At 44.5% G+C, this 908,759-nt stretch overlaps 22 protein-coding genes across 63 annotated transcripts; 10 read left to right on the top strand and 12 right to left on the bottom strand.

Annotated features, from left to right (window-relative positions):
- Positions 1–1,726: 1,726 nt before the first annotated feature.
- Positions 1,727–7,398, bottom strand: LOC143218664 (uncharacterized). The gene is made up of 7 exons (XM_076443995.1): positions 7,251–7,398; positions 6,613–7,034; positions 6,368–6,525; positions 3,424–3,554; positions 3,332–3,379; positions 2,653–2,918; positions 1,727–2,549 (listed from the first exon to the last, which is right to left on the bottom strand). The coding sequence occupies exons 1-7, from the start codon at positions 7,260–7,262 to the stop codon at positions 2,348–2,350; spliced, it is 1,239 nt and encodes a 412-aa protein (XP_076300110.1). The 5' UTR covers positions 7,263–7,398; the 3' UTR covers positions 1,727–2,347.
- Positions 7,399–12,621: 5,223 nt separating this feature from the next.
- LOC143218933 (uncharacterized) lies at positions 12,622–15,054 on the top strand. The gene is made up of 3 exons (XM_076444585.1): positions 12,622–12,771; positions 13,814–14,140; positions 14,641–15,054. Exons 1-3 carry the CDS (start codon positions 12,760–12,762, stop codon positions 14,833–14,835), a joined length of 534 nt encoding a protein of 177 aa, XP_076300700.1. The 5' UTR covers positions 12,622–12,759; the 3' UTR covers positions 14,836–15,054.
- On the bottom strand, positions 14,704–59,452 carry LOC143218907 (uncharacterized). Of its 2 annotated transcripts, none has more exons than XM_076444475.1 (7): positions 58,055–58,190; positions 43,318–43,378; positions 26,612–26,673; positions 26,376–26,499; positions 23,034–23,202; positions 21,262–21,925; positions 14,704–21,197 (listed from the first exon to the last, which is right to left on the bottom strand). In XM_076444475.1, the coding sequence occupies exons 2-7, from the start codon at positions 43,349–43,351 to the stop codon at positions 17,202–17,204; spliced, it is 5,049 nt and encodes a 1,682-aa protein (XP_076300590.1). In that variant the 5' UTR covers positions 43,352–43,378; positions 58,055–58,190; the 3' UTR covers positions 14,704–17,201. The 2 variants fall into 2 exon arrangements, with proteins under 2 accessions (XP_076300590.1, XP_076300589.1); XM_076444474.1 differs by having other exon boundaries at positions 14,714–21,197; positions 23,034–23,190; positions 58,055–59,452.
- A 6,016-nt stretch (positions 59,453–65,468) lies between these two features.
- Positions 65,469–68,796, bottom strand: LOC143218920 (quinone oxidoreductase-like protein 2). Its single transcript, XM_076444567.1, has 10 exons — positions 68,539–68,796; positions 68,133–68,236; positions 67,468–67,798; positions 67,119–67,352; positions 66,862–67,053; positions 66,350–66,534; positions 66,147–66,238; positions 65,965–66,079; positions 65,766–65,895; positions 65,469–65,706 (listed from the first exon to the last, which is right to left on the bottom strand). The coding sequence occupies exons 3-10, from the start codon at positions 67,702–67,704 to the stop codon at positions 65,650–65,652; spliced, it is 1,242 nt and encodes a 413-aa protein (XP_076300682.1). The 5' UTR covers positions 67,705–67,798; positions 68,133–68,236; positions 68,539–68,796; the 3' UTR covers positions 65,469–65,649.
- Positions 68,797–68,935: 139 nt separating this feature from the next.
- LOC143218923 (uncharacterized) lies at positions 68,936–74,673 on the bottom strand. Its single transcript, XM_076444570.1, has 5 exons — positions 74,575–74,673; positions 73,703–73,800; positions 73,433–73,637; positions 72,558–73,037; positions 68,936–72,319 (listed from the first exon to the last, which is right to left on the bottom strand). Exons 1-5 carry the CDS (start codon positions 74,648–74,650, stop codon positions 72,195–72,197), a joined length of 984 nt encoding a protein of 327 aa, XP_076300685.1. The 5' UTR covers positions 74,651–74,673; the 3' UTR covers positions 68,936–72,194.
- A 180-nt stretch (positions 74,674–74,853) lies between these two features.
- On the top strand, positions 74,854–76,547 carry LOC143218922 (putative rRNA-processing protein EBP2 homolog). Its single transcript, XM_076444569.1, has 3 exons — positions 74,854–75,293; positions 75,377–75,463; positions 75,536–76,547. Exons 1-3 carry the CDS (start codon positions 75,207–75,209, stop codon positions 76,442–76,444), a joined length of 1,083 nt encoding a protein of 360 aa, XP_076300684.1. The 5' UTR covers positions 74,854–75,206; the 3' UTR covers positions 76,445–76,547.
- LOC143218934 (uncharacterized) lies at positions 76,286–140,356 on the bottom strand. The gene is made up of 2 exons (XM_076444586.1): positions 99,769–140,356; positions 76,286–76,609 (listed from the first exon to the last, which is right to left on the bottom strand). The coding sequence occupies exon 1, from the start codon at positions 104,112–104,114 to the stop codon at positions 103,785–103,787; it is 330 nt and encodes a 109-aa protein (XP_076300701.1). The 5' UTR covers positions 104,115–140,356; the 3' UTR covers positions 76,286–76,609; positions 99,769–103,784.
- On the top strand, positions 116,394–422,856 carry LOC143218918 (uncharacterized). 5 transcript variants are annotated; one of them, XM_076444540.1, is made up of 14 exons: positions 116,394–116,877; positions 163,738–163,806; positions 227,948–228,030; positions 234,535–234,696; positions 265,775–265,852; positions 331,676–331,814; positions 376,540–376,607; positions 376,697–376,957; positions 378,154–378,372; positions 383,259–383,493; positions 402,621–402,766; positions 404,980–405,252; positions 410,916–411,119; positions 412,404–422,856. In XM_076444540.1, exons 4-14 carry the CDS (start codon positions 234,618–234,620, stop codon positions 412,511–412,513), a joined length of 1,812 nt encoding a protein of 603 aa, XP_076300655.1. In that variant the 5' UTR covers positions 116,394–116,877; positions 163,738–163,806; positions 227,948–228,030; positions 234,535–234,617; the 3' UTR covers positions 412,514–422,856. The 5 variants fall into 5 exon arrangements, 4 of the variants coding, with proteins under 4 accessions (XP_076300655.1, XP_076300656.1, XP_076300657.1 ...); XM_076444541.1 differs by lacking the exon at positions 234,535–234,696 and adding an exon at positions 203,499–203,575 and having other exon boundaries at positions 116,395–116,877; XM_076444542.1 differs by lacking the exon at positions 234,535–234,696 and having other exon boundaries at positions 116,395–116,877.
- LOC143218663 (uncharacterized) lies at positions 140,350–147,747 on the bottom strand. The gene is made up of 3 exons (XM_076443994.1): positions 147,685–147,747; positions 146,673–147,079; positions 140,350–146,173 (listed from the first exon to the last, which is right to left on the bottom strand). Exons 1-3 carry the CDS (start codon positions 147,745–147,747, stop codon positions 145,963–145,965), a joined length of 681 nt encoding a protein of 226 aa, XP_076300109.1. The 3' UTR covers positions 140,350–145,962.
- Dnc (phosphodiesterase dunce) lies at positions 422,480–816,237 on the bottom strand. 26 transcript variants are annotated; one of them, XM_076444517.1, is made up of 16 exons: positions 801,129–801,264; positions 800,192–800,303; positions 672,763–672,816; positions 527,423–527,475; positions 501,035–501,223; positions 499,128–499,160; positions 497,086–497,106; positions 473,768–473,869; positions 472,877–472,941; positions 471,102–471,214; positions 433,560–433,653; positions 430,488–430,717; positions 427,702–427,965; positions 427,359–427,458; positions 426,622–427,274; positions 422,480–425,810 (listed from the first exon to the last, which is right to left on the bottom strand). In XM_076444517.1, the coding sequence occupies exons 2-16, from the start codon at positions 800,204–800,206 to the stop codon at positions 425,688–425,690; spliced, it is 2,109 nt and encodes a 702-aa protein (XP_076300632.1). In that variant the 5' UTR covers positions 800,207–800,303; positions 801,129–801,264; the 3' UTR covers positions 422,480–425,687. The 26 variants fall into 26 exon arrangements, with proteins under 26 accessions (XP_076300632.1, XP_076300633.1, XP_076300626.1 ...); XM_076444518.1 differs by lacking the exons at positions 527,423–527,475; positions 672,763–672,816; positions 800,192–800,303; positions 801,129–801,264 and adding exons at positions 597,988–617,110; positions 705,721–705,951; positions 718,903–721,278; positions 731,672–734,442; XM_076444511.1 differs by lacking the exons at positions 527,423–527,475; positions 672,763–672,816 and adding an exon at positions 815,015–816,237 and having other exon boundaries at positions 801,129–801,333.
- Positions 685,721–703,306, top strand: LOC143218905 (uncharacterized). Its single transcript, XM_076444473.1, has 6 exons — positions 685,721–696,075; positions 696,729–698,413; positions 698,555–698,626; positions 698,725–700,938; positions 701,021–701,080; positions 701,145–703,306. The coding sequence occupies exons 1-6, from the start codon at positions 695,199–695,201 to the stop codon at positions 702,042–702,044; spliced, it is 5,808 nt and encodes a 1,935-aa protein (XP_076300588.1). The 5' UTR covers positions 685,721–695,198; the 3' UTR covers positions 702,045–703,306.
- A 1,838-nt stretch (positions 816,238–818,075) lies between the features above and the next one.
- Positions 818,076–821,038, top strand: LOC143218924 (uncharacterized protein F13E9.13, mitochondrial). The gene is made up of 6 exons (XM_076444571.1): positions 818,076–818,423; positions 818,766–818,848; positions 818,914–819,054; positions 819,118–819,317; positions 819,398–819,525; positions 819,584–821,038. The coding sequence occupies exons 1-6, from the start codon at positions 818,273–818,275 to the stop codon at positions 819,766–819,768; spliced, it is 888 nt and encodes a 295-aa protein (XP_076300686.1). The 5' UTR covers positions 818,076–818,272; the 3' UTR covers positions 819,769–821,038.
- Positions 821,039–822,946: 1,908 nt separating this feature from the next.
- On the top strand, positions 822,947–835,554 carry Tp53inp (Tumor protein p53 inducible nuclear protein). 5 transcript variants are annotated; one of them, XM_076444577.1, is made up of 4 exons: positions 822,947–823,104; positions 833,467–833,657; positions 834,440–834,837; positions 835,227–835,554. In XM_076444577.1, the coding sequence occupies exons 2-4, from the start codon at positions 833,495–833,497 to the stop codon at positions 835,371–835,373; spliced, it is 708 nt and encodes a 235-aa protein (XP_076300692.1). In that variant the 5' UTR covers positions 822,947–823,104; positions 833,467–833,494; the 3' UTR covers positions 835,374–835,554. The 5 variants fall into 5 exon arrangements, with proteins under 5 accessions (XP_076300692.1, XP_076300688.1, XP_076300687.1 ...); XM_076444573.1 differs by lacking the exon at positions 822,947–823,104 and adding an exon at positions 823,460–823,740; XM_076444572.1 differs by lacking the exon at positions 822,947–823,104 and adding an exon at positions 823,460–823,763.
- A 2,979-nt stretch (positions 835,555–838,533) lies between these two features.
- Positions 838,534–840,495, bottom strand: LOC143218931 (uncharacterized). The gene is made up of 3 exons (XM_076444584.1): positions 839,649–840,495; positions 839,295–839,459; positions 838,534–838,975 (listed from the first exon to the last, which is right to left on the bottom strand). The coding sequence occupies exons 1-3, from the start codon at positions 839,758–839,760 to the stop codon at positions 838,662–838,664; spliced, it is 591 nt and encodes a 196-aa protein (XP_076300699.1). The 5' UTR covers positions 839,761–840,495; the 3' UTR covers positions 838,534–838,661.
- Positions 838,913–841,816, top strand: LOC143218929 (uncharacterized). The gene is made up of 5 exons (XM_076444581.1): positions 838,913–840,792; positions 840,872–841,127; positions 841,193–841,347; positions 841,423–841,487; positions 841,672–841,816. Exons 1-5 carry the CDS (start codon positions 840,724–840,726, stop codon positions 841,814–841,816), a joined length of 690 nt encoding a protein of 229 aa, XP_076300696.1. The 5' UTR covers positions 838,913–840,723.
- Positions 841,817–841,865: 49 nt separating this feature from the next.
- LOC143218928 (uncharacterized) lies at positions 841,866–849,120 on the bottom strand. Its single transcript, XM_076444580.1, has 6 exons — positions 848,695–849,120; positions 848,079–848,471; positions 845,005–845,174; positions 842,467–842,551; positions 842,330–842,379; positions 841,866–842,239 (listed from the first exon to the last, which is right to left on the bottom strand). The coding sequence occupies exons 2-6, from the start codon at positions 848,330–848,332 to the stop codon at positions 842,097–842,099; spliced, it is 702 nt and encodes a 233-aa protein (XP_076300695.1). The 5' UTR covers positions 848,333–848,471; positions 848,695–849,120; the 3' UTR covers positions 841,866–842,096.
- A 3,671-nt stretch (positions 849,121–852,791) lies between these two features.
- Positions 852,792–860,479, bottom strand: Ack (activated Cdc42 kinase). The gene is made up of 4 exons (XM_076444500.1): positions 859,791–860,479; positions 858,783–859,325; positions 855,347–858,589; positions 852,792–855,118 (listed from the first exon to the last, which is right to left on the bottom strand). The coding sequence occupies exons 2-4, from the start codon at positions 859,304–859,306 to the stop codon at positions 855,019–855,021; spliced, it is 3,867 nt and encodes a 1,288-aa protein (XP_076300615.1). The 5' UTR covers positions 859,307–859,325; positions 859,791–860,479; the 3' UTR covers positions 852,792–855,018.
- Positions 860,480–861,180: 701 nt separating this feature from the next.
- Positions 861,181–876,805, top strand: LOC143218916 (neprilysin-1). 5 transcript variants are annotated; one of them, XM_076444537.1, is made up of 16 exons: positions 861,181–861,352; positions 861,928–862,119; positions 864,701–864,909; positions 865,260–865,617; positions 865,687–865,990; positions 866,696–866,918; positions 870,271–870,309; positions 872,843–873,088; positions 873,513–873,721; positions 873,883–874,062; positions 874,410–874,838; positions 874,899–875,081; positions 875,294–875,456; positions 875,540–875,856; positions 875,946–876,214; positions 876,275–876,805. In XM_076444537.1, exons 5-16 carry the CDS (start codon positions 865,883–865,885, stop codon positions 876,276–876,278), a joined length of 2,370 nt encoding a protein of 789 aa, XP_076300652.1. In that variant the 5' UTR covers positions 861,181–861,352; positions 861,928–862,119; positions 864,701–864,909; positions 865,260–865,617; positions 865,687–865,882; the 3' UTR covers positions 876,279–876,805. The 5 variants fall into 5 exon arrangements, with proteins under 5 accessions (XP_076300652.1, XP_076300649.1, XP_076300648.1 ...); XM_076444534.1 differs by having other exon boundaries at positions 864,701–864,887; positions 865,260–865,990; XM_076444533.1 differs by having other exon boundaries at positions 864,701–864,905; positions 865,260–865,990.
- Positions 876,806–877,656: 851 nt separating this feature from the next.
- On the top strand, positions 877,657–878,380 carry Cox7c (Cytochrome c oxidase subunit 7C). 2 transcript variants are annotated; one of them, XM_076444589.1, is made up of 3 exons: positions 877,657–877,846; positions 878,086–878,204; positions 878,268–878,380. In XM_076444589.1, the coding sequence occupies exons 1-2, from the start codon at positions 877,766–877,768 to the stop codon at positions 878,197–878,199; spliced, it is 195 nt and encodes a 64-aa protein (XP_076300704.1). In that variant the 5' UTR covers positions 877,657–877,765; the 3' UTR covers positions 878,200–878,204; positions 878,268–878,380. The 2 variants fall into 2 exon arrangements, with proteins under 2 accessions (XP_076300704.1, XP_076300703.1); XM_076444588.1 differs by having other exon boundaries at positions 877,666–877,846; positions 878,282–878,380.
- Positions 878,381–880,782: 2,402 nt separating this feature from the next.
- LOC143218921 (ethanolaminephosphotransferase 1) lies at positions 880,783–891,086 on the top strand. The gene is made up of 8 exons (XM_076444568.1): positions 880,783–881,513; positions 882,296–882,364; positions 882,435–882,627; positions 883,077–883,339; positions 883,405–883,562; positions 883,644–883,824; positions 883,902–884,078; positions 884,573–891,086. The coding sequence occupies exons 1-8, from the start codon at positions 881,442–881,444 to the stop codon at positions 884,633–884,635; spliced, it is 1,176 nt and encodes a 391-aa protein (XP_076300683.1). The 5' UTR covers positions 880,783–881,441; the 3' UTR covers positions 884,636–891,086.
- LOC143218935 (coiled-coil-helix-coiled-coil-helix domain-containing protein 7) lies at positions 887,614–888,435 on the bottom strand. Its single transcript, XM_076444587.1, has 4 exons — positions 888,316–888,435; positions 888,024–888,162; positions 887,822–887,920; positions 887,614–887,755 (listed from the first exon to the last, which is right to left on the bottom strand). Exons 2-4 carry the CDS (start codon positions 888,120–888,122, stop codon positions 887,645–887,647), a joined length of 309 nt encoding a protein of 102 aa, XP_076300702.1. The 5' UTR covers positions 888,123–888,162; positions 888,316–888,435; the 3' UTR covers positions 887,614–887,644.
- On the bottom strand, positions 888,393–896,923 carry LOC143218911 (uncharacterized). 3 transcript variants are annotated; one of them, XM_076444503.1, is made up of 14 exons: positions 895,299–896,923; positions 895,029–895,153; positions 894,792–894,946; positions 894,616–894,721; positions 894,367–894,549; positions 893,984–894,146; positions 893,182–893,924; positions 892,768–893,123; positions 892,534–892,667; positions 890,784–890,929; positions 890,316–890,546; positions 889,918–890,243; positions 889,529–889,846; positions 888,393–889,185 (listed from the first exon to the last, which is right to left on the bottom strand). In XM_076444503.1, the coding sequence occupies exons 2-14, from the start codon at positions 895,102–895,104 to the stop codon at positions 889,096–889,098; spliced, it is 3,027 nt and encodes a 1,008-aa protein (XP_076300618.1). In that variant the 5' UTR covers positions 895,105–895,153; positions 895,299–896,923; the 3' UTR covers positions 888,393–889,095. The 3 variants fall into 3 exon arrangements, with proteins under 3 accessions (XP_076300618.1, XP_076300616.1, XP_076300617.1); XM_076444501.1 differs by having other exon boundaries at positions 890,316–890,549; positions 895,299–896,922; XM_076444502.1 differs by having other exon boundaries at positions 890,316–890,549; positions 895,306–896,922.
- Positions 896,924–908,759: the final 11,836 nt, after the last annotated feature.

The following is a 908,759-nucleotide window of genomic DNA, read 5'->3' as shown; positions in this document are numbered from 1 at the left end:
CGGTGGGCCCAAGTCCGGAGCCTTGCACTTACCCAGGCCAAGCAGACACTGTCAGACAGAACCGGTTTCGTACAGCGAGCTGGACAAACGTAAACGCGGCACGCCTGTCCGGGGCACGCTAGACGGTAATTCGTGTTGCCAGCAAGGACGTGATTGACCGTGCTTGACGAGCAATGCAAAGGACCTAGAGTTCAAAAGCTCACGGGTTCCCAACGGTGTCTATTCTGAACACTCAGTCTTTCAAGTGAATAACGAAATTACTGTGCACTGCCTCTTTCAATTAGAAAATCGCCTTGACGTCTCCACGACAGGCTGGACCTCAAAAATATTTTTAAATATTCTAGAACCTCACCAAAAATTGCAAAAAGTTTCAATGCGAAGGACCTAGAGTTCAAAAGCTCACGGGCTCCCAACGGTGTCTATTCTGAACACTCAGTCTTTCAAGTGAATAACGAAATTACTGTGCACTGTCGCTTTCAATTAGAAAATCGCCTTGACGTCTCCACGACAGGCTGGACCTCAAAAATATTTTTAAATATTCTAGAACCTCACCAAAAATTGCAAAAAAGTTTCAATGCGAAGGAGCTGGAGTTCAAAAGCTCACGGGCTCCCAACGGTGTCTATTCTGAACACTCAGTCTTTCAAGTGAATAACGAAATTACTGTGCACTGTCTCTTTCAATTAGAAAATCGCCTTGACGTCTCCACGACAGGCTGGACCTCAAAAATATTTTTAAATATTCTAGAACCTCACCAAAAATTGCAAAAAAATTTCAATGCGAAGGACCTGAATTTCAAAAGCTCACGGGCTCCCAACACACGGTATCTATTCTGAATACCCAAAGTCTTTCAAGTGAATAACGAAATTACTGTGCACTGCCTCTTTCAATTAGAAAATCGTCTTGACGTCTCCACGACAGGCTAGACCTCAAAAATATTTTTAAATATTCTAGAACCTCACCAAAAATTGCAAAAAAATTTCAATGCGAAGGACCTGAATTTCAAAAGCTCACGGGCTCCCAACACACGGTATCTATTCTGAACACCCAAAGTCTTTCAAGTGAATAACGAAATTACTGTGCACTGCCTCTTTCAATTAGAAAATCGCCTTGACGTCTCCACGACAGGCTAGACCTCAAAAATATTTTTAAATATTCTAGAACCTCACTAAAAATTGCAAAATTGTCGTGAAGTCAACCTGCAAGCCCGAAAAATGTTTAAAAATTGTTTTTCAGTGGCTCCAATTGTGGATTGAAGCTACAGTGGCGAGGAAAGTTGTCACAGCGGTCCAAGGCCGCGTCCCCCACTTCAGCTCGCGCCGCAGCGCGGATTGTGATTGGTGGGGGACGGACCATGGTGGGAGTAACGCGCAACGGCCTTCGACAATCGCCCAATTCTGTCGCAACTATAATTCACGCGGTGTTCACGCCTATGTACACGTGTCCCGACCACGCACGCGGCCGGATTCCTCGGCGTAATCAGATTTATGCTCACTACCGTAAACCCCGCGCTGTTTTCACTGCCGTGTTTTCCGCGGCGAACACGAATCAATCTGATCTATGTCACGGGCATGTTGGTCGAGCTTGATCGCGGGATCGATGGAGGCAGTGGTGCTCAACACTTTCGAAATACTACAATACAATTCTCATTCGAGTCATTCGAGAAGCTTCAGACTTGACTGTTTCGATCGGGCGAAGAGATTGTGTCAGGGATGGATTTATAAATAATTGCAGTGACTTCGGAATTTTATTCTCGGCTTCGTCCTCTTGCAATTTTATGTACATAGCATTTCACACTTATATATAGTCGCACAAGGGGGGGGGGGGGAATAGACAAAGGTGAACGTAGACTTTCCCCGGCCGTCGAAAGCAAGAGCGATAAGGAGATCACCTTGAAAAGGAATGTGATAACGATTTCCTTCGCGAAGTGACTCGATGCTATCGGGAGCATTCGCCAACAAACGACGCACGCTCTGCCATTTCGCTTGGAAATTCACTTTTCATAAAAATCCGCGACACTTCTGATAACAAGCAGGCTGTTCCGAAGCGGCGAAACAGTGGGTAACCAGCGTGTGGTGTTTTCCCGACAGCGTACGAGTCGACAGAGAGGTAGCTGAGACGCGACTGTCGATCGCGAAAGACAGTCGCGGTGATAAGAAAGAGTATGGCAAAGGGAAGCAAAAGGTTCGTTGTGAGAGAAAAAGGAAGACCGGCGATTTTGTAAAAGATTAAATAAATTGTTCGGTAAGACTTGGTGTTCAGAGGTAGATGGAGCATGAGAGGATGATGCCTGACCCTCTGGAAGCATCGATTCCAGTGGGAGTATGAGTTTTAGGTTGGCATCAGCGTCTAGTAGTGGTTCCAGCTGTTAGGCTGGCCCCAGGGATTAGGATTGGGGTTCCATGAAGGACTGGGAGGAGCTGGTGGGCCTGCTGGCCCTGGGCCCCGCTGTGCCTCAGCGTTGTAGAGGGAGAAATGCACGGCCTTGGCTTGCTGCACTTCCGCCGTGTCCACCACTCGACCATCGGGCCCCAGGGGAGCCGGAGGACCGCTGAAAACAATTTATTAATTGTTAATAGAAAGGCGAAGCAGTTGGTGCGACGTAAAACAAATAAGTAAAATATGAATACAGTAGAGACACTAGAATAACGAACCTGTAGTGAGCGTAGTTTCCAGGGGCGTAGGGTCCAGCTGGGCCAGGGTAGGGCCCACCAGGCCCAAGTTTCGGTGCTCTAGCATTGGCGTCAGCCAGCGCGGCTAAATGGGCAGCCTTCAGTTGCGCCACCTCTGGTGTGTCTACGACTCTGCCGTCCGGTCCCAGTGGCGCTGGTGCTGCATGGCCACCATAGCCCCCTGCGTGACCACCTCCATACCATTGTGGAGCGCAGAACACCGCGTTCAGGGTGACTGAAAGAATTACCTGCGCATTCCGCTAATTTTAGCACCGCGATCGAACTCGATTTTACAATCGTTTTACAATTGTTTTTGCCTGGACGGGCCAGAAACAAACGGGAACCGATTTTACATTTAATACGAACGTGGAACGATGGCGTAAAATTTTCAATATACACGTGGCATTTTATATTTCAACGGAAGATGTGCCACAAATTTTAAATAAACATTTTTGGCGCGCCACCTTCATTTCAGAACACTCCGATTTATTAAATTGACAAGATATCATGGAGAATTGTTCACGATCACTACATTGATGCTTTGATGAACATTTTTATAAATTCTAAAGCAGTGGTTTATAATAAATATGACACTCGTAGAGCACGAAGGGTTAGATTGTTTAAACAAACGCAAATAGATTGGCAAATAGACAGTACTCACGAGATAGCGCAACATCTTGTCGAACCTCGGGGTACGTCGATCCAGCGACTATTCTGATAGAGGTTTAGATTCGCATTATGACTTCCACTAACGTGGATCGTCCAATTTATAGGGGTACGGTCGAGCTCTGTCGCCAGCCTGCGTGCCCCACCCCTTTCTATGGCAGCCACAACAACGGGGTATAACCACACCCAGGAAAATGCTCTCCTTAAGGCTACCTGCCCTGCCCCGTAACATTTACCAAGCATTAACAATGACACCGTGTCCCGTAACCTCGTCAGGAATAAAATTCACCTCCCAGCAGAGCTATGCGACACAAGGAGCGTGGACGCACGTCATCGCGGATGCAATTCCGACGTCCTCGGTATTTATCGGGGCTAGAGCTCTCTGCTATGGGCGGGACTGCCATAGCTGGCCCGTCGCTAGATCACTATGCCGCTTTAAAAAAAATATTCCTCGATCATGGCTTCAGACAAATTTTTGGGGTTCGCTGAATTTACAAACAACAACATTATTTCCAACATATTAGACTTGATATTAATGAGTAGACTGCGGATTTTATGCGTTTATAACAATAATGGACACGTACAGCTTAAAACAGTGGATATGTTAAAAATATTTAAGAACATCGATGTATTAGTTTCAGCTTGATGGGATAATATAATTAAAAGGAGAATACAATTTTTATTTGGCTCCTGTGTCCTGCAAGCGATACGAACATTTTTTATTTTGCAAGAAGATCCGCAGTTTATTAATGAGTGAAGTGAATTTTTACTTAACTTCTGCATCTACAACATCTATTTTTGTATAAAAAGCTTTTTTGTGAAAATAGTAGAGGAAAAATAAGGTTGAACAGATTTGATTACTGAAGTTGAAGATGCAGAAATAATTAAAATCTATTAAATAATTGCATAAGTCCGTGCCCGATTTGAAAATAAAATTCAATGGTTAAATTTTAAAGAATACAACTTTATTAATCAATTATACATATAGTCACCATTCTTTTCTAATTGTAGAAAATTTAATCATTTTTTAATTTTAATTTGACCAATCTTTAACCAGATCTTTAACCAATCTTTAAAATTTAACCATTGAATTTTATTTTCAAATCGGGCACGAACTTATGCAATCATCTGATACAAATTGTTGGATTTGAAACAGTTTGACTGAGTGCAGCATTAAGATAAATATTGTTTCAAGTAATGCTGTCCCACCGTTTCTCTTAACAAACGCACGATCTTCTAAATGGCATTCCAAAATCGTAGAACGATACTAATAATGGACGAGGTAGTCGTGACACCGACCTTGCAGTATAATAACGCTGGAATAGTCTTGATCAATCAAGCGATAAATCGGCGTTCCACTGCTATAAGGAAACAGGTGATGCAAGGCAATTCGAGTGAAATACCTCATGATTATTTACACTAGCTTCTCTCTGACAGCGTAATATTAATTAAACGAGCAAGGGCAGTAATTTCCATTCACAAAAAGGACATTGAAAAAATTAATCCTCACCTTCCATTGACGATAAAATAAATTACAGTGAGGCTTTGCTATTTCATTCAGCGTAATTTAAACATGTTTGTAAGCGCAGAGGAATCAGGAGGAACGTCACAAATACAAGATATTGTTACTGATTTATTTATTGATAGAGCTAGAAAATGTTTCATCGTCGTTCCCGGCGCCGATAACTCAATCAAGCTCGACTGAGTTTCTTCGAATGCCAGGCGAGTCGATCGAGCGCCGTTTTCGCCTAAGCGACATGTTGCAGCGGCGACACAAGTGGTGCACTCAGCCTTTTCTCATTGAAATAAGGATCGTTGCGACAGTTATCCTGGTTCAAAGACCAGCGCCTCGTGCATTGTGCGCGTGCTGACCTGAACGGGACAGCGAGCTTGTCGCCAACGCTTCGATAACGACTCGGAAGTCGCCGTGACAGACACTCGCAGCACACGTGACATTTCAGGAATTCGATCTGAACACTTTGGAGTGTCGTAGCGTAGCGAAACCGGCAATTGTCGAAAATGTATCTGCTTTATCACCGAAAGAACAATGCAAAATGGATAGAGAGGTGACAGAAAGAGCCAGAGGGTTCGTTAAATAACGTCATCACGTTATTATCAAATCACAACAAAACCAACAACTTTTGAAAATATATCTGCCCGTCGTAAAATGAAATATCTGTCGTACGTTCTCACAGATCTTCATTAAAATGTCAATAGAAAAGATATTCACATTATCACCGAAAGAACAATGCAAAAAGGATAGAGGGGTGACACAAAGTGACAGTAACATTATTATCAAATCGCAACAAAACCAACAATTTTGAAAGATATATCTGTTCGTTGTAAAATTAAAAATCTCTGTCGTACGTTCTCAAAGATCTTCATTAAAATGTCAATAGAACAGATATTCAAATTATCACCGAAAGAACAATGCAGAAAGGATAGAGGGGTGACACAAAGTGACAGAAACATTATTATCAAATCGCAACAAAACCAACAATTTTGAAAGATATATCTGTTCGTTGTAAAATTAAAAATCTCTGTCGTACGTTCTCAAAGATCTTCATTAAAATGTCAATAGAACAGATATTCACATTATCACCGAACGAACAATGCAAAAAGGATAGAGGGGTGACGCGAAGTGACAGAAACATTATTATCAAATCGCAACAAATCCAACAACTTCTGAAGATACGTCTGCCCGTCGTAAAATTAAAAATCTGTCGTACGTTCTCACAGAGCTTCATTAAAATGTCAATAAAACAGATATCCACATTACCACCGAAAGAACAATGCAAAAAGAACCAAGGAGTGAAACAGAAAGTCAGGAGGTTCGTTAAATAATGCCATCACTTTATTATCAAATCGCAACAAACACAGTCCCATCGAATCCAACATCTAAGTACCTCTATCTACAAACTGAGCCGGTCGCTTACATAAATACAAATACTGGTTAACCCTAGAACCAACGGATGCAGCCATCGAAACAAAAGTACTGAGAAAAAGAACGAAATTTCTACTATGACTCTACACAATTCCACAGTGAGCGCTGCAGTGCAGTCGGATGCTTCAAGGCCAGCGCTAGGCCACGCCCATACGCCCCGGGCTACTCCCACCGCGTCACAGTGGCCACTAGCATCGCTGTAGTCGCTTGTAGTAGTGGAACGACCTCGAATGCACCCGACTCCACTGCACTTCACGTTCCACGAAATTGTATCATGTAATCATAGTGCTGTCTTGTGGTTGCTAGAGTCAACGATCAATCCCTGTGTTCACCAAAGGGGCTGGGGATAAGGCTCCGCGTAAGACAGATGAGCGATCTTCGAAATTTGTTCAGCATGTGCTGCGAGATGGGCAGCTTTGGCGTGGGCCACTTCCGGTGTGTCGAGCACTCGACCATCGTGGGCCAGAGGAGCAGGAGGTCCGTGATAGGCTGCCTGCAACGGTGCGGGAGCGTACGATCCGCTATAGTCCTCGTATCTGCCGTCATAGTCAGCGTAGCCGAGTGGAGAAGCTTTGGCAGCTTCGGCTGCGTGCGCTGCGAGGTGCGCTGCCTTCGCGTGCGCTACCTCTGGGGTGTCAACCACCCTGCCGTCGTGTGCTAGTGGGGCTGGGGGACCGTGGTAACCCGCGTAGGCGGGGAAAGGGGCGTAGCCCGGGAGCGCTGTTGCCGAGAGCACGAGGCACGAGAAGAGGAGCTGGAAAAATTCGAAATAAAAATTACTGGCGACGTATTCTACTTTCTATGGAACACTGGGTGCTGAAGTAAAGTGTGAAACAAGAAAAGGCAACAAGAGAAATAGAAAAAGTCGAAAACACAGTGCCCACCATCGTAGTCAGGGCGCAGAGTGCCCGTGGCTTACGATGAAGAGTGAGGTTAGGTGTCGGGAGCTGTCTGAACAATGGTTACTCACGATGGACCTCATGTTTGCTTAGAGGATCGACGAGCTGATGGTTCTCTGCTGGCCGAATGGGCCGAGTACACCTTATATAGTCGTGGAACAATACAAGCGCCCACTGTGCCGGTGGTAAACAACGGTGCACACACCGGCACGCACACGCACGCGTCCCATGCCTTGATTTTCACATAATGAGCGGTCGGGTAGTTGGCCGGCCTGGTGGGGCGAGACATTTCTATTTGGCAATATAGAAAACATCTAGCAGGGCGAACGGGGTGGGGTGCCGACCTAGAAGGGAGGGAAAATGGTAGCAGGGGAACACGGCGAAAGAAATGGGACGAGGCGAAATGGTTGCGTTGCGTCAATGATGGAAACCCGGGCGCTGCGATCGCGATTGCCTGGATCAAGCAAAAAGAATTCGATCTTTGGCAAGAACGCGGCTCGATTTCGCATTGGACTCTCAAGTTGACCAATCAGTCTGGGAAATTTTCTACGAGCCTCGAGAAGTCTATCGGGCTGCAGGAAGACGGTCCTACGAATTTATTATTTTTGGATCTTGTCTCTTATAGTCTCTTGCACAATGAAACATTGATCAATGGGTTTGCTCAATTCAGAAAAATGGTTCCAGCCGTCATTTCACACGCTTCACATATGGCAATATGCTCAAAGATCCTCGATCCCTATTTTCAATGCAAATTCACCGGGATTCCGTCACGTAGCGCTACGCCCGAGTTCTTAATAAGCCCCGGGGCAATTACATTTTGCGAAACACCGCGAACAATGACACCCAACGTCCAAACAATCATTTCTAACGAGCACCGACCACCTAATTGGGACAAGTTCATTACGGTGTAATAATTCCGCGGCGTAATTCGCGATCCTGCGATCACCCGGCTGGTTCAATAAACATATGTTCCAGAAAACGTAATTTTGTCGAATCGTTCCTTTTGTTTTCTCTCTTGTCTGTAATACATTTAATTTATTTCTCGTGTCCCCACGAGAATGGCGGATAAAGGTACAATGTACAACTTAATTGTTCCGTGGAAAGGAGATTAGATAACCCCGGTGAAAAAATGTTCTTTGTCGAGAAACGTTCCTATCGGGAAAAAATCGATCTGTCGCAAACGGTGGCGAACCTTTGTCGAAACGTGTGGCGAACCACGTTGGGTAATTGTAACCCGCACAGACTATGCTAATCGAGAGTTTCACGCACGAATGGCGGAAAACGACAGAATTCGGGGAACCATGACGACGGGATTTCTAGCGTCGCTTTTTCGCCAGAAAATATGTCCCGGACGTAACCGTGGCGAATGTAACAGAACGAGAGACAAGCATGTGAAATATTTCTCAAGAAGAGGCACAATAGACTAATTAATTATTACAGATCTTCTGATAAATCGCTGTCCGGTTTCAGTTTTTGAATTATTCGGATCAGATCGTCGCGAGTTGATCTCGGTGGTAACAAGCTGTGGAATCGTTGCACCTTGCATTCCCAGGATCGGTAGCGTGAAAAATCGTTGACTCGGTGTCCCGCAAATGTCAGTCAAGGGAAATCTTGTCCGTCCTTTATGACATCCGCTACTGGCGAATAACACCGTAAATAATCGGGTAAATGTCGATGCCCGATACACACAATAGGCATTCCCTCTCGACAACCGTCCCTGGCCTCGTGCGGGCCAATCTGTACCGGGTTAGTGACACACCTAATCGTCCCGTAACGTTCGAGAACGATCCTGGATCAGGAAGGAAGAAGTCGACGTGCCTGACGCTCCGATCTCGACAAATAATCATCGCCTAAAAAATTATTCTGTGGAAGTGTCTATTTCTGAAGCTGAAACATCTTCAGAGACCTGTCCAATTAATAGCAGTCGCGTTTTTGAATATTTCAAGCAAAGGGTGTGGTCCGATTAAAATTCCACTGAATTTTGGAACCTCTCTGGGGTCTTGAATATCTTGCGACTAGAATTTTCAATTAAAAAATCTGAAAGAACAACCTTTTTACGAATGGACCAAACGACTTCAATTTCTCTGCAAGGCTAGAAGAACTAGTTTAGTAAATGACGTGTAAAAAAATATGTTAAAAAATGCACTTGGACGGAATAGTAAAAATTGATTTTTACAACTTTTTCTGGTCAACTGGTATAAATTATATACGCTCTGAAGATTTCATTGAAATTAGTTAATTGGTTTCCGAGTTATGAACGATCAAAAGTGGTAATTTGTAGTGTACCATAAAGTGGCAGGTTTTACCATTTTTGATCGTTTATAACTCGTGAACCAGGTAACCAATTTCAATGAAATTTTCAGAGCGTATATAATTTATACCGGTTGACAAAATACATCCTTTAAATTTTCGTTATTGGTCCAGCTAAAAAAGTTATAAAAATCAATTTTTAGTATTGTTTTTCACAATTCCGACCAAATGCATTACTAAACTAATTCTTCTAGCCTTACAGAGAAATTGAAGTTGTTTGGTCCATTCATATAAACATTATTCTGATTTAAAGTGTGTGGAATCAGTTATGCTCCTCACTATAAATGTTGGTAGTAGCAATGTTTCAGATCTTTTGCAGTCGTTGAGAATTCATATTTTGTTAGCATTCTTCCCCTGAAATGGACGCTTTCACCAGGCGATCCGAAGCCAGCTGGAAAAGGAGTGTTGAAAAATCGTTCTAACGACCTTTCATTGTTAACGCTTCCTTGCCCGTCGACGGTGGGCCAAGAACGGCGCCGCCGCCCACGCAACAAAGGAGCACAGCGCCAATTAATACCGCGGCACGATGATCGTTTAGCGCGGTCCTTAACCGTACGACGAAAAGATAAGCAAGCCGAGTTAAAGACAATGCTCCGCCGGGCGTGTCGAGATTACTTGGAATTCCGTGGAAAGGGCTTTTGTTCGGCGTGGTATCGCACGATCTGAGCATTATTAAGCCGCCCACGTGGCGGAGGCGACGCGGGACACGCGACACGATTTTCTGGCCATTCCTGAGACACCTGGCATGCCTCGCGTGACGATTGCACAGATGTTTCCTTAACAGGCCTCCTCACCTTCACGACGCCAGAAAAACACGATTTTTTAATATTCATTCTAGAAACAGCAATGATCTATGAACGCAAATTTTCTTCTATGATACCCAGATATATTCACGAAGTTCGAAATTGACATGTTTATTAGTTTCGTTTTAAAAAATTCATCTGACAGTAATCTTTCATTCATTCGTTACGGAATGACTTAATCACGGGACTACATAACTGGCAGCTAGACGATTTGGCAAATTCTGACAGCAAGAAACAGTGTGCATGTGTGGTCAGAGGCATACATGCGTGACGCCTATTCTTGCGCTGGGGTTTTGCTAAATCCTGAGAGATTATTTGCGAATGAATTTCACGGCATCAACGCAATCATACTTTTTTCCGCTCAGAAATTCGTCGACTGCGTACTTTCGTTGCTTTCGCGCGGCTTATGCGACCCTTTTTTATTGTTTCGGTGGACGAACAATTTTTTTGTAGACGAAACAGTTTCTTGTACACACCGATGGAAGTGTGTTGGACCCTTCCGGTTCAAGATTTATTTAATTATTAATAATAACGTCACAACTTTTGACAATATGAAAGAAAATTGTACACACATAGCTTAATTCGTCGATAATGTAAATTCATAAATTGGAATAGAGATAAACTGACTGGCGGATGTTGATAATGTCGATAATGCAAACAGTCACGTCGATAATGTAAATTCTTATTCAAATATTGATTAAAAGCTGCGACGTTCGTTTTTTTTTTGTTGTATTGAAATATGATTCAAAAAGTACTCTTTTAGTTTCTCCCAAATTTTCCAATTTTTCTTTCCCTAAAACCTTACTCGGACTATTGCGAACATTAAAAAAAAATTAGCCAAATCGGTCCAGCCGTTCTCAATTGATGCGCTCACCAACGAACAGCATTTGACTTTTATTTATACAGATATAATTTACACTACGATTGTTTAAATAAAAATCTGAGATAGCAGAGTCGTTCTACATGAAAAAATACATCGAAAACGTGCAACAACATTTTTCCATGGAAGCCTTTGGTTAAATGATAATCGCCTTCGAAGTGAAGTCCGCGCGCGTAAGCATATAAGGTAAGTAGAAACGGCCAGCCATGATCAGACAATAGCTCGCGCGCGCGACTCATCTTCAAAGGCGTATATCTCGGAAACGGAGCCGAGTATTAGAAAACTGCATTGTACGTTTCCGACTGATTGTTTCCTACTCTTCATCATCCCATTGTTCTTTTAATGAATACACCCCCAGAAAATGAGAAAAATATTAATTACTTAATTCCATTTGGTAAATTGTAGTTTCACTGGTGACCACTTCTTCCTGTTGATTTTACTTGACAAGGGACATTCATTGTAATGCATTGTAATGCAAATGTAGAACCTTTTCCAGAGATTTATAGGAAAGCATCGGTGCAACGTTAAAACAACTTTGCCAGGTCCAGTTCCGCAGGTTTTGTATTCGTGCGAGCTGCTTCCAGTGGCATCCGCGGTTAACTGCGGGACAAACGATTCGCCACAGTCAATCACCGAGGACTGATCATTCCAAGGAGACGCGACAACCTTCGCTCGGGTACTTTTTCCCCGGCGGAACTCATTCACTTTAATTGCAATTCGTTTGGTCGCGTCCCTTTCTTCGCGGAAACCTGTCGAGGCCGTTTTGACTCCCTGAATAATGAAGAAATTATTCCGCGATAAAATTATAACGTCATTTAATAAGCGTTTTATCAGACCGTTCTCTTTTTCTTACATCAGAGTGGCTAAACGCGCGATTAACGGTTGTCGAGGTTTTAATTCCACTCGCCCGGAGGCGTTGATTGTATTGAAAAATGTCATAAACAATGCAGCATGAATGATTCAGTATGCCGATGCATAGCTGTCGTTTCCTTTCTGACGGAGAACTCTTTCTGGAAACTTTGTTGCGATGGTTTTCACTGCTGCAGAACAGCAAAGATTATGAGACGTCTTTATCACTGTGCAAACATAACACTAAGCCTGTGTGCAGTCGGTATAACTAGCAATATCCTTATCTAAACACAGAAGTATAAATAGGATAGCCCACGTCTGACAGTAAGGTTTACTGACCAAGCCAGCGACCTTCCTCAAATTAGAGCGACTACGACATGTCTCAAGGAGATGGACAATGGTTTTCCCTCCCATCCCGCAATCATTCCGTCGTCAAGTTTTTCGTTCGGTTTGTGAGAGGATCGACGGCCATGCACCTGACCTCGGAGTGTGGAACCCTATGAGTGACAGGTCCCGCGAGGAGAAGCGTCAGGGCCCCGCGAACATAATGTCAATGTCAGCACCTCAGGTGCAGCGGCTTCAGGGTGTGGTCCCCTCCTACGGGTCGACGACTCCCTACCAGTTTCACATATATAAAAGGAGATGCGTGCTTGGTAAGGGTACAGCATATAACAGTCGGTACCCCTTAGGGCGAGTCCTGGTTCACCACCCAGCAGCGCTCTGATAGCATCACAAACCATGAAAGCGATCGTGAGTATTCGTCTGCATCCTTTGCTCTTCATAGTACTATTCAATTTGCCTACGACCGCTCACGATTTCCCCTAACCTAACACGACTCAATATAGGCCTAACATGACTCGATATAGGCCTAACACGACTCGATATAGAGCTAACATGACTCGATATGTTAGCAGTAGCTAACATGACTAGATAAGGAGCTAACATGACTCGATATACAGCTAACATGACTCAATATACAGGGTGAGGCGCCAGGAACAGGCCACCTGAACAACTCGGCTGCTATTGGTGTTAGGAAGAAATGCATCCGATGGAACTTGCTTGGTTTCGAGGGGGCATTAATCAGATGTTAGCAGCTTTTTTGTAGGTGGACGCGTAAAGGACATATGAAGGTCAACCTCATTTTTTTAAATGGAAGGAGCTATTTTTTATTACATCAATCGATGCAGCTGGACATTCGTTATACAAAAGTACTACCCTATGTATGTCGAGAAATTAGTATAGTTCAGGAGATATTTCAATTTAAATAAGTCTAAAATACAATTACAGCAATGGTATTTTAGAGTTATTTAAATTGAAATATCTCCTGAACTACTAACTTTTCGACATACATAGGTTAGTACTTTTTTATAATGAATGTCCAGCTGCATCGATTGATGTAGTTTTTAAGAATGCTCGGTATAGTATAAAGGTCAGTATAAAGTTATTTAAAAATACCTCATTCCATTTAAAAAAATGAAGTTGACCTTCATATGTCCTTTACGCGTCCACCTACAAAAAAGCTACTAACATCAGATTAATGCCCCCTCGGAACCAAGCAAGTTCCATGTGATGCATTTCTTCCTAACACCAATATCAGCCGAGTTATTCAGGTGGCCTGTTTCTGGCGCCTCACCCTGTAGACCTAACATGACTCAATATAGACCTAACATGACTCAATATAGACCTAGCGCGACTTAACACGACTCACACATTGGCCAGATCTATGACTAACACGACTTAACATGCACCCAGCATGATTTAATCTACGTAGAATTTTTCTCCTCATTTACAGATCGCCTTCTCCGCACTCTGCAGCTTGGCAGCAGCTCAGCCAGGATACCTGGCTCCATTGGTGTCCTATGGCTACCTTGGTATCCCCTTGGCATATGATGGCAGAGTTTTGGACTCTCCAGAGGTGGCACAAGCGAAAGCAGCCCACCTAGCCACACAGGCATACGAGGCTGCCAGGAACACGTTGGGTTATGCACACGTGCCTATCTTGACCCGTGTTTTCACACCTGCAATTACCTACGGCGCGCCCATCGGCGTCGATGGTCGGGTCGTCGATACACCTGAGGTCGCGGAAGCGAAGGCTGCTCATCTTGCAGCTCACGCACTGGTAATAGCCCGGGGAAAAATGCGAAGCCATTGGAACTTTGACTAATGAACCGTTTGTCTACGGTTGTGCGACTGTAGACTGGCTAAGCATCCAGACTAGGCGACTTGTGTTCGCATACTCAGTCAATAGTGTATGGCAGAAATATCTTTGCCAAATGAGAAGCAATCTCCTGGAGATTAGGCAATAGAAATTCGTCTTTTTTTTAAAGAATTGTGTCATGGAAATTAATTTTGGATATTAGTGAATCTGCTGGAAATTTATTTGTTTCGTTAAAGATGGGAGTCGACTGAGGTTATCATGTTTTATTTTGAGTTGAACTAATTCTGTTTTATTTTGAGTTGAACTAATTCTGTTTCATTTTGAGTTGAACTAATTCTGTTTCATTTTGAGTTGAACTAATTCTGTTTCATTTTGAGTTGAACTAATTCTGTTTCATTTTGAGTTGAACTAATTCTGTTTTATTTTGTGTTGAACTAATTCTGTTTTATTTTTAATTGCAGGAGGCTGCCAAGAAGCAAGGAATGTATCCGTATGGTGCTTTGGCATTTTCTGGTATACCATACGCTTATAGATACGGTTATGGTGCCCCTCTCGGTCCTGATGGCAGAGTGATCGACACCCCGGAAGTGGCAGAAGCGAAGGCTGCGCATTTCGCAGCGCATGCACTGGCTACTAAAGATGTTGGGAAAGTCTGATCAGTTTTACCTGCCAGATATTTGACAAACCACGTCAATTATTCGAACCAGAGATTAACGAAAAATTCATTGAAAATATATTGACAGGGTTGAGAAACGAAATTCTATTTTTTGTATAAAAGCAATTATTCACTGTTCCTTTAATGTTAACATTTCCAACGATGCCAGTATATGTGTGTATTTAACAGCTGTTTGATAATAAAGCTTAATAGTCACTGATATGGACAATATTTTTGTTATCCGAACTCCATAAACTTTTAGAATATACTACTTGTGGCTAGATGTCACCACCGTTCAGATTTATATCGTGTAATTAATTATCTGTTATGCTGAGGTGTGTTAATCAGCGTTCAATTTATAATTTTAATCGAGAAACGTTTTTATTTCGAATAAATAGAGTGTGCCAGGTAGGGGGTTGAAGACGGAGAAAAATCGAGGAGACTTGCACGTGGTATACAAGTATTATTTAACACAGTACAGACCCTTACAATACACGACCTCTGTCGAGACGTGAACATGCGTGCGAACGTCGGGATGTACGTAGATATTTACAGGGACGACCGAGGTACACGCAAGCGATCAATAATATCTAATCACTTATCACATTATCTACGTAAGAATCACTAAATGCAGCGGAATAAATTCACATGTAAAAATATATCCAAGAGTGTCGATACATTTATCCTCCGCCTGGGAAACAAACCCCGTGACAACAACGACGGCTCATCGTTGGCTTCTATCACCCTCCACAACATCAAGAAAAGAAGACACGCGAAGCTTTTTCGGGGGTAGAAAAATTTTCGAACACCTCCCACAACATGAGCACACACGCTAGAATTAAATAAAATTTATCACACGAAGCTGCTGCGGTTCTCAATCTATTTTTCACGTATACGATATATTTATTAATTTTAACCCTTTGCACTCGAATGGCTAGTCTGAGGCGCCACTAAAAATTACCATACCATTATTCAAAACAGATATAACATTATTAAATTTGTCTGTATTCTGTAAATCGTAAAAAGCTCTACTGTTATATAAGAAAACAGGTTCAATTTAATGTGCACAATGTAAAAAAAATTACATAGAACAAAAATGATCTGGGTTGAAACAAAAATCTTGATCTTGGAGTTCAAATTGCTTCGAGTGCAAAGGGTTAAACTAAACTCCAAATTGCGCAACTAAAATAATCTCTTACAAGTTCGTTTTATTACGGTACACGAGTTGAGAACCACTGCTGCGACGTCACACAAAGATCACGTGGCCAGCTCCAACCCTCCGCTAGCGATGGCCGGGTCCACTGTTACCCGAACCAGAAATTGAGTAGCGTGGGTCGGTTTGCACCCAGGCACGGACACGACCGCGAAGAAGGTGTTCGACGCATCAACGACACACACATTTACAGGATCCTCGAGCTAAGGTCGCGCGAATTCTCCGCCGAACGATTAGGGATCTATCATCTAGAAGGTAGGAATGATTTAGAGCGGCCGCCAGGGAATCGTGAAGATCGATCGATAGCTAAAACGACGCTCGTTGCTACGGGCAACAACGATTGAGTATTTAGTGAGTCCGTTCCGTATAATCGCCTAATCCTGTGCTACTTAATAACTGTCTCTCTCTCTCTCACTCTCTCTCTCTCTCTTCATATAATCTGTTCACTCATCACTGTACACTCTCGCGACTCAACAAAACCGACGTAAACCTAAATGTACATTTGTGCAAGTTGCATCAAGCCCCGTATCGGAACGCACACGTTGAGCAATGCGGGATCTATGCGATCTACCGATCCGGCCCGTGATCCGAACAATATTATTGTTCGACGACTGTTGCTAATTAGTAACGCATAAATACGAGATTCGAACGTCGATCTTCCACGCCAGGAGGAATCGACGTGGTTCACTCTTTATCCTAAAATTCGCTGCGAGTCTCGGGAGCTGTCCGGCCATCTTGTTTTTCCACAAACAATTAAATACAGACTGTCGGTAAAGTGCAGGCAACTGAAAGATTCTGTAGAGATTTAAGTAGATACAGTCAGCCAGCGTCAGACAGAAAGTTACGTTACACACTTCTTGATCTTTTGATCGATTAGGATCATTGTTTACCTGATCGATCTACTACGTAGCCAGGACAGGCCCCTGAGACCTCGAATCTCGCTCACGCCAGCTCTTCGTGGTCCGTGATCAATCAGCCCGGTCATTAATTTTAATAAGTGTGAATCCATGATCATGTACAAGGTTATGGCAATACTCAGGAAAGGAGGGGGGCCTGCGGGCCCAGCCTACATATAAATATACACTAGGGAGTCCGCGGATTCACCAGTTACCAAAATCAACGTCGCCACGAAGAGCCAGGCGAGTGTCTCGCCGTTACCACTTCCTGTGGGGGCACAATCCTTTGCGGACGTTGTGTTTGCAGCTCTGACTCTGCTCGTCGAAGGCCGTGCCTTCTTCGCAGACGAACCGGAAATCGAGGACCTGCCTCGAAGTGAACCCGGGGGAGCAATAGTGGAATAGTCTGCAGTCCCTGGTGTCGCCGTAGAAACGGTACATCTCCTTCTCCAGACAATTGAAACTGTCCGGCCTCTTCAGCATCACTGGTCTGCGATATCTCGAAGTCGTCGAGACTACCTCTTCAGGTTCTTTGGACGAGCTCAGGACAGTCTCGGTGGTGGAGGTCTGAGTGGAAGTCTCGGGAGAAGGCTCAGGAGTCAAGGACGTCTCCGTGGAGTCCTGGTGAGCCTTCGTCGTCGTCTCGGTGGACACTTCCTGCTGCATGACCGTCACAGTGGTCGCCTCCTCCTTGTCAGGTTCGCTGGAGATGGTAGCAAGTGGAGGAACCGTCGTGCTGATGATCTCCAGCTCGATCAACGTGTAGTTCTTGGTCGTCGTTGTCTGCTCAGTGGTGGACTCGATCTCCTTCAATGTTTCTCGGATGGTGGAAGCTAGGTTCGAGAGTCTGGTTACAGGGTAGGGTGTGAAGGTCTCGGTGCTGCTGGGACTCTCCTCCTTCTGCGCGTTCGTTGGAGACTTCTGCTCCGAAGGACTGGAGTCCTGGTCCCCTTCGTTCTTCACCGGAGGCTGGTCCTTCTGCATCAGATCCTTTGCTGGATCTCTCTTCTCCTGCTCCAACTTCACCTCCAGGATGTTCTCCTCGCTTCTAGCCTCTGTCGTGGTCACAGGAGCCTCTGTCAGCGCCACTGGGACCTCTGTCAGCATCACTGGGATTTCTGTCGTCTCTGTCGAATCCTCGTCCGTGACAGTACTCGTTGGAAGTGTCGTGGTCGCCTTTCGTGTCAATAAGGTGAACTTTCTGATCACAGGCTTAGGGGCTAGCTCATTGTAAGACTTGGGAGGCTTCGCTGGCTTTGGATTCAGCAAACTGATCCTGGGTTTGATGACGACAGGGTTGGGAGTCGTCGTGGGAGGGGTGTAGGTGTAGCTCTTCCTGAGTGAGATGGGCTTGAACAGCTTTGGAGGCGTCGGCTTCGCTGTGGTCGTAGTTGTAGTTGTGGTTGTTGTCGTCGTCGTAGAGGTTGTCTGCTGCAAGTTCTCCCCACTCGAATCATTAGACTTCTTTTCACCCTCTTTCTCTGCTTTAGCGTCCGCAGACTTAGTAGTAACTTCAACTCGATCTTCAGGACTCTCTTCACTCTTGCCAACGTCGTCCTTAATCTTCTTCCTCTTCTCTTCCTTAGCTACCTCCGTCTCCTTGTAATTATCAGGCTCGTAATTATCATCGACATAGTCGTGAGCACTGTTCTCCACAGACTCGGAAGACTTCTTGCTGTCCGACAACTCCTCCTTCTTCTCCTTAGGCAGCTCATCGGTATACTTCAACACACCTTCTGTACTATCCTCGTGATCGTCTTCCGACTTGTCTTCGTCGTTATCTTCGACAGTGTCTTCTCTGGAGGTAGAATCTTCTTCAGCCTCAGTGGTCGAGTCCTTGTAGTCGTTCTCTGTTCCGATCTCATGACTGCTGTCGTAGAACGACTCTGTAGAGTCGTGGTACTCCAAAGACTCCTCCTGAGAGGTGACTTCCTCGCCCTTTATCGTCGAATACTCCTGGTACTCCTTCCCTTCGTCTTCGCCAGAGAATTTCCTGCTCTTGTCCTGTCTGTGCGTGACGACTTCCTTAGATGTCTCAAACTTCATGCTCTTACCTCTTCTAGATCCTAGTTTTGTTAAAGGAGCCTCTTCGGAATCCTTGTACTCTTCAGAGTCTTTGGTCTCTTCAGAGTTCTTCGTCTCTTCATCGCTAGTATCGGTGAGAGACTCATCCTCTATGCTTTCTATCGAAGACTCCTCTCTGTAATAATGCTTCTCCTTCTTCGACAGCTTCTCCTTTACCTTGGCATCCTGCTTCTCATCTTCTTTCTCGACGTCATCCTTCAAAACGGAAACTGTAGTCTTCTCTTCATCTTTCTCTTCGTGCTCCTCTTCGTCTTTCACCAAGCTCTCCACCTGCTTGTTCGAAGTCCCATATTCATTGGCATCTCCCTTTCTACTATCTTTGTCCACATCCTGATCCTTCCCACCCTGAAGACTCTTTCCATAGCCCTGATGCCCCACAGCCCTAGTGTCCACCTCCTTCGAAGTCTGAGACTCTGGCTCGTCAAAGATATGCTTATCAATTTGTTCAATCTCAAACTCCACAACTGGAGTCGTCGCCACGATCTTCTCCTCATCAGTTGGCTCTGTGGAGTTCTCAATTTGTGCTTCGGCTTCGACACTCTTCGGGTCCTTCATCGAAGCTATCTTCCCTGAGAAGGACCTTATCCTAGAACTTTTCCTCTTAGCATTCGACTTGGTTTCAGCTCGTTCTACGGATTTGTGAGTAGTGCTTTCCTCATTCGATTCTTCCTTTTTCTTATCCTCAAGTTTCTTAGACGGTTTGCTTGTGTTGACTTCTTCGTTGGAGTACTTCGAAGAGTGCTTAGTACCTGTAGCTTCGTCACTAGGTTCCTCCTTCTTCTTGGTCAGTTCAATGTCTGGTGGCGTGGATTGAGTGGTCTGCTCTGTTGTAGAAAGGATTGAGGCATCGGTTGTAGTAGGATCCTCGTCAGTGGAGCTGTCGAGACTCCCTTGAGTCGAGGATTTCATCTTCATGTACTCGTTTGGATCCAGGATGACGATGTCAATGACCCTTTTGCCTTCCACGTGCTTCACACCATCAGCATCGACTTCCTTCTTTTCTTCATCCTTAGCATCCTCTTCTTTCGAAGTCTCTTGTTTCGAATCCTCTTGTTTCGAATCCTCTTCTTTCGAGTCCTCTTCTTTCGAGTCCTCTTCTTTCGAGTCCTCTTCTTTCGAGTCCTCTTCCTTATAATCCGACTCTGCCTCCTCTCTGTTACCCTTCACATCAACGTACTCTTCATCATCAGACTCCTTCGTGTCCACTTTCAACGGACTTCCAGAGTACTCAGCATCATCGCCCTTGCTATCCTTACTATCAGCATCATACTCGCTATCTTCATACTCCCTAGCCTTGAAGTTCTTCGAGGCCTTGGTCTCCAGGTCCTCCAAAGACGCTTTGCCTCCCACCTTACCAGCCTCGGCAGCCTGAAGACTGCTTCCCTCAAAAACATTGCGGATAGTGTCCTCGTTAAACTCTCCACCAAAGAGGATATCCCTGAACTTCATCAGACTCTCCTTGATAGCCTGGAAGTCCGAAGGCTCATCCTCAGTCTTCTTCTTGTTTCTACCCTTATCATGAATGTCTACCACCTGGACTTCTTGTCTTTTGGGTCTATCACCCCCGTAGACGAAGGACACCATAGAGTTCTTGGTCTGACCAACTGATCTTCTGACTCTCAACGATGTCTTGCTGACTGCTACTCGTCTAGCGTTGCGAATCTTAGGGACATCTCTGTAGAAGGGGTCAAACGATTCGTCCCCTTCCTTATAGTCATCATAGCTAGCTGGTATGGTTGGTAGTGGCAAGGTTACCAACTGGGTAGTGTTCAGAGGTCTACCGGACTCATCGCTGACGCTGGCTTTAGCAGTGACTATCACCCTGGACTGGGAAGGTAGCAAAGGCGAAGGATTCTGCACGATTCTCTGGATGTCTGGTGGCGGCAGGTTGATGGTAATCTGATGGGGTTTCAGATGGGGTATTGGCACAGGTGGCAGCACGTGTATGTGCTGGGTAACCTGCTCGCTAGTCGACTGGGAGGACTGTGTGGGTTTCGAAACGCTCCTCAGGGTAGGATAAAATGATCTAACAGTAGTCTCATCGGTTGCTGGAGTGGGCAAGAAGTTCCCAGAGATTCTTTGCTGCTGAGAAGTCTGGCTGGTTTTGGTCTGCACCGATCGTTGAGGTTCCGATGGCGTTGGCACTGGGGAGATCGTCAGCTTCGATATCTAGATCGAAGAAAAATAAAAATTACAGACTCTCTACTATCTAGTCAATCGTTTCGATAGCTACCTTTCCTTTGCTGATCGGGTGGACAGCTTCTAGAGGCCTGATGTTGTGCTCCCCAGTCTCACGGTACTCCGAAGTCTCTCTGGGGTTGTTGTTGTGCAGGATGAACTGCTCCGTGGTGCTGGCTATCCCGTGGTTATGGAATATGGGGTTGATCAACGCAGGACTGTTCCCATTGTTGCTCAGAAGCGTTTGGATTGTGGAGGAGGTCGCATGGAACAAGGGTGACACCGTTGAAGGTTCATTGTGGATGATCTGAGGACTGGAAGTGGAGCTGATTCTGATCTGGTGCACCTGGGGAGGCTGGACTGTTGTGGAACTGACGCCCTGGTTGCTGAAAAGCTGATAGGAAGTTGCCTGCTGGTTGTTACTCCTCTCCCCGTTGTGGAAGATGTACTGATGATGGTAGCCGCCGTTCTTGTCGTCGTAGAGGGACTTTGACTGACTTGTGTGTACTTGGGGGAAGGGTGGCTGGGGCTGGAAGTGCTGAGGGTAGCCTGTAGGGTGCGAGAAGGTGCTGGAGGCTGGCGTTGTCGATGGCTTGTTGGGCTTGGAGGTAGTGGTGGTCGTCGTCGTTGTGGTCGAGGGTCTCGCCGACGTGGTGCGCTGCGGGTGGTCGTCTATGGAGTCCAAGGGGTCGATGTCGTCCTCGCTGTTCTCGTGGAGGCTGCAAACGGGAGCTACAGTTAGCATCGTCAATGTGGTGAAGGTCATTTATCGCTACTGTAGATCGGTACTCCAATAAACTTGTGTCTTTTGAACTGGCGTAAAGTAATTAATAGACTGCAGATGTCCATGCAATTTTTGCAGGCAAATTTTAAGAGAAAGTGGAATTAAATAAAACCTTATTTTCAGTGGAAGTAGCCTTTATAGATCTGGAATAAATAAAAATCCAGCATTTTTTGAAAATTTCTGGATGCCATGAATGCATAAAGGTCCGCAGTCTAGTGAATAATTTAGTTGTGTGATCGAGTTATCACTGTTCCTCCCCTATGCGAAGCAGACCTACCCCTATTCCTATTTTCCAGCACCAACAATGAACGTGAGAAGGTAGAAGAGGTGCTAGAATTGACGGACGCTATGTAAAAGGTTAGCCACCCCCGCGTTAGGGTATCCACAGCCGATTAGACTTGGCAATTTCAGAGCTGAACGCCGAGAGATTGTAAGAGACTGCCAGTGTGTATTTTTAATTAATTTCTTGCGGGATTAAAGAAGGCTACCGAAGCCGGCTTGTGCCATGACCAGGCAACATTTAGCCAACATATTGCCAACAAAGTAAGACCGGTGAGCCATGTAATTCGGTCGACAGGCGTGACGCTAACAAGTGAAAACTGCTATGAGAGCGATCGATCAAAAAATCGGCGTGGCACGCAATCGCGAGCCGTCCACGCCTCTCTCGATCCCGTATCACGCGAGCTGACACGAAAGTGGCGCTGGTATGTGGATCGGTGCTCTGGTCCTTACGAAACCCCTGGGGTGAACGTCCAGACGGTCGCAGATAAACAGTCCGCGCGACAGGTGGAGTAGCCAATCTACAGGTCGTAATGATCATTTCACTCGTATACATATACATAAATTCCCGGTCGCCGGGTAACTAGAGTTACGTGCGGCGGGGACTGACGCCGGGAAACGTCAACGGGGTCGAGTGTGAACCCGTTTTCGATAGACTGATACATTGGCCTGGCGAAGGGTGGGTCGATATACGAATCAGAATATTGCAAGAAACCACCAGAAATTAATTTAATCGGAAGTTTTCGGGGGAAGTGTTGGCTTACCTGAGAGTGACAGCGTTGTTCCCGTAAAGCTCCAAGTTCAAGTTGTAGAATCGCTCGCTCTTGCTGCAATCGACCTCGTCGACTCTTTCGCAGACCCGGGTTTCCTGATCGAAGACGGTCCCGTTCAGACAGAGGAACTTTATGTCCATAATCTCGTCTGAAACCAAGTCTCGTGGTGAAGGACGGGCTCATTATTCGGGGATGCTCTTCAGGGTCATCGTTCACGAAACGTCTATACACTTCGCTACTACATTTGTTAATTTACGAACCTCTTTCACGCGACAAACTATCTCTGCTAGCATAAAGGTAGGCAAAATATGTATCGGATAGTAAATGACAATTTTAAACATTTCTTTCTAATTTTTTGTACCACTACTTCATTTAACCCCTACAATATCGTGTCAGACTCGTGTTGAAGATTTTGAACACAGTCTAATAAATGTGTATGTTATTAATCTTCTTTAAACCGAGATTAAATTCTATTTTGGTTTCGTTAATATACAGGGTGTCCCAGCTAACTTGACCACCTTAAATATCTTTGTTGTTTTTAAAGATACGTCAAATGTCTGCAGGACAAAGTTGAATGGTAAAATGGGGCTCATACGATACCATAAAAATTTTTGTTTTTATGTAATTGTTTTTGGAGATATGAAGGTCACCTTCATCTTTTTTAATGGAATGAGGTATTTTTTATACCATAGATCGATAGAGTATCAAATTCTGAGTATAAAAGTGTTGACCTTCATATGTCCTAAACCTAATAGTTAATGAGATATTATCGAAACAATTTTCTTTTTTCTTTGGATATTATCTCATTAACTATTAGGTTTAGGACATATGAAGGTCAACACTTTTATACTCAGAATTTGATACTCTATCGATTTATGGTATAAAAACTAGGACTTTCCATTTAAAAAAGTGAAGGTGTCCTTCATATCCCTAAAAAAATTACATAAAAATAAAAATTCTTTTGGTATCGTATGAGCCCCATTTTACCATTCAACTTTGTCCTGCAGACAAAGATATTTAAGGTGGTCAAGTTAGGTGAAACACCCGGTATAGTTATTGAAGAACATGTGGGCATTCAATAGATGTCAATTCTCTCCTTTTTTAGGAAATTACGAACTACAAAGAAAGTTCTAATCATTGAAACCGTAAAATAAATCGTAGGGCAAACGGTTAAGCGAATCAAGGCAATGTTAATGACCTGCATTTATGCATAGCACTTCAAATCATACCACAAAGAACACTAAAATCGAAACGTTAAGCTGTCCTACTCATTAGCCACTAATTAATTAATTCCAGCCCATTCCAAAACTAAAAAATGCCGTTTGACACACTACTATGAAGTCATACATCTGACTCGTTACGGATAAAAATAAATAACCTTCGCACGTAATAAAAAATTGAAATGTCACAGTCACTTAGTGACTTCGATTTATATTAATGGTCCCGTGGACGATTGAAAAGATTTTTTGCGAAGACATCTACCAACGCAAAACGTTCGATTGTGGTCGATAAAAGATCCGGACAGATCACAGAGTCCCGGCGGCGATCTATCGATCGGATCTCGCCGGTGTCGTGACAATTAGAATCGATAATTAAGCGCGCGCCGGGCGTCGCGTCTCGACAAATCGGTAGATCGACCCGATCGAATGATCGAGAGGTCCGCCGGGGGGCCCGGCGAGCGCCGATCCAAGTTTTGTAATCGATCGAGAGATCACTCCGCTCCGAGAATGTCACGGTCGTTGAGGAACGTTTACTGACCTAAGCCGAGAGTGTCTGGCTGAGGCCCGTCACGAGAAACCGATCCTGACTTTGGTGGCTTTTCAGTCGAACCCGACGTCAATTTATGGTTCTGCCCAGCTCGGCCAATTGGGAAACAGTTTTTTTCCTCGTTTCTACACTGTTCGCTTGCTTAACACACCTGTGCCACCGGTGGCTGGGTCGTTGGAGACCCGAGGCACCAACAAACGCGAAGTTTGTTGTTCGAAGGTTTCAATGTTTTCATTTCTCTCGGAAATAGACGAATCTACAGAGAACGATGTTATTTGGTTCGGGACGATGCACACTGGTTCACACGCTCTCATTCTAGCTGTCATTTGGTAGAAAAGCAACTTGCCAAAATCGATATTTATTGAATGTATGTTGTTCCCTATATGTCCATGACATTCGATGAAATTAATGAGATTTATCAAACATTGTGATTAGAACAAGCATTTAAAAATCAACATTTTATGAATCCTATTTGCCACCGAAAAAATTACCTCTTTTCTTATTGATACCCTGGAGAATCTATTTAATATTGTGGGTCCATTTTTGTTGCAAATGAATAGTATTTGTCCATATTTTTAGAGTATATCTTTTGTACTAAGATTTAATATTTATAATTTATTGAGATAACAATGCTCAATAAACTAAAGAGAATCTTCGTCCCTCATTGTATCAAAGTGCATTATTATCAGCGTTCTTTCCTCTGTGAAATCATGCAACAATCACATCCCATTCGGCCCTGGTACACAAGTTATTATTGTTTAAAGAGTATGTGTCGCCTGAATTGCGGCTGAACCTCTGGCATTTTGATGATGCAAACAATTAATATTGAAAGATGTTGAAGAAGAAAGTGATGACAATAATGATTTGTCAATATAATATAATATAATGTCAATCGTTATTGTTGTTTATACAATGAAAATTATATTTTTGTTTTTTATAATTAATATTATGTTTTTCGCACAGTTTTTTATAATTAATATTATGTTTTTCGCACAGTTCCAAATAAAATATTTTTAATTATGTTTATAAAATCCATTACTTCAAAAATGATTGATTATTGTGTTTATTTAAAACCTGAACCTGATTTATCAGACACTTTCGATAATCTGAGAAAAAAATGTTTTAAACAAAATTTAATTAACATTCAGCAGTCTACAAATTCCAATCCAAAAAATTAAAAAAGAAACTTTTAATGCATAAATAATTAAAGTCACCTCGAATTCTTAAAAGCCAATATGTATTTTTGACTTGATCATACTGTAGCTGATATCAAAACGAATCCAACGACCTAAATTACTATACCTTTAAACTTTCAAATAGTGCTAAAATATTAATGAACAGCTAGATCGAGCGCGTGGACCACTGTGCGATTTTCCGCCTTCACTGTTGATTTTTTTTCTCTCAAGGTCATTTGTTGGGCCTTCGAGGTCATCCATTATTTTTGAAAGAGAGAATGCAGTACTTCAATCTAATTTTTATAGATTTTTAACATTTTGGTAGTTGCTAGTTCAGCATGAGAAGTTTTCTGATTAGCTGAAGCGACTGTAGCCATGAGCACTGAATTACCTTTCTGACCAATGGTGCAAACGTGAAACATCTGACATCCAGCTTCAACGTCAGCGTAGTATCCGCCAATCACCTTCCCCTGACACGAGAAGTTCGTATCCGGCAGGTTGTCGAAGTCCAAATACTTGTCAGACAATGAACAACGGCACATTAAACATACGGTCGCATTAATGAATAATTTTAAAAATTAAAAATTGAAAAAAGATGGATGCAGTGTTAAAAATTACAGTACTCACGCCAGGTTCCCCCGCGCTGCATAACACGGAGCCATGCTGGAGGTTGAGGATGGACAAGAAAACTGCAACAGAAGACAACCATTGTCATAATCATGGAACACTCTGGACAGTGAAAGCGTCATGGACGAGAAAATCATTTTCACGTCATGGGGGAAACCGTAAGAAAAGGCTGCGTGTTCGCCACGGGGGTAATTTGCTTGTCTAATTTATGCGTTTGCGCAACGTTTGCACCCAGGGAACCCTGTTACACCAGTTACTGTTATAATTACAGGCAACTATCGACACGCACCGAGCTGCTCCACCAGAAAACACCTAAACGAAAAATTCCTGCCAGTCTTATCTCATTCGAAAGTTCATGAATTACCAAATAATGACCATACTTCGCCATACTGCTTAATAATCAAATAATCTCCAGGAGCTCCACAGTAATTATCATATTTTATTGTTAGATTCATCTAACAGCATTTTTTAAGCACTTTAGCCCTTTGCACTCGAATGACGAATCTAAGGCGCCACTAAAAATTACCATACCATTATTCAAAACCGATATAACATTATTAAATTTGTCTGTATTCTGTAAATTGTAAAAAGCTCTACTGTTATATATATATATAAGAAAACAGGTTCAATTTGATGTGCACAATGTAAAAAAGATTACATAGAAGAAAAATGATCTGGGTTGAAACAAATGTCTTGATTTTGGAATTCAAATTGCTTCGAGTGCAAAGGGTTAATCACAGCGTTCATTTCAGTTGACGGTCAGTGAAATGATTATTAATAAAATAGAATGTCACACGGTACAGAAACGATTGGCGATCGAGTGGCAAGTTGTGGACCGAGGCCATCAGGTGTGAATACGAGCTGTCCAATCAGATTCATTGCCGGATCCTGTCGATCTCGCGAATCTAATATTTGCGATCGAGGTCTCTCGCTTCGATTTCCATAATTACCAGTCTATCGACCGTTCCAGGCTTCGATCCCGGAATCGACATCGTTCGATCTGAACTCCATAGTTTCTCTGCGTCCGATAGAACAATCAAGCATTTTTCTATACATCACCGGATTAATCCAAAATATTCTTGCAATATTTTCTACGTAAAAATTGTATTTTACAGATATACAGCTGTTTATCGATCGATAGAATTTTGAGCCGAAATTTTATGGTGAAAAAAATTCACGGTCAACAGGCTGGCAGTTTCTAAAAGACAAAAAAGGCCCACGGAGTTTCTAGGATCCTGGTCGAGGACGATTAAACTCACTAAACCGAAAGATTGATGTGTAAAATTTCGATTTCTACGGTGGAATCCCGACGCCTGGGGTCCACGCTTTCCATTTCTCTCTCTCTCCTTTCCTTTTCTAGTCACCTCCACACTATGTATCATCGACACCCACTTTTGACACCATTTTTTAACTGTTCGCCGTTCGCTGTCAAAGTGTGCCGCTGCCTCAATTTACACTGAACCTCGGTGCTACGAAAAATTGTGCAACGATTCCTCGAGTCAAAAAGCAAAAACCACGATTCGTGTATGAAATACGTATTATTTAACTCTACAATGAAACTCGCAAAATTCTTCAAAAAATGTCTAGGCCTCTAAGAAAGTAAAAAAAAAAATATGAAAAACATATTTTGTGGCTCGCAAAAATTAGTATTATCATTCGAAAAAATTCTGTCGCGATTCTGACGCAAGGGGGGCAATTAGGGGCACGCAGTTGGGTGCAACGCCATCTGCGACGCGTCTCCGAGCGCCTGCATGCTGCAACCATCGCGCTGCGCGTTTCCCATTCCCATTTTTCCGCGCATCCTCACGCAGTGGCGCTGCACCGGCAGTGATATAATCCCTTCAGCGCGTAATACCTGTGTGAATCCCGTGACATTTAGGTCTGCGAAACGATCCGCCGACCCGGTGCTCGTCTTCGCGAGAAGACAACTCCTGACAGTCCCCGATAAATCTATCATCCGCGATCATGTAAATGGACGTCGCGGAACTGATTCACACCGATACGAATCCGTTCGATCGATGATCGAGCTGTGGATCCCCCTGGTACACAGCACCCCTCAGGGAGAGAGATCGTTAAAAAGCCATAATCCTGAATTAAGGCCGTAGCGAGATCCTAGAACGCGCAGTCTATCTAAATCCAGCGTATGGCAAATAAAAATGTCTAACGACGGTGCATAAAACCGGTGCATCGAATGGCTGCATAAAATCCGGATCGTTTAACGAGCACGGCTTTATGAAGAGCTCAAATGTCATCCGGATATATGTATTGCAAATTCAAGTGCCCCATTACTGGAAGATTATTTACATTTGCTGTCCGAGGCGTTGGAAAATTTCTTCTGGCAATTTCTTTCTTCGAGCGGTGTACTTGAGCAATATATTTAATGAAACTTATTACGTGCAACACCGACGATGTTCGATTAACGACTGACTAATTTTCCAAAGGAAATGTTCCCTCGTGCACACTCACCACAGAGCTGGGGAAAACAGTATTTTAAATAGTGAATAGTAAATAATCCTATTTATTTTAAAGTATGTGTACAACTTTGAAAATAAAATATTTTATTTTTTTCAGTAATTTTTTTCGAAACAGTACTTTATTTGAAGAATATTGGAAATATTTGTATTTTGTCTTTATTTTCAATTTCAATTTTAAGCATTATTATATCGTTTCTTAACGATAAGATAAACTGTATGGTTATGTTTATCTCAGAGTATTATAACAATACAAAAAGTAAGATATTTTATTTCGTGTTTCTGTGACTGTTAAAATAGAAATATTTTATTTCGTGGATAAAATTGTTGAAATAGAAATATTTTATTTTCGAAATCCTATATATCTTACTTAAAATACTATTTTCTTGAAGCAAAATGAAATCTAAAATATTAAATAGTATTTGAAATATTTGTTTCGCCAAATAATGCCCACCTCTGACACTCACCATACATATCCACACATTTTCCAGGCGTTTTAAAAAGATTTTGTCGGCGGTGTAAAAATTAGTTGGACATTTTCGCGACTCGGGTTTCTCCCGGGAGTTTCAGCGCTCGTTTAGAACCTGGTCGAGAGGTAAAAACAAAGTGGGTTCCAGACTCGATAATTGGATCAGAGTGGAGTATAATTAACCCAATTGCAGGGATCGTAATTCCGCAAATAATTACGACGATAAATAATGTCCGATATCAATTAGGAGAACGGGAGAAGCGTTTCTGGTTTTCGTCCGGGAATAATTATACTGGAACTAAGGAGGGAAAAACTGCAGCTTCGATGGCCGCATCTGGGCCTCATCTGGGCTCCGAGATGAGCCAGGATTGTGCAACCGGGATGTAGCAACGTCTCAGCGACGCTACCGTAACGATAATATCGCGGTAATGGTCGTAACTGTTGCGATAATCGAGCCACGAGATTTCTTCTCGTTTCTCCTCCGGTCCTCTTCAAATATTTCCTTAGTGGCCGGTGTTTGCGCTATCTAATTGCAAGTGTCAAAATCAATCGACGGGAAACACGAGACGGCAAGTGCATCGCGCTATTATCTCCTCGCAGTGCGCGTCGCTCTTCGACAAGGAAAAATCCATTCAATCAGTATTGTGTGATTGTACAATTTTTTATGTATGATCTCGCACTTGCGGTCATTAATTAATATATATATAATTTATGCGCAACATTTTTGTTTGTACGGTTGAGTAATTCTTCGAAATGTGTTCGTTTTTCGTGTTTTTTTTCTAGCGAATTCCAAGCAGAAATCACTAATTATTGATTCTGATTGCGGTAGACCTTTGCCTGGCCGGTTTTACGTTGGCCCCTATAGTTTACCGGCACCGTTTCTCAAGATTTAATTGTCCCATTGTTGATCCCGGTTAAGATCCGCGAGGTGTGCTGCCGCTGCTAATTGTTCTGTTCGTTTGATAATTTGCAACGTGGGAAGTCCGATTGTTGCCGGGGGTCACCGAATCTTTTCGATATTATCCGGCGATCACGGGCATAAATAAATTACCCGCGCACGTCCGAGCCCGTTCCTCTCACGACTGAAATGGGAATGACTATTGCCATTTGCGATTCCCCTCCCTAACAAATTGGTACCTTGCAAATTATTTGCTCAATTCAATCGAATCGCTTCTTTACACGAACAGACTGGTACCAAGATTTATACTATTGTTTATGTTTAATCAACACAAAATGTCATAGTTTGACATGTTAACACTTTCGAGTCGCGTTCACCGCGACAGCGTCTGGCGTTATTGCGCGGAGTCAGAATTCCTGGCGTCCTTATCATCATTCTAATTAGGTAATTGCAGCTGTCTAGGACGCCTCCGCACTGATTTTCAGATGTAATTACTTCCGGGTCTATGAAAGCCTCTTCGCGTTCGCTACACGTAACTCTACTCGTCTCTTCTCCAGTCTCTGACAGGTTTAAAATTCGTGGATCACATAGAACATATTTCTCCAAACCTCGTTCAACGTCTCGAAGACAACTCAAGTCGAGAATAATTATATTGAACGGGGTCCGATTAATTTTTCGAAAAGACGCGGACACGAATGACAAATGATTTCGCAATGCCAGCTGACGATTAGAAGAGTGTAGTAACGGTGGATCGTGTCGCAACAGAAGGATTCTACCGAGCAGGATGTCATAAATTGTTGCGCCGCGGAAACCTGACCGAACAATTAATGCACGGCTGCATGTCGAACAAGATGGTAACGTGTAAGCAGAGCCACGGCAAATAAACGTTCATGTTTGGTAAATTGCAGGGCGTCACCTTGCTCCGCAACAATGCCAACATCTCACTGTGCAATCGCCGCTCTCCGAGAAAGTTAACTGACTCTGGGGAATTCTAACACACCCAGCAGGCTCATCAAATAATCCGCTAACAGATTTCGTTGCAGAAATATCGTTAACGTTCGGACTTTCTACAAGCGCGAATATAATAAAGCCTGCACATTAACATAAATTATTCGTCGAGAAGTCGTGTTTCCTTATAATTAAAATACGAGAGACAATCTTTCCGTGGTTCACTGGTCCTGGGTCACGATTCTGTTTCGTTGGAGTCACGTGGCGGCCCCCACTCCGCGCAACACACCTCGCTGCCACTGGTGGACTGCGTCGAGTAGTGGGGATGACCTTGTGCTTATAACGAGGCGGATGAAGCTGGTACAGGAGCGGAGGAGACAAGAACTACAGGCATGTGACTCGATGCAGGTCTGAATAGGTTGTCTGAAAGATGAAAAGGTGTATCTGCCGATCGTGGCCATTGAATCGAATCGTACACGTGTTCGATTCGATCCTCGGCGAATGCCTCCGACAAAGGGGGGCGTCGAGCCATAGGTTAGGAGCCGCGGCGAGCATAATCGACATTCGACGCACGAAAATCGTGTAGCCGGTGAGTAACGGCGGCAGATCGCGCCCGCGAGAGGTGTCCCATCAGCCGTGAATCTTTTCGGAGTACTTTCTCGCGCGGAATTACACGAGCAGGCCCTCCTCCGCCGTGGATAATGGCGTTTCCATGTGTTGGCGACGATATTTCCTGCATCGATATATCGCCCACGCCGCTCGACGGCCGTGCATTATCGACGTAACCGCGGATATTCGGTGTAACGTGCGCGCCAAGAAGGTGAAAGGTGCTCTTCTTACGTGACTTTACAATACACCCGTATGCCCTTTCGACGCTAATCGAATCACCATGGCTAGCTTCCTCCTGCGACGTGGTCCCGTGACTTGGTAAAACATTTAATTGTGGCTTAATGAAGTTTTTAGTAGCAATAACAATTTAATGTACGCGCGCGGGGGTTAATCCTTAGTGCTGGAAAAAATTTTCAGATTTTTAGGAACATTGCTTGACCTTCTAGAATTTTTTGAATATTCATGACTTTGGTAAAATGAAGAAATCTCGCTTCGCCTCGAGCCCGGTCCGACGAAATATTAAAACCGGGGACAAACGGAATTGTTAATGGCAATAACGGTTTAATGTACGCATTCGGGGGTTAATTCCGAGTGTCAGCAAAAGTTTGTAGATTTTCAAAAAAATTGTTAAGCCTGCTGGAATTATTTAATTTATTTAATTTAATTCCGTGAAACGAAGAGGAATTTCTGCACGGCGCTCGAATTAAGCGTTCAAGAATCGCAGCGGCGAGTATTACGTGCGCCGCGATAGACGTGGAACGATGTTAAATAGGCGACCCGAGCATCTGCAATTTCTGGCATGCAAAAAGACGTTCGCGGCACGATCAGGAAAGGACAAGACACGCGCGCGCGGGAAGAAAAACAAGATCTGCTGAGAATGAAAGTGAAGGTGAGCAAAGAAACTGACGACCGAACGGACCGTTGCAAAATCACGTCGGCGGCGGCGGTAAAAGGACAAGAAGGTCGTAATTTGGCCGATACGTCATCGCTTTCTAACGATTATGCTATCGTGACGCGTCCGTTTCGCGTAAATGGAGCGGCGACTCGAAGCGAGACCCGCGTATAATTACCGTGCTGATTAATATCTTAATGGCACCGTTTATGCAATAATTGCTTCGCCCAAAACTGAAAGTGTTGGACCTCTGGGACTCTGATCGTGACCCGGACCCACCCCTAACTTAAAATGGAGAGTCAAATCCCCGATACAAATTCTACTAATTATTTCTGTAGACTAATATAGAGATCGTTTTGATTCCTAATAAAATGTAGGTAAAATCTGGACACTAGTATGAAGATTGTTCCGATTCCTAAGGCTGCACTGGACCTTTCTCTCATTCGCCTGCCAACCAGGTTAGCAGAACCCATCCTCTGTCCATAATTGCAGGAGAGTCAAGATCGAGATGGAAGAGCCATCATCAGAGCCCCTTAAATATTTATGAGGACGTTCGCCATCCGAATTCTGATCCTTTGTAAACTTTCACCGGACCGGGCCATGCTCCCGCGTCTTTTCCCTTCGGCGTTCCCGCGCAAACGCCGAGGAACATTGACGTATTAGAAACTCGTCGCGTCGGCATCAGGTCATCTTAGCGGGCTGCATGAGGGAACTTTCTACCGGGATGCGAAGTCATCCTCGACTGGCGTCAAATATTTACCCAGGGATGCACTTCGATTCGGAACAATGGATTCGTTAAAGCGGAGTACAAAGCGACCTCTCTGCTGTCTGAACTCTTCCCCACCGGTGTTAAAATACTCGAATGTTTGCAAACCTGCTCGAACAAATCGAGCTCGGAACACTTTAGAGAAATGTACCGCATTTCACTTGAAAATACTTCGTTTCCTTAGACGGTGCTCATTAGACTGTCGCCGTCGAAGGAAGGATATTCCTCGGCGTCATTAGCATAATTCTGAGCAATCGGCAGTAAAAAGCAACGTCACCGTGAGATGAAAATTTTCCAAATTTTCCTGTTTCTAATCAATTTATTCAATCTGATTCAATCTATCGATTTCGAGCCGTATCATTTTTATTTGGACCGGAGCGGGACGCTGCAGGAGCGATCGGATCAGCGTGTTTCATCGGTGAAACAGCGAGGAGTGCATGTGCAGGTATTCGGTACGATCAATCGATCCGTGTACGTGTTCCGCACGGATACGTGAAAATCGCTCGGGCTGCCAGCAGAACGCCGCCGGTTTCGTAACGCATTTCATGCGATCGCCGCGAGTTAGCCGTGCTCGGTATTTTTGCGAACCGCGGCTTTCCTGTTCGATTTGCATATACGTTCAAAAGGGGAATAGTTGCCACGTGGACGGCGGAGCGCGACATTTTCATATTCGCCGGAGAGACGCGGTCCACTCATGCGAATTCCACGCAAAATCCGAACCTTGGATTACCACAGTTGACCGGTAGCACTTAACGCTTCGATTGCCGGAGCTATGTCCATAAAAATTCCTATCACCTGCCACTGGATCAATTAAGAATTCTTTCACCCCATTTTATGCCTCTCGTATCGGACGTACTGCTCTGTATGTACTCCTTTTACTCTTCCAGTAGTACACACATGATACACCATTGAACTAATAAACCATTTTTATGGTGTGGCTTTACGTGGTTATTTGTGGATTAATTTGATTTTTTGGGTTGGCAGAATTACCTCCACTATGGACGACAATATGGAGCAATGGGCGTGGTCTAGACTGCGGTGGGCGTCAACTTGAAGTCCCTAGGGCGGTTTCTACCACAATCAGGCACTAGGGGAGTCTAAGTCAGACCCTGTTCACATTTCGAAGTCTCACAATTTGCGTAAAATTTGTGTATAACCATTTCCACGGGCTGTCAGGTTTGTGAAGCGAGTCTAAGAGAGATCTAACGATTAGAACTCCCGGGAACGGCGTCCATAATTCGCGGGCGAGTGGCACGCTCGAGGGACATTTTCATCGATCATGAGACGATTGAAAAATGTTGAAAGACAGATCGAGTCCGGCCGTTCGGCGTACGTTGCTCCGTGTCCATTCTTATCGACGGTCGGGGATCGGTTATCCAACAGCAGCGGACCCGGTGGATTAATTATAGGAAATTATGCGAAAACCGGCGACGGTGGCAGGCGGTTTTCCTCGGCGCAGGAAAAACACTGTCGCCGGCAGGTCGATTCGGCTCGGTGCGCTCGGCATGCAAAAATGCGCCGGTTCGGTTGCGTGAAAGGCCTGCTCTGTGTCTCGGAGCCACGTGGGCGTTTTCGTCGGCTTTTATTTTCACTTAATGGCCGTCGGGGTCTTTAACTCAGTCGCACGTTCCCCCGGTTGTTATACAGGCTGTACCACCGGCACAATTGCACGGTGAAAAGTGTGGCATTTCGCTCGAATTATTTCCTACGATAAACAAAATAATAGCTTGTCGTCGAACGCTTCGACAGCCGGTGTCACGTTCCCATAACTTCGCCGCAACCGTGGCCAACTACCATTGTCACGCGGTAATGCAACTGCACCTAAAAAGCTTTCCTTCCAGTAATTTCATTTTCTGTTATTTAGTAGTTTTTCGTTTTATTTTTTAAAAAGTGAGGAATGTTTGCTTTCCTGTTTCACGTGCAAGCATCGGTCAGATCCACCGGAGACATTATTGTGAATGACGCCTGCTTCCTTGACTCATTCATCTCGCAGCTCCTCAATGAAACTCCCTCGTGCTTCATACACGCTCGCGTAGACACGTGTCCATGCACGCTGCGAACGGCCACGACGCACAATTCACTTAAGCATTCAATATTCCCTAATTAAACCATACGCTGAGAAGATGAGTCACAATTTCGTCTTGACAAATCCCGCGCGTGCGGTCATTCCTAATAATATTCTAACACACACCTGCGTTTGTCATTCTATTTTCTGCGAAGCTGTTACTCAACATATTAAAATTCCTTTCCCGAGCACGTTTAACAGGAAATACCGTGCACAAAAAACTATAATTATTATACAAAAATGTACGTAAAACCGGTTTAAACTGTAATTTATATTTTGATTGATGTCTCGATATTGGCATCTAGCAGAAGTTATTTCAGAAGTTGTCGGTATTCGACGGCGGCTGGACTTTCCACATCAAGTGACGTTTTATGATTAGTTTTAATTGTGATTCGAGGCGATCGACGTCGAACTGCAACTTGTTCGAAGGCAACAGGAAGTGAAATCCGATCGTTGTTAATACATAATCATCGAAATCCGATACTGTCGTCTACTTTTACGACAGTTCATCGTTCCGAGCGGCGCGGCGTTCTCATAGCGCGCCGCGCCGGCCGTGTTCCGTCGGCGCAACAGAAAATGCGCCACGATCCGAGAATACTTCTCGTGTCTCGCGGATAATCGAGAACTTCCGTTTCCTGCGGCGGCCCTCGAATAGCAATGACTTCGTTCTCGCCTCTTTCCAACTTTCTTGTGCATAATAAGCCCGGCACGCACCGCGCCGCGCCGGCACGTAATCCAGAAATCCAGGGAAACGCCGCTGCGAGAATTCCTTGGCTGAAACGGAGCCGGAAGTAACGGCCAGAACAGTTCCTCGGATGCGACAGGTGTTTATTAATCATGCCACTGCCGCATAATCTGTCTAGGAACTGAACCGGTCCGCGTAATGTTTCTTACAAGTGAACTCATTCAATTATTTTACAATTGTGGATGTGGGCGGGGCCTAGACCGGCGGTGGGTGTGGCCTGGACCTCTGGTGGGCGTGGATTCTAACGTCCTTCAGGAATATTCCAGATTTTGTATGCAAACAGCATCAAACTAATAAAAAGTTTGACCCAATTTAACTTTCTTCCACACTGGCGGCTACTCCTGTTATAGCACAGGATGTGGAGCAGTGGGCGTGGCCTGACTGCGAGGTGGGGACAGGCCTGAACGTCCTTGAGCAGCCTCGCATTTCCAGCACGACTATATCACTCTCCCGATCGGCCATTCAAGTCGCAATGCACACGCTTCGCACGCGAAATATTCCATTATTATGGATATTTCTGCACCGTGGTATTAATTACCCGGGCTCGGTTTTATGCTAATTGAAGATCCACGCTCGATTTTCTTGTCGAAGACAATGCAGGCAAGGTGAAACTCGATGGCAGAACGGATGAAAGGTCGTCGTGCGAAGTTCAGAGCATTCGGGTGAAAGAGACCATTGTTCCCCGCGGCCGGCCGGGCGGTTATTAATTAGAATTAATTAGGAAGACGAAACGAGCGACGCGTCGCGGCGTCACGCTTCCGTTCGTGTATATACCCGGCGTGTTCTCAGCGTCGCCGGTTTTAAACTGCCAGCTATGCAGTAGCTCCGGCAGCAACCGATACAACCTGGCCGCGGTGCGGTGCGTAACCCGTAAAAGTGACCGTAAATAGACGACAAATTATGCGAAAGATGCGCCGCGCGACGGAAAATTGACCCAGATTCGAAGAAGGAAAGCCAATTCGCCACGGAGAGATCTGGTTTCGTCATGATTGCCGCAATTAAATCTACGGGGAGCTTTCGCGTTCCGAGTTTTACGCGCAATTACGCGCGCGTATACGGCGCGCGCGCGCTTTTTTACGCGTCTAAATGGCCGGCGTGTAATTTTATAAAAATACGGAAAAATAGTTTTCTAAATGCCGGGGCTCGGGGCAGGGAAAGAACGCTCAAGATCGACCCGTGAGAAAATATTTTTCGTCGCTGCAGAAAGACGTCTCTCGAATACCAGGCCTGGGTCAGGCACTCTGCAAAGGAGCGTAACATGATTAGGTCTGTGTTAGGCCTATCAATCAGTTCCATTTTCTGTACTTCTTCCCGTCTCCATTTTTCAATCGACAACCTATCAGATTTTCTCCAGACGCCGTTTAAAATCGCGAGTTCCGCGAGCTGGATTGAAATCAAGGCGACAAAAATCAGCTCTCCTCTCTTTTTAGAAACCATTTATGCAACTCCAGTGAACCTACACGCTCGACTAGTCCGGGCTAAGTCGCGCGCATATCGACGGAAGAAATGTTAATTCGCAAAAATCCGACAAATCGCGATCGGGCAATACGTTGCCCCGGTATCCTGAGGAACAGGATTTCGAGCAAATGTCCTTTCGCAACGACGAGAGCAAAAGGCTAAGCCGACGCAACGAGTTCCCCAGCGCGATAACAGAAACGCTCGCGCGAGAGCGCACACGCCCCTATTTACAGCCCACTTAAGACGACACGCGGATAATAAACTACGAAATTATTATGTAATATTTCACGGGTAACGCGACGCCGAAGATCGGCCGAGAAATTTACGCCGCTACTATTTATTCCGCGAGGGTCTGCCGGCGCGACGCGTCCGATATTTTGCGTTTTGCATATTTCACGGGGGGGGGGGGGGGGACTTTATTGAGTTGTTTTATCGATTTCTCAGTGTCACTTGAAAATAGCACTTCGTCATTTATTTGTGGAACCGTGCGAGCCGTGAAGCGTTTATTGATCTCTCGTGGTGGGCGAGTTTATGACAATTTAGAAAACTGGAAATAAATGCGTACAATAAATTTGAATAGAACTCTAGCTGCGGATTGTTTGAATAGACTGACGAAGGCGTTTATGAATTTATACAGTGTTCACTGGGATTTTCAAATGAACACGTTCGTACAGGTCAGCGTTTGATTCGGTTGAGTTAGCCTAACTTGGGTTAGAGTGTAAGGTGCCAGACCCTGTGTTAGGTGTTGCAACGGTTCATTTTAATCGGCCGGGAAAAATTCTTTTCACTTGTATCGCGCTGCCGATATATTTTTCCAAGTGATTTCTCGGTGCAGATTATAGCGTTCCAATGAATCTGCTCGCGCTAACGGAACCAACAGTGTTCCGGCAAGTGGCACGATCTCGCCGGAATCATTTTCCCCGAGCAATTCCTTTCGTTTCTTTTTTCCGGCATTCCTCGCCACGGTCGGTTCACTTTATTAGCGCGCAGTGATAACAACTTCGCTTTCAACGGTTTCCATGCTCTCGACGGCGCACGAACGCGCTCGCCGGAGTCTATAATTGCGCACGACCATTCGCGAGCCAGCCGGAAGTGGGCAGCATAAAGAAACGCCAAAAAATTAATTAATTTCCGCCGTGTATCCGCAGAATTAATTATACTTCAACAGTGGGGAGAATTGTCTCAAATATTTCACTTCACCGTCTCCATACGTTTCACCTGTGCCACATTTACTATTGACAGGAAGCCGTACTATCGCTCTTGACTGGTTTGGAAATTTGCAATATATCCACACACTCTGCCATTGGAAGTCCTAAGAAGTTAGGCTCCCATAGCGATCGAGAAAGCGTCGATCGGGAGCGAACTGGTCCGATGAAAAATCGTTCCCAGTGGATGGGAAGTGCGTGAGGCGTTATTCCTGCCAATTATTCGGCAACGTGAGAGAGTGAAATTAAGATCGTGACTAGCACGCGTCTTACGTGACATCGGGAACGGGTAGGAACACGCTTCGAAAGGTCTAACCGCATCCTTGCGCCGCAGTTACGCGGTTACGTAAGGAGAAAAGTCAGACAGCCGAGCAAATGGGAGGCGGACGGACATTAGTGGGAGGGAAAAACCGGCGATTTGAAAATATTTCTGGCCTGGTCGCTGCTAAATATAACCCACAGACTCTCTGGATCAAGATTCTTTCTGTATCCCTCGTTACTGCAGACTTATTGTGCAGGTCTGATCCTTCAAAGCGGATTATCTCTCAGCATTCGTTTAAAATTGAGGCTTGAAAGATGGTGGGCCATAAAGTCGACTTCAAAATGACGAGAATGTGTGGCCAGACTTCCTCCTTATAATCATCCCAACAATAAGAACCAAGTGCACAACAAGGAAAAATTTTAATGAGGACTTAAGATACAAGTTTTGCCTTCCAGAAAGGTTTATCTGGACACTCGGTTCAAATTGGAGCTCAGTAAAATAAAAGATTTGCCCATCCAGCAAAGTTGCCCGTTTCGCCGAACGGCATTTCGACTAGTGATTTCGTTCCCTTCGTTTTAATTGAAACGCGGAAACGGTCCCGGTATCTTTTCGATCGTTCCAAAATATTCTTCCGCATATTTCACGCTTCGGGGCGAGCCACGCAACCTCGTTCGCCAAGAACTTTCTTCGGTTCTGCGCTTGCGACAAGGCTGCGGGGCAACGGTGTTCCTTTCCATGCGAGGCAACGCGACAGGACGGGACGGGACGCGGCGCGGCGATGCACGCCCTCGCATCATAAACGCATTTACCGATGATTCATTTGCGACACTGTTCGCCAACCTGTTAGCCGATTTGCGATTCCGTACGCATGAACTTGTCCGGCCCGGCCACCTTGCCACTGTGTTCGCAATCCACGAATTCGTCACCGTAGACGTGGCATTCGACTCCTTGGACGTAACTTCTGGAGTCACGATTATAAAGTCTGGATTAGGGTGTATACCTATAATTATGAGGTTTGGTCAGGTCTGGTTACAATGGTTACGTTTGGTCAGGTCTGGGAATAACGTCTAGGGCTGATCAGATTGATCCTAGCTGGTCATATATATGTTAGGTCTGATCAGAATTATCATACCTGATCATATATGTTAGGTCTAATCAGAATGGTCATATATATTAGGTTTAATCAGAATGATCATCTATGTTAGGTCTAATCAGAATTATAATTCCTGGTCATATATGTTAGATCTCATCAGAATGATCATTCCTGGTCATAAATGTTATGTCTGATCAGAATGATCATACCTGGCCACAAATGTTAAGTCTGATCAGAATGGTCATGCCTGGTCATAAAGATTGGGTCTGATCGCAACGCTCAATTCCTGTAAACCCCGTCCAAAGCCATGAGATCCATATCGCGACATTTAAATCTAAATTAAGCCAATTAAACACAGCCTGAAATAAATCGGTGTCAGATCTGTGTCAGGTGCGATTATTCCCGGGTTAGGTCCGCCACACCTGCAGCTGTACGCTGTCCATAAAAATCAAGATGACTGATTTGATTGTCTGAAGCAACACCGCATAGAAAGCGAACGGCCACTGTATCTGGCTGCTAATTTCGAATCGATCATATTTAACAAACCATAAAGGAAATCAATAAATGACACGATATCACACCAGCCAATCGATTACCGTGATCATTGTTATTCAACGTGAATAGAAAAGAATCAAGCGGTCGATATAAATTCTTCGATTCCGGTGTATCTGATCCGATTTTTTTTTTCACTTTCTCCGAGTCGTTACGGCTTGATTGCATTACATGCAGCTGCAGAAAATCGAGCGAGCTCACTCGCGGTGCATTATGCAGCCCGTGACTTTCGTCTATCTGTTCGGTCGACGTCTGTGTTCTGGCTTAATTAGCCGGGCCCTGGTATTATGCATTTGAATCCGTCGTTTCCGCGCCGTGGCAACCGGAGACACGTACTCTTAATAAATCCGTACCGAAATCGGAGCTGTTCCGATGAAAATTTAATGGCGGCCGTGGAGGAGAGCAAAAATACCGAAGACAGACGAGCCTTGGGGCATTCAGAAACGAGCGAATAACGAATAATTTATCCGTTCGACTCGGTTTTCATCCGAGTTAATATCATGTATTTTCCATTGGAGCACCGGGACGGTACGCGGCGGATTTATTTTCCGTGCAGTCATAGCAAAATAAAAAATCGCTTTCGACCACCGCGGGCATCGATAAAGAAACGATTCACGGAGGTTTACGAACGCGGACCCGGCTCGAACGAAGACATTTGTATTCATTACCGTGGCTGTACACGCTCGAACAGCCGTGTCTCTGGACCACCGGCAGCGATTACCGCGCGAAACGCGCTAAACCACCTTTGTACGACCGTCGTTCGCATATATTTATGTTTACGTAGGAGCTAAATGGAAGTTGCATCGGCTCCGGCTGACCAATGGAATGCAGCCCCGTGGGACATCCGTCCGTGAAACTTATGCATCGCGGTCGAAACACGTGGGATGACCAGCGCATCCACTTGTTTGGAATTTTATTGTAACTAGCGCTGGTACAGAACCCCATTTTAGCATAATCCTCGGCTGCACAGGCCCTTTTAAACATATCAATATGCACGCTCTTTTATTTGCATCCTGCCATAAAGTTGCCAAGGGGTTCTCAGTATTAGAATATACCGAGGGTTTGTTATTTTCATCGGGCAAAAGAGGTGCAGAAGCCTTGGAGAACTTCAAACTCGACATTCCAGGGTGCTACCGTCCACAGATCCCGGAGTCCAGCGTTTTTATATAGTACTTCCAAAACCGTCAACGCCATCATTCAAGCAAATTGGCGGAAATGGGGTCCGCCAACGAGGACTAACGCGCGCACCACGCGCAAAACGAGCTTAAGACCGCTGAATCACCGCTGCATGAAAGTAACTGCCCAGATCCTGGAAATAAACCGCCTCGTCCGACCCGGCTTATAATATTCTGTAGATTTAATCGAGCCCGTCGCCGAGAGGCGAAACATCTATATAATTGCGACATCTATTTATGCCTAACGTCTCCTTATTGCACAATAAAATAAACGCGAGCGTAAGTTTGACAATACATCATCTTAGCTGTGTACTAATCCGAATGGAGCTTTTATGTTTCAGTGTAATTGCCGAAACGTTTCACCGAGTCTTTGTTAATAGCAGACTCGGCGGATTTCTCGACGAAATCCACGTGCCTGCAACCTGATAACAATTACACTCGCGATTCTCCTTCTGTCTTTGGAGTCCCCTCGCTCCTCCAGACGGCTTGATTCATTCGCGATGCTCGTATCGTGCTCGCCGTACGGTCCCCTGTGTTTACGTTCACGTAGGAAACACCTTGACTCGACACGAAAACCCAGTTAACACTACCATGGGCGTCTGCTGCGCAGCCACAATCATTTCAATCAGACTTCAGCACATGCGAACGCACGCAAACCTCTTGAAAATATTCTTCAACATTATATATTCTTCACTGCACACTAATCTCGAAGCCTCAGGTGGCAGTAAATTATTTTTTACCAGGCGAAACTTCCCAACTAGTTCACCGTGACGTAAATACTATACGATATCGATTTTTAAAACGTCAGCTCCACATGTCACGCGCTAAGAAGCAGCATACTACTCGCCGCAGGCTTCATGCACTTCTTCTTCCGCGCATTGTTCCCCCGTTCCCTCTTTCGAGGACCTTGTATGCAACGAGCGAAGTTGAGTTAGGTCAACCCCCGATTCCCGAGTGCAAGTTCCTCCACGGTGCATTGTTCCCGCGATGCACCATATTGCATCGCTTTATTCCGCGAGAAGGAGCATATGCGTGCGAAACGTGCGTCCACCGAAGGAGGGTTCAAAACTAGCTCAAAATCTCATTCCAACTACTCACCCTGCAACAAAAATCCATGCAGCGCGAGGTTCATGGCTACCAGGTGAGCAATTCCTTCAGCCTGCAACAGAGAATGCACTCATTATACACACAATTACGATAACAATTTATGAAAATGACGTGACGATGAGTTCGAATATACGAGATCCCACAAATTGGGTCATAACTTCTGAACGAGAAATCTGATCGAGCTGAAACTTTTTACACAATTGCTCTATGGTATAGTACAGATACTGTAAAAAGTTCAGATTTTTCTACCGATCCATTTCGCTGCAGGAAAATCGAGAAGATCGTATTCTTCTTCCAAATGCAATCTTCCTTGGAGAGAACGTAATCGATAAAAATCGAGAAGAATGTAATCGATTGCAAGAAAATTAGAACTACATGTTTGTCATGACTCGTACCACGAGTGTAAGGGCTGAAGATTCAAATTTCCCGCGAAATCGGTTCTGCACGAACGTGAAAATTTTGTTCAGCCGACAAAACCGTGCCAGCGGTTGTCGACAATGGTTCCCGCTTTTTCGTCTCCGCGATCAATGATCGATGAAAACCGACCATGTGCAGGCGGTCCATGGCGGCGTACTCGAAACTACTCGTCGTCGGTCGAGGGCACAATGGCCGCGTTGCAGCGGAAATAATTCAGGTCGAGCGTGCACGTATGCCCGCGCGTAACGGTGTTCTCGGTGCGAGCACAGACCGGCGAACGCGTTTCACGGCCGGAATTATTTCTGGCACGACGGGCGACTTTTCCCGTTTTTGTCCGCGTCCTGGGGCCTTCCACTGGCCCATTAATTTCAGCGATGCTCGCCCCGGCCGTCGCTTTCTTTCGCCAGGGGCCCGCGATACCCCACATCCAACAATTCGATGACACGTTGCCAAAGTGAAATTACAATTCCAAAAAATAAAAATGAAATAATTACCATTCTTTCTAATGAAAATGACTGCTATGAAGAACAAATTGTTTGACCCACAAGTGGTCCCAGAATTTTAAAACTTCGATATTTTTAATAGTACTTGCGTGGATTTAAGTATGTCAAATGTGAAGTGCAGCGAGAGGCTGGATGCACTGGCAGGTGTGGTGCATCGTACTCGTTGCAGAGAGAGAATTTCTTGTGGACTTCATTTCCTACGTCGATGGCAAAAATTACATTCGAAATGGAATACCCAAGGCATAGAGCACATAAAATTAGGGGTAGTTTAAATCATCAGTTCTCCAACATCAAATTTGTTTATAAAATATCGTCCCTTATAAATTTCCTCACCCTCGAAATATACGTAAGAATTTTTATTTCGAAAACTGTGGGTCCCATCGAATTGAACTTTTTTTATCTGAAACTAGAAGGTTCAGGCTATGGCTCCATATTTTTTTCACATCGAAAAATTAATTTTGTAATATGTCAGATTTTAACGAAAGTTTCACTTAGCGAGGTTGCATCGAGGAGTTCGTTGCTCACGTAGATGTTTTCACGCCAACTCCGAATGTTGACAACGTGACCGGCTGGTATAATTGTTCGCCAGGTGAGCAGTTTAATTGGTTATCGAACAGGTAGGGCGTCGTGACGAGTCAGTGCTGTGCTGCAACCTTGTTGCAGCAATTACAGCAATCGCATACGAAGGGAACAATGGGAGCTACGACAAGTAGCTACGTAAAATGGTTTCGTCGACGATGTCGTGGTATAGTGTTGTCGCACGCCATCAGCCACCCAGTGATACTCTTTCGCGTGGCACATCACGAAACCCGTGGACGTGCCCCCCTCTCCTCTCCTACGATCCGAGGAACCCCGAGGTGAATACGAAATCGGGGAACACGGTCGCCATTAACGTGCGTGCAATTTGTAATCAGCTTCTCCTCTTTTGTATTATTCCTAACACCTGACCAGGCAATTTCCAGAAAAATATCATTTCCTTTTCAATTGTTTCTTCAAGAAATAGAAAATGCTCCAATTTTCCGAATGGTCCAGTGAATTTTAGGAGATTTTGTTTCTAAGCTTTTTATCAAAAAATATAAAATGGTCTTTGATGGACCAGTAAATTCCAGTAAATTTTCATTTAACTGCAGCTGGGAATAACGTACGGTTTGCTCCAGTTGCAGGGACCACGTTTGGCACGAAAGTGGGTGTACGGTTTTTGCGTGACCGGTTGCCAGGTTTGGCTTTGTGGCTTTGGGGCCTGGAGATTTAAGGCTCGAGCTGCATCAGGTGTTTGATTCGGAAAGAGGAGAAGGTCGTACGCACCGGCGGCGCGGCGTGGCGTTTCTGTTTCCTTCTCGCTTTTGCATCGGCGACTGTGTTCCCCCTCGCCTTAAAGACGATTTTCACCTTACGTAAAACCGGCACATCGGCCGTGACTCGTTTCCATGGCGAACGACTTTCCCCGATTCCGTATCGCGAACGTTATACACTTTAGAAACGATCGACGCCATGTCTCTTGCAACGTTGTGCGATTTTTCACGATGTGTCTACACGAAAATATCCCATCCTCTTTTGCATATAATATACAAAAAATAGATTTCAGAACTTTCATGAATCTATAATGACCAGGTCATAAAAATCAACAACAGGTCATGAATGTTTAAAAAAGTCAGTAAATAGTAGACCTAAGGTTGAAGTTTGATATTCAAGGTTATTCCAAGGTCATTCCAAGGACACAACCAAAAATGGACGATCGAAAAACCAAAATCTGAAAATGTATTACCTAAATTTAATATCAAAAATAAAGGACACTCTTCTGCAGTTGAACAAAACTTAGGAATATTAATTAGGGGCGCTCGTTACGGTAGTTCGGTCCACGAGCAGGGTCCAGACACAGAAGAAACAGTTTAAGGTAGTGTACAGTTACCATAGCGTGTCCACCTTTTTTTTCCACACGAAAAACAATAGCCTGCGAACCCCCTAATTTCGCAACGGCCGTTTCGCTAAACAGCGAACGAGATACGGCCGATTTGCTCGATTCTACAGAGCCGATTTCCACGCGGCTAGTTCTAATTCCACGGCTCTCGAAGGAAAGTGAATTCCAAATCGAGCACGCTCGGCGCCGGGGAGGCTCGTTTAGCATACGTTCAACTTTTGGCATTCTTCGTTTTTTCGAAAGTGGAGGACTCAAGGACGTCTGCGTGTGTGGATTGTGGATGTCGTGGGGCAACGAGTTGACGACTATAAATTCGTTCAAGTCTTCGGTTACCTGCCGACGGTCGAGTTCATCGCATTCCATCGAGCCGTCATCAGCTTCCAAAAAAATCGCTCGTCAACAATTTTGCTACTTGCCAACAAAAACATTCAAAAACCTTAAAATAATCTAACATCCAGCGATGACGAAACAATTTTTTAATGAACGTATAAATTACTCCAACCTCGCTCGATTCTAATCCGACTCCATCCATGTTCTAAAATTGCGGAGATTTTTTAGTTGCCAGTATAATTTATCGACAACCAGGTATCGCTTGCTATCGTTTCTCAGCAGGTGTCAAGGTAATACAGGTAAGAATTGGTTGTTGGATGTTGAAGCCCGGCATCGAAGGAGACACGGCGCATCCCGGACTTTCTAAACCGATCCGATCGAACGATACGATCGCCGCGAGTTTATTCCCTTTCATGGCGAGTCACGATCTGGCGGCCTAGCTCGCTTCTTCGTTTCGAAGAAAACCGTTTTCCCGATCAACCCGCGGCAGAACGTGTTACGTTACGTTGACTAACAATCGCGCTCGTCTGGAGAGAACGGCTCTCTCGTTTCCGGCTTTAGATCGATCGGCCGGATATTGCCTGCGGCCTCGCGTGTCGGTCCCCGGTCGCCGATGATCTAGATCTATTCTAGATCTTCGTTGTGTTCTTCGTCTCGTTCTCAGTGTCTGATAGTTACGAGTAGTCGTCGTCGAGTTCCTTCGGTTCCGCTTTCGATCGAAATTTTAAACAACGTTGTTCTCGCGTGTAGGGGATGTTTTTATGCGATAGGAATCGTTAAGTGTGAAGTTACTTTGTGTACAATTTTTGCGGGGAGCATAAATCACGTCACCGGCTAAACAGTGTCATAAATTCATTACGTGAGGTTACGCTTTCAGCAGTGAAAGTCGACCCTAGAATAATGTACACTACCGTATTAGAATAGTCTATTGCGGTCCGCTAGCTTTGGTACTGGAGGAGAAATACTGGTAAAGGTGGTAAGGGTACAAAATCTCACAAATTTCTGGGGGTCCCGATCTAGGGTTCCCAAATTGTTAGGGTCTCAAAGACCTTTTGTTTGATTGTTTTACGTCGCTTCTTCAACTGCTATGGTTATTGAGCGACGGGACCTACAGTTTAAGGGTCTCAAAGACCTAGAGTTCTAAATTCCTAGGGTCCCAAAGTCCTAGAGTCCTAAATTCCTAGGGGTCCAGAGTCCTACGCCCTCCCACAGTCCGAGCGCTGCCAGAATCCCTGAGATCCAGAGTCCTATGATCTCACAGTGCCAAAACCACGATCCCATCGTCCCCTAGAACTATCATCGCGAAAGCCTATAGCCGATATTTGTACCTACACGTCTGCCACCGTTTCGTAGCAAGAGGCATTTACATAGCGCCGATACAATACGCAAACCGAGAGCGGATTTCTCACGAAAATCGACAGTCGTTCGTTCACGACCGTTGGATACATACAATTTCATCCACACGATCCATCCGGCTTTCTTGCGATCTTACATAACCGGTTAATTATCGGTTCAGCGATCAGCTCTTCACTGTGGCAATAATAAACGCGCTCTTACCTAATCGATGAGCATCACGATAAAAGCGATTCGCCAAAAAGAAGAACGAAGCCAGAGTAATAGAAAAACCAGACCAGCATATACCGACAGAAACAAAAAAAAATGGAACGGTCCGAACTTTCTTTCTCGGAGGAACACCTGTTTCGTCTAATAGTCAGTCTCGGACAGCATTGGCCCGCTATCGATCGAGAAGATCTTCGGGGTGCCGCGCACGGAACGAAGGTAAACGGCGAGTCGTGATCCAGTCCCGGGATCCATAAATCACGGCGAAGCGCACCTCTCGATCCGCGGATCGAGGCTATACGGAGAACGGAGGATTCTAGATCGTTGGATGAATGGAGCACCGGATCGTTAAGTTCATCCCCGCGAAGATCCCGAGATCGAGATCTGAACCGGAGCATTCCTGCCGGGCCGTTTCATTAGGTTTTATTATTACTGTCGGGAATGTTGCTACGGCTCGAATATTTAATAATTACACCGTATTTATCCCGGGCTTGAATCACGAGAAACCCGTTCAGTTCCAATGATCGTCGGACGAATGAACGAGATCGATCTTGCGGAGCGCCGCGAAGCATCGTGGGAATTGGACGATTTAGACAAAGATTAATTGATCGTACAAAGCGATGCTACGTCGGCTTTCACTTTCCATAAAATCGTCTCGAATCGAAGCGTAACGCTGATCGAAGACGATCCGCGAAAGGGAACGTTAGATTCCCGTTGATACGAAGCTCTGGTATCTTCGAAACTGGCCCGCGGGATTGCGTGTCGAATAAAACGAGAGTAAGTGGGTCTTGCGCATCCCGATGCCATTTGTGTCGCAAATATTTGCAATCGTTCCCCCATTCACTTTGCCGTAGCAGTAAAGACCGGCCGATATGTAGAATGTGTCGTGGCGAACAGATATCAAAAGAGTTTTCGTCGTTTTGTAACGTTGTAAATCATGATTGTATCAATGGCTCGGCGAACCTGTCAACAAATGGTCGAGCATTGTGCGATTCTCATTTCATTATGCTCGAGCTGGGTACAGCTAATGCTACAAGCAAACGCCGTTTCGGTTATGTAAATTGTAACACACACAAAACAAATCTCCGGCGAGCCGGCCGATTGCGCCTAAATGGCCGATTTGTTGATCGCTGCGCGATATCCGCTTATGGCGGGCCACTGTCCCTCATTACACTTTCAAAATACACGAAACCAGGCATTCGGGTGATGTCGATTACGGAAAAAATTCCGTGGAACTTTTTTATTCATCGCTGTTCGCTCTTCGGCTTCCAGAGGTCTACACAAATTATTATTGGGAATACATACTCAAGACATGGATTACCAGAGCCGAATCTCACGAGCGCAGATTGCCTCCAACTACAAAAGATCAAGCAGGATTCCATCGTCAGAAAGAGTGTGCAAAACGGAAAGTGGAAAGCCATCCATCATATTTAAAACACGTCTTAAATCAATCAAATCCGATATTGCGCGAACATTGCGCAATTCGCGACTTGTATTAATCTCCGCAAAACAGCAATTTTCTGGCGGTGCCGTGATGAATGCGTTTATTTACACTTTCAACCTGCCCGAGTATATACGGTCGTTTTTAAACAACATTTCCTCGGTCGATATTCTCGAACCGGTGCCAATTGGCTGAACACCGATCGCCGCGCGCCCGATCCTTTAAGGTATTACATGGCAGTACAAATTTATTTGGCAACGTGATTCAAAACACCGTAATTTATTCCGTATGGTGGCCGCGTGAAAATCAAATGGGCGATAAATCTCGTTGCTCCGGTGTGTCCCTCCACCGCGAGGCACTTTCAAGGAATTCATTAGAATTCGTTAGAAGTGTCGCCACACGTTGCGACTACATTTGGGATGCATTTCGCTGTTTGTGAAACAAAGCGGTATTTTATTCTGCCATTAAACAATCCATACCCCTGCGGAAAAATGAAAATTCTTCAAACATCCAATTAAGGGGGTATTCTGGTTCTGAAATGAATAACTCGTGAAATCTTCTTTATTGTTCCTTTAAAAAAATCACGCATGTTCTTCAAATACCAATGGATATATGTGCAAAATTATAATTCGAAAGGTTCAGGAGTTTTGTGAAAAATATTGTTGAAAATCGATACGAAGGTGTCCGTTTCTAAATTGTCCGTGAATCCGCTCGCTGGCGATTTTATCGTGTTTAGACGATCATCGAGAGTCCGAACTCTAAAAACACGTTTACACAGCCGTTACAGCAACGCCTTCACTTTCTCCTTTTCGAAAAACGTTCTCCGACGTTCCCGGGCTCGTAAAAGCGGCCGGGGCCCCATGAAACTCTGAACTTCCATTACACGAACCTGTAAATTTCACTTCACGGGCGCGACTGACACGTTCGATCGTTTTATTACGTTTGCGAACGGCGTTACAGAATAATGCACGCCCACACGGCCCCTATATCTAATCCGGCTCGTCCGCAGCGGACTTTATGGAATTAGACTTTTCCCTGTCAGCCTCCATTAGCATCTTTATGATTTATCGCCGTCAGAAACCGGAGAACAGCGTGCGATTAACTAGAGAATTTCCAACCGTGTTCTGGACATTCAGAAAATATTATTTAATTATCGAAGTACAGTGTTATACTTTGCAACTTTCGTTTCTGTGTTACGCACTCTTCCCCGGTATTCGTGTCAAGGAAAATCGATACGTCCCCGCGAGTAATCGATACTCGAGTGATTTCCGGATTGCATACGGTAATCGAATGACGCTCGAGCGATTTTTCGCGAGTGTTACCTAATCCTCAAAACCACAGGGGCGAGGAAAATCGTCGAGATTTTCGTCGAAAGGCATTAGCATGCCGCGGAACCAGTTATGCTACCGCAATGCACCGGCTTCTTGTATCATTCGTCGCCCAGGAAATGCAGTTCGCGCGTGTTGCGCAATCTTTATGAAAACTGGAGTGCGGCGGAAACATATGGAAGCATTGCCCGGTTGCAAAATACTGCATCCCCGCTAATTAAACATTAGCGTGTCCGCGTACAGTTACGCTGTTTTTCTATATTTTGCTGGAACACGTTTTGCTCGCGTGGCGTGTAACGAGGCTCCATGAACTTTGCGATGGCACTTCATTCCCGGAATACTTCTGCGAACAGAATCCCATTCGATGTTAATAGATCCCAGCTGTTCGATCCGTCGAAGATAGCTGCCGTCAACGCTTGTTCCACCGGCGCACTCGATCCTTTCCCAGTGCAGGAGAACTTCATTTTCCTTGTCGTCGATTTCGAAAGGTCTCTCGATTACTCTCGCTGATCGATTGATGCCGATCGGCCACCCCGATAAAAGAGACATTGATAGAACCGAGTCGCCCATTAAACGCGGGACTTCTTTCTTCGCCCACTCCTCGCGGAATTAAGAGGTTTCCACCTCTCGTATAAAACCATCTTCAGCGAACTCACAAATTAAACCTCGATCACGTCCCGTGATAAAAATTCATTTCGCGACTCGTCAGAATTTCAGTGTCGTCGACACTACCCTTGAAGGAAACGGGAAACTTTTATTCAGTGTTCTCTCAAATCGTGGACTCCCAACTTCCTGCATTTTTTTTGCAAAATTCTAATGCCTTCGGTCCTCGAGTTCTAAACTTCTTCAGTAAATTGTCGCAGTGTCTCTCAGATTGTTCGAGCGATTACATAAAAGAGAGCTGACTTTAAATAGTCTATTTCGATCAACTTTCCACAGGTTCTCGGCAGGTCTAACACGAAATCTGTGTTTCTTGCTCATCTTTTTCTCACTTCATCGTCACTCCTCGATCGATTGCTGCTTGACGATAATCGATACCGAGTTACATAAGACCGTTCTTATACCCTCGAAATGCTTTTGTGGGACTTTCCCGAACGCGACGTATTGCGGAAAGAGCGTTTGCCATGGGCTATGATTCACAACGTTTAGCCTTTTTAGTTGTGCTAAAACCACCGTCGGGAATTTCCTTCGATTAATAAAATTTATCTATCAGAATTATATAAATGCCGGGGTTCGAGGATTATACGTGCGCATAACTGACGTGAGAAACATTCTTGCGGTTTCGCTTTCCTTTACCCGAACGGATCACGTTTTAGCAGAATTTGGTTCAAGCTCCTGTGTGTCTCTCTGCATGAACACGAGAAGTAGAAGTAGACACTTTGCCCGCTGACCTGAAGCTAACATCATCTCAAATTACCGCAACATAGTTTACAAGGTTTAAATGAGGCTGTCGTCATCAAGGACGGCTTGAATGAGATGTACAAGCTAGGTGGATGATCGCCAGTTATGCAATTTACTGGAAATGCCTAAACTGCCTATAGGTAAGCTGGGGCTATCAATAAACTTATCGATGGAAACCTGTTAGAGAAAATGACAGATGTAATAAATCAAATCTGCATTTCAGTGGGCCAAGATCTCTGCAGGGGAATTGGCCTGGAGATCTGGAGACATGGAGACCTACTTTCTGAGGCTGTTATCACAAAGTCCAAGGGACTTGGGGGTTCCAGAGATCCTGAAGTACATGGGACTTGGGGATCTAGGCATCTGAGAACCTAGGGACATGGGGACTTAGAGGTACTAAAGTCCAAAGGACCTTGGGGCCTAGGGGTCCTAAAGCCAAGGGACTTGGGGGTTCCAGAGATGCTAAAGTTCAAGAGACTTGTGAATCTAGAGATCTGGGGGCATAGGGATCTGAAAACCTAAGGACCTGGGGACTTAGAGGTCCTAAAATCCAAAGGACGTTGAGGCCGAGGAATCTCGGAGCCTAGAGGTCCTAAAGCCCAGAGACTTTGGAACCTAGGCACTTGGTATCTGGGGGCCTAAGGAGTTGGAAGCCTAACGACTCAGGGCATTAGAGACCCAAAGTCGAGTCGACCTAGCCTAGAGTCCTAGAGTCGCACCACTCCAGGATTTCCAAGTCCCTGTAGTCCAAGTCCTTTTAATTCCCATCGAATCGTAACGCGGCGGAGTAGGTGTCACAATGGACCATGACCACGCAGAACAATTATCTCATACAACCGTCACAGTCGTAGAAAATCCTTCGAATGGACCCGGGAGAACAAATGGTTGACATTTCACGGTGGGTTACATAAAAGCTGTTTCCGAATCGAAACAGAGAAACTTCGACTATCGCCGGTAGGATATATATACCGGCCGCCGCTGTGCGCCGCGGCGTGCCAATAAGACGAGAACCGCCAGCAGCGATAGTTGCCGGACAACTGGGTAACCAGTCAGCTTTCATTTTCGATAACTACCCGTTCAAATGTCTGCATTCTTTTTAAAGGTCGGTAATCGCGCGTAAGACCGTTAATCGTCAACGAAAAAAATTGTCAAACTGGTTGATAAATCTTATCGGGGATCGGGGAGAGGGATGGAGGAAGGGGGGTCCGGTTATAATTAGGCTCCCTGCTCCGGCTGGACTTATTTTTTCGTTCGGTTACGTAAGAACGTTACGAGGGCAACGCCACCAAGTGAAAGACAATGATACTTGCTAATTTCCATTTCAATTTCTCTAAACGCCACTCACGATCGCCCGGCTGCCGGTGCCCGGGTCAACGCAGACCCAGACGTTCCTTCCACGCGATAACTTACGACAAAAATTTCATTCGATTAACATGTGAAATAGGATCAGAGAGTTTCTGCTTTCTAGTCTCTAGATCTAGCAGTTCATCGAGGCGGACTTATCACAGCGCGAGGATCAAGTCGAGCCGTTTCCGCGATTTTCCTATCGATTCCAGTTCCTGGATCGCGAGACCGACTTTTCCGTCAGGTGTTCCGGTGATCGCTAATAAGCAACGGGCAGAGCGTGAGGCGGAGGCGTGCAGAAACGCGAGAGAAACACACCGGTAAAAACGGTTTCCCCGCACGGATTCGATTAATCTTGTTTACCGGAGCCCGGATCAGATCCACAACGATTTCCTGATAGCTCCCGATCGTTCTACCGCTTTCGTTCGGAATACCAGCCGCGAATTCAGCTCGTCGAGCATGTAGAACTTCGCTTCTCGATATTCTGATAAATCGAAAACGAACTGGTAGGAACGGTGGCAAGTTTTTGATCGGTACTAGAGTGTTGGGCGATTCTGCGAGCAAAGGCGAATCGAAGAGAAGAAATGCCTTTTTGTTGTACGAGCCCCCGTTTCCGAGAAAATCGATCTGGAACACGTGTAAGACACGCGCGGCGTTTGAAGCGCGCGCGCGCCCCGTCGCGAACTGCTCTGGAGCGTTCTTACTCGAAAAGGAGTTCTCTTAAACAGACGATAACTGTTTATTAATGGACTACACAACTGAACATTGAAAACTGGTACTTAAACATTGTCCGAAAATGGATTGGCTACGGTGAAACCCACTTTAAAAATTCTAGAATATTTATCGAGGAAGAGCGAAACCAGTCTGCAAACATCTGAAATGTTTTTGAGCCAAGTATAAGGACCTAGAGTATTTTTTCACGGAGTGAAACCTGCCTGGTTTCACTTCGTCAAATTAATATTCGGAAAGTGATGTCGCTGTTCTCGTGTTCATTGGATTATTTATTAATTCCAGAGACGCTGTACGACAGTGTTTGGACCGGGCGGATGTTGTTGCCGAAACCAACGGTATCGATAATTTCCTCGTTTCCATGAATCACTTGTGCTGCGTTGGTAATTGATGTCTCGTCAGTGCTATCGAGAAATAGTTGCTCATTAATGGAAATCGTTTCCCCGGCGAGCCGTTCGATAATTCAATAGACGATTCACAGCGCAAACCGGTTCGACGAGTGTGGTCCCCGGGCCGTCCGGAGAAAGGGGCTCATTCACCGGGCCGGACAATAAATTATTGTATCGAATTTAACGCATAAATTGAAACAGCCGAACAATGGTATTTACGGTATCTCGTCTATTACGTGTGGGCTTCATTGTGCTCCACGTGGCGCGAAAGAAAACGCACACGGCCGGTCGCGGCGACTATGAGTTGCACGAACCCCTGATAAATGCTCGGTCCCCGGAAGTCTGCGCGGCTCTGAGGATAGATAATATTTATGATCCTTCGCGCAATCATTTGCTCCATAAAACAGGACACGTCCGCGGTATAAACCACTGCGAATTAATGGAGTAGCCGACTGTGACAGCTGATCTTTAGGCAACTTCGCGATCTTTTTATCAAAGTTCCGACAGAAAATTTGTGCCGGTATATTCGCTCATTTTCGAAGAGTGGCCACAAATTTTTTGGTGGAGAAATAATCGCTGCATTTTTATTTGTAACTAGACAACGGACTTGATGCATTTATGACAAAAATGAAAATACTATTCTACTCCACTTTGTTGTAATTCTGGTAGAAAAGGTTTACTTTGAGCCTGTTTCTAAAATGCTAATTCTGAAAAAAGATTGTCGGAGCTACCGGGAAGAGATATTTGATACATAATTCAGAGTATGAAGGATCGAAGCGGACAAGGACTCGGCCGGCCGAAAAACGTTTCAAGGCGACCAGCGGGCCGGCAGAAAAATTGCAACATCGTTTTCCTCGTGCAGAGTTGTGATCGAGACGTCTGGCATTTAAATAGACATTTCACGATGCGGGCTGAGAGAAAAAAAAAAGATCGTCCGCCCGAGGATACGGGATCGTTCCTCGGCAATCGGTCGACTCGCTGATTTCTAATTGGTAGAAAGCAACGCGATGATGCCTCCTTTTTCCCGTTTCGCTCCGGCGAGCATCGGAACAGATTTTCCACCAAGGACAAATAGTTACAAGACCGAGCGCGATAATGCGACCGTTCAACCGGTGAAAACGGTGATCGCTTTCATTTACCGGCGGCTAATTAGCTGCGCCTATTTTTAGAAATTAATAACACACCTGCGATCCCGGACGACCGTACCCCCTATTTCAAAATGATTTACAGCGCTGGGGACTAATTGTAAATATTTTTTTGAATAAGTGAAACGTTTTGAAGACAATTGAGAATGATTAATTTTGTGATTTTCTGTCTCGGAATTGTCAGGGTTTGCGTGGTGGATTTCAGGATCAATGCACAGGATGGCAGAGTTTGTAAATAGGGTTGCTTTCAGCTGGGATATTTATTGTCCCGATTAGATAACAATTGCAGTGTGAGATTCGCCAGATGCATTGCGCTCGATTTGCAATCGGTGTTGCGTTCCTCGCAGCGTAAATAAGAAAGCATTCTCGTGACGTTATCTAACTGCGAGAAATCTAAGAGTTCCGTTTCACTTCGTGGCGAGTCACCATAAATCAAAGCAATACTTGCGTATTATTGTCCCTATCACAACCACGTCAAAGAATGCGTCAGTAAATCAATGCAGAGAACGCGAGCGAAAGAGAAGGAAAGAAAGAGAGAGAGAAAGAGAGGGACGCTGGACAGGCCAGAGTCATTTAATTGTAATTAAAATCGGATCCTTCGTGCACGAGCATGTCACATAAATGTAGCGGCTTGCTCGACGATAAATTCAATTTTAATGATTATAACGCGGATCGAGCTGCGGCAATTAATGCCATAACGGCATGACTTAATGAGTATTCCAATATCACGAATCTATCTAAACCGTATCATTTTTCAAAATGTTTAACAGCGTGTCATTACATCTGTCTTTCCGTGAAAGTACAAGTTGCAATTAATTTCTGGACTTTTTGCAGTCCCAGAAATTTGGAGAACAGTATTCGACTCACGGACTCCGAGAATTTGGGAATACCCAAGTCATGAACTCTTGGAATTTCGTAACAGCCAGGTCATCGAACCGCAGAATTTGGGAATACCGAAGTCACGGGGAACCGCCAGTTCAAGAATACTCTGTCATTAGCCATGACGAATGCAGTCATCCCTGCCGCCGGTGCTTGAAAACGATCAAGACGTATATGTTAGCCTGCAGACATCTTTGAATTACAGCATTCTGCGTACAGAGGCGCGCAGACCTCCACGAAACCCGCTATTAACCAGACACAGGTTTCCCTGTTCGAACGCGTTCAGAAATTGGCGCAACTCGGAGCAATCAATTACCCCGTGTTGCTCCAGAAATGATCTCCGACCAACAGAGCGACTGTGTTTGCATAAATCCCGGTCGAACGACGAAAAAACCAATGTGGTAAATTAACGCGGAACTGGCTCGATACCCTGTGTACGTTTCCCGGTTGTCCCCCTCCCCATACACACACGCGTATCCCAGTCTCCAATCAAGTAGAAAAAGAATCATCGATAGGACACGGTACGTACAGTCGAAGTAAATTTATCGCTCCGATCAAGAGTACGTGCGCGAGGATCGCCGCCTCTTTTTCGTGGGATCGCGATCTCCATATGTGAATCCGCGTGGCCGACACTTAGGCGAACCACCTGTTGCGCAAGGAATCGCTGATTGGCGGCGTGGAATCTTTATTTTTGTTTAGCGAGCTGCAACGGGCCGCGGTGTGGCATTAAGAAAGCGTGCCTCGACAGTGTCACTGATTGATGACTGTATGAAGACAATCTAACCTGGGGGGATCCGCTCGGCTCGCCTGTGGGATCTGCGAACGATCGGGACCCGTGGATGCCTTCGAAAAATTACGAAACCCCGAAATTCTCATTGCGATTAGTCCCGAGGGCCCATCCGTTCAATGGGGCACTTAAAAATTTTGAGAGACCATGGATTAAGTACTTCAGAGTTTTGGGAATCCGCGAGTTGAGTATCGAGTTCTTTGGGAGTCGATGAATGTAGTAATGTACTCCAAATTTTTAGGAGTTCACGAGTTAAGTAGGCCCCACGCAATAATTTTGCAAGCCGAAGGACCCGGATAAGAAGCAGCTGGGAAATGACTGTTGCAATGAAGTAGGGCACTTGAAAGTTTTGGGAGACCATGGATTAAGTACTTCAGAGTTTTGGGAATCCACGAGTTGAGTATCGAGTTCTTTGGGAGTCGATGAATCGAGTAACGTACTCCAAATTCTTGGGAGTTCATGAGTTAAGTAGGCCCCACGCAATAATTTAGCAAGTCGAAGGACCCGGATAAGAAGCGGCTGGGAAATGACTGTTGAAATGACGGAGCGAACGTTACCCGAGGAATCCTGGAAGCGTCGATGTCCGGTCGCCGGTTGATCGATCTTCGTTCGACGACCCCTGCGCGATCAGCGGAGCGGCTACAACAATGTCCACAGGACAGCGGCAGGCTATCGGTCCCTAGACGCACGCAGGATCACGCGCATGTTAACGCACAGTGCTTCCTCACAGTCGGCACAACTCATTCTATCCGGACACGTGAGTCTCGCACGAGCATCCTCGGGCCGAGCGTCGCGTCGGGATCCGACACCACCGACAAACACAAAACCCCCGATTTATCCTTGCCCCGCAAGCCGTGGACCGTCTCGACGATTCCCGATCGTGTTATCCACCTGAGATATCCGTCGCCGGTAAACACTTTCTCCCTCCTCCCTTTCCCTTTCTCTCTTCGGGCGGCCTCCCTCCCCCGCGCGCTGCTCGCAGGCACGAAAATAACCGTGATTGCACAGAGAACACGTCGACGATTTCTTCGAGTCACGAATTCCTAGGCCGAGCGTAGAAACCGGCACGTGCCGCGACGATCGGACGACCGGCTCGAGAACCTAACCGGCTCTAACTGTGTCCACGAGCCTCGCTGTGATGGATCCTCTTCCCTGCGGACCTTCCTTGAACCCTGCAGATGATCTAGAGGTCCCTCAAATGTCGCCAGAAAAATCAAGGAAAAATCCGCTCGACGAATTAACTCGCTTCAAAGGGAGGAGACCGTCGGTGTACCCTGAAATCGGTTTGCACTCGGCGAACACTTCCGATAAAAAAAGGAGTAGATCGGGAAACGAGACCCTCGTCTCCGGAGGGGAAACCACGAGATCACCGTCCGCCAGGATCCACGTCCGGATTCGTCAACCTCGCTCCGTGGAAGCGGTCGTCAGACTAAAGTCATCGTTCCACTGGAAACCGAGTACGTGCATGGGTTTCTTATCCCTCCTGTTAGCTCGAAATCCGTTCCTTCTCTCTCCTTCTCGCGAGCGCTGTGCCTCCCTGTCGCCTGGAACTCTTACTACCTCTCTCTCTCTCTCTCAGTCTAGCTCTTTCTCTCTCTCTCTCTCGCTCCGGTGGACATACTCTCTCCTTCTCCCTCTTGCCGATTCTGTCATCGACGACCTATGGTAGGGGCACCAATTCCAAGGATACCGGGCGCCGATTGGACAAAAAATTTTGTGGACACTTTGGAAATTTGTTGACAGCTTCTGTTATTCACCGGATCGGTCACATTGATGGTGGAACGGAGAAAATGGCTGCTAGAGGCTTCTTCAATTTTCGGGTACCACAGAGTCTGGCGAGGATAGGCTTCCGGAATTTTTTTTACGGAAACCGATCGAGATATCTTTTCGAAACTTTACATACTTGTGTAGATATGTTTGAACCACGTTCGTGAATTTTTTTACGTCCCTACGACCAAAATTGAAGAGTCGGTTAATGTAATTGTAAATTGTACATGATTTGATATTTTTCTCTGTGTTTCGCGGTACCAGATTATTTTCTCAGCGCGCGAGGAACGGAGTATCTGGCTCGGTTAGGGGATGAAGGAGAGAGCGGCTCTCGAGCGGCCGTGCTCGGAGCGATTTTATTTTCGCTGAATGTGATCTACGGGCGACTGGTTTCCAGGCAGGAGGGCGGAATTGACGGAAAGTCGATTGGTCTTTGCTCGCGGAGCTGAATTCGAACGGCGAAACAAGAGGCAACGAGTGAATTGTCGCGAAGGCCACCCAGCTCACTTTTCCCGTCGCACTTTTCTCAGCTGATTCCTGGCCTCTTGTTGGCGGCACTCTCTTTCTCTCCACCTTCCTGTCTGTTCTATTTTCGTTTCGCTCTCGTGTCCAGTCTCGAAGGAAAAGTACGAATTCCATCGCCGTTATCTCAATGCCGTCTAATCAATTCTTTTCCCTATTTTAACGCAACGATTCTATTGATGTATTGTTCTCGAATCAATCATCATACTCGCCAACTGCACTCGGAAATTCCTAGGATTCCTCTCGCGTAGAAATAGAATCGATTAGACGAGCTTAAAACGGTCGCAGACACGACGGAAAAAGTCAATTAAGTCGGATCAATTGTTCAATTTTTTTATATGCGGCTGTTTCATGAATCGTTGCATAATGCAGCGGTATTAAGTTGGCCTCGGCAACTTTAGGAAAGTATCGGTTATCGATTCTTTCACTGGCCTGCATTTCTTCTCTCTACAGTTGTACGTTTCAGGTAATTGTTGACCAGTGAGGAAGGAACGTGTAATTTCGGCGATGTCTGTTATTGGTATCAAATGTTCCACTTGTAAGCATGTAGTTCGTTCTCCAAACATGGTTTATGGGAAAGTACATACGAGGCACGAAACCTCTGTATAATTATCTTGATAGTCGAACAAGGGAATATTTGTTCCTGGCTGTGTGAAATATTGACACACTGTCTCAAATAATTCATCAATCCTAATAATGTCCATCCTGAAGCAGATCCAGTTGTCGATAAAATCCAGAGGTTTTGCATTGGTTTGGATCCTCATTAGATTTAATGTATTCTCTCCATGACTCTCAGCTGCCTCGTACATAATCTTGCCTACAGCACGATGAAGTATCGACAGCAAATTGAGATTGTGTCACCACGCAGGACTCCGACCAGTCGAACTACTGTTGTACATTGTAGCAAACGTTTTTTAAGAGGAGCAGGTAGGAAGCAGTGGATTACAGGGCCGTGTACAGCAACGATTTCGCACGTTGTACATTCTCGATGGTTTCCTAAGCGTGTTGAACAGTCCCCGGTGCCCCAAGATGAATGACAATCCTGTCGCGCCACGGTTCGTCAGGTCGGCCGACCCGCAAAAGAGTATACACTAATAACTGGAGCAAAGCTTGTTGTGTAAGCCGGTGGGTGGCCGCCTTTCTCTGCCTTCGTCGGCCAGGTTTAATACGGTTCGTTGTATGCGAGAACACCGATTCCCGTGGCCACGGGGATCGGATTCTTTTTACGCGCGGCGACATTAGAGCCCCGGGATCGGCTTTTGTGTAATAATTAGAACGGCGTCGGCCGCCGCGAGATATTTTAATTATACCAGGCTGTCTTAATTGTGCCTAATTGCGGTGTCAGGATACAGACCGAACCGAGTCCTCGACGAAAGTCGATATCGCGCGAGAAATATTAGCATCGTGTACACGCGAACCAGAATCTGCGTAACTACGTTTATATCTTCATTTCCATTGCATATTTTTTCAAGAAAAAATTATTACGTGCTCCTTAAACGTAGGGCTAATTATAATAAAAATTTCAAAAATATCCACTTCGTAGTTTCTTCACAAAAAAATCGTACCTCTTCAGGGACATTAACCAGGCGAGGAAATATTTAAATCTCTGGTAGAATTGTTCATTACGCTATTCCCCTGGTATTTTTTTGTGCGTAAAATTAAATCATTCTTTTTTACTTTGAAGAATTGGTCCCCGGGGACGCTAATGATGTAAAAATTCCTGCGAGTAATGGGCCCGCTTTTCCCGTAAATTACAAAATTAGAAAATCACCGGCGCCATTATCTCAGCCATAAAACGGGCGAAATTAATTCTCGGCCGTTCGGCGAGCGTAGGGTTAGAACTCCGAATGGCGCTGGCAATTACGATCGCTTTTCAATGCCTCGCCGCAGTTGCAGTCAACAACGATAATAAAGTTACGACAGACCGGTGTTAATGTTATGCAGGGACCGCGGGCTGGCCTCGTATTGTTGTGCCAATCGGTCCTGCTAGCGCATAGATCGACCCTCGGACAGTATCACCCTCGGAGAGCGTTGCCAGATGATAACACTTTCACTCGGCAACGTTCACGATCATTAATCAATCGTCGACGAGATCGACGTCGTCGGCATGCCACTTTTGACGATTCAATCGCACCTTGATCCTTTCGAATTTTTTTTTTTGGACATCACTATACAGATCCTTTCGAAATTTCTCGAGCACGTTACCATGATATTTAAGTAACCAACTGTAATTTTTCACTCAAATTGTGCAAAATTATAAACGTTGTTTTTTGAGATAAAATGCCTGTAACTTTGTCAATCATAAGAATTTTTCAATGAAATTTTCAGAGGATGTACTTGGAGGATGGTACAATCCACCTGCAGGATGGCAGCTGATTGGCTTAATTAGGTTAATTACGCGAAGCGGTTGAACTTTCGCACAGTTTTGATCGAGCAAAAAGAATCTAAATGTCACCGACAACTCCGCAGTCATGTTATGACACCGATTTCTAGGCGACATTTTCTCGGCCGGGTTAATGCGAAAGATCTAATTAGAAGGATGTCTTGATAGAACTGAGAAATATAGCTTGTAGGACAGACGGTTAATGCGAGAGAGATTCGGACATCTGTTGGACACAGTATCTCCCTGTCGCCGAGCTCGAGGTGTTACGTTACTGTTGCAGGAGAATGGTAACGAACACGATTGACCCAACTGCCATTTCTGGCCCGAAAATCAATTTTATCATTTCTATTTGCGAACGTTCAATAATCTCTGGTAGAAACACTCTAAAGCCCAACAAAATTGGAAAAAGATGCAAGCTTGTCCCTCCTTAAAAAATGAAGATAAAAATTAATTGGATAAGTGGTGGAAATGAAGGTTGAATAGTTTAGTGTAGAGCTGCGTTGTGAGTTAAAAATTGAATTTTTAAGAATTGTACACTTGTGTGGCCCGTGATCGGCGATCAATTTACCGGTCGACCAGAAAGAAAAGCTTTGTAAATGTCCCTTGCTCTTTTCTAATCATATTAGCATATCTGGGTGAACCGCGGTCTCGGGAGTGATTGTACAGATACGCAGCACCAGAGGCCATTTCCTTTTATCGTTGTTGCGGACAGAGCGACAAATGCCGTGTAAGTGCCACGCGGATATGTGACTGTCGTAAGCTCTCCCACTCGTTAACCGCCACGTACTTACTCGCCTCTGTTTCTCCGATCTCCAGCAGATCTCGTTCCTGTTTGAATCTACATGTCGATCCTCCATTATCTTCTCTCGATATCATACCGAATCAAAATTATTCCTGACGGCACACATAAGTGTCACAGAAGATCCCGACATGTGGTAGATATTTTATATAAAAAAAAATTAATATCAACAAGAAACATTTATTTTTTGCTGACCTTGCGTGACCTCCAAGGTCTGTATAAAGTATAAAACACATGTCTGCCTTCGTCACAAGACAATAAAATCTTCCGCTGGCACCATGGTCACAGTGTACTTACTTCTGGAATAGTCGAAGTCCCCGGCAGAAATTTATCGCAAAAGTAACATTGACCGTCCCCCACCCGGAGTTGGAGAAAAAAAGAAGTGGAGTTATCGATTTCGCCGGACCGACTTAATTCTTCTGTGCCAATCGCGAACCAGAATTACGTCAGGAATCGCACTCGCGGTGCCATTTTCGGGCGCGATTTCGCCATTCGCCGATCCTTCGAGGATAACGGAATCGGGTAGGGGAGCAACGGGTTGTAATCACCCGGCGATACGTGTCGCCGGGACACGTTTCTTTTCGGGCAGAAAGCCGAACTCAACACAAAGAATGAAGACCGTTCCGGAGTCCGACAAGAAAGTCTCCCCCCGTGACTTTTTGCCATCGTCCGATGGATATTATGTAACCTGTCCTTTCGATCCGCGCCGGGGAACCTTTATTTCCCTCCACCTCCCGACATCTGGCAAGCAGATCGTCCGCAATTCCTCTTTCCACCGGCACGGTTAATTGAAAGATCGCGTATCTATCTGTACACGGCTAATGTGCTGCGGCCGAGCGTAATATCGGGGACATTTTTCACCGATTAGATCCCCAGTCCTGGCTCCCGTTTGTTATAAACACTCACGGAAAAAATATAAGAATTATCAGGACCTGATTAGAGTATATCTGGCTAGGTCTAAATTATGGAAGCCTAATGAGTGGACAGCGGATTGTATGCATCTATGAAGTTATTCAGAATATTAACAAAGAAAATAAATTTCTATTTCACACGAGTTCGTTGCAATTCCGATAGAAAATGTTTACTTCGCATAAAGATCCGCTATCTGCTAACGAGATCCTGAATCGTACAAATGAATAAGTCAAGGAAATTATAATTTCACGAAAAGAAAAAAAATAGTAATGAAGTATTTTAACGACTAAAAAGTGTGCCTGGACACAGTACACGAACGTGTTTCTGCGAGGCATGCCGAATCAATTTCAATCGGTTAAGTCTGTCAGCCATACGTTCGATAAAAATGGAAATGTAAAGGGTCAATCAATTCCGCGATTCGCGGAAGGACCCCCCGAAGGCAGTGGTCAGCCTAATGCAATTAGAATCACTGGTACCACGGAATGCAGTTTAACGGAATCGTTGATCGGGTGCGCGCAACGGCTTGGCATGGCGGTGCGAAAAGATCTCATATTGAGCGTCGATCTAGCCGCGGCAGGAAAAGCAAGAAACGTTGCGAAAGAAATCGACACAATACCTAAATCGATGACGAAGTGACCGGCCTGCCGGCCACGGCCGGTCGAAAGAAACCGGCGGACTATGCGGGACATAAATCACCGTTAAAATGCAGGCAAACGCAGTGTTCGTAATTTTTCCGTCTCCCCTCGACCGCCGGTGTGTGTGACACCGTCAGTCGCAAGGTTTTCTAGAGAAAGCAACATTTACATAAGGACTCCGAGAGACCGATACATATACCGTAGCCGGACTGGACAATTGAATTTTGAAATCGCGCGCTCTACCACACCCACGATTACCCCAGGGGGTGCTACCTTGAACCCCGGGCCCGGCCATATGATTAACGATACGAAGGCGTTCTAATTGGCCTTCGTCTCGCAACGAACCGCGAAACGCGGCTACGGAATGCGCCCCGCATTCCGGAGCCGATATACATTTTCAAGGTGACCTTCGCGCGATGAAATAACGAGGTCAAAAAGTGGACTGAATAAAAATTTTTTTACCGATTTAGCCTTCGGCGGAGTTAGCTAAGGTACCGGACAACACCCACGCTGTTCGTATCCATTTATAGATTATGTTTCAGCCGAATATTCTATATTCTTTGTTCCTTTCAAAAATCAGCCGGAACCACTTGTAGAATTTTGTCACTGTTGCGGCAACCACAGTTTTATTGGCCAGCGCTGAAATCGGTGTATGCTAATGCAAAATTCTTTGCTACCATTCGAGGAACATATTTATAATCGACGAGCGACCGTTCTCAAGACTTTTACTTCGGGCTTCGATCGCCATTCGGTAGCGCCGCAACAAAACGCTCTAGTTTCGATAAAAGGACATTGAGCAACCGATAATGACCGCGGCCCAGTTGGTACGCCGCTACCAGGCACAATCGTATGCGTGCAATTTTCTGTTGTCTCGTTGAGCACCACGTGGACCCTTGGACATGAGCACTGGTCATGGGAAAAAAACGGATAGTCTAAATAAACATAGAGACGAATTAGAAACCCTATCCTTTATTGTAGATGCGTAAAAAATAGTTTACTGTACAGTGCATTAACGTGGTCTAATCACTTAATAAACAGCCTCGATAAAGCGCTTTTCTATTCGCTTTGTTAGCAGAATTTCTGTAACACTATTAGCAATATTATGCATTTGATTTATGGAATAAGTCTTTCGCATTATTCTTTGTCCGCTAATTTCGCTTCAGCCTCCTTGTTCCTTACATCGATTATGACCTGTGAATCGAACAATTAATTTTTATTCTATCCGAGGTCTGTCTCTACAAGTCACTCACTTTTCCAGGTGATTTGCTCTTTTGTATGAACCCTACTGCCTCGTTTACATTGCACAGACCGACAGTCAGGGCGCAGGTTGGTTTAATCAGACCCTCCTCGAAAAATTGTAAAACGTCCTCGCCAGCTTGGCTGATTAAACAAAGACGGTCAAAATAAAGTAATACTCCCTTGATTTACAATATTAAAAAATGCGTGTACCGATATTCCTCGGGTTTCTTTTCCTTGTACTCTCTCAAATTGAACCCAGACACACTGAAACGATCCGAATCGTTCTCCGTTATGGTCGCAGTTGATCCGGCAATTATTACCCGGCCTTGAAGACAGTCATTAATAAACAAAAAGTTATCCTATACTTTAAAAATTGATTTATCGATTTATACCTTCGCGAGATAGATGATGTACAACTACAGCGAAGTTGTCGTCTCGCAACAAGTCTTTCATTGTCGCGCCTTTTTTGTAGATACTGGTGAAGCTAAAAACACGATACACCTGCTGCCACTATTCATTACCTGATTAAAGCCGCCGCGTGAGAATCTTTATGATTTTTGAATTGCCGATTCTCCGGAGACGCTTATCAACTTACCAGCTGATCACTTTTTTCAAGTGCTCCCCGTCGGCATCGGCAAAGATTTCCTTAATGTCTTTCTCAGCTGCTACCTCCTCTAATTGTTTCATTACCTTGCCGTCCTTGAATTTCAAGGTCGCGAGGACTGAACCCTTGCCTCTGGCTATGCTTGCCCCTTCTTCGGTGGCACAGACCCCGATCACCTGCATCAATTATTGTTCTAACACTCCTCTATCTCTTTTGTCTTCTCAGGGGGTAGACTCAAATTTTTTCTCATTACTCTTTACTAAGATTTTTCCATTTACGAGGAGTAATTTTCTAATTACGCCTCGTAAATGTAAAAATAGGATTTTACAGACTATAGCCTAGCGCTTTTGACTATTGAAAAACCCCATCTTTGCATTATCAAGAAATGAGAAACTGCATCCCGCACCCTTGCAATCCTGGAAACGAGAGACTACCCCCTTAAACTTCATCAGAATTAGTGTATCTGGGTTCGTTATGCCTCTTGCTAGTGCTTAGGGTCCAACCTGAGCTTTGTAAACATTAGTAGCAAGGTCAACAGCAGCCAGACCAATGCTGCTCATCCCCACATTGATGATAATGATATCATCCTCCTGGAGATTCACTTTGCTCTCTAACGCAAGCAATGCGGAGACATAGTCATCGATCAGACTGATTGCTTCGATGGTCTTAACTTCAGCTGGTATCTTCCAAATATCCTGCAAGGGATGCTTGTATTTCATTGTACAGAAAAAGAGATGATCGGTTGAACAAAGTTGCTTACTTCAACGTTAGCTATGCATTGTTCACTGAGACCTCCGAAGCAGTCTTTGTTGAGTGCGATCACCTTGTCCCCTATGTTGTATCCATTTTTCTGTGCCTCCTCTCCAACCTGGACCAAATTGCCGACAAACTCCTGACCAAGTATCTTCGGCAAATTCGGTTGAAAGGTGTACGAATTTTCGGCTAGCAACACGTCCGATGCACTCAGAGCGCAATACTGCACGTCTACGATGACCTGACAGTGTAAATCATTTTTTGATTTGGTGCTTAGGACCGGGAGAATGATTTTCTATGTTCTCTTTCGGTGCACGGGGTTTTCCACGTGATTTAGTTTTATTTTGCGAACTTACTTCGTTCGGTTGCGATATTTTAGGAGGCTCAAAATTATCTACAACCAGAGGACCGCCGAAGTGTTTCAGCACTGCGGCAGAAATTGTTTCAGGAACCGGAGCGCTCTTGCTATCTAGGTTAGGTTTGCTGTACCTCGCTGTGGTGCTGAATCTGATCAATCTCGTTCGTATTGGAAACTTTCCGAGATGATTTTTACAAAAATTTGTTAAAATTCTCCTGCTTAGTGTGGCCGACATTTTTCAATTCTACACTTTTGTATTTCTCAAACACTGGGGATACCATTGGATACCATCACCGGCGTACTGTCCCAGACAAACTTGTCATAGAGTGCTGCGGATGCGCGGCAAAATTCAAATGTCGATTCAGGTAAAATCGATATTTTTGTATATCGATAATGTGGATATTTGAAAAATATATTCGACTATAGGTCATCTAACGTTTTCGTTGCACTAAATATAACGTGAATAGCAGTAAGTCCTCGACTTTCGCGGATTTTTATAAGCGGATTGGAAAACCAATTCCGAACTGTGAAATTCGTTTTTTAAAGTTTAAAGTGCTTAGATAAAAATGAAATCTTTCAGATTCGACCGGAAAGCGCTGGAACGAATCAACCGCGTGAGTCGAGGACTTATTTAATGCAAATTAAGCTGGTGCGAGTACTTACCGATCACGAAATCTGTTGCATATCCAAGGCACAATGCATTTTCCATTAAAGAGGACGCAGAATGTTTCGGTGAGAGTGCCATAGAGACCACAGACAGAAATGAACTATGACATAAAAAAGAATAACATGAACACCTTGAAAATAGAACACGAAAAACAAGAATTACATTGAAACAATATTTAACAAAAATTTCATTTTTTAATTTCTTAATTCGTGACACGAAAAAATTTGTTTTTAACGTTTTTGTAATCTAGAATCTAACGCACGTGTACGGAAAAGTTTCGCAACATGGTGCAATCGTCACGCGCAAAATATTTACAAGATTGTAACCAACAAGTGACACCAGCTTCGCAAACATGTAGCACGCTTAGGTGACAATCGAATTATGCTATCTGTTTCACCGTACCTTCTAAACAAAAGAAAATACAAGTGTTAAATCACTGTTTTCTTGGGGTTGAACGATTAAGAAAATAAAAAATAAGAGCACTATGAACAGTCAGCCCGGAAGGGGTGGAAAATTTCAACCGGAAGTGATTCGGACACGAGGATGAATCATGCTTCCCCGACACTGTTTAAAAGGCTACTGATACGCTCGAGTTTTGTTTCTACTGACAAAGTCGTGCCACCCCACCAAGCTGTTTTCTTTTTGCATGTTACCCCCACCACCATGCTGAGTGATTTTTCATTTTTTGCTTTTTCAATGTATATGTTTATTAATCAACTAAACGTAGAATGTACATACAACACTAATGAAATGTTTATGCGAAGACTTGCGGGGGTTGGTTGCATGAATGATAATAGCGTAATTAGTTGGAAGTTTATTTCAAATTAATTCTTCCTCGCAGAACTGTAACATTGGTCTGTTAACATTAGTTTATTATTATTGCATGTGTTATTTTACATAAACTGATAAAGGAATACATTCGTAAAGTACAAAGCATCTGAATTATATACTCGTTATGTTAATATCATTTTGCAATTGATTCGCCCTTTTCTTCCTGCTATTTTAATGATCGGTACATGATTATATCTAATAACAGAGAAATATGTTAATAATTCGATACGCTTCTAAAGAATCGGTGAAAAAGATTAAGTACAATCCGTAATACACTCGTATAATACAACGAATGAGAGAATGATCGAGCAATCCGCCCTCGCATTGTTCGTCCCCATTTCTTTTTTTTTTGTTATTTATTTATATATTTTTCTTTATTTCATAAATGATTAAAAAATACAAACGGTGAATAATCGTTAACGAAATCAATCGATCACACTGAACGAAGCGATGACGTCGAAGAATCCGGATGAAATCTATATTCATTGACAATTATATCATTCCATGCGTGTCAAACAGTATGGCCAGCCGTACCCATCAGCACTATCACGAAACAGTCATGGCGCCACGAAGGGAAATTGTTAATTAATTATTTAATCCCCTCTTAAAAACGAACGCGGATCATAGAAACTAAATTTCATGACCAGATTAATGTTTAAAAGTATAAGACGGCGACGAGTATGACTAGTACGTTATTAGAATCATTCGTTAGAAAAGTATCAACCCTCGGACGGCGCGGCGTGGGTCCATTTTGACCCAGGGCCACAAATATCCCAATTTCAGAAATTCCAATTTTCCAGCAGTTCAATTCGTCATTCATTACAACAAGATTAATGTGAATTAGAGCTGACCGTGGGTCAGTTGTCTATTCTGGGTCTATTCTGACCGAGATCTCAACGAATTAAATTCCGAAAATTATAAAAAAATTTTGAATGTAAGGATTAGAGTGGATTAAACCCTAGCTGGTATAAAATTTTCGAAATCATCCACCTCACGAGGGTTATACTTGTTCGAAACTCCTTCTTGTTAGTTCGAATAAAACTAAACACTATTACGCTTAGAATACTTCGATCACACTTTACAGTGACGAAGCAACGGAAAAGCGTCTACGTCAACGAAATACCTTATCGGTTTTAGCTACATTTAACGTTTCGACTGTTTTCGAATTTTCTGTTTGGAAAACATACTGGGGGAATGAGAACTATACTGCAATTTCATGATTATCACGGTCTGATGAAAACTCTAGCTACGTTACATAGAATGAACAATACGAACACTTTTGTTCCCACTCTCGGTGACTTTGCACTGTCCAATAGCAATTTTGCACTTCGACAACCGGTGCGAATCCTAAAATCATTTTTTGATCGTGCCTCATTTTTCTGAGAAATTTGATTTTGATATTTAACCGTTACAGTTATCTCCGAAAAAATTGCCAAAGTTGCAAAAGTGATTTTCCTTGAATATCGAAGAATCGTCGTACTGGTTTTCGAGAAGATAAAAGTGAAAATTGGTTGGACAGTGGTTATCAAGAGAAAATGCTAGGTTCTAAGCATTTTTCGTTGGTAGCATAGCTGGGTTACAAGAACACATACGTCGACAAGAGTTCGTCTATGAAATTTTCTCGTTACAACATATCAAAACAGTATACTGTGTGCATTCACGTTCGATAATACTGTGAATGTTGTCTCTCGTGTTTATAATCCTACGCAGAATATCAGGATATTACTGCCCACTGTAGTGTCGACTCGTACAATTAATGGTTGATCAGAAAGAAGCGTACGAGTCCTTGCGTTTGTCTTTTCGTGTGTGTTTACGTGTCTCTCTCTCTCTCTTGGTTTAGTATACAAAAGTCTCGATTACAAACGTTAGTACAAAAGTCTTCGATCACAAACGTTAGTACAAAAGTTCGATTATGCGAAAAACTATTGTTACCTTTCCCGTCGCTTAGAATTCAAAAACGTTACGTTTAATTACGTTTAAATCTATGTGTCTGGAATGCTGCGTTAATATAATACTTCTAATTCAACGTCGATGTTGTTACATCAAAAAGTCATTTGTATCTCGTTCGAATGTATACTCTCTTTCTCTCTTTCTTTCTCTCTCTCTCTCTCTCTCTCTCGTACAGTTGGCGACAAAAATCATCATTATCATTATCATTGCTATTTTCCTCGGCTCTTTTCCGTTGTGCAACAAGCTTCAGTTCTATAGGTAAACACAAAAAAAGGAAGATGTAGCGTGACGTGAACCAAAAGCAATTCGAAGATCGTTTCGTCGAACACATCGTATCTTTTCTTTTCTCTCTGTATTTTCGATGAAATTTTACAATAAATCAGATCGAACTCCAACAAGCTCGCAATCTATTAAATCATTCCCAACGAAGTTTTTCGGCCTGACGGCGATGACTCTGATCCAATGATTATCTACCCTACACCACTGTTATAGTCATCGAACACGCGATCAAAATTTTCGTGGAATACTTTCATTACCGATACACAATACTGGGCCAGTACAATTAAAAAAAAAAGAAACAAACAAATACAACCAAGAAATAAATTAAATTGAACCCTTCACTTTTACAATAACTATATCTTATACACTCTGGTACATTACACAACAAAAAAAATAGTATCGCTAAAATTAGAAGCAATAACAAAAGGTATAAAACACGAGTACGCCAACGCAAATACTCACGGAAAATATTTTTGTTACCACTTTTATAGAATTCAATTTACATTACCATCGTTTTGCTACACAATGTACTAAAATGTACAAAGACCATTTTATTCTGACAACGAAACGTTTGGTAAAATTTTCGTTTGCAATTACGGGTGTTCACAGCGTAAAAATTGTACCGCGCGAACAATTACGTCCAGCATTGTATAATATTCACCCCGATAGCTACAAAATGGATCCTACGAGCGTCCCGCGGACGCCGTTAACGTTGAAACGTATCAGATCGATTTAATTAAACATTTCCCAAAACGACAACCAATCCGAATTTCATAACAAAACCCGCATCCTCCCCCACTACCTGGCAGTTCTCTGAACGTATCTCTGCAAGCTTTTACGTATACGAAAAAAACTGCACCATTCACTAGAAAAATCTGCGAAGAATCGACCGAATACAAGAAAACCACAAAAGAAAGCTTCAACCCCAATCGTGTTCAATTCAATCAATTCCAACGTCGTTTTTTCTCATTTTTTTAAAATTACAATCTAGGTTAAACTTAAATTCTGTCTAGGGACTCGATCGCCTCGCCGTTGGTGGCTATTTTACACTTTTTTTGTGGTTGATTGTACAGGGTCTGCAGGGGTACATGAAGCAGTTCCACGATTTGTATAAAATTAGGCTCTGCAACAGAAATACAGTTCACAATCCATTAGTCTCGTCACCTTCAAGATACAGACTGAAAGTCTGTAGGGACTTGAATCCTGAAATGATATCCTGTTTCCTCAACGTAGTCTCACGCTGGGATTTCTCGAAAAATTGTCTAAAATCGTCTTTGAATGCGTTAGGAGGGACCCCAGGACGCCATAACAGGATTGCGTCTGTTTCATGAGCTTGTACATGCGTAGAGGGCGTTACTCACCATTCTCGGCGGTAATGTGTCCATGTCTAATTAAAAAGTCGAGAGCAACTGGTACTGATGTCGTCTTGAAGTGCGAGGACAATATCCTTTCTAGGCATTCGTTGACTGGAAGCAACTCGAAAGTCTCCACCTCGCCGTCGTTGTTGCTGGGCACGAAATCGGGTGGTAGCTCAAGGTCGTAGACAAATTCAGTGTTTGGGAACAGGCCCCTTTCGCTCTCGAAGAACAGCGATACGCAGCCGGCGCTCTTCAGCTTTGCGACAAGGTTATTGGGGATGCTGGCTTCTTCCCCGGCTTCTTTGATAGCGGTCTCGTTGATGCCATAGCCTACACTCAATCCGCCGCTGACCATGTTATCCCAATAGCCTGGCCAGGTCTGCTTGTTTGGGCTACGTTTTTGCAACCATATTGACAGACCCTTCACCGGGTCGTTGACGTACCCGTTAATGTCCACGCCGTACTTACGGATCCCGAATAGACCTAGACAAGTGACCTTGTTTAATCTTACTCGTATCAGGACTAGGTAAATAACTGTTGTTGGTGTGAAAGGACATCCACTCAGGGTATCCCAGACCTAACCCCCAGATCTACTCTCGCGGTTAAATCACTCTATTCCGGCCGAAATTTAATTTAAAAAATTGTGTTAAGTAGCATCTGGGTTAGTTCTAGGCTTATTCAAAGTGTGTATCAGAATCGTTGGAATTTTATTTTAAATGTAACACGATTTATTGATTTAGACCTTAAAGTGAAGTGTGCTACTAACCTACATGTATAGATACTTTCTGTGAACCAATTTCTGAGGGAAGAGTGAGTGTTAGTCTTTATAAAGGAATATACGAGGATAAAAATGGATGAAGAAGGAGATTTGGGCTTACATGTAGCAGATCGGTCCATTTTGAACAGAGGAGGTGTGTTGAACTGTGCACGCACTTCGTAGCACTCCTCTCTCCAGCCCCGTAGGGTCACAAACTTTCCACCGGCCTGCCATTCCCTCAGAACCTCGTCGACACGGGCACTCCTCTCGGCGTAGTCCCGATATGCCGGATTCAGTTGCACATACTCCGGATGTACTTGGAACACCTTGAAAACAACAGACAACCATTAAGACTTGGTCGAAGACCCTGTGATTAAGGTTGTCGAGTTACCTGAGGGTAATTTAACAATTCCTTTATCACATCTGGACGCACAAGCCCCACTTGCTGTCCATCGACAACGAATGCCCTGCATTCACCTGTATGGAAACCTAAAACATCAAATCGACTATAGGAACCTAATCCCTGCAGTATGTATCCCAAGTTAGGAAAACATAACTATATACTTTTCCTTTTTTTTTCTCACACACACAGCGTATTCCGCGTCCATTGCACTAACATTGCAAAACATAAAAATAAATATAATACACAAAAAACGTAATCGGGGCTTCAATGCAAAAAAAATTAAACAAGATCTTTTTATTAACGGATCGAATAATACGGATTTACACGAGTAACGCGTATATTTGTAGAAAAAAAAGAATATATATATATCTAATATATATATTTGATATATACACATATATATGTATATATATACATAATATATATGTACAATTACTTCGAAAATATAATGTTTTCCGCGTTCGTCTGTGTATCGCGTGAAATTTCGGTTATTCTATACATTATACAATTATATTACACAAGATATATTTTCGGCATCTAGTTTGACAAATATATGTATACAACCTCAGCCACTCAAAATATTTATTAAGGGAAAAAAGTGGGCGATCGGACCTAGGACGGGGACGAATCGTTGCTGATAACGAATTTTTACGAATAAAATATCGTTTCTCGGGGGGGAATCGGGGGAACTGTGATTATTTCGTTAATAATACCAGAAAGAATACACAACAGACTCGAAATCAATATCTCAGTAGACAGGTCGCAAAGCAACCCGTGTTCTACGTTCTATTCATCCTAGTTTTGGATAGGCGGGAACAACGGCTAGTTAACGCGCGCTCGAGGCAAACAGTTCCACTTACCAGACAGGTAAAAGCAGTTGAACTTGTTGGCGAGCTTTAGTACGCGTGACATCGGTTTCTTATCACTATCCGTCATGATGTTTCGCTGTCGTTAGCCAGCTGTGACAAAAAATGCTGGCATAGAGCACAAGAATACGACAGAGGTCGAGCTACAACAGCTTTCCGCGTAACGATCTGCCGCACAGCCTGAACTGAGCGTGCTCGATGATTGGTTATGTACTTTCTGATCATACTATTCGCGTTCCTAGCAGATAAACGATACTCAAGCCAGTTCTTTGTACCGTAGACAAGTTGTTAATAAAAAATATTAGTGAAAACCATGATAACTCGACGTAATCGTGAATTTATACTCTAAATGTCAGAAAACGATTTATTAAGTTACTGATAAGAAACACAGCTTATTTCAGCGATATTTATCAAGAAAAGACCAATAATAGTAAAAAACGAGGTTAGAGCGGAGGTGTAATTAATAAGTTGGCGTCCCGGTCATTAGGTTATCTTAGTTTCAGTTAGTACCTACCCGGTAGGTGGAGCTTAGCGTGCAGTCGTGCAGGCTAAATACACGCTACACAGCTACAGTGTATTTAGATATACACCTGGTTATTCGAATAGGTCGCTAAGTTTTTGAGAAAATGAAGGTGAAAAAGTCGGTGAGAAAGGCTAAGAAGGTGGCAGAGTCTTCAGAATCAGATTCCGAGTACAACAGTTCCGACGAAGAAGTACGTAAACCCAATATTCCCATACACCAAATCCCGCCGTAAACATCAAGTCCACTCTAACCTCATTCGTTTCACGTGTACAGCTGCGCGAAGCCTTTGCCAGTGGTTTACTGAAGCCTGGACTGAACACGGTCACCGAGGAAACGAATAAACCGCACAAAAATTCCGTGGTAAGTACGATAAGATAAGAATCGAGTTGTTTTATCAAAGCAGACTTGGTAACGGTTGAAATCGTTTTTCAGAATCTTATGAAACAGAAACTGGACGTGCTTAAGTGCACTCTGCCATGGCTAGAAAGGTTGGACATGATAAACAGACTAGCACCGCTGGCTCCAGAGTTAGCGATGGAGATGCAACAGCAGGAGTTGAGGCGTTCGAACGAGCTCAAGGGGAACAAGAAGTTACCGCAATACGATCCCGGTGACGATCCTGTCTTGAACGACTTCAGGAGAGAAACAATGTTCCACAGACAGGCTCAGGATGCTGTATTAGATGGTATCCAAAGGCTGAAGAATCTTGGCGTGCCGACGACCAGGCCAGATGACTATTTTGCTGAAATGGCCAAGTCGGACACACACATGCAGAAGGTCAGGGAAGATCTGACAAGGAAACAGACTATAGCGCAGAGATCAGAGAAGGTTAGGCAGATGAGACAGCAGAGGAAGGTTGCTAAACAGATGCAAGTTGAAGCTACGCTAAAGAAGCATGCAGAGAAGAGGAAAATGTTGGAGGAGGTGAAGAAGTATCGTAAAGGTGTGAGACAAGACCTAGATTTCCTAGATGATAAAAAGAAACCCCAACGTAAGGGAATGGACCCGAAAGCTCTAGCCAAGAAGAGAATGAAAGATTCGAAGTATGGTTTCGGTGGGAAAAAACGGGGTAATAAGCAAAACACGAGGTCCAGTTCCGCGGACGTTTCGGAATACAAGAGGCCGTCGAAACCGGGTGATTCAAGGAACAGAGGGGGAAAGAGGAAGGATTTCAAGAGTCAAGGGGGGAGGGCAAAGGATTTCAAGAGTCAAGGGGGGAGGACAAAGGATTTCAAGAGTAGAGGGGGGAGAACGAAGGATTTCAAAAGTAAAGGGGGGAAAATGAATCAGAGAGTAGGGAAAAATCGTAGGGTTCAAATGAAGGCAAAGAATAGACGATAATAGTTCAAACCGTTTCAAAGTTGTACAGATCAATTTCTTTTACTGACCGAGACGCCTGAGCGTTTGGAAGAAAGTCATTTGTGTAATAAATTCGTTGTCATTACTCACTTTCACAGAAATATTTCCCGATCCCGTTTCCGTGACGTTACGAACAACTGCGAACTGCTGCAACAAAAGAATTTTATCGCACGCGTGACTGTGTTCAAGGATGTCCAAGGAGAGTGTGGTGTGTGTTTGTGTATGAATGGCTATCGTGCGATGTATTGACGACGCCGCGCCGGGCCTCCTAGGATCTGATTCGCGAGGTACGTATTCTACGTTGTATGACTGCTTAGAAAAAATTTTTATCAAATGGCTAAATTTAATTTTTATGTCAATACGAGTTTTGTTGGAGTTCAGATATAAATTTTGCTTCTCTCTCTCTCTCGTTAAAAACAAAATTAGGTAATGTTCTAGAAATATCGAAGAGTAAGAATTTTTTGGAATTTTTTGAATCCTCGAATAAAAATCGCATGGACTTGCGAGTGGGTATAAGGGACTCCCTTGGGGAGCCACACATCATAGTAAGTCCTTCATACCGGCGCTACAGCAGGGTTACTCAACATGTGTCGCCTATTAGATAATCCTCTGCGCCTACACGGCCCGTTACATGCATAGAAATGCGATTACACCGTACATTACACGCATAATCGCGTTGGTAGTCGCGTTCAGATCCCCGTCACCATTTTCCATTTTCTTAAACGGTGGATAGGACAAATACCTTAATCTTAACTATTTCTTTTTATAACAAAAGAGTTTTCCTTACAGTGAGGCAAGAGATTAACTACTTGACATACAGATTTCTTATCCAGGGAATTAACCACTATGCAATCCGATAGATTTTGTAAATAAAAGAAGTCTCAAGAGTGGCCTTGCGTAAAAATGAAGAGATATGATTAGATAAATTGATATGTACAGGGTGTATAAAAAGTAATGGTCATCCGTCGTAGGGGTGAATCTACACTTCTGGATCGGTGGACATTTGTAAAGGGAACTTGTCGCAAAATTGTTGTTAAGTTTGTTTTTACATCAATACCTTCTGCTCATCGAGAAAAGAAAAAGTTAGAATTGAGCCACATGTCGCAAACAAATAGTTATTGAAATATAAGCTGTTGAGGTGCTTGCAAAATTTGATTGTGTATAATTATACGTATAGACAGAAGCCTACTGCTACAGTTCACACGACCGTGTCGATGAGGCAGACCATGATCGTGTGCGTGCTTCAAGCCAAACAAAATTTAAAAGGAAAAAGTTACTCCGACCACGGTCAAAATAGTAATAGCAATAGCAACATGTCCTAAAAAGTTATTTCCATTTTTCTAACTTGCTTTACAATTAACAATTAAAAAATTGGCGAAACACGCCCATCGCGAAACATTTATTCATAAAAGAACCAATTAAATTATTGGTACTTTTATTCACATAAAACGACATTGAGTACCATTTATCAATATTCAATATCAGTGTAGCGTGTGCCGAAGCAATCATTTTATTTTAATAACAGGATATTTTATTTCTTTTTTTCTTCGTTAAAATTGTCGGTGATCAATTAATGGTCGACACCCTTGCAGACCGAATGACTGTGTTGTAAAAAAATATTTGTACGTTTGAAAGTCTGTAAAATGTTTTCGGTTCAAGCTGGAACAATTTCTGAAGATGAGAATTTGTCTTAAAAATGGAATTTCACAAAAATCGAGAGTGGCGGATAAAAACGACTTACGCGTTTGCATTCAGGGTTAAAAAGCATACGGAAAAATCGGTGTAAATATTTTTGGTAGAAAAATTCACGTTGCCCGGTGCAATAGCTGTCGGTGCAGTAGTTTTCTTGGTGACGGAAAAATCGAGGAGGATTTTCGAAATAATCGTGCACGGTGTGCATAGTTGTCGAAGCGATAGACGGTCGTAGACATCTAGAATGGATGGTCATCAGAATATGGTATAACACGCGTGATTGGGTTTCGAATGTATACCTGTTATTTGGCGAGTGGAAATACCACTGATCGAATTGCATGTATGGCGGCCGGAGCCCCCTATTCGTGTGCGCATGTGGCCGTGTATATTTTTTACAATAGCCCCGGGTTATTGTATTTAAATCCAGGAGTGCTCTCGCATTGTCCTCCGTTCTGTCTGACGCGGACACGAGAGCCCTGGGAATCTGCTCTCCAGGTAACAGCTGTTTTAGAGGGAACTCGTGGACGCGTTTTCCACATTTTTATCCGGCACCGCTCCACCAATTACGTGACCGACAGGTATCGGTGTTGGTCCGTGTACGTGTCCGTCGTTGAACCCTCTTCCAACTCACTTCCACCCCCTCCCCCACCTCGCCATCGCCACTCCAAGCAATTTTGATTTTCGCTTGTAGCCAAACAAACTTTGAGGCCCTCCGAAGTTCACCGGTTCCACGGGAAAAGTGTCTGCTTACCATTAAAAAAATTACGCGTCCGGAAGTTGCCGCTCCTAACAAGCCCCGTGCCCCGTAAACGGTCGTTAAAAACTTTCGATCCTGACGGAAAACGTCGCCGACTGTTTCTCGTTATTCGAGTATGGAAAGTGGCGCCGTTCCGATCGAACGTCTCGCACAATCAAAAAAGATCAATCGGCTGGCCAAGTGTCTTAGTTTTCGAATTTGCATCCCCTTAAAAAAATCCTCGATGACCCTGATATTCTTAATACGGTAACCTAGAGAACATATTCTTGATTACCTTTTCCATTGTAAAAAGTAAAGGAGACACGCGAGACGTGGGTAGAGAATTTTAGGCGGGTCACGACAGACCCGCGAGTATCTCTGGGAGTGTCAACGACTCGTCGCAGTATATCCCTGGGGACTTTATTGGAGGCTTCCTCGGTTCTCATTGTATAAAGTTTATCGTCGGGCGTTGAATATTTGAAAAATGCCTGGAATCCTTCAACGTGCAAATACATCGGCGCCCGTCAAACCATTATCATGCTAAAATCCGCAGATTTCGGTTTCGCCGTACCGTGCATGACTGATCGACATTTTGCCTGTACGCGAATCTACGCTTTTCAAACATTAAACGGCGTGAAATGTTTATCATCTTTTTTCCCAGCTTCCCCCCACCTCCGTCAAACGAGACTTTTTCCGTTGTGTATACGAGGGAGAGTTTCGTTTACCGAAAAACAATACTTTTTCCGCGAAAGAAAACATGCGCGTATCCTCTCGGGCTCGCGGAGTGGTTGTTATTCAACAAATGCTGCGAAATAACAACAATTTATTATCGATCGAAGTATGTATCGAGTTGGAAGTTTGTTTCGCCGTGGATTTCTATCGAACTTTTCAAAGTTTGTTTTACGGTACGCGCGCGCATAATGTTCAGGTTAGGTCCTAATTAGTGTTATCACTCGTTTTCCCCTGCAGTTTAAATTGAAATTCTTGGACCAAGTTCTCCCTTAGTCTCTGTAATTGAGACGAAACGGTACGTTGTCGTCGTGTCAGCGCTGCGATGGAGGTATAGGGTCCCCGAGTATAGGGGACAGGGTAGTTTTGTGAAACTGGAAATCGGCGGATCGCCTGTAGGCAATAGCGAAACAAATTTCACCCATTAGCAGCCAGCGAAAGATACATGTCACGCCGCGGTTGTCATCAATACAGATATCTGCGCGCGATATCTGTCCATGCTTCTGCCGGTTGCATTCACTATACCGACCCCCTTCTCCACCCTCCACGTCCCTGAACCCATCCAGCCACCTCCACATGGAAAAAGCTCCAATTTGCTCGACGGGGGATGCAGGCTCGACTACGCGTACCCTAACTATAATACAAACACGACGTTTCAGGTGGCGCTAACGTTCGAAACCTGGTGACAAAGGTCGCCGCATTGTCAAACTTCGTCGTGTCCGGCAGCTCCAATTCCGGTTGATCAATAATCGTGACAACGCCGACCCTCGCCGATGTCTTTCCATTACGGTTGTTAGGCGATCTGTCCACTTTGGTGATTTGCAAAAATCCAATTCCCAGCAATGAAACCTGTCACTTTTTATTTTGAGTATCAACTTGACGACTGTCGTTTTTGTTCCAAATTCATTTGAGAATATATTTAACAAAATTTCTTCGACTTTTTGGAGATGTGGGGTGCAGACCGGGTAGACAATTTAGGACATGTCCAACCCCGTTCAACCTCCAGCCCCTAACCGTCTAACCACCAGCGTATCTTTCCTGCAGGTTGGCAACCCTCGGCGTCGAAGGGGTTGGCCCTGTAACGACTTTTCCGGGAAACATAAAATCGTGCGCTTAGCCGGCAGTCGGCACGTGGCTGTGTTAGGCCGCCGGCGAATAATACAGTCGTCCACGGGCGGGATAGTTAGCCGTTGGTTACTTCTGCGTACACGCCGGGGTTCGGTGTGTTCCATAAAGCTCACGGGTAAATCGACTGTGAGCCGTGGAGCAACGTCGGACTCTCATGTTGCACGTACGTGGAAAGTAGGGTCGGAGGAGGGTGGAACGAGCTCTCTCCCCGGGACGCACACGGGACTGGTGAGAGAGTGTAAGGGGGTAGAGCGAGAGGGGAGCGGGGAGGGGTAGCACAGGTCAGAGGAATGGGAAACCATTATTGAAATGCAGTAAATGGCCGTGAGTTTCAATTGCCCCTGGGTGCTTCCACCATGCCGTAGGAAAGAGGCACCCCTTCGCCCCTCCCGGACCACCCCACCACAGGTACGAACACCGTGAAACCACCCTTCTGCAGATGGGGAGGGAATTACGAGAATTTGCAATGATTCGCTCTCTCTCTCTCTCTCTCTCTCTCTCTCTCTCTCTCTCTGTGCCGGCGCACGAAAACACCGACGGGGCATCGACTGATCGGCCTACGGGCTGTTCACCTTCGCCGGAGCGGCTATTATCTGGGAACGGGACTTAAGTGCTCGTTCTGGTCTCGCACTTCCCCAAAATTCGATTTTTTTCTTGAATTTTTAAAATTTTTGTGTAAAATTTAGAACATATTAGAATTATTATTAGAAATATTCTTCATGTCCAGTTTAATCACCACGAAATAGGCAACCCCACCGACTCTGCCCGCTTTTCATTAAACAAAAAATTCCGGCAACATCTTACAAGGGAAGGACTCCAAGTGTTCGACTTCGATAATTTTTTGTGAGATGATGGTACATGGATCCCTAATTATGTATGTAAAATATTAGGTGTAGTTACTCAATAGTTTTAAAGATATAAACAATTAAAGTTTCATACAGATTGCAGATTGCGCGATTCACAGGTATGAAACTTTAATTGTTTATATCTTTGAAACTATTCAGTAACTGCACCTAATATTTTGCATGCATAATTAGGGATCCATATACCATCATCTCACAAAAAATTATCAAAGTCGGAGACTTGGGTCCTTCCCTTGTTGGAGACGTATGGCTCCACGGAGCGCGGCACTGTCAAATATTTACGGTGGCCGAAATTCGGTGGGAATTCCCATTGTTACGTGCGAACAGGATACTCGCGCGGGCTGGGTGTTATTCAGATTCAATACCGTGATTATCCCGGGGCTAGGAACATCGCTAATCTTGATATTATTCGAGTGTTTGCTCTGTTCGAGCGTCGCTGGGCACAATGCGACGCATACCAATTGCGAATCGCGAGTCCGCCGCAATTACCGACAGCATTATCTCGACTAGTAAGCGTTTTAATTCTCCCCCGGTAATCAACGTGGAGAGAAAGAAAAAAAAGTGAGAGAGAGAGAGAGAGATAGGAAGAGAGAGACTGTCGACAGGGTTGGTCTCGCCAGGCTGCGGATCATTTGTAACGTCCGGGACGAGGGACTGAATAATGATGAATTTCCGACGAAAAAGCCGCGGCGATAGGGTACGTCCGCGCGTGTAACAGGCCTGTTATCAATTATCGAGGCCGACAAAGGACCAGGGACGATGGGATTTCGGGGCGAAAAACACGGCGGCAGTGTCATCGATACGCAGTCACGTTCACGCGGCGCAGCGCGCCCGGAACAAGGGCCCCGGCAAAACGCGATCGTTTAGGTAACGCAGTCAGGGAGACAAATGCGATATCGCGTCTCATAGCTATTCCAGAATTTCAATGGACCAGATGATATTCAGCGATTCGCAGACGTCGGTAACGAAATTGGCCTCGCGTGTCACTGGCATACCAATAGGCGATACGGTCGCGCGCGCGCGAGCGCTCGCACAGGGGCCGACAGAGGGAAAGAGATACCCGGACACGTGCTTTATTTTCTCGGGAATACGTCGTGATCTATTTGCGGGCACGTATTTGTCAGCGAGCCGGGAACAGACAATCTATCCGAAGAAACGACGAGCGCGACGTTTTTATCAGTGTCGTTCGCCCGTAACTTGAAAAATGACGGTAACCAATTAAGTCTACGCACAGCCTTCCGCAGGGGTTGAATTAAAACAAGAATTCCTATTCTTGGCTGCTGATAAAGAGAAGGGAAAATTGAGCAAGACCCCGCGGGCAATATCCTACGGGCCGGTGTTCGTATGAGACTCATCGATTCCGAGGCTCGCTGCTCGTCCAGACAACGCTGATAAAGTTTCACGTCTGCTCCGTTCCGGCGCGGAATTATCAAACGTAATATCGCCCCGCGTTTTATTCTTGCGGCGGTAATCAAGTCGCGAGCACCGAGTCAAAGGATGCGCAATAAAAGAAGTCAAATATCAATACGCGGGGGATGATGTCTCGAAAGAAATGAACGGTGAGAATGGGGTACGCTGCACCTCTCTCTCCTCTTTTCTCTCTCTCTCTCTCTCTCTCTCTCTCTCTCTCTTGGGTCTGGGAAAAATTGTACAGTCGCTAAACGGTCTCGTAGTCACGTCCGGGGAAACCGGCTCTTTGTTAGAGAGGAGTCCTTCCATTAATAAACTCGATATTAATCGTTGCCGGTTCCCGCGCCCTCCGCCCCTGCCACTTTTTTTCCTTTGGCCCTTCTTATTAGCGCGGTCGGTAAATACTTGAAACGTATCCCAACGGCGCGGAGGGAAAAAGAGACGTTTTCCTAGTTATTAACCGGTCGCAACCCTCCTCCCCTCGCCACCGGACTGTTATACGTGTTTGCTGCGAAATCTCATTACACCGGATCCCGGAAACATGATTTTTCTTCATAAATACTCGACGAGCTGAAAAACGCCCGGAAATGAGCGCCGCGGCTCGAGCAGGATCTCAATTAGTTGACTGAATATCAACAATTTCGACGACCTGCCCAAGGAAAATGCTCGACGTTCGATATTCCTTTTTTTTCGCACGGTCAGATGCCTCTCCCGTTCTAAATAATAATAATGATGAAAAATCGGGGGCTGATAAATGTCTCGCGCAAACGAATCGCGCCCGGGCACATTGTCCGCCCCCCGAGTTGAAAGTTTTAATGTCCCGTGAAACATTAAAAGTCAACTTGCATTTTCCGAGCGGGACTTTTCGATATTTGTAGAATATTGATGTGTCCCACTCTCTCTCTCGTCTCGAATTCACTTTTCGACGCTTTTCATTCGGCCAGCTCGAAAGCGGCACCAAGTTCTCGTTTCGTCGACTATTGAAAGAATAATCTGTCGCTCACGTATTTATTTCGCCGCGGACATTCTTTCGGATTTTTAAGAATCGAAACGTTTCGACTTCCCGAGTCTCTTTGAAAGATTTCGCGCCGAAATCCGGGCTTTGCCGATGGAATTTGAATATCCGGATTTGAAGAGCGCGCCGTTTTAATTTCAGATAGTCGAGTGCGGGCAAGAATAACTTAGGGCTGCACGTGTAGGCGATAGTATTTCGCATGAATATTTAAAGCTTATCGAAACGCTCTGCCATATAAAAATCAACGGGTGAACGAGCAATTGGGATTATTTCGGGCATCAGAGTGTATTTTATTCCGCAAAATCTCCTCGACGTTAATGCTCTTTGACGACCGTCGCGTATCCGAGAAAACGTGTGTCGAAAATGGGCTGAAATCATCCTCAAACCATTTTCAAAATCTAGGCAAAATAATGACCACATCGAGTGATAAGGGCTGCGGAAGTAGTATAGGTCTGCCATAGTCAGGCAAGTAGTGCAGGTCATCTGTTGGTCAAACTCGTCATTTTGATATAAAATGCATTCTATACGAATTAGTATCACCTTTTTATTTATTTACATGGTGGACGACGCACAATGTTCCGGATCGAAGAAGTTGTTGTCATTTTGTTATAACTTTTGAACTATTCGAGTCATCGCAATGAAATTTTCACCAAAAATATTTAAAAAATAGTATTTCTTACCTAGAGATAATTAAATATTTTTTGCATCTGTTAAACAATAATTTTTACTAACTTCCATTAACAAGTCACCCTTCATAACGTCATCTAATAGTTTCATTTAAGATTGCAATGTAAAAGAAAATTTCTATGCTTTCTTTTGGTACAGCACAGTTGTTGAAAATCCTATTAATAGGGTTCCGGTGGGTAAAGTGTAAATTTTTAACATATCATGAACAATAACTTTTAGTGTCGATGTTAATTTTCTAACACAAAAGAGTGCACTTCATCGTAAACAAAAAAAAAAAAAGAAATATTAATTGGTGTGATCAGGGCAGCTCGAAGAAGAGAAGCAATTTTCTTGGTGAAAAGTAGTATCTCTAAATGTCTACCTTTAAGTATTCGTCCTAATTACAATTCTTGGTAAACTGCATTAATTTTTTCAATTTTCGAGGTTGATTGACATTTAGGAAACAATACAAATTTGTTAGAAATCTATACGAGAAACTTGATATTTCAGCTAAATGTAAACTTCTTCGATCCGGACCACTGTGCGACGTGATCGATCTAAATGCGATCGAATTTGATAAGACAAAATAGCGCCCTGACATTTTCGATAGCCTCTGCGTTTCAATTAATAAAATAACAGACATTTCCGTTCCCCTGGTCTACTCGCAGACGTTCTAATCCTCTGATCTCGCGTTCAGCCACACGGAAGCGTCACATGCACACGTGCAGCGCGCGGAGTTCAGCCACAGCAGCATTGATTTTTCTTCAAGCCGTTCGGGATGCATAAAGACAATACCAGATATTTGGTAATTCTAGGCCGGAAACACGAGATTGTCGGCAGTTAAAGCACACGTTCCCCGGTTGCTATCCGGCCCGATGCTCGTCGTATTATCGATATCGTTGTCTGGATGACCGATCTCCACGCAAGAGCATCGTCCCGTAATCATATTCCGTGTTCCAATTTTTCTCTCGAGTTTTCGATCGATCGAATTAGCCGTACGTCTGATATAATTTGTTCGTCTGCGCGAAAGGACAAAAGTGAACAGATTTAAGCGGGTAGTCTGGTAATTTTTATACGAATTTATATATTTTTGATAGAGTATTGATTTTCCGAGAACGAGAAACCAGAATACCCGTTTAACTTCAGTTTCATGACGCTAGTCTGACGTCTTTCGGGTCAATATTATTTTCAGTGTGAACGGAGAGTGCAGCGGGAGGCACGTTTTAATGGCTAATTGCCGACCTGGTTAGTTTCGCCGTCCACGGCTCCGTTTCCGCGTGCAGGGCCATCGAGACCTCCACTTATTTCTTATTTGTCTCCAATTCCTGTCCGTTTCACTTTTCACCGCACGTACCAAAAAAATTCACCCTCGCACCTTCGGGGCTATGGTCCTTCGGGGACCGTGGCGAGACATTAAGGGGGTTCGAGAGGGGTTCGAAGTGGACCGCGCGCGAGCCGAAGAGATAAGGGTTCCCGAAGTTCCCACGAACGGGCTCGTGGTAGCCGGGGGTTGATTTACGAAATTGTCCTTTTAAGGTCGCGCATGGAAACGCTTCGGAATTCCGGCATGTTGTATAAACTTGAGAGGGGGCACACGGTACTCCTAGCAAACGTGAATTCGCACGAAGTACAGTTTTATTTTACGCTCTTATCGAGGGACGGCCCTTCATGCAGAATTAAGATCAAACTTTTAGACGGTTCTGTTCCCGGAGTGTCTTCGAGCCAGTCGCATTGCACGCTGGGGCCATTCGTGACTTAGGAATCCCGTGAAATATTTAGAACGCCCTTATGCCTTCGGAAAAAAATTTCTACCGCCTACATTTGAATAATCCCCATTCCCCCCAAGAAACTGTAAAACACTTCCACGATATTTTCCGACCATCCAGTAAATTCACAATTTCCCATCGAGCAATTTCAAAATGTATATCTTTTTATGGAATGTCGATGTTGTATATTTACTTTCGATTATGCTGCATGGAATATCTAACCCAGATGACCAGCGAGGATAGTTTCGTTATTGTACGGCGTTCGGTAAAGTACACAAGCTTTCGTGACGCCTCGATAATGCGATACAGTTCCCCACTTTTTCGCCTAACTTCGTGCAGGATCGACGGGGAGTGTGTTGTGATTGCGGCTTATCAGATAATTTGTGTACGGTGAAATTTTCTATTATTACCGAGCGTGCCCCGCCGTGCCGCGCCGGTGAGATTGCCTTTGGAAACGAACCGGACATCACTTTTTCCTTGGAAAAAATATTCCAGCCTTCCAGGACGCTGCGTCGTTCCAGGTTCCTTGAACCTATCGAACCTCGAATGCATTTCCCTGCGAACACCGCGATCGTTCCGGCTTTTATGCGAACCATCCTTCCTGGCAGACGAGGCTCCCTCAGGCTACAGTCATTTAAACAAAGCTTTCCGTAATGGGCACCGTACACCAAAATGTTCGACAAACTCGCGTTCAAATGTTCTCAGTAGTATCTGTCAGTCACAGGTGAAACAAGTAGTATAGATCAGCAATAGCGGTTGACTATTTGGTCGAGCAGAGGTTCACTTGCACTACCTGTGTGACTAGTGATTGACCTGCACTACTTGTTAAGCTAGTGGTTGACCTATCCTACTTGGCCGATCAATAAACGACTCATACTACTTTCTTCGAGGAGTTTCGCGGCTCGTCGAGCAGGAGTCGGATTGATTTTCATGTTTAAAAAAGCGTCCGGCAATACGCCGGCCCTTCCGGGTATGAATTTTGAATAGTGTGCGTTTCAAATTCATGCATGCATAATAAATTCGTGTACGCCCATCGTCGAACGGGATGTGTACATGCGGGCCCCGTGTACGGTACCGTGTATTTGGTTTTTCCAGGCGCCCACGGTGTCTATCTCTATTCAACGGGTGTGTAATTAAAACTGAACACTTTGTTCCGCGATAGTTACTCTCGCTCGCGCGCCGGTCGATGTTACGTAGTTGAGGAAGTTAATGAAAGCAACTTCGTGTGCTACTGATTTTCAATCCGGCTGTTCCTTTCAATGGAAACATTTCCGCTGTAAATTAAGCACCCGGATATTCGTTCTTCTCCCTTACCTCTCTCCCTCCACTCCCACCTCCCCCCCCCTCTCTCTGCCCCTCTTCTCCGACGCTGCTCCCCTCACTCGAATGGTTTAGTTGGGTTTATGAGGCACGTAAACTTTGCGTTTGGCATTTTCGAACGTTCCTCCGGGCGAACTGAACAACAAATTATCGCGTATCAACGTTGATATTCGAACCTTCGGACTTTCGATGCATCCCCGTTCCCTTCGGAACCGTTTTGCGTCTGTTTTTGCATTCTCGCGCTTGGAAATAATTCATTTATCACTGAAAATTAAGTTTCACGCGTGAGTAGAATTTTTCGATCGCCCGCGTCTACGGTTGTCCAATAAATTGCAGGAAGCTTCGGATCGTGTTTCGATAAGTGCTACTAATTTTTACCGTTACTAACGGCTATACCTTTTATTTTCATTATCGATATCATGAAATTGTGGACAAGCGAATGCGTTTCATGTTACCGCGCCCTTCGGGCTACGCGCGCTGTACTTTTTTATATTCGCTTCCGCAATAAACAACCTTTCGATTCAGAAAACATTTCGGTACACGCGACACCAATTGAAAATTGCTGATGGGCCAAATGAAAAATAAAAATCTGTCATTTCCACCCTTTCCCGCGTCCAAGATTTTCAATGAAACATTTCCACGGTGACTACGAAAATAATGAAAAAATATTATTCGCCCACGCGCGCGGCGTTCACCGTTATATTACTTGTTTAAATTATTCGTCGAGCGAGCAGGGGCGATGAAAATGGTAATTAATGTACAATGGTGTCTAATTAGCAGGCGTGGGCGACGAATTTAGAAAAAGGTGGGGACAGCGCGGTGCTGACATCTGTTCACGCATGGTGGCTCGCCATCTGTTCTCTTCGGTGAAGAAAAAAACTATGCTATAGTCCAACCCAGCTTCGAGTGAATGATGGACCAGTATCAAATTACTCACGGCCGCATTCCGAGCTAAGATTCATCTTCTCTCCGTCACGTTTCGAGACCTAAATAAATAAAAACTCTCCTCAAACGGTCCAACCGAAAGAAATTTAAATAACTCTCGTAATGAGCGTTCTAGGCTTGATGAATTTTTTCTCTACGCCAAATCATGTCAACAACTTCACTATTTATACCTCCACGGGAAAAAGCAGGTTACGATGTGGACAGTCTTTTTTATTTATTTGATCTCATTCGCGCAGATTGTTCTTCATCGCTGTATTATTCGGAATAAAACAGTCCACCGTGTTCTAAGGGCTCTCCCGTGTATCCATGAATACGTATATTTTCCCCCGTGTATGCAACTTGTAGTCATAGTCGGTCCTTAGCTAGTTCATATATTCAAGGTTCCGCAGAAGTAGAAGTTTTGATGTTCCCTAGTTTTACGCAGCAGTTCGTTGGGCAAAGCTTCGCTGGTTTACGCGCAACATTTCTAACTGTTTTTGCGCGTTCGCGTTAAATTTCCAGCCGGAATAAAGTTGTTCAACGCTGGAAATACCAGACGGGTCAAACCGACACTCGGTAGAATTTCTGTTCTACAATTAGCGACAACACAACTGCAAATTATCGCAGGGTCGTTTTTCTCCTACACTCTCGGTGTTGAAAAATTTCATATTAAGAAGGACGACTTTGTCCTTGGGTGTCCTGAGACTGAAGTTTGGGGGATGAAGCAGCGGATGTACTATTAATTGATCCGATTAAGTGGTAGTGAATTAGCTTGTGTGCTGTTTGATTAGCCGAAATGGAATCGCGCTGTTATTAGGTGAACGAGACAGGTGTCCCCAACGTGCTGCGTCGCGGCGGGACTGGGAAAGATGAAAGATCGTAACGAGGAGATGGAAAAAGCGGCAAAGGACCCGCGTAAACTTTACATCTGACGGTGACTTTAAAATCGGCTGATATAAAACCACCTGGATAGGCGAAACCCCCGTGGGACCGGTGTGTGGGGATCCCGAAGCTATATACCTCGTGGGTCATCCCAGGTGAGTTCACTTCCCTTCTGATACGAGCAGCCATGTTAGAAGTACCGGGTATCGTTCCAGACGTTTTCGATCGTGTAGAAAATCAAGCTCTCGCGAATCGATTGCCTATCGGGCTGTTCAAACGCCGCAGAAAACTTTCTGGTCTACACACGAACGAAATGTAATCATATGGTTATCTAAAGTCGTTCAAGGTCGTGCACATAAAAATGGATGAATATTATTATTTGGCATTTCAGATTATACTTTAAAGCGTTACTCAGTTCCTTACTCAATGCTGTTTATATATTTTAATTATTTTTTGTGTCTATGTGACCACAAGCATGAAAGTGGTCTGTAAGTGAAAATTTTAAACTAAATTCAATGTAATTTTTACGACACTGTCAAAAATTATATGAAATTCATTTAGCAAGAAATATATGACTCTGGTGATATGAATATGGTGGGGTATCGATTAGGAAAAACGGTTTCGCGGCCGGCAAGTTCGGCGAGCAGTATGTCGGCTGATGTGCAAGCAACACTCGGTTTCCAACTCGGCGCCGGGATAATGACACTGCAACGGGGAGGCGTGCAAGGAAATCCAGAGAGTTAATTAGGAAGTACTACCGGTATCAACCGGCGTGGTCGACCTTACCTCTCAGAGGAGAACTGATGCAAGATGCACGAGTCGAGATCGAGACCGTGCCTGGGTTAGGTCTTACGTACAAAGACCTTAATGTACACACTCGCGCAGACTTTAAAGACGAAAGTTAGTTACATGGACAGTATGGGGGGAATAGTGGGAGAGAGAGAGAGAGTTGCCGAGAGACTCTGGAAATTTAGATACTCCCCATTGCGTGATCCGAGAAATTTGCGCGATAGCTACCCTCTAAGAGGATTCCCTTCATTTCCGGCTGCTGTCTTTAGCTTAATGAATCGGGTTTAATTGATGAGGTGACGTGTGCAATTATTGATACAGCCCCGAATTTGCGTTCGGGAATTACGGCCGGCGATAACTTAGTCTGCTGCGCGTTCCTTTCGAGGCTCCAGGAAGGAACCGTTTCTTCCGATGATTATGCTCGTGCTCTAAGCCCGCTCGTACGTAAACCTCGTGCTCCTATAATTATCCCTAGTCGTGGAAAATTGCTGTTAGAAATTCTCTTTGGTAGTTCAAAGGAATAGACAATAACAGTTAGCAATTTTGATCGTCATTTTTGCAAAAACGATACTCGTGCAGGATTAACCCTATATTTAGATATTGGAGGATAAACTGGAAAAGATGATACAGAATGAAATCATTCTAGATGGTAACCGCAAAGGGTTGAGCAATAATTTCGTGGGCCATCTCGGAGCAGTGGGTAAACGGAACAGTTTCCGAAAATATTTTGACGCTGCCTGGAAACAAAAAGCGAAAAATAAAAGGATAGCGAGAGAGGGCGAAAGGTAGAAAGAGAGATGATCCGTTATACACACGGTCAACAGTTTCGAGGCTGAACAAAATCGTAGACCGTATAAAGCCTTCGTGTACCGTCGGTTCGCGGCAATAATCCCCGAATATGGCCGTGCGCGCTCGTTCGAGCGTACGTATGCATATATCCGTGCATGAATATTTACCTGCACGGAGAGCGCGCGTACGCGCGGGGAAATCGGCTATTTAACATTCGTTAAAATTATAACGTTCAACCTGGTCGCGGATCCGAGCGGTCGTGTAATCGCAATGCCTCCTGTATAAATATATAATCGGCAACCGTTGCGTTGCGGAAGGGCGGGGGGAGGGGGGGCGTGCGTGGGCACGTGCACGCAATTCATGCGTCAACCCGATATTTCCGTATCGACGGCAATTTACTGACGTACGCGTGTCTGAAATTCAGTGATTGCACGTCGAACTGAATTTTCATTCCCCGCGGAAGGTTTAAACCCCCTGGCCCCCCTCACCACCGTTTTACCATCATACCGTAACCCCCCACCGCCCGTTCGTGACCGTATGTCTCGCCCCTCCCCTTTCCTCCCCCACTCCTCGCCGCCTAGGCAGTCTCATCACGCGACGCGCACACGTATGCAGGTGCAATAATGAAGTGGGCATGTAATTATGTAACGCAATACCTGGGAATTCTACCTAATTCGTGTCTGCAATACCCCGGGCGGCGTGTTCGCTGAATATCAAATAATTTCGATAAATACCCGACGAACTGAAGTGCCCCCTCCGTTCGATAAGGAGGCAGGGCGGGGGCTTTCTCTCTCTATCTATCTCTCTGTGCGTACGCCTGGGCGTGGACGCGTGTGTGTGTGTGTGTGTGTGTGTTTGCGTGTGTTTTCCAGCAAGAATTCAATTGTTTCCCGAGCACGAGAGGAAGGGGAGGGAGGAGGAACGGCCGTGTAACGAGGCATGCGGATGAAATGTGTGGCTGAGTGGTCGAGAGCAAACATTCGGCGAGCACCGCGGGGAGTCTGCTTCTGTGACTGCGAGCGGAATCGATGAACTTTCATCGTCGGGGGCTGCTCGTCAACAAATTCTCTTATTTCCTTCCCTTGAACCGTTTCGTACCTCCACACCGACCGGTTTCAAAGGGGGACTGATTGTCGATGGGAACTGCTCGCGGGAAGCATACCCATGATCATTTTTGTCGGAGCGAGAATCTTCATGATGGCCCGATCGATTAACAGGTTGCGGGAATAGCTGAGGATTTAGCGGCGAGCAGGTGTACCAACGTTTCGCGTACAATTCCTGTGAGATGTTGCGCGTGGTTAGACGCACACGTTTCTTCGTCTCTCTCTGAGGACTTATACACGTATCTGTGGTTCTCAGGAAGAACGCCGCATGTCACACACTTTCACTTTCGCGACATAGCCGTTTAAAGTCTTGATCACTAATGCTTCGACGTAGGAAATCGGTTAGATTGTACTATTTTCTCGAGCCTCTCGAATTTGTTTCCATGACTTTTTTCTGGTAAGTTAGCGGCGGGTCTCTTGCTTTTCTGACCAGCTGCTTTGACTACTACTTGCAAAGTCGTTTTACGAACACGTAGTGCACCATAGCTGGCGTAGTCGATTCGGTATTCAACGCCCGCTCTAGCGGTTACGTCGCCCCGGACAAAAAGACAAATTGCCGCCCCTTAAGAATATATTTTTTGAATAAAGGTACATACTTTTTATTTTCAACAAAGATCAAATCATTTTATTTAAATTTTAATGACAGCATGTATTTAGAAAGAAACGTGTAACATAACATTGATATAATCAAACAGTACGAAACAGAAAAAAAGTACAAAAAAGCATGTATTTAGAAAGAAACATGTAACATAACATTGATATAATCAAACAGTACAAAACAGTAGAAATTAATTAAGAAATATCTGTCCTACCTAGCCACAAATTGTTAACCATATAATTATTTACTTACTGTATTATTGCACAAACAATTAAAATGCCATTATTTTGAAAATAAAACAAGGTAACATCAACTACGCTGAAATCAGAAAAAATTTCTTTTCTTACTTTCAGTTCTGTAAACTTTTGTTATTACATCTTTTAAATACTTGATCAGCAATTTCATGGTCAATTGCCAAACTGGCTAAACAATTAAGACGATTTTGTGTAGTAGTCGAACGGAAAAAGTTCTTAATTAATTTTACGCTACGCACTGTAAATTTTTAGCGAACGAAAGAATCGATATGTGAAATTTTCTATTAATCGGGTATTTAAACACATTAATATTTTTCCCACAGTTATATATATATACAGCCAGAATGGCGCCCCCAAATTTTGCCCGCCCCTAGAGCGGGCCCTGCGGTATTATCCCGTTGCCGAAGATCTCGCGTTGGTCTGAATCCCGTTCGCATTAATACCCATACAAGTGTATTAATAAATCGTCGCACGCAGTAGAACGAACGTGGGAGTAGACAATCCAACCCCTTCAGGATATTCGAGTTCTCGGGAGGCCATATTATGCAGTTAAAATAGATAAATGAACGGCCGCATTGATATATCGTCCGCAGCGATCGATCACCACTTCTTCTCCATCTCCCATCCCGTATTCACAAACTGGTGGAACACGGGAACGAAAAGGGGCGGGGGTAAACACGCCACCACACACGTTTCCCCGGGCTTCCTCCCTCCTCCTCCTCCTGGTGCTCGTGGTGCACGCGTCGAAAGGCCGCCGAAAATTGCAGCCGCTTGCTTAATTTGAAAGCTCTTCGTCGAGTTCTTAACGCGTAATTACGCCCTTGTCCTGATTTTCAAATGCGCTGACATTAAGCGTATGCGGGACTCGAAAATGTGGCCGTGGTAGTGGTAGTCGTCCGCTCCACCCACTTAACACTCCCCTTGGGTTAACACCCCGCCCATTCTAACACCCACCGCCCACTTTAACACCTCCCGACGTCCTCCAGCCCTCGGTTTTTGTTTATCGCGGTAGGCTGTGCTGGCAAGTGCGAGTCCGCGGTTACTTATTTAAGCCGGGGGAGGAGGTGCGGGTGGGGGGTGGGGGGTCTCGAGCTGCACCGGTGCATCCCGGTAACCACTTTATCAAAGAGTTCGAGAAGTTGGATCGCACCGGCACGGCGGCACCCGCCCACGGCCGCCCCGCTTGGAAAGAGACAAAAGCCCCCGGCAGCTGCCGCCGGAGAATATGGCTTAAGGACGATCTATCTGACGGCGGATAAATGGGGTCCATTCATTTAATAAAAATGTAAATTGCTCGGAATAATTTTTATGAGACAGTGGGCCATCGGGCGATCGATTACCGCGATTCCTACGAATTAGATTTACGCCGACCGAGGAACATCCCTCTTCTTGTCCTATTCCTGTTTGCCCCGCGCTCACCCTGTAATTAATCCTGCGCTCGAATCGCTTTTTTCCTTCCTGGCCCTATTGAAATTCCCGGTTCGAACACTCGATCCTGGCCGAAAACATTTAAGCCTTCTAATCTGTTTACAGAGAATACTTCTTCCTCTCGGGAGCACCGTCTCTCGTTTATTCTGTTACGAGGACCCGCGGTCCTTTTCGGTGATTTACTGCGGGAAAGCGGGCGGGTTAAAAATGAAGAAAAGACAGGTGGAAACAGGGCAGATTTATTATTCCCGTGTGTGCAGGTGACAAAACGGGGCCGGCGCGTTTAGCGGGCCGATTTGCCACCGTTATCTCTGGCCACTCGACACGCGGCGCGGCGCGGCACGGCCGCGGTGACGAACTATTTTCTCGGGGGCTTGTGTATACGGTCGGCAAGATTTTCACGGGGCTGAATTTTGACCGGCCTGAAGGGGGATATATTCCTTGCATCGTTTATGACGGGTCTCTGATTCCGAGATGAGTGTACGTGGGACGCATAAGATAGGGTCTCACCTCGGCAAATCTGCACGTGACCCTAATACGGGTTACCGCGTCCTCCGGATTCGCACGTTCCCATGTGCATCCTAAAGTCTAAACACTTCTGTATGAGCCCCGGCTTTGGTTCACCACAGTCCTCTCTCGCTCTCCGCCTCCGCCCACCCCTTACCGTCCCCATCCCCACACCCACGTCTCCTATTGTACACACACGAGCGCGCGCGCAAGCGGTCGCCTAACTCCGCGGCAGAGAGCCGTGGACACGTGCACGTGTTTAGCTGTCTGCGTCATCTGTGTAACTGGCGTTTACAGAAACAACTTGATCCACTTTTCTGAACGGAACGACCAGCTGCCGACCAATCTGGGATTTAGACCTCTCTTTCGACGCGACCTCTTGATTTTACTGGTCACTTTTAACCCCCTTTCACGGGTGCCACGGCGCACCGCTTGTCTCCCGTCACAATGCACGCCCGGCGAGTGGATTTAGACTGGTTTACCGATGCTGTAGACCACTTCACGGCGAATCTAAAACAGATTAGTGCAGTCCGATGGACCCGTCATTACGATAAGAGGCACTCGACAAACGCAAAATCATTTCCAGCATCTGGTAAAAACAGGGAGTCAGTGTATCATTGTAGGACGAAGATCCTTGCTCTGATATTCCTCGAAAATTACAGAGCAATGAAATACCGCGAATTTAAAGGTCACCCGGCCCGGTGTCGCGAACTCATCCCCCATTCCCTAATAATCATTGGAACGAGACAGAGAGAGAGAGAGAGAGAGAGGGAGAGAGTGGTTATTGGGTCGATCGATAGCGGTGTGGCCGAGTCACATTAAACATTATCAAGACGGGGGACCGCCTACTTCGAACGACATTAATATCTCATCAAACAACATCTACATGGCGGGCCGGGGCAGGTATATATCAGCTCGTGAATCAATATTGAAAGGAATTTCCAGGACGACAAACTAATGTGCCCGTTCGTGGAACCGGTCGGCTAACAAACATCCTCGGAACAAACCCCGTTCGGAGTGTGTTTCAGACGAGCGTTTCGACGGGGGCGACGTAATTTCCAACGATAACGTCGTCGCTCTCTCGTCGGCCATTAGACGGCACCGGGGGTGACGCTTGCGTCGACGACGACGACGCCGTCGTCGTTCGTCCGTGGTAGTCGCGAACGATAGACGCCCGATCAATTAGATAGCCGAGTAATTTGCCTCTCTCCTACCTCCGGCGCTTGTTTGCCACGCGAAACGATCGACGACGAACGACGGACGGCCCAGTGCTCGGTGGGGATGGCGGCTGGTGGACGATGGTTGGAGGTTCGTCGATGCGCCCATCCGTCCAGACGTTCTCCCGGATATATTCTGCTTGTATTCATATAAGCAATGGGATATCGACGCATCCGTTCCACGCCTGAAAGCGGCCGACCGATATTGACTTTCGTTTCAATATTCAGTTTCTTGAATAAAACAACAGTCGCCGGCCAACAGACTCGGCCTGCTCTATATACGTCGGATGCCGCGTCGCCGGCTATATGCCTCTAATCATCTTGTTATAACAGCTTTTGTGACGGATCGCGCCGCGTCGCAAAGCTACCAGCCAACGTTGTCCACGTCTTGATGAGGATAGACGACCGACAGGCGGCGGCGGCGGCGCTACTAGTTATGAAAGTGGATTGAATTCGTTCCCGTACCCTACTCCTCCTCCCTTTATAGAATCGTGCAAAAAAATTCTGTATCAAAGGGGATGACCGATCCGGTTGCCAGTCGATTCTCATATCCACGAACAGATCGAATCACGCGGTCTCCCGGATCGAGGCGGACCAGCGACTAATTTTCCTGCGGCCAGCACCATGCTAACCAGATTATCAGTCCTTATTGTCTCCTAACGCTAACTGACGCCTGATCCGGTTACCTGGAACCTAGCGGACCTGCCGTTTTCCGAGGTCCCGTGGCCGACATCCTCGAAATCAGCCCCGATGCGTTAGCACGCTGTAAGGGCGCGTCCAGGTCCGTGTAATTCCTTCTCCCGGTCGCAGGGGAACAAAAATCACTAAAATTATTGGTCTAGCTTGTGCTCCATTGCCCTATTAGATTAAACCAGACTCGCGCCGATCTCTGTTCCCACATTCAATGAAGCCCGCTATCGGCTCGAGGCAAAAATAACCGTTCTTCCGGAACTTCTCGGAGCTCTTTTTCCCGTATCGGCGCGAAACATCACGAGGCAAGTTCGGAAGTTGCCGGTTGCTCGGGGGGTCGTTATCGCGGCCGCTTTTTGCGATCAATGAGGATCGGGCAACGGTGTCTCGCAGCCTCATCAAATTAGGAAGACTGTGGCCACGTCTCGCGCGCTTATTCCATCGCGAAACGAAGCAGGTGCGCTTCTCCGAGTACACTTGCCAGGGTCTCGTGACACCGAATCTTCGGAACTTCCAAGTTTTTCAGTATATACTCGAGCGAGCGGGACACTTGAACAGCCAACCCACCGCGGCATTATCTTTCCGCCTTTATTACCCGGCGTCCCTGGCCACCTGCACGCACAGTTCATTCGTATGTACAGGATGCTCCACTGTTTCCTTCGCGGACGTTTAACGCTCTCTTCGGTAGAGCACCGATAAAATTCTCACGTTATCCTTACGGTTAGCGGCCGTCCGGTATCATCAAATTTCACGTAGCCTGGACCTGGTGTACGCGCTCGCGTACCCTTCGTCTGGCCACTAACTCTGACCCAACACACATCCCCATTAGGATCTAGCTCAGATCTAGCCAGACTCGGTTCATGCTCAATTAGAACATGCCTCGGGTCTAGCTAGTTTCAGCGCATTCCAATTAGGACTTAATTCCGATGGTTAGACCTAGCATGCACTCCATTAGGCGTTAACCTAGACCCAAATCACGTGTTACGCGAATCACTCGCCAGGTGTTTAAACACCTCTTGAAACTACCGATCTTTAAGGTCCTGTCCGTTCACGCGTGGGAGAAGGTCCTCGGCTAGGACCAGGTCTAAAAAGGTTGAGTTTGATTGAATTGCGCTTGAGACTCCAAGTGGTCGTCCAGCTTGATTAATATTACTCCGGACTATGCTAAGTAGACGATCTTTATGCAAAATAAAGAATGTTTGCATTGATTGCAGGACACAGGAGCCAAATGAAAATTGTACTCTTCTTTTAATTATCCTATTAAGCTAAAACTAATACGTTGATGTCCTTAAATATCTTTGGAATATCCATTACTTTAATCTACAAATATCCGTTCTTGTCGTAAATGCATAAAATCCGCAGTCTAATGATAAGATTAATTAGAAACCGTGTTAAGGTTAGATCTAGACCATGGACCAATGTAATATTCCCACTTCCAAGAATTTAAATGAATAATCGTCAGTGCAACTGCTGGTTTCCGGTGCCAGAGGAAAAAATTCGGAACTATTCGGCGAAGTCATCCAGCAGAACGGGCGGACGACTTAATATTTCGGAACGAGTTCGTGTTAAGAGATTGGCCCCAGTCTTTTGCGCGGTACTGTATATTCTTCCGCGTGTAGAACGTTGTACTTGTATCTATGGCTCCGTGTGCAGGAACTGTTGCGAAACGTTCCGCGTCTGAGCACGGTAATGTAAGTTTGAGCGCGGGAACTGTGTACAACCTCCACGCACACCCTTCCTTTCCTCCGCGCCGCCCGTTTTCGTAGAGCGTCGCGACGCTCGCTGCTCACTGGGACCGTAGTTCGCGAAAGGATCTGTTTTGCCCGTGCGACGCCGGCGCAATAAGAACAATTATGATAATAATTGAATGGTTAACGGTGGCGCGTAGCAAGAAATTCCGACGAACTTCGCCGACTGTCGCTAATACTTTGGTTATTAGATTGTAGTCAGCGCCGAAGACGACAATGATGTAACTTGTCGCGAGCGCGAAGGGCTCCCGGCTAATGGAAAATATCGAATCGAGTTGTTTCGACTTTATTCCGCCCCTCGCTTTCCTGCCCCGGCGCCGTTCTATTTAATTAAACACTCCCGGGGAAAATTTTAATACGATCTAGTCGGCCGTTATTGTTCCACCATTTTTATCTTGCGATTCTTCTCGATTCTCCAACAGTCTTTCGGTGAAGAAATTTGTGCTCCTAGATTAAAATATATTAGCATTTTAGTTATGCGTTTAGTGGACCTGTTACGATCTTTATTTACTATTTTTGTCAATTTTGTCTGGAGGAAAATTGAGAAAATTGTGCTCCTGGGTTAAAATATATTAGCATTTTATTTTTGCGTTTACAGGATCTGTTAAATCTTTATTCATTGTTTCTCTCAATTTTGTGACAGTCTGAATAAAAATGGAAAAAATTGTGCTCCCGGTGTGAAACCGATAAACGTTTTAATTATGCGTGAAACCAGCACGTAGCTGCAATTAGCATTTTCGTGTGTACATGCGAAAGCGTGTAAATTACGATCGTCACGTAAGAGATTTGTCAAGGTGGCGTTATCGGGCGCAGTCGCCGCGACGGAATTCCTCGGGCGCAATAAAGGGGACTCGCGATTAGCAATGGAAAGTCAAACGGTGAAAAGTGACAGGCTCCTTTGTGCTCTCGAGCCCCGAATGCGTGGATTACACAGGCGTATTGGCGCGACCGTGGCATGCGATTGAATGCTGTGCACAATTCGATATGTGATCCGCTACCTATCGCTCTGGATAATCACAGTAGCAACGTGTAATTGATGGAGGCGCGCTTACCATTCGCATACACGTGATCCTTGCCGATGATCTTCAAGGGTCTCCACTTTCAACGGTAATTGGAAACTCCGGCTCTCGATCTTGGGATTCTCTCTCGAGCAGTATTATTTAAACATTGATAATCTGGAAATAACGCTTGAAGACACATGATTATTCGAAATCGCGGGAATACGGTAATTAATTATACAGAACAATCACTTTAAAGTTCCCTCGCTGATGAGTAGACACTAAGTAATGGAGGTGTAACCCAAAAACGCGACGTATAGACGTCTACTGTGTTAAAGTCCTCGCTGTATAATTTTCTTGAATAATTGAGATGAGAATTTAGATGGCGCAGTCGCGAGGTTTGATCGGACAACCTGGAGAAATCATAGATTCAATCGGAACACCGAAAAACTTTCCAATAAAATGTCACCGTCAGTGCCTAAGTGCATATTAATTTGTAAACATCGTCAACCTAATAATAATTCCGACCCAGATTGATCCGCAGTCCGGCTAGACAGAGCTCCTAATGAAATTACACTGTTATCGATGGTTGCACGATTTTCCAGACGTCGATGTCCCCATTAAGAATTTAACTGGATCAGGATAGTGAATACGCATTTAGCCGCTACTGTTTCAGTAAACGTCGAAAGTGGGTTGCGTCCCTGCCTCCGCCCCTTTACAACCCTGATCCCTGTTGCGCCGTATCGAAATCGTCATCTGTTAACTTTTAACGAATCGAGTTTTTGCCAATCGCCTTCAGCTAGGGGACTAACTGTAATCTCTGCCTTTGACGGACGATCTCGAGTCGCCCGAGAGCCAATTTACATACACGTTTATCGCAAAACAACTTACTTCGCCGTCTAACAACTTCGGCTAACTACGGTCGCAAGTTCCGCGCCGGCTCTTCGGTAAACCCGAAGAAAAAAGCACCGCCTTCCTCCCCCGATTTTCCCGGATTTGACGAACCGATGTGAAACAGGAATTGTTTTAAATGAAACACAAGGAATGAGACGATGAAAGAGGTATTCGGAATCGGCGACAGTGTGTTGATCGCAGACGTAATTAATGTGGCTGACCTTGCCGGAACGTCTCCGCTAGACTGTAGAAGAGGGCCGGGAGTCCATTATCGTCGCGCGAACTTAAATGAATTATCTCCGGAGCCGCGGGTTACCTTTATAGGCTGTTGAAGGGTTGGGGAGGAGGAGGTGGTTGGGGGGCAGCAGCGTTCTAACTGCGGGGGAGGCACGGAATAATTCCGAAAGATGCAAAACCCGGAAAAGTTCGTAAAACTGACGTTCCGGTAATTAGATTCAACGGGCGCAAAAGGGCAACCGCGAGGCTTGACAGCGGCGAACTTGCTCCGATCCATTTCAATGAGCGATTATAAAATCCGTCTACGCCGTGTACAGAAAGTTCCGCGCGAGCGCTCCTCGCTACCCGTATTTTGCAATTACTATTTTCATTTACATAGCGCCCCGCCTACCCCAATCCGCCGCCGGCCCCTCCCTCCGAACCGTCGTTCAATTGCTAATCAAAATTTAAGAACCTCGCTCAATTTGTTACCAACAAAATGTTTAACGTAACAATACCACGCGCACTCAATTTAATCAGTCCCTACCAGTATCCGTCGCATATTTTTCAACAATTCAAAGAGTAAATTAAGCGAACAATACCCGATTCGATAGTTTACTAGAACAATATACATTGTGCCAACTTCCAGCTCGTTATCTTACCCGGAACGTAACCCCGTCAGTTCGTATAATGGAGGGTTTGTTCTAAATTCCCTGTTCAACGATGTGAAATCGTTTCATTTCGACGGAACAGTGGAGTCAACTTCATTGAAACAGCGAAATGAATCGAATCCGACCGATTTAATTCGAACATTCTACAATCTGGATTACCGGGTCTCCATTTTCCCCCGAGTTGAATCGAGAAGAACAATTTCATCGACTCGTCTCGAAACAATAATTCGTCGCGCAGTTTTGCGTCGTGATAATCGAAGATTACAGAGGGCAACTTTTTGGCCAATTGATTCGCTTTGTTTTCGAGGAGTGTGGGGGGTGGGGTGGGGGACGGAATCGTAGTCGTCAGGGATTCGAGAGAGGAAGCGCGAGCAGGCTTCCCTCACTTGTTCCCACGGTGTTCGACAAACTATCACCAAAGAAGTTTTAAAGCTGACCGAAAGTACCGACATCGGCAGATGAATGACTAGCGACTTTTCTCTGCCGCCGGCTGCCCGAACTTCTGCGCTGCTATGCATGAGAGCCAACCCCCTTTCTGCATTCCCCTCCACCCACGACTCCTTCCAATAAAACGAAAAAGCCGGGGCACCGTGTTTTATCGGGATATCACCGATGATCGAATTCTTCGGTTTACCTTTGATACGACCGGAATATTTATGCGCGAAAGTTAGCGGCACGGCTGGCCCTGGAATCCTAAGCGATCGTCGGCGAAAGCCCCGGAACAATCGGTAATGACTCGATATAATTTTCTGCGACTCTTCTGGCGTATTTGCATACAAGCATTTTTAAGATATTTCGAAAATTGTAAAAGTTACAGAAGTGTGCAGATTAGTTCGCTAGTTGAAAGACGAATTAATTGATGACAAACTGTTAATCGGTGACGCAGGATTTTTGAATAGATCGCGTGCTTTCAGAAGCGAGAAATTGATGAAACATCTATTCAAGAGCGCGACGGAAATTGATGTCTCGGTGCATAAATAGGAAGTCCATAAATTGAAATATAATCATCGGAGACTAACTTCCAATAGTATGTCAAAGCTGGCGCTCGAGTAAGATCAGATGGAAATAAGTGCCGGAAAATCATATGGAATTAATAAAGAGGGATTCGTGACGTGGTAAATCGATTCACGGATGGCGAATGTCAAGCGAAATTCAAAAAGTCGCCGGGCTGACCCCGATGCGAGAAATGCTCTTTGCTGTGGACAAATCGCCCGTGGAATAGAGAAATTCGCGGGGACGACGCGCGAAAATCCGCGTTTCCTCTCTGGAATATCTTATGGCCTGACTTTGTTGCCATCTTGGACGCGGACGAATGCCCCCGGACGATACCTAAAGTCTTCTAAATTTATAAGACTTTATTCCCAAGATCTGTGTCCGTGTGTCTGAAAAATACAAATAAATGCAATTTAGACAAATGTCTTGGGCGTTCGCAGAAGATTTACAAATAAATAAAATCTTTTCTTTTTATCCTGGCACACAGGCTGTTGCAACTTCTGCAATTTTTGAGATATCCCAACAATGTTTGTGCGTAAATATGTCGGAAGGCTCATAGAAAATTAACAAGTAGAACAAATTCGAGGTTCCCGAATGGCAAGAAAATGCACACACCCTAAAGTAGCTTGTGACATTTTACGTTTCAACTAGTGCTAATCGGCAAACTGTTCTAAATTTAGAGATATTAGAAAAATTGTTGTACGTAAATATGCCGGAAGGCTCACAGAAAATTAACAAGTAGAACAAATTCGAGGTTCCCGAATGGCAAGAAAACGCACACACCCTGAAGTCGCTTGTGACATTTTACGTTTCAACTAGTGCTAATCGGCAAACTGTTCTAAATTTGGAGATATCGGAAAAATTGTTGTACGTGAATATGCCAGAAGGCTCACAGAAAATTGGTGGATAAAAAGAGTTGGGGTCTGCGAATTGGTAAAAAAATGCACACCGACCGAAGTTGTATCGTGTTCGGGGGCCGGGATCATCGAACAAGAAATAAGGTGCGCCCGAAGGAACGTAATCCCGTGGCGAAATAAGAAAGGAGATTCAATAGCAAGGCGGAGATTCAGCGTTGAACGACAAAATGCAGGGAATTCAATTAAAAAGCCCGTAAACGGTCTGGAAGATCTCGTTGCGGAGCCCCTTACGAGCGGCCGCGCGCGCCACGGCGGCCTGCATACGTTCAAAGAAAACTGTACGCACGCGGGAACAAATTGCTTTTTGCGAGGCGACGTCGTCGACGTCGTCGTCGGGCGGGCGGGCGGCAGCGACGGCGCACACTTTGCGTGTGCCCGTTCATAAAACATGTATAATAAATACGGTTCCCGCGTCGCTGCGCTTGCGTGTGTTCAGGGCACCGCGGCGGGCGGCGGTGGGAGCTTTTGGATCGATCCCTTCAGCTTTATCTGTACTCCGCTGCCGCTCGCTCTGCTGTTGCTGCCGGCCCGAGAGCCAAGGGTCCTTCATTTGTACAGGCTGGTCATCCTTTGTAAATGAATGCCGGCGCATCCACAGACGGATGGCTTTTCTTACTTCGCCTAGCTTTGTTACGGTATCCAAAGCTTGCGGAAGCTTGATACGAATCTGCAACTCTTCGATAGCCGAGCACTGTGCTTTTGCGACCATTGCCAACCAGATCACCGTTACCCTAGCCTCGGAAAATTGTTTTTACGATTCACTTGGAAAAGTCCGACCCATTTTCATGAAAGCCGATTGTAAATAAATTATTAGAATTCGAACATTTCGACCACCTGGTCGATACTTCGAGGCAGAAACAAAATTTGTAACGAAGGGGACACAGTCCAACCGCGCTCGCCGATTTTGATGAAATTTACATGGGAGATAGCTCTCGGGAAAATGTTCGACACGTATTTTTTTTTCGTCGACAGTCGTCCGGCGTTGAAGGGGTGAAAACAGCCCTCAAAATCGGGGTTTGAAAATATACAATTTTTTCGGATATTTCCGGCACTAGATGGTCCGGCAGGAAAACTGTATTCTATTGTTTCGAATCAGAAACCCGAGCACGCGAACGATTCGAAAAGAAAACTCTCTGCGTTCGAATAACACATTAAAATTCCCTAGAAATAATACGGACCATAAAATTGAATTCATATGCAACATTGACATCATATATATCCTGAAAAAATATTTGACTCGTATACTTTTATCAGCCGTCGTTCACATTCGAGGGGTGAAAGCAACCCCTGAAATTAGGGATGGAAAACATTCACTGAAATATCTCGGGAACCGATACAGATAGACGAACGCTGTAAACATCAAAATTGTATATTTTCTCGTGAGCAATCCAGCCGTGTAAAAAGATTTCGTGAAGAATTCTATTAGTTTAAACAATATCGTGAAAATTCTCGAAACGTCAGTTACGGACCTGGGAAAGTAATTTGCGGAGAAGGCATTGGGTGAAATGAACATAACGAATCACAGAAACGTTGTTCGGGGCAACGTCGACGACCAGTTCCGAGTTATAGGAACGAGAGGGAGCTGCTATTATTACGGTTTTTATTAGTCACGTCTCGAAGACCGGGCCCGCTAATTTACAGAGACGTTCAACGGAGGCGGAACTTCCAAAGAAGTTTCCCTTAACAAGCTCGCCTAGTGTTTCCTGATTTCTTGTTTCCGCGCGCATTTACAAAGCTACCTGCCGGAAGAATATTACTATATAGCGGCGTAGACAGTCCGGAGGGCACGTATGCAACGTCAGCGTGTCGCTGCGAGAAAAATGTGTGCGGGATCGAACGAAGAAAAAAATCCCGGCGACACATTCGCGACAATAACATTCCCCGTGCCCGGCACTGTAATTCATAATGAAGCGAACAACCGAGCGGCGGGGTTAATGAATGTTATTCAATTTCGTTCGCGATGCAGATTTCTCGAAATGTAAATTTATTATTCGCCGCTGCAGGGGGAAGAATGTTACCCGACGCTAATGAAAAATGTACTCCCCCCACCTCTCGGGCCCGAGTAAACTTGCAAAATTCTGCAAAACTTCCCGGTTTCGTGTTTCCTGATCTAACAGAAATGGATATTTAAATTACGGCAAGATAAACGGCTCGGTAAATTCGAAGGTAACGTTGAAAATTTTTAAAGCAAACCCCCCACTCCTCGAACCAGCACTGTAATGGCCAACGGGGAGAGGAATTTTCGAATTTTCGAAGTTCGTTGTTCGCGGGTAAAATCAATCTGTTTCTTTCGAGTTCGGTTGATTCGACACGGCTCGATGCACACGGGAATACTTTTCACTGAGACTTCTGCATATATCTTCCAGTCATTTAACAAAGACGTTGCCGGGCTTTAATTTCTGAATATGTATCTTTTATTCGTTCGCGATTGATATTATTTTGAAAAATTTAAGAGGTTAGGTCTAAGAGCATGATGCATTTCCCCGTTGGGCAACGCCGATGCTTTAATTGGCCCGTTCATTAATAACCTGTTAAGTCCGTCGCGTCAATTTATTTATTCTTATAGTTTTTTGTTTGTGCGCCGGTTTCTTTTTGTCAGAGGGTGCTAGGTTCCATAAATCCCTGCACCCCCGAGCACTCCCTCGCAAATGACTCTCTTCCCATGGCAATTCGAAAACCCATTAAATTTCAAGTTAATCCCGCAGTCTCCCGGGACGATATTAGACTGTCAGTGTAACGTGTATAATGGACGACGGGCAGGAACGACGAATCCTTGTATCCTTGATCCTGAACGAAGCCAAAGCTGCATCTGCACGCGTCCACCCTCCACCTCCTCGTTTGGATGTAAGCACTGTGCCCGGTGAGCACAGACACAATTAACAATTATTCGAAAGACACACGTGAACTCGACTCGAAATCCCGGTCAAACGTGGTAGAGATATTAATAGCTGCAGGAATTAGTAATCTATCATCTTCTTAATGAGATGGCAATATCGTTTAAATTCTTCCCCGTTTCCCGTCACTCTCTCCTACTCCATAAAATTATTCTCCTCCTTCCACCTGCTCAATGGAACTGATGTAATTAATAATTTTAAGTGTGTCGATGTATACTTCACTGTTTTCACATGAAATACACTTTGAAAGGTATTTTTTGCCCATAATTATGACAGTGGTCTAATTATTTTAATTAATTCAATGTAATTTATCATTATCATTATTTGAAACAGTTTTTCAATTATTACATTTCAAATGTACGAGAAATTTAAAAAAAGGATTAAATAATTGAAAGATAAGTCACAAACCCACAATTTCTTCGGTGCCAAACTATAAGAAGTCTTTCCGAATCTAAATCGAGTCATGTAAACGAATATTGAACGGGGTTTGTTCATTTACTAAAGAAGCCCCGTGTGGAACGTAATGTCGATTAATTTTATTCGTTATTTATCGAAACGATTTATAGGAGATCGAGCTTGATGTAATTTTACTTTTGCATAAATTTAAATTTACCGAAGTCCATTAAACATTGTGAATTATTGAAATCCTCACCTCCTTTCAGATATATTTTCAGTTGGCAGCAATACCGGAAATTGTTTTAATTAAACGCTGCACAATTATTTCGCAGATGAAATTAGTTTTTCAATCAACGGGACTCGTCGCGAAAATCACAAAATTAAGAGATCATTTCAAGAAGGTAATATCGACTAACGTTTAGGGAATCCGGATAAACAATTTTATGCAGATATGGTAATTCGATTCGAAGTTACGACGCGCGAAAGTTCAATTAGAAGGATTTAGTGGGGACATATTTGAAGGGTGGTGTTACCCCTTAGCCCCAAGCCGGTCATAAAAGAAGGGCACAACGTGTCCCGTACATTAGACTCTCCTCTCGCACTAACCCGCGAAGTTTCATAAAAATTGTGATGAGCTCATCGCCGGTGAGATAACCGGAAGTAAAAGCGCGGGTGGCGGAGGTTGGAAGGCGGCACGAACGGAACGCGATTATTAAAAGCGGCCGGGCAGACCCGACGGCCTGTCCCTTTTGTTCTCATCGTGTAGAATCGCGCGGGCCAGTTAAAATAACGGCTTATAGGATCGTTAATGTTTCGAATCCCTCGGCTAAGGGATTTCTCGCATTTCCGCGGGGCCGCAAAACTGCGAAACTCTTTCGCGTCTTACGAGCCGCGCCGGAAATCGTTATACGGGGCCGCATTATACCCATAACGAAGATTTACGACTCGCAGGACGTCCACGGCAATATTTGCGGCGAATTTGTCATTTCGCCGCGCGCGGTTATTACTTTCTCGTTGTTGCCGTTCGCGGTGCGCGGCGCCCGACCGCCGGACTGCTATGCTAAACAAAGACAAACCGATGCATCGCCTCGTTCCGGTTAGGCGAACGGCCTCGCGCGCTGCGCTTTTTCCGATTTATCCTCCGCTGGATCCTCTACTTAACCCATTAGTCGCTTGAGCTCTCGAAAATCCGTTCTATCTCATTTTTATATTTCGGGAAAATGTTTACGTATTTCAAAGCTACCCCCATTTATGATTTTTCAGAGTCCAAGTTGAGTCAGCAGGATCCGAGTTGGATCTAAAAGATCAAAAAGAAAATTCTTTTCTAATTTTCTGGATGTTGGATTATCAATAAGTTTTAATTACGGGCACAGAGTTTAAAAATTTTGCGCGTGTTAGAATCATCCCGAAGGCTTCTCCGAGCCATATTTTGCCGCGCAAAGAAGTCTCGGAGTAAAATTTCGTCGGGCAAGTAATGAAATACATAGTTTGAAGCGATGGCGTACGTTTTCATGAATATTTTTTTCTATGTACTTACGTGTCCTGGATCCGGCAGCGAATATTACTGTATTATGGAGCGTTTTATACAGAGTACAGGACACGTTTTCTAAAAATATGAGGCAGACCGAGAGTCCTACGTAAGAATACAATTCCCAGGCTTGATCGTTGACGTCACGTTAAGGCCAGCCAATGGCTGCGACCGTCGGAACTGTCACGGGCGTAACACGTGGACAGTTTGTTGATCTGTGCGGGCCAGGCTCGCTGAATAAACTATTGGTGTCCTCATTGTGGCCAAAAGTGGAAAATCTCTCTCTCTCTCCGGTGGGTCAACAATGATTCAGCTGACGTGGATCACCGGGGCAACGATATTGATCCTCGGTGGATGGGTCTATTCCGACCCGGGGGTTTCAAAGGCTCTCCACGCCCTTCTCGTCTTCCACCAGATAAGCCCTTCGCATCCTCGGGGCACTTTAAACCGTTAGTTTCATCGAAATTCTATTCCGAATCATCCTCCGATTATTTTTCTCTTTATAAAATTTCGTAGAAAAGAGAAGTCACGAAAGACTTTCAGGGGTTAATTTTCAAGGGAGTCGAAACTTTCGCGGGTATCGTCTTACAGCCGAGCGAGTGTATGGCATCGTTTGATTTCGCCGAATCCCGGAAATATCATTATACACTGAATCCCACGTGAAACGTTTGATCCCGCGCGGGTAGGATAGCGCGCGGGCAAAATGAAGGAAGCACCTTTGACTGGATCGTCCCTGTCCCTACCCCCGCGGCCGAGCCAATCCAGCTGCGGGGGCTGGTAAACCATAAAGCATTAAAAGTAATACATAATTATTCACGGTTCATTTCGTTTTCCCATTTCCTACTCGCACAGCCGGTCTGTCAGCGGCGGCTTGTCTCGGGTGGAGGCTTGTCTCTGCGCTTTGACGGTGCATCTCGTTCCGCTCGCGAACTATCGCGAAAATAACGTGACGGAAATCCGCTCGAGCGGAAACGGCTCGTCATCCCATCGATCCAATCTACTTTGCCCCCTTCTGACCCTTTTTTGCGGCTCGAACCACTCCTGATGCAAAATCAGAATGGCCAATTTGCCGTAGCCACACCCCTGGCCGCTGTTTGCATTTGTAATTTTTTTTTTGGAATTAATTCTCTGATCTCGATCTAGGTATGTGTATTGGGATCTGACATTTTGAGTGTAAGGCTCTAAGCTTGGCGTATAGAAGTGTTAATTAAAAATATCGTTATTGAAGCTGTAATTTTTCTTACTCCGTTTCCACACTTTTCAGAAGCCGATGAGCACCTCCGTCGCCATATTAGTTAGCTATATGTATTGTCCACGCCCCATGTCAGATACCAATAGCGTGGATCACTTTTTTTTCGAATGCATCCAACGTTGCCCAACAGCTAATAAACTGCCACAAAGTGTTCGACCATTTGCCTCTCTGTGTTGAAACGTTCGAAATCTGTCAAATGTATCAAATGCGTATATTACTGCGACTGACAATGTGTCACGCACAAGGCGGGCCGCGTGTGGGATCACTTAAACTTTTCCGATATTTATGAGCACGCGAAAAAACAGTCAGCCGTGTGTGTGCTGGACAATTTTTGTCGTTTTATTATTTACTTAATACCCCACGTCATTTTTACACAGCCATGAAAATCCGAATCGCCACAATTCTTTTTCGAAGGGACGAACAATATTTGATCTGTACGGAGGGAGCGAGATAGCAAACTTATCCACACGGATTGCGAGCGTTGATAGATAAGTACTGATAGCAAACAAGCTCCGACATTGTATCGCGTACAGTGACAGCGGCGGTTTGTAGTGAAATCCATCACGCCCGGTATCAGTCAAACGCACGTGTGCTCGATGGATTTTTAAATTCATTTGTCCGGAAAATGAAGCCTCGCATGGCAAAAAGTTATTCCATCATTTCGACTTTCAACAACTTTACTGCTGAACGATTTATGTACGTCGACCCAATTACGCTACGATATACACGACACTCTGTATATTTTTCGAAATTCTCGACGCATAGTCGAACGGAAGCGTATATCCACAACGCTATAATGTTAATAACGTTTCGCTTTGAGAAATGAATTATGGAGAAATTTCTGAAGGTCATTCTAAGGTCGTTAATATGTTAGTGAAAGAAATAAACAATATAATTTATAAGTTATAAACATAAATATTCCGAAGATCATATATGTTATGACAAAAGATATTTCCTTGAAGAATTTTGTTTATAACTTTGAAGAAAATGAACAGTACAGATTTTTCTCTTGTTAGGGACATGTTAACAACGAAAGCAACGGCGCGGCGGCAGGCAAACGGTGAATGCATCGACGCATCGATGACCCAAATCGAAATTTATAAGAGTACGAGATATAAAGGTTATCAGAGAAAAATGGGGGAGCGTCGGAAGATCGTGTCTAGCCATAAGTAGCGATCCTAGATAGTGGGCGGACCACAGCCAGGCTGCATAAGATATATCCCGTCGTCCACCCCCGTACCGCCCCGCCCCCATCCCTGTACACGTATACAACCCCTGTGTATATTCCGAAGCTTTTCCTTCCCCGCGTGTTTGTACGTAGGAGCGAGCTATGATGTAGATAGTGAAATGTAGTGCGCCGAGTGCTACACACCCACGCCGACACCGGCGTCGAATTATTCGTGTGCAGATAACTCGACTTAACGACATCTAGAAGCGATACTTCAACGCACCAGCCACGGAAAATTGTGCTGATAATGCCTGCATACGTTCCTATTATTTCCCCGCCCGATTTACCACCGGATATTGTATCGAGCACCTTATGTGGAGGACGCGGATCATCGATGGCTGATCGAACTCGAATTTTGCGAATTTTTTTTCGAAAATGAGGTGATAGATTTTGATAAAAATTGGGAGGTAGTTGGGAGGGTCTTTCAGTAGTCGTCACGAATTTTTGTGACCCCAAACTCCGCCTGTGTTGATAATAGCACGTCCTTGACTGGGACTTGGAGCCCCTATCACTTAGATAAAATTTTGGGAATTTTTTTTTCGAAAATGGCATGCTGGATTTTGATAAAAATTGGGAGGTAGATGGGAGGGTCTTTCAGTAGTCGTCACGAATTTTTGTGACCCCCAATTCTGCCTGTGTATCTAAAAATTCACAAAATGCAGAAAGTATCAAAATGGCTTTCGGACGATGGATCTTTTCGAATTTTTTCCGTGGAATTTGTGTCGCACTGTCCAGGTATGCAACGCTTTCATGAAATTTGACGATTTCAGTTCCTGCCGGTTGGTAGGGTCTTCCAGGAAGTTTATTATGGCGGGCTCATGACGTTCATGGGAATTCCGATGATGTTCTAAAATATTCCGCGGCTTGAATGTTCTCGCGGAGCATTCACGGTATTATTGTAACGCATGAAATTTGAGCGGGACATTCATCATATCGCGGAGTTTCCATATTAATTCGTGAACGCCGATGAAGCATGTTAAGCGCCCCTAGTACAATAAATTCCTAATACAATCGTCGGCGTGTTACATGAACCAGTGAACCGATTAAAGTTCGTTGTACATGCGCAATATTCGCGAATTAGAACGGTTAAATGAGTGCCTCGTCAGCCTTTGCTTGATTATTAACTCGTCCAGAACGAACGCACCAGCTGGAATGTGTATAATAACACTCTAATGTCGATCCGTACGGCTGTATTTCCCGGTAATGGTAACCAAATTCTTCTTGACCCTCATCTCAATACATTCGTGCAACTTTACCTTTATTAATCCTTGATGGAGATTTGGACCATTATACTATTAGGGCAGGTGTAAGTTAGCGATCATTAAAAATTCATCGGCATCGTCAAACATGAACCTTGATCCCTGGTAATGCAATCCTAGTCTAGACAGAGGTACTAACGATAAAATCCTCATCTCAATACATTCGTGCAACTTTACCTTTATTTAGCATCTTTATGAATCCTTCATGGAGATTTGGACCATTATACTATTAGGGCAGGTGTAAGTTAGCGATCATTAAGAATTGATCGGCATCGCCAAACATGATCCTTGATCCCTGGTAAAGCAATCCTGGTCTAGACAGAGGTACTAACGATAAAACCGAATTGCCACACTTCGAAAAGTTCCCATTATTTATAACTTGTTTTTCGATGGCGTAGACCTTGGTACAGCGAGGGTCATAATAGTTATCCACCCCACTCTAATCACTCTAGGATCGTAATATGTGGCCGCTTGGGGTGGGGCGAACAGCTATCTCCTAACCGCAGCAGACCTAACCCAGACTGTGCACGTCAAGCTATAATAACCGACAAATCACTCGCATTCATAAGTAAATTTTTTAGTCTATGCCATAAATCACATCAGAAAAGCGAGAAATATTTAACAAATTAAATCTAATTTGTTTCACCGATGATATTCGGGTCGAATGTGACCCGCGGCATCGAAGTCTAGGATGTGCTCAATCATTTTAGCGACCTCCGGGGCAATAATCAATAATTTCGATAAAATTTCGCGGTGCTGTGCGTTCCGCGCGAAAAATGTGAATAGCGGACGGCGTATTGATGAACTAGCATGCATTAAAAGTCGTCGATGACGCATTGTCTCTCGTTCCGGTGAACAGACTCGTCGCACCGTAACTCCTGCCGCACCGTGTCGCCTCGTAAAGGATGTTATCAAATTCGCGGAGGAAGTTATATGCGTGTGTGTCTAAAAAGCGTTATTAGGTCGACTTTTATGACGGCGAGTGGCCCGTCGCGTCGAAGTAGAAGCAACTTCCCGGCGCGTTTTCTTTAAACTTACTTTCGGCGTGCTGGCTTGTGCAAACGTGTTCGCAAACTCGATCGGGAATTCTCAATGCACAGTAGACACATTTAAGAGGAAATTGCCGCGGCGTTCGAACCTCTTAGCGGGTCTACGTGCTCCGATGAAGCGAGCTTTTTCGAAATTATTATCGTCGGGGAGGCAACGGGTCGATGATTATCTCCGAATCGAATATTCTAGTTCGCCCCGGAACTCTTGATTAAGACTCGCGAAGAAAAAAGTGAAAACTCCACGGCCACGGAAAATCAAAATTCTCTCGCGATGTTTTCCTCATTTTCGAATTACTTACGCCAGCCGCTTTAACGTACGGAAATATTGACCGAGCGAAAAGTGGCGAGTTGTTTCGTTTACAGGAGAATTAATTCGCTGGAGGCTTCTCTGTAAATTGAAATATTTTCTACGCTGATTGCACATTGACGGTAATTTCTTTACAGAATCGAATAAAAATATGCCAGCGTTTTTATTTGACAGTTAGTTACGCCGGGCTTTAAACACACGCGTGTCCACGGTCCATGCATAAACGGATAAAAATTACACAAATTTTCGTAAACAGAGTAAAGCCAGATTTATACGGAAATGGTAATTACATTTGTTTTATTCGCGTACAATACGCGAGAGGGACTTTGTTAAAAATGCTTGTATATTCCGCACTAATTTGCGCAATGCATCTTTTTGAAAATTTCTGGTTAATTTCTATACACGAGGCTGTGTACTACAAACGATTCGTTCTCTCAGTTTCTTCGATGGATTAGGATTTTTGAGGAACGTTTGAGCTGCGGCAGACGGTGTAATTTTTGGCGAGAAACGGTCGAAATTCGCAGGCTATTTGCGGAGTCGATTCGAGTCGTTGTTTCCGGTGTTAACGAGTGGAACAGGGCTCCCGCGTTGGAGGGCACCAAAGTGTTAATTGCTTTCTCGTCACGGAACGAGGGCGGCCCTTGGGGGAAGGCGAGAGTCGTCGGAGACGCGACGAAAATTTTTTCGCCGGCAATTCGTGTGCCAGGAACAATATACTTTTCTTTCGATCCTCGTACGTTCTCACGTTCGACACGTACAACGCTGTCGTACGTACAAGCAATGACATATGTCATTGACGCGCGTTACTACACGGGGCCGGCCTAAAGTGGTTCCCACCACTCTCTCTCTCTCTCTTTCTCCCATTCTCTCCGACTCGCTCGCGCTCCATTTCGCTCTCTTTCTCACTCCCGCCGAGTCAGCCATCGGGGAAATGTTTAAACGTGTTCTCGCGCACCCTCGCAAAACCGCTCGCGAAATTGCGCCCGGGCTTCCTACGGAGAGTCGTGAAAACCCGGCCACCGTCGCCGCCGCCAACCGAGTCGTGCGAAACTTAAAAAGACAATTGCCGCCGGAGCAATATAAATGTTAAAACAACATGTCGACCGACCGTAATTTTCTTTTTAGTGCCTTCATCAACGCCCGGCGATAAAGGCCGCGAAAGATATTGTGATACTGTCCGGGGGCATGATAATATCGTCGCCTCGGCGCGCGGCGCAGACACGCCGCTTTCTGACAGATGAAAAATGGCGCGGGTCAGGCATTCGGTGACAAACGACTGGTCTAATAGGCGAATAATAATAAACGCCACGGACCTGAACCTCGTTGTTGTCTGATCATTCTCTGGAATTGGTTTCAGTTCCTTTGAAATTATAATGGTGTACCTTCAACGAACACATTTTTGTTCGAACTCGAAAACTAAGTTTTAGGCAGTGGAAAATACATGTACACCCTGCTTCTACCTTTGAAAGAGCCATCAGATTTTCACTTAGTTCGAAAACAAATTTATAATCGGTTTAGAAATGTGTTTCCACTCTACCTGGACCCCGTCGTTGCTTGATCATTCACTGGAATAGATTTTAATTCCTTTGAAAAACGGAACACATTTTTATTCGAACTCGAAAACTAAGTTTTAAGCAGTGGAAAATATATCTACACCCTGCTTTTACCTTTGAAAGAGCCATCAGATTTTCAGTTAGTTCGGAACCAATTTATAACCGGTTGAAAGAATGTGTCCACTGTACCTCTATCTTCGAACGAACAGTATCACCTAATTGTAAAATATTTGAACCCCGTTTTTGAATCCCTGAAAGAACCAATAAATTTTTGTTCGATCTGGAAAAAATATTGGACTCTATTCGCGCTGTTAAAATGGCAGTTACGGAAAAACGCACTCACGCATATTCCTTGAGATGAGTTTTTCGACCGGTCAGTAAATGTAGGTAATATTTTGGGGATGTAAAAAATTCCTCGTGAAATTTTTGGAGCGCTTCCAAAGGTCCGTAAAAAGCTAAATATATTTACGAATTCACGGATTGCGCAAACATCGTAAAAGCTTGTGTGTACTATGTTTGCTCGATTGTTCAGTATTTCGTAATTTAATAATGCTGTCCTCGTTTTATTTGCGGTGCACATGAAAAAATCGTCTGCATGGCAAATTTACGATGCGAATCGTCAAGCGAAAACAAAAATGTGTTTGATAACGTACACGTAAAGTTGTTTTCTCTTCGACACGGGAACGAACAGTTCATATCGTGATTTCAAAAGGATATTAAAAAATTGCTGGTACATAAACCATTGTGAGAAAAGCATCACCTATCTATGAGATAATTAAAACGTCAGTGCATAAAAGTTTCACAATTATTCGCGGTACGGGGAACGGTGAACACAGAAATAACACACGCATAAATAAAAATAAAACAGATGGCGCAAAAGGGTCAATAAAGGCATAAAAAATTCTATTAAATAAATGCTGTACACGGATTCTCATGCAAATTCAAATTTTCATGCACAAAACATAACACGAAAATTGGATTAAACCGCAATTCCCACTTCTGCACGATAGGAGAAAAATCGAGTTTATACCGGAACCACTGAACAATAAAAACCACTCAATTTCTATATTAATAAATAACTAACCACCACAGCGTAGAATTAGAAACCAATCGCATCGACATTTAAAAGAATTTCTAAACAAAATTTTAAATGTCGGTTGCCGCGGCCAGCGCCGGAAAACGCATGACGTGCCCACGATTTTTCTCTCGGTCGGTCACAAAGGGGCGCATCGCAACTTATTATTAACATTAAATCTCTCGACCCCGTCTCGCCCGTTCCGCCAGCCCAGGGGGTGAGAGTTGCGGGGTGCGGGGCGCGCTTTCACGTGGATACATCCTCGAGTGCGTTCCTTTTCGAAAAACTGCGCCCGCCGGAAAAGGCACTCCGGCCTTTGTTGGGATACGCTACCTTTCCCTGAAGCATTGTGCCGGCGTGATTGGGGTGGGGGGTTGGCCTGTCTGGGGGGTTGTACGCGTGCGCTCTCCTAGGGGTTGGTCGCCGCGTTGCCTGCCGGCTCTCTCTGGCCCGGCGTCATCGGCAGTTATCGGCGGACCGCGAATCTATCCTCGTCGCTTGGAACACCGCGTGGTCGACAGTGTCGCCGGCGAGATGTAACGCGCTTCTCCTCTGATCATCCTAAACGTTGAACATCCTAATAGTCGAACAGATATACATATATCTCTCTCCATCCCCCGGTCCGGTACGCTAACCTTTTTTTCGTCGAACGTGATTCAGAGAGGACAAAGCGTCCTCCGTGTGACGGATAGACCTTGGTAGCCTCGCCGTGAATCCTTGGATAGTTGGATAGTAGATCCTTGGATAGAGCTCTCGGGCCAGACCAGTGCTGTGTGTGTCCCTGTTGTACCAGGATCTTGTATTTCTTTCGACTCATCTGCTCCAAGGTGGTGACAAAGTCTCCTTGCAGTCCGTGGAGGAACTACCTTGTACAACTAGAGTTTCGGTCGCTATGCAACGACACCGGGTGATGGGCTCCTCTGGAATCAAGGTAGGAGCGGTTTTTTTTCGGGTGGTAAATTGTGGGTTTGTGGGTAGTTTTGGGGTGGGACTGTCGCGGAGGATTGTGTGACAGGCGTGCTGCGCTTTGTTTGAAATTTGGCGCAATTAGAATCGTGGGGCCGAGTGCGTCGTAGTGATGGGATGATCAGGTAGCTAACAATCCGATAGTCCATTGTGTTTTCAGTTTTGTTCGGAGAGTGGGTAGACGTAGTCGGTATCAGTATCAGCGATGGACACAACTATGTTCATTTTGATATTGCGTTGGCAGGCGATCGTTCATTGTCTATTGTCATGAACAGAGTAGCTAGGCTGGATAGTAAACGGTGGTTATATCTAGGGTCCTTCAACCACATAGGATTCGATTGTTAGCTTCTCTCTTGCAATCTAGTAGTCCTTTTTTTCTTTTTCCTTCCCTATGGGATTTTCTTCCTCTCTATCGCAATTCGGGATGTCGACAAGGCCCGGTTTCATCAATTCGCTTGTCAACACATCTTGCTCGAGGTAGGCCACAACGTGTTCTTCGCTTAATGCAATCTAGTAGTCCTAGGATCTACATAAAATGATCATAAAAATATTGATACCTGGAGTACCTGAGCTATAGTAAACAGGGTAGCTAGATGACAGGTGGAAATTCTTTGAAATTGGACCCAATCCAGGATACGTGGTCTCCGGGTTGTGACAGGTGTGGATTCCTTAAAATTTGAACTTCCGAGGATAATGAGCTGGCTAGCAATCGGCTAATAGCCTAGCAAAAGGTAGATAAATCTAGAGTCCTTCATCATTGTCTTCCTGGTAACTTGGTGGACGTGGTACGACAATCGACAGTACAATTAGTCTCCTTCAATTTCCACAAAGAAGTTGCAGCCATTCAACAAAGTTGCAGCAAGTAGCGTCTTCCTCACAGTTTGTGTGACACACGTAGAATCTAATTGTCGCTACGATAAGATATCAATAGCAACTCGGGGACCACTCATTGTCCAAGTTAGCAACTCGCTACAATTAGGGTACCGCGATGCCAGACGATTCGCCTGTCAAGAATGAAAGAGGCAGTTGTACCGGGTAGTAGCTTAATTGTCTCTTTTTATTTTCAAGAGGGTCTCGGTTGCTAGGCTGTGTAGCAGATGGAGGCTAGATCCTCGAGCATTCTTAATCACGACGGTTAATCTCAGCGGCGGAATGACTTTAACCTTCGCGGCGACCCTTGAACCCGCCTCTGCCGCGCGCTATTGTTTACGCGGCCAATCTAAGCAAATTGAATGTCCAATTGCGACCCGTTCTCTCTCTCTCGCTCTCCTAGTCTCTCTCTCTCTCTCTCTCTCTCTCTCTATTCCGCTTTCTCTCTTTCTCTCGCACAGCTAGCTGTGGAGAAACTTTTTCTCTCTCGAGGGTTCCGCGCCACGCGGCTTCCCTTTCGACGGGAGCCTATTCGCGGAACGGCTCGGTGTAATCTCGCGGAAAAGGCCTTCCCATTGTGCGTTTATTATCGCGGGAGCGCCTTTCATGAGATTGCATCGGGCTCCGTTTTTGCCCGCAAACACTCGCGCTCGGAACACACCGTACCAGCAAACTCGACCTTGTTTTCGAGCTGTTCCGCAGATTCTGAGCTCGTTTGCGATCCCCGCGTACCTGCGGATGTATCCCCTCCCGCCGAGACGCCATTCCGTGTTTTCGCAAATCTGTTTGTTCTTTGTCGTCTGATCGGACGTGTCCTGTCCCGCGTGCTTCTGGGTTAGCTCTGTCCCCCGCAATGGACTGTCAGCGTTTCTAAAGATGAACTACAAAGAACTTTCTCAGCGTTTAGTTTGAAATAGTGAGTAGATTAGTCCTAGGTACTCGTGACGTGGTGGAGGTGAACGCAAGGTGCTATGTAGGTCGTCTATAGTGTCGGAGGCTCTTCTAAACATGCACTAGCCTGGGTGCAATGACCTAGGATCGAGTCTACCGTAGATTCCGCAAACATGTCCGAGGCCCTAGTATCGAGACATTTGTATCAAATTACCTAATCGACTAGCTCGTAATCACTGACGAGGTAAATCAAGTCTTTGCAAATAAAGGAGCAGGTCTCGGCAAGGTTGGAATCTGAGCAAAGTGTATGATTCGAGCAAAGTTCAATAAATTTTCAATGAGTTTCGCGAGTTGTAAATTTTCTGTTACCTGGCAGCACGGTTGTAGACAATGATAAGCCTCGATTACATTCGTAGCGTGCGGTTTGGGGAACATTGGGGGCGCCTATTTCGTCGGTATCTTTCGCAGAGTAAAGTCTGCGCGCACGAGCCCGCGCGAATCTATTAAGGGAATTTCGGGTGACAGCATACTCGCAGCACACACGGTCGTCGTCGGTCTCTCGTCAAACGAGTCGCCTCGAAGACCGGCTTGTAAACGTGAAACAGCATTGTTCTCGGCGAAGCGCTAATTATGAAGGTTAATATTTGCGAGCGTTCTAGCGGACTACCCGGTAAACGCTAATGTTTCGACCATGTTTCTGGTTTACACGGGTGCCGCGTGTGCAGTCGAACGAAGCATAGTTTGCGAAATATAGCCGAGTTTGTGGCATCGGTATGGCTGATATTACAGTCGGTAATGTACTGGCCATCCCGTACCGGCGCGCCGGTATTTCTCAAAACTTTGAAGCGGTTCGCGGTTATAGTTGAATTGCTTCATTAGATCTTACTTGTACGAAACTAACGCGATGCGTTTCCGATTCCTTACGGCCTCTTTAATAACGCGACGCGCGATAGATCGTACCACCCACCAACAAAAGACTTCCCAACGAATGAGAATAAATTATTTTTAATTGCTTGACTTTTCTGTGCTGGCTCTTTTTCTATACGTTCCTCGTAATATTTTCTAAATTTGTGGCAAATGTCAGCAAGTGGATATTTCGAGTTGAATTTATTTCTATATATTCCTCGAGGCCCTGTCTAAATCTGTACCAAATTTGAAAAATGCATGTCAAGCCGTTCACCAATTAAAAATTCCCAAGCAGCGCATCCTCTCGAAGAGGTCGACCCCCAACTTTTTTTCGAAGCGTCAGAAAAAATTGATTTTCGGTTGACGAATGTGGTTTTCTTCGCCCAGTAGTGGATCCGGACGTGGCTTGTCTCGGTTTCGTCGAGCAGACGTCGACCCACGTGTTCCTCGGCTCGTTCTTCGTTTTTTCCCTCGGGGCTTCTAAAATCGTGCGCGGGAGAGACACGAGTGAGACGTTAATTAGAAACGAAATAGAGGGGAACGGGTCCCGTCGGTGGGAAGGAACCGGGATCGCGGCGAGGGGAGCGTTTCCGGTCGGTGGAATGAACTTTCGTTGCGAATTCAAGTTTTCAAGTAATTTTCGTCGTTGAAAAGAGCGCTCGAGTCGGTTCGTTGGTCGGCGCTCGATGTAGCGTGAACGGTGATCGTAGCCTGGTGAAATTAGTCCTTGAAAAACATTAGCATTTATTAATATTCATCGCGGATTGCTCATTAAGCGCCCTTCTTAAACACCCCGCGCCAGGGCAACGTGTATGTCCGGACGTTATTACGAAGTTCTATATAATTTCCTGTTACTTGTTGCGTGTCGAGTGAATTTTCCGGAATAAAATGAAAAAACAGGAATCGAGCCGATCGATGATTAAACTGGATGAGTATTTACGTTTCGCTGGCGTCGCTTCGAGTCGAAGGGTACGGATAAATAATTCTCGTAATTATTTCGCGATTTCACCATTGCGCTGTGAAATCGTTTGACGTTTCCCTCGCCCTCAATTAAAATTTTAGGGAAGACGAGAAACTGTTTAATTTATTTGTCAAAAAAGAAAAGAGCGACAGGAGGTTCCCATCGTTTAGCGACTTTTATTCGACATTAATCGCGAGTTGGCTCGGTCCGCGCATTAATGAAAAAGTATTTAGTTCGGAGTTCGCCTGTTTTAAACGGGGTCCGATATTTCAATTGAAACCGAAAAACTTGCCTATATTCCGCGGCCCGGCCATTAATTGGCTGGCTTTACTTCATTCGTTTCGATCGTAGCCCTGCTACATTTTCCGACAGAGATTTATCTACGTTGAATAAATGCGCATTAATACAAAGCGGTCCCTACATAATGAAGTTATTTCATTCTGATGCCGAAGAATAGAATCGTACTTTCCTGTACAGTATCATGAAGTCTCGGCGTATAGAAAAAGTACCGCGCACTCGATAGTGAACATTTTTTAGCTCGCCAGTTCGTTCTGTACAATTTGCCGACGTTTTAATAAACATTCAAATGTGATAATATTGGATTAAGTCTCCATCAGCTGCAACAATGGGCCGACTAAAAATTGGCTCATTCAAACCCTTAATTGAAATTTTATGAAAATGTTGTCATTTTCATTTTTAAACAAGAGGCCCACAGGATTGAAAAATGATGTTATCGTTTAATTACGAAAACTAATCGGTGTAAAAATGCTCAAAGAGGACACACCTTGAAACTGGTGTGGTGAATTTCCAGAAAATCAAGTCTCTCGTGGGGAATCGTTCGCGCGTCTCGGGCGAGGTCTGTCGAAAATCTCGAGTTGCCTGCGAACGACGGGGAGAGCAAATCCCGGCTCGACAACAGCAATCAAGCAAGAACGCAAATAGTTCACCGAGGGTATCCGGTTCAAAGTCCGCAAATTTAAGGGCACGGGACCGCGGCGTCGAATAAAGCTAGCCATCCAGTGGCTATTGGCGTAGCACGCGCAGGATTGCGATTGCTGGGACGCCGCGCCGGCATCGAGCAACCAGGCAGGCAGGCAGGCAAGCAAGGAAGGAAGGAAGGAAGCAAGGTTGCCGCGCCGGCAGACATTGACCCCCGAGACTCGAGAGAGGGTGTTTTGGAGGAAGGTTGTCGAAGAGAAAGGTGGCAGGGACGCAGTCGGAGGGCCGGGGCAAGGGGTTAGAAAGGAAAGAAGAGAGTTCAGAAGCATCCAACCCTTTCCCTTCCTCGCGAAATTTCCCTCTTCTTTTCTTTGCCCTTGCAAGCCTCTTTTCTGCTGCTGCACTAGACCACTCCAGGTCCTATCCTCTCTTTCTCTTCCTTCGTCTTCTTTCTCAGCCCAGGACCGTCTCTAACCCCCACGTATCCATATTTAGCGATCCACACCCCCTCTTTCATTAAGGACGTTAATGATGGTTACCGGCGTCGTTACGTGTCCGCCTAGTCGCGAGAGAAACCGCTCGCCGGTTAATTTAGCCGTGGCTCCACTGTGTACGCCGCCGCCCCGGCATGTTGTTGATGTTATTAAAGTTACGGGGGCAAAGGTGTGTTCAATTAGCAGTCGATATGTTGGATCAACACGTGTCGGGACGGTTTGTTCGCGCGGAATTTAATGGAGACTGTCGGCGCAACGGAGATAAATTTCGAACGTGTCTGTCGGCTCCGCTAGAAACTGCTCCGCGCTTTGGCGGTTCCTTGGAAATTCATCTTCGGTAGATTTCAGAGACCGTACCGCGCACAAGCTCGGCCTTCGGCCAGACACGTTCCGAAATTCGACTCGACTTTCTCGTCGTCTACCGGGAAACGGTTCCGTTCTTTTTACGTCGAGAAAAATACAACGAAAGTGGAGGCTATAGGCGATAGATCCCGGTAAATCGCGTGTCAAAATACCTCGCCGTTCTCTTAGGAAAAAATCTGAAAAAGTGTGGTCAAATTTTGAAATTTTATTTCGTGTTTCCGGGATATTCAACCAAAAATTTTTGTAGTGGCTAAAGGTCGGAATTTTTGATAACTTTTTTGAAAAATACCGGGTGAAGATCGAAAATTCGATTTTCCGGTGTGGCTACCCTACCCACCGGGGTAGAGGGTTGAAACTTGGCACAGATAATACCACGGCGATAGGCTATCGAATGCCTCATCGGTGGTTTAATTAAAAAGCCCGAAGCCGTAAGTGTATGCCGCAGTTTATAACAAAAGCGGGGCGGGCGGGGGTTGTATTGTTTCGTGTTTTCGATAAAATTCCCCGTAAGTGGCACCTTTCCCGTCGTATTTCAGCGACCCTCTGATATTCCGCGGCACCTGCGCGTTCAACATACATATATCGGGGACAGGATTTGACTACATTATTTCGGTATCCGTATCTCGATCCCCCTTCAATCCCTGGCCTCATCTCTCGCCGCAGATTTCTTTCGCCGGCAATTTTCTGCATAAATATCCCTTTCGCCGGCAGTCGCAGGGTCAATGTCTGGCTGGGTGTGTGCGTCGGTCTTGGTTTTTCCCTGGCAGATACACACAGATGCGAGAGAGAGACACGCCGTGTCGGGTCGGGCTAGCGCAGAGTTGGCTGGATCTCTCGCGGAGCCGGGCGCAAGGTGTTGGATTTCTCACAACGTGTTCCGGCGAGAGACACGGCGATACGTGTGCTCGCAGCATCGCGGAAACCAGAAAAACGACGGGCCAGGTTTATCCAGGGGGGATAGTGTGACGGTGGAATAAAGCCATCGCTGTGAAACGAGTTCCGGCAGTGTGTTCACGATGAACAGACCCCCGAAAATTTAATAACTGGATCAGATGATCGAGAATACCCTCGGACAAAATTAAACCATCAGCCCACGGGTGTGTATCGACGGGGAACCTTACGGGGGCGATGAATCGTTGTTCGGGGAAAATTTAATAAGCAGAGTATCGCGGTTGCCTCTTACGTTGTCTGCAACGATACACCACGCATCCGGCCAAATCGAATTTTACGCGGCTGCCTCGAGAGGTCAGACGGTAACATAACTGTGTACGTTGCTCCGCAGCAAGGAGATGCGCCATCGGATCGGGCACTTTCCGCAAATGTAATACCGATCGCGGCGTATAAATCGTGATTACACGTCTCGGCGTGTTTACAGACACGTACGACCGGTGGGAGGGCCATCGAACAAAATGGCACCGCGAGAACCTGCATATAAATTACGGGACACCGCTGCCGTAAATATCCGATATCGTTTCCGTTTTACGCGATCCGAGAATCATTGACCATTATCGTAATCCAGACGACGACGATGGACCGCGAAGTGCGAATGGTTCGCCATTATAATTTACACATGGCTGATAACAAGTTAGAGACTCGCGAGAAGGGTAGATCGTTTGTGGGCTATTTTTCCGGCGAACGGAAATACCTTGTCTCGTCGCTAGCTTCCTCCCTGAATAACTCCGACTGTCTGTCACGGATTTCATGGGTAGATCTGTTCGGGGATGCAAATAGCTGCCAGGTAGAATCGAGTAGAATTTGCCTGGGAATTATTTTTGATGGTGGATTTATTTTCTCGTGGCTCGTGTCACAGGCCATTTGCCCATTTTAATTTCCTCGATGGGGATCTATCGGAGGAATACGCCATTGTCACCGGTAGAATCTTTTACAACCCCCCGGCCAGGGAGAGGCAACGGGTGTCGCAGAAAATTCTTGACAGGATCTTTGGTTCGCTACAAAGTGAGAACGACGCGCGCGCCCTCACACACACACACACACACTGTCCCCTCCCAGTGCGAATCTAAGGAAAGCTAAAAGTAGCTGCGATGAGAGGGCTCCCGAGCCGCGAGATTCTTCTGTCGATCAGTCAACCGGAATTCGAGAGCAAGAACATTTTTCGTCCCCGTTCTTTGTGCGCAGTATTTTCAAGCGAGGTAGAACAGCACACGGGGACTCGCGATTCGCGCGGCAACGTCTTTCTCCCCGGAACGAACGAACGAACGAACGAACGAACCACCCCCTACTCTTCTAGAACGCATTCCTCGCGAGCTGAAATCCTCAACTGTTGCTCTCGCTCGTGTCCCCTGTTCGATCGGCTTCCGTTCACGTGGAAAACGCACGCTCACTGCGAAAAACCCCATTACCCGAGGCCCGGCGCAGGAAAAACCGGTCTTTCGAATCGGCATCGATCGACCATCGATTAATTCCTCTTTCTAATGGCCGATCGATTACCGATGCTCCACCGGGAAGAGGTATTTTGACTGTGCTCGCCGACTCCGAGCGTTTTTTCAAAACCGGAGCACCGCTACGCTGCTAAATGAACAGCTTTCATTTCTCGAAAAAATATTTTTCCACCGGCGCGGCTTAAAATGGATTTCTACGAACCAAAATGGCCGGCACACTAGCGAATCGATGAATTTGCGTTGATGGTGGAATCGCGAGACTCGAATAAAAAATAGCAGAATCAGGAATACATCAGAGCTAACTCGGAATTCACCGAACTAACGATTATATAATTTGTCTCAAAGGCTTCCGAATTTTATATTTTCGCAGGAATTATCGTCTAACGCACAAGTATGGTCTTTTTTAATACCGTCCTAAAACTATCCGCCGAGAAACGACGGAATAATCTAGCGACCCGACAGGGGCGCTCTGTCGTTGTCCAATTAGATCACTTAGAATCCGTAACGATCATTTTTCCCACGAATCTCCGCCTTGCATTATAAGCGGTCTGATCCTAGATTAGAGTTAATTTTGAAACGACGGCAGACCGATCGACCGGTCGTAAGTGGATTCTTCTTGGGCGTCGGCGACGAGTGCGATTACGTATTAGCCGGCCGGATGGGATTTAACCGTGTAACGAGCAGCCTAAATGCAGCGACGTATGGATCCATCGATCGCGTGGCAAATGTCAGCTCGACTCATCTAAGGACGAAACGATACATCGTTATTTACCGCTTCAATTTCCAATCAAATATTCCAGGAACGAGTGGCTGCGCCAGACGTTCTTGCGAATATAGATTCTCGGGGACCAGTTTATGGGAATCAAATGCAATTTGACGATGGGTCGATCGGATCGCTAACACAGTCAACCGTCCTATAACATAGTCAATTCGTTCAATATGTGTTACATCTTAGCACTTTACCTATCGGAAGCCTATAGGTAGACTGTTTAACCCCTTGCCGTACGATTTTCTTCATGGTTACGATAATTAATTACTGGAGACTGCATTTCAAGTGTTCGTGGCGAGTCTGACTTATTATACGGTTATTATTAGACTGCGGATCTTTATGCAAAATAAAAAATGTTTGCATTGATTGCAAGACACAGGAGCCAAATAAAAATTTCATTCTTCTTTTTATTTATCTTATTATGGTGAAACTGATACACTGGTGGCCTTAAATCTTTTTAATACCTTCACTGTTTTAAATTGTACGTACCCATTTTTGTCATAAATGCATCAAATCCGCAGTCTAGTTATTATACAGCAAGGGGCTCACGACTGAACTGTATTTGAAAGAAGCTCCAAAGAGAATTTCCGGAGGAAATAGTTGATTCGATAAATTCGTTGAATTCGGGTTGAAATTGCTGTCGCTTTTAATCAATTTACATCTAGATATTCTCAACTGCTGATTTTCAATTTTAAAGAGACTATTATAAATGTCCTCGCAGCTCAATTTTAGAGGAGCCGATCCGTTATAAATGCGGCAGGGGCTGACGACTCGAGGTATCGACAGTTTTGAATGTCGCGGGGACACTGGGTCGAGTCACCGTCGGTTATTTCCATCGGTTCTTTTCGTTCTCATCGATGCGGGCATAATGACGGCCATAATGCATATCCCCCTGCATATTTCATGTGCCCCGATCGGCCGGCGGGAATGAGAATCAGCAGCCTGATTACTCGTATCCTCGAGGTCCTAGTCGAAATAGGCGTATCCATCAAACGCCATAAATTCGCCCTCGATCCACTGCCTAATCTGTAAATTCGAAATGAATTATTAGCCGTCGTTTGTATGCGTTTGTACATACAAGCGCGGCGGTGAGTTCGGTCGCGTGAATCACCGGGAGCGTACACGCGGTTTGTTCACCCGTGAACCTGGCCGATTCCGGGGTTGACCTTTCGACCTACAATTGGTCATCGAAATGCCACTGTAATCGGTCATTGTTAGCAAACAATCGGTCCACCCCCACCCTCGCCCCCTCATCGAATCAACCGAACGCGCTGCCTCTATATCGGCATGGGTGTAGGAGGACATCTCGAAAATTGAATTGGAAGTCGCGATTATCGATTCGGTCACACGGCATGCTCGTTCCCTTCACCCAAACCCCTCCACTGACACCGGCTCTCTCGCACGTGTCTCTTTGAGGCTCCTTTCCGGATACGTTTGATTAATTTTCTACGCGGCACCGGAGAACAGTAGGATTGTGTAATTAATTTTCATCGTGTACCGGACTACACACTTGATTAACCTGTTTCCGCTTTTCCTACGGTTATTGAGGGATCGGTGACGCGGCCACCGATATCCACTACACGCGGACACGCTGTTGTTCGCCCTCGACGCTCGACGTTCGTCGTAATCCCTCTCACTTTGCGGCACGGTCTCTTTCGAGATCATTTGCGAACCGGTGCGTGTGCATTGTTACTTTATTCGTCTCCATTCGCAGTCGTAAATATCACGAAACACCATACGCTTAGAGATAGAAGCAAACAAGGCTAGGTCTGATGTGTTACGCTACTTAACCCAGGATAATTGAGCATTTCTTCCGACCTAGAATAATTCTATATGATTTCTTTCATCTGATGGATACAATGGGTGTATAAAGTATTCGTACACCTTTTAAAAACTAACAACTTTTTTATCATTGCACCAAACGACCTAATGTTTTACAATCAATTAGAAGTATTGGTTTACGAAATGATACGCAGAAAAGATTTTCCAAAAATTATAACTTGCAAGGTTACATACATTTCAGACAATCCACAGAATCGTACATCTTTCGATGCGTGTCGTTTTTACCTGCGTCAATCGATTTCCATGAAATTTTCAGTACGTGTACAACTAACATAGATCTACATACCATATATTTCAAATTTTCCTTAAGGACCCAAATAAAAAATCTTTTATTTTTACATGTAACCTTGTAAATTAAAAAATCAGGTGAAACTGTATGTAACTGGTACAATGTATGTGATTGGTAAAATACCTCGTGTCATACTTAAATGTTTAGTAATTGGTTAGATGCCAACAAATTTTGAATAACGGAGCAGCAATTCCCGAGTGCTGAGGTCTAAATGTGCGCTGTGTTTTTGTAAAATTCGACAGAGTCGGTTCGCAATCTTCGCCAGATTTGGAACGACCCGTGTCAAAAGTAGGCGACGTGTTCATCCGAATTCAATAATCCCCGTACTCTGTCTAATGCACGAGCGACTACCCCAGACGCCATTTCCTCCCAGCCTGGAGTTCGTCTGTCCAAAATTCCTCTCGCTTTTAAACGCGACCTGAATATTCCTCTCCGGTCGGTTCCGATGGAATTGGATCACCGAAACCAGGAAAATCTGTGACAAAGACCGCCGGCAGTCGAATCGAATATCGGTATACATAGGAGATTCGGGTGTAGCCTTGCGGGTACGGTCTCTCGCGGTCAGTAATGAATGCAAGCAATAACGTCGCTTTAAGCTGAGCCTAATGACTGTAACTATGACCGGGATTAGTCGTTAACTTAGCCGTAAACGTTTCCTTCGGGAACCGGTGGTGCCTCGGTCCGGCGTGCGGGTAAACGCGCGAGGGATGGACCCACGGAATATCGCACGCGAAAATGTCGCCGGGGCTCGTTGCCCAAAGTGTAAAATACGGTCGCGAACGGAATACCTTGCTCACGGTCTAGCCCGGTTCTATCTCTCGTCCTCGAAACCCCCCGCCCCCCGGATACGCGTTCCCCGGAATGGGATTTATATGTACGCAAGCCTCGTATGAATTCGATATAAACAAATCACGGGCGCGGGTCCGGGAATTTCACTTCTACGAATCAGTTTCTACTGAATTCCGTCGACTTTACGACGGACCATAAAACGTGCTCTCCCGCGTGCCGTTGAATGGATCCGCCCCGCGCCCGCGCTGATATCTAAATGAAAAACGTCTCCGGCCGAAGAGTGCCTCCTCCTAGATTTTCTCTCTCATCATCGGTGATCCAACTCCGCAGCCATTTAATCACAGAGCGCAATTTCGCGGGGCTGCGATTTCTCCTTGGTGCACTTTCGAAATTTTTTCCCGGCGAACTACGCGATGGATGTTTCCGAAACTTCACAGACTCGTTTATACGGACTCCAGCCGTGTTCATGAATTTTTATAAATCGCTGCCACCCAAAACTGCGGTAATTATTCACGAAAAAAGCATTTCCAGAGGGATTTCTTTAATCAGCAGGGCTCCTCGATGAATAATTATCGCAGCTTTGACGATAACAACGTATAAAAATTCATGGATATGGTCCGGATGTGTGGAAATGTGTCTGGAAAATTTCATGCGGCTAGGTTGTTTAAGTCGGTGGTAAAAAATTCTGAAAGTCGATCCTAATTTTAGCCTATCCTTACTGGTATCAAAAAATCGTTCGATACAAGAGATTGATTGTTTTCTCGCGTACCGGGTTTGGGTTTCGGTCAGGAGGACTCGGCGAGAGCAGATGGCCTCTCTCGAGTCGTCGTCGGCTGAAAATTGCAGGCGTTCCGGCCGCGGCCTCGTAAAGAGTCGCGGAAACACGGGATCGCGGGAACAACTGAGCCCCGGAAGTCTGGCGGAATAATATCACCGGCGAAAATTATTATCCCCGGGCCAGGGATGAGCGTGTACGTTTTCCAACGAGTCGTGTATTATCCGTCTCGTCTCGTCTCGGCCACCGTTGGCGAGTTTGTTAAATTTTTTAATTCCATCGACGGGGCTCGACTGGAAACCGTGCGCGGGACGTCCCGCCCCCATTAATCATTCACGTGTCCGCCGTGCGTGGAGATCATGCCTCGCGATTGGCGTATACGGGGTGGGACAGAATTCGTGCTAAGGAAACGGCTGCCACACGGAAAAAGTCAATCAAAACCGTCGACCACTGTTTTCACTAAGGCATTCATTTAACGGTCGCTGTGCCCCGGCAAATTAAATTTACTCGGCATCAAAAGCCTCTTTCTATCAACACACAAGTTCTACAAATTATTATTTGTTGTAGTAATCGTAGGAAAACAAATTGGTTTACAAATAGGATTCTATTTCGCCTTTTATGCATTTTTCAGGAACTCCCTGCGATTTTGGTTTCAATTTACCTTTTACACGGCCGGAATGCGTATAAATCAAATATCGCAAAGTGAAAAGGTGTAAACAGGTTAAAAAACAGGGGTCACACAGCACGGTGTACATTTTAAGCGGATGAATTTTTTAAAAAGCTGTTTACGCGGGCGAATGCGCCATTAAAACATTCATGAGCCGCGCATTCAAACTTCTCGCTACAATTAATAGTTCCAGAGATAAATGGCCGCGTACGGAACCGCAACTCTGAATGCTGTTTTTCACCGGCTGAGTTTGAATGATGGTCGCTGAATAACGCACAAACGGATTATTTTTTCACGTTTTGAAAAATATGATTGAATTAGTTCAAATGTCGTGGTAATGAAATCACCCACCCGAGAAATGAGCTGTGTATTTCGGATGATTCGGTGTCAGGCTATTTCTCTGGAATATAAGACGGTGTAACATTGAATATCGTCGCGGGGAGGACGGTTCTTCGGAAAAATCGAGCGTAGAATTCCGCGCGACGTCTGCCAATATTTCGTCGGGGCTCACAAGTGTCAGCGGTATTGCGGAGCACATTTTGCAGTGTGTCTAGAGTTATGTCTGTATCTGCCAGTGGCGTGCGCGATGCCATAAATTCTGCGGATCTGTAACCGTTGTTTGATACACTTTCGGTTCGATGGAGCTCCACTAGAAACGAACAGCAAAAAAAAAACAAAAAATAGGGAAAAAGGAAAAAAAGCACAAAAATTGTCGCGACGCATTAAATCCAACGATCGAGCACGGAAGCGGCTGGCAGTTCACATGAATTTCCGCGGAAAAGTAATTTCACCCTCGAAACCGTTTTATTATTTTCATTCGGGCGATACCTAAACGTCGCATCATCGAGCCACGCGATACGGCGAATAAAAAGCATGGCAAATTTCTAATCCCCTCGTCGGATACGGTAATTTTGCAGTGGACTCGTATTTTTAATTAACGCGGCGTCCCATAACCCGAGCCCTATCAGAAAGCTACAAAAGACACGGGCAAAAACAATCCCCCAGTCACTATCGGATTCCAATATATTCATTATACCAATATCCACGAAACTGCCATTTTTGCAATGCGCGGTCCGTTTTACGTCAGTGTTCTTTGCGGTTTGTTTAACCGAAAGTGAATCGTCAAAGCCGATTTACACGATCCTCTGTATTCAAACTTCAGCGTATTTCAAACCAATCTCGATTTTTTTTTCGCTTTTTCAGAATGCGTACCAAATGTCCCGAAACTTTTTGTTTGACGAGGTTTGACCAAGTTTGACAACTTAATTTTGCGTCGACCCGAACCTAGTCGAAACAGACGTAAGACTTAAAACTCGACTCAAATCAAGATCAAACTCGGTCGAGAAGTCGCCCGCAATCAACAGAATTTCGAGAACGTCAAAATTGCACTAAATTGAAAAGTACTAAGAGTTTGAACGTAGAATTGTGTCGTATATTTTAGTATATCTTTCAGCTCATTTGATGCGAACGTAACCGCAGTATCGATTTCCGGGGTCGAGCCGGCGTGCACAGCCCCGCCTCAAGAAACGGAATACAAAAATATGTGCTTAAGTCCTCAATCGGTTCGTCTACGTCGCGATTTACATGAGAAGACAAAAACTTGCTTTCGAGGCAACGTTCCTAACCGCCTCTCCTTGTTTCGCACACACTCCGCGCGAGGCTGTAGAGTGCGAACGCGGCGGGAGGAAAAGCTGGCTCAGCGGGACTCTACCCCGCGCTACTTTGCATTTTACAATGGCAAAGATATTATGTAAAGCGTCTGCGAACACGCGCGCGCTCGCGCGACCCTCACAAGTGCAACAGCACACACAGAGACCACTGCCTCGTCACAAAATTTCATTGCCTTTCTCTGCACGCGCCAAAGAATCGTTTGAAACAATAGCCTGATTGTCTTCTTGTCAGCCGGGCTTAGGTCTTGATCTTCTTTTTCGCGTTTCTGCCACGCCGATCATTTCCACCGTCGCTTTTTAGCTGATCCCGAGAGCCCGCTATGATGCGGCGGGGAATACAGAATAAATGTTCGAAATCGGAAAAGGTGTCGAGGCTGTTTTCAAAAAAAATCCTTCTTCCCAATTGGTGATTTAGAAAATACTCTAATTGTTTTTGTGTCTTCTAGACTGAGGTCCCGATCTTGATCCTCCCTTTTTATTGGACCTGAGAGTCAACCGTGAACAGAAAAAATATTTCCAAACGTGTACGTTCCCACGATTTCGTCAACTGTTATTTGATCGCGCTGGCGCACGGTTTAGGGGATCCTTGAAGGCGGTGGGAATCCGAGCTCGATCTAAACTGTCCGCCATAGAAACAAATGAACGCTTCAGTCGTAGCGGTCTTCAGCAGGGGAAATGCGCACGGAGATAAGGTTAAAAATTGTAATAGTTGCCAATTACCCGAGCCCGTAGTTGTTTTTAACACATTCCCGGGGTTGAACTGCAGCCGGCGTATGCACCGGAGCGGACGGCGCGGCGGCCCTGTCGTCCTCGTGTAGTTGTGCATTTAGAATGGTCTCTTTCGCCGTTTTTCCCCGGTATCACTTATCTGCTGTAACGCTTTTAGCTCCGGTCGTGGTGCTCGCGCGCGCGCGCGCGCGCGTGTGTGTGACTCTGTGTACAAAGTGTCTGCAGGCTTGTATTCTCTAACCTGCCGTGTACATTGTTGCATATGGAAATGTACACATGACGCCGGGGATGCGCTTCTTACGTGCCACACGAGAGCGCCCGCTCGTCCACACGGACACTCTCGAGCGTTTAAATTTACTTTTTCCTGGTTGTTTCGTTGCCGAGTGTCTCTCGCACAATGTTTTCCCCAGTTTTAGGTGAACGTCGGGCGGGGAGGTATAACGAATGGCTACGGCGCACACCGGGAGCAGCCCGGTTCTCTCTCTCTCTTTTATTTCTCCGACTCCCGGTTGCCATAGCGTTTTAGAAATTAGTAAATTACTACCGTTTTATTTCCCTTTCGCGCTCCAGATCGCCCTTTGTCCGCCGCAAAAACAGCCGCCGCATCAAAAAACGACACCGCGACCCACCCCTAATCACCCAGTTTCTCAACCGTGGCGCACTATAATCGGCCCCCCGGTGCTATCGCGGCTCCGTGCACCGGCAGAAAATACCGTGGTCGCGAAATCATAGTCAGATTCCAGGGTTTTAAGACCCCAAAAATTTCTTAACACGAAAATGCCAATACAGTAGATGTTCTATATAGATTCGAAAAAAATATCCCCTCCAACTTAGTAATCTAACGCGACCCGAAGAGTCGCAGTCGTCGGCACAGTTCAAACGCCCGTGCGTCATCACAATGTAACACCAATATTTAATCTTCTTTATTTTTCGTTATTTTTTTATGGGACTTTCAGCAACATATTCCTGGCATTTTTCTAATGCAAAATGAGACCAAACACGATATAATTTCAACTGTATTTAGTGGTTTAATCGATGATGAGAGTTTCGAACGCAAGAAAGGACAGCGCATCAGAAAGAAAGAGACGAGGACAGTTGCCGTGGTCTCTCTTTACACGCGCTGTCCTTCTCTACGTTCGCCTCGGCCTTTGGATCCTTCTCCATGTTCTGCTCGACCTTTGAAGCCTAAAAAATAGGTACCCATACGCGATAGATGCGAAGAAATCCTCCCGAGGCCATCGCGTCCATAGAAAATCTACTGTGGCAACATTTTCGACCGGACAATATTTTCCAGGGGTAGCGGAGGGACTATAGTAATTTTTGGCGTAGCTGTGGGACGGGTGAGTGCATGGGAAAAATTGCCGCGTTAATTTGAGAGCATCTTGTTCGCGGACTGGTGACAATCCCGCGGCAGAGGCAACAGCGCGGAGTTTTTGATGCGAAGTCTCGCAGTCGCTTTAATTGCTTGTGTCCCGCCGCGAGCTGCAGCCTCGAAATGAAGGGCTAATGACAGGATGCGGTCGGGGCCAATTACTTAACCTGTTATTTACCCCGGGTCTAAACCAATTTTATCAGCAGTCGTCTCGTCCGCTCGGCCGCGATTCGCAATCGCAAACAACCCCAGCGATAGCCGAGCGGAGCGAGCGAGAGTCCCGGTGCGGTGTCTCGAGCATGCACTCTTCCCAGCCTTGTATATCGATTCCACTCCCGTCGTCGTTACGCTCTCTCTCTGCTCCTTGTGTGCATCATGGTCGTACGCGTGTACCGCGTTATGTCCAACCAGGCCACCGGGTTATCTATACGGGCCCGTTTTAACGCGGAACATTGTCTTTGGTGAATTGCATTCCGTAGATACTGTCGGTGTGTCGCTGTCGTTGCTCGTGTCGCGGACTATCGCCGGTTATATCGAGAACATTATGCCGTACACAGAGGCTCGTGCAAAACCGCGACGGTATCGTCGCGACCGCTAACATGTTTCTCCACCCCCGCTGATGAATCTCGATGAAAAATCCGATCGGCCGACGACAACTTCCTGGACTTCTTCGTGGTGCACATTTTTCAGATAGCAGAACGGTCCTCATTTTATTCGAATGCTAGTTTTATCTGATTGCCACGGCCTATTCGATACACACGACGGGAGACCTAACCTAGTTATGCACACCAACCACAGGCCTCGGCTGGTATCGGCTCCAGGAATAACCTACTGGCGGATAAGAACGCTGGCAATTGGAAAACGTACTCTAGAATTGAATCGCAAAGACATAATTCAAATTCAGGTTCGACCAAGCTTGACACCGTAGCTATCTCGATCAGAGTCCAGCACATCTGACCCAGTCCTTGTTCTACGAGAATGAGACTCGACTCAAGATCGAAACCTCCGCTAGTTTACTGCTTTACCTACACTGTAAATTTCAAATTGTCCTCCTAGCGAGCCCAGGCTGTCTCCCACCGCGATCAAAAGTCTCTCCAGGCCTGGCCCAGACCAGCGACTCCTGCTCCACATCCTGAACTCGAACTAGGCGGTCCGGTACACCTTTCCGAGCGTTTAACAGAACTAGGTGACAGCTGGACAGTGGGTATCAAAAGCTCTACGACCGTTCCGTCGCGACTCCGTCCCGTTCACCTTAAAACCCGGTTTCACTCGAGCAGAACAACTTGCTGTCGCCCGCCATCAGCGAGAGGGAACGACTCGGCTCGCACACTCGCTCAAACATGCATAGAATTTTTCCCGGCGCCGGGGCCGGATGATTCAATGCATCCGTGAATACATCCTCCGCCGCTGAAGATATGTGTGTCACTCGGTTGTTTGGTGGAGAGGGAGGGTAGCGAGGAAGAGGGGAAGGATGAAGAAGAGGAGGAAGATGGTCTGATGCGGGGGTGTGTCGGGGACGAAACAGTCCTGCTCGCAGATTTGTCATCGTAAATCGTCGCTCGAGATAATCCCGCGGGACTGGTAGGGCGAGAAAAACAGGTGGTGGGGGGACGAAAGGTGGATGAAGGGTGGGGGGAGAGAGACACGGCCAGCCTTTTTCCTCTCTTCGTCTCTTGGCGGGACACATTTCACAATTAGCCGGTATTACGCCGACAGGATTAAAGGCGGACGCGAAAAGTTCGAGCTGCCCGGATTAACCGTGTATATATCTCGTATTCTTGACGCCGGGAAGAGGCGACGGTTATTTATGTGGCAGGCCCTAATTAAGTCTGGCCTGTAATCGCTGTAATCCACTTTGGCCCCCGGAGGGAAGGGCTGAAACGTTCCGATTCTTAAGTACGGTTCGGCTGACCCAGTGCTCTCTTCGCAATAACAATACGTGCCTGTGGACGTGTTACAGGCTGCCTTCTACTGCTCATGATGCTTCTCTCTCTCTCTCTCTCTCTCTGTCTCTCTGGGCTCGGCTGTGTGTGCCGAGCAGAGATATCGGGGTGGGCTTTGTATTCATTGCAATATTCAGCAGCGGGGAGTTTGTAATGATATTAGGAACTTGGATAATCCGTTAGTTCGTTATCATCCTCCTCTCTTTGCCCTCTATCTGTCCCAGTCTCTTCCTATTTTGGATTTCGTTGCGACCGAGCTCTCGCCTCCACCCTCCAATCCTGATTTTCCAGCTCGCGTTACCCGGTTTTGTTCTTCGTATCGTTTCATACGGTGTGCTCGCAATTCCGGATTCTGTTTTGAGCCTCCGCTACCCTCTGTATGGGCACAAAGAGACTGGCAATGATTTTCTAGTGATTCGAAATTCAGTAGTTATTGGTGGCTGCCACCTACAACTGTCCTTACCACAAAGGGCCATTCCTCATCTGTAATTCGAGTCCTCGATTGTTCGAAAATTCGTACGGGAACACATTCGAAACTACATCCAAAGCTACCCCTCAAAATTGTAACGTTTCCCTGTGTACCGTCCGACGCGAGATTTTCTAATTTTCTGACGTGGACCGAACTTTCTTTGAAATCTAAATTATCCTGACAGGAAGTGCGCTCTTTCACCTTTAATTTAAGCTCTCGAACGTTTAAAAATTCCTACGGTAACGCATTCCAATGTCGACTTGACGTTAAAATTGAAATTAAAATTGATGTTAAAATCTTAAAATTGAGACATTTTCCTCTGATGCATCCGTCGAGATTTTTATCATAAAGTCTATCATAAAGTCCAATCCATAAGCTTTAATTTAATTAAGCTCTTAAACGTTTAAAAATTCCTCCGGAAACACATGCCAAAATTGACTCAAAAGGTACCTTGTAAATCACGTCCAATTTCTTCGAGTCAGTTGTCGGTTTTATCAATTTTTCTTTAAGTTTTCATATCTATTTCTGAACCCAACTCTTCCTATCGTAAAGTACCACATCTTCCAGCTTTAATTTAAGCCCCGAAAAATTCTCGAAAAATGTGTGAAGGTATTTCTGTGCGAATATTCGAGTCGTATAGAATTTTTGAGAATTCTTGGGAATTCTTCTATTTTGTTCAGGTGTTCCGGGCTTGGTCCTACGATTCCAGCTCGGTTTTGCATAAACGCTACCTCGCGCGAAACGTTTCAATATCGCAGCAAGTTGTAGAACTAATATTCTCCGGGTGTGTGAACAGAGTTGGACCGGGCGGGAGCGGAGCTCACATATTTACTGTGACACAATTTTGGTAAATAGAAACGATGGAATACGTAATCGGAGGATCACGAATTTCCTCATACCTGGGATCGATTCTGGTCCCCTCAAATTGCGCGGAAGTATTTCGGTCACTTCGAGATTACGTCGCCGTTCATTTTCGTCTGTGCACAATCTTTTTTAATCTCCTCATTTCCTCCTGGCAATCTTCATGCTAAATAGCTTCGTGGGCGTTCTAACCTAAATATCCTAAAATTTATTTTTCTCAGCTGTTCAAACTTGTGAAATATGAAAATTATAAATGATAATAATTGACTATTGACAAAACGAGGTCGTGAACAATCTGCACACAAGAGGTTCGTACTGACAGGACCGATTCCCCTGTTTGGTCTCCGTCATTTTGTTCAACTCGCGATCTTTCCCTGTAACGACATTCTTCGTGCACATTCCTGATATCCCCCTTTATGCTCACGTTTTGGAATGCGGGTTTTGCTCGAAAAGGAAGGGTTCACCATTCCCACCAAAGAATGTGGCTTATAACTAGCAGTGGCACGCGCTTAGCTGGGATTGAAGACGCGTTTGCATGAAAGCTGCCATTTACTCGGCTGTGCATCTCAGAAAGCGTGCGTCGAACTCTCGGGGGCTAGCAAAATATCGCTCGTTTAAAGTTGGCTGCCTAAAGGGGTCACGTTCTATTTTTTCATATTTCCCCTTCCGGGTCGAGGGACTCTCGAAAATTCGAAATTCGAGCGGCAGAAAGGAAATTAAATTAATGGGGAATGTTCCTCAACATTTTCCTGCTTGGTCACAGAAAATATTATCAGATACTAATGATGTTATTACAACGTGACCACTCTCTCTACTGCAAAAAAATATAAAATTATTCCCAAATATTGCGCAGCGTTCCCTGCAGCCGGTAGAATTTTCACAGATTTTTCCGTTGTTTATATTTATTTGATTTAAAACAGAAAGTCTCTATGTATTCCAGGCAGAAATGATTCCATGGCAGTCGACGTTCCCATTAGTTAATTAGCTTCCCATGGCAACCGGATGCTCGTTAAGACGAAAGGAAGCTGTTCTCCGCGATGAAAATAAGTCGGGTAGCTGTCGGGTAATACTTTGCGGGGCTTTGTTGGCTCGCGCGTTGTTCTACAACTCTATCAATTTTGTTTTCCCCGGGCTGGGGAAGCGGAATTTTATCACTCTCCGTCTCCCGTCGGATTCCGATTAGGTGCACGGTGACTATCGATCCTGCGCGAAAGTCACTCTTCGAAAGCACGAGCGGCTGGAGTGGCGGTGCGCGGGGGGAGGGATCGCGAATTTTCATTCCGCGCCACGTCAGAAGTCGACGCTCGGAATTTACGTGGCACGCTTTCGCGAACTTGCGCGCAGGTGACCGACGCGCGACGCACGCGTGTGCACCGACAACATAAACTAGTTAAAGTACTATTTCCGTGGACCGATGACATTAAAACTCGAGGAACAGTCGGCGGGAGGGACGCGAGAGAGGACTTTCCTCGATCCTGCGTGCGTCACGCGAACATACACGAGCCTGGTTACTACCGGTTTTTACACCGTATGCAAATAACCGTACTTAATGCTACACAAAATTAGGTGGAAATTGATGTAACATATGATGTGGAACACTTTTGCCACCGCAATTTGTGCTTCGGCTGGTTTGCGTCGGTTTGGATCGCTGTTCGTCCTTGTATGTTGATTGGACGCGTGATTGTGTTGCTTCGGTTCTAGGATGTTGTGTTGCAATTGGTCGTTTCGTGTTCACGTTAGGTGAGGTGTGAGGATGTTGGACTAGGTTTGCGAAGGAACATCTTCAGGTATACAAACTTCTAGGCGGTTTAATGCTACACAAAATTAGGTGGAAATTGATGTAACATATGATTTTGAACACTTTTGCCACCGCAATTTGTGCTTCGGCTGGTTTGTATCGCTGTTCGGTATCGCTGTTGCAATTGGTCGTTTCGTGTTCACGTTAGGTGAGGTGTGAGGATGTTGGACTAGGTTTGCGAAGGAACATCTTTACGTATACAAACTTCTAGGCGGTTTGACCACATTTGAGGTGATTTGACCACCTATTTGGAAAGATGTGTGATACTCGCAATAAATTGGATCCAGCGTCAAACACTTTCGTGTTTGCGCGTGTTTGAAAAGGTCGGAAGGACTTCCCTTGATCCTTCGTGCGTCACGCGAACACACACGAGCCGCGTTAGAACCGGTTTTTACACCATATGCAAATAACCAGGCTGAGCCTCAACTTTTAATTGTACGCGGACTGTTTTCCCCGTCCGAGCGTCGTTTAACGGGACACGGTGCCGCTCTAATGAAATGCAAATTGTCGTGAATACTAACTTCGCAAGAATGAGATAAAATAAATAGCATCGAGACTCGCTAGCCACGCCACGATATCGACGAACGCGTGTGTTCCCGGTTGTTCGATACGCAAGCCAACGGAATCGTTCTCTTTTAATGCGATTCGTTCAATGAATCTCACGGCTTACCTATTTTTCTAAACAGCTCCCGGGCTCTGTAATTGGATGCCCGCCCCACCGGGCTAATCCTTTTGCAAGCACCGGGACGAGCTCTTTGTTTCCGAGCATGAGCCAGTGTGGAACTAGCTCGGAAAAATTTGCATTGTGCTCCGCTTGGCTTGTTTGAACAGTTAAAAAATAAGTTTCTGCTAGTTATAGAGCTAAGTTTAACATTCAGGTTATAATTAGAAACTGTACCATACAGCGAGCATAATAGAATAAAATTTCATCCCCCAGCTTTATCAGGGGGGTAGCTATGGAGAAAAATGTTTTAATTTTTGGATTTTCCGGGATTTTATCGAATGTACTGCAGGGAAAATTTTAGAAAAAAATAGGAGACGTTGCTGTGACGTTCGTGGAAATGAAAAGCATGACATGAGCTTTACACAACATGGGTTGCGAATGGGATTCTCGTAGTCTAGGCGGTGGTTAACGAAACAGGTATCAAAAATCGAAGTGGAGACCGCAGGGGCGGCTCCGCCGCGCCGGTTTGAACGACGAAACTTGGAGTCGCTAGAAGGTTGCCCCGAAATGTCTTCTGCTGCGGGGGTAATCGATGTGCATACTTTCGAGGCGAGTATTTCCGCGTATTTCCGCTTAATTTCCAAGCACTCTCGGCAACCCCCGATCGCCCGCTTCCGGAATCTCGAAAACCGTCGGCCAGGAATGTCGTACATATATACATATATACACAAGGCGAGCCTTAAGGTTGAGAGAGAGAGAGTGCCTGAAGGTAGGTGGTATTCGTAGGCATCAACGCTTCCTACCCGCTACCCTAACCTTTCCCTGCCATTCCGGTGTTCCGCGAAACTTCCCTCATAAAATCACTACGAAGATTTCATTAAGCGAACGTTTACTCGTCATCTGTTCCGAGATAATGAACCTTTCTTGGTGACAAGTTAACGCGCAAGAGGCAAACGAAAGAAGAGAGAGAGAGAGAGAGAGAGAGAGAGAGAGAGAGGGAGGTGGTAGAGGAGCAGAGAGATATGCAACGAAAAGAGACTGAAGGGATAACAAGAAACCCCCGACAAAATGAGAGAATTTATCGTCGGTGTTGCGAGGCAAGGAATCACTGCGGGCTCCACGGTAACCACAGACTTCCCTCGCGCCAGGAAATTCATAAAACTTCCGGCGAGATCCGCCGAGTCGAGACGTCGCGTTGTCAACTGCTGTCAGACTGCTTGACGAAAAATAGGAAGTGTAACTAGCACAATAAGCTCGCCGAGACGGCGAATTCGCGGCAGCGGCTGGCTGGCTGGCTGGCTGGCCTTGGGAAGGTTACCTTCAACAATAGAATCTTCCGTTCACCCATCCCTAAAGCTATTTTTTAAATAGTCCATGAAGAAATGAAAAATAGATGGTATAGATCAGGCTTGGCCAACCCAAATGGTTTCACGGGCCACTGCGATGACGCGTAACGTTGCAGCGGGCCGCACTTTAGGTAAACATGCTTTTAAAAACTGTGATACATATACAAAATGAATAAAACTTTATTGTTATACGTCGCATTATAACAATGACACATGCAAATTTGCATTTACTTAATATTTTTGTATACATACAACGGGAAACAAAGGCTTCAATACAAATGAATAACGTTGCGGGCCGCGTGTTGGCCAGGCCTGGTGCAGATAGTCTATAGAGGGTAGAAAAAAGAAATGATTTTGGCCTTGGGATTTTGAAAAGAAGCCACACTACCTCGCCCAGCAGCGTAGTTACAGGGAACAGTCGAATTTTCAGTTTCTACTCCACTTTTGCTACCGAATGGAATGCTAAAGTTTTGGAAAAACTCTAGCAAATATCTACCACGAGTATACATACTGTGTAATTTTTTCAGACTTTTAGATTGAAAATCCTGGCCGGAGAAAATTAAAAGGGATAAGAGAGATCGACGAAATCCGATTTTAAAAATTTTTGAAAGATCGAGTTTCTTGGGTAGAATAAAGCCAGCTCGGAGCGTTTCCAGAGCGACATTTTTCCTGCAGGCAGGGGCGAAGGAGTCGTCGGCATTTAACTGCGTTGTAACCGGTGGATTTAATCTCCGCTGACGGGGTGCGGCTCATTAGATGCGATTAGTCTGCGAGCAGACACGGTCCTTTATGTCCACACGTACATGCTTACGCAAGTACACCTAGACACACGCGCGAATAACCTGCGCAAACTGCGATCGTATCCCCATCAGGATTCAAGCGTCGCGTCCCATGGTGTACACGTGCACGTATTTGGCCGCCTGTAAATCTGTATCGTCCGTCTCCTAAATGGCGATCCTCGTCTGCGCCTGTGCTCGTTTGTGTGCGATCAGCTCAAACAGAGGAAGCTCGTCTTGCGGGCGCAGTCAGCAACCCTGGGCGACAATGAGGATGCGCTTTTAATAAATCGCCACCTTCCACGCTCGATTTCCACTCGGATCCTCATTTTTCGACGACGATCTCCTGCTGCGTGCCCAGACCGAGTTTAATGTCCCGGGATTAATGGGGTGCAAGTGCGTGGCTCGTTCGACACCGGGGGGAACCATTTCTTCGCGTCGATGACGCCATTGTCTGATCACAATGCCTGGAACTACTGAAATGAAACTTTCAACAAATTAAACCTCCCTTGACTCGCATAGTAAAATAATAAAAACGTTATTCGTTTGTCCGATACGAAGATATACATATACGGGGGTTCTTTAATAGAACAAATAGAAAAAAGAATGACGGAGGAACAAATCGTATGTCATAATACGTCCTAACTTCCTGTGATCTTGTTTTTTATGCGGATGCACCGATGCACCCCAGCCAGATGCAGAAGAACAGAACATTTCTCTTAATAAATTCACAAAAATAAGTTATAAACATTAACATAAGGATTATCGCATTGTTCGTAATTATTTAGCAACATTAGAGGAACACATTCCGCCAGAAACTTTTGGGACAACCTAATAAAAAATTGACTGATTGGTACGTCAGGATCCCAAGCCCACGTTTGAGTTAGGGTGCTGACGTCACAGGCCCCTCTGTTATCGTCGTGAATGGAATATCCTCCACCTGGCAGGTGCTCCTTGGAAATTGTAGTCGGATAGGATCGCCCGGATCCAAATCCGTAGGAGAATATTGAAATAATTTATGTCGGTCAATTTCTTTCGCTACGACCCTGGCCTGAATCTTTCATGCGGTCGTTCCACCCGAGAATGCAATCGCTGCACCAGCTGAATTTTAAATAATGAAGTTCAGATTACATCCGCAAAGGGAGTTAAGTCCTTTAATAAACCGGAAGGAAAGTCCCCGGCATAATTCATTCCGTACACTCTGATGCTTTCAAACTTCATATCGCGTTACCGACTCTCTTGACGAGGACACTCGATCCGCTGGCTTCGTTTCTCCGCCCCTGTTGTTGCGATTCCTTTTTTCAACGACAATATTGTTAATTAAAGTCTCGTGGAGAACACTAGTCCCATCCTTAACACAGATATCAGCATCAAGAACAGCGAAACATTTTTTTTAAAAAACAAACCCTACTCGAAACAATATAAAACAGCATACTGAAAAACTGGAAAATGTTTCTGAATTAAATACGGTGTATATTTTCGAACTTCAATGGGCCAAAACATGTTTTACCAGTTGTTAAGTATTGTACAAAAGTTAATTGGACTAATTAGATACAGTCTCCTTAATTTTCCAGGAAGAAATCTAGCTTGTAGTACTCATCCTATTCCTCCTCCACCTAATCAGACCGAGTTCCGACCACCTTAAGCCTCGTTTCCGGGCCGCTAATGACAAACGTCTGCCTGATTTCCGTGGGTTCGCCTTCCCAGCCTGTTAATCGGTGGATACGTGATTTAATCCGACAGGGAGTGGAGGCTGGCAAAGGAACGAACGATATCGAAATCGCTTAAAACGCAATTCGAACTTCTCGGCCGACCTGGGTAAATTCTTGAATAATTCGGAAGTTGTTTCAATAGCTGCCGATTCCACGGCGCGTCGAACTTCTCCCGGCAGCTAATGGTCGATCTTAATTCTCCATCTGCTTTAAGGGGGTGCTAAATGCCCCGAAACTTGCTACACACACTCTATCACCTGCTTTAATTAGGGTTAGTTACGACCTCCTGCTTCGAAAAAGTAGTTCGGGACCCGGAGTCCTTGCATTTTCTTCCTGAACTTCATAAGCAATTAAAGGAGACCAGCAAGAGGATCGATTTTACTGGATAACAAATTTTTGTGCACCCCGACCAATGTTTGAATAAAATAATTGATCAATCCAGCACTGGTGTTTGAGACGGTTCGACCACGTCTCCAGTGGTTTGTTGAAATTCTCATCTGGCCGCACAGTTTCACCCATATACCTAAATTTTCATTAAAAATTGACATCGAAGAGGGGGGTTGATTATACGGGATAACAAATTTTCGTTAACTCCGAACCGTGTTTGAATACAATAATTGAACATGCGAGCACTGGTGTTTGAGACGGTTCGACCACGTCTCCAGTGGTTTGTCGATATTCTCATCTGGCCGCACAGTTTCACCCATATACCTAAATTTTCATTAAAAATTGACATTGGAGAAGAGAGTTGATTTTACTGGATAACAAATTTTCGTGCACCCCGACCAATGTTTGAATAAAATAATTGATCAATCCAGCACTGGTGTTTGAGACGGTTCGACCACGTCTCCAGTGGTTTGTCGAAATTCTCATCTGGCCGCGCAGTTTCACCCATATACCTAAATTTTCATTAAAAATTGACATCGTAGAAGTTCTTAAGGTGGCTTTACTTTCGAACTACTCTAAGTTCGTGGAAGTTGAACGGTATGGTTTCCTGTTATCCAACCAGAATGGACCATCACGGGAATAACTTTTTCCATTGTCGAAGGTGCGACGGGGTAGGTACAATGAAGGGTCACCGTGCAGCCCCCGTCGATCGTCAAGATCGTAGAACGGCGTCGATGGAACAATGGAGCCAGGGCCGAAGAATCAGTGCGGATTAGCCCGGGCCGGTTCTCTCGGTCGTGGAAGTTCGAGGGGTCGGTCGGGCACGAAGGAAAGACTTAATCGACACTTCATTGATTCGCGTAAACGTGCCCGGGGGTTCTGAATAGAAATCGCGCGTCGACCGCGGCGCGTTTGTACCAAGGGCACTCGTGAAGGTAATTACTCGCTATTAATGAGCAGCGTTACCGGGCGCAATCGATAGCACGTCAAACAAGTCGGAAGTTCGGGGCCGGCATAAGCGGAAGTTAAGTCGGTAGCACGGAGGGGCTTGGGTGAAAGAGGTGGACTGGGGTTTTAGGTGGGGGATCCAGGAGCGTAGCCGAGTACCAAATGAACCGAGACTTACCCCGGCCCGTTGTCCTTTCATCCTCGCTGATTCCGGCTGGCATTGAATCGCTCGAGGAAATCTGATCCCCCGGAGGAGAGCGAGATTTAGATTGTCGCACTGGTCTACCACTCCCCCCCCCCTTCTCTATCTCGTATATACGAGACGGCAGCTAGGTATTAGACAACTTGTTTGATGATCCGGTAAATTCGGACGCCAATATCTCCCTTGTAATTTGACCTCTCGCTACCGGACGACCCCTCCTTAGATCCTCAATTGAATCTGCGATCCTCCAAGTTCACCGAAAGTGTGTCTAATTCCAAATTTTCTGGACAGACAATTTTCTACGGCTGATAATAATAATTCTAAAAATACGCACATGCGAGATTTCCTGTCAGAATTTTAGGATCTAGTTAAAAACTCTAAATTCGATTTATGACTTTAATTATCCTCTTAGTGGAGACACAGAGCTGAAATTTTCTGCATCATGTCTCTAAAATATTTTGGATGGAGAAACAGGGCTGAGGAGGGCAAGTGAATTATTCAACGCTTTGCGCGAGTCCCTTTGCGAGATCAGGGGAACCAGACGAATAATCTACGTCGCGATCAGAAAGAAGTTTTCCTGGGAGATTTCTATCAGCGGGAGAGTAGCCTAAAAATCCTGAGCAGCATCGGTCGATCGTTCCTCGCAAAGACAAAGTGGATAATTCTCTTCCACATCTAGCAACTGGATCTCTTCAATCTGTATTCAAGCCAATATACTTAGTGTCACGTCCGACGGATCTTCGGGGTGGTTGGTTCGTTCGTTCCGTTCCCAGGCAAGGGAATTTCTTTCTTTTCGACGACGGATCCCGGTTCCAATGAAGAATCCTCTCTCGTCCCACGGAAAATCGCCTTTAGAAAACCGACGGTGTTTCATTGTCGAATTTTCCCGAGGCTCATAAAAAATTCCAATATTTGCTTTCACTCCCCCTCCGGCTCCTCTTCACCCCGCTCAGCTTCCCCGCGCGCCGCGCCGCCGTGATATAAAATGACGCGAACGATCTCTCACTCTCCTCACTCTCGATAACTTTTTCCGATCTGAAATTATATCTTCATTCCCGGGTTCCGTCAGCTACGATTAATTCTTCGCGACAGGTACGCGCCGATCCGACCCCGATGAATTTATGCGATAAAAGAAATACTGGAATGACCGGTGATACGTTATCGACCGTTTTAATTCCGGCTCTTTAACCCGGTGAAATATTGTCTTTTAAATCCCAGTTTAGACACGAGCTTCTAGACGATCTATAAAGGCACCTGTGTACGTTACTGCGTACCTTGTAACGCGTAAAAGCCTTCCGTAGAATCGACGCAATTTTTTTGAGATTTCGTTAAATAACGGCCGGCCAGCTTTCTCAGCCTCTGCATTGCGCTTACCCGCTTGAATGATCGCTCCGCGCGATGCCAGACTGTGCCGTAAGCGTTCGCAAGAACTGCTTAAACATATAATAGTTACGTATGAAATTACAGAAAAGGTCGGTCCACAGGGAAGATCCGACGACAGTAGCGCCGCACAAAATCTGTGTCAAAATCAAATTTTCTTGAAATTGTGCAAGTTTAATTAATTCTTTCAAGGTTAAAAAACGTTCGTACCACAATCTCCATAATTATCCCATATTCTGCAAAGTTTCAGCTTTCATTTGAAAAAAATTTCATCGCTCTATCTCATTTCTATCGAAAGTTCTTTGATTTTGACACAGATGTTATTACTAGACTGCGGATCTTTGTGCATTTCTGAAGAAATTGGTTGAGCGAAATATAAGATACATAGTAAACGATTAAAAAAATTCAAGAATGTCGTAATGTTGCTTTTAATGTAATCAACAATCAACTGAAAACCTTTTCCATTTTGCATAAAGATCCGCAGTCTAGTTATTACTATGCATTTATGCAAAGATTGGCTTTCACTTTCGCTTGAGAAAACGATCTTACATTTTAAGAAAATCTGTTGCTTCTTTGTGGACCTGGAAAATAATGGACGGGGTATAGTGCGCCGGGCCGTTCAGTAAACTAAAAAAATATTTGCTGGCTCTCAGCGGTTCGTGGACATCGATTTTTCGTAGTTTGATAAACTCCGTGAAATCCGCTCGGTGTCTAGTTATAGCGTTTGATAAATAGGCGTCGTAGTGAGCGTCGTAAACCGGTGAATGACGCCTGGAGACGCCATCATCCGGGATTTGAACCGGTGATTCAAGCCTGTTGTGCCCGTCTCGACAGCATCGAGTACTTTCACCGTGGAACAGGCAACTGACGTTCGTGCTGCTTACGATGTGGAGAGGGTTTGCCTTCAATACGGTCGCTTTCAATTTTCTCCATATAGGTCCTAATGAAGAGATGACCTACGGTGGCGTGGGCCAGCATAAAGGAAGTCCTTGACACAGACATACCTTTCTTCTCCACTCTGTCAACCCCTGAAGGGCGAGGCAATTTCCAACGTGCGCGGATTTATTGGATCGTTCGATGAATGGGGGGGGGGAGGGGGAAACGATTTTTCGAGCTAATTGAATCTCTCCCGCCAACGGGACGAGTTAATTTTCGTATAAATTCACCTGGCATTCTTCTTTTTAAAGGGACAAGAGGGAAAGAGAGAGGGAGGGAGAGCAAGGAAAAAAAATGAGAGGCCCCCGTCGATCTGCTTTGGAATTCCTCGCGGAATTCCCATATAATATTCACTGGGGACGCGAGTTATTTTATATTCGCCGCGACTCCTCTCTTTGTGGCCCTGTCTTCTTAGCGAGAACGAACTTTGGCAAAGTGCGGCTGCGTGGTGTAAAGGGAGAGAGCAGGAATCCTCTGCTAGGGGCTGGTTTGACGGTGACGCCGAGGGTGGAGGGGACCAGGTATATTAGATAAGTTCTGTCGCGTGAAGTAGTGCGGTGGAAACTGCCTACACCCCCTGCCACCCCACTCCCACAGCCTGGAGGGGTGCTCCGAAACTGGCTACCCTTGCCGGAGAGCTTTCTTCGCTCGTCACCCTGCCACGAGATCGCCTGCCCCGGTCCTTCATTAGGGGCTAAATGGGGAAAATTGAAAGCTCTGTCCGTTCCTGCCTCGTCGACGGATTCGATATTGCGGCCCGTTCAAACGGCAGCTCTCGATTCGAGCCGAAAAATCAATTTCTCCCCGTTTTAATCGATAGCTGCACACGCTGACACTGTACCCTTCAGATTTCGGGGTGGGTGGTCAAGACACGGCGTGCCTGGAACACAGGGTGTGCACTAAATTAACCGTGTTATTTTCGCTTTTGTTGTTAAAGGCCAGGGACAAAAGGGACGGGGCAAAGAGTTCGGTCGATGAGGTGAAAAATCATTTTTCAGTGGAAACAGCATCGTATATTCAACGTTCAAAGGACAGTGTCAACAAGTACACAGGCGACAACACAATAAATCGCTTTTGCCCGGCAATACCACCTCCGTTAATTTCGCCCGCAACTTTATGGGCTCAATTAACTATCCGATTTCAACTGGCCGGGCTCGCATGAACAAATCGCCGGCCGAATAAAAACGGAATTTAGAATGCACCCCGTTGTTTTTCCTATATGTACGTGTGAGTGAGCGTGTGTGTGTGTGTGTCTGTGCAACGTGAACCCGCGGATTTCAGCCGAGCCCCAATAGTCATTTAATCGGCCGATGCCGATATAACAGTCCATTGCTTACAGAATTTTCGTTCTTCCGTTCCAGACAGCAGCGGGCATCGAAAATTGCGGAAACGTTCGGAAACGACCGGTAATGGGTCGTAAGGGGGGAGCCTGCGATTATCGGGATTTATGTGGTCGGGTGCGTTTTGTCCTTCGGAAATCTCAGACTCCGGCTACGGCCCCATCTGGGCTACATTTTATACCGTTCGCTCTCCGATATGTTACCACGCCCTTCCTCCGAGTTACGTGGAGACTAATCCGAAAACACTGTTCTTCTTTAACCTAACTAGTTCTGACTTAACTTTTCTGATGGATCGTAGTTGAGTGGTTTTTACTTGGAGAGCCAATTTTCTAGTAGATTAAGCACCCGAATATACACTGCTGCTCATGTCAGTGTGGACACTTCGTTAACAAGTTAACAGTTTACCTGCCGAAAGCCTTTCGATAGGATTTTTATTAGATTAGAAAGTATTAGATAACGTCATTGAGGGTGACTTGTTAGTTCACAATGAAAATTGCTGTTGCTATTGAAGGTTCTATTTAAAAAGTATTCATTCATGTACCAGAGATTTTTCAAAATTATGCAATAATCACCGGTCGGTAATGTGTTAAAATAATCATTCATGACTTGTATACATAAAATATCTTTATATTGTCATCCTTCATGTGTATTACTTTCCTTTTGGTACTAAGAAATTGCTAAAGACAAAGAAGTTGTAAATAGACCGCGGATCTTATGCATTTATGACAAAAATGAGTATATGTCATTTGAAACAGTAAAAAATCATATGAAGAATTTAAAAAATACTGTTATATTATTTTCAATTTACTGAACATATTAAGAAGTGAAATAAATCTTTATTTCGCTCACAAGATTGTTGCAATTTAGGTAGACAATTTTTATTTTGCATCGAGATCCGCTGTCTAGTAATCGTGAGAGCGGTGACAAGAATAATGTAGAAAGAGGTTAACATTCAATAGAAACAACGAACTATGACTAAAACATTCTGAAGGTCATTCAGGAGAGTGCTGAAGGTCATTGGCAGCATATGTCAAGATTATGGGTCGAAAAAAGCAGTTTTATCAATAATGATTTACTTTCTTAAGTAATACAGATAAATTTTTGTAAACGTTAGAAAATAGTGCTTCATTTGTAAAACCCAGGCCTGGACACTGCTACAAGGGGTCCCATGAAAATCACCGACACAGGTTTCACCGATACAGTTTTCATCGACTCCAGATTTGACCTACAATAACTTTGTCTTTAACCAACAACGATATTGACCGAAATGGCTTTAGTCGACGACAGTATTATCCTAACATCGTTTGACAACAACGTTAACCGACTGCATCTAATTTCTTATAGTGTGATAATTATATTTTTACACAAAAGTAAAGGTGTCAGCGCAGAATAGTTAAAGAAACAAATGCTACCATAATGTTACCATAATTACCGTATTTTTTCTCTTGATTTTCGAGTGTCCATACTTCCATGAGCAGTGCTGCAAGTCGAAAACCCGGAAGTAATACTCCGGTCGATCCAAAAAGGTGTAAAGACGAAAGTTGGCAAAGGATTGCGGTGTCGTCGCGCTGTTAGGTGGATTGTTTCGTTAGGTGGGAAACGTCGGTCGGCTGAAGGGGTAGCCAAGAAGTCCCGTTGACAGCAGCGCCCAGCATTTGCGCCGCTTTAACGGCGAGATAATAAAAAGCAGACGTTGCTCAGGCGGAGTAGCTCGGGCCAGAAACTTCTTACGAGTGCTTCGGCTCGACGAGCACGTTAACCAGCGTGCTCGAAAGTAGCGCTCAGCCAACTCGGTCGGTCTGTCGCAACGACAGCCTATGGAGAATTAACAAGGCGCGCTCGAGAGTGCAAGTGGTTGCACTTTGCGCCTTCGGAGACTCACGGGCCGCCCTTCACCTTAGTCCCCGAGCTTTTACCGACCAGCATGACCGAGCACACACGATCTTCCGATCGGTACCTCGCCGTTAAAACACCAGATGTGCGATTAACTAATTGCGTTCTTGCTCTGAAGCTGTTCTCTCAACGACAGGGGCTGTTCTTTAAAAATCTTGTTCTTTCTTCTTGAAAAAAAATCAATTTTCACAATTATTAAAAAATGAACAATTCAATGTGGTAAAATTGTTATACACCCACAAGATTGTAAATATATGCCCCATGAAAAATGTACGATTTCGGTGAAAAAATGTTTGCAATTAAAAGATCAAGGTCAGTTTGATTTTTCAAACATTGATATTCATTGTTTGTCTCGGGATGTTGCAGCCGACGTTGAGACAAATCCAACGAGCTACGATATCACCACGTTGACCCTAAAAATAACGCCAGGACAGTTTTTCCGGGTTTTCAAGCCAAATGCTCGAGCTCGCGGCGCTCACTATCAAAAACTCTCATTCCGTTCAGAGCCGCGGCTCACTTTGGCAGAATTGCCCGGTCGTGGCGCGGCGAGGAAGGAACATTAAATATCGCGGAAAGTCGCTGGGAACGTTCTTCCCGGGAAGCGGCAAAAAACCCGGGAGAAAGGAAAATACCGTTTTGCCAACCTAAACGTTTCCCGTCCGCGAGACGAGCACTCGAACGCGGGAACAAAGAGAGATTTCAGACAATTTCCGTGGTAGGCGAAGTGGTCCTCGTCGAAAGGACAGTCGGAAACGGCGAATCCTGAAGAGTTTGTCCCGCCGGCGTTTAGAATATTTCAGGGCCCGATGAGAAACGGGGGAGTGGATTACATACACGTCGCCGCACAGTGAAATTATCTCAGTAAAAAGTATGAAGCGGTTTGCTCTTTCCGGTTTGAGGGGATATCGATGTGCCCAAAAATGTGTGAAAAAAATGGAATTTCGGCCAGGAAGAACGGGTTTTCCAGCGCAGTGTGCGTCGGAGTCGCCACGCGGTCCACGAAGGGAGGAATTAAATGCGGTGAGCGGTTCGCGGCCGCCCTCGTTTTTCAACCTCTCTCTCTCTCTCTCTCTCCGTGTTCCTTTTCCGCGTCGCCCTTTTCCCTCCAGCAGCGAGCGGCTCGTATTTAGAAAATTGCTGGCTCGGCTGCTCGAGTAATCGAGTGTTATTTTAAGAGTGAGAGCAATTAACGCTCTCGCTAGTTACCCGTGCTCCGACGAGGGCCGGTAACTCTCCCCCGGGGATGGCGAATATTTTTAACTGGCCGCCCCGGCCGCGTAGAATGAGATACTAGAATTCCTAGAGAATCTTGTTGCAAGCCTGCGGAGAGGAAAGAGGATTCTTCTTTTTACCAGGACGAGAGAGAGAGGGAGAGAGCGAACTGAACAATTTCCAACGGCGTTCCTTCCCTTTTGTCCGGGGATTTACGGCGTGTTTCGGGATGGACCAGGCTCTCTGTCCGGAGGCTGGAAATTTATGTCACCTGCGTACCATACCTACCCCGGCTATTGCTTCTGGACCCAGCGATTCCATTTTTACCCCCACCGACGGACACGGCCCGGGCGTTATCTCGCGAGCTGGAGACGCGCTCTCGCGGGTTAAACGCGGCAAACGAAACTCGTCATGAATATTTACGCCGACCGTCTCACTCGCGTGCTGCCGCCCTGTTCCGCCGCGGAATATTTCTCAAGTGCAATTTAGATGCCGTCCTTTGCCAGCTTTCCGGCCGGTTTTAATGAAACACCCGAGACCTAACGTCGCTGGGCCTCACTGGGTCAAATCTAACCATCCCATTGTATTTAATTTTTTTATCTTTAGATCAAGTCAGCTTAGGTCCAAGACATTAGGTCCAAGGTTTTGATCATTTGTTGATGCTAGGCTGCTCAGGTCAGGTTTCCGCAACGTTAGTCGACTGTAGCCGAGCAGGAAGCAGCTTCGGGTGATTCGTTTTGCATAATTATTCTGGTAACGCAATGGATTGCGCGTTTACAAGTATTAAAAGTCCCCGAAGAAGTTTCTTTCTGGAACCATCGGGTCTATTAAAAGTTCCCTGGGAAACTTGTCCGGGCAATTCGCATTGAATTTTCCCTCGTACGTATAATTCGTTCACGCTAATTGCCCTCGCGCAGCAGTAGCGCCGCGTTGCCGCGCGTCAGAAATAATATTCGGGTAATCTAAATTCTAATTTCGAGGTAATTAGTGTGTAGCTCGCAGGGAGCCCCATCATCGCCGTCTTCTCTGCCAGACGCATTATTACATTACTCGTATATCTTGCGAATGTCATATCGTTTAACTACGCGACGTACAGCCTGATACTAAGAGCGAGAACGGGTCGTAGCAGCTATGGCGATGCGCTGGTTCGAGGAACACTCGGAAAACGATAACAAATGAACGACTCTCGCGTTTCCGGCCATCCCGACTGTTCGATATATCGATTATTCGCGGGAAAGCGAATATTTGCCCGTTTATAAAGGCCTCGCGAATATTTTCCGAGACTGAATTAATTAAATCCCCTGGCCCCCGAGATCGCGTCTTCCTCGTTCCGGTTTCAATCGACTGACATCCGACTAATTTTCGATAAATTCCTGATCGCGTTGCGTTCCTCTCTCCCACCCCCTTCCCGCATCGATGTTAATGACGCGCGCCTCTCTGCATTCTCCGCTAGAGTGTATAATGATAATCGTCCCGACCCGTTGGAAAATAGTCGCGCGACAGGTAGAACCATTTAGAATAATGAAGCCCGCGAAACTCCGACTAAATAAAATCCTCTGGATGTCGATTCTTCGACAGCTGCACCACGATGTCCCGTTTCCAAGTCGGAACATATTCGGAAATATACATAGTCGGAACTTAGAACAAGGTGACTACAAATCAAGATAGGTCCCAGCGTGAAATAGATTTCTGTCACGCCCCGTGCAATTACTCTGGCAAACAAATGCCGGTGTCAGTTTCAAGCATAGACATATAGAGATAGACTGCGCGGCCTGTACGAAGCGCTGAAGCCCACAATGGCGGCAAAAAACAAAAATAAAACATCAATAAATACATCAATTGGAAAGAGAGCGCTATGGACCCCGGCTAATGCTCTCTCTCTCACTCTTTGTACCGCGCGCCGCCATTGTGGGCTTCAACTCGCCCATAAGACGGCGCAGTCTATCTCTATATGTCTATGGTTTCAAGAAAGGCGACGTTAAAAAGACTGCGAACCTCGATAACAATCATTTGCCAAAACAAACACAAGACCCAACCGAGCGTACGGCTGGTTGCATTAAAATCTGTTTCGGCGTGGTCTATCGCGGATCTACGCGCATAAAAATCGCGTGCAGATCCCGGGGAGTCGTAGAGCCACGAATCCGCAGCCTCTAACGATCCGTTATTACTTTGATAAAGTGCATAAATACGGCCGGAGGAATGGCTATAATTTTTGTGCCGGCACGAATCCCCAGTTCCGTGGAAGAAGTATACATATAGTCGTCACTCGGAGGGGAAGGAGATCTCGGATGCGCCGAAAAATTCAAACAAACATATTACGGCGGTAAATCTCCGGCTGTTCGATCAGCAAACAACCCACTTCTGCGTATCCCTTTGTCGCCGAACAATAAATTATCGGGTCGTCTTAGCGGGCACGAGGCCGAACACACAAACGTTCGCAGTAACACGCGCCATCATCATAAATCTACGGCTTCGGCGATTCTCGCTTTTCTCCCCTCGGTGTGCAGTCGGCTGGTAACTATAGGGGTCAAGCATTTTTTCAGATTTTTGTTCGACTCCTAAATTGTGGGATTTGGTGAGAGAACGACGTGGTGAAATTTGGAAGGAGAAATCAGAAAATATCGAAGGGTGTAAGAACAATCCTGCTTGGCATTCGCGCGGAAGTAGCCCGCCGATTATGACCCCCAAGCTATCTCGCTCATTCTCTCTCTCTCTCCCTCTCCCTCTTTTACCACCTCTTTTTTACGCATCGCCGTGTTGGACATCCCTACGAGGGAGCTAATAAAAAAGTTCCGCTCGCCGGGAAAGTTCGACGTGGGCTGAATGAATCGGGAATGGAAACGGATCCGGAAATGGTCCGAAGTATTCATCCGTGATGCGCGCGGGATTGAACCGACGACTACCGGCGCGCTGTGCTCACTGTTTGCTCCTAAGAGAATCGACTTGGCCAACAGACTGTGTCTGAAGAACTGTTTGCTCGCCTGTTATCGAACATATTACAACAAAAACCGATCTCGCCCCATCATCCCTTTACAGCCCTGTTATCAGCCGAGTAAGAATTCGATAGATTTCTTTCTTCGCTTTGCTCCCCTTTCTATAAATGAACAATAAAATATATTCGGATTGGTGGAATTTCAAGGACGAGCATTTGACTGGTATGTAGCAGCTTTGGCGAGCTGGCTTTTTCTAGAATTAAGCGAGGACCCTGGCTCCGCCGTCACGTTCTTGCCGCCGCTTGGCCAACAGGGACAGAAATGAAATTGTTTGCAAACTAATCTGTCCTGGTGTCCGAGCGACAACTAAACGGCACACAAGTCTGCACGAATACGTGTACGTGTAGATGCGTGCGCGTCGGTGTATGTGTAGATATACGGCGCGACAATATGGGTCTGCCAACAGCAGAGAATTGGGATACCGAGATCATAGCCCGACAACTGAACACGCCATCGTGCCGGAGTTGGAGGCGTACAATTAAAATTTACTGTCGCATAACCGCGTCTATCCGTTTCACCAGCGCTCGCAATTGCGTTCCACGCACGGCACACGGAGAATCCGGGTTTGCGAGGCGCCCTTTAATGAAAAGGTATCCCGGCCTTTTTCGAACCAGGGCTCGCAGCGGATAAAGGGCTCGCTGAATGAAGATCCCAGTTCTATTAATTCCATTTCCATTCGCTTTATAAATACCAGCTAGCGTAAACACCACTGCGGGGCGGTTTAGCTTTTGGACATCGCGGGCTCAATTTTAGCTATCCTGTGCCAGCTGATGAGATTTCGTTTGACTAAAAATCTTGCTGGAATTATATTGCAAGATTCTTTTAGATCGATCAACAGACTCTACAACTTCGGTGCGCCAACTTTTAGCTACCCGTAGCAGTGATGCCAGAATGAGGTTGAAATCAACCTCGTTTCCCCCTCCAGGCTCTCCACCTTTATCCCCTTCCACTATCGTATTCTACCGTTCAGTCCCTATCGCACACGCGCAACGTGTCTCCCGTTCGCCTCACTCTATTCTTCTGGTATATTACTCTGGTCGTCAGAGAAGGGGTACTTGTATTCTCCACGATTCCTTTTCGATTACCTCTGTCTGGTAACACTGACCCGGAGCCACCAGTCGGATAAATAACGCCACCGAGGATCCGCAAACGAGAGCAACGGGCGAGTCTACGTGCGAACAGCCACACGACCAGCCCGCCGTTTACATTTCAGATAACAGCGAATAGCACCGAATTTGTAACTCGGACCAAGAATTTTCCAGACTCGAATCGACCGAACCGGGTTCGAAATTAGAATCTCAGGCCCCATAACGTGTCCGATTAAATCCCCGCGATTCCGAGGGAATCGTTCCGGGCTCTAGTGGTACACGTTGCCGAAAGTTCCGCGGCTTGCATTTAATTTCGCTAATCCAAAGAACGAGTGGCCGTGATAACGTCTATCGGACGTTTCCAGCCGACAGAGCAAACCTCCGCACAGCCAGCCTTAATTAAGCAAACGGTTCGCAAATAGGAACGGCGAACGCATGCATTCCTGTCTAATGTCGCGTGGCCGACATCCAGCCGCCCCCCCTCCCGTGTCCACGCGTTTTCCGAACGTTCAACACCGCAACCCCCGCCGGAAAATGATCGCGCTTCCCGCTTTTCCGCCGCGTTTCACCGCACGCGGCACAATGAAACGGGGGAACCAGATCACATTATTTCCAGCGACGCACGTCGCGCCGGAACCTGTTTCTAGATCCGGGGAATCGTACCTTTTGTTTTTTAAATGGAACCTCCCCTTCGCTTCCTCTTCCTAGACCCTGTCCATATAATTTCGCGGACCCTTCTCGCACTCTTATTTCGATACTCGCCTCCAAAGTTGACTAGTACTACGGGGCACGTAGAAGGTCCCCTCTTTTTCGGGTTTCCGCTTATATCTCGGAAACTATGGTTCCTAGCGATAAGAACATTCTATACAAAATTAAAGCTGACAAAATGTGCCATAAGATTGATTCCATTCAGTTTTTCGCTATTTCGCATAGTTTCCGAGATATCCGCGCTTAAAGTTCACTAATTGTGCTGAAGAGATCTTTTTCACAATTAGTGAACTTTGAGCGCGGGTGTCTCGGAAACTATGCGAGATAGCGAAAAACTGAATGGAATCAATCTTATGGCACATTTTGTCAGCTTTAATTTTGTATAGAATGGTTTTATCGGTTAGGACGCATAGTTTCCGAGATATCCGCGCTCATTCACTAATTGTGAAAAAGAACTCTTCAGCGCAATTAGTGAACTTTGAGCGCGGGTGTCTCGGAAATTATGCGGGATAGCGAAAAACTGAATGGAATCAATCTTGTGGCACATTTCGTCAGCTTTAATTTGGTATGGAATGGTCTTATCGCTAGGACGCATAGTTTTCGAAATATAAGCGGAAAACCGAAAAAGGGGACCTTCTGTGTGCCCCCTGCACTCCGCTCACCTCCTAGGAGTGGGGCCTTTAGTATGTTTACCTCCTAACTAGTCCAAAGAAAGACCCAAAGTTAAAAATTGTGTTCCTTCCATTCCCCTCTACAACTTTTCGTTGACTGGACTACATCTATGTAGGTCACTATTTATTTTAAAGATTGATAAAGTATCTCCTATTGTTAAAGAAAGATTTTTGTTATATCGACTTTTAGCTCATATGCCAAACAGGACTCGACCTGTACAGCTTCGCCAACAGTTTCAGGAGAATTGATCTGTTCCCTTGAAGCATCGAAAGGGATTACCTGTCCAATATAAAATATATTGAAGGATCTCCTCCCCTGGATTCATACTTTCCCATTGCACACACATACAATACATCAAGCAGATTCTTGATGTCATCCTGGTAACCGATACGAGACAACCGTGACATTTTTCCCAGGATCCTCTGACCGCGGTCGTATTCAAATTACACGCGGGGGATACAAAGTGAATCTTGCTGTATACGTTCGACAACTGTCACCGCCGCGTGAGCTTTTCAATGTTCTCGATTAAACTGAACTCGGGTCGGGCTCGCCCTCCCGGTGCAACAGTTGTATCGGTAGACAACCGTTGCGTACAGTCCGTAGCCACGTCAAAGTTTCACAACGGGTTGAAGTTTCCTCGGACTTTCGGCGCGAGGGTCGAAGTTGAGGGAAAAGCTTCCTCACGTTCGACCGATCCTGAAAACGTTGTCGACGTTCCGCTTACCCAGGTGCGCTGCCAGGTAACTCTCACAGGACCGGACTTTGTTCGAGAGTGTCACGTGCTCGGACCGGGATCAATGCATTATTTTAGATGTGTCTTCGGAACGTGGTTATCGCCGGCACCGATCGACTTGCTGACGCGTTCCTCGCGATATTTATTTCGTACTCGATTTCTGCTGAAAATACACACTCGATTCTGTTCCAACACGGAGAATTCCGAAGAAAGTTCCTTGTTATAGAAAATCGGAGTATACTTTGGGTCCATCTTGGCCGGTGCGACGCTTCCTCCGACGCAACTACCCTAGATATATCATGAACCTTACTCCAAAGGAAGAACAATGCAACGATAACGGAAAGGAACAATTCCGGCGCGTCGTCGTCAATGATCACGGGATTCCTGTTAAATTTCCCGACCGCCCTATCCCCGGCAGCGATACGCCAAACTAGAAATCCTTCTGGCTTCCCCTCGCGCTTCGCTCGCCACACACAAACATTCGCGGTAATGCAAATCGGCTGCAGGGTTCGCTTCCCCTTTGGGAAAGGACGCGAACCCTTTATTCCCCGGCGGAAAATCGGAGAAAGGAGTTTTACTTAAAGGCAGACACACACACACACACATACGCGTAAAGAGGTCGCTGTGTGTATACACGGGTACAGACACACACGCGTCGTACACAACGAAGCAGAATATTTCTCCGAGGCTCACGTACCAGCCTGTTATCTCGTCCCTCCGCTGAATATTACTGGTATCGTCCCAGCGAGTCGCCTTTTTCCTTCTCTGCCCCCCCCCCCCCCGCCATGCTGCTCCAATTACCTTCACTCGGCCGACCTTCTCTCTTTCCTTCTCTGAATGGCGTCGGTTTCTCGTCTCTCCTCTCTCCTTCTTCTTCAGCCACGGGCAAATCCGACGTTGTCCGGACGAAATTCATCAAGTCTCGAGCGTCGGCCGAGCCGGGCCTCGTCTCTAACCCCCCGAGGAGGGTTTGCATTCCTCAGCTTTTACAGGAAACACGCACACGTACCATGCATAAAAGCAGCCGTCGCCCCGTCCGAAGCGAGAAACACGCGTTCACGTACCGCAAGGGGTTGAACGGCGAAGGGGCACGGGACGAAGGGACAGGAATACAGGGGGCGCGAGGGCTGAAAGTAGTGCGGTTTCGTGTCTGTCGTGTTGAACGGCTTCCGTCGTGCACGCCACGCACGAGATTCCGAGACTACGGGTCAGCTGGCGTTTCACGTGACAGCGAAGCGCGATGTTTCTCTTGCCACCCAAACCCCCTCGTCTTTTTACGCGCCACCCTCGATTGTGCGCCGCATTGCCAAGTGTTTCGGAATTAGGGGCGCGCCGACACTTGGTCAGCAAATATCTTTTTTGTCACCTGCGACCCCGGTCAGCGAGGGGTCTGGATTTTGCCGGAGAATGTTGAACGATGTCTCAGCGACAAAAAATCGGAGAATAATTGACGACACTGCCTGTTATAGCACTTTATCACGGAACCAAACAGTAGAATGGCATGTTTTTATATTTTCGAGAAATCTGCATTATTCCGATTTTTTACCGCCGCAGTTTGCAACAAAAAAATCTGAAAAAATTCTCTGAAATTCGGCTTTAAGACCCAAAATATGTCACATTTTTCAGAATTTTAGATCGCATGAGAGACCGCAAAATGACTCATTACCCTGTAACTATCCTCATGGGCAAGTTAGAGGGCTGAAATTTTACTCGGAGGGGTTTATATTATTTATATGTAGAAATTTTACATATAGAATTTAGAAGTATCATTAAATTAATATAAAAATTTATGTATCTAATATTATTTGAGGGGTTGATATTATTTATAGAAATTTTACATAGAATTTAGAAATATCATTTAATTAATATGAAAATTTATATATGGTTTTTCTTGGTCAGCTTTCGAATGGTGCAATAGCCATTGAAAAACTTCTAAGGGCAGTTTTGACCATCTTAATCGGCTAGGTTCTATTATAATTATCTAGTGGCAGGGCTGCGTTGTATTTTGCGAACCCGTGAATCAGGATATTTCCAGAAAATTTCTGCGGTTTGTGGAAACTAGGTTTGCGCAAAGGTTTCAGGCGGTTTGTAGCCACCAGGCAGATCGAAAGAGAGAGAGAGAGAGAGAGTGCGATAGCGATGGTTTGGTAGGGTTTTGTGATAGGTGCAGCGCCTGCCCCATTATCCGGTGAATTATTAGACCGATTGAATCGAACTAGGCTTCGCAGAGTGCAGAGTGCAAGCGTTCTGTACGTGTTGCGCGTGCACGCAACCATTCGCTCGTGCATCACGCAGCCCGCTCGCGTATTCGCTTCCGCGGCTTTTGAAAGGCTCTGGCTGGAGGGATGGAAAAAGAGCGGAAGGGGCCATTTAAGCTGAGCGCTCCTCGGTACCCGACTGTATAACACAAAGGCGACGTTTCATTTCCCTGACTCCCGGGGACTGTGGTCTCAGACTTAATGGCGCAAATAGTCGTTGTGTTCGACCGAACCCCTCCTCTCTCTTGAATCTCGGACTTTCCGAGCAAAAGAATTCGACGATCGTGTGGAAATATATATATTTCTACACGTTCTCGCATTTTTCTATCGATGAGGTTGAACAAATCGTGTGGATTTAGTGGGAACTAAAATTGAGGAATGATCTATCTCGACTTCATTAACACTGGCTATCGAGAGACTGTTTCGGATAGTAATGAGTGTGGATGGACTCTGCGCGACTCATCTATTAGTAGAGTTCGCTCGTGTGCAGGTAGCGTATTAGCGACGTAGTCGATTGCAACAGTCGCACAAATCAAGTCCGGCGAATTGCAACGTTGCAGGCGACGTGCATTGGCTGGAGTATAGTCCGCGATGAAATAAATGGACCTATCTTTACGTTATGGTCATCTATTCTTCGTGGAACTACGGACTTAGCAGTTGAGAATCCAACACCTAACCTCTTCGAACACAATTTCAGTATTTCAGCTAGCGTCTGAATCTCAAACAAAATCCCCACACAATCACCAGCAAAGGTCTACCCACCAAGGACCCAGTCTCCGGCTAATTATGTCACGGTGTGACTATAAACGTCCTAACCGCCATACACCTAACATAGTCACTCCCATCACAGCCCAAGGGGGAGTCCTAAAGTGTCCATCTCCTTCGAGCCATACAAGTGCCACGCTATTGGTCAACCATCCGCGGAAGACCCAACCTAATTAGCAGAATTATGCCCAGGAGAGTGCGGTAACAGGTCCAGTCCTCCATAATAGTGGACTATCACGGGCGACAGTTCCAGCTCCTCATTTTCCTCCACCGCTGCTCATCTTCTTTTTCAGGTGGACCTGGTCTGACTGCTCTCTTGCGCCAGCGGGGAAGTGCTTACTTTTCTCCACCCTCGTTCTCCCTCTCACCTCCCGTTTCTCGTCCCGTATTTTTCTTCCTTTCTTCTTCGACGCACCGGCGCATTTTTGCTACCCGCTTTTCATAGTTACAGCCTGAATTTTTTACTCGGCCACCCCTCCACTATCGCGTTCCCTTCGTCTCCTTTTTTTTTCTTCTCTCTCTCTCTCTTCCTATTCGTGTCTCGTCCCGTTCTTCTCGCTGTATTTTTGATGCGTTGTTTTTTTCGCACGCCAGGTGTTTAGCTTTCCGTTCTCCTTTTTTCGCAAGCCGTATTCCGTTCCCCGAGACAAACCGTAGCCGGGCTTCGTCAATAATTTTCGATGCTCCTTTCCCTCCTCGCAGCTTCACCCTCCATGCTTCTTCGATCCACTATTCTTGTTCTCGGAGCCGGTCAATTCTAGCCCCAGGCCTTTTACATATTCACAGTTCGCGAGGAACTTTTGTAGAAACAGCCACACCCAGCGATCATTAAAGCAATTAACACCTTCATCTAGCACAAGAATTAGCAAAAGCTAAGACTATCTGGTCAGCTAAGTGGTGGACTCGCAGTAGCTTGTATAGTTAGCTGTCTAGCTATCTAGGTAGCTACTTCTGGAGAACTTATCAGCAAGACACTACTCACCTAGTCCTCGAAGCTCGCCAATTCCACGCCCTTTTACATCTTCACTGTCCTCTTTCTCACGCAGCTACTCTCAGTCACGCCTTCGCCGGCCACCGTCACAAAGAAATTTTATAGAACCAGCCGCGCCCACTGCTCATTAAAGCAATTAGCACCTGTACCTGGTACAGTGGCCTGGCTCATCTCTCTCGTCCATTTCTGCCGTCCCTTTTCTCTTTCGCTCTCGCTGGACACGTGTTAGCCTCCATGCACAGTCCAGTCCAACGTAAGGTATTAAGGGAGTTAGTTACCTTTGATAGCTCTGGACCAACCCCTTCTCTGAAATCCAGATTGTGTGGTGATTCGGGACCAAACTATGCGTATAGGAGACGGATCATTTTAATTCTGTGTTTCGTAATCAATAGACGATCGTTGTAGGCGGATCTTTATGCAAGATAAAAAATGTTTCATTTGATTGCAAGAAACAGGAGCCTGTAGAAATTTCTTTCTTCTTTCAATCGTTTATTAAGCTGAAATTAATACAGTGATGTCCTTAAATCTACGCGATTCGTCCGCTGCTTTAAATTGCTCGTGCCCATTTTTGCCATAAATGCATAAAATCCGCAGTCTAGTAATCAAATGGTAAGGGCTGTAGACTATGACTAGACTGCGGATCTTTATGCATTTATGAAGAAATTGGTCGGGTGAAATATAAAACAGTAAAGGATTAGAAAAATTTAAGAACATCGTAATGTTGTTTTTAATGCAACAAAGTCATCAAGGGATGAAATCAATTTTTATTTTATCCCTGCTTCCCCCACAATTAGTGTATAACATTTTCATTTTGCATAAAGATCAGCAGTCTAACTATGACTTACATTCGGTTCTGTCTTTTTTTTTTTTTTGAAATGTTTACAAAGAAGGGGACTTTCGACGCCAGCGATAAAAATTCCGAATTTTCACGTTTCCACGTTGCTGCGCCCCCTTAAGTCACACGGGGAATGCGAATTCCAAGAGAAAACACGCAAAACAGTAAAATTCGCAAGCGCCGTCTAGCTCCCTTAAGGGGACTTTTTAACCCCATAAAGAGCACAGACTCTCCCCAGATTATCGTGTCACGATGCGCCATCTGGTGACATCAGGCCAGCAGCATGTAACAGCGTCATGTCTGCGCCGAGCACCGTATACGCGGTCGTAGAAGTCTTTCGTCGTAAACAGCCTCACAATGTTGAACTTGCCAGAAACTTGTAACATTAGACGCGACCCAGTACGCAGATTATTGCATGCAGCAGGTTGCAAAATGTCCTGCGACGTCGGCCCCCGGCAGAGGACCATCTCTTTAAATAAAAACGAACTCGCTTACGAACAAAACTCGGGTCTTTTAAATAGTGCCGTCGCGTGTCATGTTTACTCTAATTACCGTAGTCGAGATACTTTCGTGACCCACTCTTTCTCCGGCTGTGGAACTCGGATAATTAATTTCTTCCCCCGTTGCGGCGCGGCGAGGCGTCCCGGAAGTTCGCGAAACGGTAAAGTGTGTACAAGAGAGGAAAATATAAAGAACTCTCTCTCTCTCTCGTCGATTATCGATCCCGCTCTTCCGGTTAATCGGATTGTTTCTGTAACGCGAATCCCCGGGAACCCGCTCGGCGCCGCGCGCCTCTTTAAGTAGATATTTTTACAGGATTGTTCGCCGCAATTCGATCAGCTTAAATGGCATAATCGTCTCGGAATCGCGCGGTTGATAGGGTTAAACCGAGCCTCCCCTTCTCCCCGAGCGTAATAAAATTCCGTGATCGATGGAAAATAGAATACCGACTCGCGTCAATCGATTCTCCCTCACTCTCGCTCTCTCTCTCTCTTCTACTCACAGCTTCGATATCATCGCGGTGACGAGTCGATCGAGTCGTAAAGTCGCAAAGCGGATCAGCAGACACGCCGTATCGCCAGCTTGCCTCGACTCGAAACCCTTTACGAATATATTTCTACGAAAATTTACCGACGCTCATCGCCGTGTTCACCTGGTGTTTTAAAACAACCTTTCTGTTCTCTTTACAGAACTGCTATGGGTCCCTGTGCACTCGGGCTTTGTACTAGGACAGTTAAATGCGGCGCGGGAGCAACCAGGTATGTCATTCCTTGTATTCATAGTTGTCGGCTATCTACTTTGCTCAGCAGGGAAACTTTGAGGGGCGAAGGAAGCGGAAAGCAGAGTGGCGAGAGGGTGGGAGAGCATCTCTCTGGCGAGGACTTAGGAAGACTATCTAGTCAGCCAGCTATTTAGCTGCCAAGCTTTCCGATGGGCCAGCAGGAAGTCTATCTTGCTCGATGGCTACCTAGCAATTTAGTTTTCCACCCACTGACTTATTGATGCATTCATTGGTGAGCCCAGCTACCTGGCCATCTACCGTGCTACATAATTTTGCTGGTGGAGTGATGACGATTTAGATGGCTACTTACCTAGCTGTTTAGATAGCTATCTACTTAGCCACCTACTCTGCTATCTTGTTAGTTAGCTACCCAGTTAATTAGCCTCCCATCTTGATGGTGGCCTGGTTAGATAGCTACTTTGATAAAAAGTTGGCTCGATAAGTCAGCATTGTTGGCTACCTACTAAGCAGCATAGATTGTCACCCTGTTAGCATCTGTAGCTACTTACCCAGCTACATTGCAATCCAGTCAGCTTATTGATGGGTTCATTAGTAAGCCTACCTAGCTAGCTACCGAGTCACCTACGCTGCAACCCAGTTACTTAGCTACCTTTCTGGTACAGTCATCAGAAGCCCCTCCCAGCCAGCCAATTATCTAGTTTCCTATCCGAATTTCAAGCTGTTCATTTAATCACTTAGCTAGCTACACATCTGTTCGACACGTTACCCAGTTATTTACGCAGCCATCTATCCACGCTGCCACCTAGTTAGCCACCCGGTTAACCACCTAGCAAACTGAGAGCTTCCACACTTTTAAGAATCGCTATCGGGAAAGGAGGGTAGCAATGAATAGGAGGGCCAGAGTCCATTCACCGAGCAGTCTCGAAAAAGTTCCATCCAATTTCCCAGGGTTTTACAGTTCCCATCGACTCTTTAAGCCGGAGGTTCCCGGAGAAGAACGATCAGACCGTCCTGCCAAATATCGGTCGGTCGCCGGGTAATAAAAACGTCCGGAAGAACCGGTCGAGTCCCTGACTGGTGGTGCTGGTGGTGGTGGTGGTTGCTGGGAAGGGTTCGAAATTCGTAAGCGTGTAGTTATTACCAACGGACCGTGTCCCAACGGGGGCGGGTCGAAAGAACGTGCTTTGTGTCGGCTGTCTCCTCTTGTCAGTTTCAACGCTGGCGTCGCGCGTCACACAGAGAGATATACATATAATGGATTCGCCTTTGTGTCTGCGCCGTGGCCGTGGTCATTTTTGCCGTGTCTCGGCGACACAGCAGTCTCGAGAGCGGTGTCAGGGGCTGTTTTATCCGACGGTTGCGCGTTTCGCGACCCCGGAGCCGCCCGAGCACAGTCCGACTAGTCGCGACGCGCGCGATCGCAAAAAGGCGCGATTGATTTGCCAATCGCGCGCGCCCCCTTACGCTCCCTATCGCGGTACATTCGTGTCCCGAGCTATTGTCAGCCAATTGTAAGAGAATCGTTCCCGGGGCCAGCGCTTGCCAGCACCGAAGAATCTGCTTCCTTTTGCATTCGTTGAATGGGGGAGAAGCACCAGGCTTCACCGAGGTTTCTTTTGCACCCTGCCGGGCGTCTTTTTCATTCCTCCGCTGAATGTTGCTTGCTTCTCCGTCTAACCATCACCCCAAACGTTCCTTTCGCTTCATCGTTTCCTCTCCTTCCTCGCTTTTGTCGTAGCTCGTATTTTTTCTTCCCTCCGTCGCGTTCCGTCGACGCGTCGACGACCCTTCGATATCGGGACCTGATACGATCCACCGCGGTAATGGCGAATTATCAAGCGTTCGCGCGCCATTCTCGTTTGTCGCCGCGCCGTCAATGGATATTTTTAACGCCTGCTTGAACGCGCCGTTACCACCGAGCAAACAAATTTCCGCTTCCGAGCATTCCGTTTCGAAATTTTTATTAGCACCGCGAACGATCGTACTCGAAGGGATGTAACGCCGTCCTTTGTGAATATTTAAAAAAAAAAAGAGAAATCGTGCTAGATATTTGTCTGAATTATTCGCAGCCGATCTTGTTCCAGGTATCTAGTTCATGTTAATCCCGCGACAGGTCTCGAAAAATGGATTTCGATGGTGAAACCGGATCTCGATTGCATATTTAACTACCCTGACGACTCGAATTGTCGCGTCCGTGGTATCGATTCTCCCGGTATTTCTCATGTTCGCTTGTGTTTGATATATAATCCGTAGAAGGACCTGGCGTGTGTGTGTGTGTGTGTGTGCGGCGTACAGGTTGAGCAGCTTTTAAGGACCAATTGTATGGGTGTCCAGCTGCGCGTTCTAACGTTTGCTTAGATGTTAGCTTCGCGGATCGGCCAATAAGCTCCGCGATGGATCCGTCGTTTCCCGAGATCCGCCGCTTCCAGGCGGTCTTTTCTTCGCCGTAAATCTCGGCGCTCCGGATTGCCTCGGCTCCGGGGGAGCCGTCTAATTAGATTTCTCTCCAATTACCCGTTTCGGTGTCCCAGAAACAGGAACGATCGTCGAAAGTGGGGAAATTAGCGTGTCGCCGGAGCGTGTGGCAGGCCTCGTCGACTGGAAAACCGGTGGCTGGTGATTATCGGTAGTCTGACACGAGCTAACAGGATTATCGCGGAGTCCGACGCGGCGAATCGAGCCCCCGTAAGATACCTCGTGGATTCGGGGATTTTATGGGGGTCTGGTTTGGATCGCCACGCCCCCGTGGAAACTTAATTCACGGACAGGTTTAATGGAATACTTTGAATTTATGACCGCTGAATAAAATATGAACGGAACGCTGCCGTAGTATCATACATCGTGAATAATTCCGCGGTATTCGTACCGCGCTCGAGAGAGCAACCTAGTCGTTCGCTCGCCTTGCTATTCGATTTATTTTTACGCGGCCGCGAAAGAAAGCGAGACCGGTTTCTCGGCGATTTTACACGGATCCGTGGCCACTAAATTGAAAAAGATGCTCGCACCATTGGTTTACCCGCGTGTGGCTAGAGCTACTTCTCGCTCTCCGAAAAAATTCGTTTCTAATTCCCATGAATAATTCACCGGACGCGCACGGTTCTATATAATTTCGGGAATCAGAAGAAAGACGAATTGGAGAGCGCGTTTCACGCGGCATTGATAACCCGGAGAGAGGGAGAGAGAGACGGAAGGGACGAGAGAGAGAGAACCAGGATATTCGGGGGGTCGCCGGTCGGGAGTACTCCGAACCGTATTCCAATTTCCTGACAGCCAGCGTTAGGGGTATCTCATCCGCGGAACGGGCACGTAAAACAAAATGAAAAATCGAATCTCGATTAAACCGTCCTCGACGAGACCGGCGCGGCGCGGTGTCTCGCGCGAGGATGGTACATCCCTGCCGCGCCGCTTCACTCATCGTTCACATTTCCTCCCCGAATCCTTCTTATTCGCGGCATTATCATAATGCCATCGGCCGCTACGTGACAGGAAAGACGTATTATCGTGGCTCGCTTTAGATTTCCGATCCCTCTACCGGGCTTATCTTCCCTGCTTTAAAACGGATGCGAATTAGCGTTCTACGCCCCCCCCCTACCCTTGTCTCGTTCTTTCTCGGATGACAATGCTGGCGACCTCCACATAAGCAGACAGGTGTATTGTGACTAGGAGTCGTGAAAGCAATCGCTCGAGGAATGCTCGATGATGAGAATCTAGTCGAATCTGTCTTTTCAGGCATCGTAATCCGATTGCGTTGTAATCCTATTGCCACGGAAATTTGCAGGATGTCTGTACAATGTCCACCACGTTCCCGAAATTGCTCGTATCTGCGGTATTTTCGCGGCACGTACGGGTTCCAGGGTCGGCGTTGCTCAGATCGAGGCAAAGCGAGGCAGGTTCGTTAGCCCACATAAAACAGGCCGCATCAATAAGCCCACCGTATGACCCAGAACCGCGGAAAGCAGCCCGTCCATTCATCCGACTCCCGGCGGGTCCTTAGGTGCGTCTCTGCAAAAATAACTTCTCCTATCGCGGCATACATTCCGTTCGAGCGTACACGTTACGCGCGTTACATTAAAGTACCGCTGGGAGAGGGTAAGGCGGGGGGAGAAGGGAGAGGGATGGCAGTGCGGCGGTGTGGCGGGCTTACATCGGTACTTGCAAGAATTTTCAAAGAGTTTCCTCTCGGTAACGTCTAAACGTGTTGAATTCCTGTCGGCGGCTCCCACAGGAACGGGAACGGAAGCGGATAGTTGGCGGGATGCCAGACGACACCCTCCCACAGCGCAGCCGACTTCTTTCTCGCTCAGTCATTCGCGCACGTGAGCGTCGAACGCATACAAATGAACGGGAACACAGAGGAGATAGTGGCAGAAGGGAGGGACGACGCGACGCGACGGACTCCCTCTCTCTCTCTCTCTCTCTCGTCCTATCCGCCAGGGCCAAGTAATAATCCTAACTCGCGGGTTAGCCGGGCTTAATTAGAACAGGGGCCGGTGGCTCGCCGGTTATAGTCGCGTCTACACTATTCGATACCGGGCCTGGGCCACCTCGCTTCATTTTCCAGCCTTCCAGCCGAGGACCAACGGAAGAACAAACGAGCCTGATAACGAACGACCCGACCCGACCGCGCACCGCTCCGCTCTGCTCGCCCTCGCGACTGATATCCGGACACCGCGCCGGTATTATTACGCTGGTTACTCTACCGAAGCGTTGATGATGGACATCATTAAGGACGTCATGGAAACTATCGCCCGGTCACGCCGAACCTCCACCCGAATCTATGGCTTCTTCCGACTCGCGTTGCTCGGATTCGCTTCAACGAATTTACCCACCGTTTTCATGGGATAGTGTGGACACTTTGGGGGACGGTTCTGAAAAAGTAATTGTCGGTACGTGACCCATTAGTGTTAGGCCGTTCAAAGTAATTTTGTTTCTCTCGTAGAGACGACGCACTATTCGAAAATTTGATAAGTGAAAAACGGCTGTAATTTTAGCAGATCCTGGTAAGAACCGCTCTTCAATAAAATCGATCGCCGGCTATAATTGAAGAGACTGGCGCAAAGTTAAGTCGAATCTCCCGACGAGGAGGGTCAGACACCCAGGTCGTTTAACGGTTGAAAATAGCCAAGGAATGAAGCCACCCCGCAGCTGCAGGAATGTGTTGCCGGGTCTCGGGAAGATGCTTTCTTAAAAAGGTTGCCTTGCTGCTTGAAGTATTAAATATTTCCCCGTCTTACCTCACGACAGAGCTCGTTAAATGAGTGATCTCTCGCGTCCCGTCCGGCGGACGCACGCGTGCAGACGCAGCGGGAACTTGTTCGGGCTTATTGAATAAAAAGAAGGCGCGTCACGTTGAATTTCCAGTGCCGGCGGGTCTCCCTCTCATTTTTGCGAAGTGTTTTTCTCGCGACGTCCGCCGACGTAGCCGCGCGCGCGCGCGCTCCTCCCGTGAAATATTAATCTGCCGGCGGAAGAGTGGCGGAGTAGGACTAACAGGGATTCATGTAATATTTAATTATGTCAGAAGCCGAGCCGGGAGAGCGCTGACGGTCTCGAGATTTTTCCCGGTGTCCGATTACTCCGACCAACGCATACAGCTTCAAACGTAAGAACACAGCTTTATTCAAGCTACCGTAACTTTGTGAAAACAAATCGGAGGGGGGTCTACCTAGGCTCAATCTAAAGCACAATATCTGCGCTTTCAATACATCCAAGGCTTTTCTTCATTACCCTAATGAATCCGAAGTTACAGCCGGAAATGTGGAAGGGGATGTCTTTCGCACATTTTTCAACTTCAGAGGTTTGCAGAGAGATTAAAAAATTTTTCTTGGCGCTAAAACTGATGGGAATTTGAAGATTGAAGTCTCCGCTTTCCAACGAGTCCAAAACAGTTGATTTACGATTTTTTGTTGACATTTTATCAGGCGTTGAGTGAGAAGTGTCACGATAAAGGGGATACTTTCCTTGGTAAGATCACATTAAAACGAAAGTGACACAAAATTGTTCGTCCTCGACAATTTCTCCGGGGAAGCGGATATTTCCTAAGCGGGCATCGTGATCCGGCACTTGGCGACGCGTCTTTTTTCCCCAATTGGTGGCGCCGGAACTACAGCATATTCATGAAGATTAACAGAAAGCTTTAGCTGCGGTTTCAGTGAAATCGGAAGCAGATTGGGCTTTCGGCAAACGTTTGACTATCCTGGGTCACGCGCTCGGCTTCCACCCATTTCTCCCACCCCCTCCCAATGCTCCTCGTTCGTACCTTCTCTCATAGTAATTGCAGATAGGTACGGGTTAAGTACCATACCCATGGACCGGTGCGCTTGAAACCGGGGACCTCCATTAGCCGCGATAGAGAGCCCGTGTTAAGAGTGTTAATGCGACTCCCGGGGCTCGTCGGTTCGCTGCTCCTAGTTAGGGTCGATTTCGGACGCAAACTGTTCTTCCGATTAGCGAGCGCAAATTTCTGCCTCGCCTTAACGACGTGTCTTCTTCACAGATTTCCTGCTCGTACATTCCGGCCGCACTTGTTGACGACAGACTTTGCCCTAATTCCTGCCCCATTTTGTCGACTCCACGATGTTTTAGTTGGATCTCGGTTAGATCTGCACTGGTACTATTCGTTGCTGAACGGATACCGGGTCTTAATAGTCACGAGTTTGGTCACTGACCACATGTTAGGTCTCGAGAGGTCACTGACCACAGGTTAGGTCTCGAGCGGTCATTGGTTAAGTCTTTAGCGGTCACTGATCGAGCCACAGATGAACTATTGATTATTTACTAGCATTGTACCCTCCAGTCTGATCATTTACGGACTCACCCCCTTCGAAATCAGCTCTCGAGACACCCGGCCACTTTGTATCAGCCGCGTCCTAAGGGACCGTGCTTCCGACTGGCCGCTCCAGTGTTATCGCGGAGAGGATACGTCAAAAATCTAAAGCACCGGCAGACAAAAGAAAAGTCCCACTAGAAAGGATCGAATGAAATCCCCCTTGAAAGAGGTCGCCAACAAAAAAGAAGAAGCGAGCCTCGATGACATTAAGTTCCCCCGGACCGGAAAGATTAAACACTCCATGTCAAACACACAATTCCATCGATCGCTGGGTGGCGGGGGCAAGGAAATTCCTGTAGGAAAACAGGCGTGTAGTTTCAAGGAGGGATCGTTTTCGTCGGATGGATCGAGCCCGGCGATGTGTCCTGGAGAGAGTCTACAGGATCCTGGATAACCGGAACAGTGGCTACCTCGTCGTAGAAGCCCAGGAGATAAACCGATCTCGCAGGTTGGCTGCTCTCTCGCTCCTGTCCCAGGGATCGGTTCCCCGGTCAAAGAATTCCTTCAGGCTGAAAGATAGACTGGTTAATCGATATTCAAGTGATCGGGGCTAGGTGTACACGCGCTTGTCGGCCGATTATTTGGATTAGCCGAGCGTGTTCCGCGAGTGGTTTCATCTTGAACTTCGTTCAGCCCCCCTCCCCGACGTGGAAAAGTTCGCGAACCGTTTGCCGCCATGGCGCGCGCGCGCACCACGGTGGCCGCGAGCACCGTCCGAGAGTATCAAAAGAGAAAGTTAGTCTATACTTACGGAATATTGCTTTTAACGCTGCCAGCCCCTTGTAAATGTCGGGGCGGAGTTTAGCAAGTTGTACGACCGAATGCAGTTCATACCGGCAAATTATTCAGCCTTTTCAGCGGACTTCCACCTCCTTCCCGCATTGTTTCAACCTTTTTCGAAAACTCCTGCTGGGTAGCTAAGTGTCTCGCCAGCTCCGGACTTCCTGGCGTCCTCGAATTTTTGGCACGAGGATTTTCGAATGACTATTTTATTTGCAACTAATGCTAGTCGGACATCGTGAGAGAGGTAGACAGGCGGTACCATTAGAGGTAGAAATTAATTAGGGACGTCTGCGGGGAAGTAGAAGACGTTTCATCGAGAACAATTTGTCCTCCATTTCCTAGGGTGCTCTCGGCCACTCTGGCCACGTCGCTTTAGCCTCTCCCGGTGGCCGTGTCGTCTCTCCTCTATTTCTGGCTTTCGGTCAGCGTCAGATCCCGCGGGATTCCCGCCGCCATCGGCCGTGGTCCTCCGGTCAGACGCTTTACCTTTCCTTCTTTGCTCGCTATCTTCATTTCCATCATGGTATTTCCTAGCGCTATCTCCGGACTCTATCGTGGCTCCTCGCCGACTCCTTTCTGCCTTTTATCCCCCGGTTTGCTTTCTTTCTTCTCGCGGGATGGCGGCGACGGCGCGGCACGGCGGCGACGGTGGCCGTTGGTTGAATCAAACGACGCTCTCGGATTCCTTTTTCCGACGAGATTTGCATTTGACGCTAACGATGTTTCCTTCCCCTCCCCGCCGACGCCGCGCCGCGCCGCATCGGGCGCCCGCTCGGAAGCCGAAGTAATTCTGCCAGTGAATTATTCCCGGTCTACTTTGAGTGCACGTGACGCCTGGGTGCGGTCCGTGTCACCTGAGCGAATCAAAAGTTCCCTCCGAGCCTATGAATATTAAGTCCGCGAAGAGGATATTAAAACAAACGCCTTCCGCGTGTTGTCCAACTCCTAACACCCCGTTCGCGTCTCGCGGCGGCGAAGCTCTCGCGGAAACTGTGACTCCGGTAAAAAAAATCGTAGTCACTCGAGGTACCTTCAAATTACAATTTTTCTAGAATCGTTCGGAAGAGAAGACTTCAACCTGGAAATCCATGGTGATCAGAATTGCGAAAAAACATTTTTGTCACCATTTTCCAGCCACTTAACTTTTGTAACTTTGTGTAAAAAAAATCGTAGCATATTCTCTGCGGGCTCATTTTAAACAGTGATGTTTGTAGTTTTATACCTCCATATGAAATTGTTGTTTGTTTAAAAAGTTTGCATGCCGCGATATATGCAGAAACATGGAAATAGTCGTGTTTTGGACATTTGAAGGATTCAAATGTTTGTATAGAGATGAAAAAGTTTTTTCCGGGACTGCAACTAGCATGGATTTGAAGACCGAACTTTCGGCTTTGTAACGAGAGGTAACATATTGGTTTACGATTTTTCGTTACCGTTTTATCGCATTTTCAATAGTGAATGCGCTGTCGGCACTAGAATAACCCAGGGTGTACCACATGTCGACACGGTTCCCATTTAGAATTCGATGAAACGGTGTCGAAAAGTGGTAGATCAATTTTAGAAGTGTCATTTTGAAGGGGACAGTTCCCGTTATAAGCTCCCATTTAAATAAACCAGAAAAAGATGTTTTTCAACTTTGCACAGTAGTTTGAATCGACTAATTTTGTATTGGCTGTACCAGCAATTCGTCCGACAGCGGCACCGCGTCGATGCAGCACTCGTACGAGCGTGCGGCCGCGATCTTTTGATTACCTCAGCCAGACTATTTGTTTGCGGTTCAACGGCCCGGGAAATGGGTTCAAGATACAAAACGAGAACCGCCGCTGCGGGAGCCCTTCGGAGGCCCTTATCAAGATTAAAATCGCTGAAATATCTTTCCGCAAATCGAGCCACTCCTTTTTATTTCGAGTCTCTCAGTGTTTCCTGCGGCTTTAGATTTTCGGCCAGCATCCGATCCCTCGAGGACGAGCCACCACGAGCTGTACGCTCCACCCCCTGCCCGGTATCCTCTATTTTTCACCTTGCAGCTTCATTTCGATACACATTTCCAGGAGGGAGCGAGCAAGAGAGAAAGAACGTCCAACCGATGGCCGAGTTTTGCTCTTCGACATTCTCTCGCTTAGATAAATTCCCGGGGAAAGAAAGCTCGCCGAAAATATATACGTAGAGAGCGAGAGAGGAAACGAGAGAGAGAGATCGAGAGCATCGTCGAAACTGGCGGCGAAGAAAGACTGACGTTTTCGGGCGCTCATTCCCATTCCGTTTCCCGCTTCAGCCTCTGGCCGGCTACTCGGTATCGCTTTAGCCCGGGCTCGTCTTTTCTCTTCCATTTCTAGCTTTCGGTCAGCGTCAGATCCCGCGGGAGACCAGGTACTCGTGGTCCGTCGAAGGATCCCCCAGCCCCTCCTGTTACCTTTTTCTTCGTCTCGATGTCTCCGACTTCGGGTTCTTTCGATTCCCACCTATCCTTTCCTCCTGCTCTCTTTTTCCTTCTCCTCCTCCACCTCCTCCTCCTCTTCTTCTACTTCGTTCCCCATACTTCAGAGGATAACGTGAGACGACGACGATGGCATTCCCAGGTCCAAGACCCGTTCGTTCGAGTTCGTCGAAATCCTTAAGGACGTCGTTGACCTCCTTTCCGCGACGCTTCTGCAGCTCTCCCGTTTTCAGTCTACAACCCTCCTACAAGCCCTCTCTTCTACACCGCCCCTTCTCTACCAAACCACCCCCCTCCCTTCAACCCTCTCCGACACTTACCCCCGGGCTTGCTGCTCTTAACCGGACTGTGCAGATTCAATCTCGGGTATAGCGGATCCTGTCGTCGTGGCTCCTGCTGCTGCGTTCTTCTTCCTCTTCTTCTGCTTCTTCGTCGTCGTACAGCCCTGGACTTCGTTTTCCGTCGGGCCGAGGGCCCTATCAACATACCCCCAATGTTATCTCCTGATTCGTCGCCGGAACGAGTGCACCGGCAAGCGCGATTTACGCGATAGCGCTCCTCTAGCCGGACCGGCGACGTTTCCTTTAGGTCTGGGCTAGTTAGGTTTGCGCGGAGATTAAAAAATTTTTCTCGCGATTAAAACTGACGCCGATTTCCAGACTGCAGGCTTTTCTTTCCAACGGTACCGAACAAATTCATCTGCAATTTTTTCTTGCCGTTTTATGTGTATTGCACAGAAAAATCGTAGATCAATTTTAGAGGTGTCATTGTAGGAGATTGCATCAAAACGATGCTGGAAAAAATTTTTCTCGCGATTAAAACTGACGCCGATTTCCAGACTGCAGGCTTTTCTTTCCAACGATACCGAACAAATTCATCTGCAATTTTTTCTTGCCGTTTTATTGCACAGAAAAACCGTAGATCAATTTTAGAGGTGTCATTTTAGGAGATTGCGTTAAAACGAGGCTGGAAAAGATTTTTTGGATTCGTTTGAACGGGCTTGCTTCTCTCAACCAGACGGTACAGATTCAATCTCGGGTACAGCGGATCGTAGCTGCTGCGTTCTGCGTCGTACAGCCCTGGTGTTCGTTTCCCGTCTCGACCGAGGGCCCTATCAACATACTTCCTATGTTATCTTCTGATTCGGTAGTGATAGCGTTCCTCGAGCCGGACCGACGAGGTTCAACCCTTTTCGGACTGGTTCTTTCCGGCACGGTGACGGAAACACACCTGAATCCATGGGAAATGAGCTGGGAGCCGGAAATGGGTGGTGGGCTACACTCCGCGACAAAACTATAGGACACCTGTGATTTTAGTTAATATTTTATTAATACTAATTTCTTCGTAAAAGTTTTCGTTATCCATCCAAAGAATCAACTAAAGTACATACATTTCCACAGCGGCATTGTTGTTGAATTAGATTGAAAAAAGTTTCATTAATATTTGTAATTTTTGACAAAATAAGGTGCGACAAAACTATAAGACAATGTATATTTTACGTAAGAAAAAGTCGGTGGAAGTTAATGAAAAATATTTTGTTCTATTTAGTAGTACTGTGTTGTGCCACCTTTATTCTTTACAGTTTCAATTAATCGTCGTGGTAGCGATTTATATAAATTTTTTATTTGATCTTTTGACTTTATTTGGCCGATTTTCTTCAATACGAGCTTTCAACTCTTTCACCGACAAAAACTGTTTCCGATTCACATATACAGCACTTGCTAAAATTCCTCAGATGTTTTCTATTATATTGAAATCTTGAGACCTCGCGCGCCACGGTAAAATTTGTATATTACGGTCTTCAAAATATTTATTTACACGTTTCGCTGTATGCACAGCGGCATTATCGTGTTGAAAAATATAATTTTCACATGCAATTGTGCTTGCATGTAGCGTTAATTGTTCTTATAATATTTCTATATATTTAATTGCATTCATGCTGGTGTTAATAAATTTTTCCCACGCGGCATTGTAGTTATATTATGCAAGAACAAAATTACAAATGTTTAATTTTAAGTACACAGTTACTTCTAACACTGTGACTGCGATTAGAGTATAAGATCGACTGACGACAAGCTACTGTCTTATAGTTCTGTCGCGACGAGAATAGCATGTTTACATACATTTCCCAAATTCTTGGAATTGTAGCCTTCGATATTTTGTAGAACTGTAGAATATACTTCTATATAATGTAAACGATAACATTATGAATGAAGGAAGACAAAACTCAAGACTTACATAGAATTTTCATCGAATTTCGCACATGTCTTACAGTTTGTAGGCGCGAACTATGTAACTATGAGTAATGCGGTGTGTTATTCGCGACTGGTGGCCGCTGCCCCCTGTAGGCTAACGCGGAAGACGCGAATTGTGTAAGATGTTTATATAGACAGGTATTCGAGAGTAGCGAGGAGATAGAGTTGAGGCTTTGAACTGGATAGATAATTGTTGTCACGACGAAGGACTGTTCGTGTGTGTGTGCGATAGTGAGAGAGATAGAAGCTACAAAGGACCGTAGGCGATATCTTGTTAAACATTCGATATATATATACATATATTCTTTTCTCCTAGAATCTAACTGCTGTAAATTCGTGTGCAAATAAATGTATATTGTCCTGACGACTCGAACTGTTATTTACTACAAGTTTTATAAGCACTTTATAGTTTGTACCTGGAATATGTTTATGAATGAAGTAAAAGAGTTGTGATTATTGCAAGAAACGAGTGGACGCCGAGGGCTATGGATTTAGCTGATATTTTATGGGAAATGTTTGGCCACAGAACGGCAATAAAAACGTCGGATTCAATTAAGGTGTCAATTCGAAATAGGCAATGTCGCAGCCATGACGCACGAGCCATGAACGTTTATTTGCTTGAGGTGGACGAGCCCGTGTCGAACGGTAATGGCCGTAACGAATGATTTCAGTGCGCGTCGTGGCGAGATGACTTATGGGACTTATTCATTAAATAGATTTCATTGGTGTCGAATCGAATCCCTGTTTACGACGTTTACAGCGGAATCGGTTTGTTTAGTTAAATTACCCGTCGCCGATAACGTTCTCGATGACGGAGTGGTTGCGGAAGATAAATGCGCGCCGCAATCCTCGAATTCGATAAGATAATTGTAACGGTCTAGCTCCCCGGGCGGCAATCGCTACCAGCAACCTTTCTGCTAGCGTAGAATTGCTGTGTATTAGTCATAAATGCCCGCAAAACTCGAAACGGTATCGGCACAACGCTCATGCATCACCGTATATCGGCAAACGATGGGTAAAACTGTCACGGCTAACCGCGATCACGCTAATTCTATTCATAGTTCTCTAAATCTCCGCTACAGTGCCAACGCGACAACCTTTATCTCTGTGGTGTTAACCTGAAGTCGAAACCATTTGAACTTGCGGATCTTTATTAGAAAAAAAAAAAAAATGAGAGAATTGCAATTTATTTGCTATCATCTTTATATAAAGTCTGATCCAGGCGCCACAGTTATTTTCGCAGACATCCCCGTCGAGTTTGGAACACGTGCACTTGATTCTTCCATCGAATTTTGATGAAAACCGGTCCCAGCCTCGCTGCGCAGTTTCATAAATCCTTATCACTGCACCCCGAGGCGCCAACCCTTTGACCCGAAGAGTATGCAATACATGTTGATCCCCGAATTTCAGCCCGATGAGACTGAAGATACAAAATCCCCGCCGAAGAATGCAGTTCGCCTAACGTAACTGCATAGGAGGCTGCCCTCTAGGAATTCGCAATTTGTTAGTCCCGATAACATCTTCATTGTCGAATCCTTTTCGCCGATACGTAGTGCATACAAATCTTCGCCGGTTCTGCTTCGATACAGCTCGAAGGGACAGCTGTGGCTGTTGCAGTTTCATCGCAATTTCAAGATAAAAACTCATTTTTTTCTTTCGAGAAATTGTTGAACGTTCGATTTCGTTGGATTCAGAACGCTTCGAATGCGCTTTACATTAAATTTGTGATAAAGATATTGAGAGTAGATAAAATATTTTCACGAAGCGGAGTATTTTATATCAGAGTACGAGCTGTGCTGTTTGAGAGCGAGCAGAGAGAGCATTCCCGTTTCCCGGGCGATTCTTTCGCGGCGATACAGAGCAACGCTTGTCATTAATTAGTTAATTTCCTGATATTGATTCCGGCATTCCCGACAGACGGAATTCCTTTGTTCCCCGTACGTAGACCCGTGGAAACGGGGGAGTAGATGCGTTCGTGAATGGATTCTATAGAGGCTGAACGTGTATTTTCCTGCCATTTAGTGTGGAAATAGTTAGGATAGCGGAGCCGATAAAGAGACCGCCATGTTGGAAAGCATTAATTAACATATCCGAACAAGACGTCAAGTCAGGTGTACGCGAAACTCCGAATTCCGGGTAGCTTTAAGCGCATTTCGGGAATAAAGGTCATTAATCCTGATTTGCGTTTCCAAACCGAGAAACGCGTCTGGCCCGCAAAACACAAGAGCAATAACCGTTGGAACCCGCGGAACGGTGTTCAACCGCGGATCTCCTTCCTAAAGGTAGAGGAGAGGACGAATAAAAAATATTTTATAAAAAACGGGATGGAAGAACGAAATCAGAACAGACAGAGAAAATTCGAACGGTGGCGCATCGGCTACGGTAATATAAAATAAAAAAAGAGAAGAGAAACATCTCTCTCTCTCCGTGGTGCGGCGCGGCGCCGCTCCGAAAAGAGAATACTCTCCTGCAACAGCAAAAACTGAATGAAATTTTTCTCCCTTTGAAGTCGCCCGATTGCATTGTTTCTATTTCTGGCGATTGCGCTCCGCGAATAAAGGAAACAGCGCTCACGAATTCTTTTCAAAAATTTCCTATTCCCCTCGTCGAATGCTAACGCACAAAACGCTCTCCAATTATCTCGTAATTCCTAGAGAGCCACTGTTTGTCTAGGAGACTTCAAAGGAATTTCCGTGCCGTGGGAAATTCGTCCACCGGTTGAGAACCATCTGGTCTGACGGTTCGGAAGGGTGGCGTGAATGGCAAACGGTTTACTAGGTTGTTGGTTTTTGTCCTGAAAAAATGTACTGTACAGTTTCGGAAGATGAAGATCGAGAACCGCTGAACCGACGCACAGTGGGCCAGAAACCGATCTTTCTGGACAAAAATCTGCCGACAACTCAGTTTTTCATCGATTCAATTGAAAATTTTCCAAAAATGTTCGTGAAGGACTATACTTTGATGACGAGCTGCGCGAAAATCGTCAAGTTAAAGTGTAAAATTCTTTGAAAGAGCTATCAATCAGTTGATGTTGTCAAATAGGGAGCTGGCACATCAAATACTGGGAACGTGGCCCGAACTTTTTTTTAGAAAAGCCGAATCAATTAACCCTTTGCACTCGAATGGCGACTTTGAGGCGCCAGTAAAAATTTCCACACCATTATTCAACACAGTTGCAATATTATTAAATTCGCCTGTTTTCTATAAATTGTGAAAAGCCCAACTGTTACATGAGAAAACTGGTTAACTTTCATGTGCACAATGTAAAAAGGATTACATAGAATAAAAACGTTCTGGGTCGAAAGAAATGATTTTGATTTTCGAATTAACAATGCTTCGAGTGCAAAGGGTTAAATGCCGTTATTATCACAAGATTGCATAACATTCTTCAGGTAATTAAATGTGACAAGAAAGCTGATTCTGTGAAATTCAAAGAATATTGTTCGGGGACGACTAAATTGTGCATTAACATTTATCCATGGTATAAACTGCCTCCATCAGAGTTCATAAGGTACTGCAACGTGGAAGTGAAGTACTTGAACTGCCAGTTGGTTTGTATTCAGAAGAGCCACAAGAGGCAAATAATAAAGTCTTCAGGAAATCACGAGCTGAAAACTCCCGAATGTGTTGCCGCGAAAAGACAAATATAGATATTATACGGCATATGTTATTAATAATAACGTATAAGGTCGTAACATCATAACTTGTTGAGGCTTCTTCAGTATTATATCGGCGTATCACTATTATCGACGCTATTCGGTTATAATACGAGTGCTTATTAATAGATTAAATAAATTTAACACAAGACAAATTGATATGAGCATGAGATATGCATATACACGGTAAATAATATGTTTTGCAAAAAGTGCAAAATAAAAAGCATATTTTTGGAATCCTCTAATCGCAAAACATATTTCTGTTCAAGTCCCATTGCTTTATCAGATTTCTATATAAATATGCATTTGCATAAACATCCGCAGTATAGTTATTATCATCCGATCCACTTATAAGCTCTCTAAGAATAAAGAATGGCAAGCATAAGGAAGTTCTTTCTCAAGAAGCGAAAACGCTGCTGTTCGATCAATAAACTAATGGTGAGTCTCATAAGTGCCGAATGTAATTCTATTCAATTGGCAATGCTCAGGGCCAGATTTACAGTTTAAAATTTTGCGGTTTAGGGTTTAGGGTTAAGAAGTGCCGGCAACTAAGCTGGGACATGCAAATTTATGGTATGGGCGGATGAAGTATCGGAGTTATTGGGTTTTGTAGATAAGGATTCTTGATCTCTTGTGACAGTTAACGATTTTCGCGCAGCACGTCATAAAAAAAAAGAATTCCAATTGAATCGATGAAAAACTGAGTTGTCGGCAGATTTTTGTCCAAAAAGATCGGTTTCTGGCCCACTGTGCGACGTCACAAGACTCATCCATTAAACAGTCTCCCACTATTATCTAAGAGGACCTGTTTCCGATTAATTTTCGCCGACAAGAAGCTTAAACATCGACCAGTTGGGAACCACGAGAGCGTAGGGGCTTTGAGAGCCGCTGGCGTGATGTATCACAAATCGTTCCCACCGGCAGCCATTCGCGCTGTCATTACACCGAATCCACGGCACAATCGTCCCCTTTAACGACCGGAATTTCTTCGGGAGTAATTAAACGAATTATCAGTCTAGAACGTCGCCACCAGCCGCCATTAGACGTTCCACGAAATTCCTAGCCGGCGTGAAAAGTGGGGTGCTAGGAATTCTTGTCGCGGCGGGCTGCCGCGCCGGCACCGCCGCCGCCATCACCAACTCCGACAAAGCCCTGACCATTTCTTCGTGGTTCTTTCCGCCTCATCGAGGACGCCCGTGACACTGTGCGCCGTCGTCGCCGCGCGAAAATACGGTTCGTTACGTTCTGCCCGTGGCCCGGGGTAAAAAAAAAACGGGCGAAACTATTGTCGCAATTGTCACCGAATCGCGCGCGGGGGGTAGAAATTGAGAAATAGCGGAGAGGGGGAGATGGGGCGGCCTACCAGCAAGAGGAGACGCTGACAAATTGGAGTGACATTGTTGACGAGTGGAGGACGGCGGCGGGTGCACACGATTCCGAACGAAACCGAGACAAAATCGGGTGCCCTCTTCTATTCTCACGATGAAAGACGAGCAGATCCGGTTTCACGTTTGTTCGTCTTCGTTTCTTTCGGCGACGCTGCATTTGCATTGTTACCACACGCGCAAAAACGACACACGGATTTTGTCGCAGCTCCACCGATTTCTTCTGCACACATGTCCGCTAGCGTTTCACCTCGGAGCGTGACGGATCAGACTGACTCACTTTCCAACAATCGTGTACGCGCGAAGTTTTCACTCGGAAGAAAATCAGAGCGCAGGATTTCGAAGAAGATTGAAGCTCTGAATTGATGGCGGCGGGGACAGGTTAATCCCGATCGTTGAAGCGATCGCCTAATCACGAGACGGTCGTCTGTTCATTCATCGTCATTAGCGGGAAAGTGGCACGGAAATCCCGGCTCGATCGAGGCAACGTTAATTAACTGGTCTGGGGAAAAGTGTCTTAATTACGACGTCGTTGTCGCGCACTATTCATCCGGTCGCCGATAGGCTCGATGATGCATAATCGGTGGGAAAGTGTACCTGCGCGGACCCACGGTCTAGTTCGCATAACTCGAGAACGATGGCGTGGCAGTGCTCGCTCGACCAACATAAATATCGCGCTAATTCCGCGAAATAAATCCTGCTTGTAACGTGGGCACACGTTGGCCCACATTCGCGCGCCGCCCACTGTGCACGCCTCTGAGAGTGAGCGCGGACATTTGTCTTGCAGCCTCGGCGCTCTGGCCCCGTGTCTACGTGCACACGTTAATACTGGCCTCGCGTTTGTTATCGCCGGTTGCTTTTTCTGCGGATGAAGGATACACGAAATGATTCTTCAATCTCGCTGCGATCCTCTTTTCGAGTTAGCACTGATGGATCAACTGCACGAGGACGCGAAAGACACACATCAGACAGGGTGTTGTATTCCGGATACTCAATATAAGTATATTTATTAAGTAAAAAATTCTAAACGAAATACAAACTACGGACGTAATACAAAAGATCTTAGTAGTCTAGACAAGACTCGGTAAGAGACTGATCGGAAGCGAATGGAGACTGAGAAAAGAATGCTCGCGAGAAGAAGAAATCAGCAGGAGATATAGGTTTTGGGCTCTGCAAAGCGGGGGTTGTTTTAGGTCTAATGGTCAGTAAGGGATGAATCGTAGGGATGAGGTTCAAAGGTGAGTAATGGTAGATGGAATGTCGAACTGAAACGTTTAGATTACATGAGTGATTACTAATGCCAGAGAGAATTTTATCGTTGGTATACAACAAGGGTTGGGGTCTATCAAGACCAAAATAAGATTAGGTACGTCCGAATTAGGTTTGACTAAGCCACTTTACAGACCAACCTGACACTTCAGGACCACTTGAAGGTTGACTCACGCCTTCCCGTTCTACCGTACGTGGATCCCCATTCATCCGATGAGAAATAGACAAGCGTGATTTGTAACAACGGATGGGCCAGTCGCAAATTGTTATCGGGGCGAAAATCCATTCTTCCCCCCCCCCGGAATTTCGAGCGGCGGCCTGTGCACGTGTCGCGGCACAATTCTTGCGAAATGACATTTCGGAATGAATGCTTGTAAACGAGTGCAACGCTGGCCCGTAATTCGTGCGTGGGATAAAATTTCTCGCCGCTTGTCCCTCGGTTTTGTTAATGCGAGTCCCACCTCCTGCACGCGCGCGCGCGCGAACGCCCGTGCCCCCCTCGCGTTCGTGTTGGTTATCGATAGTGTCGGATTTCCTCGTGGATGGCCGACTACGTGCCGGCACGCATGCAGATTAACGGAGAAACCTTTCCGCGCTGCAAGGCACAATAATTGATACCATGTTTATGGAGCTTTTTTTTTCTGTTTGCTAATTCGCCGGACTGTGCGCGACACGGGGAAATTTCACGCCGTTTTGCGTACGATCTGGGTCACGAGTGCGCCCCCGCTCGATGCTGAATATCTTTGTAATTATTCCCTTGGGAAAATCGTGTTTGGGTACTCTGAAATTGTGCGATGTTTCATCGAGATCGTTTGGAACCTCGGAAAAATTGTTTCGGGCCATTGGCTGTCTCAGTCTTAAAAATCGCTGTGGAACATTGTTTACAATATACACTGCTCAAAAGAATTATCATAATTCTGGCCAAAATTGCTGCATCGATATCGTTAAACAATGGTTAGAAAGCGTGAATGAAACTTTCAATAGCAACAGCAATTTTCATTGTGAACTAATAACTCGCCCGCAACAATGTCATCTAATAGTTTCATCGAAGATTGCAATGTAAAAGAAAACTTCTATGCTTTCTTTTGGTACAGCGCGATCATTGAAAATCCTATTACATAATAGGCGTCCGGTAGGTAAAGCGTTAAAAAGCCAACATATACTTCGATGTTGAATAACTCGAATAAAAAAAAATCGCACAATATTCAACAACCACACATTTTACACAGGAAAGATAGCCCTTCCAAATGATATTAACGCGATTTATCAAAAAAATTTGTTTCTCCCCGCTTGACGTTACAAAGTTGCACAACATTTTTGTTAACCGTCAATGTTGTCTTTGTCTCGCTATAACTTTGTAAAAAACCGACATAACGAAAATTTGAAGCAGAGCATCTGAAACTAGAGGTTTCACGCTTTCTAACCGTTGTTTAACGATATCGATTAAGCAATTTTGGCCGGAGTTATGATCGTGTAAACTGGTAGCAATTTTTCGGGTTCGCAGGGGTGATCCCTTAATTCTTTTGAGCAGTGTAGTGTCTAATCAATTACTACATATTTAAGTATTGCATAAGATGAAAACAATCATGTACAATGGAATTATTCTTGGTCGGAAGAAATGTTTAATTAACAAGTTAAAATTTGCTCCTGCAAAAGTCCAACTGCAAAAGGTTAAATTAGAATTAAATTTAGGTTGGATCTAGTCGGATCCACGTCCGATTTCGATGATCACAGAGTCAGCTCTGGGATAGGGTATCAGTGGAGCAGTCTCTCCGATCATTAGAGGCAGCGACTGATTCATGAAGTCTGCGAGGCCGTTACGGCAGTAACAGCGAACAGTTTCGCGTAATGAAAATAAAGTGTACGATGCAGCAAAGTGTCTCGTATATCCTTGGACGCGGAACGATCGACGGAAGCGTGCATATCGAGGTCTGCAACCGGCGCGGCGTAGCAGAGCGTCACGGGGCTGCATATCGGGGAAAATGAAATTGTTGGCAGTTATCGAGGCGAGCTAGTAGCCATAATAATCGATCTCTGTGCAGCCAGTCCTAGTAGAATCGAATTCGAGCTAGTAGCTCGAACGTTCCCGATTCAGAGGGGCAAAAACAATGACACACGCGGCATTGTGCCAGTACCGTCTGCTCATATGTGTGTAACAACTTCTGTACGAAAAAAATTCTCTTGTTCGCCGCCGATCGATCGACGAGACACAGACAACGCTGTTACATTAGCTACCGATGAAATGCGGGTAAAACCATTTTTACCGAATCCTCGCGTTGCGATTCACCTGGGCTAGGTCTAAGTTAGTGTCGGAGCAGAATGTTACAGTTAGATCAAAGTTAGACTTAGATAGAGTGAAGTCGACCGATGCAACGGGTGTAAAAAAATTATTGCTCGTCAAACACGGTAATCCTCGCGTTGCGATTCACCTGGGCTAGGTCTAAGTTAGTGTCGGAGTGGAATGTTACAGTTAGATCAAAGTTAGACTTAGATAGAGTGAAGTCGACCGATGCAACGGGTGTAAAAAAATGATTGCTCGTCAAACACGGTAATCGTCGTGTGAACATGCACCTGGGCTAGGTCTAAGTTAGGCTCGAAGTAGGATGTTACACCTAGATGGAAGTTAGACCTGGATAGACCGAGGGCAGACCGAAGTTAGTGGCAGATAGACGCAGACAGATCGAAGTTAGACCGGGCCGGAGCAAATTAAACGGAGCCAGAGCGAAGCAAAGATTCAGGAGCGGCAATTTCCAGGAGCAATTCGTCGAGTGGACTGGAATTCCCGAAAAACACGTCCTCGGTTGAAGCTCGGGGGATCGATCGCGCGCCGCGCAAGAGGCACAAAAGAAGCAAGAGCAAAGACGGAAGGACAGAACTGAGGGAAAAGCGAATCTCCGTGCTCGGCCAGGCGTCGACAAAACCCAAGCTTTCGAGTAGATCCGCGTCGACGAGGAAACTAAGATCAACCTCTCACCTGGCGAAACGACAAAGAAGCCACACGACGACGCCTTCGTCGTCGAGTGGTCTTTCACGTGGCTGGGGAAAAATGGAGAACGCAACGGACGATCCCTGGTCCAGCAGGAAAGAGACGGCCTGAGAGTAGAACTGTCAAAAGAGGCTGACCCACATGAAGGGACCCCACGTTGCGTGTGAGGGATGCATCGACACACACACACACACACGCACACACCGGTGTAGATCACGATGATCATCAAGGGCTCTTACGTTCACTGCGGGATCGTTCTCCAGGGCTGATAGGCTTACAAAAAGCTATTGTTACGTCGACTTTAAGTTTTCACGCCGCGACGGCGACGCCCACACCGGCAGCGAGTGAGCGAGCGAGCGCGACACGCTCTTTTTTCGAGCTGCGACGTGACGTGAATGCAGCCCTTTGTGCCGAACTTTGACGGATCAATCCGGAGCCCGCCGCGGTCGTCGACGTTTAGCCATGGTTCCGGCCACGAGCCTGTCCCTACCCACTTGCGATAAGGAGAACAAATTGCCAGAGACTCGCTCCGCTCCGCGATAGAGACTCCGGCGAGCATCAGCTTCTCGGAGCCGTGCAGATACCGACTCCTTTCGTCGTCTACCGTGAGCCTGGATTTTTTAAACTGACGTCCTATGCTGTTATTATAATTCAAAGACACCATATATCTTACAAATTTTTCTAATCTGTTCATCTGGCAGTGAACGCCATTGAAGAGGGATGGAGAGCTACACGAAGCGAATAACGCGCAACAATGGCGAAATGGATTCCCGCCACGATGGATTTACCTCCATCCCACTAATTTTTAATTTCTCTCCGACCCTGGCACTCGTGACTTTTAATACCCTTTTATTTCCTTGTTAAACACAATTCGGATCAGCCGTTCGCCGAAATATTCGGTAATCCTTGAGGGTGGAGGGGGGGGGGGCAGTAGACGGGGCGCGTGGATCGCATAAGTACATTTTTAATTCACGATAAGCCGTAAACAGAATGCGCGTTTTGCGCCCATTAATGAGGCTCTCCGGCCGGATAATAATAAACGAAGAATATGAGAGGAGGTTCGATTAATTTTTAATCGGCCCGACGAATTCGTAATCATTTCGCGTCTGCTAGTAATGATACTGGGAATTATTGAGTGGTTCGGATAACATATAACAAAGTTCCAAGTATTTTGACGGTTATTACCGAAGCCATGATTATTCGAACGCGGCGATCCATTCGCCGTTTCATCCCCCAGGTGAACCCTCCCGCCAACCAGGCCCTCCGTCAGGCCGGTAACTAATTAATTAGTCGTTTCGATTGCCGACGCGTGACGAGCGTGTGCCGGATCTAATTTTTCGTCGCGCCAAACTCGAAGTGACGCTCTCCGTCCCATAACCCGTCGACTCGGTTTTAATTTTCGATCTGTCCCGCTGAACGAAGATCAACGAGACGCGTCCGCGTGTCTATTTTAGGCGAGCCTAGCTCGCTCTCTCGGAGAGCAGACGCGAAATAACGGAGCAAAAGTATAATGGGTTTTTTTCTGTCCTGACGGTGCCGCTCTCGTGTTTGAAATACGCTCCTCGGCGGCTGTATCTCCGGCAGAACGATCGGCCGGCGACGCCACACACCTCCCCGACTCCTTTCTGCCGCCGTCGAGTGACAAGAAATTTGGATATTTCCGTTTCAATTTCGTCCGAGACCCTCGATCAATCTCCTCGCTCGCGATACTCCACTCCCCGGCCAAAGGAACCAGACGCAAAAAGGCGACCACCTCTGGGAACGCGATCCTCGATACATCACCGACACGTATTCCGACGCCGTGAAGTCGGGAAACTAATTAACACCAACAACGAAACCGACTTGCGAACTCTTTCGCTTTACATTTTCCGTTTTTCCGAAAATCGGATACTACTGGCTGAAATGCTCCACCCGCCATCGCGGGAACATTTTCTGGGTGAAAGCCATCGATAGGGGTTTAAAGTAGAGACCTCCGAGCTTTAATATGAATGTGAGAACCTTAAAATGAATTTAAAATGAATGAATGAATACGCTGTATGATTAAAAATTTTTTTGTAAAAAATGAATCGATGAATGATTGGACTAATCAATTTTTCGAAAGTAGAGGGTTGAGGCTTCGAAATGAGAAGATTAATTAACACCAACAACGAAACCGACTTGCGAACTCTTTCGCTTTACATTTCCCGATTTTCCGAAAATCGGATACAGCTACCTGCCATCCTCCATCCGCCGCACTGTGGGCCAAACCGACGAAATCTGTGTCAAAATCAAAGAACTTTCGATAGAAATGAGGTAGAGCGATGAAATTTTTTTCAAATGAAAGCTGAAACTTTGCAGAATATGGGATAATTATGGAGATTGTGGTACGAACGTTTTTTAACCTTGAAAGAATTCGTTAAACTTGCACAATTTCAAGAAAATTGTGGTTTTTCCAATACCACGCGCGGAAAAATTTTTTTTTAACATGCGACACATCATTTCCCGTCGATTCTTTCACGCTGATTTCAAATCTGATTTCAAAATTTGTCTACGACCTCAGGATTTTGCAAGAAATCGATTTTTGTGAACACAACTTACGAAATCATTTTTTCGTTGAAATGATTTGGTAACCCACTAGTTTGAAAAGGAATATTGTATTCTCATATATAAAACACATTCAAAATAATCGTAATTAAGTATTTGAACGTTTACTTAAAATTAGCGTGAAAAAATCTACGGGAAATGATGTGTCGGGAAACAAAGCAAAAGTTGTTCAGGAAGATATACAGAGCACTATTCAAAAAATGAATAAATTAATGAATTTTCCAATCAATTTTTCGAAAGTAGAGGCCTGAGGCTTCGAAACGAGAACACCAGGCTAATGTCCGTGCCAGTAAATGTAAACGTAGACGCTGGGAGAGCACATATTGCAATAATTTTCGGGGAACACGTGTATCAGCGGGCCAGGTTCGGCCCCCTATCTCGGCGAGGCTCTATCGAGATTCACCCCCGATAGTGACAACGCTCGTTGCCCTCTCATCTCCCGGCGTTCCGCCTACGATCGATTATATCACGCACGTTATACCGTGTATATAAAACCGCAAGGAGCCCTCGTGCTCCCTAACCGCGCAGCCTGGCGGAGACTTCGTGACGAGGAGCTATTCCTGGAGTATTTTAGGGTTACAAGTTCCGCCGTAGATTGTGGAGATAGGCCCCCGCGGGCTTATTTATGGATCGAATTCGCGAGATTTCCGGGAAAGCTCGTTTTCCTCCCCACAGCTATGTGTGCAGTCCCCTCATCCAGCCGGGCCAGGCTCATCGACTTTGATATCGCTGCTTTGATGAAATATTATCGGTAATCTGCCGGATGTGTTCTTTCCCGCTCCGATTCCAACTGGCGAGACCTCTATCAGCCTCCTTTTCACTCTCGCTGCTTCTGTTTGTCACTGTCCGAACACCGTTTCTGCCTGATCTGTTTACCCCCGGCTCTGTTTGCCTTCTAATATGCTGGATCAAAAGATGCGCGAGGTCCGAGCTAGGTGGCTGGCTTCAAACGAAAAGAGAATCGGCGAGAACACAGTGTCTTCGTCTGAGACTTGGCTATTTTTAATGATCAGTATCGAATTTCTCTCTAAAAGGACACCTGTTCAATTAATTAGACTATTTTTCAGTTTCTAATGAAACAGTGATATTTTTGGTTTTGGCCTATCTAGATCCTGGACCAGTATCCACGTTAATCAATGGAGCCCAGGAACATCTGTACCCATTTGGAGTCAGTCAACCCAGTCGGTTGTCCTAATCGATCTCGTTAGTGCAGTCCACCTGTCCCACGTCTGGCAATCCTGTCGTCCGACGTTGTGGATTAAGTATTTTTTCTACGGGTGGTTTTATTAGGCTTGAGGATTTGAGGTCGAAGACGGTGGCTTTGAGTAAAGAAAGAGGTTTATGGTTATGTATGTGCCCGACAAGGAAAGCTGGCCTTTCTGGTTCAGGGGTTAACTACAACGCACGTCCGGCCACGGCAACCCTCGTAACATCGACCTTTTACCCATTCGCGGTCACGATGCGTCGTTTCTGCCTACTGTATCGTATCAACCGACAAACCAATCAGCTTCCCACAATGGGGACGACGCTATAGCAACCGGGACGTTTCCTTTTGGTTTCACCGACATCGGGCTTTCTGGTCTGAGTTTTATACGGGCGCGATTGCTCCCGTCGATGGGATTGTCGAGTCAGTATGGCGGAGCATCGATAAGCCAACTTGGCTCGGAATGGTATTCGAACAGTTTTAATTTTAGCTGAGCGTTGCTAGGGCTCGCACCTAACTTGGATCACCCTGAATTTGCCCCCCTTGACTTTGATCACCCTCAACTTGAATCTCCCTAACTTGGATCCCCCAAATTTGAACCACCCCTAACTTGGCCCACTTGACTTTGATCACCCTCAACTTGAATCTCCCTAACTTGGAGTCTCCAAACTTGAACCACCCCTAACTTGGCCTCCCTACTCCGAATTCCCCCAACTTGTCCCTTGCATGACCCTAACTTGTACCCCCCAACTTGGATCACCCTTAACTTGGCCCCCCTACACTTTGATCACCCTCAACTTGAATCTCCCTAACTTGGATTCTCCAAACTTGAACCACCCCTAACTTGGCCTCCCTACTCCGAATTCCCCCAACTTGTCCCTTGCATGACCCTAACTTGTACCCCCCCCAACTTGGATCACCCTTAACTTGGCCCCCCTACACTTTGATCACCCTCAACTTGAAGCTCCCTAACTTGGATTCCCCAAACTTGGACCACCCCTAACTTGGCCTCCCTACTCCGAATTCCCCCAACTTGTCTCTCCCTTGCATGACCCTAACTTGGACCTAATGCGTTAAAATTTGACGTAACATTGTCTAACCTCACTGACCTAATCCCAGTCAGAATTACCGTAACTCTCCCCCTACGAAAGCCAATGGGGTTCAGCAAAAACCATGGTTTCTTCATAAGAAGCTTACACGAAGAAGATCAGCTGCAATAGAAAATACTAAATTTTGGCGAGCTTAAACTACATTTCAACAACGCCGGTCATTAATCCTAATTTGTTCCGAGAAACTTCCGAACACAAAATACAGAACAATAATCCCACCAACCGCAACGATGCTTCATCCAAGCCGAAATCCCAGTTTCCCGAACGTGTAAATCAAGAACAGAACCAAAAATTGCGTTCCAGGAAATTGATATAAAAATATCTGTACCCTGATGAGCTTCCCAGGTGATATACCTTATAAAATAAGTCTGACCCAGATACTTTGGCCGGGCTGAACGCTGTAGAATGCAATAATGTTCCAGAAATCCCAACCCCATATACCGCGAATTTTAGACCCTTCATATGTTCCTTGCAAAAAGAATACTAACCCCTTGCCGACCAAAAACGATTCACGGTTTCAATATTCTCCAGTGACCTCCGCTAAACTGGTCGATATCCCCGAGGGATACCACCGTTCCAAAAAATAAATTAAAAACGTTACAAAATGGGGTTGAAAGCCAACATAGTTCTGCCATTGGACTTGCATCTTTATTTTTACCATTACACTTTCCTTTTTCTTCGGACTGAAATTGCGGTTCAGATTTTCCAGCCCTCGTTTAAGTGTCTCGAGAAAGTCCCACAACCGAAGTTCAAGATTATAAAAAAAAAAGATGTTGCTGGCGCAGGAAACTTTCCCAGATTTCCCGTGTCTCGCGTAGATAGGAAGTAATCACGGCAAGCAGTCGTCGGCTTGAAACAATAAGTGCCATTAGGGTGTCGGGCGAGAGGGGTGCTCATTGATACGAAGACTCCCACCATTGGCCCAGGTTTCCCCCGGTCTTTTTGAATGGCTCGGTTCGCGGTAAATGACGTCGGCATCGATTTGCCATTTGTCTCGGTCTCGTCGGGCAACATTATTTCCTGGGGGGGCCGGCTCTCTGTCTTACGTCGACGCCATTTGCCCGGGAATTTGGCGCACGTCGGGACGCGTGCTGGTATGCAACTGCTGGACGTTTCTCTAGCACAAAGGTGACCGTCCCAGGGGCTGTATAAGTACGGCTCAAGGAAACGTCCGCATTCCTGACACCTGACGGCGCGTTCAATGGAAGTCGTGTGCCGACCCCTCCCTATCGTCCCCTCCTGCGATACGTTACACCTGGCCGCGCCGTAAGGGGGGAACCGGCGTCCCTCGCATTAGCTTGAATGGACACGCTCTGATTCTTGCCGCTGCCCTCGTGCGGCGGCTGCTGCTGCTTCGATTTCTGATTGTTCCCCCTTTTTTTTTGCGATCGGAGGAATTCTAGCTCGCGTATTCATGCCTGGCGTTGTTTGCTCGTGTTCAATGCCGGTTCGCAGCGCCTGGATCGCTCCGTTTAAGAGAACAACGGTAGTTAAACAACCAGTCCACCCCGCCAGTTTATTGTCGGGACACTTCCCTTCCGTCAGCTCAGAGCTTATTCGACGATTCGATCGTCCTTGGTCGGATGACAGGTGTTGGATTTTAGGGTGACTAGGAACTTCTTTCAGAAGTTGAAGAAATTGCAACTTTGGTAATTTTTCGCAGTGAAACCGGGCTACCAATTTTCTTGAAATTTTTGGGGTACCTTACCACAGCGCAGAAGTAACGAAATAAATTTTTGCTTAACCGAGAAAAAATTCGGAGGAACCATCAAGAGCATTTTGCGGAAATGAAAATAATAATTGGACTCGGCCACTTGAAAACGGTAATTTGATTAACGATCGCGAAGAAGGCCGGTTCCGCGACAGTGGAATTGATCAATCGTATTGCCAGACGAGCACTCGGCAGAGGGTTATCAATATGCAAAAGGGTCTTGGTTGAAGTTTCCTGAAAAAGGGAGCGGGGCAGATCGTTGATGCGATGTCGGAGGCGAAGGCGCGCGGGGTTGTACATGGGGGAAAAACTTGAGCAAAGGCCTTGTTATCATGGTCGTTACCGCGATAATATCGCTGTTCCGCGTACGGTAACACAGCGGGACGATATTTGCCAAGTAAGCTGCATGCAACATAGTCGCCGGTTACGTGGTTACACAATGGTGACCTGGCTGTAAACCCACTAACGAGAATGCACCCCGTCACCTGGCTGAAGTTTACTTTACTGCTGCGCCCTTGGTCTGTGTAAGCAGCGAATAATGAAGGATAACTGTTATTTGATTCAGTTTCGCGATTCAGGTCTCGAAAATCCGCCGTTCCTCGATCCCGGGGAAATCTCGGATTGGCAACGCTGCCGCTGGTACCATAATACAGAAACTGTACTGCCTGCCGCAATTTCCTTTGTTTGCGGAGGCCGCAAATCGTTTCACGAACTGGAACTAACTCGATTTAAATCGTCAATGGGACGATGAATAATTTTAATGATATCATTTGCACAGACATAGATAAACACCATTGATCTGTAATAAAGAATTTCTTCTTCAAACGTTGCGCAAACCTAGTGAAACTATAGCAAACAGGCTCAAACCTGGTACAAACTTTCAACCAGTGCAATAAATGGACTGTTGTGTGTACGTTTCTAACTGAAATGTCGAGGATATTGACCTTGGCCCGTTCCAAATCCGCCGTTCCTCGATCCCGGGGAAATCTCGGATTGGCAACGCTACCGCTGGAACCACAATACAGAAACTGTACTACATGCCGCCATTTCCTTTGTTTGCGGAGGTCTCAAATCGTTTTACGAACTGGAACTAACTCGATTTAAATCGTCAATGGGACGATGAATAATTTTAATGATATCTTTTGCACAGACTTAGATAAACACCATTGATCTGTAATAAAACTTCTTCTTCAAACGTTGCGCAAACCTAGTGCACCTATAGCAAACAGGATCAAACCTAGTACAAACTTTCAACCAGTGCAATAAATGGACTGTTGTGTGTACGTTTCTAACTAAAATGTCGAGGACATTGACCTTGGCCGGCTGCGCGAAGACGATCGGAATGGGGTGGCCCCCGCGCAGCCTAATTACCATATCGGTTTCAGATGTCCGTGGTCGCGAATGATAATCACGGTTCGGATGAACCTACGCGTGACCCGGGTCCCACGGTCGGTGGATGCGTGGCTTGATGGAGATCGTGTATTAATCTGAGAACTTCGTGGCTGGTCACACTTTCCGGTAACGTAAACAGAAGGTGAATTCCAGTCCGCGGCTTATCGTGTATCCACAGGGCGGGACAAATATAAACAGCTTGCAATAATATCCCGTTCCCGCCAGGGGAGGTTTAATGAATTCGTCGATAGCATTATACGCCTAGACGCCGAGGTGAACGAGATGAGATACCCTATTGTTGGCCTAAGTCTGGCAATTAATCGTAGACGCGCCATCTACAAACATTTGCAAAAAATCCTGCTGCTGTCGGTGCGTTAGAATCCTTCGAAGACAATGCTGCGCATCCTCAATGATTCGCGTACGTGAACCATCAAGCGTCAGATTCCGAATGCTAACATAGCACATGGCTGCCACATACTGATTCCGAGTGCCTACAGTCGCAACACGCCACTGGTTGACCTGTTGGATCAATGTCCCAACTTGTCCCTTCAATTTTATTAGAACCTGGCGATGATAAATCCTGCAATTAACTCGCTATTCATAATCCAATGATCCAAGTGTGCTGACGTCTAACAGTGGGTGAGAAACCGATCTTTTTGGACAAAAATCTGCCGACAACTCAGTTTTTCATCGATTCAATTGGAATTTTTTTTTAAAATGTTCGTTAAGGACTATTCTTAACCCTAAACCCTAAACCGAAAAATTTTAAACTGTATATCTGGCCCTGAGAATTACCAATTGAATAGGTGTAGGGTTAAGAAGTGTCGGCAACTCAGCTGGGACATGCAAATTTATGGTATAGGCGGATGAAGTATCGGAGTTATTGGGTTTTGTAGATAAGGATTCTTGATTTCTTGTGACAGTTAACGATTTTCGCGCAGCACGTCATCAAAGTATAGTCCTTCGCGAACATTTAAAAAAAATTCCAATTGAATCGATGAAAAACTGAGTTGTCGGCAGATTTTTGTAGCCCGGGCAAAAAGACAAATTTCCGCCCCTTAAGAATATATATATATATATATATACATATATATATGCATATATATATATTTTTTAAATAAAGGTACATACTTTCTATCCTCAATAAAAATCAAGTAATTTTATTTAAATGTCAATAAAAGCATTTATTTCAATAAAAGCTAATTTTCTATTAATTGGGTATTTAACACAACAATATCTTTCGCACAGTTACAGCCAAAATGGCGCCACTAAATTTTCGCGCCCCGTACAAATGTCCTGGTTGCCCCATCCCCCTAGAGTGGGCCCTGGTCCTGATGAGTCCACTTTTTCAAATATGAAGACAAGGACATCTCCAGTGTCGCCAGAATTCCGCTCCTCGACTTCAGCACCCTACCATCATCCCCCAGTCATCTCCACGTGGATGCACCCTGAGGCAAGCTCGCCGACTGCACCGAAAAATCGCGTCCCGGGGCGAGCGTGCCATAAATGGTTCGCGTTCAATCAATATCTCTGGATGTTTGCTTACGGTATTTCCACCCTGCTGCAACGTTGCAGAAGACAACCCCGAGGGATCCACCGGTTGAGCATAGAGCGCCGCCTATTACTTATGTAGCCGTGATCGCGCGCCGATCATTAATTTCCATTGTCCGGCTGCTGGAGGGGCGTCGTTTTTCAAAGTCCCGTGTAATCCGTGCCGCGGTATTTACAATACAACTCACCTCCGAGCAGAGAGAGAGAATCAGTCATTGATGAACCGCACAATTCACAGGTGGTCTCGATTGCCCGTTTCATAATCCCCCTGCTGATTCGACCATAACCAGCCGCTTACACCGCGGGGGGAGGATCGCGTCGCGCCACGTGTCAAAGCGAAAAAATCGAGACCCGAGCGGAATCCGCGATGAGGAAAAGATAAAGAGTGAATCGGGGTGGTGGGGGATAAACCGAGCGGCGTGTACAATTGCGGTTAATTACCGGCATATTCACGGGGATACCCGTGCGCTCCTTAGTGGAGGGGTGACAGGTGGAGAGAGAGGGATGACGCCGAGTGTAGCGTCGCGTCGCGCCTACTAATCCGCCGCGCGGATTCTGTGCCAGGTAATTCGTTCGTTGCTCGCGGGACACGTCCATTGAATTAGCCGTGGGCCGGAGCTTAATTAAATCGTCCAGATAAACAACTTCCCTTCAGGACAGTGGCCGGCCACGTACGCACGCCTGCCGCTGTCTTTATCTTCTCTGTGGTACCGCACCCCACCTCCCACCGTGCGATATTCACCGGCGTTTTTTCTATCGGCCCCTGGAAAACTGAATGGAGGACAGGCCGACCGCTCTTTCAGCGTTTTCCGGCGTTCGCCCCCCCCGGGTTCACAAAGGTGAAGAGTGAAAGGGCCCCCGAGAGTGGTCTCTCTGTGACCCGGTGAATGCCGGCGCACCGGTTTTGATTTCGTTTCGACCCGGCCGCCTGCCGGCGAATAAATATTGGACTGAAGGAGGATTGAAGGTAGCCCTGATGACACCGGACCTGTCACCGAACCATCCCTCTTCTCTACTCACCCCTACGTGCAGTAACTTATTCATCCGACCGGTCCGGACACGGTCTCCAATTAAATCCCTCAATCTCCTAATCACTCTTTTCCACCGGTTAATCAAACCTACCACGTTCCCGTTGTCGGTATGCCGCCGCCTCGCTAGAGATCATTGTTGTTCAGGTGCCTCGGGAATAAAACTCATTTGCATACCGGTGCACAATCGGACGCACGCCGCGCGCAGCCGCCATTCCTTTATGACGAGTGGTCCTGCGCCCTTCGCTTCCCTGTCGAGACCTAGCCCTTCCCCTATCTAGGGAACTTCAATTTTCGATCCGGGAAGAGCGAACAGTTGCTTCACGGGGCTCCGATTAGGGGAATTTTGACTTCACGGGGACCTTGGACCCAGTCAATCTATACTTGATCCCAATCTAGTTAGTCTATCACCTAATCTAGACTTCGTTTAGATCAGCAATGGACAAGTCCAGCGATACAAGATGTTATGTATAATATTCTTTTATTCGGATAGAATATGCTGACAAGGTCTGGCACCTTAAGCCAGGTGCACCGGGAGATCAAAGAAACGCCGCCGGCCCGGTCGTTGTCAAAATAATTACGGGAACGTTACAGCTTTGAAGTCGGGTCGGACGCATCGCGACAATTTTCCAGTTAGCTCGTGGCCCAGTCGATTCCCCGTCGATGACAAGAGTTATTTTCTGTCTGACAGGTGTCGGTAAAACGTCGATCGTTTTTTAAAGCTCGCAACACGAGTAGGGCCAATTGAACAGGCGCACGCGTGTAACATGCACCCGGCCCGACTGCCATCGCGCAGGATGAACGACGGCCGGCGTTATTTAGCATATAAAAAAAAAATCTGCTGGCCGATACGGGGGAACAATCAAACCGATAGACGCAAATATTTTTCGTGACGCTCGATTTTCCACCGGTGCGTGCGAACAATATTTTCCAACGATAGTATTTGATACTGACGTTCGAGAACGGAAACGTTGGTGTGTGGTATTCCCGTTTTTTAAATATTCCATTCGACGCTGATACCATGCGTGTGGATTATCTGTTGAAGTAGAATAGACCATCGGTCGGACGTAAGAACAGTTTCGCTTAGCTATCGAAGCGAACTATCTGATTACACGGTTAATTAGCAGCGTTCATTGTTCTTCATTGCTCTCGTCGAACCCTGCGAACGGTATATCGAGTTACGGTACTGAAGATGATGTTTCTGTCGCAAGGAGGATTCACTTGAGGGCACTCGCAGCCACATCGTTCCCGGGGATCGAGATTTATGGCTGGCGTAAAGGGAGGGGAGACTGCCGCTGCGTTTGCACTACACGTGTATTATGTTTCACGGTCAAGCGTCATTGTTGCCTCTGCATTGGGGAAGTAACTACTGCGCCATTCACTCGTGACGCTATAGAAAAGGGGCCTGCATCTGGGTCAGGTATTGGGTTCGGTTTGAGCCAGGAGAATGTTACCTCACACGACCCTATCTGGATCGAATCTAGCTGCACGGTAGTGCACCAGCCAAGTTCTCGCACTACCTCCTTTTACACGAAACAACTTAGTCGTTTTTTAGAGGCTTATAACCAGACAGCGGATTTTTATGCAAAATAAAAATTGTCTGCATCGATTGCAAGGAATAGAAACCAAATAGATTGTTATTTCCTCCCTTAACAATTTTAATAGATAAGAAATCATATATTGGCATCTTCAATTTTCAAAATTTTCCTACAATTCTGGTTTTCATCTAGTGAATTTTCGAATAAATGCATAAAGATCCGCAGTCTACTTATAACTCGGCACTGGAGGCAGATGGAGAGATGTAATTTCGTACACTTGTTAAATGCTATCGTATCTCAATATTGACAAAACATTAATCTTCCGACATTTGTTGGTTCCGAGATATAGGACCTGAAAAATCGGTTTTTTTCACTGACTGACTGACACTGACAGATCATCAAAACCTTTTGGGTACTTCCCATTGACCTACAAGCTTGAAATTTGGTACATAGGTCCACCATAACAAACACTCAAAGGAATAATTATCAAAGTTTGAAATTTTACACCTTAAAGGGGTTGTATTGAAAAAAAACATTATTAAACATTAATTTAAAAACATTTATTAATTTACTTAATGTCCACCTTAAAGATAAAAAATGTTTTGGATTTAATGAATCAGGGATAAGAGTAATACCCACTTGATAATTGATGAAATTTCAACAAAAATTGATGAATCCCAACAAAAACATCCTGTAAACAGGATAAAATACGGCCAAGTTCGTTAGCTTAGAAATACCTCTGGCAATACTGAAAAAAGCGTTTGTAAAAATTAGTTTAAAAGATCGCTATTTAATTTTTAAAGAGTTACATGGAGGGCTAAACTATTCAAACTTGGCCGCTATCTAACACTTTTTATGGCCATTGGTTTAAAAAGTAACGGCCAAGTTTGAATAATTTAGCCCTCCATGTAACTCCTTAAAAATTAAATAGTGTTCTTTTAAACTAATTTTTACAAACGCTTTCTTCAGTATTGGAAGAGGTATTTCTAAGCTAACGAACTTGGCCGTATTCTGTTTGATCTCACAACTTTTTACGGCCATTGGAACTTGGCCCCTGTTTCTAGGATGTTTTTGTTCGGATCTACTTTTCTAGATCCGTTCGATTTAATCGGAATTAATAAAAGAGCGGTGTTCGCGATCCGTTAATCGCGAAACGGAACTGTTGGGAAACCGCAATGGTACAGCGGTTAGAAAAATAAGCGCGAGCAAGTCTGCCATTGGTGTGTGGCGGATTTTCCGCCGGCAACTGGTGTAAATCAGCATCGTAAAGCCGTCCGCGCAGAAATTCTGTATCTGGTCGTTATTCAATTATCTGTTCTCCCTTTTAGACACCTATGGCGCGACTCGTTCGCAGCTTAACGGCTTACGATACCGATTCCATCCCCTTTGCCCGTTGCTTGCTCATCGCCGCCCGCGGAACCGTAAACCCAGTCATATCGGCCGTCGTAAAAGCCATGACCGAGCATCGAGCCTTCCCTCTGAAGGGGGCAATTACTGTTGCTGCAGAAAATGAAAGTAGCAGGGCGAAACGACCCGACGAAAATTCTTTTCTTTACTGCTCCATCTTACCCACCCCTCTTCCCCAAACAGGCTATTCTGGACTTTGAAAAATTAATTTCTTTTACGAGCATAAGTGTTCTCTCACGCATGTCTGCAAAATCCTAATACCAAAAGTTTAATAAAAAGAACTCGGAAAGAGTGGCATGCAAAACCAGAGTGGCCGCTCGAGGATAAAGTTATTCAAGGTAGCCCCAACGCGAAAAGACGCGCCCTTGTTTTCTATCGATCTCCCCTGCATTAATATCAACGTTCCAACGAAAATATGGCGAATGTTACGGCGTACTCGATGATCCCTTCCGCCATATAATGCATACATGTTCCGCGCACACACACAAAACAACCGAGCACGCCCATAGACACGCCACTCGAGGGATGTGAAGGGCGTCCAGCCTCCCGTTTCGTTCAAGGCTCCGGCTTGAATGAATCCGCCCTTCTGTTGTGCTTATATCGCGATTTTCTGACATACGCCGGCATATAAGCGTCATCGGGACCGACCCCTACGATAGGGGATATGCACGGCGGATGAATTTTTAGGAACAAGCCTCTGGATCCCCGCTGTCTATCCGACATGTATTTTCATGGCTGTCGGGGGGGTGACTCGGATGAGGGAGACTCCTCTTTCTGATTCACAGAATCCGTGCTGTGTCTACCTACAAAATCGGCACAATCGTCCGAGATTCAACAAATCGAACTGAACGTGCCGTTCCGATAGTTGAGGTTCCACTATATCGTGGATCAAACGAACAAATCCGGTCCGAATTGCGCCGTGTGGGGTATCGTTCTAGCCGCGAAAGAACGGCGGACGTTTTCCGGGCAAGTTTCGTGAAAAAATCATTACAAACAAGAAAGTTACATTTTCATGTAACAAAGAACATTTTCATAAAAATCGTCGCGTTTAGGCAGCCGGCGCGGTGTTGTCAGCAGCGCTGCCACCCACACCGCGCGCGGTCACTTTTTCCGCGGCGTGCTCGAGAGCGTTCCGGTTTGCTGTCGATGACAGAGCGATTACACACGGAATAACAATGCTCGTCGAGAGATCCGGCTTCGTTCGACGTAATGTAATCAGCAAAGCACACCGAGGAACCCCGGGGTATATACGATATAATGTTATCGATCATTACGGAACGAGCGGGCAGCGCGCCGGTCGACGTAAATCCGTCGGGCAGATTACCCAGTGTGTGACGTCGAGCCGTGTGTGCGCCCGTACACGTATTCGCTGGCACGTGTACGCGTGTGCAATATTTAAGCCTCGTTAAACGCATAATTTCAAATCGGCCGTGGAATCCGCGTCATATGTTATTGATAACCGCGCTGCGCTCGTGCGGCCGCCTGAATAATGCGCGGATTACGCGGTCTAAACTAAAGCAAACGTCGAATAATTAACAAGACAGTGCTTTGAAAGCCCCCGCCTGCGAGCGGTGAGCTCCTCGTGGGCCCCGCGAGCGTTACGCTTCGACCTCATTAACTATACAACTTCCAGTCTCTTTGACGCGGCGCGAAGAGATTGATGAAGCGAGCTCCGGCCGATTAGAGACGGTGATTAAGAAAGGTAGACGTACCTGTGTGTATTTCTACTTCCCCGGATCTCTCTCCAGCCACCACCCCTTCGCCTCACCCCCCGACGACTCATCCCCCTCGTACTCTCCGAAACTTCCTCCCGCCCCCCCAGCCCTTCGGTTTCCCGATTAAGCGTGACGATTAAAGAGTATTTAGACCCGAACACTCCATGCCCAAACCCCCCCACTCATGTATTTTCATGGGGATAGTGCGACTGAGTGGAGGATGTTTATTCATAACGAGCCACTATCTACCTAGAGACCCGAATCGTCTGTTTGCCTGATCAATTGGCAACGCTGCGCTCGCACAAAGCTGTTAGATTGAGCCAGCTAGATAATCAGGGGTTCTACCGATCGGATAATTGAGCTGGAAGATCAGGCTATTTGAGAGAACACATTTTTACAGGAGCACTACTATTGGTTTAGCTAAGCGTACACTCAGACTGTCTATCTGATCTGCTAATTAAGCACGAGCACCAGATAATTCGGCGCAATAAATTCATACGCTGACTATGTATTACGATTCAAATCTTTATGAATATACTCCTGACATTCTTCTGATTAAAATGATACCGAACACGACCCCATTCGGATCATATTTGCCTGTGCAAATCCACGATGTAGAATATTTTAGATTTTAAATGTTTCCTTATGTCGATCGTAGATTGTTGCTAAGAACGTTTTCTTTTTATGATTTCAGCGCACTGGTTCGATCAATTATACATAACACTATCTGCAAATTTTCACAATATCTTTATTTCAACGTTTCGATCTTCTTCTAGATCATTCTCAAGAAAATTTTTAAGAATTGCGTCTGTAAATTAGTAATGAATGCTATATTTCAAATTGTGTGAATTTAAAACAAGAGGAACAAATGTTACTTACTTGCTTAGTGAAATAGAGAATAATTTTTCATAACATAAACTTTAATGAAACACGTATTGATGCTAAGGCAGTATTGTATATGGTAATGGTGTAACGTGAAGACATATGGAAACGTAGCTAACCTATTATCGATCGCTCAGTTGATGATCGATATTTGGCGCTAAAAATTCAAAACAAACAAAGTCAATATAACCTTCTTTTCACTGCTCTTGTACCATATTGAAATATTTTTTTTTCTCCAATTAACATTCAAGTTTACTTTATTTACACAACAGTTGTGTGTATATGGAAATTGATGCAAATTATGATGCTGTATAAGGGATTGTTTAGAAAAATTCGTCATATAGCATTACTGGTTCAGTAATGTTGCGTATTTTAGATTTTAATCGGAAAAATACCTAGAATACATTGGCCGTAGTCCCATAATAGAATGATCGAAGACAAGAAATTATTCCAATGCTTCGAAAGCACCTTTTAGACAGACTTAGGTTGCTGCTAGCCCAGATGACCAACACGGGAAAAATCGATCCAGGTGTACCTCCCGTTGCAATTTAAAATCCAGCGTGCGCTCGCGAACGAGTCTCGCTGCATCTTCGAATTTTCATGCGCGCCTCGCAATCTATAGGGAAGTTCCGAGACAGTAGCAGAATAGTCTAACCAATTTCTGGGACGAGAAAGACGTCGCCCTCGGCGCTCGATTAACGAGCCTCTGCGGAGTACAAAGATATTGTTAATTAAAAGATCAACCTCGGTAACCGAAGGTACACACTGAATAATTATTACGTGCGCGGGAGTCATCGAAGATCGGCGGCTTTCGCGGCGCGCGAGGCTTGATGAAACTGTTCGATCAACAAGAGCTTTCTAACGAGGGTATAAGCGTACTCCGACGAATATTGTCAACGTTCTGTCGCGCAATTTGCCGCGGCCCTGTTCACGCTGCGATGTCTCGATGACGAGGGCGACGATTATCTAGTGTTGCGAGCTTGTATCGATGCGATTCACGTTCAGAGGAGCGAAGGCCATCAAACTGGAGGTGTCTGCGCGAAGAAACAATTTTCGCAGAGCCTTTCGCGTCTCGAAGACCGATTTTCGCGTTCCATTTTGGGACTACACCCGCCGCCTCGTAAAGTTTCGATGACTCGCGCAACCAGCTGTCATTCACCGAGGATATTGTCCCGCGGACCAGAAGTCCGTCACGGCACATGACCGACACGTTCGACGCTGAATTTTATTAGTTGCCGTTAAAATCTTCCGGTCGTTTCGTTCAACGGCGACGAGAGAGAACACTCCCGACGAGTTAATAGCGGTCCGACGAATTCCGGCACGACGAAACGCGTTATTTGTGAAACGTTAATGACGACAGGTCCTCCGACAGTGCACCTCTCCCCGGAATCGTATCCTCGAATTATTAAAACACTGAGCGGATCGCTCCGGCTCCAAATTCGTTCTTGCCACTCTGATTATGTCGAGTCCCGCTCAGCTATTCTCTCAGTTGGCGACCTCTGAGACGATCAGAGACCTTCTCAGAATTTTATTTCGTTAATTTTTCATTCGCAGGGTCCTGAATCTGTTCAAAGGTACAGCGGTGCCTCGATGTTACTTTATATCTAGACAAACCTCTTTTTTTAATTATTTTTTCATGAAACTTGTGTGTTAGCACGTTCGTGACATTCTTATGATTAGAACGAGCCCAAACACGATACAATTCGGTGGATATTTGCCTGAGCAAATCACAATTTTGTGGAACCTTAATTACCCGAACGATTATTTTCAAATTGTATGTCCAGGATTTAAACAGGCAAATGTGGTCCGAATGGGGTCGTGTGGCGTATCATTTTAATCAGCAGACCATCGCGAATGTATTGGTGAATGTTTCATTCATAATTAACAACGAAACCGTTGTTGGTTAATTATATTTTGCAACATTGCAAGACGTCTGACGGATCCGGGAATGATGCGAATAAAAAGGTGCATCAATTCTTCTGTTCCAGGTGGAGCCAATGATCGCCACCCACCCTTGAAGGATAAACACGTACACCAGATGATGCAGTAAATATTCGGCAAAACGGTGAGCGCTACATTTATACATCGCCGCGCGAACACGCTAATTAGCCCTCGGTACAGAGAGATTTTGCGAAGAAACTATTTCTTTGAAAAATTGCTACTTAACCGCGTGTGGAACGTTAATCCTTCCACGAGGCGTACTGGCTCCGCGGAGAAAATTTCAGGAATGACCGTGGTAAGATATGAATTTTCATCGGGAAGTCGGACGATAAATTTCCTCGGCGCGCGAGAGTCGCCCGGCCATTATGTAGATAATCGCGCGACAGAATTTACGTCCCGTGATGCCGACTCCGTAGACACAGCACCGAAAACGAAATCGCGACGCCGGAATATATTTGCGACACCGGCGGCCAGAACCTCGCTCGTTTTTAAACTTGTAATGTCTCCAGCACCGGAGCTGAGCCTCGCTCTTGTACGTGTGTCTGCGTTGTATACACGTATGCACACTATTGCACACATTTCGCACACACACAGAGAGGAAGCCTAAAGGAAATGTCTGCCAGACGCCGGCGAACGTGATATCCGAAGTCACTCACGAATTCATAGGATCCCTTTCTTCTTTGTTTTCCCCCGCTGCACGCCTCTGTGTAAGACGCACACGGGCACGCGTACCGATTCGGTAATGTTCCCGAGGATTTCCCGGCAATCTCGGCCCGCTTTCCTCCAAATCTCCCGGCAATGAGCCGCGTGATGCAACTCCTCTTTTTCTTATCCTTCGTCTTCACAGTGACGTTCGCGAGTTGAATTTTGGATAGACGAACTTACAGCCCCGCCGCGCCGCGCCGCGGGGCCTGGAGGGGTGGGATCGTCTCTGGATGCAGTCCGCACTCCATTCCGAGCGATATCCTCCTTGATATGAGAACTACGGAACACGTAAACCGTCCCGGATAGATCGGCGTTTCGATCCCGAATAAATACATCTTTGTCTCGCTGATCATTTGAATCAACCATTTTGTTAGAATCGAAAAGTACGTGTCACGCCGCTCAGTGCGTAAATTTGACCTAACACGATTCAAAATTAAAGAACTTTCTATAGAAATGAGGTAGTGCGATGAATTTTTTTTAAACTTAAAGCAGAAACTTTGCACAATATGGGGAAAATAGGGAGATTACGGTACGAACGGTTTTTAACCTTGAGAAAATTCGTTAAACTTGCACAATTTCAAGAAAATGTGGTTTCTCCGTTACCACGGGCGGAAAAATTTTTAAAATTTTTGCTATATATCATTTCCCGTAGATGTTTTCACGCTGATTTCAAATCTGGTCTCAAAATTTGTCCATGATTCAAAATTTGTCGCCGTTAATCTAGTTTGTGATACGACCTCCAATTCCGGGATCGACACGACACCACAAATTTCTTGTCACAAAAATCGATTTCTTGAAAAAACCAGAGGTCCTAGACAAATTTTGAGACCAGATTTGAAATCAGCGTGAAAAAATCTACGGGAAATGATATATAGCATGTTAAAAAAAAAATTTCCGCCCGTGGTAACGGAGAAACTACATTTTTAAAAAATTGTGCAAGTTTAACGAATTTTTTCAAGGTTAAAAACCGTTCGTACCGTAATCTCCCTATTTTCCCCATATTCGGCAAAGTTTCAGCTTTAATTTAAAAAAAAATTAATCGCTCTACCTCATTTCTATCGAAAGTTCTTTGATTTTGAATTGAGTTAGGTCAAATTTACCCACTGTGCGCCGTCTCCGCGTCGCTCAAACGTTGTCAAACTTCAATCGAATGGGAAAATTGATTTTTATTGCAATTTTTAATTTTAATTTTCAATCATTTCGATCCGGAATAAGTACATTTTTGTCTCGCTAATAATTCGAATCAACCATTACGTTAGAATCGAAGAGTAGAATTTAATGAACAACGAGAGAGTTTTGTTAATCATTATTTTCCGACGTAACAGTGCCATGAAAAGGTCCCGGTGTCTTTCGAATAGAATACAGTGGGAAATTATGGAAATACAGAGCGCGAAAGGGTTGGCTTAGTGAAATTGCAACCCGGTATGGAATTAATTCGAGGCGGAGCGAAATTAATCGGGAGCATTGTGCCGTTGGCACGGGATGTGCCTCCGCCCCATGGATAAAGTGTTGTTCCCGATATTTTAGCGTGGTTCCGCCCCTCAATCAGAACAAAGAGATTCCGGTTGTCCGAAAGTTGCGTACGTACGAGGTAATCCGCATAAATTCCTGGTAACAGTCGCGTTCCCGTCCGGAAACACGGGAGAGGAGTCGGCACGGAAACGAAGAAATTGGTAAGAAGAGAAGAAGAAGAAGAAGAAGAGGAAGAAGAAACGCATGGGGTTCGTCGGGGTTGGTCCCAGCGCACGTATACCGACGGGGGATTTAGGTCAACAATGTGGAGCCTCGTAGATATAGCTCCGGCGAATAGACTGCCGTAACCGATTGAAAGTATTCTACTCGATTTGGCCGCGATTGCGCGGAATCTCCCGAGTGTGGTAATGCATCCACCTTCTTTACCGCCGGTTACGTGTAACAGGATAATCGTCATGGCGACCTAGATCCGGCAGTGCGAGCACCACTATGTATTTTCTTTACACGAAGCCCCGTCGGCTAGAACCTCGCCCTGCCTTCTGTAAACAGCCGTGTCTCTCGCACTAGCTTTATTACAATGCACCAGAATTTCAAATTACTCCCTTCAGCTTAGGTGTTGCGGTAATAGCCCCTTCAGGGGGTATAGATCCGGGGCCGATTCCTAACCAGACCTAGCGCTACCTGCGCGGAGTCAGCCCCGAGACCTAACACAGAGCAAGCAGACTTGCATTCCACAAACAGGACCTTGATTGATTACTCTGGAGCAGACTGAGAAATGATTAACACGTTCCCTGGGTGCTCTACCGTAAGCCCTGCTGCCCGAAGATGGACTCGAGAACTGCTCTAGCTCGATCCTAACCTGGACCTGACAATTCTGAGGGGACCGTAGCGTTTTTAATGCAAGTCTAACAAGCAGAGTGCAAGGTTGATGAGTCCCAGATTTTTAATTTAATGATGCTTTCGGCGCTACCGTTTCGATCACTTGGCAAATCTAGCAATTTTGCAATAATCTTTTAGTTTTTGGGCTCTGTTCAAACGGTCACTTTGACCACAGTACGTTCTAAACCAGCAGCGTGTACAAATCAGTTTTTCAATGCCCAATTTACATAACTAAAGGTATTATAGCAAGTACGTATTAATATCCTTTTTGCTCAATTTCAATTCACGTGGACGCAAATTTTTCCTTCGAAGAAGGTTGAAAACTGAACCGAAACGTTAGGAAAGAAGAAAAGTTTATTGCAAAATTGCTAGATTTACTAAGTGATCGAAACGGTAGCGCCGAAAGCATCTCATTAAATTAAATATTTAACATTTACGATCGATAATCGGGGGTTATAGTCTCAGATTCAATCAAATCTGGCACTCATCGACCTTGCACTCTCCTTGTAAGGTTTATTCTTCCGCTTCCAAAGCGACAAAGACATCGCCGAGGGCACAAATCGCATCTTCAGAGTTCCATAGTCGTCTCCCGATTCCAGTTTAATATGTCCGGACCCAGACAGACCGTTTCCCCAGGATTTCATCAAGGCTGCGACACAATCTCTAAGAAGATTGCGAAAACCCATATATTTCGCTAGAATATACCCAATTAACTTAGAGCATGTTCAAACAGCCAAATAGCGGTGTTAGCTAACTTCGCGACTGTACACAGCTGCGCGGATTTCGACACGTGCAAGCACGGGTCGCGCGCCCCGTCCTTTGAAGTAGTCGTAAAAGCTCCAACTACTCTGCTCCTAGTTTGGAACGTTTTAGTGGGCGAATTGTAAAGTGAAGACTGTTACGTGTACTTAATCTGTGCTCGGACAGTAAAACGTATCCGGGCTGCGGTCACCGCGTGTCTGAAAGTATAGAGTACCCTTCCCCCCGCCGCCGCCCCACCTCTCGAGCACGTCAAACTGTCCTAAAATAGCTGTACGAGCTTCTTACTGCCGTGACTGCTTTTTTTCAATTTGCCTCGGACTTTTATCGCCTCGTTCGCATAACCCGGGACTTTTTACCTCGATTAGCACGACATAATGAACGACTTCTTGCCGCGGAAAGCGGGACAACACACTTCAGACAAGAGTGTTCTATTTTTCTTATTGCATTTTTTCAGAAACACCCGGATTGATCGAATGATCGGGCTTAGGGTATACATATAGTTGCGAAGAGCGCGGGGCTAGGTGAAAGCTGAAGAGACGCAGAAGTATTTTGACAGGGCGCGCGGGGAGTCGAAAACGCGATTCGTCGAGATTACCGGGCACTCGAGAAGCCGCGGCGGAGTGCGGTGACCCAGTTAAAATAAAAATACGCGCGCTCGCAGGCATCCACCGGCAATTCACTCGAATGCTCTCACACGTGCTCGCGCCTATTTTTCCCCCGCAATACCTCAGAAGTAGTTAGTTATGTCCGGGGGGTGGAGACGGCCCGGCCGGTTGGCATGGTAAAGAAGCAACGACAGAACTGCCGGCTAACGACGCGTACATCCTCAAATAGAAACCTCCAACTCCGCGAGGAGGATTCCGGACCGTGGAATGAGCAGAGACGGTGGCGGCGGCAGAGTGGGCGGCGCGGCGTCTAAATGAGAACGGACGAGAGCCAGGGTCCTCTCTCGATGCTGTTCGAAAATTTTTCTTCGTCGCCCAAGGAATTTACTTTACACAGGCGCCGCGCCGCGTCGATGGAAATTCTCCCATCGATTTGTTCTTCGATTACACCGGGGAAATTGTTCGATTTTTATCCTCGACGTTGTATCGGAATAGCTCGCGGCCGAAGTTGTTCAAATTTATTGAGATATTCAATAACCGGAATCCGTTTCCCGCTGGTTAATTTTGATGTCTGAAGTTTTTATTGGGAAAGTTGCTGCGCTCGAGAATTTTGTTACGAACTAATATCTGAGAGGCATTCGTGTAAGCCCCGAGTGAACCGGAGCTATGGGAACTTCCTCTGCCGGAAATGATTTAGTTTTCGGCGGTTTTGAGGGGAGTTCACTGATTGTAATTATGCGACTGTGGTTTTCTATTTCAGTTCGAAATTAGTTTCCAATCGGATCAGTAGTTTAAGATGCGTCGGAATTGAAACACGCCGACAGAGTCCGCGACAATGCTGGTGTAAACGACACTACAATTACGAACGTATTAACTTCGCTGCCGGAGAGTAGCTCATTGAAAGCCTGCTCGAGTCTCGGTGTCAGCCGAGTGGATCTCACAGAGAGCAGTGCGTCAAAATTAGCCGTGGGGGCGTCGAAATTCATAAAGAAAGCAGCGATATCCTGGTGTGTGCCACGCACATGCGAGACCCGTCTGTGGATTATCCTGAAACGTCTGCGAGAGCCTGGCTCTCGCATTACGTACCCCTTTCTTCTCCTATTATGAGGAACATTAATGCTGCCGGCGGTTGTAGCAGCCCGGGAAAAACAATAGGTATTCTCAGAACACTTGTCCGCCTCTGCCATACCTGTCCATTGTTTCCCGGCCGGTGTCTGACGGCCCGGTTTCACGGGGAGAGAGAGAGAGAGAGAGAGACTAAGGACCCGTCGTCGCCGGCTGAAGTAAAGGGGACCAATTTCATAAAACTTCCTCCTTCTTTCTACGTTAACGTCAACAATCACGTGTCACGCCGTCTCGCCCGACGAGCCGACGCATGAAAATTATCTTCCTCCGCGTCGCTCGCTCTCAAACGTTGTCAAACTTCGATCAGATACGAAAATGGTTTTTCATTACAATTTTTAATCAGACCAAATTCTTTGTTGGGTGTACAATTTAATTCTTGTAGCTCTTCGACAATTTTTCAAGCAGAGGCTGACCGCGTTTTTCCATTTGTCGTTTTCGAGTCCATTAGATTTTGTCCCGAAGGAAATGACTTGTATCGCCCAAGGGTTTGCGGGCGAGTGGATTCCCGGGGGGCTAATCAAGCCGAGATAATGCACGGGTAATTCAAGACTGTGGTAATTAATTATCCCGACGGTGAGCAGAGTTCAATTCCACCGGTAATGCCAGCGTGGCGGATAGAAAACGCGACGGGGCTACGATCGTTTGATGGGAAATCGTTGTTCGAAAATAAACACTGGCGCCAGTTAAATCGAGCAGTCGGTCGGTTTGGACTTCATTGTTTTCTTTCTTTCCGTAGCACGGTGGACAGCGTTTGATTAACCCCTTGCTGCGGCCTGCGCGCTCGCCCCGGTGAAGTGACACTACCAACGCCGGCTGCGTTTAGCTATTTTATCGCTGTTTCTGCGAGGAACCGGGACACGGTGAAACTGGTAATTCAGTTTGGCAGCGGCACGGAATTCTTCCGTCGAAATTCTCCCGTTTCCTTCCGTTTCTCGCGATTGGAAATATTATTTGTACGTCGATTGCCGTCACGTTGGGATATTAGATGATTTTAACTTTTCTTTCCGTAGCGGATTGTTTAATTAAACAAATTTAACGCGGCTTAATCGTTGCCATTGATATACTCGGTAACAGGACGCTGCACGTCCCTGCTGATTAGCTCTTTAATCAATGTTTCGTTATTAGAGAACGCGTCGAGCATTTATCACGTTACATAATTAGATCCCGACGTCATAATTAGATATCCATTCCGGCGCCCGAGAGTCCATTCTCGGAGACGAATCGATCATTCGACAGCCTCGAACTTGTTCGCAAAAAGTTTCAAGTGCTGCAGCATTTTCTTCAGAATTTCTATTTCGGGAACTGCAGCACCTCGGATTGGATTGAACTCTCTTTTATTTTAATCCAGAATGTTCGACCCGGAATAATTTTTGTTCCCCCACGTGCTTTCGTTCTCACGGTCTCCACGTGATTGGATCTCCACCTTTTTATCCGGCGTTTATTTTGAAAAGCAGTGGGTAGGCTAAGAAATGGCTGATCTTAAGAAAACGGGGACGCGTTGTGCTCGAAATTCTCGGGATCCATTCACCGTCTAGGAGCGGCTCGAATGCTATTGCACCGGTGCGGCGTCATCGTAACGCGAAAATTCGCTGCCGCGGCGGCTGAAGCTCTCGTCGGGTTTTATTTCTCGTCTGCTAATAGGGTGTAATCATGCACGCGAATGCCAGCCATCTATAATTAGCATAGAAAAAGAATTGCACGCAGCTCTCCTGTTCAAGGGCTCCGGCGCGCGCGCTCGATCGCGCCAGAATTCTTCCATAATTCAGCTTTCATCGTGCTCAACCTACCCCTGATAAAGGATTAAGCGTGCCGGTTCCGTGCTATTAAATTACGGTATCGCGTTAACGCGGTATTAATTCTTGTATCGTTCCGAACATTGTTCCTTGGGGCCATGGTATGTCCGACACGCCCACACACGTTACACCGTGCCTCGCATAACTCCCCGGGCGCACGGCCATTTTTCGTCGAATTTTCCCTGGGGACGAGACACTAAAGACACTGATTAATTGCAAATAGAAAACAAAGGAGACATGGGAAGAACGAGAATGAAGTTAGGAACATCTACATCTAGAATGATCTAGAAACAACGTTGTAAAAATCTGTAATTTAAGACGAAGGATTTGCATCACTCTAACTATTTTGATCTGGACTGTCCGGAGCGTGGTGAAATGTCTAATTCTAGCTGGACAACAATAATCGTTCTCAATTATTGAAAAATATGTTTAATTGAGGAAATATATTATTAGACATACTGAACCAAATATAAAAAAATTCTAACAATTATATCTTATTATTTCCATTTTTTATTCGTTAATGACTAGTAGTTGAATGTTCCGAAACTGCGGTGAAAAATGGAAAGTAAGTACCAGTGTCGGGCATTAATCGATTAAAATTTTAATCATGATTGATTGATTAATGTATACGATTAAAAAAAGAAATCGTCGAATAATCGGCGATTGATTCAATCGATTGATGAAGTTAATCGTCAATCGTTGATTAAATGAAGAAATCGTCGATAAATCTGCGATTGATTCAATCGTCAATCGTTGATTAAAAAAAGGAATCATCGAAAAAAAATATAAAAGCACGTAAACAGAATTTGTATTATGGACCATATGACAGTACACCTAAACTCAGTTTACATTTTTTTCAGTATTCATACAGTTCTGATTACGTATTTCATTTCGAAATTTCAGCAATAATCATTAATCAATTATCTGATTGACGATTAATAATAGTTAATCGCAATTAACGACTAAAGTAGAAATTTAATCGTTAACCGCGATTAACGATTAATAAGTATTTAATTTTTTGCCCAACACACTGGTAAGTATTTTTATGAATGAGTTAATAAAGTAAAGTTATACTTTGACTCAAGCATACTCAAGCTGCAACATTTTTGTATATTTTAACTATATGAATTACTTAACAATATCGAAGAAAAATTAGCTGCTACAACCTGCTACTTAGTGAGATTTCCGATCCGATTAGATCGCTTAATTATAGTTTGTAATACGAATATTATATGTAGTTAAGTTACTGTAATTATAATTTTAAAAAATAGTAATCATATTAAAGTAATTTTCTTATATTCATAGACGTTATACCTTCTATAAGTCAGGATATCCGTTTGTTATCATTTTTACGTTCAATTCCATTATAACAAAAAAATAAATATCATAATAGTAATTATCAGGTATCAAAAGGATATAAACTATTCAAAAATAATTTTGTCCAGCTAAAATCGAAACATTCACCACTGTCCGGAGCGTGGTCCAGATGAAAAAGTGTGAGAGGACAATGGGCGGCCTACCGAGCGAGAAATCGTCGGAAATGGCGGTGATTGGCGCATCGTAGACAATAGCTGCCATATTCGCGGGTAAACTTTGCCCAGTTTAGTGCCCCCCAGCGGATCGGAAGTTCCCCGGTTGGCGGGGTACTCGTCAATCTCGTTGAAAGGCATCACCCGATACAGAGGCCCGGTGTGACGGGTGCCCATCAGGCTAATTATTAACATTACAGGAACCCGGGGAACGTCGTTCAATCCCATCGAGCACCGGCTATTATCTCGAGTCGCCCGACCGTATAATTGCCGCCTAATGATCTCTTCCGAATTATTGACTAACCACTGTTAAGTAACACCGTTGCGCGGTCCCGTTTAATAACGTTATGACGCACAAATGGATATCGGTTGGCGCACGGTGTGTTTATTGTTCGGCTGATCGTAATTCTCGCGTAACGCCAATTATCGGTTCGATTCCGCACGCTATACCCGGGGTTTGAAACGCGTGTGCAGAAGCAGGCAGCGTGTTCACCCTGTACCGTCGACCATCGACGCGACGGTGTGACGGAGCGCAGCGCGAACAGATCCAATATGGAACCGGCTAGGAGAATAACACCGGGTTGGTTTTCCCGAGGAGACATCGCGCGAAATTCCATTGCTCGGAAGATAATCGTGGCCCATTTACCGGTCTAATGAGATTTCGAGCGTCGCGTCCGCCGGCCCCGTATTATTCTTCCCATTTCGTCGCAGTTAACCCACTATCGGCTAATGTCGCGGTTTCGTTTCATTTCGCCCGAGCTAATTTGCTGCCGGCTGCTTCGCCGATTAATTCGTCCGTTGAGGTCGTTCAGAGCGATACCGCCTCCGCCCCGGTGTCCCTTCGTAAATTCATATATATATATTCGGCGAATCTCCCAACATACAAAATTTCACCGGTGATCTATTTTCGACACTGGTGGAACGGGGAGGGGCGACCGAACTTTTCCAATCGATTGCACTTCCTGATTCAGCGTTCGCAGCAGTTGGTGTGCAAACTGAATTCTAATATTGCCAGCCTATCAGCCATCTAAAGTCAATTTCTATCCCGCTGCGTTCACGCGTTATCCCCATCGAACAAAATGGCCCTCGCGTCGATACAAGGGAAACTGCGTTCCCCGCTAAATTCCCCACTCGATCGGGTCGTCGGCTCGTGAAATTCTTCGGCTAGAGGCCCGGGCCGACACACGGTGACCAAACGCGAGAACAGTCGCGGCGTAAAACGGCGCGGCTCGCGTGTCTTCTCACCGGAAAGTAATCGATTAGCGGACGTTTCGTCGGATGAAAAGAAGGACGCGGATGACGTAAATCGACACGATCCCTGCGTATCGTAAGTATCGTATCCGGCAATTTCCTGCTGGCCAATATTTAGGGGACACGGTAACCGAACCGCCGGATCGACAGGGCTTAATTAGTGAATTAATTAAACGCTAATGAAACACTGGAGTAATATCTTTCGACCGGCCAGCCCCGGTGTTCTGAAAGCCGCATAATACTCGACCCACTGTCTGCCGTTGACGTGACAAACTAGAGCACGAATAATCGGTGACAATTAAATGGTACAGCGGTTCCCGATCAATTTTCCGGCCTGCGAGTCCGCGGGGCCACCGCCGGGCCGCGCCCCACCGCCACCGCCGCCGCCTGAGATACCAATTCGCGATGAAACGCATCCCAGGTAACGCACAGGCTCGTATTCACCTCAGGTGGATGCTGTAGTAATTGCTGTAATCAGCTCTGTTGCTCATTGATATAGGGCTCGTTTCTAGGAATGCGAGGGTGCGGGATGCGCCTTCTCATTTCTCGATAGTGTTTCAGTAATCGAAAGTCCTATTTTACTTCGTTTTTATTAGCTTGCCTTCTTGTCTGTCTGTCTGTTCGGTACAAGTTTTGCAATTGATTTTAAACTAACTTCCCGATGAGCTAGAGACTTGAAATTTTATACACAGCTCAGAACTGGATGACATTGCAATATATTACAAAGAATTTTAAAAAAGCCTATGCGTTTAGGAGATATAAACTATTAAATTTAACCGTTACACCTCCCAGCGCGACGCTCGGTACTACGTGATCGTGTTCAGCGATCCCCACTCCGCGCGACAGTGCTCCCTACTCCACTACGCGTTCCCACTCTGACTCATACTATACCTTTTAGTCCGTTTTAAAAACGTGGTATTTTTTAAAAATTTATTTTATCTTCGCGAGGCGTAATTTGCATTATTCGACAGCATGTAGCTATCGCAGCTTTATGAAAATAGCTACATGCACAGCTTTATGCTTCCGAGTAATGCAAATTACGCCTCGTATTCATAAAAATAGGACTTTCATCTATAATCTTTTACCTAGCGCTTTTGACTATTGAAGAGCCCCATCTTTGAATTATCGAGAAATGAGAAGGCGCATCACGTGCCCTTGCAATCCCGCAAACGAGAATCTAGTCCCTTAAGGAGGTAGACTCGTTTTATTTCTCACCTTTTCTTCTCTATCCTAATGACACCCCCCAGAAACACCGACTGCCTTTGATCAACGCTCAGCCGCATGTTTCTCAGCGGTAGCATCACGCGTTAGCGTTCCGATAAAGCCCGAAAATCGTGCGAACGCATCGATCGTGCTCCACTTTCGCAGTGGCTGGGACGACGGAACCCGTGAAGAGCCATGTGCGCCTGCACGGCGCGGCGCGGCGTCTCGAAGGCGATTGATGGCATCGCAGCTGTCGCGTGACACACGGATACACACAGGTCCGGTTGCCCGAAGAGATTTATCGGCCTTTAAGGGTGGTCGATTCAATTACGCTCTCGCGACTGACCCCTCCTCGCACACCCTGGCCCCGGTGTTTGGTCCACCGAGCCACGAAAACAAAGATTTAAGCGGGCAACGTGGGGAATCCCCAGTCCAAAGCCGGATGGTATAATGCCATTACCAGGGAATTACAAGATAAACAGAGATTATCTGTTTTCATGGGCACGCGGTGGCTTCTTTTCCGGGCGCCTTCCCGTGCCAACTATCGCGGCCCCGTGCTAATGGCGACCGAAGTAGAAAAGTAGCGTCGTCCGAGGAACCGTTCGAAAGAAATTTACTGTTATTGTGCCTTTAAACTAGCCCCCCCCCCGTGACAGATAGGACTTCACGTCCTCCTCTCAGGTGCCTCCGAGAAATTTCATTTCGGAGACGTTCCGTCTACAGACGCGGTGCTTGTTTGTTGCTCTAATTGCACGGGCATTTAACACTGTCCTCACCGATGCCTTCATCTCCTCCCCATCGGGATCAATGCAAATTTAGTGGCCCTATTATGAAGCGCAAGATTTTTTAAAATAATTCGAAACATTTTTTTACACTTCTTCTAAATGAAACTGGCATTTTTTGTTATTAAAATGAGTCCGAACACAGGACAGTTCGGTGCTTATTTGCCCAAGTAAATCACGATTTTGTAAAACCTCGATTATTTCCAAATTATATGTTCGTGCTTGAAACAGGCAAATATAAACCGAATGGTGTCGTGTTTGGTATCATTTTAATAGGAAAAGCGTCACGAATTTACTAATAAAGGTTTCACAAATAAAATAATTAAATGAAAAAAAACTTTGAAATTTTGTCACTGGATCGACAATTTCCGGTCTACTTTCGGTCCTACGTTTCTCGAGGTGAAGTTTTTAAATACCACAGAAGGTCCAGCCCATTCCATGTCCTCCCCGTTCATTAAAGTCGATGGCGTGATCCGCGAAAGCGACCGGTACGCGAAGAAACGTTCCCCGGAACGAGTTACACCACAGTGTACACCAATTAACATCAATTTCTCGTTTGGAAAGTTTCCGCCCATGCCTCTCCTCCCGCGGCCCCTACACGCCTCGCGAAAAGTTGCCCGAGGAACGCACCGAACGGAAAAAGATTTAACAATTAAACGCTTGTGAAAATATTGCCGGCGAAGTTTCATTAAAAATTTCTTTCCCTCGGCTCTTCGAGACGCTCGAACATTTTTAAAAGTTTCCGGTTTGCCTTGCGCTCGAAGACAAACCTCCGAAATTTTTTAATGAAATTTCCACGAACGAGTATCCGGCCCGGATATGCCCGAAATTAATAGCTCGAATTTCGTGCGAAGTTATGCGAGGTGAGCTATGACTTATTATATTAAAATGGCTCTAGCTGGCTAGAGAAATAATCCCGTTCATAGAGGACTCTTTGTTTCGGAAATTATTGCTCCGAATTCCGTATAGCGAGCAATTAATTTTATTATTAAAATAATCATTAACTCTCCGCTCGAATATCTTGGAAATCTTGGATTTCGACACTTTTGCCCAGAATTTACCTAATTTCTGCAGACATGTATCGCCGCGGTGCTCCATAAATATTTTAATCACTTGGCGAAAGTTTGCCGAGTAATCTGCGCCGGTGGTCGTTTATCTGCGCGGGATTTTTCTCCTGCCGGGGGCGGTCTCGGCGGACGAATCAATCGATAAGAAACATTAATCGCATTATAATCAAAATATTTCCCCTCATAATCAGTCGGGCGTATTCACGTCGCGTCCCTAAGTCATGAATAATGTAGGGCAGGCCGGCCGGTATAATTTTTATTAACTACGGCGTCGGCGATGTGTCGTGCGTAGCCCGCCTTCGGCTTCGAATCACGATGAACGACGGCGCACGGCTCGTTTGTCCGCCGGTTTCTCGCGTCGGGGGATAATTATTTGCGACACGAGTACCAATTAAACAGAGTTCGAGGGAACTTTTCTTCGAGTCGGGAGAGGAGGGGAGCACGCTCGTAAATATTCCAGTGAATCAGCCCACATCCATAAATTTCGCGACAACCTTTTAGAACGTTTCCATCCCTTCCCCTACTCTCTTCCCGCATTTCTCTTACATCGTATCTGTCTTTGCGCCACTTATTCCCTCCGCCCTCTTCGTCCACTTTCCCTTTCTCCGCCTAGCCGAGTCTCTTCCACCCCCAATTTATCTCTTCCTCTCCTATGTTGCGGCAGCGTGGCCCCGACAGCCGACAGCCACAACGTGCGTCGCCAAGCAAACTGTTCATCAAGCCCTCCCCCCATACTGTCCTCCCTTCTGTGCGTCTCCTCCGCCGCGAAACTCGCTCGCCACTCATCCTAACTCCTCCTACGAGCCACGGCGCTGAGCAACGAGCCAGCGACAGTATCACTGCAATTGCATTCAACTTTCTCCCTTTCCATTCGCCGTCGAGTTCGAGTTGGATCGCGGTTGACGGTTCCCCCCCGCTCCGAAAGCACGGGAAAACTGGGTACCGTGTACCCGCGACAACTCTCTGTCTTAGATTCGAGCTATTCTTTGGCTTACCGGGACCTGGGCTAATGTGGCAGGTCGCTGTGTTCGGTTATCACTCTAGACGCCTAGCCAGGCGTAATCCAGACTTGAACCAAGCCTCGATCTAGGTCTAGCTAACAGCCAATCCAAGCTAAAATGAATCCTTGGCCTAGATAAAACCCGAGGACCTAACTCGAACCTCGATCCCTGTCGTTCCGGGTTTTATTGCTTCGAATTCATGGAGGAGCAATACACGATTGATCGAGTGCAATATGCACAGCCAGCTATCGTTTTAATCCGATCCCAAACGACGCCTTTGAGAGCACGATTTTATGAAACGTCGTCTGATTTTACAATCGGCCTGCCGCTGCGTGGATCTAATGGTGGGGAAAGCACCGAGATTGATTGACAATTACCGGGACGCTTTAGCATCGCTTTAGCGCCGTAAAATTCTCGAAGAAATTAGAAGAAATTGGATTTGCCAGCGGGGTGTCGTGGGACAACCCCACAACGCCGGTTAACGCAGGATGGTGACGTGACCTCATCGCCGTAGGTTTTCGTCGCGACGGCATGTGCGTACGCGTGCATAATTTCGCCTGTTCAGTCGTCGGGACGAAAACGTCATTTGACACTAATACAGCAGCCCCCGACGTGGCATCGACTCTTGACGAAATTATGGCGTGCGCGGAGGGCGGCGCTGGTTAAGGGAGACCTGTCACGAATGATTTTGTCGCGTCACCCTCCGCCATGTTATTGTTCCCTCATTGCTGTTTCTCCGTCCCAGTATTAACTTGGATGAACTATTCCTCTGCCCGTATCTCCGCCCATTTGAATTCCTAATTTCCACTGGAAAATACTCGATTTGCCACGCTGTCTCTCCCACCTTCGCAACCGCGAACATCAGCTACCATAGTCTTTACACGAAATTAATTCAATACTTCTTGCTATCAAGGTACGCATTACAGAATTTTTCCAAATTTTCTCGTCGGAAACTCCGCTTATGAAAGATTCAATTACGGAGACAATTACAGAGGTTCGTATTTTTGTAACGCGACGTGACAAGAATAAAATTTTCATTTTCACGCACTTTCCGACCCTCACGATTCATCAAAATTCTAATAAGCGGAGCAATGGAACAGCAATCGGAAAAACAAGATCGGAAAGCTCTTGTTAGGCTAGTGAGCGAATATATCTGGTTCGACAATCCTGATAATTTATAGTTACTCCAGAAGACAGCATTATTCGTGTTCCAATGAATCGCGCGAACTCTCCCGGCGACTATGCGTCTTCCGCGAAGTGGAAACTCGAAATTATGAAGCCAGCCAGCCAGCCAGCCAGCCAGCGTTGGCAGCGTGTTTCGGTGAATAATGCTAATCTTCCATCGAACCGTTCGAGCGGTGTCGCAGACACGGAAATCCTTTAAAATCATGGCAACACGCTCGGCCGCGCGCTCTCGCGTGCACGCCGGGTTATATAGAAATCGATAATGATCGTAAATGGCCACATCGTCCGGCTCAGGCGTCAGCGTCGCGATTAATACGCATTTCGCCGGCTGCAAATGCATCAGAGCCCGATCATTAATTAATGCACGGCCAAGTTTAGGTCACTCTTTCGCGGACCGCGCCGCGCTTAAAAACCGATCAGCTTCGACAGCACGCGTTATTTCGATTCGAATGCAATCCTGGACACTCACGTTCCATATTAATTCCTATATGCCAATCAACTGTAATCAAAAAAATATATTCACTCGATTTATTATCGTAATGGTTATCATTCTGGCCACGAAGAGTGCAGAAAAATTTTATATATTAGGTATGGGAATAAGTTTCCGCCCCTTTTTGTCGAAAAGAAGCCTATAAACAATTCCCATAGCGTGAAAATGTTTTCCAACAGTAGATCGATCGACGTTTAATTCAATTGACGGTTCTGCAAGCGTTTGACGAGGATTTCCATCAAGTAATGCTGGCCATCGCAATCTTCGTCCCTTACTTCGAAATCTTGTATTTGACGGAGCATCGTCCCCGAAAATATGTAGTAAATATAATATAGTAAATATATATAACACCTCTCTTTAAATCAAAATAATGCAACATGACTTCCCGCAAATGCTGCTTGCTTGCAACAAAAGTCGACATTTTTCACGCGAAAAATTGACTGCCGTTCACTCTCGAAACAATTGCCACTAACTGCGTTTTGAAGGTTGGACCTAGACCTTACAAAAACATCTACTACGTTCCATCAAATACGCGATCGGTACTTAAGTACAACGACACATCTGTCAAAAAGGGCGGAAACTTATTCCCATACCCGATATAATTTTGAAGTGTTTCTTCCGACGAAGTGGAGGGCGCGGGGAGAAGCAAATCCGTGGATCGCCGAGGAAAATAAATATCGCGCGATGATAATTCACAATCACTTGGTGTGACGTCGCCGAGTACTAACGTCGTTCGCTGCATCAATTAAGTTATCGTTCTCTCGGGGCGGTAAGTAATATTGGCGTGACCGGGGCTGGCTGGATTCTACCCCAGTCCGGAACGTCATCCCCTTTTCTATGCCAGGACGCCACGACCGCTATTAAGACGCGGGTACTCTACCACCTCTAACATCTACCCCCGGTGCTCCGCCCCCCCTTTCTGCTTCTTCGCATCCAAACCGGTCTCGAACCCCCTGGCCCCTCTTGCCACCCCCCCAGGTTGGTTCCTCCGCCGTCTCTCGATCGATCTTCATCCACCGTTGCTCTACAAGTCGACAAGCTGCCGGTGCTCACGCTTCGACACCTCTCCAGCCAACTTTCCCCAGGCTTGAACAGGGTGTCTCCACTCGAATCGGAGCTATTGAATTTTCATACGCCCGGTTTCCGAGTGTTTTCGTTTTTCCCTTTTTTTTTCGTTTTCTCGCACAGCTACACCCCTCCCGACCCTCCTCTCCGACGCCCTCTGTTCGTCGACTTAACTGGCAACGTTGCGCCGAAACCCACCTTGGACGGCACCGCGTTCCAGAGGGAGAGAGAGAGAGAGAGAGAGAGAGACGCCGACGAACCAGGTGAATCGATAATTGGAGGCGACCTGGCGATTTTTATTCCTGCCGTATTTGCGTTCACGAGTGCCGCGTTTATTTTGTTAGCTAATGACATCGACGGAGTCGTTTTTTCCCTCCCTGACCTGCGCCTTCTTTCGGGGCGGATTTAGCGCGGAGCAGAGGAGCTGTAGCTCGAGTGTCCTTGAACTGAATTAAACCACAGATGGGTTGGTTCTAGAGCGTGCGAGGGCAGCGAGTTCTTTGCGAAGTTTCAACGCACTAGCTCGATCGAGGGGGTAGTTACGCCGAAAAATTGGATCTTTTTCTGGAACAGTGTGCGAATTTGTTGTAAAAAATCTGGGACGTAGACACCGGCGAGATACATGTCGCTAAATTTTCTCAGATTTTTCGGTCGAAGATCCTGCCTGTGAAAAATAAAATGGCAGAGTAGAAAATGTTGTAGGTTTCTTGTAGGGGTGCAAACATGTTTCTATCTTTGTAATGCGACATATGACCGTGTTTATATTTTTACTGTGACAAGATATTGCCGTGACTGATGTCTGCAATTTTTTTCAGATCTTTTTGACGAAGTGTAATCTTGTTAAAAAATATAGAATCTGGAGTATTGATAAATGCTCTATCTTCTCCGGAAGGGTTTAGTACTCGCCTAAAGGGCTCGATTGCAAAAATGACACGGTATAAGAAGCGACGCCTGGCTCCAGAGGGTACTTCCCTGGTCAATGCATTAGGGTCGTCGTCTACGGCTGCACACGAGTAGATAGTGTGAGGCGAGCACCAGCAAATATTCCGTGGTGCGGTCCGTTCCGGATCTCCTTAGGTTCCATGTGCTCGTAAATCCTTCTTCCACGGCCCAGACCGGTACACGGCCACCCTAGGCGTCATGTACGTCGACACGTACCCTTCGAGGAGGAGGTACAACCTCCACCCACGGCGCGACGGTCTCCAGCGTCTGGTTTATCTTGGAAATGTCCGCCAAAGGACGACGGAAAGAGTCGTAACGTCCGCGTTACGTTATGTCGAAGAAGATAAAAGGTCCTCGACGATAAGTCGAGATAGAGCGTGCTACTAGCTACCGTCGAACGTGATGCTGTAAAGGGGATGGTTTTATGGGGCCAGGACGTTACCCTTTAATTCATTTCGAAGCTGATCCACCCGACTGAGGATTCCACGCAATTGCTCCAACTGTCTATCGAATCATTTTTCCCCTCATCATTCACTTTAGGAGCTTCTAGATTACGTCTAGTCATATTAGGAGCTTCTAGATTAGGTCATGGTCTTAACCAGCGGTGGGCATTATTTGGCGAAACAAATATTTCAAGTACTATTTAATTTTTTCGATTTTATTTTGCTTAAAGAAACTAGTATTTTAAATATGATATACAATTTCGAAAATAGAATATTTCTGTTTTAACAATCTGTGAACCTCAAAATAAAATATTTTACTTTTTGCACATTATTATAAAACTTTTAGAAACCTTTTATAAACATACAGTCTATGTTATCGTTAAGAAATGATTCACACTCATAAATGTATTGAATTCGAACCATTATTTTCAGCAATAATATTTAAAATTAAAATTGAAAATAGAAACAAAATATAAATATTTTCAATATTCTTCAAATAAAATACTATTTAAAAAAAAATTACTGCCTAATAAAATAAATCATTTTATTTTCAAAAATTACTGCATCGAATAAAATATTTTATTTTCAAAGTTGTACACATTCTTTAAGATAAATAGGATTATATATATATAATATATTTACTATTTACTATATTTAAAATACTATTTTCCCCAGCGCTGGTCTTAACATAATATATTGTTAGGAATATTTCTATAAATATTTGACCCGCGCATACCTGCATTCTGAATCATTCATTATCGAAATTTTTCCGAGCAAGCTCTCCGAATCGGATTCACCGGGGTGTATTCATAATTCTATAAAATCTAAATTCGGTAGCAGCTGCAGCAGGAGATGACCTGCATTCCTCGTGCGCGGATCAAACGTTGCGTTGCGCTGTGCAGGTAACCCTGGATGGACAGCACAATAAGCCTGCAGGTATGAATGCTCGAGACCCGTTGATTCCTTTCCCTCGGCCTGGGAAGGTTAATTGCAGGTAGCCTTCCAGATGTTCCGAAAATACGGTTAGTCTGTGACTGGCATCCGTGCTTCTCGGTTCGCTGTGAAACACTTACTGCATTTTTTCAATAAATCTTTCGATTAACCCGTCGCGATTGATCTAATTTTGCGTACCTGCGCGTCGAGTTAATCTCTCGCGATTCTGTGTATTTTATACAGGAACAATTATGATTGCCTGACAGTGTACTGATGTTTAATATTTTGTTATCGACAACTCCCCCGGCATTAATTCAGTGCGCGTACAGGGTGTAGCAGTGTGATTTTTCCTACCTGGAACCGATTCGTTTGTTTTCTTGTGAAACCGGTACGTCGCGATCATTCGCAAAGGATCGTATAAACGCATTAACCGGTTGCGCACGGGCAGAAAGGCACATTTTTCATTGAGCGACGTGTCCCGGGTGTGTATCAAATGTACCGAATTTGTTTTATGTTAAACAAATATTTCGCCTCATTAAGTACCGCGGTATATTTTACACAACGTCATTATCTGTCACGTCGGTGTGAAACATCCACCGGTGTTCACCGGTCCCCCCCGGTTTATTTTCGTTGCAAACAAGTCATCGCTAATTTTCCTGCTGACCGTACAGCTCGATTTCCCATAAGAATTCTCCATAAAATGTATTAATGCGTTCCGCCACACACGGCCGACTGGTAATGAATACGTATTGTCTGCGCTTTGTAAACAGAGTAAATTCGTTGCGCGCGTGAAATACAGATTAATCAGCGTTTACTCTTTCGTTTCTTTTGTTTCTTGTTCCGAACCACCGCTGCCTCGAAAGCGCGTTGGGAATCTGAAATAACAATTATACCTATTTCCTTGATACTGTATTACATATTATAGAATTCGTAACACGATCTTCGAAGCGTCGTACCACTGTCTTGAATTATCCTCTGCCATCGATACTGCAGAAAGACACTGCTGCATAATGTAGCATCTGATCAGCTTCAATTCCAAACCCGGGTCTAACCTGGATTCGAATACAGTCCACATTCAAATAATAATCCGCGGAGTCTCAATTGGACCATTAAGCATTTAGCTGCCAGCAACGGTCTGAAAATATTTTCATCCCCTTCCGTCGAGGTCTAGGTTAGGTCTGTCTTGTACTTGTCAAGTTCCAGAATAAGACAACTGTCGACAGTATAAATAATTGTCCGACCAACTCTGTGAATATTCACGTACCCACACGTACACATCGAAACGCCCACAAACTCGTCCTCCAAATACTCCAGTCCAGGAGGATATTAGCAGCGGTAGCGTCGCGCAGACCGAACGTATTGAATAACATTCAGGTTCATCGGATCCGCGGTTGGTACGAGACGTCTACAAAGAATTACGAATGTATATTCACCGGGTAGCCTGATCCTCGGAAACCGTCTGTCCACATCGGGATCGGTTCTTGAGATGGCGAGTGCTTTCAAGGACGATTTCATGCGACGACGATTTAAGATCTCCGGCCCTTCCACGGAGTAGCCGATTCCGCGTTCCTCTTTTTGCGCACACGGACGCGAACACCCATAGACATTCGGGATTACCGCGAACAGAGGCAGCCAGATCGAGGAAAAGAGAGAGAGAGAGAGAGAGAGGGAGAGAGTCTCGGAGAGTGAAATAGCAGAGGGAGGAGTGAGAGAGAGAGAGGGAGAGAGGGGCAGGAGTTTTTCTCGATGACCGAGCATCGACCACGACTTTCCTCCCCATTTCGCTCGGGTCCCTTTTCCCTCCTCATCCTCCGAGGCCCTCCCACTATTCCCTGTAGCTTCTCCTCTACCTCTTCCGTCGGTTCCCCCTTGTCCATCGAACGATCCTGCAGCCACGGTGGCTCGGTTACCAACGTTACAAGCCTCCAGACTTGAGGGAGAGCGCACAACCTCTTCTGGTGCCTGCTGCTCCTCCGGCGTGTTCCCCTATTTCCACCCTTTTTCTCCTACCTACGGTGTGGTGGCACCGGCACTGGCACACTGGCTCCTTCCGCGAGGATATATAGGCGGCCACTAAACTTCTGTCCTTGCCATCAATTTCAACGTCCGAGGATCGTAGGAGCAGTACCCAACGACCAGACACACGATTCCTGCGCCGCCTCGTTCTCTACGGCCTCTCGTTTGCCAAACGCCTCCAGGCTCTGCAGCCTTTTTGCCCGCGCACGAGGATACCCTGCCGGTCCTAGCGCGCACACGCCATCTTTCGCGTTTAAAGGATTGTCCCCTGCGACGGTCATCCCTCAGACACGGCTCCGGGGACACCGTACTTGCTACCGGATACCTTGACACCGCGATCGGGATATAAAGTTCAGCGATCCAGCTGGACGTCGCGTCGTTGCGGATCGATAACGCTGGTCCAGCAAATTAAAGATTCTTTCAGAATTTTCTAGCCACTAGGTTGAGTGAACTTGAGGATGTCCCAACTTGCGGGGGTCCCATCTTGAAGGGAATCCCAATTCGAAGGGGTACCAACTCGTGGGGATCCAAACTTGAGGGGTCCCAACTTGAGGGAATCCCAACTTGAGGGTGTCCTAACTTGAGGGGGTCCCAACTTGAGAGAATCCAAACTTGAAGGGGTCCCAACTTGAGGGAATCCCCACTCAAGAGGGTTTCAACTCGAGGGTGTCCCAACTCGTGGGGATCCAAACTCGAGAGGGTTTCAACTCGAGGGTGTCCCAAATTGAGGGCCTCCGAAACTTCAGGAAATCTCAACTTGAGGGAGTCCTAACTTGAGGGAATCCCAATTCGAGAGGATTACAACTCGAGAGAGTCCCAACTTGAGAGGTTCCCAACTTGAGGGCGTCCCAACTTGAGGGGGTCCCAACTTGAGGGAATCCCAATTCGAGAGGCTTACAACTCGAGAGAGTCCCAACTGGAGAGGGTCCCAACTTGAGGGACCCACAGTCAATCCTCCTACTTGGGAGTCCTAACTGCAGAGCTCCCAATCCGGGGAGTCAACTGCAGAGCTCCCAACTTCAGGGGGTCCTAACTTGAGGGGGCCACAGTCAATCCTCCCAACTTGGGAGTCCTAACTGCAGAGCTCCCAACTTGACGGGTCCCAACTCGCGTCGAAACGGTGCAGGAACTCGGCTCGAGCGAGTCAGGATAGAAGCTTGACAGCACCGGGAGGGGTTATTCATTTCGATTCAGTTGAACGGGAACAGTTCGCGATTTGTTGAGTGAAATATTCAGAGTTTCCGAGCGCTATCGCTTTTATGTGATCCGAGCAACATCTTCGGGTGCACATTTTATGAGATGGTTTGTTTTACACTCGTTCCACCAGTGCGTTTTGCGTTTAAAAGATCGCCTCCTGCGAGGGCGGTTTTTCTGCCTCTACGGGTTCCTTGGGACCGATCGTGTTCGCTCCGTGAATCTTTTACGGACAGACATTACGCGTAGTTTTATCTGCCGCTCCACGCGAACGATAGTCAAACAATAATTCCGCAGTATGAGACTTTCATGCAAACGGTGCGCCCTAAATAACATAACCGTATTTGCGCTGCTTGTGTGTTCAATTCCGAGCGAAGGATTCCTTCTCTTCCTCCCTCCACGTGTAGTTTGTTCCGACAAGCAGAGAGAGAGAGAGAGAGAGAGAGACTGTTCTCATTTGTTTCGATTTCTCCGTGAATCATAAATCTAACACAGTCATAATATTTCATAACAATATTTTTATTTTAATTCTACTGGTCGTATCGTAAATTCTGCAGCTGTCGAAAATTAATTTCACCGTATGTTTCATTCTCCCGTGCACTCGGTGAAAGAATTATTATCATACATATACACAGGGCGGTCTAGGAACCGACTTCCATTTGTTTAAAATTCACATTTAATATCGTATAGTAGATAATGCGAGGGGCAAGTCGAATGATTAAGTAATTGAATGGTTCTTATTTCTGCGAGAATCTGATCGAATATTTCGAACGTAACGGAGAAGGTAAATGCTGAATGTAGTATCAGAGCCCGACAATCCCGCGCGAGAAAGCATAGACAAGTTTGTTTGCCGACCAGACTGCAGATATTACACCGAAGAATCAACTTCGAGGTTTCCGTTCCTCGAATGCACAGTTTCTCACGGGCATGTGTCGATTCCGAGCCGGCTTGTGTACGGATGTCCACAAAATCTTTCCGTCTCCCCGAGAATATCGTATCCTCGAGCTAGGATTTGTCGCGGGACTGCACATATATCGCAATCCTGCTGTTTCGTCCGATACCTATTCGATTCAGACAGCTGTACCTGCTGGTTCCGTAAGGGTGGAGCGTCGATACCTAACTGTTCTAATTTATTTAGCCTGCACCGTTGCTCGACCAACAAAATAATCAAATTGTTGCTCGGTTCCTATTCCTGTTCATTGACTCACAAAAATGAAATTCAATCATTGCGAAAATCTTTTGCATGCTGACTAACTTGCTAATGAAACAGGTAAATTTTTAATTGAGTTCTCTTGTATCGATTTGCATAAATGCATTTTACTATAAATGCCTAGAATTAATTTTTAATCATTGCTGTGCATCAATGGTTCAATTAATTTTTTGCAGGACTCCGATTGAATTATTAACAAAGTCATTGTATTTTTAATCCATTGCAATTCTTGCAGGTTAATATACAAACATTGCTTTTCAATTTGCACGTGCTTGAACGAACACAATATTTCGAGTTTGTCGACACAGCTGCCCGAAAAATGATTTCGTAATCATGCAAGCTCTACAGGGAGCAATGTATTCGGAATCAGCATAACTTGCCATTTTGCGAAGTGCTGGCAGGCATATTTATTCCCATGGTCCCTTAACGGAAATTGAAAGTGCTTAAACATAGATACACGTCCGAGCGTTGACCGTATACACTGTGACTACCGTCGAGGTTCCTTCCGGACCCAAACGCGGGAAATGCGATTCGTATTCGATTTTCCCCTGGCTCGAGCTGATCATCAAATATCGGAACGAATGCGGGCTGATGCTATCAGCTTTTTAGCACTGTGCTGCAAATAGTGAAAACTATTTCGCGCACCGTTCAATGTAATTCTACCAATTGCTAGGAGACTGTACTCACTTTTTCAAAAAAGATTTACATCTTGTCGAAAATATCGTTGACTATTTCAGCGTGTTATGTGCAATTAAAATGCGTTTGTGAAACAAAATACGTCCTACATATTTTGTAAAAAAGAGACTACATATATAATTACGTGTTCATTATTATTTGTTACAGAATTTGCCACCTGGTGTATACAATGCGGTGATTCCCGGAAGGAGAGGATACCTCGACAGAATTCTAGTGCAGTGTTACAAGTGGTGAGTAAAACTATGCTTTACCCACTGGGTTTGATTTTTCCAAAAATGTTTTAAATCTTTATTAAAAAAGTTAAAAAAGTCACATGTCGATCTCCGATCTTCTTTGAAAATCGTTCGAGATTATTCAAGGTCATTTCAAGGACACTTTGAAGAGGGTAGTTACGCCGGCTGAAAAATGGCAGGAAAATAAAAATCTGCACCGGGGTACCGTGAACGGCCCAGTAGAAAACAATCGGCGGGTCGCAGGTCGTATCAAGGCGAGCGTGTACAGTGTCCTTTGGGGGCAAGAGGCGGCTTCCGAGGGCGTAACGATTAATAGTTCGCCCCCGCGATCAGTGAAACGTGTTCCGTGGCGCGGCTCAACGCTCCCCGGACCCGGCATTTATTTTTCCGGCCAATTTTCGTCCGTTTTTCGCGGTTTTATCTGGCCGCAGCGCGGAATTGTTTCAACTTTTCCAGCAGAGCCGGGGGAAACTCGAGGGAGAGAGAGAGAGAGAGAGAGAAAGATAGAGAGGGTGGGGTTTGTAGAGGGGGTGAACTTCGTGAGAGCAACTGCTGAAACCTCGTAACGAGCGAAACAATGGTTAAAACTTCAGCAGAACGCGGGGGTGGCGCGCTAGACAGAGAAAGAGCGAGGGTTGCGCGCCCGCGCGCATTCCCGAGCTTATATAATAGCTTTCAAACTCATATCTGTCGAGATATCGTGTTAATAAAACGGCCGCGCCACCCGTTGACTTTTGTTGCGAGTTTTCGGCCACGCTGTTTAATCGCCGGGACCTCTAAATCAATTTCGCCGAGGAACCCTAAGCCAGCCGACACGCTTCGACCGATTCCTCGCCGCGCGTTAAAACCGGCCACGATTTTCGAGGTTTTATAAGGGCGCGGCCCCCGCGATCATTTCCGGCTACCATTCACGGCCGCGCATCCACGCCGCGGTTTATGAGAATCGCGTTTAAAATTCATTTCCTCTTCGACCGACGTTTAATCAGCCTGTCTCTTTTGCCCGCTTTGAGACCGCCCACTGTCTACACAACCTCGGGATCCACGGGATGCAGTCCGATGCTGATTCTTATTCATTCCATTCATTTTGGGAGAGGCACGCCCTCGCGAATCCTCGGTGATTTTTTCCGAACGGAATCGCGGGGCTGCGTTTGCTGAACACGCGATTCTTCCGGGACTTTTAGCTTCTGAACGGTACGATGGAAGTTTATAAAATTGTGGGCGTGGTTACAGGAGTTTGCGGACAAATTTTCAGCTTAACACACTACCGACCGGTGATTACTGCATAATCTTGAAAAATCTGTGGGACACGGCTAAACACTTTTTAATGGAACCTTCACTAGCAACAGCAATTTTCATTGTGAACTAACAGGTCACCCTCAATAACGTCATCTAATAGTTTCATTTAAGATTGCAATGTAAAAGAAAATTTCTATGCTTTCTTTTGGTACAGCACAATTATTGAAAATCCTATTACATAGGCTTCCGATAGGTAAAGTGTTAAAATATCGATTTTTTCGGAAGACACAATTTTTGTAGATTTTACAGATTTTTAATATCGAAACGGCTCGAGGGAAATTTATGAGATTTTTTCTAGACTTGCATCATGTTTTCCAGAATGAATAGAAACGTTTTCTAGAAATTTCTTATTTAAGGTTGTGACCTACAATTCTTATAAACCACCGGTTCTTGGGAAAATAGTGTTTTTTTCAAAGTACTCAGTAAGGTGCAGTACACGATACTCCGAAAAGCAAGTACACGAACGAGGTGTGTCCATGCAGCATGGGTCTGTTCAATGTAGATTGCGTGTCTACATGATGGATACGCAACACTGTTATGGTGTTAGACGTACAGTCCGCCAGGTGGGATACCAATAATTAGGGTACTCGTTAACTGTCTATGCGGACACGTTTAACAATGCAGCAATCCTGGTGATAGCAATTATGCGAGTTGCACAACCGTGTAACTTGATCCTGATCGTGCACTAGTTCACTGAACGTTTCTGCTGATGGTAATTAACCTTCAGTCCTTTTTTTCCCGGCTGCGATTGTGCCCGCCACTGCCGATTCTTCCCGCAGTGACTATTCGATCCGCCGGACTGTCAATTCCAATCTTTTTTCTTTTAAAACACAGTTCCATCAATGTTTTTGATTAGATAAAAAATAATTGACTTTTGAAATAAAGAAATAGTGGACCAGTCATTGAGCATAATCGATCAAACTCAAGAGTTTTAGCGAGTTTGCGGCGTACACGCGTGGAATTGCACGTTTGCATAAAATGAGCTCACACGCGTTCCTTTGGTCTCGCGTAGAAATCCTGTTTGAAATTCATTTCCCTTTAACGGCCGTTTAATCAGTCTCCCATCCTCGCCGGTTCTGAAATTATATTCTTTCCCATCCACGTAAACGTGGAACGCGCACGGAAGAAGTCGAAGGGTGGTGGGGGGGGGGGGGGGGTAGGTAGGTGAAAAAGCAGGAGGAAGAACCCGTAGGCGTGTGCGAGTCTGTGTTTCTTTGGAGGAAGTAAATAAAGCGGCGATGAATTCAGAAAGGTTTCCATTTTACGGGCCACGGATAATTAACCCTCTCTGTCTAAATCACTTTCATCTCTAATTTCGAAATAATTTCGCCCAGACCGGTCCCGGTACCGACCGCGCTGCTTGTCTGCGCGCGCGGGTCGCGTTTGAGATCCGCGTAATAAAGATTTTAATTTGGAGAATTATTTTAATTCGCGAGCGTTGGCTTGCACCGGGAATCCATTCATTTAGACGATTCACTGGAAGCTACGTTAACTTCCTTTCTTTCGCGGGCTTTGCTACACGCTGCAAGGGACCCGCGAAGATAATTATGCGCTCTCCCTGCGGTAAACGTTTATTACAGTGCAATACTCTGTCTGGAGAGATTGGCTATCGGAAATAGAGCATTCAAGATACGCGTTTCAAACTTTCTCCATTCGTGGATGATATTCCCGCGACTCCATTAAAAATGTTTTCAGCTTAAGATATTGACTTTCACAATTTTTAACTGTGTCTAACTGCACATTAAAAATCATTTGCACCCTCCTGGACACAGAAATGATACAATTGTTAAGCTTCAGCGTGAAAGAAAGATTTTCCAATTTTCTGGAACCAGAATTTTCAACTAAAAAATTGGAAAAAATTCCCTGACGCGTACGATGATAACGAGTACGTATAATGGTGTTTTTTTTTGTTTTAATTTTAGTCCCAATTAAATGGGGAACGTCGACTAAAAACTGAAAATCTGATTTTTCGCTGCACCTACCCCCCGTTAGCCAAGGTAGAGGGTTGAAACTTCGTTTAAACTATTCTCCACCGATAAATGATCAAATCGCCGGTTTAATTTAGTTCACCGGATTGTTACTGGGATAATCGAGGATCTCTTAAAACACGCGAAGAATCCAGCGTTCATTTACGCGACAATGTAACATGATTCCCGCCGACAGAATTTCTATCAAAGTCGCTTTTATCACTCGTCAAGCGCCGGCACATCGTGTATAATGCACATCGCACGCTCCCGTGACGCGGACCAGTCCTGTATTCCCGCTCGTTTACACGACAACATTATCATGTGATCCATTTATTGAAATGGAATTGTGTATCTTGATTACATCGAATTCGCCGCGCCAGCTCATGACAAATTCCCCGTGAACGTAGCGACGCGGCTTATGCGAAATAATTTAAATTGCCGCTTTAAACTCCGCGCGCCGAGTGCCTGTCCAATATGGAAATCGAAGTTTACGCTTGCCGCTCGGTATCGACTTTCAATTAGGAGCCCTCCAACTTTTTTGTATATATCCCGCGATTCGAACTACTTCTTTCCCAGGTTCTGGTATAAATCGAAAACTCGATCGACCATCTTCAGCGTGTCGCCGAGACCTAACCTTGAACGGTGTACCATCTCGAATGTTGACTAATAAATAACCGAGTATTTCACCTAACTTGACCACCTTAAATATCTTTGTTGTTTTTAGAGATACGTCAAATGTCTGAAGGACAAAGTTGAATGGTAAAATGTACTTTTATATAGTAGTACTTTTTTTTATAGCGAATGTCCAGCTGTATGGATTGACGTATCAAAAAATACCTCGTTCAATTAAAAAAAATTAAGGTGACCTTCATGTCTCTAAAAAAATTACATTAAAACAAAAACTCTTTTGGTATTGTATCAGCTCCGTTTTACCATTCAACTTCGTCCTTCAGATATTTGACGTGTCTTTAAAAACAACAAAGATATTTAAGGTGGTCAAGTTAGGTGAAATATCCGGTATATATTAACCCTTTGCACTCGAAGCAATTTGATCTCCAAAATCAAGATATTTCTTTCAACCCAGATCATTTTTGTTCCATGTAATCTTTCTTACGTTGTGCACATGAAATTGAACCTGTTTTCTTATATATACAACATTTGAGCTTTTTACAATTTATAGAATACATACAAATTGAAGAATGTTAAAACTGTTTTGAATAATGGTATGGACAATTTTTAGTGGCGCCTCAGACTCGCCATTCGAGTGCAAGAGGTTAAACTCTCGACAAATAAAGAGGCTATCCGGTTTCTTGGCCAGCTTTCGAATGGTTCGATGGTCATCGAAAAACCTTTAGGGGCAGTTTTGACCACCTAAACTTGCGAACCACTGTCCCCGTGAGTTGGTCCCGTTGCTTTCAGTTGGCGGGCGACTCTCGCCGCAAGTGTGCAATTACATTCCGTTATCGGGCCCTCGAATCGACCCTAAAATTTCCCTAGAATGACCGCCGAAACGGTTGCAGAGGGGACGCCGCCGCCGCCGTCGCCCCGACCCCGTGACTCGTCGACGACCGGCGAAGATACAACGCGTTATTTTTACTCCCGCGTCGCAATAACAACGCGAACGTCTGCTGGCTCACGCAGACGATCCTCGGGTTTAGGGCAGGGGTGACATCGTAACGAGAGTTGTTGCGAAACTCCGGCCCCGGGGATGATTCAGGGGAACATTTTTTACGGTCCCTCCACTCGTGACTCCGTTTCGCGGAGCAGCAGCTTCCACAACGTGTTTCTCCATCTCCCCCCTCCCACACCACTGTTTTCATTCCGTTTTCTTCTCTACTTATGAATCAACCACGCGTCGTTACCGTTATTCGCGACAGACCGTCAGCCGTTCTTAACGGCACACCTTTTTCCAACCACGGGAATAAGTATGATGGATATCTGCGGCTTTTTCCATTTATTACCGGCCATTAAGCGCCGGCGACATTGAAAGACTGAACGATCTCCAGCCGTAAATTGGTAACTATTCTTGATCACTTGATAGGCCGCAATTTTGTTGATCTTCTCCGGTTGCCATGGAGTCGCGAGACGTTTAAAAACGACCTGGCAACCTGCCATGAAAATTGCGATAAACTCTTCAGGGTATACGGGGTTCTATGACATTCTTGTTAGATCCAGCTTAAACTAGAGATTCCCATGAAATAATAATTGACGATATAATAAATGACAATCATTGGAGAAGGGGTTGGCCCCAAAGTACCTCCAATATTAAGACTCCCTTAACGTCTCCTGTTCAACGAAGCATGGTGATCTAGGAACAAGGACCTTCTTCCCTTTTTCGTGGACCCTCCGACAAGGCTCGAATTCCAGAAGAATGATTAAAGCAGGAAAACCTCCACGTCTCGTTCTTTCCGGCGGGCGTTCTTTGGCTCGTCTATTGCTTCCACAGCGAAATTTCCTACGTGCTTGATCACGTCGCGGATATTATTGCGTGGGTTATCATTTTTTTCCTATTTCGCCCGGTTCGACCCTTTGAAGTGTTCGAGGGACACAGAATGTCAACAATGTTCGATGGCAGCTAAGTACGTGGATACCGTTCTAAGGCTGGGAACGTTGCAGAATAAATTCGTTAAAATTCTTGACTCCTTTGACTCTCCAGATTCATCCAGAGGTTGGTCGTGGTCAAGGGACCCGGAAAATCAATCCTGCGTCTACAGACAGGTTGTGTCCCACCAATTTTTAGCCCTTTGGCAGTCGGAGCTAGTTTCAATCGAAAATTAAACATTTCTTCCGCGCTAGAATAATTCCATTGTACACTATCCTTTTGATTTCGTGCCTAGGAAATTGATATTGTACCTCAAACAGTACTTAACCCTTTGCACTCGAATGGCGAGTCTGAGGCGCCAGTAAAAATTGCTACACCATTATTCAAAACAGTTTGAATATTATTAAATTCGTCTGTTCTCTATAAATTGTGAAAAGCTCAACTGTTACATGAGAAAACTGGTTAAATTTGATGTGCACAATCTAAGAAAGATTACATAGAATAAAAATGATCTGGGTTGAAAGAAATGTCTTGATTTTTTCGAATTAAAATTGCTTCGAGTGCAAAGGGTTAAATGTGTAGTAACTGTTTAGATACCAAAATATTTAATAATCTAAAGAATATTTTGAATGATGGTACGCAATGTTTTGACTCTGAGTGCCAACGGTTAAGATTGATATTCCGAATTTCCCACAGACCGGGTGCACAGTCATTTTTCTCAAGGATTCTGGCCCCCTGAAGTCCTCTCTGACCAAGGTAGAGCCGAGTTGCAAGGATGAATGCAGAAAGGACGTGAAGTTCACCTACACGGACAGGCCCCCTTTATCGTAGTTGCAGAACAGTTTCCAGAATCCCGAGGTAATCGTCGAAAACGTCAATTAAGAAGTCGGGGTGGAGTCCCATCGGATTATTCCGTCGTATTTCTTGCAAAATATCAGCAAAGTGACAAAACGGCGGACGGGTCGCTGACCCAAATCATAGTAAAGAACTACTTAGCCTCGTTCATCTGGTCGGAAAGGCATCCTTCGTCTCCTCGGAGACGTTTTTCTCTTTGTCATTTAGTCATTAGAGCTTTTAGGCTACTTGGACTAATCTAACTTTTAACAGACCGTTACTCAGCAAGCAAGAAATGTTTTCGAGTCGGACGGGGGTTGGAGGTGGGGCGGCGACCTTAGACACCCTCGCGAGTCTTACCGGCGAAAAGCACCCTTGGCTCGACGAGTACCCTCATTGCATAATGTACCCGTCGAAAGCCGGGTAAGGCGTGGAGGGATGGGCGATACTGAGTTGCGTAGCCACCGAGGCGCATCCCGATTCGAGGGCTCGTCGTTGATGAGAGTGACTATCCCTCTCTCTCTCTCTCTCTCTCCCACCTGACGAGTTAGGGTTGAGGACGATGAAGAATCGAGGGACAGGAATCACGGCAGTGTGTCTCCGAGACGTGACCCGGCATACGGCGAATTTTCTTGGGAAATGCGCATTCACCATGCAGAGACCCTGAGATTCACCTGGTAGCTGCCTGACTGACTTGCGCAGATCCAGAATTAATGGTTAATGGTTAATGGTTTATTCTTTTCCCCGTGTAGGATACAGAGATGGCGTTGGAGAGCCGCAGCTCTATTTGCCCAAAGCAAGCTTGTCAATAGATCCAGGATTGATTTTCTTTAACAATTTGTAAGGTTGGTAGCAGCGTGCGGTAAAGAACGACCACGCTGTTGGCAACGGAGACCGATCGTCGCTTGTCTAAAACGACGGCGAAGGCGCGATCGGCACTTTTTGTCGGACGTTTAAAACCAATACACGTGTTACCTATTTTATTTCTGGACTCTTATTTTATTCCCTTATTCCGAAAGAGCCCTTATAAATTAACGTTTTCATGATTACCTGTTTCTGAAACGTGTCCTCAATTGGCGCAGTGCTGCCGCGCCACCTCTTCATTTAGTCATTCCCCATATTTCCTGCCGGAACGATCAATCTCCTGTCGGATGATTTCTTTCGCAATTAAATTCCCGGCGACGACGTTCGCGCGAAGATAAACGTATCCGGATCGACTGGGTGGCTCGATTCCGAAGTCGTAGACACTTCGAGTTCTCTCTGTCCGACCGGGTACCGATTAATCGATAAGCCCCATCGTCTTCCGTGAAAGCGAGAGTACTCCTTCGAGACGAAGCAATCGCTGAAAGGGAACGAGAGACGTATCGACGTTTCTCCTTCCGGTGCTTGCTCCTGCATTCCTGTATCGCGTTTTCCGAGCGTCTCCGCATTCCGTGACGTCGTGTTGCTCCATTCGCAGCTGGTTCTGCCCTGATCGATACCCTGTGGCCATGGTTTTAGGCGAATGCAAAATTCACAGTCATCCAAACCCGCCACTGTTGACCCTTTGCAGTCGTCGACCACTTTTTCTAGTGAAAACTATGCAAAATCAATCTAGAATGTGTCTAGCCACATCGTGACTCAATAAAGCATAAGTTAGTATTTTTATTTGAGTCCTAGTATTTCTGAAATATCTCTTCAAATGCAAATCTATGAAATGTGTAAAAATTGATGGGCCATCAGGGGGAATAATAACTCGCTTAATGGTGAAGGAGCAAAGTTCCCCGTTTCACTTGCTTAACATCCGTCCAACAAGCCAGACCCAAAGCTAGCAATCTCTTGACCGAAGTCCTCCACTGTCGAATCCTCGAGTTTTACATAAATATACATTCGCCGGAGCAGCCGAGCAGCAGGGGGATGAAAGCTGGCCTGAGAACCTCTGAGATCCTTCCTTTTAGGTCCTCCATTCTCGCTTCGATGAGAAGAGGATGTCCGGGGAACCGGGGGACCATTGTCTTAATTGAGAGAGGTTAATTCGAGACGGACCAGTTCTCAGAGTTATAGACATTCGGCTGTGTTTAGCCGGGACTTAGGGTTCTCCGTAGTTGCGCTATACCGTGTTCTCCAGACCTGTACTCTCTGTCTCTGCGAACGTTTTTATTCGCATAGATTAACGAGCGCGTCTATGATTGTCTTGGAGGTGCTTCAATTAGGTCTTTGATCTAACGACATTGACATTCACTTTGTTAATGTTTCAATGATCTTGCAACTTTTAATTGGATCGCGTTGGTCGAACTGGGTCGCATCATTCGGTAAATGGAATACCACTCGGACTAATGATATCGGCACACTGTCGTCTTCTGCGATTGTAGAGCCCGGGTCGGCGCAGCCTTCTGAAGACCCTGTCATCAAGTTGAACGCAATCCTGAATCCTTGATCAGGCTATGAAATTCGAGCGATCGCAGGGGACATCGAACCGGGTCCTCCACGTCGAGCGCACCTGAGGACCGATCGGGCAATCGATACGGAGCAGACGAGAGGGGACCGGCGCTTTTGATTCAACTATATCAACCACAAAGGATTACAAGAAATTCTATTCCGCGTTACATGCACGCGTGTTTAGTCTCACAAATTATCGTGATTCCGCGAACACTTGCATGAAACTTCTCTGAAAATCCTCACGAAGGACGGGACTATCCTGTCTCGGAAAAAATCGATGCTCGGCGGTTTCAATAGGGCTGTACCCGGTTAATCCGGAGTCAGCTGCCGGTAAGGAATGGCAGCCATTCCCGTAGGCCGTGGTTGATATCCGCCACCTGGCAATATTTCAACGATCCGCCCGGACAGGATAACGGATCCACTCTTTGTCCGTGGTAATGGCGTTTCCCGAGGATTCCGCCACCGGGCAATTAGGAACGGTCTCTGGATGTCTGGAAGACCTGGCCGGAAACGGTGTTGCGTGGGATCATCGGGACTGCGTCCGGGACCCTGTTGGATTACATCGAACCACCGAGAACCTCCGAAATGGGGGAAAGAAACTTTCGCCGGGGTTCGCTGTGGGGGTGGGAGGAAAAGCATAAAACCCGACCAGCTGTACTCGCTCCCTCGTACTATCCTAGATCAAGACAATTCGAGGAAAAACAGTGCTACAGTCGGTACTCGAGTGACGTCACCAAGCTACAGTCTGACTGCGATCGTAACGTCACCGGTGGAGCAGTATTCAAAGCATCGTGTAAAGACAAGACCCGACCAACACGAATCAAAGGAAACTGTTAATTTTGCAAGTTGCTCTTGCTCTCGGGAAGCATGATCGAGTTAAAAAAACCACGGCGGCGACGTTTCCGCTTTGTTCTTTCGCTCGCCGAATAGTTCCGGGATCGCGTAAAGCGAACATGCTTAATGAAACCGCGTGCGCGCGCGCGGACCACGCGATTTTTGAAAAGACTGGCAACTTGTTTGTCGCCGGCAGAAGTTGCTCATTACGACCGGCCCGTTGCCTTGTTAGCCGGCGACGTTTAATTTTAACGAGACGCTTCAAAAGCTGCGGCCTTGATTATTTCAAAACGCGGCAGCGTCTCGCTCGGCCCCCCCCAGAAATGGTCGAACTGTCCTGACCATCGAATCGCGGGACCTCTGCCCGATGTCGTTAAGGTCTCTCTCAATTAATCGTCCGCCTGGTAACGTTTCATTCGGGACGCTGTTCATCGAGATGCGCCGAAAAAACTTGGCAGGTGCATTACGCATAAATCTAGCGGGGACGTCGCGAACATTCATTAACAACGGGAACAACGAGTCGGCAAAGTCTCGTTCTCCGTAAATCATGCTTCCCATCGGACGGCCTCGCCGCCGGGGACCTTGTTCTTTCGGTAATCTGACAAAACAGCTCGTAACGAGGGGACTAGGTTTATTTGTGAGCTAGAGACTGCGAGGATAATGGAGAAAGATGCTATGCGGCTTCAATCGCGAGCTTGTCGCCGGTCTTTGAGCTTTTGCTGGGACTAGATCAAGGTAAAACACGAGTTTGGACTGTAATATGGATCAAATTTGCTGGTTTGAGGCGGTCTAATTACACCCGTGTTGACAATGATACCCTAACAATATCACACCTAATGATTCCCACACCAAACATAGCTGCAGTCAGATCTAACTAGGTCTAGGTTAACAGCGATACCCTGACAATAGCGTGGCTCTAGGTACAGAGACCTTCGGTCACCTAGCATTGTCCAGGAGATGGATCAGGACTTGGCAGTAGCACGCGAAACATAGGGTATCGGTATCAAAAGGACAGCATATAGATTTCAAACAATTATGGGCGTATTGATCTGTGTGGCGGAGCGTGGGGAGAACGGCACTCGAAATATCATTCGAGGCTGCGTGTGCTCCGGATCGGGGCGAGGCTTTCGCCTGTCTCTGTGTGTGCGTGTCCGTGGCTCTGTGTGTTGACGCATCAAAAACGCAGACAGCGGGTGGTCCTAAATGCCTGGAACGAAGATTTGCTTTTAAGCCTGACGCGCGTCCGGGGTCACGTTAGACATTAGTCGGCCGCGGGAAACTTGTTTACGTTGTTGCGACGTTGACGACAGCCGACCCGGACAACCGACGACTGTAACGCGCGCGCCGCCACCACCTACTACCCCTCTCAAAATTAGATTCAGCCTCTACAATGGACCCCGTCCCCAATGAAACGTGTCTGTCAGTAGAAAACAACCGGCTCCAATAGGATTCCGAGTGGCGATATACTTGACATTGAAAGAGTGCCGCCGGGGGCTCTTTTCATAATGGATGACGTTGAACCGGTTAAAGGGCGATATGGAAAGTGCCGCGGACATCGGGACTGACGTCTCCCCCGGTAGACAGCATTTATTTCCATGGATTATTATTAGTTCAACGCGTCGACGCTCGCAGATTGCACAGTCCTCCGTTTTTCAAATATCAACGCTTTTGCTCTTCGCATTTGCATAAAATAGCACGATAAGACGCTGAAATTGATTAAAACCAAATTCATTTTTGGAAGGACTGTTCGAAGAAACGCCTTTGTGATAAGTTTCAAGGCGATACCCCTACCGCAAGGGTAGCTACAGGGTGAGCACTGTTTAATAAATTTTGCTGTATTTTATTCTGTTCTGCTCACGAAAAAATTACGGAAAAATTCATGAACATTCTACCTAGTAGCCAGCGCCCGCTCTAGCGGTTGCATCGCCCCGGACAAAAAGACAAATTGCCGTCCCTTAAGAATATATGTATGTATATTTTTAAAATAAAGGTACATATTTTTTATTTCCAATAAAAATCAAATCATTCTATTTAAATTTTAATAAAAGCATATATTCAGAAAGAAACATATAACATAACATTGATAATTAAGCAATACAAAATAGTAGAAATTAATTAAGAAATATATGTACCTAGCCACAAATTGTTAACCATATAATTTAAAAAATTTTTAAATGCTTTTAAAAATGTGTATTATTGCACAAACAGCTACGCTAAAATCACAAAGAACTTTGTTTTCTTACTTTCAGTTCTGCAAACTTTTTTATTACAGGTTTATTACAAAAGTTTACTCGATCAGCAATTTCATTCTCAATTGCCAAAATGGCCAAACCATTAAGACGATTTTGTGTAGTAGTCGAACGTAGAAAGTTCTTAATTAATTTTAATAGAGAAACTCCTTTCGCCCCTTGCTACAGTTATTGGTATCGTTAAGAATATTCTTAAAGCAATAGTAAGGTTCTGAAGCAAAATTTAACTTTGTAATTAAGCTTAGTACATTGCTTAGGCTTCCTTTTTTGCCCAAAAGCGAAGATACTGTTGAAATTTCCTCTGCTAATTCTACCCCATTTATGTCAACAGAATCACCATCAATTAAAATACATTCTAAATTCTTAAAGTGTTTTAATAGCACTTCTTTGGACATGGTATTTAAATCGTATATATTATATAAGAATTGAAAATAGTTACTATGATTACTAAGTTGTTCAAATCTAGCATCTAGTGCATTTAGTGCTTGACCGATTGTAAAATAATTAACGAACGAAAAAATTGATATATGAGAAATTTTCTATTAATTGGGTATGTAACACATCAATATTTTTCTCACACTTATACAGCCAAAATGGCGCCCCTAAATTTTGGCGACCCGGACAAATGTGAATTATTTCAGAATTTTTCATTGCGAAATCGATCATCAAAAAGATCCAGTAATTAAAATTTCATCTAAAGCCAATTCCCGGAATTTTCATAGAATTTCAACGACAACAATATCATCGCGTGATCGACGCGGTTCTTTCGGCTAATTGATTAAACCACGATCCGTTGTATAGTACCAGCCGAAGCTTTTGTCATCCGCAGATTACCGGAGACGCTGCTGCATTATTCATTCGGCCAGCCGATGTTCGGTTAACAACGTTTCCATGTGTTTTGGCCCACAAAGACGCCGGGCCGGGCCGGGCCGGATATTTTAGCGGAATATCGAGCGTGTCGAAAGTTTCGGCAGGCCGAGTCGGGTCGGGCCGTACGACACGAAATTCGTCACGCCATCAAGGCAGAGAAGGCTAAAGGCTAGAGGCGACCGTGTAAAATCTTCGTGGTCCCGTGAAATTCCTGTGACGTACCCGGGGAATCGATCGCCTATTGTTTCACGACGAACTTGAGCACAGCTTATTGTTCTACGTACTAGATTTAGCCGAGCCTGCGCCTCTGCACGTGCGAGTTGACCGAGTCTGAAAGGGGTTGTTGCTTTTAAGGGATCCCGAACGCTTTTTAAAAGTCTTCAAAATATCTTCCTCGGGGCTAGTCCTTTTTGGATAATGGATAATTTTTAGGGTGCTCGACATGTAGAGCCTAGACTGTAGGGCCTAACCCAGCCCTGGATCTAAAAACTAACTTCGGTTCAAGCTTATCAAATTCTAGACCAGATATAGAAGCTGATAGGCAGCTGGCCCTAGGCCTAATTCTGTACCAAGCATGCTAAGCAATTCGCTAAACCCGGGACCAGCAAATTGAACCGTCGAAAAGCGTTCAGCGGGGCTGAGTAGCTATCACACAGTGTGCTCGGAGTTCGCATTCCATTCATCGTCGATTCAATCGCAACGTAACCATACTTAATTGTCCTAGGTTCCCGTCGGCTTCCGGCGGAGATCTCAATCTTTTCGAACTTTCGTCGATGTCGCGGAAATCCTCCCGCCGTTCTCGGCTCTGCTCTCTCTCTCTCTCTCTCGACTTTCCCCGTAGCTCGAACCGTTGCTCGTGATTCAAGGGCCTGCCGGGATCGATTGTGCTCGAAATTCGAAGCGGTAGGAACGGGGGTTGGTTAAAGGCTCGAAAAGCCAGCAGTGGTGGGGAGGCGAAGGGGTTGCCGAGGGAGAAGGGCGCGGTAGTGCTGTGATTTTGCGCCTTTAATATCCAGTTTAAATATTCATGAGAGCGAGGAAGGGCGCGAGATATCGTATCTTTGCGCGGCAAAGTCCCCGGGCCGCGCGGCGCACGTATTTTCGGTCCTGGACACCATCCCTGGCGTTGTGCTTGTTCAGTGCATAACGAATGAAAGGTGTTGTTTAAATTTCATAAGGCCTTTGGGTTGTTCGCCGGGCAAAAAATGAGACATTCCCCCCTCCTCCCGGCCGCAATATTCGAGGTAAATGCTCCTCTTCCTTCTGTGAATATATTCGCCGTTAGATTCTCGCTGGCTGCGAGAAATGCGCCGGGGAAACGGACCGGTACATGTACAGCACAGTGAATGATGGGAGGTTAAGTCAGACATGCGCGGCTCGGATTCCTCGCACTAGAATTTAAAGTGTTATCAGTTTTTGGTCCCCCGACTGAAGGTTTAACCCGTTCGGCCTGATCTATCATCGCTTGTCGGTCATGCTGCGGGTTCAAACATTGCCCGAGTGCGAGTCCCACGTAAAAAGTGTTCGCGCGCGTGTGCGTGGTATGAGTTCCCGTGCAGATAGTATACATAGACACAATCAAAGTAATTATGGTTAGTACGAGGAGGGAATTTCACGTACGGTTACAAGTAGTGCGGGTATAACGGGCACGAGTAAGGATTCCACGGTTACGGTTAATACGGGTGCGGTTATGGGTTCGGTTGTGGTTCGATTTTGGTTCAGAAATGACCAATCGTTAAGCAGACTTACGACAATCGCGGTCGGATTCCTTCGTGGCCGTTATACCACGGTGGAATAAAATTGGTACTGCCATCAAGGCTGCCCGGCTAGGGCACAAATAAAATTTAAGTGCACAGCGAACTCTGCTACGATGCGGTTCATTCGGCCAGTGTTGTATCGGGAGCATATTAACCGAGTGACGTGTCTAGAATTTGGCGGATTTAATTCGGCGACGGATTCTAGGGAGGTTGATCGTTCATTATTTACGAGGGCTGGCTTGTCCTCGTCATAAAATTCAGTCCAAGGTTTTATTTCCGTTCGGCCCACTTAACGACGCGGCGAACTCATTTTCGAAAGTGACTAATCCATAAAAATGCATTTCGCCCGCCTCAAAAGATGGACGCCTCTGTATTCATACTTGCATCACCGACGTCAAAAAGATTAATGCCTCGCTCGCTTCGAGGATAGCAGCGTTCTCCTCTCTCTCTCTCTCTCTCTCTCTCTCTCTCTCTCTCTCTCTCTCTCTCCTTTTTTCTCTGAGCGGGTAGGTAGAAAAAAAGAGAAAGGTAAGGAAAACGTAAGGGAGAGGGAGGAAGAACCGGTATATCCGGAAAAAGCACTTTCCGCTGCAAAAGAAATTACATTCCCGTCCCCTTTCCTCCGTGGGTTTCTTCGTTTGCATAAAAATCTTGATAACAAAATATTGTAACTCGTATTTCCTGGTGTGCGTGCTCGCGCGCGCGCGCGCTCGCTCGCTCGCCTCCTTCCCCGTTGGCCGGTGTTTTCAGAAAGCGCGAAAGAAAAACGCCATGCAGAAGAGAGAGGAATTCTGCTACGAGCCCTTGATGGATATTTCACCGGATATTTCTGTGGCCACGTTTAAATTTTCCCTGTCCCCCTCCGGCGACTAATGTCTGGCCACATGTGGGGCGGAGCGGAAAACCTTCCGGGAAATATCGTTAAACAAAAAGTACCGACCCGGACCGCTCGCCTCGCTTTCCCGACGCTGTCCATCAAGCATTTCTTCATTTTCAAGACCAAGAAGACGTCAAGAAACCGATTTTTCTATCGTTTATCTGAATAGTCCCGTTCTCTTTCCGAAGATTTTTAACATTTGAACAGTTACTTCTTTTTATATTACTTGTAAGAACGTTCAGGATTAACCGCAGAAAATATTCATATTTTCATCAAGTCAGAATAGTATTCGATATCGCAGACAATCGGCAGAAGAATGATAAACCAGCCGGCTAAGAGAGAATGATCTCGAGCCGACAAATTCAGCTTCCCACAGTGATTAGGAGGCTCGTGGCTGGGTCCGGAGAGCGTGAGAAGAAGACGGAAAAGAGAACGGGGACCAGCGGGAAAGACAGCAGGGCGCTCATAAATCACTATTAAATCTTGAAAGGACCGAGTCCGCGGTTTGTCGAGTAATCTATCAGGGCACAGTCAACCTAATATAACGGCGGAGTAATTGCGGCCGGTATACATGGCGAGTGGCTCTATCGATCCGCACTCGTTATGCGCCTAATGACCACGCAAACGGCACGTAACGTATGTTCTCGGGCTGCTGCTAAATTAATAATCGCATTATTTCTGTTTACGCGGCAGCCAAAACCGGCCTGCTTTCAGACCGCCATCAGGCTCATCTCGTCCCCAAAAATTGATCCATTTGCCCGCCGCACTGCAAATGCGAAAATGCTTGCGTCAACATGAAAGACCTTTTTTACAAACTTGGACAAACTTCGACTGTGTACAGTATATTATCCATAAATGTCCCAAATTTCTGGCCGGTAAGTAGGGTTGCTAGATCTTCTATATTTGACATGAGTCTTCTATATTTGTTAAAGTTTATTCGGTACCAAGCAATTGAAGAGAGCAATTTTACCAACCGGAAGCCTATTAATAAGATTTTGAATAATTGTACTGTACCAAAAGAAAGTATAGAAATTTTCTTTCATATTGCAATCTTCAATGAAACTATTAGATGACGTTCTTGAGAGTTACTTGTTAGTGCATAATGAACATTGCTGTTGCTATTGAAGGTTCCATTAAAAACTGTTTAGCCATGTACCATGGATTTTCAAAATTATGCAATAATCATCGGTCGGTAATGTATTAAGAGACCGAATCATAGATGCAGTGCACCAAATATCACCCGAACAATGTTTAGCTGCAATTTATCAAGTTAGTGCTGGATGTAATGCTTGCATTGCTGCAAGAGGGCAACATTTTGAACAATATCTACACTAAATAGATGATAACGTAAATAAAATGTAAATCAATAAGTACAAACATGAAAACTTGTTTTGTTTCTTTTTTTTGCGATGTTCTCCAAAACGAAGCAAAAACGAGCAAATCTCTAAAAGACTTTTTGTGTTGGTTTTTCGGTCCCCTACACGCTCCTGAAGTTTTGCCATTTAAATTCGGGACGCCTGTATATGACATAGGCTCAAAATATAGGAGTTCAAGTAAAAGAGGTACACAGCACACTTTAAGCTTTTTTATTCAAACAAAGATTTTCGAAAATTCCTATAGGTAGGTAAAGATCAAGTTCAAATATAGAAGACTCGTATCAAATATACAGGGTGTCCCAAAATTCCTTCAACAGCCGGAAATGGGAGGTTCCTGAGATCATTTGAAGCGACATTTTCCTTTGCAAAAATGTTATCCGCGGCTTTGTTTAGGAGTTATTAACGAAAAATACGGACCAATCAGAGCGCGACCTGGACTCTACGTGAGCGACCTAACTCACGTCTAGGTCGCGCTCTGATTGGCCCGTATTTCTCGTTAATAACTCCTAAACAAAGCCGCGGATAACATTTTTGCAAAGGGAAATGTTGCTTCAAATGATCTCAGGAAGCTTTCCGGCTGTTGAAGGAATTTTGGGACACCCTGTAGAAGATCTGGCAACCCTACGTATAAGTGTCCCTGAGCAGGCCCGTGTTGGGGACTCGTATCGATAAAATACTGTATTGTGAACACGAATAGAGAGAACGTGGCGCGGGAATTATCGTGACAGACGGGTAGAGGAGGTGGTCGAGTGTATCGAATCTGTTTTCGAGGATCACGGGCGCGCGGATCTAATTAAATTAATTCGGTACGTGCCGCGGCAAAGAAACGTCTTCAGACATCGGAGGCAGGCCGAACTTTCAATTTGAAGTCGGCGAGTACGGCTGCGCGAGGAAGATTAAGATCTCCCTTTGCCGGTAACGCTTATTATGTTGAGCGTAAGACCTCGAAAAACAGGGAGACAGTAATTGCTGCCAAACTGAGAGAGGGAAACGGGGACCTGTGTGTGTGTGTGCGCGCGTCCGTGTATGTGTGTCGTGGTTATGCAAAAGCAGCCGACGGGCACCGTAGCAGAGGGTGTAGAGGGGGTGGGACACCCCAGGCTTTTAGCGGAATTGCTTTTACTAACTGATTACATAACGTAATAAAGGTTATTTTTACGTGCTCGCCTCCGAAAACGTTGCTCGGTGATACGTCACCGAAGAAGCCGCGCCCCCCTCGCCCCCGTCAAGCGAACGGGTTTCGGGCCGGGCCGACGAGTCGCTTTATTTAAACGACGTCAATTTGCATTTCCTTCGCGGGCTGTTGCTCCGGGAAACGGCCCCGTGTTCGACTTTCCTTTCGCTGGTGTCCGACCGATCCCGGGTCAGTGAAATACTTTCCTGGTATGCAGATGCGATAGGTCAGGTCCCGCGGAGATTCTAATGGAAATCGGACCGGCGACGGCTGAAAGGGGGCTGATGAGGTCGCGGAACCTGTCGAGGTACGGTTGTTTGAAAATGTCCCTTTTCCTGGCGAACCTCGCGCGTTCAGGAACTGAACATATTTCATCTATTCTTTACCTCGAACTGCAGCTCGGAATGTGGAACAACAGCATGACAAAAGTACGTAATATTAACTGGAATCGTTCTCGGGAATAAAATACTAGGTGTCCAAACAAATTGACACAGGTGTACAGGATGAAGATCGATGGCACTTTCTAGCCCGGCAAAATTAGGATCGCGTCCAAGGTCAGGCACAAAATATCCTCGGCCTGATCCCCGAGGGAAGAGTGACAAAAAGGCTCGAAATGAGGGCAGTGGATACAAGGACCGGGTAAGTGTCGTCTGGTCGAACCGCGATCGCTTCTGTCCCGTCCTTTTGACGGAGCCCTGCCAGTTGCCAGGCAACCGTCACCCTCAAAACATTACCTCCACGGCGGACGGGTGTGAGGAGATCCTTAATGGATACATATTGATATCATTTGTAAACCCTCGGAGGCACTGTATCATTCTGCTGCTTCTTCTTTCGACGGAGGACACGATTGTTCCGCAGCTTCGGCTTATTCCCCTGCGGAGTTTAATACCAATTTCAAAGCACGGCGGGGGACGCGAGCATCCTTCTTCTAGATTCAAGCTGGGTCCAACTTCCAATGAAAAGTGTCCAGTTATTCGAATCACACCTTATTCGAATCCCACCCCTAACCCAAGACTACCAACATCATCATAATCCACCAGCAACCTGGTTCCCCAGACTTACATAATTGAAACCGAGTGCAGTCGCTGCCAATACTCGCCGCAATAACCTGCAAGCATCCTCGCTAGTGTTACGAGCCGGGGCCGCGAGCAGCACGAGTGGCCGGCGAATGGTTATTACCCTAGGAATATGATATAAATTTGTTAGTCAAGGAACGCGGACGAACCCAATGCGAAATTGGGGAGCCGCTAGGATTATTGACAGCGAGGACGAACCTGACGCGAAGTCAGGGAGCCTCTAGGAATGGAGTCAAACGCAGACGAACCCGATGCAAAACCGGGGAGCTGCTAGGAGGTTGTATAATAGCACAGACGAACCTGATGCGAAATCAGGGAGCTGTTAGGATGCGGACGAACCCAATGCGAAACTGGGGAGCCGCTAGGTTGAATAAATCTCTGTTTGGACAATTGGAATGTCGCGAAAGAACCTGGTGGTTAATCAGGGAATCGCTAGGATAATTAGTAAGCCTCGTAACTAGTATAATTTAATTGATACAATCCGAGCGGTAAGATTGTATCGTGTGGGGACGTTCAATTACTTGGTTAGGATATTGGACGATAATTATGGGTTTAATTAATTTGAGTTAATTATCAAAGAAGACAAATATATTCTTACTATAAAATTTCGTATTACAAGTGTGTTTGTGTCGCGAATGGACTGAATTTTGGCCCTAAAGTAACCTAAACAGTTATGTAGATTTATCTAGGGTAGCTCTGTTCGTTTATCTAGGACGGTTCCTGCCAGAGATGATATTGAACACCTGTTCGTCATCCGTAACACTAGAGTCTCTATCCCAGAATCACCGAAATTTTTCCAGCTCCCCAGCTAAAGCATAGAAGACAGTCGAGCAGCCCCGGCAACTTTAAACTAACAAACTAAGCCGGTACCCTTCTCGAGGTGCTCACCCCGGGAACTTGAACAATTAAGTAACCCCATTCATGGTGCTGCTTCAACGCAGAACTTTTCCGTCGGAATTTCTGGCGGTGGTGTGCGCGAGGGTGTATCGGCGTCGCGTGGCAGGGTTGCGCGCGAGCGGGGGGTTGTTCTGTCTCGGCATTAGTGTTAGGTGTTGTCGCGTGTAGGTACGCACAGTGTACACCGTGTCGGAGAGAGTGAAATTGGATCAAGCGATACGGGGTCGCGTTATGAACACGAGCCTGCACCCCAACCACCCTCTTTCCACCCTGTAGCCACCCTCTGGGCCCCTCTGTTCTCTCGCAGTCAGCCCCGGCTTTCGTTCCTCCCTTTATTCGCGTCTCCTCCGGCCTGGCCAGGGTTCTCTTCGTCGCTTGAACACGTGACGGACGCGTATCGGCACGAAGTCAACGTACAATCGAGGCGCGAACGCCCTCCAGTCCCGTGCGTGTGTGCACGTTTGCGTATGCTTGCGAACATACTTACACATGTGTCTCGGGGTGCGAATGTTCTCCCGTGTATGAGTTTGTACGTGTTTCCATGCATTTGTGTACGCATGGTCATGGGGGCGCGAACATTCTAGAGCGTGCCTACGTGTGTATGAACGTGTGTGCATCAGCGTCAGCCGACGCCACTCCACTTTCACTCTCTCTCTCCCTCCCGGCGCAACATCCACTCGAAGCCGGTGTGCGTGAATAGGATCCTACCGGTGATCGCGGGACTCGAATTACCCGCTGTGTCTCATCCCGCGGCAATAAATACCTCGATCAATTATTCTCGCGTGGCAGCCCAGCCGTGGCGTGCGCCGCGGCGGTTTGTGCAGGTGTTCGCCCGGCCAGAAACCACCCCCCCCCCCACGCGCTCTCCCGATGATGTATCGTACGTGGGTGTGCGCGCCGCCCTTTTTTCCCGACGCCCAGGCCGCAAACCCCCGGGAGGAAACGTCCAAAGGAGTTCCTGTAAGTGAGATTGTTCGGATTAATGCCCTGGCCTCGCACTGATCGCTGGGGTTGCCTCCTAACGCCGCCGATGAGCATCAAAAGAGACCGAGGGAGAAGCGATCCTAAAGGGTGGCTATTCGAAATGGGTTCTTGCGGGATAGATTGCTCGGATTAATGCCTCGTGTATGCGATCGCTCGGCGAGAACTCTCAGGTGAAGAACTGAGGCGGATTAGAAGAGTTAGGGACTGCATTGTGCCTTGGGTGATCAGAGATTTTTGCCTTTCTTCTATGCAGCCCTGCAGATTTGACTGAGAGAATTATAAAAGTCCAAGTGTTTCAATCGATTTGACCGACAATAACCGGCCCACAACGCTTTTAACCGAAAATGATTTTGGCCGACAACGATTTTGACCATCAAGGAATTTGACCGACAATGAATTTGATCCACAACGACTTGAGACGACCACAGTATGTGTGTGATATAATACTGTATAATAATACATACTGTGGTCGTCTCAAGTCATTGTGATCAAATTCGTTGTCGGTCAAAACCGTTGTCGGCCAAAGTTGTTGTCGGTCAAATCTGGAGTCGGAGAAATCTGTGTCGGAGATTTCCATGGGACCCATTTTAAACACAATGCCAATGTCTGCTTATATTTCTTTATTTTAAGTGGAACAGTACATGAAAAAACATCATTTTGGATTAAATAAAATTTTTAAAAAGTCGAGTTACCCATTTATAACGTAAATAGAAATCTGTATTTATTTTTTATGTAGTTTTTATATAGTTTTATATATGTTTTATATATTATATATATATATATATATATATATATTTTATATAGTTTTTAACACTGCTCACTAGATGTCGTACATTACTTTGATAGGTGTTACCCAGTTTGTACATTAAATTCTACTTGATTTCTTCTTTAATACGAAGTAGATAACTCAAAATGTCCAAATTTCAAGTTACCTAGTTCTTAGATTCAGATGTGTAGATTCACCACTAGAACGGATCACCATTACTTTTTATACACCCTGTACAGCTTAACAGAGTTAGGTACGAGCGTCTTCGGCAACGTGTACCCGGAAAAATGTGGATCTTGATGTTTTTACGTCCGCTAGATATTTGCGGGATGTCGACCCAATCCGACCCGATCACTGGCTCTCCGAGATTTAGTGATTGCCGCACCCTCCTAAAAAATGGCATCGAAGGCAGGGTGGGAAGGTGGTTCGCGCTTGCGAAGGGCTGGAACCGGGGTAACGCAGGGAGGATTTTGGCAGCTGCGGTAGTTTTCGCCTGGAATTTCGCAGGAACGTGATAATAATGATTTGGAGCCGGAGTGGATATAATATTGCAGAGGAACAATGATCGTAATAATGGACGTGACAGTGATGCTAACAATGCAGGGGCGGTATAATGTAGTATTTCCTGAACTGCTCGCTGCGCATTGTCGGGAATATTATTATGTCAACTGCGTAAACTTTGCACAATTGGATGTTGCAAACAGTAGTGGGCGCACGCGAAATATATATATATTTTCCATATTCGCTAAACGAATAAATTCGGAACGGCGGAAAGTGGCTTTTCAGTTCGCTAATGCATTCTATCATTTTTGTCGATTGTCACGAAATTTGAGTTTAGATAGAATATGGGGGTCAAGATGGTCCCAGGTATCGGCAAGGAGAGTCAGTAGTTAATTCCACTAGGATCTGGTGAAAGTTTCAATGGGAATCTGTTCTCGGGATCCTGTCTACAGAATATTTTCTTGAATCGGTATCGTATAATGGACGTTAGGCTGGCCACGAAGATTCCATTGCACTTGAACCAAAGTTACTTATCCTTAATCCCGGTATTACTTGAAGACGGAATGGAGCCAGACTCTCGGATCTGTCACGTTGCGGCGCGGCAGGTGGGGTGAGGGGAAAGAGAAACGGCAAATTAGTTCGCATCGATCAGACTCGCTCTTCTCGAGGCAATGAAGACGCATCGCGTACTACACTTATCAGCCCGGGATTCAGTCGCTTCATTTCTCTGATATATTTCCATCACGAGCCCACTAATTGCTGCTCAACGGTAATTAACATTCCGCGATCTTTTCCAAGCTGCACGTGCGCTCTTCGTCCCAATAGTTCGCCCACTTTCCTGATTGAAATACTGCGCTTTCAGTTAAAATGCAACGATAATGCAATTCAACAATAATTTTAATCTACGGCTGCTGCCAAGACTTTAAACAACTTTTATAAAATAACTGAAAACACGCAGATTCTTATTTTTCCGTTTGCAGAAATAAAAATTGCTGCTGAACGCAAGGAAAAATAAATAGCTCCGGAGCCGGCGTAGAATCCTTTTATCTGATGCAGCGCAAGGTGGCATCGCGCAGCATATAATCGCGTTACGGTGCAGCGTGTACGCACGTGTAATTCAAAACGAGAAAAACAGCTGGTTTAATTTTCTCAGGCTCTAGCCGGTCCATTATCGTGCGCATTTGAATTAATTTAATTTAATTACCCGAGACTTGTGGGTACGACACGGTATATACGTTTCGCAAGGAGAACTTTATCGTCGGAACTTTTTTACTCGGGGGCCGGGTGGAATAAGAAAAAATTATATCGTGAGGAATAGCGAGAGAGAGCCTAGGCATGTTAGAGGGGCCAGTTTTAATTTCGAGCGGTACAATTGAGCACGAGAGGGTTAAACGCGCATCTCCGCCGCGCCGGACGGTTGCAGCAGTTGTCTTTAAAGTGGCTTAAGTAAGTCACGTTTAGAAGAAAATTGAGCTCGCAAACGTAATGAATTCCCGGGGTTACGTTTACTGCGTCTTAAATGTCCGCCGCCCGCGCTTTGCCACTCGGAATGGTAATTAGGAAAATCAGGCAGACATTTCTTGCGAAAAATTCCGGAAAATCTGATTTGCCAGACCGTTCGTCCTATACTCTCGATCGAAATTAAGAGATCGGTAAATCTGGGGTGCAAAGTTTCGTGGAAAGTCGATATTCGATCTGTCATAACTTCGCGATAAAAATTGTAGAACGATCTAATTAGACTCGTTTTAAAGAGCGACTCCTGCGCTTTCGCATCCCGGAGCTCGTTTTCAGGGAAAAAATTTTGACAGCATTCACCAGTCGGGAAACTGAAAAGACACGTTTTTCGAAATTATCCAAATTCAAGTGTCGCTGTGGGGATGAAAAAATTTTTCTCGAGGCTAAATTTATAATGGATATGTAGATTGAAGCCTGCCCTTTAAAATAAGCCCTTAAAAATTGTCGTACGATTTTTTTTGTCCATCTGGTCGGACTTTATAGTGGACCTCGTTCATTTCTACCCAGGTTTACACTCGAAACAGCTTTGTGGATATTACAATTGGAATTCTGTAAGCAACAGAAAATTTTTCTCGACTATAATTTATAATGGATGTGTAGATTGAAGCCTCCCCTTTAAAACAAGCTCTTAAAAATTGTCGTACGATTTTTTTTGTCCATCTGGTCGGACTTTATAGTGGACCTCGTTCATTTCTACCCAGGTTTACACTCGAAACAGCTTTGTGGATATTACAATTGGAATTCTGTAAGCAACAGAAAATTTTTCTCGACTATAATTTATAATGGATGTGTAGATTGAAGCCTGCCCTTTAAAATAAGCCCTTAAAAATTGTCGTACGATTTTTTTTGTCCATCTGGTCGGACTTTATAGTGGACCTCGTTCATTTCTACCCAGGTTTACACTCGAAACAGCTTTGTGGATGTTACAATTGGAATTCTGTAAGCAACAGAAAATTTTGCTCGAGACTAAATTTATAATGGATGTGTAGATTGAAGCCTGCCCTTTAAAACAAGCCTATACAAATTGTCGTACGATCTTTTTTGTCCATCTGGTCGGACTTTATAGTGGACCTCGTTCATTTCCACCCAGGATTACACTTGAAACAGCTTTGTAGATATTACAATTGGAAGTTCGTAAGCAACAGCATTCCATTATCGTGATTGATAATGCCCATCTGCGACTGTGTAATTCGATCTGCGAATTTGTTCGAAACGGAAAGACTATCATTAGCCATTGTGTCGTCGCGCTGGCACTGGTTCTTGAATGTTTGAGTCGCATTAGTCCCATTGAATGACGAGAGCACGGTGCGCGCCTCTTACAAGCCCTCGATTTCTCGCGCACTCTCTGTCACTCCCTGTAATCCGATCGGCCTGGCTCGAGCCGACGCGAGCGAGCGGCGCGGCGTGCTCGCGTCACACACTCCTAAACATTTATCAGAACTGTCCGACGCAATCGCGATGGAGTTCGTGTCAAGAGACACGGAATAAGCGTCAATTTCCTATCGTCGCATTATCTAAACAAAACCCGACCGACATCGGCCCTCCTCCCTGCCGTCGCTCCCGCCTAAATAATTTCTGGTGAACCGTGAACGTGTGCACGCGGTGTGCAGAGGGGAGGGGGAAGGGAAGGGATGGCCTGCATTGTCAGGTAACAACGCAGTGACAAGCGGGCGATGCATCGGCGCGCAGATACGGTTTTCACGTGAGCCAGAGAGGAGAGCGATCCGTTATCGGCGTCACCGGCGCAATAAACCAGGCCCCCGTTGACGTACAATCGTCGAGATGCGCGCCGATTACTTCGCCGACTTTGTGCACCCGCGCAACGCGGAAACTAGTTTCAAAGAGGAACGATAAGACATGTCGCGAAACTTTCAGTTTATTCAGACGAGATGCTCCGCCGTGCTTCCCGGTAACACCGACGACGGTCTTTCGCTCGCGAGATCTCTCCTAAAAGTGCTCTCACCTCCTTCGTACCATTCTGGTTCGCCTAATCCTCTCGGTAGTGTATTCAAATCAATTTGCAAATTATCTTACACTTCCCCACACGGAGCGTGCAATTTTTTTCAAGGCTGGCTTTTTGAAGCTGGCGCATCGTTCTTCTCGATTGCGCTGCTACACCGCGAAGAGCCAGGACAATTAAGTCTTTCATTAATCTCTAATAAAGTCGCCGGGGCAAACAAAAGCCGTAGCGCAGAGCTGCCGGTTAGCCGGGGGAAAAAAGATGCACTGGGGAACGCAAGAATTCCCGTAACAATCGCATAAAAGATTAAAGTATGCTGCATATATGTTCGCGCTGACCCAGTTGCGGTTTAAAGTTGTACAATACACTCGAAGTTTCTGCTATCTCGCAGCGGAGGCTGCGCAACACCGGTTCGCATGGACGAAAGTGGAACTTAACGAAAATTCCTGTTGGAGGCGTACCAACCAGCCAGCCGACGTTCTTACGTGCGTCCTGTTTTTTTATGCGACGGGCTCGGTCGAATGCACTTTGGACGGAGTTTTCATTACGACTGGTTGGGCTGGCTGAGGAAATAATTAATATTTTGGTGGTTTGATAGTTGGCTGAAGCCGCAGTTAGTGGTTTATCGATCTCTGCAACACGTTAAGTCATGTAATGGTACAAGGAAAGGGACTAGGAATTGTGGGAGGAGTCTGGGACTTGGGGCGGGGCCAGGAACTGTACGAGGGGCCAAAATGTCTTATATTGCTTCGAGACAACACCGCAGAATGTCGAGGGATGCAGAAAACTATTGTTATGCGTGTTTATTGGACAGCCAGTTCGAGGACTGCGGTCGTACGCACTTTGGACGGAGTTTTCATTACGACCGGTTGGACTGGCTGAGGAAATAATTAATATTTTGGTGGTTTGATAGTTGGATGAAGCCGCAGTTAGTGGTTTATCGATCTCTGCAACACGTTAAGTCATGTAATGGTACGAGGAAAGGGACTAGGGCGGAGCTAGGAATTGTGGGAGGAGTCTGGGACTTGGGGCGGGGCCAGAGACTGTACGAGGGGCCAAAATGTCTTGTAGTGCTTGAAGACAGCACCGCAGGATGTCGAGAGATGCAGAAAACTGTTGTTGTACGTGTTTATTGGACAGACAGTTCGATGAGTATCGCTTCATCAAACGATTGGCCAGGTAGACGGCTGGCAGCGTCCTGGAGCCGCTTTGTCGCGCGATATATATTCAAGTCCTCTTTGTTCTATTTGCTCGGGCGACCTATGTCAATTTAGAACAGAGTCCGCTTGTCCGGAAAGCCTCACTCGTGTCCCGCGGAAAGGTTTAATATCTCTCGTGCAACGCTCGTTGGATCGCGTCAATATTTTCTGTCCGTTTGTATCGGCGACGCGCAGATGAGGATTATCGATTATAAGTTAACGAGTCTGCACGCTTTTCCTCGTTCTCCCCGGGCTACGGTACGCGCGGCCGGGTCTTTATTCCACGCCCGAGGGATTACACCTGTACGCTCTATTATGGGTATTCGATTTAATCAGGAAACGGCCGTTTGTTCATAATAAATAAGGCTCCGAGCGTGAGAAGAGTTGCGGCTACGGTGCTCGGCCGCCTCTTTAGGGACTAGGAGGATTATGGTGAATTATAATCAACTATAATGCTGTTTAATGCCGAGACAAGGTAGAAAACGTATAAAGACTTGCTCCGAGCATATCCGCACGATCTTTGCGAAACTTTAATCAGAGGATCTTCCGGTTCCCCTGCAAATGAATTAACAACTATCGCTAAATTCCACATATATCGCCGACGAAACGAGAAGTAGACAATGTTCCCCAGCTAGACCGAGGGGATCAGAGTAATGGGATCAAATGATATCTTGATGTTATATCGAATTCTTCCAACTTAGCTTAATCTCGGCTTAAGCTCCGCGAATTCTTGCTGGAACCGTCCGGAATCCAGGTTCCTTTTCATTTACATAAGAGCACCGTTCCCCAATTACCTCCCGGAAAGAGGAACACCGTTTTCAATCGACTTTCTCGCGAATTGAAAATTAATCTCCGCGGAGCATGTCTTCTCCGCGAGGACGAGCACATTTTTCTGGCTAACCAAACCAGTTCATTCGATTCCAGCCGAGGTGCGACACGCGACAGCCAGCGTCGCCGTTTCTGCCGACCATTATTGTCGCGCCACTGCGAAACGCAAAACTGTCGTTCCCTGTTTGTCGACTATTGTTTATCCGCGCGGTTATGTGGCCCGTTGTTATCGTTTCCGGATACCTTCAGCCCGGGCACAATGAAAACTCGCGTTTTCGGAAATTTCCGGGACCGTCACGGATAAACCGCGGCTTAAAAAAAAAAAAAAACTCCACATCCTCCGCCTCGTCGACGTCGGCTGCTCTGTCGTGTGTTAATTTATGGCATCGTCGGATGTTGTTCAGCCGAGCCTCCCACCTGGAGAGGCCTTTTCACGTGGAACGGTTCACCATTCAACGCCTCGCGAACGTTTGCATCCCCTTTCTTCCAGCGAAAACATTGCGTCACATCGAGGAGCACGTACAGTCGGCCCAAAAAACGTTTCCGCATGCTAACTGAAACGGTTCGCTCATTAATAGACTCCGGACTTTTATGCAAAATCAAAAATTTCTGCATCAATTGACAGGTACAGGAGCTGTATATCAATTTGTATTTTTCATTATTATTTTTAACGTAGTGAAAATAATATATTAATACTGTTAAAGCATTTTAATCTGTTCACCGTTTTAAATTGCATCTACTCATTTTTGTCACAAATGCATAAAATCCGGAGTCTACTCAAACATTCATGGAAAATAAACGTAGCTGTACTATGTTTTTGAATTTTTCTCTGAATATTCGCACCGCGTTCTAAGATTTTCCCGCCGGATTGTACCTTCTTCTTGAAAGGAGTCTAATTTCGACAAACAAGCAGACAGAAGCGCACAGAAGGTCTGCAGCTCCTTTCTGTTTGGAATGCTCGAAATTAGCGTGTTGTGTGCCCGGCCTTTTGTGCGAGGCTGTACGCCTTGGAATCGATTTTTGAAACCGCGTTTGCCCACGTCACCGTTTCCTTTTTCTGACGGGAAAGATTCTAAAGGGAGAACAGTAAAGAAAACCAGGGACTTGTAAGCCGATCGTTCAGAGTGGCGCGAAGGGTCGATGTAACCCTTGGCTGTGTTGAATAGGAAGTTCGACAAGGACGACAATTGCCCAGGTAGCGAACGTAACATCCATATTGCTAGCGTTTTCCTGCCGCGTGTTTCTCTCTTTATACGATCCACGTGCACGTACACACGCGTACACATAGACGCGCGCGCACGCAGTTAGGACGTTTCGCTGCAACGTTTATTGAGAAGTGACAAATTCGAAATTCGGGTATACACTGGCTGCCAAACTACGGCTTAGTCAAATATTATTCAATAGGCTTCGGGAGAGAGCTAATGGTACACGCCTGGACACCTTCCGGTCATGGACAACGGTTCGAATAATATTTGGGATTGTAATCACATCATCAACGCGAATCGGCCAAGCAGAATTCCATTTGGTTTGTAATTTGTTGGATGATATTCCGTGCGGTCGCTTTGTGACGTATAGAAAGAAGGTTAATTTTTCGTTTGACAGAATGTTCGATCGAAACGGCGCGATCGATTGAATTCACAGGATTCCTCGTCTACGACTCGTCCATCGACGAAGCACCTCGTACAAATTTACAAAAAAAAGTCCATCCAGCTGTATCCGTTGCAACGAACAACAATTTTTAGTATAAACTTCTCGGAAAAATGTAATTATTTCTCGGATCACTCTAACCAACAGCGTAACAAATTTTACATTCAACGGATCCGACCACTGTGATCCCGGACACGGCACAAACGTTTCAGGATCACGGACTCTTGAATCATTTTTCAAACTAGCCGCATGAAAGGTCTCGCGAAATGACAGGGGATGCATGCGACGGAATGGGGGGGAAATGCGCGACGACGGTCTACGATGTCGGGGCGTAATGGCCGGTTGTAGGTCGGCATTTTTGTCCTATTAATTTGCCGGTTATTTTGAAAAGTGGCTATTTGTAAGCCGGCGGTGTACGGGCGGTATCGCGGCGATTCTTTGATCGAGCGTTAAGGGTTTGAAATATTGGCCCCCGGTGGTCGGTTCTCGCGGGCATTACACGCGATAAAAATGCCCTCGGAAGGAGCCCCGAGAAACGTGTGTGTCGGGGATGTAGGGGTGGGAGTGGGGGATACGGCATATCGCTGGGAATCGATTCCCGAGCGAAGATTAATTGAATATCTAGCCGGTCATGCCGGCCGCCGGCCGCCGGGCGGGATCGCTATGCTCCATATCGGACGAGAAAAAATGCGGGATTCCCGTGACACTCCGGTATTTCTGCTCGCAGGAGCCAGCCCAGGCTTTTCCGTGTATGCCATCGGCCTCTCGGTATCGTGGAATTCGTCGTGTCTCGATCGATGGTCGGATTTCAATCTGTACATCCCCTGTATGACGTCCTATGACGCATGCGGACGTGCACCTCGAGGAAAATAAGCCGCGTTGTTGTCCCTCGAACAACGCTGCACCCATCTCTCTCTCTCTCTCCCCCTCTCTTCTCTCTCCGCCTCTCTCTCTCTCTCTCTCTCTCTCTCTCTCTCTCTCTCTCGTACACACTCCTCGCTCCGTGTCCTCTAAATCTGTCCGCAATTCTGAAGCTGAACGAAATTGGACAGTATTTTAGCCGATCTCTCTCTCCGTGGAAAATCTGTTCGTCGCGAAAAATCTGGAGGACGATCACTAATAGTCAGAGACCGCTCATTCTACTGCAGGGATCCGGCGGAGGCTTCCGAGCCAATTAAATCCCCGACAGAATTTATTTTTGTCGAATCCTGTGTCTACATTATTTTTCTGATCAATCCTTCGTATTCTGAAAATTGATTTAGCGTCGTTGCAGGAAATAAATTGCTGATTCTGGATGAAAAACATCGACGTTTCTGACAATAGTGTCGCGCAATTGGGTTAGGTTCCAAGGTCCTGCGCGTCGCGAAAAATCTGGAGGACGATCACTAATAGTCAGACCGCTCATTCTACTGCAGGGATTCGGCGGAGGCTTCCGAGCCAATTAAATCCCCGGCAGAATTTATTTTTGTCGAATTCTGTGTCTACATTATTTTTCTGATCAATCCTTCGTATTCTGAAAATTGATTTAGCGTCGTTGCAGGAAATAAATTGCTGATTCTGGACGAAAAACATCGACGTTTCTGACAATAGTGTCGCGCAATTGGGTTGGGTTCCAAGGTCCTGTGCGTCGCGAGCATCAAATCTGTCGGCAGGCCCGTCCGACGAAAGTCGGTTATGACATTCTACGGTTCTTCGCGAGACCGTAAATGCGGCGCGACGGCTCATGAAAATGTTTGATTACAATAATTTGTACAAGTCACGGTTAATGCCGTCGGCCGGCGTTGAAATGAAAAAGATAAAAACCACGCCGGGCTGTAACTGCGGGTCGATCGGTACCCTTTTTCGTAAATGAATTGCAGAAATAATTTGTTTTGCATATAGAGCGAAAATTTCTGCGTGAAGACACGGCGGCGGTGCGCTAGTCGAACGGTGACGTCACCGTGAAATCATTACAGCTCGTCATCGTTAAAATTAATGGACGTTTCTATCGAGTCGCGCTCGGAACGGTGTATTCCGATCGTTAATGAGACGTAGCCGTGACGGCGAATAGACGATCGAATAAATACCGTTCGAATGTTATTAATCGGCGGTGTCCGCCTCGATTTTTCGCCAAGACGATCTTTCCGGAATTTTCGTATGGTTTCGATATTAAATTACACTCGTCGATATTTCCTATCGTATTAAACAACCATCTCGTACTGGAGTATCCTCTGTCAATAATTTCGGCTCGTTTAAGCCGGAAATTCGATTAGACCGTCGCGAAGCTCAATTAATAAAGTACACGTATCGGATCCGGCACACAAATAATGACATCGAGCGATCATTTCCGCGGACGGTCTGCGCGAAATCCGTAGGAATGTCTGCCACTGGACTGTTCGAGTTCGCTTCGTTCGATCCGGAGTACTATTTTATTTCTTCCAAGCTTGATTATTCGGTAAGCAATTTCGACTCGTTTAGGAGACGAGTTATCCCTGACTGCTGTAATTACACAGAAATTAAGCACACCCCGTCTCCGGTTCTGCTTCTCCGGGTACTCGTTCTACACCCCGCAACCCTCGGGGTTGTAGCTCGTATTTATCTGTTAAAGCGGCATTAGCGCGAATTACCGGTTGAACGTTGCACGAAAATTGCATGTAAACAGTGCACTTCGTTCGATTGCGAGCCACCAGATGAGAGCCTCCCAGGTAAATCGAATAGCCCCGGTACCAGGTATGATCCAATCAATCTATTACAGGCCCTTCGCGAACGTACTACACCGAAAATGCAACAGTGAGTCTCCTGGCACTGATACAAAAAATATGTTCATCCGTCTAGTGTCCTTTTATAATGATCGCCGAGTATTCCGAACGAGGAGTCATTACGACAATCGTTTCTGTCACTGGAGACGCTAAGCGGCATGCATAATCCGACTGGTGTCATAATGCAGACTGCTGCGTGCCGGATGCACGATGTATCATTGGATTATGGGGGTTGGCGACACGGGAGACCACGTTATTTGATATCGCGTCCCCGAGGATGCCGCACAAATAGAATCGTATACCGCCGCACTTGTTCCCGCGCGTATGCATATAAATGGATCGCGCGTCGCATCGGTACGAACAGAGACTTGTACGCACGGCGAGAAGGAGAGCTCAAGCTTTTGTAGAAAATTCTACAACGGAGCTAACTGGGCCTGGGGCCCCAACTAACCTAACCTAACCTTTTTTTCTTCTTTTTTTTTTGCCGTGTAAAAATGCATTACGCATACCCCGGCACCCTGGGGGGAAACCGGTGTTATGTGGGGCTCCCTCAGGGAGGGGGTGCTGACGACTAGGGCTGTGCGAACATCTGCAGAATGCGAGCCGAACTAAGTTCGACTGAGTCGAGCCGAGTCGAGTCGAGTTCTCGCACGAAGCGAACGGTTCGCACGGGACGGATAGTTCGCATCGATGCGAAGTACTCGCATCGATACGAACTACTCGCACCGATGCGAACTATCCGACCCGTGCGAACCGTTCGCTTCGTGCGAGAACTCGCCTAGGTTCGCTCAATCCAATCGAACTTTTCTGGGCATGCTCGGTGCGAGCCCAGAAAAGTTCGATTGGATTGAGCGAACCTAGGCGAGTTCTCGCACGAAGCGAACGGTTCGCACGGGTCGGATAGTTCGCATCGGTGCGAGTAGTTCGTATCGATGCGAGTACTTCGCATCGATGCGAACTATCCGTCCCGTGCGAACCGTTCGCTTCGTGCGAGAACTCGACTCGACTCGCACAAGCGAGTCTCGACTCGACTCGACTCGAACTCGGCTCGCATTTTGTGAGCCCGCTTGCAGCTCTAGTGCTGACAAAGCTCGCCGATCCCCTCCCCCAGAGTACCCACTAAAAACACACGCCCACCTAAGCTAAATAGGAGGTGCCCGGATCTCGCGAAAACTCAACGGGTCACCTCCTAGCTTTAAAAAGCACCCCAAGGGTATTGGTTAGCTCCCCCCATACCTAATCACTAACCGGACCCCGAACGGAGGGACCCGCTCGGTGTGCCCTATCCCTGGAGCCTTCAACCTAACCTAACTGGGCCTGGGGTCCGAACTAGTTCTACAAAGATTGCGTACCTGTCCCGGCAAAGCAGAAGGAGCATCGTAATTTTGTGAGGCGTTGTCCACACCGGGGGCTACCAACTGCAGCAGTAACACGTGTAGTTCGAGCGCGATCGCCGGTGGGTGTAGCGCGAAACCGTAAATACTCGGAGCGGTCTGGGAGCACGTTATCAGGATCAGAAGCCCTCCTTCTTCTCGGGTCGGCCTTGCTCGCGAATGAACGGAACGCTGGTAGGCGTGTGCGCGTTATGCGCCGTAGGTGTGTGCAACGCCTTGTCGGTGTCTATGGAATGTAATACGGTGGCTGGCAGCGTCACGTGGCTATTTAGAGGAGGCAGAGTGCGAGCGAGAGGAAGTACGAACAGGGGCGAGAGGTGGGAGAGAGAAAGACTGGGAAGAGAGTTCTGGAAAGGCAGAGCTGGTAGATAGGGGTGATGTCCCCCAGCTGAAAGGGACGGGGAGGGACGAGGGGCGAATCTGCACGAAGAGGCGCTCGAGGCGATGTTCTCTCCTTTCCTTGGTCTGTTTCTGTTCTAACCAGCATCGTCCGCCTTCCTTTCCTCCTTGTCCCCGTTGCCCGACTCTCCCCCTTTTCTCTCTCTCTCTCTCCCTTTCTTTTTTCACCTTTTTTTCGTAGTACCGTACATTCGACGACTCCCGTTCCTCGTTTTTCTTCGAACTCTTCCCTTTTTCCGCGCTTTATTTTCTGCGCTGGCTGCGTTTTCGTCTCCGTCCCGCCCGGAGATCCTTCTCCGTTCCACCCTACCTTTTTCTCTCTGCTCTCTCCTCTTCCCCCGTGTATCTTAGTACACGTTTGCTTTTTCCGTGCTACCCGGAGCTCATAAGACGACACTTCGGGGCATACATTGTTGCTCACGTATCACACCCGCCACGGCACCGATTACAAGCCTCCGTGTCTCGCATCGCGACGTACTAAGCCCCGACTGATAGATCCTACCCGAGGCTAATGATCCGTTTAGCTGGCTCAGGTCCCTCTACACTGTCCACTTTTTAATCTCGTTGGCCCCGAAGCTAAGTCGAACTTGGCCTGGTGTCAGCGGCAATGCCAGCCGAGATTCGTCCCGAGTCTCCTAAATGTGACCTCAGCTTCAAGGTGGATAGTACAATATTTCACCTGGGCCTCGCATGCATAAGCAGTGTAGCTCGTGGTGTCTTATTAGAGTGCACAAGCCGTTAGAAACACCTGTAGACACTGAGGTACGACACAGCCCTAGAGTGCTACTTAGACACAACAGCCTCGGTAGAATTACGCAAGGGCCCTGATACGCCGTTTCACGGAGACCTGGTGTTTGGCGATGGATGACGAAGTTTGACGAGATTTGTTCAAGTTTAAAACGTAGAAATGGGATCCTGGACCTATTAATCTTTCCAGCTGATGGATCTCGGTTGTAATCATTCATCTACATATTCTGTCGGCCATGTTTGACGAGGTATGAGCGCATATTTGTATCCTTCACAGAATGGGACACAATTTTTGCGATTCTCCCCTCGTGGGTAGGCTATGATGAAGTTGGACGAGGTTTGTTCAAGTTTAAGAAGTAGAAATGGGATCCTGGAGCTATCAATCTTTCTAGCTGATGGACCTCGGTCGTTATCATTCATCTATATATTCTGTTGGCGATGTTTGACGAGGTTTTAGCGCAATTTTCTACGCTTCACAGAATGGGAGACAATTTTTGCGATTCAGGCGAAGAGACGCTTTGAAAATAATCGCCAGAAGGTCTTCTCCCCTCGTGGCTAGGCTATTTCTGACTGTGGAGGATTCAGTTGCGATACAACAAGTCCGTCTTCCGCGTAATCCCAGTCTGCCCCCCTCCCGTGATAATTCTTCCGAACGCATAGCCACAAGCGTACTCGCGGCTCCCTCGCTCCAGACAACGTCGAACCTGGTCTGGGGGGCCTCTCTCGGCAGATGCGGTCCGTCTCATCCGCTCGGCTGGCTCTCCGGATAGCACGAGCTTGCGAAAAGCCAGACCATTGACACCGGCGCGTGCTCCGCCATTGTTGCCAGGCTAATAAAGAAAAATAAAGGCTCCTCTTCCTGTAGGATATTAGCTCTTCCCTAGCCCCAGCCCGAGCCTGTCCTTTCTTACCGTGGCGGGGCCACGGGGATAAGGAAACGCGGCCGACATCCGGTTTCCGCATTGCTGCTTCGCCCCACGAAAATCTGCGCGTTCTTTAATCCGTCCACGATCACGGAACCCCTTTCCCTTTTTCTTCTCCTTTCCTTTCTTTTGCTACCACCGGCGTGCGGTGAAAGCAAATTACCGGCCCCCTCTCTCTCTCTCTCTCTCTCTCTCTCTCTCACTCACTCTCTCGAGCTCGACCGTGTTTCCCTGTAAACGTTCCCTTCTGTATCTTGTCCCGAGTTAGCCCAGAGTCCACAGACATCCGTGAGAGCGATGCTAAGAACGTCTCGCGTTCGCCGCGTGTTCGACGTTAATCGCGAAATTGGAACCAGACTTCCAGCATAATTTCACTTCCTTCGGCTCGTCGTGTAAGGAAATTACGGAATGCGTCTTCGAGCTGCCAGACGATTCTCGACCCTGAGAATTTTATTTGTAATTGTTTGGATCTTAATATTATTGTTGTAGTGTTGTTCTTAAACCATTATAAATCATTATAAACCATTATAAATAAAGTTGTTTTACCATTATAAATCGACCGTAACCGCTTCCCTGATAAACGCGTAAAATCCATTGACAGCATTACAACTTTTTCAACGGTGAAATATAAAAAAGTTTTAACGAAGTATGCTGACGTTTGACGTGACATGTGATGAACGAGTCCCGGTTCCGTCCGGTTTCTATAAAACAGGTCATAAAACTGTTTGACGGCATTTCACAGCAAATTGGCATCGCGTTACGATTACAAAGGAATTAAAAGCGGCGATTGTGAGGATATAAATGTCAAGCGCGTGGCAGAACGGTCTGCTGCCAGGCATGGAACTAACCATATCCAGCAGCACATCCGTTCAGGATTCGGTAGCTTCTAGGCAAAAGCGGGATTAGCGGAATACGTTTGCCAATAATACACGTCGCACAAAAGGGCCATCCCCTAATTGTAGACCCTCGTCTGTTTGGAAACGAGTACAGGCCGCATTAATTCGTGACGAGTGTGTTGTTTCTCAGTGTTTCGTGAGGGGTCCGCAGGATAAACCATACAAGCCGGATAAGTACAGGGGCTGCGGCTGATATTAGCTCAACGTTTGCCGGGGCCACTCTACTTTTCTGGCATTTAGAGTCAATTAAGCCAGTTCCATTGGCCCCTTTACGTCCGCAGAAGTAATTAGAACCGTGTCCGCAGGCTTTCTATACGTGACGTCAATGTTACAGTCGTGTGGCACGACATCCGGACGCATAATAAGAAACAGCACAGTCAATTCTTAGTCCTATCGATTCCCAAACTGTGTCCCTCACTAGAAACACGATTCAGCGAAGTTTCAGGGTAATACAAGGGTGGAAGCCTCTGACTGAATCATTTTTTTTTCTCGGTTACTGCTCGAGATATTCAAGCGAAACAAAATGGAAGACACAGCTACATCTCAGTTGTATATCGTGTATTTTTGTTAAGATTGTAAATTAATGAGTAAATGTGGGAAAAATTGTTTTCTCGAGAATGGTTATCAATTAATGAATATCTTTTTCGATTTCCAGATCCGAAGATGAAGTCGAAGCCTCTAACTTAATCATTTTTTTTCTCGGTTACTGCTCGAGATATTCAAGCGAAACAAAATGGAAGATACAGCTACATCTTAGTTGTATATCGTGTATTTTTGTTAAGATTGTAAATTAATGAGTAAATGTGGGAAAAATTGTTTTCTCGAGAATGGTTATCAATTAATGAATATCTTTTTCGATTTCCAGATCCGAAGATGAAGTCGAAGCCTCTAACTTAATCATTTTTTTTCTCGGTTACTGCTCGAGATATTGAAGCGAAACAAAATGGAAAAAATATAGCTACATCTTAGTTGTACATCGTGTATTTTTGTCAGGATTGTAAATTAATGATTAAATGTGAGAAAAATTGTTTTCTTGGAGATGGTTATCAATTAATGAATATCTTTTTCGATTTCCAGATCCGAAGATGAAGTGGCCATTGGTGCTGACTAGCCTTCTGCTGTCGCTCTCGTGCATCCTGGATGCATCGCATGCCGGTAAGTGCTCGCCCCATATCCTATAATTCACTGAATAAATAATATCTAGCTCGATCGTCCCGTTGTTCCGCGTATCGACCATCGCGCGGCTTTCTGACAGTGACCTGGTCTGCCAGTCAGTCTCTCGGAGAAAACCGTGCGCGCGACCATAAATCTTCGGCGACCCTCGAACAATAAAAAAAAAAAAAAATGGAACGAGACGTTCAGGAGCGAACGGCGACTTGTTAATAAATGTTTCGAGACAGCGACACCGGTCGTCAAACGGGTCGGGCCCGCCGATAAAACCGCCGCGACGATTTCCGGCCACGGACCGGCGCTATTATCGCGTCATAAATCATTCCCTCGATCGACAGTCCGAGAAGGGTGAGGACCGACAGGGGTGCAACTGGTTGCGGCACCCTTGGCCTCGCGCAACGAGCTGTGAAAACGAGTATCTAAACCAGAAAAACAGTCGTATACGATCCGTTTTCCTCTTTCTATCGTCGGGCTCGCCGAATAGGGGCTGTTCCAGTCTTAAGCCACCCCTGCCGCGAGGAATCTGCAGGCAACAACCCCCATGGCGCACAATGGGCTTCGAACAACCCAAATAAAATATTTTACTATCTACACTGCTCCACGAAATTAGAAAATCACTGAATTTTTCGATGAAATTGAAATTGGAACCAAAAATTAGGGATTTTTCATCTTCTGCAACTTTCTGTGATCTGAAGACCCTACTTTCACACCTGTGATTTTGCTCAAAGACGGAGATTGAAGTTGGAAATCTCGCAAATTTAAAAGACTCGTCAGGGGCTGAAAAATTTTCTCCCGAAACTATTTGGAAATTTGCTTTTGAAGCAAAGTCTCCTTGCAAAAGGGTGCTGTCTGCCACGTTTTGGGTGTCTCGCCGCCACTGTGCGGCGCTCTGATTATGATGGTCCCGGAAAGAACGTCAGCAGGGTCGGTTAGATGATTCCTTGGACGTAATGCACAGCCAACCGTGGACCATAACCGCAGACATTTGGGTCTCTGTCCTCCTCTGGACACGCCGGGCTCCTAGATAAATTACCTTCGCGTCCCTTTTCTGCTCCAAGCACACGTGACTCCGACATATTGTTCTTGTTGTTCCCATTTCTGCTACGATTAATCACTAGGACCCCATAACTCGCCCCCCCCCCATTTGCAATTAATTCAGGATGGGATTGGTAATTAAATATCACGCTGGTCCGTGCGTGCAGTCGTTTACGTGATTACGTGAAAAATTCGATTATTGCTAATTCGATGTCGACAATGGGGGTGAAATTTCTATTTGTGCGAGGTCCGTATGAATTAGTTCGAACTCGATATATATATAGGAGAGAGAAAGAAATTCTCAAATTATTCACGCCTATGATGCGAACACTCGCAGGTACAAGAAGCTGAGCACTATCATCGAGCCACTTGAATGCGAATTGGGGCACGGTTCTAAGTCACCGGCTGATCAAGTAGATTAGTATCGAAACGAGGCTAACAGGGAGGCGTCGGAACGGCCGAATGCAGCGGGGTAGATTAGCGGCCGTGAATGAGCAACGGGTATAGGGAGAGCAGTTACAGTTTCCGGTGCCAAATAAACGGGTCAGTCACCTTTCTGGCACACGGTTCCGGTCCATGTACCGAAAACCCCTAACACTCGATACGGTCCTTGTCCAGCGGTATGCAACTTGTTTGATGCCATCGAAGCAAATCTCCCGACCTCGTCCCATGTCGCAGCCACGAACAATCCTGTGTTCAACCGGGTTTCGTAGGCGAACTCGAACTTCGATCTTGCAGCTGAGGAGGGGGAGACGGAGGGTGGATGGGTGGTTGGTCCCCACGTGGGACGAAGGAAGGTTGTTCAGGGCCAAAGTGCACTCACCACCGCCCCCATCTCCTCTCCTCCCAACCTCCTCCAACCAACTCCCCTCGCTTCTTCCTTTCCCCGACGGAGCAAAGGAACCGCATCGCTACGAAGGATCCCGAGAACTCCGCGAGACTTTCCCCCTTTTGACTTAATTGGCGGCTTCGAGACTAACGACGCCAGGCGTCTACGTCGATTGAAGTGCCGCTTTGGCCGGACGCGAACTAAGAAGCTGGAAATTCGTTAATGGTTCTCGCGAAACAATCGATCCCCTCCCAACCACCTCTCCAGAATCTCGAACGCGATCACGATTCTTTCAACTCTCTCCGAAAGGACAGACACCAACCACCCTCCTCCGTTGTGAGAAAGTACATGTGCCGGGAAATTAATTCGCTGTCTCCTTAAACGGAATTCAAATTCGAATTTTATTCATGGACTCTCTGCAACACAGAACCTGGCGGACTCGCAGCGTTTGATCGAACGGCGATCATGCTCTCGAAACTCTTTTCCAGCTTGTCGCACCAGGAATTCGTTATTCCCTTTTCCAACAAACGTGTATAAATTGACATTTTCATGCTGCTCGATCTCGCAAATGCCGGTTGATAAAGGTCCGGAAAAATCGTGGGAGGTGGAACAGAGTTTGAAAATTATAGTAGAAAAATTTTGTTATCAGTGAGATTTATGTTTGACCAATATTCTTTGGAATTTCGCTGTCTGACCATGCCTGACTCATTCTACTGATAAATAATTATTTCTCGAATAATGAACTCGTGGATTCCAAAATTATCGGAATTTTTAAATTTCAATATTCTTGGGGGATTTCGTTGTCTGACCATCGCTGACTTATTCTACTTAAACAGAACTATTGCTCGAATAATGGACTCGTTAATTCCACAATGTTCCGAATTTTCAATATTTCATTATTCTTTGGGGATTTCACTGTCTGACCATCGTTGACTCATTCTACTGAAAATGATATTCTCGTATAATCAACTCGTGGATTCCAAAATGATGAGAATTTTCAAGTTTACAATATTCTTTAGGGATTTCACTGTCTGACCATCGTTGACTCATTCTACTGAAAAATAACAGTTTCTGGAATAATGAACTCGTGGATTCCAAAATTATCAGAATTTTCAAATTTCAATATTCTTGGGTGATTTCACTGTCTGACCATGTCCGACTTATTCTACTTAAAAATAACTATTTGCTCGAATAATGGACTCGTGGATTCCAAAATGATTAGAATTTTCAATATTTCATTATTCTTTGGGGATTTCACTGTCTGACCATCGTTGACTCATTCTACTGAAAATAATATTCTCTTATAATTAACTCGTGGATTCCAAAATGTTCAGAATTTTCAATATTTCATTATTCTTTGGGGATTTCACTGTCTGACCATCGTTGACTCATTCTACTGAAAATGATATTCTCGTATAATCAACTCGTGGATTCCAAAATGATCAGAATTTTCAAGTTTACAATATTCTTTGGGGATTTCACTGTCTGACCATCGTTGACTCATTCTACTGAAAAATAACAGTTTCTGGAATAATGAACTCGTGGATTCCAAAATTATCAGAATTTTCAAATTTCAATATTCTTGGGTGATTTCACTGTCTGACCATGTCCGACTTATTCTACTTAAAAATAACTATTTGCTCGAATAATGGACTCGTTAATTCCACAATGTTCAGAATTTTCAATATTTCATTATTCTTTGGGGATTTCACTGTCTGACCATCGTTGACTCATTCTACTGAAAATAATATTCTCTTATAATTAACTGGTGGATTCCAAAATGTTCAGAATTTTCAATATTTCATTATTCTTTGGGGATTTCACTGTCTGACCATCGTTGACTCATTCTACTGAAAATAATATTCTCTTATAATTAACTCGTGGATTCCAAAATGATCAGAATTTTCAAGTTTTCAATATCCTTTGGTGATTTCACTACCTGACCATCGTTGACTCATTCTACTGATAAATCACTATTTCTCGAATAATGAACTCGTGGATTCCAAAATGATTAGAATTTTCCAGTTTTCAATATTCTTTGGGGATTTCACTGTCTGACCATGTCTGACTTATTCTACTTAAAAAGAACTAAAACTCGAATAATGGTCTCGTTGATTCCAAAATGATCAGAATTTTCAAGTTTTCAATTATTCTTTGGGGATTTCTCTGTCTGACCATCGTTGACTCATTCTACTGAAAAATAACAATTTCTCGAATAATTAACTCGTGGATTCAAAATTATCAGAATTTTCAAGTTTTCAATATTCTTTGGTGATTTCGCTGTCTGACCATGTCTGACTTCATCTACTTAAGAAGAAGTATTTTTCTGATGAACTCGTGGATCCTAAAATATTTAAATGTCCAATTAAGGCCGGATGCGACAGCTTCGTATGCAGCTCGGGGATCACGCAAAGCATGCGGCGATAAAGTCATCAGAGCCGTCGTCGTCGAGTCGACAAAGAGCAAGAAGGGTCAAGACAGTTCCAGCGTCTGGCTCCCTGTGGCAACCACGTCGTCGTCGACGTCAACAGTCTTTACGTCATTGTCCCACGAGATCCATGCCATTAACGAGTTTCGAGCTTCTTACTTTTCATCGAAAACTCTCTGAAGTGTTGCTGCTTCGGCCCACTTCAATCGACAAAGACGGCTTTCGCGAGTACCAAAGCTGCCAATTAAGGTAGTTATCAAATTCGCCGGCTCAAAGGGAATCACTGATCGCGACCCTGAATTCAACGTTGTCGACGACAGCTTTCCGGCTCGCTCGTGCTTTTTTCACCGTGACAACAGAATTTGTCGGGGATCTATTGTAAGAGGCTCTGGAATTCAACGTAGGAATTCGTTTGTTGCCATTAGGATGCTCGCGATGTGGAAATTGCGAGGAGTGATCGGATATATTCGCATTAAGCTGCAAACAAAATTGCAGAGGAAAATCTGTCTGAGAAATGATCTTAATCACTGAACCGAGCTTGATAAATTTATAAAATAATGTATATACATATCTTAATTATAGCTGTAAGATTTAACTTGACGGACGTGTACACGAAGTAGAACAGGACACAGCCATGATCAGACACGTTTCCAGTCAAAATAGACAGACTGAAATAATTTTAATGGGAATGAGAATTCACATTTTCATAAATAAATGCAGACAGCCTGAAATTCGTTGGAATTAATAGCCTCTGCAGGTGAAGAATAATTGATGAAGAGCAATTAACGCGACTAATTAAAGCAAAATGTAAAGCCATCTTGAGTTCAATTAAATGGTACGACGATTTCCGTCGGACTTGAAATAATAAAACTACATTTAATTATGAACAAGTGCTATAAATGCAACAAAATGTTTCTTCCGAGGATTTCCGAAGAAAAATACGTGCTCGCGGGAAAATACTGTTTAAAGGTTTCCGGGATGAAGTCGATGTGGCTGCAGATGAAGTTACTTACAGTCGAGTGGAACGAGGTCGTGCATTTTTCCTGTCACGACGACGCGACGGTAGGCTCGCTCGATGTTGAGCAGCAGTCGATCAGGAATTATTCAAGATACGTAATTCCCGATCGACACGTTGAAAAATGTATCGCGACGTTTTAAGTGCCCCCGAGCGATGGCCGTCGAGCCGAGCCAAGAAGTCTTCACGTCATTGTTCCCCGGCAGCCATTAACAAGTTCCCAGCTTCTCAGCCAACGACGTCCATGAGTTTGCGAAGTGATGGCACTTCAATCGACGGGAACGTCTGACTTCTCGATGTCGCCAATTAACTCGAAAGTCACCGGTCGGGCTGAGGAGTGGGGGGAGAGAGTGTGGGTGGCTGGGGCGGGCTGAGGAGAAGGGAGACATCAAAAAGTAAATCATTAACGATGCGGCGTTCCCGTTACACTGCTCTCTCCGGTTCGTCCTTGCCCGAGCGACGACGTGACGCTATCTCGATATCGAACACATTTTTTTCGCCGCTCCTTTCCAACCGTTCGCGCAATTGCGAACAATAATTTCCGTCGCCCTCTGTTGCAAATAGATTACATTACGCTTGGAAAATTAAAGACGTTCTCCGTCTTCGCGAACTGCACTCAGGCTTGTCTTCGGGATTTCTTTTTCAACGAGAGAACGGACAGCCATTTTCAAACGAGATCTCACGGATTTTATTGGTTAATATTCCGGCTAGCTTTTGATATTTTTTATCTGGTGAAAATTGCAATTCTTTTTTAATACAACTGGTGTTGAATTTGACGCATGTGTGCTAGGTGGTATAAATGGTGCGAAAAGTAATATCGTGAAACTGAGTAATTGGAAAATGTGCTATCCAAATATTAGCAGCCACGATGATATTTTAAATGGTATTGTTTTATTTTTTTAAATTGCTATGGGGTATGTGTATCCTCAGTGAATAAAAATTTGCGAAAATGATTACCAGATGGTGCCAGACTATTTCCGAAATGTTCTCCACCGCGTAAGAGGTCGGAATGCACGCTGAGCCAGACAGGCAACTGTCGATCACCGTGTAAAATTCACTTTGCTCCGATGCTGTCTTCGTCTGCATCTAGCAGCGTTCTGCCGCGCCGTGCGTAACGGCGTCTGGTAGCTAACTGCAAACAATAAATCTAACTGCTCGCACGGAGCCGTGTTGCAGCTGGTGTTATGATATCCAGCTTGCTATTATTTCGAATATCAACGGGACATTAAGCTCGTGTAAACTGAAGGCAAACACGAGGTGCGCGTCTCTCCGGAACGAACGCCCCTGCTAAATGTGTATACGCGGCGCATGTAGGTCCACGACTCTATCGAACAATCGGGCGGAGCAGTTCCCCGCGATTTACGCTGTACCGTATTTTTGCAATTCCGCCGGATGTGGCCCACTTCGCAATCCCCCTCCTCCCACCTCGTACCTCAACCGATCTCCCCCCCCCCGGCCACCACCCCCCTCAACCGTAAACTATTCGTATAAAGCGAAAAATTTTCCCCCGAAAGTTACGAAAACGATTGTTGCCCGGCGACTGGAGCTGTTAGCGCGTTATCGAGAGTTACGGCGCTCGTACTTCTCCCGAACGGCGCTTCTTGTTCGAAATAATGATTGCAAAAAACGTTTGCTCTCGTTGCCGTGAGCTACAACGCTGCTACGAATCGCCCGATCATGGTCTGGTCCTGCTACGTCAAATATTGAAATATTGCATTGGAGGGTTCCTCTTTTTTCAATGGAGGTACAGGATGTGCTGGAAATGTTTATGAAGTGCGACGGATTTGGAAGGATCGACAATGTCACGGCCAAGGTCGGTTTAGATCAGGCCTGGCCAACACGCGGCCCGCCGGACGATCTTATATTTCTATTGAAACTTTTGTTTCTCGTTGTATGGATACAAAAGGGTCATTCCATGCCGAATCGTCCGAATGGCCATGTCCCCACCTAACCTGTTCAGGATGATTCAAATCTGAAATTCAGCTTAATTCAAACCCACTGGAAACGTAAATCTAACCTAAATCCTCGACGCGCACGCACACAGGCGCCACCTAGGTACCCAGAACTTGGTCACCAGCCTCCATCCGCAACTATTCAGACGCTCTGCGACGCCCCGCAGTCTTTTACGAGCTTTTGATACCAGGAATCCACTTATCCACGAAGATTCCAGGGCGTGTCTTAATGCCAGCTTCATGGTTGTTTAATACAGCCGTGGTTAATGATCAGTATAGCGACGCTCCGCGACGTTGCCAGACCCCGTGCACAAAACAGTGCGCTGTGCATAAAATATACATAACGACATTTTAATGTTTATTCCCGGTAAACAATTATCTGATTCGAGACATATTCAAGTGTACGATTCCACGGGGAATTAAACGGTCGTCGGACAGTCAAATTATTCTTCTTCCAAAGTCCAAGGCAGGACCTCATTAACTGCCTTCCCCGGTATAATTTGCATTCATCGACTTCAGACAAGAGCCGAGAGAGAGAGAGATCCTTTGTTTGACAACTGAAGAGCAAGGGTCAGTTTAGAGGCGATAGCTGTCTAGCTGCTTCAGGTTACAATGGAAATTCGTTACATGCACTCCGGTACCCGGTGATTTGCTCGCGGAGGGAGGCGGCAGAGGAATATTTGCCTGAAAGCAATCTGCACGAGCGGAAAAAAGATGCGCGAGCGCTACGCTGATAGAAGTAAGCTTTTTCATCGGAAGGGAACTAATTTTGCGACGATGAAAATGCACGTTTACAGACCGTGGCACCGCCGCGGCAAAAAGGGAAGAACGGCCCGTAGGAAATGGGGGTTGAACGGAGCTTCGTGGGGGATGGTTGGAGAAAAAAACCATGGCCCGGAGCGGAACGCTGAATTCGTTCGTTCCTTGTCCCTGGGCGAGCGGTTTTGTAACTTTGTAACTGAAGTACATTTCCATTGGCCTGGCCGGGCCGTCGCGTTGAAATTAACGTTACGCGCGGAGCAAGCAATACATGAAGTTGCCCGGTTAATGGACCGTAAGGTAACGGGATATCCGTGTGATATGGCGCATTGTTGTCGTTGTTGGCTTTTATTGAGCTGTCCTCGAAGGCGTCCTCGGACCGCGTCCACCTCGTTCGTTGATCGATTGCATCACTTTGTTGATGAGCGAGTAGTAGTCGTTGTCGTCGTCGTGCTGGAAGAGGGGTGGGAGAGGCAGGACCACCGTCGATAATTCACCGACACCCTCCGGAGGAAGACACTCGAACCAAATTGCCAAAGTTCCGCAGAGCGAGATCCGTGAGCCACGGCCGCTAAAAGTGTGCGACATGAACAGCTTCGTCGAAAATTAACACGTCCAGCCACCGTGCAATTACCCACTTCCACGGAAAGTTCATCGACTGCCGCCCAACCACCCACGACCCGTTGCTCCCACGAAAGAATCGACCAAGAGATATCCCGGCTCGTACTTTTATTTTATTGCCGGCACTACGCCCCCGCCACATGCCCTTAACTCTTCTCCCTCCCCTCCCCAAGCTCGCACGACCTCACGAACCCGGTGAATGGACTACCGGAATCGTAAAACAATAATGAGCAATCACATAATAGGTCGTCCGCGGGGCCTTCCTAGCTGTTAGCTCTATTCATTCCCGTTACCCGAGCCCCATTCTATTCGACGACTTCATTAACGTTATAGATCGACGGCGACAAAGCCGACTGTCATCCGGACATATTTCGGCGCTCGAACTTTTGATCGCCAACTCTGTCATAATTACCGCGTTCTCGTTGATCGGTACTAACGTTAGCACAAACTTGCCGTGGAAAGAAGTTCTTTCTGCGAAGCCTTCGGGGGATTTGGTCAATAGAGTACGGCATCAAATACTAACGCGAGCCACGACGATGTCGTTTAAGAGCTCCTGATATTAGGAAGCCGCTTATCCGCAAGCATTCCTCTGTTATCTTAATGCAGCGCTCATGCTCCTGCGATATAGCTAACGATCGCTATAGCGGATCTTCAGCGAAGTTTTTTAACGCTAGTGAGAACTGTCATGTGGAATGAGAAGGTAACATATTCCTTTGTCGACGGAACATAAAATACTGTTTTCCCGTGTGTTTGTTATGTATGTGCCGTTTATAAAGGATTCGCGTCGCAAGAACCGGAGATAAAAATGTTGTTTCGTATTTTGTATGTTAGTATTTTAATCACGCAACACAAGCCGGAGCGGAAAAAGAAATTAATTGCGACGTTGGAGTAGTGGATATTCTTGGATTATCTTAACTGGTTTCGTGACCGTGTAACATTGTTAGACTTAACGATTAGTGTACCAAAGAGGCTGCTAGATGGGAACGGAAATACGTGGGAAGATATTGTTACTGCTAAAAGCTGCGCGGAATGCACAAGCTAATGATGGTACTGAGTGTACTAATAGTGTTTTATCAAAACCCTGTGACTATACTGCGCCGGATCGATAGCAAAACATGCCCTGGATTAAAGGAACACGACAGAAAAATTCACGATGCCGTCCCTTAAACACTAAAAATGTTTTGCCTTACAAAAATGACGAGGCTGAATTTACTTGGATTGTGTGCTTTTGTTATTATTAGACTGCGAATGTTTATGCATTTTCCAATTTATGTCAAGCAAGTTTAAGAAAGGCGAATTAAATTAAATCATTCTTTTAATGGAAACAGCCTTTGTAAATTTATAAAATTTATATTCTAGCCTTGTTTGAACATTTTTATAAGCCGCAAACAGAGCTGAGGAAAATAGTATTTCAAATAATAAATAGTAAATAATCCTATTTATTTTTTTTTAAAGTATGTGTACAACTTTGAAAATAAAATATTGTATTTAACTTTTTTGAAAATAGTATTTTCTCTTTGAAGAATATTAAAAATATTTGTATTTTGTCTTTATTTTCAATTTCAATTTTAAATATTATTGCTGAAAGTAATGGTTCTAGTTCAATAAATTTATGAGTGTAAATCGTTTCTTAACAATAAGATAGACTGTATGTTTATGCGGTTTTTCAGAGTATTGTAACAATGCGAAAAGTATTATAAAATATTTTATTTCGTCTTTCTGGTTGTTAAAATAGGAATATTTTATTTCGTGGATCAAATTGTTGAAATAGAAATATTTTATTTTCGAAATTGTATATCTTACTTAAAATACTGTTTTCTTCAAGCAAAATAAAATCTAGAATATTAAATAGTATTTCTTTATCTGACCGCAAATGCATAAAGCTCCGCAGTCTAGTTATTCTGAATGTGTGTGCTGGAATAAAGAAACTTATCGAAACGACTCGAAGAAGATTTTCTTCTCCGCGTAATTACTAACTGTTTAACCGGAACAAAACACAGCAGAGAGCGTATTGTGTGCGCAACACACAATGGTCCGCGCGTAGTCTCTTCTTTCCAGCAATATTCCTTGCAAAGCTATTAACGTTTACTTACAAACATTCGTTACTTTTTCCCCGGCGGTTTTTTCGTTTGTTATTCCTTTTCTGAAAATCAAGGGATGCGCGAGGAAGGTGGGTGCGGGGAGCGGTGGGAGGGGTTGGCGGAGGAAAGAAGCGGAAGAGAGAATCAGTGAAAAACAGAAGGCCAGGTGTGGTGTGTGCGGTGAAACGTTTGATGAGGTGCATCGGTGCATCCCGCGAGCGCGCGCGCGCGCGCCACGCTCGGCGAGTACCCTAAAAACGTGCATACACGTTCCGCAGCAAATCCAGCATGAAGTATAAATCGGTAATGCCGATGAAAAAACTCGGTCGACGGTCCATCCACCGACAGCACGGTATTTCGCCTCGTTGAAGCCGGATCTTTTTTCCTCTGTTATCATTATTATTCATTTTCCGGGAGGATAGCGCCGCCGCTGTGCGCGAGAAAACCCGGAGCTCCGGCTGCATTCTGAGCCCGGTTTTCGGAAAAGTTACATCGGAAAATTAATAATACGTGCCCGCGTGAAACGAGGGATTCCGCCGGCAGTTTCTGCGTGTCTAATCCTCGGAGTGCTTCGTATAATAGCCAATCGCAGAATTTCAATTTACCACCGAGAATTTCATAAATTTTCCTCCGAACGTTTCCCCTGCGCGACCACTATACTCGTCCAATCTTGACAAACGATTAAGCACGCGGACCCCCGGCCTCTTGAATATTAAATAAAACGCACAAAGGTTTAACAGTTCTTTCTATAAAATTTCGCAATGCCGCGATATTCCACTGTCTGATCAAAGGGTTTTTGCGCGGGTTGGTTTGGCAGGTGAAATTGCAAGGGAAAATGAGAAATAGCACTGGGGGGGTCAGGCAAGATGGCGGCCAGATGAATCCTAGCCGGGGCTTTGTGCGAACTAGAGTAATTTTACTTGAACTTAACTCTGTTAAAAAGCTGCGGGGTGGAATGGAGAGAGGGGTGAGAGAGGAGGGAGAACGGAGAAGGTAAAAAGAGGGAAGGAAAGCCAGTGACACGGCTACGTGAAGAGATGAAGGACGGAAAAAAGAGGGCACGGAATCGAGCCCGGCTTTTAATCGTCGTCGCGGCGCTCGTTTTTTGTGGCGCCGTGTGCCAGTGTCGGAATCCACTTTAACGGACCTTACTAATCACCAAGCAAGGTGGTCCTCCGCTTGTTTACCTCGACTCTGATTAACCTTCCACGTGCCTCTCTCCTCTCGCCACTGGAATAGGAAGTCCCGGGAAGTGTGGACGTGCGAGCAACGGGCTCGCAAAAAATTTCGTGGGCCGCTTGAAACGCTCGAACCGGATCCCGCTGCTCGCCAGATTCGATTAATTTTATTTTCTTCGTCCCCCCTTTACGACCTGGGTCACGTTCGACCCGTGCTGGTTTCGTGCCCCTACCCGAGAAATAATTTTCTCAGTCACCAATAATAATTGACGTACCATTATTCATAACTAGACTGCGGATTTTATGCATTTATGACAAAAATGGACATGTACCATTTTTAAAGCAGAGGATATATTAAAAAGATTTAAAGAGACATCAGCGTATCGGTTTCAGTTCAATTATATAATTAAACGAAGAAATAAATGTTTCTTTCGCTCTTGTGCCTTGCAATCGATGCAAACAATGTTTATTTTGCACTAGCTTTCCCTCGCCACGCGTTGCTGTGGCTCAGTATTTTTTGAAAGCATGTTTTTACCTGTCGCAGATGTAAAATTGTTCACATTGCTTGAAGTAAGCAGTTAGCGTTGTAGCCGGTGGAAAAAATCGTCGAAACTTTTGAACGAATGGACTTTTTCGCACGCTGATTTCCCATAAACCTTCCCGAAGAAACGCTGCGTCTAACGGCTCAAACGCCAGCTTTCTGCGTTCAGCCGTTACGGAGATGTTCGATTACAAACAAACGGACATTTACATTTTTATTTGTATAGATAAAGATCCGCAGTCTATTCATAACACATTTAACGGTTGTGGCTGTTTGATTTCCAGCAGACGATCATCGTTACGCGTCGCTGTGTGTATCATTGGACGCAGAGGGTGTCGAAATCGCGAGCATAGAATTACGAAGGGGGAAAGGGTGCGAGCGAAAACGGTATTGTGTCAGAATCGCAACAACTTGTTCGCGTACGCTTAATCCTGCCCGCTGATTCCCTTCGAAGTATCCTGGCTCGATGAGCAAAAGAAATCCGATTAGCAGGCTACCGCGGTGGACCTAAAGACCGTGAATCATAAAAATACACCGGATTACAAAGGGGACCGATGATTATCGTGGTCGCAGCGCCGGCGAAATCTTCTCGATTAGAGCGAGCTGGCGGATCGACGGAGACACGAACTGGAGGAAAGAGAAAAAGAGAGAGGGAGAATGAAAGAGTGAGGAAGAACCGTGGAGATAAAACGCTGCTTCGGGGATCCTCGAAAATTTCACCTCGCTGCACCTTATCTCCGGGTCTCGCGTATCTGCGAACAGTCAGATAAAGTTGATCTAGTGAAACGTCGGCGGACGAGGGAAATTATGTGAGCCTGCCCCCATCATGATCGCGAGCGTGCCCGCGCTCGCGCAAGCGTGTCCCCTCCGTCCACAAACACGACCCCGAACGACATGTAGAGGAAGGTCGTGGTTAGATCTCGGCAAGCCTTCCTCCCTCTCTGATTCTTGGCTTTACACTCGGCCAAGCGAAAAAAGAAGACGGAAAGAGACGGCTGCCCGTAGAATGAGGTTAGCCGTGCGTGTGCACTTTGTCTCGTAACTACAGGATTCCCCTCTATACCGTCGCGACACTCGCGACCCTTCCTTGCTTCCCTCTCGTCCGGCCACGTCGGGAAAGAAAACATTAATCGCTTGACCAATGTCACGGGTGGACGATACGTTTTCACGCTCTCGGATCGCCACAAAGCCGAGCTCTGTGTTCAAAGAGTAAATTGTAAGCGTAACCCCCGGCAAGCTTCTGTTAGATCTGGGCCAACTTAGTGTAAATTTCATTAGCATGTTTGTCCATGTTTGTGCAGACCAAACTGAACACCGGTTAGTTGATCAACCTGAGACAGGAGATACGATTCTTTTAAAGTGCACGCAGCGGGAACGAACGGACTTTAGGAGATTCTTAACGAATCTCGCGTGCAGTTTGCACGATGCCTGTCCGCGTAAACCAAGCGTGTTTTTGCGCCACTAGTAAGCATGCACGCGTACAAACTTCCGCGAGTAAACTGTAGTAGAGTAGTGTCTCAGTGCCGGCTGATAGGCGAGGTGTAGAGCTTGAGAGGGAGGGAAGGGGTGAGAGATAGAGATAGGAGGAGTGAGAAAGGAGAGGGTGAGCAGGCGTCCCAGATAGTCGACGCTTTGTATTTGCCCATTAATAGTGAACTACCATCCTAGCCGGGTTGCCTAGTCGGCGCTGAGAAATTAGCGGAGGCGCTAATTGTGTTACGTAACCTAGTTAGCGATGTGTGCACTTGGAAATTTGAAGCGAAGATCCAGCTTCCTGTTCGTCGCTACCCGACCGACGCACCATCTCCGTCGAATGAGGTTTTTCGTCCTAATTACCTGATCGTCGACGGTTCCGACTGTTCTTCTCCCGCGCTTGGACCCTGTTCTCGCTCTCTCTCTCTCGCACTCTCCTAGATGAACAGGGCTCCGGATTCCGAGGCGTCTTTTATCGGCGGAGTTTTAATAGTTCGCTTTTCGGGGAGAAGTTCCCGCAGTCGGGATTTTCCGCGACAATTTTGTAAATCAAGTTTTTCCCTGACTACGCGGATAGCCCTTAAGCCCGTTCCCCAGAATTGGGTCACTCGAAATTTCCTTCGGGAGACGTGGTTTACCAAATTCGCGGAAATGCCGCGACCCTTTCCAGATTATTCACACTTTCAGGGGGTGCGCTGGCCAGACTGCTACTCCTTGGGTCCTTCACGGTTTTTCACTACTGACTTTCTGCACATATACAGGGTGTCCCAGCTAACTTGACCACGTTCAACATCTTCGTTGTTTTCAAAAATACGCCAAATGTCTGAAGGACAAAGTTGAATGGTAAAATGGGGCTTTTTATGTAATTGAAACGTTATGTACATGAAGACAACAATTTTTTTGGTATCGTATGAGCTCTATTTTACCATTTGACGTTTGACATTTGACGTGTCTTTAAAAACAACAACGATATTCAACGTGGTCAAGTTAGCTGGGACACCCTGTATATTTACTACCACTCGGAGCATGCATAGTAATTTTATCAAGCGGAAATATTAAAAATTGTACGAGCAGAAAAACTTTATCCCTGCAAAAGCGCTAGAGGCGTGCCTCTAGGTGCGACTTAGGGGATGACACGTGACACGTGCCCGCCAGAATTCCCGAGTACACCTCTAGTTTCCCTTAGTAGAAAAATCAGGATTCCGCCGTGGGACACATCCGGAGCCCGTGGACAGGGTCAAGCGTGAGCCGAGACGATTAGGTCAGTCCTTATCAATGGCGCTGTAGCTCGCGATGCTAATTTCGCTTCTATCTCGCGCGGAGCCTGCATGTAGCCGTTGATCCTTGCCGCGAGTGTACTCGCTATCACAGATTAGGAAAAAAGAGTGAGAGAGGGGGGGGGCGTCGTGTGTAATGCAGCGAGAGAATGAGGTTTCTCGCGTCGTCTTTCGAAAACACGAGAGGGCTCTAGTGTTCATTTCGTGAAACGTGTCTTCGCGCGAGACATTTTCATCCGTGGGTGAGTGGGAACTGACTGCGACTGCGTCACGCCTCGAGTTTATTATCGGGGCCGTTTCTTCTTCGTCGCCGGGTACACGCCGAGGACTCGAATGAGCCATCATAAACGCCAGGGTGGCGAAAACGTAGCGGAGAGCCACTCCGAGCCTCGAGTGGTCGGTAACCTCGTAAAAAACGCTTCCATTCCCGCGCCATTTAGCGCGATCCCCGTCGATCCCACCGGGTTCCCTTTCCTTCAACCCTGGATTTCTCACCACCACCATCACCACCACCACCACGCTTGCACTGTCGCTGTGTGCGCGCTGTTCGCACTCGTTCGTTCTAGCTCGAACCGAGTGCCACGGCATTAAAACAAGAGTTTCGTGGGCCGCTTTGTCCGCAAGGTGATGAATGGGATTTTCGCGGAATGCCGGAGGGGAAATTTGTTTCCGATACCGTTCGATTAGATAAATCGTCGGCAGATTTTTTACACGCCCCGCAATGCCCGTGAGTTATTACCTTCCTGCGGTATTTTTGATCCTGGAGATACCGAGGGTCGGAGCTGGGTTGATCGAGGACTTCATTTTCTGGGGCTAGGTCAGGGTAGCTGGATTTCGAAGTAGGTCTGCGTGGAGAGCCATTTTTAAGGGATGATTCAGCGGTAGTTTGGCTAATTAATTTAATTCCGAGATGATTTCTATTCTATTTACCTAAATAAATAATGTACAGCCTTGTCAGTATGCGCCCCATGGAAATTACCGACACAAATTTCCCCGACACGGTTTTCACCGACTCCAGATTTGACCGATAACGACTTGAGACCACCACAGTATGGTAATACAGTATACTATACGAAATATTATTATTTATTTTTCGATGTAGAATAAGAATATGGAATAAAAAATATGGGTTTCCATTTGAAAAAATGAAGTTGCCCTTCATTTGACCCTTAAAGGGCCATTATGGAAAAATGTGCATAGCGCCATTAAATGTGCCCCTTCATATGAAGAGAATATTTTATACATATAAAACATTTTTTCATATTACTGCTGGTTTCCGTAATAGATGACTGTCTTAAGATAAATGGACCCCCCTGTATAATACATATTATATGATAATACTGTATGATAATATGTACATACTGTGGTCGTCTCAAGTCGTTGTGGATCAAATTCGTTGTCGATCAAAATCGTTTTCGGTTAAAGGCGTTGTCGGTCAAATCTGGAGTCGGTGAAATGTTGTCTCGGTGAAAACCGTGTCGGGGAAATTTGTGTCGATGATTTCCACTGGACCGCTCAGTATTCTCTCAATTTTTTGCAAGCCCCGACCAGCACCGAACTGTATCAAATATTGCATATTTGATGAGACGTCAGACAAGTAGATTAGACACCCGCGGGAACGTTTTGCGACAGTGCGGGCAGCTAAGACTGTTCCGAAACAGCGATTATAGCGCCGCCGGTGTCGCGTCGGCTCATAAAGAATTAAAATCCCTGTCGGTCGAAGCGGCGACATCAAACGACGGGGAATCATAGGCTGACCGCGCCGCGGCGCCCAGTTTTGCCGTACGTCGAAACGCTTTCACGGCTAAGCTTGTTGACGATGTCGCCGCTTTCAGCGCCGCGCCGGTCGCCTTTCCCGTGCGGCCGTGCTTTTTAAACATTCAGGCTAATACTTTTCTTCATTCCGAACCCACCTCGCTCCCCCCGTTTCGTCAATTGCTCCCAGGCAAGAAAATCCCGCCGCAGGAATAAGTTCCGCAGAGAGAGAGAGAGAGAGAGTTCCAGCCGATCGAAGGTAGTCGTAGCGGGAAGTCGTTCGCCGATCGGAGGATTTCGTTCTAACAAGAAAACTTGCCGCCGGAAAAGATACTCCTTGTCCCGGTTAAATACGATATTCCACGGGAATTGCTTTCACACGACCGAATTTCGTGTTTCCCCTGCGCGGCAAGTCGAACCTCGGAAAACAACTTGAACGAACTCGCGGAGGGCCACTTTAGATTCCTCGCTCGTCGACGGAAACAATACACCGGCGCGGCGCGCGGCAAAAATATATTCCGGGAGTTCTTAAGAAATTGACCGGGAACCGAACGCCGCGCGCGATTTGGCTTGCAGATTCGTCGGAACGTCGAAGCTAATTACGCCGGCCGAACGGAAAACCGTGAGTCCAATTTTCCCGCGCGTGACGTATACCCGCCTCCGGGGGAGAACAGGGAATACGTCACATCGGGCATATTAACATATTCCGCTGACGTGTGGATCAGAATAGAAATTTTTACGCCGGCTTCCTCGGAATGTTACCGACGGGATAGACATCGCGATCGAATATATCCAGGGATTTTTACTTTAACCTTCCGCGTCGGGCGCAATATGGCGGGCACACATTCAAAAAACATGATAAACACCTAATTAAGTTAATTTATACAACTGCTGTTAGGGAAATACTCCGCTTGGTGCCGTCTATACTTGTAGGGCCGCCCTTTTGGGCCCTCCCCAAGGGTGGGGGTGACTGAGTCTCTTGTGTCTTCCAGATACTTACTTGCTACCCGAACCTTCGGCACTGCGACTTTACGATACGATCTGTTGGACCTGGGAGGCTAAGTTGAATGCATTGGTTGAGAAATTTTCTAATTGTGCTAAAATGTGCCACATGTTGGCTGCAGACCGGTCTATTAAAGAAATGGCAATGGGTCGATGCTAAGAAATATACAGCTTATCTGAACAAAACTTGAATAACTTCCCTTATTGACGGTCAAAGACAGAATCTAAGTGGGAAGGATCTTTAGAGCACGTCAAAACAGGTAGCTACTGGGAGAGCCAAGTGCCAACGTCGCCTGGGGGGGAGTACCTAAATGTTCGCGTTGTGCCTCTCAGATCGTTTGCGCCCGACGGAAGGTAAAATTTCATTTCGAAATTTTAAAACATATTTAACCACCGTCTGCACCTCATGTCCTCGGGATTATTCCTTGGTCGATGGGGACGGTAACACGGGGACGCGAAGATGATCTCCCGGCGGACCAATAAATCCAGGCGCGAGGACATGCCCTAGGCTGAAACGCAATGGCTACCTCCTCCCCTTTGCCATCGATACACCCGCGAACGAATAAATATTCGGATTGCGACTTTTATAAGCGGATAAAGATCTCGATAACCCTCCTCACGGATATACGGGCCGATGAGGGCGCGCACTACATCCCGATACAATGGCAAACGCGAATCCTCTTTGGCCTCCTTCGGTATCTTCCGATGCGGCTCGAGATCACTCGATACTACCTTTTGTGCTTGTTTCCTAGACCAGACGTGCGGAATGATTCGCTACACTAGCACGGCTGATGAAAAGTCATGATTGGTTTGCCCGTCGGTTTCTTTCGGCCCCTGCCTCAGGAATGATCGATTGCTGAACGGCGCCGCCGAGGAAAAAAACGGGGCTGGATTTGTTCGCGAGAGACCAGTTTCGGCTCGTAGTTTACCTGATCATTGAAATGATCGGTATGGAACAAGTCAGGGATACCTGGACGTGTCAGGGTCAGGTGAAATGGATCTAAGCAAGTTTCCCGGGTTCTTCGGTTCAATTATGTTTTTCACGATCAATGTCACAGTGGCGCGTCCCCTGCCATCACGAATAATTACTAGGCACAATAGTAGCGTCACCAGCTGTCTCGCAATGTTAGTAAACAGAATACCTCGCTGCCTGAGACATTTCCAAGTGCAGGCTGGAATTATAAACAGCATTGTCTAGCGGGCCGGGCTCGGGCCATCGTCGGTAACGTTTCCTAGCGGATGGGCAGGCCCGAAGAAAGGCGGATATAATCAACGCTTCATTATTGGTGCGGGCGTCTATTCGATATGAAGGCTCGGTCTCGTCGTCGTCGAACGCAAATGTACAATGCAAACAGCCGTACAATGGTAAGTGGAATTCTCTTTGATGTCGACGTCGTCTCTCGATATTCTCCAGGTCTACTCTCTCCCTCGCTCTCTCTCTCTCTCTCTCTCTCTCTCTCTCTCTCTCTCTGTGTGTTCTCCCGTGACCATGTACAGGATTGCCCACTCGTCTTCCGATTTCGATGGACGCCTCTTCAGAGCGTCCCATTCATCCAACCCGCGTCTCTGGACGCCAATCGAACCTCCACCTCTAACCTCGCCGCACACCCCTAACCCGGCCGAACAGCGGCGCCCCTTTTATCTTCATTGGTCGCACGTTTTATTGTGCCTACAAACAAATCGTTCTCGAGAAATTATTTCATTTAGCTCTTCGGTCCTCGGCGCCGCACGTCGTCGTCGTCGGCGGCGGAAATTGAATTCCCGGCGTCGCACAGTGATGCCGAACGCGAGTCTAGCTGGACAAAACTAAAAAATCACATTTTTCAATGTGATTCACGTTCATCAATGTCGATGATCATTTGTAAAATGCTTTTGACGCAGGTAGAAAATGAGCTTTTGCGGGTGTCAAACCATTGCACGCACCAGTCGTGTTTCAAGCGTTCCGGACGAACGTTGCCTTCGATGTTTTACGTGCCCATGTTACTTTGTTGGATATGGATAATTCTAAGAAACGTATGTACTCATACAGGGTGTTCCGAATTTAAATGGCAAAACTTCAGGAGCGTGTAGGGAACCGAAAAACTGAGACAAAAAGTCTTTTAGAGGTTTACTCGTTTTTTTGCTTCGTTTTGGAGAAAATCGCAAAAACAGAAACAAAACACGTTTTCATTTTTGTACTTGCTTATTTACATTTTATTTACGTTTTCATCTATGTATCTTCGTATGAGAAACCTTGAAGCAGAAAGTTTATTCGGTGCCAATCGATTCAAGACAGCAATTAAGAGGCCGAATCGTAGATGCAGTGCACCAAATATCACCAGAACAATGTTTAGCTGCAATTTATCAAGTCAGTGCTAGATTGCATTGCTGCAAGAGGGCAACATTTTGAACAATATCTACATTAAACAGATGACAACGTAAATAAAATGTAAATAAATAAGTACAAAAATGAAAACTTGTTTTGTTTCAATGATCTACTTAACTACGGCTTCAAGCCTTAAAATAATGCTACAATAATTCTGTCCAGCTAGATTCGCGATCGGCACCACTGTGCGTCGTCCTCGTCGTCGCACGTTGCCTTTCCTCCCTTCGAACCATTTTATTGAGCATCCCTTTACTCGATTCGAATCTCATCTTTGTGTTGCGAAAGATGCGGATTGAAATCAATAATCGATAATTCATTAATTGGGGAAAAATGTGGTTGCGATTGGTGTGTTGATTAAAATCGTCGCGCTGTCATTTTTCCGGGGGCGCGCGGGAGAGGTGGAGCACTGTTCGTTTGCATGGGAATTTTATTAACGCCATTCGTATGACATTAATTCGGCTTCATACGGCCGTCCAGGAAATTCGTTAAATTTCGACACGATCGTTTAATTCGGGGAATTTCAAGGAAAAATGTTTGTGTACCTGATATTATATTTCGTATCTGATTATTTGTGGCCCACACCATTAGGTAAATTACTCGCCGATCGTAATTCCCCGCGCGTAATGGTATTCGTATCGCGTATTTAAATGCGTATTATTTAAATTTTCTACATCGTGTCTCTTTATAGTCACATTACACCCCCCCACGGCGCTCGCGCGCGCGCGGAATTATGCTACCGCAGGCTTCCGTTCGTTTATAAATAAATTCCGTTGTAATTGGAACACACCTCCCGGCGAACTACTACTCGCCGCTACCGGTTACGGTATAAATTTAAATATTAATTTATGGCTTCTTTTCGAGAAAATGAATAAAACACGAATCCTCCATAAATATTCCCGGGCGATCTCATTCGCCGAAGAAAAAGGGAAACGAACTAATAATTATTTAGTCCTCTGGCCTTTCCACCGCCACCAGAAAGGGCGATGGTTTTTCGTACCCTTTCAACGCTGACAGCGCGCGCACACTACTCGAATTAACTTTCGCAAAATTCGCTTTCGCCTCCCCTCTTTTATCATCTGTTACACACGTTAACTTTGATTTCATGATTTTATTGCGCATTGCTGCGATTAAATATGTTCCTCCGACTGTTTAATTTCATAACTTCGTTTATCTCTCTGTCGAGGCACAGAGGAAAACTTGTTTCACGAAAATCCCAGTTAGATAAGTTGAAAATAATTTACAAAAACGGAAATGACCATTGCGAAGATAAAGTCGCAACATAAAGTGAACATTAGCACAGTCTGCGTCTTTTGACATATAAATAGAACGGTGTTTCAATAAAATCTTTCCAATGAACGTGCACGCAGTCCATATTGCGTAACAGAAATAACATGCAACGTTCAGAGTGGCACAAAGAAAAGTGCAATTACCAAGTCCGTATGGAAATAAATTTTCCACACGGTGGAACGGTTCGTTTCAAGCGTCTCCCTTTTATTTTGTCGCGCCGTGAGTCTCGAAACGTTCGCAGCATTCATTTTTAATTGAGTCCTTTGAATCTTTACGAAGAGAGAAAGAAAAATCGTAGCCTAATCAAATGTACTGCGATATTGTATAAAATCAAACGTCATTCCACTGATATCTGCGTGATGCCTGGCAATTACGGTGAGTTAATATCTTTCTGAGATGTTCAAAGGGGAACACAGTAGACCGAGGCTGTGGGATGGGGTTGGAATGGCGGGCACAGTGCGCCGCCATAAACCATATCTGTCCGGGGGCCTGGAAAATAAAGAAACATGAAATGGAAGAATGGAGGAAACGAAGTTCCACGTGAAGAGGAAACTGAACCGGGACCGGCCAAAGGAAAAGTCGCCGGAGAGTTCGGAAGGAGCTGCAGGATGTCCACGAGGAGGAAGGAGGAGGAGCGGCCTGAGGGTTAGGAAGCCGAGAATCTGCGCCCACGCGAGATCCGGTGGTTTGAGCACAAATTGGATGTTATCTGCCGGCAGCTGAGGACAGGGATCCCACGGAAAGCCGTCGAAGTGCAGCCGCGTAACACACGGTTGGCACACGAGCGCGATCACATATTCGAAAGGTTTGGGGAACGCAAGACGGGGCAAAGCCACGCCAATTCTGGCACCGAGGTCCGCAACGAGATCCGAGCCGGTCCATTTGCTTGCGTACCGTTAACTGTCCGGCCTCCGCCGGATTGAATATTTATCAGTCCCTATCCTCTGCGCGCAGACTGGCCAAACAATTATTTCGGTTCATTGTGCCGCGGGATTTTCATCTGGGAAAATTGGACGTTAAACAGGCGTATTCGTATTTCTGCATACGACCGAGTGAAACGATCATCAAGTCGTAAGAACGTATTGACACATCACTCATAAAGTCTCCGGTCTAACTAAGAAAAACAAATTTTTTTTTAGAAATTCCACTTTATTCATCAACATACTCTCCTTCAAGAGTGATGCATTCATTCCAACTCTCCTCGAACTTTTCGATGCCCTTTATGTAAAACGATTTGTCATTGCTCTCAAAATAAGCCTCAGTTTCGGCAATCACTTCTTTGTTTGAGCCAAATTTCTTTCCCTGGAGCATCTTTTTCATGTCTGCAAAAAGCCAGTGGTCGCTGGGGGCCAAATCTGCAGCGTACGATGGTTGGGGAAACAATTCAAAGCGTAATTCGTCCAATTTAACCATTGTTTTCATCGCGCTCTGAATCGTCGACGCGTCGTTGTTTCTGGTCCGGTGTGAGCAAACGCGGCACCCGCTTCGAAAGCAACTTGCGCATGCCCAAATTTTCATGTAAAATTGTAAAGACACTGCCTTCTGATATCTTCAAGGCGTCAGCTATCTCACGGAACTTCATTTCACGGTCTTTTAAAACTATTTTGTAGACATTTTTTATGTTTTCCGGGACAACTGCCGATTTTGTGCGACCAGAGCGTTCAGCATCATCGGTGCTTGTACGACTGCGTTTAAATTCAGCATACCAGTCAATCATAGTTGATTTCCCTGGTGCAGAGTCCCCATAATGCTTATCAAGCCACCGTTTCGCTACAACAGTATTTTTCCCCATCGAAAAACAGTGTTTAATCAACACACGGAATTCCTTTCTATCTGTTGTCTTGAAAATTAGAAAACTGGGGTCACTAAAACGACTGTAACCTCTAAACTAACGGTCAGAATGCCATGAAATTTTGACACGTACTGTTTGAAGGTTAGTACTATCTGGGAATCACGTGGGTCAGTCAACAATGTTGCCGTATATGTGTCAGACCGGGGACTTATTGAGTGATGTGTTAATTCGTAGGACGCAACGAATTTTCCAAAGAAATTCGCGGCAGCGCGTTTCGCGAACGACGTGGAACAGAGTCGTAAGTCGACCGTGGACGAAACGCATTGTTATCCGTCCGCGAGACTTCCGGCCAATAGAGAAACGTTCCTTTACTCCGCGTGAGGGGCGGGGAGACCACGGCACAATAAACATAAATTCGAGCCCCCGCGATCACCGACAGGTTTAATAATCCCTCGTCGAGGCACGTTCGAACGTGAAATTAGGCGGAGATAAAAACTGCGCCGTTCCCGGGGCATTATAGAACGCAGAAATTCGCGCCTCGTCGATCCGAATTACAGCTTACGGTCGATTTTAACGATCCGCCGAAGCAGCTGCACCGAATCGAGCTTCCTCGTGCCACGGATTCTCTCTCCACGGGCTCGGTATGTCCGAGGGGAACGAGAGAGTGTTTGAGAAGGAGGGAAAAACGGAAGGGTTCGACGGGCTGCGGGTGGACGGGGGTTGAAACCAGGGGATGGGGCAGCAGCCGGAAGCTTAAAGCTCACCCCATGAACCGTGCCTCTGAGAGATGGCCGATGTTGTCGTGAGTTTCAATGCAAAAAATCCGCTCCAGCATTTCTCTGTTTCCCCCTCCACCCGGTTTCTTTTTTTGCTTTTAATTCTCTCGACGACGTTTATTAAAAATACTGTTGGAGACGCGAATACATTGTCTAAAATAAAGCGCAGAATTATTAAGAGATTCGATCATTCGTGGAAATGACAGCAGTCTGAATCGAACTGTTCATTGATAAATAATAAAACCCGTAATTAAATTTAAACATGAATTAACAAGCGATGGAGTCTCCTTAATTTCGTGCAATTTTCTTTTGTTGTGCTCCACCCCCGTCAATTTCCGGGGTGAAATTACTGTTCATAAATTCTCAATTTCGAAATAATTCGGCCGGCGTCATTACGAACACATGAAATATCGATAATTGAATTAAGCGGGCAAATATTTTTCTGATTGGCGTACACGCATAGTTTTGATTAAACGATCTAATAAAATTGCGCCGGATGAATTTAATTATCGCGACGCGGATCGAGAGTCGAATGAAAATTAAATATTCCATTCGTTCGCGGTACGATATTTTTGTAGAATTTCGCTTTACTCCACGGCGGGGGTGGGGGGGGGGCTGTTTTTTTTAAAAGGACTCCCGAGGAAAAGTCAGTGTTCCCCGGGCAAAAAGTTTTTCTCCCGGTAGCACAAATGGCGGCCAGTACTCGGTCGTTCTATAAAGGGCAAATATTATTCGAGTGCGTCGTAACCCGCGACACGACGGCAGCGCCGCCGTTTGACCTCCATTAATAACGAACAGTTTATTCTCCGCAGATTGTAAACATAATTAAGGGTCTCGTTAACATGAGCAAACGATAGCGAACCCTAGCCTCGGCCCGTATTTCGCCTGGAGACGCGCAACCTGACAGCCGCCACCCCTGTCCCACCCCCCAAAAATAGAAAGAGACCGGCTTCCTGATCAAATGCTGTTCCCTGTTTGTTTACCGGGCTCCCAATCTTCCGTAGGAATATTAATTATGAATATCTAATTTCAGCTTCATGTAGTTTTCCCGCTCTCCGCCCCTGCGGAATTCTTTATCAGGGGTGGAATAAAATGTTTTCGTCTGCTGCGCCCTCAGGACCTTCAGATGGTCGAGCAAAAATATTGAAATTAATTATTTGCTGCTAATCAAATCTGTAGCAGGTCGTTTGGAAGGCACAGCGACTGAAACGGTCGCAAGGGCGTTTCAAGCTCATTAAATTAACATTACCGTTCTCGACTGGAATAGACCTCCGATTTCGCAGAGACTGACATTTATCCTTTAAATCAGGGCCGAAAATATCCCTGCTTGAAATGGTCCAGTGACATTTGGGTCACCCTGTACGTACGAAAATGATGTAGATTGTGCTTGGTAATGCCAGCTGAAACGGCGGTGCTGATGGAAAACAAGTCCGTCACGCCATATTAGACGATAGTAATTTCGTTGATGCTGTGTGCTGAGTCGCAGTAGGCGAGTTAGGTTCTAGGCTATGTCCGGGTTAGGTCGATATTGCACTCGGAACGGATTCGAGACCGGAGATTTAGAGGGTCGTCGCGCGGTTGTTTTTGACGATTGGGAGAGAGACCCTTCATTGAAGCCCCCGGTAGCACCAGCTGAAAATTTATATTCGCGGCGGTTTGGCGCTCGTTGAAAATACGACGTGGCTGCTAGAATATCCAGCCTCTGAATTATGAGGTGAATCCGGCGCGGGGCGAACTTCTCGAGAACTTTTCAGCGACTCCGGGGCCACACTTTCCTCCTGTTTTCAAATTGGCCGTGCCACTTCCGTCTTATAAATAGCCCGCTTCCTTCGGGGAACTTTTGTGCCCCAGCTCTCTGGATCGCTTTGGACGTTATTCCTACGATTTCCTCCTCGTACTCTCCGCGCTCTGCTTGTTTATTCGCTCGCGCGACAGATTGCCCTGGCCGGCTAAACATCGATCCGTTCCCTCTGTCGATTCGTTAATTATTTCTTTCGTTCATCGGCTCGCCCCTATTCATCTTCATGCCGACATGAAAATCGATGAAGCGACTTCGACTTACAATTAAATTGAAGTTCCTCCCCTCTTCTGACAGTTGTTGCGCTGGGACGGTGTAAAACCACGAACGCGTTAGTGCGGGAATATTTTCTTTTCTATTAAGTTGGAGTAATGTAGCTTGTAAATCAAAAACACGTGTTCTTCACTCCACTATGTCTGCACCCTTACCGTTTGATTTATAGTGGGTCACGAGTAGAATGGAAATTGTTGGATTTGTGGCTGTTGAAACATTCTATAGAAGTAGGCTAGCCTCAGGCGTTGAAGCTGCAGCGCACCACAATAAGAATTTCTAAGTGTTTCCAGGACCTAGACTATCAATAATAATTTAACGTCCGGACTATAGACTAGCATTCCATCAAAGCAGAGAATTCTACAGTCAGGGCAATCAAGTGAAACTTTAAAGTACTCCAGCTTTTAAATAATACCCCAAGTCAGGCTAGCACAGAGGACAATGTTGCCTAGCTTCTCGCCTCTGCATTCCATCAAAGCAGAGAATTCTACAGTCAGGGCAATCAAGTGAAACTTTAAAGTACTCCAGCTTTTAAATAATACCCCAAGTCAGGCCAGCACAGAGGACAATGTTGCCTAGCTTCTCGCCTTGAACGATTATCACAGAGCCAAGACTATCAAGGCCCAGGATTACATATTCCAGCAGGATAGAGAATTAGCGTGACAAGCTTGTCGGCCAGGGTTCGGTCAAGAGTGGTCAAAGGGCTAATGAAGAACGTTCGCGCAATAATTCCGTGCCCGTCGGCGTTGCGCTGTGTTATAGACCTTTGCGGCCGTGCATACATTATTCTACGTGGCGGCGTGCACGATGTAAGATGGATGACGTGACACGGCGAACAGAGCCGTGCATTATCCCTCGGACTTGTGAATTTTGGATGCGACCGCCGCGCGCCGGCCACGTCTAAATAGAATGCGATATTTTACTGCATGAAACAATAACGAGCCGCGCAGCAGCGATGTGCACACCTTTGTTCCGTGATATCGTATCCGCCTGGGCGAAAAATATCCGACCAGCGTGCGCAGCTTTAAGCCCTTTTATTTATTTTTTTGGTTTTTCAAACGAGCCACACAGTGCGTCCGTTAAATTTCCCCGTCATGAAAATCCGGACGCCTTGGAAACACCCATTTGGCTGGGGGTCGCGCGTGCTATACTGAAACACGATAGCCTTATGGGGACGGGAATTACAAGACTGTCGATTTAAATAATATCAAGTGTCCCGGCCGGATCATTAACCTCTCGGATCAGTTATTTAGTTTTTTTAACTATAACGAACCCTGAATAAAAATGTGAAAATATTTGGAGATAGTGTTGACAAGAATATCTTATTATTCAATGAATTTCCAGAATGGTCTGCGTTAGACTTTGATGTAGAATCCGTTTTTCAATTTTTTTCAACGAGAATTTGCAACAGAAAAATCGGAAAGAATTATCGAATGTGTGAATTTTTAGATGCATTACGTTATGTGTTCTATAAATGACTACTTGGGAGCCCCTAGGGTTAAACAAATATGTTTCTTGGTCACCCCAGTCTTCATGTCTAGAATTGACTGATGGCGAGACAGACCTATACAAATATGTCTCTTGGTGTCCTCGATAATTGATCGATAGAGGGCCTGACTAATGGAAATACGTCTCTTGACCACCATAGTCCTGTCCTCCTCAACAACTGACTGATGACAAGCTAGAAGAATACAAACATGTCTCCTGATGTCCTACATGATCGTCTGAAGTTAAGTTCAATATAGAGGACTCTCTTGACCTACTATAACATCATTCCAGCCCTGACGTCCTTAACAATTGACTAATGGTGGGACACACCCAAGAAAATGCCATTCACTCACTTCTAGCTCGATGTCCTAAGCAATTGATTGTATTTGAGCTAAATATAAAGGACTCTGGTGATCAGTCTCGATGTCATCCGAATCCTAACTTCCTCAACAATTGACGTGGAGACTCGTGTCATACATTTAACTCGATGTCCTGAACAATTGATTGAAGTTGAGCCAAATCTAAAGGACTCTAGTGATCAGTCTCGATGTCATCCGAATCCTGTCTTCCTCAACAATTGACTTGGAGACTCGTGTCATACATTTAGCTCGATGTCCTGAACAATTGTTCGAAGTTCACCTAACCCTAAAGGACTCTACTGTTCAGTCTCGATGTCATCCGAATCCTAACTTCCTCAACAATTGACGTGGAGACTCGTGTCATACATTTAGCTCGATGTCCTGAACAATTGATTGAAGTTGAGGCAAATCTAAAGGACTCTAGTGTTCAGTCTCGATGTCGTTTGAATCCTAACTTCCTCAGCAATTGACTTGGAGACTCGTGTCATACATTTAGCTCGATGTCCTGAACAATTGTTCGAAGTTCACCTAACCCTAAAGGACTCTACTGTTCAGTCTCGATGTCATCCGAATCCTAACTTCCTCAACAATTGACGTGGAGACTCGTGTCATACATTTAGCTCGATGTCCTGAACAATTGATTGAAGTTGAGGCAAATCTAAAGGACTCTAGTGTTCAGTCTCGATGTCATTTGAATCCTAACTTCCTCAGCAATTGACTTGGAGACTCGTGTCATACATTTAGCTCGATGTCCTGAACAATTGTTCGAAGTTCACCTAACCCTAAAGGACTCTACTGTTCAGTCTCGATGTCATTTGAATCCTAACTTCCTCAGCAATTGACTTGGAGACTAATGTCATACATTTAGCTCGATGTCCTGAACAATTGATTAAATTTGAGCTAAATCTACAGGACTCTACTGATCAATTGTGACGTTATCTTACTCCTGGCTTGCTCAACAACTGGTTAACCATCAGCTAAATCTTGTGCATTGTCCTGTGAACCTGAATGTCCCTATAAATGTCCTCAAGCATAAATTGACGTTGTACGTCTTCACTCATTCGTGACGTCTCGAGCAATCGACTGATGTCGTGTGCCTCCCGTTGGCCTCCATGTCCCGGGCTGACTGACATCGAGTCATACCCTCAGTTTTAGAAGTTTTATAGTTCTGTAGAGACTGTCTTCGCGAGCCAGTTTTCCATTCCCCGTTCGAATCAGTTGCAGAATAGAGCACTGGAATGGAAAGCTTTCCGTCCACCGGCTGCCGAATATGCGTGTAACAAGCCGTACCTGCCTCGATGTCCGTTTGAACGTTTACATGACACGAAAGCCGGGATTACAAATGGAAGCCGAGAGCTATTCCCGGTGAGCACGAATCCTCGAAAGCTTCCCTAAAATACAACACCGGGGCCCTGCTAATAATTGAATGCCCGTTTTATCTCGTGCCACAGGCAGTGCGAGAGTTGCCTGCCGATTCTCCTCGTGTTTTTTAATCAGCAGCATGAGCTGTTAGACGCGTTGATCTCCGATCCATAGGAGCCTTTCACTATGTGCTTTTCAAAACTATTCGATATACGAATGTAATAAAATCTTTGTGCTCCTCGTAAATGAAGAAATCCCAGAAACTTTCTATCAGAATAGCATTTCTAACAAAAATGTGAAAATCTCTTGGCCGACTTCTCGACCGGAAAAAACAGGAAGGAAATAAGAAAAATCCATGCAACATCTCTGCTCGACGATACGAACAGCACGAAGAAGTTGCCCCGTCGACTTTTTATTAACAGACGGGAACGGGAACCTCCTCAAAAAGCAGCGGAACACTCAAAGGTATTAAGCAGAGAAATTCGAGGTCGCAAAGGGCCCGGGCACCATTTAATTACAAACAATTTCTTAATTAAATTTATCGGCTCATACGTGCAACATGAAACGTTCCGCTGCGCGCGTGGTTCTCGTAGTTTTCGAAGCCGCGCACGTAGCGCGTGTTCGTTCAACAGAACGCACAGCCGGGAGAGAGAGAGGGAGAGAGAACGAAGGAAAAAAAGGATCGTTCCAAACGAACGCTCGAAATTCGCCAATAATTGCGAGTCTCGTTCGCCGCAACTGCCTTTTTCTCGCAGCAGGCCGGGAACCATTAGAATTACCATCGGACGCCGACGTTCCGCTATTTTTCCGGGGGCCGCGCTGGACCAAACAGCGATTCCGGATAATTAAAAAATCATACTCATTAGCGGCGGGCTCCTATTGTAACGTTTGTGGGGTTATTACGGAGGGGAGTTCCGAATTCGCGGTGATTCGAATCGCGGAAAATTTTTTACCACATTCGCTCCAATCTGACCGCATAAAGGGAAGTCTCCCCTTCGCAATGACCCCTCAAAAATGGGGCTGCGATTTTTTGTTGCGTACTGGCATTCGAATTGGTGAAATTTCTAAAAAATGATTGTTTCTACTTTTTTTTACCGGTGTATCTTAACATTATTAGTTGCGTGAGAATTGTGTTTTGTAACTAGAATAACCCCCGCCCGCGTTGATCTAATTTCCCCGGTACAAATCATTAAAAATTACAAGTTTAATCAGGATTTTAACGAACCTCTTACGGGAAACTGCATCGGGCTGACGCGGGACCGCGACTTTCGCTCGCGTAATTGGACCGGTGAACAAGCCCCATGGCCAGCCATGGCACCCGCCATGCTTTCCACGGCTCGCCGCGTTATCCAGGAAGCTGGAGGACAAAACCGGATATGCCCGAGGAGGAGTCACGAAGCCTCGAGCTCCAGACTCCTAAATTATTTTCCCCGGGGCGAAAATTATTCATGGGACCATCCCTGGCCGGGCAGAAATCTTGGTCGTCGTGATTTCGTTCCCGTCCTTCAACCCCTCTCCTTTCACCCCTCCTTCTCACCGTCCTCTCTCACCCTCCGAACCCCTCTACCAGCCACTTCTTTGCATTCGCTCGTTCTTGTTCTTCAGCTCGTTAACCGCTGCCATAAGTTACGTTCTTTCTTTGTATCGTCGTTACCAACCGGGGCCAACGGAACGTCCCCGTGAATTATTAACCGCGAAAAACGCTGCAAACCAGCGCGTCCTGCATCGCTCTGTTTGAGGGGCTCTGCCCAATGCGAGGACGTAAAGCTCACTCCGACCCGGCCGCGTCAGCGATTAGGGGTGCGGACCCCCCGGGCTATTAGCAATTTATAGTGTTTGATAGACCCATCCGGCATTCATTAGTTTCTTTGACAGCTGCGGATCTGGGTTAAGCTAAAGTATTTTTCGATTACTCTGACTGGCAGCCACAGAGTCGTACAAATAACCCAGACCATTAACCGTCCTCCTATAATGATGGGAAATTATCGTTTATTGGACCTAAAATTTGTGGATCTAATATTTCCAGGACACAGCCGAAGTCTTTTCTCAGCCGTGGTTCATCGATACACGATTCCGCATCTCCTTTCTCCACGACCACTTTCGACCCTGTACCACTTGATTCCACTTCACGCTCGGCGCTTTCACGCGCCACGTGTGCCGGGTAAATCTATTCACCTGTATCCATCGATCGACCCTGCCGCAAACCCTCTGATCCGTGATCCGTGTGCGCTTTATCGTCAAGCGTCGCGTGTCCTGTTTTGCGGAGCACACGTGCCGGACACGCGTCCACGAGTCGGTAAACGTCTTTGTCAGAGAGTTTCGAGCACTTCCCCGTGTCCCGTCCCCAAGCTGTTTCTCTCATTCCATTGTCCTTGTATCCTCCAGGCAAAAAGAAATCTCCTGTCATATATGTAATTGATTCTCTTCCCCTGCTGAATCGGACCTGGTCGCTTTTAATCAGAATTAATCGAGTCTAACCTAACCTTGTACAAGGTCTTTTGTTGTGTCTTTCTTAAAAAACCATCCTATTGCGATGGGGGTTGATACATATTAACGATCAAAGCTGAATGCGTCAACCTTTCAATGTGTAACCATCTTTTCGCGTTTTCCAACATTTCTATGCGGTGCAAGCTCCGTTCGAAATCGTAAAAAGTCTAATAGCCCAATTTTTTACTATGTTTTTATTAGCTTGCTTTCTTGTCGGTCTGTCACAAGTGTTTTCATAGCTATTCAAAATTCACAATCACAAATTTTCAGGACTATCTGTACGGGCTTAGGAATCTGTATGGGGCTAGGAAAAATTATTTTATGCTTTTTAGTCCGTTTTAAAAACGTAGTATTTAAAAAAAATTTATTTTTTGCTAATAGAACACAGAAATTCTCCAAGCACGGGATATTTAAGTTGTCTGAAAAATCGCGAAGGATCATAGAGCAAAATGTGATAAAGCTTCTGCGAAATGGTGAAAAAATTAGCTTTCCGACACACATGACTGACTGACCTAATACAGAAAAATTCCCGGCACGGGTGAAAAAGCAGTGAAACGCTGGATAAATCGTGTACTCATCGAACGAAAACATTTTCGCGAGATCGCGGCTCGTCCGGCGCTTTAATTATTACGGTTCCGTGGTAATTAACCGCGGCGCGGAAGCCACCCCTAATAAACTGGAATTCCAGGTGGCCGACTAAGCCGCAACGTTATGAGAGAGAGAGAGAGAGAGGGGCGGAGGGCCCGCGGTGAGAGGAAGGGTGGGGAGAAAAAAAGGAGGGGAATCAATCTAGCCGCGAGCGCGCCCGGCAGTAAACATTTAAATCCAGCTGCGAAGGTGCCAGTGTAAATTGTCAGTCTCAAACGCAGCCGGCCATAAACGACCGGCGGGGTTGCGGGCGGGGAGTGAGTGAGGGGTGTGGGAGGTAAAAGTGGGCGGGAAGGGTGGAATAATATAACGCACTACCCCGAAAGACTTTGCGGTACCGCGGCCGAACAATAGACAGCACGAGGGAGAGAGAGCGCGCAGTGTGGCAGGGAGTGGTTGATGGAGGACGGTGGGAGGGGGGCAATGGAAAACAGCGAAGCCCAAGGTATTCGCGGATGCCACCCGGCGAGCAGCGAAAACAATACATCAAAAGTTCCGCATTAATTGTTCTTAAGTTACCAGCGTTAAATACATTACGGTGCAGCGGGGCTGGTGGGGAGTAATGGTGTTATCGTGTTTCCACCCCCCGGAGCCCCGGTAATGCCACGGCCTTTCGGCCGATTCCGTGGTCGTCCGCCCGAGCGGCCCGATTTTTCTTCTCCTTTTCAACGACGGCTGGGGGGAGCCCCATTCACCGTGTATTCACGGCAGACGTCACTGCAACCTGGCTATCTCTGGCCCGGGTACCCTGGTGAATGTGCGCTTTAAGAGGGAAATTAAATTCATTCTATTTATTCATTCGACGGGGCTCGCAACCCTCCGCGCCCCTCCCCATCCCCGCTTCACCCGGTTCTCCCTTTTACTATCTCTCACCCCTTTACCTTCTGCCTCATCGTAGACCGGCAGCAACGGCGGTGTCGTCGGCGCGGCGCGGCGGCTGCGGAATGAAACCCGTCTCGCTGGAGAAGAAGTTGTCGGGACCCGGGGGAAGACGTCTGTCGAGAGACGGGGCTCCTGGATGAGACCTGTCCCCGACCATTCGTCAGGAGGACCTTTTAAACTATTAGCGAAGATGACACGAGCGAAATGAACTTTCGAATCGGCCCCGGAGTTTCAGCCACCACCCCGGACCCTCCCCCGTTCGATCACTCCCATCCCGCGGACGAACCGGCCGGCTTCCAGCCGGATTTACTCGAGAGCCTCCCATATCCGTATTAATAGGCAGCCGAAAGTGGATAAGAGAATGTTCGGATAATGGAACACTCATTCCTTTTTTTTTTCACGTGTCAAATTTTATTCGGCCGAACGGAAACGCTTCCACCGGGACAAAATCGAAATTGTCAAGGATCCATGTAGAGTTTCGACGATAATAAATATTCAAGACTCTCGGTGGATTTTGGATGAAATAATAATTTTTCTTTCGCCAATTCTGTGGTACGGCGACGTAGTTCGAAGATTTCGACGAAAATCGGCTGCACAGTTTTCGCTGGAAATAAAATTCGATATTGTCAAAGAGCCATGTATACTTTTGAGGAATATAAATATTCGAGACTTTTAGTCACAGTTCCGCTGCGGAAAAAATCGTTTTGTTACTTCAATGCACAGAGCTGGGGAAAATAGTATTTTAAATAGTAAACAGTAAATAATCCTATTTATTTTAAAGAATGCGCACAACTTTGAAAATAAAACAGTTTATTTGATGCAGTAATTTTTGAAAATAAAATAATTTATTTGATGCAGTAATTTTTTTGAGAATAGTATTTTATATGAAGAATATATTGGAAATATTTCTATTTTGTCTTTATTTTCAATTACAATTTTAAATATTATTGCTGAAAGTAATGGTTCGAATTCAATTCATGTATGAGTGTAAATCATTTCTTAACGACAAGATAGACTGTATGGTTATGCGGTTTCTCAGAGTATTATCATATAACAATGCAAAAAGGAAGATATTTTATTTTGGGGATCAAATTGTTGAAATAGAAATATTTTATTTTGATGTTCAGATTGTTAAAATAGAAGTATATTTTATTTTCAAAATTGTATATCTTATTTAAAACACTATTTTCTTTAAGCAAAATAAAATCTAAAATATGAAATAGTATTTGAAATATTTGTTTCGCCAAATAATGCCCACCTCTGCTTCAATGGTACGGTAGCATGCCTTGGAGAGTTCGAAACAATCGGCTGTGTAGGTTTCGCCGGAAAAAATTCGGAATAGTCAAGGATCTATGTATACTTTTCACAAAAATAAATATTCAAGGTTTCCAGTCGCTTTTATCTCGAAAACAGACATATTTTCTGTGGAATGTCACGGTCTGAAAATTTGGGAAGGGTCGTGTGTACGTTTTCCGCTGAGAGAAAAATTCTAAACGGTCTGGAGCCGATGTTTACTTTTGTTCATGATAAATATTCAAGACCGAGTCGCTTCGGAAGACACGGTTTTGGCAACTCGGTGAAGTGTTAGCGAAGAATCCTAATGGCAGTATGTGCTCGCGCATCCCAGCTGAGTCAGCGATGCTCGTACATCAGCGTGACCCAACACATCGATATCGTATTTAACGCTGTTCTATTATTAGTGGGCAGAACTTCCGGGCTGAGTTTAATACGCCAACGTGTACACTGGAACTCCATTTATTAGTGAACGGTTATGTTTAGTAACAACGCTGTAGTTAGGACTGCGCGCCGAATTACAATGAATAATAAAACAGCGAATTAATTGAATTTCGATCAACCGTGTTACAATCTTTCAACTGCGACCGATTCAGAAACTCCCGGGGCCCCTGTTGAATTCTCGCGTAAATCGTTCATTAGGTCGCGAACGTTAATTTATTAGTCTTGTCAATTACGCCCCATTCACGGCTAGCTGTAATTGGCCGCGATTAATCGCGACGAGACTCTTCCTAAGTAAACTCCTCCGTTTTTAATCAGATTCTTGTGAAAAGTTTACGAGTATATTTGTGACATTTTCATGATTACAATGAGTCCAAACACGATACGATTCGGTTCATGATTACTCGCTTAAAACACGACACAACAGAACCTCGATTATCCGAATCTACATTTCTAGTATTTTGATTCGCGATTTACTGAAGTAAATACGATCCGAATTGTGTCGTGTTTGGGCTCGTTTCAATCGGGAAAGTGTCACAAATATGTTGTGAACAATTTTATAATTTTCATAAATTTTTTCAAATATGTAATACGTATTTGTACGGTAACGAAGAGCTCTTAATGAAGTTCTACGGAGTGTTGAAACAGTATGGTACGTGTCTGAGGAGAGGTGTATCGATCACAGTCGGACGGAATTATGGGAAATGAAACGGGTGGTTCTTTGACAGACCTCTTTTTTTCCCTCGTACTCTGAAAAGGTGCTCGGGTTTCGTTACGATTATCGCGGAAATCGCGTTTATGTGGGCGGGTTTTACGTCGCGAGGACAGGCCGGGAGTCCGCTTATGCGCTTCCGCTTTCAGTTCAGAACGATATTATCATTTGAGTGCTTCCCCGGGCTATTTCATGGCTGATTTTAATGGAAACATTTCGCATGGATAGAATTTCTGGAAGTAGGGCAAACCGCTCCTTTTCACCGGGGCTCGATGAAGCTTATAATTCGGGGCTAAGTACGCGTCCGTACTTATGTGCCGCTGAGGTTCTTTAATATTTGAAAAGCTGACTTACCGACATGTAACGAGGTAATTGGCTGCCGGACGTGAACGGTGCCTGACGCGTTCGCCAATTAAAATGACTCTCCTCCGATTAAGGGAGCTCCCGACGAAAAACGATGCAAATCTTTTGGCACCTTTCATGGTGGAACCAAAGCACAAAATGAGGGGATGAAATGAAATTTTTTTTCGGCGAAGATGCGTGCACGGTTTCGTGAAATTTGGAAAGTATATTGAAATATCGACTTGTGGAGAAATCACTTTTGCCGATGTGATTTCTCGGGCAACAATGGGAATCGGTATTCGATCATGTTTTTCCTTAGGATCGGCGTGTACGCGAATTGTATTCGCTGACCGTCGACGCGTAGCTTGCCGAAATATGATTTATCCGAGCCATCTGACTTCTATTGTTAGTCGGATACACGATGACAATGTTATTTTCTCCTGGTAACGGTGTTCGAATCGAATGGACACGGTAGGTGAAATTGGTAGAAAGGAGTGTAATTTCCTGAGGGGCACGGCGAAATATGAGCTCACCGGAGTTCCTCTTTCCGTCGTTTATCGACAGACGTTGCATGCGCCGGCAACCTCTCAGATAATACTTTATCCAGAAAATATCGCCGCGCGTTAAACGTGTTTATCCGTTATTGATGCGCGCGTACAAATTTCTCCACGGCCCGTTCTACCGTCGTTCAATACTTTTAATTCTAAAGGGATCTCCACTTTACTTATCGAATGCATGCTGTACGAACAATTTAACCCTTTGCACTCGAATGGCGAGTCTGAGGCGCCACTAAAAACTGCCATGCCATTATTCAAAACAGTTTTAACATTATTAAATTTGCCTGTATTCTAGAAATTGTAAAAAGCTCAACTGTTATAGTATATAAAAAACAGGTTCAATTTGATGTGCACAGTGTAAAAAAGACTACATAGAACAAAACTGATCTGGGCTGAAACAAGTATCTCGATATTGGAATTGAAATTGCTTCGAGTGTGCAAAGGGTTAACAAACGGGAAGAATTTCGGTTCACTTTGATGTCGACAAAAATCAATGTCAGAGGTGTCAATTTTCTGAATATAATTTTTAGTTTTTCGTGACTGGCCTTTTTCCGAAAGAGATAAGTGCGTTGAGAGTATGATTACAGGCAAGGAAAAGCCTGTTAAGACATTGTTTATGGTCACCAGGTAAATTTAATACTATCGAGCTCGCTGACTATTATTGAAGCCTGTAATACGATGTAATTGTGGTGCGTACAAGAACCTGAATGTCGTGGAACGCGTCGATGGACGTTCACGAAGACAGCCGGGTGGAGAGGGTAGAACGAGAGACGGGGACGCGTGCAGGGGCGTGTGCGTACGGGGAAATTGCGTACGAGCTGTCATTGGCACGCTACTGCGCCAGCGATATCCAATTAATTTGCTGCCATTATTAAAATTAAAAGCGCACGTATCATGTCGATGCACTTTGGAGCGTGTGCCGCGCCGTACCGCTTCTACTCGCGTGAGGCTGCCTCGCCTTTCGCTAGGCATTCATTATTCTCTAATCACGAGAAAAACTCCATTGTCTGCTCGAGCAGCCGATATATTCTCCTGGAAGATACACTCCGCGACAAAACTATAAGACATGTGCGAAACGTCTTCCTTCGTTCATAGTCTTATTGTTTACATTATATAGAAGTATATCCTACAGTTCTATGAAACATTTCTCCCGACCTAGAATCATTCCGTTCTATGTATACTATTCCATTCATTTCGTGCATATGAAATTGATATAGTACACTCCGCGACAAAACTATAAGACATGTGCGAAATTCGATGAAAATTCTATGTAAGTCTTGAGTTTTGTCTTCCTTCATTCATAGTGTTATTGTTTGCATTATATAGAAGTATATTCTACAGTTCTACGAAATATCGAAGGCTACAATTCCAAGAATTTGGGAAATGTATGTAAACATGCTATTCTCGTCGCGACAAAACTATAAGACAGTAGCTTTTCGTCAGTCGATCTTATACTCTAATCGCAGTCACGGTGTTAGAAGTAATTGTGTACTTAAAATTAAACGTTTGTAATTTTGTTCTTACATAATATAACTACAATGCCGCGTAAGGAGAAAAGCTGACAGACAGTGATGTAAGAGTGATCGTAAATTTAAAAGAAAAGAGTACTTCTATTTCAGAAATTTCAAGAGTGGCTGGGCGAAGTCGATGTGCCGTGCTCAATTATTTAAAAAGTAGAGAGAATTATGGAAAAAAACATCCTGGTGGACGTCCAAAAGCGACAACCGAGCGACAACGACGAGCCATTGTGAGGGTAGCGTCGAATTCTAGCTTGACAGCACGGTAAATTGCAGCGCAAGCCGGCGTTCACACCAATATTCGTAATGTGCAACGGATAATTAAACGGGCCAAGCATTTAAAAAGACGAAAATTGCAGAAAAAACCGCCACTTACGAATCGACATAAAGCAGCCGGGGAAGATTTTGCGGAGAGACATCTCCAGTGGAGAAAAGTTATTTTTTCAGATGAAAAACGTTTCAATTTAGGTGGACCGTATGGTTTTTCATATTATTTTCATGAATTGCGGAAGGAAGAATTGCATTTGTCGAGGAGGCAAATGGGAGGAGGCGGCATCACGGTATGGGCCGCAATAGGGTACCACGGGAGAACCGATGTAAAATTGATTAACACCAGCATGATTGCAATTAAATATATAGAAATATTAGAAGAACAATTAACGTTATATGCAAGCACTATTGCATGTGAAAATTGTATTTTTCAACACGATAATGCCGGTGTGCATACAGCGAAACGTGTAATAAACTATTTTGAAGACCGTAATACATATACAAATTTTACCGTGGCCTGCGAGGTCTCCAGATTTAAATATAATAAAAAACATCTGAGAAATTTTAGCACGTGCTGTATATGGAAATCGGAAACAGTATTTGTCGGTGAAAGAGTTGAAAGCTCGTATTGAAGAAAATCGCTAGCACGACGATTAATTGAAACTGTAAAAAATAAAGGTGGCACAACACATTACTACTAAATAGAAAAAAATATTTTTCATTAACTTCCACCGACTTTTTCTTACGTAACATATACATTGTCTTACAGTTTTGTCGCACCTTATTTGATCAAAAATTAGAAATTTTAATGAAACTTTTTCCAATCTAATTCAACAACAATGCCGCTATGGAAATGTATGTACTTTGGTTGATTCTTTGGATTAATGACAAAAACCTTTACGAAAAAATTAGTGTTAATAAAATATTAGCTAAAATCGCAGGTGTCTTATAGTTTTGTCGCGGAGTGTATATCTAATATATCTTAATTCGGACCTGATTGTCCTAACCAGGACCTGATATATCTACCCAGGATCTAATAGATCCGATCAGGGTCTTACAGTCCCGTACCAAACTTTCAATTTGTGGTCGGATAAAATTTGTAATGGCTTTACAGAACATAGATACGCGCTTTCAACAATGGTCAGGCATTGTCGAATTGAACCTTGAGTAGAACAGGCAACATTGACTTATCAGCTTTACAGACCGACTCCTCACGTACAGGGATCCAGGTTAGGCGATTCTCCGTTAGGTCAGCTGTGGTCAGGTCACGGTTCTACAAAGTTCTCGCGATAATGCCACACTTGCCCTAGGTGGAATGAATAATACTCGCCTATCTGCCACAGGGATGAATTTCGGCATCGCTGAGGAATTAAGTCGAGTTAGGTCGTTCTAGGTACAGGGATCGGAGGGTTATGTCGTGTTTGAACAAAGTTCCCTCGTGAACCCGCGCAGGAAAAACAGCAGCCGTCTGAGAGAGTGAGAGGGAGAGAGAGAGAGAGAGAAAGAGGAAGAAGCGGGGGGGAGAGGGTGATAATTTGCATGCATTTATATTTCACAAGGTCGGAATACCACCGCCATCCGGAAATCTTTTGAAACGTCAACCGCCTAGGATCCGGAAATCTTGACGCAGAACCGTTTGCGAAATAGAGACGTCAGGTTTCATAAATGGTCGCATTTACATTTGACCCGGATAGCAGCGAGGCTCTCGCATGCGCCGAGCAACGTCCCGGCGAGCTAGGAAAAAAGAGCGCGCAAATAACGTTGGGAGTTATGCGAAAAAAGACACCGGCGAGATCAGAGTCGCGAAACCCGCGCGCCGCATCAGTTCGGGCCCTCGGCGTTAACAGCAATGCAACATTTATTCCAAGAGAGTGCCATTGAAAATTCAGGAAATCTATTTTTCATTATCGATTCTGAGAATTTTTAAAAATCAAATTACTCACCACTATGTCCAAAATTGAATGTAAAAATTCATGGAATCCAATAATAGCGTTAGCAGGACGTTCAAGAGAACGCCAGCGGGCAGCTTTTCCTCGAATTTTCTTAAAAAATAGTTCTCCTGCAGTTTTCATCTTGCCAGACCCCCTCCACAGTCCGTCAACGTCGGGCACTGCAGGGGCTGAAACTTGTATCATCCTTGCGCGAATTGTTGGCTGAGGGAAATTGGAAATTAAATTCTGAATATTTCAAGAAAAAAATTTCCTCCTCAGACGATTACGCGGTGCCCGGGAAATTCCGTGGAACTGATAGTGTACAAGCAGAGAGAGAGAGAGAGCTAGGGAGAAAAAGAGAAAGACAGAAGTGCGGGAGTCAAGAATTCTGTGCAAAGAGAGTGAAAAAAAGGGAAAGAACGAAGACACACCGACCGGGAAGTTAACGAAAAGGATACTAAAGGGAGCAAACTTTGTTAAACATCATCAAACTTGGAAAGTTCGAGGGAGGTGAACTTTCGTTGGCCGCTAATTTTATTTTTGACCCGTTATGGAAATATCAGAACTGTTTTCCCAAGCAGAATTAATATTAAAAGGCGGCGGGCTGCCGGTGGTGGGGGGAGCGGTTCGGGAATGATGAACATCAGAAAAGCAAATGGCACGTCAAACGCATGGATTTTACGTATCGCGAGAGAGAAAGAAAGAGAGCGAGAGAGAACCGGGAAAACGTTCAACCCCCGTCAAATCGGTCGGTTGCATGTCACGCGTTCATTTTCGTCTAATAATAACTGCACGCGCCTCTCTCCCGCGCTCGTATCAAATTAAATCAAAGCGAATCGAGCTCAAATAAATGAAATTAAATGCGCCCGGCGGACACGTGTACCTTTTCCGCAGTGTGGTCACCGATTCGCGGCGGTTAGTTACTTTGTGTCGAGCGCGCATTTCAAAATTACCTTTTGCCAAGCGCATTCGAACACACGAGTCACCGAGCCATAAACAGGCTGACGGCCGAGCGAGAAACTCACCGTGCCGCGCGCGCCGCTCGAATAATTTGTAACCTCGAATTTTGAGGCCGTAAGATATCTCGTCGCACGCGAATCGTAAATAAAAATCGCACAAACGCCGCTCGCCAAAGTGCTGCGCTGCTCGGCGAAATTAAAGTCATTTTACACCCTCCAGATAAACCTTATAAAGTCTGCGAAATTTTTCTTCGGCTGTTGTGAATCAAGGGAATGCAAGTCCCTAATCTATTTCATTTTTCACGTTTAGAGGTTGCAACCTAAAAATCTGAAACAATTCCCTAATATATAGTCCGATGCCTTAAACGTGACAGATTTTTTTGGAAATTTTCAGTTGCGTTAATCGGGCAAAATGGAGTCACGACTGATTCTTAGACACGGGGTTTGAAACCTGACAGAGAAAATCGTTTCTCTTCGTTTCCGGAGCTAGGTATAGGTGCTACCCCCTCCCTCGAGTTATGAGGGGTTGAATAATCTAATTTGGGGGAAAAATGTTTCATATCATTCCCGAGATCCGAAGTGACACGGTTTCCAAGCTTGAGCTAAATCAAATAAAGCGTGGGGGTTGATCGTTGTTCCAGTGAAACTGTTCCTTGTAATCCCGAAGGAGGGCACGGATATCGTGGCGGCACCCTTCTGTGACCGCGGAGCTCTCGCTGCACATACATCATCATTAAGAGCTCGGCCCCCGCTCGGTGCACGCAAATCGCATGAAAGCGGAATAAAAATTTAATGACCACCCTTGGCCTTTTTCGGTCACGTGAACGCGCTTACGTCCGACGAGAATATATTGCTTGCGTACCCGGATCGTTTGTCACACGCCACCCTGTATATGGAACCCGGTCGCATCGTGAACCACCCACACCGTGCCGAAGAAGCCTCGAAATCGCACGGTGCGGGAACGAGGTGATATCGTCCCATTGTCTTTCCCCTTGCCGGAGCAGAGAGCCTGGGAAAAACTCCGAGGGGTGACGGTAAACGGTTGTCCCGGCATCGGTCCGACAGGATAAGCCTGGATAGAGGGTAGTTACGTGAAGTAGCCGGGAAGAATGTCGGAAGGGATGCTCCGTGGAAGTCGTAGCCGTGGACATTCAATTACGGTGCCTGGCTCTGTTTGAAAACTGACACAGTTCAGTAAATTGCAGCGATTGTTTCGACTCCCGCGTGGATTCCGTAATTGATAGAGCGGATGGGGGAACGCGGGAGGTTGGATTTGGGGATTTCTGGATCTTCGTTTGGGACTTTGTACACCTTCCAGTACAGTAACAGGATCTTTACGATGAAGGAGACATTTGCTTCTGAGGTAGAATCTCCATGCGGCATCCCTCAACAAAACTAAACGTCTTGGATGTACCTAACCTACTCGAATCTAGCTCAGCTCCAAGATGGATCCGAGTCGAGCCCGTAGCAAGCAAGGTCTGCCAGAGTCTTTCCCGTCGAGCGAGCCCCCGTTGGCAAACAAAAAGCAAGCTGGCGATGGCATGTAACGGTCTGGGATTAGTTTCTGCCAGTTTTTCTGCGTAGTTTTCGTCGGTTGGTGGAGCCGGCCGACCGCAAATCGAACGAACCATCGATCGATCTAGCCGCAATAACGAGCACAACTCGCACGGTTTGCGAGTAGGCTACTGTCGAGCCCGCAGCATCGGAGTCACGCAAATCGTTCGATCCTGGTAACGAACTCGGGTTGGCAATCGCCTTAATCAAGTTTACAGGATAACGGGTAAACGCACGGTTAATCCCCGGCAGTCCCCATAAAACCCTCGTCCATGACGATGCACGTGTGCGCGCCGATGTACGTGGTCTAGCTGCGGACGCGGCCGATCTCTCCGGGCTTCATTCGCAACGGCCGCCGCGCTGCGCCGCGCCGATGCCACGCCACCCCCCCCCCCCCGCTTATGAAAAACCGTATTACTCGGATAGACAAAAGTGAACGTCGATGTACGTCGATGGCCCGTTCCGAACTCGAACAAGGTACCAGCCCCTCCCCCCCTGCTCCCTCACACCCCTTCTCGACCCCCACACGTTCGATCGATATCCATTTCCGCGGCTTCCGATTGAAATTCAACTGGACTCTGGTTTTTACTGGTGCAACGTGGTTCAACAGCAAACAATACGATCCGAACGAAAACTACTGGAGTGCACACACTCCGTGCCGCCTCCAAGAAACAAAAAAACCTCGGGTCACTTCTCCGACACTTATCTGGCTCGCTGATCTGCTTGCGATATGCGCGCGGACACTAATCTGACGGCAGACAAGATGAGGAGAGTCCCCGCGTTCGGGTTTTGCTCGTACCTGTTGTAGTGCTGCCCCCTAGTCTAGTGCGTAGCCTGGATCAGATTCTACATCATCTTCAGCCTGGATCATCTAAACGAGAGAGACATCTTGTCGGTGCCAGAGAGAATATGAGATCGAGAACGATAGAGAAAAATTAATCAAGTGGCAATTACCACTACCTGTTGATGTTATTCGGACAATTTTTATTTTGCACAGAGATCTGCAGTCTACTGATTATCAATACAGCGTCTCGAGCATTTGCGGCAAGTCTTACATTCCAAAACCCCTTTTCACCCCCTTAAAGGGTTCAATTTTTTAAAATGCCGAAATAGGTGTTTGATTACTTATATCGAAGAGCATTAAGACCAAGTTTCAAGCAAATCCGACCATAAATAAAATATTCTTCATGCAAACGTCGCAATCACTTTTCACCCCCTCGGGGGTTGAATTTTTTTAAATGCCGAAATAGGTGTTTGATTACTTATATCAAAGAGCATTAAGACCAAGTTTCAAGCAAATCCGACGACAAATAAAATATTCCTCATAGAAACCTTGCAACCGCTTTTCACCCCCTTGGCAGTTGAGTTTCTAAATATCCTTTCTTATCCCTTGTATAGTCCAAGGGTTTAGCCTGGGCGTTGATCAGTGAGTGAGTGAATCAGGACTGTCTTTTTATATATATGTATAGATTGTACAATTTGAATTTGTGCATATTGTGCAACCGCAGTGCCTGCGAGACCGCCAGGTCACTTTCTATAATAGTTACACTTACGTATAGCCAAAGGTAATTATTGCGGGATCCATTTTAATTATCGCACAGGGGCCGGCCAGGGCAATGTATCAGCGACGGTGATGGTTCAATCAGAAGGCAGAACTAGTTGAAATTCCACGGTGCGCGTAAACCGCGATGAAACGAAATGCAACCGGGAGGATTCAGCGGCGTGAACTGCACCGTTTCAGTCAATCTAAGAGACAAGCGTGGCTGCCGTGGAACAGAGGGAACCGCTAATGTTGTCCGCCACGCTACCAGCCCCGGCGTTAATATACCGACCGTTTTCGTTTTCATTCAGCCGCACGAGCAGCTTTATTGGGCCGTAAAGGTAACGCGAAGCGCGATCACCAATTATATTGAACGGAGTTCCTTGGTATAGCCCTGTTAGCAGCGCATGAGGTACGCGCGTATGGCCGACGCTCCTCACATTCGTGAGATTAGAGCAGATTTAACTACCTCGTTAATCTATTAGCAACGCCACCGCTATGGCCACGCAGAAACTGGCGAAACAGACCACGGGCAAACCCATTCTCCTTCTTCCACCATCTATAAAAACTTCGAATTCATTAACACCTTCGCTGCCACCAGCATCCTGAAAAATACCATAACATTAAGGCTGATTAATGCGAAAGTGCACACTTAATTATTTCTTCAAGACCTCCTGGCTTTAGTCTCTAAAGGCGAAAAATTGTTGCCCACCTTAAACAACGAGGAACTGAATGGCCATTAAAAATTCAATAACTTCTTATTGAACCTCCAAACTGTGTCTATGCCGAATACACTCGTCTCATTGCAACTAAAACGCACTCCTCGTTATTTATATGGAAGTTTTAATGAAAACAAAAACATTTCCATAAATTACAGACATTTCATAGTATTTTAAAACCTGGTACAGAATAAAACAGAATCAGACGAGGGATTATAAAATTGAATTAAAAAGAGCTGCAGAGACACCGGGTAAAAATGCGTACCGTTTTTCACGACGCAAAGTACACATTTTTAAAAATTGGCTAACTTTTAACTGGAAGTTCGAGCAACGTTATTACAGCAGCAGTTTTTCGAGTTTAGGTAATATTTGTTGACCCAGTTGGTCGAAATCAGTGCTCCAGCGTTCAATCAAAATGTCAGGCCGGCAATTCCCCGTAAAACGTCGAACATGATGCACGTGTGTGTCGCTCGCAGTTTATTATACACCGGGAAACAAAGCTTAGGCAACTTATGCTCATATAAAATCCCCTCGATATTTTATGCCGCAGCCTCACCTGCTGAAACACTGACACGCAGTAAAGAATCACTGGGTGTAATACTGCAGGGGCACTGGAGAAATGGGGTTTTCGTTGAACGAGGGGTAACATGTGCCACCTTTTTCTTTTCCTAGTAGTTTTTATTCTTGCGCCGTCGAACTTTTCGAAACGATCCGAGCAATTGGTTCAAACAATGCTCTATTTCTCCGTTCAATATATTTTTCTACGAAATACTGAACATTTAAGAGTATTGTACAAGGTATTATAGCAAAAGAAAAAAATCATATAGAATATGGAATGATTCAAAGTCGGAAGAAACGTTTCGATTTTCATTTTTTAAGTTATATTCGGTACTGAAACAAGCCGAGCAGTTTTCCCCGAATAACATCCTATGTTTCCGCAACAAAAAAGGATTGCAAACATTCAATATGTTTTCCCACGGAATAAAATCCATTGCGGGAACGTTCGCAGTGTTTCCTTTGGCGGCGCGTTGCCTCGAGGTGCGTAAGAAAAATGGGATAACATCAGTCGCGGCGGTTCGAATAAATTAATTGCCGGTACGTTTATCTATTAACGATCATTCCTCCAATAGCCGGCGGATTTTAGTATCGTCGGCCAACCGGGGTCACTCGGAACACGCGTTTTTCCGCAGACATTAATTAATTTATTTGTCGGCCGGTGGCCAGGCGAAATTTTCCATGCGTTTCAATTACCACCGGGGCCGCTGTTTTAGACGCATTAATTTACAATCAGTGGCCAAACGTACACACAGGCAGCAGCAGCAGCAGAAAAAAAAACACACGAGCCAACCCCGACTCTCGCGGTCGTACAAATGTTTCGCCGGTTGAATAACAAGCCTCATTCCGTTTTAATTACCGCGCGTGCTCTCCCTTGCAGTCAAGAATATTTCCAACGATCTTCGTCGTTCGAATATATCGTTATCGATGCTTCGATATTTATTTATTCAAACCCCCCGGTTGATATCGCTTCCACCGTACTTTCATGTTTCCCGAGGACACGGAGAGAGGGAGAGAGAGAGAGAGAGAGGAGGGGTGGGAGGATCGAGAGCATTTACTTCGTTAATTCGGTTAAGCCAAGTTCACTGTTCGTACGCGGTCGACATTTATAATATTCACTTTATGTCGGCCGCGCACGTGTGCATTCGGGGAAGTTCTTGCGCGCGTTATCGCGACAGGAATACCGAACGATCTCGCGAGAGTGCCACTCCGCAGTCGAAAACGTAATTTACCGACGCCGCCGCCGCCTGCCAACGTGGAAAGTTCGAACGAGCAAAAATTATGATTCGAAAAAAATCATTCAACTTCAGTTTAACCAACCCGTACTCGAGATTGTCTTTCGTGTCGAGTTAATGTTGGTTGTGATTCGCTGTTGGATCGTTTCTGGTGTGATAAAACAGATAGGGTAGACGTACACTCCGCGACTAAATGATAAAACACCTCTAGATTTCTAATGTTTCTCAATACCAATGGTGTGTACAAAGATTTTGTATATAGATCTGTATAGAGTATCCTCTGTTTAGCAACATACGAAGTGACTGCTATTATTTACGTTGTGTCTTAGGAGTTACATCAGTTTACATGAAAACCCGGCGCATCAAAACGATAAGACATTGTTGAAATATGTCAAAATGAATCTATTGTTTCACTCGAGGAACGATCGATTTAATATTTGTGTGTAATTCAGTTTATTTATAAACCCGTTAGTTATTTGTTCGATGTATCGTTCAATGCTTTCTAGCCTGAATGATTCTCAATTGACGTTGTGATATTTAAATCAAATAGACGTATTTTCTGTGTGTGCTCATAGGTGTGTTAATAAAACTTCAATCAGTTAATTTGTTTGATTAAATACATAATCTAATAGACATGGCGAAAAAGAATAGTGATTTAATTACACTGTCCAACGTCAAATTTGGTTCACAATTACTGTCGGGTGGTTCTTATAGAGTTTTCTGCGCTGATTCCGAATCTGGCCTTAGTTTTTCTCCTAGATGCACAGTTTTCGAGAAACATGACTTTAAAGAAAAGAAACGTATTTTTCAACTTTAAACGAATATTGTGATGTTATTATAAAAGATATTGAATTGTTCTTTGCAGCAACAGATTCTGTAGACTTTCCCGAATACAGTGGTATGCAATATTAATACATTATGAATGTTTAAACAAACGTTAAAGACGGAGAGACACCACTTTGCACCAATTTTTGAGGATATTTTTGAATTTATCTCAAAAAATAAGGGTCCAGCGGAAAATTTGAAGTTGGCACGAATTCGCGAGCCTATGCATACAGGGAGATATTTGGGTGGCTACATTTAGATGAGCCACCCTGTATAGATTCATCAATCATTTTTTAAGCTGTATTTCCGATTACGTCCATGCTCAGAATTGGATGAAATTTTGGAAACAGGTTCCTTTTCGACTAAAATGATGATTTTTAGATGGATTTTTGAAATAGGATTGTGGAAGGGGATAGAGTGGAAGGGGAAAGGGAGGAGAGAGTCTGAATCTGGAGTGGTGACTCTGATTACAAAGTCGAAGTTAGGCATAAAGGTCCAACTCAAGCTTGAATTAGGCATGCTGCGAGGTTAAGTATCTCTACAGGGTGTCCCAAAAAATCGGCCTCCCTCTTGCCTATCCCGGTTAACGCCACGCTGAGCATTTCCCACGGACAATCATCACAATTTCATAAGATTCATTTCATCAGAAGTTGCTCCCCATAAAATCCAGCCGCCGTTAGGGACTGCCACTTAGCTCGCCATTGGAGCAGCAGGAGAGGTTAACCCAGATCTGAGCTAGGGCGTTCGCGTCCCTTTAAAATTATTAAAATCGCGGGGATAGACAAGGGAAGACCTAACGCAACGGCAATAAACCGTGCGGCAAGCGAACGCAATACCTTGGGCCAGGGTCGGGCTAGTGTTCCAGGTTTTTACGAGTATCCAGGATTATCAGGCGTCAAGGCTGAACCCACGGGCTGTTCCGGCCACCTTTTACGATTTACCGGTTTCATCAGACCGCGAAGATAACTATGTTGCCCTCTTTATCGTGTATGCGCCGGTGCGCGCCGCTCGTAAAGAGTATCGACTATTCTGGTAATTTATGTTGTGCGGCCGGTATGCACATACATGCATACGCGGCGAACAAACACACGCACGGTCTGTTTACCGTGGTTCGCGCGACCGGCGAATAGAAACCGGAAACACCGTCGGGATTATCGATTAGATAGCAGTAAATATGAGCGACGTGGGGGCCCGAATCACCCGGAGACAATCGAATGATTGTCGTACGCTGAGAATCGCCAAAAGGACGCCGCGGGAACTCTACACGCTGCCGGTTTACGCCACGGTTCAGCTAGACTAGGTAAATACTCTTGATTGCCTGTTTCTGTCTCGCGAGATTTTTAAAGTGTTTCTGATACAGCAGGACCTCGATTAACCGGCTTGATCGGGAGACAAACGGCCCGGATAAATTAGGGCCCGACGGATAATCGAGACGCGAGGAAATAAAATGCATATTATTAGACTGCGGAATCTTTACGCAAAATAAAACATGTTTACATTGATTGCAAGACACAGGTAGCCAAGTAGAAATTTCTTTCTTCTTTTAATTGTCTTTTCAAGCTCAAATGAATACACCGATGTCGTTGAATTTTCTCTACTCGTCCACTGCTTTCAATTTTACGTGTCCATTTTAAAATCCGCAGTCTAAATGATATTTCAAAATAAATTCTTTACCTTCGAAAATTTATTTCCCTTCGTAATATAATCATTAGACCGCAGATCTTTATGCAAAATAAAAAATATTTGCACTGATGTCCTTAAATCTTCGTAATTCGTCCACTGCTTTACATTGCACGTGGTCATTTTTGTCATAAATGCATAAAATCCGCAGTCTAATAATCATATTTAATCGCGTATTTGTTTATAATCGGGATCCGGTTAATCGAGGTCCTACTGCACTGACGATTCCCCACCAAAATTAAGCTTGAGATTACACTCGACCTCCAAAAGAGAAGAACATAATTAAAACGAAATTCTCGTGTGACGAGTAACACCTTATTTCGTCGAATTACCGAATGATATCAGTTTGGGAACGAGGCAGGTGTTAGAGCAGAAAGATCGTGTCCGGCTGAACGCTCCCCGTCAGGAATCGATTAGGCAGTGGCGCAAGAATTAGTTCGAAGTTGGAGTAATTTAAAGATCAACGAAACTGTCGGGGAGTACGCACGGGGAATTAATTACAGACACTTTCGGAGGGAAAAATCGCTAAGACCACCGGAAGCGGTAACACCTTCGACAAGTTCCCCGGGAACTGCATCTAATCCTCTGCAGCTGCACGCACGCAACTCCTCTCTTGTACTTTATCGCAACACGGAATCAGATAATTTCGCAACTGTTCCCAGCACACACAGACACGCGCGAAACTGTTCGGCGAAGTACTCTCCGTTTGAAAATCAATCGAGTCATACTACTTGTTATCGATCGACAACACAGTTTCCTTCATACGAACCTGAATCAATCGATTGATCTCAAAAAATCACCTTAAAAATTAAATAACGAATACTAAGTATTAGACATGATCATGAATGTGAACCGAGTGGGACCTAAGACCGTCTAATCTCCAAATCCTTTCCACTCTTTGCTTTCCCAGTCTCGCTGGTCTGAATCATTCAATCTCGCTATTAATCTTCTGGCCAAGTGCCCAAACTCTCGGGGAAATCCTTCTTCGCAGGTAGCAAACGAAAGGAAACGAAACGAACCGGACGGACACTATACACTATATCGATTCGAAAAAGAAAAAACAGCAGGACGATCACGATCTTCTGTTTTATCTCAAACAAAGCACGGGGCGCGGTGGTGTGTACCCTGCAGGCCGGTCTCAGACCCGATAACCGAACGTTCAAACACCGAGAACGTGATTTCCCGACATAATACGTCCCGTCGGCTCTCTCTCTCTTGGCAATCCATCCGCAACTTTCATTAAGCCGAACGTATTAGCGCCTCGCCACGGGGCACGGCCGTGGTTATAAATAACAATAAGGGCCCGCGCGGACGGCAAACATCGTAAAACCTTTCGTAAACATCGCAAAGGGTGGTTGTGGGGTAGGGATGAGAGTGGGTGGCTGGATGAGAACAGAAACCGGTCGAGGACGCGGCGAAACCCTGGACCTACGAGAGAAAGGCGAGTCTGGGGACTGATAGAGAGAGAGAGAGAGAGAGAGAGAGAGAGAGAGAGCACAGGGGAGGTGGGGGAAGCGAGAGAATATCGCTGCGTGGGTGGAATATACCGGAGGATGGCGAGAAAAGCCGTGAACATGGTGAAATACGAATTGGGAAGCGTGCTCCGTCGCGACTCGTCGGCATATTCCGATTTAGGGGACCTCGTCGGAGCCCTCCGCGATCAAATATACTCCGACAGGGGTGCGAATGTATCGATGCCCCGGCTACCGGGTCTCGCAGTCTGCAAACCTGGTTAATGGCACGAAACTGGACGTCAATAAACAACGCCTGATGCCGCCGTACGTGCGAACACCCGGGAGACCGGCCGAGAAGAGAAGCGATAGTTTTAAGTCTGTTCGAGGACAGACTCGATCGAACCTCTTAAGAGACGATTGACGAACGCTGGCCGTTTCGTTCTCGTCTCGCTGAAATTTCTCGCTGAAATTTAGTTTGGCCGAGTTCTCGATCCAGGCTCGACATCATTGTGGAGCTAGGTTGGACCCTATTGAAAATAACACGCGACTATATTTTAACCTTTAACTACCCCCGCGCTGGTGTGTAAAAAGTACACCAATACAATAATATATGTACTGTTCAGAGCACGACAGAAAACTAGCGGGAGGGGAACGGGGCAATCGGAACGCAAAGGCAATCTTTTTAACCCCTTCCCTGCCCGCTAGTTTTCTCTCGTGCTCCGCACAGTAATCAGTCACACAGTGATACGTGTGGTGTACTGAATACACCGGGCGGGTAGTTACGTGAAAATTCAGGGCGCGGGTAGTTAAAGTAGTTAATAATAAAAGAGATATAGTTTATTTTCCGCTTTGCAAAAAGAGCACTGGGCATAGAGTATGAAAAGCTTATATTCCAACAGACCCCTTTGGGACTCTACCTTGGACCTTTCTGCGGACCAATATCTGGGCCCCGTTGTATCCGCCACGCAGCTTCGCAATAAAACCCGTCCAGTTTAAGGAGGAATGTATCAGACTCGAATAAATCGCAGAGGATCCGCTGGAACCTGTGCCGACCAAGCCCCTCGGATCCGTTTGAGGTGTTCATAAGCGGCTGTCCATTGGAAAAATTCACCGGGGTATTCGGAATGCTCGGGTTCTCCCCGGGGATGGCCGAACGAAAGCGCAATGCGATATTACTATCGCCTAACCGCCAAGGCACGCGTTCTCGCGTACCGGTCCGACGAAGATTCGCGTGGAATTCGCCGGAAATCTCGGTTCGAAGCATCACACGAGGCGCGTATAATTCACGTTTCAACGCACAATTCGAGAAACCGGTGGGTGGTGCTCTGGCCGGAGAAGTGGGAAGAGGAGAGAAGCAACACGAGCGCAGGAGTAGCGAGCAGGAGTGGTGAGGAGGAGGAGGAGGCATTTGAATACGCCGGCAGGATTCTCTGGCCGCGTTAGTCGGTGAATCCGTGAAATATACAGTTATGGGGGTAGGGGTGCATTATAAACTCGAGGGTGCGTGGGTGTCGGGATACGCCGAGAGCAGAGGAGCCCTATCTCTCTCTCTTTCTCTTTCTCTCTCTCTGCTATCCGTCCTTTCCCTTTCCGAATTTCTCTCCCACGCCTTTACCTGGAACTTTATAACGACCGCCGCCAGTGTAACTCAAACTCCGCGAGCACCGGGGATTCTTTGCCGATAAATCTGACGGATCGGAGACGCCGGGTTAATTATAAACTCCGGGGGCTAGATACCGGGGAACTTTCTTTCGCGGACAATTTCCGCGGGCGTTCCTCCGCTTCCACCCGGGTACTTTGTTGTTTAATTAATTCGGGATTAGCGTTGATTTGATGCGTCTATCCCGGCCCTCGATCCTCTGTCTCCTCGCCACCCTCTGCACCGCCCGCTGAATTTTTGCGTCGATCGATCCAATCGACGCCGGATCATTCTGCTCCTAAAGCGACTGATAATCACTGTTATTTCACCCGCGTCGCACTGCGCTCATTTTAATCAAAGCTCCTCGAAGGGTCGCTTTATAATAATCGAACGAAATTTCGTTTTCTGCCCTTGCGCTGCTATTATATCGTTTTAATTAGCCCGCATTATGTTAATGACGGATAGCACACACTTTTAATGGACCCCGCCGGCTGCTGCGAAATAAATACAGATTGCCGAGAGCACTCATTTTCCATACTTTATAACGTTAATAATTACATTGAGAAAAAAATTGCACGTATACTCGTCGCTCCGTATGTGTTTTATTAAAAGGCATTGATGTTTCCGTTCCTTTGGTCTGGATTCTCGATTATTCGGTTTCGGAATGTAAAATCGTATAGATGAATGCGTTCAGTTTCGGAAGTCTTTTTTCCCTAGCACCCTTTGGCAACCGGAAACACCGGCAACGCCGCAGCCAATTTGCACAGATCATTAATTTCAACTTTCCCGAGTTCGTTTCGAACGAGGCTCCATCGACGTGTAAAGTATTAATTTCGGATCGGGCAACTTCGGACCATCCCGGTGACCCAGAAAATTGAAATTCTGATAACGCGTGCTCGATCGGGTTAAGTGGTCTGCCCCCGGTTTGATGGTTTGTAAAAATCGGCTTCTACGGTTTCGCATTTTCTTGAAGCTTAGCGTCCTAATATTGGCCCATCATGATAAAACTGGTTTCAATTAAAAGAAAAAGAATATGACGTAGACCTAGACTTAGATATGTTTCCTAAAAATGCTGTCGCCAATACCGCTGTGACTTTCAAGATAATTATCACTGTTGCTTAAAAAAATTTGAGCATATTCCTCGAATGTTGGTTAACAAACGTGCCGAGTTTGGTTCTGTAATCTCTGATACTTTTTGTGAAAAAAATTCCGAAAGATTACCTCAACCGTGTCATAGGAGGACCAACTGTAAAAAAGGAAATTTTGACTTTGTAACATGAGGGATCTATGATGAGCACTTCCTTCCGGCAGTTGGTAAAACCATGGGGCCATGTAGGAGACGGAATTACGTAATTTCCTGCGATGGCGTGGCAACTATGAAGCTCGGAGGCAACATTGTAGCCGAACGGTAATCGCATTGGTCGTTAATTCGTCGACGGTTTTGGAAATTCCGCTGTCCCCCGTTTCGACGTGAACGGTTGCGATACGAATCACAATGGATCCTATCAAAGGGAATTATCAAAGCGGTGGAACGCGCCGCGTGGCCGGCAAGGCGAAATTAATTCCCCCGGCTCGCCTTTATTTACAGAAAGAGGAAGATCATTGGCTGCGCTTCCAATTTGTTATTGGTCTCACGGGTGCTATAACAACACTACGGAATCATTTCACCTCCCAGCTAGGTCTGCGATAGTATTTCTCTATCACTGCACGGCGCAGAATCACTGCCATCAAGAAATAAACACACCCAAACTGTTGCTAGGCTAGGTATCTTCCTCGAAGTTCAGTGAAATAAGAGGTTGAATTTTCGGTCCGTATTTCAGGGCAAAAATTTTTTACAGAAATATATCTCCGAGATATTTAAAGCGGAGACTTCAAGCTTTAAAATAAGCTACAAAACAGATCTCTGCGATTTTTTTCAACAAAGTTACGATGGTTTGAACATTGACAAAGTTTTATCCAGGATACAGTGACCCCACGAGTGAGGTACCCCAGGACTAGGGGCACACTTTTCAATCAAAGTGACGTAAAATGGCAACAAAAAATCGTAGATCAATGTTTTCGGTCTCGTTGGAAAGCTAAAACTTGGATCTTTAGATTCACTGTGGTCCGAGTTACGAGAAAAATTTTTTGAAACCGGTAGAGATGTTTGAGTTCAAAACATTTCTGTAAAATGAATATTTTTACTGTATTTCGTCTGTGGGGGTGACTTAGCCCAAATCAATACGAAGCACATTAAACCAAGCTGAGCCTCGTTCATACCCCAAAGCAGGCCTATGTCGTGGCTAGTTAGACCCATGTCCATCTCGAGCTTATGGCCTATCTCGGATCTAACCGAAACCTAATTCAGATCTAGTGGGCCACACAGCAAACCTCGATTCCACGTCACGACTCTCAGAGCTCTATCCTCATATCCCAATAGCCTTCGGAAGCGGCTCCCATTAGAGAGCCCAATTAATCTCATTAAAATGCACGGGAATCGGATTCGCGAGTAGCCGCCGATCGGTTACGGGTTGAGCACATCTGCGTTGGTGGTGGAGGGTGGTTTGAAGGGATTGGAGAGGTGGGGGTATCATCGAATCCTGAAATATTAAAATGTAGTGACGGGGTGCGTACAATGTTACCCCTGCTAGATATCCAGAGGGGTGGAAACGACGGTAGCGGAAATACAGCAGATATTGAAAATGCCCCACCCTTCTTCTTTACAATTCACCGTATCTTTTCGGGGATGGGGTTAGGCTACCGATAGGAGGAGCAGTTGTGGAGGAGGACGGAAAAAAACATTTCGGCCGCACAATATGGCGGAGGATGAAACGAAAATCGCCTAAAGCCTTATTAATACTCGCCGACTCGGCACGCACGTTCAGGGGGTGGTTTCGGGGTGGTTCGTTGTGGTTTGGGGGGTTCTGTTTAGAGCCGCGGCACAATCGACAGAGAGAACGGAAAATAATGAACCATTCTCATTTTTCGCAGACCGGCTGACCATGTTATTTGATTTAAGTTTAATAAACTTTCGCATATTGATATTAAGTGACGGCGGTTTTAATGAACCGGCCGCATGCCCCGGTCGTGCTCTCCCGCCGAGCTCAAATATTATTTGTCAAAGGGCGGCATTCTGGTTTTCTACGCGGAACGCATTTTAATTAATAGCGGAACGCGAGCGTGCGGCTATTTTGCGAGCCGGTCCCCGTGTGTCTGCGCAGAAATTTGCTCCATTTGTTGCGCTATTTGTTTGTGATAGCCTGCTAATTGCTCGGGGTTTCATTCTGATCCTTTTATGCGACCGACGCACGTCGGGAGCGGCGCTCGGTGACGGCGCGGCGGCAGCTCCGATCGGCGCCGGAATTCGTTTTAATTTTTCAGCACTTCGGACACGTTACACGGACACACTTCGCGCTACGCCGTTGTTTTCTGGATTCCTATTTGCGCTGATTCGATTCCCATGGAAATTCGAAGCGACCGAGGGTTAATTGAAAAGTGTTTTTACTTTTCCCAAAGTTTTGCAATCCGACCGAGGCACACCCGGCTTGGACAGGTGTTGCACCAGTGGTAATCCACTGGTCTGTAGAATGGAATATTTTAACACGGCCGAAGTGGAAGGCGAAAATTTGTCCGAACCTGGCTGGCCGTTTCTACTTGCTGGTAATTGGACACGTTCCCAGTCGATTATCTCGGACACGAACTGTTCTACAAAAAAAGTTTCTCTACATTTTCGATCCGTTGTTTAATGTAGAATCAACTCCTGTTTCGTTATATACCTTGCTCTAGTCCAATCTGCATAATTTTTGACGGAGTTCGCTTTTAATACTTCATTAAATTAGTGGGCCCACTCGAAGTGCAATAAAACAGTGAAAAAAAATCGTAGATTACTTTTTTCAGTCTTCCTGGAGAAATGAAGCTTCAAATGCGGTAAGAAACATCTCTCTGCGATTTCTTTTAACAAAGTTTCGATCGTTTGAAGATTGACAAAGTTTTATCCAGGATACAGTGGACCCACGAGTGAGGCATTCCAGGACTAGGGGCACACTTTTCACTCAAAGTGACGTAAAATGGCAACAAAAAATCGTGGATCAATGTTTTCGGTCTCGTTGGAAAGCTAAAAGATCAAGCTTTCGAGCCACTGTGGTCCAGGTCGCGAGGAAAATTTTTTGAGACCGGTAAAGATGTTCGAGTCTGACAAATTTCCGAAAAATTCATCAAATTCATACTCGTTCGAGTCACAAGAAAATTTATTCGACCCTGTACACTTCGGTTTGTTTTCACGAGAGTAAGGGCGTCCCAGTAACGAAAACTGTTCTAATTGATTACCATATATCGATCGAACGTAATCCAGCACGGATAAAGGGCTCAACCGAGTTCGAACATTGTCACGAGCATCTCCGAGAAGTGATTGGCAGGCACGTACATCTTTGGTACGTCTGATCGCTGATCGGATTCCGAGATGGCCCCTAATTCCTATATATCTGTATCAGACGCTGTCACTCATATTATACCCCGTTCTCCCCGTTCTCCCCGAGATCCGCGTGCTCCGATATTGGCACTGGCTCCGCGCGGAATCCGCGTTACGAGAACTTGCGATTAGCTAATGATCTAGCTCGTCATTCATCATTCTCCCAACCATTTTGAGATTCCAACAGACTTTTTGCTCCGCAGATAAAACGTCCTTTCCTCCCTTTTCATTCTACACCAGAGTAGAACCACGGGTCTTTGTGCAACCGAGGTGGAACACTCGGTGATGCACCGTATCGCGCTACGGTTTTATCTCCAGACATCTCTGGGTTCGCTGAAAAAAAACCATTTTTTCAACTGTGCACCTCATTTCGAATTCTTTTGACAATATTCCTTCTGTGTTCAGCAAGAAGGTTAATGCGTAGAACAGGGTTGGATGTCGACGGAATAATCGTTATTAATGTTGCAAGTAATGTGCAACATTTCTAAATATTTTTAATACTGAACTTGCCGAGCACTAAAAGCGATTAAACCGTTTGGGCTTGTAAAAATGACGAGGCTCTACTTCTTTAGATTTGGTGTAATTTTGATCCCAATATATGGTCGGATAAAAGAATCTATTGTTAAATGAAAAATATAAAACCGGTCGATTGACCGACAGTGGTAGGTTTAGTGTTGAAATTAAAATTGAAATTGAATGGAGGATTATCATTTGCAACAATGGAAGGGCTGATTGCTGAAGCGGTTGGGCGCGTGTTTATAATCTGTTCGCCGGTTTCATTTGCCAGGTGAATGTCGTCGGTGGGAGGAGCGAGAAGAAGCGGCCGTCAACCGAGCGTTCGAATAAAACGCATCTCGCGAAGGAATACAAATTTCATCGCAACCGCGCCGATCGATTCGTCAAAACGAGTGCGAGTCTACACCGCGTCTCGGGCTCTCTCCTCGGGAAAAACCATTTTCCGCTCGCGGAGATCCCGTCCGAATCGCGAGTGCACGCTCGCCGCATTATAAATTGAGATAGAGAAACGTATACACGTGAATAACCAATGCTGAAAGCTGTTGCGAGAGAGGGTGGATTCGAAGCTCTCGAAAGCGATTGTGCAACTTTTTCTTCCGCTCTCTCCCTCGTCTCTTCTTCCACCCTACCACCCACGCTCTCGTCCCTCGCCTCTCCTCTCCCTCTCTTTCTTCCCGATCCACTCCCGCCGGCTACCGATCCGATTCGTTTCGTCGGAAATTAAATACACAAGCGAAACCACCTACCCGATTCTGCTAGTCACTCGTACGTACAGCCCGGAAACCACGCCCACCTACTTGTTGAGGAAGAGTTAAGGTGGAAACACTTATTTCGTGTTGCTTGTTACGGCGAAGAATTTAACGCCGACGCGAGAATAAATTCCACTTCGGACAACCAGACGCGAGATAATGCTCGCCGAATGATCGCAGCAATTAAACAGCTCGCTCGTGCACACTCTGCTCCCCGGAATTAAAGTATCCCGCGATTCAACAGATTGTCCATTTTTCTACTTCTACAACTTCCGGGAAACATATCGCACAGTGGTCTATCTAGGCTCGTCTTAAAGGGCGAAGCTTCCGCTTTCGAACCCCGTTGAGGACATTTTTATAGCTCTTTCGTACTCCAAGATATAGACGAAATGATAAAAATGGCCATTTTTCGGAAATTTGTCAGACACAAACATCTCTACTGGTCTCAAAAAATTTTCCTCGCGACCTGGACCACAGTGAGTCCAAAGCTTGATCTTTTAGCTTTCCAACGAGACCAAAAATATTGATCTATGATTTTTTCTTGCCATATTGCATCACTTTGAGTGAAAAGTGTGCCCCTAGTCCTGGAATACCTCACTCGTGGGTTCACTATATCGTCGATTAAACTTTGTTAATGTTCAAACCATCGTAACTTTGTTTAAAAAAATCGCAGAAAGATGTTTTTTAGCTTATTTTAAAGCTTGAAGTCTCCGCTTTCAAACCATCGAAGGTGATTTTCCATATAATTTTTTTACCCCGAGATACCAACGAAAACGTAAAAATGGCCATTCTTCGACAGTCTTCCAAATTAAAATATCCCTAGAGTATTCAAAAAGTGTTTCCTGGGACTGAGACTACATGGAGTTGGAAGACTAAAGTTTCCGCTTTCGAATGAGAGCAGGAACATTGACCCACGACCTCCCGTTCCCGTTTTAGGGCGGTTTGAATGAAAAATGTCCCACGGGAATGTGACGATGCTTTAATTTCATGCAGCAGGGTAATTATCCAAAATGTTATCTGTCTTGCGCATCGTTAGAGGCTGCTGTGCGAGTGGTAGGAAGACGTGAAGGATCCCCGTTGCATTCATCATTGGTCGGCGAACGGCGTGTGGAAGAAGAAGCGGGATCGCTCGCGGGACGTCGCATAGATCGCGAGGCCGCGATCCGAATCTCATACGACACATTTGCCGAGGCACGTATTAGGCTGGGGATCGACCCAACCTTGTTGACTTCCACTCGCGTCCATGCAACCCCTGTGACTGTAATATTACCTGATCCTGGTGCCCGGTTACGGTACCTACCGGTGTAATATTCATTTCCTCCAGTAAAAGCCCTTTCAACGGCTCTTTCGGGCTCGGATATCGGAAAAACGAGGCATTTCCGTTGGTAAATGTCACGGAGATAGGCGGACGGCCAGTGACCACATATTACCAATCAATTTGCCTCTGTCGATACTGGGAGACGCGCGACAGAGAGCGAGAGGGCGCATGAAATCGACTGTGAGCCGCCGGGGCTAGGAAAAGGGGTTGACAGAGACGCGCGGACATAGGCGTGGCTAGGTGTGTGCGTATGGAAAAGTGGCCGCTCCATCATATTTAACTCGGATAGCCAATCATCCTTGTCACTGTTCGGGTGATAGATTATTTTAATCAAGTTATACTACCCCACCACCGCCGCTCCCCCTGCCAACCTCTGAAACCCAATCATTCTCAGCAAGGTGGAGGAGACGCTATTGGAACGTGTAAGGCTCAGGGTATACATAAAAATCAAATTAACCGTCGCTAGGGAGAGAGAGAGAGAGACAGGGGGGTGGACTAGGCTAAATGGAGCCTTAACCAGGAAACCATCGATGCGTGGTCCGAGCTTTTTCAATAATTCCCGGGGCTAAGTGGAAATTGGTAATTTCGCTCTTCGATAATCCATTTTTTAATGGCTCTGACGAGCGATTGATTCGTCTGGCGGCCGAAATCTTCGTCGGGGGCCGGCTTTGTTGCTCCTCGCGCAGACCGACGGGAACGTGATTTACGGGGAGCTGCGGACTTGACGTGTTTTAATATTCGACAGGATGAAGGGTAGATTGAAAAAGTTCGGAAAATCGACTGGTCCGCTGCGCCACGCCGCTCTATGCCGGCGATACCTACCCCGCCGCGCTATCCGTTAGGCAAAAGTCGGATCTGCGATGCCCGAATCCTGTGCCCCCGCGTTTATACTCCGCCATTCTGCCGTGCCTAAATCTCGTCTGGATGAGAGCACACTAATCTTGAACTGGGAGTGTCAGCGCTGTCTGCTTTTGATTTAGTTTGAACCTCTGTGACCTGGTGTCGAAGAAAAAAGTCGTACGGGGTTGCATTTTTAATGGAAAGCGTGTGGGAGAAATAATATAACGACGTCGGAAAAGAACAATGTCAGCTCTCGAATCTGTCAGAGACATTGTCGGGAGCCGCTGAACTGGTTGGTCGAAGGTGGCATCATCTTCGAGGAGCTGTCTCTCCCTATATCTTCCTCCCTAATCCGCTTTTATTTTCTGGGAAATGGTCTCCCTGCGGCGCGATCTCTCCAGCCGGGCTCGCGACACGTGCAAGACCATTAATGTTTGCTCGGCAGTTTTTAGGAAACACGTCCCCTCGGCTCGTTCCGGATACACCGGGCTCCGTTCCGTAATTGCTGATCCCCGAGGTCTCGTAAAATCGTAGGCAAACCGTGTGATTCATTCAGCCTCACCGACGCGATGGGGCTCTCGAAATGGCTGAGGTAGACCCCGAAAGATATTGGGACGAAGTCGGTAATTTTCGTCACGTGATACGGTCATTCGTTCCCGGAAATTGGAGTCGTTAATGGACGGTGGGGGTTGACAGCTGTTTCATTCGCTGGCCCGGATGTAATTGCCCGGTAATCATTTATTTATGGCCTATTGATTTTTTGTTTGCCCGGCCCGGCACCGACGACGGCATGAATGCATGAAACCGGGAAGGCTACTTTGCGGCAACATTCGCTCTAGCATTGATCAATTACGCGCGGCCACTTCAATTCGAACAATACAGCTCGAATTGAATGCGTTCTACCTGTGGGAAAGCGGTCTATTGTCTGCGGTACAATTAATTTGGATTTTTTACTAACGTGAACACGATGCGGACCCTGCCTGATCCTGGCTGAACGTTGCTCGCGCCTAAGTTGAACTTGTGGGTTGCGCTAACGCGAGCCTAATCTACGCTCGGTATACTGGCGGAAGCAGTTACTGATTTAGATCTAACGCAGACCTAACGAACACGGCTCCAGCAAATGTTAATGGGTGTTTAGGATGCTCGGAAACTTTGTGCATTACGCGTTCTAAGACGATTAAGGCGCGACTACAAAATTGATTTTCCAAATTACTTCTGGTGTGTTTTTAATCATTTTTATGTGAAAAGTTTACTAACGTGTTGGCGACGCTTTCCCGATTAAAACGAGTCCCAACATGACACAGTTCGGATCCCAATTATTTGCGTAAATCACGATTCAAGGAAACCTTAATTTTCCAAATTATATTGGTCTATCCAAATATAATCCAAACTGCGTCGTGTTTGGGCTCATTTTAATCAGGAAAACATCACGAACACGACGGTAACGATTTCAAATAATTCTTTAAAGCAAGATATCTTCATATGTTAAATAAATGAAAATTTTTAAGTGTCGAGAGATCTCTGTGTTTCCTTTCGTGGACTGCGCGAGCTATTTCACAGTGAAAGGAGTCTTCAGTTATTTTTTAGCCAGCGTGTCGCATCCGCCTCGAGGGGTAAGCGAGACAATTACGAGCGAGCATCGAACGCAGGTGCATCGCGGGGTCGCGCGAGTGAAAAGTTGTTCCCATTGGCTCGGGTTCTCGGCGGCCACGTACGAGCAACGTTATTAAAACGAAAGGCATTACTTTTCCCCCGGATGGTGGGAGGAATTATCCTTAGCTCGGTGGCCCGGCCTGTTCGCGCAGTGTCCTTTTAAGCTACCGCGCCGAAAGCGGTGAGAGGTTGACTCAGGGCTGGTTTGGGGAACAGTAATTAATTAGTAATTATATTAGCGGCAGCGGAGGAAAAAGCAAAGCTATAGCAGCTAGCAGCGCGAAATGCTGGTCCAACCCCCGTGCACCGTCGTAACTACCCCACCCCGTTCTCTCGCCCGCCTCCCGCCCCCATAACTTTGCTTTTTGACTTGACTCCAATTTCTGCTAATTATATCGTGGCTACCTTCTTCGCGGCCTCCGTTCCCTGCTCTCTTTTCGCCACGAGGGTCGTGCACATATATGTACAGGGTGTAACACAATCTAGTGTCATGGTTTTGGCAGATGGTTGTACTCCTTCGGATCGGTGGAAAATTTACTTTCAACTTGAAAGTTCAACTTGAACTTCAAGGTCAAATTTTTTTATGCTTGTATCGCATTCTACTCACCATGGGGACCAAACTTGTCCAATTTGGAAATCATAGGCCTGAAACCTCTAGTTTCAGATGGTCTGTCTCAAATTCTTGCTATGTTGGTTTTTTACAAAGTTATAGCGAGATGAAGACAACAGTGACGGTTAACAAAAATTTCGTGCAACTTTGGAACATCACACGGGGAGCAACAAATTTTTTGGATAAATCGCGTTAATATCATTTGGAAGGGCTATCTTTCCTGTGTAATTTGCGTGGTTGTTGAATACCGTGCGATTTTTTTTATTCGAGTTATTCAACATTAAAGTAAATATGGGCTTTTCAACTCTAACTGGCTCCAGAAAGCGGAAAAATTTCTCAAAATTTGTCTACGACCTCAGGATTTTGCAAGAAATCGATTTTCTAATTAACTCAAACTAAATTTTGTTACACCCTGTATGCGCGACCACAATGTTGTGCTCGCGAAGGGGGTAGGAATCACGGATTACTTCGTGAGACGATGATTTCCTTCTTTTTTTTTCCAATATCGCAGAACCCAAGAGCCGAGCGCGGTCCGTTTATCTCGGGCCGAAGGAGAAAATAATTAGGGTCGAAGGGAAGAAAGGGGCGGGGCCTAGGAGCCCCGCATTTTCCCGGATTTCCTCGCGGATTAATTCGAACGGACCATTGTTCTTTCATTTGGAAATGAATACCGTTTGCGGCTCGGCCGAGCGGAATGATCGTCTGCCGAAATAAATGGAAAATAATCATCGGCAGAAACTGATACGTACTTGCAAGATTACGTTATTCGTTTCTCGAAGGTGTACCGAATACCTTGTACACTCATTGTACGTAAAATTGAAGGTATTCCCCGGTGCTGTTCTCTCCGAGAGTAAATGAAAAATAACAAAGTGCCCCCGAGGGGACTGACCACAGTCGGCCGTTTCTCCTGAAAAGCTAATTCGGCGCTATCTTTCCCGTTTCCACGAGCTGGCTTTGCTTCCGCCTCGCTGTCAATGGTGGCGCGCGACCACGGCTAGAAGTAATCCGTTCCCGTGGCGCATTGAAAGTGAAACGAGGGGAGAAACAGTTCTCCGTAAATGCGGAAAGAAATTTTTCAGAACCGCGTCCCGGGGATCCGAGGTACGAGGAACGCGCTCGATCCCTGGGCCACGGAGAGATGCTCTCAAGAAAATATATGCTGTGTGCGGAGAGCGGCGACGGGGGGGGGGGGGGTGGAGACCGCGACGTTATAAAGTAATGACGATAATGGTCGACGGAAACGCGACACGGTTCGCTGAGCTCGGGAACAACCGTCCTCGGGAGGCGAGCAGAAGCTCTCCTTGTCGACCCGTTTCCGTACTTTTAAACAATTGGAACGAATTTGCGAAAGGGGCTCCGGGGTTCGCGCTACGTCCCTGGACCGGGGGGCTCTTGTTAAACCATGTTTTCTCTTAGCCGTGCAACCCCGCGACTCGGGAAATCCCGAGTGAATATTTCGAATGCCCTCAACGGCGAGCCGAGACGAGCTTGTAAAAATGGGGAATCTCCTCAGAAAGATCGGATTATCAACCGTGGCGGGGGAGAAGAAGGGGGTGGAACGTCAATTTCACCCCTCCGAGATATCCCGGGGTTCTACGTTGTAGCAGCCAGGATTACGAGGGTGGGACGGTCGCGATTAAGCATTGTTTGTTGGAAGCATTTTACATTTAATAAATCCGGAACGTTTCGGAATCCCGCACCGTCCCGGAATCCTATCCCCGGCGACGATTACTTGGCGACGACGAACCCTCCGAGATATGCTCGGCCAGGTACGTAATCCCCGGGTACCTGACCCCCTCCTCGATACCATATTTTTGTTTCCGCGATTACTTCTGGGTTATTGCGAGAGGAGCTAGCAGATGGGGAATATTATTACTCTCGGGCCATCTCGGCCCGGCCCGCGAAGCCGAGAGCTGAGGTTCGCGTACATTAAGATGATTTGCGGCCGAAACGAAAGGACGACTCTCAACCCGTGCCCCCTAACAGCGAAGAGAGAGATCCTCGTTTGATGAATGGACGAACGCGTGCCTCGTTCCCGCACGATTTACACGTGGAGGTCGCGAGGTTTCCTGACGGACCGCGATTAGGTCAGTAATTGGTAGAATGCGGATCTTTATGCATTTATAGGAAAATCGAGTAGAAGAAATTCAAAATTGTTGGAAAATTGTTAAAATTGAAGATGTCAGTACATGATTTCTCCTCTATTAAAATGATTAAGGGAAGAAACAACATTCAATATAGTTTCTATTCCTTGTAATCGATGGAGACAATTTTTATTTTGCATAAGGATGCTCAGTCTAGTAATTAGTGTACTGCGGATCTTCATGCGAAGTAAAAACGTTCCGTATTTACCGTGGGGGAAGCAGGAGTAAAATAAAAATTCATTTCACCCTGTGACAAAACACAATTCGTCCGTTCACGAACACACTCAGTCGCTAAACCCGTTCTCCACCGCCACGGTCGCCACACGTTATTAAATCGTTTCGGAGGTATCGGCGTGGCGGCCGTATTATAGTTACAACAACTTATTACCACAGGTCTTCGTTAAAAGAAAAAAAAGAAAAAGAAAACCGAGTAAAACAGACGTAAAAGAGTAGTAAACACAAAGAACGCGGTGGCGGGGAGAGGGGGGGGGGTGGTGGAGCATCGATGCGGGCCAGTCACCGTGAACAAAAAACGACGAATATCAGAGCAGAGAACTGTCGTCGAAACTTTGCGCTCGGCCGACAAAAGAGCCGATCGAGCGGTCTTTACACGGGCCGAGTGACCCCGCCAGACCGTTTCCCACTCGCCGACGCGCTTTGAATATTCTCCGTCGGACGGATTATATACCGCACTTTTATTTATCGATCCGCTGGCCGGCAGATTAAAAAAATGTAAAAATTCCCCCACCTATTTCCAACGAACCACCACCACCACCACCACGATCGTCACTACCACCGTCAACCAACGGAACTTGTACATGCGTGTGTGTGTCTCTTGTGTGTTTCAGGCTGCGGGTTCCCGGCGGAGTGGAACGGCCGGTGGTTTCAATCGGGGAACGTGGGTCTGGTGACGGTGAACGGGTCCAACATGACCAGCAAGGGCGTCTGCATCGACTCCAAGGGCGACAAGTACCTCATACGGGACAGGTGAGTCTCGTTTGAATTGCAAGTGAAATATCGGTTTCCTCCGGTATGAAACGATGCATGGATCGTATTTCATCCCTTTATCCAGCGACAGCCACACACACACACATACACACACGTTCGCGCGCGAGCACGCACACCCCCCACTCTTATCGGTCGTTTCGTTCGAGCTTTTATTAATTAACTTCACCCTTCCTTTCTTGCGCCCCCCCGCTCCGCCGCCCCTTCCACCGTGCTGCCACCCTCTCTCCTACCATTGACAAAGTGCCCCGGGGCGACGTGCCAACCAGAGAGTAGCGTATAAAACGTTTCCACTGAAATTCAAGGGCGGCGGGAGGGGGTGAGGGCCAGCAAAGGCAAGCTTTCAGTACCAACGACGATTTTCCGCGAAACGAGAGCACAAACTCTCGCGGATACCTGAAGCAGCTTGTATATCGCGCACCCCCGTGTAATATTATAATGGAAGTTAATGCCACCCCCCAATCCCCGCGTCCCAGTTGAAACTGAGATTCGTTTTGGATGAAGGAGGGAAAAATAATCGGCCGCGTTACTTTGAAGCTTTCAATTCCGCGAGTTTCTATTTCTGCTGTTGCCGAGAGGGGATCCCGGATAATTGCACACGGGGTTCCGAGCATGGTTGACCCAGTGAACCTTGGCTTCTGTCGACATCGCTCGTCACGGCACCGTTCGACACCGTCGTTAAAAGGAAATCGATCGAGCAACGCACTTTGCCGTCTTTCTTCTACCTGCCGGGTCCTTAATCTAAATACCGGGAGCGCTTGCCTCGTCTTGATCGCTTTATCTCTGCGACCGGTCGCCGCTGGATGATTTTTTCACTGGCACGTTGGAATAACCCGTTAGAGAGAATATCGTGGCTCCGAGAAGTGGATGAACTTTCGAGAAATTGTCGGCGATGTTTACATGGTCGTAATTCCGTGAAAAAAAAGCGCGCGGGAATGAGCTGACGCACGTTTCTAGCTCGCACGTACTCAAAGATACGGACAAAATTGTAAAAATGGTCAGTTTTCGGAAATTTATCAGACTCAAACATCTCTACCGGTCTCCAAAAATTTTTCTCGTAACTTGGACCACAGTGAGTCTAAAGATTGAAGTTTTAGCTTTCCAACGAGACCGAAATCATTGTTCTACGATTTTTTCTTGCCATTATACGTCACTTCGATTGAAAAGTGTGACCCTAGTCCTGGAATACCTCACTCGTGGGTTCACTGTATTTTGGATAAAACTTTGTCAATGTTCAAACCATCGTAACTTTGTTAAGAAAAATCGCAGAGAGCTGTTTTTTACCTTATTTTAAAGATTGAAGTCTCCGCTTTCACCCTGTATGAGATAATTTCTCGTGGGGTTTCCTTAGGCTGAGATATGGACTGAATAGTGGAGATAAAAAAAAAGATGTTAGCTGAGGAAATGTATTCCTCTTTATGGTTAAAGGAAATGAATGCTATAATTGAAGGGTATTTCTGTATCGTTATATTTTCACGAGCTAATAAGAGTGGAGGGCAGGACGTTATTTATCGAAATGCCGTCTATTTGTTCCTTTGACGCGTGAAACATTCCGAGAGGAATGAAATTCGAGGAAAGTAGTACAATCAACGATAAGACGCGACCGGGATGAGCGAGCCTTTATTCCGTTTCGTTTTATCTTTCGTTCGTGAGATTCTTATATTCCGGAGTGACCTTAATATCCAAGTAAAGAAGAATGAGAAGACGTTAGGAGATCATCTTATGCACTTTACGAAAATTCTATTCCGCTGGCATCGTTGCTTCCTGCCATGAAATAGATAACGTCTAACGACCGAAGGATGGCTCTGCAGATAAAGAGATAAGGCCGAGCCAAAATGGATATATTGTGTGCCGATGATTCCTTTTGTTTCGCTCAGCTTCCCGTTTCAGAATCACCCTCGATGATAATCCGTCGCCGCGATGAATCGACCCAGCGTTCACTGCAATATTTCGTTTCGTTTTTTTTTTTTTTTGTTATTTAACGTGACTTGTCACGCGATCTGTTAATACGTCAGGAATGCAGCTAAACGTCAGTCGACTGCGCCAGAGTGGAAACGCTTTTGCGTACAGTCCACTCTCGAGACCGATTTCACGGTAGTCTCTGTCGATATACTTTTTGCAGACGGGCCGAATGAACGTCACCCGAATTCCTGTCTAATTCGATCACTAACTTTTATCGTGTGGGCAAAATTGAAATCGTGTCCGGAATTTCCGCGAACGGTCCCCTATATTTGCCACCCCCGAAATACACCAGCTCCCCTATACTACCGTGACGTCTATAAAAAAAAAGTTTAAACACGTCTCGCGTGGTCCTACGATTTTTTTAAACGAAATTACAACGGCTCGGACATCGACAAATTCGACAAAGTGAAGTATTCCAGCACTAGGTGCACACGTTTCACTCGAAGTGACATAAAATGGCAAAACAAAAAATCGTAGATCAATGATTTTGGTCTCGTCGAAAAGCTAAAAGATCAAGCTTTAGACCCACTGTGGTCCAGGTGGCGAGGAAAATTGTTTGAGACCGGTAGAGATGTTTGAGTCTAACAAATTTTCGAGAAATTACCATTTTCACGTTTTCGTTGGTACCTCGGGGTAAAAAAATTGTATGGAAAATCACCTTCGATGGTTTGAAAGCGGAGACTTCAATCTTTCAAATAAGCTAAAAAACAGCTCTCTGCGATTTTTCTTAACAAAATTACGATGGTTTGAACATTGACAAAGTTTTATCCACGATACAGTGACCCCACGAATGAGGTATTCCAGCACTAGGTGCACACTTTTCACTCGAAGTGATATAAAATGCCAAAAAAAAATCGCAGATCGATGTTTCTGGTCTCGTTGGAAAGCGAAGACTTCGTTCTGCAACTCTGTGTTGCTTTCAGTCACGAAAAAAATTTTTCGAATTCCTCAGAGGTATCTAAATTTGAAAAATGCTCGAAAATCGAGTATGTTCAGTTTTCGGTCCGTGATTTAAGAACAAATTTTTTTAGAAAATGTAGCTTAGGGATATGGAAAGTAGAAGCTTCGAGCTTCAAAACGAGCCCAAGTTCGTTGTCGTACGCCTATTTTTCAGGAAATTCCAATATGTTAAATACGACCGACAATTGTTCGAAAATGTCGTGAGCTACTTTTCGAAGATTGTATTTCCTCCAGACGGAGTAGGACGACTCCGAATTCTCGTCCACGAGCTTCGGAAACTCGTTGCACACAGGTTCACAGTTCAATCTTAGTTCCTGTAAAAGGCACACAGTGCGATGCTTCGAATGGAGCAGGGCCGGTCGGCGGTATGGGGGGTGGGGGGGCCCACCGAGCTAAATTGGAAAAAGCGCCGTTCAAACAAAATTAATTGGGTTTCGAGAATTGAGTTACAACAAAACGTCCGTGGCAGAGAAACGGAGCCGATTTTTTTTTTGTAGGAGCGCGCTTTTAATCGAGTAATAATTCTATCGATAGAGCGTGTGCGCCGGGGGATTTTTTTCCAAAAGCCTCGCGTTTCAATTCTCATTGTTTGAAAATGTCCGTTTGCACTCGCCCGAAGGATACAGCCCCTATTCGTACCCCATCCTCTCCCTCCATCGTGAACCCGCGGAAACTGTGTACTAATTTTTCATACAAATTTCGTGCGCAATTAGGACGAATGAAATTGTACTCCGGACCGTTTAATTTTCGTGTACGGGGTGAAACGCGATGGGAACGTAATGTTCGGAACCAGTCGGAGATGTCCAAACACCGTTGATCAAACAATACAGAATTTTCTTTCGCTTTGTCGTTCGCGGGGGGCGGTTGCTTGCGTTGCCGCCCGTTTATTTACAAATCCTTCCGCTAAATTCGACGTTCGGAGCTCGGTGATTTCCAGGTTCGCGAAAACGGCCCGGCCCGACGCGGTGGCGGCGGCGGTGGCGGCGCGCGGCAAACATTACGCGCAAAGCAGGAAATGAATTCTTCCCAGGAGGTCCTGGCGCAGGGAATACATTTCGGCGGGTATCGATTCCGCTTCCTACACGCCCGCCTTCTTCCTCCCCCACCCTTCTCCTCCCTCGACCCGCAACGAAATCTCTAAATCGGAGCACTCGTTATCCACAACTTACGCGGCCCGGATCCAATTTCGCGGAAGGAGCACTCGTTCCCGTACCAGGAGACAGTATCTACGCACATCGCTACTTTTCGTCCGAACCACCTCTATCGTGACGAAGCTTAAAGCGTTCGCTGTTCACGAATCGCCCTAAGCTGCCGCGATCAGTGATAAGCTGCGACCGACTATGAGAACACCAACCGCAGAGAAATTTCTTCTTCTTCTTCCGGCGATACCGCCCCCGGCACCTCGATCGCAGACACGCTGGACCAACCGAGATCATCGGTGATATCGACTGCCGGACGTTTCGCGACAACGAACATCCGACTCTCGCTCGACCAGTTGCCCAGGCCGGAGTTAAAGCACTAAATACCAATTTTTACATATTTTTCTCGCGAATGGAACTATTAGTACAAATAAGTTCGATGCCTTTACACATACAGTTGGGACTAACACTGATCACGCACACTTTAAATCAGAATAACTCTTTTATTAATGGACCAAATGACTTGAACTTCTCTGTAAGGCTAGAAGAATTAGTTTAGTAAATGACGTCTGAAAAATACGTTGGAAAAATGCATTTGGTCGGAATTGTGAAAAACAATAATAAAAATTGATTTTTATTAAAATTTTGAAAATTTCAAAGATGTGTTCGGTCAACTTGTACAAATTGTATACGCTCCGAAAATGTCATTGAAATTGGTTCATTGGTTTACGAGTTATAATGTATTTGGTCGAAAGTATGATAAACAATAGTAAAAATTGATTTTTACTAAACTAATTGATTTACTAAACTAACTCTTCTAGCCTTACAGAGAAATTCAAGTAGTTATTCTGATTGAAAGTGTGTGTGATTAGTTTCGCTCCTAACTGTGTATTCAATTGTGATTGCTGGACAGCGGATCTTTATGCATTTATAACTTTTGGAATATTTTACAAATTGAAAATGTCAATACATATGATTTTTCCTCTATTAAAATCATTGAGGGAAGAAATAACATACAATTTATGTTCTATTTCTTGCAAACGATCTAGACAATTACTTCAAAACGTAACGTGTATTCCATATTTTACAAATAAAGATCAAAGTCCGCTCAAAAGGCACCGAACTTATTTGTACACCTAATAGTACAGATTTGAATGATTGGAGTTGTAGCTTTCCAACGATCCATAAAATTTAGCCCCGTGCGTTTTTTTCCGGTCCTCCCAAGTCCTCTAAAAGTGTCTCGAGACCTCGAAGAACGTCCACGGGACTGGATAGCGTGATGAAACCCGAATGCCTGTAGTCGTAGTGAAATTAGGAGGCTGCGAAGTAAACCAAATTGCAGACGTACGACAACGGTATTGCTAACAGCATTACAGTGGGACGAGGTCGGGCGAGAAATCTCAATATCAAACGGCTGTAGAATCGAACAACACTCGTAACTCGATACAAAGACACCACGGTGTCGCCTGACGTTCTCGTTGATATGCAAATGGTAGGAACGCGGGGATAGGAAGGGGGTGGAGGAAGAAAAATTGACATTCGCCGATGTACGGGGGCACAGAGGGCAAAACGAGCAAAGTCGGGGCTAGGAAGTGACGGGAAAGTTGGAGGAGGACAAGGCTGCCGATGGTAGCCCGGCAAAGTTGAGAGTTAAGTTTTAATTAATGTAATGGAGAGTAGCGCGTGATTAGCCTTCCAATCAGTACGGCTCCCTCTCTCTTTTCGAGGATGCGGCACGTCGAGGAGGCAGAAAAAAAAGAGATGAAGAAGGAGAAGAGGAGAGTCGACGGAGAGAGAGAGAGAGCGTCGGTTGTCCTTTCGCGAGGCAAAATTGGAGGACCGTGAACCTGGTAAATGGTCCAATCGACAGCATTACCATTAAGATTCTTTGATTCAACGACGAAAAGTGATGAGAAGAGGTCAGGCGAGAACGGCTCGAGGGACGAGTGGGATTACACGGACACGAACGGATCCTCTGTTTGATAAATCCGACGGATTTACCTCCGCTCGTTCATCCAATTTATCTCAACACCCCTCCCCTCACTACCTCCACCGCCCCCTAAATCCTACAAGGTAATTGTTTTTCAATTATTATTTTAGGAAGTGGGAATTTCGTTTGGGCGTAGGAAAGGAAAAGGTACATGTGAGACAGAGTTGGGCATTGATCGAATAAAATCTTAATCATGATTGATTGATTAATGTGTACGATTAAAAACAGAAATCATCGAAAAATCGACGATTGGATCAATCGATTGATGAAGTTAATCGTCGATCGTTGATTAACACATTACCGACCGGTGATTATTGCATAATTTTGAAAAATCTACGGTACACGGCTAAACACTTTTTAATGGAATAGTAAGCACACCGCCACTTTCCAACTTATTTCTTTCAGGCTCCGCGGTGTACCGCACGCCAAAAAAAACCATGATCCGAAGGTCATACAAAAAAAGTTTATTTAATAAAAAAGATGCCCCTACTTATTTTAAACTAAACAAAGGAAAAACCATCAAGATTCATAGTTGGAGTCCTGAGATATTTAATTTTATGTAAACTCAAAAAATAATGGTTTTTTGCAATTATCTGGAAATCAAGGCCGAAACAAAAAAAGTGATAGGGGTAAAAGTTGTTCCATTTGTGGAGTCCTCTACAGCTGGTTAACGTTTGGCCGTTTAAAAACGGATGACCCTGTATAATAGATCGAAGCCCGAAGTCGAAGAACTGTTTTGACGACGGCGGCGACGAATGTTTCATCACAGCGCGGAACAATATTAATTGGCCGATATCGAAAACATTTTATAGGACGTTTCGACGTTCGAGCTCCGTCGTCCGTGGAGTTCGAACGGCTATTATTATACCTCGTTTTCCATCTCCATTACGTTTTAGATACCTTTATTGTTCCTCATCGTGACATCCGCCGGCCATTTGGCAGCACGGTCAGAAGCAGGATGCGTAGTGCAGCGCGCGTACGCCAAGCGTCAATTAACGGTAACCGATAATCCAAAGTAATGACGACCGATTGGAGCTTACGCCTCGTAATAATTGTTTATCGATTAAAAAGGGACCGGGGTGTGCGGTGCCGCCCCATAGTCCGGTGCTTGCGTGACAGTGGGATCCAATTTGTTTTTAGGTCTTCATTTGCCCGGCACGGAATTCATTTTCATCGGTTAAACGGGACAATTGTTTACTGCTAGAGCCGTTTCACTTTTTCCAACCGGCTCGCTAATTAATTGCACGATTTATTACAAAGACCGCCGCGGCGCATCCGCCTGTTTTGTTTTCGTCCCGGGGATTTTTTTCCGTTAATCAACTGAATTATTTTTCGTTCGAATTTTCTTCTTTTTTTTGTTGTTTGTTTATTTCGTTCGATTTTATCAACAGTATAACGACGCCTCTGCACATATTCGACCAATTCGTTGATTGAACGGGCTAAATATTCGAACGAACATCGAGCATCGACTTCGAGTGGCCGCCATTAATCCAATCAGACCCGTTAATGATAATAATCTCGTTATTTCTAATGCAACGCGGAATTAGCCCGACTGGTACGGTCTAATTGGAAAATGAGGGACTATTTTCCAATTATCCCGATGGCCCTACCGGAAAAATTCTTATTTCAATGACTTGATGACGGTACACGGCACAGCACCGTAAAAAGTAACTGCCGCTCGGGCGCGCGCGCTCGCCGCGGGAGTCTATTTTGCTTTGCGACGTCTTTAACAACTTAAAACGACCCCTAACGAGCGCATTGCCTTTTTGCATGCTGGCTCCTGGCAAAAACCGCGCATAATGGCCGACTCCGAGGCAACGCTGACGGATCCTTTACTCGCTCCAAATATTTATTTTTCTCCTCTCGTGCTTCGATACGCTGCGAAATGTTAACAAATATACAAATATCTCGATTCAGACGTTATTCAATTTCTCGAATTTTATCGAATTACTTTTACGCTTAATTAAAACGGAATTTTCAATATGCAAACCCTCGTGCTGTAATTCTGCGCTTTTTCGGAAACATATTTTATTTTATTACTCTGAAGAGACTCGAGTATTTATTCCGTACAAATAACGCGGCACGATGCTTCTCGACGCGTGTAACGTTGCGTTTAAAAAAATCCTGTAATACCTAATAGAGAAGCTAAAGAATGAAAAATGTCCCGACGGGATAAAAAATATTTTTTCTGGAAATTTCGAGGCACGGTCGTAAATTCACCGGCAATAAATTCCCGCGGCAATCGATTCAAAAGATTTCCGATCGTCGTACGCCTCGAATTCTTGGACGCGTTTTAATCGCTTCCGATTTCCTGTGCGCGAGCCACACTTCGATTCTAATTAACTCGCGGCCCGAGCACAATTAATTACCAGCAGGCTAACAAATCCCCGAGTCTCGAACTTTCGCTACATTATAATTTGATATCGGAATCGATATTGCCAAACATACCGCCCTCCCCCTCATCCGCCCGCCAGCTCGCGAAATGTTAAAATCAATTCTTAGCCGGAGGTGGATGTGTCTTGAGCGCGGCCCTTGGATGTTAGCGGCACGATCCGATGGGCTTTCTCTATGCAGCTAGATATCGATTATCTCATAGCGTCGTTAACGAGGCGTCGCATCGCTAAGGTACCGAGATTACGTTACACTTAGCCGTGTCCCTCCACGGAGCCACTGTTGTCTAATAGAATAGACGTGATTCTAGACGCGCCAGATTTCTTCTCCCCTTGGCAGATAGGTGAACCTCGAATGTGCTCTCTCGAAGCTCAGCTCTAAAAATGTCGGGAAAGATGAGGAAAAATTATAGATTTTGAAATTAGGATGTTAGAAAATTGAGAATCTGAGGAATTGGGGGCGTGAAAAATTAGGGGTTTGCAAAATTCTGAGCCTAGGGAATTGAGGGGGTTGAAAATTGGGAGCCTAAGGAATTGGGGCCTTGGAGAATTGGGCCCTAGGAAGTTGGGAGCGTTGAAAATTGGGGGCGTTTAAGATGGGGAAATTAGGGAATTGGGACCTTGGAAAATTAGGACCCTTTTATAGGGAGCTTTATTCAAACGGATCTTTATCGATCGCAGTATATTTCAATCTGATTCCAAATATAAATTTCAAACGAACGTCGCGTCGATCGTTAATAACAAATCGATCGTCAGCTCATAACGACGACCAGCGAGATGAGCAGACGATCGCCAGATCGACCCGATTGGTCGCCGACGATCGATCGGCATCAAAACACCAACGTATCTAACATCTAATTCTTATACGTTCCAACACTTTGGAATTGGGGGCGTTGGAAATTGTGATCCCAGCGAAGGCACCAAATTAGGATATCGGAAACTGGGAAAAATTACGATCATTGTCGAACTAAATTAACATTTGTATTCGCGAAGGTACATTTTACATATTTGTTAAAATTGTATGCTGTCACAAACGGCAAATTAGTTTTTATTTATTCGGTATACATTGCTACCAATATTAATCCCGGCTGTATGTCGAATATCATTGCGTGCAATTTCACGGTAAGACCCGATCGCTTTTCCAGCAGTACGTCATTGAGATTATTCGCAGGCTTAATTACGCGTTTCAGTGGAGAAAATAGGACGACCGATGCCAAGAAATTAAAATTTGTGAACTACAATTCCACGTCATTGTCGTTTTCATTACTGTGCAACCGGTTCTCATGGAAAAGTTTAGTTACCCCGTTGTCGCCGACAGAAAATCAATAATACGTTCCGTAACAATCGTCAGAATTATTGCAGATTTAATTATCAACCAATACACCGAGCGTATGACGCGTAATTTCGAAACGTTGGGGAGAATAGTCGTTTTATTACGTCTGGCACCGTTTGATTTTTTATTTTGTAATTTCTTGTGAAAATTCATTATGAAAAATATATTTCAGCCGGACGCGACGCTGTGAATTATTCCGATTTAATAATCGAAACATTCCATCGAAATTATAATGAATGTACTCTTTCCGATTGTCGCACGTCCAATATATTTTAGACATTTTAATGTAAAGACCCGCGGGTACAGAGTGCGCCATTCTGTTTTGAATGTAGATCTCACAATTTTCTTTTTTCATTGTCCACGTAGTCGGTTCCAGAACATTGGAAACTGATGTGAAACCTCCCACAAAGGCGGCATGGGAAAAAATATTTCACGGTGCCGCGCGATACGCGTTCTGCCATTATACTTATCATACATAATCCTTTCTAGCACTTGCTTCCCGTGAAGTAAGGCAGATTTTCTAGAGTTCCGGGAGCATATTTCACGAACGCCGGGCAAAAGTTTCCCGAAGAATGGACAGTCTTTCATTGCGAAGTTTCTGTCGAAATTCAGACTGCAAACAAGTGCCAGAATCTCGAGCCGGATACCACGTTTAAACTTAGCTAGCGTTGCATTCGAGGATAATAGGTGCTGCCAAATTTGCCACGGTGTTTAGATGTGTAACATACAATTTTAACACCGCCTTTTATTCAACTGCCATGCAACTTCATCTCTCGGTGCAACTAAACTCTCAGGCAAAATACTCCGAACGAAATTTTAACAACTCTGGTGGACTGCCGTGCTAGAATTAGGACCTGGAAAGTTAGGGTCGTGAAAAATAGAACCTGGGAGAAATTACAAAGTTACATTTTGGGAGATTGGTTTCTTGAAAAATGGTGTCGCACAATTGAGACCTTTCAGAATTAGTATCTCTGACCTAGGTCCTTCCAGGACTACTAACCCAAAAATTAGGGACTCTGTGATTACTACCCTGTCACGTTCATATCCCATTAATTAGAATCGTGATTATTATGGACCTGTGTAATCGGGCCACAGGGAAATGTGGATCCTGGGAAATCAGAGGCTTGGAAAATTGAGTTCTACCAAAGCAGGTGTGTTCGGAGAATGATGAGTTCTCAACGTAAACCAAACTCGTCGAGAAAATTAAGGATCCTGGTAAATTAACATTTCAACTATATGATCGAAATTATGGACACAAGGGCAATTTAAAAGAACTAGAAATGTGATTGACTGAGCGTCTGAAAATTAGTTGAGAGACAGATCGATCCAGTGGCGAGGAAAAAGGATGATAATAATAAGTTTCCACTTTCTAATAACGGATCAGTCACCAGAGACGAGCGGATTTCCAAGAGGAATAGTTGGTAGGCTCGAATGATGCGTGGAATATAGAGTTCGTCATGGGAGAGGGAAAAAAAGACATATTGCCTTTGCGTCCAGGGTGACGAGCACACACGTCGCCGGCATATGAATAATATCCTGTCGGCGAACAAGGATTTCCGCGTTGCTTTCCCCCAACACGGACAGCCTAGCCGACCCGAGATATGTGTGCACGCGATCACGCATACATTTTCAAGTTCGGTCTGGCAGACCGGCTCGGACCGCTCGCGGCTCCTCCGCGATGCTCTCGGTAGAGGGTCCGCTGATTGAATTCGAATTGGAGGGAAAGTTTATCTCTCTGTCGACGCGCGTTACTTCCGGGAATTATTTCGGCTTCGACGCTCGCTGAAACCGGCCGGAAAGGGTAATGATATTCGACTGCTGGGATCGCGGATGGATATACTTTATTGCGGAATTGTCAGAACTCCGATGGATGCCATGTGCTTTCCCGGAGGTTGTCGATCGTTCATCCTAGTCGTTTTAATCCGCCACAGGATTGCGGCTCAACAAGTACCTCCCTGGAAATAGTCTTCAGTGTGGACAGTATAGATTTGGAAAATTGGGAGTGGGAATTCGGGGGCTGGGAAAATTAGGGACTTAAAATTTAGGGGTTTGAGGAATTGGAACCTCAACAATTAGGGGCTTGGCGAGAATTTGGACTCTGGAAATTGGGAGCTGTGAAATTAGTTTGAGAAATTGGGACATCGAAAATTAGGGGCTTGTGAAATTGGGATTCTGGAAATTGGGAGTTGTGAAATTAGGGCCTTGAAAATTAGGGGCTTGAGAAATTGGGACCTCGAAAATTAGGAACTTGTGAAATTGGGACTAGCAAAATTGGCAGCTGTGAAATTAGGACCTTGACATTTAGGGGCTTGAGAAATTGGGACCCCGAAAATTAGGGGCTCGGAAGATCGAAACCCGGGAAATGGGACTGCGGAAAATCGACTCGACGATTTCGGCCCACATTTTGTCCGCTCCGCGGTACAAATTGGGACAACTGAGTTTCCGTCGTGGGCTCGCATAATTGGAAACGTATCTTGTTCCCGAGCCAGCGGAGCCGGTCGATCCGTTTACCTGCCGGTAGCGGGAAGTTGCGCAAGTCGAGCGGGACAATAAACAATGAGCGGCGCGAGAAGAGATTCGAATAGCTGAACGCTTCTGCGAGGGATCCGTGAAAGATGGAATTTGAGGCGTTCGCAGGGAACCACAAAAGAGGAACGGAAGAACAGACGGAGAACTATTTACCAGGGAGCGTCGCGAGGCATCTCTTTGGCAAGAAACTATGAAGTTGTACGCGTTCGAAGGACTACGAGGGGATCGTTGCGTTGGTAGGGAGTAGAGATAGAAGAAGAAGAAGAAGAACAAGACAGAAACGTTAGCGGTAGAGCGTAACGGCAGAGCGGCCAGATAAGAAGCGAACAGAGAAATATAGAGTAACGACCGAGACGTTTCGACGGAACGTCTGGAAATCCCTTTCTGGCTGTTGGTGCCGGCTCCCTGTCATTTTTACGCGGCGCTCTTGTTTCCATGGCGCCTTTAATGACACGGTTTCACGTTGCGCGATAGCTCGAGCCATCCTGATTGGTGTTATCGATTGTAGCTCGCCCCGAGGACGTTTTCGAGACTCTTTCCGCGAATAGAGGCTGTTTTCAATTCCGACCCGGATCGTGAGAAGCTGTCTTCGTCGTTGTCGAATAGAACGAGGAGGAGGAGGAGGATGAAGGACTGAAACGTTGCCATTAAATAGGAACGTTAGACCGGCCTCGCGGAAAGAAAGGGATAACTGGTTCGTCGGCTGATTAAAATAAATTGTCGGCACCGGTCCCGCGACGTGAATAGCGGGGTGAGATTAAAGAGAGCACGTGGAAAATCGCGAGAGCCAGCTGAAACTTTGAACCACGGGTCACGACCTTAATTTCTTCTCTCGCGTTGGCGCGCGTGCACGCCACTGCCGCGCTGTGCCGTGACGGTTCTGGTTCCCTCGTCTTTGTCCGCTTTTGACCCACGAAAATGGCCGGCATGTGGTACCGCCGTGCCGCGGCGTTGGAGAGGGAACGAGAACCATGAATAAATAAAAGGGAGAGCCAACCAGCCTACGAAGAGAGAGAGAGAGAGAGAGAGAGAGACCACCGGGGACGAGGAAAGAGAACATAACCAGCGATCGTCGAGGCTCATGTGCGATCGTCGGCCCGGCCGACGCGCGACGGAATTACGCTACGGGAACTTATCCAATCAATCAGCCGGTTGATCAGCCTTTCATTGATCGGTGTAATCCATCAAGATATCGAGCCGATACAAAGTATATCCGAGCCCCGAACAAGGCTAACCTGCCGCTAGACGGCGTTAATTATTTTTGGTACCACGGTCTGGAGGAATATCGAGCAACTTCCACCGATTTATCATTATTATTCCACTGGACCTTCATCGGGATAGATGATCTTGCCCGCGAGGTTCAGCAACACTCCATTTTTCAAGGTCTTCTTCGGTAACTACTTGAGGGTTTCTAGACTACTGGGTTGTGCTAGATCTGGCTAAGGTGGCTAACCACCAGTTAGATTGTTGAATCTAGCTCTCTGATTGGACGGTTAGATCTAGTTCGACGGTTAGATCTCAAAGAGGAGACATATTAAAATTTAGGACTCCATAACCGTAGCTACTATGCCGAGCAGCAGGGTTATCATCTGCCCATCAAGGGTTTAGCAAATGAACACGACGATGCGTTAACACTCGCTGGTTCCATCCAGGTTAATGTTTGCAGTTGATGGAACCCGTGCAGATTAACAGGACAGTAAAGTATAACATCTGACGTCTTAAGACCTGCTGCAGCGAAGAGCTAGCTTTCTACTTAGGGTAGGGAATGAGTATGACAGTCCTATCAGGTTAATATTTGCCCTTTGACGGTCCCCCATGTAGATCCCCATAGAACAGACAGCCTGAAATACGAGACGCGAAGCTATTATTCCTGTTCCAGAGGTAAGATTTACTTTCCGTCCACTGAAGAGGCTCCTTGCTTTGTAGTTTGAAGACCTCGTGCGGAAACGGTTCGATTAATTTCTCTTTCTATCGTCTTGAATGCGCTTTGTGAAGATAACGTTCATCTCGAGGTCATTACGAGGGGGAAAAGTACCGTCATCAAACAATTTTTGCAACGACCAAGCAATTGCTGGCGTCGGGACCGCCCTCCTCGCGTCCCAGCCCCCCGTATCCTCTCTCTATCTCCTATAGAAACTAATTTTAATCTTTTCCCGGGCGAGCGACCTCTTTCGCTCAACTTGATTAATTCAAAATTCATAGTTTCCGACCGAACGGGACGGGGCTCTAAGGTCTGCGACGCCTCTCAGGGACATTAAGCAAGTCAATTGCCGGCATTCTCGATCGAAAACACCGGACTGTTCGAGCTCTCTCTCTCTCTCTCTCTCTCGGCTCCTCCAAACGATCCAATCTACGTTTTAATCGTCCTCAGCCGGTACAAAGACGTTGGCCGAAGACGGGCGCGGACTGTCTATCGCTGGCGCGAGAGAATAGTTGCGTGACGCTCTTGCCGCGAAGATTATTTTCCTCGGAGAGAGCCGTGCCGAGCGCCACGAGGCGACGCGGCATTCAGTTTGCGAAACACGCCCATGGGCTAAATGAAATGCAGTTAAGGCGGCTGCTTTGAAGTTCCCGGACTTTTTCCACGGGGCAACGGCGATACGCCGTGAAAGGTGCAACCGGCTCTGGTTGACTCCTCAGACTTTGGTCCTGCTGCCTTCGATGTACCGCGCCGGCTAATTTACTCGCAGGTTAGAAAACACTTTGGTCTCCGAGTCGCTGGATCGGTTCCTCACTGCGACCGATCAGATTTTCTTCGAATCGTGGCTGCTGCGGCCACCTAACTCACCTGAAGAGTCCTCAAGAGCTTCCTCACCTGACAGATCAACCTAGTGTCTATTCCAAAGTCCAGTGATTAGTTGGATAATTTGCTACGGAGATGAATTGTGATCCATTTTGCATGGCTATTGGATAATCGATGCAGCTATCAGCGATACTTGAAGTGACACACCGACTTAATGCTACTGGGTAGACGTCGCCAGTTGCGATTAGCATAACTGGAGGGGTTGCGGCCCCGCGGAATCTGTAGGAACGGTTTTATTTGATTATACTAAGCGAGACGTATCATTCCCGCCTAATTAAAGGAACTTTCCGTGTACGCGACGATGATGCCTCTACACGTCGTGCCATTTCCTGTTATCAGCGATGCGAAGTGGGGAGGAGGTGTGCAAGTTTCGGGCACGAGGGGCGCAATTACGAGGCGCGGCAGTTCCAGGGTCGGGCGGCAGTTATTCACCGGTTAGCTCGTTAAATATTCCTGCGGGCACCGGATGCTCTAATTTCAATGTTAATCGTGTCGCGCGGGCATCATCGTCGAGGAAATTGTGGCATCGGAAATGCAAACTCTCCCCGGGGCTGATAGAAACCGTTCCGCGGATTAAGATTTCTCATTTATTATACACTGTGCGTTGGGCGGCGCCATTCTAACTAGCATACGGCAGGGGCGATGTCAAAGCAAACCTACAGCCTCTTTAGGATCGCGGATCCCGACCAATTTATGCGAAAAAGCGCTGCGCCAAAGGACACTCAAAACGAGGAATTAGCGAAAGCCCCGTAAGTAGATATTCCCGTGTTTCTCGCACAAAAACCGATTGCTTTTTCATCGTGTTATTAAAATGTAATCTCCGCTGAATCACTGCGCGTCAGTGCGCTCTGGAGCTGGCGGAAAACTGGAACGCGTCCGACAAATTTTGGAGAATTGGGACCTAAAAATTGGGGGTCTGGAAAATTAGGGGGTGAGGACTTGGGAGCTGGAATATTGGAGGCTTGAGAAATTGAGACCTTGAAATTTAATGGCATAGAAAATAGGAAACTGGAGCATTAGTGCTTGGGAAATTGGGAACTGGAAAAATAGTGCTTGGGAAATTGGGACCTGAAAGATTGGGGGCTTGAGAAATTGAGACCTCGAAATTTAGTAGCTCGGAAAATAAGAAACTGGAAAATTAGTGCTTGGAAAATTGGGACCTGTAAATTAGGGGTCTGGAAACTTAGGACAGGGAAAATTAAGAGGGTCAGGACATGGGAGCTGAAAGATTGGAAATCTTCGAGAAATTGAGACCTTGATATTTAGTGGTTTGGAAAATAGGAAACTGGAAAATTAGTGCTTAGGAAATTGGGACCTGGAAAATTAGTGCTTCGGAAATTTGGACCTGGAAACTTAGAAGCTTGGAAATTGGGATGCAATCACCCTAGGAAGCTAGCACTCCATCGGCCTAACCATCTAAATGCAAGGTCACCCAACCTAGCAGCCCCACCAACAACTAGAAATCCGAAATTGTCGAGTGTCCTTCGAACGCAGGGGCGGGTCCGTGATGCGCGGAGGTAACGACAGAAAGAAAGATGCTTGATATCAATCAAGGGAGGGTCCGGGCGGTATCCGAGCTTAAGGGAGCCCGGGGCTAGCTTCTCGCCCCGAGGCCTCTTTACAGTGACGGCCAGCGAGAACGGTATGGTCGTCGCGTCCTCAATGGTGAATTGTCGGATGGTGGGCCTCGACAAATAGAGACAATTAAGCGGCTAATATGAGATGCCCCCGCCGTGTGCGTCGCTCCCACGAGTATACAGGGACGTGTGTGGATGAAAGCGGGGCCGAGGTAGCCAGGGGGATGGGGTGTGCACAACAATGCTATGGCACTGCAAACACCACCGGGGAAAACCAACAATGCACGGATCCACTGTCTCTATCCCTGCTCGTGCTATCTCTTTCCTCCCCCACGCCCTTTCCGGCCCTACCCCCAAACCACCCCTCTCATATACCTACTTTTCTTTCCCTTGGTCTCTCTGCGGCTCTCTATCCGTCTGCCTTGACCTTTGTGTTCCCGTCTACCCTTAATCTCTCGCTTTCTCTCTGTCCCTCTTGATTTCATTTCAGAGTTATACTTCACATTTTTTTCCTCTCTCTCTCTCTTTCGACCGTTCCATGTGATTTCACGACCCGCTTTCAGCCCCGGAGATCTCCTTAACATCCCCTGCGATTTTTGTTTACCCACAGCTTCTATCTCCGACCCTCTAATTCGACTCTGTCGGCTACCCTCTGTCCACCTTTTTGTCTTATATCCCTGGAAGACGTCTTACCTTCCTTGTAATCTGTGTTTCTTCATCCATCCCTCTTTCGGGGTGCATCGGGGCAGAAAATGGTGAAATGTCCTCTCTGAAAATTCACCAATAATTTTTACCACGTTTTTTGTAACATGATTTCAGTGAACTAGGTATGTGTTCAAATTGTACGAAATTTAACTTCGATATGTACCCTTAATTAAATGTTCACCAATTTCAAAATTCTACCCAACCCCGAATTCAAAATACATTGTTCATTGTTCAGCTTGCTGGCGGGAAGGGAGTATTGTTTCTGGCGTATTCCGGGGTCAATTCATCGGCAAATTGCCACCCGAGCTAATTTCAAGGGAGTATCGAGGCACGAGGCAACAATGAATTTTCCTTTGTGCCTATGACGCATGAAATTTATACTGATGGAAATTTAAAGTTTGAAGCTGTGCCTAGGCGTTCTCTCTCACCTCTCCCTGGTCGAACTAAAAATTTCATAATTTTCATGCTAAGACTGAGACAGTCGCTCGCCCGGGGGTGGAAAGAGTGCAGAGAGAGAAAGAGGGTGGGTGGAATCGTTGATGCGCGAAACTGAAACAACGAGTTTTTCGCGAGCTACGCGGGAATATAAAGGTATTAATAATTCAATAATTTACTACGGTGAAATATTCGACGCGGCTGATATGCCGTATTTACCTTGCATCGATTTCAACAGTAATTCGAACGCACTGTTTACCTTTTAAAATAATAAACGAGCCGAAACAGAGGTAAACGCGCGCGATCATAATAGCTCGCTCGTACTGGCGCAGTCACGCGTGTATACGCGATTTTTGGCAAGCTTCGGATCGCTTTTTAACCGGCAAATTAAGGGGACCGCTCGCGAACCACCTTGAAAATATGATAATTTTCAGAATTTTTTTCTGGGAAAACTGTGGGGCCTGCGGGGATGAAAATCTTTTAGTACTTTGTTCAGTATTCGACAAATATAGCCACAACAATTTCGGTCCTTAATGTTCAAAATAGAAAAATGTTTTAAGGGAATTAGAAAACAAATTTTGTTCCACAATTACTGTTGCGTGAATCTGCCCTTAATATTTTAAACATGACTTTGAAAGAAAATATTGTGGAGTTATTATAAAAGATATTGAATTGTTCTTTACTATTTATTTAATAGTGATATCCAATATTAATACATTATGATTGTTTAAACATGTTTAAATAATCACTAAAGGCGAAGAGACACCACTTTTGCACCAATTTTTGAGGATATTTTTCAATTTATCTCAAAAAAAGGGTCCAGCGGAAAATCGAACTATACCACGCGAGAGAGCAGACTTTTATCTTGAGAAACCACCATTTCAAGTTTGCATGGTCCACGTTCTTTTCGAACCAGAAAGCAAAATATCTTTGCCCGAAATAAGTTACCACCAGTGGCGCTCACCATTAGAATGTCGGGGGAAGATATTTTGCTTTCTGGTTCGAGAAAACATCGACCATGCAAACTTGAAATAGTGGTTTCTTAAGATAAAAGTCTGCTCTATCGCGTGGTATATTTCGATTTTCCGCTGGACCCTTATTTTTTGAGATAAATTGAAAGATATCCTCAAAAATTGGTGCAAAAGTGGTGTCTTTCCGTCTTTAATGCTTGTTTAAAAAACATGTTCAACGAATCATAATGTATTATTATTGGGTATCACTGTATTCGGGAAAGTCTGTAGAATCTTTTGCTGTAAAGAACAATTCAATATCTTTTATAATAACATCACAGTATTTGTTTAAAGTTGAAAAGTATGTTTTTTTTTTCAAAGCCATGTTTTTCAAAAACTGTGCGTATAGGAGAAAAATTAAGGACAGATTCGGAATCAGCGCAAAAAACTCTACAAGATCCACCCAACAGTATATTGGAAACATTATAAAAACAGTTGAAATTTGTTGGACAGCGTAATTCTTCAATTCCTGGTGTCTCGCGACAGAAATGCCAGCGAGTCCGGGGTCGCAGATGTCTCGATTCGCTGATTATTAAATCGCGGCAGTGGAATATCGCTGGCTAAACACATTTTCGATCTTGTTGGGAGGGAGGTGAGGGGTTGGGTCCCGTATCATGCGACCACGAACGAGAAAACTGTCATCATTTCATTACGGACCAACCCAGTTATTGGGTGACCAACGATACGATTGAACTTGGCGTCGACCAATCCCCGTGCTACCCCTGTTTCGCTCCGGCAGAGCCCCCCGTACAGCCGCGCGACCCCCCGCGGTGGCGCAGTTACCTATTCGGAAATCGTCATAAGCGATTACCCCGGGCGCAAAAATGCATTTAATATCGTGGCTTTGAGTCTTCGATGGATATCTATTTGCGATCTGCGTACGGGCGCGCCGCGCAGCGGGGAGAGAGAGAATCGGGGAGTACAATAATCGCGAGGTTATTTCATGCTCTTGTTCGTCCGTTTAACACAATTTCAGGAGCGTATGCGCGGTCACGATTCGCCCCCTGCGCTCCACCCTACTCCGGGCACCGCCGACGGGATCATTTCGTTTCGCGGGTCACGTATGGACACTGAGGTTGTCGAGGGACGGTCAGGGGGCCCCATAGAACCGCGTACACTGTCATCCATAAGTTTGCGGTCAGTACCTTCCACTCGATTTCACCGCGAACCCTCTTTCGCCGTTTTAAAGAGACACGTACCACCTCGTAACGTACGCGTTACGGTCGCTCGATTATTTAAAATCTTCGCTGACCTAGCCCCGGCACACGTCTCCCCCGTTTCCATAATTTCTGCACAATCAACTAAATTTCAATTATGCCGCATTGCATCAACCCCTTCTTCGCTTTGATCCCTTTGTCGAGTGTGGTCAAAAGTGCTCTTCGAGTACAAGCTTCCGTTTTAAGCGTTTTATTTTAATACAATTGAAGATATCATAATTAAAACACAGGGTCGGTCATCTAAATATTTCCTCGATTTGTGTGACGACGTAACAACAAGACTTTCAAACTGCCAACGCCAGTAACGAGAACCCAATTAAGAACATTAATTTTTCAAAACCCCGTTTGATGTAAATTCGAGGGGGCTGAAAAAATGTTCCGAGTCCACTGATCGTGAGATTAAATTAATTTTGTTCCCCCCCGCAGGGCAATTCGGTGATTTATGTGGTCCTGACAGGATCCACGAGGTAAAGAGAAGCAGCGTAGGACGAGGGGTGGAAAATTTGGAATTTTTTCGCCGCAGGATGTTGATTTAGCCGACTCTTCCTCTTCCCCGTGTCTTTTCTGTTCGTTGTCTGTTTCGGTCGGGACCGGAGCGCACGATCAGCGTCGATGATATTGTCGCCTCGGGGAGCCGGGCACATGCAGTGGGAATTTGTTATACGTCGCTGTGCTTCGGCAAACCCTACGCAATCCCGTTGCCAGTCGATTGTTTAATTAGTCGGGTCCCGGCGGTGAAGTCTTTCGACGCACGTTTCGCCGTTGGCCGTCAGCGTTCGACGAAGACAGCTTTCGACGTCTGTGCAAAGTAATCTGGGAAGATCAGCTGTGCACAAAATGGTTTAACAATTTCAAATAGCTCCGACGAAAAATTCGAACGGACCTCTTTCTCGGTACTTTGGATTGAAGCCGAACCGAGTGTTCCCCAAGTTGAAGTAAACATAAAACCGCGCTTTCCCGACAAATACATAAAAATTGATTTCCCGAGGAGTGGTTTCATCGGGTCGATTTTGTTTGCTGTATCCGCGGGGAAAGTCGGTTTTCCACGGACGCGAAGACACCGAGGCATTTTCTACTCAGCGGAATTACGCGGGTGTAGCCGGTCTGGCGAGCTGTTCAAAATTCCTGGAATTGAATCGCCGTTCCGTATTGTGGCGCTGAGTCTGCCGCAATTCAGCGGGTCGCGTTAAAAATTCTCGACGGAACGCGCTCATAAAAGCAGCTCCGCATTTACAACAAATTTTTCTTTCGAGCATTCGGAACGTGAGTCGGCGGGGCGCGGCGCGGCGCTGCTCGGGCCGGGGGCCGGGTAACGTCGTTATCGGTGAATACTTCTGGCCAGTATGCACTCTGGGATTCAATTATCGACTTTTTTTTAAGTGACGCACACGTTCGATCGTAATTCGTTTACGAAGGGACAGCCGCCGACGAGTGTTTCGAGAAAATCGGACCGGGGACATCGGAGCTGTTGGCGCACGCACGCACGCACGCACGCACGCACGTTGCTCTCGCAGTGCACGCCGGGAAAACATAGTCCCCGGGAATTTCCCTCGGTTTTCTTCGGAACGTTCGACGGCTATTTTCCGCCGTGAAAAAGAGAGCGGAACGAAGAAACGTTCGAGACTAATGGAGAAACGTTCGAACGTACCCGGGGAAAATAAGCAGCGAGAGGAGATCCTTGCGGCAGGATGCTTTTGCATTGAAATGTCGGCGGATAGGTCGATGTGCTCCTTTTTCCTCCGTTCCCCGCCTCGCGGAAAACCTCCGCAAGATCGACACTGAGGGATGTGAAAGCTTCGACAGAGCTCGGCGAGCGCGCGCGCGGCAAAGGTGAACGCTCCCGACCGGGAGTTTGTCTATTTCGAAATTTCCACTGCTACCCGGCCCCGAAACACATTCCCGGCAAGCCATTCGATGGTCAATCTTCGCTACCAGCTGTTCGAGATTGTGCGCCACTACTATTTCTACACATTTAGAGCGGTATTCCGCTCGGGGATCTTCAAAAAATCACCCTTCGGAAATGGTACCTCCGATCTCGCGCAGTTCCATGAAATATCTCCGCATCTACTCGGCCGATTGATTCCAAATTTTCTGTCTACCCGCAGTACTCCTTTCGCCGTAGATCACTGCAAGAATCATGCAAAGTGTATCTATGTACTGTGTACTCCATTTTGATTGCGCGTGTTACGAGCCAGGGCCGCGCGAGCAGCACGAGTGGCCGGCGAAGGGTTGTTAACCCCCAGGGGAATATGGTGTCTATTTGTTAGTTAACACTTTACCTACCGGAAGCCTATTAATAGGATTTTCAATAATTGTGCTGTACCGAAAGAAAGCATAGAAGTTTTCTTCTACATTGCAATCTTGAATGAAACTATTAGATGACTTTATTGAGGGTGACTTTGTAGTTCACAATGAAAATTACTGTTGCTATTGAACGTTCCAGTAAAATGTGTTCAGCCATGTACCATGGATTTTTCAAAATTATGCAATAATCACCGGTCGGCAATGTGTTAAGGTGCGCGGACGAACCCAATGCGAAATTGGGGAGCCGCTAGTATTAAAGACGGCGAGGACGAACCTGATGCGAATTCAGGGAGCTGTTAAGATGCGGACGAACCCAATGCGTAACTGGGGAGCCGCTAGGATGGTATAGGTTTCGTGGACGAATCCAACGCGAAATTGGGGAGCCACTAGGTTGGATAAATCTCTATTTGGACAATTGGAAAGTCGCGAACGAACCTGATGCGTAATCAGGGAGTCGCTAGAAGTATAATGACGCAACTGTAAAATTTTGTGAAATGCTTTATTTGTGTTGGCGGGCTCAAAAATGCATTTACTAGATGTTTGTAAATCGACATAATTGTACTTACGAAATTTCTTTCTTTAACACCTGCTCACAGCAGGAAGATTTCCCTTCCAGAAAACAAGTTAATATGATTCCCTCCTTCTACAAACCCGTTTAATCACAGTCTTAAATAATTTTGGTACAGGTTTTTCTATAATTTTTGTTAAATAATTTTCTATGATTTTTTGTTAAATCGATTTACACTTTTCATACTATTTTGATCATTTTTGTTGAAATAAACTTTTTCTTAACGTTTTCTTCATATTTTTACATGTTTTCCTTACTCCAATGACGACAGAAGTGTAAAATTTGGGGTCCGCCAAAAAAACCATGATCCGGAGGTCATACAAAAAAGTTCATTCAATAAAAAAGATGCCCCCACTTATTTTAAACTAAACAAAGGAAAAACCATCAAGATTCATAATTGGAGTGCTGAGATATTTAATTTTACGTAAACTCAAAAAATGATGGTTTCTTGCAATTATCTGGAAATCAAGGCCGAAACAAAAAAAGTGATACCGGTAAAAGTTGTTCCATTTGGGTTCCTCTACAGCTGGTTAACGTTTGGCCGTTTAAACACGGATGACCCTGTATATGGTTAACTTCGATACGAAAGGTACTCTAGGCCGAACTCGCTAAAAGTTGACTTTCCGAAATACAGCACGACGTGGCGCGATACGTGTCTACCGAAGTACTAGCCCGCGAGAGCAAGAACCTAACTCCTACAATGAATGGAATGCTCTGTTCATAATCTAATCGCGCTTAGGGCTTAGGGCCAGACTCATTTTCGTCACTTCTAATGAAATCGGAGCCAGAGTTCGGTCCTAATTAAAGGCTTCACCTATGATATGAAAGATGATCTAGGACGCTTCCTGCCAGAGACGATCTACAAGAGATTCTCGTGAGAAAACGAACGGAATATATATTCTCTATCCGTGACACACGAATAAAAAGACGCGCAAAGTCTTACCTGGTAAGGTTTAATAGTTTAACGAGGAAAAAAAGATGGGGAAGTTAGGGCAGGGAAGAAAGGCAAACTAATTTTCGCTGTCCATCATGCCAAGATTAATTTCCCCCGGTTTTTATTGGCAGAACAGTGGAGGGGGCATAGTTTGTCGGGGCAATCCGGGACGCTGTGCGTATCCCGGCACGGAAACTCCATCGGGCAACTTTAATTCCCAATGAAGAATAATTCGATCTGAGGCAGGGGAACCAATGGATTAAAGTTCCAGTCGCAATTCTCAACGAGCGTCCGCGCCGGCGTCCGTCATTATTTTCCTGGTCTTTGTCGGAAGTTCGCCTCGGTTTCGTTTCGCCCGTATTAATCAACTTTAATTCCTTTGTCCCGGGGGTCTGAGTGAACGGGCGCGGAGACATTAGGGTGGCATCCGCGAGGAGAGAGGAGGCCCGTCCTCCTCGAGAGGAAATCTCGTAACACGCCGTGGAAATCGGTGTGGGAAAAGAAAATCGGATATCGTCTGTCCGCGCGGAAGGAGCTTTTCAAAATGGACGGGCAAAGGGGCTGAAAGCCTCGAAGGACACCTTTTAATTCAGAAACACTCGTGATACTCGATTACAGCGGTACCGGGAGGCTGGGGCCCGGGGCTCCTTTAATCCGCGTTTGTCCCGCCACCGACAGAACGAAAAGGAAAGTCGTGTAGCGAGCGATGAGACAAGCAAACGGAAAATCGGATACACATTCGTCTCTACTTTTGCGGAGGGAAGCTCTCCTTCTACTTTCGCGTGAACACGAGAGCGCTATGACGAGACACATTAGCCTCCGCCAAGGATGTAATTAAAGAGGACCTCGAACCAGGACGCGGATGCCTCGCCGGGATGAAAGAAGAATCTTTAAAGGACTCTCTGGGTACGTCTCTGACGCGAGAAAATAGATTTTCCTCAATTTCTTGCAGTCTCGAGTCGCGCGAATATAATCCTAACGGAATACCGCGTACAATGATGTCCAATTTATTTCGGAAAATGTTTTTCGTAAATGTGATAATATGATTCCAATTCTAACTAAGACATGATGTAAATTTTCGCCCTCCGGCCTGTTGATTCGGTTCTCGCTGCTCCCCGAGTCTTTTCTCGTGGTTGCCAACGGCCAGAGATGCAGCGGTTGATCAGAGTCGATGATATTGTCGCCCGAGGCTGGACCACATGCACCGAGAATTTGTTATATGTCGCGGTGCTTCAGTCAACTCCAGTCAGCCTGGCTCCCAGTCGATTGTTTAATTAGTTGGTCCACGACCGTGAATCCTTTCCGCGCGTGTTCCTGCCGGGGGCTAAGCATTCGGTGAAAACAATTTCCGGCGACGGGCTAAACTAATTGAAAACACGGAACCTCGACAACGAAATCAATGATACAATCACTCGAATAAAACGTACCGAGAAAAAAAAAGAAGAAAAAACGTAAATGTTCGATCCAGAAGAGGAGGAACGAGAGACGTGGAAGAAGCGCGTTCGCGTCGGTGCGCTCGAGGAGGTTAAGTGGCAGCATTCAGAGCACAGAGAAGGCTGCCATACTTTTGAAAAGAATGTATCCGGCGAACAATTTGGCCGGGGCTGAATTATTAAAGGCAAAGAGAATTGTTCGTCCCAGATCCTCGGGTACCGACTGCGCTGAAAGGCGACCCTAAACGTTTAGCATTCCGCCGGCGCGGGGGATCCATATGCAGAGAACGTATGGCAGCGCCACGATAGACAAGAAGAAAAGGTCCGCTCGTTGATACAGCCGTGTTCTAAATGATTACGAATCTCGAGGAATTCGAGGAACGCTGCGCGATTCGTGCCACGGCGATGTAGCTCCCCGAGGAGGACCGGTCCCAACCCTTTCAAACGCCTTCTCCAGCCCTTCAGACGCTGCATGGATGGCTGCCGGAGTGTCTTGAATCCCATAAAGCCCCTCTGGGAGATACTGCTACGTAGCAGCCTGCATTCTGCTCGACGTGCAGCTGCATGTACATCTTCGGCGTCGCTCGTGTTAGCCTAAATGATACATCAATGGATCCCGGGATCAACAGACCCAGAGGCATCATGACTTCTACCGAGGAAAGACCCTGCCACCGCTCTGTCGAGTTTTATGGAACGCCTGATTCAAGTCTGACCGTGTTCTCGCATTTCTATCACCATTTTATCAGAATGTTCGTTTCTTAAAGGACTTAACCACGTCGTTAAAATTTTTGGAGGCTCCTAGAGCTGATGAAACCGCTGGAATGACACAGCGAGAATGCTTGAACTGATCTAGACATACATACCTAACATATACTTAGCAGCTAGTCCAAAGCCAGATTGAATATTGGAGCAGTCGAAAACTTTTTCAACTGTAATAAGAAGACGCCCAAGAGGTGGGAGAGAGAGAGGACCCAGACATTATCATTTAAAGCGACGTCTAAATTGGAGCCAGAGGGAGAACGGTTCCTTGGATGGCAAAGCGGAATAAGTGGGCAAGTTAACACATTCTGTTTGACCCCGATGTCTGAATTAGGTCTTGGGATATTAGATTCGAAAGTTCCAGTGTTTCACACGTAGCGTTTCCAGGCGCACGCGAATGGATCGCGACACCACTCTTCGCCGGAGCACGTGTTGGTCCTTAATTCTAATCGAGTTTTAAAAAGGCATGTCTCCGTTAACGAGACCCGGATCGACGCGAAAATTGGATGATGGTTGTCGCAACGCGACGGAACACCATCATCGGTGAAATTAACAACGCGGCCTGTCGAAGTTTTGTTTTTTTTTTTTGGTCCGCGCGTTTTGTTTTAAATCTTTGTTACACGAAACGACAAACCAAAATGGTTTTTCGGCGAACGGGGAACGCGCCGCGCGCCATGGAAAATCTGCCCGGATAAATGCTGGAGAGCTCCCGGTCGAAATGACGTGTTGTTCAATTTGTTAACACTTTGAAAAGCACGGGCAAAAAACTGTGAGCGATTCCCCTCGCTATCCATCGACTTACAAACGCGTCAAATAATGGCACGAGCGCGCTCGGCCCGACTCGTGCAGAGGCGCTGTGTAACGATATAGTAGATCCCCGGCCGAAAAATCGGACGCAATCCCACTCGAAAAACCTTTAATCTTTAACGTTAAATCTTGTTTGGCTCGGCATTTAGTTTCACTTGCTTCAATGTTTAATCCTGTTTCCTGCAGGACGCTCCGGCTACCCCCGGCATTATCGAACGCAAGCGCGCCCGCGCGCGAGCGCCACGTTCAACCTGTTTCCGCGCGGCCTGAAATATTTGATCGCGCGCACGCGAGGATTAAAATTTGCACCGTTACATCCGCGCGAGAGATCCGCTTTTTTTCATGGAAAAATGTTGCAGACTTCCAGCTGCGCCGGCCGACCAAATAAACGAGAGCAATTCGTTCGCGAAAATCTGTAAGTGGAGTCTCCCATGCGTCTCCTGCAAACCTGGGGTTTTTCAATTCGTTCCTCATTAAGGCCTAACACAAGACGTCTAAACATGACCTAACCCTATCCGATGATATCCGAATATACCTTGCACCTAACCTAACAAGTCTGCGCGGTTTCCAGACGATTCCTATGGTAGCTCTGAAGGGAAGGTTTATATTGTAGATTGAAATACAACGCGCGGTATAGCGATCGGCGGTTTCCAGAAGGGTTTGTTTGCGGGCATGATATACAAATTCCAGTCAGTGAGAACGGGGGAAACGGCACAATCATTTTTCGATAGGAAAACAGACGAAGAAAATTCAGACTCGGCCCGATATGGGGGTCGAATCGGCAGTATTGCATATTTGTGCGTTCCCCGCGCGCGGAACTATCTGAATTATTTCGATTTCGCGTACGAGCGGCCCTTTGTAACGCGATAGGTTTTCGATGTTACACCGGTGCCTGCGGCCTGAAGCGTCGAGTTTCCGAATTCTCTGCGCGCGTATCCGCTGTTTTCCTCCGCGCGATTTCCCGTTCCGATCGCGAAATAAAATCACGCCGACTACGCGAACCTCCCCTTCTCCGTCCCTCTACTCCTCTGGTCTCTGTACAGGCGGCTACAAAAGTTCCTGATCTCGTTTCATCGGGGATTTTCGCTGTGGCGCGGTCAAGGTGAGAACGCTTGAAACGCGATCCGCAAAGAGCGTTCGTTTAGGTCACTACCAATATACCCGGCCGCGAGTATCCGTGCATCGTCTGGAACCGACGATTTAAACCTGGAAAAATATTTTATGGAAAAAATTAAACGGACTTCGAAAAAACGCACTAACAGGCATGAAATAATTTCCATTTAATTTATGTGAATACACACGAACTTTCTCGCAGTCGGTTAAAAAAGGAGCAATTTGTCGCTGCATTTGATAGAAAATCGGATCCTTGGAAAAAGATTGAGTTCAGTCATGAGAAAGTAGAGATTTCACCCTTTAAAACAAGCCCAAGTGGAACGTTGTTTGATTTTTCTGACCGAAATTACACGATTTCAGAGATAGGCGATTTTCCGGTCATAATTTATAGCGACCCCCAATTCTATTGGGAGCGAATAAATCTTTCAACAACCCCGAATTAATAATATCCCATTTCATCTGCTCCTCGTTGCCGTGATAAATTCATAAAAACCGCCGTCTAAAAATAATAACTTTATGATTATTTCGATCGCGGAGTGGAAACGGTGAGAGGGAAACCCGAGCACCGGCAGTTTTCGCGGGGCGTCGAAGAAAAAGTGGAATACTTGCGAAGGATTAAACGGCCGGTTCATTAAGAGAAACTCGTTAGTAGTTTCGGCAGAAGTTGTTTAGAACTATGATAAATCCCGTGGAACAGCAGTTCTTGCTACAAAACACGGAAAGTCTTCTCGCGAGAAGTGAAATTTCAGAAATTGAATAATCGCCGGGGAACAGTTCGTGCGTTCCATTGCGCTTTACTCTAAATCATTTCGGCAACAATTTCCTGTAGGAGGGTATAATCGCCCGATGCATTTCACCGACACGGTCGAGGCGCGCCGTGGCGTGGGTGAAACGGGGTTCGATTGGAGCCGCACTCACACACACACGCACACATCCACGTGGAAATTATTGTTCACGGTATTAAGCGCGTCACAAACGTCTCTATGAATTAAAACGCTCGCAGTTCTTCTTAAATTCCCTCGAAGTGCCTTTCACCGGCCTGTGGCGCGCGAGGAGAAAATCCCTAACCTCTCTCTCTCTAACCCAGGACCTAGCATAGTGAAAAGATTCACCTCTCAACCTTTACAAGAATTTACTAATCAAACCAAATATCAAAGTTCAACCGCTGAGATCGGACGCTAACAAATTGATTACCTTGTCCGCTAAACGGACACGGTACAAAATAATTCATTTAACGTGTGGACGACTTCGCTGACAACTTCTGAACATTGTACAGGAATAGCAGAACGTCGCTGCGAGCGAATAATTCAATAATTATTCTACATATCATCGATGTTCCATTTGCAGAACTAGGTGAAAAGGTCGCGTTGGGAAAAGGATCAGATATATTTAACCAATCGTAGACTCGGCTCCTGAAATTTTTAGTTAAGTCCAATGTGACCTCCAACCTTTTTCTGGTCCCATTAAATCTAAACAGAAAAATATTGATCTGTAGCCGAGCGACATACGAGCCGCGGAGTCGGTGATTGTCAGCTTAGCGAGCAGAGGCGACGAAGATGGGTTTACGAACGTCGCTCGGTTGTCGTCGTGGCTTGCGGTGAGATATTTTCAATCGGAACACTGAAAATCGTGGAACGATAAAAAAGAAAGAGAACGTCCCACGTTCCGAGAGAAATTTAATTAATAGCTAGACGTGCACTCATTTTAATTTCATATCATGAAAATCAATTTTTCCAGGTCAGTGATTTATGATGAAATTTACTGCACCTTCCAGGAAAGTATCTCTACAGTAAACCATGCCGCAGGAGGGCCAATGCATAAGCAGTATCGATACAATATCGAGATAGAGTCTGGTCATCGGAATGCTGCTCCAGGCGAGCATCGTTGCGAATTATGCATCGAACGTGCGAGATCTCGCAAACAGAATCTACGACAATCACTTTTCCACCGGTGCTATCCCACGAAACAACTGAAATTTCATTGGGTCGTTCTCGAGATTGAATAACTCTGGAAATCGGAAAATTATTAATAGTTGAATTGTTTATAGAAACTATATAAAAAATCATTTACACCCCGGAGGTAGTGTAATTTTTTGGCAAGAGCCAGACAGACCTAATCTACTTAAATTTGGCTCCTCACTTAAAATGCAATAGAATCCTGGAAAAAAATCGTAGATCAATATTTGAGATGTCATTTTAAAGAGGAGACTTCCCTCTATGATATCGCATTAGAATAATTGCGAGAGAAAATTTGTCAAGCTCCGTGGAACCGTTCGAACAAGCAGCTACGATTGACCACTCGAATTGAAAAAGTTTCGTTAACGATTTTCTTCGTAAATAATTCGTGGGTCCGTGTCGACTTATAAGGAGAAAGGTCCTACATGCATTTGCATCTTATTTGAATCTCGTTCCGTCCCGGAGAAAAAAAGCTAGACGTATCACTCTTTGATCCCGGCGCGGCGCGGAAAGGTACATAACGGTTCGCGACTCGCCACGGGCTTCCCGAAAGCAAAATGTCTGGTCCGCACGTTCGTCGCTGATCGACGTGGTTCACATTCTGTTCCCAAACTCGTAGTGGATCCCGAAACTTTCGATAACATCGTAAACTCCCGGGCCAAAAGTTTGCCGCTCCCCTCTCTCTCCCTATCACGGTACGAAAACGGCACGACGGAGTCGCCGTCGAAGTCAGAGATTCACGATTTTGTTAGTGGATTATTTCTTCCCGCGAGTTTTTCCGATAATGCCTCCGCGAGGACTCGCACTCGATATTCCTTAGCCTACCCGGCCTGCATCTGTATCCGGGAGCTTGCGGTTTCGGTCAGATGGGTTTCACGAATTTTTTTTAAAAACTAGTCCACTTCTTCTAATCCTGCCAATTAATTTCTCGCGGATGGTGGACATATTTCATCTGACAATTATTGAAATTATGAAGTTGCTTCCGTGGAAATTGATTCGATTTTCTTTAGCCAAGCACGTGTTGTAATAAAAATTGCGCAAGATTTAGATAAATCGGGTCTTGTCAGTTTTGTAAGCAAAAACGATCGAATCGCTTAGTTTCAGTGTTAAAATAAATATGTCTTTGTAATTGTTTATATAGATTGTGTGAATTCCAACCTTCCTGAAAATTCTTCTGATGTCATTGGAAATATTTTCCACATCTGGAATGATTACTGTGTTTTTCCAATTAATTGGACCTGTTATTCTGAACTGTTCCTCTTTTCGTTGTTCGACGAAAAGGGGGTGATATATTTCAAATATTCTTTCTTTGATAATATTGGAAATAAGATTAACACATTACCAACCGGTGATTATCGCATAATTTTAAAAAATCTGCTGCATGTGGCTAAACACTTTTTAATGGAACCTTCAATAGCAACAGCAATTTTCATTGTGATCTAACAAGTCACCCTCAATAATGTCATTTAATAATTTCATTTAAGATTGCAATGTAAAAGAAAATTTCTATGCCTTCTTTTGGGGTACAGCGCAACTATTAAAAATCCTATTAATAGGCTTCCGGTATTCTAACGAGCAACAAATTATCAGATCTAAATTCTGGATTTTTTTCTGCATTGTTTTCTGATAATTCGAGATATGCCCACATTCCACCAACCCACAATTCATTTTCACGCAACACTGTTTGGAGTGCGGACGATACATAGGATAGCGCGTTCGAGATTGAAATATTCGGTGTTCCAGGGAGCCTAATCTCCGTCAGTGGCAGGCATCCACGGCGACGCCTTCCAAGAGTCGTCTGGCGAGATTTATCGCGGGCCACATTTTTTTCAATCACCAGGCACGTTTACATTCATTCCCCGCTGGCACGGCTCGTCGGCTTCGTAGCCCGAGATCGCCCCGATACCGGATGCGCCGGGATTTGCGCTCTCGCTTAAAATTTAATTCGAGCACAATCCTTGGCTTTGTGGTGGTTCGCCGGTCGTGATTGGTTGGCACCTAAGTTTAAGCTAGCCGGCTTTAGTTTCGCGCCGAAGAGCGTGCGTACCCCTGCGTGCGACAAACCGGGATTTGCTCGACACTCGTAATCCGACTTGAACGATAACTCTGTAGCTACCACGCCTGTTCGACCGGTGATCAGACCTGCCGCGCAGCTCGACAATGACGAGTTTTCTCGTCACAAAGAAAAATCAGCTGTTACACCTCGCCCATATATAGTGGCCGAAATTTCTATAAAGTCACTGTGTTTTGTGCCCGTGCGAAATCAATACGGGCCGGTTTATGTACTTCTTTAAGGCCTGGTTCACGTTGTATTTCTGTCCAGAAGAATTTAAAAGTTGTTGCACACGTCTTGTTGTTACTGGGAGCTCCAATTCAGCTCGAAATTGTGCTGCATTTTTCCTTTCATTAACTGCAGACCTCATTAATATTGAATGTGGTCTGAAAATGGTGATTTTTTAAAAAAATATCTATCAAAAAGAAGATGACTTTATAGAAATTTCGGCCACTGTACAATCCTGCAGAATAGCTGCACGAAGAATCCGGGTTACCATGGGTTCGTCGACAACGTAGCATTCGTTCTGTTCATTCAAATTATGTATATGTATTTACACAATTATGTTTGAAATTAAATGAAATATTATGATTTTTGTTCATTCGTGTGTGTACCTATTAACAAAGTTTGTTTATTTGAAGAAATGCTTTGTACTTCTCTTTATTTTTCATTATACGCCAATTTGACTGTGTCTATGAAAACATAGTGTCGGTCAAAAATTATTTGTCAACGATTTTACAATGTCGACGATAGTTACTGTCGGTCAAATCGTGTCTATCAAAACAGTGTCGGTCAAATGAGTTGTCGACGAACCCATGGTAACCCGAAAAATCCTACCGTGACGCGCTTCGCAGTTTAAATCGACACATTTGCAATGCCACATATTCAAAGAATACATTTCGCAATTTTTTCCCGAGTGTTCTAAATTCAAGCGGTGGAAGAATAGTGTATTGTTGATGTTAAAATTTGCTTCACGTCGATATCTCAACTGGATCTCGCGTAATCAAGGATTTGGTAGAAAAAATGAATTTCGGAGGCGTAAGGATTAGACCCCGCTCAAGGCCACAGCTTCGGCCCCCATTTCCACTTCCCTTGCCCCACCACTGTGCCCACTCGCAGCGCCCTCTGCCGGAAAATTGTAAAATGTCGTGTTATCACTAACAAGGGAAGGACCCTGAGTGTGCAACTTCGATTTTGATAATTTTTTGTGTGATTATGGTACATGGATCCCTAATTATCTATGCAAAATATTAGGTCTACTTACTCAATAGTTCCAAAGATATGAACAATTAAAGTTTCATACCTGCTTACACGATTAATGGAACTTCGAAAACTATTAAGAGTATGAAACTTTAATTGTTTGTATCTTTAAAACTATTGAGTAATTACGCACAATATTTTGCATACATAATTAGGGATCCATGTAGCATCGTCTCACAAAAAATTATCAAAATCGAAGTCGTACACTTGGGGTCATTCTCTTGTAAGTCGATGCCTGGTTTCGTGAATGTAAAATACAAAAATAAGATAATTTTTTTATTGCGTGATGGTTTGAAAAATTGGTCGATAGAAATAAGAATTATTGGAAACCACTGGGCGTCCGGGAGAGACCGATCGGACGATAATTCGTCGCTTTTAGCAGCAGTCCGGTGCGTGTACGCGTCGCGACGTCCTCGTGGGCGTCGTTAGCAGGGGCGGAGTGGCGTGCGTATTTACGCACTAGAGGAATCAATAAACCATGTCCGAGAACCGGTTCAGCCGAGCGAGATGGTGCCAGCCGCCATTCGAGAGGGCGCGGAAGGGTGAAACTCACCCTTACACGCCATTCGGCTATTAGACAATACAAACAGGGGCACAGCCGCCGGTCGTGTCTAGCCGACAACATGTTCAACATTTTTCTCGTCCCTTGTCAGCCATTTATCGCCGGCGCTAGTTTCTTACACGACATCAATCAGGCGCGGGTAACAAAAATTACAAGAAAATTCGGATCCATTAATTTTCGGCTTTGAAGTTAGGCTACGTCCGACTGTTATCGATTTACAATACACGTTAACAACAATGTAAAACTCGTCAAAAGCTTGCAAATCGTTTCTGCACTAATGACGCACTTACAACAAAATATTAGTAGCTTTGTGGTTTCAGTTTCAGCTTAATGAGGCCCTTAATCAGCGGAATGAAATTCTCTGCCTCGCTTTAAAAATTTGTCAAGTGAACTATATAAAAATGTCAGCCTTTGTAATGATCTGCTGCCTACTAACCCAGTGATGGTTCTCTTGAACAGAAAAAAGAGAATTTATACTGCATAGTATTTTTAGCTGCCTCGACATTTGTCTGACCATTTCTTGACTATTCTACTTGAAAATCGGTAGCCCACGGAAACAGATTTAACTGTGCATTTCCGGACTGCTTTTCCCCGTGGATGAATAAAATAACGTTACTCGAAATGTTTCGAGGCACTCGAATAAAAATTTCTAATTGCATATATTTATGCAAAGTTTCTGCGCGAGCGCGTTCCAGCACATTTCCCTCGGCGCGGCGAGACCCGTCGTTAATAAGTTGCGTGGCAGCGTAGCTCGCGAAGGAAAAAGGACGGCCAGGAAGTCGAGCTCGACAATGACGCCAGGAACGAGCCTCTTCCAATTTCTCGCCCCATCCCGGCCGTTCCGCCTCGTACCGCGTTATTAATCCACGTGCTTCGACGAGGCATCGGAATTATCGAGTGGTTCGGACGAGTTGACTTTAACGGGGGCCTCTCGTTAAAATGCGAATACTCGACTTAACGTAAACGGTCTGTCTTGACGATGAAATAAATACGCTCCGTCTGGTGATTCGTGGAAGAGTCGGAGAGGCGGGAAGGGGGCTGGTATAACGACATCCGCCATTAATATTTTGAGGTATTGTTCATTTCCTCGATCGCGTCGACGCTCGATCAAAATCTCATAATTTTATTCACCCCCGTTTAAACCTGTGCAGCATGTATTCTCTGAAATGATTTCATATTTTTCCCGCGGGGCGGCGCACACTGGGCTAAACCGACGAAATCTATCTCAAAATCAAAGAACTTTCGATAGAATTGAGGTAGGGCGATGAAATATTTTTTAAATGAAAGCTGAAACTTTGCAGAATATGGGATAATTATGGAGATTGTGGTACGAACATTTTTTAACCTTGAAAGAATTCGTTAAACTTGCACAATTTCAAGAAAATTGTGGTTTTTCCAATACCACGCGCGGAAAATTTTTTTTTTAACATGCGACACATCATTTCCTGTAGATTTTTATTATTATTCCATATTCTGCAGAGTTTCAGCTTTCATATACAAAAAATTTCATCGCTCTATCTCATTTCTATCGAAAGTTCTTCGATTTTGACACAGATTTTCGGTTTGGCCCATAGTGCGGCGCACAGTCGGAACTTTGGACCAAACTCGATTCAAAATCAAACAACTTTCGATAGAGATGAGGTAGAGCGATGAAATATTTTTTAAATTAAAGCTGAAACTTTGCAAAATTCGTTAAGCACGTAGAATTTCAAGAAAATTGTGGTTTTTCCAATACCACGCGCGGAAATTTTTTTTTTGAACATGCTGTACATCATTTCCCGTAGTTTTTTTCACGCTGATTTCAAATCTGGTTTCAAAATTTGTCTACGACCTCAGGATTTTGCGAGAAATCGATTTTTGTGAATAAAACTAATGTAATCATTTTTTCGTTGAAATTGACAATGAAGGTACATATTGTATTCTCATATATAAAACATAATGAACTAATTGAACGTTTACTTGACGTATAAAATCCTGTGGTCGCAGACAAATTTTGAGACCAGACTTGAAATCAGCGTGTGAGAAAATGTGATTTTTGATTTTTGTCCAGCTAGATTCGCGTTCGGCACCGCCGTGGCGGCGCAGCGTGCGGTTACAAATATCTCTTTCGGGCAGCGGGAGTCTGTTATTTAAGAAATTCACAGCGCACAGCTGCTCCCAGCGAGAGAATAAAAGCGGCCAGGAGGATTTCCCGGAAGTTTAAAGGCAATTGAAGGGAGAAATTGTTTTCACAAGCTGTAAAGCATTTTATTTCCGAGGTGGCCGCCCGCACCGTCGCCGCTATGGACACTTTTTAAAGCGTTTTTTATACAGGGCCGGCGTTACCATGGCGAGGCCAGTTAATGAAACGCCACCATGGGATGGAATATTAGACGTATGAATTATTCAGCGACTCCGGTTGAATTTCGTCCACACGAATTATTGGAGCCGGCAATAATTTGTTACTACTATTCTGTCCCTTTATATCGAGCCCCATCTGCGGCTGTTTATGCAAATTCTCGTAAGAATCGTCAGCAACGTACACCGACGAATGCCAACGACATTCATTTCCCCGTATAGGATTTCCAATTTCGTAGGGGGTGCACACGGTATACTAACTGTAAATACCCTAAATGAATGCGGAGACACTTCTAACTCGAGCACGCCCTCCCATCTTCGTCGAACGTAACCCTGAAGCGTTTAATTGTACTGCAGTTTTAACTCGTGTAACTGTACCTCGAACGAGCTTATCGGGCGGAAATTTTTCGCAGAAAGTTCTCCGGCTCGTACGGATGTTTTGCGATTCCTCTCGCATTCGTTTCTGTCCTTATTAATTTACACAGACGCGAGGATGCGCGATTAATGGCGGTTCCGTGCGGGAACGTACCGCGGGAATCTGAAGCACGCGGATGTCTCGCTGTGACGTCGCGTGTATATCTTTTTTTTCTCTCCCCGTCGTTTTTTCCCCCGAACAGACGTCCCGTCGTTTACGAATGCAGCGGGCTCCGAGGCTGTAACCGCCGAGACCGAGAGCGCGAGAACGTCGGGACGCGCCAGCGCGAAATGAATCATTTTTTAAACGCATTACCAGACGCTGCCGGGAGATTTATATTCTCCGTGAGTGTTTTGCGAAACACAAGCCCCCGGAAATGGTTCCAACCCGTACGACAAGGTGGTAGAGGAGGAGCGAGGGATTGATAGCCGGTTTTGACGAGTAAATAGTTTGCTAGCGTTATTGTTATTATTATCGTTGCCACACCCGAACGGGCGTGGCTGTTAGTAATATTACGCGAGGCCGGCGTATCACCGTCGACAGTAATTAATTAATGAATACAACGAATTCCTTCAATTTGAATAAAATTCACCGCGAACAGTGCATTATGACTAATGAGGATCGTGATGGCGAATAGAAATACGACTAATCGATCGATCATTAAAATAATTTCGCATGCAGAAAGGTATTTCATGAATATCGTTTTACCGGATTTATAGAATTATGCGCATCGGCTGGATAGAGAGAGGGAGAGAGAGAGAGAGAGAGATATGATGATAAAGATGGGATAGTGCTCGTCTTCGAACGACGAGAGGAAAAAAAAATTCGCTGCTCTCCAGCAGCGAGAGCGTTTTTGGGTTTTATTCATGACTACCAATCCACCGATAACGCTATCGTCATTACTCGTAGATTGCAGTGCCCGGGCGCCCGGGATGAGCTGTCTCGGCGCGTTCCCAGTGATTTATTTATGCGATCCCGTCGAAACGAAAAAAATCGCGACAACCGCGTTCCGTTCGTTGATCCGACGGGCGAGAACAGGCACCGGTAATTTATCGACAATTATCTCTCGCGAAATACAGTATAAGCTTGCCGGGCACAGTTCGCAAAATAATATTCCTTCATAATTAATCGGAACGATCCGATTAATCATGCTAAATTACGCGAACGCTCAAAAGTCACCAATTTTATTGCACCGCTCTCTGTAAATAATGGATTAGCCGGTAATTATGTATGTTTATAAGCCGCTCGGTAGAACGAGCAGGTCCGGGCCATCGCAAAAATGATGTGACAGTTTCGATGATCGAAAGGAATTTATGTGTAAAAGACAATGTTATAATTCAGTTTCGATTTACATCGGAGAGCCCGGATGAAATTTCTGCGAAATTGAAACGGTTTCCGGTAAAAAATCTCCGATGGAACGTTTAATTAACATTCTCGACCACCCGTTCTGCCCGAGGAAATCGCGTTCGTATAATAATCGCGTGGATAAAAGATCTACCATCTCTCCCCTACCCGAACAGCGCCCCTCTCACCCCTTCTTTTTATTTCTAATTTCTCTCTCGTCGAACTCTCGCCCGAAGCCCTTGCTCCGTTCATTTAACATCTAGATCGACCCTTTACGATCTTCAACACTGTATCCTCTCGGTCTTCGGAACTCGAACCCCGGTCTTGGTGGTTCGACTCCTCGTCGCTCGACTTTATAACTGCTCCATATTCTCGCGGAACATATATCAGAGTGTTAAGCAGTTGGGGAAGTGCTGTCGTAAAAAGGGGCATTCAGCGGCTGAATATGAGGCTGAATTAATTTGGATCCAGTTAAGGTCGACCCAGATAGGCTTCAACTCCTACAACATTTTCCTATATTTATAGACCTCCTCGTGGAAACGTTTCAGGCAACTTTATTTCGGCCGTAAATCCCGGAATCGTGTCAAATGCTCTTTATACGCGCGCAGACACTGGCCACTAGTTACAGACGTGGTAGTTACAGCCCACTAATTAGATCACTTCCCATAACAATTATCCAATTGAGTCGCTCAACGATCGGATACTGTGCTAAATTTCTGACGGCATTGGGAAAGGTCCTGTTCTAACGGAAGGATTCTTATCGATCGTAAATTGTTTGAATAAACTTGGAATAATGTTTTCGGCGCAACGGTTCGATCAAATTCTACATTATATAGCTATGTTGTAGGAAATTTAAACGTTTCGATTCGGATGTGAATCTGTTAACGTCCTAAGACCACGTTTGCGACAGAATTGTATTCTATTAGAGGAAAAGAAAGGTGTTACGTCCTAGACCCGCTAGAGGATTCATCAGTAAGGCTATCTAGCGGGCCCTGCCTTGGACACGAGTGTCAGAAGACTTTTTGAGGAAAGTTATTAATATACTAATTGGTGACTCCGAATCGAAACGTTTTCCAACAACATAGCTATATAATGTAGAATTTGATCGAACCGTTGCGTTGCGCCGAAAACATTATTCCAAGTCCTGTTCTAACTTCGATAAACATAACCAGTCGTCGATCGTGCTACTTTTTAATTACCGTTGTTAATTATTGCGTGCTCGAAACAGTCAGTGTTTGTCTTGTTTCTCCCGAGAGTTTCGGGAAATAGTTTTCGGGGGCCAGTTCAAATAGCGGCGCTCGGACGTGAAACAATTATCGTTCCGACCGAGGAAAATTAAAATTCCCAGTAAAAATTTATCGCGGCCGGCGGAATACTCTCCCCCATGGAACTGTGGAAAAATTGCGCGGCGTTTGTTGTGCGTTAAAGTCGAACTAGGGAAACGCGCGGGGCACGTGGACCGTGACGTTGACCAACTCGGAGATGATGTTTAAAACAGGACCATTAGGTGAAAATTGCTTCGGAGCGGTGTGTGTTTTCAGTGGGAATTGTTAATAACGCCCGGAGGAATTGAGAGTGCCGGTTGGTCGGCGAAACAGTTAAATTGGAAACACGATTCTTCATTGCGCGAATAACACCTGGTTCGTTTCACCGATCTGTCGAGTGAATCGATAAATTTTCGAAGATGAAAAAGCAGAGGACCTCTCGGAGCAAAACAATTCTTACGAGAGCGAAAGGGTAGAAGAGAGGAGACTGCGCCCCCGCGTTTAACTTCGAATCGTTTGCGGTCCGCGACCGGAAGGATGGAAAAGGGCGAAGCCGCCCCTCGGTCTCGATGATAGTTACAGCGAATGCGGTCACAAAGGTCGAAACCGTTTCCCGGATATCGTGCACCCGTGTTCGCGGCTTCGTTGACATGCATACAAACTTCGACAACTTTCGAATTGCAGATCAGGGAGTGGCAGGGAACGCGAGGCGAGGAGAGGCGCGGCGAGGGCTGGCTCGCGCGTCGCTTCTGTGATCGAGCCGGCGAAAGTTGGAAGGGAAGAAGGCTAGTGCCTGGACTCCTCGAGTGTCGGAGTTGTAACACAGTTCTCCTGTATCGTTGCACGTTTTTAGAGCCCCGGAGTCCGCTCAAGGAGAAAGTTCCGAGGGAACCAATCGCCATCAATTTATAGGAAAACTGCGGCCAACACTTAGGTTTAACAGTCCTCGCTGCACCCGCGCGACGTCATCTTGCGATCCTGGCTTTTATCGACACGGGACATGCGGAACACAATATTCCGCTAAGACTTTAAGGGTAGGCGCACACTAGACCGCACCGCGGCCGCACGCCGCACAAGTGGGACCTTTCGTCCAAATCGGAGACAAAATCAAAGAACTTTCGATAGAAATGAGGTAGAGCGTTGAAATTTTTTTTAAAGTAAAGCTGAAATGTTTGCAGAATATTGGAAAAATAGGGAGATTATGGTACGAACGTTTTATAACCTTGAGAAAATTCGTTAAACATGTAAAATTTCAAGAAATCGATTTTGCAATATCCTGAGGTCGTAGAAAAATTTTGAGACCAGATTTGAAATCAGCGTAAAAAAATCTACAGGAAATGAGATGTAGCATGTTAAAAAAAAAATTTTTCCGCACGTGGTATTGAAAAAAACTGCAATTTTCTTGAAATTGTGAAAGTTTAACGAATTTTCTCAAGATTATAAAACGTTCGTACAATAATCTCCCTATTTTTCCCATATTCTGCCAAGTTTCAGCTTTAATTTTTTTTAAATTTCATTGCTCTATCTCACTTCTATCGAAAGTTCTTTGATTTTGTCGCCGATTTGGACGAAAGGTCCCACACTATGCGGCGCGGCGCGGCGCGGAGCGGTGCGGTCTAGTGTGCGCACATTTTCACGTAGCGGTACGGAGGCGTGCTGGCGCTGTGAAGTTGCTGTTAGGTGTGCGCACTCCCATTGAAGCTAATAGAAGAAAGTCAAAAAACAGCGGAAGCGGGCGGTCGGCGTGCAGTCGCGGTGCGGTCTAGTGTGCGCCAACCTTTAAACTGTCGTGACAAAGACGAAGTTTGACACCCATCGAAACCGGTCCCATGGAAATCACCGACACAGATTTCTCCGACACGGTTTTCGCCGACAACATTTCTCCGACTCCAGATTTGTCCGACAATAGCTTTGGCCGACAACGCATTTAACCGACAACGAATTTGATCCACAACAACTTAAGACGACCACAGTATGTATTATCGTACAGTATTAAAACATATGTATTATCATAAAATATTGTCATACTGTGTTTCAAGTCGTAGTTGATCAAATTCGTTGTCGGTCAAAATCGTCGTCGGCCAAAGCTATTGTCGGACAAATCTGGAGTCGGAGAAATGTTGTCGGCGAAAGCCGTGTCGGAGAAATCTGTGTCGATGATTTCCATGAGACCCCATCGAAACACACGCATCGCTGCGAAATCCACTGCTAGGTCCACCCACGCAGATTCAAATTGACCCGAGAGAGAGAGAGAGAGAGAGATTCGGCTCGATGCAGCTGTAAATCGACTGCAGCGGCGTCGGGGATAACGAGAAAAATCGTGTCAGCGGTTCGGTGACGAAGTTTTTCGGTCCTCGAGAGAGATCACGGCGCAATAAGTTCACCATCAGGCGTGCTTCACTCGCTATTCCGTCGCGCGCTACCTACCCACCACTTTGAGACGCCCCAGCAGGGTGCAGGCGTGTACGAGTAACTTCCGGTTACCCCCTGGGGGAACATTCGCGTCGCCGGGACTTTTCCTTCGGTAATTAAGTTTGCATCGACGTTTGGCCGAACCGTCTCGAGAACCGATGAATTTATTTGGCGCTCGCTCGTTCGCTCGCGCGCGTGCGCTCACCGGGTCAACCCGGGGGCGCCACGATTTTCTGCCCGGCGAAAGGCATTTTGATTAAAAATTGGGCGCGTGCTTTTTTCTCGCCTACCACCCCTACACCGCCTCTCTTCGTCCTCCCCCTTGCCCCACTTCGCCCCGCCCGCCAAATTTATTCCGGAGTAACGAGTTTCTCTGTTACGCGAAAATTGTTTTCTCTCTACCCGGGCGAAATTTGAAATATGGAAAACAGAAACATTTCGAGAGCCCTGGGCGGTGTGTATTTTTTTTCCGGACAACGAAGTATCGGCGCATTCTTTTTGCTATTAACTTTCCAAAATGTTACTTACCCGTGTGCATCGAATATTCCGATGCGACGGGAATATATTTTTGCCAGTCGCCGGTCCAATGATTGCTCCAAAGCCCCGGCTGAAACCTACATTTTTAGGAGGAATACGTATTCAAACAATTGCGGTAGCACTGACCAGACAATCGAATTCTGAAATTTTTACCGAGAAGAACATTTCGCCAGACCTTCGTTAAATCGTGACGACCGGTAAGACTAGTTTCTCGCTTCTGAATCACCGTGTACTCGCGCAATAAGCAACTAGCACGTTGTATAATGATCACGGTAAGATCGCTACGTTGTGCAGCAATTATGCGCGGCACGTAAGCGTGTCCCGGTGAAATGTCTCCCGTAAGATGTGCACAATCGTAAGGGATCCCCCGACCAGACAAACGTTATTACAGTTTCTCACGGTAAAAGGTGGAAGAGCGGCGGCAGTCGTGCCACCGACGATTCTCGCACTTCCGGGCGAGAGGTAATTAGCTCTAATTGACTCGAAGAAATTAACGATCCCGATGAAAGCTAAACCGTGGCTCGTTCCTCGCCGTTCACAGCGCCGACTACTGTTTAATGTTTTTTGTAATTACCGATGATGCGGACGCACGGCTGATTCGACGCGTCACGTCCGCTAATTATCTCGCTATGAATTCATCCGCGAAAAAGCGAGCTCGCGTCGTACGGCACCCGGACAATTAAACTCTCAAGAAGATATCCCCCGCTATACTTCCAATGGAAAATATCAAAAATACGGGGGTTTCGGTTCTTATATATTATTTTCGCTGAAAAAGACAGCCGTGCGTGTGCAATTTGAAACCGTGAACTGCACCGACAGAATATTTGCGAGACCGACCTATTTGTAAACGTCACAGATTGCCAAATACGTCTCTCTGCATTCTTTTTACGATGCATGAACGATCGGTCGTATACGGGTATTTGTGTTCCGAAACGTTTCAAACCGTCGATTCCTGTATCGATGCTCGCCCACCCCCACATATATTTCACACATGCGCTTGTCTTTCGAGTCTACTTTTATGCTCCTCGCATTGATCTTACGCTTTGGAACCAATTCAGCGTACGGTGCATTTAAATGATGAGTGACTCCCGATAAACGCACGGAAAAACGACCTGCGTCCCACACGGTAAAACTACGCCCGTAAAAGATTTATTGGGATCCCCAGTGTTGCATCATTTGATATTATACTCGTACACGATCTACGTAAAATTCTTCCCCGAGAAAAATATCACCGTACCCGACTCGCTATCACAGCCTCCTCCGGCAGTCTCAAAAATAACTCATTAATTCGTTGCCGCAGTGTTTACCAATATATAACGGTGCAAAATGATTGCAAGAGTGCGGGACTCGCCTTCTCATTTCTCGATAATACAAACACGGGGGTTTTCAGTAGTCAAGAACGCTAGATAAAAGATCGATCTAGGCCGCTTCCTCCCACAAAAGTCCTATTTTTACCACGTTTTTATTAACTCGTTTTCTTGTCTGTTTTGTCGGTAAAGTTTCATGTCCATAGCTCATCGGGAAGTTAGTTTAAAATCAAATGAAAAATTTGTATCGAACGAACAAACAGACAGACAAGAAAGCGAGTTAATAAAAACGTGGTAAAAAATAGGACTTTTGAGGGAGAAAGCGCCCTAGATCGTTCTTTTATTTACCGTTTTTGACTACTGAAAACCCCCGTGTTTGTATTCTCGAGAAACGAGAAGGCGAATCCCGCACCCCTGCAATCCTGGAAACGAGTCTACCGCCTTAAGTGTCAAAAATAGTCCCCATAAGCAAAACATAATTTGTTGATCCATCCGCTGTGAAGCGGCGAGCGTATATGGGACAAAGTGCAGTAGGTGTCTCGAGTTCGAAGACGTCCCGGCGGCAGCGTCCAAAAATAAGGACGCGCAAATAGCGTTGACGGTGTAGCGTGGGCGTGCACACATCCCGCCGGTATTTGTACATGTTGAAAAGACAAACTGCGAGGCGCAATAGAGACAGCCGCCGCGGTTACGGGGTGGGAATGGGAAGGGGGACAGTGAGGTGGGGATGAATGGACCGGGGGCTGGGTCCAAGTAGTATCGCGTAGCTACTTAAAACTTTTGGAGCTTGTCTTGTGTCCCTACTAGTTGGCACCTTGCTTACTTAGCTCCGGTTTGCAACTCCTACCATCTCCCATAGTCTCCTTCTCTTCCTGGCTCTGCTCCTTCGCACAACCCCCCGTCTTGCTCAACCATCCCCTCGCCCGCCCCGTTGGCCCACGGATGCTCTTCGCTCTCGGTACCTCCTTTCCTGCCGGCGCGGCGCGGCGTCCGACGAAGTTTACCTTTGTTTCTGTCCGTCAGCGCGATATACTTGATGGCTACCCGTGCGATTACCCTGGAAAATGGCTTTGCTGCGCTGCTTCAATAATTCCGGGATGAAAAGTGCTAATCCCGGCGTATTTTCGGGCCGCGGTCGCTGGGGACTGGATGCTCGCTGATAGCCACCAGGGACACACTAACATCCCCGTAGCTCGCCCCGATCCCACCAGAAATTTTTCAAAAATCTGCCAAGCATAGCTTCAACGTAACAAAGATTAATTAATGATGAAAAATTTCCGTCTCTGTTCCAGCCCGTTCAACTGCTACCGCTGCATCGTGATGCACATGAAGCACGCAAACGTTCTCCAATACAAAGAATGTGAGTATTCGAGTTCATTTGTTCGGATTCTCGGCAGGTATCGCAAGATCTTCGGGCAATGTCAGAGATTGATCGCGTTCCTTTTTCAGCATACTGTACGGATTCGCCGAAACCACCTAGTCTGTCCCAGCTGTGCAGCACGCTGACCAGCGACACCAATCTGATCTCGTTGTTCCGCAGCGGAGCGACACCCATGCCCTGTCCTTTTAAAGGACCCCTGGAGTTCTCCTACAGCCGCGGGGAAAAGGAGTGCAGCTCGCCGTTGTCCACCGCTGAGACCTGCACCCAAGACTCGCGACTGTTCCTGCGGTATCAAGCCTGCGCCAGTCTCCCGTCGTCCGAGAGCTTCGGTTCGTACCGTTTCTCTCCGCGAACATCTTATTTTCTAGACTCTAAAGGCGGTGGAGCTTGGCTGAGACTGAACACATCACTCATAAAGTCTCCGGTCTAACAAAGAGAAACAAATTTTTTTTTAGAAATTCCACTTTATTCATCAACATACTCTCTTTGTGTGAGCAAACGCGGCACCCGCTTCGAAAGCAACTTGCGCATGCCCAATTTTTCATGTAAAATTGTAAAGACACTGCCTCCTGATATCTTCAAGGTATCGGCTATCTCACGCAACTTCATTTTACGGTCTTTTAAAACTATTTTGTGGACATTTCTTATGTTTCCCGGAACAACTGCCGATTTTCGGCGACCAGAGCGTTCAGCATCATCGGAGCTTGTACGACCGCGTCTAAATTCAGCATACCAGTCAATAATAGTTGATTTCCCTGGTGCAGAATCCCCATAATGCTTATCAAGCCGCTGTTTGGCTTCAACAGTATTTTTCCCCATCAAAAAACAGTGTTTAATCAACACACGAAATTCCTTTCTATCCATCGTCTTGAAAATTATAAAACTGGGGTCACTAAAACGACAGTAACCTCTAAACTAACAGTCGGGATGCCATGAAATTTTGACACGTAATGTTTGAAGGTTAGTATTACCCGGAAATCACGTGGGTCTGTCAACAATGTTGCCATATATGTGTCAGACCGGGGACTTATTGAGTGATGTGTTAACTAAATCTTGCCCGAGACCCTATCTAAAGCTAGCTCGAACCTATAACAAGTCAGTAATATTACAACGGCTATGGCACGTTCGAGTCAGCTAATTAAGATGATCATTCGACTCGCTTAAGTGGCGCTGTCCGATTTTTGCCTCGTTAATAATACTCGGTCGCGACGTAGATTAACACGACACGGGAGACCTGTAACGGTCAATAAAGCTTTCGGCGTCGCGGTGAATGATTAATGGTCTTGTCAATTACCATTTGTTGCGCGGCTCCTCGAAACGATTTTCCGCGAGTGCTACGGCCGCGGGGTCGCCAGGAGAACGCGTGTATAATTCATCCTCGATGGCGATGCATGCTTTATCGGCGTGTAAAACGCTGCTGACCGTTAACCTTCGGTGGTGATCGCGGCTAATTTATTTTCCCCGTCGTCTGTTCTGCCATATAGCCGCGCCGGAATAATAGTAACGAATCAATTTCGGTTCGCAGACATTGAGCTCGAGTGTTTCGCCACGTGGAAGGATGGCAGCACGCACAATTTGGTGGCTCGGCTGCACGGGCCCCGGAAGATCAACGACGAGCAGAGCTACAGATGCTTCATTTATCAGCAGACGTCGAACGGTTCCTGGACCGTCGCGCAGAGCGCCGATGCGAGCTGCACCGGATACAGTGTCAACGATGCTGCCATGACCTATAAGATGACGCAGAGTGAGTCGAAATCATTTTCTGTTAGACCAATCAATGGTGCACACTTTCAGTCGAGTTTTGAGCGAGATCAAAAAATTTTTGGACCAAGGGAAAATCGAAATCCACCCTCCTGTACAAAATCAAATAGGTTCCCTTGGAAAGAAAGTTTAATTCTATAATAGGTTGTCCGAAAAATACGTATATGTATACAGGGTGGAAATTTTATAAGCCGTTACACAGACGAATATCTCCAAAAATATTTATTGTACGCAAAAATGTTTCACATGAAAGTTGTTCAGTACCGAAGGGGACATCATGTGGTGGGACTTTTATTTTTCCCGGTGGACACTCCAAGATGAGGTGAAGGTCAACTTTCTTTTTTTAAATAGAAAGACCTATTTTTTTATACCATAGATCGATAGAGTATCAAATTCTGAGTATAAAAGTGTTGACCTTCATATGTCCTAAATCTAATAGTTAACGAGATATTATCTAAACAATTTTCTTTCTTCTTTCGATAATATCTCGTTAACTATTAGGTTTAGGACATATGTAGGTCAACACTTTGATACTCAGAATTTGATACTCTATCGATCTATGATAAAAAAAATAGGACATTCCATTTAAAAAAATGAAGGTGACCTTCATATCTCTCAAAAAAATTACATAGAAACAAAAATTGTTTTGGTGTATCGTATGAGCTCCATTTTACCATTCAACTTTTTCCTTCAGACGTTTGACGTATCTTTAAAAACAACAAAGATATTTGAGGTGGCAACGTTAGGTGACTCACCCTGTATAATATAGAAGAAGATAGAAGATACATAGATTAACTTTTCATTATTTGGTAATAAAACGGACCTGGTTTAACTTAACTCGATACTTGTGTGATGTAACAATATTAAATATTGTTTGAATTATCGATCGTATGATTGTACAATGAATAATATGTTAGTGTTCTCGGCGCAACGGTTCGATCAACTAATTACGAAAAAGCAAATTTTGCACGTTTACTTAAACTTTCGACGTTTCGATCCACGTGTGGATCCTTTTCAAGAAAGTAGAAAACCTGCGTCTGCAAAAGATTTTTATAATGTAATAAACCTAAAGTTTTTGTGCAATCGGATTGCAATGTCACGACATGAGAACAACATGTGTTAATACATATCAATTCCGTTTTTAAGATTTCCATAAAGCAAGTAAGTAATTTAATACAGTATCTTGATACAGAAGTGCAATCCGATTTCACAGAAATTCTAAAGTCTTTGTTTATTACATTATAAAATCTTTTTCAGACGCAGTTTTTCTACTCTCTTCAAAAGGATCCACACATGGATCGAAACGTCGAAAGTTTAAGTAAACGTGCAAAATTTGCTTTTTCGTAATTAGTTGATCGAACCGTTGCGCCGAGAACACTAACATATTATTCATTTAACAATATTCAACGTACACATTGCGAATGGAACTTTTGGGACAACCTAATACACATGGACGATAAAATAGTATTATAAATTGCAAAACTATGATCGGACCGACACTCGAGCATCGCGGGGATCAAGCCAGCGCCAGATCGTTAACTGATAAGCATCGTGGCATGACAGCGACCGCGGCCGGCGATAGGAACAGGCTCGAAGAACAAGAGCATGTGAACTATGAGGGTGTTCGTGGACACCAGATCAGATTCTTGTTCCGCATGCTATCGGGGGCCGTGCGGTGGTCGATGTCAGGTACTTGGAGTATTCCATGGTATCGCATAGCTGCACGTAACCTTACCAGATTGCGATGATTCTGGCGCTGCAGCCACGGTTAACCAAATTGAGGTGATAGCTCGAACCGTCGGGACCGGCGCCCGGGCATTCTTGGAATTGAATTCGTTGAACGTTAAACGCCGGATGAATCTTTGTCCGTCGTTCGGTCGGCTTACGATGGAATTTCTGCTGCGCGTCCGTTTCCATGGTTCGCGGTTTTTATCGTCCTAGCGTTCCCTCTTCGTCGTATCGAAATCTAATTTTTTGTTTTTAATTTATAAAAAACTGTTCCGATTGATCCGGATTGTATCGTCAGCGATTTTCAAAATTTCAGGGAGAATCGATAGCTGATTATAAAACCGTATTATCGCTTTCGTAATTTGAACATTTCCCACGTGTCGAATGCAATCTACTAAGCAGATTAAACAATTTTTAACCGTGGCTTGTAACAGTCGACTGTTTCGTTAACCTCGTTCTCCTGCGTCGGTTCTGCGTTTCCATTTAAACTTTCCAGGAGGTAGATTAACCCCAGAATCTCGGAACTGCTGCTCCTTTCTATCCCGGTTCAGAGAGGGAAACATTTCTCACGTTGGTGGCGGGTCGTTCCCTCTGATTTTGTCCTGTTCGACAGTGGCAAAGTAACGCATTAGTGTTAGCAATTGAAAACTCGTTGTTCTCATTGGTTGGTTTCCATTCAGATCAGCAGAATTTCCGGAAAAAAATCAATCACATTGCTGGTCAAACGTTAGTCAAAAAACCTGCTCCTACAGGGTGACAAGAAATAACGGAGTTAAACATTTCTTATTATAATTCTGCCAAATCGATGAATTTTGAAAAACCAAATGTGATAACAACCATAACATATAGACCTTTAGTATTCATATATTTAAGAAGTTTCGAAGTGGCCACCCTTTGAGCCGATTCAGAGGCTCAAACGTGTTTTGAAATTTTCGGCTATGGGCCGCAGCTCTTCTGGCGTCATTCGGTCCCACACCCGGCGCAGAGTTTTTTTCAGCGACTCGAAACTTTTATGGGGCTGAGCACAGGCCCTGGCCTTCAAAATCGACCAAACGCTGGAGTTCATAGAGTTGAGATCCGGTGAGTACGGCGGCCATTCCGCAGATGTGATGAAACCTGGAAAATGGGATTTGCTACGGTTTTCGTGGATCGAGGGGTCAAAATCAACCAAGAAGTGTATCGACGGGACATTCTCGAAGCCGTCGTACTTCTGTGGGCCCAACAGCACCTCGGCGATCCGGAATGGACGTTATAGCAGGATTCCACGCCGGCCCACAGGACGAAAACGACTCAGGAGTGGTGCAAAGCCCATTTTCCAGGTTTCATCACATCTGTGGAATGGCCGCCGTACTCACCGAATCTCAACCCGATGGACTACAGCGTGTGGTCGATTTTGGAGGCCAGGGCCTGTGCTCGGCCCCATAAAAATTTGGAGTCATTGAAAAAATCTCTGTACCAGGAGTGGGACCGAATGACGCCAGAAGAGCTGCGGCCCATTGCCGAAAATTTCAAGACACGTTTGAGCCTCTGTATCGGCGCAAGGGGTGGCCATTTCGAAACTTCTTAAATATATGAATACTAAAGGTCCATGTTATGGTTGTTATTATTTGGTTTTTCAAAAATTCGTCAATTTGACAGAATTATAATAAGAAACGATTAACTCCGTTATTTCTTGTCACCCTGTATTTCGAAGGCAACAAACATGAATGAACTTCGGAGACCGCGCGTAACCGAACACAGTGAAACCTAAAAAATGAATTCAGACAATGCACTCAGGAGCGAGTATCAAATTGCGCAGCACTGTGCACGCAGCGAAATATTAAAATGAGTTAGCATTGCGCCGGATAATGGCCGGTGTAGAATTTCAGTGTTGTTTCCCGTGTACGTTGTCCTGCATCGTGGTGGAATTTGATATTCTCATTGCGATTTTTAATGCAACACAGAGTAACAGTGTTGTAAATCAAGCCGCGCGCTATCTGATGTGGTAGGAAAATTGTGTCACCGAAAAAAATAGCTTAGTGTTTACAATGGTCCAGGAAAAACGCGAAGCTCGTCCATAAACGGGCGTCAGCTTTGTCGTCTGCAAACAGTTATCGTGTCGATGGTCGACTGCTCGCAGCTATCAATCACCGTGCACGAATTAATGGACCGTTAAAAATGCAAGGGCGCCGATGTATGTGCACTGCGCTAGAGGTGATCGATATATCGATCGGCCAAGCGATATCGTTGATCCGCAAATGCACCTTTGAATTATGTTTAGAACGGAGACCACTACAGTAATATCGCCGCGTTTTCGATTCGCACGGTAATCTCCTTCAAAAATCGCCATGACTCGGTGTTCATTGCTTTCGGATTTTGTTACTCGTTTCACGGGATTATACAATTATTATCGACGATGGCGAATCGACGGCGAAACGCGTGAAAGAATGAAAAAGAACGAAGTTTGCATGCCAGTTTGGTTATCAGCACGAGAACCTGGCGAACTTGAAGAGTCCGGAATGAGTTTCTAGTTGTATTATGCATTTCGAGGTTGGAATAACTGTGTTAGCGACGGAGTTGTATTATTTCGAGGACAGAATAAATCCTGCTGCCACGACGCGACGCCCTATTCTTGGACGTCTAATCGTATTTAACTTCCGGCAGGAATTAAACTTATTCGATCGAATGTTATAGCTCATTTTTGGAATACAAATCGCTACTGATCACACCGATACCAAATCAATACTATCGATACCAATCCGCAAGTTTTGATGCCGTACCGAATAGGTATCAAAAGTAAAGAGTATCAAAAACATTGATACCGATTTGATACTTCTACGGTAGTATCAAACAGGTATCAAAACTTTCATAAAGTATCAAACGGGTATCAATACTTTCGTAAAGTATCAAACAGGTATCGAAACATTTACGAAGTATCAAACTGGTATCGATACTTTCGTAGAAGTATCAAACGGGTAACAATTCATGAAGTATCAGTATCGAAAATTAATACCAAATACCTTACACTTCAATACGTATCGATACTTCCCATTGAGTACTTTGGTATCGAATTGATTGAATATCATCAATAGTATCGGTATCGGTCCGATCACTACAAATCGCTAGAAAATCGTGTTAACGAATGTTTATGTATTGTTTTAGAATATCAGACAAAACGATGCGAGTACCCGTCTTGGGTGGTGGCCAATAAACTGTGGCTAGCCTTGGATCGGATATCGTCCCGACTGCTAGCATCGCCTTATAACCTGACAATAATTAATAAAAACGAGACTCGTCTCGTCTGTCACTCCATCGTTCCCATCACCGATCGCCATTACCATCATCCAATGAACTCTCACGATCAAGTGATGTACGTCGCGAAGGCCACCGTCGACTGGTAAGCTGCCATTTATATATATATATATATATATATATATATATATATATAATATATCTTATTTATTCATTAAATAATTAACTTTTCAGAAAAATTCATCTTTGCAACGTGACAGACGCTACGTTTCGATTTAATATTCTTTCTAGTTGCGGATGTGCTGAGAAACATTTATCCAAGCGATAAATATTCTCTGCTGCTCTGCCGTTGGTTAATGAAAAATTTGCCAACTGTGAACTGCGACACTGTACCCCGTGAATAATAAATAGCGCGACTCTGCCGGCACACGCTCCGGTAAGACACCGCGCGCAATTATGACGGTATGCAGCGATAATCTCTTCATTACATACCGAAGACACTCGAGCTCGCATAAATAAACAGCGTGTGCCGGATTAAGCACGAAGATACTCGACTTTGGCTGCTCGTAGCCGGCGGAATGTCAATGAACATTCCTACATTGTCTTCCTAAGACTGCGAGGAGGACTCGCTCGAGTTCCTCCTTAAACTTCTGAGTTATCAAAACGCGTCGAAGATCTCACAGCTTCTTTCCAAAATGATACCGTCTTTCCAGTTAATCAAACTTCTGAAACGAGTCAAACCTTTCCGAACGGATTCGTAAAAATGTAATGAAATTTAATTGACAGGCAGATAAAAGTTATATCAAAATCATTTCTATGCTTTATTGTTTGTAGCTGTTTGTATCGTTGAATTTTTCTCTGCCTGGTTTCACGCGTGTTTTCAAATGTTCGTTCAATTACTGGCTGTTACGAGGCATTTACAAAAAAAAAATCGTACTCGGTCTGGCTGCCTAGTGTCCTCGAATGGTCTCCGATAAAATTGATTGGATACGTTTCATGAAAATTACGTTTGCAAATCATCAATTACAGTTACAGCGAAATGTAATTCCGACGTTTTACTCGCAAACCGGTTCCAGGTTTTTAAACGCGGCATAAATTCGCACCGCCGCGCCGAAGGCCTTTTTTTCCTTTATTCTCTCTCTCTCTCTCTCTCTCTCTCTCTCTCTCTCTTTCTTTCTCTATGCGCCGGCTCTTGAGCACCGCGGTACTAAACCTAATTTTCGAGGTTGAATGTGTTTCGAAGTTTAAAATTAAGAGGAACAATCAAGCTGAAACAAGGCGAAAGTAATAAAATGTTAGAGAGAGAGTGGCTCGTGAAAATGGCAACCGGAGCTTGCGCCGCACGACCTTAACCGGGCGTCAGTAGAGGAAGAGTGTATTTGGTCAGACCGTGCTAGGTTAGGTCTCTGCGTTTGGTCACGCCGGGCTAGATTGCAGGTTATTGGCTCGATTCTAGATTAAATTGTGTTAAGCTGCAGTAGATTAAACCTGGACTAGTCAGGCTACGATTTAACTATTGTTAGGGGTGTCTTTCGGTTAGGCTCAATTTCATAGTTTCAATCTCGTTAGGTGCTGGACGTTTCGTAGATCGTTAAGATTAAGTCGCGTTCTCTTAATTCTGGATTAACTTCGTTCATTCTAGACGACTTTGTCCCGCATTAGCTCTGGCTAGAGTTAGTAAAGATTAAATTAGATGTAGGTTAGCCGGGTTCGTCTTGGTACTCGTTAGGGTACATTACAGGTTAGGATTCGGGGTTCCAGGGTCCATCAGGCTAGGTCTACAAATTCTAGGGTCCAATATGGCTCTAGGGACTCTAGGATTCCGGTCGCTTCTGGGAGCGTTCGTCGACCGAGCGATCTTCTTCAACTCTCCGGTGTCATTTTCTTGGCGGGTTCGCTCCCAACCGTCGCGAGAGCATGAATTCGTGAAACCTGCTGCGGAAGATATAAAAGAATACCTCTACTACTACCTGCTGGTCCGCGTTACGTAGAACTCCTTGAGAGAGAGACAGAGAGAGAGAGAGAGAGAGAGCGGCGGGAAGGGCGTTGTCGGAGCGTGGAGGGTTCTCTTGCATGGCGGTTCTCATAAAGTCGCGAGCTGGCGCGTAATCGTGGGTATATTAAAGCGCGAGGAGATCAGGCTGGAAGATTTCCGCGAAATAAGAAGAGAGAGAAGGGTTTCCCGGGGCGGGAAGAGTACGATAAAAAATGGGAAGCGAGGTGGACAAGCGCAGGTGAGAGGAGGCCAGGACGTCTGGCTTTATGTCAAGCTTATTAAATGAGACAAAGTGGTCGTATTAGGTGACTACGTCTCTTCTGTTCCCGCCGGCATTAATTTCGATTCGCAGCGTTGCTCGGGCGGTAACTGGAAACCTCAGAAACGGTATAATTTCCACGGGAAAATTGATAGGGGGCCGAGAGATGGTCCAGATAATAGTGGCGGTCTAGAAAAGTTTCGATCGAAACGGGAACGGAAACAGCAGGCTCGAGAAAAAGTTTCACGCCAACGGCGCGGCGCGGCGGGGCTGTTTTCGCGGAACCTCTGGGGGTACCGTGGCTCGTGTGCTCGTTAATACCTCGACGTAATTATTATTACAATGTCCATAGTTAAAACAAGGCCGCCTACGCTCGGGAGAACCTGTGGCGAACGGCGAGCGTCGGTCTACCAGCTATTTACAGATCGATTAAAATGTCAGCCGGCCCGTAAGTATTCTTCGTGGCCGTCGTGAAAAATGGCTTCCCGTCACGGAAGCTGCTTCGTGTATATAATAACCGGAGGGGACGATATCCTCGCGGTAAATCATTGTAAATTCATTTTTCTCTTCCGTCTTGTTATTCCCGCTTCATCCTCATCTTCGGGAAAAGGGACGTCGTTCCCGGTCGACGAAACGAAGCTCCTCAAGATTTATCGCGCGAGATCAGTTCGTCCCTCCGCTGTTCGAGAGTTCGATCGAAATCCTCTCGCGATCGATCCCGCGCCGACACCGCGCCGCCCCGCCGCCCGCCGTTCTGCCCGGATAATTTATGCAAAACGTTCGACGATAATGGAGCACGTCCCGCTTCATCATTCACGGCGGCTCGGTGTATTTAGCTGTCGTTCCTGCGACAACCTGGACGTAGCCTGTTGGCTTTTAATCCCCTCTCCCCTCACGATTCTTGTAATATCACTAATGCACCCGCCCGCGCACCAATTACGCGGAATCTCAAGAAGTTCGATCAGTATGTTCACATTTACATGGTGTGTATTCACAATTTTGGAAATTCCCGATCTTGAAATTGATGCTACCTCGCGAGAAATGATCGGATCGCGATCTAGCTAGACTCGTTCGAAACCGTGAAATCTCCTCTTTCAATACCTCCCAGTTACTTTTACTGAAAAAATTTTTACCTCAACATATTGTAGGATCTCGTCAACGCGGATAGATTTGCGTCGACTTCGGACGAGACAAATTAACTCGACAACACGAACAATAAACGCACTATTTATTACGATTAACAATAAGGAACGTTGACAATTTTACAACTCTGTATAATAGACTGGTTTCGGTTTCCGAATTGTCGTCGGCTGCGCGTCGCGGGGCGTTTTTGCCTCCTTCGGGCAAACGGTCGGCGACGCGACGACTCCTTCGCGACGCCCGTTGACGAGCTTGTCGTTTGTTGTCGCTCGTACATACACGCGCACACACTCTTACGTCACGCAACGCACAACATACAGTTTGGGGGTCGTCGACCCTGCGCTCCACATCCTAAATACGGATTGAAAAGCAAAAAATAGTCATTTCTCGAGGATTTCTCGAATTCAATCGTCTCTACGGAAGCGAAAAAATTTTTTCCGCGACTGCGACCACAGTGGAGGCCAAGATTGAAGTCTTCGCTTTCCAACGAGACCTCGAAAGTTAATGCACGATTTTTCGTCCGTGCTTTATCAGGCTCCGAATGGAAAGTGTGCCACCCTCCTGGTGGCTGTCATTAGCTGTAACGCTGACACGGGGAATCCCAAGTTATTTTCGATCTACGTAGAACAATCTAAGTGTACCGGCAGTCAACTCCCAATCATCCCGAACCGTATCCAAGTCTGATTATTCTAATCTACTTCGGATCTACTCGAGGGCACGAATCTAATCCGTTGCACACCAGCTCCGAGCTGATTCAGTATCTCCGTAGAACGCTATCTATCATCAGGATGATATCTTCAGTAGATTCGACGAGGCTGCAGAGAGAGAGAGAGAGAGAGAGAGAAAGAGAGAGAGCGGTGGAAGTCGGCAGCGTTTTCCTGCACGCGATGGACGAGGATTTTTAATTTATTTGCCGTTGGTTGCTCACGGTAAAATCGCGCGGGCCACTTATACTGTTTTCCCGGTGATTATAGCCGCAACCATTGCTCAAGTTTTTATCCACATCGGATCAAATAATTGCTCTCCGGGAGCGTTCTACATCGGGAGAAGAAAAACCAGTTCGCGCGGCGCTGAAATCGAGAATTCTTGAAAATTCCGCGCGACGCTCTGTCGATACCTGAGAGAAATTCTATCACATGCTGAGACTTTATTTTATCACCGATAAGGATTCCGTGGTCCACCTGTATAATCATTCAGGCTGGAGTTGACAAGGGGACACCGAGACCAGCGAGAGGAGCAAAAAGTAAGCCGGTGCCGACCAATCGATACGCGCCCCAGCATTTTTCCACGTGTTTCGCGGCAGTTTTGCAAACCGTAGCCTCTCGTAACACGCTGCGAACACGCGTCACCATGTAAACGATTAACCTGGCTGCCTAGCCACATCGTCGTCCAGCTGTAATTGTTATTAGCGATACACAGGCCCCGGAATCTCCTGGGCTGGGCACCGCGGCTCTGGCACAACATAATGTAGAGCGGCTACAATACATTGATAAATATTCGTGCAGCCATTGTGCGTCCGGCGATCGATATTCGACCGTGCTCTCCTTCCTCCGCTGTATTTATGATCGTTCTACCTGTTCCTGTTCCTGTTCCCGGTCCCGGACGAGCTGAATTCCTTCGCTAACCCCATAGGGAAACTTCGCCCACCGAAATCCGTAACGCGATGACGGAATTTATAAACGGGACGCTCAGCCTTTCCCCGTAAAGCCGAAACAAACGACTATAACATCTCCAAGAGTATAGTTCGTGTCGGCGGCGGTAGGTGGCTGAGATTAGAGTCTTTTTCTCGATAGAGAAAAAATCTACCCCTTTTATCCCTGGATTTGGAGCTAGAAAAATGTGTTGGGCCTCGATCGACCCGGCTACGGTACTGGCCGGTGTGAAAGATCGTTCCATTCTGTTCGAGATGCGAATGTTGACGATATGCAGAACCGTGGAAAATTTGCCGAGACGACAGCTCGAAGTTACGATCTGTAAATATTCGAGGGTGGGAGATGACTCGTCTTCCGGTCAGTGTTCAGGTCGCGTATAACGATCTTCCGGTTTTATATCGTCCGGCGGAATTACGGTGGCTCGCTCAGCATGCAAGACGGCCAGGGAAATAAAAATCGAGAAGGGTCTGTCGGTGGTTTAATCCGCGGGGTTGGTACGTGGCCGTCGTAAAACGCTAGGGGCGAGCTGTGACAATCAACCGGAACCGGAAGTTGCGGCGCGTAAAAGCATGCCCGGACGATTACGAATCACTGCGATTCACTGAACGTCTTTGGACCCGCCGAACCAAGCCAATTAAATGTCTTTTTTGTCTTACGTTGGGTGGAAGCTTCGCCACCGTCACAAAAGAGCTGGTCTGCCACGGTTGGATACACGTTTCGCTTCCAGTAAAATGAAAAATTATTTCCAAACGTTGTTCCACGTGATATTAAATCCTTAAAAAAAAATAAAAACCGATTTTTCGACGTTTTTTTTCGCGGACAACTAAGCTAATCTTAAAATTATTACGTTATATTTATTCTGAAAGTCTTGTTATTTTTCATAATACCGTACACATTAGTCACTTCTGATGGTCGGTGGGTTTAGTGTTCATATAATTCAGTTTAACACAGGAAATCTGAGGACATGTGCGCTATCTCGCAGCACCGGAAGTGAATGTAACACGCGTAACAATGTCAGAGGTACGCTCGGTGCAAGGGAATACATTGACGGGGTCGTTTCGGGGCCGCGGCGCGGCGGCGTTGAATCGAACGAAAGTTTTATGTAGTACACGCCAGTATTCGGGCCGATATATAGTCACGATAAGAGTATTTCTCCCCGATAAGAACGCGAGCCTCCCTCCTGTTGCACTGGGCGAGGGTAATAGTCACGTTTCCGATCGAACCCGGCCATATCGATATCTCGCCGCGCCGCGCCGGAATATTTATGCTAGTTCTTTCTAATTCAATAATTCTGCCCCGGCGAACCAGTTCCTTAATTCTTAACGACTCGCCGACGAGGTCGTAGAAATATGCTTCTCCACGGTCGTTTAATCTTTTCGGTGCTTTCAACCGGAAACTTACGATCCCCCTCCCTTCGACCATCAACTGTCCGATCGATTTTAAATGGAAAGCACCGTAATCATGATGAACATTACCTTTCTTACGATATTTCACATCGAAAAGACTGTACGGAGATTATTAAACATTTTTCAGAATTTTAGGAACTCTCAGATATTTTTTCTAACAATTGAGACATTAAGGCTACTTCACTATTTGTCCGCTGGCGTTCATAGCCATTCCCAAATATTTTAATCTCGACATTTCTGACCGATTAATATTCTGCAAATTAACCGGGAACACATATTCAATTGTTATTACGGCTAATACGATTTATAGCTGGTAAAATTACATGCACACAAACCATTCCGTCTGCAAACATACCAATCAACATTTATTTCAAAATAATATCTCGCCAAATAGGGCAATCTATTATTCAAATCTCTCTTCGTTGGTTAAATAGCGAATATCCTATAATACAAATTTTACCCAAGAAATCAATATTTGAACTCGCGTAACTTCGCAAATAAAATTCGCACAACATTCCGGCTGTGCTTATTTTAAAGGGTGGAGTCTCTATCGTTACGCCCTTGAACTCATTTTTTTAAACAATCATTCTCTTTTTGCCAAATTGAGTCGGAAGCCGAGGTTGATTTTTCGAACCTTCACACACTCGAACGATGTTATTCGGTTTAAACATTTTTTTCCCAAATTCGTTCGAATATGACGCTATAGAGGCAAGTTTCCCCTTCACAATGGCGTCTAAAAAATTGCTCCGCGATTTTATCGTACCCTGAATAAAAAGTATACTTTGAAGATTTGCAAAAAAGGATCCGTTCTCGAGATATCGAGAAGCAGCTTCGGCCGGTCCGCGGGGACGCTCTGAAAGTTTCGTTGCGGTCGTAGCAGGGGACTGCGCGCACACGATCGCCGCGGAAAACTTGCAATTTAACGGTCCGTTACTTTTTTATGGGAATATGTCAAAGACAAGATCTTTGTACCTCGTCCGGCCACGGAGTGCTAAGATTTGAAGCGGCGTGTTATGGCTGCTGTTGCGGGCGATGAAGGACGCATTGAATAATGTAGCTCGCCGTGAAGAAACTTCAAGAGCCTCCGAACAACTCTGTTCGAGTCTCTATATCCCTTACAGTTTCCTTTTTACGCAACGCGGTAGTACATTTGATCCTGCACAGAAACTGACGAAACTGGAACGAAATTTCATTCGAATTCCGGTCGGTATTTTTGAAACCCTCCGCAAACTATAATTCGTTAGCTTTCCAGGCGACGACGAGAGGAAGGCGCGGCGTATACACTCTCGAATAAAATCGATATCGTATTCCGATACGTGTTTGAATCTTTAGCTGGAAGACAGAAAGCAACGGAGCGCCTGGTGTTGCCGTTGATTTTTCTCCTTCTGAAATTTTCACGATTTTTTCCTTTCTTTTATTTTATCCGTTCGTTTGTCGACGCTTATGGGCTCCGCGCGCGTATCGGTTTCGGATAAAATTTTCGAAAGAGCCTTTGTGACGCCGGACTTTATATTTTATTTCTTCGGATATTTTGACGACTCTCTCCCACCGCCGCTTGAAAAATGATTAACGCGCCGCCGCGAACTGCGAACGTGCGCTACGGCCCTGAATCATTTATACCAAGAATTAACGCATTGTGCTTGGCTGTTTGTATTTTTGCTTTATTTTTTATTCCTTTGCCGAGGCGGCCGCCGCTGTGGGGCTCCCATTTCCCCGATACTCTACCATCCCCAGCTTTTGCTATCGTATTTTCCACTTTACAATGTGCGCTATCTCCCACACTTTGTTTTGCAACTCCCAGCTGTATAGCGCTCTTTGTCTGTCGTTCATTTTTGCCTCTCTCGCGCGCGCTCTCATGAATCCTATATTTATTTTAGTGCGCCCTACTTTTTAATATCTCCCTTTATATGTTCCCCGATATTTTCAATTTCGTCATTTTCATTCGGCCTGCTTTCTCTCTCTCTCTCTCCCCTCGTGTCACGCCACGACCATCTATTTACAAATGTGTATCGTTTTTCAATATTTATCCTACTTCCGTTGGCCCGCCGGTGCTCCGCCGGCTCTTCTCGCAGACATAGTTGTCCCAACTTGTTAATGCCTGCTCTCATCGGTGCACCAGAATAACAATTATTTGTACTTTCCCGAAAAAACATGATTTTACTGCGTTTTACTTTCATCGATCTGCTTCAAACTTGGTGTATATCTGAAATGAACCCTTCGCTGTAGTTTGGGACAAGTTTTGTTGAAAAATTAGGTTTTGTTCCGATTTTACAGCGTTTTCTGAAAAAGATCCACACTTTCCACTAATTTTTTAATTTTGCTACTACTTATGTCGAAAGGTATATACTGAAGATCCGCACCAAGTTTCAGGTCAATCGGTTGACTGTATCTCGATATGGAAAATCAGATTTTTGACGTCCAATAAACCATCTAAACCGCCCGGTTTTTCCTCGTTCTGCATTCGCATGGAGAATCGACGAGTCGCGCCGCGCCGGCACGTCAAACAACGCTGACAAAGAGGATTATAAGTTGAACGTGTACAGATCCAGAATCCGACCACTTGAAATTTCCCTCGAAAATTGCACGGGAAGTAGAAAACAACGTAACTCGTTATTATCGGATTATCGAATCGTATCGAGTGTGGGTTCAATTTAATGACCACGTCCCTGCCCCGCCACTAGTTCAAGCCGATCACCATTCCGTTCGAATTCGGCTTCGCAATGTTGTCGGTCGATCTGCCGAAATAACGGTGGAATTTCGACGTCGCGTCGGTCTGGTCTGCGGACCGAGGATGCCCGGAGTCCGGTCCGTGAAATTCGAGGAGAATTTTTACATCCACTACCGGCTACGAATATAATTTGGTTAACCAGTGGAAAATTAGTTGGATCGTGACGCGAACGAGACGACACAAAAGGCAGCCTCGTAATTATCAGGATAGCTACCGAAGCAGGGGCGGCGGGCGGGGATGGAGGGGGGCAGGGGGAGCGGTAACTTGTATCCGGTAAATTATTTGACCGTGGAAAATGCGGCTCGGAGAGATTGGGCTCCGAGCAGTCCCCGTTACCCCCGTCTGCGAATTGATTTTGTGGTTCCCGACGTTTTCCGGAATTGGGAAGGATTCTTTTAAGGGAATTGAAAAATCGGGAACGTATACGCGCGCTCTCGATACTACAGAACCAAACCGACTCCTCTGCAATAACCCGCGAACACCGAGAGACTCCCGGAGACTCGAGGAATTATGGAATCGTTTCCGTAGAATCCCATGCACGATTTATAGCTTCCGGTTCGCCGGCCGTTCTACTGTAGAACGCGATATTTTAAGCTTCCTTCAGGATTTTTTAATCGTAAACCCCCGCGAAAGCTATCGCGACCATTGTGCACGCCCCTCTTCTTGTTTCAGCGAAGTTTACAAGTTTTTAGACAAACGAGGAAATTAGATGCGTTCTGGAAGGGGTCGTACACCTGCCTCGATATCTCGACATCCACTGAACCGATCGACTTGAAACTTTGCGTACACCTTCGGTACACCTTCTGACCGATACGATATCAATTTCAAGTCGGCCAGATTTTTTCCAATTTTTTACAATGTAAAACGTAAAAAATGCTGTGGAAAATCGATACCCACACAATCAAAGTGCCGCCATTTCCTTAAAAAAAATTCTGCCGGCTTAAAATTCGTTCTGTATGTACAGGGTGAGTCTCGTAACGTGACGATCTCAAATAACTAGTGTTATTTGTTGTAAAAAAGAAATGTTCAAAGAAATGCTACATGGGTTCTAGGGGGACGTACAGTGTTGCAATATGATTTTTGTTACTACAGAGTTGTCATGGCGCGCCAACTGTCTATTGGCCGACTGTGCCAACTCGCGTCTAGGTCGCGCTGTGATTGGTCCGTGTTTTTCGTTAATAACTCCTAAACAAAGCCGCGTATAACATTTTTTCAAAGGAAACTGTTGCTTCAAATGATCTCAGGAACCTCCCATTTCCGGCTGTTGAAGGAATTTTGGGACACCCTGTATACGCTGTCCGAAATTAGCCATCCGATTTTTTGGTGAAATGAATAATAGAAGAAACTATTTACACGATTACATTCATAGATATATTATTTACTTACAGAAAAACGTAAAGTGTTATGTAGTTCAACAAAAAAACGAACTGCGAAATTTCCATAAAGCCCCACACGTTTTTCAACACCATTCGAATTCCAGCTTTGAAGAAGGTACGCTTCGATGGCCAGCCCTTTGGCACCGTAGGCGAACCGTGTCCCTTCTAAAAGATGAATTCAATACAGTTTCTGACATTTGATTTTATTCCGCGAACCGTGAAAGGGCCAATATTGGATCCGTTGATTCGACGAGGTTGTAAATATTTAATACAGTCCCGGATAGTTCCAGGTCGCGGAAACTAGACCACCGGATTGATCAGCGTGTTTCAAGAGCAGTCGAGTTTCCAAGCGGTGGATAAAATTTCATGTGTGAGAGAGAGAAAGTTGCTTTTTATTTCGTAGGGCGGGGTGGTGGGGGAATGTCAATTAAGGGGAACATGCCGGTACACGGGGAAGTATCGAAGCCACGAATCGACGGTATACACACTGGATAATTTCACCGGGCGGCCGGCGCACCGGCCCGGATACGAGCGGTGCACTTCCGGTCGCTAGATCTCCGGTCAACGAGCAATTTTCCGGCCGATTGGCCGGTGAAACGTCCAACTTCCAGCCAAGTCGATCTTCGACGACAGGAAGAGACACGCTTGTTTACTTCGGGCCGGTTCGGGCCGGAGCTAGACACCAACCCGTTTTCACCGCCCCCCCCCCCATTCTAGCCGCTACATACGCTCCTTAACTCCGTTGAGGAGGAGGCGCGAGGTGTGCGAAGGGGATGGATCATGTCCTCCGTATATTACCGGCGAACTACGTGACGGGAATCCCACGAATCTTCAAGGTGCAACCACCTATGCAGGTCTAGCCAACATGGTCCGCTCAAGTGAAACCTGGAATTCGTCTTTGCCAGCTATGATCGGTCACTTCGAGACCGTGTTCATTCAGGATTCTCATTATATTCGGGACCGTAATCCCCAGAATAACATTATCCATGCAACTAGCATCGCAAACACTCGCAAGACACTATTTGCTAGCGGGTCCCATGGAAATCATCGACACAGATTTCTCCGACACGGTTTTCACCGACACCATTTCATTAATTTTTTATTTATTTATTAATCTTATGCAAAATAAAGAATGTTTGCATTGATTGCAAGACGCAGGAGTCAAATAACAATTTCAGTCTTCTCTTAATGATCTTATTAAGGTGAAACTAATACACCGGTGGTCTTAAATCTTTTTAATACCTCCACTGTCGTAAATTGTACGTACCCATTTTTGCCATAAATGCATAAAATCCGCAGTCTAGTGATCAATCAAGTGGATCTCGAGATATGATATGAAATATCATACCCCAATACGTTAGGCCAGGTCAAGGTAGGGTAAGATTCGGGCCCCTATCTTCAGACTACCCTTCCCAGTAAGAAGTAAACGTCCAGCCATCTGAAAGTCGCTTATCGAGCAGCGATGGTTCGTCCCTGAAGAGGATAGCTCAGCTCCCTGGGTCCCTTTCGCTCGCTAGATCTCTGTCGCTAGGACAAATAACGAAAGCTCGATCAAGAAAGCCGGTGGCAGCAACAAAAGCCTTCAGGCCTGGTGGCCATCCAGCCAGCCAGCCAGCTCCCCCGTCGATTCCCACTTATCGCAGCCCCGTAGCCTCGCTCTCATTCGATTCAATGTTCCCCGCATCAGAAGCGGCGATCAGTGGCGGCTCCGTGGCCGCAGTTACAGCCGTGCAACATCCGGCGGATATCGCGCGCGGCACGCTCCAGAGAGCACGCTGTCTGATGTACTTTCATCACGAAGATAGTTAACCGGGGATAGGAGAGGAAGAAAAGGAGCCGAACGCGGCAGAGGAGAGTGGGCACCGCGGGGAATCGAAGGGACGAAAGAAAAGGATGTCGGTTCTCGGGGGTGGGGTTTGGAAAGGGGTCCAGGTTAGGGGATGAGTGGAGAGAGAGAGAGAGAAAGAGGAGGATTGTGGGGAGTTGCTCGTAAATGGCCCCCGTAGATACGTAGAGGACTGTAGCTCTTCTCCTCTCTGCTCGGTCGTTCGTTCGATCGAACATTTTCGATTCGACGACGGCGAACGACGATCAATTTCGCCGTGCCCGCGGTATTATTTCAAATGCAAGAAAGACCGACAGCGAGGATGACTGTCGGAACTCGATGGGAAATGCTCCGGGAGATTTAGGGAAGGTGAGGGAAGAGGCAAATTGCTTAGTAATTTCGCGAAACTGTCGCCGGCCGCTGCATCCCCGGCTGCCTCGGCAAGAAGTCGAAGATATTGCCGTGTCGTGGGGAGCAGCGCTGCACCTGGGATAACTGAGACCCTAAAAATTCTTCCATGATGGCTGCAGTACTTTGCGAAATGACATCTGCGACATTCTGTACGCAGACGACTGTCTTGAAGGCGAGGTGAGCCGTTCTGGTAAATTGCGTCAGTCCCATTGCGTTAGGCCCAGGTTTGATCAGGTCGTCCGTGGTTTAGGTGGAAGTTGGACTTGCGTTTCCCTTGTTCCAAGTCCCATGGCGCACAGTGGGCCCGATCGAAGAAACACGCGACATGTTTGAATAACTCTTAAACCGCTGAAGATATTGCAATGAAATTTGAACTGAATATATAAAAAGATAATTCCTTCTCAATGATTTGTAACTTAACTCTTTACCTACCGTAAGCCTATTAATAGGATTTTCAACAATTTTGCTGCCTCCAAAAGAAAGCATTGAAATTTTCTTTTACATTGCAATCTTAAATGAAACTATTTGATGACGTTATTGAGGGTGACTTGTCAGTTCATAATGAAAATTGCTGTTGGTACTGAAGGTTCCATTAAAAAGCGTTTAGCCATGTAGCATAGATTTTTGAAAATTATGCAATAATCACCGGTCGGTAATGTGTTAATATATTTCACATTTGTTTAACCGTTTTTATTAATTTCTTTAATTGAATTGTTCTGAAAACAGTTTTATAAATTAATTATTCTATAATGTATTTAATATTTTCGCTGTTTAAAATGCAAACAGATAAAATGTTTAAGCTTTACATTATTGAGAAAAATTTGTTACTGTTGGAAATTGTCTCGGAATTGAAATATAAACAGAAGTAAAAAGTAGAATATTCAGTTAAGTTATTATATATAAGAAAATAAAGTATATATATATATATATATATATATATATGAGATCGATGCGCGTAAACAGTTACAATGTAACTTATGCACTGTCGAAAAGAATTCGTCAAACTCAGCGCAGTCAAAATATCAGAGATGAAAGACTGACTTATTTACTGCAAAATATAAACACATTTCGAGTACCGAAGATCTATTCAACACAGTTCTGTCAGACCTTCAGAGGCTGCGTATTTGACGGATTCAGCGCGTAGTCTTCAGACAATAATATCTTGAAAAATGACTCGAACTAGGAAATAATTTTTGTCACATTACACAGAGGAAGGTTCACTGAAAAGATCCTTGCTTGTTAAAAAGTGGGCCCTTCTGAGACCTGAAAGATAGCGCATGTGAAAGATACAAATTGTTAACGATTATTTTCATTTTTCTCAATATTTTTAAAAAATATGTTTTATATCATAATTGTCAATGAAAGGTATGATTTCTTATCAATAAAGTGTGCATTTTGATGTAGAAGAAAATTCAGGGCAAGAAGTTGATCACAGTTATCAGGACACTTTAAGAATGAACAGCCAAATTATGTAGGGAAAATCTATTGTATTCGATTAATTTCATCATTTTCGTAGTCGGGGGACATTTAGGAATCGATATCAATTGAAACCGGTGAATTCTTCTCGTTCGAAAATTGAATATATAATAATTTTGATGATTTCGGCGCAGGGTTCGAACATTTATAGATGTCTCTTTCAGAATGATCAACACAAGGATCGAAACGTCGAAAAGCATGTTTAATTAATTGCACAGATTTGCTGGTTTTCTAGAAATGATCGAACCCTTCGTCGAAATCATAAAAATTATTATATAATCAATTGAAACCGTATCAAAATTAGAAAGATGATTCTTTCGGAAAATGTCGCGTGCTTCTTCAATCGAAACCCACTCTGCGGAGGGCTGAATCCGCCATCTCCGCTTTATCAAATTTGTGGATATTACCCTCGAAGGTCTGCCCCATTAGGAAACCGACGCGTCCCTACAACAAAGTAGCAGAGCAGTGGGGAAAATGTGCTGGGGTAGTCCCGATAACGCAATAAGTATCTTCCGGGAGGAGCTGCGAGTGGATGGTGGGTGGGCAAAGGGTTGAGTTCGTTACCGTAGATAAACCAAATCACAGGGGGTCGATAAATAGTAGACAAGACGGGGTAAGGGGAACGAGAGGAGGAGGCTAGACGGATGAGTGCCGCGAGGGAAGAATAACCCGTGGAAGAGGCAGGTAAAAAAGGATTAGAGGAGTATGGCATGATTGAAAAGGGGGACACAGTCTATCCGGTGTAAGTACCGCGAAGGGGGGAAGTTGGAAGAAACGGGGGGGGGATAAAGGAGGCTAGTCTCCGTGCTCAGGTGGATAAGGCACCTGTCAAATTGACCGCATATAAGCATGGCTCTTTCATTGAATCGTCTAACGACCGGACATAAATTAGATTGGAGACTCGGCTCGGCTCGCCTTCGTGGAAAAATCACGATCGGTTTCCCTGCATCTCTCGTGTTTTGTAGTGAACGGGCTCGTGAAATGGGCACGACGACGCGACGCAGCCTCTCGTGGCTTCATTGAACACCGAGTCCTTCTGCTTCGTTAAATCCTTGAGCTGACCCGCGTCAGCTACGTTGATAGCATCGAAACGGTCATTAATCATCCCCGGCTCGGCGTTTCCTGAAATCTCATATTTCAAGATTAGGCGGATGTATCAATCGGTAAATCATTCTATTAATTAATTCCGAATTTAAGCCTTCGCGCTATCAAATTATTTATCAGAATACTTTCGGACGCGAGGAAGTGCTGGAACACTGTTGCGAGACCTGGGAAGAAAATGTTTCCAGTTGGAATTTTTGCAACGACCGGTGTTTGCTCTTTAAATCGATAGGGTCTTCGCAGCAGGTATCCCTTCAGGGCTGCAGCGGAATAGCGAAAAGGTGGCGAGAATGGGATTATACCGGTTACATTTGTGCTACCTCAAGAGAGAGAGAGAGAGGGGGGGGAGGAGAGGGTTGGAAATGTACACAAACCCGTAAGAAGCCAGCATCGCGCCCCCGGGAGTGCTAACTCCGTTCGAGCCTTCGCTGGGTACACTCCAGAAAGCCAAATGTAAATGACTACTGCAGCAACTCAATTAATTAAATTGGCTTTTCTTCCGTCATCGCGCCCTGTTTCGTCCGCACCCCCTCCGCTCTGCCAAAGCAATCCAAAATCGAGGCGGCTTAGACGAGTTTTTAGGTCATCTGCACCCCAACTAAACCTTCAAATGGAGAGCGCCGGAAGTGTGCATCGTTAGGCCTCAGCTTTGATCACGTTGGACCTCGTTTGATCCAGGTGACGTCACCGAGTACATAGTCTTTTTCTTTCACTTACAACAAACGGCGTCGAAACAACTCAAATTCATTTTAAGTTTGATCGACAGCAAGATTTGAATAGCCGTGGGACACCGATTACGTTTCCGCCAGCTTATTTTATTCAAGCTTCCGTCAACTGTGCACAGTTTGTTGCCGGGAACGGCGCGCGGTTTTGCGAGCAACTGTATTTTTCTTACGATCTCCTGCGCCATGAAAGCCGACATAAAGTCCCGTGTATTACTTCCCGGTGGCTCGTGAAACAGGGGTCTCGCGATCGGAGAAACGCGGCCGGATTTTCGGGGGTTTATAACTCGACATTCTCATGGACGCGTTCCGCGGATCATCGATACGGCGACGGATCATCGATCGACCGTTTCGCGGAATATTTTCGCGATCGCGCGCCAACGGGCCACGAGTTTCCGAAAAATTCTTACGGTCGATTGATTTTTTATTAACGGCCGACTTTTACCGACCGCCGCATTGTCGGAGCACTGAAATATCGGGAATTCGCGACATCCCCGCGAATCTGTTTCACGAATCTGTGTTTCGGCTCGCTCCTACGGTTTTACGATTCGCCGGGAATCCTCTCGCGTTTTACGATCTAGACGGACGTTCCCGCGAAGCTTGGTGCGGCCCAACTTTTCGACCAGTGCCGCCGCCGATGGTTGATTCACTCTTCACCATTTAGAATATTTCTCTCTCTCTCTCTGTCGAAGATCCCATACAACTTGACTTCTGATCAATTTACCCGATTTCACACCCTTGCACCGAGCCGTCGGACAAGCGAAATAAAATTTCTCTCGGGCGTTTTACCAAAATTACAACCTGAGTGATTGTACTTGTTTGTTCGGCTCGGAGACAGTCGCGGTACGAATTTTTTAGAAACGAACGGAAGGACGTTAATTTTTAGAAATTTCACTGTGTTTCAATGATGTATAGAGAAAGCTGTATAAAAATTTTCGACACGAAATATTCATTTTTCAATCATGGTAATTATCGTGAAGCCTCGGATTTTGGATAGACGAACTTGGGTTCACTCAGGGATTTTTAATAATTAAACGGGCGAATGTAGATTTATACAAATTTTACCACACTTGGACAACACTTTCAGGAACGTGTACAAAAATTTTCGACTTGACAAAATCATTTTTCAACAAACTGTAATTTTTTCTCTGGAACCTCTTTTTGGTAGACTGACTGGATTGATCTACTTTTTTGTCTATTTACGGCGAAGTTGATGTGCCGATTAAAAATTGATGTGGTCAACTTAATGGAGACCCGCGCGTCTCTCCTCTCAGGAAAAGATCGATAATCGACCGGATATAACCTCTCGATAGACCTCTGAAAGATCGTCAAGTGCGGTGAATGTTATGGGTTGGGGGAAGTGAGTTTTTATGAAAACGAGACACGTCTAATAATCGAGCCGGTAAGCCGTAAAAGCTGGCGGCGGCCAACAAAGAGGGAAAGAAAGGAACGGAAAGGGGAAAGGGTCGATGTTGGCCAGACCGGGGGGAAGAAAACAAGGGTAAAGGACCTTAAATCTCCCGGTCGCTTCCGTGGCCGGGGTAGGATTAAGATTTTATTTTATCAGGACGTTTCTTAACGGCTGCGCGTTAACTTTAACGTAATCCTTTTACGACTCGGTCGCTTTTACGACGAATCCGGGCACTCCGAGGCCGCACGTGTACGCGAGTTCATAACGCTCGTTGAAATGTGTGCGAGCGACGTGTGTTTACGTTCGTCTAGGGGCTGGTGGCTCCGCTGATCCCTTCCTCTTTGTATCGGTTGACTAGCCGATCTATGAACCGAAGCGATTTCCTCTCTTATTTCGCCCACCCGAAATCTTCATTTTTATCTACATTTTACTGATAACTCTACTGACGCTGTATTTATTTATTTTTTAACAATTTCCGGTCGAATTTAAGCCACCAAATTCCATTTTTCTGCAACAAACAATATCAGATCAAGTGGTCGGTTCATGCCAGCTAAAAAAGTTGTAAAAAGCAATTTTTTAGTATTGTTTCTCACAATTCCGACCGAATGCATTTCTTCAACTTATTTATTAGACGTCATTTACTAAACAAATTCTTCTAGCGTTACAGAGAAATTGAAGTCGTTTGGTCTATTTATATAAAAGTTATTCTGATTTAAAGTGTGTGGAATCAGTTATGCTCCTTACTGCATGTTTCCTTGTAAAATGATTAAAACAAATGGTGGAATAATATTTTAGCAATGTAGCGGCGCAAGTGTATTATTTTAATACGCATAGGGATTTCGAGTGACTAGAGAAATTTGTATCTTTGTCGTTTATCGCGACGGAGATGAGCAATTTGGACGAACGAGAGAATAATGGAGCCCTTAAGCCGCGAGAGAGAGAGAGGGCATATTACGCGTCACGGTATAATAAATACTCCTGTAATAAAGGCGTAAGTCCAGCAGCCATTTTGAAAAAAGTTGGCTCGTTATGAGGGGATCGTCGGAAATAGAATAGATGCCGGTTTTATTCGTATCGATGGATTAATTTTCTGCGACGTCTTAATGAGTGTTTCACTCCCCTCCTACCCTCTAAATCATCCCTAATAGCCGGAGCGTGCGTTATTTGCCTCGCCAAACACGGGATTCTACGGCCGTTTGACCGTCTCGTAAAACACCATAAAAACTCCAGGTACGAAACAATTAAAAAGATAAAATTCAACTGGCAAAGACAGGGTGATGGCTCTTTTATATTTAATTCATATTTATTCTTGAATATCAATTTTAGAAAGAATCAAGAAATCATTGTATATCATTCTGGCAACATTAAGATTCTTTGGCATCCACAGGGAATTTTTGTAACAATTATAAATCGACCGCGGATTTTTATGCATTTATAGCAAAATTGAGAAGATGAAGTTCAAAATTGTTGAAAAATTTAAAAAATTGAGGATGTCAATATACGATTTCTCCTCCTCAATTTAGTTTCTATATCTTGCAATCGAAGCAGGCCATTCTTATTTTGCATAGGGATACGCAGTTTAATAAATTTCGAATAAAAATGTTCGAAATTGAGCTTCCCAGTACGAAAGGATAGCTTTTAACCTGATTCCGTGCGGGGGATCAGGCAGAGTGTCAGTCACTGTGCAAAGATGTTTCCCGTCGAAGGTTCATTTCGCCGCTGATGTAATTATGGCCGTCGTGTAACGAGAGCCGCCGCTTCTTTTTCAGCAATAATGGCTACGTGTGCCTGATGCTGCACCGAAGGGACGAGCACGTAATAGAGATGCAGCTGTCGGAATGGAGCCAACAACCTGACTACGTGTGCAACTCGAGTACGTTCAACTCCCACTCGAGGCCGTACACGACGTACATTAGTAAGTCAATTACGATCATTTATAAACACTTCGCCGGGCGTGAGTCGTCCGACCTGTTTACACGGCACCTTCCCCTACCCTTACCGCGTCGGTTCAGCAGCGAACGGTGTTTTAAACGCCCTCCCATGAATCGTTCGTTCGACGGCGAACCTAAACGTGTAGGCATGTGAACGAGAGAACGGTGGCTCCCTCATTTTGGAACTGGAAATAATTTAAGGGGCCGTAAGATTCCCGCGGAACACGCCGAGCCGAGTTTGCCGAGCAATGCAAACCCCGCGACAGCTAATGAAATTCCACGGTGTGTACTGGATCTGTCTGAAACGGGGGACCGTGCCCCATAAGTAGACAGCGGATCCTTATGCGAAATAAAATGTTTACAAATCGTTTGCATGGGAATTAAGCTAAATGAAGATTTATTTCTTGTGGAAATATAATTTTAATCGATTGGCAAATGACGTCTCGATATTTTTACATTTTTTGAGTGTTTTTACTGCTTCAAGTTTCACCTACCTAAAATGTAATTCGAACGGAAGGAATCGTCGCTAAAATGTTTATACATCGCTTACATGGAAATTAAGCTAAATGGAGATTTATTTCTTGTGGAAATATAATTTTTTCAACCCTTTGCACTCGAAGCAATTTGAATTCCAAAATCGAGATATTTGTTTAAACTCGGATAATTTTTGTTCTGTGTAATCTTTTTTACATTGTGCACATCAAATTAAACCTGTTTTCTTATATAAAAGTTGAGCTTTTTACAATTTATAGAATACAGACAAACTTAATAATGTTAAAACTGTTTTGAATAATGAAATGGCAATTTTTAGTGGCGCCTTAGACACGCCATTCGAGTGCAAAGGGTTAATCGATTGGTAAATGACGTCTCAATATTGTTACATTTTTAAAATGTTTTTACTGCTTCAAGTTTCACCTACCTAAAATGTAATTCGAACGGAAGGAATCGTCGCGCGACTTTGATCATTTCACGGGATCCTTATCGACCCTTAAGCGAAACGTGTGTAAAATTTTGCGGCGAAAGGACGAACAGTTTCCTCGATTTGGACGTGTTTGAGAGTGTTTGAATGCGCCCGGATAATCTCGTCGACAAATCCCCTCGATTGACCAACGTAAGTGAAACGGATTCGATTTTTTTGGACCGGGGCTACTGCGTCTTGGGTGCAATTTGATTCTCGGGAAACATCAATGTGCCTCCGGAATCGCGTTCCCGAAACCAATTGTGCCGGTCCGACGGCTGTCTCTTGTTTCGATTCCGTCCGTTCGCCCTGGGATTACTGGCAGCGTTCCATTTGGCGGACGTCGACTTTTTCGCTCGTTAAATATTGCATCCGGTTATTGATTATACTAATGGCCATGAAATGCTTTTTAACAATTTATACGTGAAATCATTTAATCGCTTCCGATCCGATAGCCGGGCTCCCATAAGTTATTCATTATTTGAACTGTTGCGACCGGGACAATAAGTTCGTTTCGTTTTCGGGCGCATGGTGAATGGAGAGGAGGCAGGATCTGCGCGAGTTGCCTGTGGGGGTGTTTGCTCCGCCATCAGTTAAGAAAATCCGTGTTCCAGGAACTCGCTGCGCGCGCGAGTGAGAGAGACAGAGAAAGAGAGAGAGAGAGTTTGCTGGAAGCGCCGTCTGGCTAGAAACGGAAACGTCGAGGGGGGGAGGGGTGGTGGAAGGGTGGGGCAACATCGGCGAAACACAGTGAAACGGGAAACGGCGCGGAGCACAAAGAGGAAGTTGCAAATGTCAGAATTTAACAATCGATTCGCGTGGAGCTCCTTTACGATCGCGTAAAGGATCATATGCCGAATCTGTCGTAAACTCTCGGCTCTATAGACCCCGGCAACCGTCCCAACAGTTTCTGTTTAAGCCGATTACATCGATTCCATAACAGCGACGAAGACAGAGCGTCGTTCCGACCGGCTTGGAATTTATCACGACGCCATTCAAATCGCGCTTCCGACGTCTCTGCTGCGCGACCGTCTTCCCTGCCCGAGATTGTCTGCCGGTGTTTGCCGATGTTTGCAAGCCGGCGGGAGCACTTCTTCAAATTCTCAATCAAATATTCCCCGTTCTTCGCGCTGCATCCGAGATTTCGTGAACACTGTTACATCCGCGGCGTTTTCTTTATTTGCAGCGGAAAAGGTTGGCCGCGCGGTGTAGGTGACTAATTGCATCTGCTCTTTCCAGCGTCAGAGCCGACGACCAGGCAGTGTCCGAACCTGGGTCGCTACGAGATAGTGTCGGTGCTGCATTCGCACACGAGCGACAACTCGGAGGACTTATTGGGCGTGGACGGCGATCCGAACATGGCGAACGCGGCCGAGGTTCAGGACGGCACGGTGACATCGACACCTTACCCGGCTCGATGTCGTTACGGCAGTGTTCGCCGATTGGAAATCGGTTGCAAGACACCGGACCGTATGGAGTTCGCCACGTCGTGCAGCGACGAGGCGCCCTCAGGTGAGTGTCTCTCCGTTTCTTGTACACGGTTGGGTCATTCCATGCCAAATCGATCACTTCTTGCAGGCACCATCGTCGATTTTGTTCTAAATGAAATATGTTGTAGTCCATGCGAAATTAGGGGGAGTTTAAGTCATCATTCTGACATTAGAACAAAATCGACGATGGTGCCGGCAAAAAGTGATCGATTTGGCATGGAATGACCCGGTTGCAAATGGTTTCGAAGTCGTCGAGGAGAACGTTGCTCGAATAACCCATTCGAACTTCGATCAGCTCTGTCCATATTAAGAGATTGATCACCCGCAGATGAGCCAGGTGTTGATTACGGGCGAACTAGAAATATTACAATGTAGCGAACGATTAATCTCTTTCCTCGCTTCCTTTCTGGTAAATCGCGAGCATAAAAAATGCCGGACGTTGAACGAGCTGACGAGGGGCCGCCCAAGAACGCTGATAAACTTCGAAACGTGGGTTCCGACGTATGACGGATGTGCGAACCGTCGTCAAGTTCATCCGCCTCACTGTCATGCCCAAACGGATATGCCCTCCCTGTTTAGTTTCAGACAATGGGAGCCTGTCACTGACACCGCCGGTGTCAACGGCAGTTCTTCAAACCTCGTCGAACTTTCTCAAACATGCTCAAATTATCGAATCAGCCCGATAAATCTTTGAATGGTCGACTCGGACGTGATTCTGACCACTAGTAAACCTGGCAGATGGTCCTCTGATGCCAGTTCTTCGACGCGTTACCCGTTCGAAACTAGGAAAAGACGGTTCACGTGTCGCGAACAAATTTTTCGCACTATCCTCGTCGCACCGGTTGGATCGGCCGCGTGCAGACGGAATCAGACAGGGTGCCGAGTGAATCCTTGGAGGGTGGAGCACCTCCGGCAGGAACATCTTATCGGATTACCCGCACCAGGTCGAGTTATCCTCCCATCGAGGGACGCGTCTCTCGCTCCCCATTTACCTTCACCCTCTCTCTCTCCTCTTGCCAGGAAAGTTATCGCAAGTGGCGATAGTTAGTTTGCGGGGAGTCAGCGGCGTGACGGTTGTCGTGGTTCCCTGCTTGCTTATGTGCAAAGTTTGTAGCTTTATTCGGTTGTACGTGTTTATGGCGCGTGCAAAGGCCTTCGCGAATATGCTCGCAGCCGGATAACTGCAAAGTCCTCTTGTTCCGCTTTCTTCGGAAACTACCGAGTCGGCCGACGACTGGATCAGTCCTTCCGCCGTCCAGGTGTGATCTCACTTCCGGAATACCTGCTCTCCGACTATTCGAGCACCTCGGATCTGCTATTCGTTCGATGCGACAACAGAAAATAAGACGTTTCACTAGAAATTGAGCTTCATTAGAATTTCATTTCAAGGACGGATCAGTCCTCCTGCCGTCCAGGTGTGATCTCACTTCCGGAATACCTGCCCTCCGACTATTCGAGCACCGCGGATCTGCTCTATTTGTTCGATGCGACAACAGAAATTTTTATGAGACATTTTATTAGAAATTGTGCTTCATTGGAGTTTCATTTCGCTAAAACATTTGCGAGTGTGGCAGACCTTCGCGGCACATTCGTACAATGAAAGGGAAATTTTCATCGGCAACCGTGGAATGGCGGAATTAATCGAGAGCACTTAGGGCGGCCGGGTTGCGAGCCATGGGCAAAAAATCAATCTATCTAAGGGAAAGGAAATTTCACTGGAGTTGGATTCGCAAGGCGGGTCGAGAGATCAGGGATGCCGGAGATCGGGGATGTACACCAGTCGGAGAGAACGATGCCGGGGCATCAGCCGTATCGCGCGACTCGTAATCCACAAAAACACGAGTGGATCTCCCCGGCTGGGTTAGGCGTTTCGTATCCGGAATTATTTTAGCGGAGAGGAGCGTTGACATAACCGAGGATTTAGGTGCTCGAGCCTCGTGTCTTACGGCTGTCGACAAGGGGATTGCGTTCCGGGCAAGGCTTCTCCCTTCTGTCGGCGAGGAGAACGCGAATTGGTCATTAAGACTTCGTACAAACAGCGATCTTAGCTCCGGCTGCTAGACCGAGAACATCTCGAAACGTCTCGAGCCGGCTTCCCAGCCGTGATCGTTAATCACATCCAGTTCCCGGCCCGGTGTTTGTCTACGCCCGGATTAGAATCCTGCCGAATGTAGCCTCGCCGGCTCTTCTTTCCGAGCTGACGTAATTATTTGATAAGATCTGCCCGATTCGAATTTTCCACCTCGTATCGCGACACACGCCGTGGACCCGTCACGACGGAATCTACACCGTGAGGATCATCTGGCTCAAGGCACTAATTAGTTCGTAGCTCCCACAATTGTTCATCGAGTGGCCTATAAAAATTTGTGATGCTGCATCAAACATGTGTAAATACATATGTAAAATTTCAAATCGCTAGGTTGAATCGTTCTCTTCAAATTAATTCTCAAGTATAGCACCGACAATGTGCGATTTGACTACGGCAACCACCTTCAGTGCATCATCGAAGTTCAAGTTAGTGTAACTTCGTAAAAACTAATCGTACGGCAATGAATCTTGGCTCGTTTCAAAGCTTGAAATCTACGCTTTCGATGCCATCAAGTTAATTTTACGCGAGGACATTTTCCCACTTCACAGCGGGGTGGAAAGTGAAAGTAGCAATTTTCAAAATTTTCGGAACCGAAACGACTCTGAGCAGATAAAAAAATTTTTCTCGCGACTGTACCCACGCTGCGCGTAAAGAGCAAAGTCTGCGCTCTCAAACGACCCCTAAAAAATTGCTGTACGATTTTTCCCCGGCATTTTACGGTACAAAAAAGTGCCACCAGGATCGAAAAACCCGAAAACTCGTCAGCGTGTCAACAATCGCGATTTGTTTTTGATGAAAAGAGACCGGAGGCGCAGGGACGGTCTCGATAGGGGTTGGTCTGGTCCCCGCGCACCCCTATATGCCAAGGGTCAGAAGTAACCGGAGCAGGGTGGCAGCTTTTATGACCATCAGTGCACTCCAATTCTGTTCCTTGGAGGAACAGGCTGCGGAATACGATATTTACGAGGCAGGAACTCGAACGACATCTCCGGAAGCGAGTGAATAAAAGGCAAGCGCATTTCAATTGCGCTATTGCTTTCATTATGTCAGATTTATCGAGCAAGCTTTCCAAGCCGTGGGTCGCTGCGCTGGTCGCCCCGCTTTTCCACGTGCGAAACATATTTCGCTGAAACTATACTCGCCTGCCGCTCCGACCAATTTTTGTTGTTTATTTCCGTTCTGATAGAGCGGAAGAGCCAGAGAGAGAGAGAGAGAGAGAGAAAGTGGGAGGCAGGTCTGTCGCGTTGTAAATTCTCATCTTTCTATCTTGCAGCCTCGATAGGGTATCGAGCCGAGACAACACGCCAGATATCGACGTGTCGAAGCGATTTACGGCTTTCGTTTATTTCGTTCCCGTTCGCGCCTTACTCGAAACGTAGTCGGAGCTTTTTCACTCCGCTTCCTCTCTCCCGCCGTAAGAACCGAGAGAGAGTGTGTGTGTCTACGGGGGTGGGCCGTTTTTCAAGGATTATTTCGAGTGGATCCGAGCGACGAAGAAGTTAATCGCCAGGGGAGATTCTTATCGAGAGAAAGCGCGATTTCTTATGGAATAATTAAAATACTTTTTAAGAGTCCGGACGAGACGAAAAACACCGGTCCCGATGTAATCTCAACGATGTAACCATTCGTCAAATGTAAAAAGGAGAGGGAGCCGCGCTCGTAATTACGCTTCGCAATTAAAAATTGTTAACTTACGGGGGACAATAACTTAATTCCCTTTCATAAACGTTATGCAATTTCTTCTTTACGGCACTCGCTCCAATTGCTCCCGACCGTCGTCGTCGTCGTCCTCGTCGTCCTCCTCGTTCTACTCCTTTTTTCCCCGCTTTGTTCCTCCCCGGGCGCGCTGTAACTCGGTCGTGAAACGACTCTCAAGGCGAAATCGAACACTTAAAATCGTTGCATAGATGATTACCCATTCACCGCTTTCGTTAGCACGATAAACGTCCTCCCGGAATTTTTTCCCCGGGTCCGATAAACTACTCGGAAATTGTACTTTTGCCCTTCGATTCTCGATAATCGGGTCACGTTATCCCGTGACGTAATCCTAGCCTAGATTTCCGTAATTCGTCGGGATACTTGAATCCGAAAGAAAATCGAAAAATACCACGCGATGCTGCAAACATTTTTCACAAAGAAACCGTAACGAACAGTTTAAATACGAACTTCGTCTTCCATGGAAAAAATGAAATTTGATGCTCGACTCCGAGCACTGTCAGGTACCTCGTAAAACAATTTAAACTCGTTCTAATGGAGATTATGTTATACAAAAATATATTCTCTTTCAGGAGAGTTTAAAAAATCATTTTCAGTCAAAAACATTTCCGTAGCTGCCGCAATTTCCTCGCGAAAAAAGGTTAAAGTTGAAAATATGATTTTCTCTTGAAAACTAAATTGATCGAAAACAAAACTTGTATTTCTGGGAGCATGGATTTTGATTCTTACGTTTGCCCGCGAAAGATGTTCGCACAGGTTTCTCGAAATAAAGCGCAGAAACCGGGTAAAGTTGAAAACATGAATTACATATCTCGTGGAGCTGAACGTGCCGGGTGGAAAGCGGTTTTTAAATTCGCGTTCGCCGCGCGAAACTCGAAAACACTCGGCCGCTGGCCGGACTGGAGCACATTAAAAAATTAGCATCAGTCGGGAATAAATGTTTCAGCGACTGGAGAGCAACGGTCGAGCCGGTTGAACGTATTTAAATGAAAAATTGCGACTGTTGAAATTCGTGTCTGGTGTTTAAATATTACGGGAACAGTCTCTCTCCGGTGTGGCGCGTTAGCGTATTTTAATAAGCACTGCTCAGATGACTTGATAAATGTAAACCGAAAAGTTCGTCCCGCGGACTCGTATCTCGGTGCTTCGCGCTTATCATCCGAACTTTCTTTCGACGAGTTATCAAGAAACATAGTTAGCTAAAACTTTAATACCGGCTACACCGAAAAGAAAATATCGCGACCTCGGGCGCAGATTTTTTTACAGGAATTCGCTGGTTTCATGGTTGCACAGTGCACAGCCGATCGCGAATCTAGCTGGACAAAATTGTTCCAGCATTATTTTAAGACTTAAGCCGTAGTTAAGTAGGTCATTGGATTCGTCTTAACAATAGCTACAACAATATGTAATAAAAAATGCTTAGTGACATTTAAAAAATTAATATGATCATTAGACTGCGGATCTTTATGCAAAATAAAGATTGTCTGGATCGATTGCAAGAAATAGAACATAAATTGAATGTTGTTTCTTCCCTTAATGATTTTAATAGAGGAGAAATCATTATAACACCTCTTCGAGTAAATGATCATTGACTCTTACCAACCGTTTCATTACAAAGAAGTTCCATGTTTCGCACTCTTCCGCGAAAATGTGATTTTTGATTTTTGTCCAGCTAGATTCCACTGTGCGCCGGTCTGAATCCCCCAAACTAGTACATCCAAATAATCTGGCGGCGTAACCCCGTTGATTTATCGCCGGCCAGTCGCGTTTCGGACAGCTTTACAACCGGAGACGGCAAACAAAATAATAAAATGCTTCGTCTCGTTTCGCGAAAGTGTCCGCGACTGGGTGTGTAAACTGAACGTTCGCATAATTTCCAGAGTACTGGTGCCACGGAACCTGGATCGAGAACGACACAGCTTACTTGGTCGCGAGCACAGACGTCGGTCGTTACTGTCTCGTTTACAGTGCATCAGCCGCGGCGACAGGAAGTCGTGAACTCTCTGTGACGGGTCATCTTGCTTCCTGTCCGAGACCTTCCCACCGTCATCTAGTATCGTGGCAGGTCAACCTCACATCGTACGGTAAGCATTGTTGACACCCCCACCGATCATCGGGGACTTCTAACGCCCCTGCATGCCTCTCGTACCCTAACTAGCTCCTCTAATTAATTCCCTGACCAAAGCACAAACTTATTCGACTCTCGGTATAGCAAGAATTCTGCTTTGAAGACCAAGCTCTCGCCGATCTGACATCGAAACTGGTAATTTGATTAACTGAGAGGTAAATTGGCCGGCAACTTCATTCCGGGGACACACCTGGATTCCTGGAAGACTGCGCTTGGCTAATTAGTCGCGCGAACTTATCCTTCAGAATGTGACCTGATCGTTCACGTCCGCTGAAAGGAAACTCTACTGTGTACTGTTTGCTTGGAAACGCTGATCCCTGCACGCGAGTTTGGTCAAAAGAGACATCGGTTCTGTTTCAAGAATTCGTATCTCCACTTCTACTGCGTACTGGTCAATGAAAAAATTAGTACACGTTCCTCGAATGTGTTCCCAAATTAACCTAAAAATTTCGAGAAGATCCCCCGCGTAGTTCTTTCTGAAAAAAATTCGTAAATATCAAAATCGTGACTAGCGCATTTTATTAGGCTGTCCCAAAAGTTTCTTTCGTTTTCGATTCGTGCACACGATGCAAATTCATGTTAGGAAGTACTAGAACATTAACGTAAAGGTTATCGCATTGTTTGTATCTGTTTAGCAACATTAAAGGAACACATTCCGAAAGAAACTTTTGCGACAACCTAATAATGACTTAAGAGGGTCTTTTCCAACAGACGACGCACGCTCGTGAACTCTCACACACCGCTATACCACGTATACGTACGCGAGGATTGCAAGTGTCCGAGATTCCACTTCTGATTTCTCGATAATGCAAAGACGGGGTTTTTTAGTAGTCAAAATCGCTGGATGAAAGATCAATCTAGGGCGCTGTTTGCCTCAGAAGTCCTTCTTTTACGTTTCCGAGCAATAGTTTTGCAATATTCGGCTGCATGTTGCCTGTCGGAGAGTAAAAGAAGGACTTTTGAGGCAAACAGCGGCCAAGATTGATCTTTCGTCTAGCGATTTTGACTACTAAAAAACCCCGTCTTTGCGTTATCGAGAAATCAGAAGTGGAATCCCGGACCCTTGCAATCCTCGCGTACGTATACGTGGTCTGGCGGTGTGTGAGCGCACCCTAGCGGTGTGTGAGAGTTCACGCGCGAGCGTCGTCTGTTGGAAAAGATCCCCTTAATAGATGTAAACCGAAAAGTTCTTTCCGCGGACCTTGTGAGCAACGTTTTAACTGAATGTTTTGGTTTTCAGCGCAATGCAGCGAGATCTCAGCGGCGACGTCGTGGACGTACCGCGTTTCCGCCTCCGTGTACATCTGCATGGTCCTGGGGATCCTGTTCGGCAGGTATATCGTGAGGTGATGCTGCTGAGTGCAGGGACCTGGCCACGCAGAGACCGCCGTGTAGTCAGCGAGCAGCCACGGGAACACCGATCGACAACGGCAGACTGCAGAATCTATACATATATACATACACACACAACCACATATATACGCCCACGTGTATATCTATAGATTTCTTAAGCGGAACATTTTGGACGGCCGCCGAGGCCGACCGGGAGAAAGTAAATCTAATAATCAAGCTTAGTGGATAAGTGACCGTAGCAGCGAGTTGTGTGTCGGTGCGAAAGAAGAACAGTGGACCCATCGCAACAACAAAAATAAAAACCTGCTAGTTCCTTCGTCGGCGAACGTGGCGGAATCCCCGGGACGAACAGTTGTACATAAAGTAGCAATACGTTCGCGGAACACTTTCCCTCCAACGCGACAGGATCTTCCCGATTGTGCTCATTCGTCAGTGAATAAGTCGAACACTGCCAGCCGATCCACCGGGACTGCTAAACCCCTATCCTCCAACCCCCAACCCTTCTACGAAGCCTACACTCGTCGTGTGTCCAACTTCACGTACCTCGTCTCGAGCGGTTTGCCCGTTTGAACATGGAAATTACGAATTGATCGTTATGGGTTGCGTTCTCAGCGAATGTGGAGACTGAGAGGTTCGAATTTGTTCAGTTTTTGTAAGTGCGTTCGTTAGATAGGATTCTCCTGTCAGTATTGTATTCTTTTCGCGCAGCGTTGCCACTCTGTAAGTCCTCGCAGTTCGGCAGATTTTTGAGAATTTTTTCAAAGAAAAGTATTGGAGATTAGAATTTCAAACTTTGTACACTGATTAAGTAACATTTGAGCAGTACGACCAATTTTTTTCAAGCAATAATTGTAATTTTTTTGGAAACTAAGTCTGACCTAGATAGTCCCAATCTACTGAAATTTAGCTTTCCACCGAAAATACGATAGAACCGCGAGAAAAAATCGTAGATCAACTTTTGAAGCGTCATTTTAAAGGGGAGACTTCCCTTTATAAGCTCACATTAAAATAATTATAAGAAAAAAGTTTTTGAAAACTGAGTCTGACTTCGACAGTCCTGATCTACTGAAATTTGGCTTTTCATTGAAAATGCGATAAAACCGCGAGAAGAAATCGTAGATCAACTTTCGAAGCGTCATTTTAAAGGGGAGACTTCCCTCTGTAAGCTCCCATTAAAATAATTACAGGAAAAAAATTTTCAACCTTGCACAGTCGTTTGAATTTGCAAAACGTCAAAATACAAAAGTAATCAATTTGCTCGCTGTTTCTCACTGTTTTATCAAAAACAGAGGTAGTTTAAAAAAAAATAAGTTGAGGATTGTGAAAGTTGAGTCTTCAAGCATCAACATGAGTACAGGCAGAATGTCGTGCGGTGTTTCTTCACGAAGTTACAGCAGTTCTAAAATTGTGATTTTCTGGTTGTAGCTGAGGAACCGCTTAATCATTTGAAGAAGTGTGCTCCGTTAATTTCCTCGGGGGTGGAGTGTCGATGCTGCGCGGATAATTTGCGAGTACATCAGGCTCGTTCGGCTACTTATCATTGTGTAATTAGTGCGCAAGGATGCGAACGCGATCGAAGGGTGTTCACCGAAACCGAATCCGCTGTCGAGGGGGATGCATGAGCCCGGGGCTGATGGAGCCGGTCGAGGAGAGGACTCGACGTGGCGAATAGCGAAAATGCTGGCTGGTCCCTCGAGTTTGCCAATATTTACGTGTCTCCCGTCGTTGATCAGCGTGTCCGCCCCGGGGGCGTGGACTTTTTCACTTGATCGGGCGGAGATGAAAGGGGGAAATGAGATCGGAGGCCGAGGAATTGGGGATGGCATCGAGAAGGGAGGGGCTGGGGACGCGCAAGGTGTTCGAACTGGTTAAGAAACAAACACACGAGAGATAGAGAGCCGGACCAGCTTCTCCCTTTGCTGATGTTTCTAAATATTTGAAAATTGCTGGACGGTCTGGTGCGAAACACCTTCGAGAGAATCACCTCGCTTGTTTGTTCAGCCTCGTGCTTTCTGCTCGATCATGCCGGTTAGAATAATTGTTTGACGGATAGCGAGTGTGTCACCGATGTATAATAAGATGACATGGGAGAGAAGCAAATGCGTCAATTGTTTACAGTGTTTCCTCCCTCGTTGACTACGACCTCGAGATGTATCGGCAAGGTCATCGTTGAAAACAATTCTCAAAACATCTCAACGACGAAGGAAGAATTGTGAACAATTGCAAAAAAATCTGGGGACCATAACAGTTGCAACCAAAATGAAAAATCTTCAGCGTTACTTACGGCTGTTTCATTTTCTTCGCGAATATTTTGGACGTGGTTGTGTGGTCCCCGCAGAAAAAAAGCTGCAGAAAACGCAAAAATAAGGGTGCTGGGGCCAATACTGTGTGCGTCGAGTGGTGACTGTAGCCCAAGTGTATAAGAGATTGACAGATTGAGGGAGAAGAGAGAGAGAGAGAGAGAGAGGAGAGGACGAGAGAGACAAACTAGTACTTATTTATGGGGGTGCACGCGACCCCGCCTGTTCAGGTGCGAAAGCGTGGCCCCGCAGGAACAAGAAGAAAAAGAAAGGTTGCTGCGTTTCAGCCGCAATTAGACGCGTTTTAATTAAACTTCCGCGACGGAGACCGAGAAAGATCATGGAGAGGAAACTGTGTGTGTGTGTGTGTGTGTGTGAATGTACATGCGTGTATGGATGTGTAAAAATGGAAGGGGATAGGTGTGGGGACAGGTAGCAGGGGGTGGATGGTTGAAGTGCACCCCGAGTCTCGCTGGGCCACGAGTACCATGGCGAACGAACGATTCTAATTATAACTATTATTGTACCGTGCAGGAACGAGCGTGTAAATGGACTTCTCCCTTCTTCCGTGTCTTCTTTTTTCACTGTGTTTTTCTTACCTGAACCCCCACCCTCCGGCTCTCATTCGCGCTCGCCCCACGGGGGATGATCGAGCCAATGGTGGCTTCCCTCGGTCGCCTTTAAAGGCTGCTCTGTTAACACTGCCTTTGACGATGAAAGAGAACTGTGGTTTGATCTTGCTTGTATGATCTTCTAAAGATATACCGACGAACAAAAGCTGGCTGCGTGGATTCCACCCTCCGATCGAATTACCAGACCGACATTTCATTGGCCTAACTAGGGTCTAGCCTGTGATTCGGGTGGACCTTGACCCAGACACTTATCAGATACACATTTCACCCACACTGCCTGGACACTGCCCTACTCACTCGTGACACTGACCTGTGGCAGCTACGAATTTATTTGAGTTTCCTAACCCCTAGCGAAATCTAGCTTGGACATCAGATGTCCCAAGCCAGCCTAATCGATGTAGTCCCAGCCGAGACCCTAGGATTGATCAATTTCCTGAAAGTAGACTATCAGTAGCTAGAAAATATAAAGACTATATGGGGATGGAAGCTTGATCGAAGGGTTGATTCCACGAATCCCTAGTGCGAAAACGAAGACGAGGAAATTTTCTCCACGACCGCATGTTGCTGTTATCGTAATGGATGATCATTGGGGTCCTCCCTTGTTTTTCATTGAAGCGTACTCGATGATCGAAATACCTTCCTCGTAACACTTTACCTACCAGAAGTCTATTAACCTTCCGTCGGGCGCAATGTGCTTGACGAGCCCACATTCAAAAAACATGATAAACACCTAATTAAATTCATTTATATAACTGCTGTTAAGGAAATAGTGCACTTGGTGAGGTCTATACTCGTAGGGCCGCCCTTTTGGGCCCTCCCCAAGGGTAGGGTTTTCGAGGTACCTAGAAGGTACCTAAATGGGGTCCCCATATGGAAATCACCGACACAGATTTCTCCGACACGGTTTTAATCGACAACATTTCATTAATTTTTTATTTATTAATGAATTAATGTGGATTGAATGAAAATCAGTGGAAAAACGAAATATGAAACCGAGTGTTCGTGAATTAATTAATTAATAAATAAAAAATTAATAAAATGTTGTCGGAGAAATCTGTGTCGATGATTTCCATGGGACCCCCTAAATGATCGCGCTGTGCCTCTCAGATCGGTTGCGTCCGAAGGAAGGTTATTAGGATTTGTAATAATTCTGCTTGTACCAAAAGAAAGCATACAAATGTTCTTTTACATCGCAATCTTAAATGTGAAACTATTAGATGACGTTATTAAGGATGTTCTGGAGGTACGATGGGAGACAAAAGTACAAGAAATTCGAAACCCATCAATATATCAGCAATGAAAGCCATTCATGAGTATATTTTGCATTAAGAAAATAGATTAATTTAAAAAGCTTTCGTTTAATTAGTGAATTTCATGGTATGTATATTTATTTTCTAATCAAATTGTCTTCGTATTATAAAAAATTGTAAGTGACTTTTGCGAATAATTGTACCCTCTGATTGCAGCTATATTCAGTGGTCTACGCAGTTGTCGCGTTTCCATGCTAGTGAGAGGACAACACGATAAATTTGACATTTTGTAACTGTTTTTATAATTTTTTGCTCTGTAACTGTTTAGTGAATCCTAATAAATTTTGAACATAATTAATTACATAATTTTTACTATATATAAAAAAAACTGGAGTTTCTAGTTGCGTTTTTTCAAGGTTTAAATAGGGTTTGAAGTTTGAAGTGTAATTTTATGAATTCTCCATAAGAAGACGTGTTAAAATTCTTAAACGGCGCAGTGAATCGAACTGCATTGAAATTGAAATTGACATTGCATTAATTTAGTAAGAATTATATCTTGTCAAATTTTCAAAAATTTTGTTGTGTTTTTATAGACCTCCAGAACATCTTTAAGGGTGACTTGTTAGTTCACAATAAAAATTGCTGTTGCTATCGAAGGTTCCATTAAAAAGCGTTTAACCACGTATCATAGATTTTTCAAAAATTATGCAATAATCACCGGTCGGTAATGTGTTAATTGCGTATTTCCTCTGAAGTTATCCCCCCCTTACAACAGCCAGAACGATAAAGTAACTATATCGGTTGAAAATTTTGATTTGTCCGGAGGCCTGAGGGCAAGGAAAGACTCTAATGCAGGCCTGGCCAACCCAAATGGTTTCACGAGCCACTTCGATGACGTGTAACGTTACAGAGGACCGCACTTTATGCAAACATGCTTTTAAAAAATGTAATACAAATACAAAATGAATAAAACTTTATTGTTACACGTCGAACTTTCGCATTATAACAATGACTCATGCAATTGTTCATTTATTTAATATCTTTCGTATACATACAACGAGAAACAAAAGTTTCAATAGAAATATAAAATCGCCCGGCGGGCCGCGTGTTGGCCAGGCCTGCTCTAATGGTTCGGTGACGATGGGACAGAGGACTCTCGATCGAGGAACACGACATATCGATATCAGATGAAATCGAGTGAAGGAAAAACCCATAGACATATAGAGATAGACTGCGCCGTCTTATGGGCGAGTTGAAGCCCACAATGGCGGCGCGCGGTACAAAGAGTGAGAGAGAGAGCATTAGCCGGGGTCCATAGCGCTCTCTTTCCAATTGATGTATTTATTGATGTTTTATTTTTGTTTTTTGCCGCCATTGTGGGCTTCAGCGCTTCGTACAGGCCGCGCAGTCTATCTCTATATGTCTATGGAAAAACCAAACACGCTGCTAGGGCGAATGTTACACTGTTCAGTAGCGATTAGATAATTAATCAAGCACTTCGAACCGTGTTAAGAGACTTCAAATTATAATGAGAAAGAGAGAGAGAGAGAGAGAGGCTGTAGACCACGGGCGGAGACGAAACGGGAAAGAGAAAAATCCTTTTAGCGAGAGAGAGAATCTTGAGAACCGAGAACCTCGACAAAGTACAGATATTTTTCACTCGAATGTATTTTAATTAAGGACGTCGATTGCGAGGACGAGGAGAGGGGGAGGACTATACTTGGTCGCCGTGCTAGTCGATTACCATGCATACTTGGTTAGTTGGGTATACATAATATAAATATTGAATATAACATGAAAATAAAAGTGAATATATATAAATATATAAATAAATCTATGCAAATATACAGAATTATATAAATACACAAAGACAAGTCGATGTTGGCTATAAACTGTACACTATTAGATAAACGAAAAGGGAGAGGGGCGGTTCGGAAGATGATGGTTCACGTAGGTTGTCGATAACGAAGATGTCTTGAATTTCTCATTAAAATTGCACGGTTGAATTAACGAATAACTCGACAGAAAATTCGGTGACTATTTTCCAGTTATTTTCCAGTGGCGGTAGAATAACAAATTCAATGTTCGACAACCAAAATGAAAAACCACTTTGCTCTTTTCCGCGAAGAGACAGCTCTACCTATCTGTAAATAGTAGGCTTAACGATTTCGGTAATGAGGACAAAAGAAAGGACGGATTAAGAGAGAGAGAGAGAGAGAAAGAGAGAGAGAGAGAGAGAAAATATCTTCGATCGATTCACAGTGTCGCGATCTACGAGTCGCTGAAACTATCCTGTAAAAAGAGTCAGTATAGGGTCCTATGGAAATCACCGACACAGATTTCTCCGACACGGTTTTCACCGACAAGATTTCATTAATTTTAACTAATTAATTAATTAATGTGGATTGAATGAAAATCAGTGGAAAAATGAAATATGAAACCGAGTGTTCTTGAATTAATTAATTAATAAATAAAAAATTAATGCAATGTTGTCGGTGAAAATCGTGTCGGAGAAATCTGTGTCGATGATTTCCATGGGACCCGTCAGTATATGGTGGACTAGCGGTGACGCGAGACGGCGAGAGAGAATTCGGTTTTATATAGATCGCGAGAGTGTAGATTTCAGGGTATTTATATCGAGGGTTGAATAGTTATACACAGAATATACAAAATATTTAAATATAAATTATATTATAAATACAAATATGGAGGAGTATATTATCTATAAATATATTATATATACTATGTTTTTATTGTTGTGAAGTTACTCGAGAATGGCCGTAGGCGATGCTGTCGTCGGTGGGGATACACTCGTGTTTCATCGAACAACCGAACTCTGTCGTGTTTATTTATTGTTGTTGTTTTTCCATTACTGAAACGTCGCTGTCGATCGAAACATTCACATTCTCGCCGCTACACGTGTCTGTCAAATGTGATAAATAGACTGCGGATCTTTATGCAAAATAAAAATTATCTGCATCGCTTACAAGCCACAGGAACCAAATAAAAAGTTCTTTCTTCTTTTAATCATCTTATTAAGCTGAAACTAATAGACCGATGTCGTTAAATCGTTTTCATATGTACACTGCTTCAAATTGTACGTCCCTATCTTTCTCATAAATGCATAAAATCCGCAGTCTAGTGATAAACGTATTTGTTCATATTGTTTTCTTTTCAATTATGAGACATTAACAATTTTTTCAAAAATTGTGTCTCGCTGTACAAGAATTTTACGAGGATACAATTTAGTGAATGGTCGTTTAATTTTTGGAAACAACGTGGGGGCACAGTGTCGGTGTTTGAATCGACAGACTCTCAGACCGCAGAGACGCAGACTCGTAATCGCGCGAATTCACGGTAAACGACAGTCGAGCACGCGAAGGAAAGCGAACGTTCTATTTCCCGGTGACGATGACAGAAATGTATCCGCATTCCTGCGACGATGTAAAATACTGTTTATATTGTAACTGAGAATTCGAAATGGACAGGTATCTGCGAGGCTGCGTGGGTGGGGATGCGAACCTCGACCATAATCGTCGAGCTGTGAAAGCTCAACCACATTGAAACGGCGTCTAAAAACGAAAGCTCTGTAGATATTGTCTCGCCCCTCTATTGTATGTTCTTGAAAAGCCCTTCAAACGGTCTCGAACAGCGTCAAACGCCGATCGTTCTCACGGGATTAATCCTCTCCTATCGCCGGATAGGCGACATCAGCACAGAGATTCAACGATTTCAAAAAAGAAACAAGAAAAAGAAGAAAGAAATCAAATTTACCACAAAAAAAACACCTCCCCTCGTTGCGCACGCACGTCACTGCCTGTAGAACGAAACACAACGACTACTACCGTCTCTAGTCTTAGCGATTTACACGATAATTCCGATTTTGTAAACGAGAGAAACTAGCCGGCGATTTTCGTCCGAGATTCGGGCACGCGGCTTCGAAATATTTTTTCCGAAAATGTTCCCGGCGTCGTTTCGTCTTAGCAGACACTCGAAACATGGTGAAACGTGGTTTCTTTCATTCTTTTAAACCTCGGCAGTTAAAGTAGGATAGAGAATCAGTGGAAATTCATGTGAAATTTTACCAGGACCGTCTAAATTGATTTGTACGCGGAAAATAATGAGAAAGAATCGTGCTGCGAATCTCGGATGACAATCGCGCCCGCCATAACCACGCTAGACGAAGTATAGTCGCATGCAAAGGAAGCCTGACAGATTTTTTTACCGAGCGAAGGCAGGCGATGCGAAGCTTCGTTTCGCGGGCCACCAGAATGAGACGCGGCGGTGGACGACGAACAAAAATTGTCTCTCCTCGTTCGAATTTCCGCGAAACCCGTTTAGAGAAGAGGAAACGACGACGACACGACCGCGCGTGGCACACACGTTTTCCGCACTCCGAGAACACCGATCCGACGGTACTCTCTATCCCTAGAATTGGATCCACGCTTGAAACGCTACGAACTCTTATACATAACTGAGTGTTTTACTATCGGATTAAAAAATATTACGGCGATACTTATTAATGTAAATGGTTTTTCATTACTATATTATAGATGTTACTTAATAATATATTTACAAATAATTAAGCCAGAGCTGTCGTTTCATTCGCACCTACCCTGCGTCCTGAAATATTGTTGGTTAATCATTTTCTGTTGCGAAGTGAAGTTTTTCAAAGGACGCGCTGCGCAGTGATGCCAGAATCAAGTTGGTTTCAACTTCATTTTCCCCTCCAGGCTCTCCACCTTTATCCCCTTCCACTATCCTATTCCACCGTACAGTCCCTATCGCGCAAGCGCGTGTCTCCCATTCGCCTCACGCTGCCTCGCTCTATTCTCGTCGCGCAACGAGTCACATATTACTCTGGTCATCAGAGAAGGGGTACTTGTATTCCCCCCGATTCCTTTTCGATTACCCCTGTCTGGTAACACTGGCGCTGCGTCCGTCGTAAGCAGTGACCACCGAGAGGAAGCTTGGTGGGGGAAGCAGGCGTTTGAGGGGCCCCAACCGTGCCCAGCACTGCCTTATGGCAGTTACGGCAAGAATCATTTGCACGAAGATCAAGAAATGAGCAACAGTTTAAAAAATCATCTCTAATCAATTCATTAACGCAAACTCTATTGAACAGTGTGTAACTAACAAATCTTTACTGCGATTTATTATTCAAGAGAGAGCTTGTACAATTTTAATAAATAATAAATATCTATCTATTGTATACCAATATCATGGACTATTTATTTAAACCCCCACCCTACTAATAAATCGGCGAAATTTCAGAAATGTAAAGATTGCGGCCGAGTTGTCTTTGAGTTGTACTACTGATATGGTGTTGTGAAAATAGTGAGAATTCTAAAAATTCTAAAATTATCGGCCGTCATACTTTTCGTTGAGTTGCACTACTAAATTTCGAATACCTCCTTCGACATCCTGTTCTCCTGATACAAAGTTCAATTTTCGAGATTTCTGAAAATTTTCGGCCGTCTGACTTGTCGTTGAGTTGTACTACTGAATTTCGTATACTTCCTTCGATATCATGTTCTCCTAATACAAAACTTAATTTTCGAGGTTTTTAAAATTTTTTCGAAAAATGTGCAACTTGTACAGTTTTTTTTTTTAAAATTTGTTTTTTAATATTGCATTGTCACCCATTTCTGAGCTATGTTTAAAGTTTCAAGTCTCTAGCTCATCGGGAACTGGTTTAAAATTCGATTTCAAGATTTGACGCATACAACAACGACAACTCGGCTAGCTAATATAAGCGTGGTAATAAATGGAGAATGTGGATTCCGACAATAAATATGTTTTTATTACACATACATCTCGTACGAGGGTTACACGATATTAATACATGTTCATTTAACTGTCCAGCAATCAAACACGTTGTATTTTGTTTTATTCTCTATTTGTCTCTCGCAACCATCAGCGTCTCTCATCAACGTTAATGACCAGTCGTCATCGTCATCGTCGCCACCATTGCCATATCGTGGTCAAATATACAACAAGCACACATCATGTAGAATTCATTGGCATCGTCATACATTGTAAAACATTGTGTTAGATTAGGCATGAGACTACTCCTCGCTACGGGAGTCGAACATCGAGGAAAGAAAAAACGAAACAATGTGGATGGTGGTTGGGTGTGAGTGGAGAGAAAAATGGAGTCATCGAAAATCTATATAAAGGCTGACAGGGTGTGTGTAGGAGAAAAATGATTTCGTCGTTCGATCGGTCGTTCTCGCTCGATCAGAACTTCCCTACCACTTCGTTTCACTCTTCGATTATTTATTAATTTCGCATCTGTGATCTGTTTTCAATTCGAATACTTCTTTCTCCTGATTAATTTTTCGCCGGAATTAACCCCAGGGCAGAGAAAAACAAGTCCTCCCCTTCGAAAGAGCGTCCCCGCACGCCTGCGTCACGTCACTGTCACTTCTTCTGTCTCGGTTAAACGTTTAATTATCATTTTACCTCGTTGCTTACGCTCTAAGAAGTTCGTTAAGTTAATCATCTGCTTAATATCTAATCTCGGTAGCCTTATGTAATACTCTTATAGTCTAGGCTTGGTGGCCAGCACCAAAAACATTCACTAGATTCACTGCCTACGACACAGATACAGATTTTCGCATTGTCCCTCGAGTGGGCCTCGATCCCGCGTCCCTCGATCCCCTCCTCTCGAATCAACAACCCCTCTCGACGCAACACACAAAGAAAAGTCTCCTCTCGATGACAGCGCTGTTTCTTTTTTCTATTTCGTATAAAAAGAAAACGATAGAAAACAAGAGGAAACGTGCCTCGACTGTTCACAAAAATCAGAGAACTCGCAAGAAAAACCGCTTTTCAAATTATTCGTCGCCAATTTTCCCCCGCAACGCTTCGAACACATGTTGTTTTCTTTCTTTTTTGTTTTTGTATAATCGACAGAGCGGCCAGGCCCACCGGAAAGACAGCGTAAACGCGTTCCCGACGTTAATTGGCGGCCGACGAGCGGGACCCGACGAATACTGTGCACAATGATCTCTCCCCCTCGCGATCACCACCGGAATCATCCAACTGTCGGCGGTCCCGGTCGTCGTCGTCGCAATTTGAGCGATTCACAGACATCCAAGCGAGAGAGTACTTCTTAGTTTTTCCTCGGGTATTTTTTCGTCGCTTATCTTCACATCGTAATGCATGTTTTTTTTTCTTATTTCTCTTTAAACACATCGAGCTGCAAGGTTTCTACCTAATTAATTTTCCACTTTGTCACGGATTATGATTCTCTAAATACTACCATCGCTAGAAGCCAGAAACGTGCGATGATTCCTCACGGGAGAAATGTGTTTGTTTTCGTTTGTTGTTGTTATTGTTTCTCGGATGGTAACAAAGAAATTTTTTTCGCCGAGTGCGGTGTGACTAACATTACTCTTTGGTTAAAAACGATCGCGTGTGTGTGTGTGTGTGTATTGTGTGTGTGTGTGTATGTGTATGTGTATGTTGCGATGCGCGTGTGTGATCGAGTGTGTTTACACATGTGTTTTGTGTGTGTGTTGAACGGCGGCTACGTTAATTTTAATATGAACAACTGAAAGAGAAAGGCCAGCCTTTAGCGCGGTTCTATATTAAAATTAATCGTTCAACTCGTTCCGCGGTCCCCGGCATAGCAATCTCGTTTATCCGAACGATCCGCGACGCTCGTGTCACCGTAACGGACGCGCGAGATCACTTCCGGCACGCCCTCCTTGCCTTCTCTACGACTAATCAGCGAGCATGACGAAATCTTACGATTAGGGATAGGCTTAGTTCCTCTAACGATTAGGTTGATCATCGGAGAACCAAGGATGAGCATGAAGCGCGATACTAACGATCCTCCATTATCCGATATAACGGTCTCGCCCTCTTCGAGTGACCAGCATCTTCGTGTTCCTATTCTTCATGTTCTTCTTCGTGTTCTTCTTCGTTTTCATCATCCTCTTGATCTTCTGCCATCTCTCTCTCTCTCTCTCTCTCTCTATTCTTGAATCGTTTCTGAACTGTTCTGACTAGTTTGCCACGGTGTTCGGTGAACCGTGTTCACCGAGAGCCTTCGAACATCGTCAAGGGTTCGACGAGGGTCCAGCTGGTTTGTCGGAAGATGAGGAGACACCGACTGGCCGGCAGCACGTGCCACGAAATTGATATGTCTGTACGGATCCAATGATAGGATCAGATCCCCTGCATCCTCGTCTGGAACGTGCCGGACCCTCTTTTCTTCATGGTCAAACCCATGGTCTCTCGCGCAGGTACATCTTGAAGAGATTCGTCACCTCCTTTCAGGCTCGGGACATCCACTGGCGGCCCGTCTGATCGAACGACAAAACAACGGGGAAAGAAAAGCGACAATGGTAACAACGACGATGCTCCCTTATCTTCTCATCTCTTCTTCTTCTTCTTCTTCTTCTTCTTCTTCTTCCGCATATTTTATTCAGGTTTACCTCTCCGAGAAGTCACACGCTCGACGCTCTCTCGGCACGCTTCGAGCCAGCCGAAGCGCGACGAAGCCAGGACCGTTCCTCGTTCCTGAGGACCCGCGTCAGTGAAGAGAAATCGATCACCAAAAAACGTACGAGGGTGTCCTCCTCGACTTCTACCCCTTTCAATTGTTTTTCTTCGTCATTCATGCTTTCGATCTTCTTTTCTCTCTTGATCTCGATCGCGCGCGCTCTTTTTCTCTTTCTTTCTTTCGCTCTGTCTCTCCTTTCGACGCAACAGAAAAAGATCCTTCTTCAATCTCACTTCGTCGAGGCCTCTGAGCTAGCAGCGACTCTCAGACGTCGTGCCCCTTCGTTCCCATGCCATTCCCACAAAAGGCTCGCGCTCTTCCACCGTCCCAGGGAGTGGAGCTTGGCCAAAAGGTCAGTAGGTCGACACAAAGAGACCCGGCCGGGCGGCAGCGAGCTAAGTGTCACTGACGCACACGCCACCAGGTCTGCTGCACCTTCTCGTGGAGCTTTCTGCAAATCCCCACGAGCCTCCGTCACATCCCAGCCTCCGCGGCGTTTTCATCCAGATCACCGCCCCCGCCCGGCTGTTCGGCTGCTTCACCGGTGTCCCCGGTCTCCGTCATGTCGCCGGACTCGTCACCTTCTTCCAATGTGACCTGGAGAACATGAAATACGCGAGGTCAGTTCGTTCCTGCCGCAGGAAAATTCTAGATAGTGCTACCAATATGGGTCCACCTAGGCAGGGCCAACAATATGGATCCACCTAGGTAGGGCTTTCAGCAGAGTTGGGCAAAATGTAATTTCAATTACAATTACAATTACTTACCAATTATTGTAATTTGAAATTGTGCAGAAATACAAATTACGATTACACGTAAATGTTGATTACAAGTAATTGCAATTACCAATTACTGATTACATATAATTGTAATTTTATTTCGGACTTTATTTTATTGCGGACCACAATTACGATTACAGTAATTGTTAAAGGAGTAATTCCAATTGCTTAACGATTACAGTAATTGTAATCGAGTCGAAAAATTACTTCAGTGTAATTGTTCTTTTAAACCACTAATTTTTATGTTTTGGACCATTTAACCATTTCAACCATTTCTTATTGTAATTATTAGACTGCGGACTTTATGCATTTATGACAAAAATGAGTAGGTGTAATTTAAAATACCAAAAATATTAGGAAAATTTGAACACATACTATTATATTATTTCCAACTCACTAAACAAAATAGGGAAGAAAATAAATTCCTATTTCACTCCAGTCACTCAAGAAATTTTTATTTTGCATAAAGATCCGCAGTCTAGTAATTATAGTCCACTTTTGCGCACGTAATTGAAGATGTAATTAATTACTGCCCAACTCTGGTTTCCAGTTTGGACCAGATTTAGAAAAGAGTGGAGGAGATAGCGCACTCGATATGTAACTTGAACAGCTTGAGGCAAAAGTCTCACCTGGAAGTGTATCCTGTCCGCCTGTTGTTCGTTGCCCTGTTGTTGGTCATCGGACGGCGGTGACGGAGGGATCATGGACTGGTACCAATCGCGGTTCTCCTCGAGCGTGTCCAGAATATCCTGTGCGTCAGGGTGCACTAGGTCTGCCCAAGTCTCCCACAGCGGATGGACGATGTAATCGATGAAGCCGACCTGCGATTTCTCGATCGTCGCGCTGAGCCGGTCGCACATCGGGCTGATGTCCATGTTTTGTTCGCGTTCGCGATCTCCTTGCAGGAAGAACTCCTCCATCAGCAGACTGACCCATCGTCGGTAGAGGGGCAATGGTTTCGTGGGGTTGGACAGGTCAGCGCAGTGCACCAGGTTCTCCAAAACTTGGATACGGTCCGTGTAGTTGTCTAACAGGAGGACACCGGACCCGGCCACCTTCTTTGTCTCCACCATGGTCTTCAGGTCTGCCAACAGGGACATGTGTTTCGACATGTCCGTCGACAGGACCATGTCGATCACCATCTTGCGGACAGTCTGGCGTTGCTTCTTCGTCATGTTGACGAATATGTCGCAGCCCTCGTTCTGGAGGAGCTTGAACGCTACCGCCAGGTGGTGATTCTCCAGAACAGATTCGTCATTGTACATCAAGGCGAGCTCGGAACCTGAGGAGATTGAAGCGAAGACAAGTTAGCAACGATTTCTAATAAAATTTGATTTAAAAATATTTAATTAATTTAGACACTCACTCGAATTGATGAGGAACTGATTGGTGAGTCCAGGATGGTCCACGTCGTGAATGGTGGCAGCGAATAGAGCTGCGGTGATTTCCACTGGCGTGAACACGGACTGTAAGAAACGCGAAGGCTCTAATTAGCTAAAAACACTCGAATCGTTCGCAAAAGGGGACATTAATTACCGACGCGCAGCGTGCTAACTCGAGAATGCTAAGCGGTTCTAACGAGACGCTAACAGTCTTCACCCGATAAGTAATTGGCGCCGAGTTTATTGTGCTACGCCGGTTGTTTTCGACATGCTCGGGTTGCGAAAGTGGCCGGTGTACGAGCGATCAGCCAATGAATACATATTAACCTCAAGTGCGGGCGTGTTGAGCAGAGCGTGGGTGGATTGGGTCACGTCGGCCGCGTGGAGGCTATTGTGGAAGGGATTGTCCTTGACGTAATGATCCTCTAGGGTCATCATGAAGGTCACAAAGGTCTTCGGCGGTATAGCCAGGGATTTGAGCAGGTCTCGCCTCTGGAAGACTGTGTACGCGACGCAGGTCAGCGGTCTGTTGCTGCTCAGCTCGCCTATCCTGAAGATGTCGATGCCCCACTTGTCGATGTCCCGCAGAAGCTGCAAAAATTCAAATTTCGTCAGTAATCAATGCACAACCTAGAATAGCCGGACAGTGCACCCAATTCTCATTATCTCTACAAGTCTAAACTTCGTGTTTCCTATAACTATCCTTCTCGCAAAGACTAGAATTTTCATCCGAAAAATTTGAAAAAATTCTCACCTATGCGTCTATATAGTTACTATATGCCAGAATATTTTCAGAATTTTCGGTCGAAGTTAAATAGGGAAAGTGGACTGAAAATCGAAAATCGGATTTCTCGCTGTACCTATCCCCCTCGCCAAGACAAAAATTTGAAAAAATTCTCAAATGTCCGTCGTTGAAGCTAGCATATGCCAGAATATTTTCAGAATTTTCGTTCGAAGTTAAATAGAAAAAGTGGACTGAAAATCGAATAGCATGTTGAAGATTTCATTATCCTATCCACCGATCTCCAAAATTTTAGTTTTCCCAGCTAGCCAATGGCTGCATCGAAACCGTTTAGCATCCAAGGAAGAAAGAATTCGCCGAGGTCGCGAGCTGAACTTGCTCGAAGTGTTTGCTAGCACTTAAGGGTACTTAGCACTGCTCGGCTACGCGTTGGAGCCGACAGGTGAACGGCATGGTGACGAACGGAAAGTTTCCCGGGGACTCTGTTCATCAAATTAGAGCCTGCCGGTTGAAAGAAACACATGGATCGCGTCCTCGAGCGCGTGTGTGTATGTTCTGGTTAGTGTCGCGTGCAGGTTTTCGCGCGGTGCCCGTAAAGTAAGGTGAAACGATAATGCCTCCGATAAGGGATTCGGGAATTTGGGTTATCTGCGGCTCACGACCTCGTCCCGAATTGTTCCCCTAATCACGCGTGTGACCTGGGCAGATCGCAGACGTCAACAACAATATTTTGTGACGCGTCGCGCGCGAACAATTCCTGCGTGGAAATCTTAATCTGAAGCCCTTCGAATCTGCGCGGCGTTATTTGCCGAATGCCTTGGTTAAACAGCGGTCTGGATTATAACACGAAGTACAACGAGATTCCCGTCGTTCGTTGATGGGTCACGTACATCCGAGTGGTTTTCCCCTCGGACGGCCATCCTTTCTCTATTCTTTCTCCCCCACCATTGTTGGCATAACCGAGAGAAGTAGGAGCAAATATTTAAACGGTGGCATCTCGCGTACCAACTGGAAATTTCCTAGCCTAGAATCGCGAGAGTCTGCTCTTCAGACAAAGAGCACATACGCGAAATAAAAATGATAACACCAGAATTTCTATCTTCGCGAGACAAATGGACAACGCTGGCAAATCCCTGTGCAGCTGAATGCGGACCCGGACACTCTGAACATCTTCGATCCCTTGTCTGAGAGATTACACGTGTTCCGGGTCCTGCGCACACCCGATTGATAACCGGACAACACCGCGGAATTAACAGCGGATTAAATCCCGAGTATCGAAACGCTGCTGATCCGATTTGCGGATTTGCAAAAGCAGCGGAAACGCCGGACCGACCCCGGACAACCGGCGAATATATTTCTGAATGCTGTTGGTGTGCTCGATCGGGATCATCGTCATCGGCGATTCAACGAGCGATTGTGCAAGCGACACACCTGTTAAAACGTACGATTCTCGACGAACTACCTCCTCCCAGGCTCGGTAGAAAGTGTCGGTACCGTTAATCAATTTCGCTTTCACGATTGTTGGCCTCTGGAAGCGTTTATGTAAGTATCGCGCGAGGAACGAGGAAGATTGGTCATTCGGATCATGCCTAACCTTTCGCATGACCGACTGTTTTCCTGGCATTAGCATTTTCTACAATCGGAAACGAAAAATTCGATTTTCACCTAATGTTTTCTACGTCTTTAATAGCAACACTAGGTACTTCGTATTATTTTTATTAATTTCTAAAAAGCTTGTTTCGTAACTAGCACCTTTAGCCTATCTGTCAATCTAGCGCGTTCATTTTTTGTTCGTGAATTCTCTCGACTGTAACTGGATCCCGGCTATGCCTAACCTTTCGTATGACTGACTGTTTTTCTAGCATTAGCATTTTCTACGACCGGAAACGAAAAATTCGGTTTTCACCTAATGTTTTCTACATCTTTAATAGCAACACTAGGTACTTCGTATTATTTTTATTAATTTCTAAAAAGCTTGTTTCGTAACTGGCACCTTTAGCCTATCTGTCAATCTAGCGCGTTCATTTTTTGTTCGTGAATTCTCTCGACTGTAACTGGATCCCTGCTATGCCTAACCTTTCGTATGACTGACTGTTTTTCTAGCATTAGCATTTTCTACGACCGGAAACGAAAAATTCGGTTTTCACCTAATGTTTTCTACGTCTTTAATAGCAACACTAGGTACTTCGTATTATTTTTATTAATTTCTAAAAAGCTTGTTTCGTAACTGGCACCTTTAGCCTATCTGTCAATCTAGCGCGTTCATTTTTTGTTCGTGAATTCTCTCGACTGTAACTGGATCCCTGCTATGCCTAACTGTTCTCAGGTGACTGACCGAGGTGGTCCCCGTCGGGCCCAGTTGGTTACTTACCAAGCCGAGCTCCTCCTCCGTGGGTGTCTCAACACCGTACAGTGGTACACGTTCTCCCGTGAAGCTGTTCGTGTGCGTGAGCGGCCGTTTCACGCCGCTGATGTGGGACATGGCAGCCGGGCCCCTCTGGACCCGGTCCTTCTTCTTAGCTGCCCTCGCATCTGCGCTGCCTGCAGCCGCGACCGCATCTTCGATTCTCAAGGAGGGCAGATCCAATTCCTGTTGCTTGTCTGCGGACAGAAACCCGAGCCGGGAAATTAAACGAGGGCCTCCACGATGAAATATCGCCGGAGAGTGACCGCCTCGAACCTAATTAAACGCCGACGCTACCGTGCGGCGACGATTCCAACGCGATTTCACGGATCACCGCACCACCCGCCTCAGACTCTGGTGTAATTTGTTTATGTAACGCCTAGTATTTCTCGTGCGAGCCGACCTCGGCCCACGCGTACACCCACTTATTCGATTTATCGATTTATCGCCGATCAAGGATGACCCAGCATTTTTTTAGACTTTCAGCACAAAATATTCGATGAAGATCGAAGCTGAAAAAATTTATCTACGATTTCTTGTTGCCGTTTTATCGCGTTTCGAACGAAGTTGCAGTTCTTGAAGAAATTAGCGAACTGTCGGGACCGATGCAGGAGCCATTTACAGTGACTCCCATTAATATTCGGACGCTCTAAAAATAAAAAACGATAACTTTGTTAATATTGGACTATGCGATTTGAACTTTTTTGCGAAGCTACAGAACAATTAGTTTACTACAGGATGTGAGAAGAAAATTTTTTAAAAATTACATTTTGGTCGGAATTGTAGAGAAAATACTAAAAGTTGCATTTTACAACAGTTGAAAAATACAACTTTCAGTATTTCCTCTGTAATTCCGACAACTTGCAGTTTATTTTCAAAAATTTTTGTCGCGTTCTGTAGCAAATCAATTGTTCTAACTTCTCCAAAAATTTCAAGTCCTATATTCCAATATTAAAAAGGTTGTGGTCTTTTTAAGAGTGTCCGAATATTAGTGGGAGTCACTGTATGTATTTTGTGGACTGTTGTTTATAATTTTAATGGTGTCAGCATTATCCCTCCATTCTCGTGATGATCCAATAGAGAAGTTCAGTTCTCGAATATTTGTTAACAGGGACTGGCTCAGCTCGTTAGGAACATAACGTTAACGAACACGCACGCGAAGTTCCAATTAAATTGTGCCCGGATATTTCCCCTGAACTCCGTTGAAAGTTGAACTCGGTGTTCCGCGATGTTTAATTAAAAATGAACCGTGACATCCACTGTGTTCTCCAGCTTGATGCGAGAACTTATATAGGATAGCATAAAAATGAGAAGGGGATTTCGCTAATTCCTCGCCGAAACAAGTGGAACTCTCTCTCTCTCTCTCTTTCTCTGCCGCTTTCTGAAGCTAGAACTCCGTAGCGACGAGTTCCGTGAGAAATTTTAATATGTATTACGACGTGTTACAGAACTTCCTGAACACAGTGTTACGCCGCGAATAAGAGGAGATTAACTTCGGATGTAATCCGTGATCTCTTTATCCGGCTTGAATCGATCAATCGGTGCTAACTTGTCCGGCAACTGTTCAAGGCCACGTGTCACGACGGAACCTGACGCGTAACGTTAAAATATGCCGCCGGCTCATTATCCATTCCAATTTAAATACACGCTTAATCTGCCTTTTAAGCAACCGACATCTTCCATTCTTTTTCTTCTTGAAAAAAAAAGAAATAAAATTCTCTTAGCAACACAATAAAATCTTTATCTAATCGCTAGAACACGTTACATCCCAGACGATCGTTTTTTTTTTCACGTGACTAATTGTATCTCGAAAACCAATCGTCCGATTTGCTTGAAACTCTACAGACATCTTCTGCAAACCTTTCTTTATTATCTTAACGAAAGACTGAATCAATATTTGGAAAATTCGATTTGTATAAATAAAGATTCGCTGTCTAATTGCGACCATTACAATGCTAATATATAGATTTTTGCTTCGAGGCTCTATAACTTTGGATCAAACCGGTATTTTTTAACGAACTGAATGTCAATTCACTCCCCGGGGATTCATTAACATACGCGGAAAGCTGTAAACCGATATGTTTATTTGTTCCGTTGGAGAAGAAACTCTTAAGTGATCCGTAAATTTCCTTTTAAGTATGAAATTGATTACGAAAGTGTTCGCGACGCGGAAGCGTTCTGAATTCCTCGTGAGTCAGGATAAAAGTACTATTTCAGAGCGCGCCTATGGATGGACAAGAATGGAGGGTTTGCGCAAACGGTCTGTCATTTCCTGATTCCACGAGCAAAAACGAGTTGCACAAAGCGAGCGTCGGACGGGATGAATGCTCGAGAAATTATCATGCGTCTACCTACATGGTCTCAAGGGCCTTTAATGCGTAAAAGAACGGTGCCCATTTCGTTGCCCCTGATAAATGGGCTCCCGGCGACCTCGATCATCCATTATTTTTCTCGCTCTTTCTTTTCGGCGCCGCGTCATGTCGGAAACGAACGAGCTCGAACGCGGTTTGAAATTAAAATCAACTGAAACGCATTCCGCCTCCACTCGAAAAACAAAATTCGAATTCTCTGGAATACGGTGGCCGAGTTTTGTTCAAAATTCAAATCAATCTAAATTGATTCCTCCTCCAAGTCTATCCACAACATAAAATTCATTTTTTACGATAAAAAAACCCAGCGAACGATTCATTTGAAATTAAAAACACTTTGAAAGTACTGAAAAATATATTGTTTCGATTTTTACAATTCCACAACTCGGTAAAATGTAAAATCAGAATAAATTCTTTAACGAAATTTTTATTTTTGGTGTCAAGCGATGGTAAAATTGTGAGTTTACGTGGAAATATGTTATATTCTTAAGGACAGTCGAAATTAACGATTTAAAGATTCAGCAGCAATTATTATCGATTCCCCGTAGAGTATAATTGCGCCGGCCATGAACTTTCAACAAAAGCAGACTAATTTTCGAGTGGCACACGGCCACCGGAGAGCTCCAGTTTCGAAGAGACGGTCGCGGAAGCAAATATTTCTTCAACTCACCGAGGAAAGTGCTGCAGATGTACTCTGAAATCTGGTTGCCAGACTTCGAGGACTCGGAGAAGTGGGAGAGTTCCTTGTTCAGCATTCGCTTGAACTGTAATGAAAGAAATGGAGCAGTTAGTTTCATTGTCTGGCGCATTTGATCGCAATAATCGTCGCAATTCCTCGGAGCTAACAGTGGACCACCGAAACAAAACAATTCTGTTTATCACCTGTCTTCGAAATTCAGAAAAGTACTAAACTTATATTTCGCCAGAACCAGTGGCGAATAATAAATTTTCAAAAATGTACAGTCCACCAGGGGCGAGTAATAGACTTTAAAAAATTCAGGGATCCACTGATTGCTCATTAATACAGTTTCATATTTAAAGAAACATTAATTTTCACACAGACGATCATTTTTCCACAGAGATTTATTTTCTTAAACATTCTATCAAATTCGAAAATCAAGACCCACCGAAAATATGGCAAAAACATTTGTTCGGTGTCGGAATAATAGCGAATCTCTCGGATAATTTCCATTCTGACGTAGCATGGGACCAAAGCAGGTTTTATGGGGCGGAAGCTCGTCAAACACGAGCGAGACTCTCGTTTCCGATTCGTCGAGGGACTCTTATCTCCAGTGATTTACGATATTTACAGCCGGTGTGTGTCGTGTATGAAATTTCGACGCAGATAAACACAGCCGCGGACACGCACCACCACAGAGGACAGTCTGTGGACACAGAAAGCCAAGAGAGATCGGCAAACAGATTGCTAGTACCGTTGTGTCTGGGCCCTGGTAACGGCGTTATCAGTAACGTAGCAGCCGGCGAAAGGATTCCTCTTTATCCCGAATGATTACGCGGATATCGATGCAGATGCACTCGAGAAACAACCACAAAGAGGACTGACCTGTTATCGAATAGATTGTTTCCCGAACCAGATAAAACGCATCCGAGTCAGTGCCTCGATTACCCTTCAGAACACTCACATTTTATTCGCTTCGAACTTCCCTTTCGACCTTCGGAAATCTTTATTTTAATTCAATATTAGATTGGCTAGACTTGACCTGGCCTTGAGAAGACTTTCTCCGACCTGACCCATAAAATTGACTACGTTCAATCGAACATTGACCCCCAGAAGTTTCTTTCCCGAGGTTCCTTGTAATTTGCAAAACAAAGTCTGACACTCCGGACGAAATGTAGAAATTCTGTTGAACAATTACTACAGTATTTTACAGACGCAAAATTTCTCTTGAAAATGGTCCACATTTCGATCGAAACGTCGAGAACAATTTAAATTGCAAAATTGCTTAGCGAGTAACATTTGATCGAACCTGTGGCGCCGAAATCATGAAATTGTTTATTTGAAATGTGAGAATATTCGATATCTAATCGCGTCGAGCTGGAATGTTTCGTCTCCGCGAAATTGCCATTGAATTTTTCGCGGATAAACCAGCGGTTATAGACATTGGCAGAAGATACAATTGGGTCAGCAGAGAAAGAGAAAGAGAGAGAGAGAGAGAGAGAGAGAGAGAGAGAGAGAGAGAGAGGCAATCGCTCTTCATTCTGCGCGCCTAACATTCCCGACATGATCGTCTCTGAAAGACAGTCGGTTAATGATCCAAAGAATCTGGCCAATGGTTTCTCGATAATTAGCCCCGGGAAATTACTGTAGAAAGTGGTGCGCGACGAGGCATGGCACAAACAGATCAATGTATCACAGTGAATCATCACACTCGTGTCATGACTAATAGAATTTTCTGCCGACGAACGCAAATAATTGTAGAAGTAATCGAAATTACATAACGATAGATACAATCGTACAGATTGTGATCGGTGTCGGTTAAATAATCGATAAAATGCGGGGTGATCTTGTTCGAGATATCTTTTGGATCACCGATTCGATGATAAAACGAAAATAAATATATATTTCTATCGACGCGACCCCACCTTATCAGCTCGGACGTCTTTGACAAAGTGTTCCGCGATTATTCAATCGTGGGCAGATACCACAACGCGCCTTTCCTTCCCACGTAAACAATTCCGCTCGGTTCCCAAATGTCACGTAATGTTGCGCTGGTCAGGGGCAAACTTTAATCACGGACTTCGGCGCTGAGGACGCGCTGGCATTTCGATCAGCGAAACTCGCTAAATTATAAACAGCTTCTCGTCAATTGAATTCTCGTAGATGTCATTCCATTTGGGAATGTCGAAGATGCTATCTTGTAAACTACCAAGGGAAGAATAATTATTCGCAGGGAATTTTATCGTGAGCCTTCTGACGTTAAACAATTATTTTTATCAGAAAAAGACAAATATAATGGCGAAGGGTGTAGATACATATATATTTTTATAGTCATCGAAGAAGCTCCCCTTGATCGCGTCACGTGACGAGAGATGAGAAACTCGCGTCAGTCACCGATCTACTCTCACGCGACTGAATCGAGAGTAGAAAGCTACGTGTTCGAGGAAAGGATGACTAAGACCATAATTTCATTATCGGGTCCGCGCAGTAAACGTAATTGTTCAGGTAATTAGAGTGATGCGCTAATGTGTCAGCGGCGGTGACGTGTCCGAACTATAAAACGAATTATGTCATCATCGATGACAAAGCTTGGGAATCTTCAAAACTTGATAAATTTCGGATCTTACGCAGAGCCGGCACGTGGTCTGTTATCGCCACGAGGTCTCCAATTGTACGCTGGTCTTTCATTATCGCAGATCTGGCTTTGGGCAAGTTTAGCTAGAGCCGAGACCGTGTTAGACAACATCTCGTGATCGTGGCAAAGTACTTTACGTTTATGAATTTTATTGAGGGATCTAAATTGCTCCTGAGGGCTCTGAATTGCTCCTGAGAGCTCTGAATTGCTCCTGAGGGCTCTAAATTGCTCTTGAGGGCTCTGAATTGCTCCTGAGGGCTCTGAATTGCTCCTGAGGGCTCTAAAATTGCTCCTGAGGACTCTGAAATGGCTAGGCTACTCCCGAGGACTCCGGAGGACCTCCGAGAATTTCTTGAAAATTTCGAATATTTCTTGGATTTCTTCTTGACCTCTTCGACAACGCGTTGCTTCGCTGCCATGCACACGCGAATCGGGTTGGAAGCATCGAATAACAATGATAAGCCGGAGAACAAGCTGTTATGCGAGAGCCTCGACTCTCGCGAGATCTCCGACCAATTATGCTCTCTTGAACCTGCTACGTAAGAAAAACGTCATTAATTAAGCACCACGATTACACCGACCCCATGACACTTCTTATCGGCGACATCCTGGATCCCGTGCCCATTGATAACGCTTATCGTCCCCGTATCCAAAGTCTCGGTATCTTTCTTTCTCGGAAGATACGACCGTTCAGAATATTTGTACAAGCCTTAGACACATATATTTCGCGTCGTTTTGGGGCAAAGCCAAACGGATTCGCGCAGTCTGAATGGGAATATAAATCGCTCGGTCTACCGTTAGTCTGTCGGATCCGACGCTGAACGCCGATGGTTTATTGTTACAATAAACAAGCATCTACGTAAACGAACACGACAACATTCGCGCCCCGCGATATTTCCCTCCGATTTACATAAATAATTATCGGGAAAACTCCTGTGAAATTCGATCAATGCGACCGCAATTTCGACATTAATTTCACCCCGGATATTGCGAAATCATCGTCGCGCAAATCTATATTTCTGCAAACAGACGAGAAATACGGAGAGCGATGGTTTCAGCGTGTTAAATAAATAATAATAAATCAGCCCAGTGGATTTCTGTGGAATTCTCAGCGAGATTGTCATCTTATTTTTACATCAATCAAAACATCGACTTCGAGTGATACGATTTAATCTGGTGAAAGGGTGCTTGGTCAGTCTCGGACAAAAATGGCGCGAAATCGCTGATAACCAGCCGATAATGATATCTTTCCAAATTGGATGCTACGATACACTAATCCATCTTAATTTATTTTTAGTAAACAATGGAGATAAGTGTCCTTGCGGATCGGAAAATTTTAATGAATTTTTTCGGCGATCTCGGCGCTTCAAAATGTTATAAAGTAATTAATGTTCGATGTTAAAACGTTGCGTAAGGGAATAAAGGGCTCCACCAGCGAACAATTTCGAAATCGCCATACAGTTTGCCATTCTAACTGCAACATATGGCTCGGAGATCGAGATTTACACGTAAATCGTGCGATCCAGGCTAAATCCACAGGCACATGTTCCGAGGGCTTAATGCCGCTGCTTTTTATCTTAGACTATGATACTGTGCAATCGCAAGGCAAATATTTTTTCATGCTAATTCAAAAGTCACCCGTGTCTTTTTGCTCCTTTTGTTGGAAGAATTAATGAAAATTCATTCGAACTCTTTGTACCGCTTCGAACAATTTAATTCAATTTTCTACAATATTTTAACAAATTCCTCTCCCTAATGGCTCCGTCAATTGATTGATAAATTAATAAAATTCGTATATTAAACCTTTGTGACGTTGCAAAACATTCGAATTAATTTTCTGAAATATTTTAACAAATTCATTCAATCATATTGGCAAAGTTGATCTCCCCAATGGCTTTGTTAATTAATTAATAGACGTCTTTGTTGCTCCCTCAGAGTCTCAGTAAATTTTGCATTTGGATCTGTGCTGTCGTGCGAATTGTCACGCAGCGAGCTCGTGCGACGAATATTTATTTGTCGATGTCAGTGCACCCAGCCACGTTCCAAACAAACATGTTTATAAACTTACTACGAACCGGAACTCGCCGCACGTTTATTATTTCCTACACGAAAAATTCAAAATTGGTGGAAAGAATGAGAATGGTGGAAAGGTGAAACTCTTTTTCCACTGATTCAAAGGTGACAAACATCGTTATTGGAGTCCCAGATTGACCTAACTCTCTTTTTTCTCGGTTCGCACAGAAAAAATCTCTAATGAATAAGCTGCGCGAGTTTTTATGTATTTATGGCAGATGAATATATCGAATAATTATGCAAACGTCTTCGCGAGACAGTGTTCCACTTCGATTGTGGTATTAGTGAATCAATTTATGAACTGGAAGCGAGAGAGACGCTTGTAAAACTGTATTGTATTCAAAATAACGTGTTGGCTTAGTTCTCAAGCCTAGATTAATTATTGCAATAATAAATTTCCTGAGGATTGTGAACTTTTCAATTAAAAACGATGACAATGGAGAAAAAAAAACGTAAGAACGAGTCAGTACATATGAATAAATTTGTTATAAATGATCTCTAGTCCCAAGCGAGTTCACAATAATTGCAAAAATAAATGTTCGCCAAAATGTTGAATAAAAGTGAAATAAAGGCAATAAAGACCAGAAACCGAAGGGTTGCCTAGAAAGACAACAAAATTGCTCCAATTTTTCCAGCATCTAGAACGCAGTCCTTGGACTATACCGGTGCTTGCCAAACCAAATGAATTCGCCGTGAAAAACAAGAGGCGATCAAGCCTGGTCGAGAGTCAAAGGTTCCCCGCGATAAGAGCTCTCAAAATCGATTACCTGCACGACCACGATGCTGGCCATGGCCGTAAGATCTGCCAGGGTCCTCAAGTAGTTAAAGTACCTAGCGGCCTCTCCCAGGTTTCCGGCTCCGAACTCGGTGTCCATCTGCTGGACCATGTCGTCGCCGATCAACAAATTCCCAATTCGAAAATAACAAAGAACCGCTAACAGTCCTCAAGCGCACAACAGCGAACACTCGAATCGACGTGTGTGTCTCCACGTGAAAATCGCTCCACTTTCACCGAACCTGTCCCCAGGAACTTGCAGCACACTTTCTACTTGGCGGTAATCACGTCTTTCTTCTTTTATCGCGAGACGATTTCGAAATATCGAGAAGCTCCACACCGAGATTGAGAATTCGATAGAAAACGAAAGAAGTAAAGTCCACTTCAATTCTAGACTTCTAGATACGTGAGAAGTGTACAAAGATTTATAGTCCACTAGTTCACTATAGCAATAGTTGCTCTTAGCCTCGGAGGACGTCTGTGGTACGCGTCACTCGACTGCTAAACGTGGTCTACGTGCCGGAATCGCGTCCCCCTGCTTTTTATCGCTGCCAAACGCGCTGTCTCGCTTTCGCGCTAGCGCTCTCCGCTTCGCGCGAGTTCAGAGTGGGGATAGAGAGATGCCTGACGACGCACAAGGGAGCCAGGGTTTCCAGAATCGGCGGGAATCCGCCGACTGCAGCTTTTCGGAAAGTCTACTGCGAAGAAGAGCCGTGTTCCTGTTCGAAATAGCTCGCCGATGGCTCTAACTTGGGCTATGCTAGGTCTTGGAAGGGGCCAAGGTGGGACATGTTAGGGTATTTGATGCAGACCAGATGGAGTGTGATAAGGTCCAGTGTGTAGGTCAATGTCAGGGTTAAGACTGTGCGATTGTGGTAGAGAGCAGAGTCCGAGCTAGGTGTAGATAATGTAAGCTAAGTATAGGGGTTCAATCTATATATAGGGAGTTCAAGCTAGGCGTAGAGAGTCCAAAGTTAGGGATAAAGAGGCCAAGCTAGGCGTAGAAAATCTAAGATATTTTGTAGAGTGTCCGAGCTGGGTGTAAAGAGTGAAAGCTAAGTATGGGGGTCCAATATATGTATAGGGAGTCCATGCTTCCTATAGCAGTTTTATAGGGAGTTCAAGCTAGGTGTAGGGAGTCCAAGCTAGGTGTAGAGCAGGCGTGGGCAATTTTGTCTCAATTGAGGCAAAACTGTCCCCACCGTAGCGCCCACTGTCCCCCACCAGCATCCGTCGTTACTATGTAGAAAGGACGCGTTTCGCTTGTCGCCTGCAGTGCGCAGGCCTCGCGCATCGAAGCCACGAGGAGCGCCACCGAAAGAAAGCTTGGTGGGGGAAGCAGGCGTTTGAGGGGCTCCACCCGTGCCCACGCCTGGCGTAGAGAGTCCAAAGCTAGGGGTAACGAGGCCAAGTTAGGCGTAGAAAATCTAAGATATGTTGTAGAGAGTCCAAGCTAGGTGTAGGGAGTCCAAAGCTAGGGGTAGAGAGTCCAAGCTAATAAAATCTAAGATATTTTGTAGAGAGTCCGAGGTATCCAACCTAAGGTGCCCAACCCTGTCCTAAAATCCAATGCAGACTTAGTTTTGGAGATCCCAGGGATGCAAACGAAAATGCCGCAGTCCCTACGCGTCCCTAAGATAAATCTGTGCATGGACCAACGTCAGCAGCGTTGCATCCTAGATTCTGTCGCATAATTGACGCTCTTGGCCTCTGTCGCCCGTGCCAAGTGGGACTGCGGGAAGTGTAATGATCACGCTCTGCAGTTTTAAGCGTTCGAATATTTTACCAGACGGCACTAGGATCAATCAATCAAGACATCGTATTACTTCGTCTCTGGAAATGTTCCTGGATCTTTGAAAATTACAGCATGCCAGTTCAACGAACTGTGGTTCGTTCGGGAATCCCGAATCTTTCCTAGTCAGACGGGTGATTCCCGGGAAACGCAATTTTTACGAGTACTTTTCATTTTCGTTGAAATTAAACGGTCCGGATTTCCCCGTAAGAAAACAATGCCGGATAATAATAGTCGAGAGGAGAACCGGCTCTTTCTGTGATATTTTCGGATTATTATTCTTAGCTAGGTTTCCCTCAGACTGGATACGTTTCGATTTAAAAGGAATCTCTATGAGATTCCCACCCGCGTGATGCCTGATCTCTGTTAGGGTTCCGAGAGGAACGGTACCCCGAATGCAATCTCATTGTTGAACATTCCGGCTGAATAAACAATTCGCCTGACAACGAGCCCATGGTGGAAAAGTAACTTTATTTTTATTGTGGATCAGCATTTTTTATCGAAAGTGTTTCTCTCGCTGCGTTTCACTGTGTTTTTAGTTGCCAGTTTCAAATTAAATTAGACACCCGAAAGTCCCATGATTCAGTTTTAGAAGAAACGTTGTTACCGTGCATCAATTGCTCGAGAAAGTGGAAACAAACGGAATAGGATCCAATGTGCAGCTTCTGTGAATTCTGGAATCTCCTCGGGGCTTTAAATTCTCTCGTTTAAACAAACTGTTTACATAGTTTTCGTAACCGATCTAAATAAATATTCAATACAGTCCAATTTTTCTGTTCGATACGATTTTCCTTGGGCTGCAAGCTTCCAAGATAACTTGATGGCAAATGATCTCAGTGGAGTTTCGAGTGTCTGAGTCAAGATTTTTGGCGCCAAACAAGGCGACAGTCGCCCTCACTTTTCTTGGCCCCTGATATCATCGACCACGAGTCTTCCTGTTGTCGCGAGGATTCAAATTGACTCACTTTCGGAGTCACTAGCTCCTCATGTGACTCAACCGGTGAGGTTCGACGAAGATGCTATTTTCGGGAATTAAGAACCGAAGAACTGGTGACAATTTGCCAAAAGGACCATTTCCCGAAATTCGCATCACCGAAGCCTGCCTCGATAATTTTTCTAACAATGTTGCACTGTCTCGATCATTTTCTAGCAAACCTATTTCAATGGTATACAAGATCAATTTAACACTGCAGGTTTGACGAAGAAATTGGTATTGTGCATCATAATTTCATATTAATTCGAAAAGGAAACGATCGGGGATTATATTACGCAATAGAAAATGTAACCACTGGTTGTGATAACGACGTGACGTAGTCGAGCCTTAGATGGTAACCACAACGGAAGCTTATCTTTTACAGTGCATTTCCAGCACTCCTGAAAAGTCTTAGTCTCGGCTAAATCACTATAAGCATCGTATGAAAATGAAATGTCTCACCTTTTTCAGCCGGCTGTGTTTTCGATGACGAATAATTACAGACTGAATAAATTATTGCATAATTTCGACGTTGCACGATTCTCATTTTCATTTCAGATAAAAAGATGTGAGTGAAACAAAATGACTTTTGTTAAATATATCGACTGCAATTTCAGTGGACCAACTTCGAAATTTGTTGAATAAGTTATTGAATAGGTTGTTGAATAATACTAACGACGCGAGGCAATTATAGTTGCCGTTTGATTTTTCGTGAAGTCATGATTTGGCATTTCATAAATATCTGAATATGTATGCAATTGTAAAGGGCGCTTACTCACTGTTTGAATTATTAATGTTCCCAAGAATTTCGCGACGAAGATAACGCATGCAACCAGCACTCAAAGTGGCCTAATGCACCGCACCATAATGACACATCGTGAATCAAATTGACACCGTCAGAGGGCGATGTACAGCTATCGGAATCGTTTGATGAATTTTCATGGTGCCGGTCATTTTCAACAATCTTTTTGTCCTTCTCCCCAGCCGCCACCACTCGGTTTGAAAACGAAAGCAACAGAGCAATAAAAGACTCAAAACACTTTTAATGCCGATCGCAAAGTCCAATACTGCCCAAGGCTGCAGAATTTACACATTCGGATGATTGGCCGGTAATGACGTACAACTTTGATGAGAATTTGCACTGGATTCTGCTCAGGTTTTAATTCGTCGACTGCAGTATTCAGAAGCATGATGGCTACGAGATTTCTCTCCAATTATTTCGGCATAGGATTAACATCGGTAATGCCGTGCGTATTTGAAATTCAAAAAGAATTTTGTGAATAATAACTGGTACTTTCGTAAACATAATTGTGGTAAATAATAAATATGTAAGCAGTCTTTGTTTTTTAGCATTTGTTCACCTTCAAATATCGCATGCAGTAGCAGTAAAAGTCGTTTTCATTTCAGACTAGACTTTAAACAATTCTGTAGACTATTTCGGATTCCATGAATTATTGATTGAATTAAACTATGTCTGAAACGAACCGTTATGAAAAATCAAAAATACAAATGTTAGTCACACGATTGAACGAATCGTGACAATGCTTCTATCCGCGTGACCCGATCGACAGCTGACAAATTGACAGCGAACGTGACGACGGGCACGTAGAATCTGCGGTTCACGTATCTCGAAATATGAAATGCGACACGGTTGTGAGCCAGATAATTTTCCCTCCAATTATCCGCTGTCTAATTTCGCGCGTAGTTTCCACTCGGAAATTACACATCACGTGGTACGCGTATCCGCGAAACGCGAACCACCAAGGCCAAAGGATTCCCCGATGTACATTTCCAAAATTTTCCACTCGAACAATCTCGGCGTTCTATTTTTCTCATCAAACGTACACTTTTAACAATTTGGTACAAAATGTAAATATCTGCATTCCGGTAAACACATATCTGCAACATGAGTATTTTTAAACATAGTCCGGAACTGCGACTAACCTGCCGCAGGAATTCCGTCGATTCTCAGTGCATTTAGAATAATAATCGCCAGTTATATCGACAATGCATCATTTCCCACACTCGCGCTATCACGAGAGCGTGGGGAGAATCAAGGAGAGAGAGAGAGAGAGAAAGCAAACGTTTCCGTAGATATCGAATGCGGAACCGGCCGTTTATTTTACAAACTCGGAAGCGCAAGAAAGCTATGACGCTTACGTGAAAGAGTGGGTGCACACCAATTTTGGTAGTCCGCGAGACTGTTTTCGCCGAGGAGAGTCGCCTAACCAAATAATAAGTAGACTGCGAATCTTTATGAAAAATAAAAATTGTCTTCGTCATTTGCAAGATGCGGAACCATATAAAAATTTCTTCATATCTTTAACAAATCTGACAAATTAAATATAACATATGGATGTTCTCAAATGCATAAAATCGACAATCTACTAATAAGTAACAACAGTAATAATTAGACTGCGGATCTTTATGCGTTCATGGCTTCAAAAAATGTTCAGAAAAAATGCTAGAAAATAAAATTCCACTGAATTTAGTACGATTTTCATTTATTTCAGATCTACAAAAACTACTACCACTGAAAATAACATTTTATATGATTCGACTTTCTTAAAATGTATACTAACGAGCATAACGGATTCAACACACTTTAAATCAGAATAACTTTTTTACGAATGGACCAAACGACTTGAATTTCTCTGTAAGGCTAGAAGAATTAGCTTAGTAAATGACGTCTCAAAAATGCATTTTCAAACAATAGTAAAAATTGATTTTCACGACTTTTTTTAGCTGGGCCAATAACGAAAATTTTAAAGATGCATTTGGTCAACTTGTATGAATAATATACGCTCCAAAAATTTCGTTTGAATTGGTTAATTGGTTTAGGAGTTATAAACGATCAAAAGTGGTAATTTGTAGTGTACCATGAAGTGGCAAGTTTTACCAGTTTTGATCGTTTATAAGTCGTAAATCAATGAACCAATTTCAATGAAATTTTCGGAGCGCATATAATTTATACAAGTTGACCAAACACGTCTTCGGACCAGCTAAAAAAGTCGTAAAAATAAATGTTTACTAAACTAATTCTTCTAGCCTTATAAAGAAATTCAAGTCGTTTGGTCCATTCATTAAAAAGTTATTCTGATTTAAAGTGTGTTGAAAATTGAAAATTGAAAAATTGAAAATTCCATAAACATCCGCAGCCTAGTACTAATTAATCCAATAGTATCCTCGATGATACGAAATGAAAATTAAGCCCCCGTCCTCGTAAGAAGCGCAGCAGGAAGGTCTAACCAGCAAATAGAAACAGACAGTAGTATCAGCCCTCGAGAATTTATGGGTCAGACCAGAGAACAGCTCCGAGGTCTTCATTCCAGGATGGAATTACAGCTTATTGTTAGTGGCTGCTTGCTCCACTGTTCCCAACTCTGTTCCGCCATCGGACACGGAGACAAAGTTCTCGATGCACATCCAAAAGGTGTGCGAGCCGATACCCTTGTGGGTCCCAGACCGCAGAACATGATCTCACTTAGAGTACTACCCGGGATCGCCAACTCGATTGACTTCCAAAGGCTGCTTCCGTAAGAGGATTCAAGACTGTTCCGATCTGGACGGCTCGTTGCTTCGTCGTAGACCGCATCGAAATTGATTATCCGCTTGGAATCACTTCCGCGAATGTGTCAGTGTCGCCGTGGCTCGCTGTCGCAGGTGTGAATCTCACCTGACCGTTTTGCCTCCGAAACAAAAAGTTCGTACGCACACGGTGATTACAGCAACATTGAGTAATCGCTTCTTCTGATTGGCAATCATTATAAAAGAACGTTTAACTGCGTTCTCCGGCAGATATACCCAGCGTGTTCTAGGTTATGTTTGTTGTCGGTTGGACAATGTGGCTTTAACAATTAATCTTTGACGCGCAGCCTATTAGAACTGAGTCAGTCGATCATTAATTCTGCAGATGTTATACGGTCAGGGAATTTATAGCTTTGGGTATTTGCGGAGGTCTGTTTTGCAGTGACCTTGAACAATCGATAACATCCATCATCGTTTTACACAGTGTACTGTGTCGTACACTGTCAAATGACGAAACTAAAAGTTCTCGTGTGGTTGACCTTGAACGACGACCTTGGAACAATTAATAAACCCCACCACTCGTTCGCAAATATTGCCGTACACACACACACAATTGAAAATTGTAATACCCCTGACTCGCAATCTACACATTCAGGTCCATACAGAGGGGCAAACTGATATGGTTGGACAATCTGGAGGGGATGGCCCAGATCAGTGACCTTGGGAACTCAGTGAAGCCATTCACGCGTCTTTTTACAGAGCACACTGCACAATTATCAACTGTAATCTTCGCGTTCATTCCCACATCCATCAATCGCGGAATTTATATCTCCAGAGACATCTAGAGAGGCGAGCTGGTGGGGATGGCCCAGTTCAGTGACCTTGGCCAGTCAACTAACTCTATCGTCTTTTTATAGAACAGATTGGAATCGAGAACCGCAATACCACCGTATTCTCACGTTTATCAGAGTCGCATAATCTATATAGATCCGTATAGAGAAATTCTGAGAACGAGGGGAGGGGGTGGCCTAACTAATAAAACTTGATCGATCAATTAACTATCGTACACTTGTTGAACACAGACCAGTACCAGATTGGTTATGCTATTTTTACGTTCATGCGAACAGGCTAAATCGAGGACCAAGACAGTCTGGTGGGGATAGCCCCGCCCCCACTGACCTTGAACAGTCAATTTCCTTATACAATCCACTTCGATGGACGATTCCCAGTATACCGTTGCTCCTCGATTATAAAAGACCCCGAATCCAAGTTCGTAGGTCCTTGTAAAGACACAAAGCGGTGGGAGGAGAGAATGTAGAGGGGGCGGGGTCCAGTTCCCTGACCTTGAACGGCCAGTTAACTCGGTTCCCGGGGATCGGCGAAAACAAACGACGAATTTGGCGGGTTTTCTGGCCACAGTTCGAGGCGTCTGCCCACGCTAATTTCGACCACAGTGACCGTACCCTGCTTTCCATAAGCAGTTTGTTCGCCGAGACGCGCGGAACGTGGCCCAGACTGGCCAAGCCGTACGTGATCGATGCACTTGAACGTCACCGGCGAGGAAACGAGGGAATGACAGATAAAAAATGAACGCCCCGCGGCCGCCGCCGCCGCCACCGCGCCGTGACAAATTATCGATCCGGCGCATGTGGGCCGCCGCCGGAAATAGCTTTTGTTCCGTCTTCCAACGGATAAAGGTGTGCGCCTTTGTCGCGCGGGCGGCCCGCCAATTGATTATTTTCCGTGTCTTCTTCTATACCTGTGGGCGAGACCACCTCTCGCGAATTTTCCGCCGGAAAGTCCAGCAGTCTGCCGGCAATCATAATACACAAAGTGTCGTCTTGGGTTTTCCCAACAGTATATCATTCTCTGCGATTATCATGGGGAAAAAGTGGTTATGCAAATCAGCTGCGGAAAACGGTTCGTTATCTTTAACGGAACCGGATGGTTACGTTAATCTGCAAAATTTGTTGGAGATTCTGATTGAAAAGTGAGACAAATAGTTTGGCTACGTTCAAGCTTATTTTTACTTGGAGAGTGTGCCGACACGATTGATGGAAAATCTAGCACACCTTGTATATTTTACCTAATGCATTCCGCTCGAGGTGGTTTTCTTTCTTCGCGGATCGATAGACTTCCGTCTCCGTCTCCTCTGCCCTGTTGCATTCGTGTCCGCCATCTGAGAAATATTCTTTCCACGCGAATCGTCGCGATATTCGTTATGCATTCCGTCAATTAATTTTTCAGTCCGGAATAAATTCTTTAGCATGTGTACCAACCCGTCCAGATCGCAGCAAAAAGAAATTGGGATCAGATCGGATGATTACTTTTTTCGAAATGAAAATTGATAGGTACACGCGAAATTCGAAGTGTCGTATTCTATGAAGAAATTCGAGTCCGGCAAAGTGATCACTTAAACCCCCCCTAATTTCACGTGAAATGTATCACAGCAAATTTTCAGGAGAATCCCCAAATAATTTTGATATCCGCTGTCAACGAAATTGAATTCGTTCGATCGAACGGTTCGGCTTTAATTAGAAAAAAAAAAGAATTCAATCGTAAAGATAAGCTTCACCGACATCGAGGAACGAGACACGCAGTTCGGCGTGTATCGTAGTACGAAACTGGACAAATTGATAAAGCATAGTCGACGAGAGAGAGAGCACGCGTGTCGCTTTGTTGTGGTTCTAATTGCTCACGAGGCGAGCTCGTGCTAGCTGGCGGGTTGCTGTTGACACCGATTACGCGGTGAATTGGAGAGATGCATCTGTCGCGGACGATAGAAAAGTGTATGTCTGCACAGCGCATCGGAGGCATCGAGGAATAACCGTTGATACTTGCGTCGCACGATCTCTGTGACCGGTTGATGCAATGATTTATTACGTTGGAAAGATCAACTGATAATGGTTTCGCCCATTGAGAACTGCCTTTGATCACGCGTATCGATAGGCCCCGTGCCTTCAATCTTCGGCGCCGGCCGCATCTCGATGCATAATTGATTGGTCACCAATCGCTTCGCAGCTGGCACGTTACAGAAATATCAGTGAACCACATTTGGAAAAATTAATAGACATTTTTACGTCGTGCAGTTAGCTCGAACAACTAGTCTAACCGAGTCAGCTCTCGAGGGTGACATCGCAAAAATGTTTCCGGCAATGGCAGCTATTTATTTGCCTGTCAACCGTTTTTTGTTTTTTGCCATGTCCCATCGACGTGATTTATTGTCTAGTCGGTCCTGGGAACCGGTCTAGCGGATTCGTCAGTTGTCATGAAAGGTTGCTTATCGTTTTGCGGCAAACAAACGGCAGCGCACAACACACGTGGATGCTCGCGGAGCCAGGTGAAACGTGCGGAACAGCACGGATATGGAAAAATCGATGTCACGCCATTCACCTCTGCGAACGTCGAGAGAAAGAGTAGGTAGAGGGAACGATAGAGAGAGGTACGGTTCTATAGGCGTCGCTCTGCATTTTTAAAGGATAATTCCCCGGTTCGTTTTCGTCTATTTTTCCGCTCCGTCTGACCGGGACAGCGTGAAATAAATTTCCCGGAAAACGTTGTGGTCGGTTAATAAGAGGAGACGTTAATGCTGCAGAGGATCGTCGAGAAGAATTTGTCACAACCCGGGAACATAACAGTCGGATATGCGTTCTAAATCCTCGTTAAAGAGTTCGCGAGCAATACCATAAATAGCTAATTGGCCCCCGCAGCGGGGCTAATTACGGCTGTATACATTTTATTCGACGTAATCCGAGCAGAAAAACGTGGAACTAATTAACCGTTTCTTCCGGCTGATTAAATTTCAATCGGCCGATACCGATAATAACGGGCATTAACGATGTGTCGACGGTGACACCGGTGTCGACGTTACATAATAATGCTTCTTCGTCCGAACGCGAACATAGAAATCGTACAACTCGCCGTATATTTAGGGAACAATCGAACTCGCTTCGGAATTAGTTTTCCATTCCGACGATTGGGTTCTATTTTTACTGTTCGGACTTTACCTAGGTGTATAATGTTTTGCTCGTACCTACAATAAGGTGCAAAACTGAACCAATAACCACAAGTTTTGTATAAATCATTATTTATTGCTAGGAATATAGAAGAATAACGAAAAATCAACCTTATAATTATTTTTATCATAGTTAGAAGTAACTTAAGAAATTTTTTTCAATAATTGATGTCTTCTCGTTTAGCAATGACAATAAAAATAGATTGACTCGGTTGACTGCTACGGCGCACAGTGGTCCAAACCGACGAAATCTGTGTCAAAATCAAAGAACTTTCGATAGAAATGAGATAGACCGATTAAAATTTTTTTAAATAAAAGCTGGAACTTTGCAGAATATGGTATAATTATGAAGATTGTGGTGCGAACGTTTTTTAACCTTGAAAGAATTCGTTAAACTTGTACAATGTTACGAGCCAGGGCCGCGAGCAGCACGAGTGGCCGGCGAAGGGTTATTACCCTAGGAATATGATATAAATTTGTTAGTTAAGGAACGCGGACGAACCCAATGCGAAATTGGGGAGCCGCTAGGATTATTGACAGCGAGGACGAACCTGACGCGAAGTCAGGGAGCCTCTAGGAATGGAGTCAAACGCAGACGAACCCGATGCAAAACCGGGGAGCTGCTAGGAGGTTGTATAATAGCACAGACGAACCTGATGCGAAATCAGGGAGCTGTTAGGATGCGGACGAACCCAATGCAAAACTGGGGAGCCGCTAGGTTGGATAAATCTCTGTTCGGACAATTGGAATGTCGCGAAAGAACCTGATGGTTAATCAGGGAATTGCTAGGATAATTAGTAAGCCTCGTAACTAGTATAATTTAATTGATACAATCCGAGCGGTAAGATTGTATCATGTGGGGACGTTCAATTACTTGGTTAGGATATTGGACGATAATTATGGGTTTAATGAATTTGAGTTAATTATTAAAGAAGACAAATATATTCTTACTATAGAGTTTCGTTCTACAAGTGTACTTGTGTCGCGAATGAACTGAATTTAGAATAGAAAAGAAATTGAAAGGTGATATTACCTAAGCTAAGACGCACGGTGTTGACGCACTGGCAATGCGGGGGACTCGGAGCAACCTTGTCACTGCCTAACAGATTTTAGACCGAACTCGCGGAATCTGTACGGTTAAACTTTGATTCAAAAGGAACGAACGTCCGATCTCACTGGTAGTTGACTTCCGAGATGCAGCACGACGCGACACTATTCGTGATTACGACAGTACTAGCCCACGAGAGTAGAAATGTAAGGGCTTATATAGCCCTGCAATGACGGGTGGTACTTGTCAGTACCCTTCAAGTGAACATTCGTATTTTGTCAACGACCAGTTGGTCGTGCGTACGTTTGTGGCCCTAAACTAACCTAAACAATTATGTAGATTTATCTAGGGAAAAACTCTGTTCGTTTATCTAGGACGGTTCCTGCCAGAGATGATATTGAACACCTGTTCGTCATCCGTAACATCTCCCCACCAAGAAGAAACATCGCGGTTCCCGTGATGCTTTCTCATCAGGAAGGAAACGTCCTAGATACAATAGACTTTAAGAAAAAAAAGAAAAAAGTGGAGAGAAAAAAAAAATAAACTGAAGAGAAAAAATTTTTAACGAGTGTAGTGTAGGTGTAAGTGTACTTATTGCTAGGTGGTGCTCAGGTAGAGACTGCTGTCGGTGGAGGTAGTCCTGCTCCTTAGAAGATCGTTATGCATGGTTTCCATTTGCTGCTATATTACGGATTCGGACTATATTTGTTATTAGTTCCGATAAATAGTCTCCATATTTCTTCAAAATTGTACCGGTTGGAAATGAGGTTGGCTCTCGAGCCTGTTTACCAAAAATTAATTCATATGGTGTGAAGTTGGTAGCTTCATGAACAGACGTGTTATAAGAAAACATTGCAAACGGAATTAATAAATCCCAATCCTCGTAGTTCTCCATATAGTGTTTGAGGTATTCTGTAAGAACAATATGGCTTCGCTCCAATGATCCATTAGTTTGTGGTCGGTATCCGGAGGTGGTGATTTGTTTAATCTTGAATATTTCTGACAGATTTGTCATAAGAGTTCCAATAAAGCTGGTTCCCTTATCCGTGAGTATGGCTCGAGGTGTCCCATATATTGCAATAAAATGCCGTGCAAAAGCATCTGCGATGGTAGTGGCTCGGATATTAGGTATCGCTACTGCAATACAATATTTGGTTAGATTGTCCTGCATGGTGAGAATGTATCGGTTCCCTCCAGGTGTAATTGGTAATGGTCCAACGGTATCTAATGAAATTTTTTCAAATGCGTCCAACGGTGTGTCGGTGATCAACATAGGTTGTCGAGTTTTCGTTCTGACTAATTTTTGCTCCTGACAACTTTTACATTTTCGGATGTAATCCTGAATTTCGTTGCGCATGTGCGGCCAATGAAATCTTGATCGAATGCGATTGTAGGTTTTTGTAACTCCTTTATGCCCTCCTATTAGGCTATCATGTGCTTCATGGATGATTTCTTGCCTGTCTTCTACGGAAGGTGTAGTAATAACACAGTTACATATTGTAATTTGATAAGTTGAATCTGTAAAGACTTCTTTTAATGCTTTGAAAAGTTCATCAGGCGATGATCTATGATGATCTCCGGTGGCGGATATTCGAAAAGATTTGCTCCTATTTTGTTCTAAAGCAGATTGAAGAGTTTTCAATCCATTAATTATATCCAATCCTTTTGGTTTATCATAGAAGTTATCGGAAATTACAATGCTGAAGGTTTTAAATAACCCATTGTTTGAAATTATGACCTGTCCCTTTTTCGGTCGTGCAGCTAAAAGTTCTTGCTTATTTATCAATCCCGTGTCCAGTAACAGTTTTCCTACGGGGGTTATTAGGTTGCGATCAGCTGATATAAAATGTACATAATGGTCTTCCTTTGCGGTAAGGGTGTTTGAAGAAATGCTAATCCTCTGTTTCGGTTCCGGCGGCGCTTCCAGGTCAGTTTCGGTAGAAGAACCATCGGTATCGGCGTCAAAGAATGGGTAAGGGTCGGCTGTGCGATCAGGCAGTTGCCGTGCCCTTGCTTCGCGTATTATATTGTTTGGAAATCGAATCACGTTGCGTTGCAAAATTCCACCTATTTCAGGAAATGGTACCTGCGGTATGTAGGGTACATCCTGCTGTAAATTGTTCCTATTCTCTATAACGGTGTTTTCCAGTGGCTCCTCAAACGAAATTAAATCACCAGATAAGGTCGTATTCTTATCCGTAGAAAAAATTTCTGTGGAGTTTGCTGCGGGCAAAAAATGGTGTGCGTTGTCCTGATCTTCGTCTGGCATCACTATCTCTTTAGATAAACTCGGAAGAGTTCTATTTATGTTAATAATTGGTGAGCGTTGAACCTTCCCCAGGGCGGGTTGTTCCGTCTCATCTGAACTGCTGCTTGTTTGTTGATATTTCGGCCGTTTTTCTCGGTCTCGATGTAGTTGTCTGACGCGTTGTCCTATTGAAACAGCGTCGACAGCTGTTTTCGGTATTTGGATTTTAAAATCGGGGTCTTTGACTTCCCTCGGGATGAGTGGTAAACAGGTGGAAGTAGGATTACGTGATAATGCATCAGCATTCTTATTTGTTTTTCCAGATTTATGGACAACCTGATAATCATATTCTAATAGTCGGAGCTTCCATTTCATGAGTCTTGATGTCGGATCTTTCACAGAATGCAGCCAAACTAATGGTCGATGATCTGTAACCAATGTGAATTTTGTTCCGTACACATACGGTCGGAAATATTTGACGGCGTATACCATTGCTAAACATTCTTTTTCCGTGGCTGAATAATTTCTCTCTGCTTTGTTGAGGCTGCGCGATGCATAAGCGATCGGCAGATCATTTCCTATTTCGCCTTGACTAAGCACGGCTCCAACGGCATATTCGGAGGCGTCTGTTGTAACGACGAATGGTTTGCTAAAATCTGGATATTGTAAAATAGGCTCTCGACAGAGTTCTTCACGTAACTGCTTAAAACTGTTTTCCTGTTCTTCAGTCCATTTGAATTTTTTGCCCTTTCCTAGAAGGTCAATTAAAGATTTTGCTTTTGTAGTGAAATCTGGTACGAATCTTCGGTAATATCCTACTAAACCCAAAAACTGTTGTATATTTTTCTGTGAGGTAGGCGTTGGGAAATCCTTGACAGCCTTTAATTTTCGGGGATCAGGTTTTACTCCCTGTCTTGAAATAATATGTCCAAGGTATGCAACTTCTTTTCGTAAGAATTCGCATTTATTGGTTTGAAGAGTTAAACCATGTTCTCGCAAACGGTTTAATAATTTCCTGACTTTAATGTTGTGTTCGTGTAATGACGCAGCGTAAACCACGATATCATCCAGGTAAATGAAAACGTCCGTTTCCTGGAGTCCAGTTAATACCTGATCCATGAGGCGTTGAAAAGTAGGTGGTGCATTTTTCAAACCAAACGGCATTCGTGAAAATTCATAATGTCCATTAGGGGTGGTGAAAGCTGTCTTCTGTCTGTCTTTCGGATCCATTTCTATTTGGTGAAACCCACTGGCGAGATCGAAAACGGAGAAGTATTTGGCTCCTCCGAGACGATCCAATATTTCCGTAATTTGAGGCAGTGGATATTTATCGGAAATGGTCTTCTCGTTAAGCGCACGAAAATCTATTACCATGCGCCAACGTTTGTTTCCTTGCGCATCTGGTTTTTTGGGTACAATCCACAAGGGTGAATTGTACGGAGATTTCGACGGAGTAATAATACCATCGGATAATAAGCCATTGATTTGCTTTTTTATTTCCTCTTGGTGTACAGGAGGGTAGCGATACTGTCTCGTGTTAATCGGAATCTCATCAGTTGTATGTAAGGAGTGCTTGAAATCAGATGCCTTCCCTAATTTATCTCCGGGGAGATAAAATCGATCGGGAAATTCCTTTATCAATGCGGTGATGCTACACCGTTCTTCTTTGTTCAGGTGACTCAAATTTAGCGTTTCGGAGATTCCCTGTATCCTATCTTCTCTAGTTTTGAAATTACAATGTTGACGTACCTCTGAATAAATATCTTCATCTGATGTGCTCAAAATGTCGTAAGGTTCCACGATTTGTGGCTCTATTTCTACGTCTATGGCTTCCTCGCTAGTGTTGGTTGCCATAACATGACATTTTCCTCCGTCGTTCAGGACGGCGGCTTCTCCTATGTAGAGTTGTTTGTGTGTTTTTATGCGTGGTAAATAGCCTTCTTTTATCCTTGGATTAGCTATTCTTATGGCAATCTGTTGAGATGTTCGGGCATCGATGCGATGTTTGGTCCGTACATCTGAGTCCTGCTGGTAATTTGAAAATCGAATAGGCCTGATGGGCTTATTTTTTAATACCAGTGTCCCATGGTAATAAGAAATTTCTGCTTCTTCCTGTTTTAAAAATGGGCTTCCTATAAGTCCATCTGCTTCTATTGCAAGGCGCTTCACTACGTAGAAAAACGCAGGAGCTTCGTGTATGTGAAGTATCGTAGTTCCTAGAGTGCGAATTGGATTTGTAGTAAGACCAGTTATTTGAATTTCTTCGCGTGAAACAATTTCTGCTCCTTCTCCTAAAACGTCAAGAACTACTAAATTTACGGATGCTCCACCATCAATTAGAAATTCTCCCGTGCCTGATTCCAGTTCTGGGATTTTGATTTTGATTCGTGGTGCTGGAGCTTCCTTGATGAGGGTTTTTCCTCGAAGCGGACAGTTCTTTGGCGAACTTCTTTGTTTTCGCTCATCGTGTCGCCTGTACGGTGAGCGCGATCGAAGTTTAAAGATTTGTTCGATTCCACGGACGAATCTCGCGAATCTCTTTGGAATCGCGGACTACGCGGTCGATTCTTGCAGAATTTTCCATCGTGTCCGGATGTTCCGCAATGCCAACAATACGATTTTGACATGCGATTCCTATCGAAATTTTTAAAAATTGTATACCGTTTCTCTCCGTCTCTCACAATTGACGAATCCGAACGGTTGGAGGGGGAACCGGAGGGGCTCCTGTGACGCAAGGTCCAGGCAGACGCTCGTCCTTCTCTTTCCTCCTCAAAACCAGATGGTCTCGTGCGTTGATCCCTGTGTCGGTCATATTTGCTTGGAGATAAGGGATATGACACTTCACGATCGCGGTAGCGAGAGTCCTGGTCATATGAATCTCGGCGGGACCACCTGGATGGTGATTCACTCCGAGGCGACTGTCGTCGATTCCTTAATCTTTTATCTATCTGTAGCACGGCGTCGTAAGCATCCTCCAGATTTTTTATATCCTTCAAGATAGCCGACACCTTCAGGGAAATCCGATCCGGTAATCCATCGATGAAGTTTTCAATGACGTCCTTTTCCATCAATTTGATAAATTCTTCAGCATGTGCCTCGTATTTTTCCCTCATGGCTCCGCGCGTACAGTAGACCAAGTGGCTTGTCCTATCGATGTATTGTCGTAGGCTTTCTCCTTCGCGAATATGTAGTTTCGCGATTTCCACTTGATAATATGATAGGCTCTTGCCGGGAGCGAACCGTTTCTTCAAATGTTGAATTAACGCTTTTACGGTAGTAAACTTGTGCTCTAATGTGCATCTACGTGCTGGCCCGACGAGCTTAGTAAGAACAATTGCCAGATACTCGGTTTCCGTACCCTCCGGAATCAAAGTTAACCCGTCCTCTAAAGTTTGCGCGAAACGAATCAAAGAGGGGTCTTCCCCGTTAAAGGTCGGAATTGTCGAAGTAATATTCTGTAAGCATGTCTTTTGCGTCAACAGCGACATAGAATTTGCAAGTGAAACCGTCAAGTTCATTATGTCAACGGAAGAAGTATTTGCAGCTGAATTCGGCATTTTTTTTTTTTTTTTTTTTAAATGTAACTAGAGAAAACTAGTATATTACCGAAACCTTTCAACTAGGAAAACTAGTATATAGAAACCTTTCAACTAGGAAAACTAGTATATTATTGGTATAAAAGCGTGACTAGCGAAAACTAGTATATTGCTAATAATATTGAGACGTAACTAGGAAAACTAGTATATTGTCAATACTCAGCTACGAGTAATTTAACGTAGTAAACCCAAAATTAAAGTGATCCTAAAATAATTGAACTATCCCACCGCTGTCACCAGTTCTGTTACGAGCCAGGGCCGCGAGCAGCACGAGTGGCCGGCGAAGGGTTATTACCCTAGGAATATGATATAAATTTGTTAGTTAAGGAACGCGGACGAACCCAATGCGAAATTGGGGAGCCGCTAGGATTATTGACAGCGAGGACGAACCTGACGCGAAGTCAGGGAGCCTCTAGGAATGGAGTCAAACGCAGACGAACCCGATGCAAAACCGGGGAGCTGCTAGGAGGTTGTATAATAGCACAGACGAACCTGATGCGAAATCAGGGAGCTGTTAGGATGCGGACGAACCCAATGCAAAACTGGGGAGCCGCTAGGTTGGATAAATCTCTGTTCGGACAATTGGAATGTCGCGAAAGAACCTGATGGTTAATCAGGGAATTGCTAGGATAATTAGTAAGCCTCGTAACTAGTATAATTTAATTGATACAATCCGAGCGGTAAGATTGTATCATGTGGGGACGTTCAATTACTTGGTTAGGATATTGGACGATAATTATGGGTTTAATGAATTTGAGTTAATTATTAAAGAAGACAAATATATTCTTACTATAGAGTTTCGTTCTACAAGTGTACTTGTGTCGCGAATGAACTGAATTTAGAATAGAAAAGAAATTGAAAGGTGATATTACCTAAGCTAAGACGCACGGTGTTGACGCACTGGCAATGCGGGGGACTCGGAGCAACCTTGTCACTGCCTAACAGATTTTAGACCGAACTCGCGGAATCTGTACGGTTAAACTTTGATTCAAAAGGAACGAACGTCCGATCTCACTGGTAGTTGACTTCCGAGATGCAGCACGACGCGACACTATTCGTGATTACGACAGTACTAGCCCACGAGAGTAGAAATGTAAGGGCTTATATAGCCCTGCAATGACGGGTGGTACTTGTCAGTACCCTTCAAGTGAACATTCGTATTTTGTCAACGACCAGTTGGTCGTGCGTACGTTTGTGGCCCTAAACTAACCTAAACAATTATGTAGATTTATCTAGGGAAAAACTCTGTTCGTTTATCTAGGACGGTTCCTGCCAGAGATGATATTGAACACCTGTTCGTCATCCGTAACAACAACTTCAAGAAAATTGTGGTTTTTCCAATACCAAGCGCCAAACAAATTTTTTTTTTTGACATGCTATGCATCATTTCCATGGAAATCTCCATGTTGTTCTGAAAGGGGTAAAGAGTGGTTGCAAGGTCTGCTCTGACCGAAGTATGCCTGGCGGTATAGACTTGAAACCTCAAATTATTGTGATACGTGCCCAGACAAACCGAGGATGCATCTTGGAGATTGTTTTGTGAACTATCAAACAAAAACCAATTACAGAGAGTAATATTTAGCAGATTTTGTTTTGTATAAAACGTAGAAATAAATAAATTATTGAAATTTTATTATTTGTATACATTTGGTCGAGTATAAAATCATTTTAAAGTATGTACCTGTAAAACACTCTGCCTAATATAGCCAAAATCGTCTCGAGTTGCTGGTTCGCCCGAGCGAAAAAGTCCTCGAGTGCAAAGGGTTAAACAATTGAGCACTGAATTCCATCAGCATTGGCCCCCCACACCATCGACCCAACTTTTAAACCACCTAACACCACCCAACAAGGAGTCGTCTAAAGGACTACGAAGATCCGGTTCAGAGACTTTCCAGACCTAACCAGACCTGTATATCCAGCCTTGAACCGTCGATTTCTTTCCCCCGGTAGATTGTATACTCGTACCGCCACCGGTCAATGAATAATGGCGATCCAATCGCGCCTCGGAATAAATTCAGACGGTATCGTTCACCCGATACAGTATTTACACGCCCTGGAATCCTTACATTTCACAGTTGCCCCCCTCACGGTGTCGTTTACACGGCCGGAAGACACGTGGTAAATCGCGCTGTCAATATAGGTAATCGCCGGCAATTTGTCCCACCGACCATACCTACATCGCGAAAGTAAACCCCTTCGCCCCGCCACGTCAAGCCACATTTACGTCATCGCGTGTATGTACTTATTGCGCTATAGTATCCACTCTTATCTTCCGCCTTGTGAACGCCAGCCACAACACGCGTCGCCGTCGCTTTGTTACCAACGCGAACCGCGCGCTATTTGCCACGGGATCTCGACACCGAGTACAATTTGAATCGATGCTTCAGCGGCGTCGCGTCGGTTGATCCGCGATTTTTTCCGAATTTTTTCCAATTTCATTTTTTCGTCGAACTCCCACGCGGTGTTCGGTGCGCGTTTTGAGTAATCCGATCTCGTGCCCAGAACAGTTTCCTACACGCTGAAAATGCCCCGGTTACAACCAAGAAAATGAATTTTTTATTCTCTTTCCAGGCCGTTTTTGAAAACAATTTTACGTTCATTCTTTCATTCATTTTAAAGATCATTTTTTTCCATATGTACCCGAGAACTTCTATGCTTACGTAGTTTTTCATTCGTTCATTTTTTAATTTAGCAATATCAACGTCAAGCGTCACATTTTTATTCGCAGGAATGTATATTAACGAATGCCACGCGCGTGTACCGCTCTCAACGTACAAGTTTCCATTTATGTCGAACGACGACGCTCCGTTCCGTCGAGAGTTCTTGTACCACAGAAAATTGCGAGCCTTCTTTAGCGACGCGTTATTAACAATTCAAATTGCATCGGTTGCTCGCAATTATCCCGACGATGGATTTCATTATGTTCGGGTAAAGCATCATTCATTGATACCGGAGAGAACCAGTTACGCCGTGTCCCCGGTTGAAAACAATTTCTTCAACTCGTTTACGCGCTAAAATTGTTGCGAACAATCGCTAAATATCATCAGCACGTTTTATAGATAGACTTCGGCATAAAAAATCCACTGTATTACCATGACATGAATATTAAAGCCGAATTCACTCGAAGCAACTCTGTAGCTAATTTACGGTTGCTAATCACACATAGGGAGGCTGATGTAATCCACAATGATCGAATTAAATGATCAGTGATAATTCTGATTATTAAAAAATTCATATTCGAGTCGCATCGATGCCCAAAATTAATTTTACAATTATTTTCTGCTGACCAATGGAGTTAGATTGAAAAATTGAGCAAAGCAAGTTGGGCGCGTGGAAAAAATCCGAAAAATTTCTGGCAGCATTTATGGACTTCGATTAGCCGGCAGAAAATTCCCAGTCGAGAGGTATTCGCGCCGGGAGTCTGCTTCCAATCGGAATTATCAAAAGGCAACATCCGGTGGGGCCCGTGAAAATATTTCCTTCGGCGAACCTGGCCGTTCGCCGAATGTTTCCGTGGAATCCCCTTTATTCTTCCGGCGCTCGTCGACGGACACCGGCCATTTACGCGCGAAAACGAGTGTCGACAGCCCTCCGACCGAGACATTTAAACATTCCGCTCTCGAGCCCGCCTTCTGTTCTCCATTAAATAAAAAAATAACGCACCGGAACCTCCCTTCAAACAAATACCACGTGGAAATAACTTTCGAAAGGAATCTCGAGGAAGAAAAACAATTGGCCAATTTGTTGTAGACGCACGGGGAATATCTGTCGCGTATGTCCCGGCAATTTTACAATTAAAAATAGAATGTTATTATTAGGAGAAAGCTGTCGAAGCGAGTGGGAAGTATAGTTCAAGGGTGAGAGAACGCGCCAGACGCGCTCGAAAGCCGCTAGTCGCACGATCGACCTCGCTCATTCACTTTGGAGCAGCCACTTGTTAGTGTCTCTACCTTGGAATCGCAGTCGCACCATTTCTATTTATATGTTTCCAATTATAAAATTCCTGTCCTGTTCCACTTTCGTCCAGTGCGATGCAAAGAATTCGCAAATACTGAATAGCCGTGCGAAAAAATTCGCGAAGTGCGTGGAACGTGAACTGACGTGACAGATAAATGTCAGAGTAACACGTATGAGCTTCAAGTAGAGCCGATGCACATTAAATGCACCGTAGTTGCGTATAATTAGCGCGCTCATACTCATTTTTATTCCTACCCTTCGTCGATTCTCTGGAGAGGAACGGAAAGATTCCGCCGTTGTGACGTCAAATTCGACAAAATTATGCGAAGCCACGCGACGATAACAGTCTGATATTGTAACAGGAGCGCATGATGTTGCAGAAGAGCTGACCAGGACGCCCGGGGACATGCCAGAAACTTTTCTAAGACACCTAGTCATTGCAGCAGGAGACTATGTCAGCGAAAGGGGTGGCATGATCGGGAGAGTATGCCAGGGAGGAGTCTAATTCACGAGAACCGTTCAATACTGTGTGTGACATTTTTCTAAGGAACCTAGGTATTATACTAGGAGACTATGACGCCAATGGAGGTATCTGGATCGTGCACGAGGCCTCTAGTCTCTATTCATATTCATAAGCAGCTCTCGATAGTCTCGATACTGGGAAATGTTTCTAAGAAGCCCAGGTATCGTGCCAGGAGATTATGCCAGCCAAGGAAGTGGCATCGTGGCAACGAAGAAAGTGAGGCGATCTTAGAAGTAGGCCTCTAACAATCCGTTTCTCTCCGAAATTAGATTTCAGCATCCGGAGAACAGAATGATACAGAGGGTGGCACGTATAGGGCCCATTTTTAGGCTCCGCGAGTTCAGCGATGCTCACCGTCTACCTCGGAGCTTTTTCTTTGGAAAGTCTAGACCTTCTGCCAGGCTCGTATGTCGCGAGAGTAGGTGGCACGAGGTTCCGGCAGCTAGTATTGATTTCAGCAGCTGTGTGGCTCGGTGTTTGGAGACACAAGCCTGCCATTTTCGACAGGAGAGTACGCTCGCCAAGGAGGTAGCTGAAATTGTGCCACCTGGTATTGCGCCGGGAGCCACATTGAATTCTTTTGGCGATGTTTGTAGCTGAAGAGGTACCTTCCACCAGGGAACTATGAGAACCGAGGTAGTAGATCTGGTACTTGATTAGGCATTCCCGGAGTTACTCTAAGCAGATCGTCTCACTAATATTTGTAACCAATTGTGCAGGGTTGTGTCAGGGACGTATGAAAGCCGAGGAGGTGGCACGGAATTGATAAATCTGTGATTGTAGTAAGAATTTCAGCAGTCGCTATAGCCAAGCTTTAGCTTCGTCGGGGTCGTTTATAAGCGAAGAGGGCACGTTGTATCAGAGAAGCATGACAGTCAAGGAGGTGGCAGTAATTACGCAGAGCTGAAACAGCAGCATGTTAGCATATGCAAATTGTCATAGTAACGTTTGTTACTAAAGGGACAAATTGTATCAGGGAATCACGAGTACCGGATAGATAGACATTTCGTCGGATACAGTCTCCATGTTCTTCCTTACAGTGTACAACGTCTGAGTGTGACATAGTGTAACAGGAGACCATGGTAAAGCAGTAGGCGGCGCGTACCGACGTACAGTGGTCCCTTTCAGCGATTTAGCTGGCCAAAGGTCGATTTCAAAATATTTACCTAGTGTGAAATTTTTGGTGCTTGCTATAGTTTAATATATGGGGGACAATGTATTAATATTTTGTTTATCATTCAGGCACCCATGAAGTGCTGTACTTCATCTAAAGTACGTGTCTTGCTGCTAAAATTCGATGAGACAGTTTTTATATGTATGTTTCAAGTAAGTTGTGTGCACATTTCCTTCGAGTATGAAAGTTTTGCAAGTAAGTATGGACTATACTTTCAACAATTTTGTATCTTTTTATTGCATATCTTTTGGTAATTATTTACATTTCAACACGATTAGTATGTAAATAAGATTTGTTACGATTGCAACACTTCACGAGTAATTATGTTGTACATCAGGGTACGTCCGGGAATTTTTTTAAGCGCGGTTGTAATTGTCAAAAAGGTTTGGGCTTACAGCAAAACAAAAATTAGCAGCCCGAGTCTGCCCGCGTTCTTTTTACAGCATTTTCTTTATCGCGCCAAGCGGCCCTTGCTTTCCAGACGTAAACACTTGAGATGAAATGATGTTTTTAAAATGCTTAAACAAATACAAAATGATACTATATGTGATTTGAAAACGTTGCGGGATTATTAAACATTATAAATAATTTTGGCCAGCTAAATTCAATGAAAAGGTTCGCTTCGAAAGCTTTTGAACAATTCGGATAATCTGGCAAGAAAATGTTTCGAACGAAAGTTAATCGATACTCGGTCATCTATAAATTCTAATAAAAAAATTTGACAAAAATTTCTTGTTTTAAATAAAAAATATGATCATGTTAATTTTTTAAATGCTACTAAGTATTTTTTATTTCATATTGTTGTAGCTGATGTCAAGACAAATCCAATTACCTACTTAACTACGGCTTTAAGTCTTAAAATAATGCTAGAATAATTTTGTCCAGCTAAATGGCCCGTTTAGACCACTGTGCGACGAGAAGCTCATTCAGCACCGTGTGGGAAGATGAAAATGCTTGTTATGAACACGTGACTCTCTCAGGAACTAGTTTTACAAAGATGGAAATGACTGCGGGGGTGGCCGGAGAAAGGGGTGGAGAGCCTGTTTTTTCCATGAACCCCGGTGTATTTTTATTAGCGCTGCATCCCGCGCAGCGACGCGTATAATAAACCGTGGATGAGCCGACTATGCTATAGGGTTTAAGGGCACGATGTACGTAACAGAAGCCGAGGAGAAAGAACGCGGCTCCATGAGAGATGGCGATGTCGCCAGCAATGAAAGGTTCTGTCACTGCCATGGGCATTCTTCATCGCAATTTCACCTCCGCTGCATTTTTTACTGGAACTCTTGTGTACCGCGGACAAAAGCAAGCTACTGCTGAAACTCTCGGTAAATGTAAAACAGCAACATCGAAAAGACAGGGACATAATAAATTTTTGAAACATAAAAAGATGTATGAAAAAATTGACACAAGTGCATGTGAAGCAGCAACCGCTTTAAAAAATTGCATAAGAGAATCGATGTTTCCGGTGACAAAGTGGTACTGCACAATAGTTAAAAATATGTCGCGTGCACGTGGGCAGCATCGGTCGTTAACGAGATTGATGCTGGTCGAGTAATTTTGTATTGTTTAATAGAGGGATTAATAGGAATGTCAAATGCAAGGGTGGGCGATTGAATTCCGGTAATTGCACAATTGATCGCGTCCACGGGCGTTGCATAATAATTTCACGGATTCGTCGCAAGATTGCGTCGTGATCAAAGACTGAAAGTTCGCAATTGCATTGTACAATCCATTTCAGCGCGTGTCAGCCTGGTATTTCATCATTCTGTCAACATTGCTCGAGCGACAACAATTCGGAAAAGACAAACTATGTATTTTAAATGAACTATTTAGCTCCGCATCGACCACTCGCGTGGGGATTATTAATTATAATAATTAGACTAAAAATTGTCTGCATCGATTGCGAGAAACAGAAACTAAATCGAATGTTATTTCTTCCCTTGATGATTTTAATAGAGGACACAAATCATATATATTGACATCTTCAAGTTTAAAAATTTTACAACAATTTTGAATTTCGTCTTCTCAATTTTGCTGTAAATGCATGAAGATCCGCAGTGTAATAATAATTTATCGTTAACTTCCTTCTTCATAATTTCTCGTACAATTCTGTAGAATTCAGTAGACTTTATGACTGCGTGCTCGAATTGATTTTTTCGATGGACAGTTACATATCAGGATACCGTTTTGCGTCGAAATTCATGGAAGTGTTTAAAATGATGGTGGGGGAGCGTCGCGACGCCAGGCGCCTCTTGGCCAGCTGCCAGTGTTATGGATTTTGCAGGCGGATTCGACGAACATGCTCGTTCGTCTCATTTAGGTCGCCGAAAGAATAGATTGCGACTAATCATCCGGATTCGATTGTTTTCCGTGAATGGCTGACTAACTGGGAACAGGGCAATTTGACACCGATCCCGAATTTTCGATGTTTACTCGAGTCGAGTGCCGCTGAGTGGTTCATGGAAGCTACTGTCAATCACCGACACTGCCTAATAGCCAGTGAATCAGACAAAGTGGTACTCAATTCATCAGAAAATCAATTTAAAAAATTTTTTTAAATAATCTTACAATTTCCACGAATTTCGCTGGTTTATTAATAAACATTTGTACGATTTTTTTTCTACGCGCAATAAAAATCAGAGCCTCACGCTCATGCAAATTTCGTGAACGTGAACATTGTGTGACTTTAATTACAGTCTGATTTATGGCGCGGCTTACGGGAAGTCGTTTACATGATAATCGTGTTGGCCGAGAAGAAAGCTTGATTCGTTGTTTACTTTTAATTTGATAGCGAGTTTGACCCCGTGCGGGATAAAAACTCTTACGTTAGTCCTGGTTATAAAACCGAGAACAACAAGTAGACCGTGACAATAGCAAAATAGCAAATCCACTAGATTCGTCGCGGGTTTGCTCGGAGCCAGTGTCAGTAACCACCGAGGCCGATGGATTTTCGAATTCAGCGAAGCGGAAAGAATTCGACAAGCCTGGCTCCCGGCCATAATTTTAGCACAACAATCCAACGAAAAGGCGTGCTTCCGCTGGATGCCATCCTGTCGGATGTCGGATCTCCGCTTCAAGAGGAAGCCCAGACGTTATCGATCCAATCCCGACATCCGGGAGCGGCGCGAGAGCCAAAGCCAGGGAAAATTCGATTGCCACTCGTCACGTGGAAACTTTCGAAAGGTCGTAGCAGAAATGATTCGCGGGTCGAGAGGGTGTTCACGGATATCCAGGGGACGTCAGGGATCTCGATGGAGATATCCATCCACTGGGAATAAAATGACATCTCAACGATATATAAAAAAATTTCTACATTTAGCGTGGTTTAACTATGTTTCCCGGCTGGAAAAAATTGTTTAACCTTTAACTACCCGCGCTGGTGTAAAAACTACACCAATACAATAATATATGTACTGTTTACAGCACGAGAGAAAACTAGCGGGAGGGGAACGGGGCAAGAGGAACGCAAAGGCAATCTTCTTAACCCCTTCCCTGCCCGCTAGTTTTCTCTCGTGCTCCGCACAGTAATCAGTCACACAGTGATACATGCGGTGTACTGAATACACCGCGCGGGTAGTTACGTGAAAATTCAGGACGCGGGTAGTTAAAGGTTAAAAATGGCCGCTTAAATTTTGATAAGGAGTCTTGCTTTGGCATTTTCAGGGGGCGGCAAGTTCAAATGTTCTCGAGATCGCGGAGTTTGGCTCCTCCGAACGAAAACGAACGAGACCCTCGCGTGACTCAAGGGCCGCCCTTGTCTGTTCCGGCTTTTTCGCCGGGAGAATCGATAGTTTGAATTAATTGACCTACATCGGCGCCGAGGACTCGCGCGACCTCATCATTAGGTACGTTGCGAACGAACCGATATGCAGGTCGCTGTACACGTGGACGAACTATGAATACCGTAGCGACGAGCAGGTGGCTCAGCGTCGCGAATTTATTTATAACGCTCGGCTAGCCGTTCAACTATACTATTCTTTCGCACGTGTCCTGTACAGGACGACTCAAAACACGGGCCACAATGGCAGACAAAAAACGCGCACGGATCTGCTCCGAACAGGCCGATTGTTTACAATCACCGCGCTCTGACAAGTTTGATCGATGGGATCATTACTGATTCCACACACTTTAAATCAGAACAACTTTTTTTATGAATGGACCAAACGACTTCAATTTCTCTGTAAGGCTAGAAAAATTAGTTTAGCAAATGATGTGTAAAAAATATGTTGAAAGAATGCATTTGGACGGAATTGTGAGAAACAATAGTAAAAAATTGATTATTGCAACTTTTTTAGCTGGACCAATAACGAAAATTCGAAAGATGTGTCTGGTCGATTGGTATAAATGATATACGCTCTGAAAATTTCATTGAAATTGTTTAATTGGTTTACGAATTATAAACGATCAAAAGTGGTAAAACTTGCCACTTTATGGTACACTAGAAACTACCACTTCTGATCGTTTATAATTCGTAAACCAATTAACCAATTTCAATGAAATTTTCAGAGCGTACATAATTTGTAGCAGTTGACAAAACACATTTTTGAAATTTTCGTTATTGGACCAGCTAAAAAAGTTGTAAAAATCAATTTTTAGTATCGTTTTTTACAGTTCCGACCAAATGCATTTTACAACTTATTTATTAGACGTCATTTACTAAACTAATTCTTCCAGCCTTACAGAGAAATTGAAGTCGTTTGGTCCATTCATATAAAAGTTATTCTGATTTAAAGCGTGTGGAATCAGTTGTGCTCCTTACTGTATATATTTCTACAATCCATTATCATTGGAGAGAGCTTAAAATCTCAAAGTCAAAATGATGATGTTTTAAAATTGCAATGTTCCTGGAATATTAATATCTTTGGAAAATAGTACTAGAGACATTTTTCCACGAATTCGTTTCCATCGCAAAAATGAAATTCTCATTTTTCCCCGTCTATTTCGCAAAATGTTTTTCCGCCAGGTGAAACGTAAACGCGCAAAATGGATTTATGAATATTAAATTATGATATTAATTGATCGCTGACGCAAACGGAAGAACGTCGGGGGATTCTTTCAGAAGCCCGTCCGGATTTTCAATTCCCCACAGTGATGACATTACTAATTAGCAAATCAGCAATCAACGGATTCATACCGCCCGCGCGTTTCCCTCGAATTAAGCCAACGAAATGCAGGATTAGCGTCTACATTTCTGGCGTATCACGTGGGCACAATCGATATTCCCTTGAATCTCTGCCAATTCGATGGCAGGCTCGCATCCGCCCGTGTACTCTCATCTCGCGGAACAACCGATGCGCATGAAACGACTCGCGAAATTACAGGAAATATTTTACGACAACGATTTTACGCGCGCGTACTCCCGTAATGATATCCCCTCTCACACCTGCGCTTTGCTTTTTCATTGTGGCTTGGGCACAATAACGCTTCCGGTGTTCTTCGGAGCCATTGAGCATCCGGTTTAATTCGCGATAGAAGTTTCATCTAAGTATTCTCGAGAAGGAAAAGATGCATTCCTTTCCGTTTATCTGCAAACTTGTTCTTCCGTGGAGTTCCCACTAAGCTACCATTAAGAAACGGTACAGAATTTGTAAATGAAACGGGTTGTTAGTCCGCGTCGATATCGTAATAATGAAATTTGTTGAGTAATGACGATGTCTTAGTAAAACTTGCCGGCGATACACCCTGCAGTTTCCAAGTTAATACTCTACCGGCGGTGGTTTCAAGGGAAACTTTTCAATGTTCGGAAGATAAATATAAGCAGAAAGTATCGGGACCGCCTCCGGTATTTCCCCGTTTCGCTTCGGAAAACAATTTCACCGAGACCTTTGATATTTTGATCGACTCCTATGAATTGTTTTTCAAATCCGCGGGGGTGTACAGTGAATTCACGAATTGTAGCAGTTTCAAAGTCCGCTGGAGAATTTCGCGAACGGCCTCGGACGAAGATTTATCAGTTACAGTCGAAGGCTTTATCAATCGCCTTGACCGTGAAGTCTCGCGGCGGCCGGTTGCGCAACGAAATTCCCACGAAATATCGTTCGGGGGTCAAAGTCGAGGAGATTGTTGGCAACAGTGCGAGCTTGCGAACGCGCTCGCGCGCAGGGCTAACGAAAGTTTCTATTTTCTGGTTAAACATCGCACGCCGCCGGCCCGTAATACTTCGCGGAACGAAAACAGCCCGGTAAACATTCCGCCGCCGCGTCCATATAAATAAACCGAGGCAAACACCGCCGCTAGCACATTTAACCAATGCGAAGTCACCCCACAAATCAACCCCCAACGCGATTATAAATTCCAACGTGGCCCTATACATCGTTCCCGTTGGTTCCTGCGGTTCTGCGAACTCCGCTCTCTACCCCGAGTCTACCCCGAAAGGAACGAGAATTTTCAATTCAAATCTTCCGCCCTTCTGTTAGCATTGTGGCGGGAAGATGGGTTTAATTTCAATTGGTTCGGTGCTGCATTGCTAAATGTTTCAAAATTTCAATTTCAATTGCACGACGCTTGTTCGAATTCAAATGTTAATTCTTTAAAATTAATATCCTATTAATAGGCTTTTCAATAATTGTGATGTGCCAAATGGAAGCTTGTGGAAATCTTCTTTTACACGTTCGGAGAGAAACATTGGAGAAAACAGATCCCGAGTCCCCTAATTGGCCACGTGCCCCGGAACCCTTCGGCAACGGACTGCCTTGACCCGCGTACGTGACTCGTCGCGAAAACCGCGCGAATTTCAAACGGCCGAGGAGCTTCGCCGGCGAAATATTTCCTAGAAGAGGATGTCGAGGCTGCCCGGTCAAAAATCTGCGGGGTTTTCCAAGAATTCGCGAGGCTGCCGGCCCGCAGCTATAAATCGTATTCATCAGTCGATTCCGTCGAGGTCGATTTCACCTCGTGCCGCAAAAAAAACCGTTCGAACTCGATTCGCAATCGGCTGCACAACGTCGGAAAAAGTTCGATCAATTTCGCTGGGAACGCTCGGGATCGCGATTTCGTTTACAAGACAAAATTAGTTGCTTCGGTCAGTTTCATTTACGCAGACTCTTCGCGTTGCAGCAAATTTAAACCGGCCACCGGAAAACATCGATATACTCGGCGTGTGAAACAGCGAGGTACATCAACAATAGAAATAGATTGTTTCCACATTTTGTTAAATTGTAATTGATGAGAACGAGTTCTGAAGCTTGCTTCCTGCAGATATATTCGATGTTTTGACAATCTACGATTTGTTGCAGCAATCTATCCGAGGCGCCAACGTGATTCCAGGAGCCTCTTCATAAATCAGTCTGGACTAAGTATTTCATTTTATCGTGCTTCTCGCTAATTTAATACTTAACACTAAACCTACAGACCACTAAAAGCGATTACAATGTTTTACGTTAGAAAAATGACGAGGCTCTGTTTGTTTCGATTGGGTGCAATTTATTTGGCAATATCTGCTTGGATAAAGAAATTTATCGAATCAATTTTCATGTAAGCAACTTTATAATTTCAATAACTGTGAAATGAAAAATATAAAACCGGTCATTTAACCGGCAGTGGTAGGTTTAGTGTTGGAGAACTAATAATTCCGAGTAAAATATTCCCTACGATTATCGTAAAGACTTTATTTCGATTTTTCCGCGAACATTTGCAAACATATTTTAACAGGTCTATAAACGTCAACTATGGAAAACGAGTGATTTCACAGACAGGCAGCCGACTCGCGTTAAAAATAAACTAATTGACAAATGTGAGCGTTCCGATGTGCATAAATTTGCAAATGTGCCACGAATGCATATTAACCCAGTGACGAGTGTATGCACCAAGAATAGCGAATCTCTGAATCACCAGAATCGCTGACAAATCTATTACGACTGTATATTTCGTCACTTTCGGTTGCCCCACCGATGGAACTGATACTGACGTACGTGGATGATAATGATTCGGCTACGTGCGCGAAAATGTTAATTCGATTTATGACGTTGCTTCCGGTGGGATTAAAGACGATGACGTGGTGCGAACCGACACCGACAATCAAATTTTCATCGTGGGAACCGAGCGACAAATTAATCAGGCGATTCACGCTGATAAATATTCATAAATTCCGGGGAAAAAGCTCGCCGAGGGATCGATTGAAACTGGCCCGACGATTCTACGAATGGAAAATGCCAAACTGTTGAATCAACTTCGCCAACGACTGACATTTTAAACAAAATATTACGTCAAGAATTCGAAATACAGTCAGCGGCAATAATAAGTGGGCACCCTTAAAAATCGCATAACTTTTAAGAAATTGGTCCAAAGGACTCGAAATGTTTCAAGATGTTAGACCGGCTAGTTCGCCAGAGAATAAGTAAACAAAAATTTATTACGATTGCAATTGGTAGGAATTATACAAAATTTTTAAAAATGATGTTTTGTCAACTTTTTTATCTAGGCTTTGTAACGGTAATTTAAAAAATGCGTTTTAAAGATTTCGGTAACTTGTATGCATACTGAAAATTTCATCGAAATCGGTCAACATTGCAATCAGCTACATACATTTAAAGATAAGAGCTTAAGGGTGAAAGTCGCAGATTTTTAGCCTTGCCAGGGCATTTCGCCCTTACGTGATCATCTTTAAACGTTTGTAGCTCATTGCAATGTTGACCGATTTCGATGAAATTTTCAGTATGCATATAAGTTACCGAAATCTATAAAACGCATTTTTTAAATTATCGTTACAGGCCCAGATAAAAAAGTTGACGAAACATCATTTTTAAAAATTTTGTATAATTCCTACCAATTGCAATCGTAATAAATTTTTGTTTACTTATTCTCTGGCGAACTATCCGGTCTAACATCTTAAAAAATTTCGAGTCCTTTGGACCAATTTCTTAAAAGTTACGCGATTTTTAAGGGTGCCCACTTATTATTACCGCTGACTGTAGGTCACTGTGGCATTATATTTGCACTATTTATACTTTTTAAAATATTTTTAGGCCACAACGCTTCGGTGCTGTCGTTCAAAGGCCGAGCTAGGTGTACCAGCTTCCCGAAAACTGCCGGCATCAATCTTCCCTAAACACTTCATCCTGAAGAGTCATCAGCCGTACCCACCGCTGGGGCAAGATTGCCCAGAAACGTTGAACTGGGCGCGCGACTATTCACTCGGAAACGAGAGCGGTCGCGAAAAAGAAGGAGAAAATGAGTATCCACATAGAAAACCTACCTTGAGGGAGGCCATGTCGGACACGGATCGATGCGTCTGAATGGTTTCCAACTGGTCTAAACACCAGTCCAGCTCCTCCATCGTCTCCACGGCTAGCTTCTGGTAGTTGTCCTCTGAAAAGCGAAAGGAAACGGAGCCGTTAGAGACGACGTTTGCCCCAGAAAGAAAATCCCACAGATCTCCGTCGAACGAGATTAGAAGATTTTTTTGCGATGGGGTTTCGACAGGTTTGGAAAAGTTTCAACCACTTTGAACCAGTTTGAAATGGTTGGGAAACGGGAGAGGCAATCTTCAGTGGTCGTACAGTGGGGATTTCAGAGCATGTGTCGCAACAGGCTCCTAAGAATAAGAGGATCGTCGTGCAGTGAGATACACGCGGATGGTATTACATTAGTGCTCGCTAATTGAACTACTGGCGCCGCAGAGTGGGGGGAGAAGCTCTAGGTAATCTTTACAGAATGCAGGGAACGGATGATGGCACTGCTAGAACGTTTCCCAGCCCCGGGCAACCGCGGTTGGATAGTTTAACTGAAAACCGTGCGTGCAGGCGGTGCGGAATATGCTGGCACGAGATACAAGCAACCTATCTCCTGGTCTAGAATTGTTCTCCTGTGTGATTTTTATTTTACCAAGCCAGTGCAGTATTTTTCGCCGAGAAAGTTTCTCTTAAAAATTCTAGCCTGGGAAGTATGTTTAGAAGAAGTCCAAAGCGAAATATTATATTTTAACCCGGCGTTGGTAAGGTGGGAAAATGTATCGTAAGTGGTAAAGGTGGGGTCTCACAGACCCACCGAAATAATATAATGTGTTATAGAAATAAATACCTCTTTCATAAATATAAGATTAGGTATTGCTTAAGAGGCTTGCAATTTATCAGAGTAAAATACTTAACTAATGAAACATCTTTACAATGTTACTTATAATCAATCTAAAATCTCTGGGGTCTCTGTGAGACCCCACCTAACTAACGCCTGGTTAAAAAATTTGTTATGGCGAATCAAGGATTACCGATTTATATAGAAAAAAGTTTTAAGTCGATCGGACACATAGTTCTCGAGATAAAAATTTTTAATCATGGCATGTTCCTCGCCGGAAGAAAGTTATGGGTTTTATAAACAAATTCGAAACCAGCACAGAGGGATGACTTAGAACACCTACAATTTTTAATAAAAATCGCTGGAGGTTTTTCTGCGAGAGAACGACCATTCCATTTCACAGGAACGGCGAATTTAATTTGTAAGATAGATGGCGAGGAATAAGTTCGCATTGATATCACGACTTCCCGCGTTTGAAAAGCCGTTCTTTGAAGTACTGATACAGGATCAGCAGAGATTACCGAGCCTGGGAGACTGCCACGAGGATTCAAATTTTTAATGAACACTCTCGAAAATGATCTCGTACCGGTGAAAGGTCAAAAGATACCACCTCAATGGAAGAACTTATTAGAGCGTCAAGGAGATTATCAGGAGTGGGCGGAAGTAAAAGGAAATATGAAACCCTGCGGAAGATGGAAGGTTGCATAAACATGGCCAAACAGAAACGGAAAACAAGAACGCGAGAGGCAGATTGACGTCAGAATATTGGCAGACACGTGACTCGAAGATCCAACAGGAAAACCGAATTAAAAGCAGAAGTTACCTTTTCACTGGAAAATTCAATTTTATGAAAATTCAAACGTTCCATGAATAGACAAACCTTGGGATAGCAAATTATTCCCTGAAATTTTGCAGGCCTCAGTTTTATTCTAACGGGAATTAATGGAATCCAAAATTTACCTCCGGGCGCCAAAATCCGGGGCTGCGGTGTGCTGCTGCCCTGCGCGCTGTTGCTCCTTCGTGATCTGCAAATAAACATTCAAGTGATTCACAGTCAGAAAATAAATTAGAGAGACCAAAAATTTTAAACAGTCTTTCAACCCTATGCACTCGAAGCAATTTCAATTCCAAAATCAAGACATTTCGTTCAACCCAGGTAATTTTCATTCTATGTGATCTTTTTTACATGATGCACATCAAATTGAACCTGTTTTCGGACCAGTTGTTGCATTTGGTCGGAATTGCGAAAAACAATAGTAAAAATTGACTGTTACAACTTTTTTAACTGGGCCAATAACGAAAATTCAAAAGATGTGTCTGGTCAAATGGTATAAATTATATACGCTCTGAAAATTTCATTGAAATTAGTCAATTGGTTTAACCATGGATTAAACCAATTAACCAATTTCAATGAAATTTTCAGAGCGTATATTATTTATACCAATTGACAAAACACATTTTTTAAATTCTCGTTGTTGGGCCAGCTAAAAAAGTTGTAGAAATCAATGTTTACTATTGTTCCTCATAATTCCGTCGAAATGCATTTTTTTCAACATATTCTTTACACATGATTTACTAAACTAATTCTTCTAGCCTTACAGAGAAATTGAAGTCGCGTTTCGTCCATTCATAAAAAAGTTATTCCGATTTAAAGAGTGTTGAATCAGTTATGCTCCTTACTGTAACAGTTGAGCTTTTTCTAATTTATAAAATACACACAAATTTAATAATGTTAAAGCAGTTTTTGAATAATAGATTGCAATTTTTACTGGCGCCTCAGACTCGCCATTCGAGTGCATCGAGTTAAATGATTAAAAACTCCTTGAAAAACGATATCGTGACAATACTCACTTGTTCGTGGGCACATTAGTGAGCGACACGAAGTTGTTCCTGACCGAGCGCAAGGACGCAAGGATTTGCGCGAAAGGCGTGACGATGAGGTCCTCGCCATGGCTGTAAATAGAGGAGACATAGTTAGCGCCTCGTGTCCCGTCGTCGTCACAGATGAACAGGCGTAGAGGGTGGATAAACTGTCGGAGAGGGGCGTGGAAATGGGAAGAGGGCGTGGCGGAGTGGAGGATAGTCAGATTGCAACAAACTCTTTTCTCTACTTGATATTTCGAAAGCTGCCCTCTACCAACATGCAAGCGTGGCGTTACAAAGTTGCGAACTGTACGCCGTCTCAGTTTCTCCGGCAACGGGATACTCTGTTGTGCAACATTATGCAGTTATCGTGACTGCCGGAGCGGAACTCGTGTCGCGTCCGTGACTGGAAAGGAATTTCCAATGGCAGGTGTCATAGGTTCTTTGCTAAACGGCAAATGGAATAGTTCCGCGAATATCTTGTAGCATATGTATTCAGTCATACCCGGGTCGTACGAGTTCACCGAGTCAGGTGGATCGAGGTGGCGCGCGTGGCTGGGGATGGGGAGGGGAGCGGACACGCCCACCGGGTAGTAGCTGTCAATTGGGGGTCCCTTGTTGTATGTCTACGGCAATTTAAATGGGGTCCCGTGGAAATCACCGACACAGATTTCTCCGACACGGTTTTCACCGACAACATTTCATTAATTTTTTATTTATTAATTAATTAATGTGGATTGAATGAAAATCAGTGGAAAACAAAATATGAAACCGAGTGTTCTTGAATGAATGAATTAATAAATAAAAAATTAATGAAATGTTGTCGGTGAAAACCGTGTCGATGATTTCCATGGGACCCATTTAAATGTGTGAGGATTTTTTTGAGAGCGCAGTGGTTGTCCAACAGGACAGTGCTTGGCAATGGCAGTGGTTCAGGAGAACAGCAGTTGTTCGAGAAAATAATGAATGAGGCAAGGAATAGCGATTGTAAAGGACAGTGGTTCGAAAATAGTTGGTCGTCAAGCAAGACAATAATTATCGCAGAAGCCAGTGAATGCCAAGAGGAACAGTAGTTACGCAAGAACACAGTGACCAGGAAAAAGAATGACGGTTGTCAAGAAGGACAGTGGCTCTCAAAGCAAACAGTAGGTCTCCAGAAGGCCGATGGTGTCGGGATGAACAGTGATAAAGGAAACAGTCGTTGTCAAAACAATCAATGATCGTCAAAACGTAGACAAAATTAGAGTTCACATTGACATCTGGGTGCCTGCTGCCCTCTTTCCCAAACTAGTTTCCTATTAATACCCAGTTCTTAATCTGTCCGAAATAGTTGGAACGGTCGTGGATCTCTAATTCGAGCCGACTTGGATCCGAAAAAAACATTTCTGTTTTTAATCTCGGCGAATTTATTAATCGGCTACGTGTTCGATCAAGTATTTTTCATGATAATCAGGATTCTGAGATTTTCTTTATGAAATTTACTCCTGAACGAATTCTTCGGATTCAAGAAAACTTTTCCAGTCTGTTTCCATCAGCCTACGGAATTTTCTGCATTATTCAAGAATCGATATTCATTCTCAGCAACAAGGTAGCCGGGTAATTTCTTCGACAAGCTGGGAAATACGTCCGGATAGAAGGTGTTCGAGGAAAGAGTAATTTTCATATGCAAATTCCGGGGCTCTGGTATTTATCAATAATTCAATCATCCGCGGGATTCAGAAATTCGGCTGCTGATGGAACGTAAATTGGAAAACTTGTTAAATAATTTATCATTCACCCGAGAGTAGAATTATCCGGGACGAGCCCGGCGAATCGATTATCGAAATTTATTCAAGCTTTCATATCCGGATTACGAATTGTATGCTTCTCGCGGATTTAATAAGGGCCGCGAAATATGCTGGACCGGGGCCGAAAGAATTTCCACGCGACAAGCGACACGTGACTCCTAATTAACTAAATAAATTACGACTCAGCACGCACCGTTCTAATTAACAAAATGTAATTAGAGAAACTCGTCAGCCGAATGAATTTGCTCTTGGAGAAACAATCTCGACGTCGGAAATCTTTGGTCACCGACAATCTTCGAGTCGGTATGCGCGGAGCTCGATATACAATTGTATACAGTGCGGAAGCCACATAGTGATTTCTATAGAATTTTAAAAATTAATAAGAAGCGAATGAAAGCGTGAAAGGCAACATTGCAGACCCACGAGCAGCGAAATGAAAATATAAAAATTTATACAGCGAGGAAAAGATAAATATGCAATACACTCAAGTGATTTAAAAATACTTTGATCAAAGGAGTGATAAAATACCGAGGTGCCAAGTGCATTGTGGATTCAATTTGCTATTTCATATTAACAAATTGATAGTACAGTCAGTAGCATAACTGATTCCACACGCTTTAAATTAGAATCTTCTTTATTTTAATTAATACAAAGAATCTTTTAAATTTTCGTTATTGGGCCAGCTAAAAAAGTTGTGAAAATCAATTTTTAGTATTGTTGTTCACAATTCCGACCAGATGCATTTTTTCAAAATACTTTTTAGACGTCATTTACTGAACTAATTCGTCTAGCCTCACAGAGAAATTGAAGTCGTTCGGTCCATTCATATAAAAGTTATTCCGACTTAAAGTGTGTGGAATCAGTTATGCTCCTTATTGTATATTTAATAATTTGGAATTACCGAGGTAGTGAATTATTTATTGACATACGTATGATATCGATTGTGGAGTATGAAAATGTATTGCAAATTGAATTATACGTTCTGCAGGTAAGGAAAGGTATGGAGGCAAGCATTTTTCCTCGAATTCATCTTCATTTATGTTTCCACTTTCAACGTTATAATATCAAGAGATCGTTCGCGGAATCCAGTCTAATCGGATCACATGCTCCCGCAGCGTGTAATAAATGATTCTGCGAGGTTCCAGTAAAATTGCCATAAGGTCATAGGTCGTATGGGCGTTTACGGGTCACCTGAGCGTCGCTAAACGACGTATTATCCTAACGCAGTAATTGATATTCACGGATTAATGAACCTAGCCTCGTTACTTAACGATTCGCGCGTACGCTAATGATCAACGTGCACTGCACCCGAAAATTCCCTCCAATCATCGCCCGATGACCGCGGACGACCAAGCAATCTGGCTCAATATCCGAGCAATCAATTTCAGACATTAATTAATATTTCGTAAACCATTGCGATCTCTCCGCTCAACATTTTTCTGCATAGTCCTTAAACATTGGCAAATAAATCTAGAAAATTTCAAATTTTTATGCTTACTGATTCTGTTTTAAAAAATGGATACGACTCAATGGATCGTAGTTATTTCGAGAACGAAAATTTATTCTGCGTGTGTGTTGATTCAGCGCTAACTGTCCGGTTTTTGTTCGACTGCATTTCCATTTCCATCGCAAACCGTTTCATTTCGAGTACCGAGATGCATCGTTTTGTATTTTCGTTGAACTATAAATCCCGGGAATTATTCAACTGTAATTCCGCGCCGTGAATTAGGGGTGAATCGCGTGGCAAAAATCGCTCGGAAATCGAGCTGTCCGCTGGACTCGAATGCGCGATTGCTTTCGTCGAAACAGAGACACGTCCGTCCCATTAAAACCGCCAATGGAGAATTCCGATTCGCCCGACGGGAAAACGAATAGAACACAGGACGCGGAACGTTTCAGAGAACGTCGAACGAATTCCTCGTTATTCATAATTTAAACGCTGGCATTCATAAATTCCGCTTGCTCCGAAAAATCACATCTACAACTCCGCCGTTCGCTAAAAAATTCCATTCAGACAATTAAGAATATTTCGCTGTTGTAATTTTTCACGGAACAATTTTTCGAGGAGAAGAGTGCGTTGCGAGAATAAATCTCGAAGAATTCTGGCTCTGAAGACTCTTTGAGGGTAAATTCTCATTGAAACCGCGATCTTTTTGTTGCTGGAACAGAGGCGGACGGAGAAAGGGAGAATGAACGACAGTCTACTATTACAAATTAGAGGAAAACCCGAATATCGTTGACGCGCAAGAGCCACGTCGCGCAAAAACGGGAATTTCATATTCACCTTGCGGATTTCGTCAGGCAAAAACCGGGATGCTGTTCGCCCGTGACGAGAATTTCAATACCGCCCGGTCACCGTCTCGTGGACAGTGAATTAACATTCTTATTAAACGTTTTCAAAGCGTGTGGAAATTCGATATACATCAATGGAAATATTCAAAGGAATTTAAAAGAGCCATTGAAATTTTTAATCCTTCTGAACGCCGATCTCGTTATTAGGGAAGAAATTGTTTAACCATTTCGAATGATGGAATAAAATTGGAAGCTCACGTACGCAAATTATTTATACAAATCAAGATTATAATTCTTATAATCTGCAGCCGCGGCGCTATCGAAATCACAAACAGCCGTCACAGCAGCTGCAATCCCGTCGGAAATTGCGTTTCAAGGCTGCACGCCGCTGTTGCCACCGAAAAACAAAAATTAAGCGTCCGCTGAATCCCCACCTAACGAAAGCGTAATCAGCAAATTGACTGCAATTTCCCATCTATTCAGACGGGATTGGATATCAAATTTTCTTTTCCTCCTACGATATTCCCGGACATAGTATCGACCATATCCACTCTCCTGAACAAACACAATTTATTAACCGTTGAAAGCTGTTCCTCTCTTTTTTCCCCGGAATCTTTAATGCTATTCGTTGACAAACAATTCCGAAATGAAGTTTAATTAAATGCCACTGCCACTTTCCGTAGGAACACCGACTGGCTCACGCTCGTCACGCGTTTAATTGTATTTGTTACCACGTTTTCATTATTTTTCAACAAGTGAAAACTCCCGGTGTCGTAAATAACGTCCCTGGAAAACTGTAAACGAGCTGCTGGCCCCGCTCCAAAACGCGCACTTATTTCCCCCGGACTATTCATTATGCAGATGCATCAAACCGATAAACACTAATAAATGTTACCCGTGAATGGGTTCCTTGAACGTCCGCCAATTATTGCTATTGCGGAACACTCCGCGTTCTACGATTAACCATTCCCCCCGAAAATGCATCCATCGTGTGTGAAAACCGAAAAGTATTGACCGATCGACTTCAAACTTTCATAGATATAATGTCATTTCTGTTTCACTATAAGTCCGTCGCAAAATCCATTCCGAGAAGCTTGTTTTTCAGGAAAACAACCGATCCCCTAACACAATCGCCCGGATCGCCAATTAATTGATCAACAGCTGTATCGCCGATACCGATCAACCGTTCAAGAACCGTCGATCAAGCTTTATCATTCGACCTCAGTGATCAACACTCGACACCTCATCAGTCAGTAGTTATCTGAATCACACTCGAATCCGTTCCCAGAAGCGTATCGCGTTCGTGGATCTGGATCGATAGAAATCCAGAAAAAACGATTGACCGGTGTCTAAAAACGGAACAAGGTGATTCTGGGAAGCGTCTCTCGTGATCGATCGAGAAAAGATCAACGGAAATCTGTGAAGCAGCAAACAAACCCTCGTCAGACGCAATTTACCGTTCGGTCGGGGGTCTGAAGAGGATCCTTGACAATTGCTTAAACTCGACGACTGATCGTCGACCTCGATTCTACAGCCCTCGACAATCATCATCCACTTACAAGTCTCTCTTCGGCGGCGACTCGAAGCACTGCTCCCAGAAGAGTGGCTTCCTGGATGTGCGTAGTCGGAGCGCTGACGCGGACAGGGTGCGGGGCAGCCCGCCGGAGGTTCCGACGACACCCCCGGCCCCCAAAGATGGTGAACTCATCCCGCCCCCGCACCTCTTTAGCCCCACGGACGTCTCTGGGAACTCCATCAGCCCCCCACTGGAGCCAGACATCATTACACTGGCCTGGTCCTCACTTTACCGCACATTTCACCCGGATCTCCCCTCGGTCCTTCATTTTCCAGCACGTTCGGGATCGAGGACGATGTCCTCTCTAGAGCCAGGACTTCACCGAATTCACCGGAACACTGATTTCTTGATACTCAACTACAAGGGGGGCCTCATCGAGCTCTGATTGAAGCGCTGCTCCTCTTCCCAGCTTCCAGCCACTCTGAGTCTAGGTCCAGGATTCTGGTCCTCCGCTGGTGTCCGAGTTTCTTATTCAGTCCTTGAAAGTTTCAAGTCCCTTATCCCAGGTCTAGGTGTTCAGAATTCCCTTATAGTGTCCCATGAAGTACCCCTTTATGTGATCAAAGTGTTCACGAGGGAAGATGGTAGTTTTCGGAGGCTGCAGAAGTGTCCGAGAAGGGTAAATTGGCTAGTCCATCAAACTTCGAGTAACAAGGCAAGTTAGAGGACTTTGGACGAGTTCCTGATGATGGAAGAGACTTCATGGAACACACCTTGGACCCATGTGTGTGTGCTGATACTACCTAAATGATCCCCGAGAGCTTCTGGTCCCGATTCTCCAGACTGATTAGCAGAATTACTGAACACTCATTATCACTGATGATCCCAGCTGGACACTCAACACACTGGCACCATCTCGGAACTGATACTCCTGCGTTCACTGTGTTCGATGCACTGGTCACGAACAGTCACTGAGATTTTAATTGTGTCTTAATTTAGATGAACCAGCAGCAGTCGAAAGGTAGAAACGACTAATCCAATAAGCCTAACAGCCCACTCAGGCCAGCTGAAACATCCGGCATACTTGAATCCCCTTGTCACACGAGTACTAAGAGCGAATCAATGCCACGTAGATTTTTGTTTACACGCCCGCCTCCCATTAGAACGATCGAATTTCAAAGGGACTGGCTTCCCGGCTGTAATGCACGCGCCCAGGAGACGCGTAGGCGTCGCGGCGCTCCCATGAATCGCGTATAGTCAAAGCGACCGACCCGCCTTCGTCGATTCGAATCTGAGACCGACGCGCCGCGAAAATTACCGTCGAATAACGCCTGCTAGTCCAATCGGCATCCAGGCCGCCGGAAACGAGGCAATCTCGCCTCCATTTGAACTAACATCGACGCTTCTCCGAATTCGCGAAAAGTCCCACGCCGAACTACCCACCGCTATCCGGACAACGGCAAATTTATAGAGAAATTCAAGCTACATATGCAAATTTCAACGTGACATTTCCAGAACCACCTGACCGATTCAATTCAAACCTTTTGTACACCTTCGTCGCGTGTTTCGCTACAGTTGGTGTCGCTTCCAAAAAATAGAATGAAGAATTTTTAGAATGACGGCGTGACGTGTAGAAAATGTAACATACTTCCGCCCTATTCTTACAAAAAGGTCTGTAACACGGAAAGGAAAAATTGCTTTGAAAGAACTGAGGTGCCAAATTAAAACGATTGCTTTACTGAACGTGCACGCAAAGTTTGAAGTCGATCGGTCTAGCAGGTTTCGAGTAGCACTATCCCCAACTGGAAGTTTTAGGTGAACTTCGAAATCGAGACGAAACTGGACTGTGGAGAGTCTGATTGATTGAATCGAGAGGACTCGACGTATTGTTTACGCTGAATGATTAATATGGCTGCCGGCTTTTCGCAAGAGTGTAGCGACATTAGAATAGGACGATGGGGCATCAATTTCGCTGTTGCCCATTAGACGAACTGGGGCAAGTACCAACTTAACCGAATGAAACTAATTAGGCTAGACCGGCGTACTTGTTGGCATCGTGTCTCTTTATCTTGGAAGTTAAACGGCGTTAAGCTGACACTAAAGTGGAACGTAAGTTTTGGCCGCACCTCAACAATCGGAGTCTACGAAATTTATCGACGGAATCTCGTTAATCGGGAATCGTCTCGGAAAATACTCGAGCACATTTTCAAGCTAAAAGTGCTTGGAGATCTAAGCCAACGATAGACGAATACTAGGAACATTTTTCTAATCACCAATGCTCTTATTCATTTTAGATTATTAGATTTATTATATACAGAGGTGGGTATTATTTGGCGAAAAAAATATTTCAGATACTATTTAATATTTTAGATATTATTTCGCTTAAAGAAAATAGTATTTTATTTGAACAATCTGAACCTCGAAATAAAATATTTCTATTTGAACAATCCGAACCTCGAAATAAAATACTTCCATTTGAACAATCTGAACCTCGAAATAAAATATTTCTATTTTAACAATTTCATCCACAAAATAAAATTTTTTCCTTTATGGAAAGAGAAACAAATGATATCAGTCATACAAACATTGCAGAATTAGAAATATTTTATTTTCATCTACTACTTTGTTTTTTGAAAGTAATTGAGGTCGTGACTCTGAATCTGGATTTGCTATCTGTTTCAAAGTATTTGATACGCGGTTTCTTTGATAAAAGTACGTTTTTCTTAATTCAAGTCTTTCGGAATCAATCGTAATTTCCATTTTGGATGGCTAACAGTAGGAATTATACATATAGTCGCTTGCGTGTTCAGAAAAATCGAATAACTCACGAAATCGAGATTTTAAACTCGTTGGTAAATGAAGTTTCCAAGGTTCGGAATACCTATTGAATGCGAACCGTTATTTTGAGCAATAATAATTAAAATTGAAATTGAAAATAAAGACAAAGTCCAAATATTTTCAATATTCTTAAAATAAAATACTATTTTCAAAAATTACTGCATCAAATAAAATATTTTATTTTGAAAGTTGTACAGATACTGTAAAATAAATAGGATTATTTACTATCTACTATTTAAAATACTATTTTCCCCAGCTCTGATTATATAGAATTATTGGACAATTTAATGGAGATTTTGAGAAGGTCTTGCGTGAGTCGTTCGATTAGTGAACTTTTATTCATTATTCTGGCGATGGTACTTATTCCGCTGGCCATGCTAATGAATTATCCCGGCAGGATTAACGAGCTCGAGGATCCCCGTGGAAAATGGGATGCGTTAACGCGTTATTTCGAAAGAACCGACCTGACTGCTGCTACTGGAATCCGAGAGGGAATCAAGCAAGGAAGAAACGTTCGCGGTTCATTGTCTCAGAACGAATGATCTCGAATTCCTTCGCAGAGTTTCACCGTGCACGAGACGCGCCACTCCGTCCTATGAAACAGCTATCAGGCGACGTAACATTAACAAGAACTGAATTATTCACCGAGAGAAATCATTTCACAATCATTCGACCGTGCCATCATAATCCAACGCTTCCTCCATTCCTCCCAGGAACATTCTCCTACTTTCAATAATTTGTAGAAACGTTAATAAAAATGGTAAAATACATATGAGAGTGTGTTTTATGAGATTGAGGAAAACAGAACGATATTTTCAAAGGTTCAATAGAAAATAGTGACTTAATTATTGCGTATACCGGGGCGGGTGTAATCGAGATTCGCGAAAGCAATTCCCCGGACAGTAGTACGTTTGAAACGTAGCTGATTACAAAATCATCTCGTAATACGTCTCTTTATGCACCGAAGGAGAACCGGAGAGAGAAGGCTGACCTTTCCAGCCATCGAGAACTGACGCAATCCGAGTGGAATCCTCCTCCGAATCTTTTTACAAACGTTTCCAGCTAGCCTATAAATACATTCAAATCGTTTCCGGTCACTGAAAAGGTACACGACACTTCCGATTGTGCACCGCCGTAATTCCTTTATTCCACTGAATCATCCTCGAATCAATTTTCCAGCGGCCGCGGCGCTGATGAATTTTAAATTAGTTCTAGATTGTGGTGTGCGAAAAAAAAATCCAGGAAATAGAATATCCCGCGTTCCCATCGCGGAACTCATGGTGCTCCGGAGTGCCTCGATATTCAGGTCAGTCGAAATTCATATTCGAGATTATCACATTTTTTGACCTTTCAAATTTCCTTCTGTCCAGGGATCTATCGTAAATTTTTTAAATTTGTTTCCTCGGATCAATTTTTTTCATTTTCGGAGTTTTCAATGTTTTACACAATTTTTAGTACCGTCACAGAGTTCACTGAATTGTTTAATGGTCCGATATACGAGCCTTTAAAATTTTTCATTGCTTTATGTAACAATAAACGCCGGTTCCCGGTTGATATATGTCGCCTAGCTAGCCGAACGAAACTGCACGAGTGTTTACATAATAAGGATCTATTAGCGTTTTCGGGTCAACGGGAGATTTACGCATTCGTTTCTCGTGTTGCCCGTGAATCACATCTTCCAGGAAGTTATCTAGTATCTTTCACCGGGTGTTACGTAAATTAACGTTAACTACGATACGTTCGTTCGCGATCGTCCCGTCCGCCTGCGACCACATTTAAAATGCAGATTCTTTTGTCTGTTCAACAGCGAGACAGGTTCGAAGATACCAATCGCAGAACGACGGACGTTATAGACAGCATGTTTTTATGGAACGTGCCAACAATAGATCCGATCCTAAACTCTTGGACTCGGCATCCGGCAAAAAAGCCTTGTACAAACTATTATGATAATATTAAGATAATTTTTGTGAAAATAAAGTGTTTTTAGATGGATATCGATTGTAAATGTTTCTTTTACGCAATATGATGACGATATGATATGAAGATCAGCCGAGGATTATTTCTGCAATTAACATTTTCGAATAAATGTAATAAATATTCTCGTTCACATTTTAGAAACGAATAAATTTTTCAAAATTGAACTCAGCAGCTTGAGTTTTTTTGAGACTTTAGAAGGGTTAGTTTACTAGCTAATGTGTAAATAATTTCTTTTTGTAATTGTTATTAGTCGCCATTACGAAGGGAACAGTATAGACCAAGATTTTTTAATTTGTAATGAGTAATGAGAATTTAAAACATGTATCTTGTAAATCTAAGTGAGTTTTATATATATATGTACAAAGTTTCATTGAAATTGGTTGACGGATGAAAAAGCTATCGGCATTGTAAGATGTAAAAATCTTTGAATTTACGGTTTGCGATTTATTTAAATCGCAGATTCTTACGATTTTTGCTATTTTCAATAAATTACATTTCGTAACATCCTTGATCGATTTCGATGAAACTTTGTACAAGTATATAACTTGCTTAGACCTACCAAAGGCGCCTTCAAAATTTTCATTACAGGTACAGATGAACAATTTAAAAATCGTGACCTATTTCCTTTGCAATTGCGACCAATAACAATTTAGAGAAGAAATGATTTACACATTAGCTAGTAAACTAATCCTTCTAACGTCCGAAAAGAAACTCAAGCTGTTGGGTCCAATTTTGAGAAAGTAATTCGTTATCTTAATGTGTACGAATACTTTGTACACCGACTGTAGATAATTCGTATGGCTGGTAATTCCAAGAAAAATAGAAGATCATTGAACTATCGATTACTCGATACACGGCCTCTCGAGATTTAATTTCACACTATAATGAAGTACCGGGCTATCTGGCCGAGCTTCTTCAGCAACTCTTTCCCATGGGAAGCGGGCTGCGTTGTCAGATAACAGGAAAAATCACTTTCCTATCAGTTACACCGTCGCGATAACACTGTATCACCAATGTATTATGACAAACATTACCCTCGAAAGGCTATCGCGCTTACGAAATACAGATCCTGACGTAAACTGGTGCAAAGTGACATAGTCTATCTGCAGAAGACAGACTGTCTGATGATTCGCTCCGACTTCGAATTGCAATTCAGTACCAAAGGAATTAAATTTGAATGCACCTCGAGCGATTAAATGCATCAAGTGCATCTGTGCAAGAAGTATTCAGATAGTGATCGCGATATCTCAAGAACTACTCGACCGATTCACTTTCAAACTTTCCGTGCAGTTGAAGTACACCTTTCGCTGTAGCTAGTACCACTACCAAAAAAATAAAAAATCTCAAATCTTCTCAAATTTGATAATAGCAACTTTAAGTCGCCATAAATTTGTCAATTTTCCAAATTAAGGGATGAAATTGCAGGAGCACAGTTTCGAAAGTTTGTTCTTTAAGAAAACGGACAAAAAGAATTTATTCCGAACTTTTCAACTAGAATATCCCTTTAAGATCCCCGCTACTCTAATCACCAAAGTTTCGCAATTTTTAATGGCTAAACACGAGACTCGACTTCGACGAGAAAAGTATGAGGGATTGAGAGAGCTTATCAGCCCGGATCGGCGAACTTTGATAATGTCTACGTGCGATTGCTTAATTCGGTGCTTCGCGAAGCCTGCTGAACCACGAGTTAATCGATCCGCTCATTCGAGGAACGACTGCGACTCGTACAACACGAGGAAAACATTTTCCGAAGATTACTAAACATTTTCTGTCGTTAAAAATTGTGAAAATATTCCACGTTAACTTTAATCAACTAATTATTCCAATTATTAATAGCAAAAGGAATTTCTGGACATCAAATGCCAAGACTGATTAACGCGGAAACCAACTTCCAAGCAGAGAAGCATGTTCGAATTCGATTAAATGCCAACTCCAGCCAATTAGCCTGCCGGTGATAGTTATCGGACTGTTGTTTCGTGCTAATTGTTATTAATACGAATATTCCATTCCACAAATGACCGACTAGTAATCCGCACTGGCCGGCATTGGTTCCTCTGTCTCGCACAAATGCACGTACACAAAGCAATCGTGTTTCAATTATGTCCAGATCAAGAACCTACTGCGAGGCACACTGGGAATTTCTCCGGGCACAGTTACATGTAAACCGAATTTAATTCGACTTGAAATTAGCTCTCCACCGGCTGTTATTTTCCGCTCTAATAATCGCCACTTAGGACTGAATTATTTCAACGTCCACCGCGGCGGATACTTGCACGCATAAGCTGCACGCATCAATTTTCATTCCAACCTGAGGGACCTTACACGGTCAATTTACTATAAATAAAACATTCGGACAGTTGGATGGGAAAATATATCGCGAGAAGCGAATTAACACGAGGTCATCAAATCAGTTATCCGGGGCACCATAAAATAGAAAATGTTTCGAATGTGTCGGTCAATTTCCGAGACTCGACAAAATGCACTGTAATGTTTCCGTTGCACTGCATTGCACCATGCAGTCGCGAACGATTGCTCGTCGACGTCACAGAGTTTCCCAATTAGATTGAAAAATCACGTCGAATTATCTTGTAGCATGGATACGTTACGAGGAAGCACTTAAATCTCGATTATCCGTTAATCGGTGGAATCGAGTTCGCTGAACACACCGAATCCATCGATCAATTTATTCTTTGCCGGGAACGTAACAGGCGAGGAGCGTGTACGCGAGAGAGAGAGAGAGAGAGAGAGAGAGAGAGAACAGGAGAGACAGAGAGAAGCGTACACGGTCGGAGAATCGATTTCAGCGAGGAATAGTCGGATTTCGTCACTGACGACCGAGAGAAGCGCGACGTTACGTCTACACCGACGAAACGAAACGTCTTGATCGAGTTCCACGTCAACTTTGAACGATAAGCCCCGTTCGTTTCACCGATACAATGCACGACACGCATGATAGGGGACCAAGGAGATTAGGGGAATTCGAGTACCGAAACCGGCACCCTTCCATGTACGATGATAACGAGAAGATAGCGACCATAATACCACTCGACAACTCCTACACACGGGTCTCCATAAAATTACATATTCCGACGAAACTAACATTCCTATCGCGATGAAACAAAGTGGGGATTAGTCTGCATGAATAAATGCATCGAAAACGTACTATAAATTATTTTCGTAACTAGCTCCGTTTGCGAGGAAATCGGCTTTGAATATTCAGTTGGCCGTAAGTAGAATTAGTTGACCATAGACAGACACAGAGTTCGTTTCTCGGAAACGAAACCATCTACGAAAATGCTTCATTGCGTATTATCCATGCAGGCTTTCATGCAGAATAATCTCGACTTTGTCTCGTCAAGGTAGGATCGATGGTTTGTTCGGAATATGTTATTTTATGCGTGCAATTTCCTTGGAAAAATTGTTATTTTGCTTTCAGGTGGAAATGGACCATAAAGATGTACCATATTTTATTTCCGGGAGATGTAAATGCTGAAAGTGTTTATATGTACACCCGGTATGCAGGTATAGTAGATGACTCGGTGCATAAACGTGCAATTTATGCTGTGGCTCATAAAGTCACGAGTATGAAGCGCTCACCGACTCCATCGAATTATTGCGTCAGTATCGAGGAGCCTAAGGGCTTATGGTTTTATAAATCTACGGGATCTCTATACAGTCGCGACACGATTTACAGGGTGATCGCGTATAATTCCCGAGAACGAAGGTTCCAAGGAATAAAATTTCATTTTTTATTTGTTTAAAACGCGTCACCCGTTGTGCATCGAGGTATTCGTGAATTTTCCGATACGGACGCGAACATGTGCAGGGATACGCATTCGCGGAGTTGGACGTGGATGAATTTACAGCATGTGAGATCTATCTAAATGCTCGATGATGACGGTCCCGAAGGCGCGGACGAAAATGGCCGCGGCCGATACTCGTTAGGAATGATTCCGTGATTTTCAATCTCTGGTTTCTGGCACGCACCTGAACCGACGAAATTATCCGGCGATCTAGTCGCTCGAAATCGCGGAACGGGCGTGTGTGTCATCAGTCGTCCTGATTGCAATTTCCGTCCGGTCGCGTCAATCCCGACGTCATTATACCAACGATGTCGTGACAATGACGAAATCTCCGATCCGGCCGGTGATTTTCATCATTTTTTTTCCCCCGACTGAATGTCGCCTCGTTACGTGAGTCGACGATGAATCTATTCAGAATTACATGAGTCAAGCATTATTTCGCCACGGCGAGACATGCTAGCATCACTTCGATCATTTCAGTCGACGGGCAATATTTTCTTTCTTCTTCGCTAGGTCTCACTATGCATTGAATATGAAACACAAGCAAGTACAGTGATTACTAGACTGCGGATCTTTATGCAAAATAAAATATGTTCGCATTGATTTGCAAGACACAGGAGCCAAATAGAAATTGATTTTGTCCTTAAATCTTCTTGACTCGTCGACTGCTTTAAATTATATGTGTCAATTTTCGTCATAAATTGCATAAAATCCGCAGACTACTGTAATAAGAGAAAGAAATCTCCGATCACGAATAAAATATAATGACGCTCAAGGTTTGGCAAATCGCAGCGAATTAATCAGAGTAAGTGCAAGCAATTCTGATTAGATTCTGCGGTTCCCATTCATGATTTAGTCTACGGTGAAACGATTCCCTCGATGGGTTTCTGATAAAAGGGGTGTGGCAATTGTTAAGTGCTCGAAAATATAGATAGGAAAGGTTCGTCTAGCTCGTCACGTGAATTCTGTCACGTACCTTCGTCGGATTTTATACAATCAATACGTCACTATCCTCCGCGTACGTCAGAGCTGTAACGCAAACTCTCATCGTACAGGCTCGCCAATTAATATTCGTTCTACTCCACGCTAATCACAGCTTCGCAACCAAATTGCCTCATAATCTTTCGTTAACCACCTGCCACCATCGCTAAAATTATTATTCAGCTTCGAAAATGTGTGCATTAGCTATTCCGGTTATTGGCAATAAATGTTGATGAAGATACTCTTGAAAACATAATAATCAGAGACCAGAACCCACTTTTCGACAGAAATCACTTTACTCACGACCCAGTAACGTTGGCCAAGAGGAACGCGACCCTTTGAGAATCAATTCTGGATCCCACTGGGAAGACGCGTTCGCGAACAAGACCTAAAGCGCAATTATCGAGATTGGTTAGCAAAGTTCTCCAAAATCAAACCAATTCCCCGATAGCTCGGGTCTACTCGCTTAATTCCGCGATCCTCCTCTCGTTCAAACGGGAGTTAACGCCGACAGACTGCGGCGCTGCAGTTTCCGACTAATTTCGACGCGCTGCAAACTAACCAGAATTCCAGACCATTTTTTTCCCTCGGAAGAAACTATGCAGTCTAATAATTGAGTTTCACCGGAATCCACGAGAGCACTCCATTGTCTATATCACTTCATTGTTGAACAAATTGGACGCGAGGAGAAATTGAAAAGTTTTCCGAGAGGATCGCTTCGCGCTCCGTTATCAAAACATTCATTAATTCTTCCAATGGATTCGGACACAGATGTTCGAATTTGATTCTTCGTTTGCAGCTGAGAAATGACGTGGGCACGGCCAGAAAAAGTCTCAGCGTTTTAAAGAATATTAATAAGGGTGCTTCGGAGTTTTCGGGCAATCGGATAAGAATGATGCAGGGGGTCGATTAAAAAATGTTTTGGCGTTTTGATGAATATTCAGAAAGTGGGTCGCGATTTTGTGCAAGTGCATGTAAAAACGAGGCGGACTGACACACGGACAAACTCCATAAATATTCAATGTTACCCGCGACACGTACGCTGCATATTTATGAAGCGTGTTTGGTCTCGCGGAAAATAGTACAAACTCCAGAGCGCCGATTCGAATTCAGACCGCGACACCGTGTCCAGATCAAAAATACAAGGGGACGAGACATTCGAAATAGGCACGTGCATATAACGGGCCCGTTAATTGTCCTAATTGGTCGGTGGTTCTGTCACACGGTGACACTTACACGGTGCTCGTGTCAATAAACTCTCGGCAGTCTGTCTCTCGGGGAGGATTTGCATTCGTCCTTCGAGCAACACCTCTCCGGATACGTCGAGTGACAAAAAGTCTAGGCGCCTGGATGTTTGTCTCGTTATGCGAACGGAGACTACAATCGATCATAAAATTACCGAAGGAGCTGGTCGAACGTCTCGCTTTTTGTTCGTCGTAAATAATATTGATTTATCGACTTGCCGGGTAAATGACGAACGAGTTCGACTTTATACAGAGGGACCGCGACAGAAAGCGCTCGAGAGAACAGCTCTTTGATCACCGTGTGTCCAGAAGTCGGTAAGCTAGTTTTTTCAATATGGAAATGTTAATAAAAATCGCATGGAAAAATGCGATTCGAGTTCTATCGAAACCGGTTTATACGGGACCGTAATTATCGATTTGATTCTTCACGGACAGCGAGGCACTATTTTCGACGTCAGCCCCCGAAGCATCCTCTCCAATATTTCATGGTGAATGATCAAAGCAGTTCCCTGCTGACCAGCGTGTCAATTCTTTGACACGCGATACTCTTGCTGTCCCTAACTCCATCTGCCTAGAATGATTCCCGGAGAGAGAGGAATATCGCCGCAGCATCCCCCGAGCATCATCTTTGCTTGCTGTCGCGAGCCCAAACATCAATTTCTCATCCCGAAACTCTCGTTCTCGTGGACCCATCAATATCTACCGTGGGAAACAGCCATGATCGTAAAAATTCTTGAAAGTCTGCCCCCTCAACAGCGCACCCTAACTTTCGCTTTCGTCAAACGAATTCTTAGCCCGTATCATAAGTGTCCCCTATGTTCTACGACGAGCCAGGAGGATTCCCACTCGTTAAGAACACGATACCGTAGACGAAGAACATCCAGAGTACCCTAAGCGCGATCCCAGTCCGATCCCCTACGAACATCCTCACAAATCCCGAAAAATCAACACGATCTCCACAGACAGCTAGCAGACACATCAACTCCCACTTAGGCGAACTGATCGTATCCATACGGTCACGGAACTCCCCACTCCGCGGCGTTGCCAAAGTTCGTCCAGCCAGTCCCATTGAGCGATCCAATCGGCCGTGCGGCTGATCACCCTACCCCCATCACTATAATCCCCGGCGGCCGGACGAGCCCGCCAGCCGATTTTCGGTGTCACAGGATCGTACGTCACTCGCCGCGCCGGTGGCCATAGAATGGTCACGCGAGTCGGGAACGCGTCATTGTTATGGTCACGCGACAGACCATTGGTTATCGACGTGCCATCATCGATCGTGACCGTGTTACAAGAACGCGTGCACGTCTGTCTCTCGAAAAGAATGGGACACTGTCAACCGACAAAAAGAAACGGACGCCTACGGATAAAAGTGTCGGCGGGCTGGCGTCGTCAGACACCTCGTGTTCAACGCGACGTCCAACTGGCCAGGGTGGTCTGGTTTTGCCGAGATTTCGCTGTGTGCTCGCCGGAACCGTGGGGGAAGGGGCAGAGCCACGATTTGCGCGGGAAACTTGCGCGTCGTCCAGTCTATTCTCTCACTTCTCCTCGAATATACAAGGTGTCCCTGTCGAACAAGGCTGCGAGAACATTTATTCATTCTCTGCACCAGTGCATTTACTTATTTTATAAGTAGAATGCGGATCTTTATGCATTTATGGGGAAATTAGCTAAGGGAAATGTGAAACAATCGAATATACCAGAAAAATCTAACAATAATGTTACGTTGCTTTCAATGTAAACACGCCGTTTCAGATTTTCAAGATTTCAGATTTTAATTTGCTTAAAGAAAATAGTATTTTAAATAAGATATAGAACTTCGAAAATAAAATATTTGTATTTTTTAACAATCTGGACCTCAAAATAAAATATTTCTATTTCAACAATCTGATCCACGAAATAAAATATTTTACTTTTTGCATTGTTATAATTAGAGTGCGGATTTTATGCATTTATGGCAAAAATGGGCACGTACAATTTAAAGCAGTGAACGAATTAAGAAGATTTAAGGGCATCTGTGTATTAATTTCATCTTCGTAAGAGACGATTAAAAGAAGAAAGAAATTTCTATTTGGTTGCTGTGTTTTCCAATCAATGCAAACATCTTTTATTTTGCATAAAGATCCGCAGTCTAGTTATAATGCTCTGAGAAACCGTATAAACATACGGTCTATCTTATGTATTGAACCATTATTCTCAGCAATAATATTTAAAATTGAAATTGAAAATAAAGACAAAAAATACAAATACTTTCAATATTCTTCAAATAAAACCAAATAAATTATTCTATTTTCAAAACTTACTGCATCAAATAAAATATTTTATATTCAAAGTTGTACACATGCTTTAAAACAAATAGGACTATTTGTTATTTACTATTTAAAATACTATTTTCCCCAGCTCTGGATGAAATGAATTTTTATTTAACTCCTGTTTCTCACAAGTGATGCAGAACATCTTTATTTTGCATAAAGATCCCCAGTCTACTTACAAGTGAAATTAATGAATCAGTCTCGGCATTTCTGCTGTCCGAACGAGGCTACACCGTCTTCTGTATCTTTAGAAATTGTCGCTCACCCGGTATACGATCCAGACACCGTCTTCTTCGTTCTATGCGTCGCTAACACCGTCTACCTCCGTGCCTACACACAGCTGACTGCGTACGTGTTCCTCTTTATCCCCCACTTCTCTCAGACTCATCTTTTTCTGCCTCCAAGACTAGTTTCAGATTCCCTCGCATCCGAGCCAGGTAACCTAGGACTCCTTTTAGCATCAACCACGAGATTTCCGATCTTTTGGCTATACCTGATCTTGTTTACCTTGGTGGGGGATCTATATTCTTGAACTATCCGGTTCATTGTATTCCGAACACGTAGCGACACATTCTTTGTGCAACCTCGGGCTGGCTTGAATTTGTGGTTTGGGGAGTTTTTGGCTGACAGCCGATTGCTTTGGGAATACTCGAGTAGGTTTCGGCAGGCAATTGAATTCTTTCTTGTTTGTGGACATTCAAGTGGACGGGTCAAAAATCAGCCACATTATTTTTAGAAATGCTTTCTGTAAATGATTTGAGAGAAAAATCGAATGAGACTCCAGTGAATGGTACAGCAATTTCCGATGATTCCGCGAGAGTCAATTCCCGGTGTCAACCGAATGGTTTTGTACACGGGCGAGAAGTATCGAAGTTCCGTGCTTTCAAGAATTCTCTGTTCCCTCTGTGTCTGTCGCGGCATGTCGCGCGCGTTGCTTTTTATTATCTTCGTGCTCACAGGCTCTTTTTACACGTCGAGCTTCTGCCAGATCACCGCTCCTTTCAAACAACTTCTTCCCACTTTTATCCCCGGCCATCCGGTCCTTTGAACACTGTCACTTTTTAACTTAATGTTTCGATACTTCTCGGCTTCCGCTGCCTTTTCTTTCGCTCCGCTCTGTCCAACTCCATCTGCGTCCCGTTCAACCTAGATTCCAACCTATCCCACGTTCCCGAAATATTTAAAACCCTGCTCGAATCTTTTCCCAGAAAACCATTTCCCAAGCGGTCGCATTAAACATTTAAATATCATTCGCGTTCGCGTTACATCACTGCGCCGAGGATTACGTTTATGCAGGTACAGCCCGTCTCAGAAGTTAGCGTTTGTGAATTCAAACATTTTAAAAATTTTATGAAGACTTGATTCGACATATTTTTAATTTCACGAAGCCCCACTGGTGTCTATTAAGCGTTTCAAATGCATCAAAAACTTTCAGAGTCGAAGTATCGAACATCGAAGAGAGGTTCAATATTTTTTGATGCGACAAGAACCGTGTAAATAAATGATTGGTGAAAGGGAATATTATATCTGGCCAATCGCAATATCAGTACAGGATTGAAAATCGCCAGGGAAAGCGTCGATCGCTGTAAAATCCGATTCGTAGAAATCCATGGAGGCACGCACGAAATTTTATTGCAGCTGTCATTCAGTCATTGTACCGTTCGACGAATAAATTCATTGAATGGAAAATGTCGGAGAGCCACGCTGTGAACGGCGCGGCACGGCGTTCATCGAAAATCCAATGAATTTTAATAATGTACACCCTCGTCCTCTCTGTCTTTCCGCTGCGTGCCACGGCCGTCTTTGGTTAACGCGAATTGCTTGAAATGTTTAATAAACAGGTCTGCTGGACGTGTTTGATCGGACGCTTCAAATTGCGTTCACTGTTTTATTGGAACCCGTACGGACCTCTCAAATTTTTATTGGAACCCATCCGGACTTTTCAAATCAAATTCAAAGACATCTACGAAAAAGTAAATTGGAATTTTTTACGGGACTCTTCAAAACCTTACGCTAGGCCACCGACAGACAATTTTATTAATACTCAATCCCATTCTTGATAATTCAAAAGAATACTCACTAGCATCCAATACGAAATAAAATATTTTTTAATAATTTCTCGAAACATTTCCGAATATTCTGAAACCCCGATGAACAATCTCATCTTCCACATTTGCATCTGTAAATTCAATCACTCAGGACACAATCAATACCAGCACGAATTGCTCCACAGTTAATTAATTAATTCTGGTTTACCATATTACTTATTTCGCGTGTTATTTGTGTATAGCGCGTGCTACACACCACTGACAGATTTAATTTTCACTGGATTTTGTTTAGAAGAGCATCGGAGGGAACTCGTGTACTTTTTTTGCAAAGGGGAAAGAATAATCGAGACGACTCGCCGGTTCGACGGGAACAAGTATACTACATTGACGAACAACGATTCGCATGACGGTAATTGCCACGTACACAATGAAAACACGGTGGACACCTATAGACATCGAAGCTATTCATAACCGACTGTCTTGACGTCGAACAGCAGTAGTTATTTTAACGAATGCACCAATCCCTCTTAATTCCCTGGATATCTTCGAGTGTAACCTATGTCGGCCGATCGGAAATTGGCGAGCCGAGGAATTCGAGGCGATTATGAGTCAGTATCGCCGTCAAGGTCTCAAGACACTTACAACTTAATGCTCCGTAATGATGGGTCACGATAAAAACGATTGTGATAATTTCTGACTACCACTAACCTCGTGACGATTTCTTTAGCAACTGCATGACAAATTTCCTCCACACTGAATTCTGCCCACTTCCAATGATTTTATTTCTTGTAATGTTCGGCTGCTCTTTACTTTACCGGACTCGAAATTTGCCTTTCTCCTACAAATTATGATGTATTTGTATGTAAGCCAGTAGGTTTGTACCCGGGGCGGCTGCAGATCGAAGTTTCGATCCTGTAGCATCAATAGTTCAGTAGTTATGCTTGTTTAAAGTTGAGCAATCTGCAGTGTTTTTGACAGGTAAGGTTTCCGCCATATTGGTTTGTAGTGATGGTCGCGCGCCGCTTACCGAGTTAGTTGGGGATTGGTTGGCGGTTCTGCTCGGTAAGCGGCTCGCGGTCGTCACTACAAACCAATATGACGGAAACCTTACCTGTCAAAAACACTGCAGATTGCTCAACTTTAAACAAGCATAACTCCTGAACCATTGATTCTACAGGATCGAAACTTCGATCTGCAGCCGCCCCAGGCACGAATCTACTGTTACATACCAAATACATCATAATTTATAGGAGAAAGGCACAAATTTTGAGTCCGGTAAAGTAAAGTTTACCCTAATATTTAGTTGATTTAATTAATTCGCCAAAAATTGAGCGAAGGGGTTAATCTAGGTTCCGATTCTGTGAATAATTTAATTCTTCACAACTTAGGTCTGATGATACATTTAAAAATAAGATGATCGAGTTGAAGACTCGATCTTCTAATTGAGAAAATGATTAGAGGTTTTCGAGGGCACCTTGTGTATAAAGATACCATGCAATCAAGACTTTCTATTGCTGTCAACAATTCCATTAAACTGTCACAAGGCTCTGCGGAACGTAGTAATTAACTAGACTCGTCCCATTTGATTGGTCTCATTATACGGGGTCAAGAGCTGCAAAAAGCTCTCGTAAATAAATAAATTGCCGAGTCAAAGGAGAAAGAGGCACTATCGGAATTCGTTCCGCTCGACTGATTTGTCAACTCCATCTTAACGAGTGTACTAACAAGCACATTCTGATCGCATTACAATCGTATTATAAACCGTTCGATGTCGTGGAAGTATTTTCACGAACAGGTCGATGTTATTCGGAAGAATGATGAGAATACGTGGAGAATCGCTTGCGTCAGGTGTGGTCTGCATCGAGTCTGTTCAGATCCTGTCAAGTCTGAATGAGGCATCGAGTCTGGTCAGGTTTGCACTGTGCATCTGTGAATTATGTTTGAAATGTTCTATACGGTGCGAGCTTGAAAGCCAGTGTGCATTACAGAATATTGCGAACGTACAATACGGAATTCGCTTAATTTACTCAGGGGATCGCAATTAATGTTTGTATAACATCCGGGACGATCCATATTATTTTCAATCATGCGCGCATCGGTAGGAACAGCGGAGTGCAAGGTCCGGTTCCGTGCATCCCAGCTCGTCCGCATAATCTCGTCACAACAGATGGAGTAAAGTGAATACGCCTCTACCCACGGTATCGACTATGTTTGCACTACTCGAGATAAAAATATTTGCACGCGGTGCGCTTCCACTCGCGTGCACTCACGTTGCATCCGTTGCACCCAGCGAAAATATTTACCAGTCCAGCTATGTATAATAGTAATCTTGCTGTCCGAAAAAAACCTGGCCGGCGTCTCGTAACAGTACGCATAACTTTGCACATTATCGAAAATCCATCTGCCGTCTGTCACGACGAATCGATAACCGTCTCGGGCGTACAGTTTGCAACGCAGTAATATATAACTACAGCAGCGTACCAGAATTACGTGATCAATGTGACTTACCTATACTGATCGGTAAATATCCTGAAAATAACAATTCGGTTTTATTCGAAAACAATCCACTATGGTCGAGCATGCTGTTAATAGATTTTACGTAAAGGTCTCGCAGTTTCTGCTGCATAGCGAAAAGAGAAGAAAAAAATATAAGAAAGAGAAAAAGAAACGGAAACATTCTATCGTGTCAGTGTTTTGTACCATGGTAGAGAATATCAACGTTCTCTAGATTTTGCCATATAGGTGTCTCTCGCGCAAAAGCTTGAGCTCGGTTGATGAAGCTCTCGTTTGTTTGCTCGTCTAATAATCACGATAAAAAAAAAAGACAAATGAACACCGCGCGATGGAGTGGGGGGAAGAGAATCATCCGATTGGCCAATCAGCAGGATTTACGCACGTGTGACTTCTCGATTACGTTCACGGGTTTCCTGTACAAATGTTTTTTGCGCCGGTGTTTGTTGTTCCGTGTTGGACAAAATCGCAAAGTGTTGAAACTCCAAGAGAGGGAGAGGGAGAGAGAGAGAGAGAGAGAGAGAGAGAGAGAGAGAACAGAGTGCGTCCGTGTTTGCGTGGGCAGAGTGTGTCTGTGTTCGACCGTGTGTGCGCGCACGAAACCCGGGACAGAGGCACGTGTGCGTTCAATCTTCGATCTGATCGGCCCAATTTTCCCGCGTCCCTGCGATTATTCCGAGAAAATTTGCGAAACGTCGCCTCCCGGATATTATAATTGACTTGCTACCGTTTCCAACCGACGCGCTTTTTCGATTCAATTTTCCCTCGACATGGTTTCAATTAAGGGGCTATTCTGGTGTAACAGGTCCGGCGAATCGATTTTGTTAACGCGCACACATCGACGGCACAGCGCTCCAACAATGCGCTACGACAATTTTATCACCGTAGTCGAGACAGTAACGAAGTTACGGTTTGATGCGTCGAGGCTCCCGGACAGAGTAGCCCGCATCGCGAAAACTACTCAATTACCGTGAAAGTTTGCACACGATAATTTTCTTTATTCGGACAATTCTTTATTTTCGAGCTTGCAGTGTTCCACTGCGGTCAAATTTGATTATTTTCCAACAAAAACGTTTTTAATCACTCATCAATAGACTGCGGATCTTCATGCAAAATAAACAATGTCTACGTCGATTCCAAGACACAGAGGTTACATAAAAGTTTCTTTTTTGTTTTAATTATTTTATTGAACTGAAACTGATACGTTGATGTTGTTAAATTTTTTAAATATATGTCCACTGCTTTAAATTGTACGTGCCAATTTTTGTTATAAATGCATAAAATCCGCAGTCTACTCATCAAAGACTATTAACTATGTTAATAACTGAATTATTATAAAATGTTCGCAAAGAAGTCTTAGAAAGCACCTGTCACACTGGGGTGCCCCTTAATTTCGATGTTCGTGCAAACCGAGCTCAACGAACTCCGCTAACTATCGCAAAGCTTCGACCAATCGACGCACAGTGGGTCGGTCCAAAAAGTTGTAAAAAATCGTTGCCAAAATTAGTGTATCTTTCACATTTTTGGAGTTACGCATAATTAAATATTTTGTTAAATATTTTGTAGGAAAATTTAAAAAAGGATCTTCCGATCCCGAGTTCCCCACCCTGCGTCGACTCGCGGCAAGCAAAGTTTCGCCAAACGCGTGCCAATTCGCTAAAAACGCGCAAACAGCTCCGAGAGTTGGAAAGCGTTCAAACTACTGGTTGTTTCTGATCGATCAGTGAAACGAAAAAGAAACGGAAGCGCACTAGATCGTCAATCCAAAATATGGTCAGTCATGGAAGAAGTAGCGAATATGTCGGGTCTCTCTGCGCATCGGGGAGCGTCATGCACGCCGGGACCCGGACGCAGAGATGTTAACAGGTAGCAGCAACTCGAATCGATTCCACAGCAACTAATTATCGTGGCTAGGGGTGTCGATTAGTCGATCTATATCAGGGATGTGAGTAGAAGTGTGCGTGTGCGTGTGTGTCGTGGTGGTCGTTTGCGAGGGTAAAACGAGGTTGATAAATAGATAAAATAGATCGAGTACATACGCTCGTTCAACAGGAAGCTCGGTATCTTTGAACCTGCAACCCAAGGATCACATACATGATATGGTCACACCACACACTCGTCGGTCACGTCGAAAAAAATAAGGAGACCCGATTACGTGCAGTAAAACTCGACGAAACAAGATAGGATTCGATTAGAATAATTAATCAACAAGAGGGACACAACAATTTTATGCTTCCTCTGGAGTCATTTTCGAAATAATAAAAGTGTGTAGATTACGAGAATAATAGTGCAGCATCATAACCATCGAAAGAAGCCAAATTCTAGGATTTCTCAAGCTACACATACAAAGTCGAGAGATCAGAAGCTGATTTTGTACAGTTGTGGACTAACAGCGTGTGTAGTCCTGTGTGAACGTCTTGCGGACAAGGCAATATCGATTGGAAACTATTCTCAATCTATAGCTCGTCCAATTTTCTATATACATATATTCACCGAAGTTCAAGTGTGCAACCGTCAGTAGTAGTGGACAGAACAAGTAGTGTATGGTCAGACTTCCTATCGACATGTCGTCAACGAGTGATACAAATTTACAGATTTCTCCTTTGCATGTGTCGGTAACACTGCGAAATATTACTAGATTTACTTTACCCACCGAGCAGGTCAATCTTTCTACCGTCGGTAACACGGTGAAATGTCACTAGATCTAATCCACTCACCGAGTACATATATCCGACTTGTTATAGACAAAATAAACACTCTTCACCAGGCAAGTAAGAATCTACAGGTTTCTGCATTACCCCCGTCGATAATGTGATAATATCTCACTAGATCTACCTTATCTCTGCTTTACCAACACTGGCAGTAATTTTACGCCATTAATGTTGCCAGTTAGTTGGTAAAGCAGGTCTTGACGACCTGATAATGCAGTCGATCCAGTGAGGCCTTCAACTCAATGGGCGGCACGTTACGGTAATTGAAAGGTTCGATGTGATTACGACCGACGATTACGCGTTTCAGTGTGCCATCGCCGAGCAGTTGATGCGTCAAAATTGTGGTGTACCTGGTACGCTTCCCATAATGGTTGCCTTTAATTATTCATGGGCATGAGCACGTCGCGTTACGACATGCCAATTATCATCGGCCTGTATAAACAGCTTCATCATCAACGGCACCGCCACAAGAGGAATCTGTAATTCTCACCTACGTACGTTACTGCGAGTGTTTTCCTAATTGCGACCATAGTTCGGTCTTGAATAACCGGTAATTGCTTCACGCCGCGCCGGCCTGTTCACCAAAGTGTTAGGTCTGTCGGAAAGTCATTTCGTTCTCTCAAAGGAAGATGAAAGCCAATTTTTTAGCATTTGGAATAAGTTTTATGACATTAGAGCTCGTTGAATTTCTGCTTTTTATTAGCACAAAATTGAGTTATACGACTTTTTCTTTCGTTCACTGCATTTTCACCCTTAAAATAGGGCCGAGTAATAACAAATTGAAGCAATGCCATCTCCACACGAGAAACAGAATTACTTTCCGAACGACCTAATAATTCGTCGGAAAAATGTTCCGTTGAAATTCCATGGTGATTCGCTTCGATATTGATCGAGCGTCTGACCATAACCGACCACTTCTACTGAAAGTTTACGCGCGCGAAACAACTTGCACACTTGTAAACTCGTTTTCCCGAGTAAATACTCCCTCTACTTGGTCCGCGCGAAGCTGGACAAACAATACCGGTTGGCCGACGACGTTCTACTTTCCCGAGACGACTATTTACAGGTTGATTTCGAGGCGAAAGAAAACGATTGTTTTCTCTAACTGCTGCAAGTACTTGGCAAAAGTACAGATAACGAAATAGAAAAAAGGGGGGCTTGGGGCGAGACACGACAGTGTTTCAAAAGACCTTCACGGGATTATCGAGCAAACGGAAATGGTCGTCAGGACTCACCTTTCGCTGGCGATCGAACTGTTTCGTGACGTCGATTTCGGCGGCGTCTCGAAATCGCTGTCACTGCGGTAAATGAAGCTATCTCTACGGGGTGGCATGTTCTGGAGATTGAGGCCTGCACTCGGCGAGGCGCCACCTCCGCCTCCGGCGCCTCCGTCCAGCGTTGAAGCGCCATTTTCCACCTCGAAACTGCAACAAACAAAATCTTCAATCAACCATTGTTCCCTCGTCCATTCACGAAGAGACGCGGAAGTTCATCACGTCGAGTAAAAATTTCATTCCCTGAAACCACACCATCGATGATTTTCAAATTTTCCGGCCATGTTACTACAGCACCGAGGCAACAGAAAAAAATTATTTTGACCAAAAATATTTGCAGGAACAATCGCGATGTTTTTCTGAATTTTTCAACACCCTCGAAATCCAGTCAACATTCGAGAATTTTTTCCGGAGAAACCACAGCACCGGTTCTTTTGTAATTTTCAGGGTGCATTGTTGTAACATTGAGGTAACAGAAATAAATGATTTTGACCAAAAATATTTGCAAGAACAATCGCGATGTTTTTCTGAATTTTTCAACACCCTCGAAATTCAGTCAACATTCGAGAATTTTTTCCGGAGAAACCACAGCACCGGTTCGTTTGTCATTTTCAGGGTGCATTGTTGTAACATTGAGGTAACAGAAATAAATTATTTTGACCAGAAATATTTGCAGGAACAATGGCGATGTTTTTCTGAATTTTTCAACACCCTCGAAATTCAGTCAACATTCGAGAATTTTTTCCGGAGAAACCACAGCACCGGTTCTTTTGTAATTTTCAGGGTGCATTGTTGTAACATTGAGGTAACAGAAATAAATTATTTTGAGAATAAAATATTTGCAAGAACAATCGCGATGTTTTTCTGAATTTTTCAACACCCTCGAAATTCAGTCAACATTCGAGAATTTTTTCCGGAGAAACCACAGCACCGGTTCTTTTGTCATTTTCAGGGTGCATTGTTGTAACATTGAGGTAACAGAAATAAATTATTTTGAGAATAAAATATTTGCAAGAACAATCGCGATGTTTTTCTGAATTTTTCAACACCCTCGAAATTCAGTCAACATTCGAGAATTTTTTCCGGAGAAACCACAGCACCGGTTCTTTTGTCATTTTCAGGGTGCATTGTTGTAACATTGAGGTAACAGAAATAAATTATTTTGAGAATAAAATTAGTCTTTGGAAGAGAAGATAGACCATATTACGGGGCTGCAACTACTCCGCGGAGAGCAGTTAGTCTCACTTCTTCGTTACACTAACAACGGTGTCGTATTACACCGCTAAACATCTTCTCGCCCCCATCTGTCTATTCCACGGTGTCCCATAAATATATCTAATTAGAGCTCGGAGGGAGCCAGATGTTCTGCCAGAAAAAATGTTGCTCGTATCACAGTAATTTTAGGCAAGATTGAAAGGACGTGATTTTACACTGTACGAATTTTTCGCAACTGAAATGTTCATTTGTCTGCACAACGCTGTAAGGTACATGTTGAAAAATTGTTATTCCCTGCAGAAATGTCCTCGAACTCGTATTCTAATAACAGATTCATATTTTGGTAAAGATACGACCAGTGTTACCGTGGGCCATTGTGCGAGCTAGGACGCGATCGAAGGGATTTTTAAATAAATATTTGTGTCGGTGGAGCGGGCCCGATATTCCGGAGCCGGTGAAATGAAAATTAAAGCGAATCGGTCGGGGCGACAGGTGAAGCGTCGCGGATCTCTCGTACGTTCGAAAAACTCGCCAAATATAAACGGTATCGGAAACGTGAATAATGAATGAAAAACGGTCGACGGTGTTTTCCGAGGTAAGTGGGCCGCGGGCTTTCTGCGAGCAATTTTAAAACTGGAACGAAATTAATGTGCAACACAAAATTTGCTCGAGACGTGTTCCGCTCGCGATAATTAAAATTTCACCGGGACTCGATCCAACACGAGGGGCGACAATTTATTTACCGAAAACCGAATCGTAAAGCGGAAAGTGATGACGCGCGGGGGTTTCGTTAATTGAACTTGTAATTACACGGAATCATTAGAATATAACGAGCACATCAGTCATTAGTAGAGTATTGATTATCCCTAGGGTTCGTCTATGCCGCACCATAATTATTACCATTGCCGGGCATTGTCTTGCACGTCGGTCACGTGACCACGCCACTGCCATAATTTTCCGTGACGCGTGATCGATGTGTCCGATTGAATAGTAAATAATTAGATCTCTTTTGTGATCGAACTACCAGCCTCGTGTCGTGCTCGAACTAATTACGCGCGCGATAATCGCGACAATTTATTCGCTCGTAAACCATTCTCCTAATTACCCGGGGCTTAATTAACATTCTTTCGTGTTTCCCGCGATCGTGAACGTTGACCAGAAAACACGTTCCATCTTCCTGCCCGCGGTAGTAATCATTACAACGCCATTATGTAAGGCCGATTAATGCCTCGACCTTGCCATTCAATGATTAAATAGATCGCCATTGTGACAGTGCATAGGCCACGGATGCCAACAAACGTCGAATCGACGAACAGCTAAATATTTCGCTGTTTCACAGAGACCCTATTCGAATTTCTAATATTTCTCTGCTCGGTTCTATCGAATATTTCCACGAAGAGAAAGCAGCTAAGATATCGACAACTTAATAACAAGTTTACTATTCATCCTCTCTAATGCCAAAGACATCTGTTGCACTTTGTGAAACAATTTTACAAATTACTCCACCATGTTGTACAACCCTCGCCGATCGATCCGGTAACTTCCAACCATTACTCAATGCCCAACAACGTGTTTCTCTCGTTGTTGTTTTTTTACGTAACAGCGTAACAGGCGCGGCGGCTTGCAAACGGAAGCGCCTTTTAATCACTTCTTTGTTATTGGTTCTGCTCGACAACTAATATTAGCCGATCGGGGCTCGGCCGTGTCGGGTAAACGCCACGTTCGCACCTTATCTTCTCCCACGGGTTCGCGAAATTAAACACACTTGTTGATCTCCAATACCATTCGCACGCCATACAGCGACTCCCATTAATATTCGCGGACGCTCTAAAAAACGCGATAATCTTTTTAATATTGGTCTATACGATTCAAACCTTTTTCGGAAGATAGAGCACTTAGTTTCTCTCACTACAGGCTGTGAAAAGAAATTTTTTCGAAAATTGCAATCGTTCGGAATTGTAGAGAAAATACTAAAAAGATCCATTTTACAACTTTTTTATGTGGGCCCATATTGAAAATTTAAAAAATACGTTTTATAGATCCGTTTCAATTAAACATATCCTGAAAATTTCGTCAAAATCGGTCGACGTTGCAATGAGCTACAAGCGTTTAAAGATGGTAGAAATTGCAGATTTTCACGATTTTCTCGGCCTATAACAGCAGTAAATCTAAGAATTCTTTCCTCTTTCAATGACCGTCATTTTTCCCCGCATCAACCGATTTCGAGGAAACTTTCGCAATGCATATAACCCACACAGATCTACAAAACATATTTTTCAAAATTTCAATATAGGCCCGCATAAAAAGGTAGTAAAATTCAACATTTAGTATTTCCTCTACAATTCCGGTCAAATGCAATTTTTAAAAAAATTTCTTTTCACATCGTGTAGTAAACTAATCGCTCTAGCTTTCCAAAAAAAAGTTCAAATCGCATAGTCCAATATTTGAAAAGTTACGGTGTTTTAAAGAGTGTCCGAATATTAGTGGGAGTCACTGTACGTCACCCGGAACGAATGATCCCTCGCGAAAAGCGAAACGTTCCTTCGGTGTTACGCGTCGGGCGATCCGCTGTCGTTGGAATATACGAACGGGTCGCAATTGACCCATCCACTTTGCTCGGGAGAGAAGCACTTTTGCGTGTCCGTGGATCAATTTCTGATCGACTAGAAACAATCATTCATCTGCAAAAACGAAACATCCTATCGGTTTTATACGACAGATGATTCCCTGTCGTTAGAGTATAAGGACGGGTCAAACCTGACCCAGCCACCGGCCGGGTCTCAGAAATCGTAGCGAGCGAACGCACGACTGCAGCCAATTCGTGCCAGGGGATCCCCAAGGCGAATTGTAAATATCCGGCGATCATGAATCGTCATTGCGCCGTGATTAGGGTAATTGCGCGTGGCTCCAGCTGCGAGTTCCTTTCTTTCTTATTTCTCCTCTAATGTTCTTCGTTCTTTCTCTGTTCCTCGTTCTCCCCGTCGTCTACCTCTCCCAGACTAATTAAAAGGAATCATCGTTCGAGCCATTATTTCGAGCTCAATTTCCTAATGGATTCTTTCTCGAGCAGAAACGGTAAAGGCGCGTTTGACCGTCGAGCCGAGGCGTAGGCGGAGAGGGAAAGGCTAACTGGTTGGGGAAACGCGACACGAACAGAATTTGCATTAATTCCCAGCCGTGCGTTTGATCTGGTACCGAGCGATTCTACTTCGGCCGGGGTCTTTGATACGGTTCGGTATATCGAGTATAAAAGTATCAGTGAATGGTCCAATCTGCGCGCACGCGCAACGTCTTCTCGATACGCTTTCAGAGTGCCACTTGCACTGGCAATTTACTTCGACAAATTTCGAAATCGATTCACCGCTTCTTCAGTTGAGAGGCACTGCTATGTTCTCCCATCACGGGTCAGCTGATGGTGGGGAATGACCTTGAGAATATTCACTCAACGGCCATAGAAGCAGTATAGCTGGCATCAAAATTTTATAAATACAGAGTGGTCCATTTATTTTGAGACAGTCGATTATCACGGAAACCAGCAGGAATATGAAAAAATGTTTTATATAAAATATTCTCAGGGGCACATTTAATGGCGGTGTGCACATTTCTCCATAATGACTCTTTAAGGGTCAGATGAAGGGCAAACTTCATTTTTTCCAATGGAAATCCACATGTTTTATTTTACATTCTTATTCTACACCGACAAATAATATTTCGTATAAAACATTTTAAATAAATAATATGGGTTTCCGTTTGAAAAAATGAAGTTGCCCTTCATCTGACCCTTAAAGAGTCATTATGGAAAAATGTGCACAGCGCCATTAAATGTGCGCCTTCATATGAAGAATATTTTATATAAAACATTGATTCATATTCCTGCTGGTTTCCCTAATAATTGACTGTCTCAAGATAAATGGACCACCCTGTATATGTGTATAATTAACACATTAACGACCGGTGATTATTGCATAATTTTGAAAAATCTATGGTACATGGCTAAACACTTTTTAATGGAGCCTTCAATAGCAACAGCAATTTTCATTGTGTACTACCAAGTCACCCTGAATAACGTCATCTAATAGTTTCATTTAAGATTGCAGTGTAAAAGAAAGTTTCTATGCTTTCTTTTGGTACAGCACAATTATTGAAAATCCTATTAATAGGCTTCCGGTGGGTAAAGTGTTAATAGCAATTATATCAGTAAGTAGCTCTATAAGCAAAATAAAAATTCTCTTCCTGGATTGCAACAAACCGTAGTGAAATAGAAATTGATTTTCTGTCCCAACATGTTTAAAAGATTAAAACTAACATGACAGTGTTTTTAAATCCTTCTAATGTTTCCACTGTTTTGAATTCCACCTACACGTTGTCGTCATAAACGCATAAAATCCGCTGGAATAAATCAGTAATGAAAATATAGAAATTGCAATTGTCTGTGCTAAAAATTTTCTGCCAGAACCATGCTAATATTTTATAATAAATAACGACAGTACACGATTGAGATCCAGACGAAGTGAAACACTTTTTTGGAATGAAACTCGAGTGTTTCATCAACGAAAAAAAAAATGTTTCCACGTCATGAGAACTTACGGAACGGCTACGTAGACTAGTTTAGGGTGCGGCTTGGTCTTCGACAGCGTCGACACACAGCCGCTGTGCCTTCTGAACGAAGTCAACGGAAGTGTCACTCTCATCGTCCCCGAATCCCTGCGCGCCAATCTTGAAGAGACTTCGTGCGGCACGAGAATAGCGTAGTCGTTCATGTCTGCTTCAGAACATTTCTCCCCCGTAGTCGATCTTTCACCAATAATATTTCCAACGGACGCACTCTTTCACATTTCGCGTCGAACCTCCAGAAGCACCCTTCTCATTCGAGTGAGATTTTTATCGAAAAATTTCAAAAAGTTCCATGCCCTTTCGAAGTTGACGGAAAATTCGTTAGCTTTTTTGGCAACCGCACGGGTCGCTTCGATTTGCCCTTTCGACGACGCTTTTCCTAATTATTTTCCGGCAGAAGATTTTCTAAATATTTATATTTTGGTAATGTCATGCCGGGACAATTAACAATAAGTTAATTTGTTAATTCTAAACATTCGGGAACGCGTAAAAAATATTCTTTCAAACGTCGAAACTGCGGTCTTAGTCGAGATTAGCAGCAAACCATAGAGCATTTTAATGGCGAATTCATAGCAGCGAGTTTCGTCGTAAAAATTGTTTATCGATCCTCGTAAACGTTGCATCGCGATAACGTTATCAATGGTACGCGTTATCTGGCGGGAACTTATTTTGCCTCGACGACCGCCACTTTGGGAACTAACCGAAAGGAGCCTCTATAGCCAGTTTCGCAGAGAAGAAAATGAAAAGAGAATTTTCCAAGATGGAACGAGATGGTCGACGAGGAGATTGAGCGCGACGCGGGAGGAATGAGCGGGGTCCAGAGAGAAATAGTTCTTCATTTTAAATTCAAATCCGGCAATACTTCCAAGTGAACGAATCTGCCCAACAAGTTGCCGGGATTCATCGCCTTGAACTTCGCTCGACGTCACTACTTCATTCTGTTAAAGATTCGACATTTCCTTCAGTTTTGGTATGTAACTTAGTTTATAATAATCGTATGTAAAACAACTGATAAACTCATGCTTCTTAAATTTCAAATTAGACCACTTTCAGAATTATGGATACATTTAGCTGAAGTGTCACTAAAAATCTGCATAAACTGCTGATAAAAAATCTATGACGATTCCCGAACTAAAAAGCTCAAAGGCGACCGGGAATATTCAGAGTGGAATAGCACCTTAAGCGAACCGTTTCACGAATTTCCAAATGCAAATCCCCAAATGCATTTTCGTCGCACGCAGACCAGCCGGCAGAAGAAAAATAAAGTGGATGGAACGACGACCACGCGTGGAAAACGGTTATCCTGGTTTGTGCGCGACGTCGTTTTCATCGGAGGGCTACTGCTTTCAGGAGAAAAACTCGGGGATTTCCTCTTTTGCTTCCCGGATCAATAAGCAAGCCAGATTACTTTACAATTGCCTTGCTTTAACAGTGCGCGGGGATGGGAGAGCATACTACGTTCTTTTTCTTGCATCGACTGTCGATATACTTCACGGAGGAAAATTTATCGTGTCTTTGGGACCGCAAGAAAAAGAGAGGTGGAACGCTGGTAACAAATTAGATTTTTTCCTCGTCGCTGGTCTATCAATCATGCTTAGAGTTATTAGGAAATGCTCGGGACTTCCGATCTCCCACGTGAATCTCGAGCTCGATGAATTGTAATTAGGCTAATGATGTTACGCGTTTACGAACGAGCCCGTGAAAAAAGGAGAACAATTTGTAGTGAAATCTAGCCGTTCAATTTTCGCTCGATAACGGATTTGCCGATGGCTAATACAAATTAAGGAAAATATATACTTCCTGCAAATATTAATAGAAACATTTTGCAATTGCAGACTTTTATGGAATCCTCGTGGACATTGCAGAAATGTCGTTTTCGACGGACGTGACATTTTATTTATTTGATTTACCGAAATTTGTCCATACCTGTCAATACGGCAAATCAGGTATAAATTACTTAATTATGGTAATCAGTTGTTTCATTTCATCAGACTTTCTGCCACACCGTTTCGCGGAACGATACTTGAATTTTGAGCACCCGGCCAGGTTTTGCATTAGGCAACCGTTTCCGAAGATGTCTCCGAGAAATCTGCATTCTTCTTCTACAATTATATAACGATGAATCGTCAATTATCAAGTAGCCCCGGTATTATCAGATGCTATATGTATTCTTGTCGTATGATTGCCGGTTATTCATCGCGGCTTTAATAAGGATAAATCTGTTTGTGCCTGGTCTTGCAATATCTTCGACCGTTTTGGAGTTCTATTGAAAATAATCTTCCCGAGGCAAGCACACACCTGGACGTAATATTACCTAGAAAGCAATGAAACATCATTGCGCAATATAAAAGTCTCGGTATTTTTAATTCATCGTTTTATGAATATTTCTCATCTCCTCGCAGTCAATTTATCAAATGAACATATTGATTGCCAGAAGATTATGAAATCGTATATATTAATATTTTTCACGGTCCAATAAGTACGACACTTTTATTTTCATTCTTTGCGGTTTAATGGCAGAATTGAATTTATTTTTAAATGGAATGTGTCTCTCGATTGGATTCACAGAGCGAATTGTGACCAACTGTTCATTTCATTAAAAGATAGAACATGCAATCCGATTATTGTAATTCAATTTTGCGAAAGGTGTACAGGTATTTCAGACTCGAGACTCCCACGAAGTTTCGAATTAATCAGCATCCCGCGGAGAAGAAGCAGTGATTGGTTGATAATTTCATTAGAATTTTCACGAAAGTTCCACTTGTACAGTTGTTGTTGTTGGACAGGTAGAAGTTACATCGAAATTAAATACATTAAAAACTAGCTAGAATAAAAATTGTAAAACGAGGGGACGAAGCAGGTGTAACCTAACTCGATCTACACCCGGTGAAAAGAGTCTGTGAATAACAGGGAATAACATAGAAAAGTAGCATTAATTGCAGAGAATTGCAGAGGGTCCGGGAAGAGGATCAACTATCATCAAGACCAAGCCTGTTAGGACGCGTGTATTTATTTTTAATGGGGTAATTTTCTTTCCGAGGAGTCCCCTAAAGGAGGATCGAGGAAGAAGCCCTCGTTTCTTCGGAAAACCGTCGACAGGTGGAAGGGTGGGTGGTATGTATTTCCATGGAAATGGAAAAAGTTTCAGGTGGCCAGGCCAGAAACTTCGGCTTCGGTTAAAGAGCATCTGTGCGGGAGGAGACGGTCCGTAAGAGGGAGGAGTAAATTTGGAACGGCGTCATGGGGGACCGTGAAAGATTAACAGCTCGACCCCTTGACGGACAAATGGTGGCATACGGGCCACGTTGTAGTAAAATTAGAAGCTGCGTTCCGGCCAGCCAGGCCGGATTACAAGCCGAAGAGACAGACTATAATGGATGAAAACGAGAACTGCCTTGTTCAACAACGATCAATTACGCCTGCCCAAAGAGTGGGGGGGAATCCTTAGATCGTGGATTTTATTTTAATATTTTGGATATTTATTTTAACACATTACAGACCGGTGATTATTGCATAATTTTGAAAAATCTGTGGTACATGGCTAAACACTTTTTAATGGAGCCTTCGATTGCAATGTAAAAGAAAACTTCTAGACTTTCTTTTGGTACAGTGCAATCATTGAAAATCCTATCAATAGGCTTCCGGTAGGTAAAGTGTTAACAGACAACAAAATTTTTTACCTTGGTAAAGATGCCCACAAAATTTACAATCAGTTTGTTAGTTTTGCTCAAAAAAGTTGAGTGTGTGATGAACATCGGAGTACTCTGCTTTAGATAATGATTCGCAATCGGCTGAATGCGTCACGGAACGTTTACCGGAATCGCACGGTTGCCTGCTAATTTCCATGCAATGTTTCGATGCGAACATTAACGCCTAATTAACTTGTAAATTAACCTGCACTATAAGCGTTTTTCACATAACAATATTGCAGGTTGGAGCGGAAATGCCGTGGAATCGTGAATCTCGCACGCAATCGTGCTAATGTATTGAATGCAACTCTTCTATTCAGTTTGTGTAATTCATTGTAAATATCAAAGTACCCAGAAACTAATTATTTCTTCTGTTGAAGAACTGTTCTTCGTTGAGAATCAAATACAAATTGTGACTAATAAATTTCAAATTTGAATGTTACCGATTTCTATCGATACTAAAAATTGTGTAACTATTTGTTCAGCAACTTTTGTAAGCGCGTTCTGAATTTTCACGTTTGTCAGTTCTTTTTGTCGTCAGCAGCGAGCTCCAGGTAAAAATGGTCGTTGCAAAAGGAAAAAATATTTATCTATGAGAAACGGCGCTGTAACAGTTCGATAAATCGAACAGATGTCCGCGTGTTCGATTCCCTCGAAAATATTTCGTTCGTTCCCGAGGAATTTGCTTCCCCGTACGACGGGCGAAAATTGTTTTTCTGTCGGCGGGCCACCGAAATAATGGCAGTGACAAGTTGTTTCGTCCGTTGACGCGTCTTCCGATCGGAAATTGTGACAGTAACATTGATCGATAATTGCGCCGCTGATACGTCCTAGCACGATACACGTCGATCAACCGAGCAATGTTTGCATAGATACGGGAATCCACGGGAGTCGCTATCGACACGCGTTAAATTCTGATAATACGAACATCTTTGTCCGCCGAAATTGTCAACGGAACTCATTATTCTCGTTATTACCCCCCGTCATTGCACACAAACCATTCGCACAACTTCGAATAATTGTCCAATTTCTTACTCGAATAGTTCGCTTCGCGAAATAATGCCAAAATTACGTAACTATTTTTTCCTGGCATTATCAGCCAAGCGTAAATTTGTTATCGGAAGAACGAACGTAAAATTGACCATTGTATTTTATTTTTGACTTCTCAGGGACGAGTGATCGAATCTCTTGGAAAACTGAACTTAAATGAACAGATTTTATTTTTGCCTTACATAAAAACAAGACGAAACTAATGCAGTTGTCCAGGAACCACTCAATAACCACAGCTCAATGTTGATAGAGCGATCCAATACGGTTCTCCCTAGTAGAGACCTCCAGGAAAATTTTAATCAAAGCTCCACCGTGGTAAAAATCACTCTGGGAAGTCTAATCAAACTCTGACCCAAGTAAATAGAGATACTCTCGAAATGGGGTACGTCGTCGAAAGGCCAAGCAGAAGCTCTTAATTACCCACGAAACTCTGAAATCGAAGCCTGGAATGAAACACGTTTTGTACCCGCTCCAGCAAGCCAGCCTCTAAGACTCTCTCCGAAAACAATCTCAAAAACCGCACCAAAACATCGCGCACCGAAATAAACAAAAAAGATATCACCAGAACACAGAATCCTAAAAAGTCAGCGATGAAAGATCACTTATCGAGACACTTGTATAAAGCCCCAGGTGTACCAGGAGCAAAAAGGTGAACGGTATGAGGATCTAAACTATGATGGGAGTATTACGAGTCCATTTCTTTTTGGAGGGGGTTCAGAAGAATTCAAGTTGGTTATTTTCGATTTTTCGAAATGGGGATTGTGGGGAACGGCGGATGTGTTTATAGGGGAGACACCAAAGGACACTCTGGCACGGTGTCCGACGCGGAACTAAGGCCGAGGTGTAAACAGAGGCCCGGGGAACGAGTCCTGTCGCGAGTCCTGTTCCAAGGACACCGCCAGACCGCTGGGAGCGCAGCGGAGAACGATCCTCGTCGGTCGCGTGCCGGCTTACAACTGGCGCCGACTGTGCCCGAGGCTGTTGCTTATACTACGGGCCACAGGTGTGCGTACCTGCGTGCCACGCCACGTTACGATGTACACAGATTAGTATTTCACCGCCTTGCGCACGATTTAGACCCCCAGGCTCCGCAAAAAAATTGTTATCCTCACTTTAGTCCCCTGTCTTCTTGCATGGCCGAGTGAAATGCATACATTATTTTTTATTTCTGCTTGCTGTTCTTGGGGAATTAAAGATCGGCCACCAATTAAACATTGACTTCGGGAATTTTTTAAGGGAATTCTATAAAAGCTTCCGATATGCGGTTTCGATGTGTATTTCGGGTTATGTTCCAGCGATGTCTACGAATTTTTATACGAAGCTGCGATCAAAATTGTGCTCATCACAACCGATTAGGTAAATTGATAATGGAAACAGGAAATATCCAAATAGCTGCTATGATAGCTCAAGGTCTGGTTGACCGATTAACTCGAAACTTCGTGTGTACCTCCATTAAAGTAATCGCTATTTAATAGTAGCTCGTTAAAAAAATAAAATTACCTCCACTCGGGTCTACATCTTCCTGAACAACCGAAAATCTTTTCTATACTATTTTTTTAGCGACCAGCCGCTCCATCAGCGAAACAGAGATTTATGTTCAAGAACCGAGAAGCAAGTTCTCAGCAACGTGAATGAAAACACAAAAGCTGAAAACTGGTGCCCATTACGGAGACACAGCAGGGAGACATTTTTATGGTGGAAGTTTTCTTAACGAGACCATTCGTTACTTTCTTCATGACGAAGGGCGCAATACAGAAAAAGGGCTGCGACTTTCCCGCTGTATTCCACAGTCGAGAGAGTTCATCGCGAACCCGGAAGAACGCTCAAAGCAGAATTCACGATTTTTTACCATCGCTAGAGATTTACAACAAGTTACAATTTGGAGGTGTTGCGGTTCTGGTTTCTCTGGCACTGTCTGCGCGAAAATTCACGCAGAACAATGAATGCTCTGACGTCAACAACTTTTCCGCGGGGAGGTGTAGAACGTGCAATTTACGTCCCACACATCGGAACAGTTGACACAAATTGACTGGAGCCATAAACTTAAACGCACCAATGAAGATTGTAGCAATTCACGTTGATTGCCAGCGACATCTGTCGACGTGTTATTCAGGAATATTTAGGCGCGTTTAGCTAACCCCACCACTCCCACAATTTATTGGAAATATTATGCAACAGAATTCTCATTTATGTCTCAAACCTGTTTTCTGTATAACTCGGATTTATTATTTAAATTTTTATTTACTCTTGAATTGCTTGAACGTGATTTGTTTAACTGATTTGTTTTCCTTCTCCGAAGTTCCAGAAAATATAATTAATTTCGAATCGTTTCAATTGCGAAACCTGTCAGACCAAGAGGAAGAAATGTTAAATTCTGTAATTAACATTTCTCCGGCGAAAGTCGAACGTTTGTGAAAATGGGGGAATCGCAAAATAATTCTCCTTCTATTATTCATTGCTATGTTTATCAATAGAGGATCATCCCAATCGTGATAACTAGACTGCGGATTTTAAGCATTTATAACAAAAATGTGCACGTGCAATTTAAAGCAGCGCGGACATGTTAAAAAAAAATATTTAAGGACATCAATGTATTAATTTCAGCTTGATAGGAGAATTAAAAGAAGACTGCAATACCTTAAAGATCCGCAGTCTAGTGATAATAGTAGATAATGTTCAGTGTTCGATGGAGCAGACTGAAGTTGTCGTTTGTGGAAATTTGTTTAGATACCGCTCTCTTAATTGAAGGCGTGGTTTATCGTTAAAGGAGACCATAAAGTCATTATTCCCGGGGAATTCAATTTTCCGCAGCCGCTCTCGCAACAATTTTATTGTTGTTTAGCAGCAGACCGAGCTTCGGCAACAATAAGTTTAATTCAATTCTCCGTGCTCCAATTTCATTCGCGGCGAGGAAGATCGAATCATCATCGGTGACGTTTCCTGAGAAACAATAAGCGCTCGCTATCACCGCACTGCCAATTAAGAAACTGTTAATTAATTACGAAATCAATCACCACGCTATCGACTGAAATATTGCAAAAAGTATTACACATTTTTGGCCGGCTATTATTTCATTTCTCATTTCCACCATTGCATATGGGAAAACAATTTTAAATCAATCATTAATTCTCTAGTTAACAATCATTAATTGCTCAGCAATTACGGAAATGTATGCTAACATTCGTCCATTTAACTCTTCAATTGGAGCAGAATTTAAAATTTCAGGAGTTGACGGTCATGGTTCAATTAGGTTCAATTAAAATAAACTTAATTCCAGGTGCTCAGGTAGCCAATTACCGACTTTAGCGTCTCTTCAATGTCCCTCTGCACTAGTTTCTCTCTTCGTATGTGTGTTCAAATAAAAATTTCTAAAACTTTGTAAAATGTTAGAACTTGGCCATCCACAATTATTTTATTTTTAATCGATATTTGTGAGCTCCGAGAATTTAATTTAATTTTAATAGTGTTTGCAACAAAAAATCGCTATTTAGTCGCAGTCATACCAGCACATAGAACCGGTAAAATGGCTGCGGTCACGTGACCGGCCAATTAGACGGCGGTGCCAGTCGAGTGGCTGCAAATTACCCAGAAAATGATTTTCAAATTACGAGATTTGACGATCGAGAGCAAGAATGGACGACGCGGACGACTCCAGTCAATCATCGGGGATCGAATGTCAACGACTGCGGGCACCGGGGGCCATTTCCGCGGCCATGCTAGCTGGAAATCGATAGTCAGCGCCGTTTACAACAGGCTCGCATAACTACCCGAAATAACGAGACGTTACGGTCCTCGTAAATCCTGAACAAACGCTTTAAATTCAAACTTTCCCGTATATCTTGCGCACCACTAGTTCTGCGAACCGTCAAAGTCAGTTCACGAGTGACGAATGCCAACCCTAAATGCCACACTTCGTCTCCGCGACACCCCCGCCCCTCGCCATAAATTCTCATTCGCTAAAATTAGGGGAGACTCTGAAAATCCTTCGAAATATACTCCGTCTATTTTATATTTAATTGACTTGACCTATTTCCAAATGTTTTATTTCGTGATTTTCATGTTTTAGAACTTGCAATTTGCATAGCGATTGTAAAAAATTCATTCCGATAGTTTGAAAAATTGAGAATGTTTTTGAACAGTGGAAAGAATTTTGCAAGTGTTTTTGAAGTATAGTAAATGAAATCTAGCACTCGTGACCGCAATAAGAACGCAGTAGGCAATTGTTGCTATCTTTTGTTTACACAGTACTCGGAATAGATTTGTTTTACAATCCCGATAATACCTCGAACTTAGTATTATGTTTACAACGTGGCTCAATAACGATTTGCACTCTTTCGTATCTTTTCTTTTTGAAGTCGTAATCTCGACGCGGAACTCCGATAAAACCGTATCCACAGTGTGAAAACCAAACAGAAAAATGAAAATCGTCCCTGCGTGAAATTGATACCAGCGCGAAGAATGAGATTGCATCGCCCGTTGCGAATTGGCAAACTCGCGAGAATATAATTTTTATTGTGGTCCAAAACAGCGTAACTTTACCAAAAAATTTATAAACTCGCGACGAAATAGTTTTGCAAATTAATTGTAGATTGTATAATATGCATCCTGCTCACCGAGTGCACAATATTCATAATTTCGTTTCTGTTAACAAAATTGCACTTTACACCATTTTCGCAACGAACGTCGAAAATGTGAATTTGCATGTAAATCCGCGGTTTAATTGCAGAATTACGGCCGCGGTAAATTGATGTGCAAGCTTCAAATTATTTAGAAAATAACGTGCCGATGATTTCTGAGCACCGATGTATTTTGGGTGAAAAAGTATCGTGTACATTGTAATTAGTTCATGCCTGACAAAGCGTAATTACCACTCTCCACACGAAATTCGCATTGGCGACGTTAATACCGTTACGGGCAGCTTACGGCCGCTCGCGGAAATGCAACAGGCTATGTGATAGTGTGTTAACGTTGCAATTACACGTTGCCGGTAATACTGAAATAAATTCGTGTTCACGGATTCACCATTCTGTTCCAATGATCTAACAATCGTTTGTACAGGGTGTATAAGAAATAAGGTCATCCGTTCTACGGGTGAATCTACACCTCTGGATCGGTGGACATTTGTAAGAGGAACTCGCCGAAAAATTGTTTGTGGCAAAGAAAATTGATGTTGAAGTTTGTTTTTATAAATCAATACCTTCTGCTCATCGAGAAGAGAAAGAGTTTGAAAGGAGCCACATGTCGCAAACAAATAGTTATTGAGATGTAAGCTGTTAAAAAGTTGTTAAAATTTGACTGTGTATTTTATATACATTTTATGTATATGTATATCATACATTTTATAATACAAAATTAATATCCTTATAACAATGGATACAAGGTACTCTTCCATATTTTGCAACTTCAAATTTTTTATGATCCGAATGGGCAGGGAGACGATGACGTCGTACGGGCCTAGCGACGAATGTCCCTTTAAATTTCGTTTGTCGAGGCACGCACACGATTATGTTCCGTCTCATCGACATGGTCGGGTGGACTGTAGTCGTAAGCTTTTCACTCTCCACACAATCAAATTTTGCAAGGGACATGTGGCTTCTTTCAAAGTTTTTCTCCTCTCGATGAGTAGAAGGTATAAAGACAAGGTGTAAAAACAAACTTTAACAACAATTTTTTTCGTTGTGAACAATTTTGCGGCAAGTTTCCTTTACAAATGTCCTCTTTACACCCTGTACACACCGAAATATTTACTGTAAGGAGCATCACTGATTCCACACACTTTAAATCAGAACAACTTTTTTATGAATGGACCAAACGACTTCAATGTCTCTGTAAGGCTAGAAGAATTAGTTTAGTAAATGATGTGTAAAAAATATATTTAAAAAATGCATTTGGACGGAATTGTGAAAAAAAAATAGTAAAAATTGACTTTTACTACTTTTTTAGCTGGGCCAATAACGAAAATTCAAAAGATGTGTCTGGTCAACTGGTATAAAATATATACGCTCTGAAAATTTCATTGAAATTAGTTAATTGGTTTGCGAATTATAAACGATCAAAAATGGTAATTTGTAGTGTACCATAAAGTGGCAAGTTTTACCATTGTTGATCGTTTATAATTCGTAAACCAATTAACTAATTTCAATGAAATTTTCAGAGCGTATATATTTTATACCAGTTGACAAAACACATCTTTTAAATTTTCGTTATTAGCCCAGCTAAAAAAAGTAGTAAAAATCAATTTTTAGTATTATTCTCCTCAATTCCGACCAAATGCATTTTTCCACAATTATTTATTAGACATCATTTACTAAACTAATTCTCTCTTCTAGCCTTACAGAGAAATCGAAGTCGTTTGGTCCATTCACATAAAACTTATTCTGATTTAAAGTGTGTGGAATCAGTTGTGCTCCTTACTGTACATCAAATACAGATATTATTCGTGACATTCTTGCGAACAATTGAAAAAACATTTCGCGTGATAACCTAGATATCCGGGACACCCGGTAGATCAGTGCAAACAAACAGACGGCGAGGAAAATGGAAACAGAAATAAAATCTATCGTTGTACACACAACAGAAATAGAAACGGTGCGCGCCGGCACCGTGGAGCAAACACAAGGATAAACGATGGATATGAGCGTAGAAATTGGAATTAGAACGAGTCTCTCTCTCCGTCGTGATTGTTCGAAATAATGACAATCTTATCGAGTGTTCAGATGGGGACTTACGCGCCGCGAACATTTAGGCGTGGCGGACGTGTGTCCATACACGCTGCCGATATAATTTTCCATTAGCCGGACTGAATGCAGGCTTCGATTATGCTCGAAAATTAGGTCGTGAACGCAACGCTACCAGAAGAAGGATTTACTACGATGCACTCGGTGTGTCCAATCGCTGCCGCACTAACTGGGAATTGTGGGGACCATTATCTCCTCCGATTTTCTGATATCCCATTGTTAGTCACGGGTTAGCGGTCGAATTTCGCTTCGAATTTTTCAGAAACTGTCTCGCTTCCCCTGAAAGGTCGGAGTGAAAGCTCGGTATCGATCACGAAAGAGTTGGCGTGCCACGCGGTTGTTAAGGGTGTTTATCACCTACGTGCTCTTCAGGGTCGTCAGATTTGTGTCAAGAACTCCCTTCTTGCAGTGGGCGCGATATGCATGTATCGCGAGCCCGTAAAAGAAACTCATCGAACGTACGCGGAAGAATTTACGGCGGGCTGCGGACACGGATATTCTCGGCCCCGAAAATCACTGCGTTCGGTTCGCAGTCTGGTTTCTTCAAGGATGCACGGCGGCGAGGGTATCGTGACCTCGACTTTTCACCACGCAACCTTTCCCGAGGATCATTTCGCTCTCGCGATGGGTTCGTTTAATGGTTATGGTCGTACTCTTTCTAGGAGAAACTGCTTCGAAATGGAAAACAAATTAGAGAAACATGGTAGCTGGTAATTGCATAGCCGCGAAGTGAAACGGCAAGTCTTTGTACAGGGTATTCCAGAACAAAAAAGCAACCCCGTAGGACGCTGTCAAAACGTTTGAGGATGTTAGAATTGGTTTTGCGGTCGGGGTGGAACTTTTGTCCGGCGAGAGTTTCTCGTTAGTGAAGGTTCCAGGATTGATAGAGAGGAGAAAGTTCGCAGCCGTTACTCCCAAGAATAACCCGGCGGCCAGATGGTAACGACTTTTCGTCAGACGGTTGGTAAGCTGCACCGCAAGCGCGAGCTGCACATCGATTACATTAGCATTAAGGGTTGTAAGTGGATCGGATTTAATAAACCCTGCTGGGGGATATAATCTGAAACGGGTATTACGCGCTGCAGCTTACTTCCACGAGGTTACCACGTAAGGGTGCAGAGCATCGACGGGATTACTGCAGACCTGTTTATTAGGACCATTTACTGCCGAGCCCGTCAGTGTAATTCAACGCAAAGGGTGCGTTCAAATTGGACCGGTCTGGCCCGTATCGATTTCATCTCGATGCATTTTGCCCCTCATAATTGTGTATAATTTAATGAACAATTTCTGGACGTTATAAAATCTTTTTCTATAAATTTACCCCGAGAACTTCACTGAGAATAAAAAGAAACATTTATATACAGCCCTTTTTCACTTTCCTAATTACTCTAATTACTATCGTTCAGGCCGCAGAATTTCTTTTAATTGACTGACCAATTAAGAGAGAAAACCAGCCCCGAATTTGCAAGTTCTCAACCCCTCAAGACAAGTTTCGAGTTCAAGTGAGAAGCCGAGCGCTCCAGACGATACAAACTGTTTCCCACAGAGCCACTTAAAAAACTAATTAACGTAGCCCGGACTCACCTCTTGGTACGATCGACGTAATAACGACGCGAGTGGCGTCTAAGACGATGCCGACGTCTGTCGATGTACGGCAGACTAATCGCGTCTCTCGAATTCCGCCTCGAATCGCTCCGATCTCGATTATCCCGCGCGAGAGAGTTCCTCCTCGAGTCCGGCTTCAGATTTTGCTGCTCCTTCGACCTGACTATCATCCAGATGAAGAACAACAGGGCGATCATCGTCGTGTCTTCGATCATCGCCTCCCACCCACTCGGCCATCGATCGGGACATCGATCGCGCTCAACACTTCCGAACTCGAATTCTTTAATTGCACCCTCGGTCTCTCACTGAGCGATCTTTGCCATAGTTAACAATTACACTCACTCCGACAACGATTCCCCACATATTTTCTTCCAGAAATCAATGTTCCATCGCTAAAAACATTGTAGAACTTTTGTATAAGGTTGTGTATTGTGCTCAAGCAACAACGATGCTAAACCTCTCGCGTTACATCCGGATCACGATGCGCGAAGGCAGTAGTTTCAGTTACATAATTGCTACTCGATGGACGAGCATGAATAAAGGATCACATTGCATCAAACAATGGACAACCAGAGGTAAACAACAGCGCAACTTCACTCGACCAAATATGAAACAGCGTTGCATTCAATTCTGCACGGATAATCTAATAATTATGTGCATCAAGGGGATATTCGAAACTTATTCGGAACAACGATTCATGTTACAGAATTCCAAAGCGGAAACATTATCTGAGCAAACACGGTCAAACACGCGAAGAATTGTCCGCTGAATGATGGACACGTGTCCTCCGCAGTTTCCGCCGGTGTTCAATAAAAATGGAAGAATCTCTGCACACGGATACGCGTTTCCGGCTGTCGTCGTGTTCGAGAATAATAATGTTCGTGAGCACCGTTCAAAAGACTCTTGTCCTAAATCTCGCGGATAATGGATCGCCGTTCACGAGTTATCAAGCTCTGCTTCTTCTTCTCTGATAATACTCGGCATTAACCTAACATTTAAGTCCGTTCAGAGTACATTCAGATTCATCATAAAGTTGTCCAGGATATATTGCGACCAGGTTAGGTCACTAACCTTGAACATCTCGAGGATTTTGTTAGGACGAGTGCTAAGTGAAAGAACAATGGCTACGCCGCACAGTGGGCGAGAAACCGATCTTTTTGGACAAAAATCTGCCGACAACTAGGTTTTTCATCGATTCAATTGGAATTTTGTTTAAAATGTTCGTGAAGGACTATACTTTGATGACGTGCTGCGCGAAAATCGTTAACTGTCACAAGAAATCGAGAATCCTTATCTACAAAACTCAATAATTCCGATACTTCATCCGCCCATACCATAAATTTGCATGTCCCAGCTGAGTTGCCGAAACTACTCAACACTAAACCGTAAACCGCAAAATTTTAAACTGTAAATCTGGCCCTGAGAATTACCGATTGAATAGGTTTAGGGTTAAGAAGTGTCGGCAACTCAGCTGGGACATGTAAATTTATGGTATGGGCGGATGAAGATCGGAGAGTTATCGAGTTTTGTAGATAAGGATTCTTGATTTCTTGTGACAGTTAACGATTTTCGCGCAGCACGTCATCAAAGTATAGTCCTTAACGAACATTTAAAAAAAAATTCCAATTGAATCGATGAAAAACTGAGTTGTCGGTAGATTTTTGTCCAAAAAGATCGGTTTCTCGCCCACTGTGCGCCGGTCGCCAAAACGAGGAAGCTAATGACGTCAGTGGTGCACTCCCATTAGAGCAGAATATTCTCTGATAATACTGGGACTCTCTGGCATAAACCTAACCTTTAAGCAAGTTCAGAGTACATTCAGATTCATCATAAAGTTGTCCAGGATATATTGCGACCAGGTTAGGTCACTAACCTTGAACATCTCGAGGATTTTGTTAGGACGAGTGCTAAGTGAAAGAACAATGGCTACGCCGGTCGCCAAAACGAGGAAGCTAATGACGTCAGTGGTACACTCCCATTCGAACAGAATCTCGAATCTGGTAACAAGCCATCGGAGTCAGGTTCCTTGATAATGTCCGACACTCGAGATCGGGCTCCTCTCTCCTTTGAGAGGAGCGAGGTTCCGGTCGACGAGTCTCTTTTTATATTTCGAGAATTCCGCGGGCTTTGTCGCGAGCAGCCAGGAGAAAAATTAATCCCGGCGAGCGGAGTGCTTCACAAATATTAATACTCTCCCACGATCCCCGGGTCCCATCCCCAGGCTTCTTCGTGGTGTTCAACGATGGAATGACGTCAGGACAAGCCGCTCTACCGCTGCCGCCGCCTGCGATACTTCCAGTCAATATTTAGCGATCGAGTCACGGCTGTGCGGAATCGAACAAAGAGTACCCCGTCGGTGACGAGGTTAATTGCGCCTCGTCCCGCAAACAACGCAATTTAATCGAACGATCGTGACTGGGATTTCGCCGGGAGACAAAAGCCGAAGATCCCAGTCCAGAGAACCAACGGACGCTAATCGGCCTCCCGTTCCGATACGAAAGTCCACGCTTGATGGGAGAATTCGACTCTTGACTCTCGTCGCTACAGGACGCTCCGAAATGGGTGCTCCAAAAAATTTAATATTCAACCTCGACGAAATTCTAAAGAAATATTTGTCATCTGATCCCCGGATTGAGAGAACGTTTTCGTAAATTAGATAAGATGAAATTTTAAAAAACAACGGCCACATCCAATTGATAAAAGAACCGATAGAATGAAATTCTTTTTGACTAAGACTGTTCCGAAATATAGGGCCACAATTCCAAAAAAGTAAACAAATTGCGTTTTATTGAGATTAAACTAGCCAGTCGAGAATTAAATTCTGTTTTGATTATGCTATACAGAACGTTTCAGAACCGGTAAACAGTTTTTGTTTACAAGCGTTTGATTCGAATCGTGAGTGGGCGAGATGAAATGCCAGGTACGAGTGTATAAATCTACGATGAAGGTTGTCGGATCCGGAAACGCCCAATTTTATCAGGGACGCGGATCGATAACGAGTCAGTGAGCCGAGAAATCGCGTGGCCTCCCGATAACACGCCGCGCCGGGATCTTTTAGGCCAGAGACATTGTTCGACGTAGCGGCGGGATCCAGGTACTTGTTGAGTCGGCCGCGAGCCGGGAATTTCAATTTTCGTAATGGATTCCATCGATTCTGTCCGCCGTAACAGGTTCCATTGCGATTCCATTGAAAAATCCCGACGCTCTTCGCAGTTGCGCCACATCCCGGCACGGAAAATTAAAGCAGTTCACCCGCGTCTGCCAACCCCCCAATCATTAGACACAATACGGGACACGAAGGGGTTGTAAAATGTCACTGAAATACCATCGTGCATTATACAGGCCGTCTCACAACTCGCGGCTCTCGTATCGATCGATAAATAAATTTTTATCGCGCTTCCAGGAAAGTTATCGCGACGCTCGGAATTATTGGCGATTCTTGTAAAACTGTTTTTGTGAAACGTGGAAACGAACGACGACAATTCCATTAACACGGTGTGGAAGAACAGGAATTCATTTGCAAATGAACAAAGTAAATAAAAGATCGCGCAGTTGTTTAAAAAATTCAGACTGGTTCATTACTCGGCTCGCGTGCCGCTGGGTTTCCTAACGTGTCTGTTCAATGCATTCCGTTTCTACTTACTCGGCGCGCGAACGCGTACATGCGCGTTTGACAAAGAGATTAAAAATTGTGCTGCAGTCTTCTTTTACGGTTTCCGTGGGAAAAACATATGTTCCTTCACGTGACGGCTATCAGGATCGGAACAACGTACGTTATCCGGAAAATGGTAAAAATAACGTCGCGATTTAAGAGGCTCGAGAGTTTTTTGTTGTCCGACGACGGCCCATCACTCCCGGGCGAAATGAAAATTTCAGCTTCCGTTTCGCGCGGCGCGGCGGTCGCGTGGCCGTTTATCCCGGCGCATTAGCAATGCAAAGTGACGCAGCCGCGAATGTTGAATCAGTTTCACTGCGCGCGGCGGGCGACGCGTGAATTTCTAATTAAGTCGTCGGCGGAAAAAATGCCTCCGGCTGAAACGCAATTAACGCAACGCGGGGGCTGCGGCGAACATTTCGACACGAGAACCCTGATCCACGTTTCCAACCCTTGGGACCGTTACGGTGTCGCAACCCTCGTCGTCTGACACGCACAGGCCTTGTCTGCCTTCGACGGCAGATCCTCGCGAAGACTAAAATTGAAAAATATTCAACTTGGAAAAGATTTTGCGTGTATGTATAAAAATGTTTAAAAATTATTTTACGCGATCGAGTGCGCGGGAGAATTTTTGAAAAAATATTTCCAGCTGGAACAGGCGTTTCCGGACATTCGGCGAGCATGGAAAATGCGCGAGTCCGCCGATGCACGCGATAAGAAACTAATTCTCACGATTAGGTAGTCTGAAATTAATATTCAGCAGGCCCCGTCGAGTTTCAAGATAGTCAGCGGTGTGTTGTATTCGAATCGTTGTTTCAGATGTTCTAGGCTGGCCGATTGTTCGAAGTTTAATCTGTGAATCTGCGTTGGAGCGTGTCTGTTGCAAAAAGTGTATCTTGTCGGCCTCATCGGCGTCGGCGGCGGCGCGACGCAAATTCGTTCGCGCGAACAGAACAATGATATAACCGGCTTCATAACAACGTTGAGTTTTCAACGAACTTAACAAGCGTTTGATAAAACGCGCGAGCCGTGACGCCGAGGATCGTCGAGCGGCGTGGCCTTCCTCTCGTTCACACGAAGCCACGGCGCGCGAATTAACACCAGCGCAATAAATATTCAATAAAACGTCGGCCGGCCGGGAATCGTCAATAAGGAGCATGATTCCGCCGGCTGCGAGCTGCCGTAGGATTCGCCTGGCAACGATTCGTCAAGGTTGCTCGGCAGGATCGAGAAAATCATCGTGGAACACCACCCACTGCGGAAAATCTTCGATCGATTGCTAGAAAATTAACTGACCGAATATACAACGTGTAAACACGAGCCAAAACATTTTTGGAAGAAAGATTTCAAGGTCATCAGTATTTTCTCTTTAATATTCTTGTGGAGCATGAAAAGACGAATCCAACGACCCCTATAAACATACCATTACGATCATTTTTCTCGAGATAGCTGTGTCTGAAGTTATTAACGAAGTTTCGTGTATACCTGTTTCACACGCTTACGCAATTTTCAACATTTTCGTGGTAAATAATAAAAACTACGAGGCCGATTGTTCTGGAATTTGACAGAGACGTTCGTCGAACATCCTCCGACAGCCAGATGTAACGTTGCAGTGCTATGAAAATTGTTTATGTGTTCTAGAGCGATGAAATAACGAGAGTCGCGCGTCGGCACTTGTCAAAACATTCGAGTTTTCGTGTCATTGGAAACCTCGTTTCCGGCTAATTAAAAACTATAACGGACAGCAGAGAAGGCACAATCAATCACCTGTTTGCACGGCTAAGTGAACGACGCAGTGTCAAAGCAATCAACGTCGCAGTTTCGTTCTCTAAATCACGAAACTTCACTTGTACCAGCCGCGAGACTAACCTCCGTGCAAAACTGTGAAACTCGGTTAAACATTTCGCGATTCGGCGAGAGTGATAACATTAAGAACATGTAAATTCACAACCTTCACAAATCACAGACAAGCACGATAAATATCAAAAATTCAGCACCGATATAAATTATAAAAATTACAAATTGACAGTTTGTGGGATCGTGTTTTTGAAAATGTTGGTTGGTTCGCTGGCGAGAAAATATGCGGTATCGAAAATAGGTGAACCATACGGCGGAGCAAAAACACGGGAAAAGTGATTCACGACCGCACCACCACGTGAATCGAGACGAACTAAGCTCACGGCACGCGTTTACGGTCACGCGACGCCGCGAAGCTCGGCGTCGGGACGCAATCTCGAGCGCAAGTGCACGCTTCTTGTTGCACACTCACGCGGAACGAGCGACACGCCTGCCATTGTTTTTTTTTCGTTTGTTATGTAATCGACCTAATTGTGTTTTATGCGTCCTCTATAATTAGACTGCGGACCTTTATGCTAATTCCACTCCCCCATTTGTCGTTCGAAACCCTAGCGTAATCACTCGACGGGAACACTAAACAGGAATTTATTTTCTTTCTTAATATGTTCAACTTTTAATTACACTCGTATACAGGATTTACGATCTCGGAACTTTAAATTTAGCGTTTCAATGAGAATTTATTTATATTGGAGTGACATGAAGTTCCACACACGTAACCAGTTATTATTACGTATTTGTATATTCCTCTAATGTTTTCACTGTTTTAAATTGCAATTAAACATCGGCCACCCAGCCCCACGGACCAGCCCCACAGAAGCAGCGGCGGCCACAATGCAGCTGCTATCACTGCGAAACTTGCGCGGCAACTGAGGCCGAACATTTCAAACAACAGTCTCGTGAATCACAACGATAATAGTCACGAGCACAATCGCGGTAGGCTCGCGTCACAATCGATCACAATCGAGTATATTAGGGTGGACGGGTTGATAAAAAAAAAGAGAGAGAGAGAGAGAGAATAGATAAAGCCAATGGACTGGCATCTGTTGCCGATGGAAAAAATCAAAGAGATTCTTTCAGGGAACCTCGCTGTGGAAAAATGTCAACCAGCTCCGACATTCAAACCGTTCCGATGCGATCACAATAGCGGGTGGCTTCGATCCCGGAACGAAAGTGGATCAATCTGCGTTTCGAGCTGCTCTCGTTGCGAGGACAAACTAAGAGAACCAACCGAAGATCCGGTAGAGGGAAAGAGAACGAAAGCAATCGATTGTCTTGCGATATCTTCGCGCGCTTTAAATGCGAGCCGGCCATGGCCGTAGCCGTTGCCCGGGGAGCCCGGTATCATCCGTCCCTCGTGTCAATTTCACACAAATTTCCTGAAATAACCTGTACTGTTCGTGACTTTTATTTTTTTAACGCGAAACACGTAAATGTCAATTTGACACCGAGGAACGGATTCAGTTCGTGAACTGAGGGACGGACGAGGGCTAGAATTTAGTTTCTAATCTGCTATAAGTTCGCACAGAGAGTTGTTTTCGCACGAAAAAAATTCTGCGCGTTTACCGATTACTCAGAATCAGCTGCGCGAAGTTTCAAATTAGTAGCTTGACCACTTTCGTTGAAAAATATCGTCGAGTGACGAGGATCGCAAACAGCAGAGGCCACATGTGATCCTCTTTGCGCAGCCAGTCACGTGAGCCGTATGTTTACGTGGCAGATTTGATCTTGGTCGACGATAGTTTGGCAAACATAATCCCGTTTCGGCGTATTTGTTACCGTGTAGCCAGTTCTATCGCAGAAACAATTGGAATATAGCTTTTGAAATATTCGATAGCCAGGGAGATAAAGTAAAATATTCCTAGTACTAAAAACGATAGTACAATCTGAAAATATCGGTAATTATACAATGCAAAAGTTTGTCGCTTACGTGAGCTGGACAGTTCCGTAACTAGGAAACGAACAAATTCGCCAGCAACTTACCTGTAACAAACAAAACGAGAAACTTCATTAATCACCCAGTAAACGAAGCGAATATTTAAAAAAAGGAAAATTGGTTGTGCTGTCCAGTGATAAAATAATTTCGTGTGGGATTAAAAGCGTGCTGACAAAGCCATCAAATTACACAGGTAATATTTTGCAACAAGCACAGCCTTCGAAATGGTAACGAGAGCTGCCTGGAGTTAATTAGAGGCAGTACTAATTACGCGGAATGGAAAGTTCGTTCTCTTTGAATAAAAATAGACACTTCCCGATGAAAGAGAAATATAATATTTATACTAATACCTGTCGCGGTATATAGGGTGATCCGAAAGTCAGCCAAAATATTTTCAAAAAATTCGAACAATCGTAATCGTTTAACGCGGAACGAACATTCCACTCGATGTGCACTAATTTCCGAAATCCCGTCGATTAGGGTTGCCTTTGGCAAGAAGCAAGACGACAGAGTGGATCGGTATAACAGCGCGACACGTTCAGAATGCAGATTGCGCTCTCGGCGAGCAGTTACTGTTGTTATGAAATATTCATGCATGAACATAAATAATTAATCGAAGGATTGATCGTCTGCGTTGGAGTGCCGCGCTCATTATACAAGCCGGCACGTCACGAATTATCATCGCGCGTTGCCAATTTTATTTTCGCGTGTCGGCGTGCTATCTTGGTATCGTTATCTGGAAATATTTCCCGGCGAGCGAATAATAATATTTTAATGAGGGGAAACTGCGTCGCCCGCCTGGGAAAACGCTCGCGAAAAGCTGATCCCGCCGCGAAGATAAATTCACGCCGCTTTGCCGTCTCTTGATCGAGCGTTCGCTCGGTTTAACGAAACACTATCCACCAGAAAAAAATAAACTCTCCCCTTCCCTTCCCACCCTCCATCCTTTCTTTCCTCGTCGTGGTCCTGCAGAACTCGTTGCGAAAAACAATCGCAGAATAATTACTAACAACCGACCGCCGTTTAATAAAAGGAAGATTTAATGAGAATCGCACGCCTCGTTAGACAATTATGTCAACGTGAATAACGCAACTCATCATCTCTGGCGATTCATTATTCCGGCGTTAATGCCGCGATGTTAATTAAAATTAATTACGCGAAACCAAGCCCGTTCCGTTTCTCGTTGAACACGCTGTTCGAATGTAATTGTTTTTAGATATTTCTCTCATTATTTTTTAGGGTTAAGAAATTATATTGAACTCTTTTAGTGGCATGATCTGTTGTTCAACAAATTCGATGAAATGCTGTGCCTGTTTCTGCCGTTTTTCCTGCAAAAACACGCTGGAATATCTTTCGAAAATCGTTCGCAGATCGATAGTCTCTCAGCTCGACGTGCACCCCGTCCCTTAAATTCAATTCTTCAACCCCAATAATTTTAATTCCGACCCAGAGAGACCTCGAGGAGAAGTTTCCAGTCGCCCTTCGTTCACCACTAAACGAATTCTTCGTTCGCCTGAATTTTCCCCGACATTATTTCACTTCGATCTTCAACCTACGAGACGTTATTCTTTCCAACTTCCACGACATTACCGATCCCTTTTACAGCTTGGAAGATATGCATAAGGATTTCTGGACGCATCGAGTAATGGAACTTAATAATTTCAGTAGAAGAACGCCCCGCTCGGAGTTCGTATAGTTCCTCAGAATCTATAGTAGGTATTTTCTATTCGCAATGTTCTCGTCGTACGGTCTCTAGCAATTTTCCGCCCGTCTACCTGCAGGTGAAGGAAGTGTCCATGGATCTGACATCGCACCGTTCGAGCGAAATTCCAGGAAGCTCGCCTCCCTTGATCTTTGCTGGTTATCGGGAGACTCGGTAAACAGGAGATCACAATGGTGACCCATACCCCATGGAAAATCAATTGCACCAAGATGCACCGACCTAGATTCTCACCGACTTCGTTGCAGTTCCTCTGAAGTAGCTGGCAAACGAAAGACAGAATGTTTGACAAAGAGAGACGCGCGAAGTTTTGTCATTTCTGCGGAACTGTCACTATTTAACCCTTAGCGCTCGAGTGGCGCCTCAGAGTCGCCACTAAAAATTATTTCATATTAATTTATCCAATCAATCGTTGTATCTAATCAATTACTAAACATTCAAGTATTGTACGAGGTATTGTATCAATTTTATATTCATATTGCGGTCATCCAAGAATATGAAATCTGCAATAATTTTGCTATTTATCAACAAATATATTAAAAAGCAGGGCGAAGTTTCCGATAACGTCCATGCTCAGAATTGTTACAGAAATGAATTGAAAATTGTTACCCAGATACCCGGTTATTGACGTAAGGGGTTAAGTGAAATAAAATTTGATTAATTTGCAATGAATATTCATGTATCGAAAAAATATAAATTTTCTTTTCTCTTCTTCGACATTTTTGGTATAAAGACGTTTGAAGCATCGTATAATACATTAATGTATAAGACATAAGGGTTAAATTAAATAAAATTTGATTAATTTGCAATGAATATTCATGTATCGAGAAAATATAAATTTTCTTTTCTCTTCTTCGACATTTTTGGTACAAAGACGTTTGATTCAATGTATAATGTTACGGCCAGGGGTTAAATGTGTCTGACAGACAATGAGGTAATTTGTATTCGGAGACACATATTAAAAAGCAAACAGTGTGTATAATAGTGTGTTTCACCGTTCGATGTAGTACTTGAGATATCCGGCCAGTGGGAGGAGAAGTATTTCCTCTGTGGACACTAAAAATTCCGGAATTACCTTCCCGTTCAGCGAGATCAAATATAAAACGAGTCTTGCGGATGGACGAAACATAAATTATTCATGTGAGCACCGAGAGAAGCGACGATGGGGTCTTTTATGAAACCGCTCACGAATTTAATACTCCCCTGATAAGGGAAGCATTTTCAATATTACAGGGACGATAAGGCAGAGAAAGGCGCGTTGATAAAGCAGATTCCTGCGGGGTACACCTATCGACTGGGTCCTGGGATTCTTCGCGAATTCTCCACCCTGGTTGTGGTCGAAAATATTCGCTATACGAAACATCGTGACGCTGCGAGTCGCAAACATATTTCTCTCTCTCAATCTAGTAAATATTTTGTACAATTTTAATAAATCTAGTAGAGAACTAATTCCTGAGAAAAATAATTTTCCTTATCATGGGACCACTGATTAGAACACGAGGGAAAATTAGTTTCTCCAGCAAGACCAAGAAAATCCAGAATAAAAATAGAAAAATCAAAGAAGCTGCTAAAGCAGTCCTAAATGAAGAACGGAGCGATTCTAAGGATCTGGTCCACAGCCGTCCAAGAAAGACTCGCGAGATTAAGGGTAGTTAAGCAGATCATCGGTGTAGTGGAGATCCTTTCTCCAATTTCCGAGTTCAATTTCCCGCTTTCAGTGCGGTCGCGCGATAATGCCGGCCCCGAGTTAACCGGATTATTTCTCGCGGCACGGAAAAAAAGAGAAACCACCCCCTCGGTGAATTATGCTGCCGCCAATAATCGTCGCCGGCTGCGACGACCCCGTCCGGCGTTAACGTGCCGCCGCTCCATTTTTCTAATCGTGTACAGTGTACGATGTCAGTGGCGAGAGCGAGAGAGCGAGGAAAAGAGAAACACACGGAGAGAGAAAGAGAGGGGTTGGAGTCGGGGGTGCAAGGCTGACGGAAGGAGGAAAAAAAACGAGTAAGCTAGGAGTTGGGGTGGGTCGTCACGCAGCGGTGGTGGGGAGTGTTGAGTAAATGGACAGGAGGGTGAGAGGTGGTTGTGGAGCGAAAGGGGTGGGGAGTAAGTACAGGCGAGAAACACGGGGGGTGCGGGGACGCTGCAGAGATTCTCTGATACGCACCTGGCCACGCGCATTTGAGGGCATCAGTGACGTCAAACCTCGGGGGTGGAGGTTCTTGATTACGTCACTGGCCCAGGCAGCCTCCACCGCCACAACATCGATCAGTTCGGATCGCGGCAACGCCGGAGGAGACCGGGAGGCAAGTGGGGGTGGGTGTCGGGGAGGTTTGATCCGAGGAAATATCACTAATAACCGGCTCGCGGTCTATTAATTAAATTTTTGATTAGTCAACGATACTTGAGCCCGCCCCATCGATCCGACCGACCCCCCTCCCGCTCGTCAAATCCTCCGGGCAACGTTATTTCAGTAATGGGGGTGGCGTTAATGCGTTTTGCACGGGACCGTTACGGGGAAACGATACGAACGCGCGTTTAATAATTACCTGTGTTACCATGGAAGGTAAACAAATATTTCTGACCCGAGAGTCGCACCGGTTCCAAGGAAAACAGAAAAATTGAATGATTCTTCAAATTGCCTGCTGCTTTCCAAGATTGTTATTCTTTTGGGGAAAGTGTCCCGAGTCCTGAGGCTACCGGCAGGATTAGTTTAACGACCTAGTTTACTGTATCTTGGCGTGACCTTGAGATGAAGGTCAGAACCATCTTTCTTTGCTTGAGGAAACGCGTGATAAGCATTTCAATGTCGTCGTGTGCTTGATAAATTTATCTTGAGAACAGCGCTGCAACGTTGTGAAGTTAAAAATACATCCTTCCTCTTAAAGATACATTAATGACCTTGGAATGACTTTGATATGGAACTTCGCATAGATAATTCTTACGACAATATTAACGATTCCGTGTCGGACATTCCTTGATAAATAAATTTCCACCGGAAAACAGTCGCAGCGAGGGAACCGTCCACGAAGACGTGGGTTTAATTGAAAATTTCGGAACCGTTTGAAATTCTCGAGACGCCGTGGGAGAGCGTGGAAGATAGATCATTATTGATCCATTCGAGACCCAGATGCACATAACTGTAAATTTCACGTCCGACGAAACCACTACACTCCCGCAGACGTCGTGCACACACATACACATACAGAGAGAGAGAGAGAGAGAGAGAGAGAGAGAGAGAGAGAGAGAGAGAGAGAGAGAGAGAGAGAAGGGGGTTAGGTACGTGTTCCCGTGTTCGTCGTCAAACTTCAGAATTTCCTAGCACGACCGTTCGAAACGTAAACGGTGTCCCAGCCTCGGCCGTTAATTATTAGAAGTTCTGCAAGTTTCACACGCTCGTCCTGCCACGGTGACGTGCCCCTTCAGCCGAGGGAATTTTTCCGCGGGTGAAATACCGCCGTTCTGACAATAATGACACCTCGGAGAACCGAAAAGCGGGGAAACGCCGCGCTGGAAACGTACCGGGAAAATAACGCGGCTTCCGACACCGGGAATTTATCCGTGTCAAGAAGACGTAACTCTCGCAGCCGTTTTATAGCAACGAAACCCGAGCAGAATTATTTACATCTCGCCGCGAGACGCGAGCGTCTGATCCTTCACGGTCGACTCCGCTTTGAAAAATTATTCCCTCGTTCCACGGAATTAATAAGCAATTTGTTCGACGTGAAGTATTAATTCGGTGCGAGTCGGGAAGCCTTTAAGTAGATTAAACCTGGCCGTAGCCAGACGTTCAGCGACGAACGAAATTAATCTTCGCCTTAAAGAACGGTTCCCCCGTCCTGGGGAATTGATGATAAATCTTTCACCATTTTTGTTGTTTGTATAATCTGCAACGGGAGCTCTAAGTAGATCAAGTCGGCGTATAATCAGACGTTTTCAGTCGGAGGATGATGAAGACGTATACAAAGTAGACAAACCTCGGAGATAGTCAGACCATTACTGCTTAATTGTCTTCGCAGAGGGAAACGTACCTTGCTCCTCTGTGACCAGAAACACTGCGGATCTACTTAAAGAGCCTCTCTTAGCATGAATTAATAATGTCTATTCTTCTCCATCTTCTGCCACGGTGATTAATTTATTAGATGGAAAGATTTCCGAGTAGAAAAGGTCTGCCTTCAATCAGGCATTTATAAAGAAACCGAGCAGAATTAAGAAATTCCGTTCTGCTGGTCTGACTAGGTACAGTACGAATCTACTTGCATTGTCTTCCCGCAGCGTGGCGAGTTTGTATTTTCTGTGAAAAGAGATTTGGAACATCTGTGAGAGGTATTTGCTATTCGAGTAGATTGTGCCAGTACGTGGTCAGACAAGCAATGTACTTTCCAGTGGCTGTGCGACGGCAGCGCACGATATTTTTCGTTTTCAGTGCACAAGGGCTAGGCATTTGACAACAATGGACGACTGTTCCCAATTTCTTTCAATTCTCCTGTCCCGGTATCTCCGGACCACGCCACTCTCCTACTCTAAAGAGAAATTCAAGAACGTCCTCGCCTTCGTTAATCCCGTTGCTTAATTAATTTCACCGCAAGCATGTCAAGAGACGGACTCAACGCCCCGCAAAAATTTGCCGGACGGATGAATAACGATTTAACACGTTCTGTCTTTTAACTATCGATCCATTTTTCTCATCAACATTTCGCACATCGACGTCGAAGATATCGTTCCGAAGTAGCCTGGGAGAGATAAGTTGACCAGGGAGGGGCGTTGACCTAAGCTGTCCCCACCCGAACAAGTGTGCCACTACCACCATCCTCCGACGTTCAGACAGTCTAAGTTTACTAGACGACTTCATAGATTACCAGGGTTTAAGTTCCTCGTCTTCTAAACGAGAATCCAGAGCTCCAGAGTTACAGAACTGCTGAAGTTGGACCGCTCTGCCGCGGGGAGAAAAATTCCACCGGTACCTAGCTGTGTTGTAAATTTTTCTGTTTCGAATATCCTCTTCCGTAATCGCACCGTCATCCCCACCACGTGGTATCTCGATTATACAGGGTGTCCCAAAGAGGGTGGTTCCTGAGACCATTTCCAGCAACATTTTCCTTTGCAAAAATGTTATCCGCGGCTTTGTTTAAGAGTTATTAAAGAAAAACACGGACCAATCAGAGCGCGACCTAGACGCGAGTTGCCACAGTCGGCCAATAGACAGTTGGCGCTCTGATTGGTCCGTGTTTTTCGTTAATAACTCCTAAACAAAGCCGCGGATAACATTTTTGCAAAGGAAAATGTCCCTTGAAATGGTCTCAGGAACCACCCCCTTTCGGGAAGTTCACGAATTTTGGGACACCCTGTATATTTGAAGGAGTCTTCAAATATTCGAACAATATTTCATAGACTCCTTTAAGTATTTAATCGAAATACGACGTGGTGGGGATGACGGTGTGATTGCAACGAGAGAGAGGATCACTTCCCTCGAAAGGTGCGGCTAGATTGGACTAGCTTATGGTCACCTCACACGGCATTTCGACTGACCCTGAGCCCGTGAACTTCTTCGAAAGCGATCAGAGGCGAAAGACGAGCGCAGTCACGTTCCCTGGGGCGAATCTGCCGTGCGTCTCGAATCGGCCGGATCCGCAAGGATCGCGTGTCTGTTGCGGAACGTCGATTTCTCGCAACGTGACGAGCGTAATATCGAGAAGCTTGAACGGCCGTCATGCGAGGCGCTGACACAGCCCGGCCGACCGTGGCCAAATGCGTCTCGCGTGCATGCAGCATACCCCATCGTGGGCCGGCGTCACGTGTTACCTGCCTCGGGTGTCGGAAGGTAAACGCTTTCGCCCCCTCAGCCTTTCAAGCCGGCGAACGAGCGTCTATCCCGGCCGCGTGTCAACAGCCGAAGCGGAAATTGAGGAAGATGTCGGCGGAGAGTCCGGCCGTGAAATAAACGATAAATGCACTTTTCCAGGCCAGAGCCGAGGAAACGTGTCGCAGACGCTCTCGGAACCTCGGCAGAGCAAGATGAAACCGTTCACTCGCCATAATATTTTACGTTTGAATCACTTTTTCCAACTCTTGCGCAGTTGATGATGGAATCTTCCGCTTTTCAACGAACCCTAACAAATTCATCTACGCTTTCTCCTTGCCACTTTACAGCACTTTGAATGAAAAGTATTGGCTGAGAAATTGCACTCTTCTCGTTCAAATTGGGATAACTAGGCATTAAAACATCGTACAGCAATGTTCTTGAGCTCGTTTTAAATTCTCTAAATCGGAGGTGATTAGAGTCGTCGGAAAAATTTTCCAAACTCTCCAGAGACAATCAAATTTTAAAAATTTTGGCAATTTACCATTTTTACTTTTTCGTTCATTTTTAAATGAAAAAGTGTAATGCGTTAGAAGAAACCTAGTGCGTTTTAAAGCACAGACTTCGCTCTTTAAAATGAGCCAAGATAGGTCAACCTGCTATTTTTTCTCGCAAAGTGACAACACTTTAAAGACCGCAAAGTCAGACCTAAATGAGATGGAATTTTAGAGAATGAAAATTGAGTCGCAATTTGAGTTTGTATCCAGCAGAAAGCGGTTTATCTTCGAAAGGAACTTCCGCAGTTGGGTGAATGAAGTTCTCGTGACAACGATTGATTTTTCCGGTGGGCAGCACGGGGCTGACGCGTAATTTTTGCTGAAAGGAAGTAAACTTTAAAGAGTAGAACACGCGGGGCCGGGTGTTACGTGAATGGGCTGCGGGTGAATTCGATTACAGCAAGTTCGTCAGCGTTCGCGAAAAAGTTTCCCCGAGCGATTTCTTTCATGGGGAAGATTAATTGGACCCGGCGCGGCGCGATGGGGGCTGCGTCGTCTAAAGACGCACCGCTGTGTTCCCTTTCCATCGTTCGCGGGCTTCGGATGATTGATGAATAGCGACAAAACTGTTTAACAGCTATGAATAATAATGATACTCTGCGAAACACCATTTACGGTTTTTCCTCGCAGTGAAACCATTTTGCAACCGCTATGCAGCTCTGTTAGAACGTTGAAAAAATTCAGAAGAGAAGAGACGTGTTACATTGTTTCATATTTAGTTGAACAGTGTAGATTATTTTTCTGCTTGTCTGAAAGTTCTCCTCAATTCACTACTCACAGCTCCTACATCACGCGCATGCATTTCGTGCTTTGACGAGTCACGAACCTCGTAATTTATAGCGTGATAGTCGAAAAATGAGCTTCAATCTCTGCTACAGATTCCCAAACATCGAGAAGCTGATTAAACTACCAGCAACTAGGAGAACAGATAGCAATCAGTGCCATTTATAAACTCTTCGGAGGAACGCGCTTGCCTCGTTACGTCAAGGAACTTTTTCACAAACTTCCAAACATGTTCAAACCGTCACCAACAAAGGGAGACAACAATTAACATTATAAAAGTGAGCTAGTTAAAAGTGATCCCAAATATTCCAGGTTAACTCTCAAACACTGTCAAGTTCCAACAAATTTTCTCTCGGAACTGTCTCCTTAAACAAACTTTCTGCTCACAAACTAAAGCTGAGATTGAGACAGATTCCCAACAGAGAAAATTGCCAAACGTCTTCGAACCGCCACCAACAAAATCAAACACATCCAACTGGGTCAGTGTTCTCCGAGCAAACTTCTTCACCCAGGGTAAAAATTAAAACAGATTCGCAACACGGTAGTCCATAAAATGCATTGAAAACCCCCGCCAGCAAACCGAGCCCGACGTCCTCCCCAAATTCCGCTGGTGAAATTCTCCCGCAAGCGAAATTCTCTTCTGTAGCACGCAGGATTAAACCTGGTTCGGCATATTCCATCGGCCGTCGTCCCGGAATTCAATAACTCGTTCGCTCCCCCCGAATTCCCTCGAAACAGCAGTGCAAAAGCGATTCCGCTCGGTCCATTCGCAGGATTAAAATCTATCCCATCGTCTCACTAACCTACTTGAGGGATGAACACGTGGTCCGCAGGGGCAGCAACCGCTGCTCGATCGTTTCCTCCTACGTGCACACCAATCCTGACCCATCCTCCGTCCCCGATCGCTTCGATCGGACCGGCTCTCTCACGGTTGATCTAGTCAACGATCACTGGATCCCCTTCTCCACTACTCGTCAACCGACTGCCCACCATCGTAAACACGTTTACCATCCCTGTGCCATCCCTTCGATCCTGTGAACGTCATCGAGCACACTTCAACCCCCCACCCCCCGGGTAAAACTTCACCACCCCCTGTTGTCACATCTCTGCACCGGAAGCCGGAATGTACAAACCGGCTGACACAGACCGAGGAGTAAAAACACCATTGATAAATATTTTCCTCCTGGAAAGAAATTTTCTTCGAAGGATCACAAGTCTACGTCCTCCACCGGACACTCGCGATCAATTTTTCCCGAAACGTGACCACGTCCCTCGATCTCTCCTCCCTCTGGGCGCCGGAGTCTTCGATCCCGGAGGAAAACTGCTACAGCGAGCCTTTCACCAACCCCTCCCGACAGGGGTTGGCTGGCAGCTCCGCTGGTCTTCCGGCGGAAAAGGGGGCGGGGATGATGGAATCACTGACTCGTATCACTGAATCAATTTTGTCGAGAAGGTTAAGAAGATCTCTGTGTGTGTGTGTGTTTTTGCGTCACTTCACCGATACAGAAGAACACTTCACTGAGAGCACACCAGGATCGTCAGAACTCACCCCCGAACCACCCCCGGTGCGAGGGAAACCGTCGGGAAAAGTGTTCCGTCGCCGGAGACAGCAGGCCGAACTGCGTCCGGTGGTCGCAGAGAAGCCACCCTCACCCTCACCCTCGCCAATCCACCCCCACCAGCCACCGACACGTGGATCCCGTCGAATTAGCCAGGATTTGCGAGACTCGAAAACAAACAAAATGGTGGGCTCGCAGAGCCTAAGGAGCGAGACAGAGAGAGAAATAGGGGTGGTTTAGGGTAGATTTCTGGCCTCAGGGTGGATGAAGGTCCACGGGGCTGGTTCTGTTCAGGGCTAAGGGTGGTTTCCAGGTGAGAAAACCATTGGATTCGAGAGAGAATAAGGGTCGAGGGTGGAGGATACGTGACGAGCTCCAACGTGGCCGAGGAAAATGTAAACTTCTTCGTGGGATGTGCTCTCCTGAGGGTGGAGGCAGGGGATGGGAGAGGATACGAGAGCCACGTTGGAGCAAGACGAAGCGAGAGCCAGTCCTCTCGTGGCTCTATCGACGCGAGCGCCTCCTTCGTCGAGGCTTCGGCGCCGAAAACGACGACGCCGGCCACCCCTGGAAGGGGTGGTGGATGCTCGGGAGGGGTGGGGAGACAGGAGACGCTCTCCGCGCGCTCTCCCTCTCTCTCTCCGTGGAATGGAATTGTTTTCGAGGGGCGGTTGTTGGTCTAAGTCCTCTTTTTTACGCCCTTGGAACTTGACGCCTAGTTTTCGAATGTTTTTCTAATCTCTTCGGGGTTGAGAGGAGTGACATGGCGGGGTCGGCGTGAGATTGGATGTAGCATGGGTGGCAGGGGTTATGGATCCCAGAGTGCACCTAGAGAGAATCTGCATCTCGTGTGGCTAAGGATTTTCGAGGTTCTGTGATTTTTGATTGGGGAGAGGGTGGGAGTTGCATTAGGCGGTAATTGAATTGAACGGAAGGCGCACTGGGACGCTTTACTATGCATGGAGAATATTAGAATTTGATATAAAATTTTGATTGAGCGGGGAGGAGAGATTTAAGTGCCATTACGTACTAATTGGACTAACCTGCAAGTGAATCGCAGCCGGTGTCACATCATTAACATTATATTAGAATTAATTTGTCCAGGGCTTGGACAACGACCTGCACCACACTGGAAGTGAAGTATGAATAAATGATCCCGTTTTACTTTGGTTAAATATTTAATCTTGCTTATCTGTTGCACTCTATTTAACATTCAAGGTTCTCGTCTCAGTTTCTCAGTTAAGTCTTCGCAAACAGGGATCACGATAATTTGAAGCAACGTGTAACATATCTCTATTTAATAAGAACGTTATAATAATCGCTGTTACTAATATTCCGGACTAATTCGAGTTGCGAAACTCGCCGTGCGACGAAGTTACGAGTATTTAACGCGAAATGGAGTTAGATGCGCGGGCTAGAGAAGTTTAGGTACCACGGAGCGAACAACGGAATGGCTAAAAGGGGTAGCGATTCAATTTCCCCTTATTTGTCCCCATTGTATTAGCAATTTTCAGGGACCGTGATGTTTCATAAAATCCTGTTAGGGGTGGAACGCCTATTTCGCATTACGCATCCAACCAACCACGTCGTTGTTCACTAATTTCGCCGTGGCTGCACTCGGCTATAAATAATTCAGTTACTAAACAATCAACCTTTTTCAAAACTGTCGCAGTTGTTCGCGTAAAAATATTCAAAAAGACTAATATACCAAAAAGTTGATCTACAAATTTTAGTTTAAGAGTTCCGATTGAGCTTTTCAATTCAAAAGCCTTTCGAGAATGGAATAATAAAAAGAATGGCGAAGCTATCCATGAGTAAAGGCGAATGCAATTTTTACTATTCAACGGTTGAATGCAGAAATATTGCAACAGCTGGGATATTATTTATTATGCGAATCCAGCTTTTGGCATCGAAGCGAAATACGCTTCTAGCAACGATGATTCCCGCTATAACGTAACTAGAAACGCATTAGCCGATGGTTTCAATATCGCGAGCTTTATGCGCGCTTTTATTCACGTGCTGAAATTTTCAGTTTCACTGCCAGGGAAGCACGTGCTCTCGGCGACACACCCACGGTGCTCAAAATCAATGGAAAGTTGGGGAGAGGGTGCAATGGCAGTGCCGTGACCCTACTCGGTTCAAATGGAATTCTCTGACTTTTTGCAGTCCGAAAAAAATTCCGAAAAATTTGTTATTCCGAGTCAATAAACATCGAATCCGACGACCCTCGTCGAACAGTTCGACTGACCCTCGTGCGAGAAAATTTTCATCGGGAAGCGACAACGTGTGCTCTCGAAGCTTTCGAGCTTTTTTCATCGAACGGATATTATTGCGATCCTTCGCGAACAATCGCGGAAACTGATTTTTCAACGGGTCGAATTTCCGGTAATAACCGGCCGAATTTTTACCATTCGTTTGCATTGTTTTTATGTGAGCGCGAAATACAGTGTATTCTTTCATGTTGTTCATATCGTTATTCGTTTTTAGTCCGTGGAACAGTTTTATAATGGTCAAATAAACAAAGAAAAACTTTCATCTCGCGTGGCACGCACGCAATTACGTACAGCTTCACACAATGAGACTTTGCAAAAATTCTGACAGCTGTATCTCGGTAACTATTTGTTACCTTTGTTAACAGCGAACAATGTAAAACAGTTTATTCGGTGATTATTGCATAATTTTGAAAAATCTATGGTTCGTTGCTAAACGCTTTTTAATGGAACCAAGTCAACCTCAATAACGTCATCTAATTTTATTTAAGGATGTTCTGGAGGTATATAAAAACGCAACAAAATTTTGGAAAATTTGACAAGATATAATTCTTACTAAATCAATGCAATTACCAAAGTTTGGGTTCGATTCACTGCACCGTTTAAGAATTATAGCAACTTCAAATTGGAACATTTTAACACGTCTTCTTATGAAGAATGTATAAAATTCCACTTCAAATCCTATTTGAACCTTGAAAAAACGCAACTAGAAACTCCAGTTTTTTTATATATAGTAAAAATTATGTAATTACTGAACATAGCTACAATCAGAGGGTACAATTATTCGCAAAAGTCACTTTAAATTTTTTATAATACGAAGACACACACACAATTTGATTAAAAAATAAATATAGCACGAAATTCACTAATTAAACGAAAGCTTTTCAAATTAATCTATTTTTTAATGCAAAATATACTCATGAATGTCTTTCATTGCCAATATATTGATGGACTTCGAATTTCTTGTACTTTTGTCTCCCATTGTACCTGCAGAACATCCTTAAGATTGTAATGTCAAAGAAAATGTCTATGTTTTCCTTTGGTGCAGCACAATTATTGAAAATCCTATTAATGGGCTTTCGGTAGGTAAAGTGTTAGCAATATGAACACATTCTATTTATCGCACGTCATAATTATGGGCAGAAATATGAACAAGGAAAGAGAGGGCCGAGGTGCACCTACGCGAAAAGCGTACAGATTTCATGATCGCGATAGGGAACGGAACCATGACCCGCGTAACGAACACACAGTCATGGTTATAAACACCGTAGACAGCGAAGGCAACGGCGATGGCGGGCTACCAACGGCTTACGTCAACGATTTCCATGCAATATTGACCCTACGCACGCCACTATTACCATCACGGAAGAAACGGGCCGGGTGTGCCCGGAGAAAAAGCTAAAGGTTAACAATTCTGGTAGAACAATGAAGCGATGCGAACGCGATCCCATTGTGCCCTCAGCCTTTTTGCGTTCCATTCTCCGCGTCTGATCAACGCCAGAGCCACGGAACTTTCATTCCAACGAATTTAATCAGACTTTTCTATTGTTCGGACACAGAATTTGCGAGTTAGTTTACTCCTAGTCGGAACAAGGTTGTACATTTTTCGAGTTTAATGTGTTTCGTTGGATGTAAGTAGGTCAAGAGTGGCTTTCAGTGAGGGGTTAGGTCTGTTAGGTCTCCGTTATGAGTTATACTTGTTATGAGTAAACTCCGAATGTTTATGCAGAATAAAAAGTTTGTGCATCAATTGCAGCACGCACATGCTAAATATAAATTTATATTCTTCATTAATCATTTTAATATGTGGCGAAAATAATATATTAATACTCTTAGACTTTTAATATCTTCACTGTTTTATATTGCACTTGCTCATTTTTGTTATAAATGCATGAAGCAGAAACAAAATTATTGTTTTTGTGCTCATTTCAAGGAGGAAACTTCGTTCTTTGAATCCGTGGTGACGTGGTGGTGAAAAAATTTTGCAAAATTTTTCGAAATTACCGAGAAACTGTTTGTGTGTTAGCCACGTGAGAACGTCCAACTGAAATCAATACTCTTTTCGCAATCTCTGTTTAGATTTAGCTTAGACGTCGAAACTAGGGCCATATTTAGGTAGCGCCGGATCTCTGTTAGGAATGGTAATTATATTGTACAGCCAACAGTTATTTTAATCGACCATAATAACGGTTTCCCTGTGCGCGATCGTTTCCTTAAAGTGGAAATACCTAGACAGCGTGTGTAGGGTGCACAATGTAGTCGGCTCTATCGATTTTCCTTATTAAAATGCTCGGTGTACTTTCCGTTTCTTACATCTCGGATATATTTCCTGCCTCTTTATTTATTCCGATCTTAAACCGCGGTACACCCATTAAGCACTTTTCACGTGTTTAGAATATTGCGCCTCACGTCTCGAGCCTAGTGTTTCTCCAATCTGTGGAATATCGTTGTTCAAATGGATTTCCGGTTACAAGGAAAATTTTAATTCATTCTCCAACCTGTAAATTAATACTAACGACCCGCTCCTGGTGCTTGAATATCTTTTCGTTTTAAACAATTTATTACCAGTTACACCAATCTGATAAATATTCGACTGACTCAATTTTTATTCAGCGAATAAGAGATATATAAATGAATGAATTTGTTACGATATTCATTTAGTGTTAATATCATTTTAATTGTTATGGGCACAATTGTCAGGGATATTTTATGAAAACGGGAGGATTTGAAGGAGGGAAAAGTGTGAAATCGTCCGGTGTCCTTTAATGCACCATTTGTTATCTCGTCGGACAGTTCGATCGAGTCCGTTCTCCGAGTTCTGTCCCGGATCAACGTCACAGACGAGCTGAGACACTCGAGCGGAGCTTTTTAACCTCGAGAAACTTCTTAGCTGCCGCGAAAGCATCCGAGATGTCCCTGAAACTTCTCTCGACCGCGGCGAACGAGCCACGACGCGTCGCGTAGCTCTGAACAACGCTGCGCGACAACAAAACCGAGCCATCCTTAATCGCGATCCAATAAATATCGGGACTGGAATTCCTGGGCGACAAATTAACGGCGTCGCGTCGACCGCAGAACAGATCTGAATAAAACACAACCAGAAACAGTTGAACGGAGGGAGCACAGGGTTCATGAATTATTTAGAACGAAGTTCAATCAACTGGATTCTGTGGCAACCGGGAGGAATTAAATTGGTACAGCATTGTATAAAGTGCGAATAACAATGCCCAACTGTCGGCTCGAACCAAATTCGCCCTGATTTTGAAAGGATTATTTTAGGCAATATTAGGATGTGTTCCCGTAGGAATTTTTGCATGTTAGAGGCTTTAAATTACAGAGGAAGGATCATACTTTGCGATAGGCTCAATTATATTTAAAAGAAAATTCGCTAACGCATAGTAAAATGGAAATATCCGGTCTGACACATCGGAGGAAATTCGAGTGACTTTAAGGGGTCAGTTCGAACCAATTTTAATAATATTATGTGTTTCCGTAGGAATTTTTGGATGTTAGAGGCTTTAAATTACAGAGGAAAGATCGTACTTTACGACAGGGTCAATTGGATCTAAAAGAAAATTCGACATCGCATAATAAAATTGAAAAATCTAGCTCAATCGGTCCGTGGAAAATCGAGCGTTTGTATAGGGTAATGTCGAATCGAGTTTAATATGCATTGACGTAGGAGTTATCAAACGTTTGAGGTCTTAAATTAAAGATGAAATGAAAAATGTCCCTTTGAAATAGGGTTAGTAAGGTTTCAAAGAAGTACGGAACCGTGTCGAAAATTCAATGAAATCTGATCGCGTGCGTGGGGCAAAATTCACGTCACTTTGAGGGGATTCTACGAGTGGATTTTGGAATATATTCCCGTAGGAATTTATGAACGTTTGAGGGTTTTACTTAAAGGTGGAAGGTCGTACATCGTGATAAGAGTGATCAATTTAAATAGAAAAATTTATTTCCTGCTGTCAGAGAGGGCATATATGACAGTGCTCACGTCCGGGGGATTGGCCATGCCACTTTTGTCTGCGCATCATGTTTAGCCTGAAACAGCTCCTACATAATCTTTAGCATGGAACAGAACCAACATTATCTTTAGCAGGAAACAGAACCCACTTTACTGTTATTAAATGTGTGATATGGACACCGACGAGAAGACAGCCAGCCTTATGGGAGATTGTGTCACTCGAATAATTCAGAAGGCCACTAAGGAGATTCTCGTTTGGTGAGAAGGCAAATCGTCGCGGAATCATATTCATTATCATGAATTGTTACATTCTGTACCGAGCAGACATTTCAGACGACGTTTTTTTCAATGTTAAAAGCAAAACTCAAGGACAAAAAATTCCTAGAAATATATTATTGAAGCATAATTTTAGGAAAATCAACAATTCCTATTTCAAATTTTATACGAGACACCTCAGTTTGTAATTTCAAAACATTTCATAAACGAGAATTATTACCTTTCACTTTTTTATACATAAATGTTCCAAGAATCGATCTGGACAGAAATATTTTGAAAAGACTTTACTTTTTTTAATAAATTAATGCGTGCGAATGTTCATGGTTTAAAAGTTATTCTATATTTCGAGTTTTATTGTCTATTTTTACGAAAAATTTAGATGGCAAGGTGGTCAAGGGAGTGCTCGTTAACATCGTTAGAAAAAGGAATTGTTATAAACATTAAACAGCCAGATATAATAAATTTATCTGTGAATTGTATCGAATAAATTAATGCGTGCGAATGTTATGGTTTAAAAGTTATTACGTATCACGAAAACTATTAGCCACTTTGACTAAAAAATTAGGTGGTCAGATAGCCAAGGGATTGCTTGTGGACATCGCTGTCAAATAGAATTGTTATAAACATTAACCAGCTGGAAATAATAAATTGTTCAATAATTGTCACGGCGATCGACATCGATCGATATTCGGCGGAGTGGGGGGCGCCGCTCGAGCTCGGCAGATCGGCGAGAGCTCACCGGTGGTCAGTCAGTCGGGGCGGGGGCAGCGGGGTGAGCGGACGTGCTGCGTGACCAGGAGCGCCAGGAGAACCGGAGGGACCAGAGGTGGACCAGAGGTGGACCAGAGGTGGACCAGAGGTGGACCAGAGGTCATCTACAGTTACCCTGGCCTACCTTCAACTGTCAATTCAAGGAACAACGGTAAGTTTGATTACTAATATTTTTCAAAGCTTCCTTTGTCTTTTCAAACTTGTCCTTCATACTTTTGAAATTTTCATCGAGACTTTTGATGAAGACTATTGAGTCTTCTTCAAATTTATCAATTTTATTCTTTATAAAAATTACATTTTGAGAGCCCCACTCGTATGCAGGATTATAATTGCTCTTGTGAGCTGTTTCGTTAGTTGTTTTCGCACTCGTGTGCGGGGTTATAGTTATTCTCACGAGCTGCTTCGCTGGTTGTATTCGCTCTCATGTGCAGGTTTATAATTGCTCTTGTGAGCTACTTCGTTGGTTGTTTCCGCACCCGTGTGCGGAGTTATAGTTATTCTCACGAGCTGTTTCGCTGGTTGTATTCGCACTTCCGTGCGGGGTTGTAATTGCTCTTGTGAGCTGCTTCGTTGGTTGTATTCGCACTCATGTGCACGATTACAATTGTTCTTGTGAATTGGTTCGCTGATTGTATTCGCACTTCTGTGCGGGGTTACAATTGCTCTCATGAGCTGGTTCTCTTATTTCAATCATTGATCTCGACAATTTTTATTTCTGAATTTCCAATTGTTTGCATGGGAACTTTCACGAATCTCACTTCTAAACATTTTCTCATCTTGTTTGAAATTGGCATTCCTCCGATCGGAGGTCCCCCAGGGGCTCACTCACGGATGGTGCCGTGAGTGAGTACGGGGTGTCGCGTCCCCGGGGCACCCGAATCGCCTATAGGCCGCACCCGTGTGCGGGATTAGTTTGGTTCTCGTGAACTGGTTCTAGGTTTGCTCTCGTGAGCGGGTATTAGGTTTGCACTCGTGTGCAGGGTTATGTATTGTTATGTTTAACTATATTATTAGTCTGTTTCAGCTAGAATACACCAAGAAGAAGACATACCAAGAAGAGGACAAACCAAGAAGAAGACAAACCAAGAAAACTGCAGCGTATTCTTAAGTTAGTTTTATTTGCCGAGCAATTATTGTCTTAGCGTCACCCCCGAACCTGAGCCTTCTGCTCAGGCTCATGTTTCTTATTTGCGAATCAAAGCCTTCTGCTTTGATTCTTCCCCTTTTGCGATTTAGTTGTTTGGTTCCCAATAATTGCTCGGCTTGCGTGCGTTAATTTTTAAGAGCTTGTACTATGCCCATCTGTATATACCCATAATATTGTAGTAATTATTGGCATTGGTATTATTTGCTCGATTTAACGTTTTTGGTTTAATCTCTAAATCTGTAATACCATATACATATGCATATCTAGTTATCAGGATATCGGTATACAAAGGTATCAGCATATCAGTTTAGCAGTATATCGCATATCACTATATCTGTATATCAGTATAGAATTATCATAACAATGAATCAGTATAATACCAATGCCAATAATTAATTGCGTGCGTGCGTGCGTGCGGTAATTTTTAAGCTCGTATATCCTTGTTGTAAATATGTCGAGTAATTATTGCAATAACGTCACTTTACTCGGCTCGTATTTTTGACTCCGACACAGCCTTCTGCTGTGTCGGACCTTGCTTGTATGTACCAGACCGGTTGGAGACGGTATTCGGCGTCGATACATTGAGAGGGGTGGTTCATTGAGACCTGTTCACTCGTATTGCCATTCTCTCTGTTCGTAATCCTACCCGAGTCACCTCAACGCTTTGCGTTGCCTGGTGGCAGGTAGTTGGCAGAGAAATTCTCTGTTCGTCATCCTACCCACGTTACCTCAATGCATTGCGTTGCCTGGTGGCAGGTAGTTGGCAGAGAGATGGTGTTACGTTTGAACACTTCTCACTGTCCATTCCTGTTGGTGAGGATACGTCAGGTATCGGTTCTGACCGGAGCTGCACTGCAAGCATTGTACGCGCCGCGTCACCTTCGAACCAGAGCCTTCTGCTCTGGTTCGCTCTTATTTTTTACTTTGAAAGAATCAGAGCCTTCTGCCTGATTCGCCTTTGAACCCCCGTGGATCGGAGACTTCTTCTCCGATTCACACCTTTCGCTCCGCGATAATTGCTCGACTTGCGTGCGTAATTTAGTATAATTCCATCGACTTGCGTGCGTTAGTTATTAAGATTGTATATCGTCGTTCTAAATATGTCGAGTAATTATTGCCGTAACGTCACTTTACTCGACTCGTATTTTTGACTCCGACACAGCCCTCTGCTGTGTCGGACCTTGCTTGTATGTACTAGACCGGTTGAAGCCGGTATTCGGCGTCGATACATTGAGAGGGGTGGTTCATTGAGACCTGTTCACTCGTATTGCCATTCTCTCTGTTCGTAATCCTACCCGAGTCACCTCAACGCTTTGCGTTGCCTGGTGGCAGGTAGTTGGCAGAGAAATTCTCTGTTCGTCATCCTACCCACGTCATCTCAATGCATTGCGTTGCCTGGTGGCAGGTAGTTGGCAGAGAGATGGTTCTACGTTTGAACACTTCTCACTGTCCATTCCTCTTGGTGAGGACACGTCGGGTATCGGCTCTGACCGGAGCTGCACTGCAAGCATTGTACGCGCCGCGTCACCTTCGAACTAGAGCCTTCTGCTCTGGTTCGCTCTTTTTTCTTACTTTGAAAGAATCAGAGCCTTCTGCCTAATTTGCCTTTAATCCCCCGTGGATCGGATACTTCTTCTCCGGTTCACACCTCTTGCCCCGCGATAATTACTCGACATACTTGCGTAATTTAGTATTAAGTCTGTCGTTGTAAGAAAGGAAGCCAGAAGGAATATTGCATTCGTTCTGACTCCCTTTCGGGTCTCTTGTGCAGCAACCTCCTCGTGGTGAGACCTGGGCAATCGGTATTATCCTTTATTTGTAAAACCTTCTAGTCTCTTATGAATAAAGGACAATATCGAGCTAATAGCTGCACATTTAATGAATATGTTGATTTTCAATAAATTCTATTCCTATACCTATTGTCTTCCGTAACATTTTTCACATTCACCCTCCTTCATAACAAAATATATGTATCATTCAAGCTGGTTCGCCCGGGCGTGAACAATGTCATATATCGTCTGGTTCTATTTAGGTAAAGAGACGGGATAGTATTTCGTCGGTGATAGTATTATAAGGCCATTACAGAATGGGTAATGTGAGCATTCTATACTATATCATTCTTCTTCTACTTGACGAGTTTCTCGTCGGTGGTAGAACTTTTAGCGATGTGGTATTTCAGATCACTGTAAATTCCACGTTATCCTCGCGCTTGGTCGCGCACGCTTACTAGTCCCGCTGAATAGCACAGGGGCTGGGCAGTCTTTAATAGTATCTCGTCGGTGACCTGACACCCAATGTATTCTGGTGTCCGTCGGTATTGGTGCACAACTAATTGATAGAAAAATTAATACCGAAGATTTAATTTTTGAAATTGAGAAGTATTTAGTGATGATGTCACTTTTACCCTTTCTTTTTTAGCGGGTATGAACGCTTGGTGGTACCACCTGATACCGATTCATAAAAGCTCTTCAATTCGGTGGAGTCACCAAGTTGCGCCACCAGTGGCCTAGTCTAATAGGGGTCTAACGCCTCGAAGTGACTCCCATCGAGTCCTATTATCATTTAGTGTCAACACCTCTATAGAATTAAGAAGATATATTATTATTATTTCTAGGGGCACAAAATTATAGCAAGGTTTAATAGAAAATTATGGATATAATGTAAAGAAAATTATTGCTATCAGTGGCATTTTAAGGTATCGGTACTACAGATTCCTGTGGACACCAAGTCCCATAAGATGTCAGGTCTATTCCTACATCTCGTCTGTGGCAGGGTAGTTTATTGATCGCGGGAGTTCCTGGTGTCGCCATCCCAAGATCCCGCTAGGAAACTGATTCACCTCTAGCTTAGCCGTTTCTCCGTGGATGGCGCCACGTGTACTTTCTCTAAAATCATTTTCGAAATTATCACTATACTGCCGGATGTTAAAAATCCCCAAAAAGTACGAAATTCCCTAAATTCAATATAATTTCATAATTCGATTAAATAGCCTCAAGCTGTTTTCCGGTTTCCAATCGCCAACAAAGGGACAAAAACCGACGCCAAACAATTCCATGGAAAAAGAATCGTATAAATTTATCAGCTCCGAAACGAACTAGTCCGGAACAAATCGAATCACTTGAATCGAAGTGAAGCTGACCGAGGTCGGCTGTAGCGAGCGGAAACGTGTTGAAGCCAGCAACGCCGGTTTGCAACTGACAGAAATGGATTCGGGCCGTTTAGTTTACATCGAAGAGAACTGAAGCAGATGGTCGAGTCAGAATTGCACGTTCCGACTGACAGCTCGCGAATGGAAACGACTGTGCATCGGTGAAATTATTGATCCCACACGCGGACGGTCCTGCCACAACAGTAAACAGTTTCCCCGGGATCTAGTGATATTCCTAGACGGTAAAGAAATTCTCCCAGCACAAACTTATCCACTGTCGATCAAGCGACATAAAATCATCAATATTCTAGTGCGAGTCTCGACCAAAGCTGGCGCCACTCGAATAATTCTCAAGTCCGTATAAAACGGTAATTTTAAAAACATTTGTATACTTGGTCCATACACATCAATTAAGTGATAATTAGACTGCGGATCTTTATGCAAAATAAAAATTGTTTGCAGGAAATTGAATGTTATTTCTTCCCTTAATGATTTTAATAGAGCGGAAATCATATATTGACATCTGCAATTTTTAAAATATTTCAACAAGTTTGAATTTCATCTTCTCAATTTTATTTGTAAATGCATAACGATCCGCAGTCCAGTGATAATACTGAGATGGTTTCAGAAATCTGATTTCTGCCAGGGTAGCGAACAATTTGAAAAGAAAGTTTTATCAGACTTTCGATAGAATCCGCTTTGTAGCAGCGAGTGTCTTGGACAGAAGTTCATTCGTTCCGGTGGGCAGGTTCTCGAATGGGTGTAATTAGTCCGGCAAACAGGTCTGTAACGTGTAATCGACGCGATGCAGGCGAAATACAGCCGGGGCCGTTTCGGATAATTTGATTAGACAGCGCTGTTTGTTGAGCATGTTCGCTCGAGTATCGTAACTGCACGATGATCGACTGGCGATATCGGTTTCCGACGGTCTACATGGATTTTGGCCCATTTCCTGTTGAAACTCGAGGTCCTGACTCACCCCAAAAACATCCAACAATACTAACGGAAGCCCCGGTAATCCCGTACTTAGCGCTGCGTGCTCATACCCTCCAGCCATTCCGCATACAATCGTTAAACGAATACTATACGACACGGTCGAACCCTGTAGCAAGTTTAATTATTCATTGGATAGGTACAACGAGGTTCCTCAAATTTCTTATTCCAGCGGTGAGAACATTTCTATAGTCTAATGTTTAGGTCTAGTATTGTTTCACTTGTCAAATCATTTTTGTAATGGTTTTTATCCATATAACAACTTCGCGTTCATTCTCCTGAGCCAATTAGCAGTAACTCGTTCAAGGGGCACCAGAATTCATTAAACCTGGTTTGCGGAAGCGAACGCACCCCGTGGAAAGTTTAATTATTCATTGAAAAGTGAAACTAGGTCTCTCGCACTTGTTTATTGAAACCTGGAGAATATTTCTAGATTAATTTCCGTTCATCTATATCTATATAAATAAAAATCAAATGCTGTTCGTTGGTAAGCGCATCACTTGAGAATGGCTGGACCGATTTGGCTAATTCTTTTTTTTTTAAATGTTCGTATGAGTCCGAACTAGGTTATAGGATAAGAGAAATTGGAAAAGTATCACGGAAAATTCGGGAAAAACTAAAAGTGCTTTTAGAATCATATTTCAATGCAACAAGAAAACGAATGTCGTAGCTTTTAATCAATATTTCAATAGAACGTCGCAGCTTTTAATCAATATTTCAATAGAAATTTGCATTATCGACGTCTGTTTGCATTATCGACATTAACTAACCGTCTCGTATGTATATACAATAAAAAAGTCTGTATGTATGTATGTAAGATTCCATCGATCTGAGTCGGTGGGTCTGTCGCACGTGTTGTCCATCTGTCGGGGTTGAAGTTGTCGGAACGCGGTGGTTGTAAATAATCGGCTAGTTCGGAGCTGATCCGTGCGCGTTTTCTGTCTGCTATAACAACCTAGCTGCGGAAAGCCGCGAGCATCTAGTAAACAATATTTAACGCTCAGAATCATATAAGCAATGCCGTGATTTAGTTTGTAATATGTCAAATTGATTTGCCAAATGAGCTTATTTTACGGATCGGAAGTGCCCTTTGGCGAAAATGTTTCTCCGGCTTCGAATCACAGACGTGAGAGGTCGGAATGATCGGCAAACGCGGCGTGTACCAATTAAAAGTGAATTATCCGGCCCCGTAAGCGATACCGACTGCAGCGGAGTCGTGTGAACGGGAATCCCACGAAAGGCAAACACGTTGTTGAATGGAACGGTTCCGAATCGATCGGAGAAACGTCTCGATCGAGAGTTTCAAGTGGCCGGAAGCTTGCACGCGAACGGATTCGTCGGTTTTGGCAAACGGTCAGGAATGGACTGCGTGTTACACGAGGCGTGTGAAAGACTGCGCGAGTCCGGAGCGTATTTTCGAACCGAACTCCGTTCGCGCAAACACGAGATATGTGTATTATGAAATATAATTGTGTTTGAAAATTGTAAGCAAAAATTGTAAGCATCCTAGCGAAGCCTAAACTCAAAGATTCTTACATCTTACTTCGCAATTGCGACCAATAACAATTTTTTTAAAAATTATTTACACAGTAGCTAGAAAACCAATGCTTCTGTCGTCTAAAAAACAACTGAAGTTGTGTCCCATTTTGAAAAAGTTATTCGTTTGTGAAAGGTGTACGAATACTTTAGACATCACTGTGTCTCGAAACGAAAGGTCGGGAGCCGCGCGAGATCGACGCGAATTTTCCGGGTCTTTTGATCCCTGACCTTTGATCGCGAGAACTTCCGAATATATACATTGTGTGATCGCGACAGAAAAATAGATCAAAGGATTCCCGGCGGAGAGACTACGAGAATAGTTGATCATTCAGCCAATTCCTGAATGTCAAAGCGAGTGTTCCGTCTCCTCGGAGAGACGGGTTTATAATTAACGATACGCTACAATGTATTTTCTACCGATATTGATCAGCCTCCGAGTATAATGTACGTACAAGTGAAAATGAGCGGGAAAAAATTCGTCGAAACATCTATTTTCGTGTGAAGCGCGGACTACGCCTTTTGTTTGCCGGGGAATCGAACGCGTTAATTAACAATCGCACCGGGCGGGGAGAGAGTTTCCCACCCGAAGGATATTAATTCTACTGGCAGGTTCGCGAACGAACGCGACGAAAGCTCATTACCGACTGGAACGTAGGTGCACGTCGAATCGATCGCCAGGGAAAACCGACGGCCATGGGAACGCGGTTTGTTCAGGCCACTCTCTGCTCGGCGTTTCGTGTTGCTGGAAATTAACGGTACCCGAGGAAATCGCGTCGCGATAACGGAACGTCGCGTTCAATTTCATAATTACCCTCAGGACTCCTCGCGATTCCGAAATTTTATTAGAAAGTACCGCGAGAGAGAGGTACACGCTCCATTTCCCCCTTCGATTAACGCGATTTAAAAGCTTCGTAATTATTCGCCGGTGGCACGAACTCCGAAGTATCAGGGGCAAGATATTTTTGCCTTGGTGAAAGAGAACTAAAAAAAAATACATACATGAGATTTTAATGACGCGCTTGTTTTGCGCTACGTGCTCGTTGTGTGGGGAAATTATTCGAAACAGGCACACGCTGGAAATGCGTCGCTGAAAACTGCGTGCGTGTTGGTCATGCTTCTCGTGTAATCGAATTGTTCGTCGGGTCGTTGGATAGAGTGAAATCTCCTCTTTGAAATGCGCTTTGATTAATTTCCATACGACGTCGCATTGCCGAGTAACCGACCGCTGAATAGAACCCTAACGTTCACTGCTCCGATATCTCCGTTTCACTCGTGTGCTCGATTCTCACGCTCTCACCTATTGACCCATCGGACGGTGAATGAGTCAGCGACTTTTTACTACTTTCTGTTTCACTATTACTATCATTACTACTTATGCGCACTTTCAGGTCAGACTGGGGTCGCGACGTTTCCGCGTTCCCAGCCTCGACTTCGAGACCTCGAATCTCGAGAACGGTTTGTCCTAACCGCGCCGAACGAAACACATTTCCCTTATCTCCGCAGCGTACAACCATAATACACCGTACGTGAATATGCAATAGCGTTTTATCGGTGCCCCTTTGTCCTGCACGTCCTTTCGAAAATGTCATCGGATAACACGCAGAGATCTCTGCAAAACGAGCCGATCAATGGGATATGCTTAACAAACCCGTGACGCAGATTTCGAGGATGGAATTCGCGAGGAATCAGCGCGAATTAATTGCATCCGGAGTCGTGCAGGATTTACGACAATGCTCGGACTTAATTACTTTCCTCGATTCTTCCGTGCAACATTATTCGTGCAGCGAATGCTCGGATAATCACGTTCACTCCCCGGTGTCCCGTAATTAAAATTTTCATCGACCGCGCTCCGGCAAATAATAATTCATTTAATTGTTGCACGCCCTCTCCTGTATCGAATTACGTGGTCGACGCATGTAGAATAAATCTGTGTCGAGACAGATGCAACCGTCCTGTCTAGTTTCGTGTTGTAATAGATCTGTTGTGATCGAACTAGTACTATAGTCGTGTACTTGCTCGGAAACTACCTGTGAACATCCCTGCCGCCCTGCGCATGGTACTTTAAGTGACATTATTCATGCAGGGAAACGACACTGCCATGGATCCGGCAAGTGGAACTACCATGGAAATTGTCAGACAAGTGGAACGGCGCACAGTGGGTAAAACCGGTGAATTCTGTGTCAAAATCAAAGAACTTTCGATAGAAATGAGATAGAGCGATGAAATTTTTTTCAAATGAAAGCTGAAACTTTGCAGAATATGAGATAATTATGGAGATTGTGGTACGAACGTTTTTTAACCTTGAAAGAATTCGTTAAACTTGCACAATTTCAAGAAAATTGTGATTTTCCCAATACTACGCGCGGAAAAAAATTTTTTTCAACATGCGACACATCATTTCCCGTAGATTTTTTCACGCTGATTTTAAGTAAACGTTCAAATACTTCATTATGATTATTTCTAATGTGTTTTATATATGAGAATACAATATTCCTTCAAACTAGCGGGTTACCAAATCATTTCAACGAAAAAATGATTTCATATAAGTTGTGTTCACAAAAATCGATTTCTTGCAAAATCCTGAGGTCGTAGATAACTTTTGAAACGAGATTTGAAATCAGCGTGAGAAAATATACTAGGAATGATGTGTCGCACGTTAAAAAAAAAATTTTCTGCGCGTGGTATTGGAAAAACCACAATTTTCTTGAAATTGTGCAAGTTTAACGAATTCTCTCAAGGTTAAAAAACGTTCGTACCACAATCTCCATATTTATCCCATATTCTGCAAAGTTTCAGCTTTCATTTGAAAAAATTTCATCGCTCTATCTCATTTCTATCGAAAGTTCTTTGATTTTGACACAGATTTCGTCGGTTTGGCCCATAGTGCGGCGGCCCCACAAATAGTCAGATGAGAGTAATTACTAGACTGCGAATCTTTATGCAAAATAAAAATATTCTGCATTGATTGTGGGCAGCAGGAATAAAATAAAAATTGACTTCATCCCTTAATGACTTTGTTACGTTACGATATTCTTGAATTTTTCGAATCTATTACTATTTTACATTTCACCCAACTAATTTCTTCATAAATGCATAAAGATCCGCAGTCTAGTAATTACCCTAGCTCTAATTAGAAAAGGAGATTTCACCAGGCAAGTAGAATTATATCTGCCTGGCCAGACAAGTAGAACTGCAATACACTCGATCAGACTAGTGGTATCGCTCTATCATTGGTCGAGCAAATTAAATTGGTGTCACTCACATAATGACAATAGCAGAAAAATCAAATAGATCAGACTCTGTCTGATTAACGAGTGAAGTAATCTATGCTTTTCCAGTCCAGTGGAAGTATCCTTGACGGAGCAGACAAATGGAATGACCTCATCCTTGGGCAGACTGAGTTTGGTCAGTGATAAGAATAATGGAACTGGCAGACACACACACACACACATACCCTCTGGTCCAAGAGGAATTATCTGTTTCTGCTCTGACAAGTGGAATTATCTCATGCTGGTCGGACAAGTGGAAAAATCTATATGTAATCTGACGACAGGCGTGAAATTGTGTTCAGAGCTCGAGTACGATATCGTCGATATCATACTGTGACACTGAGAATCCTCGTTCCGAAAAGATGCAGGCTCACCCGCACCGGTCGATAAATGTTCTAACTAGAATGCACATGATTGATTAACAGGACGAGATTTTCTCCACCGCGTCGTAACGGACGAGACACGTCAATAATGCAGATCCCGGATTTATGAATTATTTAAAAAGCAGACTGTGAACTCTTGAATAAATCATCGAGCTTCAAAGAAAGTACACTAACTTTACGTGGTCGTCGCGAAATTTCCATTTCGAAAGTGCGATTATTACCGGTTCAAGAGGATCCACTCGTTAAAACAATAAACAGCTGAATCCTTTTGACAGAGGTACAAAAGAGTTTCAACTACACGAGAGAGCCTTTGTGTCGGTAAATTGAGGAAACTGTTCTTTCGCTAGTACCGGTTCATTTGTAGCCTCATTCACGCTTGGCTCGAGTATATACACAATAAAGGCCGGGGTTTCAATATATTTTATTAAAACCCCGGATCCTCCGTTATTTACCCACGAGAAATCGTGCAGCAAAATCAACGGGCTCGCGAGCACGTACCGCGTTCGATTTAACTTCTCGACTCGACCAACATTTCAAAAATTATTGCAGTACTGTGTAGGATTTCCGTTCCGGCTGACTCCGCGAGCGAGTGGAAGTTACCCTGACCAGTACATGGTGACAAGAAATAACGGAGTTAATCATTTCTTATTATAATTCTGTCAAATCGACGAATTTTGAAAAACCAAATAATAACAACCATAACATGGACCTAGACAGAATTGTAATAAGAAATGTTTAACTCCGTTATTTCTTGTCACCTTGTAGAATTGCAGATGATTTCTCGGACAAGTAGAATATCCTATGACTGTTCAGACAAGTCGAACAAATCAGAAAAAGCTTCCCTGCCTCTGATAAAACAATGGGACGATCGTACCTTCTGTTAGAATGGCCAGGTGATCAGCACGCGATGTTTCCTAAAATGGACATGGAAGAACATGGCGATCGGGGAAGAGCTAAATTCCAGGGAGCACCGGAGAGTTCGGACACCAACACCAATTATTCTGGATAACTCTATCAGTTAACTACTCACTCATAGAACACCTCGGAATCGCTTCTGTTCAACACCAACCTCGGCAGAACGTACGCCTTCTTGCGTCTGGTCCGGAGCATCGTTACCCCGAACTGGAACTCGGAAGACTGTACCGGCGAGTGGGGGCTCAGTATAGTGATCTTCCTGTCGCTGCCACCTGGACTGGTCAGTGAGAACACGTTGGACGGTGGTGGCAGGCTCAGGTGTTGGGGTAGCTTTCTGTCGAGGCCCATGTTGGCGAACAATCCTCTTCGGACTTCGGCGTTTAGGCTCTCTTCTCTGTGAAGATTGTCGCTGCTCTTCGACTCCGTAGTGATGATCTTCCTAACGTCCTTGGACGAGGACGTGAGGAAGCTTCTGTATTGACTTTTGGAGGTGGTCATGTGGGTTTCGGAACTCGTGGACAAGGACTCTAGAGATTTCGAGTCCTCGCTGTAGCGTTCGTCGGCGCTGAGGAAGTTCTTGGAGGTCCTCAGGCTCTCCATTGACCTGGCAGTCATCTGACCACCTGTGGTAGCTGTCAGCAGCTGAGGCCTACCGGGTTTCTGAAGTTTGATCAGGCTTTTCACTTCAGGCTCGTACTCCTCCTGACTAGAAGACGATTGAGGACTCCTGTTGAATAGGCCGATGCGGGTGCCAGAGAACCTGGTCACTTCTTCCCTGACACTCAAGTTGGTCCTCATCAAATGACGATTCATCAGCAATGATTCCGCTTCCTCAGGAACGTCCAGCGAATGACGGTCGTGTCCTGATATCCTGATACCCTTCTCGTCAGTAACTATGGGCTCAGGAGTCTCTTCGTCCTTAGGGATGTTCTCCATCTCGTTCTCGGAAGCGTACTCCATGGTGTCGGACTCCTCGGAGTTTTTCTTACGACCCTCCAACCTGGAGAACCTAGACGACGCCATCAGAGTTCTCGATTGCTGATGGGACACCTTGCTCACCAACGTCACTGACTCCCTCTTCTCGTCAGTCTCGTCATCGTCCATCTTCTGCTAGCTGGATAGTCCTGGGAATTCCTTCGCGGATCTCCTTCGCCGGGAGATATAGGCTTTCGAGGATTTTGAAAGAGGATTGTGGCTTACGCCAGCCCCTTCTTACCCGGGTCTTGCCACACCGTCTGCCGAGGATAATCGAATCCTGATTCCTCCCGGATTGCCGGAATCATCCGAGTGAGGATCAGATCTCCTCGTACACTCCGACCCTCTCCCGGCCCTGCAGAAACTGTTATGCTAGCCGGCGTACTCGAGGGGACGTGTCCTAGCTGAAAGAGTTAACGCTAGGTTCGGTTCGTGGGCTTCGGGGCATTGTGCGAACGCTTTGGAGTACCTTTGATCACCGTTGATTGAGTGGAAGGACGCGCGGAGATATACGACTTAAACGGATTTCCTCGGGTTCAACCGAGTTTCGTGTAGCCTATCTTCAGGAACTGACTGGGAATAACTTCCTCAGAATAAACCTATAAATTTATTTATGCAACATAAAAATGTTTTGCAATGATTGTGGGAAGCAGGAATAATATCGAAATTGATTTCTTCCCTCAATGACTTTGTTACATTAAAAGCAACATTACAACATTCTTGAATTTCTAAAATCTTTTACTGTTTTATATTTCGTCCAACCAATTTCCGATTTCCTCAGGGTTCAACCGAGTTTCGTGTGGCCTATCTTCAGGAACTGACTGGGAATAACTATTCGTTCCTCAGAATATAAACCTATGAATTTATTTATGCAACATACAAATGTTTTGCAATGATTGTGGGAAGCAGGAATAATATCAAAATTGATTTCATCCCTCAATTACTTTGTTACATTAAAAGCAACAATACAACATTCTTGAATTTCTAAAATCTTTTACTGTTTTATATTTCGTCCAACCAATTTTTTCATAAATGCATGAACATCTGTATTCTACTTATAGCTTTTGAAGCATTGATCTCCTAGGATCGAAACTTGGATTTTTCATATATGCTCGCTCAAATCTACTGGATTGCATAGGAAAAAGGTAAACATTTCTGGTTACTGTTGAATCCAACAAATTCGCACAGACCTAAAAATTCTTCTCGAAGGGTACGAAGAGATAAAAGTACACCGGTGACTCAGGCGCGGGCAGTGAAACCGTGTAAGACGATTAGGACAGCAGACTCGTTAGAGTAACAGGATCACCGGCTAGATTTGTTGCAATTTTAAACACGAAATCAATTCCCCGGACTATTAGACGCTCCGGGTCGGACCGTTCCGAGGGAGATTCGATTGTCGGCGTAGGACTGTCGTAATCGCGTTAACTGGTCTGCGAGAATATCCGCCGGGATCGATACTAACGACGATTGGATCGACGACTGATGCGAAAACGATCGGATCCCCGGTCGAAGATCCACGTCCGGCAATTTTTCACGGTTTAAATGGAACTGGAACGTTTCCAACGCCTCGACGCAACTCGGACGCCGGAATTAATTTATTCCCGAGACTATATTGTTATAAAATATTTAATCCGGTTCGGTGATCCGTTTCCTCCTCGAGAATCTGTTACGCAGATACGACCACAGTCATTAATTAATGGCCTCGGGCAACGTGATTAATTAATCCGTCTCGATGCGTGTGCCATTTGCATATTTTTACCGCGCCGTTTCTGCCCCGCGAAATTATAAGCGTCCCCTCGACGCGGCTGGTAATTGAGGTTCCACGGGGAACAAAACGTTTCCGCGCCCCGGGGCTCGGAAGCATCGCGAGAAAAGGGCAATTTTCAGCAAACCCAGCCGGCTCGGAGTTTTCGAATTTGCGGGATTAAATTTTAAACTAGCAGCTTGTCGGACACGGTCGCTAGTTGCAGCTCGCCGACTCTTGATGGACCGTGTCCCGCCTGGATTTATTCGATTCCCAGCACTCCTCGGGAGGAATCAGCGGAATTGAATTTTCGCGGTAACAAATTTCGCAATTTCGCGAATTTCGACAATCGGAAATATTGTAAATCATGAATCAGTTCATGACGCGGAATAAAAATTGTCTGTATTAATTGCAAGACTTCGATTCAATGGTTGTAATTGCATGACATTTTTGAAATCTTTTTCTCATTTTTATCGCGATCGCATAAAAACCGCAGTCGGGCGATTACTAATAGAATTATGTTGTTTCATGAATAAATTTCGCTCTGATAGCGTTGCATTGTTGTCTGGTAAATTCACGAAGCAAACACAACCCTTTAAAATTTCCTTCGGCGGAACACAAGCAATTTGCGAGCGCTGTGGCCACGAGGGACGCTCGCAAGTTGCATCGTTTCATTTCATTCGTAATTGACGAGCGTCCAGCGTTATGCTAAATACGAAAGTCGGCGAGCGGAACGTGTTGTCCGGAGCGAAAGTATGCCTGAGGGGCTCGGCGGAAAACATTTTCCTTTCATTTAAAGCTGTCGATTACCAGTGGGGCCCGTTACGCGTTCGATCGATCGCGCCGTTCGAAAAGCTAACAATCGGTTTGTTAATCGGGTCGTTTCGAATCTATAGCGAGTTTGACGTGGCTGCACCGCCCCGTTTGCAAAATTGATCGAAATTCATTGAGAAAATGAAACTCGGGACAGAGGGAAATGATTTCGCTATCGATCTGGACCTAGCAAAATTGCGTTTGCCATCGCTGTGTTTATTTATGTATGGAACCTGCGTGCTCGACAATGCCGATACCCAGTTCGATTAAAGCCTAATGAATCCACATTGGTCCCATGATTGGAATAGAACTGAAAATTTAATCATGTTTGGAGGAGCAAAGAGTAAGCGCGTTTTGTTCTCGGTATCGCTTCTGGCGTCGAGAAGAACATCTCTGGCCGAGTACAAACAAAAACGTGCACGCCAGCTTGTAAATCGTGCAACCGGAGCGATTTACGCCGGCCGTCCCGCGGAGATTTATATTCCAGCCAGCTCCAAAATACTTTTGACACTTTGCCGGTACCCCACGAGTTTATGACGCGACCGGTTGCTTACATTGTAATTGGATTTGTAGCCAACCGCCGAGTGAATTACCCCCGACAGCCTGTAAACTGCACGGCCCGCTCGTAATCGTCACGCGAAACGTAGAAAAACCACAGCAAGACTCTCCCTGCCTTTTCTCATTGCACCCCCGCGGCTTCCAGATGAAATTTACGACTGCCGTTTTCCTGCTCAAGCCAGTCCACGGAGCTTTTGATGGCCCCGGGAATTAGCATGGACACTTAAGAGGCCTATTTTGACTGTTGGAAAATAGTGCGACGGGTCGGAATTTTTTCCAGGAGAAATGTTACAGGGATTGATTTAAAACTTTGCCACGTTGTTTATGGATCTTTCAGATGTACCGTGCAATTTTTTTAGCCAGAATGAGTGATTTCTTCCGATGTTATGGCACTTTATCAGTCGTTCACGTTTATGGTCGCATCAGACGTTGTAGTCACGCGGAATGAAAAAATCGAAAAGGTTGTGAAATCGTATGAATATAGCTAGCTTCTCTCACCAGAAATCATAAAAATATTATTAGATACATAAATTTTCATATTAATTTAATGATATTTCTAAATTCTATGTAAAATTTCTATAAATAATATCACCCCCCAAATAATATTAGATATATAAATTCTCATATTATAATTTAATAATATTTCTAAATTCTATGTAAAAAATTTCTATAAATAATATTACCCCCTCAAATAATATTAGATACATAAATTTTCATATTAATATTTAAATAATATTAAATTTTATATCAAATTAATTAATTACCCCCAACTTTTTATTCACTTTTATGAAAATTGTCATATTAATTTAATTTTTCATAATTTTTTAACCTCAAAAAAGCTCCGTAATGTTATTATTATTTACTGTTTTTGATGTGCGGACAGTGACAGGTGCGGAATTTTGAAAAATCAAATTTTGCGATGTAATTCTTTGTTCGGGCGATAAATAGATGTCTATTAATAGTATCTGGCAAGTTTTGTTCGAATCGAACGATCGGTTTACGAGATATCGCGGCAATTCGAAAAAAAAATCGGTTTCCAGAGTTAGGGGCGGTTCGCAGTAATTGATCGCTGTCATAAATTGCTCGAACGAGGTCGTGTTTGGTCTCGATAGTATCCGGATTTAGAAGAGGAGACCCGGGGTGCCGGTCTCCCGCCTCGACTGAGACAAATCTAGACTGAATGTCCGTGTCTCATAATAACGAATACATTTCCATGGTCCGCGGGGCCCGCGCTATAATTGGACGGCACGGCGGAGCTCAAAGCGGGAAAACTGGCATTCCTGCCGGCAGACGTCGACGCCTCCATTGTCGACGTTCTTCTCAAAGGGACCATTGTCGAGCCTTCGAATCGCATCCCGTCGAATTAGCCGATCTAATTCGGCGCCAGACAATTTCCTCTTTTACGTTTACCAAGGCGCCATTCATTCTCCGCTATACTTAGCTCCTGAGTGCGCGAGTGTTTAATTGGCACCTCAATTTATTAGCAGAACTCTCAGCCGGCATTTCGATAAACGGAGCTGTTAATATGAAATTCAATGAGTGCTCTTCGCGAAGAGGAGGTTCGCTAGAAATTATTTTCATCTCCGCAAGTAATAAGTAAGCTGTAATTATTATTAATATTATTATTATAATATTATATACGGACCGAGGTCCTTTTATACAAATGTTCACAGTCGTTTACAGTAGAACTGATAAAAACAAAAAGAAACATAACAAAAAAAAGAAGTCTTAATCTAAGATTTACATAAAAAGGGACAAGCGCGAAACTAAACAAATGCAGGTACATTATTAACAAATAATCTTGCGTAATTTTCTTTTGAATTCATGTAACGTGCCATTAAAAAAATCGATATTATTATACAGTATGTTCGATCTCGCAATAATGCGATTTAAAGGATTTATTACTGAATATGTGGATTGAATTTCATTGTTTGAAATCCTGCTCTGGTTGTCAAAACACGTTCAGATACGTGGAAATTGATTTGCCTCAGGAGTGCGGGACAATCTATATTATTATTTATCAAATTAAAAACAAAGCTCCAGTCGGATACTATTCTTCGATCAGATAATGTTTCCAGGCTGACTATGTTTAATATTTTAGAGTAATCATGATCAAAGATTGACATTGGATTGTTTGTCTTATATGCACAAAACCTTAGAATGTAACCGTTAAGAAATTGAGGATCATTCTGGAATTCGCTGTGTGTATTTTTTAAAATTGTGTCCACGTGACAGGGAATATTTTGATCGTGATCATCCTGGCGAAACTCCGCGGGAACATTGATTTAGGATAACCTGAGGTGATTTAACACGGGTTAGGCATAACCCAGGAAGTAGCACTATTCAGCTTGCCTTGGCCTAACATGAAAGACTAGCATGACCCTGACCCAACCACAATGTAAAGTTGCCTTACTGTCATCACGTATGTAGCAGTATTACAACGTCAATCATCGTGTTTTCGTTATGCTCGAAGGTGTATACAGTCCTCAACGTCCATCAACTTCCTAATTGCGATTGTGTTTGGACAAATGTCCAAGGGCCGCGTCGCATTACGTTCGAATGGAAATTACACGAGGAAACGATTCTTAACGAACGTCATACTAATAGCAGCGCCAGTTCAAAAGAGCGATAAATTTCTGGTCGGTGCCAGAAGATCGTGCCAGAAATCCGCGGAAATTCTTTCGTTCGAGCGTAAACGGACTCGACCTCTACCGATTGAACGCTTTAAGAAGCAAGAAGACGCCTATCCACCGCCATTTAACCGCGGTCCGAGATTTATCGCTGTCTCGCGGGCACAGAAATGGCAGCGCGGTCGCATTCGGTCGGCTTTTGCGTGTGTCGCGTGATGTTACCGCTCTACTCCGCCTACAATGATCATTAACGACCTGGAAACTCTAATTTTCAATTTCAACTTCGATTAAATCAGAAAAGTTAAATTCGACAGAAAATGTCCGTGAGAAATGGTCGAACGTTCGCTGTTTATTATCATTGATTGGTCCCCGCTTATCGCAACAGTTTTTCCAGCAACAGAGTCGCCGGCAGGAAAAATGTGGGATGGTGAAAAGTTTGTCGAGTACTGCTCCGTCTCCACTCGAGCAAATCGCACGGCCATTAGCAGAAGTTGTTTCAGCGATAATAACAATCCAACTTTCCGAATAAAGTTCGCGGCAGCCACTTATCAGATCCAACGTCACGACGCTCGCGTATTGGAAACCGTGAGAACGCGATAAAGCCTCGAGATCGCATGCTCCATTGCATTCAAATGTACGTTCGCTCGGAGTTTACTGGTCGATTCGCTCTCGAGAAGGGCGAGCTTTTACGAAAATTGCTGCGAGGGCACCTCTCCGATCTCAAACATGATCGAAACAGGACAAGGACCGGATTCTTCTTGCTGTTCTCCTTGCAACCGAGTCGAATTAGTATGCGGAAAATTCTCGGCGATCAGAGAGGAATGTCGCCTCTGAAACCTTCGTGAATTAGGGCCGAGGTTAGGCGATAGGTCAAGGGTTAATTCTAAATTTGTACTTGCACCCAGCAGTACCTTCATCGGATCACTAGGAATTCTCTATTAAACTTTTCTGGATTTTTTTTCAAGCAGTTTGAATAATTTTCTTCGGAGTTAGAGCAACATTAGCGAGAAGTCGGGAAACGTGGGACCTGCGAGAAGGTTCAACGAAAGAATTTCTGAGTTCTGTTATCGTATAGTTCGGGGGTTCTTCATCATAACAATTCCGTTTCCACGCGAGACGCTCGTTCGACGCCCGTTTCCAGATGATGTAGAGGTCCCGTAGAGCCAGGACACCAGCTGGCTCGTCGGTATTGCCAAAGTTCTAGGTCAACCAGTAGCTCCGCGAACTGGAATCGTCGTGATAATATGTATCTCCGTGACTGCAGCCGGCTGCATGCATCGATCAAACCTTCGGAAATTTGTTTGCACGCACGGCTTAATCATTGATGTTCGATAGTTTACAGTGGCCTGCACAGGCCACTTCGAAACTTATCCCAAACAGTTCACTGAACAGCTAATCTCGAACGCTACTTGTGCTTCAACCCGGACAATATCGTCTTCGAACGGCAAATGCATTTTTTCCAACTCTAAATAAAAGTTACCACCTTATTCCCAATCAGGATTAAAGGATTCTACAAATTTGTAAAGGTCCCATCGCAGTCAAAATGGTGAAGTTGACGGACACTGAGGAATATCCCATTACGTTAATAACCTGGGACAGGAGAAAACACTCGATGGTTTATTTGCGGTGGCAACATTGTCGGAAAGGACGAGAGAGAGGACTGCAACCCAGCCATTAGTTAATCAGGAACTCCATGAAATTTAAAGCACCTGAGTTTTATTCTGTGGGAGGGCAGTTGGAATATGTGCATCCCTCTTTCAAATTCAGATTTATTCTATAATTAGCACACCTCAGTGTCAAATAGAAATAATTAGCTAAAAGCATCCACAAGGACTCTATTTTATATATGCTGATCAATCTTTTTCAAACCTCGTTGAACCCAACACAGTCCCTCCACTCAATTCCATTCCAAACAGTCGTAAAGTAACTTTCATTCTTCAACTTTCATCGATTCAATCTCCAGCAACAGTCTGAAATTTTCATAGCAGCGAGAACCGAGCTGTAACGACTTACGCAACCAGAAAATTACATCACACAGTGGCTGCCCTTTCTCAACAATATTTGCCACCGTCTGCAAGACGTTCTCCAAGTATCAAAATTCGAGGGGAGGAGACCTGGCGTGGATAATCACCGGAAGGTGTCGAAACGTTTCCGCGTTTAATCGATTCACCGGAGCCACCGAGGCGGGAAGCTTTTGATGGCGGTGCGATGCGATATTCGCGAACAATACGTTAATTATGAAAATCACAGGACCTCCAACCGATCGCCGCCCCAGAGAAATTGCCGCGATCCCGTTTCTGCTCGGATTTCGGCTGTACAATACCAAGTCCTTGCCACTGGTTTCCCGTTTCACCCCGTACTTTCGTCGTTTCGTTTCGACACAACGCGAAATTCAAGCGAATTCAATCGGGAAAGGTGAATCGTCTCGCGTTTCAGGCGCCACTGATATTTTGTGACAATCATCGATTTTTCCCCGAAAATCCTTCTCGAAATCCTCGGGGAACCATTCGACTCAAAAACGCATTAAACAATTGTTTCTTTTATTTTGTACTCATGATACTTTCCCCACAGTTTATAAAAGAACAAATACGAAGATCTACAAAATAGAAGGGCTACCTTAAAATGCTCCAGTTATTTTTCAGGCAGCCTGTAAGGTTTGAGAGGAAAACATTGAAAATTTATTTCCCGTCGTAGAAAGATAAATGCCCTCCCTTCTGCGGCATGTATGTTAAATGTTTTCTTGGGATGCTTCCGACGCGGGGATCTTTCTGCAAACGGAATTTTTCTGGTCACGAATAAGCGTGTTTCACGGAGGAACCGTTACGAGCTTCGGGACAGCAGTTGCAGGATTTAAGCCGGGTTCACCATCGCGGTCGTTTGTTAGAGTTACCAGGGGATTCCACGGTGACAGTCTCCCTAAAATCCTGGGAAACCATCGCGCGAGGTTCGGGGTCCGAAATTCCCGCGAGACATCCTCGCTACATCCTCAATTTTTACAACTTTATCTCTCGCCACCCCTTGTTACATCGACTCAGGAAAAATAGAATTCCATAAATAACAAACACCCTCCTGCAAGATAATTTTCTAACTTCAATTCGTGTCGATAACACTGTTCAACAAATTTCAACTTCTTCTTTGTTTTCGATATACTGTTGGGTGGATCTTATAGAGTTTTTCACGCTCATTCCGAATCTTCCCTTAATTTTTTGAGAAACATGACTTTGAAGAAGAAACGTATTTTTCAACTTCAAACAAATATTGTGATGTTATTATAACAGATATTGAATTGTTCTTTACAGCAAAAGATTCTACAGACTTTCCCGAATCCAGTGATATCCAATATTAATACATTAGGATTGTTTAAACATGTTTAAACAATGATTAAAGACGGAGAGACACCACTTTTGCACCAATTTTTGAGGATATTTTTCAATTTATCTCAAAAAATAAGGGTCCAGCGGAAAATCGAACTATACCACGCGATAGAGCAGACTTTTATCTTGAGCAACTAGCCGTTCAAGTTTGGAACATCGACGTTTTTTTTCGTTCGCCCGACATGAGTTGCCGGCAGTGGCGCTTACCGCTAGAACAGGCGTTAAACATGTTTAAACAATCATGATGTATTAATATTGGATATCACTGCAGTCGGGATGGTCTATAGAATCTTTTGCTGTAAAGAACAATTCAACATCTTTCATAATAACACCACAATATTTGTTTAAAGTTGAAAAATATGTTTTCTTTTCAAAGTCATGTTTCTCAAAAACTGTGCGTCTAGAATCAGCGCGAAAAACTCTATAAGAACCACCGAACAGTAATTGTGGAACAAATTTGGTGTTGGACAGTGTAATCAAACAGAAAGATTTCGCTCCAGTGTAGACTTTCAGATACGATTCCATTTTCCAGTTGTTTGCACTGTTCTTCGAGCTGCGAATAAGATGAATAAAAATGGTTGAAACGAGAGAGAAATCTTTCGGATCCTTTGGAGATACAGGTGTCCTTATTGATTTCTATTTTTTTCATTTCCTGTATCCCTTTCATCCAGCAGTAATCCTGACGGATTTACGTTTCGAATTCCGCCCTGAGAAGGAATACGGGAAGTGGGAGCTTCAGCGAAAAGTTCGCTCAAAGAGGAATCGGTATTGTAAGGTGTTCAGTCACTGCGTCGACTCCCCTTCTCCAAAAGGTCGTGCAGAAAGATCCCCGTATCCGAGATTATTTTCTATCTTGAACAGGTTCGTTAAAACTTTCCGTTTCACGGCGCAGTGAAAATAATGCCCACCAAATCATATCATCTCGTCCGGAAAGTAATTTCGTTTTTTATTGTGTCCCTCGAGAAATAAAATTCATGAGGGCCACAAACCGGAATCCAATTGAGCCGGACTACAAACGAAACCGTTCGATCGCCCTGGCAATTTCTAAAAACTCCGAAACGGATTCGAAGAGAAAACGGGGACACGGTTGAAACGAGCGTGGCATAGTGAGCGCGGCGACTTAAGGAAAACTTTTCTTTCATCGCAATCGTGAACGCTACGAATTCCCGGGAGTCTCGTTCGAATACAGATGCCGTCGACCCGACAGAAGTTATATTTCCTTTAACTACGTGTCCCGCCAACTTTCCAGGACCGACTGGAATCCCATTAGCGCACTTTGTCGACATTCAATGAAGAATAAATTCACACGATTCTATTCATTGATCGCCTATTCAAGAAAACCCCGAGACCTTTCTGTATTTTTGCCAAGCTTTCGATTTCTTGCTGAACATTTACTATTGCAGCCACGGAGGATGATAAACGGGGACCTAGAAAACATCTTCCAATCAGCTCCGCCCCTTGTTCGCGTCAACTCGAGTCCCTTCAATTGTAAAAGGAGGGCGTGTGCATGTGTAAGTGCAGCGGCAACTGATAAAACGGTGGGCGTGGCTAGTTAATCAAGTGGGAGTAGTGACCTGTGACGAATGGGGGAGGCAACGCAGGATCTTGAAATTTATGCTGCCAGACGGTAAGGAATGTGGTCAGTTTAGATTTCAGTGTGGGGTGAGGTTACGTGTGGAATTTGTTAGGGGTGGTTTGTGGCCAAAGGTCGGGTCTTATCGGAGTTCTGAGGTTGACTGTGGCCATGGTCAAGCCAAACATAAGTTCAACTAGACTAGGCCGAAGCTAATTTCAAGCTGGGTCCAGGCGAGACCCAATTTAGATACAAGCAAGGCCTTGAGAGATCTTTGCTGGAGCCAGGTCAGCTCTAACTCCCTAAGAAGCTAACTTCTACTTCAGACTGCACCTTAAGGCGGTAGTATACCCTCTGATTGTAACTAGAAAGGGACTAGAATCTTACTAGATTTTGGGTCGAAACATGGGTTTGCGCGCTTCGGTCGTTTGACCTTATTTGAGCAGATTTTGGGCTGGGTGAGGGCTCATTCTAAAGAGGAAGGTTCATCACAGTGCGCTCTGGTCATGATTTTAACGAGATTATGTTTGTATCTAATAATATGAGAGCCCAAAGTAGAGAAAAAATCTAGAGAAATTCCCGCAGATTTCAATGCATTTTTCTGTCTCCAAAAGACTTTTTTGACTTATATGATGACCAGAGCGCACTGTGATGAACTTTTAGACACAGAAAAATGCATTGAAATCTGCGGGTTTTTTCCAGATTATTTCTCTACTTTGGGCCCTCATATTATTAGATATAAACATAATCTCGTTAAAATCATGACCAGAGCGCACTGCGTCTAACCTTCCTCTTTAGAATGAGCCCTCACCCAGCCCAAAATTTGCTCAAATAAGGTCAAACAACTTCTGGGCGCAAACCCATGTTTCGAGCCATTTTTCTAGTAAGATTCTAGTTATTTGCTGGTTACAATCCGAGGGTATACTACCGCCTTAAACGTCATCTAGCACACAGGTAGGTCGAGCACCCTAGAATGTTTGCTAAGCGCAGTCCTCGTGCAATCAGTCAGCAATTGTAGAAGATTCTATAAACCTTGAGCAGCTGGATTTTATGGACCCCGCTGGTATAAGGCGAATTGCCATAAATCCCTCTAGGGCAGCGCCATTCCCGGATCGATCTGCGACGATCCTGCATCGTGGCGAAGTTCAAGGTCCCAAACGTAACTGGGACTATATAGTCAGATCTATGGAGGCCGTAATTACACGGTTCAAACTGCATCCGAGTCCCGAATATTCATCGTCAGCTGGAGCGCAGGGATGTTCTCGCGAAAATTAGTTTGCGGAACCATTCGCAGACGGGGGAATCACGCGAATGGAAGACAGAGGGATGTTCCGAGGGTATGGTAGCGGAAGCGACGCCGGATGAAGCGGCATAGAGGAACGCGGCCGCGGTTGGCGCAGCGTCAGCAACGGTGGAGGACGGGAAATGAGGCCAGAAAGCTCGAAGGACTGGACGAATGATGCGGCCTCGGGGTTGCAATTTGAAATTCATACTGCCTTGCGCCCCGGAGGAAGTCGGCCGGCCGACGTGGATATGTTTGTCGCGCCGCCATTTACCATTTCGAGGAAGCCGGCAAAGGTCGGCCGCTCGAATATTCGAGGCTTCGCTCATTCTCAGCTTCCTGACCAAATCCTCGCCGAACTTCGTTTTTCATCCCCTTGGCCGCCGTTCAAACGAGTCAATCTCCAGACATTTATCATCCTCGGCTAATTCTACTCCCGAATTGGGGTTACATAACTGTGGTTGCAAGGTAAAACGTCACAATTTCAACAAATTTGAGTTTATGCATTCATTCAGCTCTATAGTATAGGATTGATGTATTTACCAGAAAAAAGTCGTGAAAACAAATTCGAAAGACTCGGAAAATAATGTCAGGGCCCGCCCTAGGGGCGGGCAACCCCCATTTAGGCTGTAAGTGTGAGAAAAATATTGATGTGTTAAATGCCCAATTAATAGAAAATTTATATACCGTAAAATTAATCAAGAACTTTTTATGTTCGACTGCTACACAAAATCGTCTTAATGGTTTGGCCATTTTGGCAATTGAGCATGAAATTGCTGATCGAGTAAATTTAAAAGAAGCGATAAAGAACTGAAAGTAAGAAAAGAAAGTTTTTAATCGCTAGAGCGGGCGCTGGCAGCGTTTTTCCTGATATAATAAACAACTTTTATAAAAAGCCCTACATAAGTTAGTGCTACCTCCCAAATGTTTTAATTAATCGAACCGACTGTGTACAAATAATACCCAGTTCAACCCCGACATAGTTTAATCCTGAGATTGAACGGTGGTGGAATAGCTTCCAGGGGTAGTAAAGAAGATCGAAGTTCGCGCGGTGGCAGAGATCTCCAGATCTCCTCAGGAATCCCATCACCACTCTGACCCTCGAGCTAACAAGCTCCCTGTTTGAACGACATTATCACGGTCAACATCAAAGGGTTCTGAAAAAATTCGAAATCCATCCGGAACGGATCCACCACGCCGCGGCGTCCACAAACTCCTAGATCGTTCCTTTCGAAAAAAGATCACCACCCTCGCAGGAATTGATCGCTCAGATTACACTCAAACAACCCGTGTAATTTATTTAAGAGCTGTTCAGACGACGTCGTTCCACCCTCGGGAATGCTTGCCCAGTAATAACAATGTAAATTATGCACACCTGTCTCTGTAATAACAATCTACACTAACCTCGTGATCGCTTCCTGTATCAACATTCCGGTAAGGAGCTGTTTCATCCCCCTGGAACTGGGTCGAAGTTAATCATTTCTCCGGGGCGTAAAATTGCATTTTCGTAGAAAACAAGATGGGCGCTTTCTAGAGTGATCTTTTGAGAGTGTGTTCCAAAAATTTCAACAAGGTCGCACAAAAATTGAGTTCCTGGCAGCCATTTCGAGTAAATTCCAAGACGAGTAATGTTTTTCGTGGTTGTGAAGCAATGTTTGGAGAACGTGTGGGTGAATTTCGAAGAAGATCGGTCCTTTTCGCAGCAATTTTGGTAAACCCCTCATCAGGGAGGCAGTAGAGACCGCGGGGATTAAGTCTGAAAGAAAAATCTTGAGAATAGAGTAGGTGGGGAACTTCCCGAGCCGGAGCTTGCAGTTTCGTTGAAAAAATCGCTGGCCAGGACAAGTTGTCCGAGAGCCGACAGCATTTATCGAGTTAGCGGCAAGTTTAATCCGCCCTATCAGCCGTATCACCCGGACCAGACTTGGACTTTCGCCGAGTTCGCTCTCGGAATACAGCATTTCGAGTGGATAATTAACGTGGAACTTAAACGGGAATTCATTTAGTGTTTAACGAGTACCCTCCGTTGACATCGTTAACGAATTCAGCCGCTCCGCGTCACTTGCGTCATCTCTCGAAGACTCGGCCGAGGCAGAGATTTTGCTAATAAACTAGCGAAGCAGCAAAACTCGAGCCTTCGGTGAAGAAGCCGGGGTGCGCGTTCTTGCCCCCGCTGTTTCTCGAGAAACATTAATCAAAGTGAATATTAAATGCTCCGCACGGAAGCTGCCGCGGATTTGCATTTTCGTAAAAAAAAAAAGAAATCGTAAGACGTTCCATTAAAGAATTAATTCTCCAGAGTAAGAGACGAAAGAAGTCTTCGAGAAACATTCACTCGACGGCTAAAATGATAAACTAATTTTTAACCAGACACACAGTGTATGTCGTAAGATTTATTGGTTCCGTCACTTTGTCACACGTGTGCGCGCGTTAATGGATTCTTTGAAGCGAGAATGCACCATGTGCTCTCTGTCGATCCTCCGGACTCATTACGCGAGCTAATTCTGGGTTTCTGCACGCCTCGAAAATTCTGCGGAAAAATTCCTCACTTCAGAGAAGCCGTGCCACGCGTAACAGGTTCGTCTTGAAGCTTGCGACTATTTTTCTTTCATCTTCTCACTTGAACTCCGAATATCCATTTCGATATCGTCAAATGTAACTTTCTGCCACTTCGAACGTGATCACTAGACTGCGGATGTTTATTTTTCGCAGGAAGATTTCAAGACTGTACTATTATAAATATGATGAATAAATTGCACCAGCCTTTGAATTTTTACGGATACAATTCAATTCAACTTCGGGCAATTCAATGTGCTTATCAATTTTCCACCCTGTTCCACAAGTCCACATCGCCGGAAAATTAGTACCGTACACAAAGTGGAAAGTTTTCAGCCCCGCATGTTTTTTAATAAAATCGTAATTACCTCGGGCAAGTTGCGTGGACGGTAACACAGGATCGTCTGTCCACGAAGTGTGTATACCGCGATGAAGGGAAACTCGCGGGTATAGTGTTTTACATAATTGAAACGCCAGCTTTCCAGTTCCTTGACTCAACCTTCTAGGCGGTTCTTGCGTTTGTGGGTTTCCGCCGTTCGTTACAAAGAGTTTCTTCTTTAAGAGAGAGAATTTTAACATTATTTCTGCGTTGCACTTACATTTCTGCGTTACGTAAATGGCAAGAGAAATGTATGAAATATTCATTTTTGAGAAACTGTTATTTATGGGGGATGCATTCTTCTGAAAATGTTATTTATGGGATGTTACATTTACATTTTGTTATATTTAGTAAAAAGCAGGAGAAATTAATGAAATATTCATTCCTGAGAAATTGTTTTACGGGATATTAATTTTTGGGGAAATGCTAAGATCTCGTTTAGTGCTTTAATGTGGTTTTCGGGTGGAATGAGCTCGAAGCAATTCGGATAGGCGCCTAATTCATTCAAATGAAGCTATTACGGGGATAACAGAGTAATATAGATAAATCCGGAGGCATTACGCGCTGTAAATTCGTCGAGGACGGGACATTTCCTCGCAGCAACATCTTAGCCTAAATTGAATGCCACATAAACGACAGCATAATAGAATTCCATCGGAAGATCTTGAAATCCAAGGAATTCCCCAATGTCATAGTTTCCTCTCCACCGGTGTTTCCTTTACTATCGTATTTTCCATTTTGTATGAATCATTCACATCGTTGAAATACATATCTGAATTGTAAAATATCAGGAAAATCGCAAGAGGATTTATTTAATTCGCAAAGGAACATTGAAAAAGATTTATCGTTTATATATTACAATATTATTTAATTGAACGTGCAACACATATTAAGGGAGTAGAATTTCCAGACGTTGAATAACGATTGTTCCCGCTGGGAAGTATTTTTAATTAATGAATATGATTATTACGATCATCAATAACATTTAACAAACGTCAACTTCTGGAATCAAATATCGCGATATTCAGCATCGAAACATTGGGCGTACAGTCTGGAACGGTGCAACGCCGTTAATCATTTCATGCAGATTCGCGCAGCAGAACTATAATTTCAGCTACGTAAATTGTTTACGTCGCAGCGGTACTGTTTGCTGCAATAAAATTAATTGGTACTCTGAATTGTCCACCGCACGGAAGTGTCAGTTATTGCAGACGTGGCTTATTACCAATCACGAGAATTTGGGAAGCCATTGCTGGATCCATAATTTAGGACTTTAGCATAGTGATTGCCATCGATGTTTAACAAATAATTACAATAGTTGCACAGTACCATTAACGAATTTTCCTTCGTCGTATTTGTTGCTGTTGTCCCAAATGTTTCTTTCGGAATGTGTTCCTTTAATGTTGCTAAATAAATATAAACACTGCGACAATCTTTATGTTAATGTTTAGATCATGATTTTAAATCATGAATCGAAAACCAACATTCGGGACAAGGTAATATTTATTCGGCAATATCAAAGGAACACTTTTCGAAAGAAACTTTTGGGAAAAGCTAATAGTTTCAGAGTCCAAGTGAAATTTGGATCTAATGTAAGATGGAACTGGCATTGGATCCTGCAGCCAAATATAATTCCTGTTGATCCCTGTACCAAGTCCACGTCAATTTCCATCAACACGTTTCGAACACAAGTCAATCTTTAATTTCGCCATCATCGACGGGACCGTATTTATTCTGCGAATGTCTCTCAACGAGAACAATGTATCCACGCATTGATCGACCAGCCGAATGAAATATGAGAAATCCTCGCGTCACCCCTCTCATTTGCCTGTTCCAATCTACCCTCCGATAACAGCTTGTAAAATCGGGAAAACATTTATTCGACGGATAAAGTATTCATAATAGGGCAGGACTCTAGCTGCTCGTGTAGCCCCGATTAATTTGCCCTCGATGCTAAATCGCCGATTACAGAAAAAGGGCTCGCTCGAACAGGCCTGGGAAATCGAGGTTGGACTTCGTACGTCCACGCGATCAATATATCACGCTCGTTTCCTCCACATAACCTATCGATCCTGGGAATGCGGTCCCGTTTCCTTCTGATTAAGACGTAGCCACCGAGAATCCGCGGGACCCTAACGAGCCACCATGTTCCGTTTTTACCTGTAACGCTGTAGTGTGTACCCGTAATACGTGCCTCTGAAATTGCGTTTCCTTCTCGACCCCATTGTTCGACTTTAACGAGACTTGGAGGATACCCGAGACTTCGCAAGGTTAATGAGAATTTTATCATGCCCGCTGCTCGTTTAGCAACTTTTTCGTTTAACCGTACTCGCCGTCCATTTATATCCATTCTGGATTTCCGCCCTAATGTTTCCATGCTTTCGGAATATTCCTTTCGATTGTCACAGTGATGGACTGGACTATATTTGAAAAGTACTTTCGGTTCACGAATGATTTAACATTTTTCGAGAGATGGACATGCACCGTCGCTGATCAATGGCGAATGTTATTAGGATTATTCTCGGTCGATTTCGTGTCAAAATGGCGGCCGGTGATTCCTGACAAAGGACGAGAACGCGGTTCAAATTGTTCCGTCGCCTCATACATTATTCTATCCGGGGTCGAACGCGAATTAAACAGCATTGGTCAACCGACGAGGAAGTTTGCGGAGGTTGAATTTGCTCTTCCAATTAGGACTGGGGAGCGTTCGGGTTACCCTTCCACGGATTCGAACGAGCACCACGCAGACACAGGTTTGTTTAAAACGAGGATCGATAGAACCGGCAATTAGCGTGTCTGAATGGGTCGCTGACACGCTTTTTTCATACTGGGACGCTGTTGCGTCCTATTAAAATATGTTTCAGACATGCCAGGTTCCATTATGAATATATTTCTGACAAGTTAGACCCTTTTAAAATATTTCAGCATGTTAGGCTTCATCGCCAATATATTTCAGACAAGTTAGGTCCTATTAAAAGATGATTCAAACATGCTAGGTTCCATCATAAATATATTTCGGACATGTTACACCCTGTTAAAATATTTCAGTATCTTAGGCTTCATCGCCGATATATTTCAGACAAGTTGGGTACTATTAAAATATGTTTCAGACAAGTTACGTCCTATTAAAATATGTTTCAGACATGCTAGGTTCCATTATGAATATATTTCGGACTTGTTAGACCCTTTTAAAATATTTCAGTATGTTAGGCTTCATCGCCGATATATTTCAGACAAGTTGGGTACTGTTAAAATATGTTTCAGACATGCTAGGATCCATTATAAATATATTTCGGACATGTTATACCCTGTTAAAATATTTCAGTATCTTAGGCTTCATCGCCGATATATTTCAGACAAGTTGGGTACTGTTAAAATATGTTTCAGACATGCTAGGATCCATTATAAATATATTTCGGACAAGTTAGACCCTGTTAAAATATTTTAGCATGTTAGGCTTCATCGCCAATATATTTCAGACAAGTTCCTATTAAAATATGTTTCAAACATGCTAGGTTCCATTATAAATATATTTCGGACATGTTAGACCCTGTTAAAATGTTTCAGTATGTTAGGCTCCATCACCAACATATTTCACACATGTAAGACATGCTAAACTTCCCTTTGAATACATTCCAGATCCAGCGTAGGCGTCATTCAGATAAATTCGAAATGTAGGCTAGATTTGAAGTATGTTTCAGATCAAGGTTAGGTTCTACAGAGATCAGGTTTGAGTTAGTAGGTATGGAAAGCCCGTCTCCGTCAAACTTTATCTCTCCCAGCCGTGGCCTAAATCTAATGCAGATTAAAGTACCCGGGTCGAATCGCGCGTCGGCGTAACATCAAGTACGCACTACCGGATCTCAATTTATAATGATACTTCTTTGAGCGGGCGGATCATTATCCCGCTACACAAGGCAACAGAGTAATAAATTCATAACGAGATCGGTTATCGCGGATTCGATTCGTACTTGGTTATGCGCGCATCAGTCGACGTTCCACCGAGAGATAGGCTGATAAAGATCTAAGGCAATGGAAACACGTGACGCGTGTGTGTGCACGTAGACGTATACAAAGTGGAACATCTTACGATTAACGGTGATTGATTGTTCCGAGTATTATTGTACACGTACACACCGGGCCAGGCAGATGTGGCGTTCGATTAACGTGCTTTTCCGGGTTGAACGATCGATTTTATCGTGTTTCGTGGACAGAAGAAAAATTTCTGTACTCCAGTTTGAACTACAAAATTTTTATTCGTTTCACGGGTGGTCTAGCTTTGACCTGAAGTGTAACTGACGAAAATTTAAAATTTTCAGAATAGGACCTTACCAAGAATTTAAAATTTTCAGAATAGTACCTTGCCAAGAGTTTAAAATTTTCTGAATAGGACCTGACCTAGAATTTAAAATTTTCTGAATAGGACCTTACTAAGAATTTAAAATTTTCAGAATAGGACCTTGCCAAGAGTTTAAAATTTTCCGAATAGGACCTGACCTAGAATTTAAAATTTTCTGAATAGGACCTGACCTAGAATTTAAAATTTTCTGAATAGGACCTGACCTAGAATTTAAAATTTTCTGAATAGGACCTAACCTAGAATTTAAAATTTTCTGAAGAGGACCTGACCTAGGATTTAAATATATCCGTATAGATTTGTGATCTGAATGAATTGAATCATTAATTCGTTCACTGTCAAGATCAAATGTTTCTTATAAAATTCCGAAGAAGTGCCAAAGAAGAGAACGAAAGGAGAAGCATACTTGAAGCAATTGTCCATTGAATTTCTCTATCGCCAGGTGCGTTTGTCCTTAGAATGGCGTGACGCAGAACGCACAGTAAACATCGTGGTGTGAAATATTCAACTATGCGAGAGAGGCGGAAGTGATGCTCGCCCTGAGGGGACCTATAGAGACGTCCGGCGAACTTCCACCACCTCCAAGAGGAAGGAAGAATGAATTTACCACACACGTGAGAGTCGCATAAAATTTACATTTATTCTGCTTCAGAGAGAAAAGCGTCGTGAATAAGCTAGACGCAGTATTACGCACTGTGCGAGGAAGTGTGGAAAAAAATTTTTCGAGGAATTTAAGAAGCTTTTCCGGGAGATCCGGCGGTATTCAGGGCGAGAGTAATTGAAGCGCACAGACGTGAAAAATGCCGTCAAAGGGAGTAAAGTCCGCCATGCGGCAATCACTGCCACGCGAAGATGGAACGGATTAAAACTCAATATAATGGGCCCAGTGTAGCGGAAAGGAATCGCATTTTCCCTTGTAGAGGTTTATTCGAAGGGGACAAAAAACCTCCTCTTCGAGTGCCAGCGGAAATACAATGCCCGATGGATAAATTATTTAATAATATCTTCAAGATACGATCGACGGGATAATCACAATTGTACAATTGTCCTTTGACAGTTTATTCCGAAATGGAAATTGATGGACGGTGCAGCCGGTTGAAAAGCAATTTCGTCCACAAGATCGAGCTAAAGGGAAATAGCTCTGAGTTGTAAAGTCGCTGTTACGGGTCTCTGAACAAATCCTCTGTTCGCTCTCAAAAATGTATACACCACCTAAGCCGGGTTTCAACTATTCAAGCAACGGCCTGGCGCGGCATCGGAGCCGTTGGGACACGTGCTCCATTATTAAATCGGATTTTAAAGGCACACATTCCGTGAGCCCTCTGACCACAAGACGCTTCCAAGCTGTGCCCTACGTGGAAAGACTTCGCGTGCGAGTTTTATCTATCTGTGCATCTGCGCGGGCATAAATGGACACCAGTTTGTAGTCGCGTGGTCGCTGGATGGAATCAGGAGATAACATTGGAACTTGGTCAAACACGGAATATTATACGGTTTGAAAAATATTGTTCCGCGGTAATTGAGCGTGTCAGTTCGAATCATTCGGTAAAAATAGAAATTCAATTGGATGTACATCGCGGATGCATCCGAGGGTCCAATTTATACGTGGATATAATCAGTTCTGTCGCAGATTTCATTCCAGTTAAATTTGAATCAGGTCCGTCCTGATATGGACGTGAATTCAAAGCAGATTCCCTTATCCCGTCCGATCCGATGAACTTCAATCTAGGTTATCTGATCGATAATTCAAAAAATGCTCGTGCTGTAATAATCTCGAAGATGCCAAAAACATTATTTGCCACGTCGCAACGTTTGCCCAAGGTTTTTTACCAATGCTCGTAGCAGGGCTGCCAATCTGAACGGCCAGTTTCAAGATTTTGTGGCCGCTGATACGAATTGATGGCTGTTCAGAAGCATGCATTAATGGGTCTTCGAAACTAGCGCTACCTTATTACACGGCCAAGATAATTAACTTCTCGGGTTGCAAACTTGGTTTCCAGGTCTCTAGGGTCACGAGGGCGGATTCGATGCGCCGAGTGGCGGGTTCATCGAGCGGGAACCGATGCACACTGATCAGGTGAACGCAATCCGACGCCCCAGCAGCCAATGATCGAACGCCTATTTGCCAACTGGCGGTCCCGAATTGTTTCGAAAATACGAGCGAACGCCAGACCGCTGTCAAGCATTCCGCTATGTCACCGTCGGCGAGTAATTACTCCGGTTGCCTTGAGGGATTCGAGGATGCAATTTTCGGCTCGTGTGCCCCCGAGCACTACGGAAATATCGCTAGATCATCGTTCCTCTTTAATCCCACGCAAATCCACTGTCGATTCCCCGGGAAATCTCTCGCACAGTCTCTCGAACCCTGTCCCAAGAGACCTTTCACATTTTTTAACCTTTCCAGCTTTTTGTATGCTTAAGCAAGAGAGCCTCCCTTGTATAACTAAGCGAAATGAACGAGGTAATATTATTTTGTACAGGCTTGAATTTCACAAAAGTGCTCCCGAAGTTGTGACATTTCGATCAATCGTTTTCAATCAACTAGTTTGTCTACATCTTACTCTAACTTCGTTAAAGCAAGTCGGATTGCAATGTACTTAGGCTCGTTTTAAAGCTTGAAATCTGCGCTTTCCATTCCACTAAGTTACTTTCTTCTTGGGTGGCTTTTCAATTTTTTACCGGGCTAGAAAGGGAAAATGACGATTTTTCAGAATTTTTCAAACTTAAACGACCCTGAGCTGATCAAAAAATTTTTCTCGCGGTTGAAACGCATTTACACGGAAAGTGTAAAGTCCGCGCTTTCCAAAGAGCCCTGTAAAGTTGTTCTACGATTTTTGTTCACCATTTTATGCTATTTTGAATGAAAACTGTGCCGCCAGAATCGAAAGAACCCAAAATTGTGTACCCCTCAAGTGACTTGTCGACCTTCAACTTGTCGTAACTTCGTAAAGAAACATCGTATAGTAATGAACTCAGACTCATTTTAAAGGGCGGAAGCTGCGCTTTTAAAGCCATTAAGTTACTTTTTTCTGAATTGATTTATTCCATAGTAACCGGGAATTTTTCGTTATTAACGAAACCCAAACGGTCCTGTGAAGTTACACAAAATTTTTCCCCGCGTTGGAAATTAACGTAGACGTAACGTTACACAACGTTCCGTTGCCGCTTTATTGCAGTTTGTACGAAGAGCGCGCCCCCGAGCGTTGAAATAACCTAAAGCGCGCCCGTTAAGTGGTTCAGCAGAATTTCTTCCTTCTTCGCCGGGGAATATTTCTTTCAGTGATTTAAAAATTCAATTCGCGTCCCGATACCGCGCTAATTATGTATTCAAATGAATTTGTTGTCCTGGCAATCCACTCTGCGTGACCTGTCGCGGATCGGCTCATCGATATTCCATAAACATTCCAATTAATGCAAATTTTTCCATAACGCTAATGGCTAATTGGAAATCGCCTTGGCGCGGATTCTGTGCCGCGTTCGGCATGGAAATTTCTCGTATGCCCTCTTCGCCGGAAAACAACAAACTATCCCGACCGAAAATAAGCAGTTATTTTTCAAATAAACATGCTCGTCGAGCACGGATCCCGGTGCCAGAGGAAACATTTGTTTATTTCCGTCGTGGAGCAGATGAAATATACTATACGCTGCGTTTCCACGCGTACGCGAACCACGCTGTTTTTAACAGTAATTAGCACGTGAACGCTAGTATGTACTCGAGACGATAGTAAACTCCAGCCCATAAAACGAACATCCCCCCGCAAATTGTGAATTAGATCCCGCGCTTTTGCATTATGCGCCTCGGTTTCCCGCAAATTCGCTGAGATAACGCGGTGACATGTTGTAAATGTCAAACGCACCTGTGGCAAGTTATAGTCTCCGCTACAATGGTAGCGAAGTACAATGGCGAAGGTTGACAATGCTCCGAGAGTAAACTTGTTAGTGGAATTACACAGACGCCAAAGTGATTAAATTGTAGAAATAAATTGATTCGATTGCGTTATTGTTATTGAAAAAAGAAATTGAAATGCGCATGGCACAGCAGATGTCTTTGAATGTTACCATGAAGCCCTTACTTTCTTTTATCTTATTTTCTCTCCCCCCCCCTCTCTCTCTCTCTCTCTCTCTCTCTCTCTCTTTGTTGGCAAAACTGAAACCAGGTCAGTGTATACTCAGCTGATCACATACACTCTGGTGGGGATAGACGTACGATTGCAACGAAACCTACCAAAGAATACTACGTTACGTAGCAGCAACGTGTCTCTCTGTGCACAGCATACGAAATTACAAACTCTAAACTAATCACTCGTGTTTTACGTAACGTCACTAGCGACGGTGGTATTTCACGTTTTGTTCTAGCTGGTCTCTCATATCTTCTCATCACTCAGTCGACTCTTTTATCCCGGCCAAAAATCTTCCGCGCTTTCAGAGCCCTAACAATGCCACGAGAAACAATTTCGAATTCACTCTCTCGGAACTTGGCAACCGCTACGAAACTCTCCATACACGGGTCCTGAAAATTGACTGAAATGCTGTCCCGACCAATGACCAGAAACTGTTCTGGTGGGGGGCCGCTTCAGGTTGTTTCTAGATTGAAATTAGTTATACGACGAGAGTTCCGAAGTTGAATCGCTTTCCGGGGTACAATATTGCCAGTTTGCGAAGCCAATTGAGATTTTGCTGGGTCCAATCAGGTTTTAAATCCTGTTAGGTTAGAATCCAATCAGGTTTTCAATCCTGTTAGGTCAGGATCCAACCAGGTTTTGAATCCTGTTAGATCAGGGTCCAATCAGATTTTAAATCCTGTTAAGTCAGGATCCAATCAGGTTTAGAATCCTGTTAGGTCAGGATCTCTAATCAAATTTTGGACTGTTGTCCCATTGGCTGTTGGACCCTGTTAGGTCAGGATCCACAATCAGGTTTTAAAACCTGTTAAATCAGGAAGGAATCAGGTTTAAAATCCTGTTACATCAGGATCCAATCAGGTTTTAAATCCTGTTAGGTCAGGATCGAATCAAATTTTGGACTGTCGTCTAATTGGCTGTTTGGACCCTGTTAGGTCAGGATCCAATCAGGTTTTGAATCCTGATAAGTCGGCATCCAATCAAATTTTGGATTGTTGTCTAATTGGCTGTTGGACCCTGTTAGGTAAGGGTCCACTTTGTTAGTGAACCCTTTCACAACCTCATACAAAGTCGGAATAACAACTTGTAGAAATATTTGTTCGTTTCTCAGTAACAATTGATAATCTCTCAAGTGTTTGTCACGGCAAATTAATCCAACAAATTCCTGCAGGTCATTTTCGCTCGGCCCAGCAATAGATCAGTCCAGAGCGCTAACAAATTCCCCCGCAGCTATATAGAGTTCACTGTCTCGGTTCTTGGCAGCCTCCCTCGTGCTACCCCAGCCCCGTTCCCCGAAAATTCGCCAAAATTCTGACCCGGCGAGCAAAACGCGAACAAGAGCGAGAGCAGGGAAAAGCTGCTCGGACGAATCGAGCGTGAGCCAACGCGTGCCAAGAGTACCGTTTTCTTCCGCAGTTTCGCGCACCCCGATAGTCGGCCCGTTTTTTCCCGCGCAGCTGTTGCTCTTCACATTGTCGACGGCACATTTCACACGTCACACCGTTCCCATGCGATACGGCCAGCTGACTGTCATCGGTGGCCGGCAATTCGATCGTAGAAAGCGGAGCTGGCGGCGCCTGGTTTCTCTCGCGACCGGTGACCGATTTTATGCGTGAACTTTTGTCGCGATGATTAACGTGCTGTCAGTAGACCCGGAGAACAGGCCGCGATAGAAATAGAACGGTTTTCGGTTAGGCACGATCCTCTACGAATTCTTCGGATCCGGATTATCCGGTTACAACCGATTCCATCTCATTTCAGTGCTACCACCGGATGGTAGCTTGCTGAACAACGTATAACATCTTTTATGCACTCGTGTAAATCGTATTTGACTGCCCCGTAATGTTTCGAAAATATTGGACAAACTGCGGACGTTTATGCAACTTTCAATTTTTGTAGACGAATTATAAGAAAGTGGAATAAAATGGAATCTCTTATTTTCCGTGGCAGTGGCCTTCTTAGACCTGAAATAAATTCAAATCGTACTAAATCCTGTCATATTTTATATCCTAGCGTTTTCTGAAGATTTTTAGAAGCCATCAGGCACATAAAGATCCGCAGTCTGCTTATGACCAGCGTCAATAAATACAAATTATGTAAAGTGATGTTTCCATGGTGATATTACTCTCTGTAGTTGACAAAAGACTGACTTTGAAGATTTGGCTTTAACAAAGCGGATTTCAGATTAACGCGATTTGTGGAATCGGTCGCAGTTTGGTCGGTTGTCGAAACGAAAGCGTGTGTTGTAATGCTGCGGTCCGACACGGCGAATTTATAGATGTCACTCGTCTAGTGTGTTCGTAACAGGTCGATTAAAGTCGAAGAGATTGCCACAGAGAACGGTCCTGTTAAAGCTGTCGAGGGGGTATGCGGAGAATTACGTGAACGAACTGCCAGACCCTATCCTGTGTTTCACACTTTCCCGAGAGTTTTTCTAGGTCACTTCTTTCAGCTTGGTCTGTTCGGACGAGAGGCAGCCGGAAACCCGTCGTCCCTTTCAGTCGGATGAAATTCAGAACAGGAAGCGCGTCTCGGTGGCATCCCAATGCACTTAACGATGTGAAGCGTGGGCGAGTATAAATAGAATCGCAAGAAATTGTACAATTATTTTGAGCGGGATCCAAGTTCCCGCTAAGAGGCCAATTTCAGTGGATGGATGGCTTAATCGGTCGGATTGTCCGATGCCATTGAATCGCGAAGAAAAGTGAGGCATTTGTCGTATTAGAAATGATCGTTTACGTCAGCGTTTACGGTTGGGGATTTGAAGAACACTGAGGACGTTCATTTTGGCCCTGTTAGGTCGGGATCCATTTTTATTTGGGCCTTGTTAGACCCGGATCCAATTAGTCAAGTCAGGATTGAAAGATCCGATTGGTTTTTGGGCCCCGTTAGAAGCAGATTCCATTTTTTGGTTAATTTTAAGTTAAAATTTAAATGGAGCGCGAATTTGGACTGAATTTGGAATCGAACCATGGTCACGTGGAGATTAGATTTCGATCGGGTCAGGGTTAGTTCTAGATTTGGTCTGGACTCGACTCTTATCGGGTCTAGGTCAGGCCTAATTTCGATTTCTATCGCGCGCCACGGTCAGATCTAGGCTAACTATTAAATCTGCAACCATGCTCTCCAACTTGAACTCAATTATGCTTTTGCCGTGATACAGTTTCCATATTATTCAGAATTTCATATTAATTATGCTGAGTGTTCACAAGTTAATATTCCTCGAGGATAACCAGCCTCGGAATAAATGGTTATAAACATAAACCCCCATTAGCGTACTGTTAACATGAACTGCGCAATTCAACAGAGGAACCGTGTTCAAGAAGATACCAAATCCTCCGATAGATATTGAAGTCTGAAAATGATTTCAACATACCGCTGTATGCATACGTATACCTCAGTAAACGTCCAAGGTCCTTTAGAATCGCTAACATGTTTCATAAACTATGTTTCCGGACCGTATATCGTTTATCATGTTTGCACAATTGTCATGTTCCTGGAAAACAGCTGTTTCATCGTGCCCGTGTCATCATCGACACTTCTTTGTGACGGAACGTATCGGTGGGGGATGGAAAAGAATGGGTATTTCTGGCGCGCAGCTCCGCAACAATAAAAACTCATCTTCCTCGGTGTTTCCCACTCCCTATTCTCTAGCAGAAAAATGTTTGCGAATTGCAAACGCCCGGGGCTACCGAATCCTTATACAATTATCGATATGTCAGCGTCTGAACGATACACATATTAGTTTCGAGTTGTCCAACGTACTGTCGCACGCAGTCTTCACAGAAACATATTTTATATCGTTCAAAACTGTACGCTTCAAAAAATCTCTCCGAGTAAATTGATATTCTTTCGTTCTCCGTTCAATTTTGACAATCAGAAGCCACAAAAATGTCTGTACGATTTGATTGAACTTTTTTATTGTGTGTCTGTTCGTTCCTAAAAATTCTCAGTAATTCGAACTGCGCAAAAAAATTCTGTTTGTCTACGAGATAGATTTCCTTGAATTTATTTAATTGGAAAGCTGGAAACTGGCAAATACAGATTATTGTTTATCTAATCTTTAATCAAATTTAAAATTGTAAAATTGCACTCAATTTTCAGACTTTCAGATTTCCTTGAAAATTTCTTTCATTAAAAATGAAGATTCCGAAAGTTTGCTATCATTAGGGATTTCGTGAGGTTCAGTTGTCGGGGAATGTGATCCCTTGGGATCCGAAAATATTTTCCGCAGTCAGTGGGCTATAGAGCCCTTGCGACACTCTCGGTCGATATCGAGGAAGCCTAATGTCCACGGAGCTGATGATTCGTCATAATCGTTTAACACTAGCACCCTAGCAAAATAACGCGCTTGCTGTCCCCTTCCGGAGAATCGATTCTCTGTCAACGTTTATGACCATCGATCGGACGGACGACTTTATCGTGTTATACGAGGCTCTGGAGAAGCTCTTAGTCTTCCCACGCGAAAGGAGATACGGTGATCGTTGGTACTCCAAAACAAAATCGTTCACACTCAAGTCACAATCGAGAGGAGTCCTTTCACCATCAGCTTGCATCGTTTCCTGGATCATCACACCCACACACAAGAATCGTCTTTCTTTAACAGCGTTCTAAAATCATAATAGCCAAACACAAGATTGATTTTTTTAAACTATCGTCAAGAGCTAAAGAGAATTTCTAGAAATTCCTACATTATTCAACTAAAAAGTGCTAATTTATCACCTGCATCCTTCTAAAATCACAATAATTAAACACTGAATTGATTCTGCGATACAGCAATCTAATCGGATTTCACCAATTCCTAAATCTTCTGAAATTGCTACATTCAATTGCTAGATTTGTTATCTGCATTCTTCTAAAATCGCAATAATTAGACACTCAATCAACAGATTTGTTATCTGCATTATTCTAAAATCGCAATAATTAAACACTGAATTCATTCTGCGAAACAGGGATCTACTCCGATTTCACCAATTTCTACATCTTCTGAAATTGCTACATTCAATTGCTAGATTTGTTATCTGCATTCTTCTAGAATCGCAATAATTAAACACTGAATTCATTCTGCGAAACAGGGATCTACTCCGATTTCACCAATTTCTACATCTTCTGAAATTGCTACATTCAATTGCTAGATTTGTTATCTGCATTCTTCTAGAATCGCAATAATTAAACACTAAATTGATTCTGCGAAACAGCAATCTAATCAGATTTCACCAAATTCTACATCTTCTTTAAATTTCTTCATTGTGGAACTGGGGGAGTGGTAATGTATCATTTACATCGTTCTACAATCACAATACCGAAACATCAACCTAAACTTCGTCGTGAATTTCTAAAATTTTAGAAATTGCTACATTGTTGGCCTGGAAGTAGCAGATTCGTACCAGCATCGGTCCGCAACTACAATACCGAAGCACAAAGTTCTTCAAAGCAGCAACGTGAGTAGCTGTCAGAAACTTCTAAAACTCTAGAGACTGCATTATTTGGTGATGCTGCGATGTGCACCAAGTTTGGTGTTTGCGGCAGCTCGGCAAGTGGCATTGGAGTCGAAATTCTTTTGAGAGCCACTCAGGATCAATCTCCTAGACTCCGTAGAGACCCGAAGTTTAGCACTGCGGTCGCAGTAGCATTGCAGAAGCGAGGATGATTGATTCATGATCTTAATAGAGTTCAGTGGTTTCCACCGGGGTTCAAAGACTTCGTCATGTTGGGCAACGTTGACATCGTGGGTCGTTAGAGCTCTCTGAACGTGTTTTAGAAACCTTGACGATAATTCTGATGATCGAGAGGCCAGATTAAGGTCTCAGACGATTCGGAAACTCCGTTATCTACAATATTCCAACAGGTATTATCGTATCAAACTGTTATCGACGTGTTTCACAACTATACACGGCCATAATTTTCCACGAAATCACACAGTTTAGCATTGGAGTACTTAGGCGATTGAGAGAGTCTCATGGTTGACGCAAAGATTTCGTCATGCTTCGTCAGAACTGATCAGATTTAATGTGGCCAGTCAGCTCCGAGTACGGTACAATCTGATTACACTAATTGGTCTATTATGTCCACGGTTAATATAGTTGCCAGGTCTAGTTCCAAAGAAAATAGGAAGTGCTCGTAGCCAGGAATATTGTATTTCAAATTGTTTCAAATGGAGGGCGACGTTAGCCAAGATCAACAATTGTTAACATTGCAAATTTAACTAGCAGATTATACAATAAAGACAGATGATCTTGCACCTGCCAATGATTTAAAATACAATCTGAGAAGGTGAACCCCGGTGAACAGGATTTGGGTAGGATACCTCATAACTGGCCGAAGACCAACAGTCCTCAATATAGGAAATTAGCTTATTCAGGATTAGCTGAAGACATCAGATCAGTTTACAGTAGGTCAAGGATCTAATGCAGGACTGAATCCTTTAGCAAGGGAGCTGTCCTTCTGAAGGGTCTGAGGACTGTGGACAAGCTTATGGTCGAACATGGTTTCCAGCATGGCTAACGATAAGATTGACTATCCTCAACAGAGCAGAGGATAGCTCTTCTTGATCATCCATAGACATCAGGTCCAGGATTAGATAGTGAAAAGATTGAATTGTACATTTAGCACTCCCCAGATCAATCAAAGCCACTGGATCACCTTTTGCACCAGGTCAAATCTGCGTCAGTCCTCGGAAAGTAAAGATACTATCAAGTTTCCTTATCCTTATCCTGAATTGTTTGCAACATAACAAACTCAACAATGCTCAACTCAGCAAGTGAACTCCTCGATCGACATCAGCTAACTCTTACTCAAGGCCGAGGATTTAATCGAATCCTTCAGAAGAGGAGCTATCACTGTGTTCATCAGCAAAGTCTAGGTACGCCAGGACACCTACTATTCCTAATCACTATCCGACCAATACCTAGATGATCGGCAATAAACGAAATCCTGAATAAACCATCCGGTCAAACAAAATTTACAAACCCAGCAGCTCCTCCAGACACCGAATGAAATCCTGTCGGCGCTAATGCGTCAATTCGAGTTCCAGGTTCGAATGCAATTATCCTAACGATGCAAGCAACTGTCCGAGAGGACTCCCCCGCACAACACGAACACTTTCTCACCTCCACTATCCTGCGAGTCCTGGCTGCAGGCTGACGAGGGTGCACACGTATAGGTGGAACTGCGTCAGGAGTTTTTGCCTGCGCACCAGTGAAAAGGACACCTGGGCTCTGGCATCCTCGCGCCCGGCGCCGCGATCGAGGACTACGGGGGCCAGAGACTCGCGAGATCGACGGCGATCCACACGATCCACGCGCGTCACGGGTAAACGATCGCGATCCGCTCGAGGTCGCGCGTACTGTCGGACTGAGAGCGGCGTCGAGCTGCCCTCCTGCGAACCCAGACACCAGCGTCGCGAGCATGCTCGCTCTGTCTCGCTCCTGCCCGCTTCGTTCCGCTCCGATCGGCCTCAGCGCGCTAGAGCCACGCTCTCTGTGTCGAGAATGCGGATTTTTCTCGTGACGCACGCTGCTGCCGATCCACGATTTTTTGTCGCTGTGTTTTTATTTTTTTTTCAGGAGACCTAGCCACTTTTTGGGTATGCGGAATACAACGCGTGTTCGGGCTTCTTCGTGATTTTATTTCTCGGAAACCACTGCAGCTGTCGACTTGAAGCTTTTTGAGCGTCTGCTGGGATACTAGAGGCGTGTTTGTGCCAAAGGGATTTTTGGGGTAACGAGGAGAAAAGATTTTAACAGCCTATCTATGCGCGAACCGGGCTGTATTCTTAATCTTCGATATATTCTCCGTACAAATTAATGTCTAGAACTAATAGAATGACGTTGCGGACCACTTTCTCCCTTTGTCTTCGAGGAGATCCACTCGCGGAGGCGGAATACGTTTATAGCAACTGGCGAGTTTCGCTGACTTCGAGGATGGAGGGCGTGCTTGATAATGGAGCAACACTGCTCTCGGCAAGAACGTGACGCGAGTGTGCTAACTCGTTACAAAGCTGTTCCTGTTTCTCCGAGTGTTTCCAGAATTTCTGACAAATTTCTGCAGGCCCTAAACATTTCGTAGAGTAAAAAAATTAAACCGACTTGGAAGAAACGCACTAAAAAGTATGAAATAATTTCCATTTCTTTTCGCAGGCGGCGCAGAATTGAAAATTTTCGACACTGGAAATTACGAAAATCCTGAAATTCTTCTACATGCTTTCACATGTTAATGTATCTTCTCTTCCCACACCTACTGATTGCCAAGTCCACCATATTCCAATGAAATCATAATCTGCAACATCTGTCATTTGGAAAATTTTCAATTTTGCGCCGCCTCCGAAAAGATTGTATTGTATTTAAGTTCGTGTGTATTCACATCAACTAAATGGAAATTATTTCATACTTTTTAGTGCATTTTTTTATAAAATTTTTTTATTTCATAGTTTTTAGTTAAACGAGCAGAATTTGTAGAACATCGTAGGATGGTTTTTCGGTCGTATTGGTTATTTGCAATAAAAGCCGCAAAATGCAGAAGGTTTCGTCCTGATTGGTCTATTCACCTCGGAGTAATCGGCGAGCATACATGAAATAATTCGTTTTTCGCAAATAAAATCGTAAGGAATAAAAACGACATACTCTACAAGAAAAAAGCGAAAAAAGGCACATACAGATCGAATTGAGTAACCTCCTCCTTTTTCGAAGTCGGTTAAAAATTACCCATGAACGAATTCTGTACTGCAGTCGATTCCTGCGACGTGTTTGTTATCTTTCTGCATAATTACTGCACTTTCTGCGATAACGCCTTGAAACAATTCATGAACGTAGCCCAAGGATACCTCGATAACTAAAGTAGAGTTGGATAAACATATCTTGTTTATTCTATCAGCAGAAAATTCCCAAAAAGTTCCATACAGCCGAGCTTCGCATTACCCAATAAATTAATTCATATTCGTGGAAACATAGTTAATCATGCAGTATATTATTCATGATAATTAATACCGTGGCAAATTCGTAAATACACCGGATCAATACTGGCACAGCAATATGAACAAACACGATGCGGAAAAATTTACTCTCGAACAGTTCAATCTAGAGTTGTGGTTTGCACAACCTTTTCGCAATGAGCTCGCATGTCGTAAGTTTAAGCTTTGTCTGTTTGTTCAGTATTAAGTCTGAAACTGTACGCGAATTCAACAGCGGCTGGAACCCGAGGAGAGTCTGTTCTCTCGCTGCGATTCGCGTGAGAAGGGTAAATATTGAGTTCGGGAGAAATGGCTACTGGAATATTGAAGAAGGTGCGGAGACAAAGGAAATAATTGATAGCGATTCGCGGAAGAGATACTCCGGGGGCCGAGGCAGAGGTAAGAAAGACGGTAGAAATGACTTTTCTCGTGGTCGTGACTTTTATGAAAATTTTGCGGGGTACGCAGCGATAACCGTTTCGTAACGAGAAACAAACCATCAAGGAAATATCGCGATCTACGCAAATATTTGCTCGCGGGCCGAATCGATTTACACGCGTGTAGAAGTGCATGTTTTTGGACCGTGGCCATCCGCTCCAATTTCGATCACGCCATTCACGTGGTCTCACTGGACACCTTTGAGTCACCCCTGCTCGCGCGGATTTGTCACATTAATTATAGAACGGTGAATCGTAACGGCAAATAGTTTTGGAAACGTAATTCTTGTTGGAAAATTTTCGGAACAATTTTGATTGTATTTAATTGGTCGAGGTTTGCGAAACAGAGCTTGTGAACTCATAGTTCAACCAAGCTGAAACGTCAGTGTACAGTCTCGTCATTCATCGAAAAAGGTTTTTCTGTCCATCGTTAAAACGTTACTGCAATTGTAGACTAAGTCCGTAGCTAACCGACAGATCAAAACTGCGTTTTCTAAGCGGATTGCTCGATTTTTTAAACATTTTTATTTCCGATATTTCAGCGCCAGAAACTGAAGTAAAAACATGAAAAGCACGGTGCAGGTTCAATTATAACGGAATCAATACCCCGGTGTTCTTCAATGGAAGCTGGAGGCAATACAGGTTTTGTTCGAACTCGTACGAGAGAGAAAACATTTCATCATCAACATGTTCAAACGAAAATCAATCGGCCGTAGTATGGTCAAATTGAATTTTGAAATTCACGCCGGCGCTTGTGTGCTTGGGTCCGCTGCTCTAGAAACGAGACTAACAGCGACAGGAGTCGTGATGTGAACAAACATGTGTTCGAACATATTCAAACATGCCCGGAGAAAATTGACTAAAATCGATGAAACGATTGTAACGAATAATTCGAGCCGACAACCATCTTCAAACATGTTCGTGTCACTTCGTACAAGTTCAAACGTGATCAAACATGTTCAAACGAAAATCTATCGGAAATTCACATCGGTGCTCCTGTGTTTGGGTCCGCTGCTCTAGAAACGAGACTAACAGCGACAGGAGTCGTGATGTGAACAAACATGTGTTCGAACATATTCAAACACGCCCGGAGAAAATTGACTAAAATCGATGAAACGATTGTAACGAATAATTCGAGCCGACAACCATCTTCAAACGTGTTCGTATCACCTCGTACAAGTTCAAACGCGTTTATAGAAACGATTGATTTCGTATTTCTCGGCAGAAATCGAGTCGCGACGTGATTCTGAACGCAAATAGGCCAGCCGACAATAAGTGAGTCACGTCCGGCGGCTAAATTTGCGTCATCAAAGTGATTATTCAGATCCCGGGAAGTCAAGAAAGCCGTCTGAGATTCCGTGGCGAGTTTGCCGGGGTTTTTAGCGAGCAGGCTTTCAGATGAACGGCGCGGATGGGGTGCGTTCAAGGCTGAGCAAGTCCTTTCAGAGGCAATGCCAGCCGCGCAAGGGGCAAGCACCTGTACTATATTAAGCGAAAAGAGACGGAGCATGCTCGTCGTCGGGTGAGGAGACTTCCTCGGGTGAGGGAAGGTCAAGCCACCCGGTACCCTAGCGCTTTTGTCCGCATTCACGAGTGGAACGCCAGCGCACGGTGTCGTTACCGATACGGGCAATTGCATTGATCATTAAAGAATAGTATCACGCCCCGGCGCATCGCGGGGGGAATCCGGCTAATTCTTGTCGGGAAGCAGCGCCCAGATGCTTCAGCTTCCGCAGTTCGAATCGACCGCTATTGACCAGAGCCTGGCTGGAGGACTGCGAGAGGGTCAGCGTCGGTATCATGATTACGTTTGCTTAGGGATCAATCGAACGGTTTGCTTGGAAAGAGCAAAGGGAATGGCGTATCGGGTTTCGAAGTTCGGTAGAATCTGTGTCAAGTTGACGGATGATTCTCTTGCCGCTGGTAAACAGGCGTCCCCCCGTTTTTGCGATGATCGATGTAACCGAAATTCATTCCCGAAGCCCGGATTTGACTGAAGAAAAATTCGGTACTTGAAACGCGATTTCCTAGACGTCGTTGGACCCTTCTAGACCTCTATAGGACCACTCTGGATCTCTGTGAGACACTATTTAATTTTCTAGACCTCGTGGGACCCAGAGGTGGGCATTATTTGGCGAAAAAAATATTTGAAATACTATTTAATATTTTAGATTTTATTTTGCTTTAAAGAAAATAGTATTTTAAGTAAGATATATAGAATTTCGAAAATAAAATATTTCTATTTCAACAATTTTATCCACGAAATAAAATATTTCTATTTTAATAATCTCTGAAACACGAAATAAACTAGTTTACTTTTTGCATTGTTATAATACTCTGAGAAACCGCATAAACATACAGTCTACCTTATCTTTAAGAAACGATTTATACTCATAAATGTATTGAATTCGAACCATTATCTTCAGCAATAATATTTAAAATTGAAATTGAAAATAAAGACAAAATACAAATATTTTCAATATGTTCTTCAAATAAAATACTATTCTCAAAAAAATGACTGCCTCAAATAAATTATTTTATTTTCACAAATTACAGCATCAAATGAAATATTTTATTTTCAAAGTTGTACACATGCTTTAAAATAAATAGGACTATTTAGTATTTACTATTTGAAATACTATTTTTCCCAGCTCTGGTGGGACCTCTGTGAGACAGTATTTAATTTTCTGGACCCCATGGGACCTCTGTGAGAAACCCTATTTAATTTTCTGGAAGAATTGGAGAATACTGAACTGCGCTATACCATCGATTGAACAATCAAGCGAACGTAATCGATTTTGGTAGAATGACGAGCGCTTCGGAACGTTTCAGAAAGGCTGTCAAAATTAATATATTTTGCGAGAGATTCATGTTGCCAGAAGCACACTCCGGCATCGTATGAAAATAAAGGAGCTGGCATTTAACAACGTTAAAAGTTTATCCCTTCGGTAAACCGGGAAGCTTGTGCAAACGAGAGTTTTAATTACGATACAGCTAAATCCAACCGACAGCTACTTTTTGCCTCCTTGCGAGACCGAAGTTACAGGATATCGTCGAACGCGAATTTGCCTGCGACTTATAGACGGTCGAGCAAAGCTGAAATTTCTTTGAATCTGCGTTGTTATCTTATCAATGACCCCGAAAATAAAACGACGAGAATACAGCTTTCACGGGAAAGAAAAAACACGCTGTATCCATTACGTTGAAACATGGTACGGTTAATGGAACAATTTGCCAGCTGAAAGCTCGACGCGGAAACACGGTAACGTCGAGCCACACAGAAACGGGGAGCATCAAAAAGCCGGAAGATCAACAAATTAAACAACCAGGTAATCGACACTGAAGCTCGGAAAGCAAACAATCGAATTTCGACGTGTCCTCGCATTTAAACAGAGGAAATGTTTCAGAGAATTCCCCGGACCTCCACTTTTGTCATATGAACAACGAAATAAAAGTTCTGCGATATTTTATCACTGGATCTCGGGTGGACCTCGGTGGACTTCGTTGAAATTCACTGATACGATAGTTCGGTCCTTTTACGACCTCGGGGACTTGGCGAGTCTCATTAACGACAGAACAGAAAAAACTCTCCGATATTATGTTCATCATGCTTTCCATGGTAATTGACCCTATTCCGCGATATCGCCGCACGAAACTGAAAATGGTGTCTCTCCGAGTTGAAAATATTTCTCTCTCGAGATCGAAGGACTCGCAGCCCGAGGGCTGAACTTGCAGAGGATTCTTCGTTCCCTTGAATAATCGCGAACCTCTGCGACAGATATCGCCCGAGGATAACACACAGAGGCTCTCGATCCTTCTCCGAGGAAATTTCAAAGGACGACCGCCGCTACATGACGCGAATCATTAAGTAGAGTAAATACAGGGGACAGAGACATGGAAACCGTGTTTCTCCCCGCTGCGGGGAACACGTAATGTTGTTTTAAGCTGGAGGACGTGCCGGGAAAATTAAGACGCCCTTCGTAAACTAATAATTATTTTACCCCGTGTCACGCAACCTGCTGTGCCGCCCACAAAGATTGGAGACGCGAAAGTTGGTGGAAAATGTAAATGTGAATGCTTCGTTTCAACTTCTGCTATGACCAAGCGAGGCGGATCATTTTCTGTTCTATAGTAATTTCGTGTGCGAAATTTCCTGGGCGGGTGTGTGTAAATTATGTTCGACTAGGTCTGGCTTAGGTTTTTAAGTAGTGTATCCGAGTAGGTCTGGCCGGCGTTGATAAAAACTTAAACTGGCGATTAATTCTTCCGAGATTATAGCCGCCCATTCTCGACTTAAACCATTAGCATCGTAATCGGATTAACGGTGTCCGCTGATCGATAAATCGATTACGCAAGGGATATGTAATTAAGGTTAAAAGTCGATCGAAATTTTACGTCGCTGCCGCGAGAAAGGTTCGTTGTTAAATTCTACGTGGGTGGTCACATGTAGGTGGCGTTCGGGTGCCTCTAGAAATTGGAATTCGGATTATCGAAATCACAAACTCGAATGAAATTTCTGGCTCGTTAGTCGGAGTTCACGTCCGTGTAGAATCCAACAAATTTCGAGGGAAATGTCCAAAATTCATCATCCGATAATAATTCATAAATCTGCCGAGTGTGGAGCTGGGTTAAGCTATCATTTTCCTTTCAGGAGGCGGTGAAAGGTATTACACGGGGAAAAGAATAGTTAAAAGCTTAATGCGAGGAAAGAATTGGTCCATTGCTTTTTTGCATCGCCGTTTAATCCCTGTGTCGTAAATTTTTCGCGCCACGTTGCTCCGGACGGTAAAATAAATTAAGATAAATGGAGTTAATTCTGTAAAATGTTCACAACGATGAAATATTTATCAAGAACAATATAAAAAGCTACAAAATATCGATTCCACGAAAGTAATTCTTAACTGTTTCTTCGTTCATTTCGCAGTCACTTTATTTTCCGACATATCCGCACGCACGGCTGACCATGCATGTGCGCGTTCTACTTAATCGATAAAAATATGCCTTTAATGTCCTGATGCAGGATTTCTCGCAGGTACAAAATTAGGAGATAACGTACAGGTGACTGCAGGAATAGAAACACTACATTTGTCCACGCAAACTTGACGCAATTACCAATTCCTCATGTCTGGCCTTTGCTGTCTGAATCTACTGACCTACTTCCCGATGCAACGTTTCACATTTAAAGGCAAGACTTCCAACTATGAAATTTTTCGAACTAGTGAACAGGAACATCTGATGTTGCAGAGAAAGCACTGACTAAAAAAAAACGACTCCTTCTCAATACATTTTCCCCTTCTACATAAACGTTGACCTCAGTCAAAAGTTTCTATAACTCATCTCTGCCATATAGAAAATATTCTCAGCGCATTAATAGCAATTATAAAAGATTATTTATTAACTCGATAAGAAATCATTTAATCGATCAACCACTGGTGTTCCATTTTTTTTCTTTTTTTTAACAGCTCACTGACTAATTTTGATTACAGATTCCCTCGGGTAACAAACTAACGCAGATTGATCGAGACCACAGACCTTCCAATTCCCTTCCGGTTATTGATCAAGAATTTAAAACTCGGCGGGAATGAGCACCGCAAATATTGAACACGTTCCTGAGTGTTTGGTTTGATGGTTTGGTGTTTCTCGTTCGAATGCAAATATTGGCTGAGTGAAATGCGTAACGCGAGAGGCGCGCGGGTTGATTCTACGGGGACGCGCATATACGTTGTTTTTCCTCTTGTTTCCTCAAATAAATAACGGGCGAGCCTGTTGTCAAAGAGATAATAAATAAAATTAGAGCGCGTGTACGCGAGCACGCGCGACTTCCACTTACTATTCCAAGAAAATTATAAAGTAATTTCCGAGCGCAGCGCAACACGCCGTGACCCGGGATATTTATAGCAACAAATATTTATAACCAACCTACTAATAATCTTCGTCAAGATTCTATAAAATGTCCTCCCATCCCCTACGGTATTGTGCATGATTTCAAGTAAAATTGAAACTGAGAGTTTAACCGGGGCAACTCGTTTTATATTTCATTCAGAATTCATATCGAGCTTTCGAGTGTCCTTTTCATAAAACGTCTGACCATACACTGTCTCGTTCTACTTGCGAGAATATTTTTCCTGCTGATGGAACTAATCAGCAATTTATTGTATCATCTCTCCCGATGTTTTATAATATACTCTTTCGACGTATTTTGTAAAATATAAAGTTCCGCAGAGTAGCACCGAGATCCGAGGAAAAGCGAGCAATGTTGTTTCAAGAATTTCAGTCCGTAGCAAAAAGTTCCTCTTGTTCTCCGCAGCAAGTAGGTCAATTCACATTTTATTGCCACTCGCCGTCGGCGCATGTAAAAAGATATGGCGGATCGTAACTCGCGATATCGTTCAGAGCTTTACTGTGCGAGATCGTGGAAGCTCGACGAGCTTTCGGGAAGCTCGCGAAGGTGGCAGCGCTGTCCGACTCGAAAATTTACCAACAGCAGTTGCCGTCGATTTACCGACGCTTCGGAATCACTATGCAGATATCTCGACGGTTCGACCAACCACGAGAGACATCTTCATGCCAAATGTTTCGAATTACAATAATAGAACGGGAACACCTAGAAGTGAATAAATCAAAATGAAAAATCGTCTTGACGCTACCAGTCAAAATGGAAAGCTTGTATCCATTAACTATTCTGTCGAAGATATTTTTAACAACTCTCTCTAACTGTACAACACAAATTTAATCCGTCACGCATCTCTTATAATCCTAATTTTTTCCTTGAAAAATTAAAATTCATAAATATTTGGATATATTGGTATAATGTTATAGATCATTGTTTTACGCATATTCGTGGACGCTGTAAATACGTCGACACTTGTAATCCATTCATTAGGCTCGCTTGCCCTAACTCGTGAATAGCATCAGAAGACAATTAAGAGATTCTCAGAAAGAGCCCATTGGACAGGCGATTAACCTCGAAAGCAAACTAGAAACACAATGACATCGTACTAAACTGCCCGTTTGAATGAATTATATCGCTAGATGCCATAAATGCATCAGGATGCACAAGCCAGCTATCACTGCTAACTACCCTTAGTTTGGCTAGAGTCTCAAAGGCTAATTAAGCGATTCGAGGAAGGCATGATGAAGAGGACTTGATGAATTTCGGGAACAGAGTTTTAAAACTAACCCCAAGCCCCATCAACTTCTCCATTAAATGGCTGAGGGTAACAATAGTTGTACTAGTCATCTTCGTTACCCGTTATTTCGGTGTACACTTCAGCCACAATTAAGAGCTTGTCACTAGGGAAAGAAGGGTGCATTGACAACTCATCAAAGGCCCCTTTAACGCCACAGACACGTCGAAATCCCCAAAATTATCTTAGCGCCCCTAGCTACAGTCCTAAAAGCTCCCCGAGAACTTTCAGCATAATACACTCAACAAAGCACAACAATTCTGAACAAAGGAACCCCAGAACCAACTGCCAAGACTATTTCACTGCACCGCAAGGCACAGTCTCGACTGGTCGTTAACACAGGGGTGAACAATCGCAACAAAGACATCAGGCAGTCGCAGATTAATCTACGAAATTTATGCGACACTCCATCATCTCTCCAACGACCACCGGGCAACGCAGCCTCTCCGCAGAGACACACCGGCTACCCCTTTCCAGATAAGGGTGCACGCCTCAACCATCCTGGAGCACGCCAGTGATTTATACTCACCGCACTTCATGGCCGACCACCACCGTCCAACCCCTGCGTCTTCTCCTATCTTTCCTGCGCAATGTTTCCGCGACGCTGAGCCTCTCCATGTCGCGACACGTGTCCCCAACAAATCTTCCAGACACCCCGATTAAACTGCCCTCGAACGACGAACTTCACCCTCGACCGCCACGCGGATCTTCATGGCACACCATAGGAACACACCGAAGCCAACAACTTAGGGGATGATGTCCCCACTTAACCCCCTGTTGTACTATCTTTCTCGCTGGTTTGATATTTGTGATTTATTTGACGCTGGCAGTCAAAGAAAATTGAAAATAATTTACTGAACGATTCATTTATACATGGCTGAATTCTTCCCAATCACTACTTTCGCAGAATTAATTTTCTTAAATTTTTCTTCACACAACACTCAACTATACCGAATTTCACGACACACAGACTCACTAATGACACTTCCGGCACTCGCAGATCAAGATTGGAAAATCTCACACGATTTTCCGTCGGGAAATGAAAACGTCGATCTTTTCACTTTGCGCTTCGCGGCATTCGCGTAAATTGCGAATCGTTTCGTACGAGAACGGTGCAACCGGAAATCGGGTGCACCGGCAGGACGAGAAGGACTTCCGGTAGCGGTGTTATCGGAGAGCTATCAACCGATCGGGGAAACGAACACGCGTCAGATAAGCTTCTGAACTTCGCGACGCGCCGCTCAGCACTGAATGCCGCATTGTATTTATAGAGCGAGTCGAATTATTTTGAACGGCGCGTCGCGCTTTTCCCACGTACACGTCGTTTGTTCCGCTGCCGCACATTTGTTCGAGGGTGACTTTCGTGGAAAATGGCCTTTCCAGATTTTTTCACCGACCGAGGATCTTCAGGGTCACGCGACTCGCGCGGATTTCGCGTCTCGCGCCACTGTTCTTTGAAGTGTTGCGCGTGCGGGTGGAAAATCTCTGAACTCAGATTCGTCTAATTTAGCTTCCGCGAATTTTAGTGAAGTCGCATATCATAATTTCAAATTTAGAATTAAGCAGAATGTGTATTTAGGAATATTTCGCTGATTTATTAGATTTACTGGAATTTGATTATTATTTAGGGTTGCTCCGCCCAACTCTGGTCACAGGGGAGGGGAAGACTTCGGTCCTGATTGGCGCTGGAGGTTAATGGGCGGCGCAATGGAGAAACAATTCTCTCAGAACTTTCTACATGCTTTCTTAGAATAATAAAAAATGTATTAATAGTTAAGAAATACAATACTCGATAAATCTGCCATCTCCAGGACACGATCCTCGAGACATTTTCTTCGAAATATAAAGTCACTTCTGTATCAAAAACTGGACGAAGTACCATTTCTCAAACATTTTTTCTCGGGAGTGTAAAGAATCGTGTCTGTCAGGAAACGTGCTAAGTTCAATATACCGGGTGGGACGAAAGTATACGCGACTCTGGCTCGATGTAAACCACTTCTTTTCGGTTGAAAACGCCATGAAATTGTTCTCTGACTTCACTGTCGTCGAAAAAATTGAGCACCACTGTCACGAGCGTCTTGTCGAGGCATTTTTTCTATAGTCTCTTTGGCACGTCTCGCGAGTCACATTTTACAGGTCGCGCCGACGTCACGGCGATGAATTTTGTCTCCCACACGTGTCGGCGATCATCGTCCCGAGAAAAATGACTGCCACGCGGATAGAGTCACTCGGAATTCCGGCAGTGACAAATCCGAGAAGTCGATAGAAAATTTGGGAATCCTAGAACGATGGAGCAAGGACGGAAATGGCGTGATGTTGCCTTTGGCAGGTCGCATAGGCTCCGCCTCGAGTCGCATGATCTATCGCCGGTTGTAGCTCGTTTTAATCCTTGGAGCGGCTAACGGTCCACGTTCTCTGAATGCTGAGTTAGGTATCGGATCCTCGGTTCGGTCGTAGGGCTTCGCGGGGGACACATGTTGCTGGCCCACGCAGACAGGAGAATGTTTACAGAATGATGGCCGGTGCCGTGACAAACGTTGATTAATATAACGGGTAGCCGGTGCCAACACTCGTGATTCAATGGATCCGTGCGTGCGCTATAGTTCGATGCCGGTTGCTGCGCGGACGAATCGGGTCGAGGTCCGTTAACCCTGGCAGAGAGTGGTTGGTTTGCAAAAACGTGTCATGGTTGTCACAACCATCGTTGGGGACCAGATTCCTTTGTGACGGGGACTATCAGAAGATTAGAGTGACCTGGGTAGGTCGTCCAGATCAGGTACCGCTAACTTAGGTCATGAGTCGACTGCGCATCTTTATGCAAAATAAAAAACGTTTGCATTGTTTGCAAGACACAGGAGCCAACTAAAAATTTTTTCATTCTTGTTTTGATTATATCGTTAAGGTGAAACTAATACACTGGTAGCCTTAAATCTTTTTAATACCTCCACTCTCTAAAAATTCTACGTACTCATTTTTCTCATAAATGCATAAAATCCGCAGTCTAGTCATGAGGCAGGTGGTATTTTGATTGGTTAATGGACAAGCTGGGTCCTACCCTTCCGCGTCAGCTACCCCCATAATAGAACCTGTACGTCACAGGGTGTTTTCTACAATGTATCCACTTTTTATCCTCGAAACATTCCTCTAGAAATGTACAGCCTTGACTTAGGCGACTCTATTTTCGCCACAATCGACTATAAATTCTTTCGCGGACGTCAACGACCCGGACAATAGACCTCTATTTTTACCGATTAAATGCTCGTGTGTCGCCAGCAGCGGGGTATAGCAAAGCGACACAGAACAGTTCTCATCGTTGAGGCTAGACATCGCGAGGAACGGTGACGGTGTGATTCGTAGGTGCAAAGAACCGTTTTTACAAACCGGCGTGGAAGCACGGGGTGTGCGAGAGGACGCGATTCGAACGACAGGGGTTATGTTTAGACCGCCTTGGTGTCGCGAGGAGAGTCGCCCGGCGGAAGGTCGCCGATTATTTATCGTAAACAAGAAACTTCGCGTCGCGAATATAAATCGTGGGAGGCACGGGGGCCAATTATAATGGCCGTATTTCGGGAACCGTGATGCCCGTGGCACGCGGTGGCCAACTTCGACACGACGACGACAACGACGCGGCGATCGTGTAAACTTCTTACCCGATTTTTCTCACGCCCGTGCGAAAAGTTGGCAGGACCGCGGGCTGACGCGTGATCCAAGACCCGACGTGAATCATAAGCCGTTATAATCGCCGCGCGGCAGGCTGTTCGCCAAATTCGGATATTCGAGGCGGAACGCCGCGCACCTGCTCCGTCTCAGCTACGCAACTCCTACAAGACCATCCATCAAAATCCTCCAGAAAATTCTGCGGTTGACACAATTATTACTATGTTCTAGGTTGGTAGACATATTCTGTCTCCCACGAGACATCCACGAGACGTTCGATTTTTACGGAGAAATCGAATTTTCAACTTTAACCAGTTTTTGCGATCGAACCGTAAGCGACAGGGGGATGATTTTTACTGGATATTATTCTTCAAACCCTCTCGAGTTATGTGACGTTTATTTTATTTATCTTGTGAACATTTAAAATAGTCCGAGACAATGACACAATGTTCTCCTTTGTTCCCTAGGCTGTTTCAGACAACAGAATTAATTTTCTTGGAGCTAACTTATCCGATTAAATAATAGACATTTTTCATAGTGGATGTCCAATAAAGGTTTGCGTACCTAATGGCTCAGAAACGACGCTATCGATCATAAGCATACTGTCTTCTACTTCTTTTCCTTTCGATTTTTACGGAGAAATCGAATTTTAAACTTTAACCAGTTTTTGCGATCGAACCGTAAGCGACAGGGGGATGATTTTTACTGGATATTATTCTTCAAACCCTCTCGAGTTATGTGACGTTTATTTTATTTATCTTGTGAACATTTAAAATAGTCCGAGACAATGACACAATGTTCTCCTTTGTTCCCTAGGCTGTTTCAGACAACAGAATTCATTTTCTTGGAGCTAACTTACCCGATTAAATAAAAGAAATATTTTATAGTGGATGTCCAATAAAGGTTTGCGTACTTAATGGCTCAGAAACGGCGCTATCGATCATAAGCATACTGTCTTCTACTTCTTTTCCTTTCTGTCGTGCGTCTATTTTCTTACCGTCCGGAATGGACAGTTAGCAGTGCTTAATGGCTCGTTTAATGAATCGCTGGTCCATGCTCAAGTTCGTACCAGCCTCGGCCGACATACTTCTTTCCATCGCACTTATTCTTCACTGGCGGCAAGAGTAATATCTTTTTCTTAAAAGCTGAATTATAGCGAGCCGTCGCGTCGAGAAAACTTCGTTGCTCGGACGAATTTAAGAACGATGTAACGGCGAAGTTTCTTCGATTTTTGTCTTGGCCGCCTGGAAACTCGCCGGTCTCGGAACGTGCGAACTTTGGCGATCACGCTGCTACGTCTTCTTCTTGGTTTAAAAAAAGACAGGCATTTTTTTATTCGCATTCCTTTTGAGTGTCTTGAACTTTAGTCACGGAGTGTAAAGTCAGAGTTGGATAAAGAATAATCTGCAGCCACAATAAACGGAGGAGCGAGAAGCTGTTAAAAATGTCTCGGATTTTTTCAATGTTTTGCTCGTAAAATCATTTTGACAGCGGAACATCGAGTCGGCGCATCGAAATCTTGGAAACGCGAGGAGCGGTATGTGGGCCACAGCCTTGTCGCGAAATCTGCGTCCGTTATTTTGTAATTTCGCGATGGAATTGCAAGATGCATTCATATATTCATCGAGCATTGGCCCGTTTTCGCGGTTGCGAGGGAATGGAATTGAATTTTTCTATTTTCATCGTAGAAAATGTAGTACAGTCATCGTCAGTTGCAGTTCAGTCGCGGAAGACAATGGATAACGTAGAACTAATGCTACAATGGATATTACAATGAACCTAAAAATATCTGTAATTCAACGAGAGAGGATTCTCGCAATATATTGAAACAGCGGATATCGATTTATATGTCTCATTAAAGTCTACCGTCATCATTTATGACCGTCGGATTTTCCAACATTTCATATATCCCTCGTAATTAAAAATAGATTGAAATTTACAACCGTGGTTATGGGATAAGAGGCCGTTAACTGAGTTCCAAGACACCATCAATTTGGTGTTTAATGAAAACGTTTAATTTATAGCCTGATCTTCCGAGCGAACTTTAATCACATAGATAGTTGCTTATTAACTGAGAAACGAATACTGAAAAACATCGATGAGATTCGAGCGGGTGGTACGGCAGAAAAAATCATGCTAGGCACCGCTGTTATCCACGGGTTCGTGTCGGTAACTCTGCGATATCGTGGCGCCATCAGTAGATGTCCGAAGAACTGTCTGACACAGACAGGGTTATACTACTGCAGCTAGGATAAGGACACTGAAGCCTACGGATCGGACGTGCTTCATTAATTATAAAAAAAAATTAAATCGACTTCGAAAAAACGCACGAAAAGAATGCACTAAAAAGTATGAAATAAGTTCCATTTAATTTATGTGAATACGCACGAACTTATATAGAATACAATCTTTTCGGAGGCGGCGCAAAAATTAAAAATTTTCCAAATGACAGATGTTGCTGATTATGATTTCATTGGAATATGATCGACTTGGAAATTAGTAGGTGGGAAGAGAAGATACATTAATATGTAGACTCCGGATTTAATACATTTATGACAAAAATGAGCACGTACAATTTAAAACAGTGGAGGTATTATAAAGATTCAAGGCAACCAGTGTACTTGTTTCACCTTAATAAGATAATTAAAAGAAGAATGAAATTTTTATATGGCTCCTGTGTCTAGCAATCAATGCAAACATTTTTTATTTTGCATAAAGATCCGCAGTCTATTAATATGTGAAAGCATGTAGAAGAATTTAAGAGGATTTTCGTAATTTCCAGTGTCGAAAATTTTCAATTTTGGACCGCCTGCGAAAAGATTGTATTGTATTTAAGTTCGTGTGTATATTCACATAAATTAAATGGAAATTATTTCATACTTTTTAGTGCATTTTTTAATGCGTGCTTTTTCGAAGTCGGTTTAACTTTTTTATTTCACGCTTTTTAGTGGAACGAGCAGAATTTGTACAACACCGTTGGATGGTTTTTCGGTCTTATTGGTTATTTGCAATAAAAACCGCAAGGAATGAAAAAATGCAGAATTTGTTTTCAAGGGACCAATCGGGAGACATACCCTACAAGATGCAAAAGGTTTCGTACCGATTGGTCCATCCATCTCGGCGTAATCTGTGAACATACATAGGAAAAAAGCAAAGAAAAGCACAACAGATCGAATTGAGTAACCTCCTCCTTTTTCGAAGTCGGTCAAAAACAAGAAAAAGTTAATAATTTAAGGTAAAGTCGAGGTCAAAAGTTCGTGTTTCCTGTCCACCCCTCAGCATCAGAATTTTAACCCTCTGCACTCGGAGATATTGTATTTTAACTCGAAAAGTAAACATTTCTTCCGACCTAGAATATCTCCATTCCCCGCGATTTCTCAAATTTTATGGACATGAAATTGGTATAATACTTCATACAATACCTAAATGATTAGTAATTGATTGGATACTGACATATTAAACAATATTTTGAATAATGATACAGCAATTTTCAGTGGCGCCTCTGTCTCAGAGCCACCATTCGAGTGCCAAGGGTTAAAACAAGGTGCTTCGAGGTTCTTCGTTCTCTTGAAGAGTCCTTTAATAATCGCCCTCGAGCGAAGGGAGGCTGGATCACGTTATAAATAAACATTTCCTGACAAAAGGCTTTTCCACGACGGCCATTTTAATTCGCGGAAGGCCTACAAAGGCACAAAGTTCCCTATCCGGGGGACGTTTTTTCCGATGAGCAGTGAAGCTCCAAGAGGAAAGATAAACCGCGGGGCCGAGCCTGAGCGCTTTGCGATTGCTCGCGAACATTAAAATGCAAATGTGAAAGGGTTGGCTGTTTGCTAGCGAACTGACGGGTCCGTTTGCACGTCGATTCGCTTCGACGAGCGAGGCGTTCGCTAACGTGATAAACAAATAGACGTGCAATATAAAGACAGTGTACGGAGGAGAGACGGTGTCCCACGGAGATCGTACCTGGCCAATGTCGTAATTGCCCGTGAGTTTAGTGGCAAAACTCTCCGGAGGCTTCGGTTTCAGGTCCCGGGGCGTTCGGTTAATTACGTGTGAATATTAATAGCCGTGGCTCGGGGTGTTTAGATGTTTCCGTGGGCGCCTCGAGTCGAAGTCTCACGCCTCGATGCCCCGGTGTACACCGCTTGATGGAAATTAGCGAATAATTTCGGTAGACATTGTTATCCACAGCTGAGCGAAACTTTACGCATCGATGTCTCGAGCTAATCCGGAATGGGAAAACACGGCTGACGAATTTCGCCGGTTCGGTTTCAGCTGATACATCTAGGAATGTTTGCGCGCCCGCCACCTAGTTGGCACCGAGGCTCCCGAAAGGTATATCAGGATTAGGAAAAATCGAAAGTTTTACGGTGGCTAAAACTGGCATGGAAGTGTTCCGGTGTGTTCTATCTTGGCTGCGGGCTGACATTGAGATGTTTGGAGCCATTCCAGGTTGACGAAAGATACTCCTGGTGGGCGACGGCTGACACTTTAATGCTCCGCGATGCTTTGCTTTAATGGAAGTCCGAGCTTCCTGTTTGAAATAGCGCCGAGTACACCCGCGAGGTAAGAAAATAACCAAAAACCGACTAGGCCATGATTTATTTTCCATTGAACAAGCTACCGGTTGAACGTCGGCGCTCGAGTCTTCGAGAACACTTCCAGCCGTAGAATGTCGCCTCGTATGCGGTCCTACCTCGCTGCGATTGCACAGAGAGATGGAGAACGTACGCGCGGTTTCATCGGTAGGCATAATCTGCATAATGGTCCAAGAGACCAAGTGGCTTTTAGCCGCCGAGCGATTCGTTGAACCTCGACCACTCGGCAATCCATGGAAATTTCTACGGAACAGAGAACCCCCGACAGTAACCCAGTTCACTTCTTCAGCACCATTGCATGCCGGCTGTATCGCTGATAAGAGCTGGTCCTCTCCACGGGTGTAGCGCACTCGTCGTCTAAAACCAGATTCAACCCGCGCACAGATCACAGAAACTAACTCTTCACGCTGATATAGTCCATTCACCGCGATCTATTCCTCACCATCGAAACTTCGACGCAAATCACGGTATTGATTCGAGCTTCCACTGCCACATAGACCTATGATAATTATTTTACCAGACTCGAACACGCCCACGTTAGACGAGACACGCCCATATCCGATCAGCCACGCCCACCACCATCGAATGTGGGCGTGTCCAGCGTAACTTCAAGTCGAAAAATTGATTCGCTTTCGAAACTTTTCACGTCGATACAGATAATAGACTGCTACCGACCGGGAACTTTTATTTCTTCGTTGTTTCCGAGGAATTTAGCGATCACCGCGAAATCCACGGGAAATCCTTCCGGACCGGTGGCCCCCGGAAAGTTCGTTGTACACGTGACTGGTCAAATTGAATTTATTTTCGCGAAACTCGGTACACCCCAGGAGCGGCTCCTCGAGGCGGAGCGGCAACTCGGTCTGGAAAGTTCCGCAGCGTTCCTCGGGAAGAATTAAAAGTTATAATAACCAAAAATGTCGCCGAGACCGACTTCGAACCGGTTCCTTAGAGCAATTACGTGGGCCGAGGTGATACCGATGAGACCGTGGTAATTCATTTAGACGAATCTTTGATACGTTCGCGAAATGTTCCCGGCTGAAAAACAGTGGGACTCGGGACCGAATTTATCTTGGCCAGACTTTCTTAATCCTTCGCGTTCGTTTTATTTCCGGGTCGCGGCCGATTCGAGTACCGTTCACTTTTTCCCGCCAGTCCCAGTCCCCATTACTTTCCCGGGATTCCCTTCAACGAGCACTTCAACTTCGTCGAGTCGTCCTGCGTTCAGAAATCAACCGAGAGCTTCTGGTCTTACCGAGACCGAACCCTTCGCCCTCGGATGAATTCTCGCGTCTTTCTCGAGGCCTTGGGCGTCTTCGATTTTCGTCGACCGACCTTCGGACAGCGTCTGTTTTGAATTCCATCATCCTTTGAAGTCGTTTCACCGGCGAGATGGAGCTCTGTCGACCGAGCCACCCGACTGCCAGCTCACTGGCCAACATTCCCCACCGACTTAGGGGTGGAAAAATATCAACAGTGTCCTCTGGCACCGGTGAGAGGTGTTTGAAAGCGGTTGGGCATCCCGCCAGTAATTTCACCCCCCGAAAAGAGACGCTGAACGGATGGTCCGTGTACAACACCGTTAAGAATTCGTATTTTAATAGCCAGCAGCGTCGCGCGACGCGCGCTGAAAAACTCGTCGCAATTTAGATTCTACCAATTCGATACAATTTCAAACATTCCGCGACCAGTTTCACCGGAAAATTGAATCGCAACATCTAGGGAAGCCGCGAGTAGGCGTGGCCATTAGCATACTTTCCGAGACTGTCATAATCACGTCGATGATTTCACTCGAAACTTCCTCCGTTTTCGCCATTCTGCGAAATTCATTATTCATACAACGTGAAAACTGTTTCCCGGGAAACTCGATGGACTCGGGGAGCAAAAATTTTCCAATCTGTCCGCAGCCTTTCAGCCTTTATTTTTCCCGGGTTCGGGAATGGCAATTAGATCTCCGGTAATTAAATCATTTCCGGAACTCCTTTCAGCTCGGTGATGTTGGCCGTCCTGTCTTTTAACAGAAGTTTTACCCCCGGCGAAATGTCAGGGGGTAGAGAGAGACAGAGTTGTTAACGTACTGGTATTAAAACTTCAGGATTTTCTCGTTTGTCGGTGACAATCGGTGCTCTGATTAAAAACGATGCAATTAGAGTGGTGAGGTCCGCATAGCCCACTGCGGGAAGAGAAATAATTAGCGGAGGCGACCGGTGCTTTCGCTATTACTGTTTGCTTCTTGGTTATTTTTAACGCTTTCCTTTAAGCAACTTTCCATTGTCTCGCGACACCATTGTTTCGGACATCATTGTGTTCGGCGCGTAGAGTCATTGTGTACCTGGTCCGGCTGTGAAACGTGTAAGCTGCTTTGTCGTTATCGTTTTCATTATTCTTTCCGCGAAACCAGCGCCACGCTTAAAGTTGCTTATAAAAACTGACAACAGTAAGCTTATGCTTTGACGGTGAAATACGATACACTGTTGTTGCCAGTGTGCTCCCATTTAATACCCGGAAAAAGAGTTTTTCATTATCAGTGCTTCACACACTTCGAACTACGACCTTCTCAAAAAGCTGTTACTTCAAAATTAAATGAATAATTCTGAAGAGACGCCCCTGGACACTTCGCCATCTATACCCCGCCCACTATCATCATTCAAGGCGGAAACATCTGTGCCACGCCCACGTTCGACAAGATACATCCAATATTATCTGATCTAGGCGTGTCTAGGTTGATTCCAAGTGGAGTATATCTTTCTGAATACCAAGTTCTGTCCGCGTTACTGTCTAGAACTCGAATAAAATGATTTTACTGCCCGAAATCATCGCCCCACTGCTTTCTGTCTCCGCCTACAGGGGGTACCGGTCTAAGATAAGAGTTGTGGGCGTGTCCACGGTGATTTAAAACGGTAGGAGCGGCCTCGGATGCAATCTAGAAAGACCATAACGCCATTCCGGTTAAAAAATAGAGGACAGTGGTTCGTCCGGGCGAACAAACGACATGGATTTCCGTCTCAGCGTGAAGATAATCGAATACTCATGGGCGCCGCTGTACAAATCAGCTGCACCTTCGCCGATTCTCACCTGGAATCACGGAATCGCGTGCAGCGCGGCTATCAAGGTTCATCGTCGAGCTTTTATAGGTCAAGTTCTCCTCTTCGGTCTCGGCGAAAGCTCCGAAGCTCATCGCGGGTGTGACGTGCTCGTGTGTGCAGCTTAATGGGCGTGACTTGACCTAGGCCTACACCCGGCCTAGTATTTCCTGGCCGGCGATAACGTCGAAGGTTACTAGCCGTCTGTTCCTGAATAAAGCAGCCGTGAAGGCGCGACCCAATTGCATCGCGTGGGTAAAATTAGTCGGCCCCCGTCAAAAATGGAAATAGTTTCGCGAACGTCTGCGGCTATCAAACCGCCGAACCACTTAATCACCGATAGACACGGAGATAAATTTACTCCGGTTCGCTCTATGCTGGTGTTGAACGCGATTCGACCGGTCTTAAACTTTAGAGACTGATAAGCGAAAAGTTTTTGGAAATTCTTGCGAAGCTGATCGACCGAAGTTTCACAATCATAAAGTTCCCGTCGCTTTCGGCGCTCCTGATTCCATTTTTTCCCCGCCCTCCCTCCCTCCCTCTCGCCACGAGTTCACGAATATTTGAGAACTTGAAATTCGAAGAAGTTCGACGAAGGTATATCCTAATAACGTATGTGTAGCAGCTACCTGCACCTTACCCGTTTTCCCCCAAGACTTCGGCATTCAAAATTTTCGCGATAGTTCCCGAGCTCGATGGAAGTTTCGAAACTTAAGATTGTCGAGTTCCTGCAGCAATAGCGAAGCACTCAAGTTTGCGCTACACTCCTGGAAACACGATTCCCGAACGCCGGTGACCGGCATCGATTTATGCTTGTCAGCAGCTGGAAAGCTAATCCAGAGCTTTTCCCCTGACTGAATTTTTTATTCATTGTACGAATGTTCGCGAAAACATTTCCTTGTATTTTCAAGACCTCGTCGTTTTTTAATGAAACGCTTGCATGAGGCGTACATCGGAATTTTTTTTTACCGAACGAAAACACGTATTTTTGTGAAACTTGGCACGCATATTTACACATATTTGAGTTATGTTTGTTAAATTTTTAAACGTTCCTCGTGTCAGTATTGCTATAGTTATGCACACATTCATTTCTGCTACAATACAGCAATGGGCAACAGAATTGCAGGGAGTATAAGATAAACGTTTGCTGAATATGTGTTGATACGAATGAAGAAAGAATTTGTCTATACAATGGATAAGCGATAATTCTTTTGTATAGAATCACGTCCGTGGGAAATCTATTCGCCATCCCCCACATCTCGTGTGTTTTTAAAAAGCTATACAATCTCTGTTCCGCCGAACAGACTATGACTATTGATTGGGAATCAAAATGCAATTCTAACTGGTTAAAATTTGATTGTGTACCACTGCGCGGTGGCGCTTTGACGACCGGTGATATCGACCGCCCCCGAAACGTGCCCTGGTACCTCTCCCTCCCCTCGCTGTCGAATAACTACACCCCCCTGGACAACTGTCTCTGAAGCTGGCACCCAAATGCAGAGCCGAAAGTATTTTCTGGTTCATACACACACACACACACACATCATCATCATCTTTTATTACTAGACAGCGGATCTTTGTGCAAAATAATGACTTTCTACCTGAATTGCAACAATCTCGAGAGACATAGAAATCTATTTTCTTTCATAATATAAACGAAACTCTGTTCGCTGACACTCAAATCGCTCCAACCGGACGAAAATTCAATTGGCAATCATTTTACTTAATCATAAACAAAATTGAATTTCCTGTCAGAGATCCATTACATTTTAAAAATAACAGAGTACGCAATAATTAAATTCGATTCAAATACGGAGGAATTAAATCAACAAATTAATTATGGCACACATATTCTTGCAAATGGAGAGACCTACCGCAACATAAATATATCAGAGACCGGAGCAAATATATCGGCAGAGAAATTATGCGGTGCTATTGATTTTTGATTCAGCAATAAATTAAATCACTCCAATTTAGACCTCCGAAATTTGTTCATTTATTAAATAGGGACATCTGTTAACTATATTTCATGGATATGTGCGATATCTCGAGGTTTCAGTGAAATATGAATAAACGTACGGGCAAACTGTTTTCAATTAGTTGGAACAACGGGGATTTAAATCAAACGGTTCGTCCACGCGAATCAGTTGGTCTCGTTACATCGAATCACGTGCTCGCGGAATCGAGCTGGAGCTTAATTTCTTGAACGTCCGACGTCCAGTGGTACAATGGCGAATGCGATCATTATTTTTCGCGAGAAGGGTAGGGCTGTTTCCGGCTGAAAACAGACGGAGGCAATTTCCTTCGGCAAATCGAATCTCCCTTTAACAGCCAGATAGACTGGAAACGGTGTGCTAACTAATACTCGGAGCATCGTACTTCCTATTTCTTGCAGGATTGCCATTTCCGAATTTGCTGCGACCATTTATCAGAACGCGTGAACTGTACCAGAAATAACTTCCTCCTGAGAGAATCAAAATCCAACCTTAAACATTCTCTTTGCTACTAAAACTTCTTGTCATTTTTAAAGACAAGACAATAAAACAAAAAAATTAGCGCGATCAAGACAGAACCTCACTGTTCAGAAGGAATTTTTGGATCCATTCACAATATTACATTGAACAATAAACAAATATCATATGTCATAGTGTGAAAGATCCTTAATAACATGCGAAAAGTTTCATTCAGAAAGTGGGTCTATGAATATTGGCTGTATTTCGAAGTTCTGACGAAAAAACGCATTGTTTTCGAACGGGTTGCCACTCGAAAGTTCACGGCGCAGATACGTATCGCGTCGGGACGATCACGTAACAATAACATGCGTCGTCGGCGACTCCTTTCGACGCAGCTCGCCATTCGCCGATGCAAATCAGCGATAATGGATACCGGACGGCGCTTCTGTCTGACGTAACACGACCTTACCCGATAACGCCGAGGGAAACGATCGCACGTGTTCGATCCCCGGACTGTTTACGATGCGTTCGGAACCGGATCGTCTTAACAGCGCCTGGTCACGAGATTATACGTCTTCATTTTTTTTTCTACAGTTCCCCAACCATAGTCTATCAAACGGGAGAGAGCAGGATCAAAATAAAAAAAGACACTCGTTACTTCGTTAACAAATTAATGCAGAGAAAGCTAAATTTGTGTAAATAAGCGGTGACAATGAACACGTCCGGTTTTTTTCACGTGTGTTCGGAATTGTGGATTTTTTTTAAGCGTTTGAGCAATTTTCATATTTTTAAGATTCTGCTGGTGTACATAAATGAAAGTGTTAAACAAATTTGGAATTCTTCGTGTCACCAGTAATTTTCGAAATGTGATAATTGTTCACGGGTTTGGTAACAATGGGCTGCACCGTATCGACGTGGGTGCATCGGGCCGCAATCCTCATTACGGAAGATGCACGCTCACGACGCAGGCGCCAAGATATCGCTAGAAGCGTGTTGATTGCCGGGAAATTATGCCGATACATACACACGAAGAGCCCGGGTTCTGCTCAACACATGCTGCACAATTACATGTTGCGCGATATTGTGACCGTGTTACATTCATCCCAACAATGGTGTTGCGGTCTCATCGGCATTCTTGAAGTAATTGACATCAGCGAAAAACCTCTGCAAGAAGAGTCCAACTTTTTCGCCTGGGAACCAATTCAATTTCCGAGAGACTTCATCTAGAAACTTCTCTCTCTTTACATTGCATATTTCAATTCGAAAATAATGCTCCTCTAACAGCTAGAATAAAGATCACTAAAAAAAAGTCGAACATTTTAGGCAACACTACGATCTCGAAAAAATTTTAATGCATCATAACTAGACTGCGGAACTTTATGCAAAATAAAAATTGTCTGCATCGATTACAAGCCAAAGGAGAACGAAACAAAAAATTCTTTCTCCTTTTAATTTTCTTATTAACCTGAAACTAATACACCGATGTCCTTAAATATTTTTAATATGTCCACTGCTTTAAATTGTACGTTTGTATTTTTGTCATAAATGCATAAAATCCGCAGTCTAATCATAACTTAACGATATACGCGCGTATTCGATGTACCGTAAAACTTGCGAGTTAATTCGTGAAATGCAAACAGTGAAAAACAGTTTTTAAACCTGTCCGCTTCACCAGTGAATAATTGCTGTAGTTTCAGCGATAAAACTGCATAAAAATTCATAGACATAGTTAAAAGTTGTACAAATAAGTCCGGAAAGTTTTATAACGGTGACATTAATATTTTTTTTCGGTAGCCGAGCATAGCGGAGCATCAGAGACAATTTCAGGCGAATTATTAACACATCGTAGGCGCGCGATTAAAATTTATAATATCGCCGCTCGAAACAATTTAAATTCGCGAAACTGGAGGTTGCCGGTGGAGCAGTACAAATTCTATTCCCAGCTATTCATCTCGAAAATTGCCTCTCCCACGTCTGCTTAACGTAATCCCTTCTATTCTTGAGAAATTGCACGCCGAAACGGAGAAATTGCGCTTCGAAGCGGCCCTGCACTCCGAACCGGCAAGACTGATTGCTAATAAACTATATAAATTATCCGGCTGTCTCGTTCCCAACCGTGAAATAATTACCCTTTCCCTTAATACGAATTTCCGCGCGGAAACTAATGCTGCTAATACCGAGGACTAAATTAGTCTTCGACTCGAAAATCCACTCTCCGTCATCGATTTTGACAAATCACACCTCCGCTATAATTCTGTTCCACCCCCAATCCTACAATCAAATTTAAATTGCATCGTATTATTATAAAATAGATTGAATCATATATTCAAATATATTAAAAATATTTTTTTAATCCTCGAAATATTTCTTCGGAGAGAGGGACGAAAGATTTGAATATGTACATTATTTTTCATCAAGCCAAATCCTCCCCCAATTCCACATGAGAAATGAAATGACCGGGGAATTCCTATTCCGCGAGATTTTTGAATAAATGTCTTCATTAAAGCGTGCTCTCTGGAACGTCCGTCGATTTTTCATTTCGAGAAAAATAGAAAATCGTCCTCCATCGTTTCGGAAGGACCCTCGGCGGCTGGCGGTTCATTTGATTTTGGCTCGATTCCATAATCTCGCGAACTCTTACTCTTCGTTTCACTCGACTGAAACATTTTTCTTCTCGCAGGAACGTCATACGATGTTTGCGAAAAAGTAAGAGATATTTCTCTGTATCTCTTGCTCGAGCATAATGATACGAGTCGCATGTTCACGGAACAGACAGGTATCCCCAGGGTCGGACATGTCTGATGTTGTTAGATTAAAATGGAGACGTCATTGTCTCTCGGGAGTTTTGCCCTTTGAGGGTCTCGGTGTTTCTTGGCATGCGTGGGGTATCTTTCATTCTTCATTTAATCATGTCGCCTGTGTCTTTCAGCAAGCGTGTGTTGCATCCCAGATCTGAACATGACTGTGCTCCTCTTCACTAGTGAAGACACTCCAAGACACTTATTCTTGAAGACGAGATGGAGAATTTATATTTCCTGTATGTCTACATTTATTTGAATGCTTAAATATTGACTACAAGCGAAACAAATTTCATTTCATCTGAAAAGAGAGGCATTCATATTTGTTAGACTTTGTTAAAAATCTTCATCACGAGTCTGTCTCGCCAAAATACGATTGTAACATTGTAAAATAAAATACATTGTAAAATAAAAGTGCAAAATAAAAATGGTCAGCATCGATTGCAAAAGGTAGAAACTAAATTGAATGTTATTTCTTCCCTAAATAATTTTAATAGAGGAGAAATCATACGTTGACATCTTCAATTTTTCAACAACATCGAATTTCATCTGCTCCATTTTCCTATAAATGCGTAAAGATCCGCCGTCTAATAATATCTCTAACATGTGCCAAGTTCGAAATTAATTCCTCGAGCAGATATTGAAATATTAAGTCTAGTACATATGGGATACATAATGTACATGCAAGAGCTAACGTGAACCTATCAGATCGATATCCCCAGATCTACTTAACCGATTGATCTGAAATTTAGTGTGTGCATTCAGCAGACCAATCGCTTCAGCTCACGGCCAATCCCAAGTTAAACCAATTTTTCATTTCCATTTCCCCACGAAACTGGCACAAAATCGGTTTAAAATCTTGAAAATTCCACGATTTTGTCAATTCTTCGTTAATCCTTTTCAAATTTTTACCTGCTGCAGAGAAATGTGTATCTGATAAACCTGCAAAATGTCAAATCAGTCGATCGAGTAGATCCTTAAAAACAAAAAAATGTTTTCTGCACCCGATTATTTTTTCCCGAAATAAAGCTCGAAATGAACGAGCTTGTATATGAAAATTCGCTATTCAGAGGAGCAGTGTGAACGAGGTTTTATCCGGTGCGCGAATCCATTTCTCTAGCTGACCAGTGAATTGAATCCGCAACGGTGAATGTCCTTTAATTAGAGGACCGCGACGCGACGTCAGGTTTGCGTGTTTAATACAGAGGATCAACAGGACACGTGTTTCATCCGGTCAGGACTCTTCGGAGGTCTCGTGTATCACTGAGCAGAGCGGGAGCTGGTGTGTGCCGGGGGATTCCGCGGGTTTTGCAACCGACGAAACAGCGCTGTCGTCTATCGGTGTACGTGCAACCCTGTGCAGAGCGGTGGCAGCCAACGGTCCGTATCGATCCCTCAGGACCACGGACCTATCCCCGGTAGCCTTGCATTCGGTTTTCGTCTACAAGGTGGCTACATTTCGTGTACGCATCCCCTCGACACGCTTCCGAACGAATACACCCCCCAGCATTGTCCCCACGACCCTACTTTCATCTATTTTTCAGGACACTCGGACGACCGGACTGTTTCGAACTCGATCCTTCCATGATTGGAAAGTATATTGCTGACTCTCGCAACGTACTGATATCCACGCGGTGTTTTTTCAAAGTTCTTTCGCTGGAAAATATTCTAAACATTTGCATACGTTCAACCCGTTCGGGACAGTTTTATTTATTCAACCCCTACAGAACATTTTAAACGAAACGCTTCACTGCAAACACGACAACCACCATCCAAGGAAAATGCTGCACCTAGTTTTATTCGTGCAACCCCTTCAGGACATTTTTATATATTTCAAGCTCTCTTGTTACAGGTGAAAATAGTGCAGCTTACATTCGAGAAGAGTGTAGTCACAATTTTTATTCGTACAACTCTTCCAGGACTCTTTAATTCGTTCAACCCCTTCGGGACATTTTAATTTACTCGACCCCTCCAGAAGGTTGTAATTTATTCACCCCCTCCAGGAGATTTTATATAAAACGCTTTTAACGGATCAGTCTAATAAGAATGATCGTCCTTCCGTGAGAGAGCGAATAAATAATTTTATTATTGCAACCAGTCTGATATTTTTCGTGGTGTTCGCGATGGCTCGGAGGAATATTTTAATAAAAGTATAGGGCCGGTACACAAAAGGTATTGGGAATAAATATTCCCATCAGATTGGAATTCGCATTACCAAGGCGGCCAGGACTTCGATCGGCGTTTGCGAATTAAATTCGAAAAGGGAGACGAGAGTGGGGGGGGGGAGACCATTTCGTCGCGTTGTACGAAAAACGGGACACGGGCGAGATGGGTAAGAGGCGAAGGAGGCGGATAAATCGAGCGACGAACGACTATAAATAAGAAGTTAATAAAACGATGTTCTTGACCTCTGGAACATGGCACCGATCATCCAAAGGGGAATCGTACACACCGGGTGTCTCGAATACACTGTACAAATTTAATATGCAATTCAAAAAAGAAAACGTCCTCAATAAAGCAAGAGAGGAAATTAAATTTTTAATTAAATTCTCATCCCTTATGAGCGTCCTTCCGGCAAGATTGTTGCTCGGTTTATACGATCACGGTTTAATAAACCAAAGTAAATATTCCGTTCGAAGGAAATAAGAACGCGAGGAGTGCATTAATTAATTTAAAACAATGAAAACTTGTGTCCCCGAGAGTTATTAAACTGTCACGGTGGAACGAGAGTTGAGACGGGAAGAAGCACGATTGGAAGTTAATTAAAATCTGTCGGCGGACGTTTTTTCAAAAAATTACAAAAAAATGGCCGGGTCACGTCGATCGGCTAAGAGAGAAGAGTTCCCGTGAAATTAGAATTATTTACACACAGAGAGAGGCTGGAATTAACTGTGGAAGTGGTGTGCAATTCTTTCTCGTCCGGAGAAAGGAGGGCTTTACGCCCTTTGTAAATTCATTCGGCTGTCGGCCGGCTTAAAAGCGCTGAGATATTAAAACCGAAAAGTGTGAATTGCGGCGTATTACTCACATGCTAATCCCCTAACGCATAACGAAACCTGGACTCACCTGGAACAGAGAAGAAATTGCTTATGTGAAAAATGTATGCATTGAGGTGTTACTGAAATGATTAAAAATTATTCTTTCATTTAAATGTTAAAACATCATTGCTATCGATGATATTCGGTAATAAAATGAAATTCGGGAATAATTTTCAGACGAGGATGGAAGCGATGTATATTTTTCGGAGAAACGCTCAACCAGACAATGGGAATTTATTTTTCAATTTTCAGGACTTTCCAGGAGCGGAAGGAAGGAGTCTCTGTCAAGGATTCAAGATCCCCAGGCTCTATTTCTGCTTGAAAGCTGATATATTATTTTTCTGCCGGAAGCTCTTTTCAATGTCTGAGGAACCAGGATCTTTCGGCGAAGGACACGCCGTACGGAAAAGCGGCTGCGATTTCTGAGGCGTAGAATAAATAGAAGGGAAAAGTACAGCTGAAAGTACGCGCCTAGGCCACTGAAATCGATATTACCCGATTTCATCATCGCGCCTTAAGAACGCTCCAATCCGGAGCTTCTGCTGGTAGAAAAAGAACTCGAACAGCTGGAGTAATATCGCTTTTCTACTGGGAATTTATGCGCTCCGTTTATTAATATTCATCAATGAAATATCGTTCCGAATTCATTGCATATGAATTTTCACGAATTCAACGAAAATTACTAAACATTCTGTTTCATAAAAATTGACGTAGCTTCACGCAAAATCATTTTTTCTGGGTGAAAAAATTCCCGAACGTTCGCAGAATATTCTAAAATAACGTCACAAAGTTTCAATCTCATATGTCTATTACTGTTGTTTAAAAGAAAATTTCAGACATAATAATAAAATTCATGCGCATTCCTCAAAGACAGACGAGAGAAGTACACAAAGTTTTAATTCGATACGCCCTCTATTTTTCCCGTAAAAAATTCGCCAAGACTATTTTCCGTGAGCACAGCCATCCCTTAAGGAGCAGGTAAACTACCATCATTAACCCAGGACTCTGTCTCCATCAGCCGGGGACGGAGACGGAGCGCCTCGTCCGTGGTACGAGCTAATAAACGACGGTTCACCTGGAATTTCGTATTCCCAATGTGGCGGAGCTTGCGGCCCTAGTGGCCAGATAAACAAGTCGAAACAGATCTAACGGAACGAGCTCTCTGTCCCGCCGTTTAAGAGGGGGGATTGGGGACAAGTGTGTCCTCCCATTTTCCGTCGCTCGAGAGAGGTCCAAGGCTCTCTCGACTTCCATTCGGAGATCCACTGGTGATAGTCTGTTGGACACCTTCGATCGTACTCGTGGATAGCACTCGAAACGCATTTCGGGGGATGATAAGTTCGCGCGAAGAGCCTTGGCAGGTTTTAGGGGCGACGCGTCGATGTTCGAAGATGTTCGAAAGCGTTCCACAAAGTTTCCGACTCCACCTGGATCGATGATTCCTCGGGAATTAAACAGGGCTGGTTTTTAAATATTGTCTCTTATTCCGGATAATGATTAATGATTACATTGCATTTTCACAGCGGACTGTATGTTTTTTTTTAATTTTTGGCGACGGATTTAGGTCGCTAAAAATTAAATGGAATATTTTTTATTATTATTATTATTATTAATGGACCGAAGCCCTCTTACATAAATGTTTGCAATAGAAAACAATAAAGGACTACTCGTGTAGTAACATAGAAGGGACATGCACAAAAACTAATGATACTAACTATATGGTATTATCCTACAATTCTGCGTCATTTTTTTTTAAACATGTGCAAAGACTCAATGAAAAAATCAATACGATTATACAGAGTGTTAGAGTCTGCAATAATGCGATTTATTGGATTAATTAATCCATAGGTAGATCTGGCTTTAAGGGTTTGAAAACCTGCTCTTGATCTCAAAGCAAGTTCAGGTGCGTAAAAATTGATTTGCATATAAGGAGAGAGGGACAATCTACATGGTTATTAATTGGTTGACTATGTTTAATATTGTGGAGCAATTGTGATTTTAAAAGTAATCGATATTTGTTGCTTATTCGCCTATTATCTCCGGAAATCGAGTGACCAGTTTGATTGGACCAGGCAGAAGCCATGAAAATGGAAATTTCATTTACACGTGATGAGAGATGATGAAGTTTGCTGGACCAGGAGAAGGTTCACGGTAACGAGCTGTTGTCCGTCATCGAAATATAATTGGATTGAAATACAGTCGGATAAGAATGGGACACCGACGAGAACTGTAACAAAATTTTTTCCCACGTGACGCATGAGAAATATCAAAGTTTCGCCGGTCTCGATGTTAATGGCACAAGGATTGATGGTAATGTCTCGTTTAATTAATGTGGGGATGCGATGGGCGTGACAACGTGTTTAATATTCAGGCATGTTTCCAGCACTGTAGATACTAAAATATGCAATCAGGAGCTCGTCACGACTGTCAATCGCGATAACGACGCGATCGATGAACCCGATCGAGCCGCGTCCAAATTAAATGTCTCCGTCAAAGGGGCGTCGTTAAAGGCACGCGTGCTGCTTCATAGAAAAAAAAAATAGCAACCACTGGAGGGCTGCCTCGAGAGGGTTCTTTTGTCGCCGCCGAAAAGAAACGAGTTCCTTCTTCAGTGGAGGGTCGCTGATCGTCGCGGCTCGTCAGATCCGGGCCGCGATACCTCTGTCGATCATAGTCGTCGATTCAAGGAAGTCGATGGATCGGACGTCGAGCGCGATGATGATTTATAGCGATCCCCTTTAAACTTTAAGATCACTTAGAGGAGGGGTGGCATCTAATGGAAAAATAATGGCGTTGCCTTGACTTCCGAGATAGGAATGGGCTAGAGCTAATCCTAGCCTTGCTCAAATATAACTCTGAACTGGACTAAACTTAGATTAGGCCTAGGAACATTCAGCTATGTTTGGACGGAGCCAGTAGATTTAGATTCTGTGTAGCCAGACCTGGCATAAAGGTAATCTGGCGAGTGTATCTTTGGAACTGCTGGACGGATCGATCTCAAATTTGCTACGTATATTGTGTGAAAATTTCTGTTTCCATTTTATGGGGAGCAATATGAAAATGATCGAAAAACGTGACACTTCAAATCGCCGTCGTTTCCTCAATTTCTGAGTTATGCTTTTAAAATTTGTACTAGTTATAGAGAAATCTGTGCTGAATGAACACGCCAAATTTCAAGTAAATCGGTCCAGTGGATCCCGAATGTCGACTTTTCCTATTGTTCGCGATTCCGCGTGGTCGAAAGTCGATGTTTGCGGCGTTCGTCGAAAATATTACAAATTCTGTAGAAGCACGAATCGCATCGCGGTAACATGTTTTAAACGAACAGCTGTGGATGTAATTCGAATTTTCCCGCGCAGTTGCAATTACCCTCCATTACACGGCAGCAGTCGGAGCGAAATCAATTTGGCTAGTACCCCCACTTTAAATAAATTCGTTATGGCTGCTATTGCATCCGGAATTCGCGTAGAATGCGACTCACGGCTGTAGCAGCTCGTCCCACTTCCGAAGACAAATTAATCAACAGTTTTAATTACATTAGAATACACAAGCGTCTTGTGTACCGAAGAACCTGCGATCTCAGCTGAGTGCTCGTTGCTGAACTCGATTAAGTTCGCAACAGCAGCGCTGTACAAATACAACAATCCGATGGAATAATTTAGTAAATGAATTTTTAAATCTCTGCTGTGTGATATTTTTCTGGTAAATGTGTCGGGTCGGTCACGCGGCGTAGAATGCGATGAACAATCAGTTATTAACAATTCGTGCCGGCGACAGGGTGCCACGTCAATCCTGGTGGGATCACGTGAACGTGTTAGCTTTGACCGGCCCGGGAAATTGGTCAATTATTTTTCAAACCTGCACCTGACACCAAAGCCGGCCGCATTAAATCCTTATTACCCCCGCGCGCGCGAGCGAGCCAATTAATTTCGACCTCGCCGCCCGTTCGATTCGTCGATGTTAATGGAATTATCTGCAAATCCCTTGCACTCAGCGCAGTCACGTCGAAATCTGGCCAGGGATTACTCCGACGAAACAAAAGCAGTTATTAACGAGAGCTCATTATTGACGAACAATAAACGCATCTTTTTGATCGGCTACCGGAATCTCCCGCTCGACCAACAATTTTCGAGCCCTCACTCTCTGTCTCTCTCTCTCTCCCTCCACTGTATTTAAATATTCAAAATAAAATAGCACAGCACTCCCGACAAACCAAAAAAAAAAACTACAATAGTGCTTTATGCAGCAATGAAAAAAGAAAACAAAGTCTTCCGCGTCCCTACACCCACTGTCAACAACAGACTATCGATTTTGCTTTTCCTAGTACTTTCTTTCATGTGGCAACTACGTCAGCACGCTTTGCAAGCAACGAGCCCACGGTTCGCCGTAATTATAAACTACTTTTATAATAATTCCCTGCCGCTGGCTCGAGAAAAATTCATAATATTCGTCGCCGAGTGTTCGAAACTGTACACTCGGGGGAGGATCAACAAATTTCTCGTTTGACGAGCGTAGAACCTCGGGGGTCCGAACAGAAAGATCTCGGCGGAGTGTATCGCGACCTACACAGTTCTTTAAGTCTGGACAAAGAGCGCGAAAAACTCTGAGACAAACACGAGAGTCGAGATCCCGGCCAGGTGTGTGGGTGGACTCCTCTAAGAACTCAGGAACATACACTGCCGTTCAAAAGTTTCGACCACTTAGGGCGCGCTTTCACGCGACACTAAAAGGTATTTCACTCTTGATCGCTATATCTTAGGATGACTTTACGATTTTCTCGGAAACTGCGAAAACTTTTGCTCTGCCAGACTTCTCAGACACGGGAGAGTCGAGCTATCGATCAAGAGAGGCAATGAAAAATTGAGAGACCCATATTTATGGCGCAGTTTCTCGGGATATACTAGACCGATCTCGTTGAAATTTGGGGTGCTGGTTCAGCACATATTCCGCGATAACCACAGCAAGTTTTAAAACAACAACTTAGAAATTGTGCAGATGGCGGCATTTTAAAAATGTCATGCCAATTTTTTCGTCCCTGTTTACAATTTTCAACCGGAAACAAAAACGAAAAATTCTTTTGACTTGAAACTTACACGATTTAAAGTGGATAGTCTACTGAATGTAAATAGCAAATTTCAAATAAATCGGTGGAGTAGATCCGAAGATACGGACCATCAAATTTAGGTTCGCGATGAAAAGAAGTAGATAACTTTTTTTCCTTTATGGAAAAGGAAACAAATGAATTCAGTCATAGAAACATTGCAGAATTAGAATTATTTCAATGTTTGAGCGTTAGTGATACACGAATTGAAAGTATTGCAAAGTACAAATACATGAAAACATTATTTTTAAAATACAACACAGCTATTCCATCCTCTGCCCCACTTGAAAGATTTTTTCGATTTGCTGGACTGATTCTGTGTCCTCGAAGGAGCACCCTAACAGATTCCAAATTGGAAGACTGAAAAAATAAAACGGAAATGTGGCAAATGATATAGTTTCTTATATTAAGTACCATTTCTTCTTTAAATTATTACTAAAATAAGAAATATTAAATAAGTAATGCGATTTCTGAAAGTATTCGGTATAACGACGCAAAAAATAAGATATTCTATTTTGTGTGTTTCAGATTATTAAAATAGGAATATTTTATTTTGAAGTGCAGATTGTTCAAAAAGAAATATTTTGTTTCGAGGCTCAGATTGTTCAAATAAACTACTATTTTCTTTAAGCAAAATAAAATCTAAAATATTAGATAGTATTTGAAATATTTTTTTCGCCAAATAATGCCCACCTCTGGTCCGAATCCCCTAGGCTCAGGTAACGTCTAAATTACATTTGACAGCGGCCTAGTCAGGCTTTGTCTAAATTTACCCAGGTCTAGATTACATCTGTCAATACCAGGAAACTGTCGAACGTAATCTTCGATTACAATCTGGCTCAGTCAGACCTCGTCTGAGCATGACCAGGTCTCGGTTAGCTCCAGTTCCGTGCAGACTAGTACCAGACTCACGCCACGTCTCGAACGGTTCTATTCCCGAATATTTGTACAGAACGCTAGACAATAGGAAGCGACGTCGACACGTGTCCCGTATGATAATCCGCCAGTTGTTGCAGACACGTTTTTACACGCGTTTGGTATGAGCTGTCTAAGGTGTCACGATTCTCTACTCTCGCGACGCCACTAACATATTCAGGTCACGTGTTTTGGATCCACGCAGCAGTTCGTCGTTCATCTCTCTCGCTCTCATTCCCTCGGTGCGGATTTACGGCGAACCAGACTGTACGAGTTGTGAATTAATGCGCGCGAAGCTTTTTGTCATTTCTGTTTCTGTCTTCGCAAAACGGCGAACCGTAAAGTTTTATGAAAATCGACTTGACCCGACCGTTGTTTGCTCGCACGCCAGCCGGTTACGTAGGCTCGTCTCGAGCAATAAACTTGCGAATCACGATCGCCGCCGCGCCGACGGAAACGCGTTTGAATAATCGAGCACGCTCGATTTTAATCTCTTGCCCGGCGATCGTACTGGCTCATTGAAAAGAACGAGTCGATTGTGACTCGAATGGCTGTGCAGATGGCCCGATACGAACCGTAATTAAGTTCGTTTAGATCTCGGCTCCATGAGAGGAATAAGTATCGCGGCCGACTCGCGACGCAGTATCGAGTATCGACGCTACGCACTCAAACATTTCTTTCACTCGCCCGCTCCTCAATTTTTCCTAAAGAAACACTTTCTCCTGTTCGAACAACTATTTTAAACATGTACGCATTTTTTCTAGAATGATACAATGACTCCTTGTGTAACAAAAACATTGTTGAGTTCTTTGATATTGTTGTGATTGTTCTTTGAGAATTTTTTCGATGTGTTGTTCCTCAAGTTTTCACGAAAATTCATTTTTTCCTGTTTGAACAAAGGATTGAGAAACGTGTGCGAATTTTTCTGCAACAACCCCGTCACCAGTTGCGTTCTAAAAAATCCCGAAAGTTGTAGGTACATATATCGGTTCTCCGATTGTCTCGAAGTGTTTTGTAATTTTAAGAGACGAGAGTACGAGATAAGGGAAGAAATAGATTGAGATTGGTAAGAGAAGCCCCTGTACTGGTTGAAACGTCAATTCTTGCGATTCTCGAGTCGTCCTCCGTTTCCCGTTGAATTCCACGATCTTTATGTTTCGAGATCCCTTGATCGCCTTATCGGTGGAGATTCCGCCGTCTTTCTATCGGAGGAAATAGCGCGTGGAGTACGGGCTGGAAGAGGGGGGGAAAAAAGGGCGAACAAGAAGTTGTTACGACGCGACAAAAAGCCTTATCAAGTTTCGCAGATGCTGCCGTGCACGGCCAACGAAAATAAAGTTTCCCCGGCGTCGTTAAAGCGTTACGGGACCGTTCGCGTTGTAACGGCGAAACTTCGCGATACTTTGCCCTCGTTAATTGAACGCCGCACGGCCGATTTCTGTAACGAAAATTACTGCTACTATATAGGGTGTGCCGATCGGTAACCGATTCTGCTCTATGTGTCGCTATTTCACTCCGAAAGCAACAATTTACTCAAGAAAGTAAATGCATTTTATAATATTTATTCGCGGTTTCGCGTTTAAATTTTTGGCTAAAATATTTAATCTGTTGGTCGTGGGGCAGCTTTCTAAATATTATTGGAAGATCGGGAAATATGTCGAAAAGAGTTACAACACGGATAGAATGAAAATAATGTTTCCGTCGGACTCCCGGTGAACGTTCGCGTCGTTCGCGGCACAGTCGACCGCGGAATTTATTCCGTGAATTATTCTCAGAAGAACGCTCCGCGCGTCGCGGGCTGATAGATCTTTCAGGGGTTTAATTAAATTTGGAAATTGGAACGCGGGCTCTCTGCATCCGATGAAACGCGGTCGTCCAAATTGGCGAAAGTTTACTCCGAAACGGTCGCATTAAATCGGTTTCTTCCCATTTCTTTCGTGCCGGTGTCCGCCATTTTGCTATTCAAATCCACGCGGAATTTTAATGCGGGAAAAATTGAGCGTTCCCGGCCGTGTAATCTACTCGTTAATCGATTTTTCCAGCAGCCATTATTAAAAAGTAAAACTACTCTGGCTTCGTCGGAAGCTCGGACAATCTTTTTTTTAGACACCCAGTATATTTCTCTTCAATGTCCCTTTAATTAAACCGGCAATTCCTAAGCGGTTCTACAGGGGTGAATTTTTTCCTTTGGAGATTTTTAATTCGTTCAATTTTTCTTTCGGATTTTTCCCGTAAATTTGAGGATTCTTATTCTCTGTTGTTTTTCGGAATTCTGATGAAATCTCGGTTAATACGCTTACACGGCAGGGGAAAATAAATTCGTTTGAAAGCTGAACGGTGGCACGATCCGTCACGTGGCCGGAGTTTCACTTCCACAAAGCAAGCTTCGTCGCGATGGCGACCCTAAACTTCAGTACAAATTTCTCCCCCGGTTCAATCCGCCGATAACATCGACACAGGTCGAACTCCAACAAAAATTCTGTTCCCGTCAAATCCAATTTCCTTTCATCCGCTCGCCCCGTCAGCCACCAGAAAATCGGCTGTGTTTACAATGGGCTAGTTGAAGCAAACAATATTCGCAACAACCAGGCGGAAATAATGAAATTCTAATCACAGTGCAGAGAACAATAAATAGCCCTGGCCTCTGAAAACGACCAATAAAAATTCTCTTTGGCTTCAGCAATCATACGGTGGCAAAACTATGTAAACAAACAAAAAAAAAATCCGATGACGTTTGAACAAATTCCCGCGGTTATCTGGGACAGGTTGTAGCGAATAACTTGCCATATAGTTTTACGAGAGAAAAAAATCAGTCATCGGAGGGATGTTTTAGATTTATGTGAAATCGCCCCTATTCAACAGTTGCAAGGGTGTGGCGAGAGAAGCTGACGCGAAGCGCGGCGCGGACTTTTATCGGGATAGTAAATTCCAGGAACGACACTTCCCGCTTCCTGAGAGTCCCGGTTTCCCGGACGATCGTGTGAGCAAGGTTAGGGAACGTTGTCAGTGGTTCTCAAGACTCACCCGCAGATCCATGAGTGCCGGCGCCTGGGCACGTTGCTTTGTGGCACCAGCAACAATGGCACGATGCCCTTGTTGCCACTTCCGCCGTTTCCACCGCCGTCACCGGCCGGAAGCCGAAGCTCCGGTACCTGAAGGCTGCTCATCCTCGAGGCTGTCGCGCTTCAGGTCACCAGAACGTCATCCCCTCGTCGTCTCCTCATCACTGGTCACCACCCTCGGCGCCCCTTGCCACCGAGTTAGCGAGAAACCGGCATTCGGACCCCGACCTCCTCAGAGACACCACGGAGACTAGGAAACTGGCATTCTCTTCGGCTGAACCAACGGAATCGCCACAGTTTCGACTAGCATCCGGTGTCTCGCTCTGGGGGCTGTAGTAAACGAGGATTTCAGTCTCTAAGAGTTGATACACTCGACTACGGGGAATTCTGTTCAGCTAGAATTTCGATTCTACACAAAAAATTGCAAACGTGACTTATCAAGACCTTGCTGATGCTCAGGTGCATGTCCTTGAACTAATGCAAGGTCCAGCTCAGGTTTGTCTAGGCTTGGCCTGAAATAGCTGCAACAGTATTCCACCGAACTCTTTCTTTCTTTTCAGTATCAGTGCTGCGTGACAGATGGAGCCGCTTCACCCGCATCGATGCCTCCATAAATATTTAAAAGGCACTATTTATTATACAAGCATTCTATCGAAATCCTCCTGCCAACTCGGTATTTCTCTTTTCCCGTCCATATTTTAGATTAATATTCCTCCGCTGTCACATGGATTTAAATCCTCTTCAGATACGATTCTGAATTTTTAGTCAATAATCCCTGGGCATGTAGTTCTTCTCAAGGACCTTTTCTCTCTCTCTCCCTCTCTCTCTCTCTCTCTACATTTTACTCCATCTCTAAATCTCACGCTTTAATTTACATGTTCCCTATTGTCCGCGAGAGAATCTTCGCCCGGCTGGAGCCTGACAGATACAGCATCGTTCCCGGTCGGAAATCATTGAAATTCAGAGCGATTAGCGACAACGATACACCTCATTAAGGCGGATGACAATTATTAAACACCGTGGCGGGCGCTCGTTAACGTCGAGCCCTGAGACTGTGTATATGCGCGCGTGTTGGGTATCCACGGTTGTCAGAGGTTCCCTAATGAAAGATTCTTGGATTTTCTCATCGACCTGGCCACTCCTCCTTCTTCTTCCCGGCGTACACAGTTTTTTGTGCTCGATGCAACGTCAATCTCGGCCATGAGGCATGCAACGTTTACATAAGTGGACTGATCACGAAACTTGCGGAACCTGGACCTTCAATACTGCCCGCGATAAACAAATATTGCAATGTAAATCAACTGCACGATTCACCGTTCTACCCGAACCTTGCCCAAGGTACACCCCTAATCCATAAAACATTACTGTATCCAACCTGGCATGAACAATACCAAGTGCACTCTTTTTAGAATCATATTCGCCTAAGAATATCTGCGCCACATACTTCCACACTTTCGAGATATAAAAATATTACGGTATTCTTTCGTGCCTTTCGAATTTATTTTCATGACTTAAAGTTCGATTAACTCAAATTTTTTGAAATTGTGACATGCAGTGTCTTTCCTGACAACCACAGATATGTTTTTAACGATTTACGATGGCTGGAATTATTAGAATATTTGGAATTATTTGACGTGGAAAATATGTGAAGAATATTCCAAGAGGATCATCAAAAGCAACAAGAGGATTCTAGGAGAAATTAGTCAGCCGTTAATTGCGGTGTCACCGCCCACGATTTCTCGCAGCCCTAAAATAGCCGATCTTCGATACACCGTCGCCCCACTAATTAAGTATTCCGAGCGTCGTAGTAAAACTAAAATTAAACGCGTCCCATTCAATGCCAAAATCGCCGGGTAGACATTATCGATCGATCAGGAACTATGTACACAGATGTTGCGGAACATCGGTGCACACTCTCGCGACGACGATCGATTATCGATTTCCGACACCTCTTTCACGCGTGCCGATCGGAGACAAGCGGTCGTTTATAAATAATAACATAATAAGGGCAGTTGCACCGCGATGGAACGCGATTAACCGCGCAGGCAGAAGCCTTTCTTTGACCCTTTCGCCGAGGGAGAATCTGTGCGCGTTTATTATTAATTATAGCAAAGTTTGCGCCACGCATTATACACGGTGTACGCCGCACGATCGAACTCCCCTTGTTTTCACACTCTCCTGACTGGTGTCGTAAACATTTTTTATTTTTTATTTCGCGATGGAAAATATGGAAAGTTGTGGGACGTGTCAGCACGTTGATTTATAATTAGCGGGTGTCGCAGTGTAATTATTAGGTTGGAGGGAAAGTTCGTATTTGAAAGAAAACATTTGAATCAATTTATAAAAATACTTTTCGGACAACCTAATGTTTATTCTGTCTACGGATGATGATTCCTGCATCGATTCTAATCTCGTGATCTCGCAGCGTATGCAATTGCTTCTAAGTCTCTAACAATGCAGCTCGGGAATCGTTTAACTCTGTCAAAGAGGCATCTAAATTCACAGAAGGCGCCGGCTAATGAAAGCGGTGGCCAAGCACCGTTAACTGGCCTGTGTGTGTGTGTTTACCGTGTAATTACCGGCACGTTAACGAAGAAAATTCATCGTGGAAACTCGAGAGGGCTTCCTTCTTGGGACACGAGCAACCACCACCGAACGCCATCGTCGACCCTCTCCGAGAAAAAGATCACCGATCTCTCGAGCCCTGGCTTTATCGTCACCGAAGCATCGCGTGCAGTCTAACGAAATTACGACGGCATCGGACAAAGTGCTCTGATTACGTCCTTAGCTCCCGGGCATCGTCTGCGACGAGACTGCCATTGATCGGTGATAACGCGGTCTCAATGATCCGTGTCTCGACGAGACCCAGCCTCCCCGGATAATTGAAAGGAGCTGCCGGGCTTGTACGGTTTCGTTAATTAACCCGTCGATGCTGCCCGTTTTCACGAATTCTCTTTCCAGCCGTCGGAAACTCTTCTTTGAACCGAGCCCTTCCAGCTTCGCTTCATCTCCTCGCTGATTCTCTTCCTCAAACTTTCTGATAAGTAACTCTTCAAATTAATAAGAATTTTAGATTCCCTTCATATAGATTCTTCCAGATTTTCTTGAATTTTTCTGATAACTTTATCTTTAATTACATAAAGTTTAGCAACTCCGTTATACAGAATACACTTTATCGAAACCCTCTAATAAATGTGACACTCTTTGAATTAATAAGAATTTTAGATTCCCTTCATAGATATTTCTAGATTTTCTTGAATTTTTCTGATAACTTTTTAGTAAAAACATATTTAGCGACACCATTATACAGAATACACTTCATCGAAACTCTCTGATAAATGTGACACTCTTTGAATTAATAAGAATTTTAGATTTCCTTCGTAGGCTCTTTTAGATTTTCTTTAATTTTTCTGATAACTTTATCTTTAATAACATCAAGTTCAGCAACGCCGTTATACAGAATATACTTTGTCAAAACTATGGCTCCAATCAAAATAAATTGCATCGACTTGATTGCAGACTCTGCAATCTGTCTGCTGTTTCCAACACCCCTTTCTCTAGACTAGAGAAATTTCATTTTCTATTTCGAATCAAATTAAACACGGTATCTAATTCTGTCGGAACGTGAACGTCGCGTCAGAACCGACGCACACAGCAACTTCTCCGCGAGGTATTCGACCACCCACGCGCGAATCGGTATTATTTTTCTGAACGACTTACGCGGAGGTGGTCGGGGATATCAAGCAGGGATGCAACGATTCCCTGCGGGTGTGCGCGGAACGAGGTTTAACGTGAGCTTGTATTGGATCACGGGCCAGCATTATGACATTCTCATTTCCGAGATACTAACGAGCATTAATTAAACAACGGAATCAGCAACGCGAGGCTTGCTCCCGACGACAATCTCGCGTCATCAAGGACCCTCGTTCTGTAAAAACGAAATGAGCGGATGATTAATGAAATTCATTCGCACTTCGTGTCCCGCCCAGTTTATGGAGATTGTTGTACCGGCAAGTGAAGCGATGTTTCACCGATAGAATTAATGGAATCTACTAGACGGATCGAGTTCAAACTTCGTGTGCACTTAAGGCGTACCTGTAGCTACACAATATGGTAGAATAATTATTTTAAAATAATTTGTTGTTTTGATTTTGTGAGGTAAATGTAAAATTGGTTGAAAAATTTGTCAGAAAATTTTCAAATCGCTGCCATTCCTTCAATTCTCGAGATTTTTTTATGAAATTTGTAAAAGATATAGAGAAATATGCGGTACATCGCCATACCAAATTTCAAGTGAATCGGTCCACTTGATCCCGAGATACAGCATCCCAATCTGGACTTTTCCACTTGAGTGGCAACATAAGCCTCACATTCCTCTTTCTTGATCTAAAGAATTATGATTGCCGCGGGATCAAGGATAAAAACAGTCGCGTGAACCCGGTGCGGGCGAGGGTTTACAGATTCCTCGTACGAAAATGCCAAAGACGGCCGAGGATATTGCGCCATGGGGCGGAACGACCCGTTAAAATGTAGAGCAGGTGTAATGGCCGGGGTGAAAACGATTCCACGTTCGTGCGCCGGCGGGGATGGCGGTCAGAAGTGCAAGTCAGCCAGAAAATCCGTGGAAATGCCCTCGGGCGGGATTGCTTCACCGTCGAAATGCCGAAGTTACCGCGAGATGTAAAGCGAGCCGGCCAGGGGTGAAGTTTCTTCGGCCGAGGCTAACGACGCTTCTAATCAGCGGAGAGGTTCGCCGCGCGCTTCTAGCCCGCTTCAAAAGACACGCCGCGGGAAAGTATTCATTCCCTTGACATCCTTCTTTCGCAAGCGTCACGCCGACGAAATAAAAAAAAGACACTAACACAGAAACGACGACAATGTTGGCTTAATTACTTTTTTTTCTTCGTGCCCGCTTTCGACTTCCATTTTAGTTTCCCGAACCCCGTGCAACGCACGCGCGATGACTGTCACAGAACACGACGCTTGATAATTACCGGCGACCGTGGAACCACGTTCCGCCCGTGAATTTCAACGACCTGGATCTCCGAATTTAAAGCTGATGGACGCACGCGACTGACCCGCACCTCTGCTTTGCAACTTAACCCTTTATAGAAGTTTAAAGTGTCACTCCCGGTTGATGTTGTGTGCCACAGCCATGCCTCCATTCACTTCCTATTCAGGTTAATTTGTAGCAACACTGAATAGTTGCCGGCTACGTCTGCATTCAGTATATCTGTGTCATTCAAACAGCTCCAAACTACTTGTTTTCGGCCACAAAGGGGTAAACCAAACCTGACCACGTATGTAGTCGCTACCTCGGCCCTCTCCAAGGCTCAACAGATGACCTAAACCACTGATATTATATGCATTCAGGTCTCGGTAAGTGCAGCAGAATTTTTGTTCGAAGCAATTTTTAACCGACTTCGAAAAAGGAGGAAGGTTACTCAATTCGATCTTTATGTGCCTTTTTTTCTATGTATGATCACCGATTACGCCGAGATGGATGGACCAATCGGAACGAAACCTTCTGCATCTTGTAGACTAACATATGTACCCGAGGTGGTCCCGTGAAAAAGAAATTTTGCATTTTTTTATTCCTTACGATTTTATTTGCGAAAAATGAATTATTTCATGTATGTTCACCGATTACGCCGTGATGCGTGGACCAATCGGAACGAAACCTTCTGCATTTTGTAGTGTACGTCTCCCGATTGGGCCCTTGAAAACAAATTTTGCATTTTCTCATTCTTTACGGTTTTTATTGCAAATAACCAATAGAGACCGAAAAACCATCCAACGGTGTTCTACAAGTTCTGCTCGTTTCACGAAAACGCACTAAAAAAATGCACTAAAAAGTATGAAATAATTTCCATTTAATTGATGTGAACACACACGAACGTAAATACAATACAATCTTTTCAGAGGCGGCGCAAAATCGAAAATTTTGCAAATGACAGATCTTGCTGATTATGATTTCATTGGAATATGGTTGACTTGGAAATCAGTGGTGGGAAGAGAAGATACATTAACATGTGAAAGCATTTAGAAGAATTTAAGGATTTTCGTAATTTCCAGTGTCGAAAATTTTCAATTTTGCGCCGCCTCCGAAAAGATTGTATTCTATTTAAGGTCCTGTGTATTCACATAAATCAAATGGAAATTATTTCATACTTTTTAGTGCGTCTTTTCGAAGTCGGTTTAATTTTTTTTCACGTTCTGGAAACTTCAGTGTAGAAGTACCCACCCACAGTAACAACTGCGCCTAACCCGAATCTAACCAATATTCGAAAACTGACCTAACCCAGTGATATCGAACGTATTCATGCCCTGAGACTTGCAAAAAGTTTTCATTCAACTCCTGGACGCTTCAAAGAGTTTTCAAGTGCCTACCCGTCTCCACAAACACCCAAATTAACGATCGGACCTAACTTGGACCTAACCAATGTTCGAAAACTGACCTAACCGAGTCCCACATTATGTCTATTTACGTCCTCCTACACACGAATTATTTTCCGTTAATCGAACATACCCGAAGTGCCTGTGAATCCCAGTGTGAAACAGGAACGTGATAATCTCGGGGAATGCATGCACACGCGGATTTCTCTCGCGTTAAAAATAACTGACTCCTCCCCCCCGGAGGATTGGTGGGTGCATCGGAACGTGTTCTCCGTCGTGCATGAATCGCAATCATCCCCGGCGACAGAATTGGAATCCCTAGCATCCTAATTATTGGGGAATCCCGATTCGAAACCGAAATCTCCCGGCATCCGCGGCCGCCAGTTCGGCACGTCATGTCAGTCCCAGAGCCAGCACACACCGGGGTATCGATTGCATCGGTTTTTCACGAGACGATCACGGCGTCCAACCAGTCGGAATGAGTCTCTCCATTTCTCAACCACTGTCGACTGCACTGCTGACCCGAATCCTCGAGGATTCCTTCGGAGACACACCGGTTCGGACGAGTGTCCCGAGAGACCGGACCACAATGGACTCCCCTTTTTTACCCGCGTTGGGAGGACTCGCCGTGACTATCGCTGAATCCCGTGCCTTTTCCCAGTAATCTCCTCGAGGAACTCCTGCGAAACGGTTCGGAAGTGCACTTCGACAAGTTCGACTCCTGAAGAGACTCTTTGCTTCCGGGGAAGCTGTTCTCCGTCGTGATGTTTGCAATCCGTGCTTTTTAATGAAAATGTCGAATTACACGCTTCGCATCGGTTCATGGTATGTAGAACTGTTGACCACGAGCCGAAACGAACAAGTACAAACACCATTCAGTTCATAATTTCTGCTTGAAGACCTTAAGACATTGTCTTTCCATAAATAATTACTAGACTGCGGATTTTATGCATTTATGACAAAAATGGGTACGTACAATTTAAAACAGTGGAGGTATTGAAAAGATTTAAGGCCACCAGTGTATTAGTTTCACCGTAATAAGATAATTAAAAGAAGAATGAATCTGTTCTTTGGCTCCTGTGTCTTGCAATCAATGCAAACATTTCTTATTTTGCATAAAGATCCGCAGTCTAATAACTACGTTTCAAATATACGGTGTGTGCCTAGGATAAATGTCACAGAACAGTCCGCAAATTTTTGCGATGGCAGGAATCTTTTAATTTTCGAGATCCTTAGTTTTCTGTGTGGGGGATCTTGCTGGCGAGCAACAAAGGCCCCCTCGAACGTTGCCAGGAGAGATAACCATTGCGATGAAGCATACTGTATTCGTCAGGGTAATGGCTGGAACAGCTCCAAAAGTACTGAAGATATTTGATCCCGCTATTCGGCGACCTTTGCCCCGAGCAATCAAAATGCTTTCGAATCGAAGACCTTTTAATCTTATTGCACGAGGCTTCCAATTACTTAGGATCATTCGATCCACCCAGGAAAGTCTGTGCCGCCGATAAGCCGGTTGATTTCTCTGCACACTGAACCGTGCCCTTCTCTTTTCGACAACGAATATTTTCGTCGAATCCTTTAAAAGAGAGGGGTCCGTCAATAGAATCAACAAGCCAGCAAAAAAATCCTTCCTTGCCTAACGACATGATCTTTAAGCCACCAGTTTAATCACTGCGCTCGCCAGCTACGAGATCTTTTTTTTCCACTGACCCCAATTACGAGTTTAATGCGAAGTGATCCTAGGTAATTTGTATCTGTAACGCCCGATACGTATGAGCTGTTATAGGCGACGTTTTTGCCAACCGGTTTGCATCGATTAACGTTCGATCACGCTCGAAGCAAAACAAATTGCGCGATGGATAGCCGCGATTCTCCAGAAACAGGATACAATAATTACTCGATTGATCGACTGTCGTGGATCCGGTTAATTCACATGCTCGCAGCATGATAATCGCCGGCTACAAACTACCGTCTATTTGCAAATTAGTCCGCAAATTGCGAAGCCGAAAACCTTCTCAATGTTACGCACTTTCGTCGGAGGAAACGAAGAAACATTTTTACGCCGGAATGAAAACAGTAAGACTATTTGAAATTGAAAGGTAGTGGAATGAAAATGGAAAAATTGGAACATTAAAAGGCCGGAGCAGAAAAATGGAGCATGGAAAGAGAATAAAAATAGTAATGCGCAGTGAAGACTATAAAGACGCCAGGATAAAAATAATAAAAATTGAAGCGTTAAAAGTTCGCGGAATAAAAATTGTAGATTGCAGGATGGCGGAATAAAAATAATGGAAATTCTAAATTGAATGATCACAGAACAAAAACCATGTGACTTCGGAGCAGAAAATGACGGAATAAAAATGATAAAGATCATAAAAGTAAAAAGATTGTAGAACAGAGATAATGGAAAGATCAAAGAAGAGAAAGAACAAAACTTCAGAAGCGAAACACTGTCGGATCAAAATGTAATTGGAATCTGAGAGGTAGCAGAGGAGAAAAATAATAAAAAAATGGTGTGTCGAATGGGTTCGCAGGAATGTTTATGCAGAAAAGTGTCCGGAGACAGGTGTTAACGACCGTCCGCCGTCACGGACGACACGATAATCGATTATCGAGCCCGATCTTGTACGTTTCCTTTCGTTGGAATTCAAGGTGCGTTGCTCACGTGGCTGGGACACAATGACAGCATAAAGCGTCGTCCCCAACGGGGCGAACTTCTTCAAAGAAAATAAAACGTCCGGCGACCAGCCGAAAGGAATATTTCCGCAGCGAGTCGAGGCTCTTTTTCTGCGAGGAGATTCGAAGAATGAAACAGGAAACCGGTCTGGATATCGACGAACAGCTGATAAGCCAGTCAGCCGCGACAGCTGATAGCCTTCCGGCGCAGCATGAAAATTAATTCGGCTCCTATCTCGTAAAGGATACACCGCAAAGTACCACAAATTAATTGACAATTAATACAAGCAGCAACAAAACGTCTATTCGGCCCCCGGATAACCCATTACGAACCGATCCAATCAAAATTCGTGACAATTGAATGCCGTTACTCCAGCTATTGCCCGAACTAATTTAACATATTCAATTGTAAGAATGTTTACGAGCGGCCGTTTATTATTATCGCCAGAGCAATTATTCCTTCACGTGTGCGGCATAGCAACGGCCAATTTTCGAAGACCATGTTCGGTGTAATAGCTGCTTTATCGCTCGCTACACCTCATTGCGGCGGAATGCGTTTCGCGTATGATCGATTGGCTGTTCAAATAATTTTAATCATTTTTCCCTTCATTGTATGTTGTGTTTGCAATGATTTCCACGTAATTTATGCTTCCGCGCGTCTATCTGACAATTACGGTGCAAATATTTATGCAAATTTCGCGCGCGTTCGACAAATAAATTACTGTTTTGCGCGTGTGCCGTCGAACAGGTATTTTTCTTTTTTTATTTGTACGTTTTTCTTTAAATCGCGAACCACTTTATCAGAAAATCTGAAAATATTCCGAAGCGCCGGTTACAACAATGTGTAGTCACGGTAAAAGTATAAATGACGCAGCAACGTCCGAACTTTATATAGAAAATTGCGTTTTTTCACATTCTCCTTTTTGATTTGTAGCAACCGGGATTTTCGACGAAAAAATTTGAAAATATTCCATGATTTGTATCTGGACAGCTGCTACGCGTCAGATTTTTCCAGAATTTTTGCGGACAATTAAACGGAAAAAATCAACCGAAAACCGATAATCCATTTTCTCGCTGTGGCTGCCCTCTCGATCAAGGTAGGGGGGCTTGCGAAACTTTGGATAGAACTTTCCCGGTGGCTAAGCTATCGAACGGCAATCAGCAGTAAAACGTGGTTCCCTTTCTTATAATCATAACTGTGCTGAAGCACGATTTTACTACTGTTTGTATTTTCTTTTAAAAATGTTCGTGACCTATAAATTAAACTGGCAAGTGAAGTGACGGAGTCGGAAGATTATTTATCACGGTACTCAATTATTGTTCCCTGTGATAAAACGAGATTCCTTTTCGTTCAGCGGATAATTCGTAGCCCTCCATACGCGTGAAAAGTATCAAATCGAAATGGCAAATGTATAATGCGGATTTGTGGAGGGAAACAGTAGCCCAAAGTAATCAGGGCCGCGCCGGCAGCGGCTTAAAACCGGTTCGCGGCGAATTTATAGCCTGTTGCAGTATCGCGTTGCGATCACGTATGCATTTACTCATTTATGTCCAGCCTGCGAAAAAGGATCAGATAATCCGCGCGCACGCTCGTACTTCTACGCGGAATCCCGTTCCTCGTCCGTGAACTGGATCGTTCGATTTGAACCGCGGCCAATCAGTCTTGCCCTGGAAAGTACTTACACTATTTACACGAGAGCCTCGAACCAGCCAACCACCATAATTATGAACAATAACGAGCCATTCATTTGCTAATTTCGAGTTGCGGTTCAATTATTTCGATATTTTTCATACAACATGTTAGACACTCGCATTGATTGCGAGAGAAGCAGGAATAAAGTAAAAATTGATTTTTAAAGTCCCTTAACGACTTTGTTACGTTAAAAACAACATTACAATATTCTTGAAATTTTGTAATGTTAATTACTTTTTTTTATTGAACCACTGAAATTATAGGTTTATTTCAGCTTTAAAAATTATACAGTAGGCTTACAGTTAGTGTACAATGACAGACTTAATAATCGCCAGAGATGTAAATTGCAGTCGTTTAAAAACTGGAAGATATATTCGCAGGCTTTAACATTAGGTTTAGCAAAGAAAATGTCCACTTTTAATGATAGAAAAAACTTAATTTTCCGCAACTTGTTTACCAATTTAATTCTTTGGGAATCATAACGACGACACTGCCATAGAACATGATCTAAGTCCTCGGAGCTATAATTACACTTACAACTAGGGTCACTAACAATATTTACTCGATACAGAGAGGCAGCGAGATTATAATGATTGGCCCTGATACGGTTTACTGTGAATATAAAACCCCTTTTAACGTAGTCATCAAAATTTTGAGCAAACCAGAGAGTTTCATTTGGGTTGTAGAACTTTTAGAAATAATGTACACCCTTGATGGTGTCTTGCTCATTAATTGAGGATCGAGTGTTGAGAATGCCTTTTAGTCTGAGGTGGCAAGTAAAATCGGTGAAAGGAACTTGAGAAATGTCCGCCCAGTTAGAAGATGTGGCAGCTTTTGCAAGGGAGTCCGCATCTTCATTTCCATACAATTCATTTCCAGAAAAATTTTATGGAATGTGAGTTGTCCTGACAGAATTTCGCATACTTCTTTTTAATTTCGAGAATGAAAGGATTTGTTCTGATTTTGAAGCTGATGGAATTTAGACTAACTAATGTATTACTGTTTTATGCTTCACCTAACTAATTTCTTCATAAATGCACAAAGATCCGCAGTCTACTGATTATGATTACAGCGTCGCCCGATTTTAGCAGTCTACGAAGAGTGCAGGAGTACATTTCGAACTCGAAAATTGCTTTAATAACGCCGCAGAGCAGTACCAAAATTGCTCGGCGATGTTCATAATGAACGCTAAGTCCTCGACATCCCGGCAGCATAGCTGTGGCAATGGCGGTAAACTTCAAAAGAACGAGAGACAAAGACTCCCCCATTGAGATAGCAGATAGTCCAGGATGTATCCCGAGGTCTCGGGCCCAATTCAGTAACAACATTCCTTAAGCGTCATGAAGCTCTCTAGTTGCACGGCGCCGTTCAACGACGATTTTGACATGCAAATTCGAGCCTCGAACTATTATTCGCCGACGTACGAAGTCGCTGCACAGGGTTCTTATTCGGCGACTCAACTTCGGAAACGATTACATTTCAACCAGCGAGAGAACTCGGGACAAAGCGACGCACTACACACTTGGACGGCAAATACCACGAATGGTTCGCAAGATCCAACGCGGGTAATAATAACGTTCAGCGAACTTTGACGAGTTACATAGCTGTGGCGAGGAGAGTCGAGGCGTCAACATTCGTACCTTGGCTCGTAGAGTCATTCGCGGTTCGAAATTGCTCCACAATATTTGGATGTGTCACTGGTAGGGATGGGATCAAGTTCAATATGTACTCACGAATCCGAGTCAAGTTCAATAACCAAATTTCATTCCATGTGTTTCGATTACTACTTAAAAGCAATAAAAGTTTCGATGATTATACTTGAAAAGTATTCATTGTATACAAGTAATTATCGAACCTTGGACGAGTACTTACAAGCTTCGAAGAGACACTTGTAAGTACTTCGATGTTGAAAGTAATCAAAATCAGATGTATATAGCTACGTTGTAGGAAATTTAAACTTTCTCGAACAACTTTCTCGCAAGTTACTGAACTGTCACCAATTAGTATATTAATAACTTTCCTCAAAAAGTCTTCTGACACTCGTGTCTAAGGCAGGGCCCGCTAGATAGCCTTACTGATGAGTCCTCTAGCGGGTCTAGGACGAAACACCTTTCTTTTCCTCTAATAGAATACAATTCTATAGCAAAACGTGGTCTTAGGACGTTAACGGATTCACATCCGAATCGAAACGTTTAAATTTCCTACAACATAGCCATATGTATAATGTAGAATTTGATCGAACCGTTGCGCCGAAAACATTATTCCAAGTTTATTCAAACAATTTACGATCGATAAGAATCCCTCCTTTACTTATACATCAAGGTTCGAACCTGTTTGCGAGGTACTTGATCCCATCCCTAGCCACTGGCACTTCCACTTCTCCAGGATAGCTCCAATGAGGTCTGAGTTATATTTTAAGCGAGGTCCACTAAAGTCGAATTATGTCTCGCGAGGATTGGCGCCAATTTCGGTTTGTATCATGTCCGCACCAGCAATTTCACACCGAGTGATCCAAGCGACGTGGTACGTTGGAAATTATGCATTACTATTCCGAGACCATATCCACCCATGTTCGCGGGAGGTCCACGGGCAGTTTTAGCATAATTTTCGCTCGACTTAGATTACGTTAGCGTGGATGCGGTCTCGAATACGTCGCCGGCGAATTGAACCGGAATCGGGTTACGGTTACATCGGCTGATTTGCGTGTCGCCGCATTCGACATTGTTCATGCGACGCGGGAGGGCTTTGGAAATGTTTAAATCTGGAAAGCAATCTTGTCGTATTCGATACAACAAATATCTGTTATTATTCGCACGAGCGAATCCATAGTCTGACGAATCGCGTTACCGATGTCCCGTGCTGTGTCGAACCGTGATATGCCTATTGTGTCGGCGGAGAAGTTATGTCTCTCCCGCCACTTACTTATCGATCAAACGGATACACGATACGCCAGCTTTAAGGCTTCCAGGCCCTCGAAGGACGCCCTTTATTCTCTGTTCGTTCTCTTTTTTTTTCCTCTTCGCCCGAATTAAAGGGAACACGTGACGGACGACGAAACAAGACGAGAGGACACCGCGCACCCTAACTCGATTCGCTAGAATTTAGGAGAGATGAACACGGGCGCAACTTTTATGGGTCTTCTGGAAGGGAACGGATGAATAGTTAACGACGCCCCGGCGCGGCGCGCACACAGCGGAAAATGCATTATAGTCTCGAAGACAGAAGATCCAAGGCTGACTCGCGGAGAGAGAGCTGTGCAAGTGTTACGCTGAATTGTTAATAAGTCTTTGATAGATCGCAGCACTCTCTCTCTATCTCTCTCGTACTAACAGGTAAACGCGAATCCGCTACGTGATGTTGACTTTCAGCACGTCCTTGCACCCCCAGCCTCGCTACGTTAACAATCCTTCGGTGTTAATTGTATAACATTTTTCCTGCAGTGCCGCTCCACTATCACGCGAAACGCTGTGACATTTTCGAAAGCAATTATTTTCGGAAAATTCCTGTCTCGTTCTCTGGGGGAAGGTGCACTGCAGGTACACAAAAAATTTGAAGCCAATCGGCCTAGCCGACACCTGCCAGGATTCAGCTAGGTCCTGGCCTAGATCTATCGAAATCCTTGGCAAGACCTAACCGCGATCTAACGAAGCCCCGTCTCGGATAAGCTCGAGAGAAAGTGGTTCCCCATCGCCCAAAGTAAATATTTATTCGATTCCCTATCAGAAGAGAGGGAGGCCCGCTTGAACAAAGAGCGACACGACTGTTCCCGAGCGAAGAGGGCAAGGACGATCGAACAAGGATGACTGAGCACCGCGTAAAAATTCTGTCGAAGTGGCCGGGGCGGGATATGTTCGCGACGGATAGACGGAGAGAATTGTTGAACTGAAAAAGCGTGGGAATCTCAAAGGCGGCTTCTGTGACATCAGCTAATAGAACTGTCCCGCTGTCGGTGCCACGTCGATACATGCCAATAAACGTCCGTCTATCCGGAAAAAAACATTTGCGACAGGGAGGGGTCAGGTCCGCGAGCATCAAAGAGGCCACGGACTTTCGCCGCGGTGGAACAACGTTGGGATTTTCGATGCACAGTGCTCGGACGCGCTCGCGGCGGAGGGCACACCGTAAAAATATCTACTTTGTCGCGCGGAGAAGTTTGCCGACCGATACAGAGCCGACGCGAACTTAAAGTCCATAGTTCAAGGCCAGGGGGACGGTAGAATCGATTGAAAACATAATACGCAACGGCAGAAAGTTCTGACTGATACGTGTTCGGCTGAACGTTCGGCCGAGAGCCGATAACGCGATTGTCAGAGCAAACGATCGCCGACAAACGCCCTCAAACACCGGCAAACATAGATCGGAGTTTTGACAGTACGATTGCGGTTCGTCGGAATTGTAACTACTTCTGCTGCTTGTTTCGACGTGGAAAAATTGGTACGTTATCCTCGAACGTCGATAAATGACTCCTCTAAATGTTAGATCGATACCATTATTCATGTCGTTGAAAAAAATTCTCCGCGACCGGTCTGTGAAAACGTATGTTCTCTGGACTTGACGTTCTTCGAACGTTCTACCCGACCGATTGACCTAAAATTTGGTACACACGTTCGTAAAATACGTTCTGTAAAATGGGAAACAACGATTGTGTTAACTCAGAACTTCTACCAGTTGATGGGACAAGTGTACCGAAGGTACACGCAAAGTTTGAACTCAATCGACCAGGTATCTCCGGAGACACCGAGGCAGCCATTCGTATTCTTTCCTTCTTCGACTTCTCCACTGAATTCGCCGCACCTATCTCAATCCTGTTTGTATCCTCGCCTAAAAATTCATGGACATTATCGAGATACACGTTCACGCGAATACAGTATTTTCTCGTTCGTTGCGAATAATGTAGTATTCGCTCGTTGCGACGTGCCTACCCACTCCACTGCCTGTCAACGCCGAGTCGGTCGAGTCGCTCCGCACGGCGGCGACGACTGTCCGCGCGTCTCTTTCTTTCCTATACGCTCTTCTTCGTTGCGTTCGAAACTTTCATCGTCGATTAAATCACTTAATATTGGCCAAATTATATCGTGTTTGGTATCATTTTAATCAGAAAAATGCCAGAAATGTGTTAGTGAAAGTCCCATAAAAGCCTAATAGAAAATGAACAATTCCATCACTGCCATTACTACATTGTAAGAACTCACGGGCCTTTAAATTGTGCCGGCGACGGCGACACGCTTCGGTCACCCGATCCGTATTTCATTCTGTCCTTCTCTATGTTCGGCTCCCTATTGAAGTCTCGCTCGGCGCGCTCGGCGTGTATCTGGACGCAGTCATAAATCACAAAACAGTTCAGTATTCGCTCGTTGCGAACTCAAACCCCCGGCAGTTTCGCAACGAACGAGAAAATACTGTACTAACGTCGCACTTCAATATCTTTGTCAGTACCAACGTAAAAAACAATCGCGAAGTGGCTGTCTGAGAGAAAGGAATTTTTCTCGAGTAATTTTCTGCGGGATTTACGGAAACGTTCCGCTTCGGAAGTCCCGAGACTCCTTAAAGCAACCGAAACCCCGCGGCAGCAACACGACCCCGCATTAGACGCGCATAGAGGCCGCGAACGTCAACAATGGGTGAAAAGTTGTCTGATGGAAAGTTCACAGAGCGACTTCCTTTGACATGGAAATCCCCGGGCGACGCATCAGAACACCCGTAACTAAGGTACAGCGCTGTCAAAAACACGGAGACGACCTTACACACGCGACGCCAGTAGGAGAACACCGTCTTCACATGGATTTAGAAGTTCTGACGCAATTTGCGAGCTCCTGTCTGCACGTTAACAAGATATTCCGGAGCGCAATTAATTAAATCGCGAAACTGCTCTAACAGACTGCGCGAATTTTTCGACGAGGGGGCAACAACATTTTTTAATGTAGATCCATGGAAAAATGGAAATGGGAATATTACAATTGTATTATCTCGGGACCTACCCACCCTTCGCTGGGAATGGTAAAATTTTCAAAGAGAAAGATGAAAAATTTTGAAAACGGCTGCGTTATTTTAGCAAAACTGTGGCAAAGTGAAGGGCGTGTTTCCTAGAACTACGAATAGCCGCAACTTTGCCAATTTTTGTGGTCAGGATACACGATTCCGGGGACGCATGTCGGAGCGCATTCTTCAGGGAAACGCGTGAGGGGGGGGGCTGAAGAGTTTTTCCTAGGTCTGACCTGGAATATCGTTCGAGCGGTAAATGTCGCCGCAGCTCGGTCTTGGTGGGTGAAAGATGGGAAGACAGGTCTCGGCGTTGTCGCGCGATTACCCGGGGAGCATCGGGCAGCGACATCTTGGAGAAAGGAGGTCCGCCGAGCGATCTGTCTCGACGGACGTCGAGATTTGTCTCGGAGGCTGGGTTCACGGAAGGCACGCAGCCCGTTGACAGACAGTTTCGATCGGCCCGGCAAACAACCGATCGACTAGGGGTGAGGGAAAACACTTCGAACAGTTTGTCGAGAAAAATGCTCGACCCCTTAAATCACGGCCGAGTGTCGAATCAGTTAAACCGGCGGTCGTTTGGGAATACTTTCCGGCGGTGTCGAAGGTTGGCTTAATGATCGACCGGATCACGGGCCGCATCGATCCTGGCTTCGTGCGATCCATCAGCACGCGGCGTGCTGGAAGATATAGCGACGCGCGATTCCTTTTATCGGTCTACTGCCCGGTAATAGTCTCTTAATGATGTTTGGCGATAGTTAAGAATTGTTTGATTCTCCACTCTCTGTAATTGAAATTGATTTTCTGATTCCACGCCCGACCGTGACGCTCCTGGCTCCGATGGAATCGGAGCGAGCGGCGAGAAAGTCTTTTAGTCACCGTGCGGTGGCTTTGATAAATATGTCGTAGATTTCAGCCCGTTTTAGCATAAGCTACAAAGGGTATAGAACCGAATTTTATCGACGATGTGCCATTCGATAGGGCACCAAGAAAAAACATACTGTGCATAATTTCAACCCTGTATCTTGATCGGGAGTTATGGGGTAAAATCGAAAAATCAGTTTTTGGCCTATTTTCCCTAGTTAATGACGTTTAGAAATTCTAAGAAAAATCCGACACATGCCAAGAACCCAAATACATACTTTGCAATTGGTTTCAGATTTTTAAAGTGAAAATCCTGCTTGTAAAAAAATCAAAAACCTCAAAAAAATCGAAAAAATGCAGATTTCACATGGAAGTTCTAGAGTGACAACATTTATATTTTTACAGTAGCGGTATATTGTTATAAGTATTGTTCGTGAATTTTTTCAGATTTTTTGGTTTGGTGCGCCGTTGTTAAAAAAAAAATAAACACCGATTTTTTCGACGTTTTTCGAAAATTCGGTTCAAGGGCATTTTTGACTATCTTATCCGGCTATACCCTAATTAGGGCGGCTACATATTTATATTGTAACACAGCCGAGACGTTTGAGCGACGCGACAATCAGAATCGGCTCCTTTGCAATGCGTGCACGTGGACGGAGTGACTCTGCAGAGTGGGGACATTGTTTGTGGCAGATTTTGTTTAGCGCTCGAACGATCGAGATCAGCGTCTCCGCAGATTCAATCGGTCGGATCGCTCAGCAGCCCGACACGCGACGATGAAACGAGAAAACGCCGAAGCGCACGGGTCGCGTCGAGATGTTCGCGCTACGACAAATACATTTCTTAAAATTCGACAAATCCCTGTGACATATGAATTGCAGTCTGATCCGAATTAGTCTCACTTTGGGTCTCCCGTCTACTTCACCTGCGAGTTACGTCTCGCAAGAATCCACGCGTGTATGCCAACATTGTGGACGTAACACACAACATGTAGCAAAGTAGATACTCGAGGAAGGAACGTAAGAGTTGCATAACGGACCGAGAGCTAACTCGAGTCGCGAACTCACGTTTTTCTAATTTAGTTCGATTCTTCATCTACCCCAAGGAGTTACGCAAGTGGAGAGCTAGCGACTCGGTGGGCACACGAGCGAGTGGCAGCGTGATTTCCGGTGATCCACGGGACCGTTTCGAACCGGTGACTGGCCCCGCGGAGCGTGTTTCGTACGGGCACACGCGCGCGGCCCGAGTAATGCGGAAAACGTAAACGTTCAAGGACGAGTGCATGGTGTCCCGTTGTAAGGCCCGACACGGCCGCCGAGTCTCGCTTCCCACCGCACGAAGAACCGTCTATTTTCGCAGCGCGACGCGAGTTCATTGAAACCCGTGCGGACGTACGCTTGTTAAAATTTTTTCAGCAAATAAAACGAAACCGCGCCGCAGAAATACTGGACTGAAATTACCAGAGAAATTTTTATTTTTGGTCCGTAGTAGATTGCCCCCTCGGCGGTCAGACACGGCTTTGCTACGAGTCAATCAAATTTCTGTCGAACTACGGTAGACTTTTGCACGAATCACTGTTCGTCTCATTTTTCGTTCCACTATTCGAAAATTGAATTCCCAGCGCCGCACTATGGGTAATTGGAATAAATTTCATCGCGCTTTGATCAGTGTTTAAAGTTCCTGATAATCTAAACAAAGCGCGCACTATGTTGAGCGAATTGCTACAGGCTGTACGTATATGTACTCTTGAAATTCATGTTTCACAGTCCTCCACTACCGTAATTAAACGCGATCTGTATTTTCTGGATACACATACTCGGCATATTAAACATAACATAACAATTCTATATAAAATTCTCACGCGAAGATATTATCACTTCATTCACCATTGTATTTAAATCCGTTTTTCAATGTATCATTACAGCGCTTCACGTGCCGGCTAAAACCGTCGATATTACTATTATTATAAATGCATAAACACCTGCAGTCTAGTAATCATCCAATCACTCGTTAATTGGCTGCTGTACGCACGATCTGTCATTAGCATAAAGGCCCAGACCCCGAGGAATAAATTACTATTACTAATCTCTGTATATGTACAAATTACTCAAAATCGCATGGACGTGGCGGAATCTTTGCAAAAATGAATATTAAAATATTGCGAGAAGCTCTCCATACAAATTACACCAAATTATATGGACGTGATACAATTTTTAAATGATTAATATCAAAATATTTCGAGAAGCTCTCTCTCCATAGAAATTACGCTAACTAGTATGGACGTGATACAATTTTTAAATGATTAATATCAAAATATTTCGAGAAGCTCTCTCTCCATAGAAATTACGCTAACTAGTATGGACGTGATAGAATTTTTTCAAAATTAATACGAGAATATTTCGAGGCCTCATGGCGTTTGTTTATGGGGCAAGACTGGTTCTCATAAATCAACCTGTGGAACCGGAAGTCCGGATAACGCTCGGCGACGAGACTTCCGCGATAAGCCGTGTAACTGCGAGCAATCCGACGAAAAGTTTTCGCGAGACCACAACAAGAATACTTCGCTGGCTGGTGCAATAATAACCGCAGGAACGGGGTTAATAATTAATTACTTCCATTTTCTGGTGAACAGAGTTCGCTTCGCCGGGTTATTCTGCACACCAAGCACTAAGAGTGCGAGCAAGAGTGGAAGAGAAAGAGAGAGAGATAGAGAATGGAGATCGATACGAGATAAAGCGAGAGAGAGACGGTCATCTTCTCAAGACGGTACACACGTTTCCATTATTCAATTCGTTTTCGTCGAGCCTCGTAAAAAAAGGCACGCTCTGACGTAAACCATCGTTCATCCTTCGCCAAAGACTACCTGCGAATTATGGTTGAAACCTAACTGTTCCATGTGTCACGTAGCACTGATACTCTTCGATTGTTTTCCAACCTAGTCGCTTTTGTATACATAACAATGCCAGCGAGATTATTTTTACGACTAGTAGCCGCGCCAGACACTTCGCACGATCGTTCGCAATTCTTTACCAGTGTTCGAACGATTTCTTAATTAACACGTCGGCGACTGGAGGTTCGTTGTTTCGGATTTTTTTTTCAGAAAATAATCCCATTCAAAAAGCGAACAATCGTTTCGCCAATTTTGGTTCAGGAAACAAAATGTATACTTCACTTGCCACGCGCACGAAAAAATTGACTCGACGAGCGCTGTCAAAGTCGTCACGGCTTCGATTACACAAAAATGTTCACGCAGCCCGCAAATATCGATGAATATAACTCCTCAAAGTTTGAAATCGATACCAAATCCTGAAAAATCGACTGGTTTACCCCGCTACGTGAAATAGACTCAACCAAAAGGTACTCCAGTCTTGAAATCCGAAAAGTTGTACATTTTCAAAAATTTTCTTTTAGAAAATAAAACTCTCCAACCGGCAACCGTATGTCTACGTTCGTAAAATGGCCGAACATGCAACGTGTTCTGCGTATTTAGCACCAGAAGCAGTGTTTTTCTAGAAACTTCGTTTTGCAAATTAGCGGCCATGATATCTCAGGATCTACCCGACCGATCGACTTCAAATTTGGCACGGACATTCAGCATACATTTCGCAACAACCAGTATTTTTTTTACCGAGAACAATGAAAAATTAACGAGATTCCAACATCTCCAGCGCAAAATACGAATTGTTCACTGAAACTCGGAATGTTTCGCTACAAAATTAGAGACAGCGACATTGTTGACTTAAAACTGCCAGCAGCTGTCGCGACAAGTGTGCTGAAGGTAGGCACACACAATTCGAACTCGATCGGTCCAATATCTCGAGAGATATCGAGTCAGGCATGGGTATCTAACGCTATCTCGACGTTTTCGCAGAATCGTTCACAGCTACCTGAATTTCGACTGTATCGTTACAAAAAAATTCCTGAACACTCTCCGAATACATGTCGAAGCACACACGAAGGTCCCGCACCGATACGTTTCCTAGATTCACAGGGAGAAAATGTCAAAGTTGTGGAATGAGAAAGTGTGTCGACGGACAAGTGTACAGTCGGACAGTGTCTCGTTATCTCGATGTGCCGTCGGTAAACCGTTGATCGTTTTAATGATCTCGCAGCATCCAGGCTCGGGTTCTGGTCGAAAGCGAAGTGTCTGACGCGCGCGACGTCGTTATCCGTGTAGGACGTAATTTTCGCACTCACCTGATCCGGTCTGGTTGCTTCGTCGCTAATTAGACGGGGACGGGAGCATCGGGGGCCTGGCGGGCTTCGGTAAAGGGCTGGCGGCTGCGAGTGGTTGCAGCAGTTCACACACACAGACACACACAAAGAGAGAGAGAGAGAGAGAGAGAGAGAGAGAGGCGCGGGTACACACAGTGACGGGGTCTCACACGCGATTCGCGAGGAAAGAAAGCAGAGGGATCGAGGGTGAGACGAACGTGTCTGGCAGCCGGAGGGTAGCTGCCGGGATACGAGGGTATCGAGCGGTACCCGGTACACGGAGCATGGTCTCACTTCCGGGTGGCGGGCATATCACTTCCGGGACGGTTTTTCGGCTATCCTGTTCCTCGGATCGGCGCGCAGAGAAAGCCGAGGTTGGATATCGTACGACGCGTGCATCAGCCGGCGCTGTACACGACTGACTAGCTAGACCGTCCTCGCGGCCAGACCCCGCTCCCGCGAGAGTAGAGAGAGAGAGAGCGAGCGCGAGAATGATAGTGAGAGAGGGAAAGGGAAGATCGACGAATGAACGAGCAGCCCGCCGCCGTCGCCGATTTCACGGCAGAACGCCGCGAGAAGCGCCAACGGCCGCCACAGGATGAATGAAACGAGAAGCACACGTCCTTCGGGGCGCGTGCGTTTTCCTCTGGCTGAGGTGGTGCTGAGCTGTTCGGCCACCGCACCGGCGAGGACCAGCCAGCACCGCGCGACGGACACGATCGACGACCAACGAGGTCCACCAGCCCGCCGAGCAACCACCGAAACTACCCGCGCTGCGGCGCTGCTGGCTCGCAACGGGTCGCCACGAACCACGCCGACCGGCCACGGAAACACACGAGGCCTAACGCGACGGGGGGCCGATCACCAGCCGCGCCAACCGGGTACCTTCAACCCTTAACCATGCGGACCGACCCGACGCTACGCGAGAAGACTCCCACGGACGCCATGGATCGCGAGTGCTCTACGTTCCTCTCTGTTTTCGTGAATGAAACTCGAGCTGTCTCACCGGGGTCCCATGGAAATCACCGACACAGATTTCTCCGACACGGTTTTCACCGACAACATTTCACGGACTCCAGATTTGACCGACAACACCTTTAACCGACAACGAATTTCATCGACAACGATTTTGAGCGACAACGAATTTGATCTACGACAACTTAAGACAACCACAGTATGTATTATCATACAGTATTATCATATGTATTATCATACTGTGTCTCAAGTCGTTGTGGATCAAATTCGTTGTCGGTTAAAGACGTTGTCGGCCAAAGCTATTGTCCAGGAATGGGACCCGTCTCACCGATTGTTTCAATGTTAAAAAAAAAATTTTCCGCGCGTGGTAACGCAGAAACCACATTTTCTTGAAATTGTGAAAGTTTAACGAATTTTTCTCAAGGTTAAAAAACGTTCGTACCATAAAATGTCCCTATTTTCCCCATATTCTGCCAAGTTTCAGCTTTAATTTAAAGAAAATTTCATCGCTCCACCTCATTTCTATCGAAAGTTCTTTGATTTTGAATCGAGTTTGGTCGAAAGTTCCCACTGTGCGACGCTCGGATCCGTTTGCCCCCCGCCGCTATAGACGATGCTCGGTGCAGTTTCTTTTGTTTACGTTAGAGCGATTGTTATTTTCATCAGTATTTGTTGCGACATCGAAGCTAATAAAACGTATACTTATGTATGTAATGCTGCTATGTTCTATCCTACATATCTATTTCGTCATGTTTTTTTTTTCAATACAACCCCTTTAAGGTGTAAAATTTCAAACTTTGATAATTATTCCTTTGAGTGTTTGTTATGGTGAACCTATGCACCAAATTTCAAGCTGGTAGGTCAATGGAAAGTACCCAAAAGGTTTTGATGATCTGTCAGTCAGTCAGTCAGTGACAAATCTAGCGATTTTTCATATCCTACATCTCGGAACCTACTAATGTTGGAAGATTAATGTTTTGCCAATATCGAGACATGATAGCATTTAACAATCTCTCCGTCTGCCTTCAGTGGCGAGTTATAAGCCTCTAAAAAATGGCTAAGTTGTTTCGTGAAAAAGGAGGTACATAGTGCGAGAACTTGGCTGATGCACTACCGTCCACATAAATCATAGACATATAGAGATAGACTGCGCCGTCTTATGGGCGAGTTGAAGCCCACAATGGCGGCGCGCGGTACAAAGAGTGAGAGAGAGAGCATTAGCCGGGGTCCATAGCGCTCTCTTTCTAATTGATGTATTTATTGATGTTTTATTTTTGTTTTTTGCCGCCATTGTGGGCTTCAGCGCTTCGTACAGGCCGCGCAGTCTATCTCTATATGTCTATGACATAAATAACAATATTACATTCGTTTATATAATATTTCGTGCAATTTTTATTGTGATATGCACTGGAATGAAAACACGTGTTCAGTCAATTCCCATGAAAAAACAGAATTTTATTGTTATTTTCATTGTTAAATTTATATAGTTAAATTTACTTCATGTAATCTTTCAACGGGTCGAGCAAGAATGTCCAGGAAACGTTAGGAATTATTAAGCCATTTCCCGTGATCGTTCCCCGACAATAATCATAAGATTTCACGAGCGGTTCGCTGTGAGAAATGAAGACATTCGCATAGTTGTAATGTTTCAGCGTGTGGACCGTCGTTTATGGTGCCCGGTGTTCGTCTTCATTCAACGAGGACAAGATCAACGCGTAATGAAAAACACGTGAGTGTAATGCCTCGAGGCATTCCTTACGATCCAATAATTGGCATCACACATTTATCGTCTACTACACTGCTGTTACGTCAACAGAAATATATCATCGGAACGAAGTAACAGTAGGTTGTGTGTGCGTAGTTAGGAAACGATGCCGGGAGAAATAATATTCTCGGGAAAAAATGCGAGACACGAAAGCTTTTACGCCGACATAAATGTCAAATTTTAATTGCGTGTGATATTAATTTTAAATACTAGGAATTACATGACGACAGCGTTCGACCTTTCGGAAACATCATATTCCGAAAATGATATGCAGTTAAAATATTATAATTGCACATCTGGCGAGAATATTAATCTACGATATATATATAGCAATGCATGAAAATTCGAAGTAACAATTCTCGTAAACATGCCTGTTGCAAATATCGAAAGACAACGAAGAAACGGTGTGTTTTTATCGTCACTGGGTCGCATATATTTCCATACAGATCAAGCGAGTCGCCGCTAAGATATTTAAATACGTATAAACAAATTATGCAAAGCGGACGTTAGGGGACTTTACAAGGTGTTCCACCGGAATAATTTCATATATTTCGTTACTACAAAAAGAGGTGAACATACGGAAAAATATTTGAAGTACTTCCAGTGGTCGGATTTAAATGGGACCAACGTCATTCGATCCAGCAGATCTTATAGCATCAGGAAAAAATTCATTGGAACCAGGGACGTACATCTTAGAATTAAGTGGGGCACTTCTAGTACTTGTAATTTCACATATTTCGTTACTACAAAAAGAGGTGAACATACGAAAAAATATTTGAAGTACTTCCAGTGGTCGGATTTAAATGGGACCAACGTCATTCGATCCAGCAGATCTTATAGCATCAGGAAAAAATTCATTGGAACCAGGGACGTACATCTTAGAATTAAGTGGGGCACTTCTAGTACTTGTATCGAGGTAAAACGAACGCTATTGTATTCTGCAGTAGCTGTAGCGACGGGAAAAAATTAATCAGCCGAGAAAACTCAATGTTTCGACCCCATTGAATCAGGTGTAACGCCCCGCGTATTGTCTTCGGGTCTCGCTTATGAATACTGATTATTCGTCGGGCCGGTGTGGCGGACGTAATTAAATTATGCTCGTTACAGTGAGCGCCGTGACCAATCGATCTTTCAGCGAAACGTTCGCCGGTGATAGGAACACTGTCACGAATTGGATCGCGGCGACGCGCGACGTCGCAAGAAAATTTATATTAAAGGAGATAACAATGGCGTCCGGGGACACAATGCGACAATCTCCTGGCCCATTCAGTTCGAGTCCGTGTGCCTCGCGGGAACACCGGGAGGAAAAAAGCTTGTCGGGTAAGTAGATTTCAATTCCCGGCCGATACTTTTTCAGTTCGCGACGAAACTTCCGCTGCTAGCCCCGGGAGCTCTCGCTCCGAGGAAAGGTTCGAATGCTTCGCCGCGCGAATCGGAAGCGAACGTTCCCGGATATTCCCGCGATTTCTCCCCTTATTCCGGGAGAGATTTCCTTCGGCCATTCTGCTGTCCATCAACGCGGCAATATGGCGCCATTGTAAAAATCTCCACGGGAATATTTCTCGTAAATAGAATGCGGCTTATCTTCTTCCAATATTTGGTCACGTACTGCAACGCCCTGGACACTGCCGCAGGAATCCACGAAGGCAACGATATCACGCGGCCGTGCGCAGTTTCTACCATTACCATTTTTAGTGAAAATCACTGTTTTCAAAATATTTTCCTGCCTTGTCCCTTGGACTCGCTGCGCTTCGGAACTTTTTTCGAACGAACTGGACGACATTCCATTAAGTAACTTCACAGGCCTGTTTACGTATAGTTGAGTTATGCGCATACATTTTTGTATAACGATGTCGTGAAAACTTCAGTAATTACACGCCTAACAACATTCGCTTTGAGATAAGAGAGCCCCGGCATGGTCGGTCACGTTTTCCTGTTAAATAACGTGCGATAATGGAACTATACGTGCTTGTTTAAATACATTTGAGCTATGTCGACGAATTTTTGTAGATCGATATCGTCAAAACTCCGGCGACTATGTAGCGAAGAGTGTCAACTTCTCGGAACATATTTTGAAAACCGATATAACACAGGCTTGTCTGGCCGTTGGAATTTTTCTAGCATAAATTGAATAACATAAAATTTACGAAACTCTACATACTTGTTTGCGTATAGCCGTGGTATTTTTACCAATTTTTATAGATCGATATCCTGAATTTCCTTCCGAGAGAACTTGAATCAGGGATCGCCCGTGCGATTTAACTCGCGAATTACGATTTCTGATATCGTGGGAAACGATTAAGCTGTTACGTGGACGAAGATTGATCGAGGAAATTTCTATCTGATCTCTTCTCTGCTGCACGTCCGACCGAGGTATAATGGAAAATCGTTGTTCTTGTTCGGGTAATTGAAACGCTGCCGTAGAAAGGTCCGTAGCGGCAGAATCACGGGAATTTCGAAAATGCCTTGAAAAATAATCGCGAGAAAAATTGTTGGGGAGGAGAAACGGCTGGTAGAAATGTACCTGCGCCCTGAATCCCGAAGGAACGAATCCATTCTGGCCGGGAGTACGTGAATCAAGAGGAGAAACGTCCTACCGTGTAATTCTACTTAATGGCAATCGGAACCGCGACGGTTCTAGCCCGCGGCGACGCAATTAAAATTCATTTTAACGATAATGCATTCACATTCAACGGGGGCCGGACTAAGTTTGCCCATCTGCTTTCGTGTAACTGCCGTGGCTCTCGACCGGCCGGGATAAAAGACCGAAAATTTCTCGAGCTATCTAATGCATAAATTACACTACTATCTACCGGGAACAGGTTCTCGAAAACCCGCCAACCAAATGTGAACGACGCGACGTGTGGCTTCGGTGTCGTCACAAAACACGATGCAATCAAGCTTTAACGTATTTCACGAAATTGAAAAGCAACTCTGTCGTCGACGCTTCGAATTCTGACACGGTACCGAAAACATCGGAGGATTATGAGTAGACTGCGGATCTTTATGCGTTTATGAAGAAATTAATTGGAAGAAATATAAAACAGTGAAGAATATGAAAAATCCAAGAATATATTGTTACGTTGTTCTCACCGTAAAAAGACTGTCAAGGGGTGAAATTAATTTTTATTTCACTACTGGTTCCCGCAATCGATGCACAATATTTTTATTTTGCATAAAGATCCGCAGTCTAATTATGAGACATGAAAATACATTTAAAAACGCTCAGGATGTTTCAATCTCTATCTCTTCTCTATTAATATAATAAAATCGTGTCCGTCTGTCTGTCTGTTTCTCATCAATTGAGGCTGACTGAACGTAGAGAGCTGGGGTTTGAGCCATAAGACGCAGCGTTTCTTCGAGAAGGTTTCAGAGCAAACCGCATTCGAAAAAGTCCATTCGTTCAAAAGTTGTGACGTCATTAGTGACCACAGACGACTTTTTCGCTCTCCTTTAGGCACGTTTCTGCTTATAACTTTTGGATTTGTTATTGCACGTGGACAAAGTCGCGGGTACAGCTGGTTGAAAGTAAAAATGATATTTCGCTGCCGTGGGGAACGCGAACGCAAGTATCGGACTTGACACCGTATGCCGCGTGTGCGTAATGCAATTAATACGGTGCAGACATTTAATCCTATTGAGCTGTAACGGACGAAAGGCGTCGGTCCTCGGCCGGTCTCGGTGACATAAATTCCCCGCCGGCAATATTTGCATCTGTGGCAACACGTTCAATATTCGCGCCTTCGTCCGCTCACAGTTAGCAAGTGTCGTTGTCCAAGGGTGTTCCGTCACACCGTTCTGCAAATTGTGCAAACGTAACATTTTAACACTCTTACGATGCAAGTTTAGTATCTTTCCTCGCTCAAATTTGTAAATCGATCATGACCGCGGCGAGTGGTCAGCGACCAATTAAATTCTCGGTCATACACCAGAATCAAGTCTCGAACCGGGTGATCATCGACGGTATACTATTTTGCGTGCAGTTGGAGCTCCATGATTTCATGGCCAGCCATTTGAGAGTCAGCCATGCAGCAACAGCATCATGGACGGTCACCAATGGGCCGCACATGATTCCGAATAACTCGTCTACACTCGGTTGCAGTCGACACGTGATTCCCGGCGCGCCGGCAGTGCCATAAACCCGTCGGCCGAGGAATCGTTTATGCGACGAGATCAACAACGATGAATGGGGCTGGCCAATAATCATGCCACTGATCACTTACAGGTATTGCTCGGCATGTGTGCGTCGCAATAAAAATCGAGTTCCTTCAAGGCCTGCGGACTCGGCGAAGAATGAGGCTGCAATCAATCTTCCGCAAGAGCAAAACCACCGTTGGGACTTTGTCCTGGAGACTCTATCTCTCTTTCTCTCTCTTTCTCTCTGTGTCTTTGCCAAGGATCTACCGGAGAAATGCTTACACCCACGCAGGAATCGTTCGAGAGGTAACCGGGAGCGTTTGGAACGATAATTCGGCACTGTGCACCGCGTAATTAATATCGTGGCATGCGAATAATTATTTTCGGAATTCGAGGAAGCCGCGCGGGATATCTGGGAAAGTCTAGAGCGCCCCCCGAGACCCGAACGGTGTAACATTTAATTGCATAACACGTTAGTTACGGCCGGGAGACGTAATTCATACCTCGCGGTGTCTGCGCCGTTGTAACTCGCGGCATTAATTAAACGCTTCTGACGCGGCGCGACTCGCGAGCGCGCACGCCCTGCGAAAATGTTTGCAGTTTCGGTCGCTTTTAACGAACCGACGGAATTATTTAACGCCGCTTCGAGACTCTCAGAAATTTGTATTGTTAGCGTTCGCCGCGTTCCCCGCTGTTTTATTTCGGCATGGTAGCTTTGCCGTCGACCGCTTTGAAAATACATCCAACGCAGCGGAATCTGATTTCACGGGCGAAAACTGCGCGCTCTCCGGTGAGTGGGCTGGGCACGCTGATCCACCGAATTGAATCGCCGATGGGTCATTCGATAACTTACTGTCACTGTATATTTACTCCAAATTGCAACGCCCTATCTTCATCAGAGGAATATGTGTAACGGAAATTCAGAAAATCGTTCTCATAAAGTAAAAATCTGGAAGTATAGCCAACATTGATACACGCGTCGGCGAATTTTTTCAGATTTTTAACTTCACGATCTTGGCCACAAGAAATGTTCTCATATGAGATTCTGGTTTCTCTCTTGAACGGAAGTAGAACGGGAATATTTGGTTCCTGGCTCAGTCGAGCGTGATTGAAACATCATCAATCGTTAAGTAATTGGCAGAAGTTTCGCGATACAGCCCGAGGAGCTCGCCGCGGAATTTCGAATGTAAATGAACGTGGAACCGTTGATTACAATTTGAAATTATAATCGAGCGAAACGAGAAAAAGGAGCGTGCCGAAACTTCATCCCCGTCCCGCTTTATTTATCATGTTGGCTCGCAGCACCCCTGCAAAATTCCGGAACGAACCGCAATTACATATTACACAGAACCGCGGTCGATTACATCTGGCGGCGTTACAGCGACGCTAGGTAAATGCCATGAATGTTACGATTTTCCTGGCAATTATCTTCCCATCGATTAGCGCGCCGGGCGAGTTTACATATTTCGATTTAATTACCCGAACCAATGCGTTACACTCGACGCGGACGGATTTGCTCCGCCACGTAAATTTAAGCAGATTGGGTCGATTCGGAGCACACTCGAACACGCTGCGATTATTCTGCGCAATTTTAATTAAAGAGGGCGCCACTTACGCTCCCATTCACGAGTCTCCTCCGGTTGATTTAATCAAAACTGCAGAAACCGCTGCAAACAGAACGCACTTAATGTAATAATGTCCTTTTATTTCATTTCTCCCCGCTTTTGTTGCGGAACAGGAACTACCAGTAACTTCGCCAATTCCTTTTTACGCAACAGGTGAAAGGATCATCGCGAAAAAAATACTGGCGTGTTCCTCAATCCTTAGTTGGACCGAAAAAAATATTCTTCGCCGAAAATTATGAAGATACACTCCGGAAAGAGTTCGCCTTTCTAGATAGATTTTACATCGTTCATTTCGAATGTAGAAAATCATGCGAGCGATCAATTATCGGCAGAGTGAATTTCTCGCTGAATCTGACGTTGCAGGAAGGGACGTCGAAGCAAAGACGTCCAGTTCAATCTCGCGTGCGGAGGTTTGCAATTTTTCAGAACTGGCGTCGTCGAGATTGAACATCATCCCTGTCGGAAATAGATTTTTCAACGTGGAACGATTTTTATTCAGGCGCTGGAAGATCGGGGGCAATCGTCCGTTCACGGGAGATTATTATTTCCGCAATCTCTTCGACGACGCGTGACGTACCCGTCCGTTTCCGAATTTTCTCGTGACTTTCCGCCGTGCGGAATCGACCGCGCGCTCACGCCGCGGAACCGATAAACAAGATGACCGCGAAATTTCACGATTGGCAACACTTCAACGCAATAACTCGCGGCCGCGCGGCGGCACGAGTCGCTACATATTTGCAAAGCGGCGCGCACGGTCAAGCCTCATCCCTCTGGCGACACACGGATACGGATAAGTTATATTTATATTTGCCGCGAGCGCGCGCGCGCGATGTATCGATGGAACACTCTTTTTATTTCCGAGTATCCGGTTCGTTAAATCCCGACGGAAAATAGAATCTCCACGGGAAAGCTTCGGCAAAATTTAAACAAGCAAGCCACTCCTCTTTTCGCGTATTTTTGACGCTCGGGGGTGAAAACATCCCCTGCATACTCGTATCGGAAATCGTAATCAAGATAAAAAGTTGAAGTCCGTTTCCATCGAATTATGCAGGAGGAAATATCAAACAAACGAAGGGTCCGTTGCTTTTAACGCACTCGTGCATTTTATGTGACGGTTTTATTGCATCAAACAGGATTAATGCTGCAGATACACACTCACACAGCGATAACAATTTCATTATCCTTAATGCAATATGAAATTTCATACAACCATTTTGTTAAATTCAGAAGATCGATGCGACAGCTACAACGGAATATAATTTCGTAGCTTTTAACGCATTACTGAATTTCATGTTGCATCGCGTTTTTAATTGGCTCGTTTTTCGATCATGTGATATTGGAGGACATACGTTCCGCGGGAATGTTGCAACTGTTTCAAAATTCCCACATTTTAATGGAGCGTCGAGGAACTCGCGCATCTGTATAAAATTTGCATCCGCGGTTATTTACGCGCGAAATTAATGCGGAACCCTATTCGCGGGTCGAATTTCAGCTCGTCACGAACGACCATGACAAACGACTCACGTGTCGGTTCAACTAATATCTGCAAATATCTTGCAGTTGGCAACCGCCCTGATCAAACAATTTCTGAACGCTATTAATACGATGCAATATTCTAAATAGATCACTTCGCGGATTTACAGAAGATCGTATTAATCACGAGCATGCGAGATCAGTTTGGCTTTGATTGGCGAGTCTTTCAACATTTGGACGGACCACGCTATTCTTTATTATGTGTAACCTCCACTTCTTTCAGTATAGGTCAGAAATTAATTATTATGTGGTAGGTCTATGACTTGGCTAATCAGACATGGGCTAAACCAGCAGTGTAGTCCGAGTTGGAAAAGCATCACGATTATGACAGAATCACGACTTGCAGGTGAGTTGTGACTTGAGTCAGACATAGATCAAGTCAGTATTGTGCTCTAGATTGACATGACTAGGTCTGAGGTGGAGCAGCATCATGATCATGAATAAATCACGACTTGTAGGTGAGTTGTGACTTGAGTCAGACATAGATCAAGTCAATATTGTGATCTAGATGGACATGACTAGGTCTGAGGTGGAGAAGCATCATGATCATGAATAAATCATAACTTGTATACGAGTTGTGACTTGAGTCAGATATAGATCAAGTCAATATTGTGCTCTAGATGGGCATGACTAGGTCTGAAGTGGAGCTGCATCATGATCATGAATAAATCATGACTTGTATATGAGTTGTGGCTCGAATCAGACATAGATCAAGTCAATATTGTGCTCTAGATGGGCATGACTAGGTCTGAGGTGGAGAAGCATCATGATCATGAATAAATCATGACTTGTATACGAGTTGTGACTTGAGTCAGACATAGATCAAGTCAATATTGTGCTCTAGATGGGCATGACTAGGTCTGAGGTGGAGCTGCATCATGATCATGAATAAATCATGACTTGTATATGAGTTGTGGCTCGAATCAGACATAGATCAAGTCAATATTGTGCTCTAGATGGGCATGACTAGGTCTGAGGTGGAGAAGCATCATGATCATGAATAAATCATGACTTGTATACGAGTTGTGACTTGAGTCAGACATAGATCAAGTCAATATTGTGCTATAGATGGGCATGACTAGGTCTGAGGTGGAGCAGCATCATGGTCATGAATAAATCACGACTTGTATTGTAAGTTGTGACTCGAGTCAGACATGGAACCAATTATTCTCGTATCTCATCCTGGGTGGGAATGAAGCATACTTCAGGAACAGGTTGAAAAGTGGCAGAGCTCGCTAATGAAGATACTCTGTCTTGAAAAAATCCGCGTTCGCTGAAGCATCTCAGTCTGTTGCGGTCGGACCAGGTACAAAAGAACGCCGCAGGAAATTGCATTGCGAACAACCACGAGCTCTCGCCCTTTATGCATCGCGGCAAGACCTCGCGGAAAGGATCCCTGTTCCTGAAGTTTCCGACAAAGGATTTTAATGATTCACTCGATAGACTGTGCTTCGAAATTCCAGCGGACCGGCGCGGCAGTGGCGTCGACTGCGCCCGACTCTATGATTGCCGTGTCTCGTTAAAAGCTTCCCCGGAATTGTTACAAAAGCGCCGAGTCCTCGGTTCTCCTCGTTTCAAGTTTTAACGTGTGTGAGATAATGAGGACGTTTCGCGTTTGAGACACGTCGTCGTCGTCGTTGGGAACGTTTCTTCGGTCACCCCATCTGCCCAATTTCAGAATTTCGAGAACGTCAGCCACGAATCTTCTCGTTCAGCGAAATTGTCTGCTGCTGCTGTTTACGAATTTTACGCCGTTCTCGCCCAATTAATCGCGAACTTAGTACTTGAAAAGCAAATCAATTTCTCGACTAATTAGTCGCTGATCTTCTGGTTTCGTCGAATCCAGGAATTTATTTCCAGGCAACCGGTGAGGGGATCGTTATGGAAAAAATATCAGCAAGTGAAAATTTTCTTTCTCGACCACAGTTACTTAACTTTTGTTCGTCGACTGAGAATTTTCATAAAATCCTGAACGAACATTAAGATTGCAACAATGTTCGAGGATATGCCGGTGAGTTTTTTTAATTACGAGCAGCGAGATAATTTTCTCGTGTTCCATCTTCCACGCCCGCGCGTTCTACCCGAACAATAGCGGGTTGCATAATCTCCCGTCGGCGGTATCAACAAAGTGCCGGGTTCTTTTGCAATCCCCTAATAGGAGGAATGTTTACGTAACCAGCGGAGCCGGGGTGGCAGAAGGGAAAAATTCGTGCTTGCCGCGGAAAGAGAAATTTATTTGAGAAGCTGCCGGGTTGCAGGCGGTTGCGGCGAAATGTTATTTGTCCCCGCTGTCACGGATGCTTTACGCTCCGCGTCGGAACACAGCATCGACATGGTCGGTTATCGGATCGACGAGAGGAATTCGCCGTAGTCGCTATTATAGCGAGGGTGGGTGTGTGGCGTGTCTCGTTTGGGGAAACGACGAAGGGATCTGGCCGTTAGAGAGAAATTCGATTGGATTAGCCCGGCCTTAATGGCCGGCCGAGCCACTTACAGTAAACATTTCTCGGTGATCTGGGTAAACTGGCGCTTCGAATAAGTTGCCTTTCTATTCCGAGGGATTCGGGGAGCCCCGTGCAATTTCCACGATTCATTTTCTCCCGATCAACTGCCCTAAAAGCAGTCTATCAGCCTCCTCGCGGCTGTAAACAGTCCTGCGTAATCAGAGCGTGAGTTTATTGACCTGTGTGACTCACTTGTTAGCGAGGATGGCGCGCATTTAGGTCAGTGTATTATTCAGCCAAGATTTTATGTGTCTCTCCGAGAATTGGGATTTAAGAGTTTACGATAGCTGATTTATGTGGTTTAGAATTAGGTGGTCCTAGCTTCTGCGAAGTACCAGATGGAATTATGCTAGGCTAGGCTTAAGATGATTGGTGCTTACAGGATCGAGCTGATTAGCACCTTGAGGATCATGCTAAGACGGACTAAGATCACTTGCGTTTAGGGGATCGTGGCGGATCATTGTCTGGAGTGGTCTAAGATGATTTCAGTGTGGGAGATCATAGTCTAAACTGACGTAAGATGATTTTCAGTTAAGGGATCTTGGCAGATGATAGTTTGGAGAGGACCAAGGTGATTTTCACTTAGGAGACCTCAGCCTAAAGCAGATCAGAATCATTCCCATTTAGGGTATGTAATTTCTCAAGCCCCCTAAACCGATATCATGGTTCTACCTTTCCACGAGCTACACGAAGCTCGTGTTATCTTTCACTAAGTATGGATTTATAGTGGAGCAGCGAGGTGAGCTATGCGGTGAAAAAAAAGAAAAACAAAGAAAATGCATATGTACTTTTTCTTTAGTATGTGTCGAAATGTTGTCACGAATGTTGGTTTGTTTTCACCGGGCCGCTATCATCGATGCTCGCCGCTCCACTATAAATGCACCCTAATAAACTTCCTGGCTCTTTCTTCCTTGATCAGATCCGAATCTACGTGATCACAACGGACTAAAAATAAATCCTACGGATTAGGTAACGTATGTGCATTCCAAGTAGATGACAGTGCAAACAGAGGGACAGCAGGTGTCACGTCAACGTGTACCGGTGTCCGCAAAAGTGATGTCTGTCACTAACCGAGACTCGTTAAAGTGACCAACCAGACAATGGCGCTTCGACGTTGTAAATATCGCCGATAAATGTCAATGACAGCACGGTGTTGTTTGGAATTCAGCCAGGAACGCGCGTTTATCTACACTCGAGCGGCGGCGTCGGACATCAAACGAACGAAGACTGACGTTAATGCAGTCCGAATCCAACCGAACTTTAGTGCATAATGCTTTCAAACTATCACTAAGAGTCTCTCGTTGAACAGACGGTGCTCTAAAACCTATTTCTAGATCCAGAAACCATTCTACGTCAACAAACACACTCCGACCTCCGCGGAATGACGTCTTTTACCGGTGTACCAACAATTGCTGGACAATTTATCAGGTTATTCTGGAGCTGGCCTGGGTATTTTCATTAATTTCAGCGTCATCTCTCATCTCCCTTCGCTCAGGCTCGCTTCCAGGAATCTTAATAAGGGCGAAGCTTTCCATTAAGAAGAGGGGCGAGCGGAAGAATGGCCTGTCTGGCGAAACCGCGGGCTGTTAGTGTACCTGACCAACCACTTTGTTCGAGGACAGTACCCCAACGAACCTGGCCAAGACGCTTTCGGACAGTAATTCAACTGCTGGAATTGTTTCGAAGTTTGCGGCCAAGGTATCCTCGAAGTTTCCCACCGCCAAACTCGTTCCCGTGGCTATCTTCAGCCTGGGGATCGCTATGAAGACTCAGCTTTGTGTCTAAACCGGAGATAAATTTTCTATTTTTGGAATTTTTGCGCGAGTACGCGTGTTCATTTAGCTCTGGACAGAGAAGTGCGGGATAGAAGGCTGCGGTCGGCTGCAAGACGTGCAACAGTTGGCCGATCCGCGATCAGCCGCGATTTACGATTGGACACGCAGGCAAGAACAGATCTCCTCGGGTCCGGGGAACCGGTTTGCGGGTTCACTGGCTGTGATCCGGCAGCATGATTACGCCGCTGCCACTTATCACCTCGCCGCGGCTCTGCGTCACTGACATCGCTGATATAACCAGATTCGTTTTAGCGGTGTGTGTTTGCTGGGCACCAGCAGATGCAACTGTGCAAACTGTGCGTTTGTTTGGAGCGAAACGCGACGGTTGTTTGAGCAACACGCTGTCAGAGGATGCGGAGAGCCGGTAGAGAGCGGCTAACCGGTTTATGGGACGCATTAACATCTCACTGACTTCGCGTTTGGTATGACTGGTTGCAGAACAGGCGAGAGAAAATGCATGGTTTCGGATTAAGTGCTCCGAGTTTGTTCAGCGGACTCCGGCTCTGCTGCAAAAATAGCCTAACGCGATTCCCAATTAGGGTATCTTCAGCCTGAAGCACTGAAAGATCTCTCTAGCTCTCCAACGCCAACATCCTTCACCAAATTGAAAAACAGCCAATTTCTGACACAATATTTATTCGTACCACTATCCATACTCGTTTAAAAAAAAAACTGTATAAAAATCGCATCTTTATTTACAACAACCGAGTAACGTATAACCAAAGTGATCCATGCTCAGATGCCTCTTCCAAGTTCACCAAAGGTCAGCGTAGCACCTGGCCCACTAAGGCAGCCATAACTTGTAGCATAGTTGCAAGCTGCAGCCGAGTGTTGAAATTTCCTCTAAACAAACGACTACGAGTAAACCATTCAAGTGTCGCAGAGGAAGTCTTCGGGAGAGCTCCTCAACCCTAGCATCACCCTTTTCCCTCCCTTCTTGGTAGAGCTCGAACAAGTCCTACTGCCATGAGTGCTTCCAGACATCATGCTACCCGGCCTCTTGCCCTTGGCAGTCCTCTGACATCTATCGGACTGTCTGGAGACAGAATCGGATACCTGAGAGTGATGCTTGCTGCAGGCGAATGAAGGATTTCGACTGACGGACAGGGACATCCCACTGTTCCATTGTTCCTTGGCCAGCATTTTCATCCGAAGATGATCGTCCATGTCCAGGGACTCGGCACTGGTGTCAGACACCAGATTATTGTGTCTGACAACGTCCCTTTTCCTCATCATCACCATTCGGTGATTAGGTTTGTCTAAAGAGGACCTGGACTTCGTGAACTTGAACAGAGGAATGCTAGGGGGCTCTGGCATCCCATCAACAAACAACACTGGCACCACCAGGACCTTCTCATCAGTCTTAGCTACCTCCCTCGTCTGATCAGAAGTCGAACTGTTGCCATCAGAGGGTGTTTGCTTAAGCAAACTCTCGACTGATCGTCTAAACACTATCTCCTTCTGATGATGGTACCTCAAGTTATACCCTGAGCACTGGACATCCAGGTCCCTGACCTTCTTCTTCGCGTCAGTCCTAGGGTCCTTGCTGACCAGCTGTGTCTCCTCTGGTCTAGATGTTCCAACAGCTTGATCCCTCTTGGAGATGATCAAGGACGTCTGACTGTCGACTCGAGTATAGTTGACGTAGTGGGTCTTATTACTGCTGGAGGACCCTATCAGCATCCTCTGAGACACATTCTGCTTCAGTGGACCCTCCTTGAGTTCAGGACTGTCCTCGCTCTGTTTAGAATTCCTTGCTTCCTCGGGCCTGTCGTCACCAGCAATTATACGACCATAGTGCTTCTCCACTGTGGTGTTCACTCGGATCACGTGGACCTCTGGTGCCGTGCTAGTGGAGGGTTGACAAAGGGTGTCAGGCATGGCGTCAATGTGTTTTCCAGGCCCTGAAGGTAGTCCAGATCCACCTGGTCTAGGTCCATTGTCCATAATTGTGTCTTGACATCGCTCAGGGTCGTCTAAAGTCCCACTAGGCTCCCACGTGTTAGACCCACTGGTCCCAGCCTCAAATTCAGGCTTCTGATAGTCCAACCTATGCTTAGGACACCTGTAGCACGAGCTGCTGACATTGGGGATCATGGAGCCCGAAGGATCCTTCTTGATACCGTCCTCAAACTCGAACCAGGAGTTCTTCATGCTCACGAAGCTGTTGCTGTCCCCGGCTAGCCAATTGCTGTTGGACACCTGCCTAGTTGCTATGAAGCTACCCTGACCCAAAACAGCATCATTGCTACTCGCGTTCCTGGCTGGACGGACATCGTGACTCAAACTGTTGTTTTCTTGTCGGACTGGTTGAAATGGTGGAGTGGGAGGATTGTCAACTACTCTAGCCTCCCAGGAAGGGTTGCTAACCATCTGATGACATTGTCCTGCCACGTGGATGGGCTTGTTAGCGCCGTAAGTCTCCGTCCGATGTAGATAGTACCCAGACACGGTCGAAGACGTGTAATGTTCCGGGCTTAGCAGGGACGGGTTCGTGAGATTCATGGCGCGGAACTTGCCAGTGATCTCGTTCAGTTTGTGCTGGAGAGGGCCCAGCTCGCCATCGATCCTCAGAAGAGCATCCAGGTCCTTCTTGACCCGCCATTGGCTCGAGGTAGCCTCTTTCCTCATAGAGCTGGGTGGAATGTAGAAGGATTTGATGGACGAGTGAGTGTTCTGAGCGATTTTGATCAGGTCTGCTTGCGATTCAGGGTCCCATGGACTCCCTGAGAGAAGGCTGGGTGATCTGTGACCCGCGTGCGATGATCCTGATCCTCTTGATAGAAATTGGTCAGCGATTGAATCCTTGGGGGATGGCTCTAAATACGTTCTTGACTCTAATAGTGGATTCTGTGGGAAGGGATTGATAATTTTAGGATGGGAAAGTTCCGGAAAATTTTTTAGGAGGAACAGGAAGGTTGGAGTTCAAATCACACACCTCAAGGACAGGCAGCTTGGTCGTAGACTCCATATTCCTAGTTCTGTATCCCTCGTAATCCAGTTCTGCCTTCGAAGTGGCCGAGCTAGCCAAGCTCAAATTAGACCAGGGAGACAACAACGGCGCCATCTTTGCCACAATGACCTTGATCTTTCTCTGACAAGCTAAGGACGAGTCAGACGCCTGCACCACTTGTCCCAAATCAGTGTCCTCTTCGTTAGAGGATACCTTCTGCAACACTGGCATCGACTCAGACTTGATCAGAACAGATTTTCCACTGAAGATTTTCGACGACTCTTCTTCGTCTGACCTGGGATCTAATCGACCATATTCCGAGCGTAACTCCGCAGGAGCGATCACACCTTTCTCTTTGGAAAACCGAACGTGGCCCTCGCTGGACGTCTCGTAGTCTCCGTCTATCCTCGAGAAATCATAATGCAAGCTTTCTTGATCGATTATTATAAGAAGGAACGAAGGGGAAAGTTTAAATGGTTTAATGGAAAATTTAGTTGCAAACACATCGTGGGAACACACCGTCAGTCTCCGAGGCGCAAGTGGTAGTGTCGCTGACTTTCGTCCCAACTGACATCGTACTCGAGAAGGCTGGCTATCGATACTCCTGCATCTCGATTGGCTCTGCCCTCTGTCTAAGCCTAACTAATGTCCTCTGCAAATGAATCGCGTCTCCGTCTGGCCCGCCGGAAGCATAATTCGACGAACCCGTTAGGCTAACTGACGTTCCAGTGTTACTCGAGACGTTGCGGCGAATCGAACGATTGTTTTCTCGAGATTTTTCGACTCTGCCTCTTCGATCTATCTCGACCGGTAAATTATATTTTCGCGCAAAACATTTCCGAATGAAGTTCAAGTCATTGATTCCTTCCAGTCGTGTAAATTCGTGTAAGCTACGAAATATTCTGAAATATTATCGTGTTTAGAAATGGAGACAAACTTTCACGATTACTCGGCGAAAGCTTCATTAGCTCCGTGCACAACGAAAACGAGAATTTTATGATGTTCTACAGTAATATTCGCCGGGGACAAGTTTCGCGAGAGTTTTAATCATCGTGGAATTAAACCGAGCAATTATTTCTCGCGGAAGTAAAACATTCGACAACGCGAATTTATTTTAATTGTTTCAGCTATCCTTTTAGCGCGAATGTCTATCCAGAGAGGCGAATTATTGTCCCTATTAAAAAGTTGGAGGACGGAAGTAGATTTAGCAATTTTTCATTTTGTTTCGCAGTGAAATTATTATATCATATACGCACGAATTATTCCAAATTGAAAAGCAGGAGGAAACAGGAAGAATTTGATAATTGTTTAACTTTTTTTTACTGTCAAGTTATTATACAGTGCGAGTCTGAATGAATAAAGTGGTGGATTTAATAATTGTTGCGTGACTATCGGGTATCATTTTTACTGCGTAATTATGTATCAGCTATCTTGGTGATCCGAGTTGGCATATGTCCACCAGGAACGTCGCTGCGAAGGCAACGGCCATCGGAGATATGAATGATCACCGCGATACTGCACATTATTTTACAGAGCGTGACGTCCGAACGAGCCAAAATAATCGCGGGCAGCTTGTTTATGCAACTGTGAACACGGCCGGATGAATACTATGCCCGAACGGTGACGTTGACAGATTTTCAGATTCAACTTTTTATCAGTCGATTTTCAATCCTCTCTGACGCCTGGGGTCAGTGAAATTTTTCAACAATGTCCGAGACATCGTCAAACCTCAAGCTCGAAAAACGTTGAATTTCATAAGGATGTTCTGGAGGTATATAACAACGCAACAAAATTTTGGAAAATTTGACAAGATATAATTCTTACTAAATTAATGCACAATTACCAAAGTTTGGGTTCGAATCACTGCACCGTTTAAGAATTACAGCAACTTAATGTTTGCACATTTTAACACGTCTTCTTATGGAGAATTCATAAAATTCCACTTCATTTATAAACCTTGAAAAAAACGGAACTAGAAACTCCAGTTTTTTTTTATATGTAGTAAAAATTATGTAATTAATTATGTTCAAAATTTATTAGGATTCACTAAACAGTTACAGAGCAAAAAAAAAATGTAAACTGTTACAAAACATCAAATTGATCGTGTTTGGTATCATTTTAATCAGAGAAATGTCACGAATATGTTGGTGAAAGTTCCATAATGATATCATAGAAAATAAGAAAGCTGAGGTCTTGGTGTTTCATTGTGATGACGCACGGGCCTTTAAACTGTGCCGGCGACGGCGACACGCGATCCTATTTCATTCTTTCCTTCTCTATGTTCGGCTCGTCGTTTGAAGTCTCGGCGCGGTAGACGCAGTCATAAAAATATAGCCTCCGTACTCTACCCAAGTCCGTCCAACACCCGGGTGTGGAGACTCCGATCGAAAAATTACTGTAGCATGGAAACGCGACAAGCGTAGACCACTGAATACAAGTTTAATGCAAAATATACTCATGAATGGGGCTTTCATTGCCAATATATTGATGGATTTCGAATTTCTTGTACTTTTGTCTCCCCTTGTACCTCCAGAACATCCTTAAATTGAAAATGGTTCCACTATAACACATAAAGTACGATGAAAAATGCAATGCCAGCGGGTCTAATTAATTAAAAAAATTTATCAAATCCCCGCATATCGATAAAATGATCGGGACAATATTTTTGGTCACGGTTCCCATAAAAATGCAGCAGATAAGCTTCTCCTCTTGGGTGGCTGATAAATATTTTCGAAAGCAGCGAATATTTTTCCAATCGCTCCGCCAATTTCCATTTTTCCTTTGTCTCTAGTTCGCCGGTACCCTTTTAATATTCGCAGTCATTTATACAATCCACGGAATACTCGAAACGGATACACACTGCTTCGCGTTTTCCGCTTCTTTTCCCGCACGCTCGGCGATTGGTTTTATGCAAAGTTCCCGAGGAATGCATCGAGAGTGGATCGACAAACGTATGCAGTTTTCTCCTCGGAAATTTCTTTGAAGCCGTGAGAGAAATATCTTCGAAATTTATCTCGAATCCCCTAGAATTGTTCTAAACGTTCCACCGCGAGAGAAATTTGCAAATAAATAACGGAACGCGGAGTGGAATATTTAAAATAAATACGGATGTATTTTTTAACAATACCTCCATGCGAATATTTTTATCTCGGTCACGGAATATCAGTTCGTTATTCCATCTGTTACTCCCACCACTTGTTGAACTCCAGTTCGCCATTGACTTCGCTGCCAATTGTCATCGAACTGGGAATTGTGCAATCATTTTATTCTAATTTATTTGTAACGCAAGCTCTGCGGTTACGTTACATAGAAGCAGCAATAACAAACAATTCATTTGTGTTCTATGGAAAATTGTTTCGCACAGAAATGGAGAAATGAGGTATCGTGTGAACAATCGAGGGGGACAGCTGGACATCGTAACACCTTTCCCGGAGGTTTCTTCTTCCCGAGTCATTTGACAACTGTCAGAGTGATCGGTCTCCCTGGCGGAAATAAATTCTTTCGTCGCGTCGTACAAGTATGAATTCGACCGATCGATGCTGGACCGCGCGATAGCGGGAGGTAAAAAGGAGAAAAAGTACTTGTTCAAGTCGCTTACGAAACTCTTTAAAAGTCGAACATCTTGTTTACCAACTTCTTCAAACAGATATCATACATTTGCCGAAGCACTCGTGCTTTATACTCTCGCAATTGCGCGCTGTGTAATATTAATTTTATGCTTCCTGGAGGGTCAGGAGTGGGCCCAATTAAATTCAAGTACAATTAATCAGAGTTTAGTTGAGCCCTGTTGAATTGATCGTGTCTTAGTTAGTTCTCCTAGCCCAATTTGTTGGGCCTTGGTGGGGCCCTGTAAAATTGATTAGGCCCTGATTCGGACTTACAATTAGTTAGGTCTTGTATAATTGGTTAGGTCCTAAATTATGTCCGGCATATAACTGATGATAGAACGAACAATGTGCACGGAACAGTAATTCAAGAATGAGTCGCGCTCACATTGTGCAAATATAGTCTCCCATTACTCTTATCACTCGAGTATTGGATCATCGACATGCACGGCGAGGAACTCGCGAAAAGTTGCATCGAACGCGTCGTGTAGCTACTTTTTTCCTCTCCCCAAGGCATAAATATGCATAAGCCGCACAGCTGCGAACTTTTCGCAGCACTTCGCAAAGTAAAGAATGGAGCAACACGTCGCGAGAAATTCAATTCGCGACGATCGAAGTCGAAAAGTAAAGTTTTAATCGATATTCCCTTTGACGGTAGTGCATTGTCGCAGCCTCGAGTTTCCAATTGAAACAGAATTCAATAGGTGGCTCGCGGAGTCACTTGAATCAATTAACACAAGCGTTCAACGTAGCGTTAAACATTTGATCACGCCTCTCTTAAAAAGCTCGAGCAATTGCGACCGGCGGCGGCGGTGGAAAAGCTGGTTAAAAAGACATGAACACCTGAATTCCCTGTCAGCGGAAAGTGAAAAGCTGTTGTCAGATTAATATTTATGTCGCGTCATACCTGCCGTCAGCCTGTTTTAACTTTTCATCGTGCATGCAGCTTGGTACGGGTATTCCAGTCATTTATTTACAAAGGTTACATCCCCCTTTCGCTTATTATTGACCAGGAAACAATACAGCGAGCGGGAATCCACTCCGAGTGAGCAACAAAGTTCTTCACAACTCACATTAACTCTATTCAACCTTTTGAAAATTTACTCTGTTTCACGCTTAAATATGCATTCCTTATATTTTTAAATGCATCGTTTGAACAAACGAATTTTAGTATGTACATTATTTTTCTAGCACCAGCAGTTCACGAGACATTTACCGGAACTGTTTCCCCACCGTATAGAAAAATATTTTTCTGTCTTACGAGCAGTTACAGAGAAAGATTGACGATTGTCGGTTGCCGGTCGGTTAAATGCTCTCGGGAAAATCGCTTCCGTCGAACGTCAACCGTCCCCGGGGTGCTAATGGAAATTTTTTTGCAAAAGGAAAAACGTGTAATGAGTCCTGTATTCGGTCTCAAGCGGCGGTAAACGTGTCGGGAACGGCACGAAACATGAAAGGAAACGCGCCGGGTTACCGGAAGCACCGGAGCAAGTCTGCGCCTCAGCCATTTCGCCCTCTGATTTCCTCCGGGAATCCGTCCGAGTTTACGACGCCGGCCAATATCGACGCTCCGATTGATTTATAGCCGCCTTCTCGAACCCTGCGCCCCCTCCCAAGGCCCTAGACGCTCCACTCGAACGTGAGACGTATTTTGATTTCTCGCGAGTGAATAATCAAAGACCCACCTCGGAGACATTATTCCCCTTAGAAAACCACAAAAACATAAAATAAACCTGACAACCCGCAATCCAACAATTTTCTAATCCCAGTTGGGTTAATCTACATGCAAAACTGCAGAGATACTAAGAAGGTGTCACACGTTGGATGCAAAACAAATATCCCCTTCACTGAAGCACAAAGAAATAGTGTCTCTCTACCAACTATGCAAACGAACCTCCCCGAGGACCTTGCGTCCATCGAATATTTACTATAATCGACTCGAAAGATTCGCTTCACCGTGTCTGTGCATGACTGATTGATTGTACTTGCGCTACGAGCACGTGCGCGCACCCTGAACTTTGGAGTCCATTTTCTCGAGACCCAGGTCTCGAATCAAAAAAGTGTATACCACATTTTTTTATGCGGAATCGATTAGTCCTCTCGCTTGTCTGGTCAGCTGTTGTCGTTCGTGTATAATTCGTGTATAAATCGTCGAGTTATCGAAACACGAGGGAATTGTATGAATAAAAATGGTCGAATCGGTACAGGAACGCAATATGGCTCGTTAACGGTCCGCTAAATCGGTCGCAGACGAGAAAAAACGTCGGCCCCGGTGAAAAGAGTCAGCGAGGCGTGCGGGATCCGCCTCACCTTCGCGGACGAACGAAAACTCGTCACCGTTTCACGGTTCGAACAATCGATGCCGGCGCGCGATAATAGGGCCGTCGTTTCCGTCATCGGGGGCGCGCGCTCACGTTGCATTAAATTGATCGACGAGAACGTCCGAGATGACGTTTTCACGGGGGCTAACAAAACCGTTCCCAATAACGAGTCCGCACGCCGGAAAATTAGCCCGACACGCGAGCTCGCCGTGACGAATGAACGTAACGCGGATGAGATTACCGGCCCGGTTTGACAGTCCCATTGATTGCCAATCGGGTCCCGTTTCGGCCAATTTTGCTCGCCGTCAATCGCCGACATTGTTAATCGACGCCTGACGCGACTTCCGAGCACCTGATACATCATTAACGCCACTTTTACCCTCGTCCTGATCCTCTGCTAAATCGAGCACGCTCAACAGCGAGGCCGTTCAAATTGTACCGATTTTCCTTCTTTTTCATTTATCAAAATGAATGCCGAAATCATTCGGCAGGTGCTCGAGGTGGGTGAACTGGTATCACGAAATTTATTCGGTAAGCCTAAGTGCGTGGTTTCACAGCAGATTCAGATGATGACGACCCCATGGAGGATCTTGGAGGGTCGGCGATTTAAATAAAACGTACTTTCTAGGTAAGGCGCGTCGTGAATATAAAGTGGCGGTCATAAACTCCGCGAGATTCACCGGGGAGCAGGATTTGCTTCTTCGCGAAGCCATTTCCCGGATGAGGAATAGCCAGTCCCGCGTCGACTGCAAATTTTTAAGTAACCTCGACGGAGGAGCTCTCGTCACCATTTCCGTGTCACAATTCCTATGTGATTAAAGCGACCACCGATTTCTTAGATAGTATATGTATGTATATGATATAAGATTCTCGTGGATCTAGTTCCAACATTTATCGTTCTCCAGCGTAGAGGCCGTCGGAACTCGAATTGTCAACGCTGTCGTTATTTCAGATCGTGGGACTACTTCTGTGTACTCCTGTAGTACCATACAGGGATATCTTCCATACTTATCTGAGGTAAAAAGTTTGCAGATTGGTTCCTGTTTTTAATGGAAGCTGAACCAATCTGCAAAATTTCAACCGAATCCCATTTGACCGACTTTCGGAACATTCCCCCTTATCGGCAGCAGATAAAGTAGTCCAGCACCAACTGCAGATAACATCGAGACCTGCAATCGATGTTGCAGGTTTCTACTAGCACCTCGCGTGTTCCACTGCTTTACCAACAGTCGATTTTACAGGGAGAGATAAATCGATACCACCCTCGCGGAATAAACGAGAAATTTCAACCCTCTGCCCGTCGGTGTCGTCTGCGTATCAGGACGGACAATTTATGCAGAATTATGCAACTGCAAAATTAATTTCAACCCATTCGCAGTGGAACGTATAACAAATCCACTAACGAATTCGCTCGACCCTGCATACAGATTAACATTTAAATGGAAATGTCAACAGAATCGTTTGCACAACGGCATCGGAGTTTTGTCAACGTTACGGTAATTTGTTAAATGAACAACAAGACTTACGAGCGCTGGTGTAACGACCACGCTGACGAGGCCGAGGAATGAATTCAGACTCACCTGGAACAGAAACGACGAAATTATTGGTCACCTATGACGCTGCAGCGAAACGGAATTGCGGTATGAATTACAATGGGACAAAGTGTATACGGTTGAAATAACATTCCTCCGGCGGAACGGTTATTCCGGCTTTAAAATGACGAGCAAAAGCAATTGCATCCAGCCTCGTACACCTGCTACCGGGTCCACGAACAAGCCTTGAAAGATATTCAGACGGTGTGGACGACGGTGTGCAGCGTGAAGCAACCTACATAAAAGCCGAGTAATCTTCTTCCCCAGACCTCGTTGGCCGTGTTAATTACTTCAAAAGGCATCGTTGTTGTTTTTCCCCGGGTAAAGTTCCCCGGCGACCACCTTCTTTTATTAATATTACAGAAAAGAACTGCAGTTTATGACTCGTGCACGACAATGCTTTCTTTTTTCTTCTCCACCGGGGCGGCGGGGGTAGCGGCGAGCCCAGACATTCCCTTTCAAGTTAATAATTCAACGTGTTTGCGGAACTTTCAGAAACACACCGTGAGCGGAGAACTACGAATTCGCGGGACTACTGAGATTCTCGGAAACCTTAATTAAACGTTTTAAATTCTCCTGGAAAAGTGAATACGAAATATTTCGCAAAAATTTCACGTTGATTTTTGTCTTTTCTTTGCAATCCATGAAAATTCCATGGTGTAACTTGCCGAAGAAAAGCTGCAAAGGAACAAGAACCAGTGTACGGTCAGTGAAAAGTTGTTCGAAATTTTCAACTTAAAAAACACGGTTGTTCCGCGGGTATTCGTGAACATTTTTCGGAGTGAAAGAAGAGAAACAAAGTGATATGTGTCAGTGTGTGGTCAGACAAACTGCGAGCTCATATAACCACGGGAATTTTAATACTATTTTGCTGTATATTTGCCCATGCATGCTGAAGCACGATTCCCGAGCGAATGCTCTTCGGAATTTAACAAGTTTTAATATTGTCGGCAACGTTGCGTAAAAGTTAAATAAGGTTTTGTTTGTTTTGCGCGTCCATTTCAATGCCGAATTTATAATTGGATTTACCTGCTCGTTGCATTTTCGTTTCTGGAACATCGATCGAAATTAAACAATGATATCGAGCTTGTATTCTTTAATTACTATTTTGCCGAAGGAGAATAAGTGTCCGGTGATTTACGGACGAAAGTGTAAAGGGAAGAAAAAGTTGCTTCTATGTTCTTTCTAGTGGGAGGCGAACCCGCTGCAGAAAACGTCGATCGATGCGTCTGCATATTTTATACTCGGTTACAGTTAGGAAAGTTTACGTACAAACCCTGTCTAATTCTCTAGCACAGTATCGACATTTTTGTCTCTAATCGCGATGCAAAATGGAGCCGCGTGAAATACAGCTATCAAGTCATGGCAATTGCGATCCATCCGGAAAATCAACAAATTGTCGCTCACACTTGTAAAAAATAGACCAGATGTTTTTCTGGAAAAATGTCTGCTGTGTTCGGAAAAGTTTGTGACATTTTTCAATATGACGAATCATTCTGTTAATCGGTTGTAAAACAGGATTTTTGATAAAATTCCTCGTCCGCGGAGAGTCGCCTTTTTCATAATAATCGTCGAATGATAACAGAGCAGTCTGACGGCAATTAATTAGTCATGCGTTCAAGACTTCACCAACCAGCCGCTGGAGTAATTCCGATTATTAATGTAACCCGTTCGCAGAGCGATCATTAGAGATCCAACGATTTCCTCGATTATTTATCACCGTCTGGCGTAGGGTGCATTAATTTGCCCCATGAGCAAACTCAAGCGTTGAACTCACGATCCGAATTATACCGAGCCGAGATTCCACAATTTTTAACCTTTTCTCCTGTCTAGACATTCGTCTGGATCAACGTAATTCCTCATGAAATTTTTTACACGTTCTCGAATCGAAATATCTGCTGAAACAGAATTTTTCTACCGAGTTCATATTTGAAATGACTTGAAATTGTAAACTATTTTCACGTCGAAAGACGAAACATTTTACCAGAAAATTAAATGGCTGATTCGTGGACTGCAATGTCCAAGTTTTAATAACATCCTCAGAATTTAAATGGCAATGATTACCTGTGTACGCAGTTGAAAAAGCGAAGAGGATCATTTTCGAACTTTCCTCTCGACTTCAAACTTTGTTAAACAGAGTCAAACTCTGTCGAACATTCAATCTACTCTTTTAAACATGTCTAAGTGATTTTTACTGTTATCAATCGTATGATTGAAGAAATTTTGCTTGTCATTTCAACATTATACGGAATTCATTTAGTGTTGAGAAACAAGAAATATATAACTTCGACCGCTTTCATAATTATGGGCATAATTGTAGACCTAGTTTTGATATTTTCCAGGAACGGTTGGAAATAATCGACCCGGTTCCCATCGAATCGCAGCAAGTAGTTTAATCGCAGAAATTCTGTCTATTATTACCCGTATCTATGCAGTAATTTTCCCGTTACGCATTAGGAACAACTTCGTTCTAGCCTGCAGCACCGACAGGTAAATGAACGGATCGGCCGTAGCGAGCTTGAAGGCTGGTTTCCTAAACGTCGCCTCGAGGAACTTCGGCTAAATAGTTTCATTCGGTTGCTACCTGTGGCAACTGGGAAACTTGTTTCCTCAATGCGAGATACCTGTAAGCCTCTAATTACACTGTAATGTCGGCCATTAATCGCCACAAACTTATATATAATTGCTAGACTGCGGATCTTTATGCATTTATAGGAAAATAGAGTACATTTCTCCTCTATTAAAATCATTAAAGGAAGTAATAACTTTCGGTTTGGTTTCTATTTCTTGAAATCGATGCAGACAATTATTATTTTGCATAAAGATCCGCATTACCTACTGACAAATTCCAGGATAAAGTGCTGCGAAACACTTGTTATTGCAATTCCAAGTGCAATTTAAAGATGCTGCCAAATACAGATGGGTCTGAGGGGACCCAGCGACCGCGGAGCGTAAATCAATAACGCAAGATCAGCTTATAGAGCCGACAATCGCCTGCAGAACCGTCTCGTCGAAGAAGCGAAACAATGCAAACGGCGGAGCAGCCGTTCCGAGCTATCAGTATCAAAGTGGAAATTAATATCAGCGGGGGGTGGGGGGCTGGAAGGGGGAACGCGTGCACCGTCGACGTCCATCCCGTTCTGCACCGGTACAGTTTTGCAATAACGTCCCGTCAACGGTGCGTTCACTGTGAGACGCGGTTCTCTGCCTCGCGATTATTTCATCGGCGTACAAGCGCTATTCTCGCGGAATTTATTGTCGCCGGTTGTGCATCGTCTCTAACTTTGCGCTCTCCTCGCAGGCTCAATCAATTCTGCGGTCTCTCACGACTCGAACGACAAACAGTCAAAGTAACGAAGAGGGATCGAAGAATCCCGCATGGAAACTGGGTCGTCGATTCAGCCACGGAATCAATGTTCGAATTCTAATTAATCAACGTTCCCCCATTCTCCTTTTTTAAATTCGCTGCATTCTGCAGAGCACGTTGAAATGCATCTCAAAGCTATTTAATATAGGAAATCTAAAAATTCGCGTTTGATAAGATTTGTATCAAAAATTTACGATTTTTCTGAATGTAATATTGCACAATTCGACGGAAAAATGATAAAAGTATGAATTCTCGTGCGAGGAATCCGCATTTAACAGGTAATAACGCTGCCATATTAGTCAGGTCTTGGATTCCTCGCACCAGGATTGAAAGACTATCACTTCGTCGTCCAACCGTATAATACGACATCGAGGAAAGTGTCAAATTTCTGGTCCTCCGACTGAAAGTTTAACTTAACTAATTGCGTGACTGCACAGGAATATTAATAAAAATACGAGCGAGCTATCGAGCAGAAGCGAGAGCGCGTCAGTCCAGCGGTTGTCCACCAGGCCATGAAAATTCCCATGGGCTGGAAAGAACGGTGTCAAAAGTGTTTGAAAGCGGGGGCTGTGTGCCCGAAGGAAACTCGATGGGCCAATACAGAGAGTAGAAGGAAGGATAGGGAATCGATCAGGTCAAAGCGAAAAAATTTCGAAAGGAATCAAATGACACCGTGGACACACCGAGGACCAAGCGGTGTCCATGGGAGCGTTAACGTAACGGCTGCAGCCGGTATCAATTTATCGCATGAAGTATCACAGCACCGACATCATACTGTGTGCACGTGTTAAGCAAGACAAGGGGGGGGGGGAACGGTTTACTTGGAGTACTTTCCGCCCCCGTTCCTCGTCTTTTACGTTGTCAACGTGACTGCGCCGAGTATATAGAACTTGCCTGGCATCGTCACACTCTGTATACTCGGTGTGTCCAGAACAATGTCGTCAAACTAGTTCAAACACGGGCTGAAACACGCACGCACGACGTACACACGATTTCCTCTTCCATCGGCGTGTCTCGCGCGCGTGCCTTCGTCCCTTTTGTTTCGGGACGTCTCTCTGTCCGACGCTATTTATGCGGAAGCCGCGAAGATATCGTTGTCGTTCTTTCTCGTCCGACCGACGCGCGACGATTCAGGCAAACAGCTGCGAAATAATCGGAAAACTTTACAAAGGCTCTTCTTACGACTCCATTCTTATTGACAGACTGAATACAATTCGCTTGAAATTGATCGACGCGACGCGTTCCCCTTTCTCTGTGCTTTAGGGTTGCGCAAACTTTCTCAAACGTGTTTCCGAAGAACCACCAGGCCGGATGGAGCCTTTGTGTCATTTCACGTATGCGCAAACATCTCAACAATCTTGGCCCGACGATACTCAACCTGTGCACGCCTAACCTAAGGCAGTTTAAACCTGGTCAACAAATTGGATGCAGTGTCGAATACGCTGGCAAACATACAAGGCTAGCAACAGATCCTCCTAATGAACGTAACCCAGACATACCCCTAACTCCAAGCGGGTTTAGCAAACAGCTACCCCCGTCGCCTATTCTACAACATTCTAACCCCAGAAATTCACTACAACCCTTAAAAGATCTTTACGAAAATCGAACTTGGAGGGTTGAACAATTCGCTCCGTTGAAAAATCATATTTGCTTCAGTATTAAAACGCAATAACAGACGAAGCCACGTTGTGACAAAGGGAAGTGTAATTATCCAGGGCTGGGAACATCAAAGTAAACCGGAAGAGGGACTCGGCTGGATATCCTTGGAAGCGCATGTTTTCCAGGAGTCGTCACTGGGAAGTATTATATTAGCGTTCGAGACAGCTTAATTACCGGGAACGAGCGGCTCTTCGAGCGTCGCTCACACAGGACACGGGGTCGCGTTCGTGTGAGATTTAAAAGAGTGTCCAACAAGCAAGCTCAATCAGCCACGGCTGATGAACCCTGGAACACTATTTTCTCCGTGTACAGCCGACCATTTCATCGTCGCGTTGCATCGTCGAAGGGTGTGCTCTGTATTATACGTGTGTAGGAACGCGCGTGTGTGTGTTTGTGTGACTGCACAGAGGCGATCAAAGAGAGCCAAGAGAGAGAGAGAGAGAACGAGTAGAAGGATGTAAACTGGAGGGAGGAGGAAGTCGATGGTCAACAAAAAATGAACAAGGAAGCTGGAAGGAGCAGAACGTGGAAGCAGGAAGATGGAGGTCGGCGAGGATCAAAGCGACAGGATTAACGACCATGGATTAACGATATAGGGAGGAGCATTGTTAACGTAAATGCAGAAACAATCGGCCAGCCATGGGAAAAACCCAGAGTTAAGTAAAAACTATCTAACTCGTGGAATGTTTATTCCTTTTGCCTCGAAAAAATTCTACATGTATTTCAAACACCCGTAAACATGTGTGCAAAATTTTCATTCGGAACGGTGAACAGTTTGTCCGACGAAAATTTGCTTCTAAAGAACATTTGCCCGGTAAATGAATATTGGAGTCGTGGCACGCGGAATTAAACAAAGGGTGCAATTGGTACGGGACAGGTTAACAGCTGGTAGCAATGCACAGAGCAAACGATGAAGAAATGTGTGACAGAAAACTGCAGTTCTCCCATTGTTCGGTTCTTGTTTCGTTTACTGCCTCGGAACGCTATGGAAACGCGAAAAATCCTGCAGCAACGTTACCCCTCGCTTTCCGCAGTCCCGCGTTCGAAGCTGTGAGTTATTAAAAACTTCGGGTCTGTTTCGCTGTGGAAACTAATTAAGGCGATACGCGATATCGCGGAAATTAGTCTGGAGGCTTCGTACCCTTTGTTCGATTTTAAATTAGAATATTACCTCCTGCTAATTACAGACTTTCTACGGTGATTTATTTCACAGTGAACGGGAAATGACTGGTTCGAAATTATTTATTTTATAATTATTGAAATAATATAGAAATGACCGTCTAGATATTTTTAGTATCATAAGGGAACATGTCCCAGTTACTTTCAAGGCCCGGTCGGTTCGGTGTTGAAGGAATAAGCACAGAAAATTCCGAGTACAAATTTTTCTTGCGAAATTGGAGCAGCGTATAATTTGGTTTTTCAATGAAAGAAGTTGCAGCGAACTGCAGTTTCGCGAAGATGTCACGTTGCAGTGGACCGTCTAAACAAAACAACGCTTTAAATTGCCCCCTCGTATCACGGGTGACGATACTGTTCGGAAACGAACTCTCCCGGGGAACTTCAACTATGTAATACATTACCGCAGGCTGGAACCCGATAGTTTTCCATCAACGATCGTGCCCGTGGTCACAGAGTTCCTTTGTTCAGCGTTGCGCGATAACAAACTTCGTAGCATGCATTGATGTCACGTTTCATTAAAGCCGCTTCGATTTTTTTTATCCGCGGACCTACTGGGCTTTCGAGAATTCAATTATTACGATAGAATCGAGCGGCTTCGCCCTTCCTCGTGAAAATGGCTATTTCTCGACAATTTGCGAATTCAACGGTCCCCGTGAAGTTTAAACATTTTTTTTACGAACTGAAATTGACAGGTGATTGAAGGCTGAAGTCTCCGCTTTGCAGCGAGACTAGAAAAACTGATCTACGATTTTTTGCTGCCACTTCACATCAATTTGAATGAAAAGTGTGCCGTCGGGATTAGAATCACTCGAGCGTTCGGTGAAAAATTGCACGCTCCTCGTTCGAAATGAGATAACTCGGCGAGAAAAAATCGTAGATCACTTTTTTTAGGTTCGTTGGAAAACGGAGACCTGAATCTACGGATCTACGGTAATTTTATTCGCGGAAAAAATTTTTCGAACTTCGTAGAGACGTTCAAACTTTCAAAATGTTAAAAATGACCATTCTTACCTTTTCGGTCATTTTTAAATGAAATTGTATTTTGCATTAAGAAATATATAGTCGGCTTTTACGGAATACAGTACTGCCTCGATACTAGTCCGCCAGAGAAGAAGCAGCGCACGCCTCAGGCGTCTCTTCGGTGTGAAATCTGAACGTGCCGATCGGGTATCATGATCTCCATTAACTGGAAAATTCCACACCATTAAGTAATTATGCGAACGTGGCTTTCTATCGCATTTTCTTTCGCGAGATTAAAGGCTCTCCGCGGCGGCGGAAAGCAGGCCGGAAAAATTCTGGGCTAAGCTTTATTAAATTCCAGGAAACTCTGCGGGAAATTGCGAATTACACGGCGCCTGCGAAATTCACGCGCGAAATGGAAATCGAAATTGTACCAAACGGAAGGGGAAGTGAACCGTTTTTTTATTGGATCGACAACCGTTAGAGATTTTCGTCGAACGTTACGCGATTCAGGCTGGAAACGCAAATACAAAATAGTAAAAATTCTCCAAAACACGCGTTCCTTCAGTAAATCAACAAAACCGATTTATTCATATTTTTACAACGATGCTGTTGGGAAAATAAAACTATCTTTTATGCTGCAAAAATGTCTAACTACATTGTAAAAGCATTGCGGAATTGCGTTCAAGTTCAAATACCGAAATTTATTCGAAAGGGAACTGATCTGGGCGGATTCACTCCGTCTCGCTTGTAATATCGAAGTTCGAGGTATCGAATCCCGCAGGAAATCTCGGCTTTCCCCTCGGCTGTGTTCGTCCGAGAAGCCCGCATCAAAATGAGCACCGTGTGGTCCCGTGTTTTATCAAATTCTTCGCCGGGTCCCGTGTCTCGCATAACTATGATTTAGTCGTAAACTTCGCGGTGGCACGGTCTTTCGGGAAATCCGAAACCTGGAGGTTCTCTCGCGGTGCCAGGATTAGTCAAGATTCCAACCGCGGCGTGACAAATGCACGACCGTGATAATAACTCTGTTGTCATTTTTCTAAGTGAAATGCCGTGTGCAGAGTTGTTCGAAATTTATCAAGAGAGGAGGCAACGTCGCGCTGTAGAATTTTCGTATTACCGTAACGTTCCCGTTTCTGTGAAAGATTTATTTTGTATTTCGAAGGGATCCAGCTTGGGATTGACTCGTCTGCGAAACTAGATAGTAGCCGGCTGGCAGTTCTATCGACATGTTCGAGGATATAGTTGAGTCTAAATATATCTCGAAGTCTGTCGGACCGAAGACACGGAGACTGCACTCGGTACGTGAGAACTTACACGTTCGAGGAGATAATCGATCAGATTGTAACACTTTCCAGAGAGGGTGCCGGGTTCACGGTAACGAGACTGATAAGGAAACTCGTGACGCAAGCAGAAAAGTCAATTCCCTGATACGCCGATGATCCCTCTACTCGCTTTGTTTCCACGTACCTGAAAAAACCTAACGACCGGACAAAGACTCGCTCGAGAGGGAAGAAATCGTTTTAATTCAGCTAGAAAAGCACTCGCAGCCGCTGTGATTCACTTTACTCCGGCGTCATAAAAATACGAAATCGCACGCGCATCGGCTAGGCCAACTCGATTACAGTCTTTCCAATTAACACTGGAACCACCACGCAACGTTATCCGTTTTAGTCTAAACATTTTTTCCAGCGGATAATCGATATGCATTCGAAGCCCAAGCTTTCAGCTTCACAATGAGCCCAACAAAATTGATCTACGATTTTTTGTTGCCGAGTTATCACATTTTCAATGAAAATATTCATACCCAACTATTGCCTGGAAAATTGCATACCATTTATTCAAAGCGGGATAACTCGGTAACGAAAAATCGTAGATCAACTTTTTTGGTCTCGTTGCAAAGCGACTATTTCAATCTACAAACCCCTGGTAATTTCAACCTTGAGAAAAATTTTGCGAGTTCTCTAAAAGTTTTCAAATGTTGAAAATTTACCATTTTTGCGTATCAGTCGATTTTTACATGAAAAAGTATTCTGTTTGCAAAATGGTTTGAGGCATTTTAGAGCGAAGACTCCGCGCTTTAAAATGAGCCAGGCTAGACAATCCAACGATTGTTGTTCAGAAAATGAAGGACAATTTGAAGATGGTCAATTTCTGATAACAGAAATGGAAGCGGACGAAATTGCGAATAGCAGATCGGGGCGCAGTCGAAACTCGGCTAATGAACCGAAGAGCGTCGGATCCGGCGGAAAGCCAATCAGCGTGGACCGGTATCCGCGAAAAGCAATTTGAAATCGGGCGAGCCGCGCATCACGAAAGCAAGTTATAAATCGTCGAATCAGATGGTCGCGTCGGCTTGGCTCCGATCACCGCAGTCTCGAAACCGCTAGCCTCTGGCTCTCGCCCCTGGCAGCCGGTTATCCGGGGACCGGTGCGCGAAACAGGAAGAACATTTCCCTCCGAAGGTCTCGATGTATCGAGGTTCGTGCGAAGGGCTCGCTCTCAGCGCCCCACTTGTTGGACACTGCGGAGGGGACGACACAAAGAGAGAGAGAGAGAGAAGGGGCACCGGCCACCTGATGCTACGCCACTGCGGCATCGATCCCCAAACTACCCCACCACCCGTCGCCATGGCTACCAGCTACCCTCACCCGACACGTCCAAGGAACCGCGACCCTCGTTTCCACCCTCTTCATCTCTTGAACCGGCGGAGGTGAGTGACGTCAGGTGATAAACATTAACCGCGGCGTGAACGCCGCTCGTACGTGCACCCTGCAACCCCCGTGCAACCCCTAACGCCACTGAAATTTTTCACCAATCGCCGAAACCTGCCTCTCATTTTCCGGAAAGACCCACCACCGATTTCTCCTCTTCTAGATCGCGAACTCAATCGACAACCATCCCCTATAATTTAGGGGTAGCCTCCGATGTTTCGTTACGAAAACGATGGGGTGGTAGGAACGACCACTGGGTCGAGTTTTATTGCCGACTCGATTCCTGCTCGATTGGGTGTTGATCTCTCTCTCTCTCTCTCTCTCTCTACCCGGAGGTGTTTGGTAAGCACGTAACGCTCCAAGGGTGATTTCTCCGGCACCTAAGGGTCGCAGGATAATTTCGACCTGTCGGTGGATTCCCCGGTTAAAATTGAGTCCGAATTGCGGTATCGAAAGAGAATTGCGACGAGTTGAGAACCGCTGATCAGCCATTTTCGCGCGCGTACTTTACTTCAAAGATGATTTACTCGAAAACGAAGCGACGTAAAAGCATTGTATAAATTTTTATCGCGAATGCTAGAGAATTTGTAAATGATAAAAAATGTACTCCGAATGGCTTCTATTCCTTTCACGAGAAATTCATTTTTATTAAGAGAGTTGGAAGTTTTTCCACGTCCCTCTTCGCACTATGTTTAAGAGATTAGTGATCCATTAATGAAATATCAACTTTCCCAACGGTGTAGTAATTTTTTAAATCGCGTCCGGAGAACGTTAAGCGTTAACAGAACGGCCAGTTCTTTAGCAATGTTTGAGAATGTCGAATGGAATTATTTAAACGGATGAAACACACTTAAAAAGATTTTCCGGCCGCATTAAACGGGGATATTTACATGACAGGAGCTCCTGATGAGAGAAGTGTTCTGCTGGGTAGAACGGAATTTACTTCGGCCCGTATTTAAAAGTACAATTTACCTTGCGTCGCGGAGAGGGTGTTGTAGAACAGGCAAAAAATTTCATAAAGCTCGACAGCGTATAGTTACGGGAAATTTATAGCGCGTCCAAAAATTTACCAACCCAATTTGTTTAACGAATAAATCTTACATGATTAAAGCCCTCGTTAAAATCTTAAGCGCGGCGCTTTAATAAAATCGCGGCCGGAAGTGAAATTTATTATAAAATGTTTCCAACGTACTGATAAGAGCATCTCATCAGCATTGTCCACAAATCATCCTCTTAAGAATATTCCTTGGTCTCGCGAACTAGGTTACCGTTAGCTATCATAGTTTATGGCTTATAAATATGTCCGAATTTTTATTGCTCCGTCCCATATACTCGGAATAAATGCGAGATCATATTTCCCGGTGTTACACGCTAACCAATGCATTTGTCTTCAGCTCGGCGAAGACTCGTTGCATTCTGGACCGATACCTTTGCATCAGTCCGTGATTACGTAGGATAGCCCCATAAAAGGAGACCATCTATTTTTATTGTCGCAGACATTGTAAAGCCTCGAGATATACGACGAGTGTTTTACATTTGTAACCTCGACGTTTACTATCCTACTGGAGCCGTTCGCTATTTTTCCAGTCGACAATCTCAAACTCTAGTTGTTCACGGGCAACGAAATATTCAACAAACAATTATTCGACTTCCACGTAAAGGGAATAAGTCTGAAAGCAGTGGGGATAAACAGAAAATACTTGAATAAATTAAAGAACTAATAAACGATGCGGCAATGCCGGGCCCACGTTGTTAGAAATTTCTATGCAAGCGTCGACAACAGTTTTTGGACGCACAGAAGTTTTTGAATGGACGGTAATTGAAAATTATGAATGTGGCCAGCCGCGGACACGTGTTCCACTATATGAAATCTCTCCGAGCAGCAAGAGAAAAACAGTGGGAGGTGGGCCGCGGATATAATGGCGCGAAATCATGAGACACGGGGCTAAAATGAAATTACACATGCACGTAGCACCAGCCCATTATTAATAGCGGTTGCACGGATCCGGCGTGTTCTGCGGGATCCCGCTTAGAATTCGCAATTTCCTAGGCAGTTGCAGGCGCGTGGATAAAACTAATAATGTGCACACACCGCGATGTCCGCTATCTTCACACGATCGATCATCGGTTTTGCTCTCGCGGTCGCCCCGGAATTCCATAACTAACCTTTCGAAAAATTGGATTCCGATCACCCCACCCCTTCTTCTTTTACCCCGCCCACGATATAGAACAAAAATACCTCATCCTAATTGAATCGAGGCTTTATTAAAGATCAGCGCTGAATTGAATGGATGGAAAAATTCTTTAAAAATTATAGATTGTACATTTATATAAGAATTATATAAGAGACCTGTCTGCGAGCACACAGGTGCCCCATAAATTACATTTTCAATAAAAAAATCGCGCGAGTGGAGAAAGAAGATAAAACGAAGGCATGAGAGTCGAGAGTAAATCGCGGAATCGTGACCGTGCTTCGCTATAAGCTCGCGGACGCCCCCTCGTACAGACGAGGTAGCAGTTGTTCACGGATGCTAAACGTAGAAATATGTTTTCGCGGGATATCTCACGGAATAATTCGCATACGAAGATAATCGAATCCGTCGGATTAATTGCTACCTGCGGCTTCGATAAATTTTTAACGACCCGGACACGTTTCCATTTATCCGGGTTGACGAGACGGGGAAGTAAATCGCATTCCCTCGTTTACGGGGGGCGGAATAAAGTCGCTTCGGATGATGTTTACGTTCCCGCTTATCGTGCCGCCTCGCGTTTCATTGCGTAAAATATCCATCTCGTTTAATACTTCCTTCGCAGCCCGAGAGAGCCCCACTCTCGGTGTCCTGAAGGACTCTGTAATCCTAAATGTAATTGGACACTCGGTGTAATAAAACGCCGTCATGTACTTCCCCCGGCCTCCTTGAAACAATAAAAAATTCATCTCGTCAAAGAGGATCGGAGGGAATCGGGGGTGGGGCAGGGGACTAAGGGGGCGAGGCTACCTTAACGAGAAACGAACTGCCTCAAAGCCCATCTCCTTTTCCATTAAAAAGATTAAGAATCGTTTCTTTCGTACCTCGATTATATTTCGAATTCATTCACCCCGTCAACTGAATCATTCGCGGCGGTTTTGTTTGGCGAACGTAATCGAATAACCAGGCTCGCTGAGACGTTAATCGCACGCCCAGGGCAATTCCTGTTCGAAGACAAAATTTTATCTAGCCTCTAATCGATATCGTTCCACTTCGAGAACATACAAACTTTTTGGACTATTAAAAGAATGTTTTTTCCTGATCACACGAAGCTGAAGGAACACAATCGAATTTTTATTTTACAGCAAAACTTTTGCTCGTTCCGTTTCGAAAAATTCCTGGTTGGCAGAATCGGCGAACTAGACAAAGGGACAGCAGTGATTCCTTTGTGTTGCGAAATTTGTAGAATTTCATTCGGACGTTGCGCGTAGTTTTGTGCACTGCAGGAGGAGAGTTTGTAAACGTCAGGACGTTTCTATACCGACTAAATGGCTCGCGCGGAACTGGTGCAGCTGCGCGCAGCCGGGTAGTCAGGCCGAATCGAATTCTCCTCTTTAATCCGCCACGGAATAAAGCAGAGAAACATAGAGCACAGCCTCTCGCGCTCACCCCAACGATCCAATTACCGAAAGAAATTCCAAGTAGAATGAGCCAACCATGATCCGGCGATACCTGATTCCCAGTATATTCCCTCTTTGATTCGCCGGCAGAATGAAAGCAAAACAACCACACGAATCCACCCTTGAATTCGCAGGCGGGCATATCGATTCGATCAGCTAATAAAAGCCCCGCGCCGGTTAATTGAAAACACGAATCAAACAGTTCGGCCGTTATCTCTAGCGTCCACATGCAACTTCATTTATCGGAGACAACGCGCGCCAGTTGTTTCAGCGGACAAGCAGTCTTGGATTCAGAAATACTTAGCCGAAGATAGATGCCACTTATATGTAGGCCAGGTATGAATGAGGCTGAGTTATATCCGTCTTTGATTTAGAGAATGGCCACGTTTTGGTCTATCGTAAAGGTGCTTTATGTCTGGCTTAAATTTATATGAAGATGAATGTGTCTAGAAGAGGCCATTTGATCTAATGGAGTCTGGTCTAAATATGGTCCACCTCTCTAGGTCATATCGAAATTATGTCTACGACAGTCTGCACACGAACGAGGCAGCCACAAACGAGATCTGAAATTCTGTTAAGAACTCTGCTCTGATTAAGAAGATCACTTTGGACTTGATTCGGCTGTGTCTGGGGTCCGTGCTAAGTCCCCTTCGACTCATGTCAGGTCCTTAGGAGGCGCGAAGCAAACTCAGCACTCTAACTATCCTATCCGGGAATGCTACAACCTGGGAACGCCGTGGCAGGTAAACGAGCATTCCTAGCCGCTATAGTTCACGCTCGGCGGACTATCGATATCACAATCGGACATGCGCCGTTTCTTGCTCTCGCCGGTCTATTAGCATAAACGCTTGTATGAATGCACATGAATGCACCGAGACACGACGACGTGTTCGCGCTCGGGCTTGCATTCGAAATGGGATCGAATCCCAGCACGCCGGTAGAATTCACGTTCCGTCGGGCTTAATACCCATAACTTTTCCGAGCGCTACACTGCACCAAGAGAGCGCGCGCGCGAGAGAGAGAGAGAGAGAGAGAGAGAGAGAGAGAGAGAGAGAGAGAGAGAGAGATCGAATAAGGTATCGCGAGAGGTCTAGTAATATTTGATACCTCCAGTCAAACTAATAGTACTTGGGTGAATTGCAAGTGTTGCTGTGTCGCGAGCCTGAGACGTGGCCGGATTATTTATGAACCATTGATTTCGAGACCTCTCTCTCTCTCTCTCTCTTCGTTGTTTCCGAGAGGAGCTCGTATCTCCTTCGCATCAGTCGTCGGATACGTTCCACGTTCCGCTGACTTCAACTTCACGAAGTCAGTTAGCTAACGAGTCGCGAGATTATGCAACTGCTCGATTAAACTTCCCCCGTGGATCCTGGCGGTGTCATACATTTTATTTCTCGGGGAATCGAGTTGGTCGGTTTACAAGACGGAAAGTTCGGATCGTCGAGGCGCCATTCCAGCTACGTAAGAAGTTGCGTAATTCGAGGTGGAGGGTAAGTTGGTCCGCGTGATTGGTCGCTTGAATACCTGTTTCGAAGTTTCCGTCCCCCGGCGGGAAGGGAGACGGAGTTCCGCTCCGCGATTCGGAGAGTTCAACAAGTACTAATGAATCTTTAATCAACACGCTGATACGGTTATCGTTGCGGAAGTGTTGCGAGGTTCCGCGGGAGACGTAAAGCGCGCGAAGGAAGCCAGGACCGACTCGATGGTTTACAGGCATGTCCGGGGACGAACAAACCCGGCTCCATTACGATCATGCAATATTCAATGCTCGAGCTCGGAGAGCGTGGTGGGTACGACAACGGTACGGACCATGGGTAATTCGCCGCAATTCCCGCGCGCGCGTCGCAGTCCGCGAAACACATGCACGCATCAGTGACCGGGACAAAGTAATGTATGACCAATCGCCGGTCTTGCTCACCGAATTGCGCTGTTCCATTCGAAACGGTCCGTAGACTAGCATACCGCTGTCCAGGAGGTATGATCGAATTCTCCAATCACGCTTTAAATGTTCGATTAAACCTCAGATGCATGCGTCTTCCTGAATCGAGGCTAATGCCGGAGCTAATGCGATTGACGCACCAGGACGTGGTTCGCATGTAGCGTTGAGTATATTAGGTTACAGCTTCTGTACACTGGATATGCTCATCCTCATGTAGATTCAGCAGCTACGAACCAATTTAGGATATAGCTACGAGGCTTCGCCCCTTTGGCCTGACATTAGCCTAGCTTGGCTTAACCTGAGATAAGAGTTGGTCCGGCGGAATGTCGCTTGATCTGGAGTGGGTTACGTGGACGTTGGCGTCGTCTGGTCCAGTTGGGTCTAATTAGAGTCCAAACACAGTTAGGATTGCTAGTGATACGAGCCGAGGTTCAGGGATGCGGGAACCGAGGGGAGTTTGGATTTAGAGATTTTTGGGTCCAGGTGGGAAGGGTGCACGAGGACTAGCCAATGTCTATTTCATCACTGGGTCGCCTCGAGGGAACAAGGGAGTGGACTGGCCGGTGTCTATTTCACCACCGAGTCGCCACTATAATTAGTGAACTTTTAGCGCGGATATCTCGGAAACTATGAGAGATAGCATAAAACTGAATGTAATCAATCTTGTGGCACATTTTGTCAGCTTTTAATTTGTATAGAATGGTCTTATCGTTAGGACACATAGTTTCCGAGATATACGAGTCTATCTCACCACCGGGTCGCCTCGTGTGTGGAATATGGAAGAGTGGACTAGCCGATGCCTGTTTCACCACCGGGTTGCCACTGTAGGGATACACGTGGACTAGCCGATGTCCAAGGGCCTAACCTAGGTCCAATCACTGATCCAAGAACTCCAAATTTGTGTTCTAACACGTGTCCAGCAAAGCCCGGGCCCTCTCTTTTCATCCAATAACTTCACGCCAGTGGTTTTATTCATCAGTTTCCATTCACAGGCTGGGAAATAAGATTTGGAATGTCGGTCTGGGTTAGGTCTGGGTTACCAATGGCGAAGGTTCCCTTTCCGCGAGCCAGCATAACGTCCTCGTTCATGCGACTCAAAGGGAAGGCACGCTGGAGGGTTTTAAAGCCTGAAAGGCATTGGGTTTCGCGTGCACTTCCCGTGACTGGAAAACGAATACGGTGACGAGTAGAGGTGTAGCCTGGGACGTAAAATACATCGGCAGTTACGGTAACGCTGCGTGCATCCCCGCTGAAAGAAGCCTCGACGGCCATTATGCAGGCCGCGGTCGCATCGGAATCATTCCTTCTCTTAAAGTATGTAGGTTACCGGTGACGTCACCGGCCGGCTCGTGACGTGTGCCCGAGTGAAATATGCAATGGTGCAGCGGAGGTCTCGAGCGCCGAGCGGTTCATTGACGTCGATGCACCACGCGCGCACGGCCGCGCAGCACACGCCACCGCGCCGCCGCCTAAATCAATTTCGACGAGATCGAAAGTCGAGTTCGCGAGAATCGGGCGTGAAATTTTCTTTTCTGCCCGAGCTTGCCGTTATGTTTTATTCAGCGTCGTTCCAGCCCGTTTTCAACGACCATCCACCGAAATGCACTACAGCCTGCCGTTCGACAATCGGAATAACATTTCCCGGACGAGCGCCTCCGTTTTCACGCTTCCACGTATGGAGCGTGACATCGGTTGCTGTAAACAGCCGAATCGAGTCTCTGCAATCGAAATCACTAGTCTCTGAATGTTTGCAGACTTCAGTCTTCGTGGTGGAGATAATTTTGAGCAGTCAAATCATTTTATTTCGGACCGAGTTCTCCCCGAAATTCGCATTGCTCGTTGGAGAATGAAATGAACGGTTCAATATTTTGGGGATTCGTCTTCACGGTGGGGTGACCTTGAGGGGAGTCAAGTAATTTTATTCCAGAGAAGAAATTGTTGTTGTTGGAGAAATAAATGAACCGTGTCAAGAAAGATTGTTGACTGCTGCGGTGGATCCGCGAGCCACGACCTTGATCAATGAATTTCGCAGCATCTGTATAATTTATTTTCCGGCGTGCATCAATCGAACGTCAAGTAACACTCCGTTTATATCGGAAATTGGCGTATTACTAGGAGTGCCCTTTGCAGGGCTGGGGCCACGGTAAGAATCAATTAATTTCGTTCCAGTTGCAACCGAAATTCGATTCTCCTGGGACTATTAGCCGCGACCTTTCCCCGACATTTTGCTAATAATCCCGGGGTTCCGTGCGTCCCCGTCTTCCTGAACGCAAGCAATTTTCAACAGCAATTATTCTAGGCCAAATAGTCGTCGTTCCTCTCTCCAATTACCATGCAATAACAACCTGCTTGCCTGGCCTGTAGGCTCAAGAAAAACCTCGAGCTGGAAGTATATGAATAAATTGGACCGAGTCTCTGCCAGTCGCGGAGCCGAGGAAGCTCGAACGTTTCTGAAATTTTTAACGATGCACGGGGACGATGTATTCGAAATTGTAGGAAACCGAGAACAGAGTGGAGAGCGCGACAAGGGCGGGGACATTAACGATTCCGTGAATTGTTAACGAAACATTGAACGATACCTGAAAATTGCTGCCACCGGCAGCCGGTACACGCGAAATCATATTTTGCAGCGCGAGGCGAGGCGAGGCCAGGCGAAAATAGTTGCCGCGCGTCTGAAATTGAAATGAAAAACAGTCTGCGGGGCTGAGTCAATTAACTTGGCAGTCTGAACGCGCGCGCACACCTCCCTATTGAGACTTCAGACTGCACGCTCGAGGCCGTTAGGCAAACGAGAATTTAACGAAGATACGAGGATCGCACCGAAGAACGAAACACGGAACACCGAAATGAAATTATTCTCATAACTTGGCGAGAGCGTAGGTCCCGCTCTCCGCTCGGCGCAACTTATTTAATTACGAATTGGAAACTTCGCTTGTCTTTCGGGTCCGAATAGGGCCAATTAACGAGATATCAAAGTTCCCGGGTAATTAAGAGTGATCGGAATTGTCAGCGCGTTCCGATTCGCATTTCTCACCCAATCTGACGCGTGTATTGCCAGATCCGCCATTTATTTTCGTTGACTAACGCGCTCCGTTTTTAGTGCAAAAGTATTTTTTCCTTTTCCACCTGTTGCGTTAAAAACATGTCTTGCATATTCAACTGAATATTTGATTTGTTAAAAGAGATGTAAATATATCAAGAAAATGAGTGTGTATTCTTCCGAGTGTTTCAAACTTGCCTCTTCGTTTGAAAAAAAAAACGAATTTAGTCCGGAAGTGGTGGACGCCGAGGCTGGGTCTGAGATTCAATTATTCAAATGAGTCCATCCGAGTCGTATTACACCGGGACGTGGAAGGTGTCGGACTTTCGGAAACTTCTTAACGAGTTTCCCTGCCTGGGGAACTCGGCGTACAATTTTTAACGATGCACCGAACGCCTGGTGGTAACGGTTTTCCCTCCGTTCCTGTTTCCGGTCGTGATGCGGAGGACCTCGTTCGTCTTCCTGCGGAACTTAACACCCACGGCACCCTCGTCGGGGATCGATGATGTTAACCACGATCGCAGCCGTACCGCCTCTGCCTCTAACCTTGCTACAGGATCTTCGAAACCAATCGCCGAAGGGATTTCTACGTTGTCTTACAAATTGCTAATCAGTTCCACGTCGATCTACCATTTTCAGTCTCGGGGGAGTCGCTGGAGAACTTCTGCTCGCTTGGGTTGGCTTCCAGGTGATCATAGACGAGGTTTGCTAATGTCGTTTTATAGACTGAAGAAATATGAACACATTGTTGTGGTGCAAGAAATATAACCACATTGCTCAGGTGCAAGAAATATCAACACATTTTTAAATTGCGAGGAATATGAACACATTTTCAAAGTGCAAGAAATGTGAACACATTTTTATGGTTCAAGAAATGTGAACACATTTTTCAGTTTCGAGAAATTATTCCTTACGGCCAGTTAAGACCAGTTTTCTCCTCGGGATCCAAAGCAGAGTCAAAGCTTTTGGTACAGCGTCCCGCATTAATTCCGCTCAGGCTCGCGCTCACGACGGAATGGTCGAAACAATTTTGCAAGTAAGTTCACCGCAGCCCATCGCATCGGCCGGATGGGAGCGGCGTAACAGCTAGCTTCCGGCAACTTGCACGTTCCGTTAGCGTGTGAACTTTCGGCTCCCGGCTCGGGTCAAACGCGGGATAAACTCGGTACACCGATACTATTGATTTTGCGACAGGGCCGCAGAAAGAAGGGCGGCGGAGAAAGTGGAGGATAGGTGAGGTCAACCCCCTTTTCAGGCAGGTTAGCATTAAACAGGCTTATACCCGGCTTATCCTTTAACGTTCCCCGTCTGTTCCGGAAAAAAATCGATGTTCAACTATTATTTCCACCCTTCCCATCTACGACCAAAATACGATAGAAAAATCTAGAAACGTCCCCTATCTCCATTCCTAATTAACCTCGAATAAATCACAGTCCAAAGTTCACAGAGTCGTAATCAGGTTCACCTAGTATTCCCCGATGCAATTTAATAGTAAATTTTGTGTATATTCGCAAGTGTTCTTATTCCCAACTGTCCTGTAGTCAGCTGTGAACTCGAAACTGGCCGAAACCTGGTCTAAACTGAGCTTATGGCTTAATCCTCGTGGCAGAGTCTGAAGATCCAGGATAAGTCTGCTCCATTCTCAGGATTGCGTGTATCCTGGTCATCTGGGGCCAACTGCTCATCTAACTTGTTTAAATTAACCACTGAAATCGTTATTACAGGAACAGGAAACCCGTTGCGAGGTTACAGGGAGACATTTTCTGTGGAGGATCACCTTGAACACACGAACCACTTGATAATACTGAAATTCTTTCGTCTTGAGCACGGTGTCCATTACCGCCGCAAGTCATCCGACCAGAATAGAGCGCAACGAGCCGATCTTCCACCCATAAGTACCTGCGTGATACACGAGAGCAACGCGAGAACTCCCGCGAGGCTTCACGTGCCATTTCAAGCGACCACGAAGAGGACCGTCTACGAGGCGAACTAAATGAAAACGCTCCTAGAGAACTTGACCGCAATTGCCGTGGACCAACAGCCGTGCAATTTCTTTCCAGGCTCCTGGAAATTGCACGCAAGCGATAATTAAATGCCGCCTGACGGCAACTTCGGCTTGTACGGGTTCTTCGCTGAGGAAGACCCTGAAGAAGACGCGTCGCTCGGGACGCGAACAACGGTAGCTCCGCTTTGAGAATTTTTTCTCGCGTTAGCAGCGAGCGAAGAATTTCGAAATTTTAGAGATACGTACCGCCAACATTTACCTCGCCACAACAATTTTTTAAACTGAATATGTTGCGAAACGGCGGAGTGATGCATTATTTACGCAATCCCCCCGAAATGCATGTATGCTTCCACTTTGGGAATTTTTTTACCACGTAATTAGTGAGCGAAGAATTTTTGAGTTTTTGGGAGATGTAATTCCAACATTCAGCTTTCATGAACAATTTTTAAAAATTAAATACATTGTGAAATGGCGGAGTTATGCGTTTTTAACGTTCTTCGCTGAGGAAGACCCTGAAGAAGACGCGTCGCTCGGGACGTGACCAAGGGTAGCTCCGCTTTGAGAATTTTTTCTCGCGTTAGCAGCGAGCAAAAAATTTCGAAATTTTAGAGATACATAGCGCCAACATTTACCTCGCCACAGCAATTTTTTAAACTGAATATGTTGCAAAATGGCGGAGTGATGCATTATTTACGCAATCCCCCCGAAATGCATGTATGCTTCCACTTTGGGAATTTTTTACCACGTAATTAGTGAGCGAAGAATTTTTGAGTTTTTGGAAGATGTAATGCCAACATTCAGCTTCCATGAACAATTTTTAAAAATTAAATATATTGTGAAATGGCGGAGTTATGCGTTTTTAACTGAACCCCTTACAGTTGCAGTTTGCGAATTTTTCCGCGCGTAATCGCTAAATGAAGAATTTTGAATTTTTTAGAAGATATGAAGTTATCCTTAGCTATTTTTTAAGATGAAAATGTTACAAATTAGCAGAGTTATGCTTATTTAATTCTCGCAGAGGTGAGAAAACCCAGTTGGAAAAACAGGTTCGATTTACTGGAGTATATGAATTTGAAAAATTTCGAAAAAATCCAACGATTCCGGTATCGCGATACCGCTGTACCAAACCGAACTACATTTCTCGCGGAACATTCCCGCAAAGTTTTCAGGAAATCGCATGAATAGTTTCGCGGATCTCGCGCAGCTAAGAAACGCGGTTCCGTAGAAACTTTCGCGGCAACATTTTCCCGCTTGAAACCGTGAAAAATGTAAGAGACTCGGTTCCCGCGAACTATGGGAACGGCTAGCACATTTTTTTCGGCAAGCTGCTTTCATTAACGAGCGAGCCAAGTCCCTTTTCTCCTCGGCATAATGACATTAATCGCGCTAACTAAGCCGAAGTGTCTCATCGAACGAAGACAAAGTGGTAGTTCGGAACATCGAATTCCGAGATTACATCATGGCATATTGTAGGAAATATCAATTCGAAATTCCCGGGGTTAATTGGAAACTTCCCGAAGAATGTTCCGTCGGGAAACTCGGCTTCGAAATTCATATTTCACGTGGAACTCGCGGCCGACAAATATTTTTCAACGATTCGCGGTTGTGCGAGAAACGATTGATCGATCCGTGCATCGAGTCTCGTATCTCGACGGTTCCGCCGCCACTTTCAACTTGCGTACATAAATTCATGGGTTAGACGGGAATTGCAGCGCGTTTCCGATGCATTAATCAAATGACTGGTTGATATTGTTTCCGGGGCGAGAAAAATTGACGCAAGTCTCCGATACTATCTTCGAGAAAGAAAAACCATCGGAAGGACACGCCACATGAAGGATAACCTGAAAAGTTCGTCATGGCGGACGATGACGAAGAGTTCTTGGACGTGGAGGATCCCGACTCTCCGGGCTCGCCTGTTAACTCCGAGAGCGTCCAGGCGGTAGAAGGATCGAAGACAGGGTCTAAGTCGCCGTCATTGAAATCTGGAAATGACAGATCCCCGGACAAATCTGTCAGTGAGATTCCAGGGCCTGAAGAGCCGAAGGCAGGGTCGATAACATCCGGAAGTATTAAATCAAATGGACCAGGTAGTAAAAAGAGTCGTGACTCGGTGGAGGAGACCTCGAAGAGCCACGAGGTGATCAGGAGGTCTCAGGAATTGCCGCTGTCCGGTAAGCAGAGCTCCCTGGATCGTCTCAGCGAGAAGAAGGACACAGGTCAGAGGACGAAGATCAGTAAATGGCAGCGACAGTGCAATAGACAGTTTCGTGACATAATTGGTAAAAGAGAGATGAAGAACGAGGAGCTGGAGAGGCAGCAGGGTGACCTTCGTCAAAGATTGAATATCCTGGAGTGCTCGATGCCAGCAGTGATGGTTTGGAATATCTGGAGGATGACGCAGGGTGACAATGCTCCTTGTCTTCAGGAGGTCCTGGAGAAGCAGTTCCAGGGTCCAGCTTCAGGCGAAGTGTACTGTCCTACTTCTCCTAGTCGCCATTTTGATTGCAGAGTGAGGGAAGCCGAGGCGGAGAGGAAGCAGGCTCAGAATAGAATAGACGAGGCGAGAAGTTTGTGGGCTGAGAAGATGGCTAGTTTAGAGGATAGGGAGAAGAGGCTTCAAGAAGCCAGGAAGCTGCAGGAGGAACAACAGAGGAGGATCGAACAGCTGACCACCGAGGTACAGAAGCTGAGAGAAGCTAGGAGCACTGAGGACGAGGGCGCCTGCGAAGCTGGTGAGGTGATTTGCACTCTATTGTTTTTCGTGGTCGAGCGGTTAATTAGTGGCCCTTTGAACGGTCCATAATGAGCGGAGGTTCGGGAAAGTGTACTTGAAGTAACGGAATGCTTCGGGGTGACCTTGACGAGTGAAAAATATTTACGTTTAAAGCTTCGTCGGAAGGAACATGCAGCGACGTGACTGGAATCGTCTTAAGGGGGTAAACCTTCGTTTCCAGGATTGCAAGTATGGGGCAATAATGAAAATATGGGGTTTTTCGTTAGTTAAAAGCGCTGGATAATCAAAAGTCCTATTTTTTTACGTTTACCAGGCGTAATTTGCATTATACGGAAGCACACAGCTGCGCGTGTAGCTATTTTCATAAAGCTGCGACAGCTACATGCTGCCGAATAATGCAAATTACGCCTCGTAAACGTAAAAATGGGACTTTTGAGGACGATTGCGGCCTAGAGAAATGAGAAACAAGTCTACCCCCTTAAAGCAAACGCTTCAATCTTCGATTTCCTGTTGATTTAATTCTCTAATTTTTTTAGTTCCATAGAGTCCTTCGAAGTGCTAAAGGACTTTGAATAAGAAATGACTTGCAGTATACAAAATAGACCCAGGTACCGCACAGGCACTGGTGCTAACGCTGGAGATCTGTTTCAGGGGAATGCGGGGTCATAGAGTGCAGAAAGAAGTGGCTGGAGAAGGTGCCCAGCAGTGCTTCGATCCGCTCGACGGACATCGAATGCCTGGAGAAGCTGCACGAGCTGGCGGAAGCGGAGTTGTGCATGAAAAGGCAGATCGGCGATCTAGAACGTCGCGAACAGGCTTACATGAGGACTCTCCAGCAGGCGGACGAGCTGTGGAATTGCCTTGAAGGGGGGGCGGCCGCCGGCACCATCCAAGAACAGCTGGAGACGAAGACTGAGCGCATCACTGAACTCGAGGAGGAGTTGCAATACCTTAGATCGAAAATGGCAACTTGCAGAGAAGAATTGGAGAAGCATATGAGCATAGGGAAGATAGAGGCTCTGATCGGAAGGGATGACGACTTTGCCAGCGTCAGAGACACGGAAGCTGTAGCCGCGGTTTCCATGAGAGATGAGATTTCAGGACGAGGAGATGAGGATGATGAGATTGATAGGATGACTTCCAAATTGTCAGCTATCAAAGATGCGTTAGGGAAGTATATCAGTGCAGAGGAGCTGGAGGCTATAGTAGGAGTTGACGAAAAGGATATTAGCTCGAAATTGTCAGCTTACACAGACGCGTTAGCGAAGTATGTCAGTGTGGAGGAGTTAGAGGCTATAGAAGGTGGGGACGATGAAATTGATAGGATGACTTCCCAAATGTCAGCTTACAAAGATGCGTTAGGGAAGTATATCAGTGCGGAGGAGCTGAAGGCTATAGTAGGAGATGACGCAAAGGATATGAGCTCCAAATTGTCAGCTATCAAAGATGCATTAGGGAAGTATATCAGTGCGGAGGAGCTAGAGGCTATAGCAGGTAAGGATGTCGAGTCTGCTGCTGACGGAACCGCGAAGGGCATTGGATACAAACGCATGAGACCTGAAGGCGTTGATGTTGAGGAGTCAACTGTGATGGATGCTCAGAAACTTCTAGCTCAGATAGGATCTCTGTCAGAGTTAGACGGGCCTGGCACTTTCTGTGCGCCAGATTTTGACTGTAATGATTTAGGACTGTCGGGGACTGGGCTACCTGAGGAAGAGAGGATCGCTCTGGAGGAGGATCGTGTCACTGCTAGAGAGTTGTTAGAGAAGTATGGACTCCTTGAGATAGCTGAGCAGATGGGAGCTACGATTCCTGGGGGAGTGATTCAATATAAGATGGCTAGGAAATATGAGGTGGAAAGGACTGAATATGTCGGGGCAAAGGAGACTAGATCGGAGGTGGAGGAGGTAGTTGAGAGGGAAATTGCTTACGATGAAGAGGCAAGAGAACATGATGGAGTGAAGGAAGATGAGGTCAGGGAGCAGGAAGATGACGTCGGAGTGGAGGAAGATGAGGTCGGCATTCAGGAAGATGAAGTCGGCATTCAGGAAGATGAAGTCGGCATTCAGGAAGATGAAGTCGGAATGCAGGAAGATGAGGTCAGAGTGCAGGAAGATGAGGTCGGCATTCAGGAAGATGAAATCGGAATGCAGAAAGATGAGGTCAGAGTGCAGAAAGATGAGGTCGGAATTCAGGAAGATGAGGTCGGACTGATGCGAGATGAGGTCGAGGAGAAGCGTTCTGTTCCCTCAAAGAAGGCCGAAGGTGTTTTAGTGCCGATGGACCAGCTGTCTTCATGGCAGGACCGTGTGCATGCTGTTCGTTCGAAGATTTCTGTACGTATTTCATGAAAATAATCCTCCTAAAGATCCTATGGGCGTCAAAAATATCATGAATGTTCCTCCACTTGCAAATACCAACCCGCTAAAAGTTATAGTCCTGCTTAAGCAAACGGTTTTAATTTTATTCTCATTTAGGAGTGTCCAAGTTGCGATACCATGGATCGGGAAGCCAAGATTGTGGCCGACGAACTCGCAGCGTACACTGGCGTAATTAATTGCATTCCTTATTATTTAACAAAGCCAGTGAGGCGCTTGAAGTTTCCCGTTTAAAGTCATCGAGTTAAAGTGAAAATTTCATTCCGCAGAGAACGACGAAACTCGAGGCCAGAGAACGGATTGCTAAAGGCAAAGAGTCTATAGAAATCGAGGAGGAAACGATGGAGTTTGCTGAGGAAGAAGATGAAATGAAATTTGATCGGAGGGAGGATGATACAGTAGAATTTGTAAAAGTAGATGTAAAAGTAGAAGATGATAAAGTAGAGTCTGTGAAAGTAGATGTAAAAGTGGAAGAAAGGATAAAGCGAGAACCAGTGGATGAGGTTGAGCCTGTGGAAAGGGAGAGGGAACTGAAGCCCGAACCTGAAGAGCCTGTCGTGGTAGCAAGAACACCTGAAGATGTGCCCAAAGAGACTAGAAAGGAACCTGAAGAAGTTAAAGAAAAGGTCCCAGTCTCTGCTGCAGAGATTAAATCGGAGAGACCTGCAGTAGTGGACGAGGTGAAGCCTGCGGAGAAGGAAAAGGTAGTTGAAGAGGATAAAGAGACAAACAAAGAAGAAGTGACAGAAGAAGAAAAGGCAGTGGCGAAGGAAGAGAGGGTGCCTGAAGTGAAATTAAAAGAAGAGGCACCATTAGAGAAAAAGGACGCTGAAGAGGTACCAGAAATAGCGACGGTCAAAGAACAAGTGGAAGACAAAGAACTCGGAAGAAAGGAACCAGAACCAGCAGTGAAGGAAGAACTTGAAGAGGTGCCTGAGAAGAAGCCAGAAATTAAGGTTAAAGAGGAAGAAATCGAACCTGAAGAAACAGTGTCAGAGAAAGATGAAGTAGAAGAAGTTCCTGTAGAACGACTGGAAGAGTTCGAAGTGGCAGTTGAAGTGGACATAATTCCAGTGGAAGAGGAGCCAGAACCGGAAGAAAAAGAAATAGTGCCAACAGAAATAGAAGTGGATGTGGATCTAGTAAAAGAGGAACCGATAGAAGAAATAGAAGTACCAGAGGAAATAGCTCCACTGAAGGAAGAACCAAAACCTGAAGAGGGAGGAATAATACCTGAAGAGGAAGGGATAATACCTGAAGAGGAAGGAATAATACCTGAAGAGGAAGGAGTAATACCTGAAGAGGAAGGGATAATACCTGAAGAGGAAGGAGTAATACCTGAAGAGGAAGGAGTAATACCTGAAGAGGAAGGAGTAATACCTGAAGAGGAAGGGATAATACCTGAAGAGGAAGGAATAATACCTAAAGAGATCGAAGTGGAAGAAATCCCAGTGGAAGTGGTGGCAGAGCTTAAACCAGAAGAAATCGTACTAGATGAGGAAGAAATCCAGGTAGACGTAATTCCAAAAGAAGAACCACTGAGACCTGAAGAGGAAACGATAGTTGAGATACCGGTGGAGGAAGCAGAAGAAGAAATCAAAGCGGAAGTGCCCGAGTTGGAGAGGATAGAACTGGAGGTGAAGGTGTTAGAGGATGCGAAGGTGGCCGAGGTGGATGTTGAAATTGAGATAATAGCACCTGTCGAAGTTCTTAAAGAAAAAGATGAAGAGGTTCCCGAAGAACCGGAGGTGCTTGAGATCAGCGTTGACGAAGAATGTACTTGTGATGAATTCTATGATGTGGAGTACCTTCTCCCTCCTGTTACCGAAGAAGTCGAAGAAGAAGAGTCTGTTTGCCAGTGTATGGTACCGGATTATCCTCCAGAGGATGCAGAGAAGCCTGGTGAGTGTCAGTGCTCGACAGAAGATATACCAGATGGAATAGAAGAGTCTGCAGAATGCCAATGCATGAAAGATCTTCAAGACCAGGCAGAAGTTACTCCAGTGGAGAAGGAAGACTCTGGTGTTTGTAAATGCACGTCCAAAGCGCCTTCGGAGGAAAAGCCACCGTCAGTCAAAAAAGAGGATTCTGGTGTTTGTAAATGCACGTCCAAAGCACCTTCAGAGGAAAAGCCACCGTCAATAAAAAAAGAGGATTCCGGTGTTTGTAAATGCAAGTCCAAAACGCCTTCGGAGGAAAAGCCACCGTCAGTCAAAAAAGAGGATTCTGGTGTTTGTAAATGCACGTCCAAAGCACCTTCAGAGGAAAAGCCACCGTCAGTCAAAAAAGAGGATTCTGGTGTTTGTAAATGCACGTCCAAAACGCCTTCGGAGGAAAAGCCACCGTCAGTCAAAAAAGAGGATTCTGGTGTTTGTAAATGCACGTCCAAAGCGCCATCAAAGGAAAAGACTCCTTCGGTCAGGAAAGGGGATTCTGGTGTCTGTAAATGTATATTGCAACCTCCAGTCAAAGATACTCCAACAGTAAGTATCAATTTTTCAGCCATTCTAAGTTACCGACCTAACACACACCCTAACTCTGACTTAATGTCTCATTTTCCCCCAGGATCCAACGAGGAAAATGCACACCCGGCGCGACCAGTCAGGCCTTCCTCCAACAACCTCAGTAAGTCCTTAAAAAATCCACTTCTATTTAACCTTTCACAATTTAATAGACCTTTCATCTTCAGCAGGTGGTGTACCAGAAGATGGAGATCACCCAAACATCGATCACCCAGTTTGAGGCCCAGAAGACCACCATCCAGGCAGTGACCCAAACAGTAGCAGACGTAGGGATGCAAGCACAACCACCCCCTAAACTGTTGCGACAGCAGCCCAGGGGCACGGATGCAGAGAACTTGGAGCGACTGACACGCTGGAAGAGGTCCCAGAATCCTGCAGGAGCGGCCATGGTCGGTGTCACCTCTCAGACGGAGAAGTCGAGCTTCCTGAGGATTCTGCAGACTCTGAAGACCAGCGGAGTCTACTCGAAGCTGGAGCCTGAGAAGGAGCTGAGGACAATTCACTATGGCAAGAAATCCGACGATGCTGAAGGGCGTTGCAACTGTTGTCTGTGTGGGAAGACAGTGCAGGACACACCTCCGGGTCCAAAGACTGTAGCGTCCACTCTTCCGGGCGCTTCGACCTCGTCTGTGGTGAAATTACTCCAGGCTCTGCCTTTGATGAGCAAAACAGGGCCTGGAGTCGATCAGGGTGTCCAGCACGAGTCCTTGTGCAAAGAATGCAATGTGAAGGGGCTCCAGAGGTCCGCCAAGCCTCAAGGTCCTAGCACGATGGAGCCAAAACAAGTCCAGACCACCAACGACCAAGCGGTCAGCGTCTCCAAGCCATCCCTGAAAGAACTAGTATGTTCCAAACCGAAGAAACCCGGACCGCCGACCATGACAATGATCAAGGTTCAGAAATCGGGCAGAAGGAAGCCACCGTCGGAGAAGACGAGCGCCCTGAAGAGCCAGCCAGAGCACAAATCGGAGGAACGGAAAGAGGATGAGGACCTGATGGAGTGCATCTGCAGTTCTATGGGGACTGGGGTGAAAAAAATCCGCTGCGCTTGCGGTGATCCTGATTGATCTTCACATTCGGTCTTCCAGGGGATGGCGCTGGCAAATGGAACAGAACTTTTATCGGGGATTCTGCCTCCGTGAGTTGTAAACGCGTTTTACCATAAATCTCTGCTTATCGGAGGTTTATTAATTCCTCCGTTGCATTCTGAGCGTCTCACTAATCATTCATCAGACGTTAAATCCTTGTAAGAGGATTCAGCGATTCTTTGAGCCTCGGAAACAGCGATTTCCGACACGTGGGAAATCTCGATGTTTAAAATGCTTGTAGCTTCGTCGGAAAAAATCGTGCAATAACGTCTCTGGGCTCGTTTTAATGCGGACACTTCAACGTTCCTATTCCTGTTGATTTAATCCTCGACAAAAATTTTCAGTTCCGTAGAGTCCTGCGAATCGGCGAAATTTTCAAAAGTCGACATTTTCGCTTCTTTCGCTTTCTTTTCGCTGCTTCGAAATGCGGAAATGCGGAATAAAAAATGACTGTAGAGTATTGAAAGCGGAAGCTTCGCCCTTTGAAGTGAGCCCGGATAGACCGTTCCCCGATTGTTTTTCACGAAGTTACGCTAGTTTGAATAATTACTAGATCTTGGGTCGGAATATACCCAGGCATCGCTGGCTAGGACTAATGCTCGTCGAGTTCCGCTTCGCAGGTGAGCGGATAGTATCGTGAAAGGGAAACGCGCAATGGATGGGAAAAAAGGCCAGCCTCGAGAGTATCGCTGGTGTACAGCAAAGGCTTCTGACCGAGTGGACGTTGGAAGATAGAATCGAAGATATAGACGCAACAAAGGAAATGGTATGTAATTTCCAATAATGCGGCTGTATGAATGGTGGCCGTCTCTAAAATCAATAGCGGCGAGCCATTGTACAGTAGAATGGTCGGGCCTTTCATGCGACGGATGCGTAATAGGATCAAGCATCGGCATAAAATTAAATTTCAGCTTTGGCTCAGCCGAAAATCGTTCGCCGTGCAATCGTCTTCTATTTGTCGACTGGAATCGAATTGTGACTCTGTAACGAACTTATACGTCCTGTGTAATACATGCGCATGCAGTGAAAAATCGTTTCGCAATAAAATAGAAAAAAAGCAACAATAAAACTGGTCACTCGTGCTCTACGCGGAATTTCCATCTGCGTCCAATCGGACGTGATCGATCGAATTCGAGCTTCGGAATCGAAGACCAAAAACGAGAAACGCCGCGACGGAATAATATTTCATTCCGGCCGCGTTTCCTTGGACACTATCGCGATAGAACAGCCCCCGGCACATTAATAGACGAACACTCGGGTGTCAGCGTCTCCGTGATTCACAAGATTTCGTTACCGCGTAGATCATACCTCCGCGATGCTCGCTTGGCCACCGGCCGATTATAATTTGTCGCCAAATTGAAATAAGAGAAATCCGCGACAGACGTTCGCGAGGAACGCTCGAACGCGCCTGAAATAATCGGACAGATCGACGAGCAACCGGACAGTGAAGATTCGCATGATTCATCGCGATTCCTGTCCACCTGCCTTCTATTTTTGCATGCGGCACCTTCGAGCTTCAAATCGCAGCTGCATCAAACTCTCTGGTTATTTTCATGCAACTTTTTTTGTGGACCTGAAGAAACACCATGAATGGGAAAAAGTGTTAACATATTTTTTAAAGTAGTAGCAGAGTTTCCAGGAACGTAAAATTTTTATCGGAAAGGGTGGGCTTCGTTGACTAAATTGTCTGGAATTGTCAGTATATCATCGTAAATGTGCTGGAAGAGAAATAGCAGTTTCAAGTTCGCCTGAATGGTAAGTATGAGAAACAGCGAATATAAACGTCCTTGTTGTGCAGTCTCGTTGGACATTTGACTGATCAATAATGCGAGAGCAACAAGTACCCCACGACGTTAGCCACCACAATTAATCATTTCACAACGGTTGAGCACAATCTGGGCTGTTGCTTATGGACTACTTAACACTTAGTGCTCATAATTAACTCGAGCAATCTCGAGAGAAAGAGGGAGAGAGAGAGGGGGTGGAAGTAAAAAAAATGGTTAACAAAGTTTGAAACTTCGTCCCCTTCGTGGAAAAACTTGTACACTCATTAATCTGGCTTTTTGTCAAACTCTGATCGTACCTAACGATCATAAACACGATGGGAGATTCCATTTAGTAAAGTTCGACGTTAAATAATTCTTTCCACGAGATATTTCTCCACTTTAATTTTATTCATTTTTATCAATCGAAAAATAGTTACTTGAGATTTGCCGTGCTCCGGCAGACTGCGAAGCTCCAGCGTCAGGAGGGTTGCCATACTAAGGGGCGAACATACATTACACATAAAAGAACCTGAATAAAATGTTCGCGTTATTACATTCCATAATATTTTCTCTGATTACACTTCTCTTCATTACAGGAACTTCGTTTGAATTATTTTCATAATATTACAGTTTCAATCGAACCTAAGATATTTGATTGAAATCACCCTTAGATTAACCTCGAACCTCCAGCGAGAGGAGGATTGGCATTTTAAGGGACTAAGCTGCACTATACATAAAAGAGCGCCAGTAAACTTCTGACTCTGATATTAATTTTAAAAATACCAAATAAAATTCTACCCTTTCCCGCATTATTACATTCCATTCCGTTTTATCGATATTGCCATTTTAATAAATCAAAAGATATTTGATCAAACTTGCGTTTGCTCAGCCTAACCTCACAGGTCCAATTTCAGGAGGGTTGCCACTGTAAGGGGCTGACATACTCTATATGCAAAAATCCTCTCACATTATTTCACAATATCTTTTTCGATTACGTATTCCTGCTTTACAAGAACTCCATTTGAATTATGCTGGTAACACTACCATTTTATTCAGTTAAAAAATATTTTATGAAAAAAATCCTTGGCCGGGTCGCCGTTTTAAGGGGTCACGATAAAATTCAATTTTCCTCATACTCTGGTATATTTTCTGTACATCATACCATTATAATGACGTGATTTCATTTGTTTTTCAATATTTAACTATGCTCCACCAATCCGACCATCTTGAAACTTTTTTATATGTTAGATAAGCAACAGAACATTGTTCTTGAATTTTTTGGAAGTGGTCACTTCCAAACTCGAAGGGTTGCTTGCAATTCCCACCCCTAAACAATTAAATGATTTTTTTCTACCCTTAATAAATTGATCACAATGGTGAAAAAAATGTATGATATGAAGCAGGCAAGTTCGAGTATTTTCGTGTTTTTTTTTTTATCTGAATATCTTAATTAACAACTGAGAAAAAAATGATATAGTTAAGGGTATTTACCCTCATATCATCCTTATACGAAGGGTTAGCGACTTAAAATTTTGGGAGGTTATCTTGCAACCTAAAACCATTGTTTTCCACACAATATCAATAAATAATAATTTTATGATTTCGGCGCAGGGTTCGATCATTTATAGAAAACCAGCAAATGTGCAATTAATTAAACATTAATTGAACAAACAGGATCGAAAGGTCGAGAAGCATTTTTAATTAATTGCACGTTTGCTGGTTTTCTATAAATGATCGAACCCTGCGCCGAAATCATAAAATTTATTATACATATATTTAATTTTCGATCGAGAAGAATTCACCATTACATATCAATAAAAATTGTGGGTGGGGGCCGCTGGACCAATCTTAGTCCGCTAGACCTGGAAAATTTTGATCGACTTACTCACCGAACGTTGGCTAGCGTGTGTCTCCGCGATCTGAGGTTGTGGTACCCTCGCAGCTCGCCGATGCTCCCCTGCTCGGCCTGCATCTTGGCCTGTGCAGTCGCGGCTGCAGTGGCGATCACGTGGTGCTGGTGTGTACCCGGTGCACCGGATGTTGTGATGCTTCTGCGCGATCGCCAACCCGTTCTGCTACCGCCGCCGCTGCTCGGGGTCGGCGATTTCTTCTGGCAGGGCCTGGAAAATCCAAAGTCACCCGCCGCCGTCGTTTTCACTGCTGACTTTTCAGCCACCTTATCACCCGGACACCCGTCTCCTTTATTCTCGCGAGGCTGTCCCCTCTCAATCGGCCTGATCCCTTTGTGGTCCGCATGACATTCTCAACCGGCTCGAGTCTGTCTAATCGTGTGGAGAGGCTTAATTAAAGAGCGATTAGGCCTGGGTACACGGCAGACGTATTTGATGAGGATTTCCGATGATTAAGACGCCCAGCGATGGATATTATACACGATCCCAGATTACTACTCGAGGAATTGCTGATAATACTGATCCCTGCTTGCCAGAACCGAATTGGTTCTGCATGATGCCCGGAATTTCAGGATCGAGTTAGCTGACCGCTATTGCTAGCACTTTTGCCGACCGAGTGGAAAATTCGATTTGTGGGTGGAGCACGAATTGATTGTGGATATTGGGGACCTTGGGACATGTCCTAACTTCATTCAAGTCGAGATTAACCACCGAGTCTTCATTGACTGTTGGAATCGGGGCCTGTTGAGTGCTAGCTAAGCGTTGAAGCAAATATTGAGGATCAATTTCCTAGTTGGTCCTCGTTTAAAATAATAAAGTTTCTAACCTAGAAGAGGTACACTAATGTATGCTGACAACCTCGGGCGACGTTCTAGATTGCTCGAAGTCTACACGAATCCCTAACTTCACTGAAGATCATCGTCAGAGCTACTTGTAGCTAACGATAGAATTCGGAACGAGCAAATGTCCATTCTAATACAAATCCACTGTTCTCCAGGAGGTGTCCATTAACCCCCGACAAGCTCCGCGTAACGTGTCAGGTGTTCGCACCGATCCGAACAGAACGAATGCCGCCGTGAAAGTAATTCGCAAACAAACAGTCCAGTCGGTGGCCTAATGAATGCCAAGCGAGAGGGCTGTTGAACAGGGCCGAGATACTCGTTGATTAAAGGATTGTCCTCGAGGGCACGCCGATGAGCTCTGCCCTCGGATGAAATATTCATGAGATCGAAGTGCGGCCATGGTGTATCTTTCGAGGTCCGTTTGCGAGCGTTAATGAAAAGCGTCGAGTAATTTGCACACGAGCGGACACTATCATTCACTATTATTTCCACTCTGTCACGGTGTTTAAACGTAGAAACGGTAAACTGTTCCCTTGGGAATCACAATTTTCAGGCTTTGTTCACGATCTTAATAAATATCAAGAATGGTTCGACACGGTTTGGAAACGAATATAGATGTAATCGTGACGTCTGGAGGAACGCGCGAGCTTGTACACAGCGTAAATCGACCGCAAGGCCTGGCATCGAACTCGTTCGGCGAGCAGTTGGTTACGTTCTGTGTAAACACACGCGATCGGAATCGGCGGGGATAAATATTTTCGTTACGTCCCGTTCCCACTCGAGCCGGCCTGCGCGACTGTGTACAATGGAAAACCGGAGACCTAATGAGTGGCTGAAAACTGCTGGCGGTCGGCCAAGTGGCGACGATTCACTTGGAGATCAACCAGATCTTTGTAACCTATGCTTCTTGAATGGTGGAAGTGGTTGTTAGCTAGGGAAACCTAATCCGCGACAGCGAGTGTACCACCGCTTTTTCAACATTCCCCATCTTAACCCCTTTGCAGTCGGAGCTGCTTCAACTTGAAGATTAAACATTTCTTCCGACCAGACAGCGGATTTTATGCGTTCACGACAAAAACGAACAGGTGCAATTTGAAACTGTTGTATTATTTTCAGCCTATTTTAAACATATTAAGCATGAAAATTAAATTCCCCTGATGGTTTTACATTTTTCATTTTTGTAATAAATAGACTGCGGAACTTTATGCAAAATAAAAAATTTCATTCTTCTTTTAATTATCTTATTAAGGTGAAACTAATACACTGGTGGCCTTAAATCTTTTTGATATATCTCCACTGTCTTTTAAATTGTACGTACCCATTTTTGTCAAAAATGCATAAAATCCATAGTCTAGTAATGAATGCATAGAATCTATTGATCAGATACCAACATATTTAATCATGAATCACACGGTGTCAATGCGAACGCATCGAACGCATACCGTTCGAACGAGAATCCGAAAAATAATATTTCCACGGATTTTTGTTTTCGTTTGAAAAGAGAACCCCGACGTCCCGTGACATGGAACCGGTCGAACTTCGTGTTTCGCCGGAATATTTCCAAATTTCATTTCGCGAAATACTAATCCCCAATGCTGTTGTACCCCGCGGCACACCGGCGAAGCCTCTAATTGAATAGCGAATGGAAATGACGTCGAGCTCTTTTTCGAGATGTGGTCTGCGGGATGGGGAGCACGGTCGTCGTTTTGAAAACGAAAACTCAACCGCCACCGTTGTCGTTGTCGTCGCCGCCGTCAGATAAATGCGGTTTTTTCACAGCGACAACAGCGCCAGAGTTCCCTACGGTGTTGCCTACGGTGATCGACAAAAAACGCGGAAAAATGACTTCGCCGGTCCAGTTATCATCGACGCGGAACACTTTTTATCGATACTGCGCCGGGACAATAGACGGGGAGAAACGGGCCGAGAGGGGGAGAGACAGAGAGCCCCCGAGGAAAAACAACTACGACTTCCTGATCCACGCCGGGAAACGTCAGTGAGCCGGACCGGAAGTGACATCGAAAATCCATGCGCGCGTTACATTATTCGCGGAGCCCCGAGGCGAGCTTCGAGTACAGGCGATTCCATTTAAAGTGGCCGTTTAAACGTCTCCTCGAATTATAGTCATGGGAAAAATATTTTCGAAGCAGCGCGAATACTGTATTTGTCTTCCGAGGCAATTTTCAAGGTGGTGGGAATTTTTTCCACGGTTTTGTAGAGCGTAAAAAGACAAATCCAATGAGAAATCGCAAATTTTACAGGGTGACAGGAAATGACGGAGGTAAACATTTCTTATTATAATTCTGTCAGATCGGCGAACTTTGAAAAACCAAATGATAACAACCATAATATAGACCTTTAGTATTCATATATTTAAGAAGTCTCGAAGTAGCCACCCTTTGAGCCGATTCAGAGGCTCAAACGTGTTTTGTAATTTTCGTCTATGGGCCGCAGCTCATCTGGCGTCATTCGGTCCCACACCCGGCGCAGAGATTTTTTCAGCGACTCGAAACTTTTATGGGGCCGAGCACAGGCCCTGGCCTCCAAAATCGGCCAAACGCTGGAGTTCATAGAGTTGAGATCCGGTGAGTACGGCGGCCAATCCGCAGATGTGATGAAACCTGGAAAATGGGATTTGCTACGGTTCTCGTGTATCAAGGGGTCAAAATCAACCAAGAAGTGTATCGACGGGATATTCTCGAAGTCGTCGTACTTCTGTGGGCCCAACAGCACCTCGGCGATCCGGAATGGACGTTACAGCAGGATTCCGCGCCGGTCCACAGAGCGAAAACGACTCAGGAGTGGTGCAAAGCCCATTTTCTCGGTTTCATCACATCTGTGGAATGGCCGCCGTACTCATCGAATCTCAACCCGATGGACTACAGCGTGTGGTCGATTTTGGAGGCCAGGGCCTGTGCAAGGCCCCATAAAAATTTGGAGTCATTGAAAAAATCTCTGTACCAGGAGTGGGACCGAATGACGCCAGAAGAGCTGCGGCCCACAGCCGAAAATTTCAAGACACGTTTGAGCCTCTGTATCGGCGCAAAGGGTGGCCATTTCGAAACTTCTTAAATATATGAACACTACAGGTCCATGTTATGGTTGTTATTATTTGCTTTTTCAAAATTCGTCGATTTGACAGAATTATAATAAGAAATGATTAATTCCGTTATTTCTTGTCACCCTGTAAGAAACTTCAAGGAGCATAACATCGTCGCGAGAAGTTGTGAAAGTATCTATTATCATACTTTATTCAGAAGTATATTTTGTGTTGCGTCACTTTTCCAATATTCATCGATCAGGAAAATTTAGGGAATCGTTCGATTGTTTATAGCCAGCAGGCTACGCGGATGGGGGATGAGCAAACAAGACAATGCGAGGGCCGGAGCACAAAGCTTCTGTTAACACGCAATCGATGATAATCCTTTGTCCCGGTGCCAGACGCAAGGAACGGCAAGAGCGGGGCGAACCTTCGAAATTTCGGTTCGGCCGTACGTTCAGAGTCGACTGAGTAATGCGGATCGTTAATTTCTAAACCTGCCATGGCCTCGAGGTGCCACAGGCTGAATGGCGAACCCGGTCGTTTGCGTCAACAGAGGAGCATAATGCCTGTGCTAACGCGTAGTCGCTCCCTACATTGTCGGAGGCTGTGCTATCGTCGTCAGAACGATGCTTTTCAACGCCATTATCCGCGGGTGTTGCAGCCGACATAGGCTCCGTCTTCGCCTAACGATCGCGTCACCTCAACGGTGTCGACTTGAGAGTTAGAAGCTCAGTCTGGCTGATGGACTATGATAAGTCTTCAGCCTCTTGCGTGGAATTTCTACAGCAAACAGCTTCGTAGTCGATATTTTCAATCTGGATCGAGTATTGGTTCAATCATACGGACCTACACTTCGCTACACTTAATCTAGGCGTGGATCTAGCTGTGTAGACTCTATGTCCGATAATGGCTAGCTAAAATTATCTGGGAGCTGCACTAGTCTGTTTATGGGTAGCTGATTCTCCAGCTGGATAATTTTAACCTTCTACATTCTCTCGTATTCATCTACGTCGTTTGACGTAAAACCAATGTTTTACCTTTTAGGAATAAGTTTTATGGCTAGATTGCGGATCTTTATGCACTTATAGCAAAATTGAGTCGGTGAAATTCAACATTGTTGAACAATCTCGAGAATTGAAGATGCCAATGTATGATTTCTCCTCTGTTAAAATCGTTAAGGGAAGAAATAACTTTGGATTTGGTTTCTATCTCTTGTAATTGATGCAGACAATTTTTATTTTGCATAAAGATCCGCAATCATTTTGTTCCACGGTCTTTTGAAGATCTCGTAGAATTTCCGTTTTCTATTAGCAAAAGATTGAGTTGTATGACTGTTTACGAGTTCATTTGAAATCTCTCGACTTTGATCAATCGATCAAATTTTTTAAACCTCATCCTCAAACGCGGTAGGAATGATCGAGTGCGTGGTCATTAAACGCGATGTAATGAACGCCCGGAGGTGTTAACAATTCCGAGAGATTAGCATCGGGAAGAGCGAGACAAGGAATGGTGGTGCCGCAAGAGGGTTTCCTTATCGTTGCGATCGATCTTTCCTGGCGGTGTTCCTGCCACGAATCCGCGGGCCGAACCGACATCAACAGGTTGCCCTGCGACGACGTGAAACAAGTCGACGACGGTTCCCCGGCACGAAAGCTCAATATGTCTGCGGACGACCGGTATCAGTTGCAACGGGACTCGTTTATTACATAGAGATCGTGGGCGGTTGTCGCGGATTAAATCGTCAAAAATAACTGTTCGCGTCTCCACCAGCTTTACGTAACGTTATTAAAAGTGATATCCAGGAATACGTGTGACAATTCTGTCAAAACATGTCACAGCTTGTGAAATCGATGACGCGCGATGCCTCGAGGATCAACATTGTCACATGACGGTCCCACGAAAATATTTTCATTATTTCGATCGTAGTATTTTCGTTGAACTTGAATCGAAGATTGGTTAATTGCGAAGGTAACGAAGGTTGAACATTCCTTATCCGTTTTTAATCGAACGCTGAAATAATTCCGTCAACAATCGCGTCCGTGAGTCAGCTCCAATATTTCAGAGGTAGTATTTCCGGTGTCGAGCACCGCCAAAAATTCGCCGCTCACCAGAAAGCACAATCGGAGTAGTGCAACTGGCGTTGCGCGCAGCCAGGTTTATTCCTGCGAGTCCTGGCCCCGGGCCGAATAAAACTGTCAACGAAGAATCCGATATGGGATTTTGCGGAGGAGAATCCGTGCCCACACGGAACCCCCGTCGCGCGGAACAAACGAGCCGGCATTCCGGGCAGGTGAAACACAAATCTGCCGTAACGACGAAGGAAATGTTCACTTCGGGCCCCATTCATCTGTCGCTCGGCGAATTTCGTGCGAACTTGACGCAAGTATCAGTCGCGGGGCGGGTTTGCCGACTTCGCCGGCCGGCCGCGTATACACCAGCTCTAATTATACACGTTTCGTTTCAGAATTAGACAGCCGTGTTGCATTAATAGCGAGAAAGGAAAGCGGTGTCCACCGCGTCTAATAATAGGCCTCATTATTTATAGGAATGCCGGTTAAAGCCACGCGTGTCGCGAGGGAATTCGAGACGACCAGATTCGTTACTGTTCGAATTGTCGTGTCGCTATCCGGACTAATTATTCCTCGCGAGAGTTGTTGGATCGTCGACACGATCATGAATAATCAATTAATAATTTCATTTGGCAAACAGAGAGAACTTCGCAACGTTAGCCAGTCGTGTTTAAATATATTCCAGACGCGAATTCGTGTACACGAGACCTAATCAAGGCTGAGACTGCACATTGTCGACCTAAGCAAGACGGAGCACACACCACTAAATAGACGATGTCCCAAAAATCACCTCAGGAATCGCGAGGTACAACATTTTTCGGACACCCCGTACAAAACCTATCGTTCCGAGCGTTTAAAAATCAAAGAGTGCTTTCCTATTCAAATATTTCGAAAGTCCACGTGGCGGAACGAAAGCGCGTACGTTCCGTAAGCAGAAAATATTTCACGATGTAGTTCCGTACATTCACCGGCGGGTAGACGCGGGTGCACAACTGCGCGCCCGGGACAATGCACGCGTGGCAAGACATTGTTCGACGGTTTTCCATGCTGTGAACATCAGCGGCGTCCTGCCGCCGGCAATCAGGACGCAAAATTTTCGGACACAATAAAACGCCGCGGCTGCGTTTAATTACCGTCGAGTGGCGTCAGAGAAAACCGTGAATACCGGCGGCGTTGGAACACCGGGATCGCGAAAGTGACGCCCGCGTGCAGAAAATTGCGAGAAACGAATATGAACAGCTCATTAATTATCGGCCCGGTTGTTGTTCCGGGGGACTAATCGATCTCACGATGATCGATCCCTGTTTCTATGGAAATTCGCCGGCGACACAACAGCACACTCGGACGTATTACCTGTGCACGATGGGCTCTTCAACTGCGAATCAATATTGCTACAATTTCGTCTCGGACGATGTTTGCTGTTGACGACGCGAGTTAAGTGTGGACATCTAGCTGGGTTTACCTTAGGGGTAGTCAACGTTTACATTGGCGCGTGTAATGTCGATGTTAGAAGCAGCTCAGGATTGCGTTTCGGATAGTAAGCCACTCATCAGAAGATGACTCTGCGAGAAAATTAACTTTCACGAGAAATTCTAGGGAAATGTCCATTTTTCTATTTTCCGGAACGAAATTGGTTTAGTTAACAGCCCAATCACAGAGTTGCATGCGCGTCGATATCGCGACGTCTATATTCCCCGCGTCAAACCACGTCTCTCCACTCGATTTTTGCACACTTTTTCACGTCGGCTCCCTTTACAGGCAGCTCCGCGATATAGGAAACGTGTCACCATTCTGCCGCGGCATAATAGGAGGCCGCGCGCCAGAGATATTTCAAACTGAATGACGACTGAAAAACGATCTTCCACCGACGGGAATCGGCTGGCAAGTTATCGCGAATCAATGGGAACGTCGACTACGAAGTTTGCGGAACTCTCGAATCTTCTGCTCCTTCCCGCGAAACTTTTTCGGACCGCTGTCTGACACCGTCGATACAATTACTCGGTGCGAACCGATACGCGCGGACAGTGTACAGTTCGACTACGATTTTCCTGTTGACCAGGTACTCCAGCCGTTTCTAAGAGCCCGTACAATACAGGGTGTGTCCGTTACGTTATGTCACCATTTTTTAGGCATTACCAGTAGAGCAATTAAAAAATGTTTTAGACAAAAGTTGCCATTTAAAAAAGACAAGGTGACCTTTACTTTGTTTACGTAAAAAGCATTTTTCAGATTTAAGAATATGCGAACATGTAGCTCACCAAGTACCGAGAAACTTTTGTCTAAAACATTGATTAATTACACTACCGGAAATGCCTAAAAAATGGTGACATAACTTCTGTAGAAAATTCTGTAGAAATGATTCGAGGTGACGAAGTTCTAAAAATTGAGTTTCCAAGCCAGCTACACTTTCAAGTACCGTCGGACGCGAGACAATGAAGGGAGTTGCAATCTCGATTCTCTCGAAGGTGCTCTCATTGTGCTGAACTTCCGGCCGCGGCGGTGAAATGGAATTCGAAAGTCGAAAAAATTCAAAAGGGCGAAGTTGATTCGATCCGACTGTGACCCTCGATCTGACGCAGAACTTGCCGTCTACTTTTCCCGTAGTCTGTTAAAGAAGTTACCGTCGAAGTGAATCCCGGACGGGAAGTGAAAAAATTTTATTGAGCTCGCGGGTAATGCGTCTCCGCCGTCCGCGTCACGGGGACAGAAGAAAAGCATTATCCTGATTCCGCGCGAGCCAAGATTCAAGTCGGCGGAATTACGGTTGCCCAGGCAAATTTCAGGCAAGTTTCAAGGCGGGACGAGCCGCGACAACGATGCGCCTTGTTTTCAACGGGGAAAGAGGAAAAACGTCTTTGAGAGGACGTCGTTCCGAGACCCGTCATCTCGAGGCTCTCGTTTGTTTACGACGCCCACGGCTTATCGATGGAACGATCGACGCGCCGCCGCACACTGGGCTAGACCGACGAAATCTGTGTCAAAATCAAAGAACTTTCGATAGAAATGAGGTAGAGCGATGAAATTTTTTTAAAATTTAAGCTGAAACTTTGCAGAATATGGGAAAAATAGGGAGATTATGGTACGAACGTTTTTTAACCTTGAGAAAATTCGTTAAACATGTAGAATTTCAAGAAATCGATTTTGCAATATTCTGATGTCGTAGACAAATTTTGAAACCAGATTTGAAATCAGCGTGAAAAAATCTACGGGAAATGATATGTCGCATGTTAAAAAAAAATTTTTTCGCGCGTGGTATTGAAAAAATCACAATTTTCTTGAAATTGTGCAAGTTTAACGAATTCTTTCAAGGTTAAAAAACGTTCGTGCCACAATCTCCATAATTATTCCATATTCTGCAAAGTTTCAGCTTTCGTTTAAAAAAAATTGCATCGGTCTATCTCATTTCTATCGAAAGTTCTTTGATTTTGACACAGATTTCGTCGGTTTAGCCCAGTGTGCGCCGCCGCGCCGCGCCCCGGTGACGCAGACCCTCGAAACGTGACACTAATTTATACAGTACTCAGGACTTTGTGTACCGATACACCGATGGAAAAGTTGCATGATCAACCGCGATCACCGCGACACCCGGCCCCCATTAATACGCAAAGAACCGCCCCTGAGGCGTCTCGTTACCCGCCTCTCATCCCCACCTTCATCCGTCCCTGCGTTTGCGAAATTAGATAACGCGCGAACAAATTTCTGGCCGTCCAATTTGCTCGACTGTTTCTAAATTCATTCTAAAGTAAATTCCGAAGGACTAGACGTAACATACCTAATCCAAAACCTAACTATACGCTGCTAATCTCAGTCCTAACCAGTCCTAAAGTGCTAGGGTCTAAACTGTTAGGGTTTAAGGTGTCAGGGCTTGAAATATTCCTGCGCTCCATACCCGACTCAACCGCCAGCCACGTAAACTTAATTCAACCTATTCTAGTCCAGGAAAGGCTAATACGATTTAAATCTAACCGACACCCAAGCAAAGCTGTAACTCAATTTAAACTTAGCCTGCACCTACATGAATTAATGTAAACTCTAACGTGGCCTTAATCCACCTAGCCACTAACTTCCCAACAATGTAAACAGACAGCGAACAACGAACGATTTAAATATTACGTTATTTTCTTTTTCCTGATAGAGATCAATCCTATCTTGTCCAGGACACTAGGGATAGTTCCCGGCTGCTGCACTAGGTGGCTGCACAGCTGATCCTAGTTCCCTCAGCAAACCCCATTGATCCTTATCTACCAACCTTCTTGTATTCGCGCAATTTCCCACTGTCAATGAATTACCTCTCTTGGTATTCCAGCTTGAAACAAATTTCTCGAAACTTCCCCTACAATGCCATCTATGTATAGAATTCAGAGAATTCCCTCCGCCGAAAAATTCCAATTATCGCTTAATTACTCTGCCGTATCCAAGACGTTCCAATAATCCAACGTATTATATTGAACAGCCGACGCCGATAACCATTAACCCAAAACCGATACCGGATCATCGTTACACGACCGAATCGAAGCTGGCCGCGAGGGTGCAGCCATAATCACGGTTCAGGAAACGATACAGATCGATTCGCCAACAATTCGAAGGGGGGCTCTATTTCAGACCGCTGGAGATACGGCAATGTTCCGACATTTTTTTCTAGAAAATCGCTGGGACAATCTCTGAAATTTTTATGACTATTCACCCCATATGCAGGGAATATGCACGAATGTTTTGGTGCGTCTGCACACCAACATACACGGTGTCTATCTGCTCTGTCGCAGCTACAGTGTAAGGAAGAAACGAATCGCGTGGCTAGATATCAGTATCGATCGCTGACGTTGATCGATCCGGATTGGATTTCGGCGAAATTAGACTGTGCGACCAGGATGCTTAACCTAAGCTGGCTTAGGTCTACATCACTGCGGCGTGTGTTGACATCCGGACGGATTACGTCTACGCCGAGTCGCAGATTACGAAATTAATTCAAGGATTATTTTCTTGCGTTTGCAGCTGAAGTATCCCGATTCGTATAATCCCGCTGGAGAATGGGGATTACGCTTGCCGACCAACCTTTCGACCCCCGGAAATCGCAATCCCGTTTAACGAAGCGGCTTGTTAGGAGTCAGACTCTTTTTTAGAAACCCCCGTTCCGCAGAACGCGTTCCGCATGTTTGACATTCGATCGAACAACGTGGGTGCACGTGTGGGAGCTCTGACAACGCTCGGAGCAGAGGGTCCACGATGGAACTGGATTCTGCTTGGGAAAGTCTCGTTTGCCCGGAATTTCTTTTTAATTCCCGGGCTGTTTATCTTTCCCCCGTTTGCCTCACGGTTCGCGTATTACATAATTCATCCGCCGGAAGGAGCTCCGGCCGGAAAGAAACAATTTCGACGCGGCGAACCTCCCCCCGTCCAATGGCCGATGGGCACGCCCTTCGAATTCGGAAATCCCTTTCAGCCCCTCGAATATAAATTCACTCGGCTTCGAGGCCTCTGTACACTAAATAATTCATCGGCCAGGAAGCTCGCTGTCACAGAAACCTCAAAGGAACCTGCGAGACATCTCTCCAAGCTATCGCGACCCCTAACCCTAATCAAATCTCGGTATGCAACCTCTCGATTTTTTTCTGAAGAATTAGCTCGAACTACCTAATTCAAATTTTACCAATATGATTTTTTCATTGCCGTACTTTGAGAATTTTCATGAGTCTACGTCGATGCGAAAACATTTTATCAACCCCCTGTTGCCGGCCGTTATTTATCGCAACGAGTTTTTCCATGCCATAAATGTATCGGACACTTGTCCCACGCTCGGCGACACTTCTGCTCGCTTTAAATCAATAAACCAAAGTTTGTTTTACTCGTTGCGAATGGTCGGAGCTCGAATCGTTTTTTACAAAAAAAGTGATCGTTGAAATTACAAGTGAAAAACGAATGAAACGAGGTCGACAGTTAGTTGGTAAAATGATTCGTCTTCGCGCGAAAAGATCGTGGCGCAGCGTGGTCAAAGACAAGGTTCACGCCCTCCGATGTTTCCCCAGCTTCCTGACATTTATACGCGATCTGATCTAATTTAGGTCCGGCCAGAAGGCACTATCCCATCTATCATTCATCCCTCTCCCTCCCTGCATGGCTTTCATCCCGAGGTAATTCGACACGCTCCATTTTCCCATCCATTTCGAAGGCAAGCCCCCGCGTAGCCCTCTTTATTGCGTTCGCGGTGCACGGGCGAAGGAACCGACGAAAAACAAAGGGCGAATGAGGGGGCGGTACACTTGACGACGGATATAGCCGTAAACAATCCGCGACGAACGTCGCCCGTCAAGTCAGACATCCTGGAACCACGTACTTCCGAATTTCTTTGAACTCGCTCCCGTTTATCGATGCTACTCGGGAACCGGCTTCCGCAAAGTTCAGGATTCCGACGACGCTGTCAACGGATATTGAGTGTCTGTGTTCGACAGTACAGCAGCCGTTCCCGGCCTGACGAGCATTATCTCCCATCCGGGACGCTTCAAACATCGTTAAACCTCGTCAAACAAAAGTCTACCCAAGGGCAGAGCAGCTATCACGATTAGAAAGAGTAGGGGTACCTAACCAGACACTTATCTGTCGTCGATTGACTATGTGTGAGATCAACAAATTAATTGTTACATTTACAGGATGATCGAGAGTCCAATGATCCCGTAAGCGGACCGAAAAGTTGCCAGAGGCTAGTGCGACCCTACACTTAGTGACATAGAGAGGTCTCAATCTTTTAAGAGGGGTAGTCTCGAGCGATTGACAGAAGTTTTTCAGCCGGGAGAGCATGTTCTCCAATCCGGGACGCTTCAAACATCGTTAAACCTCGTCAAACAAAAGTGTACCCAAGGGCAGAGCAGCTATCACGATTAGAAAGGCTAGGGGTACATAACCAGACACTTATCTGTTGTCGATTGACTATGTGTGAGATCAACAAATTAATTGTTACATTTAGAGGATGAGACCAATGATCCCGTAAGCGGACCGGAAAGTCGCCAGAGGCTAGCGCGACCCTACACTTAGAGACATAGAGAGGTCTCAATCTTCTAAGAGGGGTAGTCTCGAGCGATTAACAGAAGTTTTCCTATTAACCCAGTCGGGAGAGAATGTCATTGACCCCGGGTAAGTTTTACCATTCCGATTGATTGAACTTCTTTGGTAAAAGAACGGGTGTGTATACTCGATAGAACCAGATAAAACTGACCTCTCCTTAGTGTTACGACCCTCCTCATCGTCCTCCTCCTCGATATCGTGCAGCCTGGGGCTTAGTCGGTGCTGGGTGCCGTCTTTACCGTAATCCTCGTCTTCCGTCCTGATCAGCTCGACAGTCTTTTCGTCGTCCAGATCGTCGAGGTCCTCGTCAAGGTTGCCCAGAGGCGCCAGCACGCGCGCCTGCACCTCCGACACCTTCTTCTTCTGCTGTTGCTGTTGCGGTTGGGTCTTTTCCTGTTGCTTTTCCAGCAGCTTCTGGTGCTGCTGTTGGCTCGGCTGCTTTTGTTGCTGGTACTTGTGGCCGGTGGAGCCCTTCTTGGCCTCGGGGGTGGCCCCCGAGACAGCTGCACCACCCCCACCCCCGCCGCCACCGGCGCACGGCAGGCAGCAAGACCACGCGCCCCCCACCTCGGCACCCTAGCGCCACTTAGCGTCAAAACATCCAGGGCCGGCTGCACCAGGTTACCTCGCACCTCTCTGGAACGATTCGAGATCGATGCCACACCTGTCCCAGGCGATACCCTAGGGCTACATCGTCCTAAGCACCTGCTTGACTCGGCGGACCCTTCTTGGAGACGCACCGAGACTCAGGTCCTCTGGATCTGCTACCCCTCCCGCTCAATGGCATCAGATACTTCCTACGTCGAGCTAGCTTCTTCGATTACCCCTCTCCTGATCCTTTAGACCCAGGCTAGCGTGTCTGATCTCTTCCCTCCATACGGACCTGGCCCTGATCGTCCTCCTTACTAATCCTCTAAGTGTTCCAAGTAAGTAGACTCAACCTACAGACATTTTTCTTCATATTCTCCTTCTTCAGCTAATCCTTCATTCAGACTTGATCCAGATGATCGACGTTCACTTTCCTGATCCTCCAAGATTATCCCAATTACTGATGATCCTCTTTGAAGCTCCCTCTCCCCAGGCTTGTTAAACAAGGATCTCCTGCTTTCGTCGACCATGTAAGAACCATCCAGCTCCTGAATTCTGTTTCACTGGCCTGATCGTGAGATCTGCTCGCTTCTCAGGCTTATCGAGTTCGGTTTGGAGAAATTCGGGAAGTTCGGAACCTTTCGTTTTCGAATTGAAGTTCCGCAAAGTCCGCTGCAGTTTCGTCGCCGGAAGTTACTTCGGCAAATCGTTTCCGATATCGTCGTGACGCTGTCCGATCGACGTACGTTTCGAGATTAGGCTTCGGGGCTACCGACGATCATGTTTCAAGATCGTGTACAGCAATTTTTCCGAGGTTCTTTTACGATCTTCGATATTACAACAGCAGATCAGGGCTGATGGACAATTATTCTCGCCGCGAGACAGTTTTTACGTGCCCTAAGAACAGTTAACGACTTGCTGGCAAACTCCGAAGCTACCACGTCGTCTTTAATGCTTCTTTAAGGTCTTCTGATACTTTCCTGCTGCAGCTATAGGTCACCAAGTTCCGAACTATGGTTCGCTGCTTCTTTTGCGTATGCTGGATGGTGAGTTTCGTGACGATGTCGTGTATAGGCCCTTTTGCTATTCGCGTACAAAATTTCAATGGCGTCCGAGGACTTTGGTGAAGAGTGAGTTGATCCGATTGTCAAAAATCCTTGGTGACCACTTGCCGATCCTCTACGATTCACTGAACTTCCAGGATCGACTCGGAAAGTTTAGTCCGAACTATCCTTTGAGAGATCCCTGTCCCTCGGGAATCGTTTCGATTGATCCCACCACCGAGGTCTTCTGTTGTTGAAGGGGTTTGGGGACTGCGGAAAATTTGCGAACCCTCAGCTGGACGTTGCTCATCGATCGGGCGACCAACGCAAACACAGATTGATTGGATCGTTAGTCTAAGACACGCTATAGTTGTGACTTCGATGCACAAACACGATCAGCACTCGCCAGTGTCGGAGGATCAACTTCGGCAGCAGCTGCACTGCGGTCGCACATGCTGAGGGCTCAGTTCCTTCGGAAAACACAATTTCAGAAATACACTCGACCTCGTTTCACACTGTTCGAAAACGTTTCACACTGTCCGCAGTTGTCCAACACTGTTTGAAGTCGTCCGACACTGTTCATAGTCGTTTGAACCATCTCCTCCGACGCTGTCTATCCAGTTGAATGTAGACGCACCATCGCACGTTTAGTTTAACTTGCTTTGAGATTTGTCCTCCTTCAGTTTTTTCGGAAACTCGTGAACGTTATAGTTGCAAAGCAAGCCGCGCTTTTTCCCAGGTATAATCCCCTCCTCCATCGGGTAATACACTGCGACTCGTGGAGCGGAACACAAAACTGTCGATGGTGGATGGACTCTGCCACCGCACTGCGATCTCGCTCGCCACTGACGACGTTTTTGCGACTGTTCTGTGGAAGGACTTGTTCACTAACAACACTGCATGGCAAAATAAATTAGTAAGTAATTCGGGCAGACTGGAAAAGAGAGCGAGAGAAACAGAGAGAGAGAGAGAGAGAGAGGCGAGATTAAAAGGTTTGAGAAAAACCTTAGTTAGGGCGAGGATCGAATTAGGTCCGGGCTCTAGTTATAGTTCGGGGTCCAAATCTGGGCCAGACCAATCTGGTATAGCCATTTCAAAAATTCCAACTGAGAGAATGCGTTATCAAGAACCAGGTTTAACCTAATGACCATATCCATGATCAGCTTGAAAAATAATTGAGTTTCCTGTGCCACTACTGTCGTTAACAGGATTCGATTTCTTTTTTCGAGCGAGCCGTGATGGATGTAGGATATGACAGTGTTATGCTATTTACCACGCCCCGATAATTCCCGTGACGGTAATATCAAGCTTCCGTCGATTCGCGTGTAATATTTGACGCCCCTCCGAGCAGGAAATCGACTAGTTCGGTTCGAGTATTCGATATTAGGTGAACAGAAATCGATATTCGAGGGCTGTCATCTTCGGGAATCAGAAAAGCTACGAGATTTTGATATTCGTTCACGTGCACGCGCGTTCGCTGTTCCTTTCCGCGATCATGTTCCCCCCCATCTCCCGTAGCTCGCGATGCAATTTATTCTCCGATTTTCCCCTGCGTTGTTTAATTAAATATGATTTCATTATCCTCCGCTTTTAATTTCGTTCTACAATGCTTCGCGGATATCGCGATTCAATGAAACGCCGAATACCGAGATTAATAACACGTGTTTATTCGCGGATCGTTATCTCGGAATATTCGGATGAACATTTATTTATCGGATAAAAAATGGTGAGACTATTATTGGGCAAAATTTCGTACACTGTAGAATACAGAACTTCGAAACACTTGACCTGTGATAACCTGGCAATTTTTTATCTGAAAGAATTGTCTGAAATTGACAGCTCGGGATGGGAATACTTCCGTGACAATCGTCTCGTCGAGCCGGTACAACGGGAGACGGAACGTGGAATCTACATTTCAAAAACGGCTCCATTGACAGAGGCGCGGTCGAACGGCGGGAAAATTTAAATAATGTACCCTGTGGAATATAAAAGCGTTCCCGTGTTAATGTCAACAGTCTAACCGGGGGGGCTGGTAGGTAGTTCGACTTTCAGCATTCGAGTTTCGTGCCGGCGAAGTCGGCGAGAAGCGCGTCGAATAATAACAACCGGCTGGAAAAATAGGATCACCGAGTTACCGCGGGACCCGTCGGGCAATCAAGCAACGACGATGCTGGAATTTTTAATTTCCCCGGCAATCCGGCCCACTTTTTATTAACCATTAACCGGCAAATTGCCTGGGAAGTGCGGGCCGGCGATCCTTCTGGATTCGGATTGGCCTCGAAACTCCTCTTTGCCACTTTCTCCACCCCCCTACGGCTCGTTGAAGTTCTTCAATTTTGCGTGAGGAGGTGAGAGAGGGCAACCCGACCTCGAACTAGGAAATTGGATCCACAAAAGATCAAACGTAAAGAGACCGCCGCCGTGCGACGACATAATTCAATTGGATGCGACTGGAGACCCGGGCAGTAAATAATGGCAGAAATGGACGTCGGGATATCAAACGAAAATTTGATCAACCAAATATTTGTAAATTTATGGAAGACATTAATTGGTCGCGTCTTTTAGTGAAAATTCGGTTGAGGATGTTAGGTCTGAGTTAGTTCGAATGATGAAAAAATTACACGCGTAGATTATCTAACCATTACCGAGCTTTGTCTCTACTGTTTTCCATGTTTCTGCGAATTTTTCAATTGCGCGCGTAATGAGATTCATTATTCTCTGATTTTCGCTTGTACCCAGGTTCAATTTTTTTAACAAGTTTTTTCAAGCATTCGTTCGGCATAATTATTTTTCCATGTCCATTCTCCTCTCTTTAAAGGGTCTTTTACGTTTTGATAATTTCATAAATTCCACCTCTAATGAAGCGAAAGGAAATTCTGAATGGGAACGGAGAGCTCGAGGAGCCGTACGATTTCCGGGCGAGAGCTTTTGCATCGACGTACACCTACGTCCCGTTCACTCGGCCATAAATGTGATTTATCGCGGCGACTACGATGAATTTCCTCCATTTTTTTTTGTCGTTCACGGCCTTCCCGTCTCCGCCACCAATATTTTCCTCCTCTCGTTTTTTTCCCCATAAGAGAACCCGGGGAATTAGATTTTTAGTCGCAAAACTCGGTTTATTCCGAAGTTCATTTGACAGCGATTAATAGTTTCCGAGACACGCGTTTAACCATAAATATTTTCGTGTGTCACATTCTAGAAATTCGATAAAATCCTCTTCAGTGTCTGACCATTAACAGGACGTTCCCCTTGCCGAATTAATTGGGGGAAATTTCACCGTTATAATTCCCAGCATAATATTGTTCCCGCTATTATACCGGAACTCTATTTTCGCTTCTTGTCGGTCGGTCCCGCCACCAAAAATACATTGAAATTTCAATGAAATAAATTAAACGCCAGAGCCAGTGGGAATTTACGGGGACGGTTTAATTCGCCGCTGATTGCTTTTATCAATTATGCGCGGATTTATCGGCGACGCGACGCAGTTGTCGAAATCAAAGGGTCGAATCGCCAGCCAGACACCGAGGTTTCGTTTAAACAGAAATTAATCACCGGACTGCCTCGCGCCGGAGCCGGCTGACAGATTATTGGCTCCGAAAGGGGCTAAGAAGAAAGTGTCGCCTAATGACATAACCTAATTTCCTGTTTATTCGATACGCCGGAAGCCTTTAATCGGATTCCGAAGAAAATGGAATGTCCTCCGCCAGGGAAAGTAGTTTCCCGTTCGATCGTAAAGGAAATCAGTTTCACCCCTTCCTTCCCCTCTCGCACCCCGTTCGACGATGCGTCGAAGAAAATCTGATATACGTCGTAAACTTTGTTTTCCAGCAGGCTTTACGGGCAATAGGCTCCGCGATGTGGAAAATGAAGCCGGCTAATTCAGACGCGTCGCACTTATACCCTCCACTTAATACCCGAGCAATTCTATTGTTCTGTCGATCCTCCAATCGACGCGAACAATTTCTTAATCTGGGACTCGATGAACATTTTTCACGTTACCGTCGTTCTCGAATTCTCGTCGCTCAACCGGAGCTGGGCTTAATTGTTTTTGTAGTGATAATTCTAATTATTAGTTACAGTGGATAACAGAAGTAAGTTTATACTCATATTTTCAATAATTAAATCACGATAACAGTAATATTTATTCACTCGTAAAAATAAACTAGTTGATTACATATTTAATGGTAATGTTGAAAACAAAATTAATCACCATTATCACAGTGATTTGAAGATTTATCAAGATATTGATCTTTCTATACTAAATATACAAAATTCGGTGTGGCAAAAGTAGGTTTGTATGTCAAGCATGGAAATTTTGTAATTTTGTATATTTAGTATAGAAAGATAAATATCTTGATAGATCTTCAAATCACTGTGATAATCGTTACCATTAAATATGTAATCAACTTGTTTGTTCTTACAAGTGAATAAATATTACTGGTATCGTGATTTCATTATTGAAAATATGAGTATTAACAACTTACTTTTGTTATCCACTGTATTCTAATTACTCTAATTGTTAAACTACAGATTTAGGGAATTTGAAAAAAATCATTTTACAGCCCATTTTCGAGAAGTGACACTTTTAACAAAAAGCGGTGCCATTCCTACAGTTTCCGATTTTACTTTTTGACACCGATCCTGTCAATAGCGAAAGTTTGAAGCCAATCTTGGAAATTGAACAATTTCCTTCTTCGTCGCGAATTCATAAAATCGCCCATAACGAGTTCAATCTTTATTCTTCCTTCGGCAAAAAATTTACAAGTATTGTTGAAATATGGGTAGAAGTGTGTACATGACGGTTCTGTAGCGCAGCGTTTAGTAGTTGAACAATAAAAAATTCGTTTGTAGTGGAGGTTCCCGAGCCGGACGATATTTCTCTCGACCTCTTCGCGGAGCGTTGCGAAGACAATGGGAGATTTCGTTCGGAATTACTGGCACGTTTTTCACGCGGGTGTTTCCGGCATGCGACTTCATTATCGGAAGGCAGGCTCTACCATCAATTACGCGAGGGGCGTGCGCGCAATCGATGATCACCGGGAGGCGTAATCATCGATTGTCAGTTACTGACCGACACCCCCCGCTTTCCCTTTACCGCCCCTTTCACGGTTGCCCGTCGTTTCTCACCAAACCCGTCCCCCTCCTTTTCCCTCCGAGAGCATGTGTCAATTAATCGCGGCGTACGGTTAATAGCACGGTGGAAAATAAAATTATCGACGGCTCCTGAATCGGCCGTCAAAGGAAGCTTTCAATGAACCCCAGCCCGGCTGTTTATTTTTGTTATTACGTAACGGAGCGGAGGTCTACGGCTCCGGCAACGGGATCCGGGAAACTTGATTCGAGCGAGGGGAACCCGCCGGTAATGGTCAGACAATACGAGCTGAACGCTGCGGGTGTTGCGCTAACGACGGCTAATTTGTGCGAACGGCCACGGTATTCTGGAATGTAGGACGGGGGGCTTATGGTGTGTCTCCAGAAAGAGCACTCGATCGACCGTAGCGCAAACAGCTCTGCAAAAATTATCGGAAAAATGATTGCACTCTTTCACGAATGTACATATTAAATCAACCACGAGAAACTCAATTAACACTATCCAGAAAATTCACCGGAATAAGTCTCGCGCGACCTGTGTTATTTTTATGCGCAGGTCAGGTCAATATTGTACCTCGAACAATTTGAAAAAATTGTATTTTTATACGCGCAACCTTCCACAAGATAGGCATTGCGTGTTTTTCACCTCTGTTATTTTATTCCCGGTTGTCCTCCGCCTGCTGCTATGATTATCGCCATTGTGTTCGATAAAAACGTTATTGCCATTCGATTTGTTGTTCCCCATGCAGTCGACTATGGTTATTGTTACGTGCAATCTATTCGACGATTCCGGGATAACCTGTTCGCGTTGCTCGAGAATCCAGTAATATTTGCTCCAATTAAAAACAACCAAGCTGATTGGTGTTCACGTTTCCAGAACCGATTTTATTTGTGCCAACGGATAGTGTAAAAGCGTTTCGCGATTGGTGAAAGACAATATGACATTACAAATATGTACATATATCGTATTGAATATCGAATCGTACAACACAGTTGATGAAACTTTTATTGGATTTATTTATTTTTTCACTCGCGGAATGTTTAATCCTATATCCCCCTTTGCGCCGGTGTATCATTAAAATTCAATCGTGTCCCGATTACTCGCGCTGTTATATTTCTACAATCGCACGTTGTCGGAGTCTCGCAGAAAAATCTGCTGTTCGAAATGATCGAGTAGAATAGGACGGCACTGGAAATAATTTCACCGCGCCAAGGTAACGTTCTACGGAAATAAAAATAAAAAAGATTGCTTCGATCAGAGTTCAGCAGTAGCAAGGCAAATTAAATTCCAGGGAATCATTTCATTAGCAACAGCAGTTCCGGTGCTTCGGAAAATAGAAAGCCGTACCGGAAGACTGCGAGATATATATACATATATATTTGAAAGTAAGACAGAAAATAAGAACAATCTCGTGCGAAATAATACATGAAGACAACGGCGGGGAAATACTGGAGTAATTCCTGTAGGAGTTCGCGAGGAGCCGTGGTTTTTTTGATCGGGGTAAAAATGGAGGAGAGCAAAGAGTCAAGCAAAACACGGGTACGATGAAGGCCCTCGTTTCCTGTTAAATTTATCATCAGCACTTTCCTCACTCGACAAGAAAACATTGCGCATTGCAGGCTTAATTGCGAGTACCTCTTTCACCGCGGTACACGCTCGCGAACCGAGCAGCGGCCGAGCCTTAATTAAGTAACGCTGAATAGGTATCACCCTTTTATCAGTTGCCACCGTAACGCTGAGGAGAAAGAGCGGGGAGAAAGAGGTAAACAAAAGGAGAGAGAGAGAGAGGTAACAACAATCGTTATTGCACGAACGAATGCCCCCGAGGTTGGAGGAACACGTATCTCGAATTAAAGCACTTTCGCAACAGATTAGACGCGATAAGGCACCCCTTTTGAGGTCGGATTTAAGGGAATTCGAGCGTGCTACTTTCACCAGCTGATCCCCTCCCCCAGACGGCCCACGAAATGTTCCCTGACGCAATTCATCGCGAAAAACACGAAAAAGAAATATTAATTAAATACGCCTCCCTAGCAACAGTATTTAGCATTTTAATTTACCAGACAAATAAGCAAGGTAGATCAATTTTGGTTCGTATAAATTGAGGGTGGTTAATAAATGAAATTCGGTTAGCGGGAATTTTCAATTTTCGAGGGGTTGGATTCTTCACTGTTACGTGCTTTGATTAAATTTTTCAGATTAACAATTTACTATGTTTTGTACAGTGGTGCTCCCCATGCTGAATAACGACCATGTAGCGTACAAAGAAGTTTGAAAGTGGCGAGGCGAAGAGGATCGTGATCAGACAAGGAATACGTGCCTGAAGCTCGCCTTTCCCAAAGATTGTCTTACAAAATTCCTGATAACCACACTTCGCGTTGATCGCGGGGAATGTTTTTGAAAAAGTAATTTTTGCGAGGGATAAGAAGATAAGACAAAATTGGAGTTTCGACCCGCCACAGAACCTTTTACAAATTTTTCATTAATGTATCGTGTCTAGAATACGTGCAGAATTTGTGAAATAAGTTTCTGAAAGTATGACGAGATAAGCCTCGGCTGTAGTCAGGCGAAATTCGTTCCAAAGAATTTTTTGGTTTAAGCCTCTTTGCGGAGATTGTTCTGAAAATGCTCGGTTCGAGTATTTTGCTCCGGTGACGTGCTTGAAAAATACTTTCTGCAGGAAAAGGCGACGAGGAACAAGCACTTCTAGTTTCCATGATCGTCTTCAGCTGTTCGAACTCCTTGATGCATGCAGGATTTGGGGAAAAGAGGAAAACAATTTTTAAAGAGGTCAAGGAGATGAGGTTAAACTTGCTCCTATCGGAGACATTTTCATAAATACATATATGTGACATTTTGTTTGAAAATAAATTTGTGACGTTTCGCGACCGAACGAGGAGTAAGCATTTCCAGTTCTCTCGAGGGATCGACTTAAGCTGCTCAAAAACAGTGACATGGGCACCATTCGAGGAATGCAATTTTTACAAAGGGCAAGGAGATAAGTCTGGTCCATGGTCGGACGAGCAATATTTTCTAGCGGAGGATGAATTGTGATGAATAAATCAGAGAGCTGACATCGAAGAGATACTTCGGGAGTTCCCGAGCAACTTTGACATATTGGGGATGTCAAAACAATGATCTCCCAAATGCCACAGCTACTCGGGTCACGAATTAAATCGTCTCTCTCCCGCTGTCACATTTCCAGAAAATTATTGGACGTCCAATTCTGACTATATAAGTATGTAAACTAATTTCCCGCCGGGTCTACCATTATTTATTTATATTGGAAGAAGCACCGTTCTCGCGGCCAGTGTTGTCAGAGTGCTGTCGAAAGATGCGTTGGCAGACCGCCTTGTCGCTGCTCCCTTCCCGGCTAAAAATGTGTTGATAGACACTGTCAGATTCACGTAATTGATTTTGTAACAGTTTCCCATTTATACACCCACACATGTGAAAAATCTCTTTCCATGAAAAATGTTTCCAAATTGAATACCTCGGAATGACGCTCGTTACACTAACATTTTCGCAACATGATTATCACGTTTTTAATCCTCCCATCAACCCAGCCGTGTATGCTCGCGCATGTGGCTGACAACACGCTCTCTCATTCCACTGTTACCGAATCCAATTCCAAACACTAATGCTTTTGTTCATTCCCGGCCCGGCGATTAATTAATAAATGGAATATTAACACAACGGAATTAACAAACCGTCAAGATTAAGTTCCACTGATTCCGAATGTGGCAATTAACGGACAGGTACTGAACGAGAACCTACATTTACGGTACGTTAAATAATTCGAATGGACGCATCAGCAATTGCGCTGCAAATTAAATCAACTTTCTAATTTACTGAATCATCGCCGGCGGCAAAAACAACCCCAATACTCGATGTTCGAGGAATCAAAATTGTCCGAATTATTTTCAGAGAGGACTCAGAGGATCTCTCGCGTAGTTCAAAGGAATATAGCAGTGTTATCAACAAGTATAGCAGAGTATAGCAGCGGCTCGGACCAGCAGCCAACCCCTGAAATCGAAAGGAGCCCCACCCGGCCGGAATCACTGCCAAGATCACAACAGAAGCCCACGGAACGGGAAGGGAGCGGTGGCGGTGGCTCGTGACACACAGACACACAGGTGCAGCCGCCAGATTTGCATGAAAAAGTTTCTAGCCGGGGATACTAGACAACAGGTAGCATGTCACACGACACGCGACCTGTACGACTCGCCGGGGGTGGTTTTCTGCTCACTGGATGTTTCGAGCGACTCGCCCCGAGCCCTAGTCACTTCCCCGATCGCGATTCACCAGGACACACATCCCCACACACCGACTCGATTCACTAGGATCCACACTGGCGCACGTTCATTCACTGGGCTGGATGGCAAAACGTTTAAACAAACCAGGACCGAAACATTCGTCAGGAATTATTGTGAGAAGCAGCGGGAAAATCTGTTCGAGCATGTTTGCACCGGTTTGAGATCAAAGATTGATCATGATCGAGCCGAGTTTGTCAGAGTTTGAAGTTTCTTAATGGTTCATTTCAGACAGGAAGAGAAGACATCGATGAAAAGCTTTGTTGTGTTTGTCTGCGTGTAACGATGTCGAAAAGTTTGGAGATGTTTGACTGCGACTTTTATAAACGATTTACTTGGAACGTAATATTGAAGCTTGGAGTGCACGTTTTCGAAAAATTAATTGCTGAAAAGAGGAAAAACAGGGAGAAAGTTTAGGGAGAAGTTCGAAGGAATTTGACTGAAATTTCTTAACGATTTACACTCGGAACAGAAGACGGACTCTTGGAGTGCACCCTCCGACAAGATTAATTAGTAAACACAGAGCAAATAAACGAAAGGTTCTACTATGTTTGATTTCTTTGAAACGCGGAGAATCACTGGAGTGTGTACACTTCTTAAAGATCAATCGGTGGCGAAAGAAGATTAAATATCGGGTTTCTGCTGGCTGGCGTCGAAGTTTTAGGGGATCCGCTCCGAAAAAGGGGTGGCCGAGTGGCAGCTTTGTGTAAGCAAGTTCAAGGAGGTACGTAAGAAACACCGAGGCGGTCGTTGTTTGTCTCAATTTAGCAACCTGTGAACGAAGGAGCCGGCTAACGAGCATTAATTCTCTCGTTGGAAAAAGGCCGCGAGTGTCGCGGTGGCTTTTCGACTTCCCGGCTGCCATTGCCAGCGCAATCTTTCAGCACCGGCAACGCAAATAGACGACGGGCGATCGCGAAACAATTGGGTCACGAGTAATTAATCGTAAACAGAGATATATAAATTAACAGAGAATTTGAATTACACAAGACAAACGGGGGGCCGACGAGTTTATTCTCCATTTTCGAACCGGTGAATGCAGGGAATTATTCCCGACCTCTGTGCAGTTTTCGAAAATAACAATCACGAATGCGTTACTTGATTGTGGAACCGAGTGGAACGAGGTTTCGCATTATTTGGAAACCTATTCCGCGAGTTCGAGGAGGGTTAGGTGGTTCCCGTGGATTTAAATACGTCGGAACGGTGGCTCACAGTTGAAATTTTGTTGAATAGAGAACACGATGGGAAGCGAGGCAGCATGAAAAAGCACTTTTCACCGGCGCCACGTGCTTGCAGAAAAAGGGCCACTCGATTTCGCACGTTCCTGGTGCCAAGACTCTCATCTTCGGGCTCACGTCTCCAGGAGATCGAGCGCATCAAAACAAATCCAATTGGCACGAGAGCACGCCTCTCGTATAGACCAGGGAATCACCTAACCAAAAAGCTCGACTCGCCACGAACGTCACTGCACTAAACAAATACGTCACTGGAACGTCCAGAAAGCACCTCGAAAGAGAGGGGGTCGGGCTCACTGGGGCAAAATCAAAACAGACAGGTACACCAATGGACTGTAGACCTACTCAGACAGCTTCGAAAACGTTCGAGCATTTTTCACGAAATTTTCTGACACACTCGGCGAAGCCCAACCAACGAATGGGTACTTTCTAGAAGGGCTAGGGGTAACGAGGTCTGTCGTGCACTGTCACAGAATATGTCAAAATGCCAATGGAGACGTGGAGATCGTGTGACAGCTAACTGTGCAGAGGTTCCAAAGAGTTTGAAGTGCTTCGAAGGCGGAGAGGAATGGCAGACTGTGGAATTTGACGGAGATAGAGGTGGATAGAGAAGAAAGTGATAACAATTTTGCAAAAAAGCTGATACCGCGAGGTGGCTCGGTGCTCCCGAGCCGAGACGATGAACTCGTGCGCCGTCGTATTGACGTTGACGGCGGCCGAGACCCGACTGACGGAACGATTCTCTCTCCGGCGTCGCTGTGGCACAGTAACGTAGCATCCGGAAAACCAGAGGGTTTCCCTGACCCAGTGGCACCTCTGCGACGACGCCGAACAACATTTCATTGGACCCTCTCGGTCATTCCAAGATCACTATTAATTAAATCACGCTACGATCAGTGCATTGTGGTCGAGAGGGCGCTCCCGTCAACCGAGAATTTTCAGAAATTTTTTCAGAAGAATCATTCAAATTTCTGCACTAAAATTGTGCACATGTGTCCATAATATAAATATTTCAGGATCTTGGTATATTTAGCTGTTTGTTCTTGGATAGCTACTCTCGCAATTCTGCAAAATACTGAATGTCAGCTGTAAAACACTCACTATTTATACTGGACAGCCGATTACGAAATTGGACACTGAGACAGGTAGAAACTACATCGCTGGCTGTAAATCTGAGACGTTGGATCTGCCATCGTAAACTTCAGGTAATCTGCTTAGAACGTAGAATGTAGATCACTAAGTTTAGATCCTAGATTTCGGGTGGTGTAGACCTTGGATTCTGGACCGTGATCTACAGATCTTGGACTCTGGATCTTCGACCTTGGACGGTGTTCCCACTGCTCGGAAAAAAGCGACGAAAAAATCGTAATCTGCCACGTCACGCCTGACTTACCCTTAAACGCCCGGATTTTTGTTATTGATGACTATTATCGCAGCGAGTCGGTGCCGTCGAGTGGTATTTTTTCTCGTTGTTCCCGCTTTTTTTCATTTCGGAGTCTCTCACGCGAGTCGTCCGAGCGGTCACGCTATTTCGCCACTCCGCGAAAGTATTCCCCTCGCGGAAAATTGATTGCGCTCGTGGAATCGTCGCTACGATTGGTAACTACGTCCACAAATCCCGGCTTTAATTCGAACATCGATAAATCGCTCACTTCTGTTAAAAGGCGGCCTTCGCAACAAAAAAAAATAGAGATGAAGTGTCTGTCGTTGTAACTTGGGAAAAAAATGTTTCGAGCAATCGATGGTTCTCGAGCGTTCGAAAAATATTCATTCCGAACACCGCTCCGCGCGAAACCGGCGAATCTATACCCTTTCGGGGATGCTTAAAATAGACGCGAATAAAAATTTTACGCGGCTGCGTCGCGCGCAGAAATTCGATAAAGGTGCACGCTATAAATTTGTTGCAATTTCTTTTAAGCCGCGACGTCAGTCGGGGAGAACAACGATCCTTGGTCCGCAGAGCAGACACTGGTGTTCACCCCCCGCGCACCCGCAGACCGAGGAGTCGGTGCAGTCTGCGCTCTGAAAATTTAAGGGACGAAACGGGGTCGTACGGTTTTATTCTTCCGAGCAACAACGCCGCTGAATCCAGTGATTTACGGTGCGTGCTATTGCTCCGGGATCGATTCACGGCGAAAGAGAGCAATTTATGGAAAATGCATAGGCGCGGAGCCGGTGCGTTCCGAAAATGCTCGTGATTGTTCTCGCTGATCGATGGAAGGAGAACACCTGAAATTTACGAGCTGAAAAGAGCCTTTTTCGGCCGACATTCAAGATCAATTTTACATGGAGCTTAACAACGGAAGCGGTATCGACGAATCCTTTTTCGGCGAATATACCGAACGATATATGTTCAGAAATTTTTCTATATTCTTCAAGTTTTCCCTTCGAACAGTGTAAAACAATTTTGTTGAAACAATACAAGAGTTGGTGAGCGGTATGTTATCGTTTTCTAGATGATAATTATTTGGCGAGTGCGTAACCGGGATAGGCTAGAGTCGACGAAATTAATTACATCGCGTTAATTGAATTTAGCCAATGGAATTAATTAACCGGGGTCGGAGTGAATTTTCGAGGCAATCTGATACGTTCCTGAAATTGCGTTGACCTGCGTAATAGTTTGCAGGTTTCGTTGAAAAATTCATGGGCTGTTTAAACGCACCGCGTCCCAGCGGCGGCTATCGATTTATTTCAATTTCGAACGATGCCGGCGTTAACAAATTTGTTTAATGGAATATTTAACACGTTATCTTACCGACATCTCTGCATTTATTCCGACCTCGATCACGGAAATTCTCGCTCGAGATTCTTATCATTTCTCACATGCGGTTTTGTGCGTTGCACAACCCGTTTCTAGCCAGTCGTGTTTTCCTTGATTTTCTTCCCTTTACCACCGGCCGTCTTGTTATCCAACGCCATTACATTGTTTGCCACCGTTCTACCTACTTGCGCGAATCCACACCGCACCGACGCAACTATGTTTCCGCGGATGGCACCGACGAGACGGTTAACCAGCGTCGCGTTCCTTTCCTTATCTTCCCGCGTGTAACGCAGTTTATCGCCGCCATTCAGATATTTCCGGCCCGTGTCTGCTACTCGTACTTCGTGTCTTACATCCGCATACGAGCGCCTCGACCGTTGCAACCACGGAATACAGTACCCGATTCGCGTCATTTAATCGAAAGAATCGTTCGAGAAACGGGAATAGTGTCAGAATGACGCACGCGAGACTTCTCTCGTTCATGCTGCGCTATACGACTTTATCCTCGAATCCACATGGAACAGAGCTGGGAAAACACTTGGCGAGAAGTAGTTCTGTGCCACACAATGCATAAAATTTTATCGGTGGTCGTCCAAAACTCGAGATCCAGGGTCCAAGAACCAGGCTGCAGCAATCAGGGTCCAACATTGAGGGTCCAAAATCCAAAGTTCAACATTCAAGGTCCAGTATCCAGAGTCCAAAATTCAGGCTCCAACAGTCAGGGTCCAACAATCAAGGCCAAAGATCCAAAGTCCAAGATCCAGGATCCAACAATCAAGGTCCAACATTCAGGGTCAAAGATCCAACGTCCAAGATCCAGGATCCAACAACCAAAGTCCAACATTCAGGGTCAAAGATCCAAAGTCCAAGATCCAGGGTCCAACAACGAAGGTCCAATATCCAGGGTCCAACAATGAAGGTCCAATATCCAGGGTCCAACATTCAAGGTCCAAGATCCAAGCTCCAACAATCAGGGTCCAACAATCAAGGTCAAAGATCCAAAGTCCAAGATCCAGGCTCCAGCAACAAGGGTCCAAAATCGAAAGTCCAACATTCAAGGTCTATCATCCAGGGTCCAAGATTGAGGCTCCAACATTCAGGGTCAAAGATCCAAAGTCCAAGATCCAGGGTCCAATAACGAAGGTCCAATATCCAGGGTCCAACGTTCAAGGTCCAAGATCCAGTCTCCAACGTACAGGGTCAATTCTCCGATGTCCATTTCGAAAGTTTCGCTATTGCACCAGCCTGAACCCGCTGACACCGAAGATTGACAGTACGCGATTCACGCATACGGATCCTGCGAATAATCGTTCGGTCGTTCGAAATCCAAAGTGCAAAGGTTATGATGCACATGTTAAACCGTAATACATCAACCGCAGTTTACGATGACAGGTCCAAGGTCTCAGATTTACTGGGTGGGACTATAGTTCGCACATGCAACGTCCGAGTTTCTAAATGCACGGTCCAGAGCCTATCGTAAATGATCGCTGTTTAATATCAGAGATTCAAGGTCTAACACAGGAAACATACACCTCCAACATAGTAGATCTCGTAGATTAAAAATAAACGTTGTAACAGGCAACTCGTGGGAACAAATGAAATATTTTTTCTCAGACCGATAGAGAACGAAAAAATTAATGAGCAAATGAATGGAACTGATGACAATAGAATCAGTAGAATGGAGGAGCACGATTGGCCTCGTTCGACTGGTTTCCAGGAGGTAATACGAAATGTTCTGTGTCACGACTGAAACGTGATCGGTTGATGGACTGTGCTCGCGGGGAAAAAATTAATGGACGGTTACATAAGAAAAACAGTGTCCTTCGAGGCACTTCACGCGCGAGTTACGAGAGAATACGCGCGCCGCTCGCTCGCAAATGATACCAATCTTTGTGGGCAGATAGTCGTGTTATCATTCCCTGCGTCACACAAGTGGGTAATAGTTGGGAGCTGGCCCATTAAGTCTGTCAGTTCTACTTAAGGCGACACGATCGTCACATGACGCGGGTGATGGGACACGCGAGCCCGTCGTCGCGTCGGACCGCACGCAAGTCGCTCGCTTATTTTCACCGGTCGAATGGGAAAGCAGCGCTGGCAATTCAGACAAATGATACCGACGCCTTCGGGAGCACGAGACACCGTTCTCTTGCTTGTCCGGGACGATTTACCGCTAACTAAACTTTCAATGGCAACCTGACAAGTTCTCCTGACACTAACGTTAATTCTACGGTCGCTATTTTTGAACAAATATCCGACATTCTGACATCGTCACTGAATTGAATTTAGGATATTGGACTTAGGACCCTCGGACCCCCTCAGTACTGGACTTAGGACCCTCGTATCCCCTCAGCACTGGACTTAGGACCCTCGGATCCCCTCAGTATTGGACATAGGACCATCGGACCTCTCATTATTGGACTTAGGACTCTCGGACCTCCTCAGTACTGAACTTAGGGGACCCTCGGACCCCACCTAGTGAATTTCGGATCCTTGGCCACCTGTATTACAGATTTAATGCCTCGCATACTCAAATATTGAATTTCCAAGCTTCTCGAAGATAGTTGCTCAACGTTCCAGCGAATTAATTACCGAATTTCTGTCGAGTCAACAATTGCACGTCATCAGAGCAAACTCGGCTTCGTTTGTTCGCGAAGGGTGGGGGAAGTTCGCGCGCGTGGCAGGTCCAAGTGTCATTGTTTCGTCTAATGATCACAAAGGAAATTGACGGGGACAAAAGAACGAACGGGAGGTAAACAAGTACACAAATGCACCATGAAAATCATCGTGTCTAGTGAAGGACGTGCTTCGGGACACACTTTCAACTCGAAATAAGGAGGAGCGAGCGAATCGCATGAAAGCTCGGTAAATAGCAATTAAAAAGCTGCAACCTTCTCTTTCGATGGCTCGCCGGACGACTTCTACGGAGACGCTGTTTTCCCATTTCGTCATCGATTGTTTTCATTCCGAGAATCTTGTTTTGATTATTCGTAACGCTGGAAAGGTTATTCCGTGGTGAAATAATGGAAGCAACAGTATTCCGGGAATGCGAAACGCGCATTCGGGATATAAAATATTAATAGAACATGACGGGGAGAGAGAACATGAGAAGATAGTACACGGGAATCACTTTTAAAAACGTCGAATATTTTGATTTCTTCGAAAAATAAATACAGCTCGCCCGGTATCCGAGTGCATTAATTGAATACGGCCAGAATGAATCAAACAGGCGGTAGAGCCACGAACAAACAAATCGTCGTTTAAACCACAGAAACGCGGACGATATTCGCGATCCCTTTATACGAAAACCGCTAGCCTGAATTCTATCGATACGTCACTCTGTATACACTGAACAAGATAGCACGTTGTACCGTCTAACTTCAACAATCCTAAAGCACACACCATCCCACGGATTATTTCATTTGATCCATCGAAATAAAGGGATTCGAATATTAATCCGGAACCGAGCCTTTCAATAGAATTGATAAACAACCAGACATTCTATAAAAAGATTCGAGCACAATATGCGTTAACAAAGAATGCTGGAAAATACGACAGCCTATTTTTAAATATGTTTGATTCGGTCCTTTGAATAGCACGGATTTTAAAATATTTTACGTCAGAGAGGAAATTCTACGTTATTTTCGAGGGGTGATTCCGACCCCTGAAATCGTACCAAGGCAAAAATTAAAAAATTGGTCTACAAAACAGTTTCACAATTTTATCATTGTCAATTTATCATTTATCATTTATTAAAGCAATGTTTATAAATAATTTAAAAATTCACAGAAGGGTAGAAACGTGATATATATTAGCAAGGGATGCTATCTAACTCAGACGATTAGTTTTAGACCTTTTTCCACATTTTTATGAACGACACAAATTTCTAAATATTCCGTGAAAAATGAAATTCTAAGTTACGTTCAAGGGGTGGTCTCACCCCTATGTCAGTGCTACGTCAAGAATAAAAAATAGGCTAGTATAGCGATCGAACTACTCTACTTCCCAGCAAACTTTCATAGTTTTCCCAACTTTCCAAGTTCCCAAGAAAAATGTGTATACCGGCCCGGATAATTGTCAGCGTTGTACGATTTCTCGGTATGAAATTTATGATCGATGATCGATGTAGGACAGATCATAAGCCGTTGGTTTCCTGTTGTGAAATATAAATAGTGTTCCTCTTTACTACAGCCGGTCCCGATGTTAAATCAATTGTAGATAGAGCACATTGCGTTCTAAGAATAACAGAACGGTTACATGTCCCATGGCCAGGCTCTGCGATTCAATTTCGTTCGAGGATTTATTCTACGATCCGACGTCACATTTATTTCGCGTTTGATTTCACGGTTGTTTTCCTCCCGTTTTATTCTACGGTTAATGTCGCCGCTGTTGTACTGCATTTATTTTGTATTCCATTTCGAGTTCATTTTGCAATTTCCGCGTTCGATCGTCCGGCCGCTTTTCATGTTATTTCGGTGTGTCGGGTAATGTTTATTGCAGCGTGAACCGACGAAGGCCGATGATCCCTTTCGGTGCTCGTTGAAGGGGTGGGGGGGGGGGGGGGCGAGAAGATTACCTAAATTTATTCCCAGTCGCGGTTTGCCCTGGAAAAGTGCAGGTGTGTTTTTCCCGATCACTGTCATTCGAGAAAACCGTTCGCAGCGAGAGAAGATAGTCGACGGTAAAAATTGTCACAATTAACACCCGCCAGCTGGTACGCGAGAATTTAATTTGCAGCTAACAATATTTCACGGAAAGTGCTGGTCGAGCATACAAAATCTCCTGTACCTTCCAACACTTCCACAAGTTTTGTCTTCAACATGGCACAAAGGTCTGAAATGAGACAATCAAATCAAGCTTGAAGCTTGTATTCTTTAATTGCCATTTTCTTGAAGACACATATAAATGTCCGGTGATTTATAGACGGGAGTGTGCGTACATAAAACCACTGACCCTATAAAAAGCAGGATAATTCCCGAGTCGTGGACAGAATATTCGGAGTAGCGCGACGAATATTTCTTGCGCGCGATAAAAATTTTCATTGTTCCCCCGCGACATGAAAAATAAGCTTCCAGAAAGGTTTTGTCTGACCGCTAAAAAACCCATCGAAAAACCACCCCCACCCCAAAGCTCGGGTCGTAACGATTTTGTCCGTGAAGTCTCTCAACCGTGCAGACTCTCGTGCAAAAAAGGAGGTGGAGCGCGAGAAAGAGAGGAATAAATAAGCAGAACCCTTCGAGCGCGTCGCTCCCCTTAATAGGGCCCAGCCGGCAGGCATCTATTTTTGCCCTTATTTACTCTTTATTATCGGCCGGCTTGGCGTAGCCGTATCGATGAATTGCGGAAACGAAGCGTCCTTTATGTCTGGGCAGGTCAACGGATAATCCACGGTGAAGGGTACCACCCTTCGGAAGCCCTCTCCCTTCCCCTCGACCCTTCGTCGTCTGCTCGCAAGTACCTTTCTCTTCTTACTTTAAATGTGTTCGGATCCGGAACCTTCAAGGACGTACCCATTTTCTCTCGGTCCAAAAATTCAATCTCCTCGCACGCGATAATTTTCTACGATCCTTCCAGAACGTATAGATCGAAGAATCTTCCGGATATATTGAAAACTGTGGATGTTACGTAAGCTTATATAAGTCAAAAATGTTTCTTGTGGGCGTATCAACATGAAACCAACGCCGATCGATTCAGCACGAGTTCTACCAGCAGAGCCAAAAATAGAAAAAAATGTAAACCTGACTTTCGGAATTTTTAAAAAATTCTCCGAGCCACTCAGGGAAGCGTAGGAGGATGTGAGATTTTTACGATGCACAGGATCGCTAATTTCTCGCGGTTGATGCGGTTAGGTCCAAGTTAGTGTGCCATAGTAAGGGTCGCATGTCTCCTCGGAATAATCAGATTCTGAATGTAAATAGCGAGCTTGCAGGGAACATCGAAGCAACGAAACTTCGTCTCGAGGAAGCGGCTAAAATCGATGATGTCAGTGCTGTGTGACACGGGGAATAAATGCCGGCGGGGTAGCACGGGGGCCTGCAAATATAATACGTTAATGCAACGAGCATGCACCGCCGATGGAAACGAAACATTCTCATATGCTCTCGGTCCTTCGAACAACCGCCGCCGGCTGGATTTAATTACTATCTCCGAGACTCCCGTGATCTTGTAGCGCGAGTATTATTATTAGATTCTCTCGGGTCCTTGGATTTTTGAAATCTTGGGTTTGTGGACCCTCGCAACTTAGAACCACACTCTTATACCCTTGGATTTTTATTATTATTATTATACAGGGTATTTTTCACCTAACTTGACCACCTTGAATATCTCTGTTGATTTTAAAGATACGTCAAATGTCTGAAGAATAAAGTTGAATGGTAAAATGGGTCTCATACGATACCAAAAAAAAATGTTTGTTTTTATGTATTGTTTAGAGATATGAAGGTCACCATTTTTTTTTAATGGAATGAGGTATTTTTTAACACATCAATCGATGCAGCTGGACATTCGTTATAAAAAAGTACTTGAAATCCTGCTCTCGTTCTCAAAACACGTTCAGGTACGTAGAAATTGATTTGCCTGAGGAGTGCGGGACAATCTATATTATTATCTATCAAATTAAAAATAAAGCTCTGGTTGGATAATATTCTTCGATCAGATAATGTCTCCAGGTTGACTATGTTTAATATTTTAGAGTAATCATGTTAGAGTAATCATCACAAAGATTGACATTGGATTTTTAGAATTTTTGAATTGATTTTTAGATCCCGGCATGTTTTCAAACCCTTGGATTTTCTACGTTTACTTAGCCTTGAATTGTTTAGCCCTTGGATTTTTTAAGCCTTTTGGATCAACGGAACCTTGGGTTTTTGAACCTCTGGACTTCCGGGATTTGCCGAAGCCTTTGAGTTCGAAACCATCGTAGCTACGGACGCTCTGACGTGTTTAAAATCGAAAGTTCAAGGGCTTTTTCTACAACAGTCTCCGGAGTCCACGTAATTTGAAGCAGGTCTGCTGCACACATGCATGTGAGTGCACACTATTATGCAGAGGGCGGGCGAAATGCATTTTTCCAAGCGGCGGCTTCAAAGGCTCCGGCGTTACACGGGAGGAAGGAGAGCAGTTCCCTTAATTAAAACCAGTCGCCGGTCGGTTTCTTCCGTTCCTTTCATGGCTCATCAATTCTTGTAGATGCCGTCGCGCGTAAAGATTTGTCGCGTGGAACGGCGCCGCATAAAAATGCAACGAGCGACGACATCTCAAAGCAGCCAAGAAAATTAATATGAAAGTAAAGGGATTTCGTTTGAAGGCGGAACCGGGATATTCTCGCATTTTGTCGTGCCGCGGATAGGGACAAAGACGACAAAGGAACGAATGTAAGAGCGTCAACATGCCTTCTGAAAAATTCTACGAAATTACAGTCCCCCGACTTATCAAAAAAGCAATAAAAACTGTCTCGAGGGTCCACAAACACGAGGATTCAAACACGCGAGGATCTAAAAATCCAAGGGTTAAAAAAGTGTACGCGAATAACACTGTCCAACAAATTTCAACTTTTTTTGTGATTTCAATATACTGTTGGGTCCTTCTTATAGAGTTTTTTGCGCTGATTCTGAATCTGGTTTTAATTTTTTCCCTATACGTCCAGTTTTTGAAAATCATGGCTTTGAAAAAAAAACATATTTTTCAACTTTAAACAAATATTGCGATGTTATTATAAAAGATATTGAATTGTTGTTTACAGCAAAAGATTCTGTAGACTTTCCCGAATACAGTGATATCCAATATTAATACATTATGATTGTTTAAACATGTTTAAACAATGATTAAAGACGGAGATGCACCACTTTTGCACCAATTTTTGCGGATATTTTCGAATTTATCTCAAAAAATAAGGGTCCAGCGAAAAATTGAACTATACCACGCGAAAGAGCAGACTTTTATCTTGAGAAACCCCCCTGTGAAGTTTGCATGGTCGACGTTTTTACCGAACCAGAAAGCAAAATATCTTCGCCCGACATGCGTTGACGCCAGTGGTGCTCTTCCACTAGCGCGGTCGTTCGTCGGGATACGGCGCGGCGCGCTGCGGTGAAACGGCGCGTGGCTATAAGCGCGCAATTATGTCAGCTTACTTAAATGTAATATTTTATTAAATGTTATATTATTGTTATTTATTATATATTAGTATATTTATTCTGTATAAATTATTTTATGTATTTTTTAATGTTAGTCTCTCGTTTATAGTATATTTAATACAAAAAATACCTTTTGTAACAAAATAATAATTTATTCACACACTACACTATTACACTATTTACAATGCTAATATATATGTGTACACTATTCAGATATAATACACTACTAAAATACATATATTATATGTATCCGCAAAAATAAGAAAATATCCGCAAAAATTGGTGCAAAAGTGGTGCATCTCCGTCTTTAATCATTGTTTAAACATGTTTAAACAATCATAATGTATTAATATTGGATATCACTGTATTCGGGAAAGTCTACAGAATCTTTTGCTGTAAACAACAATTCAATATCTTTTATAATAACATCGCAATATTTGTTTAAAGTTGAAAAATATGTCTTTTTTTAAAACTCCATTTTCTCAAAAACTGGACGTATAGGAAAAAAATTAAAATCAGATTCGGAATCAGCGCAAAAAACTCTATAAGAAGGACCCAACAGTATATTGAAATCAAATTTGGTGTTGGACAGTGTAATCCTTCGGATAAATTTTCTTTGCAGTTTAACACACGGAAATGATTTCCGGGAGAGCCCTTTATTTTCAATTGGCGAGCGCCGGTTGCGCTGTGTTTCATTCCAGCGTTGGATCCCCCAGGTGGAAATAGTAACGGGAGTAATTATCCTAGTCTTCAAACAGCATTCAGAGGTATTCGCAGTCGGCGGTTCGTGGTAAATCTGTTTTAAACGAGGAACCTGAGATCTCTTATTACTAAACAGGTTATAATTCGAGTTATCTATAGTCTGAAACTCTAGACGGAAATGCATTACACGAGAAGCCCGCGGTTCACCGACTAGTTCTATTGACTTGGAACACCGAACGACCTCCGCGAGGCGAACCTTTTATTTCCACGATATTTGCGAAGCTTTTCACCCGCGGTATTTTCATATTATAATTAGAACGTGTGTGTCGCGATAATCCCGCGGAAAACAACGGTAACAATGCGCATTGAATTGCAGAGTGGTGCGCGCTTTCGACTGTGATAAAATTGTTCGACATTATTACCAAACGGACTGGAAGCTTGCAGCGGGGGAGTGACACGCGTAACATTAAGCGAGACAATAATTGACAAGTGCATTGAGTTTTTGCTAATGTCCCAGTGATTATAAATTGTCCGGACATTAACGCGCAACCGATTATCTGTAATGGAGAAACAAGCTATACCTATTTCACTTGGAAATAACGCGGGCATTATTAGTACAATGTAATGCCGCGGCTTAAATTTCAATAATACGTCGCGCGACCTATGGCTACCAGCATCCGTACGCAATCTGCATAATATATTCGAACGGAGCGAAAATATATTTTACGAATCACAGAGTTCACGGGTCTTTTAGTATCCTAATTATTTTATAATCTCACCGAACTTTTGTTACTGTTGAATTCCAACGTTCAAATTAATGTTTCCATTTGCATGCATATTTCAGAATCGGAATTGCATTTCCGAGCCATAGCAAACGCCGTTCCTGCCCGCCGGATTAAATTCACGATAAGCCCGGGAGTGAATTAAAAATTGACAAATTAATACAAGTTGGCGGAACCGTCTTGATGGAGTACAAATTCCTCTTCGCATTGTAGAGGAGCCGGTCGACAAGGCTTCGTGCAATTTTAAGGACCGATTCGCTCGACAACAAGCTTTGTTTCGAGTCGATAGCGCTATCGCTTCGAGGGATGCAGAGCCTCGAGAGCTAAACGCGTAAGATGCGCCCGCGATGCAGTCGGAAGCACGGGGAATAATCTGACCTACTTTTCACGAGGAAGTGCGTGCAATGCTTGGCGGTGATAAAATTGCGAAAATACTGCAGATACGGTTAGGCTTAGGCTTCTTTCGAGAGAATTTTTCCACGATCCGCTTTTGTCGAACTCGGGGCACGATAGCTCCGCATCTAGTCAACCGATTCACTTGAAATTTTGTGCGCAGCTCCGGCAGATACTTCGCCACACTTTCGCACAAATTTCAACAAAACCGACACGAGATTACGAAAACGGCCGTTCTTGTAAAATTGGGACAAAAAATTATTTTCACAAACTCGTGATACCTTAGCGATAGGTGTACTTGACGTACACACCGAATTTCAAAACAATCCACCCAATAAATCTTAGGATATTTCGTTTCTTCACCAGTCATACTTAATCGCGTCGCACGGACTCAATTTTGATTTTTTCTGGATCAAAGAAATTTGTGCACGTGGCCAAGATACGTGCAAATATATACCCGAAAAGTTTGCAATGAAAGCTTTTCTAGTTTTACAGGGAAGAAATGGCGAAGTGGCCCCGAACGGTCAGGCCACACGGTCGACCACCCCCTCCGGCAATCAATCAGTATCAATGATAGAACAATGGGAGAAATATCGCGCGGCGAATGCAATATCCCTCTAGCGAAAGGATAAAAACGGTCAAGCGGTACGCACGGGGTAGCAGGCTGAGGAAAGTTAATCGGAAAACGTGATAGATTACCCATCCAAACAATCTCTCTTCCATGGCTGACGGTCCCCTCGAGCTGCTGTGCAAATTTGCGAAACTCTCGTCTCGAGATAAACGCCAAATAGAACAGCACGGTAAACTCGACGCACCTGTGCACGATTTAACAAGGAAGTGTGCTCGTGTGATTAGCGGAATTAAAAGTCGCAGGGCTCTCTCGCATTGACAATCGTAACAACCGTTGAAAAAGCCACCGGTGAAACCGAGACACACTGTGATTAATAAATTACAACATTTTCTATTGTTCCGAAGCTGTGCGAAGTGGCGTAGGTGGACAACATCCATCGACTTTACCAGGCTGCAATAAACATTCTTGATGGCAAGAAACCCTGTAAAACACGGCACAGTCGATCGTCGATTCGGCACGTTCCTGGGGGCAGTTTTATGTTAGGGGGTACACTCGTTTTTCCAGGATTGCAAGGGTGCGGGATGCGCCTTCTCATTTCTCGATAATACAAAGATGGGGTTTGTCAGTAGCCATAAGCGCTAGATAAAAGATCAATCTAAGCCGCCATCGCCCTCAAAATCCTATTTTTACGTATACGAGGCGTAATTTGCATTATTTCGGGAGCATGCAACACACTTTAAACCAGAATAACTTTTTCACGAACGGACCAAACGACTTCTATTTCTCTGTTAGGCTAGAAGAATTAGTTTAGTAAATGACGTCTAAAAAATATTTTGAGAAAATACATTTGGACGGAATTGTGAAAGACAATAGTAAAAATGGATTTTTACAACTTCTTCAGCTGGGCCAATAACGAAAATTTAAAAGATGTGTTTGGTCAACTCGTATAAATGATATACGCTCTGAATATTTCATTGAAATTAGTTAATTGGTAATTATAAACGTTCAAAAGTGGTAATTTGTAGTGTACCATAAAGTGGCAAGTTTTATCATTTTTGATCGTTTGTAATTCGTAAACTAATTAAGCAATTTCAATGAAATCTTCAGAGCGTATATTATTTATACGAGTTGACCAAACAAATCTTTTAAATTTTCGTTATTGGCCCAGCTAAAAAAGTAGTGAAAATCAATTTTTACTATGTTTTTTTGGCAATTCCGTCCAAATGCATTTTTCCAAAATATTTTTTAGACGACATTTACCAAACTAATTCTTCTAGCCTTACAGAGAAATTGAAGTCGTTTGGTCCATTCATAAAAAAGCTATTCTGATTTAAAGTGTGTTGAATCAGTTATGCTCCTTTGTGTAGCTATTTTCAAAATGCTGCCGAATAATAGAAATTACGCCACGTAAACGTAAAAATAGGACTTTTGAAGGTGATCAAGGCCTCGTTTGATCTTTTATCTAGCACTTTTGACTACAGAAAAGCCCCATCTTTGCATTATTGAGAAATAAGTACGGGCATCCCGCGCCCTTGCGCATCTGGAAAAACGAGTCTACACCCTTAACGACCGATAACTCACGATATTAGTGCAGAACAGAGGACGAAAGGCAAACCGCGCAAGCGTTCCTTCGTATATCGACCCCACGACTATCTCCGCGGGCTGCTCTTTCACGGCTGGCAGCCTCGTCGACTCGACTCTACGATTTGCTAACGATTATGCGCCATTCGAGTAATGTCAGACCGTGTCCGCAACTATTCCGCCAGATTGAACAGCCATATCGGCTTCTCTGGTTACCAGGAATAGTCATAATCGACGGACGAAACCACTTCCTTCTTCCATTTCGGATTGCCAGACTCTATTTCATCTTGGCCACTTCCAATTTTCAGTCAATGCTGCAATTAGCGGACCCATTCAATCTTGCAGAAGCTTTTCCGAGCTTCAGGATCTGCAAGTCCCTTCCCCAAAGCTTTGATACCTTGTGGACTTTTCCAGCAACGTTTGGAGTCTGCTGGATGCTGCGCATCTCTTAAAATACAACCAAGTAATCGAATACTTTTTATGAAGCACATACATCATTCGGGTATCAAATCTTTATAATATTGGGTGGCTTCGCGGTTCGAATTTCGCACTGAAAATATTTCCGGATTCGTTTTCAGGGCGTTGTTGCAGAATCTGTTTCACTGCGAAACATTAACTTTAATTGAAATGCCTGTTTCTTGTTTTCTCTGAGAAAAAATGGTTAAGATGGTGCAGATCTCCCGTAGGTTACATATCGATATTAAACCAGGGCTCCGTCGGAGAGAGAGAGAGAGAGAGAGAGAGAGAGAGAGTTTTCGTTCCATTAGCTCGGCCAAAGAATCGTCGCAGCGTGGGGGAGAAGTTAAATTAACTTTAAGCGAGCTCCACGTCCCGCAAACTCCTGTTTCTAACTAATGGTCTTTGTCGTGCAGCTGTCTTCGCTTACGTAAACTATTAAATTAGTTCGAATCCCGCGTCAGCTTCAGTTTCCGACCCTTTTCCATACAATTTACAACGACGGCACCGAACGACTTTGAGTGCCATGATTATACCGGTGTTCGAATCGCTTGAACACGACATAAAAGTTTGCACGGCCCTTTCCTTCAGCTTTAGATCCTGCCTGACCCTTTTCCTGAAGCTTTAGGAAATTCGGAAACTTTTAAGATTATTTTTATGTGTACGTACTTGAACGGATCGACTTCGATCATGGGAGTTCACTCAAAGAAACGGCGATGTTCCCGGTAAGATATTCGTCAGGGGCGCAGATGAAAAGCGTCGGAGCGTCGAACACAGAGCTAGTCGCTCCTGGGGGCTGGTTTTATCTAGTTAGGGGCAGGCTGGTGCATGATTCATGAGGATTTCGAGAAACCGAGCCCGGTTTCGCAGAGACCCGATAAGGCCTTTGATTATGCTCGAAGGTGTCTTCGTGATAGGTCAAACGTTATCGGGGACGCTAGACCATGAATTCAGAGATAGAGATAGAGCGCTTTCTAAAAAGAAATTACGAGCACTTCAATCCCCTCGAAAAAGTTCGTGGGGTGACATGGAATTACAGTGGAAGCTAGACAAATAATGTTTCTCTTTTGCCCAGACTATGTTCACTACCACCACCATACCCTGAACTATCAGCTGAAAGTGTTGATCAAGTTCAGGGATGAGGACATGGCTGAAGAAGACTGTCCAGAGCCAATATGGACGGGTTTCCGTGTGAAACACGAGCTTGATGTCAAGGGAGGGTGGATTTAGGTCTAACGCCTTACAATCGCATCCCCTAACCATCCCGTAGCTAAATCTGGCCCCTACAACCACCCCTTATCGTCAGATGATACTTCTCCTAGCCAAGGTCTGTCGGACACCGTTGTCAGGGCCACCAGAACCATGCTGGTATCGGTCAGTGGCCACGATAAGGGATGAAACGCTCGGGGAATTTCTAGAGCGTTCAAGCGACATGATATGGCAAGTGAGAAACTTGAGGGATCCCGGGTGATAAGGGAGCATAGAAATATCAGGGGAAATGTTCAAAGGGGTTAGACCAGTGCACAGGATTTTCACAATTTCGGAATCGTGGGGAAAGTCTCGGAAAGTTTGGGGTAGACGATTCGCGGCAGCTTAGGAAAGGCTTGGAGACTTTTGAAAGTTGGGTACCTGAGGAAGCTTTCGGAGCTTCGGGAACTTGATGCACTATTGGCAACATTTTCCGGGTATTTTGGAACTTGAGAAACTTTTTGAACCTTCTACAAGCTCTAGAAACTCGGTACCAGACAAATTTGAAAAAGTTGCCAACTTCCGCTGAAGCTTTCGGAATCGTGAAAGCTCGGCGCAACCAAAGCAGCTTTGGAAACTCTCGCCGAAGCTTTGCTACCCTGCGTGGCAGCTGTACGAGCTTTCGGATTTGAAAATTCGAAGCTTCGTCGGCCGTCGAAAGCCAAAGAAAAGTTTCGATATATTTTCTTGAACTTTGGGGACCGGTAACGGATGAGGTTAAAGCAATGCCGAGCACTTAGAATAACCGGGGGAGGAAATTTATTCGAGTTCCTCGGACCCGACTGAACCGCGCGCGCGCTTCTGGTGCAGTAAAGTGAACTGAAATGAATTGGAAGTGCATTTCTCCGGTGAAATGGAGGAATCCAATTGGTGGGGTTGCAGGAATTGCGGCTAAGGAAAAATAAAATATTATACATACAAAGAGAGAAACTGGTGCACGATAAAGTAATGTCCTCTATTTCCGGATGGGGGGGGGGGGGAATCTCATCTGTCGCACGGTACACGGACGCGTTAATACGTACGCTCGCCGTGGCAGTTTCAATATAGCGGTGCGGCTATCCTCCTTTTTCTGCTTTACGTCGGGTTGATCGTAACCGCCAAAGTGATGACTGGTTTGTCGATAAAAATTCAATTACGGTCCCGCCGGTATCCCCTCTCGCATACAGCATTCGAATAGCCCGCGCGAGATTTATGGTGTCGCAACGTTATCTTTTGAAATGGACATCCCGTGTCGTACAACCGTGGCCGAATTTAATCAGCGTGGAATGATTTCGCCGAGGCTGTCACCTTAGAAAATTGAAATCGTGGTTATTGTACATGTTCTCTCTGTCTCTCTCTCTCTCTCTCTCTCTCTCTCTCTCTGTCTCTGCGTGTGTGTACTTGTCACGTGTTTTACGGTACAGTAAGCTGTCTTCAGTACACACGAGACGCTCCTAACGCGCGGACGAGCCCATCACTTAGCGATGTTTATCGTCTCGACGACAAGAGCTTATTAACCCGAGCTTTCGGACCGAAAGAGAACTTCAGGAGACGAGCTGTACGCTCGAACAGACACGTCCGACTATATACAGCCCAACGTCATGTCCCTGCATCACGCTTGACGGCCAGACGTCCGACAATTTTCTCCGATGCGCCGACAACGTCCCGGATATTTATGGAGACGTGCAGCGCTGTCGGAAATATTTCAGGAAAATAACAGCGCGACTTTGCGGACCAGCTGTGAGTACGTACAAATGAAAAATTCTTCCTCGACCAAACATAATCAAACTCTCTGCAGACAAGTTCGACGATTAATCGAAGGGGGTGTACTCTATATCTCTGCAGGAATTTCGGAACACAACGGGAGCGGATGTATCGCAGGACCACTCGATACAGCTGTCGAAATAATCGAAGGCGTCGATGTCCCAGGAGCGGATGTTACGAATGCAAACAGCTCACCCATGAGAATCGAACGAGCCAGCGGGGACACCGGGACAAACTTCTCAAGGCTGTTTACACAGCCCGGCGAGATAGCTAGCCGCGCGCGCCGCCAGATGAAAAACAAAGCAACAACATTCGGTTAAGGTCGACGGAATGGCAGGCTACCGATCGGACAGCGAAAGGAGCGTGTGTGCAAGGTGACATAGAAGGGGCGATGGATGGATAGGGTGGTGGTAGAACCCGCGTCAGGTGGCAGGGTTAAAAGCAACAGGCAGCCAATCAATAATCCTCCTTCTGGCTGGGCTACGTCTTTACTAACTTCGCAACGACGCGGCGCGGCAGACGCGCGTACACCATATCCGCGGCAATATCCGTGAGAATTCTATTCCGCTGGATCCAGGTCGATTCAGCTTTTGCGGTGCCTCGGAGGATTCCTTTGGCGCAGTTGCGGTTGAAAGGCGATAACGCCGGGTCCGATGCTCCTGCGGTGTAAGGGAGGATCAGATGGATCGCCTGGACCGCGTGGATTACTTCGATCATGCCTTCTGACCGGCCCCGAGCCAGATCTAGCAACTCACCTGAGTCACCGTACTACTTCACAAATTTAACCCTTTGCACTCGGCTGTCCCCACTGAGAGAAAGAGAGGCAACACTAAAAATTGCTGTACCATTGTTCAGGGAATACTGCTTATTTTACCAATTTCATATCCGTGAAATTTCAAAAATCATAAGGAATGGAAATATTGATGTTCAAATACATCAATTTTCATATTAATTTAATAATATTTCTAAATTCCATATAAAATTTCCATAAATAATATTATCCCTCCTCGAATAACATTAGACACATCAATTTTCATATTAATTTAATAATAATTCTAAATTCTATTTAAAATTTCTATAAATAATATTATCCCTCCTCAAATAACATTAGATACATAAATTTTCATATTTATTTAATAATATCTCTAAATTCTATATAAATTCTATAAATATTATGTTTAAATTTGGAATGTTGATCATCCTGCCTACTTAGGCGACGTACATCATCTCGTCTAACATTTCGATTATCCTCATCGTCCAGGACACTTCTCAGAAAGCTTTCATTTATTTCCGAGCGCCCTCGCGACATCCCTGATAAACGTGACCTTATGACCTCTTCTTAGATCATTCCGCGAGTCATGAAGGTAGCTAGCAATCGATAACGGCAGGCTTCATTGCCTCGGCTCTCGCGCTAGCTCGAACAACGTTCAGGAACGGGGGAAACAAGCGAAGAACGCGTACGGTGACGAGCAATTAGCGAAGTTCTTTAAACTCACCGGGAGGGATGCGTCGATTTTGCGGCCGAGTTGAATTTCACAGGCCTCCCGGTGAAACTCTCGATTTGCGAGTCGTCGCTAGTGCCACCGGGACGGAAACTATCGATTTCCCGATTCGAGTGGTGTCGAACGAACGACCCCGAGCGTGGAAATTCGGCCGATAACGCGACGGACCCCGTTGCAAAAACGGCTCACCTGGCCGCGCCGGTGTTCAGTATTTATAGGGGAATAGATTCGCCCGGAGCGATACGCCGCGCGTTCGAATGATGGAGTATCGGGGATTTTCAACGCCCAGGTGTCCCTCGTCCTCGACCGGAAGCGAGCACCGCCTCATTTATTCCATGAGACTCCAATCATTCTATCCATTTCAACTTGCTGCTGCCCGTGATCGATTGCCACCCCAATCTACCTGTTTTCTAGCCAATCGAAAATTTCCCCGCTTCCTGTAATTTCTCAATTTTGTTGTCGCCCGTTCCCACTTATTCGATTTCAATCTTACTAATTCCCTGGTGCTGCATTTCATTTCTATCGGTCCACACGTATTCACGTTTGAGTTTATTGAATTTCATTTTCTCCTATTCACAGTTACAGAATTGTATTTTGGTGATTTGATGATTGCAGAATTATATTTTTCGGAAATTGATGTTTACAGAATTTTATTTCTACCAAAGTTCAGAGTGTCTGACTTTGATGTTACGTCCCGTAATTGTCAGGTTAATGAAAAATTGTAATTTAGTAGGAGCAATAGGATTTACACTCCGTTGAATAATTTATAGTCGCAGTTGTCTCGTAGTCTGATTTAGAACGTCCTCAGACGCTCGATTGAATCGCTCTTCGAGTAGAACTTACTTTGCAATTTTGCTGGCGGAAATTGCAATACTCGCAGTTTCTGCGACGACTACAATGCAGAACACTTGAGGCACAGCGTCTGGTCCTAATGGTACAATAGAATGAATTTTATCCAATTACAAGAACAGGGAAGAAACGCAGGTGTGATTAAGAGAATTCGTTAAACTTTTCGCTTCGGCGCGGCGTTCCTCTCTTGCAACCTGCTAATTCCAGGAATCCTGTTACTTCGAAAGTGTGTTCTGAGGGATGTAAATTAATCACTATGACAATTGTTCGTCAAGAGTTTAATTCCTTTAATTAGCAAACTGTTTCCACTCAATCATCTTAGGAAACTTTTGTTTCCCATAAAAATACTCTGGTTGTCGCAGTTTCATAATTGTATTATTGATAAAATAATGTTAGCGAGCAAGTTTTAGCGGAACGTGGCGGCTACGATTACAAAACGCCAACGTCACTGGGTGAAAATCTCGTTTAAGGGCTTTGGCAAATGGTAAAAAGTGAGAAAAATTGATGGCCGAAGCGGTATTATCCTTCGGGCAATATCCGACCCAGACGACTCTCTTTTTCTCATTTTGCTTCGGATTCTTTCAGCTAGAAGATAAGCCGGGATTAACGCGGAAACTATTTCAAGTGATTTCGCCGGGAGACCGGGGGCGAAGTGATGTCGCAGACGTAAGGTTACAAGGGTCAGATAAGTTCTTATTCAGGGGGTATTAAAAAAATGAGCATTCAGCGAGAGCTGACACCCTACGCCAATATTTTCCCTCAGGAAATTAACCAATTGCTAATCGTTCCAACATAAATCCACCAGAAATTTTAGATAATTATTTTCTTTACTGTATTATCATATAAAATGATCCTTAGAGCACAAGCGACACGGTCGAACACATAATCAGCATGCAAACTTACCGATATGGGGTGCGAAACATTTATACAGACTGCCAAAGTTCCTCCAACTTACCTGAAACAGAAATCGACCAAAATTATTTGAAAATGTTCCTCTTTTATCAACGGTAGTTACAGTCACGCAATGTAATATCTTATCAACTCGTGGTAAAAAAGAGCTACGTTCTTATCATGCGTTGTACAGATAGGTCACTGCATTTGCTCTGTGCTATCGTCTGTGGTAAAACAGTGATCTGTACAGCCAACTGAGCTGGAATTGTGGTTCATCCTACCTTATCGGTCGAAACTAATATCGCAAACGAGATGTGGGGTTGACCCAACCCCCTTATGCTGTTTCGCGTCGCACAATCGAGCTGGTTCCCTCTGGCATGAACCATAAGCCAGCAAAAGGCGGGTTGAAATTAGACACGCGTTATTAGAACACCCTTCCTGCGGGATACATAATCTTTCAGTTAGACGAAGCCGAGATCGTTGGCTAACTTCATTTGGTCGCAGCTCTCGCGAGATTTTCCAAATTGCAATTTCGAGACGACCTCCGAGGGCGAGCTTTTTGGTGGAATTTCTCCGACCATGGGGCTTTTGTTATTAATACACTCGGGCGCACACACACGTATACGCGCGCGCAAAAGAGGGTGGAACGTTCGGAATCAAGGATCACCGCAGCGTTATGAGGGATGCTCGAGGTGTCAGGGTGAAAGGGAAAAGGGGAATCGAAAATTTAAGCGCGACGTTTCACTGCGAAATTCCCCGAGCCTTTGTTTATACCAAACGCAACTCTATTTTCTCCTTTTTATGCACATTTCACTTCCCTGCGAAAGCTAGCGCAATATTTAATACGAATTGATTGGAAACTGTTCTATCAAAACATGTTTGTAACTCGTGTGCGTCACGAGCGAACACGCCGATAAATTTACTCGCACACTTTCGATGTTTGAACAAGCTGCAATTGCACATCCATTCTAAAACTCTTGTGTGGTCGGAATTACGCGCGTGGAAATTGTAAAGCTGCGTATAAAAACTTTTTTACGCGTACGAATCATGCTCAAATTCGTTTCCTTCGAGATCCAGACCAGTCGCGATCGACGAACCGCTTCGATTAGGTCGCCGCGTGCGTGCTGAATTAATCAGCAAAGATTCGCGTGATCGAACAACTGCCGGCTGTGCGAAACTTTGCATTTCGAATCGAGCAAAAATTGCGGTTTGTATTAGGAAATGGGGAACACTCTTCCCCTCGTGGAAAATAAAAGGCCGTTGTTGTACCGCACCGTTCATTTCATAATAATTAGTTTCCACTTGGTGGAATAGTCGCGTTCGAATATAAACCGACACGCGAGCGTAATTAAACCGGAAGCGACAATATCGCGAGTGAGAATTGTTAGAAACTGTACATTGCTTCGCGTGGAAATTTCATATCGTGAAGCAGCCGTTTCATCGAAATTGTAATTGCCAACAATTGTTGCGAGCGACAGAGAAGTCGTTGTTTAACTTACATACCATTTACACGTGTCAATAATATATTAATTTCAGCTGAAACGCTTTTATGACATACTACCATTCTAATTGTATTTCATTCAGTGGAAGTAGATTTTACAGGCACTAGCTTCCTGGAGTGCCGGTAAATTTCCGAAAGCGTTGAAGTGTTTCTAGATTGCCTCGAGAACGTCTTCGTTTCTACGAGCGCACTTGGCAAGTGACCCTAATTATGCCCATAATAATTCATTGAACAGTGATATAAGCATAAAAATCAATGCAAAGAAAACCATTACAAAGTTTTCTACAATAATTCTTAGACAATTATAAGTACCAGTTTTCTGTGCCTTTTCGTTAACTTTAATTAAGCAGAACCAGCAAGTCTGAAGGAATCCTATCTTGCAATTATTTTTGCATTAAGCTCAATCTATACGGAAGACATTCTGACAAAAATCAGCTGCTAATATGGACTAAATAGGCATTCTAGTGAATACTAATTGCTAGACTGCGGATCTTATGCGAAATAAAAATTGTCTGCGTTGATTGCAAGAAATAGAAACTAATTTGAATGTTATTTCTCCCCTTAATGATTTTCATAGAGGAGAAATCATATTTTCCAACAAAATTTGAATTTCATCTACTCAATTTTTCCATAAATGCATAAAGATCCGCAGTCTACTAATTACCATTTTATTTTGATGAGATTGGGATCTCCTCTTCACATCGACATCAGCAACCGCATCTGACGTGTAAGATTTTTTTTCCATTCTAGAATGGCCATTGTGGAGCGCTTGCGACCTCAAGGTAAATTGAGCAAACCGTGAAATTATGTTTAAATCGCCCGAGTGCCGGTAAAACTTTCGTCAGCGGCAACATCATCGAATCCGAAACTCATTTAAAAGTGATTAAAGATTCATGGTAGTCAAGAGAATTCCATGGTCATCGAAACGAACGGGACCGGTGCGCCGCGGCTCTAGAAACGATTTGCAAAGTTAATGGCGCGAGGAAGGAGCGTAGTTACCGCCGAGCACCGGCATCACTGGGTTAGCGCCGTGAATTTTTACCTGCGCCGCGAGGTCTGCCGATCAATTCTTAAGCAGGCGTTCACAATACACCCTGTGTGTACACGCTCACCTGCCGGCAGGTTGATGACTGCCGTGAAACAGGTCGATACCAAGCCGTAACTGCATTGCAGACAGGCTCGACCAGCCTATTCGACAAGTCAGCGGCTATCCGCGAGTTTTCACGGATATCCGGTTCTCTATCCGCCAAACTTTCTTCCTCGACAATGTCCAAGCAGTTCCAACTAGAAATGTTTAACTGTACCAGAAACAGTCCACACTATTAAACACAACCTGTCTATTATTCCATAGACGCTGACCTACTGGTCACCTAACCCACATCACTGACATTTCCATACCTCGGTATGTGAACCAACAGACATAATTAAAACCTAACGGGAAACATAATTGACAGGTCTTTACACTGACTTGGCACAAGGTTAATATATTCACACCTGGGCAACGCAGAGCTACGAGAAATTCCAAAGTCATACACTTGTCCGACCAGTGAGGCACCTGTTCCCCTCGTCTGAACTGTGACTGACCTGTTCCCCTGGTCTACCTTAGCACTGACCTATTCTCCTTCGCATGCGATTGACCTGTTCTACTTGTTTGGACAATCTGAAGAACGCATGTCTGACGTGCGAAAGGGTTCTTCCACTTGTTGGTACAGCCTCTACCTTCTTGTCTGGATATTCTGAACTGCATGTCCGACGCACGAAAGGGTTCTTCCACTTGTTGGAATATCTTCTACCTAGTCCCTGTGTCTGATATAAGACCGTCTTATTCTCCTCGTCCAGAGAACGTTTATTTTACTCGTCCGGCACAAGGTTCCCCTGTGTACGAGCGACTCGTTCTCTTTGTCCGGCTCGGGGAGGAATTGTCTGCTTGTCTGACTTCTGAACAGTACTTCTACTTGCTTGACACATGAAGGACTTCTCTTTGTCCGACCAGTGAATGAGCTACTCCTCTTATTTGCACTACAATCGACTTGTTCTCCTCGCACGGCTTTCTCGACCTGCGATGGGACTTGTGCAAGGATATTCGTTCTCGATGGGCACCAACAATTAATTCCACAGCTTAGGTTATCAGCGTGGACTGCCTCTTCTTTTGTGCAACGCAAGCTATTTGGGAATTGTCCATTCCCTGCGGTCGTAGATCCAGCGCTGCCCATCCCGCCGGCCGGCGTTTTACGACTACGTTTAATATTCCCGTTTATGACTGCACCCGTCGAATAATTTAGTGGCTGTTACACTCCGCGCTCGTTCCACTTGCGTTGACCCCACTCCCGGGCAGTCGTCGCCAGGCAGAAACGGTAAAAAAATGAACGGCCGTCGCATCAACGTTGCACAGATTTTATTGGCGACCCCGCGATAGTCTGTTGTGTTTTCAGCGCCGTCCACAACTTCGTTAACGGTACGGTTTTTAATGATCTTTCGGTGTAGATTGCCACTTTAACGGGGCCGGAACACCCGCGGCTCCTTTATTATCAAAGGAACCGTAATCTCGTCGTAAAATTAAACCCCGCCATTATCAGCAGGCGAATTCGACGCAGGAGACGATAACCGGATGGAAGAAAGATTGTTCCCTGCCGCAAAGATATTCCAACAACTTCCTGAGAAAAAATCTCCGGGAAAACCTGACAATTTTCAACAGCTGTGTACCTGCGAATGCCGAGGGTTAGAGGAACGGAGCGAGCTTGTATGTGTACGTTGTTAGGTCTGCAGTGTCCAGTCGACTTTTTTCCCGACGAAAAGTTTCCCGTCAGTTTGCACCAGCGAAGGTCTTGCTCGGCGAACCGGCAACTACACTTTTATCACCCGTGTTGCTGTGAATTTACGCGACCGGGGGGACCAGCGTACACTGGGAGAAGCAAAATGTCCCGACTCAGACGACAGAAACTGTGGGAACGGGTGATTTCCAACGAACGCAGGTGTTCTGATAGAATTGTTCGAATTAACCAAATAATAGCTAATTTTGTCCGGAAATCGAACAAAGAACAGTTACGAGTCCGGTAGAGTGGACGTCAGAGTAGGGCAGTAATTAATTAATGAGTATTTAATTTTATGTGCAAAAGAGTAGACTATAATTATAATAAGAAAACGGTTAAATGGTCCAAAACATAAAAATTAGTGGTTTAAAAGAACAATTACACGGAAGTAATTGTTAAGTAATAGTTAAGTAATTGCAATTACTCCTTTCACAATTACTGTAATTGTAATTGTGGTTCGCAATTACAATTACTGGTTGAGCCAAAGTAATTGCAATTACCAATTATAATTACATGTAATTGTAATTTTATTTCTGCAATTTCAAGTAATTTTAATGCAATTACAAGTAATTGTAATTGGCAGTTGCAATTACTTAACGCCAAAATGGCACTGAAAAAAAGTAATTAGATACCTACTCAATGGAAATGTCTAAAAAGAACAAACAAAAAGCATAAGTTATACATATATTATCCGACTCCAACTTTGAAATGAGGGTCATTTTGAAAAGTAATGGTAATCGCTTTTGTGAAATATCAAATAATTAGCTACAAATAAATATTTAATGAATAATAAATACTTCCTAACATATGCTTTTTGTTTGTTCTTTTTAGACATTTCCATTGAGTAGGTATCTAATTAATGTTGTAATTGCAACTACCAATTACAATTACTTGTAATTCGTCAAGTAATTGCAATTGCCAATTACAATTACATGTAATTGTAATTGTATTTCTGTAATTTCAAATTATATGATAGTAATTGGTAAGTAATTGTAATTGTAATTGAAATTACATTTTGCCCAACTCTGGTGGACGTACAATTCTTCAGACGAGGAGAACGGGTCAATCATAAATCAGACGAGGGGAACACGTCGGTCATAGGTCAGACGAGGGGAGAAGGTCGACGGTGTGTCAGACAAACAGACCTTTATATTTCACTCCAGAAAAAAGATGGCGCCTAGCACTTAATAAATGATTGACTAACTATCCGGACCAACCTCCGCTTGAGGTTTTCTTCAAGATTCAGGGAGCATGGTCGCAGAGCAGCTTGATCATAAATTCAACAAATTCTTGACCTGAAAAGACGGTGGATTCTCGGTATACGAAGTAGAACGATCAGTTCGAGCATAATGGAAGACTGATGCAGCGTACTACGATGCAGGGATCAGTGTTACCAGTAGCCTAATCCCTATCCCCGGGTGTCATTTATCTACATCTAAAAAAAAAGTGTTCAAATCCATTAATCAAAGCGCTGTGGCACCTGTTGAGGACCGGTCGGTAAGTATATCCTAGAGGTCGACGTTGTCAAACTGCTTCTATCATCTTGACCGATAATGCACACACCTCCGGGGACGCAGATGCTCCAGGATTAATTTACTAAATGGATCCTAGTTGGGGACATATCGTGGATCGCTGGCAAACACTGAGGCACGCTGATAGGGGTTTACCGGACTGGTCCTGGCCCGGGCTAAATATTTAATCAACGTTCATTCTGTGTCGTTCAATCTGCTTTCGTTATTGCAACGACCGCTGATTAGATGCGCCGCAACCACCGCGCACCTATTAAGGTGCCTGTGTGCCTGAGTGACTCGTTCCCAGAATAGCAAGGATTCGGGATGCTCCTTCTCGTTCCTCGAGAATACAAAAATGGTATTTTTCTATTTTCTACTGTTACGTTCACGAGTTTATCTTTAACGTGGTTCTCTGCGCGTTCCACTTACTCGTTCGATGCAGTTGACACACACAAACACAAGGATAGATCAAACACCCACCAGGAAGAAAATTGTAGACCTCGATTCGCGGTGAGGCATCGAATGCAACCTGCCCAATTGTGCTGATGAATGGCCTAACGATCGTTGCACGACCATTGGAGTACACAAAGCTTACGCTAATTTACCTGCGCGACTTCGGACGCGCGGATTACGCCATAGAAATTCGGCCGTGGGATATGCATAGGCTGGATCAAACGTGTACACGAGCACGACGAATTAATTTCTGGCTGGGAACTAAATTTATCCGAAACCGCGATTCGTCATTTAGGGGATCGCTGGTAGACAATTTCGGCCGGATCGAAATCCGTCTCGGATTTGTACAAATGTTTAGGCAAAGCTGAGTTTCAATTGGCTTCGGACAGTAGCGTAGCTGTATGATTAATCAGACAATCACATAACACGAGTGTCTAATGTGTTGGCCAAAAAGAAAACGTCGGTAATAAATCAGACCAAGGGAAAACAAGCAGTACAGATACGTTACTGACGAGACTGAGAGGCGAAGGAGTCATTCTTAGGTCAGGCACACGCTGTTCACAAGTCAGCCAAAGAGAACTCCGTCATAAATCAGACAGGAACAGCTAATGAAAAGAAAACAGTACCTTCCTGGAGAATTTTTATCGTGTGCATCGTGTCGCGAGGGAATGCAGACTGTGATTCGAAGGATGGCGAAACGTTTTCCTGTCTACGTTTACGACTTTGTGCAGCGCAGTGCCACCGGCTACACGGGTGCACAGGTCTAAAAAATTTATCCTGCCTTTCCGCGACGCATGTTTTCCGAAGCGCGCACGGAATATCGACAATGCAATAACGTCGCGGCGGCGACGTATCGAATTTTTCGCATAAAATTGTCGAACAATAACGGTGGGAAACGAGAGCCATCCGGATTGATATTCATCATTCTCGGTACAGCGCGTCGCGATACACGTGTACACCGATCTATGCGTCGTCGAATGATTATGTTGGTGTATCGGCGACGAAAGAGAATTATGTTCGACGACAGCGATACCCGTTCCGCGTCCCATTATTGCGTTATAAACTGGAAACCCCGAACGTTTTCCCCGGTTGTAAAGCTGGAAGTTCCCTTGTCGCGATCTCGTTACTTTTAACGACAACAAATTTTTTGTCAGATTTATTGTACCCCGAGCAACTGCGCTCCGTTATCGGGGATCCTTCGTCGGGAATTTCCTGCAAGTAGCCCGCGTCGAAGATAAACCCCCGGACAGCGTTTCAGCTCGGCGCGGCGCGGCGGCCGACAACGCCCGGAAAAATGTTAACAATATATTTTCTCGGCTTGCTCGTCCGCCGCTGCGCTCGACAATTTCTCAGAAAATAATCTTCACGGAGTCTGTTAATCCCCGTGGAAAATTCTGTCGCGGCGTAAATCGAATTTCCACCTCGTTCCAAGAACAATCGAACCGCTCTCCAGGCATTTTACAAGAACACGAATCGGAACTGCCATACACGCTAAGATTAGAATCTAACCGAGCGATCGGCCTTGCCAAGATTAGAATCAATCGCGCTCTCGGTTCGTCTAACAGTTTCGATCCTGCTCGCCGAAAGATTGTTTAATCGTTTCAATTTCATTAATGTCGAGAGCCCGGAACCTTCCGGGATACTTCGGTATTTCGGACACGTTCGATCGCCGGGGCTACAGCTCGTGGGGAATGTAAAGTAATAGACGTCTGGCCACATATCGACTGGCACCACTTCCACTTTCGCCGCGTACGTGCCGCGCGAAAAAGAACATGTCCACGCATCCGGGAAAGTGTTGTCCCGATGTCTGCGAGCTTCGCATACACGCGTGGTCAATAGATGTCCCAGCAATTGCGAACGGGAGGTTAATACACGCTCAAGTGGTTTCGTGCTTCTTCCGCGAAGTACCAACTAAAAAGCGCGCGTAATGATACGGTGCGAGGGTAGCGACGATGCCAGCGACGGCCTCGTTATTATCAGACACGCAGTCGCAATTTCCCTGCGACGCAGATACCAATGAAGCGCCTGATATAACTGTCGGCAGACGCTTCATGCGTTGGTAGACGTCGCACAGTGAGACCTATCGTCCAAATCGGACACAAAATCAAAGAACTTTCGATAGAAATGAGGTAGAGCGATGAAATTGTTTTTAAATTAAAGCTGAAACTTTGCAGAATATGGGAAAAATAGGGAGATTATGGTACGAACGTTTTTTAACCTTGAGAAAATTCGTTAAACATGTAGAATTTCAAGAAATTGATTTTGCAATATCCTGAGATTGTAGAAAAATTTTGAGACCAGTTTTTAAATTAGCGTGAAAAAATCTACGGGAAATGAAGTACAGCATATTAGAAAAAAAATTTCCCGCGCGTGGTATTGGCAAAACCACAATTTTCTCGAAATTGTGCAAGTTTAACGAATTTTCTCAACGTTAAAAAACGTTCTTATCATAATCTCCCTATTTTTCCCATATTCTGCAAAGTTTCAGCTTTAATTTTTAAAAAATTGCATCGCTCTACCACATTTCTATCGAAAGTTCTTTGATTTTGTCTCCGATTTGGACGAAAGGTCCCACTATGCGTCGTAACGGAATAGGCAAGTCGTCAGAATACTCGTAGATACGCTTACATCCTCTCAAGTGAAATGGCGTGATATTAGACGGACAAGTAGACCCAGTCGATCATAAGTCCGACCAGTTGATCGAGTCAGTAATAAATCGCACAAGGAGAACAAGTGAATCATTCGTCAGACAATTACACTAACGAGCATAACTGATTCAACACACTTTAAATCAGAATAACTTTTTCTTGGATGGACCAATAACGGAAATTCGAAAGATGTGTCTGGTCAACTGGTATAAATTATATACGCTCTGAAAATTTCATTGAAATTAGTTAACTGGTTAGCGAATTATAAACGCTCAAAAGTGGTGATTTCTAGTGCACCATAAAGTGGCAAGTTTTACGATTTTTGATCGTTTATAATTCGTAAACCAATTAACCAATTTCAATGAAATTTTCAGAGCGTATATCATTTATACGAGTTGACCAAACACATCTTTTAAACTCCGACCAAATGCATTTTTTCAAAATATTTTTTAGACATCATTTGCTAAACTAATTCTTCTAGCCTTACAGAGAAATTGAAGTCGTTTGGTCCATTGAGATAGAAAAGTTATTCTGATTTAAAGTGTGTTGAATCAGTTATGCTCCTTACTTTATACATCTGACGAGAAATACAGTTCAATAAATCAGCCAAGGGGAACATGTAAATCATATGTCGGGCAAGGAGAATGATCCACAAGTCTGACAAGGGTAGTGTGTCAGTCACGTGTCAGACATTGCAACCGCAAGTCAGGGAGAACGAGTCAATCCTGTATCAGGCAAGGAGAACCGTTGCTTGTTTAATGAAACGAGGGGGAAAGGTCGTGCACATGTCAGACAAATGAACCAATCTCCTCGGAAGAATGGATCCGGGAAGTGCTGTATTATTTCAGCACCAATCCATGCGGAAAATTGAATCTAATCGGACGTGGCTAATTGAATATATTTAATTGAATGTTTCCCAAATGTAGCACGGTTTCTCCGGGCGAGATGGTATCAAAGAATTCGTTATGGGGATTGAATTAATCGAGTCCAGCGCCGAAGGAGAAGCTGGCTACGTGGCTGGTTATTATCGTCGTGAAGAGATGAGCGAGCAACGCTGAGCCGGGGTTGTCTCAATTTCATGCGCGATTTGTCGAAATTGCTGGTGCACCGCCCCGTTTCCGCCCCTAAGCAGAAATTCGATGCTCTGTTTTATTTTATTATCTTTGGTAGATGGTCGCGCGGTGATCCGGTGAAATTCGACGTAACCGTTCGCGTTACACACAGGTAACCATCGAGTCGAAATTCGTGACCAGAACACAACGGGAATTAAACCGAAACACGAGGCCGCGGGGTTTCGTGGTCCGATTATTTTTCCGGTAACATTCGCCTGGATCGCGTAAGAACGCCTAGAAACTAATTCGAAAGAGATTACGGAAACTCGCGCGGCTCGAACGAGGTAGAATACCGGCTCACTGGCAAATTAAGCGAGCTTTAAAATTGTGGGTTCCGGCGGTGCCCGTTTTTCGGACTTCGCGATTAAATGTCAGCCTGTTGCACAGGTCTGTAATAAAATGAATTCATTAGTTCTACAGTCGCAGGTGTACAAGTCGTGTGTCCACGTGCACGTACCACAGTACAGGCTTCAAATAATGAACAAAAGCGTCACGAAAATAACTTCAGCTTTCCCGGAAGCACTGAAAAACAGCCTGGAGTACGGGGCTAATTAATTCCAGCTTGTTCCCAGGAATCTCGGGGGATCAAGCTTGACGCAATTAAAACGTTGTACCTCGGGCGAAAGAATATGTCCTGCTTATCAGGAAATTCTACACGTCGATCCCGGCTAATGTGGCCCGTGTACGATGCGTGCTATCGATTCCGCCCCCGTTAATTGCACCTGTCTACCAAATAGCGTAATTAAACGCAGCACGGAAAATTGACTGCCGCTTAAAACTGAAATTAATTGGTTTCACGGCGAATCGGTGTCCACTCTCGCCAAACCCAATTCGCTGCGATTCCCTGGCGTGGTCGTTCGATTGACAAGTTAATTCAACTATTTAACCGCGCCACCAACGTCTCTAACTTCAGCCCCTGCTGTTCGACACACGTTTTCCTTCCACCTTGCAACTTCGCAAGTGGAACTGTCCATTATTGGCCAGACAGGTAGAACATGTCAATTATTAGCCAGACATGTAGAACAGGTCTGGCATTAGTCAGGCACACATGTGTGGTAGATCAGGTCTTCCATTATTCAGGCATGCAGAAGCCAGATGAGCAAGGGATCACATTAATTATTCCATCAACTAGATTGACTCGCCTTCGATCTACAATAACCAGACGTTGAAAGCACATTTTTACAGGGATGAGCTCCCCACTTTATCGAGCTGTAAAGGCTGCACTCCCCCGCGTTTATGGTTGCACAGCTGCGTCCGCAGTTCCACGTTCGCATTTTCATTTGATCCCTGTTCAAACCGAATACGGGAGAGCGGGATTCGTTTCGTTAAATACTTAGAAGCTGAAACGTGCTTTGCGACGACGGAGGGCAGCGTGCTCGCCGGGGGATTGTTTGTAATTTTGCCGTCGAATAACACGAACGGGGTCCTTTTTTTCTCAGGGGTTACAAAGCCCGCGTTTAAATATGAAATTCTAGGATCACAGCAACTTGACCCGAGCCCTGTCCCTTAGCAACCGACGCTCGATTGTGTTCTTCGTTTTCGGAACGCGACCAAGTAGCTCGGGCGCTATAGAACTCGCCGCAAAATTTCTGTGGCGTGGCAAACCGGAAAACTGGATCGTAGCCGAGGAAAAGTTTCGACGTCACACCAGCGTATATACAGGGGATGATTCTACGTTTGGAAAAAGAGAAAAAAACACAGGAAAAATTTGATAGAACATTTTTTCATCCGGAGCTTCGTTTCCGAGAGAATCGAGTCGGAAAATGCGTCGAACTCGTCCGATCGAGACATTCCGGGAAACAATAGAACGATAATGATAAACGCGGGAAATATTTTCGCGAAGTCAATTCGATTAGCCGTCGTGTATGCTCAATTACCAAATTTTCCGTTCGAACCGGCGGCGGCAGAGCCGAATGCTAATCGAGTTACGGCCGCGCGCGAATTATCGCCGAAAATACGACATCGCGCGCTGAGAACTCGCCGGTAAAATTTTATAATTCCCCGTGAAATGAGCTGAATTAACGAGCGAACGGGGAGCTGAAAATGTCGGGGAAAAATTTAAATATAACCGGCGCTGTGCCCGCGTTCGCTTTTTATTTTCGCCGGTAAGTGCCCGGAAGTTTCGCGATTCGTCCGCGAGAGGACAACTCCATTGTTACGAAATGTTTTTAACGAGCCCGGGGAATGTGTTGGAAATGTCAGAGGGGCGAGCGAGTACTTTCGTCGTGAGTGGAAGAAGTCGACCGTCAGTCGGACGGGGGGAAATAAGCTGCTCATCAATCGGACAAGTGGAAAAACCACCGTGGTATTCTGCGGCAAGTAGAACGGATCGTTTGTTTATCAAACGAGTAGAAAACAGGGTGCGCGCGCAACCCAGCCGCCCGATGAATATGCAAGCACCTCGATCGAAACAGCGGCGGATTATCGAGGATTTTGTAAAGAGAACGGAAAATGATTTTCAAACAGTTGGGGGTGGGGTTGGAAAAATGCAAAAGAGCCTCGGTTCGAGGCGATTTTCGCATTAGATATTCGGGAGCTGTATAATGCAGCGGTGAACTTTGAGCTCGGGGTTGAAGGGTCATTGAAATTGAAGATACGGCTTTGCGAAACTTTGCAAGATGGAGTCAAGCATATTCCTGCGGTTGTTGCGAACTTGCCGCGTGATTTGCGGGATTGAAGGGAGAACTTCTCGAACGATTCCCTGGCACAGTATCGCTCGGCGTCTTTTCAAAGCCGATGTACATTGTAATCCGCGAGAAGGGGCCGTGGGAGTCTCTTCAACGGCACCGTTAAACGCGACAATATTGCTTTCGTTTATAAATCCGCTCAAGCTGTTCTTTTTTCTTGGCCTTTGAGCGCGCATCGACAGAGAGAGAGAGAGAGAGATCGACGCTATTTTCTTTTTTCTTTCGTCGGCGGTCGAGCGATATAAACAGCTCGAAACTGCTCTTTCAAAACGAGACCTTCCGAAGCATAAAACACGCAGAAATTTGATCAAACGATGCCGTTGAAATTTGATTTCCACCTTGATGAAGAAGATGCGCGCCTTTCTCCGGGGCTCGCGGAAGATTCTCCCACCGGGAATTTCAAGTGGATCATCCGACAATGTTTTCGTTGTATTAAATGAAAAGTGTGTATCCTTAACTGAGGGGCCGTCCAAGCCGTAATGAAACGCGAAACAGCTCGGCGGGGAAATTGTTGTTCGAACCCACGCGACGACGCGGCGAAGTGAGCTGAATGCCAATGAAGGGAAATGCTCTTCAGCGTCTCGCGTCTCGTTCCGTAGGAACGAATTTGCTTTCGCAGAAATGATTTTTCCGTTTCCCCTCGTTAGACTGCGAAACAGGCTTGATTGTCGACGGAGGTAATTCGAACAGCGATACAGTCTTGCATTTTATAAAACAGAGCACGTGGTGTTTCCCGGTAATGTTCGAACAACCAAATGCGCTATCGTTATCTCGGACATAATTATATTTCTCGTTTGCCACGATAATTATGACGATAATTATCCTATTCCGCATCGATAATGACTACGCATTTCTCCGAAGCCAACGCCAGTTGCAAATTTAGGCCTCCATGTAACTCTTTAAAAATTAAATAGCGTCCTTTTAAACTAATTTTTACAAACGCTTTTTTCAGTATTGCAAGAGGTATTTCTGATCTAACAAACTTGGCCGTATTTTGTTTGATCTCACAACTTTTTACGGCCATAGGAACTTGGCTCCTATTTACAGGATGTTTTTGTTGGGATTTCATCAATTTTTGTTGAAATTTCATCGATTATCAAGTAGGTATTACTCTTATCCCTGTTTCATTAAATCCTCAACATTTTTTATCTTTAAGGTGGACATTATAAGTAGATTAATAAATGCATCTTCGTTTTACTACCTATTTATACCTTTTTCGTAATGTTTTTTTTCAATACAACCCCTAAAAGGTGTCAAATTTCAAACTTTGATAATTATTCCTTTGAGTGTTTGTTATGGTGGACCTATGTACCAAATTTCAAGCTTGTAGGTCAATGGAAAGTAGCCAAAAGGTTTTGATGATCTTTCAATCAGTCAGTCAGTCAGTGACAAATCTAGCGATTTTTCAGGTCCTATATCTCGGAACCTATTAATGTTGGAAGATTAATGTTTTGCCAATATCGAGACATGATAGCATTTAACAAATGTGCGAAATTACATCTCTCCATCTGCCTCCAGTGCCGAGTTATAACCCTCTAAAAAACGGCTAAGTTGTTTCGTGTAAAAGGAGGTAGTGCGAGGAACTTGGCTGGTGCACTACCGTGCACCTAGATGAATCACTAGTCAGACGGGTAGTGTGAATAAGTCGCTGGTCAGACAATAACTAGTGGAAGTGTGGAATTTCTCAGACAAGCAGTATCGTTTATCTATGACCAGAACAGTGGTACAACCCAACCGCTAGTCCAACGAGCAGCAGCAATAACACAGTCATTGGCCAGAGACCTGAAATAAAATGGTCACAATTCCCAGCAGAATAAATGAATCATAATCACTCGTGAACCACCTGAACGTGCAGCTACATCATTCAGGTCTCGTCCACAATAAATTGTAACTTGACTCGCGATAAATGCAAATGTTGTGCCGTATGCAAATTAGAGTCGATCATAAACGAGGTTCCAATTAGCCTAGAGCGAATTCGACGGCGATATCAACGTATTGTAAACTTGACGTCGATGATTATAACAGCTGACCTACATTAACCGTACGAACGGTGGAACTTTTTCATGTTTACGGATATTGCAACATTGTAACGTAGCTAACCAATATCGCCGAAAAAGCTAAAAAAGTTATCTCCGCGTTACCGTCACCGGGGAGTTCGTGTCGACCCCGGGTCTTGCCAATCGATATCACCTGTTGTTCGAGCCCCAATATCGTGGTTGATTGCGATCGATACCGACATTTATTAAAGAAACCGTCGGTGGAGCTCACTGCATTAAATAATATTCACGAGTTGAAATTGCGAGGGATGAAACAGAGATGGCATAAATAGACTGCGGATTTTATGCATTTATCACAAAAAGGGGCACGTACAATTTAAAACAGTGGACATATCAAAAAGATTTAAGGCCACCAGTATATCAGTTCCACCTTGATAAGATAATTAAAAGAAGGAAGACATTTTCGCTTGGCTCCTGTATCTTGCAATCAACGCAAACACATTTTATTTCGCATAAAGATCCGCAGTCTAGAGATAAATCATTCCATAAATTAATTAGCTAACTCTCTTTGAGGATGTGCTCGATGTTATCTCCGTAAATTAATTCTCAACAGTCAGGCCATTTACCAAATTTTCGGCTGCCAGGTTCTCAATGTAATAATCTCTCTTGATTTTAATAAAATTAAAAATCCGAGCGAAAAGCGAATGAATGAAGCGGCGAATACGAGAAAGAAATTAATTTTCAGTCATTGAATAAATGAAACGTCACTCCTCGAATATTGTCTTGGATAATCCCGCGTTGTTCGACGCTGCTTTCGCAATTTCCCTAGCTCTTTGTCTCTCGATTCTTTCGGGAATTAAATTCTGCCGTCGGCAACTTCTCTTGCTTTCTCTTAGCGTTTCAATTGCGTGACAAGATCAATCTCCGCGACGAGTCCGAGAAGAATACATAAAATCTATTACAAGAACAATATTTTACGATGATCAAGCAGGGGTTCCCGGCGGAAATGGCTTGCTAAGCCTGTCCGATCCACTTGAACAAACGCGATTCGATACCATTATCGATGGCGGACCTTCTTCCTTGATGAATCGACAAACAAAGGGATTGAATTCCATATTTCGATTGGAAAGCCTTGTGTATCGATAGCGCTTGCTCTGGACCAAGCAACAAGCGATCATCTTTCTTATTTAATAACAATGATATTGCATCACCGACGAAGGCACACTGCGGCGTAATAAAATATCTTGCAAAAATATTGATTGCGCCCGTATAATGCATCGCGGCAGAGTCGAGCAGATAATTAAAAGTTTGTCGTACTCTTGACAGGATTCATAACGATGTAGCTTTTAATACGACCACCGAGCGGAACTTCCTAACTTAATGTGACACCTTCTAGCCAGCATATTGTTACATTACCTGCAGACAAGCATCCTGCGACGCGCAGTGACGGACGCAGGTTATTAACAAAGTTTATCAAGTCGCCGGATCTTAATTGGACATTTTTCAAATTTACTAATAAGTAGTATAGATCAACCAGGGCAAGTGAAACGGCAGGGTATCGAATGAAACGAACCGTTACAAACAAACGCTGTTCAAGCTCCGATGGAGCACAGCGTTAAATATCTCGAATGATATTAATCGAGCAACAGGTCTGCGGTCGAGCGAACGCGCGCAGGCCGTCGAAATTTTTAATTGCCTATTAAATGCTGGCAATCAATGCCGGCCGTTCATTTAACGTGTAAACTGCGCAGTGCCACTGCTCGGCCGGTCGAGAGCTAATTAAAATGGACAATATCGTCTGGTGTGACGTCGCGCGAATATTTATGATCCAGCGATCCGGCGAACGAAGCGACTCCGGTCGATCGATCTCGTGGAAATTCAAGCTCTCGTGCCCCGTCTGTCATACTTCGTAATTTCCCGGCGATCCGGCCTCCCGTTATTCCGATTTTACGAGCCGCTTCGCCACGCCCCCCGTGGATTATGGGGGATCAGTTCGGCGTGAGAAAGAGCCGCCCCGCCATCCAATTTCTCGCCCGCAATTATTCACGCGGCCGTTTCTGCCTCGACGTGACAACGCACCACCTTCGAATCGGATAATTCTTTGTCTAAACATTTGGCCAGCCACTCGCTCGTTCGCTCTTAACCTAGATAGACCAAATCCCGATCGTTCTACAACAGAAACCTGACCCAGACTCTAGCTCCCGGCATCAAGCTGGCAGTATGGAAAATCAAGTCTTATATTCGGAATCAATTATGTCGAACCTTGGCCAAGTTTCGACGGAAACATGCTTCGAATAATTAATTGGAAAATCTGTAGTTACAGGGGTGGCAGAGGTGAACTGCGCGGTACTATGAACAGTATATAGAACGGGGATGAAAGCGGAAAGAGAAAATGTGTGTCGTCGAAGAAAATTCAATCCAGTGAATTTCACACAATGCCGAGCTTAATCGCGTGGTACGACCTCGTTACTCGCTCCCAATGCGCATAAGGGAAGGAAGAGAATTGAGGGATTTCATCCTGCAGCGTTCAAGAGCAACGTCTCCGATCCATCGATTCCTCGAGTTCAGGCTCGAGCTGTCAGGGATTTCATAACCACAATTTTCATTCGCACACCGCTTCTAGATAGGCAAGATCCTCTCGCTGGTCGTACAAGTTGCACAACGCTACGATTTGTCCGACAAGTAGCACGAATCAATTTCACGTCAGGCATTATGATTTAACCGTGACTGGATAGAAATATAAATTTGTTGTCTGAAAAAGGCTGCCTTGTATTTTTATACGGAAAAACAACAGCGATATTAATTAATCTCCCGGCGGAGACTGATTCGACGTGACTGGAAAATTAATTAACGCCGCGGGCAGCGAGGACGCGCCGAGGAAAGCCAAATTCGCCGGAAAATTTAATCAGATAGTTCGCCGACGAACATCCACGTAAATCTTCACAGATGTCGCATAGTTAGAAAAATATAATGTGATTCACTGTGAGAATTATTAGCTGCGGTTTCAACGTGCTCGCAAACAAACTGCGACAATTTCACCGAGGTCTGAGAGCGCCGGACGAAGACGTCGTTTTTCTTAGTAACCACGAAGAATGGACGTTCATTTAGGATGGCATTTATTCGAGGGGGTCTCGTCTTCAGTAATAAACACGGTACAATAATTACGGTTGAAGTCGGGAAAGGTAATTTTGAAGCTGCGTTCCAGAATAACGACGGTCCCGGCGGGCTTTGTGCACGTTCTCTTTTCGAAGAGTTTCTGCATACTTCGCGGCGTCAAAGGAAATGCAACTTCTTTGCGTGCGCCGTCTTTCAGAACATAATCTTTGATTGCCCGCTGGAACAAAACTAATTAGCGTCACTAATAACGAGCAAATAAAACGCGATAAATGTGCGCCTTACTGGAACACGTCTGAACGTCCATAATATCACCTATCTATATAACTATACAAGGTGAGGCGCAAATTAGTCCCCACGATTTTTCAGCCCCTTCGGATGGTCGGACAGAAAAATGTTTCTTACCAAAGTTAATCAGTATTTAACCGACAAGAAATTGCAATTTTTTAAGATAAAAAAAAAATCTATTTTCAACAAAAAAATCAAGGTCGCTGTCATATCTTTTAATGGTACTGGGTATTTTTAACTTCATAATATTGTAGGCGACGTCAAAACGAATTCAACGACCTACTATACGACGACTTTCAGATGACCTTGAAAGAAAATATCGCCATGAATCAATTACCAGAATAATTTTCGCCATTCTACAGAGTTCTTGTTAACAAAATGTAAATATTTGATAGCGACTTACCTTCTGCAGTGCATAGGCGCAACAGGCCAGCTGCGTCTGGTCCTCAAGATGATGGCAGGCGGTTTCGCGTGGCCCACGACAGGCGCCGAGGTACGTCCCTGGTTCCTTTTTCCCCAGAGATGACCACCGCCGCTGCCAGGGCCGCCTGCGACACCGGGAATGCCGGGATGCGGTCCACTTTCGCTGCACGCCCGTCTCGAGAACAGTTCCCGTTTTCTGTCGTCGCACTTCATCATCATTTTCTTACGATCGGTCCCTCTCGGACGTCTAAACTCACGTCGTCACTCACACAGATTTTTCTTTAGAAACGGACACACACGGACGCAAACGACGTACGTCCCGGGATTGAGTTTCTTTACCGAATTCCTTTTTCCTTAACAGTCGAGATCCGTTGGAACTTTCGTCGGAAAAGCTCCCGCTCCGTCAGAAAATCCTACGAACGGTGTGACGACGATCATGCTGACAAAGGATCAGTAAGTATAGTTTCCCCGCCTCCCGTTTGGAACCGACCGAAAATCCTCCAACTTCGATATCAGTTCTTCTTCTCAATGGTTAGAGGTCCAGTATCCAATCCTGGTTTGCCAGATTTCGTTCGCCTGTTTGCCCACCAATTTCGCCCATGATTGTTCCGGTGTGGTCATTCCTATAGACTACGAATATAGTCTCCCCTTTGGTTTATTATTCTAGCAATTTTTTCCAATAAAGCATTGTTCGAATTTTTCTCCAGTTCCTTTTTCACAGTATTCTCACCGCACAATGGGGTTCCCCTTTGTTTCCAGTTCTAATTTCCTTCGGAAAAAAGTCTTCACCCCCGATTGGTCTCGAGCCCTGTACCTTCGGGTTCAGTAAGCTAGTGCGCTGACCAGTGAGCCGACGATGCGCGAGAATTTCTATCGTTATTTCTTCTATACACAGCGCTGCGTTCTCGCTGCCTGGAGACGTCCGGAAATCAAAATAGACTCTGTATAAGGATAATATTTCTGAGTTTGTACTCGTGCGAGCAGGCTGGTAAAAAATCTAGCCAGTTCGGTCGTCGTATAAAAGAGCGTTGGTCCATCAGACGAGGTACTCGGAGTATATGTGAAAAATTTGTAAACGGGATAAGTGGTGAGCTGTGCCCGAGAAAAATAGCGGTTCAAATATCTCTCTCTCTCTCTCTCTCTCGATCGAATAGGAAATTTGTATAAGTGTAGGAATCGTGGTTGCTAGAAATAGTGCGAAAAACGTTGGAATTCGTCGGTGAGAAGATTCTCTTGTCGGTGATTGCGATCTTTATCCCAGTCAATCGTGATCCACCGTGATCGTTACCATTGCATCACTGTCATTCCCGAAGTCTGCCAGTGTCCCACCTGAAATCCCAGAATATATTGCCCCATGAACCGTCGGAATCTGCGTACAGTGTTCCGATTGCTCGTAAAACGGCGGAGAGAGGCCTCGAGGCATTACGAAATCTGCATTCGCCCTGAGCGGGTTTATGATTCGGTGTACCTTAAACGCCGGGGTTTACGGCGTCAGTTGTGGTCGGTTGTAGAGTTTAAAGACAGACTGAACAGTAAAAGACGTGGAAGGATATGGTCGATGAAGTTTAGTAGCTCGGAATAGGCTTCAACCCGACAAGTATTAGTATAAAGAAACCTTAGCCAGACAAGTAGTGGGGTCTACGACTGGCTCCAGCAGTAGACAAAACCCACGACTAGCCAGACGCAAAGTATTACAGACCCTGGTGCAGTATTACATGGCTGCGAGTATCAAAGGAAGTAGCACAAGTCAGTGAATGATCCAACAAGTGGACGATCGTTTCACCGCTGTATAATAAACGATTCAGAGGACGCTTCGTTGAGTTCCCCTTGAAGTTTAAGGTTGCCCCAAGTGACCAGCGTCTCTGTTCGCGCTGACTCGATTTTCAGGGCACGTCCTGACCCCGTGTCGTTCGGAGTACCCGTCGAATAGCGCGCTACCTCAAACAAAGGTACACGAGCAAAGGACCGACGCAATTTCATTCAATTTCTCCTCGGTGCTTGAAATTTCGGTTCTCAACAAGTGGTCGAATTACGGAAAGGTCGATCGGAATCTGCATCTGCGTTGCATTTATTTATCGGCCGCTCCCCGTCGGTGGAACGATAATCGAAGTGAGTTTGTTATAATAATGCGGAAAATGCGCCGCGAACCTTTAAACTTCCAAGTTGCCTCTATCTCGGGTCGAGATTACTTAGTACCTCGAGGTTTGCTCTGGTAAAAGGGTAATTTCTTAAGCTTCCAGGTACTTGAGGATGCATATCAGTTTTTCTTTCACCTGCGTCTTGCGAATTTTTAATAAGCGACCTGGCCCCCGAGAAATGTCCTCGAATAAATAGCAGTACTTCCCGAGAAAGTGTGTTGTCCAGATTAAAACAAATGCGCCACAGTCTCGAGAGTTTTCAGTAGAACAGGTCAATATTGGTCAGACGAAATCCCTGCTGGAAATTCGCGTTCTGGCACAGTTTACAGCGATTCACCGAAAGGTGAAACGCAAGCTCCCGGTATGTTTGAAACTTCTTTGGATTCGCGAGATGGGTAATTCTGTCCCAGCGTGAACACCGGTCGAACATGTAAGCTGGACGGTAATTTCCGAACGCGCTAATTTCGGATATTCTTGCGGCGCGAATTATTCATCGCAACTAAACTGGAAACGTTGCCGCGCGCTGGAAACCAACCCCGAGAACCCAATTACAACCGCAGACATTGCAAACCCCGTGGACTGAAGTAGAACAGTCTCCCGCAGAGTTGCCCGCGATGGAAATACTGTTTTGCAATTCCGAGATGGAAAGAGATCACTCTCTCTCTCTCTTTCTCTCTCTCTCTCTCTCTCTCTCTCTCTCTCTCTCTCTCTCTCTCTCTCTCTCTCTCTCTCTACTGCTCTTCGGAGTTCTATTCACCGACATCGCGAACAATCAGGAATTTGTTTAAAATTGAATGTGCCATTCTCGTTCGAGAACCAGCTCAGCCACCGCGGTTTATTTTCGTCGTAGAACGATCGGCAACGTTGGAATCCGTGACGAGCTGTCCCAGAGTGCAGCTCGATAATACACGACCGTTCAAACGACCTCTTAGATCACTATAATTAGGCGAACGATGGCACTGAGCGCTAATTAGCGCAGCGCAATTTTCGAACTGATATAACTTCGTGCAAAAAGACCTTACGACATTCTACCCGCGCTAGCTTTAAAGGGTAAAATTTCTACTTTCACGGCGTCAATTATCAAGTTTTTACGATCTCTTTACTCTAGGATACGACCGAGAAAAGTAGGAATGGTCGTTTTTTGAATATTTTACGGATTCAGATGGCTGCGCAGGAATGGAAAATTTTTCTCCTCATTAAAACTGATATCGATTCAAAGATTAAAGCTTCAGCTTTCCAATGGGTCCAAAAAATATGACCTACGATTTTTCCTTGCGATTTCACGTCGGTTTCAATGGAAAGTATACCACCGACATTAGAATAACTCGAGGGTCATTAAATCTTGAGCGAACGTCGATATTTAAAGGGTTGCAACCTTCTGAAGAAAAATCGGAAGCGGTTCTACCTGGGCTGGTTTTAAAGGGAGATGTTTCCGTTTTCGAAATGCTGATGTCGTGGTAACAATTTCTGTAGCTATTTGGACGAGTACGGGCATCCCGTAAAAATATCTGGAATGTTTTATTTTCGTGAAGGGCGCGTGGAAGCCGAAAAGGTATTGAAAAATAAATACGGCGAAAATTTGTCAGTGGGGGACAAACGTTCCGCTAATTGCATTCATACCTGGCGAACCGAGAACGGGTAAATAGAACGGTGCGCGCGAATCCAGTGCGAATACTCGGAGCGTTGTTTCAAACGGGGTTAGTCATGCCGCGTCCGAAGGATCGGTGCATAGTGAGATGAACAAAAACGTTTGTTCGTTGGTTCGGACGGGTTCGGTTCGTCCGTTGAATGGGGCGGTCGTCGAATTGGTTCGTCCAGCGATTTTTGCACGGCTGCGCGAAATTTTTCGCGTAACAAGTCCATTGAGCCTGATCCGATGGACAGGTTCAACGGACTACATTCGGAACACTGCTGACTCGATAATTGTCAAACCTGCTATCAAACAGGAAACGTATAAATGCTTCGGCGGAAACGGAGAATGCTGGAAGGTGAAAAGGGGAACATGTTTTTTTCTCGGGGAATTGCCACCGTGGAAGAGAAAGCCGCAGGACGATGAAGATACTGTGTATGGCTGGAAAAAAAAGAGATCCCGAGGCAACGGAATAAACATGGGAGGGAAGAGCCTCTAGCTCGTAAACCTGAGGATTTTATGAGGACGCCGTGTGGAGGCCGCAGTCGGGGCTTTAGGTGGGTCTTTATTGCGGCGTTTCATCGGCGGTGATTCATTACTTGAAAAATAATTTCAGGAAAGGGTTCGTGTGGCGGTGTATACGGCAACGGATTTAAATCTCGCCCGAAAAATTGCGGGAAATTTTAATAGGCTGGACGAGGAAGAGGATGTGCCGTTTCACATCTAACAATAAGACTCCGTGGGAGGAAAGGAACGCGTGAAAGAGAGAAACTGGATTTATTCGCTAACTTTAAAACCAGACCCTGATGTAGATAGGACGGAGAATATCAACTTAAAACTAAATGCTGCAAATAAGCAGTACGAAACTGTCACTGGTCTGACAGTAGTACGAATCAGTCATTTTCGAGACAGTAGTGTGGACCGATCACTGATCAGACAGTAGTACGAATCAGTCGTTGACGAGACAATAGTGTGGAACGGTGACTGATTAGACAAGCAGTTCGGGACACTTTCGACCCAGAAAATCGCGGTGCATGTTTGCAGAAATGAAATGCGTGGAAATGATAATCTGAACAATTCCCTGGCGGTCCCGGGCCTGCAGAATTGCCACAGTTTATTCATTAAGGAAGGGGCGAGTCGTGTCTCCCGTTTAAGTACCACGAAGTAAAAGTGAAGCCGCGTTGAACGAGCGACTCTCCCGCGGGGAAACGATGAATGCGCTTCCCGCAAAGTTGAGGCAGACACATCGGGATAATTTTCAGCTCTCGCGGCCCCGGACCGCATAAATCCTCGATGATGAAATAGAGATTATTCATAGTCGACTACAGAGGAGCACCGTCGAGCAAGAGATAATTGGAATTACAGTCGGACGGAGTTTGATGGCGTCAACTCCGCCGATAAGGTAGGAAGTTCGCGCAATAACACTTTGATGTCGATCGATCAGCCGAGTCAATAATAACTGCAATTGAAATACAGCTGATCGTTTCATCGTTTTCGAGCGGCGCTATCATTTCCCCCGAGGGGAACGCGCCGCCATCGAGGAGTGCTGCGAAGGGTGGGAAAACACACTCGAGCGTCGATGCTGTGGGCGCGATAACGTGTACGTTCCGCGAAGTCTGCACGAAGTACGAAGTACGCACGCGAATTCCTGTTTGCATTGTAGATTTCTTTCTCGTTGTCGCGATGTGTCACAGACGTTTGTCGGCGAGTTTCTGTCGCCGGATGTCGACCTTAACCTCGTCGGATTTGCATAGGCGAATATTCATTCCACCCGTCGAGTATCCAACGATTCCAAAGATAAAAGACTAGAGTCGCGACATTGTCTCCGGAATGACCGTGGAAATACGCAGTTTAAATGCATGACCCGGTGACGAATAAGACGGACGATTGAACCCTGATCTCAGGCCTAAGGGAACGATTTGAAGAACTCGTTCCGGCTTCTTGGCGTCGACCCCACCGGTATCAGTCCGTTTCCCACGGCCTGTTCCCTTTAGAAATGCTGGAACGACATGTCTTCTCTTCGGGCGAAAGGAGGACAGCACGGAATGAGATACGAGGGCAACGAAGAACATCGCGGGCGACGCCACGTTTGAAGGTCCAACGATTCCTTTCTCAGCCGCTTCTAATCAGCATTCTAGCCGTCTTACACTGACACCATTTTTTTCTCTAGCTCTCGCACTGCCGATGGAGATTCGCGGGGAAATGATAACGACCGACCTCCTTCCACCGAATATTCAAATTGGCCACGTTTCTGCTCGGGGAACGCCGAGAACAAATGAACAAGATATTCCCATGATCAGACGGCTAATCTACGCGATATTCGAGGTAACCCATTTTAATCCGCTTGCGAGATTACTCGTGTTCTACCGAAATGTCGTCAGTGATGTCCTTGTAGCAGTCTGAGTAGTAACAGACCTGTACTACTATTTTCTGACTTGTGGCGGACTTACACTACTTCTCCGAGCACAGAAACTGCCTGTGCCATTTCGCTTCGTTCAGGAACAACCTGTACACTTCGCTGAAACGTAACAGCATATTTTTCGGCGAAAGCGCCACCGTATTTCCTAAGCTGCGTTCTGTTCCGACTCTCGCGAATTAATCGACGAGAAGTTGAGTCCCTTATTTCTCTCTGTCTGCGAACACCGTGTCCACCGGTGTTCCGCCATCCACAATAATCCCGAGTCTTTCGGCGAGCGTTCGCCTGACAAATTATCTTACCAAATACCACAGCAACTTCACCCTCGTTCCGGCGAATCTCGTTTTCGCTAGGCAGCCGTTCATCAACCGGACCTCCCGGAAAAAGCTCGCACGAGCCTTCACGAAGACGAGATCCGACTTCCCCCGCGTCCTTCCCGCTTCGGGACACGAACGGGCCGCAAGCAAGGGAAAGAAACGACGGACGAGTTCGTTCAACTCCCCTCCCGCAGTCCACAAACCGCCGCGAGGAGCAGGAAAAGTTGTAGGGCTATCGATCTCGGCTGGCAGGTGTCGACCCGGGCTATTCCTCTTTGTCGACAAAAGCTCCAAGGACGGCCGGTAATTTTTCAGTCGGAACAACTTCATCTCGCGAATTGCGTAATCGGCAAATTTTTAACCGGGCGCCGCGGGTTTAAGGGGGTGGAAATACGAGCGGAAGATCTTTTCACGGGTGCTCACTTAATCATGCCGGTACGGGAACTCGAATTGGAACTTTCTTAATTACGTATTACTGTTATGCAGAAAAAGAGGCGATAAACCGCGGAATACGGCCCGAGGGTTGCTCCACAGGGGCTTTCCCGCTGAAAGAGGATTTACCGTGGTGTTCTCGTTGCTCCTGTTTCCCGCCGGGCAACCCTCGTCTTCTTGGAATACAGTCGGCAGGAAAAACACGGGCAGGAATTTTTCCTTCGACGCACACTGGTCCACGCGCTCGATCTAGCTGTTCATTAATATTTTCGCACTATTTGAAAGCTTAAAGGTATAGTAATTTAGGTCGTCGGGGATTCGTTTTGATATCAGCTACAATATTGTGAAGTCAAAAATACATATTGGCTTTTAAAAATCCGAGGTGACTTTAATTATTTATGCATTAAACCAGTGTGCGACGTGCCGACTCTCCAAATACGTAACTGTTGCGCGGTCGTTGTCAGACGACAAATGTGAATCAGCCAGTAATCAGACAGGTAGTATAAATCAGGTATTAGTCAAACAAGTGAGACAAGTCAGCCAGTCACGAAGTCAATCACAAGTAGTACAGATCGATCAATACTCAAACAAATTATTACAAAAGTCTTTCAATGTAATAACTAAACTGCGGATCTTTATGCAAAATAAGAATGTTTTGATCGTGGAAAGCAGGAATAGCATAACAATTGGTTTCATCCCTTAACGACTTTGTTACATTAAAAACGACATTGCAGCATTCTTGAATTCTTAAAATCTTTTCCTGTTTTATATTTCACCGATTTCTTCAGAATTGCATAAAGATCCGCAATCTAGTAATAACCATAGATCAGACTATAGTTTAGTGTTCAGCTGCTTTGACGAGGATCTCTGGATGATGAATTAAATTTGCTAAGACGATCCCAGCAGCGGTTAGATGCTAATTACGCCAACCGAAGCCCGTGCGAATGCAGGAGAGCTGCAGATCTGAATGATCGCTGTGTGCATCTCGGGGTTACGTCAACGCGATGCGATATGCATTAGGGCAATTGTGCATTAGACCACCGGATACCCAAGCAGTTAAATATTAATTAGGTCGAGTTATTTTGACACGGGCAACGCAAATAGCAAGGGGCTCCGGATTGCGTGCGAGCTGCTACGCAAGTATGCGATGCTTCGGCACGGCAAACAATAGGCAAAATATAGAGCGGGGAGTCCGTGCCGTTGCACGATGTTCGGTCTGCTAGCTACGGAACAACGGTAAACAACGTTCCTTCGGAAAGGATAAGCTGAATCGAGTGCCGCGCCTTAAAGCGGACGAGCTCAAACGCTTTCGAGACGCACAACAATCGTTCCCCCGGGGTTTAAGTCTTTTGTTTTATCGCAGCTAACGCGAACGGAAGCGACGCCTTCCCCGATGTTTTACGTAATGCCATTACGTGACCGTACGGCAGAAAATCCGACTAATTCTGTCTGTCAATGGCGATCGCCAGTGACTCAGCCTTGTCGTGCTCGCCGAGACTTTGGAGTCCCGAAACCATTCTGACGCAACGACCGCGAAATTCAGCGGTATTCGAGAATTTCTTTCTCGGGAACTGGAACAGATACACAGACGAGACCTTCTGCAGTTGATTAAGCTACTTTCGAGGAAGGTATACTAATTTTTTCGTGAACATTCAAATGGCTTTTCTATTTTTTACTTTGCAGTGAACACGACACCTCTCGAAAGCGATATCTTGACCCGAAAAATGCTCGCTGAAAAATAAAACAGAGATTCTGCAACGGTGTTGTCGCTGGTAGCACAAAGAACTGACCGAATAAAACGTTCACAACAAGAACAACACTGTGAAAAATAAAAGTTTACACCAGCGTACCAAAATTTGAAAAAAGGTCGTAGAGAAATTGGATTCTCTGCCAGGGAAAAAGATTGTTTCGCTGGAACGACCGAGAAACGCGAGATTCGATACCTGTCGAATCCCGTCTTGCTTTTGTTGCAGAGCTTGGATTGATCTCATTAATTACGCGGAAAGAAAGGGCCGATTGTTCGCGGAACAGTGCGAGGAAGTTCCGGCGAGATGGGAATTGTTCTCGGAGCTCTTTACTATTCGACATGGGGGGGTAACGAGTATCTCTACGGTGGCCGTGCAACTTTTCCCGCAATCATCTCATCCCCTCGCAGATAATCAGCCGAGCCAATCGAATTTTCGGTGGATCGATTAGGGCCAATTGATCGAAACTCCCATTGGATTCAATTTAGCTTGACGATCTACCGGCATCATTAGCCCATCCCATGCGTCACGGTGTTCCTTATCTCCCATGATAATTCAGGCTGCTTATGATTACGTCAAGTTACAATTTTGATGATTCTATTTGTCCATGAATAGACAGCGGATTTTATGCGTTTATGATACACATGGGTAGGTGTAATTTAAAACAGTAAAAACATTAAAAGAATGTAAAATTTAACTCTGAACTGTATTATAAAAATAACAAGATTAAATTTATTTATATTTTATGCGATTTTTACTAAATTCCCACGAAGACACCTTTACAATTTCAATAGTTGTCAAATGAAAACTCTAAAATGGATCATTTGCCCCGTCGCTGTAGGTTCAGTGTTAAGGCAGAAGATAAATTTCTATTTCACTCCAGTTTGTTGCTGGGAAAATCAGTGATTAAAAGTAAGCACAAGGATTATGTTCAAAGCTCGGGTCGAAAATGTCCAGAACTTATGGGGATGGTCTAACGCCTCTCTGGCCCTCGTGATATCGGCGTTCCGTTAACGCGGCGACCATAAGTGCCATCCAGAGCCCACAAACGCTATGTTTGCCCAAACGACTCATCGCGTCTCGTACGTGTAACGGGAACCACTTTCCCAGAATATGTCTAACTTCATTACTTAAACCGGCCTCGTGTGCTCGATCTCTCTGAAACGTTCTCGGTCCCATGATTCACTTGGGCGAACACGTTTCGGTAACACGGCCGAGCATATTGGACACGGGCCTCGTAAAGCTTCAATCACGATTCATGATTACACGCATTCGTTACATAAGCTAATTACGGAGCGCGTAACGCCGATGAAAGTTCGTGCGCAACGAGGCGTTTCGGCAGCCTATGAAGCCATGCGAGCCGTAATCGTACGGCGCTATAGTGAACTGCCGCGTGGAACACCGAAACAACCTATCAGAGTTCGTATATCTCATGGTTGGTTTAGGAAATTGGACGGTTTAAGTAGAATGGGTCGAGGTTTCGTTGGGCGAGCGTTGTTTCTGGCTTCTGGGAAGTAGAATGGGACTGTTTATAGTCGGACAAGTCTCACGAGAAGAGAGATATTCAAAGTACAATTTCTTGCTTTTTAATTAAGCGGTACGAGTCGACCCATGGCCAGCCAAGCGAGATTTCCTGTTCATGGATGTAGAATAGGTCCCTGTATAATCAGACGACCAGTGACTTTTCATATTTTGTTAGCAGACTGGGTCTAGTGTTGCACAATTATGCCGCTGCACGAACTACTTCTCCATCCCTGCCCGAAACTGACCAGAACATCACCGGAAATCAGTACATATAAAATATAACGAATGAAATTATTTTCGCATTAATTCGCAGAGCGTACAGACACGATTTTCACGGGTAGAAGCAGAGGTAACTCGAATAGCACTTCTCGAAATTACTCGTGCCCCGTTTTGTAAATATAAAATGCAATTTTTGTTTCAACCTTTTACCTCATTATCTCGCGTGCGCGAAAATTCGTCGTTCCCTTTGACGGGTCGCCTCCGAAACCGTGCGCAAAAAAATATGGTCCGTACCGGATGGAAGTGGTCCACGCACGCGCAAAGTTTCGTCGTTCTCCGTTCCTCTACAATTCTCGGGTTAAAATTCGGAGGTGTAGAAAATTGAGTGGGAGCTACAATCGCCAGTGGAATAACGCCGTGACTGATCAGACAATCGCAATGAAACCGACTGATACGAACGACGTTGGGAGCACGTCTGGCGGCTATGGTCTATCGGGGGGTGGTCGGGGAATGCTCGAGACGTTCTCGGATTCTCAACGACAACAGCTCGGGCTCCAGGACCTCCAGCAGTCACTTTGCATACTCGAGTCTCTAAATATCGGGTGACGTTCTTTTCCGCGGAGTACACGAGGTTAAACGAGGGCGTCGAGTTTTTCTCTCATCCATCGACCTTCATCCCCCTCCTCCCTCCTCCGACACCCCCTTCGGAGTTATTCTCCATCTCTTTCATTCTCTCAGCCTCCCCTCGGCTCCTCTCGCAGTGGACCTTTGTCTGTACACCGTGTTCAGCCCGTGCTATTGCACAGGTCGCGGCCCCGGCGACGCGTTAATTAACAATTCCGAAGTGACTTCCGCATCGACTGCTCGCGAATCGATTTGAGAACACCGCAGCCGGGGTTTCTCGGTCGAGTACATCGGCTTGATTTCCGATGTGAGAAATTAGACGGCGGGAATATTCGATTCGTCACCGTGGCGAACACTCGATCAACGCCATTTCAATGATTTCGCGGGACACGCTTTCGTTTCGTTTTCAACCCCATTTCAGAGCACAATTTCGCGTATGGCGCGTCACCCTTACGCACACTGTACTCATCTGGCCGGATCGGTCCTGACTAACCCCTCCGACTGATAAAACTATAGAAAAATGATATATGATATAAAAAATGATGAAACCTTAAATTCCAGCGCGAGGAATCCAAGATTTAATGTGCACCCTATACTCGTTTTAATTAGCATCTGGCCGGCTCGGTCCTAACTAGCTCCTCCCACTGATAAAACTTTAGAAAAATGATTTTAGAAATTGTGAAACTTTAAATTTCAGCGCGAGGAATCCAAGATTTAATCCAGGCCCACCCCGGACATTTTCAGCAACGAAACAAGTTTTCGTCGAGAAAATTCAGCCAACAAAAATTATTCCAAGTGGACAAAGCAGTACTGGAGAGAACACATACCCGCGTCCCTAATAAATTAGGATCCGGACTGCAAGCGGAAAGTTTCCATACAGCCACTGCAACGGGATCCACGTTTCTGGCCACGGGCAGCCCTCGAAGCACGACGACTGGCAAAGTTAGTCTCGTTAATTTCCTCCAAGTTTTTACAGACTGGGAACAGCCAGACAAGCAATTTTCCCAAGGAAATTCGACCGCGAACGTTTCCGTGAGCCTGGAGAACTTCCCAACGGCCATCGGGGGCTGTTCGCGACCGTTCATCTCCTGTTCGGTGTTTCCCGGGAAACACGTGTAACTGACGGTGCCTCTATAATTAGCCAGATGATGCTTCCCCTCGTATAAATGTTTTCATTCCCGCATCTCCGTATCCCGTTTCACGCCATTAGCGTTCGGTGATACATTCGGAAGGAAATCGCGGATGATACATGGCAGCCGAGGATACACCACCCTTTTAGCGAAATTGAATATACACGGTGTACGATATAGCTGGCAGCCCCTTACGTTTTTCTTGCGATTTCTCCACAGAACACTTTCAATGGCGAGAAAATACCGGGAAGAAGCCTCGCTCGATCTAAAAGGACGTTGCGACACGCGAACAATTTTTCTGAAGGTCGTGCCCTTTGCCACTTCAAGGTCATCGGTATGAGAAGCTCCGCTCGCTTTAAAAGGACAAGCAAAAATTTTTCTCAAGGTCGTGCCCTTCAAGACTTCAACGTCATCGATCGAGATGTGTGTTCTCATAAATAATTATTTATTAATACTTGAAAATTTTTGCTGGTCCTTTTAAAGTGAGCGGGGCTTCTCATATTGATGACCTTGAAGTGGCGAAGGACACGACCTTCAGAAAAATTTTCCGCGTGTCACACGTCCTTTTAAATTGAGCAATCAGAATTATGACTGGTGTCATAATGGTGGACCAACCATATTCCAAGCTCGATGTCTGTTTTGCCGTGTTTCAATATTTTGGGGGAAAAATTTCGTTGCGCGGAATTGTTTGTCCGATATCGACGAACCCGCAGCGCATTAAAAATCGCCGAGCAAGTACGAATCGGAAAATTCAGTCACGGACGCCGAGGGGGCCGCGTTCCAAGTATTCGCTTAAAATCCAACGCGATGGAATTTAAGTCGGACGCGTCGGTGGAAAGTATTTCAAATGGGGGTGGGGTGGGGGGGTAACGGGGGAAAAAAATTAATTGCTCCACGCGTACTCTATCACGGCCCGAGCATTATTTTTCAAACTGTGCGGAATGAAAAACGGGGAGACGCGATTTTCTCCGGAACGGGTTATTCGGCTCGACCGGTGTTAATTAAATGGACGCGATATAAAAAGCGCCGACGTGAAGATTAATTAATTATGCCAACGGGACTGGTACGCGCGCTAGTTTTTCGGGATTCCCAGAAAGATTGATAAATCGTTTTTCAAGTATTTGGAGGTTCGTGGAATACAAAGCTGCTGTTTTTCGCTCGTAACTTCGGGATTGACAACCGAGGGCTAACGAAACCTCGGGGAGAAATCGAGTTTGGAACCCACTCGAACAGCGAGCCAGCAAATCACGTCGACATCAGTGTAGACCTGATACCGTAATAAGTCAAAGCACTGATCTGCGTCGTGGAACTGAATCCTGGCGCAACTCGTGGAGCGAGATTGCTGGAGGATGATTCAGCAACGTAACACAGCCGAAGATAGTTGAACCTTGTGCCACATCATCAAACGAACTTCCGTTTTCATCTGCGAAATATCTTGGAACCATGTTCGAGAATTTATTCATAAGTCACGTACACTTTAGTGTAAGTAGAATTACTCTACGCATAGTCGGGCATAATTGATTAGTATTTCTAACTCGCCTCCTCTCTCTCTCTCTTTCTTCGAGCCTGTCTCGTTAAAATTATTTATAAGGAGATTATACATCTCTGCGTATAAGTAGATACGCCTTGTACGTGATCAGACGATTTATGAAAACGGTACGAGAAGTCAAAGGGCAAGAATTCATATGAATTATTGAGCAAATGATTGACGAAGACTTTTCCTGTAAGTAGATTTCTCCTGCGTGTAGTAAGACAAGCTTCTCGGTTCGAAAAGATCAGATTGTAGCTCGTACAAATTGCACTTGCTGGATATACGATTTCCTTTATGATCTACTATCGTTCCTTCGAAAGATCCTTGAGAAAATGTCACTGCGTGGGAGTATATGAAGACAGTTAAGTACGCAGTTGGATGAGATTGAAAGGTATCGTTTTCTCACGAGGAACATGATGAAGAGGAGACTGGAAAAATTATAAAATAGGTGCTGAAATTCTGTTAAAATTTCTTTACCAAATTCTGCGTGATGCAGTGTAATATTCAGTGTTACTTAAAAATATGACAAACGCGTTCGGATTAAAATTTTCCGGAGGTTGAACTACCCCCGAGGGTATTATTGCCACCAGGGGCCACTTATTCATGCCTGTGTAGGAATATCGTGACGCGACGTGATCCCCCATCCAACTTCCGGTGCTTTCACAGGACATTTGCCTCGGGAGAACGCGATGGGAACGACATTCCCCCTGGTAAAACACGCGGTCTCCCAAGCGACGAACCCTCGGGAAATCAAATGCGCAGCCGTAAACGTGTTTTTCAATTTCATGGAAAAAAATGAAGATCGCACTGTCTTGTCCTTGTCGAGTGATCGCTCAGAGATGCTCTCGGATGGGACGCACACCCTTTGTCAAAGATTCATTGTGTTCTGCTCCTGCAGACTTCCCCTATAATGCCATAAAAAAATGCTGGTGTCCAAACAGATTTGAAATTTATACACCGTTCTATAGCAAATAAATTATTTTTATCGTACGTGAACAGTATTGAGATTAAAGAACCTTCTCGTTATAGTATAATAACTATACAGCGTTTCGCAAACAACTGGGGTGAAATAGAAATTGATTTTCCTTCTTAATATGTGCAATAGTTCGAAAATAATATAACAATGGTTTTAAATTCTAATGTTTTCACTGTGTCGAATCAAACCTACTCATTTTTGTTATAAACGCATGAAGTCCTCCGTGTAATAATAACTTTACGTGAGCTAATTACGTTTCACCGAGGTCCGACTACGTACAAGTTAATTCCACTGAAATTAATTCGCTTTCGCCTTTGTTCAACGTCGGATAATTGTAATTCACTTACGTCTGGCCATGTACAAGTTAATACCACTGAAAATGAATTTTCTTTCGTCTCTGGTCAATGAGAGACACTAATATGTTATTCGCGTCCGATCGCGCACCGGTTCGTACTACTGTCTTCGTCCGAGCGGAAACGTTTCCGGAAACACTATCGCGATCGTTTGTTATTGATTCGCGTCATTGTGCATTGGTTAATGGGCAGACCGATCAATTCCGGGAATCAATCAGGCCCATTTGTTTACTCTATCATCAATTCCCCGGCGGCACTACGCCCTGCCAAATTGAGCAATTTGTACTCTATTAATGCTCGGAATGTATTTCATCACCGCACTGCTGATTGCAAGAATGATTCCTGAATGACTGGAACACGCCACGACTGTTGTATTTATAAACGTTCGCCGTGACACGCTGTTACCCAACGCGTACGCACTGTGAATGATTACGTGCTATCCCTAGGATCATTACTGCGATCGTGGGGGTATTAATGCGCCACGAATCAAGCCCGACGGCCGCGTCGGAGACACGTTACGTAAATCTCTTTCAAGTTGTCCTTTCACAGAGAATAAATTAGTAGTAAATTATCCGGTTACAGTTTCACATAGTTTCTTCTTCGCGAAATTTACTCCACTTGTCTGACCACAGCAAGATTCGCTCTACTTGTCTGATCAAAACAAGATTCGCTCTGCTTGTCTGATCAGAACAAGATTCGTTTTACTTGTCTGACCACAGCAAGATTCGCTCTGCTTGTCTGACCACAGCAAGATTCGTTCTACTTGCCTGATTACAGCAAGATTCGTTCTACTTGCCTGATTACAGCAAGATTCGTTCTACTTGCCTGATTACAGCAAGATTCGTTCTACTTGCCTGATTACAGCAAGATTCGTTCTACTTGCCTGATTACAGCAAGATTCGTTCTACTTGTGTGACCACAGCAAGATTCGTTCTACTTGTCTGACCACAGCAAGATTCGCTCTACTTGTCTGATCACAGCAAGATTCGTTCTACTTGCCTGATCACAGCAAGATTCGCTCTGCGTGTCTGATCAGAACCAGATTCGTCCTACTTGTCTGACCACAGCAAGATTTGTTCTACTTGTCTGACCAATCTGGACCTATTCTACTTGTCTGGCGCGAGTTTTAATGAAACGATTGAAAAAATCGTTTCGCGGTCGTTTTTGGACCGTTTTAATAATGTCGCATGGAAAATACGGACCGAGTGAGAAGGGAAATTTTATACGAATAAAATTGAATAAAACATACAAAGAGCGAAATGCTTCGAATCCGTTTTTACAGAATGAATATTTAAACGAGAAGCGTGCCGGCAATTTTGGGTGGCTTTTACGGAAGCTCGTCGAAAACGGAACGGTCGTTATTTAATCATTCAACTGGAAATCCGCATCGTGTGTGTGTGTGTGTGTGTGTGTGTGTGTGTCGGCTGTTGTATCGGCCACACGAATTTTCGTTTCTCACGGAAAGGTTAGGAGCACTGATTGACAGTATCGTGAGCAAGTATAAGCGGGGGGCCGACGCAGCCGAGTGCGCTCGACATTGAAATAACCCGGAAAGTTTAAACCGTGGCCTGGGAACTTTTCAATGGTGATCGAGATTGAAGGTTCAGGCGACGACGGCGACTATGATCACAAAGTGGGTCGCAGAATACGTTGATTTTACTTTTCCTTTTATTTTTCTTCTTCTTTTTTTGCCACGTCAAAGCCAGATCCCGGTCTCGTTTCTCATAAGCTGTTGCCGATTCGATGTTTTCAAGCTGCCCCTCAATGTTCGAAAGTTCACGCCGACTAAAACGAGCCTAACCCTCGGAATTTTAGAAACACGCCAATCTTCTCGCCTGGAATATTCGTATTCATTCGTTTATAACTTCGACGATACAGCTTACAAAAAGTTGCTTGGCTCTACGTGACAATGTACTAGACCTAATGCATTTCGGATAAATTATTTTATTGGGGAAAGAAATCGTCGATGTTAACGCTATCAACGATAATCGAAATTCATTAATTTCGTAACACTCTGACGGCAAACTGGGACGACAACCGGGGACGTCTCAGATGGTTGGCTGATAATATTATCTGGCGTAGTTAGCGAAATAGCCTCCCTAGCAGGCCATTTCCTTCCAATAGATTGTCATCAAGCGATAGTGGTGAAAATGTCAAATATAACAGGGTCTAACGGCGAGGGGCTCGTTGCGTTGCCAGATAGGGAAGTCATCGCGCACGTGGATTACTCGATCATAATTACTCCTAGCCGAAAACAACAATGGAAGCAAATTTTTAAAATGAAATGATACTCGGCGTGGTGAACGGAAAAATTAATTTTCATCTCCTAAAATTTTGTGAGAACTTGAACTCGCTTGTTCCGGGCGGGAAAATTAAATATTAGAATTCAGCATCCCGTAGAGCGCCGTAAAAATGACAACGTGACCCGACGCAATTAGCGATACTGCAGGCTGATGTTAATTAAAGATATCCGCTAGAGCACCGCGCCGCTACAGAGTGAAATAGAAAGGTTGGTGTAAACGAATTACGTCGACGAATTATTCTTGGTCAGTGATCCGATTATTACCGCTTCTCTCTTTCGCTTGCTCCGCGTTGCGTTCTTTAATTAGCGGCGATTCGATATTACACAATTTCTCGACGCGGCCGCTGCGTAGTTATTGTTCTCGGGAAATTTCACGTTATTCCCCGATTACCTCGCGGCTTGATTATACTCCACTAATTATACGGAGAACCGCGGGTTCTTTCGGTGAATTTGCAACAGTTAATACGAAATAAATAATAACAAGCCTCGCGAAAATCGCAAATCGCTCTTACCGTTCATAATGAATCCTCGAATGAATCTTACATCAGCTACCCTTCATCGATTTGCGCCGTCACGCACCGTACGAGTTATTTAGGGTGAGCAACCATTAATATCAATCACCGCCGCTTAATTATCAAAGCGTCGAGATTAGTGGCCGGTGTTGAGACACCGTTCCATATTCATGGGCCGCTGAAAGAATCCATGAAGGAGGTACGACAGTTTTGGGACACCCTATGTACTCGATCTGCTCGTAAAATACTCACACTACTTAAATTCTTCGACCAATTTGACCTCGCACAGGCGAAACGTGACATGTCTGACTACATACAGGTCTAATCCACTGCCTCACACCTTCGTGACTGCTCTCGCCACAGCAGAGTTTGTTTCAGGGACAAATTAGACAGTCCGGGAAATAACTGACGGACTTTTCGTGGAACGAACGAGGTTATAAAACGTTCGACTGGTTCCACTTAATTCTGCCGAGCACGTTGGTGAGGGGTGGTAGTGTCAGAGAGGACATCTTGCGAGAGATGAAGCGGAACGATAGGCGTTGGCCAGGTATCGGGAAGGAAACTGGGCGAAAGTCGTTAAACCGGCCGGAAACTACACGGGGAGCGCAAATATCTGGCGTCCGTTACCGCGGGGCTCGCGCCATCTTCCCCGTCGGCCATCATCAATCGTTCTTCAGGGTTTTGTCACCCCCCCCCCCCCCCCCTCGTTTCTCTCCCGTACATCGTCCCCTCATCTCTCGGGCAAACAGCACGTGTGTACGAAGCTTAAAAGCTTCCCCCGAGCGAACGTATATAAGAGACCTCCCCTTTGGTAGAATCTCCCCGCACCCCCTTAACGTCCCTCCTACGTGAAGACAGCACAATGAACACGCACAGGGGACACACACGCACGTTCAGGATCACTCGAGGCTTTTTCATGGAGGCCGTGTCAATTTTTTTTCTTCGTTCTTTTTTACTCGACAGCGTCGCGACGACTTTTCCGCCGCGTCGAGCACGTACTTTACCAGAAGCGCGGTTAACCGTGCGCGCGTAATACATTTTCTTCTACAGAGTCACCTTGTTAGGTGGAAGATCGTGGTAGATCGGAGAGTCTGCTCAGCGATGACGTAACCGACCAGTTGGCGGCGAAGGGAATTAGCGTGGACGTGAATTAGGGGATGGACGGTAAACAAGGGGTCCAGTTTGAAGATCTGACGCACGTTGATCTTTCCTAAGGGTAAATTAGTGGAAGACGAGGCTACACGACTGGGTTGAAGGCAGACATTTTCTTTTTTGTTAGGTGTTATTGGGTTAGGTCTGGTTACAATTGTGTTACCGATAAGTAGACAGCGGATTTCTTGCGTTTGTAACAAAAATGAGCAGGTGTCGTTTAAAACAGTGGAAACATTAGAAGAATTTAAAAATACTGCTACAGGTTTTGCTGCGTATCATTTCCAACCTATTTAATCATATTACGAAAGAAGATAAATTTCAACTTCACTCCAGTTTGCTGCAATTCAGGTAGAAAATTTTTATTTTCCATAAAGAATCTCCTGACGAATGCCCGAATGCCCGAATGACCTCAGAAAAGTGCTTGCTTGTTCTCTAACAAGAGCCCCATTTGAGAATGAATTCCAAAGAGTATGTAGTATCCCGAGAAACTTCCTAACAAGATGTCGTTAATGACCTATCCCTCGTCCCCATTCAGGGAAAATAGCAATCGCAGGCTGTCCTTCGAGAATGATGTATCGCTCGGCAAAGAGTAAGCCACGTGACTTTCCCCGGAGTGGCATCGCGAGGGCTGCAAACGTCATCGACTATGGAACGCACAATCGCGGATCAAACAGTGGAGCGTCCGGCACCGGTTCCCGTCGCAAACACATCGCCTTGTCGCGGTGTTGGACTCGATCGCAATCTCATTTCCGGTCACGACGGTACAAAAGATTAAAACGTGGGAAAAGAAAGTAGGTTGTCCGGGTCACGCGATGGTGAAACCAATTAATGCGATCGATCGGAATCCCTTGATTGCTCGAAATAGTCCTCTGGAAATTATTCCAGCTCGCGATGTCGATATCATCGCACGGATGCCTTGGCTTCTCCCTCCCTCTCTGTCTCTCGCCGTTTGCTGACCCTCCAGCATGAACGATGAGGACATCGAGATTTTCGAAAATAGAAATCCGTGGAATTCGAATCAGCCGACCTCGGATAGTCTCGGCGTGACAAACGAGCTCTCCCATTAGCCCATTAAACTCATTAAAAGCTTGAAAGCGCCGTAATTTATTTGAAATTATTCAAATAAAATATCATTTCGATCTTATCGAAACGGTTCGTGTCGCTTTTCAGGATGAGAAGTAGATATCCGAACATTTTAATGGTAATGCACCGCGCTCGTTGATACATATAAAATGAGAAACGAGTTACTCTGATAAGTAGAGGATCTTTATGCAAAAGAAAAATTTTCTACCGGAATTTTTCTGTATTAATATGTTTAACAGGTTAAAAATAATGTAACGGTATTTTTAAATCCATCTAACGTTTTTACCGTTTCCAATTACACCTGCTCATTTCTGTCATAAATGCATAAAATCCGCTGTCTACTGATAAGTACTCTTTTCAAGCAAATTGAATATTCAATTTAATATTCAAGAGGGAACGGCAGATAGAAGTGATAGCAGACAGCGTGCAGTCGGACACGCTGCGCACAGTTTATTAGAGGGAAATACCGGAGAACTTTAAAGATGGTGTTCCTATTTCTGCACTTCTGATTAGATCCTAATAAGAGAAATGCCAGGAGCGAAGGGGAACAAATGAAAGGAAGTGGACATGGACAGTGTTCAATCAGACAGAATTCTATCCCCGTTCCGTGCACAGAGGAAACAACCGTGCGATTTCTTTCGATTTCGCGTGCAACATGCTTTCGCTATAAATTGGAATATCGTGTGTACAGCGAGTGGAATCAGTCTGTATTTGATCAAACACGTTCCTGCATCTACAACGAAAAAGATCTGTTTTTGATTTTTTTAAAATAATTCTATAGATTCGTGTCACGAGTGAATGGAAGAAAAATTGTGATATCAATAGCAAGTGAAATCGGAGAAGCGGCGGTGGAATTCCTGGCTTCGCCGAAAGTGTTCTCCGAGCGAAATTCTCCGGCTGGAAATGGCAGGGTCTCGATATTGAGGGCAAACCTAATCTCATTCGTGTGTAACAGATCCTCGAGCAATGTCTTAATCCGGCCGTATCACCGTCGGGGCTCATTCCCGATTAAATGCAGGTCAGTAAAACCGGGCGCAATAAAATCGGGGACCGAATCACTTTTACGGCGGTGAAAATCGATAATTGGGATGACCGTTCTGCCGGTCGGGTTACGGTGTTCGCAAGGACACGGTGGAATGATCTTTTATTTCCCCGTAGCCGATAATCCCGTGCCAACCGTACTGTTAGATTTCCATTGAACTCGTTAATGACTCGGCCAGTCGCGAGTCCCGTTATCGACTATTGTTTCACTGGGACGTTCTGCGTGTCGTTTGCGAGAACACAGTTTAGACGCACGGAGATTAAAATTAGTGTACCGTTAATTCTAATACAAAAAAGAAAACAAATTTTTAAGGATGTTCTGGAGGTACAATGGATGACAAACGTACAAGAAATTCGAAATCCATCAATACATGGGATTGAAAGCCATTCATGTGTATATTTTGCATTAAACTTTTGCGAATAGTCTACGCTTGTCGCGTTTCCATGCTAGTGAGAGACAACACGATAAACTTGACGTTTTGTAACAGTTTATAATTTTTTTGCTCTGCAACTGTTTAGTGAATCCTAATAAATTTTGAATATAATTAATTACATAATTTTTACCACCTATAAAAAGAAACTGGAGTTTCTAGTTGCGTTTTTTCAAGGTTTTAATAGGGTTTGAAGTGGAATTTTATGAATTCTCCATAAGAAGACGTGTTAAAATGTACAAACTTTAAGTTGCTGTAATTCTTAAACGGTGCAGTGAATCGAACCCAAACTTTGGTAATTGCATTAATATTTAGTAAGAATTATATCTTGTCAAATTTTCAAAAATTTTGTTGCATTTTTATATACCTCCAGAACATCCTTAAAAGGTTACAATCAGTGTAAAAACACGGTGCGCGAGCGGACAGTAGAAATAACCAGTTATGGTCAGACAGTAGAAACACAGAATTGACTGTTTCCATATGTTTCTCGAACTATGTGGCTCCCCTAATTTTCTTGTGAACTGCAAAATGCAAGAATGCAAAATTAGTGGACCACAGATGTATGACAAACTAGGAACAGACTGTACGTGGTCTGTGTGTGACCACCAATGAATTGCATCGTTAATATTAAATACACAGAGTAGAGCTAATTAATTTATATCTACATTTCTTACAGAAGAATAGAACATTCTATACGTATTAAATTAATCAATAGGTGAACCTTGGAGGAACGAAGTGGAATAGAATAATACGTGGTCGGACATACAGTCGATTCCATTGTTCCCGTTCAATCCAGCCGCGATATTTGTACATTTTTTAATATAGAATGTAAATAATATGAAATTACACAAAGTAGAAACATACAGTACGAGACCAGCCGTGCAGCCAATCGAATTAATGCCGTTCGATACGCAAACCATATGGCGATGTTTTTTTGTAGAAAAATACAAAATTTAAAATGAATATAAAATTACACAAAGTAGAAGTGGACAGTGTACGATCAGACAATATTATTTTTCAAAAGATTTGTTTGAATGCAATTCTTTTTTAAGCATTGCGGTGGGTTACTTGAGGACGTTATAAGAATTGTATGGTATTTAACGAAAGAGTTGGAGTTCTCGAGAAAATGAATTTGGAGTGTTCGCGGGAGTAATTGTTTTAATTTCTCTCTGCGGAGACCACAACGCCCGGACTCACGGCTGCCGATAGCCCGTCACTTCGGCAAGCTGGGTTGCATAAAATCGACATTTGCAAACCGGAAACGTCCTTGGTCGTATACCACCGCAGGGTAATTCCACGCGTTTTCGAGTTCTCACATATCCAGAACCGCGATACCCGCGACGAATGATCAACGGACACGCGATTTCTCGTTGACTACTTACTTTACGATCGCTCGATACTCATACACGAACCGTGGTGTTTCAGATTTCAGCGCAGTGTATGTACAAACATGCCAACAGAATTTTAGATCAACATTAAAAATGAAAATAATATTTCTCATGTGATTTCCACCTATAAATTCATATTTACGAATGTACCCCACGTACCCGTTAGTTCCCATTCTTTTCTAGATTAACCTGTTATGGCCGGCATTTGCATAGATGTTCGCGGTCCAGTTTCAAAAGTGAAATAACAAACGGGACCCTGGGGTCGTGGGAACGGACACCGCTGATACCAGAGAGAATTTTGCAATTTTACTCTATGAGCCATTCTCCAAATTTACAAGAACTTAATTGAATATTTTCACGAATGTAAACTCCGTCCTTTCTCCCTCGATAAAGCCCTCTTTCATAAAAATTCTGGCACTTCTATAACAATTATTATAAAAGAAATGTTAGAAAATGTCTGTGTTGAAGAATACACAACTTATGGATTGAAACTCCTCCTTAAAAATAAATATTATTCGAAATAAATTAAGGGTTGTTTTCACTCCACGGAAGTGACCGTAGATCGGACTGGAGGATCGGTGCGAATATTTCGAAACTATTTCTGGGAAACGGAATCCGATATTATAATTTTACTGTGAATGTTTACATTCGGAAAAAAAAGGACTGTTCAGCATCGGTGCGCTCTCATACGTCAACGCGAGGTTCCACGAATCAACCGTGACTTTAGCAGACCATCCGAGGACCCGGATGCATAATCTATTTTAAAAATCCTCGCATAAGAAAGTTTCCCGGGACACACAGTCTCGGAATCGATATGTCGTGGGGGTGCAATCTGGAAAACTCGATTTCAAGGGATGCAGAAAATTTTAGAGCCGGCAAGTTTCTTTGCGCGTTAGCTTTGCCTACGAACATCGATACCCGCAGGAATACGAAGAAAAACCATCCGCAACTTTTTCTTTCGTTTTGCTCAATTCCAGAACCAACCACGCGAACGAATGTAACATTTTTCTTGGTAAAAACAAGTCCCTCGTTTTTAATTAAGTACTGCGCGAACTGCATTTCAATTAAGCTGCCTTTCATTATACATTTCCGTGTTCACTCCGAAAGAGCCATTTATTAAATAATCTTTTTATTCGGCAACTTTTATATTAGAAAAGTGAGCCTGTAAATCGCGGGAAAAATTCAGGATACGTACAAATTTTTAATTATAAATTTGAAAATTTCATCTCCACATTCGTGCAGTATATCCTTTTAATAACCGTGGAAATTTCATTGAGTTCTTCTGTTGTAACTAACGAGGTCTGTATTTTTGACAGAAAAGTTGCCAGCGAAATGGCATAAATTTCGATTCTATCTCTGTCCCGGATGTTGCATTGCGATTGCCGGTATATCAGTGCAATAAACAGGGGTGTTCGTTAAACAGCCGACACGCGATAACAAGAATAAGATAACGCAAACATTTTTAGAGCGAAACGTGCACCGGTCGCGTGAACAAGAATCAACCGAGCTATCTTTAGGCCTGATTTGCACCAACGATCCAACTCGCACTGTAAATGGTATTCCCCTTGTGCCAACACTAACGCAAAATTCACGTGCAGTCCCTGAAAACTCGACCTAACCTTCTTGATCCTGCTACAATACTCTGTGACAGATCTGGGTTAGGTGTATGTGGGTTAGGTCCGAGCATTAATCACATAAAATTATTTTCAAATAAATCTCCAACAGTAATCTAAAACACTACGTTAGAAAGATTTCATCGAATTTGAATTCCGTACACTGTCCCGCCCTCGGGCTCGACCAATATAACTATTGCGAAATGTTCGATAGTCCTCCCGAAAAAAATTGTTAAGAAATGGCACGAAACAGAGTTATTCTCTTAAACAATGCAGGTCGCCGGCGAACTCCATTATACAGTCAACTCGGCAACTCTCCTTTTTCATGCAGAACTAGCTCGTCTAAATCGTAATAGACTTCGCCTCGGGGAACTCCCTCGTGGAACATTGTAAATTTCACCGTCCAATTATTTTGTCAACAGAGTCTCTGACCGGTGTCTGGCACGCGCGTCCTACAGAAAAAGACGCGGCTCGCGCGTGCAACAAATCGGGGAAGCCCGAGTACATTAATATCGCAGGCCGTAACAACACCGAAGCGGCCAGTCATAATTCTCGGCGCGGGAGAAACGCGGAAAAACTTCGTATAATTAATGAGGAAATATTGGACCGACCCTTCGACGAGTAATCGCCGTCCTGGGAAAACCACTGACCTTGGAAATCATTTCCAAAGCCGTTTTTTACCTTGCTCGAACCCCCACTTCGGGTTATAAATATTTACAACCCCCTCCGATTGTCATAAACGCGACGCACCGCTGAAATAGTGCTCCAATAATTTGAAAAACTATCGAAACTGTCTGAAAAATGATTTCCCCATATTTTTCTAAATATGTAACAGAATGATACGAAGCGCCGGATATTTTTTTTTTTGATAATTTTCGGTTTCGGAGAAACGGGATCAAATTTCGAAGAGAAATGTTTCGCCATTACTTACTTCGAGCAGGTGGATACAAGTATTAGTCACCGGGTCGCGCGCACGGTTCGATGGGAGAGAAATTGTATTTTTCGAGTGTGCAGGTGTGCAGGAGAACACCCGGTCCAAAGCTCGACGAGTCGAGACACTTGTGTTAGTGGAACGCGACAAGCTTTGTGCTCCGCCACTGGATGGCTCGATAAATTTTAAAAGCATAACACAAGCCTAACGTCGGCCGTCGTATCAGCCCCTCGAATGCAATAACCACACACACTGTCGGCCACATTAATTTCCGCGCTTTGATCAGTTAATTGGCCGACCGTCGACCTCGATCGTCGACTTTTTCCTCAGCGAGACACGGAAGCCATAAGGCAATCGTTTCTCCCTTAGAAAACCGAGACCGAGAATCGTGAAACAATCTTACACCAGTCGCGAACAGTTTTCTGAAATATTCCGTAACGTGAGAATAAATGGAAAGCTGAAATAAAGTTTGAACAGATTCAATTAAAAAATTGTACAAAAAACTGAGTATTTCATTCTACACGAAAGTCGATTAAGAAAAAAGACGAAAATGGAGAAATTACGTCACGGACTTGCGCTGCTATAGGAAACGGTACCGGAGCTCAACAAGTAAACTGAACTCAATTTAACAAAATCCCTCGGAAATCGGTCACAATTTCGGTCCAGGACCGGGCATTTTGCCGAAGGCGCGAGCATTTTGAAAGCTCGAAATCCGGCCGGATCAATTTTAAATGAATATGTAGCGCGATGAATATTCACGGAGCCTACGTCCTCAAAAGACTCTGACCAAACGGTTTTTGAATCGTGAGGTATGAAAGGGGCGCACAAATTCAATTTAGCGGAATATCAGCAGAAAATCCACGTAGAAAGACTGCCGGCAATCATTTTAATTGGTTGATTGAGAGAACATACTGCTCTTTGATCCTTTTAACTAGATTCGGAGTCGTCGGTGACAGCTTTCTTGTTCGGAAATATTGAATTTATTGAGCATCACGTTGTGACAAGTGGAAATGGACGGTGCGTGGTCAGACACGAATCTGTATATCCAAAAGCATTTTTAGTAATGGATATATATTCGCTGTAAAATATTTTTTCTCATGAATAAAATATAGAAATTACGGCATATGATATTTCACAGTAGAAGCAGCCTGTATGTGGTCAGACACAGCCCCAATTAAACATTCCCGCATGCCGAACAAGAAAATCGTGCCTGGGCAGCGAAAAGGGCTAGCCCCGGGGGTTTTAGTTGGCTCTTTGAAGAAAGTACAGACGTTTGAATTTTCCAGCTGGGGCTGGCATGTCCATCGGCAATCGCGTCCGATTGAAAAAAGGCGGAGGCGAGAAAGAAGAGGAGAGTTTTCGAAGGTTCGATGCTGTTTTACCGAACGTTGAGAGCGCGTGGCGTGTTAGCCAGGCCGTGGAAAGCCCGACAAATGCAGATTTCATAACATGACGCGCTTTGCGAGCGTGCCGTCGTGTACTCTCTCCACGTCTACTGCAGGTCTTCGAGGCATCGACAAATCCGTCGAGGGCATCGAGATTACTCAACGACGTGGCGGCAGCCGGGGAAAGGGAAATTTCGGCGTTTCCTCGCAACAAGTTCCCCCACCGCTCCCCCTCGTCGGATCAGCTGATCTGATCAACCGTGACCGCAAAGGGGATTCCCCGTGATCCGCAGATGGATCGAGCGTTAAGCTGATTGGCATTTAATATTTCAAGTCTGCCGGCTCCCGAGTCCACCTGACCAGCCGTCAAACTTTCTCAACAGGTAGTCCAAAGCTGGACGTTTGACGACCGGACGGCTTGTCAAACCTCCAACACCCATAAAATCCCCTAGAAATTGGAATGGATCGATTTTTTGACCGATGGTACCATTGTATTTTTCGTGATTGTTGCTCGAATCGAAAAAAAATCGAGGGATTCGCCGAAGCTTCTCCACCCAAGAGCCAAAAGCGGTTTACCTAAGTCCTCGTTGCCCCTGTGTCCATCCGTTGTTCCCATTAAACCGACGTTCATCCCACACTCGATGGTCCCACCATCGACTTCACACCTGGCACACACATTTTCCCGGCGGCGCGCCCCTCGACGATGACGAACGGCCCTCGTAAATCCTTGGTCCGCCTCCCGGTCAACGTTTGCTCGCCCCGTGTACACACAGTTCCGTATCGAGTTCTTCGAGAAGCGTTCACCGACGTCCTCTCGCCGATGATATCCTCATAACCACAGACGGCGGCGGAAAGTTTCTCCTAGAACCACCCGCACCTTTCAAAACAACGGACGACCTTGGTTTCAACAACGTTGAGTTTCTGTTGAGTCCATCCTGCGTGGGGACACATCCTCCGAGTACGAAATCTTCTTGAACTCGTACTCCGAACTGACACTCTGTGTTCAGGTCAGATCAAGCCACAAAACACGTGTCTTCCGAGAAATTTTTGAACGCGCGAGTCGCCCCGCAGCCCCGCTGTCGCACGCACAACTTTTCACCGTCGAGAAGACTCGATTGGCTGCGAAGTTACGGTAAAAAATAATCCCGGAGAATTTTTCTTTTCGCTGCAGAGCTCGTGTGTGCCTCGAGCCGTACAAGGGCTGGCGAACAATTGCTCCCCTAATGCTTGGGAACCGAGGGAACGATCGAAGGTGCGGCACACGCGATGGTTCCCGAGGAAGGGAAACGGCAGCAATCTTAAATCCGCACTGCTCGGCCGCAATCACGCGCGACTGTCGACAAAGCCGTCGCGGTCACAACAAAACCTACGAAGCGGGGGAACCACGAGGGGTGGCAGCGCCGCGACGCCGTCGTCCTGACGACCTCCGCCTCCATCGTCGCGAAGTACGTCGACCTACGAGGAGTCGATAACAACCTCGAGCTTCTCATTTTCCAGCTCAGTCGGATTCAAACGTTCACATTTCCTACCTAGCCCACAGTTCTGCGCTGAGAACCTACAGTGTCGACTGTGATCTGTCGCATTCTACTTTAACAACGGTAGAGGCGCGCAAAATGTAGGTTCCCGTCTTACCGATTCCAAAAATCACACCAATCCGAGGACATACCACAGAATTCCTCGTTTTTCGTTGTCCTTTACCGGACACAGAAAAAAGCTCGCACAAATGCAGGGTCCTACCTTACCGACTACAAAATGCCAAGCAGAGTCCTATCTTATCAGCTGCACAATATAATCTAGGTTCCTACGTTATCGAGACGAATGCAGGATCCTATCTTACCGATACATCTCTACATGAACCACAGAAGGCAAAATATGTTATTGATGCTGTTATTGACAAGACAGAAATGTTATTATTATTGTTTGAAAAGATAAAAAGATGCTTGAATGTTTGCGAGGTGTTGTATACTACTCTTGGGACCTTCTGCAGTGCTGTACCAACTCGGCAAGTGATCGTAGCTGGCTTAATCGCGACAGTAACTACTGTCGCGTTGATTACGAGCCGAGTGAATTAAAATAGCTCTGTTTCGGGCAGAAAATCGATTTCGCCCGGGGGTTGAAAGGAAAAAAAAATTGCCACTTACCCATGTTCTGACCATTCCCCATCGGTGGTGGTAGTCGGGGCGGACGTGCTCTTGCTGGGAAGACGGGGGCCAATGCGGAGTGTCACTGGCCGTCTTCTGCGTAACGTATAATCTGTAACAACGATTCGCGTAAGAGGTATACGTGACTCTGCAGGAGCCTGTGCGATCTCCAGAGATTTGGTTATATATATATATATATATATATATGCCGAGACCCCGGGGCAGGCTTTCAAAGGGGGAACAGGAATCAATTTGAACAGATTGCCAACCGGGGACCATAATGACGGTGAAATTCGAGCGGGCGAGTCCCACAGGGTAGTTACACGTGGCATCTCAGTTTCGCTGGCTGTTTTATTCATACGCGTCTACCCTCGCCAAGTTCGAAACGCGATTTCCCTGTCGAATATCGCGCGTTCGACGGATTCCCAGCGAATCTAACATTCACCCATGGAAAATTGCTCTCAATCTTCATTATCCACCAAATTAAACCAGCCGTCGAGCTTGCACTTTTTCGAGAGGAAGTTCCCGTACCGAGACGTGCCCTTCGGGAAAAAAATTAACGAAGCTCGCTGCTAGCAATTAGGAATAACGGGCGAGAGTCCACCTTTTTTTCAACGTATCGAATTTCCTGGGATAGTAATAGATTGACGTATTTCAAAGTAATATAATTATTAATACAACGAATTAACGATTTTTACGGTAACATTTAACGTTTATCCAGCGAGACGATTGTATAACGATTCAGCATAAATCACGGTTTAGGAAATGCTGCGTGGGCAGCAGCTAAATCCTACAGGTAATTCCCACCGAAATTCCAAATCGTTTTGTGCGACGCGTTTCCATGGAACGGCATTGTGGTCCCCTATATGCAATCTTCTGATGCACGACAATGAATTCAACGATGGGATTGTATGCGCAAAGGAAAATTGAAGTTTACCGTTCGCCGAGCCTAGGGAGTTCCGCCCTTGAGGAACGTGCGGCGACAAGTACTGGGGTTGGGGTTGGTTTGTCGGGGTCGGGGGCGTAGTTCGACTGCTGGGGACCGACATCGTCGTCCAAGACGGTGCCGCATCTTTCGGGACGGTGTCTTCTGCAGTCGTGACGGGCACCTCGTTGGTCACCCTCACTTTGATTCCCACAGACTGCAGGAAAAAGAGATAATTAGAAAATTCATTTTCAAACGTTTTGAAACAATGAGAAACTTTTTTCTCAGCACTACTTTCTGAATCTATTTTAACTTGAAAGTTAAACACTTCCTTCGACCTAGAATCATTCCATTCTCAAATGTCCAGTAATTGATTAGATGCCAACATATTTAATAATGTAAACAATATCTTGAATAATGGGACTCTGAGTCGCCATTCGAGTGCTACGGGTTAAGGTATGATCTCTCAGCGCTGAAGAATGCTTTTCATCGAGAGATAAATGCCGAATCAAAATACTCGATGGAATCGTCAAGATTCTTGGAAATAGAGATTCAACCGTTCGACTTTCAGATTCGTTCTCCGTTAAACTTTTTATCCAATCTCGTTGATATTTGATATTCGAGACATACGAAGATTTAGAAACAAGAATCCGTTCAGTCGATACCTGAAAGTTGATTTTTGGCCAAATGGGTCACGATTTTTCAATCTGGACCGCTGTGCGCCGCACCGGCTGGTTTTAAAGAACGACAGCGGGCTGGCTCTCTGTCGATGAGATTAGTGGTCGCGTTACGACGAAGCATTCCGAGAAAGCTGGCCCAACGTGATCGGGGAAATGGGTTAGAAAGTAATGCTGCGAAACGGAAAGGTTCGGTTTACGTAACACGTGATCGTGAAAGGGTTGTTCTGTGTGCGTGTCGCCGAGGTCTGTGTCATCAATAGAAGCCCTTGGGAGAGTCTTCTCATTCCATATCATCGAGGACGTGATTCTTCGTTGGGTTTGAGAAAATCATTCGCGTAAAAAAAAGGTCAGGCTCTCGGCCAAGGCCTCGGCCTGTCGAGAGAGCCGCTAAAAGAAAAAGAAGCCAAGCAAAGTACCGCTTTAAGGACGGCAAACGCGCCTGCTTCACGGGAATTTCCACCGGCAATTTTCTTCCTTCGTTCGATAACTAGATTCACCGCGACATTAATAACCTCACCTAGCATCCTCTCTCTCCCTAACTCTCTGACTCTCTCTTGTTCTCTCCAAAGAATTAGCGTTACGAGCGAAGATGGTTTTTAATATTTCTCTTTGTCTTCCATAGTCCGGGGGAGGTGGGTTGATTTTTCATTCGTCAAAGTCAATTTCTCTCTCCAGCAGCACGTTTAAACAGCGGAATGTATGTTTCCGGGATGATTCATTACCGGGGAAATGTAACCGGATGGTCGGCCGAGTCGTGTCTGGTCACGACCGTCCTCTTCCACTAGCCGTCCCAGATCTTTCTAATTTTTTAATCGCACTAATTTCACCCGGTAGTTTTGAAGCAACGTTAAATCCAGCCATTTCGCTTGAAAGCAGAGCTGGATTGCCGCGGAATGTCTGACCGTGGCTAACCGTCTTTACTGTGAATTATTTCACCACCTTTTAACTTTTACCGCGCCCAATTCCCTCTAATGAACTCTGCATACTCGAGGGTATAAGATTTCCGTGCAATGAAGCATTTTGACGGCGGGAAATTTGCTTTCACAAATTTCAGACATTCTCGAATGGAAGATTCATAATAAACTCGTTCGAAAAAATATGTTCGGACACTGTGGAAATATTCTAACGAAAGAATTCAACTCGTTTTCAAACGTTTCAATCGGAGAAAAGCTATCATCCGCGGCGCGATGAGATCTGTCGGGAAAAATCGAATTTCACCGGTGACAGGTCCTCTAAAAAATCAAGGAGCTTTGCGATCACACGGACCAGCATAGAATTCAAGGTACACGGAACCAGTCCCGTGTCCAATTCGAAAGTTTCTGCTTTTTTTCCACCCACGCGGAGATGTATTGATTCCGTGTGTTCAGTCAACAGGTGCGCTTACGCCGGGCTCCCAACTTTATGGATACTTGAAAATGTCCTTTTCATCTCTGCCGGGTCGTGTATTACACTGGCGTGCACACGTACAGTCTGGGTCTGGCCAGAGGTATACCCCGCTCGGGTCTGTTTCTTCGTTTTTCGAAAAAAACGGGTCGTAGCAGTCTCATAAAGAGACTCGGAATACTGTGCTGGAAGTTCTGCCGCAGGCTCCCGTTTCAAATAGGAGCGACGTACCGACTCGTCTTTACGGGAGTGATTTTATACAAACCGATTAATTCACTAAATATATATTCATATTCAACGCATTTTAATATCAACTAGAATATGCATAGAAAGAAAATATACATTTACAAGAAAAAAATATCGACGACCTTAAAAACTCCGGGAAAAAGGACCTTGAGAAAAACTTGACCACCTTGTCATTTCATAAAAAATAAAGGAGATATTCAGATAGTTACATTTAGGTGGACCACCCTCTGCACATAATGTTACTAGATAAAATGCTAAAAGAACAGCTGGGGGATCAGCTGAACAAAATAATTTTGATGATGGCACGTTCCTCAGGAGAACCTGAACAGAGAATGTGAAACGCTATGTTCCTGTAAATGTGATCGAGACGAGTATCGTTTCCAAAGCCGATTTACTCGAGAAAGATGTATTCCACGGTGAATCGACTCTCGTGAAGAATTACTTTGCGTTCTCTGCAACGGTGACGGGATATCAAGGGAATTAACATGCAAAAGGGGAAGAAAGAAGCTCCGAAGGAATAAGAATAATTCTGGGAAACTGCGTATATATGCATGGACGAAACTGGGGGCGGCGTGTCGCTGGATAATCCGAGGCCCAGCCCCCGGCACGCCGCCGGCCGAATAAATGTGTGGGACGCGTTCCACGCGTTTGTTTATAGCGACAAATATTTATCCCTCGTCGCGGGGGCGGGCTCTATTGTCCCCCACGCCTCGAACGTTAATTGCGTATCGATCGAGGTCGTGTCAGGCCACCTGTATTTTCTTGTCCGCTATACGAGGAAGCCTCCGATGTCTTCTCGTCGAGAATCCTAATTACTGCGTGTGTTCGACGTCCGCGCTTCATATTTATTCAACTAATCGTCGCGTAACTAACAGGAACGCACATGCTCGCAGCCTTGTCTTACCGCTTGACCAACTGATCGACCTAATTGGCTGCGATTAGTGTGGCGAACCAATTTCTGGAATCCCACACCGCGTTCGGGGCCCACTGCTGCGTCATAACTAGTGGGCGGATTCAGGGACTGGTGAATGGGTGGGACTTGGAGGAAGGGGAGGAGCTAGAGAAGAATGGATTCATCCTTTGCACTCGGAGCTATTTTACATTTCTTCCGATCTAGAATAATGTACACGATCTACAATAATCTACAATAATGTAAACGATATTGTGAATAATGGTGCAACAATTTTTAATGCGCTAAGGGTCCATACTCGTAGAATTTGCCTAAGTGATCAGTAGATAGCGGCTCTTTATGCAAAACAAAAATTGTATACATCAATTGCAACCTATAGGAGCTAACTAAACATTTATTTTGCTCGTTAGCAATTTTGATATGGCACTGTTAAACTATTTTAATCTTCTTATCGTTTAGAATTACACCTACTAATTTTTATCATAAATGCATGAAATCCGCAGTCCAGTGATCAGCATCTGAAAGGAGAACGTCGTGATCATCGAATACGTGGAGGAACCGGCAGAGCCGCAGACTTTTAGCATCATCACGATTTCCGGCAGGAAGCGCCGCGCGCTGATTGGTCCGCGGCTACTGTGGCACAGTTACAAAGGCCATTACAAAGAGAAACCGAGGGCGATGGAGTCCCTGGGGAGGGAGACGAAGAGCTGAGCCCGCAAGATACCGGTGTAAGGGAGCGTGCGAAGAATGTCTCCTCTCTGAGCCACTGACGGCCATAATGAAATTGACTGTCGTTGCCGTATAACCGAAACTGGTAATTGGACCGCGTTCCGAGTCTTAAGAAGCGCTGCAGGATCCAGCACAGGAAGTAAAAAGAACCGTGAAGCACGAAATGAATGGCCGAAGCGAGCCACGATCAACCAAAAGAAACCGCCATGCGCTTTGTCTGATGTAAGAGAAGCTTTTTGATCCTGACCGTATCCTAACTTCATTAGGCGGAGGCCCTACTTTATTAGGTGGAGATTAGATGGACTGGTTTAATCAGACGAAAGGAAATCGTCTCGGAGGCTCGTGTCCCCGCAAGAACACCCAAGGGCGTATCGCGTCGGATCAAATTAACCGGGGGATGAGGGTTTGCACCCCTTCCTCATGTTTTCGGATAATTTATTCCGTGCTCGGGGGCTGTTTTGTCGCCGACCGGAACTCTTCAGGCCGCGATTCTAAACACACAGGGTGTCCTGGAACTACGTGGTCAAGTCAAACACGTTCCTGATGAAATATTAATAGTTGAAGATTATGTTCCGTACCTTATTTTGTCTCTGTGGGTTCGTGCCAGCAATTAGAAATTTTAGATCGTCCAGGGCGTGCCAAGAAAATAAAGACCACGCCTCAAGGACTGTGAGTAGGACTCTGGCTAAATATTCCAATTTTTAAAATGCCTGTATCAGTAATGTGTTTTATTCGACGCTACATTTTTGAACACCTTGTATGCACAAGCACGATTCACGCAAAGGGAGGAGCCGGCGAATTAACTTCCTGGCAAGACGCCGTGAAAATTGGGAGGTCCTCGAGGCGCGGCGGCGTCCAATTATACAGTCTCTGTTTTAAGATGTTTCATAATACACTTGTTTCCCCTTGTGCTCACGTGCAAAACGGTGGGAGTGTCTCGGGAGAAAATAGCAATCTAAAGTTCAAACGACTTTCACCGCGGTGGAAGCCAGAGATGTTTACATCGATTATATGGTAAAAACTGGATTCCCCTTGCGGTTTGTAAATCGGTCATCAGTTTTCGAGTTCTTTAGACGCACCGCGTACACAATTGCTGGGCATTGAACGAGTCTGATCCGTCACGCTCCGAAGTGAAACGCTATTCGGGTAAACTGAGGGGCCGTTATCAGCGATCCAAGAGAGAAAATAGTCCGATAGGGAGTTGGAAATGATTACAAAAGAAGGTGAACAGTGCAGGGGCGTACATACCGGGTGGCTCTTATTTCACGGCGTGTTAAGGATCGATTCTACGACGACGTTATCGTTTCTGAATGGGCGGGTAGACCTCGGCGGAGCACGTAATTGCCTGAAAATGAATTTAACCGGAGACCTATCGCAATGGGCAGCTCGCCTAACAGACGGGAGATATTTTAATTGCGAGTTCCCGTTAATTACCGTCGACATGGAAACTGCTTCTAAGATAATGAAATAGAATTCTTTGACTCCCGTTGAAAACGACCGACCTAACGAGAAGAGAAAAATGGGAGATAATAAAGGGACGAGTCCCGTTGGATGAACAGTCATCGGGACAGTTCAATTTCGTGGGATCAATCCGAAGAATTTTTCCCGGACGGTTTGCACGACGCAAACACGTGCTCGAGGAAGATCGATAAAGCAATTTCGTAATCTGAGAATACGTTATCGTTGCCGCGCGTTGGCGGGAAATTCACCCCCCGGGAACTCAGCATTTTCGTTATCTCGGGATTTAGGGGATCCTCTTCCGCGCGTCGCGACTGAATTAGTTGACGAGGTAAAGAACGGCGAGAAGGGGCCAATGATCGAACAGTGGGCTCTCTGTCAACCGGTAATCAATGCGATGCCTGATAAGGGGCGTTAATTGAGTGGAGGCCGCCAAATGTTTCTTTTAGGATTAACGAGGAGCAGAGATCGAAAGGGGCGGTATAGATCGTTGGGCTCTAGAGGGTTTGGAGCAGGGAGTACTCAATTATCAGAATGAATATTGAGCAACAGCAATGTAGTACTCAATTTTCGAAATGAATCTTGAGCAGCAGCAACGAGGTACTCAATTATCAAAATGAATATCGAGCAGCAGCAACGAGGTACTCAATTGCAGAAGTGAATGCCTAGCATCAGCAATGTCAATTCCACTAATGAACAGCCTCGACGCGGGCACCGTGATCCAACACCGATTGATCCAGCAAAAACTCTGTTGTGACCGAGTAGTGGGGGTCGTTGACGAGCAGCCGATGATAGCGCAACAGTCTCCTGTCACAGCGCAGTCCCGAAAGGACGTGCTAGAATCCTAATATCCGGCGGGCGCGCGATCACGTTCCCCAGACCGTCGACGAAGACAAATTGAACCGTACGCCTGACAGAATTCAGTATCAACGGCCCTGACACCGCGCGCTCCACCGTAGAAATAGAATTGGTCGGCGTTCAGCGGCCGTACCACCGATAAATATGATTCGCGTGCTCAGGGATCACTAGCACCCGTGATTCCCACGGACTCCGGAACCGGAAACGAAGTTACCCTGACCGACACCACTACGTGCACAGTTTTCTACGTAAAATAATTTTTCGAGCGAATAAACTTGGTTAGCCTCGAGTAAAACTTTTTCCACGTATTTTCAATACAATTTCGACACGGCAGGTCCTCCACGAAATTGAAGAATGGCGGCCGCTAATTCGACAATATTGCGAGCCGAAGTCGATGGCGCGCGATCAATCAAAAATTCGACGTTCGTGAAATAGGTATAAATCTGTGAAAAAATTGTCGACTTTCGTTTGCCGGACGCCGACCGTGAATCTCTTTTTTTTTATTAGCGCAGTGACATATTTTTATTATATACCACGACAGTATTTTTCATTTAGAAAACTTTTCACGAGAACTCGATTCCACTACCTCTCGCTCGGCCACTGCAAAGTAAAATATTTTTTCCATACCACGGATCTGTAAATAACACGTAAATATTTTTCTTCGTGAATCGTTCAATTCGATTTCGACGAAATTCGGTAAATAACATTCTCGCTATTCATCAACATTAATCAATTGACCATTTGTGCTTCAAATTTTCGAATTTTATGGACCGACGATTAAAGTGCTCTCGACTTTCTGTTTTATACATTTCTGCTTGAAGCAGTTCCAGGCATTTGTTCATTCATTAACTTTTTGATCTCCAGCCGACACGTGTAAACTCCCAGGAACGCGACATCCGGACGTCCCGAATTCCAGAGAGTTTTGCCTCGTTAATTTCCTCTGCGAATTCATCGCGAAACGAGATCAGCTAGGTATACAAATAAGATAAATAATAAACATCACTTGTGTAACACGCGCGTGGCAATATTTCGAAATGCGTACACGTTTATACGCTTCGCAAATTAATAAGTCGTCCAGTCAATACTAAAAATGTTACTGTAGAAATGTCGAGAAAGTTTTATCAATAGCAAAATTATCGACCTCGAGGCAATTTCTCACGCGATTGCAAACTTTTATCGCTCCTAACGAGCTGGGTGGACTTTGACAAACTGGTTGTTGAACTTAGACAAGTTATTGCATTTGGACAGGTTTGTATTAATTCAATTTCCACGAGTTTCCAATCGTTGAATTTCGAGGAATTTCTGTTCATTCAATATTGCCAAAGTCGTGTTTATTGAGCCTTGCTAAATTTGCTTTTATTCCATTTTCCCCGAACATTTATTTGATATAAAGTTCGACTGCATGAAGATCCGCAGTCTAATCGTGTCTTTATTAAATGAATAAATGGCCAGATATGGAAAGTTGACAGGTTTCCATTTTCCATGAAAACAAAAAGGAAAAAAAGAGTGGCACCGTATGAAGACAATTTAGAAGAGCTTTTCACGTGAAAACACGTGTCGTCGATATCGCTCGCCTATTTTTCTGTCGTGTACCGTTTTGTTTTATTCCAGTTGCCACGTTTTATTTCTTTTTCGAACGAGAATATACATTTTCCTCGCACAATGGTAACATAACGCGTGTGAACCTCTGATCGACAGAACCACAAACCAAAAAGGACAAAGCTTTCAATTCATTCTCCGGCAAGGACCATGACATTCTCTTTCCTAATACGATTATTAATAACTCGATAGTCATTTCACACAACGAATTTCGCTATTAATCCATCACCGAGATAATCCAGGACGTTGTTGGTATTATAAGTTTTCGACGATGATAAAAATGTAATCGAACATCTTTATAAATTTTTATGAACTGCTCCTTTTAAAACGAAAAATCCTATCGAAAACCTTTCATCGAGTTACACAGAGAGTCAGATTTAACGAATTATTCGTTTCCATTAATTTTTCGGAGATCGTAAAGGGTTTAATAATAATTAATGTGTGGGAAGGAGTACTCGCGCAGCTTCCAGATCCCGGAAATTCTATTTGAATCCTGATCCCGGATTGTTCCCGATGATACGCCACGTGTTTCATTAACAGCGACACCTAATTAAATCCCTCCTTAGTCGCGGGGATGAATCGCAATTAGTCCGATTCTGTGTCTTCGCGTCCTCGTTGGCACAATGATCCACTGGATCTGATTCTGACACAACGGGAACAGTCAATTCAGTTCAATAACACGGTGAGGCACTAGACAATGAATAGACGATGTAACAAAAGACTTGGTGGACAGGCCAGCCTGCGATATTTCATATTTGTTTCGTGTAAAAGTATAATTAAAAAATAAATTTATTCTTCTAATGTGTTATCAGCGCGTAAAATCCGTTGTCTAACTATAATTTACTAGAATATACTGCAACTAAAATCAAACAACTCCGCGTCCTCGAACAATACTCCCGAGCACGTAATTTTCAGAAAACCGTAGCAGAGAAGCCAAATTAAACCGAACCAATTACTAATTGCAATGGCCAGGTGCTTGTTACTGACATTTGGTACGAAAATGGCCGAGGCAGTCGAAGTGACTAAAGGAAACGTTCCGCGTTTCCATCGGCTGTCTGTTCGCCGGCGCGACAGCAACGGAAAAATCGCGGGGAAACTGGTTCAGCGGCGGGGAGGGGGTTTGATTGCCGCGGAAAATGCTGCTGGAGATGAAAGGCTCCCGCGAACTCTGGCCCTCTCGCTCTACAGAGATGGAGAAGACGGGCATTTGTACGTGTCGTCGAATATATGTACATCAGAGAAATGGAACGCGAAGGAGAAGGGCAAGCCTCTCTTGTCTCCCTTCTCCCTTATTTATTCCGCGGACAAATTGAGCAAGTCGGAACTCGGGAACAATTGAAAATCGCCGCACCCTCCCGCCCCACCCCGTCCCGTAACATGAAAACGGAATGATTCACTTTTATATTTCGATTCACAGTCCATGAGAGTCCCCCTCGACTCAAGAGCTTGTATTCATTCATTCTATGTATATTTTGAACGAGTCGAGGTGGTTCTGCATTATTCTACTTTTCGAATTTCGGGCTCAATGCGCAACCTGAAGGCATCGTGCACGACTTTCAGATTTTGAAAATGTTTTTCCAGCGGATTTCGGTGAAATCCTGCACGTGGAAAAATGGAAACAGCTTGTCCCTTCGAGGCGCGTCCGGATAATATTTCTGGTTTTAATCATCTGGCCATCGATAATTAAAACAACGTGTCGGGCTTCCGAGGCGTAACAGAGAAAATGGCGATCGTGCGATAAACAAAAAACAGCGTGCGCGCGCCCTAATTGGAACGCGTACAAATGAACGATTAAAAACACCGTCAGGCCGGTTCGTTTTTTCTTTGTCCTGTTTCCCTTCACTCTGTTTTTGTTCAACTTTTTCCTCAATCGGAACTACTTAACGCGGCTAGTTTATCATACACGTCCCATCGATTCCCGCAGAAATTATGTCCGATAAAATATGCTATCGAGGAGTCTTCTCAATTATTATATTGCTTGGAAAAGTTTCGTCCGCGGATGATAGATGATTTTCCGACGGTTTTCGTATTAATTGCTCTCTTGGACGCGGTTCTACGATGCTCGCCAAGCAATCCTGATCGATCACGGATCGATCGCAGAATGCCACGGAACATATTATTTTATTTATAGTGTCGAATGATTACTCTGAAACAGTTCTGCTGTAGAATGTTTGCTTTGTAAGAGCTCAAATATCTTTTGTTATGCGGTCCATTGTACAGCTTTAAATTTTGTATGAAAATCTACAGCCAGCATTTTCTCCCCAAGAAAAAAATATCGCCGCCATTGTTCACCCACGCCATTTTAATCATTCTAAAAGGCAGGAAAGTATGCTGAATCTACACATCGTCGTTTTGATAAAATGTGAATAATAAATTACTCATTATCGCTATTTTAATGGGAAAATGAACGAAAATAATTTCTTTAACCACACATATTGAAATTTGTGTCGGAATTTCTCTTTGTAGAATTCGTGTACACTCTAATGGCCGACATCTTGAGCGAAGCATAATTGGAATTGATTGTTCGAACATCAAGCCGTGCTTTATAAAAGCAAGAATCCTTGTTGGCTGCATTATTCTCAGCAAGGTGTTCTGGTTTCTAACAAAGTAAATGAGAGAGGACGTTCGATTGTAGGGCTCTGTGAGCAATGGTGGTAGTAATTAAGAGTACTTTCTCGGGTTCGTGCCAGGCGAAAACCATAAAGCGAGGCCCTTTCATGTTTTATACTTCGCGTAAAGTTAATGTCGCACTCTACCGACGCAGCAAGGTGCTCCATTTCTATCGTTAAATTTCGCAAACGAACACTGTCTACCCGAAAATGCCTCCCTGAAAATCGCACAATTAATTTTCCCACTAAAATATCCTATTCGCTATTCGAAAATTATATTTTAATTTTACAACTACATATGTGCTTGATTTCCGGCGTAACGGGTTGAACTTCGTAACAAGCAGCAAACAGCAAACTTATTAACAATTTCATTGGGGGCAAACGTCGAACTAAGGACACAATCAATAGTAATTATAATATAGTATAATAATTGCTATTGGATTTTGAAGTTCATTAAATCATGTTATTCATTGCCAGCAGTGCTGCGTAATATTTTATGCATACATACTCTACTGTGTGTATACATAATTTTCCATAAAATAAGCTCTACAAAATTTATACAGAAATGTAAAAAGGCAAAATAAAATGTTGGAAGATTCACTGATTAAATGTGAATGTTTTGAAGAGAAGCTCCACGGGTCTCGAAGAAAAGTGGTGGCCACAGTGTGGTCCATTAGCTTCCGGCAAGTTTGCACGAGACACCGCGGTCGGGTAATTCGATTGCCGGCTAATGGCTAATGTCAAATGAAAATAATTATGCCAGCGTGTAATAAAGCATCGATAGCTGGCCGCGCGTGGGACGCACCAGCGGCATCCATTACACGTGCAGGACAATATACGCGCTGTACACCGTGAAACTTCCGACGGAAACTGTCTCAAACGGAGCTGCCTTAAACCGGCGTTATCGACCGCCATTTCGCAACTTTGTTTACCTCTGGCAGACACAATTTTAATCCGCCGTTCCGCCCGTAAACGATCAGCATCTTGAGATAATATTAGACTAGCAAACTCCAAACCACACTACCCATTACTGAGCAAAATGGCTCAGATCATTTCTGTGATCATTTTTAAACTGGGTTGCAAAGCAGACAAAATTGCAATGTCAAATCTTTGAAATGATTAACCCTTTGCACTCGGAGATATTTTAACTGTAAAATTAAACATTTCTTCCGAATAGAATATTTCTGGAATATTTCAACTCGTAGGAGATATGAAATTTCGTTCGTTTCAGCCACATTGTGCCTCCACAATTGATGAGCGATATTTTGCAGTTGCGAGAACAAATCGAGCGCCATCACCGATCCATTATTAAGCACGAAACGATACGAGACAAACGACCAGCTCGATGCACCCTTGAAGAGAGCATGCTTGCCCTGGAAAATGGTCAGGAATTTTCAAAGCGTTCCCGGAAAACGGATAACGACCGTTCAGACCGAAAATTGCAAACTCCCACGGAACATTCCGAAATATGTTTCCGAGATACTCTGTGACAGTGTAAAGCACGTCGAGTACGGAACATTTAACGACATCCTTTGTCATTAAACGCGTTCTAACAGATCTCTGATAAAAATAATACATATATTCAAGTTTTTATAGAAACGATCATTCGGTTCACTGACTAAAATTCTCGCTCCACATTGTTGCTTGGGAAAATGGTAAAAAATCTTACAAAAAATAAATGTCTTCTACTTAAAAATAAATGTAGAATCGATAAAAAAGACTGAACTGTTGGTACACCTGATGCACCCATAAAATAACAATATATTCCCATATCTTTTAACGTTTCCGACAAGGAGAACTTCTTGCGCGATCTCGCTAATTTTCATTTTTCACCAAATTCGCGACAATGGGCCTCGAGATGATTGAATAGAAACAATTAAATGAAACGATTTATAAACAACGATGAAAAAAGCGAAAACGCCGATTAAGCTAAATTATCCGACTAGCGTATTTCCGCAGGGATAATTGCCCGTCGAAAAACGCGGGACACGGATGTTCGGCGCCGTCGAAAATTTATGCAGCTCATTAAAAGTTTTCCCCGGCGAGGCGCATCAATTACGCCCGCTTAATCACGACTGTAATATCATTATTCGGTCATCCGGTGGGGAAGGAGGGAAGTCAAAGTTGCATTCGGCCTTTACACCCTCCAATCGTTATTTCCACCCCTCGCTCGGTGACCGGGTCGATCATGACCCGGGGCGTGAAATTCCAATTAAATGGTCATTTGTACAATTCATAAGAACGAAACCGCTTGGCGAGTACAGTCAAGCCAACAACACGATTTACCGTGTTTAGTACTGAGGGTGGATTATATATTTAAAAGACAATTTGGATCAAAATAAATTCTTCCAAACTCAATTTTTCCGCCTGATGAGCACAGTGGAATCGTGCAAGGGGGAAGTGTTAGACGAAGGAGACCGAAGGAACGTGCGAAGCACATTTTCCACTTTTTCACCCCTTACAGCCCTGCACACCCCCGCGAAATGACCTCGGCGAACGATCGATTTAGTTTTTCCTTTTGTTCGAACTGCAGCCTTCCTCGCTTATGCATTTCGCATTGCTTCTATCGCGAGACTTCCTCTCCGACGACGCGTGAAACAATCTGTTGCTCGCGCGAGCGCAACTTGTGCGAGGGGTTGCGTCCTAAGCGGTATCATTCGACTATAGTATCCCTGAAAAATGTTGCAGTGCATGCCACCTACTCGACAAAATTTTTCGAATAATCGAATTGACTTCCTACCCAATCTTCATCCCTTAGAAAAACAATTCGTTCAATAGATAGTTTGAAATGGTACAACTTTCGTTGAAACACTTTTCACATAGCTCTCACCCTTCTTCGGATACTTCATGAGAAAGTCAATTTTTTCAGAGGGGTGGTGCCAACCCCGAAAAGAGGGGCTGGAAACTATGGCTCGAGCGAGATGGTGATTCTTCGAAAGCGAATTGCAAAGTGTAATCTCCATCCCCGCGGCCACCCTCATCGCGATTGTCACGGAAGTGGGGGCAGAGATAGGGGTTGAATTTCTCGGAGACGAACGGAAGCGCCGGAAGTTGTTTCAGTTTGTCAGCGGGATGAAATAAGAACGATGGGATGAAAGTCTCTGTGTAACTGACAGAAATCACCTCGTAGAAACAACTAGCGAGCGGCTTATATTGCTTTTCTAATGTATTTTTTCTTGAAAATTGTCACAATACGAGAATATAATCAAAAGACGAATTGAAAAATTCTTTTATATCATTCTCAACCTATTTTCTATGTCACTCCAGTTTCTTGCAATTCAGGTGGAAAGTTTTTATTTCGCATAAAGATCTGACAATAAGCTCCTACCACGCGCTTAATTTGTCTCGTATTCTCAGCGCGAAATGAATGTTTTTAATTAAACAAAGGGCTTCGGCAAGATCAAAGGTGCCGTCCATGTTACTCACAGGCTGCATCGGATAAGCTGCGCTACCGACGAAAAAGTCCCATGCCCAGGCGAAGATTCGCGCGCAAATGTGCATCGACGTCACTGCCAGGTTGTAGGCTCTAGTTCCTCGTGACGGACCCTTATCGTATCCACGTGACAGTCTCCCCGCCACAGTCGCGTTGTTGTTCGATTGAACGGAATTCCCCAGGTTGCATTGCTTCGAGTTCAACCTTTCGCGCCATTAGAGTTACATGTCCCTTAATGAATCCTCTATCTTCATGCACGCTATAGTGTCACAGGAGTCTACTCGTACTGGAAGACGCTCAGCTGAAGATTTGTCTTCTTATTCCCCCGCTTAGCGCTATAGAAAATCCTGAGAACCGATTCATCAAGCCTCCAGCTTACTTAGGAGATGAAATGGGGTGCGTTTGATCAATCGATTGAGTTCCCCTAAATACCGAGAGTCGTTGCTGGTTCCGAAGACGGGGTCTAGTCGATGATGATCGCTCGAGTCCTCCAGTTTCAAAGCTAACGCGTCGATTTGCCAGGTCGAAACTTCGCTAAGTAAATTATTGCCAGTCCTTTTTCAAGCTTCCTCAAATAGTTCAGTCGACACAGGTCACTAGAATCCACCAGGTTCGTATCCTATACCCCATTAAAAGCTCCAGAATGAGCACCTTCGAGGTAGCAATCCTCTAACACTAATCCACTTAGGACCACTGTCAACACTGGACACCAGAATTCTCTATTACCAGAGACGTCACCGCAGGTCCCAGGCGATTACACAATGGTCTGTCAACGGCACTAACTCGATCCCTATTCCCACCACTCACTGATTAAACAATTACCCGCCTTCGCAATAAGAAAGACTACACCGTGTTAGCTCGAACAGCGCCTGCACCTTAGCAACCGGTGCTACCGGCCTATATACTCGACGAGCTACTTGTTGATCGACACGAGCACCACACGAGCATCCAACTGGGACAATTTCCACCTAGTCCACCGAGATTTCCTGTCACCGATCCTGGAATGTCTCCTCGCCAATGATCGAGGCACGGGATCGATGAGGACCGTGTTTGGTATCCTGTGATTTTGGGAACGGTGTGTGCGACGTGATCGCGATGTTGGGTTAAGGGTTGATTTATGGGACGATGATTGTTGGTTTTTGGCTGGTTTATTGGGTGGACAGAGAACTGTTGAAAGGGAACCTCTTCCGGAACGACCGGAACACACCGGAGTACATCCTCCTCGGAGGGACTGGGCGACACTGACGGAAGAAACGTGCGCGTGCCGCTTGGGAACACATAGGGGACGCGGAACGCATGTCAAAATCAGTGTCCACGGGGATGGTACGCAATCCTTCTCAAGCGGACCCGCTCAGGCGACGAACGAAATTGAAATAAAATATTGGAACAATCCTGTCAGGCCGATAACCAACCTACCCTCTACCCCCGAACGGCTTATCCCATAGAAATTAGACTACGTCGCGTTGGAAAGGGGCCGCTGGCCTTTCTATCGAATTGGAACATCCGGAATCGACGCAAACCACCCTCGATCGAAATTTAAATGGTTGAATCATTTAGCAAATAGGGGAATTTACCAAAGCTTAGATCATTTCAAAGATTCGATAAGAACAGGCTTTCCTATGAAATTGTCGCAGTCGAAGTCGATTCAAACCACCCTCGATAAAAATTTAAATGGTTGAAAAATTGATTCAAATGGTTTCTTTAAAATACGACAGAACTTTCCCTCCAACCTAATATTTCAGTACTCGAAATTATTAAAGACGGGCTCTCCTATGGAATTGACACAGTCAAAGTCGAATCAAACTATCATCGACGAAGATTTAAACAGTTTTCATTGAACAATAAATGGGGGGATGTGCAGAGCCTAACTTTTCTATTGAAATTCGTCGAAATAGCACTTTGAAATTCAAACGGAAAGCGCGCGAAGTGTTTGAACGTCAAATCCGTGTCACAGATGGCGACCCAACAGTTTTCTAAAGGCTTATCAAGCGATGGTACATTGAATTTCGAAAATACCATCACTAGGAATAGTCGAAATTGGAAGGATAATTGGTACTCGCCCTCACGTCCTCTCCTGTTTGAAGAACGCACGACACGACGCTGGGTCTCGATTTTAATTACCGAATCGCATCAATCTCGTCTACCAATGTGCCCCTTTGGATCGATTGTATCTTTTCCCTCGCAATCTGTAACAGAAACAACAAATTCATTAATTTCAATCGACCGACAGTTAAAGACTAAATCAGAATTAATAATAAATTAACAATTCAATTTCAATAGAAAACCAAACTTAATTTTAACGGAAATTAAACGAACTCGATTTGCACGACACAAATTTAAATACAACTGATCGTCGCGACACAAGAGTAAATCCGCGAATTAATAGGAAATAAATCATTAAAATTGAATATTTATTAATTGTTCATTGATGTTATGAAAAAAGATGTTCAATAAAACAGCATAATTGGAAATATAATTTTACTCACGCTCGCGTCCTCTCCTGCTTCAAGAAAGTCCGTCATGATGCTACGTCACGATTCGATTCTCGAAAGCATCGATCTCGCTACCAAGATGCTCTTTCAAACGAATGATTCTTTTCCCGCGGAATCTGTAATAATTACAATTGACAAAAAGTCAGAAACTAAATAAGAATTAATAATAAATAAACAATTCAATTTGAATAGAGAATCAAAATGAATGTGAATCAAAATTAAATAAACATAATATCCTTGAATTATTTGAGTGACACGATCTTCCGTAAGGCTGGTAGTCTTTAGCAGTATTTGGCATTTGGTCAGTGATATAAATTCCACAAAATCAGTTTTGTTTGACCGATACGGTAGGATGTGACACGGAATGATAAGGGGCTCTAGAGCTCCTCGAATGTGAGACAGAAAAATACATTGGGTAATTGGTCTACTCTTATATGTATTTATGTTATGTATTTAACTTAGGTTATGTGTAAAGTTGTCTTTAAATCAGCAGACTAATCTAACCTAATTTATTCATACTGACAGCTGAGAGAGCCTGCAGATATATTTAAATGTACTTATATATTTAAATGCTGCAATACTGAAACATTTTATTTATCAATCTACGGATATTCGACAATCCGTTGTTGCAGCAGCTTTTTCCAGCTGGCCTCTTATCTAACGAAAATAAAATAGTCTTCTCCGTGTCGAACAGCTGATTATTGAATCGAAATTCTGCGAAACAAACAGGGCACAGTTATCTGAGCGAGATCCATATGCATGAACGTTTCGCAAATTTTCGAACGTGACTGTAAAATAAATTTCATACGTTCGTATAACTTTTATCGGAGCGAGATGACGCGTTTTCATAAATTATTCGCGAAGGGAAAGTGTTCTGTGATCGGAATGGTGCACGTCGGTGCTTTACCTGGTACAGATCTTAATTTACAATATATTGTACGATTCATTAAGATCATTCTAGACTGTGAAAATTTAAAAATACAATTTATTCTGCTAGATAAGATTGCAAAAAAAACTTATTGACTGCTGCTCATATTATCGTTTCCCAAGTGCCACCATATGATTTATCTTTAGTCCCGATATAGGAGAAAATATCTGTTGTAAATAACGTTCATCGAAAACAGCTTATTTTGCACATTTTTAATCTACTGTTTTCATACTTCTGAGCGCAAGTTAGTTACTACAGTTGGTCACCAAATTGTCTGTCCTGCAAATGTTTAATTGAAGTACATATTTTAATCGATGTTCGCAGGGACTCCCCTGCATAGACACCCCCTAACGAAGATCGTAAACGATGCAGTCAGGGATGCTGAAATTTACAGGGACTGTAATGTCGTAAGTTTGATAATATAAGGCTGTTCCGTGTATGCCTGACCCTGTAATCTGTACTTTGTTTCAAGGATGGTATCTTAGTGGAAAATATGCACGACATTCCCTATGTAACAGCTAAAAATGTACTCCCCGAAACCACAGCGATCATGACCAGAGTATGTACAGAAATAAGAAGACTATTGCCCGCTCGTATTCCCTGCGGTGTACAGGTATGGAACAGCGAATCATTATACAAGTTCTAATTCTACAGTTCTGGGAGTAAATCCAAACAGATTTTAGCAGGTTGCAACAAGGAAGCGGTTGCGGTAGCGAAGGCTGCAGATTTCCAATTTGTCAGGGCAGAGGGATTTGTGTTTTCACATGTCGCGGACGAAGGCTTCACAGACGCCTGTGCAGGTACTTTATTGAGGTACAGGAAACAGATCGACGCCGATGACATCCTTATTTTCACTGACATTAAGAAGAAACATAGGTGATTTGTCGTGTCTCGACGATGGGGGAGACCGATTTGACATTCAGTGCTTTTGTTAACTCTGCTATCTGCCTGAATAGTTCACACGCGGTCACCTCGGATGTAAGTTTATCAGAGACGGCGAAAGCAGCAGAGTTTTTCTTGACGGATGGAATTGTACTGACAGGAACTGCCACCGGGGAGGAGGCTAGTACAAAGGAGCTCGCAGGTATTTCCCCTTTAATACTGAAACCTTAGTAAAGTGTTTGTATACGAATAATGTTTAGAGGTGAAAGAGGCTGCTAAAGGTCCTGTGCTGATTGGTTCTGGGATCACGATAGCCAACATAGACAATTACTGCTCCTCCGATGCAGTGATTGTAGGGACCCATTTCAAGGTGAATGGACTGTGGAGCAACGGGGTTGATAAACAAAGGGTTCACGACTTTATGACGAAAATGAGGAGGAAGTGAAAAATCTCTAGCATAAGAATACTATACACTTTTCACAGTATCTCTGGGTTATTTTTAATACACAAGTCATTCACTTCTTCCATTCTTAATCGAGCTGTCCGTGTCATTACGGCAATTAGCGATAATGGTCGATTCGAGCGTATGTATCGACGGAAAAAATTAATTGCATAGCAAAGCGGAAACACACGCAACCGGTTCCACGGAACCCGTCCTCTACGCGAATAGGCAGTTCCCCAAACGTATTTGCGACGACGTGTCTTCCCGAATAACAAAAAAAAAACTAAAGAAACGCGTAATCTTATTTTAATGTCGCCGGGGTATGCGATTCTAGATTGCAGAAATCTTGGCAGAAGAGTTCCTCCGTTTTCAGCTGGTATGTGCCAAATGTGGACGCGCGGTACTCGTGATACCGAGAACATGCCAAGGGGAAAATTCAGTATGCGTCCTCGCATTTATTAATGACAAATATCCGTGCAGTACTTCCGCGATGTACACGCTCTATGTACGCAAACAAATATTTGTTTAGCCGAAAGACGCACACGCTAGAGAAACATTAGTTGCGAGTGAACATAGCGCAGCGGGTTTCCGAAGATGAAATTCGAACTCGTGTATCCGGGACATGAGATTAGAATTATTTCGCCATTTTATCATAATTTTGTCGTCCCATAGAAACGCAGCGTAGCCGGTCCATTAAAAGTCCATTATCTCCGCGTATCCACCACTTATCTCGACGATCGTTTGCGTTTCGTAATTTCGTGAGCATTCACGGTTCTAGGGGAACGATGGTGTTGGTGCGGAGATTGCATCGGGCTCTGTTGACTTAGATATATTTTCCGAACACGGTTTTTCTGACCGAAAGTATCTTAGCGTTATTTCAAAGTTAAAAAATTCGATCCTACACCAGCTATTTGTTTTGTGTCCGATAACCGGGTGGGGCTCGGTAATTGGTACCTTTACCCTATCTGAGCACAGAATAATTTGAAATGAATAATAATTTGGAAGCTTCGAAGGGTTCTTTGTTGCAAGACAAATGTTTTCGATAAAAATTTATTTTTGCCTGCAAAAAGCGGGACTCCCGAGCATAGCGCCACCCGAGGACGGAAAATCAATTCGAAATGTGGAGTACACCACGATTACTGGGTCGCTGCAAAGCAAAAAGTTGCACTGTCGTGCATTGACTCGTATCAATCCGACAGGAGGGATCCCCCAAACAGTATTGACAGGGCTGATTCGCGCAGGCGCCCTTCTGGTCGGACTGTCACTATGCCATGTAAGTAAATAGGTAGAATGGTGGTGGCCCAATTTTATTGACTGCTATTCCGTTCTACCCACAGAACCCCTCTAGCAAACGCTACTCGACTCGAAAACGCGTGGGTTTTACCATAAGTGAGGACTAGGTTAGATTCATTTCATATTTCGGGTGGGTGGAAGAATGGAGCATGATCACATCCATTTCATCAATTTTCCTTCATATTTTCGAACCATAAAACATGGGAGTTGTCGGGGTTTCGCCGAGTTAGGTGAACCTTCGCAGCAATTCTATCAGGTCACGCCCTGGGTAATGGGATTTTGTTTTATGGTTCGGGAGGGTGAAATACAAAAATATATTCCACGTATCTGTTCCATAGCTTCTATATATCTATCTACATTTTTACAATGAGTGATCTAACCTCTCCCATTCATAAACAACAATATGTAGTCCCGGCGAATTTCAACAATGCCAATCGAAGTACTCTATCTACACCGATAACATCTATAGAAGTTAAAATAATTGCTCTAGAATAGATATAGCTATAGTAGGGATGCCGTGCATTGCTATTTCTGGATCACTCGTGATTCGATCACGTTCGTTCGCAGTCACGGTGAGTTTTCACAGTGATTCGTGACTTTCGTGATCGCGTCTGACTGGCGGGGAGCGTAACTGTTCTTCGTGCAAGTCGCAGAAACATAATCTGTACATTTTACATGAACAAAATAGCGAGTTACATCGCATAAAGTAATGGAATAACGAAGAACAACGAGGAATAATGAATAAAGTCATTGAGAATTCACTCGAAATAGATTGAAAACTCCGTGATAGTGATTCTGCGATCACTGTGATAAATCGCGGTTAGTGATTTTGCACGTCATCACTAATAGCTAGTAGCCTAACTGGCAGGTTCAGTGACTCTATCCCCGTTTCTTATTTCGAGAGGCAGTGCTACGTATGATGCCATCTTGCTGGCGGTGTCGCTGCGAGCCAAACGAAATCTCTTTGTGCCTCGGCAGAGCGTAATGGCGGTGATAATTAGCCGGTGAGGTCGATCTCGAAAGCGGGACCCATTGTCTTGGGCTCGATCGTGCACCGTGGCTTTTCGCAGACTAACGGAAATTTAATGGGCGCTGGTAAAAAGGAAGTTTTCCAAGTGTCCCGGCGTTAAACAGCGGGCTAGCAGCTGTCCGCCCAGCTGAGCGTTCCCCCACCGTTATTACTCCTTCTCACCGTTGTATCAACGAATCTCGGGGCCCTCGCCGTCACCGGACAGAGATCCGATAAAAATAAGATCATCCCGCCTTACGAAACGTTCGAGTTACGCCGGCGGATGACGTTAGCGGAAACTATTCCGGATCCGCGAGCGAGCATCCGAAGGTCGACCGTAAAAATAAAAATCGGAAAACCTCCCCTTATCTTCCCCTTTACCCAACGAACAATCCGGACAATCGTCCGCCCTCGCCGAGAAAACTTTATGTCCACATCATTCGACAACGCAAACAACGGCGCTCGGATTATCGACTACATATTTTATACAGCGTCGGCGGCTGCCAGACAGTTCCCAAGTCAGTCGCGCATCGATTTTCCGGTTCCTGCGTTTTCCAGCGATTTCGTTGGTCTGTGCGAACGAGCTTCTTACCACTCCCCTTAAAGCAAATTATTTTCAACGGCAAAATCGTTCCCTCATCTCCGAAAATAGCCGAGCGACGTCGATCGACCGATGTGTCTCGGGGAAACAAATACCGCGGGGGTGGCGGGAGGAGATGGTACGCGACACAGATAAACAGTGCTCTCGCGTATAAACAATCGCGATTTATCGACGATCGATTTTCCCTCTGGTTTGGACGCGTGATGGATCCCCAAGATACGAGCAAATGATCGATCACACGCAGGGGCGTCACATCGATGTGGCACGTCCCTGGTATCGCTTTGAAAGCCCTCCCCACTCCTGCGACACGGTACGCCCCCTCTCTCCGCTCCTCGGCAACGGCTTGACTGCCCAGCCAGCCAGCCAGTCGAAATCAGCTGACGACTATTACTGCGGGCAGTTGCTACCACGGCTCCTCAAACGCAACACGGTTCAGGCGAGTGGCTCTTCCATTTCTCTTCCATCCGCAAACAGATACAAAAACCTACACATCTACACACACACGCATACGATACAAAACACACACACGCTGTCGATCGATCGTCGCTGATAACGATAGCGACGACGTTGTCATACCACAGAGCATCTCTCTTGTGCTCCCTTTGCGTCGTCGTCTACCTGTTAGTGAGAGCCCCAGCGTTGATAGTGTCGGGGATGGTCTCTGTGCGAGCGAGAGTGAGTGAGAGCGAACGTACGAACGAAAGAACAAAAGTAGAAGAAAACGACACCGGGATATATATCGTGGAGTAACGGCAGAGAACGCGTTCGTCCCGATGCGTGAGTGTACGCGAACGGATCTCCGAGTGGTGTTCTATCAAAAGCAACACCTTTTTCTAGCTAAGAAAAAATCACTCTCCTAGCTCTTCTCCTTGTCCGTTTCTCCGAGGATCGAACACAGAGAGAGAGAGAGAGAGAGAGAGAGAGAGAGAGAGAGAGCGAGAGTGTGCGATTTCGAGATCAAGGTCGCTCGAGTTCGGCTCTTTCGCTCGTGAGGGATGCTTGGCGAAGTGCGATGGACACGTCTCGGTCCGATCTACGAGGTAAAGCGACGCTCCGCCGCGTTCGGCTCTTGGTGGGTGGACAACGCTGCTTACGGTATTGTTTTGTAGTATAATATAAAAGAGGGACCCCGAGGAAAAACCCGTTTTTCGGTTCGTCCGTCGACGGGGGAGATCGATGGTGTGCGTCCGTGTATTTATTTACGTGTGACACAATCCTCCGGGAAACGAAAACAAAACACGGTGTCTCCTTCTCTGAATGTGTTTCATAACAATAACAAATGACGTGTTGTGTTGATTTTCGAGAGAGAGAATAGTTTTTTAACTTAGATTCGTGTTGCGTTCGTGAAAGTGACGTATTTTGGAAGATAGTGTGCGGTGTGTTGACGGCCTTGTACCGCGGTCAGGATCGAACTGAAGGAAATAGAGAGAGAGAGAGAGAGAGAGAGAGAGAGAGAGGGTGTGAATGTGTATAGATGTGTGCGAGCAGGAAAGGATTTCGAAGGAAAGAGTGTGTATGAAAGAGAGAGAGAGAGAGAGAGAGAGAGAAAGGGAAAAGATGATGTGGTAGTGGGGAATTCGATCGAAACAATGCAGGAGCGCTTGGTAACCGCTTGATCGACGCGCGGATTGTTAGAAGTGCAAGGGCAATGGCACAGTGGTTGTCACCGATCTGGACACACGTACATTGCGACACACACACTCTGGTGTCGTACATACGTATATTTGGATTCGTAGTCGCGCGCGCGCGCGCGCGCGCTTCTAGTAGAGAGACTCTCCTCTAGTTCAAGGAAACTCAGTCAGTGGTGGGGGGACGCCCCCTTCGAACCGCAGGGTAGACACAAGCCTGGTTCAGACGTGTTCCTCGCCGGAAAACGTCAATTGTGCAATGTCGCCGATTCACGAACGGGGTGCGTGAGCCAACGCTGGCTATTCTCGGCCCCGATATACACCCGTTTTCTTACCCGCCGTTTCAGACCGGGGAACGTGTGTTAACACCCCCCTTGGACCCGCCACACCACCGCCTCTCACGCCGAATATATATATACACACACACACGCGCCACCCGTTTTTCTTTCTCCCCGATCTCTCTACTGGTCTCTCTCTCGCCATTCGTCGGCTTCTTCGTGTTTACCGAGGGAAGACTAGAGAGAAAACTCTCTCTTTCCTCTCCTATCCCGTTCTCTCCGCGCTATCCTCTTTGTTCCGCTTCGGGAACACTGTTTATTCGTGAACACCGGATCGGTCTGTATCAGTCGAGCTGGATCACTAGATCTGGATCGGGAATTGATCGTGCTTAGACTTCTCGGTTTCGAAGTCCCAATGTTGGATAATGCGAGGCTAGCAATCGATGGATATTCTTCGGTGAGTCATCGGCGGTTTCGAATGGTTAGGAATTTTTCGTTAAGGGTAGGGGTGGCTAGGTACCTGGAAATTTTCAGGGTCCCCCGAGTGTGTTTGTGTGAGTGTGTTGGACAAATTCCGACAGGGATTTACCTCCTGGACGGCTAGGCGTCGTTTCGTTTTCTCAAGGGAAAACGAAAGCGAATTTTTGACCATTTCGAAGAAGTTTTATTGTTCTATGATGTTGCGATTTTTCAGGCAACTTGGAAGTTCCCGTGCTCGTTGAATTTCTCAACATTTTCAATATTCTAGCCTTTTTTGAAAATTTTATAAAGATTCGCAGTCTAGTACGTAACAATACTAGTATGTGGAAGCAATACCATCTCATACGAGCCCGTTTTCTCGTGTAGATATGAACGTGTCCGGTTGTTGCAGGGTGGTTCTAGGTATTTATAGTTGACGGATGAGGATTGCAGTGCGCGAAGTATGATATACGGCGCGAGGAAATTCGCCGACGAATTGTCTGACGGTTATGGGTTAGACGTTAGACAGTGGTGGGTAGACTGTCCCGAGTTAGACTACATAGGTGCTGTGTTAAGCTTGGTATATTGGATTCTGTCGTGTTTAGGGAGTAGGTGCTGTTGGCTTCTTGCTGATGAATGCGTGTCTCTGGGGCTCTATTATAATTTAAAAATATGGCTGCAAGTATAATGATAATTTTCGACAACAACTAATGAGAATGCAAATTTCAGTAGCACACAATTAAGTGTTCGGAAGCGACGCGACACCGCGTTTGTCTAAATTAGGTCTTGTCATTTCAAGTGACGTCAAGTTAGGGTACTAAAGTTGCTGCGTCTGGCTGACGCAACACTCGAAGCAGCTACTCCTTGTATTATAATTACTCCAGCATCGTTCTCGTTAAATATTCATTCATCAACCTCTGCACAAGTTGATTTTTCGACAGTATCCGTGTTAGGCGACACAAGGTTACGGTCGTCACTCGGCTGATGCAATTCGCGGAGAGCGTCAGTTCCTTGTTTCGCATTATCTCCCACGAGATCTTTGTTAAATACTAATTTATCTGAAACGGTGTTACTAGAAAACGTAATTTGCACTGTGAGAATTGTCTCGTCGTGATGATGATTTACGTGTTGTAAAGCTAGGTACCATAAAGCTCGGCTCCGGGGAAGTTCAATTGTCTAGAGTCTAGGTAGACAGTGACGCTTATTGGCTTCGTCTTGACGGCTACTTGTGAATGTTGCAGAGGTTCTGCACTCCAATCAAATACTTATTCCAAAGTAATTACTAGACTGCGGATTTTATGCGTTTATGACACAAATAGGTACGTGCAATGTAAAGCAGTGGGCATATTCAAAAGATTTAAGGACATCAGTGTAATTAGAAGAAGAAAAACATTTCTAGGTGACCTCTGTTTCTTGCAACTGATATGGAAATTTTTTATGTTGCATAAAGATGTACATATATTGTAGCCATTTTCTGACTAGAAGCGTATTGAGCATTGAGTCTTACTTCAAAAGGGTGAATTTGGAGTGTAAAACCTATATTGAACCCAAAAAATTCTCCACGAGACCTGCAGCACCCCTAAAACGCGGTTCATTCGTTTCGTCTGTATTTTCCGTGTAATAAGAGGGTCGTAATCCGTGGCTGGACGAATCAATCGACGGGTTCGAAAGTTGCGGCGCGTATCGGCCCGCGGGTCTTCTATTTTGGCCTTCATCGATCAGCGGTCGTATTATTAGAAACCCTCGCAAACCTGTACACACAATTTCATCACGGTCTCGTCTTCTCCGTCCGGCAAACTGGTTTCCAGGCGATTCCACCGTTCCGGAGTTCCCCCTCTCCACCCTCCGGGTGGCGGAGGTGGGGGGAGCGGTAGTGAGTGTCTTTCTTTCTTTTTCTCTTTTCGCTTCGTTCGGCGTCCCACGGACACATTGACCCCGTTGTCAATCGGTTTTGCCCGCCGATTTCGCGAGAGTACGGTGCAGCGCGAGCATCGTTCGTGTACCGACCGTCGTTTTGACGCGAGTCTGATGCCAACGAGCTCTCTCGTCGGCTGTTATGTAAACTATCGTCGTCGGCGACGTTACATAATTCGCCAGAGATAAAAACGGGAATGTTTCTTTTGGCACGCGCGTACCGCAACGGACCCCACAACACACAATTGCTTCCATTGATGCAGCAGTATCCTGCGGCTAGATTTCCGGGGAAACCGACTCGGCGTATAGCGTTCGCAGACTGAACCGGATCGGCGACACTGTACTTCGATTTTAGTGCACTCCAGGATCGATTGAAAAAATATTGAGAGCTGGTAGGACCCTCTTTGATACAGCCAATATTTATTTGAACGGAAAACAGAGTGGCAATAGTGTTCGAATACTTGAACGACCAATTTTATATTCTTCACTTCACAATTATTGAAATTATAAAGTTGATCTTTATCGAAATAAATACAGTCTTGTCATTTTGATAAGCTAGAACATTTTAATCTGCTGGGACTTTTTCCAAACGTGCTCGGAAAAATCTAGAATACGTAGATCGTGTCTCCTGAATCCCCGAGTTAGTCCGTGTCCGTCGTGGCTCGTCGATGCTCGATGGAAAAGGTTATGGGAGTCCCTTCTTCTTTGTATTCCGTATAAAGAGGCTCTATGCGGCGGAAAGAGAATGTCCGCCGCCAGCAATCCCTCTGTCGAGTTAGCTCCGCCAGCTTGACTCCCGAGAGCTATCATTCGTTTCTTCGGATACCGTTAGATGTGAATCGATGATTAGGGGAGCCGCAGAACTTCCTTTCAGGCATCCAGAACCTGAACTTCGTCGGACTTCTTCTTCTTCTTCTTTGTTCTCACCGACGCGACGGGAAATCTGCGTCGAAACATGCGATCGGTAATTTAATTTCATCTTCAAGGGTACCGCTACATATGTGGCATTTTATTTTAAGTTCTTCCGCGGCAGGTACACGTGCTGCCTTTCTTCGCAGCGATTGTTCTCGTCGTTCGTTTCGTTCTATCGCATTCCGTTCTAAATTCCGCGAGGCGTTCCATTGAATTCAATGAGTTTTGGGGAACGAACAAATTTTACTTAGCTGTTCGATCACTCAATTTTTGTACTGCGGGTGAACGATGTACTGTTCGATTTCTTTGGCAAGAATGTAGAACTGTGCGAATTTCAAAAATTTCAAAAATATTTTCAATCTGATCTGGAAAAATGATTTGCAAAAAAAATTGTAAAATTATCTACTAAATACTTTGTACACCCACACTGTATGTAATCGCACGTGTAAAGTATATTTTTATAATTTGTCCCTGAAGCGTTCACTTATCGAGTTTCTCCGACGTGTGACATTTAGTATGGCCCCTGTCAGGCTCGAATAGACGGATAGAAAAACCCTCGCCTTGTACAAAAATTTAGGTCGTAGAAAATGACGGCGTAGCAGTTCTCTTTAGTATGCGGAGGATCTGGTATTCCCCCACCGCGGACTCTCCAGTCATTCCATCGCCTTCTTCTTCTAAAAGTAATCTACAGTCAGACTTTGTCTTCGCGGAGTAATGAAAAATATTCGTATCGCCGCGAAACTGAACAAAAATCAAACAACGAGCTCTCTCCGGTATCTTGATGCTAGAAAAAGTCATTTTCACGATAAGCAGAGCCTCGAGTCACGCATCTGAATACACTAAGATTAACAACGTGATTCAATCTTTTCTTCGTGTAATAACGCCGCTCTGAAACAAAAGTCACGCCTTATCTACGAGGAATATTAAACAATCTGTATCGAAGAACTGTCGTCTTTTTGTTGTGGAACTGAAAAATTCGCGTTTCGAGATAGCATTCACTTTATCCGGCAGAAGTTGTTTAAAATTAGAACCATAAAATAAATGCACGCTAGTGGTATTTGGTTTTTTGCTAAAAAAACAAACTCTTAAGGTAACAAATTTTTTATACAAAATTCAGTACGGTGAATAAGTTGAATTTATTTGCTAGAATATATATTTCAATGCATAATGATCCGCAGTCCATTAACGACGAATTGAGTTCCGGAGTAAGCTAACAAAGGGAATGGACAGCAGCATTCTTCTGTTAGCGTTTCCCGAAGATTAGGCCGAAACTGACAAGAAGAAGTCAGTCATCTGTGTGTCGCCGGTGCTCCAAAGTGCACGGCCAAGTGTAACAATGGTTCCCAATCGTTTCCCTTTACAAATCGAAGCACGCCACGCAATCGCTTCTCGAATCAGCGACTCGCTGACTCATGACTCATTGCATTTTGCGCGGCAGCCGAGTCTGCGACTCACGGTTACTGTAATTGCGACGAGGAAAAGCTTCACGGAAAAAAGCGAAAGAAACGGTGCGAAGCATTACCGACGAGGATCGCGTCGACTATAATGCCTCGCAAATCCCAAGACCTTTCTACTTCCATACGTTTTGATACGGCGAAGATAAGAACAAATTCATGGACAATAATCGTAACAATATATCGGTACGGTAAAAATATAAATATGGTCACTCTAGAACTTCCATGTGAAATCTGCATTTTCTCGATGTTTTGGAGTTTCTTGATTTTTTACAAGCTAGATTTTCAATTTAGAATTTCGGAATCTACAAGCAATCGTGCGCTGGTTATGGAAACGCGTGATCGGTGTTGGAGAATGCAATCTGCCAGAAGCTCGTTCGCTCCGCGCTGATTATTACGATTATTATTATTATTATTCCGCAGCCGGTGAATTAATCGATACGTTTCTTCACGCCGTCTCACGGTGATCGGTGATTTATTTGCGCAATGTATCGCGCCAATTAACTTGCCTGCTCCTCTCCCCGCGATAATTTGTGTGCTCCGAACGTTCGACTGCAAGGGCAGCAATAAAAAACGAGACCCCCGAACGAATTAATGAAGATGCTGATTAGTTCATTGTCCCGGTATCCGAGCTCTGATTTATGGGGAAGCGATGACTATTTCGAGACCGCGAGTGGTTTCATCGTAGCTACGATGAGCCGAGTAGACAGATTTGATTGTTTCTCGAAAAAAATGTTCGGTATGTGTGTGTGTGTGTGTGTGTGTGTAACTTGAAACTGGAGGATAGATTAAAAGCAAATCTAGTGCAACTCCACCGCAGGTCAGGGTTGTCTGTTTCAGACATAGATCGGGAATTTATTGAATTTAGATTAGGCATACATATAATAGATGTAATTCTTGGCTGGATGAGAATAAATTAAGGACAAGATATTGGAGAACAAGAGAATCACGCATAGAGTGAACACAGATTAGAGATAGATTAAGTGCAATTCCGAATCAGGCCAGGGTCTGATGATCATCGAACTTAAACCTAGATTGGATCGAGATAGATTAAGCACACGCGTATATATCACTTTCAAACGTTTTTCTTTGAAAACGATTACATAGAATAAAAATGATCTGGGTCGAAAGAGACGTCTTGATCTTCGAATTAAAATCACTTCGAGTTCACAGGGAGCAGGTATAAGATAGTGAGAGCATGCAGTATCTGACACTACCATTCGGTCTCCGCACTAACAGACCGGCGGTTAAGCTATTAACGCGACCGCTACTGCGTCGCGGAAACATGTAACGAAGTTAATATGTTCCGCGCGAGTATAGATATCACCGGACTGATAGACGCACGTGGTGAACACGGTCTCTCTCTCTCTCTCTTTCTCTCCCTCTTTCGGTCTCTCTCTTTCTGTTTTCCGCGGCCGTTCACGTCCGCCTACTTAACTCCGACGTCTGGCCAACCGTACGTGTGTCAAGCCCGCATCAATTTGCGGTTCCTGCCCGATTGTAAAACAATTTCCTATGCCGCTGTCCGCCGTCTGACGCAGACCAGACATACACGCAAATTTAGATTCGAATGCAATTCCGCTCGGGACGAGCTCCAGTCTCGTTTCGGTGCCTCCGCATCGCTCTGCCCAGCCCAGGATCGCATAGATTGCACTCACCAAAATTACGAAAAAATTCACGAACGTTCTCCCTAACGGCACGCGCGACATTGGATTATTTCAGAATTTTCGGTTGCGTATCGATCGCTAAAAAAAGTTCTCGGAAATCTCCAAAAGATCGGCAATTTCATGCTTCCGGATTTTCTCCAAAATCGATCTCGCACCCAACAATTCGGAAATAATTCACTGTCGGCGTGTGCTGTTAGGTAGAACGTTCAGGAATTTTTTCGTAATTTTTTCTTGAGCAGAACAGAAGAAATAGTTCGTTCAACCTGTAACTACCTTTGCGGTAGGATGCAGCCATAAACTCTTTTTTTCGTGTATGTTGAACCGTTTTGGAGATATAGCAGGCTATAGTTGCGCAGGTTGGGCGGTTTCGAAATGACTATAAAAAGATGATTCGAATCGCGGCAGGCGGGCGTTGGTACACGATTCTTCGTGTGCTGGTAATACGTGTGTATGTATATTTATACGTATGCATATACATATATATGAATATATATCCGAAAGGCGAGCCGCAGTTCCAGCGATGAAATCAGAGAGTTTTCTGACGCAACGATAAAGCTAGCGTGATTAATTCGATTACGATTCACGAGGAAGCGAGCGCTCGCTTGATATCCGCGCGAAAAGAAACAGAGATAGCGCTAGAGAGTCATTTGTATTCGAACGGTCGGGGGAAACGCGATATGTACAGAACAATACCAGCTCGAATACAATAATTAACAATAGACAGCTATTTTACAATAGCGACAGCTGTGTATTATAACGGTGCTCCTCTAAATAGTCCATCCGATAGATCGACAATTTTCTCCGTGACATTTCCGCGTCGTATATATCTTCTCATCAATCAGTCCGGATATAATTAACTTGGTCGAAATAAACGATCCGAAAATTCTGTGAAGTATAATCGAGTGTTCTTAGAAAAGAGATTTCTTTTGAGACTTCTTTCGTTTTTATATCGAACAATTGCCAGAATTTTGATAACAGCGATCCAAAGAAAATTCACTTGAGATTCCTTCGAGAGGTATGTATAACAGTCGATGACGAAAGGGAGGAAAAATGGCGTTCCGAGGCTTCAAGGATCAGCGTTTACTACGAACTGCAAAAACCGACCCGTTGTCCATTTACGCGATTACGTTCAGGGATACTTGGTGTAATTAAACGGCGCGGCAACACGCTCGCGACATAGCCAATTGATCGCCGCGTGAAAAGAAAAGTGGTGGAAAAGCCCCGCGAGCATCTGTAACCGCGTTAGATGTGTACTCTGCCGGTGGACTTTCAAGAATTACATTTTTCTCCGCGATATTACTTGTACGTTTCTCGATATAAATGATATAAGGCGTGTGCGATAAAAATCGACGTAAATCCCGCAGACAATTTTTGGAGTAATCTCAGACTTAAAAAAATGTTTTATCACCGATATTTATCGGTAGACAGAGCGGACCTTTCTGCGAAATAAAATGTTTACGCAGCGTTTGCATGGACATTCGCCTACTGTTCTGTCTTATCAGTGATGTTTATCAATAACACTCCGTCCACTTTCCGCGAACAAGTGAAACGAGGAAGTCGAGAGAGCGATCGATGTCCAAGAATAAATTGACATATTACTCAATAATCGAATTACAGATGAAAGAATCGGCAATGATGTTATCAGCCGTAAGAAATAAGATTAAGAGTGGCACGCACACAGGTGTGTCATTGGCGTAGACCGTCCCGCTCGGTTGGCATTGCGCAACAATCGCGAAATGCTCGAGAGAGACGATCGTCACCGATCCTCGCTCGACGGTTTCTGCGTCGCGGTATTCTCGCAGGATTCAGCGTAATCCCCCGTGGCGCGTGCTATCCGATGTGTAACAGACTTGAAATAATTATAACATGGTGACCATGGACCCGATCGCGCGGTCTTACTGCGACGCGTATTTCGAACGCACTGCTCCGCGTGGACAGTGCTAATTGCGCGGCGATAGTGAATCGGCCGACGCACAGATCGATCTTTTTTCATTTCTTTTCTTCATAAAAACAGTGGCGGCTCAAGTCAAATGGAAGCCCCGAGCGGTAAAAATGTTGGGGCCCTCAAACTCAAGTTAGAAATAGAACTCTTGCAAGAGAACTCTCACAAACTTATTAACAAAGAAGAAACGTAAAGAAAGGAGTGCTGCGAGTGCTTAGTTCGCTTACCGTTAAACCTGCCACTGAATAAAAAAATCGTTTTCATACCGTAATATCTACAAACAGCCGTGATGCGACCTCCCATATCCGGGATTTTTGGAGCATTTTTCGGATCGAGCACGTGCACTCGATCTTCCAGATTAATTCATGGCTGATGGATACTCTTTCAGGAACGGGCATTTGCGTTTGAATAGACCCAACCCCATAAACACATACAGACAGACAGAGACACGTTCGTGTATGAATCCTTTGACGCCGGTCCATTGAATATTACGTTTCACGGTGGAGCATTTTGTTTGACCGATGGGGGTGCGTTGTCGTTGCAGGCACTGCAGAGTAAAAAGGAACTTCAGGATGCTGAGCAGTTTGGCAAATTACTTACTCGGAGGCAATATCTCCGCCGCGCAAGATTCCCGGGATGGGTCCAATAACGAAACCCCGGAGTCCCTTAGAGTAATGGCGAGGCTCAGCCAAGTGGAGGTCGAGGGCGATGACTGGATCCTCATTGACCGTGCAGGTACGTCTGACCTTTTCAACGGGGGGCCCTTTTCAAAAGGATCGAAAAACCCGAACCTCTCACACCGTCCCTGACATCCGAACCCATTTCTAGCCAAGTCGAACGGGACACGTGTTTGGACTGCGCGTCGCCAAACATTGCAACAAGACTCCCTCCAACCATCTCGTGTTTCACCAAGATAACAATCCACCGCGACTAACACATCTTTTTACAACCGAACAGCCCTACCAACAAATCTGAAAAAATTCCGAGACGTGTACCTCGATACTGGCTACATAGCAGAATTTTTTCAAAATTTTTCATCCTCGCCGAGTGGGGGAGAAACTGACCGGAACTCGATATGTATTCCGGATTTACTCTGTACAGTAAGTCCTCGACTTGCGCGGATTCTTAGAAGCAAATCAGGAAATTTTTTGATTACCAGAACGGCAGCTTTGTCGGTGTACATAGAACAGAAGCGAAGATAGGTGTTTGCTTGTGTACGGCGTAGGCGTTCAGCTATTTACGAGTGATAAATTTATTTATGAGTGATAAATGTTCCACGAACGTAGTCGGTTTGTTTGAATTTTCCTTTGAAACGAGTACATACATATACTATGTACAAAGCGGATCGTATTAATAACTTTTCAAATAGTAAGTTACGAAGTCGAGGACTTACTGTATCTTGCTTCCCGGTTGAGATTGGGGAGGGGAGGGAGGGTTGAAATTTAGCATGTTGGGATTACTGTAGGACTGGCTGTTCTAGGCGACGTGTTAACATGTTTGCGATTTTCATATGGCAGAAGGGTGTCCAGAAACGACTGTTGAGTCAGATCTGTTTGAACCCGCAGTTGAGGGCGCGACAGCACTGGAGGAGTCGTGGTATGTAACGCCACCCCCTTGTTTCACACGGACAACGCCAGTTACCGTGGAGATATCACCGCTGGAGGACCTGCTGATCGAGCATCCTAGCATGTCCGTCTACCGAGCCACAGCTTCTCCGGTTGAACTCGATTCTCCACTAACCACCCCGGACGCGCCGGAAGAGCGGGACGTCGATAACGATGTTTTTCCTTCTCACGTTTCCGGCGCGCCACCGGCAGCCTCGCTAGAACGTAGCCCGACAAGAAACCAAGACGATCGGACGGTCCGTAGACACAGCACCCCAAGGATAGTACTTATGTTCCGATCGTCGCAGAAGGTACCTATCGCCCAGCCCCAACACCCAACTGATTGCTAGAAATTATCAAACAATACTGGGTTATCAAACTCGACAGAATTTCGTACGACATTTATCTATTTTCGATCTGCAAACGCTATTACCAATGAAAATAGGATTTTGCTTGGTCCAACTTTCTTAACACTAGTTAAGTACATTGTTAAAAATCTCGTACGTTATATATATATATTTCTGTAACGCTCGTGGCAGCGTTTTTGCATATCAGGCCGCATCGAAGGCACAATATTGGAGTTTTTCAATTACAATTACAATTACTAACAAGTTGTTTCGATAATGAGCCATTAGAGGGGGGCGTAGTTAGTCGAGTAACCTGCTAGTACTCCGTCTGAATCCTGTCCTGAACGTTGCAGGTTCTGGAGAAGAGGACTACGCAAGCGCTGAAACGAAATCGCCTGGACAGGAGTAATAAGCTGCGCGAAGTGTTCGGCACGAAGGGCAGGCAGGACCGTATGCGCATCCACCATAGCGGCGCGAACAACAACCGGAAATGCTACTAGTCATTCGATCTCAGGCCAAGGTGTACTCGAGTACCTTCTACCTAAAGCAGAGAAAAAGAAAACCAATCTAAACAAAACGAAAAAAAAAGAAGATAACACACGAGAAAAGCCGGACAGACGTAAAACATGCACACACAAGCAAAGCAAAGAAAAGGTTAAAAAAAAATGAAGAAAAGCAGTCAAGAACGCGGAGCTAATCTGTTTAACCCCTGTCGCGTTCTTGCTCGTCGTGCGACGATGTATCATGTTCATAGACGCGCGAGGCATGGTCTAGCCGCCGCGTGGGCGTGGCCTAGCGAGCTCCGGTGACACACCCTCCGTATCCTCAGCGACGTTTCTCGCACAGGAGGATACGATTCAAGGCAGAACTACGAAAGAAAGACCGCCGGGGTTTATCGGAATAGTCCTACGAATCTTTAGTTGCAATTCATTACACGTTCGCGTCAAGTTTCGGGACTCGATGGGATCTCGTCGACAGTGCCGACTCTCCGGTGGTCGACTCCAAGCTCGCTGTGCCACGCCCACCGACCATAAGACTCCCATCACTCGGGGAGCATAGTTCTATTGACTCGGGGGCCAAAAGCAACGACGAAGCGTTATGGTGCGCGGTATAGTCAGGCTCCTGGGACTCGTCTATGGTACTCTATACGACGGCGTGCATATATTTTTAGCCTGTATTTAGTATGGGGAAAATGTGTTTCTTACTCATACTCTCGTTAACTCTTTAGTTTTACTTTAGACTTCTTAGCCCCCGCCCCTCGCTCTGCCCTTGCCCCGTCCACGCCCCGCCTTCCTCACCGTAGCGGACAGGAATCTAGGCGTGACGACGCCGAGCCGGTCACGCCCACGCGCTGCGATTGGTCGGAACGCGGCTCTCCGAGGGGCGGTACCTCGGTTGACCGGACCACAGCGCGTGTTTGTCGCGATGGGTGTGGCCGTGGTGAATATTTATTTAGCGGCACCAGTCTATATGATATCCGATCGATATTTGAACGGTAATGCAGATTAGTAGCGACTAGTTAAGTAGGCTATCGACAGGCGCAGCATAAGCCCGCGAGCGTGGGCGGTCCCGACGCGAGACTATGCTGCGCCAACGTAAGAAGCTTCGCGAAGTTTTTAGCACATTGAACGAGAGAAAAAGCAAGGCGAGAAATACAGAAAGGAGAGAAAGATGCTTTTGTCTCTCTTCTTCGATCCAAGAAAAACAGCCCGCATCGTCCGGACGAATCATTCCCACGCGGCTAAGCTCCTCCCCTCGGAGGAGTAACAAAGATTCCAACGAGAAAATCGGTTTCTATATTATAATAGTTGACGCGCGTTCTAGCGCGTCGATGGTTTCAATGCGTTTCGAAGCGGCGTACTGTGCGAGACAACTACACGGACACTATTTCTCTCTTTAACACACACACACACAGATACACGCGCAAACGCAAACTCGTAAAAGAGAAGCACGACGAATGATACGCTGCGTGATGATCGTTTTACTTTTGCGTTTTTTTTCCGGTGGGTGCAGGTGTCCTAGCAGACTGGAAGAATTTTAAACTGTAACTTTTGCTAGAAAATTCACGATTTTAATCTGGCTGCCTGAAATTTCTTCTGTGAAGAAAAGCGATTACTAGGTTTCGAGATGACTACGAGCCCTGACGCGCTCCGGGGTTTTATGGGGGTCACCGATTCCGATGAGACTGGTTTAGTAAATTATTGTGGGATTGATGTTTCGTTGAAAGTTCTGGTGCTACCAGGCTAGTTCTCGATTCCATCTTAAATGCAACAGAAGGCGGGTCTTAGGATCGAGAACAAAATAGACGCAAGTTTGAGTGATTTAGGGTATAAATGCGTCTAGAATAAAAGAGGGTACAGGTCGATCTATGCCCAAACCCGATCAGTTTAAGTGACCCAGAGCAAACCCCGGAGCCAGGTTCCCAATTTCAACGAATCCAAGGCATCCGAGTATGCCTCCAGGTGTCTGTCTTCCGTCTCCAAGGACTCCTGTTCCCAAAAAAAGAAGAAAACAGAAACCTGATATCGTCCAAGGCTAGTAGCAATAGTCTGGTCCAACAAGTGATTGGACCTAGCGAAACTCCTGTGATTCAAACTGAATTCGTTGATCCTTGGACGATCCTCGTCTCGAGGAGAATTGCCCCCGTTGAAACGGGACTCGTCGTGGTCTAGGACTTTCAAGGATACGGTCAGGATCCTTTCTATCCCAGCGAGACCCTTGCGACTTTCGTCTCCAGTAGCCTAAATCAGTTGAGAACAAGGATAGCCGAGGATCCTGCGTGTCGAAGTGTGTTCAGTCGCGTTTCACCATGGGAAGAAAGGATGTCCCATGGTGCGAAAAATCCCTCGTGGACCATTAACGGTCTCTCGGTTGCCAGAATTGATTATGTATCGAGTCGGGCTGCACAAAAACTAGCTGAAAGTGAAGAATGAAAGGGGTCCAGCAGGATGTGAAATGTCCTGCAGACTAGTGTGCGGTTCGTAAATGTGTATTGTACAATGTATACCTGTAACTATACCCCCCGTTTATCTCGTTAGGGTGCCAGGGGCCTAAATCTGCGTCCTGGTCGACACCGTGATCCCCCGGACCCCTCCTCGTTCACTTTATTTACCGATACTTTGCAAGTCGTTTTTCCTGTCTTCGTTCCTTTACTCCTCTTTTGTTCCCCTTTCACTTTTCAATTACCCTCTACCCTCGTTTTTTCTTTCCTCTCGTTTACACCTCTTCGGTTCGTTCGTAAACGATCGATTGTGTATAAGTTTGAACGTGTATGCTCGTACACCTTGGCCCATTATAACTGATGATTAATAAAAATATTTTATGTCGCTAAACCACGTGGAGGCGTTCAGTGACCATAAACGGACGACTCGCTGTCATTCATTGCTCGCTGCCCTGTGGATCGGAGCGCGCCAGTCGAATGTGTTCTGTGCTTTCAATGAATAAATCGTTTTTGATGATGACATGGGTCTCGTGATCTCGTGATTCAACGTAGCTTACGTGGAGGGAGCAACACTCAGTCTCCTTGAAAACGTTTCGGGACCTATGATGCAGTTTGCATCGCTCGGAAAAATTTTGGGACTAATAAATTCCATAATTTGTTAATTATTCCGCAAAAACGAGATTCCTTAATGATTAACCAACTTTAATGATAAACCAACTTTAATGATAGTCTCTAAAAGACAAAACAACTGTTCCTGCGACAATCTAGATTTTCGCTAGATGTTACAGTCTACTTGTCAAAAATAGGTACAGTTAGGCGCCGAGCCATTCTGCCGTTCGTCGTTGGACTAATTGGTCAAGTATCCGCTGAAATCGTCGTCGTATCTCTTGAACTCTGCGATGTATCCGCAGCTGTGTACCGAGTGAGGTATTTTGTCCTTCGGCGTGAGGACCACTCGCAGGTTGTTCTCGCAGTTCAGGTTCAAGGACACCTCCCTCATAACACCAGTAGATCGAGTGACCTCGTAGTCAGCGTCGGTCTCTCGATGCCTCCGGCCCTTCGAGAACAGTTGCTCCAGGCTGTAAATGACACTGACGAGCTCCTCCTCCAGTTGTGGGTCGCACGAAAACGAAACCATGCCTGGCTCGCAACCGGGAGCGCCTGTTCAAGCGGTGATTTATGGGACATTAATGGGTCTTATAACAGTCGGTCATTTCGGATCGATGGGGAACACCTTTGGAACCCATAAAAAATGCCTAGTGCTAATAGAGACATTGTGACACTTCTGAATACACTTTGGGCCCTATGGAATCAGTTTGAATGAGAAATTGAATGAGGGCCCTATGGAATCAGTTTAAACGAGGTCTACGAAAAATTGTAGAAACTTATAGAAACGTTGTGGAGGGGTTTACAAAAAGTTTTGGGGCCCAGAAAAAATGATGAGGCCCATGATAAATTATAACTTTAAGAGTAGGGTAACCTTGAGTATCCTGGACGGTCTCCCAGCGAATCAGAGCTTCCTGCAAGGGTTTGTATAATTGTCTTCTGTTAGGACAACACCAGTTCGCCACTTTAGCCTCCAACTGTGCTCTATCTTCGGTGGCTAGTTGGCACCAGCTTAGAAACAGCTGCTTCAGCCGTGGTACTGATCCAACATTACAATGTTCGTAACACATTTTTGCAGTAATTGTTGCATTAGTTGTTGAATTAGAAAATCAAATTTTTCTTTTTTTGGGGGGGAAAAAATGTTTATTCGAGAGATAGAAATAGATTTTTTTTTTAAATAATTGCGTCTCACGTTCGAGGAAAGTATTTTTAGGTTTGACGTACACACCTTCGGGGATCAGAACGAATATTGTGTCGCATATCTGCTCGAAGACAGACTCTTCCATCAACTCGTCGACGGTGTCCTCGTTGTTCACGGTGCTCGTGAATTTAGATTGCATCGCGTATTTTCAGTTTCGCCGAGCTGCATGTCATTTTCGGCGCGCGAATGCACGAATGCGAGATCGAAAACAAAACCTTCTCACAATCGTTGTGTCTCGCAATAGACAACTTCTCGATACTGCTCCAATTTGCTCGAAATTCAATTTTCAAAAATTCTTTTATTTATTTCATTCGTAATTGATCTACACATTTCGCAATAAAAAATTGGTCTTCTTATCAGGCCTGACAAATGTTATGCTTCTTGTATACAAGCTAAATGTGATTTTCTAAATTCACTGATAAACATCAACATTTTGCAATGTTCCCTGTAAAATGACACCTTTGTGGGGCAAACTGCCGAAAATCATTCATTCATTTTGCATTAAAAACATGTTTCCCGAAGGGATTCTTGGCGGCCCGAAAAAAATTTTTTATCGTGTTAGTGTCATTTTCCACCTTACCGACAAAGCATCTTCTACACTACCTTGGTGCATGATGCAAGATCAAGATAATATTTAAAATAATAATATTTAGCCTATTTTGTGTTTTCAAAATACAGGAAAAATGTCTGAGCTGCTAAACACGTGATAGATGAACATTATAAAATTTTATCAACTATTGGTACTTTCTTTAAGTTTTATGGTTCGTGTCCAAGGCAGTGCTGTCATTCGGCCCAACTTTTCTCGCGCATGCGCGAGAAAACAGTAACTTGTCTATATTAGGATGATGAGGTAGCAAATCCGTGAGGCAGGAATGTACCGAAACAATCTGTTCCGGACAAAAAGACTCCAGGACGTGTCCTACGAGTTACAAAATATACAGAAGTACACTTATCATACATTCGTTTTTCATAATCAAATCATATCAATTTCTTAAAATGCTGCGGGGCGCTCAAGGTACCCCATTTTATCGAGAAGCTTACGTTACTCAGGCTGAAAAGTTAGGCTCAATAACATCACTGGTCCAAGGCTGAGAATTTCAAAATGAACGACACGGAGCCGCTGAGTCAAGAACTGCAGACTTTAGTCGACGAATTTGCAAGAATCCGAGATGTGCGACTCTTAAAAATTGATTTGCGCGTTTTTCAATATTTTCAGGTTATAGTTATCGCATTTGAATGGAAATTTACAGGCATACATTGTTCTGAAAGCGTATTGCAACGTCCAAGAAGAGATATGGGCGACGGAAAAATTGCATTCGAGCAGAATGAAGGAGAATTTCGAAAAGCTATCGGAAACGTACAGTCTTCTCGGGAAACGATATACATCGATGATCGAGGAATCGAAACAGGAAAAAGAGAGTCTACAGAAAACGATCGAGCATCTTAAAGAAGAGTGTGACCATTTACGTCTGCTTTCCGTCGGCGTTAATGGCGACAATGGACAAGGTGATCTAATTTTTCTTAATTATAATTCATTATAATGTATCCACTAATTGTTAAATTAATTTTAGTGTCCAAATTGGAGAATGAAGTCGCACTGTTGAAAACAGAGCTGATAGTTCAGACAGCAAAGCACAACGAAGATATTGCTATACTGAAACAAAAACACTCGGACGAGTTGCGGAAGTACAGAATGTTTCAGAACAGCAAGCTGAATGCTGCATCGGTAAAAATTGTAGAAATAATAATTGTTACGTATAATATTTTGTCAATATAATATAACAATGTTTTTGTATTGCAGAGCGGAGTCAAGAAGAAAGCAAAACCGAGAAACCCAGCCGAGGAGAACGATATGAATTTTTTCAGGTACCATTTTCTCGTTCATGAAAAAGTCATTTCAATATTTTAACGGGAGATCTTCATTTGAACGAAGCCAGAACAAACATTTGATCTAGAAATTTTCATTTATAAAAATCGAAACATCGTTCTCAAAACATTTACCAAAAATTTGCAATCTAATTGTAATATTGATCGACATGCACGTTTCAAGATGGCCGGAATTGACCATAGAGAAGATCAGCAGCGCCCCTATAAACGCTGAAGAAGACACAACCACCGTAAACAACGTAAACAAAAAAAGAAAACTGTTTTGCAACGACAACGATGATGCAGTCAGCATATTTCAAATGGAGTAATAACTAAAACAGTAGGTGGTGAACAAATCCACTTTTGGTCCATATAAAATGTATAATTATTAAGTAATTCACGTTTGTACAGATACGAGTAATTAATTTTCGTACAGATACAAGTAATTCACTTTTGTTCACTCGTCAAACTAGCAACATGTTTTGGTTCGATTTCGGCATTCTTAAATAAAATATGTATATATATATATATTACATTGATCAAAGATTTTTCTATGGAAAAATCATAAATTTTTGAGCCTCTCGAGGCTCCGAGCATATTTTGGAAGCTTCATTTACGAATCTTGCGGTTCAGCGAGTTCCAACTGTTCGTGTAATCTATCTTCAGGTGGCCATATGTGTTCAAGTCGATGTGCGGGGGTGGTACTATTTGCATCATCGATCGGTATTCTGGCTCTGGATGACGTGCAGTGTCTGCAAACAATTCATCATATCCCCTTAATGGAAATTACAGTTTTATAATTCGCAGCAATTCTATTATTTTAAATCCTATTTCATAATTACCTAATTCTACGGGGCTCGCAGAGGGCACGTGAAGGTCGACGATCTCAGGCCTGCCCAACAAAACATCTCGTATTTATTAATTATTCAATAATTAATAAGAGTTGCATAAGCAATTTTATATCGACGTTCATCTTTACCTGTGAAGGTCTCTCATCGATGTAGATTTGCACCTGTGTCTGAACCGTCTGTGGTCCTCCATAAATTCACCGCCATGCCTTATTTCTGAAATAGCCATATCAACCATACAAACATGATTAAATTCAATGCGCAAAAATGCAGATCTATAGAAATCAATTTCTCTCATAAAAATCTCGAAAAATATTTTTAAATGGATTTCCATCGTACGAAAATGTTCAAAAACGTTCTTTCGATGAGTTCATCTGTGGAACAATGTGTCTCAGGGGTCTCTAAAAAGTATGAACGTATGCATAAACGATCGAAGGGCGATAGTTCTCGAGAAAGTAGTAGCGGATGGTCGATGGTCAGACGGCTCGACTACTTTCTCCGGTGTTTATCGGAACCTCGTGCTGCAGTGCTCGCATGAGTAATCCCCTGATTAATATAATAGAAGCGCAGCAGAGGTCTTCGCTAATAGGCTTGACTTTAATCGGTCGATAGATTCGACGCCCACCGACGCCTTCGGTCTCTCCTGTCGTAAACCTTGAACGGGCCCGCGTTTACGATTTGAAACGAGGACGAGAAAATTGCTGCTGTATAGCACGCGAACAGGCGCCACAGTCCTTCTGTTCGCCTGATAACGTAAAAGCCGATAGAATTTAATACAATTCTTATTTATCTTTGATCTACAAAGGCTGTAAAGCATTCCACCTCATTCGTTATCCAGAGAACTGGTATAGGATAGTGAAATTCCGAGAGAAAATGATGTACGATCGTTTGCAATGCAGATTGTCGGTATTCTATGTACGACTGTTTGGGCTCGTTTACGCGCGATTTGACGCGTCCAGGTGAAAGCGAAGACGACTTTCCAACCGATGGTAATAATAATCACGCGCGTCGAACGTCAAATCTGGCGCGCCGGCTGAGAGTCTGCGCGATATCGACGTGAAAACTCGCGGGAAATACGACTTTCTAGGCCGTGGTAGAAATCGCGGGCGGTCTATCGGAGAGCGTGTGACAAATCGCCAACTATTGCGGCAGAACTCGCGACGCCGATTTCCCGCGAAATCGATTCGTTCTTCTCCCGTCACCGTGCGATTATTTCTGATGTTTTTGCGACGGGTGACGTCGGCGGAGAAACATTTATTGAATCTGCTGATTGTTTCTCAAGCGTTGTCGGTGAATGTTCTGTTTCTAGAAACGGAGAACAAAGAGAAACATTGTCGACATTAACGCTAGATTTACGGAGTCGTAGAAATAACGATTTCACATTATTTTATAGACGTGACGAGAATGTGTCTGTCCGAATCTTTGGCCATTTTTCCAATAATATATACCCAAAGAGATAGATTTGGTAAATAACTCCTCAGAGAAGCATCTTTAGAAGCTTAGTCGTTTTAAACGCTACTTCCGGTCCGTAGAAAAGGAAGTGGACAGCTCGTGATTGAGTTGAGGAGCACGCGTAAGCATCGCATCGATGCAACTGCATCGGAATTGCATAACGATTTCACGGGCTTTTCCCATGCGAAGCACGAGGGTGGCGTGCGCGCGCGTAATCGTGTCGCCGCATGCGAGAATATCAATTAACGCGGGCCAGGCAATGAAGAGAAAACGCGCTCGGCCGGCACATTGTGGCTTTTGGTCACGAAGACTCCAACGAACCGGTTTAGACGGGTCGTCGACGTCTTGGTTCCAAGAGAGACCGACGTTACGTCAGCTCATTATGCTACCGATGTGTTTTGTCACCTGTTCAACATGGCTGCGAAAATCTCTTCTCGGAAATTTCTAGCCCTTGGGCGATCAAAATTTCTCTTGCTTCAACAGTACACAAGTTTCTACCGTTTTCTAAATTCATTTGGCTCGACCCATCATTCCTTTTAAATTTTGGGCGCGCGATGGAAGTTCATTATAAAAATTCTTCGGGGGTGTACGATGTGTTGGAATAGTTATTTCTATTGTCTTGCATTTCTGCACACAGCTAATTGCATTCCACATGGCTTAATCGTTCCGGCAAATTAACAAAGAGCTCCGCGCGCGAGGAATACATTAGTCTACTGCGAAAATATGTAGAGAATGTCTGAAGTTATGCGAAGATCAGCGATAGAAGGAAGTTCTTCCTGCAGAAGTCATCGCTCGCCAGGAAAACGCGGCGAACTGAATATTGACTAGGTGAAAGCGTAATAGAAAATCCATATTACGGTCTTCTGATCACGTATCGGTTCGAAACAATTATTATAGTTGCGCGCAAATGTTGATTCATATTTCTTCGGTCTTTGGAAACTTTCACTATCAATGTTGCTTTGTATAGATTACTTCTAAATTCCAAAATAGAATCGCACGAAATGAAGAATGCCAAAAATTGTAATTTGCAATTTTCTAAATGAAATTTCTACAAGTTTTGAGTTTTCTGTGACAGCGTGTAGGGATGATTAATTTCTATGGATCATCTCCGCTAATCGTTCATCTTTGTTAGATGTCAGGGGACAATTAGGGTTCTCATAGTCGAGTTTAGAAGTCTCGATGCGATGCATAACGAAGAGGAAAGTAATTAATCTTACCAGAGAGAGGCGCGTAGACCGGAAACGGTGCGACGTAATCCGGTACCTCGTCCTCGTAGATCGGTTGATGATAGTAGCAACTATTGTTCGCTGGCCTAGGTGGTCCACAATACAATTCTTCCACGAAAGCTGGTGCGTCGTAGCCCGGTTCTCTCACCGAGGATGAATACCTACAATGTTTCCCCTTATTCCAGTTCTTTCCCATCGATTGTTCAACGTGAAATTGTTATTTAACGTGAAAACACCTGTGGGCTGCCCTTGGACTCTCTGTTAATCACTTGCAAACCCGAAAATCCACTAAATAATCATTAAATAACAACAATATTTATCATTAAATGAAAACTGTACGAACTACACTGTTAAGATTAAAAATGTTAGTCGGAAAAAGTCTTCGACAAAATCAACCATCTAAATAGCAATGTCCATTATTAACAACAGCGAATTGGCAACAATTAAACAAGAGATTAACAAAGCTTTATAATACTACTTCTCAGAAAGGCTGCACGCGAGTTTCACCGAGCGGCTCATAATTTGTTAACCGGCATTTCCTCCTGTGTTGCAAAACATTAAGGTAATGTTAAGGCAATTTCCATGAATAATTGAATAACTGAATCGCTCGCGATCTGGGACGGTGAAATTGCGCAAGGAACGGAAAGAGAGCCAACTATATAAAACAGACACAACCAGAAAAAAAAGAAACCGAAAACAATTCTAAAACGTCGGGAAAAAAGTTGAGCGTAGATCGCGAATCGAATTAGCGAGAAAAAAATCGGTCAACGAGACGAAACATTTCGAATCAAACGGCGGAACGGAGTCGAGCCCCTAAATTTCTAAACTTAGATCACCGCGAAACAGCTGATAATCGATCTCGTCGCGGTTGCACAAAGAAACTCGGCATTGTTTACCGGCCGAGGTGCAATTTTTCTTTTCCCGACAACGTTCACAGTCTGTTTAACCCAATATGGTTTTTCATGGCTTGCAGTCTGCCCGCGAAAGATCGTATCTGTGGGCGCGAAGTAGGGCATGCTGTTCTTGAGCGATGCGCTTAGCGCGCTATAGCGATTATTATTAATATGCACCTCCCATTAACGTGCACCGTGCCCCTCTGCGGCGAGCAAAAAGATTTTCAGAGACGACTGGAGTAAGATCGTGATTCATGATTAGACAACGGATTTAACGCATTTCTTCTGCACCCCAAATTAATCAGTTTGCGCAATCAGATTCATCTTGTTGATGACTCGAAAGTGAAGCAATATGCTGGTCCGACAAGGCACAGTTTATTATTTCTACAAGCATGTACATTGTCCAATGACGACATTAAAGAAGTTCCCTCAGAAATTAAATTTTCGTCAAGTAATAGTTTGGCAGGTGTTTCAAATTGTCTGTGTCGATTGCAAGAAATAGAAACTATTGTAAATCGAATGTTATTTCTTCCCTTAATGATTCTAATAGAGGAGAGACCATATGTATTGATATCTTCAATTTCATCTTCTCACTTTTGCTATAAATGCATCAAGATCCGCAGTCTAGTTATTAATCATTCTGTTGTAACTATCGCTCATATGGATTGCCACAATCATTCTATGAATATGTATTCCTATGAAATTACTGAATGAATGCAACTTCCACCCCTAAATTCCCGCGAGTCCTTGAACGGCAATGGTCGTAACACGTTGCACAACGAAGTCGCTCGAACGGGACACAATCGTCCGGGAATTTAATTGCCGGAAAGGGACACTTCCTTCGATCGTAATGGGCATCCATCAACGACCCGACGCACGGTGCACTGAACCCCCTAACGACGACTCGGATCAAACCGGTGAAAGGCGAAATCGCGTAAACCGTGGCACACGAGTCGCTTAAGCGATTTTCCGAACAACCCCGCGGTATAGGGAAAGCAAGAAAGAAAAAAATGGAACGCTTAGAATGTCGCGCACAGCCTTCTGTCACGCTCCGCAGAAATCGAACGCGAACGTTGATAAATGGCGATGCTCGGCGCTGATTGCAGCAACATCTAGCAGAAAATGCATTAACCGTCGCACATAAATCTGGCTTGGAAATGGAGAGATGCTTGGAGGTACCGGGATAGGAGGATGTGTCCAAATGTGGGACACCTAGAAACGCGATCATGCGAAATTATAGTAAACGAGGACGGGGAAAGACGACCAATGTTAAAATATAGAAGAGGATTTCTTAAAGATTCTAATAAGGAACAGTAGCTTGACCTAACTCAATGGGGCCTCACCTGAGCCCAACTTTGATTGACCTACGACGCAGACCTAACTCATCCTCCTGAATGGTACGTGACCTAACTCACAAACAGACTGCGGGTTTTATGCATTTATGACGAGAACGAGCGTGTACAATTTAAAGCAGTGGACGTGTTAACCCTTAGCACTTGAGTAGCGACTCTGAGGCGTCACTAAAAATTGCTGTACCATTATTCAAAATACTGTTTACATTAAATATGTTTCTTCTATCGATCGTGTTTGCTGATAATAAATTTTTAAATGTTTTCGGCGCAACGGTTCGATCGTTTATTACGAATTATAAAGCAACTTTGCTAATTGTCAAACGAAATCAACGTTTTGATCCCAGTTTGGATCTTTTTCAAGATTTATTTGAATCGCGTCTGTAAATTAAATATGTTGTCGTAATTTTGGAAAAAAACAGAAATATTGAATGATTGATTGTAAGAAAAAATTGTTCATAAAGACACACTCACTGTTTACATTATTAGATATGTTGCTATCTGATCAATTATTAAACATTTAAGTATTGTATGAGGTATTATATCAATTTCGTATCCACCAAATTTAAAAAATCATTGAAAATGGAAATATTCTAGATCGGAAGAAATGTTTAATTACCGAGTGCAAAGGGTTAAAAATATTTATGGACATCAATGTACTTATTAGTTCCAGCTTAACAGAATAATTAAAAGAAGAATACAATTTTTATTTGGCTCCCGAGGCCTGCAATCAACGCGAACATTTCATTTTGCATAAAGATCCGAAGTCTACTCGTCGATCGCAGCATGCGCGTGACCTAACTCATCGGAAAATGGCACTCACCAATATTCAGACTGAGCACGAGCCTCCTGTGAAAGATGATAGCCAGGGCGTCGATGACGTCGCGGCGCCTGTTGTTGCGTTATGCCAGCGACACTATGGCGTCTTAGGTACGCATAGTTCTCCAAATCCCACGGGTCAACGTAGTGCCTGCTAGCACTTCCGGAGCTGCAAGCATCTCCGGAGCTGCCGCCGGATGTCGAGCGCTGGGAACCCACAGAGTCCCAATATATCGAGGATTCCGCTGGCATTCTCATCGCCGACCGTCTTCCGGTTCCCTTTTGTTCAACTGTATCAATGCGGTTCGATCGGCTTTATCAGAATTCCCCGATAGCTATCGCGATTGTTCCCCTTCGGCGAGCAGGAAGTTCGCAGGAAACGGTCTTCGATAAGCTACTAAACAAATCAATGTTATGCTCACACATCTCCTCTTAATCCGGTCGCCGCGGTTTTTCAATTTGTTCACGATCATTCTGAGAAAAATACATTACAGAAGATCTAGAAGAAGATTGAAGTCGGCAAAAGATTTCCAAACAATTTGGAATTGTTCCAAATTGATTTTAGATGTCCAAATCATTGTTGAAAAAGATTGTGGACCATTGAAACAATTTTTTCATACCTGCAACAATTGATTGTCCAGCACTATGTCACGACATTGTTGGTCCGATTGTTATCCTGCGCAATTCGACATTGACATTCCGTTTTTCACCCACGAGATAAACACAATTGCGCGGGAAAGTTTCGAAAAGCGTGACCGTTTTTCGTATACAGCGAGCTGGTACCCGTTTCCGGGGGTAAGAAGCGCACAACGCGCGGCGCGACCACGATTTCGCTTCTGGATATCTGTCTAAGCTCGAACTGTGGTTCACTGTTCTTCTCTCCTACTACCGGTCAGGTGTACGCCGATCTCCTCGAAGAACAAGTGAAACCGAAGACTTTCACGCCTGCGCTACCGTTGGCTCCACCTTCTCCTACGAGCTGGTGCATCATTCCGTTGCACCTTCGACTTGCAATCGTCTGTACGTCATCCGCACGTACCGGTGACCATTGTTGGACAATCGACATCGGTACCGGGAACCGTTTCGTTGATAATGGGTACTAGGTGGCTGAATACGATTGTTGAATGGTACCTGAAAATTAGTATTAGAGAAATATTAAAGAAGAGGAAGTTCTTCCGAAGTTAGAAATGGGTACTTGAAATGTAGTTAGGGGTGCCAGAAAATTAGGGTGGGTATCTAAAACTTGGGAAAGGCGCCTGGAACTTGAAAATGCTACCACATATTTCGGAAGGTTGTTTAAAATTTAAAAATGACACCACATACTTTGGTAGGGTGTCTAAAATTTAAGAATGGCACCACATACTTTGATAGGGTGTCCAGAATTTGAAAATGGCACCACACATTTTGGGAGGGTGTGCAAATTTTAAAATTGGTCCTGAAGAGCGAGCAAGTACCCGAAGAAATCCCACGTAACACGATCCCCTTAAAAATAGATAGTAGAAGGTAGCAGTCGTTGAAAAGTAGAATGGAACGAAGAAAAAGTTGCACTTTTTCCCAGGCTTATAGTGGCCATAACTCATTGCGGAATTCCGCGGGATTGTTCATTATGGTCGTACCGCGGCGTTACTGAAAATATACTCGACCAAAAAACCAACGGGTGGCGACATTCCAATGGCTCGTTAGTTCTTCGAACGGTTCAAACGTCTATGCTTGCGGGTTCATTGCGCAATATAAACTTTCATTGGCCTTTTGAAGGAACGCTCGTCAACCTGATTCCGCTTAATTATATCGGCCGGACGTGATGCCGTTTGCTATCGTTTGCTATTGCCGGTGCCGAATAATACCTCGGGCGGGTCAATCAAGTTTGCGAGATATATCGCGGCGCTCCAGGCCAACGAGCATAACGATCATTCTCGCCGGACAAACCTGTCCAATTAATTATTTTACTAAAATAGCTCAGCTAATGCTCCGCGGATCGGTTGCGACTCGACCGGGTTGCTAAATTCAATTGAATAATTTTGTTATGAAAATGTGCAAAGTTAAACTATGGATTCATTTTTATTTTGAACCTTTATTTTTCAATGTTGCGATCAGTTGCAAAATACTACGACGATTAGACTGTTATTTAAATAACCGGTGCACGCAGATACAATTCATCATTGATAACCAGTTGGACTAAAATATTTCCAGCACAAAGAATCTACAGAAAGTTCTATCTTCGCCATATACTACACGTTCGTTCATCCTGAGTTTCTTGCGCCGACCATCACTGGAGCGTTAAGATAAAACGTAATCGCAGTTGACTGACAGCTGCAAAAATACCAATCGAACGATTTTGCTTTCCGCGTACGCCGAATGAATATTCATAGCATATCGTACGATCCGGTCTATCGAAAATCGAACGGGCTAGAAAGTCGGAATCGTTCTGCACTTTCTTCCGACTCGGTACACAATGCATTCAAGCGAGCATAGTTCTTTGTCCCTGTGTTGCTTTCTAGCCGGAATGCGTGCAATCCTTCGTCTGGCCTCGTGTTCCTATTCCAATGTGAAAATCAGATACATAATCGCATCTGTTCTGCAGAATCTGGGTAGTCTTCGGTCACAGGCTCCTGGAATCTAGCTTCAAAGAAATCTCATGACTTGCCATAACTGCGTCCGGAGCGCAGAAGTTCATGCACCCTAAGTGTGTTGGGCCTAAGTAGTCCCAGCAGATTCAGCTATTGAAATACGTAGTGTACGCACCCCAAATGCTCATCCACATCAACTCCCAGCTCTTAGGAAAATTGAATGATAATGGAAAAATGTTGAATATAGAAAGATTCAATAACAATTGAACAATTGGATGTGAATAAAAATGATGAACACCAGGGTGAAGAAAGAGACGCATGATCTCCTTACGTATGTTTTATTTGTGAACATCGAACATCTCCTCGGTCCATCACGGAGGCCAAGATATACACACCCTCCGTTGTCCCGAGTATGCAGTCACGGGACCTAAGAGTAAGAGGGGTTTAGGAAATAGTCTGACTTCCGACGAATAAATTAGGACTAATGTTACAGGGTACTGAGAGAACACTTTCTGTTTTTGTTCGTTCCTTCGTGACGTCGCACAATGGGGTATTCGGCCGGAAAACCGTGCAAAAACTATAACAGCGTTATTTGTAGGTCATAACACATTAGAAAATACATTGTAACATTTAGAGAGTCAAGGTGACCTTCATTTTTATTAGAAAAAATTTTCTATATCGAGATTTATAGACGTGTATTTTTGTACGGATCATTCTTTTTTTGTAAAATTAATGCCACACGAGCCCGCAGTTCGCAATGTATAATTTGTTGACATATTGGCACCTACGTATGCATATACAGAATGTGCACGAAAATATACTTACCAAACATGAGGAAAATGATATAAGAAAAAGAAACAGTACTTAAATAGAAACTTAATACGCACTGGATAAATATTCATTCACACACACTAACTATAAAACACAAAGGAGAATTGACGTTAAACAAAATAAAAGAGAAACTACTATATTATATACGTAACTATGTAAAAGTGCTGCGAATATTTCGCTGCTTCTCAAAAGGAGTGGCAGAATTTGTTATACCTGGAAAGATGATAAATGAGAAAAAAAAGATATTGATTTATGATTCCTCGTATATTCTACTATTTCAGATAACAAAAATGTTTCATCTTACGCAGAATTCGAAAAGTTCACTTTTCTCTCGCTTCTCCGGCCAGATGTACCCCACTGTCCGTAGGGGACGCGCGAATTATCCTTCCGGAAACACAATTCGTTCGTTTATCTCTCGTCGCAGATCATGCGACGAGCTTGTGCGCCCGTTTTTGTGCGCACATGTTCTGAACGGGTCCATTGTCTCCCGTCGAGTACATGGATCCGGGGGAACACGCTGTGCTCGCAATGAAAACAAGAAACGACCAGGCTTCGCTTGCCTTTTTCGAAAACGGTCGTTTAAAAAATAGTCTCTTGAGCGATTCGATGAGAACTAGCAACTCTCGGCAGCCATGGCGTTTCCCATTACCATTCCATCACAGCAAACACCAACGGAATCCGATATTAAGAGCAACTCCCCATAAAATTACACAAACCAACCGGTCATCTTCGAGAATTAATTAAAAAAGAACGAAACGACTTAGAACCAAAAATCTGTTTGCAGTATACTCGGACGTGATCTAACGTTGATGATAAATTTTTTCAATCCGCTACACCCAAAAGTATTCATTATACACCGCGTTAAGTGACAAGCTAACACGAAGAATCGTCTAAAATCAAAACCGAAAAGGTTCCGAAAGAAATATTGAAAAATGTTGTATAAAAAAATAGTTAACTAAAATATCATGACTCTGGATATGATCCTACGAACAATCTAACATGCTTCAAGAACCTTTTCCAATTTTTAATTTGACACAGTCTTATTTGTGAATAATTATGCATGAGTTATCAACCAGCCGCCAATCAATGCGATGTATAATGATGAGCATTGGTCGCAGTACGTAGCAAAAATTCGCGTACAATATTGGATAATGCCCGAATACAATGCAAGAAATTTTACATTAGTATGTCGTCTCGTTTTCCCGAAATAAATTCGCAAAGTCCGTTCAGCCGTGATTCGGCGGGCACCCTTCAACAAAAGAAGCTAACGTCAGTTTTTCCTTCACATGTCTCGCGGACGTCTCACATCCTGTACAGCCCCGGAATTAGGCGAAAGACAATCAGCACTCGCACACACTCTAGTTACAGCTTAAACTCAGTCGCTAATCGGCTATGTACACTCCTGTCACGCAAATAAACCCTACTCGTCGGCCTACCCCTAAAAAGGACAACGCCTCTACCTCCGACAGTACCGCCTAGAGCCTTTAGTAACGCATATCACAGTTACAAATTGAATGATCCGTCATTTGCCACGTTCGCATTTCTCGCAGCGCAAGCTTTCCATTCCCCGTGCTAACAGAATCATGTTGCAACGCTTCAACCGCCCCTCGTTTTTTACCCTTCGACACTAGAAACACCGACTCGAATCCAACCCTCGCTGTAGAAATCACAAAAATTTATTCATTTTACAATTGACTTCCCACAGAAAGCTCTGGCAGTTCTAGTGTCAAATCAACAAACTCTGTTACATTTACAGTGACTCCCATTAACATTCGGACGCTATAAAAAGATCATAACTTTTTTAATATTAAACTATACGATCTGAGCTTTTTCGAGAAGTTAGAGCAATTGGTTTACTGCGTATTGTGAAGTGATGTTTTTACGAAAATTGCGATTGATCGGAATTGGAGAGAAAATACGAAAGTTGCGTTTTATAACTTTCCAGAAAAGTTCTCGTCTTTTTAAGAGTGTTGGAATATTAATGGGAATCGCCGTATAATTAAATATCATACGCTATCCAGAAACCAAAAGCTGGACGTATTACCACCCTAGCGGCTCCGAGAGCAACCCTTACGAATATCATCTTATCTTCGTATGTTTTAAAACAGAATATTGTTTATGCAATTTCTCGACCGGCAGTTCAGACGTCAGTCAGCGATCAGACTTTTACTTTCTACTGGAAAAAGTAAGATTCCAGAGTAGTCGATCCTCGTTCGAGGGTCCTCGTTGACCCGTCTCGTTTCCGGTCACGCGGGCCTAATTACGGGCCGTGTAATTATCGACAGGTTCCGGTCGTTAAGCGATGGTACATTGCTAGTTTAGTTTGCGCGAACGAATTTCTCAACGTTTGCCTTTTCGACGATAGGAAGACGCTCAATCGTTAATCCTTGTTTTTCTAATTACCGGCAGTGGTGGATTATTACAAAAATGATGAAAACCAGGCCCCAGCTATGCTTTCGGCAAAAATTAGAAGAACTTTTTGAATACTAAGTTCACGGGCGACTAGAAGTCACTACTTTACATTAACTTATAAAAACAACGAGAATTCGTCTATACAAATTGTTAGCTATTCTTTTTTTATCAGAAATTAATTTATTGAATGATTTCTCAGCATCTCTACAAACTCGATAATCGTAAATTAAAAATATTAGAACGCGTCCCATGAACCTAGTTGTCAATTTTAAAAAATACGACACTTTTGGGTGGGGGTCTTCAAAAGCATAATCCGCCACTGATCGTCGCTTACAATTTAAATGAAATACTGTTACGGTACTCATGCGAAGACGTTCTAATCGTCCGGACACCGGTATATAAATGAATGAAAAAAATATTCATCGGGTCATGATAAAACGGCAGAAGAAACTGTCAATTCGTTTTTTTTCTTCCTACTCGACACGCCAAACGACAGAGTATATAATACGTTAAAAAAATAATACGAACAATCTCCGGAAACTTTTCGAACACCCTCCCACCCGTTCGCCCGTTCCATATCGAAACGTTTGGAAACAATCGCACGCACGCTGGCTCGAAAGCGATTTTTGTTTTGCTCGCTTGATATACACGCAACGATTCGCTACGGAAGCTCGCATCGTTCTCTGGAATGCAATACCGTTTTTCCTTTTTCATTTACAGCTGCTAATAATCGAATCGCTTTGACAGTCGGCTATCTCGACTCGCGAAGAAAACTCTTGGCCCTTGGATCTTGATGAAACCATGGTTTTTAGAGAGCTGGGGCTAAGGTCCGCACGATTAATGTAGCATCGAAGAATAAAGTGATTTGAAAGTCACTTTTTGCAAATTGTTACTAAAAAAATCCCGTGTCCCCTATTTCGCGTAGTTTCAGCAAAATCGTAAGGACCAGCTGGTTCCGTTAATATGTACATCGTTTCCGAGAAAAAAAAGAAAAGAAATACAATGTCCTTGCTCGTAACCGTAGCCTCGTTTGCGCGTGTATGGCTGTCACTTGTAAATACATTTCTATACGTGTCGACGCTACAGTTATTTTACATCTCCAGAAACAATGACCGTCCAGCTTCGCAATCGTTTTCATCTGACCTGGTCCAGCAACAGAGAAGCGGCGAGGTCTACGTCGTACTCAGTCCTCTTCAGAGCACCCTCGCACTCCTGTCTGCCCGCCAAGCCCAGTCTGCAACGATATCAAACTCTTTAATAACAATTATCTAAATCATTCACTGCCACAGTGCCACGCTGCGACACAGACGTTAGTCTAGTAAGTAGAAGTTAGTCTACAGGGTGAGTCACGAATCGTGATCAGCTTAGATTGCTTTCATCAGCTCGGATTAGATTTGTTTAGCTAAAATAATAGTTCAAGGAGAGCTTTAAGAGGGTAGACTCGTCTCCACACCTAACTCACCTAACAAGGGACTCGATCTTGGCCTGCCTGTCTTTGAGGATCTGCTTGGCGGCCTGGTTGGTGTCCCATCCAGTGGCCTGCAAAGCCGTGAGTATCTCTTGCTGGGAGGCGTCGTTGGTTTCCCTCTGTACCTTCATCACTTTGCTGGCGCGGAATTCGTCGTTCAGAGACATGACCAGCTGCTGCGAGGCGCCGGTAAGTGGGGGACTAACTCCGGAGGGGTACGCGGAGGTGGATGGGGCTAATTGAGTATTAATAACGGTCTCGTTCATTTGCGGTAGCATCGCGGTGCGCACCGTGGGGGCTTGTTGGGGCACCATGACAACCTCCTGCGGCTGGTTCGTGTGCGCTAGCTGCAGCAGATTCGGACTATTCGGCAGATTGGATTTGATTACGGGACACTGACTCTGCAGACCGTTTTGTACAGACTTCATGGGGCTCCATGCGGGTGGCGGAGGATTATATACCGGCGGTTGCTTCAGATGAGGACTAAAGTCGCAGGGGTGTTGTTGAGCGGAGAAACTCCTCACCAAAGTAGCTGCTTTCGATTGTTGTTGCTGTTGTTGATGCTGCTGCTGCTGCTGCTGCTGCATAGAACTGGCAGCAGCAGCGGTTGCCTCCGAATAATGACTATGACTTAGATTACTGGAGTCGGGGGCGGACGAGGTGCTCGCGGCGAAGTAGTTCCTGAGGATATTCTGTTGGACGGTCTTGTTGTACAGCGTGTTGAACTCGTTCTGAGAAAGTTGATCGAGATTCGGCACCGTCTGCTTCAGCTCCGCGTACACCTGCTCCGACAACACCGCGCTGGCTGGTTTCGGGACCACGCCGCTCGGTTGCTGTTGGACTGGTTGAAGATCGTTCTGGATCTGCGTGATCCCGTGGCTGGAGGTCGACAGAGGAAGACTGGGCAAGTGGCTGGCTTGGTTCGCAGTCGCTGCTACCGGTGGCGGCGGCTGCGCGTGGTTCATATTCGGTTTGGCGACGATGCACGGGCTGGCCAGATTGCCAAGGTTGCTGGGCGCGATCTGCAGCAGGTTCAGATTGGCTGGCGGGTTGCCAAGTACCCGGTTCACGTTCGCTTCGACAGGGTAAGCATTTTGCTGAGACACCTGCACCTGCTGCCAAATCTGGCCGACCATCTGGTCAGTCGTTGTGTCCAACATCCGCTGCTCAGGCTGCGCGCGTGGCTGCTGGATGTTCGTTGTCTTCGACTGCCAGGAGTTCTGCACCTTGGTCGGTAGATTGCTGGCCCTGTGGTCGATCTGCGGGGACTTCGGCTTCACCGATTGAGGCGGTGGCCTTAGAGCAGGAATTGCGTTCTCCTGGTGCTTGTTCACCGACGAGTAAGACTCGGATGTTCCTGCAGCCTCCTGGCTGGCGTTCATATTCTTGCTGGCTTCCTTCTCGCCCAAATGCTTCTCCAGCTCCGCCAGAAACGCCGGGTCTAGCTTCTTTGGGGAGACGGTACGAGTGTTGATGGTCAGCTCGTTCATGCTCTGGGCCAGATCGTGGTTCGATTTCGGCTTCGGAGAACTCTCGTTTGGGGCGACAGGTGGAGGAGGAGGTGCATCGGAACCTTGAAGGTTGCGAGAGGCTACGTTTACGTAGGTCTGCTGCGCCTCGCTCTGCAGGTCCTCGGGCCAGGTCGACCAGCTCGCCATGGGCGGACTGGGCTTGTCGATCTCGCTATAGTGATTCTGAGAATACACGCTACCCTCCTCGGCATCGACGTTCACGTTCAAGTTGATATTATCGTTTCGATTCTCCTTATTCAAGTTTATGGAATAATGATTCACATCCGGCGTAGCCTCCGACGCGAAGTAATTCACGCTTTCCTGACTGCCAGCGGCGTCTTGGTTCTGCACGTTCCCGTAGGTCTGGGTCTTGAAGTACCGGCTGCTCATGTCCGACGGCACCTGGCTGTAGTACCTCGAGTGCGGCAGCTTCATGAACACCGCGGATGTGTCGAACGGGTCCGAGTAAGCGGGATCCACGTTCCCTGGGAAATTTGCGTAGGTTCTAGGGTCGTCTTCCTGCCAGTTGGCCTGTTGTCGGTCCATGTCGTCGATGGGCTCGTCCAGGATATTCACCACTCGTCGACAAGCGGTGTCCTGTTGCGCGACGCTGGTGTTCACCATCTCCTCGGGTGATAAATCGATCAGGCTACCTTCCTGGTTACCCGCCGCGCCAATCGAGTTCGTCGACTTCACCGGGCTGGCTCGAATGTCGTTCTGGAACCTCGTGTAGTTGAATTGTTTGCGCGATCGGGGCGTACCGCTGAAGAACTTCTTCTTCAGATGGCTGTCCGCGCCGGGGGCAACGCCTACCACATCGGGAGGCTCCATAGGGTTGCGCAGATACACGTCGTCTATGTAGATGGGACTGCCCCAGCTTTTGCCGAACGGGGCACCGTGACCGGTGTGGATGAAGGAGTTCTCCAGAGGTTTGCTGATGTCCTCCGGCTGCCTGCGTCTCATCGGATCCACCAAACAACGTGGGAACAGCCCGATTTGATAGGTACGCTGGTTCTGACCCTTCCACCAGTAGTTCTCGGGCCGACCGTCCAAAATCACTATCTGATCGCCCTGCTCGATAGTCATCTTGTTGGCCTCGTCAAAGCTGTTCACCGCCTTCATCACGGCGGGCACCATTCCCGTCAGCGACGTCTTCAGCGTCGCGAACATCGGCCTCTCCGCCGGATCTCGCGACCAGCAGCGCAACATCAATTGATACATAACCGGCGGAGTCGCGTCCGGTTCGTGCAACCGTTCCCCTTCTTTCTCGATCTTCCTCAAAATTTCCGAGCCGTTCAGTCCGACCCACGGCTCCTCGCCGAACGTCAACATCTCCCACAACGTCACACCGAACATCCAAACGTCCGACGCGTGGCTGAACTGCCGGGCTTTCAACGATTCCGGCGCGCACCAGGGAAACGGCACTCTCTTATGCTCAGTCATCACGTAACAGTCTTCTTGCTGGGGCAGGGCTCTCATTAGGCCAAAGTCACCGATTTTCACTTTATCCACGGAGCTCAACAACACGTTCCTGCACGCCAGGTCCCGGTGCAGGAAACGCTTCGCCTCCAGGTACGCCATCCCCGTGGCGACCTGCAGTGCGTAGTTGCACAACGTTAATACTGAAATCCTGCCACACTGTTTCCGCAGGTAATCCAACAGTGCTCCCAACGGTGCGAGCTCCGTCACCATCATCATCGGCTGCGACAGTACCACGCCGTACAATCTGCAAAGATGAAACGGTTAACCAACCGATCGAACAACTTCTTTATGTAATAGTTTATAGAGAGGACAGTACCTCGCTGACTGTAAACCAAGCAACATGCACATTCAATGAACAACTTTTATAAAAGCCTGGCAACAGCCACAGATTATAAACTATTACATTAACAAATACTCGCTTTGGCTACGGCGCATACCTGATGAGATTATGATGATCCAGAGTGTGCATCGACTGGACTTCGGACACAAAGTCTTCTATCACGCTGGGTTGCGTCAACGCATCTGCCTTGAGAACCTTCACAGCCACCGGCAATACCCTGCCCGAAGGTGAGGTCCACTCTCCTCGTCTAACCACGCCGAAGGTACCGTCCCCTAACTTGGTCGACAACGTCACATCCTTATCCTGAATGAGACAGGTCAGCCCGGAGGTGCCTTCGACCGGCTGTGAAGCTCGTTTAGTGGTTTTGGCGCTGCTGCCGGGCCTGATCTTGGTGATCAGGTTCTTCTTCCATTGCGTGTTCCTCTTTTTCTTAACGGCGTCCAGCAATCTCCTGATGCCAGGCTTGCCCAGCCCGATCTTCTCCAAATCCTCCGGCTGCACGTAATCGAAATGATGCAGCCGGGTGACTTGCATTTCATCCCGTATCCTCGTGAAAAACTGGGACAGCTGGACGTCGTGCAACAGTTCCTGCAGCCATTCTGTTCCCTCATCCTCTGCCATGTTCAGTTATTCTAATACTCTGGAACCGACAACACAAAAGTTATAAATAGTTTGATGGTTGTACGTATCTACAAGTTTATTGAGAACCAGGGAAAAGTTAGATACAAAGTAGAATTCGATTAGTATAATAGCTGGCGTTACAGAATCACTTTATGGGCCGTGTCCCAATCATAGTGTTTACTATCGAATGAGGCCTCCCGTGAACAGGAAGCGGAATGTCTAAAAGCAAAGGGAAGCAGAAGCGAGATGCTTGATCTACGTATCGAATACACCACCAATATGTTTGTAACAGTGTACGTCGATAGAGAAACCGAAAGAGAAGCAATTATAGCAGACAGGAAAGCAGAGAGGCTAAGCAGAGAGGGACAATAGAATTCGGCAAGGACCAACAAAACAGATTAATTAGCGGCCGGGGTCGGAGAGGGGGAGCGGAAAAATCGTGCTGAAACCGGTCGAGGGGGTGGAATAGCGTGTCTCTGGTCACCTTTCAGCGGAAGAAGCAATTAAGCCTCCATTCTGTCGGCGCGAGGAGTCCGTTGTTCCTCGGGACGCGATCGGGGAACCCAATCCGGCGAAATTCAGGCGGAATCATCACCGCAACATTCTCTCGGTTCACCTTACGGACTTGTTCTGGAAATTTGTCGCGAAACGTTTAGGGACACAGGACGCTCACCAAGACGCACAGCGAACGGTTCGCGGAAAAGTCTCTCCCGGGATGGTCGTGGAAAAGGGCCGTAACGCGAAAGCCGAGTATATCACGGGAACCTTCGCGTCCGAGCTTGAGCCGCACGCTGTCCGAGAGACTTTCACCGTACGAATTTCTCACGCAGCGCATTGTTGTGCACCTTTAACCTAAAACGTCCCGTCCGCACTCTGTGCGCCCACCCGATCTGTATTCTTGCTCACCAAAACAGAGATATATGCAATCTATAGAGACACACGGGCCACCTTTTGTAACGACAGCGTCGTCGCCCCGACAATAGCTCGTCTCTCACATCGTGCGACGACCCCCCCTTGTAAACGAACACCGTTTGCCCGCCCCCCTTTCTTTTTACGCCTATTTGCCAGATTTTCGTACGCCAGCACTGCTTGCCAGTCCAGAATGCAAACAAAAAACCCAGCCGCACCACGGGAACGCTATTTTGCTACTGCCACGGACCACGCAGTGTTGAGATACAGTGATCAATCAGATATATTGTGCGCTTTCTTCGCGCATGCGCCAGTTTCGCCAGGAACGTATCTACGTTCTAAGTTTGTGGAGTAAGTAGTCGGGAACTGTTATATTACTGGTAAAAGTATAGGAGAGTACCGGACGAGTTCAGAAATTCATATATTATACAGGGTGAACCACGAATTGTGACCAGTAGAGATTACATATTCTGTTATTAGCAGAGTCCGATCGAAAATGTTTTTATCAGGTATAGCATGGTTTCAAGAAAGCTTCCACGTGATATGTAATAGCGATTTCGCGTATGCGCGAAAAACTCGCACAATATCTCATGACTGCTGAGATATTGGCCAAGATTTCTCGTGCATGCGCGTCCAAAACAGTAACGTATCTATTTATATTATGATGACGTCGTATAGTGGAGCAGTTACACTGGGGCAGTTACACTGCTGTACAAAAGAAAGAAGCATCCGGCCATATTAAAAAATTGAATATAGTTCTGAGAATGTGTTATTGCGGATTATCTAATGCAATAAGTCAATCATTGTACAATACAATTTCTACATATAAAGATATTGTTGAAAGTACCGATATTTTGCGGGGTGTTCAAAGTACCCCATTTTATCGAGAATTTTACTTTACTGAGGCTAACCACTGGGACCGCGCAATGGATGCAGCCAAACGGCCCTGGCCGAGATGCCGCGCCATCTTGCACCGTTGCAGAAATCGATGCGAAACTACGAATCCGGATTTTCCTCGAACCGCACGCTGGCACGCTTTACAAGATCGATTTCATGCGGATTTTCGATCTATGTTCTTCGTAGATCTTTTCTGCTACTGCATGGTGGCATGAAAAACGTTTGGGAGGCTTTCAGCAGGTAATTCGAGAGGCCGGCAGAGACTTTTTCAGACAGGCAGAGAGGTTTTCATTGTGTTTATTTTGATATGTTAAGAACGAAGATGTTATTGCGATGTTTATTGGCAGTTCCCCCGCGTTCTACTTTCTGCATTTCCTGCCAGAGTTTCAGGGCGTATGAAAGAATAATAATTGTGTGTTTGGCCGCGAGCTAGTCGCATGGTTTCTGAATGGTGACGGCGATAATTATGAACTCGATAATTATCATTATTGTGTCACCAATATCTGTAGCGCAGAATTCCTCTCTCGCATTTTAATAGCAGCGTACAACCGTCTTTTGTATGCAATAATGTATTCAGAGCATGTCCCATCGAGACATCGTTGCGTCACACTGTTCAATAATTCAAAAAATGTATTGCTAATTCGTTTGTTGCACTGTATCGGGTTCTCGTGTTAACTTTATCTTAACTGTATGCATTTTTCAGAAATATATATCGTTCTCTGATAAAATATTGTAGATAATAAGATGAAAATTGAAGGGGTTACAGAAATGAAAATTGATAATGCATTATTATTGCTGTATTTCTATTGTTGCAGCGTTATCGTAAGACGTTGCAGAGTTCTATGCGTGACTTCAAGATTACGATAATGGCGTGAAACCACAATGACAGCGCATGCTTGATATCGACTTGTAGCAGCAACAGCCTCGTGAAACGCAGTCCTAGCCGCAGCAGCAACAGCAACACAAAATGGGGATAAATGGGATGGTGAATAAGAACCGTCCTGATGGTAAGACACAAGAGAAAATATTTAAACACCTCGCCATTTCTTCGACTCGAATAAATTTTTTAAACATTCGATTTTAGTCTCCCAATAGTTAAAATCACATTCGAAAATTTAACTACTGAAAAATATATTATACAAATTTTTCCGACTCGATTTAAATCATTCAATTTTTCAAATTCCACTTTCAAATTCTTCCATTCCAGAATATGTTTATTCAAATTTTTCTTATCAGTCTTGCAAGCCTAACTAAATGTTTTCACTTCGAGGTCTTTAGAATTACATTTGAAACACATACGTTTCAATTCTTTAAATTGCGATTGAATAGTTATTCAAATTCTTCTTTTTAACTCGTGTTTCATTTCTTCTATTTTTACACCCTTCTGGGAAGCTTTTAAACAATGAAGCGAGCAACACTAAAAATTCGTGGCAAAAAGAATGTCCTGGACGTTGCGCAGTACGCGGACAGTCGCTGCGTGTCAAAGGGATTCAGAAATCGTGTTACCTGCTCGTCAAAAATATAGAAAAGAGAAAGAAAAGAGCGATGTCGCTTTGAGTTTATGCTTGGGGCGCAGCCGCGCTGAAATTCCCTCACTCAATATAGCATTGACCGTCGCTCGTGATTTTCCGGATTTTCCACGCCGACAAGGGAAAATAAATAATTCATCCCGGATGAAACGATTTTCCAAAGGAAATTCATCCTCCACTGAACAATCCCTCTTTAAATAAATTGTAAAACAAATTCCTCTTCTCTTGCATCCCTAAAAAACAACAATGTTGAAAACAGATTTTCCAGGATTGTTCTATTTCGTAATCGGTATCACCTTGGTTAGTGGTGATAATACAAAAGTCATTGTGTGGTTGATTTTCATGTATAGCGATTGTTCGAATAATCCGGCGCGTGGGACGAGCCGACAATCGTTCCCGGTCGATTTTTAATAAATTCCCTCGTCGCGTTATGCTAATTGTTTGCCCTGGTAATCGACGGTGGTTCAAGTGGACGTTTGTTTGAACGCGAGAGGAGTGTCACCGGAAACGCGAGGTCGCTTGTTGCATCTGTGACGGCGCGTAAACAATTGGCGGCTGGTCGAGGGGGTTGGCTTTTGTTCGCGCTACCATCTATTGTCACTCTTTCGTCCACTTTTCCACAGAAATTTCAATGCGTAGGAATTTAGAAATGTTTTCGAATACCGGGAACCGAACGCTTCACATGCGAGCTCTGTAACTTAATATAATTTGTTGGAAATAACTACCCACCCCCAACCAACCTTTTCGAGAATTTCAATTTAAACGGAAATATTTGTGCAATTGATTTATTCATTTGGTCGATCGTATTCGTGCTAGTAATTTAAGAAATTATTGTAAATATCCCGATTTAAATAACGATGATACTAACGATTTATCATTGTAACGAACTAAATTCTAATCGTACACTTAGCTAGTGAAACTGTTGAACACTCGATGGAAAATGTGTTTATATAATCGTTATTAAAAATAATTGTTATGCTACATTGCAGCATGCTGCAGCTTTTCTCGCGCATCGTCTGCCTCACCCTCACTCCACTTGCTTCAGCAAAGTGCATTGTAAATATTCAACCGTGACATTGTGCACAATAACCGCTTGTTGCACGTGTCCCGACGGTTCTATAGTAGTTTTGTTTGTTCAACATTTAAAAATTCCCGTGCACAATTACCGGCGGGCAATTAACTAAAAATGAATTTTATACGTGAATTCATACGCGATCTACTCAAATCTTTCAGCTTCTACGATTGATCCAAAGTAATTTGCCGAACCATTTTGATAGAATATTTGGATTTCTTTTTGAAGGGATAATTTTTCAGGGTTGCGATTTTATCGCCGAGAACGACGTTTATAAAATATTGTTGTTCAGCAGAAATTTTGCAGAAGAAGCAATTGTGTTCATCGGCTGTCGTAGTAGAAAATGTGTACAGTGGAGGGGAGAGGGATGATCAGAGGGTTGAAAGGATTTAACAGTCGAATGACCCTCTCAGCCAGGTAGACCGGTGCTAAAGAAACGTGAATATAATTAGTCGGATGCATCGTGACTAATAAAATCAGTCCTGGCTGTAAACAATTTATTTCGCGTCGACAGTTTCGTTTATATTAATTTTTATATCGATTGCTGTTCGAAAATCTGCTTGAAACAATCGACATTTCCGAGTTAAAAATGCAGAAGATTACAATTCAATATATTTAAACATTCAGGCTCGATTTTTCTGTAAATAATTCCACATTGATTTTTACTAAAATCATGATAGAACTAATTTCTTAATTTCTACATAGATCGAATTTTAAGGTTTCTATATAAGTTGTTAACGTTCTCGGTAATTTATGGAATGCAACGCGACCTAAAATAACCACTTTGTATTACAAGAATTGATATAAAATAGAGGTATTAATAGATAATCCGCGATACCGATCGATACCGAGGACTGATAGAAAATATTTTCAACTTGCCGTCGACTTTGAGAGCTTGGTAGCGACAAGATAAAACTGTTTCAAACAATAATATAGAGATATATTTCGTTATTATAATCGCCTTTCCATATTTTCCATAATTTCTAGCGCGCTACCTCCCAAGACGAGCAGAGAATGACAAGGGAGGGAGAAAGTGGTTGGTCCGTCGAGGAGGGTGAATTTCGGCAGATAGAAGACGGCGGCAGTGCGTGCACCGCAGATAAATCAACAAAAAATCATTTATTTGGAGGCGTCAATTCGCGATCAACCAAAATCATCCCCCGGATCTTATAAGGTCGCAATACGTCGCACAGTGGGTAAACTTGACCTAACTCGATTCTCAAAATCAAAGAACTTTCGATAGAAATGAGCTTCAATTAAAAAAAAATTCATCGCTCTACCTCATTTCTATCGAAAATTCTTTGATTTTGAATCGAGTTAGGTCAAATTTACCCACTGTGCGTCGCAGGTAAATGAAACGTACGCTTGTTTAATATCCATTACAACGTAAATCCCAAAGGTCATTTCAATTACAATTGAAAATGCCGGTCTTCTAAGACTGCTGAATTAAAACGAAATATCGGTTGCAACGAAAAAAAGCGTGCTCTGGCACTTTACAAATAAAGTATACTAGAGATTTCTAAAAAACTTGTTTACTTGTGGCCAGGATTTTCGAGCTCTGCGATCGACGGTGCTGTTTGAATCGCGCGTGATCGGATCGCGGTGCAATCGCGTTGAATCGCGGAGACAATGCACCACCTGTCAGCCCCCTCCTCGTGAGATAGTAAACAAACCGGAGGGTTGCGAAGGGTGAGGAAGGCGGAAGTGGAGGGGGAAGGAACACGACGAGGTGGCGCGAGACTGGTAGGTGTCCGTGGCACTCAGTAGCACCGCGGTCACAGATCCTTTCGGAGCTGAGAAGCCTCTGCCTTCGTTCGCCGATCTCCACACACCTAGCAACGTGACGAAGCCAGTCTCACCGCGAACCTCGCGGTCCACAACCGATTCCTCCGGAAGCTCTAGAGGTCAGTGCCTGAAAGAAGAAGTCTCGAGAAAGAAAGTGTCCTTGATGACCGAGGAGAAGTGACCCGTAGATGACCACGAGTCGCGAGTGAAACGGTTCCGAGAGGTCGTATCCCATTGATCCGAGTGGCTGAGACCGCCTTGATCGCGAGCAGCCGCGATGTCAACGTTACACCGGTCGTTGACACAGTTCCCGGGTTGAGAATCGGACGTTTCACCGTTGCTCCAGTTCGGATAAAGGACCCCGGGGACTCTCGGGGACCAACAATGAAGGCCGAGGGCAACAACGGCTACATCAGGGCTACCGTCATCAACGAACAGACCGGGGCCCCACCTGGCCCAAGCCTCGAGACACCTGCCGCTAATGCTATCCAGGTAGGAAACCCCGAGGGCCTCTTCTCCCCCTTGATCGGGCCTTAATTGGATTAGGGCTGCGGTCGGAAACTACGGCTCTCTTTGGTTACACTCTAAATCGTTATACTGCTCTGGTATTTGACTCTTTCGACTAATGAGTTTGCCGACCGCTGGATTAGGGTATGGGACGATGGATCTGGGATTATGAGGGGTTTCAGGGTGCTGGTGGAAGTCCCCTTCAGCCGACGGCAGTATTAATCGAATAATACATATAGTAATTGTACACCATCGGTCTCGTTGATTTTAATTGGACAGATTATAAAATTCAATCGACAGTAATTGACCAGAGTTAGAATTTGATTTCAGTTTATCAGAGGTTACTAACATACACCGATAGAAAACACCTCTGAAGTGGTTTCAATTGACCTGAATTGAATTTTTATATTAAATTACCTGTATTTTCTTTCGTATTTTGCTATTTTAAATTACACGTGCTCATTTGTGTTATAAACGCATAAAATCCGCAGGCTAGCAATTATAATCTAGCAAAATACATAATATACCAACCAGATCGAACCGACGCGACGCCAGAAACGTTTCTATTCCTCCGTTACGATCCAGCTAACAAAGATTATGGCCAAAGCTGATCTGAACCATGTCCCGACCAGGTTACTGAACCCACCAGCCTAGTTAGTCCAAAACGGAGCGTAATCTATCCGATTGCAGGTGACCTACGTGCCACATGGTAACACAACGATCACGGATCTCCATAATCCTGGCAACGATCGAGGACCGATTACAAGGGCTACGTCGATCACGCGGAGATGGCGAGAACCGGTGAACAGGCAACAATTGTTGCTCGTGCTGGCTATCACGCTACTCGCCACTTGCGTCTTCATTCTGCTACTGCTGGCGCTGAACACGAGCCGCGAGTGCGCTCAGGAGGCTCGTAAGTTGAATTAACCCTAAACGGTAGGCCGGTTATAGTGATTCCGGTTTAATTGAGCGGCGGCGGCCGATTGCCCGTGCCATGCCGCCGCGCCGCGCCGCGCCGTCTTCGAAACGGATAGAGAGGTGTCAGCGATGTGTAACAGCTAACTAGCCGTTGGATTAGATGCTGTGACGCGTGGGCGGGTTAGATGTCCCCGCGAACAAGTAGAATGGGATGGAATTAGATGGCAGAGATCGCCGCTACCAAGTCCGATCCCCCGGAGTCTGGTTATTGAAGTCGACGAGGACTCGTCTAACGGGTGCCGCGAAAATCCAGCCACCAGCTCGAATTCTAGCTAACCGAGAATAATTAAATCAATGTCGTGTACATGTTAAGATTTCTGATATAGATTCTAATAGTTTCTGCACTCCAAATCAAATTCAACCTTATGCAAATCAATTTGCAAATGAAATTCAACGTTTTGCAAAGCAATTTCACCTATTAGGAATACTTTCATTTTAGAAATTGAAATCCATCATTTCTCCGCTTGAGATAACGTAAAAATAATGGATTTCTTTTTCTCCAACCTAATACATACAGTAGTGGACAAAAGTTTATAGGACGCTCTAAAGAAGACGATAACTATTTTAATATTGTAATGTTTAACTACAAACGTTTAAAGATGGTAAAAATTGCAGATTCGGCCTCTAACTCCAATAAATCTAAGGATTCTTACATCTTTCAATGCTTGTCGTTTTTTCCCGAATCAACCGATTTCGATGAAATTTTTACAGTGCGTATAATTGACACAGACCTACAAAACGTATTTTTTAAATTTTCAATTTAGGCCCACATAAAAAAGTTAAAAATTCAACTTTTTGTATTTTTTCAACAATTCTGACCAATTGCAATTTTTGGAAAAATTTCTTTTCACATCCGCGGATGAAGGATAGGTGACTTGAATTTTAAGGTTGACGAGAGCAAGTGGAAAATCGAGCTACAAATATTCTTTTGAACGGATCAGAAATAGTTGCGTTTAATTTTGAAGTTGCCGATCGATCTACCGGGTGGTCCGAAAACGAGCTTCCGCAGTCTACTACTTCAGATGAAAATAAACTAAGAAACGAAGTGAAACGAAGTCGACCTCGCTTCTGACCCACTCGGTGTCACGATTTATCACTGAACAGGAATAGATTTGAACAGACTGTGGATCTGAAAAGTCACAGAAAAAGAAGACCCGACAGAAAATTATATTTTGAGAGACTATACTGTTATCTTTCTCAAAACATTGATTGCTTTCGTTTATTAATGGACCACCCTGTGTACAAACCTCAGTGCTCGACTGTAAGTGAATACAGAATACGACTGACAAGTGTATAGCCGGATGATGACACAAGAAAAGTAGTTAAACTACTAGTTTAATTCATCTATGTGTCATCGCATTGATAAACTAATTCACATCTGACCAAACGGTGTGACCATTTCTATTAGATCACGAGCTTGAATAGCATAACCGTGTAGACTTTGGTTGGATCTAGTTCTTCCCTCTGCTACGGTAACGACGACTCAATTTCAGCCCTACAGTTTCTTCGAATAAAGCAATTGCTGTATTGTAGAATATATTCTGTTCAAAAATTCGAGACAGGATTCTCTGTCGAAGCATGACGAAACACGAAAATTGTCGGGCGCGTTTCAGCGGAACGCGTTCTCGCGTCAGAAACGAACATCGATCAGCCGAATCGAATCGAATTGAGTCGAGGCTATCAAGTTCCACTCGAAAAGGCCGCTTCTCGCCGTGTTACCTCACAGCCGCCGGCAGAATTAATCGTATCACCAGCGTCCATAAGCGTTCGGCGAAATGAGATCGTAATGTATTTATATTATCCGTTAAGCGATCGATTAGGCGCTATACTGAAAATTCGGCGCCCCTCCGAAACTAAACTAACTAAAAAAAGTTCTCCGCCTCCGCAAAGTCGTATTTTTATCGATGGAAATATCAAAGCAACAGATTGGATACATTAAAAATTATTATTATTATATACGCACCGAGGTTCTTTTATACAAATGTTTACGGTTGTTTACAGTAGAACTGAGAAAAGCAAAAATAAACGTAACAAAAAAAAGGTCAACCTACAATTTACATAAGATGGGGCAAACACGAAACTAAACAAATACAGGTACGATATTAACCCTTTGCACTCGAATGCCGACTCTGAGGCGCCAGTGAGAATTGCCACATCATTATTTGAAACAGTTTTTAAATTATTTAATTCTTCTGTACTCTAGAAATGGCTAAAAATTAAAATGTCGTGCGAGAGAACAGGTTCAATTGCATACGAATAGCGTAAAAAAGATTATATGGAATAGAAATCTTCTAGGTTGAAAGATACATCTTGATGTCGGAATTAAAATTGCTTCGAGTCCAAAGGGTTAACAAATAAGCTTGCGTAATTTTCCTTTGAAAGCCTGTAACGTGCCATTGAAAAGATCAATATTATTATACAGTACGTTTGAGCTTGCAATAATGCGATTTAAAGGATTTATTACTCCATATGTGGATTTGGATTTCATTGTTTGAAATCCTGCTCTCGTTCTCAAAACACGTTCAGGTACGTAGAAATTGTTTTGCCTCAGGAGTGCGGGACAATCTATATTATTATTTATCAAATGTTAAAAATAAAGCTCTGGTCGGATACTATTCTGCGATCAGATAATGTTTCCAGGTTGACTATGTTTAATATTTTAGAGTAATCATGATCAAAGATGGACATTGGATTGTTTGTCTTACATGCACGAAACTTGAGAAATTCATGCTGCACTCTCTCGAGCATGATTAAAATTTTAAAATGGACATTTTTACAAAATCGTGCATTATTTAATGATTTTCGTAGACATCAAATCTCATTTTCAGTGTTAGTTACATTTGCAGGTCTAAAATAAATAAAAATCGTATTAGATTCTGTTTAATTTTATACTCTAGTGTATTCCTTAAACATTTTTAGAACCCATATAAATGGGTTCTAAACATTTGATTGGACATTAAGCGTTGAACACATTGTTGGAAAAAAACTGGACTGGTTGCTCGATGTTCTAAGAAAAAGTCAGTGGCTGGATTTTACGAGATTAACGGACTGGCATTTAAATGGAGTTAAATGAGTTAATAGGGAAATTTTGCCGTCGGACAACAACGTGATTCGTTGGTTTTTCTTGTTCGTTGTTTCTTTTCGTTGTGCCGCAGAAAATTACATTCTCGCGGCAGTTTTACGTAAATTAGTTGTATTGATGTGTCTCTCTCCCTCTCCCTCTCTCCTTTTTTTTTGTCTGGTGACTTTAATGCTGCGACTGGATAGAGACTTCGTTCTTCTTTCAGGTCCGAACGTCTGCATGACGGAGGAGTGCGTCAGAACAGGTAAACTTACGATCGTCTTTCAAACAATTGTCTAATTAATAAACGTAGTTCATCAATTTTTGCTAACTAAAAAGCTGTACAAGTACGAAAATATCTGTCCAACATTTGCAATTGCGCAACGAACTGGGAAGTATATTTATATTCGATTGTTTAATCAATACCGGATCAACAGTCGGTCAAACGTCGTGATTTCTGCGTGATTGTGAATCGAATTTGCGGTACTCGGTCAGCAAGCAATTCCGCGGGGATATCGTGTAATCCGATTTGCGACGGTGGCCGGGCGTTCAACGCAATTCCCGAAGACCACCAATCGGTTTTGGCCGATCTGATTACGTTTTCGTCCTCGACCGACTCGGACGTTCGCCTGATCTCATGGTGCCCCATAGAAAGTCGATGACACACATTTATTTGTTTGCAAGCATGAAGCAAAAAATTGGCGGGCCAAATTAATTATTCAAATACGTGTGTAGGTTTCGCGCTCCAAATTCACCCTTTTGCAAATCAATTTCACCCGTGAAGAATATTGAAAATTAATTATTTATTTAGATTAAACCGTTCGATATTTCGACGTGGCGCAGTGGCACTTTCGATTAACTTAACTGTGCGAGGTAGTCCTGTGGGAGCTTAACGTCTCGATAGGATAATCGAGTGAGGACGGGGCTCGCTCTATGATCTCAGGATTAATTGCGAATAACTAACACCTCCAATCGATATCAACTCATTTTTCTTAATATAATCGGTAGACTGCCCTAGTAGCACAAAACTAATGGATAAATATTTTTTTCAAATATTGGAAAAATATTTTTTAAGCCACACTTTTTTATATGAGAATAATATTGGATCTGAATATTGTATACATATACAAGAAATGTAAGTTTAATGTTGGAGCGGCGCGGCGCTGCAACACATATTTTTCCATGTTAAACGTTACACCAAAAATTTCCTGCATATTAAAAAAACAGTATCACATAAAGATTCATTTTATAACGAGAAAAAATATTTCTTTCACAATATGAAACAAATATTATCTGTATATTAGGGATAAATATTCTATTTCTAAAATATGAAATAAAGATTCACTTTATATGATATTTAGATAAAACTATTTTTCTCGTAACATAAAATAGATATTTCCTGCATATTTAAAAAATATATTTGATACTTAATGGAAAATAAATATTGTATGTATATTTGAATATTAAAAACAGATTGAATCTCTTTTTAATTTGTAATATTATATGAATGTGTATACAATATTTTGTGCTACTAGAGAAGGGTGCGGATGTTTATGTGATTTTTAATTTATGTAGGCGATTTATAGGACAGTGTAGTTACGTAAAATCTTATTTTCTTCTTGTAAAATCTTATATTTATTTAAATTCACTGGAATTTTATGTTCTAGAATTTTAACGATAACGATCCGCAGTCTAATAATATCAGTTAAACAATTATTCTCCTCTGTAATGATCTTTTTTCTACGAACACGTTGAATAACATTGTTTGTGCGTTCCGGAATGTAAATTGGCAAATTCCTAGTGCCTTTCGAATTTCCGCATTCTTCCGCGCGAATATTTCCATTAAGTTGCTGTTAGTTTTTCATTCCGGTAGAAAAAGTCGACGGAGTTGATTTATCAATATTTTAAAATTATATCGAGGACGTGCGTTTTTGGTATTGCGAAGATTATTAGCGGAACGTGTGTTCTTGTTCCCCTGCTTGAATGTGCAAAAACGTGAAAGCTGCCTTTTGCATACGCGACGCCTTATTTTCTCTACAATTTTAAAATTCAGGTCGAGCACACCGTTCTCTTCCGCCTTTTTCACGTAGAATCCGAGCTTAATTAATGCTCTTTATTCTGAACCGGACGGTTTCGCATTTTGCACTCTCGAGAATTGCTGACATTGCGTTTTCTAATGTTGTTTATACATTGCTGCAATATTAACGCCGAATATTCGCCATGAAAATGTTGAAAATATTCTACACTTGTCCGACTGTTCTCTGAAATTTCATTAACACCTTGCCGTAACATTTTCTGTACAGCTACAATGATTAAAACGTCTTTATCCCGAAAAATGTCTTAAATACATATTGATTACAAACGAATCAAATTTGATTTCATCCGAAAAGAAAGGTGTAACGTTCGTACTTGTTAGACTTTGTTCAAATCTTCATCTGACTCGTTAATCCGGGCGTTGGTAAGGTGGGAAAATATATCGTAAGTGGTAAGGTGGGGTATCACAGACCCCCCAAAATAATATATTGTATTATAGAAATAAATACCCCTTTTTCATAAATATAAGATTAGTTATTGCTTAAGCGGCTTGTAATTTATCAGAGTAAAAACGCAGATCCACGAAATTAAATTTTTATTATTCAAAAATACTAGTGACAACTGTCACGCGTTGTTACAATGTTACGATCAATCTAAAATCTCTGGGGTTTGTGAGACCCCACGTAACTAACGCCGGGTTAAAATGCGGCAATTATTTCTATTGAAAAATAAAATCAACTGATAGACGAACAACCGTATTTCAGCTGCCAGCCTTTTGTCGGCGATGGACCGTACCGCTGCACCATGCGAGAACTTCTTTCAGTACGCGTGCGGTGCATGGAACCAACTGCACGTGATACCTGAAGACAAAAGCTCGATCAGCACCTTCGAAGTGCTAGCCCACCAGCTGCAAGTGAGTCTGAAGCATTTGCTGGAAGAACCGGCGAACAACAAGGACAACGACGCGACCCTGAAGGCGAAGAGGTTCTACAAATCATGCATGGACATCCGTGGGTACAACGAAAATTTTTTTCGAACGTGTCCTCTATACCTCCACTCTCTTCCTATCAAATTACCCTAAACAGATAAGCAATTCGTTACCGTCCTCATCAAGATCTTCACTTGATGAGTCTGCCTATAATCATAAGTCGCTGAAAAAATCTCTGCGCCGGGTGTGGGACCGGGTTTGAGCTCGGGTTTGAGCCTCTGAATCGGCTCAACGGGTGGCCACTTCGAAACTTCTTAAATATATGAATACTAAAGGTCTATGTTATGGTTGTTATCATTTGGTTTTTCAAAGTTCGTTGATCTGACAGAATTATAATAAGAAATGTTTAACTCCGTTATTTCTTGTCACCCTGTACATCTTCTGATTTTTGTCATAAATGTTCCTTCATGAACCTTCATCTTGAGTGTTTAAAATGCTTCGAACAGCTCGGATCAGGGAGATCGGGGATGCTCCTTTGAAGAGGACCTTGAAACTACTTGGAGGATGGCCAGCGGTGGTTGGTTCGAGCTGGAAGCCACCGGTCTATCCGATCGAGGTGCTCCTAGGTCGACTACGTGGCGAATATAACGAAGGCGTGCTGCTGGAACAATGGGTTGGACCGGATGACAAGAACTCCTCTGCCAACATCCTCCAGGTGCGCCGGCAAAGTAAGGCCCCTTGGTCGACGTCTGCACTGTATGAGAGTCGCGATGGGTAGTAAACTAAACTGGCTTCTTCGATAGACATCGAATCAGTTTTCTCCATGGGTCACCTCGCCGAGGGCATGTCCTTTTAATTGTTTGATGTTCTTTGCAGCTGGACCAGATGCAGCTGGCACTTCCGAGCAGGGACTACTACCTGAACAAGAGCAGCGAGGCTGCGCTCAGAGCGTACCATCGTTACATGACCAGCGTCGCTGTGTTGCTCGGAGCGAACCCCAAAACCGCACCCCAAGAGTTCGAGCAAGTCATCCTCCTGGAGCAACAGTTGGCCAATGTGAGCATTTGCTGGTATCTTCTTTAAAAATTGTGTACAGTTAAAAATAATGCGGAAATCACGAATAGGCGCCCACATAAAGAAGTTAAAAATTCAACTTTTAGTATTTTTTCAACAATTCCGATGAATTGTAATTTTTGAAAAAATTTCTTTTCACATCCTTTAGTAAACTAATTGCTCTAGCTTTCCCAAAAAAGTTCAAATCGTATAGTACAATATTAAAAAAGTTATCGTCTTCTTCAGAGCGGTCTTAACCTTTTGTCCGCTACCGTATATGTATCCTGCTGCTGTCGAAATCCGAGCAAACCTCGAGCATTCTGCTTACTGGGCTGTTCTTTACGTTCCAGGTGTCCTTACCGGAGGCAGATAGACACGACACATCCGCAATTTACCGAAAAGTGACTCTGCGAGAGCTCCAGCTTGAAATTCCACAATTGAATTGGAGAATCTACCTGCAGGAGTTGATCAACGCTTCCATAACAGAGCAGGAGCCTATCGTAGCGTACGGGATGAAGTATTTCGTGCACATGGGTCGCATCATAGAGAAGACAGACCGCAGGACACTGCACAATTATATCCTCTGGCGACTGGTCATGTCGATAATCCCACACATGATAGACGACTACCAGCAAAAGAGCGTAGAGTTCAAGAGGATCCTGTTGGGTATACTGAGCGAAAGCAACAGATGGGCCCAGTGCGTCGAGTGGACCAATAAGAAGCTGGGAATGGCTGTAGGCGCTCTGTTCATTCGTGACAACTTCAATCATGAGAGCAAGGTGATTATTAACCGTCTTCGTCAAGCGTTCGCAAACCGTGAAGCATGATTTTATATTCAGGAGACCGCTCTGGAGATGATCCACACTATACGAGAAGCGTTCAATGAACTGCTGGCAGAAAATCATTGGATGGACGATGAGACTAGAGCGGTTGCTAAGAGCAAAGCTGACTCCATGATTGAGAGGATTGGCTACCCCGAGTTCCTGAAGGACCCCGTCGAACTTTCCAAGGAGTACTTAATGGTGAGTAGCTCCGACGTTGCTCGGACATTGTTTAACCCTCGGTTACTCGCACTCCATTCTCAACATAACTGTTTAAATAACTACTTCAATGCGCAATAGATATTTGCTAGCACAGACGACACCTTTGTTTACGCTCGAAACACTGGATTTAATGTTTCGAGATTATAAGTACTGATTGATTGAAAGGTAATAATGTTCTTGACCCCTCACAGTTGAATATCTCCGAGAACCATTTCCTGGAGAATGTCCTGGCGGTGTTGAAGTACGCAGCTTATCACAATCTCAGAGAATTGAGGAAGCCCGTTGACAAGGACAAGTGGTCCACCGACCCTGCTATCGTTAACGCCTTCTACAATCCTAATAAAAACGATATCGGTGAGCGCCCTCGAAGCCCAACAACATTCTTACCAACTTGTAACTTCTATTTTTTCGTAATTACTCGACTGCCTTCGCTACAGTCTTCCCAGCGGGGATTCTGCAACCCCTCTTCTACTCCCAGCACTTCCCAAAGTCGCTGAACTACGGAGGCATCGGAGTGGTGATAGGTCACGAGATCACTCATGGTTTCGACGACAAGGGTCGTCAGTTCGACAAGGATGGGAACATAATGCAATGGTGGAATAACGCGACTGTCGGAGCTTTTCGAAAGAGGGCCGAGTGCATTGTCAGACAGTACTCCAACTACAAATTACAAGACATCGGTTTGAACATCAACGGGAGGATGACACAGGGGGAGAACATTGCAGACAACGGAGGCCTGAAGCAATCCTTCAGGGTAATTGCACAGGACAATTAACAATAATTGTATTCTATCAAATCGGAAGCTTCATAATCTTCTTTTACACGACAATCATTCATTGAAAGGCATACAGGAAATGGGTATCGATACACGGAGAGGAGCCTTTGCTTCCTGGCATTAATCTGACGCACGACCAACTGTTCTTTCTAAATTATGCGCAAATTTGGTGCGGTTCCATGAGGCCAGAGGATGCTTTAACAAAAATCAGAAGCAGCGTTCACTCTCCGGGCCCTATACGAGTCTTGGGACCCCTCTCTAACAGCGAAGACTTTGCCAGGGCCTACGACTGTCCTCCGGATTCTCCGATGAATCCGAAACACAAATGCAGCGTTTGGTAAGTTAAAACATACTAGAAAGTTTTAATCTCATTTTTATTGTAAATTTATCATTCAAGGTAAATGCTGGGAGGAAACAGAAGGTGTAACAATTTTCTTACTGTGAATCGTTGAGCTAAAACTCCAGGAGAAAATCATCGTCATCATCATTCACGATGGGACCACAGGAAAAATAGAATTTACATCGTCGTGGTACACCGTGGATGGGAGTATTGCTTTAGAAAGAGATCGAGAGAAATTTCGAGGGGATTGTATCAGTGTGAGTGTACGTCTCGAATGCATGTTTTAACATTACAGCCTAAAATCCCATGAACGAGACTAACGCATGTATATAAGGATTGTTTCGCTTGTGGTACTCGTGTATGTTTTGTATCCGCTCGTTCTCCAACAACGAGCCGTTGTGCAATTTTTAAGGAAACATATATAATAACTGTTCTTAATTATATCAAATCTACTTGGAGACAATCGAGGATACATCGCCGGGAAATCGACTAGGTATAAATGAGAGGATAATAGATTTAGAAACGTGTTTAAGGAATATTTGCTTGATTAATTGGACGTTTATTTAACAAATAAAAACTTTAATAGAACATGCTGTGGTTCTTTTAAGTTGACAGTATATTTCCCATCAAGGTGCCAAGGAAGATACCTGTAATTCTAAAGTAAATCTTGGTTTCATTTTATTGTCATTTCTCTTTATTATTTAAAAATCGAGGTAATTTAGTAGTAATACACAGTGTTCATTTATAGATTACTTTGCTTTTGAATGAATTTCACAAATATTGAACTGTGCCGCCATCTACTGGTGACGGGAATAGGAAAATTATAATATCTCGAGAACCAATCGGATGGCGCCACTCTCTTCTTCTAATTTGACCACGTATTGTAATGTATTTGGTGAAAAATAAAGAATATTAGTTACAACAGTTAATGTGTTCTTTCTTTCACAATCGTATGCATGACAAAGATCTCGAAAATTAAGAGAATAAAAAATTATATATATCTATATAATATAACTAGATATATCTAATATATCCTATATTTATCCTATATCTCGCCTGTGGTGGTAATTGCCACATTGCCACACATTGCCCATGTCGCTGAATATCACAGAGATAAATCTCGTCGGTGGCTCAGCTCAGACACACACCTTTTATGTTTCAACCTCATGTAGTTCCCTAGTTGACCTTCCATTTCGACAGAGTCGGTAATTCAGAACCGTAGACAGAACCAGTCAGTAAGGTAGACTATAACCTCAAAATGTAATCGAGGCTCTGTGAAATATGAATAAATTGAGCAATAATTAGCATGTCTGCTACTATTAATATATGTTTAGGTGTATATCTCGTCTGTTTAGCTTCGACCGAAGAGGATTAGTAATTTTCCTAACCTCATACAAATAAGTTACCGACTGAAAGGACGATCGAATTTGTTGAATTCGAGGCGTGCGCGTAGCAGACGATAGCCATAGCCATCGCCATTTACAATAGACCCTGCATAAGAATCATTTTAGTGAAGAACGTGGGGTGGATCAAAGTAATTACAGCAAAATGTTTTCGCGACACGTGAGGACCTTCGTGACCAGTGCCGTGAGAAGAAGCGACCATGGACCAGATACTTACCCCGGCACTGTGAGTATAAAATAATAATCCGTAATTGCGTAATTGTTATACAACAATGATGCCACATTTATGATCGAATTCCAAGCTTCAAAGTCGCAACATCGAAATGCGCATAAAACGAACACGAGCATGTCCTCGAATTCTGACCGAAAAAACGCTCGATCGTTAATCCCGTTAATTCTATCGTGAAGTAAAACATGTTATTTTATGTCGAAGGAGGTTAGAATTGTGGAAATTGATTTTTACAGAATCTTCCCTTCAGCATTATGAACAGATACAAACTCACAGCGACGTTCATCCTGTTCTTCGGCAGTGGATACGCCATACCATTCCTGATCCTTCGCCACCAACTGTTGAAATAAGTTATGTAAGTTATTCTTCTTGATCTTGACCCCTTTGTACATCGAGTTCGTATAAATAATTATTTCAGTTGTCTACTTTCAGCTGCCTACCAGTATTCATTTTAGCCAGTTCCTGTGTACCTACGCTCTGTGGCTCACGGTGCTATTTCTAATAATGGGATATTAAATTAATGTGATCGAACGAAGGTCTTTATCTGTTTCTATAACCCTTCACCCTTTTGTAATGTTTGGTTCTAATAATCAGTGGCATTTCGACCGAGCGTAAATTCAGCGAGTGCTACGATAGGAATAAAATGTGATACTATCTCTAAGGCTGTAAGAAACAGAGGTACATTTCATTGAAGTCCAAAGGGGAGCTAATGAAAGTCATGAGAAATTATTATTCAACGAATATATAGCTTGGATATTCCATGATACCCAGAAAAAAATTTATGGAGCACTAAAACTGACTGTTTTACATTACTTTATAAATTACAACGAGATTGCTATTCGAATTTTTAAATAGATTGAATAATTCCTCACGGATGCATCTTTGCAATCTCGACGATCGTAAATTAAAATTGTTAAAATTTGAAGAGAGAAATTCTGATCTCGTTTATCAACGCGTTTCTCCACTCTATTATCAGTGTAGTACATTCTTCGTCATCGCCTGCACACGATAATAAAAATCTATTGCATATAATTACATCAGCCAAATGAAAAGCCGTGATTCATGTAAATAAATCCCCTCTACATTCGACATCTCTTCCATGAGAAATAACTTTGCTACGAGGCTCGCAAGTATTTCCAGCAATTATAAATGATGATGACCTTTTTATATAGTGATCTTACAGCCGCGTTATATAAACGCCGGTCGTGTACCATCGATTATCGTCCGCTATCCCACCTATGTAACAACGGGCGTTAAGTGAAATCGTTGGCAGTGCATCTGGCACAGGACATTATATGGTTCTAATCGCTTATAGTCGTTACAATACAACTTATATATGTATACTTATAGTCGACACTGTCCACTAGATTATAAATTCCAGGTGTCGGCCACAGAAAAACAGGAAGAATCTAGGTGGTCATCAATCTAATTAATTCTATTAAGATTAGCTCCGTGACGACATAAATAGAGATAGAGCAGTCCACCTCTGACGCTCCCGTAGTCCCAATGTTTACGCTTTGACGTCACACGCTACATAATACGTGTGACCACTTCAGGCGCCATATTCCTGCCATATTCCTTGCTGGTTTTCTATAAATGATCGAACCCTGCGCCGAAATCATAAAATTTATTATATATTTAATTTTCGATCGAGAAGAATTCACCTTTATTGAACGATGTATTAGGCGGAGTATGATATCGAAGGGGGTGACACAAATTTTCAGTAGTATAACTCAACGACAAATAGGTCGTTCGGAAAAAATTGGTGGTTCGATAAATGTGCCCATATATATATATATATATATATATTAAATTATGCATGCAAGTGGTCTAATTTGAAACTAAATGAATTCAATGTAATTTTGACGATATTGTCGAAAATGAACAGTTATAGATAGTGCTTGTTATTTCAAAATTATATGGAAAGAAGAAATATATGTATATGACTATGACTTATATATAGATCAGTTTCATAATTATGGGCACGAATAAATGTAATAAATTCCTAAAATACGCTGTTTATATTTATTTATAACAAGAATGTAGATTGGCTCGGAGAGACTCGGTACATCGTGCTGCGTGTTGTTAAACGACGACAGCTATTAGACTATAAATTCTAGTCATCCGTTGAAAAAACGGAATCCGTATTACCATATTCCCCACGAATTTGTATGGATGACAGTAACGGTTGGATTTTAAATCCGGCACGCCTAACTTTTCCTGGGCTTATCTGTCTGCGCTAAATAATAAGGTGTAGACTGTAGACACACTTGCAATTAACTTATTGCGAATTGCAATATTTACGGCCGATGATGGCCTTTAAAAAATTATGATAGTCGCCGGTGGTGATAACGTCTTCTCTACGAAGCCAGTTCAACTATGTCAGATGTATTTATATACATACATTCCCGTCCACAAATCACTGGATATATATTATATATAAAAGTAACTAAAGAATACAAGCTTCCAGCTTGGTTTTATATTTTTATTTTGATCAGATGTAGCTGTTATACGATAATTTATATTTGAATGTAAAATTAAATATATATACATACATGCCAATATACCATTTTAATAAACGTCGGTAAAAAGAAATTGGGAAATCGTAGGATGATTATGGACAGCTCTGGAAGCCACCGATTATCCCATTTCAATTTAAAAAATGAAAAAACATAGGATAGCTCGGTCAGATTTGATTTAGATGTTCTCTATACATTCGAAATTTAAGAATTAGCAAGTACCATTTTGGTTCCGTAATACATATATGTATAGGTTCTTTGATAACAAAAAATCGTCTCGCATCGAAATTAGAGAATAGTTCGGTCAGATTTGATTTACATTATTGTCTAAATTCGAAAGAATTAGTAAGTAAATAACTGTAGGTCCTTTGCACCGAAAATCGAATAAGTATCCGGCTATTTATTGACGGGAGTGTATGCGCGCGACGAGAGTCGGTCACGCAATAAATGTCGTAACTAGTCGCAAGTGGCAATGCCAGTGTATCTGCAGCTAACGCGGCAGAGGATCGAGCTGGATCGAGCCAATTCAAGAGCGACGCGTTATCAATGCGTAGTTCCATGCAGTCAGGCAAGCAGGGTCCGTACCACGTACTCCGTACTGTCTCGTGCCTCTCTCTTGCTCTCTCTCTCTCCTACTCTCTCCCCTTTGGATTCAACTGATTCACACTATACAGCCGGGGCTGGCGGCTTGCTTGGGAATCGATCGGTCGACGCTCGCGCCGCGTTTTCTCCCATTCGTTTGCATTCGTTCGATGTCGGCACGTGAGAATCGGCCTTCAGGCTGTCTCAGATTTGCTTTGCTTGGTACAGTCACAGTCGTGTCGTGTCGCAGTAATCGTCGTCCACGCAGCTCGCTGCCACCATGAATCGACGCTGAACGCCAAGCCACTCGACTCAGGAGCACGTGCTCGAACCGCGACTACTCAGTGCCTTGAATGTGAACAGACCCAACTCCCAACGCTTTACAACCAGCGAAGGCCCGATGAGCTGAAAGATCACGCCTAGGCACGAGAAACCGAATCAAATCAAACCCCCCTAACGCTGCGCCCAGAGACACCCACGCCGGCCCCAACATGTACCGGAAGCTGGGCCTCGAGGTACAATACCTCACCGATCAACATCTCGCCGGCTTCGAGAGCTATAAGGTACCTGGCCCCTCCCATGCTGACTAATCCTTACATTCTGTGCGATTAGTCAGTAGTCAGTAGTTGTTTGTTACCCTGACTACCTTACATCACTCACCACTGCAAATCCCTCTTTTAACTTTCCCAGGGTTAGACCCTTTTCTTCGTCGCTAGATTACGGATCTTTACGCATTTATGGCTCCTGAACATTTTCAGAAAATGCTACAATATAAAATCGAAGAAAACTGCTTTCTTGAAATTCGTCTACAACATAACATAACATTCGCAGTCTAGTCGTCATTATCGCTCGATTGTAGTCGCATATGCTCCCCCTCCATCTTATTTTGTACTCCACTATCAATGGGGTAAACTATAACTAACTATGGTATTTCTTCCTTATTAATCCTTCCTTAACTATGGTATTGTTTGTTACCTTCACTACCTTCCGTCAGTTCCCACTGCAGCCCTCTCTTTTCACTGTCCCAGGGTTAGACCGATATATGTCGATGACAATATGTAATATATATTACATTGCTTCAACTCATTTCTGTTATAAATGCACAAAATTCTACCGATCGCTAATGCATCAGAACATTTTCTTGGAACTGTATCAGTCGTCCAGTTCAATGGATTAGCATCAATATGGCTCTGTTTACTTTCCTGTGATAAACATATCAGAGGGCAGCATTACGCAAACAGTTTGCATTTCGATGCTCTTCCATTATTCAACATTGTCTGATTATGCAAGTCAAACAATGGGAAGCACAATTGAAATTCAATGATTTGTTGATGTTTCTTTCTAGTACTGCTCTGTGGATACCAGCCCCCTCAGCGTGTATATTATGCACCCATTTTGGAACAAAGTGGTGCAGGTACGTTCGTAGAAGAACCTACACTGCAACCAGTATAATACAATACTTACTGAATCGTTTGTTATTTCAGTATTGTCCGAAATGGGTTGCCCCGAACATGTTAACTTTCTCCGGATTCCTCTTCACTGTCTTCAATTTCGTTATGTTCGCAAGTTACGATTATTATGTGTACGCGTCCAGCGATGATAAACCACAGTACCCGCCTATACCCAGATGGGTGTTCGCGTTGGGCGCTTTCAATGTCTTCATGGCATACACCCTAGGTGAGTGAAAAGACCAAAAACCACTCTACTCGAACATGTTCTATTATATGTACAGCTTGTCAAATCTAGCTGTGCGGCTGAATGTCCCCCCCCAAGAGGAAATGACCCCGCTGCACAGTGGTAAATAGGCCGAACTTCACAATGATACGTCACCTGTCAAACGATGCACGTGGCGACAGTTCAGTTAAAAAGTAACATGACACAAATGTATTCACACAAACATACAAACAGTTGTTTTGTATGTTTACTGCTGTAAGAAATAATGGACAGTACGCACTTTTGACGAGGTATGTACCTTACCGTTCAAATGTTGCATCCTTCTCTCGTCGAGTGCGGTCTTTGTTTTTTCAGCGCATTTCTAAGTTTTGGTCAACCGCACAGCTAGATTTGACAAGCTGTACATATACATGATTCTGATATTCATTATCCGATATTTGGCCTCCTTACAGACGGTATAGATGGGAAACAGGCAAGGAGAACGCAGACATCCGGTCCCCTGGGAGAGTTATTCGATCACGGACTGGATAGTTGGACAACAATGTGGATCACCGTATGTATGTTCTCGGTGTTTGGTCGTACAGATCACAGCGTGTCCCCGATCAGAATGTATTTCATACTGTGGAGTGTATTCGTGAACTTTTACTTGACTCATTGGGAGAAGTACAACACGGGTGTGCTGTTCCTTCCATGGGGATACGATTTGTCCATGGTGGTAAGTATTCAACAACATCGTTGTTGTTTCTGTGCTGTTCGCTAAGAAATTTCTTCCATTTCCAGGGTACTACCACGGTGTTCATTATATCGAGTATATGGGGACACGAAACTTGGAAATTCATGCTACCCGGCGAGATATCTGTTGGCGTGATGTTCGAGATTTTGCTATACGTCACCGCGATCGTCGCTAGCTTACCCGTGGTGCTTTGGAACATATACACGTGAGTATATTTATAGTATATTACACAAGCGAGTGCATTGATCCAACCAATTTCGTACTAAAATCATTTTTCCGTTTCCAGATCGTATAGGGACAAGACTGGCAAAATGAGAACATTCCTAGACGCTATAACACCTCTGGTACCTCTAAGCATGCTCTTCACGATCTCGACAGTGTGGGTAATGCACTCGCCCAGCAACATCGTGGAGAAAGACCCCAGGGTTGTCTTCTTGACTGTTGGAACCATCTTCTCCAATATATGTGTAAGATAACCAGGAACCAGAATACTTTATAAATAATTGAACGGAGGCTGATTTTCTGAGTTGCGCTGTATTTCCAGTGCCGCTTGATCGTGTCGCAAATGAGCAACGTGAAATGTGAAATATTCTCGTGGATTCTGGTGCCCATGGGGGTGGCAGTGGCCGTTACCTTCGTCTTGCCTAGCACTGATTTGATATTCACCTACATCGTCGCTGTGATTGCGCTATTGTCGCATATTCATTACGGCACTTGTGTGGTAAGCATTTCGTTGTAATAAGCAAACGGTTAACCCTTTGCACTCGAATGGCGAGTCTGAGGCGCCACTATAAATTGCCATTTCATTATTCAAAACAGTTTTAACATTATTAAGTTGGTCTGTATTCTATAAATTGTAAAAAGCTCAACTTTCACATATAAGAAAACAGGTTTCATTTGATGTGCACAATGTAAAAAAGATTACATAGAACAAAAATTATCTGAGTTGAAACAAATATCTCGATTTTGGAATTCAAATTGCTTTGAGTGCAAAGGGTTAACATGTGATCTAATCACTAAACAGTGGATCTTTATGCAAAATAAAATGTTTATACATCAATTGCAATCTGTGGAAGCTAAGTAAAACTTTATTTTGCTGATTAATAATTTCAATCTTTTATCTTTTAATCTTTTTACTATTTTGACTTACATCTACTCATTTTCGTCATGAACGCATAAAATCCGCAGTCTACTAATCACTGTCGCTCGTTGCAGGTGCGTCAGATGTGCCGTCACTTCCGTATCCACACGTTCCGCATCAAGGATCGTGTCGATTGACTACTTGCCGACGATACATGTTAAAAATGAAGAAGAAAAAAGATAAACGAGTCGGAGCCACCTACGAATCAGTGAGTACAGAGCGGACAACAACGGCAAGAAGCAAACCTGAGTAGCGGAGAGAAACCGTTCGCAGCTCGGAGAATTTGTCTCCGAAAAGAACCCGAGAGATTCTGAACGGTGTTAGAAAAGAAAATCATTCATGCATCCAATCATTGCTGATCACATATCCATGAAAGAAGTACCTGTTTACGTGATCTTATATTTATTTCTTCGCAGAGGCAGAAAAACAAAATCGTTCGAATCCTCGTGTTGCTGTGATATACATAGCCGCGGAAAATCACGCTTCTTTCGGTACCGGTCGATACACGCATACTGTTTCCCGGTATTCACGGTTTAGTGCATTTTAGAGCAATCGATATAGATAATGAAGAAAGGAGGCGCGCGCGCGCGAGAGGGAGAGGTGTGTAGCACTCTATCGACTTCTGGATTGTCTTTTTGTGTTCAGTTTCGTAAAACTCTGACTAAGTGTACGGAGGAAGGTTTTTCTTTTGTTCTTCGTTTTTAACATGTATTGTCTGTGTAGCTAATCGACTAGGCTGAGTCGGTGTGTGGTTGTGCGTATTCTGTCGACTGTCAACTGTGCACAGTGTTAGTTCGTCGAGGTAACGATACAGCGAGGTCTTACCGGTGCTGCGAAGAGCACTCTGGCTCTTCCAACTCTACGCAATGTGTTCAGCGATTCAATATAATATTCAGAACAAAAAGGAACTGAATTGTCGATGACTAAAAATGGAGATTAATCTAGAGGCGGACCGCTTCGAAGAGCGTAGGACTACCTGTCCTAATCCATGACACTTTTTGTTGGATCCTTTTTTTCTACGCGAGGGAAAACCGCTTTATGGATATCCTTCTCCCTCGCTGGAGACATAGCTGCGTGGTGGACCCAGGAACTCTATTTAAACACACTGGGCCCCCCCGCTGCCTTTATATAGGCAGGGCCTTCCCTCACCAACGACGAGATAACGACGGATGCTGGTGGGGGACACTGGGCGCTATCGTGGCGACGGTTTTGTCTCAATTCAGACAAAAATGCCCACCCCTGATGCTGGCCATTCTCTGAGGGGGCAGATCCCATTTGCTGGATCCTAGAAGACCTAGCTACCTCATCAGTAGACTGCCGATCTTTATGCAAAATAAAAAAGTTCTGCATTGACTGTGGGAAGCAGGGCTAAAATAAAAATTGATTTCATTTCTTAATGACTTTGTTACGTTAAAAGCAACATTGCAGCATTTCACCCAACTAATTTCTTCGTAAATGCATAAAGATCCGTAGTCCACTCATTAGATATAATGTAGCCAGAGTTCATTTCGCAAATGGGATCTGACTACATTCTGTCCACTAATGACGGACCTGCACGAGTCGCAGTTGATCGACAGTCGCACAACCGCCGACATAGCTTAAAATGGACTTTAATACGGATCGATGAAGGGGGAGCATCCGGTTTCATTAGTAGCCGCGATGAGGCACGTGTAAAGAGACATTAATTTATTTTCGTGTAAGGATGCATGTGTACGTTGTGTTGCATTTAACGAGGACCTAGCGCGTCAATCGCTGAATCCACGAATTCCATAACAATTTAGGCTTAAAAAAACAACCAAGGATTGTCAATTCGAGCGGGAACCAAGGGGGGGAATTCCTCTGTCGTTCCTCCTATAGCGAAAAGACTATTCTGTATATAATATACATATTATACATATATATACGTGTATATATACATATATATTTTCTTGGAAACGAATGGAACTAGTGATATACTGTATACTCAAAATTACACTACGCATTTGCTAGCTTTTCTCAACGTGGGAAAAATGTTTCCGATGGAACGGACTGCCGTGCAACGTTCCTCTTTCTTTTTATAAAATTTGTTTTATTAGAGAAATGATTGAAACGTTGCTCGACGATTTGTCACGATCACTCTGCGTTAATTCCACAAAGTGATCAATACTCTCGACATTATCTTTTGCGTTGGAAAGCATGTCCTTCATGACAATAGTAGATAATGTATGTACAATACGTATTTAGACAGTAATTATTCTTTAAGTTATCTTTTAAACCTATTTCGTTGGGGCTAAATCACAGATCCGGAGAGAGAACACCAGCGGAGTAGATTTTACTCGCCTAACTGCGAATGCTAACTTTCTGTTGGAAGCCTACGATCAAAGTAAAACATCCGAGGCTCGAGCTTGTCTGCGATAAGGTATGTCGCTGTAGAACAAATTAGTTTTCCGCGAGTTTCGCTCAGTTACGATATTTCAAGCTCGATTCAGCCACTTTTCTGTTGTTTTTTTTCGTTCGACACACTTTGCTAGTCCGTTTTCTGTTTACATTAAGCGTATCAGTATAGATGTAAACTACGAGGATAAGATGCATTGTTATTCGTAACGAGAAGTCAAGTGTTTTGAACGTTTTAGCGAACCTTCGAATTTTTGCAAAATTTAGTAATCTTGTATATATATATATATATATATATATATATATATATTATATATATATATATATAAATAAATATATATAAATATATATATATATATATATATAAATATATATAATATATATATAAATAAAAACGGTAACGAGTATAATGAAGGACATAGTGTACGCATAGCTGAATTTTGTTAGATGGTCAATGTAATCACACACACTATTCTCCAAATATTTGTTTCTGCCAAAGATATTAAAAAGATTTTATGTAAATCGCCGATTTCATTCTCCCTGTCTACCTTCGAACGAAATTAATCATTAACTGTACAACGATTGAGAAGATTATGACTAGACAGCGGATCTTTACGCAAAATAAAAATTATTTTCCTAATATGTTCAATAGCTTGAAAATAGTATAACAGTATTATTTAATTCTTCTAATGTTTTTACTGTTTTAAATTACACCTACACACTCTTCTCGTAAATGCATAAACTCCGCTATCTAGTAATAACACAAGATCTACTTAGTTACGGTACAAAGTGTTCAAATACTCTGCCTTCACTTTGCTTCGTTCCGCTGGCAAAGGAAGTAGCGGTTTAATTCCCTTCGACTTGCGATCAGCCATTACATTAGCCTGAAATTATTTTTTTTATTTTCTCAATCAACGCTGTCAACTAATTATAGGCGATTAGATAATTACCCAAAACTTTTTGCATAGCCTGTAATTTTCAAAGAAGGGTTCGCACCTTTTCTGTACGTAGTTGTTATTGTCAAGGCACTTCAAAGACATAAAGTGCTCCTGTAACAGAAACAAATAAAGCGAATCAGAATATTTAGAGCAACTTGATTTGAGGTTAGAAAACCGAGAGAACTAACCTAGAAAATCATTAAGTCGCCAATACCTGTAGACAAGGATTATTTAACTCTTGATCCATCTTCATTTCGTTTTCTGGCGGTTTGTTCGTCGGTTTTTCGGTTTCTGGAAGGCCTATTTTAGTCATTGTTACGTTTATTTAAGACGAATTTCACTGACCACCTAACCTATAAACCGACAAAACCACTTGCGTTACAGCGCTCAATTATATCGAACACAATATTAACCCTTTGCAAGAAAATAAAATTTTTCTTGCGACCTGAAATATTTCCATTTTATACGATTCCCTTAATTTTACCGATATAAAACTGATATAATACCTCGTACAACACTTTGGTACCGGACTTGATCGGTTCGCGTCAGTTCGCGTGTCTAAATAATTTGCAAAGACACGATGCTGTATATATAATATATATGTATTTCGTTGATCCTGTATTTACATATCATTACAAAAAAAAAAAGAAAAAGAAAAACAGTTCTGTAAAGCGTACAATCTTACAAACAAATTCCCTCAATGATACTGACCTTTCTATGGTTCGTTTAAAAAATATTCTAGCTCTGGAAGCATTTAAGCACGATCTCTCATTCTCGCCGCTCGAGTAACATCGATATATAATTGTTTTTCATTAAATTAATATCTTAGTTTATATATATGTATATATGTATAGTAACCGGTCGCAATCCGGTTGATCTAACATTTAAGTAGCGGTTCTCTCGAAAATATAAAACCAAAGGCACGCGATATGTACAACGGTGTTGAACGGAATCCTGATTGAAATCCGGGGGAACAATAAGTAAATGCCAGTGAGCAGCGTCGTGTGGGTGAGCGCGAACAATGCGATAGTCGTTCCCATTGTTCCTATTCATCGTCTGATTTCAAACAGTGATACCGAAAGGAGTTTTAACAACATTAACTGCAGGTACGAGAACACTATACGGGCGATGGTACAGTGCGCTATCAACTTTACAACGTTACATCTAGAAAATACAATTCTCAAACGATCTTAACAGTCTCTCGTGATGCTTGTATCCAAGAGTCCCCGTGGACACTGACGAGATCTTGAGCCAGGTTGAAACCCGTTGTTCTCTCCCCGGTTACCCTAAGTGTTCTCGAAGTTCTGTTGCACCTTCTGCCATTTGGCTACCATGCTGGACACCTCTTTGTGTTTCTTGCTGATCCCGACTCTCGCCTGAAACATTGTATTCCTTGAACTTACGCGTTCCAACAGTTGATGCATTTTTTAAATGTTTCTTCTAGCCATTTGTGTAACTACAGTAATCCAATTACAAAACTTCATTATTTTTTATTTATTTTTCTCTGATCAAAATCACACTAAACATGATATAACTTCAATTGTGTTTAATGGCTTAATTGACGGTATGGAGTAACTTTAGGACATAGAAGAGAATAACGAGTTGAAAAGAAAGAGAAACCGCGAACCGCACGACGGTTAAAATTAAAAACTCATTGTATTTTAGAGCTTAAGATTACGGCTTGGATCGCGGGATTACTGTATTGATTATAAATTATACCTTCTTTCTCTTCTTCTCTTTCATGCTGGCCTCAGCATGCAGAGCCTCCAGCTCCATGTCCACCTTAGCTTCCTCCACAGGCAGGGACGACTCTGTCGTCACTGTGTCCTGTCTTTGAGGTGCTTTCTCAGGCCTGCTGTTCTCTATGCGAGCGATGTCGTTGTAAAACGAGTCTAGAGCGGATACCAGAGACTCCTTGGCTGTTTTAATCGGTGGCTTCTCGATCACCTTATGATTTGTATATATGGGCGTGTAGTCCGGTATAATTTGAATCGTCGGCTGCACACCGTGCTTGTGGGGAAGTACTATAGCTGCTGACTTCTCGAACAAAACACAATATTGATATATCGCCTGATCTGTACGTGAACCCTGTTCATTTGAAAACTTACAGAATGCAAGTGCTGGTAGGCTGGGTACTGAAGGTAGTGCTCCTGAACAATGGCTGCCGGGTGACTCAAGATAGGAACCGTTGGATCCCTGACAGCAGCATCGTACAACGCACTACCTTGAGGCTGCACAGCACTGTATATGATCCTCTTCAATGCGGTCGCTGGCAATTCGTACGGCGCTTCTGTCAAGTCCACACCAGGTGGCAAGGGTTCTACGTTGGTCACGTTCGCTATGTTCGTCAAACTATTAGCCTGAGGTGACAGCGAGGTTGCTGAATGCGAGGACATGGCTGTGTTCTCCAGGTGGTTCACCTCTACAATCCCCTCTGTAGAAGATCGGAACGCTTTAATCAAATGGAAACTTTGGAGTCTAGCCAACAAAGCAGTAGAACGCTCACCTTTCCCTATTCGTTGCTTTTTACTATCCAGAGTGTCACTGCCTTTGTCACGTTTCCTTTTGTCCTTCTTCATGTCGTTCCCATATATTCTCGGTGGAGGAGGTGGGCTTGGGTTCGAGATTTGTGGCGGTGGTGGAGCTTCTACGTCAGGGTTCCTCGAGGCTGCGTCTTCGCTCGTGTCGTTGTCTTCCGGTTGCTTCTTTGGTTTCGACTTTAGTCCTTCTTCTTCCACTGCTGCGAACACCAGTTTCATGCGTAAAACTTTTTGTCGTAAATGCATAAAATTCGCAGTTTAATGACTAGCAAAATTGAGTGGAAAATTTGACAAATTGAAGCTGTCAATAGATGATTTCTCTTCTGTCAAAAACATTATGGGAAGAAGTAAAATTGAACTTAGTTTTTATTTCTTGCAATCGATGCGGACAATTTTTATTTTGGCTGAAGATCTGCAGTGTATTAATGACGTACCTGTGGCAATCATCTCGTCCTGCTCCATCGGCGGGGGCGTCGAGCAAATTTCCATTTCCTCTGCGCCACCGGCGATACCAGTGTCCGGATAGATCCATTGTGTCACTCCGGTGGCAGTGTTCTGGTAATAATATCGTTTATGCGACCTGGAAAAAAGCCCACCGGGGAATGTAGAACAGCCGAGGCGCAGGATGAAGGTTACTTGCATGTGTTACATTGACAGACAAACTTTCGAGGGACGTTGGTCCGTGAAAGGGACGTCCCAGCGAGTTTTCTAAAGCGACTTACTTGCTAGGAAACAAATATCAGTTAATACTCCTACCTGCGACTCGGCGTGGACATTTACTCAACTCAGCGAGACCCCCTTTACATTACATAAAGGATTAAGAGTGTTACTTAGCAGTTTACATAGCGGGGCGAATCTCTTCCGCAACTCGAGCACCGAGTATACACAGTCGACAACGTCAGCGTTACGCTATCACGAAATTAAGCGAATCGGTTATCAATAATTCGAGAGAGTTGTACGAGTCGGGACAATCTTTCTTTCATGTTCTTGCTCTTGATTTTTCTTTCCTCTCTTTGTCTCTTCCTCTGTCTCTGTCTCCGAAGACAGGAGAAGTACTCGGAGAACTGTCACGTACTCTTTACATGGAGAAAGAATCTTGTCGAATGCTTTCCGAATAGAAACGTTGCGGGTGGCAGTAAAAAGCGATAAGCAGATAACTGAACTCGGTGGATTCGTGAGATATTTATAATCGAAAGAAAAAGAAAAGAAAAGAAGAATACGTGTAACGTGTGTCATGGACCTCCAAACGATCGTTACGTTTCCTTCTGTCTGTTCTTGGCAAGCAGCTTCTTTGCATTTCAAGTTTTTCTTCGATAACTCCATACAGGCACACGTGGCAATCTCATACTTTTCTCAACGACTAGTCTCTCTGGCTCCAGATACACCATCGAATGGTGTCCCAATACACATTCTTCGATCCGAACGCTTGAAATCCTGGTGCGATCTTCGTTCGTACCGTACGTCACAGTTCCTGTCCCTTCGCTTAGCAAATTTCTACTTTCACTGACTCGATAGCTTTCTGGTTGACTCAATGACAAATCGGGAATGTTTCTACACTTTCTGTCATGTTCCATGGATTGGTCTCTCTTGAATCTTCTATGTGCTTTCAGGCGCACAGTTTTGCAGTGCACGCATGTTCTTGAAGGACCCCGTACCGAACACATTTCTATCTACGTTACTGCAGTGATCGAATCGTTTATAACAAACAACGCGGTCTCTTCGTATACAACGTAATGTATATATTTTTTTTTGTTCTAAATGAATAAAATTTGCATTACTATAGAAGTCTACAAAACATTTTCGAACGAACCTTTTTTTATAACAATTACTCTGAAATTGATAAAATTATGTTGATTAACAGCCTCGGTAGCGGTACGACTCATTCGATTCACATTTTCAACAGCTGACGATATAGCAATTCGCGATTTATCAAAAATAAAAATAAATAAAATGAAACATTCGAAACCGTATCGAAGTAAGCGAACAACAAATTGATAGATTTCTCTAGAAGAGAACTCGACAAACGGAATTGACAAGGCATCATACAATGCACGAACACGTCTCTATTACGGTGACCGAAGATCTCAGAGCAGTGATGTGTATAACATACCACGATGTTTTGTATGGAACGAGTCATGTTTATTTGTACGAGATAATACACAAATTTTAGATCGTATACTATACCTATCCCACTGACAAAGCCATCCTGGCGGTGCTGCGTCTTGTTCCAAGCGTTCCAGTTCGTGACTGGTGTCAGTCAACCACCTACGCAAGTAACTCTTTTCTAAGTAACCTCCTTCCCACGCCACAAACAATGTCTGCAACAAATCATAAACGTTTCGATAACCTCTCGGAGTAAGGTAATGCCTCGATTGAGTTATCCTTTCAAAGTACGGTTTCAAAAAGTTGTTTCCTCACCTGAAGCTGGATAGACATCATCTGAACAGGGGACACGGTGGGTTTCCCCTCGGACAGAAACTTCAGTTTCTCAAGAATGATCTGCGACAGTAGTGCAACCTCTCCCTCGTCCTCCTTGGAGTCAGCGGGCACCTCAGCTGCCGTTACAGCCTCTTCTTCAGTCTTGCCAGACTCCGCCACAGTGTCCACAGCATCCTCAGCCTTGTCTTCAGCTATCGCAGTACTTTGTTCATCCTGATGTTCGCTTCGCGATTCATCAGTTCTTTCAGAACTATCAGGCGCGATTTCCTCCTGTTGTACCTCAGGCTCCGGTTTGGTCTCCTCTTTGTCCACTGGTTTCTTCTTGGTGGATGGAACTGAAAGAACCACTCCTCTTAATCCACCTCGACGATAGATTAACACGAGCATCCTTACCATCGAACGCGATCCGCTTCTTTCTTTGGAAGAACTTGCTCCTGCCATGCAGGTTGTCCAAGAACTTGTTCGTCTTCTGTCCATCGTCGTCGCACCTCGAAACCGACTCCTCGCTGCTATCCGTCTTTTCAGAGACTACCTCGTTATCCAGTTCCTGAACGTTCCTCCTGTCGTTCCCGTCGCCATCGTTGCTTTCTGGTATCCGGTGCACCTTCAAGCTGTTGTCCGCTGATTCCTCGGTCTGAGGAATTGGGAATAGAGCCTTTCTTTCTTGTCTGACCTCGAGCTCCTCCTCAGGTTCGGAATCCTCGTCGTAGCCGGGCACCAGAGACACGCGGAAATCGAAATCAGTGTTACCTTTTCCGCTAACCTCGTTCGCCGCTGCCTTACATTCCCTAACAGGTCTTTCTATAAACTCTTCGGGTTCTTTCACTTGATTCTTCGAGTACTTCATATCCTTCGAGTACTTCACATCCTTCTCCTCGACGATCTTCGTGTCTAAAACCTCCGTCTTTGGATTGTCCGAGGAGTCTCTAGAATCTTGGTCCGAAGGCCCCTTCAGTATCGGAGGGTGTTTCACAGGCATCGACGAAGAGAACAACTCGACTTTTGACTTGGTCGTTAAGTTTACGTTGACTGACTCAACCGCAGACCCTGCGGAAGCTTTGTCCTTCGATTGACCTTCGTCTGCAGTATCAGAGTCACTTTCTTCGGACCCGAAAGAGGTTATCATTTCGATTTTTCTGTAATAAGTTTGTCGGTTATGGGAGAGTAACTAGAATTTGGAAGAGAGGATATATACCCGTCGTCAGACTCGTTGTCCATCGTGTCGGACGTATTCGTCACGTCCTGGTCAGCCAATGGTTCCTGTTTCTTGGTGGTTTCGTTGCGAATGTACCTGTTACGGTTCCGAGCCACCACTTCTCTCGGTATCATGCCTTCCGGTATGTTTTCATGCGACTGGTCTGTAAAAATGTAGTCTATTTAATCCTTAGCAGTCGAATGGTGACTCAGAATCACCACAAAAATTGCTGTACTATAATTCAATATATTGTTTACGTTATTAGTAAATTGGTATCTAATCAATTACTAAACAAGTTGAAAGAAATGTTTAATTTTCGAATTAAGTACAATGGGTTAAATGCATTCAGAAGCAGAAGACAGTCGAGCACAGCATATACTTACATGCGACGGACGAGAAATCAACCCAATGAGGGTCTTGCATAGAATGAGGTTTCATAACAGAATTTGCTTTAGCATTGTTCTTCGTATACCGCAGTTCCTCTGGCATCTCCCATGTTACTTCGTTGGTTTCTATGTGCCAGTAGTACGGGTAACCGGAAGACTCATCTATGCACTCTCTCCACACTAAAAGAACAATGAATTTTCAGTTGCGGACTTCCAGATCGGGGAAGAAGTTTCACAAAAGCTCACTCGATGTTTGTTGGTTGATATGCTGCGGTAACTGCGCATTCGAGTTCAAGACATTGTTACCGAACTCGTTCGCTATCGGCTGTTTAGGAGCGATAAGCTGTATCTCCTGTGAATCGATTGTTTAGAATTACTTAGCAGTAGAAGATGAATATGAATTTGTATAGAAATGTACATACCTTGAGGAAGTTGTTCACTTGATCATCTAACTTACAAACATCCTTCTTTGCGTCCTCTGTATCGCTGTCCGAGTTATAGTGGCAAAGTAGATTGGCCAGCGGGTTCCCAGGCACATTTTGCCCGTGGTAATCGAGAGCTGCTTGCTTTCGCTTATCTAAGCGGGCAAACATTTTGTTCTTTACAATTTTGTTATGTACAACTATTTTATTTGTTCAACGGTCAATACAATTAATTACTTTGTACATGATCCCCGTGCGAGCCAGCTTGAGATTGATTAAGTTCTAATACAGGTCTCCTTTGACGCCGCTTCATAATAAAACATAAGACAAGTTGTGTATGCTATACACAGTACTAATTATGCCTGAAACCAAAAACAGAAAACACGATGTCAACCTCGTTTTTATTGGAAACGATGCTATTCGACGAAAGTCGATGTAAGTAACGCGAAACACGGAAATACACATCAATTAAAAATACATCTTCGTGTAAATATTAATGAAACTCACTCATAACCTTTAAATATCACCGATTAGTTTGTTCGACGAGTTTCGGTACAATGCAACGGGCCGAACACTGGCTGAATCGTTCAACACCGGTTACAAAACGTAGAAAAATATAACGCTACACTCCTGTTGAACTCCTGAAAAAAATGTCTCACAATTCGGAACAAAAGTTTGAGGTTATGGACCACTTCACCAGAAAATCATATTGCCATTCGAAGATGGGTCTGAAGAATGGATTCCTACTGGTCCATCGGGTCACGCTATTTTCCGAAGAACACGTAACGGGAAAATTTGGAACTAGGAAAACCTTAGACGCGCCACCAGGCGGGAAATTTTGAATCAGGGAGAAGCCATATGGAGGGAAATTTGAATAAATTGGGAGAAAGAGCGCAACGCGCTTCGGAGGGAAATTTGAAACTGGGAAACGAACGCGGCCGGTTCAAATACTATAAATTGGGAGAAAGAGCGCAACCAGCTTTGGAGGGAAATTTTAAACTATATAGAAATTTAAAACTTCATGATCTAGGAACGTAGCGTACTCGGGCGGCAAATTCAAACATAGCTCTCACCCCAAAGCGATGAAATGGGGAAGAAATATCCGGTGTGCTGGGAACCAGGACAAAGCGGTTACTTATAACATATTTATTCATAATGTTTTAGTAATATACTCCTTACCGTAGACATGTATTTATATCATATGGCAGCATAGTACTATTACATTGTATAATATAGGTGAGGTGACTGACAGAACGATTCATATTTTAATTCTCTCTGTTCCCCGGCGTGTAATCACGCCGACGATTGTATATTCTCTCGTTCGCACACACTCATGCACGCATCGTCACACGTTTACGCCCGTTCGTGCGGTTCCAGCCTCGTTGTGTGATCGCGCCTAGGGATTTCTTTTTTCTCCTATGGAACATTGTCGGCTTGTTCCGCGGTCATGGATCACGGAATCGATCGAGACTGGAACTGATCTCGGTGCCTCTCGCGAAGAATTGTTTTTCTCTTCTCTTCCCGACACTAATTTTTCTCCGAGCGCGTTTCGTCGATTCTCTTTCTTCTTCTTCTTTCTTTTTTTGTCGTTTCTTTCTGTTAATTAGCATTCGCGTTGATCGCGGCGCGTCACAGTGCATCGACCGCAAACTGCGAATCGGCACGGGTACAAGTCGACCGTTGACGATCGCAAAACTTTGTTATCTACAATTAATTACTTCGTCCTTCGTCTACTACGCTCGTAACATTGTCTCATACTTACTTCGGCTAGTTAAAATATCAATATACATTATAATATACTCTATGTAACGATAATGCAACATCTTAGTTAATTTATTATACTTTGCAACTTAGAAAAATAGTCCTGGCTAGGCGTGGCCGCGTCCCGTGAGAGCTCGCGATTAGAACTTTGTTTCTTTTCTTTCTTTTCAATGTTCGCGCGCTGCCGATTCCTTCCTAGGCCGGTTGGTAAAACAGCGAGCTGCTGTACCGAACGGCCATAGGGGATTCATCGTATTCGGGATGCCGGGCCTGATTTATCGACGGAAGGGGGTAGTATACCCTCGATTTGTAACTAGAAAATACCTAGAATCTTACTAGATTTTGGGTCGGAAATATGGGTTTGCTGGTTTTCAGTTAGTGTCCTTATTTGAGCAAATTTTGGGCTGGGTGAGGGCTCATTCGAAAGAGGAAGGTTCACCGCAGGGGGCTCTGGTCATGAGGTTAACGAGAATATGTTTATATCTAATAATATTAGTGTCCAAAGTAGAGTAAACATCTAGGAAAAAAAACCAGCAGATTTCAATGCATTTTTCTGTCTCCAAAAGTCTTTTTGGCTGATGGGATGACCAGAGCCCCCTGCGGTGAACCTTCCTCTTTCGAATGAGCCCTCACCCAGCCCAAAATTTGCTCAAATGAGGACACTAACTGAAAACCAGGAAACCCATGTTTTCGACCCAAAATCTAGTAAGATCCTAGTAAATAGCAAATATCTAGCAAATAACTAGAATCTTACTAGATTTTGGGTCGAAAACATGGGTTTCCTGGTTTTCAGTTAGTGTCCTCATTTGAGCAAATTTTGGGCTGGGTGAGGGCTCATTCGAAAGAGGAAGGTTCACCGCAGGGGGCTCTGGTCATCCCATCAGCCAAAAAGACTTTTGGAGACAGAAAAATGCATTGAAATCTGCTGGTTTTTTTTCCTAGATGTTTACTCTACTTTGGACACTAATATTATTAGATATAAACATATTCTCGTTAACCTCATGACCAGAGCCCCCTGCGGTGAACCTTCCTCTTTCGAATGAGCCCTCACCCAGCCCAAAATTTGCTCAAATAAGGACACTAACTGAAAACCAGCAAACCCATATTTCCGACCCAAAATCTAGTAAGATTCTAGGTATTTTCTAGTTACAAATCGAGGGTATACTACCCCCGGAACACGCGTTGTTTGATTGCCGTTGGATTGGCCCGATCGACGCAAGGCTCTGTAAACGAAACAGCGTGCGCGCTCAATCAGGAGTTTGTCTAATACTGATCAATTTATTCTTTTTTTTCTTCTTTTTTGAAATCAACTGGACAAAGGATCCTACGCTTAAAGTCATCGCGATCATTTTTAATTGACTGGGTCTTCCCGGTTGCGTTCTAAAGAGGAGTTTCCCTGATCCGAGAAGCACTCTTCGAATTTGGTGAAATTTTTTTTTTTGAAGTTGGTACGCGTTTCGGGTTGGACGTCTAGTTACTTTTCCTCGTCGAGGCTCGACGAATATCGAAACGGTCGTATCAGGTGAGGCGAACGCTCAACAAGCTCGCAAGGGCCATTTTTGTTTTGTCAGCAAGATAGTCGTTTATTTGTTGCAGCTGGTGTATAACCGAACGTTTAGCAAGAGAGCACGCGATGCGGTCACGGCGCAATAAAGTCTATGAAAACAATCAACGGAACAACGGTAGTACTACCTCTCTGAAATCGTTACGCTCTACTATCCTACTATTGATTTATAATCGACCGTCGCCGGCCATAATTGGATTAGCGTGGACTTAACATCGACTAGAATCGTCGTCAACCGGCGACGTTCGAACCCTACGCTCGAGCAAGATTCAACGGTTCGCTATCAAGCATCATCCCCCACCATATTGGCTGTCAATACGCGACCAATATAACTCGAGAGAACCTCTACCACAATAGAAACAACAAAAGATCTATGTTACCCCTATGAAACCCCTGGAAAAAATTCTCTAGATTCCTGTCTGCAGAACGTTCGTTGATTTAGACTCGAGTATTGGCAGCCTACAAACTGGCAAAATCAAAAAGACACGAGATCTCAACGAATCCCCGGTTAATTGATTCATTTATCCTCGTCTTTCGTCATTTTGTATGTTCGCGTCCGATCGTTATTCGCTAGTAACCTGTTCGGTATCGAGGGGAACCCCCTGTCTATTTTTCCCCTAGAACATCGGGCACGCGACTCGGTTGATCGTAGAGGGTGCTGGCTGGTTCGGAGACAACGCAACAAGGTCGGCGACCCTGATCTGCGGGAATAACACTATATCGACCGAGTTGCGCGCCATTCCCATTCCACCACGAAGCACAGATCGAAGAAAATCGGATATATCGTTGTAACCGGGCGTTCGCGCGAGCACGGACAATCATTGAAATGATCATCGAAACCGTTTCATGATCAGTGGAAAATAAAAGACGGGGGCCGAGCACGACGGGTGGACGTATGCCTTAAACGATACTTGGTATTATTATTATTAATATTATTATTATTAATGTTATTATTAATATTATTATTCTTAGCAATTCGAACGCGCATCGTTTATCATTCCTATCGTTACGTAATATTTATAATATTATTATCGTTACCGTTATCCATTATAATTATTCTTTAGAACGACATAAAAAAGTCAGTCCTTGAAAGCAAAGATGCCTCGTCGCCCATCGTGCTCGGCGTGTCCCGGGATTCCCCGAAACACGCGCGACAATAGAACGAAAAAACTAAATTCCCCTAGCGCTGCTTCTGGCGGGAAATTCGAAACGAACCGAAAACGTAACGAACGCGACGGACACACGCGAGACAGCGAATAATTACGAATATTTAAAGTCTACCTACATGGGAGTCTCCGTTAATTGATCTAAATGTTCTATTGCAGGAAATTCCAACTCGTTCCTCTGTTTCCCCCCTCCCGCTACCTCTTTGGTGTTACGGGCTACGTAGTATTCTGCGCTCTTACACTTTCTTAGGGCTGCGTCCGATTTTGCCGATCGCTTCAGCGACCTTCCCTTCGATTAATCAACTAGCTCATTATCGTTATTATCATTAAAAAGTAACTAGCGCGCATCGCGAATGGAAGATAGTCGAGAGTTCGAGTTTCTGTCGATTGTCGGGAGTGTGGTTTCACTGGAACGCAAAGGGTCGTGTGCTGAACAGGGTTGCGACAGGCTGCCGGTTTAGAGAAAGTCCCTAGGCGACGGCCGGCAAATTCGAACGCATTTACAATTGACACTGTCACTCGCCGGAAAAAAGAAAAACACGGCAAGTGTGTAATTTCGTTTCGATTTTCGTTCTCCGGACACGTTGCGACGCATACTCCCCGATTCCCTCCCCTCTTTCTTTCTCGGTCAATGATTCGCCTAAGTTAATTTATCCAGGTTCGCATAAGCGGTCAATCGATATCCCTAGCATCGACGCGCCGCGACACGCGTTTACAAATCGTAGTAATTATACCGACACGCTACTATATATATTTATATATATATACTTTTTTTTTGTTTCTTCAATATAATATATCTACTTGCTTGATATAGCGATCAACGATAGTTGCTTTATTCTCCTCCATTTTTATATGTATAATTTTTATATATATATATGCTTTTTTTGTGTCATATGTATATATATATATAATATTTATAGTATCTCTCTCTCTCTCTTTCTCTCTCTCTCTCTCTCTCTCTCTCTCTCTCTCTCTCTCTCTTTCTTCGCATATCTTTAGCCTGTTACGCGCGGTTTACATTCGTCCCTTGGACAGTTCAGCAGCTTCGATCGATGGATCCGAGCGATTCCGAATCGTCTAATCGCCATTTTTTTTTCGGTGTTCTTTTTTTAAAATTAAACGCTTCGCACTAACGTCCTCCCTCTTCGATAGAATACTGATAGAACATACAGTCATCCCTCTGTCGCCACATCCTCCCCCCACTTTTCGTTTCTCTGTCTCGTTTTCGTAAACACGTATTTTGTATTCTAGCGCCTCGTTCGCCGCCATTTTTCTGCCATCCCCTCTCTACTTTCTCCTTTTCCATAGCTTCTCCTCTTTTCATACCCTCATTCCATCATTCGCACGCTCTCTCTCTCTCTCTCGTACACACCACTCGCACACTCGGCTCTACTCGGCTCTATAAATATATTTTATAGACTTAGAATTTTCAATTCTCTGGGCGATTTGATCGCCTGGCTTCTTCGTATCGTCTCTCCCCTCACCTTCGATTCATCTCAACGTTCACGCCCACGCGTTCCTCTCCTCGCTACTTCGTTATTTCACGCCCGCAACAATTTACTCATTCAAACTTCGCGGTTCTGCGGTCGCTGCTCGCGCGCCGGTGCACTGGCGACCCGCGCATTCTACGTTGGCAAGACTGGCACGCTCGAAACTCAAGCCCGGGCCATTTGAAACGCCGTGAAATTCGTGACAAATCTCTCGAATGATCTCTAACCCCTTGCCCTACGATTTATTTTACGGTTTCAGTGATTAGAATTATATCTATCGTATGCCTACATGTTCTCCGATAACTATACATTAACGAAACCAAAATAGAATTTCATCTCGGTTTAAAGGAAATTAATAACATACATATATTCATTAAACTCTGTTCAGAATCTTCATCGCGATACTGTAAGGCAAGGGGTTAAATAAACTGTACGTACACGTTATGGATGACAATGAATTTAAGTCTAATCGAAATTTGTAAAATCCTCAAAATCATTTGTGCAAGACAAAATATAAACCACGGTCTCCAGACAGAGTTGTGCTAATTTCAATACAATGTTAATCGAATTACCTTGTGATTATAATTCGTCAAGTAATTCAATTGTAATTCAACACAACTCTGCCTCCGGGTTCTAAATGTTTCTCGAGTAAAAATCGACAAAGTAACGATTAGAAAGGGAACTGTTTACGCGACGAAGTTAGGGGATTCCCAGCGTTAGGGCGCGCAACCAGCGTCTCCGGCTATAGTGTATGATACAACAAGTGATTTGCGACTAACTACACTCGCGCACCGTTCCCGCAAAAACAGAGAGTTTCACAGGCTCCTCTCTCTCTCTCTCTCTCTCTCTCTCTCTCTCTCTCTCTCTCTCTCTCTCTCTCTCTCTCTCTCTCTCTCCCTCTCTCTTTCTACGTAAATCGTAAGCTTTCGTCGTACATTCTCGTGTGATTCGTCGCACGATCGACGATGACACTATGTATAGGAATCCGATGATCTAAGCACTGATTATTATGTACACCGCCTATAGAAACTTCTCTACGTAATCTTGATTAAACGTTTGTATAGAAATGATGATGCGAACGTCACGGAATCGTTGATCAATTCAAGAACAGACTTTCGCGAACGTGTGTCGAAGAAGCATACTCTCCCTCGCGTCGTCCATGAGAAACCTAATCCTTGTGCAAAAAAGAGGTCGACCACCATCGCCCGTACATCGGTAAAAAATCGTACAAAAGTTTACACTCGCTGTAGAAAGTCGAAGGGAAACGAAAAACAGTCGTACGTTTACACAGAACAAAGATATATGTATATATATATATGCATATATGTATGTATATATATATATATATATATATATATATAGATACATACAGGATGGTCCATCTAAATGCACAGCCACCTAAATATCTCCTTTATCTTTGATAATTTATTTTTAATTTCCTGTATTTTTAATAATCTTTTTACGTTGCATTAACCTCTTAACTGCGGAATTTAGTTCTAAAAATCCGCCGCAGAGTGTGTAATTAAAATCAATCTATGACGAGTAAATAGACGGAAGAGTTACATTGTTATTCGATAAAAAAATTAGCAATTCATTCTTGAAAAGGTTATTGTTTTGGATTGACGTGTATACGTTTGTTACGTGATCGCGAATAAGGGAGATATTTAGGTGGCCACGTGTCAGACGGACCACCCTGTATATGTATAGAACAAGAACAGCCCTAGATCCGTGTAGATCAGTCCGACTAGGAAAATAATTTCTCGACGAACCTTATTAGATCAAAACGCGCATGCTGTGTCTGTGTACGTGTGTATGCATGTATATCTTGATTTATGAAAATACGAGGTCAGAAGATGGATATGTTGAGAAACTGAATGATTCGATGAGTTTTGCGTCCCTCCGCTTCGTCGTCATCGGGGTTTCTCAGGGGTTCTCAACTTGTCGTCGACGGGGCCCGCAAATCGGGTTAGGGGTGGGTTAAAAACGACGGAGACTCGTTCGGCCGGGGCAACGTTCTCTGGACTTGCTCCGAAGTAGAAAAGTTGAGAACCACTGGCTCAACTAAAATACTCGCTAGAATCAAATTCGAAATGCAAATTCAAATTGATTTCCAACGAAGGGAAAGGGACAGTTTCCTAGTTTCACTTTTTCGGGGGCTAGGTCGAAGCTGCGACTAATCCTAAGAAAGCGTGTTTCTCTCGTTCAGCAATTCTCGAAACGCGACTCCTATTCACTATGAAATACTAAAGGCCCTCCTTGATCATCTCCTCGTTTTCCGCTTTCGTCTACGACAACCCAAGAATCCCAAGAATCCCGTTCGTAGGCCTCCGCGAGAAACAAAAGGGACCCCCCTCCCCGATCTCTATGATATGTAGGACAATGAAAGCTTCAGGGTTAAAACCTACGACCTAATTATGCCCCTGCTCGATGAAGGATGGAAACGATCAGGCCGTAGACCTTGATCGACGGATCCGTGCTCGTTTGGTCAACCTTGGGGCTCATTGCGTCGTCTGCTGTCGAACATAAACTAAAACCACGCTTTGTGGTCTTGGTTAGAGCCAGGCAACTTCTTCTCCCACCGGTTCTCTCACTCCTCATCAGGTATTGAGACAACCTTCCCCACCATAGCGCCCAGTATCCCCCACCAGGGAGGTTCACCATTTCTGTACACCGTTTCTTTCGTAAGTCCGAATGGTGAGGGACACTGGTAGGTACTGAGAAGCGGGGAAAGAACCGGTGTGTGGCCCGCGGGCCGTCAGTTGCCCGGGTCTGATCTAAGTTAACCCTCATCCGTCCCTCATTTCGTGAACTGAATCAGTTCATCGGTGTCAGATTGACGCGGTGATAAAAATTCGACAAAACAACAAGGCAAACAGTTTTTCTTAGTCAAATCGATGTGTTAACATTTACATCTTAGGTTTCTCGGTTACGTGTTTCGCATTAGAAAAAATAAGAGTCACACAGTTTCAGGAAAATTTATATACACACAAAACTGTGTCAAATTGACACGAGGGACGAGGGTTAAGTTCGACAGCAGGTCAGAGTCTTAATTTCTGTCCGAAATTCAGCAAACGGGCCCAAACAGGTTCGCTACTCCCATCGGCAGACCCAGAACATCATGGGGGTCCGACTCCCCTGAACTTTCCACACTCAACTTCCCAACAATGGACAAAAGAAGAGGTAGAAAAATAAGATTCAACTATTCTGAAGTGTAGACCATTTGAAACAAACCGTCCCCCCTCTGCTGATACCCCAACAGGGGGTCCGCGCCCCCATGTCACTCTGCGACCACCATCGGATCCGATGATGTCAGATATGTGTTCGCGATGATTCTAGGAGAGAGAGACAGTGTCTTTCTCTCTGTCTCCCCCTCTCCCCCTCTACGTATAATTACACATGGAGCTACGTTCCTCTGGAAAATATTCGCGCAGCCCTTGCCTAGATCTGGCAACATTATTATTATCTTGGTTCCGAGATTTGATCGGCTACTTATGTGTCGGTTGCTTGTTCGAGGTTGGACACCGGGAACGGTGTACTTCTTATTCGTCTTTCTCTCTCTCTCTCTTTTCTCAGTGGAATCTCAACGGCTCGAGGAATTCGATCTCTTTCTTCATCATCTTCTTCATCTAAAATCTTTGGAGAATCGTTCCGAGGTTCTTTCTTCTCCCCGAGAGCTCTCTTTTGTGCTCGCTCCTCTCTTCCTCGATTCCTTGTTTCTCTTTTCTTTTTTTTTCGTTTGATGATGCAAAGAAACGAGAAGAAAACGGGCTCTCGATAGAGTCGGTCTCTGAGGTAACACGTTAATACTGATGTCTCCGGAAACCACTATAAACATGGATGACTCGAAGTAGGACGCGGGGAATTCGCCGAAGAAAATGGCCGACTGAAGAGTACACGGTTGAACGCGAACCTCGCGACGATTCTGGGAAACAGAATACACCCGGTAGACAATCATTCACTCTCTTTCTTTCTCTCTTTTTTCGATTATCTTCTCTCTCTCTCTCTCTCTCTCTCTTTCTCTCGACTACTGTCTGCCTCTAAATCATAGAAAAATCATAGAAAAACTCTCTCTTTTTTTGGCTTTTTTTTAGAAACATTTCAATATGACAAACGTGGTCCATATCGTATGTACATATAGTTGTTCGCGTTAGCGTTTAGGATTCGATTTTTTACTGCTCGGGTAAATTAGAGACGGCTGCTCGAAGAAGTCTTCGTCTTCTTCTTCTCCTTCTTCTTTGTGAAGTTCCGCAGCTTGGAGACTCGAGAGCCGTCGGAGAATTACTCCTCTTGTACGCTGTGATCTCTGTTGATCTTCTCGATCCTCGACGGCCCCATCTCCACCCTTTCTCAGCTTCTCAGAGCCATCGGTCCAGAGAACATCTCGCAGGGCGTTGTAAAGAAGACTAAAGGTCGTCGCTCACTAGAACGCACCACACCAGCACCGCACCAGCTTTTACAGTGATGCTCACCACGTTCGCCGCGCCGTAACCCGTCGAACGACCTAACCCAGACCGTTCTAGTGGTGAGCGCCACTGTAAAAGCTGGTGTGGTGCGTTCTAGTGAGCGACGACCTTAAAACGCTCGAAGAGTCGTGTGTGTGTGTGTGTGTGTGTGTCTGTGCGACAGTAGAAAATATAAACAGCTGGGTCGACAATTTCATCCGCGGTACAGTGACTGCCACTAATCTTTTTCTTATTGCAATTTTTCAAAGAATTTCTTCTCGCATTCTGCAGTAAACTAATTGCTCCAGCTTCCCAAAAAAAGTTCAAATCGTATAGACCGATATTAAAAAAGTTATCGTTTTTCTAGAGCGTCCGAATATTAATGAGAATCACTGTACGTGCTCGTGTATGTATATGCATGTACACCTCGGTGTATGGCTGTGTACGTTTGTAGTAATCGTGGTTGCTCGATGAAACGCGACTGCACGAACAGAGAATCAGGTAATGCGAGCACGATAAAAAATTAGATTGTTATTATCACATGCCCCCCACCCCGTTGCACCGTTCCACCCTTCTTCTATAAACTCTACTTCGTTCGTCCGCCCTAAGTGTGTACGCGCCTCTCTTCCACCCGAGAACGCGGTTTCGTTGTGTCTCTCCTCGCGAATCGAATTGAAAAACAATACGGAAGCAGTTGCTTTCATTCCCTACCTTCGATGACGTTCGATTCGTTTTTGTCAATCAAGTGTGTCAAGTGTGTGTGCGTTTCTGAACGAGGCAAGGAAGATATTGAAAAGGTGAAACAGGGGAAACAGGATTCGGGAATGTCGAGACCAATTCAAGGGGTTGCTAGCGAACGCGACACTATGTTATGTCTAGGCTGTGGATCTTTATGCATTTATAGGAGAATTGAGTACATGAAAGACAAAATTGTTGGAAAATTTTTCAAATTGAACAAGTCAATATATTATTTCTCCTCTGTTCGAATCATTAAGGGAAGAAATAACATTCAATTTAGTTTCTATCTCTCGCAATCGATGCAGACAATTCTTATTTTCCATAAAGATCCGCAGTCTAGCTATGTCTCTCGGAGGATACCCGACACCCTTCCCTAGGCTATGACAAACTCAGGAGCACTTTCGCGTTGCCACTGAAACGATCAGACCATGTTTATGCACCACTGTTACGGCTCCGGAACAATTTAGTTCAGTGTATCGAGCAGTTCAACCACCGATGTACCTACTCGCCATGCGAGTAACTGATTGTCACTGTGTAGTTTCTGCGAACGAACCTGGCAATTTGCAGTGTAATCTCGAAGAATAAACGAGTTCCCCAAAATGTATTGTTTCGTCCCTGTTTGCGACCCTGTTCATCGTTTGTGCGCCGAACTAGAATAAACGAAACTATGTAAACCCCTGTTTTCGATATCGTTTTGAAAATCCTCGCCAGGACTCGCTGTTCAATGTCTTTACAATTCTGTCTTGAGGAGCCACACTTTCTTTTCTTTCAGCACTTCGGTCGAATATCGCTCCGAAGACTTCTTCGTTTAGCACTGGACTCGCAGACTCGAGGAAACGTCTGAAAAAGGACTGCGGAGAAACAAAGGAAAAACGCGCGAGCCACATTCTGGAATCCTTCAACAGAATGCATCATTGTCAGTCCTTCGAGTCGAGTCTCTCTCTATCAATGAATAATTATGCATGGCGTAGCACGATACGTAGGTATAGGTGTATATATAATAACAGTCAATCATACAAAATTGCGGCAGTGTGCTTTCACGTATAATATTAGTTAATGGTACACGCCTTAGTTCGGTGATTTTGTTATTGTTAATCGGTAAAATTAAGAACGCCGAGGAATGCTGGATACCATCACGACACGCTTTCACTTTCGAAAATATTATTCTTCCGTATACTTATGTACATCGATTAGGACAATTCAACGGGGGGAGGGGGTCGAATGTGCTTTCAGTCGATAGGGCGATGTACAAGAGAGAGATTGGCTCCTTTCGAGGAAAGATCATTTGTTCCGACACATATTGGCTCGATTCTTTCTGTTCTTTGTTTCTTTTTTTTGTGGAATTTGTACAACGGCAAATACCTCCCTTAGTAATACTCTTACATATTCTCCCGTTACCATGATTATTATCTCCTTAAATCTGCAATATCCCCTATTGCAATACTGTTTCTTCGTTAACGATAATATTTTATATAATCAGTGCTTCTCGTCGCGGCCGTTTAAATATTGTTCTCGACAATATTACCCGGGCGGCAACTGGTTTGTATATAGTTCATAGAAATTCTTATCTGGTAACTAGCGGAGAAAATCGATTAACAAGAACCAGGTATTATCGTTTCGGTACAAAATATATCAAATAATGTCGATATAGAAAGCAGTAGTGTATGTGGTTTATATAAAGAATTAACATTAAAGTACTTTGTCACGAGAAATATGAAAATGTTCAACAGGTTTTACGCGTCGTTCCCCGATTCCTCTGCGAGAGGTTTCTCCCGACAAATTTTCATAATCATTTTAGCGAAATTATACGTTACCGAACCTCGTCCTCGCGAGTATTCGTCTGCGGATCGGAGTCGCCGGATTAAGGGGGTAGATTCGCTTCTCCAGGATTGCGAGGGACCGGGATGCGCCTTCTCATTTCTCGATAATCCAAAAATGGGGCGTTTCGGCAGTCCAAAGCGCTAGATGGAAGATCAATCGAGGCCGCGATCGCCCTCAAAATTCCTAGTTTTACGTTTACAGCTGCGAATAATGCAAATTACACCTCGTAAACGTAAAAATAGTTATCGTTTCATGTTCGCTTATATCCGGCGCTTTTGACTACTGAAAAACCCCATATCTTTGCATCACCGAGAAATGAGAAGGCGCATCCGTACCCTCGCAGTTCCAGGAACGAGTCTACCCCCTTAAGGCTGGTCCCCACAGCCCTAATCTCCTAAGCGCGTCTGGACGCGGCGTTTTGCGATTCTAGAACACTCTTACACTCCCATTCGTCACGAACGCAAACTTGTTTCGTTTAGACGCGCAGCAGGAAGTTACGATAAATGGATTATCGTCGCGGCCAGACGCGCTTAGGAGATTCCACATGAACGAGTGAGGGAATTCCCCGGATCCGGCGGCTCCGCCTCTCACAGGAATGGCGGGAGCGATACGTGTCTGCGAAAACGTGGGAAGAGAAATGGCATCCGGCGTTCCGTCGCGTTTCAACATCGAACAATAGTCAAACACACTCGGGGTTCCGTACGATTAGAGTGCGGCTACACGAATTATGGTACACTGAGCTATACAATGATCCGCGATCCTCGTCCTACGTCAAATAAACACCGTACCCGGCCGACGCTCCTCTGCCGGCGACGATCGATTAGGTGAACGCTCTGTGCGGAGTAAAGAGGACGCGCCGACGTTATGCGAGTGCACGGAGGATAAATACAGCACGCATACGGATATATGATCGTAACAGCACTGTCCAATAAATCTGTCGCGTTATCTAACAATTTTCCTTTGGTCGTAACTTGTCGATAACTGTT

The sequence above is a fragment of the Lasioglossum baleicum genome, chromosome 20 (assembly GCF_051020765.1).
Source record: "Lasioglossum baleicum chromosome 20, iyLasBale1, whole genome shotgun sequence".
Lineage (NCBI taxonomy): Eukaryota > Metazoa > Arthropoda > Insecta > Hymenoptera > Halictidae > Lasioglossum > Lasioglossum baleicum.
This window is presented reverse-complemented; position numbering and strand designations above follow the sequence as displayed.

What these genes read in the sequence shown, in the direction of transcription:
- LOC143218663 (XM_076443994.1), bottom strand. Translation starts at nt 147,747, where the DNA reads ATGAAGGACCGGGGCAGGCGATCTCGTGGCAGGGTGACGAGCGAAGAA. An exon ending in AAGAAAGCTCTCCGGCAAGG is followed by an intron (nt 147,080 to 147,684) that starts GTAGCCAGTTTC and finishes ACGCCACCGTAG; the next exon opens with GTCATCTCTTCATTAGGACC. An exon ending in GCAACAGATTTTCTTAAAAT is followed by an intron (nt 146,174 to 146,672) that starts GTAAGATCGTTT and finishes ATGTTTAAGCAG; the next exon opens with TTCTTGCGAACGCTTACGGC.
- LOC143218921 (XM_076444568.1), top strand. Translation starts at nt 881,442, where the DNA reads ATGTACCGGAAGCTGGGCCTCGAGGTACAATACCTCACCGATCAACAT. An exon ending in TTTGGAACAAAGTGGTGCAG is followed by an intron (nt 882,365 to 882,434) that starts GTACGTTCGTAG and finishes TTGTTATTTCAG; the next exon opens with TATTGTCCGAAATGGGTTGC. An exon ending in CTTCATGGCATACACCCTAG is followed by an intron (nt 882,628 to 883,076) that starts GTGAGTGAAAAG and finishes GCCTCCTTACAG; the next exon opens with ACGGTATAGATGGGAAACAG.
- LOC143218911 (XM_076444501.1), bottom strand. Translation starts at nt 895,104, where the DNA reads ATGAAGCGGCGTCAAAGGAGACCTGTATTAGAACTTAATCAATCTCAA. An exon ending in TGATGTCTATCCAGCTTCAG is followed by an intron (nt 892,668 to 892,767) that starts GTGAGGAAACAA and finishes GATTTGTTGCAG; the next exon opens with ACATTGTTTGTGGCGTGGGA. An exon ending in CCTACCAGCACTTGCATTCT is followed by an intron (nt 889,847 to 889,917) that starts GTAAGTTTTCAA and finishes TTGTTCGAGAAG; the next exon opens with TCAGCAGCTATAGTACTTCC.
- LOC143218931 (XM_076444584.1), bottom strand. Translation starts at nt 839,760, where the DNA reads ATGCAATCTAAATTCACGAGCACCGTGAACAACGAGGACACCGTCGAC. An exon ending in ATTCGTTCTGATCCCCGAAG is followed by an intron (nt 839,460 to 839,648) that starts GTGTGTACGTCA and finishes ATGTTGGATCAG; the next exon opens with TACCACGGCTGAAGCAGCTG. An exon ending in GACCGTCCAGGATACTCAAG is followed by an intron (nt 838,976 to 839,294) that starts GTTACCCTACTC and finishes CCGCTTGAACAG; the next exon opens with GCGCTCCCGGTTGCGAGCCA.
- Ack (XM_076444500.1), bottom strand. Translation starts at nt 859,306, where the DNA reads ATGGCAGAGGATGAGGGAACAGAATGGCTGCAGGAACTGTTGCACGAC. An exon ending in GATCATCATAATCTCATCAG is followed by an intron (nt 858,590 to 858,782) that starts GTATGCGCCGTA and finishes TCATCTTTGCAG; the next exon opens with ATTGTACGGCGTGGTACTGT. An exon ending in AAGATCGAGTCCCTTGTTAG is followed by an intron (nt 855,119 to 855,346) that starts GTGAGTTAGGTG and finishes ATATCGTTGCAG; the next exon opens with ACTGGGCTTGGCGGGCAGAC.
- Dnc (XM_076444505.1), bottom strand. Translation starts at nt 557,629, where the DNA reads ATGGACGATGACGAGACTGACGAGAAGAGGGAGTCAGTGACGTTGGTG. An exon ending in AGTTCGATCGCCAGCGAAAG is followed by an intron (nt 499,161 to 501,034) that starts GTGAGTCCTGAC and finishes CTTGGGTTGCAG; the next exon opens with GTTCAAAGATACCGAGCTTC. An exon ending in ATATTTACCGATCAGTATAG is followed by an intron (nt 473,870 to 497,085) that starts GTAAGTCACATT and finishes CTCTATTTACAG; the next exon opens with CCATGGCGAGGACCTCATCG.
- LOC143218922 (XM_076444569.1), top strand. Translation starts at nt 75,207, where the DNA reads ATGAAGGTGAAAAAGTCGGTGAGAAAGGCTAAGAAGGTGGCAGAGTCT. An exon ending in ACAACAGTTCCGACGAAGAA is followed by an intron (nt 75,294 to 75,376) that starts GTACGTAAACCC and finishes TCACGTGTACAG; the next exon opens with CTGCGCGAAGCCTTTGCCAG. An exon ending in AACCGCACAAAAATTCCGTG is followed by an intron (nt 75,464 to 75,535) that starts GTAAGTACGATA and finishes ATCGTTTTTCAG; the next exon opens with AATCTTATGAAACAGAAACT.
- LOC143218905 (XM_076444473.1), top strand. Translation starts at nt 695,199, where the DNA reads ATGGCGGACGATGACGAAGAGTTCTTGGACGTGGAGGATCCCGACTCT. An exon ending in CTGTTCGTTCGAAGATTTCT is followed by an intron (nt 698,414 to 698,554) that starts GTACGTATTTCA and finishes ATTCTCATTTAG; the next exon opens with GAGTGTCCAAGTTGCGATAC. An exon ending in GCCTTCCTCCAACAACCTCA is followed by an intron (nt 701,081 to 701,144) that starts GTAAGTCCTTAA and finishes TTTCATCTTCAG; the next exon opens with CAGGTGGTGTACCAGAAGAT.
- LOC143218918 (XM_076444539.1), top strand. Translation starts at nt 253,824, where the DNA reads ATGTCGCGAAACTTTCAGTTTATTCAGACGAGATGCTCCGCCGTGCTT. An exon ending in CCTGGATGCATCGCATGCCG is followed by an intron (nt 265,853 to 331,675) that starts GTAAGTGCTCGC and finishes TGTGTGTTTCAG; the next exon opens with GCTGCGGGTTCCCGGCGGAG. An exon ending in CAGCGACGAGGCGCCCTCAG is followed by an intron (nt 405,253 to 410,915) that starts GTGAGTGTCTCT and finishes CATAATTTCCAG; the next exon opens with AGTACTGGTGCCACGGAACC.
- LOC143218929 (XM_076444581.1), top strand. Translation starts at nt 840,724, where the DNA reads ATGAACGACACGGAGCCGCTGAGTCAAGAACTGCAGACTTTAGTCGAC. An exon ending in AATTTGCAAGAATCCGAGAT is followed by an intron (nt 840,793 to 840,871) that starts GTGCGACTCTTA and finishes GGAAATTTACAG; the next exon opens with GCATACATTGTTCTGAAAGC. An exon ending in AACGATATGAATTTTTTCAG is followed by an intron (nt 841,488 to 841,671) that starts GTACCATTTTCT and finishes GCACGTTTCAAG; the next exon opens with ATGGCCGGAATTGACCATAG.
- LOC143218916 (XM_076444534.1), top strand. Translation starts at nt 865,883, where the DNA reads ATGAAGGCCGAGGGCAACAACGGCTACATCAGGGCTACCGTCATCAAC. An exon ending in CTGCCGCTAATGCTATCCAG is followed by an intron (nt 865,991 to 866,695) that starts GTAGGAAACCCC and finishes ATCCGATTGCAG; the next exon opens with GTGACCTACGTGCCACATGG. An exon ending in ACTTCAATCATGAGAGCAAG is followed by an intron (nt 874,839 to 874,898) that starts GTGATTATTAAC and finishes TTTTATATTCAG; the next exon opens with GAGACCGCTCTGGAGATGAT.
- LOC143218933 (XM_076444585.1), top strand. An exon ending in ATCTTGCAGCTCACGCACTG is followed by an intron (nt 14,141 to 14,640) that starts GTAATAGCCCGG and finishes TTTTAATTGCAG; the next exon opens with GAGGCTGCCAAGAAGCAAGG.
- LOC143218924 (XM_076444571.1), top strand. Translation starts at nt 818,273, where the DNA reads ATGAACGTTTCGCAAATTTTCGAACGTGACTGTAAAATAAATTTCATA. An exon ending in GCACGTCGGTGCTTTACCTG is followed by an intron (nt 818,424 to 818,765) that starts GTACAGATCTTA and finishes CGATGTTCGCAG; the next exon opens with GGACTCCCCTGCATAGACAC. An exon ending in GTATTCCCTGCGGTGTACAG is followed by an intron (nt 819,055 to 819,117) that starts GTATGGAACAGC and finishes AAATCCAAACAG; the next exon opens with ATTTTAGCAGGTTGCAACAA.
- LOC143218923 (XM_076444570.1), bottom strand. Translation starts at nt 74,650, where the DNA reads ATGACGGATAGTGATAAGAAACCGATGTCACGCGTACTAAAGCTCGCC. An exon ending in CAACTGCTTTTACCTGTCTG is followed by an intron (nt 73,801 to 74,574) that starts GTAAGTGGAACT and finishes TTGATGTTTTAG; the next exon opens with GTTTCCATACAGGTGAATGC. An exon ending in AATGGACCGATCTGCTACAT is followed by an intron (nt 73,038 to 73,432) that starts GTAAGCCCAAAT and finishes TCACTTGTCTAG; the next exon opens with GTCTATTCGGGATCCGTAAG.
- LOC143218934 (XM_076444586.1), bottom strand. Translation starts at nt 104,114, where the DNA reads ATGGTCGCAAAAGCACAGTGCTCGGCTATCGAAGAGTTGCAGATTCGT.
- LOC143218907 (XM_076444475.1), bottom strand. Translation starts at nt 43,351, where the DNA reads ATGAACCTCGCGCTGCATGGATTTTTGTTGCAGG. An exon ending in AACAACGCTGTCACTCTCAG is followed by an intron (nt 21,926 to 23,033) that starts GTAAGCCAACAC and finishes TCCCGTTTGCAG; the next exon opens with CCTCCACGAGAACAGCGAGG. An exon ending in ACCCGATCAGCAAAGGAAAG is followed by an intron (nt 21,198 to 21,261) that starts GTAGCTATCGAA and finishes TCTTCGATCTAG; the next exon opens with ATATCGAAGCTGACGATCTC.
- Tp53inp (XM_076444572.1), top strand. Translation starts at nt 823,681, where the DNA reads ATGGACACGTCTCGGTCCGATCTACGAGGTAAAGCGACGCTCCGCCGC. An exon ending in GGTGGACAACGCTGCTTACG is followed by an intron (nt 823,764 to 833,466) that starts GTATTGTTTTGT and finishes TTGTCGTTGCAG; the next exon opens with GCACTGCAGAGTAAAAAGGA. An exon ending in GATCCTCATTGACCGTGCAG is followed by an intron (nt 833,658 to 834,439) that starts GTACGTCTGACC and finishes TTCATATGGCAG; the next exon opens with AAGGGTGTCCAGAAACGACT.
- LOC143218664 (XM_076443995.1), bottom strand. An exon ending in CCTTATCCCCAGCCCCTTTG is followed by an intron (nt 6,526 to 6,612) that starts GTGAACACAGGG and finishes CGTGAAGTGCAG; the next exon opens with TGGAGTCGGGTGCATTCGAG. An exon ending in ACAAGATGTTGCGCTATCTC is followed by an intron (nt 2,919 to 3,331) that starts GTGAGTACTGTC and finishes CGGAATGCGCAG; the next exon opens with GTAATTCTTTCAGTCACCCT.
- LOC143218928 (XM_076444580.1), bottom strand. Translation starts at nt 848,332, where the DNA reads ATGAGAATGCCAGCGGAATCCTCGATATATTGGGACTCTGTGGGTTCC. An exon ending in TCGATGAGAGACCTTCACAG is followed by an intron (nt 842,380 to 842,466) that starts GTAAAGATGAAC and finishes TTTGTTGGGCAG; the next exon opens with GCCTGAGATCGTCGACCTTC. An exon ending in TGCGAGCCCCGTAGAATTAG is followed by an intron (nt 842,240 to 842,329) that starts GTAATTATGAAA and finishes AATTGTTTGCAG; the next exon opens with ACACTGCACGTCATCCAGAG.
- LOC143218920 (XM_076444567.1), bottom strand. Translation starts at nt 67,704, where the DNA reads ATGTCGGCCACACTAAGCAGGAGAATTTTAACAAATTTTTGTAAAAAT. An exon ending in TTGAAAAAAGTGATCAGCTG is followed by an intron (nt 66,239 to 66,349) that starts GTAAGTTGATAA and finishes TCGTGTTTTTAG; the next exon opens with CTTCACCAGTATCTACAAAA. An exon ending in ACATCATCTATCTCGCGAAG is followed by an intron (nt 66,080 to 66,146) that starts GTATAAATCGAT and finishes ACTGTCTTCAAG; the next exon opens with GCCGGGTAATAATTGCCGGA.
- Cox7c (XM_076444589.1), top strand. Translation starts at nt 877,766, where the DNA reads ATGTTTTCGCGACACGTGAGGACCTTCGTGACCAGTGCCGTGAGAAGA. An exon ending in CAGATACTTACCCCGGCACT is followed by an intron (nt 877,847 to 878,085) that starts GTGAGTATAAAA and finishes TGATTTTTACAG; the next exon opens with AATCTTCCCTTCAGCATTAT.
- LOC143218935 (XM_076444587.1), bottom strand. Translation starts at nt 888,122, where the DNA reads ATGACTAAAATAGGCCTTCCAGAAACCGAAAAACCGACGAACAAACCG. An exon ending in TAAATAATCCTTGTCTACAG is followed by an intron (nt 887,921 to 888,023) that starts GTATTGGCGACT and finishes TTTCTGTTACAG; the next exon opens with GAGCACTTTATGTCTTTGAA. An exon ending in GGCTATGCAAAAAGTTTTGG is followed by an intron (nt 887,756 to 887,821) that starts GTAATTATCTAA and finishes AAATAATTTCAG; the next exon opens with GCTAATGTAATGGCTGATCG.